This window comes from Vulpes vulpes, chromosome 14 (assembly GCF_048418805.1).
Source record: "Vulpes vulpes isolate BD-2025 chromosome 14, VulVul3, whole genome shotgun sequence".
NCBI lineage: Eukaryota > Metazoa > Chordata > Mammalia > Carnivora > Canidae > Vulpes > Vulpes vulpes.
Window position 1 is genome coordinate 102,792,991 of NC_132793.1, and position 1,153,433 is coordinate 103,946,423.

The 1,153,433-nt window shown below is 42.8% G+C and overlaps 11 protein-coding genes, 3 long non-coding RNA genes, 3 other non-coding genes and 1 pseudogene across 40 annotated transcripts; 10 read left to right on the top strand and 8 right to left on the bottom strand.

Annotated features, from left to right (window-relative positions):
* Positions 1-20,095: 20,095 nt before the first annotated feature.
* Positions 20,096-27,885, top strand: RAMAC (RNA guanine-7 methyltransferase activating subunit). 2 transcript variants are annotated; one of them, XM_026000461.2, is made up of 4 exons: positions 20,096-20,261; positions 20,711-20,759; positions 23,817-23,995; positions 24,723-25,921. In XM_026000461.2, the coding sequence occupies exons 3-4, from the start codon at positions 23,826-23,828 to the stop codon at positions 24,907-24,909; spliced, it is 357 nt and encodes a 118-aa protein (XP_025856246.1). In that variant the 5' UTR covers positions 20,096-20,261; positions 20,711-20,759; positions 23,817-23,825; the 3' UTR covers positions 24,910-25,921. The 2 variants fall into 2 exon arrangements, with proteins under 2 accessions (XP_025856246.1, XP_072593524.1); XM_072737423.1 differs by having other exon boundaries at positions 20,155-20,261; positions 23,786-23,995; positions 24,723-27,885.
* Positions 27,886-29,696: 1,811 nt separating this feature from the next.
* On the top strand, positions 29,697-36,303 carry LOC140595478 (uncharacterized). The gene is made up of 2 exons (XR_011997119.1): positions 29,697-30,918; positions 35,229-36,303. It is a non-coding gene; the product is annotated as an uncharacterized lncRNA (long non-coding RNA).
* Positions 32,498-37,314, bottom strand: C14H15orf40 (chromosome 14 C15orf40 homolog). The gene is made up of 4 exons (XM_026000452.2): positions 37,147-37,314; positions 36,622-36,742; positions 34,652-34,779; positions 32,498-33,410 (listed from the first exon to the last, which is right to left on the bottom strand). The coding sequence occupies exons 1-4, from the start codon at positions 37,258-37,260 to the stop codon at positions 33,315-33,317; spliced, it is 459 nt and encodes a 152-aa protein (XP_025856237.1). The 5' UTR covers positions 37,261-37,314; the 3' UTR covers positions 32,498-33,314.
* A 909-nt stretch (positions 37,315-38,223) lies between these two features.
* Positions 38,224-78,936, bottom strand: BTBD1 (BTB domain containing 1). The gene is made up of 8 exons (XM_026000444.2): positions 78,421-78,936; positions 67,904-68,060; positions 61,756-61,861; positions 55,122-55,319; positions 50,772-50,964; positions 44,010-44,097; positions 40,912-41,058; positions 38,224-40,061 (listed from the first exon to the last, which is right to left on the bottom strand). Exons 1-8 carry the CDS (start codon positions 78,828-78,830, stop codon positions 39,903-39,905), a joined length of 1,458 nt encoding a protein of 485 aa, XP_025856229.1. The 5' UTR covers positions 78,831-78,936; the 3' UTR covers positions 38,224-39,902.
* A 19,740-nt stretch (positions 78,937-98,676) lies between these two features.
* LOC140595310 (uncharacterized) lies at positions 98,677-110,815 on the top strand. The gene is made up of 3 exons (XR_011996803.1): positions 98,677-98,726; positions 99,307-99,513; positions 110,376-110,815. It is a non-coding gene; the product is annotated as an uncharacterized lncRNA (long non-coding RNA).
* Positions 100,952-101,030, bottom strand: LOC112923563 (small nucleolar RNA SNORD45). Its single transcript, XR_003235702.1, has one exon. It is a non-coding gene; the product is annotated as a small nucleolar RNA SNORD45 (small nucleolar RNA).
* An 11,442-nt stretch (positions 110,816-122,257) lies between the features above and the next one.
* On the top strand, positions 122,258-156,296 carry TM6SF1 (transmembrane 6 superfamily member 1). Of its 11 annotated transcripts, none has more exons than XM_072737428.1 (11): positions 122,258-122,490; positions 127,628-127,731; positions 131,339-131,436; positions 135,187-135,290; positions 136,853-136,935; positions 137,545-137,666; positions 139,368-139,472; positions 141,241-141,333; positions 141,765-141,884; positions 152,124-152,243; positions 156,184-156,296. In XM_072737428.1, exons 1-10 carry the CDS (start codon positions 122,399-122,401, stop codon positions 152,205-152,207), a joined length of 1,005 nt encoding a protein of 334 aa, XP_072593529.1. In that variant the 5' UTR covers positions 122,258-122,398; the 3' UTR covers positions 152,208-152,243; positions 156,184-156,296. The 11 variants fall into 11 exon arrangements, with proteins under 11 accessions (XP_072593529.1, XP_072593527.1, XP_072593526.1 ...); XM_072737426.1 differs by lacking the exon at positions 156,184-156,296 and adding an exon at positions 153,339-154,203; XM_072737427.1 differs by lacking the exon at positions 156,184-156,296 and adding an exon at positions 153,481-153,599 and having other exon boundaries at positions 122,259-122,490.
* On the bottom strand, positions 147,098-224,954 carry HDGFL3 (HDGF like 3). Its single transcript, XM_072737433.1, has 6 exons — positions 224,470-224,954; positions 175,969-176,045; positions 170,330-170,468; positions 169,836-169,994; positions 166,039-166,185; positions 147,098-151,861 (listed from the first exon to the last, which is right to left on the bottom strand). The coding sequence occupies exons 1-6, from the start codon at positions 224,551-224,553 to the stop codon at positions 151,856-151,858; spliced, it is 612 nt and encodes a 203-aa protein (XP_072593534.1). The 5' UTR covers positions 224,554-224,954; the 3' UTR covers positions 147,098-151,855.
* A 54,118-nt stretch (positions 224,955-279,072) lies between these two features.
* BNC1 (basonuclin zinc finger protein 1) lies at positions 279,073-306,438 on the bottom strand. 3 transcript variants are annotated; one of them, XM_072735226.1, is made up of 5 exons: positions 306,363-306,438; positions 291,512-291,611; positions 289,242-289,477; positions 285,566-287,433; positions 279,073-281,319 (listed from the first exon to the last, which is right to left on the bottom strand). In XM_072735226.1, the coding sequence occupies exons 1-5, from the start codon at positions 306,369-306,371 to the stop codon at positions 280,635-280,637; spliced, it is 2,898 nt and encodes a 965-aa protein (XP_072591327.1). In that variant the 5' UTR covers positions 306,372-306,438; the 3' UTR covers positions 279,073-280,634. The 3 variants fall into 3 exon arrangements, with proteins under 3 accessions (XP_072591327.1, XP_072591326.1, XP_072591328.1); XM_072735225.1 differs by lacking the exon at positions 306,363-306,438 and adding an exon at positions 305,056-305,213; XM_072735227.1 differs by lacking the exon at positions 306,363-306,438 and adding an exon at positions 302,926-304,292.
* Positions 306,439-379,768: 73,330 nt separating this feature from the next.
* Positions 379,769-444,273, bottom strand: LOC140595479 (uncharacterized). Its single transcript, XR_011997120.1, has 4 exons — positions 444,196-444,273; positions 399,509-399,745; positions 383,330-383,463; positions 379,769-381,145 (listed from the first exon to the last, which is right to left on the bottom strand). It is a non-coding gene; the product is annotated as an uncharacterized lncRNA (long non-coding RNA).
* On the top strand, positions 443,418-579,020 carry SH3GL3 (SH3 domain containing GRB2 like 3, endophilin A3). 7 transcript variants are annotated; one of them, XM_072737440.1, is made up of 10 exons: positions 470,399-470,553; positions 471,123-471,561; positions 526,240-526,308; positions 532,568-532,640; positions 535,132-535,268; positions 539,178-539,311; positions 542,709-542,867; positions 552,518-552,621; positions 553,759-553,868; positions 578,366-579,020. In XM_072737440.1, the coding sequence occupies exons 5-10, from the start codon at positions 535,145-535,147 to the stop codon at positions 578,569-578,571; spliced, it is 837 nt and encodes a 278-aa protein (XP_072593541.1). In that variant the 5' UTR covers positions 470,399-470,553; positions 471,123-471,561; positions 526,240-526,308; positions 532,568-532,640; positions 535,132-535,144; the 3' UTR covers positions 578,572-579,020. The 7 variants fall into 7 exon arrangements, with proteins under 7 accessions (XP_072593535.1, XP_072593539.1, XP_072593540.1 ...); XM_072737434.1 differs by lacking the exons at positions 470,399-470,553; positions 471,123-471,561 and adding an exon at positions 443,418-443,687 and having other exon boundaries at positions 535,125-535,268; XM_072737438.1 differs by lacking the exons at positions 470,399-470,553; positions 471,123-471,561 and adding an exon at positions 443,488-443,687.
* LOC112922860 (protein Abitram pseudogene) lies at positions 512,956-517,616 on the top strand (annotated as a pseudogene).
* A 16,471-nt stretch (positions 579,021-595,491) lies between the features above and the next one.
* On the top strand, positions 595,492-930,796 carry ADAMTSL3 (ADAMTS like 3). Of its 3 annotated transcripts, XM_072737441.1 has the most exons (31): positions 595,757-595,874; positions 596,313-596,499; positions 597,167-597,268; positions 641,698-641,817; positions 693,662-693,789; positions 719,861-719,906; positions 729,499-729,735; positions 744,062-744,188; positions 771,960-772,034; positions 778,747-778,904; positions 792,288-792,399; positions 797,765-797,903; positions 798,955-799,005; positions 799,839-800,043; positions 802,124-802,271; positions 803,841-803,925; positions 816,151-816,437; positions 827,063-827,192; positions 842,456-842,648; positions 842,729-842,908; positions 855,493-855,646; positions 867,186-868,257; positions 874,928-875,055; positions 877,239-877,367; positions 905,679-905,861; positions 908,049-908,165; positions 914,019-914,202; positions 917,142-917,346; positions 922,266-922,366; positions 927,549-927,763; positions 928,651-930,796. In XM_072737441.1, exons 3-31 carry the CDS (start codon positions 597,200-597,202, stop codon positions 928,755-928,757), a joined length of 5,085 nt encoding a protein of 1,694 aa, XP_072593542.1. In that variant the 5' UTR covers positions 595,757-595,874; positions 596,313-596,499; positions 597,167-597,199; the 3' UTR covers positions 928,758-930,796. The 3 variants fall into 3 exon arrangements, with proteins under 3 accessions (XP_072593544.1, XP_072593542.1, XP_072593543.1); XM_072737443.1 differs by lacking the exon at positions 596,313-596,499 and having other exon boundaries at positions 595,492-595,874; XM_072737442.1 differs by lacking the exons at positions 596,313-596,499; positions 908,049-908,165 and having other exon boundaries at positions 595,761-595,874.
* Positions 930,797-935,740: 4,944 nt separating this feature from the next.
* Positions 935,741-935,808, bottom strand: LOC112923557 (small nucleolar RNA SNORD49). The gene has a single exon (XR_003235701.2). It is a non-coding gene; the product is annotated as a small nucleolar RNA SNORD49 (small nucleolar RNA).
* A 1,791-nt stretch (positions 935,809-937,599) lies between these two features.
* On the bottom strand, positions 937,600-955,337 carry SAXO2 (stabilizer of axonemal microtubules 2). Of its 2 annotated transcripts, XM_072737446.1 has the most exons (4): positions 955,192-955,337; positions 952,599-952,778; positions 947,082-947,284; positions 937,600-940,246 (listed from the first exon to the last, which is right to left on the bottom strand). In XM_072737446.1, the coding sequence occupies exons 1-4, from the start codon at positions 955,227-955,229 to the stop codon at positions 939,303-939,305; spliced, it is 1,365 nt and encodes a 454-aa protein (XP_072593547.1). In that variant the 5' UTR covers positions 955,230-955,337; the 3' UTR covers positions 937,600-939,302. The 2 variants fall into 2 exon arrangements, with proteins under 2 accessions (XP_072593547.1, XP_072593548.1); XM_072737447.1 differs by lacking the exon at positions 952,599-952,778 and having other exon boundaries at positions 955,192-955,332.
* A 22-nt stretch (positions 955,338-955,359) lies between these two features.
* Positions 955,360-1,075,221, top strand: EFL1 (elongation factor like GTPase 1). 2 transcript variants are annotated; one of them, XM_072737444.1, is made up of 20 exons: positions 955,360-955,508; positions 956,071-956,174; positions 959,200-959,267; positions 964,196-964,280; positions 974,291-974,424; positions 975,597-975,734; positions 977,119-977,333; positions 985,645-985,768; positions 987,984-988,060; positions 988,723-988,859; positions 989,778-989,900; positions 991,861-991,960; positions 996,517-996,668; positions 996,920-997,086; positions 1,002,029-1,002,167; positions 1,041,671-1,041,802; positions 1,046,253-1,046,400; positions 1,054,490-1,055,472; positions 1,067,290-1,067,474; positions 1,074,895-1,075,221. In XM_072737444.1, the coding sequence occupies exons 2-20, from the start codon at positions 956,084-956,086 to the stop codon at positions 1,075,081-1,075,083; spliced, it is 3,387 nt and encodes a 1,128-aa protein (XP_072593545.1). In that variant the 5' UTR covers positions 955,360-955,508; positions 956,071-956,083; the 3' UTR covers positions 1,075,084-1,075,221. The 2 variants fall into 2 exon arrangements, with proteins under 2 accessions (XP_072593545.1, XP_072593546.1); XM_072737445.1 differs by having other exon boundaries at positions 955,411-955,453.
* Positions 1,017,900-1,018,035, top strand: LOC112923479 (U4 spliceosomal RNA). Its single transcript, XR_003235679.2, has one exon. It is a non-coding gene; the product is annotated as a U4 spliceosomal RNA (small nuclear RNA).
* Positions 1,075,222-1,145,648: 70,427 nt separating the features above from the next.
* On the top strand, positions 1,145,649-1,148,685 carry MEX3B (mex-3 RNA binding family member B). The gene is made up of 2 exons (XM_026002492.2): positions 1,145,649-1,146,097; positions 1,146,966-1,148,685. The coding sequence occupies exons 1-2, from the start codon at positions 1,145,806-1,145,808 to the stop codon at positions 1,148,414-1,148,416; spliced, it is 1,743 nt and encodes a 580-aa protein (XP_025858277.2). The 5' UTR covers positions 1,145,649-1,145,805; the 3' UTR covers positions 1,148,417-1,148,685.
* The last annotated feature ends 4,748 nt before the right edge of the window (positions 1,148,686-1,153,433 follow it).

The window sequence follows — 1,153,433 nt, forward strand, 5'->3', positions numbered from 1 at the left end:
AAGAGAGGCTGGACCTCCCTGGCCATCTCTCAGTAACGTTCAGCTACGATGTTCAGCTACGACAGGCAAAACTGGAAATGACTAGATGGGCAGCCTAACTAACTGCAAGCACCTCAGGTTGCCCTGAGCTAGCACCCTGTCACCTTTCTTGTGCCTTTGGGATGATTCAGCAGGTGAGTCTCCCTGTAAGACAGTGATCTTTGGGGGCAGGGGCCCCAAAGAGGACCCCTTGGTCCCTCCCTTGGTCTTCTGGCTCTGTCTAGGCTCTGTTCTTAGATAGCCTCTCTTCCCAGCTCTGGTCCCACATTCATATGTACCAAGAAGTAAGTAAATTCCCCAATGATTTAAGCCACAGTCCCAGAATTGAGCTGTACTTAGTCTGAGTGCCCTGCCTGGGGGCTCGAGCTCATCCCTGAGCCCATCCCTGTGGCCAAAGGGATGATGTGCCCTGACAGGCTTAGTTAGTGGTCACATGCAGCCCCAAGTGAGGTGCGGAGGCAGCTCCTCACAGAGGATCATGGACTGGAGTCAGGACTGGAGGAAACAGCCATAGGAAAATCAAGAGTTGGGACGATCAAACTAAACAGATGTGGGGAGAGTGGCCAAAGATAATAGATGCCCCCCCATGAACACACACAATTATATTTGTTTCCCAGTGCCCGGCACAGAGTAGATGGATGAATTGTTAGATGAAAATCAAAGATATGATCGAACCATTCCAAGTTAAGCTACTCCTGGAGAAGAACTTGAAAGACCCAGCCTGGGGAGCTGGAGAATGCACAATTCTGAGACCCCAAGACAGAAAGAGTAGAAAAACATGCTGTAAACCAGCAGTTCCCAAACTTGGCTGAAGATCAAAATCACCTAGAGAGCCTTGACAAAATGCCAGTGCCAGCACTCCACCTACAGAGAGGACAACTTAATTGGCCTGGGTGGTGCCCGGGCATCAGCAATCCTGTAAACTCCCCAGGTGATCCCCATGTGCAGTCAAGGTTATGAACCACTGCTCTAAGGCTTGTGGTGCCGAAAGAGCAGTACGGCAAGGCACGGAGCCCCAGGACTTTGGGCACAGGAAGGGACAGAAAAGAACACACCCTAGCTTGTTGCTTGGGCTTTCTTGAGACTTAGGGCTCCAGAGAGGAACTAAGAAACCCAAGGAAATGGTGGGGTGAGGAGGTATGGTGCCTCCTCTGAATATGGGGTGGAAGGAATTCATCCAAAAGCTCACCAGCCATCTCCAGAGAGGCTGGGCTCACATGGTTAGTTGCCTCTGACTGGCAGCAGCCCCAGAACCGAGAGGCACCCGTTTGCACATCTAGAATAGCTCGAATGGGGCAGGCTCAGACAGGTGAGGCGAGGCTCCAGAGCCATGTCTGAGGCAAACTCAACTGAGGATGGTTAAGAAGATTTCTAACTAGAGACATGGTGTAGATGGTGATGCTTCTCCAGGGTACATGGAAGCCGGAAGGAGGGAGGCAGCCACAGAGCAGAAAGGAGCAATGGTGGGTGCGATCTTGGACTTGCTGAAATGCTAGATACCAGGGACGAGTGAAAGATGTTCAGTAAGCTCAGAGACTGTGGGGATGGGACACAGAAGGGGGACTTGGGGCCATCCCCAAGACAGGACTCCAGGAGGAGCAGACTGGCGCCGATGGAGCAGAAGTGGGGCTATGGAGGACATAGAATCAACAGGGCAGGGAGGGCAGCCTGGACAATGAAAGAGTGGCCCTCAGCACCCAGGGGCCAGCTGTTCTAGATGTGGGTCAACCCCCCTGGGCTTGATTTAGTTGAATCAAATACCTTAGATGAGAGAGAGAGAGAGAGAGAGAGAGAGAGAGAGAGAGAAACAACTCTTTACTAGAAAATGAAAACAAACAAATAAAAAGCAAATCCTACAAAATAGAAATGAGTGGGTTTTCAATTCATATCAGTAGCAAACAGTCACTGAACACCTACTACATACCAGACTAGCCACAGATGGCTCGGCTGGCATGGGTAGCCGATCAGACACATAGCCCCACTCCTAGTCCCTACCCCAGTCCCATCTGGGGGGCCGTTGCCTCTAATAAAGCTCAGCTCATCCACCAGTTGTTCTAAGTGAGGTCCCCCTGCAAATCCAGGGTCCTTGTGATAAGTCACAGCTTTCCTAAAAACCTCCTGTCTCACGTTGCTGCCCAGTGGGGTTTGGCTCTGTGAGTTTCACAAAGCCCTTCTCTGTGCTGGGCTCCCAGCAAGAGCTGGCTTCTGCTCCAAGCTCTTTTCCATGCTGAGCAGAGATGCATGATCAGGCGGGTTGGTCCAGAAATGAGTTCACCTTTTCTGGCCATTTCTAACCATCTCTCGGACAACTCACCCCTAGGAGTGGGGTGATGGGGGGTGGGGGTCTCCAATTCCTTTCTCCTAACGTCAGCATTACAATCCCAGATAGCAGAAAGTCCCTTTATTTTATTTTTATTTTTATTTTTTTAGAAAATAAAAAATCAAGATAATACCTCTCTACTCCTTTGAAGCAAGAGGCCACCCAGCCAAGGAGACCTCCCTGCCATGGTTTCCTCTGCCATCCCTTATCCTCTCATTCACTCAGCAAACACTTCCCGGCCCCAGACTAGTGGTTAGGGTGCTGGCTGCCTCCTTGACAAGCCTCCCTTATAGAAATTCTGCTTCTTTCTGTGTGACCTCTTTCACTTGCAAACATCCCCCAATCTCATCTTCAAAACCAACACAGAAGCTGCCTGAGTGTTTGGTTTTCTTTACTTAAGGATCTCTCTAAATTCACACACTTCTTTACATTTGCTGGTGTATCACTTTGGAAATGTCCTCTTTGGTGGTTACTTGGGTATATCACCTCCTAAACAAGTTGGTTTTGGTTTGTTTCCTAATTGTGGCAAAATATATGTAAGATGAAATTTATCATTTTAATCATTTTTAAGTGTACAGTTTCCATGAAATTAAGTATATTCAAGTGTCATGCAACCATCTCCAGAACGTTTTCATTATTCCAAATCCAAACAAATCTTTTAATGCCCAGAGAAAAGGGACATGTTTAACCTATTCTTTATTCCTTGTTCTACACATAATATGTGCCCTATAAATACTCTTGACTATCTAAAGCAGACAAGACATGTAATATAAAAGATACCAAACAGGCACCAATAGCTCATCAAATCACCTCTTCTAAAATTACTTCTTATTAAACCAAAGGGGAGGGGACACCTGGATGGCTCAGTGGTTGAGTGTCTGCCTTTGGCTCAGGGTGTGATCCTGGGGTCCTGGGATGGGGTCCTGGGATGGAGTCCTGCATCAGGCTCCCTACAGGGAGCCTGCTTCTCCCTCTGCCTGTCTCTGCCTCTCTCTGTGTCTCTCGTGAATAAATAAATAAAATCTTTAAAAATACATAAAAAATAAACAAACAAACAAATAAATAAATAAAACAAGAGGGAGAAGACTGACCCCCAAAGAGAGAGAAAACATAGAAACTTATTATATCTGGGTATCAGCTGGCCCTGGCCAGAGGGGCTAGGTGTCCAAGACCCTGGAAGAAGATGAGGATGAGGAGGATGAAGCCCTGTCCTCTCTTCTGTGAGAGTTCCAACTCCAGCCAAACAACTGGAGCTGACAACACACAAAAGCACTTGGAGGAATGGACCAAGCCCATTACTCCTGAGTAAGATCCCTTGAACAACTAGAGGAATATTTCCCCAAACTTGGCTCATCACACAGATCTCTGAGAGCATTCATTAAACAGATGGAATCAGTATATTCTGGGGTGGGGTATGGGATTCTGCATATTTAATAAGCACCTGGAGTGATTCTTATGAAAGACAAATTTGGGAAAGAATGAACTAGAATGTTCCATCAGCAAGGTGGGGCCAACCTAGCCACCTGGGGCCTTGAAGATAAAGGCTCACAGGCCAACTTACTTTATGTTCCCAAGAGTGACTCAGACCTGTGGGCTACTTTCCCAAACCCTCCCCAGCCTCCTGGGCCCCAAGACTCCCTCAGGCCTGCTGCCTCCCGCACACTTGGCCCTTCCTCATCCACCATCCTGCCCTCAGGGCCCATACATTGCCTCTCATTCTTCCTCTGTGCCGAAGGCCCTGGATGAACCCAAATTCTGGCAGCCCTATCCCCTGGCTTGGCTCCCCGTAGTTGAGGGATGACAATGAGATGTAGTCTTAATTTAGAACAAAAGAGCCAGGTAGTCATGGCCAGGTATTAATTAGGGAATGACTACAGATAGTTGGTGACATCATACCCTACCTTTAGATCCAGCTGGGTCGTTACATGGAAATAAGTCTGGAAGCTTATAGCTACCAAATCTGAGGTCAGTGTTTACAGGAGGAGACACTGGACACCAACCATATCATCACAGCTGAAATTTCACTCTGGGGCCCTTCTGATACAAGCCAGCCGAATGGCCCGGGAGACTGATCTGCGTTCAGGTTGTTCCAGCGGGGCCCCCACACCTCTGAGCACCACAGAAACATGACCGCCCTCTCCCGCAACCATTCCAGGGTACAATGGGTCAGAATGGGTTATGGCAAAGCAAGCTGGAAATTCAGGAGTGTCTTCCTTTTAATAATGCCAGGAAGGTTTTGTTTTCATTCAAACAAATTAGAGAAATGACAACAAAATTTCTGAAACAGCTCCGTGTTTATCTTCACTCCAGAAAGTTTACATAAAGCAGTGTTTCCGTGGGATGTCAACAGGTGTTAAGCAAAGGGAAAAGTCTCCGTCCTCCATAGGTTTGGACAAAACTCAGGGAAATAGGTTTCTTTACTGGTTTCTCCCTCCATCTCTCTCTAACACCAGTACTATGTCAGTATAGATAGGAAACTCCAAGAAGTGAATGCGATGTACTATCTTTTCTAAATTGAATGAATTTATTAACAACAAAACCTTTAGTTTTCCAGAGGACACGTTTTGGGAAATGCTGAAACAAAGGATACTATCGCCCAGAGCCAACTTGACGTATAAGAAATAAGCAGTTGCTACTGTGTTTGCTCTCAGATGAACACCTCCTCCCTCTGATGTACCCTCTTCTGTAACCACAAAAATCACTTCTTAGATTTAGGCAACAGAGCACGGTAGATAAGTAAGCAGGCTGTCTGGATTCTTACCTGGGCTCCCCCACTTATTAGGCTGAGGAGTGTTATCTGACCTCTGATGCCTCAGCGTTGTCATCTGTAGAATGGGCAGCAGTGGCACCATCTGGAGAATGTGGTGGGGAGGAGCAGACAAAGCCACGCCCTGAGCCATTGCCATCCAGCTATAGAGGTGTTGTCTCCTGAAGGAGGGGGTCTTCCACGCATTGCTGGGCTTGATGGTCCCGCAGATAAGCTAGCAGTCACTTTGGAAGGCACCACACATGTGGGAGGAGAGTAGAATTGAGGGGTGAGGGGGTGAAAATGAACCCAAGAGGGCTGTCGTGCTAAAACTCAGAGCATCTGGAAGCAATACGGAGGTGCTGGCCAGGGCCATAGGCCCAGGATGAAGGGAAGGGCTACTAAAATGTGCAGAACGAGGAACAGGAAAGAACAAGTCAACCTTGGTGGGCAACTTGGGTCAGTGAGTGCCACTGAGGAGGCCCCAGAGTCAGGAATATGGTCATGCAGAACCATGGTAAGCAAAGATGGGGAGAGGTTAAGATACAGTACTTTCCCCCCCACCCTCCCACAATTCACTTTCTGGGGTTTCAGTTATCTGTGGTCAACTCGAGGTCCAGAGGCAGATGATCCTCCTCCTGACACATCCCCAGGTCACCAGCAGCTTAACAGGAGGTCACAGACACATGCCCATGTCACCTACCTCATGTCATCTCCTCCCGTAGGCACTTCACCATCTCACATCCTTGCAGGAAGAAGAAATATCACAATAAGGTATTTTGACAGAAGGACAGTTACTCATGTAACTTTTGTTATAGTACATTGTCATAATTGTTCTATTTTACTGTGAGTTATTGTTAATCTGCTGTGTCTAACTTATACATAGATATGTATGATCATAGATATGCATGATCACAGGTATACATGATCACAGGTGTGCATGATCACAGGTATGCATGTGCTGGAAAACATTGTATGCATGGGGTTGGGTGCTCTGTGTAGTTCTAGACATCCACAGTGGGGCTCGGAACATGCCCCCGTTGGACAAAGAGGCATGGCTACTCTGCTAATAACCAAGAGGGAGAATGGGGACGCTCTTGCTGGTGAGTTCCAGTGAGAAACTGTGGCCTCTCAAATTAGGATTTCAATCATTTCACTGGCATTTCAGGACTGACATCCATCACCATACAGCAACATGGGCCACAGCAGGCAAAGGGGTTCCTCAGAAAACATCTGAGCAGAAGTGGAACTTTAAGAGCATCCTGTCGGGAATCCCTGGGTGCTCAGTGGTTTAGCAACTACCTTCAGCCCTGGGTGTGATCCTGGGGTCCCGGGATCGAGTCCCGCATCGGGGTCCCTGCATGGAGCCTGCTGCTTCTCCCTCTGGCTGTGTCTCTGCCTCTCTCTCTCTCTCTCTCTCTCTGTGTCTCTCATGAATAAATAAATAAAATCTTTTAAAAAAATAAGAGCATCCTGTCCAACTTTAGCCATCCTCAGATAAGAAACTTTAACTTCCTTAAGATTTCATTATGGCTGAGAATGAACTTACCAGGTCAGTTCTGGGAAAAGCAGTTTGGTCTCTCTAAAACCACAAAGCAATGAATCCAACTCTAAAAAGGCCATCTCTGAGGCAATCCGGGATATTTGAACACTGCCCTTTGATGATATTAAGGAATGACCCAATTTTTTAGAGATAATAATGCATTATAAATAAATTTTTAAAATAGAGTCCTTAGCTATTAGAGATCCACACTGTAGGAGCTATATTTTGCTTCAAAATAATCTAGTAGGTATAGAGAAGAAGAGGATCAGTGTATAAGTGGAGTTGGATTGGACATGAATTGCTAATTTTTGAAGCTGAGAGGTAAGTGGGGCTCACTACACTGTTCTACTATTGTGTGTGTTTGGAATTTCCCATTAAAACAAAGCAGGGGTACCTGGCTAGTTCAGTTGGTAGAGCTTCAGACTCCTAATCTTGAGGTCATGAGTTTGAGCCTTACAAGTAGAGACGACTTAAAAAACTTTTTAATTAAAAAAAAGAACTCTACAAAGTGGAGACATCTCATTATGCAGAGAGGCCATCTAATGTAAGTCTGTAAATAAAATAGGCATTTTATTCATTCACTCATTTACTCACTCCAAAATACAATCATGTATAATATGTAAAATGATATATGTATAATTATGGTAAAATTCATATAACACAAAATTCACCATCCTAACTACTTTCAAGGGTGCATTATGTCAATTATACCTCAATAAAAAATGAAGCGTACAACCCAGTGGCATTTTGTACATTCACAATCTTGTGTGACTATCACCATCATCCAGTTTCAGGATATTTCTATCACCCTGAAAGGAAACTCCAAAGCCTATTAAACAGTTACTCCCCCTATTCCCTCTTACTCTTAGCCCCTGGCTACCACTAATCTGCTTTCTTTTTCTACAGATTTACTTATTCTGGATATTTTCAATAAATTCAACATAGATTTTAATTTAAATTTTATTTTTTTATCATTAAAACATTCAACAGGATTGGGGGACCTGAGTGGCTCAGTGGTTGAACATCTGCCTTCGGCTCACAGCGTGATCCCAGGATCCTAGGATCAAGTCCCACGTTGGGCTCCCTGCAGGGAGCCTCCTTCTCCCTCTGTCTGTCTCTGCCTCTCTCTGTGTGTCTCTCATGAATAAATAAATAAAATCTTTTAAAAAAATGCATTGCATTGATACACCATAACTTACTAAATTATTGCTGCATCCACTTCTGCTTTCTAAAGATGCAGGAACCAAAGCCCCAACAGCTGTTTATTTTAAGGAGACAGAGAAACGTCTAAGTTCATACACCAAATGAGACAGGTAATACAGTTGGAACCAGATATGTATATTTGAAAATTATCTCTGTGAAACAGAAACCGTACTAATGAATCCTCTCAGGGAGAACACAGGGGTAGGAAGAGGAGAAAAGATGCTGACAGTGAACGGGACTCCAACAGTCACTGGATAGTGAAATAAAACTAAAAACCCTACAAATTAAACCCTGCACATTTATTTAAATAGAATAGAACTCTGTATCCTCAGGAACTACAGGAGAAGTGTGGGAGCATACAAGATAAGTGTTTGCTGGGTTGGACGGAGCCTGCAGCAGAAGGGCATGGCACTTGCGATTTGAGGGAGAGCACTCATGTCCAGCCCACACATCAGGGCCCAACACCACAACTGGACGGGCAAAGGCTCCAGCATAGAAGTGGTAGTGGAAGCCACAGGAATAGACACAATTCCTGTGAAGAGCATGGAGGATAAATGGAGGTCAAGGATAGAGCCCCAGGCTGCGGAGAGAGTAGTGAATGTTCCAGCAGCCCAGAGCTCTGAGCAAGACCCCACACCAGAAACCCTTCCCACTTCGCCCAGCGGGGGGGGGGGGGGGGGGGGGGGGGCGAAGTATTCCCTCTTACTCTGCCACAGGTGTGTGTAATTAAGATCATGGAGGTCTAGATCCGCAGGGGATTTGACAGGGGAGGGGGGGTGCAGAGAGGAGAACTGTTTTAGGGCCCGAGAAGAGCTCTGACAAATGGACGGGACTCTTCTTTCCCTAACAATAGTTTTCCCTGAAAATGGACCTAATAATAGGCCTCACACTACTACCAAGGCTAAATTGGACTCCAGTGACTCATAAGTCTTTTTATGCCTTCAGTTCCGATCTCTGCTTTCCATCCAACTCAGTAAATGACAACACTGTTGTTCTTTTACAGAAGAATCTATTTCAGGGATGGGCAGTGCACAGTTCATAGCCGTCTGTGCTATTATTACCTACTCCTTTCACAGTATTCATTTCCAACATAAAGGAAAAGAGAAAACGCAGAGGGAAGTAGAGTGCTATCTGGCTAGGTAAGTCCTCTGAGATGAATTTGCTTTATAATGAAGTCAGCTGTGTGGAAGGACAAACCCGAACAAATGGCCACTTCATAAATCTGGCCATACAGCGTTGGCAAGGATCCTCATGGGTTACAAACTGCACTGGACTCAGAAAAATAGTTAAATAAAACAGGTCCAGCTCCTGTTTGACCAAAAATGGCTAAAGATAAACAACTCTTACCCCTGGCAAAATTCAGCTCAGTTTGGCAAATATTTATCAAGTACCAGCTGTGTTCCAGGGATACAGAGGTAGATGGCCACCATCCATGGCCCTCTAGCTGCACTCAGATCCCCGGACACCAGGAAAAAGCACCAGGTGCTCTAAGTTATCAACGGGAAAGAAGTAGTCCATTCAGAAAGAAGGTGTATTTCTCATTGTAAATTAATAAACTGACATCTGGGTGGCTCAGTGGTTGAGCATCTGCCGTTGGCTCAGGTGGTAATCCCAGCCAGGGTCCTGGTATGGAGTCCTGCATCAGGCTCCCCAAAGGGAGCCTCCTTCTCTTTCTGCCTATGTCTCTCTCTCTCTCTCTCTCTCTCTCTCTGTGTGTGTCTCTCATGAATAAACAAAATCTCAAAAAAACAATAAACTGACATTTGGTTTACTGAGAAATCGGCATGCTAGTGTGATCATACAAGCTTGGTTGGCATAAGCCATAAGCATACTGTTTCTCAGTAACAAAGCAACTCTGATTTCTGGATATTTTCAGCTGAGGCCTGGGCTCTGGATCATGCCACAGGTGTGTGTAATTAAGATCATGGGGATTAGGGGGTCGGGGGTGGGTAGAGGAGGCTCATGTGAGGGAGGCTGATGCACTCCTTCTGTAGCCCCAGCTCTCCAGCGTGCACTGGCCAGTGCTTCTCCCCAACCCTGAGACTCCAGATCTTTTCTCAGATCTGCACCAGATGGGGGAACAGGTGGAGGTCAAAGGCATGGGATGGAGGGGTGAGTAGAGGTGGAGAGAGCTGGACAGACACACAGAAGGAGATGGACAGATGCTGTTGGGGAGGCAGAGCCACTAACGATATATATATATATATATATATATATATAATTTTTTTTTTTTGCTTTGACACCCTTCTCAAATTTTAGTGATTGTGGCACTTAGAATGTCGCACTCTGACATTTCTCTTCAGATGCAACAGCTCTTACCATGGAGAATTTATTTCAAAACTCAAATGGATTTTAAATGATTCCTGGAAGCAAGAAACTATGGCTCTTGCTATTAATCTCTGACTCTGCTAAGGTCAGTTTGCTTCTGGACCAGGGCCTCAAAACCCTCCCTTCTCTGTGGAAGGAGAGAGCTGAGGGCGGGGCGGGGGTGGGGGGGACGGGAGGGAACCAGCCATTTCTGCCAGAGGCATTATTAATATTATGCTTGTTGGGGCGCCTGGGTGGCTCAGTCGGTTAAGCGTCCGCATCTTCATTTTGGCTCAGGGCATGATCTCAGGGTCATGGGATTGAGCCCATCGGGCTCTACATCAGTGGGGAGTCTGCTTGAGACCCTCCCTCTCCATCTCCCTCTGCCCCTCCCCTGTTCATGCTCTCCTGCTCTCTCTCTAAAATAAATAAATTGTTTTAAAAATACATTACAATTGTCATCTTTCCAAGAGGACACATTAGTAAGCAGACTACTCAAGGTCGGATGTTTGACACAAAGATTCTAATGATTTGCTCCTGCCCTTAATTCTTTCTAGGTCAGAATCTTCTCTTCTATGGTCTGTGGTCCAAAATACTGGGGTTTCACTGAAGTGCTTGCTGTCTATTCAAGCAGATCGAGCTGCTGTTTGTTCTCTCTTTCAACCTCTCTCTCTCTCTCGTATAACTTGCATAACCTAAAATGCACCCATTGTCCACAAATGGCTCATGATTTTTAGCCAAGTTATGGAGTTGTGTAGCCATCACCACCACTAACTGAGTTTAGGACATTTCTGTTGCCCCTGGCCCCCAAAAGCTCCTTCGTGGTTATTTATAATCTGTCCCTCTCTCCCACCCAAACCCCAGCAATCACTGGTTTGTTCTCTGTCTCTATCTGAGCCTCTTTGTTGGAAATGATTTTGGGTGTAGTCATCCCCAGATTCTTGCACTTCTACCTGAAGATGGGGTGGCCCTCTAGGTAAGAATACAAATTGGAATCTTCAGATTTTACAACAGAATGAAACTGTATTTGTGTGTCTGCAGTAGGTCATGGCCAGGCCTGCCCACAGAAAGAACCTCAGTAGACATAAACGGAAAATTGTTAGGTCTTGCAGGGAAAGGGAGATGGTACGTTCTAGCACCATGGAAGCACCGTGGAAGTTCACGGCCTGGGATGTGGCTCTCAGGCCCAGGTGATGTGGGCTTCTGAGCAGCAGACTGGTGGCTTTATGTGCAGGCACAGGTTGTTCCTAGGTGATAAGCAGTACACACAGTTCTATATGCTTTGGACCTGGTGGACACCTTACCATGTGTGGGCACATCTCCATGGGATACAGAAGAGGCAAGCATCAGGAAGCCCCTTGGACTCCTTGCCTCATCTATGTCCCTGGCATTGCTTTATCCCTGTTTCAGAGATAAACCACAGTAAAAGTAACTATGAATTGAATCTCAGCTGCCCCTTGATACTCGACAGACTCCACGTTCTGGCTCAAGCAATATTTCATGTGAAAGCAAATAGTGCTTGCTTCGCCAATGCCACAAGCATCTGGATTCTCATTTCTCAACCACAGAGGGCCATCACAATTGGCCTGTCATATAGCTATTTCTCAAAACTCCAGCTCAGATGTGTTGTCCTTCAGGTCTCTGGGAGGAGAGAGTGGATTCAGATCTCACTTCTGCTTGCTTATGTAACCTTGGGCAAGTTGTCTCTCATATCCAAGGCTTGTTTATACAAGGGGGTTATGTACCAAGGTGGGTTATCATGAGCATAAATGAGATAATGTAGATAGAAAGCATGGTTCCCGGCGTGTAGCCAGTGCTCAGTTGACAGCGATAGTATTTTGACATGACTGTTTTCACAGGGCTATTGCAAAATGTTTGCATCAGAACCTCTCCCTGCTCAAACCAGCCAAGTCAGAATGTCTCGCTTTGGTTTGGAAAACAGTGAGGAAGGAGAGGAGGGACTAGCTAACATTTCTCCATCCTTGTAATCTTGGCAGTGGAGGATAATAATCATTATCGTCTCATTTTAGAAATAAGGAAACCAAGCCTCATTCTTGGCTAAAGGCACTCAGGCTGGCCTATACGGAAAGCCAATGCTCTTTCTACCTAAAAATGCTCAAGATCCCATAGAGCAACAGCTCTCCACCCACCCATGGGAGGGCTCAGACTCTTACCTGCCAGGAGGGAGAACAGAGTCAACAACGTCTAACTGGAATATGCTGAAGTCAAAGAGAGACATGCATTGTCCCAAGTCAGCAGAGATCACAACTCACATCCCAAATATAACAGGAGTGACGTTATGCAGCAGTCTCAGGAGTCTTGGGAAAGAGAGTAGTAAAGAGCTCTGTGATTTGGGGAGTGGAAGGGAAGCAGAACAGTCTTGGAGTCTTTCTCTGAAAAGTATTCAACCTAGAGTGGCCAGTCTCCACCCTCCACACCCAAAACCAGATCCCTCACAAGGTCTCACATCTGGCAATCCATACATGGGGTATGTGCATGTGAGCATGCACACCTTCCCTAAATTTATTCTGATTAAGCTCACTTTGCTCTGAGTTTTTCCTCACCCTAGAGTCTGTCTACCCTTAGGTAATCTAGCTGGAATGACCTTTCCCCGCACTCCACAGGATTACCTTGTGCTGTTCTACATAATGCATATGCCACATCCTGACTATCATCTGCTTGACTCTTCACTTAGATCCTAAGATTTGTGTTCCACATTTTTTCACTTCTATCCATTCCCCCCAACATTTAGGCTAGAAATGTGCTGCATAAGGATAAATGCTTATGGAGGGGGAAAACTAAGCAAGGTTACAAGCCCTAAGAAAGTAGGGTTTTTTTTTTCTCTAGAGTTCTAACTGAACAGAAATAAAATGTTAAATAACTAAAACTTTGTGTTAGAGTTCACAAAAATGAGCAAACCAAAGTGAAATGCTCCCTAGAAATAATGTGCCTTCTAGCTCATTTCTAGCCAGTGGGGGTTGAGTCATAGCAAAGCTGTCAAACACCTTTCTGAGAAGCTCTTGAGGCACGTGGATCACTGGACAGAACATATGAAGCTCACCACCGGGTGCGAAGGGGTGCCTGTGACCACACGGAGACACTGTTTGGCCAATGTTCCCGATCCTGCTGGAGAATTCACCTTCGTTCTTACCCACTATCTTAAATGTTTACCTTTCTATCTGCCAGCTGTTTGAATTGGTGTTTCAACTGTTCTGACCATCTGCTGGGAGGAGACGTCCAGATTATGTCACCATTTTCGGAAGCTCAAGTCATACGGTTTTGGAGTTGGAGGACTTAGAAGCCAGCAAGCCTCATTCCTTTACTTGTGGGTTCACAAACGTCTCCTTCCTTGCCTTGAGCATTAGCTCTGGTGCTTAGGTATTCAGGAGGCAGAGTTAACACAGAGGGTCCTGGGGCTCCCAGCACCCACACTCTAGCAGGGAAAATGGGTAGGTTCTACCAAGTGAGGTGAGTACCAGGATAAAGGTGTGTCCGAGGAACCCACATGCTGTGCACAAGAGTGGGGCAGGAGGAGTCTGGGTTTATGGATCAGGGGAGAAAGTAAGTGGGAAAAGATGACTCAAATATAAAACAGAAGAGGAAGGTAGGGGTCAGATCAGTAAACATTTACTGAGCACTATTATATCAGGTCACCAAAGATGTGACAGAGAAAGCCTTGCCCTCAAGGAATTTATAATTTAGGCAGACGTGGCTCTATATGTTAGAGATATACAGGGAGAAGTCATCAGTTGTCCTTGGAGGCGGGGAGAGAGAGGAGGTGTATCACTGAAAGGCCACCCAAAGGTGACATAATAGGCTTAGGTTTACCAAGTAGACCAAAGAAGGGAGGGCATTGCAAACACAAGGAACAGCATGTGTACAACACAACACAAAGTCTTTGGGAACTTGAAGTAGTTTGATATGGCCGGGCGTTTAGTTCTCTTAGGGAGACTGGCAGGAGATGGGGCTGGACAGGTAGGACAGAACTAAGTCTTGCCAAGGCAGCAATTCCTAGAGTATATGCTAGAAGTAATTAGGAACCCCTGAAAGGTGGATCCACCAAGGGACAGGTATAATCAGGCTTGGGTTTTAGAAAGAATCTACTCTGAGCTGGCTGGCTCACAAGAATTGGTTATATTATCATCAATTCTTTTCTGTATGTTTCATAACAATTAAAGAAGAACACTTACTAGTAGGGTGGAGAAGTGTCTGGGGGGGACCAGTTAGAGGCTGTCACCTGGGCTGCCTGGGAAGGGATGAAGGTCAGAATCATGGCAGAAGGGAAGAGGAGGCTCTCTGGACGCGTTCTCTAAAACGGAGACAGAGCAGATGAATGGGCACAGAAAGGAAGATGAATGCACCTGGGGACATGTCCTGGAGATGTCGGCCAGACCAGCAGATAGAAATTTCTAATAGGCAGGGGGTATTCATGAGTCTTGAGCTTAGATAGGAATGCTGGCTAGAGATACCCACCTCTGAGTCATCAGCACAGAGCTGGAGCCATAGAGTAACAGAGTGCATGAGTGGCACTAGGAGGGTACAGATGGAGCTACTGGACCCTAACATTTAGGGACTAGCAGGAGACAGAGGAGTTGGCCAAGGAGATGGGAGTAGAGGAGAGACAGTGACCTGGGGCCAAGAGCATCATGAGAAACCTAGAAACAAAGGAGGAGCAAGGAGACAAGAGCGTCAAACACTGCATGGATATAGAATAAATCACCAAATGTCTTAAGCATTTGGCCCCAGGTCAAACTCCGCCAGGGTGGTTTCAGCCAGTGGGGGTTGAGTCTGAGCCAGACAGGGGTTCAGCGGCCTGTCTGGGGGCAGAAGATGGGGCCGTGCAGTCCCACATGGGTGAATGGTCCACTGGGTGGGGACAGCAGATCTGAGGTGTTCAGAGGACACAGGCCAGAGGGCAAGGTATCAGTTTTGTTCTGAAACTGAGAAACTTGAGCAAGTTTCCGTGGCAGGGTTGGGGTGAATTTGCAAATGGAGGAGACGCAAGGAATGACGGCAGGAGCACAGGCCAGAAGAGCAGGGTGTGCACTGACCAAAGACACAATGGCCCTAAGACCCTAGAATACCCAAGGGGGAAGTGGGGGCACAGGCACACTGTAGGTCTGGGAGTGAGAAGTCCAGGGAATGGAGGCCCAAGTGTCAGCTTCATCAGTGGAACAGAGAACAAGGCAAGGAAAGTACACCTGGGGACATGGTGACTTGCAGGACGACCACTGGTTCACAAACTGCCCCGCCCCCAGCCCCCTAGCACTGAAGGCAGGGAGGGACCAACGGAAGAGGGTGGCTGCTCCATATCATGGCTGGGGGGCACATTTAATATACATGGGAGCTTCCATCTGAGGCTGGTCCTGGGAGGCCACAAGACAAGTGGATTTGCACACTGCCTGCTGGCTCTCAGAAGTTTGCTGAAGGCCTCAGTGGGGTTCAGTCACATATTCAGGGCAGATGATCTCCAGGTCTCCCTGTCTGCAGGCTGCGTCCCTGAGAGCAGCTTAGGCCGTGGGAATGGTAGACAGGATGAATGCTGCATGGCTGAGGAAGAGGCCAGGAGCTTTCATCCTTATTCCCTGATGTTTTCAGGGTTTAAAACAGTGCCTGGCACCTAAGAGGTTTTTCAAAAGACATTGGTTAAATCAGTGAAATGTGTCTGAAGGTTCTAGTTCCAGTTCTGCCACTGACCAATTCTGCGATCTTAGAGAAGTCATTTCCTCTCCCACAGCATTAGTTTAAAGAAAAAAAAAGTAGGGGCACCTGGGTGGCCCAGTCAATGAGGCGTCTGCCTTCAGCTCAGGTTGTGATCCCAGGGTCCTCGGATGGAGTCCCTGCATTGGGCTCCCTGCTCAGCAGGAGTTTGTTTCTCCCTTTGCTCCTCTCCCCCTACTCACACTCTATCTGTCTCTCAAATAAAAAAACATAATCTTTAAAAAATAATAAAAATTTAAAAATAAAGTAAAAAAGCATTCAACCAGATAATCCTTTTCAGTACATCAATATTGATTTTATGTATGCTAGGAACCATAACACAAGGCAAAATGGGATGTCATAAATCAGAGTGCAGTGGATAACTCACCATTTCTTGTCTGCCAGCATCTTTTGAATATCCTTCTTCTGTTTAGAGGATTTACCATCTTGAGTCCTGTCTCTACCAAAAGGAAACTAAAAGCTCACTTACCCAGCCTTCCTTTCAGTTGGGAACCAGCCCTATGATGCAGGTCCTGCCTGTGAGATACACCTTCAAGAAATTCTTTAAACGCAAGGAATATGAGGCAATAGGTATGTTGTCCTGGTTGCATTTTTTGGTGGGGAGGCTGCAGGAGCGGAGTCCCCAGATGGGGGGAGCCTGTGTTGTGCGGCACGATTTGTGGAGTATGGAAGGGAAAGAGGAAAACGTGTTCCACTGTGGAGAAGAGCGAGGCTTTGTGAATATCACAGCCTTGATCCAAACCCTGCTGCCACTTACCAGCTGGGCCCTTGAAACAATTGCATAACCTCTTGAACCCCAGTTTCACCATCTTGAAAGTGGTCGTTATCCAAGGTCACTCACAGCTGCTGAAAGTAGGAGTCTTTAGCTTCTAGGATTAGCCCGGGACGTCTGTTGCTGTGTTTTGCCTCTTGATCACTTGGTCGATATGAGCCTTGAAATTATGGGTAAAATTAGTTTAATTTACAGAGTTGGTTGAAGATAAAACACTGAGATATAACACCAGTAAGAGAAAAAAAGTCAACTAACACAAGGCAATCTTTTCCAGACGTATCCACAGGCCTAAGGACATTACTATTCAGCTGATTCTTGGTTTCAACTCAGGTTGTGATATCCTGGTGGTGGGATCTAGTAGCCCTGCATTAGGTTCTGTGCTCAGTGGGGAGTCTGCTTGAGATTCTCTCCGTCTCCCCACCCATCCCATCCACTCTCTCTCTTTCTCTAGGGAGGGTAAATAAATCTTTAAAAAATATAAAATTTTTAAAAGATTTTATTTGAGAGAGATAGCAAGAGAAAAAGCACAAGCAGGGGCATGGTAGTAAGAAGGAGAAGCAGACTCCCCACTGAGCAGGGAGCCCAACATGGGACTGTAGCCCAGAACCCTGAGATCATGACCTGAGCCAAAGGCAGACACTTCACCAACTGGACACATCACCAACTGAGCCACTCAGGTGCCCCAATAAATCTTAAAAAAAAAAAAAAAAAAAAAGAATATAAAAAAGCTAATGGGCAGAAAGTTTCATTTGAAAATTGGTTCAAATACCTAGAGTTGGGGATTCCTGGGTGGCTCAGCAGTTTGGCACCTGCCTTTGGCCCAGGGCGCGATCCTGGAGTCCTGGGATCGAGTCCCACGTCGGGTTCCTGGCATGGAGCCTGCTTCTCCCTCCTCCTGTGTCTCTGCCTCTCTCTCTCTCTCTCTCTCTTTCTCTAGGTTTACCATAAATAAATAAATCTTAAAAAACAAAACAAAAAAAAAACCCACAAAAAAAACCAAATACCTAGAGTTCACAGAAACTCTCAGAAGCATAGGAGCTCCTAAGTACTTACGAAATTAAAGAAATAAACTCTTTCCTATGCAATTCCTCATCACCTGGAAATAAAGCCATAAGAAACTCACAAGGAAGCCAGCAAACCTGGTCTTCAACCATCCTCCTTTTTCCAGCTATCCCCCCCTGACTCCTCATACCAGGTGGGGAAGCAGTCTTATGAGTTTCTCAAGTGTTACACTGCTGCCATGTATTTAATCTCTTCAAGTTTGTATTTCCTATTCCTGCCTCCTAAATATGGGTATTTCCTGAGGCGTAGGCCTTGGCCTTCTGCTCTTCTCTATAAATACTTTCTCCTTTGGAAAGATCATATACACTGATGGTTTCAACTGTTGTTTCTTCACGGATGACTCATACACTTACATATTTAGGCATAACCTCTCTTTTCTCCAGCTTTAGTCCTGTATTCCTAATATGCCCTTTCAAATTCTACAGATCTTTTGGAGCATGGAGTTCATTTCTGTTTCAAAATCAATTCGCCCTAGGGGGCGCACGGGTGGCTCAGTGGTTTAAGCCTTCTACTCTTGGTTTCCACTCAGGTCCTGATCTCAAGGTTGTGGGATCCAGCTGTCAGCTCTGTGCTTGACGGAGTTGGCTTGGGATTCTCTCTCTCTCTCTCTGCCCCTCCCCCATTCGCACTTTCTCTCTCCCAAGTAAATAAATTTTTTTTAAAGATTTTATTTATTTATTCAAGAGAGGCAGAGACATAGGCAGAGGGATGCAGGGACTCGATCCCAGGACCCTAGGATCGCCAACTGAGCCAAAGGCAAATGTTCGACCACTGAGCCACCCAGGTGCCCAAATAAATAAATCTTTAGGGCAGCCTGGGTGGCTCAGCGGTTTAGTGCTGCCTTCAGCCCAGGGTGTGATCCTGGAGACCCGGGACGGGTCCCACATCAGGCTCCCTGCATGGAGTCTGCTTCTCCCTCTGCCTGTGTCTCTTCCTCTCTCTCTCTCTCTCTCTCTCTCTGTGTGTGTGTGTGTGTGTGTGTCTCATGAATGAATAAATAAAATCTTTTTAAAAAATCTTTAAATAAATAAAACCAACTCACCCTATGGCTATCCCATCTCAGTTCCAATTTCCCAGGCTTACAGGGCTGCAGTCTTCCCTGATTCCTTCTAATCCTTTTCCCCCCACCATCCACTCTGTTACTAAGGAGTGTGCTACTCAGTTATTGTAACCTTGCTGTTTACCTTCTCACCTTTACTATCCAACATGGAGACTACCAGAGCTCCTCCTCCCTACTGTCCTATTCGCCTTGGCTGGGTCAGTGTTTCTAAAACATGGCTTGGAATGTCCACAGCTCATCAATTCCACATTCACTGAGTTCTCCCTTTGTGGAAAGCATGATGTGACACATTCTAGGATGCAGAAATGATGAAGGTCTGCTTACAGTCTATTGGGGGAAGAGTTGTACACAATTTTAGTTCAAAAATAGAAAGCAGTACTAACTGAATGAATGAATGCATGAAGAATGGCCCAGAAAAGTATAATGGACATTCGGTAGGAAAGACAACTTATTTCTAGATGGAGAGGCCACTTGATCTGACTTTAAAGGACAGAATTTTAACATCTTAAGAAGATGGGGCGGGAAGGCAACTCCAAAGAGAAAGGAGGAGCACGCTCTAGGAAGGTAACGGTAACTCGTGCAGGAGGTGCTTCACACGGTCTGGCCACCCCACGGGAAGGGAGGAAGGGGGACAGCAGAAAATAAAGAGTTTTGAATCCAAGTTAATCAATGTGGCCGTGAGCCCACAGGTGCAGATTTCTGATCACCGCTGCGCTGGCAGCTGGCAAGCCGGGGATGCTGCAGGAAGGACATCTGAGCGGAAAGCAGCGCGCCTGCTCTGTTCAGGGGAGGCTGAGAACCGCCTGGGGGAGGTGCAGGCAGCGGGTACGCAGAGGGCACGGACGCCAGATTCCTGCACAGGCGGACTCGACAGAACTTGGCCACGGGGGGGTGGGGGGTGGGTGGGCAGTAAACGGAGGGGGGTGGAATGGCATCAATTACGGGCCTCCGGGCTTCCAGGGGGGCTGGCGGGCGTGCCAACAAGAGGCGGCGCACCGTTTGGGAATCCCGCGCCGGTCCGCCCGCCCAGGGGCAGTGAGCGCCGACCGCTCCGTCCGACGCGCTCCTCCGCGGCCGGCCGGGCTGGAAGCCCTGCGCTCGTGCCCGCCGCCACCGCCGCCCTCTTCCTGAACGCCTGTGCCCGCTCGTCCCCACCGGTCCCCGGCGCCCAGCCAGGGGGCACCGCGCACACACACACACACCCCGACGCCGTGTCCCGCCCGGGGGGCGCGGGCTGAGGGCGCACCCCCGGCATCGCCCCTCCCGCGGGCCGCCGGCCACACTCCGCACGCAGCCCCCTCCCGCCCTCCAAAGACGCGGAGGGACTCGCACTGCGCGCCCGTGATCTCGCGAGACCTGGCAGGCCCGCCCCCGCGCTTGCCCGCCGGAAGCGGAAGTCGGGCGAATGTCGGCCTGCCGCCGTAGTGGCTCCGTTTCCTTGGAGAGCTGAAGTAGTGGCGGATCCTTTGGCCGCGGTGTAGGCCAGAGGTGGGTGCTCCTGCGACTGCGGCGGGCCGGCTGCCCGAGGGGGGCCGCGGGGAGCCGAAGGGCCGCACGGAGAGGGGACCCCTCGGCCTGCGCCTGCCCTGGCGTCTGGGGCGCGGAGGCGCTCCGGGAGGGAGCGGCCGGGCCGGGCCCTGGGGGCGGCCTGGGGCGTCTCCAGAGCAGCGGTGTCCGGCGTCGGTCGCCCGCACCGGAGTTGCGTGCGGTATAACTTATAAACTAGAAGTGCTGCGGGACGAGTCCGGAGGGTTGAGCCCTTCCTCCTCCCCTTCCACAGAGAACGTGCCCGGTTCCCCTCCACGCTCCGAGGGGCGTGCTGGTTCGGAAGGCCCCGCGGGGCACCGAGATCCAGCCACCGCCCCACCCCCGACGCCACACACCTATTGAGGGTTTCCTTCAAGGGAATCAAGTGGGTTTTTTTTTCTCTCCCACAGATCGAAACAACATAAACATTACACGTTGCAGCTGCCTCAGATTGCTGGGGTGAGTAAAGCTCAGATCCGCCAGAATTCTGTTTAAATCTCATTCTCACTGATGAGCTGATGAAGGTGTCTGTTCACTTGCGGGAAGGCATCGCGGAGAACATGTAACAACAGAGGAGCATTGTTGCGTGCCTTATACTTTTCGTTCCCCGTCGGGGGTGGGGGGATATGGGTCGTCCTTGTGCAGATTCCTGGGATTCTTCTAGATCCTGGCACGATCTTCCTTAGCTGAATTTATGACCCATCATCTCTTGGCTTTGAGGGTTTGACATCAGTTTGCCGATCCTGGACACCCTGAAAGCCTGAGGGCAGTAGCCTCAAGGAGAAAATTTCTGGGTAGTGCTTCTTGCATCCACACAATACTCCTGGTTTAGTTTTGTTGGGACGAGGGCAAGAGTATAAATATTGGCCTATGTTTTGAGGGATTTGGAGGAAAAACTAAAGAAGCTGTCTTTGGCCATCATGTGTCTTTGTCAAAGGCTTTTACTGTAAATTGAAGTAATATGGGAAGAAAAATAATTTTAGGATGTCAGACAGGAGGGAAAGATTTGGTTTTAAAGTTTTAGTGTGATGATACATATGTCCCAAATCAGAACATAGGCTTTAGGAGTCTTGAGGCAGAGAGCAGAAAGATGAAGTTTGGGTTAGGAGAGGCAGGGATGGGAGCACTGACGGCTGCTTGGCCAGGGCAGATGAGGGGGCAGGGGGGGGGGGGCTGCCTACAGAGTCCTGGTTGAGCTGGCTTCCAGGTCCTAGATAAAGATGAAGTGAGTGAACTCTCTGTTCCCTGGCTTCTCAAGGATGAGGCCTCTTGTAGCCTAAGCCACATATTTCTCTCTCAGGATGTGGGTGCAGAAATACTACCTGAATGAATCCATACTTGGCCTGGGGAACCCAGCTGAGAATAGGTTTCAGGGTGTTTTTGGCCCTTAGACAGTATCTATAGTTATATAGTTATATATTTTTCATTTTGTTACAGAGCAGAGTACATTGGATGCCTTTATTTTTTTTTAATTTTTTTAATTTATTTATGATAGTCACAGAGAGAGAGAGGCAGAGACACAGGCAGAGGGAGAAGCAGGCTCCATGCACCGGGAGCCCGATGTGGGACTCGATCCCGGGTCTCCAGGATCGCGCCCTGGGCCAAAGGCAGGCGCCAAACCGCCGCGCCACCCAGGGATTCCATTGGATGCCTTTAAAGTACCCTCAACTTCAGTAGCTAGTAGCTGTTCATTTAAATGCCTATTTGCCTTTCCATTTTCATGTCTCTCCTGTATTTTCAGTCTTTTTTACTGGTTTTCTTTTTCTATAAACAACCTCAGGCACACTGTCCTGGGAAAAACTGGAGATAATCTCCCAGCAACCCCTTGGCTCCTGCGCTTTTTTTTCCCTCGTGTTCAGCAAAGCTGCTTGAAAGCCTAGTCTGTAATCTGTAGATTTCTACTTCTTACCTTCCAGTTACTTCTCAATGAACTACAGTCCTGCTTCAATCCCTAGTACTCTTAAAATAATCACCTCCTAATGGCTAACTCTAATTAATTTTCTCTTCTTGGTTCTATCATTATGCCATTTAACACAGAGGACCATACTATCCTCTTGCCTTCTGTGGGGAGCTCTCCTGGTTCTTATTTGTGTGTGTGGTTTTCCCCCTTCTTTATCTCCAGCTTCCTCATAGGTCCGTGTTCAGGATTCTGTTCCTTCATACTCTTCTCATTCCGCATTCTTCCTGAGGAATCTCATCCATTCTTATAGCATTAGCCACCAACAAATTGCTGATGTTGCCCACATTTATCATCACCCGAGTCCTCAGTTCCAGATAGGTAACTTGGAGTTGGCTCTCCATGTGGATGGACAGACCATAACTAACTTCAGACAGTATCCTCGCCCACGCTTCTTTCTGTGGTACCTATGGCACCGCAGCACATCCAGTTATTTGGCTAGAAGCCTGGAAGTTATCCTTTATTCTCCTCTCTTCTCCCAATATCGAATTAGTGGTTAATGTCTCCTGGAGTTCTTAGAAAACTGTGCTCAGTGTTATTGCCGCAGATTGAGCCCTCCAGTACCACAGTAATCTGCCTTTGGTCTGTCCTCACTAATCTCTTCTTTTTTTTTTTTTTTTATAATTTTTTTTTAATTTTTATTTATTTATGATAGTCACAGAAAGATAGAGAGAGAGGCAGAGACACAGGCAGAGGGAGAAGCAGGCTCCATGCACCGGGAGCCCGACGTGGGATTCGATCCCGGGTCTCCAGGATCGCGCCCTGGGCCAAAGGCAGGCGCCAAACCACTGCGCCACCCAGGGATCCCACTAATCTCTTCTCTACCTGTTAGAAGAAAAGTGGTCCTTCCTGATAGTTTGCTCTTTAGGTTTCTCTGCTTAAACCACTTAGGTTTAGGACTCCCCCTTTCCTACCAGGATAAGTGCAGAGTTGTTTACATCGAACACAGTTTTTCACAGTTCAGTCCCTGCCTATTTTTCCAACTTTCTTTTTTTTTTTTTTTTTTTAAGATTTTATTTATTCATTCATGAGACAGAGAGAGAGAGAGAGATAGAAAGAGAGAGGCAGAGACACAGGCAGAGGGAGAAGCAGGCTCCAGGCAGGGAGCCAGACACAGGACTCGATCCCTGGTCTCCAGGATCACGCCCTGGGCGGAAGGCGGCGCTAAACCGCTGAGCCACCCGGGCTGCCCTCCAGCTTTGTTTCTTGACTTTCACTGTTTCTCTCTTCGTATTTACACCGCATCTGTCTCAGACTAGACTGAGAGCTCTTTGGGGATAGAGACCATGACCTATTTTTTTTTTTTTTTTTTTTTGAGACCATGACCTATTGTTCATCTTTGTATCCCAGGCACCAGTTAGCACAATGCATATATTATAGAAATATTACAGAAATTAAGAAATACTGAATTGAATGTTTAAAACCATTTTAAGTTTAAAAGTATACAAAGACTTTTATGAATACCTTGCCTAAAATTAGTCATTTCTTAGTTTTTCACTGTCTGGTGACAGAGTCTTGTTTTTTTAAGAATTCTCATAGAAACATTAAAAACTGTACAGAATTTCAGAATGACAGACACTTCTGAAGCTGTTCCCAATTTTGAAGAGATGTTTGCCAGTAGATTCACAGAAGATGACAAAGAGTACCAGGAATACCTGAAACGCCCTCCTGAGTCCCCTCCAATCGTTGAGGAATGGAATAGCAGAGCTGGTGGGAACCAGAGAAACAGAGGCAATCGGTATGTATTACTCAGGAGACATGCAGATACCTGATGTGGGAGAGGACAGCTTTAATCCGTGAGCCCATAAGGCCAATGAGGGCAGGGACCAGTGTTTCTGTTAAGTATAGTATACCTCATGCCTGGTACCTGCCTACACACAGTGAGTGGCTGATACATTTTGCTTTAATATTTTGTCAGCACTGTTTATTTTTTTCCTTGTTGTTCAATTGTGTATGTGTTTTAATGTTCTTTCTTAAAATGTTCCTTCTGTGGACTAACATTTTATTTTCTCTGCAAATATGCTATACAAACCTAGAATCTTCTACAAAACTTGTGCTGGATTCCATAAAGAAGGCATTGTCTTTGGCTTTACTTTAGAAAGAAAGTTACACAATGGAAATTTCATCTATTTAATAATTCAAAGTAGATAAAAGGAATAAATGACCATACTGTTTTTGTACAATCAAATAGAATTGTTTGATTCAAAACTATCATTTTGTGGGTTTTGTGTTGTGATCTTCCTATTTCTCTGCAAAGTGTATCCAGTATAATACTGGAAGAATGATTTAAATCTTAGGGAAGTTTTGAACAACTGGGGCTGTATATAACATTCTGCGGAGAAAAATATTTTTTTACTCTCTTTTTTACAGAGTATTAGACTGAGAAATAAAATGCACTGGAATAGATTTGTCATTTGTGTTACTTAAAGAGGAAGTATAAAAATCTCTTTGTTTTGTTGTTATAGGTTGCAAGATAACAGACAGTTTAGAGGTAGGGATAGCAGACGGGGGTGGCCAAGTGACAATCGATCCAATCAGTGGCATGGACGATCCTGGGGTAGCAATTACCCACAGCACAGACAAGAACCTTACTACCCCCACCAGTATGGACACTATGGTTACAACCAGCGGCCTCCCTATGGTTACTATTGATGGAATATCAGCAGCTCTTGGTAAAACCATTTCATCTGTTAACATGACAAAAGTTTGTATCTTCTGTTGGTCATAGTTTTACATGATGTTAGAAAATTGATTATTAACTTTTTGGGACTTGTGACTTAAAAAAAAAAAAAAAAAGAAAAATCTTACCGGAGATGTGATGGTTCAGTATGCCCCTAAAAAGGTTGTGGATTATATTGCCTGACTTCTACCTCAGATTCTTCTGTTTCCTGGCTTAATAGTGCTTTGAATTTGGTGTCTGTTTTCCTTGTTTGACCTCCAGGAGTTCTGTCTTTGTTTTACACAGAAATAAAAACTTTAAAGTAGAAAATGCTTGATTCTACTTTGTAAGGTAAGGAAGTATCCATATACTCAGATGTGCTCATTCCTAAATTTTTACAGAGGTTGGTACAGTCAGCTCATGAATGTACAACTATACTTACTTGTATTGTACGTAACATCAGCAGTTAAAGGTAAAACAGTTGTAGATGCTTCTTTTGGCTTTTGTTGTCATGACCGTGGTACTTTATCATTACTTATTCCAGGTATGAGTCAGCTCCACAATCGCTTTGGTCTCTTTTTTCAGAGGGATATAAAGAACAAAGTGGTAAACTGAGGAAGGGACCCTCCTCAGTTTCAGTGTGAGGAGGTGGCGAGATTGGGGCACAGTCATTTCATTGCAAACTGTAAGGTTTTTGCTAACTTAAACGAAGCAGATCAGAATTCACATGTTATACAAAAGTCTGTGTAAATGTTGCCCCTTCCTTTTCTGTAGTATGTATATAAGGCTGCATTCTGACTACTGACTTTTCTGGTATTTAATGTACCAATGACTTGTTTGTACGGTATTATATTCACTTCCAAATGTGCACTTTTGCTGCTTCCTCTTGTATGAGTATAGTGATGCTATAACTTCCTTTTAGACTGATCATTTTATTCCAGATCACTTTAATGGCCATTATAATGGTGTAATTCAAATAAAATACAAGATTAAGCAATTTCTCAAGTTTTGGCAATTAGAGCATCCATTAATATGATGAACCTTCTGAATTTTTTTTTTCTTTTTTTGCACTTTCCATCAAATCTGTTGAAAAGGCTTATTTGGCTTAAGAGTAGTATTAAGAGTAGAAATGTCATCATAGGGAAAAAGAATATAAAGGCAACTTCCTAAATCTGCCTTCTGCTGCCTTCTCTCTTAGGACTCCACTCTAGGCCTTGAGGTTAACTTCTCCAGGCACTACTTTTCCATGCTTGGGATCCAACTCTCCCCTCCACTCCTCTTCCTGAAGAGCAATCCTTTCAGGTAGCTGTTTGATTGGAAAGGATCTAATAAATCAGGTCTTCACACTAAGAGGTATATAAAATTTTAACAATAAGATAAGGGTTTTCCCTGTATCCCTCTAATTACATCAGTAGGCATAGTGCTGTTACATCTTTATCTTGATACTATAGATAGCCTAGAGAATTAAGATTGGCTTCACTGTACCCCAAGATCTTAAAAATAATCTTGTCAACCAATAAAGCACAGTACTAACTTGCTGGGATAGTAGCTGGCCACAGCTTCAGAACAGGATCCTGAAGGTCCTCTGCTGTGCCAGCTACTCGCACTAATTAGGGGGACCCATGGGTACATGGGGCAGGGTTGGAGTGAGGGATGGGTCTCAGGAAGCCTCAAGGAAAGGTTATTTTCCTGCAGTATTTAAATATTTTAATACTGATACAGCATGATCACAGATGGCTTGAGTATCAGCCCTACTTGAAAATATGAGTCCTTTGAGCATGAATTATTTCTGCATTCTGCATGAGTAGCCTCTGTGGTGGTGGTTTTTTGTTGGTTTTTAAATAGTCACCATTAGACTCCCCCCATATGCTAAAAACTGAGAGGAAGTAAAAGTCATGGTTTCTACTTCATGTGGGAAAGACAAAGTAACATTTTTTAAAAAATTAAAGATAATTTAAAAGAAAGTTATAATAGTGTCAAATGTAACTAACCTCAAATAGTCTGTTGTAATAGCCTAAAGCATTAAGCATAAGGAGTCCTGGCTTCCACTCCTGTCCTTACTAAGTGTATAACCTTCAGAAAAATTAGTTAAACATGGAGCTTATTTGCTCTCCTGTAAAAATGAGGCTAATACTCACCCTGCCAGTCTTCACAGGGTCCTGATAAACCTAAGTGACCAAACATACAAGTGCTTACGATAGAAACTAGAGCTTCTGACTATTAACCCCCCAGGGACACATAACTGGTACCATATAAACATCTGTTGAACCAATGAGAGGGAATTTCTAAATTGTAAAGCACAGTGTAGATCTAAAGGATGTCGAGTAACTGATAGAAGATAAGGTAGGGCAGGAGACTTTGAGAGTAAAGATTTGTGATTCTTACATGAATTAGTATATGAATTAGCAAAAGAAGAAGAAACTATATCCTTCAAAATATAACATTTCAAATATCAAAGAAAATGTATGTAAATATTGAGCTAAAATTAGTAGCATTTGCTGTTTGGAAATTGGCAATGATTTAAAAATGTTAAATGCTGATTATGGAAACACCAGGTTAATATCCTTTTGAGACCAGCTTGCTGGAGACTTAAGATAGAAGGGTTTGTTTTTTTTCTTTCTTGAGTGCTACAAGGATTTGAGGTTATCTAAAGTATTCATAACCATGGATCACAGCTCTAAGGATAGTTTGATCTCTTGAAACCAGACAGGAAAAAGACATCTTGTGAGATTTCTAGAATGATTTTGGTTTTCAAATTTGCATTCCTTATAATGCTCAACAGACAGGATGTAATTTTCTCTTTGTAATTTAGGTGCCTAAAGGAAAATCTAGAACTTGATAGAATTAAGAGTTAAGAAATATCAGCTTTTAGTTTAGAATACTAAAATGGAAGAAAATGATCTCTTGGCCTGAACACTACTGATAACATTAATTCTGGATTCTAATAAAAGCACCACACTGTTTCTGAAGACCGTTATTTTAACTCCTTAAAAATTTTTCCTAGACCTATCCTGTTTGATTCATTCAACCCAAACACAGTTTTGGCTGTTAAGGAAACCTATGCCCCTGGCCTTTGCCTTCTAGTTTTTGTATCCCCAACAAGTAGATTCAAATAGATTATACCACTGGACTCCAAGGTAGCCTTGAGCAAGCATCTCCTCCTTTCCAGAAGTCTAGACCTCTACTAGGACCAGCTTTTGAGGAAAATAAGGACAGTAGCAGAGATCCCTGAACCCATGGACATTCTGGGAGAGAATGGCCTGGGTCCTGCTGGCTAGCTGGGCTCATCAGTAGGGCTACATAGCTTCAATTCCTGTACCACTGCTGAGGCTGCCAGGTGCCTGAGAAACATTCTTATCTGAGGAGTTGGTTACCAATGCCCTCAGACTGGGAAAGTGAAGATAAGCTGTGGGTAATACCCCCCATATTTTAAGATTTATAGGATGGTATGGGAGAACAGGTTAATGAAGAGGACAGGTCTTCCGCCTAAACTGCTAACATCTAATCTGACTGCCCCTTGCAGAATTAAGTGAAAGCATTTACAGAAAGTATGCATCATGGGTATCAGCTGTGCCTCCAGAAGTAGAGTGGGATGTGGGGGGACCTCTGGGCTGACTTGGGTACAAGAAATGCAGCTCACAGGTCGTTCCCCAGTGTCTCCATGGGCTGATGGGTTAGTTGGTGTTTTCATTCCTGTCCCTAATGGACACACAAAGCCCCATGTATTAATTACCAGTTAGAAAAACCAGTTTCTCTGGGTTTCAGTGACTTCTCCTGAGACAGCTTCAGGGGATGATGTGATGATGATCTCATGGTTTTTTTCCACTGCCAGTGCCTTTAACTCCCTAAAGGATCTCCAGCCTTTGTCTGAATTACATAAATAAAGCTGCTCTAATTGCTAAAGCCCAGAGCTTTTTCACTTGAGTGTTTGCTCATTTTAAAATGTATATTTGGTGTGCATACAAAATAATGAACATTATAAAAGTGAAGCACCACCAGTAGGAAGAATCTGCACTCACCCTGCAATTATAGCCTGTTGTGCATGCTTCTCTTTTACCATGCCAACACAAAGAACTGTAAACTTTATATACATTTGTATTTTTCCTTTTTTACTAAAGTGAGATTGTATATATAAATATATACACACACATATATTATTTTTTGCTCATAATATAATAGACATCACTCCAGGTCAGTAACTATAGATGAAAAATTAACAGCCTAATACTCTATAGAGTGGATTTTCTGTTCTATAGGTAGACAATTAGTGTTCCCCCTTTTTTGCCTTTTTCACATTTTTATGTGTTCTATGAGGTATTCTCCAAAGTAGTATTAGGTTAAAACATCTGTATTTTGGGGCCACTGGGTAGCTCAGTCAATTAAGTGACTGCCTTTGGCTCTGGTCATGATCCTGGGATCTTGGGTTCAAGCTCCAGCATCAAGCTTCTTGCTCCTCAGGGAGTCTGCTTCTCTCTCTCTCCCTCTGCCCCTGCCCACTACTTGCCCTCTCTCTCTCTCTCTCATATAAATAAAATCTTTAAAAAAAAAACACACAAAACCCCCCCTGTATTTTTATTGTCATATTTTCTAACTAACACTTAGTAATTCACATTCCCATTAGTAACATACGAATGTACATGTACCTGTCTCCCCTCTTCCTTCCTAGGACGTCAGTTGTTTGTCTAGATGTCTAGATGGCCATGGGCTTTTTTGCTTTTGAAATCAGAGAACTTTACTAGGTTTTATCTCCTTGTCAATCATTCTTTGTCAGTGTCTCCCCTGCCCATCCGCCCCGGGACACTGCACTTCTTATTCTTTAAAATAATTTTTTTTTTTTCAGTATTTTCTTGATTATATCTTGAAATCTTTGTTCAATTTTGGGGGTTCCTTTTCAGAATCTCAATTATGTCTGTGTTGACTTCCCTTTGCCTGACTTAGCCTTGTCATTTTCTTTCTTTGCTCACCTTTCTCTATCCTGGCCTCCAGATTGTCATATTTTCAGCCTCTTCTTTGTTGTTTGCAACATGGCCTTTATTTCCATTATGCTTTTTATTTTTTTAAAAGTTTGAGTAGCCACATTTCAAGTGCTCAGTAACCACATGTGCCTAGCAGCTACCATAATGACAGCACAGTTTGGGAAGAGGACTAAAGGCCTGGAGTTCTGTTGACTTGACTCCCTTATTCTCCACAGTTCTCCAACCCTCCAACGTATCTCTAGGGAAACGGAAGGCTCTGAAACAATCTGAAAGCCAGTGTGATAGTAAAACCACTTCTGGAGGAGTTCTCTGTAGAAATGACCACTGAGTTTATAAACTGTGCTGCCAAGTTTGCCCAGACTGTTTGCCCATACAAGGGGATTGGCTGGGCCCTGGGGCACACAGCTAGAAAAGGATTACAAAATGCTGAAAACTATCAATTGAATAAGAAAGACTGTCAGAGGAACGCATGTGTGGGCAGAAGTTGGTGGTCTTCCCCAAGCCTAGAGAAGGGGAGCTCCTGTGCCAGGAAGTGTCCACATCCAGTGTTATCCCAGGAGAAGGGATGATGAGATAGAGTCTATCTCAGATGGTCATAGCTCCTCTGCCCCACCCCCTAATTTCCTGGGTTCTGAATCCAAGCATCTTCAAATGATGACTGGCTTCTTGAAGAGATTTCCCAAAGCAACAGAATGTACTCACTAGAGGAACCCACTATACAGTCTATTTGGCAGATGTGTCCTTCACTCGTATTAATAACCTGGCATTGTGTTTAGAAATTAATCCCTTGCCAATTTTTCAGCGTGATTGCATTTTCAAAGACACCAACTAAATGGGATTTCTGAAAGCTGCAGAATGAAAGGAGACACTCGGGGGCCATGCTGACTCCACTGAGGTACTGAGCTGGGACCTCCAAGTACTCAGGGTGTTTACCACCTCACTGGCCCACACTCAACTCAAGGAATGAGGGGATAAGCCTAAGAAATGTCTCCAAGACCAGACGAGAAGGATCTGTGACACTGACTGGTAGGTACTAAAGAAGACATTTCCTACTAGTACTGCTCACTTCAAAAGGAACGGTTAGTCCCTTCAAATTGTGTGGCTTTCTGCTGTTGCGTTATGGTGCCACCTCTTGGATGTAAATTGAAAATCTAGCTTCTTAAAAATTTTAGTCTCTAGTTACATTAAAAACCTATAGTTGGGGGGACATCTGGGTGTCTCAGTGGTTGAGCATCTGCCTTGGGCTCATGTTGTGATCCCAGGGTCTTGGGAATGAGTCCCACATCCAGCTCCCAACAGGGAGCCTGCTTCTCCCTCTGCCTTTGTCTCTGCCTCTAGCTTTCATGAATAGGTAAACAAAATCTTTAAAAAATAAAATTAAAAAAATAAAAATCTGTAGTTGGGGTCACAATGGGTTTTTAAACTTATATTCTGTATTACAGCTCAGGAAACTACTTAACCAAATCCCTGGAATCTATAAAAGGGGGAGGGAGGGTATGCTGGCAGCCCACAGCCCAGAGAACTGCCTCCTGAAGTTTTTAGCTGTTTGGAACTTTAAACATTGCAAAGTTGCCACCTACATCTGTTTCTCCCCACCCCCTAGACACCAAAGGAGTGGGGAGAAGCTGAGAGCTTTTGGAAAATACCAGAGCTTTTCTGAGTGGCCTCTTTTCCTGCTGGAGGGGGTAACGTGGACATGAAGCCTAGAGCTGTTGCCTTTTTGCCTCTGTGAAGGAAATAGGACCTAAGGATGTAACTGGCATTGCAAGCTAGTGAGTCAGGGGAAGGAAAGAAAGGGATCCTTTATGACATTACTGAGCTGCTGCATCAGACTAATCCCTAAGTAAACCCTACCTCTGAACTTGCCAGGTATCGGGCAAACAAATCCCTTTATTGTATAAGCCAGATACAGCTGGGTTTCTCTTGTCAAGGAAAGCATCCTAACCGTGATCCAAAAAACATAAGTAAAATGCCTTTAGAGCTAATACATTAGAATGTATAGGGAAAGAGTAGGAAAAGTTTTGAAGCCAAGACCAGGTACAACAGAAGCACATTTGGAGGCAGTATGGCTTGATGGTTAGAAAAGGCGGCAGTGAGCATAACTCATGTTCTGTCGTTAGTGTTGGCTGTGATCTTGGGTAATCCAGGTGACTCTTGTCCTTGGTTCCTATCAACAGAGTAAGACTTGTACTAGATGACTGTTTCCCAGCTCTTTCACCATCAGTAGTTTTTATTATTGGTCCTTCTTGGAGATTTTGTATTTTATTTTATTTTTTTTAATTTTTTTTTTTTAATTTTTATTTATTTATGATAGTCACAGAGAGATAGAGAGAGAGGCAGAGACACAGGCAGAGGGAGAAGCAGGCTCCATGCACCGGGAGCCCGACGTGGGATTCGATCCCGGGTCTCCAGGATCGCGCCCTGGGCCAAAGGCAGGCGCCAAACCGCTGCGCCACCCAGGGATCCCGAGATTTTGTATTTTAAAACATTTTGTCTACCAGTACATTTTCTCACATACATACTTAGACAAAAGCACACATCTGCTTTGATTCTGATCAGCAAAGATAATGAACTTATTTATCTGCCCAAGTCACTATAATTTGCATTGGATATTTAAAAACAAAGTATTTATTATTAGCTTCTGAAGCTTTAATGTAGATATGACTTTTTTTTTTTGTAGATATGATTTCTGATAGGCCTTTACAAATACTGAAAGTAGCTTCCAGGCCCACTTCTTTTAAGGATCTTTGGAGATTCATAAGACCTACCAGTTTGAAGACTGTAAGTTACAATCCAATGAGGACGAAAATTCAGTGACTTCCCCAAAATACTTAACATTAAATTATAAGTCCTGATTACTATTTACTTTTTCACAAAATGCTCCATAGAGTTTTAAAAAGACACAAAAAGCATTTTTGTATTTAGATAAGCCTTTTAAAATATAAAATAAGACCACAAAGCAGTGTGACGGGTTTTCTTCTGTCACTTGTAAACTCTAGAGAAGGGAATCCTCAGAACACTGGAAGTGCTGTGGAAATAATCTTCATTTACAATCAGGATAAACTGCATTCAGCCAGGAGTCAAGGGGTCTTGGTTCTAGCTGCCATCCTGTACGATGTGATCCTGAACAAGTCTCTCAACTTCTGGAAGCCCCATCACAGGATGAAAGGGGCTTGAAGATCCCTTCCAGCTGTTCCTGTGTAATGCGATGAGATCGGACTAATGTTCCAACCTGTTTGGGGTCAGGGATGTTAGAACCTGAATTGAACAGAAGTACTTTTTAAATTCCTGCTTCTTTTTTGAGTCCTAAATTTTTTTTTTCATATTCTTCCACGCACTGAAATATATTTTCCTACTTAACAGGCTCTTCACTAATAGCAATTAAAAAAGCTTCTCAAGGATGTATTTCTCATAACTTGCTTTTATTTCTTCTCGACTTGTTGCTTTAATTTCTCCAAGATCTCTTCAGCAGTTGTGGATGCTAATAGCTTCACCACTTTTTCACGAGATTTACCACCCTGGACCAAAAGGAAAAAATGGTGTCAGGATGACCCACTGAACATTTTAGTGCTATTAGAGACAGCAGAGCTCAGCTGTATCCATCACAGCTGTGTCTTTAGGGGGCTGCCACAGGTGGACTAAGCTATTGCTTTCTCTCAGTCATTTCTGGATTTCTGGTCTAACTGAAGACTCTCTTAGATTCCACCTTACTACTAATGTGTACAACTCTCTAGGGTTTTTACCTTCATACATCGATTTCTGTAATAAAAACTGGCATTAAAATTTCAAAATGAAGAGAGTCCAGATGTAGAATATTGTATTTTTAAGTACTTCTTTGTTTAAATTAAAAATGAAAAATTATTTGTAAATTACCAAACACTGGGGTTTTATATAAACTTTGTATAAAAATAATTCCAAATATAGAACAAATTGCTGTTCTGTCACATTTCTGAAAACTCCAAAAAAAAAAAAAAAAAACCAGAAACAAACACAAATGCTGTAATTCCACAACCAACTGAGCCGAGGGTTTCATTTTAAAACATCCTTTAAAGGAGGTAAGATCTGAGCAAGGATTATCTATAGGGGTAGAAAAGTGGGAAGTGCCTTTCAGGCAAATGTCAGAGTGTGTGCACCGACAGAGAATCAGAAATGACCTGCCACAGGTGGGAGATATATTGAGGGAAGTGGCCCAATGGGAGAAATTTTTAGATGCAGCCTTTTAACCAAAGACTCTGAATGCCCACTGGAACCTGATCTAAAGAGTGTATCTCTAGAAGCATAGGTGGATCTCACTCCTGCAAATAATGTTTCAGTAAGTCTAGAGTGATGCCCAGGAATGTGTGTTTCAGACATCATTCCCAGGTGATTCTGATACCCACACTTACAGAAAATTCGTAATACTAATGATTTCATCTGGCTTTCTCTCTTCCTAAAGGAACCCTTTCAGATTTGTCAGTATGGTGATGACTTGAAGGAAGAGACAAGCAAGATCAATCTGACAGCAGGTACAGGGATACATGTAGGAAGAAAATGCTCGAAACAGTAGCTAAAGAACACGTACAGAACATGGTCAGTCCGAGTAAGGATCAGGGCATCAGGAATGAAGACTACACAAAACTCACACATTTAGTGATTAAATGAGAGTTAAAAAAAAAAACAAACAAACCCTAATTTTTCAACTACTTGGAAAAGAATCCATTTTTATAAAAGAATGGCTAATGTGTAATTATCGAAGCTGTTTCCAGAGAGAGAGACTTACCTTATCCAAAACCACATCACTCTTCCTGAGCTCCAGGACCTTGGAAAGGTACCGACAGAGCTCGGCATTAGCCTCTCCTTCTGATGGGGGAGCTGCAATGGCCACGCTCACGGCTTCTGCTGTCACATCTGGAATGAAATCAGTGAGGACTGTATCCTTAAGGAGCAAGGATATTTTGTAAAAGGGTTTGCAGTTGCCTGGCACAGAGTGGGTTTTTCACTGATAACTACTGCATGAAGAAATGAGCAAGTAAACTACTCCCACTTGAAGGAACATAAACATGATAAATATGCCTCCACCGTTTCAGGAAACAAAGCCAGAGAAAACCGACATTTACCCTGCCCTGTGGACCAAGACAGGCCTAGTGTCCCGTGCCTTAGGCAACTAGAAACTGCCCAATTGATAGGAAGAGAGAGCCCCAAGGCAGGACCAGGAGCTGGTGTGAATGGGCAAGTTCACAGGTTCTGTCATCAGGAAAAGGAGTCCTGAGCTAGATTGAGCTTATGTGGAATGCTGCTTAATGCTTTTATTTATTTATTTATTTATTTATTTTTAAATTTTTATTTATTTATGATAGGAACACAGTGAGAGAGAGAGGCAGAGACACAGGCAGAGGGAGAAGCAAGCTCCATGCACCGGGAGCCCGACGTGGGATTCGATCCCGGATCTCCAGGATCGCGCCCTGGGCCAAAGGCAGGCGCCAAACCACTGCGCCACCCAGGGATCCCTGCTTAATGCTTTTATAATACAGCATTTAAACGTTTACATAGCACTTGGCACAACCTGCCTCTAGTTCTCCATGGTTATTCTGGAGAAAGAGAAATATGTACTCAAAGGAGCTTGCAAGTGAGCGTAAGCTGGTCCCCATGTGGGGTCACGCAGCCATTTTCACACACTTACACCCTGTCCACCTGAATGGCGTGGCCACAGAATACACAAGCACTAAGTGGCACAACAACCTACCTCCTGTCCTGTCACCAATTCCAGTTCTAAGATGTCCCCATTTTCCACACTTCTGTACCTTTCAAATGCACCTACTGTGTCTCACAATAGGTGGGAAGAAAGCATTCATGTGGATTATCTTGCCAGTACACAAAATACTTGTGTACCTTCTGGCTGACGGCACCTGGGATTTAATGACACGACATATGCCGAAAGCAGACTGTCCACTGGGACTCCTCAGAAAACGCTGGCCATGGTGGGTGCAGCCCACACACAGCCAAGCTAATATGGCCACTAGCACAAATGAGGCCCAACACCCCAATCCTGAGAATTCTCAGGTCTTGTTTTCAAAGTATAAAAAGAGAAAAGAGAAAGACCCTCACAACAATTCAGATCAATGGTCCTCAAACTTCTTTCCCTACCCAGAATACCATCCCCACCCCCACCCCCACACAAGTTCCCCTGGACTCCCAACATGTACAATAGATGAAAACACAGCTCCTCCGGAGCCCTGCCTGTTGACCGACCGGCGTCGCACCTAAGAGATCTCTGAGGCACCTTTGGGCTCCAGGGAACGGACTGAAAGCCTCTTAGTCCAGTACCCCACCCCACAGAGAGAACTGGGCCCAGGAGCTGATGACCAGAGCGCTCAGATACCAGGTTTTCCCTTCCTCCGTGGGTCGATGGTCATTAAACTCAACCAAAGTGTCTCTTCTCTCTTTCTCTGGCCAATGCCTCTAGTTCTGAAATAGGACAAACTAGTTAATTCTAGGCTACCCATCTGTCTACATGTGCTCTTTCTAAAGTACCGTATTCTAGAAAGCATACTCGGTATGTTTTCAGCATCGTATGTTCACTTTTGACACTGGATTTACACCTTTACGTTAGAATCTAGAATTTTAAAATGGGGAAGCGTCTAATCCCACGTGCGAGAAGCACACCGACTGGACCGGATCAACTCTGAGCTACCCCAGGCAGAGGGAGGATGGAGGGGGCCCCCGTGACTCCCACCTCATGTCCACATATACCTGTCACAGCGTTTTGTTTGGACCCTGGCTTGGCGCGGATGGCTATGGTGACACCACCTCTGGGATCCACCGTCACAGGGCCTAAGGAAGGAGGTGGTCTCTCTGGCTCCGGGCTCTTCCCCTAAAACGACAACCACCACGCGACAACTTGACGGGCTAGGGGATGCCTTCCCACACGTGTGGCTCCCTTTCACCGTTAACCAAGACGAGCCAGTCGCGCGCGGGGATTTCTGGCCACCGGGAGAGGTTTCCCGAGCGTTCGCGATCAGTTCTCCACGAAGCCCTCCGATCCGCCGGGTGTCCCCGCCGGCTGGGAGGCCCCCGGCCCGGGCTCCCCGTCCTCGCACCTCCCGCAGCACGCGCTGACCAACGCCCGCGAGCCACCGGGCCGGAGGTGTGCGTCCGTGGGAGCGGAGGGGACGGGAGCACCGGCCGGAGGGCGGCGGAAGGCCGCAGCAGCCCCCGCGCCCCGCCTCTCTCCCGCGCGCCTCCCACCCTCCCCCTGCCACGGGGCTTGCCACCGGCCTTGTTCGTCGCACCAGCCTTCTTGGGCATCTCGGCGCCCAAGGGGAGGCCCGCGGAGGCTCTGGCCCCGCGTCCCGACTCGAGCCGCCTCAGCCCGCGGCCTAGCCGCAGCATCCCCGCGGGGGAGCCGGGCGGCGGCGGAGCGGCGCCGGAAGAGCCCTCTGCGCCTGCGCACGCGGCGGGCGGGAGCGGCCTGGCAGGCCCGCGCCCCCGCTCCGGCTCGAGGACGACCCCTCCCGGCCGGCGGGAGCGTGGCGGCTCGTCCAGGAAGGCTGGAGAGTGGGCCGGGATCCGTCCGGGTAGTGACGGCCCTACCCCTACCGCACCCCTCACCCCACACAGCCGGAGGAAGGCCGTGCTACCGCTGGTCTTCTCTTTCCTCGGGAGTAAAGGGTCGCAGTGAGCGGCGCGGCTAGCCCAGGGCCAGGAGCGCGCCGGCCCCTGCTGGTCGACGGAGCACCCGCCCGGTGCCGGCGCCGAGGACCGCCCGCTGCCAAGGACAGGAAGGGCCATTCTGACGCGCGGGACGGCGGGAGATGAAGCTGGAGGCGGGCAGCCCCGTGTGTTGCGGCGTGGCCGGTGGAGGCCGGAGGTGGGCGCCCGCCGCCGACGTGGGGATGGTGGCCGGGCCCGGGATGAGGGCGGGGGCCGGAGCCATCATCTCCGGGACCCTCGGGAGTGCAGCCGGGGAGCGAGCCCGGGGCCGCAGCCCTGCTCCCCCCGACGCACCCTCTCAGCCGCGGACTCGCTGCCCGTGAGGTGGGCCTACCGACGTACCTCATCCCGACCGCGTCGGCGCCTGCCGCGGCGGCACCGAGGCTGTTAGGAGCACTGGTCACAGAGTAACTACCGGAGTAGTCTCCATTCGCCCTCCTGAGGGCAGCCCAAGGGGGAAACCTGAGGCCCCGGAAGAGATCAAGCAGCCGAGGTTCCTGCTCTATGGCCCTAAGGCAGCAGCCAGGCATCATGTGTGGGGCAGTACTTCCTAAATGTAAAATTAAACCTCACTTAACTACAACCCTTATTCCAAACGGTGTCTTACACTCAGCTTTCAGAAGAAAAGACAATGACAAAAAATAATAATAAAATAAAAGGATAATAGGTATTTATTTTTTTTTTCAAATTCCAGGGGATGTCCGTATCAGTCAACAGTTCCAGTCCTTACACCCTCTACAGCTACCTTCAGTTACAATCATCCTTCAGTACAACACACATGAGAAGCATCCAAAAGGCCTCGAATGTCAAAAACACATGAACTTACCCAGGGCACACCATACTTTGTAAGGTAGGAGTACTTCCCATAAGTTACTACAGAGCGTTTGCTGGTTAATCTTTAGTTAACCAGAGCCACACACCCCATAGATGTTCCAGTTAACTGAGGTTTAGGGCCCTAGGACGATGTTACCAGAGAAAAATGCCCCTTCTTCAGCTATTCTGAGACCTCTGCCACCAACACACCTCGCAACCTTCTTGAAAATATAAAAGGAAGTACGATTTTGGATGAGAATTTTTTTGTACTAATTACTATTATTTAGAAAACCTCAATTCTTTTTACATTGTTACTTAAAAGAACTGTGATTTTTAACAATCTCCCCAAACTATTTGATACAACTTAATTACACGTTTCATTTTTTTACAAGATAATCACTTTCAAGGGAAAAAAGTATTTATATAAAAATTCTGCTTTATAAAAAAGTACGTAAATGTTATTCTACCAGGCATACTTCCTATGCCCTCCTAATACAGCTGCACCTGTGACACGAGAGGCCATAAATATGAACCGCATCTTCCCTCAGGTAGAACTGTGTAGGTGACAGAAAGTATACTTTCAGCAGGAGTGATTCTGTTGGATATCTTTAAAATTTCAAAGTAGCTGTTAGAAAGGTCAGTATTTTATTGTTTCTTCTTCTGTAATATTATCGCCTGGCCACCACCACCAGCGCCATCTCAATCTTGGGCATTCTCAGGAGCATCCCCCATACAGATACACAAGTACAGTGCTGCACTTTAGTGATACAGAATCCAGTCTAGACTATACCTTTAGATCCTCTGTTTATGCCATATTATTGTGAATCTATACAAACTCCATTTATATTTTAAAACCGTACTATGTAACACATGACTATATACTATTATAAAATATCCTTTTTTGTAAATACATGGAAAATTTTCTTGGGCATTTATTAGGCCTACTTTAGCAATATTCCAAATGCTAACAACCAATTACTTCAAAACTCCAAATATAAAGTCAATTTTCTTAATTTTCTGAAATTAGTTATGTGAATTAATGAGAATTCTGTAGGAACACTGACCCATCTCAGCTCATGTAACCTTCAGAATACTTAAGCCGGTAAGTCCAACTCCTCTAATCTTCACAACAGTTAAAGCAACAACACTACCAGCTGTCTGAAACAAGGATCTTTCTATAAACTGTTGAAAGACCGTGAGTCAGCTATCTACAAAATTATACAAGATAAAGCTGAAAGAACCACATGGTTTTTTTTTTTAAGTTCTCTTTAAAAAGAGAATCCAGTTCTCTTTTCCCTTAAGGTTATAAGAAAATGGAAATTCTGCTTTTAAACCATGCAGAGATTTAAATCAACATTCTTCATCTCTCCTCTAAGAAACTAAAATGTTTCTTATCTTACAATTATAAATATTCATGACGCTCAAACTATTTTTTTGTGGCCAGTTTTTTATGCCTTTGAGATTAGACAGTATGGTACTATTTAGCCAAGATGTATGAGAATGCTAAATTATGTATAAAATATTATTTCTGGTATTTGTCCATCTTCTATTGAAGTGCCATTATTATTGCCAGGGGAACTGAAAAAGAAAAAAACAGTCTTGCTAGCAGCAGGTGTCTCATGCACGACTTTCTTCAATCCTTTTGTGCCATAGTGGGAATCTGGACCCTAAATGAGAACAAAAGGTTCATTAGTCATTTTCACTTAATAAGCAATTTAATGTGTTTTAATTAGATTAATGATCTATTATATTTCATTATAGTTCTTATATGAAATTTTATGTTAAGCCATTTAATGGAAAATAAAGTTTCTGCTACTTTAAAGTAGCAGAAAATCATTAAATCATTAAATTTTAAATCATTTAAAGTCATTAGAGCCAGTTAATGATTAAAAATACTGACTATAGAGGTCAGCTTTTAGACAAGAGTGAAGTGGTTTTATTTTTTTAAAGATTTTATTTACCTATTCATGAGAGACACAGAGAGAGAGAGAGGCAGAGATGCAGGCAGAGGGAGAAGCAGGCTCCATGCAGGGAGCCTGATGTGGGATTTGATCCTGGGATTCCAGGATCACACCCTGAGCCAAAGGCAGATGCTTAGCTGCTGAGCCACCCAGGCATCCTGTGAAATGGTTTTTAATTTTTTTTTAATTTTTATTTATTTATGATAGAGAGAGAGAGAGAGAGGCAGAGACACAGGCAGAGAGAGAAGCAGGCTCCATGCACCGGGAGCCCAATGTGGGATTCGATCCCGGGTCTCCAGGATTGCGCCCTGGGCCAAAGGCAGGCGCCAAACCGCTGTGCCACCCAGGGATCCCCTGTGAAATGGTTTTAATAATTATCTCCTGTCAAACATTTAATCTCCTGCTCAAAGGGCTATGTCTTAGCTCCCAGCTTCCATCTTTCTCCTCATCCTAAAGGTTTTACTGTCAGTGACTCTCAGCTTCTGTGGAAAATTGCTGTGACATGCAAGAAGAAACCCACCAGTTCACCCCCTGGAACGTCCTGGAAGACCCTTACTTTGAGTGTTGCACATGCCGTGTAGCACACGTTGGGCAGGATCTCTATAGGTTCTTTGAACATGACCCTGAATGTGTTAGCAGTTCCATCACAACTGAATCCAGTATCGTTTTGTCCCAGGGTCTGTTTTTTTTCATATTCGATGATCTGCAATGTTTCAAAGAGAAGATACACTTCAGTTGATGTAGCTGAAGTTTCAGAAAAGAATACGGAGCCCTTAAAACAGCGGCTGTGTCTCTGCCGTGTAATTCTTCTCACCCCAGAGACAGCTCTAACAGGCAGTCAGGAGTGGGGAGGATGCCAGCTCATGAGCTCGGCTGTGGGACAGAGGGGCTTCCATGGAAGACACACAGTTCGGGGAACTGGTTTTAGAACACTTGGATTTTAGATACTGTGGAAAATGGGCCTTTGCTCCTTGCTAGTCTTGCCGCTAGAAAATTTGCAGAGCCATTTCTTATGTCTAAATGTTATTTACTGAATTAAAATGACCTGAAATGCAGTATTCAAGTATGCATATATCAAAAATGTGAAAACCTTGTGTTTTCAATTTTGTTCCATCATCTGTGCCAGGCACTGAAGGACTCACCCTCCAGGAACTTCTAGCCACTAGACATATGTACATATGTACTGAGTGACATACATATGTACTGAGTACATATGTACTGAGTGACAACTCAGTACAGCATTTGCAGTAAGGGCTATGCATAAGGTCAAGCCGTTCAGTGGAGGAGAATTTTATCTTGTCAGGAAGGGGTTAGGCTGCACAGAGGAGAGCTTTAAAAGCTCCAGTTAGAGCCCACCCTGGGTTACAAAGGTCCATTTGAGGGGGCAGCAGGTGCAGAGGCGGAGGCTCACAGACCTGCCTTTTTTTTGCATACATCAGATAAAAACAGGAATGGTAAAAAAACGACCAAACCAGTAGATGCTGTGTGAGGTGAGGACAGTGGTCATCTCTGCAGGGATAGTGACCAGAAAAGATCACAGGGAGACTCCCAGGGCACTCAAACATCTTGTTCCTTGATCTGGCTGCACAAGTGTGTTCAGTTTGTAAAAAGTGAAACACACGTACTGCTTAGAAATATGTGCACTTTTCTATACATAGATCACAGATCCATAAAAAACTTAAAGACCCGGCATGCTGATGTCCTGGGGTAAAGTAGTAAGCCCCAGGCTCTGGCTGTGGCAGTATAATCCACAGCAAACTGCCACACTTCCCTGAGCCCCAGTTGTTTCATTTGGTGGAAACCCTGCTTTGCCTTCCTCCTAAGGCAGCTGTAGGAATCCCATTAGAAACTCCAATTTTAGTATATGTGCTGCCCAAGCGAGCACCTATTAGAAACTCCAGCAACACCAGTGGCAGATCGTGTTGCAAACACTTCAAGTGCATCCCATCACAAAGCTGTACGGTGGGCGCCACGGCTGCCACAGCAGACAAGGGAACTGAGGCTGAGACACTACATGATTTGCCCACCATCGCAGCTCGAGGTGGTGGAGCTGAGACTCAAACCCAGGAGGATCTGCCTGGTGGTGGATCTGGAGGGGGCGTGACGCTAGCCACTGGGGGAAGAAAATAAACACAAGTCCTATTTTTACTCATTTTACTCAGTTTTTATTATTCTACCATTTCAATACACCTATATCCCTGATGCCCTCTCTTGGGTCTGCAGATTATACAGCCTGCTTAAGTGGGTTCACGGATCCTCCTGGGATAGGATCTTAACACTACTTATAAAGTGAAAAGGGGAGTGCTCATGAAAAGCCTTTATACCCCTCAGAGGTTTGCTATGGTTTTACTGTACTTAACACAAGAAAAATAAAATTTTCTAACCATTGAAATCTTTCAAATAAATAATTTCAGTGGGTTCTGAACCTCAATTTGTTAAAAATATTTAAAATGTCATTAACTGGTTTGTAAGAGTAACAAATTTACATCAGTGATGTAAATTTATCAGCTGATTTCTTATTCAAAAAAATATTTATTCAAATAATCTCTATGCCCAAGAAGGGGCTCAAAGTCACAACCTCGAGATCAAGAGTTGCATACTCTTCTGACAGAGCCAGATGGGCACCCATCAGCTGAATTTTTTTTAAGATTTATTTGAGAGCCTGAGTGGGAAGGGCAGAGAGGAAGACTCTCAAGCAGACTCTGCATTGAGCCCAACATGGGATGGACTCCATCTCACGACCCGAGCTGAAACCAAGAGTTGGGGGTCTGACTGCGCCTCCCAGGCACCCCAACCGAGTTCCGATATAACTGTAGCAAACAGGATTAGACTATGAGCATGTCACGAGCAGAGCCAATAATGTGGTTCTTCCATTCGTAGCAAGGTGTCTTTGTGAGGTGGTGAAGAATCTTTTTCAGCTCTCATCCAATCAGACCTCTGAATCATTCCATATTTGGAAAACTAATGATGCATTTTGAACACAAAGGTCACCAAGGTTTTCACTATTAAAACTAATGTATTAATAACATTTTAGGGAAGGCAGTTATTTTGATAAAAGTTTTCAAACACTGTTTACTTCCTCTTCTCATTTCTATTGTTTCCTTATGCAAAATTATCAAAATACAGTATTGCATTGCATGTGCATAGTTTGTAAATACAAGACCACTTCATAGATGTGTTTCAAATACGATTTTACTAATTGGGGTGTGAATCACGATAGCGGAAGAACACTGGTTTACTGGAAGGGAATGAGAGGTACCTAACTGAGGTGGAACACATCTCAACAATGAGGCAGGGCAGAGTCCAACAACCAGAAATCAGGTGTTTAGTTTTGAGAAATTAGACAGTTTCAAGGGCTAAAGTTCAAAGTGCTGTGAAAAACAGCAGGTGGATGTTTTAAGACAGCCAATGCACAACAGGAATGGCCGGCAGAAGTATTCCTGGAGAAAGGAGAGCTCCTTATATGCTAATGCTTCTGTGAAGGACCCCAATTCCCCTAAAACTCCTCTTTGGTCGGCAATAAAACAAAAATGTCCTGGCTTTCTGATGGCTTTGATAATTCTACTGAAACCTGGATTTTGTTAAAATGAGATCTTATTGTAAAATCACATTGGTCATATTTCGAGATGATATATAGTGAGGAAGAAAGTGTACCTGTATATTCACTTGATAATCCGTGGGACCATGAATAGATCCATATAAACCAAATCCGACTATAGAGATTCTTCTGTTAACTGTGAACCTGAGAGAATGAAGCCAAATATAAAATAATACACATAATTCAGTAAGTATTCATAGTCTGAAGGCTTATAAAACTTTTTTAAGTGTTACCTGGAATATCTAATTTTGCCCATAAAAAGGAGAACTGTCATAAATGTGACATCCTTGGAGGTGTCCTCTGTTTACCAAAACTCTAGTAAATTTAACTTAATGCTAACACTTTTAATTTATTTATTTATTTATTTATGATAGTCATACAGAGAGAGAGAGAGAGGCAGAGACACAGGCAGAGGGAGAAGCAGGCTCCATACACCGGGAGCCCGACGTGGGATTCGATCCCGGGTCTCCAGGATCGCGCCCTGGGCCAAAGGCAGGCGCCAAACCGCTGCGCCACCCAGGGATCCCCATGCTAACACTTTTAAATAGAATTTTTCTCTACTATAATTCTTGAGAGTCAAAGAAAGTTTAACCTAAATACCCATTTTTGTTATATTGGTAATTTTAATGGTATATTAGTCTAAATATGTTTGCGTATCTTCATGAACACAAACGTGTCCGTCATTAGGCCCAAAGCCCAGCAGCCCAAACTACAACTTAACAGCTTGAGGAATACTTAACTCAGAGCCTGTCAGGTTCAGGTAGTGGGCCTGGCACCAGGGAAATAATGGTCAACAGGCCAGTCTGCCCACACTGCACCCATAGCCTAATGGAGGACACTAGTAACAGGCAAGTGAGCAAAGGACTCCATCAGTAATTATGGGCAGTGATTGGAGCTGGGAAGAAAGCAGGCTGCCAAACAGAACACTGGTGGTGCAGTGCTGTGGCCAGGACCTAATTTATGCAGGTGGATCAGGATGAGGTTTCGCACGAAAACAATGGGCAGGTCAAGAAACAGACCCACCTCACTCCATTTTATGAATGTATAAAACAGCCCTGGGAGACTGATCAGAGATGATCTGTGAACGTAAAGCAGGGACTCTCATCGTCTTCTGTAGCAACTTGAGTGATCACTGTTCTCACTACCGCACCAGTTACTTCCTGTCCCGGGTGCTGGGCTTTGGGTTTTTAAGTGAATTATTTCCTTTAATCATCGTAACAGCTCTATAAACTAAGTAACAGTATTGTTTTATTATCTTCAGTTATAGTTCAAGAAGCCGAGGTTTAAAAAAAAAAGAAAAGAAACTGAGGTTTAAGAGAAATGAACTTGCCTATATCAAAAAGTCGACTTAGCTGGGACACAAGTACAAAAACTGCTTGGATCAAAAAGCCAATGCTCTTAATACTATGTCAACCTCTCAATACAGTCCAAGGACCACCTTAAAAATTTTTAAATATGTCATTTACAGTTTTTTTATTTTAAAAAGTTAATATATTCTCTGTAAAAAAAAAATTTAGAAAATGCACCTAAGCAAACAAAGTAATTGTAAAGCATTTCTAAATCCAGAGATAGCCCCCATTTATCTTTTGGTGCATTCTCTTTTCAGAGTTTTAGTTCTATTTTTTAACAATGGGAAAAGAAGAGTTATTTTCTATGACCATGTTATTTTAAAAATCATCTCAAAATATATATATATATTTTTGCAACTTCCTTTTAATTTTAAAAGGTAAACAATTACTGTATTTAATTCATCATTGTTGGATAATCTAGGTTATTTGCTGTTTTTGTTATACAATATTGCCATATGAACAATCTTATAGGGCCTCAATTATGTCCTTAGAATAAATTCCTAGAAGTACAATTGCTGAGAAAAATGAAAGGCATGTTCTTAAGGCTTTAGATAAACATTATCAAATTGCTTTCCGCAAAGACTAGCACACTTTCCATCCCACAGGAAACAAAGATCGACTCTATGTCACACTCAGTAATCCTGAGTATTTTCATTTCTTTGTGCCACCGAGAAACTGATGACTGACAAATTCTATTTACATTTCTTTGATTACCAGGGAGTTAAAACATTTGCTCATATGCTTACTGTCTACTGGATTTTCTCTTTAATAAGAAATACTCATGTTCTTTTCCCATTTTTCTCTGCTGATGTCTTTTTCATGTGGATTTGAAAGGCCATGTTATACACCTGTGCTTTGTCATTAAATATTCACTACAGAAAGCATCCTGTTTGTCATTTATTTATCAACTTTATGGTGGCTTTGCAAGTAAAAATTTTGGATTATCTACAAATTATGATCTCTGCCAAATTTAAAGAGACCTATCTCACCCACATCGTAACATTTACCTCCTCTAGCCTCCTTTGATTTTTTTAATGTTAAAATTTAACTTTATACAAATATTGGTAGATGGGATAAAAAAGGATCTAACCTTATTTTCCCAGCAGTTAATCCTTTTTTCACCTTCTAAATTTCTTCCCTTATATTTTAAATGCTCATTTATGTTAGACTGGTTTCTGAACTCTGTAGCATGGAACATGCTTAACTTTATACTTTTCATATTCAATCCATACTTTTTTTTTTAAAGATTTTATTTATTTGACACACACAGAGAGAGAGAAAATATACACGGGGGAAAGAACCAGGCTCCCCGCTGAGCAGGGAGCCCCGACTCAGGGCTCAATCCCAGGACCTGGGGATCAGGTCATGACCTGAATATGATGGCAGATGCTCAACTGACTGAGCCACCCAGGCGCCCCCATACTGCTCTTCTAAAAAGAGATACATTTAGTCTTCCAGATTAATTTTAGAATAATTTTCCCAAGCCGCTGCTCCATACCAAACACAAGTGACTTTGGAAAGGAACTGCATAACATACCCAGTTAGCCTGGAAAGATTGATTCCAAAGTTCTCCAGTTCTTCATAAAGGTATGAGTCTGTGTTTCTTTTCTTTCTTTTTTTTTTTTTTTAAAGATTTTATTTATTTATTCATGATAAGACACAGAGAGAGGCAGAGGCAGAGGCAGAGGGAGAAGCAGGCTCCATGTAAGAAGCCCGACACGGGACTCGATCCTGGATCTCCAAGATCACGCGCTGTGCCAAAGGCAGTGCTAAACCACTGAGCCACCTGGGCTGCCCTGAGTCTGTGTTTCTTACTGGATTTATTCCTGCTCCTTTACGTTGTCACAACAATAAATGGGATCTTTTTTATTTAATATTATAACTGAAAATCTAAACATTTAAAAATTTTATCTTTTTATTGTGGCAAAATATACAACAAAATGTACAACCATCTTAATCATTTTTAAGTGTGCAATTCAGTGGAATTGAGGACTTTCAACCCTTGCCATCATCCATCTCTGTAACTAAATTCTTTTTTTAAGATTTCATCCATTTGTTCATGAGAGACACACAGAGAGAGGCAGACACACAGGCAGAGGGAGAAGGAGCCTGATTGGAACTTGATTCCGGGACTGGGATCATGCCCTGAGCCAAAGGCAGACACTCAACCACTGAGTCACCCAGGTGTTCCTATAACTGAATTCTGATGACACATGGGAACATCACTGGTCTTTGCATATACATTTCATATACATTTCACAAGTGGCCACTATTCTCTTTTATTGGTTCTAACAGATTTTTATTAATCCTGAGGTTATCCAGATGAATCCGTTGTTCTCAAAAGGAATTCTATCCTCAAGAAGACCATGCTCTGTTTTCACAAAGGTTTAGGGGCACTACTGGCAGGAGCCAGGGGCACCAGATTTACTGCAATGATTAGGACAGTCTCCCAAAACAAAGGATCCAAAGCAACTTTCAAATATCCTATAAGAATTCATGTAGGTGAAAAACTACAAGAGTTCAACCTAATTCTACTTTATGTACAAACCAAAGATTTTTGTTTTTGTTGTTATAAAGCAAGATTACTTCTACAGAGGATGTATCTTATGTCTCTGCACAGAAAGGAATCGGGGGATTAGATCCAACTCTGTTCTCTGCAGAGCAGGGGGTTCTTCAAATCTCAAACATCACACACTGTTTCAGCATAAACCAAAGATTTTTTATGGCAATTTTAATATTCACTGACCTTTACAAGAGGTGATTACCATATAAATAAAGTATCTTATAGTGAATTCTTGTTATTTGTAGCAATTATATTCTATAAAGTTGCCACAAATACTAAACCACTGCTCCTAGGGGGGGAACATGTGTGTATTATCTCTCTCTCTCTCTCTCTCTCTCTCTCTCTCTCTCTCACACACACACACACACACACACACACACACACACACACACACACACACGACCTCACATAGATTATAATCTTAAATCCTAAAAACAACTCTATCCTAGTAAATTCCATTATCTTTATTTTACAAAAGAGGAGAAAACAAAAGTTCAGAAGTGTTAAGTGACTTTGCCTGAGGCCCCCCACCAAAGGTGGAGAGTTAGGATTCACATTGCCCAAATGACCCCAGGGCCAGTGTCCTGCCCTATACTGCATGGCCCTCAACTGTCCCCATTTCTACAGGAAAGCTGAAATAAGGCAGAGAGTATCTTCTTGTGTGATCTCAAGTAGAAAAATACTTCTCAGGCAACTAAAATCTTTCCTATGACTTAAGAAAGCCCTGCAAGTATCAATTTTGAGAGTACAAATAAATTTTAGTGAATAGGCGAGTCGCAAATCTGGAAAATAATAAATATAACTGACTGTACTTTGTTTTATTTGAAACCTTTAAAAAAATGACACGATTGGCAGCACCAATGCTCCTGGTTTTTGACACATTAATATGATACACCTGTCCCCTGCCACGATGGCTGTCTCAGCATGCTGGTGTGTACACAGACTATCTTCTAGTGTGGTCCTGCCCAAGTGCCTACATTTGAAGTATGTATTTTATTTTATCTCAGTAACATTGCTTCATTACATTACAACTAGGTCATTATGTTGATTAAAAATAATGTGTGAAGTATATGATCTATGAATTTCATCAGGTAAAGAGGGAATACAAAATATTTTATTATAAAAAAGAGAAAACTCGTACTAATGTAGATAATGTTATCTGCAAATAAAAAAAAAAAAAAGAAAGACGTCTTCCTTTCCAGTATTCAAGGCTCGAATTTCCTTATCTTTTATGACAAACATAAATAAATCACATCACCCAGAATCATAAGAATACTCCTGAAACACAGCAAGGATGGCCAGCCTCATTATTTGAGGTTTTGATAGTCTATCACGTGAAAGAATTTTTCTAGACCCCATCTATTAACAGTTACATCTGGAATGAAAGTGAAATTTTATCAAGTCTTCCTGACAACTATTGAACCAATCAAATTCCTTTTCTTCTTTGATCTGCTACTGTGATAAATAGATATTAATACATTTCCTAAAACTGAGTCATTTTTTTCAATCTTCAAATAAACCCAGTTTGCTCACATGTACTATTTTTCTGAGATACTGCTAGATTCAAGACACTGATATCTTATGTCGAAGTTCTTCTGGATCAAAGAGACAGACCTAGAAAAGTTTTGGTCTCATCAGACTGCTGTATAAGGGTTATGCTTCTTTCAATAATTAACCAAAAGTATTTTCTTCTTTTAATGCTCAAGGAAATGACTTGTTCCTTGAAGGTTTGATAAAACTCACCTGTAAAAACCACCTTGTGAAGGGACAGTTCTTTGATAACTTTTAATTCCTTCCATTGGTAATTGGTCTATTCAGGCTTTCTTCTTCAGTCAATTTTGATAATTTATATTTGCCTATAAAATGATCCATTCCATCAAGATGTTCAATTTATTAGCACAGGGTAAGCTCAGAATTAAAAAAAAATTGCCTTAGTGAATGATTTATTCCAATTATTATTTCTAAATGTATGTTTTTTTCCTTTACTATCTTTGAGGTTTATTTATTTTGTTGATTATTTTAAGGAAACAGCTTATGCGTTTCTTAATTCTACTGTTTTAAATTCATTAATTTCTACATTTATCTAATTTTTCTTCTCATTTCTATTGTTCTTTCGCTATTCATTTTCCAGCTATTTGAGTTCAAAGCTTAAATCATTTATTTCTACTCTATTAAAACTAGATCATTATTACTGTTCTTTTGTGTGACACTTTGGCCTCATCTCATAAATTTACATATAAAACATTCTCATTGTGACTGATTATCAAATAGTCCACAAATGCATTTATTTCCATTTTCACCCAGTCATTTATAAGTCCTCCCCCTCAGAATTGTTTTTTTAACAAACTTGTTTTATTAAGTTCCTAGTTTGATACTAAAGTGCCATTAAGTAAGTAAAAATCCAAAAGGTATATTTTATGAAAACTGGTACTTATTTTATTTTGACATTTAACCTAAAGAAAACACAGTAGAGCAAAGATAAATTGCTCAACAGGATTATATCCATGCATCTTTCAAAATTCTGGATTTTTTCTTTTAGCCATTTCAGCTTTCGTAGCATACATGGAGCTATATCCCCTGTGCAGTATCCCATGCAAAGAAAAAGTTCAAGTTAAACGCTATAATAGCAAGTGTTTGACTGACTTAAGGTGCAGAGCCCACTGGCCAGCGGTGGCAGTCCAAACAGAACCCAGGTCGTAGGAAACCACCCCCCCAGCCCTTCTCCCTTCACTGTTTTCTGAGAGGTCCTCTCACTCACGGTCCAGTGAGGAGATGGCTGTATCTCCCTGACTCTTGACTGTTGTAGTAACTCAGAGATGTATTAAACAAAGTTGAAACTAAAATGTGGTCAAAGATCTTCTGCAACATACAGAGAAGGGAGCCCGCACTTGTGGTGAAGAAGCTACCTGATGCGGTCGCTTGTGCCACTGTAACCCCAGCGGCTCTCCACCTGCTGGAACCTGTTGATGCAGCACTCTTTCCCCCGCAGACAGCATCGGGGCCGATCGATATATTCAACTCGTGGTTTAGGGTTGACAGTAAAATGAAGAAAGAGATTTACCACCTCACGATCGGACAAAATTCCAGACTGAGCGGGACCTGCAGAAATAAAAATATAACCTAGGAAAAGCACCTTGATTTCAATACCACATTTGGTAATACTCAACATAATCATGTGAATTCAAATCCAGAAAATGTAAAGTAACAATGAGGCAGAAAAATTTCAGTATGTATTTAATTTTAAAGATTTCTAAATCCATTTGAGGTTAATCTAACAGAACGTAAGTGTTTATAGTGCTCTCTCTCAAATCAATCAATCTTTAAAAAACAACCACAAACGAACAAAATCCTCAACAAAGAAAACTTCAGATAACCTCGCTGGTTAATTTTCCTAAACATTTCAGGAAAAAACAACACCAATCCTAAACTCTTGAACGCTAAAAAAAGAAACATTAACTTTTGTATGAGACCAGCATAAACTTGGTAATCAAAATCTCACAATTTCATTACAAGAAAGGAAAAATTATAGGCTAATTTCTCTCATGTAGTAGTCATAAAAATATTTTTATAAATTCAGCAAATTGGATTTGGTTACATAGGATAATGCAAGACAACTAAGTCTGGCTTATATAAGGAATCCAAAATAGGTTTAATTTGGAAAATCAGTGTTGTTCACCGTATTAGGAAAACAAAGCAGAGAGTATCTCTCTACTTGCTAGATGGGATGCTGCCCAATTCATGCACTCCTTAATAAAATCAATTACGTATTTTAAAAAAGAAAATAAAGGGGAAAATTACTGCATCACTATCTGAAAATAAGAGAAGTAATTGATAAAGTTAATGATAAAACTCTCAGCAGACTAGTAATAAAAGGAAGCATCCTTAATCTAATAAAAGGTATCTACAAAATATTCACAGCAAACATACTCTGTGAGGAAATACTTAGAGCTTTCTGTTTCTGTGTAAGACTGGAATGAAACAAAGATGTTCACTATCAGTACTTCTATTCACCAATATGTCAGAGGTCCTAGACCATATAATAAGGCAAGAAAAAGAAATAAAATGTCTAAAGATTAGAAAGGCAATGCAATTATTATTGTTTGCAGATGGCATGATTGTACATGTGTACTATGTACAGTGATCTACAAATAAATTATTAGAATTAGTGAATTTAGCAAGGTCACTAGATACAAAGTCAATATAGGAAAATCAACTGTATTTTTATCCACCACCAGTTCCAACACAGACATTTAAAAAAACAATAATGGGGTGCCTGGATGGCTCAGCCAGTTAAATGTCTGCCTTTGGCTTAGGTCATGATCCCAGGGTCCTGGGATGGAGCCCCACATCAGGCTCCCTACTCAGTGGGGAGTCTGCTTCTCCCTCTCCCCCTGCTTCTGTTCTCTCTTTTTCTCTCTCTCAAATAAATAAAATCTTTTAAAAAACAAAGATAAAAAAACCAGTAACTTACAGTAGCATTTAAAAATGAAATACCTAGGCAATAAACCTACTAAGAAGCATACAAGACTGCTACCAGAAAACTCAAAATATTACTAAGAGAAATTTTAAAGGACTTAAATAAGTGTTTCATGGTTTGGAAGACTCAATATCATGAAAATGTCAATTATCTCCTCACCAATCTATAGATTCAATGCAATCCCTATCAAAATCTCATTATTTTGGAAGGTAAAAACTGAGAAGCTGAATACAAACTTTATTTATACGAAAAATGCAAAAAGACCAAAAATAGCCTACATAATTTTGAAGAAGAACAAAGCTGGAGGATTTTTACTACCAGATACCAAGATTTAGTGTGAAATTATGCAGAATTGGTAAAAAAATAAATAAATATAACATTGGAACAGAACAGACACTCCAGAAACATATTCATTCAAACAAAATGACCTGATTTACAACAAAATTTGTCCAGCAATGTACAGGGCAAGGATAGTTTTTTAATATGTAGCTATATGGGGAAAAAAATGAACCTTAACCTCTACCTCACACCATATATATGTGTGAGAAAACAATATAGAAAACAAAAACATAGTTGGCTTATGGATCTAAACATTAAATGTAAAACAATAAAACTCCTTGAAGAGAACCTAAGACAATATCTTAATCATTTTGAGGATGTCAAGCTTCTTAAAAGGGGGGAGGGCACAGAAAGCCTTCGCCTTACTAAAGAAAAAGATTGATAAAGTAACTTCATTAAAATTAAGATTTTCTATTTATCAAAAGCCAAGATATAGAAGCAACCCAAGTGTCCATCAATACACAAAAAGATAAAGAAAATGTGGTACACATTACAATGGAATATTATTCATAAAAAAGAATGAGATCTTGCCATTTGCAACAACATGGATAGAACTAGAGGATATTATGTTAAAGTGAAATAAGTCAAACAGAGAAAGACATATACCATATGGTTTCATATATATGTGGAAACTAAAAAACTAATGAACAAACAAACAAAATAAATAAGCTCTTAAATACAGAGAACAAACTGTGGCCAGAGGGGAAGTCGTTGAGGGGGATGAGCAAAGTAGGTAGAGGGGATTAAGAAGTACAAACTTTCAGTTATAAAATAAGTCATGGAGATGAGAAGAACAGCATAGAGAATATAGCCAATAATATTATAACAACATTAATTGGTGATAGATGGTGACTATACTTATCATGCTGAGTACTGGGTAATATACAGAATAGTTGAAACACTATGTCATACACCTCACACTAGTATAGCGCTGTATATCTACTATACTTCCATAATAATTTTTTAAAAAGAAAAATTATCTCATGAATGAGGATATCCAGTTATTGGCATAATCAACATCATTAATTGTCAGAAACACAAAAAATTAAAACCACAATAAAGTATGTCCTCATCCTACTATATGACTAAAACTACAAAAACTGACAATACCAAGTTTTGCAGAGGATGTGGGGCAACTAGAATGTACTCTTAACTCTCTTAACTTGGCAGTTGAGCATGAACTGATATAATCACTTTGGGTAACTATCTGGTAAGATCTAATGTTGACTACATGCACACTCTATCACATAACGATTCCACTTGTATAATACTCAACAGAAATGTTTACATATGCACCCTAAGTGACATGTACAAGAATGTTCTTAATGGCCCCCAAACAGAAACAATCCAGATGTTCAGCAAGAGTTAAATGCATAAATGAATCACGGCACATTCATACAACAGATTATACAACAATGAAAAAGAATGAGCTACTGTCACACACAACCACTGGGATGAATCTAAGACATGTTAAGAGAAAAAAGCCATACACAAAAGAACACATACTGTACATATAATTTCCTTTATATATGTTCAAAAACAGAAGACATGAACATTTCTCCAAAAATGACATCCAGATGGCCAACAGACACATGAAAAGATGCTCAACATCACTCACATCTGTCAAAATGGCTAAAAGATTTTTAAAGATTTTATTTATTTATTCATGAGAGACACAGAGAGAGAGGCAGAGACACAGGCAGAGGGAGAAGCAGGCTCCATGCAGGGAGCTCGATGTGGGACTCTATCCTGGGACTCCAGGATCACACCCTGGACTGAAGGCAGGCACTCAATCGCTGAACCACCCAGATGTCCCAAAATGCATGATTTTTGTATAGTTATACAAACTATTCAAAATATACATGGTATTTTAAAAATATAACCTATGTTCACTCATATGTGTGGAAATTAAAAAAACAAAATAAAAACAAATGAATAAACAAACAAAAGGTAGGATCAGACCCACAAACACAGAAACTGGTGGTTGCCAGAGGGGAGGATGGGCAAAATGGGTGAAGGGGTGTGGGAGGTCCAGACTTCCAGGGATGAGTTAATTCACAGGAATAAAAGGCACAGCACAGGGAATATAGTCAATGATGCTGTAACAGCCTTGTATGGTGACAGGTGGTGGCTACACTGGTGGTGAGCACATAACCTTATAGAACAGAATCACCATGTTGTACACCTGAAACTAATGTAACCTGTGTGTGCCTCTACTCAAACAAACCAACAAAAAGAACCTAATACATATATTGAAATAAATATCCTATGTTATCCTGAAGGGCTACCAGAAGACATAAATGAAATTACATGCACATACCCACATTCATATATTGTGTAACTAGAACGCAATGAATACCAGCTGCTTCTCCTCCTGCACAGGGAGGCTAGCTGACTGCCTATTTGTTTTACACAGATTTTGGTCAGGTTATAGGCTTACCTGCTGCAAACTCCTCAATAGTCATCAGTGGAAACCGGATCAAGGACAGTGCTTTTCCTAGAACTTTCTGTTTGTTTCCAAAAGTCACAGGTAATTGTTGTCTTTGACATTCTGCTTCTGCCCATCGTACAACAGCTCCAAAAAGTCGACTTTCTCTAATACTAAGTGTGTCTCTTTCTAGAACTGCACAGAGTGTGTCTACAAGTAAAATACAAAAGTAAATCAAATTAGGAATATTTTGCTCTTTAACAAAAAACACAAACAAGTTTATATTAAGTTTTCAAATTTCAACAAAAAACAGGCTAGATACTTAAAACTCTATACTTAAAAATATTAAAGAATGAAAAGAATTAAATGGCAAAGTTTTATTTTAAAAAATTGCCATAAGGTTAACATTCAACTTATTCCTTATTATACATGGAAACTTAGGTATAGCATCTCCTTGTATATTCATGCCATTTATTAAGCAAACTCAAATATCCAGAGTAAGATTAATAGTAAGTCTGTCAGAGAAAGCGGCTTCAAATTAGTAATATAAATGCATAAAGTCTACAGATAACCATGCATTCATCCCCTAAATATTCCTTATTAAGTACTTTTTTAAAAATAAAGATTTTATTCATTTATTCATGAGAGACACAGAGAAAGAGACAGAGACATAGGCAGAGGAAGAAGCAGGCTTCCTGCGGGGAGTCCAATGCAGGACTCAATCCCAGGATCCCAGGATCATGACCTGAGCCAAAGACAGACACTCAGATGCCCCCTTCATTAAGCACTCTTTATGTGTCAGTCACCATTTTAGATGCTGAAGACATATCACTGAACAAAAAGTTAAAAATTCCTTGCCTTCATGGAGCTTATATTCTTTTTTTTTTTTAAGATTTTATTTATTCATAGAGACACAGGCAGAGACAAAGGCAGAGACACAGGCAGAGGGAGAAGCAGGCTCCATGCAGGGAGCCCGACATGGGACTCGATCCCAGGTCTCCAGGATCATACCCCGGGCTGCAGGCGGCACTAAACCGCTGCGCCACCGGGGCTGCCCTGGAGCTTATATTCTAATGGGGGGAAAACATTAAACATAAATAAATTTAGTATGTTAGAAAATAAGTATAGAACAAATAGCAGGGTAAGGAGAGTCATAAATGCAGTTTTGGTGGCTCATCTGAGAGCTAAGACTTGTTTGGGGCGGGGGTGGGGGGGCCATCAGCCAAACAGAGGCCTCGCGAGAGGCAGTGCTCCAGGACCGACCATGTGAAGGCCCTCACACAAAAGTGTGCCTGGCAACTCTGAGGACCAGCCAGTGTGGCTACAGTGCAGTGTGCAAGAGGGAGGCCAGTATGGCTAGAGTACAGTGAGCAAGAGGGAAAAGTGGTAGGTGATGAGGCCAGAAATGGTTGGGGAAACGGTATATAATCCTATAGTACCCTATAGATCATTTGCCTTCTACTCTGAGTGGAAAAGGGAACAAACCTGTGGAAGATGTGGGGCTGTGACATTTTATGTTGTAAAACGATCACACTGGCAGCTGTGTTGAGAAGAGATCATACTGGAGGTAAGAGTAGAGAGGAGACTGGTTAGCAGGCTCCTGCTCTGATCCAAGTCAGAGGTGAAGATGGCTGGGACCAGAAGGATGAAGTGATAAACACTCAGCTTCAGGATACGCTCTAAAGGATGACTCACTCTGATGTCCTCAGAGACTGAATATAGAGGGTGACGGGGGCAGAAGGGGGGTGTTGTGGGTCAAGGGTAATTCCTGGGCTTCTAGTCTAAGCAATGGATGGATGACAGTGGTGTCAACTAAGATAGGAAAGCCTACGGAGGAGGTTCTGGGGGATGGTGAGAGGTGAGATCTGGAGTTAAATTTGGGACATCTTAAGTTTGAACTCTCTGACATCCAAGTATAAATGTCATGCCCGAAACTCAGGCCCTCACTCAGAGTCCTTCTTTTACCAGAAGGCAAAATTAAAATCAGCTCAGCTTCTACAGTAGACCAGAACCAGAAGTCCAGAGAAGTGGCCTTATAGGCCAACAGACCAGAATAAAAAGACAGGCTGCAACCAAACAGGAGCAGAGAAGAGAGGAAATCTGTGAAAAGTAGATGGAGATGCCTGAAAAGCACTAAGTCAAGAGTCTTTTACACAAAGAGGAAGATTAAAAAATAAACACACAGGGGTGCCTGGGTGGCTCAGTCAGTTGAGTTCCGACCCTTGGTTTCAGCTCGGGTCATGATCTCAGGTTCAAGGGATCCAGCACTGAGTCAGGCTCTGTGCTCAAGAAGGAGTTGGCCTGAGGAATCCCCCCACCTCCGTCTCCCTCTACCCCTCCTCTCTCCTCTTGCCTCCCACCTCCATCCAAAATAAATCAATCTTTAAAAACAAAGCAAAAAACCATACAAAAAAAACCACTTTAGAGGCCTGAGGGCTTCACTATACCATAACTGACAGTCATAATAATGAGCACTAATAATTCTAAGATTCAAATAAAAATAAGGATGCCATACTTATATACAGCAGAAATCAATAAAGACATTAAATATACTTAAATTACCCAGTATTACACATCTAAGAAAATTTTATTTATTTACTTAAGATTTTATTTATTCATTAGAGATAGAGAGAGACAGAGACCCAGGCAGAGATAGAAGCAGACTCCCTGGAGACAGCCCAATGCAAGACTCAATCCCAGAATCCCGGGATCATGACCTGAGTCAAAGGCAGACAGTCAACCACTGAGACACCTAGGTGCCCCTAAGAAAATTTTATTTAAAAAAATTTGTATTCCATAATGGTCTATACATTCATACTACAACCAAATATTTGGACAATATCAAACCACAGCTATCATTCCAGCAAAGATATCTCAGTCCTCAGAACACAGTAGAGGCTCAACAATATGTTAAAAATGAATGTTATACGTAATTTTTTAAATCACTTTTTTCCTTCTCTTGTAGCTGAGCAAATGAATATAAACTAAGGCTCCAAAAACTTTTTCACAGGAAAATGAATGTAAACCAATATGCCTTAATACTTGTAGGATTACGACTATCCACTGACCAAAATTAATCATTCAATGGAAAAACAGACAACCTTGGATCTACACATCTCTATTCTATATGCTAATAAACTTTGGTAAAGATAAACACAAACTTAAAATATCAGCAGGGGATATAAAAAGCATATTATACTACCTTTGGCATAATGTAAATTCGTTTTCCTATCATCATGACATATTATCTTCTTCCTTTAGCAAAAAAGCTCTGAGAGAGAAACTGTATTTCTGCTTGGAAAAATAGTAAGCACATCCCTCCAGAACATATATTCAAATCCCAGAGGAGAAAAAAACTTTCCCAAAATCTAAAACTATAAATCTGTAAGGGCTCCTGAAGCCTGGCCCAGCTTTCTCTCAACTCTTGGACTTCTCTTTCAACCCCAATTTTTTTTTGTTAAGATTTTATTTATTTATCCATGAGAGACAGAGAGAGAGAGGCAGAGACACAGAGGAGAAGCAGGCTCCCTGCAGGGAGCCCGACGTCGGACTCGATTCCGGGACTCCAGGATCATGCCCTGGGCCAAAGGCAGGCGCCAAACCGCCGAGCCACCCAGGGATCCCCCTCAACCCCAATTTTTAACAAGCACATAAAAAAATATTTTTATTTATTTATTCATAAGAGGCACAGAGACACAGATATATGGAGGGAGAAGCAGGCTCCTTATAGGAAACCTAATGCAGAACTCAATCCCTGGACCCAGGATCACGCCCTGAACTGAAGGCAGACGCTCAACCGCTGAGACACCCAAGCATCCCAACAAGCGCATTTGAGGCACTAGACTGTGATGTGGAAAACACACATAGGTCTCCTATTGGCAGCTGAGAGCCCAATAAAGATCATAAAAACCTCTAAGATTATGTTTTGTGAAGATTTTAACATAAGTAACTGTGAGTCAAATCAACAAATATTTGGAGAGCACTGACCCTGTACTAGGCACTTACCTCAAGAATCCTAGGTTCCAAAGGCACCATGCCTGACCTGGGGGCCATTTACAAAACAGTTTCCGGGAGAAAGTCATCTACCTACAAGCAGTATTTCAAACACAAACTGAAGCACAAATGGAGTACCTGGTAACCCCTTAAGGGGGAGAAAATTAGGATTAAGTACTGTTTCCTTAGCAATGTGGGCAGTGCTTGGGCTCTCAAACATCAAGTCAATGGCCTGTTATGTACACTGGGGAGGAATCCAGCCTCTGCCCTTCAGGATCATTAATGCAGAACGAGTATTAAATCCTTTCCTATATACTGTGCAACAGACAGGCACACTATGAGATGTTATGACAGAAAATGCTAAACATCAAGGAAGAGGGTGGGACGTCAGTTCTTAAGAAAGGAGTCACTGCAGAAGTATAATTTGAGCCAAGATGTTAAGACTGAATGAGAACTAGCCAAGGTGGAAAGGAAAGGCAACATTCTAGACACAGTCCAGTTGGTCAGCAAATATTAAGTGAACAGGTACTAGGTTCTATTGTCTTCAGTGCTAGAGATACAGTGGTAAACAAGACAAAGTCCCTGCCTTCAAAGAATTTACAATCAGGAGTGCCTGGCTGGCTCCGTTAGTAATCACAGGACTCTGGATCTTGAGGTTGTAGTTCAAGCCCCATGATGGGTGTAGAGATTACTGAGAAATAAAGTCTTAAAAAAATTTTACAGTCTAGGTGGGGGAGGTAGACAATCATCATAAACACACATAAACAAACACCTATTTAAGAATTTCAAATAGCGGGGATCCCTGGGTGGCGCAGCGGTTTGTTTGGCGCCTGCCTTTGGCCCAGGGCGCAATCCTGGAGACCCAGGATCGAGTCCCACGTCGGGCTCCCAGTGCATGGAGCCTGCTTCTTCCTCTGCCTGTGTCTCTGCCTCTCTCCCTCTCTCTCTCTCTATGTGACTATCATAAATTAAAAAAAAAAAAAAAAGAATTTCAAATAGTGAAAGGTATTATGAGGAAATCAGAGTAACAGCACAGGGATGTTTAGGGGAACGTGGTATCTACTTTTATGGTATCTACTTTTAAGGTCCGAGATGGCCTGTCTCAGGTCTCATTTAACTTGGTATCAGAATAATTAAGAGGAGGAAGACACATGCAGATTCAGGGGAACAGTAAACACAAAGGCTTAAAGATAAATAACCCTGGCCAGTGTGTGTGAAGAGCAGGGATTGATGAGGAGGAGGGCAGGGGACTAGGTCAGGTGTAGACAGAGGACGCAGTGAGTGCTGCTTTTCTTCCTCATGACCATCCTCTGAAGGTACTCCTCTGAAGGTACGTGGGATCATGTGACTGAATTCAAGACAGTAAAGAGGGGATCCCTGGGTGGCGCAACGGTTTGGCGCCTGCCTTTGGCCCAGGGCGCGGTCCTGGAGACCCGGGATCGAATCCCACATAGGGCTCCCGGTGCATGAAGTCTGCTTCTCCCTCTGCCTGTGTCTCTGCCTCTCTCTCTCTCTCTCTCTCTCTGACTATCATAAATAAAAATTTTTTAAAAATTAAAAAAAAAAAAAGACAGTAAAGAGCGAAAAGCGGGTGCCACTTCAAGGCCAAAGCTCTCAAAATGGGGGTGTTTTCCCTGCCATACTCTTTCCTGTCTGCCAGCAAGACAGATGATAAGAAACAATCATAGATATCTAATATACATTTTGTGTTCATCATGACGAAGAGATACTTAAGGTCACAGACCTAGGTCAGCTCTCCCTACTCTCCTCCAATAATAAAAGTCAGACTCCTCAGCCTGTCCTCAGCCGGTCCTGTGCAGCCAGGCTTTAACCTGCGCACACCCCCACCTCTTACACCCACTTCTTCCTGGGATCCACCTGCTTCTCATGCCCTCCCCTCTTCGTTATCCAAATACTACCCATTCTTTACGGCCCAGATCAGAATCTCCCTTGTCAAGACTTTTTTTTTTTTTTTAAAGACTTTATTTATTCATGAGAGAGACACACACACACACAGAGAGAGAGAAAGAGAGAGAGAGAGGGGCAGAGACACAGGCAGAGGGAGAAGCAGGCTTCATGAAGGAAGCGTGATGTGGGACTCGATCCCGGGTCTCCAGGATCACGCCCTGGGCCGAAGGCGGCGCTAAACCACTGAGCCACCCGGGCTGCCCTATCAAGACTTTCTTAATGCTACTCAATCTGAGGTAATATTTCCATGTTTTGGATTTGCATAGTAATTATTTTCTATATATTTAGCTCAAAAAAAAGCAAAATCACATTTTGCTGTATGCTATCCAGAATTTTCTATTAGTGTCTTAACACTTAACTTTCAATATGTGTTCCTTGATTCTCTAATAAGATCATAGTTTCCTTAAAAAAATCACATCTTACTCTCTGTATTTCTTAAAAGACCCTCCTATCCATGCACATGGTATATAATCAATGAATTTGATTTGACATTTTTTAAAAGGTGATAAAGTAGTTATGACTTTTAGGAATATGTCACCAAAATAAAGAAAGCAAAACTCTTAGAGATAGACTTACCAAATTTGGAAAAGCCACCACTTTATAATAACAGCCTGTCCAGCAGAAAGGCTGACTAGTAAGGCATTATTGCACTTAGGTGCCATGACCTGAACACTGGTGGACTTACCTATATCAATGTCGGTAAAGCCCTCTGCGCTTATTGCATCCATCGTGCTTTTGTCTATTGTGTCTAGACAAAGACTAGCAAGCTGAGGTTCATCAAACAATCGAGCCTAAACATACAAAAAGACAGTTATTTTACTTTCATAGTTACTTTACTTTCAGACTATACATATTCAAAGTTAATACTGTAAAGAGTTATAATTACTAATCATGTAAAAACACCTACTTAACCATTTTAATGTGTATATATTCTCCATTCCACATCAGAAATGAAAAGGTAAAAGCACAGATGTCCTGCTAACAATAAATTCACATTACCACTGATAACTTTGTTATTTTTCTTACCATATGCTCACACACACACACACACACACACACACACGAGCCTGGTTTCTTATACATTATTTTGATCCTTAACAAACACTCTAGGTTAGATAAGGCAGACATTATTATCCCATTTTCCAGAAAGGTGTGCTGACTTGACTAATATGATCTAACTAGTTGTGTTGTGAAGCCATTACTTAAATGCAAGTTTTAGGATATTTTCACTAAACGATTATCAATTGTCAAACATACCAGTACAAACATTAGATTTTTTTTTTTTTCCATTTTCTGTCTTGACTAGGGGGAGAGAATGATGTACAAGAATTTTAGAGTACGAAAGTTCTGGGTACCTAAGTAAAAACTAGGCCCAGCAACAGAAAAGCAAATAGTCACAGGACAGAATATTCTACAATGAGAGTGATCTACAACCATACACAATAATATGAATGAATCTCACAAACATGATAAGCAAAAACCATAGTAGAAATTGAGCAAAAATATACCGTAGGATTGGCAATAAAGCTAATCTAGGCTTTAGAAGTCAGAAGTCAAGCTTATAATATGTGATTAATCAGGATGCATACTATAGTTTTTTAAAAAAAAAAAGTTTAGGGGCAGCTGGGTGGCTCAGTTAAGTGTCTGACTCTTGATTCTGGCATAAGGCATGTTATCAGGGTTGTGAGACTGAGTCCCACAGTGCACTCCATGCTGGGCATGGAGCCTGCTTAAGATTCTCTGTCACCCTATCCCACTGCCCAATCAGTGAACCAGTGCCCTGGTTCACTCATTCTTCAAAATAAACAAAAACAAGTTTAAACCCAGGCATGGAGGAAAGGGGCAGAGAACCCAACTTCAAATGAGATTTAAAAAACCATAACACTGGGGGTGCCTGGGTGGCTTAGTCAGTTGAGTTTCTGCCTTCAGCTCAAGTCACGATCCCAGTGTTTTGGGATGGTGCCCTTTTTCAGGCTCTTTGCTCAGCAGGGAGGTCTGCTTCTCCCTCTCCCTCTGCTGTTCCCCCTGCTTGTGCTCTCCATCAAATAAGTAAATAAAACCTTGTTTTATAAATAAATAAATAAATAAATAAATAAATACCCATAACACACTGAAAAAACATGCAATGATAGGTATGCCAATGACCAAGCTTTCACACTGGCCTAGGATCAGGTCTATTTCCATTTAATAGTATGGACAAAGACAAAATGCACAGAAGTATTCACACTACGTCATACAGAAACCTGCTGAGAATACTACCAATTAATTAACCATTACTTGGCCTGGCTGATGACTCTTCATTTACTTGTGAAGTAAAATGCATTTGCAAGGGATTCAGTAACTCAGATGCTACTGAACAAATAATAAATGTCCCTAAACTACACAGTTATCTTGTGTATTATGGGGGAGAGATGAGATGTTAATAAACACACTAGATTAAATTTAAAACAGATATAGGGGCACCTGGGTGACTCAGTCAGTTAAATATCTGACTTGACTTTGGCTCAGGTCATGATCTCAAGATTGTGAGATCATGCCCCACATCAAGCTCCACACTCAGTGGGAAGTCTGCCTGAGATTCATCTTCCTCTACCACCACCCTCCTGCTTGCTCTGTCCCTCTAAAATAAATAAATAAAATCTTTATAAAAAAAATAAAATAGGGATGCCTGGCTAGCTCAGTCGGTGAAGTGTCTGCCTTCAGCTCAGGTCATGGGTTCTGGGATTGAGTCCTATATCAGGCTCCCTGCTCTACTGAGAGTCTGCTTCTCCCTCTTCCCTCCCCTCCCCACTCATGTTCTCTCTCTAGCTAACTCTGCTCTCTCTCAAATAAATAATCTTTTAAACAATAAATAAAAAATATATATTATACATGATACATACTTGCATACATAAAATATGTATTTTAAGTCAGTATTTCTTAAAATTATGGAACACTCAAATATGTTTGAAAATGCTCTTCTTAGATTATACATTGGGCTTATATTAATTTGTTTAGTCAAATTTTTCCACAAAAAAATATATCACTTGTATTTAGTAGGCTAAAATTAACTCTATTCCTTGTAATTTTAAATTTTTTAAAATTGAGAAATAATTTCAAAAAAAACAATTTCAAATTTACAGAAAAGCTGCAAGTGAAAAGAACACCCATATCTCTTTTACCCAGATTTACCCACCTAAATATTATTTAACATTTTGCCTCTATTTTATCATGTGCACTCTCTCTATATACATACATATAGGCACACACACATGTTTTTTATATATATATTTATGAAAGGGATAATGACATGTAAGAAAATAGGTAACGTATAGTGTCTGTGTATTTGAAGTAAACTATTCAGTAATATATTACACACATCGTTGTCCTTACTCTTAAATACCTCAGTATGTATTTCCTAAGAATCAGAATATTCTTATAACCCACAGTAATTAACTTTATTAAATAACCATATAATATTTTTATCTAATCTACTATATTTCAATTTTGCCAACTGACCCAACGTTGTTTGAGGCAGAAATAGGGATGCCTGGGTGGCTAAGTGGTTGAGCATCTACTTTCAGCTCAGGGAGTGATCCCTGAGACCCGGGATCAAGTCCTACATCACACTTCCCACGGGGAGTCTGCTTCTCCCTCTGCCTATGTCTCTGCCTCTCTGTGTCTCTCATGAATAAATAAAAATTAAAAAATCTTTAAAAAGAGTGAGGGCAGCCCAGGTGGCTCAGTGGGTTGGTGCTGCCTTCAGCACAGGGCCTGATCCTGGAGACCCGGGATCAAGTCCCACATCAGGGCTCCCTGCATGGAGCCTGCTTCTCCCTCTGCCTGTGCCTCTGCCTCTCTCTCTCTCTCGAATAAATAAATAAAATATTTTAAAAAATAAAAAATAAAAAGAGAGCGTGAACAAACATGCACGTGCACACAAACAGGGAGGTGGGGTAAAGGGAGAGAGAGAAACAAACCTAAGCAGACTCCACGCTGAGAGCAGAGATGACCTGGCACTCGATTTCATGACCCTGAGATCATGAACTGAGCCAAAAACCAAGAGTCAGTCACTTAACTAACTGCACCACCCAGGCAACCCTGGACTCGGTGTCTTTTGTAACACATTTCCTTTTGGAACAGGATCCAATCTAGGATCATAGTTCATGCATTTTTAAAATATGAAAGGTACACTTTCATCAAGTGAAATTCTAATATCAGTAAGTATTTTAATGGGCCAACTCAATTATATTTTTAGTGTTCACATAAAACTGTATTTTTTCATTCCAGGAAAAACAGTTTAAAAAAAAAACAGTTTTTATAAAAATTGTTAATTATTCAGAATACAATATCTCAGGTACTCCTCCTCAGATTACACAGACAATATCAAGTTTCCTATGAAATCTATTGCTGCTACTTAGAGTAAAATAAAATACATTTTTCTCAAAATTTAGCTTGAGTCTGGCATTATCTCTGAAAAAATATCACTATGATTGTATTACTTCATAAAAAGTGTTTTTTCCCTGTATAATTCATGATGGTACAGCATACTAGCCTTTTGTTTTGGTGTGAGGCTGGCATCGGTCCTCTCAAGTAAATGAACATGTTCAGTTCAAATGACTCACTTGGCAGGAATAAGTGGTTCACATGACAATCTGTGGGCTGATTCACATGACCCCACCAATGGAAAAATGTAAAATAATACTGGGTTCCCTGACCAACAAGGCACTAAAAGGTTCCTTTTTGTTCTCATGGTGACATCTGTTAACCCTTACTACTCAAAGTGTGGTCCAGAAGCACTGGCATCATCTGAAAGCCCATGAGAAATGTCTTGGACCTGCTGAACTGTGTATTTTATCATAGTTTAATTTATTGGTTTCCGAATTTTTCAATAAACTTTTAAATTAATTAAGTGATCCTCTCCACATACCTTAAAACCGTTGGACAATAAAGAATCTTTTAAATATCAATTTCCATATTAGATTTTCATCACAAATTCAAAAGAGGAAAAAATGCAGAAAGACACTGCCTAATAGTTCTAGGACCTTGGTCAAATTATTTCACGTCTCTCTACTTCTATCTCCTTATCTATAAAATGGGGACAATAAGAAAACTTTCACCCAGAACACTTATGCCTCCCAAAGTTACTACAGAAGATTAAATGAACGAATAAACACAAAGTGCTGGCACATAATCATCACTCAGTACATTCTGCTATTATCACCACCATCAGTAGCACCACACCTTAACAACAACTGGTCGAACATTGGGATCTTAGTTTTACCACTTGCTGTCTAACGTTAAATAAGGTATTTCCCTAAGCTTCCATTTCCTCATCTTTAAAACAGGTATAACAGTAAATAACATCCCGGAGTTGTAATGCAGAATAAATGTTGGTAATACATGTAAAGCGACTAGCTTAGTGTCAGGCATACTATATGCAGACATGGGGTTCTGTGATTATGTCCAAGAGGTGACATTAGCATGTTTTTCTCCCATTACTACAAATGGCAAAAGATGGATGATGGCAAAAGATGGGGGAAAAAAACCTCAACAACACAAAGTGCCATCAGACATTCTCCGTCTGACAGAACAGACACAGGGCGGAAAACCTGAGCTCTGGGCTCTGGCCCCGGCTAGCCTGTTGTAAGCCTTTATGCAGGTAGTTCGTCAGCCCAGGTTTTAGTTTTACCACTTGGAAAATGAAAGGGTTGAGCTAGGGGACATCTGTGACTGGTTCCAGTACAAATAGTCAATAGGATTCCACATTATCAGCCTTAGAACTTTTTCTTCTCATTTTAACTTGCTTACCTCTGTATAGACCCTATCTCCAAATAAGATCACAGTCTGACGTACTAGGAATTAGGATTTTAACACATACATTTTGGAGACACAATTCAACCCTTAACACATGGCTATAGGCTAGCTTAGAATTTTTTTTTTAAGATTTTATTAATTTATTCATAGAGACACAGAGAGAGAGAGAGAGAGAGGCAGAGACACAGGCAGAGGGAGAAGCAGGCTCCATGCAGGGAGCCTGACGTGGGACTAGATCCTGGGACTCCAGGATCACACCCCAGGCTGCAGGCAGCGCTAAACCACTGCCCCACTGGGGCTGCCCTAGCTTAGAATTTTTAAAACAATTCGTATAAGGGCATTATAACTTTGTCTAAAAAGAAAAATAGTGATTTATTTATATCCAAAGTACAAAGCTCAGATTACAGGCATTTAATAAATGCCAAGTAATATGGTAAAGACTGCGTAATGGTTCCAGAGATGTGTTCAATTTGTAAAAATCCATCAGATTGTGTACTTAGGATAATGTGTACTTCTCTATACATACACTGTATTTAGTGAAAACTTTTAAATATTAGAGAAAGAACATTCCATATAAACTTTAAATTCTCACTCCTCCAAGCTTCCAGGTTAAGTCCAAAGATAGTATATGTTACAACTCTTCTGGACTTGAAACTTCAATCTTTATTCCAGACCCAACAAAAATTGAGATCGAAGATGTCTAGAAAATCTCATGCTATCATACTCTCAAATCCTACCAGGCACAACACTGGATCCTAATTCCAACTCCAATTGTACACAACTGTATAGCTCTGTGTCACAACAGCCTACTTACATAAAGCTTCACTTTTTTCACCTATATGGTAATGTATTAACTCTAATTTTCTATTCTGTTCTAAAAGCATATGAATCTAATATATTTCCCTGAATGGTACTATAAAAATAATTACACACACTTTAAGGATGTACAATTCTCCAGGAAATATGTTAATACTCATATGCAGTTATATGCAATTTTTAAAACTACAATGATACACACCTTAGCTATATTTACTTACCTGAGTAAGTAACATAAAGGCATTATCTGCTCTAAGATGTTTCGTGAGAAATTCCACACAATGTGCTTCCAGGGCTGGGACTGCATATTTTTTAGCAGTGTAAAGAGTGGTCATAACGGTCTCTGGGCCAATTTGAACTTCATCAGAATATAGAAATCTGGAAAGCAAATGAGAAAGTATAGAAACAGCCATTAAAAAAAAAAAAAAAAAGAAATAACCATTAATAATTTAGATAAGCAATCCATCAGAGTGAAACCTCTGAGAAATATTTTAAAAGATAATGAGCAAACTGAAAAACAACCTGAAATTGATATCAGACTTTGCAGGGCTACAGGGCATTTGCACATATATCATTTCATATTTATGCTTACTCAATCCTGAGAGATGGGTAGTGTCCCCATTTTACCGACAGAACTGAAGACCACAAGACAGACCCATCTCTCTTAAGCAAAATTTTCAGAGGTCTTTTGGCACCCAACAGCAGCTTAGGACAGCAGTGATTCACTTACTTCTCCTTCAAAGAATGTTCATTTAAACAAATCTACAGATAGCTGAAGTTTCCATTTCTAGATGTTAAAACAGTCATTTATTTGCTGATAATGGTATTCTGGGCATCTTTTAACCTTTCATTGTTATTCTCAAATTAGCATAATACCCAAAGACTAGCAAACTGGGTCTTTGGAGGAATAAAACAATTTAATAATATCTTAAATGACCCATGTGCTTTTGGGTATTTAGGTTTTGTGCTTTTTGGGTATTTCGGTCCAATTTTCCCTCAGAATACTACCCGTCCAATACTGCCTCCTCCCAGTGAGCTGCTTCTAACTGCGATCACTAGATAGATCAGTGGCATAGAACTGCAAATGAGGTATAAGATGCTTCAGGGAAAGCCTGGGCAGTTCTAGTTGAATTATCCTGGAGCTTCTGCATATCAATTTTAGGCCTTTTTTGTGGCTCTTCAGAGACCCTGTGTGTACTGCTCAGTTCTCAACTATATGCAGGAAAGCCAAGGGGGGTGAATGGCATGAAGAACATGAATCGCATTCTGCTTGGCACCTAGGTGGCTCAGTTGGTTGAGCATCCCTCTCTGATTTCAGCTCAGGTCCTGATCTCAGGGTCGTGAGATCCAGCCCTGCACTGGGCTCTGTGCTCAGAGGGGAGTCTGCTTGGGATTCTGGCTCTCTGTCTGCCCCTCCCCCTGCTAATGCACACACTCTCTAAAATAAATAAATCTTTCTAAAAATGGCGTTTTTGTGATACTAAAAACACTAATTATTATATGTATATTCCTAGGACCCAAGTCATAAAATAAGAAAACCCATTAACATCTTTCAAATCCTTTTTTACACTGAAGGGAGTGAAGAAAGAAGTTCTATTTCCTGTTGCTACCCTCTACCTTTCAACTTCCTCTTCTCTCATTCCTGTGTTCATTACCACCACACAAGAAACCCTGGCCTATTACATCCCCCAACCTGTTGCCCTAACCAGAAGCCTGTGCTCCTCGAATAACATCACCGAGCTTACAACTCTCTCTAGTGGAGAATGCTCATTCTCATTCTCTTTAGCTCAGCCTTCGATGTGAGGCTTGCTGATTTTCAGGATCACACCGTTTTATTTATTTTTTATTTATTTTTATTTTTTTTAATGTATTTATGATAGTCACAGAGAGAGAGAGAGAGGCAGAGACACAGGCAGAGGGAGAAGCAGGCTCCATGCACCGGGAGCCCGATGTGGGATTCGATCCCGGGTCTCCAGAATCGCACCCTGGGCCAAAGGCAGGCGCCAAACCGCTGCACCACCCAGGGATCCCAATCACACCATTTTAAAACTTTTTTTTCCCCAAAACCTTTTAGAAACCTAAGTCAACCATCTGTATTGCCCTCACAATATTTACCCTAAAATTATATGCCACACTTTGTGATGAGTACAGGGAATTAAAAACCAAGTAAGGCACAGTCACTTGTAGTCAGGGGGAGGGAGATGAACAAAAAGGAGAGGGAGAAAAATCAGCGTTTGTTGAGTGCATACCCTGTGAGACGCCAATCCATTTAATCTTCCCATGAGGAAGGCAGGTGCTGTTACCTGCATGAAGGTGGTGGGAAAAACACAAAGCTGACTACCATGGAACACACCATTTCTGGGCCTGGGCCTGGGCCTGTCTCCAGGGCTAACCTGGCAAGCCAGCCAGGTGAGGGCTGTTTTCACCTTTGTGGTCTCAGGAAAAGATAGCTCAGGTCTGAGTCTGTCCCCTCACTGCCAGCTCTGTGACTTTAAACAAGCTATCATCCTTATATTCCTTTCTGAAACGACAGTAACAGTATCTCCATCATGCTCTCTTGAAGATTAGTATAAACTGAAATATATAGTGTTTGAAATAGTGCCTGACAAATACTTAGCCACAGCAAGTGTTAGCTGCTTATTTTTATATTGCTTCATTTTTTTTCCTATTTTCCTCTATGTTTCAGATGTCTGTGCTGTCATCTTCTGGCCTTCTATTCCCACCCCACCCCCGCCCAGCAATACATGTGCACATTTCTAAGAATTCTTGTTGCTTTCTTAGTCATTCCTTTTTTTTTCTCCGCAGCACCATGTCTCAGTTTCATGGGTGCAAAAAATGTTCTCAAGTCTCCAAGATGGTATTAACCAAGTTTTTAAGGTTCCTTTCTGTTCCCTGAATTATCTGTTTCCTCCAGGACCAGCTACTCTTGGTCTTTGTCTTCAAGTTCCCATTCCCCTTGTATGCTAAATGATCAATGGTTGTCTCCAGCTCGTTATTCCAGTAGCTGGTCTTGGTTTTCTTTGCCGCTGTGTAGATGGGCCTGTTTTCCAGCTAAACCATCCCTAAAATGGACAGGCTGGCTGGGAGCTCTGTGTATGTGGGAGGCTTGCTGACTGGTACCTAGGGTGAGAATAGGAAACCACCCTCTAGGTCAGGGACTCTTAATGCCATGACTCTATAGAACCTAAGCTCTCCCAGACAGTTTGTTCAGCTTATTCAAAGAGGAGCCTGTCAGGAGGAAGTCATGAGAGTTAGTCTGCAAGAGCTGGGTGAGGATGCAATCTAAAAGCAAGCTTTCAATTCCCACGTTTTAGCTCCACCTTCTCATCTCACCCACCTTCCTACAAGCCTGGCCTAGAACCTGAGGGGCAGGGGTTTCTTCCAGGGAAGGCAGCTCCCACCTCCACTATGGTTCACGGTTCATGTTCACGGAGCCCTGGATTCTGTCCCTCTCACCAACCCCCCCACCCCTGCCATCATCCCCTCCCTCCCATCATCAACACTCTCAGGGACTCTATCCCTCTTTCACACTGCTGGCTTTGTGCCCATCTCCCTTTCCCCCTTCATTCTTTTGGATTTATTCTTTTGTATTTTCTTAGTCACTTAAATTGGAAGAGAAGGCTTACTGCATGCTCAGGTCCCTTCTTGAACTAGAAACCTGTGACATCTTCATTTAAAGGGCAAAGTAGGAAGAATCTTTATATCTGCCTTCATTTTTTTTCAGGCAAAAATTACTAGAGTTATAAAATAAAGAGCAGAAATGTGGGGCCTTTATCACCATTTGCCTTTGTACGTGAGTAGACGAGAAGGCAAGCACCACAAAGTTGAAGTATGTGGTTCTACAAGCATCTGGGAGCTTTGTCAGAGAGATCTGCAAAAACGTCCTAGAGAAATTTCTTCTTAAAATATGACTAAACAATGACAAGAGAGTGGGAAGAAAATGCCAGGAACAAGAGAGAATGGGTTTTTAGATTATTATATTTGAGATACACACACACACCACCTCCCATTCAAACTGCTTTTATTAAGCTACGCTTTGGTAATATACCTTTGGTTTATATCAAGGGATTTTTTTAAAGATTTTATTTATTTATTCATGAGTGGCAGAGAAAGGCAGAGACATAGGCAGGGGGAGAAGTAGGTACCCCGCAGGGAGCCCGATACAGGACTCGATCCCAGGACCCTGGGATCATGACCTGAGCCACAGGCAAAGACTTAACTGACTGAGCCACCCAGGTGCCCCCCACATTCACTTTTAATGTGGAAATAGACTACTTAAAAATCCAGGAACCATCTTGGTTCATATTTTACTTCTATGTTTTCTTACATTCTATTAAAATTTCTATAATAAAAAATAAGCCAAAGTTTACAAAATATAACTAAAAATTAATCATATTACCATAATTCTTTTTTTTTTTTTTAAGGTTTATGCATTCATTTGAGAGAGGGGGAGAGAGAGTGCGTATGGCCTGGAGAAGCAGAGGAAGATGGAGATAGAGAACCCCAAGAAGACTCCCCACCGAGCGTGGAGCCCAAAGCACGAGCTGATCCCAAGACCCTGAGATCACACAACCTGAACTGAAATCAAGAGGCAGGTGCTTAACCAACTGAGCCACCCAGGCACCCCAATTCTTTGCATTTTAAAATGCACATTTCAGCCTTCATTTATTACATTTAAGGACAGGAGCACAAGAGAAATTATGCCATTAAACTATTCCTATTCCCCTCACACCAAAGACTAATGGTTTTCTAAAAGATAAAATTTAGATTATAATTAAGCAAAAATTTTAAAAAACTATGGTGAAAACTTCACTTTAAATAAGAAAAGCCACAAGATCACACATAAGAACCTTTTTATCACTACTGACTCATTCATTTTACTCAAAAACATGTACTGAGCAACTATATAATACCGGGCACTGGGATGCCTGGGTGGCTCAGCGGTTGAGCATCTGCCTTCGGCTCAGGATGTGATTCCAGAGTCCCAGGATCAAGTCCCACATCAGGCTCCCTGCGTGGGCCCTGTTTCTCCCTCTGCCTGTGTCTTTGCCTCTTTCTCTCTGTGTCTCTCATGAATAAATAAATAAAATCCTTAAAAAAAACAATACTGGGCACTGTGACAGGTCTGAGAAATACAAACATGGGTAAGATAGCTCTGCCCACAGGGTTAGCAATGAAATGATTAAAATGTTACAATTATAACAGAATTATGTATCAGGCACACTATGATAACTCATCTCTGAAGATGGCCCCAGTAAATCATGCCTTCTATTGTCCATGGCCTTATAGAAACCTGCCCCATAATCAACCTGGGCTGGCCATGTGTGACTCCCTCTAACTAAAAGAACATGGCAGAAGGGACACCATCAGAAAGAGAACTGGCTAGCAAAGTGTAAAATGAGTACAGCTGAGAGTAAAGGCACAGTTTGGTTGAAGCCGTGCAGGAAAACAAATTAAGAGGGAGAACCCTCACAAATAGTCCACAAAGGATAAGAAACACACAGAACAGAAGAGGAAGGACACTACAGCTTGGAGTCACAGCTTGTCAGTCACCCAACTGATGCACTAAGAATAGTCACTAGCAAGAATATATGATTGTTTCCTAAGTCCCCAAATTTTGGGGCACTTTATAGCATTACTGTGGCAAAAGCTGATTGAAAATGAGTGTAATAATAAGAGTGCCTGTTCAGGATGCTTGGCTGGCTGAGTCGGTGGAGCAAGGGACTCTTGATCCCAGGATTATGAATTTGAGCCCCACTTTGGTATAGAGATGACTTAAAAATAAAATTTAAATAAATAAATAAATGAGTACCTGCTCAGAGACTGTGGGAATTTTTTTTTTTTAAGATTTTATTTATTTATTCATGAGAGACACAGAGAGAGGCAGAGGGAGAAGCAGGCTCCATGCAGGAAGCCTGATGTGGGACTTGATCCCAGTACTCCAGCATCACACCCTGAGTTGAAGGCAGATTCCCAATCTTTGACCCACTCAGGCGTCCCTGAGACTGTGGGAATTTAAGAGCACAGAAGGTACTTAGGAACAGTAAATACCTGTTAAATGTCACATTATTTTTATTTATATGTTCATGTGTATGGATATTAGACTTTCATTTTGTGAATGTCAGATTGGAAGTAGGGTTCTAAAACTGAGTAGAGGAGCACCTGAGTGGCTCAGATGGTTGAGGGTCTGACTTCAGCTCACATCATGATCCCAGCGTCCTGGATTGGAGCACCACGACCTCCACCTCCACCCCCCGTCGGGCTCCCTGCTTAGCAGGGAGTCTGCTTCTCCCTCTCCCTTGCCCGCTCCATCACTGCGCACTCTCTCTCTCTCTCAAATAAATAATCTTTTTTTAAAAATAAGACAAAACTGAGTGGAAGTCTGGCAAATATAGCTAGAGAAGTATGTAAGGCCATGAGTTAATAGGAAAAAGGAAGAAGGCGGCTGAAGACAGAATCGTGAGGAATAGTTAATCATGTCCCTTCCAGCCACCACTCCATTTCTCTTCCTTTCTGCAATACATCTGCTGCAGAGATGACTGTTTACACTAGCTGTCCCCACCCCGCCCCGCCGCGCCTCACCTCCTATTCCATCCCCAATCTACTCCAATCCATTTGCCACTCTTGCCAGGGTTACCAATAGCCTCATTTCACCCAACTCTCAGCGGCATTTAACACAGCTGACAGCTCCCCCTCAGTTGAAACACTTTCTTCACCTTGACTTTCAAGATCCCAGTCTCCTTGCTTCTATTAATTGCACTGCCAGCTGTGTCTCAGTCTCATTTTATTCTGTTCCTCTTCTACATCTCCCCTTGGTGGAGGCCCCCAGGGCTCATCCTGGTGCCTCTGTTCACAATCTGCATTCCCTCCCTAGATAATCTCATTTGGTCTCATGCTTTAAAAATCATCCACTTTTAGCTCTCAAATCTATGTTCACCAAGAAGCTCTTCCCTAAACTCCAGCTTCATATTTATGGCTGTACTCTACAGCCCTCCTTGAACATCTTAGACATCTTGGTTCTACCTTTACAAAATACAGTTGACCCTTGAATAGCACAGGGATTAGGGACATGGCCTCCACTCCCTATCCCCCTCCCTCCACAAAGGTGAAAACCTGCATATTACTTTTGACTCCCCAAAAACTTTACTAATAGCCTACTGTTGACCAGAAGACATACTGATAACATAGTCAATTAATACATTATTTTGTATGTTGTATTACTATATACTGTATTCTTACAATTGAGTGAGCTAGAAAAAAGAAAATGTTATTAAGAAAATCATAAAGGAAAATATTTACTGTATTGTACTTGTTGGAAAAAATCCACATGTATGTGTGCCCATGTGGTTCAAACTCATGTCGTTCAAAGGTCAATCATATATTCACAATGTGATCACCTTTTATCCCAGTCACTCCCATTCTGGTATATATAACCCACTATCATTTTTCTTGCCTGGACTACTGCAAAAGCCTGTTAATTCAACTTGCTGCTCCCCTTTTACTTCCTCTGCAGTCTAATCTCCAAACTGCCAGAATGAGTTTTTAAAAATGTAAATCAGATCCTATCACCTCCCCACTGAAAACTTTCCAAATGCTTCCCACCATACATCAGTCTCTCCACAGGCTATCCAGCCTTGTACAACCTTGTCCAGTCTGTCTTTCTGACCACTTCCCCCCTTATTCATTCTGCTCAAATCACACTGCTTTACTCTTGCAGTTCATTCAACAGGAGAAATTAAGGACCTTAGACACGCTTTGCCTTGCTCAGAATGCTCCTTCCCTCACAGCGTGATCATTTTTCTTTAAAATACTTATCAGAGACACCTGGGTGGCTCACTGGGTGGCTCAGAGGTTAACCATCTGCCTTTGATTCAGGTCAAGACCCCGGAGTCCTGGGATTGAGTCTCACATCGGGATCCTCACAGGGAGCCTGCTTCTCCCTCTGCTGTGTCTCTGCCTCTCTCTGTGTCTCTCATGAATCAGTAAATAAAATCTTTTTTAAAATATAAATAAATAAATAAATAAATAAATAAATAAATAAATAAATAAATAAACAAACAAAATACTTATCAATACTTGACATTATATCTTTGTTTTTCCTTACCAGATTTTAAACTACATGAGGGCAGGGACTTTTTCTTCTTCACTGCTGTATCCAACATCTAAAACAGTGGCTGGCACAAGGAAGGCATGCACGGTGTTTCTCAAATGAACAACTGAAGAACATCACTTTAAGGTCAGGCAGATCAAAACAAGCAGTTTTTTATAATGCTAACTGATTCAGTTTGTAAACATAATAAAAATAGGCCCAAGCTAACCAGTTTTCCCCACTCAGCAAGTACTAACTATGAGACATCTGTTTGTCACACAAGAATAAGTAAGGACAGCATCTATGCTTTCCCGGCCACCAATACCTTTTGGTCCAGATATCATGTAACAATCAGTCCAGATATCATTTCAGAATAGAACAATGACTGGAATCTGAGGAAGGACAAATACAATGACCACACTGAACATAGAAAAATTTCAAAGACTTTAAAATTAACCTACTTATTTTCTATTGATAGAAAGCATTGACTGATTAACAGCTTCAGTAAAAATATCTACTAAGCATTTTTCCCTCTGCATTCTTATTCTACCAATCTGTTTTTTTTTTTTTAAGATTTTTTTTTTTTTTTGAGAGACAGTGAGCGAGAGAGCATAAGTGGGAGGCAGAGGGAGAAGCAGGCCCCCCCACCCTGAGCAGGGAGCACCATGTGGGGCTCGATCCCAGGACCCAGAGATCACAACCTGGTGCCCCCAATCCCTAATTTTAAAGGAAAAAACTGGACAGTATTTTTAGATCAGTGGCTCTCATATTTAGTCGGTACTAGTATTTACAGAGAGTATTAAAAACGCTCTCAAGGTCCCATCTCCAAACATTACAATATTTCAAAGAGAGAGGAAGGGATCTATAAATTTAACAAGCACTCAAGGATATTACAATGCAGGTACACCAACAAATCGCTTTAAAATACAGTCTAGAAAATCTAAACAAGCTATAACAAATCCTCCTGTCAATAACCTCAAACCAAAATGAAAATGACCTAGATCCTAGCTTTTGAGCGTTCTTTTTTCCTCTCTCTTTATAAATATAATTTAACTAAATTGCATAAATTATGGGAAACAAAGAGAAAAGAGGAAGAAAAAGGCACTATCATCTCACCACTCCAATACAGCTCTGGTTAGCATTTTGGTATACTTTCTCCTATCCATATCTCTAGGTATATGTTTGTTCCCTTACTCTTCACAATTTTATCCACAGCACAGTTTCCAGTGCTATTATACACATTTCCCATGTTAATATTACCTCGTCCTCATCAGTCTCCTGCTCAGTAGCATTATACTGCATCTAAAGTACCTATCATTGTTTATCTAACCATTCCCTCCAGCTAACTGCTTCCTTACTACTATAAATAACCCAGCTGTAAATATTTTTATACACAACATTTTTTTCAGTACCTGAACACTGGGGGGGGGGGGGGGGGGGGGACAGGGGAGGCAGGGCATCTATAGTGCCAAACTGTTCTGCCACCACCTTTATCAGAGAAGGCTTTTCCAATATTATCTTTAAAATACTGGGAGGAAAGGGTTTGCTTTTAATTTCTATTTCTTTACTCACTGAGGTTAAACATTCTTTGTTAATCAGCTGTATCTTTTTTTTTTTTTTAATTTTACTTATTTATTCATGAGACACAGAAAGAGAGGCAGAGACGCAGGCAGAGGGAGAAGCAAGCTCCATGCAGGGAGCCCGACGTGGGACTCGATCCTAGGTCTCCAGGATCAGGCCCTGGGCTGCTAAACCGCTGAGCCACTGGGGCTGCCCAGCCCTATCTTTTCTTTAAGTGAGTTATCTACCCTGCCCTTTGCCCACTTTTCATGGGACTTTAGTATTCCTTTTCTACTTCTTTTATCTTTGTATTGTTTCCCACTAATCTTCCTGATCGAGCTGTGGACGGACTAGGTATCTGTTCACGACCTATTTTTTTTGGCTCAGCACCACCCAAGGCTCTGCTAGTTTAGGAACACACTGTTGTCAGGCACCCTCTAGATGGAATGAAGCACTCACAGTCTTCCTTCCGAGGCTGCTGTTACCTTGGCCAGTCGCTTGACTTTTCTGGACCCCAACCCCAAGTGGGGAAGTATAAAAAACAATACCTACACTTCCCCAACCGGACTTCTGTGAATGCAAGCTAATAATGCCAAACGATTAGCTCCCTTCCGTGAACTAAAATGAATCAGGAGCCCGTGTAGCATTCTCCGATGAGCCAAAAGCAAACTCTTCAACACTGGCGGCTGGGTTTGTTTTTAAGCAGATGTGACCTTGTCTGCAGAAACGCCACACCTACCTGTTTTGGTCCTGCCTCCCTGGGTCCTGACAACCGATGCAGACGCTAACGAAAAAGGAGTCGGAATTTATAGCGCGAAAAAAGGGTCCTACGAGAGTTCTCCGCTCCCCGACCCCCACCCCCCGCCGGTCCCCAAGAAAAAGACAAGTAAAACTTGGCAAATGGGCCCTCGGGACAAGCTGGTCCACACCGCAGCCCACCGGTCCTCCGATCCCGAAGGTCGGCGACAGTCCGGGGCCGGACCCGACCAGGAGGGCGCTCGCCCAGCGGACGCGGACACGGACAGTGCCCGGCCGCCGGGAGGAAACTGAGGCCCGGACCCGCGGAGAGGGCAGCGGGGAGCCGCTCACCTCAGCAGCGCCAGGAAGGCGGCGGGCTCCACGTCGGGCAGCTCGATCTCGGCCGACGTGGTGGCCATGCCGCCGTTGAACATGGCGTCGAAGACGGCGCTGCCGGCCGCCAGCACGAAGCGGTGCGCGGGGATGCGCTGCGGGCCCCCGGCCGCCGCCGCCGCGCCGCGGCTCTTGCCCAGCACGAAGCGCACATCGCTCAGCAGCTCCGAGTTGAAGAGGAAGGCGAAGCGCTCCTTCAGCGACGCCTTGGTCGCCTGCCAGTTGTACAGCGGCTCCCGCTGCAGGGGGAGCAGGGGCCCCAGAGAGGACGGCGGCGGCGGCGGCGGTGGCGGAGGCCCCGCGGCGCCCGGTTCCGCCTCGGCCCCCGGGACCTGCTCGCCCGCAGCGGCCGGCCCGAGCGAGGCCATCCTCCAGCGGCGCGGCAACTCGGGCTAGGCAGAGAGCTCCCGCCGCCCAGCAGGCATCACCGAGGCCACCCCCGGAGGCCGGCGCCGCCTGGGTGCCTTCCGGGAAAGGCGCTTCCGGCGGCCGCGCCCCGCCCCGCCCCGCCCCGCCCCGCCCGGCCCCGCCCACGGCTGCCCGGCGCGCGCCTCCCTGGCCCCGCCCCGCCCCGCCCCGCCCCGCCCACGGCTGCCCGGCGCGCGCCTCCCTGGCCCCGCCCCGCCCCGCCCCGCCCCGCCCCGCCCACGGCTGCCCGGCGCGCGCGACCGCCGGAGCGGAGCCCCCGAAGCTGGATGCCCTGAGCGGTGGGCCGGGGGTTCTCGGCGCCCTGTGCACGCCCCTGTCCACCCCGACCCACAGCCTGCCCTCTGCACTGCAGTGCCTCCCACGCGTCCCCGGGGCAGGTCCCTAGGCTGTCGCTCCAGGACTTTCCCCGCCTGGAAACGGGGGGGGGGGGGCGCCGAGGACTTGGCCACAGGAGCACGGGGGAGGGGACGACACGATTTCCCCCCTTTCCCTTATAATGTCCCCTCCTCCGCAGGGTAGCGGAGCTTGGGCTCCTCTCTGCTCAGCAGCCCCCATTCTTCCTCTCTGTTGTCTCTGTATCACTGTGGACTCATGGAATCTTTTTTAAAATGTCATATAATCTATTGCTAAAAATTAACAGTATCTTAAATCTAAAAACAAAACAACAACAACAACAAAAAACCCACAACCACTCAAGTGTACCAGAGCAAAAATAGAGGCTATATTATCTGCTACTGAGCAATAATCATAATTTAATCGCAGGAAATCTGAGGACACGGCGTTTCAAAACTTGCGGAATGCAACGAAAGCTGAGTTCAAGGCTAAAGTATAGCCCAAGCCACTCTTTTTGCGCAACTGGAAATAATAAAAATTAAATGAAGTAGAGGATTCTGGGAAGGTGGCAGAGGAGGAAGCGCCCGGGAATCTATCTCCCCTCCTAGATAGCAGCTGCTGGCGGGATCTGTGTGGTGGGGCTATTTTGGAGGCCTGGAGCCTGTTGGAAGCAGTAACTTCTAGGGGAAGATTTGGGCAGTACGTCACTGCTAATTTCTGTCAATTTCAGATCTTTGCACAGAAGCAGCTTCCCATCCCTCATCCCCAGCCACATGGAAGGCAGGCAGCTGCACCCATGTTCATGGAGCACCAAGCACACGGTCTGGAGGAGCCACAGTGGGCAAAAGGAACCTGTTCTCAGAATATCCGGGCTCTGGGCGTGGATTCCTGCTTGCAATCACAATCCAAAGAGGCAGGCAGCAGGTCGTGGTTGCATTTCTTCCTTTGTTACAAGCACTTCCTTCCTCCAGCTGAAATGACTTCCACTGTATTTAAAGGACCATCACCCAATTCACCCTCCATTTTCTTACGTTTTCTCCTTTTGGGAGTCAGACATTAAAAACTACTGCAATAGAAAAACAACTGCAGACGCTTGGGTGGCTCAGCAGTTGAGCATCTGTTTTTGGCTCAGGGTGTGATTGTGGTCCCCTGGTCCCGGGATCAAGTCCCACATTGGGCTCCCTGTCGGGAGCCCGCCTCTCCCTCTGTTTATGTCTCTGCCTCTCCTCTGTGTCTCTTGTGAATAAATAAATAAAATCTTTTTTTAAAAAAGCTGCATATTGGGGCAAATTAGAAAATGATCATCCATACCCAAGGAAAGGCTGAGTGAAGACCTTAAATTTACACCTCAGGCTGATCCTTGGCATAGAGAAAATAATCCTACAGCAATAAAAAAACAAAACAATAACATAAAAGCAGCAAACCCCAGGGAAGCAGGAGAATCTGATTTCCAGAGTTACCATATTACTAGATTTAAATGTCCCATGTTCAACAAAAAGTTGCAAGGCATACAAAGAAACAGGAAAGTATGGTCCATTCAAAGGGAAAAAATAAACAGAAACAGTCCTTGAAGAAGATCTAGTGGCAGATGATAAGGGAACACAGGGCAAGCTGAGGACAAGGCTTTATTTAGCTTGCGGCAGCACATTGACAATTCCTTGACAATTCAGGCAAGGGACATCCCTCAACGGACTCAACTGCCCCAGTGTTCATACTCTGCTAAGGGCAGAAGGCAATCTTAGCCCAACCCCCAGGAGCCTGTAAGTCTACTTTAACATATAAAAATTCCTTTAGAAATTTCCTTTATCTCTACCCACCAGGATATGTGTTGGTGATCATCCCCCAAGCACATGGCACACCCCGATACACATCTGAAGGGTCTCATGACTCAGGTCTTATTAGCCAGTAAGAAGTGACCTTTCCCCAACAATAGCTAACCTCCTCAAGGTCCTGGAAAACTTGCTTCCAAAATTCCTTAGTACGCTATCCCCAAAACCCTCCCAACTTCCAGGTATATAATCAATCACCCCTCATAGACCTGGGGTGGCAACTCTTGATTGATCTGTCCATAGATCTTGTCCCCGTGCTTTAATAAAACCACCATTTTGCACCAAAGACGTCTCAAGAATTCTTGGCCATCAGCTCCAGACTTCACCTATATTCCAAAACTTCATCAGCAGATATACAAGGCAAACTTTAAAATAACTGTCCCCCTCCCTTTTTTTAAAAGATTTTATTTATTTGACAGGGACCAGAAGCAGAGGGAGGGGCAGAGGGAGAGGGAGAAGCAGGCTCCCCAATGCCAATGCCCATGCCAATGTTGGGGCTCCATGCCAGGACCCTGGTATTATGATAACCCACTGAGCCACCCAGGTGCCCCTAAAATAACTGACAGTTGTTCAGAGAATTTAAGGAAAATATGGAAGAGACCAAGAAAATGATGTATGAACAGAATGGAAATGTCAATAAAAAGATAGAAAACCTAAAAAGAAACAAACAAAAAACACCCCACAATTTCTGGAGTTGAAAAGTACAATAACTAAGTGAAAAATGCCCTAGAGGTATTCAAAGGCAAATTTGAGCAGAAGGAACAAAGAATCTGCAAACTTGAAGATGAGACAATAGAAATTATTGAGGTAGAGAACAGAATGAAGAAAGAGAGGAAAAGCAAACAGAGCCTAAAGGAGATACCAGACACCCTAAAACAGACCAACCTACACATTGTGGGGGTCCTGGAAGATGAGAGAGAGAAAGCAGCAGAGAGAATATTTGAAGAAATAATAGCTGAAAACTTACAAACCAAAAACTGATGGAAATGAAGGGGGAAATAGTTCTACAATAATGGTTGTAGATTTAAATATCTTATGCATAATAATGGATAGAACAAACAGAAGATAAATAAGGAACTAGAGGACTTAATGCAACAGACCATCAGGGTCCTACAAACATAATAGCACTCTCTATGCAACAATAGCATACACATTCTTACCAAGGGCACATGGGACATTTTCCAGGATAGACCATAGGTTAGAACAGAGATTAAGTCCCAGTAGATTTAAATAGATGTTATATAAAACATCTTTTGGGGCCCCAACGTGATGAAGTTAGAAATCATTAACAAAAGGAAAAAAAGGAAAACTGGAAGACCCTCAAAATTGTGGAAATGAAACAACATACTTTTAAACAACCAATAGGTCAAAGGAAAAATCACCAGGGAAATTAGAAAATACTTAGAGACAAATGAAGATGAAAACACAGTATGACAAAACTTACGGGACACAGTGAAAGCAAGTGCTAAGGGAGAAATTTACAGCCATAAATGGGTACAGTTAAAAAAAAATGAGCAATTTCAAATCAACAACCCAACTTTACAATTACAGAACTAGAAGAAGAAACTAAGCTTAAAGCTAGCAGAAGGAAGGAAATACTAAAGTTGGAGCACTGATAAATAAAACAGAGAATAGGAAAACAGTACAGAAAATCAATAAAACCAAAGGTTGGTTCTTTGAAAAGATCAACAAAATTGATAAACCTTTAGCTAGAGGGACTAAAAGAGAAAGAGAAGACTTGAATTACTAAATCAGAAATGAAAGCGGGGATGTTACTACCCATGTTACAGAAGTTAAAAAAGGGTTAAAGAGAGTACTATGGACAAACCCTAAGACAGTCTGAACTATAGGAAACTGAGGGTTGCTGGAGGAGAGGAGGGCGAAGGATGAGCGTTCAGGAGGGCACATGATGTGATGAGCACTGGGTGTTACAGGCAACTGAAGAATCATCACTGAACTCTACCTCTGAACCTAGTAATATACTATATGTTAATTAATTCAATTTAAATTTTAAAAAGTAAAAAAAAATTATGGTATATAAAAAATAGTAATATGAACAATCATATGGCCCCAAAATTGGATTACCTAAATGAAATGGGAAATTCTTAGAAATACAGAACAAAAACCTTTTTTTTTTTTTTTTTTAACACTTGTTAAAATGGTAAGACTTCATTCAAGTCTGTTGCAATAGGGGAGAGTAATCAGGCTCCACACCCAGGGTGCCAATAACAGCTGGGGATTTGCAACAAACCAGCAAAGTGCAGCGGGTGGTAGGCAGGAGGAGCAGTAGATGGGAAGTGGCCAAGAGGAGACATCAAGGTGGGGGCATTCATGTTCAGCGAATTCAGGATTTTTTTTAAAAACTATGTTATTTATTTATTCATGAGAGACACACAGAGAGAGGCAGAGACATAAGCAGAGAGAGAAGCAGGCTCCCTACAGGGAGCCTGATGTGGGATTCTATCCCAGAACCCCAGGATCTCGACCTGAGCTGAAGGCAGCCACTCAACCACTGAGCCACCTGGGCGTCCCCCAAATTCAGGATTCTTGATGAAGGCAAGCCAACATGTTCAGATACCAAGGGTGGGGGAGAAGGAACATGATCAGATATGGAGAGTAAGCAGAAAAAGGGTGAGGGTATTGTCACTAATCTAACTTCACAAGATTCTTGCTGAGATGAGTCAGGCAAACCCAAGAAAGGCCTAGAGCCCAAGCCGAGGCCCAGTAGAGAAGAACACTCAGAAGAAAGCCTAAGGTTTGGGCAAGTGCAGTCTTTGTCAGCATTAAAAAATAACACAGGCAAAACCTGAAGAACTATGGTCCTTCAGGGAAACTCGTGAGATTGACTCCTGCTATGTCCCTGAGGACAATCTCTGATTCATTGCTTGTTCTCAATCAGAAACAACCCTGGGTGATGGAGTAGGAAGCTGCCAGAAGTAGTTGGGCAAAGTCCTGGAAAGAAGGGAACCACAGAGGGGTGCCTGTGTGATTCCACTGGTTAAGCATCTTCCTTTGGCTCTGGTCATGATACCCGGGGTCCTATGATTTTGTCCCACGTCAGGCTCCCTGCTCCACAGGGAGCCTGCTTCTCCCTTTTCCTCTCCCTCTGCCCTCCCCTTGCTTGTGCTCTCTCTCCTCATCAAATAAATAAATAAAATCTTAAAAAAAAAAAAAAAGAATAGAACTACAGAGAAGTGAACCTCCAAATCTTCCTACAAATGAATGTCATGCTATTGGATAGCTTCTAAGTGGGACATGTACACAGAGAAACAACCACATCAGGATGCTAAGAGAGACCTAGAGGCTTCACATAGGCTGCACATCGCCAGGGGATCTGAGCTTGTAGTTCAAGTGCCACCAAGAGGGAGGAGCCTTAGTAAACACAAGGGACTTTTGGTTGAGATCTCAAAGGGCCATGCCCTAGAAGTAAGGATGACACACTAGTTAGTAAGAGAAAAATGAATTAGCGGGATGCCTGGGTGGCTCAGTGGTTGAGTATCTGCCTTTGGCTCAGGGCGTAGTCCTGGGATCCGAGATAGAGTCCCACCTCAGGCTCCCTGCAGGGAGCCTGCTTCTCCATCTGCCTGTGTCTCTGCCTCTCTCTCTGTGTGTCTCTCATGAATAAATAAATAAAGCCTTTGAAAAAAAAGAAAAATGAATTAACTACAACCAACCTTTGACATGTTTAAGGTGCTCTGTACAAGCGCCATAAGAAGACTAAATCATATTAATCAAGATATATTATCCAGAGACTCAACAAGTTTTTTCTTCTACAATGTTGTTAGGGAAAAAATAAAAGTTATGAGGCATATATATATATATCTTAAAAAGCAAACAAACCATGCTTGATATTGATGAGGAAAATAGAAGGAAGATGGAGAATCTCACCAGAGAATCAGAATCCATGAAAAGGGGACAAATGGAGGTTCTTGACCTGAAAAAATACTATGAACAAATTAATAGCTAAATAATTTGTGTTTAATAGCAAATTACAGCAGGGCAGATGATGAGTATAACTAGAACACAAATCAGTAGATGGCCAGATTGAAACAGAGTTAGGGAAAAGGGCAGAAAATATGGAAAAGAATATATGTCTGTTAATTGTATGAGAAAGGACTAACTGATGTATAATGCAGTTACACATCCTCCAGAAGGGGAATAGAGAATGAATTGGAACAGTGTGTGAATAAGCACCTCCTGGCCATTTCCCAGAGCAAGTGCCCCAAGAAAATCAAGGAGAGCTGCATGACTTTTTTGGATGTAGCCTGGAAGTCATGCAAATCATATCCACTATGTTCCATTACTTACAAATGACTAAGGCCCATCCAGATTCTAAGGGGGATTCTACTTCTACCTCTTGATACAGAAGTATCAAATAGTTTGTATACATGTTTGTTTGTTTTTTTAAGAATTAATTATTTATTCATGAGCAGCACAGAGAGAGCGGCAGAGACACAAGCAGAGGGAAAAGCAGATTCCCTGCAGGGAGCCTGATGTGGGACTTGATCTGGGGACTCCAGGATCAGGCCCCGAGTCGAAGGCAGATGCTCAACCACTGAACCACCCAGGCGTCCCAGTATACATGTTTTAAAACCACCACATGAGGAAAGCTCCAGCTATTGAACAAAAACTAAGACTCATGCCCACCCAAAGAAAGTATGGGAATGTGCATAGCGGCTTTACTCCTAATTAATGGCCAAATGATTCTCAATAGTAGAACGGATAGTGACGCCTGGGTGGCTCAGTGGTTGAGTGCCTGCCTTCGGCTCAGGTTGGGATCCCAGGGTCCTGGGATCAAGGCCCATATCAGGTTCCCCCCAGGGAGACTGTTTCTCTCTGCAGAGAGATGTCTCTGCATCTCTCTCTGTGTCTCTCGTGAGTAAATAAATAAAATCTTTAAACAGAAAATAGTAGAATGGATAAATGGTGGTATATTTCATACAAAGAATGAAAAAGAACAAACCATTATCCTGAAACAATATGGATTAATTTCATAACCTATTGAGCTAAAGAAGCCAGACACAAAAATACATCACAATTCCATTTGTATGAAACTTCACAATACGCAAAACTATAGTGTGGTGCTGGAGGCAGAATAACGATTACCTTCCAGGGGGTGGTTGACTGGGAGGGTTTTATGAGGGAAACTTGTAGGATAACACAAATTTTCTATATCTAGGAATGGTGGTAGTTATATGGGTGTTGTTCAGGGTATATATTACTGCATAAGAAACCAGCCCCAAACCCAGCAGTTTGAAACAACAGTTACTTGTTTTTTTCTCATGAATCTGCAATATGGGCAAGCCTTGGCAGGGAGTGCTCATGTCTGCTTCATCCAGAACCATCAGGGGTGGCAGGAATGAAGGCAGGGAGACCCCTGTCCAAGACTCACGCCCATGACTGGCAAGTTGGTGCTGGCTGTTGGCTGGGAGTGTAGTTGGAGTTGAGAGCCCAGGCCTTGGATTTTCTCCACATGAGCCTCTCCATGGGACTGGGCTTCCTCACAGCATGGTGGCTCCAAGGGTACATGGTGTCCAGAGAGAGAGAGAGAGAGAGCCAGGAATAGGTTCTGTCTCCTATGATCTAGCCTTGACAGTCTCACAACATATCACCTCCACACTTAATTTGTTGAGGTGGCTGCAAAGCCTTGCCAGGTTCAAAAGGAAGGAACATAGACTCTACTCTTGATGGGGGAGTGGCAAGCCACATTGTGAGAAAGCCACATGGGATTGGAGACTTTATTAAGTCATCTTCAGAAAATACGGTGGGCTATAGGTATTCACATATGCAAACTTATTTTAGCTTTCTACTTGGGACTTGTGTCCTTTACTATATGTAAGTGATGCCTCCATAGAAAGGTAAAATGTGAATAACTTATGAAAGAATATAGAGAGATCAAAGTGAAGGTAAAGACTGACAATTCTTGTCTTGCTTGTGTGACCACTTGGCAGGGGGGAGGGCCATCATCTGTTTGATATTTACACTCTTAAATTTTTGCTTGTGTACTAACAACATCTTCTATCTACCTATCTCTCTATTTATTTAAACACATATACCCCTACATACAATTTTTTAAAAAGGTATCGGGGATCCCTGGGTGGCTCAGTGGTTTGGCACCTGCCTTTGGCCAGGGGTGTGATTCTGGAGTCCCGGGATCGAGTCCCGCACCGGGCTCCCTGCATGGAGCCTGCTTCTCCCTCTGCCTGTGTCTCTGCTACTCTCTGTGTGTCTCTCATGAATAAATAAAATCTTTTTAAAAAAGGTATCAAACTATACATCTTGTTTCTGAAACTTGATTTTTTTTCACTTAATGAATACACTGAAATCCTTCGGTGCCACAGTTTGGGAGCAGAATACCTTCAAATGTTCAAAGAATGGATGCTAAATCAACTATCGAGAGCTTAGATGATAGATTCCAAATTCATATTATGAAGTTAACTCTGATAGTAAAACCTGACTAAAAGGGCAGCCTGGGTGGCTCAGCGGTTTAGCGCCCCCTTCAGCCCAGGGCCTGATCCTGGAGACCTGGGATCAAGTCCCTCATTGGACTCCCTGCATGGAGCCTGCTTCTCCCTCTGCCTCTCTCTGTGTCTCTCATGAATAAATAAATCTTCTAAAAATATTTTTTAAAAATCTCCATATATTCTTTGATACAATAGTTCCCCTCTTGGATATTTATCTGATTTAAATATATTCACATCTTGGTGAAATGACGTAAGTACATGAACATCATGGCAGTTTTATTTGTTGGGATTTCCAACTTTTTGGGTGGCTCTGTCAGTTGAGTGTCCAACTCTTCGTTTCAGCTCGGGTGATGAGCTCAGGGCCATGAGATCCATACCCACATGGAGCGAGCTCCATGCTCAGTGGAGAGCCTGCTTCTCCTTCTCCTTCTTCTGCCCCTCTTCCTCTGCCTCTCCCCCTGCTCATTCTCACTCTCTCTCTCAAATAGATAAATCTTTTTAAAAGAGAGAGAGAGAGAGCTGGCTAAATTACAGTATATTCCAGTATATAATGGAGCACAGTATATTCCAGTATATAATTACAGTATATAATGGAGCACTATACAGCCATGAGAAAAAAACAAGGCAGTATGATATGCATTGTTATGGAAACACTTCAAGTTATATTGTCTAGTGAAAAAGAAAGATTAAAAAAATAAATTAAAATGAGCTATACAGGGGCATCTTGGTAGTTCAGTTGGTTAAGCATCTACCTTCAATCTTGGGTCATGATCCTGAGGTCCTGGGATTAAGCCCCACATCAGGCTCCCTGCTCAGCAGGGAGCATGCTTCTCCCTCTCCCTCTGCTCCTCCCCCTGCTTGTGCTCTCTCTCTCTCAAATAAATAAATACAATCTTTAAAATAAATAAAATGAGCTATACAGCTGAAATAATGCAAAACTTAATAGGCCATCATAGTGTGTGGCAATACTCCTATGCAAAAATGTATTATTCAACTGTTGACCTTGACCTCTCTCTGTCCCAGTTTCCTTGTCTGTAAATTTATTATATCATAATAAAAGTTTTATTATAATAGCACAGACACAGGTTTTATGGATCTAAAGTCTATACAAGAAAAATAATGCAAAATAAAATAGAAATTTGGAGTATATGAGTCTTCAAATCTTCCAAATTTTTGTTTTAAATTACTAGAAAAATTAGAAGAATCTATAATGAGGAAACAATCATAACAAATCATGCATTTTTTAAAAGCTGAAAAATAGGGGATCCCTGGGTGGCTCAGTGGTTGAGCACCTGCCTTCGGCCCAGGGCTTGATTCTGGAGTCCCAGGATCGATTCCCACATCAGGCTCCCTGCATGGAGCCTGCTTCTCGCTCTGCCTGTGTCTCTGCCTCTCTCTCTCTCAGTCTCTCTCTCTCTGTGTCTCTCATGAATAAATAAATAAAGTCTTTAAAAATAAATAAATAAATAAATAAATAAATAAATAAATAAATAAATAAATAAAAACTGAAAAATATCACAAACAGCACAAACCCAGAAGATAACATAATCTTTTTTTTTTTTAATCAGGTAACTGCTAAAATATTTCTATAATACCCCTCCCCCCCATTATGGCTTCATACTCTTTGATGATCTCTTGACATGAGAATGATTTTGGTATGTCATTTTCTAGAGAAAAAAACAGAAAACTACTTGTGTTTTTCCCCCCCCAGGAGGAGCAAAAAAATCTATTATTCGCTGTTTAGCAGAGTTCCTTGATTTTCAGAACTTATTGATGAAAATATGCACATTTTCAGGGTTATTGTGAAATGTGGGAAACCCTTTTAACCCTCTGTGGTGTTGCTTTTCTGTACAAGCTACAATCCACCCTTAAATAGGATTGCAACAGTGTTGTGCCCCACAAACACAGGCATTCCAATAAATGTTATTTTGTGTGATTCCTGCTTCAAAAGAGTATGATTATCTGTAAATGTAATTGATGAATTATCAAGACTATTTTTGAGGAGATGACTTCTTTTTTTGACCAGGTGTTCATAGGAACCAAATTTTACACTTTGATGGACTAGAAAATATCGCACATACTAGTTTCTATCACTATGTATTTTTAACCTTGTTTCCCTCCACTACCCATATACTTCTGGAGATGGGTCCTAGTGGGATCCATTTATATTGTAATAGCACCACATTGGGTGTAGAGATTACTTAAAAATAAAGTCTTTTTAAAAAATGTTTTATTTATTTATTCATGAGAGACACAAAGAGAGAGGCAGAGACACAGGCAGAGGGAGGAGCCAGATGCAGGACTCAATCCCAGGACCCCAGGATCACGACCTGAGGCAAAGGCAGACACTCAACCCCTGAACCACTCAGGTGCCCCAAAAATAAAATCTTAAAAAAAAAAAAAAGAACAAGAGTTCTGGCTCTATACTTTTGTATCGTGATGCTGGGTAAGTTAGCACAATAGGCAGGAGGAGTATTTGTGGAAGCTATTTCCATAATGGGCACCAAGCAAAAGTGTCTGGTAACCATATGAGGAAATCCTACTAAACCTAACTGAATGTATTCCTGACTCAGCTTCTCCTTAATGCCAGAGGCCACTCCAGTGCTTCCTAGCAATACAGGGGAATTCTGATGGAAGATTTGTCAGAAACAGCAGTCTTAAACAATTGTCATTGCAATATATTACTCTGCAAATTTTATAAAAATACAACATTGTGTGAATATTTTGCTAGAGCCCCTCCTGGGGTTTGGAAGAGGTTGGTGCAATTGAAGGGCCCTAAAGCTTAAACTTCATTAGTTTCATGATAAATCTGCCTCTGCATGGACTCAACGTGACAATTAACTGAATTAATATATGGAAAACATTTAGAACAGCCTGGTAAGAAGGTAAGTGCTCAATAAATATTATCTAGTATACATCACTGATACAGAAATAAAAAATACAGCACACTAAGAAGTCCAGAAACAGGCCCAATTATATATATATATCTTATTGGAACTAGATTGTATTTCACTTAGTACCTGAAAAGAATAAATCTCTGCATAAAAGATGACAATGACAAAGAAGAGAAAGAAGACATAAAAGAACCAAAAGAGTAAGACATAAAAGAACCAAAATAAAGCACAAGTGAAATGATCTGGTTTTGAGGTGGGGAATGCCTTTCCAAATAGAACACCAAAGACTAAATCCATAAAATAAAAACACTGGCATAATAATGTTAAAGTTCTGTTCATCTACAAATAAAGCATAATATCCATAGAAGTAAAAAGACAAAGAAAAATGATTGTATAATTTATGATTTTATGAAAAGGGAAGTATCCTTCAGATATAAAGAACCCTTACAAATCAGTAAGACAAATACCCACTCATCTCCTTTTTTAACAGACAAAGGACACGAACATGGAGTGCATAGAAGTATAACTTTTCTTAAGAGTAATTCAGATGGGGCACCTGGGTGGCTCAGTCAGTTAAGCATCTGCCTTGAGCTCAGGTCCTCATCTCAAGGTCCTGGGATTGAGCCCCACAAGCAGACTCCTCAGTGAGTCTCTCTGTTTCCTCTCCACCTCCCCCTCATGCTCTCTCTCAAATAAAAAAAAAAAATAAACTTAAAAAAAAAGAGTGATTCAGAAATGTGTGTCTACAGTTTAAAATCTCCGTATCTCTTGTTTTAGCAATTTTACATATGGTAACATATCCTGAAGAAAGAAGAGCCGGGTAACAGAATTTAAATCAACAACAAGGATATCAAAACATTATACTTGTAAAAAATGAAAACAACCTAGATGGATAATTGGTTAGGTAAATTACTGAACAATCAATCATGTAATGGAGTAATAAATGCCTATTGAAGAGTATTTACTGATATGAGAGAATGTTCTCAACCCGTAATGCTGAGTGCAAAAGCAGGCTCCAGAACAAGGTGTGTAGCATCCCATCTTGCCCTATGAGCTCAGAGTGTACCATCTTGTTTAAATTTCAGCATTATGTATTTAAAAGACCAAAAGTTTACAAAACACTGTTATTAATGTGGTATTTTTCAGTGTGAGTGATTTTTCTCTCTACTTAAAAAAAAAAAGATTTAATTTATTTATTCATGAGAGACACAGAGAGAGGCAGAGACATAGGCAGAGGGAGAAGCAGGTTCCCTATGGGGAGCCTGATGTAGGACTCAATCCCAGGACCCCAGGATCACGACCTGAGGCAAAGGCAGACACTCATCCACTGAGGCACCCAGGTGGGTGCCTTACCTTTTTATTTGAGAGTAAGAAAGTGTCATTTGTTGTTGTTGTTTTTTAAGCAAAAATATGAGATTTGACTACATACATATGATTTTTGAGTTAGCTAACCAGTAAGCTATGGCAAGGACAATAGCCTGTCCATACCATAAGGTGGTTTATTTCTTTGATTTTTTTCTGAGCTGCTATTAGGTATCACCATTCATTTGACTAAATGTAACTCAATTCACTTCCACACTCATGACATGCTCCTAGGTGTAAGGCACTAAACATGAGATTGTAAAGATGACTAGAATGTTTTACGTGCCCAAAAGAAGCTAATAATTTAGTAGGAGGGGGGAAACCCACTAGGACCTGCTCAGCTAGAAACAACACTTCTTTTTTGGATTAAAAAAAAATGCAGCAGCAAAGGCAATTTGCCATGCCCAAGACTAAATTCAGCTTACTTATGGAGCTCTTCTTTCTTTGCTTGTCATTGCTTTCTGGAATTCAGCCTAGAAAAGTAATATATGTCACCATGTGTGCTAGTTTATAATTAGAACAAATGTGAGGACTTATAAGAAAAAGACCTATTGGCAAAAAAAAAAAAAAAAAAAAAAAAAAATAGTAAAACTCTAGAAAGGCAGGCAGGAGAAAGAAGGAGGAAGAGATCTATTTTGGAGATTAATTTAATGCCAAGAAAAAGAAGACATTTAAAAAATATAAAAGGCAATTATTATGTCCTTTGTATTTTTATATTCCAGGAGAGCACAAAAACGTAGCTGCTATTGGATTACCCTCTATTTGAAAGGATGAGCATTATAGATATAAATAGAAGCTAAGGTCAAGAAGCTAAAGGCAGAAAAAGATTCACGTGTCCTGCAGAGACTGATAAGCATGTGAAATCATACCCTCGGCTCAGAAGACTATAACTATGCCTGTGACCGGAGTTTGAGCTCCAGGGAAGAAGCGGGGTGGGTAAGAGTCAGAAGGACCGGAAGTTGTCCCTCTTGCAAATTTCAAACCGGTTCCAACCTTCACCAAACTTCACAATAGCCCGAACACAGAGCAGAGAATCAGTTTGAAGATCTCTGAGATGACCCAGTGACTTTCTTCCTACACTTCACCTGTTTCCAATTGCATATCAACACATTTCAGAGGTGTGCTTGGCCAGGCCCTAAAAACCTACAGGAGGTCACCCTCCCCATTTAGGGTTGCTGGCTTCTGAGGTGTTCCTGGAGGCATGCCCCCAGGAATTAGGGAGCAGAGAGAGAGAGAGAGGGACCCCCCTGGCCCCAAGCAGCTGGCTTTTTTCTACCATCTTTCCACACCTGGGCCCTCACCATGCTGACCTCCTCTGTCCCAGATCTGCCACGTTCTGCTTTCCGCACAGACCAGGGCTGCTCAGCTCCCATCCTCCCCCTCTGTCCCTTCTGCTCCTGGGTCTCAGACTCCATCCAACAGGATGTTTCCCTGGGCACCTGGGTCTGAGGCTCCGAGCGGTGGTGGGCCACCTGGAGGCTCCATGGATCCATGCCCTTTCCTCTACATCTGTGCTCTGTCCCTGGAGGCCAAACCCTCTTGGGGAAGAGGAGAGAGAGACCACAGCTCTTCCTCGGACACGCCTCGTTTTCTTGTAGAAGGAAAGTTTTCTTCCCTACGTGGCCTCCCAGCCATTCCTCTGGACCTCATTGATTGCTGAATGACCCATACACACTGTTAATGTGTCCCCACCTGGGTCCACCTGCTCCTGAGCAGATTCCTGGCACTGTCGTTTCTGGCTCCTGGGTGAGAATAGGAGATGATGTCTGCCCCTTACCTGTGGACCTCTCCTGTCTCATAGGTCCCCACAGGCAGGAACATTCCCTTAATCCAGGTTTCTGGGAGATGAATACAGGAAAGCTGATAGGTGTAACTTCAAATAGCCCTGGTTTCTTAATTTCAACATCTGTCATGTTGGCTGGCTCCGGGGCCCAACACATGGTTTATCTTTATTGCTTTCCCACCATTTTTCTTTTATTTTCTTTTAAAGATTTTATGTATTTATTCATGAGAGAGACACACAGAGAGAGGCAGAGACACAGAGGGAGAAAGCAGGCTCCATGAAGGGAGGCCGATATGGGACTTGATCCAGGGATCCCAGGATCACATCCTGGGCCAAAGGCAGGCGCTAAACCCCTGAGCCACCTAGGAGTCCCTCCCACCATTTTTCTTAGGAACTCCAGATCCTGCAAAACTCTCATGGACTCCCTGAGTCCATCATCTTATGTCAAAATGTCACCCCCTTTCTCTGACCCCATTAGAGCACGCATTATCCTGGGCCAGTAGAACAGAACCAAATTAGGTTTTTAGTTGACTAATGCACAGGGGCTTGTTCAATAAAGAGGAGCGTACAGGGAAGCTAGAGTTGTTAATCAAGTAGAAATCCAAGTCAGGGCATTCTGAGGACAGCTTATTTATATGCTGTAATAATTTTTCTGACAAAGACTTCATACATCTATTAGGAACTTTTCATTTTTTAAAAAAAGATTTATTTATTTATTTGACAGAAAGAGAGCAGGAGCAGGGGGCAGGAGGAACAGAGGGAGAGGGAAAGCAGACACCCCACTGAGCAAGGAGACTGACATGGGGCTTGATCCCAGGACCTGAGGCCATGACTCTAGCTGATGGCAGATGCTTAACCAATTGAGCCAACTGGGCCACCCCTATGAACTTTTTATAATTTTTTTTTAAAACCCTGGGCTATTGTTCTTAGATACAGGTCCTCTTTTTTCTTTTACAAATGGTGGCCCTCACATGATACAAAAAATCTATTCCAGATATAAGTGTAAAAGGCTCCTTCCAAAAAATCCTAAGTCAAAAACATAGGAGGGGTGCCTGGGTGACTCAGTTGGTGATGTGTCTGCCTCTGTATTAGGTCATGATCTTGGGGTCCTGGGATCAAGCCCTGCATTGGGCTCCCTGCTCAGCGAGTGGGGAACATGCTTCTCCCTTTCCCTTGGTCTGCTGCTCCTCCTGCTTGTGCTATCTGTCAAATAAATAAATAAAATCTTTAAAAAAACCAATAACATAGGAGAACATACTGGAACAGACAAAAATGTTACAAAAAGGAAATAAAGAACATTTCACTCACCAAAGAAAGATGAATAAATTGGATTATATTAAAATTAAGAAACTCTGTTTATCAAAGATGGCAATAAAGAGAATAAAAAAGTAAGCCATAGATTAGGAAAATATATTTACACTATGTATATTTGACAAAGGACTACCAACCCAAAAGTGTAAATTGATAAGAGAAAGGAAGCCAAATGAATACAAAATGGGCAACATATTTGAATAGGCACTTCATTAATAAGGTAATGCAAAATGTCAAAAACGCATGCAAAGTTTTTCAACATCACCATAACTAGAGAAATGTAAATTAAAACTACAAATGTAAACTAAAACTACACCGGGACCACAGTGGCAAAAAATTAAATGGCTGATAACAAGTGTTGGCAAGGACGTAGAACAATTAGAATGCTCATACTGTCCTGATGGGAATGTAAATTGATGCAATCATTTTGGAAAAGAGTTTGACATTATTTCTCAAAGATGAACACACCTATAATCTATGACCTAGAGATTTGACTCCTAGGGATAATTCCAATGGAGATATGTACACGTTTACCAAAAGACATGCCCAAAAATATTCAGAGGAGTATTATTTGTAATAAAAGCTAGAGGCTAGTGTTCATCTTCAGTAGAACAGAAATATGAATTATGGCATACTAATACAATGAAAATATACACAAAATAAATCAATACATGTTACAGAATAGATGCATTTCACAAACATAACATGAATAAAAAGAGCCAGACCCCAAAGAGTATGTGATGTATAATCCTGCATATGTAAAGATCAGAACCAAGAAATGAATCTTTGGTGTGAGAAGCCAAGCAATGGAAAATGATATGGGGTGGGCTTCTGGGGGCTGTTGTTATTCTGTTTCTAGGTCTAGGTGTAACTAAAGGGGTGTAGAACCCATTTTGAAAATTCACTGGGGCAGCCTGGGGGGAGGGGGTGGTAAGTGTTTTAGTGCCGCCTTTGGCCCAGGGTGTGATCCTAGAGACCTGGGAACAAGTCCCACGTCCAGCTTCCTGCACGGAGCCCGCTTTTCCCTCTGCCTGTGTCTCTGCCTCTCTCTCTCTCTCTGTCTGTCATGAATAAAATAAATAAAATCTTTAAAAAAAAAAGAAAATTCACTGAACTATACACTTAGGATTTGTGCAGGTTCCAGTGATGACTGGACTCCATTAGAATTTCCCAAAACATATTGGATATTTATTCTCCAAATTCTTGCATTTCTTCAGGATGGTTTTGTCAAGAAATTTTCCTCAGGCTCTTCCTGCTTTTCACTGTCATTTTTCTTAGATTAGTTTTTGTTTGCCTGAGTATTGGTGACAAGGTTTTGCACACAATAAATGGTGGTGTTTAATTTCCCTCTTACATAATGGCTACAAGCCTTCTCTCTCCGGAAGCTTATCTTCCCAGAGCAGGAAAGGGTGAATGTTTGGCCTCTTTATCAAGGTGAATGATTTAAAATTAGTGTGGCTAGGGAGAAGATGCAGTGTTCACTCCCGAGCTTCTTTTAGCCCCCAGGAATGCAAGATTGAGAGCCAGCAGCCCTGCCATGGATCTAAAGGATGAGGGTAAGGTGACCCCACTGCCTAGATCTCCTGGTCAGGGGCCAGGTGAACAATGTGGTAGTGATTCAGTGGAGCCCACAGGTCAGTGAAAACCAAGACGAGGCGGAGCTAGCTGGAGAGCAACCCTCAGGCTCTAACCAAGAGAAGTAAGACTGGACTCTAGGTTACAACAAGCACAGGGTTCAGCTATGGGCACCAGAAGCCAGGGCCCAGGCTAGTTGCACTTCAGTGGTCACCAGCTCACACATATTGAAGGGCCAGTATGAGGCAACAATACCTTGAGGTTACATGGGGCGCCTTCCTTGAACCCAAATGCTACTAGACATAATCTGGAGAGGTGGGTGGGTGATGAACTGAGTCATTTTGCCTCTGAGGCAGCCTGACTTAGGGGGATCGGTCACATACCTGGCTTGGACTAATTGTCCTGGAAGAGACTAGAACACATTTGTTTCCTTGTCATCTGATCAGTGGGATCTGGAAAGACCAAATCACTTAAAAATAAATAAAGGAGCTGTATTCCTTCAGCACTTCTGACGATAGTATGAATAAATTTGCAGCTCTCTTCCTCTCTTTTGTTTATTTTTCTTTACTTTTTCCAACTTGTAAGCTTTCATTGCTGCTGAAAAGAGTTTTAGGAATTTTTCTAAGTATTTGAATAGAATTTGAGAAGAAACCTCCTGACATTGCAACTCCCCACCATCATCCCTTTATTCATGAGTATAACAATTTAATTGTTTCTCTTACTTTGTCAATTTATTCATCATCCAGCCATCAATAATCATGTGCACGGTTTGTTTGTTTTTAAAGATCTTATTTATTTATTCACGAGAGACACACAGAGAGAGGCAGAGACACAGGTAGAAGGAGAAGCAGGCTCCCTGCAAGGAAACCAATGTGGGACTCAATCCTGGATCCCGGGATAATGCTGAGCCGAAGGCAGACGCCCAACCGCGGAGCCAGCCAGGTGTTCCACAAGGTTTCGATCTAGAAGATGAATAGTAGTCTTGGGGCGCCTGGGTGACACATTCGATTAAGTGTTCAACTCTTGGTTTTAGCTCAGGTCATGATCTCAAGGTTGTGAGATAGAGCCCCACATCGGGCTCCATGCTTAGCTCAGAGTCTGCTTAAGACTCTCCCTCTGGAACCCTCTTACACTGTTGGTGGAAATGTGAACTGGTGCAGCCACTCTGGAAAACTGTGTGGAGGTTCCTCAAAGAGTTAAAAATAGACCTGCCCTACGACCCAGCAATTGCACTGTTGGGGATTTACCCCAAAGATTCAGATGCAATGAAATGCCGGGACACCTGCACCCTGATGTTTCTAGCAGCAATGTCCACAATAGCCAAACTGTGGAAGGAGCCTCGGTGTCCATCGAAAGATGAATGGATAAGGAAGATGTGGTTTATGTATATAATGGAATATTACTCAGCCATTAGAAATGACAAATACCCACCATTTGCTTCAACGTGGATGGAACTGGAGGGTATTATGCTGAGTGAAGTAAGTCAATCGGAGAAGGACAAACAGTATATGGTCTCATTCATTTGGGGAATATAAATAATAGTGAAAGGGAATAGAAGGGAAGGGAGAAGAAATGTGTGGGAAATATCAGGAAGGGAGACAGAACATAAAGACTCCTAACTCTGGGAAACGAACTAGGGGGGGTGGAAGGGGAGGAGGGCGGGGGGTGGGGGTGAATGGGTGACGGGCACTGAGGGGGACACTTGACGGGATGAGCACTGGGTGTTATTCTGTATGTTGGTAAATTGAACACCAATAAAAATTAATTTATTAAGAAAAAAAAGACTCTCCCTCTGAAAAAAAAAGACTCTCCCTCTGCTCCTCCTCCCTACTCTCTCTCTCTCTAAAATAAATAAATAAATTTTAGAAGATGAATCACAGTCCTTGCCATCAAGTTTCAAGTACAGAAGGTATGCAGACAATGAACACTGCTCCATGGTCACCTTTCCACCTATCTCCATGGACTTGTTTTTGGTTTTGGTGTCTAGGAATTTTCATTGTCAATCATTGCTCAAAGCACTGGGTTTCTGAATCGTAGGACACAAGGGCAGTAGTCTCTGAGAGCTTCCTTGCTTTGTAGTATGTCAAGATGTACATCTGCTGTCCCAGAACTGGAATCAGCCTTTTCTCTAAGGAACCTCAGTTCCCTTTAGGAGAAATATATTTAGAAACCAGAATCTGTCCTCTAAGGAAGCTCATTTATTCTGGGTTGGTTACTATTTCTAGTTCCCCTCAGTGGACAGAGATGAAAGAAAGAAACTCAAGAGAGGAGCAGATTTTGGAAGGTAAAGGAAAAACTAACTTTTCTCAGTGATTTGTCTATTACTAATCATTTAGATGGTGTTTTTATTATAATAAGAAATATACCTACATACCTTTATTTGTAGTTTTTTTCTCCCTCTCAATGAATTTGCTTAGGATGATTTACTTTTGTAGGTTTATTAGGACATGGGCAGGAACACTCAGGTGTCTTCTTAATTATTTCCCCAGGGATCCCTGGGTGGCGCAGCGGTTTGGTGCCTGCCTTTGGCCCAGGGCGCGATCCTGGAGACCCGGGATCGAATCCCACATCGGGCTCCCGGTGCATGGAGCCTGCTTCTCCCTCTGCCTGTGCCTCTGTCTCTCTCTCTCTGTGACTATCATAAATAAATAAAAATAAATAAATAAATAATTTCCTCAGAGACTCTATATAGGACCAGCTGCATGATTTATAGCCCCCTAAAAAATGAAACTGCAGGCCCTGGTCCAAAAACCACTAAGTTACTAATATTAAAAACTTTAAAAATTTTTCTTGTCTTTCCCTTTTATCCCCTCTCCACCTGTCCTGCTGTTTTCTATTTGCTATTTAATTTGCCTATCCTCTAGACACAGGGATACGAACAGGCTGAGTGCCCACCTCCTGGTGCCCCCAGGGCCCATCCCCTGGCAATATATAAGGACCATACCAGCTGCTGGCATCTTCCTTCCAGCCAGGCCCCTGAGTGATGCCAGGGATGTTCCCCTCCCATAGATCTGCTCCCAAGCCACGGAGATGAACACTCAAAGGCACTGCAGCCTTCATGCCAGGACTTGGTAGGTAATACGTCTGGGGATGGATGAGGGATTTGCCCTGTGAATTGTCTGCTTAATGTACCATAGCATTTCCACTCTTGGGTGGGGTCAGCTGCCACCAGGCCTTCCCCTGAATCACCATAGGGTGTATGTGCCTGACTGGGATCCTTTCCATTCTAAGCCAAGGCCCCCACCATGGATGAGGGTGACAGTGGTTGCTGGGCAGAAGCAGGGAGGGGAGGCCAGGTAAAGCCCGGGGCATCAGGGGGTGAGGAACAGGTGGCTTGAGTTGGTCCCTGGGAAGCAGGGAGGCAGCAGGAGGTGGGGCAGTGCATGAGCCAAGGCTCTGAATCTCAGTGCAATGCCCCATTGTCCCATTGGTCTTCACCTACAAAACATAAATCAAAGATAAAATTCTTAGGAATTTGGGCAGCCTGGGTGGCTCAGCGGTTTAGTGCTGCCTTCAGCCCAGGGCGTGATCCTAGAGACCTGGGATTGAGTCCCAAGTTGGGCTCCCTGCATGGAGCCTGGTTCTCCCTCTGCCTGTGTCTCTGCCTCTCTCTCTCTCTCTGTGTGTCTCTCGTGAATAAATAAATAAAATCTTTAAAAAAATTCTTAGGAATTTAAAGATGAGGATTGTAGAACATAAAACCCCAAATTTAGGGCTCTCCAAGCATAGGGTCCCTGTGTGATTGTGCTGGTCCCATGCCTGTGAAGTTGTCCCTTCCTATACAGCATTCAGCGGCAGGTTTTAAAATATGATTGGGGCCCCTGAGGTTCTTGGGGGACCCTTCCAGGGGTTCTGTGAGGTCAAAACTACTTTCACAGTAAGGCAAAGACATAATTTACCTTCTTCACATTCATTGCCTCAGGAGCACACGCTGAGGTTCTTCTAAAGTTGCCTGACAAAGGAGAGGTATAGGAGAGATGGGTCATCATTAGATGTGATGTCTGCAAGGGAAAGAGTGCAGCTAACCCAAGGAAGGCTTGGAAAAGAGGTATCCTTGGGTCGATCTAGACTCAGGTTTGCCAGGCTGGCACGACAGTAGAACAGAAGTTAGGATAATGTCCGGGACGCCTGGGTGGCTCAGCAGTTGAGTTTCTGCCTTTGGCTCAGGTCATAATCCCGCCATCCCAGGATCAGACTCCCTGCTTGGAGCCTGCTTCTCCTTCTGCCTCTTTCTGTGTGTCTCTCATGAATAAGTAAATAAAATATTCTTAAAAAGAAAAAATATATATAAAGTTGCCTGACAGTGGGGTATTTTATTTTATTTTATTTTATTTTTTTAACTTTTCCTCTTTTAATGTTTGACCCCGGTGCACATACCCAATATACATCTGAACTTTTTTCACTCGGATCCCATCTTGCCACACGCCAACTTTCTGTTTAAAAGCCGCCACTTTATCTGCCTCGAAGGAACCTAAGCCCTGAAGCTCCTGTAAAGATTCGTGTATTTCTCAGGTCTCAGAGTAATTCTAGAGCTGAAGGAGTAATCATCAACTTCAGATTCAGAATACATGCCAGCTCATCATCGACCACAGTGGGGTATTTTAATAGGCTGAAAGCAGAAGAGAGAATCCTGCTGTCTTCCATTAAGCCAGGCATTCAAGAGATTTTTAAAAATGTAAAGCAATATTACTCTTTTCACTAATCTCTGTTGTGGAAAATGTAGTTATTTTCCATAAAATCATTTTGCTGTTATTTTAAAATTTTCCATATTTATTTCTACATATTCGTTTTTGTTTTTTTGCTTTGCTTTGTTTTTGTTTTCGTTCTTATTTTAAAACGAATACCTAAAGATATTTTACATTTCCCAGTTTTGATTCCTAACACAACAAAAATTGATAGATATAATCCGTGTAAATAAGAGCTGATGCGCATCCTCAATACTTCCTTAAATGAATACATTTTAAAAATTGAGGTTAAGGAGGATGCCTGGGTGGTTCAGCAGTTGAGCGACTGTCTTCAGCTCAGGTCATGATCCCGGGGTCCTGGGATGGAGTCTCACATCAGGCTCCCGCAAGGAGCCTGCTTCTCCCTCTGCCTGTGTCTCTGCCTCTCTTTCTGTGTCTCTCATGAATAAATAAATTCTTAAAAAAAAAATGCATCTGCCTTCTTTCACTTAGCATAATGTTTTTGGGGTTTACCCACAAGGTAGCATGTATCAGTACTTCATTCCTTTTTATATTCTGTTGTACGACCAATATACCACATTTTGTTTATCCATTCATCAGTAGATGGATTGGGGTTTTTTCCATCCCTGTGAATAGTAATGCTATGAACATTTGTATGCAAGGATTTGTTGGAATGTGTGTTTTGAGTTCTTTGGACTATGAAACCTAGAATTAGTGGATCATATGATAATTCTACATTTAATTTTTTTGTTTGTTTGTTTAGAGAGAGACTGCATATATGAGCTGGAGGTGGGGTGCAGAAGGGAGGGAGAGTGAGAAAATCTTTTTTTTTTTTTTTTTTTAATTTATCTACGATAGTCACACAGAGAGAGAGAGGCAGAGACACAGGCAGAGGGAGAAGCAGGCTCCATGCACCGGGAGCCCGACGTGGTATTCGATCCCGGGTCTCCAGGATCACACCCTGGGCCAAAGGCAGGCGCCAAACCACTGCGCCACCCAGGGATCCCGAGAGTGAGAAAATCTTAAGCAAGCTTCACACCCAGGGTGGAGCTGGATGCAGGGCTCCATCTTAGGACCCTGAGATCTTGACTTGAGCTTAAATCAAGCCACCCAGGTGCCCCTTTATGTTTAATTTTGGAGGGAACTGACAAACTGTTTTCCAGAGCAGCTGCATCATCTAACATTCTTACCTGTAACGTAGGATGGTTCCAATTTCTCCTTGTCTTCCACACTGGTTGTCTCCCATTTTTTTTATTATAGTCAGTCTACTGGGTGTGAAGTGGCATCTCATTTGTGGTTTTGATTTGCATTTCCCTACTGATTAGTGATGAGCATCTTTTTATGTGCTTACTGGCCATTTGTATGTCTTCTTTCCAGAAATGTCTATTCAAATTCTCTGCTCATTTTTAAATTGGGTTGCCTTTCATTTCAGAGTTGGATTGTCTTTTTGTTACAGAGTTTTAATAGTTTTCTATATTCCAGATACCAGACCTTTATCAGATAGATAGATGATTTACAAATATTTTCTCCAATTTTGTAGGTTGTCATCTTTCTTGATAGTCTTTTTTTTTTAAGATTTTATTTATTAATTTATTCATGAAAGACACAGAAAGAGAGAGGCAGAGACACAAGCAGGAGAAGCAGGCTCCATGCAGGGAGCCCGATGTGGGACTTGATCCCAGATGCCGGGATCACACCCTGAGCCAAAAGCAGACGCTCAACAGCTGAGCCACCCAGGTGTCCCTGGTAGTGTTTTTTGATGTGCAGAAGTTTTAATTTTGATTAAGTCCATTGGTTTGGTTTCTCTTTTGTCACTTGTGATTTTGGTATCATTTCTAGGAATATCTTGCCAAATCCAAACTTATGAAGATTTGCCCCTATTTTTTCTTCTGAGAGTTTTTAGTTTTAGCTTTCATGTTTAGATCTATTAGCCATTTTGAGTTACTTTTTGTATATTGTGTGAGGTAGGGGCCTAACTTCACCCTTTTGCATGTGGATACCCAGTTCTACCAGCACCATTTGTAAAAGAAACTTCTTTTCTCCACTCAATGGTCTTGGCACTTTGTTGAAAGTCAATAGACCAGAGATCTTTGGACTTCTTTCTGGACTCTCTCAGTACTATTCCAATGATATATATATATATATATATATCTGTCCTTATTCCAGTACCACACTGTCTTGATTCCCATAGCTTTGAAATTGGGAAATAGGAGTCCTCCAGCTTTGTTTTTCCTTTTCAAGATTATTTTGGCTATTCAGAGCCCCTTGCAATTCTGTATCAATTTTACAATCACCTGGTCAATTTCTGCAGAAAAGAGCATTAGGATTTTCCCAGAGCTTGCAATGAATCTGTAGATTACTATGGGCAGCCTTACCATTTTAACAGTATTAAGTCTTGTAATCCATGAACCCAGAATGTCTTTTCCATATATTTAGGTCTTTATTTTCTTTCAGCAACATTTTGTGGTGTTCGGTGCATAAGTATTACACCAACTTGGCTGAATTTATTCCCAAGTATTTTATTCTTTCTGGTGCTGTTATTACTGGAATTGTTTTTTTGAAAAATTTTATTTTCAGATTGTTCATCACCAATACATAGAAATACAACTGATTTCTACGTGTTGATATTCTATATGATGATTTTGCTAAATCCATTAATTAGCTCTAATAGGTTTTTGTGTGTGTCTTCTTTGGGATATTCTATATATGATGCTATCTGTTAATAAAGATAATTTCACTGGGGCGCCTGGGCCGCACAGTCAGTTTAGCGTCTGACTCTTGGTTTTGGCTCAGGGTTGTGATCTCAAGGTTGTGAGATGGAGCCCTGCGTCAGGCTCCGTGCTCAGCATGGAGTCTGCCTGAGAATCTCTCTCCCTCTGCCCCTCACCCCCTTGCACACACTCTGTCTGTTTCTCTCTAAAATAAATAAATAAATCTTAAAAAATATATAATTTACTTCCTCTTTTGCTTTTATTCCTTTTTTTTTTTCCCTTCCTCTTTTCTAATTTGGATGCCTTTGCTTCTTTTTCTTTCATAATTGCTCTGGCTAGGACTTCCTATACAGTGTTGTTGACTAACAAGTGGTGAAAGTAGGCATCCTTACCTTGTTCCTGATTTTAGGGGTAAAGTTTTTCCTCTCTTATTGTTGAGTATATTAGCTTTCGGTTTGTTGAGTGTTTTTATCATGAAAGGCTCACTAATCTGAAAGAATGTAAAGGAGTCCTGCTGGTAGAGAGTATTAGTTAAGAACAGGGCCTTTGAAATCCATCTGCCTGGTTTGAATCACAGCTTGGTCACTTCCTTGTTTCAAGACCTCGGACAATTTGCTGAACTCTTCCGTTTGTCTATTGGGACAAAGTTTCCTTATATGGAAAATCGAGATGCCAATAGGGACATAATCTACCTCTGAGAGTTAAGTGAAGATTAGATGAATACTCATCGAAACAGTGCTTGAGGGATCCCTGGGTGGCGCAGCGGTTTGGCGCCTGCCTTTGACCCAGGGCGCGATCCTGGAGACCCAGGATCGAATCCCACGTCGGGCTCCTGGTGCATGGAGCCTGTTTCTCCCTCTGCTTGTGTCCCTGCCTCTCTCTCTCTCTCTCTGTGACTATCATAAATAAATAAAAAATTAAAAAAAAAAAAAAAAAGAAACAGTGCCTGATACAGAGCAAATGCTCAGTAAATGTTAGCAATTACTCAAAGAACTGAACCAACTTAAATATTTACTGGCACTTTCTGTATTGCTATTTTCCTGAAGTCTACCTCTCGTAAATTTGATAATTTGACTTCACTTTTGATTATTTAATAAATGGTGCCTCATTTTTCAAATTAGATTTACATTCCTGTAATTACGGTGGAGCTTAAACAGTTTTTATTTTTATTCACTTTTTTTAATTCACTTTTTAAAAAAGTTTTTGTGACAGAGAGGAGAGAAAGACATGTTGAGCTCAGTAGTGGTAGGGGCAGAGGGAGAGGGAGGAGACGACTCCTGGCAGAGCAGCGAGCCTCCTCAAGTCTCCATCCCTGGATGCTGAGGAAGTTCAACAGTTTTTATATTTTTGCCACATTTGCGACTTTTTCCCCTTTTCACTCTATTTTAACCGTCCAGTTGTACTCTCATTATTAGCTGGCTCACATCCTATTCTGATGCAATCAGGAATAAGACAAATAACCAAAATTAGTCCAGTTTACACCCCATTATCAAAGCTGTTGTCATGTTCATAAAAATAGTATTAGGGATCCAAGGACAGTCAGGAGCTGGAATGATCTGCCCCACATGTTCTGAGCCTCTGAAAGAAGCCACTGAGACTGAGCAGTTGCTGCGACTCTGCTGCAGGGATCTAAATATGACCTTCCACGAAAAAGCATGTCATGTCCAGAAATGTGATTCAAAACAGCAGGCTGGGTTTCAGAGTCCACATCCCTAGGACATGCTGCCTCTCTGGTTACAGGAAAGTAAATATAGACCAGGCTGCTGATGTGAACACATTTCATTTAACTTTGCCCATCTCTACTCATTTCCCAGCAACAGAAACTGGATTAATCCAGTTCTAAGTAGGTCTGCTTCTTATTTTCCCTTCCACCTCTGAAACTAAACTTTATGAGGCTGATTTTTCCTTTGCTCTCACGTTCATTCCCTCCCAATCTTTTTTTTTTTTTTTTTTTTTTAAGATTTTATTTACTTATTCATGAGACACACAGAAGGAGAGAGGCAGAGACACAGGCAGAGGGAGAAGCAGGCTTCATGCAGAGAGCCCAACGACTAGATCCCGGAACTCCAGGATCACGCCCTGGGCTGAAGGCAGACACTCAACTGCTGAGCCACCCAGGCGTCCCCATCCCCTCCCAATCTCATTGTGGTATCTCTTTTCTCTCTGGTGACTTCAATGTCCCCATTGCTACTGACACTTTTTCCTGGTCCCCACAAATAGTTAAGTATGTTCCCCAACAGAAAAGATATCTTCAACTGGATATTTATGGTATATTGCTGCTACTTGGTTAAAAAAAAAAAGAAAAGAAAATCCAGCTGAAATCCTGGCAATCAAGTAGAAAGAATGTTCTGCTGTTTGATATTAGCCTTTGGCCAATAGATAGATTGATACCAGAATGCAACAGAATTATGTTCTGTATGTCATAAAACTGTTCAGAGACAAGGGAGGCCGCGTGCTGACACCCCTATCTTGGGTAATGGGTAATGCCAACCAGTCAGCAGCATGCTCTGGCCGCAAGTCCCTGAGCCCTGTTTCCTGGCCTGGTGGGCTCGTTGCTCACTAGGTGAGTGTGGGCAAGCTGCCACTTCTTCATCTGTCAAATAAAGATAATCGCATTGCAGTTTACCCAACCCGAGATAACACAAAAATCAGGATTCTTCCATCAGACTCCCAAGAAATCAGAGATCTTGTCCAATGTTGTCTTTTCCTAGTAATTCCAAAGATATGTGAGACTTTGAGACTTGAGACATGAAGAAGTCTGGGATGCCCCAGGTAGCTCCAGATCCTTCCTCATCACATAAAGCTGCACCCTGGCCCACAATGAACATCAGTGCTCTCTGAGGGCTGCACGTGGGGCTGTGCTTACACAAAGGGGTCAGGAAACAGCTTCATGTTATACTCCGGTAATGACATAGCTGATACTCGACCCGTAGGCCAGGCCCCACGAAGGGATCCATTCCCAGCAGGTTTTCCATAAGGAACTTAAACACACCAGTTATATCCTGTCAAGTGCCTTGCATAGATAAGGCCTTTTTGTTTTCTTTCTCATGGTTAACGATATCAAGAGCTATTTAAGAGGAAGCTGACTTGGGTCATTTCTTTTTGTTTTTGTTTTTGTTTTTTTTTGCCCCCCCTCCCCCGTCTGCCTGTGTCTTGAAGGCAGGAAATATGACTTAAGACCACTATCTACCTCTTACCTCTTCTTTCTTCACTGTAAGACCTGATTTTATTTGGGCAGCAACAACTACAAGGAAGGGACAGAGCCTCAGAGAAAAACTGTATTTGGTTCTAAAATGAGCACGCAACCAGTTTGGCATGGAATAAGTCTGGGAGCAGGCTCTTGGGAAGGACTTTGCAGCCCAGTTAAAGACAAAAGCCAAGATGGGGCCCCTGGGTGGCTCAGTCAGTGGAGTAGGCGACTCTTGATCTCGAGGTTGTGAGTTCAAGCCCCAGGTTGTGTGTAGAGATGACTTAAAAATAAAAAAATAAATCTAGGGGCATCTGGGTGACTTGGTTGGTTAAGCTCAGGTCATGATCTCTGGGTCCTGGGATCGAGTCTCCTCCCATCAGGCTTCTTGCTCAACGGAGAGCTCCCTCTCCCTCTGCCCCTCCCCGCACCCCATTCATTCTCTCTCAAATAAATAAAAATTAAAAAATAAATATAAAAAAGTAAAAAATAAAAGCCAAGAGAGGAAAGCACTGTGCACTGACCAGCTTAAGGGTGAAAAGCCACTGGGCCGAGGATGGGGATTAGGAAGCCACAAAACAACTGGATCCTTAGTTGACATCCTTGAGCTACTGCAGCTAACAGGGGCACCTCCTTTCTCCAGGACTCTTGTTATGTCAGATTTTCAAATGTCGTCATGGCTTAAGGCCAGTGTGACTCACGCATTCTGCTACTTGCAGGTCTAAGTACTCCTCCAGTGCTGCAAGGCGGTCGGGTTGCTTGAGGATCAAGAGAGACACCGGCAAGGACGCGTCAAGCCCATCACAGAGCCAATATTTCCTACAACTGCTGCCCAACAGTTCTTCCTTTCTCAGTTTATAAAACTTGGTTTATTTGGGCAGCAGCAAGCACAAGGGAGGAGAGAGGACTGTCTTCCAGCCTTAGAGAGGAACCACAGTAGGTCTGAAAATCTCTTTGGCCCTTGGTTCCCTGACTCTCTCCTTCCTGCCACCAGCTGCCATCTCTACATTCCTCTCTGGCCTGTGTCCCTCACATCCAAGTAGTCTCATGCTCTGAGGAGACCAGTCCTAATTAGTTTCTCCTTTCTACCATCACTGTATCTGCCCTGGTCCCAGATCCCCTTTGATTTTTGGCTTAGATAACTGCTCCTCTCTCCGCTCTGCTTCCCATTTCATCCTTTCCTCTCCATCTCTGCACATCTAGCAGGGTAAGCTTCTAAAATGGCCCAAGTGAACATGACCCTCTCCAGCTAAAACCCTCACTAGGTCTCCTACCCCCCAGGGGTGGGGTGGGGGTGGCTGGTAGTTTCCACATTGTGCTGCGGTGTTTTAGTCTCTGTTCCATATATTCTAGGGAACTTCTTTCTGAGATACTGTCTCTGCCCTGGTCCTTCCGGGATCACTTTCCTCTCTTCTCTTTTTTATTTATTTTTATTTATTTATAATAGTCACATAGAGAGAGAGAGAGAGAGAGAGAGAGAGGCAGAGACACAGGCAGAGGGAGAAGCAGGCTCCATGCACCGGGAGCCCGATGTGGGATTCGATCCCAGGTCTCCAGGATCGCGCCCTGGGCCAAAGGCAGGCACCAAACCGCTGCGCCACCCAGGGATCCCTTTCCTTTCTTCTCTGACTTGCCTGCCAACCTGGTTAAATTAATTACTCCCTCCCTCCCTGTGTGCCTTTGAACCTTATTCTTTTTGTCCTTCCCAGGTACAACTTTGTGATAATTTGTTTACAGGGCTGAGTCACCTGTACATTGTGAATGGCTTGGTAACTCAGTTCAGACCTTCCATTTTTAGAACTACAGTGCCTGCTACAGGGTGTAGCACACTATATGCGTTCAATAAATAAACATGTATTGGGTGGGTGAGTTTTTTTTTTAAGATTTTATTTCTTTATTCATGGGAGACACACAGAGAGAGGCAGAGACATAGGCAGAGGGAGAAGCAGGCTCCATGTAGGGAGCCCAATGCCAGACTCGATCCCAGGACCCAGGGATCACGACCTGAGCCAAAGGCAGATGCTCAACCGCTGAGCCACCCAGGCTGCCCTGGATGATGAGTTTTAAATGTGGTCATTTGCATGGGCATTAAGCTAGCTCTCCAGTGCCTGGAGCTGGTTGTGAACTGTAGAGCTTGTGTAGCCCTTACCTATCTTTCCTTCCTATTTCTCCTTTCTAATGCATGTGGTTTTTAAAAAAATTTAATTTAATTTATTTTTTAAATATTTATTTATTTATTCATGAGAGACACAGAGAGAGGCAGATACATAGGCAGAGGGAGAAGTAGGCTCCCTGCAGGAGCCTAATGTGGGACTTGATTCCAGGACGCTGGAATCCTGACCTGAGCCGAAGGCAGACGCTTAACCACTGAGCCACCCAGATGCCCGTTGGCTGCCTGCTTTTATGTTAATTTCTTCCAATCCTGTGTGTCAAGCTGGTGGTGAACCAATGAGCAAGCTGTGACTGTGACCATGAGGTCAGCCAATTTTACCACAAACAGAATTCTTATGGAGTATTCATTTTTCAAGACTCCACAGTTTGAGTGTATATAAAGTGCCAAATGTCATCAACCTTCTAGCCTGTTCACTAATGAACTGGTCCAGTATGAATATGATCCCCACTGGATTAGCCTCAGAGTCCACGTCTGCCCATTGAGTCAATGGCTATTTTTTTTTTCTAGTGGTCAGTCTGCCTCTCCTGGATTGTTGGGTTGCAAAATTTCATAAAGTTGATTAAAGCAATGTTGGGGAAGGGCTTTTCACAAATGAGATGTGAATAAAACTAATAAAACTAACAAATGAAGAACAAAGTCGCAAAGATAAAGACGTGGTGTGTGCCTCCAAGATGGTGATTCAAACATCAAAGGATTAAGAGTGGCCTTTGGAAAATCAACTAATCTCTTGAACACTTAACACCTGAATTGGATCTTGTATAGAATCTTGCTGCAAAACTCAAAAATGAAATGAATGTTGGGTCTTATGCCATCATACCCATTCTATTTACGTATTTGTTTTTATCAGTTATACGTGTATTTAATGAAAGTAGATTTAGAAGGCTGGATACAAAGGCAGGAATACCTTGCCCTCCTTTGCCCACCCCTGATTTCTGCCTCCAAGGTAATATCTTCCAATGCTTGCTTTTGCCCCCATATTTCCAAGTAACACACTGACACTGCTATTTCATGATTTTTTCAGGTTTTGATGTTATTTTTTGACTTTCTCCTATGGGGAAATGAGATGGCATGCTTGGTTTCGACTTCCTCTCACTACTTCAGCCTTAAACTCTGCTGTTTCTCTTCTCTAAGTACCTTCACACACACTCAGCCACTTAACAATTCCATCTTTTTCTAGACACAGCTCTCCTGGAGTTGCCTTCCTCCTGCCCTAAGCTGAGCTGCTCATTCTCTCAGTGACACAGCTGTTACTCCTCATCCTGGGGACCCCTTGGCCTCATTCACGAGCTGGAGCTCCTGCTTCTGAATCTCACATCCTCCTCTGTGTTGGATACTTCCTTGTTTGGATATACCATGTTCTCCAGTAGCTTTCTGAGAAAAGGCTCAACGGGAGATTGATGTTTTGAGAACTTGCATTTCTGAAAATGTCCTTTTTAGGGGCACCCGTTACTTGATAGTTTAATTTTAACTTGAGAGTTAAAGTTCTGGGTGCCTGGGTGGCTCAGTGGTTGAGCATCTGCCTTTGGCTCAGGTCGTGATCCTGGGGTCTTGGGATGGAGTCCAGCATTGGGGTCCTCTGCAGGGAGCCTTCTTCTCCCTCTGCCTGTGTCTCTGCCTCTCTGCATGAATAAATAAATAAATCTTTAAAAAAAGAGAGAGTAAAAGTCCTGAGCTATCCAGATTAAATTGTCTTTAAACTCTCCCACTAAAATACACCTGAAAAAAAATCATATACGATTCATATAACGGAACCACTTAAGCACATGACCAGAACTTGCACAAACCTAAGTGAAGCCCACAGAGGCTAAGAGGAAACCAAATTCAGGGGCCTGGGGTCTGTGAGTGATGAGATACATGCACTCTAAGGGAGGTTGTCATTTCAATAACCTGGAAACTTGATTTTTATGTCTATACTAGGCTGGAAGACCTGGCTTTGAGTTCACCAGGTGAAGAAGGTTGAAGCTGCTGTCCCTGAAGACAGTTGGGACCTCTAAGGAGATATATACCTGTGTTAAAAGAGTGAACCAGTAAAACATTTCCCATCACATAAGAGTTAAAAATGAAGCTTTTATGTCATGACTTGAATTCAGAGTAGGGGGAAAACTCTCCCTTGTAAAACTATAGCCATTCAATACCGCTGTTTGAGATCTGAATTTCTGCTACCAGCATGTTCTGGGGAAAATGACTGACCTTTCCCACCGGGTTCCTCTGATGATCAATCGTACCTTTTCCCAATGTCTGATTTAGGTTTGAAGGTGTTGTCTGTCTCTAGCCGTGGATTAGGACAGTTTCTTAGAGTACAGATTGGAGCAATTTGTTTTCCAGGCTCTGATGTTGTTACTGTTAGATGACAGTTCTGTTTCTCATCCTTTTGCAGGAAATCCCCCAAATTCTAGAATTTCCTATTTATATTTGGAGTTATGAAATTTTACCATGATGTGTCTATCTAGATTTTATTTTTTTAATTTTTTAGATTTTATTTATTTATTCATGATAGACATAGAGAGAGAGAGAGAGAGAAAGAGAGAGAGAGAGAGGCAGAGACACAGGCAGAGGGAAAAGCAGGCTCCAAGTCGGGAGCTCAACACAGTACTCGATCCTGGGACTCCAGGAGCAGGCCCTGGGCCAAAGGCAGGCGCTGAACCACTGAGCCACCCAGGGATCCCCTCTATCTAGATTTTAAATCAACACAAATATTTACTTATGCCTACTAGATGTCAGGTGGCAGGCTTCACCAAACAATGAATAAATCAGGAAAGATTCCTGTCCTCTTGGAGCTTACAATTTAGCAGGAAGAGATAGGCCATAGATTATATGCATAATGGATAAGAAAGTTGTATAGCATGCTAGCAGGTGGAGAGTGCTCTGGGAAAGAGGGATGAGTAGATTAGGGTAAGGGAGGTTGGGAGAGCTTAGTGGGAAGAGTTTAGTCTTTTCTTTAATCTTGTTCAGTGGGCCTTCTCAGTCTTGAATACTCATGTATTTCTTGAGCTTAAGAAAATATTGTTGTTTCTTCTCTGGTTAGTTTCTCTCCACTTTCTCTATTCTTTCCTAATCAGTCAGACACTGGACCTCTTGGTTCTTCTCTATTCTCTTATATTTTCTGCCTCTTTACTTTTCTTGCTCTATATTCTTTAAGATTCCATGATTCTAGATTAACTGCTCTTTAGCTGTGTCTAAATTATTATTCAGCTTATTAATTGAATTTTTCCTGTTGTGTTGCAATCCCATTTTTATTTTTTATTTTTATTTTAAAAAGTATTTAAATTCGTTTTAGTTAACATACACTGTATTATGAGTTTCAGAGGTGGAATTTATTTATTTATTTATTTATTTTTAAGATTTTATTTATTTGTTCCTGAGAGACACACAGAGAGGGAGACACACACAGGCAGAGGGAGAAGCAGGCTCCATGCAGGGAGTACAACGTGGGACTCGATCCCGGGTCTCCAGGATATGCCCTGGGCTGAAGGCGGCGCTAAACCACTGAACCACCAGGCTGTCCAGAGGTGGAATTTAGTGATTGATCAGTTGCATATAACACCAGTGTTCATTACATGAAGTGCCTTCCTTTTTTTTTTTTTTCATGAAGTGCCTTCCTTAATGCCCATCACCCAGTGACCCCATCCTCCCCAACCCCCTCCACTCCAGCAACACTCAGTTTGTTTCCTAGAGTTCAGTGTCTCTTATGGTTTGCCTCCCTCTCTATGGTTTTCCTCCCTTCCCTTATGTTTATCTGTTTTGTTTCTTAAATTATACATATGAGTGAGATCATATGATAATTGTCTTTCTCTGACTGACTTACTTCACTTAGCATCATACCTTCTAGTTCCATCCATGTTGTTGCAAATGGCAAGATTTCATCCTTTCTGATGGCTGAGTAGATTCCATTGTGTATACACATTACATCTTCTTTATCCTTTCATCTGTGGATGGACACCTGGGCTTTCTCCACAGTCTGGCTCATTTGGACATTGCTGCTATGAACATTGGGGTGCACCTGCCCCTTTGGATCACTATGATTATGCATTCCCATTCTTAATTTCCAAGAACTTTCTCTTGTTTTCTGTTCCCTTCTGATGGCCACTCCTTCCGCTTTCTTGGTTGACACATCTCAAGTTTCTCTAAGGATATTCATTGCAATTTTTATAAAGTCCTCTCTTCTTTCCTAAATTGCTCTGTTAACTCCAAGGTCAGTTTTTCTATTGTTTCAACTTGAGTCTTCTCTTCCATGCTATGGATTTTCCTGATATATTTAGCAGACTGCCCACCTTCTGCAGAGAGAAGTCTTCCTGATTAATGCCCATGGTTCTGCCTATTCCATGTTATTGCCTGGAGATAGAGAAGGGCCAACCACCTCCATGCTGTACCTCCCTGAGTGCTTGTCCAAAGCCTCCTCTACTTTGCATCTATTATACTCTGAACTGGGACCTGCTCCCTGTCTCTCTTGGGAGGAGTTTTGGTGTGTGAGGCTTACATTTCCTCTGCTTTTCCTCCATCACTGCTTTCTGTTTCTCAGTTGCCTACGGCATGACAAACCACCCCAAACTTCAGTGCTTCAAACACCAAAAACATGTTATTTTTTTAATGATTCTGTGGGTTGATCATGCATTTGTTTTCCTTCATGGGGTGTTGAGATTGAGATGGTAAGAAATTCTGAACCGGGAACCCTGAGTGGCGCAGCGGTTTGGCGCCTGCCTTTGGCCCAGGGCGCGATCCTGGAGACCCGGGATCGAATCCCACGTCGGGCTCCCGGTGCATGGAGCCTGCTTCTCCCTCTGCCTGTGTCTCTGCCTCTCTCTCTCTCTCTGTGTGTGACTATCATAAATAAATAAACATTTAAAAAAAATTAAAAAAAAAAAAAAGAAATTCTGAACCAACCTTCTCCCATATGGGTGCTGGCTACTGGCTGGAATCTCAGCTCAGGCTGTCAGCAAGGCCCCTTGTTTTTTTTTCTATGTCTGACTTTCCATGTGGCTGCTTGGGCCTCCTCACTGCATGGTGGCTGGACTCCAAGAAAGTATCCCAAGAGGACAAGCTCTAACATGTAAGCCCTTATAAACTTTTATTTCAATTATGCTTTCTAAGGTCCCATTGGCCCAAGCAAGCCAGCCACACACCAAGTCCAGAGTCAATGCAGAAGGGATCTAACATAGGGCACGAACAATGGGAAATGCGGGTCATGGGACCACCAGAGTAAAAGCCACCACAACCTTCTAGGTATCTGTCAAATTTCTGGTCTACCAGGAGCATCCTCTCCTGTTTTAAGCATTGGATTATTTCTTCTTTCTTGAAAAAATATATTTATTGGGAGCACCTGGGTAGCACAGTCAGCTGAGCATCCAATTCTTGGTTTTGACTCAGGTCCTGATCTCAGGGTCATGAAATTGAGCCCTGCATCGAGGTCTGCACTCAGCAAGGCATCTGCCTGAGATTGACTTTCCTTCTGCCCCTCTCCACTGCATGCACATACACGTGCTTTCTTTCTCTCTCAAATCAATTAATTAAATTTAAAAAAAATTTTACTTATTTATTTGAGAGAGAGAGAGTATGCACACATGAGCAGGGGGGGAGGGGCAGAGGGAGAGGGAGAAGTAGGCTCCCCACTGAGCAGGGAGCCCAGCCAGGGGCTGACCTGAGCCAAAGGCAGATGCTTAACCAACCAAGCCACTAAGTGCCCCTGCCCCCATATATATACATTTATTGGCCAGTTAATTATGTTAATTATTCTATGTTACCTATCATGCCACCTCTTGAATCAGAGGTTCAGAAAGCATCTAGAGTAGGGAAGTAACTGTCAAGGAAGCCCCTCAACCTCCTCTCCAATCAGTGCTGTCTAACCCACACCCTAGCATATGAGGTCTTTTTGTTATCCCTCAGGAAAAGTCTGAATCCTGCAGCAACCTTGGGTTTGGATTTAGTCCTTGTCCAATGCTCAGCCCTTTCATGCAAGAATGTCAAGTTGCCCTCCATTTGTTTGCCTGTCTAATCATAATGTTCTGTCCTTCCTTATCAATGCAGATGATTTCTTCTTTCTTGCCAGCTCCTATAATTTCAAACTCCCTATTGCCTCATTTGTGAAACATTATTATATGAAGCAATATTCCTAGAACATTGCCTGAAGGATATTCCTGAATACCCTTTGATCAGAGCTGGCAGATGGATTCAGGTTGGCAGGTGAGAAGAACCCTACTGGTGTGCCCCATTGAGAAGGTCTGTGGGGTGACGCTCAACCTCTGTGGGAGAGTTCAGTGATCACTGGTGATGTCTGCCCTGGGAAATGATGGTGTGCCTGTCAGGAAGGTATTTTCCAGCTTTTCCCCCAGATATTATAAAATGTTATCACTGCAGCACACTAAACCTTCAGAGAGTTGCTTATCTGTATGAAATTCTTTTGGCTCCTTGAGTATATTGAGTGGGTCTTGGCACCATGCCGATCACCTGCACTGAGGGTGTACTGAGAGACAACTGTGCAGAATTTGATTCTATATTTATTGTAGGAATGTTGCTAAGGACATACTGTATGACACAGTGTTCCCTTTAAGAGGAGCCATGGAAGAGCTCTTCTGAACAACTGATCTGTTTTTATCCTATGGATACTGTGAATGTTATATTATGTTTCCCTCTTTGCTTTGGTTGCTAGGAAACCCAGGGCCATGGTACAAACCTCATCTGGCAACTGCACTAGACCTTTTGACAAAACATTTTATATCCTAACTTTATCTCTCCTTTCAACTTGTTTTCTTATCACTTTCCTACAGACTTATGTCCTTCCTTCCCCATCTCTTAACCTCCTTTTTTTTTTTTAACCTCCACCTTCCCTTCTTCCTCTCCCCTTTTTTTCTCTTTGGCTAACATTTATTGGGCATCTGCTCTATTCTTGGCACTGTGTTACATGCTGGACAGACAGCAGTCATCACCCCATAATATCCAAGTTACTAGCTGCAGCCCTTATCAGGGCACTCATGGTTACCAAAGAGAAACCTACTCTTTAGTGTGACTAAGTGTTTAGAGTAACTTAGTGTTTCTCTGAGGGGACTCATCACTGTCTGGTGCCTTCTCAGGACAGGATCCTAGTGATCTACCCACTAGGGTAGGTAGGGTAGGCTATACCAGCCTTACCCTGGTCACTTTCAGGTTGTTTGATTACCCCTTGCACATTCATCTAGAGTGTGCAGCCTTCTTAAAAACACAAACACAGGGATCCCTGGGTGGCGCAGCGGTTTGGCGCCTGCCTTTGGCCCAGGGCGCAATCCTGGAGACCCGGGATCGAATCCCACATCGGGCTCCCGATGCATGGAACCTGCTTCTCCCTCTGCCTGTGTCTCTGCCTCTCTCTCTCTCTCTCTCTCTCTGTGACTATCATAAATAAAACAAAACAAAACAAAACAAAACACACACAAACACAGCTTCTATGGGAAGGATTAAAAAGGGTGGAACTGAAGCATGTGCAGAGTGAGAGCTCTGGAGTTGGGGGCCAGAGCAACCTGTGGGCTGACTTCTACTTTACTCTTTTAGAAGAATTATTCTGTGCTACCCTCAGCACCCACCTGTGACATTCATTCTTAGTTCCTAGTGACCAGGTTACCTCATGTTCTGCTTTCACTTCCCCTCTGTGGCAGAAATGGGCATCATGAGGGGTGCTTCAATTTAATTCCTGATTTTTCAAGTGTTTTGAATCAATGTAACAAAAACCTGTGTCTTTCTCACCAGAGAAAGTCAGTGTGTGTACCTCCATGGGTCTATTTTTGCTTGCAGGAAGCCTGGAGTCAAATTTCACAGCTACAATATTAGTCTTCATGGCTTGCAAGGTTGATGCTCCTTAAAAAAACCATACACACATACAAACCTACAACAAAATAAAAAAACAACTCTATTGTCTGAATACCTTTTAAGTCATATCCAACCCTTTTTCAAGAGGGGAATTTAATACTTACTGATCAGCATGGAGTAGAACTCCAGACCTCAGCTTCCTGAGCAACGAGTCCACTGGCTAAATCTGTAGTGTGTCCATCTGCTATTTTTAAGGCATCCAATGTGGTGCTTGGTTAGCCATGGCATCGTGGGGATAGTGACTTAGATTCAGTTACTGGGTGTATATTCATGGATATAGTGATTGAATTCAGGTTCACTACCTCTCTTAGCCTTTTGAGCTTGTGCAAGTCATCTTGCCTCTTTGAGCCTCAGTTTGTCCATCCATAAAGGGCTTTCTATATTCTTCAGAGAGGTGCTGTAAAGATTAAAAGAGGTAATATTAATGACAATACACTTGACCCTTGAACAACATGGGTTTGAATTGCATGCACTTATATGTGAATTTCTTTTTTGATAAATACAGACTAGTCCTGTAAATGTATTTTCTCTTCCTTATGATTTTCTTAACATTTTCTTTTCTCTTGCTTACTTTATTGTAAGAAAACAGTGTATAAGACATATAACATACAAAATATACATTGGTCAACTGTTTATGTTATTGGTAAGGTTTCTAGTCAACAGTAGGCTATTGGTATTATGTTTTTGGGGAGTGAGAAGTTATATGCAAATTTTGACTATGCGGGATGGGGTGGGGTGCCTCTAAGCACCCCCCCCCCCGCATTTTTCAAGGGTCAACTGCACTTTGGAATCTATAGAGTATATTACTATTGCAGAATGAGATTATATTCACTAGGTTTGTACAGGTTTTCTGGGGACGGTTCCTATCATACAGGGTCCTCAACCACAAGTAGTCTGACCACTCATATTTTCAGCAGTAAGAAAAATTGTTATCAAGAAAATCATAATCTCCAATATGTATATCACAGTATCCAAAGCTTTGCTGTGGCCTTTGGGTCTCTTTCAGACTCTGAGGGAACAGCTCTTGGGGTTGAGATATTGGATGCTTCTGGCATTGTATTCAGATGACCTTGGGCTGCTCTGCTGGCAGCGGTGCTTACCAACCCCTCTCTAGTGGTGCCTGTTACTATTCTCTTTGACTCTGCCTTCTTTCGGGGACAGTGAATTCATTGTCTTGATATTCAGACACACCTCTAGGCTCATGGCTCCCCAAATCTGTATCCACAGTTTGTACCTCTCTTGGTGCTATGGGCTAGTATCCCCAATTGCTTATGAGACAGTTCCTCCTGGGAACCCCATGGGCACTGGCAACCCAACATGTTCAAACCCAAACATGTGCTCAGTCCCTGCCTCCTGACTTTCTCCCCTTAAAATCCCTATCTAGAACTTTCTGCCCCTTTTCTTCCCTCACATTGCTTTGATTCTGGTTCTCATCATCTCTTGCTGGACAATTGTCATAGCTTCCTAATTGACCTTCCTGCCTCTTTCTAAACTGTGGTCCACACCAGCTGCCAGGCAGGGCTTTAAAGATGGTACTCTCTTCCACTCATAAATCTTAAATGCTCCCTGCACTTGAGGTCTTCTGAGGCCAAGGCCCTGGTCACCTGTCTACCTTCATTTCCTGCCAGCCCCTTCATGCATGGCATCCCGATATTTTCAACCAGAGAAAATGACTTGAAGTTCACCAAGTGTCATGCTCCCACTAATTTCTGCCTTTAACATGTGTTGTCTCCACTGCCTGGGAAGCCCCACCTATTCCTCATCTACTCAGCTAGCTTCTGCTTGCTCTTCAAGTCTGGCCTTAAGCCTCACTTCCTCTCTGAAGCTTTTCTTGACTCCATCAGACAGAACTGGTGGTTCCTATAGCAATCTGTACATATATCTTTTACACTTTTTATAGTAATATTTTACATATCTCTTTCTCACACTGGATTGTGGTCTTCTTGGGCAAGATGTGTCTGTAATTCATCTTTGTGTGACCACTTCTTAGAACAATGCTAGAAACATGGTAGACTCTCTAAGGATATTTGAATAAGCTTATTAGTGATTTAACATTGCACCCATTCTTAACAGTAGCTAATAGAGAGCACAGCTGGACTCAGTCAGTATGGTAGGAGGAGTAAGTCTAGAACCATGAGTCCAGTACAGATGCCACTTGCCACGTGTGGCTGTTGACTGCTTGAAATGTGACTAGTCTGAAACAGGATAACTGTGAGTGTAAAAGACATAACATTTCAAAGACTTAGTATGAAAAAGAAGTAAAATATCTCAATATCTTTGATATTGATGGTTTATTAAAACAATAATCTTTTGGACATATTGGCTTAAATAGAATATATCATTAAAATTAATTTCACCTGTGTTCTTTTATGTTTTAATGTGGCTGCTATAAAATTTAAGAGTATAGGAGATCCCTGGGTGGCGCAGCGGTTTGGCGCCTGCCTTTGGCCCAGGGCGCGATCCTGGAGACCCGGAATCAAATCCCACGTCGGGCTCCCGGTGCATGGAGCCTGCTTCTCCCTCTGCCTGTGTCTCTGCCTCTCTCTCTCTCTCTCTCTGTGACTATCATAAATAAATAAATATTTTAAAAAAAATTTAAGAGTATAGGGGCACCTGACTTACTCAGTTGGTAGAGTGTGTGACTCTTAATCTCGGGGTCTTAAGTTCAGGCCCCATGTTGAGTATAGAGTTTACCTAAAAATTAAGATTACACATGTGGCTCACATTATATTTCCATTGGACAATGATGATCTGAGCATTCATTCATTGAACGAAGATTTCTTGAGCACCTCCTTTGCACCTCCTCTGCTAATCTAAATGATAGGAACAGAACTATAAAAAAGATGGACCAGGGCAGCCTGGGTGGCTCAGCGGTTTAGCACTGCCTTTGGCCCAGGGCCTGATCCTGGAGACCCAGGATCGAGTCCCACGTTGGGCTTCCTGCATGGACCCTGCTTCTCCCTCTGCCTGTGTCTCTGAGCCCCCCCCGCCCCCGTGTGTGTGTCTCATGAATAAATAAATAAAATCTTTAAAAAAAAAAGATGGATCAGTACCTGACCTCAAGGAGCTTACATCATAATGGAGAGAGAGAGACACAGAACAGGAAACAGACATGTAAACAAGATGATTTTGGATAGTATAAGTGCTATGAAGAAAGTAAAACTTGAAGGAGAGAGTGAGGGAGGTTCAGGAGGGTGGTCACATGAGGTCTTCTTGAGTTGGTGGGATCAGAACCAGAGAGACGAGGGAGGGTGTAGGACATGGGATATGGTACAAATCTGAATGGACAGTTTGGATGCAAACTTAAAAGGTATTTGGACAGGAAAACTCATAGGACTATTGTAATCAGAGGAATTTGGGATTGGCCAGAACTGAGGTAGATTCCCAGGTGTCTGGCTAGGACAGCCAAGTGAGTGGTGGTCCCACAATATGTGAGAAAGCTGGCATGGTCTTGTGGCAGATGAGGAACTCCATTTTGGCCATGTTGAATGTGAGGTGTCTGTAGGATGCCCATGTAGCACTGCTGAGGGAGGAGGCCAGTGCTAGGGACCGTTAATCTGGGATCTCTCAGCATAAGCATGGGCACCAAAACCAAGTGTGGATGAGAAAGCAGAGAGAAAAGGTGGCAAACGGAGAGGAGCCTCTGGGCCAGGGAGCACATGGGAACATGTTTGTGCATGTACCTACATTGAGGGGAAGTCACAAGGCAGCCAGGGAGGTCAAGATATGAGAGAGAAGGTAAAACTCACACAGCCAGGTTTGGGTGTTGGTGGAGGGGCTGCATTGGCCTCAGGGATTGGCTGGGAGGAGACAAGGGGGCTCAGAGGAGGTATTTGTTGTCTAGAGGAAGAGGGAGTTTAAGGATAGTGACAAAGGAGTAATTGTGGAAGAGGGTGATATCCAGGTCAGAGGTAAGGACATCTCTCGAGAAAACTTGGATGTATCACAATTTGGGCCAAGCTTTTTTTTTTTTTTTTTTTAAATTCATGAGAGACAGGGAGGCAGACATAGGCAGAGGGAGAAGCAGGCTCCATGCAGGGAGCCGGATGTGGGACTCCATCCGGGGTCTCTAGGGTCACACCCTGGGGCTGAAGGCGGTGCTAAATGGCTGAGCCACCCAGGCTGCCCCTGGGCCAAGATTTTATCATTATGTCCTCAGAGTTGGACATAAGCCTCCCGGAAGTACCAGGAGAGGGGATTAGGAGAACTGGCTTTGGAAAAGTTGAGTGGCCCAGGAGCAGGTAGGTCACAGCCTCTTTGTGGCTCATTTTCCTCATCTCTAAAATGAGCCGAATGATGTCGTCAGCTCCCTGGCAGCTGCACGCTTAGCACACTAAGTACATGTCACCTCTCTGGGTCGCTTGAGCTGCATTCTGTCTAAAACTCTCGGTCCTTCCCTTTCGGGGACAGTAGACCAATCCAGGCTCAGTCCCAGGGGGCTTGCTGAGACCTAGTCACCAACATGGTCAAGCAGCCAGGGCGCTACTTGGCACCCTTCTTCTCTACAAGCACGGGCTTCTGTGGGACTGTGGTCTGAGGGCAGAGCCTTTGCCTTCCAGTCCTGTTCCCTGCGTAGGGTCTCCAGCAGCCTGTCCTGTGGCAACCTGGCCTTCAGGAACCCTGCCTGGAATAGAAGCGAATTCCCCACGCTCTGGTCTCATTAAATCCGCATTTCTCCCAGTGTCAGTTTCAGTCCAAAAAGTGGGAATTGCAGGAGACAGCGGCGTTCGGAGCAGCGCAGGGTGAGCGCTTCGTGGCCACCAGCTCAGCTAATCCCACCCTACCCTGACCTGGGTCACGCCCATTGGACACAGAAGGGAAAAGAGCGGTGGGTCGAGCAACCTGACCGAGGTCAACAGCAAGTGAGCGAGCACCAGGGTGTGAACCGGGGATTCGGACTCTGCACCGAGTCGTGCCTGCTGCCCGCTGTTGGCTGCTCTGAGAAGGTCCAGGGTTTCAGGATCCTCCGTGCCTCCTGTCCGTGGGCCTAGGGCTCCCCACGCGGACGATCCCGCGGCCCTTCCCGCTCGGACACCCCGGGTCTGCTCGACCCCGGAGCCCCCCGGTGGCCCACGACCGGCTCCCGGCCGCGCGCTCCCCGCCCCCCAGGGCGCGCGCCTCGGGGGACACCTGTCCCGGCCGGGTCTGTCTTCCCCTCCCCCGGCCCGGCCCGGCCCGGCCCCGGCCCCCGCCCCGCGCGGCTGCACGGAGCCCCCGGCGGCTGCGGGCCGGCGCGTCGAGGGGGCGCTGCTGAGGGCGCGGCGCGGGACGCCCCGAAGGGCACGGCCGAGGGGCGCGGGCGCTGCCGGAAGCCGGGGCGGGGCGCCGCGCGGGATGCGCTGAAGGGCGAGCGGCGCGGCGGCGGCGATGAGTGCGTCTGCGGCCACCGGGGTCTTCGTGCTGTCCCTCTCGGCCATCCCGGTCACCTATGTCTTCAACCACCTGGCGGCCCAGCACGAGTGAGTGGGGCGCGCGCGGCGGGGGTCGCGCCGGGCGGGGGTGGCGGCCAAGTGGCCTCGGTGCCGCGCGCGCCCCAGCAACTTTTCCGCTGGGGCTGGAGCCGCACGCGGCGGGGCGGGGGCAGGGGCAGGGGCAGGGGCAGGCGAGGGGAGGGGAGGGGAGGGGAGGGGAGGCGCGCGGGGGGCGCGGGGCCCGGGGGCAGGGGTCGCGGCGGGGGGCCTGGCCGGGCGGCGTCCTGGACCTGCGGCAGCGGTGCAGGAGCCAAGGCTGGGGCGCGCCCCTGCCCGCGCGGTGCTGGGGGTCCGGGTGACGGAGGTCAACGAGGCCATGCCCCTGCCCTTGAGCAGCTCTGGGGCAGGGCTGTGGGGGTGCAGACCCCACCAGCGACCAGTGTGGCCAGGTTCTCTCGGGTCATGCCGTGCGCCTTTGCCATTTCCCAGGGACCTTTCCATGTATGGACACACACATACTTCTCATTTCTTATTAATTTTAGAAACTGTTGTGAATGACTAGCAGAAATAGCCGTGGACCAGCAGGCAGAGACCTGGGTTCGGGGCGTGGCTTTGGCACTACCCGGGTGGCCTGGCCTCAGTTTTCTGGTCTGTCAAATGGCCCGTATTTGTATTGTGTTGTCTGGATCCAAAGAGACCTGTTTGTGGAAGGGCAGAGGTGGGGGGGCGGGGGTGTAGGACAGCGCAGGGAAGCGAGGCAGAGCAGTTCAAGGCCAAGGAAATGGGTGGGGCTGGCTTTTGGGTTTAGTTCAAAGCAGTGCCTCAGTCTTGTGTGAGGGATCCCTGGCTAAGCCACCCTGCACCAGGCAGCTGCAGGCCTGCCCAGGCAGCAGGAAAGGTGCCAGGCCTCCGTGCCTGCTGGTGCTCCTTGTTGTCTGTGGGGACGAGGAAGTTAACCTGTTATGTTTCCCACAGCAGTTGGTGCTAAGGAAATTGCATCAGTCTGCATGCAGCAAACCCTCTCCAGACCTTCAGGCTGCAGATAAGTGTCTGCCTATAGGGCAGGGACTTCTTTCTCCCCTTCCCTGTCTCTCCTGGACCACCACTTGGGGACAGCCTTATCCAGATGGGCCCCATCCATAGTGAGCACTCCGAGGCACTGCCAGTGACTGCCCTTGGTCTGTCCCAGTCTCGGGGTGCAACTCCTGGAAGACACAGCTCTGGGCAGCAGATGTCACATGGCTGTGAATATAGTGCCCTGCATTTCTATAATGGCATTATAGGCAGCTCAGCAAATATTTATTGAATACATATTCTGTGCTTGACACTGTTCCAAGTGTTGGGGATATAGCTATGGACAAGCCAGGAAAGGGGGAAAGCATGTATTGAGACAGACATCTCTAAAACGTGGCAACATGAGTGACTGAGAAGAGGAATGGTGGTCAGGGGAGGCTTCTTGGAGGAGGTGACTTGAGGTGTAGGAGGTGACACATAGGAAGTTGTGGAGACAGAACCTTCTAGATAGGGGAACGGGGAGCAGTAAGAGGAGATGGGCACGGTGGTTGGGCAAAGGGGTATTTTGGAGGGGCAGCAGGGCTAGTTTGAGGATGACTCTGAGATTTTGGCCTCAGCCGCTGGCAGGATGGTGATGGCATTTACTGAGCACACACTGAATTATGTATTGCCGTATGTTATTGAGCACATTGCTAACCCTGCAGAGTTTTGAATAATTGGTTCCAGTCATTCTTCTCTTCCCCTTGCAGGTTAAAATCGCAGTGGCTCTGGCTCCTCTGTCTTTTTCCTCCACTCCCCTCTCCCAAGTCCCCTTACACATTGGCCTCAGGGCTGGACTAGCATGTTTCCTCCCTGCGGTTCCCCCTGGCGCTGGCACTCTCTAGCCCATGGCCATGGCACAGCCTCCCCAGGAGCTTCCTTGCCCTGGCCCTGGGATGCTTCTTAACTTCCTGCCCCCTTGCCGTTGCTCACGCTGTTCCCTCAGGACCTGACCTGAGATCTGACCTGACGGTTGAAGCCATTCCTGGACTTCATGGCCTGGGGTAAAATGCAATGTCTTTCTTTTCCAGACCCTCCCCCCAAGCACATGTGTGCTCTCCCTCCACCTAGCCCTCTTGGATTGTACTTTTCCCACGGGAGTTACTTTCCTGTGGTCAGAACGTACCTTCCCAGGCCACAGCTCATCTTAGTATCGTTTGGCTCTGCTCAGGGCCTTGTGCACCCCGGGCATTCGCTTAGGTCTGAATTAGTTGGATTAGTCGAAGCTTTCTTCCCACCACACCTTTTACAAAAGTCTAAAAAACAAGAAGCAAGGCAGGGTAAGGAGTCAGAAAAGATTGAGATCTCTGTCTCTGTTTCTGTTTCTCTCTCTCTCACACACACACTTTCTCTCCCTCTACTCATGCTCACCCATAAATATCCCCTCTGAGTGGGTGTCCCTTCATGGAAGGACGTCAGTAATCCCCCTCATTCCCAGACTAGCAACTTTTTCACCCTTGGGTTTGTCTCAGCCCTTCCCCACACCTCGCTCCCCCACCCCCGCCCCCACCCCTACCCCCCAAGTCCCTGCTGGATCCATCTCTCCCTGTTCTAGGAGGTTCTATACTTGGTAGTCACTGGGATGCATACAGGATCTGCTGCCCCAGTTTCTCTTCATTCTGTGCTCCTCCCCCAGGTGGCCAATGTGAGAGGACAGGTGAAACAGTTTACACTGCTCTCGCATACTTCAGAAGAGTGCTAGCTGCGTGGTGGTGCTGGTGTAAGTGTAGGCCCTTAGTAGGAGCAGAGATGGGGTTATTCCCTGGCCACCACCTGTCTTGGGCTGTGATTAAAATGCTTGTCAGCTTACACAGCACACCTAACCTCTTCCCTTTTCATGGGATGCTTCAGTCCAGTATCATGTTCCTGACCCCAATCAGCCTCCTTTTCCATCCTCTGCTCCTTTGGCTTTCCCCGACTGGAGGAGCCTAGAGCAGGCACTAATGTGTACCACTAGAAATTTCCTATTTCAACATCTTACCTGGACATTGACACAGTCATTCTCATCCTTATCATAGAAGTGTGTCATCCATCCACCATCTGTCATCCATTCCTTCCGCCATCCATCCATTATCCATTCATTCACCATCCACCATCCACCTATCCATCACCCATTCATTCACCATCCACCATCCATCATCTGTCATCTATTCATGTATCTCTCCATCATCCATCCATTCATTCATCCACCATCCATTCATTTGCCATCCACCACCCATTCCCACCATCAATCATCCATCCATCATCCATCCATTCATCCAACATCCATCATCTATCAATTCATCCACCCATCCACCATGCATCATTCTTCCATGCACCATCCATCTATCTATCCATTCATCCACCATCCACCATCTGTCATCCATCTGTCCATCTATCCATCCATCATCCACCATCCACCATCCATCCACCATCCCCCATCCATTATCCAGTGTCCATTCACTCATTATCTACCATCCATCCATCCATTTCTCCTTCCTGGCTTCTTCTCCCCCTCCTTCCCTCCCTCATGCATTCATTAATTCTTATATACCCTCATAGAAGTCCCCAGACAGACTTTCTTTGTCATACTTATCCAGGTATCCTGAAAAAAGTTGCATGTTCCCATGCCCCACTCCAAAGTATTTTGTAGGTGGAGGGTGGCATTTGGAAATCTGGGTGCTCCTGATATCCAAAGCCTTTTTTTCCCCCAACTCTTGGGGCCTGGGGCCAGGGGCCAGAGATACAGCTTTCCTGCACCTGTGACCAGTCTCCTGGGGGCCCATCTATCTGCAGGTTGGATGGATCGCTTCCCACCTCCTGACTGACCTCTTTTATGCTGAGGGCAGGTTTTTAACACCCATTAGAGCTGCAGGGGTGTGGAGTGAAATCTAGCATGAGTGTGTCCCTCAGCTGTTGGTAGGTACTGTTAGGTTGTAGAACCTGTGACTGAGAAAGGTACTTTCAGAAGTTCCAGGGGCATATGGCAAAGGTTATCCAGAAGTTCTCTTGTCAAACTGTGGTGCTCTGCGGGGGTTTCAGCTGAGGAGTGGTGCTTGTGGCAGCCCTCAAGGGCTTTGAAGAGGTTGTGGTGTGCAGGCCATTGGAGAGGGCCACAGGATCCTTTGTCTAGAACTGAAAGCCCTGTTTGGTAATGGAGCTGCAAGAGAGTATCCCTGTAGGACCAGAGGTGACATCCTAGGTGAGAGAGCTCAGAGTCCATTGAGGTAGGACCCTCCACATAGACAGGGACATCCTCCATTCATCCTCAGTGCCTGGCAGATAGGAGTGCATCATAAATTTTATCCTTACTATGTTTTTTTTTCTCCTTACTATGTTTTAAGATTAATTAATAAGCAGATGATGAAATGACATGGCTTTGCTAAGGTTGCAGAGTTAGGCGCATAGAAGTAGCATAGTAGGTGCTGAATCCAGGTGTCTTGACTGCAAACTCAACCAAGCCTCGTGCCCTAGTGCTGCCCCACTAGGGAGGGGCCTTGGCCCCCAGTCTTCTCAGTATGGTATCTTTTCCCTATGCCCATCCTTGCCTCACCTTACTGTCTGGGTGAGGGGTTAGATGCTGGTTTGCCGGCCCTGGGTGTGGGCAGCTGGTTTCATTGTGGCCACAGGTCTGGCCCAAACTTTTCCTTGTTCATCCTTTGGCTCCTTTGATTATACACATGACCCGTGGCCCTCCCTCCTCATCCTCCTGGAAGATATGTGTAGTCGGGACTCCTCTGGATTTCCTGGAGCTCAGTCTGAAGGTTCCTGGCTAACCCTGAGGGAGGGGGCAGATTCAGTGGTTAGGCCCATCAGCCACTGGGGAACAGGATTTGGACGAGCAGGTAGGTAGAGGCAGGGGGGCAGTGGCCATCTTCAGGGTGGGGTGGGATGGTGTGGAGGATGCAGGTCTGTGCAGGTGCGCAGGATGGGAAGATTGAGGACCTAGTGGTTCCAGTTTCTGAAAGTCACGTGGGTGGCCTGGGGGGGCAGGGGCAAAGTGCTGCAGCAAAGCCAAACCTCACTAACCCCACAGCTCTTGAACTGTGGGCAGAGGCAGAGGTGGGAGCGAATGCATTCAATAGCCAGGAAATTCCACGCACCAACATGTTTATTTCGATAAGTGACCACCTCCCTGTTCTGGTCGTTGCAGTTCCTGGACGATTGTAGGGGTTGCTGCCCTAATCTTGCTCCTGGTCGCCCTGCTGGCTCGTGTCCTCGTCAAAAGAAAACCACCCCGGGACCCCCTGTTCTATGGTACGTCTCCCTTGGAAGGGAACTGTTGGTGTCCACCAAACGGCACAGCTCTTGGGTCTTTGCCTTCACTGGGTTGTGCCTCCATGAAGTCGGTCTCCAATTCCCTGAGCTCCCTGGTGAAGTGGCAGGAAGTGGAGGAGTAATTCAGGACAACACAGTCCTCTACTCCAGACCAACAGGGCCTCCAGGCCACAGACCCCGCCCCTTCCCATTGGGGATCATGGAGGAAAGTCATTGGCAGGGCTAGGCAGGATGCCCCTCCGTGCCTCCCCCACCCCCTACTCCCCAGCCGTGCTCTGACCTCTGACCTCCACTCTTGCAACATCTTACTGTGCTTCCTGCCTGTGCTTTGCTTCTTGCCGCCCCCTCCACCTGGCCTGGAGCTTTGTTGCACAGTGTCTTGGTCTACACGTTTGTATAGTGAGGAAAATAATATTGCTTGCCATGGACGGTTGCTACAAACATTCAATAATATTTATAAAATACTCCAACAGTGCCTGAAAAATACACATGTGCATTGCATAAATAAAAACTCCACCAACCAAGCACCTGGCCTGGCCCTGAGCACTGTAGCCATATCAGCTTATTCAGTTGGCATAACAAATACCCTCCACTTACAGATGAAGAAGCTGTCTCAGAGACACTGAGAATTGTGGTCAAGGTTTTCACTAAGAACATCATTGACCCCAGAACCCAGAACCCACACTCTGCTTTGGGCCACACTGCCTCAGGCTAAGCTGCCCCTCCTCCCCGCCCCCCTCCCGGTCTTCAAGTGCTTCCCTTGCGGGAAACTTGACCCGGCATTTCCTCGTTCAGTTTGTTTCTGCTTCAGGGATGCTGCATATCAGATGCCCCCAGATCGCGGTGTCCTGGAGCAGAAACAGACATTTTCTGTTATCTCCCCCAGCCCCCCTGCCAGCTTTACTGAGATATAATTGACATCTCACACTGTACAGGCATGAGGTCTACACTGTGATGATGTGATAGGCATCTACACTGTGAGGTGATGACCACAACAAGGTTGTTCACCATAGGGTCCCTCGCCTCACATAATGACCTTTTTTTGGTGTGTGGTGAGAACAGTAAGTATGCAATGAGGTGTCGTTAACCATAGTCACCACACTGTAAAGTAGATCCCTATGACTTACTCATCTTTGTACTGGAAGTTTGTACCCTTTGACCAGCATTTCCCTATTTCCTCCAGTTGCCAGCCTCGGCAACCACTGTTCCAGTCTCTGAGCTCAACTTGTTTAGATTCCACAGATAAGTGAGATCGTATAGTCTTTGTCTTTCTCTGAATGTCTTATTTCACTTAAGATAATGCCCTTGAGATCCATTTATGTTGTGATGGATGGTAGGATTTCCTTCTTTTTTTTATGGCTGAGTAATATTCCATTGTGTTTATGCATATCTTCCTTATCCATTCATCCATCCATGGATGCTTAGGCTGTTTCCATGTCTTGGCTACAAACATTTATTTTCTTTGCTCATGGGTCTGCAGGTTGGCTGAGACTGCTGTGCTTCGGGCTCTGGGGCATGTTCAAAGCTGTACCATGTTTTTCCTTGTTCCTGGGCCAGTAGCTCCCCAAGATGTCCCCTTCTCATGGCAGAGGAGACTTAGAGTTGGCCATTCTATTGGCCAAATCAAGTCATGTGGCTGAGTCCATCATCAGTGCCATGGGGAATATTCTCTGCCCACAGTGGATCTTGGCAAAGATGGGGAGGGAAGAAGAATTCTAAGTAACTAATTTCCCAACTTGTGTATAAAAACCCTGGCCCTTAGGTCAATGATGTAATTTGCCCAAGGTTGGATAGCCAGTGGGTAGATGAGCTGGACCTGTCTGACTTCCGGGCTCACACCACCTGCCTTTGTCTGACCCTAGACTACCTTTCTAGAGTGGTCTCCTGCCACTGTCTCTTTCCACCCCACCCCATGGAGTCCACACTTAGCTGCCTTCTGTCTCTCCCAGCTCCCCAGGGTTGGGCACCTTTGCTCCAACACCCTTAGTCCTGTGCCCTAGCGTGAGCACACTGTGGCCTTAGAACCAGGGCCTGTCACCTCTGACCCAGCTCTGACACTCCCGTCAGCCTCAGTGATCAGATGCTGAATGCTTTCTTTCCCAGGAGACATATGGTGGCTGACTGCCTGCTGGCTGATCTCAACCGCAAGATCGGGATCACAGGCCTGGGAGGCACAGGGAGGCAGGGCCTACAGGGCAGGGCACATGGGGCCTTGCACTCCTGTGGAGGGTGTGAACACTGAGGCCCTGGCTACAGACTCGGAAGGGTTGGCTTCCCTTCTCTGGGATGTCACCTCCCCATTTATTTTATCGTGGCTGTTCTTATGTCCGCCTTTGAATTCTTGTACTCCCCGTGCCCACCACATGGCTTCTGGTTTGTTACAGTTTGAAAAGGTAGCCTTGCTGATAAACTGACAGGCACAAGTTTGATCCCTTGCCTTGTAAAAAGTCCAATTCCTTAGCTGTTTGTTGCTGGTGGTTTTTTAAAAAATTTATTTATTTATGATAGTCACAGAGAGAGGGGCAGAGGCATAGGCAGAGGGAGAAGCAGGCTCCATGCACCGGGAGCCCGACGTGGGATTCGATTCCGGGTCTCCAGGATCGCGCCCTGGGCCAAAGGCAGGCGCTAAACCGCTGCGCCACCCAGGGATCCCTGTTGCTGGTGGTTTTAAGCCTGTTTAGGAGATTCTCACCACCTGAGTGAGATTCTTGGAGACAAGGTGGCTTTGCTTCTTTCATACTCAACTATGCCATCGCTACCCATTTTAAACATCACTGGCCTTTCTTTATAAAACTTGCACACCAAAACAAACAAACAAAACAAACCTACAAAAACTTGCACACCTGGGATGCCTGGGTGGGTCAGAGGTTAAGTGCTTGCCTTTGGCCCAGGGCGTGATCCTGGAGTCCTGGGATTGAGTCCCGCGTCAGGCTCCCTGCATGGAGCCTGCTTCTTCCTCTGCCTGTGTCTCTGCCTCTCTCTCTCTCTCTATGTCTCTCATGAATAAATAAATAAATAAAATCTTAAAAAAAAAAAAAAACTTGCACACCCACTATTGTCCATCTGTAGGATCTGCAGTGTGGAATAGAGCAAACAGCAGATATGCTGTGAGTTGGCTGCAGGTGCAGGTGGGACACAGGTGGGGTCCGGGGTGGCCGCTTATAGGTTGTGGAGGATGGATAGGGTGGCCTGGTGGGATCCTTTGGGTAAGTGTGTGATTCTGTCCCCGTGGCAGGTGTCCTCTTGGAGAGAGCACTTGGGCAGTGCTGCTGAGATCCATAACACAGACGAAGGTCCTTTTGTGCAGGAGGGACCTTCTGTTACTCCATCTTGACAAGGCCCACGGTGTCTTCTGGAAAAGATTAAAAACAAGTCATTGTTTTTGGTAAATGCCAAGGTCTTAGTCATTGCCTCCTGAGCTGCTCCTTTTTAAACTACTGCTTTATTGGGGTGCCTGGCTGAGTGCCGGTGGAGCGTGGGGGTCTTGATCCTGGGAGTTGTGAGTTCAAGCCCCACGTTGGGTGTAGAGATTACTTTCAATAAATAAAAATAAGTAAATAAGTAACTACTTCTTTCTTTGCTCTAGTGTATGCAGTTTTCGGATTCACCAGCGTGGTGAACCTCATCATAGGACTGGAACAGGATGGAATCATTGATGGGTTCATGACGCACTACTTGAGAGAGGTATGGGATGATTTAGCGAATGTGAGCCTTACACCAAAGGATCAGCCACCCAAGTCACATTGCTCACAGATGAAATCACTTTATGTAGTGTAAGGGGGTGAGATCCATGGTATTTCTTTTACTGCTGTATACGTAGGTGGTTGATTCATGTGGAAAGTGAAGTAAAAAGTTAGGATTAGATCATGGGAGGCACTTTTTCCAGCATTCGGTTTTATATCTCCTCCCTCACACCTGGTCCACTACCTTCCTCCTTTGCTTGTATTTAACATACGTGAAGTGTTCTAAGTGAATTTAGTACTTGGTGTCTTATTATTAGAACATTACTATATCCGAAAGCCCAAGTCAGTCTTATGTGTATAAACTAGAGAACACTGAGGCATTAAATGAAGCCATTTGATTGTGATGGTCCTTCCCTCACTGTCATCATATTATAGTGCCACCTGCCCTTGAGAGAGCTAGTCCTCTTTCCGTATCTTTTTGTGTGATGAATCCAGCCCCAGAGAGGTTAAGTAACTCGCTCAAGATCACACAGGAAAGCACAGTCTTAATCTGTGCTTTAAATGATGGAGAACTTCATATGTAAGCAAAGGAAGTTTGGACTTTATCTCACCTTTGAGGGAAGATTTTAAGTCAGGGAATGATGCAGTCAGCTCTAGGAAGGATGGGCTTAGAGCGGGGTGTCAGTGCTGTGAGCAAGTCAGGAGGCTTTTGCAGGACCAGCAAGCATATGAGGATGGCCTTGGCAGAGCCAAGCATGGGAGGTAGAGGGGAGGGAGGAACTTTGGAGACTTTGAGTGGTTGGAGTAAGTAGGACTCAGGGATGGGTTGGGGGTGATGGGGAGGGTAAAATCCAAGAAGACATCCTGCTTCCTGCTTTTGGAAAAATGCTGGTGCTATTAAAGCAGAATAATTCAGTCCTGTAGACAGTAGCTGGAGTAGACTCTGGGGCCCAGGAGCTCTCTGACCTGGCAGGGAGATGGCACAATCCTAGGAGCAGTGATGGAGACACACACGAGGCACAGAGTATGGGCACTCCTTGGAGACACTGTGGGTTGTGTCCCAGACCATCCATTGCAATAAAGCAACAATCACAATAAAGTGAGCCACATGAATTTTTTAGCTTCCCAATGCATTATTTATACTATAGTCTATGACGTGTGCATAGCATTATGTCTAAAAACCATACATACCTTAATATTAAAACAGTTTATTGCTCAAAACTTGCTAACCATTATCTGAGCTCTCAGCAAGTCATCATCTTTTTGCTGGTGGAGGGTCTTTGCCGTGAGGTCGATGGCTGCTGACTGATCAGGACAGTGGCTGCTGAAGTTTGGGATGGCTGTGACAGTTTCTTTGTATTTTTTTTTGGAAATATTTAACATTCATCTGAGATAGAGAGCATGAACAGGAGGGAATGGTGAAGGGCAGAGTGAGAAGCAGACTCTCCATTGAACAGGGAGCCTGACATGGGTCTCAGTCCCAGGACCCCAGGATCATGACTTGAGCAAAGGCAGATGCTTAATTGATTGAGCCACCCAGGCATCCAAGCTGTGACAACTTTTTAAAATAAGACAACAATGCAGGACGAGGAGAGTGATGGTGAGACATAGGCAGGTGAGGCAGTCAGACTGCACCCAACAGTCACCATCTTATATGAGTGCAGCTCATAGGGCCTCCAGACAGTCACAGTAGTCCATCAGAGATCATGGGTCACAGATCAACCAAAACACAGATCACAGATTGAAATATTGCCAGAATTACTCAGATGTGACACAGAGACACAAAGTGAGCAAATGCTGTTGGAAAAATGGCCCTGTCAGACTTGCTTGATGCAAGGCTGCCACAAACCTTCAACTTGTAAAAAAAAAAAAACAAAAAACAAAAAACACAATGTCTGCAACACACAATAAAGTGAAGGGCAATAAAACAAGGTCTGCCCTTGTGCAGGGGAAGAATTGAGTCTGGAAGCAGTCAGAGGAGTCCTCATTGCATTAGTGACACTGCTCTAGCATTTTTTAAAATGGCAATGACATGGGATGATAAACATTTTCCAGATAGACAAGGGCCGTGGAGGGCATTCCAAGGAGAAGGGACAGCTGTGTCTCCTCACGGTCAGTCTGGGGTGGAGGTGTGCAGGGATGATGCCGAGTTCATCTGGGGACACATGGAGTTGTGGGTGGTTGAGGGACATATTGGCAGATGTTCCAGCTGGCAGGGCTTTGCAGGTCTTGAGCTCTGAGGAACGTTCCTGATAGGGAGATTTGGGAGCCATCTCAGTGTAGATGGTACCTGAAGTCTGGAAAGAGAGCTTGCTCGGGAGAAGGAGGAGAGAAGACGGCTGAGGGTGGAGTGAGTGGAACTTTGGAGGCTGTGGCTAGAAGAAGAGCCCCTGCCGTGCACTGTGAGGGGATAGGCCAAGAAACAGGAGGAAACCTGGAGAGTCTGGGACCCCTGTGTCCAGAGTGGGGAGGTTTTGAGGAGCTTTCGGCTGCTGGGAGGCCTGTGGTTGAGCTGGTGAGGGTGGCAACCGGTGAGGCACACAGGGGCTGAGAAGGTAGGATGGGGTGTCGTGTGAAAAAGTCTGCAGGGCCAGGTTCTGGGTGCCCAACTGTCAGATGGAGGAGGCGGGGCCCGGGCCTGCAGTCGGCAAGCAGCTTTGGGAGCATTTTGAGCAGAAGAGCGATATGTTAAGAGCTAGGCCTCATGAGTCTTCATTTGGCAGGTGGATTGGAAAGAGGAGGGAGACAGACTGTTTGGGACTGGCTCGGTGAGGGGCACTGTGGGCTTGAACCAGGCTGGGTGGAAAGGGAGGGTGGCCTGGGTGACCTCAGAGAGACAGAATTGGCAGGACTGGCTCACAGACTGCATAGGAGAGAGGGATGACAAAATGGTCCTGGGGTGTTGAGCCGGGTAGGCTGACTGCTGTCCTGTTCATCCAGAGGGCTGGGCAGGGCTCGAGTGGGGGCAGAAGCTGAGGGGTGAAGGGAGTCCAGGAGAGTTTGAAGGGCCCATGGGCTGTCCAGTTAAAGATGCCCATCAAGCCAGCAGGAGAGGCTGGCCTGGCTCCAGGGGCCAGGTGTGCACATGAATGACCAAGTCATAACATTGGATTGTACTGTTGAGTCAGAGCGTGTTAGAGAGAAACGACTTGGGCCAGGCATGGGCACAGAAGTCCAGATGCCGTGTTATTTCTAACCACCCCCCCCCCACCCGTCTTCATGCCCTTGGATCATGGGGACAGACAACAGAGCTCTGTTGCCTCTTTGGTAGAGCCGAGTCAGTTGTGTGCATCCCATAAGGGAGTCGGGGTGTCCATCTGTCATTGGGTGTGGGAAAGATGTGCCTTCCTGGGGGTCCATACAAAGGTGAATGATGGTCAGCTGCTGGCTGTGGGAAGCAGGGTCTTCCCCGGCCACCCCTCTGGCCAGAGCCAAGGGCCTCAGTCACAGATTTGACTTGGCCTCGGTGAGTTAGCCGAGCAACGAGGGCTGCCCATAATGCCACCTGCCTTGTCTGACCCAGCGGGTCTAGGTGCTTGACCCAGCGGGTCAGCTCCCAACCAGGTGTTCTGCAGGGCCCTGCACTGTGGACTAGTTGCAGCAGCTCCAGCTCACCACTGGGATTCAGCATAGCTACGTCTGGGCATGCTGACTCCAACCGGCTCTGCTGTTTTATGTGCCTTGAAGTCCAGGTCTGCTGCTTTGTGTGGAGATCTACTGACAGCAGACTCCTCTTTTCATCTTTCCCCAGGGTGAGCCATATCTGAACACTGCGTACGGGCACATGATCTGCTACTGGGATGGCTCTGCTCATTATCTGATGTATCTGGTGATGGTGGCAGCCATAGCCTGGGAGTAAGTGAGTCAGTCTGCTGGGTGTGTGCCTTTGCCACCTTGGCAGCCCATATGTGGGTATGTAAGGAAGCCACACGTGTAGAGGGAGAGATACAAACGGGACACGCACGTGAACACATGCTCTGTGGACACATGTGAGACATAGTTAACACAGGTTCTCTTCCTGGCACAGCTGCCTTTTGGACATGTCCCTTTGGATGATCCCACACCGTGGTGACAGCTTGGGCAGCCCCTTCAGCTTCTGACTGTTCTCTAGGAAGTCTTATTTGCAGCTGGCTTCTCAGGGAGTGCGTGTGTATGCACACAGGGATAAAGATAGAGGAGCAGAGTCTTACATGACCATTTTCGTTTCTGGGGATTGGTGCCCTAGGTCTGCCATGTGGAGCACCACTGTGGGCTCCTTGGAGACCCCTGCCACGGGAGACTGTGTTGCATAGATCCCCGAAGTGAGCAGTGCTCTCTTTGGCTGAATTTGTGGGACCTCCCTGTCCATGGTGGTTATACCCACAGCTGCTCCCTACTGGTGTCCCTATAAACCCAGAACTTGAACCTTTTGGGGCAGGGTCCTTTCAAGCCCAGCCAGCTTCCCAGGCCTACCCGTGGCTCCAGGTTAGAGAAAATGATGCATTTTTGCACCATAAGAGTTTGAAATTCAGCTTGACCTTGATCTTGAGCTCAGGGACAGCTCCAGCTGAGTTTTAGACTCTTCCAGGTACTAGCCTATCTCTTCGTGAATGTTCCTAAGCTTCCAGGGAACACATCAGGTGTTTCTGAGAATGCCTGGGCTCTGCTTGCAGGCTGCCAGGAGTGGGCTGTAGTTTCTTTGGCTCAGTTAGCATCCTGCTGGTGAGAAGATTCTTGTTTTGTCCTGCTCACAATTCCAGTCTTTGTGAATTGGCCTCATGGGAATCTGCTGTACTTGGCTTGGGGCGGTGGGGTAGGGCAGAAGCAGTATTGTCCACCTCTGGACAGAGAGAATCTCCTTTTGCTCTCTCACTGCTCCTTACGGACGTGGGTTATCAGGGTTATTGGCTGAAAGAGCTTTTTGTCAACACAGCCTATTAAGATTAGTGGTCTGTGTCTAGCAGCTCCTTTAGAACACGAGAGAGGTCTCAGGATCTCCATCTTTAGGGCTCTGTCCATGATCCTGACACCAGGGAAAGTCCATTTAACATCCTGTTACTCATACTTACAGTGCTTTAAAATACGGGTCCAACTTCCTTTCTTTTTTGAAACTTCTCTTTCCTTTTCTGCCATGAATTTCATGTGACCCAGTGAAATGCAGGACTCCTTTGAATGTGACTGACCTTGCCGTAGTTTAACAGATGATCAGGGCAGCAAGCATTAATTCCTATTTGGAAGGACACAAAGAGGGTTCTGTAGTAGATCACAGATGGAAATGAAATTTGAGCACTAGGGCTCCTTAGGGTTGATTTATTACTATCGATTCAGTAAGTTTCGATTCATATACTTTACTAGTTAGGATAACACTAATTAGATCATCTTTTGCTAATAGTATTGAGGATAAGTGCACCAAGCCAAGATTTTTTTTTTCGTTGCAGGGAAAGTTATAGAACCATTGGCCTCTACTGGGTTGGATCTATTATTATGAGCATTGTTGTTTTTGTGCCAGGAAACATTGTGGGTAAGAAACCTTATCTTAAAAAATTCACTTTCCTCTTCTGAAACAATGGGGGAGCACCTGTAAATAGAGAAGTTATCTTGGTTGTTATTCCAAGCTTCCCAAGAAGCTGTTATGCAGAATTCTTCCTTTTCCCCTCTGTCATCTCACCACTTAAGAAATGCTTTTGAGCAACTCTCAGAAGTGTACACTGAACAATTAGACAATCTAAAACCAGTGATTCCTGACATTTAGGATCTAGAGGAGGTATTTGTGGCTACATGCAGTGTGCAAATATTTCTTACAACTTTTTGTATCATATGTAACTCTTGACACATTTGATACATGTATTTGAGAATTAAGACTCTCGAAAGCTAATGTAAAAGATTATTTATGCATGCAAAAATCAGGGTTTTATGTTAAATATACTCTAGACATATAGTAGCTAGGACATGCCTGGTCATAAGCACCTTGTACTTTGAAATTGACTTATTTTATTTGGCCTCTTGAAGAATATTGTCTGGTCTACAGCACAATGTTAAATGACTTGAGGTTGGTGTCCTAAATGTTACTGGTGTTTTGATATGCTTTTTGGCAAACTTTTGACTTTCTCTCTCTCTTTCTTTTAAATAGGGAAGTATGGAACTCGTATTTGCCCTGCTTTTTTCTTAAGCATACCATATACTTGTCTTCCTGTCTGGGCTGGTTTCAGAATCTATAATCAGCCATCAGAAAATTATAATTATCCCTCAAAGGTGATTTTATTATGTTAATTGTAACCTGTTGCCAAACTCACAGGGCTCACTCATATTTGCTGGCTACTGAATGGGACCATGCCTCTGTGTCCTGGAGCACTTGGGGCAGCCGATATGACCGTGCTGATTCTGTGCACTGGTCATGCCTCAGTTACAGTGGCAGAGATGGTCTGTTTCTGGCTGAGTATGTCTGCTTCCATCGGCCTGGCTGTGCTTTCTGGAACTTCACACTGGCTGTTCCCATCAGATGCTCCATTAGTGGGTAGAGTGTATGGTTTGTCTGGGGCTGTTAACGGCCTGGCGTTTTGAGCATCTGGGCACCTCATTCAGAGGTACCAGTGCATTTACTGCCCCAAGGGGAGGCTGGAGAGATACTGCTGTTTGAGGCAACACACAACAGCCTCAGGGTGTAATTTACCAAGAGATCCAGGCACAAGGACATCTTCTGAGACACCTCCCTTCCATTCACAGCAGAGGTGGTCGAGGTGAAGCAATGCTGGCTGGGCAGGTACTCTGTTAAGGTCTTCATTTCTAAGCTAGTAACATCTAAGTTTCTCTTCCTTTTATAGATATTAGATCCGTAAGCAAGATCCTTTCAGCAAAGTCATATATGAAAATTTGAATTACTAGAGATTATCAGAACATGATTATTCATTTTTACTATAAGATTTACAGTAGAATTCATTAAAATACGTGGTAATTTGCAAACACTTCATTTGTAGACAGTTAGACACCTGCTGTGTAAAGTCAGGTTGACAGAATGACAGCCAGTACTCCCTTATATCCTTTTGAGGAATGAGGTGGTTGTTCAAAAGAAGCAAGCAGTAACCATCGCCTTGGGCTCCAATGCTTTTACACTCTCCTTGTCAGTATGTCAAGTGTTCATGCCGCAAGACACATAAAACTGTTATCACTTTTTAAATGTTAAAACACAGTGATGGCCAGGGAGAAATGGACGTTGTCATACAGTGCTGTAGGGAACATAAATGCAGACTCACTCTGCAGTCTGGCAGTGTTATCAACCTTAACCTAGTAATTCCACGTCTAAACCCCTGTTCTCAGATCATCAGAGAGATGGTATCAAATATTTATGTATAGAATTGCTCATCATCACATTAACAGTGCAAATGCCTAAATGTCCAACAATGAGAGAACGGCTGAAATATGGTGCTTCCACATGACATTACATTTTAGAAGAGCTTTTAATAATGTGGGAGAGTGCTTATAATATAGGTAGATATTGAGTGTCAAAAGAATGAATACAAAATTGGTTATATATAAAGTCATAATTTTGTAAAAAGTAAATGTAAATTATATATAGATATAGATCTCTCTCCGGAAAATTGTAGAAACTCTTAATTGTGTGTTGGGTTAATGGTTTACCTTACCTTTAAAATGAGTGTATTTTACATGTATAATCACAACACTGCTATTGCAAAAAAATATATATATATATGACTCATAGAGCTCGAAGGGCCCTTTAAGATGACCTGGCCCAATCTCATTTCTCAGATGAGCAAACTGGAAGTGGAGGTGAGGAGGGACATGATCTCTATGTTAGGTGGCTGGCAGTTTATGACGTGAATCACCCATCTGCAGAGTTCTCTTACCATCCAGCACCATATCATTTATGCGTCAGTAGATCTCAGAGACTTCTTTGGCACTTTGGGACCTGCTCATTGGTTACAAACTCTGTTTTAGGTTGTTCAAGAAGCCCAAGCAAAGGACCTGCTGAGAAGACCATTTGATTTAATGTTGGTCGTGTGTCTCCTTCTGGCAACTGGATTTGGTCTGTTTAGAGGCTTGGTAAGCACAGCAGATCAAAGTAACATAAAAAAAAAAAAAAAGTATGTATTGAATCAGACTTCCTAATGCCCTAACAAAACATTCCTCCTGCTGGAGCCTGGAGAGCTGGCACTGCCGGCTGTGGCTCTCTTGCCTGCTGGCTCAATCCCCAGCTTCCCTCGCATGGGGTCGGCCCCAGCTGGGCTGCTGCATGCCCCCTCCTTCAGGTCTTTGGATTAAGCCCACCCAGAAGTCTCCTCATTCCCTGATTTTAGGGTGCCTGAAAAATTAGCTAGTAGAGTCTCATTCTTTTGGTTTCTTTGATGTTTCTGACTTAAATGTAAATGTCTTTGGGAAGGGTGGTAACAGAAGACTCCAAGACCACTGTGGCACAGGGCATGTGTTGTGTTCTCAGGAGTAGGGAGGTGGGGTTGAAGATGGGGCCAGAGTAAGGAGTTAGGATCCTGGCTATTTACCAGCTGTGTAGCCTTGGAAAAATGATATAACCTCTTTGACCTCAGTTTCTTCTATAAAACAACAGTACGTATCTTTCGGTACTGGTTTGAAGATGAAATAAGAGAATAAACATCAAACACTTATGGAGGGCCTTATATGTGGTATGTGTTCAATACATGGTGTTACTATTTTCATTGATAGATCATTCTTCGCAATGCCCAGAAACAAATTTGGGCAGCTAGAATCATATGGGTAATTACATTCAGCTTTAGTGACAATTACTGTTCTAAGCCTGCTGGCATTGCACAACAGCTGAGTTGAGCTAGCTAGTAGGAGGAATGGCAAAGGGAAGGGATGTAAAGGAGAAAGAGCTGTAGGCTTTGTTCAGATCACAGAGCAGTAAAACTTTTTTTTTTTCCCTTAAGTAATCTCCATCCCCAACATAGGGCTTGAACTCATGACCCTGAGATCAATAGTCACACACTCTACTGAGCTGGTCAGGCATCCTTAAAACTGTTCTTTGGTTAGTTTGCTCTAATTTTCAAAGTGAAAAGAACAATAGTAGCGATGAAAATGGGCCCAGCTGTATTCTTGCACAGCCATATCCATTCCTCTGTGCATGAGAAAAAGGTGTGCATGTGGGTATTTGCATGCTTGGTGGGCTTTTCAGTTTGGGTCCACTTTTGCCAACTCTGCCACTGGCCTGTGTTCATAGATGTTATCTAGAAGGGACATTTATGGCCAGGGACATGAGAAGTGATGCATGAGAGATGTGACTCAGAGGGGACCTGGTTATGTGCCAAAGATACTGTGTTTCTTCTGTGGCGAAGAGTCTGCTGTGCTCCCTTTTAAAGTAGACACAGGATTGGCTTCACACAGGAGGACCCTGCTTTCAGATCAACCTTCACTGCCCCCAAAGGCCATGTACTCTGTGAGGCACTGGAGAGAGGAGGCAGCTGTTTCTTATATTCTGCAAAGCATAGTAGGATGAATTTGGTGTAAGAATGTCCTTTCTTTCTGCAGGGAACAGCTGGCTAGTTGTTCCCAGGAAAAGTCAAACTGGTAATCTAGTGGGAGCTGTGCTTCAGCTGGTTGAAACCTAGATACTTAAGAGATACCCAAGAATACAGCATTAGTTCTTTCCTACTCCACTATTCTTCATCTCCTTTGAGCAGATCCGTAGAATATTTCTTTTCTTCCTCTTATACAGTACACAGTTTTTGTTAAATAGCAAAACAGCTTGTGGCTGAGCCTGGAACAGTTAGCCTTATCAGTAAACACTGAGAATAAGATGTGATTGTAACTTTATAATGAATTCGTTTTTTGTTCTCAGATTGCTTTGGATTGCCCAGCTGAGCTCTGCCGATTTTATACACAATTTCAGGAGCCCTACCTAAAGGATCCTGCTGCTTATCCTAAAATCCAGGTCAAGTAGTTATGAAGCCTATGGTTTTCCTTTTTTTAAAAAAAATATTTATTGTTTAAAATTCATTTTTTTTTTTTTTTTTAGATTTTATTTATTCATGACAGACAGAGAGAGAGAGAGAGAGAGAGGCAGAGACACAGGCAGGCAGAGGGAGAAGCAGGCTCCATGCAGGGAGCCTGACGTGGGACTTGATCCTGGGTCTCCAGGATTACACCCCGGGCTGAAGGCGGCACTAAACCGCTGGGGCACTGGGGCTGCCCGCCTATGGTTTTTCCAAAGTTAATTTTCACTCTTTAAGAATGGCAACATGTAGGCCCATGTAGGAAATAGGAGTTAGTGTTCTCCAAGATAAAACTGTTAATCTTTTGTGCTTTTCATCAGGCCAAGTTAACTGTTAAGTTGCTGACAAGTTTATTTCTCTGTTAATACAGATGCTGGCATATCTGTTCTATTCTGTCCCTTACTTTGTGATCGCGCTTTATGGCTTAGTGGTTCCTGGCTGCTCCTGGATGCCTGACATAACACTGATACATGCTGGAGGTCTAGCTCAGGTACGTTCTGAATAGAACGTCCACTGGGGATCTGGCTGTCCGGGTTGAGTATCTGAGAAGCATTTCTGCTTGGTGTTTAAGGGTGGAAAACAGGTGCTAGACACATCCCCTTTTGTTCTACAATTCTTTAAAGACATTTCTGCATATGCATTTTATTCAGTAACTACTTGGTGAGTGTGCCATCCAGCTGTACAGGTGAGGGAGCTTCTGAGGCCCAGTGAGGTTACAGATCTGTCCCAGGTCACACACCCAGCAAATGGCACCGCTGTTTTAGTGTGCTGTTTCCCAGTCTCTGAACACCATGGCTACTAAAAAAGAATTGAGAGCCGTTATCTTTAAGACGTCTAAACATAAGAGGTCAGAATTCGGTTATACTGCACTGCACTGAGCCAGGGAAACTGGGTTTGAGGACATTCTCCTCCTGGGGAAGCAGGGCCAGTCATGCCATTCCTTCCCCTTTGCCACTTAGCCAGTCCCTGGCCTAAAGTAGGTGTTCAGTGAATGCTGATTTCATTGGACCGGAAAGAAAGTGATCTATACAAGTGTATTCTTACACAAAGTACATTTTTACAAGCTAACAGCTAGCATAACAAACTGATCCTACCAACAAGGAAGAAAATTATTAAGTAATTTTATCCCCCCCCCCTTGTTATAATTAAAAGAGAAACAAATGTCTTGTAACATCATTCTCTGCATCTTGCTCTTTGAGCAGGCCTAAGGATGAGGCTCATTTGGAAACTGTACAGTTAATTACAGTCATGGTGTAGGAACTAGGATGGCAAAACCGTACTCTGGCATTTCCTGGAAAAACAGCTACAGTCTTTATGGGTTAACAGTTTGGGCTGAATCCTTGCAGTCCGAGGTAATTCTTAATTACAGAATTCGAATATCACTATCAAAAAAGTTGGTGCAGCACCTGAAGTAAGGGTTCCTGTTCTTCCCTCTTTGCAGATCTCTGAATAGCTGGTTCCTTAGGCTTTGGTTTGGGGTCTTTATTTCTGTATCTGTCAGTACCAACTATAAGCTTTCAGTTTTTTTTTTTTAATCTTAGCCCAAACTGTTCCCAGACTCCTATGCCTAATCCCAATTTCAGTGTTTTCACTTGGCTGTCTTGCAGTGTCTAAGATAGGACCCCTGACCTTCCCTACACCTCATCCCCGTCTTCCCTCATCCCTGCAAACAGCTCTTCCCCGCTTCCAGCAGCATGTCACACATGCAGTGCTTAAGCCTTCCCATTCCCTTAGCCCTACATCTAGCCTGTCACCAGGTCCAGATAGTCTTTCTCCCGAGTAATCCTCAATCCCACCACTGACAGCTCATTGCCCTGTAGTGGTCCGAGCTGTCATGGGAGGCAAGCCAGCCTAAGTGTTCTACTTACCATTTGTGTGAGGATAGGCTGTGTGCTCTGCTGGAGAGGCAAACACTCAGTGGCTTAACACAGTAAAGACTTATTTCTTGCTTGTGCAAAGATCATGTGGGATATTTTCAAGAGTCCAGCCTGGCACCAGCCCGACTGCAAGGGAAGCAGGTAAATGTAGTCTTTCTGTGTGACCCAGGAGAAAGTATGATGAAATAGCATTATCCTGGCAGTTTTTTTTTTTTTTTAAAGCCTCACTTAAAGGTAAGAAAGCAGAGGTTTAGGGCAGCTTGTTACTTGCCTAGGGTCACAGTTACTAAATGGCAGAACAGGGATACGGAATCCTGTCTGATCCCAATGCCCATGTTCCTCTCTGCTGGTTTCCGTCTTCTTATGCAAACAGTTAGCTATGGTAGAGTCCTACAGCACAAAGCTAGACTTTGTATGAACGTGGGGGGTTGGACAGCCCCTGGGGGGTGGCAGGCGGTGACATGTGAGCGGGGCTCTGTGTGCAGTTAGGCTGGGGAAGCATTTAAATGTTGCAGTATGCAGCAGTTCAGAGGGTAGAGTAAGCCTGGGCTTCTGTTTTCTTGGCCTTACTCTCCTGTGCTCCCCAGGAGAGGGGGCCTCCCACTAGCCTCACTCTTATCAGTCCCTTTCTTAGAGTCTGACACAATCACGGTCCCTCTATATGCCCTATACCGGGCCCCACTGTGGGAACACTGGCCACCATGACTGTCATCGTTGAGGAGGCTGACAAGAGTGAGGCCACTGCTGGAAACCGGTCAAGTGGACAGTCAGTCGTCAGGAGGTGTGGGGGCGAGCAGGTGCTTGACCTGATAGCAGTTAAGGTGAACGAACCCCAGACTCTACCTGCTGGTGAGGGCTAGGCTTGCAGATGGGCCCTTGTGGCTCCAGCCAGGTGGTTCTGGGAAGAGCAGGGTGGACAGCAGAGCTAAGGGCAGCAGCAGGAATCTCTGGGTTCATCCACCAGTGCCCAGTGTGACAAGGTAACCAGAGGCCACAGACTAGATCCTGCAAATGTGAGACAAGATCCTGCTAATCTACCCCAACCTGGCGAGTGGGGTCATCTGAGAACTGTATCTGATGTTCCCATGACTCTGGGCTAGGTGTTCGTATCTACCTCCTCAGAGTGTTTAGCGTAAGGAAACGTTAAACAAAACAGATCACACAAAACATGTACGAAACAGGGTACATGATGAAAATGTTGAATTCCAGTTATGTGATTGGTTTTCTACCTAGCCAGTACTTGCTTATCAAATGAGTTCTCGTGTTGGGAGGGCATGTGACACATTTATCACAGAAAACACCCTCTGTAACCTGACTTGCATCCCTTATTTCCTAAAACTGCCATTCTTCATTTAGAAGCTTTATGCACCATGATCCCACTAATTTTATCAAAACCTGCATTTCTTGAAAGGCCTAGTGAACTCCCAAGACTCTTTATGTGGCTTAGTTAAAAAAAAAAAAAAAAAAATCTCTGAAAAATTTCTAGATCAGTACAAGTCGGTATAAAATTTAAGTCCTTACTGGGTCCCTGATTTCAGATCATGCAGGAATCTGCCAAATCTGCTGTCTTGAGAAATCAAAACATCAAAAAGTAAAATAAAATAAAATAAATAATAAAATAAAATAAAATAAAATAAAATAAATAAAATAAAATATGCCAAGGACATTTTACACTAAAGCCTTCCAGTGGGGACTTTTCATAACTCAAATATCTTTTCATATAAAATTCTTACTGTAGCATTAAAGTTGCAAGTCTAGTTTGAAAAGTATTCCAGGCTGGTTAGATCCAGTTATTATTAGTACTTTGTAGCAACTGAAGAGTTTTTCTCTGCTAAAGTATCACTGAAAATTAGAAGAAAACAATCAGAGCCAATATAGTCAATATGGTTAAGAGCATGAACTCTGGAGACAGATGGGTTCATATATCACCCTGTCCCTGATGAGCTTGTGACCTTGTCCACCTTGGATTCCTCTTCTGTAAAAGGATGGTACAGGAGCTTTCTCATAAAGCTGCTACAAGAGGATTAAATGAGGGAATATATGTAAAGGGCTTAGACAGTGCCTGGCACAGAAGACGCCTTGGATCTCTGTTGCTGTTCTAGTTACAGGTAGAAGATTCTCAACAAGAGTCTAGAGGAGAAATGCCTTGTGTTGCTCAAAAGATTCATTAATCTGTAGCCACGTGTAACCAGATAGTATTGCTAAAAATCAGAGAGAGTGGGAGAAAGCTCTGGGATGGAGTCAGTGGGTTTGGCAGGGAGCCTGCTGCCCATCCAGTAACACCACGGCTTTGGAAGCAGGAACAGTCCCACTTTGGTTGGGCAATACCCCTTTCCTCTTGCTGCTCAGACTCTCCCACTCCCTGGCTACGCGGGTGCCATGTACTTTCTCACAAAAGGGTCTGGAAGCTTATCTGTGGGCAATTTGGTTGTAGAGTTGACTCTACTGGATGTGAATTTTATGTTCTTTCCTTATGGAAACCTCTAGGAAATATCTGAAAGGAAAGATTTAGGAAGAACATGGATAATTGGGATAGTAATGCAAATCCTGTTTTAGTAGTTTGCTTCAAGTGTAATTCATCAGTAAACATCTTGATTTAGTATTAAGACTAGACTTTGGGTTTAATGTCTTCACATGTTTATCCTTTGGTGGAGATAGACAGTCTTGAAATTGTCCAAAGGCTGGCAAGGGGATCTAAAAACAAAGAGCCCACCTGAGTTCTCAACCAAGCAGAATGCCAGATCACGAACAGGTGATCTCTTGGCACTGTCATGATTATTCCACAAAGATCAACTTCTTGAACCGGCATAGGAATCCCTATGAGATAGGCTCCATTATTATCCTACTTTTATGGATGAGGAAACCAAAGAGGTTACGTACCTAATCAAAGGTCCTACTGCTGGTGGAGCTGGGTTCTGACACTGGTGGTCTGGCTCCAGATTCAGTGTTTTTAACCACTCAACTGTGCTGCTCAGAAAACCCTAAAAAATGACACAGTTCTGGATTAACTACTTACATTGTATCGGCCAGTGTTCATGTTAGTTTTGGCCTATAATACTTATGTGGACACATGATACTCTTTCAGCTCCTTTCTGGAACTGAGACCATGACTTTTAGGTGTGCTTTCCAGGCTATCTCTATAAATATAAGAAAAAGGAGCTATTAAAATTGAACCATTCTTTGCTTTTTTCCCCCCCCTCATTTTTCATTCTAATCATCCATTAAAAAAAAAATCAAAGCATATCTTTAAATATACTTAAGGTGAGAACTAATTTAAAAAGGTAAGAAAGATGATTAGGGGCCAGTGTCACATCATTGAATTTTGCAGAAATTTCTGGACTCTATAAAGTTGTCCCTATGATTCTGAGTGACAAGTCACTGAGCAGCACTGAGCCCAGAGCCACCAGATCCCAGCCTGGCACACAGGCTGCCATCGGGAGGCCTCAGGTGCTGGGGGGCACATCACCCACGAGACACTGTGTAGGCTGTTAGCAGCTATGTGCTTGGTAAGGGCACTGTTCTCCGGGGAGACGGAGGTTCTTCCGAAACTTCAGAACTCTGGGAACTGGACACCATTAGGTGTCTGGGAGGAAGCTATGGTTGGATGCTCACTCATGGTCACCACAAACACACGTTAGAACTACAGGCAGTGCCAGAAACTGCAGAACACGGGCCTCAGGCTTCTCTCACATGCAGATACCTCTTTGCATTAGAAACATCTATACCCCTCATCCAATAATTCTGGTGAAGAAAGACCTACTAAAATAGGTATAAAAATAGAGAAATGCTGTGTAGAAGCTTTTTGTATTTTGACAGTCACAAGACATTATTGTTTAATGTTTATTGAGCTCTAACAATGCGAGAGGCGCCACACAAAACATTAGACACAGTACCTGCCCGGTGGGCTTACAATCTAATCTAAGGACATGATCATTTTGTAATGTTGCCATGATTTTGCTGTTTTTGAAAATGAGGTATTAACTGCACTGGGGAGTGCAGGAAAAGAGCCTATGGAATCACTGGCTTTTTATGCAGGTTTCCCTATGCAAGTAGGCATGATTGCTCATAATACTTAATCTCTCAAAGTATGGTTGGCATTTCCCCACACCTGGTGATTTTTTTTTTTTTTGTCACATGTACAAGTGTCTATAAAGACAAAGACACCAAACCCACATTTTTGAAGATCAAGGTTCATATCTGGCCTCTAGTCCAGAAGTTTGGTTATATTATTCAGAAAAACACTGTTATTCAAAAGAGGCCCTAGGGAAAAACAGCAACAGAAGCCAAGCTCCTGGTCCATTTTCCTAGAACTGCACAAGAGTGGCTCTGCAGGGCAGCCTCTCCAACGCCGTTTGGGCGTGTGCGTAAGGGACATGTGTTTGAGGGCAGAGCCCTCATAGAGCCCTCACGGATCACAATGCAGATGTGTACACTTTCTGTATTGGTCCTTGGTAACACACCACACTAATTTCTTATCTCCAGAGAGTAGCACATTGAAGAAGAGGTCCCTAGAATGTATCAGTAATTTTTAAAAATGTAGCCTGTGAAAGTACCTGTGTTACTGATACAAATCCACACACACGCTGCTGATGAAAGCTTGTCCTTTTCTTGTCATGGTCAAGTCAAGTGCTAAGGAACACTTTCATCTGCTAAGCATTGAGCAGAATAAACTGATTTCATACAGAAGGAAATGTAACATATGTATTTAAAGCAAATTATCTAAATTTTTCATTCTTGTTACTCTGTGACTTCTTTAGGTTATAATATCTTCTTTCTTCACTTGGACCCTGATAAACTAATAATTCATCACTTGTTCTATTTAGATTTCCAATCTTTTATTCATGTATAGCTTAGATTTCAGTAAGATATGAAAACGTAGACTCCAGGGTTGCATTTTGTAACAATATGAGAATCCCGAGGAAATCCTCACACAGAAGCCTTTTCTAATACAGTTTTCCCCTGTGCTTATGAAAAGTATCAAAAAAGATACATTCTGAATGTACGTTATGTATACCAGTACAAATGGGAAGCTCTTGCCTCAGGTAATGCTGACAAGCTATACTTCTAGACAAAGTAGAATTTGATTTGAAAAGGTTGCCTGAACGGACATTTACCATTTTATAAAGAGCAACCACAGTCCTACCCCCACCCAAGTTGGTAACGACCTTACTTACAAAACAACGCTTAGTATTTTTAAAATTGTGTAAAAAACAAATACATGAAGAAATAAACAAAAAAATATATAACGAAAGGTTCTGAGCTCTTGTTCCAAGGAATAGGTAAAAGACTGACTAATGAAGCTGAGGTCCTCAGTGCTTCTCTTTAAATAGCTATATTAAAAATATTTTTACTTTCTAAACTCTGTACTTTCTTCATTTTTATTGGAACACATTTAGTAAGCCACAAGTGAGTGCCTGTATAGATCTCCAGATGCAAATCAGAAACAAAAATAAAACAAAAAAACAACCCTGAGATTTTATTCAGTTTTTCTTTTGAGCCCCTAATGTTTGGTAAGGGTACTGGATGGGTGAATAGACAGCTGGCATGATAAAGCCGCGCTAAGGAGGGTACACTTGATTTGTACAGTTATGTTAAGACTGGCCCTATATTCAGTGAAATCCTGAAGACTATGGATTGTTTGAGAGTACTGGTTTTGAGGGGCACAGGAAACACGGTCTGAATGAATCATCCAGAACACAGAATTCATGCTTACCTCCTCCCCCTTTTGTTTTTTAAATGCAACAGGCTCAGTTTGCTCACATCGGTGCTTCTCTTCATGCTAGAACTGCTTATGTCTACAGAGTCCCTGAAGAAGCGAAAACCCTTTTTCTAGCATTAAACATAGCATATGGAATTCTTCCTCAGCTCTTGGCCTATCGCTGTATCTACAAACCAGAGTTCTTTATAAAAACAAAGGCAGATGAAAAAGTCGAATAAAAATATTATTTCATGTTTCTCCTCTCTAGATTACTGACTTGTTATCCTGGTACTGATAATTTGTCCCATTTCACTCCCTCCTGAAACGGGGATACTTCAGCATATACAAATTCTTGCTCTGTACTGTATATGTGAGCTCTCATATGGTATTGTGTGGGTAAATTTTCTTTTGAAGGAAGAGTGAAGTTGAGAAACAGTTTGTTTAAAGAAATATATTCAAAATTATTTGTGAATAAACTTGACCATCTATTTCAATATTCTGTTTGCACATATTAAATATAACTGTAAACAATTACAATTTAGCTCCTACAATAGTGAGCATGAAAATGAACCTATCCAAAAGTGAATATGGCCTATGCATATTAAAAAATTCAAAACAGCAAATACATACTGGAGAGATACTTTTTGCATATAAGATATATATGCATCATTATCAACCTCAATATAAAAAGCAAATCACAATATTTTAAAATGTTATTTGAAAAATGTTTTCCCAAGGAAAGTATAATTATTTACTGCTGTTTTAAAAATTGCTTTTAATAAAACTTTTTTTGTGAGTCTAAATAGCTAAGGAGAGATTGGTAACTTTATCATTACTCTTAATGAATACTTGTTTTATTGGTGACTGGAAATATTTCTATTGTATTTCTGTGTATTTTTTAATAAATCTTTGGGGCCTTTTATGAAAACAAATCTTACTAAATTTGAAACATTTTGTAATTTTCAGAAGCAATTCTGTAGTCTTTAGGATTTTTATTTTAAAAATCTGTCAGTTACATGTTCTAATTCAAAATGTCATCTACATTCTCCTTATGTTTTAGTGTGAGCAATGAAGAGGACTTTTGATGAATTAATTAAATTTCATTAATTTGAAATTAAATTAAAACACTCAAAATTAAAAAGTACTTTTCAAGGAAAAAGAACTGGATTGGCATCCCTATCATCTTTTAATGAATTTTTTGTATTTGGAATTATGAGTATAGAGAAAAATTAGTATTTGTTAAGTGAGAAAGACAAACTAAAAATACAGCCGCCTTCTCAGTGCCCTGGAGGGGTAAGTAGACTGCTGGTGCTTTCATATGCTCAGCTGCCATAACCATCACCACCATCACCATCACCATCCTCATCCTCAATGGCCCTGGGCTTTTAGAACAGCTCACACTTTCTCTTCATGTTATTCATTAGCTCTTCACCAAAATAAGGAAACAAAAAAGAAAATGGGAGTCCAAATCAATGCATGGATAATGTTAAGTATGCAAATTTAGAGTCAACAGAGCTGGTAAATTTTATCTGAGCTGTGCAAGCAATCGTGTGGCCATTCCTCTCCCTCCCCCATGGGTACAAAAAACCTAAAACCCACACAGTGTTCAAAAAAAAAAAAAAAAAAAAGAAAAGAAAAGAAAAGGAAAGAAAAGAAAGAAGAAAACCCCTCACCTGCACTTGATTCTATGGTCAACTTGCTGTTAACAATTTTTGCTTTAATATATGAATTACATTAATACCTCACGTTACATAGATGAAGCCAAATTACACTAACTTAGTTGTTTACAACCTCAAAATCTTACTCCCAGTACACATTCCAATAAATTTATTCTGTAAAAACAATACATTTTTTTGTTTTTGATTTTTTTTACAGTAAACTTTTCAACTACAAACCTTGAATACGCGAAAGATGTTCCAAGGACAAGCATAACAGGATTGATAAAACCCAAACTGACTAAATGTGTCCTCACAATATAAGCTGGCATAAAAATAAATAAAATTCTCTATTATCACAATAGCAACAATAATGTACACATAATAATGGTTTGTGGATGAGTATAACTATACTAATTCTAGTTCCAAAAGAAAACAATGGTTCATTTAAAAGTCAATGCTTTGTCTGGTTTCCCATAGGGCTACTGCTGATTCCAGCTTTAAAATGTAAATTATCCACCTTGAGTGATTAGCTCAAATTGTATTGGCATTGGGGAAAAAAATAAATCATTGCCTTTATTTTGGAATAACACAAAAGACTCACTAACTTCACATATAAAAACTGAGTTTGTGTACGTAACAATATGAGTTTTGAGAAGTATAAGCTGTCGACTAGCTATTTCTAATATGGAATAGATATCTTACAGTATGATTAAACTTTACACATGGCCTCAAAACTGAAGGACAATTTTAATTTCATCTTTAATATGCCAACATTATGTGTTTAGGAACTGGTTCCTGGGTTCTGTCACAGAGAGGAAATCCCTTAAGCATTATGTTGAGTGGTCATCTTTAAAAAATGCTAATTTATATTTAATGGAGTGTCTGGTGATAGAGGAGTAAAGGCAGGAGAATGATGAACGTAACTGCCTTGATAAAAGGATCCTAGACATGTATAAGTTTGTGCAAAAATCTTGATAATCCTTAGTGGTTAAGGGCAACTTCATGCAACCAAATAACGAAATCAAATCAATAACCTTAAAAAAGGCTAAAATGTCTTTTTTTCCCCCAAACACAACAGAGAGGAATGTGAATAATGTACATACAAACTGGGGTTCTGTCAATGACAACAAGGAATATGTGTTGGTTCATATCAAATCCAAGATTATTAGACAACCAAATGTATAACCTTCTTGTGGTTTCTCCTAATATGCAGCATTCATTATGGTAGTTAGGTCTGTAAAAAAAGAAAGAAAACAAGCCTTTAGATGATTTAGGATATTAACAATAAAAGCTATCCATACCTATAAAGTATATAGCTGGGATTTTCTGAGATTTTAATCTGTACTGCAGCATTAAAAATACTAAGCAAGAATAGCCTGTGAGGCTTTTAAATACTTATCACTTCAAAAAGCTAAAGAAGGTGCTAGGGCATTTTTAGTGTTCTGTTAAAAAAAAAAAAGGGAACAAAACAATAAACTTTGTCTACTGTCTGGCAGGGCACAGAGTGCAATAGTGTGTACTCTATACAACTCAGGACAATGTGTATTGCTGGGATAAAGTCAATGGAGAAATTGAGATAATCCATCTTTGTGAGGACTATGGTGTCAGAAAGAAAGGTAAGCTGCTTAAAATTTAAAAAGCACTTGGAATGTATGCAAATTATTCTGTATAATATTTATAGCTTAATTACTTGGGACATATGGCTCGAAGAAATTAGAAGTTAACAAAATCAAGATGTACGAAAAGAAAGGAAGTTTAGATTTCTTTTAAAATATAGATGGCATCTGTGTGATAAAATATTTCCATTTCCTAAAAGAATTATGTTTCAGTCTGGGTCCTACTTTAAATTGTATCAGATTACATTTACTCATAGGGATGCTGTTTTTGTTTTCTTTGTCATTAACCCAAATACATTACTCCCCCGCCCCCAATACTCCCAAGGGATGAACAAAAGAGGGAACTCGGGCCCCAATATTTTTCCTAAAACCACTTCCATTCTTTCCTTCACTAAGTGAATGAACTCGCTTGTGAGCACAACAGTTCTCACTCATGGGTATGTTCTCACATACATAGCCAAAATCTATAGTGTATATTCTACCATATATAAATAATTCCAGGACCTTCAAATAGGAAACCTCAAGATAGCAGAAATACATTTCTCTTACAGTGTGCTCTGTTCCTACCAGAATGAGAAAGTAAATTTAAAAATAAATAAAAATCATGTTTAAAATCTGTGAACCTGCAACATGCAGTGACTAGTGACTCCTAATTATTAGGTATGATTATACCCACTGACTTAGGGGATTCTCCTCCCCTGTGAAGGAGGAAGATAGCCATTTAAAGCAATGAAAAATTGTTATTCAAAGAAATTTATTTAAGTGTCTTTTTATTAATATCAATGTGAAAGGGAATAAAATCTATATTTACATTGGTAGAAAATTCATAGTAACAACTACTCAAACTGTATTGAAGAATATTTTTGGGAAGACGGTCCCATGCAGCCTCAGAATATAATTAATGATCCAAATAAAGTAAAGGTGGTACTAGAATGTGATGACAACTTTAATGATATGGGTGGGGGTTTTTTTTTGGTCTTTCAACAAGGTACTTATAAGTGGGTGTTTATAAAAAGCAAATTATAAATCCATTTTTTAACTTGTCATACCATAATCACTCTATTTGCATGCCTGCATCAAAAAATATCTTGCCAGTTCATAATGATATATATCCTGGACATGGGGCTTGGAGTATTTACTAGACCGGAGGTCTCCTCCAAGTCAGCAACCAGAAGTGGTTCTTTATGTGCTGGCTGCCATGCTCTGAGCCACACCACCCGTGCCACTCTCGTATCAGATAATGGCGGAATAATCCAATGAGATTCGCTTCTGAGGCATGTGAATGCAAGGCACATCAAGAGGCTGTGAGTGGACGCAAAGCTGAAGGATACCCAGAATGCAGCAGAAGTTATGAGACAATGTAAGTCATAGGATCTTTTCATGGACTGCCATTGTCACTTGAAAAAACGATGACAGATAAACTATGGTTATTCAGACACTTTCTCAAAAATAAATGAAATGAGGCTATTATATCAAGGAAGACAACTGGTAGTATTTGCTGCCAATGACAAAGTTTGAGCTTTTAAATAAAACTTAGAATTCTGGAAAACGTAATCAAAACTTATCAATAAGGATTTTTCTGACAAGATACACCTGATATTTAAAAATGTGATTAAAAATACTTTGTAATGAAATAATTGGAAGATTCAAATGAGAACCAATATTTTCCAAATGGGTAAAAGCTAATCAAAGTGCCAGACAGTTCAATGGACTTTAACAGAATACAGAAAGTTCAGAGTCCACATTGCAACCAACCTTTAAGAAACTACCACTTATATATTTGGTGTAATATCAAAGAAGAACATTTGTGATGATCTGAAGGAACTATTAAAATACTACTATTCCCACTTTCCAATTACATATCTGTGTTGAGGCCATATTTTCTTCATATACCTCAACCAAAACACATATTGCAAGAGACTGAATAAAGAAGCAGATATGAGAACCCTGATAAAAGAAATTATTTTATTTTTATTTTTAAAGATTTTATTTGAGAGAGAGAGAGAGAAGAGCACAAGTGGGGAAGAGAGGGAGAAGCAGGCTTCCTGAGAGCAGGGATCTGGAGGGGGGGGCCTGAACCCAGGACCCTGGGATCATGACCTGAGCTAAAGGCAGATGCTTCACCACTAAGCCACCCAGGTGCTCTGAGAAATTTTTTTTTTGAAAGAAATTTTTTAAAATGCAAAATAATATGGGGCGCCTGGCTGCCTTTCGGTAGTGTTTGATTCTTTGATCTCAGAGTTGTGAGTTCGAGACCCATGTTGGGCGTAGAGATAAAAAAATGACATGAAAGCTTAAAAAAATAAGTAAAATGTAAAACAATGTCATTTTTCCAAAACAAAGCACTTTTTGAAAAATGTAGTTATTTTTCATAAAAATGTGTTATTTATGTTAAGTAATGAGTATTATTTTACAACAAATTAATAAATATTTTAAAATTAGTTTTTATTACTAATTAAATATATATCCAAAGGTTTAAAAAAAGCTTTTTAGGGCCCTCAATATTATAAGAGTATTAAACGGGTGCTGAGACCAAGAAGTTTGATGAACCACTGGCTTAGAGGGAATGAGAGTACATGGTGAGAAAGAAGTGAGGCTGTGCATGTTGAAGGAAGGAGTCTGGACTTGATCTTGAGGATGGGGAGACAGAAGAATGTAGCCCATTCTACAGAAAGAAAATAGGTCAGCATCAGAAGAATAAAAGCACGGACACTGGTTAGCAGTTATAGCGAACACAGTGGCAGTCCTCCCAGTTTTTATTCTCTTCTCTGCTCCTCCCTGTTATTATGTGTGGCCTTGTGATTTGGGGACTTGAGTCCAGCCCCAGGGATGGGCAACTTTCTGACATGGTCTCCAACTATCCCTGCCTCCAGGTATCCATACCCTTGTGTAATGCCCTCCCCTGGAGGGTGAGCAGGACTTGTGACTTGCTTCTAATGAATAGGATGAGGAAAAAGTGATGGGAATGTCATTTCTGAGATTAGATTATGAAGGACTAGCTTTTGTCTTGCTAGCACTCTTATCTCTTGCTGATGAAGCTAGCTGCCATGATGGAGCTGCCTTATGGAGAGGTTAATGTGTCAAGGAACCTATGGGGCCTCTGGCCAAAGTTAATGAATTAAATCCTGCCAACAACTACTGAGTGAGCTTGGAAGAGTGCCCCTAGCTGAACCTCAAAATGATTGGAGCCCCTGCTAACACAGTAATCGCAGGTTTTGGAGACGCAAAGATAGAAAACTCAACAAGTTATGCCTGTCTGGATTCTTGATCCATGGAAAATGCCAGATAATAAATGCTGTTTTAAGCCACTATGTCTTGAGGTAATTTGTTACATGGCAATAAACAACACAGCAGGCTCAAGCCAACAGTGCACGGTATTCTTGTGAAGATTAGTAACCTCTACTTCATAGCCCCATGAATCGAGAAGGGAAGCTCCAATGTTCTGAAGCCTGTCCTTTTCTGCCTCATGCTTCCATGGTTAGGAGTGAGGATGTCATCAGAGAGACTCTGAAAGTAAAGGGGGCCCCAGAACTCTGTGGGTTCCTCGTAAGAACCTCTCCTCTCCTTCCCTTCCCAATACTCCTAACTTTAATATCATCTGCCTCGAGACCACTGAGTCTTTTATCCTTATGGCCTTCTACTTATTTCAGTTACCACAGATGGGCTCTAAGCATCTGTCACTTCCTAGACTCTCATCCCCAGTCAGCTTTGTACATGCTGGTTTAGGACCTCATCTCTTAAACTCTCCTCACCCAGATTCCTTTAGCTCTTCCACTAGACCCTTTGGAAATCAGTCAGCTACTAGCAAATCTCCCCTATCCCCAACTTGCATTTCTCATATATTCTGCCCCCTAATTTGTTCTAAAGGAAAGCCGGTTCTCCTTGGGGACTGTGCTGCTGGTTCTCCTGCCACCCTCACATGCTCTTTCTTCTGCCACAGCTCTTGTATCTACTGGCCTGGAGGTGAGGAAAGTGTCCTTCCTGATCTTCACTGCTGTTTCTAAGCTGCTTCTCCTCTCTCCTGTGCTCTCTCCCAACCACCCAATCCTCCAAGTTTTGAACCTCAGTCCTGTGAGTTGCTACCCCCTGCCCCCAAGTGCTGTCACTTCCAGATCCCCTGGGTTACTCTTTAGTCTTTAAAGATTTCAGCCCTGGTCCACTGTTATTCAATATCATAACCACTGAGATGTCTCTCCACGTAAACTGTCTTTCTAAAACTCTGACCTCTCAGTCCCTTGACTTTCTCTCCTCCCGGATCTTGTCCTCCACACTACCTCAGTCACTCATCCTCCCATGGTTATTTGTTAGGCAAGTGATTCCCAACCCCTGGGGTACAGGAGTCCTTCACAGACCGCGATTTCACTTTCTTGGTCAACTGTGATTGGGAAGCAGATGTTCTTCCTTCTGACTCTCCTTCCATCAGAAGGTCAACAGTAGCTTATGTAACAGGGCTACGGCATCCCCCTCACTTCATCTCACCTGTAGGCATTCTGTCATCTCCCTTCATCAATCACAGCAAGAAGGGTGAGAACTGCACAGGAAGGTATTTTGAGAGTCACCTTCACTTAACTTCTATTACAGAATATTGTTATAACTGTTCTGTTTTATTATGAGCTATTGTTGGTAACTTCTTACTGTGCCTAACTTAAGCTTTATCATAGGTCCGTACATATAAAAACACATATATGGGGTTTGTACTATCCATGGTTTCAGGCATACCCTGGGAGTCTGGGAATGCATCTCCTGCAGATAAGGGGGGGGAACAACTGTATTTGCAAACATGGTTTTTAAGTCACTGTTTTGGGGGCAAATTATGGGAGCATGTCAGGTTGTCCTAAGAACTAGGTAGGGGGCTGTCTGGAATTTTACAAGCAGGAATCCAGGGAACTTGCCTTAAATGGTGCTCACACAGTGAACCATCCTACCTGAAGGTCAGCAACAGACACCACAGCTCTTCCATAATTTGATTAAACATTTCACTCTTCCACCACCACTTATGTCTCCAGCTCTCTCTGTTTAGCTTGGACTCAACCTCTAATCATTCTTTGATATTCAAAATCTGTTGACCCATTCCCTTCCTCAGGCCTTTCTTTTTCCTTCCAAACATATTTCGAGTTCAGTGATCCATCACTGTCACTGCTCTCTTCCTTGGACAAAATCCATTTCCTGCCTCTCTCCTCCTTCACTCTACTTTCTGGGCAAACCCCAATTCTAGTCACACTCAGTTCTCTGCCTTTCTGAGGCTGCACGGTTGAATAAGCCTGGAGAGAACCACACCCCCATTCCTTCGACAGTTTTCACTAAATCATGACCATTAACCTCAAGTAAGCCCTCACTGTTGCCTGGCAACTCCACTTCATTCCCCAACTCTATTCACTCTTCTCTTCTTCTAAGTGACTACTTTGTCCCATTTCCTATCCCTCGAAACTTCTAACACTTCTTCCCGTTATCACGCTCAAATGCTGATCTTGCTTCCAAAGGAAACAGAAGCAATCAGAAGAGAACTTTTACAAGCTCTCGCCCTGAGTACCCACGTACCTGCCTTCTCTCCTGCTTCAGTAACCCCTCTAGATGTGCTCTGGATCTTATGCCTCCTTGTCTTCCAAAGAGCACTGCTCTGGCAATTCTTTCCTACATTATCATTTTGTGATCATTCCTCATTTGAATCATTCTTACTAGCACACTGACTTTCTATCTTGGCCCATGATAATTAAGTATTTGAAAAGAAGTTTACGATTAGTCTACTAGCCCTACAAGACACTGGGACTCATTATACAGCTTCTATAACTAGGAAAAGTATGGTACTGACCAAGGGAACATAACAGAGAACCCAGAGAGTGAGCCATGGCTATGACAGATGACACTGCAGGTCAGAGAGGAAAGGAGGGGCAATTTAATAAATGGTGCTGGTTCCCATGGTTATGCTCTGGGGAAAAAAGGCAACAGGATCCTACCTCATACTATACCCCAAAATCAATTCCAGATGGATCAAACACTAAAATGTTAACAGAGATTTAAAAAGGAAGTACAGGAGAGTATCTTTCTGATCTTGGAAAAGGGATAGGTTTTTAAGACAAGATAAAAGAATACTAACCATTAAAAGAAAAGTTTGAGACAATAGAGAAAGTCCATTCACCAAAAGGAATCATAAAAAAAAAAAATCAGACAATCCATAAATGTGGGAAAGATATGTACTATGCACATGACCAACCATTCTACTTAGAATCCAAAATATGTAAAGGAGTCCTACAAATCAGTAACCCCAAAAATCCAATAGGAAAATGGGCAAAAATACAAAATCAAGCACTGCACAGAAGAAGAAACATGGGTGGTCGATAAACATGTGAAAAGAAGCTCACCCTATTAATCAAAGAACTACAAATTAAGACTATAACTTATTCTCTATTAAAGGCAAAAATTTCAAGTCTGACAGTGACATGTCAGCCACAGGGAATCCATACCTTGATGGTGGTGGGAGAGTGAACTGGCCCAGATACCTAGGGATTTAATTTGGCATTATCTCACAAAGTTAAAAACCATGAGCTCATAAGTTGGCATGTCCATTTCTCGTTTACATCCCTAGAGAACCTCTTGTATATGTGTATGAGGAGGCAAACAGGAGGGTGTTCACAACAATGCAGTTCATGATTGCAGAAAGCTGGAAACAAGCAACATGCCCATCAAGAGGAGACTAAATAATAGTGTGGTGTATTCATAAGGTTGGGTCTTACACAGCAATGGACAGCGAACAAGCAACTCTGTGCACAGCTATGAGAGACTGCTGGAAGCACACTAGTAAGTGAATGTAACCATTGTTTAAAAAGCTCAAAATGAGCAAAACTAAACAATATATTATTTAAATATTATATAACTATATGTTATATATGAGCTAAAATTTTGAAAATGAAAGGAAATAATAACAATACTAGTGGTTATTTCTGGGGAGGAGGAAGATGAGACAAGGGAAGAATATCTAATTAGATACAAGTTACTCTGCTTTAGTTTTCAGGTTCAGTGGTAGGGTCACTGGTATTCATTAGAATAATGTTTATTATTTTATATTTATATTACATATATATTCTTTTGTATAGGACAAATATACCATTAAAAATGGGTTAAAAATAAAAGATCAAAAAAAATAAAATAAAAGATCAGACTTTCAACAGAGTGGGTCTAAAGGGAACATACCTCAACATAATGAAGGCCACATATGAAAAACTCATAGCTAATATAATACATAATAATGTTTCTCTAAGATCAGGAATGAGACAAGGATGTCCATTCTTGCCTCTTTTACTTAATGTGGTACCAATGTCTAGCCATAGCAATTGGACAAAAAAAAAAAAAAAAAAGCCTTCTAAACTGGTAAGAAGTAAATGTGTCACTATCTGCAGATGATATAATACAACAGACAAAACCCTAAAGATTCCACCAAAAAACTAGTAGAATAAATGAGTTCAGTAGAGTTGTAAGATACAAAATTAATATATAGAAATCTGTTGTTTCTACAAACTAATAACAAAATAGAAAGAATTTTAGAAAATAATCCCTTTTATAAAGACACCAGGAAGAATAAAATAGCTAAGAATAAACTTAACCAAGTTCATGACAGACCTGCACTATGCAAACAATGAAACACTGATGAAAGAAACTGAAGATAACACAAACAAATGGAAAGATATTCTGTGTTCATGGACTGGAAGAAAAAATATTCTCAAAATATCCATACTACCCAAAGCAATCCACAAATGCAATGCAATTCCTATCAAAATACCAAAGCATTTTTCACAGAACTAGAACAAATAAATACTAAAATTTGTATAGAACCACAAAAGATAACACGCAGCCAAAGTAATCTCGAGAAAGAACAACAAAGCTGGAGGTATCACAATCCCAGACTTCAAGACATACTACAAAGCTACAGTAATCAAAGAGTATGGTACTGGCGCACATGTACGTGCACATGCACACGCGCACTCTATCTATCTATCTATCTATCTATCTATCTATCTATCTATCTATCTATCTATCTATCTCTATCTAATCTATCAATGGACCAGAATAGAAAGCCCAAAAATCAACCCATACTTATATGGTCAGTTAATCTTTGACAAAGGAGGCATGAATATACAACAGGGAAAAGACAGTCTCAATAAATGTTGCTGGGAAAACTGAGTGGCTACATGCACAAAAATGAAAGTGGACCACATTCTTACACTGTACACAAAAATAAACTCAAAATGGATTAAAGACCTAAATGTGAGACCCGAAACCATAACTCTTTTTAATTTTTTTAAAGACTTTATTTATTTATTCATAAAGACACACAAAGAGAGAGAGAGAGAGAGAGAGAGGCGCAGACACAGGCAGAGAGAGAAGCAGGCACTATGCAGAGAGCCTGACATGGGACTCGATCCTGGGTCTCCAGGATCACGCCCTGGGCTGCAGGCGGCACTAAACCGCTGCGCCACTGGGGCTGCTCCGAAACCATAAAACTCTAAAAAGAAAACATAAGCAGTCATCTTGAACATCAGGCTTAGCAACATTTTTCTAGATGTGTCTCCTTAGGAGAAGGAAACAAAAGCAAAAATAAACTACTAACACTTCACCAAAATAAAAAGCTTTTTGTACAGGAAAGGAAACCATCAACAAAGTAAGAAGGTAACCTATAGAATGGGAGAAGGTATCTGCAAATGATATATCTGATAAGGGGTTAATATACTTTTTTAAAAAAAGATTTTATTTATTCATGAGAAAGAGAGAGAGAGAGAGAGAGAGAGGCGCAGAGACACAGGCTGAGGGAGAGGCAGGCTCCATGCAGGGAGCCTGATGTGAGACTCGATCCTGGGACTCCAGGATCACACCCTGAGCCAAAGGCAGATGCTCAACTGCTGAACTACCTAGGTGTTAATATTAATTAACCCAGGGGTTAATATTATATATGTATCTCCTACAACTCAAACCAAAAAAACAAATACTCCTATTAAAAAATGGGCAGAGGGGCAGCCCAGGTGGCTTGGCGGTTTAGCACTGCCTTCGGCCCAGGGTGTGATCCTGGAGTCCTGGGATCGGGTCCCATGTCGGGCTTCCTGCATGGAGCCTGCTTCTCCCTCTGCCTGTGTCTCTGCCTCTCTCTCTCTTTCTCTCATGAATAAATAAATAAAATTTTAAAAAAATGGGCAGAGGACCTGAATAGACATTTTTCCAAGGAAGACATGCAAGAGACAGACATGTGGCCAACAGACACATGAAAAAAAGTTCAACATCACGAGTCATCAGGGAAATGCAAATGAGATAACCTCAGATTGGTCAGAATGACTAACATCAAAAGGACAAGAAACAATAGGTATTGGCAAAAAAATGTGGAGGAAAAAGAACCCTCATGCACTGCTGATGGGAATGTAAATTGATGCAGCCCTGAAGTTCCCCCCAAAATTAATAGTAGAACTGCTAGATGATCCAGTAATTCTACTACTGGGCATTTAACCAAAGAAAATGAATAGTCAAAAAGATATATGGGGGTGCCTGAGTGGCTCAGATGGTTAAACAGCTGACTCTTGATTTTGGCTCAGGTCATGATCTCAGGGTCCTAAGATCAAGTCTCACATCAGGCTCTGCATTCACCAGGGAGAGTGTGCTTGAAGATTCTCTTTTGTTCTCTCCTGCACCCCCAACCCTGGCTCATGCACTCTCTCTCTCTCAAATAAATCTTAAAAAACAGATATATGAACTTTTGTATATACTGCAGCATTACAATAGCCAAGTTGTGGAAGCAAACTAAGAGTCCAATTGATAGATGAACAGTTAAGTAAGATACAGTGGATATACACAATGGAATATTACTAGCCATAAAAAAATGAGATCTTGCCATCTGTGATAACATGGATGGACTTAGTGCCTATTCTGCTGAGTGAATTAAGTCAGACAGAGAAAGACAAATACCATATGATTTCACTTATATGTGGAATCTAAACAAAATCTGGGACGCCTGGGTGGCTCAGCGGTTGGGCGTCTGCCTTTGGCTCAGGGAGTGATCCCACGGTCCTGGGATCGAGTCCCATCAGGCTCCCTACATGGAGCCTGCTCCTCTCTCTATGTCTTTGCCTCTCTCTGTTTCTCATGAATAGATAAATAAAATCTTTAAAACAAAACAAAACAAAATCAGACCCATAAGCACAGAGAACTGATGGCTGACTCAAGGAGGATGGTTAGGAGATAGGCAAAATGAGTAAAGGGGAATGGGAGGCCCAGGCTTCCAGTTATGGAATGAATAAGTCATGGGACAAGGTACAGCACAGGGACTATAGTGAATGGTGTTGCAATAGCATTGTGTGGTGACAGGTAGTGGTTACACTTGTGGTGAACACAGCATAAGTCTACACTAGTCAAATCATGATATTGTACACTCCAAACTAAGGTAACATTGTGTGTCAGCTATACTTTAATTTAAATGAATGACTGAACGAATAAATGAATGGATCTCAGGCTCCTGCTTTACATTCAGGCTCCTACCAGCTATGTGACCCTGGGCCAAGCTTTCTATCCTCAGCTTCCCCAGGTATTATTTTATAGATATATAAATATATATAATATAAATGTAGATATATAAATATAGATATATATCTATAATAGATATAGATTATCCCTCCATCTCTATCCTGGAATTTGTATGGGGATTTTTTTTTTTTTTTTGTATGGGGATTAAATGAGATAGTGCACAGACAACATTTAGCCCAATATATGGCACAGAGTAAAGATGTTAGCCATTACTACTGAGTCTGCTACTGTTGCTACTTCTAACAGCAAGTATTTTCTGAAGTGCTTTCAAGATATTCAAGTAAAAATGGTTTCATTAACTGTTAGAAAAATGGGTCTACAATGCAGGCGATACAGAATGGTAAGTCATCAATAATATATAATAGTTGAAACCATGAGAGTGGATAAGATGGACACAGGAGAAGCTTCTAGAATAGCAGTACGCCAAGACAGATTGAAGGAAGGAGCTCTAGAAATAGAATGAAAAGGAAATGGATGCAGAAGCAGAAGAGACTGGTGACCTGGAGGCAAAGTCAGGAGGGGAAGTTGGCTAATGGCATTAAATGTTCCACAGGTAAAATAAAGACAGACAACCCTGGGTTTGGCAATGAGAGGATCACCACGGACCTTTACAAGAGCAGTTTCCATGAAATGGTGAAGAAGCAACACGAGTGCGATTAAGTAAGGCATGAGTAGGTGAGGGAGTAGACACAGGAGGGAAGAGAACTCTTTCAGCAAGTTTAAAGATGGGACACCTGGGTGGCTCAGTGGTTGAGCATCTGCCTTTGGCTCGGGGCGTGATCCTGGAGTTCCGGGATCAAGTGGATCAAGTCCCACATTGGGCTCCCTGTATGGAGCCTGCTTCTCCCTTTGCTGTGTCTCTCCCTTTCTCTCTGTCTCTCATGAATAAATAAATAAAATATTTTTTTTTTAAAAAAAAAGGAAGTTGAGAGATGAAGAGAAAAGTGAAAAGAGTAGGATGTATGAGGGAAGGAGGCCTAACACGGTTTCTGGGCAGATGGAGAAGAAGATAAAGGTCCAGGATGACAGGAAACCACTGAGTAGGTGAGGCCTTGGAGAGGAGGAAGAGACTGTACTCGGGACCCTGGCAACAGAAAGGTGCAGAATAATGCTTCTCAGACCTTAATGTGCATGAGTGACCTGTGCATGAATCTATTTTAACTAAAATAGATTTTAGAAGGTCTGGGGTCAGGCCTGGGATTCTGCATCTCTAACAAGCTCACAGGTGATACTGCTGCTACTTGCCCACAGATCACATGCTGAGCAGTACAGGTGTAGACTATCTCTTCCTCTGTCATAGAAATTACAGATAGAAGTATAAAGGGAGACAAATTGTGAGGGTTTTGCTGTCTCCATATTGAAGTCACCTGGGATAAAGATAGCAGGTGGGATAAAAAGAAAATCAAACCAGTTAAGTACTCAAGGCTTTGGTGACTGTTAGCAAGCCTGTTCCTGGGAGGGCTACTGGCAAAGGTAACGATAGAGGGCTCTTTACTGGAAAGAGGTCAAGAGAAGAAAGATATGCAGAGGACTGAGTAGAGCTGAGTGGCTAAGAGGGATAAGAGAACAACTGGAATCACAACTGGGGAGTAATTTTGGATAACTGCATGAAGGAGGAGTTGAGAAGTAAACAGTACTGACAAGCATAGTTAAGAACTCAGCTGAAACCAGAATCTCACAGAACAGTAATAACGTATTTTGTGGATTACTGTTTCAAAATGATTACCACGATCCAATTAGAAAAGACTAACAGGAAATGACCAAGGGCAAAATGTGCCTTCACTAACACTTTTAAGTTAATACAGGTTAACAAAAGTTAAGATCAAAGACAGCCAGATGGCCAATAGACACATGAAAAGAGGCTCAACACCCCTCATCATCAGGGAAAAATGCAAATCAAAACCACAATGAGAGATTATCTAGCATCTGTCAGAATGGCTAGAATCAAAAAGGTTAAGTAACAAGTGGTGAGGATGTGGAGAAAAGGAACCCTTGTGCACTACTGGTGGGAATATAAACTGGTGTAGCCACTGTGGAAAATAGTATGGAGGTTCCTTAAAAAGTTAGCATTTCCACTTCTGGGTATTTATCTGAAGAAAATGAAAACACCAATTTAAAGAGATAGATTCATCCTTATGTTCACTGAAACATTATTTACAATAGCCAAGATATGGAAACCACACAAGCGTCCATCGATAGATGAATGGATAAAGATGTGGTGTATCTATATACAGTGGAATTTTTTACTCAGCTGTAAAAAAAGAATGAGATCTCACCATGTGTCATAACATGGATGGACCTAGAGGTCATTATACTGAGTGAGAGAAGTCAGGCAGAGAAGAAAAAAACACATGATTTCATTCTTATGTGGGATCTAAAAAAACAAAACAAAACAAACACAACAAAACACTGAGTCCCAGATATAGGAGACAGACTGTGGTTACCACCAGAGGGAGGGGTTGAGGGGTGGGCGAATTGGGGGAACCAGTGGCAGGGGATGGAGAGGCAAAGCCTTCCAGTTATACGCCATGTGAGCCACAAGGATGTCAAGTGCAGAGCAAGGAACAGAGTCAAGAACACCGCAGTAACTGTATCAAGAAGGTCTGGAACCTGACAATCACAGGGAACATTCAGTAATGTCTGTAAATGTGGATTCACTGATGTGTGCCTGAAACTAATACAGTATTGTATGTCAACTGTCAACTATACTTTAAAATAGAGTTGACAAAATTCACAGTGGACAAGTCTTCCCCTTCTGTACTTTAAATACCAGTCTTCACATTTTGCTGGAATACTTAAATATTTAAAGTCTCCATGGGTACATTAAAGTACAAACTGCTTCAAGTAAAGAAGCTGCAGTATGAAATCCCCTATTTTGAACACGCCATTCATCTCATAATAAAGGAACTGCAACTGTAGATTTCTGAGATGGCATTTCATAATTTCACTATTTCACACCTTACTTTTTAAAAGACTCTCAAGTTGAAGTTAGTTTAAAAAAGAATAAACGTGTTCATAGAGTTCCAAACTGAGAGGCAGGTGTACTCCCCGCATCCCCGCCCTGGCTCTCAGGTGTTCTTGGACACTAAGTGGCTCCTTGTTCACCAGGAGCTGTGGTGGGTCTTCCCATGAGGCTGTGACCGTCTCTCCGTCTACGAGGACAGGGTGTACTGTCTCATGCCCAGGAGCACAGTGGCGTCTAGGCTAGAAGGTGAGGGAGATCACGTGCCCTCCTTACCCCTTCACTGGTTTTCTGCAAGTCTGAAGTCGTGTTCCTTGTGTCATTGCCAGCATCTCCACCCTCAGAGCTGCTTTTGTTTTCCTCTTCTTTGCAGTCCTTGTCATCTTCATCTCCTGGAGATTTCCGGGACTGTTTAGAGGATTTCTAAACGTTTGGACAAGTTAAAAATTATAGTCAAAAGTACAACTCCGATGCACAAGGGTAAGTAAGAAGAGTAGAAGTGGCTGATATGCCTCACTACAGGCAGAGCAGCATAATAGTGCTGGGTGTTGAGGCTGGGCCTCAGTGTAACCAGCTGGAAAAGGAGGTAGAGGTGTGCTTGATGATCTCCTAGTTCTTTCCAGCAGTGCAATGTTAAAAGCAGAAAATAAAGATTCATGTACCCAGAGCACTGCTAATGGATAAATGATAGCTGAATGGACACCACGACACCCACTTAAGAAGCTATAGAGCTACAGGGCATCATAAGGCCATCTTATCCTTCCTCATCGTTTTACAGGAGAAACTCAGATCCAGAGGGTGAGGTGAACTTTCTAAGAGGATATATGAATATTCATGTTAAGACACCTGTTGAAGCTGTTTGGTTAAGAGAAGACATTTCTATCATTATGTGATAGAAACTAATCTTTAAATTACGGATGGTTATTGAAGAGCCCAGGGGAACTAGCCCTTTTTCTTATCACCTTGCTTTTGAAATCAAAATGAACTCTAAGGAAGATGAAAATACAGTTCTAGCTTACAGCTAGAGTTGTTTTGCAGAGCAGCATTAAAATCAAAATCCAGCCCCATTGTGCACCTTTAGGAAAGTAAAATGTACCATTTCACTAACACGTCCTCTCTGAGGAATTTTAAGAATCTTTAAGCACACGGCAAATAAGAGCTGAGGCAAAATTGATTTAGCCACGTCACTTTTGGTCTTCCAGAAATGAATTAGCAAATTGGAGCTTCCTCAGACAATCAACATTTTAAATACAACTCTCAAAGAGAAAGTATCTTCTAGCTATGCGACAGAGCATATAATTACATTGCTTCTATTTTACTTAACTGAAACCGCCAACCAAGCCCAAAATGTCAGTTTAAAGTGAGGTCATCTTTACTTTTTGCAGGAAGGAAAGCAGAGATTTAATAATCCAAATGTGGAATGTCTATAGTGAATGCGAAGATCAAGTATGATGATACAAAAAGCAAACTACTTTTTCTTTTCCTAGTAAGTCAGTATAATTATTAAAATGTAGTAACTGCTTTATGTAGTAATTCTCAAATAATAGTCTCTGGCCTACAGTCCTTAGAGGTAATAATACACATCCCTAAAGTTCACAATGCTTAACTAAGGATCCTAACGAGCAACCCACAGTGAATTTATAAGTACTATAGTCTGGCTCGAGGACCAGAACTAGGGAAATACCAAAGTTCTGCTGAAGAGTCACTCAGTATTCAAAGAAATCTGGCTGCCTGGCTAGATTTGGTAACCCTGCAAAGCTCTTACTGTGCTGGAAACGCACATCATGGCAATTCTTGTAATTCTGGAGAGGGACCCTCCATCTTTTTCAGCACTGTAGTCTTGAATTGGTCGTGTGTCCAATTGTTGCCAACCTTTTTTTTAACTAAGATTACTGGTGGTTTAACATCATAACCAGTTTGCTATGTTGTGAAGCTCTCTGATTTGCCCTACTTTATATGGTAAATAATGTATGTGCAAAATATTTTGACCTATAGTTTTCCAGTATCTGTTACTGCCAAAGAGATATACACATAATCCCCTTCAAATCTGCTTTTTGACTGAGATGCAGTCAGAAGTTTGTGAACCACTGGTTTTAGTGGCAAAGGAAGATTATTCAACTTAAGAAACAGGGGTTAAAAAAATCACTACTATTCAACAAAAAGGAAACATTTGTGAAGCCAAGGAGAAAGGAGATTATGTCAGGTAAGTGCTTCTCTACATGTGATTCTCAGGTCACTAGCATCAGCCTTACCTGAAAATTTAATTCTCAGACCCCACACTCAAGACCTACTGAAACAGAAATTCAGGCAGTGAGGCTTAGCAACATGTGTTGTAACAAGCCCTTTTAATAATGTGTATTTTAATTCTGATGCATGTCCAAGTTTAAGAACCACTGTGTTAACTTTCTCAGTCAATATTAAAAATTAAAAATCATTTGTGCTCTTCCAAAGTCTTTGTGCATAATTTATCTTGACAACAGACAAAATACTAAAGTCAAAAAAATTTAAAAATCATGGTTCTTAAGTGATCATAGAAGTTGTGATCTTGAAGGAAAAGCAAAAAAAGATGATCCCTTAAACTAAAATAGATAAACCTTAGTAAGTAAAGTATGTCTTCTTCACTGCTTTAAATTATATATCCACATCAGCTATGAGCCTGATAATTTCTGGTCTTCATAACAAGGGAGAAAATAATGACATTGAAAAGCCGGATATCCACACTATCAAATGCCTCAGATGGCTCAGGCAGCTTGGCTAATTTACAGGGGTACAAAACATCACATAGCTCAGTAGGCAATCATTAAATTAAAAATATCAATTGAATTGGGTAAAGTGAAATCCAAAATGCTAAAAAAAATTTAGCTTAAAAAAAAATGCAATGGAAGATACAGTCTCAAAAGGAAAATTCTAATTATTTTTTGGTGATTTGCAAACTTTATCCCCATCCAAGGCAGATACCAGGTTTTTCATTAGGTGCACAGAAAGTAATCTGTATTCATACAATTTCACCTGGATGCTAGTTGGGTGGATTTTATAGATCGTAAAATAAAATGCCAATAATCTAATCAACTCCTGGTGCTTGGTTTTTAAGGAGTTGCCAAGTCTGCCCAGCCAGTAAATACCAGAATCTAAAGGGAAGTAACTTGTCCAAGTATTCAATCGTGTGACAGACCAATTATTATGAAACCTGTACTAATCTCTGGTCTTCAAAGATCTATTTGTCTTGCTTCAGTTTATAAAGGTGAACAATTTTTACAATCTCAGTTTGTTCAACTGCGTATCTGAATTATGGTATGAAAATCTAGACTTTCAATTTGTAAATCTAGGATCATGTCACTCCTCTGTTTAAAGCCTTTAATAAATTATCATTCATTCAAATTATCATTCATATAAATCCAAATTCCTTAACATGGCACCCAAGTCTCCATCACTGAACCTTTCCCTGCCTCTCCTTCTTTGTCATGACACCCCAACCATGCTTGTCTTCTTTCAATTCAGGACGTGCCAGACCCTTTCTGCCTCAGATTGTGGCTGCTCTGCCCCACCTGGCCTTCTTCCTCTGCTCTTTCTTCAGGCCTCCATATAAACTGTGCATCTTCAGAAAAGCCTGGCCACTCTACCTGAAGCACATTTTCTTTCCATTCATTTCCTTCAGAGCCCTCTCATAATTTATATTTATTATTTGCATGGTCTTTAAAGCAGAAAGATAGACCTAGCATGTATCTATTTACATATACATGTCCTGAATGGTACTGAATTTCCTATATTTCTAAAATCTTCAGAGCTCATTTGGAGGTTCTTGTAGGAGACATACCTACTACTCTTGTACCCTTAACGAAAGAACAGTCCTTTTCCAACTGAGAAGTGGTATCTTCAGTGCCAGACCAGCCCTGTATCGCCTTCACATCTAAGGTTATCCATCCCGTTCCCTTTCTTATTATCTTCCTGTCTCTACAGGCGGAGGTCCCCAGAGCTAGTATACTTCTATGGGCCCAATGAATGATCAAAGAATAATCTAAAGCCTTAATGAATATGCAAATAACATTAATAACAATGGAAAAGGTTCTAGTCACCTTTGAAGTGTAGGACTTTTTCCGTTTTGAGCCTGCTTTTTCATTCTTTCTTTTGCCTTTTCCATCTTCTTCTACTCTGTCCCCTTCCTCCTCACTGCTTGCATCTGCAGTATTCCCGCCTTCTCCCTCAGTTTCTGAGGAGCTCTGCTGCTGAATTGCCTAAGAAATAGCAAGATATTGGCTAATTATATTTTTGAAAAAATAGCAGAGAACACAGACTGTGAAAAGAATCATTCTATTTTAATCTGAAAGGGTTCAGCTTACTTTTAAGATTTTAAAAATAAAGGACTGTCAACTTCAATTTTCCAGTGACCACTTGACTTGAACCTTCTTGGGTAATAGAATTACATTTAATCCAAAATGTTACTGGAGCTAAAAAGAATTTTGATTTCAAATAGATGGAGGGCAAGTACTAGTACAAAGAACATGTAAGAAAGACCCCAAAGAGAGTTAAAACCAAAGAAATGAATTCTAACAATGAAGCAAACCATTACCTGGTACCCAGTAAACTTCACTCCCGGGTTATTCTCTATTTCCCACAATCCTTCATTAAATCCTTTCCGTTTGTTTGACTTTCCAAACTTGTCTTTGTATTCCTTATATGGAAAAAGATCTTTCGGACCTAAAAATGCACTGCAGAGATACATTAGAAATAGAATTGATACTTTAACCTTCAAATGTAAGCTATTTTTAATATCAATATCAACTAAGGTATCACAGCATATTTCAGTAAACCAAAGTATACAGAAACCCTCTGAGTTGGGCACATATCACAAAATAGTTTACGTAAATGGGGTGCCTGGGTTGCTTGGTCAGTTAAGTGTCTGCCTTCTGCTCAGGTCATGATCTCAGGGTCCTGAGATGGAGGCCCAAGTGGGCTCCCTGCTAGTGGGGAGCCTGTTTCTCCCTCTTTCTCTCTCTCTCTCAGCCCCTCCTCCTGTTCATGCTCTCTCTCAAATAAAATAAACAAAAACTTTTAAAAAATTTTACACATAAGCTTCTAGGCATAAAAAAACAGATACCTGGCTATGTAAGCCAGCCACTCTGGAGTGTGCTACTTTGATTTTACTTTTAAATTACCAATTTATTTTTTGTTTTAAAATGGATTTTTAGTTACACATAAAATTTTAAAGATGTCCAAATGCTGATCACTTAAATCATCATCTTAAACTAAGACTTATTTATGCTAATCTTCCATAGGTTAGGGTTTTGTGAGACTTACAGTAAAAATATAAATACTGGATTAAAAAAATGACTTTAACTCTATATATCACATTAGTACATTTATTCATTATTACTTCTATAAATTAAAAAATCATATTAGTGATTAATGAGGCACAAACAAGAAAACAATCAGAAGTAGCAAACAGACAGAAGGTTAGACAATTTAAACTTTATCCTAACTTAACCACAACCAGAAAAAGAAAATGAGTTTGAATAAATCCTGGGACTAGCTAATAGATCTGAGCATTCAAACTAGAGTCTTCAGCATTATTACCTATAATATATTAACCTGGTGAATGACACCCAAGAAGCTTACATTTGAAACATTCCTATATTCCTCTGTTTGACAAATCTGAACACACATCTATAATGTGTCAGACACTGCTGAGCTGTTGTGGGTTCCACAGGGAACCAACAGATGAGGATCTCTAACCTCATGGAGCACACGTTCTAGGAGTGCAAGTAGGGCTTGGACAAACAGAAAAGAAAAAACATAGTACCCTGTGCTAAAATAAAGCAGAAAAAGGGGATGGTAAGATTGAGAGTGGATTTGATAATTTCAGATATATGGATCATGGAAGGCCTCCCTGAGAGAGGGAAGCATCCACCAAGCACAGGCAGGGAGGGAGTTAAGTCGTGCGGTCCCCCAGGGGGAGAGCAGGAGAGCGGAGCAGACTTCAGGAGGAGCAAGTGCAACAGGCCCTGAGGTGGAAGTGCTTGCTGTGTTTAAGAAGGAAGAGGCTGGGGTGGCTAGAGTGAGAGGAGTGAGGGCAGAGCAAGAGGAGAGGTCAAGAGGAGTGGGGACCTGGTGGGAGCACAGATCATGTGGGCCTTGAAGGCTGCTACTGAGACTCAGAGTCAGATGGGAAACCATGAGAGGTTTGAGAAGAGAAGTGACAATTTGTGTTTTCATAGGTGCATCCTGGCTGCTGTGCTGAAAAGAGACTGAAGTGGGTACCACCGTAGGAAGAAGCAGGAGAGGGAGAGGCCTGGGTGCCTCCGTGGTTTAGTGCCTGCCTTTGGCCCGGAGCGTAATCCTGGAGTCCGGGATTGAGTCCCACATCAGGCTCCCTGCATGGACCCTGCTTCTCCCTCTGCCTATGTCTCTGCCTCTCTCTGTGTGTCTCTCATGAATAAATAAATAAAATCTTAAAAGAAAAAAGAAAGAAAGAGGCAGGAGACAAACCAGTAAGGATGAGAACTCGGGCCAGGTTGTAAGCAGTATAGTGGGTGAGAAGCTGCTGGATTCTGAATTCGTGCTCAAGAAAGAGTCGATGTGACTGTTAATGGGCTGGCGAGGGCACGTGAGAGAAAGGGAGGAGGGGAGTCTGTCTCCAGGGTGTCAGACTGAGAAATTAAAAGAATGGAGTTGGCATTTACTGAATTGAAAGATTTTTGAGAGAATAAGACTTGAAGGTGAAAAGCTTGGCTTTAGATGTGAAGTTGAGGTCCTGGTTTGACATCCAAGTGAGGAGGTCAAGTTGGCATTTGGAGAGGTGATTCTGGAACTGAGGAAGGTCTGAGACTGTAAGTTAACAGTTCACTCTTGATCTTTATAAATTCCATTTTCTGACTGGTTCTTAGTACTTATTCTTCATCGCCCAGCTAATAAAAAACTTCCAAGTTGATATAAATACCTGGGGAAACTTTCTGACCCCAACCACCAAAACTCTCTTGACCTTTAATTGCCTGTTCAACAGGATTCTATCTCTCTGAATCCAGGCATAATTTATTAGGTTACTGGACATTTTAATCAAAGGCATATCACTGTCTTGCTTGACAAACAGAACATGAGAAAGAAATGGACTTCGGTATGTCCATTTTACTTTTAGAGAAGTTTGTCATGTATTATTAGACTAAGGTTTTTGACCTTTCTCCAGCATTTGACTCTGTGTGTAGGAATTCACATAGCTCCGGCTGCTAATCAGGGCTGGCCTGTACTCTCATGATGCCACAGAAGACAGGGTTCATGGTTCAGATGGGCATGTTAGCTGCTGCCAGAAACAAGAGCCCTGAATGAACTGTTCTAAAACAACTTATTTTTGATACACAACCTTGTTTTTTCCTAGATTATAGAAAGATAATTCCACAGATCAAATCTCTCAATTGGTTAACTTTCCTGCATGTTTCACAGATCTTAAAGCATAGGCCAGGAAATAAAATTTTTCAAAGCTTCATGCTCTAAGGATGTTATTTATTTATTTATTTATTTCCTGGCCAAGACTGCCTTGAAAATTGTCCAGACTAAAACTGCTGGGGTTAAGTTACACAGAGCAGAAGAATTTGAGGGCTCCAATTACCTATTTGTGCTTTAGGATAAATTCAAGGCCATGGTCTGAGGAAAATTCTTGTCGGCTTGGGGATGTTCCTCTGGCTGACCTGCACACAGCTTTCTTGTTAAGTTCCTCACCTTTCATATATTTTCCCCCCCTTTCATATATTTCATTTCAACTTAATTTAACTTAAATTCATCCAACAGCTACTATTTTGAACACTTACCATTGGCCAGGCACTGTGCTAAGCAGCGTGTCCCCTGGAGCAAGCATGCCCCACCCCCAAGTCAGCCTCCAGAGAGGCTGAACACTAGGTACCTCCTAAGGCATACAGTCTTAGGGGCAGGGACACCCAGTACCTAATAAATGCTCTGCTGAAGCAAACTTGTGGCAGGTTTTATGAAGTTCATTTTCCTCCAGATGTTTCAAAATCTACTTTTGGATGATCAAACCAGCAAAAAACTCACATATGGACTATATTATACTGCTCCTTGGTGGAACTGCCCTTAGTGAATTGAGCCTTGGAAATACTGCCATTGGCGTATATTAAGGATGCTATAAGAAACAGCTCTGTGAAACCCTTCACATTGTTCACTGAAATGATCCTGTTACATTCACCAGCAATACACTAGGTGGCAAGCTCGTTATTTATAGTGCTTTAAGGAATGCCTAGAAAATGTTTACTAAGTAAATAAAAATGACCACATAATATTAGTAAATGGTTGATTTGTCCTATATAGTGGAAATGTGATAATCTTGTTTATTAAATCCTGCCTGGTCCCAGAAATACATTTAAATCATTTGGAAACAGGTCCTAGAGAAAAAAGCAAAATAATGGTACAGATTAACATGGAAATAGGAATGAGGCAAATAGAAAAATATGTATCATAAAGCCCTTTACCCTTATAGGTAAAACATTTATCTTTAAGCTCTCTAGCACTCTAAGGAGGAAAACATGGTAAGGTGCATTGTATGTACACAGTGTCTATTCAATAAAAACAGAAGAAAATAAAACCAACTTTCTGAAAGAAACACAACTATTTCTTACATGAAGCCAAGAAATAAATATGTCTTAAGGGCTCTCTCTCCTGGTTAGCTCTTTTTCTCTTTTTAAAAATTTTTATTTTTTTAAAAAAGATTTATTTTTATTTAGAAAGAGAGAGAGCACAAGTTGGGGGAGGGAGAGAGAGACTCTCTAGCAGACTCTGTGGTGAGCATGGAGCCCAACACAGGGCTCAATCTCATGACCCTGAGATCATGATTGGAGTCAAAATCAAGCATCAGACACTCAACCAAATGAGCCACCCAGGCGAAAAGGTCAGAGTTGCAGAGACAACAAGCTAAGAAAAAAAATTCATGCCTGGCTCTGCTATATTCAAATGAACATATGGGATGACCCTGAATTTGAAGACTTGTGAGACTTCATAGTAGTTTTTAGCTTTCCCCACATATGCAATTCCTATTCCATTTATGTCCTTGTTGTGACTGACCATACACATTTTTATTGTGTCAAGACTGCCAACCATCTCCTAGGATCTACCATCTTCTTTCTTTTATTTATGGGTTACTATTTCCAGCTTTTTTCCTATTTAAGTTGCCCAGCTAGAGACTAGGTTTCCCAATTCCTTACAGTAACATGTGGTCGCATGACTGAGTTTTTGCCACTGCAAAGAATAATGAAAGTGTAAGTGATATGTGCACCTTCCTTGTCATTTCCTTACAAAGAAGTTGCTTGTTGGGCAGCCTGGGTGGCTCAGCGGTTTAGCGCCTGCCTTCAGTCCAGGGTATGATCCTGGAGACCCAGGATCGGGTCCCACAACGGGCTCCCTGCATGGAGCCTGCTTCTTCCTCTGCCTGTGTCTCTGCCTCTCTCTCTCTCTCTCTCTGGGTTTCTCATGAATAAATAAATAAAATCTTAAAAAAAAAAAAAAAAGAAGTTTCTTGTTCTTCATGTTTTCTCTTTCCCCCTTCCCTCTACCTGGAAGCTGCACAGATGTTGCTAAGTCCTGTTTTGTCAGTTTGTTTTTAAATAAGCAGGCAAGGGCAACACTCCAGGGAAAGGCAGGACTATATGACTGACCCAGAAGGAACCTGGGTCCCTAGAGCAGAGTAGCCTACCCTCCTTGATCTACCTGCCCATTTCTGGACTGTTTCAAAAGAAAGAAAGAAATTTCTATATTATATGAGACACTGTATTTTCCGGTTCCTTTACTTAGCAGTTTAGTCTGCACTTTAACCAATAAAATGTTAGAACCTTATTAAGTTGGTATGTTTGCTTCAGGGTTCAACAAATTGAAAGAGCCTGAAACAACATAACTTTATTGTACGAAATATAAATGGGAACTATACAAAAGCGGGGAAAGGAATCACTGAGAGTAGTAAGGAGACTACTCTAGGATTTAAAAGTGTCCTAAAGGAGATTCTGGGTGATGTCCAACATTTACACAGAAAGAACATTCAAAAGCAAAATGAATGAAAAATCTTCACATTAAGAAAAATACATTATTAAGCTTGGTAATTTTATATAATTGTGATCCTTTTAAGAACATATAAAATGTTATAGATCGGGTATAAACAATATAGTCTGGTAGAGCCAAATTAGAGCTCTTGAAGCTTTAAGCTGTTTGTTGACTTACGTTTCATGGGTGCCAAAAAAGAAGATAGGATACTTGTTTGCTGGGGGCTTCACAGCTCCCTCTGGGAGTTCATCAATCTGTGAAAGATAAATTTAGTTATTAAATATTCATCTAAACATGTAAAAATAGCATAAACATGATATAAACATTGTTCTGATAATTTCAAAATAAAATTATTCTAATCAAAATTCCAATATTTTTTTTTTGAACTTTACAAATGATTCCAAAGTTCATATTTGATCCATCACATGGAGAGTAATACTATAAATTGATTATAACCATTATGGTAATTTACAATCAGGAGCCAAAACTACTCCTTTCTTTTGACTTAATAAAATTACTGCTGGGAGTCTGTCCTAGTGAAATTTTAAAAAGTATCAACAAAAAAACATAAAAAGATACACTTTGGAGATAGTGAATTTTCACACACACACACACACACACACACACACACACACACCCAGAAACGTGTTGCATCATAGAGATTATGGAAAATTAACTTGATGGAATATATTGTCATTAAAAATTATCAACTCTTGCATGGACTACTGCAAGTCTCTCTCTCCCATTTAAGCTAGAATTTACCTTTTAAAAATTTTTTAATTCTTTTAAAAATAGGCTTGACTCCAGTATGGAGCCCAACATGGGTGTCAAACTCAGAACCCTTAGATTAAGACCTGAGCTGAGATCAAGAGTCTGATGCCCAACCGAATGAACCACCCAGGCACCTCTAGAATCACCTTTTAAAATGCACATTTGATTATCTCACTTTCTTGCTTCAAATCCTTCTATAGCTTCTTATTGCTTATAGCATTTTTAGCTATGCATATGAAACCTCTGGAACTTAAAGAAATATACACTTCCATGCTCCCCCAGAGACCTACTGATTCTTATATATAGCTGGGGCTGAGAACCTCTAATAAGGTAAAGTTGAAATTCCTTAGCTATTATACAGGCATATTCATAATTCCTTACAGTGTTTCAGGAAATGGCCCTTGACTCACAAATCTCCATCTGCAGCTCCAGCCTTTCCTTTGAACTCCTATAATTCTGACAGGATTATGTTGAACTGCAGGCATGTAACTGCCAATGTCTACAAACCACATGCATTTACAGGTCTTTAAGCTGCCAAAATCAAAGAAAAGGCTACGAAGAGGAGGAGAGGCACACCTGCAGTTGAGAGAGCAAGAAACAGGGCTTGTCTCCTGAGGAGACCCATAGGCCTCCTTTCCTCACACAGGGCAGCAGCCTGCAGATTACACTACCGCACGTTCACGTCAGAGTAGACACTCTGTGTACAGAGGAAAGATGAACTTCAAGTCTAGAAAACGTTAAGTCCTGCTTCTGATTTAAACTGTGATAGCAAAGGTATTACCTCATATCTTGTGGCCTTGACTTTCACATCTCTCAAATGTGGTGGGTGCAGTTGGTGACTTCTAGATTTCCTTCAAGTCCTAAAATACCATGGCTTGTCAAAAACTAAATTAATTTCCCCTGTTTTTGTTTACTATCTTAATTACTGGTACAAACCTTAATCTTGTTAGTTATTTCCTCAAGCCCCGTATTCAGTTTTTCACCTAATTCTCCCAGTTCAGCTCCAGAAATGTCTCTTAAATTGATCACCATTCTCTTAGTGAATTTCATTCCCTAAACAAGTTCTTATGCTCTTTCAACATGGCCACTATAGCAGCCTTCTGAAGTATTTCCTTGTCTCCAAGCTTTTTCCTGTTACCTACTATATAACTTCTGTGAAAACCTTGTGGGTGTTACATTCAATACTACCCTAACAAAGACAATTTAAAATGAATTAATTTCATTTGAATCAATTCATTAAACATCCAATAATGTGTGTGAGATAATATATGGTAAAAAACATGACATAAAATTTTCTATTTTAGCCATTTTCAAATGTACAGTTCAGTAGTAATGATATTCACATTACTGTGAAACAGATCTCCAGAAAGCAGGTAACTAGATTTTTAATGGAGAAAAAATAGAACTTAAAATGGCAATGCATGTTAAGTATGTGGTAAGCATATCATCTGACAAAACACCACCACATCATGTTTTTTCACTCTTATAAAATAACTAAAAGTAAACAGTTCAAAAAGAAATCTTTTAAAATTTTCTTTCCAAAAAAAACAGAACTTTTGGTTAAACTTTTCATTTACTATAATGTTACATAAGTAATATCTACTGCAGAGGTTGCAGAGTGATGGCCCTTGGGCAATTTCTGGCCTAAAGGTAAGTTCTGTTTGGCTCATTCAGTGTTTTGTTTTTTAAAGTAAATTAGTTCCAACACTTTAAAATGAGAAGATTCACATTAAAATCCAGATTAATAGTTTCCAAAAAAAGAAACTTAAAGACAAGGATAAGCAAGCATTCCCACAAGGCAACAATTCGCCAACATTTTCAATAGTATGTGCCCTTTAGACAAAGTATGTGCCACCTTTACACAAAATATGTGCCCTCAGTATGTTACATACCCACCACTCTCTTGATGGTGTTGTAAATGCCTGCGTTCCTTACTCATATTGCTTACCTGGCCCCTTGGAATATGTGAGTTTGTGCCCCTGTAATAAATACTGTCAAAAATAGTAGAATGGGCCTTACCACCATGCTGGTTCCACAAGAAAGGTGTTAAATAATGTGTTGACATGTACTCACTGCATTTTATTGAGAGTCTTGTTTTTAACTCTTTCGATTTTATACTTTGGCAATTTTGGAATAACAAGTTGTTCAAGTATATACACCTTCCTGAACCAATTAAAAAGTGTACCTCTCAGGACACTTGGGTGGCTCAGTGGTTGAGAGTCTGCCTTTGGCTCAGGGTGTGATCGTGGAGTCCCAGGATCGAGTCCCACACTTGGCTCCCTGCATGGAGCCTGCTTCTTCCTCTGCCTGTGTCTTCCCGCCCCCCCCGCCCCCACTGCATCTGAGTAAATAAATAAAATCTTAAAAAAAAAAAGTGTTCCTGCCAGGCACTGTTTTTTGGCTCCTATAATGTATAGCAAGTGGCAATAGAACCTTATTTTCAGGGTTGTTTTTTTTTTGGTTTTGTTTTTTTTACTGTTTCTGTTTTCCTGATTTTGTACTTTGTATTTTTACTTTTGTTTCTAGTTTTTGGCTATTTTTGTTTTTTGGTGTTTTTTTTTTAAGATTTTATTAATTTATTCACGAGACACACACAGAGAGAGAGGCACAGAGACACAGGCAGAGGGAGAAGCAGGCTCCATGCAAGGAGCCTAACGTGGGACTCGATCCCAGGACTCCAGGGTCACGCCCTGGGCTGAAGGCGGTGCTAAACCGCTGAGCCACCCAAGCTGCCCCTATTTTTGGTTCTGATTCTGGTTTGCACACAGCCAATGTGTTATTCCCCATTACAAGATGATATGGTGACCTCTTGTCTTTTGAGTATGACATGGCAAAGAGTCTGGTATATTAGTGTTTTAGTTTGTAGAAGAATGTCTTGCTTCTACTAGAAGAAAAGCCCTTTGGAGACCTAGATCAGTGAATATGTGTATTCTGTGTTTCCTTTAACCTGTAGTGAAGTTTTAGACCTGAAGTCATAAGCTCTCTCTGTTTGTACTTCAAATAGCATATTTTATCCCTCCTTCTGTGATTTTGAAACATTTTTCTACTTTGGGAGAGGGTCTTAATAAATTTGATCTAATTTTCTTAAAAGAGCTCTTTTTATCGATTTAGAGATACTAATACAACTTAGAAAAATCTAATATAAATGAAAAATATGTAAAAAATACACATTTATATATATAAGGTTTCCTTATATTAATATATAAGGAAATATAAAAATCTAATATAAACTAAGAATCCTCAGGGGGAAAGAAAAGTGAATGTACAATACTTTAAATATGGTAGCCTTATTGTTCTTTATTTATTTGTCTGCTTTGATCATTGCAGAGATACTCAGAGGATGTCAGATGGAAACCAAGCTTCTATCCCTTGAGTCTACAAGTCTATAGCCCTACGGGAGGGAGGCAGGTAACCTCTTATTTCCTAGGAAACCTCATAGCTTCATCCCTGGACCTTCACCATTAGTGTTACCTGGAACTCATTAGAAATGCTAGTTCTCAGTGCAGAACCCTGGCCAACTTACTTAGACACCTTGGGAGTTAAGTGTTTTAAGAAGCCTCCAGCTGATTTCGAAATACATTATAAGACTTTTCATCCTCTTACTGTTGTTCCTGTGGGTGGACTGCCTTCATTTCTTGTGATTAATATGAGTCCCACCATATCTGTAGGATTTTTGCACTGAGATTGCAAAAATGCACCAATGCAGGATTGCTTTCCTAATATTTTAAAATGTATAAAATATCAACATTTCATTTTTTTAAAGATTGTATTTATTTGAGAGAGAGGGAGAGGGAGAAGCAGATACCCCACTGAGCAGGGAGCTTGACGACACAGAGCTCCATCCCAGGACCCTGGGATCATGACCCAAGCGAAAGGCAGATAGATGCTTAACCGGCTGAGCCACCCAGGTGCCCCAACATTTCTACTTTTTATTAAAAGAGTATTGTGTTATATTAAGTGTGGTGACCTTTTAAGAAAAACATCCTTCTCCCAGAAACTAATAGGTCAGAGGCATCTGTATAAAAAAAAAAATCCAAATTTCAGTAATCAAAATGAACAAATCAGACTGGTTGATAATTTTGGTGTAAAAACAACTTTGAAAAAAAAAAACTTTGGATTTAATCATTGTAGAATGTAATATAAGCAAATGTTTTATTTTTTTAAGTAAAATTTGGGTTTATTTTCTCATGACAACACTTATTACATTGGAACTTCTTAAACAGGTTTACTAACAGGCTACTATTACTTCCATATAATGTTAAAGATTAAAGAAAACATAAATGAACTATATTTCTGACAAACTTTTCTATATCAACAGTAATTACATTCTGTGGTATGTTAGATTAAACTTAATTTCAAAAAAAAAAACCACTTAATTTCCAATCGTTAACTTTAGGATGTTGGACTAGTATTGAATTGAATTAATTAATGGATAATCTTTGCATCCTTGAATAATTTCTAAATAGAATACTGAAACATTGGTAACCATGTGTAGTTTTAAAATACATAGAATTTTAACTTTTATGTGTTATGTAGTGACTATTTTTGCTAATCTAAGAAGGCAGAGAAAGAATATGTGCATTATATTTGTCCATAAGCTTTGATGGTTTGCTGAAACAGTGTTTATGACAATAATTCCTCAAACAACTGACTTTCTGTGAAACAGAGGTTACTTTGTTTAAATGATAAATATGGAGATTGAGACTATACTAACAATAATGGCACAGAAGTATAACCAGGTAGGTAAGGTAATGGGATGTATTTGTGCTTATTAATGGGAAAAGATTAGTTTTGTACTTGAAGTCAAGCACCTGGGTTGTTCCAGCATGTGGGAAAGGATTAAGGAGGATAAAATCCAGATGAATATTGAAAGCTGTAGGTTTGTGGAAAGGAAAGTTTATTTGCTTTGGACTATAAAACTGCAAATAGTCTAAAAATGTTGCCAAAGTTGGTTCAGTTTTTTTTTAATTGAACTGGCCAGAAGGGTAAACAAAGATACCCAAGCTCTCTCCTCCAGTAACACCTTTTCTCTCAGAAGTGCCCCTGGCCTATTCCCTTACTTTGTTCAACTCTGCTTAAAGAGTGCCTCATTGGAGACACTTCCTTACAACGCAATTAAAAATGGCACCTCTTCCCCTGTCATTCTCTATTTCCTTATTCTGCTTTATTTTTATTCTGAGCATTGTCCTGACACTGAGTATTTTGTTTGCCTCTTCACATTAGAATATAATCCCTATGCAGGGGAAACGTGTTCTTCATTACAGCAGTTGCTCAACTGCCTAAAGCAGTGCCTGCTACATGGGAGGTGCATAATAAATATTCTTTGGGGACCAAGGTTTCTTTACTGTCTTAAGACCTGAAGAAGTCTCACTCACAAAGGGAGAGAATTAGAGATCCCAACTAAGATGGAGAAGAGAAAGCTTCAATAGTAGATTACTAAGAAAAATTGTTCTGAAGTTATAATCTATATTTATATATTTTTAAAAAGTATTTTATTTATTTATTCATGAGAGACAGAGAAAGACAGAGAGGTAGAGACACAGGCAGAGGGAGAAGCAGACTCCATGCAGGGAGCCCGATGTGGGACTTGATCCCGGGACTCCAGAATTATGCCCTGGGCTGAAGGCGGCGCCAAACCGCTGAGCCACCCAGGGATCCCCCGGAGTTATAACATAAAGGAGTCTCTATGCTTAAGAAAAAAAGTAGGAATAACAAGCAAACTTGTCTGAGTATGCCAGTAAGAAAGATTTGGGGGGCTAGCTGAAAAGAATATTGAAAAGAATACAGAGGGAAAAAAAAGACTATTTTAGGCATCAACATATATAAAGTGAAGTTACAGAGGGAAAAAAAACTTGTGATGTTGTAATAAAAATGGCTTTAGATAAAGAAAGTACTACAAAGGAGTCAAAAGATTTACTGCAGGGTAAGAGGAAAGCACATTATGAAAAAGGAAATGTGCACAAGATAAAGGGAAAAGAATTCTTAAAATGTGACTATATTTGGCTTAATAAACAGGTTATTCATCAATTTAATATTTGAAAGTAACACTCTGTTAAAGAATCACAAACATAACTATATGGAAATAGTTTCCAAAATAACAATTCAAAAAAATCTCTAGTAAACTAGACACTAATATCTTTAAGTATATAAAAACCACCACCTATTAGCTGAAAGAGCAGTTTTATAAAGACATTTTGGTTTTTACTCCATAAAACTTTCATAAACTTTGACAATTTTATCTTTAAAGCATTTAAAATTTTTTTTATTTATTTGACAGAGGGAGCACAAGACAAGCAGGGGGAGCAGTAGACAGAGGGGGAGAAGGAGTCTCCTTACTGAGCAAGGAGCCCAAAATGGGGCTCAATCACAGGACCCTGGGGGATCATGACCTAAGCCAAGGGCAGACACTTTACCGACTAAGCCCCAGGTACCCCAACAATTTTATCTTTAAAAGAATTATAAATAATTTTGAGAAGTAGAGATATACTTAAAAGGCAGTGTTTTTAACACTGTGGTAGGCTCTATGGAAGGGATAGGACAGATGATTTATTGTCATCCCTCATTAGTATTGCTGATTCTGGAGAAGGAGCATATGTTGGGTATTATGACTCATCCTTCACTCATATCACTTCTTTGATATAGGGAATTCTATCTCTCTTCTAAGTCACGTATAATTCCCTCCTCCTTGAACATCTTTCTGCTTGGTCCCCTCACCTCCAGATGGCCCTCTTGAACAGGATCTAGACAACGTCTATACTACTATCTATCCATAGCTAATGGTGCATGGAAAATTTGCATCCTCTACTGTAAGAAAATTTGGGAGAGGGGATCCCTAGGTGGCTCAGCAGTTTAGCGCCTGTCTTCGGCCCAGGGTGTGATCCTGGAGTCCCAGGATCAGGTCCCACATTGGGCTCCCTGCGTGGAGCCTGCTTCTCCCTCTGCCTGTATCTCTGCCTGCCTCTCTCTCTCTCTCTTTCTCTCTCTCTCTCTCATGAATAAATAAATAAAATCTTTAAAAAAAAAAAAAAAGAAAAGAAAAATTTGGGAGTACAGGCCAATCCCAGTGTAATCATCACCCATTTCAGTCTGCCACCAGAGCAACTACCAAAAAATCGGTACTCTTTCTCAAGATTTCTCAGTCTTGAGTCAATCACTGGTCTTCTGTGACTCCCTAGCTCTACAGTCAAACTCTTCCAGTGGTCTTGTTGAAGATTCTTTCCCTAGGTCAAGGCTCTTGGGGTAGGAGGGCCTTTTCTGAACTCTTTACCTCCAACTTTTTTTGCTAGAGCTAAAGTTTACAAGGAATTTTGACCACATTCTTGGATCTGCAGCTAAAACTGACATTCAAGTAGTTCCATATTGACATTGTTTCATCTGCTGTTTGCCTTCTTCCTAATCCTTTGAAAGCATTTGCTTTGGGTGGTTGCCTACAGTCATTGTAACAAGAAAAATGATTACCATTTTATTAAGTCAAACAGTGGAACATAATAGAGAAGAAATGGGAGAAAGATTAATAAATAATGAGAAAGGGAAGGGAAGAAGATAGGAGAAAGCACTAGATACCTTATTTGGTTTCAGATTAGAATAAATAGGTAAATATTGTCTTAATGTTATTGTATAATTACTATTTTAATAGTGTTCTTGAAATATTTGAGGTACTTATAGAATTAAAATTGAGATATTTGAGTTTAATTCATAGAATAAAAGTAAACATGAAGAGAGAAAAGAAGCATAAAAAGCCAAACATTATACTGGAAGCATAAATATTCTTCATTTAGACCTATAAATAAAATCCAACAATATAATGTTCGTAAGAAACTGACCTAACAGATAATAGTAGAAGGTAAAAATTATTCCCAAATTGGAAAGGTCTATTTATCAGATTTGAATACAACAGAAAAATGACAGTAATTTATATCAGACAAAATCGAATTCAAGTGGGAGGAAAGCAGACAGTGCATATCATTTTATATTGACAACATAAAGTCTGATGAAATTGACACCAAAAATAAAAGATGTGCCCAAATTGGCACAAGTTTTATGAACTGGATTCACAAGTATTCAAATTTAGTTTTACATGATTTTCTTTAAGTTTTTTGGTGGAGGAAGCAAGGTTTGGAAGATCTGGGTGAAGCAGTAAATTCTGTTTCTATTAAAATGTACTACAGGGATCCCTGGGTGGCGCAGCGGTTTGGCGCCTGCCTTTGGCCCAGGGCGCGATCCTGGAGACCCGGGATCGAATCCCACGTGGGGCTCCCGGTGCATGGAGCCTGCTTCTCCCTCTGCCTGTGTCTCTGCCTCTCTCTCTCTCTCTATCATAAATAAATAAAAAATTAAAAAAATAAAATAAAATAAAATAAAATAAAATAAAATAAAATAAAATAAAATGTACTACAGGGGCACTTGGGTGGCTTAGTGGTTGAGCGGCTGACTTTGGCTCAGGTCATGATCCAGGGCTTTGTGATCAAGTCCTGCATCAGGCTCCCTATGGGGAGCCTGCTTCTCCCTCTGCCTGTGTCTCTGCCTCTCTCGGTGTCTCTCATAAGTAAATAAAATCTTTATAAATATTTGAATGAATGAATGAACTACATAAAATTTTGTGTATAGCTACAGAAGTTTTCCTGTTGGAGGACCAGCTAAGAATCCTTGCTGGGGAAATGGGAAAGGCAAGATTAAAGTTTTACAAATATAGTTTCCTAGGAATTCAAACCAGGTTTGGAACTGGAGGCTCGTGTCACACACACCCCTTTACTTTGGGAAAAGATGCTCTTTCTATCCAATCAGACAAGGTTCTCATGGGGTTAAGGAGAAGTCGTCCTCAACTGACATAGACAGAAGAGTCTGAGAAGTTTGTCTAGCCGTTCTTTACCTAATAAAAATTCCATTCTGCAGGTTTTTGTTTTTGTTTTAAATCAGATTTTCTGAGGCAGTCTCTAAGCATTTATATACTTTTATTGATTTACTTTTTTTTTTTTTTTACTTTTTTTTTAATTTTTTATTTATTTATGATAGTCACAGAGAGAGAGAGAGAGAGAGAGGCAGAAACACAGGCGGAGGGAGAAGCAGGCTCCATGCACCGGGAGCCTGATGTGGGATTCGATCCCGGGTCTCCAGGATCGCGCCCTGGGCCAAAGGCAGGCGCCAAACCGCTGCGCCACCCAGGGATCCCTATTGATTTACTTTTTAAAAATAGTTAATATTTTGGTTTGTTTTTAATTTTAGAAGAAATGTAGTTTTGTAACACTACCATTCCTACTACCCTGATGTAATTAGCATTGATAGTTGGCAGTGTATCCTTATGCTTATGTAAGCATTTGTATATATAGATAGAGATATATACACACTCATAATTTGATGTAGTTAACATTTTCTAATCTGCAACTTGCTATTTTCACTTGTCTTGATATACTGCTATCTTTCCAAGTCAATACATATAGATCTTGGCTATAGATGTGCCTAGTATGGCTGTGGCATAATTTAATTAATCATTTCTATACTGATGGCCCATTAGTCGTTTCTTTTTTTGGCAGGAGAACTTTGGTGAACATCTTGGATTGTTTATCTTTACATGCTCATGCTCTTCTATAGAATAGGTTGGTTCCTAGAAGTAGAATTGTTAGGCATGTGGTATGTATGTTTTTAATTTTATAATATATGAAATCATACCCACTTCTTAGATGTTTGTAGCAGTTCACATTTTGTTTATATAATCGTTTATGTGGGTGCTGATTTCTCTACATTTACTGTTAAGCACATTTCTAGCTTAAGAAAATAATTCATTAAAACCACAAAAGTGATACAAGGGAAAATGTGAGAAAACTTTTTTGTAGTCTTGGAATAGGAAAGACCTTTTAAGCAAGATACAAGCCCATAAGCCTTAAAGACAAAGATTAATAACTTTCATTATATAAAAATTAAGAATTTCTGCTGGCCAAAAAAATATTGCAGATGAAATCAAGACAAATTATAAATGGGTAAAAAACATTTGTAGCATATGATAGAAAAAGGGTTGAGATATACACAAAATGAGCTTTTACAGATCAATAACAAAAGACCAACAACCCAATAGAAACATGAGTATTGGATGTGAAAAGCAGCTTATAAAAAACATAATACAAGTAACTCTGAACGTATGAAAAGATGCTCAACATCATCTATAATTAAGAAAGTACAAATTAAAACACCATTTTCACATAGCATATTGAAATAAGATATACTGCTAATCCCCATTATTAGTGAAGCTACAGGGATATAGGAACCCATATTATAGGTGGAGGTGTAATTGGTACAGTCTTTCTAATTGGCAGTTTGGTGGTTTTAAAAAATTCTTTTTGAATTGTTTTTAGCTAAAGTGTTGTATGTAATTTTACAAATCTACCTTTGCTTATAATAAAGTACAACAGTCTCCTTTCTCGTCTTAATTTATTGACTAGACAGTGTCTCTTAACTTCCTATCATAAGACACAAGGGTGTAACCAACTTGCTCTGCTACCTCGTATTCTCTCCCTTCTCCTCCTAACCTATTTTTACCAAAATATGAAAATTTTGAACGTAACAGAAATGCTTAAATATGAACACCATATACCCACCTCCTGGATTCTACAATTAATATTTTGCTAGCTTTGTTTTATTACACTTCTATCCTTCTGGCATTCTCCATCCATCACGCCATTTTATTTTTTATGTGTTTAAATTAATTTGCATATATTATTTCATCCTATACACTTCAGCATGCATAAAATTAACTAGAATTTAACATTTATTTACATTTTTGAGGAAAGTTGATACACATTGAATGTGTAAATCTCGTGTTTCGTAAGATGAGTTGTGACACCATTATATGCCTGTGTAACCCAAACCCTGTCAATATATGTGGTATTACCATCACCCCAGAAAATTTTCTCATGGTTCTTCCCAATCACTCACCACCCCTAAGTCCTCCAAAAGTTAACACTGTTGAAATTTTTTTCGCCATAAAGTAGCTTTTCCTTTTCTAGAACTTTATATAAATGGAATCATGCAGTATTCCATTATTATTTTATGTAAGACTTGTATCATTTAGTGTGTTTTTAAGATTCATCCATGTTACTGTATCATTATCACTACATTCTTTTTTGTTGAATATTATTCCCTTGTATGAGTATACTACCTTTTGTTTAGCCACTCTCATGCTGATGAATGCCTGGGCTGTTTTCAGACTTGAGCTACTGTGAAAAAAAACCTGCTGTTGTACATCCTTGTACAAATCTTTATATGGACACATACTTTCATTTCTTTGGGGTCAATGCATAGAGTATTGTGACAGTTTGGTATGTTAAAAGATAATCACAATAGATTTCACTTCATACCTAATAGAATGGCTGAAATTAAAAGGGCTGGCCATACTAAATATTGGTTAGGATGTAGAGCAACTGGAGCTCTCATATTTGAGAGAACAATATGATAGAATAACCACTTTAGAAAATAGCAGTTTCTCTCAGAATTAAACATTTACCTGTGCTTTACCCTGTAATCCTACACCTGGGTATATTTATCCAAGAGAAGTGAAAGCATATGTCCAAAAAAAAAAAACAAAAAAACTTGCAAGAATGTTTATAGCGGTTTCATTCACAATAGCCAAACCTGGACACAATACAAATGTCCATCAGTACATCCACAGGTGAACAGCTGCAGCGGAAGATTACCTGGCAGTATAGAAGAATAAACTACTTATATATATGTAATTTATTGAGCAAGTGCCTGGGTGGCACAGTCAGTTAAGTGGCAGACTCTTGGTTTCGGCTTAGATCATGATCTTGGGGTCATGGGTTCAAGCCCTGTGTTGGGCTCCAAGCTCCCTGTGGAGTCTGCTTGAGTTTTTCCCTCTCCCTCTCTTTTTGCCTCTCCCTCCTTGTGCTCTTTCTCTCACTCTCTCTAAAATAAATAGACAAATCTAAAACAAAACAAAACATACACTGAGCAAAGAAGCCAATAACCAAAGACTTCTTCCTTATTTCCTTTTTTTTTTTTTTTAATTTTAAGTTTGGGAACAGGCAAAACCTGTGGTGATAGAAATCAGGAAAGTGGTTGCCTTTGGTGGGCAGGAAATTACTAGTAGGGAGTATGAGGAAACTTTCTGAAATGACTTAAATGTTATGTACTTGATTAGGTTTGGTTATATGGGTTTATGATGTATCAAATTATTATTATTAATTTAAAATGAGTATATTTCACTACATGTAAATTTTTATCTTGATAAAAGTGAACATAAACCCTAAGAATGAGTGTATTTTATACCTCTTCAAAATAGAATTCATGTGGACAGTTGGTTAGAAGACTGGGGACTGAGGGAGAGTTGAGGGAATATCCTTTATTTCTTACTATTCAACCTGAGTTTTTCCAATTGTCAGAGACTGGCTCTAATGGCCATTAGAATGAAGGATGGCCATTAGGCCATTAGGCCATTACTGCATGAGGAATTGAATCTTGTGAACAATTACTGAAATGAGTTTGGAAGCAAATCTATACCCTAGTCAAGCCTTAAGATGACTCTGATCTTGTAGAGACATAGAGGTAGAGGGTTCTGGTAAGCCATGCCTACCTATATTCTTGATCCACAGAAATAAAAAATGTGTGTTATTTTAAGCCACTAAATTTTGGAGAAATGTGTTATGTGGCTAAAGATAATATTGGGTAGCTCTGAAGAAACCAGAAAAGAGTTCATTAGTCAAACAATCAGCTCTAAACAGCTGCCAAGTCCAAACAGAATCAACACCAGCTCACAACAGTTACAAGTGAGTAAGAATTTTCCTGCCACCTTCTAGCCCACTGTGTCCCTAAAGGGCTGAAAAATGCTGGAAGAGCAGTCAGTATGTTAGGTAGAGGCAGAAAAAATAGTTAACCCCTCTTTCCCACTAAGTAGGCTGTTATAAGGAGTTATAGGCTTCTTTGGGAGAGAAAAATTTTGCCTTTAAATAAAGTTTGAATTTTTAAATTATTACACAGAATTGACCATATTAATTATTGAACTTAGTCTGCTTGTGACTAGAACTGATTTGGGGGCTTTTCATTAGCAGACAGTGACCAGAATAGTTATAAGACCTTATCCAAAGGGACAGGAACATTGCTAGCATCACAAAATGGCTTTGAACACGGAGTAGAGGCAAAATAGCTTCAAATAAGTACAATGAGGAAAGACACAGTAGCTAAATCAGAGAGAGAAAGAGCAAAGGTGGGAGATCTGTCAAGATTAACACCAAGTAATGCACAAAGATAAGACTTCAGAGAAAATTAGCCAGGCTAGATCCAATCTTCTGTACACAGTAGTTTTCCAGCCCACTGGTTCCCACAGTGCTCTGAGAAGTCACATAATTAATGACAGTCATGATGTCTGTTTTAATTTCAATTTAAAAATCAATAAATACACTTACACCTGTCAGAATGGGCAGAATCAAAAAAGACAAGACATAACAAAAGTATTAGGATATGAAGGAAAAGGAACCCTTGTTCACTGCTGGTGAAAATGCAAACTGGTGCAGCCACTGTTGAAAATACTATGAGGTTTCCTCAAAAAAATTAAAAATAGAACTACCATATGATCCAGTAATTCCACTACTGGCTATTTACCGAAAGGAAATGAAAACACTAACTTGAAAAGATATATGCACTCCTGTGTTTATTACTTAAAATAGACAAGCATTACTTACAATAGCCAAGATATGGAAGCAACTCAAGTGTCTATTGATAGATGAATGGATAAAGACATAGTGTATATGCACAATGGAATATTACTCAGCCATAAAAAGAATGAGATCTTGCCACTTGTGACAACACAGACGGACTATAGGGTATTATACTAAGTGAAAGCTAAAAAACAATGAATAAACAGTAGAATCAGACTGATAAACACAGAGAACTGAAGATTGCCAGAAGGAAGGGGAATCAAGGGACAGGTAAAAAGAGTGAAGGGGAGTTGGAGGTCCAGGTTTCCAGTTATGGGATGAGTAAATCACAGGAATAAAAAGTACAGCACAGGGAATATAGTCAATGATACTGTAATAGAGCTGTATGGTGACAGGTGGTAGCTACACTTGCAGTGAGCTCAGCATATGGTATAGAGTTGTCAAATCACTATGTTGTATGCCTTAAACTAATGTAACACTGTGTGTCAACCATACTCAAAGTAAAAAAAAAAAAGCATACAATATTTGAAAAATCAATAAGTATCATAATTTAAATATTTTCTCTCTAAAACTGAACAGTATGAGAGTCTTTCTACCTCCTGAACAAATATGTACAGTAAATACTAGATAACTGTGTTCATGATTCAGATATTCAGTGAGGTTTATCACTCAATTGAATACAGCTAGCTACTTGCGGGTTTGACTGCTAATTTATTCTAATTTTTATTTTAGTTTATACCCAAAACAAACTGCCGGTTAAAGACTGAAAGCTAAGAAAGCAAGAGGAAAATGGATCTTGAAATAGAAGTTAATGAAGAGCATAAAATGGTGCTAATCCTGTAAATTAATTTAAAAATTATTTAAATAAAAATTAAAATAAAAAATAAAAATTCTTTTGAAAATGAAATTTATCTGGTTAATATCAAGATTCTCCATTTGAACCAGCATTCAAAGGAGGAAGAAAAAGTGACAAGAATACCAATTTAGCATTTTATTTCAAAAAGTTAATTTTACTTTAGAATTATAATTTTGGTGACTATCTTTTCACGTCTTTATATATAGGCACATATATTTTACATAAATGTATCACAGAAGCTGTTTTATCCTGGGGATCCTTTTTCTTTTAAATAGAGATGTGTGTGTTTATTGAGTGAGTGAATGAGTAGAGGCTTACCTCCACAATCTCCCTCAGATTTACTTATCCCCAGGCAATCATTACTTAGAACTATGCTTTTCTCCACTTCATATATATAATCATATATAAATGTTGTATACACAGGCAGATGTTTTTCTGGAAAGAGGGAGACTATTGTGTTTCACACGTGTGAACCATATTTTATAAAATCGTCTGCATCATGAGAGGTCCTTGACTTCAACTGATTGTATAATAATCCAATAATTGAATAACCTATAATTATTCAACTTTTCCCTGAGAGATGGGCATTTACCCTATTTTTACTGTTTGTGCCCTTTAAAAAGGCTATAGTAAACATACTTAGATTTTTATGCACTGGTGCTTCTATTTCCAGGAGACAGATTTCTAGGAGTGAAACTGTTGGATCATAGATCAGAGATATTTTTCACTTTAATAGATATTGCCAGGCTGCTTTCAAAAAAAGGTTGTAATAATTCACATTTCTACTAAGGTATGAAGATGACCTCCCTTCCAATCTTTGACAGCATTAAAGTATTACTGTTCTTTTAAATTTGCATTTCTCTGATTAATGGTGAGGTTAAGCATCTTTTCATAGGTGGACTGGCCATTAAGGACTTACCCTTCAGTGAATTACCTATTCAAATCATTTTTGCATTTCTCTACACAAGTCTTTCTTTTTACTATTCATTTGTAATATAGTAACCTGATATCTGTAATTTCTATTGCAAATATATTTTTCCGTTACATAATATGTCTACTGACACATTTTCTTCTTTTGAGTTCCCAGACACCACATCTCCTGGCACTTCTCCCCTTTCCCTCCCATCCACTTCTCAGTAGCCTCCTTTCCTAGTTCCTCTTCTACACTTACCCCTCAGTGGTCTTTTTGGACACCAAGGTTATGAATGCCATCTGTATGTTAATGAATCTCATATTCCTACCCCTGAACTCCAAACCTTCCTTCTGAGGGCTTCACTCTCACATACCTGGGTGTCCCACAGACATTTCAAATTCAAGAGGTTGAAGAACAAACTCTTAATCCTATGGCCCAATCTGCTTATATTTCAGTATTCTCCAAGTGAGTAAATGGCATTACTGTCCAACTATCTGCTCCCAGTAGGAAGCTAGAAGTCTTTATTGATTTATATCTCTCCCATACAGATATATTCATCTATAACGGAGTCCTTTCAATTATACCCCCCAGATATATCACTGAACTAACCGCTGCTTTCTGGAGCCGTTGTCGATCCCTCTGGTCCACGCTACCACCACCTAATGCCTGCACTTCAACGAAAGCCTCCTAACTAGGTCTTTTGTGTCTACCTCCCAACTCCCCAATTTAGCTCCCAACAATCAGTTCTTCAGACCTTAAATATAAATCAGATTATGTCATTCTGCCCCAAATTCTCTGATGATTATCCCTATTTTTAAAAATCTTATACTACTAAAGCTGTAAGACCCTGATATGAATTTTGTCTATCCCCTTGAACTCCTCTCCTACCCTCTTCCCCTAGTCCAGTCTCATTCTATATTTGCCTTCATCTCTTCTTTGTATAAATGCCAAGCTCATTCCTACTTTCCCCCCAAAAAGTAGTAACACTTCTCCCATAGGACATTTAACTCCTTTCAACTGTTGTTTTCAAAAAAACCCTTCCTTAATCTGCAGAAATGCATTCCACACACACACACACACACACACTCTCCATCATATGCTATCCTCTTACCCTGATTCATCTTTCTCTACAGCTTTTATGAATTACATTAAATTACATACTGCTTTGCTTATTAATCTGTCCCCCTTCTAAACTAAAATGTAAGCTTCATGAGGATAGGAAATTTATCCACCTTATTCACTACTAAATCCCTAGCACCCAAAATGCTGTCTGGCACATAGCAGGAATTCAGTAAGTTTTGTGTTCTTTTTTTTTTTTTTTTTTTTTTTAACAAATGAGTAAAGGTTGTTTTATTATTTATTTTTTGACACTGATCATTGTAAAGCTAGCCTGACTACACTGAAAGCAACCTATGTATAGCTGTAGGTCATTCATTTTTAATGGTGAATAATAATAATATTTTTATGTCAATATACCATAACTTAATGTTCCATTCTTTGTCAAAGGACATCTGGCTTATTTACAAGTTTCTTTTTGCCATTATGAATTGTGCTGGTATGAATATTTTCATATATACCTTCTAGTGCACATGTTTTTCTAATTTAACTTCCTAACTAGGATGTTAGATGCCTAAGTCAGTGGGGTACCCAGGTGGCTCAGTTGGTTGAGGGTCCAGACTTCTGATTTTTAGCTCAGGCCTTGATCTCAGGATCATGAATTCAAGCTCTGTGTTGGGATCCCTGCTGGGCAGGGAGAGGAAAGGAGGGAAAGAGGGGGGGAGAGAGAGAGACAGAGAGACAGAGAAAGGGAGTGAGGTAGGGAGGTGGGAGGAAGAGAAAGCAAGATAAAGAGAAAAAGAAAGAAAAGAAAGGGTGAGTCAGAAAGTACACAAAATTCCAACTTTATAACATAAAGTGAAATTGTTTTTCAAAGTGGCTGGACCAATTTATATTCCTTCAGTGGTGTAACAAGAGTTCCTGTTGATTCACATCCTCTCCAGCATATGATACTGGCAAATCTCTTAATTGTGGTAATCTCAGTATGATTATTAATTTGCACTTCCCTAATCACTAATCAAGTCAAGCATCTTTTCACAAATTATAGGCCTTAATGTATTTCTATGAAATGGCTATTCATGTTGTTTTGCCCATTTTTCTATCAGGCTGTTTGTCTTTTTCTTACTGATTCATTCTGTATATTAAAGCTCTATTTGTTCTGTGTGTAGCAGCATCTTCTCCCAATATGTGGCTTCTATTTTCCAGTTCATTAAGGGACCTTTTTTTGTTGTTGTTGAATAGAGCACCTGATTTTAATATACTCAAATTTATTAATCTTTACTTTCATGGATAGTCCTTTCTATATCTCGACAGGAAATTCTTCCCCATTCCAGGGACATATTTCTCATATGCCCTAAAAGCTTTTCAACACTTTCATCTATGTAGAAATGATTTTTGTATACTCTATGACATAGGGATCTATTTCTTTTTTTTTTTAAGATTTTATTTATTTATTCATAGAGACAACAGAGAGAGACAGAGAGAGACAGAGAGAGAGAGAGAGAGAGAGAGGCAGAGAGAGAAGCAGCCTCCATGCAGAGAGCTTGACGTGGGACTGGATCCAGCGTCTCCAGGATCACGCCCTGGGCTGCAGGCGGCGCTAAACCGCTGCGCCACCGGGGCTGCCCAGGGATCTAATTTCATACAGAAACGATATCATTAACCCACACAGATATTTAACTCATGACTTCCCCCATGTGCAATGCCACCCTTGTCACATATCATGGTTCCATAAATCTGTGGACTAGTTTCTAGGTAATCTTTCTGTTCTACTGTTCAATGCATCTCTCCCTGAAACAAATGTTGTCTTAATTTACTATTAATTACCATTTGAAGAATTCTACATTTTGATATCTGGTAGGCTAAGTCCCACTGTGTTATTCCTGTTTAGAAACATCTTGTCTTGGCTCTCCACTCATCCATATACATTTTAAAGGGCAGAAACAAAAAGAAAACATCATTTAGAAACATACACACATTTATAACAGCAGTAGAAAGTATAAGATACCTAAGAATATATCTAAAAACAGATGCATACAGAAAATTATAAAACAATTTAAAAGCATTTAAGCAAGCCCAAATAAATGGAGAAACAGACCACATTCACAATATTAGAAACCTCAGTATTATAAGATGCCAATTTTCCCATATCAATCCATGGATATAATCCAAGTGCAATCAAAATCTCAACATACTTTTTATTGTGAATCTCAACAAGTTAATATGATGTTTGCACTCCACTCCTTGATTAGAAGCATAGAGAATTACAAGTTTAGCATAAGATAAGATATAAGACTCTGACCAAAGTATGTCTTGGAATCCAAAATGTGGCAGGCCTTATGTATATCCAGTGTTAGGACTGTTTTTTTCTTTTTTTTTCCTATTAAAGTCTAGAAAGTTTCATTGTAATTCTGATAATCCATTTTGATCTGCCCTGTCTTCTTCTTGAGTCCGTGTTATTTGCAAGCTGACTCTGAGATATATCTGATGCCTAATTATCATCTCTTTCCTTATATTTGTCTCTAACCACTTCTTTTGCTTTCTAGATATGTTCCGCAGAGTCTGTCTTCTATTTGGCCAATTTATTTTCTATACCACTGATTCTGCTTGCTGTTTGGGGTGTACTCTCAACTCTTGCCTTTCTTATTTGACAGACTCACTATATACATAACTATTTTTCTTCACCGGAAAAATCATTTGAGGAACACAGATGTCGTAGACTACCAGAAAAGAAGGGCTTTGGACTATCATAAGGCATTGCACAAAAAGACTTTTTTTGTTTTTTGCACAAAAAGACTTTTAAAAGCCTGGGGGGAAAATAAATAAAAGCCTGGAGGAGAAGGAAGAAACAGTGGAAAGGCTAAAGGGAGAGAACATGTGCTTTCAAAGCTAGGATAGCAGCAATTACTCTGAATACCTTTGGAAAGGGGTCTGTGCTCTCTCGACTGCTGACACCAGACAAAAGGCAAAAATCACTGAATCAAAGTACAGCTATGATAATTTATCAAATGCCTGAAAAATTTAACTATAGTAGAATTATGATAGAGTTTAGAACCATCTGTTAAAAATGCATCCTACTGTAATCTATCTCTTCTTAAGGATAAAAATGTGAAGATAGTTTGTCTTTCTGTCAAAAGCACCAATGTAAAAATAAAAAACAAAAGCAAAGAACAAAACAAAAAAAACTTCGATGGACATGTGTTCCTGACGCGGTTGCTAAACAAATATTTAGTAATAGAAGGCAGGCTGTAGGAAGAAAACAGCAATATATGCCACAGTGAAGAGCAGACAATGGCAAGTTCTCTGATGTGGTCACTAATGTTAACTTTTGATGTTTCAGTGTAATTGTCCATAAAATAAGAACAAAACAAAACACAAAGAACAAACTGTTATAGTTCTACAAGTAGAGGACAAGACAGTACCTGTCACAATAGCATCCAGAAAATATAACACTCTTTGTATAATTTTCTGAGGCTCCTTCCTTCAGTTTCTGCACCGGGATGAAATTCATCACATGAAAATTTCAATAATTCTTGGTATAAACCAAAATTAAACCATATTTAGTCTTTTTTAATTAAGTAGGCTCCACATCTAACATAGGGCTTGAACTCACAACCCTGAGATCAGGTGTCACATGTTCTACCAACTGCGCCAGCCAGGTGCTCCATAAACCATATTTGTGAACTATGCTCGATTTTGACAAATAAACGTGGTGGCTTAACTGAACCATCTTGACCACCATATCTGTGCAAAAACTCATTTGATCATTTAAATAATCAGCCACAGTTATTTCCTAAATACTTCTTGTTTCCCTTGTTATCAATTCTATCCAACTGCCTCATCTAAGGCTAAGACTGGACAAACTAGGGATGTTTGTCTTCAGTCTTACCTTTTCATCTGTAACTTCCTCTCTTGTTCCAGTCTACGTATTTGATAACGCAGATCACAATGACCCCAGTGCCGTATTCCTTAGCTCTGGCCTTCCCTACATATGCTACCATAAAATCTGTCTTGAAAACATCTCTTCAGAGTCCTGTTCTTTGCTTATTTATTTAAATAAATTACAATGAGCACAACAATCAACACAGAAAAAAGACAATCCACAGAGTAAAGACAATCCACACAATGGGAGGAAATATTTGCAAATCATGTTACTGATAAGTAGTTAACATTCAGAGTATATAAAGAACTCCTACCACTTAAAAACAGAAAATGACCAATTAAAAAATGGGCAGAGAACTTGAGCAGATATTTCTCCAAAGATATACAAATGGCCAATAAGCACACGAAAAGATGCTCAAAATCACAAATCACTAGGGATATGAAAACCAAAACCACAATGAGATATATACCACCTCACACCCATTAGGATGGCTACTATTAAAAAAAAATCCAGAAAATAACAAATGTTGGCAAAGATATGGAGAAATTGGAAATTTTGTGTACTGCTGGTGAGAATGTAAAATGGTATAGTCCCTATGAAAAAAGTCCCTATGTCATTCTCTTAAAAAATTAAAAATAGAATTATCATATAACCTAATCATATAATCATGTATCATTCCACTTTTGGACACGTACCCAAAAGAATTAAAGTTTGGGTCTCAGAGATATATCTATGCCTTCATGTTTATAGCAACATTATTTATAATAGCTAAAAAGTGGAAGCAACCAAATATTCATCAATGGATGAATGGATAAACAGAATGTGGTATATACATATAATGAAATATTATTTAGATTTAAAAAGGAAGAAATTTTTAAAAAAATAAATACATAAAAAATAAAAAATAAAAAGGAAGAAATTCTGACAAATGCTATGATGTGGATGAACCATGAGGCCATCATGCTAAGTGAAATAAGCCAATCACTAAAAAACAAGTATTGTGTGATTCCACTTATATGAGGTACTTTGAGCACTCAAATACATAGAGACAGAAAGTAGAACTGTGGTTGCCAGGGGTTTGGGGTGGGTAATTAGGAGTTATTGTCTAATGGGTACAGAGTTTCACTTCTGTGAGATGAGAAGTGTTAGAGGGATGGTTGGTGATGATTGCACAACAGTGGGAATATACTTAATACTACTGAATTACACATTTAAAAATAGTTAAGATGGTAGATTTTATGCTATGTGTATTTTGCCACCAATTAAAAAGGAAAAAAAAAAAGATAACAAACATATAAATAGCTCATCCCAAGTCTGGTTTTGATCCTTTCCTTACCTGAACTTTTAATTTTCTAAGTTAAATCAGGTTTCTCTCGGTCAAAATGGTTAGTGTGAATTCCATTATGTCCTTTTTCTTCTTCCTCTCATCCCATGAAGGTGAATAAAGGGGACAATGGATTTTAGTGCAGTTCTTTCCACTAATTAGCTCTGTCACCCTGAGCAAATTACTTAATCAAAAAGATAAATGCATTTTAGTTTTCTTATCTATCCCCCCAAAATAACAACAATGTAATAACAACACTGGAAGTCATCTTAAATCCTGTCTCAGGAGGTACTATCATTTAACTTTTCATTAAATACTTCAAAATTGTCTGCAGGGAGTGAAGAAGCAATAGAACAAAATGTAAGGTAAGGTTCATTTAGGATGCAGTGTTCTCTCTCTCTAATGAATAAAACTATATAGTCCTATCACAAATAATACACAAATAAACTTTCAAGAAATAGACGAGAAGAAATATTCCTCAACTCATTTTTTGGGGGAGTCAATACTCCTGATACCAAAACCAGACAAAGACATTACAAGAAAACAAAACTATAGGTCAATTATCACTTATGATTACAGATGCAAAAATCTTCAACAAAATATTAACTAGCAAACTGAATCCAGCAACATATAAAAAGAATTATGCCCCACTAACATCAATGGACAGATCGTCCAGACAGAAAATCAGTAAGGGGCAGTCACTTTGGATGACACTTTAGACCTGATAGACTTAACACACACACACACACACACACACACACACACACACACAGAACACTCCATCCCAAAAGAGCAGAATACACATTCTTTTCCAGTATACATGGAACATTCTCCAGGACAGATCGTATGTTAGGCCACAAAACAAGTTTTAATATATTTAAGAATGGAAATCCTATTAGCATCTTTTTGGACCACAATGGTATAAAACTAGGCATCAATTACAAGTGAAAAAAATGGAAAAAACAAATACATGTAGGCTAAACAATGTGCTACTAAACAATCAATGGGTCAATAAAGAAATTAAAGATGAAATAAAAAAATACAAGGAGACAGATAAAAATGGAAACACAACAGTTCAAAATCTTTGGGAAGCAGCAAAAGCAGTTCTAAGAGGGAAATTTAAAGTGATACAGACCTATCTCAGGGGATCCTTGGGTGGCTCAGCAGTTAAGTGCCTGCCTCTGGCCCAGGGTGTGGTCCTGGAGTTCCAGGATCAAGTCCTACTTGAGGCTCCCTGCATGGAGGCTGCTTCTCCCTCTGCCTGTGTCTCTGCCTCTCTCTCTGTCTCTCATGAATAAATAAATAAAATCTTAAAAAAAAAAAGTGATACAGGCCTATCTCAAGTAGCAAGAAAAACCTCAAACAACTAACCACACACCTAAAGAATTACAGAAAGAACAAAGCCCATAGTAGAAGAATATAATAAAGATCAGAGCAGAAATAAACAAAATAGGGACTGACAACAACAACAGGAGTAAAGATCAATGAAACCACAAGATTATTCTTTGAAAAGATAAAATTGATAAACTTTTAGCCAGACTCACCAAGAAAAAAAGAGAGGACTCATATAAAGAAAATCAGAAATGAAAGAAAAGCAACAACCAACATCACTGAAATACAAAGGGTTATAAGAATCTACTATGAAAATTATATGCCAACAAACTGAACAACCTAGAAAAAACGGACAAATTCCTAGAAACATACAATCTGAACTGAGCAATTAGTAGTAACTAAATTGAATTGGTAATCAAAAAACTGCCAACACACACAAGTTCATGACCAGATGGCTTCAGAGTTTAATTCTACCAAACATTTAAAGAACATACACTTTTTCCTCTCAAACTATTCCAAAAAATAGAAGAGAAAGCTTTCAAATTCACTCTATGATACTAAAACCAGACAAAGACATTACAGAAACAGGTACAAACATAAAAAATCCCACTATAGGCGAACTTCCCTGATGAACACAGATGCAAAAATCTCCAGCAAAATATCAGCAAACTAAATTCAACAATACTTTAAAAGGATCATTCACCACAATTAAGTGGGATTTATTCCAGGGATGCAAGGATGGTTCAATACCTGCAATGTGATATATTACATTAACAAAATGAAGGATAAAACTGTATGATCATCTCGATACAGAAAAAGCATTTGACAAAATCCAACATCCATTCATGATAAAAGCTGTCAACCAAGTGGCTTTAGAGGGAATATACTTCAACATAATAAAGGCCACATGTGACAAACTTATAGCTAACATAATACAAAATGGTGAAAAACAGAGCTTTTCTTCTAATATCAGGAAAAAGAAAAAGGATATCCATGCTCACCACTTCTAGTCAACATAGTAATGAATGTTGCAGCAGTAATCAGACAAGAAAAAGAATAAAAGGCATCCAAATTGGTAAAGAATAAATAAAACTGTCACTATCTACAGATGACATATAGAAAACCATAAAGATTCCATCAAAGGGTAGCCCTAGTGGCTCAGCAGTTTAGTGCCGCCTTCGGCCCAGGGCCTGATCCTGGAGACCCAGGATCAAGTCCCACATCAGGCTCCCAGCATGGAGCCTGCTTCTCCCTCTGCCTGTGTCTTTGTCTCCCTCTCCCTCTCTCTCTGTATCTCTCATTAATAAATAAATTTTTTAAAATTCTAAAAAAAAAAAAAAAGATTCCATCAAAAAACTACTAGAATAAATGAATTCAGTAAAGTTGTAGGATACAAAATTAATATAAAGAAATATCTATTGTGTTTTCAAATACTAATAATGATGTAGCAGAAAGGGAGTTTAACAATCCTATTTACAATTGCACCAAAAAAAAAAAAAAAAAAACCTAGAAATAAATTTAAGGAAGTGAAAAGACCTGTACTGTGAAAACTATAAAACATTGATGAAAAAACTGAAGACAACACAAATGGAAAGATATACTGTGTCCATGGACTGGAAGAATTAATATTGTTAAAATGTCCACGCTGCACAAAGCAATGTACAGATTCAATGAATCCCTTTTAAAATACCAGTGGTATTTTTCACAGAACTAGAGTAATCCTAAAATTTGTATAGAACTACAAAAGACCCCAAAGAGCCAAAGCAATCTTGAAAAAGAAAAACAAAGCTGGAGGTAACACAATCCCAGATTTCAAGATATACTATAAAGCTACAGTAATCAAAACAGCATGGCACTGGGACTGAAACAGACACACAGTTCAATGAAACAGAACAGAGAGCCCAGAAATAAACCCATGTTTATATGGTCAATTAATCTATGACCAAGGAAGCAAGAGTATACGATGGGTAAAAGACAGTCTCTTCAATAAATGGTGCTGGGAAAACTGGACAGCTATATGCAAAAGAATGAAACTGGACCATTTTCTTATACCATACACAAAAATAAACTCAAAATGAACTGAAGACTTAAATGTGAGACCTGAAGCCATAAAACTCCTAAAAGAAAACATAGGCAGTCATCTTTTGAACACTGGCCTTAGCAACATTTCTCTAGATTTGTCTTCTTAGGCAAAGCAAAAATAAACTACTGAGACTACACCAAAATAAAAAGCTTTCTGAGAAGGAAATTGTCAGAAAATAAGAAGGCAATCTACTGAATAGGAGAAGGTATTGGGTATATGTAATAAGGGGTTAATACCCAAAATATATAAAGAACTTACACAACTCACAGCCAAAAAAAAAAAAAATCTGATTAAAAAGTTAGCAGAGGACACAAATAGACAAATAGACATTTTTCCAAAGAAGACATACACATGGATAACAGACATGTGAAAAGATGCTCACCATCACTAGTCATTAAGGAAAATGCATATCAAAACCACAATGAGATATTACCTCATACCTGTTAGAATGGCAAGGATGTTAAAATGTTAAAATGACAAGAAATAACAAGTGTTGGCAAGAATGTCAAGAAAAGGGAACCCTCCTGTGCTGTTAGTGGGAATGTAAATTGGTGTAATCACTGTGGGAAAATAGTGTAGAGGTTCCTCAAAAAAATTAAAAATAGAAATACTCTATGACTCCAATAATTATACTACTGGGTATTTACCCAAATAAAATGAAAACACGAATTCAATAAGATATATACACCCTTGTATTTGCTCCAGTATTATTTACAATAGCCAAGTTATGCAAGCAACTTAGGTGTCCATCAGTAGACAAATGGATAAAGATGTGGGGTGTGTGTGTGTGTGTGTGTGTGTATAGCTGTGTATATGTATATACATAGCCATATAAAAAAGAATGAAATCTTGCTATTTACAGTAACTCAGCCATAAAAAAGAATGAAATCTTGCTATTTGGAATAACATGGATGGACCTAGAGGGTATTTTGCTAAGTGAAATAAGACAGAGAAAAACAAATCCCATAATTTCACTTATGTGTAGAATCTAAAAACCAAAACAAACAGAAACATCTTAAATACAGAGAACAAGCTGGTTGTTGCATGAAGGGATGGGTTAGGAGGATAAATGAAACAGGTGAAGGGAATTAAGAAATACAGACTTCCGGTTATAAAATAAATAAATCACAGGGATGAAAAGTATAGCATAGGAGAACAGAGTCAATAATACTGTAATAACATATACATCTGTATAGTAACAGATATAACTACATTTATAATGGTCAGCACAGCATAATGTATAGTACTGGTGAAACACTGTCATACTTCTGAAACTAATATAAACGCTGTGTGCTAACTATACTTCAAAAAAAAAAAAAACAAAACAAAAAAGCACCAAGCACCAAAGGACTTAGATGCCACTTATGGAAGGAATTTCAGAACACAAGATAAAAAGTGACAGTAAGGAAAATAATCAAATTGCTAAAACCAGAACCGGCTCCAATGTAACAGAACATTATAAAGCAAAGAAATGAAACCAAATCATTTAAGAAGTGAAAGAAATAAATTCACCTGTAGGAAGAAAGACCAAAAGAGAAGACAATTTGTAAAGACATCATTTGGAATAGAAAGTATTTAATGTATTGAACAGAGGAGAATGAGGTAGACACTGATTCACTGACATTTTTAAGATTAATTTTTAAGATTTCTAAGAGGACATTTTTAAGATTAATGGGTTAGGACTATTATCAGGTTTCTCATTCATGAAACAATGTATAATAAGGGTCGATTTGTATTTAATTTCATGGGTACCCACCCATGTGTGCTTGCAGATTCGGAAAGCATGAATGACAGGGAAAAAAAGGACTCAGACTTCTTTAATAAAAGTGGTTTTTGTCTTTTTAAAATAATTACGTATCATGACCAAGAGACTTTATCCCAAGAATGCAAGGTTGGTTCAACATATCAAAATCAATCAATACAATATACCGTATTACTAGAACCAAAGACAAAGACCACACAATAATCTCAATAGACACAGGAAAAACATTTGAAAAGATCCAACAACCTTTCATGATAAAAACATCTGACCAACTGGGAACAGAAGGAAATACCCTTAAGCTGATAAAAGGCATCTATAAAAAAAAAACCCCACTAACATCATACTTAATGGTGAAAGACTAAAAAATATCCCCATCAGATCAGGAACAAGACGAGGATGTTCATTCTCATCATTTGTCAACATTAGAGGTTCAGCCAGGTCAATTAGGCTACTAGGAATGTAAAGTAGTAAGCAGAAATGGAAAAAAAAAAAAAGTCCAGCAATTTTTCAAAGGGCTAAACATAGAATAATAATATGACCCAGCAATTCCATTCTAGGTATATCTTCAAGAGACTGAAAACATTAGATCCACATAACAAACTGTTCCAAGAATGTTCATTGCAGTATTATTCATAACAGCCAAAAGTGGAAACAACACAAATACCCACAAGTTGGTGAGTGATTTTAATGTGGAATATCCACACAATGGAATGTTAGTCAGCTATGAAAAGGAATGAAGTACTGATATTTGCTATACATGGATGAAATATGGATAAACATGATGCTAAATGAAAGAAGCCAGACACAAAAGGCCACATATTCTATGATCCTATTTAAATGAAATGTTCAGAACAAGTAAATTCATAGAGATAAAGTAGATTTGTGACTGGCAAGGGTATGAGTGGGTGGGGAGTAACTGCTTTATGAATACAGGGTTTTCGTGTGGGGTGATGTAATGTTCTGGAATTAGTGATAATGGTTGTACAACCTTACGAATGTGATAAAAACCACTGAATTACATAATCTAAAAGGGTGAATTTTCTGGTATCTGAATTATATCTCAACAAAGAAAGTATATATACACATATATATACCAAGAGAGCGTAGGTAAATTCCAGGTATGCAAGTACAATTTAACATTTAACATCTAATTATATAATCAATACAAAGGCTAAAAGAGAAAGCTTATATGATTATTACAATGGATGGTCAAACAGGCATTTGACAAAATTTAACTTCTTAATAAGAATTCTTAGAAAAACAGGAATAAGAGAATATTTCAACATGATAAAGACTATCTATCTGAAAATAGCCAAAATTATAGAGTAATAAAGACATATTCCTAAAAATCAAGGAGACAAGGATGTCAATTACCTCCAGTGCTTAACACTGTTCTGAAAGTTCTAGTTAATATATTAAAAGAATTCCCACCCCACCTTCCAACAAATACTGAAACAGGAAAAAAGAATAATTATTTGTATATGATTTAGGAAAAAGTATATAACTAGAAAAATAGAATTAAGGTATAGCAGAATGGGGTGCCTCGGTGGTTCAGTCAGTTAAGTAGCCAACTCTTGATTTCAGCTCAGGCCATGATCTCAGGGTCCTGGTATTGAACCCTGCATTAGGCTCTGCACTCAGCAGGGAGTTTGCTTTAGGATTCTCTCTCCCCTTCCCCCCTCTCCCCACTCGCTCACTCTCTCTAAATAAATTAATTAATTAATTTTTTAAAAACCACACAAAACACCAAAGTACAGCAGGATGACGAGTAAAAATAAAAAGCTTTGGCATATATCGCCAGAGACCAGGTTGAAAATATAAAAGACTGAATTCAGTCTTTAAATAAATATTATTTTTTTGTGAGCCAGGCACTGTTATAGGTGTTAAGATACAGCAACAAACAAGGGGCAAAATAAAATAGAAAATAACTCATTAAATAAGTAAATTATTTAGTACATAAGAATGTAAAAAAAGAGCTATAGAAAATTAGAGCCAAGGATGAAGATGGGGTTGTGATTTTAAACTGGATGGTAGGGATACCTAGGTGACTCTGGTTGAGCATCTGCCTTTGGCTCAAGGAGTAATCCCAGGATCCAGTCCTGCATCAGGCTCTCCTTGCATGGAGCCTGCTTCTCCCTCTGCCTATGTCTCTGCCTCTCTGTGTCTCTCATAAATATTTTTTTAAAAGAATCTCACCCCCCCCACCCAAAAAAAAAAAAAAAACTGGATGGTAAAATTTCTCAAAATGTGACACCTGAATAGAGAATTGGAAGAGATCTGGGAGGGATCTAGGGGGAAGGCGTGAGTAAAGTCCCTGAGGCAGTAGCAAGCCTCACCCTTTAAGGAGCAGGGAGGAGGCCCTGGGCTGGACTAGGGTAAGGAAGAGGGGAGGCTGCTTGTTCATTCCATTTTACCAGGTGGCCATGCCCACACTGCTAAGAACAGACTTTCAGAGGGCAAGAATGGAAACGGAGACCACTAGAAATTGACTCAAATAATATTTTTAAGAGGCAATGGGGACTTAGATAAGGATGGTGGCTATGAAAGTTTTTGGATTGTACATATACTTTGAAGTTAGAATTAACAGGATTTGCCAGCACACTAGGTGTGGGAGAAAAGCTACGATGTCTGGTTAAACCAAAGTGTTTGTTCTGAGCTACTAAAATTTCATGTATAATTCCATCAGGAACAGGAAACAACACCTAGTAATTTGTGTGTGTGTGTGTGTGTGTGTGTGTGTGTGTGTGTGTATCCTTTAGGAAGAAAACTACAAAACTCTGAGACAGAAAAATAAATAGAAACATTCCATGCTTCTGGCGGGAATGTTTCAAAACTGGAAAAAGGGTCCTTTTTCCTATTAATTTACAATTTAACTCACTTCAAACTAAAATTCCATTGAGATTTCTCTTGAAACTCAAGGTGTTTCTAAAGTCAATCTAGAAAAATAAGTGAAAATGGTTAAGAATAATTATTCTTAATAAAAACATTCATTATGAGAAACTTGCTCTTCTCTGCCTAAAGTGAATATCCATGAGGCTCCCTCCTTTCCTTTAGGTCTCTGCTCAAAGGCCACCTTATTAGAGGCTTTCCCTGAACATTCTATGTAAAACACAGCAAGATCCTCTTTACTCTGTACCACTGCTAGCACTCCCTGTCCCCTTCAACTATTTTTCATCTTAGAGAAAAGTCACTGGAAGGTAGGTTCTTTGTCACATTCTGTACTGGAAACTGCTGTGGAGCACCTGGAGTAGAGTAGGTGTTCGATAACAGCTGTTGAATGAATGGATGAATAAACGTGCATCACCAGAGATCAAACACAGTGCACTGCAGTGGTTCAGAGTACAAGCTTTGGAGCCAGGAAATCACTTACTGTAACTGGGTAATCTTTGGGAAAATACTTAAAATCTCTCTGAACTTCAGGTTTTTACCTGTAAAGAGGGGGTATCAACTTGAATAGCACAGGCTTACGTGATGACAAATGAAGTAATGACATACAAGCTCTCAATAATTAATGTGAATACTTCCTCTCTCTTAATTGTTCTTTCCTACAATAAGCCTACTTCTAAATCAGTTCCCCCAAAATTTCTATCCCCTAATTCTAGTTCTACCCTTTTAAAAAAAAAGAAAGGAAGAAACTAGTATTTGTTTATCAGCTTCAACTATGTGTCAGGTATTAAGTTCTCTCATTAACCTTGTGGGGGTAGTAATACTAACTCCGCTTTAGGAAAGAGGAAACAGGCTAAGGGAGAATTAGGTAATTGCCCAAGTTCACACAGTTGTCAGTGGTAAAGCTATTTGAACCTATACCTTGACTCCAAAGTATATGCTCTTTCTGCTACCCCAACATCCTATTTCTTCTTTCATATGAGTCCCTTAAATATTTGAAAATCACTATTAGCACAGACATCTTTCCTTCTCTGACTAAACGTTCAAATCTCTGATTATCTCCTTATATGTCTTTATTTCTAGGTCCCTCATCAAGAATTCATTCTAATTTGTTAAGGCTCTTAAACTATGGCACCTTAAACTACAGCTGACCCTTGAACATGGGTTTGAAACACATGGGCTCATGTATACATGAATTTTTTCCAATAAATACAGTACTGTAAATGTATTTTCTCTTCCTTATAATCTTAACACTATTTTCTTTTCTCAAGCTTACTTTATTGTAAGAATAAACATATATATGTATTAATCAACTGTCTATGTCATTGACAAGGCTTCTGGTCAACAGTAGGCTACTTGTACTTAAGTTTTTGGGACGTCAAAAGTTCTACTTGGGTTTTCAACTGTGGGAGTCTGTCCCTTACCCCTCCCTCCTCGTTCAAGGGGCAATTGTAATCATTTTTAAAGGAAACAAAATCATGTAGACCCCCAGCTGTCACAAAAGTTTATCATTTTAAATATCAATTCTAAAACATGCACAAATAAAACAGCAATACTATTATAATCATATACTAAAAAACCAAAATTAATCTATATATTAAGTAGAAATAAAATAACATCAATAAAATCCAAATTAATCTTAGTTTAATGTCTTATTATTCTGCTGAAATTATATCCTGTGTACAACACAAATCTGCCTCAGGTTCTCTTGCATTTAGCGTCCTTACTTTGTTTTTTGTTTGTTTGTTTTTTAAGATTTATTTATTTATGATAGACACACAGAGAGAGAGAGAGGGAGAGAGAGGCAGAGACACAGGCAGAGGGAGAAGCAGGCTCCATGCCGGGAGCTAGATGCAGGACTCGATCCCAGGACTCCAGGATCGCGCCCTGGGCCAAAGGCAGGCGCTGAACCGCTGAGCCACCCAGGGATTCCCTTAGTGTCCTTACTTTGCTGTGGGCTGTGTGATTAATGAGATTTCACACTACTTTTCTCTATCTGAACTACCAGCAGGCCTTCATTTGCATTGCCCACCTAGATATCATTAGGTGACCAGTAGGAAGTGGGAGAGAGGAAGGAAAAAGAGCCCCTAGGATAATCTGAAGTGTCTTTTTTTGGTAACTAGTGGAATAGTAATCTTCCACTGAAATAGAAATATTTAGGTGGGGAGGGGCAGCTAGATAAGTTGTGACAATGAAGTTGTGGTACCTGACAGACAGCTATATAGAGCTGTTTAGACAGTAAATAGATGTATGGGTTTGAAGCTCACAATAGTTGAGTCTAGGCCTGAAACAGGTTTAGAAAATATTACTCTGCAGAATGGTGGCTTGAACGTAAGGAAGATCCTGCAAAGGCACAGTAAGAGAAGGAGAAGAACCTTCCGAGAAAAGAAATACATGAGGGAAGCCAAGGGAAGAGAATATTTTAAAAGGCAGCATTAAATTCCACAGAGGCAAAAATAAAGACTGAAGTGTGTTCCTTGGATTGGGAGATCATGGTGACCTTTGGGAGAGCGGCAGAATGACAGTAAGGTCAGTTATTTAAGAAGCTGAGCTACCAAGGAAAGTAGAGGGAGCAGGGCCGAGAAGATGGGAGAGAGGATTATTTCTGGTCTGAAGAGAAAGAGCCAATGGAGGAAAAAAGGCTGTTGAGGTCACTTCTCTACTCCGAGGATCAATTAGAGCACCTATTAGGGACATAGCAAACATTTCAAAAATATTTACTAACTGCTGAACACAAGAAGGAAAAGGGTAGAGTCAAGCAAGAGGAGGGTCTTGGTAGGGAGGACAAAGAAGAGGTGAACAGGAGGGAAACAAACATTTTTTTAATCATGTTAAATTCCAGGCTATTTATGTTCCAAATCCTTGATCCCAAAAACAAACCCGAACTGTCTCCATTTTACCGATGAGTCCACTGGGGCCAAGATATTAGGTGATTTACCCAAGGTCGTTTATCTGCTGAGGGACAGAGGTGACAGGCAGATACTGCTTCATCTGCCCACTAAGCTCTCGCTCTTCCATTTCACCTTGAAAATGAACATGTGGAATATGAAGATAAAATGATTTGCTGAAAATGAGGGGAAAGCACCAGAGTTGGAAGACAAAAGTAATGGTATCTCGGAGTACCCGAGAAACATGGACAAGGAGCACTGAGAACCTAGATGCAAGCAATCCTGGGGCAGGCCCAGGTTGCGTATCTTTGTGATTACATCCACTGGTTGCAGTAGGCCACCTGCTTGAGCAGACCAGGCAGACTCGAAGAGTGACCCAGGAAGGGGTTTCTAGGATGAACATACCAAAGTAAAAAAGGAGACTAGGGTGAGAGCAGTTCAAGTGATCATGTGGGTTAAATCAGGATAAAGAGGAGGCAGTGGACTTAGCAAGAGAAAGCGGAGAGGTCCAGACTCACTCAGAGTATACAAGAACACCGAATGAGAGACACCTCTACTGAAGCAATGGAGGCATCCTCAATCACTGTCCACTCAGTGGCAACCTGCTCCAACTGCCCACTCTCGTTGAACTGCTCTACTCCTGTAATTTGCTCTTAGGACAACATAAAAATAAGGGACACATTTGTTCTGGGTTACCTGATCCCTTGTAGTTAAATAAATCTTTGCCCTAGACAAGGAGCTTATTAAAAACAAACAGTGGAAACCATCCTATTTCATGGTTCTACCATGGGCTCTGTCTTTACTCTCCCACCTGGCCTGGCACAAGGCAGGGCCAGCAGACCACAAGAGCAACATAGGACTGGGCTGGGACAACCAGTGGTTGAGTGCCTGCCTTGGGCTCAGGGCGTGATCCCATGATCCAGGGATTGAGTAGCACATCAGGCTCCCTGTGAGGGGGCCTGCTTCTCCCTCTGCCTGTGTCTCTGCCTCTGTGTCTCTCATGAATAAATATTTTTAAAAAACAAAACAAAGAAAACACAAAGGACTGGGCTGGCGAACAACCAGAGCTCTTGAATATCTGGCATAGCACAAACACTAACCTAATAGTATCCTCTTAGTTCCAAGATACTTCCATTTAGTACAGTGGGGTTATTTTCTCATAGAAGTATACTTATTTTGTGAGTCAACCTGCCAGATGTGAGATATAAAACTTTGCTTACAATACCCTTTCAGAAAGGTATCTTTAAGATTTTTTATTTTTTAAGATTTTATTTATTCATTCATGAGAGACAAAGAGAGAGAGGCAGAGACATAGGCAGAGGGAGAAGCAGGCTCCATGCAGGAAGCCCAATGCAGGACTCGATTCCAGGACTCCAGGATCACGCCCTGGGTTAAAGGCAGGTGCTAAGCCACTGAGCCACTCAGGGATCCCCAGAAAGGTATCTTTTATAGAAACTTTAGAATGCCTTACTATCATCAATATTAGGTTTTCTGTACTGAGGCTGTTCTATCCAATAGTAGCAAGGAAATCTTTTTTTTGATTGGATAGTGATTTAAAAAGAAAATACAGAACCATTAGAAATGTGTTAGTCCCATAACTTTACACCCACCTCAGAAGGTACCACTCACGCCCCATGTACATGTCTTCTGGACTTCACAAAAGCACCTCATCCTCAGTCATGGACAGCCTAATACCCTCCAGTCTAGTCTCACAAACCCAAGAAGATCCCAGAGCCTCAAAACCATAAGCCAGTGAACACTACCTAGTCCAACAGTATACGTAGCTGGGTAATTAAATGCAGAGAGCTTTTCATCTTTAAGAAGACATATATATGGGCAGCCCGGGTGGCTCAGCAGTTTGGCACCGCCGTCAGCCCAGGGCCTGATCCTGAGACCCGGGATCGAGTCCCACGTAGGGCTCCCTGCATGGAGCCTGTTTCTCCCTCTGTCTGTGTCTCTGCCTCTCTCTCTCTCCCTCCCTGTTTCTCATTAATAAATAAATAAAATCTTTAAAAAAAAAAAAAGAAGGCATATATATGAAACTAGCTTTGAAAGAGTTATAGATTCATGTACAATTCAAAGATTAGAAAGAAGATGAGAATAGAAACACTGGATTTATACACCAAGCCTTTTGAGATCAAGGGCAATACTGTTCCGAATGGGTAAATGACCTAAAATAATATAACTTTCATTGTTTATGCTCATGTGATCTTCATGTAAGATTGTGGCTACAGCAGAATAAAAAGCTCAGGTCTGCTACCTCAAAAATCCAACTACTGTCGGGGCACCCCCCTGTGGCTCGATCAGTTGAGCATCTGCCTTCTGCTTGGGTCATGATCCCCCGGTCCTGGAATCAAGCCCACACTGGGCTCCCTGCTCAGCAGGGAGTCTGTTTGTCCCTCTCTCTCTGCCCCTCCTCCTAGCTCATTCTGTCTCAAATAAATAAATAAATAAACAAATAAATAAATAAATATCTTTTTTAAAAATCCAATTACTGTCATAGATACATAGATACACACACACACACACACATAGAACTCACATAGATTAATTTCCCTTTGGCCTAACAGACCAGACCACTGCTTTTCAAACTGTAGGTAGTGAAACTAATTTACTGGATTGCAACCTGATTTTCTGCAAAATAAAAATATTAAAATATCAGAATGTATCACATATAGTATGATTTGGTGAAGACTTATTTCTCGTGTATGAAATTAGTAGTTATTTCTTACTATGGGCTTTATTTCTTACTATAGTAAAAAAAAAAAAAAAAAAAAGTCTGAAAGCCACCAGACCTGACTGCATCAGAATCAATCAGCAACAATGACTCATTTCTAAGATCTAAATATTTTCAAAATTATTGACTTAATCCTCACGTAGCAGTTAAGTGAGGGAAATAAGAACAGTTATGCCTTGTTTGAAAGCAGCTGGTCTCATTTTGAAAGTCAAACAGAGGCCTAGAGGGATTTAATTTTCAATCCATTCAACATATAGAACTTTAAAAAAATGAACTGAGGATCTGTCATACTGCTCCCTCTGAATATGCATTTCCTTCAAAATTAAAGATGTCATTAACACAGAAGTTCTACTTTGGTGACAAAAAGGTAAAAGAGCTCTAAAGCCATTAGGGTTTCTTTTTTTAATGTTTCTTCCTACATAAAAATTTTCGAATTTTCTGTGACATTCATTTTTATATTGGTAACTTCTTCTGAACCTAACAAACCCAGCACTTCTAACACACTCATCTTAAATACATTTTGCAATAGAAACTGAGAAGTTAATGCTCTGTTACTAAGAACTCTCCAGCCTCATGGAGCCAACTTTTTTGTTAGCATGGACTTCCCTCCACTTTTCTTTCTCTCCCCTCCACTTTTGACACCAGATAACTTCCATTTCTGCGTAGGCTTACAGATTATACTCAGAGAGTCCACTCAGAGCTTTAGTGTCCGTGACCAAGTGGGAAGAGTAGTTTTCTCACAGATCCTTTCTATAGGCCTACATAGTCTAGTTTAGTTTGCCCCCAAGTACTAAAGCTATCTGGAACCTCTAGAAATGGCCCACCACATGCAGGACTCTGAGGGACAAGGACCAATGAGAAGTGCCCAGAGCCAACTCAATATTATAAAGCCACAAGGAAACTGCTGAAAGACACCTTGTAAGCCACAAAAGCATTTACTGAGACTTCACTAGGTTTCTACCATTGTATGATAAGGAGTTTGGTGCTCCTGGTAGGTAATTGTTAGGTACATCTTAACACATGATGACAGGGAAAAAGAAGGGAAACTAAGTAAGAATTCAATAAACACATTTTAAAAAAATTTAAATTCAAGTTAGTTAACATACAGTGTAGTATTGGTTTCAGGAGTAAAATATGGTGGTTCATCATTTACATATTAACACCCAGTGCTCATCACAAGTGCTCTCCTTAATGCTCACCATCCAGTTACCCCATCTCCCCTCCCAGCTCCCCTCCAGCAATCCTGTTCTCTATAGTTAAGAGTCATTTATGGTTTGCCTCCTGTTTTTATCTTATTTTTCCTTCCCTCCTATGTTGTTCTGTTTCTTAAATTCCACATATGAGTGAAATCATATGGTATTTGTCCTTCTCTGACTGATTTTGCTTAGCATAACACATTCTAGTTCTATCCACGTTGTTGCAGATGGCAAGATTTCATTTTTTCCCAAGATTTTATTTATTTGAGAGAGTGCACGAGCAGGGGGAAGGGCAGAGGGAGAAGCAGACTTCTTACTGAGTGGGAAGCCCAACACAGGACTCAATCCCAGGACTCTGAGATGACAACCTGAGCTGAAGGCAGATGTTCAACCTACTGAGCCACCCAGGCATCCCAAGATTTCACTCTTTTGATAGCTGAGTAGTATTCCTGTGTGTGTGTGTGTACATACACACCTTCTTTATCCATTCATCAGTTGATGGGCATTTGGCCTCTTTCCATAATTTGCCTATTGTTGATGGTGCTGTTATAAACCCTGGAGTGGCATGTGCCCCTTTGAATCAGCATTTTTGTATCCTTTGGATAAATACCTAGTAGTGCAATTTTTTAATTGTAGGGTAGTTCTATTTTTTAACTTGGAGGAATCTCTATACTACCCTCCAGAGTAGCTGCACTAGTTTGCATTCCCACCAACAATGCAAAAGAATTTCCCTTTCTCCACATCCTCACCAACATCTGTTGTTTCCAGAGTTGTTAATATTAGCCATTCTGACAGGTATGAGGTGGTTATCTCATTGTGGTTTTGATTTATATTTCCCTGATGAGTGATACTGAGCATTTTTTCATGTGTCTGTTAGCCATTTGTGTGTCTTCTTTGGAAGAAATGTCTGTGCATGTCTTCTGCCCATTTCTTAACTGGATTATTTATTTTTGGGGTGTTGATTTTGATGAACTCTTTATAGATTCTGGATACCAGCCTCTTACCTGATGTCATTTGCAAATAGCCTCTCCCATTCCATTGGTTGTCTTTTAGTTTTGTCGATTGTTTACCTCACTGTGCAGAAGCTTTTTACTCTGATGAAGTCCTAATAGTTCACATGTCTCCAGAGACATGTCTAGTAAGTTGCTGCAGCCAAGGTCAAAGACGTTGCTTCCTGTTTTCTCCACTAGGATTTTAATCATTTCCTATCCTACATTTACGTCTTTCCTCCATTTTGAATTTATTTTAGTGTTTGGTGTAAAAAAAAGTGGTCCAGTTTCATTCTTATGCATATTCTACTCATTGATGTCCAGTTTTTCCAACATCATTTGTTGAAGAGACTGGTAGATATTCTTTCTTGATTAGTTGACTATATAGTTGAAGGTCCATTGCTAGGTTCTCCATTTGGTTCCACTGATCTATATGCCTGTTTTTGTGCAAGTACCATGCTATCTTGATGATTACAGCTTTGCAATACAGCTTGAAGTCTGGAATTGTAATGCCTCCCACTTTGCTTTTCTTTTTCAACATTACCTTGGCTATTTGGGGTCTTTTCTGGTTCCATACAAATTTTATGACTGTTCTAGTTTGTGAAAAGACACTGGTGTTACTTTGATTGAGATTGCACTGAATGTGTATATTGTTTAGGATAGTACAGACATTTAAATAATATATTCTTCTAATCTAGAAGCATGGAATGTTTTCCCATTTCTTTGTGTCTTCTTCAATTTCTTTCATAAGTGTTCTATAGTTTTCAACGTACAGATCTTTTACCTCTTTGGTTAGGTTTATTTCTAGATATCTGATGGTTTTTGGTGCAATTGTAAATAGGACCAATTCCTTGATTTCACTTTCTGCTGTTTTGTTACTGATGTATAGAAATGCAACAAATTTCTTTTTGTTGATTTTATATCCTGCGACTTTGCAGTATCAGTTTTAGCAATTTTTGGTGGAGTCTTTTGGGTCGTCTACATAAGAGTCTCATGTCATCTGCAAAGAGTGAAAGTTTGACTTCTTCCTTGCTAATCTGGATGCCTTTTATTTCTTTTTGCTGTCTGATTGCTAAAGCTAGGATTTCTAGTACTATGTTAAACAACAGTGGTGATAGTGGACATCTCTGTTATGCTCTTAATTTTAAGGAAAAAGCTCTCAGTTTTTCCCCATTAAAGATATTAGCTGTGGATCTTTCATATATGGCCTTTATGATGTTGTATATTAATAAACACAAATATTTAACTGAATTAATGTCTTTGGTTACAAGTTAGCAGACTATAATATAGGGTCTATGATCCCTAATTAGCAAACACTTATTTCATGTACATTTCAACATCTGATCCCATAGGAAAAAGGGGAAGAGAATAAGAATTATCCTCCCTGTTTTACAAAGAGGCTTTAATAAAAAAAGATGCCCAAACCTGACAAGCCAAGACAATGGTGGGATGAAGTATGTGTCTTTTAACTCCTCTGTCTCATTGTTCTTCCCAACATCACAGGAAATCTTGCTCAGTTATCTAGAGGATATCCTTCTAAAGGCTTAAACTCACCAATTATTAGATTACTTCATTATTTTTACCTGTATGTGGTTCTCTGTGACCATACAGCTATTTACCTCAACTACAGCAAATTTGTATTTGGTAAGAAGATAGAATTGAAAAATTCACTTACCTATACAGCTGAGAAGTGATTACATATATAAGTAGCAATGAAATAACACATGAGGATGCTATTATAGGGATTAACAAGACAGTGGCTAGTAGTAGTTCTTATGATTTAGCTTCTAGGCTGTACTGAACCAGTAACACTCATAACTGCCCTACTGGTGTTCAAAGTATATGTATTCTTTCACACATAAAGGTTTTAGAACCTATACTGAATCAGCACTGTGCTATTCATTCATAATTGATTTTAATGGGTCTCTGCTTTCTCTGTATGCATAACTAATATCTTGTTTAGTTTTATACTGCCTTGTGTCAAACGGGCTTTCAAAGAGATATAGGCTAGAGGAAAATAACATAATAAATGTCACAATAAATGCTGACTTCCGAGTGCCAGCCTTCCACTAGCTTCTGAGTACTACATATATACATATATGGTCTTCTTACCACCAAATGCGTCTTAAGCCCCTTTACTTACTCTGCATTTCTTATGTTCCTGTGACATTCTTAATGGTCTGGGATTAACACTCTTACTCAGTGTATAACCTTAGGTGAATTTATTAAGTCTTGGTTTTCTTATGGGAGTATCTACCTCTACCTTATAGCAGTGTTATCAGATATTTGTTCTAACTTATAATCAAGACATATATGATACATGATTCAATATGTTATATATGATATATATATACTCTGCCTAACTTGTAAACAAAGAAATTAATTCAATTAAACATTTGTATTATTTTTTTAATATTTTATTTATTTATTCATATGAGGGGGGGGGGGCAGAGACACAGGTAGAGTGAGAAGCAGGTCCCATATGCAAGAAGCCTGACATGGGACTTGATCCTGGATCTCCAGGATCATGCCCTGAGATGAAGGCAGCACTAAACCGCTGAGCCACCCAGGCTGCCTGAACATTTGTATTTATTAAACTGACAAATATTTTTAAAAATTTGAATCCTCAAATTTTAATGAATATGTGAGAAAATAGATATTCTCTTATTCTCCTGCTGGGGAAGACAGTCAAAACTTCTCTGGAGAACAATGTGACAATAAAAATCCAAAGTTTTAAAACATGCACACACCCCTTGACTGAGAAACATAATTCCTGGAGAACTGTCCTGAGGAAGTAACTAATGATTTAGCTAAAAGTGTATTTCTCGGGGATCCCTTGGTGGGTCAGTGGTTTAGCTCCTGCCTTTGCCCAGGGCATGATCCTAGAGTCTCAAGATCGAGTCCTACATAGGGCTCCCTGCATGGAGCCTGCTTCTCCCTCTGCCTGTGTCTCTGCCTCTCTCTCTGTCTCTCATGAATAAATAAATAAAATCTTAAAAAAAAAAAAAGCATATTTCTCAGAGTATTATTTTATAGTATGAAACTGAAAATAACCTAGATGTCCTATAACAGGAACTGGTTATAATTTATGACAAACAGATCTATATTATAAATTACCAGATGGCTATTATAAATAATGTTATAGGAATATATACATTGCCACTGAAAGTCATCTAAGATATAGTGTTTTACTGGGGATAAAAGGCTGCAAAACTGTATATATTAAAAATATGTACTTACACATGTAGGTGCATATTCATGATGCTTATGACTAGGTAGAGGGGTATTAATCTTTCTACAATGAATATTATGACTTATGTAATAAAAACTTTTTACATGGGACACCTGGGTGGCTCAGCAGTTGAGCATCTGCCTTTGGCTCAGGGCGTGATCCTGGAGTCCCAGGATCGAGTCCCACACTGGGCTTCCTGCGTGGAGCCTGCTTCTCCCTCTCTGTTGTCTCTCATGAATAAATAAATAAAATCTTAAAAAAAAAAAAACTTTTTACACAGATATTTATAACATAAAAGTCAATCCATTCTCTCTTTTAAATAATTAAAGATATTTTAAAAGTTTACAGTATGAAGAGGGGTGCCTGGCTGGCTCAGTCAGTGGAGAGGGTGACTCTTGATCTCAGGGTTTTGGGTTCAAGCCACATGTTGGGTATAGAGATTACTATAAAAAAATTTTTTTTTGGAGAGTATGAACAAGCAAGCTGGAGGTTTGGAGGGAGAGAGACAGAGGGAGAGAAAAAGTCTCAAGCAGGTTCTACGCCCAGTGCAGGCCCCATGTAGGGCTTGATCTTATCATGACCTGAGCCTAAACTAAGAGTTGGATGCTTAATGGACAGCCACTCAAGTGCCCTCAAAATAGAATCTTTAAAAGTTTATAGTACGAGAAGATTGTTTTAGATGCAAGGAACACTAGTGACTTTTAAGGATCCTCTACAGTCAGTACTCTGTGGTAAAAGACCTGGTTTTTAAAAATCTCTAATTTGTTATAGACTGACATTTTTATAAAATATGTGAAAGATGAATTATTAGAAAAATAGAAGTTTCGTTTTAAAAACTAGATTCACAAACATAAAGTCATTCTATCAGATGGCTTTAAAAAAATTTTCTAAACTCTTACTCTCAACTTCTGCACCTATCTGGTCATTGACAGATAACGTTCTGCAGACCATGCTCTCAGTAAGCAAGGCTCTGAGTGATTAAGAAGCCTTTTTGCACTGGACTAATCACTGCATCAAGCAGACTGGATTCTCATTGAACATCTGGACAATCTTCTGCAACAGAAGAGAACTTTCTCCAGTAAACAGGAGCATTTGGGCTCTTCCCCTATTATGTTTATCATATTTACTAGCCTACAATGTTTTTCTTATGCTAATAGACAATTTCAATTAAGTCATATATAATTTTAAACCACCAGTCATTTTCCAAAAGAAGCAAACACCATCTCATATAGTAAAAACCTGACTTCAGAGAATTAACATTTTCCAAATCCTGGGGAAACAATAGTCATTAGGGCACAGCAAAGGGATGATGTGCCAGAAATAGAGATTCCTCTGGTTGAAATGGGAGCAATGAAAAATGTACATGTTGATACTGAGAGTTTAAGTTGCCTATTTGCTCCCAGAGTGAAGCAGAAGAAAATGAGACAATTTACCAATCCCTTGGTGACATGAATATAGTCCCTGGGGGAAAGCCGAATGAATCCCTGCCACTCTGAGGAATGAAACAATGATGGACTTCTCTGGACTCATGCCAAAAAATTGGGAATTACAAACATCTTATTTTATGTCAAGATTAAAAAGAATTTAAGTCCCACGTGATTCCCTGAAATTATGTAGCCTAGCCTCCAGAAATAAAGGTTCACAGTTTAGTAATTTATTGTCAAAAGCAAAAAAATTCAAACTGCTATGGATCAGAACTAAGGATTCTCAATCTGTATTTATACTAATAAAGGATATAGAAACACTTTAATTACAGAATTATATTTTTAAATTGCTGCAAATTTAATCTGTTTTAGAAAAATGAAACTCTACCTAGCACAGTACCTTACATACAGTAGGTGTTCAGTAAAAGTCTGGCTAAGAGGTTAGCTCTTCAAGCTGTCCTAGAATGGTTAAGTCAAATGTTTTATTTTTAAGTTGTATCAGGTAAAAAGTTGAGAGCTAGATCCTAGATCAAAAATATGATGAGCAATGATTTAGTAGTGAAAGGAATAGCAGGACCCAAATACAGTTAAACAAAAGATAGGCGGAAACCAGAACTAAAAAGAAATGTAAAGAGAAAGCTGTGAAGTACTAAATGAAGTTTCTAAGACAGTCAAAAGGGAACAGGAAGATGCAAATTGGGAGCACTGAAGCCTTAAACAAGAGAAACAATTTCTCACTGAAAGCTAAGAATGCTCAAATACAATCCATGAAGAAGCCTGGAGTATTAGATTCTTTCCCCCCAATTCATACAAAGTATGTATTTTTTAAATTGAGGCATAACTTACACATAGTATAATGTGCAAATCTTAAATGTGCAGTTTGGGAAGTCTTTACAAATGCACACATCCAGATCATAACGAACATTTTCAGGGCTTCCTCCCAGTCATTAACACCTTCCTTCACTCATCATGAACTGATCACTAACCAATTTTGCATGTTTTTGTATTGTACAGAATGTACTCATGCTGGCTTTTTCCATCCAACCTCAAAATTTTGAAATACACCCGTATTTTTGTGGGCATCAGTAATTTGTTCGTTTTTACTGCTGAGCAGTACTCCACTGCATTAACAGGCTACAATTTGGTTTAGCCATTCTACTGATGGACATCTGGGTGTTTTTCAATCTTCTGCTAATATGAATAAAGCTGTCATGTATTAGCATTCTTGTACAAGTCTTTTGGTGGACATAAACACTTGTTTCTCTCGGGTATATGCCTAGAACAGATTGCTAAATTACAAGGTAGGCATGTGTTTTACTGTAGTAGATTGGGCCAGTTTTCTAAAGTGATCGTATCAATTTACTCTAGATTAGAAATGCTGGCACTTGAGTTCTCATATAAAGTTTTTATTTTTATTTTTTTTAAAGTTTTTAAATTTAAAAAAAGCTCTCTGGTTGAAACACAAGAGTTTTGCTTTTTGTATTTCCATCTTTTAGAGCAGGGATAACATACAGAGAGTGCTCACACCTCAGGATATACAAGATTTGGAGGGAGGGTGTGAGAAGAAAATAGTACAATTTCTTTTTTTAGTTTCTTCTTTTTTTACCTAAAAAGTAAATTTTACTAATATTTAATACATAAATTGACACTAGTGTCCTTATTCAGATGGTTATATTTATTCACTTTGGGCAAACTGTGATTTACTGCCATTTGAGAGTGCTTGGTTGAACAAAATTAGGGAATATTCACTTCTAAATGAACTCTTGCCAAATGAACAAGTGGCTAAAAGGAGTCCTGCAAAGATAATACCAATACTGTAAGCACAAGCAAACAAGAAATGGCCAAACTGACAGTTCTATTATGGAAAAGCTCTTTAGAAAAATTGTGACTATCTAGTCATCTCACAAGAAACAGGCAAAGAATATTCCAAAAGTTAATATTTAAAAAAATATATAGACTTAATCTATTACTATTAATATTTTGCTAATAAGAATTTTTTTTTTGCTAATAATTCAAAAACAAATTTTATCATGTCATCCCCTTTAGTTTCTTTTGTATTTATTTTATAATGTATGTAATAGTACAAAGTATAATTTAAAGTAAATTTACAAAAAAAATAAAAATAAAAAAATAAATTTACAATTAGGGATGCATGTTCAAATTTTTTTTTTTACTCATAGAGTCACAATCAAAAGGGTTCATTCAGAGACTCTTGTTTTAGCATTTAATCTTTAGATACAAATGAACTTGTATTTTTAAGTCATACACAATATAAAATATACTCCATTAAGAGCAGCTAGTGGGGGCACCTGGGTGGCTCAGAGGTTGAGCGTCTGCCTTTGGTTCAGGTCGTGATCCTGGGGTCCTGGGGTCCTGGGGTCAAGTCCTGCATCGGGTTCCTTGCAGGGAGCCTGCTTCTCTTCTCCCACTGCCTATGTCTCTGTCTCTTATGAATAAATAAACAAAATTAAAAAAAAGAAAAAAGAGCAGCTAGTGGGCTACCAAATGTTAATACATCTGAACAAAGAAGAGGACAGGGATTAACTGGGAAGAGCCACAAGGGAACTTTCATGGGTACTGACAACTACCCTTTTCTTGCAAGGGGTATGGATTATCCCAGGGCATACATGTCAGACTCACTGAATGGTACATTTGAGTGTATTTCAGTTTACATAAATTTTATCTCAAGAGGCAAAATAAAAGGGGGGGGGAGGATCTATAAAAAATATTGACCTCTAGTTAATGATAATATATGCTGAAGTGTCTAGGAGTAAATTAAACTGCTGTCTGCGACTTACTTTAAAATGCATTAAAATAAGATGGACTGCTGTATGGATAAAGGGATAGATACATAAATAACATGATAAAGCAAGTACGGTAAATGTTAATTGTAGAATTTAAGTGGTAGAAGGGTGTCCACCGTACAATTATTTTAACTTTCCTATACATTTGAAGTTATTCATAACTTGGTGGGAAAAATAACCTGTTTACTCAAAAGTTGAATATTAAAAACAGTGTGGTGATACAGGGGAAAAGTTAGAAATTCAAAAAGGAAAAAAAGGTAAGAACACCCAAGCACTGCTGTTTGGTGCTTTTACACACACAATCTGTGAGGTGAGAACTATGCCTATTTCTCAGACTAGTAAATTAAAATTTAGAAAGATTACAGAATATGCCTACCGTCACAACGTATGAAGCCCAGACAAAAGGTGAACGCAACCTGACCAAATGTGCTGGATGTCTGAATCCTCCAGGCCCATGTTCCATACAAGGGGCTGCCTCGGATCCAACGTCTTTCCTACAGCAGGGAAGTTGCTTCTCTATTCAAGCATGGACCTTCTCTGACGGAAAAGTACTTTCTACAGTCTGAACTGCAAACTGTCCCCCCATGTTTTTCTTCCTAGGTCTGACCCCTTGGGGCCATACAGAATCTAATCCCCACATGACTGGCCTTCAGATCAAGTGACATTATTTGAAATTTGATTAAGTAGGGTTTTCTGCAGTTAGCATTTTGTAACATCATCTACAAAGCTATAGCTAGGTGTAAAATGGGGATAACATCTCACAGAACTGGAGTGGAAATAACATGAGAACATCTATGAAGCACAGAGCACAGTAACAGAGTCGGGACTCAAAAATCTTTTTCTTACACTTACATTTCCTTGGAAATTATAATATGCCACTCATCTCTTCTTACATTATAAAAAGAGAGAGAGAGAGATGTTCTTTCCTTGAGGAATTTATGTTAAAGGGAAGAGACATAGATTTCATGTACTTATTTTATCTAACAACCTGATTTTATTTTCCATTTTGCCTTGGTTTGGAATTATAACTTCTAGGAATTTCATGTGCAATTAGATCTACAATCAGAACTTCTTCTGCAGCACTTTTTTGTTCCAAAACTACTACAGGTGGCCAATGTACATAAGTAACTTGTTAATGCAATTTTAAGGTTTTTTTTTTTTTTTTTTTGGACTCTCAAGAAAAGTAAGATTAAAAAGCAAGCTATTGGATTACAAGGAACTGACCAACTGGTGATAACAATCTTTAATTCACTGGTGATCACCTACAGGCACATGCACCAAATAGCTATTTCTTGATAAATATATTCAGGGATCCCTAAAGGACTCCCGAAATCACAAGTCTTGCCCCTTTCAGCAACATGGCACGACAGTATGAAAAATAATCAGTTATTCCCCGCCCAATGAAAACTTTGCCTTGTTTGAGGACAACCTACAGCTCATATGAGGACAAAAGTTATTTTCACAGCCTAAGGGAAACTGAACCTCACTTGAAATCTGAGGTTGTTGGCACTGGAATGAATCCTAGAGATGATCATTTTATAGTTGCAGAAATGGATATTCAGACAGTTGAAATGATTAGCCCATAACAGAGCCAGGGCCAAATACCAGGCCCCCTCGCCCCCAATTCTGGGCCCACTGTTCTTTCCATTTTACAATCACGCCAAACTAAATACAAAAAAAGTGATTATGTCCATCCATTACTTCAACTTCACTAATTTCAGCCTGGCCACCCGTGATGTCACTTCCTTTTGTGAATGGGTGGGTGTGTTGTGTTTTGTTTTTTTTTTCCCCCTTTCCTGGGTCTAGCTACCTTCCCTGGACTGTAATACAACATTTTAGAGCTCACACTCTTTATTTATACTATTTCCCACATCTGCTTCAGTTCCCCACGGATCCCAACGGAGCCTCCAAGATGCTCTGACCCTCCTTTTCACTGTATTTCTGATTCCAAACAACCACCAACCAGGATTAAAAATCAAAAGTAAAAGCGATTCGTTTTTAAAGCACAAAGCACACACACACACAGCGGTGTTGATCTCCTCCTCGCTCAAATGGCCTGATTAAAAATCATCATCATCATCATCATCATCTGATGCTGTGCATCACACGCAGATGCTTTCTAGAGAAAGCGCCCAGCGACAACCGCTGCGGGCCAGGAAGGGAGCGCTATTGTGGGCTGGGGCCGGGGAGCCCGGGGAGGCCGGGGAGGCCGGGCAGGCCTGGGATCCGACCTGGAACAAACATGGAGGTGGAGAGGCACGCGGAGCTGCCCGGACCCGCCGGCCGCGGCCAGGCTGCGAGCTCCCGGCCGCCGGGGCTCCCGGGACCGCGCTCCGGGAGAGCTCAACAAGTCTGGATGGCGAACGAGGCGCCGCGAGACGGGTGCGCGGCTGCCAGGAGGCGCCCGCTGGCCTCCCGGTGACCGGCGGCCCTTTCCAGGACTGGCGGCCGCGGCCGCCGCCGGCTCGCAGACAGCCATTTGCATGACGCTCCCCTACGTGCCCCGACGTTCGCCCGGGACCCGGCTGCCCAGCCGCTACCCTGCCCGCGGCGGCGCCTCCGCCCAGGCCCGCCGCCCGCCGCCCGCCGCCCGGCCACCCCGCGGCGGGCCTGCGCCGGCCCGAGCCGCCTGCCAGAAGAGGCGGAAGGATGGCCGCCCTCGCCGAGCGGGCGCGGCCCGGAGCCATCCCTGCGGCCCGGGCACGTCCTCCGTGCGCCGCGCCCGCAGCCCCGGCAGCCCCGGCAGCCCCGGCAGCCCCGGCAGCCCCGGCTCCGAGCCCCCGGCCCCCGCGCCCGGCCGAGGCGGATGGCGAAAGGGGGCGGGCGCGCCATCATGAAGGGGAAAATGGTGGGCGGGCGGGCCCGCGGCCGCCGTACTCACCCGGGCCGGCCAGTGCGGGTAGCCCTTCATCTTGGCGAAGACCAGGTCGCCCGCCTTGTACTCGCGGGGCCGCGGACGCGCCATCCCGGCCGCTTCCTCCCCCGCTCGTCCTTGGTCGCCGCGAAGATGCCGGGAGGCCGCCCCCCCCGCGGGCCGACGGACTGCGCCGCGCTCCCCGCGGGCCTCGAGCGGGCGGGCGAGCGGCCGCTCCGACGAGGGGAAGCGGCGAGGCGGCGGCTGAGGCGAGGGGTGGGCGGGGGGCGCAGCGGGCCCGGCAAATCACGGCCCGGCAGCGGGGGAGGGGAGCCCCCGGCCGCTCGGCTGTCGCCCGCGCCCAGGTCCCCGCCGCCGCCGCGCGCTGCTCACAGGCGCCGCGTCGCCTGCCTCATGCCGCCGCCGCCGCCGCCGCCGCCGCCGCCGCCGCCGCCGGCCTCCCTCCCGGGCTCCCGGGCGCGGCGCGAGCGCCGGGCCTCGCGCCTCCTCCGAATTCCTCCTCGGGCAGCGACCGCAAACACGATCTTATTATTGTTCTCGCGCGCGCTCAGCATCCCCCCCCCCCCCGCCCCGCTTCCCGCTCCCTCCCCTCCCGCGCCGGCCGGTTAATTCCTAGGTACACAGCCGGCTTTCGCCCAGAAACCGCGCGCGCCAGCCGGGCTGCTCGGCGGGCGGGCGGGCGGGCGGTGGGCGCGTCTTCCCCCAGCACCGAAGCCCGCGCGGGGCGGGCGGGAGCGCCTACTCCGGAGGACGCCGGCCGCCCGCTCTCTTTTGTTCTGGGCCCGGAGCTGCCCGCCGCAGCCCAGCCAATCACCACCTGGCCGCCCCCCTCCCCGCCGGCCCGCGCTGCTCTGGGGGGCGCCCCCCAGCCCCCCGCCCTGCGCCCCCCGCGGGCCGCTGCTGCGGGTGCTCTCCCGGGAGTGGGGTACAAAGGCGCTGCAGGCCTGGGAGACGGCCGCCCTGAGCATCAGGCTGACTGCACAGAGCCCCCCGCTCTGCACTCCGCGACCTTGGTGGGTGCTCGCCCCAGGTGTGCCCTTGACCATGCACTGTGACCGCCCCCCAGGGCGGGCTCTTCAGCCAGAGTCACGCGACGTGGCTCTCAGCGGCGGGCGGCACCGTCAGGATTCGAACGCGGAGCTGCACGGTTCCGAAGTCCACCGCGGTTGTGCTGTTCTCTGAGTGGGTCTTGCAGGCCTGGAGTTCTGTGAGACGGACTTCCCTCTGGCCACAGTCACTGGTTTCTAATCCTGGCAACATTTTGGACGTGTTCTGAATCTGCCTAATGGTGAAGGCGGCTTCTTTTTCATCATCCAGAGGCCCACCTGCAAGCAATGACTGGCACAGCTCCTGGATGTACCCTGAGTGTGGCCATCATTTGTCCCAAGGACAGTTCTTGTCTCTCCCCTCTTCTGAGCTTTCCTGCTCTTCCTGCTTTTACAGAAGCTCTTCCTTCCTATCGGCGTCTGCCTCCCTCACTTGCCTTGGAGAGTGTGTGCGCTGGCCTGTGGAGTGGACCAAGCCCTGCACCTGTTCTTGGTGCCAGGCCTCCAATCTGGGGCTTGAAAGTCTCCAGCCCCCCTGAAGATCGTGTGTGTGGTTACTAGCGCTTGACATGATCTACTCATGCATTTCTTTCCTATTTGTGTCTGCTGATTTTCCTTTTTAGAGATCACATCTTCCTCATAGGTCCTGCAGGTTCTCCTGTCCTCTCTTCTCACTGGAGAAGATGTGTCTAGGTCCTTTTGCCTCAGTTGTAATAGCCGGTGTTAGTCCCTTCAGGCCGCTATAACAAAATACCACAATAAGGGTGGCTTATAAACCAGGGAAAATTTATTTCTTAGGTTTGAAGACCGGGAAGTCCAAAAACACCGTGCGGGCAATTCTGTCGTCTGGTGAGGACCCACGTCCTGGTTCATAGAGGACAGTCTTTATCCTGTGTGCTTCCGCAGGTCAGAGGTGGAAGAGGGCATGCCAGCTCTCTGGAGCCTCTTTTTTTTTTTTTTTTAAAGATTTTATTTATTTATTCATGAGGGACATACACAGAGAGAGAGGGGTAGAGACACAGGCAGAGGGAGAAGCAGGCTCCATGCAGGGAGCCTGATGTGGGACTCGATCCCGGGTCTCCAGGATCACACCCTGGGCCTAGGGTGACGCTAAACCCCTGAGCCACCCGGGCTGCCCATGGGGCCTCTTTTATAAGGGCACTAATTCCGTTCATGAGGTCTCCACCCTCATGACTCAGTCCCCTCCCAAAGGCCTCACTTCCAAATACGTGGGACATTAGGATTTGGCACATGAATTTTGAGAGGACGCAAACATTCAATTCGCAGCAGTCTGCTAATGGGTCTCCCGCTTCCATGACCTGTCGTGTATCTGTCATCATGCCCCATTCATGAACTTGTGAACAGTTCCTATATGCTCTTATGTCAAACTGAAATCCCTCTGATTAGTTGCCAAAGCCCTAGCTGTTGGCTGCTTGCCCCTACGAACTGGTCTCCCCGTGGGCACAGGGTAGGAATTGGGGAGAGGAAAGAAATGAGAAAAGGTGGTCAGTTGGAAGCCACAGGGAGACTTTCAGCAGAGGAGGGACATGATCATGGTTTGGGTCTAGACAAATTACTCTGGTGGCCAGTGTGGAGGTGGATTTGAGGGTAAGAGTCTGGAGACAGAGGCTCAGTTGGGGGGCTCTCATAGGAGAGAGAGGGGCCAAGACAGGGCCTGCTGACTCACTGGGTAGGAAGAATAAATCAAAAGCCATTCCCTGGTTTCTGGCTTAAGCAACAGGATGATTAGTTTTGGCACTCGTCGAGGAAATCCATGAAGAAATGGCAATTTGGGGATGAGATAATGAGTGGTTTTGTGTGTCGAAATTTCCATGGGGCATCCAAAAAGAGATGTTTCACAAACAGCTAAATATACAGCTTAGAGAAATAAGTCAAGGCAAAATATAGAGATTTGAGGGACATCAGTATCCAGGTGGCAGTTGAAACCCCTTGGGAGGTTCCCAGAAGACTATGTCGAGTAAGAAAAGCAGTGGCCAAGGATGGAGCCGGGTAACACTAAACCTTTAAGTGTCAGGCAGAAAAGAGAAGAGGAAAGTAGTGCTGGAGAAGTAAAAAAAAAAAAAAAAAAAAAAAAAAATTCAAGAATTTCCAAAAGGAGGGACCTGTCCAGATAGATGCCTCAGGAAGGTCAAGTGAGCTAGGAAAGGATGTGGATGCACTGAATCTGGTGACTGAGACATCCTTGGTGACCTTGGTGAGCACTATCTCAACTGAAACAGTGATGGGAAGAAACCAGGGAGCAGTGACTTGACACATGAGTGAGAGGCCAGAATGTGGAGTCAGGAAGTATAGACACCTCATTCATTCCGAGCAGTGGAGAAAGACTAGCAAGAATGCATCAAGGGTGAGTTGTTCTGCTGTGATAGGCTACTTTGTCAAAGATTGGAGAAATGTAAGTTTATAATGAGGAGAAGCAGTCGATGGAGAGGATGAAGACAGAGGCCAAAGAGGGGATAATTGATAGGGTTTGATTGATTGATTTTGAGAATGTGGAGATTTCTCCCAGCTAGCCTTTGGTATCAGGGTTTCATCAGAGCCTGGTCTCCCTGCTTAGCGTACACATCATCTGCCTGCATCTCATGCCCTGACCAAGTCAGCCTTAATAACCAACACACAGGGGATCCCCTTCTGACTGGTCCTCAGGAATCTCCTAATGTGCTTGGCTAAGAGCCCATCTGTCTCCGCAGCCAGGTTGGATGCAGACCACCTTGTCAACACAGTGTTGCTGGGATTGAAGCATTGCCCTGTGGCTTTCACTGCAGACAGAGCTTTCAGACTGGTTCCTCTGCTTTTATGCAAACAGCTGTTCCTGTGGCTATTCCAGAACAATGCTCTATTCAAATATTTAACAGATAATAAGTAACCCTTTAGAGATACCACTAAGACCATTAAGAGTCTCATGTATTTTATTTTAGTTTGGCCCCCAAGAGCTGCTCTCTTTGCTATGTCAGAATAGAGCACATTAATTTTACTTCTGAAACTTGGAAAGAACACATTTCACAAATGATAATAATATCAATATCCTTTGGTCACTTTTGATTTTATTATCTTAAGATCCCATAGAGATCTTCACCCTGCCCTTGGCACTTTGGTCTGCCTTTTGCCATTCTTCTTGCTCACACATATCCATACATTTTGTTGGCTCTGTCTGTTTTTCACCTTCTCCTTTCTTTTTTTGTTTTTGTTTTTTTAAGAGACTTTATGTATTTTTTTATTTTTATTTTTTTGAGATTTTATGTATTTATTTGAGAGAGAGAGCAACAGAGAGAACACAAGCAAGGGGAGGGGCAGAGAGAAAGGCAGACTTCCTGCTGAGCAGAGAGCTTGACATGGGACTTCATCCCAGGATGCTGAGATCCTGACCTGAGCCAAAGGCAGATGCTTAACTAACTGAGCCACCCAGGCACCCCTGCCTTCTCCTTTCATATCGACTCAAGTTCCTAATAAAACTCTAACAGTTCCTTCAGATCTGTCCCTCAGATTCACCCACTCTGTGATGCTTTCGTTGCCTAAAATCGATTCTTCAAATTATGTATGAGATGGTATATATAAAACACCTAGAACAATGCCTGGCAAATAGTAAATTCTCATTAACTATTGGTAGTGTTGTTATATTTGTTGTTGTTAACATGGTATGGTGAAAAGAACTGTTGAAAGGGATTTAGGAAAATTTGGTGTTAATCTCTCTCTCACACACACACCAGGATGTCCGAGGGAACTCCATGGACCTTGCATCAGAGTCCCCTCTACTTCTTTTTGCCGCTAGAGGCATCTTTCAAATGTCTTCTAACCTGGTCCCAGAAGAACTGATCTCATATTCCTTGAACGAGAGAGGGCTATAAGATATTGACACTTTCTTGAAAGTCAGTGAAAGGACTGCCATGTACTACCTATGCTGAGAGAGAGAACACCTACCTTGGTGTGAGCATCAGGCAGTTGTCATTTGGTGGAAGGAACAATAAAGTCAACATGGACCATGATAGGACAAGATAGGTGTCAAAAATAGAGGTCAGTTGGGCAGCCCCGGTGGCCCAGTGGTTTAGCGCCATCTTCGGCTCGGGTTGTGATCCTGGAGACCCGGGATCGAGTCCAACGTCAGGCTCCCTGCATGGAGCCTGCTTCTCCCTCTGCCTGTGTCCCTGCCTCTCTCTCTCCCTCTCTCTGTGTATGTGTCTGTCATGAATAAATAAATAAAATCTTAGAAAAAAATAGAGGTCAGTCTCATTGGTAGCTATACCAGCAGCAACTGCACTCAGGCCACCAAGGAGAGAAGAGACACCCTGATAATGATCCCAAGAAGCATGGTATACTCTCTGAAGATACTATGTAAGTCACCTGCGATCTTGTTTGCAGAAGGAAAGGAGGAATGTTTCAGGTCCTGGGAAGTCTCTTCCCTGACACTCAAAGTCCAAAGGCTGTTTCCATTGCAATTGCTCTCCTTCTCACCCCCCCCCCCCCCACCACTGTCCTGCCGCTGAGGAGCAAACTAGAGAATGTTAATGAGTTACTAGCTTTTTGTGGAGGAAGGGATTCAAGATGTAAACGACATTAAAGGCTTGAAAGAACTTGCAGCGTTGGCCACCATTTTGGCTAGCATGATTCCAGTCTTAGTGTAGATGCTGCTGAAGAGAGCATTGGATCAATAGTTCGCATTCATTTCTTTGTTTACTGAAAACATATTTGTTGAGTAACCCTATGTAGCAGTCATTTCTTAGCTCTAGGAGCCATGGAGAACTAGGAGGATGGTGAAGGAGTCAAAACCATGCCAGGTGAAATAGTGTTGCAGAAGTCTGGGGATGATATGGTATCTAAGTTCAACCATCTGATGGGCTACTGTGTGGAGTGAAGGGTATGGGAGAAATGGTGCCTGACTAGTTCTAGGCCTAGACAGTAAGAGTGTAACAGCTTCCATTTTCACCCTCTTGGAGTTCCAATGTACCATATATATAATTACAAACATCCTGTTGGTATGGAAGGGGAAGGGCACAGGGAGAGAGGCCCTAGAGAATGAAAGAATTCAAAGAGACAGAGAGAGAGAGAGAGGACACCCACCCGGTCCCCACCTCTTCTATTCCCCCTTGTTGAAGTGGCAGAAATGTGAGTGAAGGGGATCTTGGGTGGCTCAGTGGTTTAGCGCCTGCCTTCGGCCCAGGGCGTGATCCTAGAATCCTGGGATCGAGTCCCACATCAGGCTCCCTGCATGGAGCCTGCTTCCCCCTCTGCCTGTGTCTCGGCCTCTCTCTCTCTCTGTGTCTCTCATGAATAAATAAATAAAATCTTTAAAAAAATGTGAGTGAAGTCATTTTGGATCCCCCAATGGCAATTAGGCTACCCTAGCCCACATCACATGGCCCAGAGACATACTTTCCCCACTGAACCTTGCCCAAATTGCAGACTCATGTGCAAATAAGTGGTGGCAATTGTTTTAAGCCACAAAATTTTGGGGTAGGTTATTATGTGGCAACAGGTAACTGAAACGGAGTTTAATAGTAGATTAGATACAGTTAAGGAGAGCTAGTGATCTGGAAGATAGGTCAAGAGGAAAAATATTCAGACTGAAACCCAGAAAGATAAAGGAGAAAAACCCCGGAATATACCCACATTAGCTTTTTATTGGTTTGCGTTTATAAGGTATTTTCTATTTGTGTGATATGATTGGAAAGTCTAATATGGAGTTCCAGATGCAGAGGTAAAAAAGAGAATGGGACAAAAACAATATCTGAAGCCACGATGGCTGAGAATTTTCTAAAACTGATGAAAACTCTTATGCCAAGGGTTAAAAAGTATTTTGAGTGCCAAACCTGGTAAATATAAAGAAAACCACACCCAAGAACATTATAGTAAAATTGCTGAAACCCCTAGACAAAGAGAAGACAAACACAAAACCACATTCTCTTCAAAGGTGCAGCCAAAAGCCTGATTTATCAACAGAAAGAAAATAACCACAATCTGAAATTCCAAACCAAGGGAACTGTCTTTCAAATAAAAGAGAAAGATGATTGTTGGGCAAGTATAAATCTAGAGAATTCAGCAATCCTAGGTCTGCACTAAGTGAAAGACTAAAGGGAGCTAGTCAAGCAGAAAGAGAATAATCCCAGGTGGAAGCAGGGAGATCCAGGAAGAAATGAAGAACAATGGAAAACATTAATATTTGAGTAAGTCTAAGTAAACGTTGACTATATAAAATTAAGAAATGATGAGTTACTTTGGTTCTATTTATGGAGAAATAGTCCACAAAATGTGAGATTGAGGTAAATAGAAGAAAAAGGTCTAAGGTCCTACTATAGAAGATATTCAGGTACTAACACAGAAGGTGGCACAAATACTAACAGGATCTTTTCATAAGTTAAAGATATATGTTGTAACCTCTCAACAACTAAAAGAATAATAAAAGAATGCTCAACGAGTGGGAAGAATAACAAAATAGTGAAATAATACAGAACCTAAGTAAGCAGGAAAGGAGAGAAAACAGAACACAGAATGACACAAAAGGGATATAACAAAGAACATAAAACATGGGTTGAATATGAAATACATAGTCATATAGCATATTTAAACCCAAACATCAGTGATCACATTAAAGGTAAAAGGGACAGATACTCCAATTACAGTGAAAAGATTGTCAGACTGGATTTAAAAAAGAGTCAACCTAATACTGCTAATATGAGACACTATCATGAGTAGGGATATTGAAAGGTTGAAAGTAAAAGTTTTTCTATTGCAAATACCAATATAAAGTGTCTTTACTAATAATCAGATAAAATGGACTTTAAGGCACAAAGTATTGCTATAGATAGATCAGTGGCTCTCAACCAGGAGCGATTTTGCCCCCCAGTGGACATTTAGCGATGTCTAGAGATATTTTTGATTGTGCAACTGGGGGTGGGGATGCTACTGGCATCTAGTGCATAGAGAACAAGGATGCTGCTAAACATCCTACAGTACACAGGGTGGCACCCCATCCCCCCAGAAAAGATCTGTTCTGCTCAAAATGTCAATAGTGCCACAACTGAAAATTGCTGCTATAAAGAGACATTACATAAAAATAAAAAGGTCCATTCACCAGAGAGAAATAAAATGTATAATTTGTATACACTAATAACACAGCTTCAAAATATATAAAGCAGGGATCCCTGGGTGGCGCAGCGATTTGGCGCCTGCCTTTGGCCCAGGGCGCGATCCTGGAGATCCAGGATCGAATCCCACGTCGGGCTCCCGGTGCATGGAGCCTGCTTCTCCCTCTGCCTGTGTCTCTGCCCCGCCCCCCTCTCTCTCTCTGTGACTATCATAAATAAATAAAAATTTAAAAATATATATATATAAAGCAAAAGGTGGCAGAAATAAAAGAATAGACAAATCTACAATTATGATGGGAGATTTCAACACAGTTTTCTTGAGAGCTGATAGAACAAGTAGATGAAAAAATCAATCAGAAGATAGATGGTTCAAATAACAGAAGTAACAAATATAATCTTATTGTAACTCAGTGCCAAATATCTATAGAATCACAGCATTTTAAAGTACATATAGAATATTTACCAGATTTGACTATATGCTAGCTCATAGAGTTAGTCCCAACAGCTTTCAAAGGATTAAAATTAGGCATGATATATTCTCTGACCACAGTGGAATTAAGCTAGAAATCAACAGCAAAAAAGAAACTAGGAAATTCCCAAATGTTTGAAAATAAAACAATATTTTGTTGCCTAATCTTGAATAACCTATGAGTCAAGAAAGAAATCACAATGGAAATAGAAACATATTTTGAACTGAATAACACTGGAAACACAATGTATCTAAACTTCTAAGATGAAGCTAATCCTGTTTAGAAAGTCTTAAATGCATATGTTAAGAAAAAAGATAAAAAGCAATGGTTTACACATATATCTCAAGAACGTAGAAAAATAACAGAAAGGTAAGCCCCCTCAACAATAACAACAAAAAAGACAAGGGAATAACAAAGAGCAGAAATTAATAAGCTATAAAAATATATCAAAGAGGGGATGGGGCACCAGTGTGGCTCATTCAGTTTAACATCTGACTCTTGATCCCAGCCCAGGATCTTGATCTCAGGGTCATGAGTTCAAGCCCCGTGTTTTATTCCAAGTAGTCTGAGTATGGAGCCTTGGAGATATATCTATATCTATATCTATATCTATATCTATATCTATATCTATATCTATATCTATATCTATATCTATATCTCTATATATATCTATCTATATATATATGTGTATATATATATATATATATATATATATATATATATATTTTTTTTTTTTTTTAGAAAACCAGCCTTTGGTTCTGTTGTGAATGACATTGTTGATCCTGTAGGAGGGATCAACAGAACCGAAGGCTGGTTTTCTAAAAAGATTAAAATGGATAAGCCTATGTCAAGACTGATAAAAAGAAATGGGGAAAACCCAAATAACAAATATGAGGAATGAAAAAGGGACATCATTTCAAATTCTACAGGTATCTAAAACAATAAAAAACAAAGGAAATTTTTATCCTGATATATTTGAAAATTTAGATGAAACTGAAAATGTCTTTGGAAAGTATACCTTACTAAAACTGACACGAGAAGAAAGAGAAGTTTGAATAGTCCTAAATCTGCTAAAGAAAGAAGTTTCTTCTGTAAGTAAAATCTTCCTCCAAAGAGAATTGCAAGTTTAGATGGCTTCACTGGTATATCATAACATACATTTTAGGAAGAAATAATGCCAATCTCACACAAACTCAGAGAACAGAAAAAGAGAGAAACCTTCCCAACTTGTCTTATGAGACCAAACAATCTTTTTTTTTTTTTTTTTTTTTTTAAGATTTTATTTTTAAGTAATCTCTGTACCCAATGTGGGGCTTGAACTTACAATCCTGAGATAAAGAGTTGCACAGTCTACTAACTAAGCCAGCCAGGTGCGCTCCAACACAATCTTAATACCAAAACCTGGCAAGTACAATAGAAAAGAGGAAAAATATATACCAATTTCTCTTATAACATAGATGAAAAAAATCTCAGCCAAATATCAGCAAATCAAATTCTGATATATACAAAAAGAATAATATATCCTGGAAAATTTGAGTCTAGTCAAGAATGTGGGTTGTTTAATATTTGAGAATCAATTAATGTCATTCACAATATTAATAGATTTGAGGAGAAAAATCATAGGATCCTTTCAAGAGATGTAGGACAATGATAAAATTCAGCATACATTTTAAAAATAGCAAACTAGAAATAGATGGGGATTTTTTTTAAAGGTTTTATTTATTTATTCATGAGAGACACAAAGAGAAAGAGGCAGAGACAGAGGCAGAAGGAGAAGCAGGCTCCCCCAGGATCACAACCTGAGCCAAAGGCAGACACTCAACCACTGAGCCACCCAGGTGCCCTGTGGGGATCTTCTTAATGGGATAAAGAGCATCTATAAAAAGCTTACAACAAGCTTCCCACTTAATGGTGAAGTATTTTTTTATAATAAATTTATTTTTTATTGGTGTTCAATTTACCAACATACAGAATAACACCCAGTGCTCATCCCATCAAGTGCCCCCCTCAGTGCCCGTCATCCATTCACCCTCACCCCCCGCCCTCCTCCCCTTCCACCAACCCTAGTCGTTTCCCAGAGTTAAGAGTCTTTATGTTCTGTCTCCCTTTCTGATATTTCCCACACATTTCTTCTCCCTTCCCTTATATTCCCTTTCACTATTATTTATATTCCGCAGATGAATGAGAACCTATAATGTTTGTCCTTCTCCAATTGACTTACTTCACTCAGCATAATACCCTCCAGTTCCATCCACGTTGAAGCAAATGGTGGGTATTTGTCGTTTCTAATGGCTGAGTAATATTCCATTGTATACATAAACCACATCTTCTTTATCCATTCATCTTTCGATGGACACCGAGGCTCCTTCCTCAGTTTGGCAATTGTGGACATTGCTGCTATAAACATCAGGGTGCAGGTGTCCCGGCATTTCATTGCATCTGAATCTTTGGGGTAAATCCCCAACAGTGCAATTGCTGGGTTGTAGGGCAGGCAGGTCTATTTTTAACTCTTCGAGGAAATTCCACAGTTTTCCAGAGTGGCTGCACCATTTCACATTTCCACCAACATTGTAAGAGGCTTCCCTTTTCTCTGCATCCTCTCCAACATTTGTTGTTTCCTGCCTTGTTAATTTTCCCTATTCTCACTGGTGTGAGGTGGTATCTCATTGTGGTTTTGATTTGTATTTCCCTGATGGCAAATGATGCAGAGCATTTTCTCATGTGCGTGTTGGCCATGTCTATGTCTTCCTCTGTGAGATTTCTCTTCATGTCTGTTGCCCATTTCATGATTGGATTGTTTGTTTCTTTCGTGTTGAGTTTAAGAAGTTCTTTATAGATCTTGGAAACTAGCCCTTTATCTGATACATCATTTGCAAATATCTTCTCCCATTCTGTAGGTTGTCTTTTAGTTTTGTTGACTGTATCTTTGCTGTGCAAAAGCTTCTTATCTTGATGAAGTCCAAATTGTCCATTTTTGCTTTTGTTTCTTTTGCCTTCGTGGATGTATCTTGCAAGAAGTTACTGTGGCTGAGTTCAAAAAGGGTGTTGCCTGTGTTCTCCTCTAGGATTTTGATGGAATCTTGTCTCACATTTAGATCTTTCATCCATTTTGAGTTTATCTTTGTGTATGGTGAAAGAGAGTGGTCTAGTTTCTTCTGCATGTGGATGTCCAATTTTCCCAGCACCATTTATTGAAGAGACTGTCTTTCCTCCAATGGATAGTCTTTCCTCCTTTATCGAATATTAGTTGACCATAAAGTTCAGGGTCCACTTCTCGGTTCTCTATTCTGTTCCATTGATCTATGTGTCTGTTTTTGTGCCAGTACCACACTGTCTTGATGACCACAGCTTTGTAGTACAACCTGAAATCTGGCATTGTGATGCCCCAAGATATAGTTTTCTTTGTTTAAATTCCCCTGGCTGTTTGAGGTCTTTTCTGATTCCACCCAAATCTTAAAATAATTTGTTCTAACTCTCTGAAGAAAGTCCATGGTATTTTTAAAAATTTTTAAATTTTTTAAAATTTTATGATAGTCACAGAGAGAGAGAGAGAGGCAGAGACATAGGCAGAGGGAGAAGCAGGCTCCATGCACCGGGAGCCCAATGTGGGATTCGATCCCGGGTCTCCAGGATCGCGCCCTGGGCCAAAGGCAGGCACCAAACCGCTGCGCCACCCAGGGATCCCAAGTCCATGGTATTTTGATAGGGATTGCGTTAAACGTGTAAATTGCCACTGGGTAACATTGACATTTTCACAATATTAATTCTGCCAATCCATGAACATGGAATGTTTTTCCATCTCTTTGTGTCTTCCTCAATTTCTTTCAGAAGTGTTCTATAGTTTTTAGGGTATATATCCTTTACCTCTTTGGTTAGGTTTATTCCTAGGTATCTTATGCTTTTGGGTGCAATTGTAAATGGGATTGACTCCTTAATTTCTCTTTCTTCAGTCTCATTGTTAGTGTATAGAAATGCCACTGATTTCTGGGCATTGATTTTGTATCCTGCCATGATACCAAATTGTTGTATGAGTTCTAGCAATCTTGGGGTGGAGGCTTTTGGGTTTTCTATGTAGAGTATCATGTCATTGGTGAAGAGGGAGAGTTTGACTTCTTCTTTGCCAATTTGAATGCCTTTAATGTCTTTTTGTTGTCTGATTGCTGAGGCTAGGACTTCCAGTACTATGTTGAATAGCAGTGGTGAGAGTGGACATCCCTGTCTTGTTCCTGATCTTAGGGGAAAGGCTCCCAGTGCTTCCCCATTGAGAATGATATTTGCTGTGGGCTTTTCGTAGATGGCTTTTAAGATTTTGAGGAATGTTCCCTCTATCCCTACACTCTGAAGAGTTTTGATCAGGAATGGATGCTGTATTTTGTCAAATACTTTCTCTGCATCTAATGAGAGGATCATATGGTTGTTGGTTTTTCTCTCACTGATATGATGAATCACATTGATTGTTTTACGAGTGTTGAACTAGGCTTGTGTCCCATGGATAAATCCTACTTGGTCATGATGAATAATTTTCTTAATGTACTGTTGGATCCTATTGGCTAGTATCTTTTTGAGAATTTTTGCATCCATGTTCATCAGGGATATTGGTCTGTAATTCTCCTTTTTGGTGGGGTCTTTGTCTGGTTTTGGAATTAAGGTGATGCTGGCCTCATAGAACGAATTTGGAAGTACTCCATCTCTTTCTATCTTTCCAAACAGCTTTAGTAGAATAGGTGTGGTTTCTTTAAACGTTTGATAGAATTCCCCTGGGAAGCCATCTGGCCCTGGACTTTTGTGTCTTGGGAGGTTTTTGATGACTGCTTCAATTTCCTCCCTGGTTATTGGCCTGTTCAGGTTTTCTATTTCTTCCTGTTCCAGTTTTGGTAGTTTGTGGCTTTCCAGGAATGTGTCCATTTCTTCTAGATTGCCTAATTTATTGGCGTACAGCTGTTCATAATATGTTTTTAAAATCGTTTGTATTTCCTTGGTGTTGGTAGTGATCTCTCCTTTCTCATTCATGATTTTATTAATTTGAGTCTTCTTTCTCTTCTTTTTAATAAGGCTGGCTAATGGTTTATCTATCTTATTAATTCTTTCAAAGAACCAACTCCTGGTTTTGTTGATCTGTTCCACAGTTCTTCTGGTCTCGATTTCGTTGAGTTCTCAAATCTTTATTAACTGTCTTCTTCTGCTGGGTGTAGGATCTATTTGCTGTTTTTTCTCTAGCTCCTTTATGTGTAAGGTTAGCTTTTGTATTTGAGTTCTTTCCAGTTTTTGAATGGATGCTTGTATTGCGATGTATTTCCCCCTTAGGACTGCTTTTGCTGCATCCCAAAGATTTTGAACGGTTGTATCTTCATTCTCATTAGTTTCCATGAATCTTTTTAATTCTTCCTTAATTTCCTGGTTGACCCTTTCATCTTTTAGCAGGATGGTCCTTTAACCTCCATGTGTTTGAGGTCCTTCCAAACTTCTTGTTGTGATTTAGTTCTAATTTCAAGGCATTATGGTCTGAGAATATGCAAGGGATGATCCCAATCTTTTGGTATCGGTCCAGACCCGATTTGTGACCCAGTATGTGGTCTATTCTGGAGAAAGTTCCATGTGCACTTGAGAAGAATGTGTATTCAGTTGAGTTTGGATGTAAAGTTCTATAGATATCTGTGAAATCCATCTGATCCAGTGTATCATTTAAAGCTTTCATTTCTTTGGAGATGTTGTGCTTAGAAGACCTATCGAGTATAGAAAGAGCTAGATTGAAGTCACCAAGTATAAGTGTATTATTATCTAAGTATTTCTTCACTTTGGTTATTAATTGATTTATATATTTGTCAGCTCCCACATTCGGGGCATATATATTGAGGATTGTTAAGTCCTCTTGTTGGATAGATCCTTTAAGTATGATATAGTGTCCCTCTTCATCTCTCACTACAGTCTTCGGGGTAAATTTTAGTTTATCTGATATGAGGATGGCTACCCCTGCTTTCTTTTGAGGACCATTTGAATGGTAAATGGTTCTCCAACCTTTTATTTTCAGGCGTAGGTGTCCTTCTGTCTAAAATGAGTCTCTTGTAGACAGCAAATAGATGGGTCCTGCTTTTTTATCCAGTCTGAAATCCTGCTCCTTTTGATGGGGTCATTAAGCCCATTCACATTCAGAGTTACTATTGAAAGATATGAGTTTAGTGTCATCATGATATCTATTCAGTCCTTGTTTTTGTGGATTGTTCCACTGAACTTCTTCTTAAAGGGGAATTTTAAGAGTCCCCCTTAAAGTTTCTTGCAGAGCTGGTTTGGAGGTCACATATTCTTTCAGTTCCTGCCTCTCTTGGAAGCTCTTGATCTCTCCTTCCATTTTGAATGAGAGCCTTGCTGGATAAAGTATTCTTGGTTGCATGTTCTTCTCATTTAGGACCCTGAATATATCCTGCCAGCCCTTTCTGGCCTGCCAGGTCTCTGTGGAGAGGTCTGCTGTTACCCTAATACTCCTCCCCATAAAAGTCAGGGATTTCTTGTCTCTTGCTGCTTTAAGGATCTTCTCTTTTCTTTGGAATTTGCAAGCTTAACTATTAAATGTCAAGGTGTTGGTTTTTATTGATTTTAGGGGGGGGATCTCTCTATTTCCTGGATCTGAATGCCTGTTTCCCTTCCCAGATTAGGAAAGTTTTCAGCTATGATTTGTTCAAATACATATTCTGGCTGTCTGTCCCTTTTGGCGCCCTCGGGAACCCCAATTAAACGTAGGTTTTTCTTCCTCAGGCTGTCGTTTATTTCCCTTAATCTATCTTCATGGTCTTTTAATTGTTTGTCTCTTTTTTCCTCAGTTTCCCACTTTGCCATCAACTTGTCTTCTATGTCACTCACTCGTTCTTCCACCTCGTTAACCCTCCTCATTAGGACTTCTAGTTTGGATTGCATCTCATTCAATTGATTTTTAATTTCTGCCTGATTAGATCTAAATTCTGCAGTCATGAAGTCTCTTGAGTCCTTTATGCTTTTTTCTAGAGCCACCAGTAGCTGTATAATAGTGCTTCTGAATTGGCTTTCTGACATTGAATTGTAATCCAGATTTTGTAACTCTGTGGGAGAGAGGACTGTTTCTGATTCTTTCTTTTGAGGTGAGGTTTTCCTTCTAGTCATTTTGCTCAGTGCAGAGTGGCCAAAAACAAGTTGTATTGGGAAAAGGAGAAAAAGAGAGGGGAGAAAGAAGGAAAGAAAAAAGAAAAAGAAAAAAGAGAAAAGGAAGAAAAAAAGAGAAAGAAAAAGAAAGAAAGGAAAAAAACGGGTGGGGGAAGCAAACAGAAATCAAAAAGCAAAAAACAAAACAAAAAAACAAAACAAAACATGGGGGCGTATCTTCTGTTTCTGTATACTTTAAGTCCCTTGACTTCCCCTGGAACTTGTCCGTCTAATTGGTCTTCTGGGGGAGGGGCCTGTTGTGCTGATTTTCAGGTGTTAGCACTTGAGCTGCTCTGCCTCCTGCCTGGTGCAGGGCTCAGTGGGGGTCGTTTACCCCGTGAGGCTCCAGGAGGAACAACCCCAGTGGCCGGGCCAGCTCTGCAGCCCTGGAGTCAGCCCCCACAGTAACTCCGGGGCTCTCCGTCTGCAGGGCCTGGGGGCTCCGGGGCGGGGCTGCTGATCTGCTCAGCTCAGGGCAGGAGCGTCCTTGCTGTTCTGGGCCCTCCCGGCCTCTGCCTGTCCCGGGGGGAGGCTGGATCCTGGGCTGTGTCCCGGCGCCCTGTGCCCCGGGGCCTGCGCTGTTGGATTCGCTCCCGCCCCGCAGCCCCCTCTGCGGAGCCGCTGCCCGAGCCCCTCCGAGCTGCTCCGGGTCCCGCCGTGCGCGCTGCAGCCCTTAGGGAGCTCGGCGCACTCTCCCCAGGGCGCAGGTGTCTGTTAGTGTCCCAGGGAGCTCGAGGGCATCCCCGCCCTCCTGGGTCCTGCTCTAACTCCCTGTGAGCCCCTTTCTGCGGGGAAGGTTGGTGCAGCTCCTGCTTCTCCGGGACGGGGCTCTCCTGTCCTGGGGACACTCGCCCCGGCCTCAGCCCGGCTCCTCGCGGGGCCCCTCCCCCTTGGAGGCCTTTTGTTTATTTTTTTTCCCCCGTCTTCCTACCTTGATAGAAGCGCGAACTCTTCTCACTGCAGCATTCCAGCTGTTATCTCTTTGAATCTCAGGCCGAATTCGTAGATTTTCAGGATGATTTGAGGTTATCTAGGTAATTTGGTGGGGACAGGTGATTTGGGGACCCTACTCTTCCCCCATCTTGCCCCTCCTCCTCATGGTGAAGTATTGAAAATTTTCTCTAGGATTGTGAACAAGGCAAAGATATTTTTACTATTACATTTTTTCAAGATTCTTATCCTGTGAAATAAGATAAGAAAAAAATAATAAAACACTATTATTTGCAGATGACATAATTATGTATGTAGCAAGTGTAAATGAATCTATTGATAAACTAGTAAACTAAATGAATTCAGCAATGTCATTGCACAAAGTGTCAATATAGAAGAAAATCAATTGAAATTCTGTATCCAGCAATAAACACCTAGAAAATGAAATTTTATAAATGTTACCATTTCAATAGCATTAAAAAACATCAACTATGTAGTAATAAATCTAATGAAAGATTTGTAGGAACTTTACACAGAAAACTATAAAATATTATTTAGAGAAATTAAAGAAGACCAAATGGAAAGAGGTACCATTTTCTTAGATTGGAAGAATTAACAGTATAAATTATAAATTGGGGAGGATTATAAATTAATCTTCCCCAAATTGATCTATGGGTCCCAAGTAAACCAATTAAAATTCCAGCAGCTTCGTGTGTGTGTGTGTGTGTGTGTAAAATGATAAGCTCTAAAACATATATGAAAGGCAGAGTCAAGAATAGCCAACACAACACTAAAGAACAAAGTTGGAGGAATTACTTTATTAGATATCAATATTTATCAAGGTAAAGTGTTTAAGATAGTGGAGTTATAGCACCAACATAGATAAATAAACAGTGAGACAAAATTGCAAGAGATATTAACCCATATATATACAGATATTTGACTTAGAAAAAAAATACACTTTGGGGAAAGTCCTGCCTTTTATATAAATAGTTGCTGGGTCAATAAATTTTTTGACTTTTATCTCAAAATACATGCAAAAACCAATTCCAGGTATATTGTGGTTTTATTGTTTAATATTTATTTATTTATTTATTTTTGGTTTTATTTTTTTAAAGGTTTATTTATTTATGTATTTGAGAGAGAGCAAGAGGGAGGGGGGTGGGAGAGGGAGAAGCAGACTCCTTGCTGGGCAGGGAGCCCAACACAGGACTAGATTTAAGAACCCCAAGATCATGTCCTGAGCTGAAGGCAGACACTTAATTGACTGAGCCACCCACATAGCCCTTTGTTGTGATTTTAGATGGGAAAAGTAGAAGAATAAAGTAATGAATGTGGGAATGGCAAAGCTTTCTTAAATAGGATACCCAGTCCCCAATCCCTGAATAACTATAAAAGAAAGAATTAATTCATGGAAGTACACTAAAATTAGATATTTAGACACTATTAAGCCAGTAAAAGGACAAACTACCGAGTATGAGAAAATATTTGCAAGACATGTAATCATCAAGGGGCTTATATCTAGAATATAAAAAAGAACTACAAACCAATAATAAAAAACAACAGCCCAAAAGAAAGATGGTTGAAAAATTTGAACAGGCATTCTCAGAAGGTTTTGGATATATGGCAAAAGAAACAAATGAAAAGCTTCTCAAATCATTAGTTATCAGGGAAATGCAACTTATGGTGATGATGAAATACCAATACACTTCCACAAGGCTAAATTTATAAGTACTAACAGTCCCAAGTGTTGTGAAGGATGGAGGGTAACTGAAGCTTCCAAATGCTGCTAACAGAAGTATAAATTGGTCCAACCCATTTGGAAAACAATTTTGCATTATTTACTGAAGTTGAAGATATGATCCACTGAAGTTTAAGATAAAAAAAGATTCACTCTTTAGATATATAAATGTGAACATATGTGCAAAAAAGTCATGAACAAGAATTTTCTTAGAAGCATTCTTCATAATTGTCAAAACCTAGAAATAATCCAGTTGTCCATCAACACTACAGTGGATAAACTGTGAAATAAGGTAAGGAAAAAAGAAAGATTAAAACATTGTTATTTGCAGATGATGTAACTATAATAGTCATATAGCAGAATATTTCATAGGGATGAGGATATAGTAACATGGATTAACCATAATATGTTGGACAAAGAAGCCAGACACATGAAAGTATCCATACTTTGTGATTTCACTTACAGAAAATTCAAAATGTGTCTTTGATATTAGAATTCAAGACAGTAATTACCTTTAGGAAGGCAGATGCAGATAATTGTAGGAAAGCAGCACTGGGAACTTCTGGGTGCTGGTTATGTTCTTCTCCATCTGGGGGAGTATTCACACAATTCTTTGCACCTTAAGACAATTAATCACATTGTGCATGTTTATTCCCACATCTTTATAATTTCCATAGTTGAATAAAGTTTATTTAAAAATAAAGTAGCTGGCTTGGTCAGTGGGGCAGGTGACTCTTGATCTTGGGGTTGTGAGTTTGAGCCCCACGTTGGGTGTGGAGATTACTTAAAAAATAAAATACTTTTAAAAAATATTGTATTTATTTATTTATTTGACAGAGAGAGAGAGAGAGGGAGGGAGAAAACACAGCAGGGGCAGTGGCAGGCAGAGGGAGAGGGAGAAGCAGACTCCCCGCTGAGCAAAGAATCTGATTCAGGGCTCAGTCCCTGGGATCATGATCTGAGATGAAGGAAGACACTTAACCAACTGAGCCACGCAGGCATCCCCCTAAAATAAAATCTTAATAAAACAAAATGAATGTTGGGTTTTTGGATCATGGCTAAAAATTCTGAAATCAAGTCCATTTAAATGCCTTTACGTCCAATGTTGGTTTCCTTGAACAAATTCCTAAAGAAATGAAGGGGATTTCTGGCTTTCAAAGTAGCTTCAAGAACTGGAGGTAATTAATAGGTATATGGGTTTTCAGATCACTAAAGGGCCACTTACCAATAAATTTTGAACTTCTCAAGGAGAGAAATTATTCCATTTACTTCTGGATGCCCAGTGCCCACCACACAAGCTGAGGCAGACCTAGGCCAGGTGTAGCTGATAGGTTTTACCAACTGTGTCAACTCTAAACTATTAGCAATGGCTTCCTAGAACTTGTGTAGGAGACTGCCTTCTGCAACTGTACCCACGATCAAGATTCTACGATTAGTTAGTAGCATCTGCCATGAGTACCAAAACCACAATGGTGATATATGCAACACATATGAATCTCCTGGAGCTTAACAGTACAACCATGAGGTCTTGGCCAATGATGCAGAGCACTGAATTAAGAGCATCATTTATGCAGGAACTCACCATAGGACCAAATGGCTTTGAGGCTAATAATGCCCATTACAAAAGAAAAGTCAACAAATCAATCAGGAAAACTAGTGACGATGGAGGAAGTAATGTTTGATGGAGAGAAAAGTAATAGTAAGGGAAGTTGGCTGTGAGAGTGACATGGAAAGGAATCGGAAACAGTACTTCTGATCTCCAATATTTACACATCAACTCTTCCCCAAAGAATGTTCTGCAGAAAACCCCGCTTTAGGACATTCATAAGCAGGTTTGCTCTTAATATTGAGATACCCCAGGCAAGAATAGGAAGTAAAGCCACATAGCAAATGAAAATACTTAAAATTTATAAATCAAGCTTACATATTGTTAGATGAAATGTGTTCTACCTCCCTATTTTGGGAAATGTACTTTTGAAATGATAATGTTGAAAAATGTATAAGTAGCTACGGTCTGTATATGATTAAAAGATGACCAAAGATGATGAATATAATTATTATTGTGCATGTCTGGCTGTTATGTAGATGGTCCAGTGATGTTTGGGTGAGTAATAACATAAAGGCATGCATTGTTAATCAATTATTTTCTATTTATTCCACAACCTTTATTTTCTTGTCTTCATTTCAGCAAAATCAAGATTTGTATAACATGCATTTTACTGGTAATAATGTTGAATTAGACATTACTAATGTCTGTGATGTATCACTGTAGTTCTTGGGTGATTTTTAAAAATTATTTCATTTGGGAGGAATGCTGCTCTGCTGGGGCAATAACAATTATAATTGCCAATAATATTCCCAAAGCAATATCTAGATTTGGGAACAAACTCAGAATGTTACACGTCATGTATATCATGATAAGCAACAATAGGATTGCATATATAAAATGATCATTATTACAGAATTTTTATAAAAATATTTTATTTCATCATATATTATTAATATTTATATAATAGTTTTTTATTATTTCCTAAAGTAATGACTGGATACACATGGCATTTCTTCTTTTATTTTTTATTTTATTATTTTTATTTGAGCGAGAGAATCAGCAGGGGGAGCTGCAGGCAGAAGAGGGTGAAGCAGATACCTCACTGAGCAGGGAGCCCGATGTGGGGCTCCATCCCAGGACCCCAGGATCATGACCCCAGCTGAAGGCAGACCTTAATCAACTGAACCCCTCTTAAGTTCTTTTAAAATCTTTTTCAATGTTAAGATATTCTATAGAAAACCCAAAATACCAGTATCTTGCCTAATTGGCTCAAATTTTTCTTTAATTGACATACTTTTATCAGAAAGTAGCCTCCATAGAAATTAGTATTAGGATCTTTTGCAAGTAAATCTTCTTCTTCAGAATCATACAAACTGTTTCCATGTTCTGATATCCTAATATTTTATTGGGCTTCCCCTCATTGTTGTAGATTTAATATACAGTTTCTCTTGATGTTGAAAAGCATTTTCTCAGGGCACCTGGGGAGCTCAATTGGTTAAGGGTCCAGCTCTTGATATCAGCTCAAGTCAGTATCTCTGGGTCTTGAGATCAAGCCCCACCTCTGGGTTCTGAGCTCAGCAGAGAGTCTGCTTGAGATTTTCTCTCTCTCCTTTTGCCCTCTCCCTGCTCATGCTCTCTCTCTCTCAAATAATAAATAAATAAATCTTAAAAAAAGAAAGATATTTTCTCTAAAATTAAAAGAATCTAATTCTTTAAAAAGTGAAACAATTTTTTAAAAATAAACTTTTGCTAACATGGTTAGTAGCTAGCCATGGTTTATGCCAAATAACTGGATAGTGCAAATTCAAAATTATTTTTATTTTCCAGTGAGTACCATGACTCATTCTTAATTTGAGAATTTCTAGTTATTTTGTTGAACTCTTTTGGGCATTTCATATCTTGTCTATATGAAATCTAATTGTCTTAACAACATTCAGTTGGATTACTAATTAGTGTCCTAAAATGGGTTTAAGGTCAAATTTGAATTATTTTCATCAAGATTGTTCTATCTTTGAAAAGATCTAGAAGACTTGTAGGGATAGAAAGAAACCACTCCTCTACCCTTTTAAATTCTGTGACTGGGGCCTGAGAATGAAGCCAGTAAAGACAGATTAACAGGAGAAAAGGCACACACATTTTACTTGAAGTTAATATTTTAATTTTTGTGTGTATACAGGCCTTCACAGAAAATGAATTAAGACCCCAAAGAAGTGGTGAGACTGAGTTAGGGACAAACAGGGCTAGGCAGGGTTAGATAGGGAGCCACGGAAGCAGGCTCACAAAAATCCCCAAAATGCCTAGGTGTAAGGAAACCAGAGATAAAGGAATAAACCAGACCACCCTGCCCTAAGGTGTGGGTGGGGAGGGTATCTTGTCGTAACAGCTACTTGTGACCAACAAAGAATAACCAGACCCCAAAGAAGAAGTAAGCCATTAAAGATGTTATCAATAGTCCTTACTCAATGGTGATGTCAATAGATAATGTTAAAAGGATTTAGGTTCCCTGATTAAGCTCTCAATAAGAGACCAACTCTATAAGCCCTCTATGGCAACCCCATCGGGACCCCTTTCACTCCTGAGAGCTTTATCTGTATCTTTACTTAATAAACTTCTGTCCCTTTACACAAGAGACACAATTTCTTGTGTCTGTGAGGATTCATTCTTCCGCTCTGTGAGACAAGAACCAAGCCCTCCCGTATCAAGACCTGGAGCTTACACACCATTTTAACAAAGCGTGATGAATTCAGAGAAGCAAACAAGACAAAGAGAAAAGGGGGGGCAGGGTCCTCTAGGGGTGCAAATTGTGGGAAAGGAAGTGTATGGGGGAACTGATTAGTAAGATTTATTTGTGCAGACTCACCCTGGTACTTTCGGTCTGCAGTGAGAATTGTTCTCCTGATGGGGAGAGCGGAGGAGGAAAACCTTCACAAAGGGAAACTGATGTCTTGCTTTTAAGAAGATAGGGGGAGGGTAAAAAGCTGGGTTTTGTGTTTGTTTTCTTTTCTTTTCTTTTGTTTTGTTTTGTTTTTTTTTGTTTGTTTTTTGGGTTTTTTTGTTTTGTTTTGTTTTGTTTTGTTTTGCATTTGCTGTCCTATTGCCTTTGGCTCCAAATAATCCTCATGTCAAAGAGGCATATTTTGAGATGGCATATTCTGATGTCCTTCAATATCAGGTGAGCCTTCAAACTGATTCAAACAATGCCTCTATCAGAACAGATGAGGCCTCATCTCATATCAAATTCACACAGTATGCCAAATACGATGCAAAGAACACTTCTGGATCTGGGGGCCAAGGTTCTGGTTTATATACTCTTTTCTTTATTAACTGTGAGGGCCCTTGACAATTTTTTTTCCAGCTTTATTTTTTTTTAAGACATTTTGGTGTTTTGTTTGTTTGTTTAAAGATTTTATTTATTTATTCGTGAAAGACAGAGAGAGAGAGGCAGAGACATAGAAAGAGAGAGAAGCAGGCTCCATGCAGGGAGCCCGATGTGGGACTCGATCCCAGAACTGGGATCACGCCCTGAGCCAAAGGCAGATGCTCAACTACTGAGCCACCCAGGAGTCCCTTTTTCCAGCTTTATTGAGATATCATTGACATATAACATTGTGAAAATTTAGGTACATTAAGATGATGATTTGAAATACATATATGTTGTGAGATGATCACCACAGTAAGGTTAGTTAACACATCACCTCAAGTAGCTACTGTCTTCTTGTGTGTGGTAGGAACTTTTAAGATTTACTCTCAGCAACTTTCAAGTATATAATTCAATATTGCTAACTACAGCCACAATGCTGTACATTAGGTCCTCAGAGCTTATTCATCTTATAACTAGAAGTTTGGACCCTTTGACCACCATCACCCATTCCCCAACCCACCCCAGCCCCTGGCAACTGCCAATCTATTCTGTTTCTTTGAGCTGAGTTATTTTTTAGATTCCTCATATAAGTGAGATCATACAGTATTTGCCTTTCTCTGCTTGACTTATTTCACTTAACACAATGCCTTGAAGTGTCATCCATGCTGTTGCAAATGGCAGAATTTCCTTCTTTTTTATGGCTGAATTATATTCTATTGTGTACACACACACATACACACACACATACTGCACATTTTCTTCATCCCTCTGTTGATGGACACTTAGGTAGTTTCCACATCTTGGCTGCTGTGAATAATGCCACAATGAACACAAGAGTACAAATACCTCTTAGAGAGAGTGATTGTATTTCCTTCAGATAAATAACCAGAATTAGTGGGTAATTACTAGGTAGAATTATTGGGTGGAATTACTAGATCATAGTGTAGTTCTTTTTTTTAAAGATTTTATTGAGTTATTCATGAGAGAGAGAGAGCGAGAGAGGCAGAGACACAGGCAGAGGGAGAAGCAGGCTCCTTGCAGGGAGCCCAATGTGGGACTCCATCCTGGGTCTCCAGGATCACACCCTGGGCTGAAGGTGGTGCTAAACCCCTGAGCCACCTGGGCTGCCCTGAGTAGTTCTATTTTTATTTTTTTGAGGAATCTCTGTACTCTTTTTTTTCTTAGTGGCTATACCAGTTTGCATTCCCACCAAGAGTGCAGGAGGATTCCCTTCTCCCCGCATCCTAGCCAACATCTGCTGTTTCTTGTCTTTTTGATATTAGCCATTCTGACGGGTGCGGTGATAGCTCATTGTGGTTTGCATTTCTCTAATGATTAATGATATTGAGTACCTTTTAAAATACCTGTTGGTTGTACAGCCCTCTACAATTTTTCATATTATTTACTTATTTGTATAAAACCAAAATGTTTTAATCTGAACTTTAGTTAAACTTTATAAAATATTTTCATGAAGATAAAACTATTTCCCATTCAAGTATAACATGTCTATTTAAAAAAAAACAAAAAAAATAAAAATAAAAATAAATGTCTATTTTATGCTAAGGTAAATATAGATAGTTTGAGAGGGAGGCAAGCCATAAGAGACTCTTAACTATAGGGGAAAAACAGGGTTGCTGGAGGGGAGGAAGGTGATGGGGGCATAGGGCAACAGGGTGATGGGCATTAAGGAGGGCACTTGATGTGGTGAGCATTGGGTGTTACCTGCAACTGATGAATCACCAAATTCACCCCTGAAACTAATAGTGCACTATGTTAACTACATTGAATTTTTAAAAAACAATTAGTTTTAATTGTTTACTATTGCAAAATATTCTTCAGCTACCCCATGCAACTGTTGGCTGGTAACTTTGTTAATGCAAGGTAGAATGATGAATTGGAATACAAAGAAAGGAAAAACAGGAAGCTTAGTTCTACCTGGAAAGGATATTTTGTTATGCAAAAATGTATTCAACTATCAGAGAAGGATTTGACAAGTTTATTTTTCTTTTCTTTTACCTAAGTTCTTCTCCCACTCAGATGTTCTCCAGGCTCCCAGCCAGAGTTTATCACTCACCCTGGCAGCAGAGCCACCCACAAACTTCTATGTTTTGACATAGTCACCTTTGATTTTGAGGCTGCAGGGAAACTGATGGACAGAAACTTTGCTCTGAGTCCTAAACACTGTTTGCAATAGGCAGGGCCCAGGGCAACATTCCCTGTTGCCTGGATCAGTGACTGGTACAGTAATAAGTGTAGGGCAAAAAGAACCTCATAGTATATAAGTTTGTTTGATGTTAAGTTAATGCACAGTTAAGTCATTTTACAGTGGACATTCTTAGAGCTTCTAATTATGTTAGAGAAGCTAACAAAAGGGCTATAAATCTAACAAAATTGGGAATCTTCAAAAGTGGGACAAAGGATGTAGCTCATCCCAAACAAATTCACCCAGGGGGTCCTTTAGTTTTAAAACAATTCATAGGACTGGTGTGCTCCAGGGAGCAGAGTTTGGGAATGTGGCTATACATTAGTGTACAAAGTTTCCTCTCCACAAGGGCTGGGGGGGATCAGAAAGCCACCTTGTAGAGCTGTGCAGTGTATGTGAAGAAGCTCTTCCTGCCACCTACTTCTTCAAAGCCAAGTCAGGGAGCCCCAAGAGAATCATTCCCAGAATCTGGGGAGTCTGTAAGGGGGGGGACTGGGGTTTCCATCCTGATGTGTGCCGGATGACTCATTGCACTTGCTTAACTTTCTCTGTGCTAGTGGAGCAAGGGAAAAGAATGTTGAAGTGTGTGTGGCATGGTCAGACAGAGAAGGAGCCAGTACCACTTCCCCTACTGCCCAGAAGCCAGGACAAATGAAGAGAAATCCCACACAAATCCAAGGGTCTGCAGGTTGTCCCAGAGAGCAGATGACATAAGGAGCTTGAAGCTTGCAGGGACCACCTGCCAGAGGAATGAATTGGTACAGACATCTTAGGAATGCAACATCTTAGGAATGCATTTTAGGAATGTACCACCAGCTGGAGATCATTGTAAAGATGTGGCTAAGTTTCCTAAGGCACCAGTGCTAGCCCCGCCCCATCGCCCATACCAAGCCAACAGACAGTGAGCTCAGAGAGGTTTGTAAACATGGAAAGCCCCAATTTTCTATCCCTCCTCCTGCCCTGGAGAGAGGAAGTTATCAGGAAGAGGTGCCATGGGAGCAGACCTGCCACTTGCAGTAAGACTTCAGTCTGGGAGATGAAGTGGAAAGGAAGGTTTAAGTCAGGTTTGCAATTGACACATTAAAGTCAACTGGACTGAATCTTAAAAAAATCAGAAATTCCCTGAATTTAGGGAAATAGCTTGAAAAAGGGCCTTCCAGTAGGAAAGGGGTTTCCAGTAGGAAAGGGGTTTCTCCAGAGAAGAAGATAGAAATAAAATTATTTCATAGTAGTAGTTAAAAGCATAGATTTGGGAGCCAGACTACCTATGCCGAAATGTTGGCTCCTCCTTTTATTAGCTGAGTGACCTTTGGCAGATTACTTAATTTCTCTGGGACTCAGCTACCTCCTCTGTAAAATGGGCTTGATAAGAGTATCTCTTTCATACAGTTATTTTGGGCATGAAAGAGTTTCTATTTGTAAGCACTTAGGAATGAGTGAGGTACAGAGTAAATTTTGTTTTAATTAAAATAAAATAAGTTGGATTTTTTTTTTTGACAAACCAGTTATAGTCAAATGGCTACAGGGCTAGGCAAGAAATGTAAGTGGTCGAAAAAATTAGGTGTAAGATATGGTGGGGGCTGTGGCAAGCTAGGGGGGGCACTCATAAAGGGAGGCAGCTATGCTTAGCTTCAGCTGATTGTGACCATGTTGGAATGAGGTCCAAGTATTTCTATGGCTTCTAATGTTAAAAAAACAGTGTGTAGAATAAAGAAGTACATTCACAAGCTGAATGTGATTCATGGGCTGCTAATTTGCATTTGGCAGTTACCTGAGGAGGGCACACCCTACCTATTAGGAGCAAGGGTTTGGTGCTCATCAATGCAATACCAACTGGAAATGGTTTGTGACTATTTACAAAGGAAAAAGGGGTTCATGAAGACTTTTCTTTTTAGATGGGTATGCTAGACACACTCGTAGGAGAATGCTGAAGGTATCATGTGTCCAATGTCTTACAAAGACACTTCATGTGCTTTGATAGCAAAGCAATCAATTGGACCTGATTAAAAAGTAATCTTATCAAAAGAGTATTGATTAATGGATTCCTGGCAATCTGGAGACAGACTCTGGTGATATGTACCTGGTCTCTGCTTTTGGCCTTAGACATGATTTGAACATGTGAATTAATGTTCTGAGGATACTTATTTATTTATTTACTTATTTAAGATTTTATTTTTAAATAATCTCTGCACCCAATGTGGAACTCTAACTCATAACTCTGAGATCAAGAATTTCATGCTCCACTGACTGAGCCAGCCAGGCACCTCTTTATGGTTTTTTTAGATTATGTAATTGGAAAACATCATTAACACCTTGGAATAGAAAAAAAATAGATTTTAAAATTTTGTTAAAAATGTTTGTGTTTTGTTGTTTTGTTAAAAATCTTTATGTTAATTTTAACACAGAGAGAAAGAAAAGCAAAATATCCCCCTCTACCCTCTCCTATTTAGTCCAAATCCAATTTCACCCTCTAGTTCACTGTTAACATCTTCTATTTACAATACTCATGAACAGTATCCTACTAAACATTGGTCTACAACTTGTTTGTTTCATTTAGCAATCAATGGCAGACATCTTTGGTGTCAGGAGATAAAGATGTATCTTTACATTGTTTTCAAATTTTCACTAATATATTGTTTCCAATGTTTTACTCACAATGCTGCAGTGAATATTCTTGTGCATATTTTTCTCCATAATTTTAGAAGTGCTTCTGAACAAAATTCCTAGAAAGAAACTTGCTGGGTTACAGGTAGAGCTAACCCTTGAACAATGCAGGGGTTAAGGCTGCCAGCCCCTGTGCAGTTGAAAATCCATATGTAACATTTGACTTCCCAAAAGCTTAACTACAAAGAGCCTACTGTTGACTGGAAGCCTTACCTTTAACAGTCAGTTGATTAAGACATTTTGTATGTTATATGTATTATATATTGTGTTTTTTATTGTAAGAAAATCAAAAGGAAGAGGAAATATATTTACAATACTGTATTTATCGAAAAAACTCCATGTATAAGCAGGCCCAGACAGTTCAAACCCGTGTGGTTCAAGTTCAACTACACATGTATTTGAATTTTTTATCAACATTACCTCCAAAAGTTTACCAGTGGACCATTCCAACTGCAACATGTCTATTTCTCAACACATTCTTGGACACCTATCTTTAAATCCTTTGCCAACTTTAGAGATAAACCCATTGATCTTTGTGGTAGCCAGCCTCCAAGATGGCCTCCCATCATCCCAACCTACTGGTATGCACACCTGTGAGTTTCCTCTCACAGTGAATTGGAGTTCATCTGTGTGACCATGGCTGGCTGCGTCATTTGTAAGGCTCAGTGAAAAAATGAAAATGCTTGTTCAAAAATTAGGAAAAAGTGCCACAAAGGGACTAAAGGTACTATAAACAAAAGTTTTTCTGGGATCCCTGGGTGGCGCAGCGGTTTGGTGCTTGCCTTTGGCCCAGGGCGCGATCCTGGAGACCTGGGATCAAATCCCACGTCGGGGTCCCAGTGCATGGAGCCTGCTTCTCCCTCTGCCTGTGTCTCTGCCTCTCTCTCTCTCTCTCTTTCTGTGACTATCATAAATAAATAAACATTAAAAAAAAAAGTTTTTCTTCTGCAATCTTTCTCTTAACGTGTCATTTTTTTTTAATTTGCTAATTAATGCCATCTTAAGTAAAGAAAAATCACAATGGTAACATGTTAGCACATGTTACTATTCATCTTTATATATGCAATACCAGTTTTATTTTATTTTTAATTTTTTAAAAAAATATTTTATTTATTTATTCATGAGAGACCCACAGAAAGAAGCAGAGACACAGGCAAAAGGAGAAGCAGGCTCCATGCAGGGAGCCCAACGTGGGACTCGTGGGACTCCATCGCAGGTCTCCAGAATCATGCCCTGGGCTGAAGGCGGCGCTAAGCTGCTGAGCCACCTGGGCTGCCCAACAATGCCAAGTTTAAATTCAAATTATGAGAGCATTTAACTCATGCAGAATCATCCAAATCACACAATTCATATTTTATAGCCTGTATATGCATATGTATTTTTTTCTTATCAGAATAGTAGAAGTGATGTACAAAATTAACTTTTTATTTCACTTTTTTTTTGAGAGAGAGAGAGAGAATGAGCACATTCAAGTCAAGGGAAAGGGCAAAGGGAAAGAGAATCTGGGCAGCCCGGGTGGCTCAGCAGTTTAGCCCCACGTTCAGTCCAGGGTGTGATCCTGGAGACCCCAGGTCGAGTCCCATGTCGGGCTCCCTGCATGGAGCCTGCTTCTCCCTCTGCCTGTGTCTCTGCCTCTCTCCCTCTCTCTGTGTCTCTGACAAATAAATAAATAAAATCTTTAAATTAAAAAAAAAAAAAAAAAAGGAAAGAGAGAATCTGAAGCAGGCTCCACACCCAGTGAAGAGCCCAATACAGGGCTTGATCTCACCATGACCTGAGCTGAAATCAAGACTCGGATGACTGAGCTACCCAGGTGCCCCCTTTTAATTTTACTTCTTAATATATGCATATTTTCCCAGCATTCTGGAAGCTGGTGGCTTCCTAAACATACTGACTTTGTCCATGCTTTGAGTCTCATTGAGTTCCCACCAAAATTCTGGGCATAGCTAACACTATATACAAAGGGGTGGCAAAAAAATAGTGGTGCACACATATATTGCATGTATCCCTTCTGCTCACATGTCATCTCCATTGTTCCTATGGACTTTCCTTACAAAAGTCCAATGAGAAAATTATTAAGAATATCAATATGGCAATAGCAGAGCTTTAAGCCAAATGCAGGACTCTTCTGAATGCAGATCCTGTGTGACTGAGCAGACTACATGCTCATGAAAGCAGCCCCAGGTAACCAGTAGAAGTGATATATATGACTGCCAAAGGGAGGTCAGAACTTCAGAAATGCCTACCTGGGGATTGGGAGGATCGGAAGCCTTTTGCCAACAGCTAGCACCAATTTAATAGCCATATGAATAAGCCATCTTGTAAATGGATCATCTGGCTCTATTCATGCCTTCAGATGAATTCAGCCCCAGGGAACATCTCGACTACAACTTCAAGAAAAAACCCCAAGACAGAATCTCCCAGCTTAGCCACTCTGAATTCTCACCTACAAAAATATCAGAAATAATAAACATCTGTTGGGGTGCCTGGTTCTGACTCTTGATTTTGGCTCAGGTCATGATCTCAGGGTTGTGAGATTGAGCCCTGTGTCCAGCTCTGTGCTCATTGGGAAGTCTACTTGAGATTCTCTCTCTCTTCCTCTCTCTCCGCCTCTCACTACCCACCCCCCATTAAAAAATCTATATGTCTATTGTTTTCAGTTACTAAGCATTGGGTAATTTGTCACATAGCAATATATAGCTAAAACAGTGCTTTAATTCATATTTGCTTTAATTTGAATAAGATTTGGCATCTTTCTGAATGTTTGATGGCTACTTATTTTCTTTCTTCTTTGACTTGCTCATTTATTTTTATTGGTAATATGTAAAGAGCTATACCAAGGAAATCAGCCCTTTGTTGGTCATATGTACTATATGTTTTTCACAGTTGATTTTTTTTTTACTGTATTTTCCATTACAGAAGTTTTAAAATTTTTATTGTGGCTTAATTGACAATTTTTTTCCATTATACCTTTTAGATTTTGATTCAAATTTATGAAAGGTTTTTCTCAATTCACAGTTACAAAAATGTTTATCCATGCCTTGTTTTAGTACTTTGATGATTTCATTTACATTAAAATTTTTGATTATTTAAAATAATTTTTTTTGTGAGGGCATGTGTGTGATGGAGACAGAGAAAAGAGAGATACAATTTCTCCATTTCACAATTGTTAGTTCATTATACAATTTCAATTATTAAATAATCCTCTCCCCACTGATCTGAACTACCATTTAATCACATCTCAGACACCTGTCTATTTTGGGGTTTATTTCTATATTCCCAATTGTTTTCCATTGATTTATCTATTCCTATGCCAATGTTACTCTTCTATTTCTGGGTAGCCTGGATAGTCTCATGGGTTTCATTTTTTCTAGGATAATTTTGGAATCATTTTTCAACTTCAAATAATTAAGTGAATCAATATCCCTTGATGTTTTTATTGCGCTAAATTTATGAAATCGAGCATCCCCATGAGACTGAAGTCTGTCTTTCCATGGTTCACATCTATGTTATGTGTTTTGATAGACTTTCAAGACCTTCTTCATTTAGGTCCTACATATTTCTTATTAGGTTTATTTCTAGGATTTAAAAAAATTGAAGTATAATTGCTATAGAATAAACTGCACATTTTTAAGGCGCACAACTTGATAAATTTCGACGAATGTGTGTAATCATGAAAGCACTAACGCAATCAAGACAATGAATGTATCTGTAACTCTCAAAAGTTCATGACCCTTTGTAATCATCACTTCCTCAAGGAACTACTAATCTGCTTTTTGTCACTAGAGATTAATTTGTGTTTTCTAGAATGGAATATGTGATATGTACACAAATGGAATCATGTGATGTATACTCTTTCATGCCTGGCTTCTTTTACTCAGCATCATTATTTTGAGATTCATTCGCATTCTTCCATGTATCCATAGTTTGTTTTCTCCATTGCTGAGTACTATTCCTTTGTATGAATATACCACAACTTGTTTATCCATTCAATTGCTGAAGGGCGTTAGGGTTGTTTTTTAGTATTTGATTATTACAAATAAAGCTGCTATGACTACTTGTGTACAAATCTCTTTTTAGACATGTACTTTCTCTTTTCTTTGACTTATATGGAGGAGTGAGATATTTGGGCCATATGAGACATTTATGTTCAACTTACTAGAAATTGCCAAGCTGTATTGCAAAGTGGCTGAACCACTTGACATTCTCACTAGCAATGTAGGAGAATATTTTAGATCTTATTTTTTAAATTTTTATTTATTTATTTCTGTATATTTTTTTATTGGAGTTCTATTTGCCAACCTATAGCATAATAGATCTTATTTTTAACTAATTTCTAGTGTTATTGCATTATTAAAACAGAATGGGGTCTGATTTTATTCTACTTCTTCGAATTTACATAGGTTGTCTTTATGGCATTATAAAAGATTGATTTTTATAAATGTGTTGATACTTAAGCAGAAAAAATTCAGTGTGCTCAGGTATGGAATGCAACCTTATTGATTATATAACTCAGAACTTTTATAGCTCTTATTTTGGTGTTTATTGTATCTGTTACTTGCTCAGAGAAATGAATTATAGTCTCTTACTGCTATTATGCTTTTGCCAATTTCTTATTATTTCTTTGGAGTTTTGTATTATGGAGTTTATTTATTGCAAAAAGAGTTACTACTGCTGTAATTTCATTGTGGATTGTTCTCTTCAACATTCTAAAGTCTTTTGGTTTTATAAACTACTTTTTCACTTAATTTACCTTACCCGATTTTAAATTATTACCCTGTATATTATTTTTATGAAATCCTTAAAGCTTTTGATTGAGGAAATTTTCAAACATGTGCAAAATCATGAAAAAATAGTATAACGAACCCATATTGCATTTAATATGCAGTTCCAACAACTATCAACTGATGGCCAATCTTGTCTGTCTCTGAAAACTCCCTCTATACCTGGATTACTTTGAAGCCAATCCCCAATATTATATAACTTCATCTCTAAATATATATCTCCAAAAGATAATGACTCTTTAAAAGTAACCATTAGATGACTATCCATTCTTTAAACAATTAACAGTCATTCTTTAACATCATTATGAAATAGCATGATAGCATTCAAACTCACCTAATAGTTTCCTAATTACTTATGGTGTATCCAATGGTCTATCCAAATCATGATAAATCCCATTGTGTCTTTTAGGCTATAGGTTTTCTGCTCCATCTCTTTCTTTCCTTGTAATATGTTTGTCAGAGATACTATACTATATTTTTTCCTCTGTAGCATTTCCCAGAGCTTTGACTTTAAAGAGTTTTCCTTGATAGTACATCATGTGTTCCTCAATCCCTCGTGTTTCCTACAAACTGGTATTTAGATCTAAAGGCCTGATCAGATTCAGGTTCAATATTTTGGCAAGAATACTTCACAGGTGGTGTTATGTACTTCCATCAATCAGCACGATGTCTACTTTTCTCATTTTTTTCTTTTTTTAAAAAAGATTTTATGGGATCCCTGGGTGGCGCAGTGGTTTGGTGCCTGCCTTTGGCCCAGGGCACGATCCTGGAGACCCGGGATCGAATCCCACGTCGGGCTCCCGGTGCATGGAGCCTGCTTCTCCCTCTGCCTGTGTCTCTGCCTCTCTCTCTCTCTCTGTGTGACTATCATAAATAAATTAAAAAAAATTTAAAAAAGATTTTATTTATTCATTCATGACAGAGAGAGAGAGAGAGAGAGGCAGAGACACATGCAGGGAGCCCAATGTGGGACTCGATCCCAGGTCTCCAGGATCACACCTCGGCTGAAGGCTGCACTAAACTGCTGGGCCACCAGGGCTGCCCTACTTTTCTCATTTTAATAATACCTCATTTTTATTATTTTTTGAAGATTTTATTTATTTATTCATGAGAGACACATAGAGAGGCAGAGACATAGGAGAAGCAGATTTCCTGCAGGGAACCTGATACAGGACTCAATCCCAGGACCCCGGGATCACGATCTGAGCCAATGACAGATGCTCAACCACTGAGCCACCCAGGTGCCCCAATAATACCTCATTTTTAAACGATCCACAATACATTCTAAGTAACAAAAAGGTGCAATATCATATTCTATAATTTCTTCTCCACTTATTAACTGGATTATTCCTCAAAGAAGAGACCATCTAATCAACTATTTGGTTACGCTGAGGTACAGTTCACATGGGAAAGTCAGTTTCCACTTACTTAAGTGTTCAAAATAAGGAGTTGGTTCTCTAGCATTCACCAAAAGTAATCTATGAACTTCTCCTTTTCTATATTTTGTAGTGTTATTATGAACTTGCAGATTTAAACATATTTGATGTGCTCTATTCATTGGAAATTGTCATTTTTTATTGATGTTGGAGTTGTCTCATCTTTGAACTTTGGGTGCTCTTCAAATTACATAATGAGTCCCTTTGATATGACAACCATAGAAGAAGTCTTTGATATGTTCCTTGCTTTCTGGTATGACAAGATGTCCCACATGCAATTTTCTTGTCCCAGGTATGGAGTCAGTCATTTCCCCAAGAAGCTCTGACTCTCTTCAGCAGATAAAGATATTTAGAGATGGTAACTTGAGTGTTAAGCTCCGTGTTCTTTATGTTTTCATTTTCCTGCTATGTCTATGTCCATACTTGGCCTTTCAACCTTTCAGAGATGTTTTGTTTTAGATACATGAGTTAGGTTTTGTTAATTAATACATTTTGAGGTTAACAAAATAAACCAGGCTATTTCCATATTTCTTTATTGTATAATTGAAATGGACATGTTTGGCAGCTGTAAGACCCCTACATTGGCTCTCTGATCAATTGAATGAGGACTATTACGATAGGAAGAGCCAAGTAGAAGACCTGGAACCCCTCCCCCGCACCAGGATGTAAGCCAAAAACATCTCTGGAGGTATTTCTGAGGTCAGTGCCACCTCAAAGAGTTAAAAGCCACAGAGATGTTAATTCTACTGCGTGTCCATTTACCTTGCCTAGTTGGCCTGCATAGAGGTAGTTTGATCTTGAAGTTTAACATTGATTATCATATAATCAGGTGGAGCTACCAATTGCAGTTGCTGTTACGGATGTATCATCTTTTCTGGAGCAAATCAACTCAGCTCCTCCTTATACTTAGTACACAGCTACTGAAATGGCAAATTCTTTTCCTTCTATATCAGTTTGCAAGGTCTCCTGTAGCAGTTTGCTTTCATCTAGCAGAGATAATGGTACACTTGCCTTAGGGCCACGATAATTCTTCTGCTCTCTACTATAATCTAATCAGCAGGGAGATCTTGGTTGTTTTGACATCCTATAGAAAATCATAATAACCTACTACATTGATGATATAATGATGACTGGTTCTGATGAACAGGAAGTAACAAGTAGCTTAGATGTCTTATTAAGATACATGTGTGTCAGAAGATAGGAAATTAGAACCACAAGATTTCAGGGGCATATTTAACAGTTTTTGTTAAGTTCATGGGTCTAAAACATGTTGGGATATCCCTTCCAAAGGGATTGACACAGTACTCTTAGACTGCCTACCATTATAAAAGAGACAAAATGCTTGATTTTCCTCTTGGAGGTCACATTTGCTACAATGTGTTCCAGCTCAGCCTCTAACAAGAAAAGGTTCTGTAGCAGGTCTGAGAACTGCCTCTTGAGTCCCAGTTACAGACATGCGGTAGAGTAGCCATGCATACTTTTCCTTGCTTGATATATGCATATACATCTGCATGTATATTATTCTTTCCTTCCCATTTCTCCTTGTTATTTTATATAAGGCTTTCTGTTAGTCTTCAGGTTCCAAGTAGTTCACATGGATTCCAACTGAATTAGAAGAGAAATTAGCCTTATCCAGAGATGTGTGTGGGGATGGTTAGAATTTTGTGTCTCATTTTTTTGGGAAAAGGCTGAGGGCTTTGATGTACAGGAAATGGTCACCTCTTGTTAGGTGGAAGCATGGAGCTGTTATTTTTGTCTTGTTCCCCTGTCTTCTGGCTTTATCCTTTTGGAGAAGCTTGCCTATGTACCAACACTGTTCTTCATCTTTAGAGCTGAGAAACTTCTTCAGGATGGGTCTCAGTTTTGATATTACTGTCTTTCCCCTCAGCAACATTTCCATGGCCTGACTTTGATAATAATAATTCTTTCTTCATTTCAGGAATGTTTTCATCTGTCCTAATTTTGGACAATTTTTTTGCATTCCATTTGTTTATTCTTTATTTAGGGACATCATTTATCTGTGTGTGTCTTCCATATTGTTCATTTTACCTCTAATTGCTTTCATTTGTTTGCCTTTTTCCTTTCTGTGGGATTTGTGTGTGTGTGTGTGTGTGTGTGTGCGCGCGCAATTCATTATCTTCCTTGAATTTTATTCTTATTTATGAATTAGTTCTATAGAGACTTTTTTTGGTCCTCAGTTTCTTTCCTTAGCTCTGAAATCTTCCTATTATTCTTCTTAGTCTATTGAATTATGTTTGCATGTTTAACCTTTTCTTTCAGACATTGCATGGTCTCTAACTGTGAGGGCACAACACATTTATTCCTGGTATTTCCTTGTTTCCCTAGAGTACTTCTGTTGCCTATTAGGATTTTTCACTTGTTTAAAGATCTGGAATCATTTCTTGAAGGAGTGGCAGTCCATCCTTTGTGAATGGCCCTATCCATGATTACACTTGTTCATCCTCATAAAGAAGTTACCTAGGTACTTGTACTAGTTGGGGTTCTCCAAAGAAACAGAACTAAACAGCACATGTGTATGTGTGTATCTGAGGGGGTAGGATGGCAGGCTGGAGACTCAGGGAAGAGTTGCAGTTTGATGCCAAGGCAGTCTAATAGCAGAATACTCTCTTTCTTAGAAGTCAGTCTTTGTTCTATGAAGGCCTTCAACTGATTGGATGGGGCCCACTCACATTCTGGATGGTAATCTGCCTTACTGAAAGGCAATCAATTTATTTTCATTTATTTATTTTTAAAAGATTTTATTTATTTATTCATGAGAGACAAACAGAGAGAGGCAGAGACATAGGGAGAGGGAGCAGCAGGCTCCCTGTGAGGAGCCTGATGTGGGACTTGATCCCAGGACCCCAGTATCACAACCTGAGCCAAAGGCAGACATTCAACCACTAAGCCACGTAGGTGCCCAAAAGGCGATCAATTTAAATTTAACCTCACCTCTTTCTCACACCAGACAGAAAAATAAACTCAAAGTGGATTGAAGGCTTAAACAGGAGACTTAAACCACAAAACTCCTAAAAGAAAACAGAAATCTTTTTTTTTTAAAGATTTTATTTATTTATTCATGAGAGACACACACAGAGAGGCAGAGACACAGGCAGAGGGAGAAGCAGGCTCCATGCAAGGAGCCCAGTGTGGGATCACGCCCTGAGCCAAAGGCAGATGCTCAACCGCTGAGACACCCAGGCATCTTGAGAAAACATAAATCTAAAAAGAAGGCAGAAATTTCTTGGACATCAGTCTTAGCAACATATTTGTGGATATGTCTCCTTAGGCAAGGGAAACAAAAGCAAAAATAAACTACTGGAACTACACTAAAATAAAAAGCTTTTACACAGCACTGGAAATTATTAACAAAACAAAAAGGCAACCTACTGAAAGACAGAATATTTGCAAATGACATGACTGATAAAGGGATTAATATCTAAAATAGATAAATAACTTATAAAATCAAACATCAAAAAACAACTAATCTGGGCAGCCTGGATGACTCAGTGGTTTAGCGCTGCCTTCAGCCCAGGCTGTGATCCTGGAGACCCAGGATCGAGTCCCACATCGGGCTCCCTGCATGGAGCCTGCTTCTCCCTCTGCCTGTGTCTCTGCCTCTCTCTCTCTCTCTCTCTCTCTGTGTGTGTCTTCTATGAATAAATAAATAAAATCTTTAAAAAAAACCTAATCTGATTGAAATAGGCAGAGAAGGGCCTGAATAAACATTTTTCTAAAGAAGACATCCAGATGGCCAAAAGACACATGAAAAGATGCTTAACATTACTACTCAACAGAGAAATGCAAATCAAAACCACAATGAGAAATCACCTCATATCCGTCAGAATGCCAGGAATTAAAAAGACAAGAAATAAGAAGTGTTGGTGAGGATGTGGAGAAAAAGGAACCCTTTTACACTCTTGGTAGGAATGCAAACTGGTGCAGCCACTCTGGAAAACAGTACAGAGGTTTCTCAAAAAAATAAAAGTAGAAATACCATATGATTCAGTAATTATACTACCAGACATTTACACAAAGAAAATGAAAACACTAATTCAAAAAGATATATGCACCTCTATGTTTATTATTTGTAATAGCCAAGATATGGAAGCAGCCTAAGTGTCCATTGGTAGGTGAATGGATAAAGTAGATGTGGTATGTATGTGTGTATTATATATATTTATATATATATAATATATGTACAATGGAATATTACTCAGCTATAAAAATGAATAAGATCTTGCCATTTGTGACAAATAAATAGACCTAAAAGGTATTATGCTGTGAAAAAAGCCAGAATGATAAAGATAAATACCATAAAATTTCATTTACAGGTGGAACCTAAAACCAAAACAAACAGAAACAGACTCATAAATACAGAGAACAAACTAGTGTCGCCAGAGGGTAGAGGTTGGGGAGATGGGTGAAACAGATGAAGGGAATTAAGAGGTACAAACTTCCTGGCATAAAATAAGTCACAGAGATGAAAAGGATAGGAAAGGGTATATAGACAATAATACTGTAATAATGTCATCTGGTGACAGATGGTGACTATACTTACCTTGGTGGGCATGGTATATATAGAACTATTGAATCAAAGTGCTGTGCACCTGAAGCTCACATAACATATGTCAACTAAAACAATAAACATTTTTTAAAAATGTTAATCTCATCCAGAAAAACCTTCACAGAAGCATCCAGAATAATGGTTGACCAAATATCTGAACACTGTGACCCAGCCAAGTTGACACATAAAATTAACCATCATAGTACTCTGCCAGTATTTTCTGAATGGGTGGTGTTGAGAAAAAATGGGTAACCAGAAATGGGAAATTACCTTCAGACATATAAAATGGATTTCACCAGCCAACTGTACTTTCGAGAAGCACAGAGCTTCTGAGGTGAGACCTATACTCTTCAATACAGGCTGACCCAGTAGGTGGCATTTTATTCATTCAAGAGGATGGCAACAACAATTACTGGTGATGAGTCAGTAACTGTACTCATAGCTTTGGGAAGACTAGAATTTCTTCCAAGATATCAGAGAAAGAAGGTAACTAGCATTAGCTAGTGATGAAAATAAAGCACCCTTATAGAACACCTGGACCACACCAGATGTCCTATTTATCACCTTTGTTTATCTTCTCTTCCCTAAGTTCACTTTGGTTGAGGGTTCTCTCTTTTTGGGCCCCAGTTCTGTTCATTTCTCCTGCATTAAACTCCCCTGTATGATTTAGGCCCTCCTGATTTGCTGTAGCATTTGGTATCCATACCAGGCATTTTATTAATGCCTGTTATTTATCCTATATATCCATCCTTCCCCTGATGCACAAGAGTACAAGTTTCTTGAGGACCATGTTTTATCTCTGGAGTCCAGCACACAGGGTGGGCAGTTAATGAGCTATTAACATCTGTTAAGAATGACACTATACTTTTTCTTTTCTTTTCTTTTCTTTTTTTTCTTTTCTTTTCTTTTCTTTTCTTTTTTTCTTTTCTTTTCTTTTCTTTTCTTTTTTTCTTTTCTTTCTTTTCTTTTTGACACTATACTTTTCCTTAACACTGTATTTAGATGTTGCTGTAAAAGTATAATATCTTTAAGTTTTCAGGGCTAATTGTTGACTTGAGAGTAAAGGCAATCTACTCCTATCTAAATCCCAATGGAGGGCAGCCTTGGTGGCTCAATGGTTTAGCGCCGCCTATAGCCCAGGGCCTGATCCTGGAGACCCAGGATCGAATCCCATGTCAGGCTCTCTGCATGGAGCCTGCTTCTCCCTCTGCCTGTGTCTCTGCCTCTCTCCTCTCTCTCCTCTCTGTGTATTTTCATGAATAAATAAATTAAATATTAAAAAAATAAATCCCAATGGAAATAAACAAGTGAATAAAAACAATAGAAATTGTCTCATCCCTTTCTATGAAAGAGACAGAAAATTAATTTCTGGAAGTCACAGATGTCACAGAAGCATCACAGAAACATCTACCTTTGGCTTAGGTCATGATCCTAGGGTCCTGGGATTGAGCTCCCTGGGGTCCTGGGATAGGGCTCCCTGCTCAGTGGGGAGCCTCCTTCTCCCTCTCCCTCTGCAACTCTCCCTGCTTGTGTGCATGTGCTCTCTCTGCCAAATAAATAAATATAATCTTTTAAAAACAAGAATATCAAGAATTAATCTGTAATTCCCTTTCCAAGAGAATAGCCTGGACTTGGGCATTCTTGAATCTGAGAATATGCCCTAGGTTTTCATCTTTTATTTTAATATTTACTTATTTTAGAGAGAGAGGCAGAGAGAGAGAGAGAACACATGTGAGTGACCTGCATGAGTAGAGGGGAGAGGCAGAAGAGAGAATCTTCAAGGAGACTGGGTGCAGAGCCCAACCTGGAGCTCAGTCTCACGACCCATGAGATTGTGACCTGAGCTGAAACCAAGAGTCAGATGCTCAACGGACTGAGCCATCCAGCCTCCCCTCTTTTCTTTTCTTTATATATTTTTTAATGTAGAAGGAAATGTGGGCTAAAAGACACATTCACAACATTCAACCTAGTACCTGCCTGCCTATAAATATCGGTACCACTTACAAGTCTTGGTTCATGATGCAGAGTCTCTAATAGACACGGAGAAAATAGAGATGTTGGCCCACAGCTCTGGCTTCCTCTCTGTTCCCTTTGAAGTCTTGATCACAGAACCGTAGCAAGGTCTTGACCATAAGATATGAAAGAAGAATGCAGCAGCACCTGAGTCATGCATATGATGATCTAAGAACATGGTGGGTAAATACAGGCACAGATGGAACTCTCAGCATCCAAGTCTAAATAAATACATCTGCATATACAGATAAACAATATTTTATGACTTGAAAGGAGGCTAACAAAATGCTCATGAGCCAGAAAAGCACATGTTTGCAGTAGACACTTTGTTGTTCTGGGTTCTCAAAGTGCAAGAGAATTTCCAGGTATCCCTGCATGATGGTGGGTACCTAAATTTGTATCTCTCCACATTTCCTCCAAAATACTGTACAGAACAATAAGAACAAATAAAATCACTATTAACCCACACATTTAGTATACTAGAAGACAAAGAATATTATAAATTCAGATTCATTTAACATATTTAATTGTAGCTCTAAGACTAAAACAAAGGGGAGGGAAAGGGTGGAAGAAAAAGATACAAATGGACAGGAAGCTAAATTTATGGATTATTGTACAAGTGATTATTGTACAAGGGAGGAGTCAGTGAATGTTTTTCATAACTAACAAACCAAATGAATAAAAAATATAGGACAAAGATCATTATAAAAGGTTTAACTATAAAGGTAACTAAATAAATATTCTATGACCTGGCAAACCTTCCTAAATATCAAAACAAAATTTAAAAATTAGAAGAAAATACATCAAATAGAGAAATATAATAAATACACATATGTAGTAATTATAAACTAATAAGACAGTACTGAGGCCAAACATACAAACTGTATATAAATGTTAATGGACTTAATTTATCTAATAAAAGAATTTTCAAGTTGGCTTCAACTCAAAATGTATTGAAGATCTAAAGAGACATATCAAAAACAAAGTTTTTCAGAAAAGCTTTTTTAAAAAGGCAAATCAGGTAAATGCAAATGAGAAGAAAGCTAGAGTTGTGATCCTGATATCAGATAAAATAGTGTTCAATGGATACATTGCTAGAATCATACAATCTTCCAAAGCAACCAGGAAGAAATAGAAAATCTGAATAGACCAATTTACAAGCAAAGAAATTGAATTGGTAATCAAAAAACTGCCAAAAAATAGAAGTCCAAGACCAGATGCATTCATAAATGATGAGTACCAGACACTCAAAGAATGGTTAATACCTGTCATTTTCAAAATATTCCAAAAAATAGAAGAGGAAGGAAAGCTTCCAAATTTATTCTATGAGGCCAGAATTACCCTATTACCAAAATCAAGCAAAGATACCACAAAAAAAAAAAAAAAAAAAAAAAGAAAAAAAAAAAAAGAAAAAGAAAAAGAAAACTGCAGGCCAATATTCCTGATGGACATAGATGCAAAAATCCTCAACAAAATACTAGCAAAATGCATACAGCAATACATTAAAAAGATCATTTACCATGATTAGGTGGCATTTATTCCTGGGATGCAAGGAATGATTCAATACTTGCAAATCAATCATTGTCATATACTACATCAGCAAAATGAAGAATAAAAATCATATGATCATCTCAACAGATGCAGAAAGAGCATGTGACAAGATTCAAATCCATTCATGATAAGAACTCTCAACAAAATGGGGTTAAAGGAAACATCCTTCAACATAATAAAGGCCATATATAAAAAACCCACAGTTGACATTATCCTCAATGGTGAAAAACAGAGCTTTCCCTCTAACATCAGGAATAAAACAAGGATATCCACTTTCACCACTTGGATTCAATAGAGTACTAGAAGTCCTAGCCATGGCAGTCAGTCAGAAAAGAAAAAGAAAAAAGAGGCATCCAAATTGGTAAATAAGAAGTTTAAACTGTCACTATTTGCTAATGACATGATATTATACATAGGAAATCCTAAAGATTCCACTGAAAAACTGCTGGATAATAAATAAATTCAGTAAAGTGGCAGGATACAAAACCAATACCCAGAAATCAGTAGCATTTCTATATACTAACAGTGAAGTCACAGAAAGAGAAAAAAAAAAAAACACGGCACCATTTACAACTGTACCAATAATAATAATATACCTAGGAATAAACCTAACTTAAAGAAGTACAAGACATGTACTCTGAAAACTACAAGACATTGATGAAAGAAATTGAAGAAGATACAAACAATTGGAAAGATATACTATGCTCATGGATTGAAAGAATTAATATTGTCAAAATGTCCATACTACTCAAAGCAATCTACAGATTCAATGCAATCCTTATCAAAATACAAAACACCAACAGCATTTTTCACAAAGGTAGGACAAATAATACTAATATTTGTGTGGAACCACAGAAGACCCCAAACAGCCAAAGCAATCTTGATGAGGAAGAACAAAGCCAGGGGTATCACAATTTCAGGTTTCAAAATACCCTACAAATCTGTAGTAATCAAAACAGTATGGTGCTGGCACAAAAATAGACACACAGATCAATAGAACAGAATAGAGACCCACACATATGTGGTCAATTAATCTATGGCAAAGGAGGCAAAAATATACATAGAGGAAAAGACAGTCTTTTCAATAAATAGTGTTGGGAAAACCAGACAACCACATGCAAAAGAATGAAATTAAACTCATATACAACATACAATTAATGGGCTAAATACTTAAATGAAAGGCCTGAATCTATTAAACTCCTAGAATAAAGCACAGGATAAAACGTCCTTAACGTTGGTTTTGGCAAGGGTTTTTTTTGGAATAGATGTAAAAAGCACAGGAAACAAAAGCAAAAATGAATAAGCAGGGTTACATCAAACTTGATAGTTCTGTACCTCAAAAGAAACAATCAACAAAATTAAAAGGCCACCTATGTGAGAAAATATTTGCAACCTATCTATTTGATAAGGGGTTAATATCCAAGAAATATAAGGAACTCCCAATTCAATGGCAACAAATAAATAAAAGATCTGATTAAAAAATGGGCCTGAACAGACATTTTTTTCAAAGAAGACATACAAATGGCTGGTGGGAATATGAAAAGATGCTCAATATTATTTTCATCAGGGCAATGCAAATCAAAACCACAGTGAGACAGCACCTCACATCTGTTAGGATGGTTATTATCAACGACTCCCAAGACAATAAGGATTGGTGAGGATGTGGAGAAAGGGGAACCCTTGTGTACAGTTGATGGGAATGCAAACTGGTGCAGCCACTATGGAAAATAGTATGGAGGTTCCTCAAAAAGTTAAGAATAGAATTACCATGGGATCCAGCCATCTTTCTTCTGGGTATAGATCTGGGGGGAAATAGAATCACTATCTCAGAGAGGCATCTTAACTCCCATGTTCATTGCAACATCATTCACAGTAGCCAAGACATGGAAACAAGAGTCCATGGATGGATGGATGAATGGCTGAAGATGTGGTGTACCTACACACGATGGAATATCACTCAGCCTCAAAAAAGCAGTAAATCCTGCCATTTGCAACAACAGGATGAACCTGAAGGACAAAGTGAAATAAGCCACACACAGAAAGCAAATGCTTTATGAGCTCACTTATCTGTGGAATCTAAAAAAACAAAAAAGAAAAAAATTGAATTCACAGTAACAAAGAATGGTGGTTACCAGAGGGTTGGAATTGGAGGAAGGGGAGACTTTGAACAAAGAGTAGAGACTTCCAGTTTTCAGGTGAATAAATTCTGGGATTCTGATGTGAAGCATGGTGACTGTAGTTAGTAATAATGTATGATACATTTGAAATTCACTAAGAGGGTAGATATCAAGCGTTCTTACGACATACACACAAAAAAGTAACATGGAAGGTCATGGATATGTTAGTTTGGTTGTGGAAATCATTTAACAGGATATACGCACATCAAAACATTACAGTGTACACCTTAAATAAACTTTTATTTGCCAAAAAGTAAACATATTAAAAAACCATAGAGATAAAGGTATAAATACCTATAAATACCTTTATAGCATCTAAATCAAACTTCACAGGCTCTGGTCTTCAATGTCTACCATTTCATTAGGCTTACATTTTATTTTTATTTATTTAATTTATTTATTTATATATTTTTAATATTTTTTAAAGATTTTATTTATTTATTCATGAGAGACACAGAGAGAGGCAGAGACACAGGCAGAGGGAGAAGCAGGCTCCTTGTAGGGAGCCTGACATGGGACTCCATCCCGGGACTCCAGGATCATACCCTGGGCTGAAGGCGGCGCTAAACTGCTGAGCCACCCAGGGATCCCACATTTTATTTTTTAAAGATTTATTTATTTGAAGGAGAAAGAGAGAGAGCAGGGGGAGGGTCAAAGAGAGGGGGAAGAGAGAGAGAGAGAGAGAGAGAGAGAGAGAGAGAGAATCCCAAGCGTTCTCTCAGCTGAGCAGGGAGCACAACATGGGGGTCGATCTCCGGACCCTGAGATCATGACCTGAGTTGAAATCAAGAGTCAGACACTCAACTGACTGAGCCACCCAGGCACCCCAGGCTTACATTTTATTATTTTTATTTTATTTTTATTTTTTATTTACGATAGTCACAGAGAGAGAGAGAGAGAGGCAGAGACATAGGCAGAGGGAGAAGCAGGCTCCATGCACCGGGAGCCCGACGTGGGACTCGATCCTGGGTCTCCAGGATCGCGCCCTGGGCCAAAGGCAGGCGCCAAACCACTGCGCCACCCAGGGATCCCCCCAGGCTTACATTTTAAAGGTAAAACTTTGGAAAATGTACAATGGAGCAGGCCAAGGAGGCTCCAGGCACCAAACATTACTGACCAATTTCAGTGAACTTGTTTTCACTGACCAAACATAATTTCATTTTAGAGGATAATTAAGATAACTCTGAAATCTGATGAGGTATAGAACTTGTTGCCACACAGCTGGTTTCAGAGGGAGTTGTGATCACACAGATGCAGCACTTCCTTTGGGCTGGGTGTGTTCAGGGTGAAGAAAGAGGTGGCCCTCAGCCTGACAGGTGGGGCAGGTCATGCAGGATGCAGTGACCTGACCCTGGCACACATCTCGCACACCTATGCAGGGCAGCCGGAGTCACAGGAAGCCCTGGAGGGAGTTCAGAGATCAGCTGCTGCATGATTTTCAAAAAAGAAAGTCTTTTTAGCAGAACACAAAACAAAATACTAAACCCTAATGTCTAAAACCAGATAGAAGTGGGATGGGCTCAGGTCCCCTGCGAGGCCTCTGTGAGGTTCCCCAGGACACCCTAAAGCACAGTCTAAAACCATCATCTTACAGATGGAGAAAGAGAGGTGGAGGTGTTTAAGGCCCACACAGCTGGGGATGTGCAGCGGTGCAAGAGGAGCCAGGAGCCTGGGGCCCCACATGTGTCCCTCCCACCACATCACTCCATGTGCGGGCTGGTTGCAAGGGGGTCACAGGGGTCCTGATCTCAGCTTCTGTTCCACATGCACCAAGCTGAGGAGCATCAGGGGGCCCGTGTGAACCCCACCTTAACCAGCGTCCTAGGCCGAGGCACTCAACTCCTCTTTTCAGCTAGCCTTTCAGCTGGAGGACATGGATGGGTCACCAGGGGAATTTCCAAACACACTTGCCTGGTCCTGCAGGACTCAGAGTAGCGCTCAGCGGCAAGCGCAATGACCAGAAAGTTCCAGCAGAGGGCACTGTTCCCCAACAATACGAAATGGGACTCACCTGTCAAGGAAGATGAGAGAGCCAGAAGCTTCTTTTAAAAATGTCTTTTTCCCTCCTTTGATATTCTCAGCTCTCTGCAAGGAACACATAGGAAGTATAACATTCAGACTCATTCAAGCTTACCCATCACACGGATGCCTAGGGTGCAGCTTTAAAAGCATCAAGTGACCAATAGACACTTGGTTCTTTATATAGTTTACCTGTAGCCTCTTTTTTTTTTTTTTTTTTCTGTAGTCACTTTAAAAATTTCTTGGAAGGGGCACCTGGATGGCTCCGTGGTGAAGCATCTGCCTCTGGCTCAGGTCGTGATCCCAGGGTCCTGGGATCAAGTTACATGTGGGGGGACTTGCTTCTCCCTCTGCCTGTGTCTCTGCCTCTCTTTCTGTGTCTCTTATGAATAAATAAATAAAGCTTTAAAAAAAATTCTTAGAAAGTCTGTTTTTTTATGACTAGACAAAGCATACCTCCCAAAAAAGGATCTCTGGATGAGGAAAGGAGGGTGACAGAGAATGGGCTATCTGCTTGGGACTTCACATCTGGTGTTCAGAGAGATGCTTCTCTTGCAGCCTCATCATTGCCAGCAAGGCAGGAACACGGTATCATTTCCCCAGATGAGGAAATCCTGGTTCAAGGCTGTTGCCTCCCCTACCCACCGAGCCTCAGGCTCCTCTGTACATGCTCCAGGATCTGAGAGGAGAGGCTGTTGCCCAAACTAGGAATCAAGTCTACTCTCCCCATGAGTGGGATGAGTGGCAGGACCCCTCCCTTTTAGGAATGTTCTAGACCAGTGATTCTCAACTGGGGGCTGCTCGGCCACCCACTCCACTTGGGTGGGGTATTTGGCAATGTATGAAGACATAATTAGCTGCCACAATTTTGGGGGTGCTACTGGAATCTAGTGGGTGGGGGTCAGAGAAGCAGCTGAATAACCTACCACGCACAGGGCAGCCCCCACACCCAGGAAAGAATTATCTGGCTTAAAACATTAATAGTGCCAAATCTGAGAAACCCTAGTCTAGATTCTAGATCTGGGATTCTCAGAGTGTGGTTCCCAGACCAAGTGCATTGGCATCACCTGGGAACTTGCGACAGGAATCCTGCATCAGGCCTACAAAATCAGAAGCTCCAAGATCAGCCCGCGCTTTTATGAGCCTTTCAGATGACCTAATGCATGCTCAGGTTTGAGAACCACTTATTTGCAGACTATACTGCTTATGATAAGTAGCGTAACACTGTTCTTCTAAGATATTAGTGTGCTTACAATCACCGTGGACATGGTAGAAAAGCAGATTCTGATTTAGTAGTTGTTAGAATTTGCATTTCTTACAAGTTTTAGCAGCTGCTGCTGCTGCAAGAGGCCACATTTTGAGAAGAATCTAAGATCTGGCACAAAACTTGCCAGATCATAAGATAGACCTGAAGTGACTGCTGAAACTTGAGATTTCCAGGCTTCCCCTGCCCTGAGGCCCACTAAGGACTTAGGACATTTCCAGAGGAGGGGTCTGGGAATCTGAATTTTAAGAGTGTCCCCAGAAGATTCTCATGATCAAGCAGGTCTCAAAATATTGACTTCAGAGGGCAAGTTCAGGAGTTATTAATGTCATCTGTGAGTTCCCATTGTCTATAGCAGAAATTCTCCACCTGGGCTGTGAGAAATCCCTGGGGAGCTTTGAAACTCTCCGTGCACAGGCCACAGAGCAGAGGGATTATATCAGACCCTCTAAGGGTAGGAGTAGGAAGCAGTACTTTATTTTTTTTTTTAAAGATTTTATTTATTTATTCATGAGAGACACATGGGATCTCCATGTGTTCCCAGGTCTCCAGGATCACACCCCGGGCTGAAGGCAGGTGCTCAGCCACTGAGCCACCCAGGTGTTCCCAGGAAGCAGTACTTTAAAAAGATGCCTTGTGGGGTGCCTGGGTAGCTCAGTCGGTTTGGTATGTGCCTTCGGCTCAAGTCATGGTCAAGGGATGAGCCCCACTCAAGCTCCCTGCTCAGTGGGGAGCCTGCTTCTCTCTCTTCCTCTTCTGTTCCCCCTGCTTGTGCTCTCTGGCTCTCTGTTAAATAAATCAATAAACTCTTAAAAAAAAAGATTTCTAGGGACCCCCAACATGCAACTGTGCTTTAGAATCAGTGACCTTAGAAAAGTCTGGCATCAAACATAGAGTTACTGTATGACCCGGCAATTCCACTCTTAGATGACCTGCATGACCATCAACTGATGAGAAGAGAGACAAATTAAAGTGGATGTGGTATCTCCACACCGTGGATTATTATGGAGCCCTAAGAAGGAGTGATGTATGCTACATGGTGGATAAACCTTGAGAACATCATGGTGAGTGAAAGAAGCCAGATACAAAAGACCACCTAGTGTACAATTCCATTTATATGACATGTCCACTAAAAGCAAATCCACAGAGACAGAAAGTGGATTAGTTAGCAGACTAACAGGGAGTGACGTTACCGGGGATGGGGTTTTATTTTGGGGTGATCAAAACATTCTGAAGAGGTGCACAGCATAGTGAGTGTACGAAATGCCACTGAACTGTATGCTTTTTTTTAATAAAGATTTTATTTATTCATAGACACAGAAAGGCAGAGACATAGGCAGAGGGAGAAGCAGGCTCCACGTAGGGAACCCGTTGTGGGACTCGATCTGGGGTCTCCAGGTTCACACCCCAGGCTGCAGGCTGCGCCAAACCGCTGCACCACCGGGGCTGCCCTGAACGGCTTTAAATGAACTTTATGCTGTATGAATTTTATCTCAATAAAAAAAGGAAAGAAAGACATAGAATCAGTGACATATGAACTTTCCCAGGAGAGGGGGATTTTGAGAAATCAGACAAAATCTGGGCGGAAGTTGATTATCCGTTTGGAGGAAACCACCCTGTGCTAGACCAAAAGGCCATAGATGTGCCCCCTCCGTGGTCTTTGACCCTCTGCTGGGTGGGGGAGTAAATGGTTTGAGAGCTTAGTTGGGGGAGGAGGTATTGTCAGATCCCTGTGATTAGGGCGAAACCGCCAGGTTTAAGCTGTCAGCTGAAGTTGTGTTGATTTGAAAGTATGTGCCCAGAACCCGAGAGGCTTGTGTCTCTCTTCTGTTCAAAGGTTGAGGGAGAAAGTGGTGGCCGAGGTCAGTCTTCTTAAAAGTGGGGGTGGGGAAGGAGAAAGTTCAGGTTATTTAATTTGAATATAAACATAAAGATGACCCCACAAAGCTGAAGGTTTAGGGACGTGCTGGTAATTGACAGTTAAGTTACATTTCTGTAGCCGCAGGCCTGGAAGGGAGGTCCAGAGTGCTCAACCTAGGAGGGGGAGAGGTTGGGGGGGGGCAGGTCATGACCCTGTGCCCTCAGGCCTGGCTGGCGGAGGCCGGGATGCTATCCAGAGAAATCAGAGATAGAGATCTCTCCTCTTACGCTTAATTAAGCTTCTATAATGCATTTTTATTTACTTTTTTTTTTTTAACTTATTTTGGTTTCATATCTGTCCTCTTTACTCTAAATCCCACAGGAGAAGGCACCATGTCTAGTGCATGCTCAGGAGCGCCTGATGCATAGTAGGTGGGTTCTCTTTTTTTTTTTTAATATTTTATTTATTTATTCATAGAGACACACACACACACACACACACACACACACACACACAGAGGCAGAGACACAGGCAGAGGGAGAAGCAGGCAGGCTCCATGCAGGGAGCCTGACGTGGGACTTGATCCCGGGCCTCCAGGATCACACCCCAGGCTGCAGGCGGCGCTAAACCGCTCCGCTGCAGGGGCTGCCCCTAGGTGGGTTCTCGACCAATCAGTTGGTTGACAGCTGGAGGCCCCTTGGTGAAGGGTGAATGCTGAGAGCAGATCTGTCAAGTGAAGGCTGGGGGTGAGCAAGCCCTGATAACACATGGCTGCCCGTAAGGACTTGCTGTACTCCCCCACCCAGGAGGAAGGACAGAGAGGTCACAGAGGGCTTCCTGGAAGCAACGGCACCTGACCTGAGTCTCAACAGGATGGAGGGTTAGGGCTCAGAGAGTGGAGAGGTGATTCCTGGAGAGAAGGCGACAGATGCGGGGCCTTGGGAACCGGGCCGATGGGGTTCCCCAACGGCAGGGGTCAGCCTGGCTGAGGCGGGAAAGCGGGGGTCCCATCCTCACAGGGGCAGCGGGGAGCACCTGGAGGAGCAGGGACAGTCTGTCCTGTGCTGTGGTGGAGCTCCCCAGGGCTGCTATAGGGAGGGTGGTTGGAGAGATTGGTAACAGCAGGAGGCTGTTCCCTCCTTGGGGAAGGAGGATTCGGAAGCAGAGCACCTGCCTTGTTGGACGGGCTCTGACCACCAGCATGGAAAGGGGAACATCTTCTGGTATGCAGATCTGTCGTGGAATTTGGTGGCTGGTGGCTGCTGCTGGGAGTGAGATCAAGGAAAAGTCAGGGTAGTGGTGGTGATGATGATGACAAGGTGACGGTGATGCTTACAGCTAGTGTTTGTTGATTGCTTACGGCTCGTGCCAGGCACTGGGCTGCACAATTTTCATGCACGGTGTCCTTTGAGCCTCATCAGGATCCACCAAGGTAGAGACTGTTTCTATCCTCATCATATGGATGAGAAAACGGAGACCCTGAGAAGCTGTTATGTGGACAAATCCACCCGGTTGGTGTGTGGAACAGTCAAGGAAGGTTGGACTTGAAGAGCAATGCTCTTGACCATACCTAGTACTGCCCCTGGGGTTTCAGTTTGGGTCGCCCAGGTGATGGCATCCCTCCCTCAATCCACGAAGCCAAGGAAATGAAAGGAGGAAAATGTTTGCTGGAGAGATGACAAATCGAGTTTAGCACAGTGGAGCTGGAAAGGAGTGCTATGGATAATTCTGTGACATCCAGTGGGCATCTGCTAGTCAAGAGGGCAGCTCTAGAGGTGTAGACTCAGGAGGCATCAGCCTGGATAGTTGAAGCCTAGAAATGGGGATGAATGAGACATCCTAAAGAGCATGAGTGTGAGGAGAGAAAAAGCCAGGGAGGGGGGACCAGTGTCCACTACAGAGCCACATGTATCCTTTGGAGAAGGCCTGTCTGGGGGGTCACTGGAAGCTTGGTGAGGGTGGAACCCTCATTAGGTAAGGGAAGAAATGCAGTGATTTAGGGGAGAGGTAAAACCCACTGTTTGAAGGTCTTCAGCTACACAAAGAAAAGGGAAGAAGAGTCACCAGGAGGAACCAGGGGTCCGGAGAGCTATTTTTTCTTTTAATCATTAAGATGAGAGAGGCTTGCAGGAGTCATAGGCTAGAGAGATGGAAGTGGTAGAGAGGATGAGTTTGACAAAGATGGGAGAGGGGAGAAGTGATGGGACGCCATCCCCTGAGGCAGCTGTGGGGTGGGGGGTGAGTGAGGGTATTGGCCTGCAGAAAGAACTGGAACACTACTTTGAGTCCAGAAAAAAATACAGGTTTGAATCCACCTTGAATAGAACCCAGGGACTTCAGAATGGTAGGATTTGGCCAAGGGCTCCAGGGACCATGTCCCAAACCCATTGTTGCGTTGGCACAGAGGCCATGCTTCCAGCAGGCTGCTCACAGCCACATGGGGTGTGGCAAGGGTCCGATTCCCAGGGAACCCATCCTGGGGGATGAAGGGCTGCTCTGATGGCCGGCTTGGGCCAGAGACTCCACAAGGTCCTGGCTGAACCCTCCACAGACTATGTGGCAGTCCTGGACTCCCTCACCCAACCAACCTTCTATCCTTCTGTCTTCCCTCGGGGCTCCGACCTGCCCTGTGTCTGGCTCCCCCAGCTCCCTACCTGTTTCCGATAGCATTTTCCATCTTAATAAAACCCTTGCACATTTAGTCCTTCTGGCATCCACTTCCTGGAGGACCCAGACGAATGTACCTGTCCAGAGGCACAAGTGGATGAACTCCTCTGAGTGAGGAGACCTCCGATACCTCAGGGAGAAGTGTGGAGCCTAAGGAGACCATGGTGGGTGTGAGTGTGACAGCAGCATCTGGCCAGATGACAGCCCAGGGCTACAGGTGTCCATATAGACAAATGACAGGGTGGTGGCCAAGGGGGGAGACACTGAATTCTCTGAGAGCAGGAGGTGAGTCAGCTACTGTAGCTATGGCAAGTTGTGTGGTGGGATCATGCCAAGTGGAGGTTCGGAGGAGCTGCCACACGGAGACAGCCCACAGAAGTCGTGATGAAAGGCGAGCAGGAAAGAGGATGGAGAAGTCACAGGGGTGGGAGGATGTTTTAGGACCTTGTTGACCTTGAGAGAGTCTCTGGATTTTATCCTAACAGCTAACGGCAGCTGCTGCAGGGTACTGAGCTGGGGCACCACGTGATGTCGTTTACATCTTAGAAGGACCACTCTTGCTGTTCTAGGAGGTGAGCATGACACGATGGACCAGTTAGGAGGTCACCTGGTCTAGAGCAGGTGCTGGTGGATGAGCACGCCCCCCTCTGGTGGCCTCTTCCTCTCAATCCACCATGAGGCAGGGACATGGACCTCCTCTGGCCCGGGTGCTGGAGGGTAGAGGGGATCTTGCTTTTTTTGTTTCTTTTTAAAAGATTTTAAATTTAAATCCACTTTAATTAACATGTACTGTATTAGTTTCAGAGGTAGAATTCAGTGATTCATCGGTTGCAGATAACACTCAGGGCTCCTTCCATTACTTGCCTTTTTTTTTTTTTTTTTTTTTTAAGATTTTATTTATTCATGAGGCACAGAGAGAGGCAAAGACACAGGCAGAGGGAGAAGCAGGCTCCCTGCAGGGGGCCTGATGCAGGACTAGATCCTGGGATGATCCTGGGATCATGACCTCGCCAAAGGCAGATGCTCAGCCACTGAGCCACCCAGGCATCTCATGTGCCCTCCTTAATGCCCATCCCCCAGGCACCCCATCCTCTTGGCACCCCATCTCCCCACTGCCCTCCCTTCCAGCAATCCTGTTTGTTTACTAGAATTAAGAGTCTCTTCTGGTTTGTCTCCCAATTTTCCTCTTATTTTATTTTTCCTTTGTGGGGATCATGCTTTTTATCTATTGGAAGGGCAGGTAAAAGAGGTGAGGAAATTAAAAGATTCTGAAAAATGACTTAAAAAAAACCCTGCATGTTTAACAAAGAAGCGGAAATCGCTCACTGCATTTGACTTCCAGCACTGCCTGAAAGACTTATCTCTGACCTTATAGTTTTTAAACAATCACTTTATTTTGTATTTTTCTTAATAATGAATTGATACCCAGCACCTGCTCCCCGTGAAGTAGCCACTCCACTTTTTTGGAACTTATTATAAGCTGCATTCCCCGGGGCACCCGGGTGGCTCAGAGGTTGAGTGTCTGCCTTCGCTCAGGTCATGATCCTGGAGTCCAGGGGTGAGTCCCACATCAGGCTCCCTCCTTCTCCCTCTGCCTATGTCTCTGCTTCTTTCCCTGTGTCTCTCTCATAAATAAATAATTAAAATCTTAAAAAAAAATGGGACTCCTGGGTGGCTCAGTGGTTTAGGGCTTACTTTCAGCCCAGGGCATGGTCCTGGAGACCGGGATCGAGTACCACATGGGTCTCCCTGCATGGAGCCTGCTTCTCCCTCTGCCTGTGTCTCTGCCTCTCTCTCTCTGTGTTTCTCATGAATAAATAAATAAAAAATCTTTAAAAAAAAGCCGCACTCCCTGTTTTGATGAGGCCATAGTTACGGCCATTCTTCCCTGCCCACCTGGCCTGCCCGGGTTTTCAGCTCTGTAAAATCTGTAACGTGTGTGCACCTGCGTGCACGAGTGAGTGCGTACATTGTGTTTGTGAAAGACTGCAGTGTGCGTGCACCATGAACTCCATGTAACAAAACCAGTCTTACAAATGTTTGCCTTTTTAAACAAAAACGTGTGGCATACATTTTTATTAAGTCATAGAAAACTCATTTGTATACAAATTGTGCTACTTTGGGGGAAACTGGAATAATAAACAGCTGAGTAACAAAACAGTGGAAAGATACATCTCACTTTAAGCAGAGACCAAGGGTTGTCACATTTATTTTTTAAAAAATGTTGAAACAATCCACAACAGGTTGTCAGCATTTGCAGAGGATAATCTCTCTCATGTAACCTCCGATTCTCTTTGAGGGTGTTTTTCATTACTTTAACTGTAAGTTTAAAAGAAGGTGAACCTGAAGTCTTAATACAAAGCCAATTTCTCTCTCCCTGCCACAGGCTTTCCGAGTACCATAAATGCCAAATTTCAAGAGATGGTCTCTTTTTACAGGACCGATGAAACTTCCTTTCTACAAACAGCAAATGTGTACAATGGTGTGGGGTACATTTCAGAATAAGTTAAATATTAAGACGTACAGTATAGCAGTAACGCCCTATTATTCTTCTATTGTGTAACTTGGAAAGTTCATCCTAACCTTACACGTGTATAAAAGGATGAGGACTGAGGGACCCAGTGATTCTGAAGATACCCAACGGTCAGAGTCACATTCTCTAGATGCTTTGGCCGAGTATTTACAAATGTCCTGCCACGATCACGCCTGCACTCCAACCACAGGGGACTGAAATGACCAGACTCTGAGGTTCACTGAATGGACATAGACAGCGTTCTGAACTTCAGGCTGACCCTTGATCTGCTCTCCAGCAGAGACCCAGAGGTCACACCGTGACACATCTGCACTCACCCCAACTATTCATGTAACAAACACAAATTAAATATTATCAAAACTATTTTAAATTAAATTGAAGACTGCTATGTTTAAGTGCATGAAATCTCTCCCGCTACCCAGCGGGAACAGACAGCCTTGGTAACATCCTGGTTCCTATGTGCTGGAAGCCCACCTGCTTCCTCTGGGAACTCCTGGAGGTCCACCAGACCTCTGAAGGGGGAAAAAAAAATAAAAGCAATTCTCCACTCCACACAGAGGCAAAACAGTCTCAAAAAGTCACTTTCCCAAACCCGAGTCTGGATTTCAGACTCATTAAAAGCAGGAATTGAAAAATGTGATATTTGGGACTGGCTCCTCACCCGTGCTGGCAGTCTGCTTCTCCAGGGCGCTCCACTGACCCTTCACACTGCAGGCCTACGTCAAGCTGCCCCAAGGTCCTGGGCCCCATCGTCCATCTGCAGCCCCGGAACAATTCCAGGGAATGTGTAAACAAACGTGGGAAAAACCGTGTTTCTGTGAGTTTTTGTTATGTCAGGGGAAAAAACCCCTTAGACTAAGAAAAATAATAGGAAGGACTGCCCCAAAGTTGACTTCCAACAAGGCTTGTCTTCTGCTCAACCCTGCCACACGAGACTATCAAGTTAACCCAAAGATGTTTTGCCTGGCTTGCCTCAAGGGTGCTAATGAACAAAATTAGAGAACTTTCTTTGGACTATTCCTGAACTGCGGTGAACACTTATCCTAGTGTGCTTGGGCCACCATCATATTACTGTAGATGACTGGGAGAGGAGGCCAGGCTTTTGTGCAGGTTGGGATTCTGGCTGTGTCTGTTTCGACTGCGAACGGATGAGAACATGGTGTTGCAGCCCGGAACTTTGCATTTGTGAAGCTGGCGGAGATGCACAGTTTTGTAGTGAGCCCTGAAGGTCCCTTTATTACTGTATGTCTTTTGGCAGAGGTGACACGTTATGGGTAACCCAGAAGGCAAGCTGGCAAGGCTCTGGTCAGCCTTCTCCATGAGGACACAGATGGGGTACTCATCTTCCCCGGGGACAAAGCTCTGCCCATCACAGTTCCCATCACTGTCCTCCATGAGCACGGTGCCCTCCTCACTCGCCCCGTCTGAGTCCCAAGAGGAGTGGCTGCTGCTCTCTGACTTCACACTTGAGGTAGTGCTCAGATCCAAGATGGTGCCCTCACTTGGCGGACCAGAGTTGTAGTTCTCCAGGCCGGCGCTGTGGACCTGGGCAATTGGGTAAACCAGACTGCCCATCCGACTCGTTCCCTTGAAGATGACAGATGTCTGGGAGGCTTGCTGAGTGAAAGCCACATCCTGGTAGGTCTCCTTCGCCACATCTTTCAGAAGGTAAGCTGCACGGAAATGGTCTTCGGTGCTCTCCAGTGCTTCTTGGGTCAACACTTTTTGGTGGAGGTTTAGGTTTGAACTGTGTCTACAAGAGTGAAAAGATGGTTAGCAATGGGTTGGGCAGTTGTTGTAAAAACAGTCATCATTCCACGGGGAGACGCTAGGGAGATACCAGAAAAATCTTGTGGCGTGGAAGAAGCGACCCTAGAGAGAGTGGGATGAAATGCATGTCGGTGGACACTGATCCAGTGCTGTTCAGTCCCCGTCAAAAGGTAGCACTGGCCAGGAAAGCCTATAGTCTAGAAGACGGGAATATGTATTCTTAATTTCTACCATGTGACAGACATATAATTTCTCATACCTCATCTACCGAGAATGGCCAGCTTACCTCAGTTAGCTCAATTCCCCTGGGATACTGGAACCAGGGGGATCTCAGAGAGAAATGGTCACAATAAGGAATTAAGCAAAGGACTTTTTACAATGAAACCAAGAATTATATTCCAGTGTGGCAGTAGGAGAGCTACCTCTATGTGTCTAGTGAGCACCTGACGCATGGATATGTCATAGACAGAAATGATAATATTTTGGATTGACTGAATGGAACAAAATACATAATTAATCCTTACTTCACCTGTGTCTCTTTATATTTTTAACGTGGCTACTGGAAAATTTAGTTTTCTATATGGCTTGTGTCATGGTTTACAGCATTTGCCCTCGCATCACCACAGAAATGCTATAGGTGAGAAAATCTGACTGGCTACAAATTGTGTGTGAGAGAGAGCGAGTGAGAGCGAGCGAGCGAGAATTTAGGTTCAGTTCATATTTGCAACGTTTCACTAGAAGCCAGACGGGAGTTTTGCAAATGCAGCACTGAACACACCACCAATCTTCTACCCAATGATTACTCCTCAAGGGCAGATAATGAGTATCCATTATGACATATGCTTCTTGCTCACACAATATCATTTGGATGTAACTTGTAAATCAATGTCGGCCTTGCTCAGAGATCCCTGCCGACTTCTGACCGGCAAAAATAGCCCTTCCTATAGGAGTACAAGCTTAAAGACAATATAAGAAAATGATTCCCAACAGCGAAGAAGCCTCTTGCTATCGGTACAGATGAGATGCATGCTAGGACCACATGGGGGGGTGGTTGGTGGTGGGTGGTGGGGAATGGACCCCTACCAAAATAACTAGAATTGAGTGTTCTCTTCGCAACCTCAAAGACACAGTAGGAGGTAGGGTGGGTGGAAATTTAATCTTATTTCATAAAACATCTAACATTCGCTATTCGACGTGTCTCTTCTAGGCCTTACATTCTTTTTCTGGACATAATCAGAACTGTTCTCCCAGATCACCCACTCTGCAAACAACTCTTATCAACAGCAGCTCTGCCCTGTGATTATGTCAGCGTTCTGGGTGGAAGCGGCAGGTATATGTCGGCAGAAAACCAGACACTAGATTGACACACAGGTCCCGGCACATAAGAGTGGTTGAAAAAAAAAAAAAGTCAGACAGACAGGTTTCCTGGAACCTTGCAAAGGAAAGTCCCTGTTGCAACAAAGCAAAGCTCTGGGCCCGGGTACCCCATGAGCACTGACAGCGAGCCCTTGGCGTCCTCCAGCCTTCTCCTTAAGCCTTGGAGGGTTAGGTGCATTTCCTGGGTGCCACATCCCCTAAAACCAGGGACAACCACAGCTGCAAAACCCTCTGGGCCATATGCCAGGCTTCCTGTGTCCAGGACTGCTAATGCCGTGCCTGTTGCCCGTGTGTGTCTGTGTGTGTGTGTGAGCCCTGAGTCTTCCATCCCTAATCCCACCCCCTCTTGCTCTCCTGTTTCTGCCTCGTTAAGACCAGTGGTTCTCAAAGTGTGGTTTGGCCATCCCTCAAGGTCCCTGAGACGCTTTCAGGGGTGCCCTGAAGTCAAAGCTCATCTCATAACAATACTAAGACATGATTTGCCTTTTTCACCATCATTCCTTCATGAGCATACCGTGGTTTTCCAGAGGCTACGTGACATGTGGTATTGGATCAGGTCGAATGCAGAAGCCCATGTGAGAAGCCAGCTGTTTTCTGCTAAGCCAGACGTTACAGGGATTTGCAAAAAATGTAAAACAAAGCCACTCTTCTCACTGACTTTTTGTTTTGGAACACAGAGTTATTTTTCATTAAATGTTCCGTATGTTAACATATAATAGGTTTATTATTTTAAATGATGATATGAATACTAATCTTTTTCCCAGTTTTGATTCCTAATGCGATAAACATCAATACTTATAAACCCAAACAGACAAAAGTTCTTGAGGGTCCTGGGGTTTTAAGAATTTGTAAAGGGGTTCTGAGACCAAAATGTCTGAGAGCTTCTGGTTTAGTAATGCCCCTTCCTCCAGGAAGCCCTCCCTAACTTCTCAAAGAGTCTAGTCAGGGGCTGCCAGTATGTGCCCACAGCAACCTGTCAGAGTCTCTCTCATTACAGCAGCCACTACGTTCAGTCTCTGCTCTTTACTGCTCTGTCTCCCCTACTGGCCTTTGCGAGCAGGGTCTACAGCAACTAACAGAAAGTTCTTAAGTATTTTTTTGGCTAACTAAGCATCCAGGGTGCTATCCCAGCCCCTTTCTGAGTGGTCCTAGTGACTGCTGTTGAAGAGTCCAGAGGGGAGGATAGCTATCCCAACAACATAGTTCTTATCGCTGACCCAGAGACAGGATGGTGGCCCCCAGTCTATCAACAAAGCTCTTTTAAAAATGGTGCCATATTAATCCGATTCTAGTTAAAAATGCATTCCAAGTTCCAGGCCACCAGAATTTGTAGTTTAGATTCAGAATGCAAGATGCTTTCCTGTAGTGGGGGGAGGAGGCTGGTGTCCACAATATATTATGTCCAGAATATAGGAAAATATTAAATACATGAAAAAATAAATAGAAAATGAAGGTATAATATGTTAAATTCAATACGCCTTCTACTTTAGTGCAACATTGTAGGCCACAACACTATCTTAACTGTCAAGGATAATGTGCTCGATAGGACTATCTCTTTTTCAACATCACAGCTTGTCCATGAACAAACCCTCCTTTTGGAAGGATGAAGGAGAAGGATGAGTTTGCAAATCAGGGGATCCTGGTGGTTTGGTTCAATATGCCAGCAACAGAAGCTGGAGTTTTAACCAATATCACTCATACTCTATCCTCTTTGCTCAACGTGAATATGTTCTTATGAGCCCTATGCAGAAATGTGTATGGCAGTCTGTTCATCTCCACCTTCTTAATGAATTTCATCTTAGAGGTTGGACTAAGGTCATGGGGATGCTGAATTGCTTCAAGTCAAGCTTGTTTGAGCAAATGGAACATTTTACTATTCCGTGAACCAGTGCATTTCGTCAGAAAGCTAGTCCTTCCATTAAGCCTTCTGGGGTCACCTCTGAGTTATGTGTGTGCTTCCGTTCACAGGCTGGGGTTGTGACTAAGTTCATGAAGAGAGGCACAAGCAAGACAGTAATGCCAATGTTGTGTCCCCAGAGTGATGAGATACACTGCCTGGGCACTGGGCAAACAGGTTGACGCTGTGTGAGGCTCACCAACAGCTGGCACCCAAACAGTTCTCATCTTTCAACCAACATCACAAACCCTTGAAGCAACATGCTAATAATAAGTGCCTTTGCTCTTACATCTTAATTATTAAAAATTCCCCAACCACGCAGTCATTCTTCCTTTTGAGTATAGCTGGTTAACCAGACATAAGAGAAAAGGTTTCATTTGATGGGCTTCGTATCACAAAATGAAATGTTAGGCAAGTGTTGGGAAGCTATGGTGATGATTTAACCTCTCCTTCACGTGGGCCTAGTTCACAATTCCTTATTCCAAACCATCTGTGCCAGATGTGTTTCTGAATTCAGAGTGTCTCAGACTTTAGGAAGGCAAATAATGCATAAACTGTAATATTTTGTTTGTGTCCTTGTAATAAATCCATTAGTAGTTCTGCAATGAATATATAATAAAAAACTCACACAAAGGGAGATTTAAGAAAAAAGACAACCCATAGCTTCATGTAATTTTGGGTCAGGTTTTGTGGCCAAATGAGTTTAGATTTGGAATGGAAAATTTGAACACGTGCATCTACAGAACGGTTTTTCTCAAACCGTGGATGGCAAGGGCAAGATCACCTGGGAACTCAGAAATGCAAACTCTCAGGCCTCTTCCCAAACCTGATGAAGCAGAAATACTCTGGGCCGGGCTCAGAAGTATGAGTTTTAACAACCTCCAGGTGACGCAGATGCATGTTAAAGTTTAAGCATCCCTGCTTTAGAAGCAATGCTTGCCAACAGATGTCTTACCTGTCTCTGCTCCTGCGAGAAGGGAAGGTGGCTTTACAGCCCTCCACCGTGCACACGTGCGTTTCTTTGGCATGCATGTTCTTGTGGTGCATTTTCACACCGCAAGCGTTCTTAAATGTCTTCTTACAGATGTCACACTGGAAGCGATTCTCTTCCTTCTGCCTTCCCAACGTGTGCTGACCCATGTGGTCCAGCCCTTGAGAATCATCGAAACAAGGAAAAGCCATCCCTCTGTTGGACAGAGCACTGAGGAGCCCGCCGGCCAGCAGGCGCTGCTGAAGTTTGATGTAGTCAGGAAAGGGGACACATGGCTCTGGCCCAGGTGTGAGCTGAAGCTCACGGCCACCACTCTCGAGCTCCCTGGGCACTGCAGTCACTGCTGCCTTCTGCTCAGCCTCCCTCTCTGAGTGCTGCATGGCCTGCTCAGGGGTCCTGCAGATGGCTCTGCTCAACTCGATCCCTGATTCTAGGCGGCAGACCCTGTCTCCTGCCGGGAGGGGTCTCCCGGGGCCCCCTGCCTGTGCATGCCGCTCCTCGGGTGGCCTGTCTGACTGAGGACTGCAGGCCTCCGGCTCGTCTTCGCTGGCCACCTGCAGGGGCACATCCTCATCTGAGCTGAGAGCGTGCCTCTTGTCATTAATTATTCCCACGGTCTCCTTCTCGATTTTGATGGGCATGCTGGACTTGCGGGATTTCTTCTTGGGAAGGGCCTCAAATGGCCCTTCGCTGGAAACCAGCTGTTCTGGGATTGAAGAGGACAAGAGAGGGAGAGAAGGCAGCCCCCCAGGGGTGTTGGCTAGCTCGGCCGGAGTGGCTGGACTGCGGTAGAAAGGAAGGACCGGCTGCACGGTCTTCAGGTTGGGGAACAGTACTCCATTTTGGCCGATGCTCGGGAAGGCTGGCTGGCCCCCGGTGGCACCGTCCCCCGGGGCAGCGTAGCCTGGCAGAGGCCTGCAGTCCGGAGAGGTCACCGCGAAGCCGGGGCGCTCGTAGCTGTCCGAGGCGGCCAGGGTCAGGCTGTTCCTGAGATCCTTGTCCCTGCTGTTTCTGTTCATGGGCATGTGCAGCCGCGGGTTGGGGTTGGCGCTGTGGCGGTTCCGGCTCCGCAGAGAGCTGAACACCATGTTGCACCCCTCGATGGTGCACTTGTGCTTGATCTTCAGGTGGACAGCGTTGTAGTGGATCTTGAGCGTGCCCTTGTCATAGAAGGTCTTCTCACACGCCGTGCAGAATACTCGGCCCTTCTTTGGACCCAGGCTGTTCCTCTCTGACTTCACCTTGGCCTCGGGGGACAACTGTGTCCTCTCAAGCTTGGTGATGATGTTGTATGAGCTGGAGTCACTTAAGTGGGAGCTGTCTTCCTTTTTAGTAATCGTGTCTGGACAGTTTAGACATGGCTCCTTTTCAGTCTGAAATGAGGTGGAGCTGGAAGTTAAGAAGCTGCTGCTGGGGAAGGGGCCATGGATTTCCTGTTTGGGGTCCTGACTTTGGTCCTGCGCCTGCTCCAGCACATATTGCTCAGGCAGCGATCCTATCAGCGTGGGAGGCATGGGATTGAAGAACTGGAAAGGCAGCATGAAAGTCATGTTGTTTATGAGGTTCTCAAAGGGGTGCAGGCTGCCGGGGGTGCCCTTGTCCACAGGAGCAGGGAGGCTGGCACTCCTGTGGCTGCAGCTCTCGATGAAAGACCTGATGTCCACGTTCGCTGTGGCCGGTGGGATGATGATGGACTGCTCCTCTTTCTCTTGGATTGCCATGAGCTCAACTATGGACTTGGTCTCTCCAAAACGAAGGAACTGCTGCAGGGTGGCCACCTCTTCCTCACTGGTCATGATGCTCCAGTGATCTAGCACCTTTCCCGATGCATCCTAAAACCCAAACCAGAATCAGAAAGTGCAATTAATTTACTACTCCTGACCCTCTTTGCTAGAAAGAGTCACATGGTCAGGGCCTCCACTAGCCCCACACGGCACCTCTGTGCAAAACACCCCTTCTGGACATGCACAGGGCTTGTAGAGTTTAGCCCCCACTCACGCTAATCTCCTAGGCCAGAAACCCTGTGCAGGAAATAAACCATACAAACGTAAGTGGTGCTCTAAAAGAGAGAAATAAAATATTACTCAAGCCTGAAGGAAATTTGGTGATTATTTTCCATCTTATTTCAAAGCAATTGGTTGTCTTGCATTAGGTGTAATAATTTTCCCCACTAAAATGAAAATATGTATCATCTGTACAACAGTAACTTCTTTATCTAGGAAGTAGAGACGGAGCAGTCAGACCTAGGCAGAGCTCAAGTATTTATTTGCTGCAAGTTTAATAATCTTCCCCAGCAACTAACATCAGAAAACAAATGAACCTGTATTGATCTACTGCCCGTGTTCACAAAGCAGAGCTGTAATTACACTGGAGCGTTGAGATCTTTCAAACTCTAGCAAGGCCTAACTTTTCCCAAAACTACAATAAATATTTTATCACAGAACATGTATTTGATGGCCTACTGAGATTTTTCACAATGCATGGAAGAGTTTTGAAGATGATGAGGGATGTAACATCATAAATTTTTGATGCACTAGAGGTTCAAGGTAATTGATTCCATATTTTTAATCCTAACACTAGAAAGCAAGATTATTAGGATCATTAAATATTGATCTATGTCATAATGTAAGATCATAATGCTACTCTACATAAAAGGTTGCTTCTAGCTTGCTGGGGGTCCTGCGCCTGAGGTGAGCAAATACGCCTCCACAGAATGATTGTGGGGTTTAGAATTAGAAAGAAATGGGTTCAAATCCTGGGTCTGACTTTGGCCAGGATTTAGAAGCACTCTGTGCCTCTGGCTTTTTGAGTGGAAAATGGGGAGAATTTACCTGCTCTGTGAGACAAAAGATTAAGTGTTTGTGTTGGTGACATGGCCAACCTGAGTCAAACTGAAGTGTATATTATCAGTCTTAGAAGTAGATTCATCCGCGTCATTGAAACTTTAACATTTTCAAGTGTAGTGTGAAGGGTGAAAAAAAAGTTGTAGCTGCTTCCTACGTCAGAGAAATGATAGAATTCATACCAGGAAACATGTTCTTTGCCTGTGGCTGTGACACACGCGAGGCCTACCCCATGACGTGGACTAGAAGGAGGTAAGACTACTCTGCAAAATAACAAGAAGGACAAGGGGTGAAAGGCACAAAGGAAGGATGCAGAGAACACAAAGAGAAGCCAAAGGGGATGCAAGGAGAGAAAATGAGCAGGAGCCGGAACACAGACATATCCCAGGATGATGGAGCCTGGGAAGGAAGGCCAGCAACAGGGTGGCATGAACTGCAGCTGTCTGTGTGGTTCTGGAACGCTCCTTTCTCACCCCACACCCTCATGAAAACCTGGCACAGACGGTGTCTTGTGTCAGGTGGTGGCCTGCGGATAGTAACACGGGGCAAAGGCTTTCCTGTGGGCGAGCTGGCTTAGTGATGCCCAAATTGGAGAATATGTAAATAAACAGCACATGTCTGGAAGTTTCACAGGTATCTTGAGGAAAGCACTGGATTTTCCCCAGAATGTAAGGTGGGAGTTTTTCAGCCGCTAGAAAAGGATGCCCAGCAATGGCTACAGCAATGGGGTTATAGCAGTCCTACGCACACGCATTTGAGAAGACATTCCAGGACAACAGTGGCCACGCTTCCTGTACCTGCAGCACATATCCCCGGATATAATCCTGCAGGGTCCAGTCCAAGGCGTGGAGGATCTGGAGGACCTCATCTTGCTTCAATACACTGAAGAGCCGGTCCAATAGGATTTTCAGGCGAACAGGGATGGCCTGGGTCCCGTAGAGCATGAGGCTGCTGATATCAAACACCACGTTGGACTGGACAATCTCCACCTGGCTTGTGGGATACACGGGGGGGATCCTCAGCTTGCTCAGGGCTGAAAGATCAAATTGAAGAAATACTCTTCTATTTCTATTTATTTTATTTTTAAAGATCTTATTCACCCATTCATGAGAAACACAAAGAGAGACACAGAGACACAGGCAGAGGGAGAAGCAGGCTCCCTACAGGAAGCCCGATATGGGACTCAATTCCAGGACCCCGAGATCATGACCTGAGCCAAAGGCAGACGCTCAAGCACTGAGCCACCCAGGCGTCCTGTCCCAAGAAATACCATTTTTATTTTATTTTATTTTATTTTATTTTATTTTATTTTATTTTATTTTATTTTATTTTATTTTATTTTTTATTTGTTTGTTTATTTAATTAATTAATTAATTAATTAATTAATTAATTTATTTATTATAAACACAGAGAGAGAGAGAAAGAGAGAGAGAGACAGGCAGAGGGAAAAGCAGGCCCCATGCAGGGAGCCCGAGGCAGGACTCGATCCCAGGACTCCACTATCACGTCCTGGGCCAAAGGCAGGTGAACTGCTGAGCCACTCAGGGATCCCCAAGAAATACCCTTTTAAAGGATTTTTACTTCTCAAAGAAATGCTGCCTAGGTAGCAGGCGAGCACAAGCTCTCAATCATGTGTTCAAACAGAAAAAAAACCCCCAGGAATATGCAAATAATTAACAATCAGGCTATCAGGCTCTACGTTATTCACAGGAACTTCTAAAAATAAAAATAAGATGGACTGGCCTGAGACCCTTCTTTTCTTCCTTCCCCGGCCCTATGGAGTAAAAAATAGCCCCGCATAGGACAGGTGCAAGGAAAAGGCATAAATACAAAGGTGGCAGCTACATAACCAAAAGGCTTAAATTGGAAAGAATTGGGTCTGTTGGTGAAGAACGCAGTCTTGGGGATCTGATGGATCTGGGTTTGTGCCTCTTCCTACACCGCGTCCTAGAGGTCAGGCTTGGCCGGTTAACCACCAAAACCCATGCCATCCAATGCGACAGTCCTCAGCCACACATGGCTAGGTAAATTGATTACATTTTTAATTTTGGATTATTTTTACCTTATTAAATTATTTTCTTTCTTAAATTACTAAAATCAGAAATTCAGTTCTTCAGAGTCACATTTCAAGTACATGGCAGCCACAAGGGCTCATGTGGGATTACTAGGTTCAGCCAATAAAAATACAGGATGCCCAGGTAAGTGTGAGCATAAATTTCATGTAAACAGTGAATAAATGGGATATATTTATACTAAAAATAATCACTGGGACATACTTGGGCTAAAAAGTTATTTCTTGTTTATCTGAAATTCAAATTTAATTGAGCATTCTGAATTTTGCCTAGCAATCCTGCAGGCTAGTGCACTGACCACACCACATTTTAAAGATTTTATTTATTTATTTATTCATGAGAGACACAGAGAGAGGGGCAGGGACACAGGCAGTGGGAGAAGCAGGCTCCCCATGGGGAGTCCAACATGGGACTCAATCCCAGGACCCCAGGATCATGCCCTGAGCCTGAGCCTAGGGCAGATGCTCAACCGCTGAGTCACCCAGACATCCCAAACACAGGACATTTCTATCACCACAGAAGACAGGATCGAAGTATCGGTTTCTTTTTTTTTTTTTTAAAGATTTATTTATTTATTTATTTATTTATTTATTTATTTATTTATTTGAGAGATTGAGAGAGAGAGAGAGAGAGAGAGGCAGAGACACAGGAGGAGGGAGAAGCAGGCTCCAAGCCGGGAGCCCGACGCGGGACTCGATCCCGGGACTCCAGGATCGCGCCCTGGGCCAAAGGCAGGCGCTAAACTGCTGAGCCACCCGGAGGTCCCTGAAGTACAGTTTCTACATCTGCCGAATTGAGCTAAGACCTCACCTGTCCCGTGGAATTGTTACGATTCAAAATGGGAACGTATATAAAGCTCTTAGCCTGTTAGCTGGCAAGGGCAGGAACACATAAGTGTCATCTGTCATTCTCAGATCATTAAATCCATTCCCCAATTACTCTAAGTTATTCAGAGGGCACAGGAGAGGCTGAGGGAGGAGGAAAAACAAAGTTACCGTGGGCCACCCATCCATGTCTGCACTGCTCACACTGACGGTGGTTTATCTTTCCCGGTTTGAAGCTTTGGCAACTGCAGTTCAGACTGCAGCTGATAGCCTGCAAAAGAGAACAAGGTCATGCATAGGATGTGAGTGATGTACAGAACCTGGGCTGGGCTTACAAAACACGATGTGGGCCTCCATGCAGGAACACTTGTGGAACACCGTGAGCCCACACTGGGCCATTCTCGGGCGGGGGGACCCTATTCCCTGGGAAGAAGAGCAGCTGGCCCAGGGCCCTGGGGGGGCAAACACCTCCCACTGCTGCTCAGGGGGTGCGAGCAGGCTGGGGAGCATCACAATGTTCTCTGAGAAAAGAATATGAGTTAGATGGAAATATCTTGTTATTTTTTAAAAATGATTTTATTTATTAAAGAGAGAGAGAGAGCGTGTATGCATGAGCAGGGTTGGGGAATGGAGAGAGGCAGAGGGAGAAGCAGACTCCCTGCTAAGCAGGGAGCCTGACCTGAGGCTCTATCACAGGACCCCAGAACCTTGACCTGAGCTGAAGGCAGATGCATCACCCACGGAGCCACCCAGGTGCCCCTTTGCTTGTTATTAAGAGTACAGACAGGATGAGCAGTCACATTTTCACTGACCTCTAAGCTGACCGAAGCAGTCACCCCTGAAAGTTATGCAGGGGCCATCCTGAAACAAGTGAACAAGAGTGATCTGAATGGAGAATTATCCAAATGTGGACGTGGTTATCCCCCAATACATGGTCAAGGCTCAAAGTCCACACAGACGGAGGACATGCCGTGGCCGATCCCCCCCAGTTCTACCCACTGGATGCGGTGGCTACTGAGGCCCAGCCAGGCTGGCAGCCCACGCGCTCACCCAGCTGCATGTTCAAGTTCACACGGCTGAAAGAGAATCCAGAGAGGTACGTGTCAGCTAAGTTCTGGTATTAAGAACAAAGCTTCCCATATATTTTTGAGATGAATTCCTCCAAAGGGAGTAGAGAGGTCTGAAGAATGGGATGTATTATTAAAGAGAAAAAGCTCTCACAGGGCTGCATCCACGAGGCTCCTGGGAAGAGCCACTGGGTGGAATCTACACAGTTCAGAAGAGCCCTGAAACTGGTGTGTGTGTGTGTGTGTGTGTGTGTGTGTGTGGTTTGGGGTGGGGAACCTCCACCTCTCAATTAAAGGATTCTGTGGCCTTGTGTGGGGACAGGGAAGGGGAGACTCTGTCCCGGGACTTGGCAAACTCACTTTAAGAAGTATATAACTAGTCTTCACTTAAAAATCAGTTGCCAATGGGAATGTAAAGTGGTGTAGCCACTTTGGAAAATAGTCTGGCAGTTCCTCAAAAAGTTAAACATGGGGTTGTCACATGACCCAGCAAATCTGCTCCTAGGTATGTGCCCAAGAGAAATGAAAACATAGGCCCACATAGAAGCTTGTACCTCAAAGTTCATAGCAGCATTATTTATAATTGCCAAAAAATGCAAACAACCCCAATGTCCATCAACTGAGGAGTGGATCAACAAAATGAGACATACCATGCAATGGAATATTATTTAGCTGTAAAAAAAATGAAGTATTGACACATTGCTACAGCATGCATGAATCTTGAAAACATGCTTAGTGAAATAAACCAAGAACAAAAAGTCACAGGTGGTAGGACTCTATTTACATGAAATGTCAAGAAGAGGCCAATCTACTGAGGCTGGAAGCCAGCTGGCAGTTACCAGTGCTGTGCAGAGTGGGCAGGGATGAGGAAGGATGTTAATGGGTGGCTGTGGGAGCAGAATATTAGTTTTTTTTGTTTTCATATTTTTTAAAAGATTTATTTATTCATGAGAGACACAGAGAGGGAGGCAGAGACACAGGCAGAGGGAGAAGCAGGCTCCCTGTGGGGAGCCCGATGTGGCACTCGATCCCAGTCCTCGATCACACCCTGAGCCAAAGGCAGGTGCTCAACCCCTGAGCCACCCAGTGCCCCTGTTTTCATCTTTTTAAAAATAGCTTTAAATTGATACACAATTCAGATATCATGCAATTCACTCAAAGTATCCAACTCAATGATTTTTAGTATATTCACAGAGTTGTACAAATATCATGATCTGGTTTTAGAACATTTCTATCACCTGCAGAAGGAGCCCTGTGTGTAAGTCTATGGTGGACATACATATTCATTTCTATGTCTTCCTCAGAATGGCATTGCTGGATCGTATGGTAATTTTGTTTAACCTGAGAATCTGTCAAACAGTTTTTCAAAGTGGCCACACCATTTTGTATCCACACCAGCAATGTAGGAAGGTTCCACTTTCTCCAAATCCCTCCCAACACTTTTGTTCCTGTCTTGAAATAGACATCCTACTGGGTATGGGGTGGTATCTTACTGTGGTTTTGATGTGCGTTTCCTCAATGGCTAATGGTTATCAGCATCTTTTCATGAGCTCATTGGCCATTTACTTGTAGGTCTTCCCTGGGGACATGTCTATGTGGATGCTTTGCTCATTTTTTAATTGGGGTGTTTGTCTCTTAGCATTGAGTTCTAAGAGTTCTTTATATATTCTTAGTACAAGTCCCCTAACAGATGATGATTTGCAAATGTTTTCTCCCGCCCTTGGATTATCTTTTCACTTTCTTCATGTGTCCTTTGAAGCACAGATGTTTTAAATTTTGACCAGAGTTGTTTTTTCAGGTGAACATGTTCTAAAATTACATAGTAGTGATGGTTGCACAACTGTGAATATAGCGAAACCACTCAGTTATATACTTTATAAGGGTAAATTTTATAGTAAGTAAATTATATCTCAATAGAAATATTACTGAAAAATACCGGTCCACTACACACCTATTAGAATGGCCAAAGTCCAGAACACTGACGACACCAAATGCTCATGAGGAGAGCATTTGAGACTCTCACTCACTACTGGTGGGGAGGCAAAATGGTGCAGCCACTCTGGAAGACACTTTGGTGGTTTCTTACAAAACTAAACATACTCTTACCGTATGACCCAGCAATCATGTTCCTTGGTATTTACCCAAAGGAGCTGAAAATGCTTGTCCACACAAAAACCTGCACAGAGATGTTTAAAGCAGTTTTATACATGACTGCCAAAACTTGGAAGCAACCAAGATGCCCTTTAGTGGGGTGCATGGATAAATACACCGTGGTCTATCCAGACACTGGACTACGACCCAGCACTAAAGACATGAGCTATTGAGGCATGAAGAGACATGGAGGAAACTTACACACATATTACTAAGTGAAAGAAGCCAATCTGAAAAGGCTACACACTGTATGATTACAACTATATGACCCTCTGGAAAAGGCAAAACTATGGCAGCAGTAAAAAGATCAGTGCTTGCCAGAGATGACATAGAACACGGAGAATTTTTAGGGCAGTGAAAATACTCTGTATGATGCTATAATGATGGATACATGTCATTATACATTCCAAACCCATCGGATAGATGACATCAAGAGTGATTTCTAACGTAAACCATGGACTTTAGGTGATGATGACACGTCCATGTGGGCTCATCAGCTATCACAGATGTACCCTCTAGTGGGGGATGTGGATAATGGGGTGGCTATGCATGTGTCAAGGCAGGATGTATATGGGAAATCTCTGCTTTCGATTTTGTTGTGAATCCAAAAGTGTTCTAAAAAATAAAGTCTTAAAAAAATCAGTGACCTTGCTTCAATAGAGGTTAAAATCTACCTGAATTGATTGCTGTGACTCCTTCTGGATCACAATGGGCCTGAATGGAGCAGCTGGGAAAGATTTTCAGGTAAAGGAACAGGGGTCCTCATAAATGAGGTATGCAGCAGATAGTAACAGTGTTACCAGATCCCTTCAGGAAGGATCACAAAACAGAAAAGAGCAAACGTGTATCAGAAAGCAGAAGGTGTGTTTGCTCAGCCATAGGATATCCTACAAAGAGCTCCCTGTGATTACAACATCTTCTTACTGTAATAATGCGTGCACTCTCAGTTGGGGTGATATCATCCCAATGGGGTGAAAACTAGTTCTTGGGGGAGGTGAAAAAATATTCTTTTTATGTATAAAATGCAGATACACACACGTGAACAGAAACACAGTATATGGTACCATACTAAAAATCTCACTGTGGGAGGCACAATTGAGGGAAAATTTCTAGTCTCCTAATGAGGAAAAGATTGAGAAATACTGCGCCAGAAATTATAGAGACTTTGGTTATAAAGGTTCTACTCCTATATACATATACAAATGTATTAAATACATGAAAATACACATCTATATTTCTACACACATAATGATATAGTTCTCTTGATTGGAAGGACAAAAATGAGTTTAATTTCTATTACACCTGGTCCCAATGAGAATGTTAAAGGTAGCCTTCGCCTTGTTTGTAGCACACCTAACATGCTGTCCAGATTCCCAAACATCCCTGAGACTCTCCACGCCAGCTGACCAAGGGACCAGCCATCTGCATTCTCAACAGCTTACCAGCATACTCCATACTCCATACTCAGCCTCTGCAATATTTCCCAACCTACATTCTTGTAAATATGACTGTTTTAAAGGAAATTTTTAAAAGAGAAAAAGTTCTTTGGATCATGTTCTCCAAGATGCTGTTCGTTGTTTGGGAGCAAGACGTTGGAATCATTCAGAGTAAATTCACATTCATTTATTCAGAAAATAGGACCTGTTTCAATCAGAGAGAGATGTCCTTGAGCACATATTTCCTCCTTTCCTGAAGATTTTGCTTAAAAGGCTCTTGCTTGGGCAAAGCCCCAGGAAGCTCTGGGTGATTCCATCTCAGGCCCAGCAAAATGAAACCATACAGGGTACCGTCCCAAGCACATTTCATAGCCTAGGATTGAAACTTGCTTTTTCTGTATCTCTTGATACCTGACTCAGGCTTCTTCAACTCCAGGATTATTGACATTTTGAGTCACATAATTCTTTGTGGCGGCTGTCCTGTGCATTGTAGGATGACTAACAGCATCCCTGGTCTCTACCCACCAGATATCACAGAAACACCTCTCTCTCTTCCAGTTTTGAAAACCAAAAATCTCCCCAGACATTCCAAGTGCCTGTGGGGCAAGACCGTCTCAAGTTGAGACCACTGACCGAAACTGACTATGCAGCTTTAGCAGCTTCTAGTTTGGGGACAGAATTTTAAGCAGCTTTATCTATAAATTCAATGTATGAATGCTGTTTTAAAAGAAATATTCATGTGGCTCTATATGAACCTATTTGAATAAGGCTTAATAAAGCTCATTAAACATCCATGGAAATAAATCTCAGAGGAATTATTTATGAGCTAAAAAAGCTAATTACAGTGCCTTAGAAAACTTCCAATATTAAGGCCCTTGAGTTTTTCCACCCATATCAGAATTCCACGATGTGGTAAAAATTATAGCACCATTATCTAAAGACAAATTAAAACTTCTAAAATGAAATCAAACCAAAAAATTCTAATTACAGGACGAAAAGTACTCATGCAAATCAATATGGAAAACTCTTAAAACTTACATCCTTTCCTCTGGAATCCTAATACTTCTTCCATTCTTTAGAAACATAAAGCAGATGTTTACAACATTCTGAACTCATCAAGACATGATTATTGCTTTTTACGCACTCATTTTAATCAGACTATTTCCGAATTGTTATTAGTCACTTTGATGTGCTACGAATCAACATTCAAAATTCTGGTTTGATCATCTGTTCCTTCATCCATCCAGAAATTACTGACACACCTAGTATGTGCCAGAGGAGTCTGTTATTTGCAGTCTTCAGCTGGAAAGTTATGACCTCATTTTTAGGTAGGTTTGAGGGTCCAATCTCCGGTACACGCAGGTATTTTCCTACCACTGAGGATAATAAATTCAGGGGGTAGGCTTAGGGATTGAATGGAAGGTGAGGGAGAAAAGTTATAGAAGACCTCTGGGGTTTTCCAGGTTCACGGCGTTGACGCTTTGAGAGGAGCAGTTTGTGAACTGGCTCAGATACAAAACTGATGTGCCTGTTCGCTGGACCGCTCTGTACTCTCAGGTGACTTAGTCTGTCCTGCCCCACATGGCAGCCACCAGCCACATGTGGCTAGTTAAATTTAAATTAGTAAGAATAAAACAATTAAAAGTTCAATTCTGGGGCTCCTGAGTGGCTCAGTTGGTGAAGCATCTGCCTTCAGCTCAGGTCATGATCCCAGGGTCCTGGGATCAAATCCTGCATTGGGTTCCCTGCTCAGCAGGGGGATCTGCTTCTCTCTCTCTCCCTCACCCCACTCACACACACTCTCTCTCCAATAAATAAATAAGTAGTTCAATTCTTTGGTCACAGCAGCCACCTTTCAAGTTGTCAGCAGGTATGTGTGGTTTTGTGGCTACAGTACCAGATGGCTGGAGATACAGAACACTCTCACCATCCCAGAAAGTTCTACTGGACACTTCAGAGCCCAATGGTGAGACCAGATATTCTTCCAGAATCTGCCCTGCCACGTGGTGGCGAGACTTCACAGGGGTTCTTGTCTCACGCTTACCACGTGGCTGGGAGGAGGGCATTCTTTTCAGGAAACAGACTTATGGAAGATTAGTAATGTTCCCAAAGTCACACGGTTGGTGTGCTTTCCTGAGCACTTAATTGGGTGTGAGCTACTGCACGAAGCATGCCCCTACATGGTCTCATTTCTTCATCACCGCCTCCCTGGGAGGGAGGGAATTACCGTCCATTTTATGGATGAGGAAACTAAGGAACTCACGGCTGTCAGGGCAGTCTCCAATTTGGGTACTAGAGAGGGGTTATATCTTGAAATATCAGTATTTGGCGCTAACACTTAAGGTTTCATTTAATTCCTGCAAACTCTGAGTCAGGCATCATCATCCATGTTCTGCAGATCAGGGCATTAAAGTTTCACACTGTAAATAAACTTCATTTATAATAAATGAATAAATGTTACTGAACTTTAATGAGCCAGGCACTGTTCTACACACTCTGGGGGTTAAGGTGTTGAACACCACCAATGAGGTCCCTCATTGGTCCAGGTGCTTACAATCTAGAGGAGACAGAGAATAAACAATAAGCAGTATCAGGGCAGCCTGGGTGGCTTAGCGGTTTAGCGCTGCCTTCAGCTCAGGGTGTGATTCTGGAGTCCGGGATCGAGTCCCACGCCGGGCTCCCTGCATGGGGCCTGCTTCTCCCTCTGCCCGCGTCTCTGCCTCTCTATCTCTGTGTCTCTCATGAATAAATAAAATCTTTTAAAAAAATAGGCAGTATCAGTTCAGAGTTAGTGGTGCTATGGATACACTAAACAGAAAGCTAAGCTAGCAATTTTACTTGGTGGCATGGAGGGGTAGGGGCATAAGTGAGTGCCTCTTAGATGAGATCATCACTGAAGATTTTTGAAGAGGTGACATTTGAACTGAATCCAAGGGACACCAAGGAGCCAGTGAAAACCTGGAGAGGGAGGAAGTGTCTTAGGGTAGAGGGCACAGTCAGTGCAAAGGCCCTTAGGCACAAGAGAGGCTGAGTGCTCAGGGAAGAAAGAGCCAGTCTAGATAGTGACTTAATGAGGTTAAAGGCAGAAAATGTGAGTCTGAGAGGCAGCAGAGAGCATTCTGCGTGGGATCTTGGGGGGCAGACCAAGGAGTCTGGATTTTGTTCTAAGTAATTCTTTATAAAAAGATATGAAATGCATTTGATTTGCCTGTGTTAAAAATAGTACCTCTGGATGCATAAGTGGGGAGCCTGTGCTCGCTGCCCCTTACCACAGGGAACATCTTTCTCTGGGATGCAGTAAAACCTACAACTGGCTTCAGGTGACTTAGCTCTGACTTCCCATTAAACCTTCAGATTCATGCCTTGGAACCTTTGCCTAACAAGGCTGATTCTGCAACCGTTTCTGCCGACCTCAGAGGCCTATTAGCCATATTAACGAGGATACACAGGAGCCGAAAAGACCACTCGGTACGATAGGAGTGTTGTGACAAGGCCCACAACAAGGCTCAACAAGGCCCACAACAAGGCTCGCAGGTGGTCTGATTCTACAGAGACAGAGCTACTAAAAATACCTATCACAGAAACTCCACAAACGTTGCCACACAAGGAATCAGTCCTAAAAGAGCCCACTGAACCCCCAACCAGCACACAGCAGCTAGCAGGGGGCCTGATACTCTGTAGGCCCTCTGCTAGGATGAACTGGAGAAGACTGAATGAATGAATGAGGCAGTGGCACCGTGCTCACTAATTATAGATGCCCACCCAACAGCCTTTCACCTGATCTTCCTTTCTGAGTCTCTGTGGGTGACCAGGTGACTAAGTACTGGCCAGTGGTATACAAGTGGAAGTTTCTAGGTGGAGCTTTACAGAAAGCTCCTTGTAAATGGGAGTTGACTCAGCTGAGAGACTTCTTTGCTTGTCCTCCTCCTTCCTTCTTGGAACAAGAACGTGATGGCTGGACTTGAGATTCCATTTTGTGACCACAAGACAACTCTGAGGTCATGCCCTTAGGAAGGCTGCACAAAAAGGATGATGACTGTTAGTTAGGAACTTTGCTAGCAGCCAAATGTATTTCTTAATTTACATACTGATTGTCCTGCTGGCTGTGGAGAGGGCCATGTGAAGATCATGTGAAAAGTGGCTAGCAGAAATCCACCAAGGCCATGTTTAGAGTCTGAAGTCATCTCTTCAGTCAGAGTCTATGGCGGTGCCAGATTCTCAGTGGTAAGAATTCTAATTCCCTAACAAAATCAAAGGACCCAATCTGCTAAATCACTTTTTAAGTTACCAACTATAGCATAAAATGGCTTCAAGTGTTTCCAAGTTATATTTTTAAGTGTGGATACAGACAATCCTTAGTATGTTCGAGTCTTGGGAGGCTGTAGTGCAAATTGATAACTGCCACTCAGGATCTATAATACGCAATGTCTTCTAAGGCACCAGACCACCCTCAACTTGTGGGGTGAGGACCTGGTTTCTCCCGCAGTGAAGCTGTCACCCCATTCTCACTGCGGGGCCAGCCTTCGTGGTTCAGGACACCACATCTTTCAAGGGTGGGAGGGCTCTACCAAACTGCTCTTCAGGCCGCTCAGTATCTACCTCTTACACACTTTTTCTAACTTCTTACTTCTTTTGTGAGACTTGGCTTTTTTTTTTTTTTGCTCCCTACCTTCTGTTCTCTCATTTTTCTGTGACTTCTTTCAATTTTTAAGTTTTCCTTACATATACGAATCCACAGAGGTACAGCAGCTAGGATTCTGAAAATAGTATCCCCCTTTGCCAGACAGGCAACAAGGCCAGTGGGGAAAGAGAGAAGGGAAAGACCATGAGGGCCTCCTAGGGGAGGCAGCAGGTGGCACTGCAGTGAAGGCTGCCTAGAGAAAGACACACAACCAGACGACCAGACATTTGTCTCCTGCCATCCTCTTCCGTGAGCCGTTCAACAAAAATGATACCAATTTCTTTAACAAATCACTTTTGTTGTTGTTGGTTTTTATTTGTTTTTAAAGCATCTACTATGTTCTGGTAATTGTAGGGTGCCTCCTGGGGATACAAAGACCAGGAACTCCTGGTGTCTGCCCTAGGGAAGCACGCGTGTCTTCATTGGGGGAAGAAAGCCATACAGCTCGACTGGTCAAGAAAAGCAGAGCAGAGAATATGGCTCGTCAAAAATCAGTGTGAGTCATTCACTATAATAAAATCTAGCAATTCAAAAGATACTAAAAACAAATGAAAGGCTCACTGGCCACCTTTAAGGAATGCTAGGGAGACAATGAACTGTTCCCCAAACTCGCTAGCAGAGGGAAAGAATCAAGTATATATCTTTTTTTATACAAACTGGACTTCAGGGTAACCAAACCATGGATGAGACAGAGATTCCCTTTACAGGAGTGTCCAGTGAATAAATGAAGAATTAGAATACCACCACTCCACAAGCCCTAACGTGAAAGGTGACGGTCAGGTCATCTGCCTCTGGATGGAAAGGTATGTACTACGGATGCCGTGTTCTTGTGGAAAACATTAAAATCTGAAATAGATCAAGCTCCTCAGTCCACTCCCAGGGACCGAGGCATAGCCACAATGTCAACAATACCAGAGGGAAGCGATCACTGATCCAGGCTGGGGGGCATTCTACAGAACAAATGGCCCAGATTTTTTCATAAAAAACTGCAAGGAGAAAAGTGTAAACCAACAGATTAAGAGACATGCTGTAGGGACCTTACGTGGATCTTGATTTGGACACGTCAATGGTTAAAAAAGGCTTACCAGATAATCAAGGGTATTGAGGAACACGGGGTAAGATGGGCGTGGGCTGTCCAGATGTGCAGCCAGAAGTCTTTCTGCTGGCTTCATGAAACCATCAGGATTCCCAACAACAGGCAGACACCCTTTACCACGAGCACAGTTGAAAAAAGGGACCCGGAAAGCCTCCCAAACCAGGTAGGCATAATTTGTGATACAAAAACAACACTAGAGAATGAACAGAATCTGCTTTCTCACTGCAGGCATGGGGATGAAAAGAGAGGCCAAAAAAGAATGAAAGCATGGAGAAGGGTCTGGCAGAGGAGGGGCAGGTGGGAGGTAGAACTCAGGGCACAGATGTTGGGCCAAGTCTACCTGTGAGTAGAAAGTACGCGTGACACCCTTGCCTCGTTCTCTTGTTGCTCAGTTCAAAGAGGATGGTGGAGAAAATACTTGTTCTTTTGATCTCTATAAATCAAAGTAGAAACTCTGTGCCAAAATAATTTAACAGCTGTGCCCTTTTTTTTTCTTAAAACGATTAGTTCTGAAAATGGAAAACACAAAAAGTAAAAAATATCCAAATGGTACCTTACGAACCAAACCAAATACTTCTTCACTAAAAAAAAAAAAAAAAAAAAAAAAAAAGAAAAAAAGCAACCTAAAAGCAACAAAAAACTATACGAAAGTATAAATGATATGGACACATGTTTTTTTCTCCTTTTATAACTTAAATTTGGGAGGATCTCAGAGGCAATCTTCAGAAACTTTTGATAACAAAAAACGGAGGGACGTTTGAATGCAACAAAGTCAGCTCTGGGGCCGTGGTAGGGGTGGGGGCACCAGAAACCAACCCACAAAAAAGACATTTATACTTTAGGATAATTTTAACTACGGTGGCCAGTTACACGAGCAGTGCAACTTTGCCTCTGCTGCTGCTGCTGCAAGATAATGATGAAACTGTGAACACTTCTAAGTAAAATTTTGCAGATATTTTTTAAAGGACTTAATGAGAGCAAAGTTTCAAGAACTAAGGGTAAAGAAAAAAAAAAGCAACCCTAGATTTTCAAAATGAAGTTTTTAAAAAGAAAAGACCAGAGTTAGCAAATTACGCCATCCTGATCACTGTCTTGAAATCCAGCATAGTGTAGTGTATCACGAAACGTTCGAGTTGTCCGTATAAAAATTTTACCTTTGTCATGAATAATGCAACTGACAGAGGGCTACAGAACAGAGACGATGCTTCTGGAAGCTGGTATGTAGGGCTGGGAAATAATTCTGATGTTTGTTTGAGCGGAAAGATCATACAAGTAATCTGTAAGAGGAGACAAATGAATGTAACCATATGCAAGAAAAAGCTAGCAGCCTGAATTAAAGTTGTCCTTAACTAAGACAACTATTCCCCGCCACATTTGCTGAGTGAAATTATCATTCCCCCAAGGCAAACTTCTATGATTCGTTTAGCTGGTTTATAACAACGAGCCCAAGCGTGGCCGAGAATGAGAGAGCCCTTCTGCCTACTACAATCTACGAAGTTTGAGAAGTCTCTAAATCAGACCATGGCAAAGCAAGGTCTGCTCTTTGTTTTGATCTCCTCTTTTCTGGATAAAATAGGCAAGTGGCCACGCAGAGAAAGGGGGCTATCCTGGAAACGTAGAATTTCCAGAATCAGGGAAGAGGGCTTCAAAGGATGACAAGATAAGAGGAAATAACATTCTCAGGTGGAAACCAATTTAAAAGAAAAAAAAAAACCCACAAAACTTTCCAGATGTCTCTTCTGCGCCGAACCCAGTTATCTTTAACATCTCTCAGATAAGGCATCAAAAATAAAATAGGTAAATAAATAAATATAATAAAAAAATCTGTAGTAGGATATTCAGAAAAAGGTAACTAAAAAAAAAAAAATCATTGGATCTCTAAATCTTGATCCAAAAAAAAAAAAAAAAATGTGGCTCAGCAGTGACATTTCAACTCACCTGGGGTATTTCTAGTTCTTTTTATACAGGGCTGTTCCTGACAAAAGTAACTCCCTCTAAATGACATCTGTAGAGGTGAAAATTCACCCTGGAATAAAGCACGCTCCTCCTGCAAGTAATTTACCTTGTGGAACCTTCGGGGCAACTCTTTTAATGACCACTGTCAAAATAACTTCTAAAGCCATACACAGAGGCTAAAAGACACTACTGCTCCTCACCCCGTATGCTGTGCTTTAATTTTACCGACAAACTAAACTTTTAAAATGTTTAGATTTATCCTTAGGCATCCATAAATGATAATGGTATGCATAAAAGACGATGATTATTTGTTCCATAGGGAAACCTGTGCAGCTTTTCTCAACCAATGGGGTGGATCAACCTTCTTTCCACACGGATGGTTCTGAGATACAGAATAAGAGCCTGGGACGGAGGCCTCACTGCTTCAGGAGAGAGATGTAAAAAATGAACAAATAAATAAAAACAACACTCCACGCAAACTGTGCACTTCCACAGGAATTATTCTCATGCTGGTTAATATTTCTAATGTGAATTATAACCAGAGCAAACAGATGTTTGTTCCTCATCCTAGCGAACACCAAGGACCAAATAACCCTTCCCAGCTCATCACTTTCTGACCCGAGAACGGGCGTGTGGCTAAATCCTGACGGTTCTTGATGGATTAGCATGTACAGGGACACATGATTTTCCAAATTAAGTTGTGTAGATGTCTGAACATAATTATGAGTTCCCAGAGCACGAGCAGCACTTTTGTCCAGAGAAGAGCTTACCCGCCAACCTTCCTCAGCATTGAGCTACAACACAAACACGGTCAAACCAACAGTTGAGTTGAAATCCTAATGCTTTCCTGGTGAAATTAAATTTAGCAAACCTATCAGATGAGAAATTAAACAATGACTCACGTCTTATTCTTCTAGGTCTGCCAGAAAGGATAAAGCTATTTATCAAGATTTATCAGAGCAAACATGATGGTGATCTTTTCACACTCATTGAAAACAAAAATCAAATCCTGGACAACCAGGCACGTCTGAGGTCATGTCGTTCCACATGACACACTGAAATTTTATTCTGACCTATTCCATTTTTAATGAGGTCTTTATAATATATAGCAATGGATTTGGGAAGGGACAATTGAGAAACCAGTATGTTTATCATGGAGCAAAACTTTGAGCGCATAAACATGTAGTTGTGAGCTAAGAGTCTAAGGGATCTTATGAAAAGGTTCTGTGAACTTGGAGAGCAAATTAAAACGATAAACGAGGAACGAAAAGGCGCCAGAAAGAAAGGGAAAAGGTGATCTGCCAAATGCTGTTTTTCAATTTGCTTACCGTCAAGCCAAAATCTTTGTCACTCTGATGAGAATGGATTAAAAAAAAATTGTTGCTGGGTCTGCGGTGCGGCTCAAAGCTGCAGGAACACATGTCTTCCCCTGCACGCACGCCCGTGCACACACACACACACACTCACTCACACTCACTCTCGCACTGACAGGGATTCCCAGGACACCAGTGGGGCCTCTTTCAGGCCCGTTAAGTGTTAACAGCAGAGGCCTGGCTGCGACCAGGCGTCTGGCCCGATTTAAATGCCTTGTCTTCAGAGAACTGCGGTGAACACGGCCATAAAACGAGGGGACATGACTGAACCTTAGAGTGTCTGACCCCCCCTCCCCAGCACACACAGTTTTACTCCTACAATTAAGGCTGCTAGTTGGCATTCCATTGAGCTGTCAAACTGCGACCGGTGGCAGCCCCACAGCCACAAAGAAATGCCTTAAATGAGAAGAGCATGTTTCTACACCGCATTTGAGAAAGTTTGGCTCCGAGCTATGCGCTGATTAATATCAGATCTCCTCCTTCCCTGCCTCTCCACGATCTTGTCACATCTGGCTGACAACTCCGGAGGGGCTGGTGCAAAGCCAGGCGGCCGCGGGGCTGGGGTCTGGCGGGCGCGCCCCCCTGCACCTTCCCCTAGACCCCCGGAGCCGACCCCGCGCGGCCCCACGCCCGTCGCGCCCGAGGCCCGTCCGCGCCCCGGGGGGCGCCGCGCACCGGCGGGTCCAGGAGCCCCGCGGAAGGGCTTCCGCCCGCAGGCTCTGCAGCCCCGGCCCGGTCCGCGCGCTCGCCCGCGGCGCCCGCGCCCTCGCGTCCCTGGGCTCCCGCGGCGGCCGTGCGCACGCCGCCTCCGCGCCTCTGGGTGCCTGGAGGTGACCGCGCGCAGGACTCTCCAGAACAGAATCCGGCAGAGACGGCCGGCCGGGACCAGCAGCCGCTCGAGCCCGCGCGGAGCACCTCGGACGAGCCCCGGAGCGCTGCGGGGGAGGCGCGCCTGTCCCGAGGCCGCCCGGACCCCGCGCCTCCGACGCGCCCAGGCCGCCCCGGGGGCGCCGGGAACCCGCCTCGTCCGCGCGCGTCCGCAGCTCGGGCCGTCGGGCGGCCACGGGTCCCGGCGCCCCGAGACGCTCCCGCAGGCCGGGCCCGGGGAGGGGCCGCCCCGCCGCGCAGGTGGCCCCGGGCGCGCACCCGGTGCCCAGGGAGCCCGGCCGAGGGGCGCCCCGGGCCAGCACCCCGCGCCCCGCCCCGCGCGCCGAGGGGGCCGCCCGTCCCGGGGCGTTGGGGGTGGGGAGAGCCGCGCTTACCTCGGCCATCCTGCGGCCGCTGCGGCGCCCGGGCTACCGGCGCGTGTCCCCGGCCCGGGCCGCCCCGCGTCCGCCCCGGCTCGGCGGGCGCCGCCGCATCCAAGCTTCGACCGTCGGGGCCGCTGCGGCCAAGTGGGCGGCTCCCCGGGCGCCCGGGCCGCGCGGCGCGGTGGCCGCCCCCGCCCGCCCGCCGCGCACCGCGTGTGCCCGCACGCCCGCCCCCTGGCGCCCCGGGGGGTGCCCCGCCGCCCCGCCCCCACCCCACCCCAGCCCGCCCCTCCCCTCCCCGCCCGGCCGCCGCGTCGCCGGGAAGCGCCTCCCGCGCCCGCGGCCCGCGGCCGCCCTAAGTCGGCGCAGCTGATGCGAGGCCGTGCCCCCGCAGACAGCGGAGACCTCGCCCGCGGCCGCAGCGGAGGTGTCTGCCCCCGCCGGGCTTGAAGGCACTTGTCGGCGGAGACACAGACGTGTCGGTGTTTGCCTCTCCCGGGCAAGGGCGAAACACTCTGAAGTTCCCTGGCTCCGGTCTTGGGGGATGATTCTGCCGCCCTGCCTGCCCCGGGGCGCCCTGGGGGTCCCCCCGCGGCCAGGGCGAGCGCTGCGCCATCCTCGCCCCCAGAAAATTGATTTCCAGGGGAAGTGTGGGCACGTGTCCCAGGAGAGGGAGGATGGGGCCCCAGGAGGCTCTCAGAACTCAGAAGGCATCCCCTCTTGCCTTCGCGCTCCCAGTTCCCGTCCAGGTGTTCCACTGTCCCAGGACCAGTGACTTTGCTCTCTGGCCTCAGGGCTTACGTGGTAAAATGGGATGATATTTTTACCTGTCCCATAGGGCGCTAAGGATAAAGGGAGAGTCAGTGTTCTGGAAAACCGGGCAGGAGCTTGGCCCCCAGGTGCAGATGGGGAGGAGCCTTTGGGAGCACCAGCTTCCTGGGCCTGAGAGCCGAGGAGGCTTCACCCCGAGGGGCTGGCAGAGATCGCCCGCAGCTGCTGCAGCAGGACGCGCGGCTCTTCTACCGCCCCTGGGCAGGCAGACACACCACCCGCGGAGAATCGGGCCTCCTGTCCCCTCCCTCCTCAGTTCCCTAAAAAGATTCTCGAAACGCTGGACTGGGGTTGGGGAGAGGGTCCTGTTTCCTCCTGCTGGAGTTTATTCGACCTACCTTGCTGCCCGTGTAGATCCTGGGGCAGGAACAAAACCTGTCATTAATCTCAGTTGGGAGAGAGGACGTGAATTGAAAGGAGAAAAGGAAAAAGCACGATGCAGTCAGGCAGGCAGAGGGTGCCTGGTTCTGGCACTGAAAGGTTCAGGCCCCTGAGGGCAAGAGGAGGGGTCCCTGGGGTTCAGAAGGCCCTGCTGCCTCTCTGCAGGCTGGACGCACATTCTGGGCCCTCTGGCCACCCAAGTGTCCTGGTTTGCAGTGGGGTGCCCTTCCGTGTAGGTGTGAAGCTGCCCACCTGCCTTACAGGTGTTGGCAGGATTCATGTTTTTTCACATGGGATAACTTTCTTATGAAGCTTTGCTTTGTGAATACCAGACCTCAACGCCTCATCTGTTCTCCTGTGCACCTCCCCACTCCCCGCCAGGGCTCAGCACTTAGTCCTTCTTGCCCTTCTCTTCCCTGTCGGACCAGACACCGTGAGTGCATCCTTCGAGGTCTTTGTCTCAAATATCACTGCTTCCCAGAAGTCTCCCCCTACCCAACCAACCCTTCCCTCCATGTGCCTTTGTTCCTCTTCGGACCCCCAGGCACTGGTCCCTGCCTTTCTCACCGTGCTCATTGCGTTCTCTAGCCCGCTTGTGATACATCCTTGTCTTAACCTCTTTGGCCGTTGCTCATCATAGTAGCTTCTGTGCTGTGAGCTGCTGACGAGGTTCAGGGTTTGGAATTAGAAGGAGCCAGGTGTAGCCAGTTCCCAGCAATTGAAGACTGGCCGAAGGAAGTCAGCTTTCTTGGCTCTCTGTCCTCATTCTATAAAAGTGGGTTTGGGGATGCCTGGGTAGCTAGCTCAGTGGTTGAGTGTCTGCCTTTGGCTCAGGTCATGATCCCAGGGTCCTGGGATCGAGTCCTGCATTGGGCTCCCTGCAGGGAGCCTGCTTCTCCCTCTGCCTACGTCTCTGCCTCTCTCAGTATCTCTGATGAATGAATTAATAATAATAATAATAATAATAATAATAAAAACTTAAAAAAAATATGTATGAAATCGTGTTCCTGGCCTGATTCGTGGGGCTAAAGAGAATTGTCTCTGTCCTACAAATGCTGCTTGCTTCCCTTCCTTTCTGCGGCACAAAAAGCTGGTTACAGAGGAGTCCTTGGTTGTAGTATCATTGAATGGCCATATATGCTTATTATACAATACCAAAATGTCTAAGTCCCAGGCAGTGGTCCACCCACTTCTAGTACCTTTAATCTGTCCAATGGAAGAGTTTTGGTCAGCAGCTTCACATTGGTTGCAAGTGAATTATATTTGTTTTAGCAACATTTTCCACTGGCAACAAATATTAGGATCAACCTGTTTATTTCTGGTTAAAAACACAAGGAGGATTTTGGCAATACATAATTTGAAAACATCAAAACAGGCTGCCTCTCCCAACACACACCATCAGGATCAACAGACACATTTCTTTCACATAGATTTTTGGCCCACATCTAGAGAACCGGTAAGGTCTAGATGAAAATTGCTAATTATTAATTTTCTGCAGGTTCATTTAGAATCGTGTATCTGATATTACTGAGTGGCTTCTGAAATCAGTCCTCACATTTATTTCTTTTTTTTTTTTTTTCTCACATTTATTTCTATACCTGATGGGCGTCTCCTCCTCCTCCTCCTCCTCCTCCTCCTCCTCCTCCTTCTTCTTCTTTTTCTTATTTTAAGATTTTTATTTATTTATGGATGAGAAATATAGAGACAGAGGCAGAGACATAGGCAGGCTCCTTTTGGGGAGCCTGATGCAGGACTTGATCCCTGGACACTAGGATCATGACCTGAGCCAAAGGCAGATGCTCAACCACTGAGCCACCCAGGTGGCCAACCTGATGGGCTTCTCTGTCATTCCTTGGAAGCAGAGGAGCAGAGGCTGGGACAGAGTAATCACTCCTTCGTATAAAAAGAATATGTCGTTAGCTGGGTGAAGACTGTTCAGATCACGCTTCTGTTCTCCTACTGCTCAGTTGTGGACCTGGGCATGACCTTGGCCTTCTCTAGACCTCGGCCTCTTCATCTGGCCAATGGAGGGCATCCCTGCGGGCCTGCCCTGCTCTCAAAGTCCCCTTGTTGCTTTTTCTCTTGTCATTGTCCTTTTGTGTTCACTTCCTTGTCTTAGGGAGCACTCAACACAGAATGTCTCCCCTCTCTTGACATTACCGAGGATTTTCAAAAAAATCTTTATTGAAAAGAGGAAATGTTGAGAAGACAAAAAATAAGAAAATCCTTATGGCCTGTTCTTATGGAAGCGTGAAGCTGCTCTTCTTAAGTGAGAGACCAGGTTGGGTTGCTCTGAATGAGGCCTTTGGCAGGGCGGGATGTGCGTGCTGTGACTGCCCATCGTGATGAACGCTGGCATCTGCTGAGGCGCCGGGCAGGTTAAATCTGAGGGGAGCAGGGCAGGTGGGGGCTGTGTGAACCAAGTGCCAGTGCCTGTCTGAAGTGGGCAGTTGTTATTCTGCTTGTCATCGGCCAGGAATGTGAGCTCAGTTTTGCCAGATTTCCTGAGTTTTCAAGAGAAGCTGGAAATATTCTGATATTTAAAAGTTGGCAACTAATTCAAATTTTTGATAGATATGGTGTGAGTCAAACAAAATATGCATGCAGGCTGGATTTGGCCAATGTGGTGTTCATTTGTACCTTCTGCTATGTACAGTGGTGTCTTCTTAAGGCCTGGGCTTAGTACCTAGTAGGTGTGCAATTAACTTCTGTAGAGTGCATATCAGTCTCAATGGCAAGTGGCTCACAGCTTGCCTGAGCTTAAGATGAATTCCCAGAGGCCACACAGAGATTAGTAACAACCGTTTTATGTTGCATCTAAAGTCCACTAACGAATAGGCTGGTAAACTTTCCAATATTTACACTCTGGGAAGACTTGCTCTAGTCGTTAATAATTCTGTTAAATATAGAGTAGCTTCTCCTTGGGAAGCGTAAGATCTTTCCCCAGGGAGACAAATGAATTTGAAAAAAGGATTTTTTTTAAGTTAAAAAAGGCATTTTTAATCATTGGGTCATTGTAGTGAAAAGAAAAACACCCTTAGTGATGGAGGTTTGGGCACTGATGATGGAAGGCACCTATTTCAGCAGGGCAGGGGTAGCTGCCTGCCACCTGCGCCTGCCCAGGGCTCTGGGGGAAGAGCCCGCCCTGGAGCTGTCGGCAGCACTGTGTGAAGAAGGTCAAAGGGACAGGCTGGGCAAAGGCTTTTGACGTGGAGGGTGGCCAGGCAGCTGTGGCTCTGTCAGAAGCCTTCCAAGATGGCCTTGCCCGAGTCCTCCACATTCTTCTGAGGACAGTGTTGGGAAACAGCAGGAGGCAAGAGTCACATTTGTGCCGTCACCTCCCAGCCCAGACACAGACACCTGGTGGCGGCAGGTCTGGGCACATCTGCAGCTCAGCTCGGCATGGGAGCCTGACTAAGCAGCATTTGGGCCAAGCTGCCCCCGCCCCCCCCCCAACCCCAGCTGCCTGCTGGGGGGCAAGGCCGGCCTGCCACAGGCCTGGCTCAGGTGTTGCAAGTCCTTCCCTCCAGCCCCAGGGCTGCTCCCTAGTGAGAAAAGAAGAGAGAGAAAAGAAGCCATTGCAAGGGTGGCACAGGATTTTGGTGGCAGAGAAAAACTGTTTCCTGCCCTTCATTTTTCACACGGGGTGAGGGGTTGAAAGGACCAAAATGGCCTGCGAGTCCTGCCACACGGAGGGGGATGCACTATGCCCTTTGGCTCGTGGTAGCCCAGACTGCCACAGCTCAAGGAGGGCATGTCAGTGAGGCAGAGTGATAAATACAGTCATAAACTCCAAACCGAGAACAAACCCAGGCCTGATTCTACTCAGCAGCTCCCCTCAATGCATGTGCCCAGGATGCAGGTTGGAAGCATCAGTGGCACCCTGTGTAATCAGAAAAGAAGACTCCTTTCCCACATGGACAAGTTGAAAACTCATGACACTTCGTCCATTGTTTTGATATGTCCCCCGGGGGGTGGGGGGAGTGGGGTGTGACATAAAGCTGTTGTCGGTGGCATTTCAACAGTCAAGGCTGTGATCTGGCCTCTAAACAACTCATTTTTTCCTCACCAAAGCAGTCAGAGGAAAGTATCACAGGCGAACTCCTCCCTGGACACTTTATTCACTACTCTGGTTACATCTCTGAACTTGGGGAGCTCTATTTCTGACTAGGGTATTAAAGAAATACTCGGTTGTTGAAAATCCCTGCTACTGGCATTTTGCATGTGGAGTTGATGAGTTTGGGGTGAATATTATGAGCTCAGGACAGGGACTGCTTTGGTAAGTTTTGAGAAGCTGGTGATCATGCATCAGAAGAAAAGTTTCAAGGTTCATCATACCTTGGAACTTGGCATCTTCTGCACATTTAATGACCCATTATCCAAACTGAAGGAGAAACTATTTGAGTTACTGTAACAGAATCCTAACTTGGTTTCATATTGCTTTTGGAAATCGGGAAGAAAGGATTAGGGAAGACAGACTGTAGGACAGATTTTAAATCATTCTCAATTACTAATGTACATCAAACTTTAAAAACATTTCTTTGGGGTTTTCAGTGTATTCTTCAGGGAAAAAAGAGCTATGAATAAACAAACTTAGAGTTAACCCATTTTGTTATGTGTTTGAAAAACCAATGCCATCTTTCAATATCTGACTCAGCAAGTTTATAGAGGAAGTAGATTTCTCTTTATAGAGCTTATATATGATATTGAATAAAAACCAGCTATTGATCCCGAGGCTATGTATGAAAAAGGATTGTAGCAGACCCTATGCTAGAATTGCCTCCTCAAACCTCTGCTTTATTCCTTTCCTAGCAGGTGGCAGCCACATCCTCTGGGAAGGGACCCAACATCAATCCCACAGGCTACTGGTGTAGGTAACCCATGTGTAAACCAGTCAGCACCCAGGTATTTTTCTGGCCACAGAGATTGGTTCCAGAATGGCCCAATAAGCTCAAAGCTCACGGCTTTTGGTTTGATGGTCAATGAGAAGCCAACTTCTTCTTTCCCTATAGTTGTAAAGAAAAAAGCCGTATGATCCCTGTCATTGCTTACAGGATCTTGTGATAATAAAGGAGAATCAGAAGGGGAACAGAACTGACACATGGAGTTGAGTAGAGTGAGACCATTGTGGGTAAAGTCAGCTGAAGCCCTGATCAAACCAAGCCTGAAGCTTTGGCCTTTTAAATTTGTGAATAATTAAATCATTTTTATCATTTAATCCAATTTGGGATTTTTTTTTGTTCATTTCTTTTTCAGTAGAAGGCTTCTCAACTGATGTAGAAACTTACATTCAATTTTACTGGAAGATTATTTTGAGATGAAGGGTAAATGAAATACCAAGTGCTCTCTGGCATAATAGTCTTTGTTCTTTCACTTTTATTTTAAAATTTATTTTATTATTTTTGAAAGATTTTCTTTGTTTATTTGACAGAGAGAGAACTTGAGAGAGCACAGGCAAGGGGAGTGGCAAAGGGAGGGGGAGAAGCAGGCTCCCCACTGAGCAGGGAGCTTGGGGCTTTATCCCAGGACTCCAGGATCATGACCTGAGCTGAAGGCAGATGCTTAACTGAGCCACCCAGGAACCCCTGTTCTTTCACTTTAGATGACATTGGTGATGAGAGGGTTAGGAGAGACTCACCCTCAATCCACAAACCCAGGCCAAATGAGGTTTTTTTTTTTTTTTTTTTTCCCCAGAGCATGTCAAAGTTGTAGCCATGGATTTTATCCTTGACCTGAGTATTTTCCAGAAATGCACTGACGACTGACTTATTTAATTTTTTTTTTTTTTTTTTTACTTATTTGATTTTTGAAGAAACTTTTCTTCATTGGCTTTTGAGATCTTGGAGAGTAGGGTCTACTGATTTTCACTGTAGCTAGCTAGCACAGTGTTCTTCACCAGGAGATGCTTCATAAACATGGGCTTTCCCTATAAATGTATAAATGAAGAGATTTAAAAACACATTCCTGACTTGTACCTTCTTAAAAGTACCTTCTTGTAAATGGCATAATTGAGGACTTCTACAAATGTAATTGCTAACTGCACTTGGAAATCCACTTTGTCAAACTGTGGCTTCTAACACCTTGTCTTCGACACAGAATCAGCTTTGATACTGATGTTTCCCAGAGGTGTGGCTTTTAATCCTCAAATTACAACGCAAGTTTCAACAGGCCGGGTTTTTTTTTTCTCCCCCCCTGTCACCAGGAGTTTAGTAATTAACAAAAGGCCCCAGCACTAATGGTTTATCAAAAAGCCAGTAAGCAAGTAAGAGCCATTACACAGGAAACAGACCTGGTACGCTCAGCGAAGGAATTTATTTAAGGAACCCCCTGGTTACATGTTACACTCAGCTCAAGCCCGGTTACTGAAGTTCAACATGAGGCCAAAAGTGAGCCTTGGGCATAGATCCTATAATGTGTCCAAAATCTAGTGACCTTCGTAACGACCATCCTGGAGTGACACACCTTCACATTATTTCCACAGCCATGGGTATTTTGCAATAGGCTTTGCTACACACGCTTTAATAAAAGCTAGTGGTTTTCTTGGGAGTCTGAACAGGGTGCATAACAGCCAGTGAGTAACCCGCAAGTAATGCCCATGGTGACAATTTTGCTTTGTTCTGTTGGAGCGTAAGGAGCCGAGTCAGGACATGGGTCGTTTTTCTTGAGTGTTGGGAAAGAAGAGTCCGTGCACTCAAAGAGGGGAATGTTCTCTTTATCTGAGGTGGCTGCCAAGTCTTAAACACTAAAACGTGTAGGTGTATTTGAGTACAGAGGAGGCTCTGACATTTCAAAGATAGGAGGAGAGAAAAAAGAGGAACTGGGGTATTTGGCAGAGATGTGCGTTTACCCCCCGAAAGGTAACCTTTTTCTTTTTTTGAAGATTTTATTTATTTATTTATGAGAGAGAGACACACACACACACAGAGGCAGAAACACAGGCAGAGGGAGAAGCAGGTTCCATGTAGGGAGCCTGATGTGGGACTCGATGCCAGGACCCCAGGATCACGACCTGAGCCAAAGGCAGATGCTTAACCACTGAGCCATACAGGTGCCTGGTACATATATATTACATATTTATTACATATATTACATATGTATTACATATATTACATATGCATCACACATATATTACATATATTACATATATATTACATATATACATATACATATATATATATATTACATATATATATATGCCTGGGGTCCTTGGATCCTGATGGGGAGGTCTACACACAGCCTCACATTTGTACTTCTCCAGAACAGGCTTTCTGCTCGAACCTCTCCTCTCACTTTCTCTCTCTTCGGGACACCTTTAATGGATTGCAGATGTCCCATTTGGTCAGAAGCACGTTCCAGATACATCTGCCCTTCTTGCTTTTATGCAAAAAACACCTGCAAATCTTTATCTTTGGTTAGATTTACCACACATTTGTAGCTTTGAAATTTTGGTCCAGTGGGAAAGAGGAGCATGTCACCACGCTCCTTCTTAAGTTGGATTCCAGAATGGACAATAGCCTTTGGGGAGATGTTTTCATCTTTCTTTAAGGAAAATAGGAAGGCTTTAACAGCCTCAGACCTGCTCAGCTGAGGGCTAGTTAATTTCTTTAATCATATAGAGTCTGTGGAAGAATCTATGGTGACGATGGGTAGACAGCTCTCGTGTGTGTGTGTATTTCTTCCTGATTTTCTGAGTCGTAACAAAGATAAGACCACACCAGGGACACCTGAGTGCCTCAGCAGTTAAGCATCTGCCTTTGGCTCAGGGCAAGATTCTGGGGTCCTGGGACCAAGTCTCTCATTAGGTTCCTCACAGGGAGCCTGCTTCTCCCTCTGCCTATGTCTCTGCCTCTCTCTCTGTGCCTCTTGTGAGTAAATAATATCTTAAAAAAAAAAAAAGGATAAGACCATAACAGCAGAAGAAGAGACAACAATGAAATGTTGGCAAACTGGCAAGGATATGGTTACAGGACCAGCTTCCTTACATGTGTCTTGAAAATACATGTGATGTATTTCCAATAAGTGAGTAAATCCCTCTAGGCCTCAAGGAAGATTTTTTTTTTCCAAACCACTCCCTTTATTCATTCAACTTCAGGATATTCCATCCTAGCACCCAAGGAATGACAAATGCCATTTAAATAGTTTTGAGATAATAAAATCATGAGCTGCCTCTGGGAAGGTTGAGAAGGAAACCCACATCCAGTGCGGTTTTGTAAGGAGGTGGGATGCTCTGGCTCGCTGAACACTAGCTGTGTAATTTTGAGCAACACATTCAACCTCTGGGAGCCTTGGTGTTCTTATCTGTAAATTGAGGATTCAAGTCATTTGTTTATTCCACAAATAACTATTAATACCGAGTGCCTTCTCGGTGCCAGGCGATGTACTGGTGCATGAGGACACAACAGACCCAGTCTCCACTTTCATGAACAGCCTTCAGCAGGGCTGTCGCTTCCTGCTCACTTCCCTTCATTCACTGCAGACACTGGAGACTGGCCTAGAGCTTTGCACCCTACCTGGATTTCCACATTCACTTGGTCTGCCCATCCCATAATGCAACCCTATAATTCTTGGCCCTGCTCGGGCTTCACCTTCTCTTCTCTTTCTCACATCTTCCCTCACACTTGAGTGTATTTTGAACTCAGAGAGATCTCCAGTTTTGTGACCTGATCATCTATCACTTGGCTCCTGGTCTCTCTTACGTACAGACTCAGAACCCTGTTTCTAATATTCAAATAATTCTCTCCAGTAACCCCAATTCCCTGGCACCATTATCTTCCTGCAGCATTCAACAACCAAATTTGTTCTTTTTTTAGAGATTTTATTTATTTATTTATGAGATACACACAGAGAGATGCAGAGACATAAGCCGAGGAAGAAGCAGGCTCCCTGCGAGGAGCCAGATGAGGGACTTGACCCCAGAACCCCGGGACAGACATTTAACCACTAAGCCACCCAGGCCCCCAACAACCAAATTCTAAACCTGGGTCAGTACAATAATCAGCTTCCTTGGTTTCCCTGCCGACTGAGTGTTGATGGAGAAGCAAGATGGCAGTGGAGTTGGTGATACCACAAATGCCAAGTCTCTACCCTAGTGCCACATTTCCATGGACAACTCCCCCTTTTACTCCCCTCAGTACTTTAACCAAAACACACCCATAAACCCTTTTTAATCTCTCTTTTTCCAGTCTCAGAGGATGATGTTCCTCTCTGTCCTCCCACCAAGCACACCCTCTGGGACCCTGTTAACAATCTCTCTTTTTGTTGTATCTTCAGTGTCTCTTTTTCAATTAGTTTGGGCTCCCCCTTTAAACATTTTTAACTCTCTCCCATAGTAAAGGGAAAAAATATCCTGATAGGGGACTATTATAGCAATAGATTCCCTCCTCCCAGATGGACTCTAGGCTTGACCATGTGATTTATTTTGGCTAAAAGGTCATTAGCAGGTGTGGTGCAAGCAGAGCCTTGGTAAGTGTGTGCCTACTGAGCTTATCTCTCCTGCATTATTCCCTTTTGAAGCCAAGCCACCATGTCCTAAGAAAGTCCAGATTGTCCTGCTGGAGACAATGGCCATGTGGAAGAGGCCCTGTAGCAGGAGTGACCACTCTGGGAGAGAGGATCTGAGACCATGCGGAGAGAAAAGCCTAGTGTCACAATCCTTCCAAGCAGGTGACCCACCAGCCACATCTAGCCCTGAAAGTGACCAAAGGGAAGACCAGTGGGGAAGCTGCTGCATTCATTCACAGAATCCTGAGAAGTAACAAATCCTTGTTTTAAGTCATAAGTTTTAGAACGGTTTGGTATGCAGCAGCAAATATTTGAAACAACCTTGAAAGCAAAACCCAGAACATTCCCTTGATCTCACTCCTCTACTTTCTCTTCTTCTTGCCCAAACTTTTCTTTTTCTTCCTTCCTTCCTTCCTTCCTTCCTTCCTTCCTTCCTTCCTTCCTTCCTTCCTTTTCTTTCTTTCTTTCTTTCTTTCTTTCTTTCTTTCTTTTTCTTTTCTTTCTTTCTTTCTTTCTTTCTTTCTTTCTTTCTTTCTTTCTCTTTCTTTTTTAAGATTTTATTTATTTGAGAGAGAGAGAGAGAGAGAGAGAGAGAGAGAGAGAGAGAGAATGAGCATGGATTGGGGAGTGGCATAGGGAGAGGGAGAAGCAGACTCCCCTGCTGAGCAAGGAGCCCCATATGTGGCTCCATCCCAAGACCCTGGGATCATGACCTGAGCCGAAGGTAGATGTTTCACTAACTGAACCACCCAGGCACTCCATCGCCCAAGCTTTTCAAACTTGTCTGCATTTCCCATCTTGATCCTTGATTTCTAATTGAAGGGACATTACTAAGTTGCTCGCATTACCCCTCTTCCTGGTACTGGTCTCTGCCAACCACTGTCTCCATGCATTTCCATGACCTTTTGAGCTCCTGGTCTCTCACTATTATTCCATGTCCTTTGTGGGCTCCTCTTCCTCCACCTGCCCTTTTCATGTTCCTCAGATTCTGTCCACAGCCACCTGCTTTTTTTATGCTTCACGCTGCCTCTTTTGGTTTAGACCTAGTGACTAAAACATGAAAACTAGGAGCACTGTTGTAGGCCTGTAGACCATGGAGGTACATAGATTGTGTTCTAAGCATGCCGGCCTCCATGCCTCCACTCCTTTCCCCTTTTCCTGGGAAAGCCTCACACACTGAGGTGGAGCATTGCTCCCCCCACCTCCCTTTTGGCTAATTTCTACTCTTCCTTGAGACTTAGCTCAAGCACACTGTCCTCTGGGGAGTCTTTGCTGGGAGCCCCCTGTTCAACCTTTCCTTGCTGGGCTAGATGTCTCCAACTCCATGCTACACTCCAAGAATATTTTCATTTGCATGTATCACAATTTAATTGTTTTCTTTCTTTCTTTCTTTCTTTCTTTCTTTCTTTCTTTCTTTCTTTCTTTCTTCCTTCCTTCCTTCCTTCCTTCCTTCCTTCCTTCCTTCCCTCCTTCCTTCCTCCCTCCCTCCCTCTCTCTCTCTCTCTCTCTTTCTTTCTTTCTTTCTTTCTTTCTTTCTTTCTTTCTTTCTTTCTTTCTTTCTTCTTTCTTCTCTCCTTTCCATCAGGTCCTGAGCTGCTTGATGGCAAAGACCATATCTTACTAATACAAGATTTCCCAGGGTGTAGCACAGGGCTTGGAGTACCACCTGTGCTCAGTAATACCTGCTCAATAAATGATTGTTGGAGTACTGAACTGGAGAGTCCAGTCCCATGGCATTCCATCTATTTTAGGTTTTCATATCTATATTTAGAAAGGAAATTGGCCTGTAGGAGGTATATATATATATATAAGTCATAGAAGTCTGGACTCCTTAGACATGTTTAGTTTGTACAGTTAGTTGGTAGCTTGTCATTTTCCTCAGTGCCATGGAAAAGGTTTTCTAACATGGAAATTATCTGCTTCTGTAAGATTTGACCTACACATAGACTCACTTATTTCTGATACCTGGTCACAGGGGTATAGGTTTTGTTTTTATAATTTAAAAAAATTGTTTTCTTCTTTCTGAGTTTCCTGTTTCTTCTACTTCCATAATTTATTTACTTTTAGGGAGCAATGTCCACCTAATTGCTATTTTAAAGTTCAATGACACATAGTTATGGGCAATTACATAATAACTTAAAAATATGTTATCACTCTTGTTATGTCAATTGTCTCAATTCTAGTTGTGCTTTTTTTCCCTCTCAAGTGGATTTGCCACTGTCTTGTCTATGTTATTTGTTTCTTCAAAGAGTTAGCTCCTTTCATCTTTATTATTTCCTTCCTCTTATTTTCCTCAGCATTTCTTTTTCGCTTTATTTCTAGAAGCTTACATTGAATGCTAAATTCTTAATTTTTTTTTTTTTTTTTTTTTTTTTTTTTTTTTTTTTTTATGATAGTCACAGAGAGAGAGAGAGAGGCAGAGACACAGGCAGAGGGAGAAGCAGGCTCCATGCACCGGGAGCCTGATGTGGGATTCGATCCCGGGTCTCCAGGATCGAGCCCTGGGCCAAAGGCAGGCGCCAAACCGCTGCGCCACCCAGGGATCCCTGAATGCTAAATTCTTTAAAAAAATTTCATTCTGTAAATTTAATGCTGGGTATATCATTAGTCACATTTCCTGTGTCTTTTTGTGTAACATTTCCATAATTGTTTTTTTCTAAACCCTCTCTTCTTTTATTATTTTTTCTTTGAGCCAGATATCACATAAGGCTTTCCAGTTGATTGATGGCTTTTTTTTTTTGTCTTTAACTTACAATGCCTTACTTTACAACACTTATAACCAGAGATTATGGCCGAAGTAATTTCTACTTGTTTGGATTTATTGACAGGGCCTTGTTAAAAGTAATTTGTGTTTCTGCTTATAAAAATATCATCTACTAATTCAACCTTAAAACTGTATTATCTGTATTCCCCATTCCCTAATTCTTCTTTGGTACAAGCTCTATTTAGTCTGTCACAACCTAATAACAGTGAATTAAAAGTTTTCAGAGCAGTCCTATGTATGTGTCTGTGTTAGGATTAGAGCTTGGGAACCTTGGAAGGCTACTTGGAGGAGGGTGCTGAGCTATGGATAGTCCTAAGCAGAAAGGGTTAACAATACTAAGGTTGAAAGAGTTGTGTCAATCAACTTTCTCACTGCCCCTACTTTCCTGGTTGTTGCACTTAGTATTCCTTGTTGCAGTTGCTTATTTGTATTCACCATTAGATGGAATCTGCCCAGCTCACTAGGGATCCCAGGAGGCACTTAATAGATGGTTGTTTATGGAATAAGTCAACATTGTTGGATTCTCTCTCTCTCTCTCTCTCTCTCTTTTTTTTTTTTTTTTTTTTTGTGGATTCTCTTTTTTAAACCAACTTGAGACTCCTGGCTCTCTAAAATAGCACCTGATCTAAGTGCAACCCTTGTTCTGACTTAGACGTTTCATTATGTGCTTCTTTAGTGTTTCTCTCTGTTTTTGTGCTGACCTATGGAAGGAGCTCTGCTCACTTTCGGCTACCTGCAAGCCCATTACCATATTGTGCACCCTAGTAACAATTTTCTAGAAACATCTCATAACCCCTCTGTTCTTTACTTGACCAAAGTTGGTGTCTTCTGACTCCCCTTCATGGAAAAAAAAAGAAATATTATGTCTCCTCTGAGCCACTTTCTTCTTTCCTTACCTTTCCTATTCTTCTAAAATTGAAAATCTAATCAGCTTATTGGTATATGTTGCCCTGTGACAAATTATCCTAAAATGTAGTGGCTTAAGACAATGAACTCTTTAGTCTCAGGACATGGATTAACTGGGGGTCCTCTGGCTCAGTCTCTAGTGAGATTGCAGTCAACTTAACTGGGGGAGCATTTGCTTCCAAGCTCACCCATGTGGCTGTTGGCAGGCCTCAAAAGATCCACTTCCAAGCTCACTCATGCAGCTGTCGGCAGGCGTCAGATCCTGGCTGGCTGTTGGCCAGAGTTATCAGTTTCTTGCCACATGGGTCGATCCATAGGGCAGCCCATCATGATGGTGCTTCTCTCAGAGCCAGTAAGGGAGAAAGCAAGAGAGAACAAGAGATGGTGAGCAAGATGGAAGCCAGAGTCTTTCTGTAACCTAATCTCAGAAGTGACATTCCCTCACTTCTGCTATACTCTGTTAGAAGAGTGTCACTGGGTCCTGCTCACACTATATAGGGCAGGAGGTTTCACAGTGACCAGATCACCCAGAGGAGGGGCTCTACGGGAGTCCTCTTAGAAGCTGCATAGTGCAATATAAAACATCCTGTTTGTATTCTTTTAAAATGTTTTTCCTTTTGTTCCAATATCTGTATCAGTTACTTAGATAACAGTAACACGTCCCCCTGTTAATTGTAAAAATCTAATATAGATTTTTATACTTAACTCCATAACTTAATTTCAATATCAATCACTTTTTTTTTCCAATCGTAACTTCCCAACTAATAGTTCCGTCACTAATTCTGACCAAGGGTTTGAATACTCTTGAAGAGTATCTGCATAAACAGCACTAAGCTTATTAATGTTTTTGAGTCTCTGCAAATCTTAAAATGTCTTTCGATTTCTCTTACATATGAACAACTCGTGGCTAGAAATGAAATTCTCGTGGGTCACATCTACCTCTTAGTGTACTGTAGGTGTTTCTCCTTTCTCTTTTAACATCGCTATTTCAGAAGAGACATAGAAAGCGAACTTGATTTTAACCCCTTTGAATATGGCCTTTCCCCTCCACAGCTGATGATCTGATTAAATGTACATTTTTTTCCCCTTGAGGTTTAAGAATACATGAGGACATGTGTTAATATTGTTTCCTTTGTATTTATCTTATCTGGGATAGGCAAGTCCTCCTGATTTCCAAGGTCAATTTTTTCCCCGCCAAGTTCTGGGAACTTTTATAACCACTTATTTTAATTTTATTTTTTTTAAAGTAAGTTCCATGCCCAACATAGGGCTTGAGCTTACAACCCTGATATCAAAAGTAGCAAGCTCTATGGACTGAGCCAGCCAGGTGCCCCCAACCTATTTTTAATCAGCTGTTCCTTCTTTATCAAGAAAGTTTTTTTTCATAGTTTGGCAGTCAGGTCAGTGTTCTGTTCTTCATATCTATTGTCTTCTTTTGCATCACTTAAAATATTTTATATTGATTTATGTAGCTTTTGGTATATAATTCTTGGCATTATCATCTATTTGGATAAATGACTTCTCTGCAGTTCTCATTCTGCTTTTACTGCTTTTAATGAAGACCCAGTTTTAGCTATTATGAGTATAATTTTGTGGCATTCTACTTTTTATGCTGACCTGTTTATTGGCATAATGAATTCCTTTATCTCATTGGAAATAGAGAAGAGCTTTATCTTCAAGTTAGCTTATGTGAAGAGGAAGATTTTCCTTTGGGGTCTTACATATTCTTTAGTCCTGTAGAATTTTTTCAGAGGTCCCATGTTCCTTTGAATTTTTCTAAAAGTCTTTAGTGTGTTTGTCTGGAAGACTAGAGGGACCGGATTTCTAAAAAATCCACATCCCAAGATTCATTTGAACATGGAGTGCTCTCCCTGGGACTAGTGCCAAAGGTTCAATCAAAAGGCTGCCAACAACTCCCTTAGGAAGTTCCTGAATCTGAAAATGAAGGATAGACCAGGAATAGCAGCAGGTTAGCTAACCTAAATCTTTCTTGGAATAAGACTGGAATATAAATCAATCAATAGGTGCAGGTCATTCATCCTGCTTCTGTTGGATGGCTGAACAAAGAAAATCTAGAGCAGACCAAGTGTTTTCTTATTCATGCTGGTGAATTATTTCTTTGTTTTGGATCATGTTGCAACATTTCCTTCTCATCTTAAGCATCTTCAGGTAACTTCTGACCCAAGTTTATAGTCCACAGTTAATCTAGATTTTCTTCCTCATTTGGCTTACTTTGTTCACACTCCAGCCCATCCCTTTGGGTTCACTTTTCTTCTTATTGAAATAGATCCTTTGGTAGTCTTTTCAGTGAGGATCTGTGAATGACAAATGCCCTTCAACTCTGCAAATCTGAAAAAGCTTTTTATTTTGTTCTTGCTTGTGAATGATGCTTTAGCTATATGGAAGATTCTGAATAGATTATTTTTTCCTTCAGGACAGTGGCTTCTAATACTGCTCACGGTGGTCCACTGTTGGTCTAATACTCTGTTGCACAATTTGTCCTGCCTCTTACATAGCTCTGATTTTTTGGGAGGTTATCCTTGATTTCCTGCAGCTTCATAATGATGTGTCTAGGAATGACTTATTTTCAGTTGTCCAGCTCAGTATTGGGTGTGTTTATTCTTTCACTATGAGGAAAAATTCTCAGCAAATATTTTTCAGCTTTTGTTCTCCTTCATCTTCACTATCCTTTTACTCCAGACTGCTATTAGACCTATGCTGGAAACTCTCTATCTATCACCTGTTCAGAGCTCCAGAACTCTCTCTGTTACCTATCCTTATTGTGCTGGGTAAATTCCTGGTACTCTCAATTTGGTACTTTTCTTTTTTGTGTCCAATACAGAGGATTTTTTTTTTTACCTTAGTGAATATATTTTTCAGTTCTAAGATTTATTATAAGTTCTTTATACACCCCTATTTTAGTTTCATTTATGCCTATTTTGTTTTATAGCTTTTTTATTCTTTTATGGATGTTATTCATTCATTTATTCCTTTGAAGACCCTAAAATTGTCATTTTATAGTCATTTTCAGGCAGCTCTATTATTCTCATGTCAGCTAGAATGAGTTCACCTACTCACTGTTGATTTAAAAATTAATGCAAGAGTTGTAACCAGATTGTAGGATCACTGTATAAAATCGAGATTGAAGTAGGACTCCGTGACCCATTAAAGAAGCCTGAAAAAAAATATGGTCTTTTTGGTGGTAATGATCTGCCCATGAGAACATGCTCCTAGTAAGGGCTTCCTCCACCCATCTCTGGAAGAGAGAGGAAGCACAAGAAGAAACTCCTGGTGCAGAGCCCCATTTCCTACTTCATGGATGTGAAGTGCTCAGGATGCTATAAAATCAACACCGTCCTTAGCCATGCACAAACAGTAGTTTTGTGTGTTGGCTGCTCCACTGTCCTTTGCCAGCCTGCTAGAGGAAAAAACAAGGCCTACAGAAAGATGTTCCTTCAGATGGGAGCAGCACTGAAAGCATCCTGAATCAAAGTGAGTGGGAAATCATTCCAATAAACACATTTTGGGTAAAAAAAATATGCTGAGACTGTCCCCTGGACCTCTTAAAAAGCCACCTACTTGTGGAGGTGGGAGAAGTTCCACCTGGCATCCAGGGCTGGAGAGAAGCCATCTCATTGCTCAGTGTTTGAATCTGTGCTATTTTGCAGTGCTCCTGGCTCTCATGGGGTACTTTTAAATCCACCAACTTTGCTTACCACTTGTCAGCTAGTATTTCTCATAAACTTAGAGTCCATGGAAGTATTTGTTTTCTTTTTGAGCTTGGCTATGTATCTGTAGTGTTCTGTTTTTACATTTTATCTATCATTGTTACCTGTAGAGGTAAAGAAGAACTCAAAGTGTGAGCTTAACCCAATTTTGATGGAGTCCTACATCTAAATGTATAATTTATATTGGAAGTTCAGTATCAATTCATGTCTTCAGTGTCTTTAAGTCTCGGTGAAGTATTCTGAGGTCCAGGAACAATTTTAAACTTCACTTACAACAAGCAAGTGTCAGATACAGTTCTTTAATTTTGAATTTCTATTTTATTACCTATATTGAAAATTAGCATAGTCATGTTATATATTATTATCCCAACCACAGCTTTTCTCTAAACTTAAATGCCTTGTGAATCTTTGAATTGTCGATAGATCTCAAGGGATATGGCCATTATGTTAACCAACTACCAGTATAAGTTATTTCCAGCTCACAGTTCTTGTTTATACAGATTTGGTTGATGGAGGTATTTATTGATGACTTTGCTCCTGGTCCAGCGCTGTACTAGCCCAGGCGCAAGCAAGTGTACCAGACATAGGTCAGCAGAGGACCTCTCTGCATCCATGGAGGCTCTGGACCTCAGTGCATACTTACTATTAAACATCTGTGTAATAGCCAGAACAAAGGGATCACATGGTGGAGGTGGTGGTGATGTTCCTGCCGACAGCTAGAGAAAAGATTTGAGGTCATGGTTACCCCCATATCCTCTCCTTCCCATCCCACAGTCACCATGGTGTTATTGCAACCTGTACCCTTTGCTTGCTTGGCCCCAGGGTGTGCATGCATGAGCGTGTGTATGTGTGTGTGTGTGTGTGTGTGTGTATACATACACATGTGTGTTCCCCCTCACACCTTGTGGCTGCAAGGTATAAGTCTTAGCTCCCCATTGTCCTGCTCTGAAGGAAGGACTCCTATCCAGAGTTTAATATGTAGTGCTAGGAGCACAAAATGGAAGGACATTGAGAGACAAAGGGTTCGTGGCTCCTATCAGGAGCTAAATCCAGTGGCCAGGGAAGCTGAGTAAGTAGCAGAGGATTACATTCTGATTTTGTGAGAGCCTCTATGATCACACAGCTAGGAGGACTATGCGTATTCTGACACAGAGTGTGCCACAGAGTGGAGAATGCCTGCAAAAATGTGACTAGGAAAAAAAATAACACTTATCACTCTTCATTCACTCATTCTGGCAGTTTAAGGTGAGAAAAGTCAAATGCATAAAGTCATCAGTATCCACCTGGATGCTTGCAGTGTTACATGCAATATAGAGGAGGGAGTATTTCATGTCTCTAACTTTTGTTTCCTATCTTGGTAATCTTGTTATACAGGAATTCTGACAAGTGACCCTCATCACAATACATACCCTTATTGGAAGAATGCACCCTCATATTTTTATTCTGTTCTGTTTTATTCTATCAGAGTCCATTTTATTTAAAAATAAAAAGTATGCAAATTTTCAAGAATGGATGAATGGGTAAACAAAATATGAACTTTCTCTATTTCCATGATGGATATTTATGCAATGGAATATTATTTCACCTGACAAAGGATAGAAATCCTGTCACATGCTATCACATGGATAAAACCTGAGGACATTACACTAAGTGAAATAGCCAAATACTGGCTATTGTACTAAAAGACAAATACTGTATGATTTCACTTGTTTTATTAGATACCTAAGGGTAGTTAAATTCATAGGGATAGAAAGCAGAAGGGTGATGGCCAGGGGCTGGGCAATAGGGAAAAGAGAGCTGAGGATGTGTATGGAGTTTCCATTTTGCAAGATCTGGAGATGGATGGTGGTGCTGGTTGCACAAAATGATGAATATGCTTCACATCATTGAGCTGTGCATTTAAATAGTGAAGATGGTCAATTTTACATTATGTGGTGTTTGTCGTTTTAACCACACACAAAACACAAGGAGGTAATTGTGACAAAGCAAGTGGTCTTTGAGGGACCCTGTCTAATGTGGGGTCAGCCAGGAGGTCTCCCCAGAAGAGGTGACACTTAAGCCAAGACCTAAGAAGTTAACAAAGAAGGCTCTAGACCATGAACACGTTTAGCAAGTGTTATCAAGTCATGTGTGGGTTACTATTGTCAACCAGCTTTCTGCTCGATGTTTCTTTCTTCCTACACACTGATGCCAGATGATTTTTCTAGAATACCACCTGGATCATGCCACACTCCCACCTTCCTGGCTCATTCTTCCAGAACGTTTTTCTTTCTGCCTCCTGAATAACCCCTCTGCCTGGCACTCAGGACCCTCTTCTCCAGGGCCCACCCTGGCTGGTCAGCATCCCTGCGTGTGGGCCCAGGTACTGGCCCTGTCCCTCTGCCAGGGCTCCCTGAACACCCCTCTGCTTATGGCATTTCTCCCATCAGGAATACACTCCTTTCTGCACTGTGTCCTGGTACCCTGTGTGCCTTCGAACACCCTCTCGATTGCCTCTCTAGATTCTATAACATGTTATTCAATGCTTGCTTTCTTATCTTTTGATTCTGCCCCTCATGTCCGCACACATACTGCCCAGGGATGGGTATGGAGCCTTACTCCCATTTGAGTCCCTAACGCTCAGCTCCATGTCCAGAGCCTCCCACCACCTGACAGTTGGTGTGCTCACTGGGCTGGGAAGTCAGCAGCCACCACCGGGCGAAGGGAGCTGCTGATGTGCACCAGGGAGCAGCCTGCTTACCCTCAGCCCAGAGCCAGGAGCCGGTCTCTGGCACCCTTCCGTCTCCTCCTGACACACATTCTTGAGCTCGACATCTCCTGAGCAGGCCCTCCAGATGCTTAACCGGATTATCTGCCTAACAGCACAGCCCTCCCAGGCGAGTGATTTTATCCAGGGAGAAGCCAGGGCAGTGACAAGCACAAAGGCACATTTTCCCAGAGGCCAGAGGACACGCTCTGGGGCTGGGGAGGCGGCGGTGGTGGTGGTGGAGGAGTCAGGGGGCAGCCCCGCATTAGGCCTGTTCTCTGGAGAGGCTGAGCCAGTGCTCTGACTCAGGAGAGATGCGGCTTCCAGAAAGTGCGGTTCTGCACAGCTAAGGGAGTTGAGCAGTGGGGGCGGAGAGAGGAGGCGCGGGGGTTGGGAAATCCACCTGGATGCCATCAGTCTTGCCAGAGTAAACAGAGCTGACAGGAGTGCTTGCCGGCAGCCTGGTACAGGTTAGGGGGGGTCACCGAAGCGGCCTGGTGACCCGCCTGCCTTAAGGTAGAGACGCTCTGGAATCTGTCACAAAGGACAGAGCTGAAAGCTCATTCCTCGTGGAATGAACCCGTTTCCTGGCATTCCACACAACGGGGAGTGTGCGGACGCTTTTAAAATGTCTTAAATGTAAATCTGAGCTGGGATCAAATACACACATTTGAAGCAAAACAAACAAAAAGATCCACCCTCGCCAACCTCAAAGTAGGATCCATATTCCAGACGTCACTAGCAATAAAAAAATATATCTCTTAAAAAGCTCTTTCTCACTTTTCTTGAAGCTTGAGGGTTTAGAAAGAATGGCTGGACTTATAAGGAGAACCCATCACTTAATTATCTAGAACTCTCCAACACAACGGCAGAGCCTAACCTGAGCAAAGGTCTTTTATTAATATCCTACGATAGGAAAGATGGAAAGCTCTCGGTGTCTCTTCCTAAGAACAAAACCCCGCAAACACTCACTTCTTCGCAGCGTGAATGTGAAAGTGACAGCAGTGGCATATTTAGCATACTTCCCAGGACTCTTCCACAAGCCAGACCAAGTGGGAGAGAAATTGTGAACAAAAGAGTTTGAGTAACTCACAAGGAATTTTGAATCGGAAGCACCAGCAGGATGATTGCTAATCCCCCCTTTCAGCAGGCACCCAGGGTCTGTTAAGTGCCTTGAACATGCCAGGGTATTGGATGGGGGGCCACCCGGACGTTGACAGTCACGGCCATGGTCCTTCAGCCCAAAAGACACACAGATGGTTTTTTCTGGAGAAAACCAGTCACCACCTAAACCTGCCTGTGCCCTGCAATGTGTCTGGCTGATTTGTGACCTTGGGCAAGTCACTTCACCAGCCCCGGTCTTGTTTCTTCACCTATAAAACAAATACAGCAAAACCGTGGTGCCTTCAGGGTATTCCTGGCACTAATGAAGGCTTGTAAAGCGCTTTGAGATTCCTAGGATGAAAGTCTCTTCAGAACAGTAAAGCCTGATGATTACGCTTCGAACATGACATTCCCATGAAAACCCTGGTCAGGCTCTTACCCCACCTCTCAGTGAAGATTTAATAGCAGAGAGTTGTAATAAGTTCGTAAAGGACAGAGACCTCCATTACTGATACAAAATATGCTGCAGCGAACTAGTATATTAAGGGCTATTATCATGAATAATTAAGGCCAGGTTCTACTACTTCCAGATTAATGAACCCAGCGTATGTTGTGATGTAGTGGATTTTCATTGTGGCTTCCTCAACCAGCTAATGTCATGAAATTTATTTATCCTCTGTGGATCTTCCAGGTTGCACGAATTAGCAGGTTTACCCCACAAAATAGGTTGGCAAAGTAAACTTCTGAAGGATACTTACATGCCTACTGTAAGAAATAAACCCAATTAGAGGTTTCTTAGCACAGATGAAGAAGGTTCATTAATGATAATGAAGGGCTGACCTACCCTAGGCTCCTAAGTTTGTAATTAATCTTGTACAGACCTTCCAGCTTGAATATATTGAAAAATATCAAAGTCATGTACATCGCTCCGGGCGAACAGACATGCACGTGAAAAGGAGAATGCAGGCTCATGCACAGACATTTTGGCTGATCTCGGACGAGGCAATGCTACTTCTGATGATGCATTCACTTTAGAAGGTGGAGCCATAATTGGATCAAATAAAAACCTTTAGATAACTCACGAAGTTTGAATATAAAAATCCGTAATTTCTGAATTTGACAGCATTAAAAAAAAAAGATGTCCAGAGTAAGGGACAGAGTGTGGATTTTAAAAGATACGGCAAAGAAGAGGAATTATATGAATGTTAGTGTATTGATTAGTGGGATGATGTAGGCTCTGACTGTCCCAAGATGAGTTTAAGCAAATATCCAAAATATTAGTATTTACGTGGTGTGCTTTTTTTGTTTGTTTTTCTGCGATTCCCATCTTTCCCTGTGATTTTTAAAATAATGCTGCCCTTGGAATTAGCCAGTGGAAGGTAATTTAACAACGCCTGTGCGCCTGTGACTGTATCCAGTGAGAGAGAAAAGGAGATTATTTTTTGCTAGAGATAAGGGTCACTTTTAGATTTCTGGAATGCTCTTTGGAAAGGAGAGGTGCTGGATAACTGTGTGCTCTGTCTTTGCAGCCACGAAACTCCTCTTCATCTCATCTTGATGGGCCAAATATTGAAAAAACTTATTAAGGCTGTTCAGAACCATTTAGTTTATAGATAGGCAGAATAAACTAAACTTTCAAGGGAATCTGGAAATCTTTTCCTGACTCCAAGCCAAGTTTTCCAAATACGCTGGGTAGTGGTGCACCTTGATGCCTTTGCTTTGCAAGTATCACCACCCACTCACCCCCTCCTCTGCTGAGAAACTCCTACTCATCTTTCAAGATGCCAGGTCTAAATACCTCTTGCTCTGTGAGTCTTGCTTGGTGTTTGCAAGTAGAAGTATATGCGTCCCTCTTGATGCTCTTACATCCTTACCTTATATCCTCTTCTATCATGCAACAGATCCCACTGTAAGTATGACAGGGTCTAGTTCCCTCTCAAGGCATGATGAGCCTTGGAGCACGGGGGCGCATCTTAATTGCCTTTGTTGTGGATCTAGCAGCAGCAGTGATAGGACAAAGTGCCTGGTGCCTCATATATTCCCTTTGGTTCTAGATGCAAATGTTTGCCAACCAACATGGCACAGGCACTGAGCAATCAGAGTATGTTCTGGCCGCAAACAATTGTTAGGGCTGTTCTGGAATATAGCCCTCAATAGACTGCATAGCAGACATTAAGTGTTTATTAAAATAAATTTAAAAAAAGTAAATTCAACTGTAGCTGGAGTTACAAAGCAGGGATTTTATGGCCCTAGGGCTAGGTATCCCCATATTCCCACCTGTAAAATGGGAGAGTAATACCTTCTTCATGATGTTGTTGTAGATCTAAGATGAGGAGTCAAATGAGAAAGTGCTTCATGCCTGATATAGGTTGATTGATTCTGAATGTGCCTGTGGTTAAGTCACTGACCATTAAAAGCTCTAGAAAAGTGGCCCTAAAGTCATCATTTCAAAAGAGATCATTATCTTCCAAGTCATTAGGGATCCTCTGGGGCCTTTGGCCTGGACCCCTTTCAGAGAAGGTCAGATTCAAGGGTCTGGGTGAGGTGGTACTTCTATGACCAGGTGGCCCAGCCCTAGGTAGAAAAACCCAAAAAAACAAAAAACAAAAAAACAAAAAACCACTCAATTTGGAGATAAGTAGTGCCTGGTGGAAAAAGTCCTGGGTCAGAGCTCTCCAGCCATTTTGCTTTCTCAAGGGCAGTGGTTCTCCAATTTTGCTGCACATTGGAGTCACCTGATGAGTTTTTGAAACCACTGTCCAGGCTGTACACCAGGTAGATTAAATCAGAGTCTCTAGGGGTGGGACCCAGGCATAGGTATTTTCTAAAGCTACCTTTGATTATTCCAAAGCACAGCCAAGGTTGAGAGTCCAGGGCATAAGGGGTCACAGACCTCGATGCCCACAGAGGCCTGGCAGGTCACATGACCAGCCTGTCGTAAGACAATTGGGAGTAGTAAGGACTCTGGTCAAGCACATCTCTTATTTGCAGATTTTCAAATTTTTAAAAATGAACATGCCATTCATACAAAATGAAACACAGCTGTGAGCTGGATCTGGCCCATGGGATATGAGTTTGCAAACCCTGCCTCTGCTCACATCGCTGGAGAGGCCGCTTCAGGAAGGTTCCGAGCATAGGTGAAAGCCAGGCCTCAGGAAGTGCTGCTGAAGCCATCAGCTGTATGCTTCCCAAGGCTTTCCACTACATTCCATCCTCTTCCCACCCCACCCCCCAGCGGTATCTCCCCAGATGCTGTTGTTAATTGGCTTTTATTTATTTTACGTGCTTTTACATTTCAGGGGCCTAGAAAATGTATTTTTAAATGCCGCCCCAGCACATGCCCGTGGAGGTTGGATTTCATCTTGGCAGAAAGTTCGTCACACTGATTTCCTGCTGACACGGGTCTGGTGGAAGCCACTGAACCAGTTGTCCTGTGTCAAGGGAAGGAAGCAGATCCGGAGAAGGGTCAGGTGTTCTGCAGTACAGAGCTCCTTCTGCAGACCCTCCTTGCCACCGCTTTTCCTGGAAGAGGAACTGGATTGTGCTTCACGGCAGAAGCGGGTTGACAATTTTATTTTGCAGCCCTCAATCCAAGCTTCACTGTGTTCCTTTACGTTTTTTGGGTTCAGAAGTGGTTGACTAAACTGGGTGTGGCCCGGACAAGGCTGAACGAGTCCCATCGCATTTCCCTCCAGGCTCATCCCCACCCGTGATTAGTAAGTAATTCTCTTACTACACCGAGGCCTCAGCAAAGCCCTGGTCGCCGCCAGCCCCAGTGGCACGGCCAGGGACACAGACTGAATTAGCTGCATGAGCTTCCTGTCCGTACTGTCTGAATTTCTTTCCAAAAATGTCCCCACCTTGCACTGAGCTGCTCTTCCTCTAGCAGGAATTCAATGGCTTTCACAAATGAGATCCTTCAGATCAGGAGCAGCACCTTTACCGGAATGATAATTGCATAAGAATATACAGGCACGCGGGGAACAAATGAATGAATGATGCCTCGCCCTAGACCACACTCATCACCGGGTGAGAGCGGACAGGTTTCCCCGGGGAAAGACGAAGACAGCGTGTGATTCTGTTTTCGGGGTCACCAAACATTTTCAAGCAGCGGCTCTGTGTCAGTCCCTCTGTTCGAACCCGGGAACTGAAGATGAGCAAGTAGGTCCCTGCCCTCAGGGTGCTCCATGCAGAGTGGGGTGCGCTGGGTGCTCTAGCACGCCCAGGGCTCTAACAAAAGGGGTGTATGCAGGAGGGCTGTGCAGCTCCGGAGAAGGAAGTGACTAACTCTGCCTGGGGGCACAGGGAATGTCTTGCAGAAGCTGGGACATCAGGGCTGGGTTTCAAAGGCACACCCGCTCAGTTCCCAGCAGGGGCCTGACTCCAAGTTGGGGACAGTGTCTGTCCTCAGGGGAAAGTTGGAGTTGGGGCCCCACACCTGGGTTCCCAGCTCCTGTTTCCCAGAGGCCTTCCTGGGGGAGGAGAGGGAGACAGAATTTAAAGGCCAGTCGTCTCCCCTCCCTCCCTCCTATCACCCACCTCTCCCACCCATCCTCCTCCTCCCCCACTGCTTGGGGTACCAAGAACCCCAGTGAAGAGGGAGGGCACTGGGGGGTGGGGTTAATGACTCACAAATAAAATGGCAGAACAGAAAAAAAGCTAGGAATGAAAGCTGTGTTATGCCAAGGTGTGTGTGGACGGAGTGCGGGGGGCGGGGGGGTTGTTGGAGGGAGAAGAATCCAGATTCCAGATGGGAATTTTTTATCATGAACATTGTTTATTTATTTTTATTTATTTTATTTTTCGAAGATTTTATTTATTCATGAGAGAGAAAGAGAGAGAGAGGCAGAGACACAGGCAGAGGCAGAAGCAGGCTCCATGCAGGGAGCCCGATGTGGGACTCAATCCCAGGACTCCAGGACCACGCCCTGGACTGAAGATGTCGCCAAACCGCTGAGCCACCCGGGCTGCCCCATGAACATTGTTTAGAATTGTTGATGCATGGAGATGATAAAAAATAGACTTTGTGTCAAATCAAAAACAAACAAATAAGCAGATACCTAATTTTGTTATTGTTTTAAAATTCTCTAGAGACCCCATGCTCCCTTACTCCATGCATCCCAGGGGAACTCCTCCCTTGTTCCCCGCCGCATTTGTTACTAAACAAAATAACTTCCTGAAAAGTCAGAAAAACCTGAAAATTCAAGAGCATTATCAATGCCTTGAGATTTCAAACCGGATCTGGATCTCTGTGTGCCTGGCATGTCGCAGCAGGAGGGACTAGGGACCTGACTTGCAAACCTTAACCCCCCTGAGGATACCGTGCTATGAGGAGCCATTATGCCAACAGTCCAGTGGTTGCCCACTCCTATTTTGGTCTTCAGATGTGAACTCGTGAGGTAACGGGATGGGAACAGGGAAGGAGACCTGAGAGTCCAAGGAATCCCACGTCTTCAGGATCAGGAATGGATGGATGTAAGATGATGCAAGACATCTCTAGGACTACTTTGATCCTCTCGGGAAGAGTGATCATAGCCTGGTGAGAAGTAAAGAAGCCTTCCCAAATGACAACAGCAAGATGCTTGGACCCAGAAATACAAAATTATTGTCAAGGAGACACTAAAAAGTATTTATAAGACTTTACAGTCAGAGGGGCACCTGGGTGGCTCAGTCGATGAAGTGTCTGCCTTCGGCTCAGGTCATGATTCCAGGGTCCTGGGACTGAGCCCCACATTGAGCTCCCTGCCCAGCAGGAAGTCTGCTTCTCCCTCTGCTCCTTGCTCATGCTTACTCTCTCTCTCTCTCAAATAAATAAAATCCTAAAAAAAAAAAAAAAAAAAAAGACTTTACATCCAGAATGCTTAGATTGTATTTTGAGAGCTCGGGCAAGTGATTTAATCTCTCTGTGCCTCAGTTTCTTATTCTAAACTGGGGATAATAGTATACCTAGCATGCTGGATTGCAGTGAGGATTAAATGAGTTACTATATAGAACACACTTGGTGTGGAGCCTGGCAGGTAGTGAGTGTTGAATAATGGTGGCTATTCCTGCTGGTGAAGATAACCCCCACTAAGGCATTCAGGTCTGATGTTCTCATCTGCTCAGTGATTTGGAGTCTCTGAATTCTCTCCCAGATAAAATATTTAGGGAAATAAATTTTTTTCTAAGAATGGAGGATGCTCTTCAAGAAGCGCCTCCTCCTTGATGTTACCAAGTTTCCTCAAGAGCAGAGGGCCTCTGGCTAGCAGAATCATATGCTTTTATGGTAGGAATACAGCAGAGGAATATTATTGCAAAGAATAGAGCAGAAAGAGTGGGGCCCCTAGGCATCTCTGTCTCGTTCTGCAGTTTACACTTTGCTCCTGGTTTCCATTTCCTGTACATCAGAGTGTCATCGCAGAAAATTGAGTGTCCCTCTCAATTTTACATTACATTCCTTTAGAAAAGTGCAAATTGTTTCCTTATTACAAAGGTACTGCATAGTACTTGCAGAAAAAACAGCTTGAGAGAAAAAAAAGAACTCATCTTTTTCTTACCACCCAGAGACACCTTCTGTAACCCCAGGTGTACAGCTTTCTGGATCTTTTATATTACAGACATAGCCTAAAAAAAAAAAAAAACCTTGGCTCACTATATATATAATTTTGTGACCTGTATTTTCCATTTGACTGTATATCATGAGCATCTTTCCATGGCAGAAAATATTAATTCTACAACATGATTCTTTTTGTGTGTGTGTGTGTGTTTCCTTTTTTTTTTAATTAATTTTTATTGGTGTTCAATTTACCAACATACAGAAAAACACCCAGTGCTCATCCCGTCAAGTGTCCACCTCAGTGCCCGTCACCCATTCCCCTCCAACACCCGCCCTCCTCCCCTTCCACCACCCCTAGTTCGTTTCCCTGAGTTAGGAGTCTTTATGTTCTGTCTCCCTTCCTGATATTTCCCAACATTTCTTTTCCCTTCCTTTATATTCCCTTTCACTATTATTTATATTCCCCAAATGAATGAGAACATACACTGTTTGTCCTTCTCCGATTGACTTATTTCACTCAGCATAATACCCTCCAGTTCCAACCACGTCGAAGCAAATGGTGGGTATTTGTCGTTTCTAATGGCTGAGGAATATTCCATTGTATACATAAACCACATCTTCTTTATCCATTCATCTTTCGATGGACACCGAGGCTCCTTCCACAGTTTGGCTATTGTGGCCATTGCTGATAGAAACATCGGGGTGCAGGTGTCCCGACATTTCACTGCATCTGAATCTTTGGGGTAAATCCCCAACAGTGCAATTGCTGGGTCGTAGGGCAGGTCTATTTTTAACTCTTTGAGGAACCTCCACACAGTTTTCCAGAGTGGCTGCACCAGTTCACATTCCCACCAACAGTGCAAGAGGCTTCCCTTTTCTCCGCATCCTCTCCAACATTTGTGGTTTCCTGCCTTGTTAATTTTCCCCATTCTCACTGGTGTGAGGTGGTATCTCATTGTGGTTTTGATTTGTATTTCCCTGATGGCAAGTGATGCGGAGCATTTTCTCATGTGCATGTTGGCCATGTCCATGTCTTCCTCTGTGAGATTTCTGTTCATGTGTTTTGCCCATTTCATGATTGGATTGTTTGTTTCTTTGGTGTTGAGTTTAATAAGTTCTTTATAGATTTTGGAAACTAGCCCTTTATCTGATATGTCATTTGCAAATATCTTCTCCCATTCTGTAGGTTGTCTTTTAGTTTTGTTGACTGTATCCTTTGCTGTGCAAAAGCTTCTTATCTTGATGAAGTCCCAATAGTTCATTTTTGCTTTTGTTTCTTTTGCCTTCGTGGATGTATCTTGCAAGAAGTTACTGCATGATTCTTAATGGCTGAATACGATTTCCTTTGATAGTTGGACTACTTTTCAATATAACTCTTACTGTTTCACACACAACTCCTTTCTGATTTGAAATCTTAAACAGGATTGTTGATCAACCACCTGAAGGAGAGTTGCTTGGATGCACTCTTAACGCTTTCTTTCTTTTCTGGGGGTGGGACAGAAGGAGAGGAAGAGAGAGGATCTTAAGCAGGCTCCATACCCAGCATGGAACTGACGTGGGCCTCAGTCATGACCTGAGCTGAAATCAGGAGTCACACATCTAACTGACTGAGCCACCCAGGTTCCCCTTAACTATTTCTTTAGCATAAAATCATGTAAGTGATATTGCAGAGTCAAAGGATGCAGAACCTTAAAGGTTTGAGATGCACGTTGCCAGATTGTCCCTTTCACCTCCAGGGAAGTCTGGACTCTCACCTACCAAAGATTATTTTTTTTTAAATTCTTTGCCACTTTTTTAGACAAAAAAGTATCTTAGTGTAACTTCTATTTTTTTAAAAAGATTTTATTTATTTATTTATTTATTTATTCATTCATTCATTCATTCATGAGAGATACGGAAAGAGAGGCAGAAACACAAGCAGAGGAAGAAGCAGGCTCCCTGTGGGGAGCCCGATGCAGGAGTAGATCCTAGAACTCCAGGATCACGACCTGAGCGAAGGCAGATGCTCAACCATTGAGCCACCAGGCATCCCTAACTTCTATTTTTGCTAGGTAATTAGAATGAATATTTTAAGTACATTTTCCTGCAATGTGTATTTTAGTTTTTAAGAACTAACCCATTTGTGTCTTTAGTCCACTTTTCTGTAGGCACTGGTCTTTTTCTTTTGTAATAATTTGTAAAGTCTGAAAGAGTAAGGTTATTGATGATATCATATTTGTTGCAAATAGTGCTTTGAAGTTTATCTTTCAAGGTTTTTTTTTTTTTTAGACACATGGAATCAAATCTGTAATTTTTTCATCTTTAGTGTTGACCTTTACCCCAAGAATACATAGAGAACCAATTATATTTTTGTTTGGTAAGCTTTATGGTTACACTTAAAAATTGATATCTAGTGTGTATCCTATAATTCACCATTTTAAAATGTAGGATTCAGTGGTTTTCAGCATATTCACAAAGTCATGCAACTATCATCACCATCTAATTCCTAAACATTTTCATCACCCTGCATAGAAACCCTATACCCATTACCAGCCCTCTGCATTCCTCCTCATCCCAACCTTCGAAAACCACGAATCTGTCTCTATGGATTTGCTTATTGTGGATATTTCATGTAAATGAAACCATACACTATGTGACCTTTTGTGTCTGGCTTCTTTCACTTAGCATAACATTCCCAAGGTTCATCCATGTTGTAGGATGGATCAAGATGTTGTTCCTTTTTTATAGTTTCCATTGTATGGATGTACATTTTCTTTATTTGTCCATCAGTTATTATAATTTTAAAAAAGATTTTATTTATTTATTAGAGATAGAGATAGATAGATAGAGAGAGAGGTACACAAGCAGGGGGTGGGGGGGAGGAAGAAGGGAGCAGGGAGGAGGAGCAGGGAGCCTGACATGGGACTTGATCCCAGGACCCTGAGATCATGACCTAAGCTGAAGGCAGATGCCCAACCGACTGAGCCACCCAGGCACCCCAGTTATTGTAATTTTATAATACACTTTCTAGTACCTCAACGGTCTTAGAGTCCTCAGACCTTCAGCATTGCCTGGAAACTTGTTCAAAATGCCAATTTTCAGGTTTCACCCAGACCCACTGAATTATAACCCCTTGAGGGGTGGAGTTTAGCAAATGGTTTTAACAAGTTTTCCAGGTGATTCTGATGCATACTGGTTTGAGAACCACTAATACACCTTATTACACTTCTTCTTTAACACTTTTTTGGCTTTTCTAGGTGTATGAATTCCTCCGGTTGAAGTTTAGCATTTTGAAACATATATATCCGAGTTCTAATTTTATAAGTTGTTTCATAAGTCTTCCAAAATCTTTTTTTATCCACACATCTTTCATTGTTAGGGTCAATAGTTAGCTAGCTGATATTTAAATTTTCTTCTTCTCTCTCTTGTTTATAAATTTGGTCTGGGGATTTTAGATGCAGATTCTTCTTCAAAATGTAGATTCTTTTTTTAAAAAAGATGTTAACATTTGTATTTAATTGCATTTAATTGAGAAGTTAATCTATTTTAGCTGGTGTTGGGGCTCATAATAATTTCCCCCGTTCTTTGGCCTAGTTTCTTTAATACTCTCAATTGCTGTAGAACACAAACACTATAATTCTCAGCATGCCCTGCTACCCGGGTTCTTTTGTCTTCACTGCTTTACTTATGGGGACCACATCTCAGGATATCCATTATTTGTCACCATTTACCTAAACTTCTGCCAGGATAGCCCCTCTCTGTGTAGAGATGGTTATACTGGGTGGGGTCGGTGGGGAAGGCATAGTGCCCAAAAGGTAGAGGGCTACCTATCTGGTTTTCTGGTGATGATAAGGAAGCTCCAGATATCTCCCCTTCTTTTCTTCTGTTGATCTCTGTTTTCAGAAACCAGATCATTCCATGGATGATGACAGTCAAAAAATGACAGTTTATAAAATTTTTGCTCTGCCTACCCCTTATTGTTTAATATCCATTTCTGTGAGATTTTTGTCTTTTTCTTGGGGTAAGGGCTGTCTCAGTTTTCAGCAATGTGAATTAAAAAAAATACATATTTCCTTATGTTTTCATGGGCATGTTAGTGGCAGGTTGAGAGATCATTTGTATGGGGTGGCCACACACCAGTTTGAAACAGAGCAGCACATTCACTTCAGAGCCTGTCTCAGGAGAGAGACTCTGAACCTTAGGTTCTCTTTGGTTTAAAAAATCACATTTGATGGGGCATCTGGCTGTCTCAGTTGGCATAGTATGTGACTCTTGATCTCAAGGTCATGAGTTCAAGCCCCATATTGGGTGTGGAGCCTACTTAAAAAAAGATTTAAAAAATCACATTTAATCTGAAACAGAAAGAGATAGTACAAAATTAAAAGAGGTCTTTGGACTCCCAGAATTCCATTGGCAAGAAGCAACCAAAATCATGCAGCTGAAAACACATGTCACCTTTCATGGAAAAGGAAGAAACATTTGGAGGTGGAACCAAGAGCCATGAGAATCACTCCTGAGCAGATACAGGACTGTATCCTTGTCAGGGAACTTCCCACATCTGCCCAGCTGGATTTTAGTACTGCCATCGGCCAGTGGCTTTGGTGTGACTCCTGTTTTACCTCCTTTAGAATGAGTGCATGTATGGTGATTGCCTTGTGCCTGTCCCATCATCGTATGTTGGGTGTGTGTGTGGGGGGGGGGGAATGATGCAGATAACTGGTATCTTTAGCTCATAGTGAGAGAAAGTGTATCCAAGGATGATACCAAAGGAGCTTCCTCTGCTCCTGAACTTGATTCTGATAGCTGATGCTCATGTGGGTAAGAATTTTGGTGGCTTTGGAAGGGGAAGAATGTAAATAGTTTGTGCATTGGAGATGGACTTTGATGGTTTTAAAAATATATCCAAAAATTCTTTAATATTTCTCCTTCAAGAGGTGGACCTTAATTCCCCTCCCCTTGAGTGTGGGCTTTATGACTTGTTTCTGATGAATAGAATATGGTAGGAAAGATGATATGGGACTTCTGATACTAAGTGATAAAAAACTGAGGCTGTTCCTTGCACACCTTCTCACTTGCTCTGGGGGATGCTAGCCGCTGTATTGTGAGTCACTCAAGCAGTCCTATGGAGAGATTCATATGGCAAGGAACTTAGGTCCCATTCCCACAGGCATGTCAATAAGTCATGTTGGAATTGGATCCTACAGACCCTGTTAAGTCTTCAGGTGACTGCAGCCCTTGCTGACATCTTGCCTACAACCTCATGAGAGCATTTGAGTAGGACTGCTTGCCTAAGTTGCTCTTTGATTCTTGGCCCACAGAAGCTCTGAGACAATAAATGGTTGCTCTTTAAAACCACTATGTTTTGGGGTATTTTGTTACATAGCAATAGATAACTAATACACAGATACACTGTCATTGTGGCAGAGCTTGATTCCTATTACCTGTGTTTATTTATTTATTTACTTATTTTTAGAGAATGAGAGCATGCAAGTAGCAGAGGGAGAGGGAGAGGGAGAATCTCAAGTAGGCTCCATGTCCAGCACAGACCCTGACATGGGGCTCAGTCTCACCACCCTGAGATCATGACCTGAGCTGAAATCAAGAGTTGAGTGCTCAACTGACTAACCCACCCAGGAACCTCAATTCTTGATACTTTTTGACCCTTGACATGGAAAGAATGATTCAGGCCAAGATCTCTCCAGAGTCAGTGCATGGGGCAGAGATGTACTCAGAGAGAGGTACTTGTGTCATAGGTGAAACACTCAGTAAATCTTTATAAACTGAAAACTTGTACAGTCAGCACCCAAATCAAGAAACAGTTTACTATCAGCATCCCAGAACCTCCCCTCATGTCCTCTTCCAGTCCTTATACTTCTAAGGGAAGTTAATATCTCGACCTCTAATAGCAAACACTAGTGTTGCCTCTTATTGTTCTTAACCTAAATGAGATTATACTTTTTGTGCCTGGCTTCCTTTACTCAGCATTGTGTTAATGAGATTTATCCAAATTGTTGCCTATAGCTGTAGATTGCTCAATATAGTTGCCCTGTAGTATTCTATTGTGTGAAATCCTACAATTTATTATCCATTCTGCTAGTGATGGGCATTTGGATGGTTTCCAGGTTTAGGCTATTATAAATAGTCCAACTAGGAACTCATAAAGATAAGTTTTATTTTAAATATTTTATTTATTTATTCATGAGAGATGCAGAGAGAGAGAGGCAGAGACATAGGCAGAAGGAGAAGCGGGTTCCCTATGGGGAGCCTGATATGGAGCTTGATCCCAGGACCCTAGGATCATGACCAGAGCTGAAGAAAGATGCTCAACCACTGAGCCACCCAGGTGTCCCAAGATAAGTTTTATGATATGTATGTGTAAAGATTGACAAGCGAATATGCAGATTATTTTCCATAGCTTAATTTTTGGACATGCAAAAAGGAAATGGAAGGTTGTAATAATCAAAATCCATGTTCCCAAAAGCTAATCTGAATTACTTCTGAATCACAAAAGGGTTCCCATTTGAAACATTCATTCCTGCATATTCCCTGACTGCCTACCATGTGCAAAGCTCTTGATAATGTTACATGTCAATTATACCTTAATTAAAAAAAAAACAAAACAAACCTCTTGGGAGAGAGCCTGGTCCTATTCTCCAGGAGTTCTCTACAGAGCACAGATTAAGAGGGTTGGGCAAAAATCCACATGGCTGGGATGTGGGGTAGAACTCCGTAAAAGCCACAGAGATACTTTAATGAGGGGAGTTGGGAACATTAGGCAGGGAGCTTCTTGGAATGTGGGTCTTGGATAATAGACATAATTAGACACTCAAAGTTGGGGATGGGGTGGATAAAAGGACAGTTCAGGGGGAGGAAATGGGAGGAGGAGAGTCACAGAAGTTGACATTATTTATAGATAACCCACCTCATTAAAAATGATTTGAAGAATCTCAGGGGTGGGAAAACACATCTTCATTCCAGCATCCCCATTGTTAAAATGCATGCATGGCAATTTTTCTCTCTGGAAAGAAACTTCACTTAAGTTGCAGCTTTCTTTTGAACCCAAGCTTATTTTATCAAAGACGACGAGTACGTGCAATAAAAAGATTGGGTTGAAGTGAAAAGATGCCAAGTTCATCCATTCATCCACTGAACATCTCTTGCATGTGTAAGTCACCATCCCACACCACCGGGGATGCATGTGGGTGAGAGAGGGCCCCAGACAAAGCAATCTCCAGCCATTTTCATAGTAGAGCAGCAAATCCCTGGAAAGGCCTTGCCACAGGGAGCTCACTGAAGCTGATGATGTCGGCATGCTCGGGGAGAGATTTTCAGGTTGTTTTCAGCCTTGAAATTGTTCCCTTCACCAAAAAACCCCTCCTGGCTACAGTGGTGGTGAGGGAGGCAGACTGCTGAATGGAAAGAGTTTCTGGGCAAAGTGTGCTTGGCACAAAGACGTGCCACTGCTAGAGCCACACAGTGGGGGCGTCTGCACTGAGTGTGTGGGACTCAGGGCATGTGCACAGTCTGTGCAGTGGCCAGTGGGACAGGGTGACCCAGGGCTGTCTGAATTGTGTTGATGAGGATGTGTCAACTTTGAGCAACTGTGGGTACAGAGATATAGCCATCACCGTTGACATGAGAACAACATGTCTCATGGGGTACGGGACCTCCCCACACAATCTGTGTTGTCTATGGCATGGTATAGGACCCAGAAGAGGACACTGGGTGAAGTAAATCCAAGAGGTTCAAATAGCATGGGAGAGATTTTTCTCTTCCCCATAGAACTAGAGCCCCAGTGTGCAGAATTTAATGTGGACATCACAACGCCTAATGTTGTAGAGTACTGGCATTATAGTCACACACACACACACACACACACACACACACACACACACACACACGACTGATTACTCTAGAAGCTGTGTATGGCACATTTTATTTTATTTTTAAAGAGTTTATTTGAGAGAAAGAGAACAAGAGAGAGAGCGCACAAACTGGGAGAAGGGGGGGGGGGGTCTGTCCCCGGACCCTGGGATCATACCTGAGCCGAAGGCAGACGCTTCACTGACTGAGCCACCCAGGCGACCCACGTATGGCACATTTTACGTGACAAATTCCATTCTCGGTAATATGAAGTGCCTGGATGAGACCAGCCCAATAGATAAAAAGACCAAACACAGTAATTATTCATATTATCTTTAGTCCTGGAAAAGAGCCTTCTCAGAACATTTCTGGACAAGGTGGACTCCACCCTGGTGACCACAGTCCATCGTGAAGACTGGCATACCCACAAGGGCCCCATGATATGGCAACAAAGCAGCCCCCTGGGTGTTCTCTCCCAGGATATGTACTAGTTTCGCCAAAGACCAGCTCTCAAAACACCATGAGCCCGTGTCAAGTGGCTGTGCTGGCAGTGGGTATCCGCAGATGGTGAACTTGGCCATGATGAGGGAAACGTCCGCCCTCCTCATGTGGGGAAGTGCATTACCCTGTCCTATCTGGGGTTTTCAGAGTTATCTTCAGAGTCCCACCTTGCCCAAGTCCTCCTGTGACAGCAGGTACGGCGACCCTTCAGATGTGCCCCTTGCGTGGAGCGATCCTAGAAGGAACCCCTTCTGTAGGACAGCTGCAGGGCCACCTGTCACCGGCATGGCAAAACAATCCAGGCTCTTGGGGGGGCATGAAGAGATTCAACTCCTCCTTCTACAGTTAGAGAAGCTGAGGAAAACACTCATTCAAAACCCCACACTGCTAGAGGCCACATCCCAGGGGGCCTCCCAGCGGGCCTCCCCCATCCCTGCTCTAAGCAACATAGTTCTGCCTTTAATAGTCATCTTTTTTATTTTTTAAAAGAGTTTATTTATTCATGAGAGACACACAGAGAGAGGCAGAGACACAGGCAGAGGGAGAAGCAGGCTCCTCGCAGGGCAGGGATGCTATGGCCAGCCAGTGTCATACCCAGACAAAAACAGCTCTTGTTCTGGACTCTTCCATCAGTGCCACCGCTACCTGGTGCCTGGTGCCTGGCGCCCCCTCCTCCTGACCCTCAAATGTAACTGAAAATCCTCCCAAGTGCTTGCCCTCAAGTCTAAAAATAAAAGCAGCATGACAGAGAGTCTAATCATTCAGAAAAGCTGTGCCCAGGTACCTGAGGCCAGCACCTGCAGGTCAGGTCCTAGTGGTGACAGCTGTTTCTGAGGGAGGGCAGCCGGTCGGGCAAGTGGGCACATCCGCCCTAACGAGGGCAGCTGTAGAATGGAGCTGTGGGGTCTGGGAACTTGCAGAGGCTTTAATCCTCTCTCCTGAGGCCCTCTCTACTGGTATGTCCTGAGGACAGTGTGGGGCCTGCAGCAACTAGCTGTGGGTCTGACTAAGCATTTTCTCTGGAGAGGAGCAAGCTACAACGAGGGCCTCATTCCTGGATGGGAGTAAGGGCCCGGAGAGGCACAGCAAGGATGAGCTAGGGCTGAGGCCTTGGGCCTGGGTGTCCTTCAGGGAAGGGGAGCCCAAAGGCTGTGGCTACCTGTTTACTGGGGCACGAGCTCTGCTGCCAGGTCCCAGGAGGCTTCAGTAACCACAAGCCCAGAATTCCTCTCCCGTCACCAAAGACCCAGTGTTCTTCCTGGAGCATTTCTTCCTCGATGGTGAAACATCGGGTCCAGGAGGACCCCTATGTGCGGTAGCAGATGAGTGTCACAACAATCCCTCAATGGGAGCCCTGACTTGGGCCCCCTTTGCCAATTTGTGGCAATTTACATGACTGCTGTTGTTTGTGTATCGTGTGTACTTGGTAAGCAGTAAGACCCTAAAATAAAAATGCCCTTTCCACTGCTCTATGGGGATAGAGAGACTGGGGCAGTGGGGACCCGCATGGTGGCCTGTTGACATGGAGGGGAATGACAGGCTTCTGGAGAGCTGGGAGCATCCTAAACCCTTGGTCTGGGTGGTGCCACTGGGGCGGGGGAGGAATGTACATGTGTCAAAATCAAAACGTAACCAAGGTAGACACCTGAGATTTGTGCATTTCAGTGGATGTAAGCTCTGCCTTCATACAAAAGAAACATTAAAAATTTTTTAAAAATATTTTATTTATTTATTCATGAGAGACACATAGAGAGAGGCAGAGACATAGGCAGAGGGAGAAGCAGGGCTCCATGCAGGAGCCTGATGTGGGACTCGATCCGAGGACCCCAGGATCATGACCTGAGCCAAAGGCAGATGCTCAATCACCTGAGCCACCCAGATGCCCTGAGACATTAAAATTTTTAAATGCCATTTTCATTGCTTTGATAAACTAGTCATTTGGGAAGGGGGTTTTTATTTCCAGAAGCTAAACATCCATAACCTTCTCTATTTCAAGCCATCTCTGGGCCCTCTGCTACAATACCTCCTGGCTCAAACGCTCTTACCTCATAAAACATGACCGACTTTCAAGGGTCAAAGATGATTTTTCTCCATCTGTCATTCTTGTCCGTGGCAAATGTGGACATGTCATTCGGAATGTAGCACGGAGGCCCTGATGAAATTGGAAAAGCATGTGGAGATAAAAATCATTCTGGGATGAATCCAGACACTTCCTGCCACTCTCCAGATGTCACAGGGCTGGAAGCCACCCTCCCGGGGGAAGTGATTCAGCCAGCCTCAGCCAGATGTGTAGGAAGCTGCCTCGGACCCACATGCGAACACTGTCCTGATTGTGTGGAGCATATGCTTTCAGCCAAGAGTGAAAAATGCAGGCAGGGGCACATGCCAGGAGTCTTTCAAGCATGGCCCACCAGTCAGCCTACAGCGCAAGGCACTGATCCGTCCAGTCAGCAGATGTGTGTCACCACGACGCAGGCTGAGGCTGGTTGAGCAGTAACAGAGCTCAGTGACCTCATGCACACACTCAGCCCTTCCTGAGAACCTCGCACCGCAGTTGTCATGCCGTGGGATGCGTGTCAGCTTGATTCCGAGGCTTCCTGAAACATCTGCCCTTAAATGGCATAGCATAGCAGGAACTCCCTTTCTTGCACCCAGCACTGTGCCAGCTCCACGCACCTGGGACGGGACAAGCTGCCCTCCAGTGTCAGAGTAGAGACGTCCAGCTCCACGCTGTTTTGAGTAATCTTGAGTGTGGCCGCATGCAGGCTGTTTGGGGACAAATGTCTCATCCCCGGGTTCTCTCCTGGTCTGGCTGTCCAGGGGCTCAGGCAGCCTGCAGCAATGCCTCCCCCACCACCCCAGCTCTCAGGACTACCCCCAGCCCCTCCCATTTACAGCCCCCCCATCCTGAGTGTGGATTTTTCTCCAAATGTTCTAAACTCACTAGGAAAGCCTCTGCAAGAATCCTGCCTGTGTTGATGAAAGACGGGTAAATGTGCATGCATACTTGCTCACAGGCACACGTCTGCACGCGTGTACACACACATGTCTATGAGACAGAACAGCCAGCCGACCAGATATGATGTCACCTGGAAAGAGACAGACATAAGACAAAGACAGAGACCCATAGATGAAGCCAGAGCCTCATCAGGAAAGCCTCTGTGTGCCCACGATCCCTCAGTTGGCCAATAGCACCAAATACTGCTCTGAAGCAGAAGTTGTGGTATGTAGTTCTCGTGGGCGAATATGGCTGGGCAGACGTAGAAATATTTCTCAACACTTGTTCCCACCAATTGCTTAGAAACCAGGTCTTGGCCAGCTCTACTCCCCCCACCCCCCCAACACACACCAGTGCTTATCTGCAGACCTCCCAGCCTCTGAGGAATTCACGGAGGGCACAGAAGGACTCTGTCTCCTGAGTGTGCATAGAACTCATAGGCTGTCATTTTGGGCAGAGGGATACTCCTGTTCTTTTTCCACCCAGACACCAGGAAAGCCAAAATGACTTCCATCATCACTCCAACTCATCAAAAAACTATTGCTTTTCTGTCCACACAGAGATCTTCCTTTATAGTCACGGCTCTGGTTGCTTAAAAGTTGATCCTCAGAATGGCAAGCCCAGAGGGACAGCCTCATCTGTAACATACCCCCTTCCTTTAGGTGTTAGCAGTACACCCTTGGAATGAGCAAATCGACCTATCTGCCAGTCGCTATTTCAGTACCAAGCACGAAAAGCAGTTGCTAAAAAGTTGGCTGAACATTGCATCCGTGGGGCGGATCCCCTCCCCTTGCAGAGAGAATTCTCGGAGAAAGCAACAGTCGTGATAATGCATACCTGTGGCTCATCACCAGTCATTCACTTGGCTGTAGAATTTGTTTTTGTGCTTACGTTGGAATATGGGTCTGCCGAAGGCTGTGGGAATTCACAGCACTGTAGATAAACTCCATGTTCTTCCCCTTAAAGACCTGACTCAGGCGGAAGTGGACCTGGTTTAGTCTCCTGTTGTGCCTCCCTGCTCAGAAGCAGACATCAAGAAGGACCCCAAGTCTTTCCTTGGGAGACCCACGTGTCTTGGGCTGCCATTATGCTGCAGGAGGTGACGAGCCTTCCCTGTTCTGCCACCTGCCCCTTTGCTCCCAGGTTGCTGCCTCCCTCTGCCATCTGGTCTCCTAAAGAGCTTTTTACTTAACAGTGTGGATTTTAGGGGGCCACCAAAAGGGCAGAAAGAAGTGCCTACCATTTTACTTACTGCTAACCTGGGTATCTCTGCTTATTTGGTGGACAGAGTTCAGATGGGTCATTGTCTTTAGGGAAAAGGACTAGGGAGGTGAATATAAAGTAGGAAATTATGGGGGAGAATCAGTACCTGAGGAAGAATACCATCCCGAGTATGTGAGCGGCCCAAGGGCAGAGGGTTTGATGTTTCTCTAGTACCTAAAACAGCACTGGTCCATCATGGATCATCAACAGACATTTGCTGAATGAATAAGGTGAATCAAGGACTTCCCATCTATAGAAAATCTATGTTGTTTTTTTAAAAACAACAAGTGAGCACTTGTGCATGCACACATACCCTGAAAAATCCCAAACAGAAAACCCTCAAAGCATTAACTCTCAATTTTCTGAGAAAATGGTAAAGAAGTTCTGCTTGGGTTTAAGTGTTTGTTCAGCATCCATTTCTCACCCCACAACAAGTGGGGCTGGAGCAAAAGGAAGGCCAGGAGTTCCCTGCCTCTTGCTGGTGGGCAGCGGGGCCTGATGCTCATCATGTGCTGAGTGCTCCCCACTGCTGGAGAGGGGCGCAGGAGGCAGGGAGGGAGTGACTAACCTCTGACTTTGCCTGGGGGCCTTGGGGGAAGGCTGGGACTTGAAGCCTCGACAGGAGTTCACATGCCTGGCAAGGGGCAGAGAGAGGGAAGGAGTCCAAATTCTCATCTTGGACCGTGGTTCCATCAGATTACACATTTACCAGGGTTGCTGACAAAGAGCCAAACGGACAAGCAAAAGTTGGCTCTGGTTCCTTTTCTCTCTTCTCCCGAGAGAGATGCTAATGAACAGCAGTGGCCAAAAGGCAGATGAGGGTAAGGAAGACACTGGAGGGCGCCTAGAGAGCCAGCGCCTCTGCATCTGATGTCAGCGACATGTACCAAGGTCTGAGAGCCACCTGGCTTCCCCATCAGGCTGGGCCCTCCGAGGTCCCAGTGATGATGTCCACTTGCTTATCACCCTGCAGAGAGCCAGCCACTGGCGGCGGCTGGACCAGGACGATGGACAGCATGACAGCCTGGCAGTCCCGAGACAAAGGGTGCTCTTACCAGAGTGGGCGCTCCTGAAAACCTGCTGCCCGTTAATTGCTGAGGAGAGGAATATGCCAAGGTATCTTAATTCAAATCTTACCTCACCGTCCTAGGGACCTTTTGTTGCTGTAAGTAAGGATGGTCCTCGGTTCCAAGAAGAAAATTAAAGGCTGCTCCTGAGATGAGCACAGTCATTTGGATGAAAGAAAACACATGGTTGCGTTTAGAGATCAGATCTCGACAAGACAGGGCACCACCTCCTGCCCAGAGAGGATCGGGCCACAGGATGCAAAACTGGAATTCATGCGAGAATTCTTTGCCCCCATTACAGCATCTCTAGCTGGGGATCTTGATACACATTTCAGGCGCTAATTAGTTCTCGAAGCTATTGCCATGCGTGCACATGGTATGTGCCCATTTTCCTGATGAGAAAACTGACAAGGAGCACACGGACAGGAAAGATGTTCTTGGAGGGAAATGATACCACATCTGCTTCACCGCGTTTGCCCAGGGAGAGCTGGGCCTTGTTGCTTTTGCCTGAGGGGTGTTTATGCTGAGCTCGGTCGCTCTGCCTCCAGGTTGTGAGTTCCATCTTCTGTCCCTGAATTTGGAATAAAAGTGGCAAAGGCCTCTGTTGGAAGCTAGATGCTCATCAGGGTGTTGCATCTGAAGAAGAATGCTTTGGTTTAGGGCATGGCCTCTGGAGCCAGTTTCTGTGGGTTTGAACTCAGCCTCTGGCACAGACCAGCTGCGTGACTGCTCTCTCCAGTAAGAAATTATGTCCTGGTTTCTTCAGCCATGACACAGCCTTGATGCAACAACAGTTCTTTTCTCATAGGATCCATGATGCTTCACTGAGTATTTGTGGAGCTTCTGAAACAATACCTGACCCCCAGTAAAAGTTAAACATGAGGTTGACCTGTGTGGAGTTACCAGCATTTGACTGCATTGGATCTCCAAAAGAGGCAGTGTCATAAGGCGGCTTGTTCTAATTTGTTTAACAATAAAAGAAGGTTTTTATTTAAATATTGTTTATAGGGATGCCTGGGTGGTTCATTGGTTGAGCATCTGCCTTTGGCTCAGGTTGTGATCCTGGGGTCCTGGGATCAAGTCTCACACTGGGCTCCCTGCAGGGAGCCTATGTGTATGTCTCTGCCCTCTCTGTGTCTCTCATGAATAAATAAATAAGTAAATAAATAAATAAATAAATAAAATCTTAAAAATAATTATTTACAAAAGACTATATTTATGGTACTTCCATATCTTATTTGTTATTTTATTAGTTATTGCCACTTAGTTTATTAGTTTATTACTGTATTTATAATACTGGTTATAATATGCTTGTTTTTTGTTCATTCACTATTCAAATACACATTAAAAGCACTGCATAATTCTTCCCCCTTTTTTCTTTATTAATAATGTATCACAGGACATGCTAGGTATGATGTACCTGAATTGGTAAACAAAGGCTGTGGCTAAGAAATGAAGGGATCAAGGGGCATAGGTCAGAAAACCGTGGCTGAGGGCTGCTGGGGAAACCACTTTGGCAGAAAGTGTGGGTGTCACCCCTTCCTCCCCCAGCCCTGACACTGGCTCTAAGGGAGCACCTGGAAGAGCACAGACCTGGCCTGTCAGGGAAGCAGGAGGTGGGGAGCTACCCTCTTTGAAGCCAAGGGAAGGAGGTCTCAGGGAAACCCTTGTCAAACTGGTGGGATGGGGGTTCTTATGCACACCTGGCTCACACAGGCACCAATGAGCCCCTTGATGCAGCCTGTCACAGCAGTGCCCAAGGTGCAGAGGAGCAGCCCTGGGGTGAACTGCATGGTGGGAGCTGTGGGTAGAGAAGGGGCAGGACTCATCTCCCCTCCCTTGGCCCCTGCCCTGCCTTGGCCCCAGCTGAGTTTCTATCTCAGCTGCAACATAAGGTTGATTCTGCGTGTGCTCACGGGTCCTATAGTTGGCCCACTGAGGGTAGGTGCATTTAGGAGCCAGTGGCCACACTGAGTGAGGCATCAGATGTGCATCAGGATGCTGTGAGCCAGGCAGGAAGACACAGGCCCAAAGTCTAAAGGGACCATCAATGGTGACGGGAGATGCCCAGGAGGGAGCACTCCTCTGGGGCCTCCTGAAAGTGCCACCTGCCTGCCTCAAGACCATGTACAGTATGTTATTGGGGTTTCGAAGTGATGTCCTCCTTGTTGGGCCAAGTGGGATGACAGCCACTTCTTCCTCTAGGCCCCACTGCTGGCCTTGTGGTGGGAAGATGGAATGAGAGGGAAAGAGGATGAGAGAGACCACCAGAACTTCAAGCAGAAAAAACTACAGGTCTAGCCTTGCCGAGGGTAGGGAAGGAGAAAAACTCTGAACTGGGTATAATAATACAGAATGCTTACTTTGTGTAAGCACTCTTCTAGTGGTTTAATTGTAGCAACTCACTTAACCCTGGCCAACGCTTCTGTGAGGCAGGCACCGTCATCATCCCATTTAACAGATGAGAACACCAGGGGGTTGGAGAAGTTAAGCAACGTGCCCCGGCTCCCAGCTTGTGAGTGCAGAGCTGGATCCCAACCCAGGCAGCTGGATCCAGAATCCATCATTTTTTCATGAACAAAACTGAGTTTTAAAAAACTGAAATAAGACTGATGCAACGACAACAACAATAACAAAAGAAGATGAACCAAAAAATAGCCAAGAAGTTATAGTACCAGAGTGACATCCCGTCGAGGGTACTACTGCCCAACAGGAAAGCAGAGTCTGATGGAACATGCCTAATGGCAAGTTTAGATAAATAAAACAATTTCTTGTTTACCTGCCCCAGTGAGTCAAGATTCCCTGATAAACCACCTTCCCACAGCTTTCTTTGTTCCTTCCTGCAAGCTTATGAGGCAGGCGCTGTCAGGATTCTCATCTCACAGACAAGGAAACCAAGGTTCAGAGAGGTTAGTTGAGTTCCCAGGGTCACCTAGCTACAAGGTGGGCGTTTGAAACTTGTCCTTGTTGGCTTTACAACCTGGCTTTGAATGCCTTTGGTGCTGTGGAGGATACTGACCTGAAGCTAACTCGGATTTTTACCATGTTTTGGGTCTAGTGATGGAGGGAAGAAGTACAACTAGAATGTGAGGGAGAAAGATGGGAAGACCCATGAGGCAGTGGGAAGGCCACGTAGGACGTTTTGGTTGGGTGGAGGGGAAAGAAACTCAGTTACGGCTCCTCAAAGGACTTGGGAATGACAGGACTAAAGACGTTGCAGGACAATGATAGTGATGGTGACATTTCTCGCCCTTCCGCTATCCCGGATACAAAGGGAGCTTCGAGTCACTTCTCAGTAACCAGAGGAGAGAGGCAGCATCAATTTCATTCTCCTCATGCAAACCCAAGGCTCGTGATGTACCCAAAGTCCACGGCTTGTAAAGAGGCAAGCCCAGATTTCAGCCAGCCTGCCTGTTTCCACGTCTAAACCCTTCCCTCCAGCATGTGTGGTCTTCAAAGCACCGCTGCAGTTCCCCATGTGTGATTCTCTGTGGGGACGAGACAGAGGAGGCACTGCTATTTCTGTTGCACATGCAATGACCCCCTGGGCATCCTGCACCTGACATCCCCTAGGTGCCTTCAGCCCACCACGTCCCAAACCAAATGCATCAACTCATCTTCCTCCCAAACTATTCTCATTTCCCCATTCACTCACTGATCTGGTCAACAGATACTTCCCAGGCTCAAGAGCGAACAGGGAAGTCTCAAAGCTAGCAACGCTTTCCATCCAGTAGTCTCAGCCAAAAACCTGGAGACATTCTTGCACCCATCCCCCCAAACCTCCATGGCTACTTATTCACAGGTTCTTCTATTGCTCCTACTAGACATTTCTAAGATCCATGCACACCTCCCCAGGCTCAGTCATCACTTCTCTCCCAGGAACTTCCCACTCTAGCTTTGCTGCACTTGTTTTGGCTTCTGGAGCTTTGTCACAGCACCCTTGCCTGCAGGGTCTCACACATCCTGTCCCCCTAGCAGAACACTCCTCTGACTTCTTTACCTGACTGATACCTGTGTCCTCATCTGATTTCTGTTTAAATGTCTCCTTTTTGGAGAGTCTCCCTTGATGCTGTGTATTAGGTGTTTTGTCCCCTGTCCTGGTACCCTGTATATTTTCTATCCTACCAGCCATCATTCTGCTAATGTGTTAACTTATTTAGCACATCCTCTCTGGGAAGACCATGTCATCCTGCCCATCAGGGGATCTGTAATGATGGAATGGACATGTGGACAAATGGATTGATGAATGGTGGATGAACGAAGGCCCACAGTTAATAAAGATTATGGCAAAGTCGGGAAAGAGGGAGTATCTCTGGGAGGACTCCAGCAGGGAATCTCGGAAGACAGCAATGCCAGATGAGGATGGAGAAGTCAGCAGGAGCTGGAATAGGGTGGTCCTTGTGTGTCTGTTGGGCTTTGGACGTTATCTTGTAGGCAGCAGATTCTGTTCTTCTTGGAATAGATGCTCCCTTTACATACAGATCTACCTTCCCCCCACACAATACTTCTGCCCTCTGTGGACTTACAGGTTGCCTTGTCCACTGTCATGGAGTTTCACACAGCATTGTTTCTGATCAAGGAACTCACTTCATAATAAATGAAGTGTGGTAATGGCCTACGCTCATGGGAGTCACTGGTCTTACATGATGTATGGTCTTACATCATCCTGACACAGCTGGCTTGGTAGACAGTAGCATGGTCTTTCAAAGACTCAGGTACATCACTGGTGCAGTGGAGTCCTGCATAAGGTTCTTTAGAAGGCTATACATGCTCTGAATCAGTGTCCAGTGGATGGTGGTGTTTTTTTCATAGCTAGGATTCACAAGTCCAGGAATTGAGGGAAATGAGGGTGGCCCTATTCAATATTACCCCTAGTGGCTCACTAGCAAAATTTTTGCTTCCTGTCCCTGCGACCTTATGTTCTGTTAGCCTAGAGGTCTTAGTTGCAAAGGGAGGAATGCTTCCACCAAGAAGACACAACAAAGATTCCACTGGAGTGGATATGAAAATTGCCACCTGGCCACTCTGGGATCCTCATGCCTCTAAATCAACCAGCAAGGGAGGAATTCCTGTGCTGGCGGGGGTGACCGATTCTGACTACCAACGGGGAATCACCACTCCAGCATGGAACTAAGGAAGAATGTGTCTGGAACATGGGAGATCTCTTAGGGCATCTGTTACTATTTACTGTGCCCTGTACTTAACGTCAGTGGAAAAATAGAACAACACAACCCGAACAGGACTCCTAATGCCCCAGCCCCTTCACAAATGGAGGTCTATGTCTTCCCACCAGATAAAGAACCATGACCAACTGAGGTACTTGCAGAGAACAAAGCCGTATGAAATGGGTAGAGGAAGAAAGTAATTGTAACTACAAGCTATGACCATGTAACCAGTTATAGAAATGAGTATTTCTTTCTTATTTTGTTATGAATATGATTGTGTATGTGTATCAGGCAACATAAAATGGATGTAGTGACTTTATAGGATAGTATTTAAGTGTTAAATTTTATTTCTCAGCCTTATTGAGATATAATTGCCATCTAACATTGTGTATGTATTTCTGACTTTACATCACAGTATTTAAGATACGAGATATTAAGGACAAGAGCAAACATCATCCAAGGAGTTGCATCCTCTTCTGGGGAAAGGTTTAGTGTATTTTTGGTTGTATGAAGGGTAGTTGTATCATGTATATGTATCAACTCCTTATTCAGAGATGACATATGGTTTAATGAGATGTCTATGGGTGTCAAGGTGACAAGGGGTAGACCTGTGATGCTTAATTTCATGTGTCAATTGGGCTGGATCATGGTGCCCTGGTATGTAGTTATACATTATTATGGATGGTTCTGTGAGAAGGTTTTTTGATGAGATTAACAGTTAAATCAGTGGGTGAGTAAAATGTTATTTCCCACCACAATGTGGGTGGACTTCATCCAGTCAGTTGAAGGCCTCCATAGAGCAAGAAGTAATTCTGCCAGCAGATGGACTTTCGAACTTGAACCACAACTTGGCTCTTCCTTGGGTTGGATTTTGGATTTGTCAGCCTCCATAATTGTGTGAGCTAATTCCCTAATCTCTCTCCCTCTCTCTTTCTCTCTCTCTCTTTCTCGGTACATACATACATCTTCTGTTTCTCTGGAGAACCTTGACTTAACAGCTACCCCTCAGACTATGGGGCAAGTGGATCCTCTCCTCACCTACTGGACTCTCAAGTAGATAAGGGGGGGGGGGTTGTGGGCTGGGGGGCTTTAGAGCTACCTGATGACATTCCTGTATGGAAAGGTATATAAGCACATTCAAACACAAGGAAGCAGGGCTTTATTTTCACATACCCCAATCTGTCCACCTAAGCCCCACGAGGTACCTTGGGGAGCCCCTTCTCCCTGGGACCAGCCTTAGTGACTGAGTCCCTGCTGCTTCCTCCATGAACAGAGGATGTGCTCTCAGGCTCAGCCCAGGTAAGCCCCTCCCTCAGAGATCACCTGGACCATGGTTGTCAGTTCTCAATGGGGAAACTGAAGCCCAGGAAGAGACTCACCCAAGGTCACTAGTCAATTACATGTAGAGCTAAGTGAATTACATATTAGAACGAAAACCTTGTTGCCAGGTTCTTGCTCTAGAGCACTTGACACGAATACACCATACTGGTCATCCATTTTATCTCAGTTTATTTGTTGTTTCCCTCAGAACAGGGCCCCTACACAGAAAAGTACAGAGATGGATGGAAGCTAGTCTAGCCCTTTGCGCTCAAAAGGTGAGATTTTAAAGTATTCAGGGGATGGTTACCGATCTAAAACGCTTCACTGTCTCAACAAGGTAATCTAACACTGTTAGATTAACAGTGTGATAATGGGTTGTAATTCATAATGTCACAAGGTGTTTAACAAGAATTTGGAAACATAATCCATGACAAGTGCTCTTTAAATGGCTGTAAATCTAAACTAGGTTTCCTTTTGTGTTCTAATTGCAGAGGTGTTCAAAATTAGTCAGGAAATTAGTACAGGAAAGATTTAATGCCATTTGGGTTATCACCAGAAATATATATGAAAAATTAAAAGCCTGTACTGACAGTTTAATTGATGATTGTGGAAGTTTGGGGTTCTACTGTCTCTTAAATATCTTCAGGCATAGCCACCTTAAAGGAAGAGATTCTCTTGAGCTTCGAAGGCTCCCATATTGAATAATTCTGGGGATTTCCTATTTTCCTTAAAATCTAACTGCCAAAATTCTAAGTTTACTAGACATATATGCTGTGAGAATTGTATCTAGTATTTCATCAAGTCAAGGTTAATGGGATATAATTAAAACTGATATATCTAGGGTCTCATCTTAGAAGAGAACAAAAGCTGTTAAAATCTTCAAGTAGTCCTATAATTTTTGTTGCTATTGAAAATGTTTTAAAATTTAGCATTTGTATCATGTATCTTCAGATTGAGAGATATCCTTGTTGAGAACTGTCATGCCCGTGGGAACTGTAGTGATGTACCTTTTTTCATACTTGATATTGGTTATCATGCCTTTTCTTTTTTCTTCTTGCTAATATAGCCAAAGATTTGTTGGTTTTATTGTTCTTTGCACGAACTCAGCTTTGGACTCTGCTGACCCTCTCAACTGTCCTTCAACTCTTTATTTCACTAGTTTCTGCTCTTATCTGAATTCCTTCCTTAATTTAGTTCTTTCTCTAACTTTCCAAGATAAACGCTTAAATAATTGACCTCCTGCTCTCCTAATATATGCATTTAAAGCCATAAATTCCCTTCTAAACCTCGCATTACTGCATCTCATGCACTGAGTTAGGTATTACTTAGCATTTAATTCAAAGTATTTTACATTTTCTATTGTGATTTCTTCTTTGACCTATGGGTTGTTTAGAAGTTTATTACTTAATTTTGAAATGTTCAAGGGATTTTTTAAAAATGTTATATTTGTATTGCTGATGTGTCAGTAATTTAGTATGACCTTAGAACATATCCTGCATAAATATATAAACTTAGAAATTTGTTGAGAGTTAATCTTTGACCCAATAGAATATAGTCAGTTTTGATAAATATTTCCACATACACTTAAAAAGGGTATGCCCTCTGCATATATTAGGTAAACTGTGTCTGTGTGTTGTGTTGTGTGTAATGAGAACAACTTTGTTCAAATATTTCCCCATCATTACTTATCATCAGTTACTACTACCAGAAATATGTTAATATCCCTGACCCTGAGGCAAAACAGGGCTGGTTTTAGCATTGGTGAGTGCTTGTCTATCTTCAGTTCTTCCTTATGTCTAGAACACCAGTCCTCCAGGGGTTCCAAATGAAAGCCAGGACGCTGATCACAGCCTGTCCTCCTTGGTGGTCTCTGAACATTCATTCCTACCCAGCCCTGTGAGGCTGCTAAAGGCTCTGCTCAGCTTCCCAGCCGCCCTTCAGCAGCTCCTGTTCTGTTCACAGCTCTGTGGTGGCTGCCTTCCAGGTGACAAATGCCTCACTGGGAAAAGTGTGCCTCCCGGGCTCTCCTCTCTCGCCCTTCCCTTCTCACCAGGATCCTGGCCCCTTAAGTCAGCTGCCTGACTGCCTATGGCTCTTGGGTGACTGCAAGAGGTTGTATCTTCTATTTATCACTAGTTGATGTTGACAGGGAGGTCAGTTGGCAACAAGCTAGTCTGCCATTGCTGGAAGTAGAAATCCTTTTTTTGGAGAATTTTTATCTCTCTGGAAAAAAATAAGAGGATATGAAATTCAAAAGATTAAGAGGAAGCTGACCCCAGGTGAAAAAAAGTACCGCCTTTACATCTTTCAACCAAGAGCCTAAAATCATAGGTGTGGTTAACTGATAATGTGTTCAGTGAGATTTTTCACCTTGGGCTCCTCCTCCCCAATGTTACTCATGATATAACCAATAGTAACAAGGAAAAGCAATTAATTACCCACAATCTCGTTCTTCCAACACACTGCTGTTCTAATTCTTATTTTGGAGCATGTACCCTTATAATATGACCCTTGTGCACAAATTCTCCCTACAGTGTCATGACCTATATATATATTCTTACTCAATTCCACTTCATAAAGACTTTCTATCAGCCTATGCAATCCTAACTGTAATAGCTATGTATCTAAGCTCAGTTGCTTTACATACTCGTTCTGAAACGTCATTTCCTATAAAAATTGCTGATATACCTACTTTTTTGACAGAGGTCTGTATTTTTAAAATTGGGTTTATCCTAAATACTTTCAAATGGCTTGCTTTTAAAATCCACTCTATTTTATTTCCCAAGATTTTTTTTTCTTCACATAGTTAAATCCACCAAAATGTTTCCCTTGTGATCTCTTTGATTACATAGAAACCAAACCCTGGCTGGCCCCTTGCATTTGGTGAGGATATATTTTAGAGTACCCCTTACCCCATATGGAGAGAAAGTCTGTGGGTATTGCACTAGCCCACACCTGGCATAATAAGGAGGATACAAGAATGGAGACATGTTCTTGCCATGGAGAGGCTTGCTCCCTGGGGGGAGGATGATAAGTGTTCTGTACACACAACTACTCACATTAATCCAATTGTGATGAGGGATATAACAGAGTTCTCAAAAAAGTGTCTGGGTAAGCAGTGGAAAATTTAGGGTTTCTGATAGGGTCCTTCATACTTGGGGGAATCAGGGCACACTTTGCTGAGAAGTTGAGTGAAGTAGGAATGGTCTGTAGAGAAAGAATAGAAGGAATTCTAGGCAGAGGGAAGAGTACATGCCAAGACATGGAACCCTGTGAATGCATCAAGAAGCTTACATCGAGGTCCCAGAATGGCGAGCGAGGCATGCTTCGAGTTTAGGGGCAAATGTAGGAAAATGGCAGCCAAGGTGTCCACAACGGTAGGCTGCAGCCTCTCTTACTTTCACACCCAGTCAAAATTCCTCTTCTCCAGGTGCTGACATAAGCAAGGATTGACTGCAATGAGGTTTGACTCTAAGGGCTTTTGAATTGTCATCCAGATTAATCTAACTGGTGTACAGCATATGGAAAATGTTTTCTTGAGCAGGGAACTTCCTGTACTCTTCCAGACCACCATCTCCCCCTCTCTGGGGGAAAACCATTCTCATCCTTTCCTTTCTTTTGCAATTTGCTCAGTAAAAATATACATTGCTTAAGTGGGCACAGAGAGCCACAAACATTTTCATTAGCCAGGGAATGAGAATTTTTAAATAACTTTTTATTAAGAGATTAAATTCAATATTAGCTCAGATCAGTGTTTTCAAGTTGCATGTGGCTGTTGCAAGAACTCAAATATCTGCGTATCTACGCCATTACCCTGGAAGGCGTGGTCATAGTGAAGTCACTTGATCATTGTTGTGAACTCTAAGTTAGAGTTATGATAGTAAAATACACTTTGTTCTTTATAAGAAAATGGAAAAGAAGTAAACATCACATTTTTCACCCTTATGATGAACTTTCATCATTCTAAATTCTTGTTTCTATTCTGTTGGCATTTCACCACACGCGTCTCCACCCTCATTTCCTCTGTCCTGTCAGACATCCCCAGTTGATTAGGAGGTCTTCCCAGTTGAGCCACAATATGGCTTCAGGGGCTTCACAACCTGATATCCAAACATCACAGTCAATGGATGGCAGATGTTAGTGAGGTGAGACCTATGCATCATCTCTGGATTCTCTTTATCATCTGTGGAAAACATTATGCTTAGAACATGGGTGTCCAGCTCTGTGACATGCACACATTTGTTACTCCCCAGTTCTGGCTATGTTGTAGGGTCATTATCCTTCTCATTCTTTGATGACAGAAAAGTCTCCCTTAACATCCACGTAACAGAAACATCAACGGCAAAATAGCCAGGATGGGAATTTCTATACTACCAAGAAATCACCTGCATGGCAATCTTTCCAAATCTGAGAGGAATAATTCTAAAAAAGAACACAAAAAAACCAGCTCCCTTTCTCAAAATAGTCCCTGAAAAAAAATATATTTTTAAGTATAAATGATGGTAAAGAGATGGCCCTGAAACACCCCTAGCTTTCTGGCCCAGAAGGCTTTTCTTTACAAAGCTTCTGTTTGAACTCACACCAGACTATTTACATTACAAAAATAGTGCATATGTGTTTATTGTAAAAACAGCCACAAAATGTAAAGTAAAACGTAAAAGTCCCTACTCTCTTTTCCAATTCCCTAAGGGTAATTACTGTTAAAAGATCTTTAAGACAGTCTTCTATGTAGATGTAAATATCTCTCTATGTATAGTGAGAACAGGTTTTTAACAAGAATGAGATTATACCATACACATTATTCTGAAATTTGTTTTATTTCTTCCATATGATTGATAAATGTGTGTATAGAAACTTATCTTCCCATGGTCAGTACTTATCCGTATTCCCCACTGTTTTGGTAGCTGGATAATTTTTCTTCTGTGCATGTGCCACAATTATTGAACTGCTCTGTAATCACTGGACTTTTACACTATTGCAAATAGTGCTATAAAGACCAGCTTCATGTACTTGAGTGTAAGTAATTATCTACTTATGTGATTGTTTTTCTAAGACACATAACCAGAAATGACATTTCTGGATCTAAGGATATATATGTTAGAAGATTTTATGAGAATGTGCCCTCCACTTTTACTAACACTAGATATTATCGGTCTTTTTTGATTTTTGCCAAAATAGTAATCTTTAAAGAAAAATCTTTACATTTCCCTGACCACTAGTCAGGTTAAATATTTCTCTACACTTTATTAGCCATCTGTATGTCTTCAGTTTCCACTTGTTTATATGCTTTGCTCATTCTTCTACAAGGCTGTCTTTTTACTGATTTGAATGTGATTCAAAGCGTCACCTCCCAAAGACCCCAGCTCCACATTCCATCACACTAGGGGTTAAGGCCTCAGCCAACGACTTTGGGGGACACAGACACACAGTCTCTCACAGGTCACAGTCCTGTCCTTTAATGCATTATGTGTGTTATTTTGAGTTTACTGTTTATCTTGAGACTTGTTAAGTTTTGTATGTGAGTTCTCTTGTCTTTGCACCCTCTGTTCCCTATAGCCACTCCACTGCTTCCCTATGGCCACTCCACTGTTCCCACAGTCCCGCCAAAGATGAAGTTCAGAGGGCAGCTAGTTTGTGGGGTCTCATTCTTCAGCGTTTTCCCTGAAGTTAGAATAAATAAAACCAACACTGGTTGCTGGAGATTAGTGGGTAAAAATGCTTCTGTACTGTTTAGACCTGGACAGTATCTAATTTCGAGAAGAGTTTGGGGGTGGTTAGAATCAGGTAGAGGCAACCAGTTTGGACTAGATGTAGGTACATATGCCTGGAGCCACATGAAATCCTCCAACCCGACACGTGGTTTCAGAGTTTGATCAAAATATCAAAATGCCCTAGGCTGAAGGCATCAAGGCCAAGAGCCATGAGATAAAAGGGAATGTCAGCATGGGGAGGTGGGATGCCTGCCACACAGGATGTCAGGGTGGTCCCACGCTAGCCCCACCGCTAGCTTCTCCCATTGGCAGCAGAAGGAGCCGGTGTGATGACCAAGGCTTCTTCCAGCCTCACATGCCTTTGGCCAGAAAAACCACATCCATCCCCAACTCCACATTTGGAATCTGTGCAGTGGTAAGGCTATAGTGAGACTCTCCCAGGATTTCCTTCCCAGTTTATGATTCTTTCTTAGAATTAAATCCTTCCATCAGGAGAAGAGAATTGGGATGACTAGATCAGAAGACACCTGATGACATTTGTACATCTGCCAGTCCCAGTGGTGCAATGTTTGCCAAGCATTGGCCAGGTCGTACGAGGCCATTTTATCCCACCATGGTGCTGGAAGTGCAGAGCAGTGGCTTTTAAATATGAATATTAAAACATTTATAACATGTACATGTATGTCTATTTTTAGAAAATTTACAAGAGAAGAGGGTTTCGTGGTACCAACTTTTATTTCTGATTTCCTTGCCTGCCTGCCTTCCATCCACAAATACATGAGCATCTTCCTTGTGCTGGCAGGGTGACCAACCCTCTCAGGTGGCCCAGGACATTTCTGGAGTTAGCACTGCAACTCCAGGAACCCTCTCATTCTCAAGCAAATGGGGACACCTGGTCAGGTATTCTACAAGACACTGAGTATATAGTGGTAAGTGAACAAAACCCAAACAATTATATAAAATTAAATGTGTGTGTGTATATATATATATATATATATATACACACACACACACACACACACACACACATATATAAATGTATATATTTAAATTCTTTTTTTTAAGGTAGAGTTCAGTGATTCATCAGTCTTATATCACACCCAGTGCTCATTACATCACATGCCCTCCTTCATGTCCATCACCTAGTGACCCCATTCACCTGCCACCTCCCCTCCAGCAACCCTCAGTTTGTTTCCTATTTAAGAGTCTCTTATGGTTTGTCTCCTTTGATTTTATTTTTTCCTCTCTTCCCCTATGATCCCCTTTTGTTTCTTAAATTTCACATATGAGTGAAATCACATATTTTTTTCTTTAATTGACTTATTTCACTTAGCATAATACTTTCTAATTCCATCCATGTCATTGCAAATGGTAAGATTTCATTTTTTGATGGCTCAGTTATATTCCACTGTGTCATCTGTTGATGGACATCTGGACTCTTTCTATAGTTTGACCATCGTGGACATTGCTGCTATAAACATTGGGGTGCAGGTGCCCCTTTGGATCACATTTATATCTTTGGGGTAAATCCTTAGTAGTATAATTGCTGTATCATAGGATAGCTCTATTTTCAACTTTTTGAGAACTTCCATACCATCTTCCAGAGTGACTGTACCAGTTTGCATTCCCACCAATAGTACAAGAGGGTTCCCCTTTCTCCACGTCCTCACCAACATTTGTTGTTTCCTGTCTGGTTAATTTTAGCCATTCTGACTGGTGTAAGATGGTATCTCACTGTGGTTTTGATTTGTATTTCCCTGATGCTGAGTGATGTTGAGCATTTTTGCATGTGTCTATTGGCCATTTATGTGCCTTCTTTGGAGAAATGTCTGTTCATGTCTTCTGCCCATTTATTGATTGGATTATTGTTTCTTTGGGTGTTGAGTTTGTTAAGTTCTTTATAGATTTTGGATACTGGCCCCTTATCTGATAAGATGTTTGCAAATATCTTCTCCCATTCTATTGGTTGTCTTTAGTTTTATAGACCATTTTGTTTGCTGTGCAGAAGCTTTTTATCTTGATGAAATCTCAATAGTTCATTTTTACAATCCAAACAATTATAATAGCTCCTATATCCCAGTCATTATTTCAAAGATAAAATGTAAGAAAAATCACTTTCACTGGAGCACATACTTTCCCACAGAGAGCTCCTAAATTTTACTTCCAGTGCGAATCTCCAGATCACCAAAAGGTGAATCTATTGTATTTGTGATAAAATTAAAACACTGAGATTATGAGGTAATAATTAACCAAATGTGGAGTTGTCCCTAGGCATTGAAATGGCTAGGTCCCATATAAACTCAACATTTATTCAGAACCATGTTAATGACTTACAGGCAACTTAAACTTGTTCTTTCATCTTTTCCCACAACGAACAGTTTAATACAATTGGAAATGTGTGTACAAAGTGTGAACTTGCAAAGATCTTCACTGTAGTGTGATAGATACACATATGCAGCTCAGAGAACCTCACACAGGGAACCCACTGGGGTGACCATTTTGTTTATTTTTAACAAGATTTTATTCATTTATTTGAGAGAGAGAGAGAGAGAGAGAGAGAAGAAGAAGCAGGGAGAGGAGCAGAGGGAGGAGATAAGCTCCAGTAGACTCCACGCTGAGCGCAGAGCTTGATGTGGGGCTTGATTCCAGGACTCTGAGATCATGACCTGTGCTGAAACCAAGAGTCAGATGCTCAAGTGTCAGATCCATCCAGGTCCCCCTGCGGTGACCATTTTAAACACCTGCCCCTACACCATCTCATTGAACTTTCACAGCCATCCTAGAGGTGGGCAAGACAGATACTATTATTTCCAGTTCACCACTGAGCAAATGGAAGCTGGTGTCAGTTCCCTCTGCTGGAATTTGAACCCTGGTCTCCTGACTCTTGATGTCAACCCATGGCCTCCACCTTCTATGCTGGATATTATATGCACAGAAGAAAGAATGAGGGAGAGGGAAGGTGGAAAGACCGTCCTAAATCATTTCTGGGCGATGGGGCATCAAAGAGAATAACTGCTTATTTGCTTTCGGTAAAGAAAAAATTGAGGATATTCAGCACAATTGGACTTAACATTAAGGCCTCTTTCATTAAACCTCACCATGTTCCATAAACAGTAATTTGTCCTCAAATGTTCCCAGAGTGGAGTAGACATGGAACAGACCCATATGGCATCTCTCTTCAGTGTGAAGATGACAGCAGACACAAAAAGATTAAGAATGCACGGCTCTTCCTTGAGGACTCGGGAATTTGCAGGTGGGATCATTTCAAGAGCAGCATGGGCAGCTCCAGGGAGGTGGGCTAGCATGTGAGCAGGGCCTGTGAGGCATTTAGCTTGAGAAGTGGGGAGAAGTGGTTCAGGAGACAGGCCCCAGGTGGGGAAAGGCCAGGGACGAGCAGAGCGAAGGACATTTGCAATGAAACAGACCTTCGGTGTCACTGGGAAGCCAGGCTCTAGGGACATCGTGCTTTGATTCTCTAGCATGATGGATTGCACTTGGGCTGGAGCTGTCCCCACACATACCTTTGTTTATGCAACCTACCTTCTCCCAAGGAGCTACCTGAGGGAGGCTGTGGAATTATATACCTGGCAGTTGAAGAACAAAGGTAAACAAAGGGCAGACACAGCCTGAGGTCACAGAGTGAGCTGGTAATAACATCACAAATTCCTAAAGGGAAGGGTAGTCTGGTTGCAGCTGCAAACGCCTACAGGGAGGAGGTAGGGCACTTGCTTGGGTTCCAACACACTCCACCGAATAGGCTCTTTCCAAGGGTAGCCACAGATGCGGGGCAGAGGTGAGTCCTTCCACGCAGCCTGACCTGACATGCTTCTCAGGTGACAATCAAACCTACCATGGTGTGTCTCTCAGGGACACCCACAGATGGCCAGCATCACGGGCAAACGGGCTTCCTTCCCTGGCTTCCTACGTCGCGAAACAGTTGCCAATTCTGGTTCCCTTTCCAAGATCACGACCTGTTGGGATGATGTTTGAGGGCGTCTGTACAGATGTGAGTTTAAATAGCTGCACACGCAAGGGAGATGATGTTGGGCGTGCCTCCTAGGCAATGTGCATTTCGTTTTAAAAAACAAAAACTCGTACAGAACCCCCAATTCGGCAACGTGGCCCATAATAAAATGTTAACAAGTCTAAGCTTTAACAGAATCGGAAACCAGATGCTGATAGCTTGTGTCTGGTGCTCATCATAGAAAATACGCTTCACAGGAGCGTGGCCTGAGGCCCTGCTTCCCTGCTCCACCTCCCATCCCTAGAATAGCCCTCAGCTGTGGCTCGGTGATGACCAGCTCATTCTAAGTCTTAGGAATGACCATGGGGGTTCTGGTCCTTTCCTGACTGCTGAGCCTGGCTAGAAGTTTTAGGTTTAGATCGGAACACATCCCCTTAACTTCCACATGCATGTTTTAACTCAGTGGTTCACAGGCTTTTCCATGAGAGAGCTAGTGTTTTAGTGCTCTAGCTTTGGTTTGTTTTTAGGAACAAAAGCATGCACACACACAGACACGCATTCATTCACTGTCTCCCGGAAATGTTTCAGAGACTGGCATCATTTGGCACTCTGCTTACAGGTTTACAACCGATTCTCAGCTGCCCAGAATGGGCAGCCTGGTTGGGATTCCTGTAGGCACTGGCTGCAGTCAGTCAGAGCCTGCCTCTCACCCCCCTCCCCCCCCCCCCCCCCGGTGATGAAGCTGGGTTCCTCTGGGCTCTATTCTGGGGCAGACAGGACCAAGGTGCTAATTTATACCGCATGGTAGCCAGTTCCTCAGCTGGGTCTCCCCAGGCCCAAAAAGTGTCCTGCTCTTACTTTAAAATAGTCCAAAAAAAAAAAAAAAATTCAGTTCTCATAGTATTTTTCTTTCACATCATCCTGCAATTTGAGTGAGTGCACACAGCTCAGAATAATTAGATCCCAAGTCAGCCCCATTGCTGGGCCATCCCCACTGCATGCACCTAGCAGACCTTCCTCAGGCCAACAGCGTGCTGGGTAGGGCTGGGGCAGCGACATGGGAACATGGAGTCTGCTTGGAGCCTCATAATCAAACCGTGAACCTCCCCCTTCCCTCCACCCCGCCCCGTCCCCCACCCTCATCTCTTGTTGCGGCTCTTGGAGCAGTCATGTCTTCTATGAAAGGCAAGGCCTGTCTGGACACGAAGCAGCCATGGAAGGTCCTCCAGGCAAGGCTTCCCATAGACAATTTGGCCAAATTCATAAATTAAGTTGAAAATTTGATCCTGCTTGCTGCCAAGCGAGGCTAATTAATTTCTGTAGAGACTGATGAACAGGAAGCACACTATTCATATTATTTCATCAACAATTAATTCACTAAGCTCAGATTCATTAGTTTCCTGGCATTCGCCATCCTAAACAGTGTTGGAAGGTGTTTGTGGAGGGAGCCCGGCTATTTTAAGCCTCCTGGAGAACACCTGAGGCTCTGCTGCCTCCTCGCAGGTGACTTCACCCTCCCATGCAGAGGACTCATTAGGGATTGTTTTGTAGCCCCTGGAGGGGAGGCAGGTCTGGGTGGTGCTCCATTCTTCCCTGGGACGTTCTGGAACTTTGCGGCCTCCCTGGCAGGGGGAAGTCCTGCTCTGGGCCTCATGTTAATCGCTACTGCACTAATGAGCCTCACAAACGCCCCTAGGGTGTTCCCAAGGCCAGGAAGGAGGGGCGCTCTAGCCCGGTGGGCTTCAGGTTGGTCTCCTAGGCCGCTCCTGCCCTCCTCAGACTCCCCCTAGACCAGAGGCCTGGTGTTCTAGAACAAAAGGTCCCAGGTCAGAGCTGTTCATCGGTCACTTGGTCAATGGGTAGGAACCTGATGAATTCTCTGGTGTAGAGCGGGAAGACAGAGGTAGGAAAGTATAAACACACAAGAATAGTAAGCACCACAAGGGCAGGGACCCTACCTATTTTATGACTGTACATCCAGCTCCTGATGTATATAGTAGGTGCTCAATAAATGTGAGGGACAGGAAGAAAGGGAGAGAGGGGAGTAGGAAAAGAGGGAGGGCAGAAATAAAGAAGGAAAGATAATGACTGAGCCAAAAGCTGACATGACTATGAGCTACCTCCAGAAAGGAGAAATGGGGTGAGATGATAGTCAAAGCCATGCTGTGTAGTTGTTCAGGTTGTGCACTGCACATTTCTGAGGGCACCACTCACACCTGTGTAAATAGATCTAGAATTATGCACAACTGTACACAGCAGTCTTAGCAAAGTAGGGGTAAGCAGAACATTTCAGGCTGAGGGCACATCATGAGCAAAGACCTGGAAGTAAACAAACAAACAAAATCCAAGAACATTGAGTAACTAAAAGAAGCTCAGATTAGCTAGAAATCACCTTGAGGGTGGATTTCTCCTGCATGGTTCCTCACACATAGTGGCAGGGGAGAGATGGTCTGTGAATGTGAGTAAATTAAGTAAACCTCGGGTTTCCTAACAGAACAAAGAGAACCCAGGACTGCATGCTGATGTCCAGCCCTGTGAGTGCCCAGCACCATAAAGGAGGTGCTCACCCCACCAGGGTCTTCAAGCAAGGGAGAGGAGATGTATGCCACTTCCAGGCATTGTGCTCTGGGCCCAGGAGGAGGAAGATGCCTTTCGTGGTGCCTCCTTTCTCTCTCTCCCTTTGGAACAGTGATGTTTGGGTCACTGTGCTCTGAGCTTATGCTCACTGTACTATCTCATCAAGCCATAAAGGGCTGTAGAAGTTCTTTTGTCCAGTCCCCGTTTCACTCTGGAGGAGATAGTAGCCTAGAGGGGACAAGAAAGCCACCTTGCTGGCTAAAAAGGAATCGGGGCTCCAACCTCATCCTTTGGAAGTTCTGCACATCAAGGGCGCCCCCTTCCCGCACCCACCGCCCCAAACAGGCACAGCCGGCCTGATGGTGGGCACACGGTGTTCATCTGTCCGAATCTGCTCTAAGTCAGGAGGTGCTGCTGTTCTTGGGTCCTAAGTGACACTGTGAAGCTCCATCCTAGTCTTGTGGCTCCTCAGGGCCTCCTCCAGTTAGCCTCTGGACCACAAAGAGCAGCGGCGGCGAGGCCAGCCGGCTGGGAACTGTAGGAGAAAATAAGGTGACATGGTTTGGAGAGGGCCACCCCTCCCCAGGGAAGCTGTGTGTCTGCCCAGGACGGGACCTCTGCTTGGTGACAATGCGTATCCTCACTGAGGCTGGGGAGAGCCACCAACAGCCCTGTAGACACGCTTCCGTAAGCCAGCCCTGGGCCTGCACACGGGGAGTCGGTCAGGTTGGTTTCCCTGGTGCAGCTCCAACCCGTTCGGGAGGACAGGCCAAGGAGAAGCCCCAGAGAGAGAGAGCCAGCAGATCCTGGCCCTGCTTCTTGGCAGCGGCCAGACCCTTGACGTTTTCTGTTCATGAATTTCCTTTTTTGTCTGCACGGTGAAGTGCTGTGGCTGCAGCGGGCTTTGGCCCACGGGGCGGGCAAGTCAGAGCCCTTGCTGGCAGCCCCGCTCAGAAGCCCTGGCTTGCTCACACCCTGCATCACTGCGGAGAAACCACTCGCTCTTTGCCCCAGGAGGGCTTTGCTCATTACCGCTTCCTCCGTTTCCCCCGCATGGTGCCAGAAACAGGATTCTCACTGAGGCTCCAATATCTGAAATGTCTTGCAAAAAAATATTAAATATTGCCTTCTTTCCAATCTCTTTCCAATCTTCTTTCCAAGCGGGAAGGGAGGCTGTGTTTCAAAGTTGAGATACTTCACTAAAGAGAGATTCTAGGTTGAACGAGCAAAACACTGCCTGCTCAGCTTTTTTGGGTAACAAGGTCCCCTTCTTCACAACTGTTCAGTTGTGGGAGATCCATAAAAATGGGAGAAGTCTGCATTTATGTGGGAAGCTGGGCAAAGGGTGCCAAATGAATGTCAGAAAACTTCAAGGGATTTCTGTTAGATTGAGAATAAATGGTACAAGATGAAAAAAAGGTGCCCGAATATAACCTACAGCCGGCTGAGCTTCCCAAGAAAGGAGCAAAACGTTAGGGGAGACGTGGGGCAGATGCTGGACATCATGAATGTCTTCTAGGTTAAAGAGGTGAAAGATGGAGGGAGAAGAAGACCCCCAGCTGGGGCCCCAGGCTGGGAAGCTGCACTAAGACGGAGCCTTGCTGGATGAGGGATAGGTGGGGAGGGAGGGTACCTTCTAAACAGCAAATGTCCCTGGAGGCAAATCTGGTAGATTTGAGGGCTGCTGAGCTGGAAGGTCTCATTAGCCCCAGGTTCCTGGCAGCTCTGCTGTTGTGGGAGCTGCCCCCACTAGGCCTGGGATTGGGGACCGCATGAGGGGACGGCTGTTTGTACACCAAGATGGAAACAATGCAGTTTGCAAGAATCCCCGTTCTCCCTCTGTATACTTGGGTGGCTGGGCCACGGAACTGTCCCCTGTTTTTAAGGTCACATAGCAAACCAAATCAAATAACCAAGGTCAAGGGGGCGGGAGGGCGGATTCAAGAAGTGCTGAACACCTGGGTTTGGTTTTTGGTTCGTGGGGAGTGGGCAAACAGGTCTCGAGAGAAGTCTGATCATGCAAGGATGAGAAATACCCAAAGGGGAGGAGAGTCTATGGACAGTCTATAAAATGCTGGTGATGATCATAACAATTAATCATAATAATTTTAGCAGCAGCTAACATTTGTTATAAGTGACTAAATGCCAGAGACAAGGTTCTAAATAGTTTAGTCCTCATAAAAAAAACAAAAAAACAAAAAAACAAAAAACAAAAAACCAACAAAACAAGAGACTTCTTAGTATTGCTCTGCCCATTTTACAGATGTGCATATGGAGGCTCAGAGAGTCCACGGAACTCGTAGGAGGTGGGAGGGCAAGAACACACTTCTGAGAAAATATTTACTGCGGGGGAAAAATCCACTTCACATGGCATCCGCTTTATTCTCTCTATAAAATTCAGGAATGCTTTCAAGACACAAAACCTGAATTAAGATGAAAGAAGCATAGGAAGGAAGTCGGATGACATAACAATAAAACGATGTGAATCTAAAATGTTATGGTGGAATTTGAAGCCTTAGAAGCAGGAAAGAACAGAATTTATCCCAGAGAAAATGAAAATAGAATCCATTTTTCCCTTTGCGGATGCTTGAACAGAAGGAGGGGCAAGGGGGTGATGTTAAGGTTTAACATCATTAGAGGCTCAGGCTCACGACTTGATTCTTTCACTGGAAACATTTACACACTTTCATCTGCCTGGAAAGATCTGGATTTGATCCTGCCAAAAGAAAGAGGATCAAACTAGATGACTCTGCTTGCTTTCCAGCCCCTCTGCTCTGCAAGTTTTTCTCCTATCAATGGGTCCTACGAAAAGTTAGGTTTGAGGGATAGTGATTTTTGGGGGGAGGGGCGTGAAACTCCAAGTCCTATTTATACCTTCCTTGGGTTAAATGAGAGGTCTGGTCCTTGCTCTTTCTATGAGGCCCCCGGCCTCACCTACTCTCGGTCCTGGTGGTTTGGGCGGGTCTCCCTCCCTCCCCAGCTCCCAGGATGGGCACTGAGCACCTTCAGCTCTCCCTTCACTGTGGTGCATAAAACAGAGCTGCGGTAGCTTCTGACCCCCAGGGGGGATGTTGTCGGAGAACAAGTTCAGCACACTCACGAGAACGGAGCTGGGCTGAGTCAAATACATCGTTTGGACCCTGTGTGCGTCAAGGGGTGCTGGCCACTTAGCCTAAGTCCGTCAGGGCCATCCAGTCACACGTGCCAACAGATTCCCTTTCTGCTCAAGCCAACCTGAGCTGGGCTTCCTAGCACTTGTAGCTCAAAGAGTTCCAATGGATTCGCTTGGGCAGAACCAATCAATACTGTAGTCTAAAGGACACCTGACTTTTCTGAGAATCCGCGGGTGTTGGATACACCTTCACGCTAGCATCTGTGCTCATGCGATTATTCTCCCTCACGATACTTTTTAAGAATGATCAACAGAAAGAAAATCAATGAGCTGTACGTAAGTGGCGTGTGCAGAACCAGGATTTCATTCATGTGTGCTTTTAGTATTTTAACAGCCCCGAGGGCTGCCTTCATAACCAGCTTACTGACCCTCAGCAAGACCAAAGGAAGAAGGAAGCTGAATGAATTGAAGGTGACATGACCTCTTCCCCTACCTTCCCCAGTGCCCAGCCCACCCAGGCTGAAGATGAGCCCGTTAGGTTTCCAAATGGGCAGAGTCTCTCAGAAGAGGTCTATGGCCGTGCCAAGGGAGAAGAGAGGAACAGAGGAGAAAAATCTCTTTTGTTCCTCCAATGGACATTCCCCTGCCCCCCTCCCACCACACTCTGACCTCACGGCCTCCTTTCCGTTCCCTAAATGTGCCAGATTCTCTCTGCTTTTTCCTTCATGGCACCTACTGCTGTAGGAAATACAATGCACATTGATGTTTATTTGTTGAACATCAGACTCTTTCTCAACAGTGAGGTAAGCCGGTGGCCACATGGGGGGCCGCCTCTACTCCAGACTCAGAGGGCAGGCAGCCTCTTTGGGGTTAAGGGGGAGGAAGGAGTGGGTTTCTTGGTACCTTGATTTTGAACTGAGATTTACTTTTTCTTCTAAAGCTTTTTCTTTTTCTTTTTTTTTAACAAATTAATTTTTATTGGTGTTCAATTTACCAACATACAGAATAACACCCAGTGCTCATCCCGTCAAGTGCCCCCCTCAGTGCCCATCACCCATTCACCCCCACCCCCCGCCCTCCTCCCCTTCCACCACCCCTCGTTTGTTTCCCAGAGTTAGGAGTCTTTATGTTCTGTCTCCCTTTCTGATATTTCCCACACATTTCTTCTCCCTTCCCTTATATTCCCTTTCACTATTATTTCTAAAGATTTTTCTTTCCTGAAAGGTTGCTATATTGTCAACTGACTTTGAGGTTCTATTTCTTCAGAGGCAGGGAAGGAAGGTGATCACAGCTCGGAGCCCGGTGGAGGGAGGAGGTAGGAACTCGGTGCTACCTAGAAACTGGTACTGTGAGTGTATCTTTCTCTGCATGATTGAGTGGGTTATTTAGCAGAGGGAATGAAAGCAGTGTGGATTCTACTTCCAGAAGGGAGTCTAAGCTCTGCAGTCAAAAGTCAGGTGGTGGGTTCCAGTCCATGGTTCAAATTCTGATTTAGAATAAAAGAACATTAATACATGTACCCTACTGAAATATCAGAAAGGGAGACTGAACATGAAAGACTCCTAACTCTGGGAAAGGAACTTGGGGTGGTGGAAGGGGAGGTGGGCGGGGGGTGGGGGTGACTGGGTGGCGGGCACTGAGGTGGGCACTTGACGGGATGAGCACTGGGTGTTATTCTGTATGTTGACAAATTGAACACCAATAAAAAATAAATTTATTTAAAAAATACATGTACCCTGCTTAGAATTTTCCAGTTTGCCACTATCTGAAGACTCTGGAGTGGAGTGGAATGTGGAGCACAGAAAAATAAATTTTCTCCTTTTTTTTTTTTTGAAGATTTTATTTGACAGAGAATGAGAGAGAGAGAGAGAGAGAGAGAACAAGCAGGAGGAGCAGCAAGCAGAGGGAGAAGCAGCCTCTCCACCTAGCAGGGAGCTCGACGTGGGACTCAAACCCATGACCCTGGGATCATGACCTGAGCCGAAGGCAGATGTTCAACCGACTGAGCCACCCAGGCGCCCCTTTCTCTCTCCTTTAAAATTAAGTAAATGATGCCTCATTAGTTGGAGGAATATTATGTATCCATTAAAATAGTTGATAATAATGTGAAACATGATTATGCTACAGAATTAAGTCTGAAAACAATAATAGAAACAGAAGCAGGATCCAGTCTGGTAGCTACAGAATAGTGACAGATGCCCTGCGTGGCAGGGCCTGGCTTACCGCCCCAGCAGCATCTCCTGTCCCCCTCCTCCTGGGGTCCCCTGCCCTCTGCCCTACAGCCATGCTACACCCACATTTCACTCACACCTTCCCCCCACAAGGCCACCCCTCCCCTCTCATGCACAACTGCCCTTGATTCTTTAGGTCTCGCCTTAAGCATCTCTTCCGCTGTAAATCCTCTGCTAAACTGAGGGTCTGAGCAAGAGCCCTGAGGTCAGGTCCCTACTGCATATAATTCCAGGTCATCACACTCAGCCAGGGTCTCTCTCTTTCTCTAGGCTGTGAGTTGTCGGGCTGTACGGAGTTCCTCACTGTCCTAGCACCCAGCACCGTGCCTGGCACAGGGTCTCAGGAAATATTTGTGGAATACAGACCAGAGGGAAACAGGCCAAAATGTTGCCCGTGGCTGCCTCTAAAGTGGGCCAACTCATGCTGATGGGTGTTCCCTCTTTCTCCTTTTCTGTATTTTTCAAATTTTCTACATTAAACATGGATTACATTTATGATAGAAAACAACAGCCACTCTTTGATCGTAAAATACCTGGGGAGGGCGTGGATGGGGCAATATCAACTGTGTTTTCTCTTTTCATAGAAGGACAGTGGGAGTTTCTGTTTAGGTCCTTCTCTGGGAACAAACATGCCAATCTGCAAGTGAGTGTAATGAGGCGGGGGGCTCGGTGATGACATTCTCCTGGGAAGCTGTGTACCCTGGCGGAGCCCACCTTGACAGGAACAGGCTTCTCTTCTCTGCCTCCACACCCCACCCAGGGTCTGGATCAGAGTAGGCACTTACAAATGTTTGCTGAACTTGGGATCAGTTTTAGGGGTGAAATGAGCCCAGATGATGCAAAGAAGAGTAACACATGTTTTGTGCCATTGCTCTGGAAGTTTGGGGCACATGATAGGGGAAATTTCTCTCTGTCCCAGAAATAGGAGCACACTGGCAGGTGTGTAAACACATAGTTCAACTCCACTCATCTAAAACAACAACAACAACAACAACAACAACAACAACAACAACAACAAAACCCAAAAAAACTCCACTCATCTAGAGGTAAGATTTAAGGGACTTCAATCATCCAGGCAATGACTAAAAACAAAAACGAGCAAAAAAAGGAAAGAAAAAGAATAGAAGAAAAAGGAAGAAAAAGAAAACAGAGAAAGAAAAGGAAAAACAGGGATCCCTGGGTGGTGCAGCGGTTTGGCGCCTGCCTTTGGCCCAGGGCACGATCTTGGAGACCCGGGATCGAATCCCACGTCGGGCTCCCGGTGCATGGAGCCTGCTTCTCCCTCTGCCTGTGTCTCTGTCTCTGTCTGTCTGTCTGTCTGTCTCTCTCTCTCTCTGTGACTATCATAAATAAATAAAAATAAAAAAAAAAAGAAAAGGAAAAACAACAACCCCAAAGGATGGTCCCAGCAAGCTCACGAGGCCATGCTGTCTGGTTTGTACCCCCTGGGCACCCTGGGTGTGTGGCACTGGGCACAATCCCAGCGCCAGGAGTCCCGCACTGTCACCAACACACCGCCGTCCACCGAGAGGCACCTGGGACCGTCTGGCAGCACCATACGGAAGGTACAATATCAGAACCAGAAAGGGCCCTCGAAGAATGTCTAATGACGCATCCCCCTCCTTTTACAAAGAAGCACAATTCGGGAGGTTGGCGGACCCTTCTTCAAATCACACAGCAATCACAGTAAAAGTGTGATAGATCATTAATAGGCCAAAACCAAAATAAACAAACAAAAAAAACCCCAAAAACCCAAACCACAGGTTCCAGGCTTCCTGCACCAACATGGCTGTAAGGGAGGGTCGGCGTGACCCAATGTGATCAAGAATGGTGGGGGAGTGAGTCCTCTGTTTTTGGGTGATTCCCACCATTCTTTTCATGTTTTTTTAATTGGTTCTGAAGAACGATTACCCTCAGTTGTCCAAGGTACTGATTTCTGGGCCAAATCCAAATTTCTGCCCAATGTTGCCGGACAGAAAAAAGTATTCCTTAAGAGTTATTTTCCCCATCTGTTGTTGCAAAGGGGATTCAGAACAGCCCCTCCCCAGCATCACACACACACACACACACACACACACACACACACACGTTTCCCATGTCTTTCTACCTGCAGACTGGGTGCTGTCTGAAGGCAGAATCCAACTTGTCCTCTTTGGTACACTGCCTGGGGCAGTGCTTTTCCTGGATGAACGAACAAATGAGTGAATGAGTGAATGAATAGTTAAGACTTCGTAGTCAAGCTGTCCTACTTAACTGCCGGGGTAGCACACCCATGTCTTGAGGCCAATTCTTACAATCCACACTGCAGATACATTCGGCATGACAGGAAGTAATTAAAATAAACCCTAAGCATTGAGGGAACATTGTCAACGCTCATTTCTATAACCAACAAACAATGTGGAAACTGCATTTTTGCACCCCTGTAAATGGGGGCATGCTGACAAGCGGAAATGCAAAAATCTCCAACGCTGTTTGTAACATGCAGTCGGGAAGAAAGAAACTACACAAAGTAGGCATCCTCCACGTTCCTAACGTAAGATTTACACACATGTAGCGTTTGGGCTTTTTTTGGCAGGGGAAGGATTTTGAGCCTTTTATTATAGGACTTTTATTTCATCCCTTAATTATTCTACCTTTCCAAATATTTTTTTTCCCAGATACAAAAGGCATCCATGGCAACCATCTGCAACACACCCATACACCCAATTTTGTATTGCTTTTGCTAACTCACCTTCCCTCCACGTGTAACTGTTAAAACCATTCCAGCACCTTTATTTAGCGCCTCCTTAAAATTCAAGCTATTATTTCTTTTAATGAGCAGAATTTGGGGATATTATCCTACTCATCTGCACTTCTCTGAGACTACAAATTATCAGGATGCAGCTCATGTCTAGACACCCGCAGGTGTCATTTGAATCACTGATTTAAGCTGTTTACACCCCACATTGTTTTATTTACCCTTCAACATCAGATCTCCGTTTAATTAAAATTTACTTTGGTCCTCCTGGAGAATGCCGGCAGGATTCCCATCACAGCACAGAGGCGGTTTCGCCCCTTCTGGATTCCATCTTTACCTCCGTGTGTTCTAGCACCAGAACACTCTGGCGGCCCCAATCCTGAGCATGCTTTCCCCGAGTGCCCGAGTCCTGAAAACCACAGGCAATTGCCAAGGATGCCTCCCATTTACAAGCTGTTCTCCAGCTCACACTGATCTTCCCCAGACGCTAAATCATAATCTTCATGTTTTTCGTATTTCACATTCTAGCCACAATTTCAACATCCCATCCCCGTGACATTAGGGAATGATAAATCAGCAGGCGGGACAGCTCCCCTGTACAGACTGGTACGGGCCGACCTGGCTCTGCCAACGCCCTCGCTCCCGCCAGATGTCGGCGCCCGCGGGGTTAACCCTTTCCCGCAGCTCTGCCCCCCACCCTCCCAGGGCAGCAGCTTCCCCAGGCGGCTATTTTTAACAACAAAACTTTTAAACTTTCCTTTTTTTTTTTTTTTTTTTTTTTTTTTGGTCTTCTCCCTCTTCTCCTTGCCTTGCTAGACCTAACAGTACTTTCAGGGAAATAAAAATGCTCTGAAACCACATGCAATGTAAACATATTTTTCTTAAATGAGTTGGTCTGTATTGACATCATTTTGCTCTCTCGTTTTCACTATGTATTATTAGAGGGGGAGGGGGGTGGAAAAGCATATTTTAGGGTGGAAAAATCCTGCTCATGTTCTGTTGTTACTCTTAAGGAGCTTGATTGAAGTATGATTTGCATACCGTGGAATTCATCCAATTTATAAGACCATTCAACTGTGTGGGGTGTATTTATAGAATCGTGCAGCCATAGCCATAATCTATCTAATTTTAGAATGTTTCTACCACCCCCCTCCCCGACACAAACTCCTCAGCGCCCATTTGCAGTTTCTGCTCCCCCCGCAACCTCAGGTAACGGCTAATTTACCTTCTATCTCTATGGGCATTTCATACAAATGGAATCATACAATAGGTGGTCTTTTGTGTCTGGCTTCTTTCACTTAGCCTAATGCTTTTGAAGTTCAGTGCTAATGGCTTTTATTAGTTGGCAAAGCCGTTTGGACTGGCCAAACTGTCCCAGAAGACTACATCATCTAATGTGTACATGCTAAGTGTGCTCTCAGAACACAGGCTGCATAGACAGGTCCCCTGCAATACAGTGAGGAAGTCACTTCTCTGCTCAGGATCAAGTTCTCAGGTGTTTCAGGGGAGGAGGGCCAGCCGAGGGTCATATGCAAATACAAAGTATCTCGATTACTAGTTGGTATTGGTTTTGAAATTAGAGAAAAAATCCAAACCATTCAATTCACCTGTCACTTTAAATGACAGATCAGGGCCACGTAACTTATTAGATAAACATAAGGGCCTTTAAACTTTCTCCTTTTCATGTTATCTAGTGAGATTATATGTGAAAGCACTTTGCAGGGACACCTGGATGGCTCAGCAGTTGAGCATCATCTTCGGTTCTGGGCATGACCCCAGATCTTGGGATCAAGTCCTGTATCGGGCTGCCCATGGTGAACCTGCTTCTCCCTCTGCCCCTGTCTCTGCCTCTCTCTGTGTGTCTCTCATGAATGGATAAAGTTAAAAAAAAAATAAAAGAAAGTACTTTGTGCACAGGAAGGATATGCTTGTGGGGAGAGTCTTTTTTGTGTTAGCTAATATATATCATCAAGGGAGTGAGAAAGAGAAAGAGAAAGAGAAAGACAGCACAGCAGGTCAAAGCCAAGCAGAAGGAAGAGAACGGTGGCAAGGAGGCAGGTCGGTGGGCGACCAACTTGCCTGTCCCTGTTCCAGCTATTCTCAGCTGCTAGTGATGACTGCAGCTTTTTGGCTGCTTTTTCAAACTCTCACCACAGAAGATTCACAACAGCTGCCCTGACAAGGATCCCTTCTACCTGAGATCGTGGCTGAAGCACAGTTCGCAGCCAATGCTGCACATGAGAAGCCCCCGTACAACTTTTAAATGACACCCAGGCCCAGGCTCATCCTAAATCAGTTAGATCCAAGTCTCTGAAGGTAGGGCCTGGGTATAGGTATGTTGGAAAGTCTCCCCAGGTAATTCTAATTCAAGGCCAGGCCCGAGAGCCATGGGCTACAGAGAACAGCGCTTATCACACTCGCGTACGAATCACCCGGGATCTCGCTACACGGCAGATTCTGATTCCACAGGTCCGGAAGGCCTGTTGCTCTTCTGCTTTTAGAACAAACTCCTCCCAAGGACACCTGGGTGGCTCAGCAGTTGAGCGTCTGCTGTTGGCTCAAGTCATGATTCCGGGGCCCTGGGATCGAGTCCCACATTGGGCTCTCTGCGGGGAGCCTGCTTCTCCCTCTGCCTATGTCTCTGCCTCTCTGTGTCTCTCATGAATAAATAAAATCTTAAAAAAAAAAAAAGTGAGAACAAGCTCCCAGGTGATGATATTGGGCCCCAGAACACACTCTGAAAAGTGAGGAGCTAGAGAAAGATCCAGGGTTTTTGGCGAGCTCAGAGCATTCTATCATCTACCTCTCATCCTGACCAGCATCACCTGAGAATTTGTTAGAAATGCACTTCCTTGGGCCTTACCCCAGATGTCTTACAGAAAGTCCCAAGGGCAGGGCCCAGCAACAAACTGTTTTCACAAGCACTCCAGATGATGCTGCACGTAACAGTTTGCAAGCTAGGGATCCACTTGCATTTCCTAGACTTGCAATGCCCCAATGCACATATTCCTCCTGGCTGGCTGATTTTTCCTTCTCCTGACCCTCCCTCCACCAAACTCCTATTCATACTTCAAAAACTCATCTCTTCTGTGATATTTTCTCCCGTGTTGCACTGGCAAGCGTTTAATGATTGACTTTCCAGAACCCGCTTTTAAGCATTTGTCATTTTCAAGCTATCAACGTGAAGATGCTGAAAGCAGAGCCAGAACAAGATGCATACTTGCTAGCAAGACATGGGCTCCTGCCAGCTGGCTCCAGTGTACCACCCCCTTTATCCTATACATCTTAACCCACTGCAGGAAGTATTTGGCCAGCTGGCTGACTTCTTGCTAGATGGTGAATTCTTTAAAGGCTGGTTTCATGTCTTTCCTCTGCTTCCCTCCAACATCTTTATATGCGGCCTGCATATAGAAAGTCCTTCATGTATCTTTTTCTTTTTTAAGAGTATTCATTCATTCATGAGACAGAGAGAGAGAGAGAGAGAGGCAGAGGGAGAACAGGTTCCCCTCAAGGAGCCCAATGCAGGATTCGATCCCAGGACCCCAGGATCATGCTCTGAGCTGAAGGCAGATGCTCAATCACTGAGCCACCCAGGCATCCCAGGGCTTCATGTATCTTTACCAAATTGAACCCAACCTCTATTGTGACATCATATATCCATGCCCACACACACAACTGAAATTTTCAAAAAGAATATGGTTCATTATAGAGATAATTGTTTTAACTTAAAAAATAATTTTAATTTTAGATTGAACACAATGACAGGTACCATCTATATTTTATTCCGGGATTTGGGCACATGATATAATAAAGTTAATTGTGATGGTATCCATTAGAAATCTCCTGATGTAGAAGTATGGCTTTTGTTTAGTGAAAAGCTATGCACAGAAGTGAAGGCTGCAGATGGTGGCCTCATATGGTGGATGGACCTGGGGGCCAGGGGAAGTGCTCCTGGCTTTGCCACTGACCTGGTCTCAGGGCTCCCCGCCCTGTACTTCCATCTGCAAAGGAAGTTGCTATGCTAGATTGAGAGCTCTAAATATCTATCTCTACTTGTTAAATTATAATTTAGGACCCCAAATGCTGTCTACATAGGGGAGAAGGCATGGATTCAGAAATGCTTTCTTCATGAAAAAAAAAAAAAAAAAAGAGCCTTTCTGTTTTATGGAAAGGGTTAAGTATCCAATATGCCCTAAAGCATTAAGGGCTTGGCATCTTGTCCTCCTTCCTCCTGATGAATTGCCTGACACTTCCCTGATCCTGCAGCTCTTTTCTTTAGAAAATAACATTTGGTTCTAGTCATGGCAGAAGGCTGGGCTTTGCTGATTTAAGACTATGAAGGAATGTGACAGCAAATTTAAATACTTTCATATCTATAAAAGCATGGGGTCCTGAAACACAAATGTTAACAGAAAACACTGTTGGCTTCTTAGGTACAACAGAGTTATCTTTAATCATCAGTGGTTCAATTGGTATTTGTTTATCTCTCATTCTCGTTAGCAACTGCAAAACTTGGATTCAGTTATAATTTTCTGTATCGCTAGACCATGTTAAGGCTGGACTGTAATTTCAAGGTTTAGATCTCTATGGGTTAACTTTACAGTATGAACACTCAGGACACACCTTTTCTCTTATTAATGTAGTCTCAGTGATCACAGCATGAGTTCTGAAGAGAAAGGATTTATGGATAAGGTGTATCGTGGTATTCGAAGGTACAAATAAACAACCCGTGCCAGTGAAAGAGGGTATTCTCAAAAGACTCTCCAAGGAGAGTCCAAAATGTTTTTGGCAAGTGGAAGATGGGAGTTTGGTCATAACTATTCCTTTGGCAATTCAAAAACATAAATTAGGATAATTGTTTCAGAAAATGGTTGCAGAAGGAGATGTGCTGATAAATTTGAGCTCCAATTAAGCAGCGTCTTTTTCGACTCCAGATTATGTCTCCCTTCTGTTTGTCAACACTGCCCCAGACCCACCTACTTTAAGATCATTTGTCTTATCCCTTCATTTGGGCTGACAACTTGGGTTCCAACATCAGGTAGAGGGCAAAGAATAAAAGATGGTCTGAATTTAAAGAAATTAATTCTTTAAATTTCAGGAAATACCTCGGCAATGTTTTTATTTATTTCCTACTGGGGTCTCCGTGACGTGTTAAAATGCAGGTGCAGCAAATGAATTAATGAGCTCACTCAGGAAAATCAGTTCGGGGCTCCTGCATGTGGTTCATTCCCCTGATGCCGATCTCTCAGCTTTGCATTCTGTCTGGAAGGATTTGCTTTCTTCCCTCTCCTTCACATTCCGTATCCAGACAATCACTAAATCCTGCCAACTATTGCTAGTAACATGTTGAGATTACAGCTTCTTGGTTTTTTTTCCTTCTTAAGTTGAGAAGGCATCATAATCACTCGGGGAGCTTCATAAAAATGTACGACTCCAGGATTTTCCCCCCAAGATTCTGATTCAGGAGGTCCACAGTGGGTCCCAAGAATTCTCTATTTCTAACAATGCAGCCAGGTGACCTGAGGGCCAGAGAGAGTGAGCAATAGGAGCCAGACTCGGAGGGAAGAAGCATGTTCCAGGCAGCGAGGCCAGGAGATGAGCACACCGGGCAGGAGAAGGGCGGAGAGGCAGGGGGTAGTCCGGTGGTGAGCTTCGGTGTAGGCGGCCTCCCAGACCATGTGAACCAAACCTGCTTTGGACAGGTGGGATTGGAGGTGGCCCTGGAAATGTCACTGGGAAGCAGGAAAGGAGGATCAGCAGCTGGGGAGCGAGGTCTGTGCTGGATGTGACCATTCACCCTCTGGGAGGGAGCTTGCCGATTGCCATGAGAAGGTTGTCATGATGGAACCCCATTTAAGCAGCGATTGGGGAAGATGAGCCAGCAGACAATATGGGAGGAAGAAAGAAAAGTATTGTTAAAAACCAGGAAATCAAAGAGGAAGTGGTTAACCGTGTGATAGTCACCCTAGCATTTTTGGTGCCCTGAAGACAGCAGGGATATAAAAGATGTTTTCCCAATGGAATGGAGATGCTGCCAAGTGACGGTAGGTTAGGACTATGGGGAGGTTGTCCCACAAAGAACTTAGAGGGTCCCTGTGGATCCTGGCCAGGGCAGCCTCCATGAAAGGGGGGGCGGGTGGATCGGGGGTGTGCAGTTGGCAAGTGTAGATGCTCAGTGGGCATCTCTGAATAAGATGAGAAGAGAGGGAGCAGCAGGTGGGGGTGAGTTCGCTTCGAAGACAGGGAGTGGTAAGGAAGCAGAGGCATTTCGGTTTTTCCCTGGGGTAGGTGACCCCCCCTCTTCCATCTGGAGTATGTGGGCTTTTAACACCCGAGCTGATGGAGACCTTCCCTTACAGGCCTTCCATCTTTGTGCTCCTTTGGGTCTTTCAAAAGGTTATCATCAGGATTTCCTTTGCTGAAGAAATGGTTCCTTAAAAGGCCATGGTTAGGGGCACTTGGGTGGCTCAGTGGTTGAGCATCTGCCTTCGACTCAGATCATGATGCCGGGGTCCTGGGATTGAGTCCTGCATCAGGGTCCCCGCAGGGAGCCTGCTTCTCCCTCTGCCTGTGTCTCTGCCTCTCTCTCTCTCTGTCTCTCATGAGTAAGTTAAAAAAAAAAAAAAAAAGGCCATGGTTAAAATTGCGTTTTGTCCAGGTGTTTGGCATTGGCTTTCCTGACCCAAGGGAATGGTGACCTACTGTCATCTGATGGTGACACATGTTCCTGGGCCAGGAGCCCTGTCTATAGGACTCACAGTTATCCTTGAGGTGGGGGCTTCTATTCATGCTCCTGGGATGAGGAGGGTGACCCGCAGCATCCGTCCTCTGCTAGGTGGGCCAGCTGGGATTCCAGTTCCTTGTCTCAGACTCAGAGGACTCATTACCGCCGACCCCCCGCCCCCCCCCCCCCCGCCTACCCCTGCTTCAGCTGTGTACATTCCAAAATGACATGACCACTTCTCCCCCCAAGTTCCTGACCTTTTCACATTCCAGACAGTTCCCTCTAATTGAGGTGTGGTTTCTGTAGTCGCTAGAGGCAAAGCCGGTGCAGCTCTGTCCCCCAGCCTCCCCGCCTGCCTCACCCCTTCCCAAACCACACAGAGACTGGCAGAGGGGCGCCGTCTGCCGCTCACCAACCAGAACCACATGTCTGGCCCCACCGCGCCAGCATGCCCCAGTCGGCCTCGTGTGTGGTCCAGTGCCCCGCCCGAGCCCCCACCATCTCAGGGAGAGATCACATCCACTTAGATCCTTGGCGGAGTGCTGGGCACTGTGGTAGGTGCCAGGTGGAGGGGATCCCACTTCGCCCGCCCACTGCCGCCAACGAGATGCTATCATGTCCATGGGGAACATGACGCAACTAACCCTGGGGGAGTAACTTCCAGAGCCACCTCCTGGCGATGGTGGTGGTGGGGTGGGTTGGTCAGAGCTTGCACTCAGCCGGCTTCCCTGCCTCCTAAGGCCACCTGATTACACCATCTCCTGGCATGAGGACGGAGTCACGGCAGAGGAGCCCACGGCTTGGGGCTGGGCTGCTCCAGGAGGGATTCAGATAGGAGGAATTAGGAAAAATGACTGGTTCAGGCAATCTGTCACTACTTTGCTTGTTTGGGTGAGAATTTAATGATTTAAATGGTGTAGCTATTAAATCCAACTTACCCAGCAGGAGGCATCTGCACTTAGCTGTCTGTCTCTTGGTACCCCTTCTACATTAGTGTTTGGCCAATGAGGGATTTCAAAACATCTATTTCTAACTGGAGATGTTACGGTTGGCTTTCACTGCCAGACATGAAGCCGTGGATCCAAAGACAAGGAAGATTTAGCTTGAAGAGAGGACGGAAAAGAAACGAGTGGAAGGGTGGGGAGCAGAAATCTTCATGTGATACTGATCTCCTGGGCCACCCTCAGCCTGGTTCATTCTGGAATGAAAGCAGAGCTGCATGGCCTGCAACCTTACACACATCCAGTGAGGGTATGGCTTAGAGTGCCTACCTCCCCTTCTTCTGGAGCCAGGGAGGGCACACCAGCGCATTTGGTCTCAGGAGATGCGGACCTCCAGCGGGCAGGCACACTGCACCCAGGACCATGGTGCAGACTCCGGCATCCTTGTCCACCAGGGAGCCTCCCTGGTGGGAGAAAGAGTAGACACCAGAAGAGTAGACACCGTTCAGAGCATTCAGTGTCCTGGCTGCTGGAGGGCCCAAGGGACTCCTCCTTCATCTCTACTCACCTGGCCAAGCAGATGGGGCAGAGGAGGGATGAGCCATGGCACATCTGTGCCCAGCTGGGAAGGAATTCCCAAACTTTTCCCTCCTACAGGGGATCCCTCTGGATTTTAAAGGGAAAGTAGAGTAGGTTTATGAATTTTACGGAGCTTTCCTAGTCTTTTGGTCAAGTAGTAAAGGGGTTCCCCAGAATCTCCCAGACAGTGTATAGTAAGACATTCCTAGAAGCAGCACCTGAGACACCCTCCTTCTTGAGTTGTTCTGGAGTCATGGATCCAAGCTGACCATCCGGCTTCTAACGTAGAGGCTCTAGATCCCAGATTCAGGACACTTCGCTCTAGGAACCCTTCTCAAGCATATGTATCATTTCATATGTTTTTTTTTCTTCTCCATAACTATCAACTGAGTCTCAAAGTACCCGTGGGCCAAGAGACCAAGTGTAATTTCCCTTGTGTTTCCGAGTGGGGTTGTTGGGAGATGGGAAAGAGAAGGCTTTCAAAAGACATGGGTTTTAATACAAAGTATGGTGTTTGGATGCTTTCTCGTCCCTCTGTTAGGAGGTCCTTGGGATTGAAGAGGGTGGCCTGGTATGCCTTCTCAAGTGCACTTTTAAAGAAAAAGGAACCCAGCATAAATAATATACAGTGTTGTATTAGTTTCAGGTACACAATACAGCAATTCAACAACCCCATACATTCTCAGCGCTCATCATGGTTAATTGTACTCTTAATCCCTACCACCTGTTTCCCCTACCCCCCCCCCCCCCCCCCCGCCCACCCGGGGATCAGCAGTGTGTTCTCTAGAGTTGAGTCTGTTTCTTTGTCTCCTCTTTCCTTTGCTCATTTGTTTTGTTTCTTAAATTCCATGTATGAGTGAAATCATATAGTATTTGTCTTTCTCTGATTAACTTAATTCACATAGCATTATACTCTCTAGATCCATCCATGTGGTTACAAATGGCAACATTTCATTATTTTTTTTTATGGCTGAGTAGTATTTCATTGTACATCTATACAACATCTTCTTTATCCACTCATCAGTTGAAGGATACTTGGGCTGTTTCCATAATTTGGCTTTTGTAGGCAATGCTGCTATAAACACTGGGGTGCATGCATCCCTTTGAATGAGTGTTTTTATGTTCTTTGGGTAAATACTTAGTAGTGTGTGATTGCTGGATTGTAGGGTAGTTCTATTTTTAACTTTTGAGGAACTGCCATACTGTTTTCCACAGTGGCTGCACCAGTTTGCATTCCCACCAACAGTGCACGAGGGTTACTTTTTCTCCAGGTCCTCAACTTTTGTTTCTTCAGGATACACTTTGGTGAGCTGGTTTTGTTTGGGTACTAGGGAGGGGCAGGGAGGGGAGTGTGGGTAGTAGAAAAATGCCCTGAGAAATCCTGCTCCCTTCATAATCAAGCTTCAAGGGACTGCCTATCCTGGATTATCTCCATTTTGGTTCCTTCATTCATTCCTTAAACCTCAGTGATTTGACCTCCTCTCACATGTGTCCTGAAATTGCCCACCTCAGGTCACCACTGGCCTCCAACTTAACTGTCCTTAAGATGTTTTTCAATTCTTGCCCTTACTTGCTTGTAATTCTTTATATGGACTTAAATAATTAATCTTTATCTTTGTCAAAGCGTGCACTATCTACAACACTATTAGCTATCATTCACAAACTCTCTGGAAAAAACAAGAAATCCTAACTAAATTTAACCACCAATTCTGACCCCGCTAAGTGAACTTGAGAACAATATTCATACATTCCTTAAATAATTGTTGAGGACCTACTAGGTGCCCATCGCGTGGTGGGTCTTGATGATGTAACGGTGGGTCAGTCCGTGGTGGCAAAGTAGCTTCCTAGATGCTACAGAAAAGGAGGGAGTAGGGTCTGGGTGCTCTTAGGAGAATTGCTCTGGGGTTGGGATTTCAGTTGCTCCTACTGGAACTACATTACTCATCTGGACTGCTCTAGGCTCCCTGGAGACTTCAGTCTTCACAAAATTAAGACAATCACAAAGTACTTTTCCATTACACACACACACACACACACACACACACACACACACACACGAGTCAGCAATAGTTCAAAAGCTAGGCTAAAGTGACCAATAGGACATCAATTTTCTAAGGTACTCAAGGGATCCTAGATATATAGAGAAGAGAAATTTGGCCGGAAGTACTTAAAGAATCAGAATACACGGTATAGTTGCACCTCCAACTTGCAAGTTTCCAATCCGGCAGAAAGAGGAGGCTGAACGTGTGGCCACTGTGGATCTGAATCCAGGTGGAGAGGATGACAGAGGATGACTAATCAGACAGTCACAGGATGAGAGAGGGATATTCCCGTTGTCTTGGAATTACAGTTAAGTCAGTAAGCAGCTCAATCTTGAGAGGAGCCAAGGTCTTCCAGTGAGAGTGGCCACTACCAGCAAGGCTTGCTGGAAGATGCAAGGACCAGTCCCACCCCCAGAGGGTTGCCTACTCTCTCACTTCCAGGAGCAGTGAGATTTCTGGCCTTAAGGGGTTGGTTTTGCATGGACTATACATACCTTCCCTTTTCCATGTGGAAGGGTGGATTGGAGGTACCCCCCCAAAGCCAAGTGTTGGAGACTCCAAGAGAATCACCAGTGAGGACCGCAAGTTCTGGGCAAAGGAGGTTGGAGTGAGGGGTGGTGGAGATCAGCTTGAGTTCCTGCTGGCTGAGCTGAAGAACCTGCAGGTAGCCAGTGGAGGAAAAGCATAGGCGTAGAGGTGGCAAACGTTTCCTGGGAAAGGCATCCTGGGAATATAGAAGCATCAAGTGTCGTCTCTTTGTCTTTCCAGGTCCTATTGACCTACTTTTCCTTTAAAGTCCTCAAGATCTCTAGACCCTTTTCTGAAGCTATCGGCCTTATCAGTTGACAAGAGGCCACACTGCATGACTCCTGGGATACTTCCAATAGACCATGGTGTGAATAGTGCAAATGGTGGCCCTGCCCACTGCATCGGTAGTTCTAGGCCTGGTGTATTAACTCAGCCATGCCATGGAAGACCTAGCCTCCATTTTTACATTCTACCATCCTCAGCATGTTGGATTTTTGCCCATTGCTTGTCTCCTTGAGGTCACAATGGGGCTGCTATAACTCCCGATATCGTATTGTGACACCAGGGGCTCAAGGTGGAAGGATAGGGGCAGAGACAGAAAGCTATGTCTTTTGACTGAGGAGTGCAACGGTCCCAAGTTCCTTTATGTCACATTGACCCAAACTCGAAGAAAACAGGACTGCCAGCCATGGTGCTTGCCCTGAGGTCAAGGACCCACCAGCATCCTTTCATCAGTAGTGAATAGGTTGAGGAAATTGGTTGAAGAGGCAATGGCCAGACCCCTGTATCTGCCTTCAGATGTTTTCTTCTGTAGGCTAGAATATAGGTTCGTTTCATGTATTCCTTCCTTCATTCATGAATTCAATGACTGTTGATGGGATACTGTCCACATGGCAGGCTCTGTGTCAGGTCTTGGAATTGTGAGTCACTCTCTTGAACAACACGCCTAAGAATTGGCTCTGTCTCTTAGTCCTATCTGTTCTCTACCACCTCCTAACCAGCACCAACTCTAGTCCAGCCTGATCATTTGCCTCCCTGGTTGTTCTCACTCCTGGCTGGAATGTTATTGATTAGCTTATTAAATACTAGATGTTCAGTCTCATAACTGGATTCTTGACAGATCCCATCAGCTCTTAACATTCACCCCCAAGGTGGCTATTCCAGATGTCTCCCATTGCTTATCAAACCCCATCCTACTCTCCTCATTAGATATTTTCTATTTCCTTCCTGGGCAAGCAGAGGTCATGAACATGTTCTCCCAGCTTTGCTCCCCTGGATGGATGGACATGCTCAGTTACCATAATTTCATTCAGTACCACCTGGAGCTATGTACCTCCTTTAAGCCCTGGCTCAAAGCTCACCTTTTTTTAAAAAACCTTAATAGGAATAATACCATCACTAGAGTTTATTATGTATCTGGCCCTGGGCTGAGCATTTAACGTGAATTAGCCCAATTTTATCCTCACACAAAGCTATGAGGAGGGCATCACGTCCACTGGTAGACAAGAAACAGAAGCAGAGGTTAAGTTAACTTGCCCGACGTTATTCCAGGGTGGGGCCGGGATGCAAGCCCGGATCTGCCTGGGACTCGAAATGTCCTGCTCCTCAGCACTGGGCTCACCCCACCCCTGTCACTTGTGCCTTCCCTGCGCACGCACACACTTCCTCTTCCCAGACAATCACCCCATCAATGACATCTGTCTTCTTGTCTGTTTCCCCGCCCTGGACTGGGAGTGCCCAGAGGGCAGAGATCCTGTCTGATTCACAGTGTCCTCCCTAACACCTGCCACTCCTGTTACGTGGTAGCCACTGGTGGGATTGTCGTCACAACTGAGGGGTTGAGGAGTGACACCAGAGAAGGCTGGGCTGCATCAGGACTGGTTCTCAGCAGAAGTGGTTGCTGTGCTAGGAGGTACACACTGGCAGGCTTAGGATTCACCTCCCTGCATCATTCATTCAACAAGCATGTATGGAGTGTCTTTTATTTTAGTTGCCAGAGACAAAAATGCAGATAAGAATCCCCACCTTCCCTCCCCCTCAGAAAGCCCAGACTCCAGGGGGTGCAGGCACGTGCTTTCCCAGGCGACATGCCTAGGTTTCTACTCCCTGATTCCCTGTTTTTCCTCAATCCTGGGACACTTAACAGTGTTTGTTGTCAAACTGACTCATATCTCCTACGAGTTCTATCTCCAATGTTCATCACTCAGGCTAAGCAGCTGAAGAGCCATAAATTAAAGTGAGTACTGAACAGACAAAATCTGAAGGCTTAAAAGTCACCTCCCTCCTTGCAGAACTGTCACCCTGCGCAGGGCTCCTCGTCTGGTCTGAGATAAGGCTCCAACTCCCACTTTTTTGTGACTGTAAGTCCTCAAATGAGCTCCTTCCAAGGGCAAGCCAGAGTGCCGACACTGCCTTTCTCTACCATATTGGATTATCTTCCACTGCCTCTCTTGAGGACCAGAGCACCTCGGTTTCCAGAGCTCATCCATTCTCCTCCTGCCCCAGGCTGGGGGTGGGAATTTGCTCTTTAGGACTGGATGAGACAGGAGGGTACTTGCAGACCACCTCCCCCCGCCACTGACCTGGACCAGAGGCAGCCCCTATATTAAATCTACCAATACATCCACCCGTCTTCAGCCCGACCATCAGGTGTATTCATGCCATGCACTGGTAAAAGTCACAGACAAGGAATGCAGGTCCATACAGGGTCTATGACCCCCCAAGCTGGTCACTTTGGGCTACACCATCCAGTGTACCCAGTGCTGTGTCCCCCCCACCTGGGGGTACAGGGAGGGAGATGTGAACCACAGTGGGCCTCTGCCTTCGAGCACTGAGGTCACCCACCTATCCATGCCACCCGTGGCCTGTAGGGAGAGCTGGAGGCGGGGGCAACTGAGCTCACCTATGGCCTCTCCCAGGAGCTCCCAGCCTCACCAAGGACGATTCCAGGGCCCAGAGCCCTGGGCTCCCCATTGATGGCATGTCTCAGGCTGAGCCACCTCTGCCTGGAGCGTATAGCCCTGCCCTTGGCCCTGGCCCAGGAGTCCCTGCCACGGTCTGCCTGCTTCTCACCATTCGTGACAGAAGGGATGTTCCCATGCTGGGCATGTCCTGATCGCTGGTTCCAGAGTTACAGATCCAGGACAGGGCTGGGAGTGACCTTTGGCTACTGACATGTGCCCAGTGTCACCCAGATGTCACTGCACAGGCATCTGTGCTTCCCAACCCCCAACCCCCAACTCTAAATCAGGCAGTCTGGGCCTAATCTTCCTGTGCCAGGCCACCCTTCTCACCTTCCACCTCCATGCTCTGCACAGGGAGCCCTGCCCTGCCTCCATCTTTTTATAACCCCGTTCAGGGGGACAGGAGTGTGCAGATCTCCCTGAACCCAGTCTCCAGGGGAAAGAGCTGGTTGTGCAGCCACGTTGGGGGTGTGGGGTCTGAGTTGCCCCAGGTACCACAGGAGGGCCCAGAGAACCTCATAGGAGCGGGTGCAGGAAGGGTCTGGATGGTCAGTGGCCTGCATGCCGCATTTGGGCTCTGAGGTCTGCAAGGAGGTGAGCCTCCAGGACACTAAGCTGGCCACCTGCGTCCTCCTGGGAAGAACCGTGGGCGGTGGCTTCCATGCATCTTCCTGGGACAGGCCACTGTGCTTCTCCCAGACTAAGCCCCAGGCAGACGCTCCCCAGCCCTGTCAGCATGAGGTCATCCTGCCGGTAGGAATTTCCTGTCCCTTAAACACCAAGCGGAGACAGTCCCGCCCACCGCTCCATCCGTGGGCTCCCAGACTCACCAAATCCCTCGGGCATTCATTGCCAGGCAGCTCCGGGTCCTGGCCTCCAGGCCCCATCATCGCTGGAGACCAGCAGGTTCCACCACCCATGGCATAGAGTGAGGCCAAGTGGGCAGACCTGCTCACGGCCGGTGTTCTCTGCACCAGCCAAGCCCGCTTTCCTGAGCAGGGGACCCAGTGTCCCCTGGTGCCCTGACCCTTCCAGTGCTTGGGAGTTGGTTGCAGGAACTCAGGGGAACTAAGACCTAGGCTTCAGGGTGAATTGTCAGGTGACTCTTAGGCTAAGAATGTGGGCATTCGCCACAAAATCTGTCTCCTAGTCAGATGAAGGTGACACAGACCCCACCCTGCTGGGATGTGAGCCCAGGTGGAAGTTCCTGGGTGTGTGCTCACGTCCTTTCCAGCATGCTCTGTGCACGACAGGAATGCATGCAACCTCTGTCCACCGTTAAAGCTGCGGGGGCGTGTCGTGTGCTCTTCTCGAGGGCTGTGCCTGTCATTTCTGGCCATGGGGGGCGGGGGGCCTGAGCCAGTGTCCTGTGGTTCAGTGTCTAAGATGGGCTCAGAAACAGCAGGCTAGGGGCACTTGGGTGGCTCAGTGGCTGAGCTTCTGCCTTCAGCTCAGGTCATGATCCCGGGGTCCTAGGATTGGGACCTGCATTGGGCTCCCTGCATGGAACCTGCTTCTCCCTCTGCCTATGTCTCTGCCTCTCTCTGTGTGTCTCTCATGGATAAATACATAAAATCTTAAAAAAAAAAAAAAAAAAAAGAAACAGCAGGCTATGGTGGATGGGACCAGGCCAGGACTCTGTGAGGTTCCCTAAAAGAATAGCTGAAGGCAGAAGTAGAGTGTGTGTGTGAGTCAGTGTGTGTGTGTGTGTGTGTGTGTGTGTGTGTGTGTGTGTGTAGATTCTGGGAGACAATGAGACCCAACTGTCAAAATGTGACCAGAATGGGAAAGGGGGACATCTCTTTGTCCTGGAAGGGCCTTGACCTGTGAGGACACCAGGCACCCTGGGCCTCACATAGGCCTGGTGTTTGGAGTCCCAGGATGCAGCGTCCTGTCCAGACAGGTCCCTTTGGTCACAGAGCCACAGTCACGGGCGCCCTCAAGTGGCTTCACAGCAGCAAGAGGAGGATGGGGCTCATGATGGTGAGCATCTGTGATACCTCTCCCTTTCTCCTCCCAGACAAAACCTAGCCAGCTTCGGGGCAGCCAGGAGGAGTGAGTGGCTCAAGACAGGTCAAGAGACACCAAATCAGGATGAGTCTTGAAGATGTGTCCCCGTTTGCATCCACAGGCTGGTGAGATCTGAGAGAACCGGAATATTTAAGCATATGATAGTTCATTCATCACAATTCTTATCTATCCCCCCAATAAAATACCACTTACTGTATATCTTCTTCTTTTTTAAAATAGACTTTATATTTATTCATAAGAGATACACAGAGAGAGGCAGAGACATAACATAGGCGGAGGGAGAAGTAGGCTTCCTGCAGGAGGCTTCCAGTGTGGGACTCGATCCCAGGCTCTGGGATCACACCCTGAGCCAAAGGCAGACGCTCAACCACTGAGCCACCCAGGGGTCCCTGTATGCCTTCTGATTACAACTCAGTATTTGTTTATTTAGAAAATGTGGACAACACAGAGAAAAGCATGAAAAAGCCAACCAAAGTTACTTGTAAGCTTACTCTTTACATTCTATATTAAACACACTGCTTTGTAATTCATCCTTCTAGAAGCATACCGTGGATCGCTTCACATGTCAATAGATTTTCTTGTACATTATTTTTTAATAGTGGTTTAGCATGCCTTTTTGTAAGCCTGCCAAAAATTATGTAACCAATTCTTCTGTTGGACACCAAGGTGGCTTACAACCGTTAGCCATAAAACAAAGCTGTGATGACCAGCCTGAGAAACAAATCTATACATGCAAAGACACACACTCAAAATGAGTTTCTTAGGATGAGTTCCTAGGAAGATGCTTGCTGGTCAGGTGGTATGCACATTTTTAAGGCTTTGATACGTGTTGGCAAGTTGTCTTCCAGAAAGGTTGTTTCAATTTACACTCCTTCCTACAAAGTAGGAGAGTGCCTCCACAGCCTCACCCAAACTGCGTATTATCCATCTTTTAAAATCTTTGTCAACTTCCAAGTAGAAAATGATCATCCTTAACTATTTAAATTCCCATTTCTTTGATTTTTGGTAAAGGTCATCAAAACATTTCACTGTTTTTGGTTCTTGTATACATTGCCTGTTTACATAATTTATTTTATTCCTGAATGCTTATGATGTCCCCGGCATTAAGCATTTGCTACTCAGTGTGCTCAGCTTTTCCTCATTGACTTTTAGGAACTCTTTATATAACTAATATTATTAGGACCTTGCTTGTTGTGTTATGAAGACTGCATTCTTGTTTGCCTTTTAACTTTGGGCTTGTCTGGACTTAACATAAGTTTTAAATGTTCATGCAGTCCAAACTGTCAACCTTGGTGTTACATCAAGAAAAGTTTTGCCCTTATCAAGAATACAAAAAACATTATTTTCTACACCCCCTCATTTATAATTTTTTTTATTTTTAAAAGGTTTTACTTATTTATTCATGAGAGACACTGAGAGGCAGAGACACAAGCAGAGGGAGAAGCAGGCTCCCTGCGGGGAGCCAGATGCAAGACTGGATCTCAGGACCCTGGGATCACACCCTGAGCCGAAGGCAGATGCTCAGCCACTCAACCACCCAGGTGCCCCCCATTTATAAGTTTCTTATTTACATTTTAATCTTTTATTCCTTTTGTATTTATTCTGATGTCTGAGTTATTATTTTTTTTAAGATTTTATTTATTTATTCATGAGAGACACACACAGAGAGAGAGAGAGAGAGGCAGAGACACAGGCAGAGGGAGAAGCAGGCTCCATGCTGGGAGCCCGACACGGGACTTGATCCCAGGACTCTGGGATCACACCCTGAGCCAAAGGCAGATACTCAACCATTGAGCCACCCAGGCGTCCCTAATGTCTGAGTTAAATTGAGAATCTAATTAACTTTTTTTTTTCAGTTTTGGTCAATTTCCCCAACATTCTTTTTTTCTCTCCAAACCTTATTGGTGGAGCACTCTTACCTTTTTCCGAAGCTTTAACACGTTATTGTTCTGATTAATACTTTGAGTTTTCAAATGCTTATTAGCCATTTACATTTCTTCTTCCGTAAATGCCTACACACAGGTCCTTTGTTTTTTCAGTGTCTCACTCTCTTGTGGACTGGAAAGAACACTTCCTTCATATATTGAAGACACAACTTCTTTTTGCTCATTGATATTGCAAATCCTTTCCCCAGTGTGAACTTGGAGAATTAATTTTTATAAAACGTTTTGGCTGATAGAGGTTTTACATCTTCTGTAATCATATTAGTTGTCTTATTGATGGTTTCTGACTTGGTTGGTGGGCTTGGAAAAGCCTTCTGATCATCAAGGTCATATAAATTGTTACTTGAGGTTTATTTGGTTTTCTTCCCTTTTTAAAAAGATTTTATTTATTTATTCATGAGAGACAGAGAGAGAAGCAGAGACACAGGCAGAGGGAGAAGCAGACTCCATCCACGGAGCCCGATGTGGGACTCAATCCCAGGACCCTGGAATCACGCCCTGAGCCAAAGGCAGATACTCAACCATTGAGCCACCCAGGTGGCCCAAGACTTTCAAAATGTTAACAAGTCTTTGTGGAAGAGTCATTATGATTCTCTGTAGGGGGAGAAGGGATGTCAGGTTACAAGCCAAATTTGGCTTTTACCCGTGTTTGGGGAAGGCTGTCCACTCTCTTCTGCTCGTGTTTTCCCCCTTGCCTCTCATCCTAGTCCTTCCTGTCTTCAAGGGGGGGTTGAGTTATCAGATCAAAAAGAAGCTGACACACACTGGTTCACATTCGGAGGAACTCATCTATCACAAGCCTGTTGCTTTCCTTCTTACCTGGAGCAGGTGCCACGCTGCCATCCTGGGTGAGTACACATCGATTACTGACCTGAACTTTCCCTGTGTCAGCTGCCCCCAACATCTGCCCAGGGGCAATGCTAGGGGGGCATGTATATAGCCAGTGCCAGCAAGCCCTTTTGGCCAGGAGTCTCAAGACACATTTTCCAATCAGCTCGTTAATAATAAACGATGGGTTAAATCTCTATCCATCTGTTTCACATATCTTATATTTATCAATTGGTTCCATATTTGGGAAGAGGGGAAAAAAAGAGTATTATTTATCAACCGCCCTCCCCACCCCAACCCACCTGTAGGACACATATTGAGAGTATTTTCTGCATTTAAGGCTTTGTGGTCTTAAATCAGCTTCTCTAACTAAATGCAGGTGGAGACCTCTTAGAACCCAAGGACCAATACCTACTCCCTTCTGCCGTGGCTCTGCTTGGGAGGTAATGGGGGACCTGCAGGGGAGACCTGGAGACCACAGTCATAAGACATTCTGTCCAAAGTATTTCCCAGGGCATGCATGTTTACAAACAACAATGTGCATCACCACCACTCAGAACGTCTGCCTGTGATTCATGACGGTGGCTCACCTTTGCCTCCGCCCTTGTGAGCACAAATACTTGGGAGCTGTTACCTGTAGCAAAGTGTCCGAACTTATTTTGACTCCAGAGCCTCTGTGCTCTGTGTGAACTTGGAGAATTAATTTTTATAAAAAGCCTCTGTGCTCTACTGTGTGTCCTCCCTGCCCGGTTACTCAAGGAACTGAAGGTGTGGAAAGACCCCTGTCCTTGCTGCCAGTCCTGGGTCACATCTGTTACAGGTCATCTGGTCCCATAAAAGAGAGGGGGGCTGGCAGTGGAGGCGGCCACCCTTCTGGGCACATCAGCCACCAGGGGAAGAGGACAGGATGTAACCCCTGAACAGAACTTTGTGAGAAGGGAATCAGCACAGGACTCCAGGTTCATGAGGTGCAGCAGGGGGACGCACCACAGTTCTCCTTCATCACAGTCACCAGGTAGTGGTAGGATTGCTGGCCAGGGCGGAGGAATAGTACTGAAAGACTGAAGGGCACTTGGTGACCCCTTTGCCTTTGGGCCCCTTTGTCAGTGTGCATGTTGGAGGGAGAGGTGGGTAGAGGTGGGGCCGGGGCAGGGGGTTGAAGGTGATTGACAATGGGAAAACCCACTGATGTAGAAACAGATTCTCAGTGATTTTTTTAAAATAAGGTTTTATTTATTTATTCATGAGAGACACACAGAGAGAGGCAGAGACATAGGCAGAGGGAGAAGCAGGCTCCCTGCAGGGAGCCCGATGTGGGACTTGATGCCAGGACTCTGGGATTACACCCTGAGCCAACAGCGCTGAACCACTGAGCCACCCAGGTGCCCCCATCAGTGATCTTTAAAGGCTTCATGTTGGCACAGCCGGCAAGGGCAGACCCATAGCAGCAATCATGGCTGGCATTTTGGAGACCTTAAAAGTATGCTAAGCATCACGCAAAACCACTACAGGCCAGAAAGTGTCCATGGGGGAACAGGGGAGGGAGAGTAAAAAGCTTAGCTGAAAATGCACTTTTAGGAGAGGTCTTGGCCTCTGCCTAGGGTGCCAGGGGCAGCCTGTCACTGGCTCATTATAAACATCCCAAAACCACCATCAGAGGCTACGTGAAAGAGCTCTGGGGACTGTCAGGCAGGACTGTGTGATTGGAGGTCACGGGGTGAAGGGTGGGCAGGTAAAGGCAGCTACTGAAGCCCACCAGTCCTGTGCTCCAGCATCCCGGGGTCCTGAGCATCTCCTCACTCTGTGCCCTCCCACACAGAACCGAGGGCCGGCGGCCTGACAGAGGCCCGCCAGCTCCCGTCCTCAGCTTGGGGCAGCTCCCCCATCTCAGAGGAAGAGCATCCTGCTGGCAAGTACAGGCTTGAGAAACACAGTTTACTGAAGCTATCTCCACACCTCCCCTCCCGTGACTGCTGAGGTCCTCTGATAATCCCAGGACTCCCACAGGCCATCAACTCTTCTCGGTAAGACACACAGCAACCCCTCCCTCCTGCCCATGCTCTGGAGGAAATACGACCCAATGTTTCTGGAATCCTAACAAGCACATTTAGATCCAAATTCAGGTTCAGGATTCGGTTCATCTTCTCAGCCAGAGAAGATAAAATCTCCGTGACCAAGGGGAAATATCCCTGTGGACGATCATGTCTTTGTTTATCTATTTATTTTGAAAAGTTATCTTGGATCTCAGAGTTAACATTTTTTCAGCCTGCTGCAGGGCTCTGACACGGACCCTGGCATGCAAAGCACACATGAGGGGGAGGCTGCCTATAGAAGTGGGAAGTCATCTTAAGGGATTTAGGGAAAAGTAGACCCTAGGCCTTCTGAGGCCTTGATCATCATTTACGGCTGGGATGCTGATGTGTCTGAGAAGCAGCAGGGCTGTTGCTGCCAAACAAAACCAGATTTATAAGTAAAGAGGGCATTGTCACGGCGGCATCAAATACTGGGCAAGTTAAGCATATTGTTAAGTACTGAACATCACAGGCCTTAGCCAAGACTCTCCCTCTTTTTGTCCACTCCTCAGACTCCATTCACTCTTTTATGCAATATTTGAGGAGGAAGCACTCCTAAACCCATAGAGTCTAGGCATCTCTTTTAGCTTCTTGAATTTCAAGTTAAATTTGTAATTTATTTGCTTAGCAGTAGTCCTTGATGAGAATGTATATCTTGTCTGTGAAATGTTTAGAAGCATAAAACATCCTCAAAAGTCAACTTGGCCTATTTCTCTTCCTGTAAAGGCATAATCTCTGTGTAAGTTCTTTTTGAGTTTGAGAAACAGAAAACCCAACTAAAAGTAGTTCAGAGAATAAAGGGATTTATTGGCTTTTATAACCTGAAGACCAGAAGTAATTGGGTGGGCTTCATGGCCAATTTGATCTAGCAGTTTAGTGAGGAAATTAAAGATGGTGTTTTTTGCTATCTTTATGCTCTGACTTCATCTTCTCTGAAAGCTTCATCCTAAAGCTGGTCTCCCTTGTGATGGCAAAAGGGTTGCAGTGGTTTCTGGCTTCACATGCCTTCCAGAAGGTCAGAGAGTATTCTTTCCACAAGTGCTCTCAGAACAGTGAGTAAGCATTTTTGTTTTTCAGAAATGCCTCACCTTATGGCCCAGAGCACTAAATTGGGTCACATGTTCCCTGGAGAAGGCTATGGACTGACTGGCTCAGGCAGTCACAGTGATAAAGGATTTGTGATTGTCCTGGTTGACTTAGACCAAAAAGAAGTCACTCTTAGAGCATTCACATCACACGGCTGCTACACAGCGGGGTGTGGGTAAGGAGCGGGTATTGAGGACATTACCACATGGTCTACCACACTTTCCCTAGCATCCCTGGTGTCCCTGGCAAGTTGTACCCAGCTTTCCGTCCCATGGATGGAAAGCTTATCACTACCGAGGAAGCTCATGCTATAGTAGGTCAGCTGTGACATGGTCCCTCAGGACTCTACTCCTAACTCCACCATCTGAGTCCATATGGAGCAAAGCCATCTCACCCTTTAAGAGATTGCCCTTCGTCCTTCTGAGGAGAAAGATGAGATACTGATTTTTCAGAGAATGTGAGGAAAATGAGTAACCATCCTTCTTCCTTCCAAACTCTCATTGGGATTCTGCCTCGAGAAGGCCATTCTCAGGGCTGTGTCTTACATCAGCATCCGTGACAAAGAGAGGCATATTGAAGTCCTAAAAGAGGATGGAGAGCATCTTTGAGATGTTTGCTTTTGGGTAATCTTTGTGAGTTCCCCATTCCAGTCATCTTGCTTGTGGCATGTCTTGCTCATCCTCAGGTATGGGATGGAGTTTCTCTCCTGCAGCCAGTTTAGGGTGCATGAGACTGTGCTATGTTCAAGGATTATAATTATTCCTGAGGGTCAGGTCTCACCTGGCCTGGTGGGTGTCACATAGGCAGAACATGTTATGTTATATTCTAATTACTACACTTTCAGCAATAAAATAAGCTATTTCTTGCCCCCTATGTCAATCCACTGGCTTAAATGTCCACCTTATCCCATATGCTAATACCAAAGACTGCAATTAGGCCACATGAAAATAATGATATGTGTAAACTTTTATTCTAATCTTTACTCCTCATTTCTTTTTCATGTTTTATTGTATCAAAAGAACTTTTTATTTTTTAATTTTTATTTATTTATGATAGTCACACACACACAGAGAGAGAGAGAGAGAGAGAGAGAGAGAGAGAGAGAGGCAGAGACACAGGCAGAGGGAGAAGCAGGCTCCATGCACCGGGAGCCTGACGTGGGATTCGATCCCGGGTCTCCAGGATCATGCCCTGGGCCAAAGGCAGGCGCTAAACCGCTGAGCCACCCAGGGATCCCTCAAAAGAACTTTTAAAAATTAATAACAATGGTAACTCCTAGATGGTAAATTCCCCAAGAGCAGACATAACTCTTACAAGACTTCGTATCCCAGCACCCAGCACTTGGGATACCCCTGAGAGATTGAACATGCGTGTGGACAGTGATGAGACCAAATATAAAAATATACCTTCAACTTACATCCTGCAGCAGCCTGCCTGGGAAACCAATCAGGTTACCTACAATAATTGGTCTAGGAAGCTGGCCTGCCATAAGCCAGACGTGTAGGAGGCCAGATCACTATCTCTAGCAGCCATTTAGGAAACAAAGCAATAACTTCTGTAACATCAGCCCTAAATAATGAAGAGCTTCCCGGGTTTTTGTCTTGGTTTCCAACTTAGGATCAACCAGAGAAAGCCAAATACGAACCCCAACCAAGCACACTGGATACCTTGCTTCTAGTCAGCCCACCAACAGCCTCCAGCCAGAGCACATCTGAAGCCTTCCCTTCTTCCACTATAAAGCTGCTCCCTGCTCTGCCTGCTTTTGTCTCTGCCCAGATGCAGTTGATAGTGACTGACTCCTTTTCTTTTCTTTTTTTTTTAATTTTTATTTATTTATGATAGTCACAGAGAGATAGAGAGAGAGGCAGAGACACAGGCAGAGGGAGAAGCAGGCTCCATGCACCGGGAGCTCGACGTGGGATTCGATCCTGGGTCTCCAGGATCGCGCCCTGGGCCAAAGGCAGGCGCCAAACCGCTGCGCCACCCAGGGATCCCGACTGACTCCTTTTCTATGGCAAGTTCAGAATAAATAGACTTTGCTTTTGTCATTTGGTTAGATTTATTTTTTTCCCACATAGTAGATGCTCAATAATTGTTGAGTGGAGGAAGATATGAATGAAATGTATTATGAGGAATTCCGAATAGATACAATGTTCCCCATCTTTACTGAGCCACAATTGACATAACATTCTATAAGTTTAAGGCATACAGTGTGGTGATTTGATACACACAAATATATATAATTTTTATTTGCTAGTCATACATCAATAAAGCTGGAAAACAATCCACATTAAAAAAAAAAGAACAAAAGAAGGAAATAGGGAATCTGTTTTGTTTTTTTGCATAGAGAGTCTACTAGCTTTTTGCCCCTTGATGTAATTTTCTCTATTAAACATGCTCAGGTCATGAAAAGCAAAGAATACAATGTCTGACTTGCCTGAACCACGATGTCAAAATGTGGGTTCTGATTCAGTAGGTCTGGGGCGGTGCCTGGAAGTCTGCATTCTGGGTTCCACAGGAAGCCGGTGCTGCTGGGCTAGGTGAGAGCTTTGCAGTCTGTGAAGTAGCTCCACACAGGGAGCCTCATTTCTGTTCCCATCCAAAACCCAGATGGATGGCCTACATCTCAGATATAGAAACTGCAAGTGATGGTCCAATGTGAAAGCCAATTACTCTAGAAAAGATACAGAAAACAGTGTATATTTTGATTCCAATAAAAAGGAAATGATGTTCTCAGGCAGCCTTGCTATTCAGAAACAAACACTTTTCATCATGCTTTGATTAAAGGTAAGGTGCTTTCTTAATCTAGATCCATCGACGGCACAGCTGGGCAAATCTCAGTTTGGAAAATTATTGCCAAATGTTGTGGAATCTCCCTTGCCATGCTAGGGAGAGAAGGATACTTGAGGAATTACCTTGCTTCGCTGAATGTTGCAGATCCTGGGACTTGTGCGTGATGGTTACCAAAACCACCGCTAACGAACACCTTTCCAGATTATGACTCATTCCCCCGAGCCCACTCTTTATAATGTCTGTTCAGCCCGACTTGTCCTGAGCACTCCTTTTGTCATCTGACTTGCAGACGGGTGCCTGATATCCTTTGATATACTGTACATGACATCCTAACAAACCCTTCTCTTTAATCAGGAGAATCAGACATATGCCACCATCAGAAGTCGGGTGGGGCGAGCACAGAGCAGATGTGTTCCTGCAGGTCAGATGGGATGAGTGGATTTGGAACATACACTTGGCATAATCTTTAAATTAATGCTAGGATCTAATTTTAAAATAAAACCCCACATTTTTCACAGGATGGAGACAACAAAGCTAGCAGCTTTAAACAGCAGCAAATAAAACAAAAGTCCTGAGATAACTTTTCATAAATCCACTTAGAAGTACAACATTACCTGAGAAAATTCTTAGGCCAGGTGGTCTCATCTTTTTAAAATATCCAAGGAAAAACACTTTCACATTCAAGCATCAATAGGCATAGGTATCTATGGATTTTAAAGCAGCCTTGCAAATACAGGCAAATAAATGATTTGGCCATACATATTAATTTTTAAAAATCTTATTGCCAGATGCATGTTCACAATAGGATAAATATAAGTTAGTATTTTCTGACAATTCCACAGCACTGTTTTCTTTCAAAAGAGGAATAAGCACGTAACAAAGCATCTATACCGATGGGTGTGCTCAAGAAGTGCTGGGATGAGATGCAGGTGGTGAGCAAGAGACTGGATGAATTATCTAGGAAGGGCCCTTGAAGCCGAGATGTCTGAGATTCTTTGTCTAACATGTCCATTCATTTCCTCCACTCCAACTCAAGACTGCTGCATGTGGCCGAGGAAGGGCCATGCTGGCCATTGGTATCATTTCCGGAAGAAGAGAGACCGATCGAACTGTTTTCCTAGAATTTCTTTCTCTCATCCCAAACAGGCTCCTTATTTTCATCTTTTCACTTTTGGGAGGCAGAGTGAGAAAACAGAAAGTCTATATTCTTTGCTTAATAGGTTGGAATCCTAGCTCTGCCACTTACTGTCCAGTGACCTTGAGAAAGTTGGCTAGTTGTTCTGAGCTACTTTTCTTTCTTTTTAAAAAATATATTTTATTTATTCATTTGCAAGAGAGAGAACACAAGCAGAGGGGAGGGGCAGAGGGAGAAGCAAGACTCCCTGCTGAGCAGGGAGCCTGACATGGGACTCGATCTCAGGACCCTGAGATCATGACCTGAGCTGAAAGGCAGACATTTCACCAACTGAGCCACTCAGGTGCCCTGCTCTGAGCCTCTATAATCATCTTATTATATATGCATATATTCATTGTGTACTGAGATTTACTGCATGTCAAGGGTTTACTGCATTGTGCTTAGGTTTGGGGAGTGTGACAGTGAACGAGACACCTCTGCCTGTCCCCAAGGCATTTGTAATCTAGTGAAGGACATGGAAATAAGCAAGGACATAGCAATGGAATCTGCTGGTGACAGTAGGTTCAGTATGGGTGCAAGAGACTGCACAGGAGAGCACCCAGTCAGAATCATTTTTTCTAAAGAGGCAGCTTTTAGTGGCAATAGAGTGTCAGTGTTAGATAAAAGATGGAGTGCAGCTGATGGAGGCATGTAGGAGCCCAGGGGATGGAACATTGTCCATTATGGCCACAGCCTGGCTTTGGGGAGGGAGTGCGGAAGGCAGGAAGAAGAAGAGGTGAGACATGCAGCTTGTGAATCAATCATGAACCAGAGCATGACCCTTCTAAGTCTCAAGATAAGGACATTGTGGGGCGCCAGGGTGGCTCAATCGGTTAAGCACCTCACTCTTGATTTCAGCTCAGGTCATGATTTCAGGGTCGTGGGACTGAGCCTTGCTTTGGCTCCACACTGAGCATGGAGCCTGCTTAAGATTCTCCCTCTCCCTCTGCTTTCCTCACTACTCTCTCTCTCTCTCTGGAAGAAGGAAAAGGAGAAGGAGGAGAAAAGGGGGAGGGGGAGGAGGAAGATGACGATATTGGACTTGAGGGATCTTGTAGGAAATGACAGGTCTTGATTCCTCCCTTTCTCCATCCTGCTCCATCCATGTCCATAGAAAGTCATGTAGCTCTGCTTCCAAAACATAGCCCTGATCCTCCTCCTCCATACCTACTGCCACTGTTCTGGTTAATGCAAGTCCAAACAAGCCACAGCCTGGCTTCTTTGACCCAGGTGAGAGACCATGCTGGTCTGAACTGAGGCAGTGGCATGGGTAAGGGGAAAAGTGAGTTTACTTTGGATATAACTCTTTAATACTGAGTTAGTGCTGTGCATTCCAAGATGAGGAAAGACAGACACAGTTCCCACTCTTGTGGATATTATTGTGGAAGATATATGAATTAATCATATCTGGAAGAGATATGAATTAATAAAAAGTCACATAAATAAAGTTGTGACATTGAAAAGTACTCTGTAGACCTGCTAGGTACAGGTGGCAGTTGGTACAGTCGGAGCTTTTAATGGAGAATGTCAAGATGGTCAGGGAATGCTTTCCCAGGGAGCAAATCTAAGAGTGAGTAGCAGTTCATTGAGCTGAAAAGAAAAGGTGCAGCCATTCCAGGCAGAGGGGCCTGGAGAGAAAAGCCCAGGGATGTGAGGCACCCAGAGCAGAGCGGGGGCCATGTGTACAAGCTCTGGCCGGAGAGGGTGTCAGGGAGCCTGCTGGGCTCATGGGCCACCTGAATGCATTTCATCTTCCTCCAAGGAGCAACAAGAAGTCCTGGAGCATATCAGAGTAGCTGATGTGGTAGAGATGGTTCATATTTTGAAAGACACACTGCTCCTGCATGGAGACTGGATTTGGGGTAGATGGTTGGAAAGATGGTGGGCAAAGGGGGTACAGTGAGGAGGCTCTTGACAGGGTATAGGGGAAGAATCATGGAACTTTGGAGTGGAGACTTAATGGTGGGGCTGAAGAAAGCAGATGTTGTCTTTGAGAGAAACTTAGGTAAAAAGGACAGCATTTGGTGACAGAGAATTGTCCACAGTGACCCCTGGAAATGGTGCTTCTCAGACCTGTTGTCTGACATGTGGAACCTGTCCACCCCCAGTCAAAGGGAAAGCTGGAGAAGTCTGTTGACCAAAGGCTTGACCACAGAGTTCGTCAAGCCTTTGGTCAACACTCAGGAAGTTCTGTTACTGAAAAGGAGGGAGAGAATGGGTAATAGGGGACAATCAATATTCTCCACCAGAGAAGTGATGCCTGAACCCATTAAACTAAAAAACCACACTCAGCGACAGTGTGCTCTTCAAAGACCTTGTGGCCTTCTCTGGAAACACCCAAACCCCATGTTGGGACCAAAGGAAGGCTACTGCACTCAAAGAGAAGATGCCCAGGCTGAGTCCCCTCATATAACAGTTAAATGTCTTTAGCATTTGAACTAATAAGAGGTGGATTTCTCTAATGAGGGTGGGCAGGAAAAGACTCCACGGCTGAAGAAAAATTGAGGAGATGCCTAAGTCATTTCTGATGAAACTTGCTCTATGTTTTATGGCAGTTGCATGCTGTGAATGCCACCAGGAAGCTGCCACAAGGTGAAGACAGGCCTCACTGTGTGCAGCAGGGGAGGCGATGTGCCCAGGCTGCCCTGCCTCCTCCACCTGCAGCGTGGCAGTCTTTTGGCCACAAGAAATTATTCATTAAGTAGCTTTCAGTGTGCAAAGCACTCAATTGCCAGCTGAAGACACTAAACTGTGTCTTAATATTTTGAGGACAGATGATCATAATAAATATGCCCCCAAATAAGAGCAACCTCAAGCAAGTGAACCTTCATAATGTTTATTTTTTATGTGTTATTTTTTATTTATTCATTTTTAATTATTTATTTTTTTCCTTCATAACTTTTAACTGATGCATCTTGCATGACATGCATACAACTTTAGACTCTGTGCCTCATTTCATTTCCTGTTCTCAACAGTCTATTTGAATAAATGACAGAGTAAATGGCACAAGACTTGAATAGTTTTCTAGAGAGAGAACCACAGAATGCTGAGCGGACTGTAGCATACAGAGCACGTCATGGAGTTTTGGTAGAAGAAATGGAAAAAGAAGCAGCTGCCTCTGAGGGAAGGTCTTTGCTAAATTCACTTATGATCACAGGCAGATTAGCTGCTGAGCATACATTCATTTTTCCTCTCCAAACAATGTTGAGCGGACAAACTTCCACCACAAGGAAGCATTTCATCTTGCAAAATTATTCCAAGAATATAAAAAAGTGGTTTTCCAAAGCAAAATGCCATATAGACAGATTTTCAAACAATACTAGAACCACAAAACCTGTCTGAAATGAAGAAGTCTCCCCATGATTTTTAAAAAAGAAAGCTCGTTCAGAATGGACAGAGGGGGCAGAGATAGGACAATAATCTCCCCGTTATTCTCTATCTGGAAGCCCACTTTCTGCAGCAGCATCTTGAGGAACTGTCTGGTCAGCATCTCCATGGGACTTAAATCACAAACAATGAATACACACTCTTTATGTTCAACTGTTTTGTTTGTAGACAAGATGACACCTGAAGCACTGAAATGGGGTGGGAGACCCAACCATACTCATTGCAAGAGCAGCATGCTTTTTCAGAAGACCACAGTCAATAGTGGGAAATGCCTCCTGGCAGGAAGCTTTTAAATTACTGAGACCATTAGACACAGTGGACGTGACTTGAGCAAACATCTCTTAGAGTAAAAATATGAATGGATAATGGAACCTAAGAAAGGAGGGATCAATGAGGCATTACAATTTGCAAATACAAGGAGATGGACAGATGCTGGAGGAAACAGTTGAACAGTGGGATTACACCTCACCCAGCTTTTTTTACTTTTTTGTTCTTTACAAAAGCCTTCACTTGGGAGAAAATAGATTGGTTATAAAGTGTAGCTATTATAAAATATCTAAAATCTCTTGTAATATTTTAGTTCAAAACAGTGTTTCTCAAACAGAGGCATCTTTGCCCCCAAGGGGACATCTGGCTCCAGGGAGAGGCATTTATGGTTGTCACACTTGAGGAGTGGTGGGTTTCTGGTAGAAGCCAGAGATGCTGTTGAATATCCTACGATGGACAGAACCGCTTCCTTTCCCTGCCACAGTGAAAAGAATTGTCTGGCCCTAAATGTCAATAGTGTCAAGGTTGAGAAACCCTGCTGGAGGAGGAAAAATGCATGATAAAAAAAAGACAGAGGCAGTAATCCATGATTCCTTAAAATATGATGTGTACCTGACAGCATTTAGTTCCCCCCTCCCTTTTAAAGATTCAGTTATTTATTTGAGAGAGAGGACAGAGAAAGAGTGCACAAGTAGGAGGGGCAGGGTCAGAGGGAGAGAGACTCCCAAGCAGATTCCCGGCTGAGTGCAGAGCCCAACGTGGCCGGGATCATGACCTGAGCCAAAACCAAGAGTTGGATGCTTAACCGACTGAGCCACCCGGGCACCCTGAAGTTGGATTCTTCTAAGGAAGAGGGAAGAAAGCTGTATTCATGTTGTAAAACTTGGAACAATCGAGAAGAAAAAACCTGGAACCCCAGGCATGCCCTACAGTTGAAATTACATAGTTTATCCCAGTTACACTTCATGTCACGAGCTGGCTCTGATAGAATCAGTTACTTTTGAGAATCTTGAGTACACAAGATTAATAGAGATTACACAAGTAATAGAGAAAATATCAGTCCATGTGGGCCGCTGTAAATCCCTTGGATCCAGGGTCAAAGGCAGATGGGAAGCTCAGAGAGCTGCTCCTGCACTGTCCAGATTGCAGGACAGGTGGCACGCGGGGCCACGGGGCTGGGAAGGCTCAGTATTGCTGTGTCTGGTTCAGGAGCCCCTCCTGGGCCTGTGACAAGTCCACTCTTCCACTGACAGCCATCAGGGGGGGTCTGCTCTTGCTGTGCTACATCTTTTTTACTGTGTCTTCTGCAGCACAGGAAAGAAACACACCTGAGCTCATATGTCCAAGATTGGGAGCTACAGAGGCTTTTGTCTCAGTTCAAGCATATTTCAGGTTTTCAGATGTCCATGAATAAAGCTGTCTGATTTCCTTGCTTTTTTTTTCTTCTGTATGAATTTTTATTTATTTTTTATTTTTATTATAAATTTATTTTTTATTGGTGTTCAATTTGCCAACATATAGAATAACACCCAGTGCTCATCCTGTCAAGTGCCCACCTCAGTGCCCGTCACCCAGTCACCCCCACCCCCCGTCCACCTCCTCTTCTACCACCCCTAGTTCGTTTCCCAGAGTTAGGAGTCTTTCATGTTCTGTCTCCCTTTCTGATATTTCCCACTCATTTTTTCTCCTTTCCCCTTTATTCCCTTTCACTATTTTTTATATTCCCCAAATGAATGAGACCATATAATGTTTGTCCTTCTCCGATTGACTTACTTCACTCAGCATAATACCCTTCAGTTCCATCCACGTTGAAGCAAATGGTGGGTATTTGTCGTTTCTAAGGGCTGAGTAATATTCCATTGTATACATAGACCACATCTTCTTTATCCATTCATCTTTCGATGGACACCGAGGCTCCTTCCACAGTTTGGCTATTGTGGCCATTGCTGATAGAAACATCGGGGTGCAGGTGTCCCGGTGTTTCATTGCATCTGTATCTTTGGGGTAAATCCCCAGCAGTGCAATTGCTGGGTCGTAGGGCAGGTCTATTTTTAACTCTTTGAGGAACCTCCACACAGTTTTCCAGAGTGGCTGCACCAGTTCACATTCCCACCAACAGTGCAAGAGGGTTCCCCTTTCTCCGCATCCTCTCCAACATTTGTGGTTTCCTGCCTTGTTAATTTTCCCCATTCTCACTGGTGTGAGGTGGTATCTCATTGTGGTTTTGATTTGTATTTCCCTGATGGCAAGTGATGCGGAGCATTTTCTCATGTGCATGTTGGCCATGTCTATGTCTTCCTCTGTGAGATTTCTGTTCATGTCTTTTGCCCATTTCATGATTGGATTGTTTGTTTCTTTGCTGTTGAGTTTAATAAGTTCTTTATAGATCTTGGAAACTAGCCCTTTATCTGATATGTCATTTGCAAATATCTTCTCCCATTCTGTAGGTTGTCTTTGAGTTTTGTTGACGGTATCTTTTGCTTTGCAAAAGCTTCTTATCTTGATGAAGTCCCAATAGTTCATTTTTGCTTTTGTTTCTCTTGCCTTCATGGATGAATCTTGCAAGAGGTTACTGTGGCCAAGTTCAAAAAGGGTGTTGCCTGTGTTCTCCTCTAGGATTTTGATGGAATCTTGTCTCACATTAAGATCTTTCATCCATTTTGAGTTTATCTTTGTGTATGGTACAAGAGAATGGTCTAGTTTCTTTACTCAAAAGTGATTTATTTTCATTTTCCTGCTGAGCTCAGAAGAGTTAGTAATTCTTAGTCTGCTCTCACAATGGATTCTGGATGGAGTCTCTCTTGAGCTCTTGTATCAACTCTTCTCTTTTTGCAAACTTCTCTTGTTGCCTCTCCTTCCCTGGAGCTCATGCAGTGACCACTTATGCAGGGATGTGAAGGGTCAGCCTCCTCATTCAGACTGCAGACAGCTGCAAGGTCCACCCCAGCTCTAGAGACCCTGGTAGGAAGGGCTGAGGCTGTGGTCAAAAGAGCATTGCAGTTTGGTTCCTTTCTCTGCCCAATCCTGCTTCCCCAACCCCTCCCCCTCCAGAGATGTTGACACCTCAGGAAAGGTCCTGCATGTCCCACTCTGTCTCAAATTCTGCTTTCCCAAAAACCCTACTGGAGAAGCATGTGTTGGCTCTCAGCATGATTTCTTGCCTCCATCCAGATTTTGCAGATTTAAACAGCTTTGACCCATCAAAGATTCCATCTCTTCTCTATTTTTTTTCCTCATGAGTTTTGAGGTATGGGAAAGGAATAAAAATTCTTGTTATATTTCAGAAGAATACAGAGTCAAAATGACTAATTCCTAAAGCTCAATTTTGATACAATTTCAAACTTCTAGAATAGTTGCAAAAATAGTACAAGAACTTCTGTATATTCTTTATCCAGATTTAGTAATTGTTTGCATATTGCCCCATTGGCTTCTTTATCGTTCCCTCTCTGTGTGTGATTATATCTATGTGTATATATTATTATTTGAACCACTCAAGAATGAGTAACAGATATTGGCCTCTGTGAAACTAAATGTTTGTATCTTCTCCAAATTTATATGTTGAAACCTAATCCCCAATGTGATGGCATTTGGAGATGGGAGGTGATTAGGTTATGAGGATAGAGCCCTCATGAATGGAATTAGTGCCCTTGTAAAAGAACTCCCAGAGAGTTCCCTTGCCCCTGCTATGTAAGGACACAGTGAAAAGACAGCCATCTATGGACCGGGAAATCCTCACCAGAAATGACTCTGCTGGCACTTTTCTTTGACTTTCCAGCCCCCAGAACTGTGAGAACTAAATTTCTGTTGTTTATAAGTCACTCATTGTATAGTTTTCTATTATGGCAGCCCAAACCAATAAAGACAGCCCCTTTGTCCCTAAATACTTGAGTGTGTATCTCCTAAGAACAGAGATATCCTCTTACAGAGTCACAGTATAAGAATCATAACTGGGAAGTGAACGCTGATACAATACTATCAGTCCAGGGTCTGCATTCAATGTTTCCTTTCTTTTTCTTTTTCCTTTTCCTTTTTTTTTTTTTTTAGAGAGATTTTGTTTACTTATTCATGAGAGACACACAGAGAGAGGCAGAGACATAGGCAGAGGGAGAAACAGGCTCCCCGTGGTCTCAGGACCCCAGGACCATGCCCTGGGCTGAAGGCAGATGGTCCAACGCTGAGCCACGCAGGTATCCCTAAATATTTTATTTATGAGAGAGAGAGAGAGAGAGAGAGAGAAACAGAGATAGTGACAGAGATAGTGAGAGAACAGGGAGCCAAACTTGGGGCTTGATCCCACAACCCTGGGATCATGACCTGAGCCAAAGGCAGACACTTAACCAACAGAGCCACCCAGGCCCCCCTCCTCATGAATAATTTGATTCTTGGGATGCCTGGGTGGCTCAGGGTGGTTGGGCATGTTCCTTTGGCTCAGGGTGTGATCCTGGAGTCCTGGGATTGAGTCCCACATCGGGCTCCTCGCAGGGAGTTTGCTTCTCCCTCTGGTTATGCCTCTGCCTCTCTCTGTGTGTCTCTCATGAATAATAAGATCTTAAAAAAAAAAAACGAATGATTTGATTTCTAAATTGCTTGAGATTTGGCCAGTGGCAGCCCTTCAGGTAGGCTCTGTGTCCTTTAGACATGTTCCCACCATTTTTTGAACACTTCCATATTTTCTAGCCAGACAAGATGTCTAGATTCACACTATACTTTCCCTCCCCTCCTCTGGGATCCCTGGAATCAGCCCTTTCTTCAGGGAGCTATCATCCTTTAGGGAAGAGTGGTATTTAGATATCATATCTGGACACTGGTGGGTTCACTTTACTGGAGTCATTGCTCCTATGCCCTCTCGGCTCTCAGGGCTAGAAAAAAAAATATATACTTCTATTTCTATATCAACGTGTAAATTAAAAGCCATATATCATAAACCATTCATACGGATACCTGTCTTCCAATCCAACGCTGTAAGATTTATTCTAGTCTTTGTCTCTGCATATTTTAAACTTCATTTTTCAACAGTGAGAGATTTGTATTCCATTGTCTTCCAAAAATTTACTTATTTGTCCAGCCTAGAATACACAGAGCATAGCTTCTGAATTACTAACATACCCCACTGTGAAAAAGCAAACCTAAGAACTAGACTGCATTATGAATTACTTTTTAGGTAGAATTTACATACAGTAAAATGCACGGATCTTAAGTATACAGTGTAATGAGACTTGATCAATGTGTACACTTATGTAACTATCACTATGATCAAGACACAGAATATTTCCATCAGATCCAACAAGTTCCTTTATGCCTCCCTTTAGTAAATCCTATGCCCCAAGGGCAACTACTGTTCTGAATTTTATCAACACAGATTAATTTTGCCTATTTTTGAACTTCATAGAAATAAATAAATACATAAATAGTATGCATTTTTTGTTTGGCTTATTTTATGCAACTTCTTTTTTTTTTTTTTTTTTTTTTGAGAGAGAGAGAGAGACGAGGGAGGGGCTGAGGGAGAGAGGGAGAGAGAATCTTACACGGGGTCCATACCCAGTGCAGAGCCCAATCTCATGACCCTGAGATCATGATCTGAGCTGAAATCAGAGTCAGATGCTTCACCAACTGAGCCATCCAGGTGCCCCTTTGCAACATTTTTTTTGAGATTCACCCCAGAATCTCAAATTCATGTATAAATGAGGTCACTCACTCATTCAGACATGTTGTTGCATGTTATCAACTGTTACAAGTAAGTTGTTATTGCTAAAAAGTAGCCCATAGTGTGAATATATCTGCTTATCTGTTCTCCTTTTGATGGACACTTGGTTGTTTTTGGTAATTACAAATGAAATTGCCATAGACATTCTTGTACAAGTCTCCATAAGGAATATGTTTTCATTTTTCTTAAGTAAATACCTAGGGAGTCATAGGATGGTTGTATGCTTCACTTTATAAGAAATGGCCAAACCGTTTTCAAAGTAGTTATTTCACTGTATGAGAATTCCAGTTGCTTTACATGCTTGCCAATATTTGGTGTTGTAAATTGTTTGCTTTGTACTCATTTGTAGAATTATGCCCACTCTAGGGGATGTGAGATGGTGTCTTGTTATGGTTTTAACTTGCACTTCTCTGATGACAAGTGATGATGAACATCTTTTCTTGCACTTATTGGTCATTTATGTATCTCTTTTGCAAAAGCATTTTGCCCATTTTTAATTCAACTGTTTTGTCTTTTTACTATAGATTTGTAGGAGTTCTTTGTACCGTCTAAATACAAGGTTTTTTTTTGGGGGGGGGGGGGTCAGATATGTGTATTGTGATGATACTCTTCCGGCCTGTGGTTCTCTCTTTTATTTTCTCAATGGTGTCATTTGATAAGCAGGATATCTTGATTTTGATGTCATCCAGTTCATCAAAACTTTTGTTTACAGTTAGTACTTTTTGTGTCCTCTATAAAAAAATCATTGGCCAGCCTGTTTTGATCCTAGAAGCTTCATCTTCTTAGATTTTATGTTTAAATAAATAAATCCATCTCAAATTAATTTTTGTGTGTGGTGTGGGACAGAGATCAAGGTTCATTTTTTCCCTGCATGTTTGTCCAGTTGTTTCAGCTCCATTTATTGAAAAACTTTCTTTTCCCCGTTGAATTTCCTGGGTGCCTGGGTTGAAAATCAGTTGTCTTTATATATGTGGGCCTATTACTGGATTCTATTCTCTTCCATTAACCTATTTCTTCCTCTGCTAATACCACACTCTCAATTCCTGTAGCTTTATAATAAATTTTGACATCAGGTAGTGTGTGTCTTTGTTCTTTTTTTTTTTTTTGTTCTTTTTTTTTTTCAAGATTGCTGTATCTATTCTTGGTCTTTTTCATTTCCACATATAATTTATAATGAACTCATCATTTTTCAACAAAAAAAAATCAATTTTCAACAAAAATTGTCCTTTGTCATTTTGATTGGAATTAACTTACAGATTACTTTTGGAAATGATTAAAGTCTTCACAATAATGTGTCTCCTAATATAGGAGCTTGGAGTGGGCTTGATTTAGACTGTGACCCTTTGAATTTCCTTCTCACAGTGTGTATGCACATATGTATATATGTGTATATGTTGGATGGCTCTACTTAATGGAAATTTCTTTACTCTTCTTCCATTGAGCTGAAAACTGTAACTCTAACTGCTAGCACCTGTCTTCCTGGCTTGGATGCAGGGAAATTATGTACGTCAGCTGATAGTGGGGAGAGTTAGCAATAAAGATGGTTAGGAGATAGGCATGGACTCCTCTGTACCTGCAGGTTTCACAGGCTATAGCTCCCCTCTATGATGGTCCAATTAGTGCATGGCTTTGGTAGGAAACCAATGGGTAGAAATGGGAAAGATGCTAATGTTACAGAATGCTGGGGGAGAGATAAATTGCATACATTCTGGCTGAAGTGACCCGTTATTTGAGGGAGCTGATGGAAATAGTAACTACCATATGCAGATACATCCGCATGTAAATAGATCTTCCTTGAAGGAACATGTATCCCATTCAGGGCTAGGCTGTCTTTGGGACTGAAAGATCAACAGACTCCCACTTTTCAGGAACACATACTTGGCCACTCTCACTTTCAGTACCTATTTCCCTGTAGCAGAGAAGACCAACAACTAAAATGTAATATAAAAATAGCTGCTATTTATTGGCCACTGCCACTCATTCTGTGCCAGGCCCCAAATACTGCCATTTTATATCTCATTTTCACAACAACCTTTTTGGGATAGGTGATATTAGGTATATCTTGTAGATAAAGTAACATAAGGATTTGAATGGTGAAGTGCTCCCGGACCCCACGATTAGCAAATGGAAGAGACCTGGCTCTTGCCACCCAAATCCTGTCTCTCTGCACAGCTCAGCACTGATCTATGTTCACTTTGAATCTCATGGTCCTAATGCCCCTGGGACCTCCTCAGCCTGGGGGAAGCCCCGTTGATGTCTAATTCGCCCTCTTGGCAACTTCTCTTCTCCATAAATCTAGACCAAGGCCAGGGTGAGCTTCTCTGTCAGATTCCATCTCCGCCATTCCTTAATTAGCCCAATGGAGACGGAGCACCATGGCCATCAGGCCTGGAAGTTAGACTCGGGAAATCCCTGGTGGTGTTTAGGCCATTATTACCCAGCCTGGGCTTGCTTCTGGGCTTTTAAGTGCATTAGAGCACTCTGCATTGACTTGACTGGCTGTTCCGTGCTGGCTCGCTTGTCAAATTACCTCTCATTTGCACGGCTCACCTGATGTTGTTGAAGCACTTTCCTGGCATTGGGAGCTGCTGGTTCCTCCTAAGGGATCTGGGGACTGGGCCTAGTTTTACAGATGGGGAAGCGGAGACCAGGCTGTATTGAGTTAGTGTGTTTTTGGTCTCCTTCAAATGCTTCATGTTTGTAACTAGAGTGATTTTTTTTCATGTGGCTGGATCTAAAGTTTCAATCTGGCATTTAATGAGCCTCTGAGTGAGGCTACATTTGGGGTATCAAAGTGAAGCAGCAGAGGGAAGTGATTGATTATTGGATATGGGTTCTGTGGACCACCCAAAGGAATACATCTGATTTTGGGGGCTGATGGGCTGGTGGTCTCAAGTTGCACAGATATGCATATACTCTAATGGAAGTGGTTTACCCGAGGCTGCCCTGGGATGACAGCAGAATCAAGACAGATCTGTGGTCTTATGACTTCACCTTAGATCAACACTACTTCCCTACTTGGTGGGAGGAGGGGTCAGATGGAAAGGAAGGGTCCATCCATCAATTCCTATATCCTTCTATTCTCATAAAACCTACACTATGCTAGGTTTGGCACTAGACAGGCCTTTGTGAAGATGCTGGTTGGCTGGAGTCTAAAGAAAATGGGTAACCATGCAGAGTCTCCAGAAATGGTTCAGGTAAAAAGAATCCCAACAGCCAGCAATTGGGGACAGGGCTTCAATCCACCAAAGCACTAGCAGTGACACTAAAATAGAAGTCAAAGCAGCTCACCCTCTGAACTGGATCTCATATTGGAGGTAGAGCCAAAGTTGGTGGAAATGCCTTATCCTGGGCCAGTCTGCCAGGAGCAGTGAACTTCCTCTCAGCCTTTATGCATTGGTGGCGGGGAGCCTGAGGATTTCCTGGCTCAAGTCTGCGTTCTAGGATAGAGGAGTCAGGCTGAACTTTTCTGTAAAGGCCCTAGGAGACCAGGTCTGGGAGTTGGAAGGGCCAACATCAGGGAAAGAGATGAGGGTTTGTCAGCAAAACTTTCCAGATCTACAAAGCTGGAAAAATATTGCTCCTGATTGCTGCCCTGGTATCAAAAATGCCCCTCTAGCTACTTGCACCTAGTTACCCTCCCTGGAGGCACAAGTGGCTACTTTAGTAAAGTTCTAAAAATGTAGGTATGGAAAATCATGGTGCAGGGCTATGAAAATGCTCTTTCTTGAGCACTGACCCTATGGATTTAGATTCAGGGTGTCTGGTCGGGGTGGGGGGGGATGTGGGTCTGGATGATGGGCAGCTAAGAAATCTGTATTTTTAACAAGCCAAGGAGATTCAGGGGCCAATGGGGGAGTCTAATGGAGACATTTCTAGAAACATTGCCAAATCCCCCTGGTGCTCAGCTCTGGCTGGGGGCAGATGCAGAAGTCCAGCATAGCAGCCTCAGTCCAGGACCTTTCACCAGCTCACTGCTGCTGCTGCTGCCCTGAGCCTGTTACCCACATGCCTCGCCTCCACACTGGTTCAGGCTTACAGTTCTGCAAAGTCTCAGCCCTGGATCCTTTGACCTCATTCCTTGGCTACTCCCCTCCCCATCCTGTGCCTTCACTTGCCCAGTTGCTCTTCTATAGCCTGGCCACGTGCTATGTTGAGCCAGTCTCAGCCCCCTTCCCTCCACTCCATCTATGCATTGCTAGACCATATGAGGCTCAGCTGCCACTAGTTACAAGTAAAACCCTCAAACTGAGAAATTGTAAGAGCCAATGATCAGGGAAGACAGGGCTTTTACACCCAATTTTAAATTGGTGGTGGAATGCAGAAGCTGAAGTTTTGTGATGCTTCTCTGACTTTTTTATTTTGGGGAACATAGTTAAATTATGGCACCAAGGGAAGGATAATTACAAAGAACTTGTGATTTTGTTCCATGAATCTAGGACCCCTAGATTAGGAAGCAGCTAAATGAGACATGCATGTGTTTATGCTACATTTCATATGAAGAGTTCTTTTCTGGGAACCCAGAGGCAGAAGCAGCCCCAGCAAGAGCTTTAAGTCTGTGAAACTCATTGCTTGTGTCTCATTTCCCTCTGAGAACTATTGTCTGACTTTCCCACAATTTCTAGGACTCTCTGCCCAATTCATCTACAAAGAAAATAAAAGACAACCAAGAAATTAGTAGCATAATGATTAATTCAATGTATAACCACTACCAGGAACACATATGTTTTAAGAGAGAATCCAGGGTCCTTCTGGATTCTCAGAGTCCACTGGTCAGTGTCTGACTCATCTGTTTTGCAGTAGCTCTGCCTTTGGAAGGCCAGGGAGTGGGGTGCTTTAGTTGGGAACTCTGGCTGGCTTTTAGGTGGTGGTGTCAGTGGCAGGCAGCACGGGTGTTTGAGAGCAAGGACTCGATGCCTCCCGAATCAATCCTTCTATACCACCCTCTGGCCTCAAGTAATTGTCTATTGATTGAGACCTAACTGTCACTGGACCAATCAGAGCCCTCCCCCAACCCCCCCAAGCCCACCCGTGGTCATATTTCTAGCTCCTTCAGGAAGCTGGGTTGAATGAAGGAAGCCAACAATGGGGAGAATCAGGAAGGTAGAAGATGGGATGGAATCTTCTGTGATTCTCTGGGCACAGAGCTACCTCAGGGCTGTATTAGTTTGCTCGGGCTGCCATAACATTAGGATAGGCTGGGCATAAATTAATTAATTAATTTTCTCACAGTCCTGTAGGCTGGAAGCCCAAGACCAGGGTGCCCCCAGCTCGGTTTCTTCTGAAGCCTTCTCTTTGCTCTGCAGATGGCCCTGTCTTCTCCCTGTGTCTTTATGTGGTCTTCCTTTTGCACATGCCTGTGTCCAAACTTCCTCTTCTTACAAGGACACCAGTCATACTGGAATAGCGCCCACCTTGATGACTTCATTATAACTTAGTTACCTCCTTAAAGACTCTACCTCCCGAGACAGCTTTGGAGGTACTGTGATTTAGGACTTCAGTATAAGAATTGGCACAATCTGGCTCATAACAAGGGCCAGTGACAAAGCCTAGCACTTAGATTCTTCCATCCGTACCTACACCCCAGCCTTTCTCTGGCACTCTGAAGAATCAGTGGCTGCTACAAATGGTAGTTTTGTAAAATTAGGATATTTCTACTTGGGCATTGTTAGTATATAGAATTTTTAAGGTTTTGCTATATTAGTCATAGCAGGCCATTGTTTGTACTATAAATTGTAAGCATTTTCCCAGTTTGTCAACGGGTTTTTGCTTTGCTCATTTAAAAAAACATACACTTAAACAGACATTACTCTTTCTAAGTTGGAGTGATAGTTAAATTCCCTCTTGTTAGGTAAATAGAAAAAGGTGGCAGAGAATGCAGGGAGATGGGCACAGCAGGGGTCTGGAAATATCAGACGGAGGATAGAGACATGGCTGAACCAAGTAAGCCTCTCGGGCCCCAATTTCCCTTCTCACGGGATATATGCTCCTTGCTCCCCTCTACTGTCCTATCCCCAAGCCCTCACTAAGAATAACATCCAAAAAAAAAAAAAAAAGTAGCCCTAAACTTTCTAGTGCCTGTATGTTTCTATCCAGGAACATACAGAAAATCTGGGGGAATAAAACCCTCAAACAAGGATATAGTTAACAACATGTCAAATTTCTTTAGTTTTCCATCTAAGGAAGTGTGGCCCAGAATATAGATCCTACCACATCGAGGGGAGAGTGGGGAGAGGGGCAGAGGGAGGACCAAGACCGGAGAATCATTAGCTGCCCTCCCGCCAGCTGTCTGGCTCTGTAAGATCCAAGCAAAACCGGCCGAGAGGCACTGTTCTCTGAAGTAGGCTCAGCTCGGGGAAAAATATTGATTCTGACCACAGCCATCCCTGTTTCAAAAGTTATTTCATGTTGGAAAGAACTGATATACTTGATGAAAGATTAAAATATCTCTATGGGCTATGACAGTGTCCATAAGATTGTGTCCTTAAAAATAGAGTTCCAGCGATGGCTGCTGCCTCTAAAATGTCCCTTGGGAGGGGTCTGGACGTTTATCCCCAGAGGCCACCTCATTTCTAAAACTCCTGCTTGAGAGTCATGTCCTTCAAGCAACGTCCAGACCCTACGAGGGTAAAGCAGAATTCTGGAAACCGTCAGAAGGGTCAGTTCTGCTGTTCCGTGGTGGCAGCGGCAGACTGATGACCAAGTTAATGTGGCTCTGACCTCACTCAGAGCCCCTCACCTGCTGGGGCCCCTTTCTGGGATCAGCAGGCTCCTCTCCAGGACCAAGGAGAGAAAACAACCCTCCCCTACCCCCCAGCACACCTCCGGCCAGGTGGTGCTGCCAGGGCCAGGCTCCAGCCTCTACCTGTGCTGTATGGCCAGTGACAGCCTGCTCCCCACTAGGCGGCCACCTCCGTGTCCCCCACCCAGCACCTAGCACCCAGCAACAGCCCAGCCCTCACTTTGAATTACTGAAGAGACTTGTGTGCGGTTGCAGATGGGGCATTGACGTGAAGCTCTTAAGTTGAAGGGAATTTTTTCCATACTAAAAACACATTTATATTAAGCATGCTCAAAGAAGACTGAATTACTTTTTCTTTTCCAATTTTTTTTAAGAGAAAGAATGAATGAGTAAGGGGAGGGGCAGAGGAAGAGTGAAAAAAATCTAGGCAGACTCTCTGCTGAGTGTGGAGCCCAACTCGGGATTTGATCTCAGTACCCTGAGACCATGACCTGAGTCAAAATCAAGAGTCAGATGCTCAGTGGACTGAGCCACCCAGGTGCTCCTGAGTAACTTTTCTATGCTCTCTATAGAACACAATTTCACAAGATTAGCATCATCTGCCAGCCCTGACTGTGTATGTGATATTCCTAAATGTAGACAGTTAATCTAGACAGTCACTAAATACGCATGAAGGAACTTTACCACCTTAGGTTTGAGTCTGTTCATAAGAAAACTATAAAAATTTTGCAAAATATTAATAATATATAAATGGTTGTCCTTAAATACCATATCTCCAACAGGATAACATTTGGAAGAGGCGGGATTGAGCATGTCTTGGAAGAGTGTGCAGGTTCTTTTATTATCGACTGTTTTGACTGCCAGTAAAAATATTTTCTACAGATAATTCACATCATCAAGAATTTGCCCATGGAGGTTAGAAGATAATGTTATTCACCTTTTAATGCTTTCTGAGCCTCTAAAATGCCAAGCATGAGACCTGTTCCAATTATTTTATTTTCTTAACCAAAAAGGATTTGATTACAAATGCATAGGGATCTGTGTGAATGAATGAATCATGGAGGGAATGAAGGTATTTCTTGCAGGGCATTTTCAAGGTTGACCAATGAAATGTTCCATAAATTTATTGTCTGTCTTTCTCCCATGAAAATGTGAAGATTTGGGATCTGCTATGTTCATTCTTGCATCTTCAGAAAGTGCTGACATATAATAACTACTTAATACATCTGTATTAAATGAGAAAAACCAAGATCAGTGTGTATGAAGAGGCATTCAAAGTATATAAGCCAGGAAGAGCAAGAGGAATGGATAGTAGGATTGTGTTGGGCAATTCATGGATAATGACAAACACAATGGTATAATTTTTCTTGATTTTGGCACAATGCCAGTTGATACTTTTTTGCCTCCCAACTCCCATTCAGTGGCCCTGTGAGGAAACAGGAGCAGGGATCAGAATCTCTGGGGTAGACTCAGACTCTGCATCTTCACGTCAGCTAATAACAGGGCAACAAGACTCCCTCCAAGAACAGCTAGAGAGACTGGACAGAGTGAGGCCTCAGTGACCTGAAATAAGCAGTGGAGAGTGAATCATGTCAAGATCTTGGAGGCAAAGGAAAACCCAAGTGTGAGTTTAGCATTTGACGCTACTTTCGCCCCCTCCCAGGGGGAGAAGGAGACAAGCTGAGCTACTGGCAGCCTCAAAGGCTAGAAGGTCACTTCCTTCCCTCACTCAGCCTGTCACCCAGTCACCCTGTTGCATGAGGATGTTTCTGGAGTCCATTCACTTCTACCTCCCAGGAACTTGGCTCATCTGCCAGTGCCTCATGTCTGAAATGTTGCCTCCACCTCAGGGCCCCTCCAAACTTCTACCCATGCCACAGCTCCTCCACAATTGCAGCCAACACGATCAAGCCACTCATCTGCTTACTGCTTTAAAAGTTTTCAATTCCTCACTATTTTTAGGATTCAGACTCAGATCTCTAACAGAACTTACACGGCTCTGGACAGTCTGGCCTCACCTATTGCTCCAGCCTTATTTCACACCACATTTCCTCTGACTTCAGAACTGGACCAGCACTCTGGTTTTCTTTCAGGTCTGTGCCCTCTCTGCATCCATGGGGCCTTTGCACACACTCTCCCTTCTGTCTGGGAGGCTCTTTCCAATCTCCATTCCTCAGATCTTAGCTCTGTTGCTGGAGGGCATATATGAAGAGAAAAAAAATGAGCATTCCCTCTTATCTAATCAGCTTTTTGGGTGTACGAACCATCAAGATAAAGCTAAGGCACCACCACTGACCTGGTGCAGGGTATCTTGAGAGGCCTTCAAAGGGGAACACTCAGAATTGGAATGAAATGGACCAGCAACTGTAATTGGAAAGACAGTACACATTTGAAGTTGGCCTCTCTCTTTCTTGGGAGAGGTCTGGTCTTCTTTTGGGAAGCCAATGGTTGTTGGCTCATAGAGTGGCTCTTCCCTGTCCAGCTAACTCACCCCATCTGACTGAATTAGACCCTGTCAGGCTGGAGGGTGGAGGTATGGAGGAATGTTAATGGAGAGAATTGAGGTGACTTGAACACTCGTGGTCCTAGGTTGTGCAGGCCAACAGTCTCCTCTAGTTACCCTGGGGAAACTAAGACACCATAGCTACTGGGGCAGAGTGCGGGGGCATAAAACTCTAGGAGGGAGTGGATCATCTTCCCAAATGTGACAGGTGATCACGTATGCTCCTTGGGGAGCAGGCTAATTGGGTTCAATGAATTTTGGCATTTACGGTATGTTCCCACATGCATGTTGAAGCATCCTTGATTGAAAGGCAATTGGTTATGTGTCTTACTTGCTCAAATCTCTCTTAGGGAGATGACAGAAAACACTTGAAATGGGAAAAGCAGGGCTGGAGAGATTCCTGAGGCAACAGGAAATTGACACAGTGCAGGGGAAGAACAGCGGCACCTCTGAGAAAACTCACAGCAGTTTCTAGATGCCAGACTTGCCATTCCATCTACAAAGGCAGAGGTGTCCCTGAGTCTACTGAGTTTGTTGCACTAAACCAGCACGTCGCCTCCACTTGCTCTTTGTCTGGGACATCACAGTCGTGCGTCCTCAGAGGCTCATGGGCCAGTACCCCTCCCCATGGTCACCCGCCCACAGTGCTGTGTTCCTTGGTGCTAGGGTATGGGCCACATGCCCAACCTCAAGGGTAGCTGGCCCAGCATCGCAGGTTTTAATCAGAGGCTCTTCCAACGGTGTTTCAATGAGCATCTAGACTTTCATCTTTTTAAATAAGAGTTTACTCCCAAGTTTTCCTTCACTGTTTTCCATGGATCAAATCTCCGATTTAAACACTGCCAGACTCCCTCAGATCAGGTTACATGAGACCAATGCTTCCATGTGAACAATGGTCTAAGATTTTACTACCCTGGGGGTGACGAACCCCTCAACCTGGTCCTGAACCTTCTTTTCAGCCTTTCCCCCCCCCTCTGATCTATTTCCTTTTCTTTCTTTTTATTTTTTATTATGGTTTTATTGTTTTCAGGCTTGGTTGAGATATAGCTGACATAGAACATTGTGTTAAGTTTGAGGTGGACAAAGTGTTGATTTGTTAACGTATATAATTGCAAAATGATTGCCATCACAGCATTAGCTAACACTGCAGTCACATCACACAATTACTGTTAAAGGTTGACCCTGAACAACATGGGGGTTAGGGGCACTGAGCCTCCACGCAGTTGAAAATCTGAATATAATTTTCCACTACTCAGAACTTACTCAGTAACAGCCTACTGTTGACTGGAAGCCTTACTGATAACATAAACAGCTGACCAACACAATTTTGTATGTTATATGCATTATATACTATATTCTTACAGCAAAGCAGGCTAAAGAAAATATTATTAAGAAAATCATAAGGAAGAGAAAATATAGTACCATATTTATTGAAAAAAAAGAAAACCCAAACCCCATGTATAAGTGAACCTATGCAGTTCAAACTTGTGTTGCTCCAGGATCAACTGTACTTTTTTGTGGCCAGAATATTTTAAATTTACTCTCTTGCCAACTTCAGTGTAGGTCCACCTTGTTTTGTTGTGCTTTGCTTTATCACGCTTCACAGATACTGCATTTTTTTCACACAAATTGAAAGGTTTGTGGCAACCTTGCATCGAGCACGTCTATTGATGCCATTTTTCCAAAGCGTTTGCTCACATTATGTCTCTGTGTCACTTTTTGGTAATTCTCACAATATTTTCAACTTTTTTGTTTATATTCTCTCTGTTACGGTGATCTGTGACCAGTGATCTTTGATGTTATGTAATTGTTTTGTGTGTTCTGACTGCACTGTCCACCAGTTGTACCTCTCTCTTCCTCTTGGGCCTCCCTATTCCCTGAGACACAACAGTGTTGAAATTAGGCCAATTAATAACCCAGTAATGGCTTCTAAGCGTCCAAGTAAAAGGAAGAGTCACATATCTCTCACTCTAGATAAAGCTAGAAATGATTAAGCTCAGTGAGGAAGATGTATTAAAAGCCAAGATTAAAAGTACTACTCCAGTGAATCCATGAGTGATAAGAAAGTGAAACAGCTTAAATGCTGATAAAGAGAAAGTCTTAGCAGTCTGGACAGAAGATCCAACAGCTAAGAGATTCCTGAAGCCAATGCCTAATCCAGAACAAGGCCCTCACTCTCTTCAGTTCTGTGCAGGCTGAGGGAGGGGACGAAGCTGCAGAAGACAAGTCTGAAGCTAGCAGAGGTGGGCTCATGAGGCTTAAGGAAAGACAGTGTCTCTGTAACATCCAACTGCAAGGTGAAGCACCAAGGGCTGATGCAGAAGCTGCAGCAAGTTCTCCAGAAGATGTAGAGGAGATCATTCATGAAGGTGGCTCCACTAAACAATGGATTTTCAATGTGGACAAAACAACCTTCTGTCAGGAGAAGATGCCATCTAGGACTCTCATAGCTAGAGAGGAGAAGTCAAAGCTTCAAAGGATGGGCTGACTCTATTGTCAGGGGTTAATGCAGCTGGTGACCTGAAGTTCAGCCTGTACTCATGTGCCATCCTGAAAATCCTAGGGACCTGAAGAATGATGCTGAAATTCTCTGCCTGTGTTCAATCAGTAGAACAACAAAGCCTGGATGACACCACATCTGGTTATAACATTTACTGAATATTTTAAGCTCACTGTTGAGACCTATTGCTCAGAAAAAAAAAAAAAGAGATTCCTTTCAAGATATTACTGTTTATTGATAATGCATCTGGGAACTCAAGAGCTCTGATGAAGATGTTTCATGCCTGTTAACAGGCATGATCCATTCTGCAGCCCACGGATCAAGGAATAATTTTGACTTTCCAGTCTTATTATTGAAGTAATATATTTCATAAAGCTGTAGCTGCCATAAATAGTGATTCCTCTGCTGGAGCTGGGAAAAATAAACTGAAAACCTTCTGGAAAGAATTCACCATTCTAGATGCCATCAAGGGCATTCATGATTCACCACACAATTAAGGTATACCCACAGTTTCTATGGGCCACCTCCTCAGACATATCCTCTGGGAGATCTGTCTGGGAGGCAATCTTCTATGCCACAAAATCAGGTGTGAGCCCAGTCCTCAGTTAACATATCCATTCCCAAACCTGGTGCCCTTTCAGAAGCTGCAGCACAGGTATCATTACCACTTAGGCTAGGGCTACTTTTACTTCAGAAAAAAACATCCTGTTTAGCTGCCAAAGCAGGCAGGCACCTCTGGACGCAATTTTATGGAATTCACATGGGCATCTCAAGGCACTACGTCACAGTTCCAGGATCCTGGACAGCCATGGCATTTAAGTTGGAAGGGAGGATGAAGCAGCTGACAAAGCAAATCAATCTTACTGGTCAGCTGCTAGTCTAGCTCCATGTTGTGGTCTCTTCAAATTCCTCTCATCTATGTAGAAGAAATCCACACATCTGCCGGTGATTAGGGGGAGCAAAGGGGTGGTCTAATATCTCACCAAGAGCATATACACACCTAATTCTAAAGAATGTCCAACAAATTCCTTCTAATAATATAATTTAATTCTTGCTAAAGCAATATGTGTACATGATTTTCAAAGTCAAATGATACTCCACGATGTATAAGAAAGTAAGCAGTTGTCTACTCCAACCTTTCAAAACCTTGATTTGTTTCTCATCTCCCACTGCCCACAAGAAATGCTTTAAAGTCTTTTAGCCTTCTCTTTCATTCTCTTTAAACTTTGGTATTTCTATACATCCATTACTAATTATGATTTAAAATATTTTAGAAGTCACCTACTGACTTCCCATTTCTGAAATTGTTATGTTTTCTAGACCACCATACATTCTGTCCTCATCTTCCCAATTTAGCTATATCACAATTTTTCGTCAAATTAATATTTTTATTGCCATCATTATGGTTATGCAAATGTTCATAGAACATGCACCATATTTTAATTTTATTTCCATTATACCATTTTTTATCCATTGCCTTACTTATTGTTTAGTTTTATAGCAACAATCTTTCTCTCATTTATCCCTGAACATTCTAAAAGAACAAATGCTCCATGTAGTCAAACATCCCTCCTAACCGATCAGCTGCAGGGTTTTCCCTGGGAGCCAGTCCTCCTGGGATGGGTGTTAGTAAAACACTGTGGGAGGGGGCCCCACTGTGCTGACATTCACTTCATGCTCAGCCAGACTTTTTCTGGTCCAGCCTCCCTGGAGACTAAATCTTCTGTCTTCTGCAACAAGAGGCAGGGTCATTCCCTTGGATATGTGGGCTGGGCTTGGAATCTGGGGGTATAGCTCTTTTTTATTCAAGCTTTACACCAGTTCTGCTTTCTGCCCACACTGCAAACCTCCCTATGCTCTCTCTGTGAACCTGTTTGTGCCTCAGTTCCTGAGCCTTCCCAGGCTTCTGTACTGGAAATCAGGTTTTTAGCAGTTTTGTTTCCTCTGCAAGCAGTTAGATTTCTGTTTTCATGGCTCAACCAAGTCAGTGTCATTTATTCAACCATGTTCACTTTCTCCAAATTTGGTTGACATCTCTGGTCCTGTCGTCTCTTCCCATTCTCTTATTCCTTTAATGTCCTTTTGTGAGATTTTGTGTGGAGGCAGAGATAAATGTTGGCTGCTTTGTTCAGCTGAAAACCTCCTTCAATCGATTCTTAGTCTTAAGTTTAAGTGACAGAATCAATCTGTTTGGAGTACAAAGAGGTGGTGGGAACTAATCTACTTGGTTTATCCGCATGGAGCATTCATGAATAGGAAGTCTTTTTTCCTAGAGTTTTAGGGCACCCTACAGACAATCATGTCTAGTTGTCTTCTTGGGATCTCTTCCACACTTGTTCTCAGTCTGAAATAACCCTGCTCTGTGCATGAGCAGAAGTAGTTCCCTTTGGAACTCTTCCTGGCCCCCAGCACCCTTGCTCCCAGTCTTTTAATACCTCATTTCCTCCCTAAAATGGCTGCTCTGGTCATTGCCTTGTGTGTATACTGTCTGTCAGTGGATGGGGCTTTTGGAGTAGATTTCTCTGGATTGCCCAGACCCACTGCTGGAGACAGGGTGGAGGGAGCCTCAGATCCTGCTGGTGGGATGGAAAAAGGCCATTATGGTCATCTGGTATCCAGGTGGATTATCTCAAATATGCCAGATACCTTGTGCTGTTGGCATATCTGCTGTATTTTATTATCCTGAAGAGTGTCTGCCTTCTTCCCATACTTGGGTTATGTTGTGAACACTTTTCAATTATCCTACCTTTGGAAGGCACAGGCTTTAGGAAGAGAATGGAGGAGAGAAAATCACAAAAATATTTCTTAAATGTGAACAAATAATTTTTGATGTATTAATCAGTATTTTGTGATCCCTAATCCATTTATTTGTTTGTTTAGCTTTAAATTTTTAAAAAAGATCTTATTCATGTATTTATTTGAGAGAGAGTAAGAGAGAGAGAGAGAGAGAGGGAGAGAGAGAGAGAGAGGGAGGGAGAGAGGGAGGGAGAGAGAGCGCATAAACAGTGGGAGGAGCAGGGGGGAAGAAGAAGCAGACTCTGCACTGAGTAGGGAGCCCCATGCAGAGCTCGATCCTGGGACCCCAGTATCATGACCTGAGCCAAAATCAAGAGTCAGATGCTTAACTAACTAAGCTACCCAGGTGCCCCTATTTGTGTGTTTAGCTTTAAAAACAAAGTGCAGTGGAGCTTAAATCACTTATGGCTCCTCTCTCTTTTCATTCTAACCATCTGGGCAGGCCTCACTAATTTGGCATAAATCCTCCATATGCTATAATTTACTAAATAATCCCCTATAGTGTACTGAATTCTGTAAAACTCATTTTTTAAAGAGTAGAGTGGAATGAAGACCCTTCAAAAGGCAAATCTGATACTTTGGGTACCCAAGATTTCTGTCATTTTATTAAATATGCACTAGGAACATGAAAATAAAGTTTAAGAATCCTTACAAGGAATGGTTAAAAAATAGTTACTGATATGATCAAAAGCAGAGTTTGACAAAATGAGGAGACATGGGAATATGTCCCAAAGAAAGAATAGGACAAAACCCACAGCAAGAGATTTAAGTGAAACAGAGATAAGTGATATGCCTGATAGAGAATTTAAGCAATGATCCTAAAAGTACTCACTGGATTTGAAAAAAGACTGGAGGACATCAGGAAGACCCTTAACAGAGACATTAAAAATGAACCAGTCAGAGATGAAGAACCCATTAAGTGAAATAAAAAATATATGGATGGAGTAGATAGTTGACTAGATAAAGCAGAAGAATGGAGCAGTAGCCTGGAGGACAGAGTACTGGAAATTAATTAAACAAAGCAGATGAGAGAGAAAATAATTATGCAAAATGAGAATATATGTAGGGAACTCGACAACTCTATCAAGTATAATAACATTTGCATTATAAGGATGCAGGAAGAAGAGTGAGAAAAGAGAACAGAAAATGTATTTGAAGAATTAGTAGCTGAAAAATCCCCAAATCTGGGGAAGGAAGTAGAAATCCAGATCCAGGAGGCACAGAGGTCTTACAAAATGAACCCAAGGAGATCCACACCAAGATATATAATAATTAAAATGACAAGATATAATGATAAAGAGAGCATTTTAAAAGCAGTAAGAGAAAAGAAAATGGTTGTAAAGAAGAGGAACCCCATAAAGCTTTCAGGTGATTTTTCAGCAGAAAACATTACAGGCCAGATGGGAGTAGCATTCACAGTGCTGAAAGGAAAAAATCTGCAACCAAGAATACTCTATCTAGCAAGGCTATCATCCAGATTAGAAGGAGAGATAAAGAGTTTCCTAGACAAACAAAAGTTAAGAATTCATGACCACTAAACCAGCCCTACAAGAAATGTCAAAGAGAGTTGAGTGGAAAGGAAAGATCATAAACAGAAGTAAGAAGAGTAGGAAGCACAAAAGCAGTAAAAATAAGTATATCTATAAAAATCAGTCAAGGGACTTACAAAATAAAAGAATGTAAAGTATGATACCATATACTAAAATGTGGGGGGAGGGATAGGAGTAAAGAATGGGTTCAAACTCAAGTGACCATCAACTTAATATAGATGGCTACAGGTAGAATAGGTTATATACAAACGTAATGGTAACCACAAATCAAAACCAGTAATAGATATGTGAAACACAAAGAGAAAGGAATCCAAATGTATCTCTAATGAAAGTCAACTAATTGTGAGAGGAGAGAGCAAGAGAAGAAAAGAACAGAGAGGAATCACAAAAACAACCATAAAACAAGTAACAAAATGGCAATAAATACATACTCATCAATAATTACTTTGAGTGTAAGTGAAGTATACACTCTAATCAAAAGACATAGGGTGATGGCGTGGATAAAAAAATAAGACCCATCTATATGCTGCTGACAAGAGACCCATTTCAGACCTCAAGATACCTGCAGATTGAAAGGAAGGGATGGAAAAACATTGATCATGTAAATGGAAGTGAAAAGACAGCAGAGGTAGTAAAATTCTAATGTGATAAAATAGAGTTTAAAAAAATGAATGTGATAAGAGACAAAGAAAGATATAGTATAATCATTAAGGGGACAATCCAACAAGAAGATATAACAATTGTAAATATTTATGCCCCCAACTTGGAAGCACCGACATGCTTAAAGTAGTTAATAACAAAAAATAAAGTGATTGATAGTAATACAATAATAGTAGGGGACTTTACCACCCTACGAGCATTAATGGACAGATCATCCAAACAGAAAATCAACAAGGGAACAGTAACTTTGAATGACACATTGGACCAGATGGATTTAAAAAGATATATTTAGAACATTTCATTGTAAAACAGCAGAATACACATTCTTTTCAAGTGCACGCGAAACATTTTTCAGAACAGATCACATATCAGGCCACAGAACAAGCCTCAACAAATTAAAAAAGATCATTCATATCATGCATTTTTTTCTGGTCACAATGATATGAAACTAGAAATCAACCACAAAAAAAAATCTGGAAAGAGCATAAATAAATGGAGGCTAAATAACATGCTACTAAACAGTGAACCAAGAAATCAAAGAGATAATTAAAAAGTTCATGGAGACAAATGAAAATGAAAGTACAACACTCCAAAATCTTTGGGATGCAGCAAAAGTGGTTCTAAGAAGAAAGTTTACGGCAACACAGGTCTGCCTCAAGAAGCAAGAAAAATTTCAAATAAATGATCTAACCTTACACCTAAAGGATCTAGAAAAAGAACAAATCAAACCCCAAACCAGTAGAAAGAAGGAAATAATAAACATTAGAGCACAAATAAAATAGAAACTTAAAAAATAATAGAACAGATCAGTGAAACCAGGAGCTGCTTGTTTTAAAAGCTTAACAAAATGGATAAACCCTTAGCTAGGTAGGAGGGAGGAAGGGGGAGAGAGAGAGAGAGAGAGAGAGAGAGAGAGAGAGAGAATGGATTCAAATAAACAAAATCAGAAATGAAGGAGGAAATAACAACTGATACCACAGAAATACAACAAGAAAATATTATGAAAAATTATAAGCCCAAAATCTGGATAACTTAGAAGAAATAGATAAATTCTTAGAAACATATAGCCTCCCAAAATTGAATCAGGAAGAAATAGAATATGTGAATAGACCAATTACCAGCAATGAAATTGAATCAGTAATCAATAACTCTCAACACAGAAGCCCAGGACCAGATGGTTTTGGTGGTGAAGTCTACCAAATATTTAAAAAAGAGTTAATATTTTTTCTTCTTAAACTATTCCAAAAAATACAAGAGGAAGGAAAACTTCCAAATTCATTCCACAAGGCATGCATTGCCCTGATATCAAAAGGAGATAGACACTACAAAAAAAGAGAAATACAGATAAATATCTCTAATGAACATAGATGCAAAAATCATCAACAAAACATTAGCAAACCAAATCCAACAATAAAGTAAAAAAAAAATCATTCACCATGATTAAGTGGGATTTACTCCCAGGATTCAAGGGCAGTTCAATATTCACAAATCAATCAAACCACACGATCATTTCAATAGATGCAGAAAAAGCATTTGGCAAAGCACAACAGCCTTCATGATAAAACCCTCAATAAAGTAGGTTAGAGGGAACATACTTCAACATAATAAAGTCTATATGAAAAACTCACAGCTAATATCATACTCAATGGTGAAAAACTGAGTTTTTCCCTGAGGTCAGGAACAAAACAAGGATGTCCACTCTTACCACTATTATTCAACTTAGTACTGGGATTCCTAGCCACAGCAATAAGATAAGAAAAAGGAATAAAAGGCATCCAAATTAACAAAGAAGAAGTAAAACTTTCACTATCAGCAAGATGACATGATACTCTATATAGAAAATGCTAAAAAAAAAAAAAAAAAAAAAAGAAAAGAAAATGCTAAAGAGGGATGCCTGGGTGGCTCAGTGGTTGAGTGTCTGCCTTCCAATCGGGGCGTGATCCCGGGGTCCGGGATTGCATCCCACATCGGGCTCCCTGCATGGAGCCTGCTTCTCCCTCTGCCTGTGTCTCTGCCTCTCTCTCTCTCTGTCTCTCATGAATAAATAAAAAAATAAATCTTAAAAAAAAGAAAATGCTAAAGAACTCTCCCCAAAACTAGAAATGATCAAAGACTCTCCCCAAAACTAGAATGATCGATGAATTCAGTAAGGTTCCAGGATACAAAATCAATGTACAGAAATCTGTTGCATTTCTATACACTAATGATGAAGCAACAAGAGAAACTAAGAAAGCAATCCCATTTACAATGACACCAAAAATAACAAAATACCTAGGCATAAACTTAATCAAGGAGGTAAAAGACCTGTACTCTGAAAACTATGAAATACTGATGAAAGAAGGTGAAGATGACGCAAACAAATGGAAAGATAGTCCATGCTCATGGATAGGAAGAACACATAATATGGGCACAAAATGTCCATACTACTGAAAGCAATCTACTGATACAATGCAATCTCTATTAAAATACCAATATTTTTCACAGAACTAGAACAAATAATCCTAAAATTTGTATGAAACCACAAAAGACCCCAAATAGCCAAAAAAAATCTTGAAAAAGAAAAAAACTGGAGGTATCACAGTACCAATTCTAGGATATACTACAATGCTATAGTAACCAATACATTATGATACTGCACAAAAGCAGACATATAGATTGGGATGCCTGGGTGGCTCAGGGGTTGAGCGTGTGCCTTTGGTTCAGGGTGTGAGCCTGGATTCCCGGGATAGAGTCCCACATCCTGCTCCCCACAGGGAGCCTGCTTCTCCCTCTTCCTGTGTCTCTGCCTTTCTTTCTGTGTCTCTCATGAATAAATAAAATATTTTTAAAAAACAGACATATAGATCAATGAAACAGAATAGAAAGCCCTGAAACAAATTCACAATTATATGGTCAATGAATCTTTGACAAAGAAGAAAGAATATGCAATGGGAAAAAGTCTCTTCAACAAATGGTGTTGGGAAAACAGGACAGTTATATACAAAAGAATGAAACTGGACCACTTTCCTTCGATATACACAAAAATAAACTAAAAATGGATTGAAGATCTAAATGTGAGACCTGAAACCAGAAAAATCCTAGGGAAAGAAAACAACAACCAAGGGACATCTGGGTGGCTTAGCAGTTTAGTGCCTGCCTTCAGCCCAGGGCATGATCCTGGAGTCCTGGGATCGAGTCCCACATCAGGCTCCCTGCATGGAGCCTGCTTCTCTCTCTGCCTGTGTTTCTGCCTCTCTCTGTGTGTCTCTCATGAATAAATAAATAAAATCTTTAAAAAAAATCCTAGAAGAGAGCACAGGCAGTAATTTCTCTTACATTAGCCATAGCAACATTTTTCCAGATATGTTTCCTGAGGGAAGCAAAATAAACTACTGAGACTTCATCAAGATAAGCTTCTGCAAAGGAAACAATCAACAAAACTAAAAGGCAACTTATAGGATGGGAGAAGATATTTGCACATGATGTGTCTAATAAAGGGTTAGTATCCAAAAAATATAAAAAAACTGATGCAACTCAATACCCAAAAAACAAATAATTCAATTTAAAAAATGGGCAGAAGACATGAACAAACATTTCTCCAAAGACACACAGATGGCCAACAGACAAATAAAAAGATGTTCAACATCATTCAACATCAGGGAAATGCAAATCAAACCTACAATGAGGTATCACCTTTCACCTGTCACAATGACTAAAATAAAAAACACAAAAAACGACAGGTGTTGGTGAGGGGAGCCCTTTCACATTGTTGGTGAGAATGAAAACTGGTACAGCCAAATGTGGAAAACAGGATGGAAATTCCTCCAAAAGTTAAAAATAGAACTACCCTATGATCCAATAATTTCAGAACTGGGTATTTATCCAAAGTATAGAAAAAAGGATACATGCACCTCTATGTTTAAAACAGCATTATTACAATAGCCAAGATATGGAGGAAGCCCAAGTGTCGACTGATTGATGAATGAATAAAGAAGATGTGGGATATATATGTTTTATAATATAAAATATATTATAATTAATATAATTATAATACAATAACTATAATATAATTATAATATATGTTATATAATATATAGTATATTAATATTATAATAATTATTATAATTATAATGTTATATTAATTATAATATATATTATATATTATGGAATATTATTCAGCCATAAAAAGAATGAAATGTCGTTTGTAACAACATGGATGGACCTAGTGGGTACTATGCTAAGTGAAATAAGTCAGAGAGAGACAAATACCATATGATTGACTGTACACCTGAAACTAATATAATACTGTGTTAACTATGCTGTAATTAAAATTAAAAAACGTAATAACTTTTTTAAAGTAGAGGAAGCAGAAAGATGTCAAGAATTACCCAAAATACCTCCAAATGAGTGGACAAGGGTTCCAGGACAGTTGTGTAGGTTGTAGCCTGGACAAGGTGTCCAGCTGGGGAAGCAAGCTTATAATCCACTCTCCAGGTTAGGTGCCCATGGGATAGATGCTATTGGTGATAGAGGCAGCCCTGAGAGCAGAGACTTCTTCATCATATGTGAACTATATAGATCATCCAAGTCTACATTTTGGGTTAATATACCCTTAGGGAATTGATGCTTTGGTTTTTGGGCTCCTTGGACTTCTCCGGGGCGATCCAGCAGACTGGGAATTGGATCAGATGGCGCCCTGTGCTTCCCCACTAGACACTTTATCTGACTGTCATGGAGGATGGAAAGGCAAGGCTTGACCTCTAACCCCCAGGCCACACAGCTGAAGTGCCCCGTGTAGAGAGCCGAAGAGGTTCTAGGTACTCAGAGAAACTCAAATGTTTTGGTCCATTTAATTACATTATTTGCAAGAGCCTGAGCATCCACATTTTCAAAGGCACTTAAAATTAGGTCCCATATGTGTCTGGAAAACTAGCAAATGCAAGCGAAAAAAAAATCAAGAGTCAAGACTATAGAAAAGGTAGCCTCATAGATCTCAGGGGAGGGTCCTACCACTGTTCCAAAGGGGTGAGAAAGGGGCTCAAACTATTTCCCTGAAATGAAAGGCTTTGGGAGTGAGCAAGGCCAGGTCTGGGACATCCGGCATATGCTGCCTGTGGGGAGGACCTCGGGGGTAGTTAGCTGCAGAAGGGCAGGGAGGAGCTTGGCTCCTTGCCCCCAAACTCAAGAGGAAGGATGGAGGAAAACAGAGCTTCCCAGGATCATATTCAGGTGGAGATGAGGGGGCTGGAGAGCGCAAACACCAGATGGACTCAATTTTCTATATAAAAATCAGGTGAGATCATCCAGCAAGTGTCAGTGGGGGGGAAGGCAAAGAGGAATGGAAAACAGAGAGAAGACGGGCCGTTTTTGAAGTTTTTAACCTTAAATGTGTTGCATGGGGGTGGCCAGGATTAGGTAATTGGTGATTTGTTTTGTTTTTAAGCAGAAGTGATGGATCTGCCAAGGAGAGAATGTGGGGCATTTGTTCGTCATCACGGACTTAAGTCTCATGATTTAATTCTTGTTTTTAAAATTGCTGATCTATGTAGTCAAGATCTTTTAAAGTCATGAACTTTATGCATTTTTTTGCATCTAGAAAGAGAACACATTTTAAGAATACAGCTTAATGTTTTTTCACAAAGTGAGCCCTCTATGCACCCTGCACCAAGGATGAGAAATAGAACAGGAGTGGTCCCCAGATCCTCCTGGTTCTTTCCCATCACAACTGCTGCTCCCAATGGGGAATAGCACCGTGGTTTCTAACAGCAGAGATCAGGTTTGCCTAAAACTAATAAACTTTGAAGTCAATGCCTTCCTGTTCTTCAGAACCATAGGCAAGATCTTAAGTCATTGACTTCTCATATGTTGTGGGATGAGAGTTTGTTGGGTTCTGTACTTATCTGAGTGTGTGTGTGTGTGTGTGTATGTGTGTATGGATGGATGGGTGTATAGGGGTGGAAAGACATGCTTCTTCCAGAAGTTTGCTCCAGGTGAGGTCATAGTCCATGAAGAGGATGGGTGACAGGTGGGCAGATAGATCTCTACTACTTCAGCAGCATGGGTGGGCAGAGGGTGCATGCAGCTAAGGGTCAGGAGTCAGGAAAAGTTGCAAGGATGAGATGGTGCCAGTCAATCCAACATGTGCTTACTAAGCCATTTTTTTTTCCTAGCTCAAACTCTCATAGGGAGGAGAATAAAGCCACGACTCAATACAATAAGGTAAGGGTCACATTAATGCACAGAGTAATCCAGTCTCCAAACACACAGCATATAATACCAAGTGAATATTCCCGCATTATCCTGCTCAGGGAAAACACCCCGAGGGGTCAGTGGTATGGACAGGTATCAGCCCACTCGCTGGATTCCAACTTTTCCCATGATTGTATGGGACTCTTTGTGGAAATCTGCCCACGTATTTCAAATATCAACTCCGGCAAGACAAACTCTGATTCATCTCTGCTGGCCCCGCGCCTCACATAAGGCCAAGAACACAGCAGGTGTTCAATAAACGTGTGTTAGATGAGTAAGCCGTAGTGATCTTAGAGCAAGGATGTTCAAATACATGGAAGTCCTGATTCTCTCCAGGCCAATGAGTGGACTTCTAAGGCCAAAGGTTGAGAAGCAGGCAGGTCACATCTTGCTGTGGGACACTCTGAGCTTAGTCTCCTCCTCCCTGAAGTAGGGGTCCTGCGTAACCCCAGTGTTGCCTTGAGAGAGCACAGTGGGGTCTGGGATGTCCCACATGCACCTCTCTCCCCTTGCATGTTCAGGAGCCACCTAGAGCCTGTGCCATGGAAGGTGACTGCAGTCCACCAGTTCAAAGTTGCAGGGGTGGGGGCATGTTCTATTCTTGGGGTAAAATCTGGAAAATCAGACTCAGAATTCTACACCTACTCGGGCCAAGGTGATGACAAACGATATTAGCTTCTTAAGTTTACCAAAAGAGTCACTGAGCCACAGGAGAAAAATGACACCCCCAAGGTCAAGGGAAAGACGTTCCCAAAATTCAGCTGTTTCCAATTCACTCAGTTCATCAAACATAGGAGTTGTTGGCTGTGCATGTTCGCTATTCATATGACAAATGTGTGTAAGTAAAGCCACATCCTGCCTCTCTACAAGACTGTCATTTACTGCCTTGCACCTCAAAGTGTGATCCCTGAACCAACAGCGTTGGCATCGTCTGGGAGCTGATTAGAAATGCAGAATTGCGGGCTTTGGGACCTGCTGCAGACCTGGGGAATCGGAGCCTGCATTCTAACCAGATTCCAGGGGATGCATGCACATGTTGCAGATTGAGAAGCACGACTTTAGAGAGCTATGGAATCACATATATGACCACCGTAGTATCTTAAAGTTTGCTGTTTCACTCTGAGGTCCCCACCGCCCTCTATAGACCATAATAATCACAACAGCAATGGACTAACTTAAAAATGCAAATCAATCCAGGGACAGTTGCTATAATGCTGTATAAACTCTTCTTTTATGATTAGAGGACAAGTGGTAGATTTTTGAAATACCAGAGGCTAAGTGCATGCTACATCTGTAAACACAGCAAAATCCTACACGTAAAGGAAGGAACAATTTCTTCTTGCAAGGGCAGTAAGAAGAAGTAGGAAGTCAATCTGGGGATTAAATTTTCCCCAGAAAAATGGAGACTCATAGAAAAATAGGTTGACAAAAGTACTTCTTAATAACCCAGTGAACATTTTTTTCTTTTTAAAAAGCTTTCTCTATTTAAGTAATCTCTATACCCAGCATCGGGCTCGAACTTACAACCCTGAGATCAAGAGTTGTGCACCCTTCTGAGTCAGCCAGGGGCCCCCCACAGACATTCCTTTCTTAAGACTGAATGTCTGTGTCTTCTCTTTGGGTTTTCTTAGAATAATTCAGTTTCTTACAATTCCATAACTACCACTAAGTCCTGAGAATTGGTGTCTTTAATGTATTCATTCAGCACATTAAAAAAAAAAAAGAATGTGATTTTTTTTTTTTTCCAAGGGGAAATGTGGATCACGGGCAAGTTAGAGCATTATTTCCAGTTGGTGCCTGGAGTAGAGACAGGTGGGGAACACGTGCAAGCTTGGATTGATGAGGTCTAGGGCCAGACTCTCCCAGCCAGTGAGGGTCCACAGACTTCTCTACCACCCTGAGCAGTGCCCAGAAGAGGAATCAAGGGCAGCCTGCATGGTTTAGCGCCGCCTTCAGGGGCATGATCCTGGAGACCCGGGATCAAGTCCCATGTTGGGCTCCTTGCATGGAGCCTGCTTCTTCCTCTGCCTGTGTGTCTCTGCCTCTCTCTCTCTCTGTGTCTCTTGTGAATAAATAAATAAAATCTTAAAAAAAAAAAAAGAGGAATCAAGTCACATGCAATAATGATCCTGAGGAAAATGTCTCATGTATTTAACAAAGCTTCCTACACCACCTGTGAGGTCATTGCTTATCAACCTCAAGGTCCCCTTAAAGAGCTAGTCTGAGACAAGGCCACAGCGAGATGGGATTCCCCATACCGACACAGCCAATGCACCCCTGGGGAAATCCCTGCTTCCGGTGCTCCCCTCTCTGCTGGCTGTCCTTGGCAGGATTCCAGGCTCTGGCTGCAGAGCAAACTCACACCTCTCCATGGAGGTCCGTGCCTGCAGGACCACTGCCCCCATCACATTGAACATGCAACGCGAACAGCGACACCTCCCATTTCCTGGGCTCTCAATACCATCCACTCCCACCGCAACTCTTCCCCGACCATCACCCCCAAAGTCTTGCTAATTTAGATCCTCGTCTGCCCTCTTCAGTCATTTATTCATTAAATGACTATTTACGTTTCTTGAGCAGCTCCGAGACTCTAGATAGGAAACCAGTAATCAAAGGGTCAATGCAAATAACCATAGCTATTGACGACTAAAGTGCAGCTGCTGCTTTTTACCCAGACCTGTCTCATTTGCCTTTCATCTGAGGCTTGCCTTCCTATCTCCTCCTTCGGCTGCTTCTAGAAGAAACTCTTATCTTGTCACAGACTCCATGTCTCAGTGACTGTCTTTGCTGCACATGGGGCAGACGAATGGACTTGGGCTTGGTCACGGGTACTCTTCTGGCCCTGGGAGCACCACACTAAACACAGAAGAATAATTTCTTGCCCTTCTCCAGCTCAGCTGTCCAACACGGGAGCCAGTAGCCCCATGCGGGCATGTAAATACTCATTAAATAAAATGAAAGACTGGGAGTGGCAGTGGCCAACTCTTAAATGATCGAAAGCTACAGTTAGCTAGTAGTTGTCAGTATTGGACAGCAAGGATACAGAACATGGCCATTATCACAGAAAGTTCTACTGGATGGTGCTGCCTCAGAGCTTTTGTTCATTCTGGTCATGGAGAGAAACAATAAAAAAGACTTTATTTTTTATTTTTATTTTTTAAAAAGACTTTAAATGGATATTAAAACATCAGGCAGAGTAAAGAGCTATGAAGGAAAATGAAGTAAAGCTGGACAGATAGTAATGGAATTGGGATGCATGGGGCTGCTACTGTGACTGCTGGCTCTAATGGCCATCTCTTCTTTCTTGACATTGCTCCTTTGGAACCATGACACCCTGACCTATTCGTTCTCATACCTCTCTGGCTAAGGCCATAGTGATGGAAGAGACCTTATTTAGATTCATACAGTAAGAACCAGAAGAGGACTCATTAACTGAAGTCCCAGATGTGCTCCGGGATCTCAAGGCAATCTTCACACCATCCAGATGAGTGGCTGTGACATGGCCAGAGGTACAAGGGTGCTTTTTAAAAGCTTTGACATATAAGTAAAAGACCCATAAGGAAGCACGGTCTAAACTGCTGAAGGCTGACCTCTGTCACTTCTCAGGAGCACCACAAGGTGTCAGCAGTAGCTTACAAAAGTTGCAGCCACCACTCACAAGCCTCACCCCCAGAACAAAGTGAGCATCCATTTATTACAAGGGAAAGAGTCTTCCTCTGGGGGTAAGTGTGAGCATGAAAATGGCACCTATGTAATTAACAAAGGCTAATTAGAATAACAGCATGATCCAGAATGCTAGCTGCCTGTGTACAGAGGCCAAAATAATGGGGTAATGTTGATAACTCTGATATGCTTTGATTCACTACTTAATTATATTTGCTTTCACTGTTGAGATGGTGCCCTTCACCCAATTTCATTTTTGCATAAATCAACGCACTTCAGGGTTTTTTTTTCTCCCTCTACATTTTAAAATGAAAAGATTTCCCTGGACTCTTCTTGAACTGATCAATTGATTTTCTGTTAGCTTCACGCAAAAACAATAAGTGAAGAAAATCTATACATTTGTCCTCAGTTGTGATCTTGCAAGTTCAAGGCAAACTGCCATGTTCAGCATCTGGGATTCATCATGTCTGCTCTGTTACCTCATCGATGGGCACATATCTTTCCCAGATGTACAAAATAAAAGGCCTATGAAGTTACAAGAAAAGCAAAACAGTATCCATGCTCTCAACTTCCTGTTGTAGCCAGGTATGTGGGGATAGTAAAATGAAGGGAAGGGCACTTCTAGGTCTAGTTTGTCCAAATATGTGGCCTATTGCACAAATGTGGTGGAGAGCCACATGCTTGCATCCATGAGTAATTGAGGGTGACTCTCCTGAAGGGTGCCTGAGTGAGAGCTTTTTATTTATTTTTAAGATTTTATTTATTTGAGAGAGAGAAAGAGAGAGAGTACGAGTGGGGCAAGCAGGAGAGGGAGAAGCAGACTCACCGCTGAGCAGGGAGCCCAATACAGGTCTCCATCCCAGGACCCTGAGATCATGACCTGAGCCCAAGGCACCTGCTTAATGGACTGAGCCACCCAGGTGCCTTGGGAAAAGAGAGAGACAAAGCTGGAAATTGAGAGGTCATGGTCAACCTAGCACCTTAGGATTATCTAAGACACCATGATTTGAACTTAGCTCTTCAAGATCTGCCTAGAACTGCAATTTGGACCTTGTATCAGTCCACATGTTTAATGACATAAAATTCACAGCAAATGGAACATATAAGTCCATGTTACTTTGTCCTCTCCCTCTTTTTTTTGACAAGACTTTCCTCTAATGACCACAGATTAGGGAGCAATATATATCAATTTGCACTTAGAACTGTTCCAATCTTTCATGCACTAATTTTACATCTGGGAATCTATTCTAAGGAACTATTGCTAAATACAGAAAGAAACCTTAATATGGAAAAATATGGTTAATGTAGCATCATTTAAACCATGAACAATTTGGGAAAAAAACTTTTAAATTGAGTAACAATAGAAAATAATTAAATTTAATGATATGTCTATATAATGGGTTATTAAGTTGTCATGAAAATGATGTGTGAAGACTAGACCAAATATAAAATGCTCATGTAATTAAGAGAACAAAGAAAATAAAGTAGTTTGTACAGTTGTGACAGTATGTTTAAATTTTGCATAGGAAATAGACTATTAAAGAAAAACATGCCAAAATACTAAAAGCAGTTGTTTCGACAGTGATTGCAAAGGTAAATTTTCCTTTTTACTTTCCAACAGTTTCCAAATTTTCTTTAAGTGTTATTATATAATGGGAAATACAAACTTATGAAAACAGTTATTTTGAACTTAAAATAATTTCACTATTCCTTTATTTCAAAATTTCTGTTCAAATTGTCTTCTCCTCATCTGTGCCTCCCTAACTTAAAACCCATACTTTGCAGCCACTGGTTGATATGTTTTTAAAAAGATTTTATTTATTTATTAATGAGAAGCACACTAAATGAGAGAGAGAGAGAGAGAGAGAGAGAGAGAGAGAGGCAGAGACACAGGCAGAGGGAGAAGCAGGCTCCATGTAGGGAGCCCAACATGAGACTCGATCCCGGGACTCCAGGATCATGCCCTGGGCTGAAGGCAGCGCTAAGCCGCTGAGCCACCTGGGTTGCCCACTGGTTCATATTTTGTTTCCCAGGAAGGAAACTGGACTCTGGTCTTTGCTGTAGACTTCTTGGGTGGCTGGGGCCAGAGCATGAGCTGGTCTAAGCTGAAGGAAGGACAGGAAGACTTAGTTTATGTGTGCTGGCCATGGCTTGTGCTAGTCATGCTATGGCTTCCATATAATGTTTAATTATTGATGTTGACAGAGAATAGAAGTTCGTGTATTTCACAGAACAATGGTAACCAGTGGTTGAGTAAAAATTGGGCAAATAATTTCCAAAAGCAAAGGGAAAAAAGAAGTAAAGAAAAATCTGAGTAAACAATTAGATACTAGTGACAGAAGGAACTATTTGAAAGAATAAAAAAAAAACCCTAGATAACATGCCATAACATGACAAAACCAAGATCAAATATACTCTCTTCATAAGAAATGTGAATGCTTTAAATCTCTCTCACAAAAGGCAAAGACTTGTTTTGGCTCCAAAACAAAATTAAATTTTATTGTTTATAGAACATGTGCCTGAAGCAAACTGAAAGGTCAAAAGTAAAGGACCCATACTTGAAAGCTGCCAAGAGAGCAGATTTTCAATATTCTCACCATTTAAAAAAAAGATAATTATATGAGGAGATGGAAGTGTTACTTAACCTCACTGTGGTGATCATTTGACAATATATACATGTATCAAATCGTCACAGGTGTACACATTAAACTTACACAATGTCCTATTATCAATTATGTCTCTATAAAGCTAGACAAAAGGGACCAAAAAAAGACCTGTTAAAACATATGAAATGCATATAAACAATAAGTAGGGATATAAAAATTGATATGTGATAAAGTAAAAATAGAAGCAAAAAGCCATAAACAGGACAAAATAGGTTACCTTCTATGGATAAAACTCCAAACCACAAGAAGACACAACAGTTATAAGCAGAATACCACAGCACTGAAAAACCTTTACAGCTCAACTCCCAAACATAAGGCACAAACAACATAATCATAATCAGAGCAAGAGACTATAGACTGTCCCTCTCAGTCTTTCCTAATTGAAGGGAAAAAAATCAGGATACAGAGCATTTGAAGGATAAGTCCAGAAGACTTGATTTATGAGATACATAATGAGGTATGTCATCCTGTTTTAGACATTAATCAGTATGCTTCCCTCCCCCTCCACCCCTACTCAGGCTCTCCTGCTCCCACCCACACAGGGAGATATGAGTCATTCACCACAGGACCAGACACAAAGACTGCACATACTAGACTCAAGAGCTGGCCTAAGCACAAGACAGAGAAATGTCAGTGCACACTCGAATAGCACTCTGCATCAGGGAAGGTAAAGGTGTCAGGAGAGCCAAGGACCACGAAGAAATGAACAGGAGAACACCCAAACCTCTGCCAGAATGTGGGCCATCTATCCAGAGTGCCAAAGACAACCACGGCATCCCTCTTGTCATTGTCCTGTGAAGACCCCAAATGCCCAAAGATTCTTTAGTTTAGAATGACACTTATGTGTGTCTCAAGGCTCTCCTACTGATTTCTTCTCATGTAGGCAACTGTCAAATGGCCCAAGACATTTGTATGCTCCTCCCTAAACAGACTGAAGAGCTTGGGGGATGGTGTGTGTTGATATACAGAGCAAACCTTGAACTGGCCAATGTGGCTCTAGCTAGCTTGAGTTTGAAATCTCACTCTGAGCTAGGACTTTCAGTGGAACATGTGCTTCCATGGTGGATAAAGAGAAAAACTGTCCCATAAAAGCGGAACACATGTTATTTCAAAGCTCTACGGTACATTTATAAAATGTAACATAGTAGGCTATGAAAAAAACCTTAGGGCCTGCTATTTGGCAATAGTACAAGTCTAGGATTTCCCATATAATGAATATAAGAAATCAAACCACACAGAAAATATTAAAAACATTTAGATCAAACAGGGCATTAAAACTGCAATCCCAAGTTTATTTAGAAAACAATCAGAAGAATTGTATCACATAATGAAAACAAGGTGTGAAGCCAAAGCTGTACTCAGAAGAAAATTTATAGCTTTATATATGTGTTGATTATAAAACATAAAAGAATAAAAACATATAAACCACATATTTTATGGAAGAGATTAAGGAGTCCCCAAATAAAGGTTAGTGGGCATTTGTGTTGCTGTTGTTCTTAGACAATTTTCTTTGCTGCCTAGTCTCTGAAGCTGCTTCCTATATTAGGGAGATCCACCATGGTGTGGATCTTAGACATCTAGAGCCTGGGCATATCATCTAGATTTAGCCAATCAGATGCTGCCCCCCTGGAACTCTCAATCTAGCATGAGTGCCTGAAGGAAGCAGGGAATAGTTTAGCCTTCATTCTGGTAGCCACAGCCAGCTTTCAAGGCCAAGTCAGCACATCCCAAAGGGCTGCCCCTGGACACGCTGCAGATGTGACCACTGAGATTCCCATTCCTGCTTACTCCCCCATGTGGTCCCCTATGGCTCTCCAAATCTCTGGGCCACCTGATACCCTTCTCCAATACATTCTTTTTCAGCTTACATTAACCAGGGCCAGTTTCTTTTGTTAACAACTTCAATCTCCTGAGCAAAACGGAAGAAAACAATGTATAATAAAGAAAGAAATTAACGATAGAAAAAAAAATCTATGGCCATGATGAATAAAGTCAAGAACCCTTTTAAAAGACCAATAAAACTGGTAAACCTTCTCATGAGTCTAATCACTGAAAAATTAAGGCCACAAATACCTTTACAAAGGAAAAAATGTGCATGAAGAATTCTTAAGTTTAAAAATGAGATACAATGTACCACTTCATGCCTGAATAACCGAAATTACCAAAGTTAACTGGATTAGGAAACTTCAATATATTATCAACCATGGAAGAAATGCCAAGAAGGTTTTTTTTTTTTTTTAATCACTCTTTTCCCAAAGGGCACAGAGCTGGATTAGTTTAGGTGCAAATTCTCCAAATCTGTGTTATTTAAGCAATTCTGACATGGAGAAAGAAGGTAGATGAGCATGTTTCAGGCAGTCCTGGACCAGCCCAGGAAAAGGGGACCCTGACAGTAATCCCTGTGGCCAGCTGCCCTCAGTGTAGTGGTTCCCTTGGAGGGGAGCCTTTGGTTGAGTGGGATTCAGCCTGTTGTGTGGACAGGCCACCTTGTTATGCTATTCTGATCCAGTGATCCCCACCCTCACACATTCCAGTTATCTGTGGCTGGTGTCAGCCACCTGTTGGCCAGTCAAGCCCATGGCACTCCCTTAAACTACATTAATTAATCCTTGGGATGTCACCTCTATCTCCTCACCTCACTCACTTCACCTTCTCCAACACCACAGAAAGAATGCTTCTGCTCACTCCTGTCCACAGCCTCTAAAGGCAAGGGAGGAAAGAAGCACAGGAAGGTGTAGTTACCACAAATCCTTCCTGGGATGAAGTCAGGGATAAGGGAATCAAGAGCTAATGGCAAAGGGCTTTTTCCTGGAGAAACGCAGGATGCCAAAAGTGGACGCCAGGGAACAGCAGGTATAATAAAAGCAGAAGTGTTGGGTAAACCATGGCTCCTGGTCATCCCAGATGGGTCTTGCTGAGGGCTCAGAGAAGAGGAGGCTCTTTCTCTTAGGTGGAGCCTGGAGGAAGAGGATGTTTGTTTCTCCAGTGTTCAGCGCGCCTAAGAGTGGGCTGCGGGTCTCGGGACCTCTGGAGGCAGGGTTCTGTGCAGATGCTGACCTGGTGAGGGGCAGCTCTGGCACAAGGATGCACACTATGCTCCAGGCCCCGGGATGGGCCTCAGTGTGCAAAATGACTCCAGTGATGCAACTGGTAGGAATTACCGAGGGGGCGGGGTCCCGCGCGTGGTGGTTCCTCCGGGGTGGGGAGCACGGGGTTCACAGCTCCTTGGAGACCCCTGCGCTTAGCGAGCACTGTATCCATCAGCAAATTACCCATTAACTGCCGGTTCTCCGGGAAGGCCACAGTCTTGTGCACCCGGTGCACCGGGGCACCGCACAGGGTGAGGAGAAACTACCCCGCCGCCCTCCTCCCGCAGGTCCCCCCCACCCCCCCATCCCCGTCCGGTCGGGTTTCTGTACCTCTAGGCGGACTTGGGGAGCGTCCCTGCCTGAAAACCGACCCCCACCCAAACTGCGCCTGGGGGAGGCGTGCTGCGGGCGAGCAGGAGCAGGTTTCGCACCGAGTCCCAGAAGCAGGAGAGGCGCGCCCTCCCTCCCCGCCCGCAGGCGGCCCTGCGTGGGTCTGCCCCGACCCGCACCCGGGAGCTCCCCACGCCGGCCCCGCCACCCCGCCGCGCGGCCCCCGGGTCTCCACGCAACAATGAGGCGTGGGCGGCCCCGGCGGCCTCATTTGCATACCGCCGCCGCCCGGCCAATGGGCTGCGCAGGGGCTCCGGGACGCGGTGTTGCCATCTGCGTGCGCGCGTGTGTGCGAGTGTGACAGCGGCGGTGGCCGTGGCCGTGGCCCTGGCCGTGGGAGGCGGGCCCGGCGGAGCCCAGCCGCGCGGGGACCGGCCAGGCGCCCGCTGCCCCAGCGCGTCGCGGCCGCGCGGCCCGGCGGAGCCCGGAGACCCCCCGCGCGGGCCGGGCGCAGTCGCGATGTCGGTGGCGGGGCTGAAGAAGCAGTTCCACAAAGCCAGCCAGGTAGGGGGCGCGGGGAGGTCGGCGGGCGGCCGGGGGCCGCGGTGCCCCGAGGCTCGAGGCCTCCGGCCCCCCGAGGGGCCCCTGCCGCGACGCGGAGGAGCCGGGGAGGCCCCCGCAGCCCCGGGCCGCGCTCTGCCCCAGCGCTGTCACTCGGCGGGCGCCCGAGGGCCGGGGCGGGGGCGGGGGCGGGGGCGGGGGCCGCGGGGGCTCGCGCGGGAGAGGGGCGTGCGGAGGAGGCCTGCGCGCTGCGCTCGGCGCCGCCCCCCGACCTGCGCTCGGCGCCCCCCGGGGCGCATCCTGCGGCCTCGCGGCGGGTCCGGAGGTCGGGCCCGCGCGCGCCTGGAGGGGGACCGCGCCGGACCGCGCCGCGCCCCCGGGCCGGGGCTCCCCGCGGCGGTGCCTCGCCTGCGCGCCGTCCTGGCGCCGCCGGCCGGGCTCCTGCTCCCGGGGGGCCGCGGTCTGGCTCGCAGACGCCGGCAGACACGTAAACAAACAGTGGTAGACGCACCTCCACGCGCGGAGCGCGGCAGACAGCCCGATGGCGGCGTCCGGGAAAGCTTCCCGGAGGAGGAGACGCGGCGTTTGGGAATTAAGTAGGAGCAGGGGTGGTGGTGGGGGAGGTGGGGGAGGTGGGGGAGGTGGCAGGGAAGGGGGAGGGGCGTTCCGAGTGGGGGAAACCGGGAAAACAGGAAAACAGGAAGGGAGGCATGAAATTGCTGTGTGTGCGTGAGTGTGTGTGTTGACAAGCAAATTTGTATTCCAAGATTGCAGTCTCTTCCGGCCGTGGCATAGCTCGCATCGTAGAACCTATCCCACACCTGCAGCCCCGGATCTGTTGCTCTGTCTCGTCCCGCGCCCCAGCCCCCCAGTTTGGCTAGCACCAAGGTGGACAGATTTCATTCAGAATCCGCATTAATGAGATCTTATCCTGCTTCTCCCACAGATTGGTAACAGCTGAAATTAGAGGATTCTCTTCTTCTAGCCTCAGTTTCAGGCTGAGGGCACCGCTGTTCCCTCAATCACACCCCTTCCATGAAGAAACTGGGTGATGCCCAGATTCTGATTGGGGACACTGGGCGGACAGTGGTGCTATTCAGGGTGATGAGGAGTCCTGGAGGAGGGGCCAGCTGGGCGTAATCCTCGCTGGCCTTGGGGCCTTTGAATGGTCTGGGGCCATTCAGTTATCACTGGCCTTGGGGCAGGTGCATGCCCAGATCTGGGGCTCAGGGATTGAGGCCAAGACTGGAACTACAGACTTTTTGGGATTTAAGCCCTAAGTGGACATTAAAAAATGTAAGTGCAAGAAAGTCAGAAAACGCACAAGGAGCTAAATACAGACTCTTAAGGAGCAGCCACATTTAGGGACAGTGTTCAGCCCAGTACTTGATAAGCAGTGTCCACTCAATAAATATTTATTGAATAAAGGAAACTTTTGGGGTGGAGGAGGACAGGAAGGAAAGAACTGATAGATGCAGGAGAGAGGAGTGTCATGGAATTGGGGTGGGGGGGGGGCGCATTTAAACGCAGGAGCAGTGCTGCTGTGAGCTCAGAACCAGAGCAGGCTCTCCGCTTGGGCGGCCAGGAGGCTGGGTGCCACTGTGGTTAGGGCAGTGCCAGAGTAATTGCTGGCTGTGCTTGTTACATGGCCTTCCTTAGGAGGAACTAGGAGGGCCTTCCTTCCTGGCAAGGAACTGACCTGTTTTGAAGATTTTCGTTTATTTGGTAAGGACTTCATAGGAGCACATCTCAGAGATGATGGAGATAAAAGCTCCAGGGTGATTCATGTTAGTTTCTGACCACTAGCCAGCATGAATGGTTGAGATCTTAGGAAGGTATTGGCATCGGAGAAGTGTCACACTAGTGATGAGGTCCTTTAGTTTAACCACCTGTAATCAGTCCATTAAAAAAGAAAGCGAGGGGATCCCCGGGTGGCACAGCGGTTTAGCGCCTGCCTTTGGCCCAGGGCGCAATCCTGGAGACCCGGGATCGAATCCCACGTCGGGCTCCCGGTGCATGGAGCCTGCTTCTCCCTCTGCCTGTGTCTCTGCCTCTCTCTCTCTCTCTCTGTGTGACTATCATAAATAAATGAAAATTAAAAAAAAAAAAGAAAGCGAGAGTAGGTTTAATTTAGACATTTGTTGCATGAGCTGAAATCTATTGTGCATTTATTGGAAAAGAAGGAATCACAGATTCTCTCTGCAGTTTACAAACCACGTTTTTTTCCGTCAAAGTATCCAGTAGATAAGTTTTTTATCTGTTCTAGAAGTCTGTCTAAGAAATCTGGCCATGGGACAGATTTGGTGGAGAAGTTAGACTGGGTTTAATATAAAAGGGAGAATGACAGTAAAAAATGCCAGACGTTCTTCTCAGACAACATTTTAACAGGAGGTTTTAATTCACATAGAACTTTCCAGGGCAGGGGAAAGGGAGTCCCAGATGATGTCAGCGGCTCGATAATTCCCAGGGATCCAGGCCTGGTTGTGCCACTGACCAGGTCTGTGACCTTGGGAACCTGACTTACCCCCTCTAAACCTTAGTTTTGTCTGTATCTTGGATAAGAGGATTTGGAAGCTATGTCTCTGTTTTAAAACTGATTGTAGTGATGCTTGCACAACTCTGTGAATATTCCGAAAACCATGGAATTCACCTTTATGGGTAAATTGTATGTTGTGTGGATTATATCACAGTATGTACCTCCAAGTTTTGAAATTCATTTAAAAACTTTTTTTAAAAAGATTTTTATTTATTCATGAGAGACACACAGAGAGAGGCAGAGACGTAGGCAGAGGGAGAAGCAGGCTCCCTGTGAGGAGCCAGATGTGGAACTTGATCCCAGGACCCTGGGATCACAACCTGAACCAAAGCCAGATACTCAACCATTGAGCCGCCCAGGTGCCCCCCAATTCTGAAATTCTTAATTTACTTAGAGTATTTCAGAGAAAGAGGATAAAGTGGATCTTTTACAAATAAGGGAACTATAGGACCATGGTGACTGAAGATGATTTTTCTCCACAATAGACAAGGTAAAATAACTCATAACCTCCTCTTTCTTGGTACCTCGCTTATCTCTCAGGGGGTGGGAAACAAATCCCCTTACTGTACAGAGAACGAAAAACTGTAAACCCCAGAGATTATGCCTCATTTTGCAGCATATGGAGATCGATAGAAAAGAGGGAGAAATAAAGTAAAATGACAAGAGCACTAGTGGAGTTGATCACAAAATGTAGTTAATTCTCTTCTTCAGCATTGGAACTTAGAACCTAAGTGTCCCTTGTTCATAACTCCTTTTTTTTTTTTCCTCTTGAAAAGGATTTTTAAGTTTACCCTCCTACTGGACGGGATAGAGCTTGAATTATTATATTAGAGATAAATACAAAGGGGTTCAAGATGGCCTTGTGGTTTCTTATCAAACGTGGTACTTGATTAATAAAAATGTAAAGTAGAGTAATTACATTACTGTTACCACTCTTTGATTTGCATTAATTATGCTTAATAATGCATAATTTATAGTGGTTTTCTTGACAATGGTCACTACTGGTACAGGATGTTCAGGCCGCACCTGGACTTCCTCTGACCTGGACGCTGTGCGAATAGCCATATTCTTTCTCTCTGAACTTCCAGGATATGTGTTCCTCAGCCCTGAGAAGTCTAGGGAAGAGTTCATATTTCCTCTTTTTCTTCTTCTGTCTCCAAATTAACCATATGGCGATAACCCTGGATGGTGGTGACCCTTGGAGGCTTCATGTTAAATTTATTTCTTTTTGCCTTATGTAGTAGTGCTCTTTAACCTTTGTCCTGTGACCCAGCAACAATAGGGAATGTGGGAATCTAACACAGCTTTTTTTTGTGGGGGGTAACTCCCCCACCCTTCTCTTTTAATGCATTAACCAGAGAAATGATGAGCAGTCATAAGAGGCCTAGACATTTTTCCTGTGACAACCCACTGCACATGCTGGCCATTTATGGGTAAACACTTCAGAGAAGGATAGTCTTTGTAAATTATGAGAATCCCTAGGGAGGCACTGAATGTCTCTTGTTTCACTGTCTTGTTAGAGAGAAAGATAAAACTGCACTTTACAAAATCCGTAATGATTTATTTTTTTCTCTTAGATGCATCAGAAAATACATGATGCTTAAACAGTCTTGCTCCTTGCCACGTAGATTGCTTCATAAATTCATCTATAAATCTTTGTATTTTTTTAAAAAAAATTTAAGTCAGTGTGCTAGAATAGATGTCCAAGCCAAACTGATTATTATCTTTAAACAGTATAATCCAAACGTGGGGTGCCTGGGTGGCTCAGTGGTTGAGTGTTCTGCCTTTGGCCCAGGTCGTGATCCCGAGGTCTTGGGATCGAGTCCCACATGGGGCTCCCTGCATGGAGCCTGTTTCTCTCTCTGCCTGTGTCTCTGCCTCTCTCTCTGTGTCTCTCATGAATAAACAGATAAAATCCATAAATCCATACATAAATACATAAAATACATAAAAAATACATAATCAAAACATTTCTTAAGTCTGATGACTTTTTTTTATCCCCTAAAGTAAATGTAACAGGGTGCCACTCACTTGGAATTTGATTTTAAAAGGTGTTTGAAAGCAGGGATTTTTTTTGGCTATTTTTTTCAGATTGATTTTTTAGCTTTAGTAACAAATTGAATGTAAATGATGTTACCCAAAGTTAAGTGTGGGGGGGGGGAGATCATGTGTATTTGGGGGAGCATTCTTTCACCTAGGAAATTAAACTGCCAGTCAATAGGACTGATATACTACCATATTTGGTTAAATAATAGGCAAACATATTTCTGGAGGTTCTATACCAGCAAAATGTGGGTAGTTGGATTTTGCATTTCGGTGGAAATCTGGGAAGGTGTTGAGTTGGGGGAAGGGTCTGGGGGCAGCTGGGGATGGGATCAGGAAGGGACTGTTGCATTGCTAACTGTTGGGGTTCCATGAAATGCCTTTCCTCTTGCCTTGCAGTTGACAGGGTCATGTCCACATGTTGTCACCACAGCACCGATGGCAGTGACCTCTGTGAGCCTGGGGTTGTTCTTTCTGGCTCTTTCTAATCCATTGGATGGTGGTGACTTTCCTCCGGCACTGGATAAATCTTTCTCAAACACTGATGCCTCTAAGGGCTTGCTTTGCCTGCTCAGAGCATCCATCAGTGGCAGAAGCTACTGCTCCTCCAGGCCTCATGCCTTGGGTACTCCCTCCTGAGCCTGATGGCTAAGCCGTATTTCTCACCCACATCCCTGTTCCCTGTCGTTTCTTCCACGATTCAACAGCTGAGAAGGATCTGCCAGTTAATGCGTGGGTGCTTCTCTCTTTGTCCTGGAAGGACAAACAAGGACACTGCACACCTGGATGCCTCCCCACTGGGCTTCACACCCCATCCCTCTCATTCCCATATGGAAAAGTCCTTCCTTGGTCTGAGATCCTGCTTCACCCCATCCTATTTTCTCTCTCTCCTTCCCAGCAAAGTGTATTGAAGACATTGTCTATTGCCGCATCTCTACTTTCTCATCTCTTTCTCAGCTGGTTCCTGCCAGCTGTCTTCACCAGCACCCTGAGGCCTAGGTCTCAAGTGAGCCTCTGCCCCCAGCTGCCACACCTTGGGGTCGCTTCCCCACCTGACTTTCAGCAGCCTGTGACCCTGTGGACTGTACTCTGCCCACAACTCCTACACTCACTTGGTTTTCCCCTGGCCTCACCTTCTTGGTCTCCTTTATTGCTCCTTCTGACCACCCTGGTCCCCATCGCTTCCCAAGGACATCCTGGAGTGCCCCAAGGCTCTGGCTTGGGTACCTCCCCTTTTCTCAGCCTCTGCCCCCACCAAGGTGTCTCATCCAGCCTCCCTGATGTATAGACAATCTATACTTTGATTACTTTGTAAATTGTATTTATTTATTTTTTTAAGATTTATTTATTTATTCATGAGAGACACAGAAAGACGTAGAGACATAGGCAGAAGGCGAAGCAGGCTCCCTGTAGGGAGCCTGATGTGGAACTTGATCCCAAGACCCCAGGTCACAACCTAACCCAAAGGCAGAAGCTCAACCACTGAGCCACCTAGGTGCCCTGTAAATTGTATTTCTAGTCCAGGTGTTCCTTCTGAATACAGACTCCTGCAAACTCAGAAGGCACCTCTCCCCTTGGATATTTAAAAGGCTCTCAAACTTAAGATTTCCAAACTTGAACTCTTCATTTTCTCCACCCCAACATGTTCTTCTGCTGGTGGTCTCTGTCTCTGTAAATCACACTGACTGTGTGCTCAGCTGCTCAATGAAAACAAAACAAAAACCAGGATTCATCTTTGATATTTTTTCTCTCCCTCATTGGAAAGGAAGTTCATCAGAGAGTCCTTCTTCCTGGTTCTGTTTTCAAAATAAACTGCAAATGTGTTCATCTTTCTCTTATCTCTGCTGCCATGCTCCTCCTGGTCCTGGCCATGGGCTCCCCTTGCCTGGACGGCTGCAGCAGCCTCCTGCCCAGTTCCCAGACCTTTATTCCGAGTGCTACCATCCGCTTACAGTGCTCACTATGCTCTTTTTAAAATGTGCCTCAGACCATATCATTCTTCTGCTTGCAAGTCTTGAATTCTTCAGTGGCTTCCAGTTGCATTTGGAATACAAACCAGACTTCCTCCTCCCCTGGCATGGGAAACCACACATCACTGGGCCTTCTCCTCCCCCTCCTGCTGGTGATCAGATGCACTGACCTCTCATTCCCTTACTGGGCTAAGGTCTTCTTGTCTTGGGGCTTTTGTGGTAGCTGTTCCCTCAACCTGCCATGCCTTTCCTCTTGATCTTTGCGGGGTGTCTCCTCCTTGTCTTTTAGAGTGCAGCACAGAATTTTCAGAGTGCCTCATCAGAGAAGTTTTCCCTGACCACCCAATTCAAATAGACATACGCCTTCACTATCACATTACCCAGGTGTTTTGAAAACCACGTCACAAATATCTTAATATTTTGACAAGTGTATTCAGTATTGTTGGTTTCCCCTTTATGACCCCTTGTATTTTTAAGTTAAATTTTGTATTGAGGTAGTTTTGGATTCACCAGCAATTTTGAGAAATAATACAGATCCCTGTACCCTTTACATGGTTTGTTTCCCCCAGTGGTAACATTTTGCAAAACTGTAGTACGTGATGGCAACCAAGATACTTACCACTGATACAGTCAGTTTACAGTAGGCATCCATCAGCTGCGGAAGGTGATGGCCACACCAACTTCCCTCCTCCCCCCTCTCCCTCTTAACCCTTGACAACCATTAATTTGTTTGCTTCTCTTTAATTTTTTCATTTTGAAGGTGTTGAATAAGTGGAACCATATGGTCTATAACCTTTTGGGATTGGTTTTTATCTCTATATGATACTATAGAGATTCATCTAGGTCATGGTGTGTATCAGCAGTATTCCATGGGGTGGACATCCCACAGTTTAAGCACTTACCTGTTGAGGGATGTGGGGATTGTTTCCAGGTTGGGGCTATTACGAATGTAGCTACTGTAAATATACATGTACAGGATTGATTGATTGACTGACTGATTTTATTCATGAGAGACACAGAGAGAGGCAGGGACACAGGCAGGGGGAGAAGCAGGCTCCCTGCGGGGAACCTGATGCGGGACTCATCCTAGGCCCCCAGGGATCATGACCTGAGCCAAAGGGAGACGCTCAACCACTGAGCCACCCAAGTGCCCTGATGTACGGGTTTTAATGTGAACCTAAGTTTGCATTTTTCTAGGATAAATGCCCAGGAGTATAATTGTTGGATCTAATGGTAGTTAAATGGTTAGTATTTTAAGAAACTGTCTCAGTTTTCCAGAGTGGCTTTACCATTGTACATTCCTCTCAGAAATGTGTGAGGGTTCCAATCCTTTCTCATCCTCCTCAGTATTTACTGTTACTATTTTATTTATTTTTAATTTTCTTGTGGTTTTAATTTGTATTTCTCTAGCTGCTAACAACTTTTCATGTGCTTAGTTTACTGGCTTTCTGTATCTCCTCTTCCGTGAAATGTCTGTTCATATCTTTAGCTCATTTTTAATACAGTTTTTAAAATTGTGCATTCTGGGATCCCTGGGTGGCACAGCGGTTTGGCGCCTGCCTTTGGCCCAGGGTGCGATCCTGGAGACCCGGGATCGAATCCCACGTCGGGCTCCCGGTGTATGGAGCCTGCTTCTCCCTCTGCCTGTGTCTCTGCCTCTCTCTATATATATATGACTATCATAAATAAATAAAAAAATTAAAAAAAAATTGTGCATTCTTTGTATTTTCTCAATACTAGTCTTTTGTTAGACGTGTGGTTTCCAAGTGTTTTCTTCTAGTCTGTAGCTTGTCTTTTTATCCTCTTAACCTGGTCTTTTGCAGAGCAGAAGTTTTTAATTTTGATGAAGTCCTATATGAGAATTTTCTTCTTTTTGGATCATGCTTTTGTTATCTTTTTTTTTATTTTTTTTAATTTTTTTTTTTTTTTATATTTATTTATGATAGGAACACAGTGAGAGAGAGAGAGGCAGAGACACAGGCAGAGGGAGAAGCAGGCTCCATGCACCGGGAGCCTGATGTGGGATTCGATCCCGGATCTCCAGGATCGCGCCCTGGGCCAAAGGCAGGCGCCAAACCGCTGCGCCACCCAGGGATCCCATGCTTTTGTTATCTAAGAACTCTGCCTAGCCCTGGATCCTGAGGATTTTTTCTGCTTTTTTCTAAAAAGTTTTCTAGTTTTAGGTTTTACATTTAAATCTGCAATCCATTTTGAGTTAATTTTTAAAATAAGGCATGAGACTTGGACCAGAGATCATTTTTTTGCCCATAGATATCCACCATGGATACCAGATACCCAGATTCAACACTTGTTGAAAACCCACTGGATTGCTTTTGTACCTTTGTTAAAATCACTTAGGCATAGTCGTGTGAGCATATTCATGTCTTCTCTCTTTTTCTCCCATTAATCTATGTGTATTTGTCCATTCCTTTGCCAACATAATCCCATCTTGATCACTGTAGCTTCATGGTGAGTCTTGAAACCAGGTAGATTGATTCTTTCCACACTAGTCTTTTTCAAAATTGTTTTAAGCTATTCTAGTGTCTTTGTCTCAATTTTAGAATAATCTTTTCTACATCTACAAAAACACGTTTCTGAAACTTTGATAGCAGTTGCAGTACATCTGTGTATCAGTTTGGGGAGCACTGATATTTTTCCTTGTTGAGTCTTCTAGACAGTGGACGTACCCTCCATGTGATTTACTCTTGTAAATGTACAGTAGTATTTCTTCCTTTCCAATCTATATACCTTTTATTTCCTTTTCTTGTTTTATTACACTAACTGGAATCTTCAGCATTATTTGAATAAATGTGGTGCAAATGGAATCCTTACCTTGTTCCCCAACCTAGGGGAAACCATTTAGTCTTTCACTGTCAAGTGCAGTGTTAGATGTAGGGTTTTTGCAGATGTTCTTTATCACATTGGAGAAGTTCCTTTCTATTTCTACTTCTCTGAGTATTTTCTTTTATCACGAATGGGTGTTGAATTTTGTCAAATGCTTTTCTATATCAGTTGATTTGATCATGTAGTTTTTCATTAGTTTATTAATATGATGGACTCCATTAATTGATTTTTGAAAATTGAACCAACTTTGCGTCCTTGGATAAAATGCACCTGGTCATTGTGTATATTTCTTTTTGAATATATAGAATAAATTTATAGGAATAGAAGAATTTATTTGCTAGTATTTTTCATGGATTTTTTTGTGTCTGTATTTTTCATGGATATTTTTGTGTCTGAGGAATATTGGTATTTTTTGTAGGGATTTACTTATTTACTTATTTATTTAACTAGCCTCTGCCCACATGGGGCTTGAACTTATGACCCTAAGGTCAAGGATTGCATGCTCTACTAACTGAACCAGTCAAGCAACCCTACCTGTGTAGCTTTGGTGTTAGATAATACTGCCTTAATGAAATGATTTGGGAGGTGTTCTCTCTTATTCTGTTTTCTGTAGGAGATTGTATACAATTGGTCCTAATTGTTTTTTACACATTTAGTAGGATTTTTTTAGTGAAACGATACGTTATTAAAAGTTTCTCATTTGACCGGTGCTTGGGGTTGTGCGTTCAAGTCCCATGTTGCATGTAGAGTTTACTTAAAAGTAAAATCATTAAAAGTAGTTTCTCATTTGGGAATTTTATTAGTTTGTACTTTTTGTGGAATTGGTCTATCTCATTTAGGTTATCAGTTTTATGTGTGGAGAGTTAGTATTCCTTTATTATAATTTTGTTGTCCAGAGGGTCCATAGTAATATCCCCCCCTTTCATTCCTGGTATTGGTAATTAGTATCTTCTCTCTCTTACTTTGTCAGCCTTACTAGAGGTTGGTCAGTTTTATTGATCTTTTCAAAGAACCAGGTCTTTGTTTCATTTTCTCTGTCATTTTGCTATTTTCAATTTCATTGACTTTTGCTCCTTATTTCCTTCTTATGTTTGCTTTGGTTTATTTTGTTATTTATTTTATTTTTCTATGTTCTTGAGGGAAATCAGATCATTGATATTGAGGTTTTTCCTCTATCCTAATGTATGCATTGGTACTACATATTTCCCTCTTATCACTGTGTTAGTTCTGTTTCACAAATTTTGATATGTTGTATTTTAATTTTCATTCAGTTCAGTGTACTTTTTAATTTCCCTTGAGTTTTTCCCTTCGATCTATTGATTATTTAGAATTGTGCATTTTGGTCTCTAAGTGCTTGGCATTTTTCCTGTTATGTTCCTGTTATGGATTTTGATTCCATTGTCATTAGAGAACACACTCTGCATGATTTCAATTTTAAAAAATTTGTTGAGGTTTATTTTCTGGCTCAGGATATAGTCTATCTTGGTATGTGTTCTGTGAGTACTTGAAAATAACATGTATCTGTTGTTGTTGGGTGGAATGTTCTATAAATATCGATTAGGTCAATAGTGTGGAATTATTTTATATCATTATTGATTTTTCTCTCAAGTACTGTTAATTGTTGGGAGAAGACTTCGTATATGGAACTATACATTTGTCTATTTTCTCTTTCACTGCTATCAGTTTTTGCTTTGTATAATTTGCAGGCTCACTATTTGATCATACACATTTAGGGTTGCTGTGTCTACTTGGTGGATTTACCCATTTATTTATTTAAAGATTTTATTTATTTATTCATGAGAGACAGAGACATACACAGAGGGAGAAGCAGACTCCCCAAGGGGAGCCTGATGCAGGACTTGATCCTAGGATCCTGGGATCATGACCTGAGCCAAAGGCAGAGGCTCAACCACTGAGCCACCCAGGTGCCCCCCCCCCCCTCCAATTTACACTTTTAAATCCATTGTTATTGTAGAATGCCATTCTCTGTCTCTGGTTATATTCTTTGCCCTGAAGTCTCCTTTATCTGATATTAATATAGCCAATTATGTTTTCTTTTGTTAAATGTTTGCATGATACAAATATTTTTTCATCTATTTACTTTCAATCTACCTATATTACAACATTTGAAGTAAGTTTCTTGTAGACAGTTAAGCCATGCTTTTTAATGTAGTCTGCCAGTCTGTCTTTTAATTGAGATATTTAGACCATTTACATTTAATGTAATTATTTATACCTTAGGGCTAAAGGATACCATTTAATTGTTTTTTGTTTGTTCTGTGTTTTATTTCATGTTTTCCTCCCTGCTTTCCTGTACATTACTCATTTTGATTTAATATACAGTTGACCCTTGAACAATAGGGGGATGAGGGGTGTCCCTACAGTTGAAAATACACATATAAGTTTGACTCCCTGAAAACCTACTTACTGACAGGTTGCTATTGACCAAAAGCCTTACCAATCACATAATTGATTAACACATACTTTGTATGTTAAATGTACTATACACTGTTGTTTTATAATAAAATAAGCCAGAGGAAAGAAATTGTTACTAGGAAATCATAAGGCAGAGAAAATACATTTGTGGTATATATGTGTATTCATTGGATAACAGCGTGTATAGGTGGGGGAGAGTGGTACAGGGTGGTAGCAGTGGCCCCAGGATGCTAATCTTTTGCAGCCTGGTAGTCTCAGCTCAGCAGTAGTAGTCCCCAGGCAGCAACGTAGACCTGGAGATACAGTACAGCTGCTCCATCTGCCTGGAGGTGTACACTGGCCTGTGACCAATGGCAGCAACAGGCACACCTGGATGTATGGGCTTGGAGAAGATGGTATAGCTGGAGGGAGGTGGGGGGCGCTGAGTTCTGTGGCTGCCCTGGGGCAGCCCTGGAGCCTGAGTGTGTAAAGGACTCCAGTGGTGAGAGGGCCAGGGAGCCCCCTAGACCCATCACCCCCTCAATATACTAGGTGACATACAGCCATGCCTGGTTCTGGATCTATAGGGGAGCTGCTGACTGCCTCCACCCCTGAGTTAGGGCAGCAGGCTCAACCTCTGCACCTGTCTCCTTTGATTAGGTCCCATGGAGCAAGGGGTGGACAGTTGTGAATAAACATTTTGTGGCTGTTGTTAACCCTTAAAAAAAATCTGCATACGGTGGACTCCTTCAGTTCAGACCTGTGTTGTTCAAGGGTCAACTTTATAGTGTTTTTGAGTGTATCTCTTTGTATAGTATTTTCTGTGGCTGCTCTAGGTATTGTATTCTAGCTATATAATTTATCAGAGTCTACAGTGTCATAATTTTGCCAGTCTTAGTGAAATGTAGATTTATCTCCCTTTATGTCCAATTATCCTCCTCCATTTATAATATGATTGTGTTAAATATTTCCTCTGTGTTAAATATTTACTCTGCATATATTTGGAAACACATCAGTGTCCTATGATTACGATTTTCTCCTCATCACTTAATCATCAGTGATTCTGCTTTCGTCATCAAACATAATTTAGAAAATTCAAGAGGCAGAGTCTATACTAATTACCATATATTTTCTTCCCTCCTTCCTGATGTTTCAGGGTTATTTCTTTCAAACTTTCCTTTCTGTTTTGAGAAATTCCTCCAGCCCTAATCCTTAGGATAGATCTGCTGGCAACAAATTCTCTTAGTTTTTTTGCATCTGAGAATATCTTGATTTCCCCTTCAGTCCAGAAGCATACCTCCTCTAGTTATAGGATTCCTAGTTGACCACTCTTTTCTTTTAGCACTGAATAGTGTGCTGTTTTCCTCTGACTTCAGTGATTTCTGATGAGAAATCTATAATTTGGATGGTGTTTTCCTCTATATGTTAGGTATCATTTCTTTCTCAGTGCTTTTAAGTTTCTTTCTCTTTGGTTTTTAGATGTTTGACCACGTTCTTTTGGTGTGGGTTTTTTTTGTTTATCCTGCTTGGGGTTCAGGTAGCTTCTTGAATCTGTAGGTTTATGTATTTTGCCAAATTTGGAAATTTTCAGCCTTCTTTTAAATTTTTAAAAGAATTATTTATTAGAGAAATTAGAGAATGTGGAGGGGAAGGCAGAGGGGGAGGGAGACAGAAAATCTCAAGCAGACTTCCCACTGAGTGTGGAGCCTGACACAGGGCTCAATTCCATGAACCTGAGATCATGACCTGAGCCAAGCCTAAGAAGCATACACTTAACTGACTGTGCCACCAAGACAGCCCATCATCCCTTATTTCTTCTAGTGTGGTGATTTTTGTTTACTTGGTTTTTGCCTGTCTTTCCTCTCTCCTCTTAGGATCCTGATGACATGAATGTTAGATCTTTTGTTATAGTCCCACATATTCCTAAGCTGTGTTCTTTATTTGCCACCTCTCTCCCCCAGTTTATTTCTTCTCTCTTGTTCAGATTGGGTAATTTCTGTTGTTTACCTTCCAGGTCACTGATTGGCTTTTTCTGTGTTCTATCCAGTGCTTGCTTAGGAGCTAAACATGGTTTCTGACAAGATGGCTCTTGGCTTTTGGTCTGGGAATGTTCCTGGAAACTTTGTTGGAAGGCACATTGGATGGAGCTGAACTGAGCATTTGTCCATGTGCTGCTGGGTTAGGCTCCCCTAAGGAGCTTGGCTGGCATCATATGGGAGCTGAGGAACGATCAGGTGTAAGGGCAGAGAGCTGTCAAGTCATGATACAAATTCGACAGTGCTGAGTGGGCAGAGCAGCAGAAGGCAGGCTTTGAAATGAGTGGGCAGCCTCACACGACTATGCAAACGCTGGCAAGAAATGAGGTGGAACTAGTGCTTTGCTTGTAGTGACCTATTTAGGAATATTTTAAGAAGAGGATGCAAAAATAGGTAGTTTCTAGAATATTCTAAGGCACATAAAACCCCTTCTTTGGTGCTCTCGTCAAATCATAAGTAAAAGTCATGTGTCTTAAAGCAGATGATAATAAATTTTTTATAACTCATAAAATTTGTTTTAAAAAAGTTAACCAACAGCTTTGAATTTTATCCATACTGGATTCCTATTAGTCAAATTAATGTCTTAAACCAGGTGCTTTTTCCAAGAAAAGATAGCTATTGTCTAAAGCACATGGTCATCCCTCTCCCTTTTTTTTTTTTAAGATTTTATTTATTCATGAGAGACACAGAGTGAGAAAGAGGGAGAAGCAGAGACACAAGCAGAGGGAGAAGAAGGCTCCATGCAAGGAACCCAACGTGGGACTCGATCCTGGGTCTCCAGGATCACAACCTGGGCGGAAGGCGGCACTAAACGGCTGAGCCACCCGGGCTGCCTGGTCATATCTCTTTAAGGTTAATTTCTCAATATGAGGGGATGACATCTGGACCAACTGTGATGTTGTACAGTTAGCATCTAATGAAGAAATTTCAGAGTGTAAATGACATATAAAATCCCATGGTTTGGCCATAAGTAGCTAGGGTTTGGGCCATTGGAAGCGCAAAAGCCAAGAATTTCTTTTATTTATCTTGCTTTTTAGCAGTGGAGTCCTGTCCTGGGCACAGTAGATGGAAGCCCAGTTTTATTTTGAAGGAGCAGTAGTAGGAGTGGGTGCAACTGGGGAGAATAAAGGAATTTCTCTTTTCTTGTCATTCCCTGCCTTGATGGGGAGTTGTTAAATCAAGTATATTAAATGTGCCTTTCATTCCACTCCATTCTACAGTGTTTGGGAGCTAAACTTCCAGGGGCTGAGTCTATATTGATATTAGTAGAAAGAACTTGGATACGCAGAGGCTGGGAGTCTGCCTTTGAATAGTGGTTGTGCCAAAATGGTGGAGCTGCCAGCCATTTATTGCTGGTGAGAACTGAACGAGGGGGAGGGCCAAAGGGCAGGTAGCATGGAATACCCAAAGAGCATGGGATTTGGGGTTGGGAGAAGTAGGTTTCCTGTATTTGCCAGGAAGTGTGACTTTGGGGGAGAGTAAGTTAACTCTCCTTGGGTTTGGTCCCCTCATCCCTAAGGAATAATGAGACCAATATCAGAGGTTGTTCATTGGAATATCCATGTAGTAAGTGTGTTTTTTTGCACGGATTCTAAGTAGGTACTTGACACAAATACATAATCCTCACGGCAACCTGATAAAGTAGTTGCTGCTTCTACCATGTTAACAAATAAGAGGGGCTCAGTGAGTGAAGCGTCTGCCTTTGGCTCAGGGCATGATCCCAGGGTCCTGGGATCGAGCCCTGCATCAGGCTCCCTGCTCACTGGGGAGCCTGATTCTCCCTCTCCTTCTCCAACTCTCCCTTCTCTCACTCTCGCTCTCCCTCAAGTGAATAAATAAAATTAAAAACAAATAAAAGATAAACAGCTCATGAAAAGCACCTGGATCTCCTTCCTCCCTGCATCCCAGTGTCTGCCTTGGGGTCTCATCCATATACCAGAGAGGTGAAGGCGTGTTCTCAAGTTCACAGAGCTTTCTCATCTTCCAGCGAGGGCTTGAACTCTGCAATTATGAAGGCTTCTATGTGTGTTGCTTTTTCCCATTTAATGAACGTGATTTCTCAAGAATGAATTAATCAGTGCATAGGCTGATAAATTGTTCTGTGCAGTCGGGAGGAAAGGTGTGGAGTATTTTTGTGCGCTGCCATCATTTTTAAAATAACAAGTAAAGTGAAAAATTAAAGCCTATCTGAATCTGTGTATTTATATGCATTTTTAGTGTTCCTGTAGCAGATTTTCCAGGAACTACGCAAGGAGCACGTGGGACACGTTCTGTGAGTGTTTGCTACAACAAGGCGCCACCTGCTGCTTTGGCTCTTGGCCATTTTTTCCCCGCTATCTGCACAAGCCTGGGAGGTGTGTTATATGTGTGTGTTTTCCTTGCTGCCTTTTCTTCTTGTTCTTTGGCTGTTCCTGGATCTGAAGCTGGCATCCATTAACCCCCTGCCACCCCGACCACACACACACACACACTGATTGTAGACCAGCAGACCATGCCATCGTCTCTCCTGGAATCTACCATATTTTCTGCTTCTTGACTATTTTTATGGCTTCTTTTGTTAATTGCTCCCAGTCTCATCGACATTCAGTCATTGGTCCTGTGTAGATACTACTTCCTAAATACTCCTCCCACTCACACCGTCCTTTCCATCCTCCCCACATCCACCTGCTCCATGGGGATCAGGGACCTAGCCTTCTCTTTCCAGGGCTCCCCTGGGGTCCCCAGAGCCATTGGGTAGACTCTCAATTCCTTAACTTGGTGTGTGATGACCTTTCCTATGGTCCCAGACCCTTCTAGCAGCCCTCTGCTGGCACTCTCCAGCAGCCTCAGACTCATTCACTCCTTCACCTGTTCTATTACTTCTGTTTGGAAGGTTCCATTGCCATCTTTGGAGCCTGCAGAACTCCAGCTCACCCAGATTCTCTGTCTTCTTCCTCCTTCTTCCCAAGCCCCTGCTTGCCCTCACAACTCCCTGAGCCCTGATGCACACACACCGATAATGTCATGTTTATTGTGTGGAAATTATTTTGTGACTTCTTGGGGTTTTTTAATAGATATTGTAAACTCTTCTCACGCAGAGTTCTTCAGAGATGCTTGTTGAGTGAGTAAATGATTGTTGATGTTGCATTTTCTTCATGAGTTTGAGCTCACAACTTTTACAGAAATCTGAGGTTTCTAGATTCCCGGTAACTGGATAACTGAGGTGTTGTGGCAAAATTAAAATGCCCTTTTATTTTATCAGTTTGTGTTAGATATCTACTTTATTTGGAGTTTTAGCTTTTATAAGTTAGGAGTCAGGATTTCTAAAAATCTTACCTTCAGATCCAGGAAAAATGTTTTGCAATCAACCAATGTGTTATCTTGTGAGTATTGTCAGAGAATACTAATACTAAACAGCTTTATTTTGCAGAAATTCTGGGTCCTGTGCAAAATATTTTTAGAGGCAGGATCTCATTTCATCCTCATGATAACTCTATCAAGAAGGTACTTTGTTATGCCCCTTTTACAGAGGAAGGATTTAAGGCTGGGCAAGGTTAAATAAAACTTGTTCAAGGTTTTGCAGCTGGATCGTGGTTCTGTGAACTCTCAAGGACAGACCTGCCTGATTCTAGGACAGTACAGTATGGTGCTTGTCACCATTGTGGGAGATACACCCATTGCTGTCCTCCACATTCTTCTTCAGGATTTGTAATATTTGTATATATTTCAAAATGTTGTCTTCATCGTTTATTTGAAACAGATGTCATATATGTAGACTCTGGATGATACAGAAGCTTTAACCCAGGAGTTGGCAAACTATAGCCTATTGGCTCAGTATAGTCCATCGCCTGTTTCTTTGTACAGACTGTGAGTTAAGAAAGATTTTTACATTTTTTTGTGATGGTTGAAGAAAATAAGAAAAAAATAATATCTTGTGGCACATGATAATTACAATTCAGATTTCAGGGTCCATAAATAAAGTTTAATTGGCACATAGCCATGCTCACTTGTATACACGTTGCCTGTGGCCACTTGTGCCCTGTAATGGGTTGAATCATCGTGACAAGTGACAGCCTAGAGCACAAAGCCTGAGTTATTACTGTCTGGCCCTTTACAGAAAAAGTTTGCCAACCTTGGCTCTGAACTATAAGGCTGGGGAGTTTATGTATGTCGGTATGCACATTTCTTGAAGACCCGGACAGAGCACTGAAAACATTTTGTCCACATCTGCAATTGGGCTGTGCATTTTTTGGAGGCTCTCCAATCACTTAACAATTCTAATTCATCCTGGTGACCTGGGAAGGACTTTGCTCTGGAAATGCATTCTTACCATGTAATTCAGGAGACTTGTGTGCTCAAAAGTCACCTGTGCTAATGCCTTCCCAAAGTGTAGAGCACTAGAGAAGAATGGCTGTAATATACTTGGACGAGGAACTAGAGGACCCAAGAAGTGTTTTTGGTTACAGGTTGCTTGGCACTTTGCCCTGCCCCTCATTGTAATTCCTCACCAGGGAAACAGTACTTGCTCCCCTGGCTGGGTTCATTCCACTTCCATCATTGCCTTCTTGTTTTAATTATTCCAACTTTCTTTTGCCTTCTCCTTTGCATCATTTTGTAGGAGCCCCAGTGTGCTTTCCTTGCCAGTTCTCTACTTACTTTTCCCATGGCTCAAAACTGATTCTTGAGGGTGATGTCATTTCCATGTTTATCCTTCTTCTCTAGCATGACTTTGATTAAATATATGCATTTTAACTTGTGAGCCGTGTTCTGAGGGAATTGATCATCATATCCCCTTGCAAGGACCATGGCCAGTCTTCACCTCACTTAGCCTGAGTCACTTTGTACGATACCAGTGGAATGTTTTGGCTTCTGTTGCAGCAGGAGTGGATCATGTATGTGCTATAGGTTTTTTGGAAACTTCATGCAGAAATTATGTGAACCAGATGGTACCCTTTTGAATTGCCAGACATGCATATTTTAAAGAAATATGGTGTATTTATTCTCCTTGGGAGACTTAGAGGGGGTTCTTTGGGAATGGAAGTCAGCTGAAATTGCCATAATTGAAAAATTTTTTGGAGTGTGTCATCAAAATGAGGAGTGTAATATCAGAAGGCCAGCACAGATTGTTAAGAAACAAATATTATTGGATTTATTTAACTGCCTTCACTGAGTACAAAAGCCCCATAGACTTAGGTAAAAGAAGGTATGTCATATAATCCATGGTCTGTTTTTCCTTTGATAAGGCTATTGATCTGCTCACTTAGATCTCTTAGGCGCTTTGGGGACTATGAGAATAGGAGTAGGAGACTATGTGGTCCCAGAGGTCGCAGAGGGAGAGAAAGAGAGCCTAGGCATTTAATGGGATGGGGTCAAGTCACTCTGAGAAGACAAGACTTGGAAGCACTTGCAGGTCCCACCTGAGGCCTGCTGGGGAAAGGCCTCCTGGTGCCTCAGTCTTCTTGCCTGTAAAATGGACGTAATACTTCACAGGGCTAATGTGTGCATGTGAAGCTTACACCATATATGGTGTAGTTCTAACTCGTAGGCTGTGGTAAAAGTGAGAAATCACATATCTAAAGTGCTTTGCACATAATCTGTGCTTCAGCAAGTGGTGACTTTATTATAATGATCATTTGGCAGGGACTTGTATAACCTGTTGGTAAAATGTTTGGGTCCAGAGTCAGGGAGACTTGATAGGAGTTCCAGCTCAGAGCTGTTTGAGCTCAGACAAGTCACCTCCCTTCTATAAGCTTCATCTGCTCTCTGCAGTGGGTGCATAACTGCTCTGATGGGGTGGGCAGGAACCCCAGGAATGAATGCCCTAATGCATGTCATGTGGTGGCACGGAGCTCGGCACATGAGAAACATACCGTGATGCCAGCTCTGAGCTTTCTCAGCAGGCCTCTTGCCTGGGACAGAAAATCAGACTTTGCTCCTTCAAGCGAAATTAAGCCAAGCTTCACTGTCAGGCCTTACCCCTTGCGAGAACCCTCTTCTGGGTCCTGGGGGAGCAGAAGGGCTCCTCGGGAGATGACAGATCTGTCAGCTCCTGTCTACCCCTCCACGATGCCACATGTTTCCATGTGGCCTGTATTAAGTCCTGCACTTAGCACTTTATGATTTAAGGGCTACGTGTCTATTTTCAGGATCCTTCAAAGGAGAGCACATTTGGGATCGACACTGAAGGAACATTCCCTGCCGTTTCATTGAAATTGTAGGTAGTATAGCTTGATGGGTAGAGTGTTTGGGGGCATGAGGTAGTATAGCTGGACTGTGTGTATTATTTTCTTGGTTTGGGAGGTCCCCATAGGCAGGCCTTGAGACAGAAGTGTCCAGAGAGGTAGTTTTCTTTGGTGGTTTTTTGTTTCTTAGGGTTCCCAGGAAAACCAGTGGGGAGGTGGAGACCAGAGATGGGGAGGAGAAGGAAGCCAGTAAAGTTACCTCTGCTAGGTGAGTTACCTCTGAGGGAGGGAGGAGGGAACCCCAGAGACAGTGTGGAAACCACCGAGAGTTATCCAACCAGAGACAGGAGGTTCGGGGCATTTATCTCCCAGGTGCCCTGGCCCTATTGGCTGGGGGCTGCCTGGAGGAGCACTAACTATCTGGCACCACCAGTCTACCTGCTACTCGGGTTGATGTTCATGCAGCTGGGAAGCAAACAAAACCCAGCCTGAAAGTTGCAAGGGCTTGCAGTAAACAGTCTTGAGCGTCTAGAGGTGAGTCCCTGGACCACATCAGCTCCCTGCCAGTAGTAATTTTGCCTTAGACACCTACCATTTCTGTGATCATGGGTGTGCCATGTACCGTGCCTCAGTTTTTCCACCTGTAGAATGGAGGTAATGATGGCACTTCCTTCCTAGACTTACAATGAGAATTAATTGAGTGGATATGTTTAAGGTACTTGGTAGAGTGTTTGCCATGTAGTAATTGCTAACTCAATAATAGCTTCTATTATTATATGATTATTCTTTGAGTTTCTTCAGGTTCTTTATCAGTGTGATTAAACTGACCATGTTCATTGTGATGTCAGATGAAAACCCTTTGAATGAAAATTAATGTTTTGCTGTTTCTCTGGATATCTAAATAATTTCTCCAGTGTTTATTTTAAAACTATTACAATGCAAATGAAAAAATGTAAGGTAAAAAAAAATCCCCTTTAATCCTATGGCCTTTATGCCATTATTTTTATCTGTCTGTTTCTTTGGAGTCTGTCAGTATAAATTCATATATCTACATCGTTTGTTTATTTAGAAGGGAGGAAGGGGAAAGAGGGCAGAGAGGGGGGGAAAAAGAGACTCTAATGCAGGCTCCAATGCAGAGCCTGATGCAGGGCTTTATCCCAGGACCCTGAGATCATGACCTGAGCCAAAATCAGGAGTTGGACGTTCAACTGACTGAGCCACCCCATCACTGTTATAGAAATTAATGTTAACCATTTTTATCACTGATCTAAGATGTACTGTCCCTTGTCTGGCAGATGAGAAAACTGAGGCACACAGAGATTATGTAGCTTTTCTCCAAGCACACAGGTGGCACTTCGTGGGGCTTCTCATGATGGATAAAAGCGGAATCCATGTTAGAAATGCATATTCACTGGGACCTGCTATCTTTCCTGGTGCCTGTTTGTTCTGTGTGGGGTAAGAGAACTAAGTCCTATCACAGAGAGTTGAAACGTGCAGAAATTATCTTTCAACGGCTAACTTTGCAATCAGGGTGATGTGATAACTAGGAGATGAGGTGGGCATTGGATTTCCAGTGATTTGTCAGTTTTGCCCCATGTGGGTGGAGCTATATTTTGACTACTTTTGATACAGTTCACTTCAGAAATGGCTTAATTTATTCGTTTTTGACTTGAGTTCCATTCAACCAGGCAAACATATTCTTTAAGAACTGAAATTTCAGGTTGGGAAAAGGGAACAATACAATGTTTTTATTTAATCACACATTTGAAAGAGCACAATATGCATTATGATGGCAGAGCTTCATACACTAAGGTTCCAACACTAGTGGGAAGGTCTGTGGAGACTCAAGGATTGATCCTTTTTTTTTTTCTCTGAAGTAAATACCTTCTTTGACTTGTGCAGAGAAAAATGTGGTTTGAAATACGTGCATTGAAAGAAAGCTGTTCTTGCTAAATCTGTCTTGCAGAGGTGATGCTCTCTGATTTGATGTTTTCTGCTTGAGATCGTTCTATCTAAGAGATAGACACTGCAGAAGGCCATCAGAAGGGCTCTGGAATCTGAGATAGCGAAGGAGTTAGTTTTCTTGTTAAAAGAAGAGGACATGGGTTCCTGGGTGGTTCAGTTGGTGAAGCATCTGCCTTCAGCTCAAGTCATGATCCCAGGGTCCTGGGATGGAGCCCCCACCTTGAGCTCCCTGCTCAGTGGGGAGTCTGCGTCTCCCTCCCCTCTTCCTCCACCTGCACACTGTCTCTCGCTCTTTCTCTCAAATAAATAAAAATTTTTTTTAAAAGAGGACAATCGTTTCCAGCTTACTACCAAACAAAAAGATTATTCCAATTTATCTCGTCACTTATTGGTGGTGAGAGGGCCTTGTTTGTCACTTCCTGGCTGACATAGGTACTGTTCGTTGATAAATGTAAACATATGTTGTGATGCTTGGACTTGGTATGCTTATTTGGTAGATGTGCTATTTATACTTCTTCTGTTGTAAGTTATAGTAAATCTTTAAAGTCAGGTCCTAGCTGCGCTCCGATTTTGTTCTTCTCCTTCAATACCGTGTTGGCTCTTCTGGTACCATCACCTCTACATAGAAAACTTGAGAAACATTGAGTGTTGGTATCTACAGAATAACTGGCTGGGATTTTGACTGGGAGTTATTTTTACCTTTTATCATGAAAAAATTCAAACATACGGAAAACTGAGGAGAAACGTACAGCAAATACCTCGACCCCATCATGTACATCTCACTGTGAACATGTACATCTAGCCATGAACATCACGAACATCATGCATCTCGTGGTGAACATCATGTACATCTGTGGTGAACATCATGGATCTTGTGGTGAATGTCACCTACACCCGCAGTGAATGTCATGTACATCTCACGGGGAACACTTTGCCACCTTGCTTCATCATCTTTTTTCTCTGAGCTATTTTAACAGACATCGTGACCTTTCATTCTCAAACAGTCTAGTGTGCGTGTCTGAGACGTCAGAGCATTTTTCTGCTCAGCTATTCTACCACGATCATACCTAGCAGTTTATCTTTATATCATCCAATGCCCAGCCTGTGTTCAGACCTGTACTATCCCCAAATGTTGTTTCTAGCCGGCCTGTGAAAACCACAGTCTAATCGAGGACTGGGTGTTGCATTTGGATGTTATGCCTTTTAAATCTTTCTTTCTAAAAAAGTTGAGGTGAGATTCACATGACCGAGCTCAGTGGCATTAAGTACACTCACAATGTTGTGCGAATACCTCCTTTGTCTAGTTCCAGAACATTTTAGCACTCCAGAATACAACTGCATATTTTTTAATGCAGCTAACCCCCCATTCCCTTCTGCTTGATGACCACTGATTGATGGATTTACCTATTCTAGATATTTCATATAAATGGAATTGTTAAAAAAAATAAATGAATTGTTTTGTGTCTTGCTGCTTTTATTGACCGTATTTTTGAAGTTCATCTGTATTGTAGCATGTGCTTTATTCCTTTTTATGCCTGAATAATATTCCATTATGTGCATATACCTTACTTTGTTTAATCTGTTTATCCATTGATGGACATTTGGGCTTTTCCATCTTTGGCTATTACGTATAAATAGTGCTGCTGTGAATACTTCTCTTAGTTAGTTTGTGCTGCTGTAACAAAATACCATAGCCTGGGTGGTTTATTTATTATTTTTTTAAGATTTTATTTATTCATGAGAGACACAGAGAGAGAGAGAGGGAGAGACATAGGCAGAGGGAGAAGCAGGCTCCTCGTGGGGAGCCCTCTGCAGGACTTGATCCTAGGACCCTGATCATGACCTGAGCCAAAGGCAGACACTCAATGACTGAGCCACCCAGATGCCCCTAGACTGGGTGGTTTAAACAACTTTTATCTCTCATAGTTCTAGAGGCTGGGAAATCCAAGGTGCCAGCAGATTTGTTTTCTGATGAGAATCTTTTTCCTGGCTTGTAGATGGCCACCTTCTAGCTATGTCCTCACATGGTGAAAGACCATGAGCTCTGGCCTTTCTTCTTCTTAGAAGGGCACTCATCCCATAACGAGGGCCCCATTCTCATGACCTTGTATAAATCTGATTACCTCCCAAAGGCTCCACCTCCAAATACCATCACATTGGAGCCTAGTGTTTCCACGTATGAATTTTGGGGGGAATACCAACATTTAGTTTATAACATTCAGTTCCCTTGTTCCCCAAAATTCGTATCGTTTTTGCATGCAGAATCCATTCATTCCATCGCAACTGCCCCAAAAGTCTTAATTCTAGCATCAACTCTAAAGCCCAAAGTCTCATCTAGATATCCTCTTAGGCAAACTCGAGGTGAATTTCATCCTGAGGCAGAAGTCCTTGCTGGCTGTGAACCTGTGAAACCAGGTAAGTTATGTGCTTCCAAGTTACCTGGTGGCACAGGCACAGAATAGATGTTGCCACTCCAAAGAGGAGAAATCAGGAGGAAAGGGGTGTTTGGGTCCTCAGCATGTCCCAAACCTAGTGAGGCAAATACCATTAGATCTTAAGCCTTAAGAATGAATCCCTTTGGTTCAGTGCTCTCTGTCCTTGGGACCCATGACTCTGCCAGTGATAGTCCTGCCCCCAGGGCTCTGGATGGCTGCCATCTGGCCCTGTTGAGGCAATAAACCTACCTGCACTATCCTGCCCCACTTTGAAACTGAGGACCCAGCCCTGATTGCTCTGAATTGCCTTTGGAATCACTCTTGGCTTGTCTTGAGGAATAGTGCATGCTCACAGCTGAATAGCTCTGTGGCTCAGTCCTGTAGGATCTAAGCAAGCCTCTCATTTTGTCCTCAGAATCCTTCAGTTTGAACTGGCAGTCTTTCTGCTGAGTGGCTGATTAGTTCATGGTTCACACTCATGCCAGTCTCCTTACTGAATGGTTCTTCAGCCACATCATTAGTGATCTCTGAAAAACAAGCTTTTTCTTTCTTTCTTTCCTTTTTTTTTTTTTGTAGCATGGACAGGCTGAGAATTTTCCAGATCTTTAGGTTCTGCTTCCGTTTTGCTTAACAATAGGTTCTTAATTTCTGTCTCCTCTCATTTTATAAGTACTCAGGAAGAACCAAACTGCCCCTTCAGTGTTTTGCTTAGAAGTGTCTCCAGCTTGGGGCTTCTGGGTGGTTCAGTTGGTGAAGTGTCTACCTTTTGGCTCAGGTCATGATTTTGGGGTCCTGGGATTGGACCTCACATCAGGCTCCCTGCTGAGTGGGGAATCTGCTTCTCCCTCTCCCTTTGTCCCTCCTTCCTGCTTGTGTTCTCTTTCTCTCTCTTTCTTTCTGTGTCTCAATTAAATAAATAAATAAAGATAAAGGACCACCTTGTGTCCAGGAACATGTTCCTCACTTCCATCTCAGGCCTCACCAGAGCAGCCTTTCCTCTCACTATTTCTGTCCACATTTTGCTCATGATTATTTCTCTGTCTCTAAGAAGAGAGAAGCATCTCTATTCTTTCTGCGTTCTTACCAGAGTCACCCTTGTATCCGTTATTTCCAGTGGGCACCTGAGACTCATCAGGCCTCTACCCATATCCAGTTCCAAAATTGTTTTCACTTGCAGATATTTGTTACAGCAGCTCCCCACCTCTTGGTACCAAAATCTGTCTTTGTCAGCTTGGGCTGCATAACAAAATACCATTGACCAGGTGGCTCAAACGTCCCTGGGTGGGAAGTCCAAGGTTCGGTTCCTGTGGAAAGCCCTATTCCTGGCTTGTAGTTGGTCATCATCTTACTGTGTCCTCAGATGGAGGTAAAAGAGAGCTCTGGACTCTTCTACATCATGTAAGGATAGCAGTCCTGTCTTGAGGGTCTCACCCTCATGACCTTATCTGAATATATTGACCTCCCAAAGGCCCCACCTCCAAATACCATCACATTGGGGGTTGGTGCTTCCACATACAAATTTGGGTGGGGATAGAAACATTCAGGGCACAACAGTACTCAAACGTACAATGTATACGTGTTTGGGTACCTTTCAGTTCTTTGGGTGTATGCCTGTGAGTGCAATTGCTAGGTCATTCTTAAATCTCATGATCTAGAAGAATTCTCTTCCTCTTTCTCTCTTTTCCTCCCTCCTTCTTCCTTTCTTTCCTCCTCTTTCTCTCCTTTTCTTTCTCTTTCCTTTTTTCTTTTCTTTCTATTTCTTTTCTCTCTTTCCTTCTCTTTCTCTTCTCTACCTCTTCTCCTTTCTTTTTTTTGTTTTCTTCTTTTTTCCCTGTGACATCCATTTGTTGAAATGACCAGGCCTGCTGGTCCCACCTTCCATCTTCGTGCTGCTTTTCAGCATGCTCCTCTGGGTTTTGCATTTCCTATTATTTGGCGCCAATATGTTTATTTTCTCTGCCTTTCCTACCCTCACTGTGTTCTGTTTGATGTATTTGCTCTTGTATTTTGTCCATGGCCTGTTTTCGGGGAACAGGCCCTGTGGCCCCATAGCAGATGCTGCTCTCTTCCACAGTAAAGCTGTGTATGAGGAGGCCTTTGCTCTTATTCTTCGAGGAACTATTTTTGTTCCCTTATGCTTCAAATTCTGGTCATAGGCCTCAGTCTTGTGTTTCTATTTGCTCATCCATGAATAGGCCTAGTGTTGGCTCAGGGACGTGCTGCCCTGTTCACTCACAGTGCCTCCCTGTCCTCCCTGACAGGCCCCAGGCTGGGCTGGTGTCTCCACTGGGACGGTTCTGGTCGGTGGCACATCTCGGTCAGCTCTTTCTGGCTGACATAGTTTCTGTCTTCCTCCCTCCCCATCTATTTTCTGACAAGTGGTACAATGGATATTGGCTCCACAGGACCTGATCAGGCCTTCCTGCCATGAAAATTGACACCTGCCTGCAGGTGTTCTTCCCAGGTGAGGAGGCCACACGCCCAGGAATGCAGCTGGTGTGGGCACCTCTCACAGTGCTGGTTGCTCGTGATGAGCTGTAGAGTCTGGATGGATGAGGAATGCAAGTTACTGATGATTCAGAAGGACTCAATCTCTTCAGAAAGGGGTTCCCAGCAGTGTCAGGGTGGTTGTGTGACTGGGTTCACATCCCTTGGGGCTTCAGTATAGCAGCAGCCAGTGAGGTTAGGATGCCAGTGGGGTCACTGCTGGCCCATACGGTGTTCTTTCTATGAGTCAGACTTCGGGACCCTTCACTTCCACATGTAGGAAGCGTGTCATGCCAGACTGAATTTGTTAGCACAGGTTTTTGACTGCCATGTGCTAAAAAGTTGTGCGATAAATACATAGACCTACCGGTCTGTGAAGGAACGGGCATGCTCCCTCTGATGCGGCCCAGCTGATGCCACCTGCTCAGCTGTGCACCTTTAGCCCGTTGGGGGTCACTGGTTGGTGACTGTAGGCCAGGATTCCTTCCCAGCAGCAGCAAAGCCTTCTGATTTGCTGTGTGATATATGGATTCTTATCTTTTCCAGACTGACTGCTACTCCCTTCTCTCCAGACTTTTATTTGTTTTCCTGGAGACTTCAGTGGGCAACCAGGCACTGTTTGTCCCCTGCTTCCCCTTACTCAGGAGGACCTGTGTGGACTTTTTGGTAGAGATACTGGCGAGTTCTGAAGCCATAATGCTGTACCCCAGGGATGAACGGGGGCCCTGGGAGCCCAGCGTCATTTGTGCTGGCAGGTGGGATGCCGTGTCAATAGCTGGTCTGCTGTGTGGCTTTGGGAATGCTTCAGCTCTCCTGACAGTACTCTCCAGGAGGGTGTTAGGTCTCCAGTGACTCCCAGGACATGCGACTGGCTTCTGAGTGTGACTCTGGGAATCAGGCTTGTTGGCGTCCTCTCCCTAATTGTGATGAATAATACCTACGTGGGAAGAAGATTGAAGCTGCACCACAAAATCCAAGGAGAAAGGTAAAAACCACCTCAGATTTCTACTCTCCAGGGTTAACTGCTGTTCCTTCCCTTTTGATGTCGGCTGCTTCCTTTGGGGGGGGTGGGCGGTGAAGCCTCTCTCAACCTCCTCTCCTACAGCAACTGAGCTTATTACCCAGTCCTTAGCCGGTGTTTGAGAGCCCAGGGCCAACTGTATGTGTTTGCACACTGCATTATTCCTTCATAACTACAAACACAAGACTCCTTTGATATGGAATGATTCAGTCACCTGGGGTCACCACAGTTGTAGGTTCCAGTCAACCTCTGCTGTGTGATCTTGGGAGAGTTACTTCACCTTTCTGGTCTGTACCTCTAAAATAAAGAGGCTGTAGCAAAATACCCTTTCCAGGTGAAACTAAGCAGGGAAATTAGGCCTAGTAGAGAGCAGCCTGTGGGACCAGACATGCGAGTATAACTTCATTTCACCGCCTTTCACTTTGTTGCCCACAGACACCACATGTCTTCCAGATTGAGGGTTTGGGGCCAAATGGCTGCTGGCCCATTTTTCCAACAGCATTTACTCACTTCGTGTCTCTGTGTCACTTTTTTGGTAATTCTTGTAATATTTCAAACTTTTTCACCATTATTATATTTGTTTGGGTGATCTGTAATCACCGATTATGAATAGCTGAAAGCTCAGATGGTTAGCTATTTTTAGCAGTAAGTATCTTTTGGTTAAGTTTTGTACCTTTTTTTTTTTTTAGATAGCATACTGTTGCACACTAAATAAACTACAGTGTACTGTAAACATAACTGTTACTTGCACCGGAAACCAAATGATGCATTTGACACTCTGTTGTGGGGTTTGCTTTATTGCAGTGGTCTGGGACTGAACCCACAACTTATCCAAGGTGGGGGGCTGGGCCTGTACTTGCAGACCTTTGTGGTGAACTTGGGAATTGCTGCGTGAGCAGGGAATGATGATTGACTAGGTAGGGACTCGTGTGCTAGGCTGGGTCTCAGATCTGCGGATACCAAGAAAAGCAAGACACAGTACTTGCCCTTGAGAAGTCGCAGTGTGTGTGTCGGGAGACAAAAGCAGAAAAAGGTAACTCCAGTGTGAGGGGACATGCCGTGATAAGATGCCAGGGGCCGGGCACGTGTCTAGAATGAACCAGGCTGCACATGTAATGGGGCTGTGTTTTGTTAGAGCAAGGCTTCTTGGTGGCATGACTTTGTGGGACATCCTGTTATCAGAAAAGCAACACCCATAGTGTCTGTGATAAAATAAAAAAAAATAAACATTTGGTCTTTGTCCCTGGTTCCTGACACACAGCTCCTAAGACCCTTGCAATCTCCTGAGTGATAAGAGTGTCTTTTATATGCTAATTGATGAGTGGGACTTGGGGGCCCCTAGACAGTTTCAGGTTGAGCTGGTTGCCAGACAGACCAATGTGTGATGAGAAGGTTGGAGCTTGGAGTCCTACCATTTGGCTTCTTAACTTTCACGGGGAGGCGGGCAGAGGGATTGAAGACTGAGTTAATACTAGTGAACAGCAATTTAATCATTCATGCCTACCTGATGAAAACTCCTCAAAATCCTCAAAACCCCTTAAATGAAGAGGTTTGGAGAGCTGGGCTGGTAAATGCATTGAGCTGCTGGGAGGGTGGTGTGCCCACCATGGGGGGACATGGATGGATGCCCTGTGTGTGCCCACTGCCCTTCCTTGCCCTGTGCATCTTTTCAGTTAGGCTGTTCCTAAATTGCATCCCTTAGAATAAACCAGTCAGTAAGAGTAAATGCCTTCCTGAGATCTGTGCCATTCTAGCAAATTCTCAGAGCTGCGGAGAAGACTGTGGGAATACCTAACTGTGTAGCCAGATTGGGAAGAAGCATGGGTCACCCGATATTGGGACTGGTGTCTGAAGCAATGGCCCAGTGCTTAAATCTTGGAGTCAGATGCAAACTCCAGGCCATTATTATCACAATTGTATGATATTGTTCGACACTAGTTGGTGTTGATGCCTGGAGAAGTGATTGTTGGTGGAGGGAAAACCCAGACATTTGGGGTCAGAGTGTATTGAACGAAACAGATCAGTGTCCCTGATGGATTTAAGGGGCACAAACTGGAATGTTGTTGGTCTGGGATGATGTTGAAGGCATTGACTTCATCGTGGAGGTTAACCACTGGTGGTCAGCATGGTTCCTAAACTCACCCCATTGGTAGGTGTTTCTGGAATGAGTGAATTGGAGGCAAGTAGAAGTGACCTTGGATAATTAACCAAAGTATAGTGAAGCTCCTTTCCAAACATTGGTGGCTGATGATCTTCAACTTGTCAATAATGCATGAAACACTACATTGGACTAGAACATTCTCTGAATTTAACTTCTGCATTCCTCCAGGAGCAAATGCTTCTTTAGTGTCTGCTCTGTGTGCATTCCAATCAGCCAGGCATACTTTTGTTATGAAATGGTGTAGATAAGATTTAGAGGACCTGACCCTCTTTCTGCTTTGGAATTTGTTGAACCTAAGCGTAAGTAAACAGATTCACACCTCCCAGGTTCAAAGTCAGAAATATATGTGCTTGCACTGCTCTGGTGTGCAAATTGCTTTTAAGGGAGCTTGGTATTTGAATGGTGCTCTAAGGAGTGGGAGAGTAAGTGATCTTCAGGTGTGTGTTCCAAATCACGAGCAAACCTGGATCAGAATCCACCAGCAAGGCATTTGGATGACACAGAGCCTGATTTGTTCACTTCGTGTTCGTCTGGCTTCCAGCATGTGGAGGAGGTTGGCCTGCTTGCTTGGGAATATGTTTCATTAAGCAACTGAACCAACCAATGGAAGAAGAGACAACCTTTAATTGTTAGACACCCTTCCTGACCTATAGGTATTCTCATCAGAAGTTAGAATAGGGATCTGCTGGACCTGCTAGCCGTTCAGTTTACAGTAAAACATGAAAGGGGAAACATAGGAGATACCACCACGGATGCAATCTGCCAAATCTAGAATGTGGAATTTATAAGGGATGGAGAACACATTTCTTTAGTAGGTAAATGGCTGAGAGTAAGTCGGGGAGGGGAATGGAGGTGAAAGTAAACAGCACTGGGGCAGAAGCAGTTGGCTCTCCTCTCCCAAGCTGGACAGCCTGGGGGGGCCTGGTGGGGCCTGCTTGCTTGGAACTCGGGCCACCCTCTGCCTGAGGGCTTTTCTGCCTCCTGCAAGAGTATGTCCAGCAAGCAGAGCAGGGTGCCAGACAATCAATGGTCTGGAGAGTTAATGCCCCTCCGCCTCAGCAGTGATGGATGAATATCCCAATGTTCTCCTCCCCTCCTGGGGTTGGGACACCCCACAGGGCTGCCCCAGGCTCTCTCCCAGACTTGTTCCAAATGGAACCACGCTCCGTTTGTCCCCGTGGTGTGCTCCCTTTGGCGGCTCTTTCCTTCCCTGGCTCCTTTCCCTCTTCTCCCACCAGTTTTGCCGGTGTCACTGCCCAGATAAACGGTTTGCACTGAAGTCATTGCCTCGGGGCCTTTTTCCAGACAGAGGCATATCCATCCAGGGCAACACGCAGACCTTATCTGCATCCCAGTTTAAACAAACCATCTGTGAAAAGGCATGAATCTACCAGGGGAAATAGGATCAGCAACTGTATGTCAGACACTATTAAGGAATTGCTGAATATATTTTAGGTGTGAAAATTATTTCTGCTTATGTTAAAAAAAATAGTGCTTACCTCTTAGAGATACAGACTGAAGGATTTGCAAGTATTGGGATTTGCGTTGAAATAACCCAGGGACAGGGGGAAGGGTACGGGGGAGGGGAGCTGGTGCAATAAAGGCAAATTCCAACGGTTGTTGAAGTTGAATGATGGCTACATGGCGGATCATCACACGGTTCTGTCTACTTTGGTGATAAGTTAAAAATTTTCCAAAATAAAATGTTAGAACAAAGCACGTGAATACCCTTCTGGCCTCCCTGCTCTGTGGCAAGATTATGCTCTACCAGTCTTGGTCCTGGGACACAGCAGCTTTGGTTTGAGTGGGTCAGGGGGCTCCTGAGTCCCAGGCATCTCCGTTCTTGGCCCTGCTCACCTTGGCAATCTGCATTCCCCGCCACCCACCCCCCCGGCCCCACACGCATTTCCATGGCCAGACTGGAGACTTCAACAGTGCTCAGACCTGTTTCATCCTGAAATCTTAAATTCCAGCCCATGAGCTTCTGCTCTCAAATCAACCCATTCATCTGGTGCTATCGAATCTGCTTTCCAGTCTACAGTGCACCAGCCCCCTACAGGGTGTGTGGTCTTGACTGCTGCTTGCCAGAGCTGCAGGGTGGGTGGGGTGGGGCAGTGTGGGCCTGGAGACGGGGGAGTCAAGCCAGGTTGTGGGCTTCTTCTTTAGAGTGGTGGTCACTAACTCCAGTGGGATACCCGGGAGGATGTGACTTCGGCCTTGGCAGTACTCCAGGAGTGTGATGGCGGAGGGGCAGAAAAGCGGGCCATGCCACCATGATTCTAAGAGGTAGGATGGAAACCCCCAGTCAGGGGAGGATCCAGTAAGAGAAGAGTTCAGTCCTCTGGGAGAAGAATGTTGGAGAAAGCTAGGGTTGTTGTCTGGGCATTAGCCAAATGGCCTGGACTTTTCCAAAATGAAATTGGAATATAGTCAGGAAACCAAGACAGAAGTCCGATCCTGAAAACTGAACACATGGGCCAGGTTTAGGGTGAGTCTGCTGCTCCTGGCTTGCCATAGGTATTCCATCCTTTGGGCAGCAAATGGAATGGCAGCACTTGGCTGCTGGAGGGGTCGGGGCCAGAGCCCTGTGGGGCACTTTCTAATGGGCTTGGTCACTGAAGCAGGTGGGTTGAGGGTGGCCATGGAGAACATACATGGAGGCTGAAGTTCTTTTATATTTGTCTTATTTATTGAGAGGTCTCAGTTCTGTACTGAAATAGAAACTGGCTTTATTTTTATCAGTCACTGTTATCCACCATGCCGAAGAGAATTCTTCTTTCCTTCTGTGGAGGGGGACCCTGAGGATACGTTGGAGAGCCATAGCTTTCCTGCCATGCTCAGTGTTGAAGACACTCTTCATTTCTGTGGTTATAACTTAGCCTGTCTCCTATAGCATGGCGAGAGACAGGCTCCCCGCTGCTGAAGTGGAGGAATGCCTGTAGTCAGGCTCTGAGGAGCATCCTCCCCATCCCCCTAGCTGCTCCTCCCCTTCCCCGCCCCTGTGCTGGGTGCAGGGAGACAGTGGGGGAAGCCAGGTTCTTAAGAGTCCCAGCTGGGGATGGTGTGTGTGTGTGTGTAGGGTCTCTGGGCTTGCTCTGGGAGAGCAGCTCTGTCCCAGTTCCTCCCTCCCAGTTGGTCCCATTGGTGGTATAAAACCCTTAAAACCCCACCATCATCTCCAGGGCTATGTCTATCACTCATCCTTGAAGCTGCCCGGAGATCCCCATGGCTCTTCCTGTACGACTCCCTGCTTTGGGCCTTCTGGAGTCAGGGGAGCTACCGGAGTCTTTTTTTGTACCTTCTGAGGGCTGAGGAGAACAGTATTCCTTCCTTGGAGGCATCTTCAGTCTTTGCCAGTGGTTTTCTCAGTGTGTCCCCTGACTGGCTTTGGGGAAGTGAAAGCACTCCCATCAGTTCCCCTGAGCCGGGGAAGAAATAAGAAAATGAGCTAACACACAGGGCAGTCCTAAGCATATTAAATATTTTAATTGATTTAATCCTTGTGATGACCAGATCAGGTAGTTGTTATTACCCTCATTTTACAGACGAGAGATCTGAGGATGAGAGTGGACATAAAATGCCCCGGGTTCCCAACTTACAAGTGGCATTTATGGGACTTGAACCCAGGTGCCTGGCTTAGGTGTGGCATGTTCCTCTCGCCCTGAGGTCCCTTCTCCCCATGAAGCAGGCCACCCCCTTCCTCCTCTGTGTTCTCTCCCTGTACTGTCTGTGGAGCATTTGGGTGGGGACAGGGCGGGTTCTGGCCTCTCTTGTTAATGGTGGGGTGCCAGAGGCTCTGTCCATGGCTGGAAGCTCATTGGTGACTCTGACTGTGGCCGTTCTTGAGCCTTTCATCTTCGGCTTTGACCTTAGCTGTGATTACAGGTCAATAGGGACGGTCCACTCAGCTTGCTCTTTCTGATTATTTCAGCAGCGTGACAGCCCCTGCTCTTTCCTGAAGCTCTTTCCCCGAGGCTGGGTATCTCGTGGCTTCTCTTCCTTCCCTGTCCGCCTCGGTGTTGTCCAGGGCAGCCTCCCACGCACAGCCCTCGCCTGCAGGCCCCTCGAGGGCTGCCTCCCCTTTCGTGCTTCCTGCGGGCGCAGGTCTCCGGGCCTGGAGCAGCCTGACCTCAGTGTGCCCTCCTGCCAGGGCTGCTGAGCCCCCCGCGGGAGATCTTGTAACCGCACCGATATTTCTAACCTGTGGCTTCAGCTCCGGGAGGAGCCGCTGATCCTTTCTTGTGGCCGCGAATGACTGACTTGCCTTCTCTCTGGGTGGCTCTTCAGGACCCACTGCAGCCCTGAGATCTCCGGGCGGCGGTCCTGGCCTCTCCCCTTCATCTTCACCTTCTTCTTTACCACCCTCTTCGGAAGTGTGCTGCTTCCGAAGATCCTCCCGTGACTCACTCTCCCTCCAGCCCCTCCTGGCTCACTCCTGTCTTCACGGCCGCCGGACAGGTACAGGGCAGATCTCCGCCTTTGCCTCCCCTTCCGTATCCCCCTCCGCCCAGTGTCACCTGCCTCTCCCTCCATTCTCTCTGTGGAGATGCGGCACTCAAGGTCCTCAGTGTCTCGCTAAGAGAACCCAACAGGTGCTTGTGCACAACAGGCTGTGCATGGTGACGCCCTGCTCTTGAAGCACCTGCTGTGGTTCTCGCCGCACTCTGCTGGTGAGACTCCTGCTCTGTCCACCGCATTTCATGGCTTCTCCTTCTCTGTCCATCTCTGGAAACTCAGTGATCACTGGGAGTTTGCTCCGGGTCCTTTTGTCCTTCCACGGAGCTCATATTCCGTGGGTGATCCCACCCACTCTCAAGGTGACCCATGTGACCTCCTACCCGTAATTCCCAAATCTGAATTTTGCCTCCTGTTATTTATCTTGAGCTATTGACAGCCTTCCTAGGCATCTCTACCTGGGAGCCCCCCACACATCTCACATTGTCCAAAACAGTGCTTCCCCTTCCCCCTCCCCCAAACCTTTTCATCACTGCAATTGCTAGAAACTGTACAGCTGTTCTTCATCTTTGAGTAAAGGGCTCCAGAACCATGTTTCGTTATTGTTACCATGTTTCTATTCATTATTTGTTTGACATTTCTTGATTGTCCTTATTTACTTGGCCTTGTCTGGGCGCCCATTCCCTACCCACATCTCTCCAGGACCCACATGCTGTAGATTTTACCTCCTGAGTATCCTAAGATCTGTTAACTCCTCTCTGTACCCATCACTGCCTCACGGGATAGCCTCATTGACTGCCATCTACATTGCTTGTACACTCACCTGTGTTTCCTCCCTCTCAGACCATATTCCTTAGCCTGCCAGAAGGATCTTTCTAAAGCACAAATCTAATAATGTCATACCCTACTAAAACTCTGGCCTCTCAGGATCACCCTTTCCTGCTTTCCATTGCTGCTAGGACTGCCCCTTCTCTACCTGTGTCTGCTGACCCAGATCTGGCCATCCAGAACCACCTGCAGTTGGGTTGGGTTGCCCCTTTGAACCATATCCATGCTCCTCTCTCTGCTGATAATACGCTTCCCTTTGTCTCCCTTCATTGTCTACCTGGTATTTGTCTTCTTTCAAGACTCTGCTGAAGCATCACCTGTTGCATTAGGCATTTTTGCTGTTTCCTGCCTCCTTACCCCATCCCCTACTGGGGAAATTTGATTGCTCTACTGCCAGTGTTCTTATAGCCAGTACATGGGTATATATGTACATACCTGGCCCATTGTGATCCAGGATCTCTTCCTTGTCCTTTGCTCTTTAGTGTCTGAAGGCTCAGAAAGGGAGATTTATGCTGGCCAGTGTTTAATTCATTAAAGTTATAAATGAAACAACTGATTCTATCTTATACTTTTAAAAAGTTATTTATTTATTTATTTAGATCATGAATGAGGGGAGGAGCAGAGGGAGAGGGAGAAAGACCATCTCAAGCAGACTCCACACGGAGCACAGAGCCTGACCCTGGGCTTGATCTCATGACCCTGAGATCATGACCTGAGCTGGAATCAAGAGTTGGACCCTTAACTGACTGAGTCACTCAGGTGCCTCTCTATCTTAAACGTTTAAAGAACAACTTCTAAATCTTGTAAATTCATTTGTAAACCTAGTAACATTTGTGTTAAAATGAAAAGCACTAATTTTACTTGCTCTTTGAATGATGCTCAATTTATAAATTTAACCAATTAAACTTTCAAACAGTAGCATTTATGCCTTCCATGGGTTAATTTCTCTTAAGTATTTTAAAGTATAGCTATAAGCTCAATACGTATAATTCTTATTAAGCTTTAAACTCCATAAAAAGTAGACAGACACATATAAAAATGCCTATAGACGTTATTACTATGATTGTACCTTATGAATCATTGTATCCAGTGCAGAAGCATTAACACCAATGATTTCCTTATCCCACAGTCCCAAGCCAGCTGTGGTCCCCAACCAAATTGGGAACCAAAATGTAGTCAAGCTCGTGTTACTGGTTGGAGATTGGGACCTGGACTGAGAATGTGGGGCTCCTTCCAGAATGATTATCTGAGCTGGTGTCTGTTCAGTGGCACTCCTCATTGGTGGCTGTCACATCCACAGTCAACAGGACTTCCCTACTCCATTCTTTTTAGTGGGATCTTTTCCAATTTTATGTGCTAATTTTTCAGCAGACTAGCATCTTTTTGGTTTTAAGATTTTATTCATGAGAGAGAGAGAGACAGAGAGGCCGACACACAGGCAGAGGTAGAAGCAGGCTCCATGCAGGGAGCCTGATGCGGAACTTGATCCCGGGTCTCCAGGATCACGCCCTGGGCCAAAGGCAGGTGCTAAACTGCTGAGCCACCCAGGGATCCCCATGCAGACTGGTATCTTTTCCTGAAATAACACATCTTATGAATTATCAGGGACTTGCTCGGCTCTTGGATTCTAGTTTCATTGTCTAGGATTTTTTTCAGATCTCCCCATTCTGTGCCCAGACCCTGTTATGTTGTGTAATTGTTGTGTGTTTGCTCTAACGCTCTGTATACTGATGGATTTCATATATTTTATTCAGGTTGCAGTAACAGTAGTTCAAACACTGGTCATCACTTACTCAGGTTTATAATTGGTATAGTTCTCATTGTCTACCATTCTGTAGTCGTTTTATTGACTCTTAATCATTGAATCTCTGGGCCTAGAGCAGTGTCTAGCTCACGTGCTAGGCTCTCAATCAGCAGTTGTCTAGCGAATGACTTGTTTCCTTGAGTAGATTTGGATCTCTGTGAGAATTGGGATTGTCTTATTGTTTTCCTGGAACCTAACACAGACTGGGCCTGGGTCATGGTAGCTACTCATTACGTACACATTAAATGAATGAACCAGGCAGAAATTGTGGATTGTGATTGCTGAGAATATTAAAACAATTAGACAGAGCTTTATTTCTTGAAAGATTCTGTATTGAATGCCAGTCTTGAGCATCTCATCAGATTCTCTCCCTTGCTGACTCCTCCTGACTCTCCCCTTCCTGAGCACCTGACTGCTACCTTTGCTGGCCACTTGCCAAGCTCTCAAAGCGGGCTGGAGTTCATAGGTACAGCTCTGGGCCAATATGGCCTTTGGGCCACATGTACTGAGCCCTATCAAATGCCAAATCTCTCCCCTTATGATCTTGGGTGATATGCCACACTGCAGGATGTGGGGCCTGGCTTCTTGAATGGCTGCTAAAGGCTGGGTGAGGAAACCAGAAGTGTTGGGTCCTTTGCTCCCTGTGATGAACCTGAACCAATGGGACATAATAGAAGGGAGCTGCACAGAGACATTTCCCTTTCTTCCCCCCTGCCATGGGCTACTCCGAGGTGCAGCTTGTTCTTTCAGCTCTTTCTGAGAAAGTTTCGAGTACTGAGTAGACATACCTGTCTGGTGGCCTGGTGCCTCCTCCTGGCTTGCTCTGAAGGAGGCCAGAGCCATCACTCTGCATGCTTCCTAGTGTCTTCCCTTGTACCTCACTCCCTCTATCCTCACCTTCACCATCCTGGGCTTGTGCCTCTCAAATAGATTGTCAGCATGTTAATCCTTGCCTCAAGCTCTGCTTTCTGGAAGACACAGGCTACACAATACCCTCTGGTAAAAGTTATAGTCATGAATTCTGGAATATTTTTCTTTGCCCTCTCACTGTCTCTGAAACTTAGTACTCTGGAGGAATGGTTTGTGTGGTCAGTGACTAGAAAATATTACCTTTTTTGTTGTTTTCATCTGATTTTTTTGTTTAATGTTCCAAAGTTGTTTTATACTTGTGAGAAACAGGCAGGGGCTATGCAGTTCTTTGAAAGCCAGCAGCTTGTCACCCTTTTTGTGGCACAGTTAACAACTTTATGAAGTTTGCAAAAAAGTAAATTGATTAAATTTGAAATTATTTCCTGAAGAAAACCCTGTGTTTTTACATTTCCAGAAACTTAATAGTATAAGCAACCCAGTTTATGAAGGATATAGTTCATATCTTAAGGTAAGTTCTAATTTTATATTTGTAAAGTGCATCCTAAGAGTACTTTTTGCCCTAATGTTGTTTTCTCCTCCTGACTTAGATATTACAGAAAAAAGTTCACTTTGCTCATCTCGGTCCTGTTTAATAATCTTGAAACAGTTAGAGGTGGAATTCAGGGTACGATTCTTGTTGTCACAAGGGGAAGAGACATTGAAAGGTCAGTTTACTCATTTTCTTATTTGAGTGCAAGATCTGTTACTCACCCTGGACATGTGAGAATGTATTTTACATTTAAGACTTACCAGCCTCTTTCTGGGCAGTTGTAGGAGAGGAAGGAAACCCAATGACTCATTAGAAAAATAGGGATCTTAGAAATAATGTTAATTGCAGTCTTTCGTATGCAAACAAATCTAATGGAGACCAAATTTCTCTCTAGGAATAATAGACATTTCGAAATCTGGAGAATGATTTAAAATCCTCATCAGATGTGGTTATGTTTTTAGACTGAGCAGCAAGTATGTGTCTAAGTCACAGTCTTCTCTCTGAAGGTCTAATTTACTATTTTAGGATGACCTTCTTCCGGAGAGGAGGCACTCCCTTCACCAGCATATGGAAGTGGAAAGCAGAGCTAAGGGTATAGAGCACTTTCAGAGCGCACGATTGGAATAAAAATGTTTTGGTGCTTTCCTTGGGGCTGCCTCAGAAATCTGACAGTTCTGGTACCCAGAGTGAGTGAGGTCTGTAACCATTGCTGTGTTGGGTGGAATGGGAGTGTAGGTATAATATACACAGTAGCGGAGAGGGGGAAGCCATGGCCTCTGCATTCACCTGTGCCCATGTCCGGGATTCAGATTTTTAAAAAAATTTTATTTAAATTCAATTTGCCAGTATATCCAGATTCAGTTTTGTGTTGACCCTCCTTCTTCATACATGGGTCTCCTGCACCACTCAGGAGTGGGGCTTACCAGGGGAATTTTAAAAAAGAAAACCATAGCTGGGGGCATCACAGTGCCAGATTTCAGGTTGTACTACAAAGCTGTGGTCCTCAAGACAGTGTGGTACTGGCACAAAAACAAACACATAGATCAATGGAACAGAATAGAGAATTCAGAAGTGGACCCTCAACTTTTTATGGTCAACTAATATTCGACAAAGGAGGAAAGACTATCCACTGGAAAAAAGACAGTCTCTTCAGTAAATGGTGCTGGGAAAATTGGACATTCACATGCAGAAGAATGAAACTAGACCACTCTCTACACCATACACATACACACCATACACAAAGGAAAATTCAAAATGGATGAAAGATCTAAATGTGAGACAAGGTTCCATCAAAATCCTAGAGGAGAACACAGGCAACACCCTTTTTGAACTTGGCCACAGTAACTTCTTGCAATATTCCATTCATGAAGGCAAGAGAAACAAAAGCAAAAATGAACTATTGGGACTTCAAGATAAGAAGCTTTTGCAAAGCAAAAGATACCGTCAACAAAACTCAAACCTACAGAACGGGAGAAGATATTTGCAAATGACGTATCAGATAAAGGGCTAGTTTCCAAGATCTATAAAGAACTTATTAAACTCAACAGCAAAGAAACAAACAATCCAAGCATGAAATGGGCAAAAGACAGGAACAGAAATCTCACAGAGGAAGACATAGACATGGCCAACAAGCACATGAGAAAATGCTCCGCATCACTGGCCATCAGGGAAATACAAATCAAAACCACAATGAGATACCACCTCACACCAGTGAGAATGGGGAAAATTAACAAAGCAGGAAACCACAAATGTTGGACAGGATGCGGAGAAAAGGGAACCCTCCAGCACTGTTGGTGGGAATGTGAACTGGTGCAGCAGCCACTCTGGAAAACTGTGTGGAGGTTCCTCAAAGAGTTAAAAATAGACCTGCCCTATGACCCAGCAATTGCACTATTGGGGATTTACCCCAAAGATACAGATGCAATGAAACGCCGGGACACCTGCACCCCGATGTTTCTAGCAGCAATGTCCACAACAGCCAAACTGTGGAAGGAGCCTCGGTGTCCATCGAAAGATGAATGGATAAAGAAGATGTGGTTTATGTATACAATGGGATATTCCTCAGCCATTAGAAACGACAAATACCCACCATTTGCTTCGATGTGGAACTGGAGGGTATTATGCTGAGTGAAATAAGTCAATCGGAGAAGGACAAACAGTGTATGTTCTCATTCATTTGGGGAATATAAAAAATAGTGAAAGGGAATAAAGGGGAAAGGAGAAAAAATGAGTGGGAAATATCAGAAAGGGAGACAGAACATGAAAGACTCCTAACTCTGGGAAACGAACTAGGGGTGGTGGAAGGGGAGGTGGGCGGAGGGTGGGGGTGAATGGGTGATGGGCACTGAGGTGGGCACTTGACGGGATGAGCACTGGGTTTTATTCTATATGTTGGCAAATTGAACACCAATAAAAAATGAATTTATATAAAAAAAGGAATGGGGCTTACCACCTTATGTCTGTGTCTCTTAGGGTATGGTGCTGTGCCCGCTGGAGGCAAGCACAGCACATAACCTGTGTTTCTCCTTGGAGCCCCCTGCTCAGTACTCACTAATTCTGTGTTCCAGGTCACTTTGTAGAACATAACTACTGTGAACAAAGAGAATCACCTGTATTTGGGCCTCAATTTCAGGCGCTAGGAGGGATCCAAGGTTGTATGAGTGAAAGCTATTGTAGTCAAGGGCTCATGTAAAATACATGTCCTTAAAAAATATAGCCCTATCTAAAATGTGATATCATGCTGAGACTTTCAAACCTCTAGGTGAGAACTTTTATACCTCCTGAGTTTTCTAGGTTTAATGCTTTGAATTATACCATTTTAAATTAATCACATATTTCCCACGTCACCTTATTCATTAGAAAAAAATTATAAAATACGAAGAGAAAGTAAGAAAAAAGGCATACAAATCTCATTAGCATGCATTTATTTTAATATTAATATTTGGTGTATGTCCCATATTGTTACATTTACATACATGTGTGAAAATATAAAAATAATATATACTCGTTTTGAACCTGCTTTTCTCTTTTTTTTTAAGATTTTATTTACTTATTCATGAGAGATATATATAGAGAGGCAGAGACACAGGCAGAGGGAGAAGCAGACTCCCTGTGGGGAGCCCGATGTGGGACTCGATCCCAGGACCCCAGGATCATGACCTGAACCAAACCAGATGCTCAACCACTGAGCCACCCAGGCATCCCTTGAACCTACTTTTTTCACCTAAATATGTTGTGGCCATATTTACATGCTGACAAGTACAGATCCATATCATAAATTTTATGGTATTAGTGGCTGCATAATATGGATGTACTATCATGTGTTGAAGCAGTTTCTTATTGTTGGATATTAAAGTTGTTTCCAGCGTTTTGCTAATAATAATAAGGAAAATTTGCTAAGTGCTGTGTCAGGTGATGAATTTAAGATGTTGATAGGTAGGATTTCACCTAATCCTCTCACCAGACCTAAAGAGTATGTATTATCTGTGTCCTGTTTACAGATGATGAAATTGAGGCACCAATCATATGCCTAATGTATCCAGTTAAGTCTTGGAGCTAGGATCCAATCCTGGCAGTCTGACTTCAGTTCTCCTAACTGGAATAATGTGTAGTCAGTGACTATGTGCTCCTGTCTCTGACACATCTTTGACAATTTCTCAGGGTAAAACATATTCTGGAGGTTGCTGGCTTGGCATTATATATTTTAAGGACTTGTTATGCAGTGCCAAGTGATATTGCAGAAAAATTTTCCCTCAAATGATGTAAGAGAAGCCCCGTTTCTTTCTATCTTGATGGATACACAGAGCCAAAGATAGTACATCATTATTTTGATTTTTATTTAATTCTGAGGTGAGGTATTTTCATGTTTTTATTCATACTTTTAGTTTTTTCATGAATTGCCAGTTTACATGGTTTTTTATTGATTTTTTTGTTGATTTTTAAGCATGATTTCAAAATAAAAAACTATAATAGGAAAGACTATTAAAAACATTTACATACATGTGTAGTTTTTTATTTTTAAGAATTCTTTCTATATTTCATGTGATTGTTAACTTGTTATAAATACTTTTTCCTAGCTGGTCATTTGAAATTTAAAGTTTTAAAAATATTTTTATTGTGATATGTAACATACATATGGAACAGTGTAGAAAATATCAATGTACACTTTATCAAATAAGTATGAGATGAACAGCTTCTACCACCAGGTCAAGCAGTAGACTCTTGCCAGCTTCCTAGAAGCTCCTCATATGTGCCTATATAACCTCCTTCCAGCCCTCTAGAAGAAGCTGCTATTGTGATAGCCAGTTTCACAGGTGCCCTCCACTGATTCCCTCTTCCTGGTCACGTCCCCACCCCACCACCAGTCCATAGTTGTCCCATGTGACCAATAGAATATGGCAGAAATAATGGGATGTCGATCCTCAGATTGGGTTATAAGAGATTGCAGCTTTCATCTTGGGCTCTCCCATTCTCTCATGGATGAATGGCTCTGGGGGAAGCCTGTTGTCATGTCTTGAGGACACTCAGGCAGCTCTGTATAGAGGCCCAGGTAGCAAGGGCCTGAGGGCCTCAATCCAAAAGCACTTGGGTAATTGAGGCCTGCCAGCAGCCATGTTGGGTTTACCAGGTGGCATATCCTCCTGCCTTCAGGTGACTGCAACCCTGGCTGACAGCTTTATTGTGATCTCGTGACACTCTGAGCCAGAGCCAACCTGCTAAGATGCTTCTGGATTCCCGAGCCTCAGAAACTGTGTGAGATAATACGTGTTTGCAGTGTTAGGTTGCTGAATTTTGGAATAATGTGTCACATAGCAATAGATAACAGATGCAGCTATTCTGATATTTTTATAATAATGATTTCCTTATAATTACAGTGTTACACACCTACGTGTGTCTGAACAATACAATACAATTTAGTGTTCCATGGGCTTTTAGTTTTTATGCATGGGATCATTTAAGTTTTTAATTGGGTCTTCAATATCATGCATATAAGTTTATCCACATAGTTTCATTATTCTCTCATTATTATTTTCTCTGCAGTCTAGAACTCCACTTACTTAGGCATCTTTTTTCCTGTTGATGGTCATTTGCATTGTTTTCCAGTGGGATGGACTGTTATTAAGAGTGTTGCTGTGAATATTCTGGGCACGTTTCCCTTGGCATATTGCACAGTTTTTTCTAGGTCTACCCAGTGGTATAATAGCTTGGCTAAAGGGTGTGGGTATCTTCACCTTTCCCTTCACTTTACCAGATAATGCCAGATTATATCAATGTACACTTTCATCTTTAGGATATGAGAGCTCCCATCGTTTATGTCCTTGTCAATACTTGGTATTGTCAGGCTTTCAAATTTTTGCATCATGTAGTCATGCCTCATTAGGATTAAAATTTACATTTCCTTGGAGGCCAAGAGGTTAAGAACTCTTTTTTGGCCACTTGAATTTTCTTTTTTGTGCCATGCTTATTCAACTATTTTGTCCATTTTATTTTATTTTATTTTTTCAAAGATTTTATTTATTTGAGAGAGAGGAGAGGAGAGAGAGTGAGCACTAGCACTGCAGAGAGTGGGGCAGAATGAGAGGGAGAAGTAGCCTCCCTGCTGAGCCGGGGCTTAATCCCAGGACCCTGGGATCATGACCTCAGCAGAAGGCATTCTTTAACTGACTGAGCCACCTGGAGCCCCTATTCTGTCCATTTTATAAGTTGTCTTTTTCTTATTTATTTGTGGCAGTTCTTTACATATTATAGATACTAGTTCTTTCCTGTCCTATACTGTGCATATATCTTTTCCTGCTCCGTGGCTTATCTTTTTTCACTTTCCAAAGACTGAAGTCTTTTGATAACAAGATTTTTAAAAATGTTAATGTAGTAGGATTTTTTGTAGTCCATTTTATTAGTCTTTCTTATTACAGCTTTTGATTTTGAAATCATATTTAGAAAGGCCTTCCTGCTCTGAGATTACACAAATATCCAACTATATTTGGTGGTTTTATTTTTATAGTTTTACTTAAAAATATTTAAACTATTAGTTCATTAGGAATATTTTTGACTCTGTGATGAAGGCAGTATATTTTTATTTCTTCAGCATTATGAATATGGTTAATGAGGTTACAGACTAATTTGGCCTCTTCCTATCAATCTTAAGTGCCACTTGTATTGTAAAATTGTATCCTGTATAGTTTTGGCTTTATTTCTGAACTTTCTGTTTTGTTCATTGCTATTTCTATTGATTTGGGCACTTCCTGCTTTTTAAAATGACTATAGCTCTGTGGTACGTCTCTAGTAAAGCCTGTCCTTATTCCATAGTGTGGTTCTGCAGCACTCCTGATGTTCTTTATTTTACATTTTTATTTTCAGGATGAGCCTTGGGGTCATCTTTGTCAGTTTTCTCAAAATAGGAACATAAGAATTTTTATTAGGGTTGTATTATAGGTGTATCTGCAGAAAAAGGACTTGTTTGGGATTTTGAATCTTCCCACTTCTGAATGTGGTATATCTTACCATGTACTTCCAAATCCTTTTATGTCCCTCAGCAAAATCAGGTTTTCTTTCAATATAGGTTTGGCAGATTCTTCTGCAGTATTCTAAGTACTTAATATCTTCTGTTGCTGGGGTGACTTACCTCCTGAGTGTTTTCTAATGCATGGCTGTCCAACCACTTCTCCCTCCCTTGGAGATCAGGGGCTTCTGAGAACCATGATGAGAGGCTGAGCACTGTCCCAGCTCTGCCCTTACCTGTTTGCCAGAGTAGGTTTTATTTATATAAATACTTCTGTGTAAAACAGTATAGTTTCCCTGACCAGTTATTACTGAAATTTGGAAATCTTTTTCTGCATATGTATTATTTTTGAGTCATGACCTTTACTGATCTCTTTTATTGATTTATTTATTTTATTGATTTATCTTGGATCTTCCAGGTAGTCATTCATTCATTTAAAGCATATTTATTGAGAGGCACCCATGTGGTTCAGTTGGTTGAGCATCCAGACTGTTGATCTCAGCTCAGGTCTTGATTTCAGATCTCTTGAGTTCAAGCCCCATGCTGGGCTCCACACTGGGCACGGAGCTTACTTAAACAAAAAACAAAACAAAACAAAACAAAACAAAACATATCTATTGAGTACCCACTGTGTACCAGATACTTTTCTAGGTGTGTAGAATATTTCTGTGAACAAAACTGATGAATGTATTATATGCTAAGTTCAAAAGTAAATTCAGAAGCAGTCAGCGTAGGTCTCATTGACAAGGGGACATCTGAACTAACCTGGAGGCGAGGATGTTTGGCTGTGCAGGTAGCGGCTAGAAGTGTGTGCTAGGCAGAGGGAACAGCCTGTGCCAAGGCCTGGGGGAAGGAGCATGCCTGAGGAGTTTGAGGACCCGGGAGGAGAGTGGCTGGAGCAGAACGGGTGATGGAGAGGAGGGTGGCCAGGGAGGATAGAAGACTGTTCATGTGGGGCCTCACTTTAAAGACTCTGGCTTTCACGCTGAGTGAAAAGAGGCTTCTGGAATATTGGAGGGGCAAGATGGATTTAAATTTAAGAAAGATCATTCTGGTTGCTGCCTGAGAATAGACTTTATAGGGGCAAAGGTGGAAACTAGGCAGCTGGTTTGGAGGCCACTGGTGCAAAAGCACCTTACCCAGCAGCTTACTGTGAAGTAAGCATTGGGCGCACCTTTATGGACTGAATGTTTTTTTTTTTTTTTTAAAGATTTTATTCAAGAGATGGAATAGAGAGAGAGAGAGAGAGAGAGAGAGCAAGAACCAGTGGAAGGAGAAGGAGAGGAGAATCAGACTCCTTGCCAAGCAGGGAGCCTGAAGTAGACTCGAACCCAGGATCTTGGGGTCATGACCTGAGCTGAAGGCAGATGCTCAATCACTGAGCTACCCAGGCACCTCAATGTTTTTTGTTTTTGTTTTTAATATACAGAGCATTTTAGTATGCTTTAAAAATTCCACACATTTAAGAAATACCCATTTTTCTTATGAAAAGTATGGAACAAAAGAGTGAGGGCAGTGGGATCATCTATGGAATGGGCCATTGTGCCCAAGCCTTGTCCTACGTGGAAGAGAGGAGAACAGAGCTTGGCTGGTGTCGGAGGCGAGGAAGCGGGAGGCATGGCCTGCATGTGCTGAGATCAGAATCCAGGGATGTAGTTACTGAGCTGAAAGCTGTCCCACCAACCCCTCCTGGGGCGCTGTAAGGACTATGATGGTCAAGTTAGGTTTTGCTACCAGCCCATACTGTGAATTTCGGGTTTAAATTAGCGTCTATTTTCTGCTGTCTCACTTCTCACTAGCTCTTTACCCAAGAGCTCAGAACTGAGGAATTCATTGCTCAGCAATGGGAGTAACGAAGAAGTTTGTTTTAAAGTTAGGACTTCATACTTCAAATCCAGTTTTATTGGCCTGATAAAGGTGGGTTTCTGTTAAATTTAATGAGTTGGTCAGTGTCAATTCCTGTTAAATTTAAGAACTATATTTACACTTTAAGAATACGATTTAAACTTCTGGAGAAGGAAAGAGGGCAAAGTTCTTTTAAGAATGTGCTATTTTTATGATGCCTTCCAAATTATCAAGAAATATGAATAATTCATGGGTTTAACCCTAGAATAAGTAGAAACTATTTTTTGCTATCTCAAAGGAGTTTGCAGTCAGTTTAGGGAGATTCCATCCCTACCCCCAATCTCACAAAACCTATTTTAAGACACACCCTTGGAAAAAAGTGAACCAAGAACAGTGCTTAGAAATATTTGGGGTGGAGTTTCACATTTCTTTTACTTGGTCCAATGGCTGTGGGCACCCACGTTTCTTCCTTAAGGCGCCTACCCAGTGCTAGGTTCCACGGGAATACATTAATGTATGGGTTCGCCCATTGGCTTTATGTTGAGGGAAAAACAGAGTGTCATGGAAGGCTTAAGGATTTTTTTTTCTTCTTTGGAAGTACAAAGTGCTTTTTGTTATTAATGCATGTGCAATCAGACAACTTCATCCACAATGCACAGCAATTCAGTAATATGGCTCTGCCTGGTGCAAAATACCTCATTTTGTATAGAGATGCAGAATTGCTTCATGTAGATAGAATAGAAAGAATCTTTGCTTTATTCACATATGAATAAAACGTCTTTGTTCATGGAAAAGAAAAGTGCCTCTTATTGTTTAGAAGCTCTGTGAATTTTAAATTAAGCTGATGCCTCACTATATTATATCTTTCAGGGAAAAATAGCTTTTCTTTATATATGCTTGGGCCCTAATGTCTAATATGGTGGCATAAATGATTTTTGTTCTGCAGTTTGGTTATTACATAAGAGACTGTATGTTTGCCTCAGCTGGCCTCTATGAGCGAATTGTTTTAGCAAAATTTTATAACTTTAACTCAGATTTTTATTTTTATTTTTTTATTTTTTTTTTATTTTTTTTTAAATTAATTTTTATTGGTGTTCAATTTACCAACATACAGAAAAACACCCAGTGCTCATCCCATCAAGTGTCCACCTCAGTGCCCGTCACCCATTCCCCTCCAACACCCGCCCTCCTCCCCTTCCACCACCCCTAGTTCGTTTCCCAGAGTTAGGAGTCTTTATGTTCTGTCTCCCTTCCTGATATTTCCCAACATTTCTTTTCCCTTCCTTTATATTCCCTTTCACTATTATTCATATTCCCCAAATGAATGAGAACATACACTGTTTGTCCTTCTCCGATTGACTTATTTCACTCAGCATAATACCCTCCAGTTCCATCCACGTTGAAGCAAATGGTGGGTATTTGTCGTTTCTAATTGCTGTAACTCAGATTTTTAAAATTTATATTCTCTATCCCACAAAGGATTTGAAGCAATTTATAAGAAATTTAAAAAGTAAAATGTTGATGGTAATAATGATTCATGATCAGGGAAACTATAAATATATATAGTAAAGGCCAGGCTTGTGAAGGTCTCTGGGAGTAGATATACATGTAAACAACACTTATAAAAAAGTCCGTGTTGGAGCACTTGAGTGGCTCAGTGGTTGAGCATCTGCCTTTGGCTCAGGTTGTGATCCGGGGTCTTATGATCGAGTCCTGCATCAGATAGCTCCCCGCAGGGAGCCTGCTTCGCCCTCTGCCTCTGTCTCTGCTTGTCTTCTCATGAATAAATAAAAATCTTTTAAACAAAAAGTCAGTGGAGTTGCTATTGTTGATCCTGAGATTTTTTAAATAATATTTTATTTATTTATTTTAGTGATAGGGAAGTGGAGGGGAGGAGCAGAGGGAGAGGGGGAAGAGACTCCGCACTGAACGCAGAAGGCGATGCAGGGCTTGGTCCCAGGACCCCAAGATCATGACCTGACCTGAAATCAAGAGTCAGGTGCTTAACTGAGCGAGCCACCAAGGCGTCTCAATCCTCAGATTTGATGTTGAGCTTCCCAGCAGCCAAAGTGAAAAGAGGGACTTTTCTCTGGCTCTACACAGGACTACATAAAGCATGTCCACCACTCAGCAGGAGGATGACATTCAGGCTTTCCCAAGAGAGAACCAGCCAATCAGAAGAACAGAGTGAATAAGACATGCTGGTGGGAGCTGGCACCCCAGTGTTTGTGCCTTCACCTCACTCCTCATGGGAGGTACCTACTCTGGAGAGCCACCTGTAGGACTACAGGTAGGGACATGGCTGGCAGGAGTGCTTGGTGTCCCCTCACACCTGCTCTCTAGCTCCACGTACCAGCTTCTGGCCTTCTCTGAAGGGTTCACTGGTCTTTAGCAAAATGAGAAAAATAAGGACAAAAGAAAAAAATGAGTTTCTATCAAATCTGAATTTACTTGATTCTGCTTATAATTTTAGTATTTAAATGAAATAGCAATAGTTAAAAAAAATGAAGAATCCTTTCCCAAGAAAATGAAGAGTTAGAAACACTTTATTGTATGGAAACAATAATAATGATAGTAAATTATTAATAGTTATTTTAATGTTTTATATTTATTTTATTTTATAAAATATATATGAAAGACTTTAATAAAATAATTTATGATATACATTTATATATACATATATGATTGTTATGCTAATATATTGAAATATAATAATATATTTATAATAATATATTTTCTGTTTTTCTTACTATTAGGAGTACTATCATAGGTATTTACTGCCTTTAAAAATCCCAAAGTTTGCAAATTCCTGTTCTCTTGGTCTGTGAGCATCCCCTGTCAGCTCTTAAATCTCTAGGCTCATGACAAAACAACTCCGTTTTGCTCTCCCCTGGTGTCCCATGCACCTCTTCTTCCCCCCACCCCTCAATTTACCTGGGCTCCTGAGAAGCCACACCCTTATCTTCACCACCACCCCCTGGGATCCTTTCCTAGCACCCCTATCTCGCACTGGGCAGGTGTGGTATGGTGCCTTAATGTTGCATACAAAGAAGCTCACAGGGGTTCAGGGTAATGGAGGAGTTTGTCACTTGGAGTGACACTGGCCCTGAGAGGAGCCAGGCCCTCAGATGGACAGTCACTCCTCCTGTGGTTCCGCGTAGTGTCTGCAGGACAGACTTGCCGCTCTGGGGGCTTTCATGTGGAGAAGCAATGGTGCAGGGGTCTTCAGACCTGGGTCCTGTGAGGAGGTCTGGGATGACCCTGACAGGTCCTCCCCAGGGAGACAATTGCCACCTGGTACTTCAGGGGACTCGGTCCAGCTCTGCTTCTCTCCATTAATGGAGATTTTGGAAAACTCTTCAGGAAACCTTACTGCCAGTGATGAGACCGTGGGTGATGTTGCCTTTCTATATTGAGGGGGCATTGACACTGGCTCCTTAATTTTTAAGAGATAGAGTATACGTTTAAGGTGATTAAAAAAAAACCTTAAAAAAATCCCCTTTGAGTAAAATGGATTTAATGTTCTTTGTTTTCTTAACAGGTCTACATATACTTAATATTAATCTAGTTCTTGACTTCTCTGAGGTCCCCTGACTCAGAGTCAGAAGCCTTAGGGACTTATGTTCCAAAAAAATTCCTTGTAGCAGCAGCCACAGCCTGAAAGCATGAGGCTCTCCTTGTCTCTGACATCAGCAGAGCTGCTCCTGGTTCTGACGGAAGCTGCTTTGCTTTGGTTTTCATGCAGATTAGATTTAGAAAGCTCTTCTGTGCCTCTGTCTCTGTGAGGGAGGGCAGACTGTGGTCCTGCGCTGGCCACCTTCTCCCTGACCTTGACTCCCGCTTTGGTCTTCTTTCTTCCCCCTCCTACCCTCTCTTTTCCTCCCCGCTTCCGCCTCCCCCACCCCCGTTTCTCTCCCGCCTTTTCCCCCTCTCTCACACACATATAGTCACAGTGTAACCATCACTCTGCCTCCCCACTTTTTCTGGCTGTCACCTTGCTCCATTTCTCCCCAGCAGCCCCCTCCAGACAAGGTGTCATTCTGTGTAGAATTCAGGGAATACTCATTATCTAGATGAAGTAGCACCTGCAGCATTTTTCCTGCTTCTCACATTGTTAAAAATGTTATGTCTTTTTTCCTTCTAGAGCAATTTGAAAATAATTCCCTTTATTTTTATTTTTTTTTAAAGATCTTATTTATTTATTTAAAAGAGAATGAGTGAGGGGGCGGGCATGAGCAGGGGCAGAGTCGGAGGCAGAGGGAGAAGCAGACTCCCTGCTGAGCAGGGAGCCCCACGTGGGGCCTGATCCCAGGACCCCGGGATCATGCCCTGAGCCAAAGGCAGTTGCTTAATGGACGGAGCACCCAGGTACCCCAAAATAATCCTCTTTAAAAAAACTTACATAGCATTGGGCCTTGTGACAAATCCAGATACTGCTTCTTTTCAGTCAGGTCTCAATGACTGTAATGAAGTGGAGGGCAGGTTATGCAGAAATTGTGCTTTTCCTGTTGTGTATTGGCCTTTCTCTGCTGGGTTTATTTGTGATGTCTTCCTTGGTTGACCTCCCAGCAGAGTTCAGAGGCATGCAGTGGGAGGGGGCCTTAAGAAATTGCTTAATCGAGACAGAACTAGGTCAAGGTTTTGAATATTAAACTTGTAGGGTGTTAATTACTTGGTAATGGGAAGGAACTTTGTTTTCTGGGAGACCATCTGTTACTATGGAATAAAGACCATGGAGTCATATAACATGTTGTCCAAGCTTTTATGATCTATTCGAGCCTCACGTCTACACAAACCCTCCATTGTCGAGTCACATTGGGTATGTCACATTCTGTGCCTAGACATACACAACACCTACATCCCCTGGTGCATTGGGTCATGGTTTCTCTTCATCTGGGAGATTTTCTTCCCCCTCCTCTTAGCGTCTCCAAATGGCACTCATTCTCCAAGGCATAATTCCCATCGCACTTGCCTTATGGAGTCTTTCCTACCTGCCCAGAGCTCTTCCTTCGTACTCTGCCATAGACTTGACTTCACATTCCTTTGCTCTTTGAGGGTTTGCACAACTTTTCCACTGTATTGTGACCCTGTGTTTATTTCAGCTTCCCACGCAACCCAGAGCATGACGAATCTTTGCCAAATACAGTTTTTCCATTAAATTCTAAAAGTGAGTAAGAGCAGAAATCATCAATGAGTAAGGATCACAAATGAGTGATCGTCACACTTGGATGATTATGGGACAGACACAAAGCACTGATAGATACGGTGGCAAAACTGTCATCCTAGAGGGAGTTTCAGTTTACTTGAGGTCAGTATATAGAGAAGGCAGTGTGGAACAACCCAAAGCTGAAGATTATTTTCCATGCATTGTTCCTCCCTCTGTGCTGTTCAGAGGCAGCTTTGCTGAGCTTCTTTGTAGTGGGTAGAGATTATGTACTACAGGTACCTGCCATAGGAGCTTAGGGGCAAAAGTCTTAGGGGCAAAAGTGATCAGGGTTTGGATCAAGTAATTTGAAAAATAGCTTTCCTGTGATAATGAGGTGTGACACTCTCTGCTTTCCAGAACAATGGCTCATCTTCTTTGAGTGTTGGGACCTAAAGAATATTTCCCTTGAAAAATGTTTGCCACAGTCATTTCAGCCCACCAAACACCTTGGAAAGCTCAAGTGCATTGGAAATACATAATGAAATGTTCAGGGATAAAGGGGGCATCATAACTGTCTCTGTTCTCACAATGGTTTAGGGAAGAGAGCAGGAGAGAGACAGACGGGGTGGGGAATACAAGCCAATGAAGTCACATTTGGGAATTGGTGCAGAATATCTGAGACCTTTATAGTACTGGGAAATTCTCTGCAATATTCTTGCAACTTCTCTGTAAGCCAGACATTTATTTCAAAAAGATTAATTTGAAAAAAGCAAAAACAAATTCTTCGAATTATTTTCTAGTTAAAAAGAATGAAACAGTTGCTAAAATGATTATGTGTGTGTGTGTTTTAAATCTCTGGTAGCTCATTGTAGTTAATACAGTTTTTCTAATACCACCCAGCAGTTAATGTGGTCCTCACACTGTCCATCTGGAGACAGCATCAGAGCCCACAGGTTTAAGGGCTCCATCCCACAAGAGTGCCCCCTCGCTCCTACTTCTGTCACCAACTGCAAGTCCAGGTTCTCTGAGCTTCTGACTTACCAGCTCTACATGGAAGGTTCCCTCCTTGAGTTCCATTAACCTGCTAGAGCGGCTCACAGAACTCAGAGAAACACCGTACTTAGAAGAGCCCCAGTTTATTATGAAAGGATGTAACTGAGGACCAGTGGATGGAATTGATGCACAGGGTGAGGCATGGGGATGGGATGTGGAGCTTCTGCAGCCTTTGAATGCACCACTCTCCCGGAATCTCCATGTGTCTACCAACCCAGAAGCTCTCCGAACCCTGTCCTTTTGGGTTATTATGGAGGCTTCATCATACAGGCATGATTGATTAAATCATTGGTCATTGGCAACTGATTCTCCCCCGGAGGTCTGGGGCTGGACTAGAAGTTCCAGCCTTCTATCATCTGCTCTTTCTGGTGACCAGTCCCGTTTGAGACCCCTTCCTAAGTCACTTCATTATCAGAAGCTCTGCTGGGCTCTAAAAGGGAGTCTTTATGAATGAATGACAAAAGACACTCCTATCACTCAAGAACTTCTAAAGGTTTTCAGAGCTCTCTGCAGAAACCTGGGACAATGGCCATATACACCTCTTGTACCACAGTAGTTTAGTATCCATTCTCAGAGAAACAGATTGCATTTAGGGCAGGAGTTTGTGTGCTTCTTTTGACCCTGTCATAGGCCAGACTTCTGCTACCTGGGTGTGACCCCCTAAAATATCCATGTCCTAATCTCCTGAACCTGTGAATGGTACTTATATGGCAAAGGAATCTTCTAGCTGTGATTAAATTAAATAGATAATTTTAATTAAATCAAATCTTGGGACAATTAGTTGCGTCTGATGTAATCGCAGGGTCCTTACAAAACGCTGATAGGACAGAGGAAAAGGTATGTGAGGATGGAAGCCAGTGGTTGGGGTGATGTGATGCAGGGGCTAGGAGCCAAAGGATGCAGCGACCTCTAGAAGCTAGAAAGACAGGGAAACAGATGGTTGCGTGGAGCCTCCAGAAGGAACAAGCCCCACCGACACCTTGATTTCAGCCCTGGGAGATGAATTCAGACTTCTGACCTTCAGGACTGCAAGGAGCTATGTTGTGTTGTTTTAAGCTGCTAAATTTTTGGTAATGTTTTACAGCAGCAGTAGGAAAGAGAGAGACTGGGCGAGGGCTCTTCTCAGTGGGATCATAATTAAGCAGTAGGGATGCGTGAGTATGAGCTATGGATAATCATTATTAGCATTTCAAAGAATTGTCACCTGGCCCAAATAAACTGTTTTCACTCTTCGCTGGCTCACTGTGCCTCAATTTGGTCTCTAGCTTTGATCACCTATATGACAAATGGAATTGGTATGAATTCCAGAGCCAACAGGCAAGAGTGCCTGACATCACTACACAGAGATGTCATGGACGATTTAGAAAGTGTTTTGCTTGAGAGAGCCTGGTTTTAGGTAACAAGTTGTGGCCCTGGGGGTAAGGTGGAGGAGTAAGAAGGGAAGTGTGAAAGCTGACTCCTACACAGGGCTTCTCAAACCTGTGTGCAGTAGGGACATATTTTTATAAAGCACTCCTTGTGTTGGGTTAAATTTAGTCTGATTACAAATATTGTTACTTAAATATGTATAACCATAAAAGTAAGTGTTAACTTATGCTTATAGCTTTGAGGCAACTATAAAGTCCAAAGTTATTTCAAATTAAGTGCAAATGAAACTGCCAACCCAGTAAAATTCAATTAACACCACTGAGTTAATGTCATGGATAATGTTGCTTTACTAAATCTAAATTGATGTTCTCAACACGACTTCTCACACACTTATGAAGTTCTAGCATGTTATCTTTGTTTCAGCTGAACTATAATTCTCTACAAAGATATTGTTATGTTGGAAGAAGCATATACATCATAGTAATTAATTAACCTGTCAACAGTTTTTAGAGCCAAATGCAAATATTCAGTTGATTCTCATTTGTGTAAAAATCAAAACAGACCGGGGTGAACCATAGTATTTACTAGTGTACACTTAGTGGATAAAAGTCAGGATAGGGGTAATGTTAGAGGCGGGAGGAGGTTGTATTGCAAAGGGATATGTGGGGGCCTTCTGGATTCCTGGCAGTGTTCCCTTTCATGATTTGGGTGTTGTTTCTTTTTTGTTTGTTTGTTTTCATTTTTTTCTATGTTGTTTTTTTTTTTAGGACAAAAAACAAATACAGACTGTTGGATTATTATAAATTGAATGGTAGTGTAACCCCACCAGAGACAAGAGCTAGAACATTGCTAGCGCCCCAGAAAGCATGTACTCCTTTTTGTTCTACCCTTCTTTCTCTTAAAAGTAACTACAATCCTATCTATAGTAGTAGTCATTGACTGCTTCTATTTTATACTTGTATGACCTAAGTATGCATCCCTAAATACAATGGGTTACTTTAACCTGTTTTTGAAATTAATGAAAACGAAGTCATATTGCATATTATCTTTTATGTTTTTACCTCTTTTTACTCAACATTTCTCAGGGGCCATCCATGTAGATGCAGCTCATTCATTTTTATTGTGATATAGAATACCATTGTATGTCATGTCAACCTAAAATTGTTGGGACATGGTAATTAAGCTAGAGCATTTATTTGGGATCAAAGAATTGCAATTTGGGGTACACAAATTAGGGTACACAACCCAAATAATGTTCTACCTTGGAGCAAAAGTCAGGGGTTTTAAAAGCAAAAAGGGAATGTTTGTACATTGTTTACAAAGAATTTTTGATTGGAATTGGCAGCCAAAAGCTAATTTCGATTGAGTGAAATTGATTGCTAAGGCTCTCACTAAGCCGAGTCCCTTACTGAAGCAAGTTGCAGGTGTTCTGGCTGAATCCTTGGAATATTTGTGGTTTCCCCAGTTCAAAAGTTTATGGTTCTGCCAGTGATGATGTGCACAAGGCCCATCCCCTTAAAACCTCCGAGCTCCATCTTAAAAACCTCTTGACATAAGCAACCCCATTTGATTTCATTTGTCACAAACTATACCATAATTTATTCATCCATTCTCCTCTTAGTGGATTTCTGGGTTGTTTCTGGTGTTTGGCTGTTACAACATACACTGCTGTGAACATTCTCAGACATGTCTTCTAGAGGATACATCTAAGGAGTAGAATTGTTGGGTCATATTGTGTATATTGCTAGATAATGCCACCTATTTTCCAGAATGGTTTTCTGTGCTGGTTTTCATTGTGCTTTGTATTTTCCTGACTTTGAATGAGGTTGAGCATATGTCTGTGCATATGTCTGTTGGCCATTTGGATTCCCTCTTTTGTGAAGGGTCTGCTCAGATATTTTGCTCATTTTCCTATTGTGTTTTTGTCTTTCTTTTTATTAAAAGGATATATGTTCATTCTGGATCTAAGCCTTTGTCAGTTGTGTATCAATATTATTATTGCAGACATCTTCAAACTCTGAATAGTGTCTGCTGATAAATGGTGGTTCTTAGTTTTAATATGGTCAGGTTTATTTGTTTTCTCCCCTCAATGTGTAAGTGCTTTTATGTATTCCTTTTAAGACATCTTTCCCAGTTCTAGATTATGAAGCTATTTATATGGTCTTTTAAAGCTTAATTAGTTTTTGTCCTCACACTTAGTAATGTATGTTAAGAACTGTGGAGAGGGCAGCCCGGGTGGCTCAGCAGTTTAGCGCTGCCTTCAGCCCTGGGCCTGATCCTAGAGACCCAGAATTGAGTCCCACATCAGGCTCCCTACATGGAGCCTGCTTCTCCATCTGCCTGTGTCTCTGCCTCTCTCTCTCTCTTTCTCTCTCAGTCTCATGAATAAATAAATAAAAATTAAAAAAATCTTAAAAAAAAAAAGAACTGTGGAGAGTCTGAAATTTTACCCTCCTTGCAAGCTAACAAGTTGGCCAGCTCAGTTTCATGAATGCTGGCAGAAGATATAAGCTCCTGGGTCAGAGACAGATGACTTTTTTCTCTCGGCAGTAGCAGTAGCCAGAGTTTCAGTATATTCTTGTGCCAATGCCCCAAGTCCAGATTCCCACAGGGCAGACATTAAGAGGGCTGGGACTCTTGTACACACAGTACCTGGTGTTACAGGAGAGGAACCTAGAGCCTTGGGAACCTGAATCTTTTATAATGGGCAGTAAGCCTGCCTGACCTTTACTCCAGTGGGAGACATGGTCTTCATTATACTGGATGGTAAATAAACCTGTCAATTTACCTGGAGAGAGAGACTGTATCTTCCAGGACTAGTCGTCATGCAACCATCCTTGAAAAGGTAGTCTTGAATAAGGGAGCAAAGCCTCTGCTTGCAAGACTTGCAGAGACGTGAGATATGTAGGGAGAAATCTCTCCCAGCAGTGGAACCTATTATTGAATTAGATGTCATAAGGAGTGAGTTGCATTATTTTCCACGCTGATACAGTTATCCCTGCACTGAGGGCTGGAAGAGTGGCAGATGCTGTCGTCCAGGAGCCAGGTGCTGGTGGGTTGGGCCAGGGTTCCTGCGGCAGAGGGGGGAGCTGACAGGCTCTGCTGCTCCCTGGGAGGTGGAGCTCACAGGACTCTGTGGATGGTGGGAGGAGGGGCAGGGAACGAAGAGAGGGATCAGGAGTAGACTTGTCTTCTTCATCGGATCTTGAAGTGTATTTGTGTCCATACGGAGAAAAAGCAAACATTTAAAATAGGCCTGTATTTCTCTTCACCTGTTAAATATTTAGTATGAGGTTGACTTCAGCATCTGAAAGTTGAGTTACGTGGATTATGGGCCAGGATTCTCTGCTTGTGCATCTGGCCTCTTTCTGAGGCTTTAGTTTCTTGTCACTGATACTAGTTCTTTCCTTTCCAGTCTGAAAATCAGCCTCTTTGGCAGCATATATGGTAACCAGCTGTGGAGACTTCTGCAGTGGCAAGTGATATTTTGTGAGCACAACATAAAATCAGTAACAGAATTAAACAAACTAGAGGGCAGAGGAGATTGTGTATCATGACCCCCAAGGTCCAGGTAGAATCCAGAAACCGTGCTGCATGTTTCAAACAGGTGGGGCTTCTGATGATATGGGGGGTGGAAGGCTGAAGGAAGCGGCATGGAGGCTGGAATAATCCAGAGAGTAGTAATTAGAAGCAGCTGCCTCCTGGGGGCCAGAATGAAGAGGTTGTGGCACCTAAGCGCTCAGAGGAGAGGCTGACATGGGTGGTGCACACCTGCCGGAGTGGTTTGAGCTATGACACCCGGTGCCCATGCTTCAGGTGCCAAGAGTGGGGAGCAGGAGCTTCTCCTGGTGCTGGGGGGGTACAGCTAGAGGCTGGAAGCGGGAGCCAGTCTGTTCCTCCTTCCTCCCTCTTTCTACTGTTTGAGCATAACTGGAAGACTGATAATGCAGATGGCTGAATCCTAGCCCCAGTGTCACCCAGTAGGTGCAGAGGGTGAGGTTGGAGCTGAGAGACGGTAGGTGGAACAGTCAGATGTGGAACAGCCAACTCTTCAGATGAGGACATCCTACAACAACATGAAAACTGTCAAGCTCATCTTATTGCTAGATCTAGGGACAGTGGCCTGTGGGTCATTTTGGGGTGGTGGCCAGCTGTCTGTCTGAAGCACTGGCTCCTGGACAGGCTGTGTCCACACTAGGGCCAATGGAGGAGGCCAGTGTTGCTGAACACAGAAGGGACAGGGTTTGTGTCTGATTATCTTCAAGGGCAAGTTGAATTGGTTTGAGATTTTTGTGCATTCTTGAGGTCAAAGCTAGGAGTCATAACAGGTGAGGTCTTGTTCTAGTTCCTCTACTTGGCACCTGGGTAGTTGGTGCTGTCTGGGAAGGGCAGCTGGGGAGGGACAGATGCTGAGGGGGAGAGAGAGATGAGGGGTCTGGGGCATGTTGGGTTGAATATCCAGGAGGCAGCTGGATGTGTGGATCTGGAGCTCAGGAGACTGATCTGGGGCTAAAGATAATAATTTGCGTGCTTGGCATGCCTGAGTGGCTCAGCAGTTGAGCGTCTGCCTTTGGCTCCCGGGGTCCTGGGATTGAATCCAGCATCGGGCTCCCTGCATGGAGCCTGCTTCTCCCTCTGCCTACATCTCTGCCTCTCTCTGTGTGTCTCTCATGAATGAATAAATAAAATCTTTAAAAAAATTAATTAGGGTGCTTGATGGTAAGTGAACCTTTGAGAGGGTGCAGAATTTCCCAGGAGAGTAAGAAGAGAGGAGGGAAAGGCTGAAACCAGACCCTGTAGGACTCCCAGCATTTTCAAAGTGAGAAGAACTTGTGGAGGCAAGAGGGACCATCCTAGCAGAAATCTCCTCTGGTGCCTTTCATCTTGGGTGTTACTTATTCCAGTGGTAATAGAGAACCCCAGCAGCAACCATGGTGTGAGCTTAAAGTTCAGACCCCAGAGTGTTCCTTTGTAGGGACAGGCTCCTCAAACCACATCTGCCACAGGCGTGATGCAGGCACACACTACTCAGCATCTCCCTCCCTGCATGGCTGGCGGGGGCGGGTGCCAGCCTGTGCTGGTCTCATGTTTGGAAGCATCTTGGTCTCATGTGTGCAAGCCTGCTGGTCTCATGTTTGCAAGCCTGTTCGTCTCCTGTTTGGAAGCATGTTGGTCTCATGTTTGCAAACGTGTAAGATGTTGCATGTGCTCTGTGGTCACACAAGTATTTACCACCCTAATTTGGCTCTAGAATTGAGTTCAATCCACAGATTTTCTTCCCTTGCTTTGTCATTACAGGTGTTTTTTAGAAAGCAAAATTTTACTAAAGTTTCAGAGTCAACCTCAGTTTGGCCAAAGAGAGGTAGAACATATGTGGTGGGCTCTATGGTCTACTTTGAGATCACAGAATGGTTTCTTCTTGAGTAAAGGACCCAAGTAAACCAGTGTGGCTTAGGAAAAAGCCGGGGTGGGCTAGAGCAAGAGCAATCGAAAAACTGTTTTTGAAGAAGCTTAACTAATTACCTTTTCCCCTAAATCATAGAGATGCTCAGCATTTTGAGAAAAGCTGATACACCCACATATGAATTTATATGACCATCAGATAGATATAAGGGTGATTTCTGCATCATGAACACCCTTTCATTTTAGCAAAGGATTCTTCAGTGACACTTTTAAATAAGCAAGCTTCTGAAGTTAATTTAAAATAAAATGTGTTTTGAATGATGAAAACCAGATTACACATAAGTTTTCAGGGACATGTCCTGGAGAGGAAGTATGGTTGTCAAGTGTTGAGCAAGGTCACGGAAGTTTTTTTGGGGAGAGAAAGAATGTCATATTCATTTCTACCTTTTCTTTTCTTATCAGCATCTCAAAATACATTGACGTGGTAGTCTCTTGATTTTAGCCTGTAGCCTTGAGCTAAAGTGATACGGTGGAAACAAATGAGTATTTTAAGGTGCTTGTCCTTGGAAGAGTACAGAAGGGCGGGGCTTTGAGGGAGGGTTTGCTAAAAGGTACCGGGTGGGCTCCCAGAAGAGGACGGGAGCTGCTTGTGGCAGAGCCGGGAAGGAGGGTCCTGAATTGCATACCCCAGGCACCTGCCCGAGCCGGCTCTGCTGTGGGGGTGCCCTGCAATAGGGGGTGGATCGCAGGCCATTTTGCAGCACTGTTTTCTGACCTGAATTTTGGAGTTATGAATGAGCTCACAGTCTCTGTTTCAGGGAGATTTACAAAATCCCAGAAATGTTCTAGCCTTCCTCTCTAGATGCAGACCCAGCCTCGACTTAACGCATCTGGTGTGGCCTAATGTGCATTTAAGTCTTTTGTTTTGTTTTGGCCATTATTCTTCCCATGTCTCAGTGGCATCAAATGTCCAGAAACCACCAAACGTGAGGCCCAAGAGGATTCTCCTCCCTGATACACGGGAGCTGCGTGCTGGCGACAGCAACAGCGACCCCCTGGGATCGCCAGGACCTTCCAGTGGTGATCGGGGAGGGTCACAGTTGGTGTTCAGCAGCACTGAATTTAACCGAACAGCAAAGGCCAGAGGATGTGACGAGGGCCATAGAAACGGATTTTATTACATGGATGATTTCTTCTCTGCCTGCTTAGGAGGGTTACTGAAGTCTGGCTTTTCTTAGGGTGCTGGGGAGAGTATAGGGCTCAATAGGAAAGCAGGGGACAATGGATCACATGCACAGTCAGGGACCCTGAGGGATCTTTGTGGTCCCCAAGAGGTTTTTTTTAAATTTTTTTTTCCTAAGGTGGTGAGTCAATCAGCCTTTTCTCCAAAAAAATTTAACATATGCAGGTTGCTGACCTATTGACTGTTTTCTTTTTTAAAAAATCTACATTCTAGGGCACGTGGGTGGTGACCTGCCTTTGGCTCAGGTCATGATCCTGGGGTCCTGGGATTGAGTCCTGCATCGGGTTCCCTGCTCAGCTGGGGTCTGCTTCTCCGGGTGCCTGTGTCTCTTCCCCGGCTTGTGTGTTCTCTCTCTCTCTCTCAAATCTTTTTTAAAAAAAATCTAAATTCTATATTTGTTGTTTTGCTATGAAGGATGTGTCTTCTCATTTCCAGAGAGAACTCCTGTAGATTCATGCCTTTCGCTTGTGACATTCTGTTCAGCTGTTTGTTTTTATAGGAGGAACTTAAAAAAAATTATCTCATATAACTCTTGTACGGTAATCCAGATAAAATCACAAGTTATAGGACGCCTGGGTGGCTCAGTGGTTGAGTGTCTGCCTTTGACTCAGAGGGTGATCCCGGGGTCCTGGGATCAAGTCCACATCAGGCTCACCGCAGGGAGCCTGCTTCTCCTTTTGCTGGTGTCTCTGCCTCTCTCTCCGTGTCTCTCATGAATAAATAAATAAAATATTTTTTTAAAAAATTACAAGTTACTATTTTTGTGTCTTTTTCTGTTTTTTTTTTCCCCCTTCTGGAAGTTACTAAAGCAATAGGTTCTTGCTTTTTTTCAGCTAATAGTCATGCTTTGCATTGCTTTTATTCTTATCTAGCAACTCTATGATGAGATGATTTTTTAAATCTTTTTAACTTCTCTGAAGATCTCCAGGCCAGGAGGGCACATGTCTCAGAGACATTGATTATTTCCTTGCTATCACTCAGGGCCCAATTTCCTGGGACTTTATTGGAGAAAAGTGTCACTGATACAAATTCAAACAATATCCTTAGCGTGGGGCGGCCCTGGTGGCTCAGCGGTTTAGCGCTGCCTTCAGCCCAGGGCATGATCCTGCAGACCTGGGATCGAGTCCCAAATCAGGCTCCCTGCATGGAGCCTGCTTCTCCCTCTGCCTCTCTCTCTCTCTCTCTCTCTCTCTCTGTCTCAAATAAATAAATAAATAAATAAATAAATATCCTTAGCATGCCTTCAGTACATTTTTGGGGAGCTGTTTGTGGTGTGGGGCCTACTATGTGGTGTATGCTTCAGGTGCTGGGGATCCCATGACATTTAATATAGACTTGGTCTTGCTTTCAGGAATCTCACAGGTCCCTGCAAGAGGCTGACACATCACCAGCTTTGGTGCAGGGTGATAAGGGCTATGTTAGCACTGACTGTATCATAGGGACCCACAGGAGGGGCCCCCAGCTAGATCTCTGTGATGTAGGCCAGCTGGGTCCGAGGACCCAGAAGGAGTCCCTCAGGAGAAGCCAAGAGGGTTCTTGGCTTTGCACAAGATAGAAATAAGATCTGACCTGAGAGGAAGTGAGAGCAGAGTTTATTGAAGCCACAGAGAGAGTGCAGATATAGACAGGGCATCCAGGAGACTCAGAAAGACCAGAAGAATGAGTCTCTGCGCTGCGTGGAGTCTGTTTTCTTTTTCTTTTTTTTTTTTTTTAATTTAGGGTTATGGTCTGGTGTATGTGTCTTCTCAGACATCCAGGAACAAAAATGAGTGTTTGGTGTCCCACATGAGTCGCTTAGGCCCTGGAGCCACAGGTCTCAGGAAGTTGGTGGCCTTGGAAAACGTTCCTGATGACTCTGCCTGGTTACTCCTTAGATATTCTGTGTTATGCTGGAAGATTCCAAAGAAACTCCTTGATCTTTACAAGGAAAACCTACAGTATCTGTTCTATTAGGGCATGTGTAAGGCAGCAGTGTAGGTCCTATAAGAACAGAACAGGAAAAGGAGCAAACAAGCAGTTTTCATGGGGTCCTTTTGTTTCCCGGTCTTATCATGAGGCAGGCTGAGCATAGCAGTGACACCTGAGCTGTGCCATGAAGGGTCTCGGGGTGGGAATAGCCTGGCAAGCAACAGGCGCAGCATGTACAAAGGCAGGAAAGAACAGGGTGGCTTCTGTGTGAGAGTTGAGAAATGGAGATGTGTGGGGTGCTTCTGGGTTTGGCCATGGATGAGGCAGGGAAAGGTACAGTAGGTGGCAGCCAGATCGTGGAGGGCATGGGACACGATACGTAGGAGTGTGGGTTTTCTTCTACAGGCAACAGTCTGGAGTGGGGGGTGGCGACGTTACCTACCTGATGTTTTAGATATCTCCCCGGCAGCAGGTGGAGAGGAAGAATTGGAGGAGCCCATTCAGGAAGCTGGAAGGGTAGTTCGGGGGTGAGATGATGGTGACCTGACTGAAGGTGCGTTCAATGAGGATGGAGAGACAGAAATGCACTCAAGAGCTTCTTGGGATGTGGGAAGGACAGGGATTGATGGCTGATTAAGTGGTGGGACTGGATGGGGGGACACGTGTGGGATGAGTGAGAGGGGAGACAGATTGGTAGCATTTCGGCAGCTGCTCACTTTTACTTATATGAGACACAGAGACGCGCACACATTTTTCTGGGATTCCCTTAGAATTTCTATAAGGTCTACAACAACTTTCAGAATCCAGACTTTATCGACTGTGTGATGGTGCTTCCACCAGTTGAGAAAGGAATGTTGGCCAAGAAGTAGATTTGAAGAATGGAATGATGAGTTTGTTAATTTTTAAATTGTGTAGTTGGAGTGTCTTTGGAATATCCAAATGAAGTGTCTAGCAGGCAATTGGGGTGTGAAAATAATTGAAGTTTAGGAGAGCACTTTGGGCTGGAGGTATAGATTTCCAAATCAGCAGCATATATAGGTTGATCAGTAAATCCATGGGAATTGATTAAATCACGAGGACAGATTACATACAGCCAGAGAGAAAGGAGGCCAAGGCTGTAACCAAGGTTGAACAAAATGAAATCACAAATGTAATGAAAGAGTATCTAGGGAGTCAGGGGAGAACGCTTAGGCCACAGAGGGCAAGGGAAGGGATCCTTTCCTTTCCTTTCCTTTCCTTTCCTTTCCTTTCCTTTCCTTTCCTTTCCTTTCCTTTCCTTTCCTTCCCTTTCCTTTCCTTTCCTTTCCTTTCCTTTCCTTTCCTTTCCTTTCCTTTCCTTTATTTATTTGAGAGAGAGAGAGAGAGAGAGAGAGAGAGAGAAGGACAAGCAGACTCCACTCTGAGTGCAGAGCCCGACGTGGGGCTCGATCTTAAGACCCTGAGATCATGACCTGAGCTGAAATCTAGAGTTGGATATGAACTGCACCGCCCCGGCACCCCAAAAAAGGATGCATGCTTTCAAGCAGGGAATGGTCAGGAGGGTCAGAATGCTGAAAGCCACGTGAGCTAAGAGCTGAGATTTATCTTGGGGATTTAGAAATTAGAAGGTCATTGGGGAGAACAAACAGTTTAATGGGATCCAGGTTATAGATTGTATCAATCAAGAATGAGTTTGGCTTCCAGTCATCACAGCCCCCCACAGACCTGGGTTTCTTTGATTCACACAGCACAGAGACCAGAGACGAGAGGCCTCCAGGAGCCTTCAGCAGCTTAGTGGTACCAAGGCTGCCTCTCTTACGGTCTCCACTGGCTGCACAGCCTCAAACACCATGGGTCCCGTGCCAGGCAGGAAGAAGGAGGAGAGACTATCACCTTCATACCAGAGATTCCCAGAATCCCCCACCCCAGGGCCTTTCCTCGGGTCCTGTGGGTCCTCGTGGGTCACACTATGAGTTCTGGTAGTGAGGAGCGCTGGGGTGGGACTGGCACTGGTGGCGTAGTGAGCCTTTGCCTGGGCTGGCCCTCTCACATGACCCCTGGTCCTCTCAGCAGGAGGGGAGAAGCTTGTCCTGATTGAGCATCTGGCAGAGTCCTGCTGCCCCCCACCCCCAGGTTTGAGGGGTGAAGAGGAAAGTGGGGATGGTCTGAGTGAAGTCTCCTTAAGAAGCTGTTCTGAGAAGTAGGGACCAGGGGAGGTAGCCAAAGGGGAACATGGGGAAATGGTGCAAGGCTCTGTGGTAGATAGAGTGTGAAAAGGTGAGTCCTGTCAGGGTCAATTTCATGAGAGGTTTCCACCACCTGGCCAGTGCCCGGCGATGTGGAAGGCAGGGGAAGGCTGTGCTTTTCTTTGGTAAAGTGGCTTCCAGAGACTTCTCAGATTGACTGTTGGAAGGAGGACATACGAAGGTTGGGTGATCTAGAAATCTTTTCCCTCAAAGCTGTCCATACTCAGCCTCCACGTGTCCCCAGTGTGAAGTCATTGTAACACAGGGGTCAGCCTGGCGGTTAGATCTTGCAGCTTGAATCCACTGAAGGTCATAGCTGGAAGGGTGACTGGAGTCCCTTTTGTTCCCTTCCGTGGCTGGGGCTGACCTCCACGAGTCCCTTGCCATCTGGAAGGGTGTGTGCTCCTGTTTCTTTTTCCAAGTGTCCTTCCCCAGAGCTGAGGGCACTCAGGATTTGGAGTGTGTGGTGGGAGGAGGGGACAGTGGGACAGGGAGTTTCTGCTTGTGCTTTGACTATGGCAGTGGTTCTTGTTGGTTGCTGGCAGGTGATCAGAGCCGACTCCCTCGCAGGGGCCTCATTTGCTCCTAGGTCCCTCTGATTGGTATTGGCTTGACCTCTGCGATGAATGAAACTTTCTTTTACTGCTGGTGACACTAACCCTCTTTTGGAAGATCCTCTTGGGAAGGGTTCCTTTAATACCGGGGACCCTACTTCTGGCCCTAGGGTTTGCTGGCCTTTGATCTGCCCTGAGTTTGCAGGTGCACTTACTTCCCACTGTCTTCATTGTGTCAATGTAGGGCAAGGGATCTGGACCTCTGCTTCTGTCTATAAGTTCTTAAAATTCATAAACTAGTTGACCCAATATTACAACTTACAGGGGCTCTGTGAAGACCAAGAAAAATCAACAGGAAAAAGCCACTTGACTTTATGAAGAAATTAATTTTTTCCCCTAAGATAAAGAGTTCTAAAAAGGAATGTCAGAAAAGATCCTTTCTCAGACTTTTCTCAGCAACATTAAATGCCAGAAAATAGAACTTGCAGTGTCTCCCAAGTACTGAGGAGGGAATAGATTGACATCCAAATGTTATATGTAGCTTGGTATCTAGAGAACACTCCACTTTATCTGTTGAATGAATCCCAGAATGCAAAGGTCTCTACTCTGGGGTGGTTGCAGATAAATAAGTATTACTTGTTACTTTTGTAAATAGAAGTGTGTGTGTGTGTGTGTGTGTGTGTGTGTGTGTGTGTATGTGTATCTAAACCTAGGAAAAAGGTGGGAAGAATTGTCCCGGACTTTTAACAGTGATTATATCCGGGAGTAGGGGCACCTTTGCTTCTTAATTCTTGTAAGTCAGATTTTAATAAGATTTGATCATGTTTTACGTTTTGTATTTCTCATTATTTTTTCAATTTTATAAGATACCATCCACATAAAGAACAAGAGCTATCATTGGTCAAGGCCTGGTTATACAATTTTTAAAATTTGAAACAAGGGGTTCCTGCTTATTCATTAAAAAAAAAACCCCACAGGTGTACCATTTGTGCTAGAACTCTTTTTTTTAAAAAAAGATTTTTAATTTATTTATTCATGAGAGACAGAGAGAGGCAGAGAACACAGGCAGAGGGAGAAGCAGGCTCTTCATCGGAGACTTTTCCAGGGTCTCCAGGATCACGCCCTGGGCTGAAGGCCGCGCTAAACCGCTGAGCCACCCGGGCTGCCCTAGAACTCTTTTTAGGCTAATATTTATTGGTGAGCATTAGGAATATAACGTTCTCAGCATCAACTTCTACTTACTTCTGAAAGTGATGACATTTTCCTAGGATGGACAGGATTACTTGAGGAGAACGAAGTACATTTTTTCCAGCCAGACTGTTTCATGTGGTTCAAAACCTTTTCTGTCGTCTGATTTTATAACTCCTCTCAAGAGCTATTTTGACATTGTCCTTGTGAGGTCTTCACCTACGTGGGTCAATGAAAAGGACCATAACAGAACAAATCAAAGCAAAGGAAGAAAAGAAAAGACTACTTCCTCCCTGAGTCCCAGTGGAACTCTGGGTTCCTATGCGGGCCTGTCTGTGGTCTGGACCCCACGCACAGGGTCCCAGAAAGAGAGTGACCTTGGTAATGGATTACATTCCCCAAAGACTCTGCCTTAACTATGCAGGGTTTTCTACAAAGAAAATCCTGAAGGACTACATTTTGCTCTGAAAGAGATCAAACACCATAACCACAGGCTAGAAATCAAACCTTGGAAAAGGTCAGACTTGTAGAAGAATCGTACGGCTAATGATCACTGGATAGAGCACATGTGGGCATACTTTTAAAGAAACATGATGAAATTTATGAGAAAAAATGTCAATCTCCTCCATCAACCCTAATTGAAAATGGCCAAAGAAATAAAAACCCAGCATCAGTGCTGGAAACTAGAGAAGTCATCCACCCTTATGTCACCAACTTGGAGGAAGTTCTGCCTAATAGAGGGCAAACTGTCTCCTTGGCCAAATCATAGATATCTCTCCTGAAAAAAGAGAAAAAGCTAGGGTATGAAGAAAGTAAGTAGAAGAGATTCTACTAGACTCAGAAGGTAGAGTATTACCCTCAGTGATAGTCTCTACTTTCCAGGCATGGAGCCAAGAGGACTCAGCCTCTGTACATACTGGGAACACCTAACTACAGTTGGAACCCCTTTCCCCCTGGTGAGTCCAGGGAGATTCAGAAGCAGGTCCTATAGAAAGCTCGAAGTCAAGCCTGGCTTGAGGATAACAGGCCTTCCTGGTAGAGTGAGTGGGGTGCTCAGAAGGTGGGTGGTCCTGGGCACACTTAACCAAGATGAGCCTGGGCCAAACTTCTTTTTACTTCCCATTTCTTGTTGGTTTTTGTTATAGATTCTGGAGCATGTTTCCTAGACTCTGACTTCCCAGTAAGCAATTCATAATTCAGCTTTTCTATTTTGTGCTCACCCTTTTTTTTTTATTGAGGTTTCCCTCCCCTTCTGATTGCTCCTTTTTTATTGGAGGCATTTCTTGTTTTATGCATACAGTATCTTCACAAATGTGTCTGTGGGCATTAATGAGAAGTTTTAGAAGTTCTGCTGTACACCTTGATCACCTCTGTTTCCTTTGGGTCATTTTAAAGTTTCCTCTTTGACATTTTCCCTCATGTTCCTAGTTTTCCTTAAATTTCTGATTCTTGGCCACCAGTTGATAAGAGTGAAGGACTAGGTCTAACACTTGGGTAGTTGGCTTAGGTTTTGTCTATTTGTCTAACAGTCTTTTTATTTGTAACAGGGCTGAGTTGGGTGGGTGTGGTGACCAGTGGGCTTCATACTAGGGTGAGGGTAACAGAACACCAGATGGGAAGGCTGGAAAGAAGGGTTTTTCTCTGGAAATGAGGACTTTTATTCTTGGGCAAGGCTGCCCATCCATGGTTCGCCTGGTATCTGTTGGGATGTTGGGATGTTTGGAAGGATCTCCAGTTTCTCTTCATACCCACGTTGGGGCCCTCTGATTAGAGTAGTCCCCTCCCTTTAGATCACAGGTACACCCTACCTGCCTGTTTTTCAGTGGTAGTATTAATGGCTGATGTTTAATGAGACTTAACAGTATCAGATGCTGTTCTAAATGTTTCCCATACATTAACCTTTATGAGGCAGTTACTATTATTATTTTATCTGTATTTTGCAGCTGAGGAATTGGAGGCACAGAGGGCTTCACTAATTTGCCTGGAGTTACCTCTAGTTGGCAGTAGGGCAGGGATTTGAACCAAGATGGCACAGGGATGGACCTAGAGGGGCTCCACTGACCCTTTGGCTTTCAGTACAGTTCTTTTATCAAATCTCCTGATGATTTCCCAGGGGCTCACTCCATTCGTTTCATGTTTACCTCATTTAGACTTGGGATTTCTCTGTACAGTGGTCTACCCTCTCCCCATCTGCACTTTCACTTTCTGTGGTTTCGGTTACCCGTGGTTTGCTCTCCCTGATTTCAGTTACCTGCTATTTCAGTTATCCATGGTCAGCAATGGTCCTGAAGCAAGTGGTCCTCCTTCTGGCATGTGGTCAGAAAGTCAGTCATAGCTTAACGCTATGTGACCATGCCTACATCCTTCACCTCACTTCATCTTCTTGTGTAGATGTTGTGTCATCTCACGTCATCACAAGAAGGGCAAGTACAGAGCAGTAAGGTATTTTGAGAGAGAGAGAAACCACATTCACCTATCTCATGACAGTATACTGTAATCCATTCTATTTTATTATTAGCTATTGTTTTTGCTCTGCCTAGTTTATAAATTGCATTTTATCATGTAAATGTATCATGTATAGGAAAAAACATAGTATATGTAGGGTTTGGTACTATCCATGGTTTCAGCATCCCCTGGGGGTCTTGGAATGTACTCTTGTGGATGAGCAGATACTACTGCATGAGCTTTGAGCTTGAGAGCAGTTTTCTATCATGTGTGGGTTTGTCTACTATTTGCTCAGCTCTCTGGTCCCATCTGCTGCCTATCTTCTAAGGATTTTTCACCATTTATGGTGGTACCTCTTCTGCTGGTACCTCTTTTGTCTCTCAGCCCTATTATGTGTGTGTCATATGCCTCTCTCTCTACATATGTTTACAAGTTAATTTGAAGGTATTTGGCACAGTGGAGGGGAAGATGTGTGTATTCTGGCCACCATTTTGATTCAATGTCTGTGGTACTTCCTATATGTATTTTATCTACTTACTTCCTCTTGGTGAGATTAATATCTTTATTTTGCTGCTATAATAATTAAACTTGAAGTAGTGTTTTGGGTGCAGAGGACATGATCACCATGTAGTAGCCTCTGGGGCTTTTTGTCTTTTGAATATAGATTATTAGATTCTCTATGGTTTAGTCCTGATTCTACTGAACACACTTCCATATGTGGATAGTCAGACACGACTCTCTATTTCTACTATTCGGAAAGAAGAGGAAGAAACAAGCCAGCATTGTTTGTTAAACTTCCTTAGGGACTAGTAAATCTTGATAAATATGATGTGTGCACATACTGAAAACATTGAATGCGGGGTTTGCAGGAGGGGGTGGCTAAATACTTTTTACTGAAATAAAACATATATATTTATAGGAAAGTGACAGGTCTTCTGTTATAACAAGGTAATCTGTTATGACAAAGTGAACACATTCACATAGCCAGTTCTAGATACAGAGTATTACTAGCACCCCAGGAAGCTCTCTTTTACCATAACTTAAAGGTAACTACTATACTTCTATCACCATGGATTAGTTTTTCCTGTTTTTAAATTTTATGTGAATGGACTAGTACATGATGTTCCCTTTTATTTTTGAATTTTTTAATCAGAATCATACAGCATGAGCTTTTTCAGTGTTACATCTGATATCTACCCATGTGTTGCATGTGACAGGAGTACTTCTTCCTTTTTAATTGCAATACAGAATTGCATTATAGAAATAGCTGCAATCTATTCACTGTTATTAATCGATATTTATGTCATTACTAGTTTTTGGTTATTATGAGTAATGTTGCTTGTTCTGGTTATATATAAGGAATTTCTTCTGGGTCTTCACCTAGGAGTGGAATTATTGAGTCAGAGAGTTTGGTTTTTCATATATTCAATGATATTAGATTTTGCCAGACTGTTTTCCCAAGTAATGGTACCAATGTAAACCCCATGAAGAGTGTAGGAGTGTTCCAGTTGCTCTATGAGCCCTTGGAGAAATTTGCATTATGGTTGTTATAAAATAATTTTAGCCACTCTGGTCATGATGAAGTGTCATCTCATTGTGGTTTAATTTGTGTTTCCATGGTGATAATGAGATAAAAATATTTTTTAATGCTTATTGCCTATTTGGATATCCTTGTTTGTGAAGTTGCCTCCATAAGGTTTTGCCATGTTAAAAAATATTTAGTATGCTACCTTCCTCTCAATTGCTTGTAGGGATTCTTCTTAATGTTTGAATGTGATTCTTTGTAATGTATTGAAAATATCTTTTCCTACTTTATGACTTGATTTTTCACTCTGCCTTATTTTTAATGAGGTCCAATATATCAGTCTTTTTATTTTTATTTTTTTTTAATTTTTATTTATTTATTAGTCACACACACACACACAGAGAGAGAGAGAGAGAGAGAGAGAGGCAGAGACACAGGCAGAGGGAGAAGCAGGCTCCATGCACTGGGAGCCCGATGTGGGATTCGATCCCGGGTCTCCAGGATTGCGCCCTGGGCCAAAGGCAGGCGCTAAACCGCTGCGCCACCCAGGGATCCCTATATCAGTCTTTTAAAAAAGATTTTATTTATTCATGATATATATGTATTTCATATATATATATATCTCATATATATATATATATATATGAGAGGGGGGGCAGAGATACAGGCAGAGGGAGAAGCAGGCCCCATGCCGGGAGCCTGACGTGGGCCTCGATCCCCGAACTCCAGGATCGCGCCCTGGGCCAAAGGCAGGTGCCAAACCACTGAGCCACCCAGGGATCCCCTCTTTTTCTTTATAGTATTGGGAAATTGTCCATCCCAAGGTAATGTTATCCTATAGAATCTTTAAACTTTTACCTTTGTATTTATTTTAACATCAATGAGGAATTTTCTATTTTTGTTTTAAGTGGGCTCCAAGTGGGGTGGAGCTCCTCCAGGGTGGGGCTTGAACTCACAACCCTAAGATCAAGACCTGAGCTGAGATCAAGAGTAAGATGCCTAACTGACAGAGCCACCAAGGTGCCCCAAGAATTGTTTTTGATGTATGGTGTAAGATATGGGTCCTAAATTATTTTTAAGAGTGAAGTGATCCTGAAATGTAGGAGTTTGAGAACTGGTGATTTAGAGCTATAAATCCCTCTAAGAAACAGCTTTAGCTACATTCCACAAGCCTAAATATATTTTTGTATTTGGTATTACTCTCTTACAAGTATTTTTAATCTCCCTAGCAATTGCATATTTGATCCAGGTTATTTAGGTATATTGCTTAATTTTCTAATAATTTGGAACATTTTTGGGGTGTTGATTTCTGTATTAATTTCACTGTGGTCAGAGAACATACTCTGAATGATTTTAGTCTTTGAAATTGTTGGAGACGTACTTCATGGTTCAGTGCATGGTCTGTTTTGGTAAGTGCACCATGTCTACTTGAAAACCATTGTTATTGGGAGGAAGTGCTCCAGTCCCGTAGGGCGGGGGTAGTGGCACCCGTGGTCCTGGTTGCCAAGGCCACCGAGCCTGGGGCTGTGGATGCTGTGTGGCTTGTGGCTTGTGGCCCGTGGATCGTTACTTCACTGGCTGGTACAAAGCCGATGTCAAAGGCAAACCCTGTGAGGACCACTGTATACTACAGCACTCCAACTGAATATGTGTCATCACATGGGCAGACTCTCATCCAGTTTTCAAAGTGGAAAAACAATTAAAAGCATCTCCTATCAAATCAGTACTAACTGTAGCCGACTTCAGAACAAGGTCTCTGGGAAATTTAAGCGAGGGGCAGTTTCTAATGGAGTTTGCACCTCTGTGTAAGATTTACTGCTCAGATGGAGAAGAATATACCATATCTCGCTGTGTTAGAGGACGGCTGATGGAAATGAATGAAAACATTCTCCATAAGCCATCTATTCTTCAAGAGAATCCGTCAACCGAAGGCTACATAGCAGTTGTATTGCCCAAATTTGAAGAAAGTAAAAGCATAACGGAAGGGTTACTGACACAGAAACAGTATGAAGCAGTCGTGGGGAAGCGCATTAATGCCCCAACAGCTCCATCATGAGGATTGTAATGGGGTAATGAACAATGTGGCATGCTTATCCCTCCCTGGCCTGTGGCCTGAGCAGTCCATGCACTACAGAGCCACCTGCACATGTGAAGTGCTTCACACCCAGCCATCCGCAGAGAGACCTGACCTTAAAACTTAACCTCGTTTCCCTTCTTTATCTTATATAACGAGTCTTGGTTCTTGTTTTTGTCCTCAGCCTCCCAGATCTGCCCTGCCCATGTACTCACTCTGTTCTTTGCTTTTCTAACAACTGGCAAGCAGAGGATGTTTTTCTGATAAAAAATAAAGCACTTTGAGAAAAATTTGGACAAGACAGATAAGTGTCAAGTAGCAAAGTAAAAATAATTTAACCATTGTCCTATAACCCATTGGTAAATACTACATTTTGATATGCTTTGGTTTGAATGTGATGGCATGGTTATTGTTTTTGCCTCAATTTTCCTTCAGTTTGAAGTTGGAAAAAAATCAGGCTTTTTTAACCCATTTGGCTTCTGAATGACATTACAGAAAAGGCTACTACAGCCTCTCCAGCCCTAGCTCTTCTCCCTTTAGGTAGTAGGGGAGGGGCAGGGCGTAGAGTATACCTCCTCCACTCCTTACACAGCGCGTCGCTCGGATGGCCTTCTCTAAAATAAAGTCAAATGTAACACTGGCTTCTTAAATAAGGGGTACAGGAAAAGGCTTTGAAAACCACAAAGGGCTTTCCCAACATGGACGTGTTCTAACGCAGTGTAAAGCTGCTTCTCACAGTCCGTACAGTATAGTCGCTCGGTCTCCCACTCTAGCTGTGGTTTAGCCAGCCAAGAAGTTATTGAGAAGGTGCTGTAATCCAAAGGCACAGATGCCTTTGAATGGAACAAAAACTTTTGCATCATCTAAACTAAAAACAGAACTGATTTATGCTTTAAGATTGTCTTAAATTAGCATTTACACTGAATTTCAAATAAAAGGACTTAAAAAAAAAAAAACATTGTTATTCTGTCCTGCTTGCTGTAGTTCTCCACACGTAAATTAGATTGTTCAAGTCAAGTCAATCTACTGATAGGTTTTTTGGTCTGTTTTATTGGTTACTGAGAGAGATGTATTAAAAAATTGAGATATTTGAAATCATTTTTATAAAATTTTCCTTTATATGTTTTGAGGCTCTGATATTAAATGCATACAGATTTAGGATTCTTATTTCTTTTTTTTTTAAGTTTTTATTTATTTATTGGAGAGAGAATGAGCAAGAGAGAAAGAATATGAGCTGAGGTAGAGGGCACAGAGCTCAGAGAAGGCTCATAGAAGGAAACTCCCCACTGAGTTGGGAGCCTGACACAGGGCTGGATCCTGTGACTGCAGGGTCATGACCTGAGCTGAAGCCAGCCGCCTACCAGCTGAGCCACCCAGGTGCCCCTATGGTTCTTATTTCTTAATTTTGAATTATGAAAGGTTGAATTGACCTTTTACCATTTTTTAATGTCCTCGTTTATTCTAGCAATAATGGTTTTGGTCTAAAAGTATATTTTATGTGTTAGTATCCAGCTTCTCAAGATTTTTTGTTATTGTAGAAGTTAGTGTTTGTCCAATATCTTTTCTGTTTATTTTCCTATCATATTTAATGTGCATCTCTTATAGGCAGGAAATAGTATAGTTTAATATTTTATAATCTTGGCTAATGCTTTTTCTTTGGTTGAAATATTTAGTCCATGACATATAAAGTAATTACTGATATTTTTGCATTTAAATCTGTTATTTTTTATTTGTTTCATTCTTGTTTATTTCTCCTTTTTTACTTTCTTTTGAATTAATCATTTTTATGATTCCATTTTCTTCTCTAGCATCTTGCTTGTTATAAATTTATGATTACTTAAAAAGCAACCTTAGAGATTACAACATGCAATTTTATGTGGTGGAGTCTTTCTTAAATTAGTACTTTAAAACTTCCAAGCAATAAAAGACCCAGTAACAATTTATCTCTACCTCTTTAGTGGTGGCTTTTGTGCCATTTAGTTCATGTTTTAAAATTCTACATATATTTAAAACCTCACAAAGTATTGTTTTAAGCAGTCAATATTCACTTAGATTTAAGGGATGTTTTTACTTGAAGAACTCCCTGTCATGCTGCTGCTGCTGCTGTTTTCTCCTCCTCCTCCTCCTCCTTTTCAAATATTTTATTAATTTATTCATGAGACTGAGAGAGATAGACAGAGGGAGAAGCAGGCTTCCTGTGGGGAGCCCGATGCAGGACTTGATCCCAGGACCCTGGGATCATGCCTTGAGCTGAAGGCAGATGCTCAACCACTGAGCCACCCAGGTGGCCCCTTTTGTGCTTCTTTTGGTGTGTGTCTGTCAATGAAAAATTCTCTCAATTCTTTTGTCTGAATATTTTTTAAATTTTGCCTTCCTTTATGAAGGGTCTATTCACTGAGAATGGAATTTTAGGCTGGCAGATAATTTCTGTTAACACTTAAAAGATGTGATTTCATTGTCTTGTAGCTGTGTCATGATTTCTGCAGCATTGTCAGCTCACGTTTTTTTTGTTGCTTTTTTGGTGTATTTCTTCTTTAAGTTTTTCTGTTTTTGGTCTTCAACTATAAATGTGTTCTAGGTATGTGTTTCTTCATATTTATCCTGCTGAGAGTCACAGAACTTTAATTTGTAGTTTGATTTCTTTTGACTATATTGAACAATTCTTGGCCATACTCTTCAAATTGCTTCTTTGCAAAAAAAAAAAATTGCTTCTTTTCAATTTCTCTGTCCTTTCATTGTAGAACTCTAAAATATACATATTTTAGGTGTTTCCACTATGTCTCATATGTTTATAATGTCTTTTTTGTGTATATTTTTAATCTTTCCCTTTATGTTTCAATTTAGATATTTTCCAGTACTTTATCTTCCAGTGCACATATTCTCTCTTTCTCAGTGTCTAATTTTTACTAAATCCAGCTGCTGAATTCTGAATTTGTTATTGCATTTTTCATTGACAATTTCCATTTTCTCTCTTTTAATGATTTCTAGTGGAATTTGCCTTTGTCATCTATTTTTTTGAACATAGGTAATTATAATTATCTTATAATTTCTGATGTTAATTTGGGATTACATAGTAGAGTATCTTTTTTAAAATTTAGTTTCAGGGGCACCTGGCTGGCTCGGTTGGTAAAGCATGTGACTCTTATTCTTGGAGTTGTGAGTTCAAGCCCCATGTTGGGCATAGAGCTTACTTTAAAAAAGCAAATAAATAAAGTAAAATTTAGTTTCAGGGTTTTTTTGTTTGTTCAGTCTCCTGGTATATCAGATGGGTTTTTTAAAACAAATTATTATTTTAATGACAGATATTTGTAGTTCTGGGTGATGTTCTCTTCCTCCAGGGAGGATTCAGTTTTATTCTGACAAATAATGAGGAGAAAGGCAGTCCTGAACTCCAGTTTTATCTCTTGATCACTGTGATACTGCAGAAATCTCTGCTGAGATGTTTAGCCTTCTACTAGCCTCTTCCTCCTGGTATCTTAACATCTTGTCTAGTGTATATGCAGCTTAGGAATTGTCAGAAGCCTCGAGAGGAAATTTCACATAACTTGTTATGTTCACTTCTTTATGTTCCTGGAATTTTGGCCTCTTATGTGGTTGGTTGCCTTGGTTATGGTACACTCCAGTTTTCCTTTCCACAGTCCAGGGAAACTGCTGCAAGTTCTAGGCTGGTGTGTTCTACTCAGCCTTTATGTCCTATGTTGTAAGGCAGATATCTTTCCAAAGGGAAAAAGCAGCTGTAAACCGATGGCTCTTCTCAGTGCAATTTTGTTCTCTGTGATTTTGGCTGGTCAGATCCTGACTGCCTTGGATGCATTTTGAAGCCTTCAGAAATTTAATTTTTAATTTTAATTTTGAAATAATTTTAGACTCAGAAAAGTTGCAAAACTAGTAGAGAGCTCACTTATACCCTTTACTCATCTTCCCCTGATGTTAGCAACCTACAAATAACCTTAATTATTTATATTTATCATTGAGTATTGCCATATTTTCCAAGCTGATAATAGCAGAATATGACTGTTAATTGGTTAAAAATAAACAACAACAATAACAACAACAACAAAGGGAGCCAGTAGAGAGGGTGACATTTTTGGTGTGGGGCTTCTCCAAGTGTATGTCTCAGAAATCTCCTCTGAGACTTTTTTCCCTGTATGAGACATCTTCCAGTTAGGGGAGAGGGGAAATGCTGCATCTTATATGCATCCCCTTGAAAATCCACAGTGCCATTTCCATTTTAAAGTCTCTGAAAAATGTTTCGGTAAAGAGATCTGCCAATTTTTGTTTATCCCAATGTTTCCAAACTTACATGGCCAAGGACCTGTTTTTTTTTTTTTGCCTGTTCAGCCAGTGTTTTGTGGCACACTTATTAGGAAATACTGTTCTAGAGCACTTTCTAATTTATCCTGAGGTATCAATTTTGCTTTTTTGCATTTTCTCCTAGGTTCTGGCTTGCTTACTGTTTAATTTCTTGCTTCATTAAAGGTAAGAAGGTGGAGAAGCCAAGGTTTCTTTGAAAACAGATATTTGCTCAAGAAGAAGGCCAAGGCTGTGTTAACATTTACCACTAAGACCCCAGACACATCTAGCTGAAAAGCCAAATGCAAACCTTTGTTTCCCAAATAAACTTATTTTACATCACTGCTCTGTTGTAGTCTTTGAAAATGCTTTTTGTTTTCCTATTGCTGATGCAGTTGGAGAGGAGATGGCAGATAGGCTTCTGTCTCTGACTGTAGGACCCAGGCACCTTCAGATATGCCTCCTTTACAGCAGGATCTTTCTCCCTGGGTCAAGATTACATGAGCCACGCTGACTTGGCTACATGTTTGTGTTTCAGATTTGCAGCTTCTGTCTGGCATGCCCAGGTCAGAAACGATGTTGGTGACAGGGAAGATGAATAAGTGAGGACAGCTTGCATTTTTAAAGTTGAAGAAGGTAGTTGGCAGAGTTTTAGAGTGAAATTTTGACCCTCTTCCCCAGTCTGCCTCTTCATGTGTGTTCATCTCCTAGTGGATCCTCCCTGTCCATCCTCAGGCACCTGTCTGGTGCCTTCTCCTTGGGCCACTTGGGTGATCTTCCTGGATGAAAGGGAGATCTGATCACACCACTCACCTGTTTGGAAGTCTCCACTGCCCACAGGATTAAGTGCAGCCTTGGGATCTGGCCCCTGCCTGGATGCTTGTATATTCATTTCCATTTGTGGTCAGTCTTTCATATCAGTTACCCTTACTGATCACTGTGCTGTTTCCTGAATGCCCTCATATCTTTTTAAATAAGGTATGGCTGAGCTTATGCTGTTCTCTCTGCCAGAAATGCCACTCTTCTCTGGTCATCTTGTTATACTGCACATATCCTTCTAGGCTCTGTTCTGGAGCATTCTTGGCACTTACTCATCCATATAAGTTGCTTCCTTCCATCTAGTTTTTTTTTTTTTTTTTTTTTTTTTAAGATTTATTCACGAGAGACACAGAGAGAGGCAGAGACACAGACAGAGGGAGAAACAGGCCTTCTCGAGGGGAGTCTGATGTGAGACTCAATGCCAGGATCTCAGGATCATGCCCTGAGCCAAAGGCAGATGCTCAACCACTGAGTCACCCACGTGTCCCTAGAATTTAGATTTCTGTGCTTAATTTTTATTGGGGAGCATGTTTTTGTTACTCTTAACCCATCTTTGTTGCTCATTTCTTTCTAGTGGTTGTAAATGCTTCCACCTGGCTTCCCAAGGCCCCAGTGATGCAGGGTAGTTTCTCTTCTCCAGTGACATTGGTGATATCTTGACCTAGCCAGAGAGCTGGGCCTGTGGATTGCCAAAGGTGCTGAACTCAGACAGTGGTTTGCATATAAATGTGTTGTCCCCCCACTCCCCACCCCCATCCCTGACTTCCTTTCCACCCCCTGGGTTTAAGCAAAGCCTGATTCTAGGCTCTTGTCTCATTCTTGTCTCATGGGGAGCTTGTAGATACCTTTTTACCCAACAGGAACCAGGGCCTGTAGCAGACAAGACACCAATATAACTGAGGCTTTAACCCTGCCCATTGTGTTGTTTTTCTGTGCCTTTTCTGGTCCATAAAAACGTTCATTCTGTTATTAAAGCCTTGCTTGTCTCTATGGTTCCTTTTTTTTAATATTTAATCTATCATCACTATGTTTTCGGAGCATAGGGGATGTATCAGAGTTGAATTTATCCAATTAACTTCACCAGAAGAAGCTTGAGTATTTATATTTAGCTTCCCACACTTAGAAGAAATAGAACTGCAGTTTCTGTAACTCTTGAATGAGGTCAGGAGCCCTTAGGGATCATGCCTGTCTTTTTTGTCTTTATGTCCATGTACCAATTGTAGTGCCTTACACATAGATGCTCAACTGTATTCTTTGATGAAGTATCAACTATCATTGTGTCGTCTAAGGAACTGATACCAAGTGTATATTTATACTTACTTTCTCAGAACGACTGAACATCACTGGGAAATTCAGAAAAAGCAGAAGAATGATCATGATTCTTACCTGCGACTCATGTTGAAAACCATCCTATATTGTCTCTTTCCAAACAAGAAAGGAATATTAATCTCACTAGTTTTTGTTCTTAAAAGTGGGATCACTCCTTCATGTATTAGACTCTCTGCTTTTTGGAAATAGAACAGGTATAACCTGAACCAATAAGAATGGATTCAGATTAATGAAGTTCCAGGTCTGCCTCTCAGTACAAATGAGATTTTCAAGTGGATATTTTAAAACAGGGATCTATGCATGGGCTCCTGCAGGGAGGGGAGGTCATGGTCACCCTCGGAAATTATAGGCACCTGTACCAATCGATATTTTGCTGTATAACAAAACACCTCAAAACATAGTGTGACTCAAAAGCAAAAGCTATTCACAATTTTGTGGGTTTGTAATTTGGCCCGGGCTCACTGGGTAGGTCTGTTGGTTGGCTGATCTCAGTTGGGCTTGAGCTTACTCGTCTGTTAGTAGTCAGCTGCCAAGTGAGCCGGAGGTTTCGTGCTCTGAGAGGACTCAGCTTGCAAGACTTGTCTCTGCCCTGAGTGGGCTTTCATTCTGCATCATGCTAGCTCAGGCTTATTCATGTGGAGATGGTTACAGTGGGCCTCAGAGGGTGAGCAGGAGTATGTACTCAGCCATTATGGCTATAACGTACCAATAAGGCTTGAACTCAGTACTCCTTTCTTTTTTTTTAAGATTTTATTTATTTATTCATGATAGTAACACAGAGAGAGACAGAGAGGCAGAGACACAGGCAAAGGGAGAAGCAGGCTCCATGCAGGGAGCCTGACGTGGGATTTGATCCCGGGTCTCCAGGATCGCGTCCCCGGCCAAAGGCAGGTGCCAAACTGCTGTGCCATCCAGGGATCCCTGAACTCAGTACTCCTGCAGGGTTGCTTACTTTCTGTTCTATTGACAAAAGCTAGTCACCAGGTAGAGAAATCGACTGCACTTCTTAGCAGGAGAGCGACAAGGTATTTGGCCGTTTTTGCAATCTGCCATGCAACAAAATGAGTGTTTTACCTGGGAAGTGGTTGCGTAACTTTCATTAGAGTTTCAGAATATCACCTTCAAAGTTAACTAATATTTTAAAAGATTTCAGTACTGAACAAAAAGATGTTTGGGGGATCTAAATGATGGATGCTTCCATGTAAACACTGCTTGAGGGGGTGGCACTGGAATTCTGGATTATTTTTGTGGAAGGTTAGACTTGGTATCCAGGCATTAGGATAGTGCCCTCTACATCTGTACTGAGCCTGAAAAATAAAAACTGTCATCCAATGTATCACGTAGCTTTTGTTGAGTAACAAAGCACTCTGATGTGGAGTGTAAAACAACCACCATTTGTTCAACTCCTGTTTCCATGGGTGAGCTGAGGAGGCTCGCCTCAGCTGGGCTTTCCCATGTGTCTGCTGCAATCAGCTGCAGGTCAACCGGGGGCTCTGATTCTGCAGATTGACTGGTTGTCTTGAGGGGTGTTTGGGCCTATTCACATGATGGCAGCAGGATTTAAAGAGAGTGATTAGAAGCATACAAGATCTGCTAAGGCCTGCACTTCAGTCTGTGGTTCAAAACAAGTGTCAAGTCCAGCCTGGATTCACAAGGGAATAGGTAGACTCCAACTCTGGCCAGGAGAAACTGCAAAGACATAGCTAAAGAGAAGATAAAAAATCATGGCCATTTTATAATCTTCCCCTATGTACTCTGTCCTAGTAATTCCTTCTCACACCTCAATTTTAAGTTACGTACGTACACCTACATTCCTCTTATTAAATAATAATACTGTATTTGCATTGGCAGTGTAAATAGTAGCAGAAAGTCACACTTACATGTAAAAGAACCTGTGATCCTTTTACCATTAATTGGTGGTAACCCTCCCTCTTCACTACTGATTTTTAAATTCATATAAATATTTTAAAGCTATAAACAAATTGTGTTGATGTGCTTGACTAAGGAAAGTGATTTAACTTATTTTCTACTTTCAATCCTCCCTGTTCTCTAAAGCAACCCACGCTAGAGCCAGAGTCGCTTTGCTAAAAGGTTTCTTCAACTACATTGCTTGATAAAGAACCTTTAGGGACTTCACAGTCATACCTCTTCACTTGGCATATGAGAATTTGTGTGATCTGGCTTCTCTAACTTTTGGCTTTTATTTTCCTCTATTCTTGTTTGATCACTATTCATTATAGTCAAACCAAGTTTCTTGCTGTTTCTCAAACAAATTTACCCTCTACCAGTGATTCTTAACCATCCAAAGGCATTTTTGGTTGTCACCGTGTGGGTATGTGTGCGCCACTGACATTTAGTGAGTAGAGGCCAGGGATGATGTTAAATATCCTGTAATGCACAGGACAGGCTCCTGTGACAGAGAATTATCTGGTCTAAATACCAGAGTGGCAAGGTGGTAAAACCCCGTCCTACACATTGCTGTCTCTGGGTGTTTTTCCGCACTGCCTCATGCTGTGAAGCTCCTTCCATGCTGCCTGGTGAAATGTCCTTTATCCTTAAGTGGGCAGCTCAAATGCCAAGCCTTGTAGGAAACAGGTCCTGGATGTCTCCCCTCTTCTGCCTGTGGGCTCTCAGGATCCTACAAATCACTAAAATGCCTATTATTTGGCATGTTTACAATAATTTGCATCCAGCACTATTTTGTTCATATTTTTCCTCCCTTGTATTTTAGTTGAGTGTGCATGTATTAACTCTTCTGCTGAACTCTAGATTCCTGGATGATAAGGATCTTATTTATCTGTGTTTCTACTAGAGCACCTACCATGTACTTTACATACAGTAGATGCATAACTATCTATTGAGTGAGTGAGAAAATACATATTTCCATGTCCTTTGATACAGTTACCTGTTCCAATTTTCTTAAAGGGTTTAGTAAAAAAAAAAAGAAGAAGAAAAAAAAGATGCAACAAGCTGAACCTGAGTTGTCTTTTTTTTTTTTTTTTGGTTTTGTTTGTAATGGGTTGAGTTAAAGTGTGATAAATTATTGTACAATGCAATTACTTGTGTTTATTTCCACAGCTATTTAGCGAAAAAATAAGTGGTGTTGAAGGAACGAAACTAGATGACGAATTTCTTGACATGGAAAGGGTAAGAGAGCATGTTATTGTCATTTGTATTACAAATTTGATTTTCATTGTGATATGAGATGTAGTGATAATGTAAAGGACATTAGAGTGGGACTCTGGGATGTAGGTAAAGGCCCCCTAACACAGACATGGGATATGGCTGTTTGGTTCCCTCTAGTGGACAAAGTTCAGAATGCTCCAAAGATGGTCAATCTTGGCAGTTATTCCAAGGAAAAGACCAAAGTAGGGACCTCTGGGTAGTTCAGTGGTTGAGCACCTACATTGGGCTCAGGGAATGATCCCAGGGTCCTGAGATGGAGCCTGCATCAGGTTCCCCGCAGGGAGCCTCCTTCTTCCTCTGCCTATTCCTCTGCCCTTCTCTCTGTGTCTCATGAATAAATAAATGCTTAAAAAAATACGAAAGTAATTGTTTATCCTGGAAAATCAAAATGTATTTCTGGGATGAGACACTTCAAATACATAGAGATTAATTCACGATGCAGAGGACTCTGACTCTGTTCCCACATGTTGTAGAAGCTGAGTGACAAGTAACTTTTATCTGGGTTCTGGTACTAGAACCAGCACTGTGAACTTGAATACGTCTTTCATCTTTCCTGACTGATGACACAAGTTTGATATGTGTGCCCTGACTACCCACATGGATGCTGGGATAATTATGCAAAAAAATTAATGTGTATGAAAGTATTTAGAAAAATACGATGATCTTGTTATAGAAATGAATGTAATATGCTCTGAAGGAAGACTAGAAATTCCGTCCCTTAATGATGATGAAGTTCTGTTCCTGATGATGTTTCCTCATCAGCTGTATGAGATAGCCAAGGTAGAGGTAGAACTGGGACTGCTAGTAGTTACCAGCTTCCTCAGTTTCCTTCCCCATGGTCTTGGGCCCTTTAAACATAGGCTTGTTTTAATAACTAGACTCCCCACATGAAAGAGGGCAGAAAGAAAGCAAAGAATCTAGCCTCAAGTGTTGCATCAAGAATACAATATACAGCAGGTTGTAGAGCTATCATCAGATGCAGGGGGAAGAAGTCCAATCCCAGGCTGTGGCTTGGAGGGTTCCTATCCTCAGGATATCCTGGCCCTGGCCAGACTTTCCTGTAGGGAGCTCCTTATTTTCAGGATGAGCACTATTAAGTTTCTAGAAATGTTAATGCTTTGAGAAGAAAAGCTCATTTTGTTTTGCTTTTGAAAAAACTTATTTCTGAAAATTGAAAAACATAGAAATATTTTAACATCATTGGCATACCTGGAATTACTTTTTAAAATCCCTTGGTATATAAAGATATCATGTGTGACTCTATTACTAACAATGATTCAGCTTAAATGTTAAATTTAAAAGCACATTTCAGCAATTTTAGTTTCAGCTGATGGACTGAGATTCCTCTTGTTTACTTCTTTCTCTCCCAATGAATGACAGAAGAAATATAAAAATAAAATCTAGTTTTTTTCCTTACAGCAGTGAAAAGCATGGAAATATCTAATATGTGACCAGAGGTTTTAAGGACTTTTCTGGAAGAGAGTAGACAGTATCAGACCCACCTAAAACACGGCACAGAAATGACAAAGGAATGGAGTTATTCCATGGCAAATCCTAAAGTTAATGGAGTTATTCCATGGCAAATCTTAGTCCTAGTGGAGGACCAAGAGAAATGCTGAAGTAAAATTTGATGCAAAAAATCAACAACCATCAAATGGAAAAAGTTATAAAAAAGAGGGCACCTGGGTGTCTCAGATCATGATTTCAGAGTTCTGGGATTGGGCCCCTTGTTCAGGCTCTGCGCTCAGCCAGCAGTCTGCCTGAGGATTCTCTCTCTCCTTTACTCTCTTGCCCCCACCCCTGTTTAATGCTCTCTGTCTCTCTCTTTCTAAAATAAATAAATCTTTAAAAAACTATTAAGAAAGATGCAGTCATCCAATCTATCAGAAAATTGTAATAGTTATGAACCATTATGCACCACATAACATGGAGTCTAAATACATAAAGTAAAGGTTGTCAAAAATACTGGAAAATTGACAAAGAGTAGAGGATTTCACAGACCTCTCATTAAATAACAGGTTCAATTGACAAGATTGGCTCATAGATGATTAGTATAAAATACGATTACTAGATTTGATTATAAATAGATGAAGATATCTGCATTCCTCAAATTGAAAATCTGTATTCTTTTTAAATCCTTTTAGAACGATTGAAATAATTATATACTAGGCTCCAGAAAAAAAAATTCCCAGTGTAAAATATAGAATACAAGGATTGCAAGGAAGGTACAGTTTCCCAATTCTGGATGTTTGGAAGTTTAAAAATGCATAAAAATTATTCTTAGCTTGAAGAGGAAAAGAAAGTAAAATCAAAGGTCATTTAGTTATGAGAAACAAAATTCTGTATATCAGAACCCATGGTATATGGCTACATTTTAAATATACTTAATGGAAAACAAATGAAGAAAATGAATAAATCATTTAAGTCAAGAAGCTAGGAAAGTAACAGCAAATTAAGTCACTCTACGTGAAATGAAATCAATACAGATAAATGAGAGATTAATAAAATAGGAAACAATAACAAAAAAGGTAGAATCAATAAATAAACCCAAGAACTATTTTTTGTTTTCAAATAGCTGCCTCTGAATGTGGCTGAATGTGACCAAGACAGAGAGAAGGGTAATAAACATAAATAAATCACATAAGGAGTAAGATGGATATAGTGTCAGGTATGGATTCTTTTTTGGGGGGGGGGTATAATTTCTTTTCTAAAATAATAATTAAAAAATAGAATACTATGAACAGCCATCAGAAACCAGGGCTGCTAGCAGCTCTCTGGCTTAGGCTGAGGGCTGGAAGAATTAGTGGCACAAGCTTTGGGGCACTGCAGAGGTAGGGTGCCAATATTTGAAGGAAATTACAGATTTAATCAATGGACAAAGATGCCTTCATACCAGGTAGACTTTACAAAAATAATTTTTACCTCTGGAATTTACCGTGTTTGTCCTGATGGTTTGCAGCAAACATTGCAGAGCATTTTGTTAACCTGAACATCGCCGCTCCCCACCCCCCACCCCTGCCCACAATATCCCCAGCTACTCCAGGAGGAAGGTTTTGTTTTATTTTTTTGTTTTTAAACTACATGGGTTATTTTTTCAGTGTTCATCTTGATTGCCTATATTTGCCAGTGTGGTTAGTGGGCCTCTTCTTCATTTTGTAGAGGGTGATTCACAGTTGTGATGGCTGGGTTGTCCTGGAAGCTGCTCCAGGTTGTGCACATCAGGCATGTGGGTTTTTGGCCATTTGTTTCTTGGCTTTTTTCCTCCCAAAGATAGAGAAGGATCTAAAGTAGAAAGCAATCCTGCCACAGCTCTCATGGTCACCCTTCAGAGATGACGCCTAGCTCCCTGGTGCTTTTTCATGTCTAAAGAGGGTTGGATATATGGAAATGGACACTCTACACTGTGTTTTAATTAATATGAAACTTAGGAGAGTTGAGAAATCTAAAACTTAGTTTTTCTTAAGCTTAAACTGAACATATGAATCTTAATTATTAATTTAGTAATTTCAGCATAAAAATGATCATTCTCAGCTAATCTTAATTTTAGGTTCCCTTAAGTCATAAACTTAACAGATTAAATCCCTAAATATTTATCTCCATTTATATAATTCAGCAGATTCCTCTAGACATTTCAAATATCTAGGATCACAAATGCAACGCGTGGAATCCGCTCCTATGTCACATCCAATTTAAAACAGAGTTTTCCTAAGTACTTAAATTTCTTGAAACTCTAATAAAACATAAACATTTAGGTGATCGTATTCTCTTAAACATTTCAACGATCTTCATAAACAGTTGAACATACCAAAGAGAGTTCAAAGCTTACAAAACCTGTTAGAAGGCCATATGCACGTCCGTACACATGCCTCACACACACAACTGACACGTGTGCATCAGGAATACAGGTGTGATTCATACCTTTATCATTAATGTACTGTCCTTTTAAACCTTCCCGGGGCCCTGAATTTAGGCAATCAGCTAATGGGAACAAATATAGTTTCACGCTAGTTGAGCTAGCTTGGTTGAAAGCTTCTGATCCTGACCAGATGATAGTTTTTTCAATTATGAAATTGAATTTCTTGTATTACAAATCACTCTACAACTTGCTTTCTTTCCCTGACAATGCACTATGGGCATCTTCCTAGTATATGTGGGAAGTATATTTTTTTGTCTTGTGATTAAAGGGTATTCCTTTATTTGGATGTTTTACCATGTATCCAGTCAATTTCTTATCACTTAAAATTCAAGTTAGTTTCAATTTTTAATATGACATAAAATGGTCTAACATCCTTTTATATCACTGCACTTTGCTGGTGTGTTTCTAGATGATAAATTCTTGGAAGTCTGAGAGCTGGTACGCTAATATGCCCATTTTAGGTCCTTTACCTTGATCTCCAGAAGTTGTATCTGTTTTGCACTCCATGTGTGAAAGGGTCCATTCCTCCACACTTGTATAATAGCTAATATTGGGTCAAATCAATTAAAACATTTTTTTTTGTCAATCTGATGAGTTGACACTCCTTTTTAATTTATTTTTTTTTTAATTTTTTTATTTATTTATGATAGTCACAAACACAGAGAGAGAGAGAGAGGCAGAGACACAGGCAGAGGGAGAAGCAGGCTCCATGCACCGGGAGCCCGATGTGGGATTCGATCCCGGGTCTCCAGGATCGCGCCCTGGGCCAAAGGCAGGCGCCAAACCGCTGCGCCACCCAGGGATCCCCTCCTTTTTAATTTAGAATTTTTCTGAATATTTTGTCAAATGTTTGAACTTTTATTTTTTCCCATTTGTGGATTGCCAGTTTACGATCTTGTCCCTTCTAGTTGGGTTGGGGGTTTTGGTTTTTTTTGTTGTTTTTTAAATGGAAGTTCTGTGTGTTTTGGATACTAAGCACATGTCTCTGTATAGTTTTATTTTTCTTTCATTTTGTCATTTTTATCAAACTTCATATACTGTGTCTTTTCACTGTTCAGTCTTTAATTTTATAGAGTCAGAATTTTGGTCTTTTCACTTACGACATTTAGATTTTGGATCATGCTTAGAAGATTCTCCCCATCCCCATATTTCAAAAGATGCTCCTGTAAAATTAAGTACTTTTACAGTTTGTTTTTAGGTCTATATGTGTAATCCAGTTTGTAGTGTGAGGCATGAACCTAACTTTATTATGAATTTGCCAAGTTGTAACAAAAAAATTGAGATTTGAATTAATTTTACATGTTCATTTAGGAGGAGGATTTATTTCTTTGTATAATTAAACTTTCCCATTTAGGAATATAGCTTCTCAGATAGATATTGTACATTTCTCATTGTATTTATTCCTTATGGTCACATATTTTTAAATTGCTCTAATGACTGGAATCTCTTTTTCCTTTATATTTTCTTTCAGGGTATTGATGGTATGAAATAAAGGTATTGAGAGAAATATGCATAATTTAACTTTATTGTATATTCAGTGTCTGGCTAACCAGCAACCAGTGTCTGGGAATGTTTTTTTTTTTTTAATTCTATTTATTCATGAGACACACACACAGAGAGGCAGGGACATAGGCAGAGGAAGAAGCAGGGTCCCTGCGGGGAGCCCAATGCAGGACTCAATCCCAGGACCCTGGGATCATGACCTGAGCTGAAGGCAGACTCTTAACTGCTGAGCCGCCCAGGTGCCCCTCTAGAACCGATTTTACAGAAGGAAGGAGTCAGTCTTAACATAGCAGGGAAGCCTCTGATATTAACTTCTGCCCACAGAAGTGTTTATGTTAGTGATGTGCTAGTGAGAATGATTCTTCCATAATTGATTTACTGTGGTAGTTTCTGATGTGAATCATTATTAGGGTGTCCGTATGTAAGTATAGACATCAAGTTCACCCAGCAGATGAGGAAAGTACGGCTCAGACATGCTTTGAGAGAACTTCAAGTATATCTAGTGGAGTAATCTAGTGGAGCATAATGACTTGTCCGAGTTTTCTAATTATTACACGAATAGTCACTTTAATGTTAAAAAAGAAAAAGAAACGAATGTTCCCCATCATCACGGGGAGGAAGAGCTGTCCCAAAATCAAAGTGAGAAAACATTGCTCCTCCCTCAAAATGCTGAAATTCATTTAGGTTAAAATCATCATAATAATGTGTTATAAATATTAAATTAATCCCTATTGCTTCGTGTTTTACTATAAGCTCCTTGTTTGTTATTTATCAACATTTTCATGTGTTTTTCTTTTAAAGAAAATAGATATTACCAATAAAGCTGTTGCAGAAATTCTTTCGAAAGCCACAGAATATCTTCAGCCAAATCCAGGTAAAGTTAGAAAATGTCTTGAAATATTCTGTTGTTCATTCACTGGCCCAGACCAATAACCCATGTGTCCTTGGCATATGGCTGGCATAATTTAGAAACAATGTCTTCTGTTTCTAAATAATGAAATTCAGCTTCTTAAAGTCAAGCTTCCAGTGACCGGAGGTAGTTTCAGTGAATTCTAGCCAATAAAAAGCAGAGCAGACACTTCTGTGAACTCTGGTCACATCATTTGGATGAGGCTTAGTCTTAGCTTCAAGGTACTGCTACTAAGCAAAGACATTTTTTAGAGGATGCTTAGAAAACCACTTTTCTTATTGGGGCACCTCCTTTTTTAGGAAAAATTTCTGTCATCTTGCTCCAAAGGTGTATATTAACTTGAAATTGATATAACGGAAGGATTTTAATTCCAAGGTCATGAAGCAGTATCCCTTGATGAGTTTTTCCTGAGTTATGAATTACAGAAATGAATAGGGGACAGGGCATCCAAGCCTTGAATTCTGTGAATATCCAAAACTGCCTTTCCTTTTGAGGAATTTATTATTTACATGTAGAGACCTGTGATTCCCTTGGCTTTGGGAATCAGCACAGACCCAACCATCTGTAAATCTAGACAGTAAAAATTTTAAAACATTAATTTTATAAGAATCATGTCCAAGGAGGTTGGTGGGTATAAAAGTCTTTAGAATTGCGTGGATGATTACAATTTTAAAAACTATAATAAATACCTCTCTTGGCTGGCCGCCTCAGTGATTGAGATGAACCACATGAGTTCCTTTTCCTGATAAATCGGCCAACACATACTTTGCTAGTGCTTACTTCTGGTGAGGTGCTTTCCTGGATCCTGGGATAGTGTGAAGCAGGACCCAGATCCCAGCCTCAAAGAACTGACATTGGAAGAGGGCAGGAATGGCGGAGAGCCAACAATGGAAGTGTCCACTTGGACAGAGGCCTCTCGTTACTTCCAGTTTAATGGCTATTAGCCACATGACTGCCATCCCCCAGTTTCTACCCTGGCAGTGGGAAGGAGGAGCTGAGCGTGTGTGTGTGTGTGTGTGTGTGTGTGTGTGTGTGTGTGTGTTGTTGGCTTTGTGCACAGAACCAGGAAGAAAATGGCTCTGAAGTTGAGGTGGGCCAGATGCAAAAAAGGCTGGCACTGGGAGTGTCTGAAGCAACATCCACATTACCTGAGAGACTGTGGGAAATGCAGAATCTTGGGCTCATCCCAAACTGCATTTGGGATGCAAACTGAATCAGACTTTGCATTTGAATAGGATCTTTGGGTGATTTGTATGCGCATTACAGCTTGAGAGGCACTAGACTAGAATACATTAAAACAAACGTGTAATTATTAAAGTCAAAGAAAATAAAAAGTATCCTTTTACTTCCTAAAGTTACCTCAAACACCACAAGGTAGTATGGGATTCACTCTCTGGTTTGTAGAATAAAGTCCCAAATCCTTAGCGTGGGATTCAGTTCACAGTCACATTTTCCCATGGATATCTCCTGGTCTGTCCTGTTTTGATTTCTGTTTAAGTCAAACCAGCCTCCTCTTTATCTGTTGGTTATAAACCATAAGCATTCCCTCTTCCACGCTTCATTGACACGATTTCTGCCTTTTTAGGGGCATCTTTCTATCTTTACTTAGCAATATTGCTTATAGTTTCCTTTTCCCCACACCATCCCAAACTTTTATCTGCAAAGTACACCTTGTAAATTCTGCCTTACGGAGTAACTAGCCTCTGAGCCCCTTTAGGCCTGATGCTGTCCTGGGTCTTTCTGGAGCCCCAGGACGTGGCATAGGGTGTCACACAGAGTTGGGATCAGTAAACACTCATTGCCTGAATCCAAGAAAAGCAGCTCAGGAGCCGTGGCCACCCATGATCCCCTGATCCCCCGAAGGGCTTGGGGGTCCGACTGTAGCAGGGGGCCCTCCACACAGGCTCATATTCACTCAGGGGAAGTCCTAAACGGGAATGTGCAGCAGCCCCTCATCATGGTGTTGGACATGATCAGACCAAATGGATTCTTGGTGCCCGGGGAGGGCATTAAGGGCCCGTTAGTGGTTGACGCATCCACCTGAGCAATTCTGTCCTGAGTTACAGGTTGGTCCCCAGGAGGAATTGCCTGCCCCGACTCAGGGCGTGGGGGTAGGCAGGCCTTTTGCAATGTCTCTCTCTGCCCCTGAGGTTAGGGCAGCCCAGTTACTGCTGTCTGGGGTCAGTGGAGGGTGTTTCTGTTTTCCTTCCTGGCTGTGCTGTAGTGCGCTTAGCTCCTCCCTGGGAGACAGAATCTAGGAGATCCTGTGGGAGGTGAGAGCGGCTACACTGCCCCATTCCACACCGCCCCCCCCCCCCACCCTCAGGGCTCTTACATGTTGTCCACCCAGGGTGGGGAGGCTGAGTTTTGCCATCAGTTTGTTAAATGTGATGTACCTCTGGCTGCACTGTGTCATTTTAAGGAATTACAAATGACAATGTTTTTAAGCATACAGAGCTAAGCTAGGAATGCTGAACACTGTGTCGAAGATTCGAGGGCAGGTGAAAACCACTGGCTACCCACAGACAGAAGGCTTGCTGGGCGACTGCATGCTCAAGTATGGGAAGGAACTCGGGGAAGGCTCCACGTTTGGTGAGTGTTCACATGTGACCTGGGCCGGGTATAGGTGGTGCACACTGCCTTCTTTTTAAATTTTTTAAAATATTTATTTATTTAGAAAGAGAGAGCAGAGTGGGGGGCAGAGGGAGAGGGAGAGAGAATCCTCAAGCAGACTCCCCACTGAGCAGGGAGCCCGACCCAGGGCTCGATCCCATGACCCTGAGATCATGACCTGAGCTAAAACCAAGAGTTGGACACCCAACGAACAGACTGGGCTACCCAGGCACCCCTCAATGCCTTCATTTTAACAACCTTATTGTTATTTTTCTTTTATATCGCCTGAATCATACATGTTCATTGCAGGAAGTTTAGAAAATATAAGCAAGTAAAATATGAGAAAATAAGTGCCAGCATCACTCACAATCACACATCCAGACCCTTTGTTTATTCTCATATATATTCACATGCACCCTCACAGAATCAAAATGGAGTTGTGGTGTATATACCCTTAGACTTCATGTAACCTGTTTATTCCTATTGACTATATCCTGATCCACGTCATAAAATAATTATTAATCTTCTATGGTATTGTTTCTGAAGGCTGCGTAATAATCCATGTGTGATGTCATAGCTCATTCAATCAATCCCAATTATTAAATACTTAGATTTTTTTTACTTAACGCAAAAAAAAATTTACATAATGTTTATACAACCGTGTTCATAGGCAAATCTTTGGGCCTAGCCAAGATTATGTACTTAGATGAAGTCCCTAGTCATGAAATTGCTGGATTGAGAGTGTTCCTGTTTCTGCAGATTTTTTGAAGAATTATTTCCAAAGGACCCTCCAGAAAGGTTATGCCAGTTGCACACTTGCCAGGAGTGCATGAGCATATGTTTCCCAGCCCAATTGCTAACTGCAGGAATTATTTTTTTTACTATTAAATAACTGATAATTTGATATATAGCATATAAAATTGATCTCTTGGTGATGTTTTAACTTTGCTTTTTGGATTATGTGTAAGGTAGCATTCCTTCCTGTTTGTCATCATTTTTGTTAATTGTGTATGTGTATCCTTTACCTGTTTTTTCATTAAGGTGTTCATTTCTTTTCCCTTTCCTTGTTCATGAGCTCTTTCAATGGTCAGGATATTTGCTCTTTGTCTGCCATGTATGCTTGTGAACTTACACCCCAGGTAGGCATTTACCTCTGACCTTGTAGATGGAGACCTCTATAATGGAGAGAGATTTCTACTCTTTATGTTGTGGGACTCATACACCTTCCTTTATGGCTTATGGCTTTGTAATTGTGTTCAGAAAAACTTTCTCCCCCCCCCGCAACCCCCACAAATTGTATAAATGTTTATTTATACTTTTCTTTTGAAACAAGTTCTTTTTCTTACCCCTGAATTTCCATGCTTCTGAGTATAATGGGCAGATATTGTGCAATAGGGTTCTGATTTTGTTTTCTCACATATATATAGCTAATTGTTCTGATACTTCATTAAAAAGTTCAACTTTTCCCCTCTGATTTAAGAGAAACTTTGTTACAGATTAAATTTTTTATTTTGTTTGTTTCTGGTCTTTCTTGTTTGTTTTCTTGATCTGTACCCTGTTTTGATCCAGTGCCATATTTTAAGTAATATAATTTTAAGGCTGATTTTCATAAACTTAACTAAAATTTCCCCTTGTTATTGCAAACATTTCACAGATATACTCACCTTTGTTTTTTTTTTCAGATGAAACCTAGAGTCATTTTAAGTGTCCTTTATTAAATACAAACAACCTACTAAATTTTGATTGGGATTTCTTTAAATTAATAAATTGAGAGTGAGTTGAATGTTAACCTGTTCACTCTTCTAGGATAATTTGTCACTTTGCTATTCATGTAGTGGTAACAAAGCAGGATATGGAAATTGAGAATTCAGATACTTGGCTATAGTAATTAATCTAGTAAATTGTGGGGAAAAAAATCTCCTGCAAACTTAAAAAAAAAAGGTAATGGGGGTGCCTTGTGCCTGGGTGGCTCAGTCGGTGAAGCATCTGCCTTTGGGTCAGGTCATGATCTCAGGGTCCTGGAGTCGAGCCTTGCATCAGACTCCCCGCTCAATGGAGAGCCTGCTTGTCTCTATTCCCTCTCCTTGTGTTCCCTCCCTCTTAAATAAATAAATAAAGTCTTTTTTTAAAAAAGTCCCCAACACTAAAACATTCATCAGTCACAGGGTTAACAATATCCTTCAGAGCAGTATAAGGTGAATTTTATTTTATTCCATGAGTGAATGCAGACAAGATGGCTTATTCCTTCTCCTGAGGGCAGACCCGTAGAGGAGATAGGTGAGGGGGCTGGGCAGGCCCTCACAGCCAAGGCCAGTCTGCAGTGACTAGGCAGGGGGCTTGGGTGGGTGGACAGTTTGAGCTTCCCAGGTCCCTAGCACTCTAAGGGAACTTGTGTTAAGGAGGAGAGCCCATGTCAGGAGAGTGTTAGGACAGGTAGGTTGCTTGCTGTTCTGAGGAAGAGACTGTAGAATGCTTTCCTTTTGGGCCGCATGGTAGAACTTGCCTGAAATGCAGAAGCCTCAGGGGGTGGAAGCTGAGCCCCACGTCCTAGTGGAATCTATAGCACTAAGCTTGAGCAAGGGGAAGGACTGTCAGATCCATGGAGGTGATGGCCAATATTCAGAATTAAGTTTTTGGAGTCTTCAGAGAAGCATTTGGAAATGTTTCTGGTATCTCTGTGCCAGCTAATCCACAGTAATTTGTAAGTGGGAGTCCTGGTAGCTGGGCACGGAGGTACCAGGGCATAATCCAGCAAAAGCTGCCATCCTTGCCCAAGCCCAAGCATGGCTGGCCTGGGCCTTATTGAAGAGCAAACTTGCCCATCCTGCTGACAGGCTGTCTCGTGTGACACTGCCAGGCTTTCTTTGACACCAGAAAGGGTTAGGAGCCTTAGAACCATCTAAAGGAGATGGGGAGTGACCTCAAGATCTAGTAGCTAGAAGCTGACAGGAGGTTTTGTTCCTTTATTTCTATTGTAACCTTCATTGGTTGATACTTAGCCCTGATGAATGAATCCTTTTATAGTTTACAAAGAGGGATTTTGTTCTGGAACTTCTAAGGAGCCGTAGGTGCCAGTTCACAAAGCTAGAGATTTCCCTGCTCTCTGAAAGTAGAACATTCCTATAGAGCCTTTTGTAAACCAAAATGGTGTTAAGCAAAGAGGAAATTAGCATTAATTTACATGGAAAAATTGAGGGGTGTTACCAGACCTTAAAAAATAACCTCTCTTAGGCTTTTCTTATAACTTGGGACACCTCTTGCTAGTGCATGCACAGAATAAATTGAGTTAAAGCACAGGTGCTTGCAGACACAGTTCAAAGCTGTGGTAGCTGGATGCCGGGGTGCTCTGCACAGTTCTCATGACTTGGGGTACACGCTGCCTCTTTGACTTGCTTACCAAACAAAGGCTGAATGTTATTCTCACTTTTTTCCTTTTTTTTTTTTTTTTTTTTTTTGGTAACAGCAAAAGTCCTCTTTGGATTTCTTTCAGTTAGCAAAAACTTGCACTAATATAGATAGGTCTCTTATAAAAATGAGGGGGCACAGCGTGAACTTTTGAAAAGCTGGGGATTGCTGTACCAGTTTTTAAAGAGGAGCTTTATCCCCATCTCGTGGCCAAAATGGGAAATGCTTCGGTCCGCCTGAGCCTCCTGCCTTTATGTAGGGGAGAGAGTACAGAGCGTTGAGAGGAAAATACAGACCATAGGAAGACTTTCTTTATCGCTCTCTCCTTCTTCTTTTTTTTTTCTGGGTCGGGATTCAGCAGTCCTTGGGTGAGGACCTTTCTGCATCATCATCCACAAACTTTTGGGAAGGAATTGAATAGAATCACCTTTATCCTCAAGTATTCTGCTAAAGAACCTTTTTTATTTCCATTTTCTGTTCAAGGCAATGCATTGATAGAAGTTGGTGAATCCATGAAGCTAATGGCTGAGGTTAAAGACTCTCTTGATATTAATGTAAAGCAAACTTTTATCGATCCACTTCAGTTACTCCAAGACAAAGATCTAAAAGAGATTGGGGTAAGTCTTCCAGGCTATATAATCTATCTGTTGCTACTTAAAATGATGTCTGTATTTAAAATCATTAGAATGCTTCTGTGGGGATTCAGTGAAAGCATCATTTTATTTTTCCAGCTCACTGGGAAAGAGACCCAGGACCTCTGAGCCCTTCATTCTGTGTCTTACTGAAGCCATCTAGAAGCCAAGATAAGGAGGCATATTTCCACAGCCATGTCTTCCATAGCAAAATGACTCCATAACTTCATAGTGGAATTTTTATAATCAAAATCATACCATATCAGTCCTCTTTTTTGATACTTTGCACCAGACCAGTAGTAGTTATTTTTCACGGCTTCTCAAGGAAATCAGTATCTGGGAATTGACATTTTGTTTTTGGAAAACTGTTAAAAATGGCCTTCCAGAGAACACATGGGAGCTCTCAGGGACCTGTAAGTGATTGCATGTCACTTGCCTGGTGGTGTTTTTGTATATGTGCAAAAACAGCCTTGAGATTTCTACCCCACTGGGACTTACTCTGGAGGGGCAGCCTGCCTTTACTTCTGGCATCCTCTTAGGTCGCTGCCCGGAAGACCTGCCTCCAGGTGTCTTCAAGCATGAGCTGAATGCAAGCCCAGGCCAGCTTGGAATTCATTTGAACCTTGGGGATGTCCTCTTTCCTTTCTTCAGGGCCAGCAATTGTGGGGTGGCCCCCAGGACTAGCAGCATCAGCATGACATGTTACAAAGGCATGTGCTTGAGCACTATTCCAGATTTCCAGAACAGAAAGTCCTAGAAGCCTATATGGGTATTAGCATTTAAAATGAAACCAGAGGATGTGGAGGAGAATTCAGGGAGGTTGAATGAAAAACAAAAGCAACCATTCAGAGATGCCCGGAACATTCAGCTACCCCCGACTCCCCATATCCCTCTCACTCCTCACTTCTGTGGTCCTCTTTCCCATCCCTGTGGGGAAAAGCAGTGTCTCTCCTGCCCTCTGAAGCCAGGCTTCTACTGGGCCCTGGAGTCCATTGCCATGTCTGTTGTCTTCTCTCCTGAATCTCTGCTCTTCCCCTTTCTATCTATTGGCTTCTTGCAGCTAAAGTCTAGACACATAGGCACAGCAGCCCTTGTGTCCCCCCGCCCCCAACCCGCATCCTTCTCCCCCCATTGCACTCTCTGCACCACTCTGGGGGCAGCCTTCCTAAGATGTGGACTGTCGCTGGCAGTGGACTAGAGAGCCGCCACCTCACAGCTGATTCTCTGCCTCTCCCTCCTCTGGAGCGGCCCACTGAGCCCCAGCCAGCTCTGCCATCCAGCCTCTCTGCGATGTTTGCAGCCCCCAGGGATGCTTTGCTGTGTGCGGTCCTCTGTCCTTTGTCTTTCTCACCCTCCTTTCCCCACCCTCCCTGCTAAGCCAGGTCACCTCTCAGGTCTCAGACGCCCTTTCTCTTGGGAAGCCCTGTTTTCTCCTGCCTTGGTCATACGCTTATATGCTGCCCTGTGCCATGAGCATCACTGCTTTCTCCTCCTGTTGTTCAGCGCTAAGTGCCTCGGCATCCTGCTTCATTCACTTCTGTGACCACAAGGCCCAGGATGCGGTTTGTGCTCACAAATTACTAAGGAACAGATGACTCTAGAGAAGAAGGGACATTCTGGGGACACGAGGATGTCTTTCCCAAATGGAGAACTTTAAAACCAGATGTCCCCTTGGCTGAAGTACATAATATGCCATTTCATCTTGTGCTGTTGTCCTTGAGAAAAACGCAAAGTCCTCTGGGCAGCATAGCTCTTCCACTTGACCTGCTTCAGAGCTAGCTGTGGACACAGATATGCACCAGACACGTGTGCAAGATACACCCATACTTCAGTGTTGTCCATGCCCTACACAACAAAATAATGTCCTGAGTGGCATCTCTTGTTACTCAGCTGCTATTTGACACAGAAACACTCTAAATCTACACTTAAGTCCTATGATAATCAAGAGTTCAGAGTCTAGTCTTCAGAAGCCATTCCCAGTCTCAGCTGTGTTGTCTGTGTCTCAGATGCCAGGAGTGGAGAACCCGCTCCTTTAACACCAGCTGACTGATCTCTGTAAAGGGTTTTATGGATTCCAGATATTTCTTGGCCCACAAGCAGGAGGCTGGTCATCCCCATCCCCATTTTACAGCCACATACAGAGGACCAGAGGAAATAATAGATTTGCCCAGAGTCACAGAACATAGAGGAAAGATGCTTCTGGCTTTTATCCATATGCTCTTTTCACGTATTTGTTATGGAAGTAGAACCAGTGCTTTTCACTAAAATGCATAGTACATACATACTTCAGTGGGATAGTCTTTTTTTGTGTAAACATTTGATATCAAATACCTGCTTTCCAAAGATTACATGTATAAACTCTTCCAGACCTCTCCCTTGCCCCAAACAACTGTCCTGTCTATAGTATTTCTGATACGGGATCCCTCTGCTTGAACACAAACTGTGATGGGGAATTTACCACCACACAAGGTAGCCCATTCCATGAATGGACAGGTCTAATATTTGCAATTCTTACATTTTGTTAAGGAGATCCTTAAAAAAAAAAAGAAAAGAAACCTCACCTTTTCAGAGGTTGTAAATGTCTGTCCTCTGTGTCTACATATGCATTGATAACATTTATTCAACTTATTCTGTAATTGTTTGGGAACTTTATGGAAGATGCATAAGTATTCTAGAGGCTACTAGTGCTTTTATAATCTACCTCATAGTGAGGAGTTGATAGTAGTGCCAAAGGAAATGTACTTATTTTTGGTGTAATTTTGTTAGAAATTATCTAGACATTAATAGAACTGAAGTGAGGGGTCTTATAAAGAACTCTGGAAAATGGAATTTGAGTGCTGATACTATGTCCTTATTTTCCATATAGATACTCATTCATTCTACCATCCCACCCATCCACCCACCCACCCATCCACCCATCTATCTACCCACCCATCCATAGATTCACCCATCCATTCACTCATGCATCCACCCGTCCACCCATCCACCTACCCATTCACCCACCCATCCACCCATCCATCTACCTACCCATCTATCTACCTACCCACTCACCCATCCACCCATCTGTCTGCCCACCCACCCGTTCATTCATCCGTCCATCTGTCCATCCATCCATCCATCCATCCACCCATCCACCTACCTGCCCACCTGTCCATCCATCTAACCAGCAGATATTGTGGAATATTCCACAAATATTCCATGAGGATCTATAGTAAAGGTAGCCCCTAGTGAATGCCAGGGCCACACAGATGTCTAAGATATGTCCCTTCCCCTAGAATTTAGGCTGACAAAAAACAATGGATATTTTCATAGAAACAACAGAGATTTCTTTGCCCCGTGTTTTGAGTGTACAGTCTCTGAAAGACTCCTTTGTCTTGTTTAGCACCACCTGAAAAAGCTGGAAGGCCGCCGCCTGGATTATGATTATAAAAAGAAGCGAGTAGGTAAGATACCAGATGAAGAAGTCAGACAAGCGGTAGAAAAATTTGAAGAGTCAAAGGAGTTGGCTGAAAGAAGCATGTTTAATTTTTTAGAAAATGATGTAAGTATTTAAACCAAACAGGAGACTTTAATGTGAATAAAAACATTGAATGTATGACTAGGACCAACATGTGGAGGAGCTCTTGAGCTTTGGTTTACAAAAGCTTCCAGAACTTTCGGTAGCCATTATCACCTGCCTCAGAAATACCTTCAGACATTTGGCAAGTCCCAACCCACACCTCAGGTCTCAAGAAGTCCTGTTTATCTCAGGATTTCTCCCGGGATGTGCAGCAGGTGGCCCTGGGGAGGGGGTCGTCTGGGGAGTCGGGAGGTTGGCAGATCGGCCTTTGTATTTGAGGCCAGAGCATTGTGGTTTTGCAGGCCAATGGACAGCCCATGTAGTATGATGTGCAGCTTTGCTAACATTGAGAGAAGCACTCTGTGGGGTAGATATTTGAGGAGGGGCGGCTCTCTGATGCCTTTCCTTGTCATTGTGAACATCCAGGACATAAAAGCATGGCCTGCATCATGCATCTGAGTGGTGGTACTTGTGAACTCGGGAATCGTGAGAGTCTTGACACAGATCCCTCAGAAATGCCAATATTCTCTTGCACTGTGATTCCCATCAGCTTTTATTTTATTTGTCCAAGAGAAGCCGGATTTAGCATACCTTGGAGGCATGGTAACCCCCACTGGGGCACCGAGAAGGCTCTGTAGTGAGTCCTTTGTTGTTTGTTGCTGCCTGACTGGAAGAGTCACTCAGCAAATGGCACTCTGTCACTGTCACCATCATTGTCATCACCACCACCAACCTCTTCAGCACCACTCTGGCCATTCCTGCAACAATCAGCAATCAGAGCACACAGGTGGCAACCGCAATTAAAGATGGCACAGGGAGAGGAGGGCAGGGAAAGGGAAGGAGCCCAGTCCCAAGGCGGTCAGAAAGTCCTTAGCTGTCTTAGGATTTTGGTCTCCTCCTACCTCTGAGGTTGCTTTCCAAGGGCTTTTGTCAAAGGACAGGCAGAAGGAGAAAGGCCATCCCTGAACAAGCGGGCACAGCCTCCTGCCACTTGCTTGGCTCCGGCCTCCCTGCCCGGAACCTAGCCTTGGCGATGCTGTGTGCTGTTTGGGGCCAGCCTTAGCTCTGGACCCTATTTGCCGAACTTTCAAACCTGTGGAGACAAGTCAGAGGATTTATTTATCTGCAAAACCATGTTCTTCTAATAGTTTTTTAAAAGGTCTATCAAGGTCTTGCATTTTTGAGTCAAGTCAAACAAAAGTACCTTTTATTTGCCGTGGTGATAGGGGGAATTATATTCCATGTTGAAGAGACATTAATCCCAGAGAAAATCATTTGAAAACCCCCAGGTCCATTAAGCCCGAGTCCTGAAAAGTATACTCTATTACATTTCTCCTTTTAATATTTGATCAGGCTTTTAAAATCTTATGGGAAATGGGAAGAGGTGTAACTGTTTGCTCTGTTTTTCTTGTTTATTTTCTCTTAAAAATAGAAATTTTCTCTTGACATTGTCCTGAAGCAATGGACAATTTTGGTTTTGTTTCATTTCAGAGTGCCGTATTTGACTTTTTGAAGTGTTCAGAATGTGATTTCGGAGTGTGACATATCCAGTGCATCTAACCCTTGTGTGTGCCCACATCATCCTTCCGGTCCCGTGCCTGGTAGTGGTGGGTGCAAACTCTGAGGTTGAATCTCGTGTGTCAGACCTATTGCCTGACCCATGTGCTCCTCTTTGGGACTTCATTCATGAACCACGATGATGGGCTTTTGCAAATATTCTACTAGGGGCCTGGTTCAGTTTTCTGCCTTTGCCAGTTCACCCAAGAGACCTGTTTTCTCCCTTTAGGATAAGGCGACAGTCAGGAATGATCCCTTCCATATAAAAACTCAGTTATTGATCCCTTCGCTGACAGTGACCATATTCACAAATGAGTTGACTGCCTACCCTCTGCCCTGGCAGAAGTAGTGGCTAGTTCTTGACTTAGACCCTGCAGAGGCAGGGCTTCCTGGGGTGGAGGGCACCCTGTGCCTCCATCAGTTCAGAGCTGGGTCTACTCCACCACCAGGCTGTGCCCGCTTGTTCAGGGATGGCCTTTCTCCTTCTGCCTGTCCTTTGACAAAAGCCCCTGGAAAGCAACCTCAGAGGTAGGAGGAGACCAAAATCCTAAGACAGCTAAGGACTTTCCGACCGCCTTGGGACTGGGCTCCTTCCCTTTCCCTGCCCTCCTCTCCCTGTGCCATCTTTAATTGCGGTTGCCACCTGTGTGCTCTGATTGCTGATTGTTGCAGGAATGGCCAGAGTGGTGCTGAAGAGGTTGGTGGTGGTGATGACAATGATGGTGACAGTGACAGAGTGCCATTTGCTGAGTGACTCATGGTAGAGTCTAAAAGGGGCCCTGGGGGAGGCCCCTCTAGCCTGGCATACCTGCTTTGACCTTTTCCCCTTCCTGGGGTTGTGGTTGAGGACCCTCACAAGTTACTGTGTAAACTCTAGATGTGTGCCTTCCTTCTCTTGTTGGGGCAACAGCAGCCAGACCCAGAAGGGGGATGGTCTTGTCCTTTACTGTGTCAGTGTGTCTGGGCCATATCCGGGTGGCCTGGCAGTCCTCTTGACTAGCAAAGTTGTAGAAAGTCTCCAGTTCAGTCCTTGGCCCTGACATGCTAAGGTGGAGGTTGGTGTTTGGGCATGAACAGCAGGTGACTTGGAGGGAGAAGACGAAGAGTCAGTGTGTGGAGGGAGGAGGCATACACAGAGCTCTTGCCCCATCCTTGCCCTTCTCTGCACCCAGGCCAGATCCAGGAGCTCTGCAGCCCACAGAGCCCTGGCTTCCAGCTCTCTCTGGATCACCAGTGCATGTCCAGCCTTTGCCACTCAGTCTCCTCTGTGTCTGCTTCCTATCTGTAAGGAGGCTCTGAAGGAGGAGCTATGTGTTAGGACGCTGACTTTTCTTCCAGAAACTGATCCTGCAGCTAAAGATGGCTGGGTCTTAATTCCTGGGAAAGGCAGTGGGTCTGCAGGCCCTGCCTTTGCCCAGGTAATTGGATAGCACATCCCCCTGACCTGGCACCTGCTGGAACCCAGGTCCATGCCTGCTTCTCAAGGGCCTGTGGCCTCAGGGATGTGGTGGCGGGCAGCAGAGGTCTGGTGCTTCCTCCAGACATGAGTGGGAGAGGCCAATACCATTGTGAGATAGAGGTTGGGGGTGCCAGTCAAAGCCATCCACCTCTTTGAGTTTCGACTAATTGAGGAATTGATACAGAAGCCAGATTGGAACCAAAGGGCAGCCCTTTTAACCATTGAGACCACCCAGCAATTATAAAATACAGGCCTTTGGGTAGTTGTGCTGGAGAGTATTCCCATTTGATGAAAGCTGACCTGACTCACCCATCCAGACACGATCTGCGACATGTGGCCTCTGGCCATGCAAAGTTGGCTTTTGGGGCAGAAGAACCCATCCTACTAATTAAGGAACATTCCCTGGTCTCCTCCCCAGCAGGAGTGAAGCAGGGCTAGAGGAAGTAAATAAGCAGAGGAGTGTGAATGAGGGAGGTAAGGTGGTGTGTCAAGTGGTCTGGTGCTACCTGCCTATCTCTGTCCGGCACTAACAATTCATACCCCAAAGTCTCACTCTGTGGGGAGCAGGTGGTGTCCAGACCTCGTGTCCGGTAGCTTTGGCTAAGACACAATGAAAGCTTCACCAGATAATACCAGAGACCTGCCTGGTTTGAGGAAAGCCCCAACTGAAACTAACAGATTTGGTTTTTCCAGAATCTCTACGTGCAGGTTATGTGGCCCTTCTTAGGATCTTCTGGCCAGCAGGCCATTTGTAGGGGGTTTCCAGGGTGTGGTTGCTCATCTGTCTTCACATCTGGATTCTTCCAATGAGAAACAAACAGGGACAGCCAAACAAGGCACACATACCAGCCCCGTGCCCAGAGAACAGGACTTTCTGGAAATCCATGTGGTCAGCTTGGGCCTGGGCCGACAATGGGACTCCACCCTGTATCCCAGGAATTAACCCACAGGGAGACCTTGGAACCCACTGGGAGTGTGAGGTGGGCAGAGGAAAAGCCGATCATTGCTTGGCAAACCCACATTCTTAATGAATACAGACCTCAGAGCTAGGCTCCAGTTATTGCCCATTCCAGCCAGGGAATGCCCATTCCAGCCTGATTGTCAGGGCCCCCTGACCTCCACCATCCTGTGGTGTGGAAGGAAGGAAGGGGTGAGGTGAAGGACCTGAATCATTCACACAGACACTCCCAGGGAAACTGGCATCTGTTTTCCTATCTGTGTGTGGCCAAGCTGCAAGTGGGAGAACCAAAGAGAAGCCTTCTCTGGTCCCACCCTGGAGTCCTTGGCTGTCTTGGCAGTCAGGGTTGGACTGGGGACCTTGGGCATCACTTCAGCAACTGTTCGGGGCTGAGTAGCTTCACTCGTCCATGCACGGATGTGAGCCCAGAGATGTTTCAATCACCAGCTTTCCCCAGGGGCGCTGAAGGGCAGGCCTGTGGCTGAGCCCTTCTGACCAGCTGGGCTGGGTTAGGGGGCTTTCCCTAGGAGAGGGCCCCCTGTGCTCACCACAACTGGCTCTGAGGTAGAGGTGAGGGAAGTTCAGCAGGTTGGGTGCCAGCCTCCATCACCCATTTCTTGGGAATGGTGTGTCACCTGCAGGCCCCTTAATGCACTCCTTCTGTCTTTGCAGAGTTTATTCCTCACACCTTGGCATCACGGAATGTAGGTCTTTGACTTTAGCAGGAGCCAGAGATAGCACATAGATGGTCTCCATTCCAGGCCGGTGAGGCCAGACGCCTGCGTTTCTCTCTAGCTCTCTTGGTACATGTCTCCTGCCTGGGGACTCTCCCTCCATCCCCGGGCTCCTGCAACAAATGGTGTTGCCAGACTGTAGATTCCTGGGCTCTTTCCATCAGTCCAGAGGAGCATTTTCTCAAATTCATTCCACGGGAGGTAGTAGGTCCCACTAATAACATCTCTATGGTCTAGAGTTTGGCAAACCCTAGCGTAGACAAAGCTAGGTGGGTTTTCTTGATGACGAGACTCTTCGGAGTCTTTATATGATAGTGTGAAAAATCGATCTCTAAGAGATCCCAGAGGCATAGTACACAGGGGAGTTTCTCAAACCTGTTTGACTGGAAAGCTTTTCCACATCATCATCATTATTGCTGTCATTTCAAGGGACTGGTGACCTGTGGCACAAGGTACATTTGGAAGAATGGGGCTTGCAGAAAGAGCACATATCCAGCAAGGACTGAGCGGCCTGCAATCTGATTCTGGTTTCACTTCCTCTCAGCTCTTTGCCGCTTGAAAGTCCCCTTGATCTATGAATGTCAGGCGTGATGTGAACGACGACATGCAAGAAAGCCTTTAGAAATAGGGAGTGGAGAAAACAGGTTAAGTGGCTGTTACCTAGGTTACTAATTTAATTGCCTTGCTCAGACTTTCTCAGAAGCTCTGAATAGAGATCTTGCCCCGTTGGAAAAGGCATCTGTTTATGATCAGACTCCTCTAGCTTCTCTGAGGAATCCAAAAGAACAGAAGTCTTTGATGTGACAGAGCAAGGAATCGTTTGGATGGTCCACAATTCAAATCAAAGATGCCATCCATTGGAAGTATGCCATTTTCAGTTGTGAGAGGGACTGGCTTGTCATGTTCCAGAAGATGTGCATTTCCTCATTCTTTCATGGCAAGCACACTGCAGATTCCAGGGATCTGGGTACAGGACATTACCTACTCACATCCCTGTTCTCTCTCCTCATGCCATGGTCTGTAGAGGGGCACCCTCTGCCCGCTTACCTGGATGCTAGCTAGTCCTTTGGTAACTGATTGCTGGAGGGTCTGAGGAGGAGAGTCACAGCCCGGCTCCTACCTGGCCACCTGTTTCCGTAACCTTCTGCAGAGAGCTGACCTTAGTACAATATGCATTCCTTCAGGCCATCCTACCTTTGGGTACAGTCCAAATCCTTTGCACTTGGTCTACAGGCCACCCCAGTGGCTAAGATCCAATTCTTAGGGACATAGCCCCAGGGATCTCTTGTATTCATAGCCCACAGAAATATGGGGACATCTATGCTCTGCCTCCATCCCCAGGGCTCAGTACTCCCAACAGCCTCATGCTTATAATCAGCCATGGTTTGCAGCTACCGAGAAGGTTTTGAAGTAGAGTGCACCCACAGTGTGACACCCCAGAGATACACAGAGTCTTGCCTCTGGGAAGAGAGCGAGGAACCACGGCGTGGGGTGGAGTCAGCTGTGAAGCCCCTGGGCCCAGCCACGGTGGCACATTCCCATTGCGTTGGGTTTCTGTGAGTCTCAAGGCAACAGCTCCCATCTCCCATAAGCAGGGGACCCTTACCAGCTCTAGTTCCATTGGTAGATTTTGCTTCTTTTGAGAGTAGATGAAAGCAGCTCAGAGATAGTTTTCTCTTCCTGTTGTAACATTACCACAAATGGGTGCCTTCAAACCACACAGATTTACGGTCTTACAGACTGGAGGTCAGGAGTCCTGAAAGCCCGGTGTTGGCAGGGCTGTGCTCCTGGAGGACATAAGGAGAGAAGCCAGTTCTCTGCCTTTTCCACCTTCCAGAGGCACCTGCATCCCAAGAGCATCGCCGCCTCACCCTTCAAAGCCTGCAGTGAGGCATCTCCACACCTTATTCTGCTTCCCCTGATGCACCTCCTTCTTTGACTCTGACCCTCCTGCCTTCCTCTTCTAGGACCCAGTGATGACACTGGGCCACCCAGATAATCCAGGTCATTCTCTAGTTTAAGACCCATAACTCAATCACACTTGCAGAGTCCCTTTTGCCAGGAAAGGTAATATAGTTACAGATTTGGGGAGATGGGCTGGGGTGTCTTTGGGGTCATTTTTCTATTTATTTTTTTAAATATTTTTTTTATTTATTCATGAGACACACACACACACACACACAGAGGCAGAGAGAGAGAGAGGCAGAGACAGAGGCAAAGGGAGAAGCAGGCTCCATGCATGGAGCCCGACATGGGACTTGATCCCGGGTCCCCAGGATCAGGCTGAAGGCTGCGCCAAACCACTGAGCCACCCAGGCTGCCCCACTTTTCTATTCACCACAAGCTCCTTCGGGTTCTGTGAACCCCGTCCCCCTGCCTGGGGTATCTTCCTAGTCCTCACCCGGCCATTTGCCAGCACCGTGGCCTGTATCTGGCTCTCCCTCCTCCTCCTCTAGCTTACAGGGAGGTCTGTGTTATGGCACCTGGCCAGGTGTGACCCCATTGTGAGAGTTAGTGCACTCAACACTGAGATGGGAGCCAGTTCCCTGGTAGGCTTCCTCTGTGCATATGGTGTGAACCCTTCCACGGTGCGTGGTCACACTTCACTCTCAAGGTGGCACCAGCAAAGGGACAGTGCAGCTCCCAGCCAGCAGCAGAACTAAACCTTCGTTCTTATCCCAGGTGATCTTTCCCAAGTTAGCAGGTGGATTTGCCAGATTGAGCGGTGCGGCCAGTGAAAGAAATGCTTTACCTTCTGGACAGGTACTCGCAGGGCCTGGCTTTACCACTACCTTGGTTCTGCCTATCCAGTTGACTTCTTCCTCTTTTTTTTTTTTTTTAAGATTTTATCTATTTATTCATGAGAGACACACAGAGAGAGGCAGAGACACAGGCAGAGGGAGAAGCAGGCTCCCAGTAGGATCATGACCTGAGCCAAAGGCATCCACTCAACCACTGAGCCACCCAGGCATCTCAGGTGCTGACTTCTAACTGTGGTTTGGGAAGCAGAGGCCACCTGCATGCACCTTGCTCCTTATGGCTGGAGGATGGCTGGAAGCCTCCGGCATCTGGCACAGAGAGGCATATAATCCCCCTGTGGCACTGTGTGGCTTCACCGTCAGCAAGATCCTTTGCTGTGTGGTACTGCCTCCTTGGTAGTTGCATTGAGCACCTACTGTGTGCATGCTGTTCTCCCTCAAGTTTTAAGGGGCCTTGGGACTCATTTCCTTCCCAAAGTCAGCCATCAAATGAATAGTTACAAATGCATCTCTAGGTTACATGACTGTTTTACCAACCAGAGAGGAGGGCTGGTGATCTTTCCCTCTACCCCTCCCTATCATCCCTCCATATGTTTCCAGAAATATTCATTTTTTCACTGCTCCTTTGAAAAGAGAAAAGTCAGACATATTTCAAAGTGGGTATTAAAATAGTAATTAACTTTACCAGAGTCAGAGAGGTATGGCACAGATTTGACCCAGCTCGCAGCCCTCCCACCGTTAGGGGGGACATTTCCTACTGCGGTAGATTCTACTGTGGTCGAGTTAGGTCGTGGCACTGGACTTGTTTAAAAGAAAAAGCCAAGGAGGTGAAACTTAAGAAATCCTTGAAATTGTGTAGGGGCCAGGCTGTCTTTGTTTTGTTTACTGGGTTTTGGGAAATTTAAGGCTCAGCTTGTTGCTTTTCCAGCCACAAGCGTGGCAAAGCAAATGTAACACACCAGGATCTCCTTGTTCAGATGCTGATCACAGTGGGGCACGTGTGGAATGCTGTGCATATCTTAAGTGCCCGCTGAACCCGTTTTTAAAGTGTTGTGCGTGCACAAGGAAAATGAACTGTGGAGGCAGCCAGAGCATGGTCTTTAACAACAAATGGAAACAGCTTGGATCTTTGAAGGTGAACGAATCCATGGTTGGTTTTACGGGATGGGCGTATATGGGTGAATAAGCAGGACATCCTTTGCCCTAAAACCCCTCTAGCACATGGAAATGATGCGCAGGCTTTGGGGAAGCTTTGGAAGAGGGGGGTCTGTTTTGCTTTGTGTCCTTCTCTGGATTTGGAGGTCAAAGGACTCTTGCTGGGGGCCTTTATTACCTCAACCCAGAGGTCCTGCCCCTGGGACTTGCTGACATCAGTGTCTTGAATTCTTCTTTTCTGGAGCAGCTGCTCAGACCCATGGGGGATGGAGGGAAGCCCTCAAGCCCTACAGGGGACGTCTGTGCCTCAATCTGTGCATCCCTTGGTCTTCCAGGCTTTCTTATGTGACGGAGCTTTTTTACTTTGATTTTTTCCATCCACTATGATTCAGTCACTAATTTCACAAATGTGTGGATTCGAGGGAACAAGAGATGCCAGAGGCTATGGAGTCCATTCCTTTCAGCTGTATGTTTTGGGGCTATGATTTTGTATGGAGGGCAAGAAAACATACAGGCGGCTGGCAGGTCCTTGCCCCGGTGCACACCCTGCCTCTGGTTTCCTTTCTTACGTGAGAACAGTTTCATTTACTTAGTTTCCTGATTTAACTTAGCTAGAAAATGCCCGGAGAGATATTTTACTGAGGAAGCAGTTCATTTAGTGAATGTTGGCTTCTCGTGTAATTGGAAAAGCTTTATCTCTCTGTTTTCAGATCCATGAACTTTATAGCATAAAAAAAAAAAATCTCCTGAGAGTATCCTCTAATTGGAAAAACAAGCTTTTGTTGAGTTGAATCACATTTTAATCACAAGTCAATTTGAACATGGTTTTCCAGAATATACAGCTTTCTGCCACCACCTGTGTGATGATTATGCAGCAGAAGGAAACAAGATGGACCAGAGCCGAGGAAGATGTGGGGCTCCCCTGCAAAGCCGGGTCTTTGTCGCTGGCCCCCCCGCCCCCTCTCTGAACATTATGTGGGCCTTGGGATAATTTTCTACTTTTGCTGCAGGTAGAACAAGTCAGCCAGTTGGCCGTGTTTATAGAGGCAGCTTTAGACTATCACAAACAGTCCACGGAGATTCTGCAGGAGCTCCAGAGCAAGCTGCAGATGCGGTAAGAGCCTTCATGTTCCTCACAAGCCCAGGGCTGCACAGTTAAACTCCATCAAAACCAATATCTCCATCCGTCTGTCCTTCCATCTGCCCCTACCCACTGCCCCATTTGTTTTGAATTTTCTTAGCTGGCTTTCCTGGTTGGGTGTGGGGTAGCACTGAAGATAATAAATATGTGGCTCTGGCCAATGGGACAGAACTGGGAAAAGCAGTCTGGCAGCTTTTTTCCTTTTTTGTTTTACGAAAGCTTTTTTCCATGACCTGTGTGCCGGCAACCAGACAGAGCTGCTGACCCGACAGAGCTGTCCTGGCTTCGTTGTTGATTTGAGAGCTTGAGCTTGGGGTGGTGATGCACACACCCCCTTGCCAACATGTAGGGATGTGAAGAAGGGTGAGGTGGTAATCGGGAAGTATGTTAATATCTGGAAGAAAGATGTGTTTTCATTTCACCAGTACAGATATCAGGCCAAGTTCATAACACTGACTCAGAGAGGTATTGAAAGAGTCAAAAATACCTTCTGAGTGATCAAGAAAGATTGCTGTTTCCTTTAGGCTTTCATGGCTTTCTACATTTCTCTGAAAACTAGTAGTATCACATGGAGTATGCACAGTAACCCTGTTAATTAATATAATGGGTTAAAAAAAACCCTACCCCATTCTTCACCAGGTTTGGTAACAGTATATTGTTTTACATGGGATTATGATATATTCAGAGGGATGCTTACTTAAATCAATGGCAAAATTATAGAGGGAAGACAAAAGGTGTGGCCAGTCTCCACAGCATCCATGTAGGCGGGGCATGCATGCCGTGCTTGCAGGACCATATTTGTGTCACTCCGTCTCTACATGAGCAGAAGAGGAGAGAAGGAAGCTAGCATCGCTGAGTGCCCAGCGCGGCCTGGTACCTGATGGATGCCTCAGAGACCATGAGAGACAAACTTTCAAATACATACTTGAAAAACAAGGGATATCCCATCTATCACTTTAAGCTACTCACGAATCAATGCATACGTATTACCCCCTTCACGACCACCACCCATCCCACACGATGGAGGCTCCCCAAGGCAGAGCAAACGTACATTTGGAGGCGTGGCTTTCTTTATCAGATGTCTGACTGATCTTAAAATGCGTGTTTTAGAATATCAGCTGCATCCAGTGTTCCCAAACGAGAGTATAAGCCACGGCCCATAAAAAGGAGTCCTAGTGAGCTCAATGGGGTGTCCACCACCGCATCAGCCAAGACCACAGGTAAGAGGACTGTTCTCTGCTGCTAAGTGTGCTCTGTGGAGAGGCACTGCTGCAAGCAATTGCTTGTTGCTGCATTTGGTGTGAGACCCTGAATTTTTTTCTTTGATTGGTGAATCTCCCTCCTTTCCTCTAAAGCCGCTTCTCCTGCTTCCTGGTTTTGGATACTTATATCCAAGTTTCAAAAACCAGCACCAGGACAAATTGCATCATTCACTGCCTTCTGATGTGTTAAAACCTTGGGCAGGGCACCAGAGCGCTACATTGTCCTCTGTATTTACATGTTTGACTCTTTCAAAATATTTCACTAATTTTTAAAAAATCTGAAGGAGCATTTATTGAACACCTGCTGGATGCTAGGCACTGTTCTGAGTGCTGCATCATTACCTTTTCATTAGACAAATGACACAACTATGTTCTCGGATGAAATGACCCGATGGAGAAAAATGACATTCAAGTGGTATAAGTCGTGCTGTAGTTTCTCATGGTCACTCGCTCCATCCCTGTCCCTTCCCTGGATGTAGCCACTGTTAACAATTTGGTATGAACACTGTCCTTTCTACTTATGTGTGGGCACACACACACACATGCACACACACTATACACACATGGTTTTAGATTATTTTCTGTTTTTCAAATATAAGATCATACCAGGTATCTTGTTCTGCAGCTTGCTTTCTCTTGGAGTTATTTCCATGTCATGTGTATAGATCTGTCTCTATGCTATTTTATAATGGCTTCATAGTTTTCCTTTATATATACCATTTCCCTATTATGGACACTCAAGTTATTCCCAGTTATTTGCTAAAAGCAATATGCTGTATCTGCCTCCATGAGCTGATAGGCAAGTCTTCCTTGAAATTGCTAACTTAGAGTGAATGCAAATTTTAAATGATAGTAGCTTTGTCAAATGCCCTTACAAAATGGGTGTACTACTATTGATGTAGTAATGCCTATTCCCCCTACCTGTGTCATTCGACTTCCATTTTTGCCAAGTATTCATGGGTAAAAAATAGGATTCAATTTTGATTTGCCTTTTTGTGGGAACTAGTGAAGTTGAGCTTTTCTTCCCCCTTTATTTTAGTTTTCCATTTACATTTTCTTAGGTCTGAATTGTCAGTTCATGTGATTTATTCATTTTTCCTTTAGGTTGTTTATTGATTCATAAGCATCCTTTACACATGGGGATATTAATAGGTTTTTTCTCCAGTTTATTGTTGCCTTTTTAAAAAAATGATTTATTTATTTAAGTGATCTCTACACCCAACGTGGAGCTTGAACTCATGACCCCAAGATCAAGAGTCAGATGCTTTTCAGACTGAGCCAGCAGCCTCTATTGTTGCGATTTTAGAGTTCTTTTTTTTTTTTTTTTTAAGATTTTTATTTATTCATGAGAGACAGAGAGAGAGAGAGAGAGAGAGAGAGAGAGAGGCTCAGAGACACAGGCAGAGGGAGAAGCAGGCTCCATGCAGGGAACCTGATGTGGGACTTGATCCGGGATTGCAGGATAACGCCCTGGGCCAAAGGCAGGCGCTAAACTGCTGAGCCACCCAGGGATCCCCCTAGAGTTCTTCATATATTCTAAATATAATCCTTCGATGAATATGTGATTTGCAAATATTTTCTTCCTCTTTGTAGCTTCTTTTTATTCTGCTAACAGGGATTTTGACAGATCAAAAGTTTTTAATTGTGGTGAAGTCGTTTCTCATTTTTCCTTTTAAGATCATGCTTTTTGGTGTGAGGTCTGAACTCTCTCTGACTAGCCTGAGATCCTGTACTTTTTCCCTGGACTTGTACTTGTTTACATTTCAGTCCACAATCCCCTCTGAATTAATTTTTGTGTGAGAGACTGAAGTTGAAGTTCACTTATTTGCCCATGGATTTCAGACTCCCCCTCCAGAACACACCTGTCCATGGGAGCTACATGCTCTGGACTTTCTTCCAGCACTATTGACATCCTTTAAGGTTTTTTTTTTTTTAATTAACAAAAATGAGGGGACTATTATGTATATGTATATAGTTCTAGAAAGAAAATGATGTTACCAGGACTTTAATGAAAAGTAGCTGTCTCACTTTCTACCCTCTCCTCATCTTCATTTCCTGCTCTCAGAGGAACCCACTTTCAGCTCTTTGTTTGGTATTTAGCTCCATTGTTCTAAATAATATGCTTATATTGCTAGTTGTGTTTTTTGGTTTGGGGTAGTATCTATGGTTTCCTGATATGGCAGATGAAGACTGGGCTCCCTGTCTTCAGCTTCCCATACGCTTCTCCTCCCCAACCCCTCCTGCCTCCTTCCAAGTTACTCATAATCACTCTCTTCATCGTGGACCATCACTTTGACCATGAACTCCCAACACCACGCTGTTATGTTAAATGTTGCTTCTGCTTCTTGGCGAAGACATGGGCAGCCCCATGACTTATCTGGCTACTCTTGGGTAATGTAAGTCCTCGGCTCACTTGAGCGTATGGATGCAGGCTCAGGCAGCCCTCAGATCACAGCCTCATGTAATAGTCAAAGCACAATCCTGATTTGAAGCTGGGCTTCCCCTCCTCAAGCTGTGGCCTGTTGTAGTGCAAAGATTGGCATCAGCAAAGGGATTGTAATTGGCTTCTCCTCTTTCTCCATCTACCACTTCTGTTCTTAAAGCTTCAGGGAACATATTTCAAGCTCTCTTATGGGTCTTTTTAAAAGTCTACATGACTTGATGTGAAATAGGAAGAATGTAACACATCCCCTTCCTTCAGGCTCTTCAGAAATTTCTCTAAACACCCTTTCTGATCTTCATCTCCTGACCCATTTATAGCATAGATCAGGTTGGAATTAAGAATCCTGAAAAATTCTGATTTGGTTTGTATGTTTGCAAGTACTACATGGCAATCTTCTGCATGTCTTTTTTTTTAATAGTTCTGAAACCTTAGCCATAATTTCCATTTTTTATATCCTATAACAATTATTTACAGTGTTAGGAGCATAAAAATAATACTCATGGCTGTATCACCGAGTATACTATCATTACATTTCCATTGTCATTCAACTTTTTGTTGTCCTGGTTAGTCTAGCTTCATCATAAGTCTTGAAATAGGGTGGTGTTTGTCCTCTAACGTTGGCCTTTTCCAAAGCTCTTTGGACTGTTCTAGTAGCTTTTCTATGTGAATTTTAGGATCAGCTTTTCAATTTCTACAAAACAAATTATGCTCAGATTTTGATTTGGTTGAGGTTGAATCTATACATCAACTTAGTGAGGATTTACAGCCTAACAAAATGGACTTTTCCAGTCTTGAACATAGTCTACTTTATTTTTCACTTCAGTTTTCTGAATTCTTCTCTGCTGTGTTTTGCTGTTGTCAGAAGATAGGTCTTACACATTTTTAAATGAGTCTCTCAATACTTCCTATTTCTCATATGATTTTAAACATCATTTTTATAAAATTTCAGTGACCAGTTTTTTATTGCTAATGTATAGATATATAGTTGATTTTGTGTATTGGTCTTGTTCCTGCCATGTTGCTAAATTCACTTATTAGTTTCTGCAGCTTTTCAGTAGATCCTGTAGTGTTTCTATATAGATGATCATGCCATCTACAAATAAAGATTTACTGGATGTCAGGATGCCTTTTATTTGTTTTTCTTGCCTTTTTGCACCTGATAGAACCTCCAGTATAATGTTGAATAGAAGAGTTGGTATGGACATGCTTGCCTTGTTCTTGATGTGAGAGGGGTGGCATTCAGTATCTCATAATTATGATGTTAGCTGTAGGTTTTCCATAGATGTCTTCTATCAGATTGAATTCCCTTCCAGTCATAGTTTGCTGAGAGCTTTTTTTAAGATTTTATTTATTTATTAATAAGAGACAGAGAGAGAGAGAGAGAGAGAGAGAGAGAGAGAGAGAGAGGCAGGCCGAGACACAGGCAGAGGGAGGAGGAGGCTCCCTGCAAGGAGACGGATGTGATACTTGATCCCGGATTCCAGGATCACGCCCTGAGCTGAAGGCAGACGCTCAACCACTGAGCCACCCAGGCATCCTTTGCTGAGAGTTTTTATCAGGAATGAATTGTTTTGGCATCTGTGGAGATAATATGTTTTTTTGTTTTAGTTTGTTAACATGGTGAGTTATGTTATATTAGTTAAAGCAATCTTATATTCATGGGATAAACCCTTTGTGAGAAAGTTTAAAAAAAAAACAAACAATTTTAGAATAGTTTTAAAGTTACAGAAAAGTTGCAGAGATAATACACAGCATTCCTGTATACCCAAAACTGTTCCCTTATTATTTTTTCCATTACTATTAACATCTTGTGAGTTTGTGACATTCAGTGAACCTATATTGGTACATTATTATTAACTAAAGTCTGTACTTCAGACTTCCTTAGTTTTTACCTAATGTCCTTTTTCTGTTCCAACAGCCCATCTAAGACACTGTATTACATTTAGTTACGATGTTTGCTTAGACTCCTCTTGGCTGTGACAGTATCTCAGACTTTCTTTGTTTTTAATGAACTTGGCAGCTTCAGGAGTAGTGTTCAGGTATTTTCTAGAATATTCCTCAGGTGAGATTTGTCTGATCTTTTTTTCATGATGATACTGGAGATATGGGATTGAAAGACCACAGAAGCCACGTGCCACTCTCACGGTATCAACATGAATTATTACTATTGATGTTAATTCTAACTGATGCTATTGCTGACCACCTGGCTGAGGCAGCATTTGTCGTCAGCTTTCTCTGTAAAGTTACTCTTTAAATGTTTCCCTGTGCAAAGGTTTTTAACTACAAATTAAATTTCCTTATAGATATGAGGCTATTGAGGCTGTTTCTTCTTGGATGAGCTTTGGTAGTTTGTGTCTTTCATGGTATTTATCCATTTCATAAGTTGCCAAATTTATTGGCATAAAGTTTTCCATATATTCCCTTATTTTCCTTGTAAGATATATATATATATATAGAGAGAGAAAGACTTTGTAGTGATGCCACTGCTTTTTTTTCTGATAGAAAATTTGTGTCTTCTCTTTGCCCATAGATGCATCAATCTTATGGCTCTTCTGAAGGAACCAGTTTTCTGTTTCAGTGGTTCTCTATTGCTTACTGTTTTTTAATTCATTGAGTTAGATTTTGATCTATATTATTTCATTTATCCTTTGGATTTCATTCGCTATTCTTTGTCTAATTTCTTAAGGAAGAGACTGAAGTCACTGAGTCTTTTCTTCTATCTTAATCTGTGTGTGTAGTGTTGATTTTTCCCTCAAAGTACTGCTTTAGCAGCACCTCATTGGTCTTGGTATGTTGTCTTCATTTTTATCTTTTTCAAAATACTTTTTAGGTTCATCTTTGATGTTGTCTTTAGCCCATGGTTTATTTTGAGGTATGTTTCCATATATTTGGGGCATTTTCCATATCTTTCTGTTTTAGATTTCTGATTGATTATATTTTGCTTGAGCAGCATACTCTGTATGACTTGTACCCTTTAAAATTTTTTTGAAACTTCCTTTTTATGGCCCAGAATATGATCCATCTTAGTAAATGTTCTTCACTTGAAATGCACATGAATTCTATTCTTGTTGGATGGAGAGTTATACAAATGCCAATTGGGTCAAATTGTTTGATAATGTAGTTCAAGTCACCTGTATCCTTGCGGATATTTTGTTTCTTCTTTTCTGTTAACTTTCAGGCAAAGAGTATTGAAATCTGACTGTAATTATGGAGTTGTCTCTTCCTCCTAGCTATTCTATCAGAATTATGGGAAGATTGGTTATATTCTTCTCTCTTCCCTTTGTTCTCATTGACCCTTTAAATCTGATTACTCATACTGTTTTTAATGATGGAAATTTTTTTTTATGCTTTAAGTATCCTTTTCTATTCTCTATGATTTTTTCTTTTTAAATTTTTCTATTAGATGTTGAGACTTTTGTCTCTTACTCTTTGGCTCATTTTTTCCTTCTTGCTTTCTTGATCTCTTTTTACTTTGTCCTCTGAGAAAATTTCTCCTTATATATTTTTTCCTTATACCCACTCATTTATTTACCCCATCTATTGAATTTATTTTTCCCATTGAATTTACTCAAAATAACACAACATTGTTGTCTGTCTTTTAGTTCTGGAGGTTAGAAGTCCTAAAACCAAGGTGCTGGTGTTCCTTTAAGAGGCTCTGGGGAAGAATCTATTATCTTATCTCTTCTACCTTCTAGAGGCTGCATGTACTCTTTGGCTTGTGGCCCCTCCTTCCATGTTCAAAGCTAGCAGTTGACCATCTTCAAAACTATCTGACTTCTGCTTGCATTGTTGTATCTCCTTCTCTGACTCTGACCCTCGTGCCTTCCTCTTCTGAGGTCTCTTATGATTACATTGTGATAAAATTGGGCCCATCCACATTGTTCAGAGTTATCTTTCCATCTGAAGATCTAGAATTTAATCACATCTGCAGATTCCCTTCTGCCATGTAAGGAAGAAATCCACAGGTTCTGGGGAGTAGGATGTGGACATCTGGGGCAGTGGGGAGATGGAGGGGATGGTTATTATTCTGCTTATCACACCAATATTCAAAGTTTTAAATTTTAACATTTAATTTGATAAGTAGTTAGAGTCTTCATGTCCCTCTAAGGATATTAATTATATTTTCTATATGTGTGTCTGTTACTGCTGCCTACCTCCATGGTTATGAGGGGATAAAGGATACTCTGCTGAGTGAAGTTCACTGGTTTCTGGTTTTTTGGAAGTTTGCATCCTCACAGCACTGCCGGACTTTCTAGTTCAGGTCCATGCCCTCACTACTCCTTCCTGGAGGCAGATGCCTGGACTCCCAGGTGCTTATTAGTACACACCCACAATAAAAAGACTCACCTGGCCACTCTTTTTCCAGAATGCCAACCAGTCATCCAGCTTCCAATCTGCACCACCTCTGAGTTTGGGCATCCTCAGGGCCCTCTTCTGGAGCATCCTTTTTTTTTTTTTTCTGGAGCATCCTTCTTTGAGAACCATTCTGGGCTTCATTTCTTCCATCTGCCACATACACGTTTCAGATATTCCTCATATTCTTCATGACTTTTGGTCTGCCAGCAGTGTTCATTCTTGTTTTCCAACTTCACTTGGAAATTTTAAAAATACCTATTTAACAATTAATGGTGATGCGATATTGAAAGGAAGGCGGCTGCAGTCTTGTACTCAGTGTGTTGTGTCAGTGCAGACCTCCCTGGGGTGACCCCCTGGACGGGTCTCTTTGTTGCTTGTCGCTTAAGGTGGCTTTAGGCACTCAGTGGGTATAGACGTAAATAGCCTTGAATCACATCATAAGAAAATTATTCCTTTCTCTATTCTTTTTTTGTCATTCTGATTTCAAGGAGTTAATGCCACAGTTTTGGACTGGAATATTTTTAATGTCAGGTTTTAGCAGAGGAGATAGGCCTTGGCCTCCAAGCCTTTTGCAGGCAAAAGTAGCTAGCTTGAATTTAATAAAATTGTCTGTTTGGGGAATGCCCTGGTAGCTCAGTTGGTTAAGTGTCTAAATCTTGATTTCAGCTCAGGTCATGATCTCAAGCCCCACTTTGGGCTCTGCACTGGGCATGGAGTCTGCATGAGGATTCATTCACTCTCTCTCTCTCCTCCTGCCCCTCCCACACTCACTTTCTCTTTCTCTCTCTCTAAAAAAATTGTGTATTTTCCATCATACTCAGTCTCCTGGTTACAGTCTTTATGATATGTAGCACTAGTTTCCAACTTACATCTTTGATGTAACATTTCTTTTAAAGTTATTTGAGTAAAATTGATTTCATTAAAATATTATCAAGAACACACTTAGGGGGCGGCCTGGGTGGCTCAGTGGTTTAGCACCACCTTCAGCCCAGGGCATGATCCTGGAGACCAGGGATCAAGTCCCACATTGGGCTCCCTGCATGGAGCCTGCTTCTCCCCCTGCCTGTGTCTCTGCCTCTTTCTCTCTCTCTCTCTCGCGTGCGCTCTGTGTCTCTCATGAATAAATAAATAAAATCTTTTTTTCTTTTTTTAAAGAACACACTTAGGCATAGTACTCTGGAGAGTTCTTTTGTATCATATTAGGTTAAGGACCTTAAAGTGCAACCAGTGTTTAATAAAATAAGATTTTCTCGCTCATGCAGCAGTCCAGGGAGAATATTTTAAGAAGATGGGTGGTGCTCCCAATCATCCATGGAGTCACTTGGGCCTGGGCTGATGGCACCTCTGCCAGCTTCATCATGTGGCTTCCACATTGTCCTAGCTATTTCCACACCAGCCAGTAGGAAGGGGAGAGAGAATAGCAGTCCAGGCTAGACATTTCCTCTTAAGCCAGCAAGATAGAAATGACACACACACAACCCAGGGATGAGAACTGAATCAGATGGCTGGGGGATGCAGGCTCTAGCTGGGTAGCCACAGTACAGGTCCAGTGGGAAATGTACACCAGCTGCTAGTCCCTAGAGAGATGGAATTCTGCTGGACAGGAATTGCAAGGACCCCTGGAATAGCCATGGTAGAGACTCCTTGATTAGATTCTTGTTCTTTCTGGAAGGTGCAGGGGGCCTCTGTTGGCCTGTGTCCTATGGGTCCCTAGAGTTGCCTGCTCAGGAGTCACTCTTCACTTTACATCGGCAGTGGGCTTTGGAAAGCTTCCCTGTGTGGGAGCTGTGCTTCCTGTTGCCTGGGAGCCTCAAGGGTCCTTCAAGGTTCAAGGGATACAGATGTGTTCAGGTTAGGCTTGTGCTTCCTTTCTCATGAGTGCCTTCAGAAACATGACAAGCTTCTGATCTCTAGCTCCTGGGCTGGTAACCACAGCCAAGCTCCTGTGCTTAGATGGGGCTCTTAAGGCTGCCTTCTTTCTTTCTCTTCTTGTCTAGCCTTTCTTAACTTATAGAGACTACCTTGAGGCCATCTGAATCAGTAGGTGAGTGGAGTGGGGAGATGGTGCCTTTAATTTAATCTCTGCTGCAGAACTGGGTCCTTCATTTGGTTTAGAGAGTCTCAGAATGATTTGGAATCAGAGCCTGCTTGTCTTCTGTTCTTTGGGGGCAGAGAAACAGTTGGGTTTTCTCAGTGCACTGGGATTCAGCCTCTGATCTTTGTCTCTTCCCTTTTATCATTGCTTGCAAACCAGGTAATTCTTGTCTCTCCTATAATAATTTGCTGCGTGTACCAAGGGGCAGCTAATGTATACTAACATTCTATTTTACTCAAAACTTTTCTTTAGAGTTAGTGGTATATGATATGCTTTCAAAGTTGTCATAGGCAAAAGTTTCACCAGATGTTTTGCCACGACGTAACGAGGGTCACTGGCTTTCACGCCTGTTATACCTGCTTCTTCCTCATCACTACCTGCCCACTGAGTCAGCACCATGAGTTTTACGATGATAGCACCCTCCTTCTGACACTAGGTTGTGTTGGTTAGGTAGTGGCAGTTACTGTTCCATGGAGACTCCAGAAAGCAGTGGTTCAAAAGGGGAACATTAAGACTGGGAGCCCGGCAGCCTGGGTGGCTCAGTGGTTTACAACCGCCTTCAGCCCAAGGTGTGATCCTGGAGACCCAGGATCGAGTCCCATGTCAGGCTTCCTGTTGTGGAGCCTGCTTCTCCCTCTGCCTGCCTTTCCCTCTGCCTGTGTCCCTGCCTCTTTCTTTCTACATGTCTCTCATGAATGAATAAATAAAACATTTTTTAAAAGACCATATATTTTTTTTAAAGAATGGGAGCCCAGGGTAGAGATTCCTCTTTAGGAAATGAGCCCCAAATGGTTCACATCACTTCCACTCCCAGCCTGACAGGAGTGCAGTCTGATGACCACACCTGGCTGCAAAGGCTGGGAGAGGTAAACCGAGAGCCACATCCTACCTGTGTTCATATTCCTGGGGAAGAAAGGAAGAACGGGTTTTGATGGTTAGCTTGTGGCTTCTCCTGCAGACATCTACACATTCGTTGTGGAAGAAAGGTTCTGTCGTCTCTCTCGTCTCTCTGTCGACCTCTCTATAGGGTCCTTGCATAAGTCATTTCTGTTAGGGTGTGGCCCCACGTCCATGCCCACACTGCTTGTGGGAATGCATATTCAGGTAACCTAGGGGTTGGCAGATGTCTTCTGTCGGGGTCAAGTGGTAGATACCTTAGACTTTGTGGGCTCTGTGGAGTCTCTTGTAGTCATGTGACTCAGCTAAAGGGGAAGGCAGCCACAGACAAATATGAAAATGAATGAGCAAGGCTGTATTCCATTAAAACATTATTTGGCGTGCAGGCCATGGTTAGCCAAGCCCTGAGATGACTCACTGGGAAGTCAATTTAGCAGTACCTATCAAAATTAATAAAAATGTTTATGCATTTTCAGTGGCTTCATTCCTGGAAATGTATCCTAAGGAAATCATTGAAGAAATACCATGTTGGTCCATCTGTTACAGCACTGTCTAGAGACATGAGAAGTTATAAGTGAAAACAACCTAATGACTGGTGTTTATTTATATATATTAGTCAATAGTAGGATAATGGCTATGTAGGTAATGGTACATCAAATGAGATATTATGCAGCTACTCAAATGTATTAATATGGAAATTATGTAGGAACATAAAAATGTTTATGGTACTATAGTTGAGTGGAAAAGACACAAAGTTGTAAGTATACTGTGATTACAGTTTTGCAAATCAACATCTGCATGTAAAGGTTTACTTCCTTCTTTCAAGAAATTGGGCACCACATTTTATTCCCTGTTTTCCCTGCTTTTCTACTTCTGGTCCAGAAACACTATATTCTGAATATGTGTATTATTGTAAGCCACTTCAAAATTTCTGTTTGGAAAGAAGCTGGGTATGAAAACAAACTAAGTAAAAACTTTGAAATTACATCCAGCCCCAGGCTTCCCATCACGCACCCTCCCTGCACTCTACTGTATCTGGGGGAAGCAGAGTTAGCAGACCCCAGGACCAAGTGCCTAGCTCCCAGGCTTCCATGCTCTCATTTGCTATGAGGGAAAACTCAGCTCTCCTTTGATAAAGGGTATCCTTATCTACCTGTAGAGATACTAACTTTGACCTCTCAGACTGGCAGTATGGAAAGTGGTGTACTCTGTGAAAATGAAAAAGTATTTTAACTAAAGTACCACTTAAAGGCATAAGGACATAGCCTTTGAGTACTGAAAATATATCAAGTATTATTATTTGATGCCATATACATATGTGTATATATGTGTATATCTATGATATATATGTATCTATGGTATTCACTCATTTTATGGCCATAGCAATATTGCAAGGAAGTGATAATAGTAGAAAGTAAAAAGGTAGCAAATAATATTGTTAACAATATAGCAGTTATGCTTACTGAATACTTACTATGGGTCAGCTAATGTACTAAATACTTCCTACACATTTCTCATGCTATCATTATACCCATTTTACAGATGAGTAAGTGGAGGCTCAGAGAGGTTAAATGAGATTTTCTCAAGGCCTACAGAGGCAGTAAGTAGTAGAGCTGGATGCTTTACTGTATAGATCTTTCATGCTATATCCTTGAGAAGGAATCCTGGGGAACATTTAAAATGTTCAAGAGCATTGGGAATTATTTTTTTTCCAAAATTCTTGATCACGGGGAATCTGTAGCCAGCAAGCGGTTGCAGAGGGAGTCTGTTGTATGCATCTGATTTGGAAGAAGAAAATGCTGATAGGACAGTAAGTTCTTTGGCTTTCTCATCCAGACTCTGCATGTCAGTGCTTTTGTCCCCTCCTTCTTGGCCAGTAGCTAGGTCCCTAGGCAGATTAAGTTGTTAGAAGAGCAATGGTCAGCCAGAGATCACAGATGTGCAAAAGATGGCTTTTCGGAAGGCCCCGAGTCTGCTAGCCGAACTCCTGTGCTGCAGACTCCACTGTTGGTCCTTCCCAGGCCGCCTCTCTGAACTTGCCCTTGGCAGTAGCTGTAGTCCCGCCTCCAGCCTTGGGCTGCAGTGATTTGTGGGTGGAATTTGGGAGCGTAAAGGGGTCCGCACTGTTTGTTTCTAGGGCACAGTTTCAAAAGAAGATGGCATTTTACAGCCTGTATTAATGGGAAATTACTTTCCATTAGGATTCTGAATGATTTGCACATAATGTTTATAAAGTGGAGGAAAAATGTCAAGCATTTCACTAACAATTTAAAGCAAAGCTCACAGGACCATGCCAGGGATGAATTCCAAGAACATTTTCTTCATCATTTCTTTCTAAAGAAACAGAAAAGAGGGAGATGAAAGGATGTAGGTCAATTAGGCAGAGTCCATCGTGGGACTGAGATGGAATCTTTGATAATACATTTCTTGCTGCTTAAGAGGAGGAAAGTGAGCCAGGAGCAGGGGTTGGGGGGACAGTGGTGGAAGTCACATCTTGAGATGATGGATTGCAGGCAGAACCCAAGTTCAGCCCTGGCTTGGAGAAAGCACACCCCGTCCAAGCCCGTGAGCGCGGGGTCACGATGCTCCATCAGCATTGCTGTCCCTGTGTCCCCAAAGAAACGATGAGGCCAAGAAAAGTCCCCGGACTTGAAATGTGTGCCTGCGTGCTTCCCAGAAAAACCCTCAGTTTTGAAGAAAATAGTGCAGGAGTGTGTCACCTACGCTCATGTGTTTTCCCTGCCCCGGCTGATGTGCTCCCCCCCCCCCCCCCCCCCGTTGTCACTTACTGAATCAGGAAGGCAAAGTATACTTTGCATTTTTTCTCAACTCCTTTATTTATGAAAGGTTGGGGTTTTTTTTTTCCATTTAAGTTCTTAAAGAGGGTGTCACTTTATATAATCACAACTCACGGTTAATATGCTCCAGCCTGAGATCAGCTTTGAAAATGTAGAAGGCTGAGGGTAATGAGCAAGTGTGGTTCCAAGGGCGTTTCAGAGCGAGGCAAAATAAATCTCTCCAATGGCTTCTACGAAGGCATTCTCACTCCCTCCAGGTATAAAGGAGACTTTTATAAAGTTCTTGACACTGCTAAGGGGGCTCGGAAATAATGTCTAGAGTCTGAGTCGCTCCCTTCGTCGGCGCAAAATCTCTGGGATTACATTAGAAAATAAACATTTATTCAGAAGTAAAGTGTGAAGTTTGAAACTTGAAGAAGACGAGCACTTTGCAAATAGAAATATATGCATTTTTGTTAACCTAAATTTCCAAAGAGGAAATTAAAATTTTCACTCTGCAGTGACGGCGGTGATTGCTCAGTGGGCAGATTGTTTCTTTCACTTTCTTCTTTCCTTCCCGCAGTTTTCCTGTTTGTTTTGCTGTCACTAGCCCCTCTCGCATATGAATTTCTGTATATTATCAGTGGTAGGTCCGTCAGTGTTATTGACAGGAGAGAAAAAAACCAGGGAATAGGAGTCCTGCAGGGTAGCTTGGGGATTCTGGTGCTCATTAGCTCTGTGACTTTGGGTGAGTTTCTTAACATCTCTGGGTGGATTTGAATTTATCCCTAAATGAAGTGATTAGATTGAACACATTGCAAGTTTCCCTCTATAAATGCTACGGCTGCTGTAATTCTGTTTTATGAGTACTTAGCATTCTTAGAAACTTGAACAGTTCACAGATTGACCATTTTGTATATTCTCTGTTAAAAAAAATATTCTTGAAGGAGATGAAATGTGAACTATGATTCTTATTGTTGACCAGTAGCCACTGATTCAGGAAAGGGGAAGAGTCCTTCTCTTATTTTTCATCTGAAGGAAGCTTTAGACGGAAAGGCTTTCTCCCTGCAGGGAATGGTTTCCTGTATTTCTTCTAAACAGTCTGTTAAAAAGAGTTTTCAGAAAGCCATAAGGTGTAACTTCTAACTTAGTTGTGGGGATTTTGATGCTACTTGGCTGAGATGATGGCATGATTATATTATTTCAATTGCCACCTACTTAAAAATTTTGTTATTCTGCAATGATACATTTGGTCTTTAAGCTAAAATTTAAAATGCCATCATCTAAATATTAACATCGGTACTTATGTTTTTTAAAAATCATATAGAAGTCGGTGGTTTCCAAGGATAACACATAGGACAGCTATAGGGCACAATTCCAGAGGACCTCATGTTTGAGTCCTTGTAGATGATACCCCTGGAGTTGTCCAGTGGGTGTGGGCTCAGGGGTGAACCCTAATGCCAGATTATGGGGATAAGAGACACAGGGAGAGTGTAAGAAAACAGTGCCAGGCCAGACCTGGCACCAGGTGGCTGACACCTGACCTCCAGGACAGGTGCACAAAATAGGAAGGTGAGTCTATAGCCATGTACAGAATACTTGCCCTGTACAAAGAGAGTGTTGATGGTCAGGAGTGGCTGTTTATTGCCTAGGAATATGGGATAGAGTAGTAGGCCTTTCTGATTTTTCAAGAGAAGACAGAAATCCTATGGTTATGTGCAATCTCCTGATTTTTCAATATTGGTAACTAATCCACAGTCTACAAAGCAAGGAACAGGCCAAAAAAAAAAAAAAAAAATGCATCTGTGAGCTCGAACTCCATGCCAGCAGCCAGGAAACCACCTCTGATGAAGGCCACCGTTTGTCTTCTTCGGTCAGAGTGGCAAAGGCAGCCCCCAAACGCTGGACCCAGCTTCTGTAAATAAACAGCCTGCAGCTTTTGAGATGACATCTCGGGACCAGCAGTGTTGTGTCAGGTGGAGGACGCAGCATCTTACTGGTCACACCCATCTTGTTAGCAGCCTGTGTCCGTTGTAGAGCATTGGAACGAAGGTTAATTCCACGAACCTTAGTGTAATTAGTAATCACACGCACTTATTTTCGTCAGTTACAGTATAATGATTAAGCTTGAGTCCCTGATAAGCCATTTCAATAAATCGAGTCTCCTGTGGATAAATACAGAGTACTTCTTTCTAGAAAGACGGTTCATAGACTGTCACTAGACTTTTCTTAGTAATTTACTACATAACTAGTCTCAGTGAGCTTGGGCAGCTATATCACAATGCCACAGACCGGGGAACTGGAACAACGTGCACTTATTTCTCACGGTGAGGAGGCTAGGTCTAAGGTCAAGGCGCCACCAGATTCTGTGTCTGGTGAGCATCTGCTTCCTGGTTACAGATGGCCTTCTTGTGTCTTGACACAGTGGCACTGTCCCGCTCACGAGGGTCCGCCCTCATGATCTGATCACTTCTCCAGAGCCCCACCTCCACATGTCATCACCCAGAGTGGGGGGGGGTGTCAGGGCTTTGACATAGGAACGTGGAGAGGACACAGACAGTCCATAGCATCAACCACGGATTAAGGCATAGCATTTGCAGGTAAGAAAATCAGAGCCCAGAGGTAAGCCTAATCCCAAGCTAGAAACCAGGGATCTGAAGTTCCCATGTAGTTTATTACCAGTGGACAAAAGAGTATTTTAGAGATGGTGAACAAAATGGTTTTTGTGGCATTTATTACGGTTCTGCACCAGCACTGTGTCTGGGTCAGCTGAAGGGAGAGTGCTTGGCTTCCAAAGAATTTTCCTGCAAGTACTGGAGATTTTAGATTGGAAAACGAGAAATTGCAATTTGAACCAAATATGTCCGTTCTAATTCCAAGGAGATGGTATCTTGTGGGTTGAGCATGCTGCCTGGCAGGGAGTGCACACTCACTGAGTGTTTCAGATGAGTCTGAACTTCAGATAAACTCGAAAGCTTGAAATCAGCTTTGTGTCCCAGTGTATTCAGAGGTGAACTACCCCGTGGTCCTCTGGCGCAGGCACAGCCAGATCGCTGGGCCATGTTGGCGTGCAGCCAAGGCCTCCAGAGGGAAGGGAGGCTTGGGGTCCCTTGCCTGTGGGGTTAACTCCACCCGTGAACGGGATACTTCTTTTCTGCTCCTTAGCAGCCCCACGGGTAGCACCAGTGATGGGGAAACAGCCCTGAACTTCCAGGCTTCAGAGCAGGAAGTGGGCAGAATGTGAGTCCGCCCCCCCCCAAGTCCAGAGAGGTGTCATCCTTGGGCCTCACCGCTGGGGGGCCTTGGGGCCATGGGGAGGCCCCAATCCCGGCTCTTATGCCCATACCTCCAGGTCTCACTGTCATCCTGGCTGCACAGGGTCATTCTCAGATTGTGTGGATTAGAGATGCTGGTCACGAAGGGTGCTTGCTGCAGAGCAAGAGCCCGCTGCACGGTGGCCAGTCACGTTACTTAACCGGTTATCTGATTTCTTAGCCTACAGCAGACTGGAAGCAGCAGATTAGAAAGGCCAAGGGACTGCTTCGGGAAGGCCCACTGACGGCAGGAAGGAAAGTGACAGGTCGCAGCCCGGCTACAAGGGAGGCAAGAGAAAACTAAAAAAAAAAAAAAAAAAAAAGCAGGAACAAAACTCAAAAGGCACAGCAGTCTGGGGCATTTACTAAAAGCCAAAGAGCCCTCCGCAGGTCAGTAGCTTCCCGTAGATCCCATACCTCATTCCCTGATAGGTGCTCCTGTCGACAACAGTTCTATGAATCACGTCTCTGTCTGTCCCCTTTCCCTTCTGGACAGTAGGAGTGGTGGCGGAGGGGGGCGTGGAGCTTGCCTTTCTGTTGGGATGCTCTGGCCAGGGGCTTCCGGGGAAGGAGGTCCCCAGAGTTAGAGTCCCTGGAAGAGAGAGAACAGGAGGTTCTCTGACCTCTGATGGTCTGAGAGTTTAACCCAAGTTCAAGTGCAGCAGAGGAGTGGCGGTGTTTCTGTGCTGCAGAGACAAGGAGGCCCCTGCTCCGCTGAGCTCCCGGCCTCCCCCCATCCACTGCGGTCAGCAGGAGGAGAGAGACGGCCCCTGAGATCAGGCCCCCAGACCCCAGCAGGTGCAAGGAGGAAGGAGGGAGAGCACGTGAGCAGGCCGGGCTGTGGAAATGCCAGTTCCACCTGATGCCACGTCCACTCTGGTGGCTGATCCACCACCTGGACTTGACTCCTGTGTTTGTGTTTTGTTTTTTAACTGAAGGCTGAACTGCTTGCTTTGAAGCTGGGGCTCAGGCAGAGAATAAGTATCCAAAGGGCACCCCTGGAGCATGACTGGCAAGGGGAGGTAGGACCTGGGCAGACCTTTGGGGACCGGGGATGCTCCCTACGGCACACCAAGGTGAAGACGCACAGTCACCAAGCCCAAGTGACAGACCCCACCCCCAACTCTCATTCCCACCCCTGGCTTGGGGTTGGCTCAGAAATTGGGGATCAGCTCCCAAGCTAGTGATTGTGAGATCGAGAGCAGACTCTGGTCCCAGACGGAGGTCAAATCTCAGCACCGTTGCTGAATTCTTTGGGGAATCTCTGTATGCCTTAATTTCTCCATCCATCAAATTGGTAATGGTACCAAAGTAAATCCACTGATGTCAGTGAGGCCCTTAGATTAAGTCCTGGCACCGAGGGTTGTGGTGTCATCCCCATTGCTGACTGGGGCTGAGGGCCGTGGGACTGTCACCGGAATAGGATGTGCTGGGTGTTTGTATGTGAGTGAGTAGCCTCTGCATCAGGGATGTGGCACATGGAGGTGGGGTGGGGAGGGCACTCCCCAGAATTTTAGTGTTGTTAAAAGAACAAGAGGGGACCCAATATTGTTAGGAACCAGGCCACATTGCCAAGAGGGAAGGGAAACACATTTCAGGGAGAACATGATTTCCTTACCTGTTGTGCATTGCCCATGCAGTTGCTCACTCACCCAGCCATCTCAAAACTCTGTGTCATGGTCTCCTTTGTTTCTTTTTTTCTCCTAATGGTGTGGATCAGAATTTGAATAATAAATATTTAACAGAGGCACTCCCTTTTCTCTGTTAAAATAATCTTTGTTTCAGTGCTTTAACAAGGAAGACTGTGTTTTTCCCACCTCTGCTCTCATGTTATGTTAAGTCAGGTCCCGGGAGTAAGAGAAAATAAACACGGGCCACTCGGCCAGGGTGGGTGGAGGCAGCCTGCTGGACGGCCTGGCCTGGGGCTGGGGGTTTCGGCTGCTGGATAGCACACGCTTCCGTGTCAGCCAGCAAGGTGTGCATGTGTGCTCACCCACAGCGGGTCGGGGAGGCAATTGCTGGTAGGAAAGCAGGGCCGGGGGGTCAAGGAGCAGCAGCTGCAAGACCCCAGGGGACAAAAGGAAAGCATTGTCCCCAAAGTTGAAACAGTGGGTAGGACCCATCTTTTCTTACGGGAAGGGTTCACCAAGAGTGCTGGCTTCTGATGGTGGGAAGCTGGCCTTGGGGCACCTGGCAGGTGTTTGTGTCTGGAACCCTACTGAGGGTTGCATCTTACTCTGTCCGGCCCTTTGGGGTCCTTCTATGCTTTCACTTCTCTTTTGTGGAGAGGGAAAATTCGTACATTATCACTTAGGTGGGCAGAAACTTTATTTCTCTTTAAGTGAACTGAACTTGCTTATGAGTCTCCATTTAGACCAGTGGCGGAAACAAGTTAATCTTTTTTCCATTTCTACTGTTGGCCAAAAAAAAAAAAAAAAAAAAGAAAGAAAAGAAAAAAATAAATCTTTTTTCCATCTCTTCTAATGGTGGAAAAAAACCATAATCTTGCCATTTCAAGGTAACTTGGTCTCTTTCAATAGAAAGTAGACTATCCGTTTATTACTTGGTCAATTGAGGACTTAAATCCAGCAAGTTCAGTTGAGACTCCCTGTCAAGGCCGTTGGTGTTTCTCACAGACTCTCTCATCCCCACATCTCTCCCCCAAGATATTGCCCAGATGCCAAGGGGAAGTTCCCCGGATGTCATGGTGGCAGGCGAGGAGGCTTCCTGTGTGCCCACCTCCAGGCCATCTCTGCTCCAGGTGCTCCCCCCCCCAGCACCTTCTCACTTCCTGGGGGGACTTCAGATCTGTTCATAGGTCCTAGACAGCCAGGCGTGGCTCTCTCAGGCCCCTCCTTGCATCATAACCCCTTGCCCACCTTTTCTACTATGTTCATTCTCCCACCCCATGCTGGTCAAGAGCACTTGAGGAACCTGCCTTCTCCCAGAGATCCAGTGGGAAGTGGGGCCTGAGGCCACCCACCCTGAGTGGAATCTGGGGAGCATTTCAACCCTCTTCTCTCTACAGACCCTTCCCTGCCTCTAGAATGAGCCTGTCTTCTCTGGGTCACAGGAAAGAGCTCTTCCCTCTTCACCACTTGTAATAAAATCTCCTGAGTTCTTCAAATTCTGGCTCCTTGGACTCCAGAAGTCAGCTTATCTGTCTCTCTCTCTCCCTGCCTCTTAAATCTCATAAAAGCCTACCTGGCTCTGGCATGAAGGCCTGTAAACCTTGGCTTTCACACCATTTCACAGCTGAAAGGGTATTATTTTGGAACTCAGAAGTTAGAACATTGACTGCGTTGTTCATGTGCAGGCTCTCTTCTCTCCCTCGAGTAGAGGAGGCCACAGCTACTTGGGCCAAAGGCCCCACACAGCAGAAATGATCCCACATGACAAACACATTGGATGATTTTCTGCACTGTCACCCTGCTGCCGGTGTAGTTCAGGACAGCCGGCCAAGCCCTGGTAGGTGTGGACTTACCTGGTGCCTGCACTATTAGGTGCCAGGGGCTGTGCAGAGGTAGCCGGAGAGCCAGGTGCTCATGCCTTACCTGAGTCGGGAGCTTTGGCCTGCACAATTACCCCACCCCACCGCCTCTCGGGGGAGACGCCATGTTTGGGGTTCATTTGCTGATGGAGTGTGATATGAGTGCTGGTCCCTTTCCAGCTCTTAGAAAATCAAAGTGGGCAGTGTGGCAATGGTCCTTTGCCTGGAATAAATGAAGTGAGAAGTGAGTAATGTGTCTTTTCTCTGATTTGTTCAGTGTGTGTGCTGGGAGTGCACATGTATGCTCATGGAGCTGGTGGCTAGGATAAGTGTGTGCCTACCATTTAGCATTTATTTTAGTCACTGCAGGTAGCTTGCAGAGTAAATGGGAGGGAAAAAATATATATAGTTAGACCTGTAGTCAGCATGATAGCCCATAAAATGTCTTGGCAACCCTTCTTGGCATCATAGATCATGTGGGAGGTGACATGAGCAGGCTAGATCACAGGCTGGGGTCTGGAGCCCTGGCGTCTGGCTCTGGTTTGCCATTAGCCTCAGGGCCAGGCTGTTGTGACCTTTTGGAGGTATCACTGCCTCTTCTTCAAAAGAGAATGGTTCATGAGAGACCACCAAGTACCCTTCTAGCACTAGCATTTCACGTTCAAGGCAGTGCTTTCCAAGACGACCATGTGGTTTGGCACCCTGACTCCGTCTCCCTCTTTAATACATTGGTAGTGCAAGACATGCTAAAAGGATAGTAATCACTTTTATAGACCACATTAAAACAGGTATTCATTAATAAAATTGACTTTGACTCAACAGCCTAAGTTGGCATAGATGCTCAGTGTACCAACTCACAGGACATTGCATTTCCAAAGGAAAATGAAAAGTTCTGCATGCAAGCTGAGCACTCAGTTTCCCAGTGCTTTGAGTAACTGAATGCTGTTCTGTTCAACTTCAAGATAGTGAACTGGACCTCCATATATTTAAGGCCCTCCACTGCCATCATTATGACAAAGGGAATATACAAGGTGGGGTGAGATGGAAGTGTGTCATGGAAGGAGCAATCCGAATGCTAAAAACATCACGTATCTTCTAGAGACTACAGTCCATGTGGATTTAGATTCTAAAAGACCGAACTACCTGTAAGTCACCACATGGGAAGGAGCTTCCTATCCCAAGGGGGAGAAGTGGGGCTTCTTACCTACCACTACCACCTTCCCTTTACCTACCAGCTGAAAAACTCCTTGACACTCCCAAGCTCTGGTTGAAGAAAGCAGAAGGAAGGGAGGGCCATTAGGCTGGTGGTTTGCAGCCTCCCTTGGACATTGGAAACAGCTAAGAAATTGTAAATGCCCAGGTCTTACTGCCAGAGCTTCTGGTTTAATTGGCCTGGAGTTCAGATGGGCAGTAGGCTTCTTAGTATGCCACCACGTTGAGAGCTACTGTAACAGGAAGGCAGTGGGGGGGCCGTCTCAGTCTCACTGGGGAACTTCACTGACAAACAGCCTGTAAGTGAAGGAGTGCTTGGCTCCCGTCCTACTTTGGTGTGATCAGAGTACTGGGAAGATCAGGAGTGGGGTGTCACTGAGGAGGTTCTGCTCCATCAATTGGAGAAACCAGCGGGCACTGTGTAGTGATCTGCTGCCAATGACAGAGGGGCGAAATACCCAAATTTATATTCTCTTGGACATGAAAGATTTGGTGAGGAAGGAACACAGTATTTGGAAGAACTTGTTTCAACTGTCAATTGAAGTCAAGAGAAAGAGAGAAAGAGAAGAATGTTTGATAATAACAGAAGAGGAAATAACAAAAAGCATGAAATAGGATGGCAGCTGTGAGATGACATACACGGATATTTCAATCCTGTGCAGGGATTAAGCTCTTCTCAAAGGACATGGACCATGAACCTGGTATGATCTTGCTCTGGGACACTGGCTCCTCACCTTTGTGGACCACACTCTGCTGGTGTGATGAAACGAGGCCACGAAGAGTTGGCTGTGATGGTGTAGAGGCCTCCCCAGTCCCTCTCTGGATGGCCTGTTCTGTCTTCTGCCAGTGGCCTCTGCCCCGGGGGTGGTTACCATGTATGCAGGGTACATGGTTTCCCTGCGGTGAGGCTTAGCTTCCTTTTAGCTCCATCTTCCCTGTGGATAGCACATCTGCTCTGGACTCACCAGTGGTCCATGCTGTCACCTCTTGGGTGGGGCATTACCTCATCTGGCCTAGGTGGCCTCTGCGCTCCTGCTCATCCTCTTGCCTCGGCTCCTCTACATGGAATCATGAGAACCACTGAGGACACGTGTTTCCATTAGAGGCTGTAGTGACCTGGACTTGCATGACCACACCTCTTTCCCAGACACTCTGACTTCACTATCATAAACTCCCCAAGAAAGCATCTTACATTCAGAAATCCATATGCCTAGATAAGTGGGGGCAAATTTTTTCAAATCTTCATGTTCAAATATTTTAGAAAATAGAAAAATTTATTTTATAAAGCTGACATGCTCTGATACCAAGGCCTGACCAGAATATAAAATGGGAGTGATTTCACTTTTAAAATACAGATGCAAAAATCTTAAATACTAATAAACTCTGTCTAGCTCTAGGATAAAATTATCACACACACAAGTAAGTGGTTCCTCTGGGGCATGTGGTGGTCATCACTCATTAAAAATATTCTAGGGGTGCCCTGGGTGGCTCAGGCCTTTAAGCAGCCAACTCTGGATTTTGGCTCAGATCATGATCTTAGGGTCCTGGGATCAAGCCCCATGTCGGGCTCCATGCTAGGCAGGGAGCCTGCTTGGGATTCTCTCTATCTCTCTCCCCCCTGCCCCTCTCCCTGCTTGCATGCGTGCTCTCTCTCTCAAATAAATAAATACATCTTTGGCAAAAAAATATTCTGAAACGGATCAATACTAAAAAAAATCGATCCAGTTAAAATCAAAATGAGATTTTTAAAAAGTAATCTCTGTGCCCAACATGGGGCTCGAATTCACAACCCCAAAATCAAGGGTTGTATGCTCTACTGACTGAGCCAGCCAGGTGCCCCCCAAGTGGGATTTTTAGGGGGGGAAACTCAATACGGGGATACTGAAGCTTACCTGGTGATATGATTTCATGAGAATAGAAAATGAAGAACTTACTTTATTAGTTATTAACACTTACTTTGAAGCTACAATATTTAAGATGATACATTGTTACAGTTCCCTAAATGGATCAGTGACAAAAAATAGAAAATCCTGAAATGCATCCACATGATCATTAAATATATGACAAAGATAAAAGTAGTATTGGAAGTCAGTAGAGGAAGAATGGGTCATTTAATAAGCTGCTCTGAGATGATGGCTTAAGCATCATCAAAAATAAATAATGCTTCCATTTGCCAAAACTCAATGGAATTAAGAGTAAAAGTTTTCACATGAAAAAATTAAATCATTCCTGGGATGAATTTAATTGAATATGTGTATGTGAAGGAGGAGGAAAAACCAGAGATGGAAAGGTTGATGAGCTTGACTGTGCTGATTAAGGTTTCTGTAAGTGTTCTGTATGTGTGCCAGCAACCCCCTCCCTGCCCCGTCCCCAGAACACACTCCAGAAACAAATGGAAGCAAACATGATAAATATAAAGAATAGCATTTTATAAGGGGCTTCTAAAAGTTTTAAGGCAACCCCCCCACCAACACTAGACAAATAAATTGACAGTAAATGTTAAAAATCCTGGAAAAATCTGTGTCCTATGAATAATAAGTTCCATCCTGAAGTTTACCTTCAAGCATTAATTGTGCACGTTTGTAAATAAACGTTCATTAGGATATTTTTTCAAGGAGTTATGTAGGACAGTTTAGAGAGAACAAAAGAAAGAAGAAAGGAAGAGAGGGAGGGAGAAGAGGAAAGGAAGGAAGGACCTTATCTATCCAATGTAGGAGGTGGGTGAAAGAAATTTTGTCGTGCTGATGGAGTTTATTGGTCAGTGATTAGAAGTATTCTGGAAAGAGATTCACAAAAATATGTATAGGAACATTCTTTTATGAGAATATATTTATGTAAATACATACATAGATATAATCATCAAGACATCTGGAAGCTTCTCCACCAAAATGTTAATTTAACATTGGTTATCACTGGGTTAGTGGGTTAGGGCTGACTTTTCTCAATTTTGCATACTTCTGTCCTTCCTTCCCTTCCCCCTTCCTTTCTCCTTCCTTTCCCCTCCCTCCCTCCCCCTCCCTCCCTCCCTCCCTCCCTCCCTCCCTCCCTCCCTCCTTCCTTCCTTCCCTCCCTCTCCCTTCCTTCTTTCCTCCCTCCCTTCCTTCGTTCCTTCCTTCCTCCTCCCTTCCTCCTTCCTTCCCCTACTTTCCTCCTTCCTTTCTCCTTCCTTTCCCCTCCCTCCCACCCTCCTTCTCTCCCTTCCTCCCTCTCTCCCTTTCTTACCATTGCCACATTTTCATTCTGAAATTAAAAAAATAACTATTTGAGAAACATTATTCTGAGAACTTCTGGCTTCATACACTAAGCCCAGCACTGCAGGCTGGTCTGTAGCTAGTCTGCCCCTTTGCTCCTGTTCATACCCTGCCCCCTTCTAGCACCAGCTCAGGGAAGATGTCCTGACCACCCAGACCTTTCCTGCCTCTTCCTCCTCCTCTGAGCTTCTGAGCTCTACGTGACTCCCCACCTCATCTTTGGCATTTCAGCGTTGCACGTGTCCCGCCTGGCATCCAGGAGAGACCATAAGCTCCCCGAGGGCAGGGGTTGGGCCTTGTGATTCTGTGTCTCCCTCCGGCTCCAGGGAGGGGACAAGCTGCTCTCAGGGAGGCGGGCTGGGCCTGCCAGTTCCGGATGGGAGCAGGGAAGGGAAGAGCCATGGGGCTGGAGGGGTCAGCCAAGGCGTCCTCTATCCCGGGCATCTGGCACAGGCACCGAGCCTTCCGAGCCTTCGGCACCGGTGAGCAGGGTCCAGCCAGCCTTGAGGGGAGGAAGCAGGGCCCGCTGTGCGTGACCTCCCTGGCTCCCCACCCCCCCACCCCTCCAAGGATACATGTCATGTTAACCCCCACTTTTTGTCTCCATGTGATGTGGACAGGTTCTAACGTTGCCATGGACCAACCCTGCTGTCGTGGTCTCTATGATTTTGAGCCAGAAAACCAAGGAGAACTAGGATTTAAAGAAGGAGACGTCATTACATTAACCAATCAAATAGATGAAAACTGGTATGAAGGAATGCTACACGGGGAATCTGGATTCTTCCCCATTAATTATGTTGAAGTGATCGTGCCTTTACCTCAGTAAATGTGTGACTCAAACTTTGGACCTACTTTCGTAACTGAAATGAATTCACACCAGTGTTTCCTCAGTGTGGTGTTCTGTGACATCCTTGCTCTTTGACCAACTTAATGACTTTTGTATGTGTGTTCTCTTTATAATGTATTTTGTATCAGTTTAATTTGTATAAACGATATTCTTGTCTTAGCGACATGAAACTATAGTTTTCTCGTTTGCTTATTGTCCTAAAAGTCACCGGTTAAATAAATGTATGTGCTTCTTGTTGCTAAAAATAAATCGCAGTTATGTTCATGAATTGCCCATTTATATCGCTCAGCTGCAACGGAATGCAAAATTGGAAACTTAAGAAATGCTAAATATTTTGTTTCCTGACATTCTGATGTCATCTGGTCTCTCCTTGTGTCTTAGCTGACCTGTGAATAGCCCAATAAATATGACACATCATGTTGGCAAAAGGCCTCGGTAATTCTTAACGTGGAGTTGACTCTTGAGCATGGTGGTCCAGCTGTAAACTTCCCCCATTCCTTGTGGCTGACCGGGGCTCCTGGTGTGGATGGTGGATGCTTCTTCCTGAGTCAGCAGGTGTAAGAGTGGACCTCCACTGTGTCCCGATTCAAACACAGCACACCCTCCTTCCAGCTCAGGGATAGAAGACTCTTCCGTGCTCTGTCAAGCTTCTTTATAAGAGAGCTTAATACAACCTTCTGCTGCTGCCAAGTATTGGGTAGGTTTTCCAAGTAGATCCTGTTGGCACGCTCAGGAAGGAGCAGGATCAGAGTGGGGGTGAGTGCATAGTCACAAGATCGTCTGGGTTCTGAAAACCAGTCCCTGGCCTCACTCAGAGCATGCACTCATCATGGACTTGGACCCAAGGTGGGGGTCAGGTGGGCACAGCATTCCTCATGTGGCAGGGGAGGGATATCCTTTCTCCTTCAGCAGAGGAGGAGACTCCTCAGATGGCTTGCCCAGGATCCAAACCACCAGTGGTGAGAGGCAGAGTTTGAACTGTACCCACTGCCCACTGAAGTGCCCACTGAAGTTACTGGGATGTACATTGCTTTTCACTGACAACAGTAACAAGTGCCCAGCCAACAGGTTGTTTTAAGGGGACCAAAACCTGACATCTCAGTCCTCTGGGTCTTTGGTACATCAGTAAACTCACAACAGCATCCTGGACGATTGTCCTCCTTTCTTTTCATAGCATCTTCCCCCAATACCTTCTCTAAAGTGGTTGCATATATAGCGTCTATAATAAAATAATGACTAACATTCATTGAGTGCTTACTGTGTGCCGGATGCCACTGTAGACATTAAATGAATAAACTCAATCCTCATAACAACCCATTTTGCAAATAAGAAAACTGAGACACAGCAAGACTAAGTTGTCCACAATCACACGGTCATGAAATGCCCAAGCAGGGCTCCTGACCTAGGTAGTCTCCCTCTCATGCTACCTCTCATACTATGTGTTTGCAGCCCCCCCCACACACACACAGAGTAGCTTTTTATACCCCATCCTTTTTCCTTCTCCAGCTGCCATATTTGAAATGTATCAAAGGGAAGGAGAAATCCAGAGCCATTCTCAGTGCCTATACTATGCCTCAGGACCTGTTGGGGAAATAAACAGTAGTTGCAGTTAACCGGGAGTTACAGACTGGGGTGGCAGCGGGGGGCGGGGATGGGGGTTCTTGTGAGGTTTCAGTAAATGGCTCCCCTCTTTTCCCAGTGAGTTCTAAATAAACTGGGCTGTTAGTCAAGGGTTAAAACAGGTAAGAGCCAGTATGTAGCTTGCATTAGAAAAGGCTGTGTCAATATGTACCTTAGGATGAGAGCAAAAGCATTTGCTAACTGAGCCCCAAAGAAATCAGACATACTCACCTAGTCCAGGAGAGGGTGGACTGTCATCACCTGCTCTTACAGGTAAGAGCTTACCGCATGGCTGCCAATAGTCAAGAATGCACATTCTCTGCTTGCTGTCCAGCTTCCGAGGAGGGACTGTGATACTCGTGCCTGGTACCTAACCAAACCCACAAGCAAGGTAACTCAACTAGCGAGGACTACTTAGAGAAAATCCCTCCTCATTGAAACTGGGAGAATAGGGAAAAGGTATTTCCTTCTAACTCTGGGGAGTGAAGATGAGCATAGTTCATAAAAGACTCAAGTTACAAGAGGCCCAGACAGACATATCAAAGGGGAAATGGAGTATTTATTTTTTAAATGTTTATTTATTTATCCATGAGCAACACAGAGAGAGAGGCAGAGACATAGGCAGAGGGAGAAGCAGTCTCCTTGTGGGGAGCCGGATGAGTGACTGGGTCCCAGGACCCCAGGATCATGCCCTGGGCCAAAGGCTGATGCTGAACCACTGAGCCACCCAGGTGCCTCAATATGGAGTATTTATAAGAAATATTCTTTATAATGATTTTTTTAATTGAAGATTTTATTTATTTATTCATGAGAGACAGAGAGAGAGAGGCAGAGACACAGGCAGAGGGAGAAGCAGGCTCCATGCAGGGAACCTGACACAGGACTTGATCCTGGGTCTTCAGGATCACACCCTGGGCTGAAGGTGGTGGTAAACCACTGAGCCACCTGGGCTGCCCTCTTTATAATGATTTTTAAAATGAGTTTATAACTATGCAATAAGGCAAGGAAAAAAATGGCCTAAAGATTAAAAAGCAAAAAATAAAACTGTCCTTATTTACAGAAAACAAGATTGAATATGAGAAAATGCTTAAGGATTCTACAAAAAAAATCTACTAGAACTAAGACATATATATACTAGTAAATATAACATGTGAATTTATCAAGATCATGAGATAGCATAAAAAATCATTTATGTTTCTATAGTTGGAAACATTAAATGTTAGATTTAATATAATAATGAAAAGCAATGTCATTTATAATAGAAAGTACAGAATACTTAGTATTTGAACAAAAGATATGCAAGACCTTGACACTGAAGCTACATAACTTTGCATATAAAAATTGAAGACCTAATAAATGGACAGAGATACTAATATTGTTAAAATGTCTGTTCTTGGCATCTGATTGGCTCAGTCGGCTAAGTGTCTGACTCATGGTTTTGGCTCAGGTCATGATCTCAGGGTCATGAGCTTGAGCCCTGCATCAGGCTCTGGGATTCTCTCCCTCTCTCTCTGCCCCTCTGCCCACTCATTCACATTCTGTCCCTCTCTCAAATAAATAAATCTTAAAAGAAAGAACACATAAGAAAATGTCTTCATAACCTTGAAGTGGGCATAATTTCTTAGCACTAACCCCCCAAAACAAAATTCATACATTAGACTTCATTAAAATTAAAAACATCTGACGTCCTGGGGTGGTTCAGTCAGTTAAATGTCTGACTCTTCATCTCAGCTCAGGTCTTAATTTCACGGTCATGAGTTCGAGCCCTGGATTGGGCTCCACACTGGGCATGGAGCCTACTTAAAAAGAAAAAAATTAAAAATTTCTGCTCATCTAAGAATATCATTTAAAAATAATAAGAAGACAAAACATAGATGAAAGTATTCACAATACATATATCTCCAATTATAGACTTATATGCAGAATATGTAAAGAATTCTCACCGGTCAATAATAAAAGCAATTAAAAATGGCCCAAAGATTTGAAGAGACACTTCACAAAAGAGAGTATACAAATACCCAATAAGCACGTGAGTATGCAACCAGTTGCCAGGGTAGCCACATTCCCGGAGACTATAGCAAATGTGGGGCCCAAGGCTAAGATATTTACAACCTAATTTGTAGCAAATAGGTTCTAGTGATCATTACTGAAAAAGAAACAGTAGTTTAGAGCTGCATTTCTATAGGAAAATACCGGTGTCTGGTGATGCCACAAATCCCTTCTGTTGCCTCCTGGGGACAGTTTTACAAGGGCACGTCAGTGGCAACCACTTTGATGAATTCTTCTCCTTAGGTCATCCACAGATTTCTTTGAAACAACTCTTAAGCAAGATAGTATTATGGGTACATACATAAGTGTCTTGCAGGCAAAAAACAGTTTGTAACTCACCTGGTTAGCAGGGCACTTAGCTAGATCGGAAGGGATCATAGAGCATGATACACTGAGTGAAATTTAAATTTGATGGGAATGTTGGGGTTTTTAGGAAATGTAGCAGGTAAAACACGGAAGGTCAAGATCAGGAGCAGACGCCAATCTCAGACCCTGGGATTCATCCCAGGAGGCAGAGCTGGCTTCCTGTGCATCTGCATTTTTAGAGGGAGAAGAGGAATTGGCCGTGATTGTCAATTGTCACAATTGGCTGACTGTGTATTCAGGGGAGCAACACAGCTTTTCTGGGGGGGGGGCTTGATAACACTTTTCAGAACCACCAAGGGGCCTGGGGTGAGTCACCAACAGCTCTCGTGCTTAGTTAGCATCAGGAGCGGAGCACAATATAGTCATTTATTTCCTCCTAGGAATTTGCTAATGGGAGAAATTTTATAGCCAGATTTGGGGCATATTGCTGTTAGCATATTATTGTTAGAGTATCTTAATGTCATTTGTTACAGTTGTACAACCTCTGATAAGCTGTGTCAGGCGACATAATTTCAGGTGAGGCAGAGAATACAGAAGATAGAGTTTAGGTCTTTTTCTTTCCAAAGATTTTATTTATTTATTCATGAGAGACACAGAGAGAGAGGCGGAGACACAGGCAGAGGGAGAAGCAGGCTCCCTGCAGGGAGCCCGATGTGGGACTCCATCCCAGGATCCCCGATCACACCCTGAGCTGAAGACAGACACTCAACCACTGAGCCACTCAGGAACCCCTAGAGTTTAGGTCTTGGTGGTGATAGTGGGTAGAATAATAGTCACCAGAAGATATGTCCCAGACTTAACCCCCCAGAAGCTGAGAATATGACCTTACTTGGAAATAGGGTCTTTATAGATGTAATTAAGTGTTTTAAGATCCTGTATTGGAGGGTGGGGGCTAAATCTAACGATTGGTTCCTTACAAGAAAAATGAGAGGGACACTTATGACAAGAGAGACACAGGGAGGAAGTTCAAAGACAGATGGGATGCAGCCCACAGTCAAGGAAGGCCCCAAACCACCCACAGTGGCAAGAGGCAAGGGAGGATTCTCCCCCAGGAAAGGGAGCGCAAACTTGGCAACACCTTGATTTCTGACTCGTGCCCTCCGGGACAGGGAGAGAATACATTTGTGTTGTTTTAAGCCACCCACTTGTGGTAATTTGTTCCAGCAGCCCTGGGAAGCTAATGAAGTGGCCTTGGAGTTAATTCAATTCTTGCACTGTTTTAACTCACTTCAGAGTCCTCTAGGGGAAAATCTACCCTGTCCATGAGGATATTACAGCAAGGGCCTCGTGAAGAGGGGATGTGGCTTTCCATGACCAAGTAGACCCAGGGGACTAACAGGAGAAGCCCCCCCTCCCCAGGAATGCCTGGGTTGGGGCTGCTGGCAGATCCATCCTCCTTCTCCACTGTGATATTTTCTCGCATAGAATCCACTCTGTTACTGTGACTTTCCTGCCCTCTCTGTGCCCTCTCGTTCCTGAGCCCCAGGCCCAGAGGGAAGCAGAATCTGATGACCAGTTTGGGCAAGGGACTGAGGGACAGGATGGGGCAGCCATACACTGAGCCCCTCCCCTTCCCCTTCTTGCGAGCTGCAGGGAGTGCTCAGATGCTCCGTGGCCCCCAGATGTGGTCTTCCCATGAGTTCCTCTTCTGTCCTATTGCTCAAGATTTGGGCAGAGAAACAGGTGCTGTTCGCTTGTTCCCCTGCACACTCACACTTACCCTATTTCTTACTCCTAGCATTAAGCTAGCTAATGCTTATTATCCTCCGTTCTGTCCTATTTCAGTCTACGGATTTATCCAGTCTCTGTGGACGTATTTATCATTGGCAGGAAGCCACAGGAACGGTGAGAGACGGAAGCGCATAGAGCCCATCAGGCTGCCTTGCTCCTGGCTCTCCCACTGCATCTGCAAATCGGGCAATGACCCTTCCCCCCAGGCCCTGTGACTCTTGTGATTTCAAAGATAGAAGGGTTAATGCTCCCTCAGAACCTTCTCTGGGAAGATGACCCCTTGTTTACTTTAAACTGAATATATATTTTTTTAAAACCATGGCCTCTGGTTTATATAGCCCAGAGGAAGCTAGAGGAGAAGGATGGCAAGAGGCAGCCAGGAGGGTACCACACAGAGGAGACCCCTCCACCACCACCCCCAACACACACACACAGGGACTGTGCTTGGAACAGAAGCCAGAGGACATGAAGAGTCAGGTGGTGCTGAACCTCCCGCAGGACATCCATGGAGAAGGCCGGCAGATAGCATCCTCAGCCCGGCTCCTGGCACAGGGTTGACATCAATCCGCTTCCAATCAACTGTTGGAAAGAAAACCGGATTGCGTGCTTGTGCCTTGAGGCTCCACGTCAGCATGGTTTCATGTCCAGACGTGTGTTGTACGACGTGCCTCCAGTCTTCTTAAAGCTGTGCTCCCAAAGCCCCAGTCACCCCTGCAACCTCTCCCCTCCTCATCTCTCCAGCTCTGCACACTGCTCTCCTTTCCCCTCTTCCTGGATCCTTTCTTCTCCGGGTCGCTGCATATAATTTATTAGTAAAAATTCTTCTGATTCTTGCCAAGCCCAGGAGAAGTCTCCCAGCAGATGGAGCAGGCAAAGACTCAGTGCATCTTTAAGGGCAGAAGGGTAAAGCAATACTGCCAACCTGCATCATTACTGTTTTCTTTTGTACTTGTCACCCCATTTACTTCCAGAGTGGTCTCCTTGCCTTCCTGGCAGAGCCGAGGGAGGACATGGCTCTCTTCCCTTGTCCTGGGGGCCATGGTTGGCAGAGTGATGCTTACTGCTGTATCTCAACAACCCTCCACATCTCAGCTATGGGGATGATTTTCTTTCCCAGTTTCCAGCACTAATGTAGACTTTTATATCATATCCATTTAGTGGTTATGGTCAGATGGTTTGAGTAAAAAATTTGAGCTCAAATCATCTTCTTGGATCAGAAGTTTCTACCTGACCCAAAATTTCATGTCAATACCAGTTTTTTTTTTTTTTAATTTTCTTTTCCCGTTTCTTTATTTGTGCTTTGTAAAAATACAGGACATTGTGTTCTCAATTTTCCTGACTACATACATGAGTTTAGGAATGTTTGTTTCATGCAGTCTTTTGGTTTCTTTCTTGGTTTTCAAAAACAACAATAAAAGTACATTGCTCTGGCACATATTTAATGAAATAGCATTTAGCAATTTCATGGGGAATGCCGAGTAAGTCCCACTCTTGCTTTGATGGTAAACCAGGGACCCAGGCTAGGATTGAATGTCATCCTTGCCTTGGAGGGCTCAGGAGCTTCCGGGTGTGCCTTTCAGGCTGACATTCACAACGGAAAAGCAAAAGAACAGAGTCGAGACCACATACTTCAAGCCTGAGCCTCTGAACTAGATGAGCAAATGATGAAGACAAAGGCAGAAATCAAAGAGTGGCTCAAAATAATTGCTTCTTGGTTTTGTTTTCTGAGAGAAAAGAAGTAAACTTTTGATATTTTCATTGTTTAGGGGAATTATAAACATCTTATATGCATATGAGAGAACATTTAAAGATTCCTTACCTAAAAAAAAAAAAAAAGATTCCTTACCTGATAAGCAGGCATATGGATAGATGGTGGATGGCTAGATAGCTGTTTTCATGCACACTATCAACTTCTGTGGCTTCAAGAATTAGCCATATGCTGACAAGTGACAAATCTGAATCTCTGCCCCAGGCTGTTCTCCTGATTCTAGACCTACAGGCATTTCCAGCTCAAACTGTTCCAGGTGAAGCCACTGTCTCCACGCTGCCTCTTCCCATCTGATATGCTCCTCTTCCTCTTATGTTCTCTGTGTTAGTGAATAACACATGGTCCAAGTCAAAAAATCAAAGAGCTAACTTTGACTCATTTGTCCCTGGTACCCTACCTTTTTAAGTCATTCACCAAGTCTTATCAATCTTAATCAATCTCTAATAACTCTCAAATCCATCTATTTCCTCCTATGTCCATTACAACTTGTGCCAGGTGATGCCAATATGACTCACTTGGGTTATTAAACATACAGCCAGAGTAATCATTACTAAGATCCAATCTTGTCATGTCATTGCTCTGCCAGATATTATACTAAGCAATCTGTGAGCTTAGGGTAAAGTCCAAAACCCCATAGCATGGTGTATGTGCCCTTCACAAACTTGACCCCTGCCTACTTCTCTGTGCATTTAACTTGTGCCAATCCCATTTTCACTTTGTGCACCAAATGTATTAGTCTGCATAGACTGGTTTATGCTACAGTCAAAAGTAACTAAAAAATATCAGAGGTTCAGCAGATGAAGGTATACATCCCAGTGTAGAATGAATGACTATCCAAGCCAAATGTCCTTCACGGATTAGCAATCCAGGATTTGGGGCTCAGCCACACCAACACACAGCATCTATATTAACTACCCAAGGGGAAGAGAGAGATCAGAGAAGACACGAGAGCTTTCCACTGCCTCGACTAGGAAGAGATACACATCAATTCCACTCTTGTTTCATTGGCCAGAATAAATCACATGGCTCTGCAAGAAGCTGGGAATTATAGCCTCCAAGAAGGAGGCATATGAGAAGGGATTTGGCAAATATGCAGCATTTTCTCTGCCACACCAAACATTTAAAAACACGTGGTTGTTGAATTGGAACTTTCATCTTTGGGCCTCTGCACGTTTTCCTTCTTGTCTGGAATTCTTACTTCACACCCAAACCTTCTCATGAATAATATCTGCCCAGAACTATTTTTGTGGAGGAATGCATGGGAATGCCAGGCTAGAACCTCTTTCTCAGGATCCCGAAAGCTGGAACAGTACTCTAGAAGCTGGCTTTTAAGTGGCATCCTTGAAATGAGGTAGAACTTTCAAATCAAATAAAAATGCTTATTTATATAGATTTTCATATCTCTTGGTGTGATAAGAGAAGTTATGTTTAGATGGTTGGTTCCAAGTCAATGAGCATCCATCTCTCTAGTTCTGGATCTGATGTGATATCCAGTCCATTTCACAGCTGATACTGCTGAGAACATAGTGGGAAAGAGAAATGAGATGAACAAGTAACAGATGAATGATTTCTTAACTCTTTTTTTTTAAGAGAGAGAGGGAAAGAGAGCATGAGGGGTGGGTGGGAGGAGCAGAGGGAGATGGAGAGAGAAATCTTAAGCAAGCTCAACACCAGCCTGACACGGGGCTCCATCTCACAACTCTGAGATCATGACCTGACCTGAAATCAAGAGTCAGATGCTTAATCGACTGAGCCATCCAGGGTCCCCCTGAATTCTTTTTTAGAATGTAATAAAGCTGTATTGATTATCTATCATTATGTAACAAAGTATCACAAACCTGGTGGCTTAAAAAACACACACATTCACGTATTGAGTATCTTGCAGCTTCTGTATTTCAGGAGTCCAGGCAGGGCTTACCTGGATTCTATGTTTCAGGGTCTTTCATGAGACTACAGTTTAAGTGTTGGCTGGGCTGAGGTCTCATCTGAGGGTTGACTGAAGAAGATGCACTGCCAACTTCATGTGGCTCATGGCAGAATTCAGGTTTTTTTTTTTTTTCTGGTTGTCTGCTGGAGGTCCTTAGCTCCTTGCCACATGGATTTCTCTATTATTGGCTTGCTTCATCATATCAAACAAAGGAGAAAGTCTCTTGGCAAGAGGGAAGTTATGATGTCATACAACATAATGAAAGAAATGCTGTAGCATTGTCTTTGGCAAATTCTTTGTGTGTGTGTGTAGTTTTATGGGTTTATCAACAAAAATATGATGTGTACACAAGTTATCCATTCATTTTCTTTGCTGCACAGCCTGGCATTGGGATTGGTGACTCTGATGGGAAGCTGGGCTGCTGTTTCTACAGTGGCTTTGAGGTTCTTGGAGGAGACATTGTGAGCAATCTCTGCCCAGTGAGATTTGTTGCACATCAGCAGCACTTCAAGCTCCTTGATGCTGTGGATTAGGAACTTCTGGAAGGAAGAGAGAGAGAGAGAGAAAAAAGGAACTTCTGGAAGCCACTGGGAAGCATGTGCTTTGTTCCTTGTTGCTCCTGTAACCAGTGTTGGGCATCAAGATCTGGCCCTTGAATCTTCTATGTTTCCTATTGTCAATGCCTTTGGGTTTTTGCCAGTTGTGCATTATTTTGACATATGGGTCTGACTGGTACTGGATGAACTTTCTTGGTCCTTCTTGTCAAGCTCACAGATCTTGAGCTTCATCAGAGGTTTAAGTGGCCATGATGACAAATAGGATAGGGCTTTCACCTCGTAGGCAGCACTGAGAAAGAGAGACCTTTGTCATATTTTATCACTAGAAGTAAGTCACAGGTCCTGTCCACACTTAAGGGGAGGCGATTACATGGTGGTGTGAATACCAGAAGACAAGGATCATTGGGGTCCCCTTTATGGTATGTCCACCACAGAGACTCTACAATGTTCCCTGAATTCCTCGTTAGTCTGAAGGAGCATGCATAACTCACATGTGTGGTGGAAGTGGTCAGATAGGATTTGTTTTAGAGCATGTGATGAATTTATTGATTCTTTCCTAGATCTGACCCCCCACTCCAGCCATTTACATTATTCTGAAATGCCTATATGGGATAGTAGATTGGTTTTCATTGGAGAAAAAGCAGAGAAGGAGAGTAGCTTTCTGATTTTATTTTAAACAAGAAGATCCTATGCTGGTACTTAAACGTCAGTTCTCAACAGAAACATCACTTCTCCTTAGAAATCTCTAACACTCCCATGGCTGAATTAATTGCCATCCTACCTAGTTCTTTTATAGCTCCCTGTTCTGACACCTCTGGGAACATTTTTCATACCCTATCTCATTTGCTCCTTCAGGGACAGAGTATTATCTTACTGTGCCATTGTGTTCTCAGGACCTAGCACATGCCTAGACTGTCAGTTAATATAGACCGCGTTTCACTGCATTGTACTGAATTTTTCTTCGGGTCTGAAGCTGACCAGTTGTGGATGGTGGGATCTGAAGGAGATTGGCTCTTCACACTCATGCTTAGAACATTTTTGCCTGGGTCTTGGTAAAGAAAGGACAAAAATGCCTAACTGGTGATCAAAACCATCCCAAAGTCAGTGTGTTTTGCAAACCTAATTCATAGACATGTTTTTTGTTGAACTTATATATGAAAAAAAAGACTTTTCAAGTTATTCCTTAGAGGTCTTTCCAACCCAAATATTGCCAAACTGCCAGAGAAATGAACATGTAGGGAAGCCTCCTAAACAAGGAGGTCTCATTTTGTGGGACATGTAAGTGACATGCAGTGTGGCACTGGGGAATAAGCTGATCTTGACGACTTGGGAGAAAACTGTTATCACGGTTTGAAACAATAGCAGGTACAGAAAAGAAAACAGACAATAGTGTGTACAGAGTACTTGGCACTCTTCTTTTTTTGTGCAAACTGATCAATTCTGAAATAAAATCTTGGTCTCCTAGAGTGGTCAGAAGTGATATTCTAGATGTGATTTTCCCCCAGAAAGCTAAGAGAGAAGAGGTGAAAGAATATATGTTGCTTGATTTTGTTTTCTTTTTCTTTAATTTAACCCTTTTGTGAGTGAATGTTCTTCTAAAATGTAGCATGTACTTCTACACTTCCATAAGCAGAATCTAATGAACAAATGCATTCATAAAGAATCTGGATTCGTGAGCATGAACACAGGACTGAGCCATGACACAGTGATTTTTCTCAGGCCTTCTGAGGGAAATAAAACTGTCTCAGACTATGGTGTTTTTTCACTCCTTTTGTGCCTTTTATAGTTCTTCTGTAGTGACTTTACATTGTTCGTATCCCTTTTCTTAGCATGCTTTCTTTCCTTTTAAATTTACAGCCTCTAAGTTATTCTCGAAAGCTGAACAAACACATTGGAACTATGTGCCAGCAAAGAATCAAAAGTTTGAGTGAGACCCAAGCGTTAACTCAGATGCAATATGCTTAAATCTGATGTCAGGTGGATGTTCAGAGGCCTTTTCTTTTCTGGTTGGGGTTAGACCCGCAGAGATTGCTATGGTTGAGTTCTAGATTAGGAAGGTGTTGCCCTATTATATGAGCAGAGTATAAAAACAATTTTGGACCTTACAGTGGAAGTACCTATTGTCCATAATGTAGCAGAGAAAGCTGATGCTCAGAGAGGTAAAAGTGACTTGCCCAGAATCCTCCAATTTGTGGCCGATCCTGGACTACTAGTGGATTTCCTGATGATAGCTCCAGTGTCGCCCCCTCACCTTATGCCTCTGAGGGGAAGAAAAGGGTGGTTAAGGGAAGAGTGAGATGGCTCAAAGCTACTAGCAAATCCATTCTTCCTGGGGCATCTGTGCAGGGCATCTGCTCCTGTTCCACAGTAGAGTCTATCTGGACATACCTATGTGTCTATGTGCAAGATTATCAGAGCCTGGTATGCAAGTCAGCACCAAGTCAAGTCAGCACCTTCCTTGTCCTAGAAGTCAGATGGGAACCAGCCTTGGTTTGGGGCATGGAAAGTCACCAAATCCCAGCTCTGTTCCTTTCCCACACTTTATGAGACTCTGGCCTTCCTTATCCTACCCCTAAAGATTTGAAGCTTTCTAGAAAAAGTCTGTCCAACACCACCCTCCCGACAGAGATTCTGATTGGCTCAGACCTCCAGGGCCACAGCAATCATAATTCCTAAGCTCCTGACTTAAAATCATGGACCTGGCACCTCAAGGTGCTCTTTGGGGATCTCAGTACAGGATGAGTGGAGAAACCAAGCGTGAGGATGTGCCAAAGCACAGAGCCCCTCAACAAGTAGAACCATCTCCTTCCTGTCACCCCTCCTCCCAAAGGCTTTTTTTTTTTTTTGCTTGGGAGGCAGAAGCCATGAACACATTTTATGAAGTAAATTTCTCTTCCAAAGAAGAGAACCACTACAACCACTAGCTGAGCATGTTTCCCACATGGGGCTAAGGAGACCTGATAAACCAGGTGGAGTCAGTGTTGTCAGGGTGGATGCCCTACCCAGACCCTCAATATTGGCAGGTGCACCTGTCCCTCAGTCGAGAGGGGAGCAAGGGCGCACATGTGAGAGCTCTGGAGCGCTCTTTGGTTTTGGGAACTGCCTGGGAGGTTACACCACCACCCAACTCTAGGAGAGGCAAGGAGTGACTGGCATGTGGGCAAGTCTACTATGGGGCTCCTCTGCCAGGAGCCCCAAGGATCGAGCAAAGGTGAGAATGCACCTGGCCATAGGCTTGCTCTACTCTCACCCCTTTCCTTTCTGCTCTCTACTCCCTTACAGTTTTTTTTCTATAAGAGCAGCCCCTTCACAATCTCATACCCCTAAGTCACCATGCTCACCCAGCCTTCTCAGCCTCTTATCTCCTGGTGACTTTGGCTGAGAATGCATCCCTTGTGCCTACTGTAGGTAACTGCAACTTTTATAGGATTTGTGCCCACCAGCTATTTTCTCTAAGCCTCCAATGTCATCTTCTTAGGCGTGCTTCCCAAACTTGTCTCACAAGTCCCACAAAGCAGACAGAGCAATCTGTATCAAAAACAAATTCAGGCTGCTGCCTTGAAGTGATGTTTTCTCTCTCTTAGGGCAAAAGACACACACACTCCAACCCCAGCATCACCCATAGTAACTTCTCTGGTCCTCTGGGCACGCCTCTCATACAAATGTTGCATTGTTGTGCTTGTCTGCTTGTCCAGTTGGGGTCAGTAGGCCATGCTGGGATTAGAGGTAGGAATCCCTGAAACTCTTACAGGAAAGAAGCAGATCTTGTGACAGGTAATGGAAACTGGGAACTGGGAACTGGGAACTCATGAAGACGGATCCTTGGGAGAAAGTAGAACTTGGTTTTTAGACCTCTCAGGGTTGATGACACTGCCCTTCTACTCAGGTGGTGGGGACTCTCTTGGTGGGGAGGGTAGTCTAGGGCCTGAACCCTCAGAGATACATTGGGTGGGCATCTCTGCACCCAGTGGCCCAATCCTACAGATTGGCTTTTGGGCGGGGGGTTCATTCTCTTCTGTTCTTCCCATTCCCAATCTTCTCCCACCTCTTTGGCAATGTCTTATTTAAACAGTTTGGCCAGGGCAGCCCCGGTGGTGCAGCGGTTTAGCGCCGCCTGCAGCCCAGGGCGTGATCCTGGAGACCCTGGATCAAGTCCCACGTCAGGCTTTCTGCATGGAGCCTGCTTCTCCCTCTGCCTGTGTCTCTGCCTCTCTCTCTCTCTCTCTCTCTCTCTGTGTGTGTGTCTCTATGAATAAATAAATAAAGTCTTAAAAAAAAATAAACAGTTTGGCCAGATCTGAGTAGAGGGGGTCCAGGGTAGAGGGGAGAGTGGGTGGGGAACTGAGGGAAGGTTTGAGGTCTACACTTGGGCAGAGTGGTGGAGGAGATCCTAATGGGGGTAGTTAGGTGGGAATCTGGGGACAGGGCCTGTGAGGTCCAGCCAGCCCTCCCTAAGTGGAGTCTGCCCTTCATGGCTCTTCATCATCCTAATTCACAAACAGGATTGCTTGATCTGCAGAGCTGCCATCAGGCTGTTGGTGATGTTTACTCTTCTTTTCACTCCTGACCAGCTGTTTCTTGAGGGGTCTTGGTCTGATAGGAGATGGAACTCCTGGAAGAGAGAGGCACAGCCTGGCCTCCATCCTTGATGCAGGGCACTCCCTGGAGGCTGGCTCAGGAATCAAGAGCACCCATGGGAAAATGAGACAGGAAGTCCCGCGGAGGCATTAATACATGGAGCAGAGCAGCTCTAGTGTTCCCAGCACATCTTCTGTTGCAGAGGCCTCCTTGGTGCTTTCCTGACCTGCAGGCATGGGGACCACAGCTCAACCCAGCTGCACAGGCATAATATCTCTTTGAATTCTCCATTTCATCCTGAATATTCATGTGCTTTCTGCAATACACTCCATGAAACCATCGGAGCTGGTTTTAGAATATGAATGACGTGAGAGCTGGTACACTCGAGTTGCTAGCTAAGAATATGCGGTTAAATCTTTCTGTATCAGTCTCCTCATTTGTAAAATGGAATAAAAACAATGCCAACCCCGTAGGCTGGCGCGATGACTGACTTACTACCTGCAAAGTGCCTGGAACAGTGCCTGGCGTACCATAGATGTTCTGAAACGATGTTGTTATTTCCCTACTGATACCCTGATATGAGAAGCACATATGGGCGTTCCTCATTACTTGCAGATTCCATGTTTGTGAATTCACCTACTTGCTAAGATTTATTTGGAATCCACAAATCTTGCAGTTCTTTCATGGCATTTGGCAAAGGGGCAGAGACTGTGACCCGCCTGGTATGTACGTTCCCAGTTAAGGTAGACAGGGAGGCGCTCCTTTGCCTTCTTGTTTCAGCGTTCACACTGCAAAGAAGTGTCCTCTTATGGTCTGTGTGGTGCCACTTTTTACATTTTTGTCTTCTTTGTTGGTAATCTCGCTGTTTAAGAGAGCCCCCAAGGACAGTGCTGGAGCGCTGGAAAGTGCTCCTAAGCAGCGGTTGGAATGAGCCCTACAGAGAAAATTCCCGGGCTAGATGTGTGTCATTGAGGCAGGAGTTGTACTGCTGGTGGCCCTGGGTTCAATGCTAATGAATCAATAAGGTATGTTTCAGTGAGAAGCCTGTGTAAGATGAGGTTGTGTGTTGATTGGTTGATGGACCTAACTCTCTGTTTCAGTGGTTCGGTATTCACAAATTCATTGTTCCCTTGACTTCCTGAGAACATAACCATGGCAAAGAAAACTGTCCACAGGTGCGTTCTTTGTGGCTCAGCCCAGGGCTCCCTGCCCCCTACCATGCAGCCTAGCCTGGCATCCTGCTCCTCTGCCTCTTCAACTGAAGGCGAAGGTCCTCTGCGCATTTTCCCATGAGATTCCAGCCGTTTCACATGGAGTGGAGAGCCAGTCCCCACTGGAGAGATCCTCCTCTTGGCCAGGGGAGTCACCAGGGCAAGGAAGGTACGATGGGGGGTGGGGTGGGGAGGCGGGGGGGGGGGGCGGTCAGCTCCTCTTGGTAAAGCTCTAACACCATCTGAATGTCTCAACTACAGAACAGGGAGGAGAGCAACTTTGGGGATGAACAGCAGAGGAACTTTAGAGAGAAGGGGACGCGGGCTGCAGCCCTGGCTTTGCAAGTCCCTGCGTGCTGGGTATTTACCCCGGGCCTCAGCTTCCTCTGTGTGACCACAAAGGGGACCGACCGTCCCAAAAGGCGGCACCTGCGGAGCTCCGCGCAGTGGCTAGGCTGCGCCGGGCACCCGAGGAAGTGGCGCCCCTGGTCCTGCTTGGGCGAGGGCATAAGGCAGACTTTCCGGGCGATTCCTTGGCCCCTGCCTTTATCCCCCTGAGATGAGGCCAGAGCCGGGGACGAACGTTTCATCCCAATTCTCTAGGCTTCCATAAGGAAAGTCATCGGGTCTCGACACTCACCGCCGCGCCTCACCCCGGGCCTGGCACCCCCGGGTCTGGGCAGCTCAAGCACGCCCAGCCCCCCCGAAGTCGCGGCCAGTGTCGGCCTCGGGTGCCCCTGCTCGGCGCTGGGGGCCGCTGGCGGCCAGGTGTCCTCGCGGCGAGCGCGCCCGGGGGTCGGCGGCCGGCACCGGGGCTGCGCGGGGCGCCCGGGACGAGGCCGCCCGGACGGCGGGGGGGGGGCGCGGACTCCGCCGAGGTCCGCACGGGCCGGGGCGCCGGGAGCTGCCGGAGGGGCGGCGGGGGGCGCCCGGGCCGGCTGGCGAGGCCGCGGCCGCCTCTCCCCAGCGCGCCTGCCGGCGGCGGCGGCCGCGGCGGCGTCGGCAGTCCCGGCTCTTGGCACCACGCCTGGCGGCCGGCCCAGGGCGAGGAGTGGCTTCCAGGAAGCGGGCGGAGGAGCGTTCCAGCCGCGTCTCGCCGTCGCCGAGGCCCCGAGCGCTCCGAGCGGCCCGGGCCCGGCCCCTCCCGCGCTCCCCTCGCGCCCCGGCGCCCCCGGCTCGGGCGGAGGGCGGGGGGCGGCCGGGCGCGCCGTGCACTTGCCGGGCGGTGCAGGTGGCGGCGCGCGCCCTCCGCCTCTGGGCCCCCGCCAGCGCCGCGCGCGGCGCCCGGAGGGGGCGGGAGAGGCGGGGCGGCCCCCGTCCCGGCCCCATTTAACTGCTGGGCCGCGGCAGCGACTGCGGCGCCGCGGGCTGAGGCCGGCGTCGGGGAACGTCCCGGGCCCGGATCCGCACGAGGCGCTGACGGGGCCGCCCCGCGCCGCCCGGGCCGCACGTCCCAGGGTCGTGTGCGGCGCAAGGTGGGTGCCGCGGGCTCCGCGCGGGGTGCGGGAGCGCCGGGGGGCTCGGGCGGCCGGGGTCTCCGGGGCCCGGCTCTCGCCCTCTGCAGGGCTCGGGGACCTCGGGTCCGGCACGCTCCGGGGGCCGGGCGCGTGCGGGGAGGGCCGTGCCCTGTCGGCGGGCGAGGGGCGCTGGCGACCGCGGGGGCGGGGGAGCGGGGCCCTCGGGGCGGGCAGCCGGGAGCGCCGAGCGTCGCAAGGTCCGGCCGCCGGGCCCGTGGGTCGCGAGCGCGGGCGCAGGGGCCGGGGACGCGCGGGAGGAGCCGGCGCGGGGCGGCGGGGCGCGCGGTCCCGGCCCGGCACCGGCCGCCTCCCTTCGGCCCCGAGTCGCCGCCGCAGGTCGGAAACAGCAGCACATTTGCGGATCGCATTAGGCCAGGCCCTTAATGCCTTCTCCAGATGGAGGGAAGCCACCGACCCGCCCCCGGACACCGGCTCCGCCAAGGCGCCCGCGAGGCGAAGCGAGAGGCGAGTGTGACCTCGGCTTTTCCAGTCTCAGACTCGTACTGACTTCCCTGAAAATTGTGGGGAGAGCTCGGCAGGACCCCCCGCGCCCTCCCGGCTCCGCGGCCTCTGCTCCCCTCCGGTGCGCCCTCCCCCACTGCCCCACTGCCCCACTCCCCCACTCCGGGAGGCGGTGTTGGTCGGCGGGACGGAGGCCGTGCGCTCGAACCTCCCCGGCCCAGCTCGCAGATCGCCAGCTGCAGGCCCGGGGTTCGCACGGCACCGGTGGCATCGCCGGGGAAAGCCTTGAACTCTCAGACCTGCGTTCCAGTCCTAGAACAGTCACCGTCTTGCTGTGTGCCCGTAGGCAGGTCCCTGCCCCTCTCTGGGGTGGCTTAGTTGGTCTTAGATTCATTTTTGCCTGAAGTCGAAGAAGCTGGCAGGTGCCCTAATCCTTGGCTCCGTGCTGGCTTCCTGAGTCAGATGCCAGTAGCCACACCCTGCTGCTGACACATGAGCTGGAAAGTGGTCGGTGCAGAGATGTCTCAGCTTTTTGAAAGGCTGGAGGTGTGTGGGTTGCCTGTTGGGGTCAGGTCCAGCTGCCCTCCTGACCTTGATGTGGACCAGTCTTAAAGACAGGTTTCCATAGCCTCTACCATGTTGCGGGTAGCTCCATCCTGGACCTGCACAAGCCTTTTTCAAGACATTATGGGAGGCTCAGGATGCCTCCCTCTGATTGGTCTCTTAAGTCATCCTTGCTGCCACTGGGGGCAGAGCAGGTTGGAAACCAATTTTTTCTTCTTTTGCAGGCTCAAGAGAGATTCCCCAGGAGACTGGACCCCATGGCTTCCTGGAAGAGCTCCTGGTGGCTGCTAATGTGGATGGTCTTCATGCACTCTGCCCTCCTGCAGGTAACATGCAGAGCAAGAAGAATGACAGGCATCCCTCTGCTTGCGGGATGATTATTCTAAATCACCTAAAATGTGGTAGGATTTGTGTTAATCCCAAACCAAAGGGAACCTAATGTTCTCTCTTACCTCCAGCGAATGGTATTTCTGGTCATCTTAGCTGTAAGAATGATTCAGATCCCTTGGGTCCTTCCTGAGTCTTGAGCAGGTCTTTGATACCACTTGGATACCATGTACCAGCAGTGACTTGGGGCTGTTGGTGGGCCCTGCCTTTTCAGTCTAGAATGGCCGCCTGCCTGTGCCCAGTAGAGGCGAGGCTGATAAAGGCCCGGGCACAATGAACGGGGCAGAGCTCAGGTTCTGACCTCAGTTCAGCCGCTAAGTCAGTATTCTGAGTTGACTTCTGTCAACACATATGACACCATTTTGCAGTCCTTTCTTTAGACCCCTGTCTTTCTCACAAGCCTGGGAAGGCCTGGCTCATCTCTTGCATCCTCATTTGCCTTTAAGGCAGACTGAAATACAGGAGTGAAGAGAGCATCGCCGGAGAGACAAAAGGGAATGGTGGAGACTACAGCAAAGTGGATGGCACATGCTCCATCTTGTTACAGGCCTCTACTCACCTCCAGCTGATCGTTGCCAAGTGGGAACACAAACCCAGGATGGCCCTATCTTCTCATTTTCTAGATAGCGGGGTCATCCAGATTTTCTCTGAAACCTCCCAGTTTTGAAAGCATTGAAAGCCAGGCAAATGTGTGTGCAGCCTGGATTTTGCCACAGAGTTCATAGTCCATGTTCTAAGCGTCCAGAGCACGTCTTAGCATGGCCTTCCAGACCTGCTCCTGGCTCAGGACAGCACTTTGCATGAACTAGAACAAGGCGACCCCTCTCTTCAGACATAACTTCTTGGGCACATGGCTTGGTGGCCTGTTTCTCCACAGGGTCTAGCAAAGGGCCTGGCCCTTCAGAAGGGCATTCATGTCTGTTAAATGAGGATTCACACTTGAATAAAGGCACACACCACGGGATAGATTAATCAGAGTGTCTCTCCTCTTGGTTTCTTGGACATAGTGTTTCTGAGCCTCTTCCAGCTCCAACGCCCTGTGATTTCAGTGGCTCACAAAACCTGGTTGTCGATGTGCACTTTCTCCCCCATTATCCCATCTCATTCATGCTGCTCCATAAGCACATTCTAATAGATAGCTGTTGTGAGAACAGAAGTTAAGTGTTTTCAGGGTGATTTTAGGGTTTCTCTAGTCCATGTGGTGTAACGTGCTGGCAAATGGTGGAGGCTTGCTTTTCCGACCCCCCCACCCCAGCAGAGCTGAAAAAGGCTATGAGAGCTTCAGAGCTTTATTCCTGGGGCTGAGGTTTCAAGGCACAGCGTTTCATTTTGTCTCCTTGCACCCTATAAAATTTAAATGTGCTTTGAGGCAGTCTGTTGACCTTTGGCCAAGGGCAGTGTTTGCCCAGCTTGAATCACTCAGTGACCTCTTTTGGATTTTTCCATATCTGTGTGCCTCTGGCAGCGTTGTTTCCATGTATGGGGCAGTGTGCGCAGGAGATCGTAAAAGGAGGTTTCAGACTACACCATCATCCACACTGCCCATTGCTTGACTCCCAGCACCACTGCCTCCTGACCTGTCACATAAACTTCTCTGCATCGGTTTGCACATCTGTAGAGAGGGGCATCTGCCTCATGGAATTGTTTGGAGGAGTTAATCCACTGCAAATGGAAGAAAGGAACAGACAAAACAGAAACAGTGTCTGGCATGTAATAAGTGCAATAGACCTGAGCTCTCTGCTGCTGCCGCTGCCGCCTGCACCCAGGTTTAAAACTAGAGCAGTGCCTGTAGTTCCCACTGTGGTACTGTAGGGGGCACTCGGGAGGCATCAGCCGAACAGAAAAGCTGCTGAACTGGTGAGGAGGGGGTGGGGCTGGTATCTTCTCAGGAGAGTTCCCTCAGGTGTGAGTGGGGTTGGCCAGGACAGTCTCACCATGGGTCGGGGGAGAATGTTATAGTGAAGGGTCCCTCAGTCCTGAGACCCTGCTCATGGGCACGTGGTTGCCTGCCTACAGTCAGCCTGAGTTTGATTCAAAGCTGCCCCTCTGGGGTGTCCTGGGACTTTGGTGTTTGGGGGCCTTAAGATATTCTTCAGTATCTCCCCTTGCTTTGTCAATGCTGCCCCTACGTGGCTGGTGGAGAATTAATAGACACGAGGCTGAGCCACAGGGAGCGTGGGTGTGTCAACTCATTTAATAAAAACTAGATTTCCTTTAATACATCAGCGAAAACTCAACCTCTTATATTCGCTGACCACAAGTAAATGTGATGGATTGCAGAGCAAACCATGAGGTCGGCAGGCTTGTGTTTTTATAACTTGTTCTTGAGGGTTTCTGGAGGAGCTTACTGTTTCCCTCACCCTTCCTGTGTCATGGGCCTTGGAAGCTCCCTGTTGCTCCAGATCCTTTCCTTCAGGATCCTGGTCTCCCCTGAGAAGGCAGCTGCCCCTGTTTCAGCTCTCCCCTGCAGCCTCCTTCATCGGGAAGCTTCCACTCAGTGGGTCTCAACATGGTGCCGGGGAATGGGCTCCAACTGTGTTTCATCAGATTCATTCCATTCCTTAGTGAAATCTTGGACAGATTCACTTTCATTTTTTTTCATTTGAAAAAAGTCCAGTCCAATTTTAAATCTTGATTCCCTACTTTGATTTAAATCTCACCTCCCTTCTGTCTAGTGTAGGGTTGATCACCTGACTCTGGGCACATAAAGCGAGATTGTGCTGTGGTCTAGTCTCTTCCCACCTCAACCAGCGGTGAGGACTGGCTCTGGGGCACTTCTTCCTTTTAATTATTCTGGATCTGGCTTTCCTGGCATTGGAAATAGCAGAGGGGGTGGGGAAAAGAGCAGAGAGATTTCTACTTCCTGCCCAGCACACAGATCTGTGGGCTAGGGTACAAGCATGGTGGTTTAAACCCCAACCCATGGCATAACCTACAGACTTGCCAAATCACTGTACCTGAAACGAATGAAGCATTGTGTGTCAACCACACTTCAGTTAGAAAAAGACACCCCAGCTCCCTTTGGTGTTGTCTACTTGATTGATAGGAAATGTATGCATTCTTGCTGTGCAGACAGTGGAGGCATCAGATTCTCCACACTGCCTCCCCTCTCTGGCTGCCAGCTGCCTCCAGCTCCCCACTCCCTGCCCGGGGAGGCCCAGGGATGCATCAGCAGACCCTCTGAGCAGATGCCTATCTGGGGGGTGGATTGCCAGGCTCTGCTTGCAGGCTCACCATGCAGTCTTTTTGGGTGAATCTCAGCCCTCCATAGAGATGAGGGAGGTGGTGACTGGTGACAGTAGGGCTTGTCATGGCCCTCCCTCCCTGGCGAGCTCTGAGGCAGGCATCTGCCCAATGTCAGTCACTCTCTTTAGAAAGTGAGGCACTCAGCTCCTCTTTGTCACCACTTTGGGCTATGAGACCAGTGTTTTAGAATGGGGAAAGATCCCCCTGACTATTGTGACACTGAAATTAGACACGATGGCTCTAGGCTTAGGGCCAGTGCTGGTCTAAGTGGGAGTTCTGCTCTCAGGGATTTGGATTTCAGCAATGCTGGCCTGAAGTTTTAAGGATTGCTGTTCTAGGTGGTTCTTGGTGGTTCTGGTCTCAGTGCTTCTCTCTGGCATGGTTTCTGGTCTTTATCTATCCATCATTCTGGTTTCCTCAGTTCTGGTATGGGGAGGGGTTCTGATCTTGGTGATTCTGGATGTTTGGGTGGTTCGAGACTTGATGGCAGTTTTGTCTGGGTGGCTGTTATCTTGGTGGAGGCTTTGGGATTCGTAGTTCTCATCCTGGTGTTGGCTCTGGCCTTGGCCGTGATTCTTCCCTTCTGATGCCACAAACACTAATAGTGACCTTTTAGCTCTCGCTCTATCCCTTTTACATCAGAAGGCAGAGCCCAAGCCTTGGTTGTTGTTGCGAGGTGCAGAAATCCCCTACCTCCTCAGAACTATTCTCCTAGCCTGGGAGAAGGAGGCGAGTGGACTCAGGTGGCAGCCTGGGTCAGTGTCGTCTTGATTGAATTGGGTCCTCCTGTGTGAGCAGTGGTTAGAGAGCCATCAACACTTGTATTCACTCTTCACAGAGTGAGTTCTGCCGATACCAGTGAGTTCCTGGTACAACCACTTTTCCTCTCATACTCTCATGTGCATGACCTCCCGTCTTCAGAACTCCCCAGCCATGTTCTGTGGCACTTTTTCCTGCTGGTCTCCATCTAGACAAGAGGTTTAAGAGAATGGCAGTGAATTAATTGATTGACCTCATTGCCGTAGCTTGACATTCTGTGTCTAGCAGCACTGAGCACTGGCAGGTAATTATGCATGTAAAAATTTAAATCATAGAAAAATAGAAGATCTGGATAAATGAAAGGAAAATCAAAATAAAAAATTTGCCTTCCTACTACCACCCAGGTAATAACTTTTAAAGTTTTCATGTGTAATCCTCCAGACTTTTTCTATGCATAAATACGATATAAATACATGTGTTAAGTTTTGATAAGTGGGATTATGCTACAGATTCTGTTATATATCATTGTTTTCAGTCAATATATCATGAATATCTTTCCATGTCAGTACATATATGACTGTGTTTTCGTTTGTAATGGCTGTGTTCATTGTACTTAGGGTATACTATGATACCATAATTTAAGCTCATTATTTCTTTGTTTGACATTTGGGTTGTTTCCAAGATAGTTCATTCACTTGTGTTTGCCATCAGCCACCTGTAGTGAACATCTTATGCTCACAAATTTTCTTGCTTATTTGAATATTCCTTAGAATAATTTTTCCTTAGTTGACTGTGCTTTGCTACCCATTTGATATACCTCTCTTTGTCCTCTTTTATTCTGGGTAGAGGTCTTCCAGCATTATGGGTTTTATGTTGTAGATGTACTCCCTGTATGACTTCACCATCCACAGTGATTTTGGATGCAGATTCCAAGCTGTGTGTGACACTCATGATGGAGCCTGAGTGGAAAGACCTGAGCTTGTCCTGGCGGGAGGGTCCACCTTGTTACCACATTGCCCCCAAGGCCTCTCCTAGCTGCAGGATGGAGTCATTGGGTAGATCCCTTGAGAATCCAGGGGAAGAATGACACCTGACTCCTTTCTCTTCCTGCCTCTCTGACCTTCCCATCTCTGGCTTTTTATTTTTTATTTTTATTTTTTTAAAAGATGTTATTTATTTATTCATGAGAGACACACAGAGAGAGGCAGAGACATAGAGGGAGAAGCAGGTTTCTCATAGGGAGCCCGATGTGGGACTTGATCCTGGACTCTGGGGATCACACCCTGAGCCACGCCCTGAATCCCCCATCTCTGGCTTTTTTTTTTTTTTTTTTTTTTTAAAGCTGCTCAGTTCTAGAGTTCTGCACTTGGCCTCTTCTTTCTCCCTTCATAGGCTGTCCCTGGGTACCTTCCATTACTTCTTTGTTTTTTTCTCCAGAGGTTCCTGCCTGGGGTTTATTACCAGGGGACCCAGCTCTCCTAGAGATTCAGGCTTTCAAATTAGATTCTCCATACACTGGAAAGATAAAAAGGTGGCTTCTATTTTACTCTAACTTCTAAATATAAACATTGGAGATAAGACACAATTTTGATAAGTTTATTTTGGTTTGCCTGTCTTTGCTCTTTCTTTTTCTTTCTTTCTTTCTTTCTTTCTTTCTTTCTTTCTTTCTTTCTTTCTCTCTCTCAAAAGCCTCTCTAAAATGGAAAAGGCCAGTATTTCTGAGAGGCTTCTATGTGCCTCTTCCATGAGCTGCACATCAGTTTATCCAGGAGCTATTTTTTTTTTTAGATTTTATTTATTTATTAATGGGGGTGGGGGAGAGACACAGGCAGAGGGAGAAGCAGGCTCCATGAAGGGAGCCTGATGTGGAACTCGATCCCAGGATTCCAGGATCACACCCTGGGCTGAAGGCAGGTGCTAAACTGCTGAGCCACCCAGGGATCCCCTATCTAGGAGCTATTATTAGTTCCTTCCACTAGAATATTCCTTGGGGGCCTCAAACATACTACTTCCTAAATGGAAGTCCTCAGCCCCCCCTGCTCCTGACTTTGTCTCAGTGCTAGGATTCTCTGTCTTCTGGTCATCTGAGCCAGAATCCTGGGCTCCCTCTAGAGGCATTCATCTTTGTCACCCTTCCCGGTACCTGTTCTCACTAACTTGGATTTGTTCTATCTCAGAACTTGTTTTTTAAATCTGTGTCTGCCCCTCTGCTTCCACTGATTTGTTTGAAGAGTAGGGTACCTAGCAGCACGGGGTATGAAATCAGGATGAACAAAGACAGTTTATAGTCATACTGGCGAGGACCTTGAGGAGCATGCTACGTAAGTCAGCAATAAAGAGGACTTTATTCACTGGGCAGTGTGGTCTCCTGTGGGTGTTCAGGGGGTTATGGAGGCACTGTTAGGATTCCACTGGACCACTGGTGATGCACTTGAACAGAGGTGCTTGGAAGGCAGCTGGCACAGGTCCAGGCTGGTAATAAGGAGACCTTCAACTCAGTTCACAAGAGTGCCATGGGTGGGAGTTAGCTGCAGACAAGAGGATGGATAAGGAAACCATTTTAGAACTGAGAGATAGATCGCGATGAGTACTGTGAGATAGAGAGAGAGAGGGAAAAAACATGAAGATTCCTTCAGGTTTTGAACAAGTTTTAGAGACTTATGAAAATGAAAGTTGACCCTGATCTTGTGAAATGATTGGTGATGTTCGAAAGAGCAGTTTCAGGACAAGATGTGGATTACAGAAGGTGATGCATGGAATAAAGGGAATGTGCAATGCTCTTTGAGAAGGAAACAGGATCATTAGAAAGGTTATTCTGGGCAACGTGAACATGTCAGCATATATGGACTCCATAGGGGAGCATCTAGGAGAAAAAGGAGGGATTAAAGATACAAGAGGAAAAAACCAATTATATGTAATTTCTTCGTAACAGAAAAGTGGGCAGTGTTCCCCCACTGCCTTGCTAATGGATCTTAAAGCACCAAAGCTAACATCTTATGGAAACCACATTTCAAGGTTTGTGATTGTGATTGCTTGCAGTTTATTTTTACAAAGATGCTAATTTCCATAAATAGCATGGAAACATAAAGCAGTTTCCTCTCCAAGTATTTTATGCAATTACTTTCTAGAATTTGTCAGCACTGAACAGCTCCAGCCAATGTATGCTACAAATTATTGTGGTCAAATGCTCAGAAATGTATTTGTTCTCCAAGCCTTCATGTATAAATATAATAGCCTTTTGTTTTGAAAATAATTTAGAAAAAGGAAGAATGCACATTATATTAATAAGAACTCATTTGTACTATTAAAGGACTCTTTAAATTCTCTTTGCTCTCTCTTTTGAAATTCCATTGTGTGTTTTTCCTGATTTAAAAACATAAAACATATTTATTAGGAAAAAATGTGGAAAGACAAAGGGAAAAATATAATCTTTAATTGTACCGATTGTTAGGATTTTGTTGTATATATGTATTCCTAATATTCTTTTTAGAATATTAACATCTATGCATCTTTTAAAAAGTGATTATACTGTATTTTGATGGTAATTTTTAAAAAATTTAACAATGTGAGGAATATTTCCATATGTCCTTAAATATTTTTTCTATTATAACATTTAATGTCTTCAGAGTACTGCATTGTTTGGATGTGCTATATTATATTAAGTAATTCTTTACTGCTGAACCTTGATATCAGTTTCTTGCTGTTAAAAATAATGCTGCTACAAAAACATATGCAGATTCATCTTGCTCACATTCATGATTATTTTCCTTGAATACATTTCTAGGAAAATGTATTCACTGAAACATAATTTGGGGGTCAAAAGCCATGTGGTTTTAAGACCTTAAGTTTATACTATCAAGTTCTCTTTCAGAAAGCTTCTCTCAATGTGTTCTCTTACTGTGTAATAGTTGGCAGGATAAGATTGAAGGAAATCTTAGCAGTGAAAGATTCTTAAAAATATTTTTGGGCCATTTCTTTCCCTTTTTTTTTAGATTTTATTTATTTATTCATGAGAGACAGAGAGAGAGAAAGAGAGAGAGGGAGAGAGTGAGAGAGGCAGAGACTTGGCAAAGGGAGAAGCGGGCTCCCTGCAGGGAGCCCAATGTGGGACTCAATACCCAGTCCACAGGATCATGCCCTGAGCCCAAGACAGACACTCAACCACTGAGCCATTCAGGTGTCCCACTTTTGGGCCATTTCCAATACTCGCTTTATGTAAGGTTTCCTCAAGATATTAGAAACAGTGTAACAGATTTTATCTTCGCATTTTTGCCTGTTTTTTTCTATTGAGAATTTCTTACCAATTTATAAGTGTTCTTTATATATAAAGAATATTATCCTTTTTTGTTGCAAATAGTTTTCTCATTTTTTCATTAATATTTTGTTTTTATTTATGTTTTGAATACACTGACATTTAAAATTTTCAAGCCATTTTCTCTAGGAATCTCTTAAGAACTCTTTGCCTCTGCATCATGCTTAGAAATGACATCATACTGAAAGAAAATATATGTGTATATCTTCTTCTAGTCTTTTAAAATGAGCATTAGCATTTCAATTTTAGAATATATTTAATTAATCTGCTAGTTTCTTCCTGTGCTAATATTGTATTTTTAAACAATCTACTATAGCTTTGTAGTGCGTTCAGTAACTATCAAGGTAAGACCTCTCTTTGTTATTATACTTTTGACTAATCTAGAGAGTCTTTCAAATGATTTGGTCAAGTTACATGAACAAAAGTCCTGTTGTTTTATGTGGGATTTGGCATAATGGGGGAGTCACAAGAGTTCTTTGCCTCAAAACTACACAAAACAAACAACAACAAAAAAGAAGTTTATCTTCGGTCAAAGAAGGAAATACTGGCCCTCCAACACAAACTATGAAGTGTTTTTTTGTTTTGTTTTGTTTTGTTTTGTTTTTGAGTACTGCTGAATCCAGATCTGAGAGAGGATGCTGAAGGCTGATCTATGTCTCCTTGGATTGTGAGCAGAACAGAGATTTCCTGAATGGTGACTGTCACAAATTGAGCATACCTAATAAACTTTTGGTAAGAACAGTGAAAGTGGGGGCCCTGAGGGGACTTGAAAGAAGTGGGTATTGTCCTCAGAGAGGTCTTACTGGACATCACAAATGGTAAGCAACCCAGAGAAGAAGGGTAACATTTTTGACAGAAAGTTTTTTTCCTAGATGCTCAGGCTAACCTTCTACAGAAAGGCTGCTGAAGGTGAAGGGTATAAGGTAGGGAGAGGGATCAGCACGTCCCAGAACTAAGAGCTGTGCATTAAGGGGCTTCTTGTGAACGTAATGACTTTCGAGTGTTGACAAAAAAGGAAATTGTTGCTCCAGAGACAAGGAAAGAGCTTAGTAAGAGGATGAGCCAGGCACCAAAGCAGAATCAAAGTGCTGGATTGCTCTAGTTCATCTGGTCTCATACCACATCCTCCCTGTGCTGCTCTTCAGGAGCAGCTGACCCCATGAGGAATGACAGGCACAATGGAATAAGTAACTGTGGATGAGCCAGACAGAATGGATATTCTACAAGATGAAATATAAATGAACAATTAAATGCTAATAGAAAAATGATAAAAGGGGATCCAACATACATATAGTTAATATCTCTTAAGAACAAAAAAAACCCCCAAACTTCAACCATTGACAATTAAAGAAGACTTTTTTCACTTTTTTCCTGAGGTCTTTGTAAATATCAATTCTGTACCATTTGACATTGAGTATTACTGAAGAGGAGGCTGTGGCCAATCTGATCTTTCCTACCAGTATGTGCCTCATTTTGTCTGCCATGATAGATAGCTACATGATTTCTTCTTTATTCTGAAGTCTGATATTTTTATCTGGACATGATGTAAACAAATTTTTTTCTCTTCCTAAGTGTGTGCTGTGTGTTCAGGAGAAAACTTCAGGAGAGGTTCAAATTTCTAATGTTTTTATTTTTTTATTTTTGCCATTCTTTTTCTAAGCTCACTATTTCTGTTGTCCTAAGTGTTTTTTTTTTTACACTCCTATATTTCCACCTGAGCTTTTTGAAAGCGAGATCAGATTATCTATAATTTATCTGTGACTGTTATTTTGAGAAATTTATCTAGCATTACATGTATCATGACTACATTTTGCTTGTGTTTCTATTTTTATTTTATTTTTTGGTTATGTTTCTATTTTTAAAAATTGTATTCATTGATCTTGTGAAGGTTCTGTTCTGTTGGGAACTTTTTTTTTTTTTTGTAATGGGGCTCTGCTCCATGTGTCTCTCATCCTCCTTGGTTAGGCCAGCAGGCTAGCCAGGGTATGTTCTTCCCTTGATGATAACAGACACATATGCAAACAGGTCCAAATACACAAGGGTCTTTCTTGTGCCTTCTACTTGAGTTATTTTTTGCTAACATCCCATTGGCCAAAGCAATTCACATAGCTGAAGCCATACTTAGGGGGTAGGGAAGTACTTTTACCTACTGCAAAGCCAGGGCAAATTATAAAGCCAAGCCTGAAATCACTGGAGTGGGCAAGTATGCTCCTCCCATTGAGATGATGTGTGTATGTGTGTTGTGGGGAGGTGAGGGGGAGGGGTGAGTATTTTCAAATAATCTAACCTAATTTAATTTGGCAAATCCAAGCTTTTAGTTTTCTTTTTTTTTTTTTTAAGGTTTTTAACTCCAGTTAGTTATCATTCAGTGTTCCATTAATTTCAGGTGTACAATATAGTGATTTAACACTTCCAAACCTTGCCTAGTGCTCATTACAACAAATGCCCTCCTTAATCTTCATCCTTTATTTCCCCCATTCCCCTAACCCCTCTTCTACTGGTAACCATGAGTTTGTTTTCTATACTTAAGAATGTTTCTTAGTTCATCTCTCTCTCTCTCTCTCTCTCTTCACATGTGTTCATTTGTTTTGTTTCTTAAATTCCACATATGAGTGAAATCATATGGTATTTGTCTTTTTCTGAGTGACCTATTTTGCTTAGCATTATACTCTCTAGCTCCATCCATGTCATTGCAAATGGAAATATTTCATTCTTTTTTACAGCTGAATAATATTCCAGGGAGAGAGAGAGAGAGAGAGAGAGAGAGAGAGAGAGAGATAAAGAGTGTGTGTGTGAGAAAGACATCTTTATCCATTCATCAATTAGTGGACACAAGGCCAAGCTTTTCAGTAGAGGACGTATAGCTTTGGAGAGCATACTTTAATCATTATACTTAGACCCTCATCATAAACTAATATTACTGAATTGAGAAATTGTAGCAAATTCTCATTTCAACAATGTAAAGCCAGCTAGGAAGAAGTACATTTTACATCATGTGTATATGAAATCATGTTGCTGGAACAAAAGTTTCAAGAAACAATGCTTATCATTTCTGTGAAGGATTCACTGTGATAATTGCTTTTTTACCCATTCCATTCTAATGGATCTCATGAAAAAAAATGGCTGGTTAGGACCTAATGAATTGATTTCATGACCTGCTAATGGGCTATATTTACAGTTTGAGAAAACACTTCGCTGGTTAATAGATCCCATTTTCTGTGTATTTCTGTGTGTATTGGTTATTCTTCTCTGATACTTGGCTAGAGGGATAGGGTTGATAAATTAGACAGACTCCCGGCACAACTCCTAGATTCTGGCTGGCCATCACCTAGTGTAGCTCTGGTCTCCTAGGATGGTATGTTCCCCTGCTGAACTGTTGCCAGTGGTGTTCACATGAAGCTGTAATTGCCAGCACACTTGGTTATCAGGGCTCTTCAGAGAAATCTAGATGATCATATTCTTTGACTCCTATGACCTACTAACATAATGAATCATATTAATGAGATCCCTAATATTGAATCATCCTTGCATTCCTGGCATTAATGATACTTGGCCATGATATATTGTCTTTTTCATATTCAACTGGGTTTGGTTTACAAATAGTTTGTTGAAAAGTACTACATCTGTATTCATAACTAATGTTGGTTAGTACTCTATTTTTCAGGGTTTTGTATCAAGGTTTTTATTAACTTCACAAAAATGAGTTGGAGCATTTTCCATCATTCTCTTCTTTTCTGGTCAGTTTAAATAGCACAGGAATAACCTATTCCTTGATGATTTGAAAGAACTTGATAGTAAATGGGCACAGAACCTTTTTTGGGAGGATGTTTTCTGACAGCTTTTTTTTTTTTTTACTTTTTATATGATTATTGGGTTATTCAGGTTTTCTCCTACTTCTTTAATTGATTTTGGTGATGTACCTTTTCCTAGAAACTTTATACTTCATCAAAAATTTAAAATTTTGTAGGACAAAGGGAGGTATTTTGTAGTTTTTCAAAAATTTTTTAAGTTTTGCTTTAATTTATGATATATTTTATCTTCAGAGAACAGTTTTTAAGTTTTTAGTTTTGAAATGCTGAATTTGTAAGTGCTCAATTTCATGAATGTGGTAGGGATAGTTGACATTTTGACATTTTTCTAAATGTCCATGGCTAGCTGACTATAAATTACACTACCTGTATTAGAGAATGCTGTCCTATTATCCTATCTTTCTTCTGGTCCCTCCCATCTACTGTTAACTCACTCCCCACACTGAGTCCTGTTTAGTCCCCCCCCCCCCCGCCCGGGGCGCAATCTACCTGTTGTCTTCTTGTCTGCTACTGATCTTTGTTTTTAGGAGTGCACATGTACCCAAGTGCTTGTCCAGCTGGTTTCATAGACAGAGATAGTTCTCCCCTTAAGAGGAACAATGGGTCCAGGCATTGGGTGAAATTGAATTCTGCTTCCCCATTTGCTGATCTTGCCCCACAGTAGTTTTCCGATATTATCCATAACGAAGTCTTCAACATTTTTATACACAAATATCTTGATTACTGAGCTGTGCCAGTTCACACTCCCATTAGGGCCCTGGGAGATTGCCCTTGTCACCATACACTCACCAGCATTTGATATCATTAAAAAAGGTTGTCTGTTTAACAGCAGTTTGGACATTTTAAACTTCATTGTCCTTAAATCTAGATCCAGGTGACCACCTTGGTTTTCAGAGCCTGGATTCTGAGGGTTGGTATAGCTCATTTAGGGGTACATTTTAAGCTATGTTATAAAATAGATTAACTATGAGTTTATAATTTAGAGGGGAAAAGAGGACCCATACATGCAAAGTCCAAAAATAAGGTACTGGTAAGTTTTGGGGTGGTGATGGTGGATAAAACTACAAGCAAGACTTGCTGTGGCTCAGTGGGATCTGGGGGACAGGACTCCAGATGAGTCTGGAAAGAAGAAAGCACTGTCAGAATTTTCTGCTGGGGTGAAGGTAGGGCTTGTGAAGACTGTCTTCTGCTTGTTTGGTTCTGTTTGTTGGTTTGGATGATTGCCCATTCACTGGGACTGAAGATGCCCAAAGGTGAGGGGCATGACCATCTTTCTGGAAGAAAGGTTGCCCATTTGTTGACAATAACTTTTAGTCATCCTTTGCTCAGGTTGGGAGAGAGGAAAGGGGGAAATATGTGGGATGGGCAGATTGAAGCAGGTCCAATGCCCTGGGGCTACTTAAAGGAAACTCCTTTCAGTGCACACTTTATATTTAAATGCAGAGCTTCCTTTCCATGGAGCAGTGGTCACAGGAAATATGGCCACTAATACTCTATCCTCTGTGGCTCTCTGATGAAAGACCTTCTCAGGCCCTGGTCAGGTCTTTGCCTCATGCTTCAGGATGGGTTTTGTGGCCTTGCATCTTGGAAGCCCAGTGGCTTTGAGCTGACCTTTCAAACCCTCCTCTCCATCCTTGGGAGGTCCAGCATGTGGCAGGCATCATTGTTCACTGCTTTGGGGGTGGAGCACTTGTGCTGCACACTCTGTAAACACTTTCTGGGATGCATTAGCAGCTTCCATTGTGAGAGCCAGGAAAGCATTTGGTGCGTGGAGTAGGGAAGGAACGCGTGCAGTGGCAGGCAGCCATGTTCTGGCGGGTTCTGTTTAGGCCCTGATGTGAGGAGGCTGCTTACCTGGGGGCTTGGGGGTGGGGTGTACCCTGTGAACCTGGCTGCTGAGTGCGGTTGCCGGCAGATCCTTAGCAATGTATTTAGCAACCTTATGCTTTAACAGACAATGGAAAGATTTGGGGTGGGGGCAGAGAAGAGCCCCACCCATGCTGTGGAATGAGCTAGCTATGGTTTATTGTGTAGCTAAATGATAAAATTAATCGATAGGCTCTTGCACATATGTGTGCACGTAGCAATACAGATGGTGTGCCGATGCAGCCCTGTCCTTCCTTAGTGGGCCACTGGTAAATCCCTTGAAAGTGGCAGGCCAGAATCTCTGTCCTTATTGGCCTCATTCTGATTTTTGTGTGTGTGTGTTGTCTGCTGATCCACTTTGGTGCCCACCCCACAACACAGGTGTTGCCTTGGCTCCCAGTGTTCTCCCTTGGCTAGCCCTTTTGAGTGGCTTCCTGGAGAGAGTTAACGGATTTTTCCATTCTAGAAATAAACAAGGGAAGCTAGTCCTTCAAAAGACACATGGCACCCAGGACATGGACAGCTTTCTGTAAGTGTCATGTGGAAGCACTCACTGAGCTCAGAGCTCTGTTTTGTAATGTAAGACTGTAGGATTAGCACATCATTCTGAGATTCAATTAACAAATCCCCTGACTGACAATCCCTGATGAGATCAAGAAAGAGATCTTAATGGAAACTAATACAAGACTAGAGTTGGCAGTAGAAGTGCATATGCAGTCCTAATCTGTGTTCAGCATTTAAAATTCAGAGATTCTTCCCTGCTTTCTCTTGAAGAGTAAGTTGGGTATATACAAAGGAGTTGTAGCTTCTGTGGTATGCTGGAGTTCCTTCTGGGGGGTATGTTGTTTGCAAGTATTTTCTCCTGGTCTGTACCTTGGTTTAAAAAAAATCCTCTTAATTAGAGTCTTTGGTAGAATAAAATTTTGAATTTTGATGAAGTCCAGTTTAGTTTATTTTTTCATTTGTTGATCATGATGTTCATTGTCGTGGCTCAGAACTCTGCTCTGGGTCCTGAAGATTTTTATCCTATGCTTTCTTCTAAAAGTTTTATATTTTTACACTGTGTTTAAATTTGTGATTCATTTTGAATTATTTTTGTATAAGATGTGAGGTTAAGGCTAAGCCTTACTTTTACCTATAGATATCCAAATGCTTCAACGACATTTGTTGAAAAAACTCTCCTTCCATAATTACTTTTACTCTTTTGTCAGAAATCAATTGGGAGTATCTATGTGGGTTTACTTCCAGACTCTATAGTTTGTTCCATTGAGCTATATGTCTATTCCTCCTCCAATAAGACACTGTGTTACTGTAGCTGTATAATAAGTATTAAAATTGAGTACAGTGCTCCTTCCTACCTTATTTTTCTTTATCAAGAATATTTAGGCTATTCCAGTTTCCCTGGAATTTCCATATACATTTTGAATAGGCTTGTCTATATATACAAGAAAATCTTGCTGGAATTTTGATAGGAATTGTGTTAAATCTATGGATCAGTTTGAAGAAAGATTGATGTCTCAACTATATTGAGTCTTCTAATCCATGAACATGGTCTGATTTTTTGTTATTTACATAGCTTTTGACCCTTTTTATAAGTGTTTTGTAAAATTTTGAACATTTCTTTTAGATCTGTACCTAAATAGTTCATATTTTTTTAGAATGGTTGTAAATGGTGTTGGGGTTTTCATTTCATTATCTACATGTTAGTTACTAATACATAGGAAAACAATTGATTTTAGTGTATTGCTTTTGTACCTCACAACCTTTCTAAACTCATATACTATTTCCAGGAGGTTTTGTGTGTGTAGGGGTATTCCTTAGGATTCTGTACATAGACAAAAATTTTAAGCCTAAGATTAAGGTCCAGTATTGTGTTCTGCCTTGACATCTGGTGAAACCAGGAGGGTGTAGATGGCCTGACTGCAGGTTCCTTTCCCCAATCTGCTCCCATGGATATGATCCTAGCCAAACAATCTTCCCTATCTAGGGGGCTGCACAGGATTCCTGCTTATACCTGAAAGTGGGTTTCAGTTCCTTGCCAGACTCCAGAATTAATCAAACAAGCCAATCACATCCTCTTTAAGGAGTCAGAGGTCATGGCTTGATACTGCCTGCCTGCCTCTGTCCCTTCTTGTTTATTCTGTTTCCAAGTGAAATCTCCATGTGGCCCTATATGGCATGTAGTGCCCTCTTTTCCTAGGCTGTGAGTATGTGATTAATAAACTGCTGTCTCATCAGTTCAGTGTCAAGTGTTGGGTGTCTGGCCATTCTATAACCCTGTAGGAGAACTCCTCCCTTGTTGGGTGAATTGGAGGTGATTAAACAGATAGTCACGCCATCTCCAAATAAGGACAGTTTTATTTCTTCTCAGTCTGCATGCTTTATTGAGGTTTGTTTTATGTCCCAGAATGCGGTCTCTCTTGGTGAATGTTCCATTGGCACATGAGAAGAATGTATATTCTGCTGTTGTTGGGTGGAGTGTTCTTTAAATATCATTAGGTTTGGTTGGTTGAGAATATTATTTACTTCTTCTCTGTCCTTGCTGATTTTCTCTCTAGTTATTCAGCCAGTTCTGAGAGAGGGGTGTTGAAATCCCCAACTGTAATTGTGGATTTGTCTATTTTTTCTTTCAATTTTATCAGTTCTTGCTTCACGTATTTTTAAGCTCTTTTGTTTGGCGCAAGCACATTTAAAATTCCTGTGTTTGCTTGGTGGAATGTTCCTTTATGTCCCTGGAAATTTTCTTTGTTTTGGAGCTCATATGATATTAATGTAGTGACTCCTTTTTAAAAATTACTATTAAATATAATATTAGCATAATATAAATTTTCCTTTTACTTCAATATTCTTTTACTTTCAACCTATCTAAATACCATTATATCAGAAGTGAGTTTCTTATAGAGAGCATATAGTTGAGCTGTGTGTGTGTCTCATCAATTCTTCCAGTATTTATCTGGTATACTGGTGTATTTCTATCATTTACTTTAATAAGATTATTGATATGTTACAATTATGTTATGTTAGGATTTAAGCCTGTTAGTTTTTTCTTTCTGTTTCCTCTGTTTCTCTTTTATTGCCTTCCTGTGGGGTACTTAACCATTTTTTAGAACTCCATGTACGTTTATTTATTTATTTTTAAAAATATTTTATTTATTTATTTGAGAGAGAGAGAGAGAGAGAGAGAGAGAGAATGCATGAGCAGAGAGAGAGGCAGAGGGAGAAGCAGACTCCCCACTGAGCAGGAAGGCTGATATGGAGCTCAATCCCAGGACCCTGAAATCATGACCTGAGCCAAAGGCAGCCGCTTAACTAACTGAGCCACCCAGGTACCCCTATTTATAGAGATTTTAAAATGTTTCCTGATTCCTTCTGCCCCCACATTGTGATTGCTCTGTCTTATCACAATTACCTCAAGTGATGTGTAGAAACCTTACCTCCCTGTAGGTTCTTTTACCCCTCTCTCCTTTTAATATGGTAACTGTCTTAAATATATTCTTTTTGTACATTGAGTACTATATCAGATTATACCATATTTAACTGTCAAACATTAAAAAAAAACACAACTCATTAAGAGAAGGGTATTCCATTGTCTATTTTTATCGATTATGTAGTTTTTTCTTCCTACTTGAAGTTCTAAGCCTCCTCTTGTCATCATTTTCCTTCTCTCTGGAGCACTTCTTTTCTTTCTTTAAGGGTAGATCTTTTGGTGACAGATTCTTCATTTTCCTATATCTGAGAATGTTTTCATTTCCCTTTTATTCCTAGAGGGCATTTTTGCTGGGTATAGAATTCTGGTCTAACTGATCTTTCAGCACTTGAAACAAGTGCTACTTCCTTCTGACCACTTTGGTTTCAGATGAGAAATCCACTGTCATTCAGATTGTACCCCTGTAGGTGATGCATTGTTTCTCTCTAGCTGATTTTTAGATTTTTGTTTGTCATTAGATTTCAGATGTTTGATTAGGATGTGTCCTGTTGCATACTTCCTTGGGGTTGTTCTGTTTAAGGATATGGATTCTTGAATCTTTGGTTTTATGCTTTTTCCCAAATTGGGAGAATTTCAGCCATTATTTCTTCAAAAAAATTTTTCAATCCCACACTACTTATCTTCAGGTTTATGGATTTGTCATCTTAATATGCTAAAAACTGCATCTAGTGAGTTTTTAAAAATTTAAGTTGTATTTTCAGTTCTGCAATTTCTGTTTCTTTGTCATGTCGTGTATTTTTTTTCTGTGTTTTTCTCTTTTTAGATTTGTTTCAAGAGGATTCGTAATTGGTTACTGAAGAATTTTTATGATGGCTGCTTTAATATCCTAGTCAGATTATTCAGACATCTGAGTCATCTCAGTGTTGGTGTCTGTTGGTTGTCTTTTCTCATTTAAGTTGTGATTTTCCTGGTTCTTGGTATAACAAGTAATTTTTAAAAATTGTATTCTAAATATTTCTTGTGTTATGAGAATCTGGAATCTATTTAAACCTATATTCTATTATAGCATATAACTGCCCTGTTTAGATTAGTATACAGGTCCTTGTCTGCTTTTGTGGGCCATAATTATAATGACAATTCAATTTTTAGAGCCCTTGCAGTTGTATTCTGGTTGGCCTCATGTACATGCACTGATATACCACACTCTAGTTCAGTTCCCAAACTTTTTATACTTGTTAATACTGGACAATTTCATTTGTGGGTGGATTAAGGGTCTGCTTAGGACTTTATATGCAAGTTTAAAAATTTCCTTTCTCTAGCTACTCTTTTCTGAGCTTTGCTCCACTCTCCTCATTCTACTTGGGAGGGGGAGGAGTGCCACGTGCCACTGTTGGGCCAGGGGTGGCAGTCCAGGCTCCCTACCTGGTCCCTGCAGATATTGTGCATCAGTGGGGCAAGTGTCATCTTGGACTACCCACTATTGCTGGTGTAGGAACGGGGTTCTAACATCCCCACCTGGTCTTTGGTGATACCATGCCATCAGCTAGGGGAGGGTAGTTCAGTGAGAAAGTCCAGAAGTAAAAGTCCAGGCTCTCCACTCATTCTACTCATTCTTTGCTAGCACTGCTGGTGATGGTGGTGGTGGGGGGCATCCATGCTCTTTGATAGTGTAAGGTAGTTATTGTCAAAAGAATTTCTGTCCTGCTGGGCTGTCTCCTGGTCCTTGACTAGAGAGCATAGATTTTTATTGGGGCTTTTATGGGGTGGGTGTCTCTGCTAACTGGTTTTCTGTGTTGTAATTGTCTAGCACCCTGTCCAGAATATGTAGAATTATAAAAGGAAATCTTAGGGAACCCAGTACTATCTTGTTTCTCAAGCCCTGAGGTTCCCTAGTCCATCAGCCCTCTTCTTTCCTCCTTTCTGGGTCATGTTATGATTGTTTGCTGCATTATGTCCAAGGTTTTAGTTATACTTAGCAGGGGAATTAGGGACACATGAGTCTACACCATTTTGTTTGTAATCCAGCATTTCTTTTTATCGTTGAGGAATTCAGTATTTTTACTAGTATTTGACTAGGTTCTGATTTTGATCTACACAATTTAGCTGTTTTCTTTGGATTGAGGAGTTTTCTTTCAGTATATCTTTACTTTTTTTTTCTGTTCCAGTTTTTCTGTTCTTTCCTTTAAGGACATGAATTATTCATATGGGATCTCCTTTGTCTATACTCATTGTCTGTTATTTTCTATTATAATTCTTGCATTTTTCTTTTCATTCCTAATTCTCATGCTTATCTGCTACTTCATAAACTCTTAATTTTGTATAATGTACTTTCTCTTTAATCTACCTAATGCTTTACGACATTATTTTCATATGCTGGCTTCTTTTTCATTTGAAACTATTGTTTTATCGACTCATCTTTCCTATCTTGTTTCTCAAAGCACGCATTTACTTTAGTTTCTTAAATGTTCAATGCAAATGCTATCTAAAATTGTTTCTTAGAGTAAAACTTTTTTTTTTTTTGTAAATTTCTCTCTTGCATGTTATGTTATTTCTTTTCATGCTACAGATATTTGCAGTTTCCAAATTGGTTTAGTGAGCATTTGCAATGACCCTATCACCATATGCATTATTCCCAAAACTAGTGAGGCACATTTTTCTTAGTGTCAATCAGGATAGACTAGCTCATGCTACAGTAGCATTCAAAAAATTGCATCACCATAATACATGAAGGAGTTTCTCTTCACTCATCGCATATCAGTCACATTTCTTCTTAGCTCTGTTGCCATCTAAAACATTGCTGTTGATGGGTACCTGAGTTACTCAGTTGGCTAAGTGTCTGCCTTTGGCTCAGGTCATGTTGCCGGGGTCCTGAGATGGAGTCCTGCATCAGGCTCCCTGCTCCTCAGGGAGTCTGCTTCTCCTTTTCCCTATGCCCTTCCTTTTGCTTGTGCTCTCTCTCTATCAAATACATAAATAAATTCTTTTTTTTCAAATACATAAATAAATTCTTAAAAGAATAATAAACATTGCTGTTTACATTGCAGAGAGAAACAAAATGTGGCAAGTTGGGCACTGGTTTTTAAAACTTCTGAATATAACTGACACATATCACTCACATTCTGTTAGTCAAAGCAAGTCACATGGCCACACCTACTCTCAAAAGGATAGGAATGTGCACATCTATCAGGGACCCAAAAGGGAAACTGGAAATATTTGGCGAATGGCACTAATGGCTACCATAGTTCCCCCATTGTTTGCTTGTGTACCCTAGAAATCCATCTTTAAGATTGTTAGGAATGATTGTTAAGAGTTAAACAAGTACCTACAAGCCTGGTCATATCTGTAGTTACAGCTGACATCTGATTGGCTGGTGCCTGTACCTTACTAGTTGTTAAATACTTTAAGTATTATTCTTGATCATACAGGTTTTTTTTTATTGCAACTTTATTCATCCAGCACCATAAAGGGTTGTGGGAGCTGGGATCATTGTCCTGTCTACAGATTCATTTTGGTGTAGCCCCTTGCTTTCCCAGCCACTTTGACTTTGATCCATGGTTAGAGCCTTCACATTGTTCCTGCCTCCCTGTGATTTGTCATGGTTTCCCATGTCTGGGAAACCCTTGACATCTAGAAGTTATTCTAGAATTTTGTTTACTTACTCCCGTGCTGTTCCTATGCACTGCTTTCCTAAGAATGGACATTTAAAAATCTGCCCTTAGTGACTTTTTCTTTATCTGGTCCTTCCTATACTTGATAAAAAAAAAAAGTACTTAGAATTTGTATCCTATGACTGGCATCATCTCAAGATGATTATTCAAAACTATTGATATTCCCAGGTCTGTTTTTCTCTGGTCATTTGGGACAGTTGCTGGGTAGGGGAACTTGGTCACCTCCATTATTTGAATGCTGACATTTTGACCCTGTGGCTCTTGGGATGGGCTCAGCATTGTAGCAGGCGTCTCCGCATTCCCTCTGGTGTCATATGTGGTAGGCCACTTGTGTTTAAAAACTTGGGGGTAGGATAAACAGAATGCCAAAGATCATGGAGCCCAAAACCAACCTAACCAAGGTCTCAGAACAGGGGAGGGTCAGAACTAAGACTAGATCCACTACCCTAGTCTAGACTAGACATCCCACAGCTGATGTCTTGCTCTAGACAACTTACAGCATCAGGGCCAGTGGCTAGTGGCTGAGTCACTGTACCTGACACTACCTTAGACACATATTCCTTTACTTCTTTTCTGTGCTTCCTCACTGTTTGCTCTTCTATTTCATTCGTTTTACCCTTCTGCCCCCATATATGTTGGGTCTACCACAGGAGCCTACTAGTAGAGCTCCTCCTTACTGTTGGCACTAAGTACTGAATAGATTACTGACTGTTTTGGAAGAGGGAAGCATTTGATGTGTAGTTGGAGAACATTGGTGTGAAAGGGTAGAGAGATTCGGTATTTGTTTATTGTACAAGGAAGCATGATAGTGCTGTAGTCTAAATAATGCTAATTGGGCTTTCTCTTGGCTTGGCCTGAATCATGCTGTTTTCCTTAAATTTTCCATCAGAGAGCAGATGTCATAAAATGACTTTCCTACAAACGTTTGCTTTTTTAGAAGTGAGCTATGTTTATTTCTTCAGTTACAAAAATGTGTTGTTTATAACTTGTAAAGAAATGTGAATGTATTCTGATTTGCTTCCCATCCACTTTTCTCACTGAGTCATTACCCAGCCTGTTGTCAGGTGGACCAAACTGCCTTCATTGTGTGGCGGTAGAGGAAGACATCTCAGGCAGGCCTTCAAACCTTCCGAAGTTTGGGAGTACAAGGAAATTCACTTGGAAGTATCTGGATTTAGGCCACATACTCAGTTTTAGGTATTGGCTCAATGAAACTGGTCATCCCTTTGAGCCAAGATGAAATCAGTGGGAAGAATGAAAGTAAGTAGATACTTGCTCAGACCTTCTATTTGTGGTCATCGAGATAGGCATCTCTGAGTTCTTGCTCTGTCTTTGTACGTGGCTCACTGTTTCCTCCAAACAGTTGGCTGATTCTGTATCCATGCCCTAGTCAAGACGAACTGTTGCTTAAGCTTTGCTCTGCTCATTCTCCCCTGCTTAGTCTTTTCTCCACTTGCCCCCCTATTCTTAATTTAAGATTCAAGATATCCAGAATCTTCCCCAACCCTCTCACTACTGGAAATCTCTCCCTTATTGTGTCTTACATTGTAACTGACTTGTTTCTATACATGTCTTTTCTCTGTCATTGACCATTTGACTTTTCTTCCAAGTTCTATGTCTGCTTTCCCTTTGGGCTTGCAGTCTAGCACAGCTCCCTGGACACCATGAGGACTCATTTGAGGACATAGTCTCTGCTTTGGAAGAAGTTCATATTGAGTTGGGAGACAAGTGGATAATGTGAGAAGTATAGAAGGGGTCCTGTTGCCTTCTGAGTGTCTGACCCAGCCAGAACCCCAGTCCGTCCGTCCAGCACTACTCTCTGTGCTTGTCTTGGGCCCTCACCAAGTTGGGTAGAGTGTCCCTTGTCCCTGCTGGGGCCTTTTTCACATTCACCTCATGACATTCAAAACTTGAGCCTCTGATATGAAATAACCCTGAGCCTGAGACATCCTCAAGGCCTTGGCATAACCTTTTTACATCCTGATACCATTTATTGTACCTCTTTGGTTTGTGTTTTCTCATTCTGCTGTTTGGAAAAAGATTTAAAGTTTCTCCCTCGTACAATAGTACTTTATGTCCCTGGTTGCACATTTCACATTGATATTCCAATATTAGGGCTTCCTGGTAGACTTGAAATTCAGAGCAAAGATGACCTGGTTTTAGGACTTACCAAGAACAGCATTGATTTATCTTTTGAGAATCCTGATTCATTTCCTGTAACTGTTCTATTCTTCTTGAGATTTATGCTTAGTTTGCTAAAATCTTTTTATTATGTAATAATTAAGAATTAGAAAGGAAAAAAAGAATTAGAAAAGATTGAATAATAGTACAGTGCATATCATGTACTGCCTTCTAGCTTCGAGGAAATAAAACATCGTCAGTACAAAGATCTAGGTACATTTCCCTCTTTTTCTCTCCCTGTTGTCCTTATAAGTAATGACTCTTTTGAATTCCCTTCCTTGTCTTTTTACTTTTCCTATGTATTCCTAAAGTATATAGTGTTTTTTTTCTTTTTAAACTTAATATAAATGGAATTATACACAAAGGGGCGCCTGGGTGGCTCAGCCAGTGAAGTGTCTGCCTTCAGTTCAGGTCATGATCTTGGGTCCTGGGATTGAGCCCAAGGTGGGGTGGGGCTCCCCACTCAGCAGGGAGTCTCCTTCTACCCCGCCCCTTATTCCCCCTCCCCAACTGGTGCTCACTCTCTCTTGCAAATAAATAAATAAAATCTTTAAAAATAGAATTATACAGAGTATTCTGAAGCTTGTTTTTCTTGCTCAACATTCTGTCAATGAGTCATCAATGTTGTTAAATGGAGCTTTAATTCATTAATTTTGTTGCTGTGTGGTAGTCCACTGAAGACATCAAAACCTATTTATTCATTCTTCTATTGGACATTTAATTAAAGTTGTTTCCAGTTTTGTTTATATGAACAATTCTGTCCATCTTCTTTTTGAAGATTAATTTCTCTAAGGTCTATGCCTAGGAATGGTATTTCTGGGTTAAATGATACACCCATCTTCAACTTTATCATCAATTGCAAAGCTATTATCCAAAGTCATGGTACCTGTTTGAAGTCCAACCAAAAATCTAGGGATACTCATATCACATTATCTCCAACATTTGATGCTGTTGTCAGGGTTTTTCATTTTTGTCAGTTTCCTAGTTGAATATGGTACCTTTCTGGTGTTATAATTTATATTTTCTTGACTACTAGTAAAATACTCACCTTTTCATATTTATTGGCATTCGGGTTTCTACCTGAGAATTGACTATTCATATTTTTTTGTTCATGAGTTTTTCTGTTCTTTTTTCAGTTATTTGTAGACATTATTTATATATTTTAGACATTAATTCTTTGTTTCTTACATGTTTCTTCTTAGTCAGTGGCCTACATTTTTGCCTCTATGGTAAACAAAAATGTTTATTTGAATTTTACCACAGATTCTCCCTTGCATACAGATTCCCAGAGAGGAGGGACTTTGGTCTCTTTTGTTCAGTGCATGGTGGGTGGCTGATGTTCAAAAATATTAATTGAATAAATTAAAGGATTAATGTTTATTCCTCTTATTTATAGTTTGCCTTTTTCTGAGTCTTTTTTTTTTAAGATTTTATTTATTTATTCATAAGTGACATGGAGAGAGAGGCAGAGACATAGGCAGAAGGAGAAGCAGGCTCCCTGTAGGGAACCCTATACGGGACTCAATCCCAGGACCCTGGGATCCTGACCTGAGCCAAAGGCAGACGCTCAACTGCTGAGCCACCCAGTTGCCTCTTCTGAATCTTTTTAGAGAAATCCCTTCTTACCTTGATGCCACACAGATATCCTTGTATATTTTTCTCTTGGTATTTGGTCTCATTCATTTTTTTCCCCAAAGAAAAATTATTTTATATGCAGTATGGCTCTGTGAAGAGGAAATGGAGGCATTTTACAACAGGCTATGGTACTTACTAACCGTGATATAAGACAGCTCTGTTTACCTCGAGAACTTCAGTGTTTTCCCCTTATTTGGCAAAGGGGGGTTGATGAACTTGCCTCGCAGGGTGGATGTGAGAGTAACTTAGCTAGACTGGGCGCAGCACCAGGTACATGCCTGGCACGTGGTAGGCTTCCAGGAATGTGGCCACTCCTTCCTTCTCTCATCCCTTCACTAAAGACCACGAAGCCAGAGCAAGCCCCCCTTCCCCCAGGATCCGACATTGCCTTACTCAGCTACTTCCCCATGGTCGTGTAGAAACCCCATGATGGGTTCTTCCTAGCCTCTGTCTGGCAGCTGGCTCTCCTCCCTGTCCTTCCCTGGCTTGACCTCAGCTCCACAGGCCGGGTTTCTGCCCTAAGCCAAGTAGCAGATGCCTCTCTTTTACAACCTGTCACAGACCCCTGAGAAGACCCAGGCAGGTCTTGGAGCTGCTGCACCATTTTTCCCTCTGAAAATGTCAAGACCCTTTTCATCAGTTTTTACATGAGGATGTGTCTGCCCAGGTTTCTTCACAGGAGGGCCTGTGAGGCGTCCACGTTTCCATTGCTCCTGAGCACAGCCAGCGACAGCTTGCAGTCCTCCAGGGTGGGCTGGGGCTTCTGGCCGTCGGGCAGGAACTGAACCCGAGGAGGAGTGACAGCCCTGCTCTTTGATTTGTGTTGAAACGCAGGGGTGGTGGTGGGACGTGGAGGATGCTTTCTGTCAGAGGCTGCGCACAGTGTCCCAGAGGGATGCTTGTGCTGTTTCATGGCTTCTCGTTCAAGAGTCAGGGTGAATCCAGCTGTTGGATGTCACCGTGGTGTCGGACTGTGGGACTTGAGGCATTGCTTTGCTCATACTGCTTTGCCATTGCCAGCTGGTCATTGAGCTGAGGATGGAGACTCATAGTCTGCAGTGCCATGAGGTCCCTGTTATTCCTTTCTGAAGCCCCTTTGGGTATCATGTGACTCGTCTTGACCCCAAGACTGCATCCTGGTGACCAGGGAGGCTAGAAATGCCCACCTATCTTAGATCAGTGGGCTTCCTTCCTGAAACTCTCAGGGAAGTGAGAATGACTCCAGGGTCCTGTGTTGTGTTGCTCAGTAGACATGCAACGCAAGCCACAGGTATCACCTACGTCTTTCAGCAACCGCATTAAAGTAAGTGAAAAGAAACAAGATTGACTGTAGCAATATGTTTCATTTTACCCCAAATACCCATATTACCATTTCAATCTGTAATCAATATAAAAATTCTTAATGAGATGCTTCGCCAGGCCTTTTCTCATACTAAGTATTTTCCATGTACCGCCCATCTCAATTCAGAATACTGTTGTCTCTCCTGTTCATGGCTTCATTTCCTACACCCCCAGCTACCTGTGGTCACCTGCAGCCCAGAAGCAGGTGATCCTCCTTCTGATGCATCATCAGAAGGTCACTGACAGCCTAATGCTATGTCACCATGGCTACATCATCCACCTCACGTTGTCTCCGCACACAGACTTTCTATCATCTCACGGTATTACAAGAAGAAGAAGCTTTAGTACAGAACAGTAAGGTATTTTGAGAGAGAGAGAGAGAGACCACATTCATTTAACTTTTAGTATAGTATCTTGTTACAGTTTCTATTTTATTGCCAGTCTTGTTGTTAATCTCTTACTGGGCTTGAATTATACATTAAACTTGATCATAGATATCTATGGATAGGATAGTCTGGATAGGACTTGGTACAATCTGTGGCTTCAGACATCCACTGGGGCACGGGGGGCTATTGGGGTCATGTTTCAGATGCCCAACTGCCACGTTGCCTGGTGGCTACGTATTGGACAGCAGGACTTCTGGGAAGAGGTGGGAATCCGCATACCTTGTGTCCAATCTTTCCTGCATGGCGTGGACCACAACTAGCTAATTTCCTGTGTTCTATTCTCCTTGCAGGGAGACAACCAATGTGGAGCTGAAGTTTTCTGTAGTCTGGAGCAGGTGGAAACTCTGTTCCCCTTCCATTACCGTTACCAATAAGCTACTTATGATTTAAGTGTGCTCGGGAAAGTTCATCTTTACATATAAGCAATTCTGAGTAATGTTTCAGCATTCCTCGATATTAATTCTTGGATTAGGAGGTCCAGCAAGCATATCATTAGCATGTTTTAAAATTAGCAACGTTTGTTTGAAATGCTCTCTTGATAATTTTTTTAGAATATAAGTTCCTTGAGGGCAGAATTGTGTCTGTGTCTTACTCCTGAATCGTCAGTGACTCCCACATGGCCTGGCATAGAGCTGCTGCTCAAAAATACTGAAGGAGTATTCCTGAATACATGAATGTGCTCAGGTGTCTTGTGCCCCCAGTGTCCTGCTTTATAGTTTTAGCCAGTTCAGCTTTTAAATGTGGATTTGTTCTGAGATTTTATTTGGGAGACAGTATTTTCTTTTGTGCAAAGTTTTCAAGATTGCAGTGTGTTCTTTATTTGAATTTAAACCTTTGAAAGTCCAGTTTGCTACAGTGTGTTTCAAACATGACCCTTGCTGGCAATGGGTAGTATTTTAAAGAGTCTTGCCAATCTGATAAGTGTTTGAAATTTATTTTTTATTGCTAGTGCTATTCATAAGCTTAATGGCTGTGTTCATTTCTTCTTTTATGGGTTTCCTAGTCATGTCTTTGCCTCTTTTTCTATTAATCTGTTCCTCATCTTCTTACTGATTTTTAAAAAGCTATTATTATACACTGAAGTTAATAATCTTTTGCCTCTTATGTATGTTTAAAAATTCCATTGTTTTATTATTCACTTAAAATTTTTTTCTTTGAAGGGGCTATTTTTAAAGTTTTTATTTAAATTCCAGTTAGTTAACATACAGTGTAATATTAGTATCCAATGTACATTTTAGTGACTCAACACTTCCATGCATCACCTGGTGCTCATCACAAGTACCCTCCTCATCACCAATTGCCCCCACCTTCCCACCCACCTCCCCTCTGGTAACCATCATTTTGTTCTCTATAGTTCGGAGTCTGTTTCTTCACTTTCCTCTTTTTCCCCCCTATGCTTATTTGTTTTGTTTCTTAAATTCCACATATGAGTGTAATCATATGGTATTTGTCTTTCTCTGACTGAAGTATTTCACTTAGCATAGTACTCTCTGATTCCATACATGTTATTGCAAATGGGAAGATTTCATTCTTTCTGATGGCTGGATAATATTCCATTGTGTATATACACCACATCTTCTTTATCCACTCCCCTTTAGATGGACACTTGGGTTCTTTCCATAATTTGACTATCAAAGGTAATGCTGCTATAAACATCGAGGTGCATGTATCCTTTCAAATTAGCATTTTTATTTTCGAGTAAATACCCAGTAGTGCAATTGCTGGATCATAGGGTAGGTCTATTTTTTTTTTTGGGTAGGTCTATTTTTAACTTGAGGAACCTCCATACTGTTTTCTATGGTGGCTGCAGCAGTTTGCATTCCCACCGACAGTGCAAGAGGGGTTCCCCTTTTTGACATCCTTGCCAACACTTGTTTTTTTGTGTTACTGATTTTAGCCATTCTGACAGGTGCAAGGTGGTATCTCCTTGTGCTTTTGATTTGTATTTCTCTGATGCTGAGTGACGTTGAGCATCGTCTCATGTGTGTCTGTTGGCCATCCATGTCTCCTTCGGGAAAATATCTATTTGTGTCTTCTGCCCATTTGTTAATTGGATTATTCATTTTTTGATATTCACTTTTAAATTTTATTTAAAAATTTTAATATTAACTCTATAAATATGTTTTATGGTTTTTGCCTTTGATGTTGTGCTTCTGAAGATTTCTCCCACACCAAGATCTGATATGCATTACGTATATCTCATTCTGTACAGTTGCTGTATCAGAATCATTTAAGGTCATGTAATCCTATGGTGACAGCAAATCGAATTGGTTCATGCTGCCGTCCCCTTTAAGGCTTTCTAAAGCCAACTACCCCCCTGGTAGAGGGTTGGTTCTGGGGCTGGCAGGCAGGCTGGTCTGAAGAGAGGATTCAGGCTCTTCCAGCTCCTATAGAGGCTATGCATTAGGATACAGGCTCAGAGCTTTTCTCCTTCTGAGAAGAGAATGGGTATTAGGGGCAGAGGGGGGTTCTCCTGGTGCCACAGGAGATTGCTAGTAGCCAGCTGGTTTTCTGGGGGCCTCCAGGGGCATTGGTGATGCCTCCTCCTTACCATGGATGGAGGTAACCACTCAGAGTAGACTTAAGCAGCGTTGTATATGCAAGAGTACAGAGGCAGCACATTTAGTCCCCAAATCCTGAAGGGTCCTTACGAGATTCCACCATAGACCCGAATGGCTTTCTTAAGCTGAAAATAAATGGGGCTTTCAAAGCAAAAATTCAGGGGATGAGTTGAAAGCAACATAAGGGGACAAAAGACCATCCAACACAGTGGAGAACCAGAAAGGATCAATCATGAGGGAAACGCTGAGAGACATGGAGAGCATACCAAGGGGGGCCTAGTGTTCAAACAGCAGCAGCAGAGGACGGAGGGAGAGGAATGGATAGGGAGGAGGTCACAGAGAAGCAGCTCTGCGTACAAAGTCCTTGAGTCCTTGAGCACAGCTGAGTTTGGAAGGGTCATAGTCAGGACCAGTGAAGAAAGAGAGTGGAGATGTACCCATATTCTGGTAAAATGTCTGACTTCTAAGGGTGAACAGGAAAAGCTTTCCTGAGTTGCCACATTCTGTTATTTAAAATGTCTAGTTTTAAACAAAGATCTGAAGCACAAACCAACAGGAAAGTGTGGCCCACACACAGGGAAAGAAAGTAGTCAATAGAAGTGGTCTTTTTAGGAAGCCACATTCATAGATAGGTACTTACAGCCGCCAGTGTACAGATGTTCAGAAATCCCAGATGAAAGAAAAAGTAACTTACACTGGAAGACATGGGGTGGGTAGCAGAATTTTCTTTCCTGATTCTTGATTCTGTAGAATACTGGAAATATATATATGATATATAATACATATTATATAATATAATATTTTTTAGTCTTTATATAATTTTTCACATAGAATTGATTTTAGTGCATTGACTGAAGAGGGATTTGAGTCTGGCTTTCCTAATTTACCTATCATCCTAAAGAATTTCTTGAATGATCCACCACTTTCCCTTGATATAAGAGGCTATGTTCATTTAGTGTCAAGTATAAATATGCATACGCTACAGGTCTAACTTAAAACTTATTTTATTATTTATAAATAATAAATATATGTAATATATATAAAAAGCAATTTATATAACATGTTTTTTTTCTAATTATATTGAGATACAATTGACATATTTTATCATATAGGTTTAAAGCATACAGCATCATGGTTTGACTTACATATGTTGTGAAATGATTTCCACTCTAAGTTTATAGCATGATTTTTAAAAAAGATTTATTTATTTATTTGAAAGGGTTGGGGGAAAGGCAGAGGCAGAGGGAGAATTTCAAGCAGACTCTATGCTGAGTGTCTAACCTGACACGGGACTTGATCTCATGACCCTGAGATCATGACCTGAGCTGAAACCCAGTCTACTACTTAATACTTGACTGAGCTACCCAGGCGCCTCCATAACATGATTTTTGAAGGAGTCCCCGACTTGCATAGCCCTACAGGAGATGGCCCAGGAACAGTGATGTAATGAACACCTGAGTACTCACTGTGGAGCTTATGAAATGCCACATTGTCAGTAGCCCGGAAGCTACTTGTGTGTCGCTTTCTTATCACATCCTCTTCTCTGCTCAGAAGTAACCACAGCAAAAGGTGAGCTTTGTGTTTATACTGCCTTTAGCCTCTTGAGTTTATATCTCCCAATAATATACTATGTGGCATTAGCCCTTTCTAAATTGCATACAAATGAAATCATACTGTGTCTATTCTGCTCCATGTTGTGGTTTGAAATTTCATCTCTGTTGATGTGTGAAGCTGAAATCATTCCTTTTTGATCCTCTCTTGTGTTCCAGGGCACAAATATGCCACAATTGATTGATCCACCCTTCCATGGATGGTTTCTTTTTATACAGTGTTAGATTTATTTTGTTTATATTTTATTTAGGATTTTTTGCATTCATTTTCAGAGTGAAATTGATATGTAATTTCTTTCTTGCATTGTTCTTGGTTGGTTTTGTTATCAAGGTGATGATCTCATGAAATGAATTAGAAGGTTTCTCTTTTTCTGATCTTTAAAAGTTTTGTTTTTCTTAAGATTAGAATTATTTACACCTCAAATGTTTTGTAGAGCTCACCTCTAAAACCTTCCAGATGTATTGTTTCCTCCATGGGAAGAATGTTAAATACTGATTTTGTTTTTTGAACGGTCAAAGGACCATTGAGATTTTCTGTTTTTTTTTTTTTTTTTGTAAGAGTCTATTTTGATTATTTAGATTTTTTTCTAAAACACGTTAATGTCTCCTAATATTTCAAACATATTGACATAATTGTTCTGAGATACTTTATCTTGTTAGGGCTCATTCCCCCTCTGTCCTCACTGCCACCATTGCTTCTCTGCCAGGCATTATAGTAGCCTACTCACCTCCTGACCTTTTTCTACCTCATCCTGTTCCATCCAGTCTCATAATCAGAGTCTCATGTCTCTACTTAGCATCCCCCCAGTACTTCCCAGGGATAAGCACCGACTTCTGGGTCTGCACCAACAGACCCCCTGACCAGCCTGCACCTGCCTCTCCAGCTTGCCCTGGCTTCTCTCTCATTCTGTGCTCCAGCCACACAGGGCTACACGTCACTCGTCCAACCTGTCCTGCTCTCTCCAGTTCCTGTCTTGTCCATACTGCTTAATATGCCCATATTATTCTAGAAGGCTCTGTTCCCCCATCCTTCTTTCCATTATCCTACTTCCCCTTTGTTCCTCCCATCTCAGTGTGGTGGCTCTTGTGCCTATGATGCATTCTGGGGCCTCCCTTCTCCCTCCTCCACCTTCTGCATGTCCCTCTTGAGGCTCCCACAGCATTCTGGCCTGCCTTCCCTGGATAGTCCTCCTGGCACGGCTTCAGGTTGCCTGTCTGCTTGTCTCTTTCCACGGCCGCACCCAATCCGAGCTGGTGAGCTCCCGAGGGCATGGACTGTGCCTTGTCGGGTCTCTGATGGCCAGTAGAGTAGGTGCTTGGCAGGGCGGGGGGGCTCAGTCCATGCATGTTAACAACCATGGTACCATACTCTGTGCAGATCCTAACAGTTTAAGGAGCACTACCGTTTGCATTATTTTATTAAATAGTTAGGGGAGGTATAAGGTTTTCACCTCCATTTTACAGGTGAGGAAACTGAGTCTCAAGACAAATGTACCTTACACGAGCTTCCTCTCTGCAGTGGCAGTGGGGTGGGGGCAGAAGAAGGTTAACATCCGCAGCTTTGACTCTTTCATCCTGAAACTATTCCGTATTTTTCTTTTAATTTTGGGATTTGTGAGCTGTATGTGAGGGCCCTGTGGAGTCACTAAGGGGGTCATTGTGCTGTTCTCTCTTGGGCCTGCCTTTGGTTTAAGAAAATGCAATGACTCTCATTATAAAGGATGCCAGAGTATTGTGTTGACTGCTGAGTGACTTTTTTTTTTTTTTTTTAAGATTTGTTTTATTTATTCATGAGAGACACCCAGAGAGAGGCAGGGACATAGGCAGAGGGAGAAGCAGGCTCCCTGTGGGGATCCCGATGCAGACCTCAATCCCAGGACCCTGGGATCATGCCCTGAGCCAAACACAGACATTCAACCACTGAGCCACCCAGGCGCCCCTTGTTTTTTTTTCCCTGCCACAGGAGACTTTCTAAATTCATATTAACAATATTCCTTCGATAATATAAAGATACAGTCAATAAACAAAATTACTACACTTTCATCTTGCCTGATTTTTCTCCAGTCATGGAGGATTTGGGAGCTCATCTACGCCAGTCCTCCTGTTTAACAATGTGGTGAGCAAGCACTGGAAATGGGAAGGGCATGCCAGGAGCCACATGGTCTCTGGCGGAGGTGGGCTGGAGCCTGGACACACAACTACAAACCTGACTCCATTTCTAAACTTGAACATCTATCAATCTATCAATTGTAACAGATGTCCAGTGTCTCCAAATGTGATTATGAATGTGATTGTCTATGTATCTGGCACCACTTGCAAAACTAATCCTGTTTATTCAGGACTTAAAACTATGTGACGTTTTCATGTCAAACAAATATGGAATGGGGTGATGATGTTTTAAGCATTCAAAAGAAAAGACTTATCATTCCATGTATCATTAAGAAATTAAAATTGGACCTTAACATATATCAACTTAAATCCATAAACCTGTATCATGGCCAACACTCCACTTGGATCAAAGACTATAGCTCGTATCTCTTTTTCTCTTTCTCTTTTCTAACAAAAGGTGATGTGTTTGTAATAATTTCTTTTGCTGATTTATGGTTCCAATAGAGCTTTGTTACCATTGGGGTTGATGTTAGCATCTTAATTTTTTTTTTTGAAAAGATTTATTTATTTATTTGAGAGAGAAACAGCATGAGCAAGGGGAGGGGCAGAGGGAGAGAGAGAGTCTAGAGACTCTTCCAGCTGAGTGTGGAACCCGACATGGGACTCGATCTCATGACCCCGAGGATCGTGACCTGAGCCAAACCCAAGAATTGGACACTTAACTGACTGAGCCACCCAGGTTCCCCATTAGCATCTTAATTTTATAAAAGCATCACCTTTTGCTTTCAAGAAGTCCTTAGCATTTTTTGTGCAAATCCCTCAGTTTTTTTGTAGTTTGTGGAAATTAGTGTGATGCCATTTTATACACATGGACCACAGACACCGCTGCCTCTAAATCACTATCTTCCTAATTTAAGAATTCTGAAAGGCAGGAGCATCCCAACAGCACATTTGGCAGCTCTGCTGACGTGTTAGCGCTGAAGATTTCCTGCCCTGCTAAGCTTAGAAAAACAAACCGGCTTATGATGAATATAAATGTTTTTCAGAGTATGTGCAAACAGCACATTTCTGTCTTTTTCTTCTCTTGGAAGCCTGGATTTTGAAAGCCTGCATGATTTCAGCCACACAGACGAGCTGTTTCCTGAAAGAAATAAAACTGTAGGGGTGAGAAAAATCTTGAATAAACATGAATATGTCCCCGACGTGTTTCTGGACTGTGTCAGGTTGGGTGGTGTCTCATTGCCAAATCAGGAAGAGCTGGTAATGCTTTTTTTTTCTTTCTTTTTTCCTTTCCTTTCTTTCTTTCCTTCTTTTTATTTTCTTCTTCCTTCCTTTCTTGCTACTGAGTTCATGCAAATTCATGCCTGAGGCACACACCCAGATTTGCCTGATACCCAGTAATGGGCGCTGAGGTTGGCAACAGAGGTAGCATGCCCACAGAAGTAATGGGTTGTCCACTGGTGTGTTTTCTGCACGCTCACATCACACTTGTGTTATTGGGGCCTGGGCAGGTCAGGCTGTGGCTCACTGGAAGCAGGAGATGTTGGAACAGTTAGGGAGGAGCCCTGGGGCCTGGCCGGGCTGAGTTGGATGACTGTGAAGGCAGAGAGGAACTTGGGGCCAAGGAGCAAAGGGTCACACCGCTGCTGTAGGTAGGAGCAGATGAGTCCAGAGCCCTGCAGATCCCAGCCGGGGTCTTAGCAAATGAAGATATTTGTAAACCTCAAACTCATCAGTTTTGATAATCAGAAAAAGTAAAAAAACAAAAGGTGATTCCACAAGGCACTTTGATCTACCTGGGCCTACCGTGACCACTCTCTTTAAAACTGCAATTTGTTCTCTCCCCCAAATCGTTTCCCATGTGATGCAAGTATATGCACTTTATGTATCTCTTGTGTTCATTTTCTTTCTCTTTTTCCTTTTTTTTTTTTTGTGTTCATTTTCTGCTTCCCTTAGTTAAGACGCTAAAGCTCCTTGGGAAAAGTGATTCTCATCTGTTGCATTGATTGCTGAATTCTCTGTGTCAAAAACAACCTCAATGCGCAGTAGGTGCATAATTAACACAGATGGACCCAGTAACCGAGTAGATGCAGGGAACTCAAGAATTGCTTGGAACAGGCCATGCTTTGGGGCTTCCCGAAACCTCTCCACCACTTTGGTTAAATAAAATACTTGTTTGTGCTTGATTTAAAAAGCAAAGATGCCTTTTCTTTGCCAGAGAGATAATCATGAGTGTTAGTGGTGGAGAGGCTGTGGGAAAATACATGCTTCACTTTCAGATCAAAGTGCAGAGGGCCATGCCCATGCTGGGCCTGGGAGTGTTCCTTCCTGAGCACCCAAGCCCCATCAAGGGGTCGGGGGTGGGGAGGGCCGCAGAGGGAGCTCGAGGTGAGCACTTCCTGGTCAGTTGTTCCCAGACACACAGCATCTTCATCCAGTGCTTGGGGGGCCCAGCAGCTGGGGGGTCCCCTCCTCTGCTGACTTCTGGGGTACGGCCTGCACCAGTGGGACTGGACCAGGAGGGAAGCACAGAGGGACAGGGCTGCCTGTGTTGGTGAATGTATAGTCTGGTCGCGTTTGAGGTGACCATCCACCTAGTGTTTTTTCTTTACTGGTGGAGCTGTGTTTAGGGGATATGATATTCAGTGTTTTCCCCTGAGGTATTTTAAGGGAGAGTATTTCCATGTGACATTTTGCTAATTGAGGCTTATTCCAGTGGCTCAGCTGACTTCAAGGTCTTGAAAAAAACCCTGAACTCTTAAATAAAATTTTGGGGGTGGGGGTGGGTCCAGAAAATGAGGATCTGTATTGTGTATATTGGCAGGGGAAGGCTTTCGCTCCTCTCCCATTCAGAGTAATAGTGGAGTTTTTAAATAACCCCCTTGTGAAATGCCAGTGTGTTCTTCAGCCAGAGCATTTTGGTCTTTCTGTGGTGGAGAGAATATTCAGGCATCGCTCCTTCAAGAGCTCTGTGGAGGCAGAGGGGTCGACCTGTGTGGCTTTGTCTGGAAAAGAAAATGAATTGCTTAATGTCTTCTGTGCACAAAGCCCAACCCTGAGCACTAAGGAAGGTTCAGAGATGTAAAGAGGTGTTAGGACTCCACTTTCAGGTTTTCTCCTTTCAGGAAACTGAATGATGAAATCTGTTCCAGCAAGATCATTTCACCCATGACCCTTAGTTCTGTCAGTGTGTGTGTGTGTGTGTGTGTGTGTGTGTGTGTGTAGGGAGGAAAGAAGGGAAAGAGAGAAAATTAAAGAGAGCATACATGCTTAGTGGCAGGCGGACTAGTGCTGTGAATGATGTATATTAGATCCAAATTCCAATTTGCTAAAGAGAGTCCTAATGTGACAAATTCAGGGAAAAGACCTCCTGTGTGGAACAGCTCTTTCTGAATATGCACGCCCCCATGGCATCCCCCACCTCACAGTTCCTGGAAGGATCCTGGAGGGCCTGCTGCTAGCTCATATTGCTTTCGAAAACGTGACCCAGAGTAGAAGCTGAAGTTTGAAACTACATGGTCTTTTGGCCAAGGCGCACTCAGATGTTTATCCAAATATTCAGTCTTTCAACCCAACAATATCAGGAGGACATATTAATTTGTTGATGGTAAATAGGGAAGATAAATCTTAAATCCCTAGTATGAATTTTTAAAAACTAACAAAAAAAGTGAAAACTAATTTTCTTTCTGCCCACTTTTCCAATCCTGCCAAAGTAAATATGTTTCCTATATATGTGTATGTTTTACATCTATATGTATTTCACAGATAGAAAATGTGTTTTAAATCAGGAAGTGTTGGGACACCTAAGACTTTGAAAAGTCTTGGAATGATGACATCCTATTTGAAAAAACAAAATGAAAGTTTTGTTTTATTTTTTAAACAACCATTGTAGGTTCAAGAGACAAAATGCCCATCATGCTTTTTGGAGCAAACATGTGGTTGGTATGCTGAGTTTAAATAATATTGGTTCACTTGATTTTCCCCCGTAGGCTCTGGCAGGTGCAGACTGTAAGGTCCTATGTGTATCCAGGCCAGGAAGAACAACCCCCAGGGCCCTCCAGAGAATGTAGTCTTTGCAGACTATCCCCAGGGCCTGGGGCTTCCATCTGCTCTGTCTGCAAGTCACACTTCTAGACTCATCCAGTATGACCATTTGGAGGAGTGGTCTCAACCTCCCATCCAGATAGTGAACCTGCCCCTGCAGATCTTGGTTGCTGTGAATCAAGACTGGCTTCCTGTGCATTAATATTCCAGATAGGAACCTTAATAATTTTCTGCTAAGTGCTGGTGTTCTGAGTGGGATGCCTGCATTAGGGTCTCTAGGCCTTGCCCTCGTGCGTTTAGCCTTTGTCCCAACCTATGAAGATCCGTTGGGATATCAGTTCTTCTGTCTTCCATCTTTTTTTTTTTAAAGATTTTAGTATTCATATATTCATGAGACACACACACACACAGAGACAGAGAGAGTCTTCGAGAGAGAGAGAGAGAGAGAGAGAGAGAGGCAGAGACATAGGCAGAAGGAGAAGCAGGCTCCATGCAAGGACCCCGATGCAGAACTTGATCCTGAGAATCTGGGATCAGGCCCTGAGTCAAAGGCAGATGTTCAACCGCTGAGCCACCCAGGCGTCCCCATCTCCCATCTTCATGCCTTGTCTGTGTCACTGTAGATGTGAAGTATCTTAAGGTGTGTTTTGAGTCCTCATGTGGCCAACATGCAGACATCTGAAATGAGGGGACCGGAACTGGGTGGAGTCACCATCAGTCTGGAGACAGGCTCTTCTCAGCTTGGTAGAGGGCCCAGGTCTCAGCTCTGTTCCTGCTCAGCCTTTGTGTGGCAGTGACAAAGATGCAGATAGAGGGCATGCTGCTCAAATTTGGGCTGATGTAAAGTGACGAGATAGTGATTGTGTATTCTGATAGATGGAGTCAGGATCCAAAGTCTTGACAGGCTGGAGTAATGGGCTGTATCTAGAGGATGTGGACGATGGGGAACAGTGCAGTCTGGCTCTCAGAGTGCAAAGACATGGCTTTGCAGTGGCGCGTGGGAAAAAGGTGTGGTGGCCTTCATTGACCACAATTGGTGGCCTACAAGTCTGTAGACTAGTGGGGTGGTGTTTGGCTGTGTGCACACTCTGGAGGGAGGTGCATGCTCCATGGTATGCGCAGACCAAGCTGGGAGAAGTGTGTAAACTGGCTTATTGAATTTCAATGGGAATCACATGGTATTTTTTCTTAACTGGTGATTGCTTGACTTTTGAGGCACATGGGGCCCCATTCTCTAAATATAGGACACCCTCTTCACCCCTGCTTCTCTCTCCTTCCATTATATCAGCCAAACCTTTTGCTCAGTCCTGATAGGCATTCTCCCTCCTTACGGGGTACAGATGGAGGCCTGGGACGCTGAAATCTTGTCCTCGAATTGGCATTGCACAGCTACTTCCTCCTGCCAAAGTTAGAGCCTTCAGCTGGAGTGGGAGCTGGAGACACAGCTGCATCCCCAGGTCTCAGATTCATGGTCCCTGGAGGGACCATTTGGATTCCTTCTGACCCCATCCCTGGTGACTCGGCAGCTGCGGACAGTGGCTGGGGGATGATACATTTTGGCAGCTTCTCTCTGGGCCCTGGACCTGTGCCCTGGGAAGATTGCACACTTCCTGGCCCAGCTTTCCTCCCTCTGCCTTCCCTTCCACTCTTGCTACTCTATGGCCTGACCTTGCACGCAGCCGCTGGGCGTTCCTGTGCTCCTGGTCAAATCGCCTGCCCTCCTGCATCTTGGTTTCTTCATGTGTGAAATGACACAAATGGCACCCACTCAAAACGAAATGAAATGAGACCCTTTTCACAAATCCCACCTCACAGTGGGTGCTGAGTAGGCTTGATTTCCTTTTTCCCTGGCTTTCTCTCTAGAGGGTCTCTCATGACTGCTTTGTTGGATGGTCAGAGATGCTGCAGGAGAAATGCCTGCTCCTGGAGAGGGATTGGGATTCGAGTGACTCTGAAGTTGCTTGCATTTTGTAATCCTGGGACTCAGATGCATCTGTGCTCAGACTCTGGAATTCAACTCAGAATGTGTGTGTTTGTGGGGGAGGGACACTGCTCTCCTGGCATCCTCTCCAGCATCCGCCTGATGGATGCCCAGAGCACCTCATACCTCAACTGGGGAACAGAGGACCACTTCAGACACCACCAGTGTGGTGTCTGTGAACTCCCTAGATTCTGACAGATTCCTGTTGTCTTGGAAGGGATTGAGCTCCCCATCACTAAAGGTATTCAAGTAGAGACTGCAGGGCATCTAGCAGGATTCCTGAGCTAGACAGGCTGGATTAGATGACTGAGGGGGGTCTTTTCAGGTGCTGGGTTTCATAATCATGGGATGGCACAGTACACCTTTTCAAATTTCAGACAGCCATAGTTGGGCAACATGACCTTGGTTCACCCTTGCTGCTATGGAGGGAAAGGACTTGGATTGCACCAGAGCTTTAGAATCAAGTCTTGAATGATCAGATATTTACTCAGGAGTAAAGATTTTGATAAAAAGAGATGAGTATAAAATCTGCATTATTTTTCAGTAGTATCAAGGAGTGAGATGTGAGTGTGGAGAGAATCTATGGTAGCCCAGGGACTAATAACCTTGAACTCCTGCAGGTGGAACTGGGGTTGCTCTCTGGAGGAAGCACCCTGTCCTGGGTAGCTCAGGTCCTGCAGCCCACCTGTCCTTCCTCTTTTCTGCCCACACACCTGCTGTGGGGAATGGCAGATGTGATAGAGACACTCAACTCTGCCTTAGGGAACAAAATGCAACACCTCAGTGGGCCTGGGAGGAGAGGCAGAAGCCTGGGGCAGGAATAAAATGTAGGGCAAACATTCCTCATTTTACCCCACCTGAATTTAAGCAGAACAAAGAAAGCTTATTGGAGCTAAATGTTTGTAGCTGTTTTTAATAGTATGGAAACACAGTCAGAATACCCTGATTGCAGAGAAGTGTTGTGGTGTTACTAAAGGAACCTTTGGAGGATTGAATGTACACCAGGCTCGGGACATCCCACCATACCATGGAAAGCTGCTGTTTGGGGGGAAGGCTCTTTCATCTGTAGGGCAGCTGCAGAGGGGTCTGGGAAGGAAAGCCAGCTTGGAGATGGGAAGTGGAGTGATAGACATGGGTGGGTGACCTTGGGACCCAGTAGAAGGATGTCCCAGGAATAAGCATAGGGAAGATGGATGGAGGATCGAAGTCAGGGAGTGTAGCATGGTGGAGACCTACATGGACCAAGGGCTCTCATCTTTATGAAAGCCAGACTCTCCATTCAGTTTGAACCCATTCCTCTATCTTCTTAAGAGCCCCACTCTTGCAGTTCTCTCTCTTGTCGCCTCCATGGTCTCTCTTACCACTAGATGACTCCCATAACCAAGCACACAAGCTCTCGTTCCTCCAATCTTTAAAAATTCTGCCCATACTTCCACCTTCCCTCTTGCTTACCTTTTCTTCCTCTTCTGTCCAGTTCCCAAACCCATTCCCGTGGTCCCTGCTCCTCCCCTGTACCTACTCTTGTCAAGGTCAACAATGACCTCCTGTTGCCACACCCAGGGGACCCTCCTCCAGCCTCATCTTATTCAATCTCTCAGGGACATTCAAGGTAGTTGGCCACTCTCTTTGATGCTGAATGCTTCCATGACTCAATATTTCTCTTTTTTTTTTCTCTTCATTCTTCTCTAAATGATTACCAGTTTTCACCTCTTTGGCTTGCTCCTTCTCTACTCACCTTCAGACATTAGAATTATCAAGGGCCCCAGACAAAACCCTCTTATCTGCCAAACTCTTTCTCCAGGGCGGGTCTTTTCAGGTAGGATGACTATGAATACATGAGTATGTATGTAAGAAAATGTCAATGATGATTTCCAAATCTCTGTCTTCAGCCTTAGGCCACCCTTCTGGGCTCTAGACTTGTGTATTCAACACCCAACTCAAGCTCTCCATATGGATGTCTCATAGGCATCTCCAACTTCATGTGACTTGAACAGAACTATCACCTCTTTGTCCCTCTCATCCTACCAGGGCTGGGCATCCCTGGCATTCTGTTATAACCTGTTGCTCAAGCCAAAACCCCAGAAATTATCCTTGATTCTCCCTTCTTCTCTCCCATCAGCAAGTGTTGAATGTTCTACTTCTTGTCCATCCAGCTCTCCCCTTCTCTACCACCATCATCCTTGTCCAAGGAATCACCCCTTCTCACCTGGGTTAGCACAACAGCCCTCCAACTGGTCTCTGTGGTTCCATTCTTGCCACCTTCTAACCCAGCCTCCATGATGTGGTCAGTATTTGAGATACACCTGGTGGTTCTCTAACCCCTTGCCTGGGCCTGCAGTGCTCTACACGTCCTGCCTCTTCCATTCTTCTTTCTCTCCCTTTCCTGCTGCTCTCTTCCTTGTCCATCTTGGATCAGCCTCACTCACCCCCTTTCTTTCTGAAGACTCAACTTTATCTGCATATCACCCTACTTATTTCCTTTATGGTACTTAGAGCTTTGTCTTGTTCACAAATTTGTTTGCTTATTATCTGTCTCTTCTCATTAGAATGAAGCCTCCATAAAAATAAGGATCTTATCTTTCTTGTTCCTCATTGTAGCCATAGCTCTTAGAATGGTTCCAGGCATGTAGTAGGTGCTCAGTAAATACATGTGGAACATGTGGTCAGTTAAATATAAAGCATTGTATTAGAAGGCCCCCTGCATTCAAGGAGCTATCTTTAGGTGATGACCCTGGGCTGCTTCCAGCACCCACCCTTTGGAAATGGGAGCTGTGTCTTCGCACATAGCCGCTCATGGACTCCAGGCCTGGCTTTGGCCCTGTGGTGCGTGACAAGTCTCTGTAGGCAGAGACTCAAATACAAATACATAATTTTAAATTATGATTCTATGAATTCTAAATGCAACAGAGGCAAATCACAACTATAGCAACTACATTTTACGGACTATTTGCTAGGCATGTTGGTAACCAGTTTATATGAACTGTCTTAAGATGAAATCCAGGGGCATCTGGGTGGCTCAATGGTTGAGCATCTGCCTTCTGCTCAGGTCGTGATCCTGGGGTCCTGGGATTGAGTCCTGCATCGGGCTCCCTGTGGGGAGCCTGCTTCTCCCTCTGCCTTTGTCTCTGCCTCTCTCTCTCTGTCTCTTATGAATAAATGGATAAAATCTTTTAAAAAATGATGAAAAAAATCATTGTCTTGCAGTCATGCAGAATTTCCTCTGAGGTTTACCTACATGTATTTCTCTTTGGTGAGAATAATTGGACTTTGACACATACTCAAACTTGCTAGGAAAATATACACAGAAGTAAGAAGTTTTATTGTTAAATTCACCTCCTATTTTCACATGGACATTTTTATTCCTGTCTCACTTTTTTTTTAAGCCTGATAAAATTTTAAGATTGGAAAAGCAGGTCAGAAAGCAGAAGGCAATCAGCTATAGCTACAGTCAAGCCTAGAGTCTGTGATATTTCCCCCCTATGCTAATAACTACCAAAAAGTGAAAACAGGAGTCCTGGAGAGATTTTTTCACTTTTTCTGGGGTTGCATGTTGAGATCTATAAAACAGCACCACAACGTGTGAGAGCCACGTTGTCTCTGTGGGGTCTGCAGTATTAGCCTCTCTTCCTTTCCTTCCCGGACCACTTAGCAATAATCTCCAGCAATCATCAGAGCACTGACTGGCCAGGTGGGATAGATTCATTCTGTGCCTCTGGTGGGGCCTAGACAGACTTCCCTGCCAGAGTCTTGACACCCTGGCACTGCTGCAGGCTGCAGGTGACCCCAGTGATATCTGGAGCAAGCTTCACCCCATAGAAGGTGGCATAATAGAGAAAACTTGCACAGAACACGGTGCTGGTCTGAACACTGAGATGACAGGCCTGTGTCAAGGGAGACTTTGCTACTTACCATGCAGAACGTTTGCAGGGGATTGCCCTGTTTTCCTCACTGTGGATCGGAGTAACCTGGACTCACGCAAGCCACTCAGAGGGCTGGCAAGGGAGATGTGGGCTGTGTGGCTCTGGGAAGATTCCTGTCGTTCACAGGGTGCAGAAACCCTTGTGTGGATGAAATTTCATAAAAAACTTCTGAAGTTTTTGGAACAATCTAGTGCCATCCAAAACAGAGAGTGATCTGTTCTCTGTGCCTTCCCAAAGCTATCACATACCAATTTCACTATTTAAAGTGCAGTGTTCAAATGGGTGTTTTGCTTGAACTGAAGTTCCTGCTGAGGTTTTAAAAGGTGACCATTGGGCGAGCAGAGATATTTGAGGGGTACTTTTACTCCTCACTCTTTCCATTTGCAGAGTGTTTTCCTCAGAGTAGCACCTGTGGCCTCTTTGATTCTTACTCCTTCTTAAGCAGGGGGAGTGAGGTACCCTTTTGAAGGTAGAGTTGTTGATCTGTGTTCCTGGACCCTGCACTCGGGGGGTGAGGGGGGCGCTCCATCTCCTTTATCTCTTTCTTCCTTGTCAACCAGTCAAGGCGGTGATCCTGGTAAGCCCTCTTCATGCTCCAACTTTTCCTGGATGGGCTCTTCCAGGCTGCAGGTGATGGCAGGTGATGCAGGTGATGGCAAGCGATGGCAGCAAGTCCCCTGGGCTGTTGGACTCACCCATAGTCTCCAGGAGATGATTCTTCTCCCTGACCCCCCCTCAACCCTGACAACCGGGGCTTAGTCTAATGACTCAGATGCCAGTGCTTGAGCTTTCTGTGAACCAAATGGAGCCTTTCTGTAAAAGCCATGTTTATTTCATCTTGGATTTTTCTATAAACATCCAAAGCATTATGAGAAAAAAATTCTCAAAGGAAATATGCCAAAACAATTAAAAGTGGTTATTAGAGGTTGAAGGGATTATGGGGTACTTTTTATTTTCTTTTGTGTTCATCTGGATCTTCAAAGGTTTCCATGGTGAATGTACGTTTCTTTGGTAGTGTGGAAAAAAGCTTTTTTCTTACTCCTTCACCAAACAAAGCAGGAAGGAAGAAAGGAAAGAAGGAAGGAGTGAAAAGGGAGGAAGGGAGGAAGGAAGGAAAAGAAAGAAAGTCTGGAAGCAGTGGATTTGCAACAATAGCACTTAAGTTAACTGTCCTATAGCTGAATTTCAGGGATGGTTGTGGGAATGGGGAGTGGAAGGGGGTAGGTGTCAGGGAGCACATACTGTGCATACCAGTTTGAGGAGGACCAGCAGGATGTCCTAACCTAGCAGGGCCTCACGCAGACCCATCTCACCTTGGCCTTGAGCAAGGTCACTTCCCTTCTTGGTACAGCCTTCAGCAGGGCGATGCCCTGGAAATCGCCCTGCCATAAGGACTGCCTGCCAAGGGGTCCTCATGGGGCCTTATTTGTAACCTGGTGACTTTACCTTTCAGACCACAGCAGAGAAGTCCCCTGGAGCCTACTTCCTTCCTGAGTTTGCACTCTCCCCCCAGGGAAGTTTTCTTGAAGACACAACGGGTGAACAGTTCCTCACCTACCGCTACGATGATCAGGTAAGAACCTCCTAAAAGAGCCTACCTTTGGCTTTGCCATTTGCCAGTGGGCAGGAAACAGTTTCTCAAAAATAACTTCAAAATAATTATGTTTTTCCCTCCTTGGCACAACTAGTACAATAAGCCATTGACTCTCTGGAAGGATCCCAGATCTCTGGGCTGCCCATGCCTGCATACAATTTCCTATACAATGTGTGGTTCTTGCTCTGGTTGGGATGTCAGCTTAAATCACTTTTTCTTATTCTTATTTTTATTGGAAATCTATGATGGATTCATTCATTTTAGTGATCACCAAATTTATTTATTATCTGAAATCATACAGGACTATTGTTTTCTGAATAAGCCTTCCTTTCTTTGCCCTCCTGGCGTTTGCTTCGTTTCTTTTACCAGTGCCAAATGGATTTTTTTTTTGTCTGCTTTGCAGAAAGGAACAAGATAGGTGTGCCTCTGTGTGTGTGTGTGTGTGTGTGTGTGTGTGTGTGTGTGTGTGTGTCACATACTGGAGCTCATGGCAGCTCACCGGAGAACAAGGCTGTGCTTGGCTGAGGCATGGAAGCTGGGCCCGTGGGACTGGTTCCCTTCCACTCCAGCTCATGTTGACGCCTTAACTGCATGAAGGGTTGTATGTGTTTGAAATTACTCACAACTTGTTTGAAGCAAAGCATGTCCACTCTGCCAAATGCAGAGGTTTCTAGCAGGTGAGGCCTGAATTCATGAGGCAGTAGGGTGGGACTTATGGGGATGGACGTATGGGCAGTGAGGGGATGGAGGACTTGGGTGGTCCTAGCAGAGCTTGGCACCTACAGGGCCAGGTGCAGATGCAGCATGGGGTGAGAATGTCTCCTCAGGGCACATGATGGTGTAGAGCAAGGTGGCCCAGTGACCGAGAGTACTCTTCTGTGTGGTCAAGGCCTGATTGCAATAGGCTAATAGGGAGTGGAAGGTGCTTCTCAGGAGTGGCAGCTCTGGGTTGGTTGCTCTGGCATGTGGGCAGGTGTGAGATGTGATAATAGGGTGCGGGCCTGGCTATGGGCAAGCTGGGCAGGCGGAGCACTGGAGATGAGGCGAGAGTTACCAGCCTGGTGAGGGAGGCTGAGTCGGGTGCAGAGGGTGGCAGGAATGGTGGTCTGTCCCCAGCACCCTGCATCCCAACTTGGGGGAGGCCCCATTCTTTCCATCCTCCAGGCTGCTGCTGAGCAGTCTGCACTTGGGACATTTGGCTCTGCACCTGGGGTTGGGGTGAGGGGCAGGCTATGAAAACAGGGTCCCAGCTGTGTGCAGGGAGCTACCCAGGTGCTCAGGGGCAGTGGTGAGAGGAGACCAAATTTTAATAAAACTTTTCAAGGTGCAATTAGTTTTTCAAGTATCTTGATGAGCGTGTGTGTGAATTGTTGCTGTGGGAAGCAGGAGGGGGGCAATCCCACGTTAATGTAACCAAGCCCGGTTATACTTCGGATGGGCATTGGGACCCAGCTGCTATTGGGGTCTAAGCTATCATTAAGTTGGTTTCTATCATTCTCCCCAGTGGATTTTTATGGGGCCTGTAATTTATGGCTGCTTTTAATTGAGAGATCAATGATCCAGCAGGTTTTGGTGTGAGAACTTCAGGGAGCTAATTGAGAGAGCAGTAGAGGATAAAAGAGGGTGTCTGGAAAATCATGAGCTACGTACTGTTTAATTAAAGAGTGGTTAATGCCTTCTCCAGGTCCTAAGGACACGTTGTATTTATATTTAATATAATAACAATATACAAGCTAGAAAAAGAGGAAAATAAGCCCCTTCAGCCTTTTCAAAAGGCCTAAAGCAGATCATCAAAGTGTGTGGCATGCTGTGGAAATTTTGCCCTGAAACACGGTGTTCCAAAAAGCCCCAGTGAATAGCACGTGAAAGCATTCTGTATCCTCCCTATTGTGTATTTCTCTTAAGGTCAGATGATAACAAGTCAGCAATAGGGCCTGCTTTCTGCTGGCAAAGGCAAAGGAAACAGGAGACACAGGCCTTTGTACCAAACTAGGTGTATCTCCTAAATGAACTCTAGAACACACTCTTCTAGAGAGAGTCCATCACTCTGGGCCTTGGTCTTCTTTTCCTCTTAATGCCGAGCGTGCAGCCTGCATTGTACTGGCAGGACCCTCTTGGGCAGAGGGAAAAGAAAATGAGTCTAGCGTTACCCAGCTTGAAAAATCTGCTGGCCCTGCAGCACACAATGAAATGTGAAGACCAATTAGGGGCACAGGCTCTGGAGTCAGATTGCGTGGGTTTTGAATCCCGCTTCTGACTCTTGACTTCCTATGTGACTCTGGGCATGCTACTTTGCTTCACACTCATGCTTCCTGTGTGAGATGGAGATGTGGATGGCATCTACCCTGAGGAAATGCTGAAAGGATGAAAGGAGGTCATTCATCTAAGTCTCTCTGCATAGGGCCTGGTGCATGTAGGCATGTGATCCAGCTATTGTCAGGACTCATATGATTTGCAAAGACCCTTTTTGGAGCATCTCAGATATCCTTATGCTGAAGGAAAGGAGGAAGCATATTCTTCACTCTCATCAGGGACCTCACACAATAATTAATTAAATTAATTAATTAAAATTAATTTTTAATTAATTTTTTGTGAAGGTATAACATGCATATAGTGAAGTACACACATATAAAGTATGGAATTTGATGAACTTTTAAATATCTGTGTAATCACCATCCAGATCAGGAAACAGTGTGTCCAACTCCTAGGAAGCTCCACCAAAGAAGTATCACCCTTCTGACTTCTGTCACTATTCTAGTTGTGCTTTTTATTTTGAATTTTACATGAATGGAGTCATATCGCATGTACCCGGATGTGTCTCCACCAAAGAAGTATCACCCTTCTGACTTCTGTCACTATTCTAGTTGTGCTTTTTATTTTGAATTTTACATGAATGGAGTTATATCGCATGTACCCGGATGTGTCTGGCCTCTCTCAGACAGCGTTATGCCCGAGAGAGTTGGCAAGTTGGCCTATCCCATGTACCCCGTGAGGGGTACCCATGTGAGGGTTTCATGTCCATAAATTATATTCTTTTGAACAAATTGTCTTGTATTGGAACATGTAGCAGCACATTGAGTGGCATGTGACATTGGTCCCTGCATGACCCTAAAGGGTTTTCAGGGCTGTCCCTCTGTCGCTGTGCAGAGTCCACATCTGGAGAGTGGTGGGGACAGGTGTCTGGTGTCACCCCTGTCACACTCAGCAGCTGCTGGGATCCACAGATTCTGTCCTGGCCAGAAACAGGTGCTGGTCTGTGTGAGCGGCTGCTGGGCAGCGTCTGCACTGTCATGGGGTGCATGCTTGTAGATTTGCACAGAGGCACTTGTAGATTTGCACAGAGGCCTCGTTCTGCTGGCAGAGCCACCTGAAGCCAGAGCAACAGAGAACTTATGCTGTCGAGGCTGCTGTCTGGTTTCTGAAGTTATAGGATCAGGAGTGGGTTGCCAGGGATTCTCCTATCTACAAAATCCTCATTGGATAAAAATGGGGAGCAAGCAGGTAGAGATGTTTGCTGTCTTCAACAGATCTCTTAGGACTTTTTTGAGTATTTTTTCTTGGCCTGCTTTCAGGAAGACCTGTAAGGTCACTCTTCCAACATCTCCTAGATTAGGTGTCTGGAAAACTAATAACCCCGAGGCCAGTAAAGCACAGCTGTGATGTAGGCTGTGTTTAATGAGTCACATAAAAGGCACAGTGTGGATTCTGCAGGGGCCGAGGCAGCTTCTGGAGCAGACGGCAGAGCTGAAGTGGGCGGGGGAGCCGTGTGGCTCAGTGCAAATGGGACTAGTCAGGCAGCCTTCGTCTTGCTTCTGCTGCTAATGAGCTTATAATTTAACATAGGTTTTCAGCATCTTTGGACCTCAGATTCTCCATTTGTTTTGGAAAACAAAGTGACCGTGTTTCATGATCTGAATGCCTTCCACTCTGGAACAATCTGTTGGGTTTTTTTTTTTTTTTTTGAAACTATAGCTAGAATAGCCTACATTACAGAGTGTTAATTGGATCATTCTGATTATTGAGGCCGTGTTGCCAGAGGTGCAGTAAACTGTTACTTAGAGAATAATAGAATTTTATAGCTGGCACAAACCTTGGCTCAAATGCCTGATTTTATGAATGAAGGAACCATAGACTCTGGATATGAAGTGACCGACTCAAGGACACCCAGATGGTTGTTTGAAACAATGAAGACTATGGCACACCAACCTCGCCATCTAGCTGCTTCTCTCAAAAGAATCCCCCAGAAAATGATCTTCTTTTCTAAAAATCCTGCTTTCACCATAGTCAACAGACCTCAGTAGACCTAAGGAAAGGATTTCATATTACTGAGCTGCTTCCTTAGCAACTTCTTGACTTGGTTCCTTCAGGAGTTAAGAATTATCTACTCTAATGGCATTTTTTTTTTTATTCAAGAGAGAGAGAGAGGGAGAGACACAGGCAGAGGGAGAAGCAGGCTCCATGCAGGAAGGCTGATGTGGGACTCGATCCCAGGTCTCTAGGATCACACCCCGGGCTGCAGGCAGCGCTAAACTGCTGCTCCACCAGGGCTGCCCTACTCTGATGGCATTTATAAGTGTAATTATTATCACACTAGGAATGACTTTTTTTTTTTTCAGAGTTTGGGTGGAACATGGTAGCCTAAGTGAAAATGGCACTGACTTCCCATTAAGTGAGCGTATCCTTGCAAGGGCAGCATCCTGATGTTGGATTGCTTCAGTCGTACAAGGTAGTTAACACATGTTCATTTGGGACAATGAGCAAAGGGCTTGTGGTTCAAAGACTTGTTAGTTAGCCAGCCTCTGCGGTAAATTCTTTTGTCATTCCTCATGTAGTTTTGGAGTTGATTCCGCAGAGGACCTGTTCACAGGCGAACAGCTGAATGTGGGCCAGGTCTAGGGAGCAGAGTCTTGAATTCTGCAGTTGGTTTGATTGGGGCGGGCCTCACTTTCGGCCTGTGTCTCTTTCTGGGAAAGAGGGTGGCAAGTCTTCATCCTTACCTCCAATTCACAGAAGCCTTAAATTTGGAACCTCAGAAGTTTATTATGGGGATGGATACAAAAGTCTGTTCTAGGTATAGTCTTTCTTGGTTGGAAGTCATTTCTTTCTTTCTTTCTTTCTTTTTTTTTAAGTTAGCAAAACTCAGGGTGCCTGGGTGGCTCAGTTGGTTAAGCATCTACCTTTGGATCAGGTCATGATCTCGGGGTCCTGGGATCGAGCCCTTAATTGGGCTCCCTGCTCAAGAGGAGTCTGTTTCTGCCCTGTGCTCTCTGTCTCTCAAATAAATAAAATCTTTTTTAAAAAGTTAGCAAGACCCTTTGTTTTGCACAAATAATCTTTAATTTTTGTGTTTTATTTTTTAGTATGTGTTAGGTGCAGGGAAATGTGAAAGGTGCATCTTTCTGGACCTTGTGGATTTGCTAAAATACATTTCCTCTTATGGGTAGCCATAGTGGAATAAAAGGAGGTCAAGCGCACTTAAAAATTAGCGTCCATGTTCATTTTCCTAAGGTCAGTGTGCTTTGTGTATGTACATGTTGGTGTAATGTCAACCTTGGTAGCTTTAGGATATGAGACATCAAAAGGCAGAACAAACTTTAATTATTTGGACTCTAGGCATGTGGGACAAGGCTGCGTGGGTTTGGACTTTGCTAAAATTAACTCAGGATAAATTCTGATGTAAGCTTGCAGCTGGTTAGAGAATGCCTTGATCTCATGTTATAGAGGTCCTTGTACACCTGTTTGTACCCATCATCCCTTCTCTGTGGTCACCTTCTCTCTCCTGTGGACTCCATGTAAGGAGCCCCTACTTTGTCTCTTACTGCCCACGTTTAAGTGGATTCAAAAATCTTTTTCAAGTTAAAAATTCTGTCACCTATACTGATCTACCATTGCTTTTGGTGACTTGATTTTCAAATTCTTATTGTCTCCTGCTACTTCCTCCTGTTCATTTTAGCTTTTAAAACCTGACTTCTAGTACCACCCTCCCCCTGCCCCAGCCTCACCCTCAGGCAGGCATCCTTTTTAAGAATTTCAGTTACTTTCCGGAAGTCAGATCCAGACTCTCACGTGACTCATTCTATGTTTTTAAAATTCTGTCTTTGTAAAATCCTAAGGCATTATGACGCTCTGGATGGAGTCACGGTTGACTCTTCTCTTTCCTTCCTTGGATGCCACTGACCGCCTATTTGTGTGATTTCTCATTTCAAAATGCCTCTCCAATTTGTTTTTTTCTCTACTATTTCCATCGCCAGGGAGGCAGAGGGCTGGATCTGTGGCCCTGACAGGCATCTGGAATTGTAGCAAGTCAGAGTTGGAAGGACGTCTAGGGATTCTGTTTTTTCAGGTGAGGAATCCGAACCCCAGAGAGGAACAGGGTCTTACCCAAGATCACACAGCCAGGCGGTAGCAAAGCCAAGTGCCTGTTCTTTGCTCTTAAGCTCAGTTAAGACATTTTTACATCTAATCTGTGGGAAGGAAAAGTATGAGAGAAATGTTTGAATGAATTTTTAATACTACTAGTAGCAATAATATATTAATAATGAAGTCTTTGTGTAGTCTCATTTCTAAACTTCTCTTAAAAGTCTTTTTTATTCTACTATTATGACAAACCTAATTTTCCTTTTCCGTATTGTAACTATTGATTTATGCATTTTTTTTCTAAGGAGAAGAAATCTGTTTGCTGCGAGTACATCTTTCTCAAAGTAACTTCTTCTGAACTTTTCATGAATATCTTGGCGAGGAGCTTCATTGTGGTTAAACTGTTGGCAGGCCTCAGAAATATCACTTGACATTTCCAAGTTATTTATGTAATAGTTTTTAACTTGGGAAGTGTATACCAACTTCTGAAATTTCTGGTGGAGGATGATATAGATGCAGCCCTTGAATGTATAGGGTATTGTCGGCTCCTCCCCCCAATCAAAACGAGTGCTCACATATTCTCCAGATAGGAGAGTTTCCGTGTTGTTTCTGGCCTGTGTGTATAATGTTTTTAAGCAGCTCGCCATTTGAGCTTGAATAGCTCATTCCTTTGTTAGTGAGTAATCTTGGTCAAATGTAGTTATGCTCCTTAAATATTCCAAAGATTTAGCGATCTAATGAGAAGGCGAGCTCATGGTCTATTAGGAGAGGACAAGAATACGTTAATTGGGATAACTTATAGTCTGTTCTCAGTTCAGGCACAGAGCAAATACATGAACGTTGTGCATGAGGCAGTACATGCTGTTCTGATCAGCTTTGGCACACACGAACTCTGAATTTCATTATCATTGAGCTTTTAGCAGATCAGCTATTTCTCAAGCATGAAAGAATAGGGTCTGTTATTGGAGACTCAATGTCCAGCTTTTGAAGTATGCAGACACTTTCCTGTCCTAACACTGTCTTCCTAGACTCATTTTTTGGGGTACCATGTGATTTTTTTTAAATCACTCTCACCAAGTGGGTATGAATGATGTGTACTGGGTGATGAAGGTCAACAGTCCCAGATGCAGCTTTCCCACCAAGTCTCTCCCTGCGGTCATGAGTGCTGAGAGACCCATCCCATCCTGACAAAGCCCTTGATGCTTGCGCTCAGTTGTCCCTTCTGTCTGAGATCAGGCCAGTCCCTGCTCGGAGATGTTCTGTCTTTAAGCCCTGGGAGACTAGGTCACTTCAAGCAACCCCACTGTGTCATCCTCACTCCTTAAGTGAAAGTGAGTGTGCCCAACCTCTCTTCTCTGCTCCCAAACATGTGTTCCTCTGCAGTGTGCACCAGGACTTTCTTTCCCTGTGGCATGGCAGAGGGAGTGGTTTGGTTGTGTCTGCCATCAGCAAAGTGCAGGGCACAGGACAGGGAATTGGACTTGCAGCCTTGCCCTAAGGATGGGGAATAATGGCAGGTGGAGGCTGGATGGAGCCATGCCATCTTTCTTTTGTCAAAGAGAAGAAACAAAACAAAGGTGAGTTGATTTGCCAGCCAGGGGAGAGAGAGCCATGTCAGGCAGGAAAAGACATTGCTGATCCTCTCCAAGCTGGAATGGGAAGGGCTGGATGTAGAGGCAATGATGGAATTTATTCCCTATCATGAGGGATTTCAAGCATTATGTTTTGATTGGCTTATTTGGAGTTTGGAAATGTTTCCTTTGGTTGGGCCAATTCTGGCCTCCATCGCTAAAGCGGAGGCATGGCTTGCAAAGCACCTCCTGACGGGCTAAGGCTCTGTGCGGCTCGGGTCATTCTGTGGACACTTTTGTCTGCTCCCATGTGGAGCTTTGTCTCTCCAGACCGTATTTTCTTGGATCTGGACTTGGGGGACCCGAGGCATCTTTGAGGCCTCAGATGGCGGGAAAAATGCTCTGCCATCTGGATTCCTGGGGCCAGGTGGAAAAGTATCTTGAAAGTGTCTGTTGTGTTACCCTCTGTATTGTGTTATCTTTTACACTACTCTGAATATTAGTCTTATGTAAGCTTCTGTAGGGTGGCCAGCCATCCTGGTTTTCCCAGAACTGAGATGGTCCAGCAAACTGGGACAGTTGGTCATCCCACTTTGCAGACCAGACATTACTGTCCACCCTTGGGCTGCGGTTACTAAATGGGATTGGTAGTCCTGAGATGGGGTGCTGCTGGCTGCCATGCTTGGTAGGACATTCCAAGGGCAAGTAGGGGGCAAGTGTGTAGCTGTTAGGGATGCCCCACTTGGATGCTCTCTGGAAACTGCCTTCCAGTGAATTTCTAGGCCTGCTTTTATTAAGGAAGCTTCCATGTGTCCTTTCCTGTGGCTCTCCTCCAATGGCAGCCTCTACACAAACTGTCCCGGTTCTTGGAACATCGCCCTCTGCTTCCTTCCCCCTCCCCTGGCATTTCTGTTGAGCTGTTTATCTTCCAGCTCAATTATGACTTTGTCAGGGAAGTCCCTTGATTCCACCCTCACCTTCATTTCCCACCCAGGTAAGACTCAGTCTGCATTACTTGCTTACATCATTTCCTGCCTCCTGAGCAGACTGTGACCTTCCTGGGTGGTGGGGGAGGGAGTGAGGAGAGAAGGCGGGTGTGGTCAGAGAGGGTACTTGGTCAATTTGAATTTCTAGTGCTAGTCTGGGTGACTTCTGTATCCAAACAGCAAACCCTGTGGGGCTGCTGCATCATGCACTGTTCCAAGAAAGCACAGTCCAAGATCTGAGGTTTGGAGCACTTTCTGCTGAGCCTCCTGTCCCTGGGGTCAGCAGTGATAGTCCTGGACAGTGACTGATGGCCTTTAATATTGCCTCCCAGAAACTGTTTCAATTTCTTCGTCATTCTGCACATGCACAATGGTCTTGGACAGGTTTCTACTTCTGAAAGTTAATAATGTGCGGCTGCTTACATGAGTACATTTGAGTTATGTAGAAATTAATGAATATTACATATACCTCCCTTCCCAGAGCCAGGTTGAAATAATGAAGTACTTTCTCCATCAGTTCTTCCCTCACCCCCTTGGAGGTTGTCCCATTGATTCCCTGTCCTCTGGCCCCAGCACAGTGGTTATTTCCTCCCCTGCCCCTGCCCACAGGCTCTGAGCCCCTTAGGGGCAGGGGCAAGGTCTTCTCATCATTATGCTCTCAGATCTGACTCACAGCCTGGCACATAGTAGATGCACAGTGAACATTTGCTTGTTGAAAGTTCTATCCCTTGTATGAAACCTTAAGTGGGTCCCATTTGTCCCCTCTTCTGAGATAGCTCAACCCTTAAACAGTGTTCATGTCACTACATAGCTTGGCCTGGGCTACCTGGCTCCTCTAATCCTTCATTTCTTTTCATGTGCCCAGCACCCTGAGCAAACTGCACTTCCTGCCCGTTCCATCCTCCACCTGTGGCCAGCCCCTTGGGAAGAAATCAAGTCTATCTTGATTCCTTGCTTGTGTGTATGTGTGTTCATTTCTGTTTTTTTACTCTCTACCTGAAACTGTGGAAAGAACTTCTTTCCAAACACCGATAATCTGGAGATTTGGTTGGAGAATCAGATTGTTTTGTCTGGGGACACCAGCTGCCCTGCTTCTAATTCTCCACTCTTTCCGCATGGCAGACAGACCACCAAAGATAGTACTTCTGATGCACCTTAGCTGATGCCTTCTTTTGAGTCCTTCCCTCTGGGATTTAATGCTGATGTTTTTAAATTTTGTACAGATCAAAATGGTTGAGCAAACTTTCCTTTCTCATTAGGAAAGGCAAGATTTTTGACTCAGAATTTTTCCTTTGTATTAGGTTCATGCTACACTAAAATATATACATAGTGAATAGAGCAGCGATGTGTTAAATATATGCATTAAGTATAACTGTGCTCCATTTGAAAACCTAATCCTGAACACACTGTTCCCACAAAGGATAAGATGCCTTAAACTGAGGCCTTGGTGTTTGACATCTGTGCTGGTAGCAGCAGGTCTAAGGGGGGCAATTAGGCATTCAAGCTCTGATTCAGTCCTTCCCTCAACAAGTATACACTCACTCTCTATAATGTGCCAGGCACTGTGCTGGGTGTGGGGTGTGGTCATGTGAAATAGGATTGTTTCCAGCATAGCTCCTGCAAATCCAATCTTGAAAACTAGGGAAGAAGGGGCTTCTTCTTTTTCAAATAAGACTAAGATTATAGCGGTCCTTTATCAAGTAACCTTGATGTACAGGTATATTGCATGTGCATTATAATTACAGTTACTTCTCAAAACCATCTTCTGTGTTTGCTTCAGGAGCATATATACTGAAATTCATGATACAGAGGATATTAGCATGGCCCCTGGACTAGCTGAGATAAAATTTGTGAAGAGTTAAAAAAAACAGAAAACAAAAACCAAAGAGCTAATATATGGAAAGGGAGACAATAAGGTATAGCAGAGAAGGATGGAAGCCAGACTTCTTTCTAAACATCTGTCTTATACATTTGACTCTGGAATCCTGCAAATATTTTACAAAATCGTAAAATGAAATTAGATTTTAAAAAGTATACTCTCTAAAAATCTAAAATAAAGTAACAAAACTAAAAAAAAAACCCTTTTTTTCATTTGGAAGCATATTAACCACACAGAGAGAATAATTAGAAGTGACTTTAACACATATTAGTTTGACTGTATGTGGGTATATCCAAGGACAAAAGAACTAAAAATAAAATTATAAAATGTGTAATCTTATTGGTAGCAGCATCCATAATGCTACCTGAGACTGCTGTGTGAGTAATGTGAGATAAAGCAAGTGAAAAATACAAGTGTGGTCATCCATTTTTTTATTTCTGGTATTCTTGGGAACCCAGATTCTTGGTGTGGGAGAAATGAGAGATAGACATAAAAGAGAAATGAAAAACCTGATAGTCCCAAGGTTGAAATGTAAGTATCTTTAAGAATCCCTGAGGTATTTGATCTTAAAAAAAAAAAACTAAAATAGGATGCATTTTCTAGCTCCATTCACTGAAAAGTCCTAAAATCATTGGCCAAATGACCAACTGACCAGTAATAGCACCCCTAATGCCCAGATTATGGTCTCTAAATATCATTTCCTGCATAGAAGGAACCAGGACTCATGAGAAAATGGCTTGGGGGTTTGGTAATCAGGATTGCTAGAACCTTTTCACAAGGGCTCAGGGGACAACTTGCAGAGACTCTTATGAGCATAAAATGGGAAAATCTAGGCATCAACAAGAATAAAAACTACAAAGGATTTAAATATATCACATATGTTTAAATCCCTAAATTAATAATGATAACAAAACATATTAATCAATGTTGGTGGGTGCTCAGGAATCAATTCATGATATTGAAAATGAATAAGAGGAAGAACTCGAAATATTTATCCTGCCTTCTCTATGTGAGTTGTACCACTGAGTGACCAAATGGTAAATGAAGGAAATCTGTCTTTACTCCAGCTAATAAAGAAATGATGATAGAATGAGGATATCATCATTTTGCAACCTCCAGTGAACTGATGATTCTAGGCATAGAGTATCAGCAGCTGCTAATAATATCACAAAAAGAGAGACAAGTAAGCATTATTTGTCTCTTGATGAAGAACACTATATCATCTGTGAAGTACTCCAGCCCTCTGTGGTATCTGTCCCCACACTCCATGAAAAATCAAGGCCCCAGATCCTACTACCCATTTACAAGGAATATAGGGTTCAGAGAAATGTATTAAATCAAATCATGGTTCTGCAACCACCAAAATCCAGACAATGGGAAACTTTATAGGACAAACAACCCAGTTTCTTCAATAAATAAATTGTAAAGGAAAAAAGAAAGGACTAGCTGGGGAACCAAAAAAAATTAAATGAGACTTAAAAGACATATCAAGCATTTTCAATATATGAACCTCATTTGGATCTTCATTTAAACTAATTAATTAACCTGAATTATAATACCACTGATGGCATAATAAAAATTGGAAAATTAATATATTATTATCAGTTGCTAATCTTTATAAGCTGGGAAAATAATAATGTGATTGTGTTGGAAAAAAGTATCTTTTACAGAATCACATGAAAATATTTACTGATGGAATGACATGATGTTTTGCATTTGCTATGAAATAATAAAGGAGAGTGGATAGTGGATGGGTAAAGATTGGCTTTGGGTTGCTGATTGTGGGGCTGAGTGAGTGACATTTGGGGTTCATGAATAGCATTCTATTTTACATTTGAAAATTTCCTTAATAAAAAGTAAAAAAATTAACAATTACAGAACAAACAACCAGAAAACAGACACTAACATTCCTGTGAGGTGGTGTCATTCCATTATTAGTAAGGAAGTTGAGCTCTGGAGGAGGTAATGATCTCACCAAACCTAGGTCTTTCTCAAGGGAAAAAAATGTTTGCTTTTTACTACACTAGATTACATACCTAAAATTAAAGAATGCAATTTAAAAGAAATCTCAACTTCTCAAAAAAATTAGCAGGAAAACATTTTACAATTAGGTACTTCTTCTATAGATATAGATATAGATATTTCTTAAATAGCCCCTGACCTCTTTGTCACACTGAAATATGATAGAAACTAGTTTTCAATTTAGTCCCAAATTGTAAGTGTCGTAAATTAAAGTTTAATTTATTAGTATTCCATCGGGACTTGTAAAAGCATGCCATGATGTTTCACACATCCTGATGCCAGAACATGTTTGAGAAGTATTGATTTAGAGGTTGGTGACAAAAGGTATTTTGGATTGTCAGCATTGACAAAGGTTAGAATGTGTCCATGAGCATTACATTCTAAATAGTTATGTTAAGCGCTAAAATATTTTAATGACAGAAAATATGCCTTGTTATTGGCAGTGAAACTGTTACTATTAGCATATTTTGCAAGTTGAGTCTATTTTGTATTCTAACTTGAAGCAGATTAATTCCCTGTCCCATTACAGGACAGTGTTCTTACAAAGTAAAAGTATCCCAAATTCAGCCCATTTTAAGACATGCTTTTTTCTTAAGATTTTATTTCTTCATTTATGAAAGACACACAGAGACAGGCAGGGACATAGGCAGAGGGAGAAGCAGGCTCCCCGCAGGGAGCCTGATGCAGGACTCGATCCCAGGACCCCAGGATCACGACCTGAGCCGAAGGCAGATGCTTATTCGCTGAACCATCCAGGTGCCCCAAGACATGGATTTATGACACCATGAGCTTAGTGTAAACTTTCAGCTAAAATGTTTTAAAAGCATATTTTTCCCTCAGTTTTCAGCCTTAAAATATTCTACTTGTATTTTTTAAGTTAAAAAAACACATCACTAAACCTCCCAAATTTTACTGTAGGATATTAGAATAAGAGCCTAAGAAAGAAATGCAGAAAACATTCATTCTTTCCTAGGTTCAGATGAGTCCAGAAAATCTTCTTTTTTTTTTTTTAATAGAAAATCTTCCATACAGTTTAGTTAGCAATTTTTATATTTTTATTTTTAATGTTATAATTTATTTAGATGCAGCATATATACTCTTTAATTTAGCAAAATGGACCAGACCTGGGATTGGAACAGTTTGGGATAGCCGTGGAAGGTTGCCTTGTCTGCTGTGTGTGATCTTATAGCTGTGCTCTATGCCTCTTGGGCCGAACTCTTGCCACACACCAGAGGAAATCTTGTTCCAAACAACCAGAGTTCATCTGATTAGCAAGATCATGAAACACCTGGTGGGCCCTATCATTCATGAGCATTTAGTGGCATTGGACCCAACAGTCACATTGTCCATATGCACACACTGGTGATTCAGATTCATAGATCCCTCAATAAAGAGTTTAGGTGAGTAAGGTTCCTTTCCCCAAAGGTCTCTGAGAGATCACCCTCCCCAACCCCCAATTCAGCAGCTCAGTTATTATCCAATTCCAGATAGATTAACCTCCTAGAGAAGTATAAGCCAGGGATATAAGAGAACCTACAAAAGGTTCTACAGTTTGAGAGGAGACCTCCAATTCTGTAAACACTCTTAGGTATTGCCTTCCTGCAGAATAGTTTCACAACAAGAGTCCTAAGAAACACAGGACACTGCCTTGTTTTTTTAGAAGATGCTACCCCTATGAAACTAGCTTAGACTCTCGGGGGCAAAGTGGCCTGTGGTGATGAAGGAAAGGCCTAGTTTCAAATGAAATCAAGATGCAAGAGGAATCAAGCATTCTGGATTCAGCAGAAAATCGAAGCAGAGAAAACAAATATCAGCCATTGAGTCACACAGGGAAAGGACAGGGAGATAAAGTTAGGAGAAGGAGACTGTAGCTATGTCGTATAGACATTAGAGAGCCAACCTATGTACTCATAAAAGAGAGGAGGGAAATGCAAGAGGAGAGGAAATTAAATGTTGTAAGACATCTTTGATTTACTAAAATCTTGTGCAAAAAAAAAAAAATCCCAGATTATCACTAATGATGTTGATTGTAAGATGCGTTGTACTCTGATGGCAAAAAATGAAAAAAAAAAAAAAAGAAGTGGTGTCATAGAATTTAGAAAATGCAAAAATAAAAAAACCTAAGATATAGGACTTAATATAGGCCACATTCTCTAAGTAATACGAATAAACATTGGGGAACATATTTTCAAGCTAAGAACTATAAACATTTAGAAATGTTGAAATACTCTCCTAAAGCAATTATTGATCAAAGAGGAAATGAAAAATATAACTACACACTCTGCAGGAAATAACAAAAATTAGACTATCTCCGAAGTTATAATGCAACCACAATCTCTGTTGAGGACTGAACAGTTGGGGATCCCTAGGTGGCTCAGCAGTTTAGCGCCTGCCTTCTGCCCAGGGCATGATCCTGGAGTGTCGGGATCGAGTCCCACATCGGGCTCCCTGCATGGAGCCTGTTTCTCCTCCCTCTGCCTGTGTCTCTACCTCTCTCTCTCTCTCTCTCTCTCTCTCTCATTTCTCATGAATAAATAAAGTCTTTTAAAAAAAAAGAACTGAACAGATTACTTCAAATATTTTCAGTAAATGTAAGCACTTAATATATTCAACAAGTGGTATTGGAAACAATTGGTTAACTATTTAGAGAAAGTTAATTTAAACCTTTACCATGTGCCAAAATAAATTCCAGATGGATTGAAGAGTTAAATAAAAATTAAACCATAAAAATATAAAAAGGCCATAAAAGTAGATGTTTCTCAAATTTCTCAAAATTACAATAAGAAACTTACAATGAATGGAAAGTGAAATGTATCGATGGGTTGGACTACTTAGAAGGCTGAAAGTGGGTATTTGTCAAGAAACATTCAAATGAAAAGTTAAAGAAAAACTACACATAATAGAACTTATGTTAAAATGCTCATTATATAAAGACTTCTCAGATTGGCAAGAAAAATTAAAGATAGTAGATGAGTATTTTAAAGGAAAATAATATATACCTCCATTAGGAAAGCAAGTGGTGAGCAGCCCTATGGAGAGATCCAACTTATACTGGATAAAATGTAAATTCAAATAGTGACCAAATGCATTTTTACTCCTAGCATTACTTTAAAGAAAAGTATGAAAACTCAGTGGTGGTGCTTGTGGTGGGAGAGATTAGGTGTATATGGTGCTCCTGAATAATTCTAAGTACAGACCTATTGATAAGCAGTTTTGCAACATGTATTAAGAGGCTCAAGAATATCTTTACTTTTTGATCCAGCAACATGTCATTCCTGGGAATTTCTCAAGGGAATATTCTAAGTAAAACAAAATGTTTTATGCAAAAATACATTAATCTCTTGATTATTTATAATATGTGAAAACCAGAAACAGTCCAAATCTTAAACTATAAAGACATGGCTGAGTAAATTATGGGATTTTCTAAGATGGAATATTAGAAATTTTTATTGTATTTACACTTTTGAAATAACAGGGTCAATGTTAATATTATATCCATAAGTTAAGATTGGGTCATAAAATCATACAAGTCTCTGATTTTATTCATATGTGGACAAAAAGAAAACATCAAGAAACACCTCAGAATGTTAACAGTGATTGTCTTTGGACTGTGGAATTATGAATGTTTTACATTTTCTTTTAAATGTATTTCTCATGTTTTCTACAAGTGTGGAACTAATATGTTGATCACAAAAACATGATCAACATGATAATTATTCTAGGTAGTGATGAAGGAGCACTCAGGAGATGTGACCAACCCCCATGAGGGTTGGGGGAAATTTTAATAAATAGAAAATGGCAGAGTGGACATCCTAAATAGGCCTAAACATTTTATTTTATTTTATTTCATTATTTCATTATTTCATTATTTCATTATTTATTTATTTGAGAGAAAGAGCATGGTGGGGGGCAGGAACAGAGAGGGAGAGAGAGAGACAGAGAATCCACAAGCCGACTCAGTGCTGAGCGGGAAGCCTGACATGGGGCTGGATCTCATGATTGGGAGCTGAAACCAAGAGTCTGCTGCTTAACCAACTGAGTCACCCAGGTGCCCTAAACACTTATTTTTTTATTATAAATATTTTTTATTGGTGTTCAATTTGCCAACATACAGAATAACACCCAGTGCTCATCCCATCAAGTGCCCACCTCAGTGCCCGTCACCCAGTCACCCCCACCTTCTCTTCCACCACCCCTAGTTTGTTTCCCAGAGTTAGGAGTCTCTCGTGTTCTATCTCCCTTTTTGATATTTCCCACTCATTTTTTTCTCCTTTCCCCTTTATTCCCTTTCACTATTTTTTATATTCCCCAGATGAATGAGACCATATAATGTTTGTCCTTCTCCGATTGACTTATTTCACTCAGCATAATACCCTCCAGTTCCATCCACGTTGAAGCAAATGGTGGGTATTTGTCGTTTCTAATGGCTGCGTAATATTCCATTGTATACATAGACCATAGCTTCTTTACCTATTCATCTTTCGATGGACACCGAGACTCCTTCCACAGTTTGGCTATTGTGGACATTGCTGCCTAAACACTTATTTTAATAATGCTCACCTTTTTCTGTGTATAGTGGTGATTCCCATTCTTATTTGTCTTTAAAGAACTTCACCAAGAGATACAAGAGCTTACCTTTCCATTTTTTGTTTTTGTTTTTATATAGAGAAACTCTATTTTCTTATGGAAACCCTTTCTTTTTCAGAGCAGATAAGTCTACAGGATTCATCCTTGGGCGATGCATGTGCTCACGTGTTCAGTTTCACACACACAAATCCAGATACGTCCATTCCCCTCCTCCTGACATTTGGGTGAAATCATATTGTAAGGTCAATTGAATATCCATCTATCAATGCAAAACTATTTATTTGCTCAAGAGTTGGTTTGAAATCAGAAACTTCTTTACTCCTTAAAGTTGCTCATAATCAAATCATTTAATGAAATATTTTATGTTTAAAAAAGGTATAATAAAAAATTGAGTTTAGATGTGTTTGACCTAGGCAGAGAACCCTCTAGCAGTGTTCCCTTGCCGTATCATTCAACCCTGACAACCGAACCCTACTTTGAGAAATATTGCATTGAAAGTAAAACCCAATTGCTTCGGGCAATCCATCAATTTGAACAGAACCATCAATGCAACACAGAAGGGAACAGGGACATATAGAGTGTCCCCACCCTCAGATGAACTAGAGTATGCCTAGATGAATTTCTCAGATGATTTCTGAAATGGAAGCAGCAGGAAAAAATGCACTGGGAATAAATACCTCAGTGGATCTAAATTTGAAAAAGACCACCCAGAACTATGGTTTTTGCTTTCATCTCTGAAGGAAAGAGCAGGTCACTAGTGGAGTGGTACCTGACCTGCAGGTCCTAACTTTTTGCTTTAAGAGATGGATGATGTCTAAAAATAGAAATTAAAAACCTGATATTTAAAAATGGCAGGAAGGGGCGCCTGGGTGGCTCAGTCAGTTAAGTGTCTGCCTTTGGCTCAGGTCATGATCTCCGGGTCCTGGGATCAGGCCTTGCATCAGTGCTCCCTGTTCAACAGGCAGTCTGCTTCTCCCTCTGCCTCTGCCCCGTCCCCTGCTCACTTTCTCTGTCTTTCAAATAAATAAAACTTTTGAAAAGAAAATTAAAATGACATGGAACTTTATAGAAGGTACTGTGTCTGTGTTGGTTGAGTACTGATTGCTCAGAGGAGGTGCTAGTGGACAAGACCAGGAGCCTTGGCCACCTATAATGTGCCAAAACAAGAGATTTATAGGTGGGAACTCCAGGAGGAAAGCCTGCAGGGTTGGATATGAAATGATATCCAAAGCCTGGAATGGTGAACCAAGATGGACAGAGCATGGAGGATCCTCTGTGGAGTGGTACCCAGGTCACTGTGTGGCAAGGAAGAAGGAAGCGAGATAGGGCAGTTGGAAGCTGGCACTGGAGACTGGGGTAAAAGAAACCACAGAACAGGTTCACAGCAAGGCAAAGCCAGCCTCAGGGACTCAGAAGCTTAGTGGTTGGGAATGCTAGAAACACAATAAACTTACCCAATGCTTTTATAGTAATGAGTGTTCCCAGTAATGATCCTGAGCACCAACAAGGTGTTACATTCTTGTCTAGGTTCCTTGTCTAAAGGCTGTCACATATGCTTTCTTTCCTTTTTTTTTTTTTTTTAAAGATTTTATTTATTCATGAGAGACAGAGAGGCAGAGACATAAGCAGAGGGAGAAGCAGGCTCCCTGTCGGGAGCCTGATGTGGGACTAGATCCCAGGACCCTGGGATCATGACCTGAGCCAAAGACAGACGCTCAACTACTGAGCCACCCAGGTGTCCTGTATGCTTTCCATTTAAAAAGAGTTATACTAAAAATGATATTTGGGAGGAGCACCCTTTATTACCTGAAAAATCACTAATTCCCCCAATGATGTCAGATAAATGAGTTATCACTGTGTTTTATCTAACAGATGCTTCCTTTGTCAGATCAAAACATATGTGAGTATCACTGGGATTTAAAGGAAAGGGTTGGCATCCATGTGATCCCTTAAAAATGGATTTTTCCAGTAAATTCTATCCTGTTTGAATAATAATGGGCAATAATATATACCAGGGGCATTGCTTCTACATTTATCTACATTTTATTGATGAGTTTGGATCACAAGAAATACTCTCAGACTATATTAGAAGTTGTATAAACTATGTTCAGCTCTCTTTTAACCAGTGGATTATCTTCCATAAAACCATTGTTTGTTTTCCACTGGCATTTCATGGAACTTATTGAATTTTCCTTGTTTGTACTAGATTATCTTACTACTTCTCATATAGGGCTGGTTTTTCATCAGAACATCACATATGCCTGTTTATCTTTCTTTGTTGGAAGGGGTAGGTTTATTTAGAAACTGCCAGCTTCAGGGACAGTGTCACTCTGAATTCAATTCCTGTCAGGCTGCAGTGAGCACAGGTAATGGATATTGTCGTAAATGACATTTGGTTCATTAGAATCTGTCAAAATGGGCTGGATAAATTATGGCCCTTGGAAAGAACACAATACTGCATTGTATTGGGAAGCATGCTTTTAAAGAATTCCTGAGCTGGCATTTATTACAACCTGCCACATCATTCCATTTTCTGCGTTTCATTACATTGACCGTCTGGGTGTAATCACAAGAGTGAAATGGGAAACGTAAAATGTCTCCTTACACCCTCCTACACAAAAATGAACTGAATCTTTCATCCAGTCAAGCAAGGTGAGCACCTACTATACACCACCTCTTGCGGGAAAAAATGAGAAACAGGACAGTTTCTGTTTCCAACTGGTCCACAGTCCAGCAGGGACCATAAGTGGACAAAATAATGCTAATGTGACTCTGTGACAGAGAGTATCATGGGGTGAGGGGTTCAGGCATGAATGTCTACAAATTAGGCACGAACGTTGGTGGGGAGAGACTGAATCACAGCTTCTAAGCATGATTGCAGCTCTGGGACTGGTGCTAAGTTCATTGTCTTTCAGCATTTTTGTGGGTGAGACACATTATATGAGTGGGGATTTAATGTCATTTTAACTCACCAGAAAAAGTTTGTGGGTCCAGAGGTTTGGAAAATAATTCATTCTGCAATATGCTACATTTTCGTGCAAATATTTCAAACGATGGTACCATACTCAATGAGTTTTGTCTGATGGAAGCTGTCTTGCTGTTTGGAGAAAATGGTGTTGATTAAATTTACAGGGGGATGACTTTATTTAAAAATCCCCTCCAGTTTGTTGACAGCACTCATACTTCATAAAACAGGGTGCACGGTCCTGAATTTCATATGAGTAAAAATTTATTAATTTTGGCGTCTATTTTGAATGCTTTAGATCATTTATTTGGCGTAGTGCCCAGCAAAAGCAGAAAAGTGACTCGGACATCAACCACAAAACAGTCCAGGGACTCCTTCCCACTGGATAGACATCTGGAATGCTATATGAGGAATAGACATTGCAGGCGGACATTTAATTAAAGGCTGGTATTCAGACTGGAGGAAAGTGTGGTGAGACTCCTCGCACAAAGGGAGTAATGAGTCTCTGAAACAAAAATTGTTAATTTTTTTGTTTTATAATAGTATTCTACAGCTTGAAACAGTTTTAACTATAAAATAGAAAGTATGAACTCATAACAACATTAAGGCCAGATAGTAATTTTTACGGCAACAATTTATGATGCATCTGTGTGGGTTCTTAAAGGGGAAAAAGTCTTTGACATGTATCTTGCAGTTTGTATGCAAAAAAAAAAAATCCCCTCTGGAGTTTTGGGGATCTGAATGAATATAGCAATTGTAAGGAGTCACCTATTATGCTAATCTGGATTTGTAGAGATTATTCCATAGTTAATGACACTGATAATAATGTCAAACAATGACATTTTGTTAATTTCTAAAACAAGATTTTTTTCATCCTTATAAGCTGTCACTAAGCTGCTATGGGCATAACCAGGGCAGAGCTAGGAAAGCCAGGGATGGAGTTCCATATAGGAGTGCTATGACCCAACAGCTGGAACTATTCAGTATTGCAGCACCTGTGTGCCTGTTTTGTGATGAGTTGCCTCTGCTGACTTACACCTGCCAGTTCAGATACAAGTGGAACTATTTTGGGGAGGGGAAGATGCTCAGCAAATAGTCTTGTGGTTTATAGATATGAACACTAGGCATAAAAGAATCAGAACATTTCTCCTCTATACCATGCAGGCACAAGTTGGAGCTAAGAAGTGAGTCTCCTTTTCAGACTCCACAGAGCATCAGGTTCAGCCTGCCCCCAGATAATTCCCATCTTGCCTTGGGAATGATGGATATCGATGGGTGGAAGCCTCTTTTTTTCTGGCTTTTCCCCTAGTGGGGAGGGCAAGAGGTGTCATGCTTGATGTTGCATCTCTGTTATAAAATCATCCAACTCCTCTTAGGAAACCTCCAAGAAGGTGGAGAGCCTGCACCCCTAGGACTGGTTTTCTGATCTGATTGTGCTGCATTCTGAGCTCCAGTTGTAGTTATCCTAGTCCATCTAAAGGACACTAAAACTCCAGGAGGTAGCCTCACTATACAAACATTTCAGAGTAAGAGTTTTTATTTTTTAAAAAAGTTATATCTAATTTTAAACAAGGCAGCCACTAAAGAGCTTGAAAATCTGACAAATAAACCAGATGTAGATGACAAAGACAAGGAGAAAGGCATATGATGAAGCCACGAATAAGACTGCAATACAGATGCACACCATAGAGCTCTACGTACTTACTATAGGATCGAGCAGGTTCCGTTCTGAGCTTACCAGCAGCTGACTTGGCGAGAAAAATCCAATCAATTACATAATTCACAGGACCCATAAGATGATAAACTAACAGTGTTTCTGAGGAGCAAAACCAAGTATTGGCTATTTTAAAATGAAAAAGCTATTGATTTTATAAGAAAACAGCCTGTAGTCTACAAGGATCAGGATACTTGCCTTTGAAAAAAGAATTCCAATGATGACCTTTCTTAACCTTGCTTACCAGATTCATATCTTTAATGATTATGTTCTAGAAGCTTCTTCCATTAAGAATCTTTTAAGTATTTATAAGGACATTTTGGGGGTCAGTGGGAGATTTTTAATAAACGAAGACATGTTTTTATTTATTTTCGACATCTCCATAACCTAAAGGTAGGTTGGTTGGTTTGTTTGCTACTGAGCCATATTTGTGACATCAGCTACTTCATAAATTTACTTCATAAATTAAATGGTTTTGGGTTTTCCATAACCTACTGGTGACAAGAGTGGAAGCATCACCTTAAAGACACATACTGTAGAATCTGAGAGTCTTTACCGATAAAGTTAGAAAGTGCCTCTGTCCTTCTTACCTTGGTCTAATCAATGGGCAGAAGGGATTTGGGTCACTATGAACATGGTGAAAATAAGGGAGTTATAATTCCTTTTGACTTGATCTGCAGTAGCCATTCTAAGGACAGGAGGAAGTAAAGTTGACTAAACTCATGTATTGCTAAAGCACACTACTAATACTCTGTATTGCTAAAGCACACTAGCAATATTGGCAGAAACTTCATTAGGTTTATTCAACATACCAGCCTATGTAATAAGCTAGTGTTCATTAATGGGAAAGCTGCGTTTCCATTCCTTAGAAATTCTGATGATATTCCATTGGATTTTCCATTGGTCTTGGCATTTAGGCCTCCCAAATGATTAGCTGTACCATGGAGTATGTAGAATATTTAATGATTATATAATTATATTTTAAAAATTAGATCCCATGTCAAAGGAGATATTAGGCATTTTTACAAGAAATTTAAGATAGGACATGACACTTTGGGTCAAGATGGTGGCTAATAACTTTGTATCTGCTTTATCACATATTGCAAATCTCATGAAATGACCTCAAAGATGTATAAAGAATAAGAACTCAGTGATAACCCTGAAAAGAAGAGAAAGTTGTACCAACAACCTAGAAATTCTAAGGAATTATGAAAATAAAAAGTAGGTAGTTCATATAGATCGTAGGAAACTGTAGCCCACATATATTAAAGAGAAATTCTGTGATGGAAGCCTAAATTCTGTGTGGAAGGCCTAAGGCTAGAATTAGCAGATAAAAAAGAAGTGGAAGGATAGTAGGGTGTGGGCCTGTTTGAGCTGAGCCGTACATGACAGTAGTGTTTTCTCCTACGTAGCAGGAAGTGGAACATGGGCCAGAGAATAAGATGATGCTCCAGAAAGCTAGCGACCACTAGGGGAGATAGGGAACCCAAATTTAGAGGATCAACTACCAGCGTACTCCACAGACCACACATCCTCTCCTATGTTTAATTAATAACAAAATTTAAAAATTAGATACAATGGATAATTTCAGTATAAAACCTAAATTCCTAAAATAAAGAGCAGAAAGCATAAATAGAGCAATATTTATAGAAAAGTTGAAAAAGCAACCAGCTGTCTATTACTTAGACATCAGGCCAAGATACTTTTCCATATGAATTCTAACAACCATTCAAAGGTATTTTCGATTAATATAAACTGTCTAGAGCATAGAATGAGCTAGAAATCTTTTTTTTTAAGATTTTATTTATTCATAGAGATGCAGAGAGAGAGAGAGAGAGAGAGAGGCAGAGACACAGGCAGAGGGAGAAGCAGGCTCCATGCAGAGAGCCCGACATGGGACTCGATCCCGGGACTCCAGGATCATGCCCTGGGCTGCAGGCAGCGCTAAACCGCTGTGCCACTGGGGCTGCCCTAGAAATCTTTCTAAAAGGCTAGTATGTTATGTATGTTATGGATATCAAAACATCAAAGATAATCCAGAGAAGGGAAATTATATTCCAATCTAATGCACCAAATGCTAAAATCCTAAATAAAATATTAACTAATGGAATCTAGCAGCTTTTTTTTCCTTTTATTTTAAGGTTAATACATCACAACCAAGTGTGATTTTTCCTGGGAATGAAGGAGTAGTGTAAAGTGCAGTTATTTCAGATTAAAAATTAAATCATTAACGGATTGTAGAATTATCTCAGTATATCATGAAGGCATATGACAAAATTCAACACAGAATACTAATAAAGTAATTTTTTAGTGAAGTGGGACTGTAAGGAATATTTCTTAATGGATATTAAGGAACTAACTAACATGACTAACATGACACTTAGTGTTAAAGCATCCTATTGAAATGAGGAAGGGAATAATATAATAATATAATAATATTAAGTATTATATTTGAATACCCAGCCAATGCAATAAGAAAAGGCAATAAGTAGTATAAAGACTATAAAGAAAGAGACAGAACTATTATTATTTTGAAGAAATATCAATCCAAAAAATTTTTCTTAAAGATTTATTAATTTATCTCATGAGAGAGCGAGGCAGAGACATAGGCAGAGGAAGAAGCAGGATCCCTGCAGGGAGCCTGATGTGAGACTCAATCCCAGGACCGGGGATTACGCCCTGAGCCGAAGGCAGACGCTTAACCACTGAGTCACCCAGGTGTCCCGAGATCAATCCAAAAGTTTAAGATTACTCCAAAACTATTGGAACTAAAAGCTGGAATCAGGAAGATATAAATTGAAATATACTTAATGCATTTGATCTAATAGATTTATGTTGGACTGTATGCTTTCCAAATAGAAAATATATTTTCTTTAAAAAAGACATAGTTCCAAAGTTACCTGTATCAATTCACAAGGAAAAGTCAATAAATTTTCCATATTAGAGACATATACCTCATTTCTTATCACAATGCAATTAAAACTAGACACGTGTAGCAATAGAAATTATATAAATCCAGCCATCTGTAAATTGATATAAGCTTGTCTCCTAAGCCAACAATTATTGGATCAAAGAAGAAATAAGATCTGTGATTATAAGTTATTTGGAAAATAAAATAATTAAAAATTTAAAAAAAGCCTCATGTTAACACAAAGGAATAACAAAGTACAATAACAGATAAAAATAATAAAATAATCCTCAGTGACTGATTTTTCTCAGTTTGTGATCACCTATATTTTTCCTGTCTGGAAGCTTAGAAGATTAGTTCTAAATCTTGTGTTGGAGAAACTTTGTCTGGATGCATTACTGGGAGTGTGTTTTTTCAATGATTTTACCTGAAATGAACCTTGGTGGTCTCTGTATGAAGATCTGACTTCGGTTCAGAAAATTTCTTTCTACTACAATAAAAAACAGTGGTATTTCCTGATAATGCTCTTTGATTGCTACAAGTATTATTTCTTATCTTGTTTTAATTTACTTATCCTTTTCATCAGCTTTCTAAAAGAAGCTTTAGTATTTGCTATTCCTTATGGGATTCAGATTTATGTATTTATTTATTTTCTGCTTGATAACACTTATATTCATTTTTAATTCTATGACATTACAACTATCTTATATTTTAGCTTCATCTGTATCCCCCTCTTTTGGTGAGTTCATTACCTAATCATTCCATTTTTATTTCTTCTACCATTTGCCTTGAATTTAAATGAGCAAAAACAGGAATCTAACATTACTTCTTTTGATTTTAACAAATATTTTTTAAAATGTGCTTTCCTTTGCCTTTTGAGTGGTATATTCTTTTATTTTCCCTGCACAAGTATCTACATTTGTAATGGTTTTGACATTTATGAAATTTAATTTCTCAGCCTGCCATTCAGGGAAGGTGGAGGAACTGATAAAGGTAGATGTGAGTTACTCGAGTCTAACATTTTGCTTTAAAATATAATAGCTTTATAATAGTTGTATGAGGAGATCAAGTGAGAATATTAAAAGTGCTGTATTTTAATCTAGTGTAATAATTGATATTTATAACAATAATAGTATTTCTTCAATGCAAATAATGCCTAAGAGGCAAACTTTCTTTATGTGGAAAGTTCATTTAGGTAGCACAGTTAGTTCTTTTTAAAAATCATTTATTTATTTATTCATGAGAGACACACAGAGAGAGGCAGAGGCATAGGCAGAGGGAGAAACAGGCTCCATGCAGGGAGCCCCATGTGGGACCTGATCCTGGGATTCCAGGATCATGCCCTGGGCCCGAAGGCAGGCACTCAACCACTGAGCCACCCAGGTGTCCTTAGGTACCACAGTTAGTTCTAGTCCTAGAAAAGTGAAGCATTGCTATACAAGAAAAATTAAACCACTTCCATGACTTAGTATTTGCCAAGGACACCCAAAATATTTTTGTTCAAATTGACATTCTTCAGATTCTGTGATTTTCTCCATTCTCACCCCTGTGTAAAGTAGAATCAGTGGTTTATCTACAAGACTTTAGTGCTTGAGATTTCCCACATGTGTCTTTCTAGAGAAACTATTTGCATAATGTCGAAAGGGTATGTTTGTTTGTTATAAAAAGGTATTTGCATTAGTACATGAAATAAAAAGTACGTGGAATGATACTTGGTTTATGCCATTGGGCAATATATGTCACAGATAAATGTAATTTTTATGGACAAGCCTGCAGTCATGGAAGAAGAGTAAGCTTTGGAGTTGGACAAACCTAGGATGTGCCAGGTGCTTTACCAAATAATTTTAATAAAGAATGTCTTTTACTCCTCACAACAACCTCTATATCAGTTGAGTATTTTTAGCTGGGAGAACATAATGCTATACCAATAGTTATGTAAACAAATAGGGCTGGTACTGTAGCTCAGTGACACCACCAGAAATCCAGTCTGCCTTTCTGCTCCCCATACTGGGGTATTGGCTTTTCCTCTTGTCAAACAAGATGTCTGTTGCACCTGCAGTTATCATAGTGAAGCCCTGGGAGGAAAGAAGGCGAGAAGAGAGGTGGAGCCGATTATTCCCATTAATCAAAAAAGCATGTTTGCTCAGAACACCTGGAACAAATGTCTTCTTCTGTATCATTGACCGGAACTGGGTCACATGGCCACCCAGAATGCAAGGGAGGCTGGAAGGTGGGAACAAGATTGTCACTACCTGGGATTTTAGCAAAAAAGAAGGAAGGTGTGGATAGTGAAGGTCAGCTGTTAGAGTCTGACACAAATCCCATATTTGTTGTACGCATGGAAAAGTTCAGATTTGATAGGCTAAATGGTTGGGTCCAAATTACCAGTTCTTGGGTGACATTGTATCAACTGAGGTCTATTTCACTCTTAAGCCCATGCCCCTGATGCCCCTGATGCCCCTGATTCCCCTGACGCCCCTGACTATTATGCTGAAAGCCAGAGTCATTTTATGAAGAACATTGTGTAACATACATGTTATATACAATGATGGTCACCCAAGGAAGCTAGCCTTAGGTGAAAACAGTACACTTCAGGTTTGAAGTCATTTCTCATTTTGTTCAAAGTGAAGTAAAATAGGAATTTCCTTCCCTGTCATTCTGATGAGATGATTGATTTCCAGGAATGTAAGGCAAAGATTTTTGTCATAGATTTTCTGGGGGGAGATAAAAGGATTCTGGGACTGCCTCCTAACTTATCTGTTTGGACACCAAGAAAATGTCCAAAGCTAACAAATGACAGGTTAGATTGGATTTCAGAGGATGCTGTCCAGATAGTGTGGTCTAGGTGTAATTTGGAAATTACATTATATAAGGAAGTGTTGGGCTGCCCTCTTGCTGCAAGCTTCTGAAATCCATTCAACTGAGAGCCAGTTCTAACCATTCCTGAGGTTTCCTGCTTCCTGGACCCTCCCCTTTTGTCCTGTTCCTGTTTTGTTTTCCTCTGTTGTTCATCTTTTCACTTCCTCTTTTTTCACTTGGAAAGGGTATTGAAAAAACATTTCATTACTTGGCCCCTCAAGGCAATAGTAGTGTCCCCACTTTGGACCATGTCTGTCCTGGCAAGAGAAATGGTTTCAGTAGATTTTTCCATTCCCCCTCATTAGATTTCCCATCAGGTACCCGGCCAGATCTGTCCACATGTGTAAGACAAGGGCTGGACCCGGTGCCCACCACTTCAGAGCAGTAGGCAAAGTGCCCCTTGCTGGAGGGCGGTATCCAATGTTAGCTTTTGAGTTTTCCCTAGAGGATGAGATTTCTTGGTCCTCTTCAGAACATGCTCACAAAATTCAAGCCATGACTCTAACTGCTCACAGTGAGTTTTTGTTGATTTTTGGTCTACTTCATGAGAGTCACTGTGATCCAGTTTTATTTTAAATAAGACAAAAGCCTGTCTTCCAAACATCTATGGTTTTCCATAAGGAGAAAACAAAAGGAATAGTTTTGTTTGGCTGTTTTGGGGTGAGAAGTGGCTCCTACTTCACAACTTGGGCCATTCTAAATGGACGTGGGCAGCCATCAGCAGCCATCACACATGGCAGAACCAGACTCCCCGGCACCAGAGTGGCAGCTCTCAGCAGGTGTCTACTCAGTGTCTTCCGTGGTCGTTCAGGCATGAAAAAAAGACATTGTACAACATACTTTGTATGTCATTCCCCTTGAACAAAGCGTTTCTTCTGCTTCCCTTTCCCTCCTCACCTACTCTCCCATGGCTAAGAATGCAAAAGCAAACTTATTCTCCTTCATTCTCGTCAGTGCCTGCTATAAAGAACCTGGGGAAGGGGAGTAGCAGTACTCTGCCCTCAGGGAGCTACAGTCTATGGATTGTCCATTCAGGATTGGTTCCATCTTCCTTATCAGTGTTACTGTGCACTGATTACTCACTGTGCACATGGCATGGTGCAAGTTCTTGTGAATACAAAGGGGCATAAAGCACAGTGGATGCTTTGATATCATGTATTTCTGAAATAATGAATGATATGAGGTGGCTCATATTGATGTCAAATAAATCAAATGGTCTATGTGTGCTGCAGAATTTCTGAAGAGGAGTGGCCTAGGGAATAGAACTTAAATGGAAGAAGGCATTTGGGGGCAGGGAGTGTTGCCTGCTGGGTTTTCTGGGGGAGAGTTCAACATGCAAGATGTTTATTTGGGCTTGACACCCATGGAAGACAGGCAGAGGGGGACGTTGAGCTGTAATGTAGACCCAAATGCAGCTTCCACCCACCCCACAAGGAACGCTGGAGCAATTGAAGCCTTTATAGTCATCCCAAGTTGCACTGAGATGGCCAGGCCCTTATACCTGTGCTTGCATTATTCATTGAATGGAGGCTGCTGCTGGATGTGACCTCAGGGAGATGCCTTTCTGCAGCATCTCACTTCTGAAAAGGCTGATGGCTCTTTGATAACACACTCCTGCAGTTGAGGACAAGAGCTTCTTTGACAGGGATTTTGGGCACCACCACCCCCAACCACAACCACTGTGTGTCATCAGAGGGAGAAATGCATAAGCAAATGTATGCACAGCCAGCATGATGATCGGTGGTAACCAGAACAGTTGAATGAAAGCAGCTGTCACTGCGTGGAAACATAGCAAGAGGTGATGCTGGATGTGCTGGTAGGAGGCAGAAGTCGAAGCATCTTGCCTGCCAAGCCAAAGACTTCCGACTTTGTCCTATAGATGTTAGAGCAGTAGGTGAGTATGATAGATGTGAAACTATATTTTAAAGGGACACATCTAGCTTCGACATGTAGGAGAAATAGTAGTGGCAAAAGGTGGTGGGGGGAATGGCTGTAGATTAGTCACTGGTAAAGGTGAGGACTGTGGCTAGTGATAAGAGTCCTGGGTTGCAAGCAGAAATCTGAGTTCTCATCCAAGCATACCATTACCAAATCAACTGTGTAGCTTTGCTTCCAAGCCTCTGTTTTACCATCTGTAAAAGTATAAGCCTGAAAGTCCCTTTTCAGCTCTAACGGCCTGTGATTCTACATTAAAGTTACCTATCAATGTGTATTTCTTAATTGTGTTTTTGAGAAAGATGCCAAAGGCTAGTTTAGTGTAACATCAGACTTCTGGAAGCTTTGGTTGGGATATTGTCTGCTAATTGGTTCCGCTACACTCATGGCCTTCAAAATCCCCCAATTGTTAAACAAATTTTGAAGCCAGTGGATTATGGATTCAAGCTGAACCAGAATCATGTATCAGCTATTACAAGCCTGAGGGGTTTGTTTCTTAATCAATTATAACATACCCGGTAACTCAACCCAGCTCCACGGAAGACAGAATCAGTTTTCCTTATTGTACAGAGATGGAATGTCTTCACCTAAGCCTCTGCTTAAATAGTAATGAAAAGAGGATTAACACTGTCAATAAAGAAATGAGCCAGTGTGAGTCCATACTCTTTGAGGACTTGGGTAAGATATGTTTCTCCCGTGTGGGCTCTGTAGCATAGCTTGATATGACCAGAATCAAAAGCTAATTTAGGGAATAACAAAAATTAGATAATAAAAAAGATAAACTCACAGCTCAGGACTCTGGCCCCCTTCGCTTTCAAAATGGTTCATAGAGAAATTTTTCCATGTTGGAGAAATTTTAATTTCTTGATTCATTATCTCAAAACATGAATTTTTATCCATACACATTTATTATTTAAAGTATTAGCTCTATGCGTGTGTTTGCCCATTAGCTAAATTACTAATTCGTGCATCCATTTAGTAAATGTTTTTATTAAGTTCCTCTTGTATGTCAGGTACCATGCTAAGTGCTGCAGATACACTGGCAGATAAAACTAGATCAAATGCCAGATCTTGTGGAGCTTGTAGTCTAGTTGATGAGACAGACATTAATCAGGTAATCATATGGTTTGCTGCATACAGTAGACCCCCCCCCCCCATCTGTAGGAGATACATTCGAGGGCTTAGTGGACACTTGAAATCGTGCATGGAGCCCCATATATACTATGTATTTTTTCTATACATACATCCCTATGATGAAGTCTAATGTATAAGTTAGGCACATTAAGGAACTAACAATATAACCAAAAATAAATTAGAATAGTTGTAACAATATACAATGAAATAGTATAGTGAAATGAAAGTTATGTGAATGTGTTCTCCCTCTCAAACCACCATATTGTTCTGTACTTACCTTCCTTATGAGGATTTGAGATGATACAATGCCGAGATGAAGTGAGGTGGGTGATGTAGCCATGGTAATCTAGCATTAGCGTACTACTGACCATCTGATGATGCGTCAGAAAGAGGATCACTGCGTCCAGACTGCAGTTGAGCAGGGTCACTAAAAACGTGGAAAACAAAACTGCAGGTGAGGAGGGAAGCTAATTATAGGCTGAAGTCAGGGAAGTTCCTCTGAGGAAATGAAATGGAGGTGAGGTCTGGAGAATGAAATTTTTGGTGGATTCAGGTGACCAGGTGAGATGAGGTTGTAGCTTTGAGTCAGTGATGAATATTTATTTCAAGGTCATTAAGATTTTGGCATTTTATATTATCATGGGAAAAAGAAAAAGCTCAATAGGCTGACTTCACCAAGTGTTGGAGGTCATCCAGTAGTTTAGAAGCAGAGCCAAATTTATCATGGACTTGAAGTTGAGTCTCAAATGGCAGGGAGACAGCCGTGGTTCTGCTTGGAGCCTTGTTGGCTGGGCTGCTGGGGATTAACAATATTTGGAAGCTCCTGGCCCAGGTAAAATCAAGCAGAAGCCAGGCCACACTAGACATAAAGCTGTGGGCGTTTGTGCTTTTCTCCCATGTGGATTTTTTCCCCGACATTTCGGGTCCTTTCTAAGAAGGCAGACAGCTGTGCCAGGAAATTCACTGGTATGAACAGAAAGCTCCACATGGAAACCTCATTCTTGGAGGCAGCATCCTTCATAAATCCAGAGGAGAAACTGCAGAGGTGATATTGTCTCTTTGGCACTAATTTCAGGCTTGATTCGCTACCTGCTCCACACACCTCAGCCAAACTGAGGTGTAAGGATTGTACTCCTAGAGTCCACGTGGGAAGCAAAAATCTATCCACTCAAAGAGAGCCTGTCCTACAACATTTTGGGGCAAACACCAGCCTAGAACAGATCTCTCCTTGTACAATGAATGAAAACCAACAACAATAACGTGAGAAATGTGAAAAGATGCTGTATCATAACATACAACTATATCCTCCAAGAGGTAAAAAGGAATATTTGGAAGATAATTTATTGCAGGGAAACAATTATAGTTTAAATGACATTTGCTTTGGCTACTGGTGAAATTGAAGAAAACATAGAGTATATGAAAATAATAAAATGAGATGAAAAAGTTTTAAAAGTTAAGACAAGTATGTAAACAAATGATGTCATAGCAGGATTTTGATAGTAGGGTGAAGGAAAAATTAATGCTGTGAAAACTGAATCCATGACACAGAATCTAAACAAGTGAAAATGCTCAATTTTTGGTATATTTCTTTAATTTTTGGTACTTTTATCTCCAGACCCTAGTTTTCTTGAATTCATTGTCTCTGATAATTTTGGAAGTTTAAGTTCTATTATTAAACATTCATGGGATGCCTGGGTGGCTCAGTGGTTTGGCGCCTGCCTTCAGCCCAGGGCGTGATCCTGAAGTCCCGGGATCGTGTCCCGCATCGGGCTTCCTGCATGGAGCCTTTTTCTCCCTCTGCCTATGTCTCTGCCTCTCTCTGTGTGTGTCTCTCATGAATAAATAAATAAAATCTTAAAAAAAATAAATAAACATTCCCACTGGATAGTTCTAAGTTAATCACATACATGATTAAATCAAATAAAATGGTTGACCTCATGTAAGGTTGTAGCATACATGTATGTGTGTGTGTACATACAGACATGTAAGATTTCTCTCCAAGAAAACTTTTGGCTTTTATTTCGACTTTGTGACCATATTTCCGACAGTCATTTATACCATTGATGTCTAACAGAACTTTCTGTAATTATGGGGATTTTCTATATTTGCACTAATGCAATAACCACGAGCCACATGTGTGCACAGCAAGTGCTTGTAGTGTGGCTGGTTGTTAAGTTCACAGTCATATTATGAGATAGATAAAAATCTAACATGATACAGATCTCTACAAGTTACCATATTCCTTTGATTACTCTCTCTGCAACCCACTAGAATTTATACAAGTATCACCTCCCTTCCCCACAAATTATAGAGACGTTTTGCTTAGATGATCACTGGTATGGTTCATAAACTCCTGCTCATTCACCAAGCTTCAGCTCAAGTGACACACCTAACTTCCCATGCTGAGAGATGTTGTCCTTTGTCTTTGAGCACTCAGTGGCCCCTAGAATTCATGTATTTTCTTTTCTCTTGTAACTAGATTAATCTTGAGGGCAGTGACAAAATTAGACTTGGTGAATTTTAACTCTGTTAACCCTGCCAAAGCCCTGCTTAACCCTCTGGAAAACTCAACGGATTTGAACGTCAACCATTTAGCAATGGCCTACACAAGGCTATTGTCATTTAACCAGGGAGACTCTCCTATCATTTTTGTTAAGGAATTTTTTTTTTTAAATTAATTTTTATTGGTGTTCAATTTGTTAAGGAATTTTGAGTTTGTTGTCAGCTCTTCCCATCGTGGATGTGCTGTTTCTCTGTGTACCTGGGATGATATGCCATCTATGGGTGGCCCAGAGCATGCAGACTGCCGGCCAATCCCTGAAGGAGTGAGATAAAAACAACACGCTGGCTTCTTTCATGACTTACTTTTGTAGCTGTCAAATAATATTTCTTGTGGGAGTTTGTTTAAAGCCTATGCCCCTAAAATGTGGTCTGGGTAATATTCTTGATGAGTTGTTGGCACAAAACCTCTGTTTTTCTATGTGAAATGCCTAACCATGGATGGAAGTAAATCACTGAGAAAAGTCAAAAAAGAATTTTTTAAAAACTTGGTATCATTAAACTTGAAAATCTATGCTTATTTTTTTCTTGGAAAGAAAAGTCCACTGTGGATTGTCAAATATGAATGCTTTGAATATGGTTTGAGGTATGTTGAATTAAGAGCTTCTTAAGACTATTTTGTGGTTCTTAATGTAGGGCAAGAAAGTATATAAAGTAACCTACACGAATCTACTTTAAAATAGTAAGAAGCATGAGCGCCTGGGTGGCTCAGTTGGTTAAGTGTCCAACTCTTGGTTTCGGCTTGGTTATGATTTCTCAGTTGTGGGATCGAGCCCCACATTGGCTTTGTGCTCAGTGAGGACTCTGCTTCAGATTCTCTCTCTTCCCTTCCACTCACTCATTTTCTTTCTCTCAAATAAATAAAATCTTAAAGAAAGAAGAAAAGAAAGAAGAAAAGAAAGAAAATAGTAAGAAGCATCATGGGGATGCAGGGTAATTTGCTTCATGGTGATGAGTGCAGGCAAAGCTGTCTGCATTGTTAAGAGTATCCAGTGGTTGAAGGTTTTAATGATGCTTTGTTGTTATATAAAAGAATTACGTAAAATAATTCTTTTCACTTTAACTTGTGTAAGTCACTATGAGCATAAAGAATCTTGGTTGTGTGGACACGAATCCTTCTAGAATGCATTTCTCTGTCTCACCGCTGTTAACATTTTGGGTCAGAGAATTCTGTGCAGTGGGGGGCTGTCCCCCAAATTAGCATCCTCCTTACCCTAGTTGCAACAACCAAAAAATGTCTCCAGACAATACCAGATGTTCCCCGGGGGAAAAAACTACCTCGTTGAGAAATATCATTCTAGAAGGTTTTTTGAAATGTGTGAGGCTGGAAGTTAATAATCTATAGAACGTGACTGCAGGCCTTTGTTCCGTCAGCCTTGAGATGCCCTGAGGCAGTTTGCATAAATAATGCTCACAAGAATGGCAGCCCCCAGTACAGGCTGCTTGGCAAGCATTCACCAGAGAGACCCTGAATTGCTTTAGGTGTTGAAGCTACAGCGGGATGGCTTCTTTGGATGCAGGTTGGATTTATTCATTTATCAGAATAGTTGACATTAAAAAAAAAAAAATGCTTGATCTTAAAAAGAAAAAAATCCAGCAGTAAAGAAATCTACAAAGAAAACTACAAATCACCCCTACCCCACTTTTTAGAAATAACTAATGTTTGCATTTGGTCAATACCATTTCCAGACATTTTCAAACAACTATACAACTAGGATTTTGCCTAGGACAAATAAATTGATGTAATTCTATAAAAATGCTATCACATGATGTATGCCATTTTTTAATTAGAAATATTTAATTTTTGTGAATTTAATAGACGGTAACGAAATGAAAGGAAGGACTTGATAAACTTGGGCTTAATGCTTCAAAAGAATAAATCATATCCTCAGAGACATTCCTAAGAATGAGATTATGAGCAACTTGTTTGGGGTTACTGTGTTTAAAAACTTCATGACTAAACTTCAGACGCTATTACTTGACTTTCCTCCATTCACTTCCTAATTTTTATTATATTTTTACTAATTTAATATAGTACATGTTCTGTCCTACATCCTTAATGTTCCTGTGTTTATTTACATGAATTAAAGACTCACCACCATTCCTTCTATGTGACTTCTACAATCTTGGTTTTTAAAATTTTGCATCATCTCCTGGTTGGCTAGATTCGTTCATCAACTTTTTAAGGAAAGGCTCCATCTTCTGAGTTTTTCTTAACATTCGAAAATGTTACTGTTGCTTTTATTCTTTCTACTTTATTGTAAAATATACATGACATAAAATTCACCATCTCAACCATTTTTAAGTGTACAGTGCAGTGGAATTAAGTATATTCATATTATTATGCAACCATCTCCACCATCCATCTCCAGAACCTTTTTATTCTATAAAAATCTATACCCATTAAAAAAACATTTCCTTATTCTTTCCTTCCCCAACCCTGGTAATCACTGTTCTACTTTTTATATCTATGAATTGTCTAGTCTAGATGCTTCATAAGTGGAATCATACAATATTTGTCTTTTTTTCTTGGTCTGGCTTATTTCACTAAGTATAATGGTCTTCAAGCTTCATCCATGTTGTACCATGTGCCAGAATTTCATTTCTTTTTAAGGCTGAATAATATTCTATTGTGTCTATATATCACATTTTGTATATCTAATCATGTGTGCATGGACATTTGGTTTGTTTCTGTCTTCTGGCTGTTTTGAATAAGGCTGCTGTGGACATGGGCATACAAATATCTGTTTGAGTCCCTACTTTCAGTTCTTCTGGATACATATCCAGAAATAGGATTGCTGGATCACATGGTAATTTTTAAAAAAGATTTTATTTTCAGATAAAGGGCTAGTTTCCAAAATCTATAAAGAACTTATTAAACTCAACACCAAAGAAACAAACAATCCAATCATGAAATGGGCAAAAGACATGAAGAGAAATCTCACAGAGGAAGACATGGACGTGGCCAACAAGCACATGAGAAAATGCTCTGCATCACTTGCCATCAGGGAAATACAAATCAAAACCACAATGAGATACCACCTCACACCAGTGAGAATGGGGAAAATTAACAAGCCAGGAAACAACAAATGTTGGAGAGGATGTGGAGAAAAGGGAACCCTCTTACACTGTTGGTGGGAATGTGAACTGGTGCAGCCACTCTGGAAAACTGTGTGGAGGTTCCTCAAAGAGTTAAAAATAGACCTGCCCTACGACCCAGCAATTGCACTGTTGGGGATTTACCCCAAAGATTCAGATGCAATGAAACGTCGGGACACCTGCACCCCGATGTTTCTATCAGCAATGGCCACAATAGCCAAACTGTGGAAGGAGCCTCGGTGTCCATCGAAAGATGAATGGATAAAGAAGATGTGGTTTATGTATACAATGGAATATTACTCAGCAATTAGAAACGACAAATACCCCCCATTTGCTTCAACGTGGATGGAACTGGAGGGTATTATGCTGAGTGAAATAAGTCAATCGGAGAAGGACAAACAGTGTATGTTCTCATTCATTTGGGGAATATGAATAATAGTGAAAGGGAATATAAAGGAAGGGAAAAGAAATGTTGGGAAATATCAGGAAGGGAGACAGAACATAAAGACTCCTAACTCGGGGAAACGAACTAGGGGTGGTGGAAGGGGAGGAGGGCGGGTGTTGGAGGGGAATGGGTGACGGGCACTGAGGTGGACACTTGACGGGATGAGCACTGGGTGTTTTTCTGTATGTTGGTAAATTGAACACCAATAAAAGTTAATTAAAAAAAAATAAAAAAAATAAAAAAATAAAAAAGATTTTATTTATTTATTTGAGAGAGAGAGAGAGAGAGAGCACGGGCAGGGGGAAAGGCCCTGAGCAGGGAGCCCGATGTGGGACTCGATCCCATGGCCCTGAAATCATGACCTGAACTGAAGGCAGAGGCTTAAACTGAGCCACTCAGTGCCCCTTCTATTTGATTTTTTTGAGGAACCACCAGAATGTTTTCCACAGGGGCTGCACTGTTTTACCTACCCACCAGCAAAGTACAAGGGTTCCCATTTTTCCACATCCCCTTCCAAACTTGTTTTATTTTGTTTTTGTTTTTCTGGCTTTGTAAAAACAGTAATAGTCATCCTATGAGTATGAAGTGGTATCTCATCATGAGACTCCTTTACATTTTCCTAATGAAGAGTGATGTTGAGTATCTTTTCACGTATGTATTTCTTTGGAGAAATGCTGATTCCTGTCCTTTGCCCAATTTTTAATGGGTGTTTCTTTTTTGGCTGTTGAATTATTCTTAGTATATTCTGGATATCAATCCCATATATGATATATAATTTGTAAATATTTCCTCTCTTTCTGTAGATTACCTTTTTACTCTGTTAATAGTGTCCTTTGATGCAAAAAAAGTTTTAAATTTTGACGAAGTGCCTTTGTTCTTGAATACGTTTTGGCTGAATATAATATCTTCTTGGATGGTACTCTTTTTTTTTTTTTTTTTTGATCTTTCTTGTAGGTATTGTTTCCCTGTCTTCTCTATGAAGTCTCACTGTGGCAAAGGCAGACTTTTCCCACTGCAGGTGACCTGCTTTTACTAAATGAATGCTTCAGAATTTCTCCCTATCTGCATCCTTTAAGGAGTGTTCCCCCCTTTTTATCAATTAAGAAAAATCTAAAGAAAAAAAAGCAGAGACTAATATAACAGACTCATATGAACCCACCACCCTGAATTAATAAATACTAATGGTTTGTCATATTTGGGTCACAGTATTTTTTTAATCAGTATTTTACATGTATATAGTTTAAGAATTTTCTTGGGTTGGGGTCTGAGAGGCAGAGCTGAGATGAGGATTCACATCCAAGTGATCTTTTTGCGAAGTATTTCAAATGGAGCCTAATAAGAGAGTGGGAAAAGCAAAACAGGGAAGAGAAAAGGGGAAGGGAGCACAGCAAAGGTGGGGTTTCAGAAAGAGTCCCTGCCTCCACCTCATCCTGCAGGGAGCTCTGGAGCATCATCACTCTGCAGAGTTGGCCTTGCCTCAAAGCAAGGGGTCTTGGCCTGCATTTAAATTTTGAAATATATTAGTGTGCAAATATTATCCTCCATTCTCTTTTTTTAGTGCCTTCAGACTCTGTGGTGATACTCCACATTTTATTCTTGGAATTAATTATTAGAGATTGTTCTTTCTCTTTCTTCTTCAATAGTCTTGCGAAGGAATTTTATTAATTTTATTTGTCTTTATAGTAAACCAGTTTTTAGATTTATTGATGCTATTTATACTATTTTTGTTTTCTATTTCATAATTGCTGTTCACATCTTTATTATTTTCCTTCTACTTTCTGTGGATTTCATTTGCTGCCATTTTCTTAATGTCTTAAAATAAATTGAGGTCACTGAATTTTTCAACTTTCAGAATACTTGTATGATTTCAATCCTTTGAATTCCTGAGGTTTACTACATGGCTCAGTTTACAGTCAATTTTTGTAAACATTTTATAAATATAAACAATGTATATTCTGTAGTGGTTTGTTACAGCTTTTTATACATGTATATTCATTTCATTTGTAATTTAATTGTTTCAATGTCCTGTACTTTAACTGATTTGTTGTCTGTTCGATAAGTTAGTAAGAGGATTGTGTTAAAATCCGCCCCCATGACTGTAGATTTTTCTGTTTCCCTTTATGGTTCTGTCAGTTTTTGCTTTGTATATTTTGAGGTAATGTTATTAGACACTTTTAGACTTTTTGTTACATTTTGGATAATTTAAACTTCAAATATCATTAAACATCTCTGTCTCTTCCTGTTAAAGTTGACTCTGTCTGATTCGTGTAATTAGACTAAATTTATTTTGGTTAGTAGTCTTGTGTTTCTTTTTTTGATCTTTTATTTTCAATATTTATGGTCATTATATTTAAAGACTGTCTCTTTAGGGGCACCTGAGTGGCTCAGTAGGTTAAGCATCTGAGTCTTGATTTTAGCTCAGGTCATGATCTCAGGGTTGAGATTGAGCTCTGCATTGGGCTGCATGCTGGGCTTGGAGCCTACTTAAGATTCTCTCTCTCCCTTCCCCTATGATCCTTTGTCTTGTTTCTCAAATTCTGCTTATGAGCAAAACCATATGATAGTTGACTTTCTCTAATTGACTTAGTCTAATACCCTCCAGTTCCATCTATGTGGTTGCAAATGGCAAGATTTCAACAGAAGGAAAAGCAAAACAAGATGAAATCAGAGAGGGAGACAAACCATAAGAGACTCTTAACTCTAGGGAACAAACTGAGGGTTACTGGAGGGGAAGAGGGAGGGAGATGGGGTCACTGGAGGATGGGCATTAAGGAGGGCATGTGATGTGATGAGAATTCGGTGATATGCAGCTGATGAATCCTTGAACTCTACATCTGAAACTAATGATACAGTATATGTCAATTAATTGAATTTAAATAAAATAAGATAAAAAATATTCTCTCCCTCTGCAACCCCCTTAAAAATTAAACAAATGAATAAAGATGTCTCTTTTAACAGAATATAATTGAATTTTCAAATTTCATCCTGATAATCCTTGTATTTTAATTGGCACATTTATTTTATTTGGATTTATTGCAATTATTGATATATTTGCATTTAAATCTTTTGTTTTTCTATGCACCTTTAAAATTTATTCATCTTATCTATGTCTTTTTTCTCTCCGTTTTGCTTTCTTTTGGGCTGACTGAATATGTATCTTTAATGTATGTTTTCCCATATATTAAGTTGGAAATTGTAGCTCTTTTCTTTTAGTGGTAATACTAGAGATCAAAACATGTATTCCTGACTTATCAAAATCAGTTATGAATTTGTCCTTTTATCCTCCTCCTCGATGATGCAAGGATCCCCAGATATTGAATGTTATCTATCATTCTTCTGACTCATATACCATCATTGTCACATAGCTTAATTACATACACATATTTAAAACCCTACAAGCCATTATAATTGCTTTTATGTAGTTGCTCTTTGTTGAGATTTACTCACACCATTCCTATTTTGACTCTTCATTTCCTCCTACTTCTCCAAGCTTCCTCTAACTCTAAAAATACTTTTTATGGGGCACCTGGGTGGCTCAGTTGGTTAAGCATCTGTCTTCAGCTCAGGTTTCTGGAATCAAGTTCTGAGTCAGGCTCCCTGCTCAGTGGGGAGTCTGCTTCTCCCTCTGCCCCTCCACCCCTGCTTGTGCTGTCAAACTTTCTCTCTCTCTCTTAAATTAATAAATAAAAAATCTTTAAAAAACCTCACCTTTTACTCTTTAAGACTGTTCTGCTGATGATAAATTCTCTTTATTGTTATATATCTATTTTTATTTGTCTGAAAATGTCTTTTTTTGGGGGGGGAGGGGAATATCTTAATTTCATTCACAGAGGATATTTTTTCTTTTCTAGTTGTCCTCAGTGGGATGTGGATCCATATTACCTAGCTCACCATAACTGCCCAACAGACTTTTATGCTTGGCAGCATTTAGTTTTCCTTGCTAGTCAGTCTTACCCGGTGTTGTGTTGGATGGACATGCTTCACGATGCCTTGCCCAAGTATTGTAGGTGATATCCTATTAAGTCTTTCTTCATATAAAGTACCTTTATATTTAGGGATTTCTTTTCAACAAAAAGGCAAAACAGAGCAAAACAAAGCCCTCATAGTATTTGGGTATTTTTATTCATGTGTCTTCCTATAGTTGGAGAGGAACTGGTTATGGTTCTTTTCTAACTTGTTTAGTAGCTATGAAAATTGCACTTCTGGAGAGAAACATTACTTATATGTTCTCATCTATAATATAGGATTGTGCAGAGCTTGTTACAGAGAGGTGGCCCTGAGTGATTCCTGGGCTTCTTGGCAGCCATGGTGTCCCATGTGTTAGTGCCAGCAGAGATATGTTCCAAAATATGCTTTGTCTACACTCTGGGGATTTTTATTTGAGGTTTTATTTATTTTAAATATTTTACTTATTTATTCATCACACACACACACACACAGAGCAAGAGAGAGAGAGAGAGAGAGAGAGAGAGAGAGAGAGGGGCAGAGACACAGGCAGAGGGAGAAGCAGGCTCCATGTGGGGAGCCTGATGTGGGACTTGATCCTGGGTCTCCAGGATCATGCCCTGGGCTGAAGGTGGTGCTAAACCTGAGCCACCTAGGCTGCCCATATTTGAGCTTTTAAAATACACTAATATTTTATATCTGAAATACCCCAGAGAGAAAGCCCATGGGTGCAAAGGGAATAGAGTTTAGACAACAAGCATCAAGGAGTAACTTCTTATATTCTGTTTCTGTATGCATGTTGCTGAACTCACTGTCCAGTGAAGATGACAATGTGCCCTTTGTTTTTTATTTTAAAGTTATTTGTGTCTATCTTACTTGCTGGAATGTGATATTGTTCTGTAGCAAGATTGCAAAGAATATGACATTGGTTATAGCTACACATATCTATTGGTTACCTTCAGACTGACAGTCATTCATTACCAACAAGCTCCTAGCTCAGCCCTCATGGGCCAGGGAAACATTGTGAATCCTCACACTGGCTGGATGAGATCTGTGCTAATTGAAGGGCATGTGCCCTTTAAAAATCATGTGGCTATATCTTGGCTGTTGTAAATAATGCTGCAATAAATCTAGATGAATGGATAAAGAAGATATGGCATATATATTATAATGGTTTATTACTTAGCTATAAAAAAGAATGGAATCTTGCTATTTACAATGACATGAATGGAGCTAGAGAGTATAATGCTAAGCAAAATAAGTCAGTCAGAGAAGGACAAATATCCTATGATCTCACTTATAGGTGGAATTAAAGAAACAAAACAAATGAGCAAAGGGAACAAAAAAAGAGAGAAAGAGATGAACTTAGAAACAGACTCAGTGATAGAGACTCAACTGCTGGTCACCAGAGGGGGAGGTGGGTGGGAGATGGGGGAAACAGGTAATAGGGACTAAGGAGGGCACTTGTTGTGATAAGCACCAGGTGTTGTATGGAAGTGTTGAATCACTAAATTCTACACCTAAAACCAGTATTACATCTGTCTTAATTATACTTGAAAAAATCATGTGGCGATGCTTAGTTTGAGTTATTGCCATGCTGGCATGTGGGTCCTATATCAATTTCCTTTTCTCTTTTCCTGAGAAGTTGGAAATATAGATTGTTATGTAAAATCTCCATATTTTTAAACATTAGCCAGTAAGTACCTTTTTGGGGTTAGGGTATGCAATTGTGGTTAAATCAGACACACAGGTCAGGCTCCTCTGGGACCATGGATTGGCTCCCTTTATCTTGGTGTCCAGGCCCTGCTTACACAGAGCACTACAAGTCTCACCTCAGGGGTGGGGGTTGCAGATGGTTGAGGCCTGAGTGATATTAACATGTGCCACAAGCCACTCACTTAGTACAGAAGCCCAAGAGTCACCCCAGCACCTCCTTTCTCCCTACAGTTTAGGCAGCTGACAGGTCCTATTGATTCTAGCTCCTGAAGACTTCATGTCTAAGAATGTCAATCTGGAGAGTTCTCATCAAAAGAAAAAAAGTGTTTTATAATGATAGATGGTAATGGATGTTAACTAGGCTCATTGTAGTGATCATTTGGCAGTACAGAAAAATATTGAATTATTATATTATATACCTGAAACTAATACAATGCTGTATCTCAGTACAAAAGTAAACAAACAAACAGCAGAGACCTTCATGTCTGTACTATCCTCTTACAGACTCTGGTGGTCTCCAGCCCTAGGCTCTTGACTCTTGCATGCCCCTGTGCAGTGGCCTCCCAGCTGTGCTCTTATGTGTGGCTCTCCTCCTACAATCTTCCCCACATCCCTGCCAGAGTATTTTTCCAAAATAACAATTTGCTGAAGCCTCTCCTCTGCTTAAAAATATTCCAGTAAGTCAGTAAGTCACTGTGCTGGAAAGGTTCCCTTGGCCCTCCAGATCTTCTCTCCCAGGAGGCAGACCTGTGCGGTCTGCATTGGTAATCTCCCGTGTCCTCTGGCTCTGGTGAGCACTGCAGGGCATTGGAGACAGGGAGGAGGGCAGTGTATTTGCTGCTTCAGCTCTCACTGTAGGGTTGATGCAGACTATAATTCTTAGCCATGGCCTTCATGCCTCTCAGGCAGCCTTTACACATGGCCTCTGTCTGGCCTGGCCCCATCTTGCATGCAGACCCAAGCAGATAATGCAAATCATTGCATTCACAGAGCCTGCCTGGTACCAGCCCGGGGGGGGGCGAGGGGGGGAGCGCATCAGCCCTGTGCTTTCCCTGTGCCCTGTCCACACCTTAGTAAATTGTGTGTTTTTAGAATGCCCCTCAGATGGTCCCCATCTGAAACTGCCCTCTGTGTCCTGCTGGGACCTAGATCTCCTCCCTGACACCGTGGGCTGAATGGCTGTATATGGAAGGTCTACCTCATTCTCAGAAGTCTAGAAAAGTTGAGTCAGTGTTCCTTCATCTGGACTTGGAGAAAACCTTAGTTGCCGTGATTTGGGAAGTCTTCATAAGATTTGTGGGAGATTTTTTCTTTACTAGAACAAGACGTCCAACCAACCTCCAAATTAGCAGTTCAGTAGAGGGTGTGGATGAGGAGGTGGACTGCACAGAGTCAGGTCAGTCCACGCCTGACCAAGTCAGGGTAGGCTCTAGATGAGGTCAGGAATCACAGAGCTGGGGGCAGCCTCCCAGCTGTTGGGGCCAGCAGGAAGAATCCAAGGAGCAAAATGCTTCCTCAGAAGCTCTCCTGGGTTATACCGACCCCAGGCTCAGGGAAGCAGGGCCAGCTGGCTGTCCACTTGCTGGTCTCCTACAGAGAGAGCAGCCACAGGAGGACAGTCTTAATGCTGCTTTGGAGTTTGCCATGAGACCTGGCAGATGTGTTTGTGTTTGGGGAACAATTCGAACTATGGTGTGCTTGGATGTAGAAGGTGGTGTGAGCCCGAGCTGGAGAATGAGGCAGAGCAGGTCACAGAGAGACAAGAGGTAAAGGACATGTGTCCTGAGAAATCAGTGAAGAGTTTTAAGGAGGCAGTAAAATAACGAGGACCACATTGTTGGAGAAGGTCAACCAAATCCTGGAGGTCACTGATCATCAGTGTCATGAGCCCTGGACATCCAGGTGTCCTTCTTATTGTGGTTTCCATTACTGGAGGTCAACCACAGTCCTGAGGGAGACGATCTTCCTTCTTACCCAACATCAGAACGTCACTAGCTGCCTAATGCAATATCACATGCCCACGTCCTTCACCTCACTTCATTTCCTCACATAGTCATTGTGTCATCTCATCCTCACAAGAAGAGGAGTGAGAACAAGACGTTTTGAGAGAAACCGCATGCACATAACTTTATTACATGTATTGTTATAATCATTCTATTCTGTTATTGTTCATATCTCCTTTATAAATATTTTTATTTATTTATTTTAGAGAGAGCATGAGTGGGGCGAGGAGCAGAGTGAGAGGGAGAAAGAGAATCTCCAGCTGACTCCACACTCAGTGCAGAGCCCAGCATGGGGCTCGATCCTGTGACCCTGAGAGCATGACCTGAGCTGAAATCAAGAGTAGGATACTCACCTAACTGAGCCACCCAGGCACCCCTGTTGTTCATCTCTTGCTGTGCCTAGTTTATAAATTAGACTTTATCTTAGGTATGTATGTAGAGAAGAAAACATCGTATATAGAGAGTTCTGTACTACTTGAGGTTTGAGACATCCACTGGGAGACCCCCTCCCCATGGAAAAGGGGGACTACTGTGTACACTTTTCAGGAGACGGTCAAATGAGCTAAAAAGGAGGAGAGATAAGATACAGGAGCATGGAGCATTTCTCAATAGAGCCTTGCGCACATCTTTAGATATGTCTGTGTTTAATATATTCTGGTTGAATTGAATTGTTGAGTCTGTGTGACAGCTTGAGTGGCATTTTTTATGTTGTTTATCCAATTCATATATTTTTAAATTTTTTGTTGTTGAAGACTGTAAGGTTGGATTAACCTGGAAGAATGTATTTACTGTTAACAAAATCTGGGTCGTTTGTGATCTCCTTAAATAACCTTTGCGGTAACATTGGAATGAACATTTATTTGATGTCTGGGAAGTAATATCCCAGTGGAACTTATTTTATTTTGGGTTGTTTTTAATATGGAGTTGTTAATATAGCATTTCCAATAAGTGACCTTATATGTGAAATCTGTGTTTAATTACTAACATTTTTGCAAGACTGGTAGAACTGTAGTATTCATTATAAGTCACAGATTTAAGAACTTGTCAGGAAAATATTTTATGACTTGATTTATGCATGGGAATCCAAGAAAGGCAAGGAGTCCTCGAGTCTTTATGAGATTGTGAACACAGTTATTCCTACAATATTCTTGGCTTTTTCCAGTTCTATTATATAATGAGTAAACAATATCTCTTTTGAATATTTCATCCAAAAATATTCCCCAGCTAGGACTTCACTTAGGAAAATATGATTTCCTAAGAGATCTTTAAGCCTGATAGTTTTAACCAAACAGCACAAAGCACATTTTGCTTCCCTGGATGTTTCCGTATGTTTCCTTTTAGTGGTTTTTTTTCCCCCTTCAAAAAAAGAACTTTTATTGGGTGTTTTATTGCATAAACTGTGTTCATTGTATAAAAATGGGAACTGTGGATGAGCCAAAGGAAGAGAATAGAAAAGCATCTAATTCCATCATGGTTACAAAGTAGAGATGAACCAAGGGTGAGACCCCACCTGCAGTCACATCCTGGGAGAGAGGTTGGTGGTGATGTATGAAGGCCTACCTATGCCTCCAGCAGAGTTGGTGTGTTCTTGGAAAGTGTGTGTCCCTAACAAGGCTCTCCTAACCAGCTGGCAGGTGCTTCTGTGTCAGCATCTTCTTGCTCTGGGGCCCTGTGTCTGTCATTGTCAAGGCACAACAGCTGATTTTTTGTCATCATGTCCCTCTTGCACCTGCGGCCCGTCCAGGCTAGTCCTCCCAGGGCACCAAGTCTTGAACCTCAGAATCCCTTGGACTTTGTTTCTGTGTGGGAAATTAAAAAATGTGTCGGGGTCATCAGCATCTGTCAAAGAATGGGTATCCCTCATGTAATAACCTAGATACAGCCAAATGCTTCTAAGAAAACCAGAAATGTAGTTCACTTGCAAGATAGAGAAAAAAGGAGGAGTCTTCACTGAGATACTGGAAGAATGTTGTGGTCCGGCTAATCACAGCAGCAGGTGTGTTCCATCCAAGATACAAATTGCTCGCTGCCAATGACAAGAGGTCCGCTACTGTATCTGCTGGCTTCCTGGTCACAAGTGCAGTGGAACACCAGTGAAGAGCATGCGGGCTTGTCAGGGTCAGACAGGAAGGCACTCCCCCAGACTCCCAACACCTGCCGGACACATGGTTCTCAAGGCCACAGTTGCTTATACATCAAATGGGGCTAGGAGCACCCACGTCAAGGGTTTGTTGAGGTTAGAAGGACTGTAGGAAAAGTATAGGCCAGCATTGCTCGGTCTGTACATCTGTAGCAGCAGCTTTATGCAGGAGCAGATCCTTCAGATTTTCCTCCATCCTTCACTTCAGAGACCTGCCCAAGGCAGAGTTGCTGATGGACATGATGTTGGTTGACTCAGACTCGGGGAGAAAAACCTATAGATAGGGTTCAGATAACAACTTATAAGGTATGAATAACATGGAATTTAGATAATTAGTACACTTATGGAGATGTTTGTAAAGAGGGAACTGGGGACCATGGTACCCAGCTGACACACCTAGAAATACCAGAAGTAGCCTCCTCAGGGTTACCCTCAGGCCAAACAACGAGCTGGTCTCAGTCAGCCAGATTTTGTCATCCTTGGGTTTTCAGGGGTGGGGCTGCCAAAGACACGTTCTTTTGGCAGGCTCACCACCACCCCAACAGCCCAAGAACACAGGCCCCACCTGCCAGATCTGGGCACCTGAATGGCTGGTTTCTTCCATCCCCTCAATTTCTTCTACCTCCTAACATTTGATGATGGTGATAGGTATTATTTCATTATTTTTATTATAACATGAAACTGCATTCACCGATTCCAGGTCTGATTCATTGGCTGCTTATTTGGCATTTTGGCCTGCTTATTACCTAAAAAAGAAGAAAGAAAGAAAAAGCAGAAATATGCATTAATGGAATTCTGTAAGATTAGGAAGCTATGTCCAGCATGTTTATCAGGGACTTGGGTGGACCATGGAAGCTGCAAAGCTGAGCAAAGTGGCTCGTAGACGGGTGACAGGATCAGGATTCAAACCGATCTCAATGGGCCAGTACTCTGGGCCAAAACCAACAAGAGGAAATTCAGTAGTGATTAATGTTAATTCTCACATAAGTAAAAATGGGAGAGAGCGGGCTCTACTGTTGCTGCTTTGAAAAAGATGGTATTTTGAAGAATAATGGCTTGCACTTATTGAGACATCCACTTATTACATTTAGTGAGGTGAGGTGTGATCTGTTATATATGTATCATTTTGTTTAAATCCTGCTGAAGTGAAGATTATCATCTCCATTTTATAGATGAGTTTTAGAAAGGTTAAGAAACATATCCAGGGTCACACAGCTTTTAACCATTTTGTGATATGGCCTCCGTGATGGTATCCAAGAAATGGTGTGCCTAAAAAGGAAAGAAGGAAGGAAAGAGGGAGGGAGGGAGAGAGGAAGGAAGCAAGGAAGAAAGGAGGGAGGGAGGGAGAGAGGAAGGAAGCAAGGAAGGAGGGAGGGAGAGAAGGAAGGAGGGAGGAAGGGGGGAGGAGGAAACTCAGATTTTATCAGAAGAAATCTGGAGCATGGTCTGTGTTCTTCTCTGATACAGTGTCATTCTGGCCACTACAGTTTAAGATTAAACATGTGCAAACTTAAGCGTGTGCAGAGTAAATATTCATGGAAGAGCTGGGACGGTTGAAGGCAACAGACTATTTGAGAAAGCTAGGACAGGGCTCTGGTTCCATCCGCAGAAGCTGATGGAGACTGGAGGTCCCCTGAACTGGGAGGAGGTCTAGTCCAGGAGGGAGACGCTGTGTCAGTGTAAAGAAGGATGCACAAACGTGCAGGTGCAGAAGCGACTCTGGTGGTGCTTTATTCTGGCACCATGGAGCTTTTTTTCTGAATGTTTGTGCTATTTTCAAACTGCTGGCAGAAGAGGGGAGAGGTGAGACAAATTGGGAGTATTATTGCTGCTCTTTGAGTAAAGAAGCATGTATAAGAAGGGCAGGAAGACCAGCTGGCAGAAAGCATCAGTGGGGTTTCAAAGCAAAATCTCTTCTTCATCTTCACAGCCAAGGACAGGAGAAAAACTCAAGGATCTCTCTTGAGATATGATTTTTCCCTGTTTTCTTAGGGGGGAAAATATCTCACTGACCCAACCAGAGAAACCAAATGCCTGCATTATAACATGCCTATTTTAGTTATTTTAGAATCAAGATTTTTTTTTTTGTAAGTAAAGGTGGAGAAGTTATGGAAAGAAACCTGACTCTAACTATAAACTGAACAGATGGGATAGTGGGAATAAAAACAAATTAAAACAATATTGCAAAGAACTCTCAACTTTCATTTAAAAATATATATGATGATGTTTTTCAACTTTTCACATTCAACCTATCGGTAGATCGAGTGACAAAATGAAAACTAAATTTCAGCTGTGTATATTTTAAACGTTTACCTAAATGATTTGGACTTACCAACCTAAAAGTCCAGATGAATGTATTAAACGGCTATTTTTGTTCTTTTATGAATTAAAACTTTATTTTATGGGATAGACAGGACACAGTTCCATTTGGTGACGTTTAGTGTAGAAAATTGAACTGAACAGTGATCTAATTAGAACAGTAAATAGTATGGATTTAATTAGTCCTTATTCCTGATGACAGATTTGATCGGTTGCCAGATATTTATCCTTTCCTTTCGCTCGACTGTTACTGAACTATTGCCTCAAGCAGGGCCAAGCACTGTGCTATAAATAGGTAGCTTGGCAAGAAGCCATGAAGCCCACTGACCGGTGAGTCTTGGGTGGAAATTATTGGAAAACCCCTCCTTGGTTCATTATTTCGTTTCACTTTTGAAAGTCCTTTCTACAGATACCATCTTAATCTAAAAAAACTTTTTTTTTTGGTTGGATGAGGTAATGTGGTCTAAGGGCTTAAGGCAGCCCATGTAATATCTAGTTCAGCTGCTCAATGTGGTTTTATTAGTATTAGGGTTTCCTTCATAAACGTTTCTGTTCTCTCACTTACAGCTTCCCTGTGAAATTCTCTCTGGCTTCAGCTTTTCTGTGTGTCACTAGGATGTGGCCTTTGTTTGCTTGCCTGCAAACATTTACTTCAAATATTAAAGTTTTCACTTAAATTTTTTTTTTTCAAAATGCAGAGAAACAAAAACAGAAGATAAAATCACTCAAAGTTCTCGCACCTGGAAGTTGCCATGGCGAACATTTTAAATTAACTCACTCCTTTCTCAGAGCATGTACACAGTTACCTGTATGAAAAGTGACACAGACTTATCCTGTGCTCTAAGGATTGACTTTTATCCCCTCTTTCAGAAAAATTTTTTTGGAGAAAGATATTTTTTTAAAACGTGCAAGTTTGGATGAAACTAACATCCATTATAGCACCACCTGGCTTCATCAGGTGTAATGTTTTGTCATATTGGCTTCAAATCTTTTATGAGGGTATCAAGGCTATAAGATATTCAGCTGGCACTCCCTTCTGTGTCTTTTGAGGACAATATTTGCTCGTAGCTCTATATCTTTCACTCTCAGAGGCATGTTGCTCCTTCCAGCCCATATACTTGTCCTTGTGGTATGCATTTTGTATGTACACTCACATACCTGCATCTTTATTTAAAGTGTGAAGAGTTAGAAAATGCCTTATGTGTTTTTATTTTACTGGAAATTTTCCGGTCTTTTTCTTTTTTTCTACCTTTGTCGACCTATCTAGGACAATCTTGCCTATGTTGAATCTGTAAGACTATCAATCTATACTTTTTCTACTATTTTATGGTTTCAGTGCTTTTGATAAAAAGCTCTAATATATCTGGAAATCATTTTGGTGTCTTTTGGGAATAAGTCATCTATTTTTTTTTTAAATTGAGTAATTAATTTCAGAGAGTGGGGGAGGAGCAGAGAGAGATTCTCAAGCAGACTCCACACTGAGTTTAGAGCCAAACTTGTGGCTCAATCTCATGACCCTGAGATCGTGACTTGACCCAAAACCAGGAGTTGGATGCTTAACTGACTGAGCCACCCAGGCACCCTGGTTTTTGTTTTGTTTTAAAAGACATTCATCACACTGACTCATGGCTCCATCCTTCTCCTTATACTGGGGTCTGTTTCTGGACTCTTTTTTTTTTTTTAATTTAGTAGATTTTCACTGCTTATCATTATGCCAGCACTCTACTCTTAATTGAGGCAATTTCCCTCCAATTTCCCTTCTTTTACAGTTTTTTCTTGGCTCTTATAGACTTTTCCTCCACCAGATGAACTTTGGAATCATTTTGCTGGGTTACAAAAAAATTCCCTTGGGGATTTCGATTGGAGTTGTTATAAATTTATAGATTAATTTGGAAAGAATTAACATTTTATGGTATCAAGTCTACCCATTTAGGACTATGGTACATTTCTCCATTTATTCAGCAGAGCCTACTGTAGGCCCCTTAGTGAAGTTTGTAACTTTATGTAAGTAATACACATCATTTCTTCTCCATCTACATCTGTCTATATATTTTTAACTTACACATGTCCTCCTCTTTCCTCCAGAGTATCCCAACATAGTCAATGGTGGCCATTCCAGAAGACTAATTAAACCAAATTAATCAGTTGGTTTAATTAGTGGAACCAGGAGGATCCTGGTGGATCTCCAAGGCTTTTGTTATTTTTTTGGCGGAGAGATGGAGTCCTTTTCAGGAGATTTCACAAATACTCCTGCAAAATGATTTCCTTGGAGCTAGCGCTCATCTGTCTAGTGGAAGGTCAAGCCAGGATTTCATTTCAGGTGCAAGAATGTCTTAGGTAGAGGCTGGGACCCTGCATGTAGGTTATAAAACATAACTTAGTCTATTTAAATTTTGGAATGATAAAATTCCAGATTTAAAGCTGAGCTTAGAAGCTGCCTCGACAAAGCCTTCATAAGGTAAAAAGGTACTCATGTGACACTAGTTTCCATATAAAACGATCTTGTGTGTGTGTGTGTGTGTGTGTGTGTGTGTTTAACATAGCCATTCCGAAGCAAAGCATCATTAGGCCACTTTGTCCTCTGGGAACCGCTTAGAATAAGACTCTGGAAAAAGCAAGGAAACTTTGGGATAGTTCTAGCATATTTGTCTATAATTTATTGTGTTTTTTCACATTCTAGACCTCAAGAAACACTCGTTCGGATGAAGACAAAGACAGCAACTGGGATGCTTGGGGCAGCTGGAGTGACTGCTCAAGGACTTGCGGGGGAGGAGCATCATACTCTCTGAGGAGGTGCTTGACTGGGAGGTCAGTGATGCTTTCATCTGCTCTTTTCCATGGATTGGCAGTGCCTTGAAGTATGGCACTGGGGTGACAGCTTGGCTTCTTGGCTTCAGAAGGCACTAGGATGGTGATAGGACATCTATCTATAAATATTAGTCATCCTCCAGTATCATATTTAAATAGTAATGGCCCCATTTTCATGACTGTGGCCATAGTCCATCCACATGAGACTCCCAGCTCAAAGGAGCCTGGGGGCACTAGACACTTAAAGCTTTTCAGGAGGGAAGGCCAGCATGTTAACTCACTTGCCCCAAACTGTCAAGACTAGGAAGAATGGCTCAGGTCTTCTGGGTTCTACCCTTGAGTTATTTCAATTTTAGTTCATCTCTTGTTCACTTTCTCTGAGAAACCCATTGGCTAAGAAGGTAATTCAAGTTCTTTTTTCATTATATTTAATATAAACATACCTTAGGTATGTTTATATTAAATAACATGTTAAAATGTAAGATTGGCTTCTTTAAAAAATCCCAAGTTTGTAAGAAGCTCACACGCATCATTGCTTTTGGGACAATTTGAAGTAATCCTTCATGGGGTGGTTTAAATCCTAGCCAAGATTTACCTCGGCTGTCAGGTAAGACAGAGCCCCAGGTTGATGGAACCTGATGTCCTGGTTCTGGACTAAACGAAGGTTCTAGGGTCACAGCAGCTGTCTTCAGATTTGGGATATTATAAAGCAGAAGGGTAAGTTGATTCTCCCTGGTGATGTCAAGGTGTATGTAGATCAGAAATGCAGGGAGAAGATATTTTGTCTGGCTCACATTATATGGGATATTAAAGCTGTAGGAAAGCAGGGGAAGGTCGTGGGAGGCACTGTTGATGTCATTACCCCAGGCTGAGTTCCAACTCAGAACACTGGGCTCTAAGTGAATGGTTGCAGAACTGAATCCAGGGATTAGTCTTGCATAGACAGCCTTGTATATCTTCTCCTGTGCTGTTACCTTGAGGAGGAACGAAGGCCCTGTGACTCTAAGTGCATCATGCTGTGTGGAAAGATACCAGGATATTATGCTGCATTGGCATATATTGATTCCAGTAAGGCCTACGGTAGGAGGGCTGTGTGCCTGTGGGCAAGGGTCAGGGAGGGACTTCTCATGTGTGGAATAAGATTTTTCCCACTGCTGTTCAGTCACTTGGGGGAGAAGTTTCTAGCATAGAGTCTGGTGTGTGGAAGGTATGACTCTTCACCACTCTGTGGCCTCCAGATCTGAGGGGTCTGAATAATTTGCAATCATTGGGGGGTTTGGTTGGAAAAGGAGTGGGGTTTATTTGTGTTTGTTTTAACAGTATGTACTTGAATTTGTTAAAAAGAATTGGAGGAATATATTAAAGACCATGAATGACCACTTTCATCATTTTGTCATACAACCAAAATGCTTACATATTTATTGGTTATTTTATTAATTAAAAAATGACTTTGATTTTGTCTGGAATATAATTTTGCTGAGTCATCTATTTCAGTGTGTGTGTGAATTTGCATATTCTCCCTCCAAACAGGGGTCAGCTGATCATTAAACACTTCAGATAAGGAAGGGAAGTTGCTAAGCTTCTTCTGTCTTTTCTGCACCTATGCAGGAAGAGCAGTTTGGGCATAAGTAGAGCAACAGGGGGAGTGAGTACATACCGGTGCTCTGTGGTTTGACAGATATTTAAAGCTGGGTCCTTCTGTTATGAACACTTTGATGGTTTTCTCTGAGACTCTGTTTTCTCTTTTCTCCCAGTCCCTTGGCATGTCTTGCTAGCAGCACCCTTGAGATGTGCTGTTCACAATCCTATCTTAGTACGATTGCTCTTTCCTCAGCTCTTGGACAATGAGGCACACTCCAAATGTCCCTCTGTTGATGTCTACCCACCCCTCTGTGGCCATCTTGGTAGGTTCCTAAGACAGCGTGTTGCCTGTCTTGCATGTGGCCCACCTTTGGCTCACCAGAGACCCGCCTATGAACTTTGCTAAAAGAACTCTTGAAGTTCTGGGATTTAGTGCAGCAATACCTGCTCCTCATACACAGGCCTACAGTGAATCTCTCTCCCCTTATATTTATCAGATATGAATTAGCCACCAACCAACTGCAGGACACACAGATTGAATTCTTTAAGTGGGGTCGCTAAAATTTCATCCCCCTGGTTAGCAGATTGAAGCCTTCATTCTTTTTCTTTCTTGGTGGGGCAGAATGAAAAGTAGGATTATAGCACAAATTTCTCAAAGAAATCTTCAGAAATCCTTCCTCTGTGTAATCCTCCACTGAGGTGTCTTTCTTACCAGACCCTTTTAAAAATCTATCTATCTTTCTATCTATCTATCCATCCTCCACTATAGTTAACATAGTGTTATATTGGTTTCAGGTGTACAGTGTAGTGATTCAGCAATTCTGTACATTACTTGGTGTTCACCATGATGTACTCTTAATCTCCTTCACTTGTTTCCTTCATGCCCTCTCTCACCTCCTTTCTGGTGACCATCAGTTTGTTCTCTATACTTAAGAGTCTGTTTTTTGGTTTGTTATTTGTTTTCTTTGTTTTTTCTTTTAAATGGTATTTGTCTTTCCCTGACTAATTTTTTTTCACTTAGCATTATACTCTCTAGATCCATCCATGTTATCGCAATGCCAGGGTTTCATTCTTTTTTATGGCTGAGTAGTACTCCATTGTGTACACATCTTCTTTATTCACCTATTGATGGACGCATGGGCTGCTTCCATAATTTGGTTATTATAAATAATACTGCAATAAATATAGGGGTGCATATATCTTTTTAAATTAGTGTTTTTATTTTCTTCAGGTAAATACCCAATATGGAATTACTGGATCTTTTGGCAGTTCTATTTTAATAAAAAAAAAATCTTCATACTCTTTTCCACAGTGGCTACCAGTTTGGATTCCTGCCAAAGTGCAAAGTCCTTTTTTCCACATCCTTGCCAACACTTGCTTTTTTTGTGTTTTTAATTTTAGCCATTCTGACAGGTGTGACATTGTGGTTTTGATTTGTGTTTCCTTGGTGATGAGTGATATTGGGTATCTTTAATGTGTCTGTTTGCCATTTGAGGTCTTCTTTGGAGAAATGTCTGGATTGGATTACTTGGGAGTTTTTTGGCGTTGAGTTGTATAAGTTCTTTATATATTTTGGATGCTAACCCCTTTATTGGATATGTCAGTTGCAAATATCTTCTCACCAGGCCCCTTTTATGCCTTAATGTATGCAAAGAGTTTAACAGTTGTGAATTAGACTAGCACAGAGGCTGCCCTCATATTTCTTATAGTTAAGGGAGTGGGAGCAGCATGTGTAAAAGTGCTGGAGCAGGAAATGAATATTCTTGGAGAACAGCAGACAAGGAAAAAAACAGAATGGGCCAATATTGAAGAAGAAGGTAGATTTGTAGGCCAGGGTAAAGAATCTGGTTATCATACTTTTAAATTTCAAACACTAGTAAAAATTTTTTAGAAAGCATATTTGGAGTTAATATGGGTTGTCAATTTTTTATTTAGTCAAATAAGGACTAAAAAATTGAACAAGCAAAACTCAACTGTGGCCTACTATCACAGACTCTTTAAAAAAGAATTAGAATCATAATATTTTTGTTTTAACATCTAAAGGTAGAACATACTCTTAGATTTATAAACTTGCCTTTAAATTGAATTCATTTAGCTTTATGAAAATCCACTGTTTTCCTCTTGTCTCACTTTGCTTTGGGTTAATAAAAACTATTGCACATATTAACAGCTCAGTGATGGGCAACTGGGAACCAGAAATTGTAAACATAGTCATTGACTCAGAACTTGAGATTCTAAGATCCTTGAAGGAAGCAATATGTAGAAAAGTGATTTTATCTGAGATATACTTTTCATCCAGGAATTCCCTGATTCATAAGCTGTGAGAGGCAGAGAAGCCAAGCAGAAAGCAGTTACAAAGAGGTTGAGAAGATAAGCAGATTTATTGACAGTCTCAGGGTCCTGGAACATAAAAATTGGGTTCAAGGCCCCAGTAGACACTTGAGGTGATAAATTGGTATTCCTGAAGGACTATACCCTAAGAGAAAGGAAAAAAAAAAACCAGTCTTAAATAGACTAGATGTTATTAAGACTGAAATCCGGCTTTGAATAGGCTCAGTCCTAATTTGAGTGATGAAATGTGTTGTGATTCCAACTACTTCCAAGAAGTTTTTAAAAAACCCTAAAATACCCTGGAGGAAGAAGACATCAACCAGCGATTATACACATTTTCATAGATCATGCCCATAATTTAATAAAACATTATCAGTCTTACCATGAGACCAGATCAAGAGGTAAAATAGACAATAGAAACAGGTACTGGAGCTGTTAGATCTCTGTGTTAAAAAACAACAACGAAACAAAAACTCTGTAATAAACATGTTTATAAGAATAGATGACAAAATACAGGATTTTACTGGAGAGCTGGAATCCATAAAATAGAATCAAATGGAAATTTGAGAACAGAAACATATAACTAAAATTATGAACTAAATTGAAGAGAGTATAGGTTTATAGAACTACCTTGGCTAAATTATAGAGGGGGAAAAAAGGGAATAGAATAAAGGATATATGGTGTAAGGTGAAAAAATCTAAAGCATGGGCAATTGGAATCCTAAAAAGGAAAGGGATAAAGAATAGAGTAGATATCTCTCTCTATTTGAGAGATAGTGGCCAAGAATTTCTTAGAGCTTCTAAAGGTTACTGCTATGAGATATTAAGCCACAAAATTTAAGAAGCTCTGCAAACCCCAAACAGAATAAATACACACAGTAAAATCTTAAAAGAAATTGGAGAGAAAAGATACATTGTCTTCAAAGGAGCAAAAATAAGATTGACTGATAAATTCTTATTAGAAGATAATGAAATGGTCTATTTAACATCTTGAAAAAATAACTATTACAATAGAATTTTCTTTTTTTAAGGTTTTATTTATTCATGAAAGAGAGAGAGAGAGAGAGAAGAAGAAAGAGAGAGAGAGAGGCAGAGACACAGGCAGGGGGAGAAGCAGGCTCCATGCAGGGAGCCTGACATGAGACTCAATCCCAGGTCTCCAGGATCATACCCTGGACTGAAGGCAGCACTAAACCACTGAGCCACCCAGGCTGCCCTAGAATTTTCTATGTAGGAAAAATAGCCTTCAAATGTGAAGATTAAATAAAGATATTTTCAGACAAATAAAAACTTCAGGATTCTTTGCTACCTGAACTGTGTTAAAAGAAGTGCTAAAAGGGACTTATTCATCTAGAAGGAAGATGTTTCCATATGGAGAATGGAAATGAGGAGGAAATGAAGAACAATTGAGAACAAAAATATAAATGATGAGGCACCTGGGTGGCTCGGTGGTTGAGCATCTGCCTTTTGTTCAGGTCGTGATCCTGGAGTCCTGGGATCGAGTTCTACACAGGCTCCCTGCAGGGAGCCTGCTTCTTCCTCTATCTACGTCTCTACCTCTCTCTGTGTGTCTCTCATGAATAAATAAATAAAATATTTTAAAAATGTAAATGACTATTAACCATTTAAAGTAATAATAGTAAGTTTTGTGGGATTTAAGTATATGTAGAATTAAAAAGAGAGGGAAACCATGACATGAAATTTGGGAAGGGGGCAGATGGAGTTAAAGTGATCTAATGGTTTTGAATTGCCCGGAAAATATAACTAACTTACATTTGACTTTTCAAAGTCAAGGATGCATGTTGCAATTTTTAGGGTTACCATTGAAACCATAATAAAAAATTATATAACTAACAACCAACTATCATAGAGAGAAGTAGAATAGTGATAAAATTTTTAATTGACTCCAAATAACTCACAAAAGAGAAAACTCAAGGAGAGAAAATGGAACATAGAGTACGTATGACAAATAGAAAACAAATGGTAAGATGGAAGATTTGAACCCCCAAATATATCAGTTTTTACATTAGATGTATATGGACTATATAGTCCAGTTAAAAGATAAAAATAGTTAGAAGGTAAAACAAAAATTACACGCTGTTAACTAGAGCCAATATTAAGTATAAGAACGCCTGAAAATAGAAGTGTGGGAAGAAGCTATAACATGTGACACTAATTAAAAGGAAATCGGTGAAGCTATACAGGTGTTAAAGTAGAGACTAAGGAAAGAAACATCAGAAATAAAGAGGAATCATGAAAAAATATCAAAACTTGGAAGATGTACCTTAATCCATCCTTATTGGGAAGTTTATGCCCAAATACATATATTAGAAAAGACTTGGATGAAATGGTCTAATCTTCCATTTAAGCAATAAGAGGAAGTTTTTAAAAATAAGTATATATGTGGTGTGCTTGAATGGCATGGTGGGTTATGCATATGACTCTTGATTTTGGCTTGGGATGTGATATCAAGGTTGTGAGATGGAGCTCCATGTTGGGCTCCATGCTTAGAGTGGAGTCTGCTTAAGACTCTGTCTCCCTCTCCCTCTTCCCCTCCTTCCTGCTCTCTCTCTGTCTCTCTCTCAAATAAATAAATCTTTTTTTTTAAAGTGTGTGTGTGTGTGTGTGTGTGTGTGTGTGTGTGTGTATCTCCAAGTCCCTATACTTCAAATACTAGGGGTCTGGATTAGAGTCAGTATTTGATCAAGTCCCTTGTTAATTCCATTCTGGATCTTCATGGAAAAAAATGCCCTTCTGACTGGCTAAGAATCATTGCCCTGAAAGTACTGCAGCTCTGGGTCTGTATCTCTATACTGGGAGATAAACAGGAAGCACAGTTGAGAGCATTCATGGGAAGGAATTTGCCTTTCTGCTAAACAAATTTCTTTTCTATGATTTTTGTGCCTTTCCTTTTTATTTGGAGATAGTTTCTGCATTACCTATCTTATATGTGACCCTTTCAGAGTATTGTAGTCCAAGTAGGCACTGAGACTTCACAGGGACCCCCATCCAGTGGGATCTTATGTACTTTTACATTTTTGTCTTATCCTAGCCACCCCCATGCTATTAATTGCCTGGAATTCTGGCTCCATGGTCCATTTTAATTTACTAATTATAGGTAGGTTCTCCTACAGATCTCTTTGGCTTAATTTAAAGTCAGGGTTCCATTCTCTATACAGTGAGTATTATATTTATGCACTCCCTTTAATTTATTTAGACTTGCTTACAGTGTATCTCAAAGTTCCTGGCTTGTGTATAGCCTCTTTGGATTTCCAGGTATGATATAGAGATGTCCACTTATTAACAAATTGGGTTGATCATTTCAGTATGCGTTTCTAAGGTAGGAGGAGTTCAATATATGTGTTCAGATTACTATTTCTATTTATTTTATTTTTTTTATTATTTCTATTTAAAATCTTTTTTTTTCTGTTATGTTTTTCTCTGAAATATTATCCCTGGAAATTTGGAAATTATATATATGATCTGGTTTTTTTTTTACTGATGATTAAATTGAAGATGTTTAAAAATTGTATTTTAATAATTAAAACTATCAATGCCAATGCCAATAATAAAATAGTTTCTTCTGATTTCTCTGATGTAAGATGATGAATATTTTATGTTTTTCCCCTTCATTTCCACTTCTTGGGTTTTGTTATTATTGTTTGAGATTTGATACTCCATTATTGGCACCAACATTTTACTTTATATTTTTTCTTTTGTAATCATATTTCAGATCTTTGTTGAAACTTAATTGTGTCTGTGTGCATACATGATTTCAGTGCTCATTATGAGTCTTCTTAGCTCTTCATTTTGAATCATCACTTTGTTGGCAGGGATATGTTTTGAGCTGTGCTTCTGGAATTTTAATGTGCATATGAATCACCTAGGGATCTTGTTAAAATATACACTTTGATTCAGTAGGTCTGGAGTGGGGCCCAAGAGCTTTCAATTCTAACAAATTCCCAGGTGATGTCAATGCTGCTTGTCCATAGACCACACTTCAAGCAGCAGGGCTTTATAGACTTTTTAATTTCAGGAAAAAGATGTGGGTCTTATTCTTTATTAGTCCTTATATATCTGAAAGTATCTTTCTCTTGCCTTCACACATAAATAGTGAATGGCTTATTTGGGTATGAAATTCCTGAGACATAAATTTTTCTTCCCAAGACCCAGAAGTTCTTTTTTCCATAACGTTTGGTGTTGCTGCTCATAGAGCTCTCAGACCAGTTTGATTTTTTTTTCTTTTGTAGATAACCTATTTGTTCTGTCTGGGAGCCTGTAGGAGACTTAATTTTTTTCATCAAGTCAAGAATTTTACAGGTTGTGTCTAGCTCTTAGTCTTTTAAAATTTATTTTTCCTTGGCACATAGCAGCTATTTTTGTTGTACAGATTTAGATTCTTATTTACTGTAGGGAAATTTTTCTTCTATTGTATCATTCACTGTTGATTCTTGCCCCTTTGCTCTGGCTCTCATGAACATCACTTATTTCTGTCTGCTTTCCACTTTTATTGTGTTTTCTCCAATCACTTTCATCTCCTTTGTCTTTTTTGTATATTTGGGATTGATTTTTCAAGATCCTTGCCACGTGACTTTGTGTGTGTGTGTGTGTGTGTGTGTGTGTGAGAGAGAGAGATTGAGAGAGAGAGAGAGATCAATTAATTGACTTCTAATGAAGTTTAAAAATGCTCTATGGCATATTTCTTACCTTTCATTCTTTCCTTCACATTAAACCTGGCCCTTTTCTGTGTCTGCAGTCTTAATCATCTGCATCATATATTATATGCTTTTGGGTCTTTTTTGGGGGTATGATATCTGGCTAATTCTTACTGATTGGTCGAGGTCACCCTCATTTAGGAAACCTATCTTGACACCTTACTATAATTTTGATGTTCCTCTTTTGTGCTTTTTAGATTGTTGGCAAAATGGGAGTCCTTTTAGTGAAGGGTCAAAGACTTTACCACTCCAAGGTCTAACATAGTATCTAACATGGTATTAAGACCCAAACAGTGCTAATTGAGTGGGTAAGTGAATGTGTGCTCACTATCAACTTGATATTTTGGTCAATGCTCTTCTTTCTGACTAAAGCTTCCTTTTCTCCTTTTTCTGATTGATGCATAGTTGATCTTGAAAACTTTTTTGAATCTTCACTTCGTCCTTTAAGCATTTGTTGGCAATTCCTGTTCTTTACAAGGTTATGTGCAACTCTTCTGTGTTTCCATGGGATCTTGTGAATATTTTTATAAGAGTGTTTATTTCACTGTGTTTTACTTTTCTGTTTCTACAATTGAGACCAAATTTAGGTGGCATAGATTTTGTCTTTCATCTCTTTATTTTATGTTCAGTGTTACTACTGACATATGTTGGAAATATAGTAAATTTTATTTTATAAATAAATAAATGAATTAATAAATCCCAGGGTTGGTAAAAAAAAAAAAAAAGCCTGCTTGACTACAGTATAGACCTGTGGAATAGAGAAGGTTGGTCATTTCGTAGAGCATATTGAAAGCTAAGTTGGGGAATATGAACATTTTACAATGAGATTTTTAAAAAAGTTTTTCCATGTTTATTTTTTTCAAAGATGTACAGTTATACAATTTAAAGAGCCAAATAGCTCAATGAGGCTTAAGGTGAAAAACAACAATCTCTGGATCCCTTACTCACCATGGCTTCATTCCCCAGGGGCGACTGATTGTTTTTATATTTATTCTAAATTTCTGATGCTTATATTACAACTTCTTGATTGTTCAGTTGTGAGCATTATCTATTAGATTCATACTTTGGAAGATGGGGATTTTAGAAATCTCTCACACCTCTAGTTCCCTGAATGTGCATGTACATTTGTACATGCACACACACACACACACACAGGCAAATACTCTCTTACTTTTAGTTCCTCATCCTAGGGTCATATGCAACTTTGGCTAGACCATTGTTTAATGTTTAAATTATTATGACTGTGATCTTTATACTTTTCACAGCTGAGCCATGTAATATAGTCTGATTATTTTTCCTTTCCTAAGTGTATTTTTCTTTTCCCTAGAATCCATAATTAGCTCTTCATTTGTTTGCTTGCTTTCTTCGTTTTCTACATTTTTATCACTAATTCAAAATACTTAGTTATTCTAATTTTCACAAATTTTTCTAATTTTCATTCTCTTTCATCTTCTCTTAGACTTCTTTCTTGGGTAATTCCCAACAGCCTTAAGTTGAACTAGTTGCTCTCTACCTAGGAACACAGGGCATCCTGAGTCTCATCTTCCTGTCATCCTGCATATGTCATTTACATCTCTCCTGGGCTCAATCTTCTGTTCCCTAATCACTTCTCTTTTTTTTCCTTCTCTTAACTTCATCCTTATTTTTATGGAGTACGTTTTTCAGGAGCTTCCTGGATATCTGAATATGTCTTTATTATACTCTTAAAGTCGAAGGACGGTTTTCCAGGTACAGAATTCTATAGAAATAATTTTCCCTTAGGAACTCAAAGGCATTGCTTCACTGTCTTCCAATACAGAGTGGTGTTATTGTGAAATCTGAAGGCATTCTGATTTCCTATTCTTTTTTTCCTCTTCTCTGGATGTATATAGAAGCATTTGTCTGCTCCCAGTTTTCTGAACTTTCATAATGCTGGTCTTAGTGTGGGTCTCTTTTCATCCATTGTATTATACTCACCATGGACTTTTTCACTATGAAAATTTATTCCTTTAAGACTTATTTCTTTGATGATTTCTTCTCTTCATTTTTCTCTATTCTCTTTTGTTGAAACTCCTGTTATTCAGATATTAGACTTTTTCTTTTCTGTTTATCTATTTGCCCAATTTTCTGGGAAATTTATCTATATCTACATCTATATCTATATCCTTTTTCTGAGGTTTTTTTGTTCCTTGAATTAAAAAAAAATAGCATTCTATCCCTAATCTCCAGATGCAGTATATTTTCTTTTATCTCTGAGCATATAAATAGACTCTTTGAGGAGGAAATTTTCTTCTCCTCACATAGATTTAGTTCCTTCCAAATTACTGTTTTTGATTTCATGTTTGTCACTATGTTTCTTGTTAGAGATTTTTCTAAGATTTCTGGTAATCCTTGTGTATTCATATTTAAGAAAAAGAGTTGTGAGCTTGATTGTAGGAGGTGTGCTTGATCTATCTCATTGCCTGATGTTGTTCTAGGTGTTTTTTGGGGGGCTGCTCTGACTTGTCAGACAAGGATCTTTTGATTCCAATAGCCTAGGAACCAAGTGGAGCTGAAAGCTGGGGTCTCAGGTCTAAATATATGATTTTTAAATTTAATCCCTATTTTCAATATGGTTCCTTTGCCCTTAATTGAACCAAATTATCTCTCAGTCTGGAGACTTTCTGTTTTACCCTCTTTAGATAATAATGTGCAGTGTTTTGCCAAAATATGGAAAGGGAGCTGGGCATCTAACTGCTCCTTAGGCAGACTTTCAACCAGTTTTACTGTTTTTGGCTTCAATTTTATCCCATTTCCAGAAATATCTGATGTGTCTTTTCTGGAGCCTTTTGTGAATTCAGCAGAGCAAATTGAATTGCTTTTAAAAATTCCCCACTGCTGTCTTTGGACTTTCTTTCTTTGGTCTGTGAAATCTAAACATGTCCTTAATATGAAGTCGATACATAGCTCCATAACTATTATGGAAATTGAATTCATAATATAAAAACTCTTGACCCCCCGAAAAACAATCTCCAGGCCAAGATTGTTTCACTGGTCAATTCTACCAAGTATTTTAGAAGAATTTGCACCAATTCCACACAATTTTTTTCCAGAAAACAGAAGAGGAGAGAATACTTCCCAATTCATTTTATGAATACAGTATTAGTCTAATATCAAAATCAGGTGAAAACTATACAAAAAATGAAACTACAGACCAATATTCCACATACATATAGATGTAAAAATGATTAATAAAATGCTATCAAATAATACTTAGAAATATATAAAAGGAACTATATCCTATGATCAAATGCAGTTGATTTCAGGGATGTAAGGCTATTTGGAAGTTAGCCACTGTAATCTACTCAGTTATCAAGCTAAAGAAGAAAAATTTCATAGGATCATTTCAACTGATGCAGAAAATGTATTTGAGAAAAGTCAACACCAATTCATGATAAGGAACTCTCAGAAAAATAGGAATGGAAGGGAAATCTTCAGGTTGATAAAGAATATCTAAAAACCTATAGTTAACATTATATGTTATAATCATGGTGAAAGACTGAATATTTTTTCCTTGAGGTCAATAATAAGGCAGAAAAGTCTATTTTCACCACTCTTGTTCAACTCAATGTAATAAGGGAAGAAAATAAAAGATATGTTAATCCAGAAGAAGAAATTAAACTGCCCTTATTTGTCAATGTAGAAAATCCCAGGGAATGTACAAAATAACTCCTAGAACTAGCAAGGTTACAGGATGCAAAATTAACACGTAAACATTATTTTATTTCTCTTTGTTAGTGATGAACACATAGAAACTGAAGTTAAAAACATAATACTATTTACAGTTATTCAAAAAATGTTAAATAGTTAGGTGTAAATCTAACAAAACAGTCTAACAAAACATCTTATATACTGAGCACTGCAAAGTGCTTATGAAAGAAATCAAAGATCTAAATTAATGGATACAAGTATGTTCATCAATTGGATGAGTCAACATGGGAAAGAGGTCAGTTCTCAGCAGATTGGTTTATAGATTTAACTCAATTTCTCTCAAAATTCCAGTAATATTTTTTGTAGACTATTCCAAAATAATTATTCTAAAGCAGTCTTATTCTAATATTTACATGGGGAGGTATAGGCCCTAGAATAGCTAAAACAATTTTGGGAAAAAAAAAAGATGGAGTAGGAGGATCAGTCTACCTGATATAAAGTCTTATTATATAGCTACTAATCAAAGCTGTTTTATTGGCAGAGGGATGAACACATAGATCAGTGGGAGAAAATATTTGCAAACCACATATCTGACAAAGGACTAGTATCTAAATTAAGAAACCTTAAAAATCAATAATTTAAAAACAGACAATCCAGTTCAAAAATGAACAAAAGATATAAACCAAAGAGGATGTTTCACCAAAGAGGATGAATATATGGCAAATGAGCACATGAAAAGATGCTTACCATCGCTATCTATTAGAGAAATGCAAATTAAAACCACAGTGAGATATCATTACATACTTAGCTTAGCTAAAAGAAAAATCGTGACAATATGAAATACTGGCAAGGGTGCAGAGGAATCTGATCACTCATATATTGGTGGGAATGTAAATTGGTATAGTCACTCTGAAAAACAGTTTCTTTTAAAAGTAAATATACAACCCAGCAGTTGTACTTTTGGGCATTTGTACCAGAGAAATGAAATTAATACTTTGTTCTCATAAAATTTGTACGTGAATGTCTATAGCAGCTTTACTTGCAATATCCACAAAGTGAAAATAACTCAGATGCCCTTTGGTGAGTGAATGGTTAAACTGTGGTACTTCCACACCATGGAATGCTACACAGCAATAAAAAGAAATGAACCACTGATACATGCAACAACCAGAATGAATCAACACAGAAATTGCTGAGGTGAAAAAGTCATTCTCCAAACATTACAAACTATATAGTATTCTTAAAATGACAAAAGGTATGGAATTGAAAGACAGATTAGTAGTTGCCAGGTATTAGAAGGAAGTGAGAGTAGAAAAAAAGAAGGTACAGCTATAAAAGGCAACTTGAGAGAAACTTGTGATGATATAAATGTTCTGTATTTTGACTGTATTAATGTCAGCATCCTGATTCTGTCATTGTACTATACTTCTGCAAGATGTTATCATTGAGGAAAATAAGGTCAAGTGTACAGGATTTCTTTTCATTATTTCTTACAAATGCATGAGATTTACAATTATTTTAATTTTAATTTTTTAATTTTTAATTTTTTTGATTTATAATTATTTTTAAACAAAAGATTTAAATTAATTAGAAAAAAGCACCAAGAAATTCCAGGTAAAATAGGACATAAATCTTTTTGAAAAAGTAAAGCTGAGTGAAGAAATATTCTGTGTCCGTGGATAGGCTCAATATCGTCAAGATGTTAGTTCCTCCCAACCTTGCCTATAGATTCAGTGCAATACCAATCAAAACCCCAGCAAGTTATTTTATGAGATATCGACAACTGATTCTTTTTATTTTATTTTATTTTCTGGTGTTTTCATTTTCTTTGTTGTTTTTTTTTTTTTTTTTTTTTTTTTGGAGTTCGATTTACCAACATATAGTATAACACCCAGTGCTCTTCCTGTTAAGTGCCCACCTCAGTGCCTGTCACCCAGTCACCCCATCCCCCTGTCCATCACCCTTTCCACTACCCCTTATTCCTTTCCCAGAGTTAGGAGGTTCCTCAAATTGTTAAAAATAGTGCTACCCTATGACCCGGCAATTGCGCTACTGGGGATTTACCCCAAAGATACAGATGCAGTGAAAAGCCGAGACACCTGCACCCCAATGTTTATAGCAGCAATGTCCACAGTAGCCAAACTGTGGAAGAGCCTCAGTGTCCATTGAAAGATGAATGGATTTTGATGGACTCTTGTCTCACATTTAGATCTCTCATCCATTTTGAGTTTATCTTTGTGTATGGTGAAAGAGAGTGGTCCAGTTTCATTCTTCTGCATGTGGATGTCCAATTTTCCCAACACCATTTATTGAAGAGACCGTCTTTCTTCCAATGGATAGTCTTTCCTCCTTTATCGAATATTAGATGACCATACATTTCAGGGTCCACTTGTGGGTTCTCTATTCTGTTCCATTGATCTATGTGTCTATTTTTGTGCCAGTACCACACTGTCTTGATGACCACAGCTTTGTAGTACAACCTGAAATCTGGCATTGTGATGCCCCCAGCTATGGTTTTCTTTTTTAAAATTCCCCTGGCTATTCGGGGTCTTTTCTGATTCCACACAAATCCTAGAGGAGAACACAGGCAACACCCTTTTTGAACTCGGCCACAGTAACTTCTTGCAAGATACATCCACAAAGGCAAAAGAAACAAAAGCAAAAATGAACTATTGGGACTTCATCAAGATAAGAAGCTTTTGCACAGCAAAGGATACAGTCAACAAAACTCAAAGACAACCTACAGAATGGGAGAGGATATTTGCAAACGACATATCAGAGAAAGGGCTAGTTTCCAAAATCTATAAAGAACTTATTAAACTCAACACCAAAGAAACAAACAATCCAATCATGAAATGGGCAAAAGACATGAAGAGAAATCTCACAGAGGAAGACATGGACATGGCCAACATGCACATGAGAAAATGCTCTGCATCACTTGCCATCAGGGAAATACAAATCAAAACCACAATGAGATACCACCTCACACCAGTGAGAATGGGGAAAATTAACAAGGCAGGAAACAACAAATGTCGGAGAGGATGCGGAGAAAAGGGAACCCTCTTACACTGTTGGTGGGAATGTGAACTGGTGCAGCCACTCTGGAAAACTGTGTGGAGGTTCCTCAAAGAGTTAAAAATAGACCTGCCCTACGACCCAGCAATTGCACTGTTGGGGATTTACCCCAAAGATTCAGATGCAACGAAACGTCGGGACACCTGCACCCCGATGTTTCTATCAGCACTGGCCACAATAGCCAAACTGTGGAAGGAGCCTCGGTGTCCATTGAAAGATGAATGGATAAAGAAGATGTGGTTTATGTATACAATGGAATATTACTCAGCGATTAGAAACGACAAATACCCACCATTTGGTTCAACGTGGATGGAACTGGAGGGTATTATGCTGAGTGAAATAAGTCAATCGGAGAAGGACAAGCAGTGTATGTTCTCATTCATTTGGGGAATATAAATAATAGTGAAAGGGAATATAAAGGAAGGGAGAAGAAATGTTGGGAAATATCAGGAAGGGAGACAGAACATAAAGACTCCTAACTCGGGGAAACTAACTAGGGGTGGTGGAAGGGGGGAGGAGGGCGGGTGTTGGAGGGGAATGGGTGACGGGCACTGAGGTGGACACTTGACGGGATGAGCACTGGGTGTTTTTCTGTATGTTGGTAAATTGAACACCAATAAAAATTAATTAAAAAAAAAAAAAAAAAAAAAAGAAAGATGAATGGAGGGACGCCTGGTGGCTCAACAGTTGAGCGCCTGCCTTTGGCCTATGGCGTGATCCAGGAGACCTGGGATTGAGTCCCACATCGGGCTCCCTGCATGAAGCCTGCTTCTCCTCCCTCTGCCTATGTCTCCGCCTCTCTCTCTCTGTGTCTCTCATGAATAAATAAATAAAATCTGAAAAAAAAGAAAGATGAATGGATAAAGAAGATATGGTATATATATATATATGTATATATATATATATAATGGAATATTGCTCAGCCATTAGAAAGAACGAATACCCACCATTTGCTTCAACATGGGTGGAACTGGAGGGTATTATGCTGAGTGAAGTAAGTCAAACTGATTCTTTTTAAAAATTAGGCAAATCAAACTCCAATAAAAAATATTTAAAAAATTATTCAATTAGCCAATAAATTCAATTAGCCAACATATAGTTCATCATTAGTTTCAGATATAGAGTTCAGTAATTCATGAGTTGCATATAATATCCAGTGCTCATCACAACTGATTCTAAAATTTATTTGGAGAGGCAGATCCAGAATAGCCAACACAACAGTGTAAGAGAAGGTTAAAACCGGAGGATTGACACTATCTGATGTCTAGACTTACTATAAAGCAGTGTAATCAAAACAATACGGTATTGGTATTGGTGAAAGAATAGACAAATAGATCAATGGAACAGAAAAGAGAACTGAGAAATAGACCCCCATAAATATCGTCAAGTGATCTTTGATAAAGGAGCAAAGGCAGTACAATGGAACAAAGATAGTCTCTTCAACATATGGTGTTGAAACAACTGCACATTTGCATGCAAAGAAAAAAAGAATTCAGATATAGATTTGCATCATTAATAAAAGTTAACTCAAAATGGATCATAGACATAAATGGAAAACACAAAACTATATGTCTAGAAGATAACATAGGAGAAAACACAGATGGTCTCGAGGGTGGCAATGACAATGACTTTTTAGATACACTACCAAAGACATTTTATTAAAATTAAAGCCTTCTGGTCTGCAAAAGACAATGTCAAGAGAATGAGAAGACAAATCTCAGATTGGGAGGAAACATTTGTAAAAGACACATCTGATAAAGAAATATACACAGGTCTGTTAAAGTTTAATGATAAGAAAATAGACAATCTAATTTAAAAAATGGGCCAAAGCCTTTTACAGGTACTGAACCAAAGAAGATATAGAGATGGCAAATAAACATATGGAAAGACATTGCACTCTATATCATCAGAGAAATGCAAATTAAACAGTGGTGAGTTACCACTACATTTTGTTAGATGGCCAAAATCTGGAACACTGACAGCACTACATGCTGGTGAGGATGTAGAACAACAGGAGTTCTCATTCATTGCTGGTGGGAGTGCAAAATGGTGCAGCCACCTTGGAAGATAGTTTAGCAATGTATTTAATACTCTTACCACACTAGCAAGCAGTTGAGCTCCTTGGTATTTATCCAAAGGAGTTGAAAACTTTTATCCACACAAAAACCTGCACATGGATGACTATAGCAGCTTTGTTCCTAGTTGCCCAAACTTGGAAGCAACTAAGATGCCCTTCAGTAAGTGAAATATTAGCCATAAAAAAAGAATGGAATCTTGCCATTTCCACAACATGGATGGAGCAAGAGGTTATAAAGCTAAGTGAAGCAAGTCAATCAGAGAAAGATACATATCATAAGATTTCATTCAGATATGGACTATAAGAAATAAAACAAAGAGAAAAGAAACCAAAAAATAGATTCTTAAATACAGAGAACAAACTGGTGGTTGCCAGAAGTGAGGAGAGTGAGGGGGTAGGTGAAATAGGAAAAAGGGATCAAGAGTGCACTCCTCATGATGAGCACTGAGAAATGTATAGAATAGTTGAATCACTATATTGTATGCCTGAAACTAATCTAACATTGTAAGTTAATTGGATAGAAACCCCACAACATTAAAAAGTCATGATAAAAGAGTATAGGTGAACCTAGAAGAAATTAAGGGAAATCCACAGAACCAAAAAAGCAGGTAATTGAATGCCAGATCAAGAAGCACATAGCTTGATTCTGTGCCTCTCTGGGGAATGGCGAGGGGATCTGCTGGTGTCTAGAACTCAGGCTGTTGAGCTTTAATTCCTTCATAATCACAAGAGATCAAGTCTTGAGTGTAGATGAGGCACAGCATAGGGACTCCACCATAATATAAAGGCAAGACAAAAACACAACAATACAAAAATTAAAAAAAAATTTAGAAAATTTTAAATCCTTGGTCTCAACACTGAATTTAAAAAGTTTCCACTTTGGAATAATGAACCTGTTCCCCTAAGAGTCTAAGGTACATGTATATTGATTTACATATAGTGTACATATAGAGTTGAATGTATATATCCCATATGATTGTGGAAGCTTTGAGGTGAGAAATTAATATGAAAAGTAGTCTTGTAACCCTAGATAGCTCTGAGGCTACTGGCAGTAATAAAAGATAGGGAAGGGCAGACCACCAGGGCAGGCCCTATGGGATTATTATTCCTATCAATAGATCCCTTAATTAAGATTAGCTTGCAATCCTAAAACACATAATACAAAAGGAAATATTTACCATGAATAAGTACCATCTGGCACAGCACTGATGATGTAAGAGAGAAAAATTACAGTTATCTAAATTGATGCAATTTTTTTCATGATTGAAAAGAAAAATTTAGCAAACTGGAAATAGTGGTGTACTCTTTTAATCTACAGTAGATTTCATTCCTCATAGTAAAATATGATCACATTTTCTCTATTAGGTATAAAATAAGAATGCCTGCTGTCATTGTTTATATGTGTTATTGTTTTGGAGGCCTTACTCTGTATAATCAGTTAAGAAAAAGAAATATAAAGTTTAAGAATTAGAAAGGAAGAAATAAAGTTCTCATGATTCAAAGACTACCTGATTATCTAAGAGAATACCTAAGAATATCTACACATAAAAATATAGGGCTAATGAGAGTCCTATTACTGTAAACAAAATTAATGCATAGATAACAGCCGTATTCTTATACAGTAGCCAGAACTGAGAAAGCAGAATTTCAAAAAGATGCCATTTTTGCTACCAACAATACATAAGGTACCTTGTAAAATATTCAGTAGATGTACAAGACCTTTATGAAAGATTTAAAATCTCACCTAAATAAATGGTGAGATATAATACGTTCCTAAATAGGAAGTCACAACATCATAAAAATACCAGTTTCCCCCCAAATTAATCTTTAAATTAAGTGTAATTCCAATTCTAAGAATCATATCAAAATACAAAGGTAATGAAAATAGTTTCTCAAACAACAATATGCCCAACTTGCCCAGACACTAACATTTTAAAAATTTAACTACCATAGTAGCATGGGGACAAATTATAGACCAATGTAACAAAATGGAGAGCCAAGAAACAAAAACAGGCATATATGAGCGTTTGATATATATTAGAAGTGGCACTAAAAATTTGTAGAGAAAGGGTGGATATTCAATACATGGGGCTGAGGTATGATTATGGATATCCAAAGGGAAAATATTAGAAAATATCAATACACATTAAAAATACATTCTAGGTACATTAAAATCTACTTATAAAGAGCAAAGCTTGAAAACATTTAGAAGAAAATACCAGAGAATGTATTTATAGTCTCTGGATAGTGAATTATTCTTTAACCAAGATACAAAGAGTTTAAGTTACAAAGGAACATATTGATAAATTCAGGCTCACCATGCAAACACTTTTGTATCATAAGAATATACTATAAGCCAAAAGAAAAGTGGGAAACTCTTGACAGTGAATATAGCCAATAAGGGATTAGTATCTGAAATATTTAAGTAACTTCTACATACCAATAAAACAAAAGCAATAACAAACTTGTAGAAAATTGAAGAAAGAATATGGATAGGCAATTCACAGAAGGGGAATCGGCATAGTCAAAAACAAATGGCAATATTAACCTCATTAATAAAAAGACATTGAAAAATACAAAGTGAGATATTTTATATCCTTCAGATTGGGAAAAACTTAACACGTTTTAAAATAATTTTTTTTTAAATTTTTATTTATTTATGATGGTCACAGAGAGAGAGAGAGAGAGAGAGAGGCAGAGACACAGGCAGAGGGAGAAGCAGGCTCCCTGCAGGGAGCCCGACGTGGGATTCGATCCCGGATCTCCAGGAACGCGCCCTGGGCCAAAGGCAGGTGCCAAACCGCTGCGCCACCCAGGGATCCCCTTAACACGTTTTAAAATGCCAAATCTTGACCTAGATGTGTGAAAATAAGAGCCTTCCTGTACTACAAATGGGGGTTAAAATTGGTATTCTCACTTTGGATAGCAATTTTTCAATATATCCATCCAGTAACAGTGAAGCTGTAAATGCCCACAACAGAACAGTCCCACTCAGGTATATATCCCAGAGAATTGCATGCAGATATGCCTAAGGAGATTGTGTAAGTTTGCTTACTGCAAAATCTTCATAAACTTTAGGAAAATTGACCAATAAAAAAATTAAAAAGAATTGATGAAAACATGATGATGTATTTATACATTGGGTTTCTATTGAACCATAAAAATGAATGAATTTGAGTTGCACCTATCAACATGGATGTTCTCAAAAATTGTTAGATTTTAAAAAGCTGCAGAAGGTCATACACACTATGATACCATTTGCTTAGTTGTCTCTGCAGAGGGAGACAAGGGAATAGAATGGAGGAGGTTTGGCAGGGGACTTCCACCATGTTTGTAATGATACATTTCTTAAAAATAAATTTAAAAAAACTTAAAGAAATGATGAGGCTTGCTAGTGGGTACTTGAGTTTCTGTCATTCATACTTTTTTTGCTGGACTTAAAAATATTTCATAATAAAATACTTGTAAGAACACAAAACTATTCAATTACAAATATTGCTACTTGATTTTGAGTGTCCAGTCTTGAAGTAGTACTTGTTTAAATTTTCCTTTTTTTTAGGACTTTGGTGAGTTTTTTTTAATTTATGCAGAAATCTTAACCTATATTCTGAAATTTGCTCTTAAGCCTGAGAATCCCCAAATTTGTTTACTCCCTGAGTTCATCTAATTTGAACAAATATATCGGGATAGAAAAGATCCTAATCAACTATTAAAAAATTAAATGAGAGAATAGTGTGTTCCGTGGTATTTGTAGTAAAATAAATGTATGGTGATATATATCCTGTCTCTGGCTTGTGCCTGGCATGGGGCCAGGTCCATGGCACACCCACTCACTCCATGTCTCCGATGAGAAACAGGGACAGTAACATCATGTCTCTGCATAAAAACTGAATTAAATTAATTCAAAGGAAGGGCAGCAGATGCATTAATTCACTTATCCCTGTTCCCCACCTTTTAGGCAACCTAAAACTTTAATCATTCTTGACCCACTCCCATATTAAGAACTTTTACTGTCATTTCGAAAGTACTCTGGGATTCTTAAGAAGGAAACCTACTTCCCTTGGAAAGCTTATCAGGTCTCTTTATCCTAGAAGAACCTTAGAGACTTGTTAAATCTTCATAAATATTGAGATCTGTGGTCAATTTTTCTTGGAGAAGGAAGGTGGAGGTGATTACATATAAAATCAAACAAAGAGCCATCCCAGAGCTTTTGAAAGCATTTCAATGCCTTCTCTTTTTATCAGAGTGCTTATTTAAATTCATGATTTAGGGAAGGGGATGAATGCAGCTATTTTGCTCATTTATTTTTTTGTGGATAATGTTATTTCAGGATTTGATTATATTTAAATATACAGTCCGTGCTTTTGCACTGCAGTGCATACCCCAGCCAGAATGTCTGTCTTGCAGAAGTTTGTAACTTGATATGCTAGTCAACTGCCAACCATGGGAAACAGGTTTAAGTTAACTACTATTTAAAAAATTAATATATTTTTATTCTTCAAAACACATGCTTCTCAGTCTTTAAGACACTAGTATTTGAGTCAATATATCATCAAATGAATGTAATAAATTATACTGCTATAAACTCCAGGGAAATTTTATTAATGTTTTTAATGTATCCTCATGTGGAATCAACATATGTTTTTTATATATTCATAAATTTATGGCTTCAAAAATCTCCAATTTCAGGGTGTTATGAATGTTGTAATGGATAGAAAATACATAATTGTGAAATGATGTTCTTGAATTTTCATATACTCCTGATAACCATTAGCTCTTGCATACAATAATTAGAATGAAATTAAAAACTTGGAAGTAATATTTCTGCAGCTCAGTTGCTTCGGGCCAAAGGAATTATTTCCAGAATAAGCTGGCAGGTTCCTGCTTGGGGAATTAGGACTCCAGTGTCCTTAACTTTAAAATAACTTGAATTTCATTTTTATGCCTGTTTCATAAAGTGGTCATTCATTTTCATACTAAATTGTAACCAAGGCATACCACATCAATAGAGACCAGTCACTGAGTTTACTGTGTGTTAGGTTGAAGTGAAGTAGAATGTTAAAAATGTTGGCCAGATGGTTGGGTTAAAAAAAAAAAAATCTGACTACTGATTTGTTAGGGGAATTAAGAGACAGTCTCCTTGCATCTTTATATCCACATCCTGGTACTTAGTAGATTCACCATAAGAAGTTGTTGAAGAAAGAATGAGTCCAGAATGGTACTTTAGATTTTGAGAATTCATGACATAAAATGCTCTTTTTCCATACCACTTCATAGCATTTGTAGTGGGATTTGTAATGGAGATATACTCATGTTTTAGGTTTAGATTTTCAGACTCACCAGTCAAGATGCAAGTTTGTGCCTCCTGGATACTAGGCTTACAATCAGGACACAACAGATGGCAGTGAGGTATAGACCATGACTGTATGGTCTGCACTGCAGACTGAGACACAACCATAAACTGTTTTCAAGGATAAGTTCTTTCCTTTTAGTTTTAAATTTCTTTTCACAAAAGTAGTTTTGTTTTCATTTAAACAGTTAAAGTTAAGCAGTTGGCAAATGTGCATCTGAAATAATTTTTCTGAAGTTCCAAAACACTTTTAAAGAAAATGTCACTCTTTGTTAGGTTTTGATATTTTTTTTATATATCAGTACTTAATTCAAATACTGTCTTAACATGTATCTTTGCAATTTGCCTGCTTTCTGGACACGAGAATTAAAAGCCTTTTTGGGGTCTAAGTCAGTGGGGTACAAAAGCTTTTAGTTATCACCTTCCTAATCTATTAGCTGCTTTCCTCAGTTGGGACCTTTCCAAAATAAACAGAGTACTTTACCCCTTTCACTTTTCCTGTAATTTATTTTCTTCTTTTTCTCCACACATAAAAGCACAATGAAATAAGTTATGTAAGTACATGACCTTGTCCACTGGCATAGCTGTTGTCTCCCAGGAGAGTGGCGTCACTTCCCCTTGACCAAGAGAGAGACTTCTCCACCCTAATACTGGTTTCTCCGCCAGCCTCCCAGCTTGGCGCTTCCTGAATGCTTAAAGTTTGATGTAGCCTCATTGAAAGCTTAATAGATTTCAGGGTCATGTACCTATGACAAGACACACATAAAAGGAAATAGGCAGGGTTACAAAATGCTAAGACCTATTACGATAACATCTGGGACAATGTTCTAATCCTCAAGTCATGAGAATTCTATTAAACCAAGGGAACTAGTTGGATACCTTGTCTACCTTTTAGTTCAGAACTTTAACTGTCATTTAGATAATGCTTTCTGAGGCAGCTGCAATGCTGTTTTTCTCACTCCCAAACTTCTTCCTCGCAGAGGCCTGTCTCAATAATCCCATTAGGGGTATGTGCTCCAATTGGAACAGAAAGGGAGGTGAGTTATGGTATGAGATGTAAGTGGTGAAGGGTGAGTTTGAGAAGGATTGTAAAGAAATAAGTGGAAAGCAAGATCAAACAGTATCGGACATGATAAATAAAATACAAAATAATCACACCATTAAAAGAAAATTGGTCATGTGGAGGATGGATCTGTCAAAACTCATAAAATTGTATTCCCACCAAAACATGACTGTATATAAACTTAAAAAGTACAGGCAAAAGAGAGGCAGCATAAATAACCATAAAATGTAATGTTTGTACAGCAATGTGGATATACTTAATGCTGGACTGTTTACCTAAAAATGGTTAAGATGGTCAATTATGTGTATTTTACCACAATGAAGAATGTTTAAATTCAAGACGACAAAAAAATTTAATGTTAGTATAATGGACTATTATTTAGTTATTAAAATAATTTCTCCAGAGAAATAGTAATAAAATGGGGGTATGCTTCTTATATTAGATTAAAATTAATACAAAGTTGAATTAAATATGCTTTCACATCTGTAAGTCATGCAGAAACACTGGATGATTAAAAGCCAAAATATTGAGAGGGAAGGTCTTGGCGATGGGATTTTGAAAGATTGATTATTCTCTTTTATACTTCTTGGCATATTATTAGTTTTCACTTACTCTTTTTGTAATCAGTAAAAATGGAGTCATCAGCAAATAGGTGCAGTGAATTGTGTATTACTGAAATAGATTATCAGTCATTTCATATAGGCTCCGATTTATACCAGCAAAAAGTCAGATGCACTCAGATCCACTTTTTTCTTTTTTTAGAGGGGCAAGGGGGGTGACGGAGAGAAAGAATCTCAAGCAGACTCCCCACTGAGCATGTGAGCCCAGCACAGGGTTAAATCTCAGGACCTGAGATCATGACCTGAGCTGAAATCAGTAGTTGACTGCTTAACTGACTGAACCACCCAGTGCTCCCACTCAGATCACTTCTTAAAAATGTCTATTCTTCTAGGACTAAATATTTTATTTATTTATTTTTTTAAATAATAAATTTATTTTTTATTGGTGTTCAATTTGCCAACATACAGAATAACACCCAGTGCTCATCCCATCAAGTGCCCCCCTCGGTGCCCGTCACCCATTCACCCCCACCCCCCGCCCTCCTCCCCTTCCACCATCCCTAGTTCATTTCCCAGAATTAGGAGTCTTCATGTTCTGTCTCCCTTTCTGATATTTCCTACCCATTTCTTCTCCCTTCCCTTCTATTCCCTTTCGCTATTATTTATATTCCCCAAATGAATGAGACGATATAATGTTTGTAGGACTAAATATTTTAAAACAATTGAAATATATCAATTGACTTTCAGTGCAAGATGATGAGTTAAGCCTGTGTTTAGCTTTCTTTGCTGCAAATCTGTCATTGAATAGACCGGGAAAACAAAAAGGTAAAAATGTGTAATTGAAAAATTGGGAAAGGTACCATTAGTGGACCAGCTAACTTTAAAGAGTTAATATAAACTGTGGAGCAGCAAGCACTGATTCAGGAAAGTAGCTGCCAGATGGAATCTCAAGCATTCAAAGGAAAAATCTGCCTTGAGAATGAGTGGCAGGGTTCTAGAACCAGTGGCTGGAGGGGAGGACAGTGTTGGTGGCGGTCTTCCCTGGAGGATTTTCAAATCTATATACGACTTCAGACCCTACAGGACCAGTCTCCTAAGAAAGTCACCCAGACACCATTCAGTAAGGCCAGTATTGAAATAAAACGTAGAAGGGTTGCCTCAAGCAAATGTCTGACAGAGAGCATTGTATCAATTACAGAAGGAGGTCATGGCGTGTCCAGCCAACTTAGGTTAGTTACTTCAGTGAGGGAGGGACACAGTACACAAATGCTTCTACCCGGAGCTTCCTCTTCTTTTTCACAGAAGAAAAGCCCCACAAGTATGCACACACGTTATCCATTAATTTCAGTAGTTATATGGCTCCCAGGGTAAAAACTGCATGTAAGTAATAGCATTACATTAATTCAGCTAAGGAATTCACTTTCTATGTAAAGTGACAGTTTCATGAGACTCTTGCCCTCCTGGTTTTTTGAAAGTTATTTCTTAGAATTTAAACTTTGAATCTCTGTGGTAACATAAACTAATAAAAGTTTTATCAGCATCACCTTGTATTGGCTTGTCTTCCTCCTACCATCCCTTCCTTCCTTCTTTCTTTTGTGTCGCTTGCCACTTCCATGAAATCATTTCTTTTTCCCTCTTTTTCCCCTCTAGGAATTGTGAAGGACAAAATATTCGATACAAGACATGCAGCAATCATGTAAGTTCTGTAATAAAAATATATAATCCAATAATGCCCATGTGTTAAATTGGAACATTATACGTACTGTAAAGCTAGTGACCTCTTGATACTCTTTGTGGAAAACTTAAATATTTTTAAATTGACAACAGATTTTGGGTATCTCATACCTTGCATGTGTGTACTACTTATTTAGGCCATTTCTCATTTATAAACTAATTCGGTAAGTATTTAATAATTCCTGAATTCATAGAAACAATACCTGATGCCTGTAAATGCCTCCAAAGTTCAAAGTGTGTTTATGCACACTGTGCCACCTGACCCTCACACTGTCTCTGAGATGTAGGCAGATGAGGTGTGGTTATTTCTCTTTTGCAAGTGAGGGGCCTGATGTAAAATTATTTTCCGTAGGTCACAAAGGAAGAGCACAGACTTAAATTGGTCTACTGCTGTTTTTCCTGCTCCGAACCACCTGCCCTGCCCACTGCAAAATGTGTTAAGAGCACTCTATTGGTGATTCAAGAAAATTGTACACAGGGATAGTTTTAAGCCTCACTCTTATCCTACAATGACGAGTAACTAAAAAATTCAAACATTTTGCTTTACAAATCTGAAAATGCAAAATAAGTGTCAGAAGGAATCAATCCTATTTTCCACTGAAAACCGTTTCCTTGCCTGTTATATATGCCCAAATGAAAACGACAGGAATAAAAAGGAAACTCTTAGAATCTGGAAATCTGGGATCCCTGGGTGGCGCAGCGGTTTGGCGCCTGCCTTTGGCCCAGGGCGCGATCCTGGAGACCCGGGATCAAATCCCACATCGGGCTCCCGGTGCATGGAGCCTGCTTCTCCCTCTGCCTGTGTCTCTGCCTCTCTCTCTCTCTCTCTCTATCTCTGTGACTATCGTAAATAAATAAAAAAAAAATAGAATCTGGAAATCTAAGTGAGATTTAGATTTTTTTCAATCCATTTTTCTCAGTTGGTCATGATTAATTTATTTCAGAAGTTTCACTCACTGGGGCTTTGTCCCTTTTCATCCCTTCTCTGTCCTGGGCCAGTGTGAGACAGAAGTCCTGTCTGTCCTGTCTGAAGGCTTCTGTTCTGCAGACCCAGACTTGCCCTGGGGGGGCAGCCCTGTCAAGCTGGAGCAGTAGTCAGCAGGCAGTGTGAGCCAGACCTGACTGTGGGGCTCAGCTGTGTTTTCAGTCTGTTTTTTATCAGTGATGAAGCAGAAAAGATGGTCTTTCCTACTCCACTGATTTCAACCTTAAGTGGGAAATGTGGGTGATTATTTTGGGGCATTCAAACTCCAATATCACTCAGCCATTAGACACCCAGTTTAGTGTCCATTAATTCCTTGGAGGAATTTGGGGCCACAAAGCAAATAGATTTTACATGTCCTATGACTGGATGGAGGGCCAAGGAATTGGGGGACACCTGTGTGCATGATGCTTAATTAAATGAGCTTAGATCCAGGTCAGGGCGTGGGAAGGAGAGAGATTGACTTGAGCATAGAGGCAGTCATTTCATTACAAACAGTTTGGCTTTGTTTTCTTATACAAGCACGTGAATACATTAGCAGCCTGAGGGTTTTATCTAGGAAGCATTTGATCTACTACCTTTTACTTGGGTGTATATTTTTTTGCCATTTTTTTAGGGTTTTTTTTTTCTTTCTATAAAGTGCTGCTTTAATACATTACCACAAATTCCTTGCAGTCATTCAAAAATAAATTTCACAACAGTACCCTCACAAGCAATGCTCTGAAACTGTCTAGGGGAATTTATTTAAAATGGCCAGATCAGGGTGTTGCCTTTTGAGATTTCATTCTTGGGTTTCTGTGTGTGTGTGACTCTGGTCTCGCTAATTCCAAAAAGGCACTTTTTTTTCAACACAAGTGTTATGAGGGTCTAGGAGTGTTGGGTCATACAGTGTAGACATACAATATAAACTACTAAAATTAGCACATATTGGGTGCAGTGGTTAGGACTTGGCTTGCGCTTGAGTGAGGATCCCATCTGAGGTTCCGTGGGTCTTGGGAGGACCCGTGGTCTCTAAGTGCGGGCCCCTCTGGGAGGATTCTGACTGCTAGGCTGGTGAGGATTAGATGTTTAGAAGGTGGTGACCAGTGGGGAGGACAGCAATGTGAATGTTGCTCTGTTTAGTTCTCAGAGTTGGAGTCCTTCAAGAAATTTTGCAAGAATGTGGCATTCATCACTATGCTTGCCATTACAAACTCAGAGTTTTTGACAAAATTCCCTTTTAGGAAAATTCCCTTTTAGGAAACAAGGGGAATTGTGGCAGGGCTTTCAGGGCTACAGCATTTAGGAGAGCCCTCCATCTCCATGTGCCAGGGTCTGCAGCTGAGCATTCTCGAGCCCCTCTGCAGATGAGAGGTGGCTCTGTGCAGCCCAGCTGCAAGGCTGGTGCTCTTTAAGGAGTCTGTTCCTCCACAGGAGAGAGGATACAGTGTGTTCCTGGGAATATACCATAGAAACATTGCCAGGATGTCAGGCACCATGAGTGGATGTAACCACATGAGCTCAGGGTACAAAGATAGTCACATCTTTTCTTGAGTTGCTTCCTGCTTTATTAATTGGGATTTTGAATCACCCTTTTGAGATCGCCCACTCTCTATCACCCAGAGTGGTGCAGAGGGCAGGAGGAAGGCCAGTGTGAAGCCTACCTCCAGTGGGGAATGAACAGCAACCACTGCTGTTGCTTCTCATGGCCATTCAGTGTCTCCATTGGGAACAGGCCATGCTATCTCCATAGTCATGGCTTCCCATTCCCCTGGAAGTGGGGCCCATCACCCGCTCTTCTGAAGGAAGCTGATGTTAGTGATTCCAGGACGAGGCACTCTTGTGAGGGAGATTTGCCTTATGATTCAGAGATTCCCACACCTATATTTCCAGGGGCATGTGAGACCGTCTTATGGGGATGCGAGATCCCCTGTTCCCACCTGAGGGACCTCACCACCTCAGTTTTGAAGATCAGGGAAGCCTGCTCCGTGGAGAACAGAGGTCACTGCCTGTGGGGGGGGGGGGGGCTCCAGGGACCTACCATTCCATCCCACCCTAGAGGTGGCTTATACTTCTTTCTTTTCCTCCACATCATTATCTGAAGGCTCAGACTCAGCCTCAAAACCAGAGTTTGTCATCTGTGTGTGCCAGCTTCTAAACTCTTAACCAATATCAGTAGTAATGATGATGATGATGAATCACACATATTCAGTACTTCCTAAATGTTGGCATTGTTCTAGTGCCTATCCATGAATAAATTGATTTAATCCTCATAATGTCTTGACGAAGTAGATATTTTTATTTCTACTTTTTAAAAAAGAGTTATGCATTTATTTTAGAAAGAAAGAGAGAACAGGGGGAGGGGCAGAGGGAGAGGGGGAGAGAATCTCAAGCAGATGCCCTACTGAGCGTGGAGCCCTACACGGGGCTCTCTCAGACCCTTGGGATCATGACCTGAGCCAAAATCAAGAGTCATATGCTCAACCAACTGAGCCATCCTGGCAACCCTCATTTCTGTTCTAACAAAGGAGGGTTAGGAAACATGACCAAGGTGAACTATACCCGAGGCAGTCGGGCCCCAGGCTCTGGAGTGCCAGCTTCTATCCATTCTGCTACACCAGACTGCCTCTTGGAAAGGAGCCTGAAAAGTCTCAAGCTCTGTTAGATGTGAGATGGCACTATAGATGAGTCTAAAACGTGGCTGCTCTTCCCAAGCCAGGAGCACGACTCTCAGGGGGATCTGCAGGAACTTTCCCCTTTCAGATACTGTTATAGAATGCCAACCCCAGGAGCTGCAGGACAGACCTTCCGGATATTCAGAGTTGGCAAGGGGCAGAGGTCGGAGAGAGGAGAGACAGTGGAGGGGAAGTCATGGAAATGAAGTCCTCCACAGCCATGGGCCTTCCACATTAGTGGCCCAGGGGGGTCCCTGACATGGGAGGATCGGGCTTGACATGAACAGACCCTGACAGCCACATTTCTGATCTCTGCCCACCTCAGCAGAAGATGCCTGAGAAAAATAGGATGCAGGCACTCAAGGAAAGCCCGAATGTCTTTTTGTTAGGAAGTGTGGATGTGATAGGGATGCACATTCAGAGGGCAGAGAGGAAGAAATCCCACTCCTGATGGCACAAGAATGGGAGGCATGACAGGGAATGAGGACCACACTGTCCTCCCTGAGAAATTGGAGAAATGCACGTTTGGGCTGGAGGGTCTGGAGAATCCGATGAGCACCCCCTAATCCCAGGTAATTGCCATCTTCAACAATAACCCTCCAATTAATGCTCAGCAAAGACCCTGATGGCCAAGACCAGGCCTCTGAGGCCTCAGTGAAGAATTTTCCTTATCAGGCGTATTCCAGAGCCAGTGGAGACTTTCCAAGGGAACTCATGCATGTCAGCAAGGGGTTCTAATGCTTGAATTCACTGACTACTCATTTTTTTATACCAGGGTTTATGAGATCAAAGGCAGTGCTGGAAGAGAGCAGAGGGAAAATATCCTTAAAAACAAGAGTATCATGGTTTAGTAAGAGTGTTTTTGCAGCATGAACACATTTTTATGTGAGTACACAGGGAGTAATGGTTAGCTCTGCACATTGGGGTCCCTGGTAGCTTTCCAGAAGAGATGACATTTGATGTGACCTTTGAAAGGCTCTTCATACTATGGGTCCTGAGGATGGCTAGTTTCTGGCAGTTTCTTCTTAGAGGTGTTCTTTACTTTCTCCTGTCACTTCTCCTGCCCCAGTCCATCCTGCCATCACACTGGTCCTCCTAAAGTGCCGCACTTCCTCTGTGGATCCTTACTGCTTTTTAATTCCCTTGACTTGCATTCAAGGACCTCCAGAAGTTGGTTAGACTTATCTTGTGTTCAGCTCACAAACTTTTTCTCTTGCTGGACATGACTGGTTCCTGTCCCTCATCACTACTGCATTTATTTCTGTGGTACCTGTTGCTTGTGTTGTTCCCTATTTGTGATCCTTCTTTTTTATTTTTAACATTTTATTTATTTATTCATGAGAGACACAGAGAGAGGCAGAGACATAGGCAGAGGGAGAAGCAAGTTCCCCACAGGAAGCCCAGTGTGGAACTCGATCCCAGGGCCCCGGGATCATGACCTGAGCCAAAGGCAGTCGCTCAACCACAGCCACCCAGTGTTCCCTCCTGTATGTTGTCCTAATTACATCATGCCCTTAAATCTCATCTGGAATGTCACTTTTCTGGGATGCATCATTTGCTAATGGTCTTATAATAGCCACTCACAATAATTCATTTTCATGCTAGAAATTTTGGCATTGGGTTATTTAGAGGATCCCCAAATTTAACTCATACTACAACTTGGATAGGAAGATAAAATAAACATTTTAAATTTGCTTACAAAAGAAATCATATTTCTCCTAAGTGTCTCCTCACTGCTTATCTGGGGGAAATGACATAAATATATAACCCATATTAAAGCTTGGTTCAATCCTATTATATAAATCATCCCTTTGTTAATGGTTTATCTCTTCTGCATAAAAATGCTCCATTTATTAGATGATCTCCCTGTCTCAGCATTTCTCCTCAAGTTGTCGATGAGAATGACTTGTGTATCCTCATGGCTTGAGCAGGAAAAAGAGATCTCTGTCTTCAGGATGGTCCTTGAATGAGGGCTAGTGCTTGAATGAATGAGCCTCCTCCCCTCTTCCTTCTTCTCCTCCTAATCTCTATACTCTTCCTCCTTCTTCTTGTCTATGCTTTCCAGGCTGACTGCCCCCTCCTGATTGAGTCAGGTCTTCCTGATCTAGGATCTGTCCTTTCCTTATTAGCTCCACTTATTCACATTTTTAAGATTTTTATTTATTTATTTTAGAGACAGAGAGAGAGTGTGTGTGGGAGGGGGACAGTTTGAGGGGGAGAGAGAATCCCAAGCTGACTCCCCTCTGAGTGCAGAGCTCCATGTAAGGCTGGATCCCAGGACCCTGAGATCATGGACCCTGAGTTAAAATCAAGAGTCAGATGCTTAAGTGACTGAGCCATCCAGGTGCCCTGCCACTTAATCAATTTTAATTTAACATTTGGACAGCAATTTTATTTCCTTAATTGCAAAGTCTTACTTGTGAATCCACAAACAGTAACCCACTATGTCAGTATATTTCATGCGATGTAGATGCTACATCTCCAGTAAATAACAAGCTCTCTAAGTGACAGCGGTGGATGTTCTCCATAGCATGTAACCTAGGCAAAGCCCATAAAGTATATTTAACAAATGTGTTGTCTTAACTGATAGGAAGAAATGCTTCTCATGGAAAGGAAAGCTGAAGAATGTTTGGTATTCAAGTTTCCTAAATATCAACTGAACTATTTAAGTCACAAGAATCCCTAGATTGTCTTGAGCCAGGGCAGGGGACCCAGCAGAAGCCAACTAGACAGCCTTAGTGTTGACATTGGAAGAATGCCAAGTAAATGAAAGTGTTTAAAGTAAGTCCTCAATGTCTTTCAAGATTACTAGAAAGTGGTATCATATAATGGAACACTTGTTACTTTGGGAATCATTCTTGGCTCTGTCATATTCTGGGTATGTGTCTTTGGGCTAGTGACTAAAGACTGTGTAGATCACAGTTTCCTCTCTTTATAAAAATGAGGGTAATGATAACTCTGACCTACCTCCCTCAAAGGGTGGTGGTGAAGAAAGAATGTCAGTAATGATCCTTCATAAACTGGAAAGCACTATTCAGAAACAGGATTTCCCAGGAACAGAAACCCACCCAAAATAGCTCAAGAAAAATGGGACTCACTGTTTGGATGTGCGGATATTAGTGGAATTTGGGCATCAGCACACCTTGAGGGGGCCTGGACCCAAGAATCAAAAAGTGAGAAACCCAAGTTACATACTTTTACTGAAATACATGGTTTATCATCTTTCCTGCTTTCATGTCTAATTCATTCTTCTCTGCTGTGGGAATTGGCTTGCTTTGCCTCAACAGGCATCTCATGAAAGAGATGGTTAGCTCAGCCACACAGTGATGGGAGTCCTCAGCTCTAGCTCTTCTGGTGCAATCCCAGATTCCTGGGAAAGACTGTCCAGAAGTGGACCTGGTGTTTGCCTCTGATACTCAGCTGTGGCCAAGGAGGCTAGGTCTTGTGTCCAAACCTGGCCACCCTTCCAGCAAGGACTAAGTGGAGGCTGGCTGTTATTTAAACATTGTTAATTTTGTGAAACTTCATTGGCTTATGAAGTTTTATATTTTTAAAGATTTTTATTTATTTATTCATGAGAGATACAGAGAAAGAGGCAGAGACATAGGCAGAGGAAGAAGCAGGCTTCCTGAGGGGAACCCAATGCAGGACTCGATCCCAGGACCCTGGGGTCACACCCTGAGAGCCAAAGACAGACGCTCAACCATTGAACCACCCTCGCGCCCCTGGGTTTATAGAGTTTAAGGCAGTCAGGAATCAGCAAGAAATGTCAGCCCCTAAAGCCTGCTTCCCCTAATGCAGGGGAAGTTGTTTTCAGTCTGCTCTCTCACACTCTTTGGCTTGGGTTTCAAAGAGTCGGATATAGAGAAAACTGGCTGTGGTTAAGGGAAGAGGAGGCCATAGAATTTTATCAACGGATGATCTTCCCTGGGGCTGTTTTGGAAACACAGTCCTCATTTCAAGAGAGAAAGGTCAACCAGTTTGATCTTTAGTTCTACTCTTTCTTTCATAGGTGTGACCTGGGTTAAGGTTTAATCTTTCTTAAACAGAAAAATGTGGATGCAGTACAGGATTTTGGAATGATTTACTGCAAACTAATACAACCGATCCCAGGGGGATGCTTATTTCTTATATTTTATCTCTTCCCTACCTACTTCCAAAAAGGATTTGAGGCAGATTATAAAGGCCAGAAGCATAAATACAGTAAGATACAAAAGTCAAGTAGTGAAAAGGGGAGAAACGGGAGAAATTGTATTGTAAGATTCTGGATGATAATATATTAATAATTATTTGTAGAAATAAAATAAGATGGGTTTCTACCTTACACCACATATCAAAATAAATCCTCAATGTAACAAAGAGTTAAATATAATTGCTAAATTAGAAAGGAACTAGAAAGATACATTTCAGTATTTATCTGTTCTTAGGGTAGAAGAAGCATTTCTAAACTCATTTATGAAGAAAGAAGCCTTAAAAGGAAATATTAATAGAACTGACTACCAGGACGCCTGGGTGACTCAGTGGTTGAGTGTCTGCCTCTGGCTTGGGGTGTGATCCTGGGGTCCTGGGATCGAGTACTGCATCGGGGTCCTTGCAGGGAGCCTGCTTCTCCCTCTGCCTGTGTCTCTGCCTCTTTCTCTGTGTCTCTCATGAATAAATAAATAAAATGTTAAAAAAAAATAGAGCTGACTACCTCAAAACATAAAGCTTCTTGACTTCTCAAAGCACCCAAATCAAAATCAAATGGGGAACATATTTCCAGTACAGATGGCAAAGAGTTGATAACCTTATTAGGAAAGTTGATAGTTGTTAAAAATAGCAAAAAGCAAATATACATGAAAACTATCAAACCTAAGTAAGGAAAGAAAATATAAATTAAAATAATGAAATTCTATTCAACACGATTGGAAAAATGTTAGAAAATTATAATATCCAAGCTGAGAAGAGAGATTGAGAAAAAGGGAATTTAGGGAGCCTGGTGATAACAAGGAAGGAAATATCTGGAGGGCTATCTGGCAATAGTTTAAAAAGCTCATGAAACACACCCTTTTTCTCAGAAATTTTCTTACCAGAAATTTGCTTTTGGGGAATTATCAAGGATTTGTGTAAAGATTTAGGTACAAGAATCTTTATCTTTTATTATTTTTTTAAAAATAGATACTATTTCCCAAAGGTTTTATAAGGACCATCGATTACTTTTGTAATAAGAAAAAATAGAAAATAATATATTGCCTTTCTGTATCCATTTTCTTTAATTGGGAAGTTTGTGTAGGATTAATTAATTCCCATCAATTGGGAAGTTCGTACCCAACTTTGAAGAGTAAAGTCATATTTTGTTAGCTTTGGAAGTATCAGATGGGAGGGATTAGTAATTAAGTAAAAAGATTTCTGAGTCATCAAGACTTGCACAAACACTTTTTACTATTATTATGAGAGCTCCCTAGAGCATTTACTTAGAATTTCCTTGCTGTTGTAGACAGAATTTGAACGAGCTCTGTTTTCTTTCTCTTTCCATCCTCTGGCAGGTTGAAGGCAGGCACCTAGTTCCAGAGAAAAGCAGTGGTTGGGGGCCTGGCAAGAAGGGAAGAAAGACACATGAATTAAACAACAAAAACAGAAACAAAGAAACAAATTCTCACAAAGCACAACAGTTTGGGGCCAACCTAGGGGCAAATAGTCCTTCCCATTGAAATGGTTCCTTGAAGGCATGGATGATAGTTAATATTCCATATAAAGACCTGGAGTCACCTGGGAAGATTAGAAGCAAGATGGTGAAGAGAGAGCATTTAAATATGGGGAAGAAATGATGTGAATCCTTGGTGGGGTCTGGTCTCCTGAGACTCTTGTAAACTCGTTCAGCCTTTCCGTGGCTGGTCTCTCTGGGTGATGTGCTTGTGGCCTTTCTTCTCTGCTTCCAGGACTGCCCTCCTGATGCAGAGGACTTCAGAGCCCAGCAGTGCTCTGCCTACAATGATGTCCAATATCAGGGGCGTTATTATGAATGGCTTCCTCGGTATAATGATCCTGCTGCCCCCTGTGCACTCAAGTGTCATGCACGGGGACAAAACTTGGTTGTGGAGCTGGCCCCCAAGGTACTGGATGGAACTCGCTGCACCACAGACTCCTTGGACATGTGCATCAGTGGCATTTGTCAGGTGAGCCACACCTGCTTCCCATACCCTGGTTCATGTGCCATGCTTGCTCTCCATAAAGAGACTTTTGTTCATGTAAATGAAATATTGTCTTTGATCATCTTCATGTAAAAAATATTGTAGAGGGTGTTACTTGCCTTCAAGTTATGTTTTACTTATTTAAAAGAGTGTAAACTTTGTCCACATAGAATCAAAATATTGCAGTAAATACCATCTTAGGATTCCTCTGGGTCATTGGATCTCCAGCTTGAAGGGACATCAGAACCACCTGAAGGACTGGTTAAAACACAAGGTGATGGGCTCCCACTCCCAGAGTTTCTGATCCAGTTAGGTCTGGGCTGGAGCCTGATAATTTGCATTTCTAACAAGTTCACGTGGGGGCTGCTGATGCTGCTGGTCCAAGGACCCCATTTAGAGAACCACTACTTTGGAATGGTAATGTCAAAAGGTCCTTTTTAACAACTTATTGTTTTATTAAAATGAATTTATTATTTTGGGTCTTTGGGAGCAATGACTTACTTATTAAAAAATTAGCACAAATGCATTCCAGCATATTTTTCAGAGTGGGGTTTGCAAAACTGTGATGCATGTAACTGAAACATCCCCCACACCCCCTCCCCCAGCTTGCAGTGGGTATGAGGATTCAGGGCACTGTGACAGGTTGTTGAGATAGAATGGGAATGACAGGGAGATGATGAGAGTCCACTTCCATTCCTTAATCTCTGGAAAAATATTTTAAAAGAATTATGTCTAGTATTCCATACCCAATTATGCTCATAACAAAAACAGTATGAATGAGAGCAAGTGGACACCTCAATAACCTACCAAGTGTTGGGCACCACCAGCCATCTCAGATGTTTCATAGTCGAAGGTGAACCATGTTCCTGCTCTTCAAAGTAACTTCTCCTTCTTCCATCTGTCCATCTAGAAAATGGCCTCCAGTTACTGCAAAATTTTGGAGTCCTTGATTCTCCTTTTTCAACACATACAGCCAATCCATTGTCATTCTGTATTCAAAAGTCTTTTTATTGAATCCACCATTCCTTTCTGTCTGCATGACTTCTTTTTTGGTCTAAGCCTCCATCAACTCTGACCTAAAATGCATTGCTAGCCTCCTCTTCTGATCTCCCAGCTTCCACCACTGTTCTTCTCAGATCTACTCTCCAAACAGCAGCTGAGAAACCTAAGAAAACCTAAGAAAAAAACCTAAGAAAGCTTCATTTTAAGAGTTTGTCACTCCCCTGACTCAAATCTCTCAATGACTTATTGCATTGATGTGAAAACTGCGACCCTTGCTTGCCTTTCCAGGCTCTTCCTGGACTATTTTTGCTCCCTCCCCACCCTTTTTAAAAAATAGACTTAATTTTCTAGGTTCCCAGCAAAATTGAGTAGCAGGTACAGAGAATTCCCTTCTATCCCTTGCCCCTTTATATGTATAACCCTGTCCACTATCAAAATCCTGCACCAGAGTGATGCATTTGTTATGATCAATGAACCTACATTGACACATTATCACCCAAGACCTGTGTTTACATTGGGGTTCACCCTTGCTGATGTGTATTCCATGGGTTTTGACAAATGTTTGTTGACTGTTTCTACCAGTAGAGTATCTTACAAAATAGTTTCACTACCCTAAAAGTTCTCTGTGTTTTTCATATTCATCCTTGCCTTCCCTGCCAACCCCGGCAAGCATGGATCTTTTTACCATCTCCATAGTTTTGCCTTTTTCAGAATGTCTTATAGTTGGAATCATAGAGTATGTATGCTTTTCAGATTGACTTCTTTCACTTAGTAGTGTGCATTTAAGTACTCCATATTTTTTCATGACCTGGTAGCTCATTTCTTTTCATCATTGAGTAATATTCCATTGTCTGAGTGGACCACATTTTACTTATCCGTTTACCTACTGAAGGATATCTTTGTTGCTTCCAAGTTTTGGCAACTAGAATAAAGCTGCTTTAAACATCCATGTGAAGATTTTTGTATGGACACAATTTTTGACACATTTGGGAAAATACAAGGAGTATAATTGTTGGATCATGCTAAGAGTATGGTCAGTTTCATAAGAAAGTACCAAATTGTCTTCCAAAGCAGCTGTACCATTTTGCACTCCCCACCAGCAATGAATGAGACTTTCTATTGCTCCACATCCTCACCAGCAGCAGTAGTGTTGTCATTCTTCCAGATTTGGACACTTCTAGTAGGTGTGTAATGGCATCTCATCATTGCTTTAATTTGCAAGTCCCTTAATGACATATAATGTTTAGTATCTTTTCTTCTACTTATTTGCCATCTATAAATCCTCTCCAATGAGGTTCAGCTCTTTTGCCCATTTTCAAGCTGGGTTGTTTGTTTTCGATTGTTGAGAGTTATTTGTATATTTTGGGTAATAGTCTTTTGAAAATATTTTTCTCCCAGTATAATTCATTTTCCCACGTTCTTGACAGTGTCTTTTGTAGAGCAGAAGCTTTTAACTGCAATGATGTCCAGCTTAACAATTATTTCTTTCCAGGCATTGTGCCTTTGGTAGTACTGTACCTAAAAAGTCATCATCAGGGCAGCCCGGGTGGCTCACAGTTTAGCGCCGCCTTCAGCTCAGAGTGTGATCCTGGAGACCTTGGATCGAGTCCCGCATTGGGCTCCCTGCATGGAGCCTGCTTCTCCCTCTGCCTGTGTCTCTGCCTCTCTCTCTCTCTCTCTGTTTCTCTCATGAATAAATAAATAAAATCTTTAAAAAAAAGTCCTCATCATACCCAAGGTTATCTAGATTTTCCCCTATTTTATCTTCTAGGAGTCTATAGTTTTTTGTTTTACATGTAGGTGTATGATTAATTTTGAATTAATTTTTGTGAAGGATTTAAGTCTGGCCTAGATATTTTTTTTTTTTGCCTGTGGATATAGTTATTTAATTACCATTTGTTGAAAAGATGACCTCTTCTCCATATTATTCCCTTTTCTCCTTTGCCAAAGATCAGTTGACTGTATTAATGTATTTCTATGCTCTCTATTCTTTTCCATTAATTTATTTCTCTTATTTTGCCAATACCACACTATCTTGATGACTTTAACTTTGTATTAAGTCTTGAAGTTGGGTAGTGTTAGTCTTCTGACACTGTTCTTCTCTTTCAGTATTGTGTTGACTATTCTAGGTCTTTTCCCTCTCTCTCCATAAACTTTAGAGTCAGTTTATCAGTATCCACAGAATAACTTCTTGGAATTAAATTGAGAAGAACTAACATCCTGAAAACATTGAGTCTTCCTGCCCACAAAGGTGGAATATCTCCCCATTTATCTAGTTCTTTTTTTATTAGTTTCATCAGAGTTTTAAAGTTTTCCCCCATATAATTCTTGTACAAAATTTTTGTTAGTATATTTATTTTCATGAGAAATATCAGTCTGTAGGTTTCTTGTAACATCTTTGTCCGTTTTTGGTATTCAGGATAATGCAATTCCCATGGAATGAGTTAAGAAGTATCCTCTCTTCTTTTTTCTGGAAGAGATCATAGAGAATTGGTATAGCCTCTTAAATGCTTGGTAGAATTCACCAATGAATCCATTTGGGCCTAGTGCTTTCTCTTTTGGAAGGCTATTAATTATTGGTTATTATTGTTGTTCCATTCCATTTCTATGAAAGAAATGGAATGGAACAATTCCATTCAGATTATCTGTTTCTTCTTGTGTGAGTTTTGGCAGATTGCGTCTTTCAAGGAATTGGTCCATTCCATCTAGATTATTAAATTTGTAGGCACAGAATTGTTTATATTATTTCTTTATTATCTTTTCAATATCCATGAGATCTGTAGTGATGTCCCCTCTTTCATTTCTGATATTAGTAATTTGTATCTTCTTTTTTTCTTAGTTAGCCTGGTTAGAGACTTGTGATTTTATTGATCTTTTTAAAAAACAGCTTTTGGTTTCATTGATTTTCTTTATTGATTTCTTGTTTTCAATTTTACTGATTTCTGCTCTAGTTGTTACTATTTTTCTTATTATTATTTTGGATTTAATTTGTTCTTTTTCTAATTCCCTAAGGTAGAAGCTTAGATTATTGATTCTAAATTTTTCTGCTTTTCTTATATATGCATTAAATGCTGTAAATTTCCCTGTAAGCATTGCTTTTACTGCATCCCACATATTTTGACAAATAGTATTTTCATTTTCCTCAAAATATCTTAAAATTTCTCTTGAGATGTTTTGACTCATGTTATTTAGAAGTATGCTATTTAATATCTAAGTATTTTGGAATTTTCCAGCCATATTTCTGATACTGATTGCTAGTTTAATTCCAATGTGGTCTGAGAGTAGATGGCATATGATTCCATTTTTTAAAGAGATTTATTAAGATGTGTTTTATGTCCCATAATGTAGTCCATCTTGGTGAATGTTCCACATGACCTTGAGAAGAAAGTGCATCCTACAGTTCTCAGATGAAGTAGTCAAAAGATACCAATTCTATCCAATTTTTGTGATGATGCTGTTGACTTCAACTCTGTTTTTACTAATTTCTCCTTGCTAGATCTATCCATTTTTACAATTTTATTTATTTATTGAGAGACACACAGAGAGAGGCAGAGACATAGGCAGAGGGAGAAGCAGGCTCCCTGTGGGAGCCTGATGAGGGACTTGATCCCAGAACTCTGGGATCACACCCTAAGCTGAAGGCAGACACCACTGAGCCATCCAGATGTCCCTGGATCTGTCCATTTCTGATAGAGGGCTTTTGAATTCTCCTGACTCTAGTAGTGGATTCATCTGTTTTTCCTTGCAGTTCTATCAGTTTTTGCCTTGTCCCTTGTGACATTCTCATTAGGCACATACATATTAAGGACTGTATGTCTTCTTAGAGTATTGATCCCTCTATTGTTACATAAATGGTAACAATAAATAAGATAAAACAATACATAAGATAAAACAATAAATAAGATGTAACAATGGTGTTACATCTTAAATCTGGTAACTTCCCTTGCTCTCATGTCTGCTCTGTCTGATATTAATATACCTATTCCTGCTTTATTTTGATTAATTAGCATGCTATGTCTTTTCCCATCCTTTTACTTTTAATCAATTTATGTCTTTTTATTTAAAAGGGGATTCTTGTAGACAATGGATAACTGGATCTTGTTTTTTGATCCACTCTGACAATATTTGCCTTTTAATTGGTACATTTAGGTCTGTGATGTTTAAAGTAATTATTGATACAATTGGATTAATATTTACCATATTTATTACTGTTTCTATTTGTTACCCTTATTCTATGTTCTTTTGTCCACTGTTTTTCTGCTTATTGCTGTTTTAATCGAGCATTTTATATGATTGCATTTTCTTTCCTTATTTTAATACATGTTATACTTCTTTTTTTTTGCCTTTTTTAGTAGTTGCCTTGCAGATTGCAGTATATATTTATACCTAGTTCAAATTTACTTTCGAATAACACTATACTACTTCATGGGTATAGAGAAAATACCTGCAACAAAGTAATAGTAACAACAAAATTCTGATTCTTCTCTGTATCCCTTGTATCATTGCTATCATTCATTTCACTTATGCATAAGCATATATCTACACAAATATACATATCTAAGCATATGCAATTTTTTAAAAGATTTTATTTACTTATTCATGAGACACACACACACACACACACACAGAGAGAGAGAGAGAGGCAGAGACACAGGCAGAGGGAGAAGCAGGCTCCATGCAAGGAACCCGACATGGTACTTGATCCTGGGTCTCTAAGATCACACCCTGGCCTGAAGGTGGCCCTAAACCACTGAGCCACCCGGGCTGCACTAAGCATACACAATTGAACAGATTGTTTCTTTATCATTTTGATAAACTATTATCTTTTGCATCTATTAAAAATAACAAAACTAATGTTTTTATCTTCCTTTTTTCACTCTCCAATGCACTTCCTTTCTTTATATAGATCCAAATTTCTGACCCATATCATTTTCCTACTCTGAAGAATGAGGTCCACTAGCAAAAAAATTCCCTCAATTTTTATTTGCCTGAGAAAGTCTTTATTTCTCTTTCACTTTTGAAGGATAATTTCATAGGGTACAGAATTCTAGGTTGGTGTTTTTTTTTTTCTCTCAACACTTTAAATATTTTACTCTACTGTCTTCTTGCTTGTATGTTTTCTAAGGAGAAGTCAGATGTAATTAATTTCTTTGCTCCTCTATTGGTAAGGTGTTTTATTCCTCTGGCTTCTTTCAAGATTTTTCTTTATCTTTTTTTTTTTTTTTTTTTTTGTAATTTGAATATGATATGCCTACATGTAGTCTTTTTGGCATTTATCTTTATTAGTGTTCTTTGAGCCTCCTGGCCCTATGGTTTTGTGTCTGACATTAATTGGGGGAAATTCTCAGTCATTATTTCTTAAAATACTTCTTCTGTTCCTTTCTTTCTTACTTCTCCTCCTAGTATTCCCTCTATACTCATGCCACACCTCTTGTAGTTGTCCCACAGTTCTTGGATGTTCTGGGTTTTTTTTTTTTTTTTCAGTCTTTTTTTCTTTTTGCTCTTTATTTGGGACTTCTATTGACCTCTCCTCAGAGATTCCACTCTTCTCCCTTTTGTGCTGTTTTTCATTTCTGCCTAAGTGCCAGAAAGCTCTTACACATGCTGTTCCCACTGCCTTTTACTTATGCTCCTGGCTACTCTTATTATCTTCAGGGTTTCAGCTTAATATTGCTTCCTTAAGACGGCTTCTGGGATTACTATACTTAAATTAGTCTTCCTGATTCTATTATAATACCTTTTAACTGCCCTGGTAATATTTCATAATTATATATTTATTTGTGAGATAATTTGATTATGACATTCTCCCATAAAGAATGTAAGTTCTTTAAGGACAAGAATCACACATTTATTGCTCATTGCCATACCCCAGAATTCTTACCATTTCTGGCCCCATGGAGGGTCCTTAGTAAAAACTGGTTGAACAAGTGAGTTTACTCACTTGCAAATGCAGAGGTTATTCAAATATTTTGGTCCCTCTTTTATTTCTCTTTCAGCCTCCACTCCTGCATTTCTAGTTCAGTTTAATGACCATTCTGGGAGATTCCACAGGTTCTGTCAATTCAGCATGCTCCCTCCTCTGCCTCAAATAAGCTAGTATTGTTCTTACCTGATCTATGAGTTATTCTAACTGTTATTCCTATTCATTTCTGTTTATGGTACCAGAATTCTCAATGTTACCTTCCTGAATTCATATTGTAGTCAATGGATTTACTCCCATGTGCTCTATATCTTGCTGCTTCTGTCAAGTATCTCATATTTTAGTCTTTTCTCCCCTCTCACTTTCACCTTTTGACCCCAAGACTAGACTAGCCCCTCTCCCTTCGTGGCCTAGCCAGTATCTCTTCCTTTCTCTACTACTCTTGAACCATCTTATTTGGTGTTTGCTATTGACAAATCTTCTCAAAGATCAAGCCTTACTACTTCATTCTTCTATTTTATATGCTGCTAGTAGTTTATCTTTATTCCAGTTCACTTTTGGTATTTTCCTCTAAATGATAATGAAAGTTAAACACTTGTCAGTGGAATCATGCTTTTTAGTTTTCCAAGTTTTTGACAATGAGTATGTGTTGCTTGCATAATTAAGAAGAATTACCATTAAAAGTAATTAAGTTTGGGTTGAAGAAGAATAATCTGGATAAGGTAATGTTTTGATGTTGAGGTTTTGAAAAGTTGAGTAGTAGTTACATAAACCAGAATGAGGAAGGGAGTCAAAACAGAGTGAATAGTACTTGTGAAGAGATATAACAGTAGATATATTTAAGGATCAATGACTCATTCTGTAGAATTGAGGTGAAAAACACCCGTGGGATAACAGTAGAAGTTGAGGTTATAAGCATAAGTGGAAAGTTACAATAGGAATTATTAACATTCTGAAAGTTACAATAGGAATTATTGAAGAATCTTACAAGTAATAGCCTAACTGGGATTGTCATTAGAAAGATCACTCAAGTGGCAATGTGGCAGATTATTTGGAGAGGAGAGGGTCTGGCCAAACCATAGAAGGTCAAATGTGGGTTAACAAGAACTTAGAGTATGCAGAGGTGGGCTGAATGGAGAAGGGATGACAAACTGTAGAGGTTAATTAAGGTCTTTTAGGACTGGATGATATTGGATGTGGTGAGTGAGAAAGAAGTTTAGAATGAGGCCTGGATTTCTGACATGATGACTAAGTAGATAATGAGACCATTCCTCAAGACAGAAAGTACTGGGTGAGGACCAAATATATGGGAAAAGATGCTGAGCTTGATGTACCTGTGAATAGCGAAGTTGATATATGAATGTAGAGCTTAGAAGAGAATTCTAATAGAGCAACATAGATCGTGGTTAAGGCCAATATATGTCCTTGGAGACTGAATAAAAAAAAGCAGATTTCCAGTGACAGAGTCCTGGCCCCATCATTTTTGGAGCAAACTTCGGATGGAGTGCATTTGATGGGGACAGAACTTCTGTATAATAGAAAACTGAGAAAAAAAAGTTAAGGGTGGGTGAGTGTTTAAGAAGAAAAGTTAGCAGTGTCAGTTTAGAGAAGTCAAGAGGACTAAGGGGGAAGTATACTTGCTTCATGTGGCCCAAACAAATACCACTGGTGATCTCAGCTTCAGCATCCCAGTGACATGGTTGGAGTGGACAGTGGTGGCAGATGTATTCATTTCCTGTGGTTTCATTCATACCACCTCTAAGCCTTGGTCTTTTCAGTATATAAAAGGGAGGCATTATTCTCCATGTAAGTCCTATTTTAAACCCGTTCTTTCATGAAAAACATTCCATGAGTCCAGCCCAATAACTCGCTCAGGAGGCCTATAGTCTGCACTGGCTCCCTTCCCCTGCTTCCTGTCTGTGCTCATTGACCACAGCCTCTCTTCATATTCATTATCTCAGATGTATAGTTTAGTAATTTCCAAGGCTGGATGGGGCTTGCAGGAAAGTTGTGGTTTTCAATACCGAATTCATTCTTAAAAGTGTGTGTTTTAAAAGGGTGCTTCCCATGTTTTTGTGATATTTTTGTGATGCTGATGGGCAAGCCGATTCTTTAAAGCAGTAACAGGTGATACCCTGGCTGCTGAGAGCTGAGTGCTCTTTTGGCAAGGCTATTTGGGTGAAAAGAAATGTACGTAGTTTCTTCAGAAGTGACTGAGAGAGTCTCAGAAGAATTCAGATCTTTTCTTCAACAGGATCACATTCACACACATGCCTTCTCTTGTCCAACGTGGCCATGGCCATCAGCGATTGCTAGGATGGGAGAGAATAAACCATGGGATTCTCACTGCTTGCCTCAGGATGAGCAAACAGCCCTGATGTTCACTTGGCACAGACCACAGATGATTTTTGCAACTGTGTTTACAGTCTGTTCACTTAAATGAGCCGTCACTGTACTCCTGGGAATAACTTTTTGTGAATCTGAGCACAGCAGGCGGCATGAGATGATGACCCTACTGAATGAAATTTGCTTCAGCTTTGCACATCTGATTTTTATGACAAACAGGATCTGGTTGGAAGCATGTCCTCAGAGCAAATCTGATTTATTGTTCATGTTTATTGAATTCCCTGACAGCTGGGTAGATGAAGAAACCACTTTGTAGTTACAGTAAAACTAACATTTACTGGGTGTTTAGTGTCAGGTATTGTCTGAAGCACTTGGCTGTATTAGGTCCTTATATGTGTGAGGTAGGTACTGTCATTGTCCCCACTTGGGAACTAGATTTGAAGAGCCTAAGGGATTTTCCTGCATTGTATGGCTGCAAAGTGGTAGAGCTGGAATTTGGACCCATGCTACCTAATCTCAGAATCTGTTTTCTTAGTCACTGCACTTTACTGATGGTCCTTGTACATATTGTGATGCCTAAAGTGTAGCTGAAGTTTGTAACGGGAAATGAGAGGTGGTTCTGGTAGAGGACAGCCAGGACAACAGGGGGGCCTTGCACAGACAGCACAGTCATGCTTAGACAAATTCAAGTGTCTCCACACTTCGCAGAGACAGAAAGTGTTTGGATATGGTCATGCTGAGCATGAGGGCTGTTGGGACCTGGAGACTATGTACTTGCTCATTGTGAAAGGGACAACTAACATAAACACGTTAGAGTTTCTATTTGTCAATAGAAGCCAGAAATTGGGATTTTAATGTGAAATGTCCAATTAAAAAAAAAACCCTTGCTATTTTAATGACCTTGCTTTGTCCATTAATGGTTAGGTTGTGCTCTTTCTGACACTGGCCAGGTTTTCCTGCAGTAACCAACAACCACCACAGTTCAGTGGCTTAACACTATTAAAGATCACTTCTTGCTAATGCTACTTGTCCACCATCAGTCAGCAGGAGGTCTCTGTTCTTTGAATATCAAGAGATCAGACTGAGGGAGGTTTTATTCAAACACATATTTTACATAACTACAGTAGCAAGAAGAGTAACTGACCCTTAAAGCTTCTTACAGAAATGACACTGGCACTTAGATTCAGTTCATTGGCCCAAGATGGTCAAGACCACACTTAACTTCTAAGGAGATGGAGAAGTATCGTCCTTCCAGGGCTAAGAGGAGAAGCTCCATATTTTAGAACATCTCTAATGATGACCGTAGCTCTATATACTCTGATTTTCAAGGCAGACATCTAGAGTTTTTTCCTAATGTAGCATCCAGTTTTCAGAGATCTCAAACAAAAGTTGACTCTGGTTCTAGAAAGATTAAATTAGATTTACCTAAAAAGATTCCTATGTGGCTTAATATGGAGTGAGGAGGCCGCCTATTTAAATACTATGTTCTTTTAGCTGATTAGGAATCTGTATGAGAAATAGTGAAATATCCTTAGCTGAAGTGATGATTTATGTAGGAGTATTTATTCCCAAAGGTACTGCTCATATATTTTAAATATTTGTTTAAATCAGACATTTTGTGTAGCTTGTCTCATTAGCACTGTAGGACATGAGCCTTGTCTTGTTAGATTATACCCTGTCATGCCTGCCTATATACAAATTGGTTATTTAATAGATGTTAATCTCTTGATATGTTTTATTGATTCATTGTTTTTAAATCATTACAATTAAAGATCTTGACTTCCGGGGATGTCATAGAGGTTGAAAACACCTCAGGTAGCTTTTCAGAAGTTGCTTATTATTGATTATGATGAGACCTGAGAGCCCAAATTCAGTAGGCCCATGGTTTCAAGGGCCATTTTGACTTATACCCTCTGAATCACAAGGCAATCAGAGCTGCTTCTCAGATATTATTTTTCTGTGATGTTTTCACTTGCTTTTTTTGGCTGTAAGATTTGGATGAAGTGTCACTTGAAACAAAATTCTGAAACAAATGTAAGTGCTCAGGGAAGTGTTTGCTTGCCTAAGATCTTACAAGGCCCTAAACACTCTTCAAAACAAGCCCATCCTAGCTGCTAAGCCCACACCCTTTCTGGATGACCAGATAGACAGTTATTCTCATTCTCATGAAATGCGAAGTGCTCAGGGACATGAATTGTGAGGACAGAGCTTGGCTCGGGAACAGTGTTTCTATAACTTAATGGTAGAATTACTCCCCTTGGAGAAAGTTGCATGAACACAAGTTACTCATTGATTGAATCCCAACCATGCAAGTGCGTTTCCAAAATCAGTCATTCTTCATTTGGTCCACGTGTGCTGCTAAGTATTAATATAATTGCCTGTGTGACTTGGTTCTCTATGACCTATCCCACTACTACCAAAGGTAAAGAAGGTGTGCCATGGTATTAAGATTCTAGAGTCAACCGACCTGCATTTTCAGGCCATTACTGGTGCTGTTTACTAGCTGTGTGATGCTGGCAGGTCATTTAACCTCACTGACATTCAGATGCCTTATTTGTAAAATAGAGGCAGAAAAAAATCACCTATGTCATCAGGTTGCTGTGAAGATTCAATGATGTATGTGATGTGCTTGGCATAATGCCAGACACATGGTAGGCATTCAGTAAAAAAATCAACTATTAATATTTCATTACCACCTTTATAAAAATATACATTAAGGATGAAAGGATCTCAAAAGTCTTTGGATTTAGCTACTCCTCAGACAATTTAATTCCCTCTCCAGTTTCCCCGCCAGAAAGTCTCCTACCTAGCTCACGGTTGAACACTTGGTGCTGGATAACTCTGACTTTTCAAACTCTTTGACATTGAACTAAACTTCGGCTTAAACCTGTAGTTTTCGCCATTTGGAAACACAAGGAACAAATGTAATCCCTTTCTTCATGACAGCCCGTTGTGAATTTAAAAATATCTTTAATCACAGGCTTTTCCTTAAACTTCCTTGGAACTTTTCCTACCTCTCCCTGAAACTTTCATTTGATCTTTCTCCTTCCCTTCAGCACTGAAATTTTGGAAAGAATAGTCTGTAGATGTGGTTTCAACTCCCTCCAGTTTTATTTTGTCTTCAACACCTTGGATGTAGTGATTCAGCAACTCCCTGCTCCGAGGCTTAGGGGCTATGCCCAGGACTCAAAACAAAATGAAAAACAGAGAGGATAGAAGGGGGCCTTTTTTTAAAAAAAGGTTTTATTTATTTATCCAATAGGGACACAAAGAGAGGCAGAGACATAGGCAGAGGGAGAAGTAGGCTCCCTGTGGGGAGCCCGATGCAAGACTTGACCCCAGGACCCCAGGATCAAGACCTGAACCAAAGGCAGACGCTCAACTACTGAGCCATCCAGGTGCCCCAAGAAGGGAGCTTTTTTGGTTGAGTCCTTTGTAATGTTGTAATCCCTATACTAAGAGAGTCTACATACATATTCTCATTTTATCCTTACTAGATCTTGGGTAAAATGTGTATTATTGTCTGTGTGTTAGTCTTGAGGAAGATGTGTCTCTGAGTGTTTGAACTGTTTACTGTCTGCCATCTTGAACGGGTTGGAGGGGTGGGACAGGAAGGCTCTCTGCCTCCTGAGTCCCTGCACTTAAATGCCATGTATAGAAATGCAAATAAAGTTGAGTAACACAGGGAGGTAGAGAGAAACTTTCTCACCAGTTCATATTAGTGGGCACATGTTATGTAGAAGACCGATTTGTACCGTAAAAAGAAATGTGAATGTGCCTAGCCCTTGTCCTCATTTATGGAAGCTCACAATCTGGCAAAGATGCACACATGTATGCACACACACAGATACCTCACAAAAATAATAACTCACAAAGGACTGAAAGGTAGCAGTATAGGCATGTGCTATGAGGTCACTCCCATTCATTCCTTTTCTGCATTTAAGAAATGGTTTATGAAGAGCCCAGATGTCCATCAACAGATGAATGGATAAAGAAGAGGTGGTATGTGTGCAAGTGTGTGTGTGTGTGTGTGTGTGTGTGTGTGTGTAGGAATACTACTCAGCCATCAAAACAAATATAAAATTGTACTATTTGTAATGATGTGGATGGAACTAGAGAGTGTTATGCTAAACAAGATAAGCCAGTCAAAGAAAGGAAAATACCATATAATCTCACTCATATGTGGAATTTAAGAAACAAAGCAGATGAACAAAGGGGAAGGGAAAGAAAAATAAAATAAGATGAAAACAGGGAGGCAAACCATAAGAGACTTAACTCTAGGAAACAAACAGGGTTGCTGGAGAAGAGGGGGTAGGAGGATGGGGTTACTGGGTGATGGGCATTAAGGAGGACACTTGATGTGATGAGTACTGGGTGTTATATGCAACTGACAAATCACTCAACTCTACCCCTGAAACTAATAATACACTATATGTTAACTAAATTGAATTTAAATAAAAATTTTAAAAAGAAATGGTTTACAAAAGTGTGTCTATAGATCTCATAACAGAGGAAGACACACATAGGTATAGGCATAAATAATGATAGAAGGATATATAAAGATCCAGAGTATAGAGAGATATGGATATATAAAGATGTTGGGAGATAAGTATGTGGAGATTGAGATACAAACAGAGGGGAAAATGTATAAAACTATGGCCTGGAAGGATACTTGTCAACTTCAGTGTAGGGGCCAGAGAAGAGGGGAGGTGTGGGGAGCAAGAGGGGCAGAGGAAACAGCCTCTGTAATGTTCTGTTCATTTTATATACAGAAAAATATATGACTAAATTAAAGAGATAAATTAAGATGTAAAAGGAGGGACACAATTCTCTTTTAACTAGACTGGGCCCTTGGTAAGATTCCTATCAGGAATCTTAAGGCTTTCTGTCATTTTTAGCTTGAAAACTCTGTCACCATGAGAGAGCCCAGTGGTTAATTAGGGAAGGTTTGCGCCCGGGGGCGGGGTGGGGGCCTCCCGAGGGCCCTGGACCCTCAGCCATCCTCGGATCCTGACACCTGCTACTGTCTGCTTCTGCCCGCAGGCCGTGGGCTGTGATCGGCGCCTGGGGAGCAGCGCCCGGGAGGACAGCTGCGGCGTCTGTGCTGGCAACGGCTCCACCTGCAGGCTCGTGCGGGGACAATCCAAGTCGCACGTTTCTCCTGAAAAAAGTAGGTCTGCAACCCACCCCTGTGTTCCCACAGGACAGAAGGTGCTCCGGACCCCCTGGTCCCCGAATACCGAATACCGTCTTCCTAACTGAAGCTTTTTGTTGGAAAGCGCTGTTGACTAGTTTTCGGAAAGTCAGATTTCTTTGAAAACATGTCTGTCAAACGTTTGGTTCCATTGGTTTTTTTCCCAAGACTACCCATTTCATTGAATCATGACCATTACAGAAGATGACTAGGTTGGTTTTTTTTAATTTGCTGGTTTTTTAAAAGATTTTATTTATTCATGAGAGACATACAAATAGAGAGGCAGAGACACCGGCAGAGGGAGAAGCAGGCTTCATGCCGGAAGCCCGACGTGGGACTGGATCCCAGGCCGGGATCACCACCTGAGTGGAAGGCAGGCGCTCAACCACTGAGCCACCCAGGTGCCCCTATTTGCTATTTTTTTTTAAGGTAAAGCATGAAGTAGTAATTTTTGATTTGCCTCCCTTGATTGCTAACAAGGCAGAAAATCTTGTCACTAGTGGTTCTTGCCCCTCTATTCCTTCTTATCTTTCGGTCAGCTCCTAAAGTCACTTACTCATTTTTTCTACTTGGACATTGATCTTTTACCCACCATCGTGAACTTTTATTATATCGTGAGTATTAACCTTTTGTCTGTTAAATTGATTTTATTTTAATTTTAACTTTCAGATTTCTTTGTGGTGGCTCTTTTAAATATTGGTTTCCATTCGTTACTTGACTTTCAGTATTGTTTGTATTTTTGGGATCGATAGTTTCTAAGTTTTATAGCCTCAGAAATGTTCATGCTTCTAATTTAATGGTATCTGCCTTTTTGAATCCTTCGATTTGGGGGTCAGTAAACCTTTTGAGTAAAGGGTCAGATAGTATTTTAGGGCTTTACAGGGCATATATATCCATGGTCTTGACTATTGTGCACTGCTGTTGCAGCACAGAAACAGCCACAGACAACTCGTGAACAAAGGGCATAGTTGTGTTCCAGTTGAGCTTTATTTTATTTATTTATTTATTTATTTTTATTTTTTTAATTAATTTTTATTGGTGTTCAATTTACCAACATACAGAAAAACACCCAGTGCTCATCCTGTCAAGTGTCCGCCTCAGTGCCCGTCACCCATTCCCCTCCAACACCCGCCCTCCTCCCCTTCCACCACCCCTAGTTCGTTTCCCAGAGGTAGGAGTCTTTATGTTCTGTCTCCCTTCCTGATATTTCCCAACATTTCTTTTCCCTTCCTTTATATCCCCTTTCACTATTATTTATATTCCCCAAATGAATGAGAACATACACTGTTTGTCCTTCTCCGATTGACTTATTTCACTCAGCATAATACCCTCCAGTTCCATCCACATTGAAGCAAATGGTGGGTATTTGTCGTTTCTAATTGCTGAGTAATATTCCATTGTATACATAAACCACATCTTCTTTATCCATTCATCTTTATTACTACGGGTATCAATTCAAGCTGGACTTGCTGTAGAAGTCAGCCATGGAAAATGGGGAGTGGAGGGAAGAGATACCCCAAGGCCCAAAGGTGACCGTGGCAACAAGCGGCAGTGATGGGCAGGGGCAAGGGGTTGAGAGGCCTCTGTCACCTGTTACTGACTGGAGGAGGTGATGAAGCCGGCATGTGGAAGGAGGTATGGCTAGTGACCTGGGCAAGTCTGTTACACCACCAATTCCTTGGTGGCAGAGAAGAGGTTTTGTCCCAGCAAGCTGGCGCAGAAGTAAGTGAAAGCACTGAGGGTGTAGGTGACACTTGTGATGCTACGAGGCATATGAAGCAGGACTGTATTGGTGGTGCGCTTTGGAGGGACCTCAAACCTCAAAGTTGTAGTAAAAATCCTTCCAAAAATACCACGCATAAGAGTCGCTGTTCATACTGGACATCCCCCATTGTGGGCGCTGTTATCCTAGGCTGCTGCTTCTTCCTCTTTTTTTTTTTTGTATATTTTTTTATTGGAGTTCAATTTGCCAACATATAGCATATCACCCAGTGCTCATCCCGTCAAGTGCCCCGCTCAGTGCCCATTACCCAGTCACCCCAGCCCCACGCCTAGGCTTCTTACTCCAGGTTGGAAGGCAGATCCTCCCGAGAGGACCTTATTGAAATCTGGAGGGGCTCCTCTACCCACTTGGGAGCAAAAACTGTGGCTTTTCTGAAGGCTGCAGTGACGCTCTCTTCTGGAATCCTGTCAGGTGTGTTCTTCTCCCTTTGGCATCCAGGTGGTGAGCCAGACATCCCCCCCAGACCCGGGGCTATGTCCTTCACTTCCTGAGACTTCCTCCCAAAGCACCTGCTCACTGCTCTGTGTCCTCACCAGGGCTTCCTTTCTTCACTAATTTCTATGCACACCTTTATGTTTCAAAGTCTTCTTTTATAATTACAGTCCATATGTCCTAGTGACATTATCCTTTGGTAAAAAGGCTTGCTTTTCAATACTTTGAATGCACATTAGACATTCATACTAAAGTAGCATACTCTGGTTTTGAAGCTTTCCTTTTTCCATTTTTTAAAAAGTAAATATATATATATAAATATATATTTATGTATATATATATTTTAATTCTGACAAAAAAAACCCTAGATTTGTTATAAATTCAGGAGAATAACTGTAATCTGTTTGGTATTTAAATAAGTAATCTCTGAACATCTAAAAGAAATATATAAATATATATCCAAAATATACAGAAGAATAAATGAGAATGGAATCAAATGGTTTATAAAAAGTTAGTTATACTCAAAAGAACACAGTAATGAAGAGGAAAAATACAAGGCATATAAAAAATTAAAAAAAAAACAAACAGACCTTATTTACAAAAATACAAGTTTACGAAAAAATAAATTTACAACCCTCAGGTTGTAGTTTGTGGACCTCTGCCTTAAAGGGAAAAAGATATTATTCCTGTGTTTTCTGCCAGCACTTTTATGGTTTTGTTTTCCTCCTTTAGCATCTTTTGTTCATTTGAATTTATTTTGATGTGACTTATGAAATTAGGGATTTTATTTATTCTTTCCAAATAGGGAGAGCACCACGGGAGGGGTGGAGGGTAGGGAGGTTTCCAGGCAGAGGAAATCTGAATTTCAGATGACCCTGAATTTCAGATGACCCTAAGACTCATCTAAAATATGCCTGTCTATTGTTGACTGGTGGCAAAATTCCCTCATTGATGGTAAATTAGATAGGTCCACCTAAAGAGATTGTGTAGAATATATTAGGAGGCCAAGAGTTGCATCCTGGGGAACACCTGAAGTCTAGGCTTTTAGCCAGTGAAGAAATTTAATGGAATCTGAATGAGAGGAAATGAAAAGAGTAGGTAAATGCAGAACTTAGCAAAAGCAGTGCCATGGAAGCCAGAGGAGTAATTCCAAAAAGGAGGTAATGGGCAACCATGTGAACTGCTGCTGAGATACCAACTGGAATAAGAGTCCAAAATGTACTCTGACAACTCAGAGACCATGTGTGACCTTAGCAAGAGTGGTGTCCATGAATTTCAGGCTGAAGGCAAAGCCCAGTTGCAGTGGATTGGGGAGTGAGCCGAAGGTGAGACTATATAGCAGGAAAGAGTTGCCCTGGACAAAAGGAAGGTATATACCCACACCGTGTCAGCAGCTAGATGACTATACAGGCACCATGGAGAACACGGTGAGAAATCAGCAATTTTCTAGCATACTGGCTTTTTTTTTTTGGTACTGTTCATTAAGAGGTAAGAGCTGCGTAGGAGTAAGAGCTCTCAGAGACTTTAGAGTGTTCGCATCAAAGAAAGTAGAGGAAGGAACTCACCAAAACAGGGAAAAGGGAGAGGAATTGCCGTGAAGTCTATCTGAGATTGGAAACCGTGAATTCATAGAGGTTCCAATGGGTGGACTTCATGAAGGAGCTGGCTTTGAGTAGTGGTGCACCGGTAAGAATGTGTTCTTCTACAAATCATGGAAAGTTCACCTTTCAAATGCAGGACAGCAGGCAGTCAGCAGTCAAGGTTGGGGAAGCTGTTCTGCTATGTCTTTAAGGACCCAGGCTCCTCTCTGTCTCCTTCATTATCCTTAGAGGATGACTTTCATCTCTGTAGTTGCAAAGTCACTATTAAACATTCACATTCATCCACCCCCAGACAATAAAGATGGCGGTGCAGACATCCCTTGAATGCTATATTCTTTATTCAGGAAGAGAAATCCTCCCTGGGGAGGTCTGCCTCTTTGCCTACAATTGTGCCATGCACACACACTGGCTTCTAAGGAGCTGGGAGAGCAAGTCTACAGCATTCCACCCACTCTGTTGTTACTAATATTGATACAGTGCTTTATCACACGGAGTTCCCTTCAGGCACAGCCTATCACTTAATTCCACTAAGCCTTTCCATCGTAGCTTTGATATTGTCAAACCCATTTGATGAATGAGGAGACTAAGGACCAGAGATGTTAAGGAACATCTCTCATAACCAATTATGAAAGGCAATATAGGAAAGAAATTGGGCTCTGGGGCCAGTGTTTTTTTTTTTTTTTTAATTTTTGATAGTCACAGAGAGAGAGAGAGAGAGAGAGAGAGAGAGAGGCAGAGACATAGGCAGAGGGAGAAGCAGGCTCCATGCACCGGGAGCCCGACGTGGGATTCGATCCCGGGTCTCCAGGATCGCACCCTGGGCCAAAGTCAGGCGCTAAACCACTGCGCCACCCAGGGATCCCTGGGGCCAGTGTTCAAATCCTGGGTTTGTTGCTTACTGCTGTGTAAGCAGAACACGTTTTTTTTGTTTTGTTTTGTTTTGTTTTTGTTTTTTTGTGTTTTTTTTTTAACCTCCTGTGTATATTTTGTTTTTTTTTCATTTAAATTGGAAATGGCAATAGTCCTCCCTTTGTAGAGGTATTGTTTAATAAGTAAATCAGTCATGCTGAGCATTGCAAATAGTGTCTGGCACCTAGTGAGTGCCCACTAAATGCTAATAAATGTTTTTATTAGACATTTGGCTCATTTGGGTACCAATGGATGTCACACCTTTTACATACATTCAATGTATATGTGGATATTTGCAAGCAGATGTCCAAGTCAACATTTTGTCAATCTGGATATTGTTTGTAAGAAAGCTACTGATGGGTGTGGAGGAATAACTTGTCAGAAGTGTCAAGGAAGAGTGAATTAGAAACTAAGGGTAGAGGAAATATTCAGCTCAGGGGAAGACCAAGAAGAGCCAGCCTGGACTGTAAACAGTTAATTCAGGTCTGCTTTTGGACAAGAAGATGGAATGGGGAACATAATAGCCAGCTCTGGTGTTGGGGAAGTGCCTAGAGTTAGCACTGGCTTTAAAAAGCCTGGAAGTCTCATTAGAAATAGATGTGGTCTTGTCAGGATCCAAGAGAGATTAGAAACTGAGATAATTCTAATTGAGCCAGGGGAGAAGTCAAGTGAAATTGGGTCAAGAAATCAGTGTTTTGGGGGGAAGTGTGCCGAAGAGGCTCTGAAATGGGAAGGGATAGATGGGGTGGGGTGCTGGCTGAAAGGGGCCTGCTTGTACTTCACAGTTTCACACTCCTGGTAAGGTAGATCAGATACTCTCTGTGTGTCTCTCTCATGCATGGATTTATGCTTTGCGGATTATAGATCCTTTTGAGAATCTATTGGAAGTTATATGTCTTGTATGTATTTCCTTCAGGAAAATAGAGGGAAAATGCACATGTCCCCATAAGGCCCAAATTTGCCATTCTGATTTTTTTTTTTTTTTTGAGGGCATCTCAGATCCCTGTACCAGTTCAGGGCATTCCAGGTCAAAACCCCTAAAAATCTAATCTTTGTGATTAATTTCCCCAAAAGGGTGATGGGAGCATCCGGACAGATCCCTGAACACGGGAGGAGAGGTGATATGGTGAGAGCGGGGCTGCTGGCCCGTCATCAGGCTCCGTACCTCTGTGCTTGGGCTATAGCTAAACTCAGCAGATCCCTGTCTGCATGAAAACAATGCTGCTACTCGTCCTTGATTTTCATTATAGCCCCTTCTTGTCTGTTGCTGCTCCGAAACTGGCCTGCTGCAGCCGTTCTTGGCCAGGATTTTCTGTGGGCCATATGGAAGCACTTCCCTATAATCATGCTTTGTGTGAAAGAAATGTGGGAAATTAAGCCATGTATCTCCCCGAGTGTGCATCACTGTGCCTGTAGAGTGCACAGAGCTCCTACGTCCTCACCTTGCCAAGTGATCATTCTTGTCTTCCTTGGGGCTCACCCTGAGGCAGACCATGGCCACGAGAGGCCACTGGCACAGGCTCACTCTGGAGAAAGTGCTCAAGGCTGCTTCCAGGCTATCATTCCCACCATGCCGCAAGGCAGACTCAAGGTTGTAGCTCCTGGAGCCAAAACTTTTGCTATGAGAAAAATCCGAAATTAATCCAGATACAACACGCAAATTTCCTGTTCTGCAGGAGAAGGGGAGAGACTCAACTAACAATGGCATAAATAGCTTTGGATGTTGATTCAGGGAAGTAGAGGCCACTCAGTTTTTAAAGAGAGAAAACTCTACACACAGCAACAAAGAAGCAAGCACATCTATTTGGAGTCTTGATTTGGCATTTAGGTACTCTGTACTGTTTCCAGGTTTGTCCATTATTTTGCTTTTGTTTTTGTTTTTTTTTAAGTAGACACCACACCCAGCATGGAGCCCAATGGAGGGCTTGAACTCATGACCCTGAGATCAAGACCTGAGCTGAGATCAAGAGTCAGACCCTTAATTGACTGAGCCACCCAGGCACCCCCATTATTTTGGTCTTCTCCACATAAGGGTGCACATGCATGAGGCAAATAAACAAGCTCACTTGGTCTGGTCTGGCCTCTTCATGTATTTTTACCTGGTGGCAACCAAGCCTATTGATACAGTGATGCCCAAGGCTGACCTGGAACCCCAGCATTTCAGTAATCTTTGATGTTTTAAGATAACCACACCCTCTTACAAAACATCCCTCGCTTGGTACTCCTGACAGAAATAGAATCCTGGCCCAGAGGGTTATTATTATGATATTTTCTCTTCATACACAGTCCATTTTTCCTTTGACTGTCACTTCCAAAAATAGCCCATACACTGAGATCATTCTGTAGCAGGGAAGACTGTATTAGCTGTAACGTAGCACACAGACTGCTCACATCATCTCTCTCTACCTTCCCATTTATCCTTCTAGGGCATATTCTGACCAATTATAGTCTTATACCAGAACTCTGTGTGGATAAGAAAGATTCAAATCCAACAGTTTTAATGAGATATTCTCCCCCCTCCCATTTAATTCAATGAGAGCAGGTGGTAGAGGAAAGATCCTGATGCTGGATATCTAGGGCCTGGTGTTCCTGCTCTTTCCAGCTCTTTCCCACTCCTATGTCTGTGTTCTGTATCCTCTGCATGAGGAAAAACAAGAGCAAAATGACCCACTGGCTCAACTGCGAAGGAGTGCCATGGATTGTGTTTTTCACAAAGTAGGCAGACTAACCATGAACTCCCCCGCTTCAAGCTTCTTCATGAATTGCCTTTATACCTGGGCTAAAATCCATTACCCTTTCTATGACCTTCAAAGTCTTGCATGACTGGCTCCGTGTTATGTCATGTGCACCATTTTGCCTCTAATGCACTAGGCTCCAGTCTAACTATCTGGAAGATTCTAGAGTGCAAGTCCCCTTCCCCTCCATGGGTCTTTGCACTGACCAATCCCTGCACCTGGAATACACTTCCCTTAGCTCTTAACATGGCTGCTTGCCTCTTTCTCTACCTTGAGCTGGCATGTCACCTCCTCAAGGAGGCTTTCTCTGACCAATCTGCCAATCTACAGTTGGCTGTTCTCTTTTCTGTTTACTTCCTGCTTGGCCTTTATAGAGCATGTCACAGGAGTTCAATACATATTGAACGAATGAATACAGGCTCTTTGCTAGAGATGATTCTGCTTCCTATTATGGTTTCAGTGGGACTAAATAATGTTGTGCAACAGAATTGTGCTGGAATCCAGAGACTGGGGTAATAACCTCAGCTTGGCCGCTAACTATCTGTGATCTTAGGCGGGATCACAGGGACCTTGGCTTTTTCATCTACATACTAAGAGTGTTAGCATGGATAATTTCCAAGACCTCTTCTGGCTCTGAAAGCCTATTAAGTATATCTGTAATTTATTTCTTGTTTTTAAAAAAGCAGATCTTGGGATTGAATGGAGGTAAGAGAAATAAAAGCAGGATTTTATATGAAGACTTTTCCCAATGCTTTAATGAAAAAGGTCAATAGAGGTGGCTTACCTCTATTCTTAAGGGTCCCAGGAAATTTTATATATGCAAGAAAAGTGAGTTGGCATGAAGTCTCCTTTTATCTCCCATGAATCACTGCTTGGGTACCTTTTACCTGCTACCATCACTACCTACATGGGAGGGGTTTTGTTTGTGTGGTGACACCCCCCCCCCCCCATTAGCATGTGAGCTCATCAAGGGCCTTTCACACCTGGCCTAATACCTGGCACCTGGTATGTTTTCTGTAAAAGTGTACTGAATTGATTAGACTAGGATTGAAGAACCCACATAGACCAGCTGCCCACTTAGACCAGATGCCCATGTAAATTAAAAGTATTGGCAGCCAAGCCCTGTCACACCTGGAGCCACCCAGGAGACCTGACTTCCGTGAACCAGATGAGAGCTCGAGGATTCTTGACAATCATAATAACAGTGGTCTCTGTGGGCTCTATGTGGATGTACCAGGCACTGTGCTCAGTACTTTAATGTATTATATGATTTACTCTTTACCATAACCCTATAGAGTAGGTTCTGTTACAGCCTCCCCTTTGACAAATGGGACAGTGACAAAGGGGCTCAGTAAAATGAAATACCTTGTCTAAAGCCTCACAGCAAGGAAGTGCTTGAGCTGATCTGACATCAGAGTCCATATACTCCACTGCCCTCCTGAGCTGTCTTCCAGGGGTAGCCAGATGAGCAAGAGAGGAAATGTCCACTGAGGCCTAGAGAGATGAGGTCAGAACAAAGGTAGCAGACATGGAACCACAAGTGAAGCAAAAGCTGCCTCAGCCAGCCAGCCCCTGGCTCCCTGTGTCATAGGCTGGCCCTATGGTTCCTAACCCAGCCTGCACATCAGGACCATCTAGAGAATGTGTTCTGTGTTCTAGTCCTCAAGCCCTACCCTGGAATTTTGGGATGTAAATCTGGACAATTATGTCACCAAATGTTCCGGATGACTCTGATATGTGCCTTTGGTTAATACCTCTGCTTTTCAGCCTCTGATGGCTCTGTAGTGGAGGAGAGACCATTTCCCCCCTGTCCTTCTCAGTTCTTGGCTGGCAGCCCCCAGTGATGAGACGGATTAGCAGGAGAAAAAGAAAATTATGTACATAAGTATGGGAATCACAGAGATACGAGACTCAAAGAAGTGGCCAGAGCAGGAAGCTTTTATACCTTTTAAACAAAGGAATGATAAATTTGTGAACAATTCACAAGACAAAGGGTTTGGGCTGTGGGTAGTAAATTGTGAAGTAGTAACAAGGTTTTTCATGAAGCCTTCTTGGCTCTAAATTCCTTGTGTATGGTGATGACAAAAATGCCTTCTACCTCCACCCCACCCCTGGTATGAGGAGGGTGACTTTCTCACAGGAGATTTTCCTTCTCTCAAGTGGACAAAGGAGGGGCAGTGTATCCTTCCTGCACCTGCTATTTCTCAAGTACTTTTAATTCAAAATAATCAATATACCAAAGTGACATACTTGAGGTAACATGTTCTCAACCCCTGCATCCATCCCACTGTAGAGTCAGAAGGCAAAGGAACATTTAATCCTCATAAGGCTCTTGATTTCTGAGAGGCATTCTAAAGGGCAGAGAAGAAAGTTAGACTGCAATGCTGGGGAACATCTGGACAGACAGTTCTTGCTTGCTGCTTGTGTATAATGAAGCTGTCTATTGCATGCCATTCAATGCGAGTCCTGGAAATGACTATAGAAGGGTACGTTCTTAGGCACCCTGCCTATTACCATGCTCTTCTAAGGAAAAGGCATTTTAGGCCAGTAAAGAAACATAGCTCCAGGCTGGGAGCAGATGTTTCTGCATAGACACAAGGGCTGGCAGCCCAGGATGCTCAGGTGTGGATTCAGTAATAATAGACTTTCATGATATAGCATGGAATTAGCTTGGGGCAGGACCAGGGGATGTTGTAGCAGGGCAGATGTAGGTATAGAAATCACTTTTCAACTTGCAGCTGATTGCTCTCACTAAATCAAGTCCCTGACGTGTCCCTTCTCTACTTTTAAGAAGTGGTTGTCAATTTCTGAGTTTAACTTTGCCTGTCTTTGCTCATTGGTGTGTCTCATTTGTCCTACCTTCAGCTACAACAGGTGGCGTAGACAATCCTCCAGCTGCAGGACTGGTATCTCCACACACTGACTTTCCCTTCCCTTGTCTTCCACAATCCCCTCCTACACACAGAGTGACAGGTGAACTTGATCAAAACTGAGTGGCCGACTTTGAAAAGTCCTCAGCCCCTACTCTGCGAGGTGTCACACAGACTATCTCCTTGTAGTGTAAATGACACCAAGTGGTGATGGGCACATGAATGCATTCACAAACACTGTTGTTGCTGAGCTTACAAAATGCTTTCATAGCCACTTTCTCATTTTAAAGGAAAATAAGTACTCTTTCCAATATTTCCATAAGGCTGTTATTATTATTCACATTAGCATTTATTGAGATACCTTCCTTCCTCTTTAAAAACACTCCTTTGTTCCTTGGGAATGGAGAGTGGGGAAGAGGGTGTGTGTGTGTGTGTGTGTGTGTGTGTGTGTATGTTTTCACCGAAAGAACAGAAAGGGAAGATAGAGGCAGGGTCAGAAAAGTAGCATAAAAATGATTGACAGAAAATTTTATTCGGCAAAAAAAAAAAATCCAAATTTTAAAAATTGAAAAACAAAAACCAGGAATGGGAGAGAGGGAATGCGCCTGTCAAGGGGAGAGTAAAGCTCTTTTTTTGTAATACCATGGAAAGGATATATTTAGATTGTTGTAGTTCTAGTTGGACATTACAGTGAAAAATAAACAATCTGATATAAATTACAGTCCTTCTGGGCTGAAACTGATGTTTATTGATTAGTTGAAATTGTGTGGACAATTTACTTCCTGTACATCTTGCTACTTAACAAAACTGTGATCTGCAGCAGGAAATGAGACATAGAAAAAATATGATCGAACAGCTGGATTTGAGCATTTATGTGTGGGAGGGAAGTCCATGGAAGCAAATTTAATGGATCCTTAGGTCAGCCCAGTGATTGCAAAATCAAACAAGTAAAATCCATAAAATGGAAATCTGTAATGAACATACTTCTGATGAGTGAGTTTGGGTTTATACACTTATGATCTGGTTTCATGGTAGACGTTAAGGCTAAGAATGTAGTTTTTGATTCTAGCCTTAGCTCTACTGCCTTGTAACTCTATGAACTTGAGAAAGTCATTTAAACTTGAAAAAAAATTTTAAAAAAAGAAAAAGAAAAAAAATCCAGTTTTCTTACTTGTGGAAAATGATTTTTATTAGAATTAAAGAGGTAATTTATCTCAAGTTACCTGGCATTGTGCTCGGGGGCATAGCAGGTGCTCAGTGAGGTTTTTTATTTTTATTTTTTGCATTTTAAATTTTATTTGAATTCAGTTAATTAACATATAATGTATTATTGGTTTCAGAAGTAGAGATCAGTGGTTCATCAGTCTTTTTTTTTTTTTTTTTCATTTATTTTTATTTAAGTTTGGTTTGCTTACACTAACCCAGCCCTACTGGTGCTTAAGTTCTCTTCTAAGCCCTATGTATATATTACCTTGTGGAACTCTCTCAAAACTTGCTCAAAAGAAGAATACTTATTATCCTCATTTTATAGATGTAACTGAGACTCAGAGAAGGTAAGAAATTTGCCTAATGTCATGCAGCAGTTGCAAGTGGCAGCACCAATATTCCAACCCAGGTCTGGCTCCAGCATCTGTGATCTTAACCACCCATCCATATTGCCTTTTCCAGTAGTTTGTGCAGTAACAAAAATGCAGATGACAGTTAATATGTGACAAGAAGTTCCTGGCCTGGAAAATGGCCCAGTGAGTAGCAGTATCAAGAATCTCTTATACCAAACTTCAATTAAAAAGTTTTAGAATAATTCAAACACTGAAAGTGTTCAGCTGGAACCAGTACCTACCACCACCACCACCACCAGCAAATCTGGGTGTTTCTGGACAGAGACCCGTTGCCATCAACATTGTAGGATGGGACAGAGAAGGAGCCTTTCCTCCATGTGCCATGTTCTCGACCATTAGAATCTACACCATTAGAAGGTATGCCTTTTTTTTTTTTTTAAGATTTTACTTATTTATGAGAGAGAGAGAGAGAGAGAGAGGCAGAGACACAGGCAGAGGGAGAAGCAGGCTCCATGCAGGGAGCCCGACGTGGGACTGGATCCTGAGTCTCCAGGACCAGGCCCTGGGCTGAAGGCGGCGCTAAACCGCTGAGCCACCCAGGCTGCCCTAGAAGGTATATCTTAAAGCAGCCTTGGAATCAGATCTGATTGGTGGCCTCTTTTGCAAACTCGTGATAGGAGACTTTAAGTGTTCTGTATTTAGCCTGTCCTGAAGCACAAGTAGCAGCCTGCTCCCATGATATTTACGACTGGTTCCTCCATCCATCATGGCTTCTAACTCTGGGTAGCTCCAAACTGAAGGGGATTGACCAAAAGGCTGTTTGTATGGGATCGAAAAGTGGCCCATTGTAACAGAGCAAACATGATAGTAGTATTTATATCAGAGCTAGTAGAATTAAAGGCAAAAAATCCCCAAAGATGAATATTTTATATCCATCAATAATGAAAAATCAGACTTAAAAATTTGCATGCAAATACCATTACATCAAAATATATTTTAAAAACCCTCTAAATATATAAGGAGAAATTAAAAGAAGTTAAACTGCTGTGAGAAACTTGATACACTTAAGTCAGTATAAATTACTTGTAGGGTCTGCACAGTATAATTACAGTTACATTAACAGGTATTACTGAACATTGTATTTTGAGGGAATATACTGTCGTTTAAGCAGCTATTGACCATTTATAAAAACTGATTCTGTGCTAGACTCCAAAGAAGATTTGCAAAAAAATCTCAGTAAAACAGAAACCACCAGAAGAGACCTCGCCCTGCAGCTGCACATAGCCATTCCTTGCTTCCCCCTGTTAACAGAGGCATGAGTGTCTGTCTTCCTTTCCAAGGCTAATTAATCTCTCCATCTGTGTGCTGGACTCTAGCCCCTCTGCTTCCTCAGAGATCCCACTCCACCCATCATCTCCTCTCTCTTCTCCATCTCTCCCTCTCTTCCTTTCTCATCAGGGTTAAAAAAGATCCCAGATTTCTTCCATCTTGAATACAAGTATTATTTTTTATCCAAGTATAATTAACATACAGTGCTATACTAGTTACAGTTGTACAATATAGTGATATATAGTGATATATATTTTTCAGTGTTCATCACAATAAGTATACTCTTGATCCCATCTCCTATTTCACCCATCCTCCACCCATCTCCCCTCTGGAGATCACCAGTGTAGTGTGTTCTCTGTATCTTAAGAGTCTAGGTTGGTTGTTTGAGTCTCTTTTTTTCTTTTTTTTAATTTGTTTTGTTTCTTAAATTCCACATATGAGTGAGACCATATGGTATTTATCTTTCTCTGACTTATTCCACTTAGCATTATATTCTCTAGCTCCATTCATGTCATTGCAAATGGTAAGATTTCATTCTTTTTCATGGCCAAATAATATTTCACTGTGTGTATATGTGTGTGTGTGTATATATATATATATATATATATATATATATATATTTATGTGTGTGTGTGTGTATGCATATCACATCTTCTTTATCTATCCACTGGTCAGTGGACACTTGCTTCCATATTCTATATCCTGGCTATTGTAAATAATGCTGCAGTAAACATAGGGGTACATATATCTTTTTGAATTAGTATTTTCATTGTTTTTGAGTAAATATCCAGTAGTAGAATTAGTGGATTATATGGTAGCTCTATTTTTAACTTTTTGAAGAACCTTTATACTGTTTTCCCGAGTGGCTGCTCCAGTTTGCATTCCCACCAACAGTGCACGAGGGTTCCTTTCTCTCCATGTCCTCACTAACACTCGTTATTTCTTGTTTTTGATTTTATTTATTCTGACAGATGTGAGGTGATATCTCACTGTGGTTTTAATTTGCATTTCCCTGATGATTAGTGATGTCAAGTAAGTATAATTTTAAAACTTGTGTATGAATTATATATAAAAGTATATGTATTTTAAATTCTCCGCATCCTTAGCTGCCACCCTAATCTTTCCCCTACCTTTACTGACAGATTTTAGAAAAACGGTTTGTACTTCCTGTCTCTCTACTCCTTCATGATCATTTTATTTTCAAACATCAGCCTTCTGTGCCTACCACTTAATTGAAGATGCTTTTACAGAGCCCATTAACAATTTTTACTGCTGTGAAGACTTTAGTACTGCCGGCCCCTTCCTCTTCAAAATCCTATATCTTGCTTGAGTTCTTGCTGCGTTTCTGGTCAGAGTCAGAGCTCTGCCATTTCCTGCAAGACAGTGAAGAAATGCTGACAAATTTATGACTATGGAACAGTCCTCTCTTACTGTCATTATGATGTGGAGTTTTCGGTCTCTATGCCTCTCTGAATCAGTGCTATGCAAAACAGGACTCACACGTGTGCAGAATCAGTACCTCCTGGGAGGCTGCTAAATGGGCAGGTTCTTGTACTCCACTCTAAACTTCTGGGTCAGGATTTCTGTGGGTGGAACAGGAATCTGTGTTTTAACAAGTTCTCCAGGTGCTTCTGGGAGGTACTGCCCTATAAAAGTGTCACTGAGACTTCTACAGATATATCAAACTGAGAGAGTTATAGAGATGGGAGGGGATTGCACTTTAGGAGGAGAAGACATTTAATGCTGTATAATATAGATTTATTTGCCCATAATTCTAAGGACATTAAATCCTTAACAGTGGTCCCTTATAGTTTGCCCCCCATTCCAAGCCTTGCCTAGTTGCCCTACAGTGTGCATTTCTCTCCAAGGTTAATACTGTGAACAACCGGGGATTCGTTGCCTTCTTCACAGAACAACATTTGTTCCCAGATTTGAGCATTCTGGCTAAAATCAAAAGCCAGGGGTTCTAGTTGGAGAGGTTACATTTGAGTACGTAACTGTCAATTGGTTATGGTTGGAACACACACACACACACACACACACACACACACACACAGAGTAGATATCTGTAATTCAAGCAACTATTAATAATTATACCTCTAAAGAATGGAATTGGTTTGGAGTTTGTGAGGTCATGGTCATACCTTCTTGTGTTTTTACAAAAACATTCCTTAATTTTACCATAATAAATTATTAATATATATTATACATATTCAACCATTTCCCTGCACCCCAAGAAGAAAACATGCTAATATAATAACATATTGGTGTTGTGATTTATTAATTACATGCTTATTTTCTTTGCCTGGATATTCTAAATTTTCTGCAGTAAACAAATAGCATGTTGTGTGCATAATAAAAATTTGTTTTGAAGATGCGTGTAAATTGGAATGCTTACCTGAGCTGATGAAAACCTATTTGGGCACATAACTTGGGTTTAGCGCTCTTAAAAAATCTTTATGAGCTTAGGCTGTGTGTCTAGAGTAGTATTTGTCCTGTTTGAGTAATATAACACAGACCTTCCATACATTTACGCATTTGAGGACTGTACAGAATTGATAATTACATGTATTTTTTACAACTTAATTTTATCACTAAGATCGTTTGCCTGTTAGTTTTGAAAAGTCTACTTTATCTTCTTATAATGTTGACCAAGGAACACATGCCATGATTTAACTAGACCCATATTTAATGAACATTTAGGTTTTTTCTAAGATTTGCTGTGCTTGTTCACATTTGTACAAGTACATCTTTGATTGTATGTTTTTATTTTTTAAAGATACTGCTAATTTTTCCTCCAATAAGATTTATTGATATCTTCACAAATTAAAACTTATGAGAGCATTTCATTTTTATTAATAGAATAAGTGAAATGTATCTTGTTTTTAATCTGCATTTCTGTGAAAACCAATGAGTTAAGCATCTTCTCATGAGCTTCTTGTCATTTTAGTCCTTTTTCCTTGAACTTTTTTTCAAGCATTTGGCCAATTTTCTTGTTAATTTATGTTTGTTTTTTTCTTATTCATTTATAAGCACTCTTTATATATTAACAAAAGTGTACATAATTATGATTTTTCTGTCTTGGACAATTTTATATTTAATTTTTATGTCAAATGAATTAATCTTTTCATTTTCTCAAGGCATTTTTATGTCTAAAGGGAGATGTAATATTTTATTTTTTTGTAGGTCATGCTCATTCTTAAAGTTTATTCCAAGGTTTTCCATCTTTTTTTTCTTGTCATTGTAAATGAGACATTTTCTATCAGTGTGTTTGCTGATTATTGTTGGTATTTCTGAAAGCTATTAACTTTTGAATATAGGCACCCCTAGGAGATATTGGAGGTTTAGCTCCAGACCACTGTGATAAAGTGAATATCACAATAAAGTGAGCCAAATGAAGTTTTGGTTCCTCAGTGCATATCAAAATTATATTTACATTTATACTGTAGTCTATGAAGTGTGCAATAGCATGTATAAAAAATGTATATACCTTAATTAAAAATACTTTATTGCTAAAAATGCCTTTAGTGAGTCATAATCGTTGATCGTAGACCATCATAACAAATATTATAAAATGAAAAAGTATTGAAAATGAAAATGTTTATAGCAGCAATGTCCACAATAGCCATACTGTGGAAGGGGCCTCGGTGTCCATCGAAAGATGAATGGATAAAGATGTGGTTTATGTATACAATGGAATATTACTCAGCCATTAGAAACAACAAATACCCACCATTTGCTTCGACGTGGATGGAACTGGAGGGTATTATGCTGAGTGAAGTAAGTCAATCGGAGAAGGACAAACATTATATGGTCTCATTCATTTGGGGAATATAAATAATAGTGAAAGGGAATATAAGGGAAGGGAGAAGAAATGTGTGGGAAATATCAGAAAGGGAGACAGAACATAAAGACTCCTACCTCTGGGAAATGAACTAGGGGTGGTGGAAGGGGAGGAGGGCGGGGGGTTGGGGTGAACGGGTGACAGGCACTGAGGGGGGCACTTGACGGGATGAGCATGGGGTGTTATTCTGTATGTTGGTAAATTGAACACCAATAAAAAATAAATTTATTTTAAAAAAGACATTACAGTTACTTATAAATATATTATCACCCTCCTAAAAATAAGGAACTTGTTCTTAATAATACCATCTCATTATTATATTTGAAAAATGTTTATCATGTTAAAATATTATCTGATATCCAAGCCATTTATAAATTTCTCATATTGTCCCAATAATATCTTTTATAGTTTTTTTGTCCCTTGATCCAAAGATCATTTATTGTATTTAGTAGTTCTGTGTTTGTAGTTTCTCTTTTTAGACCACTTTTTTTCATGATACTAAGTTTTGAAAGAGTTCATCCCAGTTGTCTTATAGAATTTCCCATATTCTGGATTTGCCTGATAGTCATTTAATCTGTTGATCTCCCTCATGTATCTCCTGTAAACCAAACAGTGAGGGCTGCAGCTTGATTAAAATTGGAGGAACATATCGATATGATACTGTGTGGTTTACATTGCATCATATCGGGAAGCCCATGATATCAGCCTGTCCCAATATTAGTAATTCTGAGTTTGATCACTTTTCTAAGGTGGTGACATAGATCCATGTTTCCCAGTAATAAATCTTCAGGATGTTCTCTTGACAAGGTATAAATATTCCATCTTGCAACAATTTTATACACCATGAGTTTAGCATCCATTGTTGATCCTTGCTTGAAATAGTACTTACACTGGGGGTTGGTTACAAATGGCGATGTTCTAACCCTGTTATTACATCTACATTTACTTGCAGACATTCTTTTGTTTATTTTGTATATATTTTTTTACTAAGAGTTTGATTTGCCAACATATAGCATAAAACCCAGTGCTCATCCCGTCAAGTGCCCCCCTCAGTGCCCATCACCCAGTCACCCCAGCCCCCCTGCCCACCTCCCCTTTCTCTACCCCTTTTTCGTTTCCCAGAGTTAGGAGTCTCTCATGTTCTGCAGACATTCTTTTGTAAAGAAGACTCCCCTTCCTAATTTTCATTTCTCACTCTGCATTCAGGAATTTTTTATTTATTCAGTGTTTTATAATATTATAGGCAATATTCATTTGAGGTCTCAAATTGTCCAAAATGTGTCCAGTGGGAGAACTTTAAGCTGACTCCTTTTGACATAATTCCATCAGACTTTAAACACTGCCTTGGTTTCTAAAAGGCTCACCTGGAGTTTTTCCCTCCTCCAGACCTTTTCTTTTTATTGGGAAATGGTATTTAAAACCCAAGGTGTAAAATAAATAAATAGATAGATAGATAGATAGATAGATAAATAGATAAATAGATAAATAAATAAATAAATAAATAAATAAATAAATAAATAAATCCCAAGATGTAGGTAATACTTATTGTTCCTGGATAATCTTGCTTTCAGGCCCTTTTCATTGCAGAGAATTTTGAAAATATAGACTGCAGAAAAAGTGAAACTCTCCCACCTGTGGGCCTATTTAAAGTTTACTTTTATGGTTTCTTTATTTTTTATCAACTTTACTTTTATTTTTCCAGTTTTATTGAGATATAATTGACATACAACACTATCAATGTAGGGTGTATAGAATAATGACTTGACATATGTATATATTGCAAAATGATTACAATAAGTTTATTTATTTACAATAAGTTTAGTTAACAGCAATCACTTCATATAATTATGAAAAGAAATTTTGCCTTGTGATGAGTGAGAATTTTTAGAATCTATTCTTTTAGCCACTTTCAAAATGTACCATACAGCAGTTTTTTAAAAATAAATTTATTTTTTATTGATGTTCGATTTGCCAACATATAGAATAACACCCAGAGCTCATCCCATCAAGTGCCCCCCTCAGTGCCCGTCACCCAGTCACCCCCCCTAGCCCACCTCCCTTTCTACCACCCCTAGTCCGTTTCCCAGAGTTAGGAGTCTCTCATGTTCTGTCTCCTTTTCTGATACTTCCCACTCATATTTTCTCCTTTCCCCTTTATTCCCTTTCACTATTTTTTATATTCCCCAAATGAATGAGAACATATAATGTTTGTCCTTCTCCGATTGACTTATTTCACTCATCATAATACCCTCCAGTTCCATCCATGTCGAAGCAAATGGTGGGTATTTGTTGTTTCTAATGGCTGAGTAATATTCCATCGTATACATAGACCACATCTTCTATATCCATTCATCTTTCGATGGACACTGAGGCTCCTTCCACAGTTTGGCTATTGTGGACATTGCTGCTAGAAACATCGGGGTGCAGGTGTCCCGGTGTTTCACTGCATCTAACCATACAGCAGTGTTAACAATAGTCACTACCAGTATTTTATTAGAGAGTTCTGAACAAGATTTTTTCAGATATTTATAATGTGCTACTTTGCTATTTATTATTTTAAAATTTAGTGTAGACACACAATGTTATACTAATTTTAGGTATACAACATAGTGATTTGATAAGTTTTTATTACTTTTAAATTTAAGTATTTCTTCACAGAGAAGTCAGAAGAAAATTAAAAGTCAAAAAATTGTCTATACTCTGTGTCATTCATCAATATAGTATTTTTGACTCTTCCACCTAAAATAATACCAATGAAGTGCATATTTTTGGTTATTGTCCTTAATGTGTTGGCCAGCCTCAACTTATTAAGAATTGTGGTCACTCTGACTCTACTTGGAGATTCTTGTCACCTTCTAATATTATAAATGCCATCTTAAAATCTGAAGCCATTGGACAATTAACTGAGCAATTTTTAAAAATAACATTGTAGAATAAAATCAATATATTTTTATTATATAAAATTTGGAAATTACATAAAATTCACAACAAACACATAAAAATCATTCATATTCCTAAACCTTAGAGAAGCACTAGTGACACAATGGTGTATGTATCTATGGATATACATGCTATATTTAATATCCTAAATAGTATTTGTCACATCACACTGTACTGTAGACCTACTTCTATGTTGGTATACGTAGACTGCCTCTGTCTTTCTGGTGAATATGTAAACATTTACATAACAAATCCTCCATTTGTAAATGTTTGTGTGGTTTCCAATGTCCATCATTATTTCAAAAATGCTGCAGTGAATGTTGTAAATAATTGTGATTTTATATATGTAAAATATGTTAAACATCTATCTTTGCACAATTGTAAGATTGTTTCTGTAGGAAAAGTTCTTAAAAAGTCCATTGTAGCATCAACTGGGAGGCATATTAAAATTTTTGGTTGATATTGCCAAATTGCCTTTCACAAACATGTCGCCAAGTACACTCCCACTCATAGTTTTAGCACCTGTCTGTTTTTTCCAGTTTTTCCAATGTGGGGTGTTGTTGGTCTTTGTAGTTGCTGAAAGAATAGATTAAAACTTTTAGGTATATTTTTATTATATTAATTTCCCACAACTTTGGGCATTTTCTTAAATTTAGGAGTTATTTGTAATTAATTTTCTTTCTTTTTTTTCTTTTTCTTTTTTTTTGTAATTAATTTTCTATGAAATACCTTCTCATATATTATATCCTTCAAGAACGGAAAGATGTATCTTTCAATTAATAAGTATTTTCTCTTATTTTTTCCTTTCCTTCCTATAGATTTTGCTTCATATACTTTAGTACCACCATCTAAAGCATCTATGAAGGTCATGATAGCTGAATTATTTCCTATATTATTATGAAGTGATCTTCCTTTTTAAATGTATTTTGCCTTGAGTTAAACTTTGGCAATCATATATGACTCCTGCTTTATTTTTTGTATGTATTTGCCTAGAGTATAAGTTTAAATCTAAGACCTTTATTCTTCTAAATTAAGATTCTTTTAAAAACATTACAAAGCCATTATTACATCTAAAAATTAACACTAATCCCTCAATGTTGTCAAACATCCAGTCTATGTTCATTTTTCTCAGATCATCTGATAAATATTATCTTATAGTTTACTTGCTCAGGTTAAATATGGTTTCCTTTAGTTCTTTGAGCATATTTAATATAGCTTATTTAAAACTTTTGTCTAAAATTCCAACTCTGGGCTTACTCAGAGATAGTTTCTCTTGGTTGCTTTTATTTTTCCTGCATACAAGCCATACTTTCTTGTTCGTTGTAGGTCTTGTAACTTTTTGTTGAAAACTGGACATTTTAGATATAATGTTGCATATCTGGAAATCAAACCCCCGCCCAAAGACCAGAGTTTGTTGTTTGTTGCTCCTGTTTGTTTAGTGACTTCTTTTGAGCCAGTTTTGTAAAGTCTTTGTCACCTGTAGCTTCTGAAATCTTTGCTCAGTTCATGTAGTGGTCAGCTAATGATTGGAATGAAACTTAAAATATCTAAAATCCAAAAGTCTTGCTGAGGGGTTCTGTGTGCATGTTGAGGCACAGTTCAGCACTCAACTAGGAAGCTGATAACTCTGTTATAGCCTCCATTTCCTGCTTATTGCAAAGTCTCAAGGTCAGCCAGAGGTGAGAATTTAGGGCCTTCTCAGGTCTTTTCTGAGTATACACACAGCCCTCCATATATGTGTGGACTTCTAGATTCCCAGGGGTATATTGGAGCTTTTCAAAGTCCCCTGTGGACACCTCTATTCTCCAGATTTTCCTTTTAAGCTATTTGGATAGCTCATTGTTTTCTTCAACTGTTATCTAGCACTTTGGGCAGCCTCAATGTTAAACAGTTGCCTCTGATTGTTTTGGACAAGTGCCCCTCAGGAAAAGGCTGTTTGCACTGGGCAAGCTCCTAGATAGGTAAAATAAAGACAGCTTTGTGAGTGAAGTCTTCCAAGGAATCATCATTCAGGTTAAATAATGATAGTTGAAAATTGGGTTTTTGAAGGAGCTCCAACTATAATCTGCCACTGTAGCATCTTCCAGGCTGCTGATTTTCACAATGACTATGGGATGGTGGTTTTGATGCTTGCAGCAGAAGCTGAGAATGGGGGATATGGGACTAGACAATTTAAAATGCCATAAAATTTGTTGTTCTTACCCAGTATTTTTCTTGAATAAATTCTGCCCAGATTGCTGCTTTGGAGATATGACTATTCAGGTCTTTTGCCCATTTTAAATTTTTTTTGTTTATTTGTTTGTTTTTGCAATTGAGTTGCATGAGTTTGTTATAAAGTTTGGATATTAACCCCTTATCAGGTACATGGTTTGCAAATATATTTTCCCATTCTGTAGGTTGCCTTTTCACTTTGTTGATGGCTTCTTTTGCTGTGAAAAAGCTTTTTAGTTTGATGTAGTCCCTTTTGTTTATATTTTATTTTGTTGCATGTGCTTTGTGTGTCAAATAAAAAAAATCATTACCAAGATGCATGTCAAGGAGCATGTAGTCCTGTGTTTTCTTTTAGGAGTTTCATGGTTTCAGATCTTACACTTGAGTCTTTAATCCATTTCAAGTTAATTTTTGTGAGTGGTGTAAAATATGGATCCAGTTTCATTCTTTTAAGTGTGAAAATCCAATTATTTTAGCATATTTATTAAAGAGACTGTCTTTTCGCCATTGAGTATTCTTCGCTCCCTTGTCAAATACTACTTGACTGTATGTACTTGGGTTTATTTCTGAGCTATTGATACTTCTCCATTGGTCTATTTTTTTGTTATGACATACCACACTGTTTTATTAAATAAGATTTATTTATTTGAGAGAGAGGGAGTAAGAGAGCATGGGGGGGGGGGGGAGAGGCAGAGGGAGAGAGAATCTTAAGCAGATTCTCTGCTGAAAGCTGAGCACAGAGCCCAGTGGGGACAGGGAGGTTGATCTCATAATCCTGTGATCACTCCTGAGCTGAAACCAAGAGTTGGACACTCAGACGACTTTGCCACCCAGGTGCCCCAACATACCATAATGTTTTAGTAACTGCGTTTTTTAAAGTATAGCTTGAAAATAGGGAGTTTGATGCCTCCTGATTTGTTCTTCCTTCTCAGAATTTCTTTGGCTATTTGGGGTCTTTTCTGGTTCCATGTAAATTTTAGGAATATTTTTCCTACTTCTGTAAAAAATGTTAGTGGAATCTTAATAGGGATTGGATCAAATCTGTAGATGGCCTTTGGTAGTAATGACATTTTAACAATATTAATTCTTCCAATCTACGAACATAAGATACCCTTACTTTTATATGTATCTTCTTTCATTTCTTTCATTACTGTCTTGCAGTTTTCAGAGATTTTTCACTTCCTTAGTTAAATTTATTCCTAATATTATTTTTGATGCTATTGTAAACGGCATCAATTTATTTTTTTCCAGAAGATTTATTGTTGGTGTACAGAAATGCTGCTGATTTTTGTATGTTAATTGTATGTTAAATCTTTGGGATTTTCGATATGGTTGATTCATGAAAAACAATGGGTTTGAACTGTATGGATCCACTTATATGTGGATTTTTATTTTTGTAAATACAGTCCAGTACTATAAATGTATTTTCTCTTCCCTATGACTTTCTCGAAAACATTTTCTTTTCTTTAGCTTACTTTATTGTAAGAATACAATGTATAATGCTTATACAAAATATGTATTCATCAACTGTTTATGTTATATGTAAGGCTTCTGATCAATAGCAGGCTAGTGGCAGTTAAGTTTTAGGGGAAGTTATATGCAGATTTTTGACGGTGTGACTGGTTGATGCTCTTATGCATTGTTCAAGGGGCAATTTTATGCAAAATCATGTCATTTGTAGAGACAATTTTACTTCTTTTCCAATTCTGATACCTTTTATTTCTTTTTCTTGCTTTACTGCTCTATCTAGGACTTCCAGTACTGTGCTGAATAGGAGAGGTGAGAATGGCCATCTTTGTCTTGTTCCTGTTCTTAGAGGAAAAGCTTTCAACCTTTTACCGTTGAGTATGATGCTAGCTGTGGGCTTGTCATATATTGCCTTTAATATGTTGCAGTATGTTCCTTCTATGCCTAATTTGCTAAGATGTTTTTTTTTTTTTATATAATGAGTGGATGTTGAAGTTTGTCAAATGCTTTTTCTGTTTGTATTGAGATAATCATAGGATTCTTTTCTTTCATTTTATTAATGTGATGTAGCACATTGATTGATTTGTGTATGTTGAACCATTCTTGTATCCTGTGAAAATAAATCCCACTTGATTATGGTGAATGATCATTTTAATGTGCTGCTGAGTTTGGCTTGCTGCTATTTTTTTTTGAGAATTTTTGCATCTATATTCATCAGGGATATTGGCCTGTAATTGATTTTTTCTTCTTGAAGTTGTATTTGACAGCCTGCAAATAATAGTATTTAAAAGTGTTTCTTTCTAACACATATTCCTATAAATTATTTATTTTGTAATTACATTGACTGGGATAAGGATCTCCAGAAAAGTGTGGAAAAGATGGTGGTAATAATCCTTGTTTTATTACTATGATGCAAGTAATTCTGATGTTTCACCATGAAATCTGCTCATGGCTTTTGATTCTTTATCAAATTGAGGATATTTCCTTCTGTTGTATCCCTAGCTTTAAGGGGAATCTTATCATATGCTGAATTATATCAGACACATTTTTATATTCATTTAAATGATCATGATGGGCACCTTCTTTGATATGTTGATATAACCAGTTACATTAATAAGTTTTTTTTTAATTTTTAATTTTTTTTATTTTATTATTTATGATAGTCACAGAGAGAGAGAGAGAGAGAGAGAGAGAGAGGCAGAGACATAGGCAGAGGGAGAAGCAGGCTCCATGTACCGGGAGCCTGACGTGGGATTCGATCCCGAGTCTCCAGGATCGCGCCCTGGGCCAAAGGCAGGCACCAAACCGCTGCGCCACCCAGGGATCCCAGTTTTTTTTTAGACATTAATACGTTTTATGTTAAGTCAGTAATTCATTTTTAGGATATATTCTGTTTGCTCATGATGTATAATTCTTATGATAGAATTCTGGAATTAATTTGCTTTATTTTATTTATTGTTTTTATACATCCATAGTCATAATTAAGATGTGGTTCATGTGTTTATTTTTGTGCTATGTTTGGTTTGAGTATCTGAATTATTTTAGTTACGTTACCAAGGACCTTTCAGTCTTCTTTTTATGCACTTACCTGTTTACTTGAGGTTTTGCAAACTCTCCCAGTAAAACTTTTGGGCCCTGGTCCTTTTTTTTCACTTTCTATCTTTTTTTTTTGTAAAAAATGTTTTTAACTTTTTAATACTGCATTTGAAAAGTTAACTCATCACTACATTGTCACTATACAAAACTAAAAATATAGAACTATGTTCTTCTCCACTCATTCCTGGAACTTTCATTTCTTTCCCTAGAGGTAACCAGTGTCAAAGGCTTGGTGAAAACTCTTCCATGAATTTAAAAAATTAAAAAATTAAAATTGCAGTCTGTTATTTACTAACATGCACTTGCACAGCGCTATGCATTCTCATATTATGTGTATACACTGTTGTTCTATGCATTTACACACAATATGATGTATTATATATTGTATATATTGCTATAAATAACATAAATGAAAATGCAATACTTAAACACATGTACTTCGCAATGAGTTTATACCTCATGCATTTTTAATGTGGTAAAATTTACCATGTTAATAATTTTTAAGTTCAGTAGCATTAAATACATTCACATTGGTATACAACCATTACCACAATCTGTCTCTAGCTTTTTTTGTCTTGTAAAACTGAAAGTCGGTACCAACTAAACAAACAAGAACTCTCCATTGTCTCCTACCTCTATCACTGTTCTACTTTGTGTCTCTGTGAACTTTACTACTCATACAAATGGAATTATACAGTATTTATCCGTTTGTGATGGACTTATTTCACTTAGCATAACATCTTCATGGTTCGTCCATGTTACATAGCGAGTGTCAGAATTGTCCCTTTTTAAGGCTTAATAATGTTCCATTGTATGTATGTACCACATAATAGCTTTCCACTCCTCTGTTGATTGACACTTGGGTTGCTTCCACCTTTTGACTATTGTAAATAATGCTTTGAACACAGGTGTACAAATATCTGTTTGAATCCCTGCTTTCAATTATTTTGGGTATAAACTCAGATGTGGAATTGATGAATCATGTGGTAATTCTGTATATAATATTTTGAGGAACTGTTTTCCATAGTGGCTGAACAATTTTATATATTCTCACCAGTGGTTCACAGCATTCCAATTTTTCCTCATTCTGAGGATTATTTTCTGTTTTTTTTTTTTTAATAATGGCCAGCCTAATGGAATGTGAAGTAGGATCTCATTATTATTTTTTTGATTTGCATTTCCCTGAAGACTAGTGATGTTCAGAATGTTTTTATGCACTTATTGACCATTTGTATATTCTGTTTAGAGAAATGTCTGTTCAAGTCCTTTGCCCATTTTTACTTTGGATCATTTATTTGTCGTTATTGTTGAGTTGTACAAGTTCTTTATATGTTCTGGATATTCACCCTTTATCTCATATGTGATTTGTAAATATTTTCTCCCATTCCACAGGTTGCTTTTTTACTCTGCTGAGTATTCTATGATGCACAAAAGTTTGTGATGTAGTCTAGTTTACTTATTTTTTTCACTTGTTGCCTGTGCTTTTGGTGTTACATCCAAGAAATAATTGCCTATATATATTATATTTTAACTTCTTTTTTTATTCATCAGTAATGTTAGCTTTCTTTCCACATCAAGTCCTATAGTTTCTTATACTTACTTTTATCACTAGTAAAGTATTTCTTAATATAGGTAGATCATTGTTTCATCTCTCCCACAATGATGGACATTTAAATAGTGTTCATTGTCTTATTTTGTTTATTGCATGTATGTATGCTAGGAACAAACAGAAAATATGGAAAGAATTATTATCCATGTGTTAGAAGTGATGATCTCTGTGTAGCAAGATTAGAAAGTTTTATTTTCTCTTCTTGCTTATTTGTGTTTTAAAATTTTCAATAGTAAACAGATACTTTCATCTAATAAAAACTTACAGATAAGTCAGCAAACAGTAACATCCTTTGATACAACAATTTCACCCAAGAATTTATCCAAAAAAATTGTTCTCTATAAGTTAAACAAACAAAAACATCTGCTTGATGTAATCCATATCACTGATAATATGCTAATACCATTTAGAAACAGGCTTAATGTTCAAATCAAGGACTACTTGAGTAAAATTTTATATATGAGCCTTGACTAGTTAGTAAATAGGTTAGACTTTGTGAGCCATGTTGTTTTGGTTACAACTACTCAACTCTACCTTCATGTAGGGTAAAGCAGCCTTAAGTGAATGGGTGTTACCAGACTCATCCTGAGGGACCTACTTTGACCCACCCCCATCAAAGCAGGTGGATGAGGGATTAAGGCAGATAAACTTTTCTTTAATGTTTTATTTTAATGCATTAAAATGAAATTATGAGTAGTATGAATATGCCTTATAAACAGTAGGTGCTTTCCAGGGATTTCTTGACTGTAAGATGGAAGTGTAGTTAAAAAGCCCTTTGCAAATGCCTCCGGGTTGATTGACTTACTTATCTTGATAGGCCTTTCGTGCACAAGTTTTACATTTGCTTTGCGTTCTTTCCTAGGGGAAGAAAATGTAATTGCTGTTCCTCTGGGAAGTCGAAGTGTAAGAATTACAGTGAAAGGACCAGCACATCTTTGTAAGTACAATTTATTTTTTTTATTTTTTTTTTTGTAAGTACAATTTAATCCTAACATATTTTTAATTCCTGATAGTTTATTTAGCCAAAAAAAAAAAAAAGCCCTTTCTTTGTGTTAATGAGTAGATAGGAAAATATCTCAAGGATTTTGCTGACCACTCTGAAATCATCTATATCACTAGGGAATGATCAATACCTTGAACTTTTCTATTCTCATGCCCCAGTGTTTGGAAATAAATCAGTTCAGGATTAACCTCCTCATGGGAGAGGAAATCAGGTTGTATGGGAAATAAACTATTTTTATGTGGAGAGCAGAATAGGGTTCAAGAGTTTTCTAGAGATTTCAAAAGTGTGGGACAAAAGAAATTTTTTTTGAAACACCAAACTATATCAGTGATGATAGCTGAAAAGTATAAGCTTTGTTGCCAGCACATCACAACTTCAGGCACAGGGGCAGCAAAAAGAAATACTGGTTTCCCAGAATATTGAGTTTGAAATGATAGAAGATTGCCACTATATTGTTTCTTTGGCCAAAGTTAGATGGCATCTCTTCTTTGTTTTTGGTCTCTTAGGACCTAATAGAACAGGAAATAACAGAGTTTGTCTGCTTCTTTCCCAAAGTCTTCTTGTGGCCAGAGACAGGACTTTCTTAGTCTCTTTCAGGGGAGAATGTGTCTCTGCCAAGACTAGCTCCCTGGCCTTGAGGAAGCTTACTGAGTTCAGCCGTCTCTTTACATAAAAGTACAAAACAATACTTATAACTATTTTAAAGCTATACAAATCAAGGTCCACTGGATCAAAATGCTACATAGTTTGCCTTTTATTTTTTCCTGAGCCATCATCCTAGATTTTTGACTCATACAATTTTCTCTGGGCAACAAACATCTTGTGTTTTTGGTAAATTTTAAGTGTGTATGTGTGTGTGTGTGCATGCATGGGCATGTATGTGTGTGTGTGTATTTGCATATGTTGAATTCAGTAGTAATATTCCAACTAGAAATATTCTTTAAGAAAAGTCTATGTCAAAATGTTTAAGTAAAAATGTTTAAGATCACCAACAATGAAGATAAAAATCTTTTTTAAAAAATATTTTATTGGGGATCCCTGGGTGGCGCAGCGGTTTGGCGCCTGCCTTTGGCCCAGGGCGCAATCCTGGGGACTCGGGATCGAATCCCACGTCAGGCTCCCGGTGCATGGAGCCTGCTTCTCCCTCTGTCTGTGTCTCTGCCTCTCTCTCTCTCTCTGTGTGACTATCATAAATAAATAAATAAATAAAAATATTTTATTTATTTATTCATGAGAGACACACAGAGAGAGGCAGAGACAGAGGCAGAGGGAGAGGGAGAAGCAGGCTCCATGCAGGGAGCCTGATCCCAGAACCCCAGGATCACACCCTGAGCTGAAGGCAGACACTCAACTGCTGAGCCACCCATGCACCCCAGTAGATTAAAATCTTGAAAAAACAAGAAATTCTGTAATATATTATTATTGCAATTAGAAAAGCAAGAGAAAATCTTGCTTCCAATATCCAAAGATATTGGAGCTATAAGGGTGAATGACTGTTTGAAAGTCTTTTTTTTTAACCCTTAACTTTATCAATTATGATTAAAAGGGTGTGACCATTTTTTTTTTAACTAAAATACTAAAATCTTTACAATCCTAAGATGGTCACTGTATTCAAGGATTTCTTAGTAAGGAAACATCAAAACATTTTCTAAGCTTTTTAAAATGGCTTAAAGCCTATAGCTCTTGATGAGAGTAAATCTTCATCCTTGTAAATGTGAACTGTATTTTTGAAAAGAGGTAAAAGGTCATTCAGGTCCAAATTTTGTGAATTATTTGAAGGATTATATTGGAATATACAGTTTGTTATTCAGAAGTACAAGATGATGAATATTAATAGTAGAGTTACTTATAATAACCATGAAGTAAAAATAATCCAAATGTCCATCAGCTGATGGATGGATAAATAAAATGTAGCATATGTAGAATATTATTTAGCTATAACAGAGAATGAAGCCCTGACACATGCTACCACATGGATGGTCTTTGAAAACGCGAAGCTGAGTGAAAGAAGCCAGTTGCAAAAGGCCACATATGATTCCATTTATATAAAATGTCCAGAATAAGCGAATCTATGGAGACAGAAGGTGGATTGGTGGTTGTCTGGGACTGGGGGACGTTGGGTTGATGGGGACATGAGGGCATGACTGCTAGTGGGTATAGAGTTTCTTTTGGGGATGACAAAAATATTCTAAACTTAGATCATGGTGATGTTTTCACAACTCTGTGAATACACTGAAATCGTTAAACTATGTTATAAATGGGTGAATTTCATGGCTTGTGAATTTTATGGCATATCAAAAGGATGTTTAAAAAATATTCAGTGACTGGACCTAATTTTCTCATGATGCTAACGGCAATTCCCAAAACTTCAGCTCCAAAAATAAGTTTGTAAGTTGCAAAACCAGAATAAGTAGACAGTCAACAGAATAAGCAAAGATGAATACTTGGAGACAGAATATTCATTTACATGCAAATATGTTCTGGCATATTAAACATAACTTTAGATTTCAAAACTGGCACTGCTCCAAGAACAAGGCTCAGAAACATTCCCATTTCTCCAAAGGTGACAGAACCATTGCTTGGAATATTTCTCCTCTAAACCATCTTGCAGTTGGCTCTGGGAGGGTTTCTGAAAGTTACCCTTCTCTGCTGATGAATAGAACTGGCTTTACTTACAAAGGATTTAGTTAACATTTCTGAACACCTAAATATAGAAGTGGTTTTATTTTCTTGATTTATACAACTGTTTTCTTAATTTTTTATTTGAAACAAAGATATATTCCTGAAATAAAGGTTGCTTTGCTGTAATAAATCATTTTTAAGGTCTGTATTAACTACAACCCTCCAAAAGTCTATATCATGAAGAACTGGGAATACCCAACAATGGTAAGATCACTTTCTGGAATGGCTGTCTTATCTGTTTGCCTAGAGTTGTTTAGATCCTCAATTTCCAGTCCTGTCACACACCTGGCCCCAGCATTATCCCAACTACATAGTTCCAAATTTCTCTAAAACTTCAAAAATGGAAGCAATAAGAAGATTCCTGCAAAAGATATTTTATTGTAGCAAAACTTCAGCATTAAATGTGTTTCACTAACAGTAGACTTGAGAAGCCAAGACGCCATACACTGAAAACCTCCGTTATTGATAGGAAGAATCATTTATGTTGTTGTTTTGTCCTCTAAAGTCCTGTTGATGATCACACATTGACATATACAGCTGACCCTTGAACAATGTGGGGGTTAGGGGCACCAACTGCTATACAGTGGAGAATATGTGTAACACTTTGGACTCCCCCCAGAACTTAACTGGTAACAGCCTGCTATTGAGCAGAAGGCTTGCTGACAACATAAGCAGTTGACACATTTTTATATTATTTGTATTAGATATAGTATTCTTACAATAAAGTAAGCTAGAGAGAAGGGAATCTGATTAAGTCATAAGGAAGAGAAAATACATTTACAGTACTGGACTGTATTTAGGAAAGATATCCCTGTATCCGTGCATCTGCAGAGTTCAAATCCATGTTGTTCGAAGGGCCAACTCTAAAAAAATAAACATAGATGCATAATGACCAAAGGACATGGATGTTGGATGATGTGCCCATGTGCTGTAAAATACCACACTCTAAGCCTAAGTTGGTGTATTTATAACTTACTTACCTGTGCTGAACATGCCTTACATTTACCCAACAATACTTTTATGGCCTTAGAATGTAAGGAGACCTTTTGGGGATGGTGAGCAGGAGGCTGTCTCTTTTGAAGGAAGCCTGGACTGGTACTTCTCTGTACACACCCTTCCCTCTAGAAGCAGCAAAAGCTTTCATCATCTTTAAAGATGGGATGGACCAAAATATTTAAAGGCACCATTATAGACTTGAGTTGTGAAGATTTGGGAGATTTAGGAGGATTCTGACTTCTGATTCTACTTTTATCTGGCCGAGGCCACATACTATGTCTTTCTTGACCGTACTCTGCGACCCCCCCACCATTTACCATTTTAAGGCTGAAGAGGGGAAAGAAATTGGCAGTGGACAGCAGAGATGAAGGGCCATACCCTCTGCTTCCCACAGTGGTGGGTATTTTAATAGACTTTTTGGGGGCTCCACCCAGCACGAGCTCTCTTGCTGCAGAACCACAGAGGGGAAAGGGAAAGCTCTGAGAGTTCAAGAACCATGTGTGTGCAAGTCTCACGAGCCATGAATTATATATTAGCATGACATAGGGCTGCAGTCAAATACAGTGGAATGCTAGAAATTAACAAAACTTAAAATGTGTATTTATAATAAGTCAGTGCATCGTCTGTATTGTTGGTTTTTACAAACCCTTATTCTGTTATTTATTTTAAGAGGCATAGTCACTAAGGGGAGGCAGATTTGCCATCAGCAAAAATTACAACTTTTGAAAAACTACATTGACCTCCATATCACCTGGGGATCCATCACAGTTACTTTGTCAATGCAATGATCAAAGTCGTTTGTATCAATGAACTCTACCCTCATAAGATCACTTCCCCTGTCTTTATTTTCCCATTTCTTGACTCAGAGGTCAGAGCACCTGCCTTCTACCTTCTATGTATGCAAATGGTGTTTGTGACCTTTAGAGCTGGAAGCCTTTTTGAAAGAATTGCAGTGAAGACATTTTATCATAAGCATATGGTTCAGTGGAGGAAAAGAGTGGCTTGGATAATTCACATGCACTTAACAACTGACTTTGCTGCTTGAGTTCTCATGTCCTTGCCATTAAAGGTCTTGGATGCTGTCCAATGGAATAGACTTGACACCAAAAGACAAAACACCAGGACCAGACTAACAGAAATGCTGGCCTTTGGTTTTAGAGGGTAGCTGTCCTACTAATCTTCCCTTCCTCCCTGAGAGGATTCTAATACCCCTGCTGTCTGCAGCCCGACGGCACTCGGACGCTGGGGTCCAGAAGGCTAGGACCGTGCTGAAGCCATCACTACCCCAGCACAGCACATCATTTGAACTTAGTCAACTTATTTCAGGCTGAACCTCCATCTAGAAGCTTGGTGTTTTACAGGCCTTCCACGAGGATGGATTTTGTCCAGCTTCACTCTGTGTTGCGATATTGCCGGAATGCTCACTCTATCTCCTCCTCTACTTTAGAGGGATAATCCACTCAGGGTAGGGCCTTCTTACCATCTCTAGTTTCCCACCTCATTTTTACTGACAGCTCACTTTATAACACTCAGTTTTATATCTTCATTGGAACTAGGAAATGAATTTAATCTCACACTTTCCAAAAACCTACTGTGGTCATGGAGATCAGGGCCAACGTGGTTGGGGTTTTGTGTGCCTGAGAGTAGCCAGCAGTATTCTTCGACCGCTAATGACTCCTGCAGATCAAGGAGCTCATGTCCAGCCTTTGAATTTTCCCAGCAAAGTTCCCAGCCTGCCTGTCAGGCATAATCAGGGATGTCTCCTAATGCCTGTTATACAGTCTGTCTAGGGAGCTTGGATTCCTGCAGATGCTCCAGGGGCAGAGGCAAATCAAAGGAAAACAGCCAAGCACAGCCGCATGCAGATTGCAGCCCCCAGTGCAAAATGGTTTTGTTATGTTTTATCCCCTTTCCTAGGGTTCGGGTTCTGTTGTGTCCTTTGTTCAAGGTGGTCAAAGAACCACTGAATATCTGCAAATCAAGCGTAGGTTTCAGAACAGAAGAGGACCTGCGAGTTTGTCTGCTCTGACTCCACATTTTAGAAATGAGGCTGTGAAAACCCAAGGCTTAGAGATAGAGTTGGGGTCAGAAATTGCAGATGCCCCAGCCCCTAGCTGTGCCTTTTTTTTTAATTGACAAAAATTGCCCCTCTCAACCTCAGACCAGGTCCACCAAGTATAGTGATATTTATCAAATGAAAGGAGGAAAAAAGAGGAGGAATGAAAAATCATTTAAATAAAGTAGAAATGCTATTTTGGTCCAACTGTTGACATTTTTTCTGTAGGAGTTCTAAAAGCCCTTCTGTTCATATAAAGTTTATGTGAAGAGGTAACATGCAGGACAAAGATCTTTGTGGTGATGTAACAGTTCTGTGTCTCGGTCATGGTGATGTGTGATAGAAGATGGCATAGGAATGCACACCTTGCCCCAATGTCAATTTCCTGCTGTTGATGTTATACTCCAGTGACATAAGACATAACCATACCTCTGGGTAAAACTGGATAAACAGTGCATAGGACCTCTGCTATTTTGGCAACTTACTGCGAATCTATGATTATTTCAATACGAAAAGTTTATGTTTTTAAAAAAGCAAGTTCAAAATTCATGGCAGTTTTGTCTAAATAAAAGACCATGCTTAAGATCTTCTCGGTTAGATGAAATGAGTAACCTGTCTTTACCTTGAGTAATAGCGGTATTATGAAAAAGTATGAAGAAAGAGACATTTTCTCTTTCCCCTTATTGTAGAAATGGCTCCAAAGAGTTGAATAGACCTAATTGGACCTAACCAATTTTTAGTTGTGGACAACTAAAAGGCTTACATATGTATTCCACCAATCTGAGTCAATGTAAACCAAGTGAATATACTGATATTGTGTTGATATCATATGCTGATATTTGTGATGAATTATTTTGAAATAGAATACTTTGAAGACAGTCCTCTCACTTAAATTCTCTTTTTAAATTTTAGTTATTGAATCAAAAACACTTCAAGGAAGCAAAAGAGAACACAGCTTTAACAGCCCGGGAGTTTTTGTCATAGAAAATACCACAGTTGAATTTCAAAAGGGCTCAGAAAGGCAGACTTTTAAGATTCCAGGACCTCTGATGGCTGATTTCATCTTCAAGGTAGGATGGAACTCTTCGTCAGTGCCCTGCATCTGAAGCTCAGCACATCTTGAATTTTTAAAAAATTGAGTTTGTTCAGCAGGACGTCATCAGTAATTATTTCTGTGCAGAGCATGTACCATTAATTTCTCCATCGTGGCAGTGGATTCCTAAAAATGGTTCATCTCTCTCTCCAGTGTCTGCTCCTTAACCCCACTAGTTAAGAAACAAACTTCACTTTTATAGGGGTGAGCTTGCTTTTGCATTTGTAGATTCCCATTGTATTCACTTGTAAACCTTTAGATGGTGAAAATGGTCCCTGGTTAAATGCTCCATGTCTGAAACGGGTGCTGTGCCACTGTGCATGCTCTCTCTCTCTCTCCTTGCAAGAGGACAGCAGAGAAGACAGAGGCTCGTCCTTTCCTTCCTTCTTCATTTCCTCAGTTGTGTCTCATTACGCGTGCTTGTCGGGCATGGTCATAAGGGACTCCTCTAAGAAGTCTTCTTGAGCATAACCATGGGCCTGTGTCCTTCTCTGGGTGAATCAGGGTGCATCCTTCCTCACTCAGAGGATACAAAAGGTACTGGGCAATATATTTCTAAGGTGACACAGTGTGATACTTCTTCTGATAAAATTCAAAATACCTGATACATGAAAAAAGGAAAGGGTGTTTCAGTGGGTGGTTTTGTCCCATCCCTTTTTGGAGACCCATTCTGAATGGAAATGGAGGAAAACAAGTAGCCCTGATCACCAGGAGTTGCTTTACCCATACACAGACCCAGTGCCTTCAAAAAGAACTGTGTGTTCCGTATATTAACTTGTCAAAGAATGTTTCTGATTGAAGACACATGTCCCGTGCTCCACGTTCTGCGTATGGTGGGACCAGCCAAGTGTTGAGGGCACAGTGTTGTTGCTTTGAAATTTTGCGTTTTAAATGGTCAACATTTAAAAATCAAGGATTGTAACATAAAAATGCCAGGCTTCCCTCCCTGCCCCCCACTCCTCTTTAAAAATGGGAAGGTCTGACTACTAGCTTACACTTGTCTGTAGCAATAGTTGGCGGCAGCTGGATACCGGTGGCTTTCCCATCAGGGCACACTGTTTCATTTGCCTTTGTCCACACTGCTCCTTGTTGTGTTCCCAGCATTGAAGGCACAAGTGCCAGTTCATAGTTGGAGAGAGTGTCGTTCACATTACCTGCCATGCATAGACGCTTATGTGACTTCTGTGTCAGACCCTTAAAGCATCAACCCAGTGTTGTTCTTGGACAATAGCATTGTAAAAGGCTTTTTGGGAAGCCATAACTGTAATCCGTCTTTCCTTCTGTTCTCTCATTGTTAGGCATATGTTCTGTACTTGTTTTGCTCTCTTAGGGTTTTCCCATTTGGTTTCCAAGTAATAAAACACACACACACACACACACATACATACACACGCATGCACACATGCACACAGGCACCTTATATTTTTTTCTTGTCCTCTTTTCATTTCTCCTTAGACAACCTGAGTTCTTCTCAAGTCAACTTGGAGATCTCTGCATAGGAGCTGTTAATAAAATGATGGACTGGGAGGAATAGCCACAAAGATGACCATTTCAAGATATTGTTTGGTTGCAGTATCAGCATGGAAAGCATATTGTTTATTGATACCATACATAAAAACACACATACACATAAACTGTGTATTTCTGTAGGTGTGTGTGTGTATACATTTTTTAAGATTTGAGAGGATATACTCCAAACTGAAAACATGAAAACACAATGCTTCTTTTTAGAGGGGATAGGTGCTATGGGGAGTGATCTTGGCTTAGATCATTTAGAATACTCCAATACTTAAAACAATTCTTAAAGAGAAGAATACAATCACATATCACTTGCATAATTAAAAATTATTTTACACCTTCTTGTCTAAATTACATGTCCACTTCTTACTAGAATCCATTTCAGTAGCACCTTGCTCAAGTCCAAATTAGTGTTGTTTTCTTCTCCACTCTGGGTTCTGTTTTCCTCAGATTTTATAAACAATTCTGGGCTTTAATTTCAACCACTGGGAAGCTTTTGATCTCTCTTAACTGAAAGATTTCAAAAATATATGTCCATCAGAGAAGGTGTTACACACAACTGTGTGACTCACGCATAACTAGAGCCTGGTTTTCGTGCCTACAGCCGTTCGTTTGCTTTCCCAAATGTGGTGTGCACTTGGTGGGAGAGAATTTGGCAAAATCAGACACTGTGATGAAGCAAGAATGACTCTGATGTTGTTTTTTCCCTGACTTATAAGCTTGTCCAAATAATGTGGGTTTCTAGGAAATATACTTTTCCATCTTACTTTTTCTTTTTTTTTTCTTTTTTCTTCTTTTTTTCTTGGAGCACCATAGTATTCTGCAGCCTGTGTTCTTGCTAAGGTAGGGAGCTCTACTTCCACTCATGTGTTTATGGCTCATCACACAATCAAGTAATGGCTGTACTTTGAGTGAGAGGTAAAAAGTGCATGTAAGGTCGCTGATGATGGTCAGCCATGTGTTTCGCTGTTTCTTTATCCATTCGAATCAACCAAGAGCAGTTGGTCTAAAAACAGAACACCTGGCTTCAACCTGATGATGCAGAATGGAGAACAGCTCTGCCCACCCAGTGCCAAGGTAGCACAGTCATCGGCACACCAAGGGATACTGAGGCACACTCTTTCATATGGTCTTAGATAAGACCTTACTTCGTGGATTTTTAATAAACCGACCATTGAAAAACACTGTATTCTGACATCATGAGTAACTTCTGAAGACATCAGTGGGATGCTAGATTCGTTTGTGGTTATTGTTCAGATTGTAAAGCCTATCAATCACTGCACCAGTGAGACCAAAAAAATTTTTTTTCTACTTTTTCAGAAGCTATGTTTTCATGATTGGGCCATTCTTGAAAATTGCACTTTTCCCCCCCAGTAGGTTTCTCATTATATATCCTTTCCCAAATGATGTGTTTCTCATGGATGACCTTTGTCACAGCACATGGTATTTTGCATTAGAGCCCCTGAAGTATTCTTATTTGGCTTTTTAAATGTGTGTATGTTGCCACCAGGTAGCAGTAGAGAGTCCCAATCAAATACTTCATGCGGAATGCCCTGTGCATTGGAGGGTCTGCAAGTAGAGGCTTGTGAATATCGATTTTAAGTGTTTGCCCACGAGAACAAAATGAAATGGCTTTGGTAAAGACATCTCTTTCCGTAGTTCACTATTTTTAATGGTGCTGGTAGCTTTCCCTCTCTTTGACAACATATCCATCTTACAGGAGAGAATGAAGTTCCTCTTCCTCATGGTCTGAAATCTTCCTTTGTGTTCTAGATGTCTCTTGTCTTTCTCCCCGCCAGATATTTTGTGTGTCTGTAGGAAAATGTTTTCTGATTGCTCTTCGCACTCATGTTCAGTGAGGCAAGTCTTGCCTCAGTTTCCCCTAGGTCCACGTTCTGTTTTGTCCTTACACAATCCCTTTTCTTTCTGGGGGGTTACAATAGCACATCTGACTGATGCAGGGATGTGAGGATTTGAAACTTCCTGCTTTCCTTTATCTCAGAGAATGGATTCTCGCCTTGTAATGTGCTGCAGACAGTGACTACATGTATACATTCACAGGTATTTCAGAACACAGCAAGACATAGTTTTGAGGGCTGGTGCCTGTGTCAGTTTCCTGAGGCCACAGGAAAGTACCCTCAACTGGCTTCCATGATAGACAGTCGCATACTCACAGCTCTGGAGGCTGGAAGTCCACCATCAAGGTGTGGGCAGGACTGGCTCCTTCTGAGGGCAGAGGGGGAGTCTGTTCCATGCCTCCCTCTGCCCCCCTCAGGCCTTCTCCCTCGGCCGTGACACCATCTTCAGCTGGGGCCCGCCTGTCTAAATATCTCTTTTTATAAGGACCCCAGCCTTAGTGAATTGGACTCACCCTAATAACCTCAGTTACCTTGACTGGATCTGCAATGACCCGACTTCTAACGAAGATCATGTGCTGAGGGACCGTGGGTTAAAATGTGAGCATATCTCTTGGCGGTGGCAGGGTGGGGGGGAGAACAGGATTAAACCCATACCAATGCCTAATAGAAAAGAAAATTTACCTATTTCATTGTGCCTCTCAATCCGAATTCCCTTCAACCTGAGAGTTTGCTGCTAATCACAGAGGCAGAGGCTTTTGAAGTGTCACTCCATATTTGCTGTCATGTGGTCTGTTGAGGGGAGTTTTTCAGTGAAAGCAGTTCAAATACTGCCCTAGTAGTTCTCAGAATTCACAGCTAAATTATATGTGTAAACCATAAATACATTTATGTTCAACTTTTTATTATTAAGGTAAGATCTTTTCTTCCCTTCTTCTTTGTCTCTTTCTCCTCCTTCTTCTTCTTTAGTGTGGACTTTTGTCTTGAGAATCAGAATTATGGAGAGAAATTAGGCTATTTCTAAATTGATTCAGCTTCTAGAAATGTCAGGAGCCAAGCTTGGAGACTAAATCTAAGTGTGTCTTCTTTGGTATAGAGGGGATGCCCATTCCCCCATCAGGCGGAGCCTTGGGCTTTGTGTCCTCAGCACCCTGTGGTCAGGAGTGTACCCCATAATGAGGGGGGTCCCACAAGGATGTGTGAGGACACAGGCAGGAGGAGGCAAAGCAAAGAGACACATGTCATGACTGCAGTCACTCTCTGAAGCAGGGAAGAATATTAACTAGGTTTCACAGCAAAGGCAGAAAAGGAGCTTTTGGTCCACTTTTCATCTAGAACCCCAAGAGGAAGATGCCCTGTGGAGTACCTGCTTCCATCAGCAACAACCCGGGCAAGCTACCTCGGAATGAAATTGGCTTTAGGGTCGTGAAGAGTTGAGGCACAGATTGTGAGTTAGCTGTCTGGAGGCTCCCTCAGCCCCCAAGTGGCATGGAAGGTATCTGGAAATTTCTGTGCTCTTAGCTGGCCATGCTTGGAGGGGCTGACACAGTGAGGGTAGAATGACTCTGTAGCTGAGGGATGAAGGTAGAGTCACCTCACCTGATAGGGCATTACCTGAAGAGATGCAGTGTTATATGTCAGCTTCTAAAAAGGTAAATTGGCGGGCAGGGGGTTGGGGTGACTGGGTGATGGGCACTGAGGGGGGCACTTGGTGGGATGAGCACTGGGTGTTATGCTGTATGTTGGCAAATTGAACTCCAATAAAAAAAAAAAAAAAAGAAAAAGGTAAATTGGCTTATAATTGCCCTGCATTTGGAGTAGAAGGCTAACATGCAGAGAAGACAAAGTCCAGAAGCCCAATAGGACTTTTTATTTCTTATAAACCTTTCCAGTAAGGAATTTTTTTTCTCAAGAGCTCCACAACAGACCCTTTATCACCTCTCGTTGACAAGACTTGGGTCATGTGCTTGCTCTAAACCATTCCCTGGGTGTTAGTCCTTCTGGGTTCTTCAGGAAGCAGATGCCAAGACAGGATTAGATATGCAAGACATTTAGGAGCAGCATGCCCACAAGGGACAGGCAAGATGGAGCCAAGAGAGGCCAGGAGGGCTGTCCAGCAAATGGAAGATCTGACCACAAGCAGAGGAGAGAGGGAAGGAAGGACAGTTGGGTGGGAGCATCTCAGATTGGAGAGCAGTTCTAGAGAATTCAGCAAGGCTGCAGGAGAGTCTCTGAGCCAGAGTCATCTTATCACATGACACAGTGTCTCCTGGGAAATGGCCAGTCTTGGACCCCCTGGGTGGGAGCAGCCCACAGAGAGCTTGACTTGGGATGGGCACTACCAATCAGTTATGCTCTGCAGTTGTGTGAGCAACAGGCACAATCACTTTGGGCCCCACACCTGGCAAGGCAGCTGTGCCCACTATGATCACGTGGGACAATCAGGCGTTAGCTAAGACACATGGGGGAGGCATGAGCACCGGAACAAAAGTGAGCCTTTGGCAGGATGGGGAAGGGAAGTGGATATTGGTCAGCAATTAAATGCATCTGCTCCGATAAGGTCATCTCTTTATGGAAAACATCTGGGTTTAATGCCTTTTCTTTCTTTTTCTTCCTCTTCTCTTTCTTTTTGGGGATAATGGGTGGGACTCAGAAAACCATTTCAGCCCCTCTTAGGCTTATTGATTTATTTAGGGTTCTATTGTTAAGCCAGTTTTGGAATTTGTATTTTGCTAGAGAAGTATCCAGTTCATCTAATTCTTTCAAACTTTTCAAATGTAATCATAGTATTGCCTTAGCATTAAAAAAAAAAAAATCTCACTGTACTTGTAAGTAACTATGTCTCTTCCACTGGTTCCTTGTCTAATTTTTGTTTCATTCAGACCCTCCAAAGATTTGTCTCTGAGACATATAAAAACCAGATTTTTGTCTTTTTAACTCCAAGTTTGAAAACTATGTGATTTATATAAATTTTAATTTTTTATTTCCTTTATCTTCACATGGGTTTATTTTGGTGTTGTATTTTTAGTTTCTAGAGCTCAATTCTTAATTCATTTTATCTTCAACCTTTTTTCCCCTCTGTTACATGTATTTAGGTCAATCAGTTTTGCCATACAAAAGCTCTTAATTTTGTTGTAGTGTAAGCTATCAACTTTTAACTTTATGTTTAGACAATTTATATTTGTGTGTTAGGAAATTTTTGTCTCATTCAGGGTCATGAAACTATTCTTCTGTGTTTTCTTCTAGAAGCCTTATTGTTTTACCTGTTGTATTATGAGCTATAATCCACCCAGAGTTGATTTTGCACACGTTGTGAAGTAGAATCAATATCTTTTTCCACATGACTATCCAGTTGACCCAGTGCCATTTGGTGAAAAGACAGTCCTTTCCCCATTTGTCTTAAATCCCAAACTGTATGTGTGTGGATCTGTTTCTGGATTCTATTCTGTTTCATTGATCTGTGTAGTACCATCATAACTTAATTACCTTAGTATTAAAGCAAGTCTTGATATTTGCTAGTGTAAGTTTTCCCACTTTGTTCTTGAAGATGATCTTTGATATTATTGACTCTTTGCATTTCCATAGCAACTTTTAAGTATGCCCATCAATTTTTATAACATTCTTTTGGATTTTGATAGATTGCACTCAATCTATATGTCAACTTGGAGAGACCTGAAAACTTTCCAATACCAAATTTTTCTATCCATAAATATGGTATATCCATCCATTTATTTTAAAATTCTCTCATGTTTCTAATTTTTAATGTTTATGTCATATATTTTTTGTAAATTTATTCCCAGTTTGTTATTTTGATGTTATCATAAATGGCATTTTTTTCACTTTCTGTTTATTTGCCAGTTATGGAAGTCTTGATTTTTTGTATATTGGCATTCTATTTTTACTATATTCACTTATTAATACTAATAATTAATATATTCTTTGTAGTAGGTATATAAACAATTATGACACCTACAAATATGGTAATTTTGTTTCTTCTTTTCTAATCTTGTATATTTTATTTATTTTTCTTGCTACATTGTACCACTTAGGATATTTGATATGATATTGAAGAGTATTAGTTGACAGAAGCTATGTTTGTCATGCTTCTCATTTCAGGGGCAATGGACCCTGTAATTCCTCATCATGTATAATGTTTGCTAAGAATTTTTGATAAATATTTTATCCAATGAAAGAAACTTTTTTTGGATAACTTTTTTATTCAATGAAAGAAACGTTTTCTAATTTGCTTCAAGTGTCATAAATAAATGTGGAATTTTATCAAATGCTTTTTCTACCTTTTTTGGAGTGATCGTATGTTTTTTCCTTCATATATTGGGTTGTTTTTTCCCTTCAGTATACTGAATTATGTTGATTTCTAAGTGTTAAACCCATATTACCTTCCTGTAGTAAACTTCACTTCGTCATTATCATTATTATATTTTATTAGTATTTATTATTTCATTATTAATAAAAAGTTATCTTTTTATGTATCACTGAGTATAATTTTAAATTATTTTATTTATGATATTTTTGGTAGCTATGTCCAGGAGAGTTTTTTTTTTCTTGTAATGTATTCATGTCAAGTCTTCTATTAATTTACACTGTCTTTATAAAACAAGTTTAGAGTGTTTTCTGAGTTCTTATTCTCTGCAATAGTATGTATATAACTGGTGGTATTTCTTCTTTAAATATTTGGAAATACTCAGCAGGAAATTCTCAGAAGTGTGTGTTTGGGGTCTTTAAAATATATAGAACTACTCAGAGTTTTAGTTTCCTTTTATGTCAGTTTTGTTTCATGGACTTTGTCTATAGGTGTACTTCATTTTATTGCAGTTGGTAGATACTGTATTTTTTACAAGGTTTGTGGCAGTCCTGCATTGAACAAGTCTATTGAACCATTTACCCAACAGACTTTGCTTATTTTATGTCTCAGTGTCACATTTTGGTAATTCTCAGAATATTTCAAATTTTTTTGTTATTACTCTCTTTGTGATGGTGATTTGTGATCAGTAACAACATCTAGCTGAAAGCTTACCATCTGAGCTTATTTTTTTAGCTTATTTTTTTAAAATAAAAGTATTTTTAGTTTTTAATTTTTTTAAGATTTTTTATTTTTAAATAATATCTACATTCAACATGGGGCTTAAACTCAGGACCCTGAGATCAAGAGTTGCCTGCTCTACTGACTGAGCCAGCCGGGTGCTCTGCAATAAATTTTTAAATTAAGGTACATACATTATTTTCTTAGACATAATGCTACTGAATGCTTAATGTGCTATATAACATAACTTTTATATGCACCAAGGAACCAAAAAATTCATTTGACTCATTTTACTGTGGTATTTGCTTTATTGTGGTGGTCTTGAATGGAACGTATAATATCTCCAAGGTATGTCTGTATTTCAACTAATTCTTTAAAAGTTGTTGACAGAGGTTTTTCTTGTTATATCCTTTTATTATTTCTTCATTGTCTCCAGGATCTGCAGTGAGTGCCTTTTCTCATTCTTGATACTGATTGTTCCTACTTTCTTTTTAACTTGGTCAGTCATTTTGGGGGGCTATTGCTTTTATTAGACTTTTCACAGAAACACATTTTGACTTTATTACCAATTTTAATGTAGTTTCCTTTCTATATCATTAATATCCACTCTCATCTTTATTATCTCTGTTCTTCTACTTTCTCTGGATTCAATAAATAATTCCTTTTTTAACTTTTTGAGTTGACTGTTTAGGTCATTTATTTTCTTCCTTTTTTCCCCCATAATACATGCATTTAAGTCTATGAATTTCATTCCAAGTGTGCCTTATATTTTATCCCACAATTTTTTTAAGATTTATTTATTTATTTATGATAGACAGAGAGAGGGGCGGGGCAGAGACACAGGAGGAGGGAGAAGCAGGCTCCATGCAGGGAGCCCGACATGGGACTCGATCCCAGGACCCCAGGATTGCGCCCTGGGCCAAAAGCAGGTGCCAAACCACTGAGCCACCCAGGGATCCCCTTATTCTACAAATTTTGATATGAAATCTTTTCCATCATCATTCAGTTAAATTGTATTATAATTTTCATAGTGATATATTTGATTTATGGAATATTTAGAAGTGTCTTATCCAAGTATATAGAAATTTTCCAGTAATCTCATCATTATTTTATAGCTTCATTTCACTTTAGTCAAAGAACATATTCTGTATTATGTTCATTTTTTTGAAATCCGATGAAACTTAATTGGTGGCTTAGAACATAGCAAATATTAAAAGATATGATGCATCATTTTCTGTTGATCACTGTTCGTATGTCAATTTTATCATGGTATTATTAATGGTTTTATTAAAAACAATAGCCTATTAAAAAAATTAAATAAAAATAATAGCCTACTGGTTGTTGTCTGCTCATTCTATTAGTTACCATAAGAGATATGGTAAAACTGCCACTGTGACTGTTCCTTTATTTAGTTTTTTTCTAATCTTGTTAATTTCAAATTATTTATCTTTGAGGCTAGATTGTTAGGTACATTCACATTTAGAGTCGTTACTTCTTCTAGTGATGTGACTGTTTTACCATTATGGAACTATTTTCTTTCAGCACTTTAGAGGTATCACTCCATTGTCTTCTGGCTTCTGTTAATTCTGTTGAGAAGTCAGCTGTTGCTCTTATTTTTGTGCCTTAGGAGGTTTTGCTGCTTTTAAGTGTTTTCTCCTTGGTTTTTATTTTCATCCATTTGACTGTGAGGTAATTAATGGCTCTCTTCTGCTTGAGGTTTGTGGTGCTTCACAACTCTGGTTTGATATCCACCATCAAATTTGGAAGATTCTCGTTTATTGCTCCTGCACATTTATTTCTATTGCATTCTCTGTGTTCTCTTTTTCTGGGGCTAAAGGTATATACCTTTATCTCTCAATGTCTACTTTCCAGTTCCTTCTTACCTGTCCATTTGCTGATTCTCTCTTCAAGTATGTGTAATCCAAGGGCCAGCAAATCCTAGCCAACAAGCTGATGGCTTGTTTTTGTAAGTGGAATTTTACTGGGACACAGCCAAAGCCATTTGTTTATAGATTGTGGCTGCTTTTTCACTATACCAGCCACATCAAATAACTGAAATGGGGATGATATGGCCTGAAAACTATAATGTTTACTATCTAGTTCTTTATGAAAATATTTGCTGAACTCCGGTCTAATCCATTGTCAAGTCTATCCATTGAGATACTGATTTAAATGATCATGCTTCATACTTCTAGAATCGCCATTTTATTTATTTATTTGCTTACTTATTTAAGATTTTATTTATTTTATTATTTGAGAGAGAGAGTGAGTGAACATGCATGGGGGTGGGAAGGGGAAGAGGGAGAGGGAGAGATAGGCTCCCCACTGAGCAGGGAGCCTGATGCGGGGGCTGAATTCTAGGACCTGGGGATCATGACCTGAGCCAAAAGCAAATGCTTAACCAACTGAGCCACCCAGTCACCCCTGCCATTTTATTTTTATTGTAGCTTCTTGTTTGTAGTGAAATTCTCTCTCTTGTCATTTAGTTTCTTTTTAAATTATTTATTTATTCATGAGAGACACACACAGAGAGAGAGGCAGAGACACAGGCAGAGGGAGAAGCAGGCTCCACACAGGGAGCCCAATGTGGGACCCGATCCCAGGACCCCAGGATCACGCCCTGGGCTGAAGGCAGGCATTAAACTGCTGAGCCATCCAGGGATCCCTGTCATTTAGTTTCTTAAGCATTGTAACCACCATATCTTAGCCTAGGCTTTCTAAAAAACAGAGCCTAAGGAGAGCTGTGTGCTAACAGTGAGGCTCTAATACCCTGATACTAGAAGGAGTATTGTGAGACATGAGCTGAAGCCAAAGCTAGATTTAGAGGGGGTGGTGGCAGTATACATAGGTGTTTAAATTTCTGTCAGGTGATGCCAATATCTGGATGTTCTGTAATTCCACTTATAGTCTATTCCTCCACATTTTTTGGTTGTTATTAAAATTTACCTTTTTGTGTGCCTAGTTATTTTTAAGTTTTGCTATGTATAGTAGATGAAAGATTATAGATATGATTTGACACTGGATTAATTTCTGCTTTTGGAACACAGATTAGCAGCCAATTACCTTCAGCCAACAGGAATTGAAGTAATTTGAACCTGGTCTTCATTCCCTTTGAAAATTGGTCTACTTCCAGTTCACACTTTTTCCTAGGAGAGAGCTTTTTGGGGTCTCAGTTGGGTGCCTGGGGCATTTACCAGTAAGGCATCAGCTTGGTGGATCTTGGGCTCCAGTGTTTGTTCTCAGCCACACGAGTCTGATGACAGGTCTGCTCAGCTTCTCAGCCACTCAGTCACCACTTGCATGATGGAAAATGCCTTCAGCAGAAATGTGGTGCCAGAGGGGGTGCCAAGTATTATGCTCACCTCTCTGGGCTTCCTTTGTGTCTGGGATCTTGGCCCTGCAAACACTCACTAGTATGGTAGTTCTCTGGTGCCTTCAACTACATTAAAAAATATTTTAGGCAGTGTTTTCACTTATTCTCACTGGCAGGATTCATCAGAGACAAGCCATTCTTCCATAGCTAGAGAAAAATCTTTTAGAAATGTTTTGTGCCCCTGTGACCACTGTACACCCCCTCCCCCACCACACTGCCCTGCCTCTCCTCCCCAACAACATATCTCGTGCTGGACTTTTTATACTGTTTTATAATCAGATACATCAAAGTATTATTTTTTTAGTCAACTCTTATTTATTTACATTTATAAATAAGCTTTACTGATTGATTTCATCATTACTGTTTCTTGCATCCACTACCTTCTTCTGCTTTTCTATTATTAGTCTTGTTTGGTACCTTTTAGTAGCTTTTTCTTTTCTTTTCCGATAAGGGTCTCAAGTGGTAAAGTTTTGGTCATTTTATGTCTGAAAATATCTTTATTTCATTGACTATGATTGTTAATTTGATCATAGATCATTCATAGATTGATAATTGATCTTTGATTATTGGTTAATAATTTAAAGAATTCTAGATGAAAAGTTATTATTCCTCGTCACTTTAAAGGTATGATTTTGTTTTCTTGAATCCAGTGTTTCTTGTGAGAAATTTGATGTCAATGCTTTGTAGGTAATCTTATTTGTTTCTTTCTGAACTTTTAAGATTTTTCTTTATCTTGGTGGTTGTAACTTTTTAAAAATGTCTGCTCAGAACTTGATAAAAATTTTTTGAACCAAGTATACCTGTCTTTCTCAAAGTCTAAGAAATTCTCAGCAATTACATCATCAAATATCGGCTACTCATTATTTACTCTAAGTCTCTGACTTGAACTTCATATGTGATGTGTGTTGGCATTTCTGGATCAGTTCTGCATGAACTCAACTTCTTTTTCATTTTTCTTTTTCTCTTTTTGCTGCATCAGTCCTACAGCAGTACCTCCCTCTTCCCTCTGCTTGCACATGCACTGTGGTACCCTTTCTCCTCTTTAGTTAGATTCTGGAGCACTAGTAAACATCATGTGTAAACACTATATATTTCTGTGTGTTTGAGTTTTTGCTGTTGTGCTTTCAGAAAACCTTTTTGGAAGGATTTGCTTAAAGATGTTATTATTGAAAGTGTAAGAATCCCAGTTATGTGCCATGTTGCAAACAAACCCAGCCTGTCCCAGTCCCTGCTCTCATGGAAATTAAAATCAGATATATCAGATAGGAAAAAGAAGTTACACAAACAAACAAGCCCACCTACACATTTGAGAACTCATTCACAGGCATGGAATCTTCTGGAAGGATGACTCCAGGGAGACTGGTTGAAGATCTGTTGAGCCCCCATGTATGCCAAACCTAAATGAAATGTTATCACATGTTAGAATTTTTGGAATTTTCATGTGCCATAGTTTGTTGTGATTGATATGTGATTGTCTACCTACATTAGTGAAATAGATTCATCACATTTGGAAAGGTGCGGGAAGCACTACTCGGTGTATGCAGATACATGACCACAGTTCTCTCTGTCCAGACCAGGTACACTGTGGCCAAAGACAGTGTGGTCCAGTTCTTCTTCTACCAGCCGATCAGTCATCAGTGGAGACAAACTGACTTCTTTCCCTGCACTGTAACATGCGGAGGAGGTGAGGCACAGACTTCATTTGTGAATGCCAGGGCTCAGAGTTAGAAATGACACACTTGTGTTTTTTGAAGCTGACTTCAAAATTGGTGTTTGTGTAATACATGGCATCCTACTCAGCAGCTGGAATGCAGTGGTATTATCTTTATTCTTGAAGACAGATGAAAACAGGATTTGGAAAACACTTTTTACTTATAGCAAAAAGCAGGAAACATATTTACATTAATTCTTAAGCATCTTGTTTTGATTATCCTTAAAGCATGTATTATTTTTAATTATCCACGGAAAACCTGAAAAACAGAGAGACCAGGTTGCTTGCCTCGTCTGATCGAGTCAGTGGATGCATTGGTTCCAACATTTAGATTTTCACCCTATCCTCCCTCAGGTACCAAAACAGAACTTACCAAAAACAGAAGGGGTAGCTGCTAAGTGGTGAGGGGGAGAGCCTGCTCACTGCTCACTTAGTTCAGAGATTTCACAGGCAGCTGAGGAAGGCTCTGGGCCAGTTAACCCAGGGCTCTGCACATGTGCTACACATATTTGCAGGCTCATGTGGAGGATCATCATCTGTTTAATATGGAGGAAGTGTCTGCCTGGAGGAAATGAGGAGGCGACCAGAGCCTCCATTGAGATAAGTCTCTTTTAATGAACTGAATTTTTAAATTGAAGGTAAATGGTTCAACACTAGTGCCACTCCAGGAACCACAGTTACTAGAATTGCTAGAGGGACTCAATGCTGATACTTCCTCTAAAAGCACCGGGCAACAGTGCTGGGCATTTACATGTATCAAACCATGAGCTAGGGCACTCATCTTCACATTTCTTCTTCCAAACAAACCTGTGAAAGATCTCTTTTCATGCCTGTTTTTTTTTTAAGATTTTATTTATTTATATAATAGAGACACACACAGAGAGGCAGAGACATAGGCAGAGGGAGAAGCAGGCTCCCTGCAGGGAGCCCAATGTGGGACTCGATCCCCGAACTCCAGGATCATGACCTGAGCCAAAGGCAGACAGACATCTGCTCAACCACTGAGCCACCAGGTCCCCCCACCACCGCCGCCACCCGCCCCATGCCTGTTTTATGTGTGAACAAACAGAAACATAGAAAAGCTAAAGAATGAGCTTCTGTTTGCTCAGCTAGTGGACAGCATGGCTAGGATCTAGCTCCAGGTCCGTCTGTTGCCAGAGCCCCGTGCTCTAACTGATTTTCCTCTTATATCTCCCCCAACTACCTACCACACCTTGGAGCAGATCAGAGTACACAGGCTCAGGTATGGTTGTGTTTGAAGGACTAGAATAAATCCTCCTCCTTCAGCCCAGCCTAAGTCAGCCCGGCCCCAAACCACTGCTTCCCTGCAGGGCTACAGAATATCAGCTTATTCAGAGAGCCACAAACTGAGTGCAGCTTCTGCCTTTTCTCCCTTAAACCATAGGCTTATCACGGAGGGCTCCTCAGCCAGCGTCAGGTTCTCCTGAATGTGTATGTCAGACTGCTCTCTTCTGGGATTTAGGCTCCTAGTGAAAGCAGGAGGCAGGTGCTTTGTGGGACCACTGAGTAGCCCAGACCCCAGAAGGAGCTGGTGTTGCTGGGAGTGGAAGAGAAACAGTCTGGGGGTTGCATGGGGCTCTAGAAACAAGGTAAAAAGTTAACCTTCCCAGTGAGTTCTTCTTGGGCCAGGCGTGGGCAGTAGACCCCTAGATTATGACCTGATAGCAGTGATTCTCAACGTGGGCTTCCTGGGCCAGGAACATCGCCATCTCACGGGAACTTGTTGGAGATGCAGATTCTTGGCCCCTACCCTGGACCTGCTGAATCAGAAACTCTGGGACTGGGGTCCATCAATCCTGTGCAACAGTCCCTTCAAGAGATTATGGTGCAGTTTCAAGCTTAAGAACCACTGTTCCCTATGGGACACTTGGGTGGCTCAGTGGGTTAAACATCTGCTTTCAGCTCAGGTTGTGATCCCAGGGTCCTGGGATCGAGTCGCGTCAGGCTCTCTGCTCAGTGGGGAGCCTGCTTCTCCCTTCCCTCTCCCTCTGCCTGCTGCACTCCTTGCTTGTGCACATTCTCTGTCAAATAAATTCATTCATTCATTCTTAAAAAAAAAAAAAAAGAACCACTGCTCTCTAAAGCAATGGCTTTGGATATCAGCTGTAGCCATATTAACCTCACTGCTTTTGCGTATCTGTGTTACCCCTATACTATAACTTATGTTTTTTTTTCTTTCAATGGACCTTTTAAAAATTTACATAAACGTAGGCACCAAAAAGGATCTAATATGATCACCTCAGAGTGGAAAATTGTGATCTGTTGCCTAAATAGAACACAATCACAAAAATAAATACGACGGAAACAAAATGCTGGAGATCGTCTTTAAGTCCCTGCCAGAACCTCACGTTCTCTCAGGCCATTCTTGTTTCCCCCTGAACGTGAAATCCGGTTTTGTTGAACATGCTGAACATCGTTCTCAGGCAGAAGCTCCTTCAGAGCTTTGAGTCAGTGACCTTGTAACAGTGACCCCAAGGAAATTCTTACAACACATTTAGTCTTGTTGAAAGCTGATTGAGGTGAAACAGTGTTTGGAATTGAGACCATGATCTGTGTCAGTTCCATGAGTCTTTCCAGACCTGGGCCTCAGGCTCATTCTGGCCAAACTTGTTCTCCAAAAATTGTGTGACAACATTTACATCAAGAGGCAGTGTGGCCATGGAGCTTAAGTTCAGGGACCTGGACTCACTCCTTGGCTTTGCCACTACTTTGCTCTGAGATATCTTTGAACATTAATTTGATCATCCATAAACAGGTTGATCCCCCCTTCCCTGCAGCATCATTGGGAGACAAAATGAGAGGACACATGTCAAGGAGCCCAGTACAGTGCCTGGCAATTAGTGAGTGCTCGCGAAATACCTGTTATGTCAGAGTCTAGACAAGCCTGAATCTTGTTAACAATGTCTCTGCATGATCTGCAGAGTTCTGGCCGTCCCCACTCCTGGCATTTTCCGGTGATGAATTATGAGATACATACATGACTCAGTGCTGATAGTGAAAAGCTCTCTGGCGAAATGGGACATATCTATAGATCCCTCCTTGTACACTTGATATCCAGAAGCAGAATCCTACCACTTCAGAGTCATGTGGGTCATGGCTCCAGGGAACACAGAGTCTCTCATGGCCCCCAAAACAAAAGCAAAGAGCTGGTGGGGCTTTTTTTATTCTTACTCAGCAGGAAAACAAACATCTCTTTCTTTTTAATTTATTTGCTAACTCTCACACCCAGTTATTCAGAGAGATGTTCCCATTCAGACACAGAAGATAAAAGAGAAGCTTTCCACTTTCTGGGAGGGACATTTGTAATGGGATTTGGCTTAGTTCCGTTGATTAAATCCTTGGAAGGAAAACAAATATGTCTCATACATGGGGACCAAAGGAAAGACACACTCAGCCCTGCTAGAATCATGGATGGGAGCACCTAACAGTGAGTCTGCCCACCAAGCAGAAGCAGAGTGATAGTTGTAAGAACAGAGGCAGACTTTAGGCTGCTTTTGGGGGTTCCCCTTGCAGCCTGCCATTTTGTGCACACTAGCAGAATCTCAATACATTTGTTCATAATATAGGATAGGAAGCCAATCTGCCTTATTTCCTTCTCTTTAAGTTATCTCTGTACTGCCATAAAATTACAGAGGAAAATTGTCTCTCCTAAAATGATAAACACCTGTATGCTTTTTGTCTCCTAGAAGTATATTTCCATTTAGAAGAAAGATTTTTCTTTAATTCAAGGAGCTATAATCTCATTCTATTCTTGTGTTGGAGGAAATAAAAACACACACATAAAACCCACAAGGAGAGAATTACCAGAATTTAATTATATCAGTAATCAAGTGTATATGATACATGAAAAGGCCATTTCTGAGTGGTCAGATAATCAGGGGACTTAGTTCCCTGCTTCCTAAGATACTTGGATGGACTTTCCTGGTCTCGTCTGTAATCATCTACATGGGACTCTTAAGATTAGCCTGGAAAGAGTTCTGGGATCACTGCTACCATCTGATATTGTAGACTCTCTGGCAGATATTGGCACCCGAGTAACATTTTATTGACTCCATTTGGATTTTCGTTCTTGCGGTTTCAACCTTGCTTTTTATAATGCATACCAGTCTGTCCTTCTGCACTCAGCTTACATCCAAGCCATGGCCTGCAGAAAGCTGTCTAGTGGTTTATAAAATCAGATTCCTCTCGACAATCAAGCCCTTAAATGTATTTTTAGACCTTTAGACCAATTGGCTGTGGCTGAGAGCTTAGCTTTGGGCATTTTTTTTTTCCCTGAAGAGCTCATTCTGGTTTTGAAAAATTGCCTTTTTTTTTTTTTAACTTAGCATGACACTTATGTAGTGACAGGAAACCTGGAATCAGATATTTCAGGAAATAGAAGCTTCATTTTGTGAGTTTTTAAAGTTTATAGCACTCATCCATTTGGAATGTTCACTTTCCTTAGAGATGACAATTTGAATTTAATAGAATCGGAAGTGAGTCTTGATCCCTTCTCCTCTGAAGCCTTTGGAGGCAGGGGACGGTATAGGAGATGGATTTGGGTTCTCCCTATAATGCTTACTTCCCTAGTTAGAAAAGTTTGTGGGCATCAGAGATGCCCCCACATCCCCCAGGACAGCAAAAGAGTGAAACGTGGTATACGCCAGCAACAGGATATTAAGCAGTGGGAGGAAGCACCTACCAGGCACATGGGTAGCTCTCGACAATGTTATGTTGAGTGAGAAAAGTAGAAAATAGAATAAGATTTAAAATACTTTTTTAGTTAAAACAGATACCCTCAAACAACATTACATAAGGCAGATGTATATTTAAGAACATATGAACAAAGAACAGATATCTCTGGGGGAATCGAGAGGTGGGTGGTGACAGGCAAAGAGGGGAAGTCATGGGGACGGTCAGGAGACAGGCCAACGAACGGACCTCTGCCCCAAGGTTCAGGTATTCTATAAAGGAGTCTGTTGTAACTTTCTCGTTGAAAGTGCTTAGACTACTGTAATCAGTTCCAGTAATCATTCCCAATCTTGGCCACACATTTTAGTTATCTTAGAAGAACCTAAAAACGGTTCAAAACAAAACAAAACAAAATAAAACACAATTTTCTAGACCAAGCCACAGCGTTTCTGGCTTCATTGGACCCTTCATAGGGACTCAGGCAGTGATGTGTGCTAGAATTTCCCAGGGGTTCCATTGTGTAGCCAGGGATGAGAACCATTGAGTTAAATTTCTTGAGGGGAAAAAAAACTGTGTGGCAAGTGATCACTGCCACGTGAAAAGGACACCATTCAGTATTCAGAACTGCCTTTTCTTTTTCCTTTAGGTTATCAGCTCAATTCAGCTGAATGTGTGGATATCCGCTTGAAGAGGGTCGTTCCTGACCATTACTGCCATTACTACCCCGAAAACGTAAAACCAAAACCCAAACTGAAGGAGTGCAGCATGGACCCTTGCCCATCAAGGTTTGCATAATTACCTGTGGGTTTTGCTCTAAAAAGAAATAAATCAACTGTGGCTGAGACTGATCAGTCTTTGCAGTGACCTTTGCACCATGTGACCTTGAACACATGCCAGTGGCCCTATCTGTGTTTGTAACCTTGCTCAGCAGGGACCAGGCTCACCAGCTCACTGGGTCTGGGGCTCTCCCATCTGGTCGTGTGTGTGCGCTTGGATACTTACCCCTTTGTCATGAACCCCTTTGAGTATCTCCTGCATACAGTCCAAGTATGAGGTCCTGTCCATCTGCTAGTCATAAATATCTTGAACTCACCATTTTCACTTTTAAACTGGGTCACCCATTACCACGTTTTGACTTTTGAAGTGTTCACATTAAATTCGGTATAAATGATGCATTGTGCAAGGAAGTAAAAAGTTTTAATGCCAAAGCAGAAAAGCTATGCATAAACTATCCCTGTTGCATAATTTAGTACCTGCTGACTTGGATTGCCTGGGGAAGTTTCCTGGCTTTACTACAGTATCTTAAAATAACAGCACAATATCAAGTCCCAGAATCCCCCCGACATCTGCCAGCTGGCTGCGGCAGAAGTGTGCAAGTGGAAAAGGAAGCATTCTCAGTGGATTTCATTTCCTATCACTGAACTGCCCATTTCCTGTAATCCCAGGTGAACATAATTATTAATAGAGACCTTTTCAAAGGACAAATTCTATGAAATAAAGTTTTTCTGAATATTCTTACTAATATGATAGTGTGTTAATATCATTAATATATTATATCCAAAAAATATTTTTAGATGATAAAAAATAGATTTATCTAAATTAAGAAACACTCTTTCCTTCCACTAGTTTTTGTATTTTCATATAACTGGGGATGGCGTGTGCTGGAAACGTTCCCAAAAATCAAAAAGATGGTGGCTGAGCTTTTAGGAAGAGTTCCCAACACTTGGCATAAATAGTTTTCAATCGGAAAGAGCTCTGTCTTTTGGGATATTGGTCAAACTAATAAATATGTTAATTGATTGAAAAATGACATTGTCCCAATTATTTCATTTGTAGTGATGGGTTTAAAGAGATCATGCCCTATGACCACTTCCAGCCTCTCCCTCGGTGAGTTACGTGTTTGCTTTTTTCCATTCTGCAGTTAGCTCTAAGTAGTTTGCAAGGAATTGTGAAATATCTGTGGCAGTAGTCTGAAATGTAAGAGGGATAGATATTAGATCCTTTACAAAGAGCTAAGGGAAAGCAGACTTCAACTCCATAATAAGGAAGATCTGTCTAAGAATTAGGGGGTCACCTGGGTGGCTCAGTGGTTGAGCATCTGCCTTTGGCTCAGGTGGTGATCCCAGGATCCTGGGATCGAGTCCTGCATTGGGCTGCCTACAAGGAGCCTGCTTCTCCCTCTGCCTGTGTCTCTGCCTCTCTCTGTGTGTCTCTCATGAATAAATAAATAAAGTCTTTAAAAAAAAAGAATTAGGTGGAATATGCTCCCTCAAACAGCGACATTTCCCATTACTGGAGGTGTTAATACAGCTTGGGTAACTGGCTAGTACAGAGGGAGCTCAGGCATTGCAGTTGGTCAGGAAATGTGAATTCCCTTTTACACCCAGATGACTAGTTTCTGACCTTCAGTTTCTGTTATTCTCTAGTAGTATTATCTGTATTTATAATGGAGAGACAGTTTAAAGAATCCTTTCATACCCTCCATTTTAACCAATGTGATTCTCAGAATGGCCCTGGGAAGGGGCACAAGGGCAGGTATAGTATTTCCTCAGGATCAGAGGAGTGAAGTACCCGTTACTGTATGGCAGTCAAGATAAAAGTCTCATGACTCCAAGCCCTGTGTGCTTTCAACTGAACTACACCTGGCATCCATCACCTTAGTAAGCTTGAAACAAAAAGCAAATGACAAATAATGTATCTTTTATTTGTTTGCTTTTGAGCTGGGAACATAATCCTTGGACTGCGTGCTCAGTGTCCTGCGGAGGTGGGATTCAGAGGCGGAGCTTCGTGTGTGTGGAGGAGTCCATGCATGGAGAGATACTCCAGGTGGAAGAATGGAAGTGTATGTATGCTCCCAAACCCAAGGTCATGCAGACCTGCAACCTGTTTGACTGCCCCAAGTGGATCGCCATGGAGTGGTCTCAGGTAAGATTTGAGGACAGGACACTTTTAATTAAACCTCAGACTTTAATCAAGGTGTTGTTGATCCTTTTTTCACATACCCCCTAAAAGATGTTTGCAAAATTATATACCCCTTCACATATATTTAGGTTGATATCTAAAAGTTTTTTTAAAGATTTTATTTATTCATTTATTTGAGGGGGGAGGAGCAGAGGGAGAGGAACAAGCAGACTCCTCACTGAGCACAGAGTCCATTGTGGGGCTTGTTCCAGGACCCTGAGATCATGACCTAAGCCAAAACCAAGAGTTGGTTGCTTAACTGCTGATCCACCCAGGTGCCCTGACATTTAAAATTTTTGTGTAAGTTTAAATAATAAGTATCAAAAGACTGTCATTTCTAACATGTTGTGAATGCTGGCATTTTAAAAATAAAAGTGTTATGGCTAAAAAATGTGTCCAGCAGAATGTAAATGCCATGTTAATTTCTACCCTTGCCATCTTTCCCTTAAAAAAAAAAACACACATGGAGAAGTTCTTCTTGAACAATTTGGATAGTTTACATTTTTCCCCCTTGAACTCACATTTTCAATCTACTCTCCCCATAGAAATTTATCTTAATATAAAGTACATTTATGCTTTATAGTCTTTTATTGGTTAAACTCTTACTTTTCTCCAAGAAAATATGTATGGTGATGGAAATTAATTAATTTTATTTGAAATAAATTTATTTCATTTTCCTGTGGCCATTAGGCTTTAATATTAGAAATAATAAATAGATTTCAAATTTTGGTAAACAATTTTATCAATCTTTCTAGAGAATGAGGGGGTCTTGAAAAAATAGTCCATTGCCAGAATGAGAGATGGGTTCAGCAGTAATTTTATTCTTAATTTTTAACTGCGGATTTCTTGTTTAGTTTAGTTTAGTTTAGTTTAGTTTAGTTTAGTTTTGTTTTGTATGTACACACCAGGAAACCTTGTTCACATAAATAAGTAGCCTGAGGTGGGAGGATATTATTATAGTAAGATTTTCAGTTATTGAACTCCTGAGTGATGTACCAAAAACCACATTATGATCTATCATCAGAAATCAAGATTTTTAACTCTATAACCTGCAGAACTTGTTTTCAGGTCTTACAAGTCTCATCTACATGTTTTGTGTTGGCTTTAGAGCTTTTATAGCACCCCTGCCAACACACCCGTATCAATATCATGACTTTATCGTCACTCATAGTTTCAAAACAGAAAGTTGTTAACCAAATCATCTCATTTACCTTTCTTGGCTTTTGATACTTTTCATTTCTTTACAAAAATTAAATACATTCTCAGTAACAAGAATCTGCTATCATTACAGATATATTCAGCTCCAAAGAGGGGTTCTGGAAACATAAATACTGACAGCATTGTTGGAATAAATGTCCAGCTTCCTGAAGAGGAGGAATAGGAGGAGGCAGTACTCCTTTGGATTGACCACTTCTGCTATAGTTATACCTTATAATCATACCATTTTCTTTATCTTTGGGCAGAATTTTTGTTTCTTTCTTGGCCAGTATGCAACAGCCTCTCAGTGTCATATATATTTCAAGTAGATAAATCTTGAGGTTGGGGAGTCAGTTTCCCAGAAATAGGGTCTAATGTCAAACCTCACTCAGTTGATTAGAATATTTGTTCAGTGTCATAAGAGTGGGGTGATTGATCAGAATTTGCTTTTTTAATTAATAGTTTAAAAAGCTTTTTTTTTTCCATTCTCACAACTTACTTTGGATAATGTCATAAAAAATTTTAATCAAATTTGAGAAAACTTCTATCAGGTTTCTCTCATATTTGAGCAGAAAGATTTCAGGGCATTTCAGATTTTCTTGTGCTGTGGCCTCATCTAAAATACCTTTCAAATGGAGAATTGGAAGGATGCCTTGCAAAAGAGGGGCCCTGAAACATAAGAATCACTGAAAATCAGCTTCTAGCCCCTTCTTTACATATTTGTCTGACAGGCTTTTTTGCTTAATATTCATGTAAATGAGTGGCTCTTCTTGGCATGAGTCATTAACACCTTTGTGGGTCTGTTCAGGAGCAAGACTTTCACTGGCCTCTCATTTCTTCTTTCAAGTGCACAGTGACTTGCGGCCGAGGGTTACGTTACCGCGTTGTTCTGTGTATCAATCACCGTGGACAGCATGTTGGCGGATGCAACCCACAACTGAAGTTACACATTAAAGAGGAGTGTATCATTCCCATCCCATGTTATAAACCAAAAGGTAAGTTTGTGGTATGGGAAACAAATGTGTTTTCCAATATTGTAGCATTTACATTCAACTTACTTTCTTAAAAAATGGTTTCACCTGTAGACGGCAATAGACCCGTCCACCTATGTAAAGAAGCTGGACCGATGTGTTTAAGTGATCTGGGGGGATGCAGGGTGGAAGTGAGCTGGTATTGACTCAGTACATAGAGAGGGGCTCCTATCTGTCTGGGCTTACACTAATGTTTCTTGGTGTGACAAGAATTACAATAATTTGGTGTAATCCCTGCTTTGAAGAAAAAGAAGCAGGGTGAATGGGAAGAGAAAAAGGTTGGTGTAGAAATGGAGAAGAAGAATAAAGAGGAAGAGGGGGAGGAAATTTCCCCTAGGGTTCTCAGTCTTTGTTCTCACAATATTTTATACATCCTCTTCGTCATGTGTCCTGTTGCCTACTATGGAATGAATGAAGACTTTCAGCTCCCAATCTAGACCTATAGATACTTCTAGAGTTTCTTTTGTTGTTCCTATTTGTTCCACATGAATTAGCAGAAATGGGTAGCATCCAGGGGCAGGAAGCCTTGGTATCATCTCTCAGATATACGTTCCTCTCTATACAGGATTATTTCTGAATATTTTTGTGAGGTCATCTTTCCAACCCTTATGACAAGTATTTCCTTTCTGGAAATAAGAGAGGGAGTATTCCCACCTGTTAGTGCCAAGAAGTCTTCCTTAATATCTTAGAAAGGATAGTAAAATTTTCCTTCATTATTTCAGGGTTCATTGTCCATACAAACAGCCTCATAATCAACCATTGGGCAAATATTGATTTACTGTGTCTGCTTTCCAGAAAAATCATTGGCTGCCATGGAAAGGACAAATCCTGGTTATATAACTTCATCAGGGAAGTCTTGCCTCCTTCCTTATACAGTTGATGGTGCTGTCATAGCCACGTTCTTAGTGTCTGTGATTTCTCTGCAGCAGTCCAAAATTATTTCCTTTCTTCTCTCATAACTACTATTTCTTCATATCTTAGGGAGGCTTCATGGACAGAAGGGAGCATGCATCTTGCTCCTGCATGATGGTTGTAATTGGTAATGAGTGCCTTCAGCAACTACAACAATCAAATTTTAAGTAAACCAAAGCACAGATTCTCCTCCTCCCAACTTTCTAAACAGCTATGTTATTTGATTTTCTCTGGTGATTTCTTTACTCAAGGGCAACTAGAATTTGTGGCAAAAGAAAGCAAGCCGATAGGCTTGAAGTAAGAGCTTTAATATGTAAATAACAGAGATTGGTGTTAGTTTGCAAAAGGCATTTTTTTAAAATAAAAAGGCATTTTTATGTTCACTTGGAGAACATGCTCAACTGTGCTGTGGGATCATCTGGTTGTATTTGGATAATGTGTTAATTTAAAAAAATATATGACAGAAATGCCTTGTTCACTCCAGAAGCTGCTTCATGTCCTGTGCTAAAAGACTCAGCTTGCATTCGCAAAGCATGACTGCTTTATTGATGAAACTTTCAGCAAACAATGATCATGTATCCAACTCCCTTAAGCTTGTTGTTTATGTTCCTTTTTTCTTAGAAAAAAGTCCAGTGGAAGCTAAATTACCTTGGCTGAAACAAGCACAAGAAGTAGAAGAGACCAGAATAGCAACAGAAGAACCAACGTGAGTCCAGGGCCATTTATGGGAGTAATCAGGGCATAGCCAGTTAACATGATATATGTAAGTTTTGTACTCGCTGGAGTACAATGATACATTTCAAATCCAAATGACCTGAATTTTCAGACTCTAGAGAGCTTGAGCTGGCTAGAATTCTTCTTTATTTCGCAATTCAGCAGTCCCACTTTGGCAGTATTGGTGAGAAGCACATAAAAGAATAGTGTTTGTTAACTCAAAGCAGACCCAGTGGTCTGTTACAATTAAGAGATTGAGGATAATTCCTCAATCTAGATTAACACTTATGATTTGACCAAGGACCATGACAATATTATACAAATAAATCAATCATTCCATGGTTAAGACATGGCCATTCTCTGTAAAATCAGTTCAGTTGAAATGTATCCGAGTGGCCTGAGGAATTATAAGGAGAAATCCCAGAGCTGCTACGGTATGGAGCAGTGGAAAGAATATGGCTCTGCGCATCTCAGAGTCTAGAACCACCACTTTTAACAATGTGACCTTAGACAAATCTTTAATTTTTCTGTGTCTCATCCTGTAAATGAGCAGGTGGGATTTGATTTCTCCACAGTCCATTGCAACTCAAAAATCCAGTGATGTCCATCCATGTGTGATTTGGCAAATCTGGAGTATAATGGTGTCAGTGGAAATTGAGAATCAAGAGCAAAGCAAATCAAAGAAACTTCTGGATACAGAGAGATAGAGATCTAAAGAGAGCACGGAATCAAAGGTGCTCTGAGATGTTTCATCCAGGAGTCTAGAAGAACAATAGCACCAATGATAGATTCAAGTAATTGCACAGGAGAGATGATTCCCTGTCAGACACATTAAGTCTGTGGTGCTGATAGGCTATTTACCAAGAGGGCATTCACAGAGTGTTGTAGGAGGAAGGATCTCAAAGGCAATATGGCCATTTTCCGCTCGGAGCAGGCATTTCTTCTTCAAAACCTTCAGTGACATTCAGAGCTCCCTGCGAGGAGAGACCACTCATTTTTCTGTTGAACAACCTGACTTATATGCAGGACTTTTCTCTGGTTGAGCTAAATACACCTCCTTCAAATTTTTGCTTTCTAAAACAGAAAAACAAAACAGAAAACAACCCACATCTATGCCCCATCCTCTGTGACAGGTTTTCACAAATTTGAAGAAAACTGGATCCCAAGAGTGTGTTCTTTCCCAAGCTCATCACTCTTTGCCTTTTCTAGTGGTTTTCATGTGCTGTTTTTAGGTCCCTTACCAACCTCATTGCTGTTTTCAGAAGACGCTCATTTGTCAACGTCCCTTCCAACTGGGGTCCCTCCCAGTGAGCCCCAGGGGAATGTGGATTACTTCTCTTTGAGAAGGCACCATGCCTCAAGTGATATGAGCCAAGAGAATTGGAGGGTCCCATTTAGGACACACGCAGAACTTTTCCACATGGACTAGAATTGGACCTGGAAGTGAACCCAGAAGAAACTGTAGATGCTGTGAGGTGACTGGCCCCAGAGTAACTGAGTGAAGAGAGAGGAGTTCTGTGCTCATGACTGTAGCATAGTGATCTAGAGGAGGGGGGACGCAAGAACTGGGTGATGCAGGAGAAGGAGTAGTAAGCAGAGGGAAGAGGAGACCCAATGAAGGACCACAGTGGTACAGACCAAAACATTAAAGTTTTAAGAAAGGGTGTAGATCTAGAAAGCTGAGGAAAAATGATGCAGTCCAAGAAAACGCTGTCTAGATGGACAAGAGAGTCTTTTCCAGTTAATTTTAGAATAGTATTGTTCAGAGGGTAGAGAAGTAAACATTACAGAGATTTAAGACACAAATTCCCAATTAGAAGGAGGTAAGTATTTGAGTACCGAAAAAGGAGTGAATATTGGTAGGAAAGTTGATGGAAAGAAGTGGTTCTCCGGATGTTTGATTTGTTATTGTTTTTTATTTGAAGTGAGGATGGCCTTAAATATATTTAAAGAATAATAAAGTTTGTAGATGAGTCAGTTAACATGTCTATACTTTCCAACTGTACAGGAAGGGTGTTGGGCTCAATACTACTGGAACCTTTTCCCTGCTCTGATCTCCTGTGATTCTGTAAGGGAAGAAAGAGATTAGAGATAGCTGAAAGGGAGTGTGCCGTTGTCACACAAGGAAGATTTAGAGTTTTCATCTAGAATAATGTATCCTACCTGGATCTTCTGTCCCCAGAACACAACTAGATTATAATTGCTACTCCTCCTGCGTGTCCTCTCTTGGTTAATGGGGTTGCTGTCCAGTTCCCCAAATCACAAGCCTGGGGTCATTCTTGCCTCTCTCTCTCTCTCTCATTCTTCCCTAATATGTAGTTAACTACTGGTTGTGGCAACCATATCCACTAAAATCTGTCTCCATTCCAGCTCCTTCTCTCTGTTCCTACTACCATCCTGTCCAGGTCCTGAACTCACTTCCCGGGACACTTGCAACAGCCTTCTGATTCACTTTCCATGCAGTCCCCTCAAACCCAGACATCCCACAACTCCTGGACAAAGTCTAGCAAAGGCACAAATCTGATTCTTTCTTTCCAACATCGAGACTATCCCAATGGTTCCCCATCTCCCAAAGATTTACACTCATTCCCAGGGCCAAGCAGACTTAGTGGGTAGGGGGTGGGGGCATCACCCTTCTGGGTTCCCAGCCTCATCCCTAAGCTCTTCCTTGCTTTGCCTTGAGTGGGATCTCCAGCCACATTGAACTGTTGGTTGTGCCTTGCCTACAAGAAGTTGCCACTAACCTCTACACCCCCCCATTTTAATATTTTTCTTAATTCAAGTATAGCTGACACAATGTTACATTAGTTTCTGATGTACCACACAGTGATTCTACAAGTTTTTACATTTTGCTATGCTCACCACAAGTGTAGCTACTACGATCTAAGACCACACAAAGCTGTTGCCATACCACTGACTGTACTCATTACGCTATGCCTTTCATCCCCGTGACTTACTCATCCCACCACCCCTTTAGTCATGCTCACTTCTCTGTTGGGAAGGGCTGCCACCTGGCTAAGTCTTTTTTTAAAACTTTTTTATTATAGAAAGTGTCAAACTTCTATGAAAGAGGAGAGAACAGTATAATGAACCCCATGTGTCCATCATTTGGCTTCAGTTACCAGGGCCACTCTTGTTCCTCCTGTGCCACCAACACTGAAGCAAAACTCCAGACAGCATGGCACTTCATTTGTCAATATTTCAGGATGTGCCTCTAAATAAGAAGGACCACTACTTTTCCTCCTCCTCCTCCTCCTCCTCCTCCTTCCCCTTCTTTTCTTTCTTCTCCTTCATAACCATAATACCATTTTAAAGTCTAACTGTCAAATCACTTCCACCAGAATCACCTGTGGTGCTACTGAAATGCAGATCTCTGGGCCCCATACGGTGGACACTGTTGTAGGGAGGGGGGCTTAGTCACTGGCATTTTTGGGGGGCCCTGCCAGATACCTTTTTTTGTGTGTGTGGCAATATCCATAACAAAATAGGTGAAGGGGTTGAAGAGGTACAGACTTACAGTTATAAAATAAATAAATCATGGGGATGAAAAGTCCAGCATAGGAAATACAGTCCATAGTATTTCATCACTTTGTATGGTGACAGGTGGTGATGATCCACCTATCGTAAGGATCATTTTGTAATGTATAAAAATACCAACTCACTCTGGTGTGCACCTGAAATGGATAGAATATCATGTGTCAGTTGTGGTTTGATTTAAAAAATTACCATTTTAACCATTTTTAAGGGCATAGTTTAGCAGCATTAAGTACATGCTGACATGGTTGTGCAGCCAGCACCACCACCCACCTCCAGAACTGCTTCATCTCCCCCAACATAGACTCTGTCCCCATTAGCACTGGCTCCCTGTTTCCCCCTAGCCCTCCCCCCAGCCCCTGGCACCTCCCTTCTGCTTTCCATCTCTGTGAATTTGTCACCAGCATTTTTAGCAAGTGCCCCAGGTGACTTGGGAGGGTGCATCCGAGTTTGGGAATCACTGGATCGGGTAGTCCACAGGGTCCCTTTCATGGTCTGAAAATCCTGTTCATTTTATTGAACTGGAAGGGACAAGATCACGTAAGCTGCATGAGTCCAGACTCTATTCCTTCCAAACCTGCTCTTAATGTTAGCCTACCTGACTTTGCAGCTGGTTTCCTGCTCCCCTTATTCCCCTTTCCTCCAGAAAGACACCACTCTTTTCTCTCCAGCATAGAAGACTGAGCCCACAGCACCTGTTCCCAGCCCATGTGGCCGCCTCCTCCCCGCTTCCTCTGCTTCTCTCCCTCTGTGGTCTCTATGCAATTTTCCTTTATAATTCACGCTGCTGGCAGATTCTGGCCTGTTCCTGGCTGTCTAGTGTGAAGTTTATAGTTTCCTCCTACCACTTCTAACTCTATTCATTCCCTCAATTTCCAAACAAAACCGCAACATACCTCAGCTTCCAGTTCATCCTTCTATAACCACTGTCTTTTGTGGTTTGGGGATGCTTGCTTGTTGACAATGAAGGAGAAGGTGAACGCAGCTATATTTCAGATCCCTCGAGGAAAGCCTGCCAAACCTGCATGGAGAAGATAAATATTTCTACCTCTGTGGTTTACCATGGCTGGAGCTCTGAATTTACACAGAGAGTGGATGTTCAAAAGCTTTTCTTTTTTTTTTTTAATTAGGAAAATAAAAATTATAGCTTATAAAGCTAAGCCAAGAGAACTGCAATTTTGACCTTTCTTAGCTTTCAGCTGTGGAATGTGTTGACGGCTGATATGGTTTATCGTTGTTTTAAGAGGCCTTCCCTAGAGACTTCCCCATTTCTTTGGGATTTTTGATGCTTCTGCAGCTATGTTGCCCTTTCTCCCATTTTTCACAGGTGAAAACCAAGGAAACAGGACAAGTTTAGAGCACTTTGGATGTTTTCTTCTCTGCTATTTTAGCTTCTCCATTTGTGGGAGCTGTATTTGCTAAAATCAAATTATGTCTTCTTTCAGACACCTATTTTTCTCACATTGGTACTAACAGCTAATATTGAGGATTTTGTTTGTGCCGGAGGTCTATGTGGATTGACTCGCTTAATTCCAACAATTTAATTCCAACACTACATGAAGAGGTGTTATTCTTACCCTCACTTTAGGGCTGAAGACACCAAGGCACAGAAAGATCAGGGAATTGTCCAGCATTTCAGTGCTGTTAAGCAGTAGACGGTGATTCTCTGGCATGTGATTCTAGGAAGAGCTCCAGTTTTACATTAGGTAACCTGAATTCAAGCTTCACCCATTCTTAGGTTGGTCTAATAAGGTAGGCAGAGAATTTAATGGTTGTATTACCATACTGAGAGGTCTAGGAATCAGGGGTAGTAGCTTCTTGGGAGAGATGGTGTGTGGACTAAGGTACTGAGATGTGCACGAGTGTCAGAAGAGCAGTCTGTCTAGTATTTGGGATTGCATGCCGACCAGATGGCCTATGGGGGCCGTGCCCGGCTGCTGAAGTCCTGAGTGTGGAGAGAGGCCTAGAAGATACAGAGCTGGTGGTGGCAGCAAAGATATAGCTGGTAACATAAGCAAGTCTTGGAGGTTCTTCAGGGTTCACTAAGGAATTTGGACTTTATTTTGAAGGCAGTGAGAGGATTTTAACTAGTCATGTCATCCTGATTATGTTTTAGAAAGATCTTTCTGGCTGTCTGTAGCTTGTTTCTGATCACTCACCATGATTCAAAAAAAAAAAAAAAAAAAAAAAAAAACAAACTGCATCAAATCTCAAATTGCACATCTCTGATTGTCTAGATGGGATGCATTTGCTGGGGTGGAATTACTGGGCAAGATCATGTAAGGTGGAATTACTGGGCAAGATCAGGCACATAGAAAGCATTGAGTTTCTATGGTCCACTTGCACATGGATGTTTTGCAGCATGGCACTATACCTGTATTTCCTCTTCCTTATGCTTTTCTTTTTTTAAAATTTTTTTTTTAATTTATTTATGATAGTCACACAGAGAGAGAGAGAGGGGCAGAGACACAGGCAGAGGCAGAAGCAGGCCCCATGCACCGGGAGCCCGACGTGGGACTCAATCCCGGGTCCCCAGGATCGCGCCCTGGGCCAAAGGCAGGAGCCAAACCGCTGCGCCACCCAGGGATCCCCCTTATGCTTTTCTTAATCACGTTTCTTTCCTCTAGCTTGCTTTATTAAAAAGACAGTATATATTACTTACAACATGCAAACTGTGTGTAAGTGACTGTTTACATTATGGGTAAAAGTCTGGGGAGTCAGAAGTTATATGTGGATTTTGGACCGTGGGCTGGTGGAAGGAGGAAGTGGTCTTACCTCTAAACCCCGAGTTGTTCAAGGGTCAACTGTACTTTGAACGTTTTCATGGTTTATATGTGACTCTGATCCCTGGGGATTGTGGTATGTGGCATCAGTGGTTCTCTCCCAAATTATTACCAAATCACCCCAGCACTGGATAGTGGATAATTTGTACTGTCCTCTCTGATTCCCAGTTGCCTTTGCTGGGTAAACAGAGGACTCCATCACCAGTCTCCTACTATAGGAATTACTGTCACGTTTTAGTACATTTTTCTCAGGCTGTGTAAATGCTGTGTAATTGTTATTCCTTTTAAGCGTACCCTTGACTATCCTCAACTAACCTCCCATAAAACTTGAGAGTTGTCCTGTCTATTTCCAATCTCTCTATGTCACACACACACACAAAAGGATCAGACTGCATTCATTTGCTAAATTAATAAAGTGGGAGGGACTTTATTTTTTACAGTTTTTTTTTTTTTTTTTTTTTTTTTTTTTTTTTTTTTTTACAGTTTGGAGTCTTCCCATTCAGAGGTGTGTGCTGCTCTCTCTGGTGTCTGGGGTTAGAATCCCCAGATTTTGTGGTTTTAATCAAGTGGCCTGCACTTTCTTACAGAGTTTTTATTCACAAGCTCAATTTTCGTACACATGTTAAGCTTCAGTTGTTTTTCATCTACAGTCAGGAAAATAATGGTACTTGTCTGTAAGGTTGTTGTGAAGATTATATTCAAGTAATGCATGTACTGTCCTTAGCACCAGCGCCTAGCAGCCGATGCCGGCAATAAGTGTTGGCTGAATTCTGGAAAACCAGGTAATTTTAGGATAGATATATAGATAGGGACTATTTTACTGCACTATGATTTTTTTTTCTAAAAATCTTCAAATAACTTTACTCTTTCCCATCAGTGTCAAGTCCTAATCAAAGAATAATGTCATCTTTTCTTTCCTAAAATGTATACTGGCCTTTTACATTTTCCTATCCCATTTCTTTATTCCTTACACTTTTTACATTTCTGAGGACAGTTTGTTTGTATCTTCTATAGATTTTGAGATTTGAGTCTTTGTATTTTAATAGGATAGTTTAATTCCTTTAAAGTTATCATTGCTGAAATTCTGGCCTCTATTTTAAGTGTTTTTTGTTTCTGATTTTCTAGAATGTGTATGTTTCCTTTTCTGAAAAATTCGATTTGCTAACATATAGTACACCATTAATTTCAGACATATATTCTCTTGATTTGTTTTCTCCAATGACAGAGCAATCCTTTGTAATTTCATCCTTTTCTATGTTTTTTTTTTAATCATAAACACCCCATTGATGGGGTTGATGTTTTCATCTTTAAAATGAGTGGGTGGACATAGCTTGCTTTATTACTAAGCTATTTCAAAGTTCCTGATTTAAAAAAAAAAATTATCCAGGTTAGAAAATTCAAAGCTTTTAAGTTTCTATGGCTGCTCTGACAATTCACTGTAAACCAAGTGGTTTAATACATGTTTTCTAGCCCAGCAAATTCAGCCGGGTCCCCTGTGCTGGGTCCCACCAAGCCAAAAATCAGGGTGTCTGTAGCCCGAGCACTTCTCTGGGGACCCTGGGGGGAGAATCTGCTTCCAGGCTAATTCAGATAGTTGGCAGAATTCAGTTGGGTGCAGTTGTAGAATTGAAACTTCCACTTCCGGGCAGCCCTGGTGGTACAGCGGTTTAACGCTGCCTATAGCCCAGGGCGTGATCCTGGAGACCTGGGATCGAGTCCCGCATTGGCTCCCTGCATGGAGCCTGCTTCTCCCTCTGCCTGTGTCTCTGCCTCTCTCTCTCTCTCTCTCTGAATAAATATATAAAATCTTAAAAAAAAGAAAGTTCCACTTCCTTGCTAGCTGTTTGCCGAGAAGTGTTCTCAACTTCCAGAGGTTGCCTTCATGCCTTGGCTCCTGGCCCCTTCCATCTCTGAGCCAGCAACAGCAGGTTGAGTGCCCTTCATGTTTGGAATCTCTCTTGCTCTTTTCTTGCATCTCTTTAACTTCAGCCAGAGATGTTTCTCTGTCTTTTAAGGACTCATGTGATTAGATTATCCTGCTAGGACAGTCTTCTTATCTTGAGGTCCATAATAATCTTAACCACATCTGCAAAATTCCTTTTGCTATGCAGTATAACCTAGTTATAAGTTCTAGGGACTAGGGTATAAGCATTTGGGGTGGCCACTATCCTGCCTGAAACTCTAGGTTTTTATGCTCATCATTTTTTTATCACTTTTTCCTGGAAGACAATGTGCCTTTCCAAGCTGTATTTTAGACACTCTTTTTTTCTTTTGACATATTTTAGTTCTGAACACTTTTTTGTTGGTCACATGTTAGAACCTCTACTTGCAGAATCCACATATCTTCAATATCGGATTTTTTAGGTTCTCTCTCATTTTGTCTCTAAAAACTGCCATTTAAAGAAATACATTTTGGGGTCACCTGGGTGGCTCAGTCAGTTAAGTGTCTGACTCTTGATTTTTGGCTCAGGTCATAGTCTCAGGGTCATGGGATATTGGGATCTGTGCTCAGTGCAAAGTCTGCTTAAGATTCCCTTCCTTTCCCTCTGCCTGTCCTTGCATTTGTGCTCATGCTCTGTCTCTCTCTTTCTCAAATAAATAAATCTTTTAAAAATTAAAAAAATTAAAAAATAAACAATCCATTTTGGAGAAGTGTGATTTATATACAGTAAGCTGTGTCTATTTAAAATGATGCATCTTATCAGGTGGAGACAGCCCTGTAGCTCCCACCTCGGGCATGACACGGAACCCTTCCATTACCCCAGAAAGTCCCCTCTGCAGTCTGTCCATCCCCTCCACCCCTCCAATTGCTCCAAAAACTTCTCCCTCTCAGTACTGCATGCACTTCCAAGTCCTGCCTCTGTGTCATCAATTTGATCATCAGCCCTGTTTCTTCTGCATTTTCCAGGTTTTGAATTCCTGATGAGATTTGTAACCATGTCCTTAGGTTTCACAGTTTATTTCTTCAGCCCCATAGTTTTCCATTTTATTCTGTCATTTTTATCATCTTGTGTCTAAACTCTCATGGTAGTGAGGTGCTATTCTAAGTTCTTCTGTTGTTTACAGACGTAGGGAACGTGCCCTGTTTCTCCGGTTGCGTTTGGCGTAGACATGGCACTCCAGATGTTTTCATGTGGCTCTGCTCCATTTTTGTATCCTTAAATTTTTTTTTCTGTGAAGGAAAAAAACAAGATTCAGAACTGCATTAACACTGTAATATCTTTTGTTTAAATTAGCAATAATAAATGAAAATTTTTGAAAATCCACAGAAGAAAATCATGTTCATTTATGCATAAAGTGTGAGGTTACCCTCCTCCCCTGAAATCACTCATGGCTAATTTGGACAGCTCTTGCATCTGGTTTTTAAGAGGACCCTTAAAAGGACCTCTGAAACCCAACTTGAAACATACAGGATGCCTTAGGAAAGTACTGGATGCAACCATCATTTGCCCTGTTGGGAAATGAGGTGAGCCTTCTTGCCTACCCTGTAATCTATCACAAGAGACACAGGAGTCTAGTCTGAATGAAAAAAATCTACTTCCCATTAAAGCAAAATCCCAAATTTTAAGTTTTTATTACGAAGGAGAGAAGGGGGAAAAATAGTGTCCCTTAAAGTACAGTATGCACACGTTTAGAAAATTCATAACTTTTAAAGCTACAAACAAAAAATGGAAGCCCCCTTTTTATATACACTAGACCCTAACACATGTGATTGCTTCCAGAAAAGAGAAATTATACATAAATCAGCATATATAGACATATGTGTTATAAATATATAGTTACATAGCATATATACTCTATATGTGTCTGTATACCTTTCTGTGTGTATTTAGACCAAAGATCATAGTATATAAACTACCCCAAACTTACTTCATTTAACTGTCTCCAAGAGGAGACTATTCCTGCTCAATTAATATAGACCCACCTCCTTAAAAAAAAAGATTATTTATTTTAGAGAGAGAGAACATGAGTAGGGGTGGGGCAGAGGGAGAGAGAGAATCTCAGGCAGACTCCCTGTTGAGTAGGGAGCCTGACAGGGGCAGTTCAATCTCATGACCCTGAGATCATGACCTGAGCCAAAACCAAGAGTTTAATCAAGTGTTTCAATTCAATCAATTTATTCAAGTGTTTTCATTCCAGTTCTCCTGGGGAAACAGCAAGGAAAGAAAAGAATATTGTGCAAATATTATTACAGTACAACTCCATCCTGGGAAGTTGGGAGAGCCCTCTCCTGGCCTAGGAAGGTTAGGAGAGGGAGTTCCCCACTAACAGTTTTCAACACAATAAACAAAATTTGAAGGGTTTCCTGATAGCTCTTTACTGGGCTCATACACAGCAATGGTGTTTCATTCTGCTGATTGGAATGTGCTCTTGTGGACAACTGTGATGTCTTGTCTGGGGAGAGAAGGTTGGAGGACTCAAGAGACTCTTGTTACCTTTTGAACATTAAGCCTTGGAGCTACATCTTAATCACTTTCTGAAGTGACTTAGCACATCATCCTGCAGAGAAAGGTCTGTATTCACTTAAACTTAGGAAATGATGCACACCATATTCCCCTCTTAGCATTTATGGTATGTGTTCATATATCATAGTCTTTAGGAGAGTTTGTAGTAAATTAACCCGTTTAACATGACTGCACCCACAATTCCCCAGACTTATTCTATTACTGAACTCTTCCTTGTCTGTCACTTGAGAATGTCTCATGATGTAAGTTGCTTCAGGATATCTTAAATACTTAAGTCCCTACTGAACTTATGCTTTTAAATTCAGTGTAGGAATCAGTAAACATCTTCTGCAAAGCCCCAGATAGTAAATATTTTAGGCTTTACAGGCCAAATAGTCTCTGTTGCAGATACTTAGCTCTGCCATATAGCACAAAAGCAGTCGTAAACAATAGGCAACTAAGTGACCATGGCTGTATTTTTATAAATCTGTAGTTATGGAAACTTCAATAGAATTTTATGCCATTCACAAAAATATTATCCTTTCCCCCCACCCTAGATAAATAGATATTTAAAGCCATCAAAATCATTCTTGGATAGTAGGCTGTAAAGAAACAGGTGGGCTAGAATTGACCTGTAGGCCATAGGTTGACAACCTCTGATTCAGTAGATAATAATTCAGGATCAGAAATAAATACTTTATTCAGCTAGATTGTGAAATACCTAAGGTATTTTCAAGAAGATGAAGTTCAGTGTATTTATGTAAATAGGAAAGAATATGAAAGCTTTGTCTACACTGCAGAAAACATTTGTTATCCTGTAGCTTAGCCCCTAAAAATTGAGGGTTTAATAAAACCTTGCCAGTTAAAGGATAAGCCTGATAAAGATTAAATGAATGAATATTGGTGAAAAAGCTCCATAATATAAAAGAAATCAGATTAGAAATTATCCAGGAATGATTTGTTTATTACCAAATTTGAAAAAACTAATATATTTTTTAAAAAATTTATTTGTTTATTTGAGGGAGAGAGAGACAGACAGCCTGTGGGGAGGGGCAAAAGCAGAGGGAGAGAAGCAGACTAAGTGTGGAGCTGGATGTGGGACTGGATTTCATGACCCTGAGATCATGATCTGAGCCAAAACCAAGAGTCAGATGCTTAACCAATCGAGCCACCTGGGTGCCCCCTAATTTTGATGATATTATGCAAGGGTCATAGCACAGAACTTGAGTCATAAAGTGTATGAAAACATTCAGTATATCTTTAGGGAAAATCCTGTTGCTAATAAGATTTGAAAATTTGCTAACAACATAATTGAGCATCAGTAAAGGTATGGCATTTCCAATGTTCTGAACTCCCTCAGAATGAAGTTACTTTTTCTCTTCGGAGCATGCATGTCACCTTTGTGATGCATATGTAATGGTTGTTTGTCCTCCCCCGGCTCCGGGTTTTCTGTAGGTTCATTCCGGAACCCTGGTCAGCCTGCAGCACCACATGCGGGCTGGGCATCCAGATCCGAGAGGTGAAGTGCCGCGTGCTCCTCACGTTCACACAGACAGAGACCGAGCTGCCTGAGGAAGAGTGTGAAGGCCCTGAGCTGCCCACCGAGCGGCCTTGCCTCCTGAAGCCGTGTGAGGAGAGCCCTGCCTCCCATGAGCTGGACGCCTCTCTCCAGGAGGACAGCAGGATGACTTACCACTGGGAGTATGCCGGGTTCACCCCTTGCACAGCAACATGCTTGGGAGGTACTTGATTCTCACTTAAGGGACAGTCTTGTCTTGTACAGCTTATGGTTTGACAAATCACTAGATCATCCAAGCCAAATATGCAAGTTAGATAAATCTAAAGGAGGTGAAGTCATCTGAATAACTGAAAAGCTTGCTTTATTTTCCATCATAGTTATTCTAAGAAGATACAGGATAGTGAGATTATATCGTGGCCAAAAAAAAAAAAATGTTATGTCCTTTGGCCTAAGCATCTGCATAAATGAAATGGGGAAAGGGGCCACTGATTAATATGGAATAAATAGGAAAATGCAGAACTGGTAAGTCGAGGCAATCTTGCTCATAAATCAGTGTTACAAAGTAAAGTGGCCTGGAATTGCTACACTGTTGGGAGTCAGCCTCAGAATGTAGCTAGGTTCATATCCACATATTGGGCTGGAAACCAGTGCGGAACATACTGATGACTACAGGTTATGTATGTACATGTGGAATCACATGTATAGCAGGCAGACCTGTTAGGATTAGGGAGTGCTAATATGGTCAGGTGGCCTCAGTAGGGTGGAAGTTGGCCCCAAGGTTATTAAGCATTCCAGGATCCAAAGGGAGTGGATAGGCAAAACTTGGTGGCTAAATGTGTGCTAACTTTAGTCTCAGCTGCTGGCGGGAAGAAGCTGCTACCTTAGAAGGCAGTAGGATCAAGTGCCTCCTCGTGGTCTTGAACCCATTACTTGGAACTCCCTATCAGGTCTTAGAGCTCATGGTCCTATCACTATGCCTGAGCCCCTCACCCTTTGTCCCCCAGGCTCTTAGGTGAATTCCCAGTCCTTTCCATCTGGTCTCCATGACCTGATGGTATTTGTCTTTCTCTTGTCCTAATTCAACATCTAAACCTACCTATCCTGACTCAGACACCTGTTCTCTGACATTGCCAGCCTGCAGTAGATGCAGATGGAGTGGCATATGTTTTACCCTTAGGCTTCAGCTAAGCTACTACCACCTTTCATATGGACTTATGCACAAAGAATTTAAGAAAAGAACCCTTAACTGCCATCACATTCTCTCTGCTCTCTTACTGGCTTCTCCCTGGTTTTTAAAAGCCCACCTAACCAGCTAGGAATTTAGACTTTCTTATTCACCTGGACCCTAACTGGCTGCTCTGTCACTTGCTGCCAGGGCACATAACCTTAGCCATACCTGTGTTGCTGCCCAGAGCCTAACTCTTGCTCCCTCTGAGTTCAGGACCCTGGACACAGCCCTTGTTTCTAGTTTAGAAACCTTCATATTTCTGACATGCCCTTGGTGATAACAGGAACCGGTACTTCCTTGATGAGTCTGGAGAATCTCTCTAGAGCTAGCTGCTGTGAGGCAAAAATGGTTCCCTATTCAACTGCAATTATAGATGTCTGGAACTTTTACTACATTACTGCAAAATGTCAGCTGTCTATACCACTTCTGAACTATCACATTCCTGTGGTTTCACCAGAAGCCTGGAACTTTGTCTTTTATTATGGAGAGCAGAAACAAATCCTACTATTGCTTGCACACCCTCAAATCTGTTCATCTCAAGCTTTTTTAAAAAAAAGATTTTTTGCTTATTTTAGAGAGAGAGAGAAAGGGGGACCAGGGGGAGGGGCAGAGGAAGAGAATCTCAAGCAGACTCTGCACTGAGTGAAGAGCCCGATGCGGGGCTTGATCTCATAACCCTGAGATCACACGCAAGCTGAAATGAAGAGTCAGACACTTAACCAACTGAGCCATCGAGGCGCCCCTCAAGCTTTTGAATGTTGCCCTTGGTAGAATTACTATTTTGTCTAGTACTCTGTCATCCTTGGTTTTAGTTCTTTCCCTGACTGGAAAATTCCCCCTTGATTTGGGAAAGGATGATATGTTGGGTTGTTGGAACTAGCAGAGTACTTGGAATTACCCAAGGAAACGCAACTGGGTTAATTCTGATCCAGTTGGTGGAGTCTGTTAGACCTCTTTCTTATTTGAAGCTTTGATGCCAAAATGTTAAATCTGTTATGGTGTTATGAACCTATGGCACTAGGGTCCACCTCCAGAATGGCTGAACCCATGGGAATCAGGCTTTTTTTCCCCTTTTTTCTTGATAATAGCTTTATTGAGATATAATTCACATACCACACACCTTATGCATTTTAAGTATATACTTTGGTGGGTTTTAGTATATTCGCAAGGTTGTGCAACCATCGTTACAATCAATGTTAGAATGTTTTATCCCCCAAAGAATCCTGTACCCGTAAGCAGCCATTCCCCATTTTTCCTCAAACCCCCATTTTTCCTGCCAGTGGCAACCCTTGGCAGCCACTAATCTATTTTCTGTCTATTCTGGACGTTTCATATAAATGGAATCATATAATAGGCGGTCTTCTGTGACTGTCTCCTTTCACTTAGTGGAATATTTCCAGTTGAAGTTGTAGCATGTTATAGCACGAATCAGTACTCTGTTCCTTTTTTATGACTAATACTATTATATTGTATGGATATACCACATTTTACTTATCCATTCATCAGTTAGAAATTTGGATTATTTGCATGTCTTGGGTGTTGTGAGTAATACTGCTATGATCATTTAGGTACATATTTTTTTATGGATGTATGTTTTCTTTTCTCTTGGATATATACCTCGAAGTATTAGAATGAGCTTTGTTTTTTAAATATATTTTTATATTTATTTATATATTTATTATTTATTCATGAGTGACAGAAAGAGAGAGAGAGGCAGAGACACAGGCAGAGGGAGAAGCAGGCTCCACGCAGGGAGCCTGATGTGGGACTCGATCTCAGGACTCCAGGATCATGCCCTGAGCCAAAGGCAGATGCTCAACCACTGAGCCACCCAGTAATCCCATAGAATGAGCTTTGAATCCATATAAAACATACAAGTTTTGTGAAACTTGGCTACTTGAATTTATCCTTAGTGACCTGGGGACCTTTGGGCCCACTGTGAGAAGAGAAACTGCCTTGAACATGGTAGAAGTGCATGCAGTTCAGTGTTCAGATGGTTGGTGTGAGGGTTTCAATTTATTTTCTGACATCCTCTTGTGCATCTAGAATACATTTTACAAATTTTAACAGAGATCAACTTGAAAATCTTTCAATACCCAGTTAAATAGCAGTTGAGCCTCGTGAGGGTGTATTATATTACTTAATCCTAGAATATCATTTAAATGAACTTTGGATATCCATTAACCCAAATTTTACAGTTATGGAAACTGAGACTCAGAGCGCATCTTGTGGTCTAAAACAGAAAACAACTCTCATTCTTCAGAAAGGGTTGAACCGTAAGTGCATACAATAAGCTTTTTAACTTGGCAGAAAGTAATATTTTTAACTTTGTGGGTTCAAGCTTAAAATTTCCTTTTACATAGATCACTAAATTCTATTACACTGAAGGCCTAACATTTGAAACCAAACTCCTCTATAAAGGCAGGAAGTTGCATGCCTGCTCTGTGCTAGGCTCTATTGTCTCTGGGTTCTGGGCCCAGTATTGCGATATAAAACGAATAGGACATAGTCCTTGACTTGGTGCACCATGGTTTTTGGTTATTTTGCCTGTCCTGTCTTGACTGTGCTACTTACATGCAGTGATACTTGCCTCTCTATGGTCCATTTTAATGTTGTCTCGGAGGCTCAACCTCTATGAGTCCACTTATGTGTGGCTATGAATGTCAGTTTTAACCCTCACCCTGATCTGCCCTAATTGAATACCACAGAAAAATAGAATTTCCCCAGGCACCTAGCTATTTCCCCAACATTCCTGTTTATAATAGAAAAATAATACATACAAATCACAGATTTCTGGAAAGATAAACTTTTGGTCACATCCTGATAATCTGTGTACTTGTATCTTCTAACTTGTCTTCATATCACACAGGAAATCAAAATCCATCTACTCGTAATAATTGCTGATACCTGAGAAGCTTTCATAAGTCTGCTTTCATACTGGAGTGGCAACAAGCAATTATTTTTTAATTCTTGAAAGCATGAAGAATTCAGGCATACTGAATTTCCAGCTTCCAGAGGGCATGTGTGTATGTGTGCAGCCTTGCATGTGTGCATATGTGTGTGCGTGCCTATACACATACACATCCTGGAAGATATGCTTACCTCTACAATACTCCCTGTTAAGGTTTTATAATTTACTGCATCATAAACATTCCTCACCAGAATGTTTCTTTGTATTTTATGTCATTTGTTGCACTTGGGACCTTTCATTTTTGCCTTCGTATTTTCTATGGCACAAGCTAGTAGCAGATGCATGGACTTTGAAGCCTGACCCCACTTTGAATCTAGCTCTGCCACTTTCTTTTTTTTTAATAATAAATTTATTTTTTACTGGTGTTCAATTTGCCAACATACCGAATAACACCCAGTGCTCATCCCGTCAAGTGCCCCCCCTCAGTGCCCGTCACCCATTCACCCCCACCCCCTGCCCTCCTCCCCTTCCACCACTTTCTTTGGGTCAGTTACATAAGTTTGTAGAAGCTCATTTTTGTAAAATGAGAAGAGCCATACCTACTTCATTAGTCAATAAAAGGATTATATGTAATTATTTGACAAGATGATGTTGGAGAAGTGCTTAATTACAGTGCCTGACATATGGTATAGAAGAAGTGCTGGTGGAATGATTATTTTATCGTATAATAATAATATGATGTTTTTCTTATAATGCTGCCATGTTTTTCTCTTTTAAAAAATCTGATTAAATTGCTGAGCCCCGTAAAGCATTCTACTAGTTTTCAAGTCTATTCTTATGAATTCTCTAAGTAAAATAATTGTCTGTAATTAATGATGAATTTACTTTTCCCTTTCAAATAGTTATTTATCTTAGGTAAGTTTTATGTCTTATTGTATCATCTAGAATTTTAAGAATAATAATAAATAATGTAGGCAATGCCAACCTTGCCTTTGTCCTGACAGTAGCAGGAATCTTTATGTTGTTTCATTCAAAAGTAACATTCTACAAATACTTATTGCATGTTTCTTTGTGGTAGGCACTGGGCTGGGTGAGAGTCACCCAATTGTTCTTTTGCAACTCATACCTGGTGAGGAAAATACACTGATCACATAATCATGCACATATGTGTGAATCAGGCTGGTTATAGCAAAGGAAATACCTGGCACTATAAAGCAGATAATGGGAGGAACTTGACCTAACTAGGGAAGTAAGGGAAAGGCTTTCCAAAAAATAATAGCATTTGAACTTAAATCTGAAAGATGAAGAACTAATCAAACAAGGGAAGGATTGAAGGAAGCGGCACAGAGAGAATTCCCAGCAGAAAAATAAGCAGGTGCAAAGTCCCTTGGTTTCAGGTTCCTGGTCCTTCCTTGGAATGAAGAGGCAGGTGCAGCCAGAGTACTCAGGAAGATGGTGAGGTGATGCTAGAGAGGAAGGCAAGGGCCAATTAATGCCTTACAAGCAAAGTCAACTTGGTTCTTTATCCCAGGATCAATGGGAATCCATACAAGGAATCAAAGCGGAGTTACATTTTCAAAGTTACATGATCAAACTTTATTTCAAAAAGGTGAGCCCAGATGTATTTTAAAAAAGGGTTTGGAAAGGATATGAACAGATGTAAATGAGGCTGTCTTAAGAAGCTATTGCCTCGTCCAGGAAAAGGCTTGGCCTTAAGTAGTAAAGATGCTAGAGATGGAGTAGAGCAGATGACTCTGAAAAATGTGTAGCAGGTGAGAATCTGTGGGTGGAGGGAGTGAGTGGAAATGAAGTGGCTAGTTTGAGTCCTGGATTCTTTTCTGAGATGATGAGTGCTCACCAGAGGTCCAGTTGGGCACAAGGAAATCATGAGTTCAGTTGTGAACATAATGAATTTGACATGCCTCTGGGCTTCAAACGGAGATGCTAAGTAGGCCATTGAATGTGTGAATCTGAGGCAAAGTGCAAAGATCAAGACTGAAATTACACAATTGTGAGTCATCTGTGTATGGACAGAATTGAAGCCCTGGTATGAATGAGAATCTCCAGGAAGAGAATGAGTGGCCACTGGTGACTTGAAGAGTCAATCCAGTGAAGTACTGGACATGGAAAGGAGATTTGAAAGGTTGGAGGAAAGAATGACACGTGATAAAATGGAGAAGAATAGAATATACATTTCTGTGGCAAAATTGATCTGTAATAAAGAAGATAGAGAGAGGGAAGAGACTAGAAGGCATTATGGGTTGTGTGTATGTTGTGTCATTCAGTGACTGAATAGCTTGGATACATTTATAAGGCAGAGAGTGCTCCAGGATGAAAGCGAAGGCCAAAGTCACCAGTAGACTTCCTGGGAAGGTGGAAGGGAATTCTACAGTTCTACAGAGGTAGAGATCAGTCTTCAGCAGTGGAAGGGGCAGTTCCTAATTGAAATAGGATAGGAAATAGCCAGGATGCACGTGACAGGCCATGGGTCCATATGCCTGACCGCAGAAAGTTCCTGGAGTGTGTGTGTGTGTGTGTGTGTGTGTGTGCGCGCGCGCGCAAGAATATTTGTATATGAGGGATTTGGTGGGTGAATGGTTAGATGTCTGAGGTCACGGTGTAATACTCTTCTTATACAGCTGATTGCAATGTGCTGGTATTAGATTTTGTGCCCTAGATGAATAACATTGGTGCATGTATGTATCTTGCATTCAGCATGATGGAGTCCAAGCATGCCTTCCCACAAAGGGGAAAATAAGAGTGAAAACTGAATTGGCCCACTGCGGGCTAGTTTTAGCCTACTCCCCATGGAGATGTGTTCCTGACACGGAAGGTTAGCAATCACTGTTTCGTTCTCTTCAGATCTCTTCAAGTCATGACAGGCCTCGAGCTGTAGTTTCTTCCAGCCACTCTTGATATAATTGGTCACTTCCTCTCGGGCTCCAGCGATGTTTATGATGCCCTTCATGCGGCCAAATGGTTTCAACAATCCTTAATCTTTACCAGCTGTGTCCTCAACTGGTTGCTAAAAAGAACTCACCTATTTGCAGTGCTATAAAGCTTGCATTTGAACGCCAAGAGTGATACTGTTCTCTGGCATTTCTCCCAACCCATAGCATATCATGCTTCCCTTCTTTTACTTTACCTGGGAGATTAGATCAGTATCCTCTCATTCACAGTGGCTAATCAGCTCAGAGAAAGAAAAATGTATTAACTGTTCTTTTCAGTATGGCCTTGGGCTTGATTCTGTGATATAGCATTGTACAAGGCAATACTAAATAAAGTATTACTTTATTTACTAAATACTAAATACTAAATAAAGTACTATATTTTTTTCTTTTATAGATTTCATCATCAGGGTTAGAGTAGTCTTGTAACATGAATTGGGATTTTCTGTACCTTTCAACAATCTTAAATAGTTTATGTCATGGGGCACCTGAGTGGCTCAGTTGGTTAGGTGTCTCCTTTGGCTCATATCATGATCCCACTTGAGTCCTGAGATGGAGTCCTGCATCAGGCTCACTGCTCAGCAGGGAGTCTGCTTCTTCCTCTCTCTTTGCCCCTCCTCTGCCACCCATGCACGCTCATTCTCTCTCTCTCTCTCAAATAAATAAATAAAATCTTTTAAAAATAGTTTATATCACAGATACTATCTATTTAAGAAGTTTGAAAGCACTGGTTCCTACCCATTCTTGTTTTTCCCTCTTGGGGGCAGGATTGAAGGGAGAGCATCTCGGCTAGATCTTAGCATCATTTTCAAGCCCCCTCAACCCCTGCTTATTGTTACAGTCAAGATCTTGATTTTTAAGAAAATTCCCTCATTTAGGTTTTCTTGGGAAAAAAAGTCATCCACTTCATGACAATATTGAAATTACTATTACGAGTTGTTCATCTAGTCTCCAGTTGCTTTAAGCCTCTCTCTTCTCTTTTTCTGGCCACGAATAGTGTAGGATCCATTCACTCTTTCTGACTGAGCAGTTACATAGGGAATGACTTTTGGAAAATTCTAATAGTGGGATTTGGTGGTTTAATTGTTTATTATTTGTTTATAGTTGGACTCTGTTGTGGTCAGAGAATGTGAGCTTCATGATTTCTTGCTTTTGGAACTTACTGCAGTTTACTTTATAGACTAATAGAGGATCAGTTTTTATTAGTGTTCCACTGGTGCTTCAAAAGAGCATATTACGTCTCTTTCTAGAGCCCAAGGCTCTTTGGTTATTAAATCAATATACTTTTCTTATTCAATTTGTTTTTTCATATTTATTTTACAACTTGATGCTTTAAATAGTGGATAGAGCACCTTAAAGACTCTGACTACATATTCTTCATTACTCCAGATATTTCTTATTGAGTGTGTGTGTTTGTGTGTTATGTTATTTGGCATGTTGAATTACTCAGCACTTGTGTGCAAGAAACCCAACTCACGCTAACCTTAAACCAACAAAAGGAAATGGTTAATTGGCTCTGTTTCCCTTTTCTAAGTCCTTTCCACCCACCTCCCCTCCCCAAATTGTAAATCCATTTCTTGATGAAGGTTTTGAATGTTATTTCTGCCCTTAAAAAATCCTCTTATTATGACATTGTAGAAGTCAAATGTGAATTGAAGGATGTTGTCTCATGCTGCCAAAGGAATTTATTAGAAAAATTAGACCGAAATTTGAACATTTATTTTCTAAATGCATCACAATTATCCCCCAAGTTTTGCTAAGCATAAGATGAGGTAAACTTGTATTTATGTTTTTTACTTTAACTTTTGAAGATAAAAAGTTGTATCAAGACTCTTGAAGTCAAGAGTGTTAAAGTCATCTTGTAGGTTGGGTATGTGGGATAGAAGATATTATTGTGGTCATCTTTGGAAAATACATTTTACCTCAATAAGTATCCAAAACCATCTATTAATTTTTTACATTCTTTTGAGTATACTTGCTTTAAGACAGAGAAATTTCTCACAAGTGTTCTAGCACTTCATCCGAATGATTAAATGAGATGACTTTAGAGCCTTAAGGCCCACACACTGTGTCTCCAGAAAATGTTCCAAAATAGTTTCTGTGTATGTTTTCTACAGAATTTTGATTACAAATTAAAATATATGTGAAAGAGAACTGGACTTTGATGAAAAAGAAATGCAGTCCTGCTAGAAAATGAGCATCTGTACCCCTGTAAAGTCACTAAGGAAGTTTGACGTTCGTAAATGGGAACTGATTACTCAGTTGTAGCTGTGTCCTCTTGGTATCTCAAGTTAGCCAGTATGTATTTTAAAAAAAAGTTCATGGGTGATCTATGGAGATTGAAGATCGTATCCTGCCATGGCAGGAACATAAGATTACAACTAAAGAAAGTAGGAGAAAATTTAGTGGAAAGAACTGAACATCACCAATGTATATTTTATATATACTTTTAGCCTATTCTGCATTCTGTAGAATATCATAAAACGGATGAATTGAAACATGGCATTTGGAAAGAGAACCACAGTCTTCTAACATAATGGAACACACATTCTTGCATGAAACTGAATACATTTGCATATTTCAAATAGCATAGTCAAGTTGCTATTACAATTTTTATGTGATTTTTTTCTCATCAAAAGTTTGATTTATATTTTTTTCAGTTCTGATTTTCCAATAATTCTTTTTGTCTCAGTAGACACAGAATACTGGTTGAGACGTGGGCTTCAGGTCCAGACAGACCTGTCTGGCCTCAAAGGAAAGATCAGCCTGGAGAAGTTCCTCTTTGCCCAAGAGGCAGTCACTGCTTTGGGCGGTTAGTTGACTGTATTTTGGAATCCCTGCAGGAGAAAAAAAGACCTCTGGCTTAGGAAATAGGAAATCTAATTTTTAGTTTTGAATCTACCGCTTTTTTGCTGTCTCAATTTTTCTGTAAACCTCAGGTTCCTTATTATTAAGTTAATAAAATGGAGATGATGGTACCATTCTTTGGACCTCACAAGATTATAGAGGGCACTTTGTACATGTCAGAGCACCTTGCCAATGGGAGGTATTGCTGTTGTTTTTGCTAGCAATGGAAATACTACTATTTATAGTAATAGTGAACAGGACTTCACACCATAATGAATATTTTAATAAGATATGTACACCAAAGTTAGCACCTATGTGGTGACATAAAAAAAATGTTATTCTTTAGCATCTAATAGGAAAAGCCTTCTCAGGAATCTATGGTGTATATTTGGGAGGAACACTCTGATAGTTCAGTTGAGGGGACTTTGAGTACATTTGGAATGCAGGTACATCTGATAGATGAGGAGTCGGGGTCTCATGTATCAAGGTAAGTATATTTGGGCAGGGAGGGTAGTGGGGCTGAGTTTAAAAGGTGACAGAATATTAAACATTGTAATATTTTACAATCTTCCTGGGTGGCTCAGCAGTTTAGCGCCTTCCTTCGGCCCAGGGCATGATCCTGGAGTCCCGGGATCGAATCCCACAAGGCTCCTTGCATGGAGCCTGCTTCTCTCTCTTCCTGTGTGTGTGTGTGTGTGTGTCTCATGAATAAATAAAATCTTAAAAGAGAAAAAAGATTGTAAGACTTTGGAAAACACAAAGCTGTTTGCTCCCATGTGTACCCTGAAATGCAGCCTATAGCCAAGCAGTATAGTCAAAGGGCAGTGGCTTGAAAAGTCTCAAGACCCTATTTTTTCCCCCACAATAAGTTATTCTAAGTCATTTGCATTTTTTTTTCTCTCTCCAACCTCCAGGTCTTCAAGAAGCCATCGCAGTGTGCTTGCACACCCAGACCCAGCAGACAGTCAGTGACACCTTGTGTGATCTAGTTCACCGTCCTCCAGCAATGAGCCAGGCTTGCAACACGGAGCCCTGCCCACCCAGGTAAGTGCTGTCCTGTGCTCTTGGGACATTGTATCTGACCGTAACACCCCCTTCTGCAGAGACACCCACATGTACATAGAAGCTTGCGTATCCACCCAAGGTAAATCACCCAGTTTACGTAAGAGTTCTCTCTTCTCCATTCACATTGGGCTCCAGCCAGATTCCTGCTTGGGTGCATGGATACTGCCGTGTTGAGCAGGAATCCCTTCAGCCTGGTTCTTGTGAATGAACGTCAGCTGGTCCACTGCTGGCAAAGCCATGAGGTCCACAGTTCTATTCTTTCTCCTGTATGTCTCCTCAGGGGCACTTCTTGCCCCAGGTCACATCAAAGAGCACAGGATCTGAGGTAGAGTTAGCACCCTTACACAGTAAGTGCTCAGTCCATATTTATTGAACGATTGAATGATCTCCTATTTGTTACCTACACACTATGTATCATCACCCTTTCCACGGACTTACCTTAGATCTCAGACTGAGGCATGCAGTGTTATAGGCCCCCATGAATAGATGAGGTTTACTTAGTTTTGCTCTCCTTGATCTGAAAGGTTGACCTGAAAAGTTAATCTGCTTCCTTGCTTAAGTCCTTATAAGATCTTGGAGAATTTTATCAGAAGGGAGGGTAGATTTTCCCCCATGTTCCTCTATCACTGGGTGTTGCTGGCTACAGAGGATTAAGGCTCAGCATCATTGGTTTCTAACATTAAGAGCTTCCAGAATCCGACCTCCCAATTTTTTTCCTTCTTCACTCCTTCACGTTTGTTGACTTGATCACCCTTCCAGCACAAATTGATTCCCAAAAACACAGCACAGATTCTCAAGCATCTCCCCTCCCTCTTTGCCAGATTCTCTTAACTGCCTCTTGGTAATCATATTGCCCATCTAATGAGGTACCTGTATTCTCTAAAGTCAAGTTTGCTACACCTGAGCCTCTAAGTAACTAAGGAAGATTACTGTGTCCTTCTGGCCATATTGGAGGAAGGACGGGTGTATTTTATGTTTATTCAGAAAATGTTTGATTCTGGAAATCTCTTGACCCCTTCTGATTTTGATTCCATAAAATATGTGGGCTGTGTTGTAAAAACTCCTGCCTTGGTGGTCTGAGGGAGATGGGGGTGGGGATGGAATAAGCAAGTCCATCTTAGGAATCCAGCCCTCTCCATCCTGCAGATGGGCTCTTTCTTTCTGAGTCCGCTTCTCCAATGGGCACAGTCTCCAGAGGAGACTGGCTCCAGTGTGTGCTTCATCCTGGATGAGAGCACCCCCTGCAATGAGACAGGCACAGTGTTTCATATCCATGACCATATTTCTGACTTCTGTTGTAGGCTAAGGAAATACCAGGGACTTGCGTTACAGCCATCTTGCTGTGCTCTGCTGAGATGCAGTTAGGACCTCGGCCCAGAAATGGCACAGGGAAATATGCTTCCCTCCCTGCCTCACCCGCCCCTCTTCCCTTGCTTGATGCATTCCAGAATGATTCCAAGATTACAGAAAGACATACAAGAGGGGTTTTAGGAAGTTTGATCCAACTCCGACTTTGGATGCCCACTTTGTCAGGTGTGTCCAGAGCTTTCTAAGAGTATCAATCATGTGGGTATAATGCTGAGTGTATATATACTTGATGTGTCCCTTTTATCTTTGGAGAAGTGACACTTATGTTAAGTGCTGCCTTCTCTACACCAGCCGGCACTCTCTTTCTGGAAAGATGACTATAAAAGAAATGATTTGGAATTTATACAAACTCTAAATGGTGACTACAGTTGGGCTAAGCATGCAGTTCCATAGCCATAAACAAACAAGAGTGAAAAGAAGAAACTATTACTACTAAATTTGGAGTGTGCTTTATTTCTAGTTTCAAATCGTATTCTGTATCAACAGAAAGCTAGTCTTCACCCAGTTGTGACTGTTCTTTCTAGCCCAAATCATTGATGAATTGATGAATAAGGATGTGAGGACAAGTAGACATTGGACAATTAAACAGGAAAATGGACACAGGTGCCAACAAAAAGTGTGCTTCAAGTGAGGGGGGATTGGCACAGCAGAGGACAGAGGGGGCTGAGGACATTGGTGAAACTGGATTTTACTTTTGTAAAAACAATCCTGTTCTGATCTTGCTCTGAAAGTGAAGGCAGCCATAGTGGATCATCATATAATTTCTTCAGAAAAGAAAAGAAAGAGAAAATACAAAACAATCTATTCTTTCGTCATTCAAAGAATTAGAGTACCCAGTTGCAATTACCACCTATGTTATGTTCAGTGTAAGATAAATAACTTGGTTTCATAATCTTTAGTTCAATTTTTTAAGATGAATTCCAAATCAAACATTTCCCCACTATTTATTCTATTTATCATAGAATTTGAGTCCCTTCTTCGAGTGGCTTTGTGTTAAGTGGCTTTTTCTGGTTTCATTGCTCCTCTGATGTCATGGACACAATTCATGATGCTTTATCTCTCAACCTTCTATCAGTCTGTGCCAGCCATTCCTAACTGCTGCTGCCTTAACTCAGAGGTATTTTGCATGAACTGTTTCAGCAGTTTCAAAATAAACTCTGACCTCTTGTGTTTCCTGCTGTGATCCATAGGGACATATACGGCCTCCAAGTATCTTTCTAAATTGCGGTGACCATGTGAAGCTCCTACATAAACCCTTCGGTAACTTTCCTTACCTGTAGATCACAATTCATGTTCTTTACTTTGGCTTGTGTATGAGTTTCCTAGGGCTGCTGTAACAAAGCACCATAGATTAGGTGGCATAAACATCAGAACTTTATTGCTGCAGTTCTGGAGGCTGGAAAGTCTGAGATCAAGGTGCTGGCAGGATTGGCTGTATCTGAGGCTGGAAGGGAGATCCTGGTTTAGGTCTCTCCCCAAGCTGCTGGTATTCCAAGTATTCCTTGGCTTGTGGATGCTGTTCTCCCCATGTTTCTGTATTGTCTTCCTTCTGTTTGTCTCTGCCCCAATGTCCCCTTCTTATAAGGACACCACTTATATTGGATTGGAGTCCATTCTAATGACCACATCTAAATTGATCATCTGCAAATACCTTATTTCCAAATAAAATCATATTTACAGGTACTAGGAGTCAGGGCTTCCCTAACTTTTTGTGGGGAAGCAATTCAGTCTGTAAGAGCTGTAAAGTCCTTTATGACCCTGGTTTTAGGTTCTTGAAATACATCTCCTGTCACTACCACCCTCAGCTCATGTGAAAGACAGGCACAAGCATGCACATGCCCTGAGGAATGTGCTCAGTAGCCACAGAAAATTTTCACTGTGCCCCACACTCATGTTCCTTAATGCTTTCGGGACTTTGCACATACCATGCCTACTGTTTAGAGCCCTCTTCTACCATACAACAAGTTCTGTCTCTCCCAGGAAAGTGATCACTTCTCACTGGTAAAATGAAATCAAACAGAATGTGAAATAGGACCCTCCCCTGAAACCCTTGATAGAAGGAAACTCTTAGTAGTCAGGAGAGGGCTGAGAGCAGGTCAGGGGCATGAGGTGGTGCCCTAGCTGTACCCACTCAGGGGATCTCAGACAGGTGCCTCAGCCCAGATAGAGCCTGCTTCTTCATCTGATCAATGACGAACATGTTGGACTTTGTGGGTAGCAAGATCCTTTCACCTCCAGCCTTTTGCTGTGGAGGGTGCTTTCAAGTTGCATTTTTAATTCACATCCTCAGAACCACTTGTGGTCTTTTTGCAGGGATCCCTGCATCTACTCATGAGTAGTTGCTAATGCCCAGGCTTCATTTTAGTTCTAAGAACAACAAACAGCCTTCCCTTGACCTGCCCAGGAGGTCATGGCAGGGTTGAATTCAGTATGCAGTCAGACAAGACCAGACCAGAGCAAGATTTAGTTGCAAGGCTGGACCCTGTTTCTTAAGGCTCCTGAAGGAAGCCTGCCTATCTGTCCCTTGTGCAGCAGCATCCCCATCCCCTCATCGCTTTGCTCAGCAAGAATGATGGCACATTATCTTCTCCAGCAACGTCTTGCCCACAGAGCTTCCAAGCTAGGAATAATAGAGCATGCAATATGACTTGGCCACTTTGCAAAATTAAGAGTCTGTTTTTCTGTGAAGGGAAGTACTCTTCCTCGTTTCAAAATTGCAAATTTAATAAACTTTTCGAAGGTTGAGAGTTATATTGGAAAAAACCCAGCAGAGACAAAGGGTTGGTGCCAAAGTAAAGGTAAGTTTACAAAAATGTTTTAGGTTCTAGAAACCAGTGGTGTAGGAATAACAGGAACAGGGTGTTGCATCATATTTTCCACACAAATATTTACTGACTCCAAGGGCAATAGCATTAAAATATCACCCCAGGGTGAAACTTACCACTGAGATTGGGTTGGACAGTCAGTGGGTCTTTATTTCTCCAAAGGCAGATGCATTTGATGTATTAGCCTGGACTCTCCAAGGTGGGGTGTTGTATGTTTATTTGCTCTTATGGGGTTACTCCCCCTGGTCTATGCTATAACTGCTGAGTGTCTGCTATTTATGGAGTTTGCTTTTTCCAGGAGAGAGCCAGCAGCTTGTAGAAACATGCGGGTTACATAATGGTCCCACTCGTCTGAGAAGAGCTTTCTTCTCTGACAGCAGTCAGCACTGCTAGGGAGGGAAGTCAGGAAGCAAGAGGCAAGAGTCATGTGTTTCTTTACCTAGTTGTTACCCAACTCTTCAATTTTTAAAAAATTCTGAATTTAGCCCATTATCTGGTAAGAAGAAACAGTTTGGATTTTTTTCTTGAATAACAGTGGTTTCATTTCTAGTCCCTTGTGCCTCTGATGATTCTTTCTAGCTATATACTTTCTTGAAAGATGATTATCCAAAAGTCACTCCAAATAAGTTATATATTTAAGCTGAATTAATAGTGAAACAGTATCCTTTTAATTATTTATCCATATAGCTTGATTATCATCAAAATATGATGTATATTTCTTCTGTTGGTGAATTCCCTCACCTCAAAAGCTACTGGAAATTTAGATATAATCAGTTAAGATCTAACTAATTAATGGCTTCCAAATAAGCTGGTATTTTAATTTGACAATCTGTTCCAAATACAGATTGATGATGGATGCAGTATAAGAACAGGGAAATTAAAACAACATGCCCAAGGCAATATCATGAAAAGAAATATCTGGGCCAGGAAAGGAAAGGAAATGTGAAGTGGTGAGTGGAAACAGATCTGTAGTTCTGGTGGACTTGAAACCCCAAAGCCATCAGGACGTGTGAGAGTTCAGTTCCATAGAGAGGAAGGACTGAACATCTTCCTTTTGATTGGACCCATGTTCACTGCTTCTTTGTGAATGTGAATGGAAGCAGGAAAAAGCTGCTGCTGATCAGAACCTGAAGCCATTGTATGTATGAAGCTTCTTGCTTGGGGAGGACAGACACAACAATACAGCCAAAATTATGTTGGCTCAATTATTGGATCATCAGTGTCCTTACAGTGCTTTTTTGCCTTGTTGTCCATATGAGACTTGGTTCCAGACTGGAGACACTGGAGGTCTAGATGAAAGCAAATAACACTATAGATGGGGAAGATTAGAAATCAGAGAGGACAAAGGGAGGTGGAGAGAGAGAAACCAAATTGAGCCTGCAAAATGAAATTCCAAAGCACATGAAGAAGCCTACCACTACTAAAGAAGATAGTCAGCGTAGTCAGCAGTTGAAAGATAAATTCACTCCAGATGAAATAAAAGTATAAGAACAGTCTGAAAAAGACTTTAAGTGTTACTAAGCTCTTTGGAGATACAAATTGTAAAGAATATTCATGTAAAGAACAGGAAATTATGAGATAGACATAGGCAAAAATGTAGTCACAATAGATGAGTCTTAAAAAGAAGCAATTACACAGCTCAGAAATTTTAAAAGCCAGTGAAAAATAAGTAAACTACAGGCAAATAAAAAATTGTTGCCTTGAAAGTAGTGTTGAGGGGATGCCGATGTGGCTCAGTCGTTGAGCATCTGCCTTTAGGTCAGGGCATGATCCTAGAGTCCCAGGGTTAAGTCCCACATCAGGCTCCTTGCATGGAGCCTGCTTCTCCTCCCTCTGCCTATGCCTCTGCTTCTCTGTGTGTGTGTCTCTCATGAATAAATTAATAAAATCTTAAAAAAAAGAAAGAGGGCAGCCCGGATGGCTCAGCGGTCTAGTGCCTGCCTTCAGCCCAGGGCCTGATCCTGGAAACCTGGGATGGAATCCCACGTCGGGCTCCCTGCACAGAGCTTGCTTTTCCCTCCGCCTGTGTCTCGGCCTCTCTCTCTCTCCCTCTCTCTTTTTTTTTAATAAATTAATTTTTAATTGGTGTTCAATTTACCAACATACAGAATAACACCCAGTGCTCATCCTGTCAAGTGTCCCCCTCAGTGCCCATCACCCATTTACCCCCACCCCCCGCCCTCCTCCCCTTCCTCCACCCCTAGTTCGTTTCCCAGAGTTAGGAGTCTTCATGTTCTGTCTCCCTTTCTGATATTTCCCACACATTTCTTCTCCCTTCCCTTATATTCCCTTTCACTATTATTTATATTCCCCAAATGAATGAGACCATATAATGTTTGTCCTTCTCCGATTGACTTACTTCACTCAGCATAATACCCTCCAGTTCCATCCATGTTGAAGCAAATGGTGGGTATTTGTCATTTCTAATGGCTGAGGAATATTCCATTGTATACATAAACCACATCTTCTTTATCCATTCATCTTTCGATGGACACCGAGGCTCCTTCCACAGTTTGGCTATTGTGGACATTGCTGCTAGAAACATCGGGGTGCAGGTGTCCCGGCGTTTCATTGCATCTGTATCTTTGGGGTAAATCCTCAACAGTGCAATTGCTGGGTCGTAGGGCAGGTCTGTTTTTAACTCTTTGAGGAACCTCCACACAGTTTTCCAGAGTGGCTGCTGCACCAGTTCACATTCCCACCAACAGTGCAGGAGGGTTCCCTTTTCTCCGCATCCTCTCCAACATTTGTGGTTTCCTGCCTTGTTAATTTTCCCCATTCTCACTGGTGTGAGGTGGTATCTCATTGTGGTTTTGATTTGTATTTCCCTGATTTGGCCTCTCTCTCTCTCTCTCTCTCTCTGTTTCTCGTGAATAAATAAATAAAATCTTTAAAAAAATAAAAAAATAAAGAAAGTGCTGAGGAAGTCAAAAGAAAGAAGGCACAGTAAGTTGAAGTTTGGGGAAAAGAGAAGAAAAGAAATATAGGTGTAATGGCAGAGAAGCAAGATATTAAATAAACTGCTCACTAAAACTTCAGAAAAAAATGTCTACTCCTAATATCAAGAAAAATAAATGAAAATACACTTAGATACATAATAGTGAAGCTGCAGAAAGTCAAAGATGATAAGAAAATCTTAAGAGCTACAAGATGTAAAAGACTTACCAACTACTAACAACTTATTAACAATCAGAGTTCCCCAAAAAAACAAAGGAATGATATCTTTAGAGTACTATGGGGAAGTCATGATCAACCTAGAGCTAAACTTGCTAAAATATTATTTCAAGTATATGAATGTGAATGTCCATTTTTAGCCGAGTGATGAACTAGATTTACTGAATGCCTTTCTAATAAAAGATTCTAAAGTACTGAGCAAAATATGTATAAAATACCTTGAAATCTAAAACTAAGCTTGTAAGAAAGTAAGATAAATCCTCAGAAGTAAAAAAAAAAAAAAAAAAAAAGGAAGAAAGAAAGAAAGATAAAAGAAAAAAAGCTACAGTGTGAATCTAGCATGGTAAACTTGTATTAAAGTTAGTGCTTCCATGGGGGACAGTTGCCAATCCCACTAATCTAGATCTTTGGTTTTAATTTTTTTTTCTGGAAACAGACAAGTCCTTGGACCTCCAGGAAATAAGGAATGGAATGGAGATTCCCATATGAAGCCAGGGTCTACAGTGAAAAGACAAATTGGAAAAAAATCCACCCCTAAAAGGCAGATCTCTAGGAAAACTATCTATCTTGGCTTTGTGTCTGAATGGAAGGAATTAAAAAAGCCTCCCCTGCATTATGCTAAGTGAAAGAAGCCAGACACAGAAAAAATGCTGTGTGATCTCACTTATATGTGGAATCTAAAGTAGTCAAATTTACAGAAGCAGAGAAGAGAATGATGAGGGCTGGGAGGAGGGAAATTGGGAGGTGATGGTCAAAGAGTACAAAGTCACAGTTATACAAGGTGTGTAAGTTCTGGGCATTTACTCTGCAGCATAATAGCTAATAGCTAACAATACTGTATTATTGTATACTTCAAATTTGGTCAGAGGGTAGACCTTATGTTAAATGTTCTTGCTGTAATAATGTATTTATGGCCTTGATGGTGCTGATAGTTTCACAGGTGTATACTTATTCCCAAACTCACTGAGTTGTATACACTTAATATATACAACTGTTTACTTATCAGTCATACTTCAATAAAGTGGGTTAAAAAAAGACTCCTCTGAGAATTTAAAAACTACAAATAGCCCTTTATGTAGGAATGCAGTTCATATTCAGTCTGACCGTGGGATCTGAAAAATTAATTCACGTTGCTCTTGACAAGAGTTAATGCACACACTTTGTGGAAGAATGTGTCTTCTCCTCCAAACTTAAAATTCCCACAAAGACCTAATTAAAGAGCTCACAACAGCAACAAAATAAAACAAACAAAAAAACACATGAAGAAAAAAATGTGTGAGAATCAGTGGGGGAGAAAACCCAGATCAGATATACAGAGCCTCAGATATAGGAATTATCAAGTATGAATATAACATAAATTTGTATAAAACATTTAATGATATAAAACAGGAAATTGAAAACCTAACATGGGAATAACAAACTATCTAAAATACCTAGAAGATTTTTTTAAGGAACCAAATATTAGGTTGCACTATATGAAATTCCAATTTTATCCATCAAAAAGTCCCATATTGGCAATTTCATCTGATTTAACCTAATAAAATATATATAAGTTAAGAGCATAATCATTGAAACTTCAAAGTTGTGGACTGGGGTAAACAGGTAAATTGGAAGAGAGATCTGAAGAAATTATCCAGAATAAAGCACAGAGAGCAAATGAGGTATGTAAAATATACTCTAGAGGTAAGAGAGGAAATATTTGAGAAGATGTAAAATATATCTAAATGGAGCTGAAGGAAAAAAAAGTAATATTCAGAGATGACTGAGAATATTTCAAAATTAATGAAAAGTATGAATCCTAAGAATCTGGAGCCACAACTAACACCAAGCAGGAAAAATAAAATGAAATAAACACTTAAACACATGATAGTTCAATCTGAGAACTCAAAAAGCAAAGAAAATATCTCAAAAGCAGAGAGAAAATATCTACAAGAGGAACAATAGCAACAAAAATAAGTTTTCTTCTCATTGATAATAAAGAATATTACCTTTAAATCATTCAAGAAAATAACTGTCAGGCCTATTATTGCATATTTAGCAAAACAGGATATTTTCAGATATGCCACAGGTCTGCAAACTAGAGCCTTATAGTTTATGTGAGGATCAAATGAATTAATATATGTAAAATACTTACAAAAGAGCTTGGCACATAGTAATGAATAAATGTTAACTACTATTATGTTAGATATCCTAGGCGAACAAAACCAGAAGACTTTATTATCAGTGAACTCTCACTAAAGATAATTTTAAACTAGTGTATTCATTATACAGGAAACTGATCCCAGAAGAAAGATATAAGAATATAAGAATGAATGATGATGAGCAACGTACATTGTCAAGATAGTTAATCTAAAAGAAAGTCACTGTGTAAATCAGTAATGATATCTGATTTTTGGGCTTGAAAAAAGAAATAAATTTGGATGATAAAGCCCAGTAAAATTTGGGGGAAGGGTGGTGATTAGAGTCTTTAAGCCCCTTAGATTATTTGTGAAATGGAAATGATTTTGATTAACTCTAAAGCTATTAATTTAAACGGGTCCTTTAAAATTCCAAGAGTAATTGAAAATAGAAGATAGCGGAGGAGGAAAGAGAATAAAAAATATAACAAACTCAACCAGTATCCCACAGGATATAATTATAATAAGAAATATGGAAAAGTCAGGAAAAACAGAATTCTAGATAAAAGTAACAGATGAGAAAATTTCAAGATTGCTGAAAGTCTTGTCATCTTGATCAAGAAAAAGATGGAAATACCAAATAACTCTAGACTTTGTTATTAATGTTCCTAGTGATGTATGTTATATTTAAATGTAAGTGCTAAGTGAATATAAATATATATTTATTGTTTTTTGCACATTAATTTGTAAAATTTTTAGATTTAAAAAAGGATTCAAAACTTAAACTTTATTTTTTAATGAGGGCTCTTTAATGCAAGCAGTATAAATTAATTCTTGCTAACTTAAGCTGAAAAAATATTACTGGAAAGATATTAGGTGGCCAACGAGAATAACAGAACGGCTGGAGAATGAGGTTCATAAAAGTGGTAAGAACCAAGAGAGGTTAGACTGAAGGAAAACACAGCTAAGATTGTATTAGATGTTGTGTCTGGTTAGGTATTGCTGGGCACTTGAGGCCATTTCTATCACTAGACATTTCTCAATGATGTATCCGCCAATGCCTGGTCCCATATACCACCTCGAACTCAGTGGAGTCCATTTCTGGACACATCTGACTTTATAATTTTATAGATCAGGTAATGTCCATGTCATGATGAGTAGCTCACATTACATGCTTATCTGTTGGATCATGGTCAGATGTTCCACCATAGTGAGGCTTCTAGTATCTAAAAGGGCCTAGGACTAGGCAGGATTGCAAGGTTGCATATAATTTTCCCTCAAAATTTTTTTTTCAACGTGTTGTTCCATTTACTGAATTCTAACATTCAATGCTGCTACTGAGAACTGCTTTGCCACCTAGATCATTCCTCTGGAGAGACCTGTTTTATTCCCTCTGGAAGACAATGGAACAATGTTGTATACTTTGATTTAGTTCATTTTTATCTTTTGTGTTGGGAAATTGGGGAGGGCTTTGAAATCCAAATGCTTCTTTCCATTTTGGGAAATTTTCTTGAGTTATTCTTTTCTTCTGCTTTTTAAATGAAACTCCCATTATATAATGTTGAAATGAACCGACCCTATTTTGCATTTCTTTTATTCCTACTTTTGAGAGTTTTCTTTACTTCTATTTTCAACTGATCGGTTACATTTTTATTTAGTCATTTTTTATTTACAAGAGTCTTTTTTGGTTCTCTGTAGGTTCCTAGTACCTTTCTTAATAACGTCCTGTTTTCATTTTGTGAATACATTATCTTCTGTTTCTTGAATATGAATTATGGAGTTTTGTTTTATACTAGTTTTGTTTTATTCTCTTCTGTACTTTGCATTGTATCCGTTTTCTCCTGTATGCCTACTTTTGTTTCTTTTTTCTTAGATGTTTTCATTAAATATTTTATGTTCCTTGACTACTTATTTAAGAATGACACACTAAAAAGCAGATTGGAAGCCCTGTGTATATGGACAAAATTTGTTGAATGGTAGGCATCACTGTAGAGTGATCTGGATGGGCTATTTCAGAGGGAGATATCCTGAATTCTTTTTGCTGTCAAGCCAGTTAATGTTTCTAGGGAGGATGTCTCCAACCTTTTGTCTGAGAGTAGAAAAGGAATACAAGTCTGATTGGGACTGTTTTCTCTGAGCCAAGTCAGGGAAGAAGTCTGGTGGTCTCACCTGATAATACATAAACCCTCACTTAATCCCTATTTTTAGTACAGTCTCCCACTTTTTGCTATTCCCCAAGGCCTTAAGTAGCCTCTCACTCTCTTGCTGGGTGCAGGAGAATAAATCTCCTGCATGCCTAAGAGACGCAAAAGGATTTCAGGTTTTTATAGACTTTCAGTGAATCTATTTTAGCTTCAGCTAAACCCCACTTTTAGAAATATGTTGTGTCTGATCCCTTCATGGCTTCTTGCTTTTGGAGTTTCCCAACTATCGGCTTGGCTTTTAGATTTCTCCAGACTGTTAAGTTAAACATCACTTTCCATCTTCTCCCCAGCTTATAAAATGTTTCAACTGCATCTCTCACAGTCTCTTTGTCTTTATGGCTATATGCTTTTGTTTAATTCCACTTTTATCTTTTTCCTGTCTTTTTATTGGGTATTTTTTGGGATGTGGTTGGAAGGGAACAGAAGTAAGCATATGCAATCAATCTGCTATTTCCTGAATCACTATTAGCCCTGAAGAATAAAAAAAATCCCACATAGTTATATTAAAGTTTTTTTTCAGATACTATGAAGATAACATGACTATTATATTAAAACCAAATGTGGGAAATAGGGCATGGCATGCAAGTAGTGCTATTATTATTTCTACTTCTTTAGGGAAGAATTCTCTCATCTGTTGTGAGTGTGTTTGCTATCTTTCACGTCATTATTTTTTTTTTTCTCTCTCTTTGGACCTTTTGGTTTGCAAGCTCATATTAAATGGGAGTTATATATTCCTATCTGGGGCTTTTGTGCTTACCTGAATGAATATCTCTCCCCAAGATCCTCATATCAGAGCCAGGTCTCATATTGCTTCTTTTGGGCTCTCAACCCAGGTGAAATATTGCAGAGCCCCTCCCAGAATATTATATGATAGTTTGGCTCAAAAGTAGTCTCAAGGGGTGCCTGGGTGGCTCATTCAGTTAAGCCTCTGACTCTTGGTTTCCTATCAGGTCATGGCTTCAGGGTTGTGAGATTGAGCCATGCATCAGGCTCTGTGCTTAGCACAGAGTCTGCTTGAGATTCTATCTTCCTCTCCTTCCAGCCCTCCCCACTTGTGCACTCTTTCTCAAATAAATAAATAAATCTTTCAGAAAAATAAGCAGGCTCCAGGTTATCTCTATTCTTTTATGTTATCCCAGGCAGCTGATCAATTCCAAGCACATAAACAGGTTGCTTTTTTTCTAGCCTTCAATTATGGGTCAGGGAGTCTTACCCAGTTGTGTTTCTACAAGTGAGTTTAGCTTCAGTCACCCTCTCACTGTGGTGCTATTTTCTTAATTTCCCCATACAAATAGAACTCCCAGCTGCCATTGTAAGTTTCCAATCTTGGCATCCACTAAACCTGGACAACTTTAGTTCATGCTACCACTGTGCTTCCAATTGACTTCTGGTTTACTGAGATGTTTATTTTGTATTAGAAAACATTTTTATCCTTATGTCCTTCATTAAGTAGTATTGTATATACTTTTAAAATGACATGGAAATTCACCTGTTTCTTTAAAATTTGTAGGAACTCAACCACAAAGTTAACAGGATCTAGTCCCTATCTTGAATAGAAATTTTGTAATTTCCTAAAAAGTTATTTATTTCATCAAGGTTTTCAAATGTGTTGTTTAGTTTTCTATATACTTTTTAAAAAAAGATTTATTTATTTGAGAGAGAGAGTGCACATGCATGAGTGGGGGTGGGCAGAGGGAGAGGGAGAGAGAATCTCAAGTAGATGGCATAGTGAGTGCAGAGCCCCAGATCCTGAGATCATGACCTGAGTCAAAATCAAGAGTCAAATGCCTTGGGGATCCCTGAGTGGCTCAGCGGGTTTGGCACCTGTCTTCAGCCTAGGACATGTTCCTGGAGTCCCGGGATCGAGTCCCATGTCAGGCTCCCCACATGGAGCCTGCTTCTCCCTCTGCCTCTCTCTCTCTCTCTCTGTGTCTCTCATGAATAAATAAATGAAATCTTAAAGTCAGATGCCTAATGCACTGAGCTACTCAGGCACCTCAGTTCTCTGTATTCTTATTAAGGTTTGCCTTGTTGATATATCAGGAGCTTAGAGAAGTATTTTATAGCTTTTTAAATTTTTTATTATCCTTCCATTTTTTTATATCTTACAGCTGAGCTTCATAAATACTTTTTATTCAGTCTTCATAGTTATATGATTATATATTGTGAACTTTTGTCTTCATAAGTAAAAATTTTAATATTTTTCCCATTATATTTGTCTTGAATATTTTTCATTTTTAATTTTTCCTCTTATTTATACAAGTTAAAAATGTTTATTATGGAAAATTAGAAATCAGAAAAACTGGAGGTTGCCTTTAGATAAGGAAAAATTTAGATAAAAAATTTTTTCAAAGAACTTGTTTTTTCTAATCATGAATGTTTATTTTAAGAAAAAAACAGGAGAAAATACTGGCAATAATAAAGAAAATAAAAATCCTCTATCACTTAGAGATCATCACTGTTAATATTCTGATGTATAATAATCCAGACTTTTTTCTACTTGCATTTATAAATGTATAAAACAACACTATAAGGTATTTCTGTTTTCTAATAAAAATGTATAAATTTATTTCTATATCAATAACTGTACTTCATTTTTAAATGACTGTTAGCATTGTGTTGTATGAATATATAATTACTTATTTTACCCTTTATTGTAGAACATTTAGATTGTTTCCTTCCATTTTGCAAAACTTTTTATTTTTATTTTTTTATTACAAGCTACCTTGGAGCAAACATCCCTTCATGTCAATTTTAAGCATTTTAAAATTATTTCCTTGTGATATAGCTCTATGGTAACTAGTTAAAAATCCATGTTCACTAGTAATTAAATATCCACAAATTAAGATAAGTATAATGTACAACTTTTCACTCCTCAGATGGGCAGAGATACTGTCCACTGTTGATATGGGTGTAGGAAGCCAGGCACCCTCACATGCTTCTACTGGGAGTGTGAATTGAGAGAATCTTCCTTGAATGCACTTTGGAAATATGTATCAAAAGCAGCTGCCCTGGTTTTTCATTTTTACAGATGTTTCATGAGAAAACCTGATTTTTCCAAGATCTTACTGGAAAGGAATCACATTATATATACGTGTTGTAAATCCAATCCTAACAGAGAAGAATTTTCTTAGGGATATTCCAAATAATGAATCCAGGTGCCCTGAAAATTTCCTGAAGTGTGCTTTTGAGCATTTAAAATTTCTTTTGACACCCGTATAAATCATGCTTGCCTTGGGGCTCTATTCAAAACAAAACCCAAGATTTTATTATGGATATTTGGTGGTATGTTAGAATGGAGAGAAATCTGCTTCTTTTGTGCTCTGGGCTTTCCCAAATGGGTAAAACCTTTAAACTCTTTCCCAACATTTTTTGCCTTTAAATATTATGTTCCTATATTTTAATCACATTTAGTGGTGGAGATGTTGTGAGTCTGAGGTCTGCCACAGAGCAGAAAGTCTGGACATCCAAGAAAACTTGAAATTGTCTATGCTCTGACCATTGCACATAGTCTCACCAGACACTTCTACTTCTCGTGTTGTGTTTTGGTGCAGGTGGTACACAGGCTCTTGGGGCCCCTGCTCAGCTACCTGTGGTGTTGGAATCCAGACCCGAGAGGTGTACTGCTTGCACCCTGGGGAGTCCCCAGCCCCTGCTGAGGAATGTGGAGACGAAAAGCCTCATGCCTTACAAGCATGCAATCAGTTTGATTGCCCTCCTAGCTGGCACATTGAAGAATGGCAACAGGTATGGCAGATGGGGGGCCCCCATCGCCCACCCCATCTGGGACCGTAAGAACACTGACCCACCTCCTTCCATCTTCTCAGTGTTCCAGGACATGTGGTGGGGGAACTCACAATAGAAGAGTCACTTGTCGGCAGCTGTTAACAGATGGCAGCTTCTTGAATCTCTCCGATGAACTGTGCCAAGGACCCAAGGCTTCTTCCCATAAGTCCTGTGCCAGAACAGACTGCCCTCCGCATATAACTGTGGGGGACTGGTCAAAGGTAAGGGACATTCCCAACCTCACAGTCCCCTCTTTTTTGCCCCTTTTTTGCTTCAGACTCTAGTTATTTCCTCCACAAGATGATCCTGAAGCAGGTGGTTGGGGTATGTAACCTGGGTTGTCCAGTGGAGGTGGAGAGGCAATCTGACATCAGAAATCATCTGGACAAACAAGAAAGGGCAGTTGCTGGCTTGCTGAACTTCCCTGAGACCTAAATTCAGGGCTGGGCACAGCCAAAACCTGTTATGCTCATCTCATCCTACAATTCTACAAGGATACCAGCAGCAGATATCATGTCCATGTGTGTAGATGAGGACTTGTGGCTTTCCCAAGGGTAGAGCCAGGATTCAAGCCCAGGTTTGTGGAATCCAAGGTTAGTACAAAGTGTGTACACACGTCTTTCATGCACGAAGATTTTTGTGCCAGACACACCCATGATGGATTTCCAGCTCTGTTGCCTAGAAACTGGGTCCAATATAGTTAACCTGTCTGAGCCCCACTTTCCTTTATTTACATGCAGTGGTTGCTGTGAGGATAACGTGAAATATTAAGACAGAAACCCCTAGCAGAGTGGGCCCTGTGATCTTCCCGGCTCAAATGCTTCTGGCGTAGGTTGGATCAATATTACTTCTGCTTACACGTTCTCTGGCTTTATATTTTTCTTGTCCTAACTACGTAACTCAATGAAGTGCTAGTATGCAAAGATTGTCTTAATTGACAAGCTGCTGGTCATTGTCCTCATCCAGGAGAGCTGACATATAAATGTTTCCTTAAACTCTCAGAAAATGCCCAGGAAATGAGCCCATGTTTGCAGGGTTTTTAGAGCAGTAAGAGCCCCAGGACTGAGCCACCATGCCCCGCTCACTCTGTCTAACTCCCAAGGAGCCAGAGCCAGTGGCCAAGACTTCCCTCTATGAGTTGCTACACTGTATATCAGTGACATGAGGGACATAATTATTTCCTCCTACAGTCAGGGCCTGGAATGAGAGATGAGACTGTTATAGGTGAGGCATCTTTCTCAGGCTAGGGATGTGGAAGGACAGGTAGAAATCTGCCCTGGGGATCTTCACCTGTAAAAGCTGGTTTGCTTTGTTTCCCCTCCTCTCTATATAAGGAACAATGGAGACCCCAAGGGAGAAGCATTTCTTTGAGACTGGGCTAGGCAGGGGGAATTGGGCAAAGGCGTTAGATAGGAAGGTATCTAGGTAGGCTAGTGGGTAGGCAATATTTGTTCCAGTCACCCAGTTAAGCCCCAAGAGTGAAGTCCTGCCACTCTCCCTGAGAGCGGATAATCCAATTACTGTCTCCACGAAGTTAGGGACAGAATTGTAGGGAGGGATGGGCTGCCAGGCAGCCGTGGAGAGAACTCTTAGCATTGTGGTACTTTTATCTTCTTGCTACACGGAGTATGCCTCAAGAACCAAACCAATGGGTGTCTCTTTACAAGGTGGGAGCTCACAAGAAATGAGGACTCTCAAGTGCCTCCAGCTGAGATCTAAAGGTTCAGACTCTGCATTTCAACAAGATCTCCAAGTGTTGTAAAGCACATCATAGTTGGAGAAGCATTTCCCTACCCGCCCTTCATCCTTGTGAGGGTTGCTCAGCCCTTAAGTTTGTATCCAAGGTAGGAACAGCTGTGGGAAATGATTTCTCTGAGCAAGTGCTGCCCTAACCCAAGGGGAAGAGGCAGGAAGGGAAGGGCAGGAGTGATCAGGGGTTGAGGGGAAACCAGGCACCTTGTTTTGGATGCAGCCAGGGAACACCTAGAACCCTTCCTGTACCCTGAAGTATGGCATTCTACTTCTTTCTTTTCTCCTTTGCCTTGAGACTAGAACAAGCTCTTCTCATTGGCCTCGTAGAGTGGAGGCTGGAGGTGCTTTCCTCCCCTGTCCATTCCTTCTTGTGAACAATGAATTGGCAGTTGCTGGCTATGTATCGTTGAAGTAACACAGTCGGCACATCCACTCATGGTTGCCTTTGTGTCTTTGCTCTTGTCCTTGCTCTCAGGTCCTGGATCCATATCTGAATTTTCCTTTTCTGTGAAATATTTTAACCCCTGAAATCATGTAGCATTTCCCAGCTTTAACTCACAATGACCCGAATTTTTATTGCATTTCAATGGGAGCTACTTCCTGAGTATCTTATTCATGCTCTCTCTCTCCCTAAAATAAATAAATACATATTTTTTAAAAAGAAGGCTTTTTACAGGGAGAAATGAGAGGAGACAGAAGTGAAGGTTACCCAGATGAGCTGGATTGGACCTCAGGTGAGTCGGTTTCCTAGGCAACCACTGGGCAGGGCAAGAGCAAGCTGGTAGTCACCCCCAGAGATCAGCTCAAGCACAGTCAAGACATCTTCTCTCTCCCAGCCAAAACTATGTCTCTAGAAAATGTCTGTCCAAGAGGCAGGGTGGGTGTGCACACAGGCTCAGGAAGGCAGAGCCAGTCTCAGCCTTTGAGACCAAAAGTGAACATCCAGACTCGGGATTGAAGAGTCAGGCACACATGTTGGGTTTCTTACTGGGTTCAGCTTTTCTCCTGTTAGTTGAAATTTCCTTTCATTTCAGAGTTACTTTGTTTTGGCAGAGGCTCTGATGCCAAACTTCCACCTTCTCCAAAGGTTTCTGCCAGACTGGTCCTTCTGCCGCAGGCTAGCTCACTTGGGGGCAGCCATCCATCTTGTGGTTCTGGATAAGGCCTTTCTACATTGGAACTGGCCACCAACCCTGGACTCAGAGAGGCTTAGGAGCCATGCCAGAATGCCCATTTTTCACTGAGCCAGACCTCTCAGCCTGCAGCTGGAATAGTCCTCTTTCCTGACACTAGCTCTATTCATGGCATGTTTGGGCTTTCTTCCTTCATTGGCTCATTAGTTTTTAGATCTGAACTAAGTTTTAGGCAGGAAGAAGCCTTCAATTCTTACACCACATTTCAAGTTGTAAGAAGGGAGTATTGACTCATATTTGGGCACTCTTCCCAAATGGTGGATTCCTGTGCTCCATGGACCCCTTGCAGCCTGTTTTGTGGCCCCATTCCTTGGCGGAAATCCGTAAAACCATTCCTCATTCTTGATTCTCTGTATTTTGATAGAGTATTTGACCATTTTGCCTACCTTCATCATTCTCCTTCATGATGTTTCTTGGTGTTTTTTATTTTTCCTGTTTACTTAATTACATCTTGTTGATGGATATGCCTTCTTCCAGATCTCCAGAAAGCTCTATATTTGACCAGATATTTGATGTACATCACTGCATTTTTCCTCCATGGCTGGTTCTGTGTCCTGACCTCTTCTCTGACTTCTATAGATAGTTCTCTATATTCAAGATCAGTCTATAATGTTCTGTTCAATGCAGTGTCCCCAGGTCTCCAAATAGGATATGTCTTAATCCTGGGAAAGCAAAGAGACAACCTCTTCATTTCCAGCCATCTCCCCACCTCGCTCCACCATCTTTCCAACACTTAGGATCATCTCTGCTATCTTTGGCTCCTGTGTTTGGTTACTGACACCTGCTAACTCTTCAATTCTTAAAATATATCCATATGCTAAGTAAAAAGGAGATCTCTTTAATGAGAATTTTTTTACAAAGAACATCTCAAGACATGTCCTAGACACATGGATTTATAAATATGGCATTCTAATTTTCAGTAGGCTTACTAATTATGACTCATGAAAGTAGCAGTTTGTTAAAGCCTGTTCATACCAGCTTGCAAAACCAAACTGTGATCTCTTACCTTGTGCTCAGTGATATCAGATTGATAATTTGAAATCAGCCATGATGGGAGCATTTATACCACAGAAGTTAGCAAATGTTATAGTAAATGCTCTCTCCTCAAGAACTTGTGAAGTGTTTACCAACACACAGCCATAGAAAGGGGTTACACGTGCACACAGACATACACACACACATAATACTATTGATAAGACAATCTTTAGCTTATTGATGGTTACTTAAGATGGAAATGATCTAAAGAAGTACCCATGTCTGGACTCTTTTGCACAGAGTTTAAGAACCTTGGCTGGGCTTCTCTAAAGTGTTTTTTATTTTTATCTTCATAATTGGTGCTTGGCAAAGCTAGGAAATATCTGATCTCTAGATGAAAACTATCCATCGAGGCTCCTTCCACAGTTTGGCTATTGTGGACATTGCTGCTATAAACATCAGAGTGCAGGTGTCCCGGCGTTTCATTGCATCTGAATCTTTGGGGTAAATCCCCAACAGTGCAATTGCTGGGTCGTAGGGCAGGTCTATTTTTAACTCTTTGAGGAACCGGTGTCCATCGAAAGATGAATGGATAAAGAAGATGTGGTTTATGTATACAATGGAATATTCCTCAGCCATTAGAAATGACAAATACCCACCATTTGCTTCAATGTGGATGGAACTGGAGGGTATTATGCTGAGTGAAATAAGTCAATCGGAGAAGGACAAACATTATATGTTCTCATTCATTTGGGGAATATAAATAATAGTGAAAGGGAATATAAGGGAAGGGAGAAGAAATGTGTGGGAAATATCAGAAAGGGAGACAGAACATAAAGACTCCTAACTCTGGGAAACGAACTAGGGGTGGAGGAAGGGGTGGAGGGCGGGGGGTGGGGGTAAATGGGTGATGGGCACTGAGGGGGGCACTTGACAGGATGAGCACTGGGTGTTATTCTGTATGTTGGTAAATTGAACACCAATAAAAAATAAATTTATTATTAAAGAAAAAGATAAAACTATCCATCATTATCCTGCAGGGTTAGTTTGGTCTTGATCCATGGTGATTGATCCAAATGCATTAGGTATTCCTTCCATGAATAAAAGGGTATTCCAGCTCTCAAGGTTTATTCTAAAATCTTCCTTTTACTTTTTTATTATCATAGTATTAATTATGAGTTTTGCAATATTAATAATTTTGTAGATAATTACTCTCTTTGAATAATAATGTTTTTTTAGACTCAAGATGACAGTTTATTCTTATATTTTGACCTACTTGAAATATACCCAGTGCATTCAAGTCCATGCACTTCTCTCTGTTCCACTATTTTAAATAATAGACACATACACACACACCCGAATATGCCTTATTTTCTTGAGTAGACTGTAGTTTCCAGAAGAAAAGGACCATTTCTGCCTCTGTGCATCCCACTGGGTGCTTGGTAAAAACTTGTTGACTAAAATTAGACTTATAAAGGCTTCTAAATTGAACATGCCTGTTGCCACAGCCCTGTCCTGTCACCAGCAGACACTGACTGGAGCACTGCTGTATTGACTAGCCCAGGCCCTAGGGACCTGAGACAGCCAAGAATGCGGCTTTCAGTTAGCTCACAGTTTAATGAAGCAGACACAAAAAAATTATGTAACAAGCCCCACAAGGACTCCCATCTACAGAACCGCATGGAAATCGAGGGGAGACATTTACATTTGTGTGGGTTCCAAGGAAGTGCTGCAGAAGACGCGACTATAGAGTTGAGTCTTAGAGGTTGAGTGCAGGCTGTGTGCAAATGAGCCCCAGGTGGTCCAGGTGGTGACAGGAGAGCACCCGGAGGCACAGGTGGTGGACTTGTCAGGCTTATGTGGCTGGAGATGAGGATGCTGTAGAGGAATGGAAGGGCGAGATAGAGAGGAGAGGTTGCTGTTAGATTGGGAAGGACCTTGAGTGTCTGCTGGTCCCTGAAGTGGTGAGGACACCAAGGAAGGTTTCTGAATAGAGAAGGCAAATGCAGCCTTTTTAGGTATGTGCTTCTGGCTGTGGTATGAACAGTGTGTTGGGGGAGAAGGAACTGGATCCTGGGAGAGTTTTTTAGGAGAGGGTAGAATCAAACCAAGGAGAAAAAGGAAGCAGTTGGGTAGAGAATAGGAGATAGTAGTAAGTGATGTTTTTAGCATATATTGCAGGCAGATTTGATTACTGAAGTGGTAAGAAAGAATTGGAAAAGAAGGGTTGTGGATAGAGCCGGCATTAATTTTAAAACAAATTGAGCAAGGAAAAACACATTGGGGAGGTGACCTGAAAGAGAAAATGAGTCTATTTTGAAGTGTGTGTAGTTAAGTGCCTAACAAGTCATCATTAAGGAGAGATCTGCGCTAAAGTGTGGGAAGCATCAGCATTTAAGCAGTAGTTGAACCGTGGAGAAATGAATACCATGATATATATGTGTATGTCATCGCTAGGAATTCTTTTGAAAGTAGGAGGCTTCCGGTGAAGCAAAATCACAATGGTTGCATGGTTGTAGAATATACTAGATCCCTCATGATGAGGGGCATAAGGAGGTACAAACTTCCAGCTACAAAGTAAATAAGTCACAGGAATGAAAAGCACAGCACAGGGCAGAGCATCAGTAATATTGTAATAACTTTGTGTGGTGACAGAAGGTGACTCCACATATAATGGTGAGCATCTGGTAATGTATATAGAGAGGTCAAATTACTCTGTTGTACACCTGAAACTAATAGATTATTGTATATCAACTATACTTCGGTCTAAAGAAACAAAGAAAACAGAACAATTAGGATTGCCAAAAGAAAGAAAAAAACACAGATAGCCACTTTAACATGAATGAGACACATGGGTGAGGCCCAACCACGCACAGTCATGGAAACTGTGCAGAAGCTGTAAGTTTAACAGCTAGGCCAACAGAAAGAAGGTAAGAGCAAGCCAAAAGCCAGGGAACACAGAAGTCAATGATGCATGCCATCTCAGGGTCTGAGACCCGTCAGTGACACAGAAGAATGGACTCTGGGTCCCAGGCTATGGTTGAGTGCAAGGAAGATCATGTAGACCCACTTAGGCCTTAAGTAGACTGGAGAGCATGAGGGGAATGCACATCTCTGAGAGCCAAAGCAATACCTGGCAAACCTGCCATAACTGTAATCCAAGCTGAGCAAGGATACGAAGAGGAAGGGAAGGAAAGCTCAGACCCCTGGGAACAGAAGATTCCAGAACATATGAATCTCAGAACTGTGTCCAAACTGTTGAATACTTCTCTTCAACACCAGAAGAGGGAACAGTGAAGACAATGACCTCAAAACACTGCCACCTCCGTATACTTTCCTAAAAGTTCAGAAACAAAAAATTATCTCATTTAAATAGGAGTGTCAGCAAGCCCCATACAAAGATACTGTAAGCTAAAAGTGTCAATAGCATGGCAACATCATGAAAATTTGGCCTTGATGAGAATATAACTTACTGTTTTGAAATGAGCTAAAAGAAATTAAGAAATACATAGAAGCAAATCAGAAACAGTAAAGCCCAGGCATGAGTTGAATAAATAACAGGGGGATGTGACCAAAGAGAACTAATGTGGTTCAGGAGAGAACCAGAAAACTTATGGGGAAAATTTCTCAAGTGGAGAGTAAACTAGAAACAAGGGTAATAGGAGAAATGAAAGAAAAGAGGGGATTGAAAATAATCAAAGAAAAATAGAATTCAAGTAAAAATAGATATGAAAGAGGAAAGAAAATCCAATATATAAGTATTACTGGAGTTCCAAGAAAAGAAAACCAAAACAACAAGACAAAACTATAAATAAAATCACCATTTAACACAAATCACAATATTGAAAGGGGACACCACAACCCTGGGTAAATGGACCCACCATGGCTAATATCAAGACATCTTCTGCTGAAGTAGTGGCTTTAAAGATAAGGGAAAATGTACTTGTGTATCCAGGCAAAAAGACCAAGTCACTTACTCGTGACTTGGGAAAGAAAATCAGATTAGCACCACACTTCTTGACAAGACCACTTCATACTAGAAAGCAATGGAGCAACATATTTAATATACTACAAAAAAGAAAATGTGAGCCAAGGATGTTATATCCTACCAAGGTGACCTTAAAGTGTAAAGATCACAGTTAAATAGTTACAAAGTTGCAAAAACTCAAGGTATATTGTTCCCTGGAGCTTTTCCCAAGGAATCTACCAGATTTCTGTAGAATAAATAGCAGAAGCTTTGGCAAAAGGTTGTGGCTTTGTGAATTGTAATTAATGGCACTGATTCTGTCCCTTCCTCTTTTTCTGAGTTGGGAACATTCTTTAATGGCGCCCTAACTTTGAACTTAGAAAACACAAGGTCACATAAGACCTCCATCCCGAGAGGGAGTTTACAAATGATTCTCCTAATTATGATGCTTCATAATGGGGAGGAAAAAAATCATATATTTATTATTAGAAATGGCTTATGAGCGGAGACTGGCAATTATGTAACTCACTGTTACATGAACCGACATTAAAAATTTTGTGTGAATTTTTGCAGTACATGGGTGATTTAGTTGGTTGGGTAGCTAACCCTTAATTTCAGCTCAGGTTGTGATCTCGAAGTCCTAGGATTGAGCCCCACATTGGACTCTGTCCTCAGTGGGGAGCCTGCTTAAGGATTCTCTCCCTCTCCTTCTCTTTCTGCTCCTCCTCCTTTTCTCCGTCTTTCTCTAAAAAAAATAAATCTTTAAAAAGAAAAAAAGTTGATGTTAATTTTTATTAAATGAGAAACTCCTAGATGATGATTTGAGTTGGTTAAAAAAATAGTAAATCATAAATTAAAAAAAAATAAAGTTACTTGTTCAAAAGTTTACAAAAAGCTTTTCTCTGTACTGAAAATATGAATAGTTGAGGGCTTCCTGTTAACAATGACAATAAAGGACTTTAAGAAAATTCCATTCTCCTCCTTTGAAATCCAACAAAAAACCCACAAGGAGAATGGAAGAGAGGGAACAGTTTGTCTTCAGTGAACAATGAAATGGCTAGAATCCCAAACTATAAATCATGGAACACACCTGCCAAAGGCTGTAAAACCTGGGCCAAAATGAGAGGGAAGGCTGCGAGCTGGCAAGTATCCCTCGGGCGCCGTGCTCGGTATAGATCTCCCTAGGACGACATGTGACGGTCCTCTGAGGCCTATTCAATGGTCCTCTCATTACAGAGGGCAGATAAGCTGCCCTGAGAATGTCCCTGCAGAACTGCGGGCAGGTGGCACCAAAGGAGACATGGCATATGTGGCCCTCCTGGCCGAGGGATGGCTGCCAGGGATGAAGAAGTGGGAAGAAGGGGCAGCAGTTGCTGGATTATTACACAGTGAGCCAGTTGCGGAAGAGGCTTTTCTCTGAGTCACACCAGCCACTCAAATGCCAAGAGCTGAACAGACATGGGCAACAGAAATGAAAATGCCGTGCCAGAGTGTTGCACACAACAGATGTAAGCTGCCCTTCCTCATCCTCTGCCCACATTGTTGGCAAAGAGCTGCACTCAGAGCTCCAGCATAAAACCCGTGCATCAACACCAGGCAAGAGCCACATGAATGATGGTAATATCACAACACTATCCCCCAGGGAACACTGCCAACAAATAGGCTCTGTGTCCCTGAGAAAATTATAGTTATGGTGTCTGGCCGGAAAGTGGCTTTAAAACAAGGTTTGAGCTCAAAATGAGATTGTAAGTCAACAAAAGGAGAAGATAGCTGGAACATTCAGGGCAAAAAAAAAAAAAAAAAACATATTACAAACAACAACAAAGTTAAAGAAAGTGACAGAAGACAGATGTGTACAGGCTGGAATGATGCGTCTACTATGTGGGGAAAGAGCACAGATGTGCACTGATTTTCAGGGGCAGCCGTGGACATGAAAGATGGAAAGGAAATAACCCAAGTGCATTTGTGAAAAGAACAGATCAAATGGCACAGAAAATAAAAGAGAGAAATATTCAGAGATAATAAAGGAGAATTTATTAATAACAAATAGTAATAATAAAAACCTTTCTTGGATAAAAGCTTTGGTCTGTAAGTCATAATGGCATACTAATGTGCCAAGAAGATATGACCCAGTGTGACACAGCATGCTTACAGTGCAGAACTTCATGGATAGAGAAGGAGCCCCCAGGCCTCTGAGCAGAAAGGGCAAATGGATACACAACAAAAACTCCCTGTTTGGCTGCGCACATCCTCACAGTAGCATTCAGTGCATGAAAACAGTGGAACAGGGTCTGCACAGTTCAAAGGGAAAGAGAATCAGACCCAACTATCTGTTCTTCCTCTTGGTGTTCATCATGTAGAAAGGCATCAGGGAGATACAGATCAAAATGACAATGAGATACCACCTCACACCTCTCAGAATGGCTAAAATGAACAAGCCAGGAAACAACAGATGTCGGTGAGGATGTGGAGAAAGGGGAACCCTCTTACACTGTTGATGGGAATGCAAACTGGTGCAGCCTTCTTGAAGTTCCTCAAGAAGTTAAAAATAGAGCTACTCTATGACCAGCAACTGCATTACTAGGTATTTATCCAAGGGAAACAAATGTAGTGATCCGAAGGGGCACCTGCACCCCAATGTTTATAGCAGCAGTGTCCACAATAGCCAGTCTATGGAAAGAGCCTAAATGTCCATTGACAGATAAATGGATAAAGATATCACACACACACACACACACACACACACACACACACAGGAATACTACTCAGCCATCAAAAAGAATATAAAATCATACAATTTGCAATGTGGATGGAATTAGAGGGTATTATGCTAAGCAAAATAAGTCAGCTAGAGAAAGGCAAATACCATATGACCTCAATCATATGTGGAATTTAAGAAACAAAACAGATGAGCAATGAGTGGGAATTATCAGAAAGGGAGACAGAACATGAAAGACTCCTAGCTCTGGGAAACGAACTAGAGGTGGTGGAAGGGGAGGAGGGCGGGAGGTGGGGGTGACTAGGTGACAGGCACTGAGGTGGGCACTTGATGGAATGAGCACTGGGTGTTATTCTATATGTTGGCAAATTGAACACCAATAAAAAATAAATTTATAAAAAAAAACAAATGAACATAGGGGAAGGAGGGAAAATAAAATAAGATGAAAACACGGAGGGAGACAAACCATAAGAGACTCTTAACTCTAGGAAACAAACTGAGGGTTGCTGGAGGGGAAGGGGTAGGGGGATGGGGTACCTGGGTGATGGGCATGAAGTAATGAGCATTGGGTGCCATATACAATTCATGAATCACCGAATTCTCCCCCTGAAACTAATAATGCACTATATGTTAATTGAATTTATAATAAAACATTAAAAATAAATTAAATGGAAAAGAAAGGCAACAGAGAGGTAGTCAGAGAATATGTGTAAGTCCATTGCGAAAATCCTGCAGGGCCAGGATGACTCACCATAAATGCACAGACACTGATGAAAAGACAGAAGATGAGTAATGAGTTCATTTATGTACAGGGTTAAGACTAATCAGTCAACAATCACATCTCAATACAGAACGTAGATATCAGAAATCCAGATGTCTCCTAAATGATCATGGAGGTAATTGGAGGTTTGTGGGGAGAGGGAGAACCAAATGGGCTTATGTCCTCATCCTTCTCAGCAGTAAGCCAATAGCTACTCTCCTGAGTGAAACCTTAAAAACAACCATCCAAATCTCCATTGGCTTCTTCAGTTTTCTTCCTTAACATTATTGCGTTCTTTTGGGAATTAATTGTTATGGTGGGTAGAAAACCTCAGATGTTTAACAACTCCTTTAATTCTACCTTAGTTCCCTTTTTTCTAATATGCCTACTAAAACTATATTACAAAAAAAATAAATAAAAAATAAAACTACATTACATTTTTAAATTAAGATTGCATGTACACAGAATTATTATCAAATATCAGTGTTATGCACACATTGATGATCAAATATTAGTGTTATCTTATGTAAAGTAGTTTGAATGATTTTTTAAAAACTTTAATACTTTTTTGTTTCTTGAAGTCTTGGTCATGGGTATGATCATGTTTTTTTTTTGTTTGTTTGTTTGTTTTAGAGTGTACTCATCTTACTCTATAAAAAAAAAATAGCTAAAAAATAAATCAGTATGGCTGTCTAGTTTAAAGTCCATAACAGTTTGGTGTTTTCAATGAAAAAAAAATTAAAAAAATGAACAAGCAAACAACAACCAAAACCTTGTTTAGAAACGTCCTTTCAACCATTTAAGGGCTGTGTAGAAACAGGAGAGAAGTAAGGATAAAATGAATTTATTCTAAACTAGTTCGATCTTGGGTTATAAATTTTAGAAGGTTCCTCGTCCAAAAATCTTCATGCTTTATCCAATATAAAATAGATATCAATTACACTGACAAAAAATCCCCAATACAGTAAATTACTGGAAATTAATTACTGTCTCAGAGAGGAAGAAGGAAGGGAGGGTGGGGAGGAGGGAACTCCTTGTGTTATAAAAGATAAGTCAAAAAAAAAAAAAAAAAAACAAGTCATGGGAAAAAGTCACGACAAGTCATGGCATGAGGAATACAGTCAGTAACATCGTAATGATGCTGTGTTGTGACCCGTGGTGACAGCACTTACCGCAGTGAGCACTGAATATCGTATGGACTTGTCCAATCACTGTGTTGTATACCTGAAACCAATGTAATGGTGTATGTCCTATATACTTGAATTAAAGAAATAAAAGATAAATAAAAATAAGAGGGGTTCAAGCCTAGGAAATGGCGTACTTACTGGCACAGCCACCTGTGAGATGCCCTGGTTGTGCCGCCGGACACTTGGCGGTTGGCTGTGACAGGTGCATAACTGCCGACATGCCACATGACAGGTGCCTAACTCTCATTGCAGTGTTCTGTCAGCTGTGGTGTTGGAACCCAGCGAAGAAAGCAGGTGTGTCAGAGGCTGACAGCCAAAGGCCGACGCGTGCCCCTCAGTGAGACGATGTGCCGAGACCTTCCAGGGCCCCCTCTTATAAGACCTTGCCAGATGCCTGCGTGCAATAGTAAGTATGTAAAGGCCATGCTCCAGAGGAAATGCTCATTCTGTTCCTCTCACCCTGGTGGCTTTATTTCCCATAAAGCAGCACGTTTCTAATCTGTAGGTAGAGCAGATCGAGCAGAACTCAGAATTGTTTGAACAGCAACCAATATGATGTTGAATACATGATACAGTTCTAAGGAAAACCAATGTTAAGGAATGTCCACACAACTTAGCAAATGCATCTATTAGGTTTCCTAGTTTAAATTTGGTTTTAAACTTCCTTCTGTCCTTCACTTGGCCACGATCTCTTCCACTTACAATTCAGGAGTATTCCTTATAGAAGTTAAGCTGAACTACAACTTTCTGGTTTACTTCGCCAATAATGCTTTTGGATCCATTCCAGTATGAGTAGAAGAGCTAAGTATTTTTAAGTATTCAAGTACCTGTTCTTGTGTATAATCTAAAACCAGCAAGGATAAAAACATAAATTATCATTGTTTTTTTTTTTAATGGTGATTTGGGCACTTCTTCAATTAATTGTAAGTGATAAGCTTAGTGTAATGTGTGTATATATACATGTATATATATATACATATATACATATATATATGTATATATATATATACTGGAATCCTATTCAGCCATCAAAAAAGGGAAATCTTGCCATTTGCAATGACATGGATGGAACTAGGAAGTATGATGCTCAGTGAAATAAATCAATCAGAGAAAGACAATTATCATATGATCTCACTCATATGTGGAATTTAAGAAACAAAACAGAGGAACATAGGGGAAGAGAGGAAAAAAGAAGACAAGATGAAATCAGAGAGGGAGACAAACCATAAGAGACTCTTAATCATAGGGAACAAACTGAGGGTCACTGGACGGGAGGGGGTAGGGGGATGGGGTAACTGAGTGATGGGCATTAAGGAAGGCACGTGATGTGATGAGCACTGGGTGTTATATAAGACTGATGAATCACTGAACTCCGCCTCTGAAACCAATAATACATTATACATTAATTAGTTGAATTTAAATTAAAGAAAAAATAAAATAAATAATAGTAAGCTTAGTATGAAGTATATAAATATATACTAAGCTTAGAATAATATGGCTTTATTATAACCAAAAGCTAACATGCATGTCGGACTCCTCTGTATTTTCAGTGTACACAACAGAATATATGTTTGCACATATGCATGTGTTTTTCATGTGGAAGGGTGGGTGACAGCAATGAGTTGAGGGCTGGTCCTACAGAAAATGAAAAATAAGGCAGCAGAATAGTGATGGGGTGTTCAGAGCTGGGAAGGCAGAGTAGGACCGCACAGACTCTTGGTCTGTCTCCTGCCTTGTTGTTCATGGTCTTTAATTATTTACCTGTAAAGTAATATTAAGACCCTTGGGTACCTCCTGAGCTTATGGGAAGAAAACAAAAATCAGAAATTAACTAAGTTAATGTTGCTTGAAAAAAAACCCTTAGATATAAAATCCAAATTGTCAATAGTTTTCCTGGAGAAACTCATAAAACAAAGTAAAAAAAAAAAACAGTTAAAACTTTAAAAATAAAAGCATTTTTGAGCTATTTATTGAACATTTATGATGCGGAGCTCCTTGCATGCATTAAGTCCTTCAGTCTCCAGCAATTTGTGAGACAAATATCATCTCCATTTAGACAGAGGAACCCAAGACTTAGAGAATGTATGAGACTTGACCAAAAATCCGTAGCTGCCAGTTGGACGCCTTGGCTTGTTTGACCACAGGTCTGTCTGATTCCTGAGTCCCTGCTATTAGCTGCCTCTCTATGCTGATTCATGGACAATGTCAACATTTTTTTCCTGGGAATTCTTTGAGACCACATTTTCGAAATCTTGAGATTCCAAAAACTTGAGATCCCAAGTTTTGTCGTGTCCTGGAATTCAAGAATGCCTGTGGCATATGGCACAGTGTCATGCTTCAAAGCACTTATCTATCTGACTTTTATTAATTGTGGATGGTTGCATAGCAAGGCAATTAGGCTGTAAATTGCCTTCGAGGAGAGGGAAACTACAGGAGTACTGGAGCTTCCTCTAAGATAATCACAAAATAGCCTGCGGAAATACAGCGTGGTTATTAAGGCGCACAATGCAGTGCAGATGAAATTATAAACTCTTACAGCATGCAATGGAGAACAGGGTAAAATTATAAATTTTAGGGAGGGGGGAAACACAAGAAAAAAAGACAGTAATATCTCTTCTTTCCCCACCCCATTCCTTGGCTTGCCAAACATGTGGGTCATAGAAACAGAGAAGAGAGGGGAACGCCTCTGCTCCCAACCCCGCCAGATCACCCTGAGCTGGGCCTCCATTTCTGCAGTAGCCTGGATCACACCGTCACCTTTGCTCAGTGGCCCTTGCTTGCTGAGATTTGGCCTCTCCCTTCGCAGTGTGATGTGGCATCCTCTTCTCCCCCCGACCATATCACAGAGCCAAGTGACACACTTGGCCTTCACCCACCCTCCCAACTCCTGCTCTGTTGCACCATTTCCCCAACACCGTCATGCACTCAGCACCAATGTTGCCCTCATTGCATCACAAGACACTGGATGCCTTTTTTCCAGCACACACTACCTCCAGATCCATTCTTCCTTGGCGACAACCAGCATCCCTGCCCATGACCTTTCTAACATTCTGATATCCCTATCTCCTACCATTGTTCACTTCACTGACCCCTGCCCCATCACCTTGGCATGGTGACCCCTTACACTGGCTCAAACATGACCTTCAGAATTAGCTTCCTGCTCTCCCTCCCCCACCCCCATCTCGCTGTAGCTAGGCTTGCCCTCCCTTCACCCCCTGCCTGGATCATCTGCTCACTTCAACCCTTGTATTACTTTTCAGGTGACATTATTTGGCTTTTGGTTCCCTGGCCTGAGCTACTGGGATTCACTGAAGGAAATAATATCACCATGCTGATTTAGACGTCCTTGGTATTCATACTGTCTGATTTACTTGGGCATCATGTGTTTCTTCCTATTTCCTAAAAATCCCCTAAAAATCCACCATCCCATAGCAGCTCCGATTCCCTTTCTCTGGTGGTGCACTTGTCTTATTCCACTGAGACTATCGAGGCCTATATGTCCTCCGACTTTCACCTCCTCTTCATCTCACTTCTGCACCGCCCCCACTGACTCCCCAGACTGGAAATGCATGGTCTTCACTATAGACCTGACCCCTGCATTATTGAAGGGGTCTGAAGACAAGAAAGCCCAAGCTCACCTGTGCTGTGATCTTTATTCCCTCTCAAGCCTCCATTTGTAGATAAAAGTTCAAACTGGAGCCTTAGGCTTAAGTAAAACTCATTCTCTTTGGAGGAGTGAGTTTTGCTGGACTTCATTTTGACCACTTTGATATGCAGTGGGTGGAGGGCGGGTAGAAGAGATGTCCTGAACACCTCGCAGTCCGGCCTGTGTCTCCCCTCCATTCCCAGCTTCCCCCCACTGCAGACTTTGACCTCTCCCTTGAATTCTTTCTCCTGCTGTATCTTGCCACTGATGGTCTTCTTGTTCCTGAAAGACCACGACAAACCCTGCCTTCTCCAATAATCTTTCTTAGCTATATTGATCTCTGGAAGATAATACAACATGGTGGCTAAGCTAACTCACGTGAGTTCTAATCCCAGTTGTTCCAATCCTTCCTTAGTTACTTAATCTCTGGCAGCCTCAGTTTCCTCCTCTGTAAAATGGGAGTAGTCATTGTCTCTGCCTCATAGGATTGTTCTGAGAAATAATACCTATAAAGTGCTTAGAAACAATGCCAGGCACATGCTAAAGGCTCAACAACATTAGTTATTTTTAATGCCATCCCTTTATTTCCTATTATAGCTTTAAGATAGGATAAAATGTAACGTAGCAATTTGTGCTGTATCTTGTGTCCCACAGGGGTGTGTACTTGTAGGGGGTAGGTTCGCAGTAGCCCTGGACTTTTCTCCACATAGGCCACCGGAAGTGCTTATCATGACTTACCCATAGAGATGCTTCCCAAATATGTCAGACTGGGATTTTCCTCATATTGCTGTTAAAAGTCTACTTGTCTTGGTTTCTTTCTTTTTTCTTTTTTTTTTTTTTTTAAGATTTATTTTAGAGAGAGAGAGCATGGAAACAGGGGAGAAGGGCAGAGGGAGAGAAATATAAGTAGGGTGCAGGCTGAGTGCAGAGTCTGATGCAGGGCTCCATCTCATGACCCTGAGATCATGACCTTAGCCAAAACCAAGAGTCAGATGCTCAACTGACTGAGCCACTCAGGTATCCCTACACCTGTCTTGGTTTAAATAGAAATGTAGTGTTTGATTTTAGATTTTTTAAATTATAGCTCTAGGTTTTTAGGTTTCCTGAGTTCTACTGAAGAATTCTTATTTTTGGTCAAAGTACTGAGATGAAGATGGTTGAGGGAGGGGAGGCACCCAGGTGTGCACTGTGACGGCAATGCCAAGATCTGCCCATCCACTTGCCAGGGTTATCTGGAATGCACTCGCTTCTCTGCAGTTCTTGGTCTCCCTCTTGGTTCCAGCCCCATATCTGCCTCGTTAGGTCTCCCGCCTCCTGCACATACCTTGGACTTCAGGAGAGACTATAGCCCCCCTGCCTCTCCTCTCCCTGTAACCTGCTCAGCTTCCAGTGACCCATGCTGCCTGACCTCGCTGCAGCCCTTGGAAGCCCAGGGAGGCACAGGTCTGCCTTGCCAGCACCCCTTTCAGAATTATATCATCTGTCCTGCAGCATCCAAGGGCATACACTCAGTCATTCATTCATTTATTCATTCAGTAAAGAGGATTTTACTGTGTACCAGGTGCTATGCTGTGCCCTGAGGGCAGTGACGATCTCTCTGCCTAGACATACAGTTTTCAGTGTCAGAGATACCATTTCCTTATTAATTCTTTCTGCAGTCATTCATCAAGTGCTACTGTGTTTATTTATTTTTTTAAGATTTTATTTATTTATTCATGACAGACACAGAGAGAGAGAGGCAGAGACACAGGCAGAGGGAGAGAAGCAGGCTCCATGCAGGGAGCCTGATGTGAGACTCGATCCCAGGTCTCCAGGATCACACCCCCGGCTGAAGGCAGCGCTAAACCACTGAGCCACCAGGGCTGCCCGCTACTGTGTCTTAGATGTTATGATACAAAATGGAAAAGACCTCCTAGTCCAATGGGAGAGAAATATATACATAAACAAATGAGAACAGTAAAGCACCATCGGTGCCATGATAGGATGCAGAAGGCAGTGGCCAATGCCACTGGGTGAGGAGAAGGTCAGGACAAGTTTCACAGAAGAGGATCCCTTGGGCAGAGTTCTGGAAGATCAGTGTCCATTCTCTAGGCCTATGTGGGGGAGGACACAGGAGACTCTGGGTGAAGAGACCAGTTGGACAAAGGTAGAGGGTGTCAAATGGAGTCATATGTTGGGAAGAACTACCAGAAATACCATGGGATTAGAACATAGGTTCAAGGTTATGACAAAAGAGAAAGCTTGAGAATTTAGTTATAGAGGATATTAGGACTCCATGTTAATGAGTTTAGATTTTATCCAACAAGGAGATGACACAGTCAGATTTTATTTTGGTTTATTTACTCTGACAGCTATATGGAGACATTGGATAACTACAAGGGTGCAAGCTGGAAGTCTGGGGAAGGGACTGTGGCAATATCTAGCAGAGAGAGCGTGGCAGTAGATGCTCACAATGTTTCAGATATCCTGCCTAAGCAGGATGACATTTGGAGCTGGGAGCTAAGGGACAGGGATGAGATGTGCTTGTAAGTGTTTAACAACCAGCTTTGGGGGAGGAGTGCTGAGAAGGGTAGTTACTATTTCTTAGCTGTATTGATTTCTGTGGTGTAAGTACTCCCACCATGGCCAACTTCAGGTGGCCACTGTGATATGGTTGAATGCAGAGTTGGGGACAGATACTAACAATTTTACTGACCTGAGAGCCAGTGAGAGGTGGGGTCAGCACTCCACTGGACAGAGAGGAATCACAATGATTTTCTGGTTTCTGCCTTGGGGTAATTGGGAGAAAGTGATACCATTAACTTGGGGAATACAGGAAAAGGAGGATACTTGGGATGGGATAGGAAGCAGAAATAATGTGTTTAGATGATAATATTTTAAAACTTGAAGTACCAGGAAGATATTTCTGATAAGCAGTAGATATAATTAGGTCTGGAGCCCCAGAGAGAGGTTCAGGCTAGACAGAGAAATTAGACTAGATAAAATAGACCTGATAAACTAGACTAGATAAGCTAGATTGATCAACTAAACTGATCAACTAGGCCAGGTAAATTAGACCAGATAATCTAGACTAAACTAGACCTGGTATACCAGACAGATAAACTAGACTAGATAAACTAGGCCAGTAAACTAAACTAGGTAAACTAGAATCATAAACTAGGCCAGGTAAACTAGACAGATAAACAGACTAGATAAACTATGCAGATAAACTAGACCTGATAAACTAGTCCGGATAAACTAGATAAACTAGACCCAATAAACCAGACTGATAAACTAGAGTTGATCAATTCAATTAGAAAAACTAGACCAGATAAACCAGGATAGATAAACTAGACCAATAGACTAGATCTGATAAACCAGACCAGGTAAAGTAGACCAGGTAAGTTAGATAGCTCAGAGTTGCTTGTTATACCTACAAGGTCATCCAAGTGAAAGCTCAGAGCAAGAAAAGAAAGTAGCCAAGTGTGATGCCAGAGGGGTAGCAACAGCACGTAATGCACTGTAAATGAGTGGTGGTTGGAAAGGACCAGGTGAGGGTCCTCACGTGAGAGGAGAGTCTTCTTCCAGAAGTGAGGGATTGAGGTTGCCATATGTCCTAGAATGGCCACGTAAGAACACAGAAGGGAGACTTTGTATTTGTCACTAGGGGGGCAGACCATGGGTGGCCTTTCCCAAAGAGCATTTAGTGGGGAACTGTGAGCAGAAGCCAGACGGCGTTTGGTTGGAAAGTGCCTGGGAAGCAAGAAACGGAAGCCATCGTCTCAGGCTGATGTGGCATTTACAGTAGCCGTCTTCCGTGGGGCCTCTGGGGCCTTCACAGCTCATTTAGCATGTCCTACCCACAGCACCCCCTGCAGCCCCCTTTCAGCTACCCGGGCTTCTACCCTCAGAGAAGGCTGGAAAGAATCCAATATGCTCAAGTTCTTGATTGAGCTCCAAATGAGCTTGCCGGATCTTCAGTGCTTGTGGGCGGGATGGGAGCCAGCCTCAGCCCAGAAGCCACACTCAGGGGTGGATTCTGAGGGGCCTGGGATTCCAGCAGGGCTCTAGGAGGTCTTAGAGGCTGCCTCGCCGCTGAAGCCCATTCGGGTGTGGCAGGAGGCATATGCTGGCAAGACTAAATGGAAATATCCAGCCCAGATGGCTTGGGGCAGAGACCTGGCATGGCACCAAGGTCTAGAGTTATGGCAGGGATATGACTGGAGTTAAGACAGGACATGAACAAGTAAGGAGCCGAGATGCAGTTGCTGTAAACAGCCTCAGGTTCCCAGAGCTGGCTGGCTTCTATTGGGTAGGGCAGGCTGGCCCAGAGGCCTAGAAGGAAGACCTCTAGAAGAAAGATCTTTTCATTTTCTAGAAAAGCCAGAGATGTGACATTTCTCAAATCCAGCACAGTGAGAGAGGTGGAGGATGGGTCGGGACCCTTGCACAGGCCCACAGCCCCTTCAGGAGGATGCCATAGGTACCTGACCACTCTCTGCAGGGTAGATGATGCCGCACCTGATCAGGCTAAGCCAGTGTTGTAGTTTGGGGGCATGTCTAGGTTCAGGAGGAGGCAGTCACCTGAAACCAGACTAGTTCTTGCCTAAGAACCATGTCTAATGATGTCATGCTCCAGACACTTCTCCAAAGGAACCCACAGGAGTCCCAAGAGAGGAATTGATCCAAGCTGTGGTACCTGGCAGCCTGGCAGATAGAGCCTGAATCCCAGACCACTCCTCAGGCACACCTGCTAACTAACCTGCTCTGTACTCAGCAGGAACACTTGCAGGATTGGGAATGCAGCCAGCCAGGGTCACAGGGCTGACCTTCCAACAAATGGGCAGGCAGCCAGAGGGAGCAGATGGCTCTCACGCAGCTCACCCAGCCACTTGGGCAGCTTCGCCGCCAAGACTGAACACTGCCCGTCACCTTTAGACTCCCCAGGCTGCCTTGGAAGGAGTCAGAGCCCCATCTAGTTTAAGCCTCAGTCTTAACTGAGGAACATCTGGCTACCAGTGGACCTAACAGTAATTAGAAACCACATTCATGGTTGCTTCTAGGGCATCAGGATGCTGTGTGGGCTTATATGGACCTCAGATCATCCCCAGCCTGGACTATTCAGCCAGACAGGTGTGCTCTATTTCCTACATGGGCATCTGTGTCCCAGTAAGTGCAGAAACATTCCAGCTATGGCCTCATTCTTAACAGCATGGCTACCCTAAAATAGCCTACCTCCTCACATGCCTCAGTTGCACGAATTTAAAAACCTGAGTTTGACCCAGTTTATATTGTGATTTTGAGGCTATCCATTGCACATTCATATCTTTCCTTTGTTGGCCCCTAAGGGACCAATGACCAGACAGGGTGTTCAAATAGGTCCTTTTAAATCATCATGAGAGATCTGTGTGGGTAGATATATACACATCTGTGTAGATATCATGTTCACATGTGTGCATGTGTGTACATGCACACATACCCTGCCTTGTGACAACAATGGGCCACTTGTAAGTATTTATAAGATGCAACCAGGCAAGTAAAATTAGAAGTAGATAAGGAATGAGAAAGGAAAACAAACAAGGCTAGTACGTGATCATGTCTTGAATTGTATACTCCTTTTACATAGGGGCACAGATTTGGCTCTAAACTTGCCAACAAAATAGCAACCTTGAAAAAGCAGCCTGGTTAGTGACACAGTTCAGCACTCATTGGATAGGAAACAGACTAATTATTCAGAATAAAGTATGATGATTCCTGAGGCCAAGGCCAGAAAGAAATCCCCCTGCAGGCTTCTTCCAGAAGACACCACATGCGGTAAAGACTTTGGCAGGGTTCACACAGAGAGCACAGATGCTGCTTCTTATTCTCCTCTCTTGACTGGCGACATCCTAGCACACATTGTCTTTCAGTAAAATAATCGAAGTCAGGAGCCTCTCTCTGTGCTGCCTTGGTTTAATACAGTGGTACGCTTGGAGGTAGAGGTTCTCAAACTTTGCTACACATTTCAGGCCCCTGGAGAGCTTAAAAAATTTCTAGTGCCAGGCTGCACTCCGTAAGTCAGAATGTCTGGGGAGGGGACCCGGGGCATTGAGATTAACAAATAATAATACATGTGCTTCTAATAGGCAGTGAAGTTTGAGAGTTGCTGCTTTACTTGATATTGAACCCCCACACACTGGTTGTTAAAATATGAACATACTTGGGGCACCTGGGTGGCTCAGTTGGTTGAGCATATGACTCTTGATTTCGGCTCAGGTCATGATCTCAGAGCCTTGTTGGGCTCTGCCCTGGGCATGGAGGCTGCTTAAGATTCTCTTCTCTCTCTCTCTCTCTCTCTCTCTCTCTCTCTCTCTCTCAAAAAAAAAAATTTTTTTTGAACATACTTCCCAAATGGTTGCTAAATAGCCTCTGCCTGAATACCATGACTATCTCCCAGCTTTTGGGACCCTGGTGAGCCTGACCTCCTCATAACATAGCAATGAAGGAAGGAATACTTGGGAGTATGGTGTGACAACAGGACCCCACTCCAGGGCGACAGCCAGCATCTGTTCTGGTTGGTGACACCCTTGTTGTGCACGTTATTAACTATTTTGGATAGCATCTCTGCCTATAATAATGGATAAACTATTCATTTGCCAGTGAATCCATACATTTTCTTCCTGCTTTCGAACATACAGCAGTATATTCAAAATACTATGCTGCCAACTGGAAGAAAATGTTTATGTATCAACTGGGGGGGGGTGGTGAGCTTGACATGCCCCGTGGAGATTGTATCCAACAGGGAAACATGTATGTGTGGCAGGTCATCCAGCTCCACTTAGAGATGAGCTGAGGAGCATCCACGGGCAGAGCCCGGGCCAATAGTCCTGGCCTACCAATCACATCTGTGCGGGATTTGAATGCAAACTCATTATGTGTGTCCTTCACCAAGAACATCCTCTACCATGGAAATTATGGGTTCACCCCTGTTGTTTTCCGGAATGTACTGATGCCACCACACCCCAGCAAGCAGCTAGACCCTATGAAGCTCATGAGCCACCCAAGAGGGCTCCAGGGGGTATTCTGGAGAACCAGGGTATCAGTAAGCATGCTGTTGCTATGGCCTCGGGCCGAGAGGGCCACCTAAGTGGCACCATAATAAATTCCTCCACCTAAGTGGAGACTCAATCTGATTCTTCTCCTGGTGTATCCCTGCAAGTGCTTCAACCAGGAGGACCTGTAACCAGGATCCTCCAAAATAATGAGGCCCCCGATCCCATGACCTTCTGAATCTAGCAGTTCCCTCGAAAGGAGTCCAGTCTTTCTTCTGTCATACCTGGTGCTATGAGGTCCTCCGTGTCCCTGTGGACCTAAGTGTGTTATCAAAGAGGAACTGGGATTCTACCCACATCCTGCCTCCTTCACTTCAGAATCACCCTGGGACATATTGAGGCCTTCCTGCAGGTTCCTCTTCTGAAGGAGAGATGTAAGGTGCATCGTCTTTGGCCGGAGGCCATGAACTGGGGGCCGCGCCCAGGAGGAAGCTAGAGCCAGCCCCACCTCTCACTTCCTCTCAGACCGCTCTCCACTAGCTGTCAGGGGCACTCACGTGTGTGAAAGCACATTGTGTGCCCACTGCTGCACCGAGCATTTGGTGTAAATATCCAACCAAATTTTCATACTCACCTGATGAAGGCACTAACATTACCCGCACTTCCTAGGCAGGGAATCTGAGGCTCAGAGAGCTCAGTGATTAGTCTGGGTGGCAGAGCTAAGATCCAAACTTAGATTTGTTTGGCTTCAAGGTGCCTATTTTCTCTTTTCTTCTTGGATCACTTGCTTCTTCAGGCCCAGGTTTAGTGGACTTGCTCTGATTATCTGCTGCCACTGGCCACGTTGGCCTCACCTCCAGATCCTTCAAATGCATTCGCTCATTTCCCCACTCCTGCTTTCTCCCCTAGAGCTGATATGCCTCTGGCTGAGCCATATTAACCACCCCCCAGGACCCCTACCAGATGGTGGAAGCCCAAAACATCGGACACCTCCTACTCATATAAACTCTTAACCTCACGTCTCCCCAAACCAGGGCTTTGCAAAATAATTTACACATTTTATGCCATTCATTCAAATTTCCATTCTTTGCTGCTAAAGTACCAGATAGTTGTAAAATTATCTGCATCTGTAGATATATTATATACGTTATTTATGTTTTCACTGTCAGCTGTTTTAAAGGAGGAAAAAAATACATTTGTTGACTTGCATCAACCTTGGAAGACTACTGTCAGAAAGCTCTTATTATTGAGATACTTGTTTGTATTTTCTTTCTTTCTTCTCTTTGCAGAAGTGAAACCAGAGAAGAAGACAAAAGCCAGTGAGCAGGGGCCCCAGATCCTTGACGTCCAAAGAGTCTACATTCAGACGAGGGAAGAGAAGCGCATTAACCTGACCATTGGTAGCAGAGCCTATTTGCTGCCCAATACATCTGTGATTATTAAATGTCCAGTACGACGATTCCAGAAATCTCTAATCCAGTGGGAGAAGGATGGCCGTTGTCTGCAGAACTCCAAACGGCTTGGCATCACCAAGTCGGGCTCACTAAAAATCCACAGCCTTGCAGCCCCTGATATCGGCACATACCGGTGCATCGCCGGCCCTGCACAGGAAACTGTGGTTCTCAAGCTTATTGGCACTGACAACCGGCTCATTGCGCCTCCAGCCCTCAGAGAGCACACGAGGGAATATCCTGGGATGGACCACAGTGAGACCAATGGCTTGGGAGCCACATGGCAGAAAATGAGGCAAATATGGGGTAACAAAAATGAGCTTCATCCGGATGATGGCCAAATCGATAACCAGCCTTTCTTGAGAGCTCTCTTGGGCGTCTGTAACAATATTGGGGGAAATACCAACTCCTGGGAGTTTAAGAACAAGCAGTTTGAGGCAGCAGTCAAGCAGGGAGCATACAGCATGGACACGGTCCAGTTTGATGAACTGATAAGAAACATGAGTCAGCTCATGGAAACCAGGGAGGTCAGTGATGACCTTGCATCCCAGGTGATCTACCAGCTGGTGGCAGAGTTAGCCAAGGTGCCCCCAGCACACAGCCAATGGAGGGGTGTCCAGGAAGGGGTGCCTCCTGCTGCTCATCTAAGGGGTGAAACGAGAAGTATGCCTCAAAGCTCGAATGTGGAAAACTCAGGCAAGCTGACATTCAAGCTGAAGGGACCTGTTCTCATGAGACAAAGCCAGCCCACCTCGATGTCATTTAATAAAACAATAAATTCAAGGATTGGAGATACAGTCTACATTACAAAAAGGACGGAGGTCATCAATATACTGTGTGAGCTCGTTACCCCCAGTCAGGCCACGTATACATGGACCAAGGATGGGGCATTGTTACAACCCTCAGAAAAGTAAGTAAAATAAGAATACAGTGTTCACTGTGTCATACCTTCTTAATGGGCATTCCAGTTTTCTTGACAAGATTTTCAAATTCCTTCTCCTGAGAATGTGTTTCCAACAGGAGTCTTTAGGAAAGAAACTAAAAAGAAATGTTAGGGTGTGTTTTTCACATACACACTGGAATTTTAAAAATTAAACCATACCATCCCCATTATTACCAAGACTGGGTACAGACAGAATGAGCTTAAGCGTGTATAGCCTCTCTCTTTGTAGGGCACTTAACATTTAAAAACAAAATCCATATAAGGCCTCAAAAAAGTAATCATCCTGGCAGTAATCCCATGCCACGTAGGAACTGCAAATCGGAATATAGCTAGGAGATATGGTATCTCCTTGGTGTTCGCGTCAGTCCTGCGAGCTGGCAGGGTGGGGGTTAGTAGTTGTTTGATGAGGTCACTGAATCCCGAGACTAATCCATGGCCATCCAGAACCTGGGACCCTTGTCCTGAACACCACCAAGGATGTTTGGATATCATACAAATAATAGCCTTAGTGAAAAGATTGAGAGGATCAGAAGTAATTTTCTGTATCATGCAATTTGTTATGTCATGAAAAGTAAGGATCAAAGTTTTTGAGATGTTCAAAACCAAATATTAAGTCATATTTTTTATTATGAGCTCCATGTCAGTACAAAGACATCACATTTCATTCATTTCACATAAAATAACAGGGATTAACAAATATTCATTTTTGCATTCTTCAATATCTGCACATCTTGCTGTTTGTGCACACAGGACAGGAGATGCTTTGCTTTCTTTTAATTTGCATTCAGAGAGTCCAAGCTGCTTCTAGGGATTACTAAGAGAAATAGAACAGCAGATGTTAAATTGCTTTGCAGACCATATTGTACTTTAAAAATGCAAATTTTATTTTTATCATGTCTTTTAGTGCATTTGAGCTTACTATGTGAAGCAGCAGAAGAAATCTAGGTAAAACTCGATTTTTTATTATAAATGATTAGGTTGTATCTTAGAGTGAAAAGGTAGAACAAATCTAACTTTTTCGTTTTTTGTCCTGGAACTCAAACACAGGAGTGTAAAGAAGTTTTCCAAGTGGAATAAACCTTCCAGATCAACTAGCTTAGCAGTTCGCAAATCTTTTGGCCTTAGGACCCTTTTGAATCTAAAAATCTTTAAAGGCTTCTCCAAGAAGCCTAAAGAGCTTTCGTTAATGTGTGTTATAGCTATCGATATTTACCATATCAAAAATGAACACATAGAATATTTAAAATATCTGTTTATTAATGCACGTAGAAATAACAGAATCCCATTACATGTTCATATAAATAACAATTTTTGAAAAGCAGTATTTAAAGAAAATTACTAACAATGGCACTGTTTTATATCTTTGCAAAGCTCTTTAATGTCTGACTTAATAAAACACAGCTGGATCCTCATAAATGCTTCTCCATTAAATCTGTTGTGATATGTTGTTTTAATTAACATTTATAGAGAAAATTTGGCCTCATACAGATATGTTAGTTGGAAAAAGGACATTCTCACAGCCTTTGCAGATAATTATGGCAATTCTTTACAACTACTCTAAAAGTAAACAAGCAGTAGCTTCTTAAAAGTTGCCTGGAATGTGGAATCTAAAACCATATTCATGAAATTTTGTTACTCCCTTACAATGTGATATTGGCTTATCTTGCACTTTCGATGGATCTTCTACCTACACATGAGTTTATATCACACATTGGTCATTTGGAAAATATTAGCTCACCCCATTATACCATCTCCCCAGTGCTGGCACATTTCCTTAGACAATGTAAAGAATACACATACTCTGCAATATTGCGACCCAACTCATCAGAAAAGTCTGAATTTTGGCAAACTGCCAAGCTTACAATGGAGGATACCAATTTTCCAAAATTTTAACTTTCACTTGAAAGTTCGTATTTGGTCACTGGCAATAAACACTGTCAATCGTTTTCCTTGAATTGGTTAGCTCATTTTAGTTATTATTATTATTTTTTAGAATAGCTGCCACATACCCAAGCCTGAATAATTATAGTTTGTTAGCTATTCTTTCAAGTAAAAATGGTATTCCATGGGGGAAAAAAGCAGCTAATTCAGCTAGCAAGTCAAACATGCTACAGGACTGCTGTGTGTGTACTTCTCATTTCATATACAGAATATTAAAAATATACATACTTGGGGGTTGAGATTTAGGAAAACTAGTTAAGTCTCACTGCCTCATTAAGGACATTCTTAAGGGAAACTGGCATTTTTATTTTTATGGGAAGAGTGTGACAGTCAAGAACACAGTGACTACTCATACATCCTGGTGCCAGGAATGTACCTGCCACTGCTTTTGCTATCCAAGCAGAGATCAACACAGCAAGAAAGGCAATTAATGGCTTCTCATTATTATGAAAATCGTTTTGACTTCAAGAACCTCTGGAGTCCATGGACCGCCCTTGGAGGACCGCTCAGCAATTTTCACTTCATAAGTTGTCAGGAAGCAGAGGCTGAGCAAGTTGAAGTAATCGATTCAACTGTGGCCATATAAGTATGGCAGGGATGTGATAGAGCATGGCCAGTTTAAGTAAATATTTGTAGAGTTGATTTTAAGTAGTTTGACTTGATCATGTGGAATTAACTTTAGCTTCTGACCCTGAGATTCCTGGAGGTCTCAGGAAGAAAGGTTTTGATATAGTACATCTGGCTCAAATGTGTTTCTGCATACTTTAAGGATCAAACATTTGATACCGAAGCAATTACATATGGCTATTAAAAGCTTTTGTTTTTTGTATTTTTTATAGATATTATTTATTTATTCATGAGAGACCGAGAGAGAGAGAGAGAGAGAGAGAGAGAGAGGCAGAGACATAGGCAGAGGGTGAAGCAGGTTCCCCACAGGGACTCGATCCCAGAATCCCTGAATCATGACCTGAGCCAAAGGCAGACACTCAATCACTGAGCCATCCAGGTGCCCCCAAAGTTTTTAGGTTGTTAAGAGAATTAAAAAAATAAGATCCATTCTTATTTCCATTTTCTTCTTTAATCTCACCTAATTAATTTGTTCCCCTTACGTTTTATTTCCTTTATGTAATCTCACCTTTAGATATATTTTTCTGAATCTCACATGTCTTTTCAATCAAAGTAACTCAGAAATGGGAATTAAGAGAGCTTCTATCCAATGAAAGGAAAGTGTGTAGGGGTGTAGGCGTTTGGATGCCAACTGGGTAAGAAATCTCAGCCAGGAAGGGCATTTTGTAGGTAGATTCACTGGGGCTGATGCCTGTGAATCAGCTTCATCAAGACCAAGGTTGTACAGCAGAGACCAAGGTCACACCCCCCTATAGAACCCTACCTACTGTTCTCCAGTCCAGGGACCGACACAGACTAGATACCAGGTGGCTTCTCCAGCAGTAAGATTCACATGTGCCAACCATTTCCAATCTCAGTGATTTCTCACTGTTCTGTAGAGACCTACAAAATAAAGGGATTGAGGATTCCTAATTCATATAAACATATATATGAAATAATGGAAGAAAACATTTTCCTGTATTTATTTTTATTTTATTTGTGTTTATTTTTCAAATGTGATTACTCATTATATTCTTCTTTTTTTAATAATAAATTTATTTTTTATTGGTGTTCAATTTACCAACATACAGAATAACACCCAGTGCTCATCCCGTCAAGTGCCCCCCTCAGTGCCCATCACCCAGTCACCCCCACTTCCCACCCTCTTCCCCTTCCACCACCCCTAGTTCGTTTCCCAGAGTTAGGAGTCTTCATGTTCTGTCTCCCTTTCTGATATTTCCTACCCATTTCTTTTCCCTTCCCTTCTGTTCCCTTTCACTATTATTTATATTCCCCAAATGAATGAGACCATATAATGTTTGTCCTTCTCCGATTGACTTACTTCACTCAGCATAATACCCTCCAGTTCCATCCATGTTGAAGCAAATGGTAGGTATTTGTCATTTCTAATGGCTGAGGAATATTCCATTGTATACATAAACCACATCTTCTTTATCCATTCATCTTTTGATGGACACCGAGGCTCCTTCCACAGTTTGGCTATTGTGGACATTGCTGCTAGAAACATCGGGGTGCAGGTGTCCCGGCGTTTCATTGCATCTGTATCTTTGGGGTAAATCCCCAGCAGGGCAATTGCTGGGTCGTAGGGCAGGTCTATTTTTAACTCTTTGAGGAACCTCCACACAGTTTTCCAGAGTGGCTGCTGCACCAGTTCACATTCCCACCAACAGTGCAGGAGGGTTCCCTTTTCTCCGCATCCTCTCCAACATTTGTGGTTTCCTGCCTTGTTAATTTTCCCCATTCTCACTGGTGTGAGGTGGTATCTCATTGTGGTTTTGATTTGTATTTCCCTGATGGCAAGTGATGCGGAGCATTTTCTCAAGTGCGTGTTGGCCACGCCTATGTCTTCCTCTGTGAGGTTTCTGTTCATGTCTTTTGCCCATTTCATGATTGGATTGTTTGTTTCTTTGGTGTTGAGTTTAATAAGTTCTTTATAAATCTTGGAAACTAGCCCTTTCTCTGATACGTCATTTGCGAATATCTTCTCCCATTCTGTAGGTTGTCTTTGAGTTTTGTTGACTGTATCCTTTGCTGTGCAAAAGCTTCTTATCTTGATGAAGTCCCAATAGTTCATTTTTGCTTTTGTTTCTTTTGCCTTCGTGGATGTATCTTGCAAGAAGTTACTGTGGCCAAGTTCAAAAATGGTGTTGCCTGTGTTCTCCTCTAGGATTTTGATGGAATCTTGTCTCACATTTAGATCTTTCATCCATTTTGAGTTTATTTTTGTGTATGGTGAAAGAGAGTGGTCCAGTTTCATTCTTCTGCATGTGGATGTCCAATTTTCCCAGCACCATTTATTGAAGAGGCTGTCTTTCTTCCAGTGGATAGTCTTTCCTCCTTTATCGAATATTAGTTGACCATAAAGTTGAGGGTCCACTTCTGGATTCTCTGGACCCTCATTATATTCTTCTTAATCGACTATTCCTTAATAGGGATGCTAGATGTTAGTGTGAAAGCTGGCCCTATTAACAGGTCTGTCAGGGGCAGCCCGGGTGGCTCAGTGGTTTAGCGCTGCCTTTGGCCCAGGGCCTGAGCCTGGAGACCTTGGATCGAGTCCCACGTTGGGATCCCTGCATGGAGCTTGCTTCTCCTTTTGCCTGTGTCTCTGCCTCTCTCTCTCTCCCTCTATCTGTGTTTCTCATCTGTCTTGCTTAAGCTAAAAAATAAATGCATTTGATTGCAAAAAGAAAATAGGTCTGTCGTTTTTGGTCTGGGCAATTCCACTGTTGTATATCTGCCCACCTTTGTGTATTTCATATGTGTGTTGCAGAGGAGCTCCTGCTAGTATGCAAACCATGTGCTATTCTTCTGTTATATTCTGACCACTCGTACATTTAGTCATCAGACGTTTCTGAGAACTTTCTATACAAAGTCACTGTGTTAGGCACTGTAAATGCACAGCTGTGAATAAGATTTGGTCCCTGCTTTTGAAAGATCACAATCTGGTGGGAAGAAATAGATATTTCATCAAATAAATATATGAACCAGAGCAGAAGGAACCCAGAGCAGGGGAAGATAACTCTAGGAGTATTGGGGAAAGCTTTACAGGGGAAATTATATTTGATCCAGGATTCAGTGGGTAAATCAGAGTTTGCCAGAATGGGGTGGGAGGGGGGAAGGGCATTCCAAATACAGTGAACAACATATGCAAATGCTCAGGGTGATGAAAGATCATAGAATGTTCTGGAAACTGTTAGAGGTTCATTATGGCTGGAGCATAGGGTGAGCACCATGAAGTGACAGGAAATGGAGAACTGACTCTTCTCCAGCTTGCTAGTTCTAGAATTCATGAAGAAAAACATACAGCATTTAGTGGTCAGAATAGTTCATCTTGCTAAGATCTGGAAAGTGGGAGGTGGCAGGGAAAAAATAGTTTAAGGATGCCGACCCAGGTGATCTAGAAGCAGCTTCAGATTGTCAAGAAAAAAATTAAAAGAAAAGAAGAACAATCACCCTTTTCTAATCCCTGAATAGTTACTTTACCTGTCAGGATATACCTGAGCAATACTGGTTCTTGCAGTATTTACCTGCAGGTGTTTATGGCTATCTGTAATTGGGAAGCCATATGGGACTCATACAGGTCAGTCCTAAGGCAGCCTTAGCACTGCTACCTCCTCTGACTTCTCCATTTGGTCCTACTGAGGTAACAACTTGAGCCAAGCTGCATCGCCAGACAGCCCGCTTGCTTCCGGTGTGAAAATCTGAACCAAAAAACTCACACCTGCAGTTCACAAGGAAGGGTTTGGGCACACAGTGAAAGGTTAATTTCCTGCAAAGTGACACTTGCTAGTTTGTCTTTCTGAAAATGTGGTAGATTAAGCATTGAGTTCATCCAGAAAAGTCTTTTCTGGTGCAAAGTGAGGCAGAAAGACTGGCTTGTCAAGCATGTCTGGGTACTGCATCTCTGAGCTCAAACCCAGGAGGAAGACTCTTCCACTCTATAGTCTTATGGGCAGGATCTTTGCCAGCTCAGAGTATAATTTTGCAGTTTTCTTTCCCTGGGACATGCTGTGAGCCTAGAGCTGTGAAGTACGTTACATGAACGCACCCGTTTCTAACTGTTCTACAGGATAGTCTTGGCTGGAATGGGAAAAATGCAGATACGGAACCCTACAAAGAAGGAGCAAGGAACGTATGGATGCTCTGTGGCTAACCATCTTGGTTCAGATGTGGAGAGTTCTCCAGTGCTCTACGCAGGTAATGCCCGTTGTTGAAACCTGGGATGCTTGGTTTGGGATTTTCTAGGGCAGCAGCTCCCAAAGGTCAGCACGGACAGCAGAAATACTCGAGGGCAGGGGGGTTGTCTAAACACAGATTTCTAGACCCCATTCCTGGAGCTTCTGACTCAGTAGGTCTGGGATGGAATCCAAGAGTTCACATTTTTAACACGGTCCCAAGTCATACCAATGCTGCTGGCCTGTGGACCAGATCTCAAAAATGTCTGCTTTAGAGCTTGCCTTCTGAGAACTGGGTGTTAATGAGACAGAGTTTAACTGGCAGCATTGATAGTATGAACTTCTCATTTTTTAAGTGCCACCAGCCAATGCAAGTGAATAATTATCCTCTAAAAAGGGCTGTATACCTCCAGAGGCATACCTACCAGTCCTTCAGAACACTTTCAGAAGTGATGTAAATTTACTGTCTTCCCAGAAGGCAGATGGTATCATTTTAATATTAAAATGTGCTTAATTACAAAGGAACACTTCTGGGTGATAAGTTGTAAGCAACGCTTCCTTGTGGTAAGTTCCTGTTCTGGGATTATAAATAAAACGAGCTCCCTCCTCCAGCTATCTGCCTTGTGGTTTCTGGTATCTGTGGCTCACAGGGAGTAAGAGGAGGAGAGAAGTACCAGGGATTAGAATCCAGCATTCGGACAACTGAGTTCTGAGCTTGGTAGCAGGTGCCTTGTATCCACACACTGAGAAGGTTGGACCAGTTGAATTTAAAAGCTCCTTGAAACTGTCTGGCTTGAGCTTGAGCTTTGCCCCTAGCTGCATTCCCCAGGTGGGGCCTTCAGGCCTTGACTTTTTTTTTAAAGATTTTATTTATTTATTCATGAGAGACACAGAGAGAGAGAGGCAGAGACACAGGCAGAGAGAGAAGCAGGCTCCATGCAGGGAGCCCAACACGGGACTTGATCCAAGGTCCCCAGGATCACATCCTGGGCTGAAGGCGGCACTAAACCGCTGAGCCACCTGGACTGCTCCAGGCCTTGACTTTCTGTGCTCTGACCCTCCTGTGAGCATCAGCCCTGAGGTTGGGAATTCCCAGGAAGAATGGCAGTCCCCTTTGGGGATCATAAGTCTCCCTTTAGGCTCATCGAGGACAATCCAGATTCCTGGGAGAGCTGGTACAGCATGTCCTTTGGCTCCTGAATCCATGGATACCAAACAGTCCACTGAAATGCACTCATTTTGCACGCACATGCATAGGTGACAAAACAGGCCTCTCCCCACAGTGGCTCACATGCTGATGGTAGAGTAAGGAATGCAATCATGGAGGTCATCCTCCATAGAGGGATACTCTGTCAACACCCTTTCTGGGTTGTTGCCTTCCCTGACCCTCACATGCTCCTGAGAGACCCCTGGTCAACCAGCACCTTCTCCTGCCTCAGCAGCCACCAGCCTGTGTGGTTTGGAGTCTCCCACCAATCTGAGTTGCTTGAGGCCAAGAGTGACTGTTTTCCAACTTTGCACTCCTGTTGTTCAGCTCAGGCACAAAGTTTATTTCCTGAGTGAGTTAACGAAAGCATCTGCTTAAAGTCCATGTTTCTCAAAATCCAGGGACATAAAAGTCCTTGATTAGGTTCTTGATTCTTGGTGACTTGTTATTATTTCCCCATGCAAGTTTTATGTCAGTTTGTTCCAAGTTTTCCTCCCAGAGAAAGAGTCAGCTGGTCCGAAGCCCTGATGTGTTGGATCCTGCCAGTTCATGCAGAGTGGCACTGCAGAGACATTGGCCCTGCCCTACCCTGCCTCCTTGGCTTTTTATGAACTGCTGAATTCCATCTTTTTTGATTTATCAAAGGGAGATTTATCTTCTATTCTGGTCATAAAACCAGAATAACCCCATAACCCATCTATGGTTGTTGCTGTGCACCCTGTGGGTATCTCTTTGACTGTGTCCGTCCATCTGTCTGCCTGTCCATCTGTGCACTAGGCACCCCCTGGCTGTGTATGTGGAAATCCTAATGGGCACCATGAGGGATACAGAGAGAGCCAGATTCTGCCCCTGCTCTTACAGAGCACAACCAAGTTTACCAAATGCACAACCAAGTTTACCAAATGCACAACCAAGTTTACCAAATGCAGTTTACCAAATGGGTTTAATCGGAGCAAAAGCCTGCACCTAACACAGTTTCCTGCCCCCTTTGAATTAAGAGGCACCTGCCATCTTGTCTATTGAAAGAAATATCAGCAGACTGGAACACAGCCATCTGTCCGTTGTGGTTGGAGGCATCATAGAGGCAGCCCTGCAGGCAGACGTGACAATCCAATGTCCTGTAAAAGGCAAGTATGGGCATTTCCAGTGTGGGGGGGTGGAGGGGGGCATGGCCAGTCTACTGTTGCCAGGAGATGTCAGCTGGCAGTTTGGTATCTCAGACCTCAGCCTGATTGGCTTAAAGATCTGATTTTCCAGCAACCTGACAGTAGATCTGTCTCTCAAGGGTGAGACCAATTCATATGAGACCAGTGTGTAAAACAGAATCCCCATTTATCCCTTTCCAGTGAGGACTGTGACTGCCTTGCACACTGGCATGCTCATATTGGCCAACCCAGGACACTGTGTCTCTGTGGGCAGACCTACATGACAGGCCAACTTCTAGTCCTGTAGTTGCTGAGTAAGCAGAATGTCAGGGAAGGGATTTGCTGGAAATTGTTAGATGTGTCCCCCAGCTAGGCAAAACCAGGTTTGGGGGTGGGAATATTAGGGTCTCCTGGCCTACACTCTCTCTATCCTGGACAGTCCTAAGGCAAGCATAACCAGTCTATGCCTCAGTGGCTCATTCTGCATTGTTTGCAATGGCAGATAAGCTTTCTTTCTGACTCCTTCTTTCTTTAATAGAAACAACACTTGCAGTCCCAACTTGCCCTGATGTCAGGCCATTCTTTCTCTTTGAATCACAGATTCTTAAGTCTTAACCTGGACCCATGCATCCCCAAACTGGGATAAATGTTATATCCTGCACACATGTACATTTTATGGGGTCAGGGGAGCTGTGTGAATAATTTTGATCAGTTTCTCAGTGAGATTTGTGAACTCTTTGCAATGAAGATCTATTTTAAAGTGACTGAGGGCATGCCCGTGATTTACTGTACATTCATTCATTGCCAGGGCGACTGTGTCTCCCTCAATTCCAGCTAATAGAGTCCCTGTAAGTTGTAGCCACTTCAGATGAATCTGACTGAGACTGTGGCCCAGATAACCAGGGTGACCCAGGGAGTCCTTTTGCTGTTCTTGGTAACATAGTGACCATGCATGTAGTGAAGTGATCCTGGGACACATCCCCCTACCTTCCAGGCACTCCCTCCCTGTGATGATCTGTTCCTTTGCCATGTTTCCAGAGCTGCATCTTTGGCTCATCAAGCAGTGGAAATTTGCTAACCCCCAAGGTATTATTTTTCACCCCTTGGAAGTCCCTGCAGTGTTTGGCCTATGCAGACTTGCAAAATCCCTCCAGCCTCCCAACTGACTCCACCCACAAATATGTGAGTTTTCTGGCAGAGCGCACCTACCATTACAGAACGGGCCCGCATTCCCTGGCCGCACCGAGGAGAAAAGCAGAACGGAACTTTGCAGTTGCCAAGCCACAAACGGCTAGAGTTTCTCCAGCCCTACACCTGCAGAGGATTCTGCAAAATAGATCTGACTTCTATTAAGAGAAACCTCAACTTTTAACATTATTTCTAAATTTCTTACTTCCACAATAGTTTAAAATCAGGCATTCAGGGGATAAGCCATTGAAAGGATCCTGGTGTATTACTCGCTGTCATAAGTCGGGGGCCGGATTCAGTGGCAACTGCTCTTGTGAGTGAAACCTCCAGCAAAGACATTAAACTCGTCTGGGTTTTATTGACTGGGCCAGGCCCAGTCAGCATGTGGGCCTCTTTCTGACCTTTCTCTACCTCCTTCCTGCCCCTCACCTCTCCACCCCTGGGGTCTGGATGGAGCTTGGTGTTGGGAGCACTCCTCTGCCTCCTCCCCCACTCCTTTCTCCTACTGGGAGCTGCCCCATTGGGTTTTTCTTTTCCTGGCAGCCATCCCCTATGGACTGGACCCTGGGGACTCATCAGGACCTTTCTTCTCAAAATAAACCTGTCTCACTTTGAGTTATGTGCCATTTTAAATAAACCTATAGTGAACTTACTGTGTTTTCTTATGGGCAGAAGCCATAGGAACAGCTTTTTATGGAGATCCATCTTTTTAAAGACAGATGGGGAAGCTGGTGAAGGGTCAGAAAACTTGGGTTTTACAGACAGTTCTGTCCCTGGCTCATATATGACCTTCCTACCCTTGTCTCTACAATGGGAAAGGCACCATGTTAGTGGAAGGAGGGACTTTGGGTTTCATGGAATCCAGTCCCTCATTTATAAGTGAGGGCAGTAGAGCATTTACAAACTTGAATGCTGCTTCTCAAAATTATATTTTCATATTGCAAATTGATACTATTTCCGTAAATCAGTGGCATATATTAATTTTTCTCTTCTCAGTTAACCTTAAAATATTTTCCAGTAATTATAGTGAGCTCATCTATTCATACCTTTTAGACAGATTCATAGGTTTTGATTTTTTTTTTATTATGGCCAAATATGTCTTATTTAATTCAGGTATACAGATATCCAAAGTGATTGTCTCCAGTCACTCTTAGGTGATATTTCAGTAACTGTATTAAATATTAGAACCTGCAAATCTGTATGTTTAAAAGTTAGAAGTTTTAAGTTGCACAAGTTATTTGCCTTCCTCTTTAAAAAGATTTTTTTTTTTCCTTTTAAAAATGGAGGAAGAAGAGTTTAAGCTGCATCCTCTCTGCCACCTTCTGGCAAGAAAGAAAAGCTCATCTGAGAAAAGTTACTGATAAATCTAGCTGTGCATTTTTTTCCCCTAGTGTTAATGCTTAAGTAAGAACATCATTTATTTTATAATTATCTATAATTTACTTTGCAAATTTCTATAAATTTCTATAATTTTCTATTTTATAATTTTTTTATTGCATGTATATTCTGTGTTGCTTGTTTTTCATACTCAAGCTCATTAGAAGTGTAGCTAACCTGAGTTTCTGCTATAGCGTGGTTTTGTGTGTCAGGCTCCTCTGGATGCCAGAAATTCTACTTGCAGGGGTAGCCTTTGTAACAAGGTAAAGAGACAGTTAACTAGAATGTGCACAGAGATAGGGGAAGAGAGAGAAAAATGAAAAGAGAAAGAAAAAAATGTGAATAAAAACAACCTAAATCTCTACCAGCAGGAGAAAGAGGCCATGAAAATATATTCATTTCCTGGAACACTATAAAGTAGTAAAATGAATAAATTAGAGCTGCTGAATCAACACAGGTAAATCTTTAAAGCATGATCTTTCAAGAGGGCTACTAAGAAGGTTCAAGGTGGGAGAGAGTGTCATCTTTTCCACAAATGGTGGTGGTGCTCTTGGATACCCACTTGCAAAAGAATGAAGTGGAACCTTATATCATATACAAAACATAACTCATGGTGAATCAAAAACCTAAATTTGAAAGTTAACACTATGAAACCCTTAGTACAAAACAGGCACAATTCTTTAGATCACTTTAGTCACTTTAGGTTAGGCAATAATTTTTTTTTTTTTAAGATTTATGTATTTGAAAGAGAACAAAAGCAGGGGTAGAAGAAGAGAAAGAATCTTAAGCAAGCCCCGTGCTGAGCAGGGAGCCTGATGCAGGGCTTGATCTCATGACTTAGGGATCATGACCTGAGCCAAAATCAAGAGTCCAACACTTAACTGACTGAGCCACCCAGGAACCCCAGGCGATAGTTTCTTAGCTAGGATATAAGCACCAAAACAAACAAGTGGGTCAACAGGCTTCTTCAAACTGAAAAACTTTTTTACTGCAAAGGACATATCAGGAAAGTACAAAAGCCCACAGGATGAGTGAAAATGTTGGCAAATCATATATTTGATAAGAGATTGTCCAAAATGTAAAAGGAACTCTTAGAACTCAGCAATAAAAAGACAACCTCGTTTAAAACAGACAAATGATCTCAGTGGACATCTCTCCAAAAATGTACAGATGACCAATAAGCACATAAAAAGATGCCCAACGTCCTTAGTCATTGGGGAAACCTAAGTCAGAACCACAATGAGATACCACTTTCTTTTCTTTATTTTTTTCAAATTCTATGAAAATCAATTAACATATTGACATATTATTAGTTTCAGATGTACAGTTTAGTGACTCATCAGTTGCATAGAAAACATAGTCATGAGATGCCACTTTCCTCTCTGTAATGGCTGTAATCAGAATGTATAAGCATTAAAGATCATAAAAGTGTGGAAAATGTAGAGAAGTCAGAACCCTCTTGCACTGCAAGAGGAATTTAAAATCATATGGCTGCTTTGGAAAATAGTCTGATGGTTCTCCCAAAAGTGAGACTCAGCAATTCCACTCCTAGGTATACACACCCATGACAAATAAAAACACACATCCCCACAACCCTGGTGCATGAATGCTGATAGCAAAGAGTAGGAACAATGTCATGTCCATCAACTGATGAACAGACAAACAACATGTAGCACATCCATGCAATGCAATTTTCTTTGGCCGTAAAAAGGAATGAAGGGCTGATCCATGCTAACACATGGATAGATCTTGAAAAACTGCGGTGAGTGAGAGAAGCCAGACACAAAAGATCACATATTGTGTAATTACATTTCCACGAAGTGTCTTGGACAGGCAAATCCACAGAGACAGATAAGATGCTGCTGGTGACTAAGAGACTAAATGGCAGGGATGACTAATGGGCACACATTTCTTGGGGGGATGAAAATGTTCTGGAATTATCAAGTAGAGATGGTTGCATGACTTTATGAATGTGCCAAAGAAGTCCCTGAAGTGTACCCTTGGAAGGGTGAATTTTACAGTATATAAATTGTATCTCATTAAAATCATAATCTGAATACCCACAATAGGATAACACTACGAAGTTTTCAAGACAACAAATCATAGGTACCACTTATCAGTATGTAAGTAATGGCAAAAATGCGCAGATGTTCCCAGGAAGGATGGACACCAGTGGCAGGGTTGTCGGTACTGCCAGGAAAAAAAGGAGAAAAAGTTTGGGGCAGGAACTTTAGCTTAGCTATGATGCTTTACTGCTTAACCAAGAATTAAAGCAAATATAGTCCAATATGAATGGGAACTAATTTTGCATCCTAGACCCGTGGTTTTTTTGGTTTTCCTCTCTGCCCTGCCTCTGCTGTGCTGTGGGACATTGGTCCTGTCACATACTCAACCGTGATTCTCTGTTACAGAATAAGGGATTGGAGGCTGATGACCAGCCCTAAAATTCTACCCTAGATCCTTGGTCTTTTGCAGGAATCTGGGACAAATGGAAGTAAAAGTAGGAAAAATGCTTGAGCTAAGATACCTGGCCAGTCTGGGCTTATAACTGAGTGCCAACAAACTTCTTACCCAATATCAGGAAGACTGAGGAGGGAACCCAGAAAGATCTCTCTCTAAAGAGCCAAAGAGGAGATGGAGGGGTGGATAGTGACATGGATGAAGGGGGTGACGAGGTACAGACTTCCAATTATAAAGTAAAGAAGTCATGAGGATGAAAAGTACAGCACAGGGAATATAGAGAGTCAATAATACTATAGTACATATATTGTAGTTAGCATTTCATAATTTGTATAATTGCTGAATCCCTGTGATATACACCTGAAACCAACTTAATATTATATATCAACCCTACTTCAATGAAAACATTTTTAGTGGATAAAAAAGGTAGTTACAATGTCCTTATCAAGGAGTTACTTGGAGCTGAAACACCAGTCTGTGAAAAACTCATTTACCTATATTATGATTCAAACACTATAGTTGTAATGGAAAAAGAAGAAACCAAATACTGTAAGAATCTGTGATTTGGTGAAACTGGAATTTCACCATTTGAAAAACATCTTTCACAGAGGGTGATTTGAAGCAATGTAGATGGCCTTGACTGGAAACCACCCAGGTCTTGGTCTTGGGAGTTGAATATAGAGTCCTTATTTTTTGAAAACAAGACCCAGAGAAGTGGGACCTGACCAAAGGGGTAAACCTAGTCCATGGAAGGGCTGAGTTCACTGCTTCTGAAGCTAGCACTCCTTCTGCTCCAAAGGTTCCCCCTATTTTCAGTTTTCTTGTCTCCTTATAAAAAGTAACACATCTCATTATAAAATAATTAGAAAGCACAGCAAAGCATTAAGAAGCAAAGAAATTCCCACAATTCCATCACAAAGACACAACCAGCATTTCCTCTTTGTTGCATTCCTGTAACCTTTTCTCATTAAGTCAGAATTTTCTCATGACACTAAAAAAAAATCATAAATATAATTTAATTGCTTCACAAATGATATGAATGCAGCTCAACTAAGCCATTCTCTTATTTAGGGAAAGTTAAGCTGCTTATACTCTTTTCAGTAACATATAGCTATATAAGGAATGTTTTTTGTGCGTATAACATTTTTGTGTTGTTGAGATTAATTTTTAAAACAGATTAACAGGATTAGAATTACTGAATCACAGGTCATTCAATGTTTTTATAATATCTTAAGGCATTAAAATTTCGATAACTCAAAATGCTTATCACAAATTGCCTTCTAGAAAGAGTATCCTATTAGTGGTGTGGTTAGTTTAAGCCCTACATCCCTATCAGTGTTATGCTGCCCATGGATGGGAAAGGATAGGGAAACATGTAGGTGGGAGTTTACAGGATTAACCCCCCACCGTATATGGACAAGCAGGTGGTGGGAAGCGCCAGTGTGCCCAGGTAACAGTGGGGTGCTTGGTGCTCCACAACATGAGTCGAGGGAAGGAAAGCCTTTCAATGTCTAAGAGATGGTGGTCAGAACATATGACATAAATTTAAAAGTAGTTTCTTAAACAGATTTTTTTTTAGGATTAAAATTCTGTTGAGTATACCTAAAGTTTTGGTGATGTCTAATGGAATTACTAGCTTTCTTTACTGGGTTTAATAATTTCCCTTACAGGGGAGGATTTTGAGAACATTTTTGTGGTACAGCAAAATGATATGGTTAAAGTCCTATATGTAGCTCATCTCTCTGACAATTATTTTCACCCAAAAGCCATTGGTTTATATTACGTAGTGTAGAGTTCGATGGTAGTCACGTAACATCTTTAAATCACAAATCTCTTTGATCCTCTCTAAAGAAAAAGAGCCATTGCTTCAGAAAAATACATTCACCTTCAAAATTTGGCATATAATTTTCAGAATACTTGAAAACCTGAGGATCATCTGCTTGCACCTATTTTATGAACTAAACATTTTGTTGCTTTTGGCCATATTAAAACTAATTTGTTTTTCTCAACCTATGATTTTTGAAATGTATGCCCTCTTCTATATTATGGTTATCCATTTTTAAACCATATAAAATCCTTAAAGGAGAGAAAATGAGTGAAAGTATCAGTGAGGGTGACAAAACATGAGAGACACCTAACTCTGGGAAACGAACAAGGGGTAGTGGAAAGGGAGGTGGGCGAGGCGTTGGGGTGACTGGGTGAAGAGCACTGAGGGGGCACTTGGCAGGATGAGCACTGGGTGTTATGCTATATGTTGGCAAATTGAACTCCAATAAAAAAATTTAAAAAAATCTTTAAAATTGCTACAATTATTTTTAAGAATATTTAAAACCTATTCTTCCACTCAAAAAGGCTACCCATCCCTTGCTTTCCCCTACTTCTGCCTGTGATACAGAAGTCTTCCCAGCACCCTCCTCTCTTAATACTATATTCAGTCAAACAATCAATCATAGGTGGTTGGAAATTCCACACATTTTTTCCATCCATTCAGCAAGCATTCACTAAGCATGTGCTAAGTCCAATCTCGTTCTTTAGTGTGCAGTAATGAATAAGACCTGGTGTCTACAGCTTTATGGACAAAGAAACTATGATATAACAAATGCAGAAATCTGTGTGTATGAAGTGCATCACACACCTACAGGAGAGAATAGTTAAGGCTTCTAAAGGATTAGAGGTTTACAGAACAGATGATGTTACAACCAGGGCACTTGGAACAAAAAGAAAGGCCATTTGAAGCAGAAGAAACAGCATATATGCAAAAGCACAGAAACATGAAAGCTCCTGGCTTATTTGCAAAACCACAGTCAGATCTGGGTGACTTAAAACAGAGGGTGTGAAGGAGAGTGGGAAGAGGTGGCTTTGGAAGTATAAGTTGGAACCATATTGTGAAGGGCGTTTAATGTCAGGCTAAAACCCTTGGACTTCATTTCATTGGCAATGGGGAGGCAAGAAAAATTTGAAGCGGAGTAGTAAGTGTGAGCTAATCTGTGTTTTAGAAAGAGCATACTACCTACAGCATGGATGAAATGATAGAGGGGAAAGAAACTGCAGAAAGCCATTAATTGAAATCAGTGGAATTGTATTATGGCCAATTGATTGGACTGTTGGACCAGTTACTCAAGATATTAAATGCTTCTGATTTGTCCAACAGGGAGAGCCAGCATATCTGGCATTTAGCAACCAATGTGTCACTAATTGGAGATCTGGAACACAGGTGTTCCCAGGCCAGCCCAGAGTGTTGGCACATAGCAGTTGAGTTGAACACAGAGAGACACTACATTGCAAAGAGCTAAAGGAGTGTATGCTGATAGATAGCATCTCGTAAGGTGCACATTGAAAATCCATCAAAACTCATCATTAATAATTTAATGTGTCAAAATACGAACAGCCTACAAGGTGGATATGATTATTGTTTTTGTTTTGCTAGTGAATAAATAGGCTCAGATACGTGTAGTTACTTCCCATGTCTATATATCTAGTGAGTGGGTAAACTCAGATTTCATCCCAAGTCTGTGTGACTCCAAAGGAACTGGTTGGAAAAGGAGAATCTGGACTTGAGACAGAAGAAATGGGAACCCCAGAGTGCTATTCAAAGAGAAGGATGTCAAGACAAAAATTCTGAGGGGGGAATTAGGAAGTGCCACAGCTTGGAGACAAGCGTCAGAGGCTCAAGTATAGGCAACAACCAGGGCCCAATTCTGGCCTGCAGAATTGCCCCCATGGTGTGAGATTGAGAGTCCAGGGAGCATACACAGAGAGGCTGGCTCTTGCTCGCTCGCCAGTGGGATGCTGGCCAGTGTTAGGTCAGGGGTCTGCCTCAGCGAGCTGGGTCAGCACCCAGGCTGATGGAGGCCTGCCTGCCCCCAGACACATGCTTCTACCATTACTATGATGATGACAGGAAAGGGTCTGTCTAGTAATGACTCTCCACTCCCTCACCTAAACCTTGGTACCCTTGCCCCAGACCTCTTTGTGTTCATATTTGGATTATTGAGCTAGTGGATTAAAAAGACTCATTTTTAAAACCATTTGCTGTTCTTTGAATATCTATCTGTGGAAGCTCCATTCTCAGTGCTCCTCGAGTGAAGATTTTCTCCTCATCTTTGATTCACATCATTTCCCGTATGGAGAAAACTCTCTACACAATTAAGAAGTAGCAAGAAATGCTAGAATAAGGTAGCTAAATATGCAAGATGAAAAACAGGGCTATTCTAGAACCTATCAAATTTCATACTTATTGCAAAAAGCCTCAGGCTTGGGTGTGTGTGTCTGCAGATACTGAGTCATGCATGTCTTAAAGCCTCCAGACCACAGTTATTGTGGTTTGGTTCTGTTATCAGCAACACTGCTTTCATCCTCATGTGTCTATACCCTACTTCTATCTTCAGTACCACCAGTATGTTTCTCTATCCCCAAACCTCACAGACATCCAGCCCCACATTCACCTTCACTCTTTCGCATGATAAAAACACACTGACCCATAGGCCTTTTATCATGTAATTTAACATCCTAGGCCCACTCATTCCCTGTCTCCAACTAACGTTTCTCCTGTATACTATCAGTAGACCAGCAAATAAGCCAGTGGTTTTCAAACTGTAGATTCTATGGAGTCTTGTCAAGGACCCCAGTCTTCCTTTTCTACCCTGCCTACCCTTTCTGCCAATGTACAGTTCAACTAAAAGACCTTCCTGTTTTATGGTTTTATAAACTAGATTTTTTCTAAAAAAAAAAAATTAAAATTGGTTCTACTACCAGCAGTGTTTGAGAACCACTGGGTAGAACACTGGAGTAGGGCCTAAGACCCCCATGGCAAGTTTCTGCTCCCAAAATAACACATAACCTTGGGCACCTGGGTGGCTCAGTCAGTTAAATGTCTGCCTTCGTCTCAGGTCATGATCCCAGGGTCCTGGGATCGGATACCTCATCGGGCTCCCTGCTCAGCGTGGAGTCTGCTTCTCTGCCTCCCTCTGCCCCTCCCCTTGCTCTTTCTCTCTCTCTCTTCTCTCTCTCTCTCTCTCTCTCAAGTGAATGAAATCTTAAAGAAATAAAAGAATAAAGCTACAGGCTTCCTCTTCCAAAATAACACATAACCTTTCCACAATTACATCTTATTTCAGATTTAAATAACTTTCACCTCACAGTTTTTTTCATTACTGTGTTTCTCACATGGAGACTCATTAAATCCACCTAAATTGTAATGTAAATAAAATGGCCCAGACTTGGTCCTGTTTGAGCCTGTGTTCTGTGTAGGATAGACCTGTGGGGATCCAGGAGGGCAGGAACTAGGTTTGTCCTCTGTGCTTTCAGACATCCGGTATTCTCTTGGTGATCTTTTGAAGTGCAGATTTCTAAACAAATAACTTGCTTCAATTCCATGGGTCCCCCGTGGTGGCTCTAGGCTGACCTTGTGTTCTCTTGGTTCTTCAGGAGGCTGTTAGAGCCAGAGCCAGAGTGGCTAGTGCTGAGTTTCCCAGACTTGTATGAGATTTGCTAGTAAACAATTGGGAGGCTTTTCTTAAAAGCCAGCAAGAGCCAACATCAAACCGATTACACCTACTTATCCTATAAGAAAGGCTCTCGCTTGTTCTGTCCCCCAAGAGCGTCAGCTTCTCCCTGTGTACGCTGAGACCCCCAGATAGTGACAGAGGGCACAGGATAGCTGTAGGGGCTGGAGGAATATTTATTGTATAAAACACATGGAACCGGTGAAAGCCCTCCCATGACCCATCCATAGCTCTCACTCCTTTGCCCCAACTATGCCTTTCTGGGATAGGGCCCACAGGACCCACACAGGGCCAGGAGCTAAAGGAGAGAAAAATATTGTTGGAATTCAACCTCCAGAAAGAAAAAAGCATGAGGGCTTCTTGGTATAGTCTGAAAAAGGATTCAAGCCCTGGTGATAAAAAAAAAAAAAAATACTCATTGTGGGGAAAACACCATAGGACCTGAATAGATTTCAGCATCTCTACTAACATCCAGCTTAGGTGCCCCTCTGTTTTTCCTTATCTTTTCTTTTATTTAATTTATCTTTAAATTATCCACCCACCCTACCCCAGAGAGTCTGATTTAATTTATCTGTAGTATGGCCTGAGAATGTTGTGTTTTTTAAATTCCCAAGGCAATTCTAATGTGTATCCAAGGTTAAGAACCAATGCAGGGCCAGAGAGTCTCCTGGGACTTATCTCAAATATTATCTCAAAATGAGAGACATCCTCAGGAAACAGTGGGTAGCAAGGAGTGATGGGCAAGGGTCTGCATCCATGCTCTGGGCTCATTCTGAAGGTGGGATCAGGCCTGTTAACAGCTGAGACCTCAGTGTGCTAAGGTCCACAGAAGAGGAATCAGCCACAGAATCAAAGAGGGTCAGGGACAAGAGGGCCTGTGATGGATCTTCAAGAATGAACAGAAATTTTCCAAGTGATGGGCGCCTAAGTGGCTCAGTGGTTGAGCATCTGCCTCTGGCTCAGATCGTGATCTCAGGATTCTGGGATCCAGTTCCCATCAGGCTCCCCAAAGGGAGTCTGCTTCTCACTCTGCCTATGTCTCTGCCTCTCTCTATGTCTCTCATGAAAAAATAAAATCTTAGAAAAAGAGGAAATTTTCCACGTGATAAAGGAGAATAGCAAATACTCTACTCCACTGTGGAGAGAAGAACACATGGAAAATCTTAGCAATACACAGAGTGAGGCATGTTTGGTGAACAGTGAGGGCTGGATGGCTGGGGCCAGAGGATGAGCTCTCGTTAACACTCAGTACCCATACACTGAAAGGGCTTTTGCGTCTGTATCCTCTGGAAAGAGTGCAAGCTTTGGAGCTGGGAAAACTGAATCTTTCTCCCCTTCATTCCTAGGGAGAAAGGACCCACTTTATAGAGTAAGTGAGGGCAGCTTGGAAAAACGAGAGATGAGCTGGAGCCTTGAGGGAAGTGGAAGGAGAGCCCTGGGATATCAGCCTGGCCTTGGCTTTGGGTTTGCCAATGACAGCAGCAGGGCCAACTTCAAGGTCATGGCACATGATTTCCAAATAGGCAATACTTTTCATGTAGCCTTTGAGGACCATATCTTAGCTCTTTGTTCATCAGCATCCTGGTGTTACATTGGTCAATTATCAAACTTGCTGTTGATCAGGAAAGGCCTCCAGAATGTCTAAGGTTATCTTCATTTTAGCTGTTGTTGCAGAAGTCTCTGACCCAGTGTGAGTGGTTTATACCATTTGGATAACTTCGGCATGCATCACTGTGCTTGATTTGTACCAGCTTTGACTTTTAATCTTACTCTTCAAGGAACCACTGGAGGGTTTTGTTTTCAAGATAATATGTGGAATAACCCCCAAGGGCCCTTTCTAGCCTATGAACAAGCCCCTGGGGGCCAATATCCAGCAATGGATTGTGTAGCACTCATGAGATATGACTGGTGGACTTCAAGAGAACTGTCCAGTCCCAAGCAAAGCAGGAGTCAAGGATGGCCACACTAGGAAGAGGCTTGTTGATACCCTTCCTCCATGGCAGAAGAAACATATTTTAAAAGTCTCTGGGGACAGATTCTTGGGGCTAGATAGTACAACCCAGATTGTTTCTAATTCCTCAAATCAAATTGCTTGGAGACCTGATTATGTCAATCCATTAACATCATTTTGCTAGAGAAGAGAAAGTACTTCAGCTATTCAAGTGAGTTCTGTGATTGGTAAAAACCATAGCCTTTCGTATATTTGGAGGAAGTTCTGGATATGGCATCACTGATAAATAGTCCTTTATATCCAAAAAGCGTAGATTATATATTGCCAAAAAGAACGGAAGGGTATGCAATTAACTCAAAATGGGAATATTTTTACAAAATTTACTATATTGTGAAGATTGACTCCACTGTCAAACGAGTATATTCTCTGTGCTGGAAGTGTTGAGGTTTTTTTCTCTGACACTGGAACTGTGAGCTCTTGTTTGTTTCATTTATTAGTAATGACTCTCTGTGTGGTTTGTCTACAATGTGTTCAATCTGCCTCTTATCCTGTGAATTGACAACACCATTTCTTCATAGGCCCTGGAAGTAACTAATGGTAGCTCAAACTCAATTGTCATGTGGGAAAAAAATACAGAATATTGTATGAGTGTTGAGTAGCTAGAAGAAACAAAGAAATGAACGAAAACATCAGGTATAGTATATGTGACATGTTGATATAAAAACCCAGCATTTTAGAGCAGTCTAATATAGGCCAAGGATTTTGTAGTGTGGAATTTTTCATGAACCTTTCAAGGATGAAGGATATTTGTTTTTAAACAGTGACTATTTTAAAGACACCCAGAGGTGCAGGCTTTCTGCAACACATGTTTTACAGCCCCTCCAGATCTGAACTTTTTTCCACAACATTTGCCTTCCAAAAACTACTTCAGCATTGTGGAAACAGAACGTTGAGTATTTCAGAGCTGCGCTGCCTGTCTTAGGGGAAATAGCCTGTCTTTGAGGTTAGATAAATAAGTTTAAACTATTTCTGACATATTGTAGCTGTTTCAACAGAGCAAACATTTGTTATTTTGAAAGACCGTAAAGAACAGCAGTATGAAGAATCCCATCTGAATTTCCTCTGGCTTCTTCCATTCTTTGAAAATGTTCACATGTGTAACGATGCTTGTAGGTGCCGAGTTGCAGTGGAGACCTTCCTTCCTCTTCCCTCCATGCTGGAGATCTTCGTGTCTCCTTTCGCATCTTCAAACTTGCCAAGTTCTGTTTTGTTCTCTGAACTTCCTGGTATATGTAGAATATCACTATGTGTATAAACTCACTATCATACCCTTGCCACTCTGAGGTTGAGATTTAAGTGGAATTGTCTCTGACCTCTGTCAGTTCCAGAGATTGGAAATCCGGAAGACTTCTGGAACTGACTTCTGACAGTTCTGGGGGGCTTACCCTGGCCTGGGTGCTCTGCTTCTTGCACTGACCTGGTAGGCTCTCTCTCTTGCCCTCTATCGACTGGGATACAAAATTCAGTTCCTTGATAGGTTTCTACTCATAGCAAGACATTCATTAATACCAGGCATTTGGTGACTTGTCAAAACAAAGCTGAAAATTGAGGGCTTGTGGCAGAGGCACAAGGTGGCTCCTCTGCTCCCTCTTCTTTCTCAATCCCATCCTCCTCTGGTTTCTCCAACCCCTGGGATTGCCATAGAAACTCCAAATTCTTCTCTCCCTGTGATGTGGCTCTTGCCTACAAATGCATGCATTGAAATCTTGAAAAATGTCCTGAAGGAAAAGCATCCAGCCTCTTCCAAAGACAGCTGGAGTTGTAGAGAACAAAACTATTTCTCCAGCCTGTAGTTGGTTCTGTTGAATTTAATCAACAAGCCTGCTGCGTGTAAGGCACTGCTTGGGGGCTTCTGAGGTGTAGTGGCGTGGCACGTCTCAGCCCAGAGGAAGCTCATGGCTGATTTTTTGCCTGAGGCCTCTTTGCTGGAGAAAGAGACAGCCTCCTGAGGGGAGTCTTACCCTTCCTTCCCTCCTGACTGCTTAAAGGCAGAAGAAGCTGATGCTCAGCTTTCAGCAAGGCTAAGACCCTAGTACCTGGCAGAGTGCTGGCACACAGGAGGCACCTAAAGAGTACTCACTGGATGAATAAATTCATGACTAATAAAAGGTGTAGGGGATTTTTCAGGGGGAGGAGGATAGTCTGAGTGGCATTTATGTTGTCCCCTACACCAAGTGATGTAAGCAAAGGCACGAGGGTCTTAAAGCATCTAGGACATAACTGTGCTTCAGAATAACTAGTGACCAAAATGGACTAAAAAAAAAAAATGTTGGAGAGCTTTTCTTTCTTTTCTTTTCTTTTCTTTTTTTTTTTTTTTTTAACAAAATGTGTACCATGAGGCCCTGAGGACAGGTGAATCCCATAATAGGCAACTCACCCAAAGCCAAATCCTCCTCTGATAAATCCTCCTCTGATTTTATCAGCTTGGGCTGATAAAATACTATAGATTGGGGGGGGGGGGGGTTGGGGAGAGGGAATCACAACAGACATCTGTTTCAGTGTCTGTGGCTGGGAGCCCTAGATCAAAGTGCCAGCAGCCTTGGTGTCTGGTGAAGTCCCCTCCCTGACTCACAAAGAGCACCTTCTCACTGCTTTTGCACATGATGGAAAAACGGAGAGTGGGCAAGCTCTCGTTTCTTCCTCTTCCTAGAAGGGCACTCATCCCATCACAAGGGCCACACCTTCATGACCTCATCTGAACCTCATTACCTCCCAAAAGCCCCATCTCCAAATACCATCACACTGGGGGTTAGGACTTCCACATACGGATTTGTTAGTGGGGAGCAGGGAGGGACCCACACATCCATGCAAGGGCCCTGCACACTTTGGATTCAACAGGCTTCCTGAGCACCTGCTGCATGCCCAGCTGAAACAAGGAACTCCCAGAAAGCTGCAGTCTTAACTGTGATACAATGTCGCAAACACAACAGTGTCTGTATGAACAGGACTCTATAGGAACTGGGAGGGGAATACAAGCAACTCCAGGGCTGTTGTGAGAGGAGTAGACCAAGATGAGAAAGTGGGAACACTGTGGATGAGTGACAGGCACGAGTAAGGATAGCTGGCAGGCCTGGCAGTGTCACTGACAGGACACTGAGCAGACTACAGCAGAGGGTCTGCGGCCAGAGGGTTAGGAGGCAGCCAGAGGTGTGGTCAGAGCCGCGTGGCACAGGCTGGCACTGCCAGGACTATGTGCCTCCGTAGATAGGCAGGGACCAGCACTTTGCTCCCTCTGACTTTACATGGAAAGATGGTTTGGAAGTAGGGAAGCCAGCTGGGAAGTTGTTTCAGTAATTTAGAGAAGAATTATGGTGCTAAGCTATAGCAGTGGCCATGGCAATGGGGAAGAGGAGACTGGATCCAAGGGAGTTCTAAATTAGAAGTGATTTTTACAAACTTGGGGGCAAATTACCCATGGAGGATAAGAAGGTGGGAGCCAGGAGTGGCTCTGAGGCTCCAGGGTGAGTGGCCAGGTGGCTGGGCCATTGTAATGATGATGAGGAGCAGAGGAGGAGGGAGATACCATTGGCATGGGGCATGTAGAGTTTGAGGCATGTGGGGGCTTGCTGATGGCACTAGTCTGGGAGGATCATCAGTCTTTTTTTAATAGCGTTGTATTAGTTTCAGGTGTACAATATAGTGACTCAGCCACTCTATACATTACTCAGTGCTGTGACAAGTGTACCCCTCATCCCCTTCACCTGTTTCCCCCCAGCCCCCCATCCGCCTCCCCTCTAGTGACCACCAGCTTGTTCTCTAGTTAAGAGTCTGTGTTTAGGCTTATCTCTCTTTTTTTCCCTTTGTTCATTTGTTTCTTAAATTCCACATATGAGTGAAATCATATGATAATTGTCTTTCTCTGACTTATTTCATTCAGTATAATACCATCTAGGTCTATCCACATCGTTGCAAATGGCAAGACGTCGTTCTTTGTATGGCTGAGTAATAATCATATATCTATACCACGTCTTCTTTATCCATTCATCTATTGATGGACCCTTGGGCCGTTTCAGTAATTTGGCTGCTGTAGATAATGCTGCTATTAATGTAGGAGTGCATGTATCCCTTTGAATTAGTATTTTCATCTTCTTTGGGTAAATTCTCAGGAGTGGAATTGCTGGATCCTATGGTTCTATTTTTAAGTTTTTGAGGGACCTCCACACAATGTTTTCAACAGTGGCTGCACCACTTTGCATTCCCACCAACAGGCACGAGGATTCCTTTTTCTCTGTATCCTCACCAACACCTGCTATTGCTTGTCTTTGTGATTTTAGCCATTCTGATTGTGATTGCATTTTGACAATTGCTTATTCCTTCCTTCTGGAAATACTTTCTCCTCAGCTTCTGGGAAACCACTCTCTCCATTCTACTCCTGCTCTGTCACATGTTCCTTTTCAGCCTTCCTATGTTGCTTTCACTTCATCTCTCTAGTCTACTGGGGGAAGTGCCTCAGGGCCAGCCTCAGACATTTTCCATTCTCTGGCTGTCCTCACTCCTTTCTCAACCTCATACACGCTCAAGGATTCAATGTTATCTATATGCCGACAACTCCCAAATTATATTTCCAGCCCAGACCTCTCCTCTAAGTGCTAGGTAAACAGATCCAAGTACCTGCTCAGCATCTCCCCCATGACTATCAGATGTGTCAAACCTAACAAATTTCAACTGAACTCCTGAGTTTTGCTCCCAAGTGGCCTGCTCTCATAACTTTCTTATCTTAGAGAGTGGCATTGCCATTATTTCAGGTGCTTGGGCCAGGAATCTTGGTATCATTTTTGATCTGTGTTCCTCTCACACCTCTCTGGCAGTACCCCCCCCCCCCCCCGCCATTCCTTTGTTGGATTCTTCAAAACATATCCACCTTCAACCTGACCACTTCTCACCACTTTCATTGTTACCACACTGGTTCACCCCACCATCATCTCTCAGCTGGATTGTTATAACTGCCTGCCTCTCTGGTCCCCCCACCTCTGCCCTTGCACCCTGAGATCTGTTCAGGCAGTCAAAACAATTCTTCAAAAGATCTCATGCCATTCCTTAAATCCTTTAGAATAAAAGCCAAATCTTCACAGTGACCTGTGAGGCCATGATCAGAGCACCCCCCCCACCAGCAACCTGCCACTTCTCTGACCTTGTTTCCTACCTCACCTCCCTTTCTCACACCTCTGCAACTCCACTGTTCTTTCATGATCCTCCAAAGTAGGAGTGTGCTGAAGAAGTCTATGGAGTTGCTTCTCAGAATAGTATTTTCAAATGCAGAAAATAAAACACATCATATTATAAAGAAAACTAATTCTCAAAATCCAGATATGAAAATGTTAATAAATCAAAAGTATGATCTAATAATATAAGTGCTTCTTTCCTAATGCGATCACTTCAAAATCTACAATCAGGTCCAATAATTACCATAATTTTGAAGTAGTGGTGGCGTAGAAGATATGTTGAGATATCTGCAACGATTGTAATGTGAAATGAAAATATTTCTCTGTGGTTTCCATGAGCAGCAGAGTCAAAAATACTGCTACCTTGGTTGTTGCTTGTGTTCATAGTTGATGGAAATGCTGAATGTCAGCCAACGTTACTGAAAAGGTCACGGAACCCTGACTTCCACCTAGAGACCCTGAGGTTAATGGACTCCATGTGAGGAATCTGCTTCCGAGCCGAAGCACCTGCTGTCCTTTCTGCCTGAATGAAACCCCCACATGTACAGTCTGGCTAAAGGCCTTGAATAAACCTCCTTTCAAGTTGGAATTGACAGCACTATTGCTTACATGCTTCCTACCATGGAGGCATAATGATGAAGCCAATGCATCTGAAATGCTTCAGGGTCTCCTCCTGGAAGAGGTTTTATAACTTGAGAAAACCCCCATTTATTTAGACTAATTATAGAAGATAAGTCTGAATTCACTAAGATCCTTGAATTATAATGTTTTTTCAAACTTATGTATTGCTTTCAAAAATATTTAGCCACTGGAGGATTACTCCTTGGGAGCTCTTAAAGGAATCTCCTCCAATTAGTGAATAATTTAAATTCACATATATGGAGACTGGAGAAGTGTTTGAAGAGATTTTTGAAATGCTTTACACTTTTTTAATCAAAATATTTAAGGAGATTATTTTCTTCCTAGCTAATACAGCCCTTCTCCAAGCTACCGTGGATTCCAAAATAAATGTGCATGAACGTATGAAGATTTCACCAGAGTCCGTATTTTATTACCTTGGAAAAGAACATTGCCATGAATAACCAAAAAGTCACACTGATGTATCCTTGAGATAAAATGATTTTCTTCTAGGAGATCCATTCTTTTGTTCACTCCTTTATGCATTCAGCAGATATTCATATGTCTGCTCTTTGCCAGACACTGTCGTCACAGCCTACTGGGGAGGCCTGAGATTAATGCAGTAAAGATGCTCTGAAGGAGTGCTGGTCATAGAAAGCACATAAAAAAACATGAGTTGAATAAATATATAAAAGGAAGGGTGAGCGGATGAATGAACGAATTGATCTCACACATATCTTAAAGTGGAGGGGATCCCAGGAGATAGTTTAACACAGTCTCTTGCCCTTACTCTTGTCAGTTTTGAGCAATATGATCTAAGATATTCAGGAAACCACAAATTCACTACTGTGGTCTTTCAGCAGAGAGTTTGCTCTTCCTAATGTTACCATTTGAAATAATAATAAAATGTGCAAAAGACACCAAGCATCTGTAGCACTGGGAGCCAAAGTGTCTGGACCTGGGTGAGGCCACAAGGGATTTCTGCTCATTAGAGTTCTGAGTCAGAACACTGAGGTTATGCAGCAAAAATGATGTAGAATAAGCACTCAAGAGGCCCATGAAGAGTATCCACTGTATCAGAAAAGTGAGTGTGAGGTAGTGTATGTGTTGTGTCTCCCCAAAACTCTAGAAAAGCAAGATGAAAACAAAGAGAAATTTTAAAAAGCTAAACTTTAATTTGTTAGTTTATTTAACTTAAAATTGTTAAAAGAGTAAATCTTAAATGTGCTTACCTCAAAAAAAGCAATGGTAACTTTATGATACCATGCAGGTGTTAGCTAATGAAGGGGATGCTGGCAGTCATTTTGCAATATACAAGCGCATCAAACCAACATGTTGCACATGTTTAAAATGCATGATGTTTTATGTCCATCATATTTCAATAAAGCTGGGGGGAAAACCAGCTAGAAGAGAGGCAGAAATTAAAATAGTGGCTGGAAAGACTTTTAAAAATCAATCAGAAATAAAGCCAAATTAGAAGCAGAAAAATAAAACACTCTAAATGAAATGAGCAAAGTAGGAGCAAGTTTCAGAATTGCTTGCAGAATGCCAAGGAAAAGAGCAGAGAGCTAAAAACAATGATACTTGGGTGATGGACATGGAGGAAAGACGTTAATCAACTATTTGGTGTTCCTGAGCGAGAGAAAGGAGCAAAAGGAGCAGACACAGAACTTAGAGACATATAACAGAGAGAGAGAGAGAGAGAAGGTAAGTTTTACTGAATGGAAGGAATCAATGACTAGTTTACAGATCCAAAGCCCCAGAGTGTTCCAGGCAAAATGGATGAGCAAGTAATACTATCTCATGATCATACCCTAGCAAACGTTTTGAAAATTTTGATCATAGAAAGAATCCTGCAAGAATCCAAAAAGAAAAAAGGAGATGATAACAGATTACTTAAAGGATAATAAAAAATAGGCTTGCCTTAGACTCCTTCATAGTGTGAAGGCCCAGATGACAATGGGCAGCATGAGCCGTGTGGGGGAAGGTGCATCGCAACACTCCAATTCTGTGACCAGCTAAGCTGTTTCTTAGTGATAAGAGAAAATGTTCTCACCCACTCAACGATTCATAATCAATCCTACTCACTGACCTACATTTGTGGGAAAAATACTACCAAGATGCTGCCCTTGCCCTGTCAAGCAAGAAATGCATCTTAATTATGATCACAGAGATATTGCAGCATAAAAGCAATCACACTGAAATATTGGAACAATTTAAATACAGAATTTAAGAGTTTACTTTAGTGACTGAAAAAATAGATTGAAAATCTCAAAAAAAAAATGTTTAAAAGGAAATATATGAGAAGTAACAATGTAAAATGACCTGAATTTCAAATCCCAGTTTATGTCAGAAGAAAAAAAAAAAAGGATAGGGGAAAGATGTAGGAAGGAAAACCTCACCTTTCTTTATCCTAGGAGAATTGGTGATCTAGGAGATGTCATTTGAGTTTTTTAACTAACTTTTTAAAATTTAGAGATAGGTAAGGTGCCTGGTTGACTCAGTGGTTAAGCCTCTGCCTTTGGCTCAGGTCGTGATCTGGGGGTTCTGGGATGCAGTCCCTCATGAGGCTTTCTGTGGGGGGCCTGCTTCCCCCTCTGCCTATGTCTCTGCTTCTCTCTCGATCTCTCGTGAATAAATAAAATCTTTCCGAAAAATAAAATTTAGAGATAGGTAAGGCATTCCAAGGACATCATAGAATGAAAAGTCTTTCTTCATCCCCTATTTCCACTCCCTTGCAGCTGCGCCCCACACACCCAGGTAAGCGCCTTCATTAGATTCTTAATGATTCCTTGTAGAGATTCTCTATGCAAGCATGAATTCTTAAGTTTTTCTTTCTTATATAAAGGTTAGTATATTCAACACACCATTCTATACCTTGTATTTTTCAGCTGAAAATGTTTCTTTTTTTTAAACAGTATTTTTGAAATATTTTTTTTGTATTTTTGAAATATGATTGAGATACAAAAGATCACATGCACTTAATATTTACAGTTTGATGAGGATGGATATATGTATACTCATTAACCATTATCACAATGAAGGTGATACACATATCCATCACTTCCAACATTTGTGCACCCTTTTTTGTGGTAAGAGCACTTAATGAGATTCTCAACACATTTTAAGTGCATAATTCAGTACTGTTGACAATAGGCACTCTGCTGTACAGCAAATCTCTAGAACTAATTCATCCTGCATTAATGGAAACTTAATACCAGTTGAACCATGGTTCTCCATTTCTCTTTCCCTCTGATCCCTGGTGACCACCATTCTATTCTCTGCTTCTGTGAACATATTTTAGTCATATTTATATCTGACTTTATATATATATATGTATATATATGTATTTAGTTCATTTTTGTGTATGGTGTAAAATACACATATTTTACAATTTCATTCTTGGGGGTGCAATTTCATTCTTTTATATGTGAGGTATCTGATTGTTTTCAACGCCATTTGTTGAAGAGACTGTCCTTTCCCCATTGTGTGTTCTTGGTACCCTTGTCAAAGATTAGTTGGCCGTATTTGTGTGAGTTTAATTCTGGGCTCTCTACTGTGTTCCATTGGTTTGTGTGCCTGTTTTTAATGCCAGTACCATTCTATTTCAATTACTATAGCTTTGTAATATATTTTGAAATCAGGAAGTGTGATGCCTCTAGATTTGTTCTTTTTTCTTGATATTGCTTTGCCTATTTAGTGTCTTCAGTGATTCCATATGAAGTTTAGGATTGTTTTCTCTATTTCTATTTTTAAAAATACCATTGGGATTTTGATGAGGATAGCATTGAATCTGTAGATTGCTTTGGGTAGTATGAATATTTTAACAATATTAAGTCTTCCTGTCCTTGAAAATGGGATGCCTTTCCATTTATTTGTGTCTTTAATTTTTTTCATGGATGCTTTGTACTTTTCTGCGTGTAAATCTTTCACCTCCTTGGTTAAATTTATATCCAAGTATTTATTCTTTCTGATGCTATTATAAATGTGATTATTTTCTTAATTTCCTTTCCATTTTATTTTATTTTATTTTATTTTATTTTATTTATTTATGAGAGACAGAGAGAGAGAGAGAGAGAGGCAGAGACACAGGCAGAGTGAGAAGCAGGCTTCATGCAGCGAGCCTGATGCGGTACTTGATCCCGGGTCTCCAGGACCATACCCTGGGCTGAAAGCGGTGCTAAACTGCTGAGCCACCCAGGCTGCCCCTAATTTCCTTTTTAGATATTTCATTGTTAGTGTATAGAAATGCAACTGATTTTTGTATGTTGATTTTGTATCCTTCAACTTTACTGTATTCATTCTGGTTCTTTTGTTTGTTTGTTTGTGTGTGTGTGTGTGTGTGTGTGTGTGATCTTTAGGATTTTTTCATAAAAGATCATGTCATCTAAAGCAGAGATAATTTTACTTTCTTCATTTCCAGTGGCTTTTTTTTCTTGCCTAAATACTCTTTGACTTCCAGTACTATGCTGAATACAAGTGTCAAGAGTGGCTTGTTCCTGGTCTTAGAGGAAAAGCTTTCAGTTTCATCATTGCATATGACACTAGCTGTGGGTTTGTCATATAGGGACTTTGTTATATTGAGGTAAATTCCTTTTATATCTAGTTTGTTTAGAGTTTTTATTATGAAAGAGTGTTGGATTTTGTTGAATCCTTTTTCTCCATCTTTTGAGATGGCCATGTGGTTTTTATGCTTCATTCTGTTAATATAGTCTGTCACATTAATTAATTTACTTGTGTCCCAGGGATAAATCCCACTTGGTGATGTTAGATGATCGTTTTCATGTGTTATTGAATTCAGTTTGCTATTTTTTTTTTTTAGTATTTTTGCATCTGCATTCATCAGAGATGTTGACCTATAGTTCTCTTTTCTTGCAGTGTTTTGTCTGGCCTTGGTGTCAGGACAATGCTGGCCTCACAAAATGAGGTTAGAAGTATTTCTTCCTCTTAAATGTTTTGGAAGAATTTAGGAAGGATTGTATTCTTCTTTAAAAGTTTAGTATAATTCACCAGTGAAGTCTTGTGTTTCTGGACTTTGGTTTGTTGGAAAGTTTTGGATTACTGATTCAATTTTCTTGTACATTATTCATGTCCGTTCAACTTTGTAGTTTCTTCATTATTCAGTCTTGGTAGTTTGTATGTTTCTGTGAACATATACATTTCTTCTAGGTTTGGTGTATAATTACCCATAATAGTCTCTTGTGATCCTTTTGGTTTCTGTATCATCAGTCTTAATGTCTCCTTTTTCATTTATTTTATTTATTTGAATCCTCTTAAGATTTTTAGTAAGTTTAGATAAAGGTTTGTCAGTTTAGTTTATCTTTTTTATTTTATTTTATTATTTTTTTAAAAAAAGCATCTGGGCAGCCTGGGTGGCTCAACGGCTTAGCGCCGCCTTCAGCTCAGGGTGTGATCTTGGAAACCTGGGATTGAGTCCCATGTCAGGCTCCCTGCATGGGGCCTGCTTCTCCCTCTGCCTGTGTCTCTACCTCTCTCTCTCTTTCTCTCTCTCTCTCTCTCTCTCCCTCTCCCTCTCTCTCTTTGTGTCTCTCATGAATAATTAAATAAAATCTTTTTAAAAAGGATCTTATTTTTGTTAATATTTTCTATTGACTTTCATTCCTTATCTTCCTTATTTGTACCTAATTTATTTTTTGTTTTTTGGTTTTGGTTTTTGCATATCTACTATAGGTTTTTGTGTGTGTGTGTGCTTACTGGGGGGTTATATAAATCGTAAAATAGTTATAATTGATTATTTTAAGGTGATTACAACATAACTTCAATCTAATACAAAAACTCTACACATTTTTTACCTCTCTGTGTTCCTACTTTGTATTACTGATGTCACACTTTACATGTTTTTAAATTGAGTATCCATTAACAGCTTTTCACATTTATAGTCTCACTGCTTTTGTCTTTTAACTTTTATACTAGAGTTAAAAGTGATTTATACAGCTCCATTACAGTATAATAGTATTCTGTATTTGTGTATATATTTAGCATTTTCAGTAAGTTTTATACTTTCACATGCTTTTGTGTTGTTTTCATTTTAACTTGCAGAACTCTCTACCATCATTTCTTATGAGGCAGGTCTAGTGATCAAGAACTCACTCAGCTTTTGTTTGTCTGGGAAAGTCTTTATTCCTCTTTCATTTCTGAAGGACAGTTTTGCTAGGTGTATTCTTGGTTGGCTACTTTTTTCTTTCAGTAATTTGAGTATATCATCAATATTTTATTGCATTGATATACTAGAAGTTAGTTAATGGGTCCCTATTATTGGATATGTGACTTGTTTTCAATGTTTTGCTTTTATATAACTGTGTAAATGGAGCATTTTGTATGCAGGTATATTGATAGCAAGAATTCCTAGAAAAAAATAAATGTAACTGTAATTTTGGAAGATTTTGCTAAATTGCTGTCAACACACTTACAATAATTTCTCATGTACTCCTGGCAGGTCTACTCCTTCTCTGGTTTCCCCTGCTTCAGCTAATGGCACCACCATCTATCTGCATGTCATCCTTAAATCCTTCTCTCCTTTACTTCCTTATGTAAAGTCAATCACCAAGTCCTAATGTTTTTTTTTTCCTCCTTGATATGTGCTAGGTTAACCTGTATCTCTCTAAACCCACTGCTCCTGCCTTCATTGTCCTACCTTTGTCTCTCATCTCTCACTCATAACTTCCCTACTGGTCCTCCTGACCCTGGTCGCCCATCTTCCTTGTTTTACAACACATCCAGGCTGATATTTCTTTCTTCCTTCCTTCCTTCCTTTCTTTCTTTCTTTCTTTCTTTCTTTCTTTCTTGAGCAGGAGTACAAGCGGTGGGAGAGGGGCAGAGGGAGAGGGGAAGGGAGAATCTTAAGCAGCCTCCACACCTACTGTGGAGCCTGATGTGGAGTTCAGTCTCATGACCCTGAGATCATGACCTGAGCCAAAATCAAGAGTCAGATGCTTGATTGACTAAGCCACCCAGGATGATATTTCCAAAGCACCAATCTGATATTTTCAGAGTGTTTAAAATAATTATTGCTTAAAATAATTAAATAGTTCCTATTTCCCTTAAAATAAATTCAACTGCATTCTTTACTGTGGATAATAAATTTGCATTTGATCGACACCTGCTCATTTCTCACCTCCTCTTTCCTCACTCCTCTTCCATGCATTTTAAGCTCCAGTCATAGTAAACTTCCATGATCCCCCAAGTGCACTGTGTTTTACTTTGTGTCTAGGACTTTATGCCTACTGTTCCCTGTCCCTAAAACAGTCTCCTCACCACTGCTATCCCCTTTTCTTGACATGTTCCTACTTGTCCTAAGGTATTAGCCTAGGTGATCCTTCATGTGGGGATCTTCCCACCTCTTCAGTCTGCATTAAGTGCAGCTTCCATGTGATGACATCCAGTGTTTGCCTTTACCAGAAACTCTTATCTCCTTTTATTGCAATTGCCTGTTTCTCTCCAAAGCCCTCTCTGAAAATTAAGTTTCTTTTTTTTAAATTAAGTTTCTTGAGGAACTTAGTTCATCCTCATATCCTTAGCCCCAGGATTGAGCCTCACATAGAGTAGGCACTTCAGCAACATTTTTTTGAATGAATGAATGGCTATAGTTGTATTGCATTTCAGAATTTAAATATATTGTCAAAGTTGTACTCAAAAGAAAATTAATAGCTCTAAATATTTTAATTTTAGAATAAGAAAATTAAACTCAGTATCAACTCAGAGACTTAGAAATTTCCATGTCAGCTAGAAATAAAAAGAAATTTCTTTGATTTGACAACTATCGGAAAACATCATGCATCAGGAGGAAGCTTTAGTAATATTTCCTTTAAAGTTGGAAATAAGACAAATATGCCTATTGTAACTATTCTTATTCAGCATTGTTTTATAGACATTAATCAATGCAATGCAATAGTTAGAAATAATAGATATAAATATTGGAAAAAGATACAATTGTCACTATATATAGATATGATTGTATGCCTTTTATTCTTTTAAATTTTATTAATTTATTAATTAATTTATTTTTTAGAGAGAGTGTAAATGACAGGGGTAATACAAAGGGAGATGGATAGAGAGAGAATCTTAAGCAGGCTCTATGCCCAGCACACAACCCAATGCAGGGCTCGATCTCACGACCCTGAGATCATGACCTGAGCCAAAATGTAGAGTTAAATGTTTAACTGACTGAGCCACCCAGACATCCCTGGTTGTTTACCTTAAAAAAAAAATCAATTGAAAACGATTCCAAATACAGTTGACCCTTGAACAAAACAAATTTGAACTGCATAGGCCTACCTTTAAATGGATTTTTAAAAAATAAATACAGTACAGTCCTTTAAATGCATTTTCTCTTCCTTATGGTTTTCTTAATAACATTTTTTCTAGCTGCAAAAATACAGAATGTAATACATCTAACACACAAACTATATGTAGTTGGCTGTTTATGTTATTGGTAAGGCTTTTGTTCAACAGCAGGCTGTTAGTAGTTAAGTTTTGGAGGAGTCAAAAGTTACTTATGGAATTCTGACTGTGCCGGGGAGAGGAGTCAGCATCCCTAGCCCCAATATTGTTTAGGGATCCACTGTAACCTGACAATATAAGAGAAATATACAAGTGTTCATAGCTTCCCGTAGCTTTATTGTCAGCAATAAATGACCATAAACTATATTTTTTTAAAAGTCTGCTTACAAAAAAATAAAGTCTGCTTACTTTGGCAATGAACACTATAAGGTGCTTCAGAATAAATTGATCAAGGAGTGTGCAAGACCTACCTACATTGTGGTTAAAAGATCAGTTCTGGAAAAAACCACATGGGTGTGAATCTTGACTCCAGTGTTTACTAGCTGGAGACCTTGGGAGATTTCAACCCCTCTCTATATATGTGTGTGTTTGTAGAAGAAATAACTGAAAAGACACATGTATGTGTGATTAGCACTTTTCTGGGAATTTAGGTTCCAGCCTAGTATTGACTTGGCCAGCTTTCTCAGCTGTAAGGTGGAGCTAACAAGACCCACTTCCCAGGTCAGGAAACAACTGTGGAAATCAGTGTCACAGCATTCATGGTGCATGCATTTTGCCCACGGTAGGGAGCATTGCAAATGTCGTGATGATAGTGATGATAGTGGTGACACCTCTCTTTTGTCAGGAAGCCTCACCAGGCCTTCACCTTCCCTCTAAGCAGAGCACTGCAGGAGGAGAGCACCTCATCAAAACCCCTTACCTTACCTAGCTGGATCTCAGGATTTTCTGAGGCTGCCCTCCCTCTTAAGAACCAAGGGAGGTTCCCCTGAGCTTTGCATCTCATATCCCAGAAAAATTCTAAGACTTCTCTAGGTTTAGAGGAAGAAATTCTTTTGATTTCTCATGCTCCTCTCTGTGTCCAGGGATGTCGCTTATAGTCTCTGCACCTTGCTATGTCAATCCAGACTTGAAACTCAACATGTTGTGTTCCCTGAAAGTATCCTCTTTTACAGCAGTATTAATGAACAAGTTTTTTTCCCTAAAGATTTTATTTTTTTTCTGAAGGATGAATGTTTTGTTGCTCCTGCACAGCAAATAAAGATATGCTGTAGATATGTTTGCTTTTCAGAGACTTTTTTGCAATAATTCAGCACTGAGAACTTCTCTGTCTCTGCCTTCATCTCCACCAGCTCTTTTCCAGCCACTCTCCTACTACCCGCACTGAACTTTGTACTTTTTTTCTGCTATAAAGCAAATCCCACCCTCTTTGGCTCCTATTGACTTACTTGCATAAACTAGTCAGATATATAGTAAACCAAAGCCCTTTGCTTTAATGGAGTGCCCTACCTGCTATAGAGGAGCTATGCATATAGAAATAGCCACCTGTCCTATTACATGTAATTAAATCCATTCATTAACTTGTGGTCGAAATGCTAACTGCTATTTGTCATATGGCTCTGTGGCCCTATTCTTAAAGGAATTTGCCTTTGTCATATTTGTTTTTATTCCAAAGGTGTCCCTCAACCTAATATAACTTGGTTGAAGAGAGGAGGATCTCTGAGTGACAATATTTCCTTGCTTTTCAATGGATCCCTGTTGTTGCAGAATGTTTCCCTTGAAAATGAAGGAACCTATGTCTGCACAGCCACCAATGTTCTTGGAAAGGCAGTGGCAGCATCTGTACTCCATGTGCTGGGTAAGTGTCAAATTCTTCTGGCTGAAGTGCTTCCTGTAATATATACAAAGCAGGACCCAGTTTTGTCATTCTGGAGTTGAGGAATAAATAAGATGGATCTTAAATGGTTTAACCATGGCTTCCCTCTCCCCACTTACAACAAGCACTAAGTCTGACATTTTGTCCTACCAGTTCTCCTCATAGAAGGCTGTGACTTTCTTGCTAATACTTCTCTGCCCAGAAAACTACACTGACTTATAAAGTTTTCTGCTCAGAATCAAGACCCTTGAGCTTCTGCCTCTTTATTTGCTTATCTGCTGACCCCAACCCCCATTCCAAGCTAGCAACGAGCTCTGTTGTAGTCAACATGGGTTCCTGCCCTATAATCCAACAGACTCTGCCACCCACATGCTATTTCCATTGAAGTATGGCTTCTGGGCACACTGCTCTCCAAAGAAGATGTGTCCCTCACTGCCTTTCTCTTTGGAAAAATGGAGGGCCAACTTCTGCCTTTTACAGAAGAGTTCCTATCTGGATTTTGTTTGACCTCTTTTCTCTGGTCTTACCATTCAGTATCTGATTAAGTCCTAACACACATTGCTCTCCAGTTGTTTCCTCTTTTACTTATGTTTCCTCAGCTAAATTGTAGGTCCTTTAATTATAGACACCATGTGTGATTTGTTTTGCAATTCTGAGGATATAATATAGAATGAGATACATAGTACATACTCATTAAATACTAATCAACTGAGTCTTAAGACATCTTACAGTTGGATCAGTAGTGTAATTTGGAGAAGCTCATTACCATGTGCCCCTTGGCACAGAGTGACAAGCTCAGTGCTGCTTCTACTATCTGTAGGATAATATGTGGAGTTCAATACATTCTTGTCACCAAAATAGGTCTTAAATTGTTGAGATTTTAGGACTCAGTAAGTAATACTCCTCTTTCCCATCAGGATTTGGAACCAATTGAGAATTGATCCCATAAGTCAGTCACATGGACATTAAGGATCATTTATTATTCCTCCTTATAGCTCTAGTACCTAACACAGGTGTATTTAAGTATTAAATCAGTGTTTCACAAATGAATGAAACTGAGTTGTTGGCAGACCTGGCATGACATTATTAGAGAATCCATTGCTGAACCAAGGGACTGATGGAAAAGAGCCTTCCCCATGGCTTTTCTTCCTGTAATTTAGAGGCACCCAGGGACATGAACAGATGGGTGATGCCAATGTGGGCAGTTAGAACAGTTATCATTGCATAAAACACTTTGGTGTTCATTAACTCCTCTGATACTTACAATAGCACAGGGTTGGGGGGCAGTTTTAATCCCACTATACAAATGAGGAGACCCCCACAGAAATTTTTCCTAGAGTCTAAATATATAACCTTCTCTTGGAATGTTCTTCATACTACCCCTTGTGGACCATCAGTGCTGACCAGGAAGGCAGTGGTGTGCCTCCATTTGACTCTTCCCAAAGATCCCTGTGGTCTTCTAGGATTATGGAATGGAAGATTTTCAACTGATTGAATTGGCCAAGCCTGTCTTATTCTTGAATACCTCCCCGTGCTCTGAGAAGTGCCAGCCTTATTCCTTGTGTCTGCTCTTCTCCACTTATGAAGCTGTATGGTCATCTCAGCTCTGCCCTGCACACCTCTTCCCTCAGAAGTCCCTTCCACTAAGCAGCTCATCATTTTGCTTAACTTGACTGAGGAATCAAGAATGTTTTACATGGCACAGTACATGGCATTCCTCCACCGCCCTGCTCTTATGCTCAGGCTTCATGGCCTTCGGAAAGCCCACATTCCCCACCACGTGAAGTCCCCTATGAGACATCATCCATTTTCCTGCTGCCAAGGCCCCTCTTGAGTGGAAGAGCTCTGCTGTTCTCAGCTGCCTCATCCAGTCCCTTTCGGTGAATCTATTTTTTTTTTTCATCTTATTAGGCTATAAACCATGAAAACATGCAGAAGTACCACATGTTAGCAAAATTGCTGTAACTAAGCCTCTGTAGCATGCACACACCCAAACCCACACATAACTCCCAGATCTGTGTGAGCCTGAGCATCCAAGACAGAGCATTTATTTGGAAAGAGCTGACTTCCTAGTAGTTGTCTTCTTTAAAAACACCCAAGTGGGGACAAGAATTGATACTGTTTAACTGGAAAAGAAAGGCTCCTTTCTTCTTTCTTTTTCTTCCTCAGAACAAAGACGTTTGGACAGTAAAAGTGTATTTCCCAAGGACCACAAAAAACATATGCTCCAGGCATCCAACACGGGAACCAACAGTAATGACCCAACAGGAGAACCCCTACCTCCAGGTCAGAGATTTTGACTTTTTAGGGATTTACCATTTGTGAGGCACATGCAGGGAAAAGGATTAAGCTGCGAGACTCCATGTTTTGCACTTCTCAATAAGTAAAACTTTTCCTAGGCATTTGGCCAGCTCTCCCCTTGCCCTCAGTCTTCTGTGGCTCAATTTGTTCCTTCCATATTGAAACATTTTCGAAAAAGAAATCACTCCCAAGGAAGCCTGCAGAGCTCATATCCCAAATGTGCATCATTATTTGTGATAAAATAGGGATTGGCTTTCCAGTTTTAAAACTATTGCCAACTTGGTAAATATTCACAGAGGGAAGATTTGCTAAGAATTCTGGAACCAATTCTTTCATTTTTCTCTTTTCATAAGTTTTTTCCCTATACTTACTAACTTTGTTATGCATCACTGTTTGGTCAGGAGAACATAATCTTAGTATTTCAAGGTTACAAAACTCTTTAGGAGGCCAAGGGAGAGAGGTAGAGTTAAGAAAAATCAAAAATGCTGAAATTGCAGGAAACTAGTACTGATGATCTCAGATTCTTGTAGCTCTGAAGTGAGTAAATCACAGAAGGATACAGAGAAGCTACTATTGGACTTCATGCTTTATTATATGTCCTATACAGGAATAATACTGGCTACATCATTTTGATCTTTTAAATCTTGAACAAATGCCTCTCCTTTGTAGAACATATCCCAAAGGATAACTTTGTAGGTAGAGAGTCTAGAAATGTAGTTCCTAGGCCCCCACCTTCTCAGATGCAAAGAGAGCATAGAAGAGGAAAATAGTATTGGACCACCAATCAAACAGTCCAGCTCGTGTTATTTATGACATTATTCCCCAGGAGTATTTATATATTTCTTCTCCTCTTTCAGATATAATACTACCATTATGAAATGCACTATAATCCATTCATCATTCAGCATTTGTCTTAGTCTATTTTGGCTGTTAAAACAAAAACCATAGACTGGGTAGCTTATAAACAGCAGACATTTATTGCTCCAAATTCTGGAGGCTGCAAAGCCCAAGATCAAGGCACAAGCAGATCAAGTGTCTGATGAGAGGCCACTTGCTCGTTCACAGATGGCCATCTTTTCACTGTTTCCTCACATGGCAGGAGTGAAGAAGATAGATCCCTGGGTTCTCTCTTGTAAGGGCACTAATCCCATTCATGGGAGCTCCATCCTCATGACCTTATTACCTCCTGAAGGCCCCACCTCCTAGGACCATTTTATTGGATGTTGGGATTTGACATCTGAATTTTGGATAGACACAAGTGTTTGCCTAGCACTTACTTTTGCCAGGCTGGGGTACAGATATGACCTGGCCCTTGGAACACTCATAGTCTAGAGAGACAGGCAGGCATGTAAATAGGTATTTTGAAGCAATGTGACAAGTGCTGTAATAGAAAGATGACCAACTATACTGGAAGCACTGAGAAAGGGGCCCTAACTCTGGAGAAGACAACCAAGTTTTTGCACAGGCCATGATGTTTGTTCTGGGATGAGGAAGAACAACATTCCAGGCAGAGACAGATGTGCAAAGGCAGATAGGAATTCCATGTGGAAGGGAACATGAGATCAAGGAACTCCTTCAAATCAATTAATTTAAAAATTAGGTATTTATGAGGCTGAAAGTGCTGGAAAGTTGAAATCTTTGGAATATTTAAACATTTGGTTTATTAATACTACCTACCTTGTTTGACCACCTCCTACACACATACATACACACATATACACATGTACACATTCTGGAATATGCCAGCCCTTCAATGGATCCTTACCTTAGCATTTCAAAGAGACTCATTTATTAATTTAACAAATACTGCTTGAGTACCTAATATATAACATGCACTGTCTGGCAGTGGACAGGACAGAAGAGCTCCCCACTGTCATGGACTTGGCATCCCAGTAGGAAAGATGGACAATAAACAAGGAAACATATATTTCCCTGTGGTAAGTGCTCTGAAGGAAACAAAATAGGGTGATAACACACTGTTTGCCACCTTGGAGAAGAAAGTCAGGACCAGCCTTCCAAGGATGTGATACTTGAGCCCAGACTAAACAATAAAGATAGGACCATCCCTACACAAGAATGAGGAAGGAGCATTTCTGGCAGAGGGAATAGTGAGTGCAAGAACCATAAAGTGGCAACAAGCTTAATGTGGTCAAGAAACACAAAGAAAACTCATGTGATGGGGGCACAGTGGAGGAGAGGGAGGAGATATGAAATGAAGTTAGAAGGTTGCTGAGGACCTTTGAAGGTCAAGGTAAAGATTAGAGTTTATTCCTGTTTCACTATACATGAAAATAAACTCAAAATGTACTAAAGATCTAACTGTGAAACCTGAAACCATAAAAATCCTAGAAGAGAGCACAGGCATTCATCTCTCTGACATTGTCTGTAGAGACATTTTTCTAGATATGTAACCTCGGGCAAGGGAAGCAAAAGCAAAAATAAACTATTAGGACTACATCAAAATAAAAAGGTTCTGCACAGTGAAGGAAACAATCAACAAAACAAAAAGACAACCTACTGAATGGAAGAAGATATTTGTGAATGACACATCTGGGGTTAATATGCAAAATATATAAAGAACTTATACAACTCTACAGCAAGATAACAAATAATCTGATTAAAAATGGGAAGAAGACCTAAACAGACATATTTCCAGAGAAGACATTCAGATGGCCAACAGACACATGATAAGATGCTCAACATCACTCATAATTAGGAAAATGGAAATCAAAACTACAATGAGGTATCATCACACACCTACCAGAAAGACTAGAATCAAAAAGACAAGAAATGGCAAGTATGGGCGAGGATGTGGAGGAAAAGGAATTTTTGTGTACTATTGATACTAATATTAGTAAATTGGTACAGCCACTATGTAAAACACTATGGAGGTGCCTCAAACACTTAAAAATAGAACTGCCATATGGTCTAGTAATTCTACTCAGGTATTTATCCAAAGAAAATAAAAATACTAATTTGAAAAGTATATGCACCCGTATATTTTTAGCAGCATTATTTACAATAGCCAAGATATGGAAACAACACAAATGCTCATCAATAGATGAATGGATAAAGAAGATGTAATATGTTTATATATAAAATGGAATATTATTCAGCCATAAAAATAATTAAATCTCTCCATTTGTAACAACATGGATAGACCTGGAGGGTATAAAGCTAAGTGAAATAAGTGAGATAGAGAAAGACAAATACCATATAATCTCACTCATGTATGGAATCTAATAAACAAATGAACAAGGAAAGAAAAAGATATTAAAAAAAAAACAGAGAGCAAATGGATGATTACCAGAGGGGAGGTGGATGGGGAATAGGTGAAATTGGTGAGGAGATAAGAGCACACTAATCACGATGAGCACTGACTAATGTATAGAATTATCTAATCACTATATTATACACCTGAAATTAATACAACTCTACAACTCTACGTTAATTATACTTCAATTTAAAAAAAGACTAGAGTATAGTCCTAACACATATGAAGCAATGATAAGTCTTTTATGGGAGTAAATATGATCTACTTTTCAAATGCTCTTGTATCCAAAATCACTAACCATTAACAAAAAATTATCAAATTGAACCTCATCACAATTATTAAAATCTGTTCAAGGACACCATGAAGAATATAAGTAGATAAGCCATAGGCTGGGAGAAAGATTGGCCCAACATATGTCTTATGAGGAACTTATATCTAGAATATATAAAGAATTCCTACAAATTAACAGTGAACTCTCTCCTCCCCTCCAAAACAATGGGCAAAAACTTGTACAGATAGTTCACAAAAGATCTACAGATGGCATCAGGGAAATGACAGTTAAAACCACAAAGAGATACCATTTTCCACTTACTAAAACAGTGAAAATGAAAAGACTGACAATGCCAGATTTCAGTAAGGATGTGAAACTACTGAAACTTTTTGTACGTATGGATGGTAGGTGTGTAATCTAATACAACCGCTCTGGAAAACTGTGTGTTAGTTTCTAACAAAGCTAAGCATACACCTACCTTTGACACAGCAATTCTGCTCACAGATATTTACCCATATCTGGGTAAATGAAAAATGAAAACATGTTCACAAAAAAATGTGTACAAGAATGTATATAGCAGCCTTCACTTCATATTCTCCTTTTGACCACCAAAAGGAGAATAGATAAACAAAGTATAGTATATTCATATGATGGAATATTATTCAGCAATAATAGAGAATGGGCTATGTACAACAATACAAGTTAATCTCAAAAATCTTATGTGAAGTAAAAGAAACCAAGTGCAAAAGAGTATATGAATTAAGTCCAAGAGCAGATGGCACTAATAACGAATACTTATGGAAATGAACAAGTAATTGCCTGGGAAAGAGGGATAGGGGAATTGATTAAAATAATTTGGATTAAAATAATTGATTAAAATAATTTAATTAATGATTAAAATTGATCAAATTCAGAGGAAACTTTCTGGATGATGAAGTGTTTTATATCTTGCTTTGGATTATGGTTACAAGAACACATACAATTGTGGAAACTCATAAACCTGCACACCAGATTGCTGAGCATTTTATTGTGTGTGAATTACACCTCAATTAAAAAACAGAAACAAAAAAACCCACATGTTTTTAAAGAAATGCATGTTTGTCCTGTCATGAAGTGTCAAGGTGTCTTTGTGAAATATGGCGTAGTAAAGTTCAATGTAAAGTCAAACACACTTGGGTTCTGGGTGAAGGGACTTGAGCAAGTCACTTAGCTTTTTCACACTTCTGCAAATAAAATGGATTGAATTCACAAGATGGCCATAAGGATTAAGTGAAAAATTGATGACCAAGTGTCTAATTCAGTACCCCTCACCTATGAGGTTCTCCATAAACCCAGCTATTTTTAAAAATTGTTTTAAATAAACTGTAATCCTGGGGGCCCAACTAAAAATATATACAGTTCTGCTTTGCAAATGATGCCATATGCAACTTAAGACAAAAATTCAAAAATCAGAAGGAAAATCTGGAAAACAACAAGTTAAAGAAATGGCTCTGCTCTGTGAGGGAGTCTGTGGACACAGCTGGTAGCCATCAATTACTTGTGATTGTGACAGGAAAATCTGGCACCTTCTGTGGTCACACACAAATCTGTCATCATCGTATTGTATCTCATCTTTTTTACCAAGTGTCAAAGAGGAAGGGAAAGGCTGTTTGGAATGAGGACTAAAATTAAAAAGCCATAATTATTGGAGGTGGTCAGCTTCAACTTCGCTAAAGGAAACTCCCATTCTTACCTTTCCAGATGTCTCCATGACAAATTATTTATGCAGTTTCAGCAGTAAGCTGAAGTTTAGATAAGAATTAATGGAAAAGTAAGAATGGAATGAAATGCATTTTTAACCTTAGTGCTTAATCCCCAGTCCCTGTTAAACAGTCTTTCATTTCTCCGCCTGGTGCACATTGGAGAACTAGAACCGGTCAGAGCATCCCCTGGAGACACCCTTCTCTCTCGTCCTCTTGGCTCTGCTTGGAGAATGCCGAGGAGCCAGCCCACTGCACAGAGCACCTCCTCCCTCTTTCTGGGATTTTTCTGGCAAGTCCAGCTGGCCTCCAATAGCGCCTCTCCAGGCTGTGGTCCAAGGGCCCCATGCTGGCCACCATTCCCACCAGTTATTACAATAAGTCAGTGGAGGAAACATGAAATTTAAAGGAGCCCTTGCACTAGGGGATGGTTTGCTCTCTGTGCTCCTCAGCTAACCAGGACACAGCTCCTGATGGTCTTTAGCCATGTCCGCTCCAGGCCCATCATCATACCTCATTCAGGGCTGTCATGACATTTCATTTCCTTTCCGCAGAGCCTTTTTGGGAGCTCAGTAACTGGACACATTGTTCTGCCACCTGTGGCCACTTGGGAACCCGAGTTCAGAGGCCCCGGTGTGTGCTGGCCACTGGGCAGGAAGTAAGTGAGGCCTTTTGCCAACACCTCCAGAAGCCGCTGGCCGGGTTTCAGCCCTGTAACATCCGGGACTGCCCCCCGAGGTACGTGTAGTCACTCTTCTCATCTGTACCAGGTATTTGCTTGTGTTAGAAGGCCTGGTAAGTTGTACTTGGCACCAGGCATTCTGCTAAGTACTTCACAGGGACCACCGCACCATTACCTTGGAGGTAGATGTGGGTTTCTTATTTTACAAGCACCCCAAGGCCACACTGTTATAAAGGCCAAATTCAAATCAAGATGATCTGCGCTCAGAGCCTCGGCTCCTGACTGCTACCCAAATCTTCTTTCTGTGCTCACAGTATTATCTGGTCTTCAGTGGTTCCGGGCCTGTGAGTTTGCCTTGGAGACAATGCAGCAGGCCAGAGTCATCAGAGGTCCTGTCCAAAGTGCCATTCCCTAGATTCCACCCTGGATAAAAACCCTTAATAACCTTTCTAATGTAAGAGATGATAGAAATCAATAATTAAAAAATGTCCAGAATCAAATGCACGATCTCCACCAAACCTAATCTGCCCCCTGCCCCACGCTTCCAGATCCAGTGACTGCATCCCAGACCTCCCTGCTTCTCTCACTTCCAACTGTTCTTGTCCAGTTCCACCATTCCTGCAGGAGCTTATGCCATCAGCGTCCCTCATGGGAACTGCTACAGAATCCTCCTGATTCTTGGCTTCCTCCCCAGAGTGCTCTTCCCCTACGTAAGCAGAATAGTCTTTAAAACATGAATTTGGGGGCACCTGGGTGGCTCAGGGGTTGAGCGTCTGCCTTTGGCTCAGACCATGATTTGGGAGTCCCGAGATCAAGTGCCACATCAGGCTCCCCGCAGGGAGCCTGCTTCTCTCTCTGCCTATGTCTCTGCCTCTCTCTCTGTGCCTCTTATGAATAAATAAATAAAACCTTAAAAAATAAATTAAAAATAAAACATGAATTCTCCACGATGCCTCTTTGTTTAAAACACTTCAAATACTTCTTGTGGTTCTTAGGACAATGGCCCTAATCCCTAGCATTGTGGGTATGTCTGTCTTGCTCAGTTTTTTCACCCTGGAGTCTACACCAGTGCCTCACACACACTAGTAAAATTTGTTGCCCGGCTGAATACAGGAGTGGAAGAACAAAAGTCCCTCTGTGCTTATACCTCGGGCTGCCATTATACTCTGTCATTGTCTGTCCCAGCCTGGTTATGTGATTAATCCATGCTGTCTTTTTGTCTCTTAGGCGTGCTTTCCTCCTAACTCAGGGCCTTTGCACATGCTGCTCCCTCTGCCTAGAACACTGTTTGCACTTAGTTCTTTCTGTTCATGTCTCTTAGGGAAACTGTCCCTGACCTTCCCCTCCAAGCTCAGCCAGGCCCCTGTACTATAGGAGTTTCTTTTTTTTTTTTTAATCATTCATCTTCATAGCCATTCATCTTCATCTTACCATGATCTATCTTGTTCTCCTGCTAGACAGTCCTGTCCCAGGAGGTAAATCCACAGCTGTTTGCAGAACATCTTATTCCCAGCACTTAGCACAATGTCTGCCCCATTGTGCACCTTCCACAAATATGTATGGAGTGAATGAATGATTGATTGAATCACAGAGTCCCTGGCAGGTAACTGACCAAATGGCACCAGCATCCCCAGTAAAATAAAATGAAATAAAATGTAATAACAGTAGCATTTATGCAGCACAGCCATGAGACAGGTACTATGTTGGAGAGCTCACTGCCCTCATACAAAGGTCCACACTAGATCTGCTAACCTGGGTCTTGGAGGGAGGAGGGAAGCAGGGCCACACAGGAAAACAAACAGATGCCTGGGAGCGTGTTCTCGAAGGGTTGTGGCCATCGGAGGCACCCTGGCTGACGTGTCTCTCCACACCTGTCCTGTTCTGTGGAGACAGGTCTCGCACAGAGTCCTCTGTCCCTTGGGAAGCAGTGAGCTGCTGTGGCAGTAACTCAGGGGAGGTGGTTATGTCAATTCTCGACTCTTAACAAAGTGGAAAAAATTTACCAGCAACCGTGTTTATTAAGTATTCTCAAACCTATGCACATTCCTAGAATAAGCAGCTGTCTACTTTCACATCTACGAGAGATGACTTAGATGTCATGTAACCCTACAGCTCTCCACACAGAGGGTCCTTCATCTTTCTGTGCCACAGACACCTCTGGTTGTCTGGAGAAGCCTAGGGAATGATGGTTTTAAATCTGTAAAATAGAATATATTCAATCACAAAGGAAACCAAAGACATTGAAATACAGTACTAACATGTTAAAAAATGATGGTACAGTCATGGATTTGTTTCTCTGTTAATACTGTAATACCTAGCAGTACATTAATTTTGAAGTGATAAATATAAATGACATTTTGAGATGCCTCCCACAGTTATTATGTCATGTAAAAACATCTATGATTTCCATTGGTTAACAAAATCCCAGATATTGCTAGTACTACCGTATTTTGTGACTGACATATTTATAACAAAAGGAATACTAAGTTTCAGTCATAGCTCAGTGATGATGAAGAGGTAATTCTTTGGCTATCTGGGTGCGTGGTCCCTTGGAACACCACAGAGCTCAGGTTAGGAACCCCTGCTCTGCTGAAGTTCAGGGTCAGTAAGCCTAGACCAACCCCAGCTCTGCTGGCATGTGGTTATGTGGCCATAACCAAGTTATTGACTCTCTTGGACATTGGTGTCTTCCCTACAAGAATAGCAATAACATGTAAATATCTCATAGAGCAAATAGCACCTATGTGTTTTAAAATTATTTTCTCCCCTTAGTTTCAGTGAGTTGAAATCATCTTTTTGAAATTCCCACCTAATATTTCCCCAGCTGTACTCTCTGGGGCCACACAAGTGCCAGCGCTCATGTACGTGCAGACTCCACCCCAGTGTTCCTTGTCTCTACCTGGTAATTCTGTTGCTCAATTTTTCCTTTTCCAGACACTCCCTCTGGGATCTGACATTGCAGTCCTCACTAAGCTGCCATAGTTTTTGTTCTCAGGTGGCTCACGGGTGGATGGTCAGAGTGCTCTGTGTCTTGTGGTGAAGGATTCCACAGTCGGCAAGTGGCCTGCAAGCGTATCAAAGCCAACGGAACTGTGCAGGTGGTGTCCCCAAGAGCATGTGCTCCCACGGAGAGACCTCTAGGAAGAAGGCCATGTTCCATTCATCCTTGTGGTCAGTGGGTCGTCGAACCAGGGGGCCAGGTACAAGCTGACAAATCTAGTGCTTTGACAGAACTGTGATTGTCACTTTGCTTCTAATACATTTGCTGTTGTTTCTTTAAAAAATTTTTTTGGGTGGTGGGGATAATCTGATTGATTTCTAAAGTTAATGTATGTATCTGACGTGAAGGATTAGATTTGGAAATCCTAGTATCTCTGTTTCCCATGTAAAGGTGAACCAGAGTTGGATTCTTTGAATATAGTAGCTCAGTGACAGAAGTTCCAAGACGGGCTGGTCCAGGGCCATCAGAATTAGAGAAGCCTTCAAGAGAAGAAGCAGAAGAACATTAGTAACATGTGCACAAAAGTCTCATAGCCCGTATCCCAAACACCACCCTGAATAACATTATAAATAAAAAAATGTTTGAGAAAAATTTTTTATTTTTTTTAATTTAAAAACAATTTTTAAAAGATCTTATTTATTTATTCATGAGAGACATAGAGAGAGAGGCAGAGACATAGGCAGAGGAAGAAGCAGACTTCTCGCAGGGAGCCTGATGTGGGACTCAATCCTGGGACTCCAGGATCATGCCCTGAGTCAAAGGCAGACACCCAACCACTGAGCCACCCAGGCATCCCGGAAAAAAATTTTAAAAGAAATGTCTAGGAACCTAGTTAGTCTGCTAGGGTTGCCATAACAAAACGCTACAGACTGGTGTGCCTGGAAGAGTAGAAATTTATTTTCTCAAAATTCAGAGGCTGGAAGTCTAAGATCAAGTTTCTGTCAGGATTAGTTTTATGAGACCTCTCTTTCCCACTTCAAGACAGCCACCTTCTCGCTGTGTCCTCAGGGGGCCCCTTCTCTGTGCAGAGAGAGAGATTGATTTCTGGTGCCTCTCCCTCTTCTTATAAGGACACAATTTCTAGCAGATGAAGGCCCCACCCTTATGACTTCATTTCACCTTTAATACCTCCTTATAGAGCCTGTCTCCAAATACAATCACTTTGGGGGTTAGGGCTTCCACATACAAATTTTGAGGGGACACAGTTTGGTCCATAACATTCCGCCTTCTGCCCCTCTCTCCCAAATTCATGTCCTTCTATGTGCAAAGTACATTCATCTCATCCCAGTATCCTTAGAAGTTTTGTCCCATTCTTTCCTCAATTCAAATCCAAAGTCTCACCAGATGTCACCTAAATTAGGTATGAGTAAGAAGCGCCATCCTGATGCAGAATTCCTCTCCTGCTGCAAAGCTGTGGAGGCAGACAAGTTACATCCTTCCAAAATACAGTGATGGGACAAGCAGAGGATAGACGTTCCCTTTCCAAAAGAGAGAAATCAGAAGAAAGGGGTGGTGGGTCCCAGTCAAGTCCAAACTCTAGCAGGGCTAATCCATTAGATCTTAACACTTGAGAATAATCCTCTTTGGCTTGATGCTCTCCCCTCCAGACCCACCGGGGCAGTGGCATTGCTCCCATGGCCCAAGACAGCATGCCTGTCTCTCCCACATGGCTCTTTGGAGTGGTCCTGCCCCTGAAGCACTAGGCAGGGGCAGTGGGGCCCATGGAAATTGAGGAGGAAACAGCCTCCCCCCTGGGCTTGTTGTGGGAGTGGCAGCCCTGGTGAGTTCTGAATCTGGGGTCATTCTTCCCTCTTCCTGAAGAATAAAGCATGTTTGCAGCTGAATGCCTTATCCCATCCTGTAGAATCCACAGTTTCTAAAGCCTTCCTTAATTGGGTCCCATCATTATCTCTCCTGGTACAATTCTATCTCTACTCCTGGCCTCTGCTGGGATGGCTGATTAACTCTGTGGGTAAGCTCCTTGGAGCTCCATGGAGTGAAGGTACAGCCACACCTGCAGTGGTCCCTCCAGAACATACGATCTCATTCTTTGAATGAAATATGGATGGACTGAGAGTTTTCTGAATCCTCGAATTATGGTTCCTTTTTACTTTAATGATTCCTTCAATTTATTTGTCCCCTCACATTCTCCTATAAGTACCCTGAACACTTTCCTTAGAAATCTCCCCAGTGAAATATCCAATTTTGTCCCATTTAAGTTCTATTATCCACAAAACACTGGACCACAATTCAGCCAAGTTTTGCTGTTTTTTGAAAAGATTTATTTATTTATTTGCAAACTGCAATTTTTTAAAAGATTTATTTATTTATTTGAGAGACAGAGAAAGTATACACAAGAGAGTGCATGAGAGAGCACAAGTGCATGAGTGGGGGAGGGGGAGGAACAGAGGGAGAGAGAATCTTGAGCAGACTCCCTGCTGAGCGCAGAAGCTCAAGTTCATGACCCTGAGATCATGACCTAAGCCTAAACCAAGAGTCAGATGCTTAATCCACTGAGTCACCCAGGCACCCTGTATTTTTGCCATTTTAGAATGACGACTGCGTTTCCTCCAGTTCTTCCTTATTTCCATCTGAAACCTCATCAGAATCCCCTTAAATGTTCATATTTCTAACACGGTCCAGCTTTTTCAAGTATGCACCTCAAAACTCTTCTAGACTCTACCTGTCACCCAGTACAAAAGCCCACTTCCACATGTTTAGATATCCACAAGCCCACAAATATCCACATGTTTAGATATTTGTTATGGTAGCACCCCACTTCTCAGTACCAAAATCTACATATCTGTATTAGCAGGTATCCTCCAGGGGAACAGAACCAGTAGGGTGTGTGTGTGTGTGTGTGTGTGTGTGTGCGCGTGCCTGCATGTGCGTACATGCATGAGTTAACAAGTTAATGCAGTTATGGAGGTCGCCAAGTCCCAAGAGTTGCAGAGTGAGGTCAGGAAGCTGGAGATTCATTCCAGACCAGAGGCCAGCAGGCCACAGACCCTGGAAGAGCCAGCATTTCAGTTCAAGTCAAAAAGCAAGAGAAAGTCAATATTCCAGATCAAAGACAATTAGGAGGAATTCCCTGTTATTTGGGGTAGGGTCAGTTTTTTTGTTCTTTCTGGCCCATCAACTGATTGAGTGTGGCCCACCCACTTAGAATAATCTGCTTTCCCTTGACTACTTATTTAAATGTTAATCTCCTCCAAAACATCCTTACAGAAGCACTTGGAATAAGTGCCAGATATCTAGACACACTATGGTCCAGCCAAGTTGACACATAAAATTAACCAGAACAGAACCTATGAAGAAAAATAGAGTACACTATTGAAACAGATAAAGGAAAAGAAGGACGAATAAAAGGTACTCTCCATACAATAAAGATATCTATTCCCCTAAATGAACTGAAATACATAATAAAATTCCAACTAAAACTACAGTAGAATTCTTTTTTGGAACTTAAGGTAATTCTGACATTCATAAGGGAGAACAAATGAGCACAGGAAATTTTTAGGAAAACTTATTAGAAGGGTGGGTTGACCTTCTTTACTTGGTGTGATCTGATGTAAATAAAATAATGCAGCATTCCTGTGGGAGTAACACTGAGTCATGCAGTGTAATGAGAGGACAGACTCGTGTTAAAGTGGGTTTAAAGTTCAAAGGTAACCACACTGGAAGAATGGTTTTAAAAAATAGTGTTGGGGCACCTAGGTGGCTCAGTGGTTGAGCATCTGCCTCTGGCTCAGGTCGTGATCCTAGGGTCCTGGGATCGAGTCCCACATCAGGCTCCTTACAAGGAGTCTGCTTCTGCCTCTGCTTATGTCCCTGCCTTTCTCTCTGTGTCTCTCATGAATAAATAAATACAATCTTTATAAAAAATAAATTAAAAATAGTGTTAAACCACAAGAGGTTTTTAAAGGAAATTGGAGAAGGCCTAAATGAATGGAAAGACATCCCATATTTATAGATCAGAACACTTAATGTTAAGCTGACCAGGATTCAACACAATCCCTATAAAATCCCAGCTGGCTTCTCTGCAGAAATTGACAAGCTGACCCAAAATTCATATGGAAATATGAAGGACCCAGAATAGCCAAAACAGTCCTGAAAAAATAACAAGGTTAGAGGGCTCAAATTTGTCAGTTTCAAAACTTATTAGAGCTATATAGTAATCAAGACAGTGTGGTGCTAACAAGGGATAGAGATATAGATCACTGGAATAGAATTTTAGGTCTAGAGAGAAATTTCTATATCTGTATCAGTTGGTTTCTTACAAGGGTGACAAGACCATTCAACAGAGAAAGAATAATCTCTCTGACAAATGGTGCCAGACCCCTGTATATCCACACACAGAGAAAAATGAAGTTGGATCTCTAGCTTATATCATATGCAAAAAGTTAATTCAGAGTGGATCAAACACCTAAACTTAAGAGCTAAAACTATAAAGCTCTTGGAAGAAATGTAGACATAAATCTTCATGTCTTGGGTTAGGAAATGGTATTTTTAGATATGACACCAAAAGCACAGGCTGCAACAACAAAAACACAGCCTTGGGCTATGTAAAAATTAAAAACTTTGGTGCTATAAAGGACATGACCGGGAAGGTGAATGGAAATAGGACCAGTGTGATGGGAAAGGCCTTTTCAAGCATAAGACAGAGTATAAGGAAAAATTAATATTATGACTACAGGAAAATTTAAGAACCTCATGTCAGAAAAAATTTTTTTCTACATTTGAACTCACCTTGACACACACGCCTCCACTTTCACTCAGAGCAAGAAAACCCAAACTTGGCAGTCACTTGTGGCTTTAAGCATCATCATTTCTGGACCTAAGCCCTGTCAGTTAGAGGTTGGCCCCATCTTTTTTTTCCCTTCTCCCCAGAGATGGTCTACGTTTCTGGGCAGGGTGTGGGGGGAGGAGGAAGAGGAGGAGGAAGATGCTCAGGTAATCTTCCTGGCTCTGAGGGAAGACTGTCTGGCCCTCCCAACTTCCATGACCTCCCCTGGGGAACCACTGGTCCCCTGTACCTGGGGTTTGGTGTGTGACCTTGGTACCACAGCACGCGTGACCTCACAATGTTGTTTATGCTGCCTTGTGCTTTTGTTCTAGTGTCCTGCACGTTGCCTGGGCCGCCCTGGCAGGATGCAGCAGCATCATGCAGTTTGTCAACACCACAACAGCTCTGACCCCCGTTGCGATGACAGAAGGAGGTAATGGCCCTGCCCCAGGGTGACATGAATCATCATCTGCATCAGTCCATGGCTGTGAATGCTTGAAAAATGAAACGAATGACTTCTCCTGTCTACCACCTCTCACAATTGGCAATTCCTATCCAATGATGACTTCTAATTGTGCCATCCTCGATAGTATACATCATACTGAAATATTAACTACTCTGTACAAGTATAAGTACAAATTATTTGAATGTTAAACATCTTGAGAGAGGGATACCCCAAAGAGAAAAAAAAAAGAGAGTAGCACTGAGAACAGATATTTTTCCCTCTATATACAAAGTTGGTCAAGCCTAATAATATTTAAGTTTACAGATTACATCTTCCTAATGTGTTCAGTGAACCACGGTATTCCTCTGTCTAGAAACTATGTTGTTTAGGATGTTGGCACAGGGGTTTAGCAGAGAATGAAATCAGCTTTTGCCTTGTGATGGGGCTTAAGCAAGAAAGGAGTTTGCTTTTCTCTTGTGTTGAAGTCAAGGCTGGTGCATGGTTTGGTGTAGAGAGCATTGTTTCATGAGGTCACCCAGAGACCCAGGCTCCTTCTGCCTGGTCACTCCACCGTCCCAGGGAAGCGCTCCCCAGCAAGCATGAAGGAATTCTGAATTCTCTCCTTCTTTTGTTGTGTGACCTGGGCTACCCAGCCTCCTAATTTGCAAATTGGGATAGTACCGTCCAAGTAAAATTATGGTTGGGAAGTTTTGAGTAGTTGGCTAGCGTGGAGCCCCTAAGCAGCCTGGGTCATAGCAGGTGCTCGAGATATGGCTCCTCTTCCCTCCTCCCCACCCTGAGTGTTGCCAGAGAAAAGGAAATGACCTTGACAGTTGGCTCAGTTTCCATTTTGAGCCTTCAGTAAGGTTTGGCAGTGTAGAATCCGCCGCATTTCCTATTCCCCACAACACAGCTCAAGCCAGAACTATTTTCCTGAAATGGAAGTTGTGTGGAACAGCTGCCCTCCTCTCAACAGACAACCTAGTTTTGTCTTTTGCTGAGAAGATAGAGACCACACACAGGCTGATGTGCATTACCCAGATGTTTCACTTTGCATTCTCAGAGATGCTTACAACACAGATTCATATGTGGATTGAGCTTTCTTTTTAACATACCTGATGTATTTTTCTGAAACTTGCTTTTTAAACTTAATCACTATATTAGAGACTTTTCCCCCATCTTAGTACGTAAGACTCACTTTGCTCTTTTTCACTATTTAACATTACCTCATTCCATTGTTGATGGGCATTGAATTGTTTCAGGTTGGTTTTGGGGTTTTTGTTTTGTTTCGCTTTTTGTTATTGCAAATAAATGCTGCAGGAAATATCCCAGAACATACAACTTTATGCACTGAGGGTTATATGCTTGTAGGATAGTTTTTGGTATGGAATGGAATGGAATTGACAGGCATAATTCTGATGCTACTAAGTTACCATCAAAATGTCTATACCAAGAGTGTAGGAGGGTTCCCCCTTTTTATAAATATTATCTGGGTTTCAGTCTTTTTAAAAATGTTGCCAACCTGATGGATGAAAAATTACATCCTTTGTAATTTGTGCTTTTCTGATTACTTTTTTGAGAGAGAGAGACAGAGAACACATGCACATGCTCGCGAGAAGGGGGGAAGGGCAGAGGCAGAGGGAGAGAGAGAATTTAAGCAGGCTCCTCGATTAGTGTGGAGCCCAGTGTGGGGCTCAGTCTCATGATCTCAAGGTCATGACCTGAGACCAGATAAAGAATCAGATGCCCAATAGACTGAACCACCCTATGATTACTTTTTATGTACCTTTTGATTCCTTGTATCTTTTTCTCAAACCCATTCACGTTTTTTTTTTTCCATTTCTACCGTGGGTACCCATAGCCAGGCCATCCCACTGGTCCCCCTCCACCTGTTGCTCCTTCCTAGCCACTCCTTACACTGCAGCCTGAGCAGCCCTTTCCAAAATCAAATCTGATAGCATCATCACCACCACCACACCTCCCCAACAGACTGAAATAACTTTAGAGATCTCACTTGATCTTAGGAAGAAGGGGGACCAAAGTCTGTGATGTGGTCTAGAAAACACCACATGGTCAACTCTTCCCTCCCTTTACTTATTTTTTAAAAGATTTATTTATTTATTTTTAGAGAGAGAGAGAGAGAGAACATGGGGGAGGGGCAGAGAGAGAGAGAGAAAGAGATTGAGAATCTTGAGTACACTCCCTGCTGAGCACGAAGCCCAACTCAGAGCCCAATCCCAGGACCCCAAGATCACAACCTGAGCCAAAATCAAGTGTACTTGAGGCTTAATCGACTGAGCCACCCATGTGCCCCTCTTCCCTCCCCTTACAGCCTCATCCCAAACCTCACACACCCTCACTCTTGGTGCTCCAGTCACAATGTTCTCCTTTCAGGACACACACTGGATGCGCCACACTCTTTCCAACCAATGGCAGCAAAAACAAGAAGCAGAAATATACTGGAGAAGGTAGAAGGCATGGAAGGGTCTGTAAGAAGGCTCAATAAATGGCCAAATGTGGCTTTAGAAAAAGAGATGTAGAAAAGAAAAGAAAAAGAAGAAAAAGAAAAAAAAGAAAGAAAAAGAGATGTGGGGGCACCTGGGCAGCTCAGTCAGTTAGGCGTCTGCCTTTATCTCAGGTGGTGATCCTGGAGTCCTGGGATCGGATACCTCATCGGGTTCCCTGCTCAGCAGGGAGTCCGCTTCTCTCTCTCCCCTCTGCCACTTCCCCCACTCATGTTCTTTGTCTCTCATTCTCAAATCAATAAATCTTAAGAAAAAAAAAGAAAAGAAAAAGATGTGGAGATGAACTGAAAATGTGAAAGTGTGGTTTTGTGTGTGTGTGTGAAAGTATTTAAAAGAAATAATAGAAGAAAACTTCCTGGGGCTGAGTGAGGAGAAGGATCAGGTTGGCTTTCATTTTTCTGCATCATCCCTGCTTCATCCAGGCTTGGCTCTTCTGCTTTTACATCCTGGTGCTTTGCTTTCATGCTAGGAGTCTCCTCCAAATACCTGTAGGTTTGTGGGTGAAGGACTCAGTGAGGGAGCTGCTGTGTGTTCCTCTTGTGGTCTCTGCTGTGTTTTCTCTACAGGCCTGTTCTGCTGCCTGGGCGAGCTGACCATGGGCTGGAGAAGGAAGAGGGGGTGTCACTGTCCCTTTAGCACCCTAGGGGAGGGAGCAGTGGGCAGGCTGGGGACCTCGAGTCCTGGAGTCGGGCCCTGCTGTTGGAGTGATGGTATCAGTGGCCAGAGGTGGAGGATCAGAGGCGAGCAGGCTGCTCACAGCTTCTTCTTTTGGACCTGGGGGGCCTCTGGGGGTGTGGGCATAACCGAAGAGGAGGGGGGGTATGATGTGTGATATAGGACAGCACACGAGCTTCCATGCATAGATGTATGTACTGCTGGTGCCCAGACCATGTCCCCCTAGCTTGGGCATCCCCATCCCTAGTCCTATCCCTGGCTGGGAGGATATGGGATGTTCTTGCTGGACCAACCTCTCTTTCTTCCACTGGGTCTTTAATGACTAGCCTCCTGAGCTTCAGCCTCCATGTTGGTCTCTAGCTCCTATGTCCTCTCCTCGTGTATAAGCTCTGGAGCTCCTTCTGACTTCCCACTGGCCCTGCCTTCCATTGGAGCAGAAGATTCTTTGGGCTGGAAACAACACAAGTCAGTTCAGTATGATTTATGGACAAAAGGTGGGCAATTTCTTATTAAGAAAGGACCAACCAACACTTGTGCACAACAATTTGATATCTTTTTAAAATACTTTTTTATTGTATATTCTGTGAATATTTTTTCAAATTTTTTGAGTAGAAAAAGCAAATCTCTTACATGGGGGAGCAGTGGATGGCTGAGAAGTACTGGGTCTCTGCCCGGTTGTCCAAAGCAACTAAACTTCTGGCCCCTCTGATTCATACCCAGTGGGGAAAATAAAGCCCTGGAATTAACAGGACACGCTCCTCTTCCCGTGTAAAATCTTGCAGTTTGGTGTGTGACCCTGTTGTTCAAATAAATCTTCTGATGGAGGATGGGGTCTCCCTCTACTGGCTAGTCATAGTACTGCTTCCAACTCTGTAATACTCTTCCCTGAAGGAGCCATCAGGTTTGCCCCATCCTGCTACATTTCCAGTGGGGTTTCTGCACTCCTTACAGATCACGTGCACTGCTAAGGAGCCTTTTACAGGAACACAAAAATGCCTCAAGAATCCAAAGGGAGGATGCAAGGACTTGGACCAAGAAATGAGAAGTCACTGGTTTTTTTTTTTCTCCTCTTGTCTCTGCAGCTTTCTGTGTTTTGCTTTCTTCTTTTTTTCTGAATATTACTGTTTTTTTTTTCTATTTCTCTGGCCTGTGTGGCAAAATATGACTAGCACTGCCCTAGCCTTCAGGTTTACAGATCTTTTTCTAGCAACATCCAAATTCCTGGAAGGAAAACAGTTCCTAAGCCAGCTCAGTCATGCCAGGGCTCTCTTCCCACCACCTGTGGGGTTGGAGACATTCTCAGGTAGTGCGGAGATATCTCCTAGGACCCAAGAGTGGCTCCGCTAAGTGGACTCTCCCTTCTGGGGTGAATAAGCATCTTCCAAAATCAGAGGCCACCAACTTTCTGTTCTGCTCGCGAGGGCAAGGAACTGGAGCTAGGTCCCTGTCCCCAAATGGTCTCTGTTAATGGACTATGACTCATGGTGTGGCCTAACTGTCCATATAAGAGTACTGTCTCCTAGCAGATGAGCTTGGCTCACACGCATGCTTACACTCCTACGGAATTTAGCCCAAGGGCTTAGATCAACAAAACTGAAAGGTTGTTAGCAGACTTTAAATGACGGATTGTGAGCCACTCCTGTCTTCCTTGCTTAAGTTGAGCTGCTCCAGCTTATCAGGAGGGCGCATCTCTGGAGGCCCGAGTCTTGACTGTGTGTGAGAAGTGGTGGTTTGCATGCCCATCGTAGTCACGATCGCACCACCAGCCATGCATCATGCACTTTGCTTTACCAGCCATGCACCATGCAAAGCATGCACCAGACCAGTAGGTTCCTAATTGGGAAACCTTTAGTGCATTGAAAATATGGTACTTGGTAAATGGCCTGATCCCAGCAGGAAGTGACATCCCGCTTCTTCCATGTTCCACTTTTTGTTTTTTCCCTTGTTTTCTGTTTTGTTTCCTCGTCCAGACCCAGCTTGAGGAGGAACTGCTCTTCCAGGGCTTGTGACACGTGCTGGCGCACCGGCCCGTGGAGACCCTGCACCGCTGCCTGCGGCCGGGGCTTCCAGTCTCGGAAGGTGGAGTGTGTGCGTGCCAGGAGCTGCAGGCCGGTGGCCGAGAGACACTGTGTGCAGGAGAAGAGGCCGGCTTCCTGGCAGCACTGCCTTGGGCCTTCCTGTGATAGTAGGTGTTCCTCCCAGCTGCCACCACCTACCCGGCAGCCTTGTTCCAGCCAGACCCCCGGGGGCACCCATCTTGTAGGTTCTGGCTGATGGGCCGCTCAGGATGCACGTGGCACCTTGGGACCTGGGGAGGTCTGCAGCTTTGCTCTGGGTGCTCAGCGTTCTTTAGATAACAGGAGATCAGTTGGGTGTCAGCGGCCTTGGCTCGTAGGGGCTCATCAAGCACTCCCTTTCTGTCTCATCTGCTAGGATGAGGATTCTTAACAATTTGACATAGATGTTCATATATGCATATATTTTTATATTATATATATAACTGTTATTTTATGAAATTTAATCATAAATATATTTTGATAGGACACAGGTCCATCATTTTTATCAGCTCTCCCAGGGGTCCATGCTCCCCTGTTCTAAGCACTGAGGCCAGAGGGGCCGTGAGGCCTGGAGAGCAGGTGAAGCCATTTGGCCTGGCTGAGACAGAAGGTCCGGGTATGTTGGCTGTCATGTGGGGCCATGGCTCTCACCCAAGCCTAGTGGGGTGGGGCTGTGTTCAGTTTTTCATATTTGAGCCTAGCTGATGCACAACGTTGCATTAGTTTCAGGTATAAGACAAAGTGATATAACAGCTCTCTCCATGATGCTGGGCTCCCCCACAAGTCCAGGTGCCAGCTGTCACCACCTGGCACTGTCACAGTGCCACTGGCTATATTCCCGGGGCTGTGAATCCAAGCCCAGTTTCTCCAGCTCACTCTGATCATGCAGTATACGCTTGTCATTAACTCAAAGTGTGTGTGTGTGTGTGTGTGTGTGTCTGTGTGTGTGTGTGTTGTTTACTTCTCTAATGAGCTATGTGTTCAGTGGATATCTTTTTTTTTTCTTTTTTTGCAGGAGACTGCTCAGACACAACTCACTACTGTATGTTTGTAAAGCATCTCAGTTTGTGTTCGCTGGATCTCTACAAACAGAGGTGCTGCCGGTCATGTCAAGAAGGGTAAACCTGTGGTGGAGTCCTAATGCTGCTGTGAAGATAGAACAGAAATATAAAAGCTCTTTTCCCCATGTAGCTGATTCAGAAACATGTTATTTCTTTAAAAACTCTAGATTCTGCATTCAGGGGTCTATGCCAACTCACCACTGGTGGGATTTCATACTAATATTTTCCCCACGGCTGGTTTTTAATCCCAGCTCTTTGAGATGATGTTTTCTGGGACGAACAAAAATACTGTAGCAAGTGTGCCATTGCACTTGGGGCCCTGCCGGTGTCCTCCCCAGTGCATTGTCACAGGCTGCTGCTTCCTGTAACGTGTAGACCCAGAGAGGGCAGGGTGTCCTGAGGACATGAGGGACACACAGCAACTGCTGACTTCCTCTTCTCTCCGGTTTTAGGATCTCACCAGGTTCATAGGCATTCACACTTTAGAAGCTCTCTGGCCAGTAGTTGTTAAGGTGGCATGAGTGGCGCCAGTGGCATTTTTGTGGGTCTTTACGTCTAGTGTGCAAATAAGAGGCAGTCACTCTGGACAAGTTTGCAGCACTGACTGACCCAAGGACCGGGCGGGGGTGGGGCGGGGTGGCATCTTGTCCTTGCTTGTATAGAATCCGGGGAAGAAAACACAGAGTAAGTGCCGCTGCCAGTTTCACAAGCCCAGAGGTCTGTAACCAAATGAGGCATCTTGGAAATTAAAGGAGAGGGAAGGCTCACCTTTTCTACTGATTTTGAAGTATGTTCAAAGCTTTCTTTTAAGAGCTGTGAATGAAACTTTTTCTAAGCACGATTCTCTTGCACACAAACAGAAAATCAAAAAGCCTTATTAGACCTAATTTATGCATAAAATAGTACTCCTAAGGATTTTTTTTATTTCCCAGGAAGATTATTAGAAAGTAATCTAAATATGAAACATGGTGGTTGAAAAGGATTGTTTATAGTCAATAGTTGTTTTAATTCGAACTGATTAGTTGGTAAATCCAAAGTGAACTTGGGTTAGGCTAGAAGTTATGTTAGGGCTAAGGGTCAGAGTTAGGATTTGGTGAGTAAGTTTAGGGTTCCTTTTAAGTGTCAGGATTGGGTTAGGTGAGAACAGAGGTTCTGTCAGAGGAGGGCTGGAGTTGGTTGGCTTTGGCGGTTGGGGCGAGGGCCAGGTCGGGTTGCGTTGGATTGCTTGCATCGGGTTGTGTTTAGACCGGGGCCAGTGCTGGTGTTAGTGATACTGTCAGGGTGGAGGGTCAATTTGGAATGAATTGTCTCTGCTGAAGTAGTCCGGGGCTTGCGTGAAATTGTTAAAGCTGATTAGGTTCTGGGGCTTTTTTCCCTTATATCTTACCAGTTATGTCTTTAGATGGCACACAACCCCAAGGAAATGGCCATCCCTGCTTACTCAGCATCCCTGCTGCCTGTACCTGTGCTGCCCACAGCTGGTTGGCCACCACGTCACCCAAGGCAGGTTGTGCTGCACCTCGTCCCTGATCACAAATAAGTGAACAGCACATGAGGGCTTTGGGTTTGTCTGTGGGCAAGCTTGCTGAGTCTCTCTACCATATATTCTGAGCACCGGCTCTCGTGTTCTAACTTCAGCCTCACTGACACTGGCAATGAGCACTACTGTACGTGGAGGGTTTGGTGGCCAGGATGGATAGGGATGTGAAGGGCACACACCAGCCCATGGGTTGCTAATCATCAATCACACTTGATTGTTGAAGGTTTTTAAATTAAAAGAAAGATCATTTGTAAAATACTCTTTGTACATATTTATTATATGACTTAAAGGTGCAATATTTTATTTTGTACAGTATGTAATAAAGACATGGGACATATATTTTTTCTTATTAACAAAATTTCTGATTAAATTGCTTTGTCTTTGTATTTAAAGTTGCTATTTTTCATTTGCTATTGTACTTTTGTCTTATCATTCAAGTGACATTCCTGTGTACTGTATTTTACTACTGTTCCTATAATATAAGAGTTAATGTTTCTCTCATGACCCTTAAGTAATTCAGAAATAAATTTACTTTGATTATTCAGTGGCATCCTTATAAATGTGGGTGGCTTTTTTGTGTCACTTCTGGAAGCCTTGAGTATCGTCACCTTGCCTTGTGAATCCGGGAACAAACCTGATGGGCTCGCTGCCCCGGCCTATCCTAGGAAGGGTGGGTTACAAGATACAGGACAGATCACACAAGATTCCCTCTGACTCCCTTACCCCAATCGTTTGCAACCTGGGGACTGTAATGCAAACAATGTCAAGGGCAGAAGGGCTTGAGTCCCAAGTGGATGGCCTGAGACATCAGAGAAGTAGGTGGTAGTAGGAGAGCAGGAGGTACTAATACCCTTTATTTTTGGCCCTTTATGAGTTTAGGAATGGACTTGAGAGATGTCTGCGCCTAAAGGCTTTTTGGCAGCGGCTGGTGAGGAAGCCCTTCCTCTGTGTTCCAGCCATTTCACGCTTGAAGATTGGCAGTGAGTCTTTACAGTCACAGTTATTGAATTTGAGATTCCTTGCCGTTTGCCTTAAGCCTTGGGGTTTCTAAGGTCGTTCACTGAAGAAAAATCAATCATTGTAGAGTAACTTGTGAGACTCTTAACCTCATGAGGCCGAGCCACATGGGAGGTTAGCAATTGGACACCTCAAATGTCTAAAAATATAGTTTTGTCTTTCCTTCTCACTTCCCTCCTCTTTCCCTCCTCCCTTCTTCTCCTCCTTCCTTCGTTCCTTCCTTCCTTTGTTCCTTCCTTCCTTCTCTCTCTCTTTCTTTTCCCTCCTTCCTTTCTCTTTTCTTTTCTTCCCTTTTGTTCTCTCTCTCTCTCTCTCTCTCTCTCTCTCTCTCTCTCAAACTAAGGCCTATGTGGGTTACAAGGATTGGAGGGATAGGAAATATGAGGGATGTCATTTCCAACTCAGATAAATTTCCCTAGGAACTCTCTACTATTTTCTTGGTAGTCTCAAATACTTTATGACCTGCAGTAACTACACAAGGATACTGAAAAATCCAGATTATAGTTTGAGCAGTAATGCAAGGCTTGGGTCCTCTCATGTACATGATGAAATAAATACCCAAATACTCTATTTCTTACATATCAACTAGAGAAAAGGTGAAAAATGTCATTCTAGGAAAATATAAGGAGAGATCATCCCCAGGCTTTTCTCTGAAATAAACAGAGGATAGGTGAAATTTGCAACAAGCCCTAATTCCCAAGTACAAAGAGAGGGAAGGTTCCAACAGGGCAGGTATTCATGCATAGCTCCTCAATTCCCCTTCTCAAGCTTTGGGCAACATTTCACAGCTCTTTACTGAACCCTGGCCTCTGCCAGGTGAAGCTTACTCCCAGTACCAGCATCTAACATATTGTCAGTTGTGTAGAATGACCTCGAAAATTAGAAGTAAATTTATTGATAGGTGATGGATAGAGGGCTTCCTTCATTAGGTAATGAGTCAGGCAGACTAGGTCAAACTATTTTTTTTTTAATTTTTTATACTGAGATGACTAAGAGTTACAAAAGCACTGCAGGGAATTCTGGTATCCCCTTCACCTAAATTCCTTTAGCCTTGACATCTTACATAACCATAATACAGTGATCACAACTAAGAAATTGGTACTGGCACAAAAATAGACACATAGATCAATGAAACAGAATAGAAAACCCAGAAATGTACTCATAACTATATGGTCAACTAATTGACAAAGCAGGAAAGAATATCCAATGGGAAAAGACAGTCTCTTCAACAAATGGTGTTGGAAAAACTTGATAGCAACATGCAGAAGAATGAAGCTGGACCACTTTCTTTATACCATACACAAAAATAAATCCAAGTAGAGTAAATATCTAAATAAGACACCTGAAATAATTAAAATCTTAGAAGAGAACACAGGCAATAACTTCTTTGACATTGGCCATAGCAACTTATTGCTATATATGTCTCCTGAGGCAAGGAAGACAAAAGCAAAAATATATTAATGGGACTTGAGCAAAATAAAAAGCTTCTGCACAGTGAAGGAAATAATCAACAAAACTAAAGGACAATCTATGGAATAGGAGAAGATATTTGCACATGACTTATACGATAAAGGGTTGGTGCACAAAATACATAACAAACTTATAGAACTCAACACCCAAAATATGAATAATGCAATTACAAAAAGATCAGAAGAAATGAACAGACATTTCTCTGAAGAAGACATTCATATGGCCAACAGACACATGAAAAGATGCCCCACATCACTCATCATCAGGGAAGTGAAATATCAAAACTACAGTGAGATATGTCATACCTGTCAGAATGGCTAAAATCAACAATAGAAACAAATGTTGGTGAGGATGTGGAGAAAGGGGAATCCTCTTGCACTGTTGGTGGGAATGCACACTGGTGCAAACACTCTGGAAAACAGTATGAAGTTTCCTCAGATAGTTAAAATTAGAACTATACTATGATCCAGCAAATGTACTACTAGGTATTTACCCAAAGAATACAGAAATACTGTTTTAAAAGGGGCACATGAACCTCAATATTTATAGCATCATTACCGACAATAGCCAAATTATGGAAACAGCCCAAGTGTCCTTGGACTGATGAATGGATAAAGAACATGTGGTGTATATATAATGGAATATTATATCAAGAATGAAATCTTGCCACTTGCAATAACATGAATGGAGCCAGAGAGTATGATGCTAAGTGAAATGTCAATCAGAGGAAGACAAATACCTCACTCATGTGGAATTTAAGAAACAAAACAAATGATCAAAGGACAAAAAAAAAAAAAAAGGGGGGGGGGGAGGGAGAGAGGGAGGCAAGCCTAGAAACAGACTCTTAACTCTAGAGAAGACACTACTGGTTACCAGAGGTGGGGGGACGAGAAACAGGTAATGGGGTTTCTTAGGTTGATTGCATATATACTAACCCATGCATGCACAGGTGCGTGCACATGCACACACACACACCCCTATGCATACACATCTATTTATTTCTGCATCTGTGAATTCACCCGAAATCTCAAATGTCAACCCAGCACCACAGGATCATTATTACAGTTGACACTTTTTTTCTTATTTGTAGCTTCTTTCTCTGACACTTTCTGACATGAAGCCTAGCTCTCATTACCTACAATACATTTTCTTGGTTTATAGCCCGGTGACAGGAAAACAATTTATTGACTGGAATACTGTGTTTGTGTGGGATACATTTTATCTATAGCTTTCTAGTGTTCAGTCAGAATAATGTCTTCCAAAAAAAAAAAAAGAAAAGAAAAGAATACTGTCTTCCAAAATTCCTTAGGTCATCCCTTTTCCTCGCACCCTCTTCAGTGTGGTTACATGACTCATTTGTTGTTCCCTTAGACACATGTGTCACAGTCTGCATTCTTTCTTGGGTTCTCCTCTCATCCTGGGGGATGGTTTTTGTAATTTTACATGCAGTAAAATTGACTCTGCAGTTTCCAGTTCTAACAGTTTTGAAAAATTCAGTTGTTCACCAGCCATTTCCTACACACTTCCATCAACCCCTTAAATCCCCTTGTCCTGCTTCTCTCTAGCCATGTGATGTGTATGTGTATGTTGAACTTTATAAACTGCCAAATTATTTTCCACAATGCCTGGATTGTCAGATTTGTGTGTGTATGTTATCTTTAAAAAATATTTTATTTATTCATGAGAGACACACAGAGAGAGACAGGGACACAGGCAGAGGGAGAAGCAGGCTCCATGCAGGGAGCCCGATGTGGGACTCAATCCTGGGTCTCCAGGACCATGCCCTGGACCAAAGGCAGGCACGAAACCACTGAGCCATCCAGGGATCCCCTGTATTACCTTTTGTAGCCATTCTGATAGATGTGTAGTGATAGCTCATTGTAGTTTTAATTTTAATTTTCCTAATGACTAATGATATTAAGTACCTTTTCACATGCTTATTTGCCATTTCTCATGGGTTGGATTGTGTCTTCCCCCTCAAATAGTTTCTAACTCCCAGAATATGACTTTATATGGAAATAGGGTATTTTTAGATAAGCAAGTTAGGATGAGATCGTTGGGGTAGGTGACACTGGGGAGAGTCCTATATCTGTGAATTCCAGTAGGACTGGCATTCTTACAAAAAGGGGAGATGGGGACAAGATGCTTGCACACAGGGAGAGTGCCATGTGAAGATGAAGGCAGAGATTTATAAGCTGGGCAATGTTAGATTGCCAGCAAAACTCCAGAAGCTGGAAGAGAGGAACAGAACACATTCTTCCTACTGGCCCTCAGAAGGAGCCAATTCTGTCAACACCTTGATCTCGGGGTTCCAGTCTCCAGGACTGAGAGACAGTAAATGTCTGGGACACTGTAGCCTTAGCAAACTAAGGCACCATCTCTATCTATTCTTTGGTGAAGTATCTGTTTAGATCTTTTACCCATTTTTTCCTGTTCTTGAGTTTTAAATATTCGTTAAATATTCTGGATAAACATCCTTTGAAGTTTATTTTGTAGATGAAGAAACGGGTTCAGAGAGGGAAAATAATTTGTGCAAGATCACATATACTAGTCTATGGAAGAAGATGTAGGGGCACCTGGGTGGCTCAGTGATTGAGCGTCTGCCTTCGGCTCAGGTCATGATCCCGGGGGTCCTGGGATCGAGTCCCGCATTGGGCTCCCTACAGGGATCCTGCTTCTCCCTCTGCCTGTGTCTCTGCCTCATTCTCTCTCTCTCTCTCTCTCTCTCTCTCTGTGTGTGTGTATCATGAATAAATAAAATCCTAAAAAAATTAAAAAGATGTGGTTCCCATTACTATTCTAGACTCAGCATCTTTTCTTGCCTCCCTTTCCCTTCCTGCCTCCCTTCCTTCCATCCTTCCTCCTTCTCTCCTTCCTTCTTTTCTTCCTCCCTTCCCTCCTCCTCCTCCATCTTCCTTCCTTCCTTCCTTCCTTCCTTCCTTCCTTCCTTCCTTCCTTCCTTCCCTCCTTCCTTCCTTCCTTCCTTCCCTCCTTCCTTCCTTCCTTCCTTCTTCTGCTCTCAGCCAGGAATTATCGTCAGTGATCCCTGCTGATGTCACTTCCTAATCATGATTTGATCAGAGCATAGACTTAGCATTTTTAAGTGCTTGCTGGAGGTGAGCCTCTCCCAGCCACCTGTCCTGGTGAGCAGTGATAGTTCCATACAGGCTACAAATAAAGAAGTGCTGATGGCCATGTTGGAGTGATGGTGACAGGCCCAGCTGCCCTAGAGAGCAGCTACCAAACCACGTGCTATGTCCCTGGGTAGGTTGGGGACAGATGACACAGGGTGAAACCTGCACATCCACATAAAACAGCACTGGGTGGAGAGGGGAAAAAAGCTGAAGCCTTGAGAGACTATAAGACTTCTCATGTTTTGTTGGACATGGTGACCCTTTCAGAAACATATTATCAACCTCTTTTTAAACAGCCTTTTTGAAGCTTGCTAATTTAGGATTACAAAGTTCACCCTCCCCCTCTCTGAGGGCTGTTCAAGGGGGCTCTGCTTGCCTTTGTATTAGGAGGTGCCTCCCTTCACACAGCAGTTCTTAGGGCCTTAGGCAGTAGGTTCATACAAAATCAAATCTATAAATCTTTTTTTAAAAAAGATTTTATTTATTCATGAGAGACAAGGAGAGAGAGGAAGAGACACAGCTAGAGGGAGAAGCAGGCTCCCTGCAGAGAACCCAATGCAGAACTCGATCCCAGGACCCTGGGATCACGACCTGAACCAGAGGCAGACGCTCAACCACTGAGCCCCCCAGTGCCCCTCAAATCTGTAAATCTTATTAAGCAGGAGTATGGGGTTCCCAACCTCTGACTGGTGAACACTTCCCTCCTGTCTTCCTGCCCAGCAGTTTTTGTTAATAGTCTTTTTAGGGCAGTTTTGGTTCACAGCAAAATGGAGTTGCAGGTACCGAGATGCCCTGTACCCCCTACCCCCTCCCCCGCCATGCACAGCCCCAACAAGAGCAGTACGTTTGTTACAATCCACGAGTCTACACCGACACATCCGAATCACCCGAAGTCCCTAGTTTACCATAGGGTTCACTCAGCATTGCCTGCACAGGTTTTATAAACCACAAGCCCGTTCTGAGTCTGTGAGGCTCATTTTCCATGATAAGGATATGCAGGGAGACAGTGGACACAGGATGGGGTGGGGTGGAAATTCCCTAGTGCCTGCTTTCTTCATTGGATTCATCCTGGTTTGGCTTAGTAAAAATTGCTTCTAGGATCTGGCAGGCTGTTAAATATTACTGGTTTCCAGTGCTTTTACAGTGCTGTGTGTGTGTGTGTGCCTGTGCAGTACATATTTCAAGGAGACCTAAAGACACCATGAATCAGGTGATGCATGCAGCTATAGATCCCTCTGTACCTGTGTTCACCTCATTTCCCCCCTTTCCTGCTTTCCTGGACCTGGCAAGTGCCTACTGACTGTTCAAGATTCAGCTCGGCTGTCCTCTCTCTATGGAAGTTTTTCCTAAACCCCCAGGCAAAGTGGCCCATGTACACCCTGTTCCAATCTTAGTCACACCTGTTATAGTAAGTGCTAGATTATGGGTACACACCATTATTCATCTTTGTGTCCTCAGCTCAAGTCACATTGCCTTGAGATGTATTGCCAGGATACATATTATTATGAGTAACTTTTGTCTCGAGAGGAGACCACCCCCATTAGGTTGCAGGGGGATTTGAACATCCAGCATCAGAAAATGGGCTAGGTTGAGAGTGTTACCATATTTCCTACTGTTTCATTTTGAGTATATAATAATGTTTTCTATTGGAAAGGTAGGAATACCTAGTTATGTACAGGTTAAATTAGATAAGACATTATTAAAAAACTCTCTTTTCCAGAGAAAACTTGGTACAGAAATGATTTCATGAAAATTCATTTTATTGATGCTTTATTAATGTTGCATAGATATAAAATTCTACATATCATAATTTTCACTAATAAATACAAACATAAATAAAAACAAGCTACTTTCAAACAACTAAAAACATTTTAGCATACAGTTTGAAACAGCTCTAAAGCTATAAAAGACCAAATGTTGTGAAAAAATAAATCATCCTCTCTCATAATGCAATCATTTATCAAAGAAAACAAAACAGGAGTTTGATTCATTAGGAAATTTTCAGCATTTATAAATGCAACATGTTCTTCCCCCTTCACTTACTGGCATCATGCTTTCCCTCCAACCTTAGCACTGAGCTCAGACTGGAGAAAGACATGATTATGCCCCATTGTAAGCCTGGTGCTGCTTCGGAACAATGACTCTAGGCATGGCAATTAGATGCATCCTTCCTTACCCGAGGTCACCTTGAGGATTCTTCAGAGCTGTCCATCATTCCTAAAACTACTCTCACCAATACTTTTTTCCTTCTTGTAAATGAGGTCTTTCAAACCATGTTCTTCTCCTAATCCAAACTCTCTGTTCTCTGTAAGAAGCTTGCAGGCACTTGCATGACTATGGAGGACAAGACTCTTCCCAGGAACCAAACTACTCAGAAGCTCAAAGCAAATTTGGTCATTTTACAATCTTTGCCTTGGGCCCGAAAGTGAGTATTGAGTAGGTAATTACCCTAATTTGAAAAAGGAGAAAACAAGTGCAAAAAGAGATTAAGGGACTTATTAAGAATTCCTGAGATTTGTTCAGCATTTTTACTTTCAGCTTACGATGAGTCATATGATCTGATGCTCAAAACAGAACGTCTGAACTAAGCAGGGCAGGTGTCCTTTTACAAATGAAGACATTGGGGCTCAAAGACATGAGTCATTGGCCTAGGGTGATGTCACTGAAACCCATGCTTAGAACCTTGATTCCCAGCCCGCAGAGCCTTTGCTTGTCACACCACAGTTCCTCTTACGACCTTGAACGTGGTGAAGAACAGTGCAATCACCCTCAACACCACCAAACCAAGTACACTGCATAGATACTCTGATGTCTGAGGAAATGAAGGCCATTGTCTTGGATGAGGGAATCCATGCATCATTTTCAGAGGTATGCCTATATAGTTCTAACGTGTTTTATACTTGGCAACTGGTACGTAAATAACCAGGTAGTTGCCATAATTTAAAACACAGGTATAAATGATAATCAATTGGAGACAAGCTACCAAACAGTATGTTGGGAATTAAAGTAGTACTTCAGATGGGAATGAATGTCTATTATTTAACTTTCAGAATAACAGATTAAAGAACAATCTTGGTAAAAAATATCAATGGATTGATCTTAAAAAATGGATTTTAATGTCCTTATTTCCTGTAATTAATTTTCTAATTTTCTTGTTCAAAATTTAAAAATGATGTTTTAGCTCTCCCATAAATAATTTTTACTAAAAAAAAAAATTGGCTTTGGGGTGGCTGGGTGGCTCAGTCGGTTAAGTGTCCAACTCTTGATTTCAGCTCAGGTCGTGATTTCAGGGTTGTGAAATCGAGCCCCGCATTGGGCTCTGTGCTGGATGTGGAGCCTGCTTAATGTTCTCTCTCTCACTCTTCTGCTCCCCCCCCCCTAAAAAAAGTTGGCTTTGCCCATAGAAAACCAATATGTTAGCTTCCTTTCAAACATGAGTTGATGATCAGAAGGCCTCCACTGTGGGCGTGATCTTGCGGAAGAATTTATGACCTCGAGAATTTGTATTTTCAAAGATATACCCTGGAGGAGAAGGATAGCTAGCAGGGCAGGTTTCCTGTTTCTTTGGTGTGTACTCTATAGAGTACATGGTTGTGTCATCAAATGGAGCAGAACTCTTAAACAAAGCATGTGCAGGTTTGCAGCTCTCTGTTAGGACCAGCTCATGTGGCACATAGTGAGACCTGAAAGTGCTCCAACCATCAAATTTTCCAGATGGGTTGGGAATCTGCTGTTGCTGCTTAATAAGACCTTGACGACAGCATTCCCAGGCTGGAAAATCTTCCTTTGTGGTGCTTTTTCCTTGAAAAGGAAAATTGTTAATTCTTCTCTGAGAAACTGGTCTGATGGGAACAACACGTTTGATCTGATAGGGAACATAGTCAAGATGGCTTGTGCTGTTTAACTGCATGGTACCTGTTGGTGGGGCATACTCTTGTAGTTTCTTGACTTCAGGTGGTGGAATTTCCCATGGTTGAAAGCTTTCACGGAATTCAGTACTTCCTTCAAAATGAGCATTTTGGGTCACTCTGGTATATGGAGGTCTGCAGATTTTTGCAGTTTCACCTACAAGACCCTGAAAGTCATATCGGTGAGTTGTGAGATCCTCAAAGGGTTGGCTGGTTGGCTTGTACACTGCTTTTGGCCTTGCAAACTTGAATTCTAGCTGATAAGGTACATAATCAAGGCGATGACTTGTATCACCATTAAAAGGAACTGTAGAGCATTTGGCCACAGGGCTGGGTTTAAAGTTTTGCCTAGGCTTTATCTCCTGAGGAACATAATCATCCTGAAATGTAGTTGAATTTCCAAATTTCACAGTTGGGGGATGATAAGTTTGTTCTGGTTTATAAAGGTCAATTTTCTGAATGTCCCAAGCTCTATAATCATCTTGAAAATAAAAAAGAGAGCATTTTAAAATACTGAAGAAAACAACCATCTTCTAAAAATCATGACTTACTTCTCTCATTGTCAAACATCATTCCATTTCCTTCAGAAAACACCAATCAAGTATGAAGTTGCTTAGATTCCTCTGATTTATGTTTTTTTCATATCCACTTTTCTCTTTCTATCTCCCCACTTTAGTACGTATAACTTTCTACTTCTAGATTTACCTGAATACACAAGGGAATGGAACATCTGAGCTTGGATTGTTGATAGTTTTTTGAAAGCCTGTGTTTTGAGTAAAGACAGAGTTTAGGAGATTATGGCTGTATTTTCAGGAACTGGTTGGGATTTTCACCATAACTCATGAAATGCTAATGTAAACCATAATATCTAGAGATTAACATAAAATCAAAGGCCCAGATACGTGGGCAAAAGTGATGTGAGAATTATTCTTTGCCTTGGAGGGACTCCTCAAAGGAGAGAGAATTTCAATTCCATTATACTATAGGAAAGCCTACCAGATGCTCTGAGCAAACATACAGAATCACTTGAACTATCCAAGAAAGATCATTGCCTTCAACTTTACCTTCTCAGAAAATGGACTTCAAGGTGTCACCAAAAGACAGAGGGCCATCTAGAGGCCAGAGGCCTGAACTGAGTGCTTTCAAACAGCAACTAACCTATTTTATACTTCAAGTTACAAACAACAGAGGTTCCTTCATGATGCCTCAAGAAAAAGAGAGTTCACAGTAAAGGCTTCCAGGGAACTGGTGCTGGAAAGCTGTCAGAGTCAGAGGAAGCTTGAGGAAAGAGCTACTCCCTCCCTCCCTCTCTGCAAGAGCCCATGGTTTCTATTACAGCATCTTCACTTCTCTGCACGCATCTGGTCTGATTGCTACTCTACTACCTGGGCTCTTCTGCCTGTTTATCAGTCCTGTTACCCTACAGGTGGATTTTTTTTACAGGTGGATTTTGAAGTCTTCACCTTACCACAGCTTCTACTTCATGGCATCCTTTTAGATTCATCTCTCACTTTTATCTAGCTCCATTTTTTCAAATTTGGGTTCACAAGAAGAAGAATGGCTTACCCAGCTCATCTCTTCTTGCCAGACTATTTTGTCTTGTCTCTTGGGCCAAGCATCTACTCTCATCCAAATATCAGTAGCTTGATGGGGTAGAAGTAATCATTCAGTCCACAACTTGGCCATTGTGGGAGAAATGTCTGAATGAAGAATTTTTCTCTCCAAAGTAGGTATCCATGTAAAATGCATTTGAGTTTTGGCCTTTCCAATAGACATTACATGGACTTTAGTCTAGACTCTAATACGTTATCTTGCATAACTTCTCTTTTATAAATTAATCTTTGGAATCTTTACAAAGATTGCATATATTCCCTCCCTTTTTATGTATAAAATCATAACACAATTTTTCAGAAACTAAAAGGAAGTAACAGGGTGCTTTTGAAGGCCTAGAGTTCCACCTTACTGCCAAAACAACTGAGGAAAATGTTAATTTTATGAGAGAAAATAAATAGAAATGAGTATTTTTCCCTTACCAACCACTAGCTTTAATTTTCAAAAAGGAAGTAAGAATTTGGAAACTGAGACACAGGTTTGACAGCACATGTTACCATGAATATCAGTTCCAGATAACTGCAGAAAATTGATTTTCCTTTTATACATATGCCTATGCTCATATGTCTGGAACACTGATTATTTGTTTACTCTGGAATATTTATTAATAACATTCTAATGATACCTTTAAAACATCATAGTCTTTATTAATATCATCTGATTTTAGTATCTTATGGACACTTCTAGAAAGGCAAGCATAATGCCATGCACATCTAACAATACAGTCTGGTCATCTGACAACTGTGGTATTGTCCTGATTAGATAAGGGCAATTCAGTTTCCTCTGCTCATTCTTTTGATTCCTAGCCACTAAAATCTAGTTAGCAAGTTTGCTTGCTTCTGAACCACTTGAAGTCCATGAGGTGCCTGCATGTTTTTGCTCACCACGAATGTCTGTATGCAGAGCTCCAACCTCATCCTTATTAGTGACCTGTTCTATGTTCCTCTTTGAGGACATAAGTCCTAAGTTGCATATGCTAGTTCTCTTCCTTGGTACTTTGGAACCTGTTCCCTGTGGCATCTTATGGCACCATGGACTTGGAAATAACCTTTATAAAACCAAGGAGCTCCACCATGGGCATGTCTTTCTCAATCTACATATCATCAAACAACTCCCATACTTTTAATACTGCCTGCAAGCTGATGACTTCTACAGGCTGAATCTCCATTCCAGACTTTCTTTCGAATATCAAACCAACATATTTACCTTCCTACTAGATATCTCTATTTTGAGAGGTAAATGGAAATTCTGTATGCTCCAACTGAATAGTCAATCTTGAAGTTTTTTTTTAATCTTGAAGTTTTAATTAAAATTTTAATTTCATTTACATTTAATGTAATAGTGAATGCTGTAGTTGAATTTAAGTTGACTATATTGCTATTTGCTTTGGACTCTTCTCACATGCTCTTTGTTTCCTTATTCTTACCCCTTATTTTCTGCCTTCCTTTGGATAAAGGGTATTTTTATTATTCCGTTTTCTCCATTAGAATTTTAATTAGAATTTGCCCTACTATTAGAATAAAAAAGCATTTTTATGTATAAGGGGACCTTATTGGCCTACCTGAACTTAAATTGATATTTTTACCACTTCTGGAGAAGTGGAAGAAACTTTCAACAGTGTAATTCCATTTACACGCTGCTATCTTTTGTGCTATTACATTTTACTTTTATATTAATATAAAAATACGTAATAACTGTGACTTTAAGAAGTCAATATTCTTTTATATTTGTCCACAAAGTTACCCTTTCTGTGTGTTACATTCCTTCCTGCATTTCATGCTGCCCTCTGGAATCATTTCCTTTGAACCTGAAGAACTTCCTTTACTACTTTTCGTAGTATGGGTTGGTTACTAACAAATTATCTGGGGGTTTTGTTTCTGAAAACATTTTTATTTTGCCTTATTTTTGAAGGATATTTTCACTAGACATAAAATTCTTGGATTCATTGGGTTTAAAGTTCTAGGGTCTTTGTTTTGTTTTTCAACACTTTAAAGATGTCATTGCATTATCTTCTGGCTTCCATGACTTCAGATGAAAAGTTAGGCATATGTCTAGTTTTTCTTTTCATAAATAATGTGTAGTTTTTCTTACTACTTTTGAAGATTAACCTTCACTTGGCTTTTAGAAGTTTGATGACAGTTGCCTAAGTGTGGTATTCTTTGTATTTATCTATTTGGGGGATTTATTGAGCTTTTTGAATCTGTGACCTGATTTGTGCATCAATTTTGGAAATTTCTTGACCATCATCTCTCCAGATATTTCTTGACTTTTCATAGGTCTCATATTTTACCAAATGCTAGATGGCATGTATATGTAAACCACAGACATTAAAATCAATGTTATTTTCAAAAGGAGAAAGCTTAGTTTTTCCAATGTTAGGAAGATCACCTTGAGCTAGGAATTGAGCTAGGTTGGTGCTCAGAGGCACTTTTAGTTAGACATAATCTTCAAAATCTTTCTCTAGTTACAAGGACAGGAACTGTGGCGTGTTTGTGGTAGTGTCCTCATTCTCTGGTACATTATGTCCTAAGCACTTACTCTGAAGTACAGCTATGGGATATTTCTGTGGGATCTTTCTGGCCCAGTCTCCTAGCCCATCATACCCTCTAAACACTCAGCAAACATCCCACAAGGGAAATCAGCCATACATCTGGAGGACTGATAGATTCCAGTTTGTCATACCAGTCCACATATCAGATGCTCCACTGGTTTGCTTTCACCCAGTAGAGTCTCTGTTATGCCACCCCAGTCTTCAGCCTAGGCTTAGGTATGACAAATGCTCCCAGGGAAGTAAACAGTTGGCTATTTTAGGTCACCTAAGAAGGCCTCCTCCATCTCTGCAATTTTAGTTCTTTGCTTCCACAGCTGTCTAATGCCATGAAATAGATTTTTTATACTTTAAAAATTTGTACATATTTTTAGCTGTTGCAGTGGAAATAATGGCTTTCTGTCATTTACTGTATCCTATCTGGGAACAGAATTCAAACATTTTTAGCAGCTACAAGAAAAATACTAAGCTCCCCAGCCTAGTAATCAAGACTTCACAATCTGATCTCTATCTACATTTATAGAGGTACACCCCAATCTCTTCAGTTCCTGAAATCCTCAGATGTTTACTGAACAACCCCTTTATTTTTCTGGCTCTATGTGTTTTTGCTCATTTCATCTTAATTTTTGTGATTTCCCTCCCTTTCCTATAGATTAATACTTACTGGTCTCTGATACATTCTCAGGCTGGACTGAAGTGTTATCTTGCTCAGTCTCAATTTTTGAAACAGGACTTGTTCCATTAATTTTCTAGTGAATTATCCTCCTCCCTAAAGATAACACATATTATTTATTTCTAGTATGTCTATTTAGTTTTTAATGCTATTATTGCTTTTCCCCCTCAATCATAAAGTATCTAAATGTTAACAAACATGCTCAATTCAAATCTCTGCATTCAGATCTCTATAGGGCCTACTACAGAGCAGAGTAATCCTTAAACATTTATCAAACCAAATACTGGTTTATTTTCATCATTCACGTTTCAATATAAATGACTTTCTAAACTGAGCCTGCTGGAGGGCAGATACATTTCTGTCTCATAGAACTGCATCTCCAGAATCTAGATTTACCCTTCTTACCATAGCCCTACACGGTTTTTTCTTTCTTTCTCATTATCATTTAATTTGTCTTTCCTGTTTCCTGATTCTCAGTGGATAGTGAGAGTCTCTTCTCATTGTGACTTATTGCCAGCTACAGACCTATCCTTACATAAATACCTACAAAACCTGCAGTATAATCATCACACAGAATGAGTACTGCATTAGCCCTTAGTATTTATTGTTTCATGCTCCCACATCTGGAAATACAATAACCTTTCCTCACGAGGAAAGGTTAGAAGTGAGAAAATCAGAGGAGGCCCAGGAATCCTCAACATTGGATTATAGGGGGAGAAGTATAGAAATCTACAGGAAACCCAGGTAATGAGCTTAGAGAACATGTGTGTGTGTGTGTGTGTGTGTGTGTGTGTGTGTGTGTGTGTGTGTGTAATAGTCACAGGGAATATCAATATTACTGATATTTTTAAAAAATCTTGTAGGACAAAAAAGAAAAGAAATTATGATGGTTGTTAAAAGACACAGTTGCTTTCACTAATTTTATTTTATGTCCAATTGTTATGGCAATACATGACCTCCTCTGCATACCAGTAAATACAAAACTGCAATTACTATATGCTGTACTGCATTATAACAATATACTTGTTCACCACGTGCATTGTCTTAAAACTTTGTTCCTTGTGTAGCATCTGTAGCATCTTATGTGCTCACAGCCTAAAAGATGAAAGCACAATGCTCCTGACCTCCCTCCCTATAGATCATAGCATACTGATAACATGCAATCACTTACACATTGAACTGGTAAGGGTGATATTTAAAGAAAACATATGCATTCAGCTATTGCCTATTTAAAATGTACACCATTGCTTTTATTGTGGGTGACATCACTTTTATAAATGGGTTTTATATGAGGATATATCTCATATAAAGGTATATGATTCAGCTGTATCACATAATGAATAAAAAGGATATAAACTTAAATATTAAATCACATTATTAAAAATATAGAAATAATATGTACTAACAAGATAGACTTTATTTAAAAAAGACCCCATTCTCTAAAAGCAATAGAATATTTTAAAATCAGGTTGATTTTGGGGGAGAAACCAGCCCCTTACTCTTCTAAGTCAGTTGCCAATAGGGAGAAGGTATTTTCACACTTCTTCCATGCTGGAAGTCTTGGAGGAGCTGGTCTCCTAAGTGGTGGTCCAACATTGTCACTGGGTGGATAAGCCTATTTTATTGAGTTAAGTATCGGGAAGCATCTGTTTCATCCTTCATGCTGGTCTTTATCACTATAAAGGGAATATATAGTTCTCCATCTGCTAACTCTTCTGCTTTATCAGTTGGTTCAGAACCTAAATCGTAAAGGGAATTGCTATTTATTTGACCTTCTGAAAGACTCAAGTACACTCAGTAGAGTTTCAGCTCATTCTGGAATGGAAAGAAAGGAACAGTGCCAACTAAATGTGGCATAATGTGATAAGTGTGACATAATGCTTTTTCAATGACATTCCTTGTTTTTATGGTTGACCCTTGAACAACACAGGAATTAGGGGCACTGAGCCCCTGCACAATTAAAAATCTGCACATAATTTTGACTCCTCAAACTACCAATGGCATACTGTTGATCAGAAACTTTAACAATAGCATAAACAGTCAACATATATTGTGTATGTTATATGTATTATATGCTCTATTCTATTCTTATTCAAGTAAGCTAGAGAAAAGAAAGTGTTAAGGAAACCATAAGAAAAAATACATTTATAGGACTGGACTGTATTTATAAAAAAAAGAATCTACATTTACTTGGATCCACACAGTTTGAACCACATTGCTAGTGGGTCAACTGTATATGCTTTTAGATAGAACAAATAAATTAAGTGGCTAAATTTAGACAGAAATTCAGGTCTTCTAACTTTCATTCAGGCAAATTGTCTTTTTTTTTCTCCCCCACTATATAATACTACTTTGACCAAAGCAAGAAAGAAGTTTCCTAAGTGGTGGGAACTAATTTTGGCAACACACCAAATTATGCTGTGATGTTGGGTGGAAGTGAGCTTTAGTCTTTTTGGCTCCTTCACCTTTGAAATGTCAAGTTACCTTTATAGGTTGGGACAGTGTCCACCTTCCCTCGTTTCACTTGTTTTCTTTCCAAAGGCCGGACTATGGCCACAGGCTGTACTTTGTAAGAATTAAAATCCTGTTTGTAGGTAGTGCCAAGATCAATCGCCCCCTGTTTTGGTTTGTATTCTTCTGGTACGGGGCGAGGCTGTTTGACTATCTCATAAGGACGGTAATCCGATCTGAAACATATAAATTTGAAACATAGCCTCACAGGTTCCTTTATTTCTAATTATTTCAATGCAGTATTGACGTTTTCAAAGTTTCTTTCACTTAGAAAGTCTAAGAAGATATTAAAGTGGTGATAGCTGATAAACTACTTGAAATACTTTAATTCCTTCATGTCCTATCCACTGACTAAATAGCTTAAGAAATAAGTGTGTCAAAAATCCTAGTTTTCAAACATCATTATTATGTGATCTTTAGTTGATTGGATCTTACGTAAATAAACTCTTTTAGTAACTGCATTTTTTTCTAACTAGAAGGAAATCTTAGGTGAAAGATTTAATGACTCTAAGAAAAAATTTTAAATATCCTTGAAATTATCCTACTTGAAGACTAAGCTGAATTTGGACATGCTTCTTCATACTGAAATCATGCTGTCTTCCCACTTATTATTAAATAATCAATTAAATGAATAATCAATGTCTAAACTCTGGCCTTCAGTCATAAGTCACATTCATAGTATAGATGTGATTCTCACTCATCTCTGGATCCTTGAGAAGCCCTGGCCATGAATGAGAGCCATAGTGTAGTCCAGCCACCCCAGGCATTTTGCAGAAGTGGTGCTGCAGACACTGGGGCTGACTGGTGGGGCGAAGATGACTGGCCTAGAGTGACCCGACAGCCTGGGTCCAAATTCACTAGGTGCGTGACCTTGGACAACTTAGTTAACCTGTTGAGGCCCCAGTTTTCTTATATATAAAGTAGGACAAGCATGTCATCTACCTCATAGGGTTATTTTAAGGACTGGAACATGCACATGCCCACACACACGCATAGGAGAGCCTGGTACATGGCAGCAGCAAGATGTTAGCTCCTACTATTATGACTACAAGTCTTCGAAACTGCTTTTTTCCTTCTGAACTCTACTGTGTCACTCATTTTGTTGGTTTGAACCATCTTATATTAATTACTATTTCCTATTTATGTCCATAAGCCCCCTAAAGCAGAAGCCTCACTGAGTCCCTCCTCCCATTCACAATATCCCTTCTTAGACTTGGTGGCTCTTCTTCAACTGGGTCCACATGATCCGGGCCACTGTCCAGCACAGCGGCTTCCTGAGCATGGCTGAAGGGCCATGGTGGCTTTTTTGTGACTGAGTCCATTTCTCATCTGTCCTGCGGGGCATTCTTCCCCACTCCCTCCGTCTCTGGGAGCCTCTTTCCTCCTGCCTTCATGCTGGTTTCTCCTCAGCCTCTGATGTGGCTGTGACCCCTGCTCCTCAGCCATTGAACACTTTGGCTACACATGGTACTGTTCTCCCCCAGTGCTCACCCCTGAAGACAGCTCTACTCTCACTTACAACGTCAGTTACTACCAATAATGACCCACCAACCTGTAAATCAGCTCAGACTTCTGAGCTCCCTACCTGCATTTGCAGTGGCATCTCCAAACTTAACATGCCCCCAGTCCAATGCACTATTTGCCCCTGACAGATGTGGTCTGCTGGCTGGTGGCCCATCATAGGGAAGGGCATCGCCATCTCTCCAGCTGTGCAGTGACCAACAAGCACTCACCCTTCACCCCTTAGCTCTCTCCTGGGGCTGCTTCATCACCAGCTCCCGCCACCTTGACCTCCTTTCTCTCTCCAATCTCACCCTTTTCTCCAGGTCATTACCACAACACTCCAAGCTCTCATAATAGCTCATTCAAGTCAGTTCAACAATTCCTAAACTCATTTATATGCATCCACTCTGGTTTCTGTCAAGTCTTTCCTCACCTTGCACCCAAACTGATCCTTTCACTTGGAAATTTGATCAGGTCATGCTGGTCCTCATCTGCCTAGACTCTTACCCCATTCCACACCCCCTCAAAGAACAAGCAAGCACACAAGCAGACAGACAAACAAATGAGAAAGAAAAGAGAGGTCCCATGATCTCTTACTGCTCCAATGACACAGAAAAAAAATGCATGTGGCCTCCTTCACTAGCTGCCTCCTCTGTGCCCAAGCTGACCTTTTCTGAGAATTTCCTCCTCTCTCTGCTCCTGCCTCCTGCTCATTGTCTGCCATGCATTTCCTTACCCACTTCATCCAGTTAATTGCTTCATCCTTCAGGATTTCACTCATTCCTCTCAATTTCCTGATAAAGTCAAAACTTTTATTCTGGCTCTCTAGTCACCTCATGCCTATCCATGGATTTTTTTCCCTGGTGCGATTTTGTACTTATTCTGAGTGATATGTTGCTACCTTCCTTAGACCGCAGCGCCTGTGAGCACAGAGATCATGACTGTTGTTGCTAACTGCTGTATCCCAGGTGCTTAGTGTGGTACCTGACACTAAATAGATGCTTACTAAGTATTATTGAATAGATAAATAGAAGTCACATACCTCTCATTCTCAAGACATCTAAGTTGTTCTTTGCTCTTCCCAAATACCAGCTAGAGGGGAATAGGCTAAAATGCAATCAGGGAGTGGAAGAATCAGGGAGAGGACAGAGAGAAGGCTTAGATGTCTTAGTTTCTCTAGTTAGATTAGTTAAGTGTTAGAAAGTATACCTCCTCACCCAAAGCAACTTTCTATGAGCAGTAATGACTGAATACACTCTTAGACATCAGATATGTCCCCAAACATAGAACATGTCCATAATCATAATTCCAGGGCAGATTTCCTGCCAACTCTGGCACTAACTACTCCAACTGTAATGCTGTAAAGGATCAAAAATATTGTCTAGACCTCTGCTCTTTACCCAGTCTCATCCTTTACTATAGAAAAGTATAGAATGATACTTTGTTCTCCCTTGGTACAGATACATCAGCTTTCTGTTGCTTAGTCAACACAGTCAACATGAGGGAGTTAAGGAAAGGTTCCAAACCTCTAGCATAGGGCTCTTGGAAATACTGCTAGTTCCCTGGTCAAAATGTAAAGAAAAGATGCAATGTTTTACTAAGTGTAGAGATGATGATTTAAGAAATGGATATTTTAGTTTTATTGGCATATTGTACCTTTTGGGATTTGGGACATCTTTTTCTTTTTGTTTGTTTTTTGGGTTTTGCTTTGTATTTTTGTTTTACTATCAAGGGATACTTGAACAAGTTACCTGACAAACCCAGAATTGAAAAGCAATTGCTTTTTTAAAGAAAGATATGGCAGGTTACACTTTTTAATTATTTTAACACTTAGAACTAGTTAAATGCAGAATCTTTATTCAACAAATATGCTTATTGCAGAATTTATTTCAAATCTCCATTATGGATCATTAAGGCATTGAGGAAGAATGTTAAAGCAAGAAAAAAAGAGCAACCACTCCCATATGCTCTTTCCCAATCGATTGTTCAATTTCTTCATCCTATTTGCTATAATCTATATTTTGTTTATTCATTTGAGTTTTTGGTTCTCAGTTGCACTTCCACAAGGCTGTAAGCAACAGGAAGGCACAGTCCTTCATGTCCCATGTCAGACACAGGGAACAGTGCAGTACTCGGCCCACTTCACTGAATCTGTGGCAACAGAATGAACAGCAATGCTGGTTAAAAATGCAGATTCCTGGGATCCACTCTGTCACCTGTTGACTGTTTTAGGCGGAACTCTGGAATCTGCAATTTTAACCCTTCTGGATGATTCTAAAGCAATCTGAGAGCTATGGAAGATTTTCAAATCTGTGGAAGAGCTGCACACCTACAGAAGTCAAAGAGAGTCACCAAAGCACTGTTACTACAAGGGTTGCCTAAAAGGTTAAAGGTAGAAGTACTGGACTAAAAGTTTGGAAGTTTCAACCTTTGCTCATGCAAGTAAAATGAGCTCTATCTAAAATGATATGAAAATGATAACATTGCAAATTGAAGTTGTTACAGAGCATTTTTAAAACCCCAAATTCCAGAAATCTGATGTATGTATTCCTTGAAAGCAAGAACCTCTATTTATTGGTCTTATACTTAACACCTAAGATTGTGCCTTGAATATGGTATGCACATTAATAAGGAAAAGAATGCATTTACAAAGATAAAAAATATTTTTTCTTAAAAGAAGCAGCGGGATGCCTGGGTGGCTCCGTGGTTGAGCATCTGCCTTTGGCTCAGGGTGTGATCTTGGAGTCCCAGGATCAAGTCTCATATCGGGCTCCCCTTGGGAAGCCTGCTTCTCCCTCTGCCTATGTCTCTGCATTCCTGTGTCTCTCATGAATAAATGTTTAAAAAATAAAAAAGAAGCTAAGTCCAAATAAGTTTAGGCTTAGGATTTTTTTTTTTTTTTTGTCATCTATCATCCACTGAATAAACACTGAGTGCCTATTATGCTAGCAGACATTGTGCTAGGTTTCTGGAAATAAAATGCTAAGATGAGAAGGGACAGAGTCCCTCTTTGCATGGCCCTCTGAAATGATAAATAATAGGAAGATGTTTTAGGGGCTTACATAGGGGATTTTTACCCAGCCTGAGAACCAGGTACAGTGCCAGCAGCCATCAGAGTACTTTGAGATCTATAGGTTACACAGGCACTAACTGGGGTCATGGTGAGGGAAAATTCCAGGTAAGTAAAATAGTATATTGGAAGGCTCTGTGGCAAGGGAATCCTGATATTCTCAAGAAATGAAAAATATCCTATGGGATGTGAGCATTAAAGAGCACAGTGACAATAAAATCGAGAAGCAATTAGGGACCAAACCAAGAAGGGATTTTGGTAGGGATTTTTATATATATTAAATATTATGGGAAAGGTTTTTTTTAAAAAGATTTTATTTATTTATTAATGAGAGACACAGAGACAGAGAGAGAGACAAAAACACAGGCAGAGGGAGAAACAGACTCCATGCAGGGAGCCAACCCGGGACTCGATCCCAGGTCTCCATGACTACATTCTGGGCCGAAGGCGGCGCTAAACCATTGAGTCACCCGGGCTGCCCTATTATGGGAAAAGTTTAAGTATTTTAAGCGAGGAGGTGATAGGATTAGAACTGCACTTTGAAAAGATCATCTCTGCGGGCTGAAGTATAGGAAACAGATCAGAGATGTCAGACCTAGAGTAGATACAGAAAAAACGGGAAGCTCTTGTATTCCTCCAGTTGGAGGTGACAGTGGAAAGCAAACAGACATGAGAGATTTTAGGTGGTTAAAAAAAAAAAAATCAAGAAAAATTTGTATTTCCTCTTTTCCTTACTTTGTCATTCTAAGTTACTTCTCATCTTTCTGATTTTCTCAAGTTGCAACTCAGCTAGTTCCTTGTTTCTTGGTTCAACTTTGATAAACTTAATAGTTCAATTTAAAGAGTTAAAAAAACTTTATTAAGACTAGAAGAGTTGGGAAAAAAATAAGTCAAGCAAATAGTTTCTTAATATTTACTTAAATGTTGTTATTCCTTCCATTTTGCCACGGCATGCTCGAAATTCTTGCTTGGGTTTAAGACTCTGAGGTGGAAGCACATTGCCATATGTAGGATATTTTTCCAAATATTCAGTTGTAGGGCAAGAATGGCCAGAATTTTCATAAATTCTCGTGGTTCCATGTGGACAGTGATGTCGTCTGTGCAAACATAAATACACTGCAAGATTATTTTGACTTCCCAAAATATTTTATAATAATTGAATCTTAATCAGTCCTTCAATAAGCATAGGATCTCTAAATTTAAAAGCAGCTTTACTAAAACACACACATACACAGACACAAAACCCTTCTGTTTATTCTGTAGTGGTGTTTGCCAAAACAAGAATAAATTATGGTATGTCCTTTCAGGTGGAAACTCTGGCTTTCCTCTGACAAAGATTTAGCAGGTCTCCTTATACTGAGAAGCTGAAAAGCCCACAAGCACATTTCTCAGGTCCCTTGCAGGCAGGTTCCACACAATTGAGCTTTCAACCTGTTGGATGTTCACATGAGACTCTGACTCAGAATGCTACCTGGGGAGAGAGGCAGGACACAGCCCCATTGCTGCAGGATTGTGGGAGAGGAGAGACAGGGAGGTTGGAGCCAGCAGCCATCCGGCAGTATTCAGCCTTGCAAGGGGGCTTCCTGACCTGCAGCTCCCTGACGTTGGCAGTAAGGAGTGCTTCTGAGGCCTATAGCTTGGCTGCTGCAGGTTCCCGGTTGATAGTAGAGGCAGCAGCTCCCTTGGCAGCCCAGTTTTGAGATGACATTTCTGGGAATCTTTCCTAATAATCTTATTTTGAGAACTGTTTCTTCGGTTCTTCCAACAGTTCTGTGAGCTATATATACTCCTTAGTAAATTCTTCTATTTCTAGACTAGAATACAATAGATTATATTGTCTGTAATGAAGAACCCTGGCTAATATATCATATAAGCTAATATCATGCAGTGGTTAAAGAGAAGGGGTTTGTTCTTGTGGTGCAGCCATTGCAAGATGCAGAGAAAAAGTTGTGGTAGAACAGAATGTATGGTATGGTTTCTCTCTCTTCCCTTTTAAAGAATGTACAAAAAGCCTTAAAGAACATTTAGTATTTGTGGTGACCAGGATTATGAGGGATTTTCACTATATTCTAGGTTTTTTGCCTTGAATTTGCATACTATGCCTATTCATTTCATAATCAGAAAAAAAAAGCTATTAAACAGAAAAACCCAAGCAAAACACAAAAAAGTAAAATCCCACAATGCTGAAATATGAGGTCAATTTCTCAGTCCTATGTCATTTGGGGACTAAGTGCTAATAATCCAAGCCCATGGAAGGAAGGTTGGATTTGAAGAAAATGCATATGGTCTGTAGATGAAATCATAACCCCCAAGAAGAACATAGGAGAGATAAGCAGCTTTGCTTAGAGGCTGCTGGACAGCAAGAATTGCTGCGCAGGGAAGAGTGAAGAGGTGGTGTCATAGGCTGTTCAGGAAAATTCAAAGTGAGAGGAGTCAAGAAATTCAGGATTATAAGCTGACAATGGAGGCTTTGGGAAAGTGCTGAAGTGATTTAGTATCACATCTGGTCTTTTGGAAAAATCAGGGACAGGGTACATAGGTCATACATGCAGGTTCTGATTTGGGTGCATGGAGTTACAAGAATCAAGTCAAAGCTTTGGAATTTCTCATTGTTCTTCGTTTTATTTTCCATCAAAAACATTCATTCATACTATAACAATTAAGAAATACTGAAAAGCTTATAAAGGAAAGCAAAAGTCTCCTGTCCCAATGTTTCCAATCTCTAGAAACAACTTTCTGACAATCTCTTTTTAGTTTTTTTGGAGGCTACATCTGCTTTTTAATTTTTTCTTTTTAGTAACCTTTTAACATCTTGATTTATCCACTTAAATTTTACAAAAGTTCAAATCCTAACATAAATGTGACAGATTTTATTGATACCATTCCAATACTCACTTCCCACTGCCACATGATCATTCTTTCATTGTGGGGAATCTACATGCTTCTAATATTTATTTAGCAAATACTTACTTAATTCCTAGGCCAGCAGTGAAGCTAAAGGAGAAGACTGTTTACAGGAGCTGGGAAGTTGTTGGGCAGGACTCCCAGACCAATCCTTGGTTTCTAGGTGAAGGCTACTCCCTTCTCAGGCAGATCCCTAGGGGTCACTGCCTGGAGGGGACGGGACGGGACGGGGTCAGGGATGGACGGAGAGCGGGCGGGGGCACTGCCTGGAGGGACGGGACAGGGTCAGGGATGGACAGCGCTGCAGGTGGAAGGAAGCAAGGCAGGGTTGAGCGCTCAGGGACCTGCACATCGCCCTACTCCTATGGAGTCCCAGGGGGTCCGACCACGCCCCAGGCCCTAGAGGACCGGTGCCCCTGCGCCCCTACCTCCGCCAGCGGGCCCGCGCTCAGGGCGCACCGGGCCGCCGGGTCGACAGCCGACACATTCAGCCCGGTAGCCGGCGGGTGCGGGGCGAGCGTCCACCTCCCTGGGCTCCGGGGCCCGGCCACCCCGCCCGCCCGCCGCCCGGCCACCCCGCCCGCCGCCCGGCCGGCCCGCCCTTACCCGCAGGTGCAGATCTGACACAGACACCGGCTCCTCATGCTCTCCGCCCGCAGCGGCCGCCCGGCGGGCTCCCAGCAGCTGCAGCTTCCGCGGCGCCCACGGTCGTCAGGGCAACCGCGGACGCCCGGGAGACCGACGCGGCGCCCGCTTCCGGCTTCCGGCGCGTCCAGACGCGCGCGGGTCAGAGGTCGTGCGCCCGCCAGCCCCGCCCCCGGCGCGCGCGTCCGGGTCCGCAGGGCAGTCGGTGTGTCCCGTCCGCGCTGTGTGTCGGGCTGCGGGCTGAGCGGGGCGGCGGGTCGGCGGGTCGGCGGCGGCCGGTGAGTGCGGCGTCCTCCGCGGGCTGCGGGCGGCAGCGCGGGGGCGTGGCCGGGGGCCGCGAGGAGCCCCGGCTGGGAGCGGCCGCCGCCCAGCGCCCTCGGGTCCACGCGGGGCCGCCGCCTCCGCGGGCTGTGGGCCGCGATCGTGGAGACGGCGAGCGCGGGGCCCCCGGGAGGTGAAGGGAGGGCGCCCGGGGGGGGGCTGCGCTCCGGGAGCCCTGCAGTGCACCTGCTCGGAGAGGGCGCGCGTGGGCCGGGCCGGGGGCGGGGGCGCGGGCGCTGGAGTGCGGGAGGGAGGGAGGGAGCGGCCGGGGGTCCTGGCTGGGTCCTCGCTGCGCGGCGGGTCCCCGGGGACGGGCGTGCTGTGACCTCCGCTCGGGTGCTCACCTGGGCCCGGACCTGGGCGCGACCCGGGCGGCGTGCGCTTGAACCGACAGGCCCCGGGTTCCTTCCTGGCGAGCCCTGTCGGGCCCCCACGTTACAGGGGAAAAGTAATAGGTTCACGGGGGAAAATTAATAGTTTAGGCCCGATCTTTAGCGCGTGTGCTCTTGTGATACACAGGAAATCAGGGACCATGGTGCTCAATAGTTTGGAGAAGATGATTCACCTGCAGAAAAACACTGCTAACATCAGGAACATCTGCGTGTTAGCTCACGTCGACCACGGTAAGAGCCCTTCTTAAAGGGCTTACTAGCAGCCCTGAAGCGGGTGTGTCTCCGCAGGTGTGGGAGGAGCGAAGCTTGGGCAGGTGAGACTGATGACAGCGAGTATGGCTTTACAAGTTTACTGCGAGAGACGCGGCCGTAAAGCCCTTGAAATGAACGTGGCTAACTAGTGCTTAGCGTTCTTCTGTGCAGTGTATTTCATTGCCTTTTATTTATTTTATTTTATTTTTTTAAGATTTCATTTATTTTATTTTGGAGAGTGTGAGCGTGCAAGCAGGGGGAGGGGGAGAATCCAAGCAGACTCCCTGCAGGGCTTGATCCCAGGACCCTGAGATCATGACCCGAGCTGAAACCGAGAGTCAGATGCTGGACCACTGAACCACCCAGGTGCCCCTGTGTAATTTTTTTTTTTTTTTCCCTTAATGAGAACTTGAGTTTTGGTTAAAATGAACATCTTTGGAATGGATTTGTAATATAAAAAGTATGTAGTGTTGACATAATGTCTTCAGAGCCTGTGTTATGTGATTCTATTTAACTCATCACGTATTTAGTGAACATCTGTTAAACTCCAGCTATTTTGCTACTTTTGTCAGAAGACAGGAGCTTACAAATAGGGCAGCAGTAGAGCTCTAGAGGAGATTGGGGGTTGAAGCCGCACAAGATGAGGGGCAAACTGGACTCTGAGGGGTAGGAGAACTGGAGGATCGGGAAGGCAGGAATGGGTTAAGAAGAGGCATCTTCATACTATATTTGGTTTTAAAGGTGATCCTTGAAGGTGAGGCACACATTCCAAGTGGGAATAGCATCAGAAGGGAAGAAGGAGACATAGGCCATGGGAGGGGCAGAGATAGCTAATGGACAATGTGTGTGCTCCTGACAGAAAAGCTGCTCTTACACCGTCGCATTTCTTCCTGCTCTTGACTTCAGACTCCTTCTTAGTTCAGGTAGCCACAGCATGGTGATAGGAACAGGTGTGTGAAGATATCTTTACCATCCTGAAGGTGAAGAGGCTGGCTGGGTCATAGCTCAGAGAGCCCTTCATGCCAGCTGGAGACCAAGGTCAGGGTTAAGGGCTCTAGCCCTGGAGGTAGACAGCTGGGGTTCAAACTCCAATTAAGTCACAACTGGGCACCAGGATCAGGGTTACGGGCTCCAGCCCTGGAGGTAGACAGGCTGAGTTCAAGCTCCATTTAAGTGACAGCTGGACAGCTGGGTTAAGGACCCCAGCCCTGGAGTTAGCCTGAATTCAAACTCCTTTTCAAGTCACTTCGCCTTTTTGAGTTTTGACATGCAATGTCTAGACTGAAAGGAAGATCTTACCTACTTAACAGGATTGTGGGGATTAAATGAGGTAATAATGAGAAGCCCTTGGCAAGTACGCACTTTATTGTGAAGATGATCATTAACATTTATTCTTAGGTAGCAGGGAGCCACTGGGAGAACAAAACAAAGCAGGGGTGTTGTAATCAGCACATTAGAAAGATGAGTCTGGTGGAAGTATTCAGTATGCACTGAAGGCAGACGACAGTGAGGTGACTGTTGCCACTGTGTAGTAGCTGAAAGGCAGTAGTGTGGGAACTGGGAGGAGAAGTAGTGGGTCACTATGTAGGTGAAGCCAGCTGAGCATGAGCAGTGTGTACAGGTCCAGTCACTGACCCCTGCCCTAGGAGTTCTTATAATTTGCTCACACGTTGAGGATGAGAGGTTTGATAAAAGTATTTTTTCTTTTGCTTTGTGAATTAAATCACATGACAGGTCAGTGGTGTCTGGCCCTAGGAATATAGCAGAGTGCTGAAAGATAGTGCTTTCTGGGTGCTTAACACTCTAGGGGATACATGCTTGCCATCCTGAGAATGAATTCTCCACTGAATAGTAGACAAGTGATGCTCTAGGATTGTGCTAACACATAAGATGCATGTGCCACGTGGACAACACATTGTTAAAGCTCTTCAGTGCTCCCAAGATTGCTTTCTGGTTTGTACTGTTAACAGATTCCATTGCTTTGCTGAAAGTTTTAGAGTTTTAGGACTTGTTTGTCTTAAAGACAAGACCCTCCTTTTGCTACTTCAGTCCAGTTGCAGTAACTATGTAAGCAGTGTTCTTTAAACAGAGTTATCTGTTTATACCACTTTAAATTGTGTAGACTTCATAAAATCTTTTATGAAATTGCATGTACTTGAATATACCAAGACTTTTTTATTACAGAGTAGATCCCTAGGTTTAGTATGGATTGCAAGTAGCTTTGGGAGTAGCTGTAGGGTAGCTGATGCCCTCCATGGGCTTGCTCACTATAGGACTAAGAGCCAATTTCCTGAATTTCTTTGCAAAGTAAGTATTTTCTTAAGACACTTTAACCCTAAAATACCAGCTGAGGCCATATGTGGGGACATGTGGCGGAAGATTATATTCTCTTGTTTCTTGGTGGTGGTTTACCTAGTCTGCCATTCAGAGACAAAAATGAGCGCTCTGCTATTGTTTTGTCATTCTGAGCTGTTAAGAGTTTAAATTAATAGCATGGTCAGTGTTAATGGATATCAGGTGATTAATAATTATGATAAACTAAAAAGAAAAAAATAATTATGATAAACTAGGTGAAATTCTTGTAAGACCGATTATTCTAACTCTGCAAATGTTTGTAAGATGTTTTGTTTTTTGATTGGCATGATGGTTTGTCTCATCACCTAGGAGTCTGCATTTGACTCTGTACATGATGCCTCCATTACTGAAAAGTTCTACGCTGGGGAAAAAAAAAGTTGCTTGACAACTTTTCAGGTGAGGGTGATGCGATCCCTAGGAGTGGAGATAGAAATTACAGCACTTTGAGCGCTAGTGTCTGTGTCCTTCCAGATGGTATTCTGTTCAGAAGTCTAAATGCTCATTAGGTCTTGCTTCACTCACTATAGGTAAGTAGGAAATCTTTGTGAAACCAGTTCTCATGGTCAGAAGTTAACTCTGAGGATGCAGTGCATCTCCTTTCCTCTTTAGAAAAAAAAATCGATTTGAATTAATATTGTTATCTTAACAGGAAAAACTACTCTAGCTGACTGTCTTATATCCAGCAATGGAATCATTTCTAGCCGCCTCGCAGGCAAGGTAAGTTGTTTTATTTGATAAATACTTGTTGACTTTCAATAAATGTTAGCTGTTTACAATGTGATGTGTTCTTAGAGATCCTAAAAAAAGTGTAAAGCACAATTTGTGTGTCTAAGAAGCTGCTAAGCTACTTAGCAGGATTAAATAGATGTTGAGAAAAGTTCTTTTTATATGGCCTTATATGAATATTTTATAAATGCCAAAATGAGTTTTTGCAACAAGTCTAATGAGAGCCTGGCACAATTGTGGAAGATTTCACAGAGGATGAGATTCTTCACGGGGATGAGTTGTGTTTTGAAGAGAAGATGGAGAAACTGTCAGGTGGGGGGATAGGGGGGATAAAATGCATCAAGGCTAATTGGTGCGTTGTGCTTGATCTGAGGGGAACACTTGCCCAGAGACCCCTGGGGGAGGAAGAGTGCTGGTGGAGAGAGTGTAACGGATCAGAGAAGAACCTGAAGGCTGACTTGAGTATCAAGGGGGGGCTTCTGAAGTCTGAGAGTCATGGTGAAAGGACTGTTTTGGAAAATGAAATTAAAGAGCTGTTTGTTTTCAGCCATGAGTAGGAGGACATAGAATAAGTTACTGGCAGTAGGGAAATGGAGATATTCCTTCCCTTAATGCATTTAGGACACAATCAGCAAAATTTATCAAGTGATGGGAGAGGAGAGGAAGTAGAGAAGTAGAAATGAATTGAAAAGTAGCTAGAGGAGGCAGGTGGTGCACAGAGGGCCGAGGAAACCAGGCTGAGCAAGATGAGCAAGTGCTTGTGTTTCCTCCACCTGAGAAGTTAGAAAAGCACGTGATAGCTGTAAAGTAAGTAGCTGGAAACAAATAATAAAGCATACATTAATGAAGTGGAAAACAAATATTTTATAGAAAAGATTGATGAAGCTGAAGTTAGTTCTTGGAAAAGATTAATAAAACCAGCACATATGGTTGGTAATGGTGGACACGGGTCATCACACATGTAAAGAGCGAACTCTGATGTAAACGAGGGACTTTGGTTCCTAGTCACCTATCAGTACTGGTTCATTACATGTAACCTACCTGCTAACACTAACACACGGTGTGAATAATACGGAAACGTGTGAGTGTTAGGGGTGGAGTTTGCGAGACTCTTCTCTCTGATCTGTTGTTCCGTGGACTTAAAATTTCTCTAGAAAGATAGTCTATTGAAAAATATTAGCAATATAATTTCTGGTTATCTTTTAACAAGAGTGATAAATAGCTAGTGAAACTGATCAAGAAGGAAAGGAAGGAGGAAAAGGTGCGAGTTGCTAGGAAAGGAAGTGCTGCAGGGATGGGGAAGGCGCGAGTGGGACATGATGAGCCGCACTGCCCAGCAACAGACTTAAAGATGGAGAGCTGGGACTCACCACAGTGAGGTCAGGAAGAGAGAGAAAGCAGTCATTCAAGAAACAGGATTTGTTGGCAGAAATCTTTCCACAAAGAAAAAGTCCACATGGTTTAACTCTCATTCTACCAGACATTGAGGGAACACATGCTCTAGCTCTACCTAGATAACCATTCGATATCACAGGAGAGAGGAGGCAGGGAGTACTCTCCAGCTCCCCAGACAATGGCATCACCTTGATCCCTGAAGTCAGCAAGGATAATACAGGATGGGAAAATCTCATGACAGCTGTTGTGATGGGTGATACAAGAGTTATAATCATTATTAAGAAACAGAATCTGGAATTGTATAAAAAGCTAGTTTTTCATAGCTAAATAGAGTTTATTGCAGAGACTTGAAGATTGGTTTAACACATTTCATCATATTAACAGATTAAAGGTAAGAAAGTCATGGTCATTTCAGTAGATGTAGGAAACATGGAATTTAACATCCTTTTTGATGAAACCTCTTAGCAAAGTAGGCATAGAAGGAATTTCCACAATCTGACAGTATTTACAAAAAGTCCTGCACCCTTAGTGATGAAGTGTTGACATTTTTGCATTTATATTCAGGAATAAGGCAGGGCGCTCTTTTTCCTTTCTGCTCATTGTGTTACAGCTTCTGCTCTACACCGCCCTGGAGGTTCTGCTGCAACAATAAAGCAAAATAAATAAATAAAATAAAATAAAATAAATAAATAAAAAATGTTTTAGAAAAGATGGTATGACTTTGTAGAGAACTCAGAAAAGTATACAGATAAAATGGTAGGATATTAATAAGAATTTAGCAAATTTCAGGATATAAAAGTCATTGAAAAGAGTATACATGAGCAATAGCAGAAAATATAATACTTACATAGCATAAAAGATGTACCTGTACCTGTGAGACACTGGAGAAAATGTAAATAAATAGCTAGATCATGTTCACAAGTTGTTAGACTCAGTATTTCTTTCATGTTGATCTATAAGCAGTTCTTGTAAAAATTTCAGCTTTTTAAAAATTTGAGTATGATACACTTTTTCTAAAATCATGCAGGAGAACAAAGGGCCAGTAATAGCCAAGACACATCTGAAGAAGAGTGGGATGTGCAGTGTGTCTTACTAGATAACAAGACTTACTATGAACCTACAACAGCTTGTAGATTGCAGTTGGCTGAGGGATAAAATTGACTCATGGCCCAGAATAGCAGGCCTAGAAACAGGGATCCTAATTTATCACAGAGCTGGCATTTCTGATCCGGAGGGAAAAGATGAGCTTCCTCATACGTTGTCCTTAGATGGTTGGTTTATATGTGGAAAATAGATAAAATTGGACCTCTACCTGTAGAGTAACATGTAATTACATACTAGTAGCATGTAATTAAAATACTCATGTGAGAGGCAAAATTATAAAACTTGTAGAAAATAATGTAGGGCAATACTTTTATGACCTTAAGAGAAGATTTATAGAAGACAGAAGTACATACCATTACGTGTGTTTGATCAACTCAACTACATTAAAACTTAAGAACATCTATTTTTTAGGAGACACCGTAAAGAGAGGGAAAAGACAAGCCTGTTAACTGGAAGAAAATAATGACACATAATTGACAAAGGTCTAGTATTCAAAGGCTATAAATAACTCAATCTAAAACAACAAATCTGTAATACAACCATTAAAAAGATGGACAAACATCTTGAGCAAGAAACTCACAGTAAACTCATAGGATATTCAACCCTGTTGATAATTGGAGAGATGTAAATTAGAAAAATATTATCATCCATCTGTTTTAAAAAACAGCCTGACCATTTCAAGTGTTGCCGAGGTGGCCAAGCAGGAGAGGCACTGATCCACTCTTTAGAGTGTAGAACAGTACAGTCTTTTCAGAAAACTGTGGAAATAGCTAGTAACGTAGAAGATGGGTGCATTTAATAACTCAGAAATACTACTCCTGGGTAGTCTACCAAGAGACAGACACCCATCTGTTAATGACAGCTCAGGGTTAGTTAGAAAAACTAGAATAAGTCTACTTGTCCCATCACGAACAGCATGGATGAACAAGGCGTGGTGGATTTGTGTAGTTCAATCCTACTGAATGAATTATGACTGTATCAGTATGGATGAATCTCAGGAATCTGAATTTGAGCAGAGATAAAGTGATAGTACCATATGTGTATGTGTGGTGCATATATGTACATATGGGTATGTGTGTATATGTACATATGTGTACATATATGTATGTATGTATGGGTGTGTGTATGTATGTATGTGATATGTAGGTATAGAAAGTGTGATTCCACTTGTATGAGGCTTAAAACTGCAGCTCTAAAATATATATTGCTTAGTGATATACTCCTTTTTAAAAATTATAAAGCAAGTGAATGAACAAGGTAAAATTTAGGATAGTGGTTGCCTCTGAGCCAGGGCGTAGAGGGACGTTAACATAAATCTTTTTTTTCTTCAATAGAATGGCACACACACTGATGTTCACTGTGTTATTCTTTTTGCTGTGTATGTTTTATATCAACTCAGTACTTAAAAATACACACATGTAGAAGAATGACCAGGGCCTGAGACTTTGGAGAAAGACCTCAGAGTTCAGAGAGGTGAAGGGGAGCCGGCACTACCATCTCAGGAGATAGGAAGGGAGCTAGGAGATTTCAGACTCCTTGAAGAATCTCATGTGCCCATGTGTACACACCTACACACGAGGGTCAGTAGCTATGTCTGTCTAATGCCACACTGAATCAGAAAGATTGAATGTTAAAAAGGATTATTGTGTTTGGCCAGAAGTCATTTGTAGCTTTTAGGCATTTGGTTTTGCCAGAGCTGCAGGGTTGGAAGGCTGTTGGAAGATTAAGGAATTAATGTGGGATGAATAAATGTGGCAATCCCACATCAGTACATTTTTCCTAAGGCTTTTGATTGAAAGAAGTAAATGTAAAAGTGAAGAATTTTTCAAAGGAGTAACAGTGGAGAGAAGTAAGGCAGGGCAAAGGAAGGTGGTCCTGGAGATGGAGTTAGGAAGTTAGGCGCGTAGGTCTGAGGGGGTACAAGGAGGTGGTTGCCCTGTATGTGAAGTCCCGTCAGTGTTGATGTACCGCGTAGCCCAGAGAAAAAGACGTGGGCCTTTGTTCATGGCATTAACACTGAACGCCATCAGCTAACTGGTGATATTATAAATATCGTCCATCATGCCATTCTGTTTTTAAAAATGTGTGTAAAATCTGCTAATTTGGGGAAAGGAGTGAAGGCTTCTCATGCTTCTAGAGAGCTTCTGTTTCAGTCTTTGCTTGGATTTTGTATGAGTAGGGAAAGACAGGCTCTGCTCTGCATGAGTAGAAGGAATTCCCCCGCATGCTACTTTCTGTATGAATGTGGGGTACTGGAACACATCTGGATAGTTCTCCAACCCTTCCCCACTTTAAAAAGAAGAAAAAGGGCTTTTAGTTTAAAAATTATGTGTTTAAAGCAAAAGTCCCAACTCAGTCCATTTTGATGTTAACATTTTAATTCCTTGGGAAGTAAGGATGCGTATGTTGCATTTTTACAGTTAAGGTACATGGACAGCAGAGAAGATGAACAGGTTCGAGGGATCACTATGAAATCCAGTGCCATTTCACTACATTATGCAAAAGGTAAATCTGTGTTTTAAAGAAAAATAGTTTTGTCTCTTCAGTGTCCTTCTTTCTCTTTCTGAATTAATTGTATGCCTCAGTTTCTTTGCTTTATATCCCACAAATTTCATTCTGGCCTCCAGATGATCTGTTGTCAGAGACAGGCTGTGCAGACTTGGATGCAGATGGGGACCTCTGACTGGCTTGAGGGCAGAAGAACTGGCAGTTCACACCTGCCCCCCATCCACCCAGGTGATTGTAAGGATTCCTTCACAAGGATGGTCAAGAGTCTCAGGACTTTGCTGGCTCAGCCGTAGTGTTCCATTTCCTGGCTGGATCCTTCTTTCCTATGGCCTCAGTATTGGATTTAAAATCTTATTTATTTAACTGGGTTGCCATGACCATGACAACTTGCTATCCTCAAACCAAGATATCATTTTTCCAGTAATACTTGCAGGAATTTATGTGACAGAAGTAGTCATACAAGTATGTGAGATATGTGTGTGTGTGTGTGTATATATATACACACACACATATTCAGTGATAGTCACTAAAAAGTTTGTCTTAGTGAAAAAAAAAAAATACCAACAACCTTTATGTCTGTCTGTGGAAATGGTCAAGGACACTGATACATCCTTGCCAAGAAAAGCATAGAGCTCTTCTACACCTGTTTGATCTACATGTGATAATACAGGGAATATATGTTGAGACAATAAGCCAGTTGCAGAGTAAATGCTTGTATGAGAAGAGCATGTCTTGATATTATGTGTGTAGATAAAGAAGTCTGGAAGGATACACACTACAACCTCACACCAGTTACCACCAGGGGTTCGTTATGTGAAATGTACATTGTCTAGAATATGTATTTTTGTACTATTTGGAAATTTTACACAAAATGTGTATTTTTATAATTAGAAGAAAATAATAAAGATGTATTTCATTTCCCTAAGCGACTGATCTGTGGTTCATCTTTCACAGTGGCCTGTGTCTGTCACTGACATAAGGGACATTCTGTGTGAGACACGACTATATTCTCTTTGATGTCAGACTTCAAAATATTTTTGTATGAAACCAGTCTAGAAGCTCTTAGGCATTCTCGATGAATTCCTAAAATTTAATATTTAAAGTAATGCCTCAATTTGTTTTAAAATTAACTCTCACATTTTAAAGAGTGTGTCCTTCTTGCGTGGCATGGGTCAATGCTCAGTTTATTTATCATCTCCCCCTATTTTTATAGACCTCAAGAGATTTGTAGTCTTTCTTTGTCCACACTCATACCATTAATCTGTTTTTATTTGATAATTCCTCCATTTGTCAGTTTTAGTTGTTGTTGTCTCTGTATTTCCAGTTCTCCCACTCCCTTTTTTAACTGTTTACTGAAACAGCATTATTGGAGCGATATCTCCTAGAAATTGAAGCCAGATGTTGATTCTGGATCCAGCATGGCCCTGGAGACCATCAGTACAAGTTAATGGATCTTCTTTCTGGAACTCCACTGTTCTCCTTGGGTTTCAGTCTCTGTCTTTTTCTCTGTTACCCTGTAAGTCTTTTCTCTATTTCGTAGCTTTTACCTACTCTTAGTGTCCCCATCTTCATAAACTCACTTTGCCCTGGCCTCTCAACTCCTGTTTTTTTATTCCATTTTCATTGCTTACTGCTGCTTTCTCTTGTGTTTCTGATCACATATTCCCAGGAGCAAGATGTGGCCCAGCTTATCGTTTTATGTCAGGCCCTAGCAGAGGTTGTGCCAATGGATTGACCACCCTTGGGTTGGATGGTCACCTTCTAGTCTGATAAGTGGTAATTGGAGTGGAGTCATAGAGCATCAAATGTGTCTCTGTGAACATCATGGCCTAGAGGGGGCTTTGGTGGAGGCAGCTGTCACAACTGACGATTGGTACAGAGCCTTCTTTTCCCAGTATACAAAATGTAGCTAGAATTTGGGGATCTTTAGTGAGGCACATGCTCTCAGAACACCTCTGAGATGAGATACGTTCTTATCTGTATCTCAGTACTCATTTGCTGCAAGAGGGTATTCTTGCTGTGAAGGTGGGACAGTCTGAAGGGGATCTCCTCTTGGAGAAAGGAAACCTGATGGTTGAAGAAACTCTACAGGTGATTTTTATTTCCCTGTGTCTCCCGTCTTTCATGCCCTCTTCTGAATAATCCATTAAGAAGCTCTGTGCTAAATGTCAATCAAGTCCCAGTCTGGTTCTGACTCCTAACTGGCTTTCAAAAATTTTTTCAGATCCATATTTGGATTGAAAGAGAGGGTGTTTTTCTAGTTTGAAGTAAACAAATAAGCTTACAAACCTAGGTACATTATCAAAGGTGATACTCTATCTTAGCATTTCTAGGGACCTGGTTCTTCCTTGAGAAAATGCAGCCTCATTTTTACCGTTGTGATCAAAACTTGCTACAAATATTGGGACCATATTGTGAAGCCTCATTATTTCTCTGTTTCTTACTTCTCTCTCTGTCCTTCCCACAAGGATACCATCCATTCATCTGGGGATTTCAAGGGTTAGGAAACACTATACATTATACATTCTATTAAAAAGTCCTAAGGGGATGTAATTCCTTTGAATCCTTTAGCCTAGAATTCAGATAAAGATGAGAGAAGTGTCTTTAAATGGGTCAAATAATTTGAAATTCTTGGAGTATTCTTCGAATAGTTTCAAGGCATATTGCTGCCATTTCTACCAAGTAGCCATTCTTTATACCGGTGAGTAAATATTACTGTTGCAGAACTTCTGAAATGAAGTGTTCAACTCGTCTTTTTAAAAATTCTAAATACATTTACATATTTGTATGTATTATAGAAAATTCAGTATGTTACAGAATATACAGTAAAACACAAGAATGAAATAAAAATCACTCCTAAAAAAAAAAATCACTCCTAGTTTTACCATATTATGTTTTCAGGTTTTACATCTAATCCAGCCATAATTGTGTATATGTGTATGCACATGCACACAAGTTGTGAGGTAAATGTCTGATTTAATTTTACCCCCAAATAATTAACTGCTTATTGCAACACAAGTCAAATGTAATTATTAAGTACTACATTATTAGCTCTTGACATGGTGTTGGTGTTGACACCTCTACATGAGCAAGGCAGTCTGGAGAGTGAATTAATTGTACCCACCCCTGAAATACCACCATCCCCCCCCCCCCCAAAAAAAAATCCCCAGGTGCGGGCAGATGCCATTCAGCTCCAGCTGATTGATACTTTGTGGGAATCTGTTTTTTTTTTTTTAATTGGCTTTGAGATTTTGGTTAAAATCTTCTAATTTTTAAGCTATTGGCAACTTATTTAAAGATGTTTAAAACACAATGGTAGAACAAATTGCAGTGGGTATTTAACTTAGAGGCTTTCTGTTTGTGATGTGAGGCATACAGGCTAACGGCCTGGTTTGGCAAGACACTCAGGATTCATCCACGAGGCGACTGTGTGGGGCCTAGAGGCTGAAAGTGGGCAGGGCTTTCTGCAGGTGCTCTGGTCCTGATCCCCAGAGACAAGGCCCAGGGGAAACCAAGTTGTGCCCCCACATTCACCCAAGGCTGGCAGGCACTGGAAAGTCTAATGTCTTAGACACAGTAATTTCCCTCCTTCTGGAAATGTGAACTTTAACCCCTGGTCCTAATTATTGTCCCATTGATGGGACTGAGGCTAGGAGGGAGGGCTTCCATTGTCCATCCATTATTTGACTGAAGGTCAGACTTTTTACTCTTAAGATAATGCTTTTCTTTTGTGAAGCATTCTGTTGATGCCAGCTGTAAGAAAGTAGGTATGTGATGGTTTGATTCTGAGCTGGGTGCCTCATATACATGATTTCACGTATAATCCTCATAGCAACCTCGTGAGATGGATGCTACCCTGATTTGACATACATACAGAGTGGTATTCATGGAATTTCAGAAACTTTCCTGGGGACAGAGTGGTTAGCATGTGGCAGTGGTCCTGGGAATCAGCTGATTCCATCTCCAGCTTGTTCACTTGGACCAGGAGTCTCTTGGAAGTTGGTCAGTCCAGACCATGGCTCATGGCTCCTGAAGTGTGCCTCTTTGCTGTGCACGAGGGAGTGCTGGGGGTCGTACAGACATCTTCGTGTACCCAGCAGTGTCCACATCCCCGCAGTCCTTGGTCACCCCCCAAACTGGGAGCCTCTCTAGCAGCTCTTCCCCGTGTTTCTCTGTGATGTTAACCCCTTCTCTCAACTTCCTGCTATTCCCTTCCTTCCCAAGATGCACTCTGCAAACGTTCCAAGGGAAACAAGCATCTCTCCATCCTCAGCGTCTTTTTGTTGATGTTCTCCTTGCCGCTGCTAGCCTGGCTGTTTTCCCAGGACACTGCTTTCCTTGTACTTCTTTCCAGTGAATGCTACTCATTCTTCCTCGCTCCATCTGTCTCTGGGTTAAGACATGGACAGGGTTGCTGTTCTCTTTGTTCCCTGGTTCTAATTCAAAGCTTCATTCTTCCAGCCTTGTCTCAAAACTCCCCATCTCTTGAGATTCATCCTATCTGTTCTCTTTTTTCTTATCCCTGTCAGCTCCTGAGTATGGTGCAAGCTCATGAGTGACATTGGCACCTGGCTTGTGATTATCCATTTTACCCAAATCTACCAAGGTAGCTTTTACCATTCTTGACAATGAGCTCTCTAGCGGCATGGCCTCTCAACAATGGTGGCATGTAGATCTTCTTCACTCACTCACTGTCATGGTTCCTTTTTGGGTGTCAGCATCCCCTGGAACCGCCCATCTTTGACATTTCAGATTGGAATACTCCCTTCCCCACACTCTTCAATTGTCCCACTCTCTCACCTATGTGGGGAAGTGCCCATCAAGTTTGACTTCATCAGGTTCTCTAGCTCCTTGGGCCCCGTCCACAGCCTGTCTCTTACAGCCCAGATGTGCCATCTCACTAACCGTCTCTCCAGGGTCCTCAGTTTCTTTGCTTCCTCGACCTCCTATCTTTGAATAAAACACTAACCCTTCACAGAGCTAGTGCCACACTTTTTCCTTCTTTTGCTGGTTTGGGGTCTTGGCTGGTCCTCAGGGATGCTGGCAGACTTCCCTTGTCTCTTCTGCTGGGTCTTGTGTGTTCTCTCCAGCAGGTTGTTTAAACCTCCCTCCCGACCCCAGCCCACACATTTCCCCTCCCTCACAATCTTAGCAGACATCTTTACCTTCTGCATCACAGAAATGGAACAGTTCTCTCAGCTGCTTGCTACCACACCTCAACACAGAGTGATTTTAGTGTCTTTGCTGGTCTCCTTCATTGTGGAAGACCTGTGCTCTGGACTTGGCACCTGCTAAGTTTCTTCTCTGATATCTTTTTTTTTTTTTTTTAAAGATTTTATTTATTCATTCATGAGAGACACAGGGAGAGAGAGAGAGGCAGAGAAACAGGCAGAGGGAGAAGCAGGCTCCATGCAGGGAGCCTGACGTGGGACTCGATCCCAGGACTCCAGGATCACGCCCTGGGCCCAAGGCAGGGGCTAAACTGCTGAGCCACCCAAGGATCCCTCTTCTCTGTTATCTTCATTGACACTTGACCATCAGCTTTTAATGATGTTCCCTCAAGTCTGTCTCATCTTTAAAAAAGATGTTCATACATCCTTCTAGCTCATGTCCTGCTGTGCTGTCTTGGTCAGAGGTGTGCTACTGTCATGCTTGCAGCTACTCTGACAATGGGACCTGTGCCTTATAGTCATAACACATGACCAGCACGAAACTGCGTAAAAGGTAGTCCTTGGCCTCTGACTTGCCCTCTGGGGTGAAGTAAACACAAAGATTCTAAGCAGGTTTGTTCCAAACAATGAACATCAGCCTGCCTGCCTTATTTATTTATTTATTTATTCATTCATTCATTCATTCATTTAACAAGGCTTTTTTTTTCCGGTTCTTCTTACATCCTTCTAGGCAAAAAGGCCAGTGAGTAGAAGATCAAGACAGTATGAATGTATAATTACTAGGTTTACTACCTACGCAGCACAATTTCAAAGGTAGCAGGGTTCCTGGTGATGTCAGAGTTCAGGGTGTGGCCACAGTACTGAGTGGCTGGCACAGATGGGCACACAGAAGAACCACAAGCCAGTGAGGTCAGCTGTAGTCAGGGGTGGCCCATGTGTAGTTTCATTTGTCTCATGTTGGGGAGGGCCTGGGGGGACTTCGGGAATGGAGTCACGCAGCAAGGAAACTTTGCCCTTCATAGCTGTCTGTAGGTCATTGTCTCCACCCTAAGACACCTCACTTTTGACATTTGTGCCATCCAGATCAACCACCCACAACCTCCTCTTGAGCACACAGTTCTCCTGTTAAGACCTGTAACGTGTGTCAGCAAATAGGAGATAGAGTATGTCACACGGTTCTTTGAAATAACTGTATCAGTTGATTTACAAGAATTTTATATACTAATTTAACATAGAAAGGGATAGCAATGGTATTTCCTGTGAAAACTGGTGGTTCCCATACAGCTGGGGCATAACTTATGTCCGTAAGTGTTGCATGTTCTGTAAGTAACATACTCAGGATTGTGTTTTCCCGTGGCTCAGGATCTGCGTGTTCCTGATGCTTCTGTTGTGAGATGTAGTATCTTTCTAATACACCGAAACGTAAAAGACACTTGCATGAAGTGTCTTCAACCACGTCCCTTTGTTTGAAGGCAAGTTTTCTCATTTCAGCTTCCCACATGTGAACATGTCCAGTGTTTTGGAAATTGAACATGACCATATATGAAGTTTTCCTCTTCATAGACAAGACCTTTGGGAGGCCCTGGTGACAGATGTGCACCCTCAGTGAGACAGTTACCCGTAGCGTCTTAAAACTGGAGGACTCACAGGCCGCGGAAAGATGACTTTCCCATCACCCCGTTAGTAGACCTTGTCTGAAAGACACCTCCCATGATTAACTTAAAGGCTTCCAACTTTTTCTTCTTCCCAGGTACCTGGAACATTAAAAAAAAAAAAAAAATTGCATTGGCGCTCTGCCGATTAGATCAGTCCCTAAAATGAAGAGTGGGAATTTCTGGGAAGTACAGCTTCATGCATTAGCAGGAGTCAGCCCTGTGTGCAGCTTTGGGACTGTGTGACAAATCAGAGAGGTTATTTAGCATGCCTCAAAATTATAATTTCCCTTAGTAAGAGTAATAATATCTAACATGCTAAACCCCACAACTGTTCTTTTTGGTTTTTTAAATATTTGTGTGTGTATTTGATTCTCAGGCATACAAAAAGTGGTAGATGGAATTCAGGGAAATAGACCTTAGAGAGTCACAACACAGCTGAAGACAGCAGAAGAATTGGGTTTATGGACTTTTTTTTTCTCTTGGTGGATATTGGAGATCTTTTTCATACCTTTGAAATGAGTGTTTGAAGTTATTTGGAAAGAGTTAAGATGAAAAAAAATCATTGAAAGCCAGAGACTGGCTGTGTGCTGAGCACCACGCTTACTGGCTGTGTGAGTGACCATGACACTTGCCATTCTCTCCATCACATAGATTTGGGAAGTCAGTCTTTTTGACTATAGAGCTTTTCTGAGCCTTTAGCAGATATGTGTGTTGTAACGTCTTCCTCATCCCTACACCCCCTTCACTGCATTTCCCGAAGGTTTTTGATCACACAGTCCTATTTTTTATTCTGCCTGTTTGCAGGCGAAAACACCTGGTATATCCACTGGCTTTCTCTTGTCTTTGAGATCCAAACTTGAATGAATTTCAAAGGGTCTGGGATTGGGCGCATAATTAGGGGAGGATAGATAGACAATGGATAGATAGGTGGATCTGTAGGTAGGTATGTTTGTGTTTCTAGGTGTTGTCTAAAAGGTCTGTAACCCCAACAAGAAGCAAGAGCACTGCTGTGTAGGAAGCCTGAGGTTTCTGTGTGGGCACATTTTTAAATTCTGTAAAAAACCGACAGCAGACACAGCCTCTGAAAGTTCTTTCTTAGGGCCAGGCATTGTCAGGTGGGGTAGGAAAGTGATTACAGTTCTCCCACACCAGAGTCTGGACTTTATCCAAATGAACAAGCAAGTGTTGTTTCCCTGGCTGTAAAGTATAAAGCAATCTAAGACCTCTTTGGGAAGTGACTGAGGTCATTAGACCGACCTGGGTGTGCTTCTGGCTGGCTACTCCTTCTATGACCTTGGGTACATATCTTCCCTTTCGGGCGCATGTTTATCTATGAAGTGAAGGGTTAGCCTAGGAAAATGCGGAGAGATTTTAGGAATCTCACAGCTTCTGTTTTATGTGATGGGGGCTGATAGGACGTTGGACCCTGCTAGTACTGCCTGTTTTCCTCTGGATTATTCAGTAGAGAGCATAGGTTTATGCCAGAGAGTGATGTGAACCCTGACAGTAAAAGGCCCCATGAGACCCAGGGGCCACTGCCTCAGGGCCCTGGGTCTTTGACATCTTTGGTTTTCTTTGGAGAGGTCCACAGTCCTCTGTCTGGTTGGAGCCTTCCCTGGTGGGTCAGCAGAGCTAGAATCCCTTAGACCAAAATTTGCATGAGAAGTCCTGGAACAGGTGGTGTGTGTTGGAGTTGGGAGTGGGGATGTGTAAGAAGCAGCCTGTTGCTAATTGGTGGCAGAGTTTCCATGAGCCCTGGTGCCTTTTGGAATCCTTAACCTAGTGTTTAGGAATTCACTATCAGTGGACTCTCAGCACATGAGATGAACTTGGCGCCATCTTGAGTGGAGTGTTAAAGGTGAACCTCAACTCTGCCATTTGGATTTGTTTGATCCTAGGCATTTTACCTTGGAGTTGGGTTCCCATTAGATGCCCTCGAGAAAGATACCTAGCTTTTCTCTACCCTAGTTTTCCTGCCTTGTGAAATTATGCTAATGATACTAGCAACCGCAAAGGGTGGTTGCTGGCAAACACTACACAGTGTCTGTAAAATGCTTAGAGCAGTGCCGGGCACAAGAGTCCACAAAACGTGAACCTTGGCTGTGGTTTTTGTGGTGGTTAATGTTTGATGATCATCACTGTCACCTAGGACACAAGGCGAGTTGTCGTCAGGTTGTTCAGGCTACAGCAGGGCAAATCCTCCAAATGGCCTGCAAAGTGTAATATCAATATCCACCCCTTGGACAGTGGAGTAGCTCGGGAGCTCACAGAAGTAGGAAAACAACACATTAGGAGGAAAAGGGGAAATAAAGTGTCTGTGTGGGAGCCTGAGCATTCAGTGATGGTTTTGCCTTTAAAAGAGAACTCTATCAGGTTTGACAGTTGGGAATGAGCATAGAAGTCTAATGAATTCCTATTCTTCTGCATGGTTTTCTTAATTACGTACCAGTGTGAAGTCTTTGTAACTTGGGGTGGCTTCTTATTCTGGCTGGTCTGGGACTGACTTTGGGGTTTGATGGGTTGTGGGGCTTTCAGTGCTTGGGACAAATCCCTATGAGTTACCACCCTAGTAAAAGCTAAATACTCCTGTTTGTCGAGAGGATTAAAGGAGGTAGTCTCTGTATGTGAACACATAGCATGTTGCTTGGCACATAATAACCCTTCCTTAAATATTTGTAGAATCACGTCTAAATCTCAGATTCACACCCTGCTCTCAGAGAGGTTGTAGGAAAGCAGTGGCAAAATGCTTCATATCTTTTAAAATTAGCATTTCCCATTTTGGCTTCTTTGAACAGCTTTTACGTTCAGATATTGGTGTCTGTGAGTCTCAGCATCTAATCTGTAGAGTGAAATAGTAATATTTATCTCATGGGGCATTGTAAGGATTTGGTAATGTGTGGTTAGCATGTGAGAGGTGCTTAGCACAGTGCCTGGCTCACAGAGAATTCTAAATAAGTAGTAACTTTTCGAATAATAAACTCCTTCGACATTCTCTTATAGATGCTCCTTGGAATCAGTAGTTCCATCCACAGGAATTCCTAAGTTGGAACACCAGCTTTCCATGGAGCTTTTTGGATTCTTTAGCTTCATTCAGTGATTTCTTCGCAACCTTTCTTACTCTAGCATGGCTAAGGGAGTATATTGTGGACAGCTGAATACATGTTTTCAAATTCTGTTTTAGATAATGAGGATTACCTGATCAATCTCATAGACTCTCCGGGGCACGTGGACTTCTCCTCAGAAGTGTCAACAGCTGTGCGCATCTGTGACGGGTGTATCATCGTGGTCGATGCCGTGGAAGGAGTGTGTCCACAGGTAGTAGGTCACAACGTGGTCACATGAAGAAGGTGGGGGAAAAGGGGAGGGACTGGGCACTGGCAGCTCTGTGCCATTTCAGACATTTCCCTGACAGAAAGGGCTTCACATTTCATTTGATGACATTCCAGTCTGAGATGGAGTTAAGTCACCCACGCCTGGAAGAGATCCTAGAGAGGATGACTTTATCTCTAAGAACTTGGAAGCATCTCTGATGCCCTCTTGGAGAGGGCCTCTGCCAAAGCAGGGGAGATGCCGGGTTTGGAGAGGATTCTGGACTGTGAGAGGTGGTTGATGGCAAGATACGGAGCCAGTTCTCCCCTACATGAAACTCTTCTGTTGGCTTCTCTGTTGGCGCTCACGTCTGTGCCCGCCTGCACACCCACTCCTGCCCCCACTCCTTCTCTCACTCAACTGAGTGTTTCTCCTTTGCAACAGTGGTGGGAAGGTTCACCAGGGTGATGCGCTGGGCATGGACCTCGGGGTGGCTCCCTGGCCTCAGTTCTTGGAAGGACTTGTTTGCAGGCCTTACGTTTTATCTGAGAAATGTCTACCTTTATATCCTCCCTCTTAACATACCCTTGTTTGTTTTAATATTTTTAAAAAGGCATAAGAGGCTTAAATTACTCAAATGGAGGAAATTTGGTTAACTCCAAGAAATTATGCCATCATTGTCCTGTGTCTTCCCTTCTGGTTTCCCCTGAGGGCACAGATTGTCAGGCTGGAGAAGCACAGCCTGAATCTCTGCCCTGCAGGATAAGTGGAGTTAATATGCCTGACTTCAGAAAAGCACAACAGTAGTTCACTCCAGGAGATGGTATTGTGGTCAGCACGGTGCATGTGGGGACTTCCATGGGGAATGCTCTGGTTTTTAGGCCTGTGTGTTGGCCACATGAGTGTTTTGTAATTATTTAGTAAACTTTGCACTATTTTATTTATCCTTCTTAAATAAATGGTCAGTTCCATAAAGGCAAAGGCAGTTTCTTGTCTGGGGTTCTTTCCTTCTGTGATGGAGACTTCGGGAGCGTTTGCTGAGCCCCCATATCTGACTGGTATAATCTGGGTTGTGATATAAAAGTATGGCAATGAGCTGGTTATTAATCAGGATTTTTCTCAGGTGCTTTAATTATTTCAAATCGTGAATTTTACATTTGCCTTTCTGTTTTCGTCAGACACAAGCCGTTCTGCGACAAGCCTGGCTCGAAAACATCCGCCCGGTTTTGGTGATTAATAAGCTAGATCGTTTGATAGTGGAACTGAAATTTACCCCCCAGGAGGCCTATTCTCACCTCAAGAATATTTTAGAGCAGGTATCTCATCCTTTACTTCAATATTTTAAAAGTTGGGGCTCCAAGGAGAGTTGTAGGGAAGCTGGTAAGTTGCCACAGAAAATCGCATATTTAGAACTTTTCCACCTACAATTGCTGTGTGTCAGAGTCATCACACTACAACAGAGGCAGTGGGCAGAGGACAGGCATCCTCGTGGGAATCCCCTCCAACAACTCTTTGTTGTTGTTGTTGTTGTTTTATACCTGCCTTTAGATGACAGTTTGCCCAACCATTTATTTCCTCAGCAGACATTTACATAGCTGTGTGATGAGTAAATGAATTCTGGGATGTCCACTGTGTGCTGAGAGCATGAATGTACCGATAGGTCAGAATCCCTGTCTTCAGAGATCCCACATTGTGGTGGAGAGACCTTTAAAGAGATCTTTGAAGAACAGCAAGAAGCCCTGGGTGTGGTTTACAATCATGAATGAGAGCCACCTTACCCAGGCAAGGTCAGGAGGGAAGAGAGGAAGAGTCGTGCAACAGAAGCCTCAAGATAGAAAAAGGTCAGGAATTACGGCCAGGGCATTTAGGAGAGCAAGAATAAGATGTACAAAGTAAACGCAAGGAAAAGCATAAGAGGATGTTTCATTCAAAGAACTACCAATTACTTGCTGTAGCTGACGAATGAGATTATAAAGCAGTGGCAGGAGGCAGGAGTAGAGAGGAATATAGGGCTTCGATTGTGGCGAATGTCATGTGCTGGGTGTGGAGGGTTGGACTTTCTTCAAGATAGTGGGGTACCACCGATGAGACCAGTTGAGAGTATTTATTTGCCCAAGGGAAGAAATGATCAAAGGAGAAAGTGTAGATCAATGGATCTAGTTCCCTGTGGAGGCAGACAAGGATGAGCACCAGTGAAGCAGCAGGACAGGGGCCAGTGGTGTTTGCAGACAGAAACGGGCTGGTAGGGTGGAATCTCGGGAGCTTGTAGGGTCTCTGAATAAGAGGTTCCGTTTTCTCTCTGCAGTAGGAATAAGGTCGCTTACTTGGGAGGGAAGTAGGTGAGGAGGTTTGGCAGCCGGGAAGAGGGCCTGAGGACAGTGAGAAAACATCCAGGTGTGAGAACTGGCGAGTGGATAGGCTCAAGCTCTGGACTAGGATCACGGGGGTCATGAGTTCAGGTGACGCCAGCCCCATGCTGCACATGCCACTCCCTCGCGTCCCAGCATGACCTTTGAGAGCCTTACAGGTTAGTCTTGCTGGGTTTGGAAGGAATGGGTTGATAACATGTAAGTTGATTATTATTGTAAACATCAGCTCTGTCCTTCCAGCCCCAATGACTGACAATTCTAGATAGTGTGTTGCCCAGCACAGATGTGCTAAGCATCTAGTGACTTTCTGCCATTTCACCCTCTCTCCTAGATTAATGCACTCACAGGAACTCTTTTTACTTCTAAAGTCCTAGAAGAAAGAGCAGAGAGAGAGACTGAATCGCAGGTGAATCCCAGTTCTGAACCAGGAGAGCAAGTATACGACTGGAGCACTGGCTTGGAAGACACGGATGATTCTCACCTCTACTTCTCTCCAGATCAGGGCAATGTGGTGTTTACAAGTGCATTAGATGGGTGGGGCTTTGGGTAAGTCTGTTCGAATCTCCTTCGATCTCTTCCTCTTCGTGGTCTGTATAGACAAGTGATGTTTCTAATTAGACTTTTTATTGAGACAATGATCGATTCACATACAGTTTTAAGAAGAATAGAATTCTCTGGTGCCCTTTACCTAGTATAGGTAACAGCTTGCAAAACTGTTGCACAGGATCACAGCCAGATCACATTGATGTTCATAAAGTCCATCCCAGCAAAGATCTTTCATGTTGCCCTAATATAATCACCTCTGCTTCCTTCACACCCCCTGCCCCATCTTAACCCCTGGCAGTCTTAAGTGTCCTCCGTTTCTATAATTTGTCATCTCAAAAATGTTATAAAAACAGAATCAAACATTATATAACCTTTTCTGGATTGGCTTTTTTCACACAGTGGAATAGTCTAGAGATTCAGCTAAGTTGTTGCATATCAGAAGTGGGTTCCTTTCTATTCTTCAGTACTATCCTTTGGGGTAGGTGTGCCACAGTTTAACTGTTCACACATGGAGGGATGTCTGGGTTTTTTTCTGGTTTGGGGCTGTTGTGAGTGAAGCCACTACAGACATTCATGTGAACATGAGTTTTCATCTCTCTGGGATGAGTGTGTGGGAGTGTATTTGCTGGGCATGTGGCAGTCGTAGGTTTAGTATGTCTGTTTCCCAGAAGGGGCGCCATTTAATTATTGTTGTAAACATCAACTCTGTCCACGGAGCCCAAACTGACTGATTATTCTAGATGGTGTGTATCCCCCCCACAGATGTGCTAAGCATCTAGTGACATTCTGCTGCTTGGCAGTGTGGGGATCGAGTTTCTCCACATCCTCACCATCGTGTGGTGGTGTCACTTTTTCTTAGCCATTCTGACAGATGTGTATTGTTATGTTATTGTGGGCTTAATAATGAGTTTCCTTGGGTGAGACATCTCTTCATGTCCTTTGCTCATTTTCATTTCTTTTCTCTTTCTTTTTTAATTGACATATGAATGACATATAACATTTGTTTCAAGTGTATAGCAGAATGATTGGATATTTGTATAAACTGTGCAATGACCACCGTGATAAGTGTAGTTACCCATAGATTGGTATAGAGCAAGTTTGTTTCTTGTAATAAGGACTTTGAAGATTTACACTCTTAACAGCTTTCCCACATACAATACAATATGTAAGTGTTGTCACTTGTGCTGTGCATGACCTCCTTACTTATTTTGTAAGTCAGTTTGTGCCCCTTTCACCCATTTTACCCACTGTCCACCTCTGCCTCTGGTAACCACCAGTCTGTTCTCTATATCCGTGAGGTGTTTGGTTTGGTTTGGTTTTTATTTTTTGATTCTACAGACAATACGTACATATTATATGTGATACACATCTATATCCATTCATCTCTTGGTGGACGCTTAGGTTGTTTCTGTATCTTAGCTATTGTAAGTGATGCTACAGTGAACTGGAGGTTGCATATATCTTTTCAAATTCAATTTTTTTCAGATAAATACCAAGAAGTAGAATTACCAAATTGTATGGTAGTTGTATTTTTAAATTTTCAAGGAAACTCCATACTGTTTTCCATACTGGCTGCACCAGTTTACATTCCCACCAGTGACGCACCATGATTCTCTTGTTGCCATGCCCTCACCAATACTTGTTATTTCTCATCTATTTGATAGTAGCCATTCTGACAAATAGAAGGTAGTAGCTCATTACGGTTTGATTTGCATTTTCCTGATGAGGAGTGATGTTGAGCATCTTAAGTGTCGCCATCTGTACGTCTTTTTTGGAAAAATGTCTCTTCAGTCCCTCTGCCAGTTTTTAAATTGCATTATTTGTATTTTTGCTATTGAGTTGTATGAGCCCTTTATATATTTTGGATATTAACCCCTTTTTGCAAATATTTTCTCCCAGTCCATAAATTGCCTTTTCATTTTGTTGATGAGCTCCTTTGCTCTGTAGTCCTTTGCCCATTTTCTAATTGTATCGTTTGGTTTTTCTGTATATCTTCTAGATTTTACTTCTTTGTCTCATATGTGCTTCATAAATATTTTCTTTCAGTCTGTAGTTTGATGTTTCATCCTTTTAACAATGTCTTTCATCGAGCAGAATTTGGGTGGACTTATTTATTATTATTTCAGAAAGAGACAGAACGTGGAGAGGAGGAGCAGAGGGAGAGAGCTCAGACTCCACACTGAGCACAGATCCCAACATGGGGCCCATCTCATGAGCACCCATGAGATCACCACCTGAGTTGAAACCCAGAGTCGGGCACTTAACCAGCTGCGTCACCCCAAGGCACCCCTATAAATTATGCTTTTAAAGTCGAGTCTAAGAACTCTGCATGGCCCTGAGATCCTGAACTCTCATAGTGTTTTCTAAAAGTTTTTAGTTTTACTTTCTACATTTAAGTCTGTGATCCATTCTGAGTTAATTTTTTGTATAAGCTCCAAGACTCAGGTCAAAGTTCTTTTTTTGGTCTAGAAGTCCTATTACTTCAGCACCATCATGCCTCCCCCACGACCTGGTTTTGTGCCTTTGTCAAAATCAGCTGGATATACCTGGGTGGATCTATTTCTGAGAGTTCTGTTTCCTTGACCTGTGTGTCTGTCTTTCCACCAGTACCACATAGTCTGGATTATTATAAGGATATAATAAGGCTTGAAATTGGGTAAATTGTTTCTGCCCACATTCCTACTTTTGCAAATTGTTTCATGTGTTCAAGGGTCTCTGCCTCTATGTACATTCTATAATAATCTTTGCCTATATCTGCAAAAAAAGAATGTTGCTAGGATTTTTATTGAAAGTGCATGGGGAAGTTCTATATCAATTTGAGGATAATTGACATCTTTACTACGTTGTATCTTCTAATCCTTGAACACTATGTTTCTCAATTTTTAAAGATTTTCTTTGACTTTTTATTAGCACTTTGTAGTTTTCAGCATAAAGTCTTATACATATTGAATTGGATTTGCACTTAATTTTTTGTTGTTTCTGAGCAATTATAAATAGTATTATATTTTTGATTTTGGTGTTCACATATTCAGTTCTACTTTTTTGGAAATACAGGTAATTGATTTTTGTGTATTGCTCTTGTGTATTGCTGTGACCTTGCTAAACTCATTTATTAGAGTTCTTTGTAGGTTCTTTGGCATTTTCTATAAGGCAGTCATGTCACCTGCTGATAGGGACTACTTTACCCCTTCCTTTACCATGCCACTTTCTTTTCTTTTCTTGTCCTATTGCCAAGAGCTTCTAGGACTATTTGAGTAACAGCAGGGAGAGTGGACATCTTTGCCTTGTTCTGATTTTAGAGGGAAAGAACTTAGTCTTTCACCATTAAGTATAATGTTAGCTGTAGGTTATTTTCAGATGTTCTTTATCAGTTTGAGGGAGTTCCCCTGTATTCCTTTCTCAGAGTCATTTATATGAATGAATATCAAATTTTGTCAAATGCTTTTTCTGTATCAGTTAATGTATGATTTTTTTCCCTTTAGTTTATATAATTTATTAATATAGTTGGTTATGTTGATTGATTTTTGGATATTGAACGAGTCTTGTATCTCTTTGTGGATTTTATGTAAAATGATTTGTTTAGAACTTTATTTTTGAATAAATTTAAAATTCAGAAAGGACAAAGTGTCCACAGGAGACCATGAAAAGTCTCCCACCCTGTCCCTTAGGTTTTCAATTCATTTTCCTACAGGAAACTAGTACATCCTAGCAGTTTCTTGTATCTCATCTGGAGGCTATTTATGACTATATGAGCAAATACATTTATGTTAACTTCTATTATCTGCACTAGCACAAGTTGGTATGAAAAGCTAACTTTCTTTGGATGCACATGTGCTATTGATGCTTTCTTACTGTGGTGCTTCCATGGGCTCTTTGCTTAGGATACAGGGACTTTTTCTCTTCTGACCGCCCCTTCTGGATACGTACACGCCAAGCCATGGAGTAGTGATCTCAGTTTTTAGAATGTGCTGGGCATCTGATTATATTTCTTCCCCACAACCATTACTGACTTGTGGAATTAGAAAAATCCAAATACAATGAGAGAATTATTACTTTGATAAAAATGTCTTCAGTTTGGATGAACAGTTATGGGACCACAATCAAGTTTACTTTGGTCATGGGCTTAATCTTGCATATATTGCAGGGATAATAGAACCAGACACAATGCACCAGGGGAAACAGAGCCTATTCATAAAATGTCTGTCAGTTTGCAAATGGAAAAGAAGGAGGGATCATAAATTGAGCATAGTGCATGGCCTAGGGGGAGCCCAACCAATCTTGGCTGTTCTGTCCTCCATTTTACTGGAACGTGCTCTTCATTCCCTTTTGACTGAACAGTTTTTGCCTTGATAGTATAATAAATGACAATACCATGATTTTTCCTTTTTGGTTTGTCATCAGTTATAGATACCAGAGTCCATCTGGTGCCTGTGAAGGTCATACTAAAATTCAGAGTGGAAATATGATGAAAACAGAAACTTCCAACTCTCAGAGAATGTGCCCTTTTCCCACATAGCTGATAACTTGCCACAGTCACCATTTTGGGCCTCAGCATCCTCAACCAAAAACTAAGAATGTTGGGCTTGGATGATTTTGGAGAATCTCTTTGAGCTAAAAAGTACCGGTTCATTCAGTCATATAACCAGACCAGGCCTGCTAGTTTCCTAATTTGTAAGCATTTTGCTCATAAGTCACAGTGTGGGGGGCTTGTCTTGGAATGATTTCCATAAATAATGTTTCAGGTGAATTTTAGTCTAAATCTCAGAAATTGGTGTAAGTTATTGTGAAAGGAGAAGGGATGGTGAGAGTCTTGAACGGATGGCTTCTGGATCCCTTACAACTCTGGATACTTCCACCTGCTTTCAGCCAGTTACTGAGTTCCCTTGTGTTAGGTAAGGTGGCATTTAGAGATCTGTCATTGCCTGTGGTCAGCACGTGGACATGGTCATTTAAAGGGAGCTGGTGCTGGAAATGGAAGCACTAGAGGTACTCTCCTACTGGCCTTCTCCTCATAAGTCAGTGACTAGGGAAAGGTGGCAACTTCCGGTATCCCTAAAGGTGGGACATGAGCACATTTCAGAATTTGGAGAGTAGTTTAAACTTTCACGCCATGAGACAGGATGAAGTGTGGCTCAAGGCTGAACCTGGGTGTCCGGCCTCAGCCTGTCCTGTTGCAGATGTTAATTTAGGAGAATCTGCTGCACAGAAGCAGAGACACACTGGCTTGGATAGGTCAGAATCTGGCTCCAGTTTTCGATAAGTACAACTGAGTTCCCAACCCTATAGAGTAGTGGCAGGAGTTCTCCCGAAAGCAACTTCTTTTGTCTTTGAACACCAGCATTTTCGGATTCTGCAGTTAACATCAGCCTACTGGGCAGCTTGGACGCAGAACGATATGTGGCCCCAGAACCTGCCACTTGGCCACCTTGTTGCTCAGGAAGATAGACCAGGATGGGTAGGTCGGTAGGTCTGCAGATCTTCCCAAGAATCTCATTTAAGGGTACTCTGTGGAGGAAGTAGATTAAAATAGAATCCAAGAATGGAGAAATTGTCATTGTTTTAAAATTATAACTAATGACAAAATTATGAAGCAGTAGTGGAGGAAGTGCTGATAAGCAAATTCAATGGCAACTATGGGATGAAAAAGAATGAGAAGGATAAAAACCAAGATTTTGGAGATTTCTGTGCATGCGTGTATAAATGAATAATGGAAAGGATTTGAGGACCATGGCCTGAGCAAATGGGCAGTTTTCTTACATTATAAATTATGATTCTGATAGAGGTTTGAGATTGTGGATACCTTTGAGTTTACCACTTTTCAAATTAAAAACAGGACATGTATCTGATACAATTTGTATAAGATCTGGAATATGGAAAAGTCTAGGTACCACAAAGTAACATTTAAAAACAATCCTAGAAACATGAGCAGAAATCTTATTAGAAATCCACCTGACAAGAACAATTATGACACTAAGTGCATGGAATACTCCATTGAAGAGATAGCTTTTTAAAAGAAGGAAAACCCCCAAACAAAAACAAAACCAAAAAACCCCAAAGATTTGCTACCTAAAATAGATGAACAGGGAACATAATAGATAAGAGGTAAGTATGAGAGTTTTGGCTCAATATGTCAGTCAAACATGAGCAAAAAGAAAGTCAATTTGGCAGTATTGAAGAACAATGCAGAATTTATAGCAAATATATTGAGGTATAACGATCCTTTTTAATGGATAATGGGCAGAGATTAACTTGTATCAGTGATCATAACAAAGTGCATGAGACAAAAATAGAAGTATAAGTAGAAATCTATGTGGTTTGGGGAAGATTTTATATCACAGACTGTTAACAGGTCAACTAGAAACAAATCATGTGAACAGATAATAATTAAAGTCAGAATTTGAGTGTCAGTGAAGGATATATAAAAATTGGGCCTATATCAAGAAAAAAAAGCAATTTCAAAAAATATGAAATATGAAAATATTGGAAGTTGGTTGTGCTAATCACTTGGTCATCGCCTTCAATTTAGCCACATAAGAATAGACCCAACTTGCCAGTATGTCGATCAAAGTGTCCGCTTTACTCATTGAGGCCTAAAAACCATCAGGGCAAAGGTTAGGGCTCTCGGCAAAGGTTGGGTTGAAGGACATGCCTGGGACCCTAAGGCCATAGGGCTTGCCTCTCGTTGTCCTGCTCCCATAGGTCCCAGAATGGATCTGCAAATCTGCATGCAGGATTGTACTGAACCTGGCAAAATCCAGTGGTTAGAATTAGAAAACTGCAGGGTGATATGGTCTGCTGACTTGATCTGGATGGAAGGCAGGTTCTGTGCCATGCTCTGGGTGTGCTTCACCACAGGAAGGCGAGGAGGCCCTGCTCTCTCTACTGGTGATGTGCCACTGGATTGGGAGAGAGACTAGTTAATGTTCTTTCAGCCTTCCATGGCAGAAAAGCTGTCGGGCTGTGGACTGAGTTGGGAGTTTGTGGAGAGAACAAATTTAAGTTAATCATATATAATATATATGCAAAACCTATATATAATTTATATGTGTAATAAATATAAACAAAATAATAATAGAAACTAAAATTTTGGAAAATTAAAAAAAAAAAAACAAAAACCCTTTACCTGAACAAATAACTGTGGAATCAGATGAGAAATTAGGCTGATAATAGTGAGTCACTTTGAGGTGGCCTCTTGATGCCAGCTCCGGAATGTAAGTAGCCTGTAACCTCATAATCAGGATTTTGATTCCTGGTTGGGTCTTTTCTCTCCCTGCATCCTCAGTGAAAGGGACATTGGGTATTTATCTCCAGCACTTTCTGTGGTGCCTGCCCTTGCTGCTAAGCTGAAGCCTGATGCTTTTCACGTCTCTGGTTCCGACTGCAACCATGAACTAGCTTCCTATGCTCCCATCAGGGTTCCATTATCGTGAGAGAATTTCGGCTCATCGGACTAAGCTGTAGTTAACCCCTGGATTCTGGCAATACCACACTTGCTGACACTGTGTAAAAACTTGTCAAGAGTCTGTTACCTGTGGACTGTGTGCCATGGACAAGATAGCAGGCATCTTCCCAGATGCTGGTGCTTTGACAACTGGACTCATACCTTCTGTGAAGTGTGCTATTCCATGCAGAAAAGAATTTTTTTTTTCTTGGTCTTTGATCCAGACAGCACAGAGCTACAGATAGCACCTCACATTGTTAAGTGACTATGTTCTGTGGCTGGGGTTTGCAGTTGAGCAGACCTGGGTGCTAACTGGTTTTTCTGAAGGCGGGGGAGAGCTTAGTAAGCATGCCTATGTTTCCTATTGAATCCAGGATGCTAAAAGGCCTTTTTCTGGCAGGCTCTGGCTCTGTAGTGTTTTCCATTGTGAGTACCAGGCACCTTTAGTAGCAAAGGGCAGAAACAGTTTATTGCTGGCATAGTTGCAGAGGGCAGCTGGAGTCTGCATCTCCTTAACGCTTGTGCCTCTTGCCTTGCTTTACACATGCAGAATTACAAAAGGGAACGATAGAATGAACTCTAATCCATATGAATGTAGAGTGGCTGGGCAAGATCATGGGCTCTGAAGCCAGACTGCTTGGATTTGAGTCCCAACCTCATGTGTTACCTACCTATATAATATCTCATGTGCTTCAGCTTTTTCTGTACAATGGGGGAGGTCATTAGTACCAGCTCATCAGAAGTGGAAATGAGGGCATGTAGTAGTACATCTAGAGCACTTTGAACAGAACCTGACAGAAATAGTGGAGTGTTAGCTACACTCATAATAAGTGTTGTTACTAATAATACAAACACTTGCTTTTCTTTCAGGGTTGAGCACTTTGCCACAATCTACAGTCAAAAAATTGGCATCAAAAAGGAAGTTCTTCTGAAAACCTTGTGGGGAGATTATTACATCAATATGAAGGCTAAGAAGATCATGAAGGTTGATCAGGTGATGTGGCATTTGTCCCTTTTGTGTGTCAGCCACATTCTTGCCCTGATATTCACACTTGTACTGTAACATCTCTGGTAGATATAATTTGGTTTTGGTTAAAGTGGGTCAGTTCATGGGATGCCTGGGTGGCTCAGTGGTTGAGCGTCTGGGTTCAGCTCAGGGCATGATCCCAGTTCCGGGGATCGAGTCCCACATCAGGCTCCCTGCAAGGAGCCTGCTTCTCCCTCTGCCTATGTCTCTGCCTCTCTTTCTGTGTCTCTCATGAATAAATAAATGAAATCTTTAAAATAAAAAAAAAAAGTGGGTCAGTTCATGAGGGGTTCACGTTAACATGTCTCACTTCCAAGAATTGCTTAAATGGAATTCTTTAAATTCAGGGAACAAAGAACTGCTTTTTGTTTATTTCTTTTCTTTCTTTTTTTAAGAGGAGCAAAATTCTTAGACCCCATGCACTTGAAGAGACATATTTTGCATCAACCTTTTTTTTTTTTTTTTAACGATTTTATTTATTTATTCATGAGAAACAGAAACAGAGAGAGAGGGGGCAGGCAGAGGGAGAAGCAGGCTCCATGCAGGGAGCCTGTGCATCAAGTTTTTGTGTGTCTGTCCCCTTCATTGTAAAGAGACGACTCTTTCTGAACATGCTGTATTCCTAGGCTTAGCTCCTGGCCTTCTCTCGCTGAACACTGGTCACCATGCCTACTGATGGGGAGAGGCAGGTGCTTCTGGGACCCTTCCTTCTATAGGGATAACTGATGGGTGCAGGGCTGCTGAATCACAGAACCTTAAAGGATACTTTCCTTGACGCTGCTTTGTTGTTTGTTGTTTTTAATGTAAAATTCAGGATTTTATAAATTTATTCTCATGGAAGAGCATATATATATTTCCTTTTAGAAAATATTTGTAAATACAAAGCTATAAGAAAAGAATAGAAGCCAACGCTGCTAGTGCTGTGGTTTTAATATTTTTCATTCTTTTAGAATAGAGATGTCCATCCCTCAGCTGAGCTTATATTGTTTATATAACATGGCTGGATTTTTGCTTGACATCATATCGTGAACATCTTCCTGTGCCATTAAAAGCCTTTTATAGGGCAGCCCGGGTGGCTCAGCGGTTTAGCGCTGCCTTCAGTCCAGGGTGTGATCCCGGGGTCCTGGGATCAAGTTCCGCATCGGGCTCCCTGCACGGAGCCTGCTTCTCCCTCTGCCTGTGTCTCTGCCTCTCTCTCTCTCTGTCTCTCATGAATGAATGAATGAATGAATGAATGAATGAATAAATAAATAAATAAAATATATTTTATTTATATATGTATATAAAAATATACTTTTTTTAAAAGATTTTATTTATTTATTCATGGGAGACAGAGAGAGAGAGAGAGGCAGAGACACAGGCAGAGGGAGTAGCAGGCTCCATGCACAGAGCCTGATGTGGGTCTCTATCCTGGGTCTCCAGGATCCCGCCCTGGGCTAAAGGTGGCGCTAAACCACTGAACCACCAGGGCTGCCCAAATATACTGTTTTATAAACAGTATATTTTAAAAAGGAGCCGGTGTAGTGAGGTGGCAAAGAGCACCCAAGAGTCCAAGTCTGTATTTGAATCTTGGCTCTGCTGCTACCAGCTCTGTGGACTGTCCTCATTCTTACATCTGTAAGCTGGAGACGGTCATCCTTATCTCGTTACTCACCTGTCCTTCGGGAAAGGGGTGGCCATGTATATTCCGTCTCATGTGTGTGACGGTATCCTTCTTGAGGTGCCATTATTTTGCATATAGTTTGGTAAGAGAAATGATAGGGTTTTTGTTGTTGTTGTTTTTTTAGTATCCTTTTCCTCAAAGCTGAACATTTTTCATATTTAAGAGCATTGTTTAGAAGTCTGTGGAAGGGACCTGCACACACAGTGTGACATTTTCGTGCTTGGCCTGGATGTCATGCGTGCCTTTGATGGCAGTGCTAGGGCAGTTGCAGTGACATGCCCCACAGTGGTTCTCATCATCTGTCAAGTCCCTGCTCCCAGAGAAAAAGAACAGTGGTTTGTTATATCCACTGCATGTTATTGGCTGTTTAGCGCATTCTTACAACTGTTTCCAGCTACTTTATTGCTAAGTGAATGTTTTCTGGTAGAAATGAGACCTGTTGTTAATAAAACATGTCAAGGATGAATAAGCTACCTGTTAAAAATTCAGAAACTTAAGTGCATGTGTTCTTTTTTACAGGCAAAAGGAAAGAAACCTTTATTTGTGCAGCTGATCCTGGAGAATATATGGAGTTTGTATGATGCCGTCTTGAAAAAGTAAGACTGCCATAAAATCGTCTATCTTTGGGCAGTATGATCCACCCTCACCTTCAGGGTCGATGAGCCACATGCTTCAGAAACCTTAGTTGGTCAAAGAAGTGAGCAGAGCCTTTGAAGACCAGCCAGTCACAGGGAGCAGGAGGGAAAGAACGGTAGTCAGGGTTCCCCAGGATGCTGAGATGAGGGGACACAGGGATGGAGGGAAACACTGGGTCTTTGTCTTTATAAACTCAGCCTAAAATAAAGTAGTAATTGTAGCAGAAAGGGTGTTTGATATCTAGGATCATTAATTGGGAACTTGGGAACACTTTGCCTGAAACCAGTGGAAATGAAATTTTGCTTTAGTAAATTCAGAGTTTTTCCAGAGTTGGAATCATGACCTTGAGCATTCGCACATAAGGCTGCTTTCCTGGTCACCACAGCTCACCTACGGGGCCTGGAGTGGTGCCCCCCTGGGAGCCCTGCAGGAGGGGGATCTTGGAAAGTAAGGGTGTCGGGAACGAACTGCCCCCCACCATGGCAGGTGCCCCCTTCATGGGTATGTTCAGGTCCTTGTAGCAGACGTACATTAGAAGTAAGTGTGTCAGAGAACGTGGAGTTCCATTTCCTGTCTCTCCCTCCTGTCTCTGACTTTCCCTCCGCTTGTATGCTTACTACAGGGACAGAGAAAAAATTGATAAAATAGTGACTTCTTTAGGATTGAAAATTGGAGCCCGAGAGGCACGACATTCAGATCCTAAAGTTCAGATTAATGCCATCTGCAGCCAGTGGCTTCCCATCTCCCATGCTGTGCTCGGTATCCTTTGCCTGGATGGTTTGTAATGAAATCATGGTTCTGACAAAACTGGAGAAAACATCATGTTACTGGCAATCAGGAAATCCTTTGGAGATAACACATCAAAATAAGTCTTCTGTACTTAGTACTCTGCTATGAAGCTGTATTTACTGCTTTTACAAATGAATGTTCTGGTACTGATTTATGGTCTTACTAAACCAACTCACATACAGGTTCTTTCAAGAAGATGCATATTTTTAATTTTTATTTGGTAGTTTGTAAAAATAAAATATTTTACTAAGATTTACATATAAGTAGATAATTTAGGTGTTTATGTTATGTTAGATCAGTGTTTAATTTTAGTGCCATATTTTCTTAGCCTTTTGATATTTCTCATCATATTAGTGACTACCAGAAGACTTGATTTGAGGTGGTGCACCTTAACTGAGGTGATTTTATAGGTGAATTCAGATCGTCTTCTTGTTCACTGGTGTGCGTGTCCCAAGCAGTCCCCACATGGAGGGCTTTGGATACAGGGTCCTGGGCGTGGGCTGGCAGTGACACCTCACCCCTGCAGTGACACTGGCTCTGGTCAGAGACATTCCAGTATCCTGGCTGGTGGCTGATGGTTGTTTGATAGAAGCTTAGATAGACTGAAACCATGTGAAGCTGAGCTACTAAGCTATGCTGCCTTCTCTTGCTCCCTGGGCCATCCATGTCCTAGAATATCTGTGCCAAGGGTCCTTCCCAGGCTGTAGCGAGCCTGTGAACTCCTTGGAAGTGTGTCTGTACCATGAGATGTGGTGCACAGCGTTTCCCAGCTCAGGCATTTCCTGGATAGACCAACACTGTCACCTCGGTACATAGTGTGCACTGGGAATCTGTATCTGGGTGAAGGGCATGTGTTCGAGGTTGTGAGCCCTTGACAGCAGACGTCAGCTATGGTATGCCAGAAGCTTCCCAGCCCCCTGGATATGACAGCCGAGAGGGTGGAGAGACTGATGTGCACAGGATCACAGACATTCGACTCTCTGCCGCCGGAAACCCAGGCCCTGAAAGCAGGTGAGGTAGAGGTGCCCTCAGCATGTGCCGTAGTTCGGACCATCCTCAGTCAAGGCTGCTCTAGATCAGTTTGTCAAATGCCAGTTTGCTAAATGACCAGTTCCACAAAAGGCCATTTTGCCAGAGCTTCAGCGTTGCTGTTTTGTTCACTCCTGGGGTGGGACATCAGAGGTTCTGAGCCTCATCCCTTCTGCCTGGATCTCATCTCAGAAGCCACTGGGACCCTCTGACCAGCCCCTCACAGCCAATAAGGTGTCGCTGAGCTGCTGTGTCACCAGCATGGCTGGGTCCCTAGTGACTGTGCCAAGGGTTCCAGGGCTGGGCTTCTCACTGCTCCCCACAGGAGGAGAGCTGCCTGTTCCAGGCTCTGAAAGGCTCCATAAGGTCCCCTGCATGTACTCCCCATTGCCACTTCTTTTCCTCCCGTTCTGTTGAATTTGTAGCCTACATCCCCAAAACCACTTGGTTGCTGTTCTCGGGGCCCCTATTGACTCTCCTTTGAACGATTATCCAACTAGACCTGCCCCAGCGCTTAACCCAGCAGGTCACTCCTTCCTCCTTGAGGCATTTTGTTATCTGGGTGTCCAGGCGTCCCACCAGCCTCTGCTTTCCTCCCTGGCTGGTTATTCTTACCCTCTGTTCCTGGCTCCTCTCCCTCCTTTTCCTTTCTCTTTTAGGCGGGAGGCTCCAAGCAGGGCCTGTGTTCCCTCTCCTGGCGATCCCACCCGTCTTGGGGCTTTCTACAGCAGCATCTGCTCATGGTTCTCACTCGTGTGTCTCGGGGTCTGTGTGCCCCCTCGGCTCTGGACTCAGGTGCCCACAGCACCTCTCTCTGCTTGGCTGTCTGAGAAGCACCTGAACCCTAACATACCCCAAGTGGGCTTCTTCCCTACTCCCTCAGCCTGCCTCTCCTGGTTATTTCCAGCTCCGTCATAGGAGACTGGGTCCTTTCATTTGCTCACTCTAGAAAGCTCAGAGTGATCCGTGGCTCTTAAGTTTACTCACAGCCCTGCGTCCAGTCCATCTGCACATCTTGCATATTCCTGCCTCGAAATCTATGCAGAATTCACCTACTTCCCAGCATTTCTGCTTCTGTCTCCTTGGGCCACGCCACCGTGATCTCTCATTAGGATGTTAATATAGCTTTTCACCCAGAGTCCCCTCTTCCACTCTGGTTTCCTCTGGTTCTCTCCCCAGTGCAGCCTGAGTGATCCTAGACAGTGTGGTCTTGACAGCCTTGCACCGGCGTCCCCAGCAAGACACCTGTATGCTTCTTCTGATTTCCTGTAGCTTTGCTCCTATTTCAGTATTACTGTTGAATTCTTTAATCTTCGTGCACATTATTTTGATGGGGGGGGGGGGGGTGACTTTTTTTTTTTTTAAGAAATTTACCAATCAGTGGTTTTATACCTCCAGTAAGGTTGAGAAAAATGTCAGTGTATTGATCTGAAATTGCATTAGAATGTTTTAGGGATTTAGGGAAAATTGACATGTTTATAATATTGAATCTTTATTTCTAAGTGTTTTGTTACTGGCATGGTGATATAATTTTGTCCATTTTCTAACTTGTGTAACTTTTACGTATTTTATTAATAAGCTGCTTTGTGGGCTGTTGACATGTGGTAGGATTTCTCAGTTTTACCCTCTCTCAGGATGTAGGGAGGGATTTATGAGGGCTTGTAGTACGGGCAAGGGGCTAGCACTCTTTGCAGGCTTCAGCTCCCAGCCCTCCTTCTGCTCTGTTTATTTCACCTTTCTTTCTCCATTTCTACCAGCTCTGCTTGCTTTTACTCTACTATGTTCTAGCAATTTTATACTTTTCTAAATAGAAATTTTATTGTAGTTATAAAAGATTATAGGCTGGGAGATGATGCCATATTCTAAGCATCCTGTGTTTTAGAAGTCTGCCTTTCTGGTAATGGGCAAAGCTAGTGACATTTTTCCTTCCTATTTGTTTTAGCTTTCCTGAAATGTGGAAGCGAGGACACTGCTCCAGTTATTATCTTTGTTTCCAAAATGTTTGCAGTTGATGCCAAGGCTCTGCCCCAGAATAAACCCAGGTAAGGAGAAGGGGGAGGTTGGGCTGGGCCCTGGAGATGGTGTGTGTTTGGGGGGGCACAGAGGTGGCATAGGTGGGAGTATGCAGAGAGCCCTTTTCCTCCTCAGGCCGGGATGGGTTCTGAGCATCCCCTGGGGGAGTGCACACTGTGCACAGTGCAGTATCTTTCTGTGATCTCTCTGTAGGAGACATTGTTGAGTCAGTGCCAAGATGATTGATTTGAATTCATGTAAATTCAAGAATCATAATCCAGTAGCCACAGTTCATTTTTATTGATCATCTGGCAAGTTTTCCAAGCCCATTTTGATGACCTCATGGGGATTTATGAATGCCTGAGCATGAGTGCTGATCTGTGTGTTTGTGGCAGGAGGCAGACACCCCCAGAGATGGATTATTTCTCACATTGCCCATGGCTTGGAGAATCTCTTCTACATCATCTCGGTTTCCATGTGTGTTACCCTCCTTCCCGACTCCACCACTTCTCCATCTAGTTCAGATCCTCATCAGTTCCTATTAAAATTTACAGCAGCAGCCTCCTGTCTGGTTCCCCGTACTGTCTCAGCCTCTGCCAATCCATGGGCCACCTTCCTTCAGTGTGATTGTGGGGTCTGGAAGCTCCTCTTTCTGTAGTACCCACATCTACTCTGGATGTTCTCTGTAGGGATCTTCTCAGTAACCTGAGAGAAATAATGTAAATATTACTTCTTAAGAATGTCCACCAACTTGGGAGCATCTTAAATCTTACTCTTCTGTCTTGTGAATAATAATGGCAGTAACAGTAATCACTGGCTGTTGTCTACAGAGCTCTTACAGTATTCGTATCTCACCACCCATGGTGAGAGAGAGATCTAACAGCACTTCTCCAGTGGAAGGATTTAGGGTTTCAGGTTCACCTGTGACGAAAATAAGGATCCTGGAGAAGAGTGAGTTAGGTGCTCCAGGTCACAATGCTGGAAGGAGGCCACTGGGGCTGTAGTTTGCTGCCTGGAATCTGGCCTTGCTCATCCAGGGTGGCTTTTCCTTCTTTTTTTCTTTTCTTTTTCTTTTTTCCAGCTTCTGCATTTGGTTTTACTCTTCATGTAACTTTGAAAATGCCACTCTGCTGCTCCTTAGCTTCTCACTGGGTATTCTGGAAAGTTCCACCCAGTGTGGCTTTTCAGCTTCTGCTCCTAAATTTAGGAGCTATCAAATGTCTAGCAGCCATCCAACCTCCCAGCCCTTCTAGATTTTGGGCCTTTGTTTTTGCTCTTCTCAACTGTAGTTGATCACGAATTCTTGCTAGTATGTACTTGGTCTAAATGCCTGGTAAGTAACATCCTATTGCGAGTTTTTAGGCGGTTCCTTTTCCCCTGAATCTCTGAGTCTGTGTGTTGCTTTCGTTTCCTTCTCAAGAACCAGTTCCTTCCAGTTATGAGATGCTGTTTCAAACAGAAGCCACTTTTTGGGTCTGTTGCTTCCCCCATCTCATCTCTGGTAGCAGCTGCAGCAACATGTCCCCTGACACTCTAGCATCGCCCAGCCAGAGCATGAGCATTTTGTGTGGAGCCCAAAGGATGGATGGCTATGCATCCTTGCAGCATTTCCTTCACTCCCCACTCTTCTCCCCAGCCTTCCAGGCAGCGTGCTTGCCTCTGACCCCTTCATTTCTGCTGTTGGGTCAGTAATCAGTAATGCCCCTCCATTCGGGAAGTACCATCAATGGTTCGTTCAGCTACAGCCTGAGGAACTTGTCACCCACAGCTGTTCTTTGTCTGATCAAGCTCTGTTTCCTTGTAAATAAATTCCTCTTTATTCTCCACAAATGCTGGAAATGCAGTGGGGACTCTGTGTGAGTCCCTGTCCAGCTGTCTGCTCTGTTTCCCTGCACCACTGCCCTAGCCCCCAGCAGCGCTGGGCACAGAGTGAGCATTCACGGGATGGCTGGGCAAATGCTCAGACGGGCAGGGAGCCTCTGTGCATTGGATGCTGACTTGATGACTATGACTATAAATGCTAATTTATTACACACTGTGTCATGAATTTAGGGAGAATGAGGATGTAATTTATGTGAATAAATATGTTTCTTTCTTAACCAAAGTTAAAGTGATTTACTTAATGTGATGATGATATTATCATCTTTAATTCCTTCTGAATGGGAGACATCCTGAGGATAATGAGCACAGGGTTTGGAGTCAGATCTGGATTTGAATTGTGGCTTCTCCATTTATTTTCCGGGTGACTCTGGGTCAGGTTAAATTTCCTAAGCCTCTGCTTTATTATCTGTAACGTAGGAATGATAATATCTATTTCATTTAATTGTTGTAACAATTATGCACTGTAATTATGCAAAGTGATTAAGAGGATGTCAAGATCCTAGTGATAAGCTCGTTGAAGGAGACTTTTTCTTCATGGGCAAATAGGTGTCTTGTATTTTTTCCTCCCTGTTCTAATGAAGATATTACATCCTACATTTATATTTTAACTTGCACTTTTCAGATATTCTTGTAAGAGGTTTTATTTTTTTTATTTTTATTTTTTTTAAGATTTTAATTTATTCATGAGAGACACAGAGAGAGAGGCAGAGACTCAGGCAGAGGGAGAAGCAAGCTCCATGCAGGGAGCCCGATGTGGGACTCGATCCCAGGACTCTGGAATCACGACCTGAGCCAAAGGCAGACACTCAACCATTGAGCCACCCAGGTGTCCCTTGTAAGAGGTTTTAGCAAGAGTCTACAAACATGGGGCTGATGGATGGGACAGTTGGAGTGTTGCCCCTCGTGGAGCAGGGCAAGAGGAAGAGTGTAGGCCATCGCAAGGAGAGGGAGAGGTGGGTTTGTTGGATGTTTCTCCAGAGGACAGAACTGCATCTGTGGTGGGAAATGATGAGGAAGCAGACCTATTCCATACTTTAAAGGGCTTCTAATACTTAGAACTTCCAGGAGGGGAGCTGATCTCCTGCAGGGGAAGCCAGCGCCTCCAGTACCAGCAGTTTTGGTTGGCTCAAGACACACCTGACTAGTCTGTTCTCAGAGATTACTTGCTCAGGTTTTGTGTCCTATGATGCAGCCATGCAGTGATGTGGGGCTGACCAAAAAAGACAGCTCCTAGAACCAAACTCATCTTTTTTGAGGGGCAGTTGCCAAGGGTGGTAGAACTAGTATCCAGTCCTGTTGGGAGGCCTTGTCTAACAGACGGAATGTGAAGGGTACAGCAGTGGACGGTCAGTGCTGTAAGCAGTCGTCTTCCAGGCTAACCCACCTGAAGTAGGAAGGAGAAGGGTTTTAGGGCCCTCGGCTTAGGAGCTCCATGAGTATGTGGCCATTTCAAATGCACGGGAACAGTGTATATGCTGAAGGACTATCTGAATGGTTCCGGTACTTAGGGGAGGGGGGCGGGGAGCAGGATGGCAGGGTGGGGATGAGATTACCTGTTGGGTGTCAGGTCAGAGATCAGAGAGAAAATCACAGTGCCAAAGGTGAGGGACAGCAGGAGGGAGGCACAGAGTGACCTCAGCTTCTAGAGCTAGAGCATAAAATTAGGAACAGAAATTTCTTGGTCTTGAGTTTCTTGGTGCTTGGTCCCAGAGTACAGGGCTGAGATGCTCTAGTGCTGCCAGCACTAGGGTAGCAGTGCTCTTGCTTTGTGCGGGGGTTGAGGACGCACGTAGGTTTAGGAAAGCACATGGGAAAGAGCCAGATCCTGGGACTTAGTGCGCCTGCCTGGTTTCCACCTTCCAAACTTAAACTCCTAAACAGAATGTCCATTTTTATTCAGTTTAGCGCTTTCCTTTTGAAAAGACTTTTGTTATTAATTAAGGCTGTATGTGCATTTTTTGTGGCCTGATAGACTCGACGGTAACTCTTTAGGAAGAATACCTGGACCCCCTCCCTCACCCCAACCAAGACTAACGCCCAGTGAACCCACAGACACACCCATGCCCTGCCTTTTCTACGGTGCACTGAGGTCTGACGCTGCGGCTGATAATCACAGTGTGACCTTTCAGGCCTGCTGAACCAGCGTTCAGCCTGACCTTGAACCCTGCCTCTTGGACCCCAGTTCTCCCTGAAGATATGTTTTTGTGCTTGTGGAGAAAACTTCCATTTCCTACTGAGGTCTTACCCTTGCTTCTCTACAGGGGTGCTATGAGCCCTGGTACCTGCCTCATTCAGAAGAAATGTGGGCATTGCAGAAAGGCCTTGTGCTGCTGTGGGTGCTCTGGATGGGGACATGGATGTGGGCATTACAGAGAGACCCATGCTGTTGTGGGTGGTTGTGTATGGGGAGGTGGATGTGGGTGTTACAGAGAGGCCCTGTGCTGCTGTGGCTGACTCAGGGGACATGGGCTCCCCCATGTCAGTTTGTAAGCTCTCTATAGCTGGGGATATACACTCTCTCTCTTCTAGAGAGAGCCCACGAGGCTTTCTCTTCTGTCGCCACAACTGGGGGAAACCTTTTGCTTGGAGGGGACCTGTGACCATCATTGTCATCCAGCCACACTGATAGTTGCCGTTTCCCTGCTCCGGCTACTAAGAGGTTCATGGTGCTGCTGGATGTTAACATATCTGTGATCTCCTGTAGACCTCTCACTCAGGAAGAAATTGCTCAGAGGCGTGAGCGTGCAAAGCAGAGGCACGCAGAGAAGCTGGCAGCAGCGCAGGGCCAGGCACCCATGGAGCCCCCCCAGGGTGGGAGTGCCCTTGAAACAAGTCCACAGGCAGAAGAGCCAAAAGGTATAGTTTTCCTAAATAGGTTTGAAGTAAGTTTTTGTTTTTGTTTTTTAACTTAGAACACTCATCCTATAGCTCTTGAGCTTGGCTTTAATCATAACTTTGATCAGTATTCCGCCATTCTGGGTGTTTCTTTCCTGAAACTGGGCCAGGTGTGCCTTATTCAGTGCTCCCTCTGTGTTTGTAGCGTTTCTAGGTGGGTCCTGGATTGGAAAGAGTGTTCTTAGCACTCATTATCCTTTTGTTTCCGGCAGGCGATGAGCATCAGCTGGAGACTGTGACCCTTAAATCTCTGCCCCAGGAAGGAAACAACCAAGAGTCTTTTATTGCATTTGCTCGCGTGTTCAGTGGTGTGGCTCGAAGAGGAAAGAAAATTTTTGTCTTGGGGCCTAAATACAGTCCCGTTGAGTTTTTGCAGCGGGTAAGAATTGGAAGGAAAACATTAGTATATTGTTTCAAGGTTCTTAATATCTTTTCAAACTGGTTGCATTTGCCTTATTGGCAGGTTGGTTTTGTCTCTAGAAAGGCACATTCATATGAATCCATAGATCTCCTCTTATGTTGCTTTGGTGACATGTGTTAAATCTGTCTCACTTAGTAGCATTTGGAAAACTAAACCAGTATATGAACTCTGTTTTCAGGCCTTATTTAATTAATCATAAGTCTTTTCAAGGCTCAAGAAAAGATATGATAAGAGCAGCTGTCATGCTGGAGTCAAGGCAATGGCAGATCTTCACTAAATATGGAGATCCAAAAACTGGGTGACACAGGCAGAGAGCAGGTGGCCGGCAGCCATTGCCTGGCAGGTAGGTCCCAGAAATTGATCAGGAGGCTCAGGCAGGTGAACAGCCAGCCTCTAAGTGCTCCTGAGCCAAAGTGCAAGAAAACCATAGGCTCGAGCTACCTACAACATTTTTGGACATAAGCAAAGTGTATATGTAGTAGTTAAGTTTTGAAGGTCGTAGGATAATGAAGATGCCAGAGGTCCTGGGAGTGAGTCAGGATCAGCAAGAAGTGGTGAGTAAGGACATGTAAGATGTACTGTGTCGTGAGCAGGAGAGCGCAGCCTCCTCTCCTTGTGGGTAAACCAGGGAAGCTACTGGTAGTGGCTAAACATGACAGGGAGCCGGGTGGCAGTTGGGAGGGTGTGCCATTAACCTGCCTTGCCTCGCCTCAGATGTTTATTCCATCACTGTTAGCAGTTTAATCCTTAGAGATTCCTGTGCTGGGCTGTGGGTAAGCAGCCCTTAGTGGGCTGAGGTGTGTTCTGCTTTGGCAGGAGGGAGCACGGCAGTAGGTGTGTGTAGGGCTATATTTTTTGGGCCTGAGAGTGCTGTGATGGCATGTATAAAAACCCAGTTATGGTCATCTTAACATCCTGGTTTAGACATAGTTTGTAATTTATCAATAAGGGTCAAGCAGTGGCTAATTTTTTTCCTTTTAGTTCTCTAAACTGTCAAGATGAATAAGAAATTGTTACTTACCATAGCACTGATTTATTGGGCATTATAAATTCCATGAGCATTCCGATTTATCTTATGTAGTGTATCTTTGCTCTCGTGAGGCTAGAGGTTGAAATCCACTTCTCATGTGTCAAGTTGACTCAAGGAGCAACAGTGAAATGAATTGACAGTGCAAATGACTCCCTGCTCCCAGAAGAATCTAAATCCAACCTGGTTTAAAAACAATGTGAGATGCATTATTACACGTACCCCAGATGTCAGCCTTACCTGGACTTGCGTGTTTATCCATTATGTTGTTTTTCTATTGATGCACATTATGGACTACCACAAATTTAGCAAACTAAAACAGTACACTTTCTGTCATCTCACAGTCTCTGTGGATTGAGAGTCCAAGCATGGCTTAGCCAGTCCTGCTTGGTGGTGTCTCACAAAGCTTCAACCAGGGTGTTGACCAGCTTGTGTTCTTCTGGAGGCTCATTGGGGAAGGGATCTGTCTCCAGGTTTACTTCGATTGTTGGCAGGATTCATATCCTGGTACCAGTAGGGTTGAGGGCTCCACGTTCTCTCTGGCTGTTGGCCACCCTCAGCTCCTAGAAGCTGTCTGCAGTTTCCTGTCATGTGGACTTTCCCAGCTTGGCTGCACTTACTCCTTCAAGCCAGCAAGGAGAGTCCAGGCTGAATTTATTAGCAAGGCAGTCTGGTGGTGATGTGACATAATCATGAGAGTGACATCCCACCGCCTTTGCCATATGCCTCTGATGAGAAGCAGGCTCCAGGCCCCTCTCATGCCCAGGGAGGGGATTGCAAGAAGGCATGAACAGGAAGCAGGAATCAGGGGGTCTACCATTAGGCTATGACATTCTTCTGTTTCTCTTTATAGTTTTATGACCTCTCCATGCGCTATGAAAGGATATATATTTTTGAACTTTGTATAAATGGAATCTCACTGTAGTTATGCTTCTACGGCTCAGTGTTTTTACCTAACATTGTGAGATTAATTTATGTTGATGCTTATTCCTGTACTCCAGTGTTCATTGATGTATAATATTCCATTATATAAATAAATAATTTTATTTTTCCATTTTCCTCTTTTTATGTATTTGAGCTGCTTTCATTTTCTGTTAATCTAAGCATTGTTTCCTTGAATATTTTAATACGTATTTCCTTGTGCACATTTGAAAGAAATTCTAGGGAATACACCCTTAGTGGAATTGTCTGGGTAATGAGTATGTGTATCTTCAGCTTAACTGGTTAATTCCAGATTGTCCTCCAAAATAGTTCTGATTTACACTCCCAGCTGGAGTGCTTAACCTTTCAGTTGTTCCACATCCTCACCAAAATTTGCTGTTGCCAGAATTTTAATTTTTTGCCAATCAGATGCATATGATATGGTCTTTTCAAGAGGTTTTAATTTACATTAAATTTAATAAATTAAATATTTATAACACACTGGTTTTTAGGATGTTCTTTGTATAAGCTGGATGCTAATTCCTTGTTAGTTTGAAGTCTTATAGATTTCTTCTCCAGTTTGGGACTTGTCACATTTTCTATTAGTATCTTTTAATGTACAGAAGTTCTCAATTTTAATGTAGTTGGATTTGTCTTTTCCATTATGGGTTTTGATTTTTGTATCTTGTTTAAGAAAATTAAAATTGTGACTCTACCAAAGGCAATATTTCATCTGTGTTTCCTTCTAAAGTTTAAAGTTTTACCTTTCACGTATAAATATTTGATTCAGTGTTTGTATATGATATGAAGAAGGGATCTTATCTTATTTTGTCCCTATACAAATACCAGTTGTTGGGCAGCCCCAGTGGCACAGCTGTTTAGCACCACCTGCAGCCCAGGACGTGATCCTGGAGACCCTGGATCGAGTCCCACATCAGGCTCTCTGTATGATGCCTGCTTCTCCCCCTGCCTGTGTCTGCCTCTCTCTCTCTGTCTCTATAAATAAATAAATAAAATCTTAAAAAAAAAAAAGTTCACAAATACCAGTTGTTCCAACACCATTCAGCGAATACCCTTCTCTACCCACTGCTCTGTCAACCTTGTCAGAAATTAAATTTTATATGTGCATTGGTCTGTTTCTGGACTGTTAGACTTCATTTTTCTGTTTGTCTATCAATCACTGTCTCTATTCAGTACTGACTTCACTTCTAAGTGTTTTGATATTTAAAAAGCCATGTCATCTGCCTTTTTTTCATGTGTGTGTGAGTGCCTTGCTTATTCCTCTCTACTCTTCAGTATAAAGCTTGCCAGTTTGTCAGGTCCTGTGAAACTCCATTGAGACTCTGCTTTAAATTAGCACATGTATTTGGCATGAATTGACTTTTTGCAGTATAGAATCTATGCATCTATTAGGCATATCTATTTAGGTTATTTTCCGTGTTTTTTATTGAAGTTTTATAATTTTCTCTATTTTAATAATTTTCATTAGACTTCTTCCTCGCTATCTTACATTTTGTTGTTACTCTAAAAGTTACTGTTTAAAAAAATATATTTTTTCTCTTGCTGATGTAGACAGTTAACTTTTGTATGATGTCCTTGAGTCCAGCCACCTTGCTAACTGTCTTACTAATTATAGCTTATCTGTAGCTTGTTTTAAGTGGGTGATCACATTATCTGTGGATAATTCCATTTCCTCTTGTGTCATCCTTCTATTTTGTATGTCTTTCCAGTGTGTCTTTAGAGCTACCCTACAGAGTTGTCGCTGAATCAGAGCAAGTACATTTGAATGTTGTGTGTGCCTGAGAGGTCAGCATTTTCATGGGGTTTCCAAGTCTTCCCTAACATAAGAGCTTCTCCCTTCTCTGGGCTTTTATGAATGTCCTGGCCTCTGGTGCTTTTTGTCACTCCGTTTGTGATGTTATCTTTATATGTGCTATAACTTTACTTTTTTCTCACTTCACAGGTACCATAGTGCCTTGGGCCTAGGGGTACCAAAGATAAGTTGGTTGATTAAAAGACTTTCAGGGTACTTGCATTTATGCGGTGGTTGCTGAATAATTCAAGGCACTGTCTTGAATACTTTTCAAGATATTGAATAACTCTTGACAAAACTTACGTAATTTGAGGCAGTTTCTCTGTAAGAACAAATATTATCCCCAGTATCTCGCAGGGTGTAGTCTTCCAGATTACCAACATAAGCTTGGAATAGCTGTTGTTTGGCCATTTTCATGGCATTTTTATCACATCTAACTACTCTTCCAAAGTTACTCATTTTCATGCGTAACTCAGGACTGGCACCTGCTCTTGCTGAATGCTTGAAGGGCATTATAATAAGAGTAAAACAGGGATCCCTGGGTGGCGCAGCGGTTTGGCGCCTGCCTTTGGCCCAGGGCGCGATCCTGGAGACCCGGGATCGAATCCCACGTCAGGCTCCTGGTGCATGGAGCCTGCTTCTCCCTCTGCCTGTGTCTCTGCCTCTCTCTCTCTCTGTGACTATCATAAATAAATAAAAAATTTAAAAAAAAAAAAAAAAGAGTAAAACAATTTTAAGTGATAATAGTAGTAACAAATGTTGAAGTAATAGCACAGTCACCACCAGAACTGGTGTATGACATGGTTTACAAAAATACTGGCAAGGGACTCTGGGGATTTGCGTCTATTGGGTAATGTGGTGGTCCAGATCATAGCAGAATTTATATTACTAAGCCATAAAGCTTATGACAATTGTCGAATTCTTGACAGTTTTTAAGTATTTGAAAAGTTTCACTACTTCCGATTTTATTCATAAAAGAGACATATTTTATATCATACCCTTTCAAATTTCCATATTTCAGGTTTATATCAAGTGTGACTGTACCATCTCACCCATGAATATAAATAACCTGATATATAGTACGTAATGTTTTTATTCAATGCCTCCTGACTTCTCTTCAATTGCTTTTCTTTGCCCAGGTGCCATTAGGCTTCTCGGCTCCTCTAGAGGACCTTCCCCCGGTTCCCCACATGGCATGCTGCACTCTAGAAAACCTGTATCTTCTGATGGGGAGAGAACTGGAAGACCTAGAGGAGGTACCTCCAGGGAATGTGCTAGGTAAGGCCATGTTGTGCCATTTGGAGAGATCGGCCAGTATGTGGCACAAACTTAGTGAGATCTTTGAAGGAAACAACTGTGATCTCTCTTTTAGTTTGGCTGTTTTTTTCTGGCGTCCTTAGACTTTAAATTCTTGCATTTGAGCAGTTAGCCTGTGGATCTGTGACTTGCTGTGAATTCTTGCAGTTCTGTTTCGGAAAGCGCTGTTTAAGTAATTTGTGAATGCTCTGATTTCAGCTGGGGTTCCATTTGGCTGGGAGCAAGAAAGAATTCCTGTTCACATAGAAGTCAGTCTGGATGACTAAGACCTTTCTGGTTCTAAATTATTAGAAACTATTCTGATGTAAAAGTCTATGGAACTCCTTTCATTTCTTCCAGTACTTTTAATCCATTGGATGTTGCTTTACTAATAGGAGTTACCAATTTCCATCCATAAATACTATCAACCCCATAATGTTTGTTAGCCTCCCCTCCCATGTGCGGAGTTCACTTTTTGAGGTTGTTCGTGCAACCCGAAAGTCTCAGATTGAGGAGTTTCCCTTGGAGCATCACAGGGACCTGAGTGTGGTGTGGGGATGCCATAGCTCCTGTGCTGCTGCTTTCCAAACCCTTAGGGTACTGTCAGCTATAAAGCTGTTGGGTGATTGTTTGCGCTAGGAATTCTCTTTATCTTTTAAGGAAATGGTCTAGACTGCTGGTCCAGAATAGCTGACGATTTGTTTGGATTTTGTGAACTCAGGTCCTAGAAATTTGCCTAAGCATTTTGCTACTCCCTCACAGAGATCCATTCTTTAGTTTATGAGGTTTTTTGTTTTGTTTTGTTTTGTTTTTTTTGTGGAGGGGCATGGAATTAGTAGAATTCCAGACTTCTCATCATTCTTACCTATTCTCTTCCATCCCTTTGGAAAATGCCATGGAACCTAAGCAGTTGATACAACTCTATGAGCCACCATAGCCAACAAAATAATTTATCAGAAGGGGTATGGGAAGACGCTGTTTTTAAATGGAAGGTAAGGCGGAGAGGATCTCTAACACAACACTCAAGTGAAAGGGAGGGTGTTTGTAGAGTGAACAGTTTTTGTCCTGTTTCCACCAACTAAGGCCCAGTGTTGGCAGTCTTTCCCCAGTAGAGGCTGGGGACTTGATGTGCAGTAGTTTCTGGATTTCCCTGTGCTGTCCAGGGCTGAGGCTCTGTGGTGTATGAGGAAGAAAACCATCTGTCTTTCATCTGCCGCCTGGGGCAGCCCTCACCCCGCCATCTGCTGTAGGAGACCTGCTGGAAGCTAACACTTTCTGCCTCTTAGAAGAGGTGTGCCTCTTTCTCCTTTACGGCTATTTCAGAAATAATGGTGGGGTGCTTGGTAGGAGCTGGGGGTGATGGTCAAGGTAACAAAACATTTGTTCACCAAATTTAGCTATGTAGAAATAACACAGACAGACACACCACTTGGGGATGAAGTGGATTGAGGAGGAAAGCCAGATTGATTTTGCATAAGAGTTCGGATTGTGTTTAGCTGCAGGTAACTAAAAACCAACTACATAGTTTGGAATTTCACTCAACAGGAAGCGGGAGGTTAGATAATCCAGGGCTGGAGCTTGGTTCTCCTGTGTTCTCAGGGAGCTGGGTTCCTTCTGTATGCCTGTTTGCTGTTCTCAGCGTGTGGCTTTTGCCCCCAGAGAACCACAACACCTTCAGTGTCTCCAGGAATCACACCCACATTCCTGGCAGGAAGAGAGTGCAAGAGCCAGAGTCCTTCTCACAGCGCTGTTTTCATTTGGGAAGAAACGCTTGCTCAGTGATGTCTATGTATATGTAGTCTCATTTATTGTGGCTTTTGTCACATGGCCACCCCTAGTTGCAGTAGAGGTGAGGGATTGAGTATTTTACTCTTACAGCCTCCACGTTTAAGGTCAGGGATGCTGGGTTGTGAGTGCTTTTGCCACACTGTCAGCCACATTCCTCCCACATGCCTGCACTGCCTGGGCCCCCATTTCTTTACCTTAAGGAGGAAGACAGTCCACCAGAAGGATTACACATGTAACCTTGAAGGAGTTGGAATCCAGCCAATCACTTTGATTTGCCTTTTGAAATGAAACTAAAATAATCATTTTCCTTTTATTAATTCAAATGTGAGCCCCGTGCAAGACTGGAAAACATGCATATACCAAAATTCTGGTCATAGTTTTTGCCACTAACTAGTTATATGGCCTCGGGCCAGTTGTATAATCTTTCTGGACATCGGTTCTCCAAATGATTTGGACTAGAGCAGTGATTGCTAACATTTCTTTTGGTAAAAATAGAATAGCCACTTTGCTGCTGCTTCTTTTTGTTTTTTTTTTAGAAGACTATTTGTGGGTTCACAGGACTTTTTTTTATTATGCTCATCACATACTGTTATACTTATTATCATATATTCTAAACATTAAGGATGGAATATTAAATAACATAAGGAGTACATTTTATTGCTCTAGTGATAAAATATCCACAAAATTATATTTTGTACATTTGGTTTGTAAGATATGAACGAAATTGAAGTTTAACGTTGCCATTATATTCTGGTAGGTTGATATTTCAGTGAGGTGGGAGCGAGGTAAAAATTCTTAGTACTTATGTCATGAAAATCTCACATGGATTATGTCAGTTTATCACTGGTTGAAAAGAATCCTAAATCCAAGATTATCTCTCAGGTCCCTTCCAGCTTTAACTTCTTAGGCTTGTGCTTCTTAGGGAAAAATGTTATTTCAGGTAATTAGGATATTTTCCTTCCTCGTGTGTATTCAGGAACAGGAAATTTTTGATATGGTTACTCAGTGGGATTGATAATGCATTTAAATTGCTTCATGGGAGCATCCTGAAACTAGTTAGCAGCCTTGGAGACAGAACCACACTTTTAGGCAAGTTCCACTTGTTTGTTGATTTAAAAACTGGAGCATATGTCACAGGAGCAGCATTTTCATCAGCCAGGTATTTAATAAGGAACTTTCCAAAGCTAGGAATGAGTTTCAGGCAGCAGAGAGCAGCAGTCCAAGTCTCCTGGCATGTCAGGCGGTGGGAAGCACACAGCCCAGGAGAAAGCTTGCTGATGGCCAAGGGTAGCCGATGCTGGGACCCCAGCCACCAGGTTGTCCAGGTGAGTGGGCTGAGAGCGAGTGTGTTTTGTATCTTTGTTAACTTTAAAGAGGTTTGTCTTCTTGGGGAGATTTGAAGTTAAAAAGAAGACGGATGGATGAATTTGGTTGAACTAATGGACATGTTCCAGCTACCTGTTGCTGCATAATAAGGCACCCGCAGCCAGGTGGCTTAAAACAGACAGCTTTTATTTTTTCATGAATCTGCAGTTTGGGGGTGGTTCGGTGGGACAACTTGTCTCCGTTCCTCATGGCATCAGCTAGGGAGCTCCAGGCCTGTGCGCTAGAGTGACAGAAGGCTCCTTTCACTCACCCGTGGGGAGGCTGGTGCTGGCAGCTGGGGCCATGGCTGGGGGTGGGCCTGGGGCCTGAACATGTGGCCTTCCCATATGGCGGCTTGGCTGCCTCACAGCATGGTGCTGGGTTCTGCAGGTGAGCATCTCGTAGGAAGAGCCTGGAGAAGCTGATAGAGCTTCTGCTGCCTCCCCCTAGCTTCTACCTCACTCCATATTAGAAGTGAGTCACCATGACCGGCCCATATTCAAAGGGAGGAGACCAACTCCACCTTTTGATGGCAGACATGTCAAAAAAATTTGTTAGCATGTTTTAAAATGACCACACCACAAACCATAGATAATTTCTTGTTTTCTTTTCTATTTTAGCAGGCCTGTGACGGAACACATATTACAAATTAAGACATTGCAAAGTTCATAGTGATCAGGGCAGGTCTATAAAGCCCATCTATTTTGCTCTTGTTAACTTAGAGAAAAGTTGTAATTCCTGTTTAATAAGAATATAAGAGAGAATGAAATGACTGATACTCATCTGCTTTTCATCAGAGATGATGCTGAGTCGGATTGATGAAATGCAGATGAAAATTTCTGTTGGAGAAGGAAATGAAAACTTATATGGCATTTTGAACAACTCAGTGCGTATAGTCAAAGTCTAAAGGAAAGTTCCTTTATTGGCACTTGGAAAATGTAGATTTCACATTTGAACTCCGTTATAGCTCACTTGGAGAACACATTGACTGATCAGTGTGGAATAGAGTTTGTGGTCTGGAAATAGTTGATTTAAAGTTTAAAATCATTTAATTCCAACCTGATGTTTGAAAAACTTGGGTAGATGAGACCAGAGAGACCTCCCTGTGTTTAACACACAATAGCCCTTTGTTCAGCCCCTACCAAGAATGTCTCTAAAAATAAATGTTTGCTACAGGCTCCTATTAAAATGTGAGGGGAAATTGAATTAGGATTCCAAATCTTTAGCCTTTTCTTATATACTTTCAGAACTCTTCCATATGGTTAAGTCTTCAACATTTTAAGGACATATTCTAAGAGGAAACATGATATTCCTCTTTTCACAACAGGAGGAAAAATAACAGTAATTAGCTTTTTTCTGAGCTGGTTTTAGTTCTGCTGAGGTGGGTTACCAGGTGATGGGAAGTCAGCAGAGATTGACTGAAGGGCTGTGTGTCCATCTGCCCATCTTTCTGGCCTTAGTCACGTGGGGTATGTGAAGAGTCAGAGCTATTGGACGTTACACGCAGATTTGATTTTTGTTGTTTCCAAGGAAATCTCATGTTTGTACATTTTGTAATACATTGAATTCACTTACTAGTGAATTTCTTTTAAATACACCTTATTAACATTTTAACTTGGACAGAATCTATTTTAATCAGCAAATAACCAGTGGCCTAACTAGTCACTTCCTAGAATTAATTTTCAGCTGGTTTTAATAATTATTCTTTTATAGATGATAGTGATTTTATTGTGTCCTTATAATGTGTCTTGTTTCTTATTTTTAAATCACCAGTGGAAATATGATAGGTATACATTACGGCTCTTCTGTCTAGTTCCTAACTTCAGTGAAAACAGTAGTTTTAGTTTCAGGTCTGCTGATGCTGGTTGGTTAATATCTCTGATGTATTGTGCTAACAAAGTATGCTGCTTTTTTTTTTTTTTTTTAACTGGGGATACTGAATTTTATTGATGTGTTCTCAGCATCTGAAGACAAAGTTATAGAGCTTTTCTGCTTGCTGTAATTGATGTCATGAATTTATTATATTTTAATTATTTCTTGATTATTCAATTGTCCTTGCATTCCTAGAAAAAAAAAAAACAGCACTTGATCATTCTTGTGATACACCATTCTGTTCTGTTTCCTACCGTTTTGTCCAGATTTTTCTTGGATATTAAGTTGGTCTTCATTTTCTTGCTATTTCCAATATAGGAAACATCATCTCTTCCACCCTCTAGAGCTGCACTGTGTGATGGTACCCACTGGCCATATGTGGTTATTTACATAGACGGACCAAATAGCATTAAAAGTTTACTCCATCTGATGCCCTGGTCACATTTCAAGTACTCAGTAATCATATGTTCCTCATGGCTGCTGTATTGGACAGTGCCGGTCTAGAGAAGTATCTTTAGAATATGATACTTACCTTCTCTTTGAAAGTTTGGAAATAGTTCACTTATAAAGTCATCTAGGCTGGGTACATAAGATGTACATAAAATATTTGATTCTTTCAATCTGGTTTATTGTCTTATTACCAATTCTGTTTGTGTTTTCTTGCTTTGTTTATTATATAAGTTTGTCTATTTTATTTTATATGAAAAGCTATGTTATAGCTCTTCTATATGAATGCTAAATGTTATGTTTTAAGTTCTTCTTAAAAACTAATTTTCAGTATAATGTAGGCCATAATATAGGTGCGTTTGAAAAATGCAGACGGCTGTGTAAGAGTTCTCTTTTATCATAGGGGTAACCACCAGTCTCTTTATATCCACGTATGAAACTATCGTTTCTTAAAATTGTGGTAAAAAAGATAATTATAATTTACCATCTTAACCATTTTTAAGTGTAGAGTTAAATAGTATATATTTAATACAAAAATAATCATACTTTTTGTTTTATAACCTATACGTATTTTTTAAAAAGATTTATTTATTTATTTATGATAGATATATAGAGAGAGACAGAGGCAAAGACACAGGAAGAGGGAGAAGCAGGCTGCATGCCGGGAGCCTGATGTGGGACTCGATCCCGGGACTCCAGGATCGCGCTCTGGGCGCTAGACTGCTGAGCCACCCAGAGATACCCTATACCTATTTTTCTTAGAGATGATCTCTTCTCTCATACTTATAGCTTATTGTTTCAGTACACTTGCTGTAACTCCCAGGACAGTGTTAAGTGGTGGTGCAATGTGGTTTCTCAGGCCTGCCATTGTCAGAATTCTTACATATGCTATACTGCGTTAAGAGATTTGATCTGCATGGCGTTTATAATGATATAGTGACTACAACAACTGTTTCTATTTACTGGATTAATTTTTTAAAGGCAGCTAGATGTTGAGTTTTATCAAATGGTCTTTTCTATACCTCTCAGGCAATAGATGTTTTTTCTTTTCTGAGCCCATTATACCATGAATCACAGTAATACATTTCTTAATATCAATGAGTCATGTGTTCCTGGAATAAAACTACTGTTGAATGTATTTCAGTATGTTAAGAGCAATGAATTAAATTTGTTGATGGTTTTTTATGTAAAATATTTATGTTTGTTAAGTTTGGATGATCTGCATTTTATAGATTAGTTTTACTTTATATTTACTTCATATTCATGGAGTATAGGTAACAGCATTGTACGAGCTGCATGAAATGAATAACAAATTGAGGGGTAGATTTCATTGTTTTTTATTTTATGAGACAGGTTAAATGGCCCAGGAATTTTCTTTTCTTTTTTTTTAAATAAGTTTATTTTTTATTGGTGTTCAATTTACCAACATACAGAATAACACCCAGTGCTCATCCCGTCAAGTGCCCCCCTCAGTGCCCATCACCCAGTCACCCCCACCCCCTGCCCTCCACCACCCCTAGTTCGTTTCCCAGACTTAGGAGTCTTTATGTTCTGTCTCCCTTCCTGATATTTCCCACACATTTCTTCTCCCTTCCCTTATATTCCCTTTCACTATTATTTATATTCCCCAAATGAATGAGAACCTATAATTTTTGTCCTTCTCCGATTGACTTACTTCACTCAGCATAATACCCTCCAGTTCCATCCACGTTGAAGCAAATGGTGGGTATTTGTCGTTTCTAATGGCTGAGTAATATTCCATTGTATACATAAACCACATCTTCTTTATCCATTCATCTTTCGATGGACACCGAGGCTCCTTCCACAGTTTGGCTGTTGTGGACATTGCTGCTATAAACATTGGGGTGCAGGTGTCCCGGCGTTTCATTGCATCTGTATCTTTGGGGTAAATCCCCAGCAGTGCAATTGCTGGGTCGTAGGGCAGGTCTATTTTTAACTCTTTGAGGAACCTCCACACAGTTTTCCAGAAATTTTCTAGTCCTTAAGCAGTTTGATATTAACACCCATGAAACCAACTATACCTGGTTGGTTGTCAAGGTTGATGTGATTGTTTTATCAGTTATTATTCTCCCTTTCAGGTTCTTTATACTCTTCCTTATGTTGGTTTTGGAACTTCATGCTCTCATAGGTAATCATGTATTTCAGTTCATTTGCATGAATACCAGTATTAATATTGATTATAATGACATCAAAAATTAGCATCTGTTAGTGTTTTACTGTGTGCCAGGAACTCCTGTGTGTTCAGGGGGTGATTATCTGATTTTACAGATGGGAAAAATGAGGCTTGGGGAGGTCCTATCATCATCTGTCCCAGAGCAAGCTGGAAGCTTTGTCTTCCTATGTTATCTGTGCTTATTTCACCTTCTTTGTTTTTATGTTAATTGGTTTTTATTTTTTCCTTTTCTCTTGATCAGTGTTAGTTGGTTGTTTGTTATATTGTATTTTTACTTCTATCCTTAACCGATTCCTCATCTGTTACAAGTTTTTGATACATTAATTTAGCATCTTTATGAAGCCTTGCCTCTAATATATCATATATTATTTTATTTATTTTTTTTAGAAGAATTGGTTCATTTTTTTTCTCTTCTTCAAATGAATGTGTTTATTACCTGAATCTTCATAAAACCTTGTCTGGATTTCTTTAGTTTTATACATTGTTCTCTTTATCATTTCATTTTTCTGTGTCCTTGCCAACCAGTGGACTGCAGCCGCTCATTACAAATGGAGCAAGCTGACCAGGTTATGGAGTGGCTGGAGTCCCCTTGTCAGTGGCCTCACACGGAATTGTTAGCATAGGGTTTGGCAAAATGCTCATCCCACAGGTTAAGGTGTGTCTGTTCATCCTTTTTCGTGGACTAAAGTAACTGGTTGTAACCACATATCTTCTTTTGAACAGATAGATTATTACAGGTGTGTAAGCTAAGAATTGTTAATAAGCTCATTGCCTCTCTAGACATTATTTGAGAACAAAGGATTATTTGATAGGGATTGTCTTCCCCACCATCTCAAAATAGTACATGCCTTTTTTTTATTGTTAAATGGCTGTGACAAGATAGCAGATTGCCCTCTCTTCTCGGTATTTTTAATGCATGACCAGAATGGGGAAGTGGGGAAATAATTTGACTTCTGTAAACGGTTTAATGAAGGTTGAGATGTCCTTAATAATTGATACAATAGTCTTCTTGTTGACAAGATGAAATTTGATGTTTTTCCTGTAGACAGTCAACTGATTGTCAAAAACCTCAAAAAATATGCTCTCTTTTACCCCTAAATTGAATATGTGACTCCAAGATGCAGGAACTCCATGTATATATTGGAGAAGCTTTTAAGTCTGCTCTAAACAAGGGGGTACAAGAACGTTCATAATAGCACTGTTTATGATAGCAAAAAATAAAATTGGTGACCACCTAAACATCCATGGACAGAAGAATGGATCAGTAAATTATGGTGGAGTCTACTTGGGAAGAATGTTATACCTGAGTGAAAGTGAATGACACCAGGACACCTAATGTATTGGCTGGGGTCCGTCTCACAAGTACAGTGGACTTAAAAAACAAGCAAGTTGCCAAGCATTTATATAGAGATTAAAAATATATAAATACCTTATATCGTTGAGGAACAGATACATATATAATAAATAATGCAGGGAAACATAAACTGCAAGGTCAAAGCACTCCCTGGAGAGAAGATTTGGTTGAGAAGGGAGTACACACATACTAGGAATGTCTCCTTTCTTCAGATGACTAGTGGGCCTGTAATGTCTGTTCTGTTTTCCTTTTTAAAGTTTTTTATATCTTGAGTGTCATCTCATGTATTTTTTAAAATAGGAGGGAAGACCGTGTTAATATCTTTACTTGATGTTCGTGTTGCCTTACATAATTTGTCCCCAAGGACTGAGTTGAGAAAGGGGAAGTGTATGGAGTCAATGTAGGATACGCTGGGTTACATTCCTGCTGAGCTTTTTTTTTTTTTTTTTAAGCTTTTGTAGCCTTAGGTGGAGTGCTCAACCTCTCTGATCCTTAGTTCCATCTTGCAGGTCCAGATTATAGGACATAGTGGGATGGTGGCCTTTATTTTGTTTCTAAAAGTATCAAAGGGCAAAATGTTGATTAAGTAAGAAGGTTATTCCTATAGATTTCCATGGGAAATACCATTAATTGGCAAAAGTCACACATACAAAGAAGATAAATTATAAGTAAAGCACTTAATTATGAAGATTAAAGAACACTTTTCAAACTTAACCTGTCATTTATTTAAATGCGGTTCTTTTTATCTAATGAAAATCCAAGCAAGCCATCATAAGCGTTCTGATGTTTCACTTGTTATAGTGAACCCTATCTGAAAAGTGTCTTCCAGCAGATATAGAAAAGAAATCAGGTGCTTTGGCTGTAACTAAAACTGTTTCTTGACTCTCTCTTATTCCTGCTTATTTAGTTACAGAAAATGAGCACTTCTGTTAGCTTCCACAAGAGAAAGCTCCAGGCAGCAGAGATGATAGGAAGTTAGTTCCTCAGAGAAGCAAGGCAGAATGGGTAAATCCATGAAGCTCCTGACTTGTCAGCATTGATGTTGGAGCTCCACTCCAAACCTGGCTCCAGAAGTAGGCATCTGGGAGGAGGTGGAGGGGCCGGCGGGCAGAGGCCACGGCTTGCAAGTTGAGAGAGCTCAGAAATTTTCTACTGGGAAGCATGTGTGCAGGCTTGAACACAGAGCACAGAACAGGTTCTTCCATGAGAGGCCAGGCCGTGTGTTGACCACGAGCTGTGTGCAATGGTAGATTCAGAGTTAAGGTTTGAATTCTTTTTCTTTTTTTCTTTCTTTTTTTGCAAGAAGTTATTAACTATAAAAATGAGTATATATTCTTCTGAAATAATATTCTGAAAAAATCTTGATTCAGTATAATTTGTTTCCTTAAAATAAAAGGAAATATATTAATTTTTTAAAGCTGTCATTTGCAAGAGAAATCCTTAGACTTCTGTGTAATTGTATTAAGAACAAGAGGAGCTAAAAGCACCTGGGTTCTGCCCCAGCATAAAATAGATTGTGGCCTTTTTCCAGTTTTGTAGATGGAGGACGAGAGTCACTTTACCTTTTGCTAAAAGAGGAAGTTCCTGTCTCTTTTGTAGGTGGACACTTAGCTTCTGCGCTTCACAGAAGCTGGTTTGGGGGAGGAATCCCTTAAGGGGAAGACCTTTGTTTAGAATAGTGGACACATTTTCTTTTCATTATAAATACTCTGGAATTTCATAGCTGAGAGCAGAATCTCTTCTCAGTCTGGACATTTCTCATTAAAGGGTATCAGGATAGTAACATCTTTTTTTTTTTTTTTTAATGTGATGAGATCTTCCAGGGCCCCAGAGCCAAGGTGATGTCATCACTGGAGGTTCTTTGTTTCCCTCCCGCAGTACCCTGAAACCAGTTCCTTCTCCCCGCTAGGTGTAAGCCAGGTGCTGTGGGAGGCTAAGAAGCAAGGCTGCATGATGTTAGAGGTGCAGAGATGTTCTGAGTCCCTGCTCTTTCTCTTGGCCATGCTTCCGTCAACAGGAGAACATTGCCCTCCTCTTCCTAAGGCCACTGCTGCCCTGGAGCCCTTTGAAACCCCTTTGCTATGTCCTGAGCTGAGGGTGGTCCCACGGGAAGGCAGCACCCCACTGCCTCTCATTCTGGAGAGCTTGTCCATCCCTGTTATTCTCAGAGGCGTGATGCTGAGGAGAGCCCCGAGGGGGGTCCAGAATGCTTTCTCAGACTTAAGCCAAGTGGGAAGCATTGGTATTTTCTCCGACCCATATTTACACAAGATCCTTGATTTCTGGGCAGAGGCTGAGTGGGCTATACCTGCTCTCTGAAGCCATCCGTCGCCCATCCTTGGATGCGTAAAGGCAGAGAGTGGTTCCAGCCCTAGCAGGGGCCGCAGCTACACACAGCTGCGCACAAGGGGGCAGCCTTTTCCACGGATTTCCATCCTGCCTGGGGACGGAGGAACAAAGGCTGGTGTCTGTGAGCCCCATGCCCCGAGCCTGTGCCCTGCCAGCGCCGCCTGTGAAACTTGTAACCCTTCACCATGTTTATAGAGAGTCCTAAGCAGTTGGATGAAGGGTTTGAAGTGCAGCATGGGTTTTGTGCTGCGCTGGACTGCAGCATGTCAGCATGACCCACCTCCCTCTGCATGGGGCTGTGCGGGGGACGCGGCTGCCGGCCCAGCGTCCTGCACGTGGCAGCCAGGCAGCTTTCATTCCTGGAGGTTGAGAGATGTGGGAGTCATTAAAATAGAGATGTTGATCATGGTTTCAGCTTGCTGCTGGAACCCAAAGAACAATTTAATAGCCCTTGCCTACTTGCTGTCTTTCTCCTGCCCCTCCCACCTCTCTTCCAGATACTGAGGGCATTGTTTCTGTTGTTTGCTTTGGTTTCCGCTTCATCTTAGAAATTGAGTTATGACTCCTTAGGTGGTTTCTAGTTGGAAGAAGCATTATTATGAAAATACGTACTGGTTAGTCGGCAATGAAGCGGAAGAGAAAACATCACTAACATCCTGATCTCCCGTGCAGTTAGAAGCACTTTGTCGCTGGTTTTGTTTTATGTCTCCCAGATGACTGTTTGTTAATTTGCAGCAGTTCAACTCGTAACTGCATTGATGGTCATATTTCAAAGGATTTGGATCTGTTGGTTCAAGTGCACATTCGAAGCAAGAGTTGCTATTCCTTCTCTGTTGGAGCTAAATGGATCTTACTATTTGACTCTGTAAAAGCTGCAAGAAATCAGATATACTTTAAAAACCAAAGGCAAAGCCCCTCTCCCCTGGGGGTGGGAGTGAGATAGGGGATGTTTTCTTTCAGGTTTCTAGAGAAGCAGCAATTAGTAGATTTATTGCAGAATAGTTGTTTCTCTTCAAAGCCACAAGCCTTCAGTGTTTCCAAAATGACCATTGTCATTCCATTTTCTAAGCAGTTTATATTTGTATATATTTTGCTAACTGATATGCATAGAGATGCTTTATTTCTTTTTTTTTTTTTTTAAGATTTTATTTATTCATGAGAGACATAGAGAGAGGCAGAGATATAGGCACAGGGAAAAGCAGGCTCCCTGCTGCAAGGAGCTCGATGTGGGACTTGATCTCAGGACCTGGAAATCACACCCTGAGCCAAAGGCAAACACTCAGCCGCTGAGCCACCCAGGTGCCTGAGATGCCTAATTTCTAAATGTGCTTGAACGATGTATCAAAGACTTACCCGGCATTTACTGAGCACCTACTGTATGCCAGGTGTTCAGTGAGTCCCTTTCGTTTATGTTTGTTTATGGAAGCCTCACAAGAAACTTGATGAGAAAACAGAGACTGGGAAGTTTGACTTCACAACAAATGATACTGTCTCGTTCACCGCTTTTTAGCTGGATTTTGTTTCCTGCTCAGTTGTGTAGCCCAGATTATTTTAAATCCTTCTGCCAGGTTCTCCTCACACTCTCTGATTGTTGCAATGCAGAAATGCTGTGATCTGTGACATTTTGTTGTGGGGTCCTTGAATTTCATCCTTCTGTAGCCCAGTCTTTTCCTCCTATAAAAGGGGAATTTAAGACTCAGAGTCTTTTCTGAGCTTGGTTGATGAGACTTGAAACTAGGATCCAGTCTTTGTTTTTATAAGTGAGAAAACTGTAGAGAAGGACAAGAGGAGAGATAGCTGGGCTTCCTCAAAAGGGAGAGGAGAGAAGCTGATCAATGAGAATTTGTCATTTAGAAAGAGGAACTATATACAGAGGTGAGGTAGTGAGACTCCTGTCCCCAAGCAACAATCTTTTCCAATGGCCCCTTTATACTTCCTCTCTGCTGATAACCACACACCAGCTGTCTAGACTTGCTTTGTATGCATGCTTCAGAGACCCTTCGCCATCTGCTTCTCACCACTTCTGAATATATCAGGATTTTTAAGAATTTATTTTTATTGAGACATAATTGACATAACAGTGTCTAAATTTAAGGTGTTCAGTGTGTTGATTTGAATCATTTATATATTGCAGTATGACTCTCACTGTCACATTAGCCTATATCTATCCCATCACTTAATTATCATTTCTTTTTGGTGGTGAGGACACAGAACATGTAGTCTCTTAGTTTTGAAGTTTATGATACGGTTTTATTGTCTGTAATCACCAAGCTTGCATTAGATCTCCAGGACTTACTTAACTGCTAGTTTCAAATCTGTGCCTATAAACAACTTTGCCCCTAGAGCCCCCAGCCCTCAGCATCTGGTAACCACTATTTTATTCTCTAAGAGTTTGGCTTTTTCAGATTCCATATATGAATGAGTTCATGCAAGTATTTGTCTTTCCCTGCCTGACTTACCTCACTTAGCACAAGGCCCTCAAGAACTATCCATGTTATGGCAAATGGCAAGATTTCCTTCATTTCTAACAGCTGAACAACGTCCCATTATTATCCTGTTATAATATCACACACACTCCATGCACCGTTCTCTGTCCACCTGTTGGTGGGCACTTAGCTTGTGTCCATATCTTAGCGAATGTGAATAATGCTGCAGTGAACAGGGGGTGTGGATATCTCTTTGATGTCCTGTTTTTATTTCTTTGACCTGTGTATCCAGAGGTGGGAGCGGTGAGTCACAGGGTAGCTCCATTTGTGTTTTTTGAGGAATCTCCATATTGTTCCACAGCGGCTGCATCAGTTTCCATTCCCGCCAGCAGCGCACCCTCAGAGTTTTCCTCCCTGTGTGTTTCAGCATGTGCTATCTCCTCCAGGATTCCTTTTCCTTGTGAACGCAGACACAAAACCCAGCTCAGTTGCCACCTCTCTGAAGCATTCTCCAACTGCTCCAGTAGATATATCTGGCTCCTTCCTTTGAGTCCCTATACCTCTTTTAGTACATCTCTCTTAGCACCTTTATTCCTTGGGCCTGTTACCAAGTGGGGGCGTGTTCTCATGGCACAGTGCGGCTATGTGTAAGTGGACATGCAGGTGTATACTGCCCCTCCAGTTGCTCCTTCTGAGCATAGGGATGGAGTGGATTTTGAGCCAGAGAAAGAAGAGAGTCTGTGGAAATCCCAAGAGATATTGTTACAGTAATTTGTTGGTTTGCCAGGATTCCCTTCTGGAGTATGTATGGGAGAACTGAGGTCCCAGAGATCAGACAGGGAGAGTAGAGACTCAGCTTACTGGGCGCTTAAGTTTACAGCCTGAGGCACCAGTCACATGTCTGGTCTGCTGCTTTGCTGCTACTTTGCTGCTTCTGATCCTCAGTGTGTTTACCAGAAATTAGTTTGTCTAAGAGCCAACGTCAGTTGAGAGGTGCAGAATGTGACGTAACCTAAGCTGGGTGTATGCACTCTGGTGGCGGGGTGTCCTTCATACAGAGATGTGTCAATCTGCCCAGATGGGATGTATCTGCGGCTCTTCACAGCCTGAACTCCTACAGCAGTGAGAGATCACAAGTAATACAGCACTGGTCTTACTTAGATCTTTCAAAATAACTTCGCTTTTTGAATAACTGAGTGTTTCATGGATTTGTTTGGCCCATGAAAGTCTAATGTATTCATAGTTATTTAGATACTAAATCTGGAAAACAGTTCCCTTTATGAGATTAGACAAGCTTATAACTGAAACCAGGTGTGTTAACCTGGTGCTAAAATCTAAAATTGTCTTTAAAAACAAAAGCCCAGTATTTCCAAAATTTACATTATGACCAAATTTAAATTTAGTTTAAATGTAAGAAGTCTGTAGCTTTGTTCTTTGCAGACACTGTAGGATATTTTTGTGTGTGTGAATCCTTTTTTGTTTTCCATTTTTCTTCAGTGTATGCCTGACTGACTTCCAGATTCTGAAAGCAGGACTGTGTTGGGGCGTGAGGTGAACAGGAAGAGTGAATACTGGAGCCTATCACTCTATCTCCCTTCCTTGGTCAAGCAAGCTGTTTGTTTTTATTCTGATGGGGACCTCCCAGCCGGGCTTGTGTGGGACACTCTGGTTTATGCCTGTTGTCTTGGAGAAGTCCTTGTGCCCCCTCTCACTCTTGAAAATCCTAGTTTGGATGCTGAATTCTGTGATCCACCCTAATTATAACCAAAGTATTTATCCTTGGTTATTTTATTTTATGTTTTGATCTTAATGTTTCTTTCTTTCTTTCTTTCTTTCTTTTTTTTTTTTTTTTTTTTTGCATTTTTTTATGATACTTTTGTGTATTGTTGGATTACTTAACATTTTGGAAGGCACATGCTCGCTTTGCGCAGTGGCAGTATCGTAGCCAATGAGGTTTATCCGAGGTGCGATTATTGCTAATTGGAAGGCATATGCTATTTTTAATTCCATAAATCATTGCCTTTTATGTCTTTCAAATCATTCTTTAAACATAAGAGTCAACAATGAAATGCTACCGTCCCACGTATCCCGCCAATTTAAGACGGAGACTATAAATTCTTTCAGGATGCTACCTGGCTCATCTTTGTTTCTGACAGCATCTGGTAGTATGCTTTGAACTAGATAAGAGCTAAAGAAACGTTTCTGGAATGAATCTTGGGGGAAACAGTTTGGCCATGTGGAAGGAAGGGTGAACTTCTGATCTAAAGTTAGTGTAAGGTCCTCCCGCAGATGAAGGAGTGGGAGCCCCATAGCTGTGCTTCCTCATTGCAAACTGACCAACCCCCTTGTAGAAGAGATGCCATTCATCTTGCTCTGTTATTGAGGGACTCCCAAAGAAGTCCTCTGTAAACTCTTTTTCAGTTAGAATTCTTCTTCAGAGATTACACTGCTACTGAGTGTAAAGACAAAGGACTTTTCCAGCTTGGTTTGGCCACTGTGGATGCCAGCAGTGTTGGCAGCAACCTTGCTTCAAGACCAAGGGAGAGTAGGAGCTCTGAGTTAGCTGGGAGAGACCAAGTGGGATGGTAACTGGAGAGCCCTGAAAGGAGGTTGTGGAAGAGGCCAGGGATTTTTGTGGGCACATTCAGCTGGTTGGGCCCCAGGTTTTACTAAAGAATGGGTTTGGCTTCTTAGTCTAAAAGCTAGGTGTATTTAGTAACACTTGATCAGTTACGAGCCAGAGGAGGGAAGAACACCCTTTTAAAGAATTTAATTAGTAAGATATGACTTTGTACTTTGATAGGCATTTATACCATCAAAAAAAAAATAGTCCTTTTAAAAAAAAATAGTCCTTTTAAAGGCTTTGCCAAATTTTACTTTAACCAAGTGCCTCCACATTTAAGCAGAATGTGGACAAACATAACTGTTTTTACATTGTCATGATGCTGTAGACTGTCATGAATAAAAGCCTTTGCAATGAGGAAGCACAGTAATCTTGGACTTTGTGTTCAAAGTGTAAGGGTTGCTTATCTGCAAAGATAGAAATGGATATAATTGAGTGTAGAAGGAAGGCTGTGGATAAATTGATTACAAATATTCTCTTGAAAAAAAATTTAAAAAAATATTCTCTTGAGTCCTAAGTCATTAGGTAATGTTTAAGACATGATGATTAATGCTCAGTAAATGTACCTATAGTGGAATCTGTATTTTGTTTCCTCCAGCAAGTGTGTATATTTGATCAACTTTACTTCCATTTTCAAGATCCATTTGTCACAAACCACAGCATAATCCAAGGGTGTTTTCATTTTTATTAAAATGTATGAGTGTGTGTGTGTGTATGAAATTTGAATTGTTTTCTGTTTTGAATATATACCCATTCTTTGTTGGCAAATTTAACTGATATGTTTTTATTTTGATTTCACTCATTTTGGATTTCAAAGGTAGCACATGCCAATAGTAACTATCAACAATACAGAAATGTCAGAGGTAATAGTATCATGTCTACAACCACTTTTCTGATGTTACCATTAGTAACAAATCGGGATGTAATCTTCCATAGTTCCTCCTTATACAAGGCACGGACACACACAAATTTTTCCCCTTTTCTTTGTTTTATAAAATTGGCCTTGAATATGTGATTACTTTGTGCAGTTCCACAGGTAGGTCTTGCCTCACTCCCACGGTCAGGAGGGATTGTGTACTACAGGTATATAATTTATCACACTCCCTTCTGACACAGTTTCCAAGTCATTACTGTTGTTAATTTCTTTCTTGATTCACATGAGGACTTTCTACCCTATAGAGTTGTGAAAACCAAAGAAAGAAATGTTTATTAAAGCCCCTCATTAGACATAGAGCAACAGGATCTGACCACGATGATTGCTAATAATTTTGTCTTTTTCTTTTTTATTTTTTTTAATAAATTAATTTTTATTGGTGTTCAATATACCAACATACAGAATAACACCCAGTGCTCATCCCGTCAAGTGTCCCCCTCAGTGCCCGTCACCCATTCCCCCCGACCCCCCGCCCTCCTCCCCTTCCACCACCCCTAGTTCGTTTCCCAGAGTTAGGAGTCTTCATGTTCTGTCTCCCTTCCTGATATTTCCCACACATTTCTTCTCCCTTCCCTTATATTCCCTTTCACTATTATTTATATTCCCCAAATGAATGAGAACATATAATTTTTGTCCTTCTCCGATTGACTTACTTCACTCAGCATAATACCCTCCAGTTCCATCCACGTTGAAGCAAATGGTGGGTATTTGTCGTTTCTAATGGCTGAGTAATAATTTTTTGAGAATAATTCTAGTTTCTGTGATTCCTAAAGGACAGGCTGGTACATCTCCTTCTATTTTAATTATTTTAGTGGGTTTTGGACATTTCCGCACCTGGTCTTACTGCATTTGTTACTTTCAGATACAGCGTGCCTAGCCTTCTTTTCCTCAGCAGATACTAAAAAATCCCATTAGTTTGTACCTTCAGCAACTCTTTCCTGCATATATTCGCTGGCACTCAGCTGTGTATTCTTGGGTGGATGAGTGTATAAATTTCCTTCAGCTAACACGTGTATGTTAGAGTCTGAGATTTCTTATGACTGGTAGTCTGCATCCATTTTCCTTGTGATGATTTTATTACCAACCAATTAGTTATAGCCAGGAATTGTCACTTTGCCACAAATGCAGAGCTCTTCTTTGTCAGACCACATGCAGCTCCCGAAAAGTTACTTTCAAATTTGATCACATACTTTGCAGAAGTGCCCCCAGAAAGTGAACGTGATGGGTTTGAGTGAAAACCCAGGGCACTTGACGAAAACCTGTTTGTTTCTAATCACGTAGGGATGGGGTGTAATTCGACTGGTGTTGATGGCCTGGAAGGACCCTGGTGAGGTGCAGAATGGGATCTGGGTTAAAGTCTCACTGTTCTCTGCCCTCAGCCAAGGTTTAGGGGAGTCGTTGAAATGAATGAGTTTGGGATTTCATGTCCAAATCCATTTTTAATACTACCACCTTATGTTTTTACAGCACTGTATGCTTTTCAGACTCCTTTTATCTATAGTATTTGATCCGTCTAGTCTGCTCTTAGCTTCTATATTTCAAAGGCCAGTAATGGTTAGGTTGGAAGTAATACCTATTAGAATAGTGACTTTGAAAACTTGGAAATCATTTCCAGGTGTTTTAGATAGGCTGCATTTGAATGATGAAACTTTAAACTTGCTTTTCCGTAAAAGAATACTTCACTGCTTTAGGTAATCTGAGAAATTAGCAACCTCAGAGATTTCCATTCTGTTGTTGTTTTTCTTTACAAAGAGTGTCTATAATTGACCGAGATGTGGATAGTGAGTAACATGTGCAGGGTAAGCTCTGGATATAGCCAGGAGAGAATATGGAGTGAAGAAAGCTGTCAGTTTTCCTTAAATATCTAAGGTGGTAGAAATGAATTTTAAATAATTTTCATTGTGGAAAAATCCTTTTTTTTTTTTTTTAATCATAGCGGGGATGCAAACTAGGATGGAAAAAATCCAAGGAGAATCAGAAAATAAAATCATAGCTGTGCAGCTTATATTTTGGGGGGACTTTAGTGAGATTATACTTGTGACCTAATGTCCCTTTTAAAATGTTCCACGGACACTGGGGCCCCTGGGTGGCTCAGCTGGTTAAGCATCTAACCACTAATCTCAGCTCAGGTCTTGATCTCAGGATTGTGAGTTCAAGACACATGTTGGGCTCCCAGCATGGAGCCTACTTAAAAAAAAATGTTCCACAGGCGTTAAAAAGGAAGTATGTCCATGCATGCACACACATCCCTATTAAACCAGTATTATTGCTTATATTACTCAAGGCATGAAAAGAATAAATTAAACCCCCCTGCTCTGATTTCAGTTGCCAACCCCTTCGGTACCATATAGATGATTGTGTCACCAAGATGGCAAATTTACAGTAAATTTCAGACTTTCCCTCCTCTTTTCGTGAAGACTAAAGATTCAAAGAGAAACCTGAGTACTCTGGCACAGCTTCTGACCACTCACAAAACAGATGCTTCTCTCTCCCAGAGTAAACATGGGAAGAATCAGTGGATATAGATAGAGCATTTCTAAGGAAAAAGACCAGTTTGACCCACAAAAGCAGTAGGACCATCTGAGACTGACTTCTTACAAGGATCCAGAGGAAATAAAGAAAAATGAATTATTATCCAGGGTAAGATTAGGAGGATAGAGCACTGATGAAAGCCAGAGCAGACACTCAAGAAAAACAAATGAACTGAGAACAGAAAAATTACTGGAAATTACAAACATGGCCATAGGATTTTTAAAACAAAGCTGTGGAGAAGCAGATTCTGGGCAGAGGAGACCTGAGTCAGTGACTGAGAAGAAGGCTCTGCAGAAACTCTAGCAGAACTAAAACTCTGAGTGCAAAGCTGGGACACGGGAAACAGGCACAGTGAGTTCAGTATAAGTAGATGTGTGTACTGACATGCCTGCATGTGTGTGTCTGCACACCAGAAAGAAGTCATGGGGGGAGTGTCCAGGGACCTGCATCCTCTTGTTGAAAGCACACCCAAGGAACAGACACCGTTGAGGGCTAGGGACAGGAGCACAAGAGAGAAGACCCCCAGAAATCTTCTAAACAGATATCTCAAGAATTTCAAGAATTAAAAAAATCCAGAACATCCACATCATTGAAAGCAGGGGTACCCACGAGAAAAAGAAAATTAGGTCAGCATCAGGCTTTTCTTTTCCTATCTCCAAATTCCAAAAGGGGAAAGCTCTTCCTCATGAATTCTGTGTCCTTCTAGGTCCATCTTTTTACCTTATTAGAACGTAAGCTTAATTTAGTAGGTGTATATAAAACATTGTTCCCTGTATATAAATTAAATTTAAAAACTGGGTTCTAGATTACAGGCCAAATCTTGATAAAGTTCCCAAAATATAAGCTGCAAGGCAGTTTTATATTATAAAATAAACTAAAAGTCAAAATTAATAATAAAATGTATTCAAAATACTTCTCACCAGTTAGATATTAAAATATAATCTCTTAAGTCACTTGTAGAACAAAGCAGAAATTAAATATGTGTCTATAGGATATAGTATCTCTTGATTTAAAACACTTGAATTTCATTTTAACCAAACAGCTTAGTGGAAATTATGTCCATTTTATAGTATTTTTTTTCCTACCATTAGAAATAAAAAGTGAAACTTGAGCTTTAAATATGCATCACGGTGTTCGCTCCTTTACTCCCTGGCAAGTGTGTCCCCAGTACAAAACCACTGTGATGGCAGTGGTGTTTGTCACCCCCTGCTAACTTCCTCTGCAAGGCAGTATATAATAGCATTTATGAAATCACACTTAAAAATAGATCAGAAATAGCTTACACAGGAAAGTTAAACAAAATATCTTAGGGTTAGGATGATTAGGGGACTCAGTGTTCAAGGGAATGGTAAACAACGTCCCTCTAGAAAGTAGCTGAAGTCACTGCAGATGGAGGTCCCAGTGGGGAGGTGCTCAGAGGAGTCTCTGGGCGAGCCCCTGAATTACCAGAATGAGTGGCACAGCACTGTGGGGTGTCCGTTGTAGGGAGCCGTGCAAGTAAGAGCCTCATGAGCCTCCCTCATAAGAGAGGATGCATGCACGGTGAAGGTCGTTTCTGCAGAACAGGAGCAAAGCCGAGTCCTATAAATACAGCTTCCAGAAAGTTGAAATAGAAAGCTCAGGTCTGGAAAATCGGCCCTGCAAAATGTGGAAAAGGAAACTGAGGAGCTCACGAGAGCCAGTTGTTAAATGAATTTTGCTAACCAGCTGTTAAATTCGGCCATTATTACGAATTAAACTGTAAGGGAAGTGGGTGGGGGGTGGGCATTAGGGATGAATCACTGGATTCTACTCCAGAAACCAGAATTCTACTATATGTTAACTAACAAGGTTTAGATAAAAATAAATAAGCTGTATAATGTATAATCAAGCTAAGTTATCAAAATTAAAGGTAGCAAATACTCAAAAAGGATCCAAAAATAAGTGTATGGTGCTTCTTGCAAAAGCAAAATGCTGTTTGGAACTGGTTCAGTTCAGCCTGATGGAGTGTCCTCTGCTAAAGCAGAATTTCCTTTGGCTTTTTATGTAAGAGAATGTACTTTCCTGCTGGGCTTTGCCAGAGAGCCAGACAACACAGGATAGTCCTTGAGAATATTTTTGTGTTCTCTTAATGGCCTTTCTCCCTATTGCCTGGTGCCCTACATTTTATGGGTATTATTTGAAGGTAGAAAGGGCACTGCCCACACAGATTCTGAAATGGACAAAAGTGAGATTCTACTTACTTAAACCCTAGAGATGTGGTTCTGAAACTCTGACCGTAAACGCTAGCTTCTGCTTTTATTATTTCATAAGAAACAAAAAAAATCAGCAAATGATTACACTAAGAAATCAGAGAAAGAAAAACCATCAGCAAAGAAACAACCAGGAAGATTGGACGATACTAATACCCTCGAGTTGATAAATAGCAGATGTGTTTGAAGAGATCAGTGTAACAGATCAATTTCTCCTTGAGTGGAGGGAGAAACAACCATACATTAGGAATGTGTGGGAATAGAGTGATACACATGGAGATTTTTAAATTGTTGGAGAATACTGTCCACTCTTCTAGGCTCAGAACATTAGGTTAGAGAGTTCTGCATATATGTCAGACCAGTGGAACTGAGTTTTCATTCAGATGTGTGTTTATTTTGTTGTCAATGAAGTGGGGCAGTACATGTAAGTTGGCCTCTTGTGTTGCTTCTGTTGAATCATTTCTTTGGCTCCACCTTTATTTTTTAAAAAATACTTTATTTATTTATTCATGAGAGACACAGAGAGAGAGAGGCAGAGACATAGGCAGAGGGAGAAGCAGGTTCCATGCAGGGAGTCTGACTAGGGACTTGATCCCAGGACTCCAGGATTATACCCTGAGCTAAAGGCAGGCACTAAACTGCTGAGCCACCCAGGTGTCCCTGGCTCCACCTTTAGATTTGGCTATATCTCAATCATTTTCTCATTTATTCATAAAAAGCTTTTTATATGTGGAGGCTATTCGTCTTTTTTCTGATGTACACTTTATATAACTTTTTGGAATTTTTGGTTTACCTTTTAACTTTTATTTTTGCCGTAGAGAAGGTTTTAAAATTTATAGGCAAAGATGTGCTTTTTCCTTTTATTTTTCCTCCCTAATTTCTCTTAGATATTTGTTCTTTAACTTTCTTTACTTCATTTCTGTCTGTTTTCACGTAAGAAGACACGTTATGATGAATCAAGCAAAAGGGTGACAAGTAAAGAAAAGTTCTGGCCTCCTCCTTTCTCTGAAGAAGCCCCTTGGCTGGTACTCGGTGTGGGGCTTACAGAAACAAGAACGAGTCCCTGTCTCACTTTTCACCCCCCTGCATCTTTACCTTGGCCTCCTGGATGAGGTGCAGGTGTAATTTTAGCTTTGATTCTTTATTTTTGAAAGTAGGTGGTCCCAACCATGTCGAGGGAGGGTGGTCAGAGATGTGCACTCAGCGCTCCTGAGAGTCCCAGGTCTCCTGGGCAGGATGCATGTGTGTTGTGAATGTGTGTGTTTTGAGTCTGTCCATGCCGGCAAGGGGGCACAGCAGGTTGTCCGCCCCACGTCACAACATGGCCTTAGCTTCTGACGGGGGTTGGGCCTGCCGGGAGGGTCTTCCTCTGCCCTGAATGCTAAGTATGCCTTCGGAGCAGTGGGAGGACAGTTCCTTCTCAAGGAGAGGCTCACTGTGATAATTAATCCCCTCCTCCTCTGGGTAATGAACTGAGGGATTCCCAACCCAACCAGATTGCAATGTGTTGTCTTTCTTGTTGTTAGGCAACTTTTTTGAAACTAAATTAATGCTCCCCCATCACTTTGTGAAGTTGGCGTGAGTGTGTGTCACCAGCCGTGGTTGGAGCCTTCCTCAAGTTCAATCTCCCATGGGTACCAGGAGTGACACTGGCTGCTCAGAATCCTGCATGTGGGGCAGCCTGGGTGGCTCAGCGGTTTAGCGCCGCCTTCAGCCCAGGGCATGATCCTGGAGACCACGTCGGGCTCCCTGCATGGAGCCTGCCTCTCCCTCTGCCTGTATCTCTGCCTCTCTTTCTCTGCGTCTCATGAATAAATAAAATTTAAAAAAAAAAAAAAAGAATCCTGCATGTGTGTCTCAACTGCAGACCTTCCACATGGCAGTCTAGCACCCGGCTTTCCCGGGGTAGACGTTTGCAACAATGACTTTCCTGACAATATCAGAGGCCAAATCTCTGGATTAAAAAGCATTATTAACCACTGATTATAATGACAGCCAGAAGACTGAGTCACTGTTCTTGGCCTCTGTTCTGGCCTGCTTCATGTGTCTCCTCACCTCTGCGGTCCAAGAGCACCACAGCACCACGGAAAGTAAACCAGGAGGAGGGCACAGCCGGCTCTAGCCACCTGGAAAGGTGAGCTTTTCGTTAATAATATGTACCGATAGAGTATAATGCTCTTGGACTCAGAAGATCACCTGACATTATTCTTCTGGGCAGACTTCCCAGTGCTTTGTACTTTTTAGGGAATCCTGTGCTTGGTTTTGTTTTAACGTTGGCTTCAGTAACTCCCTAAGAAATTTAAGCAGCTGCCAACTGACCCTGTTCGCAAACAGAGAACACAAGGGCCTATTGTAAACCCAGTGATCGTATTCAAAATGGCTAGAAATTCAGTGCCTCAGAGCCACAGAATAAGTTTTCCTGGCCCATCCTTAGAACCTTTGTTATGATTGCATTTCTTCCAGCTCCTTCTATCAGATTTGGGGAGGGTGGGTGCAGTGCCTCTTCAGACGTGTTCTCCTCAGCTGGCCCCAGCTGCCGAGAGAGCAGTGCGGTGTGCTAGGGAGAGCTCACGGTGCAAGGTGCCCTCAGCGGTGGAGCCATCACCCCTGCAGCATGCTGAGATTCACTTTTGGAAGGAGCCAGTGGGAGCTGTGTGCAGAGAAATAGACCCTGATGCCAAATCTGTCTTTAACCCCTGTGCCTGCAGGGCACACACAATGGGCACACACCCAGGCATAGGCAACGCTTGGTGTCACTAAGTTTATATTAGGGACAAAATCATTATAAAATGTAATTATTAACCTTCCTTTTTCCCCTCATTTGAGAAATTGATACTTTTCACTCCTCGGTATTCAGTTAAGTGCTTCTCCAGGAAAATTCTTGGGACAGGGCCTGCTGATGCTGCTGCTCCCTCTACAGACCAGGCCTTCTGTGGGCTGTGCCAGGCTAGCTCTCTCACTACCTGAGCCTTCCACCTGCTGACCTTGTCATTGCCTTGTGGCCTGTGCCCAGGGGGCTGGATCCCCAACGTAGAGGTGGGTGCCCAGCTCCTGTCCACATGCTTACCTGCTGTGCTTTCGTGAAACCCAACTTAGCACCATGTCCAGGCTCCTTGTCCTTCATGCCCCTAAAGTATGCCATACAAGTGGCTTGACATCCTCTTTTGCCATCCCTGGGTGGACTCCAGCTTTCCTTACAGAATAATCCTTCCAATGCAGGTGACCCTTGTGGGAACCTGCTGCTTGTGAACTGCACTGTGCAGTTTGTTGTTGTCGTTGTTGTTGTTGTTTTTTGAAGAAAAGGAAGGGGTTTTATTCTCAAGCGTCTAAGGATTTACAAATGAGGGCATTTCGTTTTAAAAAGGGCTGGGGGGGGGTGGTAGTACTGGCGATCAGAGAAGGGGTTGTGGGCCGGTGGCCTGTGCCAGGCCACCCCAGGCCCCTGCCCGCTCCACCCTCTGCCTGGTCGAGAAGGATGGCTGGTGACTGGCGACGGAGGGAGAGGACAGGAAAGAGGCAGAGAGGAAGAAGAGGTTCCCCCCCAGAACCCCCACTGGATGGGAACCTGAGTCTGAGCCAGCAGCTGCCTGACCATCTACTCCCAGCAGACCTGTGCTTAGCACAAGCTGAACTGCCTAGAAATGGGCCCAAAAATGGAGGAGATATGGCATTTCCAGGGAGTTTTATGAGAACAGAAGTATTGGGGAAGATGTACTAGCTCTCGAGTGTGAAAAGACTTGTGTTATTCCAGAAGGTAAAAGTAGAGGCAGTGTGGCATTACAAAGAAGGATTGTCATCTGGATACAACACGAGAAGCCAGGGAGAGCCTAACAGGGGAAGGTGATATAACATCCACGTGCGTGTAATGCAGTACATGTTCAGGATGAAGCCGTGAACTCATATGAATGAGATCTTAGTGATCCTGGAAAGGAGCAGAGATGTTACGACTATTTATTGTCCTTGGAAAAATGTAACTCCTCTTGTCTGGACTACATCAGGGGAACATGGCATAGAGGGAAAACTCTTGGCTTGAGAGTCAAGAAAATTGGTCTGGTCTCTCTCCAGAACTACAGTCTGGGATCAGCCTTACCCCACTGTACTCCTCAGGTCCTCCTCTGTGAAATGGATGAGCTCTGAGGACTTGCTCAGAAGAACCGTAAGAAAACTTACGGTTTCTGTTTGTGTCTTGAAACCAAGGACATTGCTGCTTTACAAGCAAGCTACGAAAGGTGTTTGCAAATCTTTAAAGAAGGCCCTTGATGTTATCTGCAACGGTGACGGTTTTGGAGGTGATTTTGCTTTCCAGAGAAGGCCTTTGCCAGCCTGATGTGGTATTGGATCTGAAAACCTGGCTGCTCCCACATCTCCCACTACCCTCGTCTTCTGCCACCTGAGCTGAATATCATGAGCCCTTTCCGGAATGTAGAATAGTTACTCGAATAGTGAAGTGTGAAGGACCAGCTTCAGCATGGACTACATTATCTTCTGGGGTTTGGATGTGGGTTGTATCCAGCTGGTTGTAGAACGGGCCCTTGAGGATATGGTTGAGGTACCTCTTAGAAGGAAACTCCTCCTACAAAATAGGAAACTACACATGACAGAATAATCCAGTAGCTACACCTTAGCCTCTGGAGGGAGGAAGGGTGTGACACTGTCCCTTGACTTGCCTTTGGCCCAGGCCTGTTGCTCCCATGACCAAGACCTTTGGAAGGCAAGAGTAAGAGCTGCAAGAGTTGACCTCTGTGAGACTTTTGGTCATGAGCAGTGTCTTACACCATCTAACAGTATAGCATATGGAAAAAGCATTTCTACTTCAGAGATCCCTCTGCCAAGTCTTGGCACCTTCACAGTACCAGTGCCTGAGTATCTATAGTGAGTGTGAGCTCTTGGGCCCTGGAGGAACAGCCCCAGAGAAACTGGTGGCCAGGTCTGAAATAGGGCCCTGTTGGAACTGGCGGACAGAGAGCCAGTGGGATCTGGTTATGGCTAGTCTAACTCCACTAGGGGCAGGAAGCCCTGAGAATGGTTTTCATGAGTCTATGCTAGGAAGGCTGCTTTTTCGATGCTCCATCAGCATTTCTGCATTGTGCTATAGTGGAGTTCTTTGGTTTGTAACAGCTTTCACTAGGGGAGCAGGGCCTGTTAATAAATCAGAAGGACACTTGTGGTTGTTTGAGAAGATACACTAAGGGCCCCAATAGAGTAAAGGAGGTTCTCCAGTTCTCCTGATATCGCTCTTTATGGTCTCCTATTCAGGGTCAGTTAGAGGTGGTAGTCTTACCTCACAGTATTTCTGGAGTCTTTGTCCAGAGATACTGTGGACCACATTACGGAAATAATCAACTTGAAGTGACTTTCATATTATTTGGCTCACGTACTTTTTGCAGCACTTTTCCTGTTTTTCTTAGAGCCAAAGAAATGCTTCCCATGATGTAACTGAGATCATTTTACTCTAATGGTGGCTAGATTTCAGCTCTGGTACTTAGTAAGAGTGGAAGGAGACACCCGGAAATTCTTTGGGTAATGTGTTGGATGCTTTTTACAAATAGATAAAGGTAGCAGTAGAAAATTATGTGACGTTTGCTGGGAATTGTTTTGTTTTCCTGGAAAATGAAATAGATCTAAAACCAAACAATAAATTTCAAAATCATTTTGAGCATCTACCAATGGGAATTTAAAAAGACCAACCTCTGAACGAAGTGCAGTGTCAGGAGCCAGGAGGTAGACACACTTACAGCCAGGAAGAGATTGGCTGCTCTGACTGGATAAGGGGAGTGATTTGCTCAGGGACAGTGTTCAGAAGAATCCATGTAAGGACATGGCCCCTTAGTCCTTTCATTAGTCACTGGATGATGTGGCAGGAAAAGAGACAAGGCAACACACCATGTGTTCTTTCTCTGGCTGCCGCTTCCTCTGTGAAGGCTCTGAAATGGCTTATCTTTATTAGTTGAGTTATGGCATCTGTAAAAGACTCAGAAGCACCTGAGGTTGCCTGTAATCTGTGTCAAATAACAATGTATAATAACATTTTTTAAGTAAATCTTTATTGATGCATAATAGGCATAGAGAAAAGCATGCAAATCTTAAACCACAGCTTGATAGATTTTCATAAACTGCACATGTGCCAGTGTTACTAGCACCCAGATTTGGGAACAGAACACAACCAGCCTCCCTGAAGCCAAATGCCCTTCTGGTTACTGCCACCTGCCCCCCACCCCATGCCAAGGGTAGCCACCATCCTGGCTTCACACATCATAGATTCATTTTACCTGTTGTTAAGCTTTGGGAAAGCCTAATCAGAGAGAATGTCCTCATGTGTCGTCTGTTGGGCTTCGTTCACTCCATGTGCTGGTGGTGTGAGAGTCATCGTGTCCCTGTATGTGGCTGTGATTTGTCCGTTCTTGTCACTGTTTATGTGACTGCCATAGTGTATCCACTCTTCTATTGGCAGATGTTGTTTATTTCCAGTGTTTGGCTGTTAGGAATATCGTTGCTTTGGATATTCCTGTGCATGTCTTTTCCTAAATATTTGAACACACTTCTGTTGGAAAAGAAATTGCTATGTTGTCGGGTAGGCATATGTACAACTTAGTAAATGTACCAGTTTATGCTTCCACCAGTTCGCTGAAAATTCCATTGCTCCATACCTTTGCCAGTATTTGTTTTGTTTGCCATTGAGTCATTCTGGTATGTGCAGGAGTAGTATCTCACATTGGTTTCCCTGATGACTAGTGAATTTAAATTCCTTTTCATTTATTTATTGACCATTGATTTTTACCCACTTATGAATTGCCTGTTAAGTGTTTGCTTTCTTTAAGGTTCTCTGCCTTCTTTTGTATTGATCTGTACGTATTCTTCATATATTTTACATTAAAGTCCCTGGTTGCATGTATTTATTAGAGATATTTTTTCCTACTCGGGGAGTTACCTTCTGCTCTCTAACAGTGTCTTTGGGTGGACCACAGTTTTTAATTTTTTTAAAGATTTTTGAAATTTATTTATCCATGAGAGACAGAGAGAGAGAGGCAGAGACACAGGCAGAGGGAGAAGCAGGCTCCATGCAGGGAGCCTGACATGGGACTCGATCCCCGGTCTCCAGGATTAGGCCCTGGGCTGAAGGTGGCGCTAAACCGCTGAGCCACCCGGGCTGCCCAGTTTTTAATTTTAATGCAGTGTAATACTTACCAATTTTTTATGAGTAGTGCTTTTAGTGTCCTTTTCAGAAATCTGCTTGCTCCAAAGTCATAAGAAGTTCTGCATTTTTCTTCTGTAAACTGTTTTGTTCTGTTTATGAGATTTAGACTTCTGATCCGTCTGAAATTGGTCTTTGTAAAATGTACGAGGTGAGAGTCACATGGATTGTTTCTTCCAGTGCAGATACACCAGTGACTAGAGTCGTTACCAGATCTTCACTGCACTGTGGTGTTCCCTCTGCTGTAAATCAGTTTATATGGTTTATGTTCATTTGACCCAGTTAATGACAGTTCTTTAAAAACAAACAAACAAAAAAACCCTCCAGAGTTCTTATAGCTTGTGTCTAATAACTTTTCATGGTAGAATTACAATGCTTTTTATTTTAAAATAATCGTAATGTCAATCCTAATACTATTACAATTTTCATTTTTAGTTATAGTCCTCTTCTATTCATATCATCTTTACAGCATATAATTTTATATTCTGCTTTATCTGTGTCTAAGTAGTCTTCAAAATTCGATTTGTAGTGTGGTATTTTATTGACAGGTATATTGTGTTCAGCATATTGCTAGGCATTTAGGATGTTCTAACTTACAGTGATGAAAACTGCTACCTTGTGGAAATTTTATTGACCTGTCATTTTACGAGAGAGCAGCAAATGAGAATGGATGTGTCTGTCGGGGGGCCCCATCTTATTCAGTTCTCTTTAAGCTGATTCTCCCATTAATCCAGTCTCTAGCACAGATTCCTTGGTCCTTTATTAAGGAAGTTGATACCAATACTGACCAAATGCTTTCATTTATTATAAAATTAAAGCCCACTACTACTATAATGTAAGCCTCACTAATATTTTAAGTGATATTTTATTCATCTATAATGTGATCAGTCCACAGTAACAACTGCTTTGAAAGCTGCATGAACTGGCAAAAGTACCAGCTTGCATTAGGATGACCTGAGTTTGCTTAAAATCTAGTTAACATTCTAATACTGTTTCATTTCTTCTTAGAAATTACATTTCTTCAGGTATTAAGTGAGTTGTATCTGTGCCATAGTAACTATGCTTCATCAAGATGCGGACACATAGCAGTAGTCTCAGACATCTCAAACTCCAAGGCTCAAGGACTGAATAAACTATCAGCAACAATGTGACTGAGTTTTCAAAATGCTCTGCTGGCACTTACAGTAACAAAATGCAAGAAAACTAAATGTGGGGTCTTGGTCTTCATTTCCTTGTCCTTCATAGTGCTCAGCACAGACCTGTAAATCTAAGTGGTCAACTGGTGTTTGTTGACATAAATCTAAAATGGACAGGAATTATATGAAATATTCTTTCACCAACTATTTTGAGCTCTACTTTTAAATAAATCATGATATATGAGATTATTAGGTTCTGTGGGACCCTCTAAATTCTGTAATTACTGAATTGACTTTGAAGAAAATATTAATCATTGGAAAAATGATTATTATGAATGGTAGAGGACACAGTGGTAATGACAGGTGACACAGGCCCACATCTAATGCCAGGATGGCCTGTGAGGGGATCTCGAGATTAAGGGTCTTCATGGAACTAAGAGGGAATAGTTCAAGGTATCAGACGCCTCAATCTCAGAACCTTGATTAACCTCAGGAAACATTCTAGCTCCCCATCAGATAAGAATCCAAAACTCCCTTAGTGGACACCAGGCACCAGGGAAATCCAAGTCTGGCAGTCCAGAGGTGAGAGCACAGTTTTAGTATCTAGGGCCTAAACTGGCTAATGCAGATGTAATACATATGCAGGATAATCACAGAGTTTATTGCTGTGTGGTCATTCAAACAATGCAAGTATTCAAGGCACAGGAGCAACTGAAAGGCTGTGTGTGTTTTTTTTTTTTTTTTTAATCTTCTGGTTAAAAAAAATATAATCATAAAAATAGCATGTAATATAATGAACATCCACCTAGAAATGAAATTCGATGATAATCTACCTTCTTGCCTAATTTCAAAAACATCAATAGTTACCTTTGTTGTGATAAGATAAATAAAAGAGAAATGATCCACAATGAAATTAAATACATTGCAGCATGTCAGTGCTCCAGTTTGACCATACCGATAGCATAATCAAGTCAGGAACTTGCAATCACCGTGAATGTGGTGGCTGCAGATGTAGCTTGATACAGATGTATGGTACTGATGACTCAGATGCCATGCGTGGCTGTCAGTGAAATGGTGAACAGCTCCTTCTCAGAACAGAATTCTCGAAAGCTCAATATATTAAACTGTGAAGAAAGTACTTCATTATTAAAAGGAAGTTAGATTTAAGCTCACATCATTATAAGCAGGTTTGTCCGGCAGAATACTCAAAAGCTGTGCCACCTTGGGGGAATTCCTTGCAGTGGATGTTTCTGCACATTGCAAGGCCCTGGTCCCTGGTCCTGCCTGCTGAATGCCAGCAGTAGGCTCCAGCCAGAAATGTCCCCAGTAGAGACCAGATCTCCTAGATCGTACCATTGGTGTTGTGTCACTGCTTCTGGGTTGCTGCCAGTGTGCACTGCTGTGATGTTCCCAACACTGGGGGATATACAGCTGGAAGTCAGACTGGTGAGCTGCACTGTGGGCGTACTTCGCTGAACATGCAGAGCTGTTCTCTTGAGTGGTCATGACAATTGTTTCTGTCTCCAGTGCAGAGGACCTACTTATTCTGAGCTTCTTTACTAAACCCGTGCTTTCTTCAGATTTATACCGGTTTTATTGGCATGAAGTGCCATCTCATTGTTTTAACTTGCATTTTCCTTGTTATTATTTAGATTAAGATTTTTTTCATGTGTTTTCTGACTGTTCAGAGCTTCCTTGTCTTTCAGTCTTCTCTTGGAAGTGCTTATGTTCTTCACCTGTATTGCTAGTGGCTTGCCTATCTTTCTCATTGATTTCTGTTAGTTCTTTATATATTATGCTTACTAATCCTTTGTCTTTTAAACATTGAAAATACTTTGAAACATTTAATCCTTGGCTTTTTTGTGATACAGTTTTAATGATATCATGAGAGTTACCAGTCTTCACTGTGCCATCTTGTGATCTGTGCTTTGTTTTTCTGTTTCACCTTCAGGCTTTCGATCCCTGGGAGATTTATTTTTCTATGTGCTGTGTGGTCAAGGCACACGTACTGTTGTTTCCATGATGTTTGCCCAGTGGTCCCTCCTTCCCCCATTGTGTCCCCTTGGTCATGTCTGGATTCCCACATACACAATTCTGGGCTCTTTGCGCATGCTGTGTAATCAGACATGCCACTGCTGCAACTGCTACATTGTGCATTGGGTTTCCTTTAGTTGCACTACTTTCCCAGAAAGGAGTTAGGAACAGAGCCTTGCTTCTCTGTCTGTATTGTGACCTGAGCGCAGAGCTTGGAGGTTCTTCTCAGGCCTCGTGCATTTGGGTTGCCCTCTGTTTTCTTCCCTGGATCCTTCAGTCAGGGTCTGGTATGAGCCTGTGACAAGGTTGCCACTTCATCTGCAAGTGACTCTGCTTCCCACTTTTAACTGGAAATACCTGGAAATACTTTGAGCTGAAACATAAATCCAGTTAAAACTGTCTGGTTGTATAAAGCCATATCTCTTTTCTTTTTTTTTTTTTAACCATAAAAACAAATTTCCAGTGTTGTTTTAAACCATACCAGGCATTTTGTACTTCTTATGTGGTTACTTTTGTTATATTTCCTTGTTTATTTAAATCACTCGAGTTGAAACCTATCTCAAAGGAGCATCCCATAAAACTGTGTAAAATATAAATGTAGGTCAGTGGGCCAGGATACAAAGCTCCTATGTGGATCTGATTATGAATATGAATTTTATGCCTCAAAGGAAGTTATTATAACCTTCTTTACAGTTAACCAGTATATGTAATAGTTAACCAGTTAATAGTATTTGTAAAAAAAATTAACGAATTCATACCGTACACCAAAAAAAAAACAACAAAAAAAAACCAACCCCAAATTGGTTAAGAACTTTAGTAATAAAACAACCCCTACAACTACCACACCACCACTTCCATTTACACATGCTCACTGTGTGCCTGGGACTCGGACACTGTGTGTGGGCATCCTCGGCTCACAGGAACCCTGGAAAGGTGCCACTTGCTGCATTTGTATGTTGCCCATGAGGGAGCTTTAACTTGGAAGAGGTGAGGTGGCCGGTGTAATGCTCAAGCTGGAGTTACATCCTGGTTCCTGTGACCGCAAAGTGCACATAACATGGTCACATGTTGTTAGATGAGAGAACCGGCAGCAGCTGCAGGGTCCCAGAGAAGTGGAAATAGTGGGCTGAAAATGGATCTTCAGTCATACATGTGGTCCCAGGGCCTCTGTGGATGCTGGCCAGTATCCCACTGGGTCTCCGAAGGTACCATGTCCACCATCACCACCCCTGCCCCCCCCGTGGTGCTGCCCTCCCACCTCACCTCCCCAGTCATCCCCCATACCCACTTCTCTCTCTTCCATGAACAAACCTTGTGTTTTTCTCCTTGTGACCTTTGTCACATTTTATTGTCACCAACTTCACCTGCCTTTGTCCACATCTGGATCTTCAGTTCTGAGGACACAGCTGTGCTCATGTTCACCTGTTCATTGAAAAAACTTTATGAAGTGCCTGTTTGTACCTTGCCCTCAAAACATAATCATCAAAAAATGAACAGAAAGTTGAATAGATATTTATTAGTTTTTTTGAAAGCACAACTTTCTAAGCATTTAAGCTTAGATACCAAACAAAAAAGGCTCAGAAAAGGTACTAGAGAAGAATATAGACATAGAACAAAAAGAGAAATTATGGTCTAGAGGGAAAAATAAGAATCACAATATTTATCACACACACACACAAAAAAAAACCCATATACAAATGGCAGGAATAATTATGAAGCTGAAAGAAGGGTAGAGAAACACTTTGGACAGGTTATCCTCTGCTGAGTCCAAAATCTGGATGTGAAATCTGGATCTTGGCCTCACTTCCCTCCTCATCCCTTCTGCCCAGCCTCGGAGTAACAGCCCTCGCTGCCAGCTCTGCTCCAGGTCTGGTTCACCCACATCCGCCCTCAGTGGAAAGTCCAGGCGTGGCGTGCAAGGCCCTTGATGCTCTGTGTGTGTTCCTCTGGCCTCCAGCTTGGCCCGCCCTCCACCGCAGGCGCTCTAGACTCCTGGCTTCCCTAGAAAGCGCCTCTGGAAGTCTTTTTGGTCCTGATGTGACACACCAAGAGATGACCTAAAGGCTTTTTTCTTTTTCTTTCTCTGACTGCCTTTTTATTTGCTCTGAGACAGGATATCAGGCAGCATTTAGTGATCTGTTCCACTTCCAGGCCCAAGCTGAAATTTTTTCACTTTTTTTTTTTTTTTTAAGATTTTACGTATTTGAGAGAGAGGTGAGGGTGAGAGAGACAGAGAACAGAAGCAAAGGGAGCAGCAGGGGGAGAGGGAGAAGCAGACTCCCCGCCAAGCAGGGAGACTGATGCAACGGCTCCATCCCAGGACCCCAGGATCATTACCTGAGCTGAAGGTAGATGCTTCACTGACTGAGCACTCCGGGTGCCCCTTCTTCCATCATTTTAATCCTGGGCCTCCCTTACCATGGATTCTGGATGAGGATTTACAGGCCCAGTGGCATTAGTCTGTTCCTGCAGGAGTGGAGGGAGTCTGGCTCCCTTAGGACTCTTTCTTGGGGTGTAAATTGAGACTCCACTGTGACACCCAGGTGTCACTCCTATCTGGTGCAGGACACTGCAGGACAAGTTTTTGGCTGTTTTCTAACGTGGACAAGGACAGCAAGCCTCCACAGCTCCAGAAAAAAGTCTTTTTGTTTCCTCAGGTATTCCTTCTCCTTACTGTAGGCCCTTCTGAGAGCAAGGCCCTGGTCTTGATGTAACTTGCCTAAGAACTGTTATTAACTGCTTATGAGCTCCATCTGTCCCTATGAGAAGAAGAAATTCTGACCTGGTGATGTCACTGCTGTAAGATTTTCCCTGGGGCCTCTTGTAACACAAGCTACAGGGCAATTGATTTAATGGACTTCTTGAGCATGCTGGGGAAACGTGACCAATCCTCTGAAAACCTCAGTCAGCACTGTTGGTCTACTTTGGAGCTATTTATTCTGTTAGCCAAGCAGACTTGCAAAAGGCCCTCGAGTATATTTTATATTCATGTACCCATCTGCCCCCCTACCTCCGTAACAAGTTATAAAGTGTGTGGATCCCCTGTGTTGCCCTCTGGAGCGAGTCAAAGGGGGCAGAATAAGAGTTTTGCTGAAAAATACAGAATAAGGGCATGAACTTGAGACAGAAGATTTGGGCTTCTTTGGGATCCAAAGACAGAAGGACCTAGATTAGAAGGTGGTCTTCCAGCCAGTGGTTTTCTGGATTCACACTACCCTGGAAACTTGGACTTTAAAAAAAAATTTTTTTTATCCAGTTGATCTTTGAACAACTGGATCCAGATTTGAACTGCGTGGATCCACTTATATGTGGATTTTTTTCAGTAAATGAAGTGCTGTAAATATATTTTCCTCTTACGATTTTCTTAATGACCTTTTCTCTAGCTCACTCTATCATAAGAATACAGTGTAGAATACATATAACATACAAAACATGTATTAATCAACTATTTATGTTATCAGGCTTCCAGTAAACAACAGGCTGTTAGTAGTTGAGTTTAGGGGAGTCAAAGTCACATGCGGATTTTTAACTGGATGGGGGCCGGAACCCCTGACCCCTTGTTGTTCAAGAGTCAGCAACATGGTCTGAATTGCCATGTCTGTTCTAAGGTCACGTTCATTGCTCTCATGGGCCTGAGGCTCTGTGGGCGTTCATGGTATATAACTAGCATTTGCTGTGGAGATGTAAAGGAAGCTGGTATCTCAGATGTATTAAACAGATTAAGAGGAACGAGTTGCTGGTTCTTGAGCAGTAATGTTTAAATGGCTTGAAATGAAACCTTGGCATTTAGGAGACTATATTCTAGCTAGAGTGTTAACATCTTTTCCCACAAAATTGGTTTTTTTAAAAATCCAATACCATTTTTATACCAGCATTGAATGCACACTTCAGAATCCAGACTTCCCTGAAGATAGTAATGCTGTTCAGATGGGCAGTGGGTTCAGTCTGTAGGAAGCAGTGTTAGAACTCAGTGACATTGTTACTGTCTTCCTGCCCGCTGATGTGACCTGGGCCTAGACTCATTCAGCCTGTGCTCAGGGAGTTGTTCAGAATAGAAGAACGTTGTCAGCAAAGAGCCAGCCTGTCTCTCAGACTCCAAATGTCCAGTCTCAGACCATAAAAGAGGAGACATAAAAGATGCTCCTGTATATTGTTTCTGGAATACTTTTGAAAGGGAAATATTAGAGAGCCTGGAAAAAAATTGGGGCCTGACTGTGTTGTCCAGTGCTGATCTGCATAAATAAGAATTGGGAGGGGGCGGTGTGCCAGCCTGGCAGGGGCCTACGGCACAGGGCTCGGCATTTACCTGGGTGTGTTACTTTCCACCCCAGCCCTGGAGCCGGAGTTCACCTAAGTGATCTTGTGGAGAGAAGAAATCGGAGCAGAGAGGACTTGGATCATTTATCTTCAACCAGGCAACAGTTGCCCGTGTCCATAGAGAAACAACGCTAGCTTTCTGGTGTTCAGGACGTTGCTGTGACCCCATGTTCCTGTTTCCTCAGCCTGTCTTCTCTCTCTCTCTCTCTCTCTCTCTCTCTCTCTCTCTCTCTCATAGATCATACATCTGTTTTTGATAAATATTTAAAAAAAAAAAATAAGCTTGTACTCTTGTAAGTCCTTAACCCTAATCAATGACATGATAATTTGATCTTTTTTTCTGAACTGTTATTCTGTCCCAGAAATTCTGAAGTGATTCTCTTGAAGGAATATGTCCCTTAACCCCCTCAGCCCCAGTTGAAAAAGGCCTCAGCAAATGTCCTTTCTGTGAAGAAACTCTTCCTCCAAAGTTGCTATCACTGTGACTTGAGCAATAGGAGTGAAAGAGAAAGGATAAAAAATTATATGAACATTGTAACGATAAATTATGTGTGCCTGGGGGGGGGGGCGGGGGAAATGAAAACATTGATGATCTTAGGATGGTGTGATCCTGGGTATCCTTTTTTCAAAATTGTGTTATCATTTGAAAACAAAAAGCTTCTTCTAAACTGTGTTTTGCATAAATACCAGAGTGTACACTTAATAATTATCTGTTAGTACTTCAAGGAATTCTTAAAGTGATTCTTAATTTTTTTTTTCTGATTTGCCCAATAACTTAAATGGTCCCTTTCCTGGATTTTAAGATCATATCTTAAATTAAGTAAAAATGGTGACACGTCATACAGATGGTGGGTTTTTGATGATCTTTGGAGCATTGCTTTTTCTGTAAATCCTTAACCTTGACTAAGAATACTGTGGTAATAACTTTTCTCTTTTCTATTTTGGGGGGAATTACAATTATGTTCACAAATCTGGACACATCTAAGTAGCAATAATAGATTTGGTAATTTGAATAGCAAAATGTAGACCAGAAGTTCAGACAGACAGGGTTGCCAATCTGCTGACCATCTGCAGCCTACATCTCTGGTAATACAGAGGAAGGACTGGCCTCTCTGTTTCCATTGAAACCATGTGCTGTGTGTGCATGGTCAGAGGGAGAGGAAGGGAAGAGGATATTAGTCCTAGTAGACTTGGTGGTAACTTGGGCAGACCCGGATCTGTTCCATCATTGTTTACCAGTACGGGGAAGTAGCAAGAAGCTTGGGACCAGGGTAGACCTTTCTGTGTGCTGGGCCAAGGGGCATGGTGATAAGAAACTTATACCTTGACCAGATACATACACAGGATACGCGAGGACTAAATTTAGGACCTTGGAAACTTCAGTCTGGGGAGGGTCCCCTACACAAGAAAGGTCTAGAAATCCTGTCATGAGCTGAACAGTTAAAGGAGCTAATGATGTTTAGTGTAAGGCAGAAAAGGCTTCAGAGGATCTGACGGTAGCCTTCAAAATCCTGAGGGTGTCCGATGGACATGGAAGCCTGTCTTATGTGGACCTCTGGAGAGCTGAACTGGGCATGTGTAGCCATAGGAGGAGATTTCCTGTGGTTAGAGCCTCCCTTCATGCAGGCAGGTGGTGAAGACTGGAGGCATTCAGTGGGGGACGAGGGAGGACCATCCATGCTGTATGGTCACACCACGCTGTATGGGAGACCTCTCCACCACCTTCTGAGCTTGTGTGCTGGAAGCTTCTGTGTCACTTCCCTTCCCTTCCCTTGCTGGATGTTCGGTCGTGGAGCATCCCATCACCCCAATACCTTTACATTGGGTGTCAACCAAAGGCAACAGAGTTGTTTCCTTGTTTCCCTTCCGTTGTTGTTTCTGAGCTCACAGTGGAGACATGGAATGCTGATGGAATGTCCCTGCCCATCTCCTGTGTCCCCTCTCCTTTGAGTAGACTGCCTCCCCTTCCATACCCTCCCTAATCTTTGCCTTAGCCCAGAAGCACAAAAATGACCCTTGTATGTATGACTTGAGTTCTTCTAAAATGCTGTCTGCTCTTAGTGTGGATGTGAGGCTCAGTATGCCCCAGGAGCTCCCCTGTCAGCACTCTCTCTGCCTCCATCTGCTCAGGGATGGATGCCCTCCGGGAGGGTCCTATTCAACTGTCTCTGGGAGCCTGAAGTGGGGAAGGTGCGATGTCTTCTTCTAAAATTGGGGTGGTATGAGGGTGGCTTGGGTCAAGGACTCCAGAACAGCCTCAAACCTGAAGTCTCCAAATGCCCTTGACCTGAAGCAAGGATTTGAGAAAAGAGACTATTTCAGTAGACACTCACTTTCATCACATTAATGTACTTTAAAAAACTAAAACTTATGATTCGAAATCATCAGTATTTTCAGACATGTATTTGGACGTGATCACTTCTGTGGTCAAAGTAGAGATGTGTTAGCCCAGTTTGATATAACCACATGACTTGTGCGTCTGGAAGCCAGTGGCCAGCAGAATTCCTGTCTGTTTATCAGCATATCAGCAGTTAAATAGTATCCATGGGTGCTGGTCGGCCTCGTTCCTTGCAACATCTTTAAGTGTTTTTCCTCAGCAATGTATACACTGGGTTGATGGTCTTATTTTTCTGACGTAAATTCAGAACCCATCACCCTTTACTGATCGCATGGATCTTTTCCTCCCTGCAGGCATCGGGGGCCTTCAGGACTTGGTGCTGAAGTCAGCAACGCTGTGCAGTGTGCCATCTTGCCCGCCGTTCATACCACTCAACTTCGAGGCCACCCCTATTGTGAGGGTTGCTGTTGAACCGAAACACCCAAGTAAGATGACTTCATTTTTAAAATCCTGTAATGTTCATTACACTTTGTAAATGCATGGATTTCATACTTGACTCCTCGCTGTTTGTTTCAGCAGTATGCTGTGAATTCTCATTCAGGTGCATAATAGAAGCAGTCCTCCCCCTACCCTACCATCAGGCCACACATTCTGCCAGTTCTCCAAAGGGAATCTGACCTCTGCCTTAGGAACATGGTGTACTTAGGCACCTTTGTTCCCTGAGAAACTGGGTCCGTCTGTCCGGCAGAGACCAGGGCATCTCCGCACCCTCACAGCCCTGGCACGGGGGGAGCCCTTCCCTCTAGGTTTGCTAGATTATCTGGTCATGGAGCATTTCCTGCCTGTTTAGAAGCATGTCCTGCCCCACCCACATATGCCAGATTATGTCCTGACTGGTGCTTAGTCTTTGGCTTCTAGCATTTGCCTGAGCAGTCCTCAGTAACTCTTGTATGTAGTTTCCCATGGCATCGCTAACCCCAACTCTGCTGTTCCCAGTGCTTGGTGGTAGGTCAGGAAACCTCCAGGCTGTGCTCAGGGACCCAAAGGACAAGCGCTGTGAAGTGGTAGATCTCTGCCGAGGTAGAGGATGGTCCCGTTGCCCTTGCATGGCTGTACGCCTCCTCGCCCCAGAACTTGGGCCTTCCGAAAGCTTGTCTCTGCCTCAAGTTCTACCAGATAGCTTTGGCATTGAGGCTCCCTGCATGCTAGAGCAGATACTTGGAGAACTGCATCTCTGACCTCTGGGCTCTGCCCTAGGAAACAGCCATCTTCGTTGGGCCCCAGGGATATGGCCTCCTTTCTGGGCTGTCATTGGAGATAACCAGCGTGTGGTGACTGACTGCATGGACTTACCCTATTCTATCTAACACCCGCTTCCTCTCTGTGCGCTTGTCCAGATCTTGGGCCCTCCTGGTTGGCTCTTCTCTTCCACTGCGGGTCTGGCTCTGGCTGTTGTCAGCGCCTCCAGGCCTCAGAAGTACATACAGTACAAGAAAGTTCAGTTTTATTGGAGTTGTGACATTTGAGTCTGGCAACCATAGCTTATTCTTAGGCCTTTCTAGTATTACTTAATTCTTCTCTATTCCATTTTAGATCTAAACTTTTAAAACAGAGATTAAAGAAATAACTGATAATTCAAACCATGATTGTTTACTAGAAATTTATATTTGAAATCTGTTTGAGGGTTGTGTGCTGCCCTATGCTGTTGTCTCTGCCGAGTTAACTCCTAGCCCTGAAGGGAGCCGAACCAGCTTCTCTACAGCTTTGGCGGCAGGAGGAGAGGGGCCCTGGTAACTCGCTCCTGCCCCCATCCTGTCTCCATCCCGTCCCATAGCAGACTCTCAGTAAGAGTGATTTCCTCTCCATAAATGAGGCAATGGAATAAATAGAAAGACTTAAGGATGATCCATCTGGATGCTAGAGTTTCCCTCATATGTGTTTCATTAGAATGTACTAGGTAAAAAAGAAACTAAAATGATTTAGAAGAAGCACCCAATTCTCATAATTTTAAAGAGTATTGCTCCTTTTTCCCAACAGATGTATTGTTTTTGCTGGATTTACTGTGCATGTTACTGACTGTGTAACTGAGGTGCCCCATTCCCACACTTCTGTATCCGAATTTTATACCCACTGTTCTGTCTTCTTGCTGTTGTTACAGGGCCCACATCTCATTACACACTGAGGATGTGTGAGAACACTTCTCCCAATGCTGTCCTCACCCCGTGAGCCCTCGGGGACAGTGACTCTGTGTTTACTGTGTCCTAGTGTCTTGTGCCCCTCCTCACTGTGGCGCAGAGCCCCATTCTCCATGGATGATGTGTGCCAACTGCTGTGGTGTCCACCCTCCTGTACCCAGACTTCCCAGTGATACTGCCCCTGAGAACCACCAGGTGGATGTGCTATTTATTTCTGAGCAGAACAGGCCGTTTTTTCTTGTTCATACTCACAAACTGGGTTGACTAATCTACAAGACAGCCTCTTTCTCACTTTCAGCGTAGGTAATTCTGAGCACTTGTTCATCCACTTTTCTTTTTCTGATTTCTGAAGCTGGAGTTAGGATACCATGGTGACCACCTCTCAGTTCTGTATCCACAGGGTCCTCCTAAGATCAGACACCCCTGTACAAAACAGTGTAGACATCCCACAACTGGTATTATCCTCTTCCTCATTACTCCATGCCACACACTAAGGATTTTACATTGACTGTTTTATTTAATCCTCTCACTAGCCCTGTGCTGTGTTACCCCATCTTCATGAGAGGTAAACTGAGGCTTACACTAACTCTTGCCCACGGCTCTACAGGGAGTAGTCAGTGCCCTGTGGCACAGCATGGCAGCTGCTGTTAGCCAGTAGTCCAGCACCCTGACATGGAGGCTGAGTGCTTGTGTGGCTGAGGCTTGGGGGTCACACATCACTTAGGCTCACTCTGGCCCACATGGGCCCATCAGGACTGCCGGGAGGTGAGGACAGCTGGGCTATTGTAGAGATGGCTGCCACAGAGACACTTTGTTGTTTTTGAAATCTTGTCCTGACACAGGACTGTGATACAGCCATCCAAGGATCTGCTTATAGCGTCTGTTGACTTCGGCCCATCACTTTAAATGGGCCTCACTACTAGGAAAGACACCTCAAAACTGTGTGGTCCAGATAGAAGAAATAGATCATGGGCTGCCTTTGCTAGCTCACAGTGTCTGTTTTAAAACCCAGTCAGCAGTTTATACACAAAGATTTCCTTTAAATCCAGATAGTATTTGTCATCATCTCAGGATTTTTTTTACAGTATTAAAAGATGTTGATTTTTTTATCTTTAACAGATCATTTGGAAGATTTTTAAGCAGGTTAGGAAAATCAACTTCCAGATTTTAAGAGGTTAAATCAATGTTGTTTTTGCCAACAAAATGACTATCATTGTAAATAAACATTTTCAAACATCTAATTTCAAAATGTCTCTATATTCCAAGTTTTATTTTGAGAAAATTTCTTCTTTATTGTTAAACTGTCACCTTTACTATGAAGAGATAGACTTAAGTGTATTTGCTTTCTTTTTTTTTTTTTTTTAAAGAATTTGTAATTTGGCTAATGGGGAGCTGGTGGAAAGCTCTTTTATTTATTTTTTAATTGATTCCTCTGTGCTTTGTGTTATTTGTGTCATCAGTGGTCTTTTTGCAGGAATGCTTTTCAGCCATGCTTCAAATCCTATGAAACTTAACACTAGGTAATGTAATGCCCGTGAGTCCACTTAATGAGGCAGAGGAAGACACAGTATACTGAGAGGGAACAAATGAGACCGAGTCTGGTAGCCCCATGCACAGTGGGGTCCTCTTATTGCATGCATCCCATGTGTGGTTCATGGCTGCCTGGCTTTGCGGGGGGCTGACACCTGTCCCGCATGCTTCAAAGCCCGTGGTGCTGGGACCTTGACATAAGTCCTTAGCTTCTCCATACCTGCCTCCTCATCCATAAAACAAGAACGGTACTCATTTCTGCCACATAGTTAATGAGCTGTCTCTATGAAGTACTTGTTGTCATGTCACTAGCTAATATGAAGTGTTATCATTAGAAAAGCTTTATTTCAGAACCAAGTAGATATGGATAAATAAATAGCCATACTGAAAACTACTGATGGCAGAAAGTTCCTGTGGCTTTGTTTGCTTGGCATGTTGAAAAGCAAGCATTGAGGAATGGTAGAGGCTTTCCTTCAAGTGCAGAAGCGAAACCAGGCTGCATAGAAATGCCTTCAAGACTGGAGTCTCTACTTAAATGAACAGTAGCTGCTGAGCATGCAAGAAGGTGTGAAAGAGTGGCTAAGCCCACGATATGGACCAGAATCCTGGCCATGGCCTCAGCTCCCACAGACCATACGGGAAAGCTGCCGCATGCCAGAAGCACAGGCAGCAGGGAACACAGAAGGTGCCCATGGCTTAGCGGGCACAGTGGCCTCAACCCACGGGACAGCTTTCTTCTAAAACACAGTTTTGTCAAGAGCCTCAGGGTGATCATTTTACATGTTTGGCTCTTCTGCAGTTTCTTGAATACCATGTGAAGTGGGGTTTTGTTGTCATTATTTGCTGATTTGTTGATTTTAACTCTTCTTTGGGGAAGAGCTCTATTACATTTTAGGTAGAGAGTATGTACTTCTGTAATACAAATTTAGGTGGATTTACACATACAGTGGTGGTAGTTTGTATTTGCCGAGCATTTGAAGAAGTGGTATAGACCAGCTTTGGGAGTCTTGACGGTAAGCTTCTGAGTGTTTCATGTTAGCGCTCTGTACTCAAATGAGCAGAAGTCAGTTTTCTTCACATTGCTGCATGATTTGGAAGAGTTATTTTAAGACTTTCATTATACTTTTCCTTTCAGTGTCCATGGACATCGTCTTGAGGTTTGATGGGTCCTTATGCTGCTCTTAATCAGCACTTCGTTCTATTAACCTAGGTGAAATGCCTCAGCTCGTCAGAGGAATGAAACTCTTAAACCAGGCTGACCCCTGTGTCCAGATCTTAATTCAAGAAACAGGAGAGCACGTCTTAGTGACGGCAGGGGAAGTCCACCTTCAGCGGTGCCTGGATGACTTGAAAGAAAGGTAAGATGGTGGTGGGCCAGCATAGCCCCCAAGTCACTGGGGAGCAGTGGGTCCTGAACCAGGGGGACTTTGTGGCTTGTTTTTGGAGAAAAATGAAATGCCCTCAATTCAAACATGAACTGTTACTGTGCTGTCAGATTGTAGACTAGGTTTTTAATGACTGACCATTTACTTCTGGTAAATACTCTAACATTTTTAAGCTTAAGTCATAAAATATCTCTATACATCAGTATTTTCCTGTAGGTGCACACACACACAGCATGTCAGGGCAACAGAATGACGTCATACATTGTGAGCTCAGGGGCCACTGAGACAGAGTTCTCTCCTTCCTGATGGAGTCTATGCGAGGTACACCTTGAGGGGATCTGTTTCTCCATCCTGGTGGTGGATGCCTTTCAGGAAGTAGGCATCCCAGACCACTTTTTATAAATAACACTTTTCCTCTTTATTCCCAAGCCAATGTGTGTTTATTATAGCAATTAGGAAAAGCCAGAAGGATGAAAAGAACCACTAACTTATATTTGGGCTCTCAAACCCGCAGCCTGTTCTGTGCACATTCTCATATATACGGACATCTGCATATGCGCAGCTCTGATTTGGTTACATTAACTTCAGAGGTGTTATTTCTGGCTCACCAGGTGCCATATATTGCTGGCATATTTTTTAGGCTTCTGATCTACATTATCCTTAGGAAAGGCTGATAGAGTTTACACTGTAGCCAGCAAAAAGTATTTGAAAGTGCCTCTTTTCCCAAATTTTCGTCAACCCTGTATATTTTTTTAAAATTCACAGTCTGGAAGACGGCTAAGATGTTCATTGTTAATAAAGACATTTTCCATGCAATTGAAACATTTCTTTCTGTATTTCTTGGCCATTCATTTTTCTTCTTTGATGAACTGCCTTGTCATGGCCTTCCTTCCTCTTATTTTTAAAATTCTGGGGGGCTGTGATGATTGTAATGATAATTATAAATAATCAACATAATTATATACTAAATATTACATGCCAGTCACTGTATTAAACACTGTCTCATTTAATCCTTATGATGAGCCAGTCACATTGATAGTAGTACACCAACTATTACTACTCCTGCTACGATACTACTACTAAAATATTCCTGCTGTAGTATTCCTGCTATAGTCGTCCTGCTACTGCTGATAATGGAATAGCATGAAAACAGCTGCTCTGCAGCACCATCCTGGGGATGTTGTAAAATCTCCTGCTGGAGGAGGAGTTTCCTCAGCTCTGTTCTCTAGTTTAAATGATGTTGTGACTTATTCCTTCTTTAAATGGTTTTATAGCCATGATTAGCACAAAACTGGAAGGCACATCTTCCATCTCCTCAATATTGATAACATTTTCTTACAATTTCTGAAGGTTATAGTATCAGGTTAGAGAATTCTGCTAATTGGATAAATCTTAAAGTATATTTAAAAAATAATAGTTCTCAAGAGGGTTTTTTTTTTTAAACATTGAAATGTTATGTTAGTTTTTGGGGTCTTTGAACTAAATTATTTTCTCTTTTCATACTCTGTTGCCAATTAAAATTCATGTTAAATAACCTTACATTTCTCAGGCCATTAACTCCTCTTTAAAAAAAAAAAAAAAAAAAAAAAAAGCTTTTCAGCACTTAGAATTACATTTCAAATAATGTTTTCCCATAAACCTAAAGTTAATTTAATTGATTATTACTTATTTGTATCTTTGTTTAGTCTTTTTTCATTTTCCTCTTCATGGCTTTCATATGGGTACTTTTTTTTTTTTATCTCAGGAGAAAAGAACTATAGTTTACAATAAAAAAAATTTGTTTTTAAAAAATATGCCCTTAACATAGCATTAAAATACTTTAGTGCATCAGTTTATTTTGGAAACTACTCTGTAAACCTTTTTAGAAAATATCCAAATACCTGAAAATAATTTAGACTTACATTGAATGAGGCTAACAAAAGCAAAAACATGTCTACTTTTCAAAAAATATATACTGTTTTAATAAGATACTTGATAAATTCTGAATTGTTTATTATCTTCTTCCCCTAAAAATTCGTTTCTGAAAGTGAGGACACCAACCCCCTTCAAAAGAAAACAAATAATCTCCGTGTGGCCCTGGTGTGACAGAGAAATAATGCTCAAGTTCATTGTTTACTGCCCCTTGTCAAAGAGGAGACCTGGAGCCCAAGTAGAGAGGGATAGTTAGCAGGGAAGACTAAGCATTGGAGAGGATAATGGATGGATCCTCCAGGACCCCGTGAGGCAGAGTTCTGTTACGTGCCCCATGGGGACCCTGAGTAACTGCATCAGCTGGTGTTGACTACAGGTCACTGTATCTTTAAGTCCCTCGTGGCGTGTCGGAGTTTAGGGCACCTTGATGACTCAGGTGCTAGGTAGCTTGTCCCAGGCCAAGAAACAGAAGAGAATATTATAAGCAGTATTATGCCAATAATTTCAAAGGAAATGGGCCAAGTCCTAGAAAAATCTGACCCATGAAAAAATAGAAAGCCTGATAGTCCTATAACTATCAAAAGAATTCAAAGTTGGAATTACATTAAACATATCAATCAAGGGGCACCTGAGTGGTTCAGTCAGTTAAGCATCTGCCTTTGGCTCAATCATAATCTCAGGGTCCTGGCGTCGAGCCTCCAGTGAGGCTCCCTGTGCAGTCAAGAGACTGCTTCTCCCTCTTCTCTCCCCCTGCTTATGCTCTCTCCTTACCTCTCTCTCCCTCTGTCTCTCAAATAAATAAACCAAATCTTTATTTAAAAAGAATATACCAATGAATGTGTGTTTACCAGATTAACAGAAAAAAAGAGAAATCATCTCAGTGGACTAAGGAAAAACATTTTTTTTAAGGAAAAACATTTAATAAAATTCAGCATTCATGCATGATCAAAACTCGTAGCAAACTAGGAATAGAAGGGAATTTCTTTAAACTGATAAAGAGTATCTTCAGAATAACTATAGCAAACATGTACTTACTGGGTGAAATTTTTGAAAGCTTTCTTTTGTGATCAGAAATAAGACAAGGATACCTCCTATTACAAGTTCTGTTTAGCATTATATTATCCGTCTTGGGCAGCATTATAAAGAAAAAAAAATGAAGGGTATGGGAATTGAAAGGGAAAAATTAAAACCATTACTGTTTGTACATGATATTGTGTACTAATAATCCAGAAGAATCTACAGAAACTGTTAGGATTAGAAAGTAAATACAGCAGAGTTGCTCTATTCAAGATTAATATGCAAAATCTATTGCATTTCTATATACCATTAGTAAACAGAAAATGAAAATTATTTTAAGGTTACTATTTATAGTAACAAAACTATTAAATACCCAGGAATAAAATGTACTCATTTATAGGCCCTCTGTGCAAAACCTATAAAGCACGAAAGAAAGTATCTTTATGGCTTTAAAAAGTTAATATTATAATGATATCAGCTTTCCCCAAACTGATTATATATTCAGAGCAGTCCCAATCAAAATCCTGCTAACTGCATGTGTTTGCAGAGCTTGGCAAGTTGATTCTGAAGTTTGTGTGGAGATACAAAGGGCCAGTAATGACCAAAACCCTTAAAGAAAGTATAACAAGGTGCAAGTTCTTACTGCACTCACTGGAAATCAAAACTTATTTTAAAGCTACAGAAGTAGGCTCTGTGCTGTTGATACAAGGATAGATGGATGGATGGGTAGACTCTCACACAGCATAGAAATGAGGGGTACGGCGTAACAGTGGGAAGGCTGCAGATGGGGCTGGCAGCTCAGGCCTCTGAACTCCTGACATCCTGAACTCAGACATTTATTCCAGGTATATAGTAGTGTGGAAGGCAAAATTATAAAGTACCTAGAATATGGGAAAATATCTTTGAGGCCTCGGGATAGAGCAAAGCTTCTTAAATATAGAGTGTTAAATGCATAAATGACAAAGTGAAGTTTAATCATCAGAAGATACTATGAAGAGTAAGAAGGTAAGCCACAGGGTTGGAGAGCACATTTGTAATATGTGCAATAAACAAAGGACTGAAAGTCCCAATGTATAAAGAATTCCACAAGAGCAATTCATTCAAGAGGCAACAATCCCTAGAAATTGGAACAAAGACTTGAACAGGTGCTTTACATAACAGAAGTCTACAGACCAATAAATACATGAAAAGATACTCCACTTACTAATTAATGAAACAAAATTAAAACCAAAGTGAGATACCTCATACCCACCAGAGTGGTTGAAATTTAAAAAAAAAAAAAAAAAAAGATGCTTTTCGGCACTTAGAATTACATTTCAAAAGTGACAGTATCAGATGGTGGCAGAGATAGGCAGTAGGAATTCACTTACATAACTAGTGGGAATGTGAATTGGTACAACTACTTTGGAATACAATTCCATACTATATATTCAGGTAGGATGTAAGTATTTCCTGTGGCTTGGCAAACCCACTCCTGTTTCTAGTTTAAGGGTACATAACACAAAGTTTGACAAACGTGCATCATGAATATTCATAGCAACAAACATTTTAATAGCCCAAGACTGAAAATAAATAGCACAGTGGGTAAATAAATAAATTTTGATATTTTCTTACCATGAAATTCTGTAATCTCAGTGAACAAGCTAACAAGCGAACATGGAGAAATCTCACAACATAATCCTGAGCCAAAGAACCCAACTGAAAAAACAAAATTCAATCCTGTTTATACATATAGCACAAGAAAGCAGAGCTGATTGAAGTAAAGTACGGGGGTTCCAGGTTCACGTGATAAAAAGAATTTTAAAGAAAGGACGACAGTAGAACTCAGGATGGGCTTGGAGGAAACCCTGACAGGTCCTGACAGCAAATAGTCTTGACTTGAATGGTTGTTTACGTGAGTCAGTCACAAGTTGTTTACGTGTCGTTAGTCACAGATCAGTAGATGTTTGTTTGGTCACCTGTCCTATAGGACTATAGAATTTTAGAGTATTTTAGCCCTCATGGGACAGAACCTGCCTTCTAATACATAAGCTTCCTTTTCAGCTCACACACATTTTCAGGAATATATTATGCGCAGGAGCAGGAGGTAGGGGACAGTCTTGTCCAGGCCAGAGAAACTGTCAGTGTTCACAGTGTCCAGAGCTCAAGGAAGTACCAGTCAGAGACCACAAGACCTCCAGGTGGTGGTGGTCAGGGTGACAGGAAACTACAGGAAGTTACTGGGGTGTCTAAGCTTGCTGCATCTTCTTTGAAGTAATGGTGGCTCTGCATTCCCGGGATTTGAAGAGCCTTTGATCCCAAGGGGCTTTGCAGGTGTGACCATCCTGTACACAGTCCCACTTCCATGGTGTGGTTTTCATCAATCTCATAAATGATTCCTATAGAGACTTCCTGGGACCCTCTGAAACTTGAAGGCTAGTCTGACACACAACACCTCACAACACGAGGAAAAGGGGGTGATGTCATAGATATGGCACTCATTATCTTAGTAGCTGTGCAGTGATTTTCTGGAATGTTCTAAAAACATGAGTGTATTTTCTCAAAATAATGATAATTTAAAGAATATTTTCCTATTTCTGAGATTGCTAAATGCTTTCCTTTTTTAAAAAAATCAGAAAAGGGTATTAAAATTTTATTGAATGCTAAGCATTTTTACAGATGGTTACATAGATTGATTACTTTATTTGACATTTTTAATATGCTATATTATTTTAACAGATCTCTTAATACAAATAAATTTTTATACCCTGTGATAAAAGCTACTTAGTGTTGTGGTGAAGTATTCCTTTGATGTGCAATAGCACATCTGATTTTCAGTTAATATACTAATATACTAACTTTCAGTGTGGTATAACTGGAAAAAGAATGGATTCTGAGGTCAGACCTAAATTTGGGTCCTCGGTCCTCTACTGACTAGCTCTGGGACTTTGGGGGTGTGGCTTAATCTTTCTTCTCTAGAAAATGGGGATAATACTAAAGATATAATACATGTAAAACATTTAGCACAGTGCCTCATACATAGTAAATGACTATTAAAAAAAAAACATATATCCTTTTTTCTCACTGTTATTTTAGACTTTATATTTGAATTCTTAAGATTGAACTGCAGGTTTGTCTGTGTATACTGTTTTTGTCAAGTTCAAATATTAAAGTATATTTTATTATTTTCTTAACACATGAAAATGTGTGGGGGCATGTCCTGGTGTACATAGAGGGCACCAAATGCATGTTGATGATGACTTCAGCTATAATTTTTATATTAGCCACAATACCTTGAATAAAGTAGTACTTTTGAGTTTTTAATTTTAATTCCAGTGTAACTAATATACAGTGGGTTTATTTTAAAATATTTTATTTATTCATTCACGAGAGACACAGAGGGAGAGGCAGAGACATAGGCAGAGGGAGAAGCAGACTCCCTGTGGGGAGCCGGATATGGGACTTGATCCCAGGACCCCAGGATCATGACCTGAACCAAAGGCAGATGCTCAACCACTGAGCTACCCAAGTGCCCCCTAATATATAGTGTTATATTATTCAGGTGTATAATATAGTAGTTTGGTTCCATACATTACCCAGTACTCATTGTAAGTGTACTCTTAATCCCCATCACCTATTTCACAAAGCATATATTTTTCTTATTTTTCTCATTTTTCTTTTTCTTTCTTTTTTTTTTTTTTTTTAGAGATAGAGGGAGAGGGAGAGAGAAAGTCCCAAGCAGGCTCCATGCTCAGTGTCAAGCCCAGCACGGGGCTCAGTCTCACAACCCTGAGATTATGACCTGAGCCAAAATTTAGAGTCGGCTGCTTAAGTGACTGAGCCACCTGGGTGCCCCTCACAAAGTATATTTTAAATTAATGCAAAGTCAAAACATCCCTTACATATTCTGTAACAGTAATAACAGTGAATCATAACAGCATTGAAATAAGCTAATCCTTGAAGGTGAACACATTCCCTGGCAAAAAAAAAAAACGTTTCTTGAAAATAATGTTTTTTTACATTATTTTCTACCACACTTTATGGTATATTCAGGTTCCATATTCTAAAATCAGTTAGGTTCACTTTTTACCAATTTTGATAACATGCTGTTTTTAGAAAACCATCCATTTATTGAGTTTTAACATTTCCCAGAGAAAAGCATTGTTCTGCAATCCCAAAATTTCATGTAACATGTATATGTGAGCACATACATGTTTGTATGTCCATTGATTTGTATATCCATCCATCCACTGCCAGTGGCAGACATAGAGCAGACCAGAGCCTTGATGTTACCTGAGAGTGAACTAGATAGAAAAGAAGAGAAAAACTGCATGGTTCTTTGTCATCACAATCAATCCACACCAATTTCTCTGAATCCCCTCTCTGCAAATTCATGATTCATTTGGAAGAAAATGTAGCATGAAACTAAACCTCATGACATGTGGAAAAGGGGCTTTCTGAACATGGTACCAGACTAAGGTCCAAGACCCGCGCTGGCCAATACAGTAGCCACAGGCTACGTGGGGCTATTTCATATTAAAATTAAGTAGAATTAAAACTTCGGTTCCTCAGTCACATCAGGCACATATCACATGCTCAGTAGCTACGTGTGGCTATTTAAATTTAATTAAATAAAGCCTCATCTCCCCAGTTGCACACTCCTGCATCATGCTAGCCTTGCCATGAGCCTCACTATCAAAGCCAGATATGTTGCCAGCACTTGACAAGGTGTCCTTAAGTTCTGATATTCTTTGTTCAGAGTTATAATCATGGAGCTTTTCTTCTCCAGGTTCTTAAATTGGCAAATATTATTTTAAAGAATTCATATGTCAGATCTTACTAAAATATTTATTTTCCACTCAAAACATCTTTTTCTAAATAGATGGCTTATTTATTTTGAATGAACAAAGCAGTGACATTCTTATATATTCACAGAACTCCCTGAAGGTATGTCCCCATTAGAGGGAGTCCTTTCAATCCAAAATGAAAGTGGATTTTGAATTCTGATATGATGTACAGTACCGATCTTTCCTAGTAAATCACTTCTGTGTTTCTGTGTTTTTGCAGACTCCCCATTTTGTGATATTTCTACATGGGAGTTTTGATGCCATTTTTTATCATATAACCTTGCTATTTCTTTTGAATTTGTCTGTAGGTTTGCTAAGATTCAAATCAGTGTATCTGAACCCATTATTCCATTCAGAGAAACAATCACCAAACCCCCAAAAGTTGACATGGTCAATGAAGAAATAGGCAAACAACAAAAAGTTGCAGTTATCCACCAAACAAAAGAAGATCAGAGCAAAATCCCTGAAGGAATCCAAGTTGACTCTGACGGGCTCATCACAATAACAACCCCCAATAAGCTTGCCACACTCAGTGTTCGAGCCATGCCCCTTCCAGAAGAAGTCACACAGATCCTGGAAGAAAATAGTGATTTGATTCGTTCTATGGAGCAGTTGACATCCTCTTTGAATGAGGGTAGACATAATCAGATGGTGCACCAGAAGACCCAAGAAAAAATGTGGGAATTCAAAGGGAGACTAGAGCAGCACCTAACAGGGAGGAAATGGAGGAACACTGTTGACCAGATCTGGTCATTTGGCCCAAGGAAATGCGGGCCCAACATATTAGTAAATAAGAGTGAAGACTTTCAGAACTCAGTATGGACAGGCCCAGCCATCAAAGCTTCAAAAGAGACCAGTAGATACCGAGATTTTGGCAACAGCATCGTGAGTGGTTTCCAACTAGCAACCCTCTCTGGCCCCATGTGTGAGGAACCTCTCATGGGTGTCTGTTTCATATTGGAAAAGTGGAACCTAAGTAAATTTGAGGAACAAGGGGCGAGTGATAAACACAATCCAGAGCAAAGAGACTTGGTGCAGGAGGGACAGGGGGGAGGAGAAGCCTGTTCCAGCAGAGGTGAAAACCAGGGACTCCAAGATGGCAGCCTTGAGCCCGTGGAGAAGAAGACTTCCCAGAGAGGAGAGTCTTCACTCACTGACTGCTACGGACCCTTCTCAGGACAGCTCATCGCCACCATGAAGGAAGCCTGTCGCTATGCCCTGCAGGTGAAACCTCAGCGTCTGATGGCAGCAATGTACACTTGTGACATCATGGCCACCGGTGATGTTCTTGGTAAGAAGGGGCGAGTATGGTGAGGTCTCTGAGATCAGAAAACTCAAATGCACTTAATATTTTTTTTACAGAAGCTACATCATCATCTAGTTTACTAAAAGACTAAGGTCTTTGAAAGCCAGGCATCTTAAATACTAAAGTTGTGATGGGGTGGTTGGGGGAGGAAACTTGATTACCCAAGGTCTTTTCATTTGCGGCACATAGACTCTTTTCTGTCATGAGAGGTCTGGTAAATGAGCTGTAAACTGCCCAGAAACATTACCACCCAAACCTGTGCAGTATATTCTTTCTCAAGTGAGTAACCGTGTCAGTCTGGGTAGCCAGAGTCTTCCTGGAAATGGTAAAAGAGGAGGGTGACATTCTTACACACCTAACACAGAAGGACTTCTATAAATTCTGGGTCCCTGTGGAAGAAGAAAATTGTTGGGGGCTTTATTCACCACTAAGCATTACCTCAAATCCCACTCTGATTTTTCCTCTCTGGAAGAAGATCCTCTGGGATCCCTGGAGACACAAGCCCTGGCATTTAGGAGCTGTTCTGACTTTTGACAGGTGGTACTTCTTGCTAAGACTTACTGTCTTCATCTGTAAGAAGTACAATAATCATTCACTGGAGGTAGGAAAGATTAACAGGAGAACACAGATTTGGGTTTCAAGCTGTGCCTGGCACGCGGCAGCTCTCCTGTGGGCCTGGAAGGGTGATAGGGAGCTGAGTACTGGTTGGGAGAGTGGACCAAATTACTAGGTTTCCTCTAGGTCTGCGGCCCTTTGAGTCACTTTGTGGTTATCTTACATTCTTTTTGGTAAAGTTCTTCTGCTGATTCATTCCTAAAAGCAGCTATCTAAATTGTTAGGGCTTTTTTTCCCCAAAAGAAATGTATGCCTTTCTCCACAGCAGGGCTCTTATGATAGGGACTTAGCATCTGTAACAGTGTTTCAGAAACAGCTGGGTTACACAGTCACACGGATTTGGTGATGTGGGGCTGCTCAGAGCCCGTGTGTGCTGTGAATCACATCTGCGGGGGTGACATGTAGTATACAATGTGTCTTGGCATTATTTGGGTCCAGTGTATCATTAGTAGCTTGTGGAATCCATAGATTAGTTTGAGAAAACCAATCAAGGCCATTCCCAGATGTTATTCTCCATTTTCACCAAGAACTTTCTTAATTCATGAAGGCAGAGGTGGAGTTAGAATCAGGGACCCCTGAAGGAGACCTGGGCTCCAACTTCTCTAACCCTGACAGATGCCACCTCAACTTGAATGCCTTTGTTGATGGGTGGCTCACAACCTGTTCCATGATGAGGCATCATCTTTCCTTTCTTTAGCAAAAGTCTTGTCTCCTGCTAGTTTCCAACCATGTGTGCCTCCTCCACACTGTGGCACGTTTGTTTTCTAGGTACGTCCTGGAGAAGACTCTCCAGAGCCTTCGGCTTGTTTTTTCTGAGAAGATTTTCTGTGCCCTTTCGCTGTTCCATTGCCGTCTGTTGAGGTATACTTTACTTGCTCAGCATCCCTCTTAAAGCAGCCGTATGTGAACATAGCACCGCAGATACCATCTGACCGGCATGGAGCACAGACTTGCTCTCGCCTCCCCAATGTGACAGCACTCTCCTGATGACAGCGTTTAACAGTTGCATCCTGTCACTGACTCGTAGGGAGTCAAAATCAACCTCAACCTCGTTTCTTTTTTAAAATAAGTTACATCTTCCCGCTTATTCCCCAGAAAGCAGAATCCAAATTTTGGTATTGACTAGGTCATAGAAAGTACATAGTCCCACAGACAACTGTATTTAGTTACGAGTCAGCCAGATTTATACAATTCATTTTTCCCTTAGGTTTTATATAGATACACAATGCTCATAGGAAGGTTTTTACTGTTTGTTTGTTTTTAATGCCAAGACAAAGAAGTCCCAGCACCACAATCTTAACACAGATTCTTTTTTCATTTTTTTTTTCATGTGTCTTTTTTTTCATCTGGTGAGAACTGAAACTCCGTAAGCAGTGAACTGAATGTTTTGATGAAGTTAAGTTCCTTCATATCTATAGATTTCCCCTGATGATCAGCATACCAACCATATAAAAGAAGTAAGCGTAGGTTGATAAGCTATTGTGACGCAGCCCATGATGTCCAGAGGCCTAACTCATGCTTGTATAAATATACACAAATCTTTAATATTTCTTAAAAATCTGCAGGGTTAGTTAGCATGTGGCTTCGTAGTCTGCAACTTATACTGCAGGGGGTTTTTACCCCACTCCCCAGAGGTTCATTTGTTGGTAGATGCCTATCATCCATAGTTTCTCAGAAGGCCAAGTTCCTTCAGGAGCATGAGATCCAGAGACAGAATCCATGTACCTGCTCGTCAGCTTCTCTGCTGTCTTGAACACGAGTGTTGTCTCTACGTGTGTGCCCCCCACTAAAGAGAGAGCAGGACACACAGATATGAGGAAGCCCTGCGTCCCGGCTCTTCTCTGTTGACACTGCACATGTTTCTCCTCACTGTGGGCCTGCCTCAGCCACTTTGAAGCTAACAGAGAAGACCCTTTGTGGTGTCATTAGTTGGCACTGTGGTTTTGTCAGGATCGGCTTAACACTCTGGATGTGCTTCGATCACCTTTTCTTCTATCCACCGTGTGTGTCCTCTTAACGACAGTGAAAGCATCCCTTCCTTGACCCAAGGTTTATTTTGGAGCTACTGTTGTATTTGAGGGGTGGGGAGGATCTCTTCTCCTCTGTCTCTCACTGGGACTATATGTGGTTGATATTTCAGTCTCTTGTTACTCTTGAAAGGAATTTTATCTTGGAGTTTGTTATCCTAAAACTTGTCTTGTTCTGTTTCTTCTTGTATATGCGGTTGGGGAATCCTTCAAAAAGTCTGTGGTCCCCATACATCTGCGCCTGTCCTTCCTTCTCTTGCACTCCTACGATAGTGACAGGAACACATATCTCTTCCTCAAGTTGCCGGCTCTCCTACATTGTGTGTTTGGAGTAGCATTTGTCCTTCGCTTTCTGAGAAGACAGTTTTCCACATAACACGTGAAACCTGGATCAGCTGTTGGCATTTATCAGACTGAAACTCTGGGCAGACTGTCGAATCAGTGTGCCATGCCCGCTTCCCCATTTCCTGTAGGAAATCACCACCAGGACCCTTCACAAGAGCAGACAGCCCTAGGACAGCCCCTTGAGATATCGCTGGGTTCCTGGCCTTTCTCTCCATCCTGGCGCTCTTCTTCACCTGGCCGTCAGGCTGCATTCTGGCACCTAGTGGGAGAGTTACACGCACATCTCCATCCTCAGGGTTGTTTGCCCTCTTCTGTCTTAGGAGCAAAGTCAGTCTTTTCCTCCCCTCCACCTGGTACACCTTCCACCGCGCTGGCCTCTCTACCCCCGGCGACACGGCTCCTGTGTGTGGGCTGGTCATTGCGCAGCCTCGGTCCCATCGCCCCTGGCTGGCCTACGTGGCTGCCACATCTCCGCCTCACAAAGAAACTATTTTGATTTGGTCTGGAATTATTCCCTCCTGAATTAGTGTGAAGCTGCTTAGAGGGGAGGGTCTCCTTTCAAGTTCATTTTCCCATGGCTTTGAGGGGCTCTTGGGTAATGATAGCCATGCTCTAGTACCCAGCAGTATCCCTGCCTGGATATTCAGAGAGATCTTCCAGACTTTGCTGACCGATGCTTTAATTCTCCAAGAATTGACACAAGAAGAGTAAAAAGACAAGTTCAGGTCTTTTTTATTTAACAAAGTCAGTGTCCTTAGTCTCTTTTAAAAATGTAGTTCCTTCTACACAGATTGTTAAAGTATAGAAGTCCTTCTTTATTTTTTTTAATAAATTAATTTTTTATTGGTGTTCAATTTACCAACATACAGAATAATACCCAGTGCTCATCCCGTCAAGTGTCTGCCTCAGTGCCTGTCACCCATTCCCCTCCAACACCCGCCCTCCTCCCCTTCCACCACCCCTAGTTCGTTTCCCAGAGGTAGGAGTCTTTATGTTCTGTCTCCCTTCCTGGTATTTCCCAACATTTCTTTTCCCTTCCTTTATATTCCCTTTCACTATTATTTATATTCCCCAAATGAATGAGAACATACACTGTTTGTCCTTCTCCGATTGACTTATTTCACTCAGCATAATACCCTCCAGTTCCATCCGCGTTCAAGCAAATGGTGGGTATTTGTCGTTTCTAATTGCTGAGGAATATTCCATTGTATACATAAACCACATCTTCTTTATCCATTCATCTTTCGATGGACACCGAGGCTCCTTCCACAGTTTGGCTATTGTGGACATTGCTGCTAGAAACATCGGGGTGCAGGTGTCCCGACGTTTCATTGCATCTGAATCTTTGGGGTAAATCCCCAACAGTGCAATTGCTGGGTCGTAGGGCAGGTCTATTTTTAACTCTTTGAGGAACCTCCACACAGTTTTCCAGAGTGGCTGCACCAGTTCACATTCCCACCAACAGTGTAAGAGGGTTCCCTTTTCTCCGCATCCTCTCCAACATTTGTTGTTTCCTGCCTTGTTAATTTTCCCCATTCTCACTGGTGTGAGGTGGTATCTCATTGTGGTTTTGATTTGTATTTCCCTGATGGCAAGTGATGCAGAGCATTTTCTCATGTGCATGTTGGCCATGTCCATGTCTTCCTCTGTGAGATTTCTCTTCATGTCTTTTGCCCATTTCATGATTGGATTGTTTGTTTCTTTGGTGTTGAGTTTAATAAGTTCTTTATAGATCTTGGAAACTAGCCCTTTATCTGATACGTCATTTGCAAATATCTTCTCCCATTCTGTAGGTTGTCTTTGAGTTTTGTTGACTGTATCCTTTGCTGTGCAAAAGCTTCTTATCTTGATGAAGTCCCAATAGTTCATTTTTGCTTTTGTTTCTTTTGCCTTTGTGGATGTATCTTGCAAGAAGTTACTGTGGCCAAGTTCAAAAAGGGTGTTGCCTGTGTTCTCTTCTATGATTTTGATGGAATCTTGTCTCACATTTAGATCTCTCATCCATTTTGAGTTTATCTTTGTGTATGGTGAAAGAGAGTGGTCCAGTTTCATTCTTCTGCATGTGGATGTCCAATTTTCCCAACACCATTTATTGAAGAGACTGTCTTTCTTCCAGTGGATAGTCTTTCTTCCTTTATCGAATATTAGATGACCATACATTTCAGGGTCCACTTCTGGGTTCTCTATTCTGTTCCATTGATCTATGTGTCTGTTTTTGTGCCAGTACCACACTGTCTTGATGACCACAGCTTTGTAGTACAACCTGAAATCTGGCATTGTGATGCCCCCAGCTATGGTTTTCTTTTTTAAAATTCCCCTGGCTATTCGGGGTCTTTTCTGATTCCACACAAATCTTAAAATAATTAAATGGATAAAATTGCTTATGGTCAGATTGGGACATTCTGTGGAAAAATAGTCATTTCAGAATCACTTTACCTGGGGAATGATCCCAAGAAAATGGCCTTCTTTACTTATAAACTCTATTTTCTCAGAGGTATGGTTCTGTTCTCGTTCTTTACCCATGAAAATTGTCTTTAGTCTTATTTTTTTTTAAGACTTTTAAAAATTTTTACTTAATTTCTTTCTTTTTTTTGGAAATTTTTTATTGGTGTTCAATTTGCCAACATATAGAATAACACCCAGTGCTCATCCCATCAAGTGCCCCCCTCAGTGCTCATCACCCAGTCACCCCCACCCCCCGCCCACCTCCCCCTCCCCCACCCCTAGTTCGTTTCCCAGAGTTAGGAGTCTCTCATGTTCTGTCTCCCTCCCTGATATTTCCCACTCATTTTTTCTCCTTTCCCCTTTATTCCCTGTCACTATTTTTTGTATTCCCCAAATGAATGAGACCATATAATGTTTGTCCTTCTCCGATTGACTTATTTCACTCAGCATAATACCCTCCAGTTCCATCCACGTCAAAGCAAATGGTGGGTATTTGTCGTTTCTAATGGCTGAGCAGAAATCTCACAGAGGAAGACATAGACATGGCCAAAAAGCACATGAGAAAATGCTCCACTTAATTTATTTCTTTGAGAGAGAGAGAGAGAGAGAGAGTGGGCATGAGAGACAGAGTGAGGAGGAAAGAGAAAAATCTCAAGTGGACTCTGCACTGAGCAGGAAGCCTGATGCAATGCTCAATCCTATGACCCTGAGATCATGACCTGAGCCCCCAGAGTCAGCCGCTTAACTGACTGAGCCCCCCAGGCATCTTTAACTTTAACATTAGACAGTGGAATTTGTTTGTGTTTTTAATTCCCACGTGGGTAGCAAGCTGTCTCTCTTTATATTCCTTCTTCTAACCTGGTAGCTTCTTTCATTCTTGGGTTCTCATTGTTTTTGTCTTTGGCAATAATTTCACATATGAAAAATAACTTTTTCTGGTAGTTCTAGAGTTTTGTTTTTTTAGTTCTAGAGTTTTAATTACAGCAACAGCTATTGTAGTCCGTCCTGTGTTTTTACCTATAGGGATAAATGCTCACATTGTGAGAACATACATGCCTTAACATGTCAGAAACAGTCTTAATAAGTGTCACTGTTTACTTTTAAAAACCTTTCCTATTCCAAACTCGGAGTTCTTTCTACATTTCATCAGCATCTCATAATTCATTTCAACAAAAATGTACAGATATGTATGCCTATGCTGTGTGAGATCCTGCTTTGAGAGATGAGTTGGGTGACAAAGCCTAACTGTAAAAACAGGAAGTGCAACACGGTTGAATCCAGTGAATAAATACGGCCTTCCAGTGAAATTTTATGAGAAATTGGGATTAGGAAAATTCAAAACAGGATAGACTTTTTGAAAGTGATAGTTCTTTGAAATGGGCTTTGATAGATGGAATAATTTTGAGTTGAGCAGCTAAGTGTGAAATTGGCTCTCTGTGTACCACAGACTAAAGACGGAGCCTACAGAAGACTGGTATCTACTTGGTAGATACCAAACTACTTACAGGAGCTTCTATTCAGCATTCCCTCTAACCCTGGACGGCTGGTTGGTTGAAGCCAACTGTAAAACCTTGCATTTACCCATACTAACTTATGTCATGTTGAGTGTGTGTCCTTACCTAGTTACCCTGATTCTGTCCAAGTATCTCTTAGCCTTTCAGCATCCTGTCACCTTGGGATTTGATCCCCATGCCTTCTGAGCCTGTAAGCTGCTGGTGATCATCGTAAGGGCACGGAGCTGCAGTCAGAGCACTGGCGCGTCTTCCCAGGGTGGGGGCAACTGGTTGACATGCTTGTCCTATAAACTCGTGGCTGAATTCCTCTGTAGGCAAGCAGGCAGCCCACATTCCCCACAGTCCACAGCACCCTGCAGCGCATGTTTGGTGGAAGCCCGTCTGCATCCTGCCAACCACGTTTGCTGGATTTAGCAGCCTGGTTGCTCTGTAACAAAAGGGAAAGAGGTTAGTGTGACCTGATTTATTAGAGTGAGAAGTGCCCACCAATTTTGCCATCTATGTATTTTAATTGAAGTTACACTGCAAGGGCTGCCAACAATAACAGAAACCACAAGATGAAGAAAAATCTTCCTCCTTGGAGATCAACATGTCGTTTTCCACTTTCTTTTACGATCTTCATCCATAATACTACATTTTGCGTGGCCCTAACCTTATGGTAGCAGGAGTGTCATATTAGTTTTGCTTTTTGTATTTACTATTCATTTTATAAGCCCGCTTCCATGTGGCTACTCAGTATTCACAAAATTTCATTTTAACCTCTGCATAACTTCCTATCAACTTGTTAGACTATAATTTACTTCCCATCATCTCCAAATTGGAAATCTGCATTGTTTCCTGTTTGTTGACTGTAAGAGAAAACATTGCTGTGAACAGCTGCTTCCTTTCCTCAATTCTGGAGGAAAAAAAAATCATACCTTTAATTTCCAAACTTTCAGCTCGAATGATTATAGAGTATACAGACCAGTCTTGCTGCCTATCACAAAAGAAAATATACATACAAGAACATATAATGAATGCCTTTAGAGCAGAGTAGGTTCAGTGAAGCTCAAGTGGTGAAGAGATGATTTTCCTTGTTGTAGGATCCCACGGAAGATGGTGGTTCTAGATGGGCTTTAACTCATGAAAAGGACGTGACCATGGAGTGGGAGTAGGTGCATTGTAGGTAGAGTGGGGAGTGGGAAGACCTTAGGGGGCTGTGGTAGTGAGTGCTCCAGCTGTGCTCTGTGCTGCAGGGCCTGGATTCCCTGGGGCTTGACGTCCTGGGTTGCTACAGGCCACAGAGGGCCCTGAATTCGGGCTGAGAAATTCGTGGTGTAGTCATTCAAAGACCAGCTGTGACCAGACTGTTGTCATCGACTAAGCTTTTTGTTGCTGTGGTTTCCCTGGTGGGTGCTTGCTCTTGGTGCCTTGCATGCAGTACAGCGGGGTACACCGTGGCCTTTGGCACATGGACAGGGGACTCCTGTATTGTGGAGCAGACGTCTGGTTGAAGGGGAGCTGGAGTCACCACAGAGGCCACACAATGGTGAGTCCTCCTGGGTAAGGCAGCCATCATGGCTCTGTGAGAGCAGAGCCAGGGTTACAGGGTCCAAGCACTGGACACACCTGTCATAAAAGCCAAGTATCTTTGGAAGGTTCTATTTATAGCTATTTTCCCCTGTTCAGTGATCCATCACTGTGCCCCAGTTTCAGGATTTAGTTTTAGTGGAATTAAAATTGAATGGTTCAAAATTACATGATTAATTACATTCAGCCTCCATCTCAGTTATTGATCTGAGCCCGCTGGCATGACCCCCAAGGAAGGGGCCTCTGCAGTGTCCGCCCCTTGTGGTCTCCGCTCCAGTTCACTCATCAGATCACCATCCCCCCCCCCCACCTCCACCCTGCACCTCGCTGTTTTGCTTCTGTAAATCACCTACAGCTTTTCCTGCAACAAGCTAGCTGAGTCAAGGTTACGAAGGTTTTCTGCCCTCCTGGGAATCGCAGGCAGCTACATAGGGCAGCTAGGGGACAGACCATTGTTGTGCTGTGTCAAAGCTTCCAGACCATACCCAGAGTGCTATGTTCAGGTCTGGGCTCCACATGTTGAGAGCGGGATGAGAGAGTCACAGTGGTACAGATAGGAAAGGGTTGGGATGGAAAGGTTGGAGGTGTTCAGGGTGGAGGAGAGAGAGCCAATTATCTTCCAGGAGCTTATAGGCTGGTCTCCCTGTGATAGAAGCTGGGGCTAACAGAAACCAGAGGGGAGCAGGTTTGGGGCTGGAGAGTGGCCCATGGGGGAGGGTGGCCCTGATGGGCTGGGCCTTGTGGGAGGAGGTAAGCTGCAGAGTGGTGAGCAGAATCTCTGTGGCAGCTGGGGTGGATCACGGTGACCCTTCCGTTCCCCCTCTGACCTCTGTTCTGTTTCCCTACCGCAGATTGCTAGTCTGGATGATGGGTGGGGACTGTGTTTCATCCCTAGCGTGCTGGCTTTGGAGGAGTCGGGGTGCACGTGGGGACGGCCTGGCAGTCACAGCGTGGGTGACTGCGGGGCCTAGCAAAGAGCTGGTCTCAGCAGCCCAGGCACGGCCTCCCTAGCTTAACTCACACAAAAGATATGGATGGGCTCTCTGTGGGAAGTGTTCAGAGGAGAGATGGGAGCCTCGGCCAGTGGTCCTTGGGACGTTGGTCCCTGGGTAGTTGCTGCTGACAGAGGGCCAGGCCAGGCTCTGAGGGTCGATGCTGGTGCCAGAGAGAGCCGTCAGAGGCGTGGGCCAGCAGCTTCAGCCACGCAGAAATCATGAGAGGATGGGAAAAGGACATTTGCCATCTGAAAGTGATGGTGGCGCATCAGGGCAGCCATCGTTCTTCAGCCCAGGCTGCTGGTAGGGCCCGGGTGTTGAAGAAGTGAAAATCTGAGCACTCGGGAAACAGAAGAAAGGGAGCAGTGTGGGAGCTGGCGGGGAGAGAAGGGGGGCCAAGCCTTTCAGCACGAACAGAATTGCAATTTGCTTGTTTTTCCATTAAATCTGGAGATGAGGAAGGACCCCTTAGAGATTTTAGGGGTTTTTATTTCTAAGGCCACCACTGCCTGACACAAGGGCCTCCTGCCTTTTGTTTCCTTGGTCTTTCCTGATCACCACCACCAGGGGGATCTGAGTCCTCAGAGTTCGCAGGCAGAAGGCTGGCTCTGCATCCTCAGTTCCTAGGGACACATAAGCAGCTCTAGGTGGGCGCAGGTGCACCGGGTCAGCCCCCCGGGCACCTAGGGAGGAAGGTGGGCGTGGGCGCACTGGGTCAGCCCCCCGGGCACCTAGGGAGGAAGGTGGGTGCAGGCACACCGGGGCAGCTCCCGGACACCTAGGGAGGAAAGTGGGTGCTGGAGCACCAGGGCAGCCCCCCAGGCAACTAGGGAGGAAGGTGGGCGCGGTCGCACCAGGTCAGGCCCCCCGCCCCGGCACCTAGGGAGGAAAGTGGGCGCTGGCGCACCGGGGCTGCCCCCCTGGGCACCTAGAGAGGAAAGTGGGCACTGGCTCACCGGGGCAGCCCCCCGGGCACCTAGGGAGGAAGGTGGGTGCGGTCGCACCAGGTCAGGCCCCCTGCCCCGGCACCTAGGGAGGAAAGTGGGTGCTGGCGCACTGGGGCAGACCCCCGGGCACCTAGGGAGGAAGGTGGGCATGGGTGCAGCGGGGAAGCCCCCCTGGGTACCTAGGGAGGAAAGTGGGCGCTGGAGCACTGGGGCAGCCCCCCAGGCACCTAGGGAGGAAGGTGGGCATGGGTGCAGCGGGGCAGCCCCCCTGGGTACCTAGGGAGGAAAGTGGGCGCTGGCGCACTGGGGCAGCCCCCTGGCACCTAGGGAGGAAGGTGGGTGCGGGTGCACTAGGGCAGCCCCCTGGGCACCTAGGGAGGAAGGTGGGCATGGGCTCACTGGGGCAGCCCCCAGGCACCTAGGAAACATCAGGGACCCTGCCAGTGCTCAGAGAAGATGTCTGCTCTGCTCAGCTGCAACGCTGTAAACTTTTAAGGACGGATCAGTTATGCAATGAAAACTTCCTAAGTGGCAGGTGAAAGAGGAGGCTTTAATGAGAGTATCTGCTGGCCCCAGCTGGTGCCTTACAGCTGTGTGTGAGTCTGTCTCTCTTAGCGTCTGTCCTGCTTACCAGTTGATAGGAGACTTCGCACCTGGAGGCACCGCTACCGAGCCGCCCGGGGAAGACTTCTCCCTCGCAGTGTCAGGCAGCCTCGGGCCTAAGGATGAAATGCGAGTATTAGCCAAGAGGATTTGGTGGTGTTCTTGTGATGTGGCAGGAGACGTTGTTATCAGACATTAAAGATGCCAGGGACTATCCGTTTTCAGGGGAAATAAAATACTTATGCCACTTACATATTAGCGGTTCTTAAAAATTTGAGCATCTAGTTGTCTCTGTGTGGTTTTGTTTCTGATATAAAAAATGTCACTGTGCCAGTTGCCTGCTTATGAATCCCAAATAGCCTTATGCTATCACCATCCTATTAATGATGTCTCATAGTTATTAAAATAGTTTAATATTTACAAAGCCCAATCACACTCATCTCATGAGACTGCTCATGGGTGAAATTATATCAGAAGTTCCTCTGAAAGTCTCTTGCTTCTCATGCTGTGTTGGGATTGTCCTTTGGGTAGGATGATTTTGTTTTTTGTTACCTTTTGTCTCTAATTTTATTGTAGCTTACTTTTAACTACTGAAAAGTTTTCATGCTTTTGTAAACTTCAGTTATCAGGAACCAAGTTACACTCACTGGTGGATTGTTACAGGGGGTGTGCGTAATCACGTCTTTGTGTGGCTCTAGATACATAACTGCTCAGTGAATTTAAAAGCTATATGGCCTTGCAGGTCGTGTCTATGCCGTCTTGTCAAAGAGAGAAGGTCGAGTGCTTCAAGAAGAAATGAAAGAAGGGACAGACATGTTCATCATCAAGGCGGTGCTGCCCGTTGCTGAGAGCTTCGGCTTTGCGGATGAGATCAGGAAGCGGACGAGTGGCTTGGCCAGCCCGCAGCTGGTGTTCAGCCACTGGGAGGTAACAGCCCTGATCCCCTTCCCTCCTCCTTGGGGGCACATGTGCTTCCTGCACATAACTCCAGGGAGTGGCAAACAGGACCTCCCACGCCGGCTGGTTTTCCTGCAGCTCTGCCAATGGCCCTGGAGATGGCGCAGGGCTGCTTTTCATTCAGATCGAATGATCCTTAGGTCACAGGTGGCCTGTAATAAACACACACACATACGTGTGTGCGCGCACACACACACACACACACACACACTCATTTGTTCCTTTTACTGGATGTAAAATTTAAGCCACAACATTGAATTCTGTGTTTCCCTTCGAAGATAGATTTCAGATTTTTTTTTTTTTAAGATTTTATTTATTCATGAGAGACAGAGAGAGAGAGAATGGCAGAGACACAGGCAGAGGGAGAAGCAGGCTCCATGCAGTAAGCCTGATGTGGGACTCGATCCCGGGACTCCAGGATTACGCCCTAGGCCGAAGGCAGGCACCAAACCACTGAGTCACCCGAGGATTCCAGATTTTAGATTTTTAAAGGAAAATCACAGACATTTTGAAAGTGAAACTCTCAGGAACTTTTCTTCTGGGGGAAAAGTACTTGAGGTATTTAGGGGACAGTTGTGCTTCTTGCAAGGGACAGCTTTCAATTCCCATGCATCATGTAACCTTCATTCCGCCTTGTGAAGGCTCAGGGTCTCCACGGCTCTCACATGTACTGGGATGAAGGGGCTCATCAGAACACCCCACTGCCAGGGTAGGGAGAGGTGGGTGAGAGCAAACCTTACCTGAGATTAAAACTGGACATGTTGATCCACGTTGCTGGGGAGAGAAGAGAAGATGGTGAGCAGGAGAGAAAGGTAATAATCCAAGGAAGGTGGAGAGGTCAGAGCAGCCTTCTGGAGGCATCTTTGAACAGAGACCCACAGGTTGCTGAGACCAGAGGCGTGTGCTGCTGGGGGGAGTACAGAGTGCATGCTGGAAGCCTTGGGGAGGTCTCAAGACATGGCCTTGGGTCGGGAGTGGAATATTTTAACTACTGGCTGTAAGTCACTTTACAGGGAATAGAAAGGATGTCAGTGTTCACTCTTCCCTGGGAGGGTCATTGTTATTGGGAGGAGCAGTGGCTCTGCAGTGGGAGACTCTGGTTTTACATAGTGTCCTGCTCCCTGGGGCAGACGGAACCTGCTAAGTGTATCTCTCCCTGACATCAGGCATGGTGAGTGCAGGGCCTGATGCCCGATGCTATGGGCCATTGCTGGCATGCGTGTGCTTGGCATCTGCTCCATGCTCAACTGGGCTTGTCTCGGCCACTCAGACCACCAGGCTCTTCTTCAGCGCTGCCCTGGCACAGCTCCCGGTTTCAGATCGGGGCTCAGCTGTTCCTTCTCTCGCCTCCATTAGCCAGATGGGCCCCGTTTCAATGCAGGTATTAAAGGCGAATGTAGTAAGTAAGGGAGAACCTCCTCTTTAAAATGAATTTTATAGTCAGGTAACTCAGCATAGTAAAGAAAGGTGACCCTTGAGAACCACGGACCTGGACAAGGCCAGTTGTACTTGGTCAGTTCGTGTCACTTGAAGTGATAACAGTGAAGCTGCTAATCCAGAGCTCACACCTGAGTCTGCCTCTTCATAGAGAAAGTCACATTCTTACAGCTTGATAGAACCACGGTTAAGGTTCTAATATAGGTTCCTTTCTTATGTCAGCACAGTCTCCATTTTAGCAGGGATTTGCTGTGAAACTTTTCTTGCATTGTGTATTTTGTCTAGAAATGAGGTTTTGGTGGTTTTACTGGTTTATATCTGAATAGATGTCATTGCTATATTTCATTATGTGGAAAACAGGTGCTCCAAAACATTTAACTGACTGGTTAACTTCTGAATTTAAACAGGTAGTAATTTCCCACTTACCCAAACTTTTACCCTTTCAGTTTGGGTTTTTGGCACTCAACTTTATGTAAGAACACAGAGCAGTGAGAAATAGGAGGAGTGGATTTATACAAGCAGCTAGTGAGGAACTCCGTCTGTGGTGTCAATCATGAGTGATGCTCTCCGTGAAACATATCTTGACAGCCCTCTCCTGTGTTTTTAGGGGGACCAGAGCTGTGATTATGGGGCAGTGCAGCCAAATGATATGTAGAACCACAGCGAGATTTATCCCACTTCAAAGCAATGACCTTGAGAGGCAAAGCACTTTCTTCATTGGTGCTGCCATGGCTGAAAACAGCCTCCAGAACTTGCAGCTCATGCTTCTGATATCTTTGAGATGACAATTCATCCGTTTCAGGAAGATAACCTCAATCCACACTACTGACGGGACCGGGGTAGAGTATGCTTGATCAGCACAGAGAGTGTAGTTAGTGATGCCCAGCGTTCCCTGCATGTAAGATCCAAAGAAGGTATTCACAGCAGTTATAATGTTATCAATATTGGAAGAGTTAGATGTGTGAATTTATATATTCTATTGTTTGTTAGAAATACATCATTGCTGTATAGTCAGATTTAAACCTGAAAGTGGGTTTATAAAATGCATTTTAAAAAATCTGTCAAGTTTTCATGGTTTCTTAATTGGCAAATAAGCAGCAGGTAAGGCTGTTCGTTCAAAAGGGTCTCAGAGTAGAGTGGCTCAGCTCAGGCAGAGCTGCTCTTTTGCATCTGGGGCAGCAGCTTGGGGTGGCAGGGGCCCACTGGGAGGGGCTTAGGCTCCTCTGGTTTTCTGGGCTCCTGCTGATGGTCCAGAGTGGCCATTCTGCCTCCCACCATACCCCTGCATCCCTGCATTCCAGCCAGTAAGAGGGGGGCTTGCGCCTTCCCTGCAGGGACAAGGTGGGATTTCATACAAGTCCCATTGCCCACAGCCATTCATACGGACACATCTGATAATGCCCACCTAACAAGGAGGCTGAGAAATGTTGTCTTTGACTAGGTCAGGAGACAGCAAACTGTGGCCCGTGACCTGTTTTGGTTAATAAAATTCACTGGAGTATAGCTGTATCAATTTACATATTTTCTGTGGTGGCTTTCCAGCAGAGATGAGTGCTTGCAACAGAGACCGTGTGGCCTGCGGTCTAAAATATTGACTGTCTGGCTCATCCCAGAAGAAGTGTGCCCCCTCATCCTGATCCTAAGTATGCCCACCTGAAATACCTATTAGCCAAGAAACTAGGGAGGATGGGTGTTTAGGGGCAGCCGTGTAACAACAGCAAGTTTATACCAAGTAGGCAGTTTTTGTTAATGTGAAAACCATGATGGTTTTTTCAGTCTCCATTCTCTCTCAATTAAAAAGAGGCCAGACATCTTACATACTTAATAATAGTGGTTTTTTTTTTTTTAATATTGGTTTCTGGCCTTCCTTAGTTTATTATTAAAAATCAGTCTCCTGACAACTTTAAAGAGAACAGAGTCAAGAATTTGGTGCTGTCCCGTGTCATCCCCCGGCCACCTGTCCTGGTCCTATTCCCAAAAGCTTCGCATCTTTGAAAGTCTTGAAAACGATGTTATAATTAAATGCCATTGATCTGATAGTTTCTGGCTGTCTTGGTTTTTCCCCCATAGCTAGGTTTAGAAATAACGCTGTTGTTGAGATCTGGCTTCTCACTCCAAGGCACTTTCTTTCATTTGTGTTCTATCACACCATATAATTTACAATCAAGAGCTTTTGAGAGAAAGTGCTTCAAAAAATAGAGGAGATAAGATTACAGGCATTTTCCACGAGGAAACCTTTGAAGTCAGCAATCCCATAATTTCTCTTTCTATGTTTGGCCCCTTCTATGAAAAAGGAAGAAAAGGAGCTAATAACAGGCACAGAAAGAAAAATATCCCCAGCCAGTGCCGGGGTGCATTTGTGTTAGCACAGGCTCGGGATTGGCTGTGTGACGCTGAGCCCACCCTGGGGGCAGGCCCGGGCTCCCCTGCCTTGAGGAGCACAGTTAGGATCACGGGAGCGCCCGGCGGGGTTATCTTGGACTTGGTGTTTCCCACCTGCCGGCCCTAATCCTGGTGGCAGTTGGGTATAGGATGGACATGGGGCTCCCCGAGCTCTTTTCCTCTTTTCCTCTTTTCCTCTTTTCCTCTTTTCTTCTCTTCTCTTCTCTTCTCTTCTCTTCTCTTCTCTTCTCTTCTCTTCTCTTTCTTTCTCTCTTTCTCTCTTTCTCCCTTTCTCTCTTTCTCCCTTTCTCTCTCTTTCTCTTTCTCTTTTTCTTTTTCTTTTTTTAAATACCCAGGACAACAGCAAACACTTGGGTGCCTCCCTTTCCATGAACTAGTAAATGCCATTCCCTTCAGCCTGTGGGGTTGCAAAAAACCATTCTCACTGCGGGCCGATGAATTCTGGCTGAGCCAGTTAGAAAACAGCATCTTTTCTTCCAAACTGATGCCTCAAGGATGCTGTTCATTAGGGCATAGCACAGTGTGGGCGCCTGAGCTCCTGGGGACAGTTGGATGGGAGCATCTGCCTGCAGAGGAACAGGGAGGGTGGTAGGGAACACCTGCCCTGGGGAGGAGCAGGGAGTGTAGGCGCCTGAGCCCCCAGGGAGGGTGGTAGGGAGTACCTGCCCTGGGGAGGAGCAGGGAGTGTAGGCACCTGAGCCCCTGTGGAGGGTGGTAGGGAGCACCTGCCCTGGGGAGGAGCAGGGAGTGTAGGCACCTGAGCCCCTGGGGAGGGTGGTAGGGAGCACTTGCCCTGGGGAGGAGCAGGGAATGTGGGTGCCTCAGCCCCCAGGGAGTGTGGTAGGGAGCAGGTCCCCAGAGGAGGCCTCCAGCAGATGAAGGTGAGTGCAGAAGGTGGGCTTGGAGTCTTGGCCAACAAGCTGAGCAAACCTTGGAAGTCTATGCCCAAGGCCCACACAAAATGAGATCTTTTGAAACTCCTGGTCTTACATTTTTGAATCAAGGACTCTGGTTTGTCTTAAATTGGCTAGTCCAAGTCTGGTATCTCTCAACTAGTAGCTCATTTCTTGCTGTTCATAAAATTTGTCACTTTTGTAGCAGAATCAACAACTTATTTGCCACTGTCCCTCAGACCTACTAAGAACACATAGCTTCTTTATCATCTGTGGTGGGTTTATTGTCCCGCTGGAAAGGGGAGGGTAACCAGCTTAAAATTAGTCTCCTGCAGTATAGACAGTCCTGTGGATGGCTGCCCAGGTGCCCAGGTGATGGTTCCATTTCCCCGGGGCCTCGTCATACCCCTGCAAGGCAGGGGGCTCCGATCCCAGTGCCCTCTGTGCTCCCCATCTCTGCTAGCATGGTGGCCCAGCCAGCTTCAGGTGTCCCCCCTTCTGACCATGTCCCTCCTGCCGCAAGCCAGTCACCAGTGTGTTTGTCTCTCCCTCTCCTGTTTGCAGCAGTAGCTGTCCTCCTGTGTGAGAAGAGGAAGCTCCTTGTGGGCTTGGGTTTCCCTGAGGACTAATGACAGGCTTTCCAGGGCTTGTCGGCCATTTGCATGTCTTTTTTGCAGAAAGGTCTTCTCAAGTCTTACCCATGTTTTATTGGGCTGTGTGTCTACTTTGCTGAGTTCATTACAGAATCTGATTGTCAAGTCCATCTTTTCACTTACTCTCTTGAGCAGTTTGCTACGGAGTTTCTTTCTTATTCATAGCCCAAATTCTTTATTTCTAGGATTTCCAGTTCTTTTTTTCTGACGCCTAACGTTTTATGGATGCCATGGCCCCACACACCCTTTATTTCTTGGAGGACTTTTAAATGAACCTATAATTTCAAGGCCCTCTGTTGTTATGTCTTACTTGATTGTGAATTCTCCCTTTGTTGAGCATGGTTCCTGCTCTCATGTGCAGGGTTACCTGCCCAGTAATCCGCTGACCTCAGTGGGAGTTTCCTCCCCCATGGACTGTGTCATGGCGTGGCAGGGCGTGTCCGAGTCGCCTGTCCCTCTGTCCTCCCAAGAGCCATAGCTTTGGCTCAGTGCCGCCACCAGGGTGGACAGCACAGGATGAGGGACATAGGCCCTTGGTCATTCCAGCTCCAGAGAAGAAGGAGTGGCCCGTGCCCCCGGGGGCCGGGCTGTGTGGCAGGGCCCATCCAAAGTGGGCACTAGGGCCTAGCCCGGTTCCCTGTGGGGAGGGGATGGGGCCTTTGCCTCCCTCTACTGGGGGCTCCCGTCTCTCCCTCCAAGACATCTCCCTCTCCTGGGCCACAGACACCCCCCTTTCTTGTGCTCAAGAGCAACTATTTTAAAATACATTTTTCTTTCACATCTGTTTTAAATTGAAAAGTGTTAGGATTTGAGGCCACTTAATAAATACCATCCCTTTGTTCACCCAATTGAGAAACGGGAGAAAACACACATAAGAAGAAGGCACACATAAGAAGGGGCAGTCTCAAATAAATAAATAAATAAATAAATAAATAAATAAATAAATAAAAAGGGGGCAGACTCTCACCTTCATTACTGATGAAGCTGACCTTGGAGGATGCAGTCTTGACCGCGGGCAGTACTGCGCAGCCGGTCCTGAGTTCCAGAATGACACCAGCTGGCCTGGCGGGGCCCCTGCCGCAGGGGCAGGGAGGGGGCAGTGTGGCTGCTGCAAGTGGTGCAAGGGACAGGCAGGCTGTGTGCTTTCTGGGGGCAGCCTCTGGAGGAAGGGGAGGCCATGCTCTTCAGGTCTGTTTTCCCCCTCTCACGTTCACCATCATAGTCTGAGGTGAGGAGGCAGAGAGAGGCCGTGAGTGTTGGGCTCGTGGATCTTTCTCTGCCTGAATGAAACCGTCAGGAGTCGGAACCACCCCCACTTTCTGTCATGTCCTGGGTTATTACCACCTCCATGGACATCGTGACCTGGCTGGGCATCACAGAGCCACTGAGCCCCTCAGCCCTTCCCCACTGCCATCCCTGGGCCCTGCTCGGCCCTCTCCTCCCCTCCCCGCCCCCTGACCCTGGCAGTAGCCTCAGAGCGAAAGCATCCCCGGCGTGCCTGCCCCTGGCCTTGTCTTCCTCACGGGCCCAGCGGGAACGGGCATGGGTCCAGACAGAAGAGGGAAGGAGGTGCCTCTGTCTGCGTCCCCTCCAGTCCAGCTCAGCGGGCACGCCACTGGGTTTTGGAGCCAAAGGCTCAGAGTCATCAAGAATGGGCTTATGTGTGTTGGTCTCTGCTGGGGACAAAGGCAAAATTGATGAAGAGACACTAGTACCCAGATAATATCCTAGTGAAAGGGTTTTATTACATTATTCGAAATTAAGAGTTTCCCTCGTTCCTTAGTGTCACATGCAGGCTCTGAGGTGTGGACGTTACCAGTTCTGTTCGTCCCACTCCTTTCATTGTCCACATTGGTTTATTACCATTTCTGGCAAGCTTCCCTGCTCCCCTGCTCGTTGCTTAACTGTCCTTCTTCAGCTAAGACTGTACGAATTTTGAAGGGCTGTTTGGCATGAAAGTATATTTGCCTGATCGAGCACATTCTGTCACCTTCTTTTTACAAGATCATTCCTAGCGACCCCTTCTGGGTGCCGACCACCGAGGAAGAATACTTGCACTTTGGGGAAAAGGCTGATTCTGAGAACCAGGCCCGGAAGTACATGAACGCCGTGCGCAAACGGAAGGGTCTTTACGTGGAAGAGAAGATCGTGGAGCACGCAGAAAAGCAGAGAACCCTCAGCAAAAATAAGTAGCTACTCTACTGACAGGTTCTCTTCTTTATAGTAAATGTAAAAACATCACCCAGGGTTTGATCCTGGGAACACTTCTTTATGCTGCATTCTCTCTGTGTGTCCACTTTCAATAAAGTTGGTCCTTATGAATATTTTAAAGAAGGTGTTAGAGAACATGTATCCAAAGCGTTCTCTTGATTGATTCTGGTAAGAGGGGAAAGGTTAAATAAACGATGCAGTGGTGGCGTGTGCCCACCCTGTATGTAACCCCTGGCAGTGAGGCATGTGCCTTGTCGGGGCCTGATGCATAGACCCCAGGCCAGACAGTGACCCCACGCTGGGCAGCCACACCTCCACCGCATCACACCTCTGCTGGGGTTCTCCACCTAAATGTGGCTCATGTTTAATTCCCGCATCACCGCGTGTAATCTCTTCCATCCCTTGGAAGAGACCCCAGGCTCAGGAGACTATCTCCCTTTTAGCTGGTTGAACCAAGCATGGGCACAGCCCACCTTCTTACAGTTGGTCTTTCTGTCTGTCTGGCAAAACAGTGTCCGGTCTGATTGGTGCTGACCTCAACCCTGTGTTTTCACAGCTCCTCGTGCATCACATTGCCCGTGTTCAAATAGGTGTTAGTGACCATCATGCCTTATACCTTTTCTTAAAAAAAAAAAAAAAATTCTATAATTTCCTTGGCTGCTTCCTCTTAGTCTTATGGGATATTAGCTCATGTGACGAGATCATTGCCTTTATTGCAAATATTTTTCTTAAATCTCCTCGGCTGCATCCTTCAGGGAGATCTCCATATAAGGAGCTAATGCAATTCAGCCAAAAATAGATTTTGTAATTTTTTGATGTTGCACTAATAATTTTTATAGCCACTTCAAGGAAGGATTCTTTTTCAAAACACATAAAATGATCAGACCAGGCTTTGTTTTCGAAATGCTTTTAATGGTTTTTCCCCCCAATAAACTAGGTCAATAAACTAGGTCTTAATACTAGTTATAGACATTTTATCTTTAATCTTTCAAGCCCCAGAATAGCTGGTGGAGTCTGATTGGCCCAGACGCTGGGGAAAGCGTGGCTAGGTAATTCGCAATCTGTTTGAGCTTAACAGGTACTGATATTTGAATTAATTTAGGAGTGTTTGTCCATGTATTGGTTTATCTTGAAAACTTTGATAGCGCAGGAAAAGCTGGCACGTCGATTTATAGCATTTGTAAATAACATCTTTCAAGCTGCCAGATGTGCTATAAAAAGTATTCTTAGACTCTACCCTTTAGCAGCACATGCTGCATTTAACAGAGAAAAAGAAGCACAAGAGTTAGAGTGGGAGCTCTTTCTGCAGCCCCGTGGGCCCTGCCAAGTGTGTGGCTGTGGGGGCAGTGGCAGTCGGGCTCACAGACTGCCTCCCTCCTCTCTTTGTTTGAGGGACACAGTCATGAGCAGTCAAGTAACCACAGAGAGGCCAGCCGAGGGGTAAGCTAGGCACCTCCCGGGGGTGATCCACCCTACAACGCAATTTGTGCCAGAACCCCAGTCACTGCATCCCCATCCATCTGTGGCAGGTGTGCTAATGAGACTGTGTCTCTACTCCATGTTCCAGTGCTGTGCCCAGACCCTGCCTCAGCAGAAGTGCTCCTGTTCTCACATAGGCATTGCTTTCTTGCAGCATTATAGATGACCTCAGGGGCCATGAGGAGGGCTGGGTTGAGGAAGCCACAAAACCAGGACCCTCACTCCTGGAGGTCCAGAGCCCACCATCCTTCTGCTCAGGAGACATCAATATAATGCCTCTTCCCCTCCAACCCTGGAGCAGAGGCAGACCAAGTGAGGGAAGACTAGAAGAGACATGCTTCTTGGGTCAGAGTTTTCATAGACCTGATGCAAAATACCCAAAGCTCATTATGATCCTTGGGATACCATATCAATACACACAGACACATAGATGTGTGTGTGTGTGTGTGTGTGTGTGTGTAACTATGTGTAGGTGTGCATGTGTACACACACACGTGTGGAATTACTTGAAGAATTCTCACATGTGTTGAATGGGGTAGGAATAAGGAAATCTAGTAGGGCCTGGGAAGAGCTAAGTGCACAGCCCGTGGTCCCATCTGTCTTTCGGGTAAGCCCTACGCTCCAGGGATTATTGTCCAAGGTTCCTCAACAGAAGCTGAATCCCTGCTCTGGCAGAGAGGAGGACATGGGACATCTTTATGTTTATTGTATTTATAGTCTGCATCTCCATCCTAGAAGCTAAAGCTACTCACAGTGTCCAAGATTCAAAATCATATAATGGCTTGGTTTATGGCTGGTAAGTTTGGAAAAATAATTGCTTTCAGGAAGGTGACTTTGTGCACTTGGAACTGAGAATAAGGGCCTGGATAGGACGTGTCCTTCCTCTCCTGTCTTACAGCAACCAAATAAGGCACAGGGCCACAGGCCATTCGTCCCTGAGCCCAGAGCCCTCCAGAGGAGCAGGTGATTGATTAATTCAAAGGTGTTCCTCTGTGAAGCAGTCTTTTTAAGTCAAAGAGCATTTTAAGCTTTCTAAGGAGACAAAAATTGATAAAAATTAATAAAAGCCAAGAATTCTGTTCAGATTCTAAAAGCAAGATTATGAATGCCAACCAGAACACGAACCAGACCAGGGAGGACTGAGCCTCTGCTTTGATCCTGCTGTTCCACACACACAGCCTGCCCCGGAGTGTCTCCTGGTGGCCTGGAGACGAGATGTGGGAAGGCACCCACCTGTGGTGTCTCTGCCCACGGGGTCTCTGCAGCCTTGTGCTGCAGACTCCAGAGAGGCAGAGTAGCTCCTGCCAGATGGGCCGGGCAGGAGGGGCTGAGGGGCTCCCTAGGCCTCTCCCAACTTGGGCACTCCTAGACCCGGCAGGGCTAAGCCAGAGGCGTGATCCTGAGGAGGGGATGGGGTTTCTTCATCCCACACATGGCCTTCCTCAGCGCCTGGCTTTCCTAAGGAAGTTCCAGAGAGCCAGAGAGTTGTATTCCTGGCTCACCAGTCCTTCCCCCAGCTCATCTCAGCCCCACAGGGTGGAGCTTTTGGTTTGGGGATTCATTAATCCGTTGACCCTGCATGTCTCTGCCAGGTCTTTGTGTCTGGCTGAGATTTTCTTCCACTTTATGATAGAGAAACTCTTAACTCTTAAAAAATAATAATAATAAAAAGTTAAAAATAGAGATACAGAGAAAAAATAATGCTTTTTTCCCCAGTGACTAGTTGTAGAAAATGTATAGGCTGAGTTTCTGATGTAATAAAATCAGAACGATCATTTCAAAAAAAAACCTCTGCAGTCTCTCCACATGTGTACGCTGTTATTTTAGGATTGGGACATGAAAGGGCATAGGATAGAACCACCAAAAAGTTTGTTTGATTTGAGAAAGAGCATCCACATAGCGTTTGCTCTGCACAGAACACAGATGGACGGAGGAAGCAGCTACATGCCTTTCAAGCCCAGCAGGAGGATCTGGGGCACTTCTAAGTGTGCTTTTAAGGAGCGAGGGTTGGATCATACTGGACGGGGTTGTTTGAACATCCGATTTAGATGTTTCTTTTTTTATTTGCCCTAATTCTAGGGGGGACAAAATGACCTTATGAGAGGTCCAGCTATGAATGTTTACTCCTCTTCTATTTTTTTTTTAAGTATGTCTAGAAAATTCAGAGCTGGAGACTTTTTCTTTCTGCCCATCATATGAGATCATTGACAATATACGCTTTTCCTTTTATATGCCACCTCTTCCATTTTCTTTTATTAAAACAACTTCACTTTTGAGAGTGTCAGCTGGAAGTGAGCTCATTTGGCTGTTTGCAGCGGCTTTAGGGTGCTTTTAAAATTACCACCACCCCATCCCACCCCATCTCCTTTCAGTCTTTCCAAACAAATAGCATTTCACATTTGGAGTAGAGTTGGATTTAGAAAAAGCGATGCTTACTGGTCAATCGTTTCTCCACACAAGGCAGAACACCGTTGAAGTCTGAGACTGTGCCCAGCCTTGTCTCTGAGAGCTGCTTCCCTTACCCTAGAAAAGGTTGATGTTTCTGAAGCCGTGTGCACGGAGCCTTCCTCACGGAGCCCTGGGCCACCCTGCCCGAGGGGGGCCCTACTCACTGCGGCAGCCACTGCAGGGGCTCCTGGGGAGCTCACTCAGCCCCAGGGTCAGACCCGCGTTCTCTGGGGCCCCAGGCCCTGCCCACCACCACCACCACTGTTCCCTGGGCCACGCTCCTACCAGAGCCGTGGAGCTGGATTTTGTTTCTTTCTATCTTACCTTCTTTGTGTTGTCTCATCGGAAAGCCCTCAAAGCAGTGGGCCTTCATGTCCTGGGGTTCTGTGGAATCTTGAGTAAATCAGCTCCATGATACTCTACTCGCCCCGGAGCCTCGGCAGGTGTCCCTGAGGCCTGGCTTGGGCTGGATGCAAATGGCCATCACTAGTGTACTCAGAGCTATTATGTCCTCCCGTGACTCTACCAGTCGTGCTCTTTATAGTATGTTTATGCACCAGAAAGTTCCTCAGATCCCCTACAAATAAATGAGTCTGCCTCCTTCTCATACCCCAAGCTCCCTCTAAGGAGACCCCACCACCGCCACCACCATGACCTGTGTACTACGTGGTGGTGGCAGCTGTGCACCTGGCAGCCGGGCGAGGCTTGAAGACGAGAGAGGACACCAGTAGCACCAGAGGGGAAGTGGCCATCTTTTGGCCACTGCAGACTGACCTCGACACCAGGGTCTGAGAAGGGGCCCTGCCTCGTTTGGCAGTATGTGCTAGAAGGTACGACTGTCCCGGGTAACCCGGGCATCTGTATAGAAGCCTCTCTTCCATTCCTACAGGTACCCAGATATCGAGAAGGATGGCTTACGTCAACGGTGGCACCAGCGGGTCACCGGCAGCCACCCTTGAACGTTGAAATCCCAAGATTCTATACTTTGCCTGAATCGTTTTTATCACGCATTTATAACGTGTGTACATTGTTAATGCTCAGAAAAAACTTGGAGACCTGGTTACCAACCTGTTAAATAAATGTCTTACCTCTGTGGTCATCATTAGAGTGTCTTTTCTTTCTATGTTATGTTTTTCTCTACAGTTTTTCTTTTGCAAATCCAACGTGAATTACTTTGATAATCAGAAAAAGGTAATTCCAGGAGCTGAGACAGCGAATACAGTTGTCCTGCCTTGTCTCGGTGCCACAGCCTGGCTGCCCAGGGTTTGAGTGGCTTTGTGTCCGCAGGGAAGTGGCAGTGCGGGGAGGGATGTGGTTGGCACCTGGTCACCCCACAGATGGGGCACCCGTCCCCACACACACCCCACCATCCCCTACAGCATCTACTGGGGGGAAGGGCCCTGGATGCACCTGTCCCAGGAGCTGGCCCATCCTGAACCATGTGTCTGCACCCGCAGCTCCCAGATCAGGGCAGGCTGCTGATGGGTCTCAGGAATTTGAGTAGGGAATCTGGCGTTGAGAGCTGGGAGACGAAAGGAGGGGGGAACAGAGGAACCCTTGAGAGGCCATGGGAGGTGGAGGGGCTGTGAAGTCACCAGAAGCTCTGTGCTCAGCTCCCGGGGTGGAGTCCTTGGGCCTCTTGGGACCCTACCACATCTTGGCTCCCCATCCCCGCAACCTGGCCATGCTGCATCCCCGGCCCTGTGACCCTGGTCACTCAAGGCCTGGCTGCTTCCCGGGTGTAGCTCCCCCTATAGGGAAACCTCAGGGCAAGGTCTGCTCACCCTAAAGTGGTCACACATGCAGTCCACCTAGGCCTGGGGTGCTCCCTCCAGAACAAGCCCAGTGTGGAAGGTCCAACGTAAAAGCAATCCAAGTGGACTTACCCAATTGCAGGCTTCAGGCGGGTAGGGGGAGGAAGGAAGGGAAGCCTCAGACCCGGCCCCTGGAGCACAACACAGTGGCTCGCGGCAGACTCCACGGAGCTCCGAGGGGCCTGCAGAGCACATCTGAAGACCCCCAGCCGCAGATCCCACTCAGGCGGCGTGCCCCGGGTCCCCCTCCTCCCCGCACACCCCAGCCCCGTCCCTGCGTTCCCAGAGTCGTACGTGAGCACGCCGTGTCACAGGGCAGACCAGGTACCGAGGTGTCACAGAGCTCAGGGGGTACTGAGGTGACTCAGGTGCACATGTCTCAGCCCCCGAGACTCCTGTTTCGAAAGGGCGTCTAGGCAGACACTAATTCAGTAGCGAAGCCCGGGACCGGCAAGTGGTTCCCAGACACGGGCCCTGGACCAGCCGCAGCAGCCTAGCCTGGGAACTAGTCGGCAGTGCGAACCCTCAGGCCCACCCGAGACCTACTGAACGAGAAGGTGGCGGCGGCCACCTCGATCCTCCTAGCGATTCTCACGCACTCTGCGGCTTGAGGACCACTGCCCCCAGCAAGAGCCAGGAAAGGAGCACCTTGGAGTTCACCCGGGGCCTGCTCTTCAGATTGGGCTCCTGGAGCAGCCTCTCATGACAACCCCACTGCAGGTGGTGAGCGCACCCAGAAAAAGCTGTCTCGCTGGATCTCTCAGGTCCTGGGGGAGAGGACAGTGCAGTCCTCTCCCTCCTATGGGAAAGGGTGGCGTGGAAGGAAGCAGACACCTGTTCCCCTGCTGCCCAGTCCCAGCTCGTGCCTCCAGAGAGCACAGCTTCCCTTCCATACCGTGGGCACTCCGCCTTGGAAATGCTCCCAGGGAACCTCAAGGAAAAATCAGGGACCCCTTGCCAGGAGCCAAGAGCCTTACGCCAGCAGAGGGATAAGAGTCCATCTGTCCCTCCAACAATGCTTTGTCCTGGAGAAGCTCCCCTTGGATACAAGCAGTACATTTTTCAAATCTCACAGGCTCTGGGACACACACATACACATTGATTACTAATTATTTCACTGAATGCAGTGACCCTTGTTCACCTTCCCTCTGGGTTTTTACATTATTTACGTACAAGAAATATGGGTCTCAGGACACAGATGCCCTCACAGTTCTTGACTCTGGACACGCAGCAGGGAAAGAGCCCACGGGTGTTCCTTAGCATCACAGGGAATCTTTCTGAGATGGGTACCTGCCTCCTACACAATATGCTTACTCTTTCCCAAGACAATTCAGCATGTTTATGATAATACCAGTAGTAGTGAAAATAAATATTGTTTGAGCTCCTACCGTATGCCAGACTCCATCCAAGCACATCATGTGATTACCTCCGTTAAACGTCGCCATGATTCCCAGATAGCGCCTTCTGATGGTTGAGAAAACTGAGCAGACTGGCTGAAAACCTTGCCCAAACACCACACAGATGTTGGGATACAGTCAATTAAATTATGAATCGGGGGGACCTGGATAGCTCATCGTTGTGCTCTTCTATCAAAGAAGGGAAACCCTGCCAGCTTCTCGGGGACCCGCTGCTAAGTGTTGGCAATTGGAATCTGCTGTCCTGTGTTCCAGGTTGTGGGTGTGATGAGAGGTGGCAGGTGGCATGAGTGCTCAGACCCGGACTGTGCCAGGGATGGCCCTCCCCTCCCTGTGGGTCATGACTTGAGGGCCACCATGTTTCACCAAACTGGAAAATGTCTGGCCCAACCTGCCTGTCCTTACAACTTCTCATCATCAGCTGAAAAATATGCTCATACTTTGAATCAAGGACAGGGCAGCATTACTGATTATTTCGCTGTGAGTTTATCTCCATCTACACAGCTGGACTTTTATTTTTTTAAAAAGACTTTATTTATTTATTCATGAGAGATACAAAGAGAGAGGCAGAGACACAGGCAGAGGGAGAAGCAGGCTTCCTGCAGGGAACCTGATGTGAGACTCGATCCCAGGACCCCAGGATCATGACCTGAGCTGAAGGCAGACGCTCAGCCACCGAGCCACCCAGGTGTCGCCACACAGTTGGACTGTTAAAACTGGAATAAAAAGTAGAAAAACCATTTCCTGCTGCAAACAAGGGGTTTTCAGTTCAGCTGCCTCGGATTTTGGATGTAGCTATGGTTGAGATGCTCGATCAAGCGGCTGGAGAGGTAGAGAACAGATTGAGTGGAACCAAAAAATACACTATCAGCCGTGGCACCAACAGGCTGACCCCAAAAGCCCAGGCTGCCCTCACTCTTGGCATATCAGGGAACTCATTACAATAATAGCAGCTGCCATGCATCGAGCCCTTAGGTGCTGGGCACCGTGCCAAGCAACCTACAATTAATCCTCCAGAACCATTAATAATTTACTCTGTGCCAGGCATCCCAATGCCTCGTGACAGTTGTCTGAGGCAGGAGGTCTTCTTACAGACGAGGGACCTAGAGGCTGAGAGATGAAGCTGCCCAAGGCCCCACAGGAGGCAGAGCTGGGATTTGAACCCAGGCACCCGCTGCATGCTCGCGAACACTGCTGGTAACGAGATGTGCACTGGTTCTGTTTCATTTACAGATGCTGGTCTAAGGTTCACTGAGCTAAAGGTCAACAGCTACTAGGTGGGGGAGCAGAGCCTCAGAGCGGGGCCGACCGCCCACCACCCCGCGGGGCGTCTGCATGCTGGTTCCCTGGCGGAGGCGTGTGAGCTGCTGAAGGCAGAGAGGCCCAGTTAGCTGCACTAGCTGCACGCGCCCGCCAGACCAAGGAGACCAAGCGAGGGGAGACATTATGCTTCATGTCCTTCCTAAGAAACACGTTGTTTTCCAAGAAATTCACCCAACCTGGTTTCAGCAGAAAGGTGTGCTGAAAGGTGTGCCACCTGGGGTGCTCCCAGGCTGGCCCCAGCGGCCGTGGGGTCCCCATGCCCGTGTCCGACGTGAGAGCCGGGCGGGGCCCGTGGTGAGGGGGACCGAGGCGGGCAGAGTCTGCCTCTCACGGACTCCTCGCTGTGGGTGGGCAGTGGGGTGCGGGCAGAGAAGCGGAGGGAGGTGGTCCCCCGAGACTGAAGGATGCGGAGTGAGATTCGTTCATGTGCTGAGCTCCAGGCAGATCCTGGCGAGGGAGACGGAGGGTCCCCACTGGGGGGAAGGTGTTCGGAGATCTAGGGCGAGGGCCTTCGAGGGAAGGACTTCAGGCCCGGCCCTGAGCTCCCGGGGGCCAGAAAAGCCTCTAGTGAGAAAGAGACCTTCAGGCACGTCCGGGCCAGGACAGGGGTGCCTGCTCTGGAGGCCACAAGGGGCATCCTCCCTGCGCCCCTGCACAGCGAGCAGAGCGGCTTGCTCCTGACCTCCTGAGACCTCGCCCTGTGAGTGCCACCCCTTCTTGTCGGTGGGCTGCTTGCCCGGCCCGTGTGGCCCCCTCTCACCATCCCGGTGGGATAGCAAGGAAGGATGGAGGGGGGCCACAGCCCACCGGGACCCCAGAGCCCCTGCGGGTGCCACCCCTGTGCCGAGGCTTGCCCATGCCTCTTGCTCCCTGCGCCTCCGGCTGAGAGGCCCAGGAGCTGCGCCGCAGCCCAGGCCCAGAGCCAGACCCTGGGGGCTGAGGTCGGCCTCGGTGCTACCCCGGGGACGGCCGGCAACAAGCGTGGCGGGGGCGGCCCTGCTGGGGGCCACAGAGGCCATCTGTGCGGCCCGCAGGGGCCACGGGGGGTGAGGCCTCGGCCTAGGCCCAGGGGGGTGAGTGAGTGGGCCTCCGGGAAGGAGTCAGGAGCCAAAGTGCCCCATCGGTCCTCTCACTGCCAGTGCTGGTTGCCACGGACACAGGTGGAGGGACACTGAGGCTCAGGATGGAGCTGGCCGGTGGCCCCCGTGCATCTGCCTACCCCCGAGAGCAGGTGCCCTCCCAGCACCACGGAAATGCCAGGCTTGAGGTTCTCCCTCATAGTTCTGGAACTTTCCTAGCTTTTCTTTCAAGCCAGTCCCTGGTTGTAAGACCTAGAACCGGAGTCATCGTCCACTGAAGGCGATGTTGGCACCAGGGACACTGCTGCGTAGAGGCCAGGCAGCCCGTTCACGGCCACAGCTCACAGGATGGGCCCTGAACCACCAAGTATTTGGTGCCCAGTGGGGTCCCATGCACCAAAGGGCCTCTTTGTCACAAGACGATTGTGCAAACCACAAAATTTTCACAGGCCCAGCCCTTGCCCCAGCTGGTGTGGTGACACCGCTGTTTGCACCGTGGCCGAACACCAGGGAGGACTTGCTGCCCACGTGGATGGCCTCTCAAGGGTTGCCTCCTGGGACCTGCCTCGGGGGCAGTGCCACCCACAAGGTGGCAGGATTTGTAGCGTCCTTTAGAGAAAGAGAAAACTTTCCCTGTGGCCATCAGTCTGCTCCTCTGAAGAGCACCCTGTGGCCCCTCCACGCAGCTTCTGGAATGTTCAGGGAGTGAGCTTCTGGAACGTTCGGCATCCACACAGCTACTCACTCCTGGACGCGCATGCCCATCCAGGCCAAGGCTGCTTTGGAAGGGCCTGGGTTTGCAGGGATGCACATGGGAGGCATCTGGCGCTCTCTGTGATCCACGTTGATAAACATCTGGTCTGAATTATGACATTTGAGATGGTTTTCTAAATATGCTGCTCTGTGTGAGCACTGATTGGATCCTGGATCCAGGAGACCAAGCGCAGGAGACATCTTGGAGACTCGGGGAAATGTGAACGCAGCCTGAGTGTAAGGGGATGAAGAAGTTAGAGTTCATCCTGCCAGGTGTGATAACAGCATTTTGGTTCAGCGGGGCAGTGTCCTTATTTTCTAGAGATGCAAACTGAAGTATTTGATTCCAGATTTGCAGGATATCTGTAGGTTTGCTTATAATCTGTGGGGGAGGCAGGTGTTAGGCAAGGAGCTGCCAAGGTAAGTGTAAGATTGTATGCAAATAAAATGACAAGTGTTATAAAAGAGAGTATGGAAGAGGGGCGAGTGACTGAGCCAGGAAGACCTATGAAGCTGAGTTTGAGGGGAGGAGAGGGGATGTGCAAAGGCCCTGCAGCTTGGCTGGAGGCCGCATGGCAGCACAGGTGAGGATGCTTGGTCCATGGGCTGCTTCAGCTTCTGATTCCCGGGAATGGTGATTAATTTGAAGTTTGTTTTCTGGGTCAGTTGCTGACTTGCTCCTACCCCAGCTCTCCATGGCTTCCAAGAGTCAGACACACCCTCCACCTGACCCCTCCTAAGATGTGCACTCAATGGCCTTTGTCGTGGGGTCCCCTCACCTCTTACCAGGCCAGGTCCCTGGGCCTAGCTCAGGTTCTCATGCACTGGCTCTCTGGTCTGCCAGCCAATGGATAGCTGGGCAGCCCTCCATCAGGCCTCGAGTCTACCTTCCCCCATGGAGCCTCCACGTCCACTTAGTGTGGCCGTTCCATGTCAACGTGAGGGGCTCCTGGCAAGGAATACTCTTCTCAGAGTCACAACCCCAAGGCAGGGCACTAGCCTCAGCTGATTTCATGCCAACACCGCCACATCCTGGGGAAGCTGGGACACATGGGTCTGACCCACTGCTTCTCCTCCCCTCTCTTCCTTCCCCGGCCCATCGAGAGGAAATAGCAGGAGTTTTGTTTCCCCTTCCTGTCTGGAAGCTTTTCCTTCCACACAATCTCCTTGTCCCCGCCCAAGTCCTAAACCCCATGGGATGCCTACGGGGTATCTTCCCCACATCCCAGAACACACTCCGCGACCTGCGTCTGCTGGGTTTGGCACTAGATGTTACCACAGGGAAGAATGTATCAGTTTAAGATCCCCCCAGTAATATCCTTATATAGCAGCACATTCAGTGAATAGCGGTGGTTGTCATCATGCCCCCTTCTGAGAGGGTTCCTTCTAGACCCTACAGAACTGCTACACCTTTAGTCGAAAAGCCATCCTGGGCTCATCCTAACCTAGATCTCTGCCTCTGGAGTCTTGGGTTTGATGACACCAGTTCATAACTCCTATAAACTACCAGCTTGCAGTGACAGAGGCTGGAAGGGCCTCCCAGAGCCTCTGTGGCCCTGTTGGGTCTTCCCGCCCTGGCGCAGGGATGCAGACCCCCCGCCCCCCGCCCCTGCTCCCAGCTCTCTGCTCCGCTCCGGTGGAGCCCTGCTACATTGTCCTGTCTGCCCCTGCTCCATACGTGCCAGCTCCAGCCACTAGGCCCTCTCACTAATGTGAGAACTTAAAACCCCAAATGAGGTGAGCCTTATCCTATAAAATGAAGACTGTACACACATGTTTCCTCCACTAATTTGTTGGATACAAATCAGGGAAGACTGAAAACCAAATACTTATCGAGTCCCCGTTAGGTGCCAGGCGCTACTGAATGCTCCACACACCTGTTCCAGAGTAGGGCTGTGGGGCAGGTGCTTCCAGGAGGCCAGGCAGCAGAGGGCAGAAAGCCTCTCCCAGTTCCCACAGTGGCCAGCAGGGGTGCACAGGACGCTCTCCCCCAGCTCAGGAAGGGACCTCATGCTCACCAGGGAGCTCCCCCACCTTGCCCCGTCTCTGCACCTGCTCAACAGCTGCAAATCAACATCTGTCGTTCCAGGTCAGTGAGCTTGGGAGCAAACAATTGTGGCTGTGCCTCTCTGTCTGGGTCCTATATCCTGAGTCACACCATCCCAGGGGACTTTGGCGGGCCTCTCTTCTGTCCCTGATCCAAGTGTTTTGACTTTTTACCACCTATTTGCTAGTGAGAATCGGATTTAATTAGGCAGATCTGGATTTAAACTCTGACCCTGCCTTTGACCAACTATGAGAACCTGTTGGTATGGAAATTGTAACAGTATGTGGTTCACATGCTAGTTGTGGGAATTAAATGAGACAAAATATATAAGGCACTTAGCACAGCTCCTATCCATAGTAAGTGCTCAGGAAACAGTAGCTGGTAGTGTTAGCATAAAGACCACTTCTCTCTCTCAAAAGCTCTAGTTTGTTTTTTGGTCATATTTGCAAGAACTGCATAGATTTGAACCCATACTCACTTCTAATGTAAATGTGTTTTGGGGTGCCTGGGTGGCTCAGTTGGTTAAGTGTCTGACTCTTGTCAGCTCAGGTCATGATCTCAGGGTCATGAGATGGAGCCCCAAGCAGGACACCAATGCACTCAGCCCAGAGTCTGCTTGATATTCTTTCTGCCCCTCCCCCTGCTTGCACACACTCTCAAATAAATAAATAAATAAATAAATAAATAAATAAATAAAATCTTTAAATAAATAAATATGTTTTGTAGTCAATTTTCTCCCTTTACATTTGGTGTGGTTCTATTTCACTTATAAAAGATTAGTATCTCTGCTGTTAATTCTGTTGCTTTGTGTTTTCTCTGATGACTCAAAACCTGAGAAAATTCTCATTCCTCCACATGTCTGATACATCCCTCCTTCATACTCTTTGTTTTGAAAGATAAAGTGACATATAAGTGAGAAAGTGCCGGATGGAGCTGGGAAATATGACGAGCTGGTTTTCTTAGCCATATCGTGGGGCCTCTGCTGGCAGGTTTTCCTGTGGAGCTATGAACATTCTTAGAATATTCTCAGAAATTTCTTTGAGCAGCTAAATTCCATAAAACATCTGAAAGTTAATCATCAGACATGCTCACCCACTAATGATGAAAGATTCATTCACCAAATATTTATTAATAACTTACTATGCTATGCAAGACCTGGGCTTCTCATGGATCTGGGAGGGTGGTGGGTGTTTCTGACGTGGACTCTACACTCTGGGATTTCACTGCAGGGATGGAAGCTGTGTGCCAGGGACCCTCTCTTTGGCCACTAGGCCCACCCTCCGCTCTGCTCCACCATCTTCAAGCCCTGGGAGGCTGACCCCTAGGGGTTACATCCATTTGCTCCAGAGCCATCTGTGTGCTTGTTGGCTTTAGCTAGTGGGAGGCACCGGCAGGCAGGATACTGACAGGTGTAAGGGAGAGGCCAGAGTGTTTATTCCTGCAACTTCCTCCTTGCCAGGCCATCCCCTGGCAGTGTCTGTGCTCCTCTTCCCAAGGCCATAGGTCCTGTCCAGTGATCCTCTCCTGATTCCAGTAATGACTTGTCCACTTGCCCTTCAGGGAGTCATGGCTTCCAGCAACTGTAGCCTGGGGTGGGGATATCTTCAGCATCCTTGCTAGTTTCCCTAAATCCTGCCCAGATCTTTTGTTTTTTTAATATTTTATTTATTTATTTATTTATTTATTTATTTATTTATTTATTTATTTATGAGAGACACACAGAGAGAGGCAGAGACACAGGCAGAGGGAGAAGCAGGCTCCCTGCAGGGAGCCCAATACAGGATTCAAATCCAAGACCCTGGGATCATGCCCTGAGCTGAAGGCAGATGCTCAACCACTGAGCCACCCAGGTGCCCCAATCCTTCCCACATTTTTGTGGATAATCTCTTTGATTAAAGTCTCTTCCAGTGACTAGCTTTTGAGCATGCCTGACTGGCAAGGCATGTATTTAAATAATTATCAATGGAAGAAGAAAATAAGTGGCTACAGAGAGCCCATAGGGCTGATAGAGGGCAGCAGTAGAAATATTCTTTCCACTTGGGCACCAGAGATGACTTGGTGGAGGAGGTGGCGTTCCAGCCGGATGCTGAGGGTGGAACCCCGGGGGCACCAGGGCAGCAGCAACAGCCCGAGGACAGGACCAGAGGTGAAGAGAACCTGGTGCCGGGTAGTGGTTCTCCAGTGTGCTCCCCAGATGAGCAGCAGCTGCAGCTGCAGCAGCACCTGGACAAAATGCAAAATCTGCAGCCCAAGTCCAGACCTACAAGAATCAAAGACCGGGGACAGAGCCCAGAAATGTGTGTTCGAACTAATCTTCTAGGAGGTTCTGGTGCAGAGTCAGGCTTGAGAGTCACTGGGATAGGGACTGTGGCCAGCAACTGGAGGGAGATGGGGACAGCAGTGGGAGGACAGGGAGCCCGGGAGCTCAGTTGGTGCAGCATCTGCCTCAGCTCGGGTCATGATCCTGGGGTTCCAAGATCGAGGCCCGTGTCAGGCTCCCTGCTCAGTGGGGAGCCTGCTTCTCCCTACCCCCATGCTTGTGCTCTCTCTCTTTTTCAAATAAATAAATAAATCTTTTTCTAAAAAGCAGAAAGGCCGGCGGCCCCAGGGTGTGCATGGCTCTAAATCATTGGTAGAGTTTAGATTGTTAGATTGCAGGCAATGAGTGCTGTGAGTGTGTGCCTGTGTGTGCGGCATACATATAACTCTTGTGAGGGTGCATCTTCCTATTTAGCATCATCCTGGCCTCTACCCACTAGATGCCAGGAGATCCCTCAGTGGTCCAGGCAAAGATGTCTCCGGGCACTGTCAAATGTTTCCTGAGGAGCAAAACCGTCTTAATGTGGCCGTAATATCAGATTATCAAGGCCATAATATCAGGTGGATGCAGCCACTGGCAGGAGCAGAAGGCCTGCCAAGGGTGCAGGTGAGTGAGGGGACGGCAGACTGAGGATCTTATCGAAAATTGCTCATTAGAAATTAAATATTGATCTGTTTGTGCAAACTGCTTTCAGGAATTATTCCTGTGGTAGGTTTGTTCTGGTGACACTGTTCCTGAGGACGGCTGTTTCGGGAGCTCTAGAAGCACAGTGTGAACCAGTCAGGGGCAGGCCTGGCTGCGGGGGAATGTGAGCCCTGAAAACAGGCTCTGCCCTCTGCCTAGTTTCTCGCCCCAACCCCATCTGCTTTCAACCACCTCCTCCACACCTTGGCGGTGTCACCCCAACACCATCCACTCTACCTCAGAAGGTGATCATGACAGCAACGTGCCCCTCGGGGGATGAGCTCCCCACTCCCACCCACCAGCCAGGTCACATCCTCTGGGTGGTCAGAGTCTCAGGTCTGTAGCCTATTCCCGGCACTGCCAGCCCCAGGCCGGACCTGGGGAGAGAGGCGAACCCATACATAGTTCAGTGTTGGAGACTCTTCAACTGGACCCTGCACCAGAATCTCCTAGGACTTAAAACGCAGAGTGGCCCGAGTCCAGGGCTCCTGACTCGGGCGGGGAGTCTGGGGTGGGGCGTTGGGGGGTGGGCTGGGGTGGGAGGTTACATTCCAACCAGTCCCCAGGGAGAGGAAACAGCCACGCGTTGTGCCAAGCGAGGTGGACTATCTGGCCTCAGAGGCCCCATCCAGCTGTGGCCTGGGGGTGCCGCAGGGTCCCCGCGAGCTGATGGATGGGTGCAAGCACCTGCCCGCCAGGCCAGCCCGGGAGGGCCCTGGCCACGTGCTCTGAGCTGGACGCTCCTTGGTTTCTCACCGGGTGGCCCCAGGTCTGGGCAGGGGCAGCTCAGGGTCAGGCCCCCCTGGGGTGACCAACGGGCTGAGGGCTGAGGGGTCTCCCAGGACAGGGTCCCCGGGAAAAGCCAGGGACAGACCTGCCCACCTGCGGCTGCCATGGGGCGGGGCTCCTGGGTGCCCCGCCCCACTAGTGGGCGTGCCCTCGCACAGCCCCACCCCGCCCTACCCATCCAATCAAAGCTCTCTGGGTGGGGCCGGAAGAGGCGGGTGCAGCGACAAACCAGCCAATGGGAAGCCAACAGGTGGGGTCGCTCGTTCAAGCTCCACCAATCAGCGATGGCAGGCCTGGCCCGGCCTTGCGCGGCGGAGAAGCTGGGCATCCTCTGTCGCACCTGGACGTGGTTGCGGGTCGCAGTGATGAGGAGCTGGCCTCTGGGGTCAGAGAGGTCAGCGTCTGGATCCCGACGCGGCCGCTTGCGGGCTGGCTGGGCTGGGGGCACGTGCCCTCCCTGAGCCCCACGCGCCTCATCTGCAAAAGGGGGATCCCACCCCCGGGGTGCGGCTTCGGGGAGCGCCGGGTCAGGTGGGTCCGTGGAGCGGTTAGCGCGGGCCCACTATGATTACTGCCGTCGCTATTGTTCCCGCCCCCACGGACACCGAGGTTAGCCCACCTGTGTAGACACCAGGCCGTGTCCCCCTAAGACTCCTCAGTTGGAACCGAGTTCCCGGTGGGACGGCCCGAGGCGGTGCCTTTGGGAGCACTTGGGGCCACCAGGGAGGAGCCCCCAGGAATGGGGTTAGAGACCCCAGGGAGCCCACGGGGGGGGGTCCCCATGCGGGGACACAGCCTGGAGACCAAGAAGTGGGCCTCACTAGACGGCTGGGTGCTGGACCTCCTGCCCCGAGGTCCCTCCCAGAACCCCGAGGGGCGCCTGTCACCGCACCACCCAGTCAGTGCATTAACAGAACCCTGAGGCCACCACTCCCAGGGTCACTCCTGAAAGATGGTGGCCCCAGGCACTTCGATGGGAGTGCCCTCCAGGAGCTCACACGAGGAGGTCACTGGGCCATGGCGGTCACCGGGATGTGGTGGTCACTAGGATGGGGTGGTCACCAGGACCTGGTGGTCACTGGGACATGGTGGTCACCGGAGCCTGGCAGTCACTGGGACATGGTGGTCACCAGAATGGGGGGGTCACTGGGACGTGGCGTCATTAGGATGGGGTGGTCACCGGGACCTGGTAATCACTGGGATGGGATGGTCACCGGGACCTGGCGGTCACTGGGATGGGGTGGTCACTAGGATGGGGTGGTCACTGGGACATGGTGGTCACCGGAATGGGGAGGTCACCGGGACGTGGCGTCATTAGGATGGAGTGGTTACTGGGACCTGGTGGTCACTGGGGTGGTCACTAGGATGGGGTGGTCACCGAGACCTGGTGGTGACTGGGGTGATCACTGGGCTGGGGTGGTCACTGGGACCTGGTGGTCACTGGGACAGGGTGGTCACCAGGATGTGGTGGTTACCAGGACCTGGTGGTCACTGGGTTGGGGTGGTCACCAGGACCTGGCAGTCAATGGGATGGGGTGGTCACCAGGACCTGGTGGTCACTGGGGTGATCACTGGGCTGGGGTGGTCACCGGGACCTGGTGGTCACTGGGACAGGGTGGTCACCAGGACCTGGTGGTTACCAGGACCTGGTGGTCACTGGGTTGGGGTGGTCACCAGGACCTGGCGGTCAATGGGATGGGGTGGTCACCAGGACCTGGTGGTCACTGGGTTGGGGTGGTCACTAGGTTGGGGTGGTCACCAGGACCTGGCAATCACTGGAACAGGGTGGTTACCGGGACCTGGTATAGTAGACTCCCTGGAGGTGGCTTGTGGTGAGGGTCTTGCACAAGAAACAAGGATATTAGGGGGCAGGAATCAAGATTCGAAATCTCTGTCCAGACCTTTCCTGGGGCCCTTGGCAGATGGTGAGAGGAGCACTGAGCAGCCCCTGGCACCCTGCCCCGTGAGCTCTGCTCTTCCCAGCGCTGCCACCCCAGGTTCCTCTGGATGACCCCTGTCTGGTCCTCTGTCCCTGAATCCAGCTCTGCTTCCCCTCTTTCAAGCGTCCTCTTCCTCTGTAGACAGATTGTCCTTCCTGCATCATTTCAAGTGATGCATTTCTCCTCCAGATCTGATGGTGTTCTGTTGGGAGAGGTGCTCAGGAATCCCAGGAGAACAGAGTGGGGCTGGTCGGGCAGAGGGAGCAGGAGGGGCATCAGGGCCGGGGCGGGGCTTGTGTGGTTAGGATGTGGGAGGGGAGATGTCACAGCCACATATGGTAATATTTTTTTCTTTTTATACTTTCTGATAAACTGGGCGTGTGTGTGTGTGTGTGTGTGTGTGTGTGTGTGTGTGTGTTTTAATGATTTGCCATTGTTGAGATAGGACAAAAGTCAAATGACTGCTGGCACGTGTTGGTGGTATTGAGAGGCAAGCCAACCGCAACAAGAGAGGATCCCTCATTCCCTCTTCCTGAATTTCTTCTCCTTGGCCCTTCACCTCATGTGCCGTCCCTACTCCATTCTCCTATCTATACGTCCTGAAACTGGGCAGGCTGGGAGTAGGGCTTGTGTGTTCTGTGAGTGTTGTCAGGCGGCGAGGAGGACGCCAGTTGTCCCCCCACAAGGGACAGGAAATACCACAGAGTCATGTCCCTTGTGGGCAGTTGGGGTAACTCTGCGGCTGAGCAAGGAGAGCCACGCTTGGGGCCAGACTGAGGGAAACAGACGCAGCCGAGTGTTTCCCCAGCAGAAATGCCATTTGTGGGAAGGAAGCATCCTTTCAGGCCATGCTTGTCCATGCCGAGGCTTCTGGAAAATTCTTGAGACAGGACATTAGTGATGCCCTAAAAGTCTAAGGATTGAAGCTTGATTCCACTTCTGTTGCAGCCAGTAGTGGATGAGCTCTTTGTTGACCTCACAGCCCCCAGCGGCCCCCAGAGGACATAAAGGATGAAAGCAGTGAGCTGCGGAGGAATGGGAGAGCACCCATGGGGACGAGCTGCAATTTCCGTTTGTTGTTGAGTAGACCAGGATGGTGACTGACCTCAGGTCCTTCCTCCCATAACAGACCTTTGTGAGAAAGAACACCAAAGTGGGAGGAGGTACATTTTGAGGGGGACTTTGCTGCCAACACCCCTGCACAGCGGGCAGAGGAGAAAGTGGGGCCGCTGGCTCCTGAGGGCTCATCGGAGGAGCATCAGGGGCTGCCGGGCCCAGGCCAGCCATGCTCTGGCCACGAGGCTTTTCTCTTGACTCTTGAGCGTGTCTGTGACTAGGAGAGATCTCAGCTATTTCCTCTTTTTTACGTCAGAAATAAAGGACTGTGGCGAGGTAATTAGAAACTTTGAGTTTTTTTCCTCTACCGGACCACAGGACCAGATTGCTCCCATTCTTAGCGTAGGCCGCTCCTGGGCCGTCTCCCAAGCCCTGCAATGTTGCATATTTGTCTTGGTGATGGCACCATTTGTGGTGGAGAATGTGCAGTTGTCCATTGTTTTGGTCTCACATTGTTTTCTTTAGATTTCCATTGTGAGGTTGGAAAGAATTCGGCCCTTCTCCCAATATCTGCGTAGTTGGGGTCGGACGAATAATTAGCTTGTAGAGCTGAGTAAGAAGCCTGGCGTTCAGGGGGTGCCCACAAGTTGGAGTTTCTACGGGCACTTAGCAGGAGTGGGAGGGTGGACACCTGGGAAGCAGGTCAGGTGATGAGAGGTAGAGGGTTGGATGCCCTTCCCAAGACTCTGGTGCTCGCCTCCTGTGTCATGCTTTCGTTCCTGTAGGTATGCACGCAGCTCAAGAGGGTAAGCTCTCAGGGATCAGCGATGATGCCAAATCCCATAGGATAGGATTACACGATGTTCGAGTGGGAAATGGCCCTCTGAATGCAAGTTGTCCTCCAAACCATCATTTCAAAGAGGAGGAAAGAGAATTCCCGGGGTGCCCATCTTGCTTGGCACCATACTAGCAGGTAACGATCAGAACCTCAGCTGGCACCAGGCTGCTGCCTGGGCTTTGTCCACAGCATCTGCCTTGTCCATGAGAGTGTGGGCAGGAGACAGGGAGGCAGGAGCCACAGAAGCAGCTTGCACTGGTTGTGCACCTGTACCCTGTGCCCTGTACCTGTACCAGGAGCCAGGCTCAGTGTTTTCCAAGTTCATCATTCACTCAGTGGCTCACGAGGACTTACTGACTTAGGTTAAAACTCCAAGTCATTGGCCTACAGGGACCATAGAAAACTGAAACTGATAGACACAGCCGCTCATCCCAATTTGGACCTGGAAGAGTTAGAGGCAGAGCAGCAATTTGGGGCTGGCACCCAGAGGCACCCTCACCACAGCCAGTTATCAGATGCCGAACAAGTCTCTGTGCTGACCCACCATCGAGCTTCTCTGAAAGCCCTGCTCCACATCCCAGGAGCAGCTCACTGTCCTCTTATACCATCCTGGATGGTCAGAGCCTTGGATGCGGTCCCCAGGAGCCTGCATTACTGCAATGAAATGGCCACAGAGCCCAACATTGTCTGAACGCCAGGGAACAGGCACTTCACACGCTATCTCATACAATCTTCACCAAAGCCCTACTATTATCTCCTCGTTTACAGATGAGAGAATGAAGAACCCACCCAAAGTCACCCAGTCGAGACAACACTCCACACTAGGTCAGCCTGACCCTGAGCTGATGATCTTAACCACTGACTATAAAGTCTTCCAGGCTCTGCTTTTGAACCAGAAGATGTAGCACCACACATTAATCACACATTAATCAGCAGAGCATTACTTATGACTACATTGACAAATGTGTAAAAAAAAATTACAAATACAAATTTACTCTATTTACAAATAGAGTGATGGAAATGCTGTTTGGAAGTTTAGAAAAACACACACTAAGGGAAAAAGAAAGGAGGAACTCAAAACCAAACTTACAAATCGTTCATACAATAGTAACAATGAGAACTATATATTATAACAAAAGATGAAAACTCAGCAGAAAAACTAGCAAAGGGTGTGATTAGGAAGCCGAAGAAAAGAAATTGCATAAATGGCCCAAAATAAATGGAAAAAAAGTTCACATTTTCTAAGTAAAGAAACAGAAACTGGAGCAAGAAAGGATTTTGGAAACTGACAAAACCCAATGTTGGGCATACTCTAGGGAGGCGGATGGTGAGGAGGACACTTTGCTGTGCTGTGATGGATACCATGAATGCTTTTGAGGACAAGGCCCTTTTAATGGCCTTTTTAGCCTTAAAAATATCTATAACCCTTAACTGTTAATTCTAGTCCTAGGGATGTACCCTTAGGAAATAATCTTTGATGTATATAAAGAATTATTAAAATGATCACCATATTGCTAATGTTAGCAAAAATTTGGCAAAATGTTGAAATTGGCAAAAAATGGGAATTTAATAAGTAAATATGATGTGCATATCATGTAAAACTATGTATCTATTACAATAGTGCCATGTAAGTATGTTTAAAACATACCAAACATTTATAGCTGGTTGTTTAGTGAAAAAGTTATTTGTAAAATGGCATATCCAGTGTAATACCAGTTTTCCTAAAGAACGTCTGACCTCCACCAGGTGATAAATGTCAGTTAACATCATTGAGAGTGGGATAAGCCCGTTTCCTGTGCATTTCCCAGGATGGACTGGGAACACACATCCTTTCTGGGGTATCTATACCCTAAGATGCGTCACCTGAACCACGAGGAAATGTCACATAACTGCCCACTGTGGGGCAGCTGATAGAATGACAGGCCTGTGTTCTTCAAAATCCTGAGACCACTGACCTGGCCGCTGAGTCAGGAAAACAAGTTGCTGTGAAAAAGAGTATTAGGACAATTGGCATCGTCTGAATATGGACTGTGGGCTAGATATTAACAGATATTGATACTGGTATTGGTATCAGTACTGTGGTTATGTAGGGATCTACCTTTCTTTTGGGAAACAGACGTGGAAACATTCAGGGGTAAGGGAGCCTCCAGCTTAGTCACATTTGATTTTAGCCAAAAGGCCGAGAAGCGATTCCAGCTCAATCTCAAATGGTTCAGAAAATAAATGTCTATAATACAGGAGTTTATTGTTAAAATCATTATTTAAACATTCACACCACATTTGATACATTTAACACTATAATAGTCATCCTGCCCATACACCTGTGCCCGTATACATGGAGACAGAAGAGGGAGAGTGAACCCCAGTGAGGGCGTGTGGGAGCTTCTCACACTGTTGCAGCAACTTTTCTGCAAGTTCGAATGACGTCAGGATTACAAGTTACAAGAAGTACATTAGAAACTTGAATGTTATTCCCCAAAACATCAATAATACTTTGGTGGTGGGATCATGCTTGATTTTTATTTCCATCTTTCTGCAGACAAGTGTTTTCTAAAATTGTCCGAAGTAAACATCTCTAACCCCTTAACTGGTTCATCAAACACCCAAACTCAGTGGGGTCCTGGAAACTGCCTTAGAAATACAAAATCCCACCTGCAGCGTGCCTTCCTGTCCGGTCCTTGCTGTCATCTCAGGAAGATCTAAAAACTTCCCAGTCACCTATAAATGTTAAAAAGAAAAATGCCTGGCCCAGGTTAAAATGTCTGTCACACTCTCTGCCTCCCAGAGCCCAACCTCTTTCCCTAACACTGGCCTGGCCTTGGCCTGAAGGAGGTGGGGACAGGAGGGGGCATGTCTGCACCTCCCCCCACCCTGGCCCCCCACCCCGGTCACCCTCCACATCTGGTCTCCAGGGTCAGTCAGGACAGGGCAGAGGGCGGGAGGAAGGGGCGGCATGCTCAGCCCTGTTGGCTGGGACCCCTCCAGGAGCTGATGCTCCAGGGCTGCTCCTCCCCAGGGTCCCCACGTGAGCTTTTTGGGTGGCCTTGAAGGGGGCTTCCCCCTGCCTCTCTGTGGCTGCTATCCACGCTTTGCCCCACTCTGGGCCCCTCACCCAGCAGGCACTTCATCCCAGTGCCTACCAGGAGCCCCACAGAGTCAAAATGTCCAAAGCTGACTCTGCCTTCCCCTCCTCCCAGCGCCTCCCCAAACTGGGTCCACTTCTAGCCTTTCCTGCCTCGGTTCCTGGCATCACCTTCCACCCAAGACATTCCTCCCACACCCCCACTCACCTGTTCTATATGCTCACCAAGTCTAGTCTGTTCTGAACATTTCCCCAAACCAGTTTGTCTTCCACCTGATTTTTGGATTAAGCTTCCATCGCATGCAGTTAGCCCTAGTGTCCACAGCATGCTGCGATCTCCAACTTCCAGCTCTGTAGATGGGCCTTCCTCTCTTCTGGTATGGCTTTCCCCATCCCCACCTGGATGATTCTTCCAAAGCTTCTGGTCCTGTGCACGCATGTCTTGGATGGAGGAGATCGTCAGTGGCAGGGGCTATACAGATGGGGCTCTGAGCCTGTGGGAAGTCCTAAATGAAGGGGGAACCCGCCCCTGCCCCACCCCAATTAGGAAGGAAGGAATTTAAGAAGGAAGCCTTTTAGAATGTGTATGCGGACTGGCTGCCCAGAGATCAAGCACCAGGGGTCATCAGGGCTGCTCTGGGTAAGCTCCCACTGTCTCCAAAGCCTTGTCCATATTTGCCCAGGCTCTTCTGTCCCTCATCCCAGAGACAGTTCCATCAGACAGGGTTTTGAAGATGAAATGGAGATGCTTTTGGTCAGCAGAAGTAGATCAAGTTTTGTGGGGCCTGAAGCTCCGACTTGAGGGGATCCATTTTGAGGAAACAAACCCACATTTGCACATTGGACAGTGCAGAGCCAGGAAGCTCAGGCAACTAAGCTTGCAGGGAAATGGGCTCTTTGGGTCCGAGGCTGAAGCTGAGGACAGTGACAGCCGAGTGACAGGTCCCCCGTTGCGGGCCTGAGTCTGAGTTCATCCTGGGCTACAACGGCACTGGGACTATGGACCCTGGAGTCAGGCAGGCTTGGGGGCCACTCTGGGCTTCATGTGTGACCAGTTGTGCTGCCTCTGGAAGGGCATTTCAACTCTGAACCCCATGTCCCTCTTCTGAAATAAAGTGAGGTCACTATCCTAAAAGGCTCCCTGTTTTCCCTTCCAGAAAAGCAGCCTTAGCACAGAATTCAAATGACTCTAGCCCTTTCTGTGCCAGCGAGGACAAAACTGAGTGCTTGAAGTGATGGTAAAAAAAAAAAAAAAAAAAAAAAAAAAAATCTGTAACTTGACTCTCCACTTCATAAAGCATCACTAAGCTCCCCTCCCTGCCCCACGTGGTAAATGAGCACTTCATCATGGGCTGGAAAATTCTTTGCTTGTCTCAAGAGAGTTCTGTGGTGACTGCACCAGCACCTGCTGCCAGGGCCAGGGCTTATGAGGGTTGCAGGACTCTGCAGTGCTCCTGGAACCAGGGGTCCCAGCCAGACAGGGATCCTATCTCGTTCTTTTGCATGTGGACAATCCATTTCCTGGGGCCACCTCTTAAGGAGACTGTCTTCTCCCCGTTGTGCATTCTTGGCTCCGTGGTCAAGTACTAGTTGACCAGATGGACGAGTTTCTTTCTGGCCTCTCTGCCCTGTTCCAGCCATATAAGTGTCTGCTTTGGTTCCAGTACCATACTCTTTCGATGACTATAGCTTTGAAATATATTTGAGATCAGCAAGTGTGAGGTGAGGCTTCTCCAGCTTTGTTCTTTCCCAAGATGCTTTGGCTATTTCAGATTTTTCGTGGTTGCATAGGAGTTTTAGGATTCTTTGTTCCATTTGTGTAATAAATGCCATTGGAATTTTGATAAAAATAGTGTTGAATTTATAGATGGCTTTGGGTAGTACAGATATTTTAACAATATTAAGTCTTCCAGTCCATGTACTGGGTATCTTTCCATTTATTTGTGTCTTCTTCACAGTCTTTCATCAGTGTCTTACAGACCTCAGTGTAGAGATCTTGCACTTCTTGGTTAAATTTATTCCTAAGTATTTAATTGCTTGTGATGCTACTATAAGTGGGATTGTTCTCTTTATTTCTTTTTCAGATAGTTCATTGTTAGTACAGAAACACAACTGATTCTTGTGTGTTGATTTTGTGTCCTGAAACTTTACTGAATTTATTAGTTCTAACAGTTATTTGGTGGAATCTTTAGTATTTTCTTCATGTAAGATCATGTCATAAGCAAACAATTTTCCTTCTGCCTTTCTGACTTAGCTGCCCTTTGTTTCTCTTTCTTGCTTATGTTGCTCTGGTTGGGACTTCTAGTCCTGTGTTGAATAAGAGTGGTAAGAGTGGATACACTTGTCCTGTCCCTGGTTTTAATGGGAGAGCTTTCACCCGTCACCACTGAGCATGATGCTAGCTGCAGCTTGCCGTAGATGGCCTTTAATATGTTGGGGTGAGTTCCTCCTCTGCCAACTTTGTTGAGAGTTTTTATCATGAAAGGATGTTGAATTTTGTCAAATGCTACTTCTGCTTCTATTGAGGTGATCATATGATTTTTATCTCTTATTCTATTAATGTGTCCTATACCACTCACAAAAGTTAACTTGAAATGGATTAAGGGATTAAATGTAAGACATGTCGAGTGCCTGGGTGGCTCAGTCGGTTGAGTGTCTGACTCTTGATTTCAGTTCAGGTCATGATCTCAGGGTCATGGGATCAAGTCCTGTGTTGGGCTCTACGCCAGGGAGTAAGCTTGAGATTCTCTCTCTCCCTCTGCCCCTCCCCCTGCTTGCAGGTGTGCACTGTCTCTCAAATAAGTAAATCTTTATTAAATAAATAAATAAATAAATAAATAAATAAATAAATAAATAAAAAGTGTGAAAGTATAAAAGTCCTCGAAGAAAACATAGGAAAAGAGCTCTTTGACCAGATTGGTTTGGAAAATACACAAAAAGGATAAAAAATAAAAGCAAAAAAAAAAAAAGTAAGTGGAACTAAACTAAAAAGTATCTACACAGCAAAGGAAAAAACCAAACAAAAAGGCATCCCACAAAATGGGAGACACTGTGCCAAAACTTTGTCTCTGATAAGAAGTTAATTTCCAACATATATGAGGAAATCCTACAACTCCACAGCAAAAAAAAAAAAAAAAAAAAAAAAAAAAAAAAAAAAAAAAATTAAAATCTGATTAAAAAATGGGCAAAAGATCTGAATAGACATTTTCCCAAAGAAGACATGCAAATGATCAATAAGTACCCAAAAAGTTTCTCGACAGCACTAATCAGAGAAATGCAAATCAAAACCACAATGAGCTATCACCTTGCACCGGTTAGGACTGCGAGAATCAAAACAAGAGACAGCAAGTGCTGTCTGACAGCAAGGAGAAAGGGGAACCCTCTTACACTGTCAATGGGACTGCCAGCTGGTGCAGCCACTCTGGAAAACAGTGTGGACCGGTCAGTGCCAGGCCAGGGGCAGAAGGTGGCAGCAGCAAATCAGGCGATGGCGGTCAGTAGGGTACATGCTTCCGGTAAAGATGAGCAAGTTCTGGGGATCTAATGTGCAGCATGGGGCCTGGAGTTAACAGTACCGTATTGTGTGCCTGAAAGTTGCTAAGAGAGTAGATTTTAAATGTTTTCGCCGCCGTAACAAGATAGTAATCGTGTGAGGTGAGGATGTGTTGACCAACCCTACTGCGGTAAACATTTACAACATGAGTGCATATCGAATCATCCTTAAACTTATGCAGCATCGCTGGTCAATTATATCTCAGTAGAGCTGGGAAGAGACATGGGGTGGGGGCTGCGAGGAAAGAGAAAAGAGGAGTGTGAGCTGAGTTTCCTTTTCTGCCTGGATTCCTATGTGACCTTTCCAAGTCAGGTGTTGTTATAAGCAAGATGAGTTTGACATCCTTTTGATTCCTTGTCTGTGCACTCCTTTCTTTTTGGGCCTCCTTCCCTCTGTCCCAGAGGCTTCACCTTACCCACCCCTCACCCCCCAGGCCTCCACCCCCGCAGGTACCGCCTGGGCCTCCCCCAGCCACACAGCAGCTTGTCCCCCTCCCATCATGCCCCACACCCCCAGCCCCCAGTGCACATGATGGCAGCTGAGGGCTTGAGGGAGAGAAAGCTGATTGAACCATCGATTTCACTCTCAGGTACCTTACCCCCTGGGAAGTAGCACTCCTGAGATTCATCTTCATGGGTTCCTAGTTGTTGGGCTGTTGGACAGAATAAGGAAATGAGGTTTGAAGTTGGGCAGAGTGGACAAAGATCACTTCTGGCGTCAAGGAAAGGGAGTCCAGTTCTACCCAGAGATGGATCTCTAATTTTCATGGTGTCCTTCCACCTCTCCCCTGCCACCGCCACTCAGATCTTTGTGTTCTCCGAATATTTCAGGTCTTTCGGGGACCAAACAGAGGGGGGCAGCAGGGTCTTGGTGGCGGGTGGGGAGGAGGAGGGCAGACATTGGTCACAGCGTCAGCATGTTGGTCCACAAGCTGGATGCTCCTTTGTGGGATGCTGGTCCTGAGGACTGAGGAAGGAGGGCCAGGGTGAGGGTTAGGGGCCATGAAAACCTGAAGCCAGACGGCCTACAAGGTGACCTCAGACTCTCTCTTGGCTTTGAGCCAAGGTATGAAGTGTTAAAAGTTGCTTTTAAGAAAGATGCAGTTGCCAGCAGTTGGGTCTGATGGACAGGTTTGGGGAAGGGAGGTTGTGGTTGTCCCAGGAATGCAGCTGTGGGCATTCCAGGGAAACACTATTGGGGTGGGGAGGACATTAGGATACCCGCCATACAAATCATGGCCCTAAGGATTTTGATGAGAGGACTAATGCTGTCCTTGGTAGGAGACACTTAGCCATCAGCTCAAAGGACCCTACAGCAGGCCAGCTTGTGATTCACACTGCGCCATCATAGGTCTTTGTTCATACAGCCATGAATGAATGTTTCCTTAGGGGTCATTCAGAAAAGGAATTAATGTATCAAAGGATATGTGCATCCTGACTCTTGAGAAGCTCTGGCAAGCATTATGTAATGATAAATCCCATTTGGTGAGAACAGGGAGAAACAGGCCTTCTCCTGTCTCCCTGGTGGGATTGAAAGATGCCACACCTTTTCTGGAAAAGAATGTAAATGTAGCCTTATCAGTGTGCCTATCTGACGTTTCCATCTGGGGTTTGTCTTAAGGAAGTAGATAAGTGGGCAAAGCTGTTTTGATTAGACTCTGAGCAGCTCTGTCTATTCTAGTGTAAAACCTGAAAGTTGTTATTAAAGGATTGATGAAATCATTAGAGTGCCCTTAAACATTATGTTGTGCAAGTGCATTTATGGACATAGATGATCTTGATAGAGCGTATGCTACAAAAAGCTGTTTATAGAACACCACATGAGGCTCCATGGGGCTAAGATTTGTTTGCCACCTTCAGCTCTGGGCTTGCATTTACTTTCTGAGTCAAGGTCAGTAGCGGGGTCCCTCTGATCCCTGCCCTTTCTCCCCTGATGGATTGGCCTCCATGATGTGTGAATGATGGCTGGGTATCTTTCTCCTCGGCTCCCTTTGACTCCCTTTCCTTGGGTTTTTGGGGTGACTAGAGACAAGCCATTCCCAACACTAACATGGAGTCTCCACTGTTACATCCGTGTGGACATGTGGGTCCAGGGCGAGGGAGAGGCGCAAGGATTGAGGCTCAGAGCAGTGCACAGGAATGGATGTGGAGGCCTGGCCCTTTAGTGGGCACTCCCAGTGGCTTCCATGGGCCCCTCCACTTTCTTCCCTCTCGCTGGGACTGATGGACACTCAACTCCTCAGGGCTGGAGAATTTCTAAGACACACAGAACTTCAAGGGGTGGCAGGGGAGGGAGACAGGTGCTCGGGGCAGAGAGCAGGATGGGGGCCGTGGGCTGTGGGCTCCACAACCTTGCATACCTCTCACCAGCTGGCCAGGCTGGGCTGTGAGAAAGCACACCTCAATTGGCCTGGATTCACTGGTCTGTGTGCATCACGTCTTCCCCTAGTCTGCCATCCATGCTCACGTGTGCAAACCTGAGCTCGAGAGGTAACTGAGATGAGGGTTGGGAAAACCTGAGGGAGTTTCCTTGTCTCACAGAGGTAGAATTTCCTCCCCGGATGAGAACATTAGAACTTCCCTACCGTGAGTGAAGCACACGGTAACAGACTTGATGGGAAGCTGGAATCCCTCTTGTTATAGAAAAATGTGTATTGTAAAGACAAGTGCTATAATACATTTGATTGAATTCAAATAATAGTAACCATCCGAATACCCATTACTATGTGTTGAGACACATACGTACAGTGTCATATATTATGTATCATATAGTAGGTATTAAATGCTACATATACATCTGTATTACTACACATGACATGTTACCTCTTTTTTATTATATGTTGTAGCCACAGACTAATGATTCTATTCCTAGTGTCTGAGCTTTCCTTATTGCCAACGCAAACCCCAAAGTTAAGTGGTTGCGTTTGGAGGGGGTGGTGATGGGCACCAGAACTCTAGCCATCAATTTCCAATGATCCATTAGGGTTTTGTGTTTTCAGGATGGGAAAGGTAAGAAAGTGACCTGAACCCTGCATGTGGGAAGAGTAATGAAGAAGTCGAGTTGTTGGGGTGGCAGACACCCCCGGGGCCGGGGTTGGGGCTGGGATGGATGCTGTGCGTGCAGGTGCTAGGCAGGAACAAGGGGCTGTGAGTGGCCTCCTGAGCTCACCTTGGGCTCTGGGACAGGCTGCCAGTGCCCGCTATCAACAGCCATGTGCAGGTGCAGGGCCCCTCCTTGCTTGGGAGTTGGATCATGGGGGCACTTTTTTACAGGCTTATCCTTGTGGTGGAGGCTCTCTCTGACTATCATTGGAAAGAGCTCATTTTCTCTGAGGGCCACATGAGATAGGCGATGACAGGTTTAGGGTTCAGGAAAGATCTCAGTGGGCCTGATGTGGTCCTCCTGCTGACCACCACGTGGCCACCAGAACTGGGTCCTGGCCCTGTGTCCTGTGCACGGTGAGAAGGGTTGGGGGAGAGTCCTTCCTCCTGGAGAGGAAGAAGGGCCTGAGCATCAAGTGTGACCCAGATACTGGCCCATGGGGCACAATGGAAGCGGTGAGACCACACTTGGGTTTCTGCTTGCCTCTGAGCACACCAGATGCCCCCTTTCTCAGCCCTCTGGGGTCCCTCTCCCCTCAACCTTGCCCACTTTCATTCCCCCCTCACCTGAATGGCTGGCTCTACCCAGATGACTCTGGATCCTCCTCGGTCTCCTCGTCCCACCACCAGACCCTACAAGTCCACGTTGATGCTCTAAGGCTCCTTCTTCCCAGAGCCCTCTGCTGGCCTGCGCTCTATGGCCAGATAAATCCTGCAGCAGAGGGGTGTCAGTGTGCAGCCCCTGCCACCTTCAGCCCTTTCTCTGTCAAGAACCCTTCAGTGGGTCTTGACAACAGAAACCACCCCAGCCATTTTTCCACGAGAGCTTGACCTGTGCTAGTGGCCTGTGCCGAGCAGTGAGACGCGGGTGGAGGGGAGATTTTATTTTATTTATTTATTTTTAAATTTATTTACTTATTCATAAGAGACACAGACTGAGAGAGAGAGAGGCAAAGACATAGGCAGAGGGAGAAGCAGGCTCCTCTCAGGAAGCACAACGCGGGACTCGATCCCAGATCCTGGGATCATGACCTGAGCCAAAGGCAGGCACCCAACCGCTAAGCCACCCAGGCATTGAGGGGAGATTTTAAATAGAGTTGCTCTTGGCGGCCTTACCACCATGCCACTCCCCAGCTCGCCAACACACATGCTCACTCGCTCAGTTTAGCTCGGCAGTGATTTCTATTTCCAAATATCCACCAGAAACAAGACAAACAGATGTTTTCTGAGGGTGCTAATTAGTGAATGGTGTGTTCATTGTTACCCATGAGAAATGATTGTCAGCAGTGGAGCGAACGCACTCCCAGATGGAGGGAACGGCACTGCGCTGTATACTTCAGGCACATTCACTCAGGCAGGCGTGTTCTGGAAGTACCCCAGTAGGGTACCTCTATCAGGGTGTGCCGAGGGCCAGGGAGCTGCGGCCCCGCCTTGAGAGCTCTAGGTCTTCCCCAGGAAAGCCCTGGGCACCCTTGCTCGGACATGGTTGCACCCACCCCGCTGGTCCCATGGCCCGGGCCACCTTTGCAAGTTCTCCAGTGCTGAGTTAGAGTTCTGCAGCCCACATGTCAGCTGGCATCTCCTGGCTCCTGGCATCCTCTAGGAGCTGCTGGCTCACGTCCCTATGCCACACAGACCCTCCCAGGAAAGATGCATGGAAATCTTCACTTCCCTCGAGACATCTGAGATCTCGGAGGGGAGGGGGGTTGCCTCCACAGCCCGCTTCCCACATGGACTGCATTTTTGTCTGCTGCTCCGTGCCTTGTGGGTGCTTCCTTATGTACACTTGAGTGATACACACACTTAGCCCTGTTCCTCTGCCAGTGAAGCAGCCTGGGATGTCCCAGGCCATCGCTTTGGCAGGGCTTCTGCAGGCGCCCTGTGGGCCAACCCGGAAGTTCCCGCCTGGGAGCCACGTGCAGACAGCGACAGCCTCACCTTTGACATTCCGGTATAAAAGTCCTTTCGGCCAGCCTCCCTTCCCCCTGTAGCCCTCGGCCTCTGGCGCTCCTGCTGCCCTCCCTCCCTGTCCTCCCCTTCCCACTCACCTCCGGCATATCTGAAGCCATAGCTGTGCTTGGCAGGACAAAGGGTCTTTACAGGACAGGGTGCCTCTTCCTTAGAAGGCTATTGTGGTTATAAATAGCAAAGCAATGGCCTTCCTTTACAGAAGCGAGGGTAACCAGCCCGGAATTCCCCCGCAGCGTGTGGTGTTGATGCCGGGCGCCCGGGCAGCCTGCTCGCTGATGCTGATGGGGTTCCTCCCGACTGCCCAGGGAGGTTTGCACACCTCCCCACAAACTTGGGGGTGTGGGGTTGCCTCGATTCCCCCTCCTCGCGTGCTGACCCTGCCCTCCCTCGGGTCACCCCTGTGTGGAGGCAGGCACTAAGAATTCTCTTTTCTCCTCCTCCTTTGTTAAATTAATGGACCTGATTTTTTTTTTTTAACAGAACAGTTTTATATTTGTAGAAAAACTGAGTGGATAGTATGGAGAGTTCCCCGTGTACTCTCCCATTCTCACCCCGCTAAATTTCTCCCGTTATGATCATGGTCTTACCTAACCAGTAGGGTACCTCTACCAGAATTAATGGAGTGGTATCGATACATTATTATTAACATTAGATTAACACAATTTATTCAGACTTCCTAGGTTTTTACCTAACATCCTTTTTTGGTTCCAAGATCCAACACCAGACACCATGTGACATTAGGCCTTGCACCTCGGGCTCCTCTCAGCTCTGCCAGTTTCTCAGACCTTTCTTGTCTCTGATGAGCTTGGCAGGTTTGAGGAGCTCTGGGCAAGTGTTCCTAGGAGGCCCCTCTGCTGGACTTTCTCTGATGCATTGCTCATGATTAGAGCAGAGCAATAGGTTTTTGTGAGGAAGGTCCCAGGGGTAAAGTTCCACTGTCATCAGATCATATCAACGTCCATCGCACACACTGTCAGCCTGACCTCTGGCTGTGATGCTGGCCCAGGAGAGACAGTCAGGTTACTCCTTCTTGCCCCTCTTCCCACCAGTGGTCTTTTTTTTTTTTAAAAAAAGATTTATTTATTTATGATAGACATAGAGAGAGAGAGAGAGGCAGAGACACTGGCAGAGGGAGAAGCAGGCTCCATGCACCGGGAGCCCGATGCGGGATTCGATCCCGGGTCTCCAGGATCGCGCCCTGGGCCAAAGGCAGGCGCCAAACCGCTGCGCCACCCAGGGATCCCCCCACCAGTGGTCTTTGAAGGAGGCCAGGGCACCCCCACACTTCAGAGCTGGAGGGTCAGCTCCACCTGCTTGAGGACAGATAACCCACATCAATTACCTGGAATTCTTCTGCATGGGAGCTTTGTCTCTTCTCTTCTTTACTGATTTATTCGATCATTTCTTTATGTCAGTATAGACTCATGGGTATTTATTTTATACTTGGGTGTACCGTTCAGTCCTCCTTTACTGATGTTGTCACTCAGCAGCTACAACTCGGGCATGGGGGTTCCTTTAGCTGGGCTCTTGGCCTTTCCACCTATCTGTGGGCACGCTTGGGTGGTTAGTCACCTTCATCATGGCACAAGATGTGCTCTTTCTTTTTTTTCATCCACATTCTTGACTCCTCCTGGGCCTTCTCAATTCTTTGTTTTTATGAATAAAAATGCCTCAGCTGCCCCAGGGGTCAAGTGTATCCAGCTTTTTCCCACAGGTGGCCCCTGTGATGGCACAGCCCCAAGATTGTGACACTGTGCGGCCCTGAGATGACATGGCCCCATGACTGCGTGGCTGGGCCCCTGGTCACTGCAGGTCACCGCAGCACCCCCAAGTGGCCAGGCCCCTGGTCACCACAGGTCACAAAGTGAAGCACACAGAGGGGTGCAGGATGAGAGCCCGAGACTTCCCCTTTGTGGTGCCCCACCTGGCACCCACCGCCGAGAGCACCCCTGGGCGGACACAGACCCCGCCCCCGTCTCTGCTCACCCTGGCCCCATCGCTAGCAGGCAGCGTCCAGCTCCCCAGGGCAGGGTTGGGGGCCTGGGAATGCACCTCCCGCCTCAGAATGGGCATCATGACTGTGGCTGACTTTGCAACAACCAGCTGTGGCCCTGTAAGCAGCTCTAAGATTTTTCCCCTGTTAGAAATTGTCTGCTGTGAGCAGGGGGAGGTGTGACCAGTGTGGAGTCGATTTTACTCACCACAGGATGGCTTTTGGTGGGTTTTCAATGACATTCAACAATGAGGGAAAAAAATAACACAACCTAAACCGCTCTATTTTTATGAGAGGGTATGCATATTTATATATCAGTCTCATATTTAAATGTTCCAGTTTGGGCTATGGTTTTTTGGAAAAGTACTATTTTTTTTTCCTTTTTATAGAAACAAAGTTCACTTTGAATTGTGGCAGGTTTTGTTTTTTTTCCTTCTTTCTTTCTTTCCTTCTTCTTCTTTTTTTTTTTTTTTTTTTTTTAGACTAGGCTATATTTGAACTTTAGAAGCAAAAGAGTGTCTGGTCCATAGCAACCACAGGAACAAGGTTTCAAGAAATCCTATGGGACACCCCCACCCCAGACCTGGAACAGAGCAGCTGTGGGCTGTGTTGCTCACAATCGGACGTCACTGTCACTGGGGCCTGTGGTCCTGACCACGGACATGTGACTGAGGGCACAGATGAAGAAGCCAAGCTGAGTCAGAGCTTCTGCTCGCCTTAGCGCTGGCTCTGCAGAAGGCAGGGCCCCAAAACACGCCTACCCACCGCCACCCAGCCGCTCCTGCCTGCCCTGCCAGTGCCCCTGCCCGGGGCTGCCGAGTCAGTGCCAAGGGCCACCTGGAGGGGGCAGTGCAGGAAGAGGCAGAGTGGGGTCCGGGAGCGTGGCCCGGCAGCGGTGGCTAAGCCCAGTGGGTGCATGGAGGAGGCTGGCTTGCTTCTGCCAGGAGTGTCATATGCTGTCCCTGTGTCAGGCCCAGCAGGAGGGTGGGCTTTACATTCTCCCCTGGGCTTCAGCTGCGGGCCCGACCCTGGCTTGCACTGAGCTTTGGACGGAGGATGAACTCAGCTTTTTAGAGGAAGAAAAACACCCCATGGAAATCCATGGCTCCCAGACTGCCAAGCCCTCATGTCCTACTCTCAGATTAATCACAAGACTGGGCCCACTGGTCGCTTTGTTAAGTATCCCCCGTAACTGAGCAGCTCCGTGTGCTGGGCTCCATGTGAAGGATAATGTAGGTTTGCATGATCTCACCTGAGCCTCCCCATGTCCCTGTGAGAAGGTGGTAACGCTTAGCCTCACAGGTGACAAAGCAGAGGCTCAGGGAGGTTGGAGAGTGGCAGGGCTGTGATCCGAGCCTTGACCCGTCTTCATGTAACCACTGGGCTTGCAGTCTGGTTCCCTGTCTGTCACTAATTGTCTGGGTCAGCTTGAGGGAGCCACTGTCCATCTCTGATCCTCTGATTCACTGTGGTTTTCGGGGAGTGAATCCTACCCAGCACTTACCCATCAGGGTTTTCTGAAGACATGTGTTTGCAAATGACGGGTCCCCATTGCCAAGGGTGACAGAGCCTCCATAAAAAGGCCCCTCTCCCTTTGAGGGTCCTCATCCTTTCTTGTGGCACTTGATGCTCTCTAGGGGAACAGTACATGTATTGTCACAGAGACAGCCTTGCTCAGTCTTCAGGCCACAGCAGAAGAGTGACACCTGCTGCATTCCCCAGCTCCCTCCATACTCCTGGACCCACGTACCCGGAGCTGATCAGAGGGAGGCCCCACGGCTAACCCACCAAACCTCCCACTCCGACAGACTCTCAGAGCAGGATGTGCAGCTGGGATGAGGTCACCCACTCTCCATCGCTCAGTGCCTCCCCCTCCCCAGCAGTTGTGGATTTTGTCTCCAGCAGCCTGTACCTCTGCCCCTGTGTTCAGTATCCTGACAAGTCTGTGTCGCAGCCCACTGTCTGACCCCCAGGAAGGCCCGCCCCAAGCTGCCCTCCCCTGGCCACATGGATCCTTGCCCTTCCTTGCCTGCAGTCCATGGGGGCCCAGGCATCCTGCCCCTTTGAGGGTGGCCCCATCATCTCGGCCTGTCGCCCACCCCAGCCAGTCCTGCCCAGTCTCACCTGCACCTGCCCTGGACGGGCTCCCCCCACCAGCCCCGCTCCCCACTCTGCTTGCACTGTCCCTCCATTGGAACTCAGTTTGGGCAAACCTCTTTCAGAAAAACTTCTGTGCCCATCAACCCTACTGGGAGGCAGGGAGTTGGTATGGACAGATCATGGTGCCTGGTTCGCACCCGGCAGGAGGAATGCTGAGTGAGTGACAACGGGGTTGGCACACCTGCGTTGATGTGCGACTCATCCTCAAGGTTGTTGGGCGTCTGGTTGGACCTGCTCATGCTCCTCCTGTGCCCTCAGGCCACTTCTCCATGCTCCCCAAGGCTGCGTGGGGTGCTCCACGCCCTCCCTCAGTGCCGCCCCACCCAGCACCTCCACCCGTCACTAAGCCTGCATGTTGCCCCTACGCAGAGAGAGGACAAGTAGGGCCAGTGAACAGCAGAGGCAGGAGGTGCCAGAGTGCAGCGCTCGCCCCCACAGTTCTGGCTTGGGGAGGAGGCATAGAGCATAGTCGGGAAATCCGCATCCCTGGCCAGTGTAGAGATAGAAGAAACCTGCTTCAAATTCACCTGCTCCCCTGGGGGCAGAAAACCATCACAGTTTAGCACATTCACTTTATTTAAGAAAACATCAGTTTTGCTCGGAGTGAAATCTAAAAGTGCATCCCTCCCATGCCTGGAGTTGCAGCCACATGGTGCATGATTGGAGGGTTTCCCGCCTCTTGTGGCCGATTCGTCTCCTGATAAAGTGCCACGAGGGAAGAATCGCAGCCACGATACCCACAACCTGAATGATCCCGGGACCAGCCCGAGGGAGTAAGTCAGGGGACAGACAGGAGCATGGGCCCTCCACGTCTGCCTGCCCGGGGAACTCTGTGGCCATTTGCTATTAGCAAAAACCTCTCCCATTTCCTACCGCAGACTCATGAAGACTCTACTTGCTGGCGGGAGCGCGGCCCAGGCGGATTTCATAGACAGAAATGTAATTCTCATGGAATTAAAGCAAACAAACAAACTCAGCAAAATTCTCTGCAGTCTAGAATCTTCTGGGAAAGTGTTGCCCTAAATTACGGAGTCTGTTCATCAAGATGAGAGTTTATGTCTCAAGACATAATTATTATTTTAACAATTTTGGAAGGAAAGGATTCTCCCTGAAGCCTGAGCTCCTTGAAGGTGGAGTTGTGTTTAAATCCCTGCATTGCCCGTGGTGCCCAACGGCGATGTCTTTGTCTTCCCAACACCTCTTTCTCATTTCATCCTCACCACTGGAACCTCTGTGTTGTCTGGAGCCACCATGGAAACCTTCATCTCCCATTCTTCTTGCACATTGGGATGGCCAGTGAGATATAAGCAAAATCAGGTAAAGCTGTTTCAGAGAGGTCAATTGAGATGTGAAGTGTGCCTTCTTCCCTCCATTTCCCTTTCTTCCCCTCTGCTGACTGGAATGCAGATGTGATGGTTGGAATTGGAGCAGTCATCTTGTGATCATGAGGTGACTTCGAGGCTGGAAGCCACAGGCTAAAAATGGTGAAGGTTACTAATGAAATCAAGAGCCATCTCAGTCTTTGCCTCTGTACCCGTTGGGTTTCTTGGTATGTGGAAGAAAACATCTGCCCCCCATGCTCCAGCTTGGTTCAACCAGTTTTATTTTGGGTCCCTATAACTAGTGACCAAAAGCAATGACTAATGTACCAGCAAAGAGCCTGATATAGGGTAGGTGCTTTTTTATAAGGCTCAAGACCCTGAGGGATGCAAGACTATCTGTCTTCCAGCATAACAGCCCAGATTTTGCCCTCACTCCTTGTTGACTATCTTTCCCTGTAGGAAAGGTATCTTTTCCTGTAAGGGGTCATTTTCTGTTACATATTGATACATTCCTCTATCTACTTGTAGTTTGTTACTTCTGATGTGCTGTCAGTTTAGGAGCCTCACATCTGGTCTTGTTAGAATTGCATGTTAAGTAAGAGCACACGGGCTCTGAGTGAGGTGGAGAGGCTTGCATCTGAATGTGAGTGAGTTACATGCTTCTGTGGGTAAACAGTGTTTCAGTTGGGCTGCTCAGAAGCCTTTGTACTCACTTCCACCCTTGGCCACATTTTAAACACACCAGCTTGCTGCAGAGCTAGCGCGAAAAGGGTGTAAATTATGAGAGCTACAGCTCAAGGTTCCAGGGGCTCATGCACAGGGAGGTGAGTGACGTTGGTCTGAGGAGCTAAGTGTCCGGGCTGTCGTGACTGCCGGGCATGGTGTGAGAGGCTCTTCCAGACGTTCCACTGCAGGGAGGTTACTTTGCTGTCCTGGGGCTTCAGGTTCCTTATCTTTCCGCACGTCCAGGCCCTTAGCGCTCTGACATCCCGTGTTCTGTGCTCACCCAGCGTTCCCTGCAGTTCCTTCTCCCAAAGAAGTGGAGCTTTGTGACCGCCCCCCACCCCCCTGGGAGGGCAGGGTGCATCCTGAGGAGGTTTTTAGACCAGCTCTGTGGGGTCAGCGTCACGGACTAACGAAGGATCTGTGAGCCTTTGAGCTCCTGTCAGCTGGGATGACTTTGGAACCAGATGGAAGTTCTGACAGGATAAGTGACTTAAATCAGCGAGAGTTTTAAGGCCTTTTCTCTGTCTGCTTTTGAAAGGTCTTGCTGAGTCAATCCTTAAACACAAATCAAATGCATAGAGGAATCTAGAAAGAGGCCATGATATGGAAAGGAGGTACTGACGCGGGAAGAACGGAGTTAAGAGTGACTGAAGTAGAGACACGAAGACTAAAATGGATATTTCCTAATTGGAGAGGCCAGTGTGTGGTCTCAAGTGCGCTTTCACTGACCTCTCTTCTGTTGCCCTGCAAGCTCCCATAGGAGAGGCCCGGGTTTGGGGTGAGGAGGACCCAGGCAGACAGCAGCCTCCCCTACACAGAGTCCCAAGCCATCGCTACAGGGGCCCATTTGTGCTTTCTTTCTTTTTTCTGGGAAGCTGGTTCTATTTATTTTTTTTAATTATTTTTTTTATTGGAGTTCAATTTTCAACATATAGCATATCACCCAGTGCTCATCCCATCAAGTGCCCCCCCCCCAGTGCCCGTCACCCAGTCACCCCATCCCCCTGCCCACCTCCCCTTCCACCACCCCTTGTTTGTTTCCCGGAGTTAGGAGTCTCTCATGTTTTGTTACCCTCTCTGATATTTCCCACTCATTTTCTCTCCTTTCCCCTTTAATCCCTTTCACTATTTTTTATATTCCCCAAATGAATGAAGCCATATAATGTTTGTCCTTCTCCGATTGACTTACTTCACTCAGCATAACTGGAACCCTCCAGTTCCATCCACCTTGGCCACAGCAACTTCTTGCAAGATACATCTATGAAGGCAAGGAAAACAAAAGCAAAAATGAATTATTGGGACTTCATCAAGATAAAAAGCTTCTGCACAGCAAAAGAGACAGTCAACAAAACTAAAAGACAACCTACAGAATGGGAGAAGATATTTGCAAATGACGTATCAGATAAAGGGCTATTATCCAAGATCTATAAAGAACTTATTAAAATCAACAGCAAAGAAACAAACAATCCAATCCTGAAATGGGCAAAAGACATGAACAGAAATTTCACCAAAGAAGACATAGACATGGCCAACAAACACATGAGAAAATGCTCCGCATCACTTGCCATCAGGGAAATACAAACCAAAACCACAATGAGATACCACCTCACACCAGTGAGAATGGGGAAAATTAACAAGACGGGAAACAACAAATATTGGAGAGGATGTGGAGAAAGGGGAACCCTCTTGCACTGTTGGTGGGAATGTGAACTGGTGCAGCAGCCACTCTGGAAAACTGTGTGGAGGTTCCTCAAAGAGTTAAAACTAGAACTGCCCTATGACCCAGCAATTGCACCGTTTGTGCTTTCAGTGGGAAGCTGCAAATAAGTTGTGGGAGAAGCCTAAGTTTTTCATACGGAGTAAAGACAGGCAGTAACTGCTGCCAGGTGTGTTACGAAGTGTGTGCACTTGCTCAGAGATGTGCGATGTGTGTCCGCAGCACTGCTCCAGCACACGTGGTTGTACATTGCAGCAGTGACGCTGCTCTGCTGCTGCTGTGGGTTCATGTGCAGTGAGAGAAGGGAAGCTTCTGTCACAAGTGAGAAGCAGGGCCCCAAAAATTATCCTGGCTGGAGAAACAGAGAGGCTCCTGCTCAGCGCCTGGGGCGCATGTATGTGGGTGTGCATGTGCATGTGTGTGTGTGTGTGTGTGTGTGTGTGTGAACAGTCACTGGACACAGGTTGGAAAGGGTAAGGATAGGGATCGGACACAGTTCCTAAGTAGGAAAATCAGGTCCCTCAGGATGGGCGTTGGCCCCTTCCAGCTGGGGCAGCAAGACTTGTCCCCAGCCACCACTCACTGCAGGCGAGCAGCAGGGGTGCCAGGTGCCTGGCCTCACCTGTGTGGTTCTTGCCAGCACATCTGCCCCTTTGGTTGGGGGCTCTTGGAGAAGGAATGAAGCAGATATTTAATTAGATTTTACTTCATCTCATTGTAGGCCAGCATCTTCTTTTGAATTGTTTCATTCAAAAATTCTCTAAGTTAACAGAAGGTGTCACGTGTGCTATGAACCCTTTAAGCGATCCAGAAACACATGCAGTAAACAGTGAAAACCTCCCCTTCCATCCTCTTCCCTTCCTGGGTATAGAGTCAACCCTTATGTACAACCAGATCTTTCAGGTCTTTTCCTGGGCAGACACACACACAGGCACCATGACAGAATCCTGTGTGTATCCTGATCTACAAAGCATGGTCTCTCATGGTCATCTCTCCATGTAGATACATGTATGTTGAACTCATTCCTTTTGTCAGCTCCATCATATTCCATCCCGTGGATCTTTGATAATTTGCCAAGTAATTCCTTATAAAAATCATTAGCAAGATCTCCAGCATCCCACTATTAAAAAACAAAAATTAACAATGTGCTGGACAATGAGATGAGCAGTGAGGTGAGCGATGGGCTTCTGTAGGGTACCGTCCTCAGGGGAACTGCTGGATCACAGGGCATCACGGCTGCATCTGACCATCAGGCCCTGTTGAGATCCCTTCCCCAACAGTCTGTGTTCCTGCTCTAATAAGTGTAATGATGAACGAGCCCGAGGGCCTGAGTTGTGTGCTGAATGCCGTCACCTCCCCGTCACCTGCGCTCATAGTTAGCTGACAATTTGACGTTTGCAATCAATACCCAAAGCCACCCCCGTGTGTTGACATGTCTGAGCAGTGCAGTCCCCGTGCCTAGAGTTGCCAAAGTGACTCTCCTGGGGGTGCCCTTTCCATGTTGCCTGCCCCTTGAGCTGCGGAACACCGACCTGAACATGCCCGCAGGACACCCACAGGCCCCTGCAAGCCCCTGCAGACCCCGTGCTTCCACTGCATCGCCTGCAACACCCGAAGTTACTTGTGGGCATCTCTACCTCTTGTGCCCTGGGAGGCAGGCAGGGATGGAGCGCTAGCTGGGTATGCGGAGAGTCCATTGTTTAACCATCAGATGGCGATTTCTGGGTATTACTTTGTTCCTGTTGGTGGTTTCCCAAACACCCCCAGCCACCCTGAGCCCAGTAAGTGTTCAGGCCATAACTAGTCAATTCATTGAGTCGTTCTCCAGAGCGTGAGGGGAAATGGGTACCACAGCTGCACACGGGGGGAGGGGTGTGGCAGGGGGCTGGGCAGGTGGGTCAGCTGGTGTTGCGGGGGTACTCCGCAGGAGGGGGAGATGGACGTTGAGACCATGTGGAGGTGTGGGTTCCGTGGAGGGGGCAAGAGGTCCGAGGGAGCCACCCAAGAGGAAAGGTGACACCCAGGAGAGAAGTCAGAGGTCAGGGGGCTCCTGGCACAGTCAGGTGGACTTCCCGAAGGAAGGGGCCCGGGGTATCAGGAGGGTGCAGGTGCCAGTGCTGCCACTTACAAGCTGTGTGCCCTTGAGCTTGAAATATAATCAGCAGCTTCCACCCCCAGCATGGCACTCGGGCGCTCCCCCTGCTCAGAACAAGCAACATTGTTGATCTACAATCAACAGTCCTCCGGAGGGAAACCTTGAAAGGTCTGCAGAGACCCATCGGGACTCCCCGTACTCTTCGGGCAGACTCAGGCCGCCCGGCACATGGCGTCCTCATCACGCTCCTCGGGGTCCCTCTCACGGTGGCACCAGGTGCTCTGGGCAGGGCCCCCGGGCATCGCTCCCCTCACCCCTTACCAGTCACGAGCATTCACAACCTTATTTTTAATATTCCAGTCGTGCCGGTTGCCTTACAGTGGGCTTGTAGCGCTCACAGACTCTTAGACACTTACTTTGACAAATAAATATTTCTGGTTCTGGATGAATTTCTTGCTGCGGGTTTCATCCTCGTTGGGTGAGACATGCCTCCTCCTCGTCTCACTTGATGGCTTATTTTGAAGCCTCAGGCTTCCACGTAGAGAAATCTCAGCTAATAGGTTTCTGCAGCCAAGACGGTGTTCCTGGCCGTCTTGGCTGGCTTCCTCAGGCCTGGGGACCCCCGGGGCCCCTGGGAACTGCGCCCCTGCCCCTGCCGTGCGCCGATCCCGGAGCGAGAGCGCAGTGAGCCGCCCTCTCCATGTGCATGTCCCTGCTGTGCGTCCCGCCTGAGACTGTGGCCGTCCTTGGCTTCCAGGGTATCTGTGTTGGGGGCAATGCCAAGATCTTTCTCCTGTGAAATCTTCCATTCATAGAAGCTGCTGCCTGGAAGACCCCGGGCCGCCTCGAGGTTTTATTAAGAATCCAGTTGTGTTCTCATTCATTTGGGGAATATAAATAATAGTGAAAGGGAATATAGGGGAAGGGAGAAGGAATGTGTGGGAAATATCAGAAAGGGAGACAGAACATGAAGACTCCTAACTGGGAAACGAACTAGGGGTGGTGGAAGGGGAGGAGGGCAGGGGGTGGAGGTGACTGGGTGATGGGCACTGAGGGGGGCACTTGACGGGATGAGCACTGGGTGTTATTCTGAATGTTGGTATATTGAACACCAATTAAAAATAAATTTATTATAAAAAAAAAAAAGAATCCAGTTGTTACCCCAGGGACTTCCCTGCCCCGCACAGTAACGGTTGCTCATTGTTTCCAAGCAGGGAGTGGGGGCCTCTGGCTGCGGCTGAGCTCCGGGGGCTGGAGTCAGATGTCACCCCAAAGGGGAGGGGGCCTCCTGTGGGTGACCGATGCCCTTGCTTGAGATGGGGCCCCAGGGACAGAGGCACAGCACACTTGAAGCCGTCTGGGCAAACACGGCCCAGCAAAGACTGTTTTGGAATCGGCGGGGAAGGCGTGTGCCCCACGCGGGCTCTCCAGGCAGGCATCTGTGGTGACCGCACGCGGCTCACAGACCGTCTGCTTGGGGCCCCTTCCCAGCCCTAAATAAATAAAGATGATTTATCACGTGACACCTAGGACTTTCCCCTCACAAATCAAAAGTGCAGAGTCATGGGAATACCATGCAAGGCTGCTTGTCTGGGAAAGGCGTGAAGGGCTCTCATGTCCCGGCCATGGGCTCACCCCCTGAGGGTTTTTTTTTTTTTAATCTCTAGGAGGGTTTGAAGTAGGAAGAGGAAGGTACTTAGGAGCAAATGCATCCCCTGTCACTTTCTCTAGAACCTTCTCTGCCCCCCTACGTACCTGGACACCCTGCACATCTGGCAGTGACTCAGCTGAATCTGTCGGGGTGAGATGACCCTCCCTGTGCCTGCACTGGAGAGTCCCTGCAATCCCTCGTGTCCGTCTGTGTGTGGGTGTGCAACAGACACAGGCGTTCAGATCAGACTGTCCAAGGCACTCTCTGTGATGATGGGAATGTTCCATCACGTGTGCCGTGCACTGGAGGCCACCAGCCATATGTGGCTATGGATCACTTGCCCTGTGGCCAGTGTGAGTTTTTGATTGCATGTCATGTTGATGAATTTTAACTGAAGTGGCCACGTGTGGCCAGCGGCAACAGCATTGGGCAGTGTGGCTGTACACCACAGAGATGTGGTCTCATTTCATTTGCTCACCCGCTCACTCTCTCTCACTTGTGACTCAGGACAGGTTCTCCAAGCTGCCTCCCGGCCCGGTGCACAAGTGAAGGTGTGCAGCCCCAGAGGTCTCTGCCTTGGCCCCACACTGTAGACAGTGTGTCGTCTCTCGGGGGCAAAGGATGAGTACAGAGACAGGTCTGGGGCACGTGGAAGGTGCCGTCACAGAACTGTAGGGAAGGTAGCCCTTGGGAAGGTATGTGTGAAGTTCAGTGTCTGATGGGCATTTGGAGAGGCTTCACGAAAGAGGTGGTATCTACCCATGTGTTCAGTGATTATTTCTGAAACCCTGGGCCCTGGTGCTCATTTTTAAAAGGAACCTGGAAGCTCGAGCTGTAGCTGAGCCTCCGTTTTACCCCCTCTGTGGCTTTTCATCAACTCCTGGAAACCATACAAAACACTTTTCTCTGTTTTGGTATCATCCACAAGCCCATTAACCAACCAGCTAAGACTGATAGGAAGTGTGCTTTCGCCACGGACCAGCCTCCCGCATGCCCAAGGCAGGCCTGGTGGCTTTCTGGTCAACAGGACCCTGGCACTCAGGGAGGAAAGCTGTTGAGGGGAGAAGGCAAGCAGGTGCCCTCCGGAGGGTGACAGGCTGGGGGTCCCACAGAGACAAGGGCCGTCTGTCACCTGAAGACAGTCCTCTCCCTTCTCCACATGAAAATTAATCAAAAGCACACTACAGACGAAGGAACATCTCTGGCCGTCTGGTTGGAAGAACACGTAGTATGAACGTGCAGCTGTAGATGGGAATGTGCTGCTGCCACCTGCCATGGCGTGGAGGGCGGAGGCGCCTCCTGAACAGGAGGCCAGGCACAAAGGGTCACTGGGGTAGGACTCCACCTGTATGACGTGTTCACACCAGAGCAGACAGGTGTTGGCAGGGACAGGGGCAGAGTGAGAGCCCACAGAGGCGGGAAGGAGGGTCCAGCAGAGCTTCTCTGCACTGATCACCCCCTTTATTCCTCTGGCCATTCTCGTCTCTGGAATAGGGATCCCGAAGGTCAAAGGGCTCCAGGGAGGAGTAACTGAGAATGTGCGGGCAAGAGTGTTTTATCTTCCTGCCCCGAGTGTGGTGAGGGCTCAGTAAAAGGTGATTTTTATTATCACTCATGCAGCTGATCCAAGAAATGCAGGGGGAAGCAGTGCGGGCAGATGGTCCCACTCCTACTGAGTGGACACGGGTAGCAGCAGTGACCGTCCCCGCTGCCTGAGGGAGCAGGGACGAAGCTGGCCCGCGCACAGGTTGTAAACCAGGATGGTTGTTGGGAAAGGCAGTGTGGCCGCACAGACGCATTGAGAGGCTAAATATGGTGGCAACGCCAGGACTCCTGCTCACTCGCAGGGTGCCAGTAAGAGGACGACTGGGGCCTCACCTACCATGTGCATCAGTAGGTTACGGTAATAAGTCAGGCTACGAACCAGTGGGTACCTGTCCTTCCTCGACGGGTACATGTGCACAGCACCTAGAAGGCCAGGCTCACGTGTCTGGTTCTCAGACTGCTCCGGGTCCCATGTTGGAGTGTGACAACATGGGAAGTGCCAGTCGCTGGCCCCTACACCCAATCTCTTCCCAGTTCCTGGGTCTGTTTGGCATCGGGAGGGACCTCGTGTAAATGTGTGCAGACAGCCTGGCTCATACATTCCAACTCTGTCCGCTGTACCAGTGCCCGTTGGCCACCCCTCAGGTCGACGTCTGTGCCCACTGCTGGGGAGGTTGGACCTTGGGAGGAGAGATCCAGACAGAAGATCTGGAGATGACCTTGGGGCCACTGGGGCAGGGACTGCTGGGGACCCTTCATCATATGAGGAAGGATGCAGCCAGAGGGGGATGGAGAAACACCTGTAGCCTGATTTGAGTGCAGCACAGCTTCAATCCTTTCCTTAGAATCTCTCAGAAGAAAACAAAGGGGAAGAGTTCAGCAGAATGTAAGAGCTATGGGCACTGCATTATATATGACACTGGAAAAACAAATCAACCAACCCAGCCCAATGCCTCAGAGGAGGCTGTGTTAAGACAAAGATGGCAAAGCTATTCAGAGAAAGTCTGCTGCCACCACCACTGGTAGATATGAGCACGATACGGCAACACGGGGGAATGTATGGATGTAGGACATTCGGTGAGGTCTGCAGCTGTGTAAACATCTGTATACACTGGGGAGGCCCGGGAGCCAGGCTGCAGAAATGAGAACAGCTGCCCACAGGAGGATCCCACTAAGAGATTTTCCTCCCCAAATTGTCTCCTGTGGAGAGGTGGGGACTTTGGGGCGTTGCTGGCGGGTAAGAGTAGACTCTTTGCACCAGTATGTTTGCACACTCTGCTCACGATAGCTGGGATCCATAGACAGGAACCTGCTCCCTGCCCCATGGACAACTGTGCCCGCCCCAGGTTGCAGATGTCCCTGAGCCCTCTGCCATTCCGTGCCTTCTCCAAATGTCAGGCCGCATCAGGAACCATGCGTGTGGCGCTTACCCTGGGCTCTCAGGGTGCTCTCCTCTGCGTTAACTGAGCATTTATCGTGTGTTGGTACCAATTTTGCCTCGTCTCCCAGAATCCTCGCAGCACTGCGAGGTGAGGGGGAGTGCGGGCTCTGCACGCCGGACGCCTAGCCGGACGCTGAGGAGCTGTCTGGCATCACACGGCTGGGAAGCAGAGAAGCGAGACCTAACCTCCAAGTTAGATTTCGGCACATTCACCAGGAAATCAAAAGGCAAATGCTCCCCATCTCTGCCGCCACCAGCTTCCCTGCATCTCCTAGGACCGGGGGCGCCCCATCACAGCCACAGCCCCATAGCCGAGAGAGGGTGACAGTGCTAATAAATGAACAATTGCATTTCTGGGCACTCAGCTGTCCCACTGTCTGTGTGGCTTTAAGACAGGTTGGTACTCAATTTCCATTCTATAATAGCGAGAAGAAATGTGATGCCAGTCCTGCATAAGGAAGAGCCAATTATAACATGTGATGAGGTGGGAGGGGGCACGAGGGGGCGAGGGCATGGGAGGGCTGTAACATGTGGTCTGAGGGCCAGGGTGGGCCCGCTGCTGGGCTTTATACGGCTCATGAGGGAAGAATGGTCCTCACACTTAAAAAAAAAAAAAAGCTGGGGGCAGATGTAAAATGACGTGAGATTCAGTCACCTTATCTTTACATCAAGTCTTCTTGGGACTACATGGTTCATATATATTTTCTGTGGCTACTCCTGCCCTCCACCAAGCAGAGCTGAGTAGTTGTAACACAGACACTGTATGACGGCGACCAAAAATACCACCCAGTTCTCTGCAGAGACACTGAGGCTAGCCCTGCACGGAGGAAGGCCACAGGACTAGTTGTCCAGGAGCAGCTAAACCAAGGGCTGCCACTTTTTGCACATCTTCTTATGCCAGCTGTTAGCTTTACGCAGATCCTACAATGTCCTGTTCTTGATTCCCTGAGCAGAGCCAGGATATTAGGTGAAGCCTGAAATTCAGCTGCTTCATTCCCCAGCCCAGCAGGAGAGCAGAGCATGGCCTCTTCAGACCCCCGAGTCCTCACCAAGGCAGGGAGAATCCGTCTAGAGGCCCTGAATGCGGGCCACCTGGGTGGCTCAGTGGTTGAGAGTCTACCTTCGGCTCAGGCCATGATCCTGGGATCCTGGGGTCCTGGGATCAAGTCCCCGCATCGGGCTGCTTCTCCCTCTGCCTCTGTCTCTGCCTCTCTCTCTGTGTCTCTCAAGAATAAATAAATAAAATCTTTAAAAAAAAAAAAAAAAAAAGGAGGCCCTGAATGCTGAAGTCACTACAGTGTGCCCTCCCCTGCCCCTGCCCGCAAGGTGTAATTCAAAATACAAAACAATACCAAGCTCTAAAATTAAGTACATGCCAGTTCAACAAGGTTAATTTCCTTCATGATAATGACATATTTTTCTAAAATACCAAACTGTTGTACCAGCACCTTCTCGTGCCCCCACTTTGCTGTACCCCAAGTACACACTTGCGCTACCTGTTGGACGATGGAGCGCCGATCCTGGCTAAAGTAAGCCAGCCTTGTGAAGTCCAAGGACAGGAACAGATGACAGCGTGCAGACTGCTGGCCTGGCTGCAGCGAATGGAGCCCCTTCTTGCCCCAGAGGAGAGCTGTCCCTGGAAGGGTCCCTTTCTCATTCAAGAAAGCAGAACATTTTTCCTCAAAAAGCCATGAGAGCACCTGAGCCAAATGCCTGTCAGACCTTCCCACTTGCCTCAGATCTGTGTCTTCCCGGGACACATCATGACCAGAGATGTCCCTTCAGGCAAGAGAGGAGCATCAAGCTCCCTCAGTCTTGCTCTTATGGTTTTCAGGTGGCCTGATGTGCTGGAGAATAACCGGATTGGGGGTTTTCTCCCAATTCCACTTTTTAATAGTCATGACATTTCCGGCAGCTCACATGACTGCTCTGACTCAGTTTCCTCACCTATTAGTATAAAGCCATAACTTTGCATCACAAGTAGTTGAAAGTGATTTTAAAATAGTTTATTGTGTTCAGGAAAGGCTCTCCTCCCTAATTCCACTCCTCTCCTAAATTAATTCCAATTAATTTCAAGTGTCTAAGTAAACCTCAGGCTTCTAATCCAGATGGGAGAGACCCACAGAGTCACCTGGGCCTGTCCCGGAAACCACATCCTTACCACAGGTCAGGAGGAAACAGTTTCCATTCTGTCTTCCTCCTCTACCCCTTGGTCTGTGAGGCTGGAGAAAGTGGACAGAGCTTCAGCCCCCTCCATCTCGAGGCTGCCAAGGCACACCTTGCACTGCTTCTCTGCGGACACCCCAGACGGATGAAGCAGTTAAATGCACAACCTACCGAGCAAACCATGGAACAAGTAGAAGGAAAAGCAAAGGCCTGTCCACCTTGGGACCCGAACTCTTCCCAGAACCCTGTCTTCCTTGCACATTCCCCTCTCGGCACCTCTGACCTCCAGGGCTCCTGGCCTTCTCCTGCCTCTGCGGTCAGCCTCCCATGCCATCGCTCCCTCTGCACCGGCCTCTGCATGCTGGAGTCCTTGGGTCCTTTTACGTCTTCTCTTTCCTACTTTCTTCCTAAGTGATCGTCGAAACTCCAGTCTTGTGTGTCATTCGTGCTGTTAGCTCCCACTGCCATGTCCATGTCGCCAGCCCAGGCCGCCAGCCTGCAGACATCCAAATGCTCCTTGTGGAGAGGGAGTGTGTGTGCATAGGTGTGTGTGAGTCCATGTGCACATGTAGCTCCTGTGTTCAAAAATAACGTCGGAGGCAAACACCACTGAGGGGAAAGTGTTTGCAGTAAATATGAAAGATGAAGAGTTGCTATCTTGTATATAAAGAGTTTGTGGAAACTAGGCAGGAAACATGAAAAGACCGGAATTAAACAGGCAAAAAACAGGGTCAGAGAAAGTCTCCAAGAGAAAATATGATTAGTATGCAAACACCGGAAAATGTTCAGTCTCAGGAGGGATCAAACCAGCACGAAATTGAATGAGGAGGTTTGGAGTCAGTGGTAAGACAGGTGAGGTCCCGGCGGTGGCCAGGGCGGCGGGTGGGGGCCCAAGTGCAGCGGGGGCCCCTCCCCGCCGGAGCTGAGGGCTGTCAGGACCTGGGCACTGCCGGGGGCCCAGTGACACACCTGCGACGTACAGGCCACGGAAACCATGCGGTGCACCGATATGCAGGCTTTCCACAAATCATCTAACTAGAAGCAGGCAAGGTAATCCCTGATAAATTCCTTAGAATCGGGAGTCCCCCAGTCTCCCTGCCGATGAGGGAGATGTGCCCAAGCACTGGCCGCAGACTGCGTCCCTCCGCCTGGGAGATTCTGATTCCAAAAGGCTGGGGTGGCACCCAGGACCCCGTGTTTCAGAAAGACACTCCCGGCCATTCTCGTCCTCTGACACATTTGGAAAACATTGAAATAAAATATAAATATAACATAAAACGGAAATAAAATGAAATGTGCCATGATGTCCTTGAAGCTGATGTTTACCAAGAGAACGTAATTCTACTGAGGTGTGATGTTTTAAGCCCTGAGAATGTCAAATGGAGTAACAGGATAGGAAAACATGTGAGGTATTCGTCTATTCCACAGATATTTATTGTGCACCTACTGTGTGCCAGGAGGGGTGGAGGCATAACAAAACGAACACCATCTGTCTTCCTGGAATGTGGATTCTGGGGGGAGATGAACAGTGAAGGTTAGAGAGGGGACCCGGGGGGGGCTTAGTCAGAGTGGCGTCTGCCTTCGGCTCAGGTCATGATCTCAGGGTCCCGGAATCGAGTCCTGTGTCGGGCTTCCTGCTCCAGGGGAAGTCTACTTCTCCCTCTCCGTCTGCCTGCTGCTCCCAGCTCACTCTCGTGTGCGTTCTCTCTCTCTCTCTCTCTCTCTCTCTCCCTCTCAAATAAATAGATAAAATCTTAAAAAGAAAAAAAACCTGGAGAAATATCCCTCCCCCCTCATCGAATAGTGTGGTGCTATCTCGTTACATGCCTGTGTCCTTTGCAGGGCTGGGGGCTCCCGGGGAGCCGCTCACCCCCTTCGCTCTGTGTCTGTGTTAACCAGCCGATGCTCACTACTTACACAGTTTTGAAGGAAAGAGTGTGTCACATGGGTTTGGCAGAAGAGTAGGAACGATAGGAGCAGGAGCAGTTAATAAATGTCCAGAGCGACTGCTGAATTCTACAGAGTGGGGCAGAAAAGAGTTCCCTTCATTAAAGGGACCTCGGGCACTTGCAGACGGGGGCAGCAGAGTCCCTGGGGTCAGCAGCAGCCAGGGGCTGGACGGACCGCGGGGGCCTCCCGAAGCTGGTATCCCAGGTCAGAGGTGGAGCGTCCGCCCCACATCCAGGACAAGTACGGATCTAGATCTGGGGCAGAGGCCCAGGGGTGGGCAGGGGGGCTGGGTGATTTACCCTCCGCTCAGGAGGAGCCTCAAAGTTAGACTTGGAGTTATCTCCAAATGAGGTTACAAATATAGTCACAGAGATCCAGCAATAGGATTGGGGAAAGTACATCCAACATTTCTGTGCCAGAGGTTCATGCCTGGACTGTATTACTTCTGGTGCACTCTGATGCTTTAAAAAAAAAAAAAAAAGATTTTATTTAGGGGCACCTGGATGGCTCAGTGGTTGAGCATCTGCCTTTGGCTCAGGTCCTGATCCCTGATCCCTGGGCCCTGAGATCGAGTCCCACATCGGGCTCCCTGCGAGGAGCCTGCTTCTCCCTCTGCCTGTGTCTCTGCCTCTTTCTCTGTGTCTCTCATGAATGAATGGATAAAATCTTCAAAAAAAATTTTTTTTGTTTATTTATTAGAGAGAGAGGTAGAGGGAGAACCACGCTCCCAGCTGAACAGGGAGCCCAATGCCCGACTCGATCCCAGGACCCTGGGATTATGACCTGAGTGAAAGGCAGTCGCTTCACTGACTGAGCCCCCCAGGGGCACCAGCTCCCTTAACGTGTTTTTCATCAATCCTATCATCATTGGGAGCTAGCATGATTATATAGCACCATTGTTGGTTGATGTTAACATTTAATATAGATGTTCTTCCTTGTATCAAAACATATACTGGAATTCTCAAACACTAGAAATGGTTTAAGTCTCTCTAGGCCCTGATTGATTATTCTAGGGTAAGATTGCAGCCCAGGCCCTCAGAACCCTGAGGAAGAGAGGCTGGTGCTTATTTCCTAAGGGTTATCTTTGCATTCATCTTTGCTGTTAATTTGGTTCTTTTCAACTCTCCAGATTAAGCAGGTTGCTAGGGTCCTGTTAAGAAGAGAGGTTGCTGAGCCTGAGAACCTTGGGGTCATGCCCCCAGTGTCTCCTCAGGGGGCATGCCTGCAGGGTCAGATTACAGGATGTAGCAGAGCTGGGATTTAGGAAGAGCAACAGCCCGTGAATGATCTAAGCCTTCCAACCCCTTCCTCATCCCAGCACTTCCCACTGGGGATTTTGAAAGGGAGGTTTGTTGGCATGGGGTAGGTGGCTGAGCCACTGGGACCTGCTGGTCCTGCAGGGGGGCAAACTGGCAGGATGACCTGCGCTCCTCCCCAGGGGCAACAAGGAAGATGCACTGGTCCATCCTCCGTAGGGGCTGCTGCAGCCCCGCTCCCCCGATAAGAACCCACCTGCCCAGGCCTACATAGGGCCCTCCACTTGTCACTGTATCTATACGCGCCCTTTTTGTCTGTTGAATCCCATAGGCCCTTAATATTATGTCCACTTACCTTCCAAACTCTCATTCCCACGGGTAACGTATTTATATAATCCTGAAGTCTGAGTCTTGAAAAGAGCTGCAGATGCCAGTATTCTCAGAGCAGAGCCCACACTGGAGACTTGTGTTCGAGAATGTCCGCCCTCCAGAGCGCTTTCAGAAATTAGGAAGCCACTGAGTTGCAATTCTGCAAGTGATTCAGACCTCAGGAGGGTCTTACGGGTCCACCCTCTGCCCAGCCAGGGTCATTCCTGGGAAAAGTAACTTCAGTACAACTCACATTGGCTTAAGCAAAAAAACAGGTTGTTTTGCAGGGGTGGAGGGTGGGGAGAGACATGTACGTCAGATGTGTCCAGATTGAGTTGCTCAAACCACGTTGTCCATCATTTGTTTGTTTCTTGGCTCTGCCTTTTGTCTGTGCTGGCTTCATTTTGGGGCAAACCAAGATGACCATGGGCAGCTTCAGGCCCAGCTCCTTGGCCCTGCTGCTTGGGTCACATGCTCCTCCTCTGACCTTGAATCACAGTGACCCACTGCCCAGACAGGTGGCAGAGTGGGACGTGACAGCCTCACTTGAACCTGCACGGTGTTGGGTGAGGGGTATTTCCAGAAGGCAATCAGGGATTCTGTGGCTGGAAGAAGGAGCGATTGATGGTGCCAGAGAAGTAGAAAGAGCAGAGTGTTCCAGGAACGCTTGCCATGTGGACTGAGAAGTCAGAGGTAGAAAAATGTGTGCACGTCTATGAATGACAGAGCTGGGGTGAAGTGATGTGGGGGGGATGCATGCTGGGGGACCAGTCCCAGGACCTTGGTGGACCCTGAGCTAATGGGACTCACGCTGAACCAGATTGTGCCTACGATAAACTTAGATATTGTGACTCAGAGACTCTGGAACCTTCCGCCAGGTATTTGGCCTGAGGAGCTACAGAGACAGAAGCAGAGAGAAAGAAGCAGAAATGAGGAGAAGGTTAGGGACCCAGGAGCCCCAGAGAGACAAGAAGTGTGAGCCACCCCTCTGTCCTTGCAGCCAATGGTGTCAGCCCCTTGAGACAAGGCTGTGTTTCCTGCCCTTGGCAGGGCTTCCTGGGTCCTTCCAACACACTTCCCTGGGGTGTGGGTGTGGGCGTGGGTGTGTTTTCAAGCTGGATTGAATAGTTTGCTGTTCCACAAACCACACAGAACAAACATGATAAAAACACAAAGGCAGGGAAGGAATGATGGCTTTCCTTCTAACTCCCCCTGAGGACATAGTCAGGTGCTTCTCTCAAGAATGGGTTGATTTGTATCCCGATTTTTCACAAAGTCAGGAGAAAGGGACGGGGAGAGGTGCCTGCACACCAGCAAGGCCTGGCCGTGTTTGAGATTTGGGGCTAAAGGCTGGGGTGGGGAAACACATGGGGCGGAGCCACCAGGAGGGCCCCAGGCTTGTTATTCGCACCCCTGCCCCGACCCGACCCGACCCGGGTGGGGTGTCCGGGACCTTTGGGCCACACCTGTGGCAGATGCACCTATCTCTTGCATCATCTACCTTCTTCCAAAGTTTCTCTAACACCCAGATATAAGCTGAATCACATTTCCAGCGCTTTAGGGGAAGCTACCCTCAGCTCTTAAGAACTCTTAGAAGCCCTTTGTGAAGTGAAACACAATACTTTTGCCAGCATTTGTGTAAGATAATATTTTTTAGACCAGAAGAAATATTTTTTTAAAAAAGACAAAGTTAACAGGATGGGTAACCTGGATGAATCAGATCTCTGCTTCGTGCTGTTTTCCCTGATGGCTGTCAGGGCCACGCTGAGGCCAGAGACAAGAGCTGCGCTTCACTCGGCAGATCTGTTCCTGGAAGAGAAGACACAAGTGCTTACTTTTGGGAGTAAACTGTGTTTTAAAAGCTCCAGGGCACTGTGCTATTTAGAAGCACAACGGGGTGAGTGGAGCTCTAATGAGGGGGCTCCAGCTTGGGGCTTTGGCATAACCAGCTCCCTCTGGGGTCCCTTCCTGCTTAGCGTGAAGCCAGTAAACAAACACCCTCTGATGGAGAGGATTGGAAGCACCGCCACCTGGGGGGCCGAAGGCCCAAACACAGGCCCAGCGCCCCCACCCCTATGCTCCAGAGGGGGATGCGAGAGGGTACGAGGTGCTCCTGGTGACACTGCTGCCAGCTTCTGCCTGAGAATCACAGCGGATGGGGTCTTATTTCCAAGCTAGGGGTTTTACATTCAGCAAAATCCATAGCTTTCAAAATGGATCACCTGTAGGAAAACCACTGGGTAGCCTGCCGCCACAGGAGGCTTTCCCCCTGGGTGAGAATGGGTGCTGGGACCTTGCAGGGCAGCTGCAGGTCATAGGAGGTGCTGACAGGTCATAGGAGGGAAGGTGGAAGGGGGAGTCCATGTGGTGTCTAGTGACTTCATACCAGCTAACCAGCCTCTGAATTATTCTGATGTGCCAGGTAACAAAGCCATTACAGGGTGAGAGTTCCCTAATTGAAAGTGCAAAAAAAGACTTAAAAAATATTTTCAAAATCATCGATGATGAGCATTATTAATTTTATAGTCCAAAAAAGTACCTGGTTACTTTGAGCTAATAAAGGGAGGGCTGGGCCGGTCTGTTCTCGCTGGCTCCTCTACTAGCCTGCACCTGCTAATGCCCCAGGGGTGGAGGTGGGGCAGGTGCTGTCAGTGTGCATCGGGAAGGGTCCCTTGCAAATCGATTGTGCAGTATGTCTGTGGGGCCTTCCAGCCTCCCCTTCACTGGCCCAGCCAGTGGACTCTAGGGCTAGCCCCACAAAGAAATCTGTAGCCTCTTGATGGCCTGTGCTTTGCAGGTGCAGTTTCCTCTGTGCAGAATATGGACTACTTCCCCTTCCCTCTTCCTCCCCCTCCTGCAGCCTCCAGAGTCCCTCCAGTCTGTTGGAAAGTCGCCTTCCCATTCTGGGGTCAAACGCCTCCTCTGAAGACACCTCTGATGGCCCCTGAGTGTTGGCCTCCCTTTCGAGACATTCTTGGGGGGATCCTTGGAGGCCCTAGCTACTGTACAGGCATCTGGGGACTGTGTCAGAATTGTGTGCCTCCCTGCTTCTCCCCCCCATGGCATGCTGGCTGCCACTTACTGAGCACCTCCCCAGACAGACACAGTGCTGACACTGGACAGATGTGCTCGGCTTCCGCTAGCACCCCCATTGCACAGCTCAAGACACTGAGGCTCAGAGTTCTGTAGTCTGCTCTCGTCTGATTAACCCAGGTTCCTCCTCCCTCTAAGTCTGAGATATTTCCTGCAGAGCAATGCCAAAGTGGGGGCAGAGGTCAGCATTCCCTCTAGTACCTCCTGAGCCCAGCCCAGGGATGGCTGGAGAGCTGGCGGCTGGAGAATGAACTGGGCTTTGGCAGAGCCTGCTCTGCGTGCCTGTGCCCCTCGTTCCCTGAGCCTCCCTTCCTAGGACCTGGGACACCCGCCTACACGGTGGACACGGGGCTCGGAGGGAGTTTTCACTAAGACAGTGCAAACACAAAAGGGCCTAGAGCACCTCAAGGTGGGTGGCTTAAAGCACGGTCGTGTGTGTGCGTGTGTGTGCGCATGTGCACACTCAAGAATTTACTCCAAAAGGTGAGGATTTTAAAATACATACGACTCTACTCAGTCTCTGAGATTTTCATCTTTTTGATTCTTTCATCTTTTGGGACGTAAAAGGTGCTGACCCTGACTGACAACATCGGAACAGGACAGTGGACTTGATGAAAGCGCTGTCAGCGTGGAACACACTAAAGTGGGTCACAGTGGTGGGGTTTGTGAGAGCAGATCCTGGGTCTGAGGACATGCGTAACAAGGCGACTAGGGGTAGAGGGCCAGGATGTGCTCACTGACTCTTGGTGGTTTCAGAAAGTAGGTGTGTGTGTGTGAGAGAGAGAGAGAGACAGAGACAGAGACACAGAGAGATACAAACAGGGCAGGCTGAGGGGGAGGCCATGATCAAACAGGATAAACGTTAACAATAGATGAATCTGGGGACGCCTGAGTGGCTCAACCCTTGAGCATCTGCCTTCGGCTCAGATCATGATCCTGAGGTCCTGGGATCGAGTCCCCACAAGGAGCCTGCTTCTCCCTCTGCCTGTGTCTCTGCCTCTTTCTGTGTGTCTCTCATGAATAAATAAATAAAATCTTTTAAAAAACCCTACACAACTGATGAATCTGGGTAAAGAACACACGTGTATTCTTTCAACTATTCCTGTGTTTGCACTTTCCGAGACGTTTGAAATTGTGGAAGGTTAAAAAGAAAAAGACCGCTGACCTTGGAGCAGGTGAACACCCCAGAGAAGACGGTGTGATGCCTGTTTTTCTCTGAAACCCAGGGAGCAGGGCTGGGAAGCTGCGAGTGCCCGCTGTCTGGACAGGAGCTCCTTGGGGCTGACTTGCCGTGGCTGCTTTTCTTTCCCTAGTTATGTGTCTCGAATCTGGTTAGAGTTCAGCTGGCCCAGTTCTGTGAGAGGCGACTGGGCTTCCTTACAGATGTGACGCTGGCAGCACAGGGACGCCTGTGCCCCGAGCAGCCACCCGACACGTGCTGGGGCGGCCGGACATATGGTGTCAGGGCTCCGGCCGCAGATGCGGCCCCTGAGGAACAGTGAGGCCTGCAGTTGCAGAGCCCCCCCTCTGGGTCGCTGGGCTGTGTGCACAGTAGCATCTGTGTGGCTGCGAAGTCGCCTGCCATGAGTGGGGACAGTCACGGCTATCTGTGGCCCTCACATCTGCTGACTCCATTCACCAGGGCGACACTATGTACCTACAATCTCAGACCTTCTACCCGGGCCTGCCGCTCGGCGTGGCGGCGCATCAGCTGCCCGTACAATGCCCCACAGACACTTTCTGAGCATCTACTATGTGACACTGTGGCCTTGGCATGAGGGACCGTGCTGCATTTTTGCGTGTAGCATTTTAATTTATCTGAGAGAAAGAGAGCACAAGGGGGGGGAGGGCAGAGGGAGAGGGAAGCAGGCTCCCCATGGAGCAGGGAGCCCAAGATGGGGCTCGATCCCAGGACCCTGAGATCATGACCCGGGATGAAGGCAGATGCTTCACTGACAGATGCCCCCAGGCGCCCCTGCCTGCAGGGTCTCTGTAATCCCTGTGCTAACTCCATGCTGTGAAAAATGGACATCTCCCGCTTTTCCAAAGACGGACCCTGAAACACAGAGGTTAAGTCATTTCTGAGGTGACACGGGAAAGAGTGCACCTGGGATTTCCCATACAAACCCACAGCCTAGCAGGGGGTAAGAAGTCACACAGAATGTGTGGGAGACCCTCACTCCCAGCTCGAATCCGGCTGTGGCTTCCCCGGGGGCCTGGCATCCGTGTGGGGCCAAACAGGATGAGAACAATTATGTATGGAAAATCATTTTTAAAAGAGAGCATTGGAGGCCGAGTTGTGGAGGGCTACACTGGTGGAACACGAAGTAGGAGCTAAGACCGAGACGGCAGTGTTCGCTGAGTCCCTTCCAGGTGCAGGGCCTGGGGCAGGGAGCATCTGCCCGTGTAAAGCTGTAGCACTGCGACGGGCACCTGGTGACAACCTCATTCCTTAAATGAGTAAATGGAGGCATCGCAGGAGATTATACATATCTAGGGTGGCAACGAAGCCTGGGAGCTCACAAAGTGCTTCATCATAATAGTGATAATGTAATAATGAGGTGGAGGTAGAGAGGAGCAGAGGTGGTGGTGGTGGTGGGTTGGACGTTAGGCCCTGGGACGCTTCAGAAGCTTCATGAGCATTGGGTTTCTCTGCCTTCTCCTGAACTGAGCTGGTTCCCTCTGCAGCACTCACACCCCACTCGGGCTCATCGGGTAGAAGAGACCTTGGAGACAAGAGAGTCCCCCTTCCTTAGCCATGTCCTCATTCTTTTCTGAGCTCGGATTCTGGGGTTTTGGTGCTTTCCCAAATCCTGTCCACCCCCAGGCAAAAAAACAGATAAAAAACAAAACAAAACAGAAAAACCTCCACAAACCAACAGTTGCCTTGAAGTTTGTAAGTGACTTGGAGGAAACGCATCCCAGCTGGAAATCCTGGGGCAGGACACGACAATCCTGGCGGGGGCTCATTCACCCGCGTCCAGGACAGTCCCTCCTGCACCCCGGGAGACCACCAGGCAGCAGAAGACACTCCAGTGAGGGGTAAGGAAGCCACCGCAAAGTGTACCAGTTCCCACGGGCGCCCACAGCCTGGAGCCCCTGCAGCAGACCTGAGAAAGGAAGGTGTGTGTGTGTGTGTGTGTGTGTGTGTGTGTGTGTGTGTGTAAAACCAGTTTTAAGAATAAGATTTTCCTCTGCAGGAGATGAAAATTTTAAAAAGCTGGAATGTTCAGTCCAGGGCGAGGGAGTGGGGGAAGACAAGCTGTTTTTGCTGCTTGGGTAATATTTGTCTAACTGACGCTTAAGTATGATAAAGATACAACGGTTCTGTTCCCAAGGTAAAGTTCGTCAGGATTTAGTTATTTGTTACTGGAAACTATGAAAACCGTGTGCAAAAAGCTGTAAGATCAACAGGCAATCCAAAATCCACAGAACCAAAGGGCACAAGTGGATCCTCCTCCTAGGAGTCTGTCCCACAACACAAAAGCTATTTAAAAATAACATGATTTTAGGTCTTCTCAGCCAAAATCCTTGTGGAGGGTGTTAACTGTCGAGTGAGAGTGAGGACCCTCCTGCTCTCCGCTGATGGGGCCTCTGCCTAGTTTTAAGATGACCACCGTCCATCCCCCACACCGCGAGGGGCCACTTACGAGAAATCATCTAGAGTAGGGCAGTCGGAGGAGCAGCACCGAGATACCGGGCATTAACCACCACCTCTGGCCTCTTCTGGTGTGTGGTGCATGGACATCCAGAAGGAAAATGGGTTTGTAAGAGCTCGCAGACCCTCTTCCACCCGCCCTTCTGCGTTTCCATGGGAACCTGGCACGGAGGTCCCGAGTAAGACCCCCACCTTCAATAACCGGGCAGTTGGCTGCGTAGCACTGCAGGAAGGTGTGCCTCTGAAACTCTTGGTAAAGAGTTAAGTGGTAGAGTTGACTTAATGAGCTTATAGACGTGTCGGAAGCCTACCCAGTTCTGGCTAAATGTACGAAATGCATCCACTTCGAAGGTTTGTGCAAATATGGAAGGCCCCTGGCTTTAAGAGAAAAACAGATTTACATTCCTCCCTGTCTCAGCAGGAAACCTGAAATCAAAGACAACCAACAAATCAACACATGCTTATCTGTCAGTGCACTCGTCCCAGATTGTAATTAGACATGTATTTGTGTGGGATCGATGCTCGTCTCCTCATTACATTGTATACCGCAGAGAGCGTCTGTCCCCATCACCCTTGAATCTTCGGGTAAAGGCGGTGCCTGGCACACCACGGGGTGCCCTTCGAACGTTTGTGGAGAGGAGGACTGGAAGGAGGGAAAGAAGAGAGGCAGGCGGCAGGGGGAGCAAGGAGGGAGGCCGCGAGGGAGGCTGTCACAGGTATTCTTTACAACCTCCCTGTCCTGGGGCATGCAAGTTCCTGTGTAATCGCTCCCCATGTGCAAAATGGGGAGAATAACAGTACTTACCTCAATTGCTACCTCATAACTCATATATATATATATATATATATATATGAGTTTGTAAGTGACTTACAAATACATATACATACATAAATACATATATATGTATTTAGGTCATTAAATATATTTTTATTTTATATATAAATATTTAATATTTATATTAATATTAAATATAAATATATATATTTTAAGTCATTTTATGTGTCAGACAAGAGAGGCCCCAGCCCTGGACCCCATGCTCGAAGGTCCCACTCTTGCTGCCCTCTGGCTGTGCCTCTCCCCATAATGTGAGGTCACAATGGGACCTCTGTGCCCAGAAGTGTCTATGTGGACCTCTCCCTTGACAGTCTCTTAGGCCTTCCACCGAAAACGTGTGCACAGGCCCAAGGTGTGTCTAAGGGAGTGGCCGTTTGCAGGGGACAGGTGTGGATGGGCCTGGGGTGTCTACACATGTGTGCCGGAGAACCCCTTTGTGGTGTGGGGTGGAGCCTGACCACGGGGCAGAAGAGGGGTGGGAGATGCGGATCCTGGCCACAGCTACCTCTCCCCGCTTGCTCAGGCTCCACGGCAGGACCCCATGGAGGCTGAGAGTTCTGGATTCTAACCTGGCCTTCCAGTTCATTATGAAGTTCTATTTGCCTAGGTAAGAGGATAAAATATATTTTATACAATAGTTGGTACCTTGATTTATTTTTTTAAAGCTTTTATTTATTCATGAGAGACACACAGAGAGAGAGGCAGAGACACAGGCAGAGGGAGAAGCAGGCTCCATGCAGGGAGACCGATGCGGGACTCGATCCCAGGACTCCAGGATCAGGCCCTGGGCTGAAGGCAGCGCTAAACCGCTGAGCCACCCGGGCTGTCCCAGTACCTTGATTTATAACGTTCGAATATTTAGATATATATGTGGCCAGATGTTTCGGTGTGTGAACAAACGTTAGCACGCACGCGTGTGTGCGTGTGTGTGTGTGTGTGTGTGCGTGTGTGTGTAATCCTGAAATTCTTCTGGCATTGTAGCATAATGATTAAGAGGGAAAATGTTTTTAAGTTCTTTGCCCATTTTTCAATTGAGTTACTGTGTGTTTTGGGTTTCTTTTTTTTTTTTGGATTGAGTTGTACGACTTCTTAACATCTTAGATATTAATCTCTTATCAGATATGTGGTTTGCAAATATCTTCTCCCATTCTGTAGGTGGCTTTTTCCTTCTGTTGATGGCTTCTTTTGCTGTGCAGAAGGCTTTTAGTTTGATGTAGTCTCACTTGTTTGCTTTTGCTTTTGTCGACTCTGTTTTTGGTGTCATAGCCATAATTTCATTGCCAAGAGCAGATTAAAAAATGGGCAAATGACTTGAATAGACGTTTCTCCAAAGAAGACATCCACATGGCCAGCAGACACATGAAAAGATGCTCCAGGGCTCTCATCAAGAGGGAGATGCAAATCCAAACCACAATGAGATACCACCTCATGCCCGTGAAGATGGCTATTATAAAGCAAACAAAACAAAACAGAGCAAAATGTTGGCAATTATGTGGAGAAATTGGAACCCTTGTGCACTGTTGGCGGACACATAAAGGTACAGCTGCTGTGAAAAGAGCATAGAAGCTCCACACACACAAGAGTGGAACTGCCGTGTGATCCAGCAGTCTCCCTTCTGGGTATATACGCTCAGTCACGTTCTCGAAGACACATCTGCACTCCCACGGTCACTGCAGCATCGCTCACCATAGCTAAGGTACAAAAACAACCAAGTGTCCACAGACAGATGGGTAAAGAGAAGGTGGCATGCACATACAATAGAATACCAGGCTTACAAAAGGAAGGAAATCCTGCCATTTGTGACAGCGTGCTTGCATCTGGAGGACACCGTACTAAGTGACATAAGTCCACAGAAGAACAAAGACCACATGATTCCGCTTACAGAGATATTCCAACACGGCCGCCTGAGAAGCAGAGTGGAGTGGTGGTTACCAGGTCTGGGCGGACGAGACAATGGGGAGATGCTCAATAAATAAATAAAATCTTTTAAAAAATTATGGCGTAAAGCTATTCAGTTATGCAAGATGAGTAAGTTCCAGGTTTCTGCCGTACTACATAGCTCCTGCATCTAGCACCACTGTATTGCATACTGAGAAACTTAAGAGGTTGGATCTTATGTCAGTGACATCTTTTTATCACACACACAAAAAAAGATAGCAGGAAATGTTTGGCTTGATTGGCTACGTCTATCACCTTGATTGTGTTGATGGGCTCACAGGTGCGTGCATATGTACAAACCCATCAAACTGTACACATTAGGGACGCCCGGGTGGCTCAGCGGTTGAGCACCTGCCTTCAGCCCAGGGCGTGATCCTGGAGTCCTGGGATTGAGTCCCGCGTCCAGCTCCCTGCATGGGGGGCCTGCTTCTCCCTCTGCCTGTGTCTCTGCCTCTCTCTCTTTCTCTGTGTCTCTCATGAATAAATAAATAAAATCTTTTAAAAAATTATACATGCTAAGTATGTCCAAGGTTTTGAATTCTGATTATTTCTCAATGATGGTGTCTTAAAAAAAAAAAAAAGAAAAGACTGATGGACAAATTCTGGCTTGGGCAGCCTGGGTCTGCCTGCCACCTGCTAGCTCAGGCTCCATTTCCCTTGAGTGAAAATATAAATAATGATAGTACCGATTTCACTGGATTGTTGAGATTATTAATGTAGAGAACCAGCAAAATCCTAGTATATATTAAGCGCTCAAGAAATGTTACAGGCTACCAATTTCTTCTGCTTTTTTCACTTCATTCATGAATACATTTTCTTATCAATTATGTATTCTTAGGTCAGAGATGAAGTCCTCTATGTACCAAGAATTATCAGATTTCTTGTTTTACACACCTTGCACATGGTCCTGTCCTCCATGGCACTTGTGACAGTGGTGATTCTACACAAATGCCCATCAGCCCAAGTCCTGCCTTGGGTCACCACTACATTTGGATCCCCCAGCCCAGTGCCAGCAGGACAGGTGCGCCGAGTATCTGCCAGGAGGATGGGAGTCCATGCACAGCCTTATAGCGTCTTGCATCTCGGTTGCACAGAAGCCGTGCTCTTTCTGTGATCTTTCAGATGAACCTCCGAAAGATTTTGCGCGCCTCCCCCCATAATAACTTGTTTTGATTGGACTGTATAAAATTCTAGTTATAAATTAATCTTTAAAGAAGCGGCCTTAATTAGAACATCTCATCCATAGTTCCCATCTCAATCATCACTCTCTGACAGAAGATCCGTATTACATATTTTACCGTATTTGAGAACCAACTGTAATGTCCTTCATCTAAGATTGTTGTTCAGACTGACTTCCTTTTTAAAAACGACATGCCACATCTGGCTTCCTCCTTGAATCCACACCAGTGAATTCCGAGTTTTGATATACTGATAGGATTTTATAATACAATTAGAATAAATATATTTTATTTACAATAACTATAGTGGGGGGCTTATCTGTGTGCCCCCCCAAGGTGAGCCCTGGTACGTCACACCTGCGGAGGCCTCCTGTATAGGATTTTCTCCTGCAGCGCAGTTTCTTTGTTTTATAAGAGCCTTTGACTAAGTGATTTCCACTGTTAGGGTGACGCTCAGAAAGCCCTTCTCCTACTTGAAATTATAGAAACAGCCACCTGTTTCCATTTGGTTCTTTTAGGATTTCAGATTTCAAGCTGAACTCCTTAATCCCCCTGGACCTCACTAGAGTCTATGCTGTGAGGCAGGGAAAGGTCCAGTTTTCATACAGTGCTTCAAAACAGTCAGGCATCTCAGCTGCATCTCAGGACGATTCCTGCCCCCACTCATGTGCGTCTCTACTTTTGTCACATAGTAAGCGGTCTTCCATTCGGGTTTGCTTCTGAACGTTTGTGAGCTTTCTAAGGACCCAGCTCTCATCTGACACCAGTGTCCGCGGTTTTAATTTCCTCTGGCTGCACATCACAGCTAAACACAGCAGCCCCCTTGTCTTCTTTCCCAGAGAGTGTCTTTTCAGTTCAGCGAGCAGTGCAGGTGACTCAGTACGTGCCACCCGGCACCCTGCAATCAGCCCCGGGAGGCAGGTGTTACAGACTCGGAGGCTGAGCACACCAGGCGAAGACACACACATGCTCAAGGTCTCACCACAAGGCAGGGCAGCAGGTCTCACCCGGCGCTGCTGAGCTCCGGAGACCAAGGCGGCCCCTCCGCCCGGTGAAGTCCTACCTGAGACCCACCTCTCCTGGGGGGAGGGGGACGTGCAGCCTCCTCAGCTCTGTTCCTAACCAACCTGTTGGTATCTGTTTTCTATATGCAGTGGTTTTATATTTCCGTACACTCAGTTGTGTTTGGTCTCATGCTTTCCACTTAGGACGCTGCTTCAGATTTTCCTGCTGGAGGCCACGTCTTCTTTCTTCTCTCTGAGACGTGGAATTTACACCATGGCCTCTTTTAGTTCTCTAGTTGGGTTGGCTGGTGATCATGCTTCCTCAACGCATTCTTGCCCTTGTATTTCTTTGCTTAGTGAGTCTTCTCTATGTAGCTGCACACACATGTTACTACGGTGAAGACTCTAGAATTTTAATAAAATTGTAGATTTGTCTTATTAGCATTATGAAAATGATTCTATTATTAGCCAACACTTTAATAGCTCCGCTGACATAATCTTTATATTTTGAACTGAAATGCGCAGGGAAGAAAGGATTTTTTTATCATGAAGTGAAACGAGCTAGTACTTCACAGTTAGTCCTGACAACATTACAGCTGTATTTCACTCATTAGCATCGTGACATTTAGAGGTGCCGCTGAAAATACAAAAATTCCTTAGGTTACAAAGGTATTTCTTACTTTTTAAAAAAAGTTACAGGAAGAGAGAAAGTGTGGTCATACGAGATGTTGAAAGAGATGAGGGCTTTAAATGCTTTTTTGCTCTATTTCTATTGCTTTATAAATGCCACCAGGCACTGCTGAGCTCAGGGAGGCCGGGAACCAGGGGAGGGAGACCCCACCACCTAGATTTGGGGGGCAGTTGTCACATTCCTCTTAGATGCCACAGCAGCCAGTCTGAGTCTAGCCCACACTGACCCATGACACACACAGTGGCTCACCTTAATTACATCTGAGACAATGAGCACCTCATGCTGGAAGTTGGGCCTCTGTGTCCCCAAAGCAGACTCCCTGTCAAGGAGTATTTGCCACTTCTCATCCCTGGCCCTGGGGGCCCTGCCAGGCGAGGGTGTGGGACCCTGCCTGCGTGGACATCCTGAGCTGGGAGCCACCTGTGGCCTCTGTCAGTTCAGAGACAGGGGCTCCACCCAAGAGTCTGGTGCAAAGTGGAGGATCGAACTGCAAAAAAAAAAAAAAAAAAAAAAAAAGAAGCCCTGATTCCACCAATCTTTTTCATGTCTGTCTGTGCAGGAAGAAGAAAGGGCATCTCCTTTCTGAAGATCAGTAAGCTTCCAGGCTCCTTGGATTCCTGTGTATCTGAGAGATTTTCAAATTACCTCCTCTTGTTCCTACTGCTTTGTGATGTTGCAGAATGGTTATTACTGATTATTAACTAAATGATGTTTAAATTTTAGAAGTCAAGCGACTTTTAAAGGCCCATTTTATAAAATTTATGGAACTTCCTCCCTCTTTACTCTCATAATTCCAAAAGCTTTAATAAATATCAATGTGTGCTAGGATTCGCTTTAGGTTTTTTTTTTTCCTCCTACTTACAGCAGGATAGGTGCTTTTATTTTATTAAGCCTTTTAGCACTATTTAACTTTTAAACTAACCATGTATTACTTTTAAAGACTAATTGAATAAAGATGTGTGTTTAGAACTTGAAACATGGGGAACCATGAAAATAAAATGTGGACCACTACTTAAATAGCCAAGTATGAAAATTCTGATGTCTTGCTTTCCAGCCTATTCATTTGCTTCTGCTATGCTTCCTGAGTGTTTAGTAACACACACACACACACACACACACACACACACACACCTCTTACTCTTTTTTTTTTGTCCATTCAACATGGGAGGATTTCCCGTATCATTAAAATATTTTTTTAAAAGATTTTATTTATTATTTATTCATGAGAGACAGAGAGAGAGAGACACACACACAGGCAGAGGGAGAAGCAGGCTCCCTGCAGGGAGCTCGATGTGGGACTTGATCCCAGGACTCCAGGATCACGTCCTGAGCCAAAGGCAGAGGCTCAACTGCTGAGCCGCCCAGGTGTCCCTCATTGAAATATTCTTAAAAACGTTTGTGTTCCATGTCACATACATGTTAACAATAGAGACAATACGACATCAAAAAACAACATGCTTTGCAGGGCCCTCCCACATGTGATCATTCCAATCCTGTGGGGGGTCCAGGGCTGGAAATGCTCCCAACTTCCAGCTGGGGAACCCATAGCCCAGAGACGGGAAGGAACCTGGGGTACTTTACGATTACAGACTAAGTCACATCAGTGTTGGGGTCCTCCTTAAGGAAAAGAATAAAAACATGACTCTTGGAAATTTTACTAAAATACGTGATCCTGTATATAAATTGCTTTGACCCTCCCCGGGGCCGTGAAAAGATCATGTGCACATAAAGGGTACAGAAACTTGGACTTCACCAGCTTCGAGGCAAATCTGCCTCCGCTTGGGCAAACGACTTAACTTCCCTTCATCCGCAAAATGGGGACAAGAGAAGAATCTACCGGAGTGGTTTAGAGGATTACACAAGATGGCACATTGTAAAGCATTTGGTAAACTGCTTGGCACACAGTGAGTGCTTGATAAATCTTGCCTGTGATTACTCAAAGTCATGTAGTTGTGGCTGGAGTCATTCGGGCTGCTTCCCAGAGACAGTTATTCACATACATACTTAAGAAAATTACACCTGGAGCCTTTTCAGCCTGGCTTACTCATTCATTTAATAAACACCGGTGGGGTTCCTACTAGATACCATGCGCCACACTAGGCACTAATCTCAATTCTCACACCTCGTTTTTCTGAAAGCACAACACAAACGTCCCCACCTCTGGGAAGCCTTCCCAGGACTCCAAGCAGACCTGCTACTCTCTGGGCACTCATCCCTGCCGTGTAACTGGCTTTGCACATGAGCAGGGCTCCAGGGGAAAGGACCCCCCTGCCATGTTCATTTCTGAACCATCAGCACTTTTTTGGGTGCCTGTAGTAAGGTATGTAGATACTCAATAATGTGAAGTGAGTTGACTGAAAGTGTGCTTGTTTTCCCATGAGGATTTTAGCTGCTTTTGCCAGCTTTTCAGTTTGCAAAAATGAGAAGGCTGTGTGCAAAATAGTTTGAGTTCTTTGGAAACCAGTACGAGATGGGACCATAGTTTATCTTGGTTGTTTTCAGTGACTTTACCTTTTCTTATTTTATAACAACTGAAATTCTCTATAATATTACCAGATCACGCTCTTCAAGCTTCTGTCTTGCTAAAAAAAAAAAAAATAATAATAATACAGCCACATCAGGGAAGTCCTTAGGGAATGTGTCCTGTATCAGGAAAAGCAGTTAAGCTCTGAGGTCCTAAAAGAGCCTGGGAAAGTCTAGCCAAAAACTATGGAGTTGGGTCATATTACCTATTTTAAAACAGAACTGGACTTCGCAAGTTTTATCAGGTCTTGGCTTATTAAATCCATTCACTGAGAGTTAATTTTTCCAGATTGTAACTTGTACGATGGCATTCAAGTGTCAGAAAATACCCTGAGCAGTCAGTACTGAACTGGGAAGGTAAGAAGAGGCTGTAGGTAAAGCACCAATCTACCCATATGTTTGCTTAGTACTTTGTAATTTACAATGAGTTAGCTTTCACCATCATTACCCATCTGCTAAAACAACCCCCTGAGGTAGGTGGGAAGCTGGATGCTGGCCTCTCTTCGTAGGGTAGGAATGCTGAAGCAGGGCTCCACTGGGAATCAGATCTGTGAATCGTCATAGCTCCTGCTACCATGTCCATCATTTCAATTTCGTGGGTGTCTTCAGAAAACGATGCCATGTTTGCATAAGTTTTACTGAAGCATTCTGGTCTATGGAGTGTAACCCCAGGCTACAAGGAATGTCATCGGCTCCTTGGGGTTGGCAGCTTTTCATGAATTCCTACGTTCAAAGTTTCAGCTCATCCTCCATGTGCGTTAAGACGTGTGATTTCATTGGACATGTGTAAGTAGAGCCAGGTACAGTTCCTGCCTCCATGATCAGGTCGTGGAGAAAGATACCTGTCACCTATGCAAAGTGTCACAGTCACCTTCGTGGAGATGACCCAGGCACCCGGGCGATTCTGAAGCATGCAGTCTTCCCATCTGAAATCCCAGCACGGCAGGTAGCAGGAGAGGATGTGTGCAGGCCCATTCCCCAGCACAAGCAACGCTGGGGTGGAGGCCCCCCCCCCCTTTACCTGTGTACAGGCCTCACCAGCACTGGATGGCTGGGCAACAACTTTATTTTCACCGTGTTATTTGAAGAAAGAAACCTCAGTTGGCCCAATAGGGAGGCTGATACATTCCTAGAAGCAGAGCTGAGAGGCCAGCAACAAGCCTGTTGTGCTGGCAAGATGCAAATACCTGGGCCTCTGGAGTGCTTTTCCTGCCTGCCCTGGTGCTGTCGGGCCCTGAGTGAGGCGCCTGGACCGGCCAGGACCCTCTCCACCCTCAAGGCACTCCCTCCTCATTCACAGATTAGTGGGGCTTGAGTCCATAAACCAGGTCAAAAGACAAGATTCCTCCGCTGGAGTTCTAGGTGCTGGCTCTCTGGGAGGACTCCGCACCCTCCCCCACCCCATCCATCATTCCCTTTGAAGAAACACACAGGCACACACTCAGGCGCAGGGAAGCGGACATAAACATCCTGAGGAAACAACTACTGGAAGTGGCTTCGAAGCCTCATTTCCCCGAGGAAATAATCAGCACCTCTGCCCCAAGACAGCTCCAGGTGAGCAAGAAGGGAACACCTTCCCGTGCTCCCAGTAAGGGCAGCAGCCTCCCTGCCCGACGGCCCAGCGCGGTCGCGTCGGCTGTCACAGTCAGTTCCCCGGACTCGCGAGGCGGCCACGGCAGCACGAGCCCCCCGTTACGCACCGCACACCGCAGCCGGCGCTCACGCTCCCCCGCGCGGAGCAAGCGCCGGGAGCCTCCGCCCGCGCGCCCCGAGCTCGCCCCGCGGCCCCGCCGGGCCCCCGAGTGGGCCGGTCCGCGGCGGCGGCCACATGGCCCCATTGTCCCGGGCGGGAAACCGCAGCGCCCGCCGCCCTGCGGAGCGGCCCACTCGGGGGACCGGCGGGGCCGCGGGGGCGCCGGGAACAAAGGAGAGGAGCGCGCGCGGGGCCGAGGGGCCCCCGGCCCGGGTGGCGGCGCCGCGGGGCCGAGCGCGGGGGGACGGGGCGGCGGGCCCCGGCCCTCAAAGCCGCCTTTCTTCTCTCGCGCTCGGAGGCGGCCCCGGCAGGTCCGGGAGGGGGCGCCGCTCGCCGTCCCCGCCGGCCGGGGCGCGCCCTGCCTCCGCCGCCAGCCCCACCCCGAGAAGCGCACAAAGAGCGGCGGGGCGGCGGGCGCACACCTCCCGGCGGGGCGGGGCGGGGCCGCGGGAGGGGCCGGGGCGCGCTCCGTCCGCTCCCGCCTTAAAGGGCCCGCCCGTCCCCCGCGCGCACCGCGCATGCCCGACCGCGGGGCGGGGAGGGACGGGCCGGCGGCGCGCGCACGCCCTCGCTGCCCGCCGGAGCCATGGCCGGCGTCCCCGCGGTGGCGGTGGCGGTGGCGGCGCGGCGCTCGTGCACGTGCCAGCGCCCGCGGGGGCTCGGCCGGCGCGCGGGGCGGGTGCAGGGTCCCCGCGCCGCGCGCTCCGGGGGTCGGGGTCGTGGGTCGTGGGTCGTGGGCCGCGGGGGGGGTGGGGGGGCGGCTCCGCGCCGCGGCGGCTGCCTGGCTGGCCGAGTCGCAGTGTCGGGGCCGGGCGGACCGAGTGCGGGGCGCGGGGCGCGGGGCTGCGGGCGCGCGCGCCGGGAGCGATGCGGGCGGGCCTGTGCCTTTGTGTCGCCTGCGCTCCCGCGCCGGTGGGCAGCCCGCTCCAGGAGCCGCTGTGCCCGAGCGCAACGGGACCTCGAGTCCCTCTCCCCGCGTCCGGCCGCTCGGACCGCCCTGCGGGGCGGGAACAGACCCTCCTCCCAGCGGCACCGAGGGCTCCCGGGGCGGTCTATTCGGAGACGCTAACGGGACTTTCTCAGGACCGTTCGCTTCGGGCCGGGCCGCCGGCCGCGGAGTGGGGCGCGTCTCCCGGTCTCAGTCAGGCGGGGGAGCAGAGCTGGGGACGGGCCGTCCTCGGCCGGTAGGTGCGCGCGGGGGTCCCGAGCCTGCCGGTCCCGCACTCGACAACAAAGAGCGGCGTTCGCGGCGGCGGGGGCGGGGCGCGGCCGGGCGGGGAGCGGGGCGGGGAGCGGGGCGGGCTGCGGCGGGCGCGGGCGCGGGCGCGGGCGCGGGGGCGGGGGGCGCTCGCTCCCGGCTCGCCCCGACCGCGGCCTCCGCCCGCCCCCGGCCCGGCGCGCGCCAATCGCCTCCCCCAGCGATAGTGTCAGTAGCATTGTAGTGTCAGCTCCCGCCGGTGACGTTGCGCCTCCCTCGTCCCCCTCCGGAGCCGTCTGGCTGCAGAGGCTCAGTCAAGAGGCGGGGAGGAGAGGAGGAAAAAGCGCTGAGTGAGGGCGGGCGGGCGGGCGGGCGGGAGGGAGGAGAGGAGCCGGGGAGGGGCTCCTTAAAGAAACGCTGCTGTCGCTCGCCTGCTCGCTCCTCGCTCGGCATTGTGGCCAGCCAGCCGGGCACTCGGGGGGCACGCGCGGCTGCCGCTCGAGCTTTGCCCCCGCCCCACCCGCCGGCAGACCTGGGGTGGGGACCCAGGCGGGGGCTCCCGCGGCCACTGCCCGGCGCGGACCGCTCCGCGCGACCCCGTCCTCCCGGCGCCGAGAAAGGAGCCACGGAGCCCGCGGCAGCCGGCCGGCCTCCCCGCCCCTGACCGCTCGCTTCCCGGCTGCCTTTGTGGCCGCAGCTTCTGGCCGCCGAGCCGAGGGCCGGCGGGGGCGCGGCGCGCACGGCCGAGCGATGCCCAGCTCCCTGTTTGCAGACCTGGAGCGCCACGGCAGCGGCGGCGGAGGGGGAGGCGGCGGCGGCGGCGGCGGCGGCAGCGGCGGCGGCGGCGGCGGCGGCGGCGGCGAGACCCTGGATGACCAAAGAGCCCTGCAGCTCGCGCTCGACCAGCTCTCCCTGCTGGGGCTGGACAGTGACGAGGGCGCCTCTCTGTACGACAGCGAGCCGCGCAAGAAGAGCGTGAACATGACCGAGTGCGTACCGGTGCCCAGTTCCGAGCACGTCGCCGAGATCGTGGGGCGCCAAGGTGGGTCCGGCGGGGACGGGGAGCTGGAGGGGCAGAGGGTCTCGGGCCGCCGCCCCGCGGGGAGGGCGCGGGAGGGCTCGGGATCCGCGGCGCCCGCGAGCTCGAGGAGAGAGGAAGAGCCGCGCGAGGGGCCGGCGCCCCAGACAAAGAAAGTGCAGGCAGGCTGTCTCCCGGAGCCGCGCCGCCGCCTCGGCGGGATGCGCTCCATCCTGCTAAAACCACTGCCTTCTCCCCGAGCGCCCCCCACCCAGCCCACCCCGGGAAATAGAATTTAAATACAAGATGCTTGGGGGAGGGGGCCTTTGATCGGTCCTTTGGGAGGGGGAGGAGGAGGAGGGAGCATCGGATGGGAGGAGGATTCTGGATTTCTGCAGAGCGGAATGGAGCCCAGAGGAGGAACAATGGGTCCCGGGACTGCCCCCCCCCCCGCTCCCATCAGTCCCCCAGTTCTGGGGCATCGCGGCTTCGGCCGTCGCCCCCGAACCCCTCCGCCGCGTCTCCAGGGCGGACGGCGCGCCCCGCTGGATCCTAGCAGCATCTCCCCAGCTGACTTTTTCTGGGATTCTCGGGTTTGCTCGGGACGACTGCAGTCACTGGGGGGAGGGCCGGGCAGCCAATGGGCTGTTCCTCGAGCGCCTCGCGGGGGGAACCCGCTTCCCGGCCCGTGGCGTGGCCCGGGGTCAGGGAGGGAGCCGCCCCCTTTCCGCCCAAAGCGTGTCCTGCCGTCGCGCAGCCCTGGCCGCGGGCGGTCCCGGGTCCCCGCGGTTACCCCGGGATAATGGGCGTGTCTGTCTGTCTCTCTCTCTCTCTCTCTCTCTCTCTCCCACTCCACCCCCCTCCCACCCCCCACCCCCGCCCTGGCTCCCAGGTTGTAAAATCAAAGCGCTGCGGGCGAAGACCAATACTTACATCAAGACCCCGGTTCGCGGGGAGGAGCCTGTCTTTGTTGTGACGGGCAGGAAGGAGGATGTGGCCATGGCTCGGAGAGAGATCATCTCTGCGGCGGAGCACTTCTCCATGATCCGCGCCTCGCGGAACAAGAACACGGCGCTCAACGGCGCAGTGCCCGGGCCGCCCAACCTGCCCGGACAGACCACCATCCAGGTGCGGGTGCCCTACCGCGTGGTGGGGCTCGTGGTGGGGCCCAAGGGCGCGACGATCAAGCGCATCCAACAACAGACGCACACGTACATCGTGACGCCCAGCCGCGACAAGGAGCCGGTGTTCGAGGTGACCGGCATGCCCGAGAACGTGGACCGGGCTCGCGAGGAAATAGAGGCGCACATCGCCCTGCGCACCGGCGGCATCATTGAGCTCACAGACGAAAACGACTTTCACGCCAACGGCACGGACGTGGGCTTCGATCTGCACCACGGGTCCGGCGGGTCCGGCCCCGGCAGCCTCTGGAGCAAGCCCACCCCCAGCATCACGCCCACCCCCGGCCGCAAGCCTTTCTCCAGCTACCGCAACGACAGCTCCAGCTCGCTGGGCAGCGCCTCCACAGACTCTTACTTCGGCGGGGGGACCGGCGGCAGCGCGGCCGCCACCCCGCGCCTGGCGGACTACAGCCCCCCCAGCCCCGCGCTCAGCTTCGCGCACAACGGCAACAACAACAACAACGGCAACGGATACACGTACGCGGCGGGGGAGGCCCCCGTGCCTTCCCCCGACGGCTGCCCGGAGCTGCAGCCCACCTTCGACCCGGCTCCCGCCCCCCCGCCCGGGGCGCCCCTGCTCTGGGCGCAGTTCGAGCGCTCCCCTGGCGGCGGCCCCGCGGCGCCCGCGTCCTCGTCCTGCTCTTCGTCCGCGTCTTCGTCCGCGTCGTCCTCCTCCGTGGTCTTCCCCGGGGGCGGCGCCGGCGCGCCCTCCAATGCCAACCTGGGGCTGCTGGTGCACCGGCGGCTGCACCCGGGCGCCAGCTGCCCGCGCCTGTCCCCGCCCCTGCACATGGCCCCGGGGGCGGGCGAGCACCACCTGGCCCGCCGCGTGCGCAGCGACCCGGGCGGCGGGGGCCTGACCTACGCCGCCTATGCCAACGGGCTGGGGGCGCAGCTGCCCGGGCTGCAGCCGTCGGACACCTCGGGCTCCTCGTCGTCGTCCAGCTCCTCCTCCAGCTCCTCCTCCTCGTCGTCGGGGTTGCGGCGGAAGGGCAGCCGCGACTGCTCCGTGTGCTTCGAGAGCGAGGTGATCGCCGCGCTGGTGCCCTGCGGCCACAACCTCTTCTGCATGGAGTGCGCCAACCGCATCTGCGAGAAGAGCGAGCCCGAGTGCCCCGTCTGCCACACCGCGGTCACTCAGGCCATCCGCATCTTTTCCTGAAGGCAGCGCGCGTGCGCGCACCCGGCGGGGGCAGGGGGCCCCTCCCCTGCGGCCTCGGCATCCTCCCCCAGCCCCCCAGCCCCCCAGCCCCACTTTCTCCTCCCCGCCCCCACCCCCACCCCCACCCCTCCCCTGCTCACACTCTGAGATCCGAGAGGAGCTTGGAAAGCTGTAGTATCCGCTCGTTTTTTGTTTTTTTTTTTTTTTTAAAGTGATTTTTAAACAAAGGAACTTGCCAGGATATCTGCATCCAGAGTCCTATAGCCTGGGAAACCCCCGAACCACCTGAAATGCATGCTCTATAAATAATAGGAACGGCGACATTCTAGTAATGATAGTTTTTACACTGTACTTCATAGGAGGCTTCCAAAAGAAGAAAAACCCCACAAAGTTTTCCATTTTGTTTAAGTAGGAAAAAAAAAAAAGAACAATAATGATTATGATGAAGATGATAATAATAGTGCTTATGGGATGTGTGGACTGTTTTAGTGTGTTCCCCTCTGTGGCTGGGTTCCTACGATGCTTATTATAGAACACGGTGGATCCTTTCTGAATGTTTGGAAGGGCCAGGAGTACCTGTGAAACCAGGATACTGCAGCTTTATAAAAGTTAAACAAACTGTAACATATCTCTTATATATTAAAAAACGTTTAAAAGTTTTAAAAGAGAAATTGCATTAATACAGATTGAAGTATTTTATTCTTTTTTGACTTGAAAAATTATATTTCATATTGCAAAGATGTTTACAAGTATTTTAATTTAAGTTCAGTGAACTTTTTTGTAGCTGGGTTAAATCTTTTTATTTTAGTATGGCCTTATGGCAAAGAACACTGTATTATTTTAATAACCACACAATCGTGACGGAATTACAAAACCATAAAATGTGTAATGTTTTGAACAGTATTCTGTTGGGATGGAGATTTTATAGGTTCAGACAAATCTTCTAGAAATGCTTCACCCAGCATATTTTCTATTCAGTGATATAAAGCATATTTTATTCTATATTATTACAAAAAAAAACGGAAATGTATAAACATGTCAAAAGGAACTGTTGATGCTTTCTAACATTTGTATAAATAGAATTCAGTGCAAGCTACAAAAATTCTGTTGGGCCACTATAGTTTTAGTATTTCTATTTTAATACATTTGTTTACCACTTGTTTATGTATATGTAGGTGACGTTACTTGAGCTTAAATGTACTTTACTGAGCAAAGTTTAAAAAACAAAGTATATTTTATTTTATGATAAAGGGCCTTTAACCTCATGGTCAAATACTAATATTATATTTGCTGAGACAAGATTTGAAATTGTATCAAGAGTTTTATTTTTCTGACATTTAAAGTTCTACATAATAAAGGTAAAAACTTAAGTAATGGTGCTACTTCATTTTTTAAGTATTTCTATATAAATAAAATATTGAAGAAAATCTATCTTGTGTGGTGAGTTGGTTTTTTGTTTTGTTTTGTTTTGTTTTGTTTTGTTTTGTTTTGTTTTAAGCGCCTTGGAGTACACCTGTGTAAATCACTCTTAAGTGACAAGTGAAAATGTGTACATTCCAGGCATGTTATGTCAGTATTTTATCAATAGAATGGACTTTCGGAATAGGCCAGAGCTGTGCTGAGCTGGATGTACAGACCACGGGTAACAGTATTTTGTAAGAATTGCAAGTTCCTTCTAATCAGGGCTTGCTTTTCCCTGAGACGTGGTGGGCATGGAGCCTAGGGCCCCTGACACCTTCAGGGGGCCCCAGGAAAACGTTTAATTTCTTTTCAAATTAGAAGAAAGAAACCCCCAAGGGAAATGAAATTATTCAAAGGAAATGTTTTAATTTTCAGGTCCACAAGATCCTATTAATTAAAATTTGCCTGAAATGCTAAGAAAATAAAATATGAACGTATTTAAAGTTCTATCAAAAGTAAATTCTAATGTTGGTATTATTATGCAGGAAGAAGCCTGCCAAAGCAAAAGTGCCAGGAATCCAGCAAAGTTAGAATCCCACCCAGCGGGGCCCCTGGGGGCTGGGGGGGGGGGTGGTAGAGGGGGCCTAAGGGCTGTGCCTGCTGGTGTAGGTTTCCGCTGAGGGTCACTTCCCTGGGAGAAGCCACCCAGTGACAGTTTCTGCTCGCAGAGGACCTAGCTGGATTTCAGGACCCGTCTGTCTTAAGAGGCTTCTGCTGGGAAGGCAGGCTAATTGGTGTTGACAGGCTGAGGGTGTTAACTATTTGTTGTTGTTTGAGAGAAGTTTTTGTTTGCTTTTGGCAGGCTACACCTGCTCCCTGGCTGTGGGGTTTTGTCAAGCGATGGAGCCCTGTGCTTTCACTTGACCTGAACTCTTGTCTTCTAGAGAGTATTTAGAAATTGATCAGACCATGCCACTGAATTTCCAGCAAACTTTCCAGCTGAGCTGCCCCTGGGGAATGGTGTCTGCCCAGATTGTGGCAGGCTTCTGTTTTAATCTGTGCTGATGGGTAACATTTAGCAGGTGAGTCCAAACAGTGGGCTACGGTATATATTGGTGGTGGTTCCTCTTTTCCCTTTGTATTAATGTTTATTTGTCCAGAAATTGAGTCACATCATAGCTCCTGATTGGTTTGGTTTAAATGCTGCCGTGTGAAGGCAAGAGGCTGGAATCTGGAGTGGGAAGGGAAAAAGGAGTGGCCCGGCTTGGGAAATTTCTGGCATCGTCTCCAACTCTGGAACGTTCCCAGTCGGCGTTTACCTCCTCTCTTCTCCCTCAAGGACTGGAGGTGGGCCGAGGCCTGGCAAACAGCAATATTCTAGTCCAATTCCACCTTTCCTGCTAGCTGTTCGGAAATGCCTAGAACAGAACCAAGATTCTTTTTACACTTACTTCTTTACCAGTGTAACTTTGCTTTTCTGCTTTGGCAGAATGATTACACAGAAGGCAAACAAAACCCAAAAGCCTTGCCTGAGCTTCTTATGGGCTCTTACATGTAGAGGTATCTTGTAGTCCATATACTGCTTTGGAAAAAAAGATCTTGAGGCTGCTAACATCCCCTTGGATGGCCTATATTTCTTTGCGGTGAGAAGCTCCCTTTGTTGACATGAAGTTTGGGGATGTATTATTAATAAATGTTGGTTTTTTAAGAGAAAGAGCTTTCTCTCTTTTAGACCATTGGTTTCCCCTGCAGGGCAGGCCCTTGTCACCAGCACAGGTTGTGGAAAATGCTCATGGTATCAGATGGCGTTAGCTTTTGATCCAAGGCAAGCCCTCTCTTCAATTCCCCAGATACGCTGAGTGACAACCCCACGTGGAGGTGGTCACTGGGCGTGGAGGTGACAGTCCTCCTGCCGGAGAGGTGAGAGATGCCCCGTTCATGCCCTGAGACTGGCAGCGCCTTCCCTTTCTGCTTTTATACCCCTCTGAAATCTTTCAGCAACAAAAGGCCAGCAAACAGACATCTCTCCCCGCTCCCATTTGTGTACACTAATCGTACGAAATCACGGGGGTGATTTTGCACTCTCCCCAAATTTAGGCAGTCTCTGGGGACATTTTTGGGTATGACACCTGGGGTTACTCCTCTTGGCATCTAGGGAGTAGTGTCCAGGGATGCTGTTAGATGTCTTACAAGGCACAGGATGGAATTAATGTGGCCCAGGGTGTGAGAAAACCCTGATGTAGACAAAGCAAATGTATCTTCCCTGCTGTTTATTCACTGCCTTGAAATTGGTGATATTCTATGCTGAGTGAAGTAAGTCAGTCAGAGAAGGACAAATTATATGGTCTCACTCATACGGGGAATATAAGAAATAGTGAAAGGGATTATAGAGGAAAGGAGGGAAAATGAGTGGGAAAAATGAGAGAGGGTGACAAACCATGAGAGACTCCTAGCTCTGGGAACCGAACAAGGGGTGGTGGAAGGGGAGGTGGCCGGGTGGGGGGGATGGGGAGACTGGGTGATGGGCACTGAGGGGGGCACTTGACGGGATGAGCACTGGGTGATATGCTATATGTTGGCAAATCGAACTCCAATAAAAAAATATACAAACCCTCCCCCCCCCCCAAAAAAACAAAAAGAAATTGGTGATATTCTTCTGATGTTTAAATGCATAAAGATTGACCCTCAGCTGTCTTCTGGTGGGATTATCTACTAGCCAGGGTAGCTCCAGTGATATCAGGAATATGGGGAAGGGGGCAGCGGGGGGAGCACAGCTGACGCCTGAGCTCTGGGGAGCAGAATTCAAGAACTCCTTTATGCACCAAACAGGGCTAGTTTGCACTCGATCGATGAGCAATACCGCTTGCATGGAATGTTCACAGCACTTTCTGTCCCGTTCTCTGCCGTGATCCTTCCCACGGCCGTGCAGGAGGCACCACTGACAGCTTACTGTGCCTATTTGTGGGAAACTGCAAATACTCGCAATGCGGTCCGAATGAATGCAAACCTGGCTTTTCTCAGGCTTGTGCTCCTTCTGCTTCGTCAGGGCGAAACCAGGTTCTGGAGAATTCTGGGAATGGATTCGGTGCCAGCAGCCTTTCCCTTTTCCCTGTTTCCTGCGTCTGCCTTATCCTACCACAACTGGCTCTTGAGAAAAGCCTCGTTATCTTCAGTGGCCTTCAGATATGAGGCAGGCCAGTGCTTTTATCTCTTAAGCCTTATCTTTCCAAGAAGTGTGGACAAATTTGCCCCCTCTCACGGGGGGTCTTGAGCCTGCAGGCCAGTGTGGTGCTGGTAGTAGCCGCCCTTAAAGCTCAATGGAGAACAAGGTAACTTGGGAAGAGGTGGAATTTGTATCAGTGTCGATGACTCTGACCTTGAGAAGGTCATTCCCGAGTAGCTAGGGAACACGGGCCCTTCTAATGCGGAGTACTGCCCACCATTTGCCTCCCTCCCTCCCCTGATCCAATGGAAACCTGGCTGTGCCCCCACTGATGATGCTTCAAGTGGTAAAGGTTATCCTCCCCCCCCCCAATATGGCTCCGGCTCCCCCTACTTTCCAGGAAAAGGAAAGTGGGGAGGAGGAGTTAAGCATCCCTTACGTGCTGGCGACAGT

Bases quoted from the DNA above. Each gene is read 5' to 3' on its own strand.
- SAXO2 (XM_072737446.1), bottom strand. From the start codon at position 955,229: ATGAGGAGCCGGTGTCTGTGTCAGATCTGCACCTGCGG. The intron at 952,779-955,191 runs GTAAGGGCGGGC...ATGTTTGCACAG, and splicing joins TGTCAGATCTGCACCTGCGG to ACGACATCACTGTCCACATG. The intron at 940,247-947,081 runs GTAACTTGACAT...TTTATTTTCAAG, and splicing joins CACTGTCCCAACCTATAAAG to ATGATTATAGAGCTTGGGAC.
- TM6SF1 (XM_072737424.1), top strand. From the start codon at position 122,399: ATGAGTGCGTCTGCGGCCACCGGGGTCTTCGTGCTGTCCCTCTCGGCC. The intron at 131,437-135,186 runs GTATGGGATGAT...ATCTTTCCCCAG, and splicing joins TGACGCACTACTTGAGAGAG to GGTGAGCCATATCTGAACAC. The intron at 139,473-141,240 runs GTAAGCACAGCA...TTTTGTTCTCAG, and splicing joins TTGGTCTGTTTAGAGGCTTG to ATTGCTTTGGATTGCCCAGC.
- MEX3B (XM_026002492.2), top strand. From the start codon at position 1,145,806: ATGCCCAGCTCCCTGTTTGCAGACCTGGAGCGCCACGGCAGCGGCGGC. The intron at 1,146,098-1,146,965 runs GTGGGTCCGGCG...CCTGGCTCCCAG, and splicing joins CGAGATCGTGGGGCGCCAAG to GTTGTAAAATCAAAGCGCTG.
- EFL1 (XM_072737444.1), top strand. From the start codon at position 956,084: ATGGTGCTCAATAGTTTGGAGAAGATGATTCACCTGCAGAAAAACACT. The intron at 996,669-996,919 runs GTATAGTTTTCC...TGTTTCCGGCAG, and splicing joins ACAGGCAGAAGAGCCAAAAG to GCGATGAGCATCAGCTGGAG. The intron at 1,055,473-1,067,289 runs GTAAGAAGGGGC...ATGGCCTTGCAG, and splicing joins GGCCACCGGTGATGTTCTTG to GTCGTGTCTATGCCGTCTTG.
- HDGFL3 (XM_072737433.1), bottom strand. From the start codon at position 224,553: ATGGCGCGTCCGCGGCCCCGCGAGTACAAGGCGGGCGACCTGGTCTTC. The intron at 176,046-224,469 runs GTGAGTACGGCG...TATCTTTCACAG, and splicing joins ACCCGCACTGGCCGGCCCGG to ATTGATGAACTCCCAGAGGG. The intron at 170,469-175,968 runs GTAAGTCAACAA...GTATCTCTGCAG, and splicing joins TTTTTTGGCACCCATGAAAC to TGCATTTTTAGGTCCGAAAG.
- C14H15orf40 (XM_026000452.2), bottom strand. From the start codon at position 37,260: ATGCTGCGGCTAGGCCGCGGGCTGAGGCGGCTCGAGTCGGGACGCGGG. The intron at 34,780-36,621 runs GTATATGTGGAC...ATTTCATTCCAG, and splicing joins CAAACAAAACGCTGTGACAG to ATGTGACAGCAGAAGCCGTG. The intron at 33,411-34,651 runs GTAAGTCTCTCT...CTTTTGGTCCAG, and splicing joins GTGATGTGGTTTTGGATAAG to GGTGGTAAATCTCGTGAAAA.
- RAMAC (XM_026000461.2), top strand. From the start codon at position 23,826: ATGACAGACACTTCTGAAGCTGTTCCCAATTTTGAAGAGATGTTTGCC. The intron at 23,996-24,722 runs GTATGTATTACT...TTGTTGTTATAG, and splicing joins CAGAGAAACAGAGGCAATCG to GTTGCAAGATAACAGACAGT.
- BTBD1 (XM_026000444.2), bottom strand. From the start codon at position 78,830: ATGGCCTCGCTCGGGCCGGCCGCTGCGGGCGAGCAGGTCCCGGGGGCC. The intron at 55,320-61,755 runs GTAAGTCCACCA...TTTTACTTGTAG, and splicing joins CTTTACCGACATTGATATAG to ACACACTCTGTGCAGTTCTA. The intron at 50,965-55,121 runs GTAAGCCTATAA...TTATTTCTGCAG, and splicing joins TATTGAGGAGTTTGCAGCAG to GTCCCGCTCAGTCTGGAATT.
- BNC1 (XM_072735227.1), bottom strand. From the start codon at position 303,078: ATGGTTACATTCATTTGTCTCCTCTTACAGATTACTTGTATGATCTTT. The intron at 289,478-291,511 runs GTAACTTTGTTT...TTGATCTTTCAG, and splicing joins ACATGGATGGGTGGCCCACG to CCCTGAGCAAGCTGAGGATC. The intron at 287,434-289,241 runs GTACAGGAAGCG...TTTGGGTTTTAG, and splicing joins TCCGGGGATATGTGCTGCAG to GATGCATCGGGAAAGGTGCT.
- ADAMTSL3 (XM_072737443.1), top strand. From the start codon at position 597,200: ATGGCTTCCTGGAAGAGCTCCTGGTGGCTGCTAATGTGGATGGTCTTC. The intron at 908,166-914,018 runs GTCAGAGATTTT...TCCTTTCCGCAG, and splicing joins AGGAGAACCCCTACCTCCAG to AGCCTTTTTGGGAGCTCAGT. The intron at 922,367-927,548 runs GTAATGGCCCTG...TTCCTCGTCCAG, and splicing joins CGTTGCGATGACAGAAGGAG to ACCCAGCTTGAGGAGGAACT.
- SH3GL3 (XM_072737434.1), top strand. From the start codon at position 443,643: ATGTCGGTGGCGGGGCTGAAGAAGCAGTTCCACAAAGCCAGCCAG. The intron at 535,269-539,177 runs GTGAGTGTTCAC...TTTCTGTTCAAG, and splicing joins CGGGGAAGGCTCCACGTTTG to GCAATGCATTGATAGAAGTT. The intron at 539,312-542,708 runs GTAAGTCTTCCA...TGTCTTGTTTAG, and splicing joins AAGATCTAAAAGAGATTGGG to CACCACCTGAAAAAGCTGGA.